Source organism: Drosophila serrata, unplaced genomic scaffold, assembly GCF_035046125.1.
Source record: "Drosophila serrata isolate PLE 108 unplaced genomic scaffold, ASM3504612v1 contig_272, whole genome shotgun sequence".
In the NCBI taxonomy this organism is placed as follows: domain Eukaryota; kingdom Metazoa; phylum Arthropoda; class Insecta; order Diptera; family Drosophilidae; genus Drosophila; species Drosophila serrata.
In genome coordinates, this window is record NW_028257170.1 from 8,566,642 (window position 1) to 9,685,427 (window position 1,118,786).

At 40.8% G+C, this 1,118,786-nt stretch overlaps 105 protein-coding genes, 6 long non-coding RNA genes, 2 other non-coding genes and 4 pseudogenes across 310 annotated transcripts; 57 read left to right on the forward strand and 60 right to left on the reverse strand.

Moving 5' to 3' along the window:
• Positions 1 to 13,231: 13,231 nt before the first annotated feature.
• On the reverse strand, positions 13,232 to 14,187 carry LOC110190100 (uncharacterized). Its single transcript, XM_020960407.2, has one exon. The coding sequence runs from the start codon at positions 14,183 to 14,185 to the stop codon at positions 13,283 to 13,285; it is 903 nt and encodes a 300-aa protein (XP_020816066.2). The 5' UTR covers positions 14,186 to 14,187; the 3' UTR covers positions 13,232 to 13,282.
• Positions 14,188 to 14,911: 724 nt separating this feature from the next.
• Positions 14,912 to 81,825, reverse strand: Lmpt (four and a half LIM domains protein limpet). 16 transcript variants are annotated; one of them, XM_020960508.2, is made up of 10 exons: positions 81,635 to 81,825; positions 79,968 to 80,202; positions 59,898 to 59,983; positions 43,312 to 43,688; positions 42,946 to 43,190; positions 26,496 to 26,696; positions 25,321 to 25,495; positions 16,324 to 16,493; positions 16,076 to 16,262; positions 14,912 to 16,012 (listed from the first exon to the last, which is right to left on the reverse strand). In XM_020960508.2, exons 2-10 carry the CDS (start codon positions 80,046 to 80,048, stop codon positions 15,855 to 15,857), a joined length of 1,680 nt encoding a protein of 559 aa, XP_020816167.1. In that variant the 5' UTR covers positions 80,049 to 80,202; positions 81,635 to 81,825; the 3' UTR covers positions 14,912 to 15,854. The 16 variants fall into 16 exon arrangements, with proteins under 16 accessions (XP_020816167.1, XP_086689620.1, XP_086689621.1 ...); XM_086833494.1 differs by having other exon boundaries at positions 81,639 to 81,791; XM_086833495.1 differs by having other exon boundaries at positions 81,631 to 81,791.
• LOC147643536 (U2 spliceosomal RNA) lies at positions 47,323 to 47,518 on the forward strand. Its single transcript, XR_015272081.1, has one exon. It is a non-coding gene; the product is annotated as a U2 spliceosomal RNA (small nuclear RNA).
• LOC110190170 (uncharacterized) lies at positions 65,682 to 69,125 on the reverse strand. The gene has a single exon (XM_020960517.2). It carries the CDS (start codon positions 67,594 to 67,596, stop codon positions 65,989 to 65,991), a length of 1,608 nt encoding a protein of 535 aa, XP_020816176.2. The 5' UTR covers positions 67,597 to 69,125; the 3' UTR covers positions 65,682 to 65,988.
• A 529-nt stretch (positions 81,826 to 82,354) lies between the features above and the next one.
• On the reverse strand, positions 82,355 to 84,230 carry LOC110190073 (coiled-coil domain-containing protein 22 homolog). Its single transcript, XM_020960378.2, has one exon. It carries the CDS (start codon positions 84,120 to 84,122, stop codon positions 82,461 to 82,463), a length of 1,662 nt encoding a protein of 553 aa, XP_020816037.2. The 5' UTR covers positions 84,123 to 84,230; the 3' UTR covers positions 82,355 to 82,460.
• Positions 84,231 to 84,873: 643 nt separating this feature from the next.
• On the forward strand, positions 84,874 to 95,370 carry Rh4 (Rhodopsin 4). The gene is made up of 2 exons (XM_020960716.2): positions 84,874 to 85,535; positions 94,643 to 95,370. Exons 1-2 carry the CDS (start codon positions 84,947 to 84,949, stop codon positions 95,188 to 95,190), a joined length of 1,137 nt encoding a protein of 378 aa, XP_020816375.1. The 5' UTR covers positions 84,874 to 84,946; the 3' UTR covers positions 95,191 to 95,370.
• Positions 85,554 to 86,593, reverse strand: LOC110190324 (putative palmitoyltransferase ZDHHC24). Its single transcript, XM_020960720.2, has 2 exons — positions 86,249 to 86,593; positions 85,554 to 86,172 (listed from the first exon to the last, which is right to left on the reverse strand). The coding sequence occupies exons 1-2, from the start codon at positions 86,591 to 86,593 to the stop codon at positions 85,630 to 85,632; spliced, it is 888 nt and encodes a 295-aa protein (XP_020816379.2). The 3' UTR covers positions 85,554 to 85,629.
• On the reverse strand, positions 87,169 to 88,301 carry sinah (sina homolog). Its single transcript, XM_020960719.2, has one exon. It carries the CDS (start codon positions 88,299 to 88,301, stop codon positions 87,345 to 87,347), a length of 957 nt encoding a protein of 318 aa, XP_020816378.2. The 3' UTR covers positions 87,169 to 87,344.
• sina (E3 ubiquitin-protein ligase sina) lies at positions 88,708 to 93,976 on the reverse strand. 2 transcript variants are annotated; one of them, XM_020960717.2, is made up of 2 exons: positions 93,254 to 93,976; positions 88,708 to 91,177 (listed from the first exon to the last, which is right to left on the reverse strand). In XM_020960717.2, exon 2 carries the CDS (start codon positions 91,073 to 91,075, stop codon positions 90,137 to 90,139), a length of 939 nt encoding a protein of 312 aa, XP_020816376.1. In that variant the 5' UTR covers positions 91,076 to 91,177; positions 93,254 to 93,976; the 3' UTR covers positions 88,708 to 90,136. The 2 variants fall into 2 exon arrangements, with proteins under 2 accessions (XP_020816376.1, XP_020816377.1); XM_020960718.2 differs by lacking the exon at positions 93,254 to 93,976 and adding an exon at positions 91,571 to 91,771.
• Positions 95,371 to 96,082: 712 nt separating the features above from the next.
• On the forward strand, positions 96,083 to 97,296 carry LOC110190099 (adenosine 3'-phospho 5'-phosphosulfate transporter 2 pseudogene; annotated as a pseudogene). Its single transcript, XR_015271851.1, has one exon. The product of XR_015271851.1 is annotated as an adenosine 3'-phospho 5'-phosphosulfate transporter 2 pseudogene (transcript).
• A 1,101-nt stretch (positions 97,297 to 98,397) lies between these two features.
• On the reverse strand, positions 98,398 to 106,113 carry Zcchc7 (Zinc finger CCHC-type containing 7). The gene is made up of 6 exons (XM_020960270.2): positions 105,997 to 106,113; positions 105,587 to 105,935; positions 101,431 to 103,626; positions 101,174 to 101,373; positions 100,966 to 101,103; positions 98,398 to 100,896 (listed from the first exon to the last, which is right to left on the reverse strand). Exons 1-6 carry the CDS (start codon positions 106,003 to 106,005, stop codon positions 98,551 to 98,553), a joined length of 5,238 nt encoding a protein of 1,745 aa, XP_020815929.2. The 5' UTR covers positions 106,006 to 106,113; the 3' UTR covers positions 98,398 to 98,550.
• On the reverse strand, positions 104,529 to 105,326 carry LOC110189983 (uncharacterized). The gene has a single exon (XM_020960271.2). It carries the CDS (start codon positions 105,222 to 105,224, stop codon positions 104,553 to 104,555), a length of 672 nt encoding a protein of 223 aa, XP_020815930.2. The 5' UTR covers positions 105,225 to 105,326; the 3' UTR covers positions 104,529 to 104,552.
• A 363-nt stretch (positions 106,114 to 106,476) lies between the features above and the next one.
• On the forward strand, positions 106,477 to 106,990 carry kud (oligosaccharyltransferase subunit 5 kud). Its single transcript, XM_020960241.2, has 2 exons — positions 106,477 to 106,612; positions 106,673 to 106,990. Exon 2 carries the CDS (start codon positions 106,674 to 106,676, stop codon positions 106,920 to 106,922), a length of 249 nt encoding a protein of 82 aa, XP_020815900.1. The 5' UTR covers positions 106,477 to 106,612; position 106,673; the 3' UTR covers positions 106,923 to 106,990.
• A 12-nt stretch (positions 106,991 to 107,002) lies between these two features.
• Positions 107,003 to 109,112, reverse strand: TSG101 (tumor susceptibility gene 101). Its single transcript, XM_020960239.2, has 7 exons — positions 108,875 to 109,112; positions 108,674 to 108,758; positions 108,548 to 108,613; positions 108,200 to 108,475; positions 107,829 to 108,049; positions 107,416 to 107,765; positions 107,003 to 107,351 (listed from the first exon to the last, which is right to left on the reverse strand). Exons 1-7 carry the CDS (start codon positions 108,917 to 108,919, stop codon positions 107,165 to 107,167), a joined length of 1,230 nt encoding a protein of 409 aa, XP_020815898.2. The 5' UTR covers positions 108,920 to 109,112; the 3' UTR covers positions 107,003 to 107,164.
• Positions 109,113 to 126,841: 17,729 nt separating this feature from the next.
• On the forward strand, positions 126,842 to 149,676 carry LOC110190293 (uncharacterized). Of its 2 annotated transcripts, none has more exons than XM_020960677.2 (4): positions 126,842 to 127,579; positions 148,416 to 148,697; positions 148,788 to 149,217; positions 149,282 to 149,676. In XM_020960677.2, the coding sequence occupies exons 1-4, from the start codon at positions 127,562 to 127,564 to the stop codon at positions 149,308 to 149,310; spliced, it is 759 nt and encodes a 252-aa protein (XP_020816336.2). In that variant the 5' UTR covers positions 126,842 to 127,561; the 3' UTR covers positions 149,311 to 149,676. The 2 variants fall into 2 exon arrangements, with proteins under 2 accessions (XP_020816336.2, XP_020816337.2); XM_020960678.2 differs by lacking the exon at positions 126,842 to 127,579 and adding an exon at positions 146,537 to 146,976.
• Positions 137,899 to 151,521, reverse strand: nudC (nuclear distribution C, dynein complex regulator). Its single transcript, XM_020960676.2, has 5 exons — positions 150,913 to 151,521; positions 150,555 to 150,838; positions 150,048 to 150,237; positions 138,191 to 138,588; positions 137,899 to 138,130 (listed from the first exon to the last, which is right to left on the reverse strand). Exons 1-5 carry the CDS (start codon positions 150,985 to 150,987, stop codon positions 138,079 to 138,081), a joined length of 999 nt encoding a protein of 332 aa, XP_020816335.2. The 5' UTR covers positions 150,988 to 151,521; the 3' UTR covers positions 137,899 to 138,078.
• LOC110190291 (uncharacterized) lies at positions 151,502 to 174,063 on the forward strand. 10 transcript variants are annotated; one of them, XM_020960673.2, is made up of 14 exons: positions 151,502 to 151,701; positions 160,442 to 160,948; positions 161,293 to 161,420; positions 165,015 to 166,101; positions 166,968 to 167,134; positions 167,197 to 168,360; positions 168,417 to 168,547; positions 168,611 to 168,969; positions 169,030 to 169,175; positions 170,014 to 170,123; positions 170,189 to 170,322; positions 170,385 to 170,716; positions 170,771 to 172,917; positions 173,038 to 174,063. In XM_020960673.2, the coding sequence occupies exons 2-14, from the start codon at positions 160,628 to 160,630 to the stop codon at positions 173,169 to 173,171; spliced, it is 6,360 nt and encodes a 2,119-aa protein (XP_020816332.2). In that variant the 5' UTR covers positions 151,502 to 151,701; positions 160,442 to 160,627; the 3' UTR covers positions 173,172 to 174,063. The 10 variants fall into 10 exon arrangements, with proteins under 10 accessions (XP_020816332.2, XP_086689632.1, XP_086689630.1 ...); XM_086833504.1 differs by lacking the exon at positions 151,502 to 151,701 and adding an exon at positions 153,400 to 153,496; XM_086833501.1 differs by lacking the exon at positions 151,502 to 151,701 and adding an exon at positions 159,920 to 160,252.
• A 1,209-nt stretch (positions 174,064 to 175,272) lies between these two features.
• On the reverse strand, positions 175,273 to 212,604 carry Cip4 (formin-binding protein 1-like Cip4). Of its 45 annotated transcripts, none has more exons than XM_086833515.1 (12): positions 212,482 to 212,604; positions 211,438 to 211,535; positions 184,309 to 184,424; positions 181,916 to 181,966; positions 180,897 to 181,041; positions 180,359 to 180,828; positions 180,108 to 180,294; positions 179,268 to 179,294; positions 178,001 to 178,350; positions 177,865 to 177,939; positions 177,035 to 177,198; positions 175,273 to 176,975 (listed from the first exon to the last, which is right to left on the reverse strand). In XM_086833515.1, exons 1-12 carry the CDS (start codon positions 212,492 to 212,494, stop codon positions 176,812 to 176,814), a joined length of 1,860 nt encoding a protein of 619 aa, XP_086689641.1. In that variant the 5' UTR covers positions 212,495 to 212,604; the 3' UTR covers positions 175,273 to 176,811. The 45 variants fall into 45 exon arrangements, with proteins under 45 accessions (XP_086689641.1, XP_086689640.1, XP_086689638.1 ...); XM_086833514.1 differs by having other exon boundaries at positions 177,035 to 177,201; XM_086833512.1 differs by having other exon boundaries at positions 177,805 to 177,939.
• A 907-nt stretch (positions 212,605 to 213,511) lies between these two features.
• Positions 213,512 to 214,233, forward strand: mRpS6 (mitochondrial ribosomal protein S6). The gene is made up of 2 exons (XM_020960610.2): positions 213,512 to 213,734; positions 213,804 to 214,233. Exons 1-2 carry the CDS (start codon positions 213,690 to 213,692, stop codon positions 214,200 to 214,202), a joined length of 444 nt encoding a protein of 147 aa, XP_020816269.2. The 5' UTR covers positions 213,512 to 213,689; the 3' UTR covers positions 214,203 to 214,233.
• Positions 214,234 to 214,408: 175 nt separating this feature from the next.
• On the forward strand, positions 214,409 to 216,536 carry LOC110189985 (alpha-tocopherol transfer protein-like). The gene is made up of 2 exons (XM_020960274.2): positions 214,409 to 214,802; positions 214,955 to 216,536. The coding sequence occupies exons 1-2, from the start codon at positions 214,498 to 214,500 to the stop codon at positions 215,583 to 215,585; spliced, it is 936 nt and encodes a 311-aa protein (XP_020815933.1). The 5' UTR covers positions 214,409 to 214,497; the 3' UTR covers positions 215,586 to 216,536.
• On the reverse strand, positions 215,616 to 216,389 carry LOC110189986 (putative RNA methyltransferase CG11342). Its single transcript, XM_020960275.2, has one exon. The coding sequence runs from the start codon at positions 216,387 to 216,389 to the stop codon at positions 215,670 to 215,672; it is 720 nt and encodes a 239-aa protein (XP_020815934.1). The 3' UTR covers positions 215,616 to 215,669.
• Positions 216,537 to 216,844: 308 nt separating the features above from the next.
• DopEcR (G-protein coupled receptor DopEcR) lies at positions 216,845 to 232,516 on the reverse strand. 12 transcript variants are annotated; one of them, XM_086833553.1, is made up of 5 exons: positions 232,426 to 232,516; positions 231,217 to 231,401; positions 219,871 to 221,344; positions 219,053 to 219,311; positions 216,845 to 218,942 (listed from the first exon to the last, which is right to left on the reverse strand). In XM_086833553.1, the coding sequence occupies exons 3-5, from the start codon at positions 220,001 to 220,003 to the stop codon at positions 218,366 to 218,368; spliced, it is 969 nt and encodes a 322-aa protein (XP_086689679.1). In that variant the 5' UTR covers positions 220,004 to 221,344; positions 231,217 to 231,401; positions 232,426 to 232,516; the 3' UTR covers positions 216,845 to 218,365. The 12 variants fall into 12 exon arrangements, with proteins under 12 accessions (XP_086689679.1, XP_086689673.1, XP_086689676.1 ...); XM_086833547.1 differs by lacking the exon at positions 232,426 to 232,516 and adding an exon at positions 231,805 to 232,333; XM_086833550.1 differs by lacking the exon at positions 232,426 to 232,516 and adding an exon at positions 232,077 to 232,313.
• A 603-nt stretch (positions 232,517 to 233,119) lies between these two features.
• Positions 233,120 to 234,052, reverse strand: LOC110190251 (uncharacterized). The gene is made up of 3 exons (XM_020960615.2): positions 233,798 to 234,052; positions 233,591 to 233,728; positions 233,120 to 233,511 (listed from the first exon to the last, which is right to left on the reverse strand). The coding sequence occupies exons 1-3, from the start codon at positions 233,887 to 233,889 to the stop codon at positions 233,286 to 233,288; spliced, it is 456 nt and encodes a 151-aa protein (XP_020816274.1). The 5' UTR covers positions 233,890 to 234,052; the 3' UTR covers positions 233,120 to 233,285.
• A 4,362-nt stretch (positions 234,053 to 238,414) lies between these two features.
• slow (epidermal growth factor-like protein slowdown) lies at positions 238,415 to 262,460 on the forward strand. Its single transcript, XM_020960439.2, has 6 exons — positions 238,415 to 238,889; positions 246,229 to 247,021; positions 260,617 to 260,748; positions 260,930 to 261,054; positions 261,493 to 261,911; positions 261,981 to 262,460. The coding sequence occupies exons 2-6, from the start codon at positions 246,258 to 246,260 to the stop codon at positions 262,110 to 262,112; spliced, it is 1,572 nt and encodes a 523-aa protein (XP_020816098.2). The 5' UTR covers positions 238,415 to 238,889; positions 246,229 to 246,257; the 3' UTR covers positions 262,113 to 262,460.
• Positions 262,461 to 262,767: 307 nt separating this feature from the next.
• Positions 262,768 to 264,423, forward strand: Syx17 (syntaxin 17). The gene is given in 3 exon segments (XM_020960242.2): positions 262,768 to 263,208; positions 263,265 to 263,511; positions 263,566 to 264,423. Coding segments are annotated over 3 exon segments (1,038 nt in total). The 5' UTR covers positions 262,768 to 263,139; the 3' UTR covers positions 264,288 to 264,423.
• A 113-nt stretch (positions 264,424 to 264,536) lies between these two features.
• LOC110189954 (uncharacterized) lies at positions 264,537 to 265,896 on the reverse strand. The gene is made up of 2 exons (XM_020960243.2): positions 265,002 to 265,896; positions 264,537 to 264,941 (listed from the first exon to the last, which is right to left on the reverse strand). Exons 1-2 carry the CDS (start codon positions 265,185 to 265,187, stop codon positions 264,687 to 264,689), a joined length of 441 nt encoding a protein of 146 aa, XP_020815902.2. The 5' UTR covers positions 265,188 to 265,896; the 3' UTR covers positions 264,537 to 264,686.
• Positions 265,897 to 266,394: 498 nt separating this feature from the next.
• Positions 266,395 to 281,807, forward strand: TP53INP (Tumor protein p53 inducible nuclear protein). Of its 8 annotated transcripts, none has more exons than XM_020960437.2 (5): positions 266,395 to 266,752; positions 279,017 to 279,678; positions 279,738 to 280,266; positions 280,433 to 280,676; positions 280,737 to 281,807. In XM_020960437.2, the coding sequence occupies exons 2-5, from the start codon at positions 279,279 to 279,281 to the stop codon at positions 280,899 to 280,901; spliced, it is 1,338 nt and encodes a 445-aa protein (XP_020816096.2). In that variant the 5' UTR covers positions 266,395 to 266,752; positions 279,017 to 279,278; the 3' UTR covers positions 280,902 to 281,807. The 8 variants fall into 8 exon arrangements, with proteins under 8 accessions (XP_020816096.2, XP_086689681.1, XP_020816094.2 ...); XM_086833555.1 differs by having other exon boundaries at positions 279,738 to 280,176; XM_020960435.2 differs by lacking the exon at positions 266,395 to 266,752 and adding an exon at positions 274,697 to 275,384.
• Positions 281,808 to 281,891: 84 nt separating this feature from the next.
• LOC147643537 (uncharacterized) lies at positions 281,892 to 283,039 on the reverse strand. Its single transcript, XR_015271852.1, has 2 exons — positions 282,815 to 283,039; positions 281,892 to 282,688 (listed from the first exon to the last, which is right to left on the reverse strand). It is a non-coding gene; the product is annotated as an uncharacterized LOC147643537 (long non-coding RNA).
• Positions 283,040 to 285,904: 2,865 nt separating this feature from the next.
• LOC110190098 (uncharacterized) lies at positions 285,905 to 288,867 on the forward strand. The gene is made up of 8 exons (XM_020960405.2): positions 285,905 to 286,093; positions 286,508 to 286,864; positions 286,931 to 287,147; positions 287,209 to 287,426; positions 287,483 to 287,616; positions 287,695 to 287,849; positions 287,905 to 288,146; positions 288,210 to 288,867. The coding sequence occupies exons 1-8, from the start codon at positions 285,905 to 285,907 to the stop codon at positions 288,624 to 288,626; spliced, it is 1,929 nt and encodes a 642-aa protein (XP_020816064.2). The 3' UTR covers positions 288,627 to 288,867.
• A 3,477-nt stretch (positions 288,868 to 292,344) lies between these two features.
• nAChRbeta1 (nicotinic acetylcholine receptor beta1) lies at positions 292,345 to 299,092 on the forward strand. Its single transcript, XM_020960119.2, has 7 exons — positions 292,345 to 292,565; positions 292,639 to 292,803; positions 295,631 to 295,767; positions 296,650 to 296,804; positions 296,977 to 297,421; positions 297,645 to 298,244; positions 298,312 to 299,092. Exons 2-7 carry the CDS (start codon positions 292,740 to 292,742, stop codon positions 298,474 to 298,476), a joined length of 1,566 nt encoding a protein of 521 aa, XP_020815778.2. The 5' UTR covers positions 292,345 to 292,565; positions 292,639 to 292,739; the 3' UTR covers positions 298,477 to 299,092.
• Positions 299,093 to 299,327: 235 nt separating this feature from the next.
• LOC110190157 (uncharacterized) lies at positions 299,328 to 301,369 on the forward strand. The gene is made up of 2 exons (XM_020960493.2): positions 299,328 to 299,911; positions 299,985 to 301,369. Exons 1-2 carry the CDS (start codon positions 299,909 to 299,911, stop codon positions 301,266 to 301,268), a joined length of 1,287 nt encoding a protein of 428 aa, XP_020816152.2. The 5' UTR covers positions 299,328 to 299,908; the 3' UTR covers positions 301,269 to 301,369.
• Positions 301,370 to 312,105: 10,736 nt separating this feature from the next.
• LOC147643538 (uncharacterized) lies at positions 312,106 to 312,881 on the forward strand. The gene is made up of 2 exons (XM_086833560.1): positions 312,106 to 312,501; positions 312,822 to 312,881. Exons 1-2 carry the CDS (start codon positions 312,109 to 312,111, stop codon positions 312,879 to 312,881), a joined length of 453 nt encoding a protein of 150 aa, XP_086689686.1. The 5' UTR covers positions 312,106 to 312,108.
• Positions 312,882 to 316,280: 3,399 nt separating this feature from the next.
• On the reverse strand, positions 316,281 to 317,199 carry LOC110190096 (uncharacterized). The gene has a single exon (XM_020960403.2). The coding sequence runs from the start codon at positions 317,120 to 317,122 to the stop codon at positions 316,403 to 316,405; it is 720 nt and encodes a 239-aa protein (XP_020816062.2). The 5' UTR covers positions 317,123 to 317,199; the 3' UTR covers positions 316,281 to 316,402.
• A 1,587-nt stretch (positions 317,200 to 318,786) lies between these two features.
• Positions 318,787 to 320,030, reverse strand: LOC110190095 (uncharacterized). Its single transcript, XM_020960402.2, has 2 exons — positions 319,890 to 320,030; positions 318,787 to 319,825 (listed from the first exon to the last, which is right to left on the reverse strand). The coding sequence occupies exons 1-2, from the start codon at positions 319,890 to 319,892 to the stop codon at positions 318,881 to 318,883; spliced, it is 948 nt and encodes a 315-aa protein (XP_020816061.2). The 5' UTR covers positions 319,893 to 320,030; the 3' UTR covers positions 318,787 to 318,880.
• Positions 320,031 to 320,263: 233 nt separating this feature from the next.
• LOC110190094 (uncharacterized) lies at positions 320,264 to 321,061 on the reverse strand. Its single transcript, XM_020960400.2, has 2 exons — positions 321,050 to 321,061; positions 320,264 to 320,973 (listed from the first exon to the last, which is right to left on the reverse strand). Exons 1-2 carry the CDS (start codon positions 321,059 to 321,061, stop codon positions 320,440 to 320,442), a joined length of 546 nt encoding a protein of 181 aa, XP_020816059.2. The 3' UTR covers positions 320,264 to 320,439.
• Positions 321,062 to 324,157: 3,096 nt separating this feature from the next.
• LOC110190382 (uncharacterized) lies at positions 324,158 to 325,415 on the reverse strand. Its single transcript, XM_086833559.1, has 2 exons — positions 325,070 to 325,415; positions 324,158 to 324,595 (listed from the first exon to the last, which is right to left on the reverse strand). The coding sequence occupies exons 1-2, from the start codon at positions 325,070 to 325,072 to the stop codon at positions 324,236 to 324,238; spliced, it is 363 nt and encodes a 120-aa protein (XP_086689685.1). The 5' UTR covers positions 325,073 to 325,415; the 3' UTR covers positions 324,158 to 324,235.
• Positions 325,416 to 327,340: 1,925 nt separating this feature from the next.
• On the reverse strand, positions 327,341 to 330,830 carry LOC110190091 (uncharacterized). The gene is made up of 2 exons (XM_086834323.1): positions 330,826 to 330,830; positions 327,341 to 328,949 (listed from the first exon to the last, which is right to left on the reverse strand). The coding sequence occupies exons 1-2, from the start codon at positions 330,828 to 330,830 to the stop codon at positions 327,485 to 327,487; spliced, it is 1,470 nt and encodes a 489-aa protein (XP_086690449.1). The 3' UTR covers positions 327,341 to 327,484.
• A 2,816-nt stretch (positions 330,831 to 333,646) lies between these two features.
• Positions 333,647 to 334,252, forward strand: LOC110190090 (uncharacterized). Its single transcript, XM_086833558.1, is given in 3 exon segments — positions 333,647 to 333,668; positions 333,671 to 333,717; positions 333,797 to 334,252. Coding segments are annotated over 3 exon segments (525 nt in total).
• Positions 334,253 to 335,242: 990 nt separating this feature from the next.
• On the forward strand, positions 335,243 to 336,163 carry LOC110190089 (uncharacterized). Its single transcript, XM_086834324.1, has one exon. The coding sequence runs from the start codon at positions 335,243 to 335,245 to the stop codon at positions 336,161 to 336,163; it is 921 nt and encodes a 306-aa protein (XP_086690450.1).
• Positions 336,164 to 337,134: 971 nt separating this feature from the next.
• On the forward strand, positions 337,135 to 338,963 carry LOC110190088 (uncharacterized). The gene is made up of 2 exons (XM_020960394.2): positions 337,135 to 337,155; positions 337,245 to 338,963. The coding sequence occupies exons 1-2, from the start codon at positions 337,135 to 337,137 to the stop codon at positions 338,961 to 338,963; spliced, it is 1,740 nt and encodes a 579-aa protein (XP_020816053.2).
• A 246-nt stretch (positions 338,964 to 339,209) lies between these two features.
• On the forward strand, positions 339,210 to 346,585 carry LOC110190087 (uncharacterized). The gene is made up of 2 exons (XM_086834325.1): positions 339,210 to 339,215; positions 345,134 to 346,585. The coding sequence occupies exons 1-2, from the start codon at positions 339,210 to 339,212 to the stop codon at positions 346,583 to 346,585; spliced, it is 1,458 nt and encodes a 485-aa protein (XP_086690451.1).
• A 1,696-nt stretch (positions 346,586 to 348,281) lies between these two features.
• Positions 348,282 to 349,925, forward strand: LOC110190086 (uncharacterized). Its single transcript, XM_020960392.2, has one exon. The coding sequence runs from the start codon at positions 348,282 to 348,284 to the stop codon at positions 349,785 to 349,787; it is 1,506 nt and encodes a 501-aa protein (XP_020816051.2). The 3' UTR covers positions 349,788 to 349,925.
• Positions 349,926 to 351,343: 1,418 nt separating this feature from the next.
• Positions 351,344 to 357,158, reverse strand: LOC110190163 (uncharacterized). 2 transcript variants are annotated; one of them, XM_020960499.2, is made up of 4 exons: positions 357,033 to 357,158; positions 356,870 to 356,946; positions 353,495 to 353,557; positions 351,344 to 353,431 (listed from the first exon to the last, which is right to left on the reverse strand). In XM_020960499.2, the coding sequence occupies exons 2-4, from the start codon at positions 356,876 to 356,878 to the stop codon at positions 351,653 to 351,655; spliced, it is 1,851 nt and encodes a 616-aa protein (XP_020816158.2). In that variant the 5' UTR covers positions 356,879 to 356,946; positions 357,033 to 357,158; the 3' UTR covers positions 351,344 to 351,652. The 2 variants fall into 2 exon arrangements, with proteins under 2 accessions (XP_020816158.2, XP_086689687.1); XM_086833561.1 differs by lacking the exons at positions 356,870 to 356,946; positions 357,033 to 357,158 and adding an exon at positions 356,539 to 356,628.
• A 7,122-nt stretch (positions 357,159 to 364,280) lies between these two features.
• LOC110190391 (uncharacterized) lies at positions 364,281 to 365,187 on the reverse strand. Its single transcript, XM_020960844.2, has 2 exons — positions 364,932 to 365,187; positions 364,281 to 364,689 (listed from the first exon to the last, which is right to left on the reverse strand). The coding sequence occupies exons 1-2, from the start codon at positions 365,185 to 365,187 to the stop codon at positions 364,622 to 364,624; spliced, it is 324 nt and encodes a 107-aa protein (XP_020816503.1). The 3' UTR covers positions 364,281 to 364,621.
• Positions 365,188 to 366,974: 1,787 nt separating this feature from the next.
• LOC110190085 (uncharacterized) lies at positions 366,975 to 368,594 on the reverse strand. Its single transcript, XM_020960391.2, has one exon. It carries the CDS (start codon positions 368,525 to 368,527, stop codon positions 367,046 to 367,048), a length of 1,482 nt encoding a protein of 493 aa, XP_020816050.2. The 5' UTR covers positions 368,528 to 368,594; the 3' UTR covers positions 366,975 to 367,045.
• A 1,424-nt stretch (positions 368,595 to 370,018) lies between these two features.
• On the reverse strand, positions 370,019 to 374,400 carry NT1 (Neurotrophin 1). Of its 3 annotated transcripts, none has more exons than XM_086833563.1 (6): positions 373,945 to 374,400; positions 372,919 to 373,847; positions 372,500 to 372,631; positions 371,817 to 371,963; positions 370,384 to 371,748; positions 370,305 to 370,338 (listed from the first exon to the last, which is right to left on the reverse strand). In XM_086833563.1, the coding sequence occupies exons 1-6, from the start codon at positions 374,398 to 374,400 to the stop codon at positions 370,305 to 370,307; spliced, it is 3,063 nt and encodes a 1,020-aa protein (XP_086689689.1). The 3 variants fall into 3 exon arrangements, with proteins under 3 accessions (XP_086689688.1, XP_086689689.1, XP_020816389.2); XM_020960730.2 differs by lacking the exon at positions 370,305 to 370,338 and having other exon boundaries at positions 370,661 to 371,068; positions 371,148 to 371,748; XM_086833562.1 differs by having other exon boundaries at positions 370,019 to 371,748.
• A 6,157-nt stretch (positions 374,401 to 380,557) lies between these two features.
• Tie (Tie-like receptor tyrosine kinase) lies at positions 380,558 to 404,214 on the reverse strand. The gene is made up of 6 exons (XM_086833564.1): positions 403,331 to 404,214; positions 394,343 to 395,050; positions 382,685 to 385,081; positions 382,433 to 382,626; positions 381,938 to 382,361; positions 380,558 to 381,368 (listed from the first exon to the last, which is right to left on the reverse strand). Exons 2-6 carry the CDS (start codon positions 394,644 to 394,646, stop codon positions 381,058 to 381,060), a joined length of 3,630 nt encoding a protein of 1,209 aa, XP_086689690.1. The 5' UTR covers positions 394,647 to 395,050; positions 403,331 to 404,214; the 3' UTR covers positions 380,558 to 381,057.
• A 1,690-nt stretch (positions 404,215 to 405,904) lies between these two features.
• Positions 405,905 to 412,512, forward strand: LOC110190136 (nose resistant to fluoxetine protein 6). Its single transcript, XM_020960461.2, has 6 exons — positions 405,905 to 406,394; positions 408,818 to 409,411; positions 410,129 to 410,978; positions 411,042 to 411,407; positions 411,470 to 412,013; positions 412,076 to 412,512. The coding sequence occupies exons 2-6, from the start codon at positions 409,048 to 409,050 to the stop codon at positions 412,202 to 412,204; spliced, it is 2,253 nt and encodes a 750-aa protein (XP_020816120.2). The 5' UTR covers positions 405,905 to 406,394; positions 408,818 to 409,047; the 3' UTR covers positions 412,205 to 412,512.
• Positions 412,513 to 416,412: 3,900 nt separating this feature from the next.
• On the reverse strand, positions 416,413 to 418,345 carry LOC110190176 (uncharacterized). Its single transcript, XM_020960524.2, has 6 exons — positions 418,151 to 418,345; positions 417,930 to 418,057; positions 417,730 to 417,864; positions 417,288 to 417,667; positions 417,087 to 417,232; positions 416,413 to 417,027 (listed from the first exon to the last, which is right to left on the reverse strand). The coding sequence occupies exons 1-6, from the start codon at positions 418,252 to 418,254 to the stop codon at positions 416,475 to 416,477; spliced, it is 1,446 nt and encodes a 481-aa protein (XP_020816183.2). The 5' UTR covers positions 418,255 to 418,345; the 3' UTR covers positions 416,413 to 416,474.
• Positions 418,346 to 418,780: 435 nt separating this feature from the next.
• Positions 418,781 to 432,280, forward strand: LOC110190262 (beta-1,4-mannosylglycolipid beta-1,3-N-acetylglucosaminyltransferase brn). Of its 8 annotated transcripts, none has more exons than XM_020960627.2 (4): positions 418,781 to 418,918; positions 419,531 to 419,588; positions 429,492 to 430,517; positions 430,739 to 432,280. In XM_020960627.2, the coding sequence occupies exons 3-4, from the start codon at positions 429,591 to 429,593 to the stop codon at positions 431,222 to 431,224; spliced, it is 1,413 nt and encodes a 470-aa protein (XP_020816286.2). In that variant the 5' UTR covers positions 418,781 to 418,918; positions 419,531 to 419,588; positions 429,492 to 429,590; the 3' UTR covers positions 431,225 to 432,280. The 8 variants fall into 8 exon arrangements, with proteins under 8 accessions (XP_020816286.2, XP_086689692.1, XP_086689691.1 ...); XM_086833566.1 differs by having other exon boundaries at positions 418,793 to 419,450; XM_086833565.1 differs by having other exon boundaries at positions 418,797 to 419,083.
• A 936-nt stretch (positions 432,281 to 433,216) lies between these two features.
• On the forward strand, positions 433,217 to 481,476 carry LOC110190420 (band 7 protein AGAP004871). 11 transcript variants are annotated; one of them, XM_086833579.1, is made up of 11 exons: positions 433,217 to 433,344; positions 443,226 to 443,325; positions 444,117 to 444,128; positions 461,811 to 461,846; positions 462,723 to 462,832; positions 463,426 to 463,498; positions 464,528 to 464,610; positions 473,362 to 473,565; positions 475,026 to 475,081; positions 477,549 to 477,729; positions 478,030 to 481,476. In XM_086833579.1, exons 1-11 carry the CDS (start codon positions 433,327 to 433,329, stop codon positions 478,384 to 478,386), a joined length of 1,230 nt encoding a protein of 409 aa, XP_086689705.1. In that variant the 5' UTR covers positions 433,217 to 433,326; the 3' UTR covers positions 478,387 to 481,476. The 11 variants fall into 11 exon arrangements, with proteins under 11 accessions (XP_086689705.1, XP_086689708.1, XP_086689706.1 ...); XM_086833578.1 differs by lacking the exon at positions 433,217 to 433,344 and adding an exon at positions 434,970 to 435,990; XM_086833582.1 differs by lacking the exon at positions 461,811 to 461,846.
• A 427-nt stretch (positions 481,477 to 481,903) lies between these two features.
• Positions 481,904 to 523,567, reverse strand: Src64B (Tyrosine-protein kinase Src64B). Of its 5 annotated transcripts, none has more exons than XM_020960267.2 (8): positions 523,321 to 523,567; positions 522,588 to 522,717; positions 508,465 to 508,496; positions 489,129 to 489,957; positions 485,739 to 485,955; positions 485,280 to 485,533; positions 484,879 to 485,186; positions 481,904 to 484,818 (listed from the first exon to the last, which is right to left on the reverse strand). In XM_020960267.2, the coding sequence occupies exons 4-8, from the start codon at positions 489,394 to 489,396 to the stop codon at positions 484,204 to 484,206; spliced, it is 1,662 nt and encodes a 553-aa protein (XP_020815926.1). In that variant the 5' UTR covers positions 489,397 to 489,957; positions 508,465 to 508,496; positions 522,588 to 522,717; positions 523,321 to 523,567; the 3' UTR covers positions 481,904 to 484,203. The 5 variants fall into 5 exon arrangements, with proteins under 5 accessions (XP_020815926.1, XP_086689700.1, XP_086689699.1 ...); XM_086833574.1 differs by having other exon boundaries at positions 523,462 to 523,545; XM_086833573.1 differs by having other exon boundaries at positions 523,002 to 523,535.
• LOC110189977 (nucleoporin Ndc1) lies at positions 517,080 to 521,202 on the forward strand. The gene has a single exon (XM_020960266.2). The coding sequence runs from the start codon at positions 518,608 to 518,610 to the stop codon at positions 520,363 to 520,365; it is 1,758 nt and encodes a 585-aa protein (XP_020815925.2). The 5' UTR covers positions 517,080 to 518,607; the 3' UTR covers positions 520,366 to 521,202.
• A 2,074-nt stretch (positions 523,568 to 525,641) lies between the features above and the next one.
• On the forward strand, positions 525,642 to 528,515 carry HDAC1 (histone deacetylase 1). The gene is made up of 4 exons (XM_020960258.2): positions 525,642 to 525,995; positions 526,438 to 526,550; positions 526,610 to 527,855; positions 527,918 to 528,515. The coding sequence occupies exons 1-4, from the start codon at positions 525,953 to 525,955 to the stop codon at positions 528,085 to 528,087; spliced, it is 1,572 nt and encodes a 523-aa protein (XP_020815917.1). The 5' UTR covers positions 525,642 to 525,952; the 3' UTR covers positions 528,088 to 528,515.
• Positions 528,516 to 528,639: 124 nt separating this feature from the next.
• On the reverse strand, positions 528,640 to 530,107 carry LOC110189970 (serine protease inhibitor 42Dd-like). The gene is made up of 4 exons (XM_020960259.2): positions 529,980 to 530,107; positions 529,105 to 529,919; positions 528,904 to 529,042; positions 528,640 to 528,812 (listed from the first exon to the last, which is right to left on the reverse strand). The coding sequence occupies exons 1-4, from the start codon at positions 529,990 to 529,992 to the stop codon at positions 528,697 to 528,699; spliced, it is 1,083 nt and encodes a 360-aa protein (XP_020815918.1). The 5' UTR covers positions 529,993 to 530,107; the 3' UTR covers positions 528,640 to 528,696.
• A 345-nt stretch (positions 530,108 to 530,452) lies between these two features.
• Positions 530,453 to 608,857, reverse strand: axo (axotactin). 7 transcript variants are annotated; one of them, XM_020960773.2, is made up of 21 exons: positions 608,286 to 608,832; positions 593,731 to 594,314; positions 593,156 to 593,429; positions 591,091 to 591,310; positions 589,538 to 589,673; positions 587,380 to 587,664; positions 580,315 to 580,845; positions 580,014 to 580,210; positions 574,584 to 574,916; positions 573,996 to 574,528; positions 570,401 to 570,615; positions 569,875 to 570,274; positions 559,795 to 560,042; positions 559,060 to 559,515; positions 554,344 to 554,544; positions 553,035 to 553,658; positions 550,826 to 551,007; positions 549,620 to 549,949; positions 549,071 to 549,380; positions 548,734 to 548,867; positions 530,453 to 531,054 (listed from the first exon to the last, which is right to left on the reverse strand). In XM_020960773.2, exons 2-21 carry the CDS (start codon positions 594,269 to 594,271, stop codon positions 530,686 to 530,688), a joined length of 6,519 nt encoding a protein of 2,172 aa, XP_020816432.2. In that variant the 5' UTR covers positions 594,272 to 594,314; positions 608,286 to 608,832; the 3' UTR covers positions 530,453 to 530,685. The 7 variants fall into 7 exon arrangements, with proteins under 7 accessions (XP_020816432.2, XP_020816430.2, XP_020816433.2 ...); XM_020960771.2 differs by lacking the exon at positions 608,286 to 608,832 and adding an exon at positions 600,715 to 601,009; XM_020960774.2 differs by lacking the exon at positions 608,286 to 608,832 and adding an exon at positions 600,715 to 601,009 and having other exon boundaries at positions 530,453 to 531,160.
• Positions 538,155 to 538,629, reverse strand: LOC110190366 (uncharacterized). The gene has a single exon (XM_020960777.2). The coding sequence runs from the start codon at positions 538,627 to 538,629 to the stop codon at positions 538,273 to 538,275; it is 357 nt and encodes a 118-aa protein (XP_020816436.1). The 3' UTR covers positions 538,155 to 538,272.
• LOC147643539 (uncharacterized) lies at positions 538,155 to 539,310 on the reverse strand (annotated as a pseudogene). Its single transcript, XR_015271855.1, has 2 exons — positions 539,162 to 539,310; positions 538,155 to 539,129 (listed from the first exon to the last, which is right to left on the reverse strand). The product of XR_015271855.1 is annotated as an uncharacterized LOC147643539 (transcript).
• Positions 556,829 to 558,780, forward strand: TTLL1B (Tubulin tyrosine ligase-like 1B). 2 transcript variants are annotated; one of them, XM_086834329.1, is made up of 2 exons: positions 556,829 to 557,965; positions 558,028 to 558,175. In XM_086834329.1, exons 1-2 carry the CDS (start codon positions 556,860 to 556,862, stop codon positions 558,038 to 558,040), a joined length of 1,119 nt encoding a protein of 372 aa, XP_086690455.1. In that variant the 5' UTR covers positions 556,829 to 556,859; the 3' UTR covers positions 558,041 to 558,175. The 2 variants fall into 2 exon arrangements, with proteins under 2 accessions (XP_086690455.1, XP_020816434.2); XM_020960775.2 differs by having other exon boundaries at positions 556,831 to 558,780.
• On the reverse strand, positions 582,017 to 583,524 carry LOC110190365 (uncharacterized). Its single transcript, XM_020960776.2, has 2 exons — positions 582,837 to 583,524; positions 582,017 to 582,785 (listed from the first exon to the last, which is right to left on the reverse strand). Exons 1-2 carry the CDS (start codon positions 583,380 to 583,382, stop codon positions 582,171 to 582,173), a joined length of 1,161 nt encoding a protein of 386 aa, XP_020816435.1. The 5' UTR covers positions 583,383 to 583,524; the 3' UTR covers positions 582,017 to 582,170.
• On the forward strand, positions 595,091 to 596,381 carry LOC110190016 (uncharacterized). Its single transcript, XM_020960314.2, has one exon. It carries the CDS (start codon positions 596,103 to 596,105, stop codon positions 596,379 to 596,381), a length of 279 nt encoding a protein of 92 aa, XP_020815973.1. The 5' UTR covers positions 595,091 to 596,102.
• Positions 608,858 to 609,261: 404 nt separating the features above from the next.
• LOC110190182 (mitochondrial 2-oxoglutarate/malate carrier protein pseudogene) lies at positions 609,262 to 610,468 on the reverse strand (annotated as a pseudogene). Its single transcript, XR_015272047.1, has one exon. The product of XR_015272047.1 is annotated as a mitochondrial 2-oxoglutarate/malate carrier protein pseudogene (transcript).
• A 1,441-nt stretch (positions 610,469 to 611,909) lies between these two features.
• LOC147643540 (uncharacterized) lies at positions 611,910 to 612,966 on the forward strand. Its single transcript, XR_015271856.1, has 2 exons — positions 611,910 to 612,263; positions 612,322 to 612,966. It is a non-coding gene; the product is annotated as an uncharacterized LOC147643540 (long non-coding RNA).
• An 837-nt stretch (positions 612,967 to 613,803) lies between these two features.
• Positions 613,804 to 733,669, forward strand: RhoGEF64C (Rho guanine nucleotide exchange factor at 64C). 3 transcript variants are annotated; one of them, XM_086833587.1, is made up of 11 exons: positions 613,810 to 614,913; positions 632,564 to 632,602; positions 649,255 to 649,357; positions 661,446 to 661,498; positions 685,558 to 685,642; positions 698,572 to 698,673; positions 698,884 to 701,029; positions 725,344 to 728,453; positions 728,578 to 728,973; positions 730,844 to 731,071; positions 733,244 to 733,669. In XM_086833587.1, the coding sequence occupies exons 7-11, from the start codon at positions 698,887 to 698,889 to the stop codon at positions 733,373 to 733,375; spliced, it is 6,009 nt and encodes a 2,002-aa protein (XP_086689713.1). In that variant the 5' UTR covers positions 613,810 to 614,913; positions 632,564 to 632,602; positions 649,255 to 649,357; positions 661,446 to 661,498; positions 685,558 to 685,642; positions 698,572 to 698,673; positions 698,884 to 698,886; the 3' UTR covers positions 733,376 to 733,669. The 3 variants fall into 3 exon arrangements, with proteins under 3 accessions (XP_020815719.2, XP_086689713.1, XP_086689714.1); XM_020960060.2 differs by lacking the exon at positions 649,255 to 649,357 and having other exon boundaries at positions 613,804 to 614,913; XM_086833588.1 differs by lacking the exons at positions 649,255 to 649,357; positions 685,558 to 685,642.
• LOC110189852 (uncharacterized) lies at positions 616,212 to 617,103 on the reverse strand. Of its 5 annotated transcripts, none has more exons than XM_020960066.2 (2): positions 616,991 to 617,100; positions 616,212 to 616,880 (listed from the first exon to the last, which is right to left on the reverse strand). In XM_020960066.2, the coding sequence occupies exon 2, from the start codon at positions 616,783 to 616,785 to the stop codon at positions 616,360 to 616,362; it is 426 nt and encodes a 141-aa protein (XP_020815725.2). In that variant the 5' UTR covers positions 616,786 to 616,880; positions 616,991 to 617,100; the 3' UTR covers positions 616,212 to 616,359. The 5 variants fall into 5 exon arrangements, with proteins under 5 accessions (XP_020815725.2, XP_020815726.2, XP_020815724.2 ...); XM_020960067.2 differs by having other exon boundaries at positions 616,328 to 616,880; positions 616,962 to 617,103; XM_020960065.2 differs by having other exon boundaries at positions 616,328 to 616,880; positions 616,941 to 617,103.
• LOC110190083 (uncharacterized) lies at positions 620,488 to 623,162 on the forward strand. The gene has a single exon (XM_086833592.1). It carries the CDS (start codon positions 620,599 to 620,601, stop codon positions 620,875 to 620,877), a length of 279 nt encoding a protein of 92 aa, XP_086689718.1. The 5' UTR covers positions 620,488 to 620,598; the 3' UTR covers positions 620,878 to 623,162.
• LOC147643541 (uncharacterized) lies at positions 624,636 to 632,128 on the reverse strand. The gene is made up of 2 exons (XR_015271857.1): positions 626,340 to 632,128; positions 624,636 to 626,121 (listed from the first exon to the last, which is right to left on the reverse strand). It is a non-coding gene; the product is annotated as an uncharacterized LOC147643541 (long non-coding RNA).
• On the reverse strand, positions 632,640 to 645,211 carry LOC110190082 (uncharacterized). Its single transcript, XM_086833591.1, has 2 exons — positions 645,015 to 645,211; positions 632,640 to 643,556 (listed from the first exon to the last, which is right to left on the reverse strand). The coding sequence occupies exon 2, from the start codon at positions 634,977 to 634,979 to the stop codon at positions 634,638 to 634,640; it is 342 nt and encodes a 113-aa protein (XP_086689717.1). The 5' UTR covers positions 634,980 to 643,556; positions 645,015 to 645,211; the 3' UTR covers positions 632,640 to 634,637.
• On the forward strand, positions 689,606 to 694,725 carry LOC110189853 (uncharacterized). The gene has a single exon (XM_086833590.1). It carries the CDS (start codon positions 691,119 to 691,121, stop codon positions 691,494 to 691,496), a length of 378 nt encoding a protein of 125 aa, XP_086689716.1. The 5' UTR covers positions 689,606 to 691,118; the 3' UTR covers positions 691,497 to 694,725.
• A 9,269-nt stretch (positions 733,670 to 742,938) lies between the features above and the next one.
• LOC110190301 (uncharacterized) lies at positions 742,939 to 745,594 on the reverse strand. The gene is made up of 6 exons (XM_020960686.2): positions 744,769 to 745,594; positions 744,561 to 744,704; positions 744,197 to 744,507; positions 743,987 to 744,135; positions 743,658 to 743,917; positions 742,939 to 743,602 (listed from the first exon to the last, which is right to left on the reverse strand). Exons 1-6 carry the CDS (start codon positions 745,503 to 745,505, stop codon positions 743,173 to 743,175), a joined length of 2,031 nt encoding a protein of 676 aa, XP_020816345.2. The 5' UTR covers positions 745,506 to 745,594; the 3' UTR covers positions 742,939 to 743,172.
• A 792-nt stretch (positions 745,595 to 746,386) lies between these two features.
• Dhc64C (dynein heavy chain, cytoplasmic) lies at positions 746,387 to 765,188 on the reverse strand. Of its 8 annotated transcripts, none has more exons than XM_086833593.1 (14): positions 764,794 to 765,182; positions 762,970 to 763,541; positions 762,069 to 762,903; positions 761,408 to 762,011; positions 761,242 to 761,347; positions 760,717 to 760,755; positions 760,393 to 760,548; positions 756,282 to 760,337; positions 755,939 to 755,965; positions 754,723 to 755,875; positions 752,553 to 754,661; positions 751,047 to 751,245; positions 746,939 to 750,658; positions 746,387 to 746,881 (listed from the first exon to the last, which is right to left on the reverse strand). In XM_086833593.1, exons 1-14 carry the CDS (start codon positions 765,035 to 765,037, stop codon positions 746,716 to 746,718), a joined length of 13,986 nt encoding a protein of 4,661 aa, XP_086689719.1. In that variant the 5' UTR covers positions 765,038 to 765,182; the 3' UTR covers positions 746,387 to 746,715. The 8 variants fall into 8 exon arrangements, with proteins under 8 accessions (XP_086689719.1, XP_086689720.1, XP_020816121.1 ...); XM_086833594.1 differs by lacking the exon at positions 751,047 to 751,245 and adding an exon at positions 752,133 to 752,328; XM_020960462.2 differs by lacking the exon at positions 760,717 to 760,755 and having other exon boundaries at positions 764,794 to 765,188.
• A 117-nt stretch (positions 765,189 to 765,305) lies between these two features.
• On the forward strand, positions 765,306 to 768,756 carry LeuRS-m (Leucyl-tRNA synthetase, mitochondrial). The gene is made up of 4 exons (XM_020960169.2): positions 765,306 to 765,507; positions 765,561 to 767,352; positions 767,408 to 767,649; positions 767,710 to 768,756. The coding sequence occupies exons 1-4, from the start codon at positions 765,418 to 765,420 to the stop codon at positions 768,196 to 768,198; spliced, it is 2,613 nt and encodes an 870-aa protein (XP_020815828.2). The 5' UTR covers positions 765,306 to 765,417; the 3' UTR covers positions 768,199 to 768,756.
• LOC110189903 (uncharacterized) lies at positions 768,611 to 773,042 on the reverse strand. The gene is made up of 2 exons (XM_020960167.2): positions 772,079 to 773,042; positions 768,611 to 771,960 (listed from the first exon to the last, which is right to left on the reverse strand). The coding sequence occupies exons 1-2, from the start codon at positions 772,908 to 772,910 to the stop codon at positions 768,818 to 768,820; spliced, it is 3,975 nt and encodes a 1,324-aa protein (XP_020815826.2). The 5' UTR covers positions 772,911 to 773,042; the 3' UTR covers positions 768,611 to 768,817.
• A 3,080-nt stretch (positions 773,043 to 776,122) lies between these two features.
• QIL1 (MICOS complex subunit MIC13 homolog QIL1) lies at positions 776,123 to 776,933 on the reverse strand. The gene is made up of 2 exons (XM_020960525.2): positions 776,766 to 776,933; positions 776,123 to 776,700 (listed from the first exon to the last, which is right to left on the reverse strand). The coding sequence occupies exons 1-2, from the start codon at positions 776,774 to 776,776 to the stop codon at positions 776,340 to 776,342; spliced, it is 372 nt and encodes a 123-aa protein (XP_020816184.1). The 5' UTR covers positions 776,777 to 776,933; the 3' UTR covers positions 776,123 to 776,339.
• Positions 776,934 to 778,616: 1,683 nt separating this feature from the next.
• Positions 778,617 to 778,812, reverse strand: LOC147643542 (U2 spliceosomal RNA). Its single transcript, XR_015272073.1, has one exon. It is a non-coding gene; the product is annotated as a U2 spliceosomal RNA (small nuclear RNA).
• Positions 778,813 to 789,396: 10,584 nt separating this feature from the next.
• LOC110190316 (uncharacterized) lies at positions 789,397 to 809,315 on the reverse strand. 2 transcript variants are annotated; one of them, XM_086833597.1, is made up of 2 exons: positions 808,761 to 809,315; positions 789,397 to 797,174 (listed from the first exon to the last, which is right to left on the reverse strand). In XM_086833597.1, the coding sequence occupies exon 2, from the start codon at positions 797,158 to 797,160 to the stop codon at positions 793,066 to 793,068; it is 4,095 nt and encodes a 1,364-aa protein (XP_086689723.1). In that variant the 5' UTR covers positions 797,161 to 797,174; positions 808,761 to 809,315; the 3' UTR covers positions 789,397 to 793,065. The 2 variants fall into 2 exon arrangements, with proteins under 2 accessions (XP_086689723.1, XP_020816364.2); XM_020960705.2 differs by lacking the exon at positions 808,761 to 809,315 and adding an exon at positions 797,465 to 797,590.
• Positions 809,316 to 810,579: 1,264 nt separating this feature from the next.
• Positions 810,580 to 815,171, reverse strand: LOC110189843 (uncharacterized). The gene is made up of 6 exons (XM_020960052.2): positions 814,850 to 815,171; positions 814,654 to 814,798; positions 814,532 to 814,594; positions 812,623 to 812,676; positions 811,346 to 812,445; positions 810,580 to 811,283 (listed from the first exon to the last, which is right to left on the reverse strand). Exons 1-6 carry the CDS (start codon positions 815,045 to 815,047, stop codon positions 811,026 to 811,028), a joined length of 1,818 nt encoding a protein of 605 aa, XP_020815711.2. The 5' UTR covers positions 815,048 to 815,171; the 3' UTR covers positions 810,580 to 811,025.
• On the forward strand, positions 812,465 to 814,526 carry LOC110189844 (uncharacterized). Its single transcript, XM_020960053.2, has one exon. The coding sequence runs from the start codon at positions 812,750 to 812,752 to the stop codon at positions 814,457 to 814,459; it is 1,710 nt and encodes a 569-aa protein (XP_020815712.1). The 5' UTR covers positions 812,465 to 812,749; the 3' UTR covers positions 814,460 to 814,526.
• Coq4 (Coenzyme Q4) lies at positions 815,129 to 819,791 on the forward strand. 6 transcript variants are annotated; one of them, XM_086833601.1, is made up of 6 exons: positions 816,753 to 817,096; positions 817,181 to 817,444; positions 818,509 to 818,732; positions 818,783 to 818,987; positions 819,051 to 819,274; positions 819,340 to 819,791. In XM_086833601.1, the coding sequence occupies exons 3-6, from the start codon at positions 818,515 to 818,517 to the stop codon at positions 819,494 to 819,496; spliced, it is 804 nt and encodes a 267-aa protein (XP_086689727.1). In that variant the 5' UTR covers positions 816,753 to 817,096; positions 817,181 to 817,444; positions 818,509 to 818,514; the 3' UTR covers positions 819,497 to 819,791. The 6 variants fall into 6 exon arrangements, with proteins under 6 accessions (XP_020815715.1, XP_020815714.1, XP_086689727.1 ...); XM_020960056.2 differs by lacking the exons at positions 816,753 to 817,096; positions 817,181 to 817,444 and adding an exon at positions 815,129 to 815,228; XM_020960055.2 differs by lacking the exons at positions 816,753 to 817,096; positions 817,181 to 817,444 and adding an exon at positions 815,157 to 815,326.
• Positions 815,577 to 817,243, forward strand: frc (UDP-sugar transporter UST74c fringe connection). Its single transcript, XM_086833598.1, has 2 exons — positions 815,577 to 817,096; positions 817,181 to 817,243. The coding sequence occupies exon 1, from the start codon at positions 815,828 to 815,830 to the stop codon at positions 816,947 to 816,949; it is 1,122 nt and encodes a 373-aa protein (XP_086689724.1). The 5' UTR covers positions 815,577 to 815,827; the 3' UTR covers positions 816,950 to 817,096; positions 817,181 to 817,243.
• On the reverse strand, positions 817,095 to 817,854 carry LOC147643543 (uncharacterized). Its single transcript, XR_015271858.1, has 2 exons — positions 817,704 to 817,854; positions 817,095 to 817,641 (listed from the first exon to the last, which is right to left on the reverse strand). It is a non-coding gene; the product is annotated as an uncharacterized LOC147643543 (long non-coding RNA).
• A 356-nt stretch (positions 819,792 to 820,147) lies between the features above and the next one.
• On the forward strand, positions 820,148 to 821,980 carry Gorab (Golgin, RAB6 interacting). Its single transcript, XM_020960490.2, has 3 exons — positions 820,148 to 820,612; positions 820,717 to 821,434; positions 821,497 to 821,980. Exons 1-3 carry the CDS (start codon positions 820,393 to 820,395, stop codon positions 821,714 to 821,716), a joined length of 1,158 nt encoding a protein of 385 aa, XP_020816149.2. The 5' UTR covers positions 820,148 to 820,392; the 3' UTR covers positions 821,717 to 821,980.
• A 796-nt stretch (positions 821,981 to 822,776) lies between these two features.
• Positions 822,777 to 823,703, forward strand: Polr3G (RNA polymerase III subunit G). The gene is made up of 3 exons (XM_020960349.2): positions 822,777 to 823,054; positions 823,123 to 823,251; positions 823,305 to 823,703. Exons 1-3 carry the CDS (start codon positions 822,911 to 822,913, stop codon positions 823,668 to 823,670), a joined length of 639 nt encoding a protein of 212 aa, XP_020816008.1. The 5' UTR covers positions 822,777 to 822,910; the 3' UTR covers positions 823,671 to 823,703.
• Positions 823,704 to 824,457, reverse strand: COX7B (Cytochrome c oxidase subunit 7B). Its single transcript, XM_020960351.2, has 3 exons — positions 824,404 to 824,457; positions 823,913 to 824,085; positions 823,704 to 823,849 (listed from the first exon to the last, which is right to left on the reverse strand). Exons 1-3 carry the CDS (start codon positions 824,447 to 824,449, stop codon positions 823,793 to 823,795), a joined length of 276 nt encoding a protein of 91 aa, XP_020816010.1. The 5' UTR covers positions 824,450 to 824,457; the 3' UTR covers positions 823,704 to 823,792.
• Positions 824,458 to 824,804: 347 nt separating this feature from the next.
• Sec3 (exocyst complex component Sec3) lies at positions 824,805 to 828,050 on the forward strand. Its single transcript, XM_020960226.2, has 6 exons — positions 824,805 to 825,602; positions 825,671 to 825,898; positions 825,956 to 826,405; positions 826,464 to 826,948; positions 827,015 to 827,522; positions 827,579 to 828,050. Exons 1-6 carry the CDS (start codon positions 824,946 to 824,948, stop codon positions 827,924 to 827,926), a joined length of 2,676 nt encoding a protein of 891 aa, XP_020815885.2. The 5' UTR covers positions 824,805 to 824,945; the 3' UTR covers positions 827,927 to 828,050.
• Positions 828,051 to 828,619: 569 nt separating this feature from the next.
• On the forward strand, positions 828,620 to 858,394 carry blot (solute carrier family member bloated tubules). 5 transcript variants are annotated; one of them, XM_020960165.2, is made up of 6 exons: positions 828,620 to 828,833; positions 842,624 to 843,292; positions 852,107 to 852,338; positions 855,776 to 855,921; positions 855,981 to 856,117; positions 856,195 to 858,394. In XM_020960165.2, exons 2-6 carry the CDS (start codon positions 842,633 to 842,635, stop codon positions 857,972 to 857,974), a joined length of 2,955 nt encoding a protein of 984 aa, XP_020815824.2. In that variant the 5' UTR covers positions 828,620 to 828,833; positions 842,624 to 842,632; the 3' UTR covers positions 857,975 to 858,394. The 5 variants fall into 5 exon arrangements, with proteins under 5 accessions (XP_020815824.2, XP_086689729.1, XP_086689730.1 ...); XM_086833603.1 differs by lacking the exon at positions 828,620 to 828,833 and adding an exon at positions 835,608 to 836,393; XM_086833604.1 differs by lacking the exons at positions 828,620 to 828,833; positions 842,624 to 843,292 and adding exons at positions 847,435 to 849,472; positions 850,018 to 850,254.
• Positions 858,395 to 867,420: 9,026 nt separating this feature from the next.
• Positions 867,421 to 873,691, forward strand: LOC110190204 (uncharacterized). Its single transcript, XM_086833606.1, has 3 exons — positions 867,421 to 867,603; positions 870,809 to 870,877; positions 870,940 to 873,691. Exons 1-3 carry the CDS (start codon positions 867,601 to 867,603, stop codon positions 873,271 to 873,273), a joined length of 2,406 nt encoding a protein of 801 aa, XP_086689732.1. The 5' UTR covers positions 867,421 to 867,600; the 3' UTR covers positions 873,274 to 873,691.
• Positions 873,692 to 875,223: 1,532 nt separating this feature from the next.
• Positions 875,224 to 877,833, forward strand: LOC110190080 (uncharacterized). Its single transcript, XM_020960386.2, has 2 exons — positions 875,224 to 875,373; positions 875,482 to 877,833. The coding sequence occupies exons 1-2, from the start codon at positions 875,224 to 875,226 to the stop codon at positions 877,687 to 877,689; spliced, it is 2,358 nt and encodes a 785-aa protein (XP_020816045.2). The 3' UTR covers positions 877,690 to 877,833.
• Positions 877,834 to 878,170: 337 nt separating this feature from the next.
• On the forward strand, positions 878,171 to 892,097 carry Cad74A (cadherin 74A). 3 transcript variants are annotated; one of them, XM_020960498.2, is made up of 9 exons: positions 878,171 to 878,227; positions 879,176 to 879,518; positions 884,003 to 884,367; positions 884,439 to 885,936; positions 885,998 to 886,259; positions 886,319 to 887,933; positions 887,995 to 888,297; positions 888,357 to 889,498; positions 889,565 to 892,097. In XM_020960498.2, the coding sequence occupies exons 2-9, from the start codon at positions 879,356 to 879,358 to the stop codon at positions 889,689 to 889,691; spliced, it is 5,475 nt and encodes a 1,824-aa protein (XP_020816157.2). In that variant the 5' UTR covers positions 878,171 to 878,227; positions 879,176 to 879,355; the 3' UTR covers positions 889,692 to 892,097. The 3 variants fall into 3 exon arrangements, with proteins under 3 accessions (XP_020816157.2, XP_086689733.1, XP_086689734.1); XM_086833607.1 differs by having other exon boundaries at positions 878,174 to 878,348; XM_086833608.1 differs by having other exon boundaries at positions 878,175 to 878,362.
• Positions 892,098 to 896,587: 4,490 nt separating this feature from the next.
• Positions 896,588 to 898,740, reverse strand: tap (Basic helix-loop-helix neural transcription factor tap). Its single transcript, XM_020960780.2, has one exon. It carries the CDS (start codon positions 898,619 to 898,621, stop codon positions 897,404 to 897,406), a length of 1,218 nt encoding a protein of 405 aa, XP_020816439.2. The 5' UTR covers positions 898,622 to 898,740; the 3' UTR covers positions 896,588 to 897,403.
• Positions 898,741 to 900,267: 1,527 nt separating this feature from the next.
• On the reverse strand, positions 900,268 to 905,812 carry LOC110190175 (uncharacterized). Of its 2 annotated transcripts, XM_086833609.1 has the most exons (7): positions 905,600 to 905,812; positions 905,113 to 905,539; positions 904,797 to 905,047; positions 904,134 to 904,733; positions 903,253 to 904,075; positions 902,515 to 903,140; positions 902,378 to 902,447 (listed from the first exon to the last, which is right to left on the reverse strand). In XM_086833609.1, exons 1-7 carry the CDS (start codon positions 905,684 to 905,686, stop codon positions 902,412 to 902,414), a joined length of 2,850 nt encoding a protein of 949 aa, XP_086689735.1. In that variant the 5' UTR covers positions 905,687 to 905,812; the 3' UTR covers positions 902,378 to 902,411. The 2 variants fall into 2 exon arrangements, with proteins under 2 accessions (XP_020816181.2, XP_086689735.1); XM_020960522.2 differs by having other exon boundaries at positions 900,268 to 903,140.
• Positions 905,813 to 908,102: 2,290 nt separating this feature from the next.
• Positions 908,103 to 913,691, forward strand: Mip (Myoinhibiting peptide precursor). The gene is made up of 2 exons (XM_020960496.2): positions 908,103 to 908,376; positions 912,586 to 913,691. The coding sequence occupies exon 2, from the start codon at positions 912,588 to 912,590 to the stop codon at positions 913,218 to 913,220; it is 633 nt and encodes a 210-aa protein (XP_020816155.1). The 5' UTR covers positions 908,103 to 908,376; positions 912,586 to 912,587; the 3' UTR covers positions 913,221 to 913,691.
• Positions 913,692 to 913,834: 143 nt separating this feature from the next.
• Positions 913,835 to 916,302, forward strand: brv2 (brivido-2). Its single transcript, XM_020960472.2, has 4 exons — positions 913,835 to 914,388; positions 914,444 to 914,818; positions 914,867 to 915,585; positions 915,643 to 916,302. The coding sequence occupies exons 1-4, from the start codon at positions 913,852 to 913,854 to the stop codon at positions 916,223 to 916,225; spliced, it is 2,214 nt and encodes a 737-aa protein (XP_020816131.1). The 5' UTR covers positions 913,835 to 913,851; the 3' UTR covers positions 916,226 to 916,302.
• Positions 916,303 to 916,950: 648 nt separating this feature from the next.
• Positions 916,951 to 918,118, forward strand: LOC110190079 (uncharacterized). Its single transcript, XM_020960385.2, has 2 exons — positions 916,951 to 917,361; positions 917,435 to 918,118. Exons 1-2 carry the CDS (start codon positions 916,953 to 916,955, stop codon positions 917,926 to 917,928), a joined length of 903 nt encoding a protein of 300 aa, XP_020816044.2. The 5' UTR covers positions 916,951 to 916,952; the 3' UTR covers positions 917,929 to 918,118.
• Positions 918,119 to 918,431: 313 nt separating this feature from the next.
• LOC110190299 (transmembrane protein 209) lies at positions 918,432 to 920,578 on the forward strand. The gene is made up of 5 exons (XM_020960684.2): positions 918,432 to 918,608; positions 918,664 to 918,968; positions 919,034 to 919,638; positions 919,694 to 920,023; positions 920,086 to 920,578. Exons 1-5 carry the CDS (start codon positions 918,586 to 918,588, stop codon positions 920,446 to 920,448), a joined length of 1,626 nt encoding a protein of 541 aa, XP_020816343.2. The 5' UTR covers positions 918,432 to 918,585; the 3' UTR covers positions 920,449 to 920,578.
• A 9,193-nt stretch (positions 920,579 to 929,771) lies between these two features.
• Positions 929,772 to 931,162, forward strand: Or74a (Odorant receptor 74a). The gene is made up of 4 exons (XM_020960744.2): positions 929,772 to 930,659; positions 930,711 to 930,806; positions 930,872 to 931,054; positions 931,112 to 931,162. The coding sequence occupies exons 1-4, from the start codon at positions 929,772 to 929,774 to the stop codon at positions 931,160 to 931,162; spliced, it is 1,218 nt and encodes a 405-aa protein (XP_020816403.1).
• A 2,003-nt stretch (positions 931,163 to 933,165) lies between these two features.
• Positions 933,166 to 934,244, forward strand: LOC110190214 (uncharacterized). Its single transcript, XM_020960570.2, has one exon. The coding sequence runs from the start codon at positions 933,341 to 933,343 to the stop codon at positions 933,971 to 933,973; it is 633 nt and encodes a 210-aa protein (XP_020816229.1). The 5' UTR covers positions 933,166 to 933,340; the 3' UTR covers positions 933,974 to 934,244.
• Positions 934,229 to 935,951, reverse strand: LOC110190078 (uncharacterized). The gene has a single exon (XM_020960384.2). It carries the CDS (start codon positions 935,949 to 935,951, stop codon positions 934,332 to 934,334), a length of 1,620 nt encoding a protein of 539 aa, XP_020816043.2. The 3' UTR covers positions 934,229 to 934,331.
• A 14,665-nt stretch (positions 935,952 to 950,616) lies between these two features.
• On the reverse strand, positions 950,617 to 973,914 carry LOC147643544 (uncharacterized). Its single transcript, XR_015271859.1, has 2 exons — positions 973,871 to 973,914; positions 950,617 to 951,988 (listed from the first exon to the last, which is right to left on the reverse strand). It is a non-coding gene; the product is annotated as an uncharacterized LOC147643544 (long non-coding RNA).
• Positions 973,915 to 1,010,860: 36,946 nt separating this feature from the next.
• LOC110190235 (uncharacterized) lies at positions 1,010,861 to 1,011,888 on the forward strand. Its single transcript, XM_020960596.2, has 2 exons — positions 1,010,861 to 1,011,400; positions 1,011,453 to 1,011,888. The coding sequence occupies exons 1-2, from the start codon at positions 1,011,115 to 1,011,117 to the stop codon at positions 1,011,794 to 1,011,796; spliced, it is 630 nt and encodes a 209-aa protein (XP_020816255.1). The 5' UTR covers positions 1,010,861 to 1,011,114; the 3' UTR covers positions 1,011,797 to 1,011,888.
• An 8,805-nt stretch (positions 1,011,889 to 1,020,693) lies between these two features.
• Positions 1,020,694 to 1,022,252, reverse strand: LOC110190258 (uncharacterized). 2 transcript variants are annotated; one of them, XM_020960621.2, is made up of 4 exons: positions 1,021,986 to 1,022,252; positions 1,021,679 to 1,021,915; positions 1,021,426 to 1,021,625; positions 1,020,694 to 1,021,366 (listed from the first exon to the last, which is right to left on the reverse strand). In XM_020960621.2, exons 1-4 carry the CDS (start codon positions 1,022,250 to 1,022,252, stop codon positions 1,021,075 to 1,021,077), a joined length of 996 nt encoding a protein of 331 aa, XP_020816280.2. In that variant the 3' UTR covers positions 1,020,694 to 1,021,074. The 2 variants fall into 2 exon arrangements, with proteins under 2 accessions (XP_020816280.2, XP_020816281.2); XM_020960622.2 differs by having other exon boundaries at positions 1,021,679 to 1,021,937; positions 1,021,986 to 1,022,246.
• A 49-nt stretch (positions 1,022,253 to 1,022,301) lies between these two features.
• LOC110190260 (adipose-secreted signaling protein) lies at positions 1,022,302 to 1,029,646 on the reverse strand. Its single transcript, XM_020960625.2, has 2 exons — positions 1,029,374 to 1,029,646; positions 1,022,302 to 1,023,873 (listed from the first exon to the last, which is right to left on the reverse strand). Exons 1-2 carry the CDS (start codon positions 1,029,396 to 1,029,398, stop codon positions 1,023,359 to 1,023,361), a joined length of 540 nt encoding a protein of 179 aa, XP_020816284.2. The 5' UTR covers positions 1,029,399 to 1,029,646; the 3' UTR covers positions 1,022,302 to 1,023,358.
• Positions 1,024,081 to 1,025,036, forward strand: LOC147643545 (uncharacterized). Its single transcript, XR_015271887.1, has 2 exons — positions 1,024,081 to 1,024,339; positions 1,024,480 to 1,025,036. It is a non-coding gene; the product is annotated as an uncharacterized LOC147643545 (long non-coding RNA).
• A 576-nt stretch (positions 1,029,647 to 1,030,222) lies between the features above and the next one.
• On the forward strand, positions 1,030,223 to 1,054,702 carry Gug (arginine-glutamic acid dipeptide repeats grunge). 43 transcript variants are annotated; one of them, XR_015271877.1, is made up of 16 exons: positions 1,030,223 to 1,030,909; positions 1,032,381 to 1,032,696; positions 1,043,085 to 1,043,216; positions 1,044,243 to 1,044,476; positions 1,044,537 to 1,049,409; positions 1,049,476 to 1,049,599; positions 1,049,664 to 1,049,808; positions 1,049,882 to 1,050,042; positions 1,050,200 to 1,050,256; positions 1,050,769 to 1,050,852; positions 1,050,929 to 1,051,055; positions 1,051,558 to 1,051,591; positions 1,051,706 to 1,051,800; positions 1,051,861 to 1,051,904; positions 1,052,425 to 1,052,712; positions 1,052,828 to 1,054,702. XR_015271877.1 is itself a non-coding variant. In XM_086833610.1 (15 exons), exons 3-15 carry the CDS (start codon positions 1,043,154 to 1,043,156, stop codon positions 1,052,841 to 1,052,843), a joined length of 6,132 nt encoding a protein of 2,043 aa, XP_086689736.1. In that variant the 5' UTR covers positions 1,030,223 to 1,030,909; positions 1,032,381 to 1,032,696; positions 1,043,085 to 1,043,153; the 3' UTR covers positions 1,052,844 to 1,054,702. The 43 variants fall into 43 exon arrangements, 16 of the variants coding, with proteins under 16 accessions (XP_086689736.1, XP_086689737.1, XP_086689743.1 ...); XR_015271867.1 differs by having other exon boundaries at positions 1,049,885 to 1,050,042; positions 1,050,929 to 1,051,046; positions 1,051,492 to 1,051,591; positions 1,051,852 to 1,051,904; XR_015271872.1 differs by having other exon boundaries at positions 1,049,885 to 1,050,042; positions 1,050,929 to 1,051,046; positions 1,051,492 to 1,051,591.
• Positions 1,054,703 to 1,055,066: 364 nt separating this feature from the next.
• On the reverse strand, positions 1,055,067 to 1,063,412 carry LOC110190325 (tetratricopeptide repeat protein 28). The gene is made up of 6 exons (XM_086834326.1): positions 1,063,404 to 1,063,412; positions 1,060,863 to 1,062,932; positions 1,059,624 to 1,060,791; positions 1,057,906 to 1,059,556; positions 1,057,072 to 1,057,844; positions 1,055,067 to 1,057,009 (listed from the first exon to the last, which is right to left on the reverse strand). Exons 1-6 carry the CDS (start codon positions 1,063,410 to 1,063,412, stop codon positions 1,055,280 to 1,055,282), a joined length of 7,401 nt encoding a protein of 2,466 aa, XP_086690452.1. The 3' UTR covers positions 1,055,067 to 1,055,279.
• Positions 1,063,413 to 1,064,012: 600 nt separating this feature from the next.
• On the reverse strand, positions 1,064,013 to 1,075,381 carry LOC147643546 (uncharacterized; annotated as a pseudogene). Its single transcript, XR_015272004.1, has 5 exons — positions 1,075,110 to 1,075,381; positions 1,074,122 to 1,074,242; positions 1,068,905 to 1,069,202; positions 1,064,774 to 1,064,893; positions 1,064,013 to 1,064,149 (listed from the first exon to the last, which is right to left on the reverse strand). The product of XR_015272004.1 is annotated as an uncharacterized LOC147643546 (transcript).
• Positions 1,075,382 to 1,075,792: 411 nt separating this feature from the next.
• On the reverse strand, positions 1,075,793 to 1,078,232 carry ZC3H3 (Zinc finger CCCH domain-containing protein 3). Of its 2 annotated transcripts, XM_020960452.2 has the most exons (5): positions 1,077,706 to 1,078,232; positions 1,077,395 to 1,077,627; positions 1,076,676 to 1,077,230; positions 1,076,382 to 1,076,577; positions 1,075,793 to 1,076,327 (listed from the first exon to the last, which is right to left on the reverse strand). In XM_020960452.2, the coding sequence occupies exons 1-5, from the start codon at positions 1,078,081 to 1,078,083 to the stop codon at positions 1,075,938 to 1,075,940; spliced, it is 1,752 nt and encodes a 583-aa protein (XP_020816111.2). In that variant the 5' UTR covers positions 1,078,084 to 1,078,232; the 3' UTR covers positions 1,075,793 to 1,075,937. The 2 variants fall into 2 exon arrangements, with proteins under 2 accessions (XP_020816111.2, XP_020816110.2); XM_020960451.2 differs by having other exon boundaries at positions 1,077,395 to 1,078,232.
• Positions 1,078,233 to 1,078,405: 173 nt separating this feature from the next.
• On the forward strand, positions 1,078,406 to 1,081,506 carry Pus7 (pseudouridine synthase 7). The gene is made up of 5 exons (XM_020960450.2): positions 1,078,406 to 1,078,635; positions 1,078,698 to 1,078,888; positions 1,078,949 to 1,079,278; positions 1,079,334 to 1,079,436; positions 1,079,503 to 1,081,506. Exons 1-5 carry the CDS (start codon positions 1,078,520 to 1,078,522, stop codon positions 1,080,878 to 1,080,880), a joined length of 2,118 nt encoding a protein of 705 aa, XP_020816109.2. The 5' UTR covers positions 1,078,406 to 1,078,519; the 3' UTR covers positions 1,080,881 to 1,081,506.
• Positions 1,080,921 to 1,088,167, forward strand: LOC110189937 (uncharacterized). 3 transcript variants are annotated; one of them, XM_086833626.1, is made up of 7 exons: positions 1,080,921 to 1,081,360; positions 1,084,192 to 1,084,286; positions 1,084,683 to 1,085,740; positions 1,085,801 to 1,086,360; positions 1,086,490 to 1,086,548; positions 1,086,613 to 1,086,714; positions 1,086,768 to 1,088,167. In XM_086833626.1, the coding sequence occupies exons 2-7, from the start codon at positions 1,084,210 to 1,084,212 to the stop codon at positions 1,086,979 to 1,086,981; spliced, it is 2,070 nt and encodes a 689-aa protein (XP_086689752.1). In that variant the 5' UTR covers positions 1,080,921 to 1,081,360; positions 1,084,192 to 1,084,209; the 3' UTR covers positions 1,086,982 to 1,088,167. The 3 variants fall into 3 exon arrangements, with proteins under 3 accessions (XP_086689752.1, XP_086689753.1, XP_020815882.2); XM_086833627.1 differs by lacking the exon at positions 1,080,921 to 1,081,360 and adding an exon at positions 1,082,509 to 1,083,384; XM_020960223.2 differs by lacking the exon at positions 1,080,921 to 1,081,360 and adding an exon at positions 1,083,874 to 1,083,960.
• On the reverse strand, positions 1,082,675 to 1,083,776 carry LOC110189939 (uncharacterized). Its single transcript, XM_020960225.2, has 2 exons — positions 1,083,448 to 1,083,776; positions 1,082,675 to 1,083,391 (listed from the first exon to the last, which is right to left on the reverse strand). Exons 1-2 carry the CDS (start codon positions 1,083,593 to 1,083,595, stop codon positions 1,082,901 to 1,082,903), a joined length of 639 nt encoding a protein of 212 aa, XP_020815884.2. The 5' UTR covers positions 1,083,596 to 1,083,776; the 3' UTR covers positions 1,082,675 to 1,082,900.
• GstO3 (Glutathione S transferase O3) lies at positions 1,087,884 to 1,090,591 on the forward strand. Its single transcript, XM_020960474.2, has 2 exons — positions 1,087,884 to 1,088,384; positions 1,089,734 to 1,090,591. The coding sequence occupies exons 1-2, from the start codon at positions 1,088,357 to 1,088,359 to the stop codon at positions 1,090,429 to 1,090,431; spliced, it is 726 nt and encodes a 241-aa protein (XP_020816133.2). The 5' UTR covers positions 1,087,884 to 1,088,356; the 3' UTR covers positions 1,090,432 to 1,090,591.
• Positions 1,090,592 to 1,091,127: 536 nt separating this feature from the next.
• On the forward strand, positions 1,091,128 to 1,092,081 carry se (sepia). Its single transcript, XM_086833628.1, has 2 exons — positions 1,091,128 to 1,091,815; positions 1,091,872 to 1,092,081. The coding sequence occupies exons 1-2, from the start codon at positions 1,091,213 to 1,091,215 to the stop codon at positions 1,092,004 to 1,092,006; spliced, it is 738 nt and encodes a 245-aa protein (XP_086689754.1). The 5' UTR covers positions 1,091,128 to 1,091,212; the 3' UTR covers positions 1,092,007 to 1,092,081.
• Positions 1,092,004 to 1,092,973, reverse strand: GstO2 (Glutathione S transferase O2). Its single transcript, XM_086834327.1, has 3 exons — positions 1,092,970 to 1,092,973; positions 1,092,319 to 1,092,905; positions 1,092,004 to 1,092,255 (listed from the first exon to the last, which is right to left on the reverse strand). Exons 1-3 carry the CDS (start codon positions 1,092,971 to 1,092,973, stop codon positions 1,092,118 to 1,092,120), a joined length of 729 nt encoding a protein of 242 aa, XP_086690453.1. The 3' UTR covers positions 1,092,004 to 1,092,117.
• A 22-nt stretch (positions 1,092,974 to 1,092,995) lies between these two features.
• Positions 1,092,996 to 1,094,244, reverse strand: LOC147643547 (pyrimidodiazepine synthase-like). The gene is made up of 2 exons (XM_020960128.2): positions 1,094,061 to 1,094,244; positions 1,092,996 to 1,093,839 (listed from the first exon to the last, which is right to left on the reverse strand). The coding sequence occupies exons 1-2, from the start codon at positions 1,094,089 to 1,094,091 to the stop codon at positions 1,093,118 to 1,093,120; spliced, it is 753 nt and encodes a 250-aa protein (XP_020815787.1). The 5' UTR covers positions 1,094,092 to 1,094,244; the 3' UTR covers positions 1,092,996 to 1,093,117.
• Positions 1,094,245 to 1,094,532: 288 nt separating this feature from the next.
• On the reverse strand, positions 1,094,533 to 1,096,051 carry GstO1 (Glutathione S transferase O1). Its single transcript, XM_020960195.2, has 4 exons — positions 1,095,642 to 1,096,051; positions 1,094,999 to 1,095,585; positions 1,094,822 to 1,094,943; positions 1,094,533 to 1,094,767 (listed from the first exon to the last, which is right to left on the reverse strand). Exons 1-4 carry the CDS (start codon positions 1,095,667 to 1,095,669, stop codon positions 1,094,737 to 1,094,739), a joined length of 768 nt encoding a protein of 255 aa, XP_020815854.1. The 5' UTR covers positions 1,095,670 to 1,096,051; the 3' UTR covers positions 1,094,533 to 1,094,736.
• On the forward strand, positions 1,096,047 to 1,105,494 carry foi (solute carrier family 39 fear-of-intimacy). Of its 3 annotated transcripts, none has more exons than XM_020960191.2 (6): positions 1,096,047 to 1,096,528; positions 1,102,090 to 1,102,662; positions 1,102,741 to 1,103,098; positions 1,103,157 to 1,103,326; positions 1,103,398 to 1,104,411; positions 1,104,472 to 1,105,494. In XM_020960191.2, the coding sequence occupies exons 2-6, from the start codon at positions 1,102,240 to 1,102,242 to the stop codon at positions 1,104,643 to 1,104,645; spliced, it is 2,139 nt and encodes a 712-aa protein (XP_020815850.2). In that variant the 5' UTR covers positions 1,096,047 to 1,096,528; positions 1,102,090 to 1,102,239; the 3' UTR covers positions 1,104,646 to 1,105,494. The 3 variants fall into 3 exon arrangements, with proteins under 3 accessions (XP_020815850.2, XP_020815851.2, XP_086689756.1); XM_020960192.2 differs by lacking the exon at positions 1,096,047 to 1,096,528 and adding an exon at positions 1,100,086 to 1,100,188; XM_086833630.1 differs by lacking the exon at positions 1,096,047 to 1,096,528 and adding an exon at positions 1,101,182 to 1,101,268.
• Positions 1,105,495 to 1,106,336: 842 nt separating this feature from the next.
• Positions 1,106,337 to 1,109,727, forward strand: ergic53 (lectin, mannose binding protein ergic53). Its single transcript, XM_020960147.2, has 5 exons — positions 1,106,337 to 1,106,640; positions 1,106,862 to 1,107,580; positions 1,107,699 to 1,108,174; positions 1,108,642 to 1,108,767; positions 1,108,828 to 1,109,727. The coding sequence occupies exons 1-5, from the start codon at positions 1,106,457 to 1,106,459 to the stop codon at positions 1,108,862 to 1,108,864; spliced, it is 1,542 nt and encodes a 513-aa protein (XP_020815806.2). The 5' UTR covers positions 1,106,337 to 1,106,456; the 3' UTR covers positions 1,108,865 to 1,109,727.
• Positions 1,109,728 to 1,118,786: the final 9,059 nt, after the last annotated feature.

The following is a 1,118,786-nucleotide window of genomic DNA, read 5'->3' on the forward strand; positions in this document are numbered from 1 at the left end:
GCACAGAAAAGCTTTCCGAATCAAAATTAATGCTGTTTTGGCTTAATTATGATGTTCGGAAAACTCAGATTATTTAAGAAAATTTTCTGTTTTTATACCTTTTTGCAGAGTTTAGTTTCAGCCAGAAGATTAAAACGCAGTGAAGGAGTTATTTCCGACCCTATAAACCATATATATTCTCGATCAGCATCAACTGCCCAGTCGTTCTAGCCATGTCCGGTCAAAAAATAAATTTTTGACATTTTTCCGAAAATTGAAAATTTTATAAGCGGTTACATCATTAAAATTGCCAAAATTTGACAAAAATTGAATTTTTTAAATTTGAAAACTGAGTATGCAGCTTTGTTAATCTACTAAAAATTAGCATAGAACAGCTTTCCAATTTAAAATTAATGATCTTTTGTCTTAGTTATGAGTTGTTTTAAACTATGATTTTTGGGAAAAATTTTCTGTTTTTATACCTTTTTGCAGGTTATTATAATTTTAGTCAGAAACTTATAACAGCATCAACAAACGCAGTATGCAGATTTGTTAGTGCTATACAAACTTGCACAGAAAAGCTTTCCGAATCAAAATTAATGCTGTTTTGGCTTAATTATGATGTTCGGAAAACTCAGATTATTTAAGAAAATTTTCTGTTTTTATACCTTTTTGCAGAGTTTAGTTTCAGCCAGAAGATTAAAACGCAGTGAAGGAGTTATTTCCGACCCTATAAACCATATATATTCTCGATCAGCATCAACTGCCCAGTCGTTCTAGCCATGTCCGGTCAAAAAATAAATTTTTGACATTTTTCCGAAAATTGAAAATTTTATAAGGGGTTACATCATTAAAATTGCCAAAATTTGACAAAAATTGAATTTTTTAAATTTGAAAACTGAGTATGCAGCTTTGTTAATCTACTAAAAATTAGCATAGAACAGCTTTCCAATTTAAAATTAATGATCTTTTGTCTTAGTTATGAGTTGTTTTAAACTATGATTTTTGGGAAAAATTGTCTGTTTTTATACCTTTTTGCAGGTTATTATAATTTTAGTCAGAAACTTATAACAGCATCAACAAACGCAGTATGCAGATTTGTTAGTGCTATACAAACTTGCACAGAAGAGCTTTCCGAATCAAAATTAATGCTGTTTTGGCTTAATTATGATGTTCGGAAAACTCAGATTATTTAAGAAAATTTTCTGTTTTTATACCTTTTTGCAGAGTTTAGTTTCAGCCAGAAGATTAAAACGCAGTGAAGGAGTTATTTCCGACCCTATAAACCATATATATTCTCGATCAGCATCAACTGCCCAGTCGTTCTAGCCATGTCCGGTCAAAAAATAAATTTTTGACATTTTTCCGAAAATTGAAAATTTTATAAGGGGTTACATCATTAAAATTGCCAAAATTTGACAAAAATTGAATTTTTTAAATTTGAAAACTGAGTATGCAGCTTTGTTAATCTACTAAAAATTAGCACAGAACAGCTTTCCGAATTAAAATGAATGATTTTTTGGCTTAGTTATGAGTTTTTTTAAAGTATGATTTTTGGGAAAATTAGTCTGTTTTTATACCTTTTTGCAGGTTATTATAATTTTAGTCAGAAACTTATAACAGCATCAATAAACGCAGTATGCAGATTTGTTAGTGCTATACAAACTTGCACAGAAAAGCTTTCCGAATCAAAATTAATGCTGTTTTGGCTTAATTATGATGTTCGGAAAACTCAGATTATTTTCAGAAAATTGTCTGTTTTTATACCTTTTTGCAGAGTATAGTTTCAGTCAGAAGATTAAAACGCAGTGAAGGAGTTATTTCCGACCCTATAAACCATATATATTCTTGATCAGCATCAACTGCCCAGTCGTTCTAGCCATGTCCGGTCAAAAAATAAATTTTTGACATTTTTCCGAAAATTGAAAATTTTATAAGGGGTTACATCATTAAAATTGCCAAAATTTGACAAAAATTGAATTTTTTAAATTTGAAAACTGAGTATGCAGCTTTGTTAATCTACTAAAAATTAGCACAGAACAGCTTTCCGAATTAAAATGAATGATTTTTTGGCTTAGTTATGAGTTTTTTTAAAGTATGATTTTTGGGAAAATTAGTCTGTTTTTATACCTTTTTGCAGGTTATTATAATTTTAGTCAGAAACTTATAACAGCATCAACAAACGCAGTATGCAGATTTGTTAGTGCTATACAAACTTGCACAGAAAAGCTTTCCGAATCAAAATTAATGCTGTTTTGGCTTAATTATGATGTTCGGAAAACTCAGATTATTTAAGAAAATTTTCTGTTTTTATACCTTTTTGCAGAGTTTAGTTTCAGCCAGAAGATTAAAACGCAGTGAAGGAGTTATTTTCGACCCAATAAACCATATATATTCTTAATCGGCATCAACTGCCCAGTCGTTCTAGCCATGTCCGGTCAAAAAATAAATTTTTGACATTTTTCCGAAAATTGAAAATTTTATAAGGGGTTACATCATTAAAATTGCCAAAATTTGACAAAAATTGAATTTTTTAAATTTGAAAACTGAGTATGCAGCTTTGTTAATCTACTAAAAATTAGCATAGAACAGCTTTCCAATTTAAAATTAATGATTTTTTGTCTTAGTTATGAGTTGTTTTAAACTATGATTTTTGGGAAAAATTGTCTGTTTTTATACCTTTTTGCAGGATATTATAATTTTAGTCAGAAACTTATAACAGCATCAACAATCGCAGTATACCGATTTGTTAGTGCTATACAAACTTGCACAGAAAAGCTTTCCGAATCAAAATTAATGCTGTTTTGGCTTAATTATGATGTTCGGAAAACTCAGATTATTTTCAGAAAATTGTCTGTTTTTATACCTTTTTGCAGAGTATAGTTTCAGTCAGAAGATTAAAACGCAGTAAAGGAGTTATTTCCGACCCTATAAACCATATATATTCTCGATCAGCATCAACTGCCCAGTCGTTCTAGCCATGTCCGGTCAAAAAATAAATTTTTGACATTTTTCCGAAAATTGAAAATTTTATAAGGGGTTACATCATTAAAATTGCCAAAATTTGACAAAAATTGAATTTTTTAAATTTGAAAACTGAGTATGCAGCTTTGTTAATCTACTAAAAATTAGCATAGAACAGCTTTCCAATTTAAAATTAATGATCTTTTGTCTTAGTTATGAGTTGTTTTAAACTATGATTTTTGAGAAAAATTGTCTGTTTTTATACCTTTCTGCAGGATATTATAATTTTAGTCAGAAACTTATAACAGCATCAACAATCGCAGTATGCCGATTTGTTAGTGCTATACAAACTTGCACAGAAAAGCTTTCCGAATCAAAATTAATGCTGTTTTGGCTTAATTATGATGTTCGGAAAACTCAGATTATTTTCAGAAAATTGTCTGTTTTTATACCTTTTTGCAGAGTATAGTTTCAGTCAGAAGATTAAAACGCAGTAAAGGAGTTATTTCCGACCCTATAAACCATATATATTCTTGATCAGCATCAACTGACCAGTCGTTCTAGCCATGTCCGGTCAAAAAATAAATTTTTGACATTTTTCCGAAAATTGAAAATTTTATAAGGGGTTACATCATTAAAATTGCCAAAATTTGACAAAAATTGAATTTTTTAAATTTGAAAACTGAGTGTGCAGCTTTGTTAATCTACTAAAAATTAGCATAGAACAGCTTTCCAATTTAAAATTAATGATTTTTTGTCTTAGTTATGAGTTGTTTTAAACTATGATTTTTGGGAAAAATTGTCTGTTTTTATACCTTTTTGCAGGTTATTATAATTTTAGTCAGAAACTTATAACAGCATCAATAAACACAGTATGCAGATTTGTTAGTGCTATACAAACTTGCACAGAAAAGCTTTCCGAAACAAAATTAATGCTGTTTTGGCTTAATTATGATGTTCGGAAAACCCAGATTATTTTCAGAAAATTGTCTGTTTTTATAACTTTTTGCAGAGTATAGTTTCAGTCAGAAGATTAAAACGCAGTGAAGGAGTTATTTCCGACCCTATAAACCATATATATTCTTAATCGGCATCAACTGCCCAGTCGTTCTAGCCATGTCCGGTCAAAAAATAAATTTTTGACATTTTTCCGAAAATTGAAAATTTTATAAGCGGTTACATCATTAAAATTGCCAAAATTTGACAAAAATTGAATTTTTTAAATTTGAAAACTGAGTATGCAGCTTTGTTAATCTACTAAAAATTAGCATAGAACAGCTTTCCAATTTAAAATTAATGATCTTTTGTCTTAGTTATGAGTTGTTTTAAACTATGATTTTTGGGAAAAATTGTCTGTTTTTATACCTTTTTGCAGGTTATTATAATTTTAGTCAGAAACTTATAACAGCATCAACAAACGCAGTATGCAGATTTGTTAGTGCTATACAAACTTGCACAGAAAAGCTTTCCGAATCAAAATTAATGCTGTTTTGGCTTAATTATGATGTTCGGAAAACTCAGATTATTTAAGAAAATTTTCTGTTTTTATACCTTTTTGCAGAGTTTAGTTTCAGCCAGAAGATTAAAACGCAGTGAAGGAGTTATTTCCGACCCTATAAACCATATATATTCTCGATCAGCATCAACTGCCCAGTCGTTCTAGCCATGTCCGGTCAAAAAATAAATTTTTGACATTTTTCCGAAAATTGAAAATTTTATAAGGGGTTACATCATTAAAATTGCCAAAATTTGACAAAAATTGAATTTTTTAAATTTGAAATCTGAGTATGCAGCTTTGTTAATCTACTAAAAATTAGCACAGAACAGCTTTCCGAATTAAAATGAATGATTTCTTGGCTTAGTTATGAGTTTTTTTAAAGTATGATTTTTGGGAAAATTAGTCTGTTTTTATACCTTTTTGCAGGTTATTATAATTTTAGTCAGAAACTTATAACAGCATCAATAAACGCAGTATGCAGATTTGTTGGTGCTATACAAACTTGCACAGAAAAGCTTTCCGAATCAAAATTAATGCTGTTTTGGCTTAATTATGATGTTCGGAAAACTCAGATTATTTAAGAAAATTTTCTGTTTTTATACCTTTTTGCAGAGTTTAGTTTCAGCCAGAAGATTAAAACGCAGTGAAGGAGTTATTTCCGACCCTATAAACCATATATATTCTCGATCAGCATCAACTGCCCAGTCGTTCTAGCCATGTCCGGTCAAAAAATAAATTTTTGACATTTTTCCGAAAATTGAAAATTTTATAAGGGGTTACATCATTAAAATTGCCAAAATTTGACAAAAATTGAATTTTTTAAATTTGAAAACTGAGTATGCAGCTTTGTTAATCTACTAAAAATTAGCATAGAACAGCTTTCCAATTTAAAATTAATGATCTTTTGTCTTAGTTATGAGTTGTTTTAAACTATGATTTTTGGGAAAAATTGTCTGTTTTTATACCTTTTTGCAGGTTATTATAATTTTAGTCAGAAACTTATAACAGCATCAACAAACGCAGTATGCAGATTTGTTAGTGCTATACAAACTTGCACAGAAAAGCTTTCCGAATCAAAATTAATGCTGTTTTGGCTTAATTATGATGTTCGGAAAACTCAGATTATTTAAGAAAATTTTCTGTTTTTATACCTTTTTGCAGAGTTTAGTTTCAGCCAGAAGATTAAAACGCAGTGAAGGAGTTATTTCCGACCCTATAAACCATATATATTCTCGATCAGCATCAACTGCCCAGTCGTTCTAGCCATGTCCGGTCAAAAAATAAATTTTTGACATTTTTCCGAAAATTGAAAATTTTATAAGCGGTTACATCATTAAAATTGCCAAAATTTGACAAAAATTGAATTTTTTAAATTTGAAAACTGAGTATGCAGCTTTGTTAATCTACTAAAAATTAGCATAGAACAGCTTTCCAATTTAAAATTAATGATCTTTTGTCTTAGTTATGAGTTGTTTTAAACTATGATTTTTGGGAAAAATTTTCTGTTTTTATACCTTTTTGCAGGTTATTATAATTTTAGTCAGAAACTTATAACAGCATCAACAAACGCAGTATGCAGATTTGTTAGTGCTATACAAACTTGCACAGAAAAGCTTTCCGAATCAAAATTAATGCTGTTTTGGCTTAATTATGATGTTCGGAAAACTCAGATTATTTAAGAAAATTTTCTGTTTTTATACCTTTTTGCAGAGTTTAGTTTCAGCCAGAAGATTAAAACGCAGTGAAGGAGTTATTTCCGACCCTATAAACCATATATATTCTCGATCAGCATCAACTGCCCAGTCGTTCTAGCCATGTCCGGTCAAAAAATAAATTTTTGACATTTTTCCGAAAATTGAAAATTTTATAAGGGGTTACATCATTAAAATTGCCAAAATTTGACAAAAATTGAATTTTTTAAATTTGAAAACTGAGTATGCAGCTTTGTTAATCTACTAAAAATTAGCATAGAACAGCTTTCCAATTTAAAATTAATGATCTTTTGTCTTAGTTATGAGTTGTTTTAAACTATGATTTTTGGGAAAAATTGTCTGTTTTTATACCTTTTTGCAGGTTATTATAATTTTAGTCAGAAACTTATAACAGCATCAACAAACGCAGTATGCAGATTTGTTAGTGCTATACAAACTTGCACAGAAAAGCTTTCCGAATCAAAATTAATGCTGTTTTGGCTTAATTATGATGTTCGGAAAACTCAGATTATTTAAGAAAATTTTCTGTTTTTATACCTTTTTGCAGAGTTTAGTTTCAGCCAGAAGATTAAAACGCAGTGAAGGAGTTATTTCCGACCCTATAAACCATATATATTCTCGATCAGCATCAACTGCCCAGTCGTTCTAGCCATGTCCGGTCAAAAAATAAATTTTTGACATTTTTCCGAAAATTGAAAATTTTATAAGCGGTTACATCATTAAAATTGCCAAAATTTGACAAAAATTGAATTTTTTAAATTTGAAAACTGAGTATGCAGCTTTGTTAATCTACTAAAAATTAGCATAGAACAGCTTTCCAATTTAAAATTAATGATCTTTTGTCTTAGTTATGAGTTGTTTTAAACTATGATTTTTGGGAAAAATTTTCTGTTTTTATACCTTTTTGCAGGTTATTATAATTTTAGTCAGAAACTTATAACAGCATCAACAAACGCAGTATGCAGATTTGTTAGTGCTATACAAACTTGCACAGAAAAGCTTTCCGAATCAAAATTAATGCTGTTTTGGCTTAATTATGATGTTCGGAAAACTCAGATTATTTAAGAAAATTTTCTGTTTTTATACCTTTTTGCAGAGTTTAGTTTCAGCCAGAAGATTAAAACGCAGTGAAGGAGTTATTTCCGACCCTATAAACCATATATATTCTCGATCAGCATCAACTGCCCAGTCGTTCTAGCCATGTCCGGTCAAAAAATAAATTTTTGACATTTTTCCGAAAATTGAAAATTTTATAAGGGGTTACATCATTAAAATTGCCAAAATTTGACAAAAATTGAATTTTTTAAATTTGAAAACTGAGTATGCAGCTTTGTTAATCTACTAAAAATTAGCACAGAACAGCTTTCCGAATTAAAATGAATGATTTTTTGGCTTAGTTATGAGTTTTTTTAAAGTATGATTTTTGGGAAAATTAGTCTGTTTTTATACCTTTTTGCAGGTTATTATAATTTTAGTCAGAAACTTATAACAGCATCAATAAACGCAGTATGCAGATTTGTTAGTGCTATACAAACTTGCACAGAAAAGCTTTCCGAATCAAAATTAATGCTGTTTTGGCTTAATTATGATGTTCGGAAAACTCAGATTATTTTCAGAAAATTGTCTGTTTTTATACCTTTTTGCAGAGTATAGTTTCAGTCAGAAGATTAAAACGCAGTGAAGGAGTTATTTCCGACCCTATAAACCATATATATTCTTGATCAGCATCAACTGCCCAGTCGTTCTAGCCATGTCCGGTCAAAAAATAAATTTTTGACATTTTTCCGAAAATTGAAAATTTTATAAGGGGTTACATCATTAAAATTGCCAAAATTTGACAAAAATTGAATTTTTTAAATTTGAAAACTGAGTATGCAGCTTTGTTAATCTACTAAAAATTAGCACAGAACAGCTTTCCGAATTAAAATGAATGATTTTTTGGCTTAGTTATGAGTTTTTTTAAAGTATGATTTTTGGGAAAATTAGTCTGTTTTTATACCTTTTTGCAGGTTATTATAATTTTAGTCAGAAACTTATAACAGCATCAACAAACGCAGTATGCAGATTTGTTAGTGCTATACAAACTTGCACAGAAAAGCTTTCCGAATCAAAATTAATGCTGTTTTGGCTTAATTATGATGTTCGGAAAACTCAGATTATTTAAGAAAATTTTCTGTTTTTATACCTTTTTGCAGAGTTTAGTTTCAGCCAGAAGATTAAAACGCAGTGAAGGAGTTATTTTCGACCCTATAAACCATATATATTCTTAATCGGCATCAACTGCCCAGTCGTTCTAGCCATGTCCGGTCAAAAAATAAATTTTTGACATTTTTCCGAAAATTGAAAATTTTATAAGGGGTTACATCATTAAAATTGCCAAAATTTGACAAAAATTGAATTTTTTAAATTTGAAAACTGAGTATGCAGCTTTGTTAATCTACTAAAAATTAGCATAGAACAGCTTTCCAATTTAAAATTAATGATTTTTTGTCTTAGTTATGAGTTGTTTTAAACTATGATTTTTGGGAAAAATTGTCTGTTTTTATACCTTTTTGCAGGATATTATAATTTTAGTCAGAAACTTATAACAGCATCAACAATCGCAGTATACCGATTTGTTAGTGCTATACAAACTTGCACAGAAAAGCTTTCCGAATCAAAATTAATGCTGTTTTGGCTTAATTATGATGTTCGGAAAACTCAGATTATTTTCAGAAAATTGTCTGTTTTTATACCTTTTTGCAGAGTATAGTTTCAGTCAGAAGATTAAAACGCAGTAAAGGAGTTATTTCCGACCCTATAAACCATATATATTCTCGATCAGCATCAACTGCCCAGTCGTTCTAGCCATGTCCGGTCAAAAAATAAATTTTTGACATTTTTCCGAAAATTGAAAATTTTATAAGGGGTTACATCATTAAAATTGCCAAAATTTGACAAAAATTGAATTTTTTAAATTTGAAAACTGAGTATGCAGCTTTGTTAATCTACTAAAAATTAGCATAGAACAGCTTTCCAATTTAAAATTAATGATCTTTTGTCTTAGTTATGAGTTGTTTTAAACTATGATTTTTGAGAAAAATTGTCTGTTTTTATACCTTTCTGCAGGATATTATAATTTTAGTCAGAAACTTATAACAGCATCAACAATCGCAGTATGCCGATTTGTTAGTGCTATACAAACTTGCACAGAAAAGCTTTCCGAATCAAAATTAATGCTGTTTTGGCTTAATTATGATGTTCGGAAAACTCAGATTATTTTCAGAAAATTGTCTGTTTTTATACCTTTTTGCAGAGTATAGTTTCAGTCAGAAGATTAAAACGCAGTAAAGGAGTTATTTCCGACCCTATAAACCATATATATTCTTGATCAGCATCAACTGACCAGTCGTTCTAGCCATGTCCGGTCAAAAAATAAATTTTTGACATTTTTCCGAAAATTGAAAATTTTATAAGGGGTTACATCATTAAAAATGCCAAAATTTGACAAAAATTGAATTTTTTAAATTTGAAAACTGAGTGTGCAGCTTTGTTAATCTACTAAAAATTAGCATAGAACAGCTTTCCAATTTAAAATTAATGATTTTTTGTCTTAGTTATGAGTTGTTTTAAACTATGATTTTTGGGAAAAATTGTCTGTTTTTATACCTTTTTGCAGGTTATTATAATTTTAGTCAGAAACTTATAACAGCATCAATAAACACAGTATGCAGATTTGTTAGTGCTATACAAACTTGCACAGAAAAGCTTTCCGAAACAAAATTAATGCTGTTTTGGCTTAATTATGATGTTCGGAAAACCCAGATTATTTTCAGAAAATTGTCTGTTTTTATACCTTTTTGCAGAGTATAGTTTCAGTCAGAAGATTAAAACGCAGTGAAGGAGTTATTTCCGACCCTATAAACCATATATATTCTCGATCAGCATCAACTGCCCAGTCGTTCTAGCCATGTCCGGTCAAAAAATAAATTTTTGACATTTTTCCGAAAATTGAAAATTTTATAAGGGGTTACATCATTAAAATTGCCAAAATTTGACAAAAATTGAATTTTTTAAATTTGAAAACTGAGTATGCAGCTTTGTTAATCTACTAAAAATTAGCATAGAACAGCTTTCCAATTTAAAATTAATGATCTTTTGTCTTAGTTATGAGTTGTTTTAAACTATGATTTTTGGGAAAAATTGTCTGTTTTTATACCTTTTTGCAGGTTATTATAATTTTAGTCAGAAACTTATAACAGCATCAACAAACGCAGTATGCAGATTTGTTAGTGCTATACAAACTTGCACAGAAAAGCTTTCCGAATCAAAATTAATGCTGTTTTGGCTTAATTATGATGTTCGGAAAACTCAGATTATTTAAGAAAATTTTCTGTTTTTATACCTTTTTGCAGAGTTTAGTTTCAGCCAGAAGATTAAAACGCAGTGAAGGAGTTATTTCCGACCCTATAAACCATATATATTCTCGATCAGCATCAACTGCCCAGTCGTTCTAGCCATGTCCGGTCAAAAAATAAATTTTTGACATTTTTCCGAAAATTGAAAATTTTATAAGGGGTTACATCATTAAAATTGCCAAAATTTGACAAAAATTGAATTTTTTAAATTTGAAAACTGAGTATGCAGCTTTGTTAATCTACTAAAAATTAGCATAGAACAGCTTTCCAATTTAAAATTAATGATCTTTTGTCTTAGTTATGAGTTGTTTTAAACTATGATTTTTGGGAAAAATTGTCTGTTTTTATACCTTTTTGCAGGTTATTATAATTTTAGTCAGAAACTTATAACAGCATCAACAAACGCAGTATGCAGATTTGTTAGTGCTATACAAACTTGCACAGAAAAGCTTTCCGAATCAAAATTAATGCTGTTTTGGCTTAATTATGATGTTCGGAAAACTCAGATTATTTAAGAAAATTTTCTGTTTTTATACCTTTTTGCAGAGTTTAGTTTCAGCCAGAAGATTAAAACGCAGTGAAGGAGTTATTTCCGACCCTATAAACCATATATATTCTCGATCAGCATCAACTGCCCAGTCGTTCTAGCCATGTCCGGTCAAAAAATAAATTTTTGACATTTTTCCGAAAATTGAAAATTTTATAAGGGGTTACATCATTAAAATTGCCAAAATTTGACAAAAATTGAATTTTTTTTTAATTTGAAAACTGAGTATGCAGCTTTGTTAATCTACTAAAAATTAGCATAGAACAGCTTTCCAATTTAAAATTAATGATCTTTTGTCTTAGTTATGAGTTGTTTTAAACTATGATTTTTGGGAAAAATTGTCTGTTTTTATACCTTTTTGCAGGTTATTATAATTTTAGTCAGAAACTTATAACAGCATCAACAAACGCAGTATGCAGATTTGTTAGTGCTATACAAACTTGCACAGAAAAGCTTTCCGAATCAAAATTAATGCTGTTTTGGCTTAATTATGATGTTCGGAAAACTCAGATTATTTTCAGAAAATTGTCTGTTTTTATACCTTTTTGCAGAGTATAGTTTCAGTCAGAAGATTAAAACGCAGTGAAGGAGTTATTTCCGACCCTATAAACCATATATATTCTTAATCGGCATCAACTGCCCAGTCGTTCTAGCCATGTCCGGTCAAAAAATAAATTTTTGACATTTTTCCGAAAATTGAAAATTTTATAAGGGGTTACATCATTAAAATTGCCAAAATTTGACAAAAATTGAATTTTTTAAATTTGAAAACTGAGTATGCAGCTTTGTTAATCTACTAAAAATTAGCATAGAACAGCTTTCCAATTTAAAATTAATGATTTTTTGTCTTAGTTATGAGTTGTTTTAAACTATGATTTTTGGGAAAAATTGTCTGTTTTTATACCTTTTTGCAGGTTATTATAATTTTAGTCAGAAACTTATAACAGCATCAACAAACGCAGTATGCAATTTGTTAGTGCTATACAAACTTGCACAGAAAAGCTTTCCGAATCAAAATTAATGCTGTTTTGGCTTAATTATGATGTTCGGAAAACTCAGATCATTTAAGAAAATTGTCTGTTTTTATACCTTTTTGCAGAGTTTAGTTTCAGGCAGAAGATTGAAACGCATTGAAGGAATCATTTCCGACCGTATATTCTTGATCAGAAACAACAGGGCAATCTATCTTGGCATGTCTAGAAGAAAAATTAAATTTTCCGAGTTTTGTCAATATATGAAATTTTTTTTTTTTTCAAAAATCGTCAAAAAATTGAATTTTTAAATTTGAAAACTGGGTATGCAGATTTGAACCTAGCATATAACACCTTTCCAAATTAAAATTAATGCATTTTTGGCTAAGTTATGATTTTTGAAAAACTTAGATTTACCCAAAAAATTACAATATAAAAATATTAATTAAAAACACATATTTTAGATTTTCTTGAAGGTATACGACAAAGCCAATGATTGCCAAAGGCCATATTTATTTAGATTTTCAGCCAAAATCTTAATGAACAAGGAATAAAATAATAGAAATCTATCGTTAATAAATGTAACTGCAATTTTAAAAGTCTTATAAGAAGTGACATCATTAAAATTTTCAATAAATAAATGAAAATTTTAATTTTTAAATTTTTAAATGCAATATTCTTAGCCTAGTAAAGCAAAGAAATGCTTTCTTCATTGGAATTAATGTACTTTTGACAGCGTTATGATTGATTTTCAATTCGATTCCATGAACAAACTGCAAGAGTATGCAAAGTTTGGCTTTCAGAAGATTGATTTGTTTCTAGTATTTAAATTTAAAATTCATTATAATTTCTTTAACGTAAAATTGGCTAAATACAATCCACAATATGAATTATTATTGTTTTTACTGTATTACTGAATTTATCAATGTATTTTCGCACTTGTCTTTAAGATTATGTAATGACACTGACCCTCAAAAAGCCCGCAATAAGGTGAGAGTTTCGTTCGCAGTCCCGCGAATTCCCCGGCAACATTAAACATATTGCACAAATTACACGGACTGGTAAACAAAATCATAATCCGCAGGGCTGCATACAAAGTAACCACGGAACGTGCCCAGATATGGATCTAGTCCCTCAATGAGGGTGAAAAAGAGTCCAACAAGTTTTTTAAGGTTGGCACTTTTATTGACTTACACAGCTAGAGGCATAAATATTTAATAAATAGAGCGATGCAGGGGATCGGCATCGTCGCCCACGGTTATGTAGGCATCCTGTTCTCCTATGGCTATCAGATCATCCACATCTTGGGGTCGCAAAGTGGTCACATCCGGAGAATCCTCCGCCGGTAGAGTTGATATTTCCACTCGCTGCAAGGGCTGACTGGTATCCGTATAACGATAGACCGAGAAGTAGGTCTGAATGCGCCTAATGATGTTCTCCAGAATCGGTGGAAACTTGTGCTCCACTCCGTCTCCATAGATCTTTAGGTCTACCTTGGGTTCCCCACCGTCCTCGGAAATGTGTGACGGGGTGATCTTCAGGGCCTTAAGAATGCCTCGTAGCATTAGAAGGTTCTGCAGGTTATTGCCACTTTGATTGGGCGTTCTCCTTAAAAACAACGATCCATTGGACTTGACCTCCAGATACCCAAACTTTTCTGTATCCATGGGTAAAGCCTGATTGAAATCCACGCTTTCCTTGATGAGGGTCAGGGGAAGAATGGCCGCCTGAAGATTGGTTGCAGAGAGGAGCACTAGTCCCAGCGTCATGTAGAGCACCTGCATCTCGTCGGTAATTAAGCTTTCCCGGAGAAGATCCGCTCTGGCCCTGGCCTGCGGTTGCACTAATTTTGGCTTCGCCTTGGCCAACGAACTTGTTCCAAGTACTGCGCTTTTTCCACATTTTACACACATTTTTACCACTTTTTCGTACGCATCTTGAGTGTAATTGAGCTCTGTTTGTATTTGCCTTTGTTCGGTTTGGTTAAGCTGTTTCACTTGGCACATGGCCAATATCCAACACCGAACACCCAAACACCGATCCCAGCTTTGAGACGTGCTCTGAGCACTCGCTGCGCTTTGGTTTTGAGCCATTTCAACTGTGTTTGAGTTACCCATTTGCATTTGTTTGTCAATTTTCTGTTATATATGTATTATTCTCTTTTCAGTGGGCACTGAAATTATACGAACTACGAAGAGTTTATTGCCAATATCGCTTCAGTTATCAGGGCAGTGAAAGTGTTATATTCCTCAGAGAGGAATTGTTGTACTAACATGATGATATTAAGATGATTCATAATGTACTTAGCTTGTTTAGGATGATGAGATAATGTATTTACACATTTAAAGATTAAGGATCTGTAAAGAGAGTAAAATAATGTCAAGACATTTGTTTATTCAAGAACGCCTTTGTGTTTTTGTTTTCTTTTGTGTTAAAGAACCAGACTTAAGTAAACATTCCATAAATTATTAAATGAGATTGCACTTGCTTCCTTCTTGGGCTGTATAAGTAATATGTTAAACATGTTACTTGTTTTTTGCCCTTATTTGCACCAAAACCCGTATAGATTTTGTTTATATTTATTTAATGTTAATAGCCCCAAAAAGTAACCGTTAACGTAATGTAAAATCAAGTTTTGGACATCGTATTTATCTCAGTTGGGTAGTCTGGCAGCTTTAAATAAAAAGCTGGCAATGCACAAATAAGCGCCTGGTCACACTCCAAATAGAAAACGACTTTTTAAAAATTTACATTTTTATATATCGATTTAAAATTTGCTTACATGGTAAACAAATATTAAGATATTCCCCTTCTTAAACCACATTTAAAAACACCACAAAACATTTCCTTGATAATTTATTAATTTATTTAGATTGAATTTCATTAAATAGTTAAGGACATTGATATAATGTTGTGTCGCAATTATCATTATTATTTTTTTGTGTGTTTTGCGAGCGTGTGTGTATTGTGTGTGTTGGTTTTAGTGCTCAAAGTAAGCGGAGTCTCTAACATACGTAGAGAATGACCAAAATATCGAAACAAAAGTAATATAAACTAAACAATTAAATTGCTAGGACATGTGTCTGTGTCTGTGTGTGTGCGCGTGTTGTTTTTGTTGCTGTTTAATAAACATACAATACATATCAAACATAAACCGTGTGGTTTTTAATACAATAAAACTGTTTAGAACTGAAACCTGCGGTTAGGAAACTTTCATCTCATTCGGTCGCTTGGTTAAAACTTAAAAGAAATAAATAAACATACATTTTTCAATGTGGCAACAATAGTTACAATTGGTTCCGTAGATTTTTTTTGCGTTGTTTTTTGCTTGGGTTTTCCAGGTTTTTTTTTCTCTTTTAGTGATTTTGATTTCGTTCTGAAATGCAATTACAAATAATAAGTATCTATACAATCCGATGTGCTGGTCTACTCGCGTGAAGATAAAGCGCAGTTATCCTACATTTTCTTTTAGCTAACTCTATCGACTTGAATTTTACAAAATTTGATTTGCTTTTGATTTAGTTTTAGTATAGGATACATCCTCAATTCGATGCTTCAGCTAGGTTCTCCCATTTCTAATGTAAGTGTAAGGCATTATCTTCTCTTGTATATCGTTTTAATACATCTGTATTTTATATATTCCTCCTCATCGTTCTACCACTTGTATCCCTCTGATTTGATCCATAATTTCGTTGAATTTGTTTATGGCTAATGTTGGCTGCTTCGCCTTCTCCTCCTGGTCCTCCTGACTTCCGACTCCTCCATCCTGCCACCTGACTCTGAGACTTACATCAGCTTCTGCTTGGCGCAGTCGGGGCACAGGATGTCGGGTCCGTCGGTGATGAAGCCCCTTCCTACCAGGCTGGCCTTGCAGCTGGCACACACGAAGCAATCGTGATGCCAGTGGCGATCCTCGAACGAGATGAAGCGTGTGCCGCCAATGCCTATAAAGAATATAATATATTTATATAGATTCCTTTAGTAAAAAGGATATATATTCAACCCACCTGTTATGGGCTTCACACAGGCCGTGCATCGCTTGGCAAACAGCTCGCCAAAGCACTCGGCACAGTAAGGCTTCTCATCCCGGCTGGTGAATCGCTGGCCAGCTAGCGTAATGTTGCAATGGGTGCAGGTGAAGCACTCGCGATGCCATGGCTCGTTCTTGTAGGTAACACCTCCAGAGGTGATGACCTGCAAGGATAACAAAAAGGATATTTTATTGGCAGTACAGAGAAGATATAACTTCACTCACCTTATTGCACTTGATGCAGCGCGTGGCAAACTTCTCCTCATAGCAGCCGGCGCAGTAGATCTCCTGCTCCCGCGGGATGAAGGACTTGGTGCCAATGGCCGTCTTGCAGACGCAGCAACAGAAGCAGTTCTCGTGCCATTGCCTGGTTTTGTACTCCATCTTCTTGGTACCTGCAAAGTAGCGAGGAATGAGAATCGGGTTAAAATCAATTCCAGTTGAAATCAATTTCCGCAATGTGGAAACCTTGAACCCTGAACTTTGGCAACCCACTAACCCAGCTCTGGATCTCCGATCAATTCTATTTAAGCAAAAACTCAATTTCAGACAAAATGACAGATTGGGGGCAGAGCAGCGGGCTCAATCACTGATTGTCTTCCATCCATTTTTCGATATGGAAACAAAAAACACAGAAACTTTCTGACATTATGTCGGCCAGACATGCAACTTTTTTCCACGGCGGGGGCGCCTGTCACGCCTCACCCGACATTTTTCCGGGGGCTTCGACATTTTCATAACAATTAATGCAGAAATTACGCAAATTTTTGGCTAGTCTTGAGACAGCAGACATTCGCTTTTTGATTTAGGGCTATGTTCGCTTTAGTAGTCCACATAAACGCTTGAGGACCCTTTGCTCTAAACTTCTTTATTGCGTGTTCGAAATGTTTGTGGCCAAAAATAAGCAGACAGGCAAGAGTTAAGGTGAGTTTTCCCCCATTTCTGGAGAGAACAAAGACCTGCTAGGGCGGGTAATTGAGTGGAAATGTAGACTCTGTCGTCTGAAAATTATTCTTTAATTCACGGTTGCCGGAGCAAGACAATCGAGGAAAGTTGTGGCAGGCGCGGGAAAATAAGTTCTGTAAGTTGTTCCATATTGTCTTGGAGCTGTCTCCACCAAATGTGTCATTAAATTTCACTAGTTGTTAATTCATGAGCTGTTATATCTGCTCTACTTATGGGAAAAATATATAGATTTCCTCTAACAATCTAACAAAGAGATGACAGGGATTTTATAAGAGTAAAGCACTTAAAACTCTTATCTATATTCCCATAAATCGTATACAAATTATTAAACCATAAATTAAATCATTATTTTCCATAATTGGCAAGAAAAAATGAACTTAAAGGCTAAACAATTTTGGACACTCGAACGTCTTGTAAATCAAAACATTTCGATTATAGTTTTCTGTTTTATTATTTAAATTTTATGGCTTGTCTTTCTTCAAATGAAACATAAATTAATAGACCCTCGGATGGATATCTTGTCTGGCCTGTTCCAAGGGTCTCCGTAAATGGCAAATTCATTACTCATCATCATCATCATCACCATCACCGATAGCGATGACGACGACGCTTTGGACCTGTGGGCGGTTCCTTTCTTCTGGCCAATTTGAATAGTTTTCGGCCAATAATATTGATAAATTATGATGTCTCATCCGTTGTTAATAAAGCACCTTTTGGCTTTGGTTACCTGCTTTGGAGTGGCGCGGATCGCCGAGGCGACAATAGTCGCCCAGCTGGCAATAGAAATTGCGATTCTCCTCCACGGCGGAGGCGTTCGGCAGGAACATGCTCAGCACGGCAATGTCCTCGTTGTTATCCTTGGCCTTCTTGATCCGATCGGCGCCAATGGTCTTGGTCTGCAGGTGAAGGCGCGACTTCATCCTGGAGCTGAGCACATCCACGTCGGTCATGTTCGTTGGCTACTTTTTTAGTATCGTTGGATTAGAGATCACGGGAATGCCCCCAGAGTGCACCCAACTAAATGGCTTCTGCTACTAACTATTTTTCCGCTTAATGGAACCCCTTTTATCAGTCACGAAAAATGCAATTTCATTGAACTCTAAACTGCTTTAAGTGGGTCAATTTGTGATTAAAGACCAGGCTATAAATCCACTAAATACGATCTCTGGAATTAAGCACGAACTTAATTTGGCGACGCCAAGTCTCTCTCTCTCTCTTGTTCCATGACAGATCGGCTATGATCTCAAGGCGTTGTCTCTATGACATCATTTGCCAAATAACAAGTTTCATTAAACTTAGCGAATGCTTATAAATAAAATCCAAAAACCAAATTGGTTATAATGGAAATGAAACAACAACTGCCGCAACTGGCTATCATAAATCATTAAATAATTAACTTTTTGTAAGCAGACCAAGGTACAGCAACACATATTCTGAATATCATGAGCAATTTTGTTTTGTTTGGTTTCTCGAAGCTCGTGCACAAATTGAAGCAGGAAATTGTCCAAGCTGGAGGCGCACAGGAAGCTCGGAATAGAATCGAATAGATTAGAGTGGAATTATAACCAAAGAAACCCACACAATTGGGAAGATACAATGGTTAGATAGCCGAGGAATGTCGGAGAAATCTCCACCATTGGCCAGCAATTGGAGTGCTCGATTTTGTTTTGGGGGCGATGATGTAAGATTAAGTATTTGGAAAGAAAAGGGGTATCCAAATTCTCCAAAGTTGAGTATTTCAGTTAGAGACTGAATCAAAAATAATGCAAATTAAAAGATGATGTAAGATTTTATTGTCTCCACAGGAAATTATAATATTTAATTCCCAAGCTAAGCTCTTTTTAATAACAATAACTTAGAATATTCCCACAGGTGAGATTTATAGTAAATAGTAGTTTAACTCTTTTGGTTAAGTAAATAAATAATTTGGTTGAATGAATAATTCATTAATTTATATGAAAGGCTTTAAATTAGTAAACAATACTTTAGACTCTTAAAATTCAGCTTCAGCTTCGGCAAATATTTAGGGAATATAAATTTGTGAAGCTAAAAATATTCCATAAACAAGTAAAACATTCCACAACTACTTTACACAAAAAGACAAGACTTTAGTTAATATTTAACTTCACAGTAAGATGTGAAAACTTGTTTTGGGGACTGCAGAAAATTAAGCAGAGCTTGGAGTTTATAAATATAATAAGCAGTCACTGTAAATATTATAATGTTTAATACAAAAATTGAAAAACAAAATGTATGTGCACATATTGCTATATATATTCATTATTTTCCGAATCTAGTTCATCTGGTTGGTGACCCATCCGTTTTGGATTACCAACTCGTAACCACAGCATTCGTATGGGTTTCTGCTGCGGTTTTCGCGGCTAAATACTGGGACATAAACAAAGTTTATTTATGGCTACCAGCGTCTAACATAATTATAACTAATTGTGATGGGTTGTCAGCTTCGGAAAGACCAAACACATCGCCCACTGAGACACTGAGACACTGGGACACTGAGACACTGAGAGATACTGATAGATTGGAGTCTCAAGCCGCCTACAAACAAAAAGTCACCGCGGCAATGACGATTGCTGCTGAGGTCAAGTGGAGAGACATTGAGGCAATGATATATTGACAGGTCGCTGACTGCACGCTGATTGATGGCATTTGCATTGGCCCGGAAAATGAAAGTGGACTTCGGATTCGGATTCGCACTCGGATTTGGATTTGGATTTGGACTCGCACTTGGTTTCGGATATGTCAACCCAAGCCTAAAACGAAGAGCGAAACCCAAAACCCTTGCGTCGTGCATGGTCTGCATTTTTAATTGCAATTGGAGACACCGGAGACTGTTGGCAGCAAATAGCGAAAAAAGGCACACAGCAAAAAATTAATGGTATATATGTACATTGTTTATAAACAAAAATAATTGTGAAATGTGTAATTTCTTTAGATATTCCAACAACTGATTGGGTAAAAGAATGTAAAGTCATAACCCTAAAGGTATTTGAGATATAATAAAGATATTTTTAAGCTTTGATAAAGTTAAAGATTGTAAAGTCGGAAGTCGAGAATGTGAATTAAAAAACATATACAAAAGAACTTATTGAATACCTTAAGTCCATTTTAAAAAGTAAAAGACACTAGAGTTTGATTTAAAACTATTAAAACAATTACTCCAGTAATAAATCTGAAAGTTATTCTGTAACACATTACATGACATCTTAACATATATATTTCTTGGGAAAATAATTAAGCTGATGACTTTTCTATTGTGTTTTTTATAGCTTTGTGATTGTCTGTCTATTAGAAATACTCAAACTTCTACTCAATCTTAGGTTGACAAGGTGTCATCTGTTTTCTTTTCTATTTATATTTTTAATTTTTTGTTATATTTTTTTTTGCTGTGCATTTGACAGTGTCTCCCATTTAGCGGCATGCCGCAATATTTGATTTTCACTGTGGGATCTTTGACTTTGACCCGCCGCAGGGCACAAAAAGCGGGCTTAAAAGCCAAGATTTATTGGTCTCTTAGATTCGGTGAAAAGAGAAATTGAATTTGCTTGTTTTGGGGCCTTTGTTTTGATAAGACAACCGGATGACATCGTCTAAGCGGGATCAGCGGGAGCTGTCGACTTAGCGGGTGTCTTAAAACGCTCCTCCGATAGGATCTTTAATTAATACGAAAAGTGCCTCAAGGGGAATCGAGTTAATTAAGAATCGTTTTCCCCTTCTAACAGCAGGCCGTACAATTAACGCATTCAATTGAAAGCCATTTGGCCGCAAGTTCGGAAATTGTTTCAAGCGATTTCATTTCGATTTCATTTCAATTTCCATTGCCAATTGATATTCAATTGCAATGACAACCACACACACAACAATAATAATAATAAACGAAAGAAATTCCAACTGAATGGCGTGCATATTCATATGGTTTACATTGTGGACTTCCATTTCGGATCGAATTTAAATGTGGAACACGTCGAATTGGCCATCGCTTGACATTAAATGCAGTCGAAATGATTCCAAATTCGTTTCCGGCTTGTTTTGGTCGCTTTGCTGGTTATTTATGACAGGGAAAAGTGTTGTGCATTTGTTTTTTTGGGGAAAACTGTAACTGGAGTGTCTCGATTTCATTTCTGGCCACCTGAGGATTGTGCAATGCCCGAGAGTGTGCGTGTGGGCCGTGCGTTACGTATACGCCCAGGATGCAAAGTGAAATCAGACGACAAGTATACGCCATGTGGGCCGAAATCGAGCCCACAGTTTCACGAAAAATTAACCCCTCCTTCCCGCTTCTCTATTTTATTTAAATATCACAGTTTACAATCACGGAAAACAGAAGCCATTTAAACGTGCTGGGTACACTTTTGCACTCTCAATATGTGTATATTGTTTCATATTGTTTACAGGTGATTTCCACCAAAACAACAAGATGTTTATAATTACAGTGGCACTGGCTTATTCCAATCAACGCCACCGTACCTCCCTCAATTATGAACACTTTAACTGCGGATGTACTTTATGGGATTCTTTATGGTATCGAGATGATCAAAGTTTATATGCACATGCAACACGTTGCTGCTGGCAAAAAGGAAAATCGGCAAAACAGAATATATATGAATATTTTAGGGAATCGCTTTGTAATTGTTTCCGCGGCACATTCCACGCGCTTTGAAAGCCGCTTTGAGACTGAAAAAACCGAGGCGAGGGCCCAAAACAAAACACACACACTTCCGAGAGGCAGCCGAGCCAAGTGACTCGAATTTCAGCTGGTATCGAGTCGAGTGAGTTTCGGTGGCAATTGAGTGGAATTTCTGAGTGTGCACCGAGTGCCGGTACCGGTATCGGTACCTGTTGCATCCCGCCTCCAAGCTGGAAATAGCTGGCATATTATAGTCACCCGTGGCCGCCCGGCAAGGTGGACCAGGTGCCATTTAGAGAGCATGGACTCCTCCGCTGGCCGGCAATTATGAACTGTTTTGACTGCAGGGAGGAGATTGACGAACCCAGGCAGGTAACTGCCAGGGACTGACTCTGGCCTCTACTTATGCAGATCCAGTGTGGGCATTACTTAGCATAGTAACTCTGGGGATATGTCAAGTAGACTGACGCCCAGTGGCTCTGGTGACATTCTGGTTGCCATTCGATCCGAATAGGAAATGGTTGCAGTTTTTAATCAATTCCATCCCGATTTGGCCACGAATAATACGAGTAGAATGAAGTTAATTTCGCTGCCAAACGCTTTTGATTAATGCCCGCGACTTACGGAAATGGTGCGACACGCGTTGGATGATCCGGAATGATGGCGTGGGATTCCCCTACAGTTTGCACGCTACCAACAAAATCAATCAATTGAAAACCCATAAAAAATCGAAATTCATTAGAAAAATTAAGCAGCAAATTGGTTTCAATAGAGTTATTTAATGATTATTGCACAAAGCTAAAAGTGCATAACTCTTGAAATTTAAGGTACTTAAAGCTCTTAATACTTTCTTTGATATTTTGCAGGCTTCCCTTCTTTAATCCTTTATTAAGGCCACAACAAATCCCCCAAAATTTCAAATAATTAAGCCCCAGCAATGGCATAATGCTCAGTCCCAAAATGAAAGTCTCATTCGCATCGTGCCAAAAACCACATTCTATTTAATTATTCCCGCCGATTCGCAATGTGTGCCGCACCTCCGCCCCCGAAAATAGCAGCATAATAACCATTTTTCATTCTAATGAATCCGAACCATGGCAATTTAAAAGCCACAAATCAAGGGATACCGCATCCAAAAGAAAAAAAGAAATTAAAATCCCAAAATGTTTGCTTCGAAGACGCGTGTCTTTGAGCAGATGGAGTAAATAAATCAAAAAAGTGTCTTAAGATACACAGAGAAATGCCCAAGATTCTTGACAAAATGTTTTTCTTCTTGAAATGTTTGTTTTCTTAAAATATGGAATGTTCTTTATAAGAAAATATAAAATAATAAAGAGCTGACCTTATAAAATAGTCATATATATATATGAGTTTTTATAGAAATTAAAGAACATTTTAATTAAATATTCTTAAAGCATGAAAGAATGTTTATCTGGCTTATTTTTGATTAAGAAATATTAGAAATATCACAATATATAAACTATTTTTTTAGGATTTTTTTTAAGAATATATAAATTGATAATATATCATAGTTGAACTATAATTTTCGTAGTAAAAGACATTCATTAATGATCTTTTACTAAGGTCTATAAAATAGATAAAATTTGAACGAAAATTATTCTCAATTTCAGCTTCTGTTGTAGTATTTTCTCAGTGTACAATTTATAATTATTTTCCTTTCTTTTTCTGATGACTCAGTGGCTTCGCATTAGATGTGCTCACTGGGAATCTATGGGATCTCTATGGCCTGCTGCCCTCCGCCTTGGGACGATTTGATGCCAGGGCGACACAGAGACAGAGACTTGTCTTGCCTTCGTGAACTCCAAGTAATTAGCAAGTATTTATTGTACACTTGATAAGCATATTGGCTGCCGCCCGATTTGGTCAGTACATTGTGGAGTGTCAGGCTGGGATCCACCTTTGACAAACAGCAGAATCTCTCAATCCGAGATCGCAAAAAGTCGAGTGTGTGGGATGCGAAGCTGACATTGAAATAACTTTTCGCGAGTGCAGGGAAATCAACAATATAATAATATTTACTGCCGCGATTTCTGCCGTTTCTGTTTCTGTTTCTGGCCTGTTCTACACGTAATTGGCAACGCGTGGATGTTGGTAACCTTGCGTTAACGCGAAAGTGTCACGGCCCCGCGGCGTTTTGGCCAAATTGGGAACGTGCCGAGGGGTCGGATCGGATCGGATCGGATCGTATCAGATCGCCTCAGATCGCACGGCATCGGCCATAAATTTATCAGTCAGTTGACAAAGTCAACGTATTCTGACACTGTTTGCCTTTCTGTCATATTTATTTGCGCTACAGTTGAAAACGGAGCAGACACCTTGTCTTGACTTCTCTCTGAAGTACAAAATAAATGGGGAGGGGAATGGAATTGGTTCAGGGTCTGGCGTGGGCCGACTTTAAAGCCCGTTTCATTAATGACTCCCCAGGCACAGGTGACAATGAACTTGCAGTCTGCCAGTTGAGACATCAAGTCACTTACGTAAGCAACTCCGCGTATCTTTGCATCTCAAAAACTGGACGCACTCGAGTGTGGCAAGTTCGTTAGCTGGAATGCAAAGCTGACATATCCAGCAGATACATTCGGGTGGACCTCTTTGTATAGCAAGGAGTTTTACTAGTGCTGAATGCTATTATATAATTTATTATAATATACATAGATATCAACCCCTTTGTCTATATAAACTCAGAAGATAACATCAAAATTGCCTGTCAATCTGGCAAATAATTGAGTGAGTTATACTTCCGCTTGTGTCAAAAACAAAACTAGTTTTGAGCAAAAAGCACTGATTGTAATCTTTATCGAAATAAAAATTCAAAGTTGTAGAGAATTGTTTCTTAGGTTGTGGATCAAATTAAAATTATATTCATATATATCACTTTAACAGCTTTAATTTTAATGCTTATAAACGGGTTTTTAAGTTCGTCAATTCTACATAAAATGGACTTAATGTTTGTTTAATCACAGGCAATGAACTGACAAGACTTATTTTGAAGCTATTAAAATATCACTTCTGCTCGTTATAATTTGTGGTATATTCTTAAGCAGTTAAATTGTGCTTGCCTCAAGAATTATGCTTAAATATTTGATAAAGGTTAAGTTAAATATTATTGTATTAAATCACTTCTTATATCTGTAAAAAAAATGCTACATTTAAAATAAAATTAATTGTAGAATTGTTGCTATTTAAATGCATACAATACAATTATACAGAGTCCACTATTGTTTCTATAAGTCCACCCCAATCTAACTAGACCCAACGTTGCTAACAAATAGCCTGGCCAAAAGCAATCAATTTCCTTGCAATTGGCATTATAAATTGATCAAGTGCTCGAGATACGGATACCTGGGATGCCTGTGCAGCATATCCACCTGAGTCGAACCAGTTTCTAGCTCCTGATCGTATCCATCTAATAGTAACAATTAGCAATCCGTAACGGAAACAAGAAGAACTTGAATTCGCAGTGCGCATCTTTGAGATATTCCCGCAACCGAAATAAATTCATGGTTCAGTGCTGCCATTTACCACGCATCGCCCACAAGTATGCCACGAAATTCGGAGATTTTCTTTGAATTTTCATTGAATTTTCTTACCTGCACGAAAAACTTCGCCGCAGCCATCGCAACGGGACGCAAACTGGGCATCGTAGCAGTTTCCACAGTAGATCTTATCCGCCTTGGCCCCGAACTGCTTGTCCACCAGCGACAGGTGGCACTTGAAGCACAGGAAACAGGCCTCGTGCCAGTGCTTGTCTTTATAGGAAAGATCCTGTGGAGGATAGAAATAAGATTATTTATCTATTAACCATGAATTACAAAACATGAGTAGTGATTTTCCCACCAGTTTTTAATTATTTTTACAACAGGAAGTGAAAGGTAATTACATTTTATTATATAGTTTTGTGGAATATTGTACTGTATTTATATGGAAACTTTAATTGGCAGAGAATTTTGCATTTTTAAATAGCTTTCTATATGTAAATACACAAATTATTCAAAGAATTATTAGCTCCTTAGAAATGCATATACAAATTATAAATGTAATTTTACTACACAATTCACAAAATTAGCTATACTGGGATAAATAATTATACCAAAACTCATTATAAAAGTACTTTAAAAATAATATATATTATATCATTGAATTAATTTAAAATAATAAGTTTAATTAGGTTGTGTATAAAGCAATAAAAACGGATTTTAGAACAGAATTTTAAAATAGGTTCCTCTAAAGTATCCCTTAAGACCTTTCCTTTTGGCAACAAGTTATATGTAAACATTTTAAACAGTTCCCAAACTCTTATCTAACTGAAAACCATGAATATTAGCTCATCTTGCAGTTGTCATTCTATTTTTAAATGAAAATTAAAACAAATTACGGCCAGACGCATAAAAACAGCATAAACCAAACTTGATGAACATTAAACGAACATAAAAAAAAGCAACACACCAGGGGCATAAAACCCGCATTAAAAATCAAATCTTTAGGTAAACTGTTTGTAATCTGTGTTTCTGATTGATTTCAAATATTTATCGATTTCTTTTGTGATTTTACGAGAGGCAACCAGAAACAGGGGAATTTTGTCAAGGGAAGTGTGCGCCATATAATATGATCTTTGCCCTACTTGATGGTTCGTTCCATTATTAAACTGCCCACATATGGCCATCATCAATTCGGTTTACGATCAGTTTATGGACCCAGATTCCCAGTTTTTCTTAATATATTTATTAATATATGTATACCCAGACATCTGAATGGTTGCACTCACCTTCGAGTCGATGCCAATGATCTTGTTGCACTCCTCACATGTATTGGCAAACACATTCTCGTAGCACTTGATGCAGTACGGATGATCATCCCGGATGACATAGCGTTGTCCGGTGAGGCTCTCATCGCACTGCCAGCAGCAAAAGTGTCCGGAGTGCCAGTCCTTGTCCATGGCTTTTGTGTACTCGCCACTGAAAATTAACTGCAAGCAAACACACACACAGAGAATCGGGGATATAGAAATTGTCACCATAAAAATATTTAGAACTGTGAATTATTATAATTCTGCTAGGGAAATCCTTTATTATCCTACTAAGGTTGGGTTTAAGATAAAGGAAAGATCCTTAGAAATATATATAGTCTTTATTTTAAAGTGACTATAACTAAGCATAGCTTCAAATCTTTGTTAAAAATGTTGTAGAATCCTTGAAGATATAAATCTGAATACATTTTGAGCCTAAATCATACTCTGCAATATCTGAATATCGCATTTGTTTTAAACCAGAATCTTTATGTAATTCAATTTAAATTTCTTAAGGATCACTCTCCACAATTACATAATTCACAGTCCCGATATTATCACATATAAACAAAATAGGGAATACATCACAGATAGTGTGTTTTTTATTTTCCAATTGTGTTTTGGTTTTTGTTTTTGTGTTGTGCAGTGTGATTTTGGTATGTTATTTGTGGTTTTGTTGTGGCACTGTTTTTTGGTTTTGGTTTTGGTTTTGTCTTGGGTCTGGTTTGGTTTGGTTTTGGTGTACTTAGATCGACTTTGTGGATACCTTTTAGTGATCCGAGGAAAGTAGAGTAGTAACGTGTGTCGTTTTGTAAAAGTTCGATATGCGAGAGAGAGTTCTTTTGGATATATTGTATACATATTGGGTATATCTTTTGCTTGAATTGGATTTGGAAATTTCGAAGAGGGGAATGTTTACGGAATGAGCTCGGACAAGGTGGAAGATTGTGTGATTGATAAAGATTGATTGATATGAGAGATACAGAATATATATTTATAGATGCCTTTAACGAACTGCCACAAAACTGTGCTGGGACACACATGACACAGGTCACCTACCCCCTTTCCTCGATGGAGGCATCCACCTCCACCTCGCTGATCTGGACCTCGGATTCGCGACGCTTCGACGACTTCTTGACCTTTTTCGTTTTCTTCACTTCCGTTTGCACGGTTTGCATAATTTCCACGTCCGCCATCGCGACCGACTGAACTTTCTTTTCTATAAATGTTGTATCTCGTGGATCTGTGTATCTGTGTGTCTATGTATCTCAGTGTGTATCTGTTTCTGTTTCGGTTTCTGGGTGCCGCGCGTGCTGCGTGTACTGTGTGGTTTTGTTCGTTATATTATTTTTTTCGATATTTTTTCGGCGTCCAGAACGTTATGATCTTTGCCGAGTCGGGATCTCAACTGGCGCAGCGGTTTCCGAAAATGTTTTTGAAACGCTCGAATGTGCAGCAGGCACCGCCGATCGCTCGCTCTGTATCTAGTTTCGCCACCGCCAAGTGTAAAAATAAAATCTCGGAGAGATCGGGGAGTGCACAGATCTCTAGAGATCTCTGCTCGTTCAGCGAGAGCGGAAAATAGAGGAAAATCCACTGGCTAGACAATGTAAATATCGCCAATAATTAACGGGATTATTGAATGTGCAATGCAATTGGGTAATTTCTTCTGAGATTCTCGGCCAATTTTCTGGCAATATATCGTTTGCGCTTTCCGCTTAAAAATAGTAATTTGTAAGAGAGTGAATATAATAATAATAATCGAACGCATTTCAGGTGCCAAAAGGCGTGGGTGGCGCACCTGCCTCTCGTGGGGTGTCAAAGGGGTGTGGCATCCATCCCCCCGCCCCCCTTAAATGCTTGTCAGAGATTTGAGAAATTTTCCCAGTTTTCCCCCTCTTGCGCCTTCGATGGCGCTTGTGCACACGACACACAAGTCGCCGCACAGACACACTGAAATGGAAAATCTCGTAAATGGAAAATCTCACAGATACACTCAGCGAATCCCACACACACAAACACACTGCATAATGGAGCATAAATCGGTATTGGATCGGGGATCTAAAGCAAATGATCTGCCTCTGGCATTCGTTCAATATTTTCGTTTATACATAGAGTTCCCTTTAGTTCTGCCTTAATTGATCTGCGCTGCTCTGCCCATGCATTATCGTAATTGTATTAATATATGGAATTTATTTTCACATTCCTCGATATTCTGGCAAATTTGGCATACAGACATCATTGGGATGCCAATGGATGCAGAATGTTTACTGAAACGCGCCAACAGGTGTGTCGGCCAAATAAGAAAATCACACGGAATTTAACATTAAATAATTCCCAATTGAGGAAGGAACATAAATAGAAGAAAAATGTAAATTTCAAGCCTAATTTTAGATATAAATATCAAGAATTGACTATGGATATCAAGGGGATTATCTTTTAAAATGTACTTTTAATGAGCATTTCAATTTTAGAAATTTATGTCAGTAAGTTAAATATAAAGATATATTTAACGTATGCTTTGGAAGCACACTCAACACATTTTAAAATTATTTTAGACGAAGTTGTAATTAATCTTTCAAAAAAACATTAAATCAATTTCCTCCTAAAACAAAAGGCTACCCAACATTTTTAACACATCTAAATGATAAATAAAAACGCTTGACGTTTGATGGATATCAAACAACTTTTCATGGAGCCCACATTTCGTAATGACCTCATCATGGGTCTGGTCCTAAATCAATTTCAACGTACATATTTTGCGGCAAATTAAAATATTGCACCCCAATTAATAAGAAATGTTTGTTTTGCGGCGGAACAAATTGCCATTAGACAAATTGACGCGACATTTAAGGGCAGCCGCCCAAGGGGAATTGGTGCGAATTAAAACAAGTACAAATTACCAATGGGCCGCGAAGATGTTCTATAAAGACTAGTGACAGTTCAGTGGTAGAAACCTATTAACAAGGTCTCACAATGCCTAGCTCTAGGTCGTCAATGGTGTAAGAAAAATGGCTTAGTTCGAGATAAATAATAAACGAAATCAACAACTCGTAAAATCTTCTGGCTACAGAGAGCGGCAGCCACAGAAATTGTATTTATATATATGTATGTATATGGATTGTTTAAAAATCAAAATGTTGATGTAAACTGATTCACTGCTGTGATGGCTTGAATTTATTGCTTTAATAATAATAATGTACACAGTGACGTGGGTTGCAAAAGCGATGAAGGGGTCTCAAATCAAATAAATATCTAGGGAATAATGTGTAGTTTCAAGAGTTGGATATTATCCACAAAACCAAACAGAAACAACATAAAATTAAGTGTATAAACAGCACTAAATTAATTCGGATTTCTTTGTTTTTATTGACTTGTTTATGGAACTAACTCTAATGTGCAAACAATAATTTTGAATGACTTGATTTGTTTGTTTTTAAAAAGAGATACTTTATTGGTGTTACATGAGGTGTATGTATCTTTCTTTTATGGTACTGATATGATATGATTTTTAAAAAGATTTGTTCAAATAGTTGTATTATTATTATAATATGTTAATATTTTTATAATATGATTCGATTATGAACATTAAGGAGATTTAATCAGGAAAAAAATAAAATAATCAGGAAAGATAAGATATAATAGTCTTTAAACATATTTGAATTATGTTTCCTTATTAATTTATAACTATTTTGTGATATTATTTTTTTATTAAGACTCTGACTATTGATTTTAAAAATTATGGTAATGGTTTAATGTGCAGTAATAATAAAGAAATGCAAATATAGATCTATAAACGGACAATGCCCTATTGACTATAGTTTCTTAAGATGGAATGGCTGTTCTAAATGGTTAAACAATGGTTTAACTACCTATTTTCCAGTCAAAAGCACTATTAATATTAATATTTATCCATAAAAAAAAAAAATAAAATTGTGAGCCAATCTAAACATCTCCTAAACCTTTAAGATATTTCCTCAAATATTTTTTCGCAGGCCATGCCTTTCCATATTTCTATCTATCATATATATTATGAGATGATGTATGTTCGTGGCTATATGCACATACTAGACTTATGCATTAAATAATGCATAGCGTGTGTATATTAGTTGTTGCTATTTTCGCCACAGACACAGCAGCAACAACAACTGCAATGGAGCCGAGAGTGTAATGCAATCTGCGAGTTTGGTCTATAAATAATTCGCATCTCGCGAATCTTTTGATAAAAAGTTTTGCGTGTTGTGACTGCTCCGCGACCGCCGCGCTGCTCCTCATTACGATTATTTGGCAGTTTTCTCGCAGGCGTTAAGGCGTTAATTGGGTCATAAATTCAGATATATACAGATATGTATATTCATCTATATTGTGCTGCTCGTATTTATTTTCCAGCGTATTTTTGTATTTTCATTTCTTGTTGTTTATCGAACGAAAGAAAATCAAAGGCGAGGGCAGGGAAAGTTTTGTTGTCCGAGACAAGAAGGCACTTCTCTGTAAATGAGGGGGCTGTCCATAAGTTCAAGTTTAAGTTTGTTTGTGAGAGCAGCTGTGCCTTGGATCCAATTTAATGCAATTTGGCACATTTCTAATTTGTCCTTAATTCGCTCGAGATAATATGGAAAATAAAATTGAATAAATACTGAGATGACTCTCCGTGTATCCATTTTCGAGAAAATGTTTGGCAGCGTGGAAAAAGGTGTTTCATTTAACTGACACTGAATAAGAAAAATTCATTTACCAGCTGAACGCATGAAAATTCAAGTGAATTTTTATATTTTCTGTGTATTATTTCTATAATTATTTAAGGCAAAAATACTATATATTCCAAGTGTGTGTACTGGTGGGGCAAATATGAAAGAAGGAAAATATAACCGCAGGCTTTTAAGTGTGCCCCGTATAAGAAAAATGAATTCATGTCAAAGACAAAACTATTGAATAAGACTTTTTGGCAACGTCTGTTCTGTGCTCTTTGGGCTCTAACGCAAGTTCGTACATTTATCTGGTGTATGCCTTGGATGCATTACGTAATGAGTTTTACAGAAAATACAAAAAATATGTACATATATATTCCAAATGGCCCGTCGTTGGAGGGGAGAACAAAGCCAAGTGAGCCACGTAAACAAATCACTCGAGTGACACACTTTCCTGTTGGCCTGTCATAAATATTTTGAGAATTTTTCATTTTTTCCAATTTCCCCAATTTTCCCCTTTTGCGGCCATTTGACAGTCGCGAAAATAATTTGTTATCTCCACGAGTGAACCTTTTTGTTTTTTGCTTTTGCTTTGGCTTTCAGAGGCTGACTTTAGCTTAATTTGACTAAGGATACGACATCTAAAACTTGACAGCAGCATTTCACCAAACAAATATAGGTTGAGAAGTGCAGAAAATATTATATTTCGCAGATTTGACATGCAGAAAAATAATGAATGAATGAATTAGCTTTTTGCTGGGAGCACCAAGATCTGGATATATATTCCGAGAGTTTGGCATACTTTTGGGATCTGAATGCTGCATAGTTTGGGGAGGAAATCTTAAAGTGGTTTTGGGGAATGAAAGTTAAGCATAAAATTATTAAATTGTAAAACAATTTTGTACAAAAATCAACTTAAATTATTAAGAACAATTATGATAAACTATTCTTTGGTTTATCTAAGAACATTTTGTTTTATTTTATTGGAGTATATATGTTTCTGTTAATTACATATACAAATTATAGTACTTAACGTTAAATATTCCTATAAGAATACATATTTTTTTCTCTAGAAATGATAATATAAATGATATAAAGAACTATTCCGATTAAAGTCCCATATAAACTGTCGCTCTTTCTTTCTTTTGACATTTTCTAGCCCAACATAATGCCACTTAACCCTGACCTTAGCGCCCCATTCTTTAGGCATAAGACCCACAAAATCCGAGAGACCATATAGATATATATACTTATAATTCGGTTGCATGACAGATTGTTTTCGTTTTCGTTTATAGTCGCAATGACAAGAGCATTAAAAATCGAGTAAATCTATATGGCTGCGGATTTATGTGTTCCACTCGTCATGGGTATTCGTAATACCCCCGTATGTCAAACGGTGACATCATCACGCCTTGGGGCGCCAAGGAGCCCACAAAATGCAAATTGGGACACATCGTGCAAATATATGCTATAGGCCACAAGTATATACGGGTAATTGTGGGACAATTTATGGGCCATCTCTCCCTCTGGGACTGCACTTGGTGGATGGATGGATGACACCAACAAGTGATCTCAATGTTCGGGTATTTTGGTACTCAATGCAGAATTGGCACAAACATATTGGCAGATACAAAGGGGAGGATGGTGGAGGGATTTGCTTATTTATAGCCACCACACTGTGAGTGAGAGAGAACAACAGAAATGCTTTCTTTCATTTATTCAGTTGGCATTTTATTCTCGGCATTTTTATAAAGACAAAAAATCGTTAAGTAAACTAACAGCTACGAGTATGTGGTATAAACAATCCTTCAATTGGTTCGCTATTTCTTTGGGGTCGTTAGTATAATACATAGTTTATACAGTGCGGGATCTCTGGGATCCCATCATTCAGAGGAGCGGATGCTAGATGCTGGATGCTGGGCACTGGAACTGGGACTGATTTCGTGTACAGCGTGCTCGGTTTTGGGACTGGATTTGTGCTGGGCTTGACTTGGCTTATGAACATGTCTATAAGAAACAGATATATTAATAAATAGTATAAGCGAAACAATGGCATGTGGCGGGGTTAGTTCTCAAACCAGAGCGGAAGCTAGAAGAGCGGATAGAAGTTGGCATCTTTGAGTATGTCAAAGGTATCCACCACGGATCGCGCTGGCACCACAGCAGCCGTTGCCACAGTGGTCACAATGGAGGAGGACGAAGCTGTAGAGAGAGTAGAGGTGCCTCCAATCTCCTCGATGGATGAAGCTGGAGTTATGCACACACTCTGCCCGGCACTGATGATGGAGAGCAGATTCTGCTGTGTGGATTCCGGAGTTAAATTGGTGGACACTGATACGGGAGCAATCTCTGCCAGAGCAGCAGCCAAAGCCTTGTCGAGGTGGGAGTCTTCTGTAATCTGTTGCTGAGTCTCTTCCTTGGTTTCCTCTTTGCCTTCCTTTGTCGAAGTCTTCTTGCGTTTCTTGGTCTTCTTTTTGGTGGACGAGGATTGCTCTTCATCTCGCTCAAATTCGGCTATGCCTTCGAGGGAGTCCCCTACAAAAGCCAAACTGCTTCGGGGTGAGAAGAGTCCTGAACCATTGGCCTCCTCATTGGTGAGACTGGTCTTGGAGCTGCGCCGCGAGCGGGACTTCCTCTTGGGTGGCTCTGTCGCCTCTTGATCATCTCTACGTCGAGTGTAACCCATCTGTGTGTCCGAATCATTGTCATCTCTAAGTTCTTCTTCGGTTTTTGATCCCTTGCGCAGCTTCTTCTTGCTCTTCTTCTTTTTTGGCTTCTCAGCGGGCATTTCTTCCATGGGAACAGGCTCTTCAGGCTGCTCTTTAGGTGCCTCCTCTTCCTGAGGTAATTCTTCGGGCACATCGGATAGAATTTCACGAACAGGACTGCGACTAAAGAGGGTAATGCTCTCTCCACCAAGACTGTAACGACGGGGATCCATAGGCTCTCCTATGGCACATTCGCCATTCTCCTCATTTGTGTACAAATACTCATCCTGCTCCTCATCCTGATAACGATCCTGCGATTCCAACTCCTCCTCAAATTGATCTCTGGCTTCTTGCTCTTCTGTCTCACCAACTTTGTCCTGGCCATTTTTTTCCACTTCATCATCATTATCGTCTAGCCGGAAGTTCTTGCGCCAGTTGTACTCCCTCTTGGGCGTGTAATTCATGTCCACATCGATGTCATCCTCAACGGCGCCTACATCCAACTTAGGATTATATCCATAACGGGTACGCAACCTGGTGGACTGACGAGCAGCCACATGGGCATCACCCAGGTAACGCATCTCCGATTCCCGTCGCTCGCTCTCTGAAACCAAGCCCAAGGCTACATCCACGTCGGTGTGTCGGGTTCTGGAGCTAGATCGTTCCAGCTCACGGGTCTTGGCCCACAGAGCATACCGCTCACTGTCCGATCCCGACTTTTCCTTCTCTGATTCGCTCTGATCCGAGGGCAGTTGCTCCTGGACCATGGTCTCGTAATCCCTTAAGATTCCCGATTGCTTTCTATTCTTAATGGCCTCGTTGTAGATCTGCTCTATTAATGAGTCCGGATCGGAGTACGGTGTTGCTCCTCCCACAGCGCCATCATCTAGGCTGTAGTCCAGGAAATCCTCCACATCCTCAACCTCCTCCCAATCCTGAGCACCGCGATTGGCATAGCGATCTGCATTCCTCTCCGCCTCCTCGCACTCGGAGGTATCATGATGTGACTCATCGGTGGGCTGCGTCCTTTCATTGTTATCCGAGATTCCCTCATCCAGCTCGAACTCATACTCATCCTCGTCATCCTCATCGATCTCCACCACCGTCTGACGCTCATCCTCGCTGTCGTTAGAGCTGCTCCTCTCCTGCTCTAGATTCTCGTGGTCCCCGACAATGTCATAGCTGTAAATGGCATTAGTGGCATCGAATTCAGCAGCCTCAGCTTCAGCGGCCAGAACAGCTCGTGCCCAGGAATCCTGATCCACCACCTCACCCTTGGCATTCAAGTAATCATCTTCATCTTGTGGGTAAAAGTCCTCCTTCAGCCAGGTCCTGGTCCCAGTTAGAGTGCGCACTTCGATTTGTGAGATGTAGACATAGTCATCGTTTGGATACTCCTCTACAGGCTGCTCCTGGGCCAGCGAATAGCGTCGAAAGTGATGATATTCCTCAGGCTCCATTTCGCCCATCAAAGCCGAATCCGAAGCGCGCCGCTCACTGTCCAAGAAGTCAGCGTTCAAATGCCGCGAGAAGCTCTCAAAGTTAACACTCGAGGCGGCCAGTCTGTCCAGAACCTGATCCTGCAGCTCCCGCTTGGCCGCCTCCGCATCAATGTCCCTTAACTGGGTTAACTCCTCTTCCCTGAGCGGAGATCGACTTTGGCTACGCGAACGCTGGAATTCGGCAGTGCGATGACGCAGATCATCCAATTGAGCTGCAGTTATTTCCTGGCATCCAGCTGCAGCTCTCTCCTCTGAATATGTTTTGGGCTTGGCTCCTAGTTGATTGTCGGTGATGGAGTCCAGTATGGCTGCTTGGAGTTCTCTTTGGGCCGCCGCCTGTTCCCTGGCCTGTTCAAAGGTCATTCTAGGCGAAGGACTGCGGGATCGTTGGAATTGCTCGCTTCCCAGGTCAAGGGATTCACCCACATAGGTGGAACGCTTAAACCCACTTGCCACCAGTTCATCCTGCAAATCTCTAGCCACCTCGGAAATTGTTCGTTCCAGATCCGGTGCTGGCATTTCCCGTGTCATGGCAGCCACTCTCTCCAGTTCTGAATCAGTTGGACTGAGGACTCGCAGCTCTGTCTCTTCGTTGGCATTGTTAAGCTTCTCCAGTGCCTCCAGGTCCAGTTCTCGTTGCCTAACACTCGCAGCTAGGACCGTCTCCAGCTCCTCGCTGTTCTTGCGAAGAGTACGCAGTTCGCTGCCCTCCAAGTTTAGCATTAGATGGAAGTCATCCAACTCCGGTTCCTTTGATGGGGATCGTGATCGAGATGGTGATAGAGAGCGCATGTCGCGGCCTTCTACAATGTGCTCATCCTTCTCGTGCACAAATTCGTAGACGTACTCCACGGTCATGCGGGTTTCCGGCTCCGGTGTCCTTGCTCTTTCCTGGAGAGCCTCAAAGAACTGATCATTCTGAGCTATCAATTTCTCGCGTCGCTTTTGCAGACTATGTTCCAAGTTGGCAGCCGTGGGCAGAGGAGATCGGGAACGGGATCGAGAATGGGACCGAACTCGGTTCAGACGCAGTTTCTCGAATAATCTGGCCATGCTCTCCGGTGTGTCCTCGGGCTCTGCTTCGTTTTCCTCTGGCGGTGGCTCCACAATTTCAATGGAAATCGTGGGCAGGGGAAGCGGAGATGTTGGTGGCGAAGCCGACTCAATAATAATCTCTGGCGAGTGCATTTGCTCGTGCAGCTTCTCAAAAATCTCATCATTGTGTTGAATGCGCTTTAGTCGTCTGCTTTCCAAACTCTTTTCTATATTGTCGGCTGTGGGTAAAGGCGAACGGGAACGTGATCGGGATCTGGATCTGGACTGAGCACACCGCTCCGCTCGCAGGGTCTCCACAAAGAGTCGCATTTCTTCATGTGAGGTTTCTGCATCTTGCATGGGCTCATCAGCCATGTCATTAATCTCGATCACGGGCTGCGGTAGGATGACTTCCTGTTGGGGACTTAGTCTCCCATTGCCATTGATTTCGATTTCCATGGAAGCTTCCGATCCGGAGTGGGACAATCGTTCTGCCAGCTCATCGTTCTGTTTGATCAGCCGCTCCCTGCGTTTGTTTATGCTCTTCTCCAGATTCTCAGAGGTGGGCAGCGGCGAACGGGATCTCGATCTCGAACGAGTCCTCTCCACAGAAGGCTCTCGTCCTCTTTCCGGCTGGGGAGCAGTCAGAGTAGATCCCTCTAAGGGTTCGTATACCATGGGCACAGCGGCATTTCCATTCCTAGCATCATCCGCCACTGTCTGCACTTGCAGTGGTTGATCTTTGGGGGCTTCATTTCCATTTAAGTTCGATTCGAGAAGTTCAAGAACAGATTCACAGTTCAGTTCTCCTGCCAGCACGCCCTCCTGGGTATCATCGTAAACTTCTAGAGATTTCTCCGCATCCACATCCATCCGGTTGGCCACATTCTTGGGAGTCGGCGAGGGATTACGCGAAGTGGATCGAGATCTCGAGGGATTCACCGAAGCCGTAAAGTCGTAAAAGTCGCTGAGTCCCTCCATGAGCAGTCCATACTGATCCCGCCAAGGAGCCGTATCCGGTTGCTGGACATTGATGATGGGAGTTCGTGGCGTTGCTGTTGCCTGCTGTTGTTGTTCCGGCTGCTGCTCCTGACTGGCAGACCAGCGCTCCTCGTAGTGATCCATCTCATCGATGCGCGGACTGCGACGTAGGCCAGGTGAGCCGCCCCTCGATTGCTCCTCGGTTGCGGAAGAGGTTTGCAACTTTCGGGGCGAAGTAAAGCAAGGAAGCAAGCAGAAGAGCGAGGCGTTGGTTATATGGAAAGCAAAAAGGTAAAGCGTTAAGGCAGACGGCAGAGCAGTGAGGGATTCTGGAGGAGTTCAGGTTCAGGAAGATAAAGTTTAGTGGGACTGGAGTGGTGCTGGGTGGATCTGGTTCTGGTTGGTTGTTTGGCTGACCTACGCACTTACATTGGCTTTGTTGCTGTCGCCGGCATCCGTTGTCTGCGAGTTGTCCTTTTCCTTATCCGCTTCCTGGCAGACACACAGTAAATCATTGTTAAGGATCCTGGATTGATAGCTCAATTTACTCACCACCTGCTCCTTGGAGTGTTGCTGTTTCAGGGCTGCCACAGCCTCTTCGTTCTGTGCCTCGGTGGCCTCCTCGAAGGAAGAGGATTTTGGCTCATTGGTGACCTCGTTCTCCACATCCTCGCCCCGGGATGGCTTCTCCATTTCGATTTCCTCCTCGTCTATGGAGAGAGCTTTCTCCCGCTTCCAGAACTCGGTGTCCTTGTAGTGTTCCGGTACCACCTCACCCCATGGATTTGTGCTCTCTTCGCCGAGCATTTCCAGGGATCCACTTGCCTCCGAGGGTGACTTCACATCCTTGGCCGGACTCCTTTTATGGCGACGATGGTGCGACTTTACCTTTAAAGTTGGTTCACTCGTATACTTGATGGGATTGTAGTCCTCCCGGTCACCGTGGCGCAGCTCCTCCTCCTCCAGCGAGGTGAACATCTTCAGCTCCTCGTCGCGGGAGGCGCGTGAGTCTCGCGAAGAGTTAGAACTGCCACTGGAGCGTCGCTTCTTGAAGGCTCTTCTTCTGCCCGAGCCGTCTTCTCGGACCAGCGGACGATTCTTGATTCCATCTAGGGATCGCAGGTAGTCCTCGGTGTACTGGACATCGGATATTTGGTCTTCCCCTTCGGGCTCTGGGCGTTCTCCTTCGGCTCGGTTAGTTTCATCCGAAGGTTGGGTGCTAAACGACGAGGATTGCTGGCTGGAAATGGGCTCAACGGAGGATCCATCATCTGAGACGCCAGGGAAGGTGAGGGTCTTGGACTTGGTCAAGTACGGCTCCTCGGAACTACTGCCCTGACCGAACTGTGTTTTCACCTTCTGCACCACAAGGGGTTCATCGGGTTCTTGGAATCTGGGTGGTGCCACCTTCTTCACGCACAGCTCCTCCACCACGGGTTCCATGCCGGCATACTCATCAGCCTCCTCCTTGCTGTTCCTGGCCATCAGTTGGCGCTGCTGCAGCATCACCATCTCCTCCTCGGCCTCCAGGAAGCGACGGGCATTCTCCTCGATCATTCGCTGCTTTTGCTCGAGATCGGATTTGCTGGAGATCAGGCGTCGTGATTGCTCGGCAAAGGCGGCTTCTTCCTCCAGTTCGCTTTCGGTGGCACTCATATTACTCTCTCTTTCGGCGGCCAGAAGACGTTCTACAATCTCAGCATCTCGCCGGGCCTGTGCTTCCTCATCGTCGGCTTCTTCCCGCTCTCGCTGGATCTCGGCTTCGAAGATTCGACGCTCGGCCTCAGCCGCCTCCTCGGCTTCGGCCAGGACTCTTTGCCGTTCGGCTTCTTCCTGTTCCCTCAGTCTTTCCGCTTCGGCCTGCTCTCGCTGTCGTTCAGCTTCGGCTTCGGCCTGCTCTCTTAGACGCTCGGCAGCGATCACTCTGCGTTCGTTCTCTTCACGCTCTCGCTGCTCTTCAGCTAAATGTATCCTACGTTCGTTCTCCTCACGCTCTCGTTCGGCCTCAATCAGCTTTCTTTCGTTCTCCTGTCGCTCTTTCTCCTCCGCCGCGCGTTCTCTTTCGGCCTGTTCTCGTTCGCGCTGTCTCTCGGCCTCTATCAGTTTCTTCTGCTGTTCTTCGGCCTCCTCTTCCTGCCTCTGGACCCGCTGTCTTTCTTCCGCCAACTTGGCCTCTGCCTCGGCCAGCTGTCTTCGCGTCTCGGCCTCTATTTGCTGCTGACGCTCCAGCTCAGCGGCCAGGGCTTCTCTCTTCTCGCCGGCAGGATCCACCCGGAAGCCTTTGCTGTACATAACGCCATCCTGCATGACATTGGTCCCTGCCAGGGCCTCCCTTTCGGCGGCCTCCTTGATCTCCTTATCCAAGCGTTCGCGCATCCGAGGCAGCTCTTCACTATCAGCGGCTGCATCCAGGGCCGAGGTCTCCGGATGCCGGAAGGTCCAGTGGTAGAGGTGGCGGGTCACATAGGCAAACTCCAGGGCTCCAAAGTAGGTGATCAGCAGCGAGAAGAGCAGCTCGCCGACGCCGGTTAGCGCCGTCTCCCCGGCGGCCATTGCGTAATTTCCTCGAAACCCAAATCCAAATCCTCAGACGTTCTGCGATGCAATGCGGGTGTATCTCGGCCGAGAAACGAATCGACTCACGCGTACGAGTATTATATAAAATATATTCACCACGCACTCGAGACACTCACTCACACTCACACAAACCTCTCACGTTAATGGCCAGTCGATTAGGTAATTCGAAAAATATTTATTTCACTTTCGACGCGCCCGCTTTTCGCTCAAAACTGTATCGATGGATATTTATGTTTATTTATCTAAGAATTCCGTATATTAAAAATCGCTTTCTTCGAGAGAGAGAGAGAGTTCGAGATTTGGGAGGAGATACGGGAAAATCGCAATCCGGCGGCAGTTGCACCGGGCGGGCTCTTGTTTTCCGCTAATCGATCGTCTTGCAACTGATTAGTGCGCCAAGTGCGAGTGGCCAAGGGCCCCCTATGGCATATGTATAGTGAATCAGCGGCGAGAGCACTGAATCCGTATCCGCCAAGAACCGAATCCCAGTCGCCGTACCGCTGTCCGTTCAAATGGCAAATGGCGCTAATTGACGGCCCGCGAAGAGCGAGCGACTCAACTGACAAGACGATTCGCCGAATAAAAACTCTTGGCAACACCAAATGCCTCGGCCGCTGCACTGTCACTGGGTTTCGGCCACTTTTTTGCTGGCCGCCTTCTGTGTCAAATGCCAAAGCAATCGGAATTGGCCAAGGCGGATTTTCTAATCAGTTTAGTCTCCCGAACCATTTTCCACCCCCAAGCACCTCCTCCCATCCGTGCCAGGCCTTCTTTAAAGGGGATCTATTTTCGTTCTGTTCTTCGATTGTCAATTTCCACAAAACACTTTTCGCCACTTTTTTGCTTTGCTCGCAGTTTTCGTGCGGGAGAACAGTCAGTGTCATAATTATAAATCAGTTGGAGATAGTGAGTGTACTTTCTTTACATATTGATTTTTGAAGATTTTAAGATTTGAGGAATTTTATTAAGTAAATTAAGTCGAGAACTTGATTTTTGGTTACAATTTATGAAGTAATTAAACGATTTAAAATGGTTACAAAGTGTAAGTTTTGTTATTAAGCTTTTTAAGTGCCGCTACCATATTTTTAAATTGCAAACATGTTGTTTTTATTATAATTGAAATCTATTTTTAACTTTATTAAAATCAATATCTATTTTTGTGGCTCTTTTGTTTATATTTCTAAATATTACTCATACGCCCTGTATGTAAACAAACAGGAAAATGCTTGGGTGTTAATTGATTTGAGTCACTAATCGTAAAAATACAACGAATGTGTATGCAAAATAATGCCTAGACTAAAATAAATAAATTCGTAAATTTATTATTGCCATTATTATTATTATTTATTATAAATTATTAAGACCTTCAATAATTTAACTATAAATATACCAAGTTCTTATACTTTGTTCTATTTTATATTCCTATGACTGACACTGTACTCTTTGCTTTGTTTTGCAAATATGTCGTTCTTTGGCATGGCCAACGTCCGGACCGGGGGCCAGGGTCGCCACGCCCCATTTTCACGCCGCCCCCGGACTGGTGCACACACAAATGTTTGTCATAAATTTCGACTTGGCACTGACACTAACATTGCCAGCAGCTCGCGAATTCTTCTCTATCTTTCTCCCAGACCGATGGCTCGGCACTCTCTTTTCATGTTTTGACTAGGCTTTTCTTTTCTTTTCCTTTCTTTTTCTGCACTGCACACCACCACCACAAACAATGAGAACAATCAGCATAATTATTGCCAATTTGCAGCATAATTGTGCTCTTGGCCCACATTAGGAGCCTGACTATTTCTGAATTCCTTTGTTTATTTTCGTCAACTAATTTGCATTAGATGTCGCGGCCAAAAATACATTAATTTGAAAGAATATATAAATATATATGTATATATGGGTCGCCTGGGTGCTGATTTATTTATTTATTTTGGTTTTTCACAATGAAAGCGAAAGTTTTTCTTTGTTTGTGGGAAAATGATCGAAGCAGAGAATGAGAAAAGACAAATTTAATTCAGACGTTTGAGAGAACAAATTTGTATATTGAGAAACATTTCAGAGAGTTTTGATTGAACAGAGAAAAGAAGAATGGAATTAATGCAAAAATTAATTACAATTAAAAACATACTGTAAGTTAAAAGCAAACTTTAAGGATGCTTGATACTTAACACTCCGAAGATCAAGAAATCCCTTGCTCCACTCTGATATTTATCGTTTGAAATAATCACAGAAATTTATGCATATAATGCCACTTATTTTCCCTTTAAAAATCCCCTAAAATTCTTGACATTAAAATCCAAAAATATCCTAATATCTTGAGTGATTTTTGTGCAATCTCTGCTGACCTTCACCAATTTCCGGCTCACTCACAATGAACTTCCGCTCGCAGGATGACAACGCGTCAACAGCCAATGCTGCCAATGAACTGGCGGCGCTTCTCCTTGCTTTTTCTGCAGCAAACGAGCAGCTGGAAAATATTCTCGCTCCTGTCTCCTGGGCACAAAGTGAAGTTCAATGAAAATGCCATAACCTTTGGAGGGACATAGGGCAAGGGGGAAAAGGGAAACAGAGCAACAACGGATGGCCGCACCTAAGCAATAAATGTGAACTGCGTGCGGCGGACGATAAAAGCCAGAAGCCGTGACAGCGGGCACTCACTCACAGCGACACTGCCGCACCGATTGACACACAGATACAATCTGCAGAATGCGCCCCCAAAGTATGCCACACATTTGATTTTCAATTAGGGATCGCAAGGGGGAGCACTGAGAGAAATGAGATACTTTAAATGGTATATCTCTATACTAAAATCTATGTGTTTCAGGGTAAAAAGACTGACAGAACCCCATATAATAAATAATATATACAATATGAAATACATCTTAAAAACGAGATTCTATTTTGTTTCTATAATTCACTCAAAGGACTCAGTACTCACCTCATCACAGCCGGCGCAGCGTGGCTTCAGCATTTCCGCATAATGCCGCTCACAGTAAACCTTGTCGTCATGGACGCAATAGGTGAGGTCCACCAGGAGTGAGTTGCAGGTGCTGCAGGTGAAACACTTTGGGTGCCACATCACACTTTCCACAAACTTGGGTGCCGCCACCACCAGTTCACCGGTGGCTATCTCGTTATCACAGTGCGCACAGTGCTCATCGTAGGGGGCATCCTTAATATAGGCTATTCCAACGAAAGGATAATGCAATTGAGTTGGATCAACCAGGGCGAGGTCACCAGAAGAGAATTAAATAAAGAAATTATTATAGTTTTGGTTAGATTAATTAAGTGATTAAGAACTCACCTATATCCAGTGCAATTTCATTCCGCGCCGTCACAAAGTCCTCGAAGGAGGCCTCATGCTGCACCTCCAGGTGCTTGCAGTGCTCCAGCGACAGGTCCTGCTTGGGCAGCTGATACGAGATCTGGCGCTCTCGACTGCATGCTCCTTCGCTGCCCAGCCGGGGCACCACCTCCTCGGGCAGCTGCTCGAAGTAGCGATTGATCCGCGAGGAGGCTCTTACACCGGGAGGGACCCATGTGAAGCCCAAATCTCGCGCCTCCACGCCAGAATCCGCCGGAGAGACGAGCTTGAAGCCAAGTCGTTCATGGACATTGGTCGTCTGTTGCTGATATATGGCATGCGCCTCGCGAGGACATTTGCAGGACTGGCAGGTTTTTCTGGAAGGTCACAAGGAGATGGATTAGCTGCGAACTTTGTTATAATAAGTAAATAAGATATACAATATATTATATATTAATAGAATTATATCTTATCTGGTTAGTCTTGGATACTAACTATCTTTAGATAAAGAAAGGTATTTGAAAATGTAGTAAATATATTATAATAAAATATATACAAATAAAATTTATATTAGAAAAGTTTGTCCTTATTATGATTCCCCAGAATATTTATAGATATCATACTATATGCCCCCAAAACACCATTTTCTTTCCACTGTAAGCAGCTTCGTTGGCGTGGCGCCATCCAGCGACAGCTTTAAGCACCCATCGCGCTCCGTAAAATCGGAAAATCTTACCTCACAATGAGATCGTATATCTCTTTCCGATCAAACACCTTACAGTAGATGCTGAGGACATTGAGGCAGGCGTAATCCATGCCCGTCCAGGGCACATCCGAGGAGGCCAGTGCCGCCCACAGTGGGCACTCTGCGTGACGGTCCAAGTCGAGCATTTTCACCATTTTATGCCACTTTTAGCTTTTGACTTTTAACACTTTTACCCCAAAGGTGTTTAACCTTTACACTGGTTACCGTTGCTGTTTGTATTTTCGGCTTAATGAACTTGGCTTTCATGGGGTCTCTGTTTCTCTTTAAATTTCTTGATATGCCTGTGTGTATCTGTGTTTATGGCCTGACTCGGCACTATTCTTTGGGGATCTTCTTAGGGGGAAATCGCTCTGCCACCTCCGCGAAAATAAAACAAAAGAAAAGTACTTGCGGTTAAAGCTAAATCACCTTTCAGTCGGCACGTCGGGTTATTTGCGTTATTTGCTCATTGACATTTTGATTAAAGCGCTAATTTGACCTTTACTCTGATACGTAAGAATATACGTACGTACTCTGGGATATGTACTTTTGTTTACTATCAAAGAATTTTAGTTTTCCCAGGACGGGGGCGGAGGAATTCTCCGAGAACTGGGAACTCTACATGTTGCGAATAACTATAATTGCTATAATTGTTTACTTATTTTTCAATTAGAGATACAAGCAAAATAATCGGCATCATAAATACACTCGCACCCATCGGAATGCTGCGTAAACACGTAACTGATACACAGAAAACAAATTTTAAAATTAACATTCAAAAGAAATTAAAATAAACTGGATATTTGCTAAATCAATGACAATTTCTTAATGTTTATTAATAAAATGTGACATATAAATGGACACTGTTTTATATTAACTAGTTTAAAAACCATCAATTGTCATCTTCTTTTAATGATAATTAAATTCTTCCATACATTTAATATTCATTTAATTCGTTTTTTTATATGTATTACAAGCATTTCTTTAAGGCAATTCCCTTAATAAAATGCCTAAATACTTTATTATTTATGATTTGTATCTCTAAATGAAATGAGCTCACATTTACGACCTCTCCTTTTAGCTGACAGTTTACGAAAATAAAAAGTGAAAATAAAAAACGTCCCCACAATCAAATAAAATAAAAGGTAGAAAAGCATCTTTTGATAAGATTAATAAAGGTTTCTCCCGCACACTCACACACACACACACCCAGCTCCTGGTTAGGATTGGCCAGCGGAGTGTGTGATGTCATCATGGGGAGGGGGAAGCAGAGAAACCTAAGGTCGAAAAACCGAAAACCCAAAGCCGAAATTGCCAAATTCCATTTGCTCAATCATCGACAACGGCAGCCAAACTGCGTTAGCTTTCAAAATAAGATAAGCCAATGTGAGTTCCTCCACCTAAATGCTATCAAACGGAATGAAATGGTGGGGATTCTATATACTATATATTATATATACTTTATACTGGTTGACCTATTATGGTCTCGTCTGGCAGTCTACGGATGAGGAACTGTTTGCTAATTGCTCACGACTTTGATGCGGAAAAGTGCAACAGGTTTTGGCTTGGCAGTGGCCCAGGTCCCAGGTCCCAAGTAATGCAAATAAATGGAATAATTTAATGTTTGCTCAAGTGACTCACGTACCAGTGACACACAAAATGTGCCCCTATCAAGATCTGCCTCACTTTATGTTTACATTCTCATAGTCCCTGGGTCCCAGTGAAGAATGTTCCAAAATTAAATTAGCTACTCAGAAGTTATTTCGATTAGATTTCACTGAAAAGGAAGCCTTGAGGGTTGGTAAAATCATACTTTAGCTAGGGATAGATAACTATATCATACTTTTTATAGTCTTTATCAGGTAATATTATCGGTTGAGGAAGCTTGTGCACAAATTTTTCGCGTGTCAATTAATTAAAGCTTGGTTAATGGAATTCCGCTTTTCATGGAGGTAACTATTTAATAGGTTTAACTAAAGTAACATAAACAATTGATATCTTGTTAAAAATTTAATATAAAACTGACAAAGAAAAGTTTACAAAAAATATACAAGATAAATTAGCCAAGAAAGCATGAAATTATTTATATTTACACATTTAAAAAGTCTGTTATGTGGATTTATTTATAATAATAACATGTTAATCAAATGCAATCAGTATAAGTATTTCTGTATTGCCTTAAAACCATATAAAACCTATATTTAAACTCTTGAAAAAAGCAAAACAAAACGTAGAGAAACCCAATTTAAAAATAAACCCAAAAATGGCAGGAAATCATCACAGAGTTCTCTCCCCTCTTCTGTAAAAGACAAATTCCTCACCCAAATAAAATGCCATTTCACGAATTTTGATGTGGAAACTAATTGAATTTGACAGATTTCCAAGTACAGATAGATCACACGGGCAGAATCTAAAATTAAATATAAAATTCAAGTGAATGCGGAATACCCGCAGTGGGTTGAAACTATTTTCTCATTGCTCAGATGGCTTTTCGAGACCTTGAGAAACACATTTGTTTGTGCTCCGCACTCGGAGTTAAGTGACAATGCACCACCAATGCGGGCCATATGTGCTAATATGGTTTAAAATGATTAAAAACTCTCTCGCAGCTCCAGTATCTGCCCCAAAGATACTCTGTGTGTGTATTTACTTTAGCCTGAGGGGAGATGCGCAGCGTTATCGCTATATAAACAATTAAAATGCCATTAAAACGTGTTCATTTCAGATTAGAGCCGTCGCAGAGAGACAAGACTCAGTTTTTTGTCATATCAGAAACAGACGCAAAATAAAAAGCGAATGCTCAACGCGAATGCTCAGCGAGTTTGCCATCTGGCAAAAGATTTTTATTTAATTGAAACAGGCAACAACAACAGCAGAAACAACAACAAAATATAAGCAACAACAAAATAAAGGGAATCATAATATAATAATAACTGATATCGTATGGCGTACAATCAACAGAAATGCGTATGAAAACAAATAAAACTAGTTTCGGGGCAGAAAGTTTTGCCAGATAAATGTAATTAAAAGCCAAAAGTTGGCACATACAGTGCGTTTCATTTATATAAAGGCGCTCCTGGCAAAGGTAACATTTTATAGTAAAATATTAACAAGGGTAGGTTCATATGCAGGTAGCCTTTCCTGAAAATCATCCCCTAAACTATGCCTTTGCAAACTGAACTATTATTTCTCTCGGCAGAACTTATAATTCTCAACTGATTCTGCCTTGGCAAGCATCAAGTCCTCAGTCTTGACTCCTTGTAGTTATCGCTTCTCGGCCTTATGGCTAAGATCAAAGTGTAGTATCTGTTCTTATCAGCTTAACATCTGATAGTTCCTCCATTGGAGGACAACAAATGTTAAACTGATTTTTGGAATCAGACGGAGTGCTAGGAGCTTGCTCCACCTCTGTCGCGGGTTGGCCCGGTATTGCAGTACCGCCGGGATTTCGGCCCAACTAATTAATAAATTTTAACTAGAATTTAATATTATTTAAGTATTTAGTAGGAACACATAGTAGGAAAAATACGAAAATTAAGAAAAATTCAGGGATTTTTTTTGGCTATAAAAAAAGAACAATTATTTGAAGATTTTATAACATTTGAAGTAACTCTTAAAATATCATATGAAATACGATACATATTAAGGCAAGTATCTTTCACATTTCACATAGAATTAATCCATTTTTAAAGAGCTCTAAAGATTCCCCTTGCTATTTCAAGATACTTTGGGTATTAAACTTAATAGTTTTGGCACGCACTGTAGGCAAAGCAAACTCACAATGTCACACACCACCAGATAGATAGACAGACAAACTCGGGGACAACTTTTCTTGTTAGACCCCGCAGCATTTCGCGTTTCGGGTGAAAAGGGGAGCCGCGGAGGTAAACCCGGACCAACAATTACAATTGATAAGCCCCAAAGTCAGTTTCATTTATAGTAGATTCAAGCGCCGGGAGGCTACCGCAATTGGAAAAGTTTTGGGGCTATGACCCCCAATGGCACACGCCCTCCGCCCCCGGGCTCATCCACTCCAGCAAAAATCCAGCATATTCCTGAGATCTCAGGGGCAGAGAGCAATCAGCATTGTTTGACCAACAATTTGTTTGCCACCTCCCCGAATAGTGAAACCCAAACGCTAAACCTCGGCACTGGGAATGCTTTTCCGCAGCAAAGTGGAAGGAAATCCAATTTTCCACTGTAATTGCACTTACATGTTGCCGCTGTAAACAATAAACAATAAAAAGCGCTCGCATAAAAGTCAGCGCCGGAGTGCAACAAATCTCAATTATGAGCCGTGGTCCCAGTTTCCACAAGCCCTCTTCGAACCCTCCTCCACAATGCCACCCACCATCCATTTTCCACCCACTTAGCTGAAGGTGACTGCGAGGGGAGGGTGGCATGGAAGGGATGGGGAAAGGGCCCGGGTATGGGGCAGTGGGGTAGTTCTCTTTTTCGCTTTCGATTAAACGACTTTTAATGCGATTACCCCAACAACAACAACGACAGAACAATGCACTCTACTGTCGGACGCTCAGATTGCCCTATATAGTAAATACTCATACATTTGCACTGACACTGAGAGAAAAATCTGGGGAAATCTTTACACTTGATGTTAGTTGCTATAAGAGAGCTGTGTTTTTGTTTATATGAGTGTTTTATAGTGGTCTAATTTGTTTAAAAACTCGTAAATCGAGACTTTACTAAATGCTGGATTACACAGATTAAGATTAAGACAGATGACAAGTTGTTTATGTTTTGTATGCATTCTGTTTTCCTTATACTATGGAAACTACAGTAAATTTCGCTAGTGATTAGATTTAAATATTTCCCCAGTTATTTTCTAGAGTATCACAGAGTTGAGAATTGGGAATTTCTGGCGTAATGAATACAATATTTCGATTTCATATCTGCTCGATTTAACTTGGAATTCAAATAATTCCCTTACATTTTACACTTTGAAATGCACATTTATGTATACATATTATATTTATAAACCAAATTTGATGTATTGTTTACCCAAAACTTTTCTCCCTCTGTACCCATAAATACGGGTTATATGCGTATGGCTACCACTAATTGAATCAGTGAACAGCAAATGCCCCCCTTCCCGCTGTTTTTCTCCAACTTTTCCCCACTATCATTGGCCAGGTGGGATAATTAACATATGCACTGCATCGGCTCCCTCCCTGTCCCTCCCACTTCACTCCTCCTCCTATCCCCACTCTCGAGAAACGAGGAGCAGCTTAGTTGATATTTACGAGCACGGGTACGACGGGGTTACTAACTCAAAGTTGTTAGGGGTTCTGCCGGACGGACGGAAAGCAGATAGAATATTCTTTGGCTACAAATTGCATAGTGAATTATTATAACCTTGCGGGGGTTCCCACAGAGATGAACCGCAAATGTCACTGCATAAATCACGACTAAGCCAATGTGATTTCTAAGGGAAATGGAAAGGGTGAAATTAAAAGGAAACTTTATAACAATTACAAGAGTATAGGGTGTAGTTTACTCGGAATTGTCTAGTAATAATTGAGTGATTATAATAAGAATATAATATAGAAATAAGAAACTGCGATGCTATACTGAAGGTTTTTAATGATTTCAAATGATTTTAAATCTTAATCATAACAAGTTATATTTTATGACCATCATTAAAAATATTAAAATTTTGTATACTTGATATATCGAAAATAACGTATTTTAATTTTAAATCCTTTAATACAGGACCAATATATATTTATGTATTCCTAATATTTATATTTAATAACATTAAGAACACTTTTATGTGGGAATAATAATAATTATCCCCCACAATGAAATCAAAATGCAAGCCATAAGAAAAAACAACAACTTATTTAAACTATAAAAATCAATAAAAAATTTTTCAAATACTTGTAAATATTTGAAAAGGCTGACACATTTCCAAAACTATTGATTTTAGTGGGAAAAAAGTACTCAAGATGGAATTACAATCCCCTAGGTCTGTTTGACGAGGGATTTACGGGTTCGGAACAAAGCGCTTAGATAGAGATAACATTTACAATTAGATAACACAACGTTGTAGAAGAAATGATAACTCTGTTTTTCCAGTCTCACAAGAACTCGCTATTAAACTGTCCGATCGGGGAGAGCAAACACCTCATTACCCAGTTATTTTGTTTACCCGATTTACGGAGCATTTACTATGATTTATAATACACTTTTTCACTTAACGATCTCGTCAATTTAACGCTAGTTAAGATCCCCATTAACCCATTGAGATCCAGAGCTAAATCAGTGATGTTCTAGAAAAAGCGTCACTGGATTCTGGGAAACTATTACGGATCAAAAAGAGATATGTACCCCACTATATAGCATCGCGAAAATATTTATCACTCAGCACTGGCTGCAAAAATTTCCGGGGGTTACAGTTCCGCGAAATCTGGTCACAATGTGTTACAAAAATTGAGAAAAGCGCAATGGGCCGTGAAAAGGGAAAAAGGAAAACAAATGTCAAATGTGGGAGTTTAATTAAATTTAAGAAAAACAAGTAATTATAACAAAACTGACTCATTTTGGGGCAAGTGAAAATTAACATTAACAATTGACATTTGCATTTTTGCAAACCGAAAAATATTCCAAAAATGATAATAATAAAAGGAGGGGCAACCGCAGTGCAGAAATGTAAACAAATCGAGGCCTTTTGTTTTTGTTTACGATCCAAATAAATGTTAAACACTTCGAGTCGAGCAATAACACACAAACACACACACACGCCACCGACGTCACAGCCAAGTCAATGGCCAGAGGTGAATACACAAATAAATGTGCAATTAAGTTAAATTTAATTCCATTTATTTAAAATTTATTTGATATTTATTTCACCGACCGCATACGAAACGCCCGCAAAACGCGCGAGCGGCAGCCGAAAGGGAACCGAAGGAGAAACGCCAACCAACCGCACCGTTATACAATCCGATTCTAACTGAACTCTGCTGCGTCGGCGTCGCCGTCTGCGCCGCGGTGTTCGGCCCTCGGCTTTCCCGTTCGTTCGTGCCAACCCGAAGCGCAGCATAAAAGCACGAAGCTGCTGCTCTGCTGCCCCAAAGAAAGCGCTGGGGAGTGGGGCAGTGCGGGAGATAGTCTGATAGCGAAATGGGCGGGGGTGTTGCCAAAGGTGAGCGTGATAATGACACAGCACACTTATGTACGTCGCTGCATCCATCGCAGGTGGAGCGAAGGGGATGCCAGATGCCAGAGGCGGGGGGCAGGAAGCCGCAAGAACCGCTTATTAGCAATGCATTGCGTCGGTTTTTTACGAGGCTCTTCATTAACACACACACTCACGCACAAGCACTCACTCACGTGTGGCTGCCTGGGGAGTGACAATGTGGTGGGAGTTGCAAACTCCAATTCAGAAGTTTCCATACACTGGGAGAAATTTTAGGCGTGGATTTTGAACGGATTATTACTATATATTATTATATATTAACATTTTAATTTGATGTTATAGAAAATGGTTCATATTATATAAGGTTATTATATATTATATAATTATATTTGTTATTATTGAGAAACATTGCGATCTTTTTAATGAAATCAACTAATAATTTTGCTGGCTTATTAAATATTTTTAAATTTACTCTTTATTATTACAAATTATTTTACTTTCTTCAAAATACTTTCATTATTAAAGGAGAAGTCAATGATACAGTTGAATATTTTGAAAACGTTTCGAAAGCTTTACTTTTTAAATTATTTTTAATTTTTTTTTGTATTTTATTTTATTTATTAATCGTACCAAAATTGTGTATGAATATATTGAAATTAAAGAAGTTATCGTTACTTATTTCAATAATGTATTATTCAATCAAAAAGATCTTTATTATAAAATCTCAAATAAATATATTTAAAATTTATGTTTTCTTGGATTAGCTTTATCCTTTTTCCCCAGTGTGCTCACTAACCTTAGTTAATGAGTCAACAGGTAGTGCGCTTGGCTGGCTAAGCACTTAGATAGTATGACTTTCAAGGGGATATGAGCCACGGCGGGTACCCAAGTAATTCCGGCAAATTAATGGCCATCGGTCGCTGCACTTATTACACGAAATGTAAACCGAGCCACATGCACCACATGGCCGCTTCCTTCCCACCCTACCCTACCCAACCCTCCTCTGTGGGAAGGCGGTCAAGGTCGGCATAGTTGATGGCAGAGGGTGACCCCCACCGTACCACTTGCTCTGGTCATTTATCAAACGCGTCTGCGACCATTTTTCCACAATTTGACTTTGATTGCCACATCTAAGCTTCTAAGCAGCGACCAGACATGAAACAAGTTCCGAATTGCAATTATTTATAAGCACAAAACGCAACTAGCTAAAAGGCCAACTGATGTCTGTATGTACCATAGTTGGCAGCAGCCAAACAAAACAAAAAATAAAAAAGAAAGAAAGAAAAATTGGCTAAAAGCTGGACAAAATCCATTAAGACACAGCAAATGGGCCGTAAAAAATGGCAAGGCGTAGTTTGAATATATACCAAAAGGGGGTTATGTGAGGGATTAGCTTAAGTCTGGGAAACTATAAAGCTTTGCGAATATTTATTTCTTTAATACAGAGTAAATAAATTCTATGAAACACATGAATATATTCATACCACAATTCAAATTGTACAATTGCCATATTTATCAACACTTTCATTGAACTTGTATAATAAATTCAACACCATAATTTATACGTTTTTAAATAGTACTAAAATTGACCTCCCATTAATTATGTGTTTCTTTAGAATTATAAGTCTTTGTACTCAACCAACACTTCTTCCATTAAACACATAATTGAATCTAAAACAAATGAATATCACCGCTTAAGCACTTTATTTATTTTTGCAAGAGCTTCCACCTTGATCAACCTGATAAAGACGGTATATATTAAAGCCCAAATGCCTCCGATGTTGTCTAAAACAATAGCCCCCGCCCCTTTCAACATAATTTACGTGTACGCAACTGCTTTAATAATATTATGATGCCATTGGATTCGCTCTGCTCGCCGCTGTTAGAGGCAGCACTTGGGTAAATTTGTGTATTTGCACTAAAAATACACAAAAAGCCTTTGAGTGGGCGGAGGAGTGGTTTGATTGGTGTGGCCAAGTGTTTCCATTCATGGGGCACGAGCACGACAAGAGTCAACACACCCATCTCGAAGATCTTTTTGTAATTTATGAAGAGTTCTCCTTGCCTTTGCTTAATCGTAAATATTAATGATTAATTTGCCGGGCCGTACAATAAAATCGCACAACTAATGTGCGCTTTTTGCATCTGCGTACCACATCTCCGTACATCCGCAAGATTGATGGCCATTTGCTGGGCCGAGTTCCAGCTTGAGCTGGAAACCACTTAATTAGAGGCTCACGAGAGTGTCCAGGTAGAGTGAGTGGCTGCGGTGTCGCCGCCATGTCTGTCAACTTGATAAGCAACCGCATTAAGTGTGGCCACATACTGCCCCAGCCTCACAGATACACCTGGGAAGTGTATCTCGCCGATGCGCAGATACACTGGAGAAATGCAAAACGTGACTTTGGCAAGGCAACTGATTAATGGACTTCGAGACGGAGACCAAGTGCCGGAACAAAACTGTCTTTGCTTTAGTATATGTTTATACTGTATCTGGATAATGTATCTTCTTTTGGCAGCGCATCGATTACACGTATCTACATCTATAGCTATTGCAATGGCAGCACGTGATTCTATCAGAAGTTGCTCCAACTGAGATTTATGTAAGCCTTAGCAGTCAATTAAGTGTAGGAATCTTAATCCTTTGGGATTTAGGATTCTAAAGCCAATAAAGATATAAATTCGAACTTTAAAATAGCCTCAATTTTGAATGAAGCTCAATCAATTGAAAATGATATTTATAGAAAAAATACCTCTGAACTTTAATTAATACTTTTATTCCGTCTCAATAAAAACCTGTTAAATAAAGATTAACCTGTATTGATGACCAACAAAAAACACCATGAATATTTTATACAGAATCTACCCCACAATTGTGCCTGTATATCCCCATCATCAATCCTTTTTAAATAAATTCACCCACTCAGAGTCCATTCACAGGGCAATATTCAGTGCACATGCAGATGCAATTGGCCATAGCTCAGCCCATTTATCATGGACACTCTTTGGGCCAGGTAAACATCTGTGGGGGAAACCTGTTTGTTTGTTTGTCTGTTTGTTTATTAACCCACCCATCAGATGCACGAGCCTGTCGTTTGTTGCTTTTAATTACACGAACACGCAAAAACAGCCAAAAGGAAATTACATTACATTACGCTATGCAGGGAAAAGAGATGATGGCAGAAACACAGGTGCAGAGACAGATACAGATACATCTACGGATGCTGTAGCTACATGAGTAGCTTGTATCCGCCGGCTACATTTGGCGTGTGTCGCCGGCTGGCCGCAGGTGTAAATGGCTTTGATGCCATTAAGGCCACCATCTCTCTCCACATTAGATGATTTTTGTTTTTGGGCTACAAATGCTGTGTTACTTTTTAATGGAATCTATTTATTTATTTCTTCTGCACATTTATTTTTTAGGCTTTGACGTTTGCTTTGATTCGTGGAAATTCACGTTAACGCCAGCGTCACATTAAGTAAACACAGAAATAATTTGCCTTTTGCTCTGTTTCTCGGTGTTTATTGTTGCTCCAAGTACAATGATCATTCGTCACTATTTCTTTTCTTTTTTTTGTATATTTTTTCCCCCTGTACTGTTGGCCTTTGGCCGGCAAATGTTTTAAATTGCTTTGTTGTCAAAATTTTCAGTTGAAAACGCAGCTCACGTGGAGCATTCCTGGTTTATTTATGGGAAAATATCTCGTGGATTTTGCATAACCAAATTTGTATATTGAGTTTTGGGAGACCAAAGTTTCTAGGAAACTAAAAATCATACTCAACTGTGTTTATTTATAAGAACAAGTTAATTTATAACGAGGTAGTTTTCTTTTTTAATGAATTTTAATCCTTTTTCTATACAAATTCAATTCCTATTTCATTTCTTTTTCAAAAAGAAATTATTGATTATTCTGGCCCCTAAAAAGTGGTATTTATAAAACGAGTAAACCCGAAACCCACTCAATATTCAATCAAATCGAAAAGCATGCCAATAGCTGCGCATTTATAATTATGGCCAGCGATTATTTAATTTGATTTGGCTCTTTCAGCACTCACTTTTCGCGGCTAAAAAAGAAAATCTGATACCGCAAAGTGTTAACTTATGCAAAGCAGCCGAGATGCCAAAATCAAAGTGGAATCTATTTGAGTTTGGGTTCCCTTTTTCATCTACATCTCTAGCAATCTCTCTCCCTTTCTCCCCAGGCGAATGCCGAAAGATTGATGCCCAATTAAAATACTTTGCCGGCCGCGGGGCAATCCATTAGCCGATAATTACCACCTCAATAACTCATAAATAGCTGAGAGGGGTCAGACCCGAAATACATACAAATTGTTGTTTCATCTTTTTTTCCCCTCCTCCCCCGCATCTCACCGTTCCTCCGGACTCCGTGTTGTTTCTGGCGGGGACGTGACCGTGACCGTGGACTTCTTCCGCCGGATCGCCATGTGGCGCTCGCGGGTGGGAAACTTTGGTTGCTTCTTCACCATTTTCGGTTGCACTTGGAACACGTCACACGACTGAGTCCTCAGCAGCATGTTGTTTTAGCCTCAGGCTTCTTTCGGGCTGAAACTTCCACGTTCAACGTCAGCACGCAATGTAAAAACACAAACAATCGCAGAGGCACAAGAGGTGAAACAAAGGGTCTTTCTTTACACTTATTTAAGACTGCACAAACATTGACTTTAAAAGTGTTTTAACTTTAAAAGTCACAAGAACTATGTCTTAAAAACACTTTATATATGTTTTGTAGGATTCTTTACTTTACTTTTGCTTTGCACAAAGGTTTATTCATTTCCTTTAATTAAAACTATATTGCATATTGAAATGTATATCATTACCAGATTCTTTCAATTTAATATTCTATATAGTCAAATATACTTTTTAAATTAAAATATATTTGTGATCCAGTTTCAATGTCAAATTCCAACTGATTCCAACAGATTAAAAATGTATATTAAATCTTATTCATTTTATTTAAAGCTTGTTTGTCTACGTATTTATATAATCTATTTAATTTGAAATCACATAACATGCCAGAGGCTTTCATTATTTATTTAAAGCATTTAAGTATTTGGTTTTTATTTATTTCCAGTGGTAATTTGAATTTCTTCTTTAATTTGTTAATTGAATTTATTTATTGTACGTAATATCATATTTTGTTTTCATTTATATTTATTTGTATTTAAGTTATTTTGATTACACTGTGCACATTATTATTTATGTTAAATTTGATATGATATTATTTAATGAAAATGTACTTAGAGTAACATCTCCTCTTTAATCTATAGTTTTCCCTGCACTGTTCTTGTGCGAAAGACAAAAGCGATTTCGATTTTGATAAGACCTATTGACGTTTAGGCCAAGAGACTTCGTGAAAAAGAGCGTAAATTAAAACGCGATAAGGTGTTGACACATGGCGTGCTTAGCTCTCTCGGTTTCTCGGTTTTCAACACAACAAATAACAATAAAAACACCACGAAAATTAACTTGAATATTCATTCGACTCTCTGTCACAGACCGATCGTGTGGGCAACTGAGTAACAACTGTTTTAACAGTTAAACAATGCAATTTGAGCGCGTCTCCGAGCAGAAAAAAACAAAAACAAAAAACAAATAATATATAAATCGGCAAACTCGAAAAGAGCACGTTGTTAGAGAGATCGGCAGTGTATATATAATATAGGCACATATAGTACAAGTAAATACAAACACGAGCTCGATTCAGTCAGTCAATGTCGGGCTTTATTGCTCAAGCATAAGCCCTAAAAAAGAGAGACATCAAATTGTACATATAAATATATATATATACATATATATATAAAGTCTGTATATGTTTAAAAAAAAAAAAACTGCACGCGTTGCTCGTAAGCTTGAACTTGAGCTGAACCCCAGCAAATTGATGTTGCAACCACATCGCAATCTTCGGTCTTCAATCATGTCTCGCAATCAATTCAATCTCAATCTGGGGAAAAGCAAACACACATGTCTCTGGTGGTGAACCCTTAAGTGAATGTGTATGGAAAATTCAGACGAGGTCTTTTATTGCCCGCTAATTGCCGCTGCAACTGAGGGAAATCGAAAATGCAACGAGGTGAAGGTTGCCTCAATAAGGGGCTTCAAGCACCCAATTTTCCCAATTTAATTACTTAAAAGCTCATTATCGCTTTAGCACGGGAAGCGTTAAATAATTTATTATGCTTGGGAGAATTAACAATAAATATATGCTTACTATTATATTTAATTGCTTTATTTAAATACATTCCAGTATAATTAGCAGAGATGACTGTGTATAAAATTAATAAGTAAGGTAATTATTAAACTATTTGAAGCAAATAAATGATGTTATTTAATCAAAAGCAATGTTTAAATCAACAAGCTTGATTTAGCAGTATTTACTCTCTTTAATTTGATTTTAGATTATATATATTTTATTGCAAAATGTTAATTTAAATAAGTTTTCTTAAAAGGATTAGTAAACTTCCATTTTCTTTCAAAACAGAGACATGTAATAATTAATTTAATATTTAACATCAAAATTTAATAATTTAAAATTCCTTAACTCAGTTAATTTATTTTATAAAATACCCTTTTTAATTGATTTTCTCATTTCAAAACAAATATATTTCTTTCTGTGCTTTTTTTCCCACAATAAATTGTTCATTGAGACCGTTTGATCTATGTTTTCATCAAATGAATTTAATAACACGATCATAAAGAAAAGCCTACGTTTTAATTAAAAATAGAAAATTTCCAAATCACTTTTTTACGGTTCTTGTGAGATGAGTATTTGTGTACAAGTTGCTCGGTTAGGGGAATTAAAAAATGTAATTTACTACCCCAAAACAAGATGGTAGTAAAAATACCACATTAAAACATAAATCTCAAAGGAAAACAGATATACTTTAGTTGCTTTTAGCAAATTATACTTTTAAATGCTGCCGAATGAATGGCAAACAAATTCAATAAGGCGAAATTGAAGCAATTGTAGAAGGATTCGAAGAGGTAAACCTAATGAATAGTGAATACTCTCCTTAAAGAATCAAAATCATTTAAGAATTTAACCAAGGTAAGACGGTTTTATTTATAAAATACTAAGAAATGACAAGTAGTAATTGTAGTTAACTCAATTAAAAATGGTTTAACTGTTTTATGCAAAAAAAAAAATGTTTTAAGTTGCGTATACGTGATATATCCCCTGCCGTAGAGTATCACGTATACGCCCCGTAAATCATCAAATGGAATTGGCGTGCGGCCAGCATCAAAAATCAAAATGAAAACACAAAATACAAAGCAAGGCGCAACCGCAGTTATACAAAAGGAGACGATAGACAGACAGACAGTCGGACATTCGGTTGAGTTCACAAATTAATGGCGTAATTTCAAATGGTTTTCGCGGTCGGAAGCATCAGAAGCTGTGGGAAAATGCCAAGTGTCTGTGCGATTTGCCGAAATATATCCCGATTACGTCCTATATATGAATATCAAAATTGTAGTAATGCATAATAATTGCATAATTTAAGAGCGTTAAATTAAACGAAACCCGAGTGTCGTATCGTAAAATATATAACAATGATAAATAGTGGAAATAATGAGGGGCAAATATTTATTTGGATCGCGGTCGCAACTGGGGGCAATAAATTAACACTGTGGCCAGTCATTATCCGTTGCACATTGCACCGATGTCATCGATTCTATATATATTTATAAAGAGAGCGAGAGGAAGAGAGATAGTAAGAGATAGGGATGGGTATAGGGGATGATATAGAGGCAGTGCCAAATCGCAGCAGCCACTGACTTGCGGTTTTCGGTTATATATACATATATCTCTATCACAACGTCGTTTATGGTCCACAAGTTTGTTGATATTCGGTTTTTTTTTGGGATCTTGATTCCCTGCTGCTTGAGAGGAGGTTTCTCTGTTTTTGGCACCGCTGACGCATAATTTATTTACCGAAATACGCTAATTCGGATCCCACACAGGAAAGATGGTCTATAAATGTTGCATCTAAATCATCCGAAATGAATCTATTTTATTTTAGAAGATTCCAGTTTTTATGTTTGCTTATTTGTTTGGGGGGTAATTATTTCTCATTTTGTTGATAATTGTATTCAGTTTTTAATGTTTTTGAATTACAAAGCAGACTCTCAGTCACTCCATCTAGTGGCCGCATGTGGCTTTACGTATATCAGGTAAAAGCTTTCGGTTGAAAGCTTTACAGTGGCAGGCAAAATAATTAATATACTTGTGATAAGGTCATAAATATACAATATATATTGGATATTTATGTGTATTTTTTGGGTTAGTTATTAAGAAAATTAATTTTAACAATTTGTCTTTATCGGCTTATGAAAAGAAGTGGGCTGAAGGCTTTGGTGTATGCTACAGAAGTCCCTATTGTTTTTTAAATTCTTAACAATGTCTTTAAAGTTATGCTAAATAATTTTATATGGAAAAACAAAAGAATTGCATTTTTACCTACAAAAATGTATTTTGAATTTTAATACACATTTTTAAGTTGTAAGCATCCCAGTAATTTCCAGACCGCCCGAGTAAACTACTTTATTTTTTAATTTTAATTAGACTTTAAGTAGTCCAAAAAATGTCCTATTATTTATATATATTTATTTCTGTTCTTAAATAATATATTATATTTTATGTATGTATATTTTGAGTAATTGCTTACCTCCAATCATGAGCTGCAAAGCCGGGACAATCTGATTTGCATTGTTCACAGCGCACACCATCCTCAACTTCCCGTATAATGGCACCCTAAAAAAAAATAATAAAAACATTTTTAATGATAGAAAACATAAAAATATTGAACATTTAAAATGAGCTAAAAAAGCACTATTTTTTAAATGTTCTTATTTATGTTAAAAAGTTCATATCCAACAATGGCATTAACATTTTTAGGTTTAATACCTTAAACCTCAACCTATTCCAGAAAATTAAAGCACCTAAAAAATGGTCTCTCTCTAAAGCACAAGAATTTATTTTAAAATAGTAATACAACTATACAGAACATTCAGCTAAAAACCTCTCAAAACGGTCATAGAAAATAATAACTCAAAAGCATTAAAATAATTATAGTACCTTTTCCGAGTAAAATTTGCATTTCCCGCATTGCCAAGTACTAAGACCGTTTTTAATTTAAAGTAAAAACCATGTTCGAGTGGCAAATGAGAAAACAAGGCGCCCAGACAAAACCGATTTACGATACTACAACTTAATTTGCGCCCTGCTCATTTACGGGCCATTGCGCCAAACAATTCCATGTACGGCCAGCCATATCTGAAATTACCGGACAGAACTACGGACAACGGACAGCGGACAACGGACAACGGACTACGGACTACGGACTCCGTTTTCCACACTCCTTACTCCGGGAATGCAAATGTATGGGGGGAAATTGCAGTTGGCCAAAAAGGAAACGGAGGCAGAAACCGATGCCGCATGCCAAGAGTTAAGCCCAAAGTGAGGGGCAGCAACATGGATATGGTTGTGGCAGAGCAGAGGCAATGGCAGTTGCAATTGCCGCCGTGGATGTTGCACTTGTTCCAAAAATACTTCTTCTACTGGGCAAGACCAACCCAAAAAAAACAGCAACAAAACAACACAGAAATCGCACTTGGCACGCTTCCATTTTTGGCCAACTTGCCTTTGTCTTTGTGCCGCGTTTCGAGAGAACTGCAGTAAAACTTGTTTTGGTTTTATTTTCCGGCCGGCCCGGTATATATGTATATAGATATATATGTATATGTATGTATGTAATCCTTAGCGTTTGCCAATAAACACGAAACTTGACTTTTCATAGCTTTGACCCGGGACATTAATATTCAGGATGTCCTGCGCTGCCCTCGGTGCATTCGCCTGGGCTCATTTTTTTTTTTGTTGTGCGAGGTATTTAGAGAGTTGAGGGGTATATGGGTTTCCTTGGGGTAATACTTTTTAATATTTTTAAATTTTTCAAGGTATGCCAATATATATTTGATACTGAAATGTAATATTGTAGGACAGAAATACTATACATGTAATGACCTTATATTGAACACATATTTATGAAGCTAAATAGCGAAGTTTATATGTAAAGCTTAAGTTTCTCGGGGACAACCAGCTGCTTCAAGTCATAAACATTTAAAAACAACAAACAAGAATACCATAAACTATATTTTTTTATTAAAAACAAATATTTAATGAAGAGTTATGCGTCCCTACAATTTATTTAGAGATTTCTTGGCTGTTTTTAAATTTTTTTTCTACAATGAAGAAAACATTTCTGTTATTTATTTGAAATGTACATCTGAACCAGTAAATATATATAGTAATAAACAATACAATAAATTAGTAACAACATGCAACTGCTAACAAAAGTGCACTTTTTAAAGTCTTAGCTCTAGTATTCAATGTTATTGTTGCACCTCACTGAGCACCAAGTATCCTTGGATCGGGTGACAAAAATGCAACATTGGTTCCTATACATTTTTTTTGTGGATTTCAGCCATTTGGGTGCCATCGAATCCATCGTTGGCAGCGATAATTGTGACACGTCGCTGGCCAAAAATCGATGCTGACCCAGTTGAAAGGCGGCAGAATAAAATGGCAGCTAGACAATGACAATGCCGGCTAACAGGGAACAGGGCACACAGCACAGGGATCAGCAAGCCGAGGTCAGGGGTCAGGGGTATAAGGACGAGAGGGACGAGGAGACACGGAGACAGACAGACAGGGCAAACATTTGCGCCTGACGCGCGGATATTATTGGCATTAAGTTGCAACTTGGCGGGGTTGTGGGGCAAATGTTTGATTTCCACTTAAGCGGGTCGCCGCTTTGTCTTCCGCTTTGACTTTGACGGTTCCTCCGTTTCTTTGGCCCAGATTAATGGGCCACCAATTAAACAAATGGCTGTGTCAATAAATCCTTCGATTGCTGGATGAAAGGCGAAAGTTTCACAGCATGTTATAGCAGTAATTCGATATTAAACACATTTCATTCAATCGGCTTTAATCTAATGCATGGATTATCAACCGATTTGTATGCCTCCTCCGCCTCTGTCTCTCCTAACCCAAGTCCCCATGATGTCACTGTGTCTGCTGTGAACCAATTTCATTTTAATTTTCATAATCTCTTTTATAAATAAACATGAGCTGAGAATTCGTATGAGAAATCTTAGAAAACTTATGCTGCAATTGCCATTTTTGGCATCTCAACTTTTGGCCCGCGGTCTTGTAAAGTTTAGCACATACAAATCGAGGCACTAATGGCAACCAGTCCAGTTTTCTTTGGTTGGGTCTCGGCTCAAACCCACTCACTGGCCGGGACACCCACTATCGACTCTGAAATTCTGGCACAACCTAGCCGAGTGTTTGGCGAAATATATATCGAATACTATATATATATATATTCAAATCGGAATCAAAGTCCGTTTAGCCACTACATTTTCGAACAATGACGCTATGCCACCGGTTGTTGACTGTTTGTCTGCAGTAAAATGGGAGAAAAGGTAATGAAATGATCGACTGGTCGATACCTCTATTGTCTTTTGGGAAAGTGTTTATATTTATATATAGAAAATAATTCTGACTAAAGTATCAAATCATTTTTTTAGAATATAAAATTGTATCGAATGTAAAGCCAAGATTATTACTCATACGCAGTGTGTACAGGTTTTATTTAAAAGCAAAAACAATGAATCTATTTAATTAATTATTAATTAAAAACATATACTTTTTTATACAGAAAATAATTTTGAGTTAAGTTTTAAATCGTTTCTTTCCATATTAAAAAAAGTAACTAAAGAAGTTCGACTCATATTACTCATACGCAGTGTGTACAATTTTCATTTAATAGAAAAATCAATTTAATTTCTTTAAAATTAAATCTATTATTTATATTATTTTGATGCAAAATACCCTTTCAAAAAAATTTAGAAACTCTGCTAACTTTAAATAATTAGAATATTATTCGATAAAGAATATCACTCATACGACATGTTGGCAAGTGACAATTAAATATTCTGAAATAATTGAAATAATGTGTATCAAATTCAGTCAATATAATAAAATTATTAACCTAATCAAAACGTTTAAGTGCGAAAACCATGCATTCAAAACCATACTAAAAATGCATAACAAATACATTTTAAATTTATAAATTTTACACAAAATTCCAGCTAATCAAGGTTTTTCCCACTTATCACATTTTTTATGGCCTACACCCCTTACCTCAAAAACCATCAGTAAAGGGTATTAAAATCCGTAGGTCGTCGTCTTCGTTGGCGGCAAAAAAAAAACAGAAAGCAAAAAATAACAGTCAAGAAACCGGTCTTCAGTTACTTGGAAATGAATCTATGCGTAGTATAAAAAAAATATACACTCTCGCATATATAGTATATATTATAAAGCGCAGGCAGAACACAGTAAGTGTTTGTTTATTGCAAAACTCAACCCAAAAAACCACCAACAGGAGGGAGAGAGCGACAGACCCCGAAAAATCCGACACACTTAAGTTAAAGTACTCCGAACATACAAAACAAATTAACAAATGCAAAGACGGAACACAACTGGAGTTTCTGGGGAATGAGCTGGGAAGGGGGGAAACCTCCGACCTAATGATCGCAAATTAGCCCGGTGCTATTTACAGGCGATGATGATGATGATTCAAAGTCGGATTTCAACCTGTTTGGTAGACCAGACCCACGCAAAAAGTCACGCCAAGATCCACAGTCCCAGCCATATAGGCAAGGTTAATCTGCGTTTTAGCTTACATTGCAAACCCAAGTGGTCTTATTTTTTCACACTCTAGTTAGCATTAACGCAATCGAAACACAAACTAGACAAAAGTGCGTCTGAGACTGATCTCAGCTTGAATGTAGTTCAAGATCATGCGTAGAGACTCGAGCAAAAACTCAGCTTGCACTGACCATTTTCAGAGTTTTCAGAGTGACTAAAGAAGTATCTTGGATCTTGTATCTTTTGGCCAGAGACGAGTTAATGTGATTTGCTGGCCTCGTTGCTGACCAGATTAGAAAGTGAAATGTGCAGAGAGTTGAGCTGGAGTTAGACTGGGGCAATGATCCACTAATTAGCGGACAGCCAAGAGACGGATACGGGCAGCCAAATCCAATTTAGAGTCGTATTTTAGAAAATAAAAATCAGAAAAATAGTAAACAAGTTAGAAATTTCTAAGCTAAAATGGCAGATAACATTTTAATTTAGTATTAATCTTGGTAACTTAATGACAACTGAAATATTTAAATCTCTTCGCTATTTATTTTATTAAAATTAGTGGAAGCTTATTAATGAATTCTTCTATTATGTAGCAGAATTTAAAATTATACTTTATAATGACTGTTGATTATTTTTCTAATTAAACCGAAACTACATCTTTCATTTTATTTAATTTATTGTGAACGGATATTATTAACTTAATGACTAGCAGTGAGTGAGTGAGAACAACAAGTCATCATAACAATCTATATTTAGAACCTTTTGCACAAAGTCATTGATACAAATAAGGAGATTAGAAAAAATTCTTTTTGATACAAATATCAGATATAGAAGGATATTCATTTATAGAAGGAAATTCATTTATAGAATTAAGATGCTCATTTTGAGTATAAAATGGCAACACCTTTAACACGAAGTCTATAATAATCAGATTATTTATAAATTCTTCTATAAACATTCATTTATAGTATATAGTTAGAGAAAACCCTCCCCTCACCTTGATGCACCATTTATGTAAATAACTTGAGAAGCGCATAGAACGGCAGCTGCTGACATCACCCAATATCTAAAGGGCTTTCGGCAATATTTATATATAACCTTTGGCACAAAGTTTTTCATACAAATAAGATTATAAATAAACAGATTCACTAATAGAAGAAATGCCATTTATAAAAGGATATTCATTTATAGAATATACTGAGACAAGTCCCTCCTCTTGAATGCACCCCTTATTTAAACATCTTGAGAAGCGCATAGAACGGCAAAATGCTGACATCACCCTGCGCCTTTGGGGATTTTCAGTCTGGGCAAAAGACAATTTATTCCATAATTTGTTTGCTGCGAATACAAATACATCTTTTGCAGCACCAAATACGGCCAAAAGCTCATCATCAGCTGCTTTCTAACTAGAAATGGCCCGCACCCTCTCCGCATCGGGCCAAATCGAGTGACCATATTTAATGCTTGTCACGTAACGCTCGCTCATTTTCATGCACAGTTAGTCATATATACGATATATACACTCATATATCCGTTGAACTAACTATATCTTTTTTTTATAGAGCACATGTACTCGTCGTCGTAGGTTCCATCTTTTTGGGGCCAACTCGAAACTGGCAATTAACACTTAACAACAATTCTGTACTGACAAAATCCGAGTGCTTTTTCGGGTTCGCTGGAACCATCAAATGGAAAAAAATCCCCCGTGGGTCTGGCGTACATTTTGAATTATCTGTTGTCGTTTGTATTATTACTTTTTTTTATTTATTTACTTAACAACAATAATTTGACGTACAAAAAATTCACAACACACGATACGGGGACTGGTGGATACATAAATCATTTATTTGCACATTATGGATTCGTTTGCCAAGCTGCGTTTCCCAGCGCAGCTCCAGCTCTCCGATCATGACGCAATATCAGGCGGTGACTTTGTCACTTTGGAAAGAAGCCATCACATATAATAAATATATTATATATCTTTATATGTCCGAGCCACTCATTCTTGATTCTCCATTCTCCATTCTACAGATTGGCCTGGTTGACGCCTACCGCCAGGGCATCTTGATCGGCGATCGGTTGCGACGCGGCATGGGGGCGGCAACGTGGGCGGCGCTGCTGTTGCTGGTGCTATTGGTGGCACGTGTCATCGCCGGATCACGACGCCCCAAATATACAGTGTGGCCTCCAATGGACGATCCCCTGGGTGCAACAGCGGACTTGGCAGGTGCATTGTAGTGACCACCGAAGTAGGTCGTTGGCGGAGGACGACTCTGTGGCTTATTTCCGTACAGCTGGACTCGTGTGGGTGCTCTTCCTCGGGCTGGAGGAGGCATCATGGTCTTGCTCTGATCGGTTCCTATGTGCACCAGGGTGCGGCCACCCTTCTGCTGTGGGGGATTCTGCATCTGATGACTCAATCTATTGGGTGAAGGCTGCTGGCGGTACCACCTAGAACTCTGACTGGGACTGGAGCTCCTTACTCCCAATCCGGGTTTCTGCTGTTGCTGCTGGTGATGGTTGGCTGCCAGCAGTCTTTGGGCATAGTACTCCGTGGTGGGCATGGGCTTGGCCACGCCAACGGGCACAAATCTGCCAGGAGAGTGCGGCGATATAGAGTTCTTGATCTCTATGCGAATGGAGGGAGCAGGCGGCACTAGATCCGGAGTCGGAGACGGGGATATATGACGCATAGAGGGCTGGGCCACCCGGAAGGTTTCATTCCGTTTCACTGGGGAGCGGGTGGCAGAACGCGATGGACGATCCCGGAGCGGGGAGCGGGACTGGGGCCGGTAGTTCTCATTGTCAAAGACCAGGAAATCTGGTCGATTCTCCTTGGATTCACGGCGTTCCGAGGTCTTAGTCGTGGGCTGCTGGGCGGCGGGTACCTCCACGAACCAGGCGGGATTGTGCGGTGTCTCCTTCTGCTGCTGCAGCAGGCGATCGCGGAAGGATTTCCTGAAGCTATTCAGAGTCACTGTCTTGTACTTTTCCCGCTCATCCTCCTCCCGCTGCTGATCCTCAAGTAGATCGTCATTCGAGTGGGTTTTCAGCTGTTCCAGTTGCTCTCGCAGATGCGTGGGCGTCTTGCTCTTCCGATATGTGGAGGAATCAAAGCTGCCACTCGAGTTGGAACCAATGCTGGCCTGTCTATGGACGCCACCATTATCTCCGGATTGAAGGTTACGCAGACTGGAATGCTGTTCATACAGGAAGTTGAAGGGATCCGACTGGGCATCGTAGTCCTGCAGACGATCCGCTCCATCGCTGCGCCACTTGTAGTACGTGTTGGTGGCGGTGTCACTGGGATGATGCTCATAGCTGGCCACTTCCTCCGGCGAGGGGGTCTTTTTGCGCTTCGTAAATGTACTGAACTTGCTAAAGACCTTGGACTTTTTGGACTTTTTCTCAAGGGTGGAGGTATTGGAAGCGTGTCCGCCTGCAGTCTCCTCCTCCTCTGAATTGGGCAGGATAAAGGTGTCGCCACGTTGCAAAGTGGAGCTAGTCGTGGAATCCCTGCGATGGCTAAGAGAGCTAATCACACTGCCGGGCCGGGATACGGAGCGTACGGGTGTCGTGTCGCGGGAGGAGGAGCGCGAACTCTTGGCCCGTGACGATGACGACAGGGAGGAGCGTATATTGCGGAAAAACGACATCTCATAGATTGATATCTTTGGTGATCTTCGCTCTCTCTCTGTGGGCTCGGATCAAGCAGCTCCCAAGCTCCAATCTCGGACCTCTGATCTTGGCTAATTAACCTTGGGCCAAATACACGATCCACGAACGAGCCACGAACCGACGCTGTCAACTGCCGCTGAGCAACTGAGCGTCCAACTTCAGTTATTACGCGGATCACTAGAATTTCTGTCTGAATTTCTCTCTCTGCGTCTCTCTCTCTCTCTTTACGTCTGTCTCTTTCACCAAAGCTGTTGCCGTCTTTCTCTTCTGTTGGCTGCTTCGTCGACATTCGACTTTGCTCGATTCGTTTGTTTTGACCAATTTAGCGTATTAACTTCATCATCGTGTTCCACGCGCTTTGAGCCGCTTTGTATTATGTATTACGAGTGCCATGCGAGTGAGTCTGATGTGTTCACCAGTCTGACGGCGTGGGTGCTTGCCACAGTATTATGTAAATTAACCCTTTTTTTTCACCACAGACAGACTTTTGGGAAAACGGTAGATTTTGTAATTTATGCATCGGAAATCGCTCTAATTAGCCATCGCGAGCGGGCATCAACAGCTCATTTAACGCATTAGCGTTTACACCGCGCATGCAAAGCACCACAACAATTAATAGAACACCACAAAAACTATAAGATTCGATCAGGGGATACCCATTATGTAATATAAAAGTGAGTTTAGAGAGCATTGTAAGATATTCATTAAGTTAAATTAGATGAACTAACTCCAAGTTCTTATAAAGATGGAATTTTAAGGCCAAAATAGAGCTATAAGTTGACGATATCATACTCTATGTTTTCTTAATTACATAATAGTTTTATAATACATAACTTGTCATAACTGATATACGTATTACGTACAGCCTCAATTGGCACTATAGTGTTAAAAGTTTATATGGAATATCCTACAAATTCTTAGAACCAAGTGCAAAGTATTAGTAAACTTTGCAAATTCATTTTGACAAGCTTTTAATATTTAGTCATTATTTTATGTACATATATAGTTTATGTAATTAATCTTCCCAAAGCTACAACTTAAAATTTTATTAATTAAAAATGAAATATATTTCACAGATAGTTGTTTGATTTTTATTTCTTTAAAGAGAATACAAGCTACTTTGTTTATATAAACAGAAGTAGTTGACTTTACAGTTTAGCGTATTGATACATTATTCAGGATGACAAAGAGAAGGATTATAATATATAATTATTTCATAACTCACAATTTCTTATTTAAAAACAACCCTAAATTATTTATTTAATTTCTGTAATGGTTCAGTAACCAAATAATAACTTTTTAATGTGCCATAAGAGTCATCAAAGCCATCATAAAAAACTGAATTCTTCAGGAAGAGTATTTATATATGGAAAGGCGCCTTGTATGGTTTCATAAACTTATAAGGAACTCAATCACTTTTTAACACATCCTGAAGCAAAACTCTATAGTATATTCTTGCCTTATACGCCCCACTTTTTTTTGTGAATTTTCCAACTGCCGGGTGTCGTCGGGTCGACAATAGAAAATACAGACAACAAAAGGCAACAACACCTGAACTCAGGTGTTTGAACGCCGCTTTGTTTGCTGAGCATTCCGCGATCAGATTTGATCCAACGGAGCTGATCAAACGCGCATTCGATGACGAAGACAAAGTGTCTTTGTTTCTGAAACTTGTTGGAGGTTTTTTCACCATCTTTTTGTCGCTTTTTTAGTGGCACTTTTGATTTGTTTCGCTTCCGATTCCGCCGCTGACGAGCGTTTAATGCCAGTCATTATAGATTGTATCGAAGTATCTGTGAAATTCAAGTGCTCACCCACTGCTGGATACGGCATTGAGTAAAGTTAAAATCGAATGCAGGCTGACAATTAAAGCATGCATATTTTAAATACTTAATGGCGGCACACATGTGCTCAAATACATTCCCAAAACGCTGGGAAATTAAGCACAACTGCAGTTGGGCAATCCCAGTTGGCTCGTAAATCAGTTGCTTGTTTCTGTTTTGGTTTTCTTTTGTTATGTTCGCCCGAATTTAATCTTTTCCAATTTGAAATTCAGGTTTTCGCTTACACAATTGCCTACTTTCGGGCTTAATTCGTGGCACTGTGCAGCTGCTGCCTAAAAGCAGGCAATGAACCAGAACATGACAGTCGAGTTAAATCCACACACTAATAGCATTTTGCTTTGTACACACACACGAATGCGGCTTTAAACTGATAATGTTTTTATTTATTGGCTTGTCGGTGTCATTATAATAGAATTTATGAAATTAATGTCAAATTTATTTGGATTCTATGCAATTAAATTGAGGCCAGAACAACGAACTTTAAAAGTGTTTTACGGCTTTTATTTTATGTTGAAGCTTAAACGAATAATTAGTTTGGGGAAAAGAGGTTAAGATAATTATTCAATATTTTCTGAATCTTTTTTGTTGTTTGTCAATGGACTTAAACATATGTTAAATTATTATTTATATGCTCTTTTTAAAGTCCAGAATTATTAAAGCACATATAACTATTGAAATGGATTAAAGGGGTTTAAATTTAATGTACTTTAAAGTTTTTAGGGAAAATACCTTAACTTTCTCTGAAGATAACTTAAACAAAATATATATTTTATGATCTGCTAATTTAGTTTTCTTACTTCCCGCTAAGCTTTTCAATAAATAACCAGTTTTAATTACACTATTTCTATTGTTTAAATAAACTTTTTGCTAAATTGTCAGTTTTTCTAAAAGTCTTTCAAAATTTTCCTTACTTCCCACTCTATTGTTTTAAAAATAATATTAATTTAGCTAAAGATTTAGGATTAACCGATCAGTTTCGATGGGAAAGAAGGTGTTTCAATATTTTCTTTATCCCCCACCTTTTCACTCTATTATTTTATTCAATTGTTGAAACCACAAAAAAACAAAAGAAACTACAAAAAACCGAACGTGTTCCGATGAGCAAATACTTTTCACTGTTAACACAAACATAAGGCTGGACTGGGGCAATCTAAAATCGCAGCGGGATGCGAGTGTGGAAAAACTGTGAGGCAGGGGAAAAGTTCACGCCATTCGCAGAATCATGAGCCAGCATCTTCCATCTCTTAGCTACCATCTACCATCTTCCACATATATAAATATATATATATAAACAGCAGAAGCTGTGGCAACCGCAGCTGCAGGCGAGAGAATAAAGAAACCCAGAGACTTGCCACATGCCACATACAGTCGTGGTTGCCAAATTGGGTGCCACCTCCAGCTCTAGAGTCTAGAGAAAATATGGTTGCGCCAAAATGTTTATTGTGAAAAGATTAATAAAATATGTATAACAGCAAATTGGAATGCTTGCGTGCAGAAAACGGGAAATAAATCTAAGCTTCCAATGAATATTAAATACGAAAGGCATATTACTCATACGCACCGTTGTCTATGAAAAGAGTTGATGAATTATAAATGATTGTAAACTTAAATATGAAAAGGCATTGATTTCTGCCTGAAGGTAGACTGGGAAATTGAATATTAAACTCAAAATACATGTGGGTAATAAATATAGATTTCCAATGAATATTAAAAACGAAAGATTCTGGGAAAGAACTCTATAAGCTTTAAATGAAAATTAAATCCTAATGAAATATTACTCATACAATTTGTTATCTTCTCAAAAAAGAATTATAAATTAATCATTTAAAATATTGTTCTTAGGGGAGGTGGCCACATTTAGTAAATGTCTTGTTCTAAACATAAACATCAAAAGAATTGTATTTTTGTCTTGAGGTAGGCTCACCAAAAAAGAACAACCGAATAATAAACTTAAAACATTTTTAATATTTATTGCTGGTGTGCAAAATAAATCACTTGAGAAGAAAAATCATCCGAGAAAAGTGAAGAAAACCAAATGATAAATCATAAGGTCAATTCCCCGCAGCTTAAGATTGTTTATACAATCTCTTAAATGCTTTTTAAAGCATAAACATTTTATGATTTTCATTGCTCGATCATCATGGATGTGTATATAAGCATTTAATAGAGAAATTCTTATTTCCCATAATTGAACTGAAATCATCATGAGTAAGTTTGAATGACTCAATTATTAAATATATCCTTTGGGTTGATTTATCAAATATTTACATATGATTGTGCAATTTCAAGTATATGACCCACCTAACAACCGATAAGGAAATCAATACAAGATACAATTATGAAAGTATCTTGGACTTCCTGTCACTCTAATGGCCACTGGACAAAATGCATTCTGTGTGTGCAAAGTATCAAGTACTCTGAGATATATATCTCTCTGTGTGTATGACCTACCATATAATATTTATCAGCTATTAAGTCATGCCCAAACAGACAGCTGTTGTATCCCAATGCCAGCGACAATAATAATACAAAGTAACACAAAAAACTATATATATAAAAAACATAAAAACATTCAGTGAGGGGGAGCAAAAAAAAGGCAAGCAGAGTAAAAGCCACAAATAAGCCAAATTATGGGTGGGTGTTGAAACTGAAAATTGTGGATTGCAAGTTGTGTGTGTGTTGCGAACGATTATTGTGTATTTATGTGCACATTTAGCACAATTAAAAATTAACACTCACACGGGGGAGTCTCCCACACCGAGGCAGCTCCAGATCCAGATCCAGATCCAGATCGGGAGATCTTGCGATCGTTTCGAATTGGATGGGAAGGGAAGGGGTTATATAAACGAAACAGAAACCAAACAAAACGACGAATTGGTCAAAACGCCGGCTCTTGAGGAAGTGGGCGAGCGTGTTTTTACAGTTATAGAGCACACACAGCTGCTCCAATCCAAAGCCTACCTACATATCTACTTGAAGGGGGGAGAGAGGCTGCAGGGGATTCCCCCTGGCATTAGCAGTAACAATAATAACTCACTGTAAATAAATTGGCGTATTTTTTGGGAAGTTCTCAAGCTTTGAAGGCTTTCTTTGTAGCTAATTTTCTTGTATGATAATTCCTAGATTAAATAAGAAGTATATATACCGATTTTACTATTTTAAAAGTATACAAATCACATTATTCTTGAAGTTTTAAATGCTATCCGGAACTTAAAAAATAATATTCTAATCATAGGTGGCTTTCTTCAAAAAAAAAAAAAAAATTACAAAGCCTTAAGGTTCACTTCAGAATACCTTTCTAATTGATTTAAAATTTACATAAATTATTTAGCCCTCTTTTTTTCTGTTTACCAGTAAATAAATATTAAAATGTATTTATTTTCTAAAAATCGCAGAATGACCTTATTCTTCTTTAAACCTTTCACATATCAACTTTAAAATCATTTATGTAACTGACAACCTAATTTCTATTGTAATTTAAGTTGATCTAAATTAAATAAAGCATTTAAAAACCCAAAAATTATTTATAATATTATAACAATATTTTTCTTTCAGTGCAATAAACGTGACCGGTTGCCGGCAGGCAAAGTACAACAACATCAACACCAACAACACGAGACCGCGTCTCAAGACAGGGCCTAGAGAAGCGAAAAGGAAGAAAAATAGACCATCAACACGAGTGTGAGTACGAGTATGAGTGTGAGTATGAGTGTGAGTATGAGTACGAGTGTGAGTACTTGGTCCATCCAATACTCACATGCGATACCAAGCCGACATTCAAGAACACACATAAGCGCTGCTTGAATGCCACCACATGGAAGATGTTTGTACAATGGTGGTCAGAAAAATAGGAACTAACCGAATGTGATCTTTAATATATAAATATAATAAAGATTTACTTAATATTTACATTAAATTAGTTTATATTTTAATGTATTTAATATATGAATATAATAGAGATTCATTTACCTTTTTAAGGATAAATCTAGTCAAAGACAAAGTTCAGGTAGAATGTATACCTATTCCGAAGTATAGTAAATCTATGTTTTTAGTTATTTATTTATTTATACATTTATTTATTTCTATATGTTTTTATTTTCTCCAAAATCTTTAATTAATTAATTATACGCCAGTATTATTTCTTCGACTAAAACTGTGCCTCCAACATAAATAGGTGCCAAGTGGAGGCACGCGTGACGCGAGCTTTGCAAAACTCTCCGCCAGCTATTTTGGAGTGGCCGGTCATGAGGGGGGTGGTGACCTGGGGGGGGACAGGTGTTGCTGCCTCATGACTGTTTTATTTGAACATTTTTTGGAGAAAGGTCACATGGCCACGAGAAGGGGAAGAGGCCGAAACACGGAGTGCAGTGGCAATTTTGGCAGTGCGGCGTTTTGGCCAGTGCCAAATGCTAAGAGATGACGTAGAACGCTGTATTTGTGGGCATTGCAGAATGCAGAATGCCAAAAGAAGGTTTACTTAACACACTTATTCGAGCATGAAGCCATTAAAAGCCAGGAATAGCTAGAAAGCTAGAAAAACACACAGAGAGAACCCGTTTCGCCTTCATTGTTATCTGTGGAACGTGTCTTTAGCAGCTATAATCCTTAATAATCGTATGCAAATATTTTCCACTTGAATTCCTATACACTAACGAATCTATATAATGGAAAGGTTCTTAGTGACTTAATTCGTTATTTGTTTATTTTTTCTGGTATTGTAATTAAATATAGGTTTGTAAATGAAGTATGGTAGGAATTTCTTTATATATATCTTATTATTACCAAAAACAAATATAAATAAATAATATAAAATAGATATATAGAAAATCTGTATCTGTATTTAATTCATTTTAGTTTCAGTTAGAATCTACCTTAGCAATGGCTTATTTTAACTTTTTAAACTTTTAATCAACTATTTGACGTAATAAATTTAATTGTAATCAGAAAGTAAAACACAAAAGTCAGAAGAAACACAATATATAAAAAAAACCTTACTTTTTAAAGATTCGCTTCAATTGAAGCCGCTAAAATTGTCGATCTTTGTGTTTTGCCCCCCGATGACGTCACTTGGACGGCTCAAAGCCAACACAAATATTGACTTTGAGCTCGAAGAGAGCTTAAGATTTGTTGACCAGATTTGAAGGGTAATGCCAGCTTCGTTGCCTCGTCTCCGAAACCAATTTATATTCAAAACGCTGAAACTGGATTTTTTTGTGAGGTGTGAAACGTTGACTGGCGCGAATGATTAGCAAAAATTAAAGCTTAACAAGATGACAACAAATAAAAGGAAGAGATTTATAAATATGAGAATATCTGCTAAAGACATCTAATGCAAATTGGGGTTATAGAAGTTCAGAGCGAACACCAGCGCAGAGAGATCACACAGAAAACCATTAAGCATTAAAGCAATTTGAATAAAACGCCAGTAGTTAAGCCAAAATTTATGTCCAAAGTATGGAAAATGTGTCTAAAAATAGGCAAGCGGCTCGGCTGAGCGTAAACTTTTTGTGTTAATAACATTTTCGCCAGCTGTTCCAAAATAAACGAATTAAAGTCCAAATCAATTAAATTAATAATAACAAAATGAAATGTGCGACAAAGGCCGACACGCCCAGGCGACGCCCCCCGAAAAATGATGAAGACAAACAGAAACAGGAGCAGGAGCAGGAGCAGGAATGGGAACGGGAGCACAAGGTGGAACCGGAGCAGGAGGTTGGCTCGCTGGCTGATGATGTTGATGATGATACCACCACCATCACCACCACCCATTTATTCCACCCTCTGGCAGATGGAGAGGCCCGAAAATGCGATAGCGTGCCGGCATTCCATTGCGCAAACACCGCCATGTGATATGACATGGCCACCTGGCCATCCCACTGCCCATCCTATGCCAAACCATCCCATTCCATGCCACTCGCTCCTAAGCCATGACATGACACCCCGTGTTTGGAAAGGTGTGCAAGATGATAGCCTTGCCCACGCCCACGCCCAAGCCCTCGAGTCTCCCTCCCTAGTTACCGTTCACAACTCTTGGTAAAACAATAGCCTTAAGAATTATGTATATATAGGTTTTTATTTTGGTCTCTTTAATGCATAATAATTGTTTAAAGTTGGTATTATTAAATGAATGTTTGTACAGAAAGAAAGGGAAGCTCGATCAGGACTTAAAAGTTCTATGAAAACGATTGAAATTGTTTATGCAATAAAGCCCTCTCTGCAGTAGTTAATATATTTTTTATATTATTAAAAATTTACTTTGCATTTGCATTTGTGCTTTTTCATTAGCTTTAGCATTTAGCATTTAAAACAAAAACTACAACAGTTTTCGTTTCTCTTTGAAATGTCCCTAGTATGCAGCCCTCAAAAATTAGGCTATACTTTTGTATGGCTTAAATTGTAATTATTTGTAATAAAATAATGCAAAATAAATGAATTATTATATATTATAGAACTCTTAAATAATGTAACCAAAAACCGGATAACTTTAATGCCTTGAAATATGGTAAAAGATGGAAAATAACTATTTTCTCAACCCCTGCTGTATGTAGAACCAACAAGCCGCCTGGGAAATATAACAAAGGCACGCAACAATCTAGGGAAATGCCAAAAAAAAAAAACGGACACCGGAATATAACTGATGAGGGGGACGAATGGTGGAGTAATGATGGGCGCCAAAAAATCCATTCCAACTTTCAGAAATTCAAAAATGCAAAATGTATACGACCTGAGGCGGGCGGAAGGCCTCCATAATTTAAGGCATTTGGCCGCAAATTGTCAGGCAATGAAAACTAATAATGCAATTAAAAAACGTTGACAAAGTTGTCAACTGTCAGTCGCCAGTCACTAGTTACCAGTTACTAGTTACCAGTTACCAGTTACCAGTTACCAGCGTTTGTCGATTGGTCGTAGCTGCGGCAAGTGCAAGGTTGTTTTTTAAAACGCAAATAACGCCAAGTGTCGCGTCTCCCCATGCAAATATATACCAGACAGAGCCCACTTATATGCACATATGTCTGTACATATCTGAAGTATATGGCCCGGCATTTGGAAAGCCGCAGAGCGATTGCCTCGGGTTACACAGTGTCAAAAAAAAAAAAAAAAAAAGGAGAAGCGGAACGGAAAACATTGCAAAAATGTTAAGGGGTGCACTGGAAATATCCATAAACGGCGCTTACAATTTTCTTACATTTTTCTTTTTCTCTTAGTAAGCATTTTTTGGATATTTAAGTTGCTTAAGAAAAGGCCAGGGAACTCTAATTTGGATTCTTAAAAATTATGAATCTTAACTGTAGCGAAATCATTTTAAGTATAGTTTTAGAGGAAATTTAACTGGAAGTAGTTAAGAACCATAAAATAAAACATATTTTAACTAAAATCTTAATCAATCCTAAATGTTTTGCCATAAAAATAAGCAAACTTATCGAATTCTACAATCTTTTATCCTACAAACTGTTGTATAATCTATAATCCGCTAAAAGCCACAAACTAATCTTGTTTATTGACATGTTTAGATACCGGATCATTAGTTTGACAGCTATATCATATACATGGTTGTAGTAATCTTATCTTACTAATAATGGAAATTTAATATAGAAATGCCTAAGGTAACTTAACTGCAATGCAAAATATTATCCATGATATTTATTAGCTTCGGCTGCATTCCCTGACAGCCTTGGCTTCTGAAGAGGCTCGTTGCTAATGAGAACAATTTAGTTTTTAGTTTTTGTACAGGAAATCCAAAGTCACTGGACAACAAATTAACTGGCTGGTCATAAAGATTGCTATCAAACTCGTAGGCAATTATAATTAAAATTCACCACCTCCTGAGGCAGTTAGAAAGGAGATTTAAATTGAAGCGATTTAAGATCAGAGTTCTGTGAATTAATTAACATTTTGGAAGTGTTTCTTGTAGTGTACGGAAATGGAAAGTCAGCTGCAACAAAGTGCGGGGACACACAAAGAACCAGATCATCAAAAAAAGGAATATAAAGGAGGGCGATGATGGTGATGATGATGCACCAAGGAATCCACCAGATGAGTCACAGAAAACAGAGGAAATTTTCAAGTTAAAGAACAGATTATATAGGATTTAGCTCCTTTTAAGAAGAAATACTAGTAGCCAAGCCTCTAATATCGACAGAGAGCTTTTCCAGCTAATGAAGAGATTATGCTGGCTTCAATAATTATAATTATGGCACGGCTTATTAATGGAGCTTTGGCTCCGATTCGGATACGGATGGAGAATCTTGCCGGTTTGTTGGTGGGCTCTCTGGACGATGATCTCATCGATTGCATCAGATTTCGCACGGCATGTCGTTCTTTTTGTGCCGCTCACAACACAATTTCTGTTCCCATTTTCGCTCCCCCATTTTTTCTGTGTGTGTATTCTGTGTTTAATGTGCAAAAGACATATGCAGAATATTCAAAATTAGCTGTTAGCACGCCACCAAGCAACCGACTTTTTTTAAGGCGAGCAAATGAAACAGCAAAAAAAACACACACAAAAAGTTATTCGTTATTGGGGCCCATGGTCAATGCCATGAAATTCGTTGCATGGAACGCTTGAGTGACATTCGTTGACAGGCGAGATACAAAATCGTACATAATACTCCCGCACAGGTACCCTCGAAAAAATAAAATAAAAAACGTATGAAATAAAATCACGGCGTGTGCAGCAAATTGATTGATCCTACACCAAACTTGTTGCCGACTGTGGCGAATCAATCAATTGACCGAAATTGAGCAGCCAAGAAAGTAAAGTAAAAGTAACATATAAGAAAAGAAACCATCTTAAATTGCCACTCGCTCGCTTGACATCTCCATAAGAATATACATTCTTGGGCGTTGTCCCAATACAAGCCATAAATAATGCGATTTGCATATGAATCTGTAACTGTTCAACTTCTATTAGTACCTGTATCCATCACGCTCCATGGAAATGCTAATGATCTGTCTGAAAATCCAGTTTTCCCGACGTAATGAGGCGCTCTCCCCAGCAGCAGCATTGACCTCTCATTAAGCTTGAACGATGAATTTCAAATTCGAATTTTGTTACTGCAACAAGTGTTTTTATTTCACATTTTGTGTATGTTTTACTTTTTTTTTTGCATTTCAAGTGGTTCAAGTGACGTAAGCCCAAATGCGAATTAATGGGGGATGGGGAAAAACAACAACAAGTACTGTCGGTGATATCAAAAGTATTGGCGAGACCTTAATTTCAATGATCTCTTATTTTAGACAAGTTCGATATTCATGCAAAAATTGATGGTAAACATTAAACCTTTGAATTTGAACAGCAAGTTATTAATTTAAACAATTCCGATGCTAACTTTTCCACTAAAACTTCCCAAATAATACAAAATAATAATCTCTGCACTGACTTTTTCGCCCATTTAAAGTACACCGATTACGACTTGCCAAACCGATATCTTATCAATGAAATTCGAGCGTTACGTAGGCCATGGCCACCGATTCGATTCAATTCGATTAGTCAGAGTCGAGAATAGGTGCAGAAACAGCGATCGAGACGGAAACAAAGTGTATTTCAGGTTGATGGAGTAACGGAAATCATAATATATGGAAACTCAGGTGAAACGATTACGACAGAGGTCCGTCCAGCAGAAGACAGCCGATGACAGCAATATTTATTTTCCCAAACATTGATGTGCGTATATACGTTTATACGGGGATCAAGAGTACATACATATATTTTATTGTACAATGCAAAAACAAACAAAAGGAGAACTTTAAGGCGAAAGGCCGAGAAAATGTTTATGTTTTTTTTTTCCTCGACGGCATCGCAACACATTTGGGGTCGATTAATAGAAACACAGGAAGTTTAGCCAATATCATCTGGGCGGGAGGTTGTTAAATCGGGATTGGAATATATATATATAGTACATGTTCAGGGGAAAAAAGTGCACTAAAGAGGACACAGTATATGGTATAATTTTAATGAAAAAAAGAAGACTATTAACTGATTCCAGAATTAAGGTCCATAATATACGTCATTTTGGGGGAGGTAAAATATATAAAAGATGTAAATTCTATGATACCTTTGGAATTTTTAAATACTTTTCAATTGTTCGGTTTGCTAACTAATTTCCCCAAATTGATACTACTTTCTACTTTACTATTGTAAAGTTTTTCGAGTTAATTAAACTTTGCTTTCTTAAGAACTTTTTCGGAGCAGGAAAATATATAAACCTGTTCTAGAATTAAGGTTTTATTATAAACTATTTCGTGAAAGAGAGATTTATGATACATGCATGATTCCATGATTACTAAGTGCATTTTTTATATTTTGTATACTTTTTAATCGTTTGCAAATCAGATTTTGATAAAAATGTTACATTTTAACAAGTTTATTTACTAATATCCCCTATTTCTCTTTATTTTCTAGTTTATTATTGTCAATGAAAATTACATTTCCTCTACTAGGAACCAATTTCGAATTGGAAGTTAATAAATAAAATATATAGCTATAGTTATATCTTCAGACTTACCTTTTCAGCAAACTCCTCCCGCGGACGACGCGAAATCGTCGGTGAGGCACTCTGGAGCTCCTTGGTCGGTGATGGTGTCATTATTATTAACAATTATCTCTCCCTTGGTGTTATCGTTTATGAATTGCACTTGCTGGCTGTTGGTTTGTTCTAATTATAAAACTCACTGGCGACTTCTTTTCGTATTGCTTTCGGTTGCACTTTATTTTCTTTCGATTTAGATTGCCCTTGCGTGCTATGGGGTAAATTTAATTTATAACAACATTTTATCAGTCGGCGTTTTTCTTTTCTTTTTTGTTGCCAATTCTGTTTTGTTTTGCTTTGTTTTTTTTTTTTTTTTGCAGTCTATAAACAAATTATTGCGTAGCCGTTGAAAAATGTCGCTAACGTGAAACTGTTTTTGCCACTCCACTTGGCAATTGTTTTTGCCTTTTATTAATTGCCGGTCGGGTCGAGGCGTTGGTAGTAGTGGACAGTGGGTATTGGTAAGGGCCAAACTTTAGCATGTAACTTATTAAATTTGTTATTATTAATTAATTTGTTAGCATGTTGAACATGCAAATATTAAATTTAATAGTTACATTTAATCTTCTCTTATGAGGTACTAATTTAAAATAAACTAATTAAAATAGTGAGGTTGAAAATTGTATAAAAATCTTGAAGAATATTTTTTTAAGTTATTTTTTATGAATATTAAAATCCAGAATGTTTAAATTGATTTAAATATATAATCTATGTATGTGTATTAAATCAACGTTGTAATCCAAGGTCTAAAACCGGATCGAACACGAAACTACTTTTAAAGATTTAAGGCCCATATTTGCTCTGCTCTAATTGAAATTTATTAGATATCTGAGATATGCAAAACTGTTTACTAAGAGTCGTGGGTGTTTGTTCGCTTTGCAACCGATATTTACTGTATTGGTTAATCGATTTCCAATTACTGTTACAAATTCAAAAAACGCTAATGAGACAACGAAAGAATGTTGTCATTTTGTTATTTTTAGCCAGGCGACGTCACAATTATAAAAAAAAGGTGAACCGGAACGCTCCCTCAAAGAATTTCTAGCCGTTTATGTTGTTGTTGTGGAACGTTGATTGACCCCGAATTGAAAAAAAAAAAAAAAAAAACGAAGAGAGCGCCAAGCCGGCCGGTCAATTAATAGGGTTTTTTCTCTCTTGCTTAGCGATTTAATAATTCCTGATACTTTATCTGCCGGTTTTTCATTATCGTTTCTTCAGCTTCTTCCTCTTTCTCTTCTTTTTTCTTTCCCAACTCGACCTTCAGGGGAATTGCAATTCTAATTGGAATTCAATTTGAGCAAGAAGAAGAAGCAGCGACAGCAGAAGAAGCAACAGTTTGTTGAAGGAGTCGCACGCACACTCGGACACCCAAGAGCGCGCACACACCGACACACACGCGTTTAAGCGCGGCTCACACGCACACCGGTTAAACTTGTTATCGGCCGCATGCAAGAACCCAAAATTACAACAAAAACACGCACACTGAAAACTCTAAAACGAGTTCTGGAATAGCAAAAACAACAACAACAAGGGGGAGCACCACCATTGCGGCGGTGGCATTCAAGTGTTTTATTTTGAAACGCTCTTGTATAGTTGTTGTATGTTATTTTGGATAAAAAATGCAATCTTATGCACACACTCACACACTCGAGTTGTTTCAGTTTCAGCGACTTTTTTATTATCTGTCACTACCGGTCAAATTAAAAACAAACGAACGTAAATCAACGGAAAAAGGAAAAACACGGGACGCGCCACAACAGCCGCCGACGAGCTTTTGGCTTCAGCTTCAAAACATAGAGTAACTTTTAGGGTTGTTGAAAATTATCAAAATATCAATATATCGATATATTTATATCGATGTTGCGATATATTTCTTTGATATCAATGTTTTGAAGAACTTGCTGTTTTTTTTTTAAATTTTACATCTTACACGTCTAGATAACCGTTTTACACGGTTGTAAAAGTATGAGAAAGTATGTCGGTGACTGTTCCTGCTTACAATAGTTGGGAACCCTTTCTAGTTGTAGAGAAATATCGATGTATAATGGCGGACTAATAGTCTTTTAGAAAAAATTAAATAAAGTATATATGTGAAATTAACCATAATTTTATGTATATAAATTTATTTACATTTATTTTAAATTGAATAAACTATATATTTTTGTTATTTATAACCATTTTTGGAGCATAAAAGTATTTGATCGATAACCAGAAGCAACGAGCGGGAATTTAAAATTTGAAAATTCGATTTTATTTTTTGTTTGAATACCTAATTAATACACTGTAGGTATACTAATAATTTATGAATTAAATATAATATAAAATATAAATTATATCTGCTTCGTCGATCCAAAACAAAATTATTTTTCGACTACTATATAAACGCTAAGCGTGCTTCGATTCCTTTATTAAAATTATTGGCACCAGTACACGAATGTCTACTGAGTATACAACTCCGCCATTTTTGGTCTACTCCACAGCGCTTATCTGTCCCTGCAGCTCCTGGATGTGCTGCTCGAACTTTTGGATATCGCCAGTGATCTGCTGCAGACTCGTCAGAACGTTCTTTAGCTTCTCGCCGTCAATTTGGACCTCCAGCTCGCGGATCTGCTTGGTCACGTTGCCGGTGAGCGAAACGCACTCGACCAGCTCACTGCAATTGGCATGGAGCTGGGCTAGCAGCTTGTACGCCCGCTTAGCGTGCAGATCGTGCTTGGCGCTCTGGAAGAGCAGATCGTCGGTGTAGTTGAACTGCCGCTGCAACTGGGCGCCCACCACGTTCAGTTGCTTCTGGAGCTGCCGGGTGTCATCCAGAACTTTGAAGATATCGGCCCGCTGCTTCCGAATATTCCCTATAAATTCGTGTATCCTGCGGGTGTATTCCTTGCGAGGAGCCAGGGATTGACTGGCGGTTCTCAGGGTGGCATTTAGTTCGTTGTGCTGCTTGGTCTTCGCTTGGAGCTCCTGCTCCAATTGCTCGATGTTGTTACGGATGCCCTGGACATGTTGGGCCTCCGTGGCTGTCTTCAGTGTTTCTAGGGTTTCCAACAGAGGTTTCCTGTACTCCTGCCACTGTTGCGTGAGGGTTTCTCTCTTGGCCTGGGTACTCTTCAGTAGGGCCTCCAGCTTATTTAAATTCTGCTCTGAATCAGCTAGGACCAGGGAAGTGCGTTCGTTGAGTTTTAGTACGGGTTGAATGCGGCTGATCTCCTCGGTGGCCTTACTCTCCCGCAGTTTCGAGGCAGCCAGTGCCGCAGCATGAGTTTTTCGTTCCATAAGCAGGGTTTCGCACTGGGTACGCAGCTCTTGGACCTCGTCGCTGAGTTGCTGCAGGGGCGAGACCTCCTCCTCGGCGCCGGAAGTTGAAGATTTATCCACGGGCTGGGAGGCTTTGGGTAGAAGAGGCGGCGTTAGCTCCTCAATGCCCGAGAAAAGGTGTGCCGAGTCTGGGAGGCCAGTACCCCACCGCTCCAGTTCGTTTTTGTGCAGTACGGAGGCAATGAGATCCACCGAACTGGAGGCCGTCTGCTGGAATATATTGGGCGCTAACTGGTCGAAATACTGCTGCACCTCCTTTGTGCGCTCCTCGGGATTTGCGGACGGAACGCTGAGATTGATATGCGGCCGAAAGTCGATGCACAAACTGCTGCAGCCAAGCGATTTCCGGTTGCCCACCGAACGGGCAAACTGTGGCACCCACGGCGTCTTCAGTTGCGTGGCGAGTTCCTTGCGTATCTTCCGCTGCAGAAGTTCCCTGTGGCTTAGCGACTGCGACTTGCCGACACCGTCGTCTGTCGCCTGGCGCTCCCGTGGCAGCTGCTCGATCAGGAACATGAGCAGACGCCGCAGCTCGACGGCGTTGGGATAGAGGAACGTCTGGTAACCGATGTCGCCCCTATAGCCGGCATCCTTGCATCCCTCGGCCAGGGAGCTTGCCACACCGAAACGCTGAGCCATTGCCCCGCCGGGCAGAGTCCGGGGAAGCTGCACATCCGGACGGATTTCGGCCAGGCAGCTGGACACCGCTCGGACGACCTGTTCCGGTGAGAATTCCGCCAGTTCCTCCGTCGGTTCGATGGCCGGGTCCACCTGGTGCAGCTGGTGCATGATTATCTTGTCCACCTCGTCCATGTTTCTGTTTTTTTCCGTTTATTTTCGCATCTTACTGGGAGGAATGTTTTTGTGACCTGTTTTGTGCGACAGTCACCGCGAAGCGCAAACATTAACCGCAGTCTGGCACCACTGATAGGTTCCATATCACGAGATGGCAACGCTGAAAAGGTTTAGGGTTAATTTAAATTATAACGAACTTTTGGTGCTTTTCATGTGAGTATTTATTTTGGAATATCCTTGGATTTGGGTAAAGATATTACGAATTAATTGGAAGATTAATTGCAAAAATGAGTGGATTTTTTGTTGATTACAAGTTTTTACTCAAACCATTAGCATTTCTATGCATTTGGAAAAAAATGAGTTATAGATTATTCTAGTTATACTATTATAAATTCATGAACAAATCTAGAGCTATAAATATGTTAAGGAAACACGGCCACTTACGAAAATCATAATTTAGTTCTTAAACAAATTACAAATACTTTGTAATATATTTACGTTAAAGCATGTTTATCAAACACAAACAAAGAACTAAATAATTACTTAAATGACACCCTAAACTTGGTCCCTGACATTTTAGGTCTTAGCGTCATTACCAAGTATTTAACCAACCCTTTTTGGTTGTGAATCGAGCGACAATTCGCTGATATGATATGTTATAGCCGAGTGTGCAGAAAATCGTCTTTACGGACACGCAACCACAAAGCCTAATTGAATTTGGCCAACGTAGCGGCTGCGTTATAAATGTCGCCACGTGGCAGATGCAATCAGTTCAGCTCGCTCTGTGAGAAGGGTTGAGTATCGGGATCGGGATCGAGCTCGGGAGCGGTATCGGTTTCGGGATGGAACCGCTGTGCAATGCCAGCGAACCGCCGCTGCGGCCGGAGGCTCGAACTTCCGGTAGCGGAGAGCTGCAGTTCCTCGGCTGGAACGTGCCACCGGATCAGATCCAGTACATACCGGAGCACTGGCTGACGCAGCTGGAGCCGCCCGCCTCCATGCACTACATGCTGGGCGTCTTCTACATCTTCCTCTTCTGCGCCTCGACGGTGGGCAACGGCATGGTGATTTGGATCTTTAGCACATCCAAGTCGCTTCGTACTCCCTCCAATATGTTCGTCCTGAATCTGGCCGTCTTCGATCTGATCATGTGCCTTAAGGCGCCGATCTTCATCTACAACAGCTTCCATCGGGGATTCGCTTTGGGCAATACCTGGTGCCAGTTATTCGCAGCCATTGGCTCCTATTCGGGCATCGGAGCTGGGATGACAAACGCGGCCATTGGATACGATCGTTTCAATGTTATCACCAAGCCGATGAACAGGAACATGACATTTACAAAGGCGGTGGTAATGAACATTATCATCTGGCTGTACTGCACGCCATGGGTTGTCCTACCGCTGACACAGTTCTGGGATCGATTCGTGCCAGGTGAGAATAGAGAGCTCATAGCCATAGAATTTTGTGGTTTATTTATACCTAACAATGGGGTGAGTTAAGTAATTTTGATAAGGTTGTATACCTCTTAAGAATTAATATTGCCTAAAGGCTTCGCTTCCTCCCAACGGGTGCCATCGTGGGGCAATGGGCTGTTGATCCAAGGCGATATAAAAGTCCAGAGACCACGCTGTCCCAATAAAAGCTTGATGTTTCTTCGTAGCCCAAGGTTGTACCGACAATCTGAACCCGTATAGAAAGTGGTGTTCAAATAGAAGATGGGCAGTTGGTAGGGCAACATCAGAAGGGAAAAGGTAAAAGCATAAGTGTTCAGCATTAGAAGCCAATTCTGCCACAAAAACTCATTCCAATTGGCAACATGAATGTCGTAATCCCTTTTCCAAACATTTTTAATTATCCACACAAGTACATATCGATTCCGGAATTCCTTGTTAACTGCAACCGCCAGTAGATAACTTACCAAGAACAAAACAGAGCCAAGAGCAAGGTAAAACTGAAGCCAGAAAAAATATCTGTAGTTGTTGTGACCAATGCAAGTGGCGGTGAAAATACAGTGGTGATCTCGCCGTAAGGCACAGCACTTGCACAATTTGCAGTGCCAGGCTCTGGGCTATAAGGATATGTCACAAGTCAATCCAAAGATATCATGGAAAATGAAAAATATAAGAATCTCTCTTGAAGCTTACCGGCACTTTCATTTTGCATTCGTCGCAGTAGGACCACAGGTGCTCCTCCTCCGGCTTCGGGGTTCGACTCTCCTCTGGCAGACTCGCCACCGAAGTATCCGTCAGATAGCAAACCAACTCGTTGCCCAGAATGTTGGATACAATAAAGATGGCAACCAGCCAGGCGAGTTTGTACATTCCTCCGCCGGTGTCGAAAATAAAGGGAACTACATAGAACATCTCAGCCAGAAAAAAGAAGACAGTTCCCACCAGTAGCAGGCTAACGCAATAGGGATGGGTTATGGCCACAAACGTCTTTGGTTGTTCTTTTGCAAAACGTTTGCAAACATTTACCACAAAACACATTGTTTTGGTTTTAGGAAAATCTCGAAAACTACTCGGAAAATTAAGTTGTTCGTGTGCTTTATATGAACTGACAGATTATGAGTACCAGAGAATTCTACATTCGCTTTCTGAGCTCTCTGAGATTTGTTGTTTAAATATATAAAGGAAATATATATAATACATATATGTTGTTTAAATATATAAAGGAAATATATATAATACATATATGTATCTTAATATATGGAAGGAAAGACTAGAAATTCACACTTGCTCTTTAAAACTAAAAACAACCTAAGGCTGTCCGAAAGGAGTTCAAAATTACAATACCATACTTGACCCACTTAGGACATGTTTATGGAGTAGCTATCAAATCCAACCTGGATCGAATCCGGGTGTTCCAAAATAAGTTACTGGTGCTGAGTGCTTCATTCGGAACTCTAATCTGGGAAGGGACCTGCGAAGTCTCCTTAATTGCACACATCATAGTTTAACAACCTGCTAACTCTCTCTCTCTCTACTAACTACCTACTGGAAAAGAGGACTTGAGAAAGTCTATTGTATGTAGATTTTAACTTCCCAAATGTACTCTTCCTTCATTTTGACTATACAAATCCCATGACATGCATGCTATTTATTATGGATACGTTTAAGAACGACGGCTTTTAGTTGGAACTGCAGACTTGGTGTGGGCTGATGGAGAACGTGGCCCGTATAGATGGCTAGGACTAGGGGAAAGGACGATCGTCATGCCCATCGATGGGGTGGCAGGCGACTAAACGCTGGGGGGTAGGGACGAGTTGGATACCGTAGGCGGTTCACTGGCCTCTTTCAACATTTTAATGACCACGTTAAGAGCCAGGTCGCCATCTTTCGCAAACAGTTGAACAGTTGCTTTGTTGAGCACAAGGAAATCCGAATCGACGAAGGTGATGCTCTCTCGAATTGATTTCGGTGATGACTTCCAGCGCAGGGTTCTTTTATTGGTCTCCAGAGTGATATAGTACTCGAAATTGGCAGCTTCCCTCACGGTTCCGATAATACGGCAGGTGGCAATAAACTGCTGAAAGTCATCCCCCATTGTGACCTTCTCCAAGGAGAGCAGGAAATGCCGGCCAAAGCAGGTTTGCACCATGGTCCAGTCAAGGGCGCCCTCCAGGTTCACGTTGGTGGCCAGGAATATGATATCGGTGCCCTCCATTGTGATGATGTTCTCGTGACTGACGAGTAAATGCTGGAATACATCGTCCAACGGTCCCTGCCAGACACACTTCTCGTCCGGATATGGACACTTGTACAGACTGCACTCGCACCTCTCTTCGTGACTACTCTTCTCCGCATACGCGAGCCGTGCTCGACAGCCCAGGTGCGAGTACTTGCAGGGGAACACCAGTTTGGAGGCAACCTTCTCCATGGCCAGGTTGCGAATGGTGGTCAGGTTCACGCGGCAAACAGGACAGAGGGTCACCATTTGGCGGCAGCTCTGGCAGATCATGTGACCCCGGTGACACTGCATTATGGGGGGCATCATGTAGCCGAAGCACACGGGGCACTCAAGCAACGAGTACAGGTAATCATTGGGAACCCCCTCCTCTAGCTCCGTTTCGGCTGTCTGACATGTTGTGGTCGATTGTTCGGATCCAGACCTAGAAAGCCACTGGACACTACTGAATTTTGATGGGGTCGTGGTATTTTCATCGCTATCTTGTTGGTTCTCCATAGACACGTTCATAGGTAAATAATTGAATTTTTAAGTACAGAGAAATGCAGAATTTAAGCATATAAAAAGAGATATCGAATTGGTATATTGAATTGTTCGACTTCTTTTTTACACTTTAAATTTTATTCTGGTTAAAAGCTATACTAAAAAGAAATCAGAGCTGAAAAATAAAGACGAACTGCTGAAAGACAACTGAACAATCCTGGCCAACTTATTACGAAACTATCAAAGTTCTAAGTTAATGCATTGCTTTTTCACATACCATCCATATACTTAAAGATAAATTATGAATTACTTTTTCCCAATAAATATTCTGAAACCCCGATGTATTGATAGTTTGTCTGCATCCAATACGACCCTCGCTTTCCCCCGACTTCTCATAATTACTTCATCTTTCGATTTACCAGATTAATCAACATTTTTTCTTACTTTTACTAATCACGTTTATTTCACTTTTGTAGTTTTGTGTCTGTGTAAGTGATCTCGTATGGTAGTGGCGCGATAAATCGTCGCATTAAAAGCTAATTACGGTGCAGATGATGCTTTAAATCATTTGTCTTCCGTTTATTTCGAACGAACGAATGGGATATTAAAATAAAGACATAAGCCGGGCCTGGGAGATCGCCTAAACTAGGTTGGACATTTAAACATTAACATTGCTTCGGTTACTATTCCGGGGATTCGGGGAATTGTGAGGGGGCAAGGGTTAACTGTCTTTTTGTGTGTATTATTTTGTATAATTTTTATGAAGATGGTTTTGGCCTGAACGAAACAACTCTCGAGTTATTACAGATTATCGCTATCAAGTATTACTTTATCTTTGATGGTTTCGCCATTGCTGCTGCTGCTGTTGTTTTTACTATTATTGTTTTGTGTTGTGTTTGTTAATTCGTTCACTTCTTAACATTTACAAATATTGTATAAAATAATTTACATTAACTAAACTAGAGACATGTTCGAGTGTGATGAGTGTTCTCGTGTTTCTTGTTGCTCGTTTCGGTTTGGAGTGGAGTGGAGTGTGTGTCCAGAGTGTTCACTGTAATGGGTGGGCACGCGCAGGCAGCTCTGCTCCAGGTGTGTGTGGCCCTTAAGAACTAAATTAAACTAAAGCAAAATGAACCCCACAAGGCTTATAAAAACATTAAACACACTGAAACATTGAAATATATATATAGTGTTTGTGTAGGTGTATATGGTAGCTAAAAAAATCAAGTCCTACAACTAGAGTACCAATCGAACCGTTTAGACATAGAAAATATACAGGTCCTGTTCATGTACTCAAAAGTTCGTAAATTGCACTGTGAACTAAACCCACGAAATCTGTGTAGAGAATAGCAAATTTAATATTTTTCCTAGACTGATACTGCAGCCTTTGTTTTACTTATCCTAGAATTATCTTCTCAAAAATTACCAAAGTGATCAAATACATACAATTAGCACAAATTCCTGTTAAGGTTTAGTTCTAATGTAAACAAAGCTTGAGTTACAATTGCACAATTTCGAACGAAGAGAAAACAGAACAGGCCTGACATTTTCATAGATATATATACATATGCATGGTGTATGTGGCTATTTAAATGGAGAATCATTTTTATAAAACAACTCTGCACAACTCTCTCTCCTTCTGTTCTGTCCTCTTCTCGCCTTTTCCCTCGTCACTTCTCACATTCTTCTAAAGAGCTAAACGCCTGATGCGAACAGAGGGCTATAACTTATATGTATATATATATATATATAAATATATACATATATAAATAAATATGCATATATATAAATACATACATATATAAATAAATATGTATATATAGAAAAAAATTAATGAAAAACTCGGCGAATTGACAGTGCGTTTAGACCAGCGATATGGTCACATTGATGCCCAGATTACCATTATCGGCAAATAGCTGCGCAATCGACGTGTCGAACACTAGACAGTCCGAGTTGTGAATCGCCGAAGCCACACCCTCGTGGATTGAACGCGGCATGGCCTCCCAGGTAAGCCGACGCCGGTTTCCGTTCAGCTCCAGGCGGTACACAAAGTTCTCGGCCTCCTTTCGCGACCCAATTAGCTGAACGATGGCAAAAAACTGCTGGTGTCCATCATACTTCTCCTGCTTCTCCAGAACCAGCATAAAGTGGTGGCCGAAGCAGGACTGCATCATCACCCAGTCGACGGCGCCGGGCAGGTTGATGTCGGTGGCCAGGAACACAATGTCCTCGCCCTGCAACGTCGTGATGCTCTTGTGCGACATCATTAGATGCTGCATGACTAGGTCCAGTGGGCCTTGCCACTTGCAGCTGGCGCCCGGACAAGGACACAGGTAGGGCCTGCACTCGCACGTCTCCTCGTGCTCCGTCTTCTCCGTGTAGACCAGCGAGGCGGTGCATCCATAGCCGGAGTGCTTACACGGGAACTTGACGTTCGAGGCCACCTTCTCCATCGCCAAATTACGGATATTCGCCAGCGGACCGCGGCATGTGGGGCAGCAGGTGAGCTTGGAGCGGCAGGAGACACACACCAAATGCCCGCTGGAGCACTGCAGGATCGGGGGCAGTACATAGTCAAAGCACACGGGGCATTCGAACAGCGAGGTCAGATCGGCGGACATGCCCGCATCACCGCCGCCGGCGGACGACAGCGACGAGCTGGACGATGAGGATGTGTTGGCCGAAGACGTGTTGCCGGCACTGGAGGATCCAGTCGAGCTGTTCGTATTGGTGGCCACTCCCGTGGCTGCTCCTGCTGCTGCTGTCGGTTCGCGGCGCTTCGGGTTAATTTTATTGGACATCGGAAGGGTTCTTGTGACGGCACGAATGTGTCTACAATTCTCCTTGGTACCTGCAATCTCCGCCAGGTTCACCTTTGGCCTGGGCGTTTCTTGTGCGTTTATCTGCAAACAAAGCAAATATCATTTTTAATCGATAATGGTAAAGGTGAATGCAGTATAAAAAAAGTTATAAATTCTTTCCACACGAATCATTTTTCGATCTAGACTCGGGAATTGCTATAGGAAATATATACGAATACCAAAAGCTGCTAAGTTAATTTTTATAAAAAAACGTAGGCTTCCTTTTTATTATATTTCAAAACTTCAATCTACTCTTGTCTACTTCATTTTAATTGTAATAGTTCAGCGTTATCAATATGATATACATACAAGTGATCAAAGCTTTATCAAAGAAGCTAAGTGATTCACAATTTATACACAGAGTGTTGTTACATTTATTCGTCATTTGTTGTGCGTAGTTAAGGAAAACAAAACAAAGATATTATTCAATTCTACCTGGCTACGTTGGCGGCATTCCTTGCGGCTTTTTGGAAAAGTCACAGCGATTAATCACCTCTGACCTTCACCTTGCTTTGGACTCACAATTGTTGTCGTTACCAAAAATATACTTATATACAAAAGCAAAAAGAAAACTCACGCATTTGCTTGTATGGGGAATTGCATTTAGGCAATTATTTAAGGCGGAACGTATCGAACCTAGAGTTGAAGTAAAAAAAACCAGAGCTGTAAGCCCGTAACCCGGGTCCGCCGTCACGTCTCCGGCCGAAATGAAGGCCCGAAAAGCAAAGGCCTCTTGGCCGGCACGTGTGGAACGACGCAAATATGTTGGCTCTTATCAGGCAGAACTGACGGACGGCCATTAGGGACGACGACCCATTGGAGGGACTGTGCGACTGTGGGGGTGTCGTGCTAGATGTAATGGGTGTGGTTCACATCGCTGGACACAATGGGCACACATGAATATATATGGGGTATTGGGTGCGGGTGCGGGTGCTGGCACGGGTATATGAGTGAACCTCAGTAAGAAACGAATTATTTCTTAAATAAAGGATCTTCAAAACGAGCTATAACAATAAGTGGGTTATGTTGGTAATAAAAACAAAAAAAGCATACATGTTTCGCCTTAATAACTTTTATGAGCATGTTTCTTAACAAACTTTCCTCTCAAGTCTAACGAATTCACCAGTTATTATTTTCTTTAAATTGATAAGAAATTATTTAATAAAACATTTTAAAAATCAATCCCAGCGTTAAAATATAGATTTCATGATTGCAAAACTGATCTTTAAAGTCAGGTCAGTTACTAAGAACATTTTTAAATATACTTTATAAGAATTTTAAGAATACACAATAATTAATATTATCTTCAAACCTTTAGTTTATATTAATTTACTTTAGTTGTCCAACTCCGGCTTAAAGATTTCTTAGACAACAAAATGAAAAACAAGTTGAATCACAGTAAATTTGAAAAAATAAATAATAATAATAATGTAAAAATAAACACAATACTAATGTGAAAAGGATAAATTAACTGTCAAGTGAATTACCCGATTTTTAAAACTACTGATGTATAAATTATTAAAGTATCTTTCAGATAGTGTTAAAATATCAGCACTTTTCTTTACTACAAGCAAAATTACATTTAGGTGGCAAATTAATGAAAAAGCAACTTCGTAACTTCACCCGCATAAGCGTAAGAACGCATAAACATGGGGACACGCAATGAAATGCGCGTAACGTAACCGATGCAACGGGGAATTCATGGGATGGGTAGCAGGAGGAGTTGAGGGCGGCGGGCACTAACAACAACGTAGATACTACACACGCACACAGCGACAGCCAACGTATATAAAACACACAGATACATCTGTATGTAATTAACAGTTCGTTTACGCTGCGTACCGTAGGCAACATTCATACGGGGTAAAAATGGTAATTGCTGCCACTAAAGTCATAGCCATGAATATAATTAACTTGGCTTTTTTCATTCAATGAGTTGCGAAATATAAAATAGAAAACGTAAGTTGGTAAGCAGTTAGTTGCCGACCAGAGCGAAATGCTCTTTTTTAAGCCGTCGTTAAAGTAGCTGCCTGGCTGGCAGCAAAGCAACAACATAAGTGCAACAACAAGAGTGCAACATAAACAACGGCAAATACATAATCGTCAATGTAAACTTACATGGCAGGCTGCTGCCTTCGAGAAATCTGGCTCTGGTATTGGTGCCTTGCCTGTGCTTCCGCTGGTGTGTGTGCGTATATATATGTATATATATATATCCTCGCAGTGCAAGTTCCGTTTTTTATCCGTATTTTACACTGTAAATCAATGCAGGTGGTTTTCCTCCTAGTGGGGCGGGGACGGGACGCGGTGCAGACCGAGGAGGAAAACTGCACACGCACACTGCGATAATGGAAACTGTTTTGATTGCTTTTCGCCTTTTCGTTCACCTTGCGCCAAACTCGAAATTCAGGCGTGAGCTAATTTCATTTGGCTTTTTATCTAATTTTTCTTTAACGCGCACACATTCATATTCGTTTGTTATTTTTGTTGTTGTTCCTTTTTTGCTGCGCTGCCGCCGCCACTGCTGCTAGTGTGTTTTTGTTGTTGTGCTTGTTGTTGCACGAAAATATATCATTTGCATTTACACACAACAGCGAGCGCTGGGGTTTTTTCGTGTGTATTTCCTTCTCTTCTATATTGCATTCTTTCATTACCGAGCCTAATTTTTATTGCACTTGCACTTGCACGATGTGTGGTTCAGTCTTTTTCGGCATTATAAACGTGTCTTGGGGTTTTTGACTGCATTTTGTAGACGGTTAATTAATTAATTTACTAAGTGTTTCTTCTGTCAGCGTCGTTTAGTTCTGGCAAAAGTTCGATAAAAACATCGATCCATCGATGCTTTTCAAATTTTCTAAATCATCGATGTTTTTTTGACCATCGATGTTTCTGTGCTGCCACTATTAAGAGAAAAGTCAAAGTGCAGGTTTTTTGGTATTTAATTATATTATAAATTTTCATATATATTAATGAAAATGGTCAAATTTTATCTGACCGCAGGCCTCAACCTGTACTAGTTAAGAGCTAATGTTTATCAATAAAAATAAATAAATTTTTAATAATCCTTAAGACCTTCATAAGAAATGATCTTAGTTATCAGTTTTCTCATTTTTTTTATGGTATAATGATGATATGATTTTTTACGTTTCAATTAATTTGTTTGTTTTTTTAATATTTAGATAACTAATAAAAAACAAATAAAATGTTAAAAATAATTTATATAAAATATGTGCAAGGCTTCAAAAATCGATAGTATCGATGCTTAATTCCGAAAAATGTCGGTGTAGTGTAACCGTATACAGGCCAGGTCTGGCAGCACTAGTTCTGCAAAAGTCTGGCAGTCCTATTAAAAGGGCAAATGTATAATTTGAAAATGTAGTTATTGAGGGGGGCACATTTAATTTTGATAAAATGTAATATGTAACAGCAATTTAACTAACTATTCGCTTCTTCCTATTACCATTCAGCAGGAATAATCTCAGCTTATTTACTTTTCTATCTTTCCAGAGGGCTATCTTACCTCTTGCTCGTTTGACTATCTCTCGGACAACTTCGACACTCGCCTCTTTGTGGGCACGATCTTCTTCTTTAGCTTTGTGTGTCCCACTCTAATGATCCTGTACTACTACTCACAGATCGTGGGCCACGTCTTCAGTCACGAGAAGGCTCTGAGGGAGCAGGCCAAGAAGATGAACGTGGAGTCGCTGCGCTCCAACGTGGACAAGAGCAAGGAGACCGCAGAGATCCGCATAGCCAAGGCGGCCATCACCATCTGCTTCTTGTTCTTTGTATCCTGGACACCGTATGGTGTGATGTCGCTGATTGGAGCATTCGGAGATAAGAGCCTACTGACTCCGGGAGCCACCATGATCCCGGCCTGCACCTGCAAGCTGGTGGCCTGCATAGATCCTTTCGTGTACGCCATTTCACATCCGAGATACCGCATGGAGCTGCAGAAACGGTGCCCCTGGCTGGGCGTCAACGAGAAGTCCGGCGAAGCCTCCTCGGCGCAGTCAACCACGACCCAGGAGCAGCAGCATACCACAGCAGCTTAGAACTGTCAAAGGACTATTCTTACTCAATCTATCTCGTAATACAACAGCCTTGGGAAAACTATAAAGGATTTGATCAATCCAAAACTATGGAATAACGAGCGATATATTTTTGTTTTATAATTTGTAGTGAACTTTCCTGAGTTTATAATAAATAAGTAGCACGTTATGGCAAAGTATAAATTGGGGAGTTATTTATTCAAATTAAAGCTGTCTGGGAGATTTCGATTTGGCGATCTTTACTCATCGATTTTTTAAGATGTTAAAAATTGAAGCACTAAAATTAATACAACATTATGATGATATAATATTATTTTAATCTTGAAAAGATTTGTAAATCAAAACAGTCTTGGGTTCTCTCTACATATGTTGTTATTCTCGACATATCAGACAAGACCTACCCCCCCCCCCCATTTCTCCCTGTCCTTTCTCTTGTCGGAGAAAATAACATCCCAGAACAAAAGCCCAGAATCATTTGTTTTTCAAATAAAGCTAAAATCTGCTCTTGTATACAGCAGCAATTGATTTGGAAGGCGCGTGTGTTTGCCTAACAGCGACTCGCTTAGTCTTTTTGTAGAAAGAAAAACACAAACAAATCCACAATTTTTTTGGTTGATCTCTAAATGCAAGGGGATTTTTATCAGTCGGCTTACATATAATACATATGTTGGCAAATTGGGGGTAAACAAAAGTGGAGTATATAGAAGTATATTAATTTGGCAGTCTCTCTCTCTCTCGATTTAATTGAAGCTCAGCTGCGACAGGGAATTGATGTATCAACTAAAGAGCGGCATGATAACTTAATCTTCGCATTCGATCACATACTTATTATTACAATAATTATAATAATTTAGTTTATAATATTATATTATAAATTGTGATAATTAACTAAAGAATGGCTGAGTCTGTCGGAAGTTCCTCACCGAAGGAGCTGCGTATCCTGTGCTTTGACCTTGGCTCCTTTAACCGACCAACGCAGTTCCTGTTGAGCTGTGTCGGTGTCTTCGTCCTGTATATTCTCTACGGCTACCTGCAGGAGCTGATCTTCACTGTGGAGGGATTCAAACCGTACGGCTGGTTCCTCACTCTCATCCAGTTCGGATACTACATCTGCTTCGGCCTGGTGGAGCGACACTTGGAGGGTCGCCGGAAGAGCGGAGGATCTTTATGGAGGAGCAAACCTGTAGCCCGTTGCATACCCATTAGCACATACCTGGTGCTGGCTGCTCTCACCTTGGGCACCATGGGTCTGTCCAACTCCAGTTTGGGCTACTTGAACTACCCCACGCAGGTGATCTTCAAGTGCTGCAAGCTCATCCCTGTGCTGGTGGGCAGCATCCTCATCCAGAAGAAGCGCTACGGAGTCCTGGACTTTGCGGCAGCCACCTGTATGTGCATCGGACTAGCATGGTTCACGCTCGCGGACTCCCAGATGACACCGAACTTCAATTTGCTGGGCGTGGCCATGATCTCGGGTGCCTTGCTCTGCGATGCCGCCATCGGAAATGTCCAGGAGAAGGCCATGCGGGAGCACAAGGCGCCCAGCAGCGAGGTGGTCTTCTATTCGTACGGCTTGGGTTTCGTCTACCTCTTCGTTATAATGTTGGTAACCGGTCACTTCTTCAGAGGACTCGCCTTCTGCCTGGAGCATCCGCTGCAGACCTTTGGCTATGGCTTCCTGTTCAGCCTCTCTGGGTATTTGGGCATTCAGTTCGTCCTTGCTCTGGTGCGGAGCAGTGGGGCTCCCATAGCAGCCACAGTGACCACCGCTCGCAAGGCGGTGACCATTGCCTTCTCCTTCATCCTCTTCAGCAAACCGTTCACCATGCAGTACCTTTGGTCTGGTCTCATCGTCGTCCTGGGCATCTATCTAAATGTCTACAGCAAGCGGAATAAACTAACGTTCGCCGATATCTGGCAGAGATTTATGTGGTTCACCAGCTCGAAGGATGCACTGTCGACGGAACGCAAGTTCCTCATTGAAGTTTAGTTAGAATACAAAAAAAAATTAACCCTATTCTTGATGAAAGGATTTTCGATATGATCATTTCTAGATTTTTTAGTTAGAATATATTTAGACAAATTGGCACAACTGTTTGCTCCTTAAAAAAAAAATTAAATTAAATTAAAAAAAAAAACAACTCGCATTTTGTCGAGACTCCCGACCGAAGAATACTAAATAAAAGCTACTTCGTTAAACTTTTAATACATTATTTCTAATTTATTTAAGGAAGCGAGAACTCTTGTTCTGTCTGTAATCTATATGAATCTATATCATATATATATTGGAACCCGCTTTTATAGATTCCGAGATTGAGTTTTTAAATTGCTAGTTTATTAAGATATTAATTAATAAACCCCTAATGCAAAACGACACTGGGTACTAGAACGAAATAGCGCCTGCAATGAAGGTTATTTACTTTATTTAACTAATGTAGAAAGCGAACAGACTCTTCCACGTGCGGGCAAACAACATTTTCACGAATAGAATAAAACATTTGATTAAACACCCAAATTTGTGCCAAAATATGAACAATACTTAAGCAAAAAATACACAAAGATGAAGATGCAATTCAAATAATGAGCAGTCGTCGATCCCACGTAGCCGACTTCAAAAGCCTCTAGACCGCTTTTTAGCCTCATGGATAAGCGATATTTTATATATATTCCATGAAGGCAAAACTTAAAGAGTAATGAGAACAAATAAAATCGAAATAATTAAATAAATATGTAGATGAAAAGAATCTAAAGTTATTTTAAAGATATAAATCTCATTAAATTTTTGAAATCCCACGACAACTAATCAAATTTTAAGATTTTGAAATCGAATAAAACTAAAGAAATACAAATTGGTCACACTTCTTTGGCAAACAAATAGATTCACCCAATGTCAACATTTAACCAGCTCTAATAAAATAAACTAATTTTTTATCAAACCAATCGGGCTTCACAATGCACAAATTTATCCAGCTGTTATTGGATAATCCCTAAGACAATAATTCTTAATGTGGATCGTTGTACTTTGATCATAGAGTTGGGTTCAGCAAAAGCTTTCCAAGTGTTTAGTCATCTTCTAGAAAATTTCATTATCAATAAAGCCTACTTTTTTGAGGCTGTCGTAAATATTAATGAATATTTACTATAGTTGTTAAAATATTTCCTTAAGAAAAATTGTATAATTTTCCAATCCATAAAGAAAACTTTTTATAATTGCGAAAATAGTCAGTAATGTATTTATTCGGTATATGGGTAATATCTTTCAGATACCCAATGATGTGAAATCTGTTGTTGGCATTTGTTAAACAAAATGAAAGTGTTCCCCCCAAGAAAACCCCAAATCCCAGACCCCGGTGGGCTCGCTCCTCAGTTGAGCAAAAGCGTATGAAGCCTTATGACAGCACGGTAATCGTTGTGCGACAACTGGCCACGCTGCGATCGCTGGAGCACCCGATTCAGGCGCTCCACGGTGTCGGAGTTTGAGGCCATCTTGAACAGATCATCGAGGTACTTGAACGACTCGCGCGACCAGAACATGGACGGTTTGTTGGCGTCTTTGTTAATGCTGCCGCCCTGATCGTTGCGTTCCATTTTGGCCAGCAGGTTGACGCACTCTGGATTAAGGGTCTGGCGGAGCTGCAGATCGGCGCGGGACCGTTGCTGGGGATTATTGAAGGGCATAACAGGTGTGGATTGTGGTCGTCTCAATTGGTGTTGCTGCTGCTGCTGCTGTAGCTGCTGTCTATGCTGTTGTTGCAGACGTTGCTGATGTTTCTGCTGCTGTTGCGCAATATGTTGCAGCATGTGCTGCTGACGCTGCAGACGTTGTTGCTGCTGCAAGCGTTGCTGTTGTTGATTGTTCTGCTGCTGCTGGATGATATTTTGCAACTGCTGCTGATCTTGTTGCTGCCTAATCATGTTTTGTAGCTGCTGCTGCTGCTGGGTTTGCTGCTGCAGCAACAGAGCCTGCCGTTGCTTCTTCTTTGGCATCTTAGTCGGTGGCGGCGGCGGCGCCATACGCCAGGCTGGCGGAGGTGGCGGAGTCGGTGATGGAGCACGTTTAGCCGGCGAAGGAGCACGCTTAGTCGGCGATGATGGCGCCTTCTTGGCCTGCAATCCCAGTAGAATGGGATCCAAGTGCAGCGAAGGCAGACGATTCTTCTGATCCAAACGACCGTAGCTATTAATCAGCGAGTCATAGTTCGGATGCTGATATGAGGTGAAGATCATGCGCCAATGCTCCTCGATCTCGTTCCGCAGCTCAGGCGTGGCGTTCTCATCTGGCGAGAAATCGTCTACCAGGCGGCGCAACAGGACCAACAACTGATCCAGATGCGTGTTGCCGTTGACGAGACCCGCTTGGCCCACCAGGATCATGTTCAACTGGCGACGCTTCTTTTCTGCCATCTTGAAGCCGTTCTTAGTGTTCATTTCCTCCAATTCCTTGATGCGAATGTAGTGGTTCTTGGCGTTGCCAAGATTGCTAGTCAGACTGTTGATTCCGTCACGCAAGAAGCGAATCAGCACATCGATTCTCTTCGGCGGCTTCTGGCTCTGAAACTCGATGCTCTTACGCTTCACTTCCTGGTGGCGTCGCAACAATTTTAATTGCAGATCCTCCTGGTGTTCCTTCAACCCATAGATCACAAGAACATAGCCGTAGTCCTTGAAGTCCATGCGCACGCTCACCTGGCACTGTTTGGCGGTGGCGGCCAGGAAGGTCCGACCCTCGGGACTAAAAAGATACTCTGATTGATCGCGAGCCATTATGATTTTTCCTTCGCATGGAATATCTCGAGGCTCCTCGATATCATCACTCTGTTGCATGTTGCCACTTTTGCCACTGCTGCTGGCATTCACGCACATAGAGATGCCCCGGCTGTTGGAGGATACCTCGAAATCGTCGTCGAGGGATGTACTCAGGGGTATGACATCCGGTAGATTGGCCAATGGATGGTCGGAGGGTAGACTATCTCCTTTATCCTCGGTGGTCGTTGAGCTGGGGACCTCAAAGTGCTCGGAGAAACTGTAATTTGAGTCCGAGTCGAGCTCATGGGATGCCACAGGTGGCCTAGCTGTTATCGTTTCCTCAGCTTCTTGAGTCTGAGAATTGCTGGTGATTTCCTCACGTTGAATGGAAGGGGCTTCGTCCGTGTCAGCCGGCGCTTCAGCCTCTAGGGGTGCATCCTGTGCAGCTTCATTCTCTACAGGTGCTTCCATATTGGGTTCCTCCTCACCAAGGACTGGATTTTCCTTTTCCTTGTCAGCTGATTCCACTGCGGAAGCAGGGGCTTCACCTAGAGCCGCCTTCGCCTGAGCGTTGGGGACGTAGTCATGGGCAAAATATACCTTCGCTGGCATCTCTGTCAGAGCTGTGCTCGACTTTCGCTTGACCGACTGGGGCCTGGCCAAAGCCGCTTTGATAAGGAACCGAGAATAGTAGCTATTCTTGGGCATTTTTGAGATGCTCCACTTGAAGTAAAATGGAGTCTCTAAAGCATAAAAGCTACCCAGATCGCTGAGATCGCCTAGGGGTCCACTGCGATCCATGTAGATCTTCTGGTGCGATACAATCTGACTCGTGTAGTTGTTGCTACGAAAGTCGCCAATGCGCTGGCGACAATTCTCGAAGAGATGGCCACGCCCGGCGCAGAAGCTGCATTGTTTCATCTTGTACTGTACATGGCTATCCAGTTCCGCGTTGGATCGAGTCTGTTGAGGAATCGGGAAGAGAGCATTAGATGTACTGCCTCAGAGTTGCAGGAAATATGTTTTTATTACCGTGGAGTGATAGCGACGCCACTTGTCCGGGCACTGATCCGTGCCATGGCCCCTCATCTTGCATAGCTGACAGACCAGGCGACTGTGGAAGGAGCATTTGTTGCACTGCTGCACATAGATGGCCTGCTTTGAGCCGCACTACAAAAGGATAAGAGTAATCATGGGAAATGATTATATATTATAATTTTAACTAATTTCCTTTACTTACCCCAAAACAGATAGCATTGGGACAGCGCGGCTCGGCATGTCCAACGATGCCGCACATGAAACAGATGAGTGGCTTCCTCGGACGAGGGCACTTGGACCGTACATGACCCATCTCGGCGCAATTGTTGCACTTGGCATGGGAACGGGGTCGCATCACCGGATATCGATCCGCATTGTTAATTTTCCATTCCTGCCGATGTGCTAAATATAAGGAAAATATATCAATAAGTTTTCTTGGTAAGTCTCCCCTGCACTCACCACTCATGGACCTGTGCAGCTTGTGGACGGAGAAGTGCTCGCCATTCCAACTGTCGTCGTAGAAGCGGCGCATCTCTTCGTTCCAGCCAATGAGTTGCCCGCCACTTGGCAAACTGTCGTCATCTGTAAGGCCTGGCAAATTGCGCTCCACTTGGATCTGTGGCTCTTCCATTGTCACATCCTCATCGTTCTCATCGGGATCAGCCTCCTGCAGCTCGTTGGAGGTTTCCATAGTCTCCTCCACAGTGCTGTCTACGATTTTGTCCCGAGAATCTTCTTCTTCGTCGGAAATGTAGCCGCTGGCATCCTGTTCCTCGTCATTAGAGGCTGGTTTCCGGGTTTGAGCTTCGATGCGCTCAAACACAGCCGCTATGCGATCAGTCATGGCATCCTGAAACTCTGCCTCGCCCTGGGAGCCTGCATCGGAGCCAATGGAAACGGTTTCGAGGGCGTCACTACTAGATGGCTGCTCCCTGACCAGTTCCTGCTCCTGCTTCAACAGTCTCTCCGCAATTTCCCGGGCACTCGGCAGTTCTTCCTCCGGTACGGACTCGGAGCTGGCCTCCTGGCTAGGCGATAGCATTGGCTTTTTAGTTCGAGCCGCCTTCTTCGGATTCTCCTCGGAGCTGCGCCTGGTGCTGATTCTGCGAATTTTGCGCTTGCACCGCTCTACGGCCATGCCACGGGCAATGCCCGGCACACCGGTGGAATGGACACCGTCGTCGCTATCTGAATCATTTCCGCCGTCCTCGTTGTTTGCAGACTCCGACTGGCTGTGGTTGTTGGCCGAAAAGGAACGCTTGCGCAGACGCTTCGTCTTATGTACGCTGGGCTCCACCACCTCCTCCACGGACGCGGAGCTGTCGGAGGGCGAGTCTACGTTACGTATAATCGTTGGCGTTACTTTGGGTTTGGCCTTCGAATAGATGCCACTCTCGGTAAGATCGGATTCGCTCTCGTAGACGTCCAGGGCCCTGAATTGCTGCTCGTCGTCCACGCGATAGTTCTGTTTGATCTCATCAAGGCGAGAAGGCGGAATAAATTCGTATTCCGAGGAGGTATCTTGTGCTTGAAGGTTTGTCTCCTGATCGGCTGCCGCCTCCTCCACAATGTTTGCCTGATTTTCCTGATCGATCTCAGCCTCCCTGATGGCATTCTCGGTAAGCACCAGCAGGTCATCGTCATTGGCCTTCTCTCTTTCGGCCTGCAGTCGGCAGGTGTCCTTCTGGACTATAAAGTCATCGCTGGACATGACCGAACTGCAAGGCGACTGCATAGAGGGTGGCACAATACCGGTAACCGCTCCCACTTCGGGTTCAGTAATGCACGACAAGCCCAGCCTTACATCCGCCGCATCCATGGCATTCTCCTCATGATACACCTCAGAGGCTGTCGCTGCTGCAGCTGCAGCTGAACTTGTGCTAGGCTGCTCGTTGTCGCTGGCATCTAGATCAATGATAGGTACTGGCGGTAAGGGTACAATCACAACATCATCGGAGGAATTGCTAATGTCACTCTCCGCCAAATCCACAAATTCCACCGGTGCTGCGTTGAGCTGCTTGCGTTGCTTCTTATTTGCCTGGGCCTGTTTTGATTTCTGCTTTTTGGCCGCCAAACGCTGCATCTGCTCCAGCTTCCGATTGGCCTTGCCAAAGGGACCAGGACCTGTTTGCTGCTGTTGCTGTTTATTCTGCTGTTGTTTGTTCTGTTGCTTGCCCTGCTGCTGCTGCTGCGGTTTATTTTGCTTTTTGGGCGAGCAGTTCGGTGGGATGGCCACCAGGAGCCGCTGGTCAAAGCGCTCCTCCTCGTAGGCTTCTTGGTTTACTTTGGTGGCAGTGTTGATTGCCTGACCTTTGGGCTTTTGTACTCCTGGCGACTGCTGAGGCGAAGGTTTATACTTCTGCTCCTGTTTTGTCTGTTGATTCTGATTCTGCTTTGGCTTTTGATTATTTTGTTGCTGCTTCTGTTGTTGATTTTGTTGCGGCTTCGGTTGCTGTTTTTGATGTGGGCTCTGCTGCTGCTGCTTTTGAGCCTGATTTTGCTGCTTTTTATTGGTTTGTGGGTTTTGATGTTGTTTTGATTGTGCATTTTGCTGCTGCTGCTTTGGAGAATGGTTTGGGGCTTTAGGTTGGCTGGACGTTTCCCCATTTTTCGGCGAAAGAGGTGGGCTTTTCACAACGGGTGGATTTTCAGGAGCTGCAGGAAAAATAGGAAATTATATTAAAGAGCTTCATCTTGATAATTAATATACATATATTTTTAAAGAAGAATACGTAAGAGCATTTTCATAAATTTATATAATATTTATGTACAAAAAATATTGGGTATGTATTCATTTATATTTGTTTGAACAAACAATAACACTCAGAATTTAGCTTTAAAGATCAGAACGGAAATATCTATAGAGAATAGATAATTCCCCTAAGCATGCTGAAAGAAATTAAGCTCCTTAGACAAATCCCCCTTATTTGTTTAGATTTTTCCAACATGTACTTGCATGTAAGCGAAAAGTCCAAAACACAATAGCTTCGGCTATTATCAGTACAAAAGTTGTATGTGTTTGCACTTTTGGTTATTTTTTACGGAACAAAATAAACAAATCTACGAATTTCCTATTGTTGAATAAGAAATACAATGACAATAGTTATAGATATTTCACAGCAGATCATCTTATTGCACCAGTATCTCTTACTTAAGGCAAGGAAAGAGTCCACCTTCTACGTGGGAAATAATGGAAACACATATTCAGCAATTATCAAAAACGTATAAACTTTTTCCTATAAATACCAAAGTAAAACCCAAAACTTTTATAGCAATACAGTAGTGACACGCCACAGAGACAGAGAACTGAAGATGCTTTTCCAATTTAACCTCCTCTTCGGTTTGATGGCTCTCATAACCTCGGTCCTTGCTGCTGATCCTGCCACGCCTACTTCTCCAACGTTGCCGACTTGTGAAACAAGTAGTTCCAATGTAACTCCTTAGGCTAACAATTCAAAAATTATAAAACCCAGAAGTTTGCTACGTTCAAGGATTTCCAGAGTGGTTATGAAAAGAGGTGCCCCCGCTAGTCTTCCCACCACTAGACTGCTCATACATTCTCATATGAATTTGGGGACACTTTAATAGCAGGGTGGGTTCAGCAAATGACTTAGACGCGCATTGACCATATCCTGAACGTTCACATCACCCAGGCTGTAGCCTTGATCGACCAGCTGCGCCAGCTGATCCTCGCTGATGTGATAAATGACAAAGGCCTCTGCCTGCAGATCCGATCTATTCGGCCACAGCAGAACCCGCACCGCTGTGCGAAATTCGTCGATCGCCCCTCTGATTAGCTGCTGAGCCTCCGATAGATTTGCCAGAGGCACCATGTTCAGGCCCTCCTCAGACTGCTTCGTCTGCTGCACCTTGAGAGCCTGTTCCAGGCGCCCGACCAACCGCATAAACACGAACCTTCGGTAGCGCTCCTCGAAATGCTGCCGTGGCATATTGTGCCGATTCATCTCTCGATGGACCAAGGCTGAGATGATAATGGCATCCACACAGGAGCCCATCACGTGCACGGTGGCAATCAGCACAATGGCTGAGAGCACGTACTCGACAAGTCGCCTGTTCAACTCCTCACACCAAAAGAAAAGATCACTGCCGTGCCACACAAGCTTGTAGTGAAGCAAGCACACGATGCAAATAAGGTCCACGGTGGCCAGTGCCAGGGTATAGTGGTTGAGTTGACTTAACCACCCAATAAGCGCCTGTAGGCGGTCTGACAAATGTCTCATTAAGCAGGTCATCGTCGGGGGATAGAGATAATTTTGAAGGAAAGCCAAAAAATGTTTTTTGAAAGGGGTAGAATCGAAAGTTCAACTCCAAAAGACAGGTTGATTGTTAGGAAAAGGTAGGATTCGACCTAGGTGCAGTTGAGCGTAAAACCATCGAACTTGAGGATCGGAGCCCGCCAGCATGAACTGACTAAATAAATCGACCCTAAAATCACTAGAGTAAGATGAAAAAAAGCAGCAAAAGCAATTGTATTGAAAATAAATTAAACTGCGATTTAAATATACATATAATCGCGCATTTATACCACAACAGATGTATGTACATATGTACAAGCCTATAAAGCCACCCCTACTGATTAAATTTTATTACTCACCTGTGTTTGATTTGTTTGGTATCGCACGCTGATCCTCCTCTGGCTCTTTCACCTGCCCCTCCACTCCCTCCATCCAGTAGCGAGGCTTCTGCCGTCCCTGATTGTTGATCACCCGCGTTTCTGAGACGAAACGCTGGGATGACTGCTGACCTGGTGGCGGGTTATTCCTTTGCTTATGCATCGAAGGAGGTGGCATGCTTCTGGCGTCCGCATCCTGGTCGCTGGCTGGCTGTTTTTCCAGCATCAGCTGATCCGCAGCACCTTGCTCGGCAGCTCCATCGCTGTAGTGGATCGAGGCGTAGAGAATCGATTCTATCTCGTTCAGGCGTTCGCTATCCAGTTCTTCCAGCTGCAGGAGATCAAGGAATAGATGTTATGATTGTCTCAAGTGTGCTATGGAAACTACCCACATCGGCCATCGTATGCGTCTTTGTTTTCCTTTGTTTTTTCTTTCGTTTTTCTTGCGCATTGATAATTATATGTTTTTTTGAGAAAAGAGAGCACGTTGATGGAAGAGTACTAGAGGTGGTACTATCGACGTCGAGCTGAACGACTATCGAGGCAGCTGATAGTTTTGATAACTATCGATAGCACAAAAAAAGCTTTATTTTGAAAATATTTTATAATAATAATTCTCGTTAGTTTTTATTTTTAATTTAATTTTTAAATTAATTTAAATTTAGATTTGTTCAAGGCCTATTAAAATTATAGGGAGTAAGCTAAGAAGCAAATAAAATACATTTATCTAGTGAAAGTAATTTTATTACAAGGAAGGACGACTTTATAGATTTTATTTATATATGTGTAATTTAACATTAAAACAATTATTTTTTAATTTATAAAGTATTTGAATGTTTGTTGTAAATAGTTCAATATAAAATTTTCATTTTGATTCCTCGTGACTAACATCGTTATCGATAGTGGGTGTCCACCGATTGCGATTCGGAGAAAGGCAACTCTAGCAGCCGGGCCACGTACAATTTGCTACAAAAAAATAACAAGATTTAATAGAAACTAAAGAACAATGTAAGTTGGCATATAATCTGTTGAATTAATTGCAACTCTAACTACTTACGGGATATACAGCATGGATACGATGACTCGCTACGTTTCGCCCGTGAACCCGGCCGTTTTCCCCCACCTTGCGACCGTGCTCTTGGTCATCGGCACTTTCTTCACCGCTTGGTTCTTCATCATCGTGGTGTCGCGGAAGAACCTGAAGGATAACTCCAAGGAGAGTTCACTCATCAAGGAACTGCTGATTAGCCTGTGTGCGTCCATATTCTTGGGCTTTGGCATCGTGTTCCTGCTCCTAACCGTCGGTATTTACGTATGAAATTAAGGCTAATCATCACCATTCCGCGTATAAAATAAACATAAAAGCAGTCTGTGGGCGTAAACGTACAACATGAGGCCTTCTCTTTCTTTACGTTTATTGTAATTTCAATTTCAAAGATTCAATTTTGAGCTTAAAACAATGTCGAATATATGTATTAACGCTAACATATTAATCGTCTACACGTGCACAATCTTTCCCCCGCAATCCAATAAGAGATCACGGCCAGCCATGCGACATTCTTATCCGGCCAGTCCGGCCTTCTGTCTGCACTTCTGCATGGTGGCCCGCAGGATAAACTGCTTGCGGGACAGCTGGCGAACGTGCTTGAGGAAGGTCTCCAGGTCGATGACACCGCCGCGCAGGCCCTCGCCCAGGTAATAGATTGCATCCTCGGTGGCAGCCTCGTCGGCATAGGCATTGAGTAATCTGTGAGGGTAGATGAGAGATTATATCTCTTTTTTAGACATCCCGTTTAGAAATCACGACTCACTGTCGGTATAGCGGCGCTGTGGTGGTCACTGCCTCGTCCGGATCAATGGCCTCGGCGTTCTCCAGCGCCTCCAGGCTCTTTTCCAGCTCCTGCTCTTTGTCCTTCAGCACACTGATGTTCTTCTGCAAGTCTACATGTTCGCGCTCGAGGCGCGAAATAATGGCATCAATCTTCGCGCTGCCCTCAACTAGCTCTTGTTTGGTGCGATTAAGCGTTTCGATTTCAGCCTGATACTGATTAACCTTCTCCTGGATGCGACGGCGCAGTTTATCCTCTACAGCACTAATTAGTGATGCTTTGATGTGTTCCTCGGTAATAGTTCCCGTGGAACTAGCATTGGATGAGGGGTTCTATGGGAGAACAGACATTTAGCTTGCTTTTAAAGATTTTGTTGATCGATGATGGAATCTTACATAGCCCCCAGCTGGTGGGTAGCCACCACTACCCCCGCCTGGCTGCGGGAAATTCATGTAGGGCGGATAGGGTCCGGCTGCTGGCCCAGGGAAACCACCGCCTCCAGGCGGATAGGGTCCGAAACCGGAGCCAGTGGGATACGGCGGAAAATTGCCACCGGCTGTGGGATATGGCAAAGCCGAGGTACTGCCGCTCGGTCCTCCCGACTGTGGCATGAAAGCTAAAAAATAAATAAAACAGGTAAAAGGTTATCAGGGAAGCTTTAGAAGATACTGATAAGACAACCAAACAAACGGAATAACCATTGTTTCCGATTAAGATAAGATTATGTGAAAGTGGAAAACTCTGAAAATTCATTCAGAATACTCACAGTTCGGCGGATATGGCGATGAAATTTGCTCCTTCGGCTTTGAGTAGACTGGCGGATGGTCGCCGAAGGTGACGATCATCACTTGGATTAGCGACAGTAGGTCGGAGGAGTTCGGCTGCCAGTCGTGCAGGTACGGCAAGTAGACCTTGCCATTGTGATCCACGTACATGGACACCTTTATCTGCATTGTGGGCGTGGGCCTAACGAAGCACATAGGCGCATTCTGAGGATGTGTGTCCATCAGCCATATACAAATGGGAATGTAGTAGGTGTTATCTGAGATACAAAGAAAAAACGTTTACATCACAATATAAACAAATGTGAGGTATTATAGGTTGCTGTACTTACTTTTATAGACCACGGGAATAGTGCCCTGGAGGGTGAACAACTTCTTGGAGTTGCCATCGTTGAAAACTGGAAATAAAAAGTTCGTTGAGGGTTATCTTGGCTTTCAACCTGGGAGCTGCTACTTACTGAACGTCTGCAGGTCGTAGGTCAAGCTGCGGTATGTCGTGATCACATCCATAACATCCTTCTTAGTGGCTCCCACATATTTGTACTAAAATGGATAAATAATTAATTATTTGGTCAATTGCGTTGCGTGCAATAGAATCCGGACAATAAAAAAGGCAAATCCCAGAGAATGGGGCTATGACTCATCTGCGGGGGCCTCACCTTTGAGAGATACGTTGTGATTTGTGTCTCCTCGACCGCCGGCATTATCGCACTGTGGTTGACAATTTAGGGCCTTATTGCGACTATTGCATTAAATTAACCGAATTTATTGTAGCACTCCGAAGGTAACAATAAAAAATTAAGACAATAGGTAATGTCACTATCGATAGTATTGACGTTTTTAGAAAGAGTAAGATATTGTCCAGCATCGATATTTCTATCGATAGGATCGGTGGTGCTGCCACCGTTGGAACAATTATACATATTAAAAGTATAGATGATATATACAGTTTAAGATCAATCCTATGGTATATATCTTATAAAATAATAAGAGTAGCTATTAAGCTGTTTTCTTTTTTCTTCTAGAGCTGCCATTCACTTTGGTCAATAGCCAATGTTGCCAGACTTTATCAAAAAGAAGCCGTTAAAATTGTTTTTTTTTAAATTGGCAACTTGAAAGAACATAAAAAGAATTTATAACATTTTACATTAGGGCATTATAAAATAAGAGGATACTATAGACTTTGATGTTTATTTTATTGTAGTTTATTGTATTGTATTTGCTTTATTTGAATGAACTTTTAAAATAAATACAAAATTCAGATTAAGAATTAAAATAGATTTCATAGAAGTTGCAATGAAAGTTGTCTCTGTTTATATTGAAATTTTGTTACACGTGTTTGACCTCAGTTTTACATTTAAATCCTACATTAATATATAAGTTGCTCCAAGTTTGCCTTTTACTTCTGTGGTTCATTAAAAAGTTGAACTCATTTATTTAATTCGGATGTTCTTTTGGATTCTTTCAAGAAATTTATGTTTCCGAAATAAAGATAAATCGTGTGGCTTTAAGTGAACCGAACACAGAATCTGAATTTAAAGCTTAACATTCTTAAATTTATTACACTCTTCGCCTGGTGACTTTAATTAACCAAATCGTGTTCCGATCGAAGCCCTCGGGCTAGCTTTTGCTACAATTAATACAATTAATCCAAAAACGTGCCATTTACTGCCTGGCTTATCTCTGCAAAACAAATCCATGTACAGGGACCCATTGCTCCACTCGTTAAGCCTAATTGTGCCCACAAATTGGCGCGAGTCGTTAAACTTTTTCGAGGCACTTTGTCGCGAATTTCAATTCCGTTGCGGATTCCGGCTTTGACAGTAATTACGTCCAATGTCTCAAGTTCGCGCACATAAAATTTCGATTCCAAGGAAGGTCAGATCTAATGCCTTTTGTTACTGTTTGCCTTGTTGATTGATTTCTGGCCGAAGCGTAATCAATGAGCCAGTGAACACTTTACAGTAGCAGAACGCTATCATTAAGGGTAGATCCGTGGCCGTGGGACTGCTGGGTATGTTGGAGTATTTCTAGGTATTTATGTAAATTTTTCAAACCGACTATAGCCTGGTCTACAAAATAATTAAATACATTTTAAGAAGATGTATAAATTAACATAACAAAAAGAATGAAACGTGTAACATTTTTTATATTATATTATTTTTGAAATGATTTTACTGAACAATATTTAAACAATATTTTACTTAACAATTGATTATATTTATTTTATTTTATAATTTCGTAATATATTACAATATATTAATAATACAGAATTTGTATATATTTATTATTTATATTTTTGTTATCAAAACTAAGTTTATTTAAGCTAATTGGAGAGTAATAATTTCATATTTTCATTATATTACGTAATAAAATGTACCTTTCGCATCACTGGGTATAGATGGCTTCGGTTGGATGGATTTTTTTTGGTGGAATGGCAAGTGCTTTTGGGCAATTGGCTTCTTGTGCGCTTTGCCTTCGGCGAAAAAAATAAATATAACAAAAAATTGTTGTCTACGTGTACTTGAACTCGCTCGAAGAGCTCGGCTGAGGTTCAAATCAAAAGTGAATTCACATAATTCACTTTGGGCACACTCTTCTGGCTGGCTGGCTGTCTGTCTGCCGATTGCTCATACGCCTGGTGGTCGCTTTTAATTAGCCAACGCGATTCTTATCAAAGTTGGCTACTGGCAGTGGCTGGAAACCAACCTGAAGCTGCTCTGACTCTCGGCTATGCACGGAGAGAAAGAATCGATTTTAATATATATAAAAATATATATAATTTATGACTGTTTTAATTATATAAAAGAGTTCATTTTTAAAAGAATGATAATTAAAATAAAATACTAAATGTTATCTAGATTTTAGTGGGTGTGAATTTAAGTTTATTATTATTTTATTCAAATTAACTTTTAAGAACCTTTTGAAAATCCAATGAAAATTTCAAAAATATCATCTATGTATGATTTAAATATAATAAAAACTGTTTTAGATTTATTTTGCAGTAACTAAATACTTCTGAAAAGATCTTAAAAAATCACATAAATATTTTCCGTGTGCCTTTGTAATTGCCTGGCTTTTGTAAACTTGATTTTCTTAACCGCGTTGACCTCCGGCCAGCTGTGTGTGCTGCTGCTGCTTCTTCCATCGCTGCGATCATAATGATAATCATGGTAATAATCGTGGTAATAATGATCGCGTTCATCGGGTCTTTGTGCCCGTCCGTCTATTCTCTCTTTTGGCTGTGAAATCTTCTAGCCCGCGTCCCAAGGCCAAGCAAATTACAACAAAGCTCCGGGGGCAGCAGCAATTGAGTTCATTATCATAATAACCCATTGACCAACTAACTGTTGTAAGTCTTAGCCGTGAAAAATGGCCGTCTTGGGTTTCACCTGGGCTTCAGAATCGAAAGTATAATGATATATGCATGTACATACGTACATACGTATATGCGAGTTCGGGGACCACCCACGCGGAGATTGGATCTCGTTTAGAAGTCATCAATTTTGTCAACTGAAATCCACGGCCCGATTAATCACTTCACGCCTGCCAATGACTTTTAATGAGCACTCGCCGCCTCCCGCCACCTTGTGAGCTGTGCGGATTTAATGAAAACAATTTCAGCACAACACTCTAAGGCCGAGCACTCCGAGTACTCCGAGTACTTGACCCAAACAAACTCTCCGGCGATAAGTTCTAGCTTGATGGATCCGTTTCGGCGTAATGGACTCGCGCTCAAAGCGGAAGTGGGCAGGCAAAGCTCCGGCTAATTGGCTGCCATTATGTCTTTACATTTTTATAAATAGGAAATCTTCGCTCCGCGAATAGAGATTTATTTTCGGAGTACTTATACAACTTTGGGGTTATAAAAATAAAGCCTAATGAGCGCGCGCAAACAAAATAATAAACTAAAAATAAAGTCTAATCAAGAGAACCGATTTAATTAAACTGTCAGTGAATTCCAAGTGATGACTGCAAAAAGAGATTGCCCAAAATCCCAGGATAATTCCCGGGAATCCATCTCTATCCCAACATGTTATTAATTATTATTACACTTCATTTACCCGGCCCAGTGACCTCTTTGGTTCGACTCTCCAAAGGCGGAACTCCCAAAGAAACTCGAATGTAATGCTATTTAATGCTGTTTATTATTATGCCATAAAGACAATAAAAGCCATGCGAACAAAAGCCCAGCGCAAGAATCAATAATACACCTGATGCTGCCATGACACGACATATATGTGTACATAAATCCAAAGGTATCTTCGGTACCAGCCCCCGCCACTGACAATATCATTAGCAACAAAGAACGAATTTCTGCCAGCATCACTTTGCAGCTATTAATGAACAATACACAAGACATTGGGAAAACAAAACATATCCAAGAACAAATAAATACGTGGAAATATACACACAAAAGCATGAAATATTATTCAATAAGATGCTTGAACTTTGGGCATTAATAGATATAATTTTTTGTGTTCAGTATAGCTGATAATAGTTATTTAATAACTGGAGCTGGGAAGTGATTTCAATTATGAGAGAATATAAAAATAAATGCTTGTGGGATTTTTAAACTTGCTTAATGAAATAGAAAATAATTTGTAAAATAACTCATAATTCTAATAATACCAGACTATCAATCAAAAATATTTTAAACCGTTTAATATTGTTATTATGCATTAGAAAAATAACCCTATTATAAGTAACTTGAAAAAGTACTAAGACGTAAATTAGTATATCAAACTTACTTCTCAGCTAATTATTACTACTAATTAATTCTCTTATAATTCTAGTTCTAATTCAACAAAATAGCTTCGTTTTTATGCCATATTTTTGAGGTGATATCAGTAAGCGTGCTGTATTCCCCTCAGGCAACTCCAAATAGCTTAATTATATATTTCAATTTTCGCTGCTAACTTACATTCATAACCTTCGCTTCTTTACGATGTATATTCTCCATAACTCATCTGACATCTTGCATAACATCTTGGGGCACAAGTTTATGGCTTTTTCGGGCGTATCTGGGGGCCACTTCCGGGTCAAGCCCTGCGTTCAACTGCTGCTCCTCCCATTCCGAGCGCTTCTCTTACAAACGTGAACTCTGCCACTCGTCGAACGTTGAAACCATTAATTAGTAAATTGCTTTGTTTTTGTGACAAAATACCCAAAATTGTTCGTGTGCTGCGATGATTAATGGTTGTTTGATTTGTGCGAACTCCGAATTAGCCATCATTTGTGCGGTGAATCGAACAGGGAATTGGATTCGGGGGACGGGTTCTTCCTCCGGGCGAAAATCTCACAGGTTTGAGAACTGGGAACTCAAAAGATCCGTGGATAAAACCGTAAGCTCCGGTTCCGCATTGTTGGACAGCAAAAAATAGATATAATATGATCAATCACCGGGAGGTTCTTCGAAAAGGCTTTTCAGTTCCACTTTGCCGGCTTTGGACACATCAGTGACAGAGCTGACAGCTCAGAATGTGAAATGAGCTGAGGAAAACCTTCGGTCAGTTTTGTTTTTGAGTTTTCTAGAACCCCCCCAAAAAAAAACCATTTCAAGTGAACTATAATTTTCGAGTGTAATAACAGCGACGACAGGCACAATTACCTACATTTATTTTATTTAGCGCCTCATAGAGGGGGAAGTAACTCAATGTCAGCCTTACAGGAAGCATTTTCAAAAGTACTCACATAGAGAGCTAGCCCTGGCCGCCTTATCATGCCTTAAATAAAAATAAAAAAATATTATATTCTAACTACCAATGCTGTTCGGAATAAAATGAACTGCCATTTGTCTATGTTTATGGCTACTGTTTCGTCGAGTATTATTTTTCGGCTGCTAGATTTCGCATAAAAGTTCAATTAATTATGGAAACAAATGATCGCGAAATGTTTTCGACTTTGATTTCGATTTCGATTTCATTTTGGCTTCTGCTCCGCTATCGTTAGAGCGAAATTTATGAATGATCATTGGCTGACTTGGGGTTTCCAGTTTTTGATTTCATTTCGAATGTTGTGCACGTAATCACCTAGGCCACTCCATTTGTTTTATATAATTCTATGGCCATTTTGCATTGTAATCTTTGCAGGTAAATTAATCGACTCGGTTCACTTTTCTGGCAATTAATAAAGTGGGGAATTATCCATAATCCATCGGTTGGAGCTCCTTTCAAGTGGCAAATTAGAACAGAAGTTGATTGATGCTGATTGAATAAGTTTCGCCTTTAAAGGTGGCCTGTGAGTCACAAAGAAATATTAGTCAGCCTTCAGGTGGGTTGTGTAAATTTATTAAATTAGGAGAAGAGCTTTGGAACTTACCTATGGAAGAATGATGGATTTGTGTCAAGAAATGAGAAGTTCTTTACATTTTTATACAAGGCAATGGTAGTAAAATAGTTATTAAATTTGATATTAAGGCAACTAAGCCTTAAAAATGATAGCAAAGATGTTCTTAAACATATAAAATATATATAATTGCAATAAATTATTATAGATGTAAAAAATCTATGAATTGTTATATTAAGAAACTAATTTTAAATGAAAATATTAAATAATAAATCTATATCAGGAAAACCTTTTGAATATAAGCTTAAAAATAACCATCATTATATTCACTTTATTAATTTTTCGAACCAAAAAAAATTTGTAACTATAATTAATCAAACCTTAAGTATCCCTCTGTATAAGTCTGACTTCCATCTGAAAAAATCCTAACCTATCGCAATAAAATTCCGAGTATCGTTGTAAACTTTGCTTAAAAACACGAAAACCCATTTGTCAACATTTTTATTTTAGTCACAATGCCTTGTTGTTTTCCCCAACTCGAACAAGACACGATAAATTATCAAAAAAAAAAAAAAAGTACACCCTTTAGGGTAAGGGGGGTACGATTATAACAATCACGATCCACAGTAGCACTTCATTGGTCACATCCGACTACCGCAGTTACTCATCTTTGCGATCGGCGACAAGTGCTTCCGGTAATGCGAAGAAAAAAACACCTGACGAAAATCAAAAGACTTAGGCAACGAACTTTTCGACCTTTCTCATGCCCCGGCTACAAATACAACTACAACTACAACTACAACGATTGCCCCTCAAACCCCTTCGCATACAAATGACGGCTTAAGTGAACTTTAATTGTTGCCAGGGCCACGCCCCCTCGCCTTCAGTGAAAAATCCGCCCACTCGAGAGCAACGACAAGTGCTCGAAAATCGATGAGTTTTGGCACGTAATATTGATTTCTGTCCCAGGCCCCAGAACTTATTTTCGTGAGTACGTGACATGGCAGCTGGGCCGGAGATAATGAGAGACCCGAAACCCAAACTGGCCCGATCCCTGTGACCAAGCGGAGGAGCCACGTCACCGCTTATGGAATGCAAGGCGAAGAGCATTCGCTGCGCCTGCTGCTGATTCGGCGGCAATTGACAACAACGCACAACGAACGGCGAGTAGGCAGCCTAAGCTGAATTTAAATTTAAATTCAACAAATTCAGCAAATTCGAGTTAAATGAAAAATTGATGTACCGTCTCTGTGCCGTCTGCTCGGCGGTCGAGGCTCTCGACGAGCGTTAAATGTTTGTTTGGGGTTGACAGTTGTCACTTGGCGTTGTCCGGCATCGGGAGTCCCCAAAAACTCCGTCTCCGTAAAGCTTAAATTTAATTTCCAATAAAATTTAAAATTTAATGCCACTAAAGCTTCTCGAAGTGCTAAGTTACGACACTCTTTTGCGCTCGTGTGCCTCCTTAACAGTTGTTCAAACACAAACAAACTCCAATCGAATCCAAGCAAACAAATCTAGGAAGCCAAACCCCACGTCTGGAGCGACGCCCACAAAGGAGAACTTCAGACTCCAGTCCGTCAGAAGTGCATAAAAAAAAGACATACGAGCGGAGTTAAAGCCAAACTCGAAATCATTTTCATAAACAAACGCGTTCATTGACCAATTTCGTGCCAGCAGACAAGAAACAAAAGTCAGCAATCAAATGCGTCACGCTTGGCTCTAAAGTCAACCACAACAATAACTGGAAAATTTAAATAAAGCAAGACAAGGAAGAAAATATTTTGCCAAAAAATTAAAAAAAAAAACAAGGTAAGTTAAGCAATACACTTCAAAAGTGCAAAAATATATATTTTCCCAAGTCGAAAGAATGCTTCCATTTTGGGGAAATTCTTATGAGAGAACTTTCTTTTTAATATACATATATATATGTATATAATAATAATAATATAATAATTATAATATAAAATGTTAAATGTACAAATTAGGTAGTACAAATAAACATAACATTTTATAATGGTTTTATGAAACATCTTTTAATCCTTAAAACATTATAAAAGTCGATTCGTTTTCCAAAGACTTCTTCCACAACTCCAAGAACTCCTTAAAACTTAATTACCCCTAGCTTTTACAGTGTATTCAGTGCTTCTTTTTGTTAACAAAAACTGGCGCCAGTTGCGTTTTCTTACTAAATTTATTGCTGTTTTTTGCTAATTTAATTTTGCTACGCGCTTTGCAGTTTCCTAAGAATTCGCATGAGAATTCCTCATAACAAATTCAAAATCAGCGTAAATATTTCACATATTTTAAACGTATATTTTATGCATAAATTTACGTTTGATTGGCTGGCGCCAGATGTGCTGAATCATTTGCCAAAATAAATAAAAAATACAAAAGTTTAGATGAAAATCAAATGAAATCCGATTGAGAATGAATTCCAAATGGGAATGAAATGAAAATTGCCAACTGATCAACTCTCAGGGTCAATTGCGGCCGAATGATTGATATGTAATTTGTAATTTCGAATGGAGGGGGTGAGGTGATTGCTGCTTGGCATTTAGGGGGGGTGGCGATGGGTGGGTGGGTGGATGGGTTGGTTCTGAGTGGCGATAAATGCTGCCAGCTGTTCGGCACTCGAAAGCGAGGGCCAGCTGCCTAGCAACAGCCAATGGCCATAAATCTCGCTCAGAATGTGTGCACAGCTGTGCGCCCTAGACAAGGCCACCGCCAAAGATCACGTCACAGAGTCACCTACCTTAGCCCCCAACTATAGTTGCACATTACTTTGTAGACTGCAATTGAAGTCCAATTAGCAGAAAAAAGGGTAAGCTGTTGATTAGCACCTACGGCTGCCTGACTGCTGCTGCTTAATTAAATGCTCCATGGAATTGCAGTCTCATCTCGGACGCTCTGATATGCATACAGTTTAAAAATTCATATTTAAGCAGAGAGAAAAAAATGTGCAAATAATTTTTTATTGATTTGATATATTTATTTAATACCCTGACGCTACAAGCAAAGTATTTTTAAATTATTATTAAGTTTTATGTCAAACCTTTTCCATAATACAACCTTCCTTCACTGAGAACTCTTGCATTTCTTAACTTTTTCAAGAGAAATCAGTAGAAATCTTCGAACAAATCAGCTTTTATCATAAAATGTTCCTTTAATTTCTGTCTAATTTTCTTTAGAACTTCTATTTTCTTAGTGCACCCATTATATATATATGTATATATTCTATTTAAAAGTTGTCATTCCGTTTGCCTTGCATATTGAGTCTCGGATCGTGTTCGCCAGCTGAAAAAAGTCGTGTCTAATTTGTAGATTCTCTTTGGGCTTTTTTTCTATTTCTAATCCGCATCTGTTGTCGATGCACTACATCGATAGTTAGATGAATATATATAGATATACATTCAAATATATATATATTTAAGCATGTGGATTTAAAGCCAGCCAGTTGCATTAGCATTTGCATTCATAACTCAACAGATGTGGAAATACGGCTTAAAAAGTTTGTGCATTTGTGTGGAGATGTATAGAAAATTGTTGCGCCCGCAAATGACACATATTTGAAATTCGAATTTGCAATTGAGGCATTAGACACTGGACAACAGGGCCAAGAAGTGAATTCAGTTTAAATATTTTTGGGAATTATTGTACAAATTATTCTTAAAAACAATCCTTATGAAAGTAAAAGCTTCAATCAGAATATGTTGTTTAAAAATTAATTAAATGTTTGTTTTAAATTTAAGAGAAATACATTCAATAGGAAGAATGTAGCCCAAGGAAATAATTTTTTAATTATTAGAGAATTATACGTAAATTTTTCAAAGCTATAATATAATGTTGACTTATGTAATGCATAGCTTTAAAATAAAATTGTTATCAAATATAAAAGTTATATAATATAATATAATATAATATAATATAATATAATATAATATAATATAATATAATATAATATAATATAATATAATATAATATAATATAATATAATATAATATAATATAATATAATATAATATAATATAATATAATATAATATAATACAATATAATATAATATACATAATATATAAAACAATTTTATTCATACTTTCTTGTACTTCTATTTCTTCTATTAATTCTTTCTTCTAAAAACTTTAGGTTTTTAGATTCTTAAAACTCTATTGATTAATTTTATAAACTTAATGAATATAATGATACAAATTTAATAAAATATGCGAATGGAGGTTTTCGTCTTGCTTCTAAATTTCTTTCTGATGATTTTACCATACCTAGATTTTTAAATTCTTTAAACTCTATAAATATTGATTAATTTTATAAACTTAATGAATATAATGATACAAATTTAATAAAATATGCGAATGGAGGTTTTCGTCTTGCTTCTAAATTTCTTTCTGATGATTTTACCATACCTAGATTTAAAAAAGAATGAAGCAAAGATATTAATACTGTTCTGGAACCCTTGATTACAAAAGGGTTTTAAAAAAATTGTACAAAAATGTTAAACTGTGCTTGATGGTTTGATGTTTGTTTTCGATGTACCTTTTTTAGACAAATAAATCTATAAATCACAAATTCCTTCATAAATAAATTTAAAGAAGTAGAAAGCAAACCCATAAATTCCTTTGCTTAAACCCTATGTAGTTCAGTGTAACTTTAAGTTCATATCTGGTAGCAGCTGCATTTGCCCTGCCACCTGTTGTAGCCCTCTTTTCCCCTTTCCCCCCCGCTGCTGGAATGCCCCCTCGATTGGGCCGCCCTCTTGGCCCGTTTTATGTGACCGCACAATTAATGCACGTAGCGTTTGCCAAGTCGACTAATTTTGCAAGTGCCGCGGCCGCGTTCATAATTACCATGATTTGCGATTTTGCCATCGCACTTAACCCTTTTGGCCATATACACATATATAATTTTTTCTCTGAGCCCACACTCGTTTGGCTAAATTACCCGAGAGCCAAATGGGGTATTGAAGCGTTTTCTGAGGCAATTGATTGACTAGATCCGAGAATCTGGAGAACCGAGTGCCGCGAAACCGGGCTCCAGTCCAGATGTGCTCACGAACTGGCTCGCGCCTTTTTGTTGTAGACAATTATCAACTTGAACTTGTCTCTAATGTTTATTTATATAAGCCAAATGATCCGTGGAGTCAGCTGGCACACAGGGGTCTCGTTTCGCATTCATTAGATAACCACCGAACGAGCCGGAGATTGTCCCATTAACGAATGCTAAATAGTATCGAAAAGCGTTGGCGTGGGAATTAGAATCCGGAGTCGAGTCGGGTGACCCTGTGACCAACTAATGGTCCCAACGCTTCGCTGCACAATTGAAGTCTAATTGAAACTAGGAAGTTCCTAGGAAGTCGCACCCATAGAAAAAAAACAAAAACTGAGTGGGAAGTGGATTACATTTCGAGGGCAATTAGTGCGAAGATTTCGTAATAAATCAAAGACAAAGAGTCCAAGACCGAGAGGGGTTCCGTTCCGTTCCGTTCCGACTTCAGTTCCGCGATGCGTGTCCAGCCCTCCGGTTGTGGATTATATTCCTCCAGCGCGCGCCTCCACTTGCGAAGGTCGCGGAGCCAGATGAGTAATGCCCATTAAGTGAGTTGTTATACTTGTCTGTCGGTCTCTTCCTAATGGTCTATAAAGAATCGAAATTGGCCATTAGCCATTGGGACGGACGTAACCCCGAACAAAGAGCAGGAAGCCAAGTGGCGGCAAATGCAAAATTAATAACAAGCAATGGCTTAAAGTGCTCAAAATATGTTTGCCATTTAACGCTTTAAAATGTAACAAGTCTCGTCGAAATAATAAAAACACATTCCTTATTAAATTAACCATTAATGATGGTGCTAAACAGCCGGTCAGCTAAATGGAAAATTAGTTTCTTAAAATAATTGAATTAAGGGGAGACTTCGAGGTTAACTACATAAAAATATACTTGTTGATTTTGTGTTTGTTGTTCCTAAATGTTTTATAATATAAATTAAAAGAATATTATATCTTTTTACTTGTGGACCTAATATCATATAAAATGGTGTTTTAATAACCGTTTCATCTTCTTGAATTCCTATTTAAAAACTATGATATATATCGAAAATAAGTTTTTCTTTTAATTTTAAGCTTACAACATTACGGTTTATTAAATATTGTACAAATTTATTATCACAATAATATTCAATTACTTTTTGATTAAAATTTAATTTATTACAAAATCAATGTCATGTTAACTCATTTTTACTTATAGAAAATAAATAAGGTTTCAATTCGTCAGCTAATTATAGTGTAACTATTACTACTATTACTTTACCTATTGATTTGTTACTAAGCTGATGGATTGTGTAATATTTCATTTAATTGGTTTATGGATAATTTGTAATTGTGATTTTGTAATTTTACTTGCTTGACTTAAACTCTTAACTGGTATTTAAATTTTATTCTCACTGATACACAATACTTGTATTCATTTCTATAGCTTATATGTAATTCAGAAGCTGCTAAGGAATTAAATAAATATAATTTGTGACAGTAAATTATGCTAATAATATATTATTACTTAAAATTTATTGTATTTTAATATTTTTATCTTTTAATTTAAATAACTCAACTTATTTTTGGTCAGGTGCACTTGCATGCATTTTTTTGTATTTACTAAAATATCATTTTAACGATTCAATTTATGTCTTGAGTTTATTTTTATTACCATTTTGGAAGATTAGAAAATCATTTTTAATAAAACCAAAAGCGTTATGTCAAGGAATTCAATTAATTAACTTTCAATATAATTCTCGAAAACCCTTAAATGTTCAATAAACAAATTAGCCTTGACTTCGGTCCCCGACCTGCGTTTGGCATTCAGCATTCCGTAGATGAAAACTTTCCCAGCAACCTTAGAGAACGTTTAGCAAACAGTGGCAAGGGCAGTTACCACAGTGAAATCTGGCCAAAATCGGCTCTAATGCTAAACCGCAGTTGAAGGTTTCGCAGTTGCCGTCCCGCAGATTGTGTGCATATAAATTGTAAATAATTTGCAAGCCAGTGTTGAATGTTGTTGCTGATGTTGTCCGTTGTCCGTTGTCCGTTGTCCGTCGGGCTTTATAATTTGATTGAGCTACCGAAAAATTGAACGAGGCACGAGTTCCCCGTACCGCTTTTCAGAGTCCAAAATTATGACAGCTGCACACGTCGCTCTGAGTCGCCGGCCAGGTAGACTGACAGTTTATATTTATTAATATCTTATTTATTAAGTTGCTCATGTTGAGCGCAGCGAATTGATTTGCCAAAATTATGGCTTTTGGCCAGCGCAAAAAAAAAATGCTAATACTAGAGTTTGGGTTCAGCGGCCGATAAGCAATGCGACATTGATATATCCCCTTCAGCACTTGATTCTGTCTTGCTGTTTTGTACGCGACGTTTAAGTTTTTTGGCAAACTCATTTAACACCTATTATTAATTAGAGTTGTCATAAAATCCAGCAAAATATTTATATTAGTTATGGCTTTAGCAACGATAGCTGGTAATTGGGTATGATATTGTTGGATATAACTAAAGATAGTCGTTGAATTTGTGATAATAATAAAATTAAACCGTATAAAATGCATATAATTTACTTGAGGCTATATTGACAACACTGCGTATGAGTGATATTATTTGCAAAGCATGGAAAACTGTACGTGTGAGGCATGAAATATACTAAATAATTAATATTTTTCGGTGTTGGGTATAAAAATGTTGAATATACTTAATTCTCGTTAAGATTCAATAAGATATGTCAACCAAGGCAACGCTGCGTATGAGTGATGTAATAATAATAAAAAATATATATAATGGGTATAAAACAAATAATACATTATTTATATGGGGTTATATTAATTACACTGTGTTTGAATAATATTGTTTTTAGGTCATAGAAAACTTTACATATTAGGGAAAGAATTATTTTATGTTAACAACACTGCGTATGAGTGATATTATTTTTAGCGCATGAGAAGTAGTACTTATGAGTGATGTAATAATACAATCTACAAAAGATATGCAATATATTAAGTAATTTTATAGACTTGGATATAAAAATGGTATATATAACTAAAAAGGGCTATTAAACCTCAATAGTATTTTCCAGCTGAGGCAACACTGCGTATGAGTGATGTGTGAATATTTAATTGAGAGTATATTATCTGTATTGTATGTACAATAAGTATGTGTATTTATATATATTATGTGCATAATATGTATATTTAATTTATACTAAAGAATTTATGATATGTTGCAACACTGCGTATGAGTGATATTATTATCAATTTATATTTATTTTATGGTATTACCTCAAGTGCATAATATAACTTACTTGTAAATGCATTTTATTAAGATTATGTCACCCATATAAAATATAAATAAATACCCCTGCATGACTTTTTCGTTTAACATTTAACTTATTAAACAACTTGCTTGAACCACTGATTTATTACAGTATTTTAATAGGCAAAGCTCGTGGACATGGGATTATGCAATAGTTGTCAATACTTGCAATTGCAATATTTCTGCCTAGTGCATAACATAAATTTGTATACTAATGAGTACTAAACTTTTGCGACTCACCAGACACAAATCATCCATGCACACAACTACACCTTGGATTGAACAAATTCCCAAACTCTCCCACCCGGGAAATCTTGACTTTTGCACTTGGGTTGGTTCTCTTTTCTGTGCGATTAATAATAAAAATATAAAAAACCATCCATGCAAATGTCAGCTCAGACGCCGTTAGCTCGAATAACTGTAATTAAAGTCATCGACGGCTTAACTGGCCAAGAGAGCTGGCAGCTGGAAAGATGGTTGGTGGTAAGTCGTTGCCAAGGCTTTTGTGGCATTTGTCAAAGCGATCTGACTGTGGCTTAAACTTCGCAGCCAACACAAGACCCCCTCCAGAGATTAGACCTCGCCGAAGGGGTCTGGCTTTAGTTCTGCCTCGAGAGTAGGGAAAAATATTATTGTACCCTTCGCAGGGGGTATAATCGTAATGATAATGGTGTTTGTGGATTATATTTACCGAGTATTTTAAATATATAAATATATATTTTTAGGACCTATAAAAAATTATTACTATGAGCACACCAGATGCTGTTTAGCTAAGTTTATATGCCCATAAAACTTTAGATTTCTGAATTTATTTTACTTTATGATATACCTAAAGGGTATACAAATATCGGCTTGCTGAAAGAAGCCTCAATTCTTGCTTTTAATTTGCATTTCAGGCATTTTCGCACTATCAAGGTTCTTTGGGGGCCAGCTTTGATCCACTAATTTCTCCGATGCCTTTGTCTATTGGTGTAAATATTTTAGTTGGAAATTAACAGCAATTTGCAACTAAATGTTAAAAAAACTACTGGCATCTGAAGGGTTCGAAGCTGTTGGCCTGGAAAATTTGCCCCGTCATTGGCAAACAAAACAAAACTGACCAACGACAACATAACACAAAAAACAAACAAATGCAAAAGACGCAATAAAATAAAGAAGAAGCGGTATAAAATATGCAGCTGATCATGGGGGAGTTCCCAAAATTTATCAGATTTATTTCTTAAATGTCTTGCTTTAATTCCCAGCTGATGAAATGCGCATAAATGCTTTGCTAAGTTGATGAAATTTAAGATGTTTTTTATAAATTACTGTCCTATGCTTTGGATTGTATAAACTCTTAATTTACGATGCCTCACTAAATCGGCATTATTTTTACTAGGCTCTTACATTTAATGGTCATAACTGCGACTATTAATTTGTCAGTATTATACAATTGCCTTTACAACCAATGATCATTTAGTGGCCCATACATAACATAAATCTTCTTTACGACTTTTAAGCAGACTCCTTAACTGTCACGTTTTTTTGCACGCTTACGTTAATGATTGGAAATACTTTTGGATGAAACAATGAAGTCAGTATTTGATAATGTTTCAAGTTCTATAAGTTTGTAGAATTTGTTTGATGTATCTATGGTTCATAAATGACTTTTTGAAATACTTCATTTTATTTTTCTATATGATTTCCTAAGCTTATTACTTCTGTATTTATTCATTTTCGTATCTCGAACATTCCCTGAGTAAGACAGATCAATCTTATTTTATTTCTGCCTTATAAAGTGACCTTCATTATGAGTTGTGTTACAGATTCGTTCAACACGAAGTCCAAATCGAATTCAAGTTCATGGCAAAGAGATAATCTTGTTTGCCACACTCTCACCATCTCTTTAACTCTTTCTCCGCGTGACTCACCTGGTCGCCTCAACAGTAACGAGTTTTCCACGAGGCAGCTCCGTTGGTCGTTGACTTCGGCCTCAAATATGTGTCAAGGTCGTTGCCGGCACTGCTCTCTCTTACTCACGCTTTTCTATCTCCATCTCTTGTGTACGTGCGATATGGCAGCGGCCTACAAAAAAAAGAGTATAAGGTAAAAACCTTACACAATTTCACAATTTGCCGTAAAATAAAAACATCATGCCTTGGGAATCTCCCTGCCCTGAGGAAGATGTTCAATTAAAAGTGCATTACATAAGGCAAATGAATTTAACCAAAAGAAAAAAGGGAAATAAGCAAAGAAATCGCAAATGAAAGAAACGGAAGTTTATGGTGACCTTGATTTTGTATCTGGTTCTGTGATAGAGCAAAGCTCAAAAGCAGGTACACTTAAGAAAAATAACTAGTTTGATACAAAATAAGAAAGAAAAATTATTATAGAAATCAATAGATTATAATCAAAATGTGCTCTGTTTTTAAGTGATTTCTTTAAATATCCTACAAGGGATAGATTGAAGCACTTTTTCCTTTTTTCCCCTAGAACTCCCAACTGAATCTTGCTGGAAACTAGTCTACACTGCTAAAAATTGTACAAAATATCAAAGTATTTTGATTGTCCTTAACCAGATCATTTCTTTGTTTTATTTATAAGTGGCATAAAGTCAGCTCTTTGACTATAATTAGATTTTTTAATTTAAATACAATAAATTATACATGTAAATTGCTGAATATATTATATTTATATAATACATTTAAATCATATATATACATTTCAGAATATATTATACTTATATAATATATTTAAATTGCAGAATTATTCATAAATTCAAATTTGAATTGCAATATATGTCTAAATATATTTATTTAGAAATGGATTCCCCAAAGCCATTACATTATTGATATATATATTTGGGAAAATAGTTTTCCTTTTAATTTTTCCCTCTGTACCTTTACTCCACTTTTGACCCCACTTCCACGCCCACTTCGATCACAGCTTCTTCGCAAACTTCGGCCCAACTTCGGGCCACTCGAGCAGAAGCCAACTTTTGGCATTAACCACAAAAGTTCAGATCGGCCAAGAGTCGTACATACAAATTATAGCCATGCCTGTCATGGTGTATGTGTGTGTGAGTGTGTAAGTGTGCTGCAGCTGTGTGTGTCTGTGTTTGCAGGCGGCCCCCCAAAGCAAATAATGTTTAATGTAGTTTTTATACCCTTGCAGGGTATTATAATTTCAGTCAGAAGTTTGCAACGCAGTGAAGGAGACACCTCCGATTATATAAAGTATATATATTCTTGATCAGGATCAACAGCCGAGTCGATCTAGCCATGTCCGTCTGTCCGTCTGTCCGTCTGTCCGTCTGTCCGTCTGTCCTTCTGTCCGTCTGTCCGTCTGTCCGTCTGTCCGTTTCTACGCAAACTAGTCTCTCAGTTTTGAAGCTATCTGAATGAAACTTTGTAGTTAGCCTTCTATATACTCTCACTCGTATATATGTCGGAACGGGCCGGATCGGACGACTATATCATATAGCTGCCATAGGAATGATCGTAAAATTTTTACAAAAAAATGTTTAACTTTTTCAGTTTTCAATAGAATTGGATCAAATTTGAGATATAGCCATTTTACTATACTCTACAATTTTGCATAAAATTTTATGAAAATCGGACTACTATATCATATAGCTCCCATAGGAACGATCGAGAAATTAATACAATTAAATTTATAACCTTTTCAGTTTTCAACTGATTTTCATCAAATTTTAGGTATAGGCATTTTATATTAGTCTTAAATTTTGTGTCAAATTTCATGAAAATCGGACTATTATACCATATAGGTGCCATACAAACGATCGTTTGATGTAGAGGAAAAATGCAAGTCTTTGAATGTAAAACTGCAAATATAATATGTATAGGTGAATACAATGAAAGCAGGTATTACTTCACTGTTTTTTAACACAAATATATATCATTTCTATTGTATGGTTTTTTATTGATAGAAGTTCTATCTGCAAGGGTATATAAACTTCGGCGTGCCGAAGTTAGCTTCCTTTCTTGTTTTCTCTTAATACTTGAAGCGTCGGGCGGCCGCCGTCGCAGTTAGTCTCAGCACAGCCGCAACGGAGTGTGCACGCGCCAGCAGAGCAATCAGCCAGCTTAGAGTTAAAGATAGAGTTAGAAAAAAACCAAGTTACATTTGCCAACTACCGCCAAAAACTTTAAGTCTCGAACGAGTTTCCCCGGTGAATGCGAAAATTAATCTTTTCCAAATTCGAAACAAAGTTGTGGCGGCGAATGGAAAAATCGAAACAGTAAAGAACAACAACAACAAGTTGAAAAGTGTCAAATCAAAATTGTTGCTTCAGCAATCGAAAGTGATTAATCGATAACGAAATCAAAGGACTTTGGGTATCGAAATCAAGTATTGAAACGCGAACAGGGAAGGAAACTGAAAGCTAATAACGATAATTATAAATCGAAACTGCACCGATAAACTTATAACGAACGATAACAAGGGAAACCCCTTAAACTGAAATCGAAATAATTAAAGTAATCAAAAGTGACGAATTTCACTGATAACCTTCAAAACAAACAAATAAATCTAAAAATACACATCGCAAAGTAGCCCAAGTGAAGACACCACCAAAATAATAACAATAAAAATAATACAACACAAAAAATAAAAATAAAAGAAGCGAAAGAGAGGCCCAATTGAATTCCAATCATCTCTCCCACTCTCACACCCACAACTTTTTGCTCACCTGGTCAAAAATGGATGCGCCCAAGCAGGTAAATGACAAATTTATCCCACCAAAAAGATACATAGATACACCCAGTGTTGTTGCAACTTTAACTTTAACAAGTTAAGTAGGCTAAGCGAGAGCAACAACAACAACAACAACAGAAATGTGCGTGACAAGTCGGCGGCCTGTCTTTGTGCCGCCTCCGAAAAGTGCCACGCCTCTTGGCCCATTAATGCCAGGCGGCACACCGCAATGGCTAAAAAAATACAGAAAAAAACATGTTTACAATTTGTTTTATTTTTTTTTTTTTGCTGTATTTGTCTCCTTTTCTTATTTCGGTTTGTTTTTTACGTCTCTTGGCAATTGCAAATTTTTCCCAACCCCATCATTCATCATAATTTCGCGACATACTTATATATATATGTTTTATATTTTAAGTAAAGCCTTAGTGGATTGATCAATAAGTAAATTGGAATTATTGCTAGGCGGGGTTTCTCCTTTGATGTGATTTGAACTTACTTTAATTGCCATATTTCGAAATTGTTTTGAAATCGGGCTTTAAATTTGTAAATGTGGTGTATATTAATTATTTCATGGAGTCTTGCAATATACTTAATAAAGTACAATTAAATAAAGTTTTTGAAATAAACATGAGTTAGTTTGAAAAAGTAAAATCTAATATAATTAAATGTAAAATTATAAAAAACAAATGCTAGACTTAAGTCTTTATAATATTAATTTTTGTGCAGAAATTTTTGACTTATGTCGTATAAATTAAATTAAACTATTAAATTTCTGCCTTAAAATTTAACTTTTAATCTATGTTATAGAAAACCTATTAATATTTTGTACAAATTATTGGCTAACCCATCGAATGCAATGTTTTAAAAATGTGTAACAATATTACATACTTCTCATAAATTGAATACATTTTCGTTTTATTATATTTGTTGCTAAAAAAATTATGAAATAGATTCAAGTAATATAAATCAAATACTCATACACATTCCCTGGGTATCAATTAGTGTCATGGATATTTATATATATTTTAGTAAGCCATAACATTAAACATTCTTTTGAACGATAACTTATTTGTCAAGTTTATTATCTTAACAGCATATAAAAATGATTAGAAACAACTTCCCAGCTTCTAGTTTCTTTTTCTTGGTGAATAAGTTTTCGAAATCACTTTTAAGTTCAACAATTTTAAATGTTGTTGCCCTGATAAATTGTATTGCACTTTGTTTGGTGGCTAAAAGAATCGAAAACTAAGACAAACTCGAAACCCACACACACACACAACGAGAATGAACTGCAAATTGCATTCGGTTATTAAAATACTTAAAAAGAAGCAATTTTTCGGCGGCTTTCAATGCAAACTTTAATTGCATTCAATTTGGTTTTGGTGCTGGTGGTGTTTGTGTTTGATAACCTTGTGCAGAATTCTCAAATAAAAACACAACAAAAAAAAGCGCCAAAGTAAATGTTAAATGTTGGGCAATTTCTGCTCAGCCATGCAATTTTGTTTAATTTGTTAATAACAAATTCTATTAAGTCGCGCGGAGGCAGCTTTGTTCCGCGACGGAAGCTATATAAAGTTTACGAACCCCTTGGCTCTGGGGACACGTGTCACCAAAAAGTAAAGCGAAATACTCGTACTTAAACTCAATCAAGTCGATCGCATTCCCAGACTGAGGGTTCCCTTCACTTTGTCGATTTGTTTGCCACTTCTCGGGTTCGGCTTTGGATTGTCGGATTTGACAATATCATATATAGAGTGAGCAGCCAGCACCCACGTGAATATCTGAATATCCAGCTGTGAGCAAGAATGGGGAAGCAACCGCGGCACATCATCCAATTTGGTAGCACACAATACAATACAAAAAATCTTTATAATTTATTGTTGTGTAAGAGATACACGAATAAACATTCTGAAGAGTCTCCTTTTTCGTTTGTGGGGGCTGATCTTTAAATCGGATAATGACTGCGACCGAAACGGATTTGGAATTGCCATCTGGATCTCAGTTTTGGTTCTGGCATTTTCACTTTCGAAAAAATGAATTAAGCCAGACAGCAGCAGTCGAGATTAATTTATTTTTCAGGCAGCAAAAAACTAAAAGAGATAGATCACAAAGGAAGGAAGTTTGTCAAAAAGATGTTTGATTTTTATCTGATCTTAGAACGTGAGAAATGAGAAGCTTGGGAAGTGGTTTGCAGGAGAGGAAATCATATCCATAAAGTTAAATTTAACTAAGAAGAATTGAAGAATGGGAACTGTATTTTAGGGAGGAAAAATGAATAATATTTTACACAAAAGAAACAAAAAGTAATGATAGAATGTGTTAATAAAGAGCTTATTGTCTATTAATTAAATCATAAAGCTAACTGGCACTTAACTCCCCTCATCACATGCTTAGATTATATTCTTAATCAAGTTCTAATTGAGTTAATTAATATTTACATTATTCGGAATCTTGGTCTTTGTAGACATATAAAGCCAACATCTTGTTTTCTCAAATGCTAAATAGCCATGCAAATCGAAACCCATTAAAGGATTTACTTTTGCAGTATAACTTATCACTTTATCTTCGAACATTCTTGGGTAATAAATTGTTAAACTTCCCTATCAACTTTTCCAATCAGCTCCCATTCACAAGATAACCGATGTCACCTGCCACACACGCGAAATCCGTTGATTGCCTTTGCCTTCATAATTCCATGCAAATCTCCGGCCCAAGGTGTTCGCTTGAAGAATGAAATCCGGCCAAGAATGTATTCCCATCAGATCGGGGAGAGCAATAGAAATATATAGATATATGTGCATATTTATGGGGAACGGGGAGCGATAAAAAATGCTTCCACGTGCCATCGATGAGTCGATGAGCCCCTTCATTAATGCACGAAATGTGTTAACTAATTAATAATAGAAATTAAGTTGGATGCCTCTTAAAAGGAAAAGCAAAAACAAAGCCCGCGAAATTGAAATTAATTAGAAGTTCATTGTGTTCAGGGGAGGTCTCGATTTCTGTTTCTTATCCCCCATCGCATATATTTTTTCCTTTTAGCCAGCCCAGCCAATTTGGCACCGAAACATGACTCAAAAATTTGTCGGTAGCTCCCCTTTGATCTGATCCCATCTGGGATTGGTATGGAGATGGGTGCCTTAAAGATCTCGATTCGGTTTCGAAGATCGTGAGATGATCTGACCTGACCCCTGGGTCTGGGCCCGATTTTATTAGAATTTCCAATGAGTGCTCTTCATCGCATGCAGAGGCTCATCGCACCTCAACGCTTGTGCAAGTCCACACCCGCACCCAAAACAAAACCTCGGTTTCCACCTTTCCTCCCTCCCCCCTACCCCAAAAATCTTCCAAAGAAAATCCAGCAAAGTTCAGAGCATGCAATTCTCAGACTTGACTTCTTGGCAGTAAAGTAAAAACAGTTTTCGTAAGCCGTTTTGGCCATGTGAATGCCGGTGGCGAACATAAATGCGAGGTAGCGACGTGTAACGACAGCGGCTACACAGGGGGGAATATGTTTTAAGATCATAAATATATAATAATAAATAATATAAACAAAGATAATAAAAAACAAATAAATAAAAGGAAACATTTAAATTTAAGAAAACAAACAAGTAATAAAATATAATAGAAAGTCTTCTTGGAGCAGAAAATATATACCTTTTTAAGATGATTTTGGTTTACACACAAATTAAGTTCTTCTTACTTGTTAGTTGTATAATCACTACTTAGATTAATTTTGTAATCAACTAATTAAAAAATGTTTTCAAATTTAGAATTGTTTAAGCAATTACTTATCTTTTTGTGATGTTTATTTTTATTAATAATATTTATTAATAATATTATAAAGATAATTTTAATTGCTTTCAATTTTCATAAAAATTTTTTAGTTAATTTTTTTCTGGAATCCCTAAAATTTCTCTCACTGTAAAAGCCGCAAAAAAGTGGAGATTTTTTGTTGGTTTTTGTTGTTTTTTTTTTTTTTTGTTTAGTTGGCCCGCACTTGAGGTTGAGTTATTACACGGGTTTCTGTCTCCATCTCACCTGCTGCCACCTCGTCGCCGTCTCTGTTGTTTTTGTTGTTGTCTCTTTATGTGTGTCGCCCCGCACACACACGTTCACACACATGGGTGTTGTGTGTTGGATATATTCGCCTGCCTCCCTCGCTCATTTGTTTGCTTCTCTGTTATGAAACGGAATTGTGTCAAGGTCGAATTTGCATGAACACGCTAAGCAGCCATCGGCGATCGGTGGGGCTGGGAGGGTGAACCTACCGGCTATCAGCTGTTCTGTGAGATTTACCTGGCAAATAGTGTTTTTTTGGGTTTATCTTTTTATGCTTTTAAAGCTTTTGACCATAAATGATGGGGAACATGTACCCATAAGTACTTAGTTAGGGAAATTATTATTTGAATTGGAAATAGTTACATTTACAGCTCATAGTAACATTAATATAATATTCATGATTATCGATTTGATCTTTAAGAAGATAAATAAATTTACAATTTTTTTTAACTTAATGCATTTAAAATTAAAAAAGACTAGGTACATTTTTACCAGACCATTAACTTGATTATTTTATTTGCAATAATGGTTATATTCAATCTCATGAGAACAAAGAATATATAAATAAAAAATATGTTCTGTAAATATTTGTTAAATTTCTGTACCCATTTTTCCTATAGAGTTGTACCATTGCAGATATTGTACCATCTATGCAATTAGGTAAAAATGTAAATCATTTCTTCAGAAGAATTCCCATAAATATCGAATTAAGAATTACCCTAGAATTATTATAGCTTTTAATTTTATGAGAATTTTATTATGAATATCTTCTAAATTTGTACCTTAGGTACTTTTCCTGTGTGGTCAGAGTAAGGGGGAACCCCTTTTCATCTCGGCAATCAAAACCAAGTGAGAAGCTATCCATGTAAATAGAAAATAAATGTGAAAACAAAATAAATATTTGCCACGCCCTGGAATGTAAACTCAAGGGGGCTTCTTTGGGTTAAGTATACCTTCTCCCCCACCCCGCACTGTTTACATCTCCCCCTCCATCATTTTGCACTCTGTTCACCCCTTTTCGTGGGGCATTTCCCGTGTCAACTTTAATGACAGTTTTTTGTTGGTTTTTTCCTCGGCCTTTATTTAACTTTTGTTTTATATTTAACTTGCCCAGACGTGTGAATAATTATGCAAGTGCACAAACAGTCCCCTGCTCACCTTTTTCGGTATAGTGTGTTAATTGAAGGGGTCAGGAAAGCCTCCCATTAATTAGCTAATGAAACGTAAATGCCCATAAAAAAAAACCCAAAGATATAAAACTGATAACAAAAATAAAGGAAAATTTGGCAAAATAATTAAATGAATAGCAATTATGATAATTACATTCAAGTAAACTTTTAAGAGTTTGGAAATTATTTTACTTTACAAACTTAAGTAGAAGTAAGGTTAATGATTCTGGCTATAGAACAAAACAAAAATGCACTAATATAATGTGCTAAACCATTAAACATCAACTTAAATACAACTTCTTAGTGTGTTATTATGCAAAATCAATCGATTACTTTACGATTAAGATACTTTTAATTGCTTTTCCATGAACTGGCACATAGCAAGAGAGATCTCTTTATGAGAAATTATGCAAGCAAGTCTTGGAAATCACTTATGCAATCTTCAAGTCTGACCCAAGAACTTCCTCCATTCAAAGTTTAATCGAGTGAAATCATTCTCTAATTGTCCACGTTCATTTACTGCATATCTAGACATATGCATTAGACCCAATCACGATCCCAAGCCCGTTCCTAATCCCCTTCCCAGATGCATCATCATCATCATCATCTCGACGATTGTGCTCCTCTGCCTTTCACATCACATTCTCGGGCGATGAACACAGCATAAAGAACAGCAATTCATAAAATGTTTAACAAATGATACTATATTGTTGTGTATTATTAATAACTTTGATTGTGCCGGCCATTCCCATCTCACATTTGGATAAATGATTGTCGACCACCCACGATGGACACTGGACAAACATTTGTTTTTTGACTTGTTTATCATTAAATTTACAAAAAAAAAAATAATATTAAACTAGGAAGTTAAACTGAGTCATGGGAATATACCCAGAGAATTTTAAATTTAGATCGTTATGCAAAAGAGAATGTGTCATTCATCCAAAAGATACCTCCAAAAAGAGAGTTATGCCAATTAATTATATAGCGGAGACAACTTTCTCATATTCAAAAAAGATTTTATTAAATGAAATACTAATGTCAGCCCACAGAAAAACCCCGATAAAGTAGTCGTCGCCCGCACTCTAAATACCATAAAATTAGTCATAATTCAGACAAAAGATAAAGCCGAAAACAAAGCATTAAAATCGAAGAAAAAAACCGGCAAATAATTTGCCAAAAATGGCCAATTAATAGATTGCTATCAAGAGCGGTGAACGGTTAAACAGCTGCTGTATACCGCAGGCCAACAACATGATTTGGGCCAAGCCAAGCAGTTGGCAACAAGAAAAGGCCAAATAACATGAAAGAATAAGAAAATTAAAATACAAAATCTAGTTTATTTAACCAATCTAAAGATATATTTTGTAATTATTGTTTTAACCATTACTTTGTCTTGGTAAAAGGTTACTTTCCCTGGCATCCTTAACTAGATTCAATCCCCTAAAAATCCGCCATAAATTAGCAACCGCCAAAAAAATAAACCGGGCTAATAGCATCTATAAATCGCTCAGAGCCCCGATATGCAAATGCAGTAGGCCAGGCCAAAAGCAAATTGTGCGATAACCAAAGCTAATTGGAAATTCCTGCAGGCAATGGCAGGCCAAAAAGTGAAGGCAAAACCACAGGCAGCGCGGCAACAAAAAAATAAATACAATAACTACGACTCTATATATGTTTGTATGTAAATGCAGGCCAACTGCAGCATGAATCAGGTCCGGGAACGCAGCCGGATATATTTATCCATATAATACTATTGACATGCAGCGCTTAGAACCCTTGAACGATCGGCTGACGAAATGGCAGCCACAATGGCCATAAGTCGAAGACATTAATCTCCGCCTGTCTGCACATCTCGAGACCCGGCCAACCATGGCATTGCCTCCAAGTCACACACACTTGGCACTCGGCACCTCCACCTCCATCTCCATCTCCACCTCCACCTCCATCTCCATTTCCATGGTGTTCCATGGTGACAAGCCCACCATGGCCTGTGGTTCGAGCCTCCAACATTGGGAATCCCCTTCTCTCTCGGTCGCTTTGAGCAACCTTAACCCTGTCATATCAATATAATTCTTAAAGATACTTATTTATAGGGATTAAAAATACATTCTCGCTTGATGACTCAATCAGGCAAATCCGTTTTATTCATTCTTAATTTATGCTTTATGACTGGTGATTAGCTTGTGCCGCGAGATTTAATTAAACGCACTATTTCCTGCTGATTTATGGCAGTGCAATGCATTTTGCAATCAACGAGAGGGTTTTAATAAAGATTTTTCCTGATGTTTTCAATTCAAATAACAAATTACTTGTAATCATTAAAAGTATGCTTAATAAATACATCAAATGTTTAATAAATCATGCGAATTCTATGTTGTTATGAAGAGTTTGGAGAATTAATTGCACGAAAAACATAAATCAAGTGAAGAATTAAAAGATAAACCTTAAATGTTAAGGTTTTCTTTGACCAGAAAGACAGGTCACATGAATTGAGTTAACATTTTCCCTCTCCCTCTTTGCTGTCTCTCCCTTTTTTTTATGTCTCTTGGCTTTAAGGTATTTACTGTTATGGCCACTGCAGTTTTATGCTTGACCTTCAAACCGATCACAGAAACTGGACAAAAGGCGACTTACCTTTTGCCTGGCAACCTGGTTCAAACCGAAACTTTCCAGTGCGAGATTTCTAAAGCGAGTTCGTTGCCTAAGTCTTTTGTCTGAGCCAAAGTCTAGACGAATTTATGAGGCGTGACCGGCAACATGACGCGTTAGCTTTACAATAGAGTCATCAGCCCTGATCACCAGACCCCAGCCTCCCGTTCCCGATTTACCCAAGTCCCCCCTTCCCCGTGTAGCTGCCCCTCATAGCGAATTGTTATACTTAAGAAAAAATATGGCTAAAAATAACAAATGTGCCGCAATTACCAGCATAAAAAATAAGTTTCGAGGGGAAAAAATAGAATAACCCACGCGACCGAGCGTCTCAAACAAGCTGAGAACGCCCCAGAGGAATAATTTGCGCTATAACTCTCCGTGTTCAACTCTGTGTTTGATGTGGGAAACACTCGAAATTACCAAAAATTTTCAGCTGTCGAAATAAGTAATAATAAAAATACAAAAAACAGAAGAGAACAGCAAGCAGAAACAACAGTAGAACCCGGCACGGCACCCGGATTCATTATTTATGGCTCCCATTGTTGTTGATTTGCTTGCCTTTTTATTTATATTTCTTCATACATTTAATATTTATTGATTTCTCTGCTGGACACAAGACGCATTCATCACGTGCGTCATTTAACAGTTCAGTTTGATTTGAATAAAAGTGCAATTTATAGAGCCTGACTGCGGCCTGGAATTTAATTACCAAAAGCGCCTTAGGGTCAAAAACTAAATTTCCCTTTAATCGCTGGCTGTGTGAGATTAGTCACTCACCCCATCTCACCTGAGATTCTAAATGCAGAAATCGCTTTGCCTCGACTTGCTATTATCTAATCACATTTATTAGCGGGCTTTCTCTTTCCCCGGGAGGTGGTCTCCGGGTCTCATTCGCCGGTCAACCGGTCGGTTTGCCTTCTAATTGGACCGAAGCGGATATATAAACCGAAAGCATTCGGTACTTTCCAATTTATAACAAACAAAATTCCACATATTAAGTTCAAACCAAAAATCCGGTTCTACTCCCGGACTGCGTTCTGTTCTGTTCTCTCTCTCCGCAAACAATTTGTTACAATTTATTTTTGGCTATTAGGGACAATGCCACAATGCCACAATGCCTTTGGTGCGCAATTCTTGTATTCTCAGCTGACAGTAATTTATGACATTAATTGGTAATTAATTAAGTAATGCATGGAGTAGTAGATGTGGGATCACACTCGCATGACAAACGATGATTTGATGGGATTACTATCCCAAAGCCATCTCCTTTTTTGGCCTCCACCCCATTGCGCGCGATATGGGGAAACCGTCCGTCATAGCCATTCATTAATTAGGGCCTTTTGGCATTGTTAATACACGGCGTACGCTTCTCTCTTCTTCTTTTTTACGGCTTGTTAAACACAGTTTGAGAAACATTTTATTTAATTAATGAGCTACGAGAATTAACAACTAAACGGGGCGTATCAAATGTCTTTACTACTTTTGGTTTTTATTTTAAGACTAGAGATGGTTTTAGTTGGGATTTTATTTGAGGCGTTTTTGGAGTTTAAAGGACTTTAAAATATGATATACAGATGTTTTATAAGAAGGTATATAATACAGAATAATATTTTATATAATTAAATATTTAATTTCGAAGGTTTTTTTTAGAATATTTGTAATTTTCATTGAACTATAAGCTTTCCTTACTTAAATATTTTCTTTGTATGCTCTAAATATGTAACATGAAGTTGAATTTAATCCTTTTCTAATTCCAAATACCGATATTTTGGGTTACTCACCACTACCTCGTGTCACGATCTCATCGCAAATGCGAAAAAAAATCACGGCGCGTGGCAAATAAAATATGCAAAATAACTTCAAAAGCCAAGACAACAAATTAGTTGCCAAATTAGTCGTAGCCATTAAAAAATTGCTTAGCACTTTACAAATTGGTCAAAGCCCAGAGGTTTGCCAAATCAGCATAACATCTATAGGAACCATTTATTAAAACAGCCGCAAGACTAATTTATGATCGTCTCCACTAAGAACAAGTTCAAAAGTGGACAGAAATAAAATATATATAATATAGAGAGATATATATAAATTAATCAGATCATTGACCCAGAGAACTACTGAGAAATTCTTATCGGAGGCCATACCCTCCTCCTCTTACTGAAATGAAGAGGATTACCCAGAACCGTTAAAGACACGTAAGTCCGGCGATGCGAAATAAGAAATTCCTCCGATCCAGATCCAGATCCAGTTCGGGAATACAATAAATTAAATCAATTTAAATTCAGCTTAAAAGGTAGCCATAAAAGCGAGAAATTACCTTGGTTTATTTGCAGATGACCAAGCTGGTTTCATCCCGCCTTTACCTTCATGAATGATCGATTTTTTTTGTTTTTGTGCCGCTTGGCTTTCACTAAACTAATTGGTATTTAATATATTAAAATATTTAAAAATTCATGGGGTTTCGAGATTGTTTTTCATGTTAAATGCCATACGAATTATATTTATTTTGCTTGCATTAGTTTATTGGGCGGTTGGGAAGGATGAAAGATGTAGAGAACACACACATTTCGAATGTGAGGGAGAGTGAGAAGAGTGCAAAAGCGAAAGTTCAAGTACAAGTAAGGCTTAGAATGTTTAAACTAATTGAATTTGCATTTGGAAAAGTCCATCTCCGGATGCTGTTGCTTGAATCTGTAATTGAAGACATGAGTAATTAATGAGAGTTCTGTAAAAAGTACTACAAGTACTCACTTCTCGAGTATATCCTGTTTCTTGCGATCATCACTGGTGGGCAGACCCATCTCCTTCTGCCGCTGATCAAACATCATCTTCTCCACCATGCTGCGTGTCTCTCCATCCAAATCCGACAGCTTCGAGGGCTCCGGGTTAATCTTGCGCGTCGAAATCTCTGGATCGGTGGTGACCAAACGACTCCACCAGTTCATCTTGTTAATTTTCTCCAGTGTGATCATTACAGTCTTGCTATCTTGCAAGACCCACACGCACTCCTCCTGCTTCACCTCGCCGCACAGCTCGCCATCAATGATGGGCTCTTGACCTTTTAGACCCACCTTCAGCGACTTCCTACCGATGTTGACCACCAGATCGCGGGCTCGAAGAGCGAATGACACGTTGAAGGGAATCTTGAGCTGCAGAGAGGAAAATTTGAATACAATGTGGAATTAAAATAGAATTTCAAAGAGTAAAGAAGTTTCTTTCTATATAATCCCACATCTTTAACCCATTAAACCCCATCTTTGTCAGTTTTTTCTGCGTGTAATGGCAAAGCCATTCCGTTAATGACAATCAAACTGGAGTAGAGTGGATTATTCAGGTGATTCTTCATGTAATCAAGCTTGGAGTGGCAGGTCTCTTGTGATTAATGATCGGATGTGTACATCTACGGATGATTCTTTAGCCCGAGACGACTTTGCTTTGGTCATTGCACAACCTTGGCGGCTAATAACGATCTCTCTCTATAAATAAATTTCAAGCAACAACTGCAAGAAGGCAGGGGCACGTCTCCTCTCATATCACAGCTGCCAGATCTCTCTGCCTGCCCTTCACCAAGATCAACGGATCGAGATGCGAGGTTTTCCTTTGTTCAAGGACCCCAAGTAGAACGGGAATTTAGTTCAGCTGCCAGTTCAAGGACGTTCGTACAGCGGTTCTTGAGGTCCGGTTAAGGGTCCCAGCTCTCCGCTCGATGGAGGCGAAGATGTTCGGGAATGTCGCTCAACAGGTTGCAGGTTGCCTAAAGAGGCGATGGAGTTATTTATGCGGCTTTACTTGCTTTGGCTTGGCTTGGCTTGGCCAAGTTCACAGCAATTACACTGGCGTCTAGAATTATATGCCACGGCTGGCCATTAATTATAAATCGCACGGATACATGCATACATTAACACCTTTCCCATTAGCTCGCAGCATAATTAAAGCCAGAGTTATTAGACAACTGGCTGTGCAATCAATTAGCGAGCAGCTCCAGCGGCAGAAACAATGGGAGGGGGGTAAGAGGTAAGCCCCCTTTTAATTTAAATCTCACGACGATGCCGCAGCATCCGACCAAGGACGCTTTCCACAGTCTGTTTGTGTGGGCAGCCAGCCAAGGTGGCAGTTACTCCGAACTCCAAAGCGATTCTTCTCCATGGAACAGCACGCGGCTCGTGTCAACAGAAGCTCAGCGATATCACCGATCACGGATCACAGATCTTACTGTGGCCCATGTGGGTGGCATCATCATCTTCATCATCTTCATCACCCCAACGATTGCCGTGACCAAAAACAAAATGTGTCAAAAGCTGAAACTGAAGCGGATGTCAATTGGAAACATTGAATTGTACGCGGATGTAAGGCAACAACACAGAAATAGCATCAGAAAGAGTCCAACTCGGAAATCTGTGGATACGTGGGCATATCCACTGCTTGGCAACAACAAAAAATAAAAGAATTTCTAACCATTTAGCACCAGAAATGTGCGAATAATTTGAGCAAAATGGTTCAATTATTTTGCTAATGAATGAGTTGAAGAAATCGAATAGAACAAAGAACTAATTCAATTATTAACCCTTCACTTGGAGGAAACATATAAATTAATCAGTAAAGGTATTAAATGAATGGAATAAAAATCAACTTAAGTGATTAAAATTACTTAAAAGAGACTGTTCTTGGAGAGTTTTTATAAGTAATTTAATTGGTTTTTTATTATATTAATTTATTTTTCTATCTTTTAATAACCAAAGTATAAGGAAACCCTTGAAATAGTTTGTAAAAATCGAATAATACAAAAGAATATTAATACATAATGAGACAAATAATAGGTAAAAGCTATATTGCAATGATTTTAAAACATCAAATTCTTAGATTAATTGAATTGTAAAGGAGACCCTTTTGTTCAATGCATATTTCTTACCTTTAAAGTTGATTACTTTGTATATTTAAGGTTCATTCAGTAAACATAAAATGAAAGCTAGTAATACCTCAAGGGTTTTACAATCGAAAAAGGCCTAAATGTGAAGGTTTACCCATGTTTTCTGAGAGTAGCTTGAATTTTTTGAAAAGTTAATTAAGTATATGTAAAAACAATGCCGGCGGCTTTCTCAAGGGACCCTTAACCATTCTGCATTCGCTGAAGGTTATGCAAATGGCAGCAGACGAAAAAGAACTAGAAACTAGGAAATTTACACAAATCAAAAAAGCGGCAGACAAGAGGGAGACGAGCACACACCTACGGTCATTAAGGCACCTCCATACAGGTGGGACACACATGCAAATGCTAGAGGAAAAACAATAGAGACACGAAATGAAGCTGTGCCACAATCAACCAAGAAAGGTAAACACACAGAGCTGAAGAGTCACTGCCAGTCAAAGTCAGAGTTCGCCGATATTGAGTTCAAATAAGAAGCAGCAGCAGAATATAGAGAAGGTGTCGTCGTGAATGAATTAATGAATAATAACAAATATTGATGACTGCGACGATGGCTTTGAGGAAAAAAGAAGAGACATATAAAAACTATCAAGCACGAGACATGGCACACTTATCCAGGTGAGAGCAGACGAATCGTCGTCGTCTGACGGTGGGCGATTTTATGCAAATGCTTTGGGCCAGGCTAAGACTGAGAGATGCTGCACGTTAAATCGGCAACCAGTTAATCGATCATTCAAATCTCCAGAGTTTTTCGAACTAATTTGCGGCCTCCTCAGGCTCCTTCCCCCCTCAAACCACTCTCTAGAAAATCTGCAAAGTGAAAGACATCTTTGTCTGCTGCCGTTTTAATCGCGCGATTTGTTGCCATTTTGCTTCTCTTCTGCCGCCTGATTAATTCTATAAAACTTGAACAGCATTTCATTTTCTTTAAATATCTAGCCGCGTATAATTTATGCTAAAAGATGCGATCCGGTGCCAGGCACCACCAAAAAAAGATTTAAATAGGGGAAAAAATAAAAGAACGGCCCCAACAACAGCAAACAGACAACGGTCTCCGCCGATCAACCAAAGTAGCGTAGAAACAACACAAACCAGCGTCCATTTAAACAAAATAGAAACAACAATAATAAAATAAAATAACAACAATCGATATAGCTCCGTTGATGGAGTCGAGTGTCTATAAGTGTGTGCCGAGTGTTTTGTATTCGATAATGTTATCAGCGAGTCGAAAAAAAGAAACAGCTGAGTCGCCCAAGAAACTGAGGTTTAGGGTACAGTGAGGGGTCACAAATGGGGACAATCGAGCCTTTTTTGTAGAGATTTTATATAAAATAAGGTAGCTAATTTAATAATTGGTGAATTCATCATGTGTGTTGATAATTTTACCAGCCAAAACTTAGGTGAGTTATCCATAAACTTCATAAGTTCAGGGTGCAGTGATGGGTCATAAATGGGGAGTTGGGAGCTTACTTTGCAAGATGTTTTAATAACTAGGATTTACTTAAATTATTATTAATTTAATAATATTATCAGAATAAATCACAACAAACTATGGTACAGTGATGGGCTAAAAATGTAAAACTTGGGAGCATATTCTTTTACATTTTTATGTATTTCAAAGGAACTATTTCATTCAACAAATAGGAATACATTTAATCAACAAAATGTATAGTTAATTTTTGTAAAATACATTCCATTCTCCCAAGAGTTTCCCCCTTTACGATGTGCTACTGTATGCTCATTAAAATCGGCTTAAACTTGACTTATTTGTGGCCAGAAGTGGAGTAGAGACCCCAAAGATCTCAAGACAGAGGGAGATGGAATCGAAATCGAGCGTGGCAAATGATTTGTTTTTTATATTTTGATTCTTTTTTTATTCCTTTCCATTTAGAATTGTTTTGCCTGTTAAATCTGATTAGAACGTTGCCACCAAAACTAGTTCCCATTGGGAACGACGGGCATACAGACAATGAGCTCTCGAGTGGCTACAATAGAATCCGTATTGACATTTGCATGGTAAATGAGATTTGAGAGATCGATCTGGTAGCTATTTATTTATTTATTTGCGCCATAAGCGGATTACAAAACAAATTGTATATGAAAACTTTATCCGGTTAACCTAGTCAAACATTTTTTTGGGGGGATATCCCCATATAATGATCAAAAAGTTTTGAGAAACGAGATCTTTTCAAAATGAAACTGTCAACGTGAGAATGAGTTCTCCATAAATTAAATACAACTAAAATTGTAAAGAAGCTTCCAGTAGTTTAATGGTAATTAAGCCCAGAACAAGATAGGTGATCATTGTATATTTTAAACAAGCTTTTTTAACAACTTACTAATTTGGGTAATTTGGAGATAATTTGTGGGTTTATGTTTTAAGGGTGATATCTATATAGGTTACCCAAGGTGCTAAGACAACTTAAATCACAAAAAGGTATCTATAAATTTCCTAAATCAAAGTTTTCTTGGAAAACTAAACCCATATTAAATCAATGCCATTTCTGGAACTACGTATTGTGACCTGATCTCAATAATAAAATATATGTTCGACCAGGAAACCGAACAAAATGGATCTTTAAAAAGCGGCTAATTTACTGAGGGGCTTTTATCAGGTTTAAATTCTTTGTTCACACTTTGTCTCTACACAATTTGAGACCCCACCACAGTTGACTTTTGCCTTTGATTTATAGGTAGAAGCCCATTAAGAGAGGTTTTATAATCTAAACAGGTGTGAAACGGACAAATAAAAGATCAGTTGCATTCATATAACCCGCAATTAGAAGCTGTTCAAAGGCGGCAATATAATTTCAAGTATACATATATAGAACCATAGCGTAATACTTTAATACTCTGTTACGTGATGAGATATCAATAAGACATTTATTTCGTATTTCCGCCTGACATCCATCGAATGAGTCAACCTCTCAGGAATTTCGCATGCTTTTTGGGCATTAACTAAGAGGGGAGAAGAACGTCAGTTAGTTAATTAGTTAGAATCTCCAAGTTAACCCCCTGAAGGCAGCAAACCAATAAACTGTTTGCATATCCAAAAACGTTTTCTATATGCGAAAATTAAGCTTTAATAGCGGCAATCAATGAAGATGAAGAGATGCTGTATGAACCCCGAGGCCCTGTGGAAATAAGCGTGGCATACGTCAACGGTTCGATCTGGGTATGGCTCCAAGGGATTTCCCCGTTTACCACAATCAAATTATAAATTTTAATCCCAATTGTTGTCACCCAAAATGGAACAGAAATCTCTGGGCACTGGTAAGATCCATCCGTCGGCGTCACTGCCAAGACTATTTTGCATTCTTAATTATATGCATAAAAAATAAAAAACAAAACAGAAACACATCTCCGTTTTGTTTGTCTTGGTTTTTAGTTTTTTCTGTGAATGTGAATGTGGTGAATGTTGTTGATTCTATTCGGGGGAATGTCTCGGATTGGTTCGGTACGATTCTCGCTTCTCTGGGCGATCTATAGCAAGTGTTTGGCCGTCATCCCATCTCCATCGAGTGGCCACGTCCCTCAATCTTTGCCACTTGAGATACTCTTTCGGTTTTTATTTTGTTTAATGCGATTCAGAGTCCATTGCCATTGCTCTGGTGCTCTGGTAACTGGCCGTGTCAGGTAATCTTTGTCAACTCCCCGCTGATTAAATCGGCTCCACTTCACCCATACCAAAACATCGAAGAGAATACCCCAAAAAAACAGCTGAAAGAATAAATACAGGCGGCAGGCCACTCACTTGTCTCACTTAAAAGGTGATAACAAGATGCTCGACAGGTGAAGCCACAAACAAAAAATATACAAAAAATTAGAAACATTTGCTGGGCTCTGGCTACCGACCAAAATGACAGATGGAGCTCTCCGATTTAAGCCCCAAAGCAAATAAATCTGTAATAGAAATGTTGGCAATCTTTCTTGGCTTTTGCTGTTTGCTGAAGCAATTCTCAAAAGTTTAATGATATATTAATATGAGATCAGTGCTGGAAAACAACTATCGAATCCGGGGCCTAGGATTAGCGAGAAAACAAACAAATAACAATAATAATACATACGTCTTTTGGGGATTTTCGGCAATTTGTTTAACAAATTCCTACCAAGAGAAACGCAAACATCTTGGGATTATTCAAAAAACTATAAATTATTAATGGAAATCAGCTTCTAGCGGTGACTCACTGATAATGGTGGGTATTTTCATATTGACTCAACAAAAGATTCAAATTCGAGTCATTTCGAAAAAGGTCGATCTCAGAATTCAATGCTTTCGAACCAGAATTTTGTAAACATGTTTGCCATGATTTATATCATATATCCACTACTGAATGTAAAGGGAAACTTGATTTCGATTTTGGCTTCACAGATCATGTTTCAAATTTCATATTAATTAATCGATAAATTCCATGTTGTTTTGCATCTCTGATCGCGAGTGTTGATATAAGGCTTTTGTGTGGATCATTGACGTTAAATGCTTTCTTAGAATTTAAAATTAGCCAAAAATAGACTCGCCTAAAAGCCAAAATAACCATTTAAATAATGGCCATATTATTTATAAGACCATAAACCGTTGATTTAATAATGAAAGACGTATTAATCAAACATTAATGGGTTACGAAGGAGCCCTATCTCTGGGTACTACACCGAATGGGCGGAGTGACCTGAGAGTGTGTAAGCTGGTCAAGGTTTGCCCTTAATTATGTTCAACATTAAATTAGAATTAGGGTTTTCCCGCAATCAAACTCCAATTTCTGGGCCGATGCCGTCGAAACGGATCTAGAAAAAAAGACGCCCACACGGCACAAGACCACCACAAGAGCCCTTCACTGAAGAGGCTCAGAAATACCCACAAAAAAACAAAAAAAAAACCAAAACCAATTGCAACTTAATGAGCAAAAAGGGCGGCCAAAAAAGAGCCAAGAAAAGAATACCCAAAAGAAAGTAGGCAAATCCATCGATGAGCTGATCAAACCAAATTCAAACATCAAAGCCGGCAAAGTCATCAAACATAATCGAAACAAAACAAAAAAAAGAATTGGGGGGAGAAAAGTTGCCAACCGTTAAGATACATATAAATAGATACAAGTACAGTGGTCTCTGGAAACAAGGAATTATGAAATTGATACAAGAAGAAAGTAGGTAATTGAATAAAATAGGAAAGTTTAACAAGAAGAAAGTAATTAATTAAATGAATTCTAAGATAAAAAGAAGTGAATATATATTAAAGATAAATAAATATTAGAGATCATATCAAGCCAAAGAATTAGCTTTATCCTCCGGATTTGATCAAGTTTGAAGTTTAAAGCAAATACTTAAAAAACAAATTGATTTTATATAAATTACACAAAAGAGCTTGTATGAAAATATTGTTTTCTGATCAAAGATAAAAAGAAGGATAGCAAATTGATATATAGATTATCCTGACAATGTTGAAATCTTTTAACAATATCCATTTGCTGAAAAGCTCAATATTTTAAAGTTTTAGGTGAAGAATTTAAATGTTAAGTAATAATACAAGCAATAAATAATTCAATAATAATATTTAGATAACTAAATATTTTCTTAATCAATTAGGATAATAAAATAATAATTCGATTAATAAATAAAAGGTAGAATTTAATGCCATGATAGAAATACCTTGAAATAATATGTTAATGTTAGTTAAATGAGAATACTTTGTTAAATATTTCCTCATAGATTTAACTATAATTCTATATATAACCAAATTCTTATAATTTCAACCGAAATACCTAATTATTCCCCACTCACTGATAAGATATATTGTCTTAATACTTCATCTTCCTAAACCTATGTATATTCAACATGATTAACATCTTTCAAACCCTATTTAAAGCATAAAATTAACTTGAAAACCATGAAATAGAACCCTGAAACAAATCCCATCTCTGTAATTAGAATTGTTTATAATTTACGAGCGACTACTGTTGGGACAGTGGCAACACACACAACACACAAACTGAGAACCGTACAAATGTTATGACATGCGAAATCCGGCAAGAAAGCCAGCCAAAAACAACAAACACTTTTACACTCGCAAAAGGTTTGCGCATCGACGCCGACAGAAGCAGAGGCAGAGACAACGACAGCGACGCCGCTCAGGTGGGCAGAACTCAGGTGAGCAGAGCGACTTATCCGCTAAGCTCGCTTCAGTTCGATTCTTGAGGCCGTTTAGATCGGTTCTGCTTTTTGGCGACACTCGCGCACTTGAGAATAAATTCTTCGCAGCGAGAAGAAGACGCGTCTTCTGACTGTCCCATACAATCGGAATAAAAATAATAAATAAAACCGTATCGGTATCCCCAACAGCAGCCAGAACAGCTGAGTGTTTCGCGAGGAGCCGTAAATTTGAATAAATTGAATTTGAAATTAAAATTCGTTTTTAAGACGTGTCGTAAAAAGGCCAATTAAGAAACGAACCAGAGAGACTGACAACCGGAGCGAGACTCTGAGTATAAATACTCCAGATTGTGATATACTTACTAATTACCTTAAATTGTGTGTGTGATAAATTGCTGTAATAATCAAACAAATCCTCCCCGGGAGCCCAGAAACAAATTAACAAAGTCAACAAAAAACACAAAAAAAAGTAAGTAAAGTAACAGACACAAAAATAAATACGGTGGGAAGAGAAAAAAATCAAAATCGAAAACGAAAACTGGCCAATCAAGTTGAATCAAATAAAGAGTGATAAGACTTCCGCATGCCTAAATAATATTTACAATAAATAAAACGCAAGAACCGACGACGAAACAAATTTATTAACTTCTGTGCCGTGTAAAACAAAAAACACACAGAAATTTTTGAACAAACGAAAAACGAATCAAGCTGCAAAGTCCAAACAAAAAAGACAAAAGCCACAAACTCGAATTGCAACTTTTGTATTCCGGCAAGAATTGATTTTATAGAATCAAGAACAATTGATTGCCACAATTACGTCAAAGCCAAACAATCGGCAAAGAGCCATTTCGAGAGAAAGGCCAAGATAAAAGCTTGCTTAAAAGTATAACAAAAAACTGTTGCAACAACAACAAGCACTAACCGAATTAATAATAAATACAAATCAGGCTTTTAGCCAAACCAAGACCAGAGACCATAAATATCAAACAAGTTGCCAACAAGCCACCAAATGCAAAACAAAAAAAAAGACAATCCAAAGACAACTGGAAAGTTCAGGTTTCTTAACTTTTGTTGTATTTCTTCTGACGCTAGCAAAGTCTTAAGTGGCAGGAAGAGAGCGGAGGAGGAGGTGGACCCCAGAACAGGGAAGACTTAGATGTGTGGCCAAAAAAATAAAAAATAAATAAAAGATATTGTAGAGCAAGCGGATGTACGAACTCGTGACATGACCACAGGGCTTCCAGGCAAAGGAGAGAGCTCAGTTTTAACACTTACATAAAGTGACTGACCTCACCAATTAATTTCACATTAAAATCTAGTACTAAATAACGTAAAAATAATTAAAAAAGTAAAATTTTAACTATTCAAATTAAGGGGTATATTAGCAAACTATTGTTAAAACCTAATAATGCCAGAAGAAGCATTATCATTGTTTGCTTGGTGCTAATTGGGTTCTACATAATTTTTACAATTTACTAAAGGTGTGAAATAAACAATATAATATAATACTTAAGTAATATGTGCAGATATAATATTTACAATATTGAATATCTCCGTTGTACAATCCCAAATAAGAGTTTAATCATGGAAAACAATATTAAATTATATGAATTATAATGAACCTTAACATAAAGAACAAATTTCCAACAATCTTCAAACCTAAACCTTTTCAAAATCTAAAGTCTTGATCTAAATTTAAACAAGTCCCCTAAAAATATAGCTTAAACTTTTTTAAACCTTTAATTTAGTATAGAAAAAATCTCAAAATATTCATATATATATATATTCATATAACTTCCTAAATATTTAAACATCCCTTATACTAATTTTTCTCCTATTAAATATTATTTAAACAGAATTCCTAATCCCACATAGAAAACTAACAAACTCTCTTCCCTTGCCTCACAGATGCAGGACTATTGGCACATTCCCCGCGCCTCACTGGCCTCCTCCTCGAGCTCGGCCATCAGTTCGGCCAGCTCCTCCAAGTCCTCGAACAAATCGCACTCGAATCCACCCACTCTGAACCAACGCAGCCTGCCCAGCAACAGCAACATTATCAACAACAATAGCAGCAGCTCCTCGACAAGTGCGGCTGTGACGGCAGCGGCTGCGGCGGCAGTTCTGGCAGCTGCCAAGAGGGGATCGAGAAGCTCGCAGGGATCCAGCGACAGCAACAACAGCACGCGGGTGAGTAAGACGAGCCCACGCGGGGAGACTCCATTGGAGCAGCAGCAACAGCAGCAGCATGACTCAATGGACATTCTCTTCCCTCAACAGAGCGCCGCTTCCGGCTCACTGCTGCTGACGGCAGCGAATCTGGAACGTTTCGCGGAGATCCACAAGAAGCAGGAGCGTCACAACAAGATGCTGATCCAGCCCTCTAGCAATCCATCGTCATCCAATTACAATGCGAATCTAGCGTTGGCTTCTAGCAATGGCAAGGATGCAGTGATTACCATCGATGGCCAGCAGCAGCAGGCTGGCAATGACGAGGCGGATCCCAATTTGCAGTACATTAAAACCAAAGACCTGGACACCGTGTCCATTGCCAGCTCCATGCACTTTACAATGGTCAACGGTGAGGGCGGTCCGCCCAAGAAACCGAAGCGTGGCCTCTGCGATCGCGGACGCCAGGTCACCGTTTTGATTGTCAGCATGAGCACCATCTTCATGCTGCTCATCATGGGCATGGTCTATGCGCTGGAGAGTAAGTTCCTTCAAACTAAATCCCTAGAACCTTGTTTTAATTCTTATTGGTTTTCTTCTTTTAGTGCGCGCCCGCGACATGCCCAAGAGCTAATGTTCAATCGTGTCTAGCCCAATTAGTTTATTATTTATTGTATTGTCTTTGTCACCCAATTATTATTATTATTGTTATCGTGTCGTCGTCTTGACGCTAGTTGTCTAAGCTATTTATTAAACGATTGTGTTTGGATTGAAGGAGTAAGGAAGGAAGGAAGGAAGGAGTACCGAAGTCGAGTCAGTCGAAGCTGAAGGGAAATTTTGTTAGTATTAAGCGCCCTATGCTACGGAGACAGAGAAACATACGAGGAACTAGTAGATCTGTATCTGGGATCGGATGATAGTAAATGCTGTATTTTCTGGTTTACCAACTAAGTTATTTATCCCTGTGATATGTTTAATAAAGTGAATTTTCTACATTGTACATGAGAGGGGAGAGAGTGTGTGACTCACAAGCACCTGTGTCGAGGGGTCAATAACTTTTTGGGGGTTTTACAGCTATGACCGCAGCCTTGGCAACCAGCGATGGCTATTATTTAAGGGGAAAACCTGCTTTAGGGCGGGAAACCCAAGCATAGAAGTGGACTATGATGAAGTTACTCATAAAGTTTGGTAAAGATTGCACTAAAATCCGATTGATTCTTGCTAAGAAAACCGATGGGGCTTGATTTTTAGACATTACCTAAAGTCTCACAACCTAACAACACTTTTAACCATTCTAAAACCATGGCAACACCTCAGTAGGTCACTATGGGTCAATATAGGGTCCAAGGACCACCCTTAACTGGGACTCACCTCCACCTCCGGCAGCGTTTGTGTCCAATTGTACTTGTCCAAGTTGCAGCCGTTGCCAGCATTGGGCTGCAGCTTGCCCACCTCGCTCTTTTCGGTCTCGTCGTCCACTTTTTCGATGGGCTTGGAAATGTCATCGCGATTTGAGGCAGCCGGCTCTCCGCTAGCACTATCCAGCAGATGCTGTCGTTTTCTGGAGAGGGAACATTGAGAAATCGTTAATAAACAATGGAAAAAATTACATAGCATAATTTTAAAGAAAGATTAAGATAAAGAACTTAGTTGAAGCTGATATTTTTACTGTTTTGGGGTCACAAATTCGTTTTAAATTGCTATTTTGCAAGGTGTAGTTAAGAAGTTAATTAAATATTGCCTAATAGGCAACAATTGTATTCCATTAGGCAATATTTCAATATATAGGTTGTCTAAGTAACTGATTATAAACAAGGCATAAAATCTTCTGGCTCAGTCAAGAACTATAAAAAACTATATGTGAAATATTCAGCTTACTTGTCCTCCTCCTCCTTAATGATGGCAGCAGCCTCCTCATCGGTGATATCACATATTTTGTTGTCGTCAATCTCCTTTTGGCGGGCCTCTCGCGCCGCCCGCTCCTTCTCTTCCTTGGCTTTTTGGGCAGCTTCGCGCGACTTTACCTTCTCCTGGTGCGCGCTCATAGCCAGCTCCGATTCCTTTTTAAATACGCCTAGCAGGAGGTTCTCCCACTCGGCCTGCTTGGCGCCCGTGAAGAAGTCGGTTTTGCGACGCAAAAAACTGGCCAGGGTGCCGAGAAACTGCGAACAAACAAAAAACAATGATTATCCAAATTTCCGGCACAAAGCAGTTCAGTCTTTGTCGTTATTTGTACCTCGGGCACACCGCCGCGGTGCTTTTCGGCCACGGCAAGCAGAATATTGTCGTAGAGTCCCTCTTCGTTAGACATGCTGTAGCGTGTTTGTACTTCTAGGAAATAAAATTCGGTTGATTTCTGGAAGATTCGATCAAAATACTTTTTGTTTTATCTGAAGCTCTGCTGCCGGCACATGTGAATTAGGGATGTGAAAACCTCGACGATTTCAAATATCGATGACATACATGGAACGGGCATATCGATAGCTTGCTGGTTTCAGGGATGGCAAGTAAGTATCGAAAAATAAGCCGAAACAGCGGAACAGAAAATATACCAAACAGCTTTCAATTAGCTTTTGACAGTGAACATCGTGTAACGGTATTTACACGTATTTAAAAGAAAAGCAAAATAAAAATTATTTTTTGTAGTAAATAAGCCAAGAAAAACATAAATTTAAATATATTTTAAAACAAACAAGCTGAATAAGTGAAATGACAATGCCCAATCATAACAAAATTTCCACATTCAAGCTCTCTCATTTCTGCTCCATTCTCATTGCTCTTCTCTCTCTTTTGGGGGATAGTTGCGATTTTCGTCCTATTCGCTCATTCTCTTTCGGTCTTTAAAAGGAATCGCACGTATTTGAAGCACGCGGAAAACGCAGCAAATAAAATAAAATCCAAATCAAAGTTAAAGTGTGCTAAAAGCAAGTGGAAAAGTGAAAAAGTTTTGAGTTCTCGGTTTTTGTGTAAAGCGCAAAATTCGATCATTGGTGAATAGCGAAGCAGTTAATCAGCGGAGTTCAAAGTAAATGAAAAATATGCGAAATTCCTCCATTCGTGGCTTAGAAAAATGTGATATGCAAAATACTTTACCCACACACACACACTCATGTATAGCGTGCTTGATATATTTACAAATAGTTGGGGAATAAGAAAAACGTAATACGGAAAAAAGATAAGGGTTCCGGGCTCTCCACTCCACTTCCCTCTGCCTCCCTCTCCCACACCGTTTCCCGTAGGAGTTTCTCCGGAAAATCAATAAATTTTACATGGCGCACTCATACACTCACAAACAGACAGGCAGGCGGTAGTACTGGAAGGAGAAGAAGAGCAAGAGAGTAGGAAGAAGTAGGGAGAGGAGCTCCCACACCACTAAATACAGCAGGGGGCATAAAGTTAAGAGACATTTGAGCAAGTGATTTATGAACAACATAAACGGTTTGATAAATAGCAATGTTTACTAGACTTTTTTGCAAAGTGTTGGCAAATGTGTTATTTATCACAGTAAATGTAGTTAAAAACTTTTTTAGTGGCAAAATGTGAAAACACTTAAGTTGTTTGACGTTTTTTCAACCAATACGTTTTTCGGTTACAAGTGTTTGTATAATTTAACTTGATTTGTGACTATTTTGGTGACGTGCACTATCGGTGTTTAGTTGTTAACAAACAAACAATTTAGAAAGGGAAAATTTAAATGTGTTTAACATTTTTTTTTATTTTTGTTTTAACAATTTGCTTTACGCTCTCCCCTTGTTTTTAATAATAATAAATTCAAATTTTATGATATTTGTGACTTTGAAAGTATTAAAACAGAAACTTCAATATAAATGACCGGCACTGTGACACCGCTGCTTTGCCGCCCTGCCGCAAGCCGCTCGTTCTTGTTCTTGTTTTTGTTCCTGCCGCTGTGAAGTTCTCTTCTCGTTTGCTCTCCACCCCCTGTTTCTGCTTCATCTTTTTGCTCCTGCTGGTTGACTATTTTATGGTTTGTGCTTCATTCGTGAATCTTGTTTCGCTATTTTCCGCCCCTTTCCGCCTCCCTCCAGCCCCCGGTGCTCTACTGCAGGCATGTGCGATGCAGACCAGATCTTCGCTCTGTTCAAGGTCAGAGTAAGGTTAGCTCCGCACCGTGCCTCTCTTCGCTGCTCTGAAGGGCCATGACAGTGATTTCTTCTCCATTGCCAATCATCCATCTCCCTCTCGCCGGGAACAGTGGCGGCTGAAAAGCTGCGGCCAAGCGATTGCCGCAAATTGTTTTTCCTAATGGTCGCATTAAAATTAATGATAGCCACTGTGTGTTTGTATTTGTTTAGGAGCATCCTTTTTTTGTAACACTGAGAAAATAATTTTTCTTTCCTCTTCATATATATAAATAAACTTTAATTATAATAGGAAAAAAATGTATGAACTTATTAACTTTAAATTTAATTATTAATTTTGGTTAGGCATTAGGTTTTTATATTACGCAAGAAGCAGGCATACGCCAAAAAGTAGGCAATTCATTAAAATGTTGCAGTGTTATGTTAATAAGTTGAAGTTAATTTATTTGATTTTATACCCATATTTATTTGCCGTGCAGTAGTCGAAAATGTTTGCCTTACTGCGTCACTGCCCTTTGACATTTACACTTTCTCTCTGCGTGGGTGACAGCTTCCGAGCTCGCTCTCTCGCCCACCCACTCTCTTCCTCTCACACTCTCTGTCTCTGGGGCTTTCGCTCTCCTGACATAACCGTTATGTAATCAGCACGGCATTTCCTAGTTAGCCGCAAAAGAGAGAAAGGCTTTCGCAGTACAATTGCACTTCAATTTAAAGGATATGGTTCTTGCCTTTGTTTTATTACCCATTTCGTCTGTGTTTGTGTTTGTGTGTGTGCTCAGGCACTTAAAAAGGATTGTGTGAAATTGAGTGAGCAAATAAGATACCATAGACACAGGACTTGAGAAGAGATTGTGCAAGATTTCGCTAAAAGTGTGAACTAAGCACCCTCGTACGGCTAAGTGGCTTTAAAGCCCACTTTAAGCTTATCACGGATTGCTGGAGAGGAAAAAGAAAGCAACCGTGGAATGTCTCTACTTTTTTTCACATTAATGGTCATGCCTTTGCAGTTTATTCCTTATTATAACCCCCCTTTGAAATCTGATATATTCTGCGGTTGCGGTTGAAATAAGGTGGCGCCGCAAGTTTGGTTTAATGGTTCAGTGATTTTCCAAACGGAAAACTTTTCAATTGCGTCGCAGCCTCTAAATTGGGTGAGCAGCTAGGGAACAGCGGAGGGGATCAAAGCAAGTGCCCAAAGCAATTACGATAACATTGCATACTAGCATTCCCTTGAATAGGGTTCCTTAGTGTATAATTCATGAATTGTGTGTCAACAAATTATTATCTTTAATTTTATAACAGGAAATAGAATTTCTTATTTAATATTATGCACAGTATACCTTAGAAAGGGACGTTTTTATAAATAGAAATTAATTAAATTACATTTTAATTAGTAGCAGTTGTCGGTAGACTTAGGCTTTCCTAGTTACTTTGATTTAAAAGGAATTAGAAACAACATATTTTTGTAAAATAAATTATATAAAATCCCTTTAATAGACAGATTCCATTATTTTCTTTTGTGCGAACATGAGTTGACTTTTAGTAATTAAGTTTATATACCTTGATCGATTTTCCATTGCCAGGATTACCTATAGTTGAGCCCTGATAAGCTCAGTCCCGAGGTCTCTTACGGAAAAAGATAAACAGAAGGCACCCAGAACAGAGAACTCGGGACTCAAATGAATCAGCTCCCCGTTGCAATTTACTTGCATTCTGTTTACATAACTCTACCGGAATGGTGGAGAAAGAAGGGGGTCTGGTAGGGCTGGACAACCTACCCCAAAAGTGCAACCGATCCCAGCCAGATACGGTCATTGAGAACTAATGTAAATTGCGACGTTGCTTGTTTATTGACTGCAAACTGTAGTCGCCTCTTAATTGGAGAGGTTCCGGGGCGTTGGGGAGTCGTCCGCACCTATGCCATAAATAGCAAACAGCTGCGATAATTTTCTTGGGGGCAGACAGGAATTTATGGAGAAAATAAACAGAGGAACTCAAAGCTTTTCCAATAAGCAATCATATAATTTTTATGTTATAAGAAGCCCTACAGCTCTTAGCTTGAAAAATGTGAAAGTTTCCCGTATTTCTTTATTTACATCTCTGGAGATGTTATTATAACTCAATTAGCAATTTAAGGTTTTTAATATAATCCCAAGAATTTCTATAATATTTACAGAATTGTGGATTGCGTTTATTAATTACACTCAAAGTTACAGAATTTAAGAAGTGAGTGCTAATTTCTGGCTTGTTAACACTTTTTGGATATACATAGAACTTGACAACCTTCAATTTTAATAAGTTACTTAAATATTTTACTCAACTCACTAATAAGCAGTACAGTACGTTTCAATACTTTATTAATGATATATTGATCTAATCAAAGTCAATGTAAGTTATCAGCCATTCGACACATTTTGTTATTAAAGGGGTTACTGAACAAGGTTAATTATCAGCCCTCTTACAGCCCTGGCGCCCACTGTACGTGTAGATAAAAAAGTTCGCATAATTGTAATTACTTCTACGTAATTCCGAAGCGCAATAAAAACACAAAACCGCAAGACGTCCCAGTGGAGGGGAATCTCTAATTAAACAGGCGATAATGAAAACAAATTGTAACTATTTTTAAAGCAATTGAGAAGATCCCTATCGGAATTCCCTCTGTGGAATCGGAGCACAAACTTTGCACAGCTGACTCAAGTGCACAGGTTGGAGGCCATAAAACAATAGGGGTACCAATAAAGTTGGTACCGACCGACCGACCACCTGATAAGCCCCCAGCCGGGTCAGATAATGCGCATTAATAATGGCAATAGAACCTTCCCCCCACCGATGTCTCCCCCTCTCTGATTTCTGGCCTATATCGTATCGTAAATCGCTGGCACAAAAATTTTATAGCAACGATGGCTACCGGGAGTTGGGGTTCTTTAGTGATTTTGAGATTGTGGAGCGGAAGAATGGTTTTGCTTTGGCTAATGACTTTTCCAATGTTCCAGAGCCTGGCACCCATTAGGACCTCCGATTATCCTTGATAATGGGGCTTCGTGACATGCCCCATCGTTAATCGCAAACTAACCACACGCAATGTTTGTCGACGCACAATTTATTTATTTATTTCGGCTTCGGGGTTATTGAAACTTGTTGCCTGCGCTTGTTTACATTATAAATAAATATATATCACAGGGGATAGATAGTATCTATAGATGCGGCCACATATCGGGCTCTCTGTGGATGTGGGCCACACGCGGCTGGCGCGTTTCGGACTTTGAGCCAACGCAATGGAAGTGCTGACTATATCTCTCTCCGTATCTCCTCCTGGTCTCCTCTCCGATCTCCGATCTATTCTAATCTGGTAGTCTGCAGACTTGTTTGCCATATTGAATTGCTTTTTTTCTTCTCTCTTTAAAGTCTAAATATTTACAATGAGTGTGAGGCCAAAGTCTGCGCTTTTATGTGCCTGGAACACAGGGTGTCGCCTTTCTATAAATCCCATAATTATCCATATTAACTAAATGTCACAATAATAATTGGTAATTACCATTTGACACGTGATCAATAGTTCCAATGGAATTTGTGTTCGGAATGGCTTTCCGGCGATGTATATAGATAAAGTATATAGATGTGTCTGCTTGGTTGGCATTTTTCTGTACTCTGAAAATAGCATTCTATTCGTCTGACGCATTTCAGAAAGTTATGCAAGGAGAACGGCGGAAATGTGAAAGGAAATGGTCATTTGTCAATCAAAAATAAAGTTAGATTAGTCCGAACCGGAAAAACTTATCAGTTATTCAACTTTTATGAATAGAGAATTAATTTAATTAAAGTGATATACACAAACATCTTAAAATAGTTATTCCTTTATCTTTATTCTTACAATTTTAGACAGATACTTATGTATCTTTATCTTTATTCCAACACTCTATTAGCCTGTGCTCCCGCAAGCATAAATCCAAATAGTTATTTGTTTTATTCAAGTCTAGATTATCAAGTTTTATTGCTGCTTGCTTGGTTATAAAAAAATGGCGAAAATGTCTTTTTTATATCCACACTTTTTGCGACTTATCTTTTGGTATCTCAGCGAGAGGGCTAGGTCAAAACTTTTCCACTGAACCCACTGATCAGATCATGCAATCTCTGGCCCCTTTGGGCCATTGTCCCGAGTCACACACAACATGGGGCTTATCGGTCCGGGACGGGACTCTATTACGCATGCAGCCAGAAATCGACATCGAACATGTGTATATTTATAGCCCACTCCTCTCAATCACGCATGCAAATCGTGAATATCGCCTTATAGCATTGCTCCCCAATGGAACGCAATCTCGTTGTACGAAAGGAAAAAAACCTTTACCAATTCCCCCCTTGGGAAGGTTCAGTGTGCCAATGGAGTCTATCGTGACTGCGTCGTGAATGAATCTTATCTGTGGTCTTCTGGAATCGCCTGGGGGTGATCGAGGTGGCAGCGGGGTGTGCCAAAAGTTTATTAACTTAATAATAAAAAAAAGCAAAATAAAACATAATGAAAGAGAATTTCGGCTTCCTCTTGCCTCTACCTTAGTCGCAGACACTCGCCCGGCACATGTTAGACGCCTGATACCAGATACCAGAAAGCCAAAAAATAAAAAAGAAACAAATTTAAGAAATTCGGCGGTGTTTGAAATAGAAAGTGCCCCTTTTAAAGAAAAATATATTAATTGTAGAAAATATAAAGTATAATTTGGTATTAAAGCTGATAAATAAGGAATCAAATTCAATAGCAATGAGTTATAAAACTGTTTTAAGGATAATAAATGATATATATTTAAACAAAAAATATATATGATATATAAAATATATTATAAAATTATTATATTATTATATAAAATACATATATTTTATGTCTTTAAACCCTGATTCCTATCTATCTATATAAAATATAAATAGCTATTAAATCTGATAAATTAGGAACCTTTCTCAATCCAGATTGTGTACTAAGACGGTTTTAAGGATAATCTTTATATAAGCTAAACATTAATGGAAATATATATATCTTTAAATGCTGATTGCATACTTATATAAGATATAAATAGCTATTGGCTGATATATTAGGAACCATTCGTAATCCAAGTTGTATTAAAAGGCGGTTTTAATGATTAATTTTATCGAAATAGGAAAAATATATTTTCAAACCCAAATTACATATTTCAAATAGAAGTAACTTTTAAATATGATAAATAAGAAACCATCTTTAAAACAAACTGTGTTCTGTATGGTTTAAGGTGTAATATTTATCTATGAAACATATTCATAAAAAAAATGTAACTTTAAACCCTGATTTACTCTCTATATGTTTCAATCAATATACTTTCAATACTCTGCACTACCAGGTAGATTTTTTGCAATAGAGAATATATTATCGCTTGACCAAATTTCGGCACTTATCGCGGCGAGGAGCAGCCGGGAACCGGTTCCATGGCCCCCATCCTCCGTGCTCCTCCTAAAATATATCCCCCCACCAAGTGGTGAGACGGCGAGAATGTGTCACCCGAATGGTTCGCCAAAGATTGCGATGTGACGTGGTAGCCCCCGGCCAGATAATTCCGATCGCTCTCTGGGACTTTGAACCAGCGTCAGCTCGTTCGCTCGATCGTCTGCGGAGCACAATAGAAAGTCTCTCCTGATTAGATGGGAAGTGATTTAGTAAAAGCAATTGGAACCCATGAACTTGGAATCTCAATCCCCCTCCTTTCCCTCTTATCGCACTTGGCGTTTTTTGATTGATTAGTTTATGTTGGCCTAATTAAATGAATCCCACTATATAGAGGTTATTTTTGTGAAAAGGTGTTGTGCACATTAAATATATTCAAACGCATAGCGCAATGGAAAATTTTCAAAAGCAAGATTCTTCTAATGGAAAATCTATTTTTAACAAAGCTCACAAAGAGCAAAAATGTATCTAAAATAAAATGTGTATTTTCAAATGCATTTTTTCTGGTCAAAAGGTGAAGGACCCCATAGAGAGATATGTAAATGAAAAAATAATATTCCATGTGCGACTGTGAATTATTATTTCTGAGCTGATGCTTCGAGATGTCAAGATGGAGCAGCATCAGAAATTCTACAAAAAGTATCTAAAATTATAATCCTAAGACAGCAGAACACCGATTTAATGATATTTTTGCTGTTGTTTTCGAAGAAAAAATCGGAATACGTTTTGTTGTTCATTTCGCATATTTCAAATTGTTATTGCTCAATCGTTTTTATTGTGCTGCAGTCTTTTGTAATTCGCATTTTAAAGCATTTTGTTGTGGTGTTTTTCATTTCAGACTGTGACGCCATTTAATGGTAATATATATATATTTATATTACATATATATAAATCATTCCACAATTGCATTTGATAACGTTTTACGATTCTCAATCATTGCCGTTCCTAGTTCGATAAAACAATGTAAATATGGGGCGATTTCGTTGCATTACGTGAGTACATGCTTTTCAAGGTCCCACTTCTGGATGCAACGATTGTTCAACCCAAGCGTCAATCAATTGAATCGATCGTTCTATCGTCGAACTGTCTATTTAGGGAGCAATTTAGCAAAAACTTATTCAGGTGAAGGAGGTACTCAGAGAGCGGGAGATCGAAAGCGTGCTAACTACAGTTGAAACCCTAGAACTATTCTATTTAGGAAATTAAATTAGGGTATTTTAGTACATTTTTATACCCTTGCATGGTATTATAATTTCAGCAACGCAAACTTGTTTACTTTTGAAATGATAGATTTATGTACTTACAAGTAAAAGAAAAAAATTAGGGTCCCTACAAAAACACAAATTACATAATGAACAATACTTGAGGGAGTTTTTAAAAACGTGTTATTTATAGAAAATAAATAAAACAAGTTTACATCAAACTTTGTAAATCAACAACTTTATCGTCTGCCTCTAGAAACCCTTTTTCTTATATTTGAAAACAAATAATATTTAATATTTAAAATTTCTAAATGTAATCATAAAGTTTGAGTTAATATTATATATTATATAATATAATTACATTTAAATACGCCTTTTAGAGTATTTCTTTTTCTAGTACTTTATTACTTTTTTTTTTTTTTATATGTGTGGTAATATTTTATTTTTTTTTATTAATTTTAATCAAATATTCCTTATAGAAGTGTCCCTGTAAATATTTTCATGATAAGCACAATTGCATTACATGATACGAGTATTGAATCAGAATTGAATCAAGTGCCACAACTTGATGGGGGGACGAGAGAGATATAGACGCGATGTTATTATAGCGCTATATATGAGAGAGTCCAAGTGTAGAGAGGAACTTGCTCCGACCAGGAGAGAGAGAGTGATCATCTTGGGGCACAAGTTCTCGGGTTCTCGACTGCTCCAAAGCCCCAGCGCCACTCATTCGCTTGTGAGCAGCCGTCAGTGTCGCGTGTGCCAGCAGCGAGATTAAATCGAAATAAATATAGAAAAATATCTAGCAGTGTACGTGAGTGTGTGTGTGTGTGAGTTGGGGGTGAAAATAGTGCAAATAACGCAAGCGAAACAAAATAATTGAATATCGTGCAAAATATCATTTTCAAGTGCAACAAGCTGCAGACCAAAACAAAACCAAGAAAAATACTCGAAATTAAATTAAAAATTTCTTTCTTTTTTTGAACTTACTTTTTACAGCCAACAGATAAACTGAACTAAAACTGTGCTTAATCAGAGAGAACTGTTTCCTAAAAACTGTTTAAACTGTGAAAAGTGTCAACACGCTAAACAAGACTACAAAAAAAAAATTATAAAAAGAAAACCGAGTGAAAATCAAATTAAATCGCAAGAGATTTTCAGCAAGTGCAACGGTAACAACGTATAATGGCACCAACAATCACTGACAATTGCGAATTTGAATGTGCTACTGTTGAGGCGACAACAACAACAACAACAACGACGACGATTAGCGGCGATAATTTCGATAACATCGATAACTTCGCCAGCAGCGGCAGCGATAGCATCGAACAATCGAATGAATTGCATTTGAGCGGTGAGCAGCAGGATCAGGATGTCCAGGAGCAGCAGCAGCAGCAGATGCCATGGGAGGCACCTGGAAAACAGGGGCTCTACGATCCCCAGAACGAGCACGAGGCCTGCGGAGTCGGTTTCATCGTGGCCATCGATGGCAAGCGCTCTCACAAGGTAAGGATCAAGGATCATAAAGTTTTCTTTAGTTTACTTCAATTAAAAATCTATTTCCTCTAAGTAGGACGAAAAGGGAATTATTTTATTATATATTTTTAATATATGCATGATACTTATTTATAAATTTATACATAAAATATAAACTTCTTGACAAGAGATATTATTTCTTGAATTTGTAGAAAATCTATGTAATTTATAGAGATTAAATTAAAGTCTTTTCAGTGCTACTAAACACCTAATTTTAAAGAATTTATGTTAGTTGAAATCTATACTATTTTAACCAATTATTTAGGTGTTATATTCCAGTCTCTGATCCAATTCTTCATCTATTCCTTGTACAGATTCTACGTGATGCCCAGACCTTGTCAGAACGGATGAATCATCGCGGCGCCTGCGCCTGCGACAATGACACTGGCGATGGCGCTGGCGTCTTGGCTTCCATTCCTCACGGACTCTATGTCAAGGCTCTGTAAGTTCTACCGATAAGTGCCGGTACATATGTACTAAAAATATATACAGACATGCTATATATGCATGCAACCGTGCTTATTTATGCCGGTTCCTCTGGCGCCGTCGCCATTGATGAACGAACCGCTTACACGGGACCTGTCTGCGGGTTGGACCCAGTGCCAGTGGTGACGCTGGGGGGAGCAGCGAGACGATATCGGTGCGATCTCGTGCGCGAAATGCGAAAATAGCTCAAAGCTGCCGTGTCGTTTGTCGCTGTCTATCAGTTGAGATTTACACTCTAGGAGGAAGGGTATATTCCACTAGGGAAGAAGCTTGTTCAGAGAGAATTCTTAACTGATTTGCAGAGAATTTTCTTATGTAAACTCATGAAAGAAAGAAAATAATCAGACTAAAAGTTGAACTATTTTAGAATATTTCAAATTGCAGATAATTTAATTATATAAAGTATATATTTTTAACTTATTAGAGAAAGTAACACGATTCTTTAATTATTTAAAAATATTCCTTATTAATTGACTGAAAATGTTAGATAGGTTTAAAAGCGTTTTCATTGCTTAAATTATACTTGGTAGCTTTGAACATGGAACTATCTTAATAAACCTTAGAAAACCATATGAACTAAAAAAAAAAAAACAAAGGGTAGTAGGCCATGTAAAACAATTCAGTGATAGGGTCAGTACTCAAAAGTTTTTAAAACCTCAAAATACCTCATTCGATTCAGATGTATACACACGACACAAAACTTGCCTTAACAAAAATTGTTCAAAATTCAAAAACAGTTTCCTTATACAAATTGATCTACAATGTAACGAATATATATTTTGATAAATTTTGATACATTTTATATTTTTATATAAAAAAAAAAAAATTAACTTTCAACAAAAACGAAAATTTTACAAATTGACACTGTTTAGGGACATTTTACTTATAGCCGTATAAAGACATAATTAGAGGACTAGTAGGAGAAGAACGACGACTAGCTTGAATTAAAAAAAAAGAACTATATGAATTTAGGCAACAAAATTGGGATGCGGAATATATAAATGAAATTTATCTGCTCCACCATCTTTAAAGGCCACTTGAGTAAGTTCCACATTGCATTTTGACTCAATAGAAACACGTAACAATTTCCACAGAGATATATTGCTACTGAATGCAACAAAATGTGAATGAGAATGCTTTCTTAATATACATAAATTATTTATTAAACCAGACAGATGTTGTACTTGTTTGCATCCCAGAGAGAGGGCATTATGCATTTGCATTTTGCCTTTTTCCCTGATAAATGGCTACCCTTCATTGGCTAAATCTCAACGTACTGTGAAGACAGAAATCGAGCGGATGTCAAAAATAGTCTGTCGAAATGAGGCACATCCACCAGATCCGTTGCGATATATCCTCACCGAGATGTAGCCCCCATGGTCATGTACATATAGTACTGTATATATGTCTGATCATGAGAGTATTTTGCTAAAACCTACAACATCTGCTCTCTGCTCCCGATCAACGACCGACGAAATTCTGTTTTCTGTTTATTTTACTTATTTTGTCAGCATTTTGGCACGGTTCTTGTTTTCGTCACGCTTTGCCCAGAATCGGTATTTACATTCGTATATATGATATATAAAGCAAACCTACTATACATATTATATAGACTATATATGGGATAAAATGATTTTTTTAGCCAAAGTGTTGTGTAGGGTAAAGGCACAGAGGACAGACAGGCAGGCAATTACTTTACTCAAATTATTCCATTCCACAATATTATATTATATTATTTAGCTTGACTATGCGAAATGGAAAAACACGGCAAGGTCCCCACTTGTAGCCTCACTGACCAGATGTTGTGCATAGTAATGAGGGTTTAGTCCGTTTAGAATCAGAAGAACAATTTGGGAATTTCACCAATTGGAGGGCACTTCATGTTGGAATGTACTTGTACTTACTAGTTAAAATTATAAAAATGATTAAGTGGGTTTCTTTATTGACCTAATTTCCAGCAGAATTGGCAAGCTCAATTAATATTTATAAAATTATTAAAATCATAGATTGTTTGACAAGTTTAATAGGGTTATCAGGCTTAAATCACTTAAATCAAAGTCAAACATGGTAAAGATTTCAATGAATTTAAGTTCAATTACATTGACCTTTATTTAATATTTTATATTTGAGCATAAAAAACTATGTTACCAGGGGGATATTTATAAATATTTGGTTCAGTTTTCAATAAATGTTTATTGAAATGGCTTCTAGGTTTAAATTGAAGCAAACCTTGGCTTCTCACTCCATGGAAAGCGTATTTCCCGAATGCCAGCTGATAAAAACGACACTGTCCGATGGATTTACAACTCAATGTGCTAATCAATGGCGCGAATTTGCAACTATTTGCTATGTAATTAGTGGCCCAGCTGTCAGAATCTATATAATATATATACAATAGAGGCGGTAGATGGATGTGCCAACTGCTCGGGGCTATTAAAATGCGTAATGTCGCGCGACAGACCATAAATCTAGTTTAATTAGTGTCTGGCCCTAGGGTTTAATTGATTTGCCCGACAATATTTCGGGTATTCTCAGAGAGGTTCTGGGGAGTAGCATGAGAATTATGAAACACTTTGCATGCTTAATCACAAAGAGCATGAAATTCCCTCTAGACATGCACACGTGCCAAGTGACGGAGGAGACAACTGACGACCAGATTGCGATCTGAGAGCAACAAGTCGCCGGCGCCGCCGAATGCCAAGTTCAAGGACCGCCTCAAGTCTTGGACTAATTGCAAAATTATGGCAAAACACTTAGCCGTCCAACGGATCTCGAGTGGAATGCTGCGACGTAATAAGAACAAGCTTCTCGGTTACAGTACGAGCTCAGCTGCACAGGGAGAAAAAGAGTAGTACTTGTAAAATAATTAGCACAGAAAGAAATATTGAATATTCTCTTGGAGAATTTCAGAACTAAATTAGGGTAATAAATAGTATTTATAGTAGTATTTCTTAATTAATTAAACTTATTAATAGTATTTGATATAAATCGAGTTTTCAGAAGAGAAATACAGCAGATACTTTATGTTTTATACTGATCCTACTTAAGCATTAGCAGAAAATAGTAGAGATTACATTGTATATACTTGATTTTTATATAAGAAACTCACCCAAACTATTTCTCTCTCTGTACGAATGCATATTTGAATGGCAAGTAAAAACAGGTGGTTGTCAGACGATTTCAGTGGATCGGTGGGGTATATGTATGTGGGGTGGGTTATAAGTTGTGACGGCTGGACCGCTGACAGCTTCTCGAGAGACGCTGATAAGGTGAGACTTGTGGATGAATGAACGACTCGAATAACTGAACCGGGCGAGTCGGATTCAATTGCAGTAAATGGAAACCTGACGATGAGCGATTTAATGGCGCATTACTATAGACACTTTAGGAGGGGAGGGAGGGGAATTTATTCAACTAGTGCGACATAGCCGTGACCCAATCCAATCAATCTAGAGAGAATCTCTATTATAAGGAAGCTAAAAACACTTAAGTAATACTTGTCTCATCTTTATATCCAAGTTAATCTTTATGTTTTCTTCTCCAATTTCAGTGCCAAGCAGGGAGTAACCTTGCCGGATTTGGGTGACTATGCCACGGGCATCTTTTACCTGGATGAGGCCCAGCATGCTGCCGCCGAGAAGGAGTTCAATGAGCTGGCCAAGACACTGGGCTTGGAGGTGATTGCCTGGCGCACTGTGCCGGCCAATCAGGCAGCCATCGGTGTGGTGGCCCGCAAGTCGGAGCCTCTGTCACGTCAGGTGTTTGTCCGTCGTCCCGAGGGCAGCGATGAGAAGACCTTCCAGCGGCAGGTGTTCGTCCTGAGGAAGAGGGCCAGCCACGAGCTGATCAAACCCGGACGACGCTTCTACATCTGCTCGATGTCCGATCGCACGGTGGTGTACAAGGGTTTGTTCACCTCGGACCAGTTGTGGGACTACTACACGGATCTCAAGAATCCCGAGTTCGAGACGTACCTGGCCCTGGTCCACACGCGCTTCTCCACCAACACCTTCCCCAGCTGGGAACGGGCCCATCCTCTCAGGGTGCTTGCCCACAACGGTGAGATCAACACTCTCCGGGGAAATGTTAACCTGATGAAGGCGCGCGAGGGTGTGATGCAGTCGGATCTGTTTGGGGATCAGCTGAAGAAGCTCTATCCCGTGGTGGAGCCGAATCTCTCGGACTCGGGCAGCTTTGACTGCGTGCTCGAGTTCATCACCATGGCCAGTGAGCGATCGCTGCCGGAGTCGGTGATGACCATGGTGCCGGAGGCGTGGCAGAATGACAAGACTATGCCGCAGGAGAAGCGTGACTTCTACCAGTGGGCCGCCTGTGTGATGGAACCCTGGGATGGTCCGGCTCTCATCAGCTTCACCGATGGCCGCTACATTGGGGCCGTTCTCGATCGCAATGGACTGCGTCCCTCACGCTTCTACGTGACCAAGGAGAACGTGCTGGTCATGGCCTCCGAGGTGGGCGTCTACGATGTGGATCCTGCGCAGGTCACTCTGAAGAGTCGCTTGAAGCCGGGCAGGATGTTGCTGGTGGACACCAAGGAGCAGAAGCTCATTCAGGACATTGAACTGAAGGCCACGATCTCCAAGTCGAGGCCCCACTCTGAGTGGCTGCAGCAAAAGGTGGGCTATGAGGACTTAAATAGTGAAGGTCAATTGGATTGCTTGGATATTAAATTATGGAAAAATATAAGTAATGTTTTTAGGTCAACAAAATTGCATTTTTTCTTTGAATTTTGTATTACTTTATAAATGAAAGTATACATTTATTTTGAGGAATATAAATAATTTCAAAATACATACCCATAATATTTTATGACAATTTTCTGATATTTTTAAACACATTCACATATTCAATTAGATTTTCGTTAAATTGTTTAAAAATTCTCAAAATATTTGCCTTTATTTAAATGAAGTTCTTTAAGATATGTAGATAACGTTGATTTGATTTCATTTATATAAGAAATTTGATTTGTTTTTATATAATTTCTAAAATATTTCACATTCTTTTTAAGGAAACTATTTTAAAAGTATTATAATCTGTAAGACACTACCCTTAGAATTTAATATCCAACAAATCCAACTTATTGTACAACACAAATCAGGCTCACCGGCTCGATTCCCACTACTAATCATCTCGAGAGACACTCAACTCATCTCCAGACACGAAATTTTGGCAACCCAAATAATCAAAAATCGAATAATCTAATAATATATATGTATCTGGTCTAAATTCGTCCATTCTCTCTCATGCTACCCCCTAATCTGAATCTCAAATATGTGTGTGTTTGTTGTGGAACTGATGCAGATGGTGAGTTAATAAACCCAGAGGTTGCCCTAGGTCCTCTACCCCCCAAGATGTAGTCCGTAGATCTGCGTTCCGTTATTGCCTCCCCCGTTGCGTTCCATTATGCATGCTCTTTGGTTGCTTTTTGCTCTTAAATCCTCTCGAGAACCTATCTAATCGTTTGTATTGTGCTCTTGAACAGATCACCCTGGATGAGATTCGCAATGCGAATGTGCTGAACACTCCGCAGGTGGATGACCTGGCAAAGCTGCCTGCCTCCCAGAGGGGCATCTTTGATCCACGCCTCTCCCTGTTCGGTTACACCACGGAGACGGTCAACATGCTGCTCATTCCCATGTTCAAGAACAAGTAAGTGGTGTTAGGAGATATCTCATTCATAATTTACTCATCCTTATAATCCCCTTTTGCAGGAAGGAAGCCCTCGGCTCCATGGGCAACGATGCTCCGCTGGCCTGTCTCTCCACCTTCCAGCCGATTCCGTACGAGTACTTCAAGCAGCTGTTCGCCCAGGTGACCAATCCGCCCATCGATCCATTCCGCGAGAAGGTGGTCATGTCGATGCAGTGCCCCCTTGGACCGGAGGCCAATCTGCTGCAGCCTTCGGCACAGCAGGTGCACCGCATTTGGCTAACCAATCCCATACTGAGCATTCCAGACACCCAGCTGCTCAAGCGGAACACGCACCGCGGCTGGCGGACCAAGGTCCTGGACATCACATTCCAGTACAACGACGGCGTCCAGGGTTACCTGGACTGCATCGATCGTGTGTGCCGCGAGGGCGCTTCGGCAGCTCAGGCGGGCTACCAACTGCTGGTGATCTCCGATCGTGGAGCTGGAATCGGTGGCAAGGTGGCCGTGTCCGCTCTGTTGGCACTGGGAGCCCTGCATCATCATCTGATCGAGACTTTGCAGCGCATGAAGGTGGGCATTGTGGTGGAGACGGCAGAGGCCCGTGAAGTGCACCACATTTGCGTGCTCCTCGGCTACGGAGCGGATGCTATCTGTCCATATCTGGCCTTCGAATTGGCCCAGGCTCTGCGAGATGATGGAGTAATTGGTCCGGAGGTCAGCGACAAGCAGATTTACGCCGCCTACGCCCAGGCCATTGATACAGGCATTGCCAAGGTAATGGCCAAGATGGGCATCAGCACACTGCAGTCCTACAAGAGTGCCCAGATCTTCGAGGCTGTTGGATTGGGCACCGATCTCGTGGCCAAGTGCTTCCGCGGAACCCAAAGTCGCATTGGTGGCGTCACCCTGGAGATTCTGGCTAAGGAGGGCCTCGAGCGCTATCAGCTCACCTATGGCAAGACCTCGCCGGACACCCGCATCCTGCGGAATCCGGGACAATACCACTGGCGTCACGGAGGCGAGGCTCACATCAACGAGCCCTCCTCCATTGGCAGCCTGCAGGAGGCGGCGGTCAATAAGAACCTTGATGCATTTGAGGCCTTCAAGAAGACCACGTTGGAGAGTGTGCGCCGGTGTGCGCTGCGTGGACAGCTCGATTTCGTCAATGATCGTCAGAAGATCGATCTATCTGAGGTGGAGCCCGCCAGCGAGATTGTCAAGCGGTAGGTGGTACTGGAAGTTATAGAAATTTAAAATTAATTACTTACAAATCTTACAGCTTTGCCACTGGTGCAATGAGCTTTGGCAGCATTTCCCTGGAGGCCCATCAAACTCTGTCCATTACCATGAATCGCATTGGCGGCAAGAGCAACACCGGTGAAGGTGGCGAGGATTCGGATCGTTATTTGAGTAAGTTCAATGTAAAATCTTAAGATGATTGCGTTTCCTAACTAACACTTCTCTTCTCTGCAGATCAGGATCCCAATAACAGCCGCCGTTCGGCCATCAAGCAAGTGGCTTCCGGTCGCTTTGGCGTGACAGCCTCTTACCTGGCCAACGCCGATGATCTGCAGATCAAGATGGCCCAAGGAGCAAAGCCGGGCGAGGGTGGCGAGTTGCCGGGTTACAAGGTGACCAAGGATATTGCCAAGACCCGAAAGTCGGTGCCTGGAGTGGGTTTAATCTCTCCACCGCCGCATCATGACATCTACTCCATTGAAGATTTGGCTGAGCTGATCTACGACTTGAAGTGCTCCAATCCTAATGCACGCATCAGCGTGAAGCTGGTGTCCGAAGTGGGCGTTGGTGTTGTGGCCTCCGGTGTAGCCAAGGTGCGTTTGAACAGCAATCATCCATTGATTACTCCTCTCTATAATCATTATCTATTCCAGGGCAAAGCCGAGCACATTGTTATTTCGGGACATGATGGAGGAACCGGCGCCAGCTCATGGACAGGCATCAAGAATGCCGGATTACCCTGGGAGCTGGGCGTAGCCGAGACGCATCAAGTACTCGTGCTAAACAATCTGCGATCACGGTAAGTTTCCGACCAGGAGAAAGCCGGCTTCAGAGCCATTCCCGCTCTCTCCTCTTGTGTTGTTACTAATCATGAACCGATACATTACCGAAGTGCCTGGTGGTTATCCAGATGACAGCGTTGGAAAACCTGTTCAGAACATGTATTCCCAAAATGCAGAGATCCATTGATCATCGGAAAGTTGTTGGGCTGATCCCCCGTAAACACAACCCCATTGAAACTCCTCCTCCGTACATGTGGCCAGTGGGCGGTGTGGGCAGGAGGACGATGACACGGCGAATGGGCGAAGGATGGCGAATCAAGTCAGGCAGAAGAGAAGCCTGCTTAAGGAACGGATCCATATGAAATGGGGCCTCTTAGTTCATTAATCTTGTGCCCAGAACTGATCCTCTGAAATGGAAAGGAGTTCTTATGAAAGAAGAAATGCATCTAAAGTCAATTGGCACTCAAAAAACCCATGGATAAACCCCTTAAAATCAGAAAGAATTCAAGAGATACTGTAATTATTGATTTCCATATCCTGAAGTGATGAATTCAAGGATGAAATTCCCGATTTAAGCCACTTTCCCAGCCAGCAGAAAAACGATACACGATTCAATCGATCCGAAATCCACATCCCAACTCCAGTCCACTCGCTCTACTCCACTCCACTCACTTGCTCACTCGATCACGTTCGTCGCGCTGTGCTCCATTCGTAATTTCTTCTCATTACATTGAACTTTCGGCGGATCTTGAGTTTGCTAACATTGCCTTCCTTTTTATGTCGTGTCTTCCCCCACTCTAAAACGGTCTGGATTTGATGGATGATTATGGTACCTCTTGGATGATTCTACAACAGTGTGATTGTACAAGCCGATGGACAGCTGCGCACAGGATTCGATGTTGTGGTGGCTGCTTTATTGGGTGCCGATGAGTTTGGTTTCAGTACAGCTCCATTGATAGTTATGGGTAAGTTTTAGATACTTGATTATAAAAATCTTATTTAAATACAATTTTTATTTTCTTTATTAAAGGCTGCACCATGATGCGCAAGTGTCACTTGAACACCTGTCCGGTGGGCATTGCCACCCAGGATCCAGTGCTGCGCAAGAAATTCACTGGCAAGCCAGAGCACGTGATTAACTTCTTCTTCATGTTGGCCGAAGATGTAAGGCTTTATAGTTTAAATATCCTTAATTATTTATACTCACCTCCCTTTTTCCTTTTTAGATCCGTAAAATCATGGCCGGTTTGGGCATTCGCAAGTTCCAAGATCTGATTGGTCGCACCGATCTCCTGCGCATCGCTAGTCAGCGCGATGCCAAGGCCAGTAACTTGGACTTGAAGCTGCTCCTGCAACCAGCTTTGGAACTGCGTCCCGGCACCAACATTGTAGGTGGCTCTGTCAAGCAGGACTTCCAGCTGGAGAAGCGTTCGGACAACCAACTGATTGCCAAAGCTCAGCAGATCTTTAATGGAGCCGATGACAATGTCACCGTCAAAATGCGCATCCATAACGAGGAGAGAGCCTTTGGTTCTACTCTCAGCTACCATATTGCCTGGTGGGTTTGAAATTTCAACTATTATTTACAGATAATCCTTATATACCCTTCCAGTAAATATGGCGAGGCTGGTCTCCCCGCTGGCAAGAGCATCGACATCTTCCTGGAGGGATCCGCCGGACAGAGCTTCTGCGCCTTCTTGGCCCGTGGCGTTAATGTAACTCTGAAGGGAGATGCCAACGATTATGTGGGCAAGGGTCTGTGCGGTGGTAATGTGGTCATCACACCACCAGACACTGCTCCCTTCGAATCGCATCTGAACGTCATCGTGGGCAATGTCTGCCTGTATGGAGCCACTGAGGGAACAGCTTACTTCCGTGGTATTGCCGCCGAGCGCTTCTGCGTGCGCAACTCCGGAGTCACGGCTGTGGTGGAAGGTGTAGGCGACCACGGATGCGAGTACATGACTGGAGGACTGGTGGTGATCCTGGGTCTCACAGGCCGCAACTTTGCCGCCGGCATGTCTGGTGGAATTGCCTACGTATACGATATTGATGGCTCCTTCAAGCCCAAGGTTAATCCGGAGAGTGTGGAGTTGCTGCCGCTAGAAATTGGCAAGGATGTAGAGCTGGTGAAGCAACTGCTGGCCGACTTCATTGAGAAAACCGGTTCAAAGGTGGCCAAGGAGCTGCTTGATAACTGGGCCGTGGCACAGTCGAAGTTCGTTAAGGTCTTCCCGTACGAGTACCAGAAGGCTCTCCAGGATATGGCCGAGCAGGAGGCGGCTGAGCAGCCGCTGAAGCAATCCGCCATCGAGAACGGAAATGGCAAGCACGAGCCGCACATCAAGGACATCGAGGAGGCCATCCAGGACGTAGCCCTTGAGCAGAAGCGCGCCGACCGCGTGCTGGACAAGACCCGTGGCTTCGTCAAGTACAAGAGGGAATCAGCTCCTTACCGCGATGCCGGAGAGCGACAGAAGGACTGGGACGAGGTCTACAACTTCCCGCATGTGCGCAAGAACCTGAAGGTTCAAGCCGCTCGCTGCATGGAGTGCGGAGTTCCTTTCTGTCAGTCCAACTCCACGGGCTGCCCACTAGGCAACATCATTCCCAAGTGGAACGACCTTGTCTTCCACGGCGAGTGGCAGGAGGCACTGCGCCAGCTGCTGCAAACCAACAACTTCCCGGAGTTCACCGGCCGCGTCTGTCCCGCTCCCTGTGAGGGCTCCTGTGTCCTGGGAATCTCGGAACCGGCTGTGACGATCAAGAACATCGAATGCGCCATCATCGATCATGCCTTCGAGCAGGGCTGGATAAAGGCGGAGATTCCTGAAGTGCGCACCGGCAAGCGGGTGGCCATTGTGGGCTCCGGACCCTCGGGTCTGGCTGCCTCTCAGCAGCTAAACCGCGCCGGTCACTTTGTCACTGTCTTCGAGCGCAATGATCGCGTCGGCGGACTGCTGCAGTACGGCATTCCTACAATGAAGCTATCCAAGGATGTGGTCAAGCGGCGAGTGGATCTGATGGCCGACGAGGGCATCGAGTTCCGCACCAATGTCCATGTGGGCAAGGACCTGAAGGCGGAGCAGCTGCTGCAGGAGTACGATGCCGTCCTCCTAACCACGGGCTCCACATGGCCTCGTGACCTGCCGCTGGCCAACCGTGACCTGAAGGGCATCCACTTCGCCATGGAGTTCCTGGAGGCGCAGCAAAAGAAGCAGCTGGGCGGCAAGCAGGACATCATCTCGGCCGCGGGCAAGGATGTGATCATTATCGGTGGCGGAGACACCGGTTGCGATTGCATTGCCACCTCGCTGCGTCAGGGAGCCAAGAGCATCACCACATTCGAAATTCTGCCGGAGCCCCCACAGAAGCGTGCCGATGACAACCCCTGGCCGCAGTGGCCGAAGGTCTTCCGCGTTGACTACGGCCACGAGGAGGTGAAACTGAAGTGGGGCAAGGATCCGCGCCAGTACTGCACCACCACCAAGGAGTTTGTTGGCGAAAATGGTACCATCAAGGGCGTGAATACCGTCGAGGTGGAATGGACCAAGACGGAGACGGGACAATGGCGCATGGCAGAGGTGGCTGGCTCGGAGAAGTACTTCCCCGCTGACCTCATACTGCTGGCCATGGGCTTCCTGGGGCCGGAGAAGACAGTGCCTGGCGAACTGGGCCTGGAGCTGGATCCGCGTGGCAATGTTAAGGCCTGCAATGGACAGTATGGCACCTCCAACTCCAAAGTGTTTGCCGCGGGTGGTAAGTCTGAAGAACTGTCTATAATATATTGTCTAAAATGTGTTTTGAGTATTCTTAAAGACAGGAAAAACTATAAGAAGTCCCCATTACTCACCACCTTTATCATTTCTACATTCACAGATTGCCGGCGTGGCCAGTCGCTGGTCGTGTGGGCCATCACCGAAGGTCGTCAGGCAGCTCGCCAGGTGGATTCCTATCTAACTGGTCGCCCCAGCGGGCTGCCAGGACCAGGCGGCGTCATTGCGACGTCCTAAGCTGGAAAGCAGCAAGAGCAACAGCATCTAATGCCAAATTTTCTGTGCGTGCATCGTCCTTAGCCTATAGAGCGATATTCTTTACCGATTTGCAATTTGTGATTTTTATTTTCGCGATTTTAGTTTAGTTTACACACTAAAAAAAGAAAAAGACTTGAGTTTTTTTACACACCAAAAACCAAAAACAAAACGAAACACGTTTCATTTACTTAGTTTTATTTTCATCGCAAAGCTGGCTGGGAACTGAATTGAGTTATTTGTGGTTCGTCGAGACGATGATGCCCTCCATAGGATGAAGCTGCGGCAGATGTCAATTAAGAGTGCGAGATGCTGATCGAATACTTATATTAATATATCTTAATGGAAATCGAATATCCAACAAAAACCTAAGGACAATAACTAGAAATTTACCGTTTATCGTTAAACAAGAAAATATTTAGAAAATGCATTTTATTTCAATGTTGTTCGACTTGTGTTGCCTGTTCTTTGAAAACCATAAAATGTGACAAATTGGTATGCTGATCTCCACCCTCCTATATACATATACACACTATATAATGCGTATATACTATATATATATATATATGCGGACAGACACAAAATGTATTAAACTCTCGGCCAATATCGTAACGCATTTTTTTAGATGTTGTTTGTGTGTTTTGAACTGCATTCGACCGTTAACCGCAGAAGTACCTAAGTGGCTATTGTTAAATCAGAATGTGCTCTTTATGTGCAGTTATAGGTGTTGAATACAACAAAAATACCACTATTTATACAAAACAAATATATTTAATCCCAACTGTATACCCTTATACATACATACATCAACTATATATGAATATATTTATGTGCAAGCATTTGATGAAATAAATATTCAAACTATTACAAGGCATATCTTTGAAGTTTGTTTTTTATTTTTTAAAAGGAGAATGGAAATTGATGTCTAAACAGAAGTAACGGGAATAATTCAAACTTCGAGCTCAAGTTTCAATGTTGTAAAATGAAGATTTTTCAACGGTATACGATACGATATTTAAAGTTATCGATAGTTATATGTAGCAGCCCTAGTCTGTTCAAAATAGTGTTGTTATTTTTAGAAGTTGTACATATCTTAAATTCATTTAATAAAATTACAATAAATAATACTTGCTCAAAGTAAATGAAAATATGATGAACAATTATATTATTTCCTTATTTCACAATCAATTATATATTCTTTATATGACCGAAGATTACAATACCCTGCCAGGATATAAGAATATGAATACTAAATTATAAACGAAAAGAAACGATCGTTTGTATGGCACCTATATGATATAGAGGTCAGATTTTCATACAATTTTACACAAAATCTGTTGAAAACTGAAAAAGTTATAATTTTAAATTTCTCGAGCGTTCCTATGGGAGCTATATGATATAGTAGTCCGGTTTTCATAAAATTTTACACAAAATTGTAGAATAGTATGCAATGGCTATAATTTAAATTTGATGAAAATCAGTTGAAAACTAAAGAAGTTATAATTTTTTTTTATAATTGTATGTATTTCCCTATCGTTCCTATTGGGAGCTATATGATTCATATAGCTCCCAATAGGAACGATCGGGAAATAATAAATAAATAAATCATATTATATGATGTAGTAGTCCGATTTTCAAAAAATGTTACAGAAAATTGTTGATCAAATTCCTTTGAAATCTGAAAATGTAATAATTTAATTTAATTTAATAATATAATTTTTTTTGTAAAAATTTTACGATCATTCCTATGGCAGCTATATGATATAGTCGTCCGATCCGGCCCGTTCCGACTTAAATACGAGTGAGAGTATATAGAAGACTAACTACAAAGTTTCATTCAGATAGTTTAAAAACTGAGAGACTAGTTTGCGTAGAAACGGACAGACGGACATGGCTAGATCGACTCGGCTGTTTATGCTAATCAAGAATATATATACTTTATATGGTCGAAGGCGCCTCCTTTACTGCGTTGCAAACTTCTGACTGAAATTATACCCTTACAGGGTATTATAACTTCCTTAAAAGTTTACAAATACCACCATTTCCTAAACTGTAATAAATTAATTAAAACATTTAATAGGCCTTTTCAATTAATTGCAAATATTTTTATTATGCTGACAATTCTCACATACACTTGCCGTAGTTTCGTCACTTAAATTCAATTATTCGCCCTCCATTTGATGTTGTAAACATTTTGTAATCGTTAATACGTATATGCCTGTGTTGCGGTTCGAATTTAAAATTAGATAAATTTAAGAATTTTGGAATTATTTATTGGCTGCGTTGGCGCAGTATGTTAGTTTATCATTCATTCGTTTACATCGTTTATATTTAACATAAGAGAAACAGAATCCATCAGTATCATCCGTTGCTTCTGCACACTTAAGGGCTAGGGGCTATAGGCTAAAGCATATATATGCGAAATGAAAGTACAAAATACATATGGGGAAGGCTAGCAGGATGCCTAACTAAAGATCTAGCTCGCTCCGCCTGGATGCTTCCCGCAGACTTGCGTTTTCAGTTTTTGATTGTGGTCTACAAAATATACAGCAGTATTGTATATCTTATCAATGTTATAAATAAATGTAAATTGCAAAGTGGCGTCCGCCCCGGCTTTGCGTCTGACTTAAGCCTTAAATGTTTTTGTTTATATGAACTTAAGGTTTAAGAACTTAATTATCTGCTGCACTTGGCTGTGTGTGTGGTGTGTGTGTGTGAAAATGTACAAGGCAAAGAGCAATACAAAATTATCATTATTAAATTAAGATTACGAATTATGCGTAGTGTTTGTATGTAAAGTAAAAATGTACAATTGTTGCTATTCATATGAAATATAAAAAACAAGCTAGCGCGTTCTCTCCTTAAAGGAAGAATCCTTTAGTCCGCAAATGCCGCGTGTATGTGTCATGCAAGATTGCCATAACTTTCGCCTACACATATCCTTGAGTCTAGAGTGTGATCGATGTCCTTTTTCTCCTGATCTTTGCATATTTACCAAAGTTTTTATGGGGCTTCAATTTTGTGGCACTCGGCCGCTTTTCCCATTTGGTCAGCGGGGGAAAAGCGACAGGTACCATGTGCTGAACTGTGCAAAAATAGTATCATCAACATGTTTTCAAACCGAGAAACGTGTTCACGAGACCACTTTTTAATGCCAACGACTAAGGTTTAGTTTTACTTTTACGTTTCATGTTCATGTTCTCACGTATTCAAAGTGCCATATAAATCTGGTTTCATATATGAGTATATAAATAGGTGTTATCATGACTGATTGTTATGGGTGAAGAGGGAAACGTTGCGTGCTTACAATTAGGTGAGGTCTGCTCGTAGGTGCACATATGACTATAGATATAATATGATATAGCTTGCACTACCATAAGATCAATGACGTTCTAAAATCAAAGTAAATATACAAAGCATACAAAGGATAAAATGTCTCTCGAACTTGGCTTAGGTCAAAAATGTACATAGTGTATGTGTGTGAAGAAGGGTTCGGTGTGTTCAGTTAGTGAGTCGGTATGGCTGTCCTACAGAACGCAAAGTTATGACAAAAGTACACAAAATGAATCGAACATACGCTAGATTTGCCGAGTAGGTAACTTTTAAAACCTTAAACTTAAGCTTAAGCGTACAGCGTGCACTCGATATAGCTCGTGGGCACAAATCCCTCGTCCCAGCCATTCGAGTTATTCGCCCGCCGCACCCGCGTCCATCCATCGCCCTGATCGATCTCAATCACCTGCAGCTCCTCGCCCTCGCTCATGGGTATGCTGCCCTCGCTGGAGGCTGTTTTAAAAGAAATTTAATATTAATTATTATTAATTAAAGGGTTCTTCACAACTCACCTTCAAAGGGATACAGGGCTCGACATGTACCCAGTGGATTCAGTGTCTCCACTTCCGTTTCGTAGTAGGTATCCTCGCCGATGGCATTCTCATTGGCACTGCCCTGTCCGGAGCCAGGCAGCGATGTGTGTGAAGTTCCGAGGCCACTTTCGGGACTGGCCGAACTGCTGGATTTCACCAATGGAAAAGGCAAAATGAAACGAAATATTTGAAGAAGTTGCAATTTTCACATTATTCAGTGTTGTCATGTTTGGTGTATAATGCAATCAAGAATTCAAAAAGTCAAAGATCAAACCAAAAAGAGCTTTACGGTTTAAGAGCTACAAATTAAGAGTCAAAGCTAATTGTTATTTAAAATTTTGCATATTTTGGGTATTTTTGTGGACTTTTCTAGCAGGGCTGGTAAGTAAGAGTTGAGGAGTTCTTCGACAGATAAATAAAAATATAGAAATTTAATAACTCTCAAAGGTTATTTACGAGCTCTGCTTTCTGGGCTGTGTTATTTCTTTATATAGATTTCCGTTTGTTATGAATGAGAAACCGAAAAGGAAGGAAATAGAACCCACACGAGAGCCGAAGAAAATGCCACACATACACCGCAAGTAGAAGTGCAATGAGTGCGTTTGTGATCAGATAAGTGATTTGTAGAGTAAAGAGATTAGATATGCCAAATCATAATGCTACGATAATGTATGTACGAGTATAATGTATATGTGGGTGAGGGATATATATATATAGTATAAACATTGAACGTAGACTTATGAGTGTACCCGTTATTGTTATTATTATGCCCATTTTGTATTTGCGCCACATTATCCTCAGAACCTGACCTGCTTAAGCTGCCAGCGTCATCGGGCTGGTCATCGCCATCTTCATGATGGTCATCGGCGCTGCCATTGGAATGTCTAAAAAAAGAAGGGATTCCATTAGAATTTTGTTTAAATTAACTCAACTTTAACAACTCACCTAGAGGTTCGGTGACCGTTCTGTAATTGATTTCGATTCGCCTGCGGACTACTGGTGGCCACCTGCGCCTGACTGGCCTTGTCCAGATAACCCTGGTACTTCTTCAGATCCAGTTTCAGCTTTTCCAACTTGTGCTCCGACTCGTTCAGTTGTCCCTCGACGGTCATGGGATTGCCCAGCGATGAATTCGCCTCATAGACGATCTTCATCTTCATTAGGCCATCCCTAGCGTTCGTTTCCTGGGCGATCTTTTGCTGCAGCTCGGTGATCTTGGCCTGCAGCTTCTTTCTCCTCTGATTCGGTGGCAGATCGCTAAAGTCCTCCTTTTGTCCGTCCGCAGTTAGGGAATTCTGTGTGCAATCAACATAAGGATTAGTTTATAATATAGAATTAACATATTTATAATTATGATATATAAAGAGCGAATGCAATGAGTAATACAATACAATACAAATCAGAACTATATAAAAAAGGAGGACAACACGAGTTATACAGCAAGACGACATCCACAACAATAGAAAAATAGTTAACAAAAACCTTATAATTACCAGATGAGTGATGCAATTTGCAATCGTTATGCATCTTTTTATTATCATAAAGTCTTTGCTTGCACGCAGTGAGTGAAAATAATTAAGAATTCATAAACAAAAATCATCACAGAAACGAAAGACAAAACAATAAATGCAAATATTCTGATAATCCAAATGACCCGCTTTCAACATCAATCACTTAAACCCGTTTCCGACATCAACAGGCCATTAAAAAATACCATAAAGAAAAGTTATGGAAATGGAACGTAAGGGAAAATAACGAAGGCGATAAAGACAGGCGGCATTCAATCATGCAGAGGGAGATTTTCGAAATAAAAACAAAAAATAAATTCAACTGAAAGACAATCATAAAATAGAAAATTTAGTGATAATGTGTGAGTGTGCGGCGTCTGCTAGTTGGTTATTTCTTAAACATTTAATTATATTTAATGGGTTGTGTTATTTTTAGAACTTGACTTGACTTTAACTAAAGCCAAGAATATATGCCGATCGTTCAGGCGTTTAAAGTGAAAGTGGTGGTGGCCCAGAGGCTATTAATTATAATTAATGGAAACGATATAATGCTTGCTAGTGATGGTTAGATTCGTATTTATCAGCATTGTGATTAGTAGATAGCGAGATAGTGTTATTTAGGGGCTATGGTTTAGGCTAGGCTTAGTTACGAGTTAGATTTAGAGTTAGTTAGTCAAGAGAGAGCTGAGAGAGATTCATCATACCTTCATGGTGATACAGGCTTCAATTATCTGCCGTTGCTATTGGCAGCGAATTGTTTTTAGTAATTGCATTTTATTTAAATTGTATCACATGTTTGTGGTGTTGTGTTTTGTGTTCGTGTTCGTGTGATTTTAAGCATTTCAATCATTTCAAAAACCGAATGGCAGCGCAACAAATATGTGTACAAAGGTAGAAATCAAGAGTTAATTCAATTAATATTTGCATTTTAGATAGAAGAAGCTTTGGATTTGGGATTTCGCTTTGGGGTGTTTCGTGAGGGGAAACTAAAGAAGCAAAGCCAAGTATTAGTAAATGAGAGACACACAAAACATGGCAATATGCAATAATATATGTATAATGCGCAAAGACAATATAATATCATGTTTATTATATTGTCTTTGATTAGAGAATGTGGTGAATGGATGTATATATGTTTATAGCACGGATGGGGATCACGTAAACGAGGCCTGGGACACTTGGTACTTACGGCAACACAGACATCACCATGGTCCAAGTTTAAATAAATAAATGGGTGTACCGACAGATTCGATCGAAATCAATATAAAGATATAGAAATAGAACAGAAAAGAGAGAAGACTGGATGAGTAAACCATAAGGAGAGAGACACAAACCATAACCGAGACCTACGACTTATCGAACACACGAAACTTAACAACTAATCAAAAAGCATCTCAACTCAAGAGGCTGGTGCACAGAATGGAACGGAGAAGGAACACGTGAGGAGAACTGAAAACTCTGGACTTTGAGAGATAGAGTCAGGCAGTGGAAAAGGTCACCCCACCGATGAACCACCCGTATCGGATGTGAACTTCCTCCCTCACCTTGGTGCTGCCGAATATGTTGAAGATGCCAACGCGTTTCTTCAGCTTGTTGGCACCCATTGTGCCCTTTATTGTCAGGTGGTTCGATATCGAGTTGCTGTAGTGCGATTCCTGCACAGTGTCCGGGTCAAGTTTCGATAGATCCTCGAAGGGTATGTCACGTGGTGGCGTAAACCCAGATTGGTATCTGTAAGGCAAGAGGTTACGATAAGTAACATATAAGAAAAGCAAATTTAGAAATCAAATAAAACCTTTCAATGACTTTGAAGGAATCCTCCTTCTCGTTGATGGACTCGCCGGCCTTGACAATTCCCTCCATGCAGCGGGCAATGATGGGCGCCACCGAGGACTCTACCTCCGCCGCTCCAATGATGAACTCTCGAATGCCGCGCGTTCTCTTCTCGTCCAACTCTTGCAACCGATTCAGAACGGCGGGCAGGAGCATGCTAAAGTGCTGCTGCTGCAGGTTGTTTGTCTTCTGCAGCTGGTTGGCATACTCGTTCTTGGCATCGTCCGATTGCTGGATCTTCGCCGTCATCACGTTCTTGTATCGCTCCACCTCGGCACGACTGAGATTTAGATCCATGTCTGCCCGCTTGTAGCTGTCCACGGCCTTCTCCGAGTCCCGGTAGGCCTTCTCGTAGTTCCGCTTGGCCCGGTCCAGCGAGGAGAGCTGTGTGGTGAGGTTCTGTTGCAGCATCGCACCGTCGCTAAGGCATTTCTGTAAGAGCATATACATGAGATCGGAGTTAGTAAGCCGTCCATCATGGGCTTAACCCACGCACTCACCTTGCGCTCTTCGCGCAGTGTCTTGGAGAGGAGCGTCACTGCCTGGATGACCTGGAGCTGCAGGGACTCGGAGACCACTTCACGCTGTCCCGCCAGGTCGCCCACCTCCTTGAGCAGATTGCGAAAGGCCTGCATCGATGTGTATCTGTAAGTATAAGTAATAGGAGCATGTGAATCAGTTCGACCTACGCGCCAATTGGAGACCGAGGAAGACCTCGTATTTTGTGCACAGTAAGAAATGTCTAACTTATATTTAATATTTATTTAATCTGCCTTATTATCATGGTAGGATTGTATATCATCTCCATATAGGCAACTTTGTGACAGTCAGTTAACACCTTGATTATTTTTATTAACTTCTTTCTTGCTGTGCACTCCATAGTCCATAGTCGAGGGCCCCGATTTATGGAGCTCTCGGGATTGACAGGGCTAGACACGCGCTGTGGAACGCCCACGCAGCTCCGGACTATGTCCATCATCGCCATTGTCGTCATCGTTGTTGGTCACTCAATATGGCCGGGGAATGGGCATGAATTTATGGATTTTACAAACTGAATATGGCAAAAGCGCTTGGCATTTCATTACCAAGTCTGCCACTTGGCTCTGCCTCTTCATTGTCATGTTACACACATGCCACAGTCACATCCCAATTCACAGTACCCAATCCAGAGATCTATTTGCGGGTCATGATGTCAGAGTCGGTCCAAGTGGCAGATTTGCATGGCGTGTAATTAAAAAACTGAGATTTCCAGACCTCACACACACCATCTACTTGAGGCCAAGCCCCAAGTGGATTTGTTCCCGTTCAAATTGAATGGCACAGAGCACGCACAATTAGAGGCTAGAGATTATATCCCACAGCCCAAACCCGAATGGCAATCACTTAGCACTTTGCCAAACAAATATGGCAAACAAAGTGCAGCAAATTACGGATAATTTTCCAAAACATTTAACAACACGAAGAAGGTAAGGTAACAATCTAAAAAACTATATATATTTTTCATTCGGTTAATGCTTACTCATTGTCTTCCTCCTCCTTCTTTTTGGGCTGATAGTTTTTCACCAGGCGCCTGCAAGAGAAAGAAACGAAAGGTAAAATCCATATCATGGCATTAGTGAAACTTTGTTTTTTACATAGCTCAAGTATACTAAGAAATAATAATAATATAATAATAATAGTCTGCGGCAGCAGAAGCAACATATTTGCATTAACACGAGACTTTTCATTTCGCGACTGCGATTGCCAAGGCGGAGCACGCAAAAGATTTCACTGCGCCGCGCATATTAAATACAGTTTTTCCTTACAGTTTCATGCGGCTGCTTTGTGGTCTAGTTGCTACTCTTACTTGGTATCTACTAATATATGTAGCTTAAAGTCCAACCCGTACTAGCAACGATCTCATCCAGTCCAGCCTCTTCAGTAGAGATACACTGGGAGAATGAATCGAGACTTGCTTACATTACTTGATAATCATTGAAACTATATTTAAAAAGTTTCGGGAGACTAAAGAGGATTTTATGGAAGCCTATTCTAAGCTTAATTTATATGCTTAAAGGTATTACTGAAATGTATATATTTATATTTATTATATTACATTATATTATAAATATCATATTGCATAATGTTATATATATTATATTATATATATTATATTATTATATATGTTAGATATTATGTTACATTATATTATATTAAATTATATTACATTGTAAAATATGTTAAAGTAAAATAAAGATACTCATCATTATCCTTCATAACAAACAAAATCATTTTCATATATTATAACATAAGTTTTTCCCTTATTTCCTAACTAATACAAAGTGTATAAATTACTACTTAAGATCTTCTTAGTTTGACAAAATTTTATTTAATTTAAACAAGTGTAACAAGTGTATTTAAACTAAGAATAACAACTTCGTACCCTGTCATGATTGTCATGTAGAAATTAAGATTATTTACTACAACAGAGATATAATTAGTATAAATTTCTCTTTCCAGTGTACAACTGCAACTAAGGCCATGTCAGACAACGTTAGACGCGTAATGATAAAGTCATTAAAACAAGTCAAGACGGTAGCAGCTCCCAGCCATATCACGGGGCCACAGTTCAGTCCCACAACCAGTAGAAGAGGCAGTAGAAACCAAAGTCATCAAGCCAAGTAGAGACTCATTGTGGGAACATTGGTGGCAGTCAGTGGGAAACCGATTCCCCCACGATCTGACAACTGGAGGGACCAAACACCTTGGCGGCAAACATAATCTTTTGCTTAAATTAAACAATTATGACGGAACAACTATGATGGACAACCCACGCAGCAGACAGTTGGGTAACTCAAGCCTAATCCCATTAGCTCCCCACATGTCCAGTTCGCTTGGGATTTGGGATGGGGGTTAAACTGTAGCTGGGAATCGGATTCGGAGGAACGGAGGAGGCACGGAGGCAAGTCGCGTGTCAATTGCGTGGGGCAGGTCGTGGTCAGCACTCGGGTGTCACTCAATTTAGTGCAATTTATGAGAGGGTTGGCGTCTGTCTCTCTTACTGAGGTGTGGCTCCCCTTTTGAAACAAACCAAAAAATTCCTGGGGTCCATAAACACAAAATATCAAGCGTAATTGAAATGCGCCACAAGAGTATAATGCACACACAATTAGCTATTTACGATTATTAATGTTTATGGCGCTCTGTTGTCGTTCTGTCGTCGCCAGGCGAAGGTCGCTTAAGACAAAGACTTGAATTAAATAATACACAAAGCCTACACGAATGGATTGTTTTATATTTTATATTATTACTTGGCCAGGAACGGAGCCTGGTCAATCGGGCAATCACTTCCACAAGTGGTCGACCTTGTGCTTATTACTTGGAAGCTGCTTTTTGTCTTAACATTTTACATTAGCGGCGAGAACATTATTTTGGCAGCTGCCACAAAGCCACAAGGCATGCCACAAATGGGTGAGGCCTGTTGCAACTGGCTAAATATAAATGCCTAAATACAAAATATTTATATTTAATTGGCGATTTGTTAAGGCCAAATATGGTGGCGCTACTTTGCAGTGCCTTTAAAGTGTTTTTTGAAATTGTTGAAGGTAATCCTTGGAAATTGATATTGATACTTTATTAATTTTAATTGATAAAATCACTTTTAAACTTAAATTTGCATTTTTGGGTATTTATTTTATAAATACCATACATGTTAAGTGGTTTTCGAAAGGTTGTACATATTAATATTGATTTTAAAGTTGATTAAAAACTTGGCATAATACTTTGTATAAATATTTTAGTCTTTATCTCATTTAACCTTTTAAAAATACATAACTAACTTATTTTATCCCCTTTTTAAGTTATATAAATTAGTTTACTATACTTTAAGCTTTACTTTTAGTATATTTTTTATATTAATCTATGAAAACTCACCTTAATTTGCCGGCATATTCCGTTTCTATGGCCACACGATCGCGTAAAAAGTTGGCATACTTGTCCAAAGCATCGATGCCTCTGTTTGTGTGTATCGCTATATTATCGTTCTGATCCTGAAATTATATAAAAAACAGACACATGGAATAGATTAGAAAAAGCCACTGAAAGCCTCTTGACATTGAGCCCACACAAATGCGTAGATCGCAAAAAAAAGAAGAAAATAATATGAAATTAATCTAATTTTTTAATTAGAACGATATATATCTATATATGTTACGTACAAATGAAACTGCGTAGCAAGCAAAATAATATTCACTCAAGCTCTTTGGATATAGATCTTTCTCATCAAATATAAACACATATATATATCTTGAAAGAGACAGAGTCCATAATGGATCGATTTAAATGAAACGAAACAACTGATCCATTAACTCATTAGCCATAAAGAGCTGGACCAAAATTGGCCTAGCTCTAGTAGCTGACAATATCGTGTGATTTGGTATTAATTTATTGTATGGTTGTTAGCCAACATTTATTATTATGGTTAAATATGGGTAGCCACTTCCTCCTCGACTTGTAGTTATGACATAATGTCTGTCTCTGTATCTGGTTTATTTTCCTTCTTTCTTCGGGGCATGTCTTTGTGAGCAATTTGCAACACTTTTCAATGCTGTTTGTCAATAGATCGCTCAAACAATCAAAACAAACTGTGCTCCACTTTTGATTTTATTTTCGCACGCCGGCACACACACACACACACACACACACAGAAGAAATGACATCAAAAGAGACAGCCGTTTTGGCCAAGTTAGCTGCCAATCACGCCCCCAAACGCAATCATCGGTGGCAGGCAGATTTGAATTTTAAGTAAAGTTGAAAAAAACCCCTAAAAGTCAGTCACAAAAACCGCTTAAATGGCAAAGAGACGAGACCAGACGACGCATGGCCAATTTGCATTTGAAGTTCATCAGAGGAGAGGAAATTACCATCAATTACATAATGAAACCCAGTTCCGATCATGGCCCAAACAATTTTCGTGGCCAAAATGAGCGGTAAATTGTTGAAAATTTACGTTGTCTGTATAAATTTAGGTGTCGTCTTCAGTGTCTCGTCTGAATTTTGTAATGTTTGTTGAGTGTTTTCTTCCAACGATTATATTAATTTCAAACACTTAACAAGGTTGCTGGCTGTTGCCTTAGCTGCTGATCAGTGAAATTTGGCAACATTTTGTGGCTTCGATTTTCCCCCTCGTTGTTCAATTAAAACGTGCCTGACATTAATTAAAACAATTGTCAATTAAATACGTTTACGAGCACATCATTAACGAGTGCGTTTGTAGAATGTTTGATTTTGAGTTTATATTTTTATTTTTTCTCTTTTGCTTGCGTCACCGCAAAACTTTCACCCGCTCTTAGGTGCGGCATCTTGGCAGCCGATGAAAAGCGTTTTTCGCGTGGAAAAGTGTCGGGCAACATGGCAAATGTCGCTGAAGTGGCAGCAACAACAGCAGCAGCAGATGTCAAGCGAGTAGCTGTGGTAATTGAGTTGCAACCGAGCCCGAGGGCGTTGCCTTGGTGGGTGGGTGTATGAGCCACCAGGACGACTCTTTGGGCCCCCTAAAACTGGGCCTATAAATATGTCTGTGACTGTCAGCTGGTGCCCCTGGGAAGTGTCTGTGGCTTTTATGCAATCGGAAGGCACTCGGAAAATTATATTTCGAACATAAATGGTAAATGGTAAGTGAATGTCTCTCTAAAGTGTTAATGTGGTGTTATTCAAGCATTTGTAAAAGTTAAACATTTTTTTATTTGCAAGCTTTACGCTATTAAAATTTATATTGCAACGCTGTGTGTCTAGTATTTAAATCATTAATACGTAAGGTTTAATGGAAACATTCACTGATTTGTTATAAAAATGTAAGGCAAGTTTCTTGAAGGTAAACATAAATATATTTTTACTCTGATGATTGGTAACGTTAACTTTATAATTTGTATTGATATTATTATGCTTTTTGATTAAGAAAACTTGCAGATTCTTTGAAATCTATTAAAAAAAGTAGAAAATGTGATTCACGAAAATTCCTTTAGGTGAAAAATTATAAATATTATAAACACATATTGTTTATTAAGAAAAGAATTAATAAACCCTACGATTTCTTTAAAATTAAAAAAAAAATTCCTTAACGTGTAATAAAAGAAATATTATGATAAAAGGATGCATTTTTATTAAGAAAATAACAACTTTGCGGTCTTTAAACTTTTTTAACTGCTTAAAAAGGTAGGCAAAATTATTTAAAAAATTTCTTTTAGTGAAATATTATTAAATTAGTTAGTTATAGTTAGATAATCACAGATACTATCTTGTCTTTCCTGCTATTAAATTCATATTTTCTAAAAAAAACTAGTCTTCGTATCCAGTACCTTTAATTAATTCAACATCTTTTCCTTTTGATCCATCTGAAATACCTCGTTTCTTTGGGACATATTTTGCATGCAATTTCTACAAGTGCACCTGGCACAAGAAAGCTTTTGCCCCCAGCACTTTTCCATCAATTCAACTGAGACTCAGACTCAAACTCAAACTGAAACTCAAACTCTGTTCGACTGAAATCAAATCAAATTAATTTACTTTGCACAGTAACTGTGCGGTGGTGCGCTTGCGCAATATTCCCGCCCCCCGCCGGCGGGAAATTGTTTTTCCAATTGATCTGCTCCACCTATTGGATATATATATATAAAATACATCTATATAGTCGCATAATGTGTGCGTGCCAGTTTTTCCATGTTGCCTGATTAAATGGAATGGCAAATTGGCCGACGGTTGTCTAGGCAGGAAAGTTGCCATTAGCGCCGTTGATTTATATAAATGTTTAATGATAGGCCCCAGAGTCAAATGCATTGATTATGATAAGTCTATGCTGTCGCCGGGATTACGAGGTGAGAAAGGAATGTCTATCAGAGAGATCTTCTGGATCGATCGATCGATCATCGATTGATTGTGAAAGAATGTGGGAAGCACTTATGTTTATACATATACGTATTTGTATATATTTCTATGGTTGCCGAGAGGCCGAACATGATCAGAGCTCATCATGATGATGATCATCATCATGACATTGATAGACGACTCTCGAGGTTGTGCTCGCCAATCGGATCGCATTGTTGACCTTGACCGGTTGGTGTCGAGAGATCGCAGAAAACGATTCCAAGATCGGAGGCAGTCTGTGCATATAAGGAGTGTTTCAGATGGAAATGGCAAGGGTTTCTCAAATTGGCTGGAGGTGGAGCCTCCACATGTGTTTTCTCCCCTCAGGGGTTAATGACTCGCATTTAAATATTATTTATTTATTTATTTAAGCAACCTAAAGCCGGAAGATTAATGTCGGTGTCGGAGTCGCAGCCCAAAAGCTGGTTAACACTAACAAGCTGGCCAATAAATCATGGCGAAAGTTTTACATGGGGGCATCATCTTCTTCATCATCATCATCATCCTCCTCTTCGTGGACATCAACTGGTGTCACAGAGTTTATTAGCAGAAGAAGAAACCCCAATCCAATCCAGAGAGACGCACCATCCAATCCAATCCAATCCCGATACCAATTCCAATCCAAACTTGATGACTTTCACTTGACACAAGTTGGTTCATCAGAGTCATGAGAAACCATCAACAAAATGTAGCAGCAATAAGAATCGAAAAGCTCAAAAGAAATGCCAAGTGAGTAACAAAACAAAACAATGACAATAAAAAGCAATAAAGAAATTAACAAATTGCTGGCAAGAGGAGGAGAGCCTCAACCCACAGAAAATAAAACATTGAAAAGTGTTAAATTCGATTGAAGATTGTCATCGATTGTTTTGGGTCTTCCCCTCCCTTTAGGGCACTGTAAGTGTGTGTTGTGAGCAATCAATGCCGTGAATAGTGAGGAATTTGTGGTTGAGACCCCTCTCCTCGATATAAGGGCAACATTCCATCACACCGAGTGGGTCAAGATTGAAGGCTGATCCGATTGATTAAACGCATTTGTCGCGTTTTATTTGTCCACGGGATTGCATTGTTCTGTTCTGTTCTCTGCGGGCTTTCCATCCATTAAATCGTGCCTTCGATTTGTTCCGATTCGTGTTTCCAGACCTCATGACATTCGATCGCGAGAAGGAAATGGGAACGGGGACAAGCCCAATGGATTAAGTACTGACAATAATCGGGGAGAGTATTATTATTTATTACCGAGTATTGCGAGAACAAATACCCAATAATATTTATACAAGTTATCAGGCATTATAATTGAGTGTTTAATTCTGTGAAAATGCGAGTGTTTGATGATGATTAAATATTAAAATATTTGTTTTAACTTTTACAATCTTTTAGTCATTATAGATTTCAAAATCAATAAAAATATGAACTTTACTCTTTTTTATCACAAAGTTGTAAGCTTTTCTTTCATTTCATAATAGTATTTTCAATTAAGTTCATTTATTTTTTTTAATTTAAATAACGTTTTTGAATAGTGTTAAGAAATGATTTTATTTCTCTCAACTCTGCTGGGTTCTTGGAAAGTTATCTCATAGGAAAAGTACACATATCAGCCGCAAAACCCCAAGTATATTCAGTTTCATATATAATTTATGATAGTTGCTCTAGATAATGGCAATAGCCTATACCCCTTTTACCACTTAAGGGAAAATGTTAACCACCATTATCAGGGACCAGAAATCAGACTGTTGCGACATACAGTTGCAACGGTAAAGGTAAATCTCTGGTCTGGTCTGGCCTGTAAGAGACCCCTTTTACCCCTTGTCAATGCTCGTTGTATGTCTCTTTATGTAATGACTACAAAATGCAACTACTGCAAACTAACATTGCAACTGCAACTGCAACGAGGGTGTCAATTGAAGCAGAAAGCGTTGACGGCGGCTGTCTGGCAGTTGTCTATCCCTATCTAGCACTATAGCCATCTCTCTCTTTTAGCTTTGATCTGTTAGTGCACCTAAGAAAACATTTTAGAAAATTTGGAAAGCATAATCAGATGCAGGATTTATACTAATATTAATAAAGATACTTAAATTTAATTTAAATAGAGAGTTTTTATTCCGCTATTGGTTACATGGGGGGTTTTGAGCATTTTAGCATCTCATATATGATGATTATCTAAATTTGAAACTAGTGTAGTTTTATAATTTGACCAAATGCGATGTTATTAAATAAAGAATTGTTTACATTGGCCGCTTAAGAAGTGTATTAATTAAAATCATTCTAAGTTGACAAGAGAAGAGCATTTAAGAAGAACAAATTCATTGGTCATTATTATATAAATAATATAACTTAATATGAGAAAAGGGTTTCCTTGAATTTAAATATTTATGATCTCTGTACACATACATTTGTACTACATTTTCCTCAGTCTAAATTTTCAAAAGAGCATTTTTAAGAGGAACAAAATCTTTGAACCTTATTGTAACAATAAAATATTTTGATATATTTAATATAGATCTTTGACTTTTAATATTTCTGATCTTTATATACTACATTTCCCCCAGTGTACATTGCTTACAATATGGTTCCTGTTTGCATTACAATTGCAGGAGTTCAGTCGACCAGAAACGTTGGCTTCCTTTTGCCTCGGCTTTGGCTTTTGTTTTTTATTATTGTTTTTTTATTTTTTTGTTTTAATGATTAGGAGGAGCGGAGTAGCATAGAGAGAGAGAGAGAGGGAGAGTAAGACCCAGTTCGTACGACCGACTAACCGAGCAAGCTGATGGCAATGCCAGCGGCTAAAAAACTGGGTAACAGGTGCACAGCGGTGGGCTGGGACTCGGTGGCTGTGGGTTGGTTTTGTTACCAACGATTTTGTTACCACCACCGGCCGGCTTGTCGGTTGGTCGGTCGGTCTGTGGGTCTGTCCGCTTTGTTATTTAGCTGCGGTTTTGGAAGCCATAGGCAGCGGCTCAAACAAACAAAAATGGGGTGGCTTAAACAACGAATCTAAGCCAAGTTAGTGGTTCTATGTACACTAAAAACCAGAACCGTTAATGTGAGAACTTGAAAACGAATTTTTATTACCCTAAAAAATAAGAATTAAATCATAAAAATGATAATAAATTGGTTTATGGTTTGAAAAAAGACTGCACTTGTCTCCTAACGTTTCTAGACTCTATAATAAATGAATATAAATTGAGTATCAATTTCCTGAATTCTTCCCTTTTTTGAACAGTGTATGGAATGATGAATTCTCTGAGAACAGAAGAACGGATTCAGCTCATGGGCAACTCAACTCGTTCAATGGAAGTTCCGCAGCACGCGTTTTTATCTGCAACGGACGTGGCACGCAAACAACTGCCGCAGCAGCAGCAGCAGCAGCAACAACAGCAGCAGCAACAACAGCAGCAGCAACATGCACAACAGCAACATATTCATTGCAACTGATAAGCAGGGGAAATGCCTTCCACAAAACATAAATGAACACACATAGTGCTAGAGTGTATAAATGTACATATATCGATAGTGAAGTTGACCGCCCGCCCGGCATGACGAGAAATTGTTTGCTGCTGCACCCAGTTGACATTTACTACACGAAAACCAAAATAACACTTAAATATTTTAAAACAAAATTCCTTTTTGATAACGAAAATATATAAAATAGGTAACTAATATCTAATGCTACTATAATAATGAGTTAAAAACCCTTTTGAAGTTGGAAAACTTGTATTTATTTAGCTTTTAAAACTTAACAATCATAGTTTTCCAAAACAAAAAGTTGTGTTTTTCCTTTTTGTTTTAATTTAACTGCAATTATTTCATTATAATAATATTTCACATATTATATAATAGTTAATATATATTTTCTCATCATTAAATATATATTTCCTCAGTGTAAATGACGATGATGTTCAATGACTGGTCCCTTGACTGACGCAAATTGACATTGCCCCCAGACTGAGTGCAACATGCAACCAATGTCTATATGTCATATATGTCTATAAGCTACCGCCACGCCCAGTTTTGCCGCCCCTTTTGCTGGTGTTTTTTGCATGACAACTGTTTTTGGCGGCGGCGCCTTTGTTTATCATGACCAATGGACACCGACGATTAATGAAACCGTTGAGCATGTGAAAGCTTTCTAGTCACTATTTTTTTATTTCTATATTATTATCAGTTTTTTCCATTACCACAGGTTAGTGCATTGACCGCGCTAAATAAGTTACAGAGAATGCATTAGGTTTAAAACTTCTAAGAACAAACTAATTAAAGAGACAATTGGGAACATGCTCTAGAAACTAGAATATATATCGTGTGATCTAAAATCTTTAAAGAGACAATAATCACATATGCTAAAAGTACTTTTTGTGCAATTTAGCAGCGGTTTTCCACAAGAAATTTCCCTCAACAATTTGCAAGACAATGAGTGGGAGAAATGGAAGGCGAACTAAACTAAGAAGCGAACTCCTCCTGACCCGTTTTCCATTTCCCATTTCCCTTTTTCTATTTATAAGCGGCTTTCGTTGGTGTTCCTGCCCATTTTCAGTTAATTTGCTGTAACGATTTTCCGCCTGAATGCTGCTCTGTGGAAAACTCTGCTCCCATTTGTTGTCTCCCACTCGACTTGGAATCTATATTTACATGTCGTTTTCCACTTCCCCCATTTATTTTTTCCTACACTCCACACACACAACACACACAACTCACACTCACTCTAGTTGCAAATTGTTGTTGACAGTGGGAACCCAAAATTAGCACATTAACCCATTGGTGGCGGTGGTTTTGTGTCGCTATCGATTAAATAACTTTGTATAGTTTTTCCCGCACTTTTTGCCAACACATAAATCGATATTAGGGTCATGTCGGTCATCATCAAAGACGAGTGTTATCCAATTAGATCAAAATTCACTCCTAATACTATTCAGAACACAACTTGAAGGCGTGTAAATATCTTACAAATTGCAGCAAGTCGTTAATTAAACACGTAAATCTGCAATTATGCAACTGAATGAATAAATGCATAAATCAAGCGACGCCTTTTCACAGTTAAAAAATGTGGAAAATCCACAAAGGCAACCTGATCTTGGTCAGAAGCAAAGAATAATGCTGGCAGCTAGCAAACAGGAAGCATTAAACATTGGCCGAAACAAAAAAAAACACATTCATATATTATGTTTGCTTTTTTTCTAAGCTGCGTGTAGTATCGTGTGTGAACCGTTAGTCACCGCAAAGTTGTAATCATAAAAATAGTTGAGCAACATCGTTCAGTTGAACTTTAACTTTCAACGTGTTGCCAGCGGACACAGAAGCCGCCAGGCGGCAGAAGCCGTTGGTCAAGTGCTGGAGATGAATCTGGAGATGGAGATGGAGACCCGGTCTGGGCAAGATCATTAGAGATGGGCATTCCAAGCGCACAGACAAGGCAGATGAATGAATAAATATGTGGCCTCCAGGCGGCGGCAAATGCCTGATGAATAGTTCTATGGAAAACACTGATTGAGCGAAAGATCAAAGGTTTTCCACTTGCAGCCACAGCAAGAATATTTAAATATTCGCCTTAAGGTACCGTTTTCCATCAAACAATGGGAAATGGAATTTGAGTAACTAACTAAACTTACAGATTTTCGGTTAATTTGTAAGGTATTTGGAGTCATTTGTGATATAAATGTGGCTTTATCTGTTTGTTTTTTTATAAAAATAAGATTTAAATGCCTATTTTAATCTGATGTATAAATCAAAGTAAATGTTTAGAAAGGTATTGTATGAAATACTATTATTAATCTGGTACAGGTATTATGTACTAGTTTTCTTGAAACCTTGTATATTTACAGGTCTTAAAACCAACATCCTTAATGGTTATACTGCTTATATACGACTTCCTTTCTTTATATACATTTGAAGTTAACATGTTATCCCATGTTCCCTATAGTTTCACTTTGGTTTTTACCATTTTTTTCTTAGTGCACCTTCAACTGGTTTAGGCCAATCACGAATACCTATCTACCGCAAGCAGTCGAAGCTCAATTGCATTTCGGTTATGCAAAGAATCAAATCACATTTAAACGGCGACATTTAATTGCAAACTGGTTGTTCAGTTAACCACCTGCGGCGGGGCCATTCTCGTAGCTTGATACATACACCAACTCTTTAAGAGCAACTCGGACAGTGGACAGTGGACACCCGGACTTGGACTTGGACTCACCCAAAATTCCGCTTGGCGATCCCTGAGATCCAAAACGGTTGCCACTCCGGATCCACTTCGGCTGCGAGCAGCATTCAAATAGCCGATCAGGCAGTTCATGTCGAGAGCCGCGAGCAAACTAATTGACCAACTGTTTCAGCCAAGCTAAGTGGTCGCCGATGGCCGATGGGAAAAGTGGTAACAAGAAGATCTTGAGCAGCAACATCAGAAGGAGGAAGAATAGCGATCGAGATAGCCCAAGAATGTGCAAAAACATGTGACATGGGGAGTGGTTGTGGGTTTCTTGAGATACGATAGATGCAGACACATCAAATCAAGAAGTGTTCTCTTTACTACAATCATTATTATTATTATTAATATTATAGTGATATTTATTCAGCTGATTGCCCGCTGTCCAAGTAACCTCGAAACGTGCCAAAACGACAGAGATCTCTTGGCTTGGCCATACCATGGATTCGAGACCAGCAAACAGTTGACAATTGCTGCTCATTAGGTGAACAGCCAGCGAGCCAAACAAGAGGGAAGTTGGTCAGACTTAAGACTTAAGACCAGACGAAAAAAAGACTTCCGGACAGATTCTGCAATATATAGAGTAACATACTCTATATACTTGCCAGAGATAACCTTACCAAGTTACATGGATTGAGTGGATCTTGGGGCTGTGTGAAGCGCCATTCAAGTTAATTTGCTCCAATTATGAAAATGCTCATGTGCTCATTAAACTTAATTGAGAACTGGGGGGGAAAAGAAGGCACAGAAGATGAACGAAATAAAAACAATTCGAAAAAAGCTTTGGCCAGCTAAAAAACCAGCCTTGAGTGAGTGAGTGAATGAAATGATTGAACGACAGAAGTGGCAAACGGATCAACGGATTTTCTTTTTCCTGCCATCATCTCATCTTCCATAAAAATGCTTCGAGGTAAGAGTATAACATGAATCAAAACATAAAACTTCGACTAAGCCCAAGCAAGCGGCTTAGGAAATAAGTTGTGGCAACAACATCACATACACTGATAATAATTAATAAACATAAAGATATAGTTTCTAATGAAAAACGAAATCTCAAACCTATAAAGTTGTTTTGTTTGTTTTCTACTTCATTTAAAATACACACAACAGCTTGACCTAAATAAAAAGCTATTAATAAAAGCAAATTCCAAGCAAACATGATATACTAGATGTTATAAATTCAAGATACCTTTTAGAGGTGTTTTGCATATCTGTTTTTAAGGTGAAGATAAAATTCTACAACAAATTTAGTTATAAATCTTATAGTTTAGATAAGATTTAGTCTAAGTACAAAGTGATAAGCTATATAATTCTTATAAAGTTATGATTACTTGTTAAAGAATTCTTGAAATACGAATCTAGAGATACGTAAAATGAACTTAGTAAATTATATCAGAAGTTCTAGTTCATTTTCCCCCAGTGCACTTAACATTCCTTTTGATGGGAAGCAAACTTCAGTTGTCTGGCATTTTGTATATACTTTATGTGACTTAACCATTTTTCAGCAACATTTTGCGTAAATCTTGCTAGTAAATTGCCACGAAAGTTTAATCTTTTTTTCTATTTTCAGCTAATGTCGCTGCGGATGCTGTTTGCCGCTGTGGAAGATGGTCAAGAGACGAGGCTAGAAATGGGCAGTGCTGGCCAATGGACAAGCGTAGAGCTGAAAGCAAAAAGCGCTATAAATTTGCAGCCACATTCTTTGGGACCGGGCCAAAGCCACCGAACAGGTTGAACTACTTTGGCCAACAGAGAAGGCCCAGACCAGCAGCAGTAGGAAAACCACCAGCAGAACCATGGACAATTCCATGGCTCAGCTGCAACTGCAGGACCGGACATCGAGTGCGCCCAGAACCGATTGGATAAAGCTGCTCGCTCTATAAATAGAGCCTCGCTCGGACCTTATCAGCCTCGATCCGCGTGGCCAGAGTTTCGCTTTTCAAGTCTCTCCATCTCTATCTCTCTATTATTTTATTTTTCCTTCTTTTTCCCTGCTGCTTGCTCCCCAGTGGCCATAAAAAATTCGCTGCATTTCCGTTGCTTGTACAAGAAAATATGCAGCAGCAAGTCACTTGCTGGCGAGATGAAAACTGGAGCAACAACAAAGGCCGGCCAGCATTTTCCAAGTAACTCATTTCACATGCTCTCTCTTTCCGACTTTACTTTCAGCTCCTCAAAGTTATCATTAATCTCTTTGTGGCAAACAAGATGCACACTGAGATCTCTGTGAAATGTACACAAGGGGTTAAGATATTAGCAACGAAGATCTAGTTTGCAAAAATAAAATATCTCGGAGACATCTTGTTCAAATTCCTTATAAAATAAAGTATTTAATACTATAAACAGAACATAACAAAATGGTACCCTTAAAAGTTTAGTTTTGTATAATATTCCAAAGAAATCCATGGACTATCTCCTTTGAAAATATATCTTTAATACAGATGTTACCTTAACAATTAAACCTATATAGATGTGTAGATACTAATTTTTCAACCACATCTGTAGTTGATAGTTGTGTCAGCCACTGATGGCTGGTAATTAAAATTTCTCACATATGTATTTACATACATATCTTTGATTATACAAGGCGATAGTTTCATGGAGCTGAGAGATTCGTGGAAAACACGGCAATTAACCAGCTAAGAAAACTAGGCGTATAATGCAAATACTTGGTATTCCATGACGCGTAGAACAAAAAGATTTGCTCACACGCTTCCACTTTTAAGACAACAACAAAGAACTACCAAGGAGGGGAAAAATTGTTGTTCAAACTGCAATCCATTTGCTATTTTTATAGCAAACAAAAAATAAACAGAATCTTCCCCGTGAAAGAATATTGCAATTTCCATTTATTTATGAGCCATGAAAATGCAATGGGAAATGGTGGATAAAAAGAAAGGGAGATGACTCCAGGAAAAAACTTGATCAATTTCCTCAAGCGTCTGCTTCCGAACTTATGCCCTCCCTCAATGGATCCCGCCGTGTTTCCACATTGCTCTTCTCTTTTTCATACAGACAACGGGGCGTATGCGCAATAAATTAAGCGCTGTCATTTTGCCCAGCAGCAAGTCAACTCAAAAGTCAATTAATAACAAACAACAAAAAAAGGCAACAGCATTTCACTGACCAGACAAATATCTCACAGAGTTTGTGGCATCACAGCTGCAGATGAAGATATAGCCAATATTGGATGCACCGAGAGAAATTTGTACATCAGTAATTAGTTTAATATATTTTGGATGCCAAGAAAAGGCTTAAAAAGATAGATAAAATAAAATAAATTAGGATATATACTTTATATAATTTAAAACTATCATTGCTCCTAAAATCCCAACTAAAGGGTTAGGTATTGAGGTAGATCAGTAAATATAGATCAGTATATAAATATTCTATAGTTTAGCATATAAGTATTCTATATAATAGAATACTGAGGAGAGACTTTGACTATATCTGGAATCAACAATATATACAATCCCCTTTCCTATGACTTTCTTTTAAACAAATCTAAATAATACTCTAAATTTAATTTTATAAAATTGGAAAATATTTTTCCTTGTGTTCCTGATTGCCTCTCGTGACGTCACAAACTGCCTGCACCGCGACTTTTGACCAGTTGAAAAAGGTTAACTCGGGTTCGCCTTCTTCCAGTGAACGTGAGAGAGTTATTTTTTGTTGTTTTTTTTTAAATCTTGCGCAAAGCTATAACGAGTACTTCAAACATCTTCCAGCAAACCGATTGCAGTCGAGTGTATTATGGATTTCATTTATTTCTAAGCGCTTCATTGTTTGCATCGGCGAGACAAAAGCACGACCCCCTCCTAAACAATCTCATTCCGCGTCAATGTCAATTTCAAAACCCCAATTGTCCCCGCAAAGTCCAAGTCCAAGCGACTAAACTAACTAACGGACCGGACTGTTCAAACATTTAGACAATTGCCCCGGTCAGTCCAATTAAGTCGGTGAAAAGCGAAGGGAAATATCACTCGGACTTCAACGAAAGCTCGGTTTAGCTAAAAACACAGTTCAATGGAACATCTGCTCGACTTAGAACAAAAAGCTAAAAAAAAATAGACAATGTAAATTGCCCTGACCAACTGCTGCTGCTGTCTGGGATCAGGGATCGAGGTGAATCCGGGGGATTGGACAGGAAAGAGCTGCAGGGTGTGAGTTAACCACGTGCCTGGGCAACACTTCAAACGGTTTTAAAGAACTCTTTACTGAAATACTCAGTACTCAAAAATAGGTACTTGGGATTATAAAATCAAGTTTGAGGATGTAAAACAACTCTTTTCCTATTGAGTATATGGGAAAAGACACTATTAATCCCTAACTCTTCATTCCAAATCTCTCTAAATTCCCTTCATTACGATTAAACATTCCTAATTTCATTACAAGGTATTACTTGCGTCTACTTAACCCACTTCTTTAACCAAGTCATTCTCGAAATTGAGTAGGGCAAAAAGAAAGGGAGAAAGAGTCAAGGAGGAGGCACTCCGACGGGGGAGTGTCCGTCAAAACAGCCACAAAAGTGAAAATCTAAACCAAAACCAAACGAATTCTGGTTTCCAATTGCCCGCGGTTTGAGTTTGCCATTGTTTTGGGCACGAGTTTTGTTTTTACCCGCCGCCAAATGGGTTTCAGTGTGTGAGTGCTTCAATGTGTTCCAGCTGCTTGACGACGATAAATGCAGTCTGCTGAGTATGAGGATGAGGATGAGGATGGAGATGAGGATGAGGAGGAGGTTGGTTGCCAAACGGGTTTCATGCCCCAAAGTGCCAGTCAGTCTGGGAGTCGAAAGGCAGGGGAGGACTGGACCTCGCTGCTAAGGCTGAGACTCTGACTGGGTCTGGGTCTGTGGTGATCCATTGTTGCAAATCCACAGCCACAAAATGTTATAAATATCAAAGGGAAATTATTTTTGCACATTTTTAATACAGCTTTTAACTTGCTTTCATGGTCTTCTGCTTCGAAAGTCCAAAGTAAAGCTTTGTAAGTTCAATTTTCGTTCAAAACCAATGACTTTCTATACAATTTGTAACTCTTACTCCATTTAATATTAATAAAATCGTTAATCCCCCTGATCATCTTGTAAAATCTCTTCATTTTTTTCACTGTGTGTCTCAGCTGGCCTGGTTCAATTTTCAGCTCGGATCGGCACGGTTTGGAAAAACGCCTCTGCAGCAGCGTCCAAGGGGAAAATGGAAAATCATCGGGCATGTTGCAGTGATTTCATAACAAGTGTTGCCAAATGGCCAAAGAAAACAATCGGCCTATAATTTAAGATCTATTTATGTGAACGGACAACAAGTATTTTTTGCGTGGGCGAATTTTTCCTTTGCAGAAAATTCATATATGTATCATTTTGAGTGGTTTTTCATCAAGAAATTCTCTCTGGGGAAATTTTTGTGGTATTTTTAGATCTTTTCCTTTTAACTATACTTATAAATTTTCCGTTGATTGCTCTATCTTGTGTGTTTTTGTGTGTGTGTAAACAGTTAGGTATTCTAAATGTTCCCCGAAAAATACAGTTCTAATAAATGTTGCATCCACAGTTAGGCCTGAGTGCAGCTCAAAATGCCGTTAAGAAGATTCTCCAAACAAAAGGGAAATATGTTAATGAAGCCACAAATTTGATGATCCAACAGGTTAAAGTATTGTCGGCGCCTCTTAATTTACATTCAAATGATATTTCATTTGTTTATTACAGAAACTTTTTTTGGTATTTGTGTGTTAGAAAACCGTTTTCACTTTTGCGAATGAACAAAAGAGAATCCCGAATGTGTTGAGAGATCGTAAAAGAAAAAGCTATTTCTTTTTCATTCGTACAATAAAGTTCCCAAATTTGTTTATAAAATTATGCAGCTGATCTGTACTTTTCCCCCCAAAAAAAAACCGGTTTTGCACTTGTCAGGAAATTATGAAACCATAGAATGCATAAATAAATAATAACACAAAACTAACAAACAGAAATAAAATCTTTTGACAAAACCTTTCAATACATACAACATACAATGGAAATGCAAATCGAGCTGAAGCTCGGAAATCTTTATGATTTGTAATGTTAATTATTCCAGAGGGGAGTTGTAGTTTTCATTAGTCAGCAAATCGAATCGAGGCGAGACAATAAAGCGAATGCATAATCCATCTACGCGATGATCAACGCATATGAAAACTGAAAGTGCCCAAAAAAACAAAATAAAGCGAAATGCGGAAATATAAATATTGAATACGCATACGAATTGGAATCTGTAAACAAATTATGAACGCCCTGCGTTTCAAATACAAATTGATTCGTTTTCGAGTCCAATTCAGTGCGGAAAATAAAAGTAAAAGTAGCCAGAAGGCCTTTTCTGGGAATCGGATATCGAGGATCGGCTGGCTATATTGTGGTTACTGTCTGGACCAGAAAAGCATTGGCAGCATTGTGTTTACTAAATAGGAAAAGGCCACGGAAATGCGTCAGGAAAAAGCATTTTCCCGTGGGTGGTAGTGGCTTCTCATTGTACTGTTGTCTAGTGCTCTGTTCTCCCAGCTTCAAGATCGATCCACTGACTGGCAGTCAATGTTAATGTAAACATTATATCCCGGCTATCAATTCTGTTTTTGTTTATAATAAATGCGCCGAAGCCTTATAAAAATAAACTCGCACTGGCAAATGCATTGCCATTGCCGTTGAGGTGAGTAAATTCACTCCAAAACCCATTCCATTCGATCCAGTTCAAGTCGAGAGACTTTTCTTTACTCACGGCGCTTTTTTCCCAATTGTTTATCCAGCAGTTTTCCTTCTTTTCTTTCGAAGAGAGGAGCCCGAGACTCACGTCGCTTGATTAATGTGAATTGGAACTTACCTGCAACAGAGAAAGAGAAGAAAAGTTAATAAAATACGACATAAGGGGGAATATCTTTAATTATTACATTGAAAAGTCTATATATATTTTAGTATATAACAATTGAGTAAGAAATATAAAACACGAAGATCTATTAACTTTACTATAGAAGACATCAAAGCACTATTATATGTTTTTTGTATATTTATAAAATAATAAATAGTACAGTGTCACAGCTGAATAAATAAAGTGGACAAGAGATTACTACAGAAATTGTATTATCTTAAGATTTCTTCACTAACTTTCTCAGTAAAGAATTTGTTTGATAATTATTTTCCCTTCCAAAATTATTCTCCCGAGCTTAAATTTTTCCCAGATGTATACATTGATGTTTCTTATGTGACTATTACACTGAATTAAAAAATCTTTGAAGGAGAGAAATCTTTAAGGAGAGAAAAATAGACTTCATTTTATTTGAAGTTTTTAAAATTTACAGAAAATATTTAGGCATGCAGGCCTCTTATAGAACTATAATAAAAACATCTTTACTAGAGAATCATAGCCGTATCTATATATTAATATATAGAGTAAAATAACCTTTAAGCAATAAAAATAACATGCATTTTGTTGATATTAAATAATAAACCAATCAGAACTAGATTTTATCAGGGGAACCCTTTCTTTAGACCTTGATTCCGGCACTCGAAATCAGTACAGTGAATCATTTTTAATAGAGACCATTAACCAATTGAGTTATTCTTAGAAATAATGTGTAACAACTCTGAGATATTGACTGATTAAGCAAACTGCACAAACAGCTCCTCCGTGGAACGAAGGCAAAGTCAATGTTCTTTCCGCAAAGTACTTATTCTTGTTCCTCATGAAATCAGTGAGCTACCATCTTTCCATAATAGTATTAACTGAAGTAGACATTGCATCTTGTTTTTTTTACAACAAACAAGCAAGCAAGCAAGCAAGCAAGCAAACATAGATACACACACACATGGATGCAAAATAGTTGGCAGCTGCCTCCAAGTTTGCCAGTTTTTCCACAATGACAGCGAGTGCATTGCTCCGGCAATGCCAGTCTCCCTCAACCCCCTCCTTCCTTAGGGGGGTTTCCCTTTCTTAACCCCCTCCCGATGGGGGCTCTGCTCTGCACCACTTGCCGCCAAGCAGCGCGCAACTTTAATGCCTTCGTCGTCGCCATCTGCAGCTCCCACTGGCACTGGAAAATGCCTCGTATATGGAGTACTCCTATACCTTAGACTCATATGTGTACCTCACTTGCCCGCGCCGTTTAGCAGAGTTTTATGACGGCGAACCTACTGCCTGCCTGCCGTTTTTAATAATCTTATATTGTGGCACGTATGAGTGGCAACAATGTTGCAAGCTAATTTAGCAAGCTTGAGATCAGATGAGTGCAGTCACAGAAGCGGAAATAGGGAAGTTACGTTGACATTGGCAGCTCATTTATTTTTATTACAACACTACATTAACTAACAGAGATTTAGATCTTGAGTTTGTAATAATGATTGTTGGATAAACCCATCAGATACCATTGAACCCATATCGATGCAATTTCTCACGATGATCACACAACACAAAAAACAAACATCACTATGATGATGCGATATTATGCGTTAATGGATGCTTTTTATTTGAATCCGTCATAAAAGAAAAAAAACATCAAAAGGCAGACAAAAGGCTGAGTACTTGATGTGTGTGCAGCAACATTCATACATCATGCAACCATTGCTGCCCCTGACACGCGTCGAAAAAATGCCTGAAATGATTCAGGACAGTGCAGAAATTGAAAGCGACCCCAAAAGAACGACTCGAGATGAGTCAGGGGGAATGGATCATTGGGGTCCAGAATCGATTCGAATGCAACGTCGCCCAGTTCATCGACTTTTTTGCAACATGTTGATGCAACATGAGCTCTTATCGCCACCGCCGCCAAGTATTTAACGATTTCCGCTATAGCTCCCATATAGCTTCATGTGGAGGAGTCTTTCGACTGGCCCACGCCGGCATGGCACAGCATAAAATATATAAAAAACAGACACCAAAGTTTGTTCAATTTTTTTCGCAAGCAAACAGAGAAATTTATGTATTTTTGAACACTTGAATTTTGGCAGGGCTAAAGCTGCGCCTGTCATGTGGGCAGGAAATGAAGCTAATTTGTTTTACGGGTGTGCCATCGGTTGGTTATTATTCTCCTTCTTCTCATTTTTTTCTTGTCAAGGGGTTGAGGAAGACCCAGCTATAAAGGCGGTTCCAAAAAAATATTATTAAACGAAACCCAAACTGAAGGAAACCCAAACCGGCCCGGCTTTAGCCAACGTATTTCACAGAGTTTATGTTTATGACAATGATAAAAGCGAAGCCAGGGATGCGTCCTCAATTCCTCATTTTGGCCTTTTGCATAACCATTTTGATGACGAAACAGGGACACAAAGCAGCTTCTTCTCCTGCTCTCCATGAGCTGCCTTTGAACTTGCCTTCGCGCACGCGGGAAAAAGCTCCTTTTGTATAGGACCAAAATCTGTGACAGCTTCCTTGAACACTTGGAAAAATATCAAACCTTGAAGATAAATGCCTTGAAAATGGGGAAATATTAAAGCTTTAAGAAGTAACCCCTTCAATTATATTTCTGATAAATCATAACTTATTCATTTTTGCAAGCTTCTTCCCTGATTGCCTTCTTTGTTTGTAATAATAATAATTTAAATAAAACCCCCCATTTCCTGCAGTGCACGCACAGCACCCCCAAAGTCAACATTGTTCCCTTTGGCAAAGCACAAATAAAAAAGTATTAAACAAACATCATAATCAAGCACTTTGCCGCAATGTTAGCGACATTACATGAGGGCTTCAGGGCGGGCGAAGGCTTTGGGTGGGCCGAAGGACAACCAGCAAGGCAGGCTCAGCTGATGACTCATCCATCCAGCTGTTTGCGTGGGAGGGTGGAAGCAACAGCCAGAGAGAACCACCACCCTCAACCCCCATGTAATGAGTCAGTCGGTGACTCAAAAGGAAGGACGACGCTTCTTTATCAACTAGCTGGATGTAAATAATGAAACGTGTCGCTAGAATTCAACGGCCAAAACGTGTTACAAACTGAAACAGAAAAGCCAGGAGGGTATCGAGAACAAAGGCCATCCGTAGGTCGCCATGACAACCCATTTGCCACTTCATTTCGAGTGCATTTTTTTGGGGAGTAAAAATGGGGTTATTTTGGCATAAAATGGCACATATCACTTCCAATATATATGTACATAATATCCCCTTGGAAAGAGGACTCTCCAGGCCTTGACTTGACTTGGTCATGTGCCATCATCCATCGGCCACATGTCGCCTTTAAAAGTCAGCCGGCGTGAATGAATTATAATTATCAACTGGAACCCAAAAAGGGCAGTCGCCATAAATCTAAAGGCTAATTAATAAATCGGGGGGAAAACAGAAAATAAAAGAAAATTGGCTAAACACAAAATGACAAAGCAGGGTCAGAGTTGAGTCCCTGGAACCTGTTGATAATAGAAACAGCGGAAAAGCGTTCTTATCGAGTGAGTTGAAACTTGAAAACTGTAGTTTTCCCCTTTACTTTCCTATGATTATAAACATAACTTAAGCTTGCCAAACACACCCCATAAATCTTGATAGAATTTTAATTATTAAAAAAATAATTCCCTCCAAAAATGAATTCTTGGATATGTTTCTTTTTTCTAGACTTTTTTTGCGCTCCGCCACTCATTTCGAACCACACCCAATTTTGGCCATGTTGTTGCCGGCCGCAACTACATATAATTGAATTTGGCCTTTGTGCCCCGCAGACAAGAACCACCATAATAATAATAATAACAAAAAAATAAAATGGTTCTAAGCGATACGTAGCACTGTCCGTTTGTCCGTCCCATTGTGTATCTAATGTCTAACTAATATTTACTTATTAACCTTTGCTGATATGATATGGTTCGTGTGTAACGAGTCTTTGTAGAGGTACTATGTGTGTGCTTAGTCAACAAAATAATGTTTGACTGAAAATCGCTGAATTTCACATACTCTTGCCAAAAACATGAGGAAACTCAAGGGAGATATAGATGGAAAATATATTGAATAATTTATTTAAATTTATTTAAAATATTTTTCTGGGTGAGTTGATGAGATTGTGCATACATATATTTATGCTAATTAGGTATGAGCGTTTAAAGTAAATAAATAAAAATATATACAATACAACACAAAACAGCTTTTCTTTGCCTGACCTTAGTAAGTACAGAATCTAAAAGAACGTATAAACTATTATTTAGTGCTTAAATCTGGTCTTTTTTAGTAATAAATATTGCATCAATGCATTTTAGTTTTATATTCTCAAATTTTTCTTTTTCTGTATATTTTTCACTACAAAAAATCCAATTCTGATCACTACTTATTTAAAATACATTCATATTCCTTAAAATGAGCTTTAAATTTCAAGCAATCTTTATTTGTTCACTAAAATATATAAATAGTAGACAGTTTTAATTATAAACCAAACTATTACACCACACTACATTTAAAATAAAATCTGTTACCTATTTCCCTCTAGGGTATCATATAATCTATTGTTGATATGAAGTCCCCTCAGGCAATCCCTCTACTTCCGAGCGATAAAAAGAACCAAAAACAAATTTAATAAACTCATCCAGGGATTTTTTGTTGTCACCTGTCTGTATATTAATATATGTATATAAAACACAACTTGATGTGAGTGTGCGTGTATATATAGGGTTTTATGACCGCGGCAACCAACAGGTTCATTCAATTTAGTCACATACAAACGGACCATTGGATTTCGCTGATAAGTTTTTCTCTGACACATATATCGTTGGCAAAGAAACTGAACCGAACGGAAATGGTAGTGACAAGCTCGATAAAAACTAAAAACTCTAAAAATTTAATATAATAATTTTGCCGAATGGCTATAAAATAATCTATGCAAGATTTTTCTCTCGCTGAATCAGCCGCAGGTATTTGTAAACAAATCAGACAGCGTCTTCTGACTCACTCTATTCACATGGAAACAATTCAATTTGTGTTTGGAGATGCCAAGGTGTTAATCATGGAAATCCAATACATTCTTTTGCACTTTTCTATATATTTTAATGTTTAGAAATGTTCTACAAAAATGTGTGCATGTGTGTGGAAATATTTTAAACATTAGGTTTCCCTCTTTTATCGCTTTCCAGGGACAAATTATACTTAAGTTGGTCAACTTATCAGAGCGACGGCTTAAGAGGAAAGGAAGTTGGGGTGTGATATATACATATTTCTATGTATATACAAAATATAGAATAAATGTTTTTTTCATTAGAAATAAAATAATATCACATGGTTATTTGGGGCAATCGGAGTGCAGTGGCACATATCCAAATACTTATATGGTGCCGCAACAGATTTTTATTTTAAACTCCAACGGCCACAATTTGCATTTTAAAAGGCTTTTTTTCTGCATTGGCAAAAGTATCTGACGGCTACTTAATATGCATGCGGCGCAAACTGGCTGAAGGCTACTGAAATCGATAGACGCCTCAAAACGTGTAACTTTGCAGTCAGAAAATTAAATACAAAAAAAAATTGCAAATAAAAAAAATATATATATGTATATTAAGTTTAAAATGCACTGGACAAGCTGATGTGAATAGAATTTGCAATTGTGTCGAGAGTTATGAGACAAACAGAGAAGGATATAGATGGTGAAAGATATATTATGGAATGTACAGATTGTACAGCTTTACAGAAACCTTAATAGTATTTTATTTATTAAAATTGTGTCATAATATATAAAAATAAATAATTATTTCAGTTTCCAGACTATTAATTTCTTTAGTATCAATCTATGTATCTAACAATTAACCTCAATATTTGCCTGAGTTTTATCGTAGAGTAACGCTGAATTCGTAGTTCTACCTAAAAATCATACTTCTTTTCTATATATTACAAATCTTCTTATATTTCCCCATGTATCTTTAAGCCTGGTTCCACTGTACACCGTCAGAACAAAGCTGTCAAACGTACTTTAGAAAAATTTGCAATTGACGCCACTTTTAACACTTGGAAAGCCATTAGCTCCTTACTCAGAACCCTAACGATTGGCCAAGTACATACAAGTACATCCCCTTCGTCAGCTTTCAAACTGCGTCTCGAATAGCAGCCAAAATTCAGCTGAAATCTTTATATCCGTTTGCAATAAAATCAGCGAAAATGTTTTCGCAACCCCCTGTGGCGAGCATGAACTTGGGGAATTCCCCTGAGCTAGCCAAAACTATTTTGATTGTATTCAGACGACATATTGCAATGAGGATAAGTAGAGAAAAAAATCGATAAGGATAAGGACGAGGACGAACGACGGTGGCGATGCTGATTTAGATTTTCAGATAGGGTGCGTTCTCCACTCAACCAAGGAACAAGTGAAGGAGATGGCCTTGAGCCAGAGTCCACCCCGTTCCGTTTCCGGGGGGGATGACCTGCCCCTGACACTTGCCTTGGCTTAATTGGAATTCTGCCCAAGGAGAAAATCTCAAATGGGGGAGAAGAAAAACCAAGTGCAGTCTTGAGGAAGCAGGGTTTGCTCTCTCTCTCTGGTGATAGAATTTCAATCATGGCGGACACGTTAGAAATAGAAGAAAAGCATTCATCCCCAGGAATAACCTGCTGCGAAAAGATATATGAGCTTGAGGGGCAGTACACACACATTTCCAACAGTTCCTTACAGCAGTTTGTCCACACCCAAAAAGCCATAAAAAATGGTTTATGTGCGTCTGTCTCTGGCCATATTTTTAGCCGTTCAACAAGTTTTTGGAGTATGGAGAGTAATAAAGTAAATACTCTGAACTTAAAGTTGTTCCCCAGTTCGAAACATAATTTTTTGGCTAATTGCCTGGGTGAACGTCTCGGTGAATGTTGCCGTTTCTGTTTCATTTTATTTCGTTTTCTTGGACCTTTCAATGTCATGTGAAAAGTGATCAAAAACGATCAGCAACAACAGCACAAATTGCATGAAAATTATTTACACAGTGCTCGAAAACATTAAACAGCTGCACTTGACGACAAAATATGGCATTGGGAAAAATATGGAGCCGGTGGTGTGAGATCTTTAAAATATATACTCCGGGTAAAGCAGCTGATTCTATAGGGAATATGAGATATCAAAACCACTTTAATGAAGACAAATTATTTGTGAAAACAGTGAAAAGTAGAAGAACGATAAGTTAGAATAAAAGTAATGATAAATAAATGATCTACAAAATAAATTATAAAACTGTTTTTTGATAAAAACAAACGGACGACAGGTGATGAATTGTTGATGTTATGATAATAATATTTATAGAAGGAAACACAGTTGTCGTAAGAAAATATATCAATTTATAAATTTATCATATTATTTATAAATTTATATCAATTTATAAAGAATGTTACAATGTGAAGATTAAAGGAAATAATTACTCGTAATTAAAGTGAGTTGTCATACTTAAATAATCTGTTACAATTATTATACTTTGTGTAACGTGTATTGTAATTTGTAACTCATACTTTTAATTTAGTTTATATAAGAAAATGAACTTAAAATTGTAACGTTCTTATTTAACCAAATATTCTGACACCAAATCATCATGATTATTTCAATTTACTCTGTGTCTAGGACCGAAAGTAATTTGAAATTACAAAAACCCAAACTATTTTTAGGCCCCACTCAATAGACACAAGAAAATTTAAGAATAAGAGAGACGGAGATGGGAAAGAAAATAAAAGATGCGTGTTGGGGGCGGGGAGATTTCCCTAAAAAAGAAATTCACCTCAAACAAAAAGAAAAACAAAGCGCACGCCACTTCGAAATAAATACCTTACACAAAAGTGTTTTTATTTACCCAATTTTTTTTTTGTTTTCTGTGGGCCCATAGCTTTATTTTTTGCATATCCACAGCAGCAACGATGGCGCATGCTTTAAATTTAATTAAAGTGAAAATTTTGTTTATAAAAAATGAGCAACAAAAAATGCAAAGAAAGTTTTTTTGTATATTTTTTTTTTCGTATTACCCGAGACTGGCGCTTGCTTGATGGCCGGCTTACACAGGCCCCGCAATTGACCCGCTTAGCCACGCGCTCGATCGACGTTGGTATTAGCCAAGAAACTGACGGGGGTCTATGATTTTTGCATTAAAAATGTACATTATTATTATTATGATTTTTATATATATTTTTTTTCTTTTTAATTTCATCGAGAGGCGACGACGTCCGCTTCGCTTTCCATGCACAAATTCAATTAACCGAAATCTTTCTGGTTACACTTTCTTTGGGCCACCGAAAGAGGCGGGTTAAGTGGCCTATCGAGTATTTCTGTGGCGTGCAAATCATTTATGTAAATGTCAGAGACACAGTTATGGGCATTATATTGTATATTTGTATATTGTCCGGTTGCTACCGATTTTCGGTAAGCGAACAATACGACGTGATTGAGTCTGCAAAAAAAAAAAATCCGTAGGAAAACCTGATTTTTACCTCTATCATGAATCACTAAACAAAGTCGTGAAGCCAAGAATAAAGGAAAAAAAAAACACTCTAACAATGTTGAATTGGCCATAAAGCATGAGAAGAATTTGTTTATTTTCTTGGAAATATTTTTTTATGAAGTTCTTGCAAGAAAATTAATCATTTTGCAATTTGTTTTAGCTCTTAAAAGTACTATTTAATTGTGGCATACATAAAAACTGGTTTTTGATCTAATTTGGTTTTTGATCTAATTTCCATTCCGTTTTATAGTTTATAAATTATAATTCAGATGTGTTTATTAAATTTATATTATTTTCTTGGAAACTTTTCGCTTATCTTTGTATACCCAAAATCTAGGCATTAAGTTTAACCTTGTTGCTGTTTTCTTTAATTTTTATTTGTATCTATTTATATGTATGAAAATTACAAAGGTAATTTTCTGATATTTTCCACAGAAATAAATCTATTTTGTGGCATATTTATCGTGCTTTTTATTTCATTATTTTAATGTTTATGCATTTTACTAAATATTTAAATAGCAACGTACATAGTTTGGCCTGGTTTTGGTGGCAACATATTTCTATTACTTGACTTTTATTTACTTTATAGTCTGCTCAACTCACTGCCGAATTTATTATTAGTTTTTTTCAGACTCTTTACTCTTTTTGAACTCTATGCAAATCCCCTAGACAAACACTTGGTAAGCCTTCGAAGCTTAAAACTAACAGCAGACACTAGCAGGAAAATCTCCGAAAACATAATAGTGAAAACTGTGGGAAAAAAAGGGGAAAATGGTATAACAAATAGGTTGCAAAACGCTGTCTAGACGTGCAATTTTGGTCCTGACATCACGGAACCTCCTCTGCTGCTCCCGAGGCAAATTTTCCGCTTACACACACACTAACAAACACACCTACACACACACACTACCAGGACAGACACACTTCGAGGGTGTGCCGGCTGCTGTCTGTGGATTTTTCGGCTCTGAATGAAAACTACCCCCAAAATGCGGAAGGCATAAAATCCATCGATATCCGAATTGAATTGAAATCAGCAAAAAAATAACTAGATCGAGCTGAAGCGTGGGGAAAAAGCAGCTGAGGTCAGCTAAAATTTCGCATTATGCAGTTCTTTTTTTCCCATTTCAAATCCCTGGAAATACAGGTAAGCTCTGGTTGGGCGTGCCAACGCCCTGGCCATTAACCAAGGGAACTGAAACCATACTGGAAACAGCTGTTCAAGCCAATAAATGGGGAATCTCATCAGTTGTGTGGAGATTATGGCAAAAAAGTCTGTTTTTGGTACAGTAAGAAGTGATATCAAGTATCCAGTATACAATTCCAAATAGTTTATAAAGTATTTAACTAAATATTAGTGTATTAATGCAACAAAATATGTTTTTCGCTATCAAAATATTTGTATTAATTAGAAATTTAATTGTTTGTATGAAATAATTCTAAGAAACTTCTAACACTATTTATTGTATGTACAAATTAATTAATTTATGTCATCTTTTATATTATTTTGAAGCCAATATCCTAGAAATTATGTATACCAAATTCGACTACCAACAGAGGAAAAACTAAATAATAATAATAACTTCGGACATGGTACTGAAAAACTTTGGAGCTCGATGGTTTGAAGTGGAATGTGGAGCCTCCGAGAAACACAGAACAGAAAAACAACTAAGAAAACAAAAACAGCAGCGGCGAGCGAGAAATATCCGAGAAATATATACTATATTGCTTTGGGGCGCACGCTGGTCGTGCTCATATGGCAGCGATTTACATAAAACCCGCAAAACCAGTTTTATTTTTTTCCTTTATAAAGTTTCAAGTTCCAGCTTAGCCCGAGGTGGAAGCGAGATGGCGAGAATGAGGGAAAGAGAGGGAGGCCTATAAGCGCGCGTTCTTAAAACATTTGCCTGCACTTTGGCTTATGGGAAGCAATTTGTAAATTTCTCACTGCTTGAGAGCATTTGTGTGGATTTTCTTTTGGTTAACTACCGATGACATTGAAATAATTAATTGACATGGATAAGCTAACTCGGATTGGATATCTAATTAGAAAATATAGTGATTTTCCCAACTGGAAATAGGGTTAAAGATTCCAAAGATCCAAGGAGGTAGTAGGTGAACAATTTAATGGGTTAATAAAATTAATCTAAAATTATATCGTGATTAATAACAACAATTTTATTTGTTAAGTAACAAATTAGGAAAAGTATTCTATTAAATTCTTTAGGGATAAAACGCAGGATTTTTTAGAAGTTTCGCTTATTTTAGGTAAAAAGGAGTAACATTTGCCTCTTTAACATTATCGAACCTTTCTAGAAACCTCTTAAAGAACCAAAATGTAATAAAATACTACGAAAATGTACTTAATTTTGAAACACTAAAATATAGTTTTATTAATTTAAAAACGAAACCAACGCTTTCCCTAATAATTTTGTTGTTTTTAATAGGAAGTATATAATTTTCGGGTTCTGTTAAGTCAATAAAATTCTATTAATCTCAGCTTAGCTCCTCAGGAAACGAAAACTATAGAGATAACATTTCTCTTTCGAGAAAAACAAAAACTCACCCATATCTCGGTACCCCAACTCATGTTGGAGTTTTGCGCTGCGCTTTCCGATTCGGCCAGTTTGATGCTGCTGCTGCTTCTGCTTGTTCCGCTTGCCACTGTTGTTGTTGATGTTGTTGTTATAATAATAATCCAAAGAACGATGAAGAGATAATATAATCCAAAGAGGAACACCGAAAGGGGGAAGGCAAAGGAAGGAAGAGTAAAAGATGAGAATTTCTGCTGCTGTTGTTGCTGTTAGCTGGTTTTTTATGTATTTCCCGCAAAGGTTAATTAATTTGATAGTTGCTTTTTCGTTTTCATTTCGGTTTCTGTTGGTTTCAGCGTTGCGCGACGCGATGTTTAATTTTCTATGAAAAGAGAGCAATTCGGCAGTCTTTTTTTTTTTTTTGTTTGGTGGTTGGGCAGGTAAGAAAGCATGTAAAACCAACAAAAAAAATTGAGTGAATGCAGACGTGTCAGTGCAGCAACGCCGACGTTGGCAGAGACGGCCGCCGACAGCGCCAGGTAGAAAGCAATTTACAAGAATTTAACTAACCAAACGAGGAAATTGTTATTAAACTTAACGTAGTAGTTTTAAGAAAAAAGCAATTATGGAAAATTGTATGCACTGGTATTTCTGCTGCAGCGGCGGCGCAAAGAGAGGGAGAGAGAGAGAGGGAAATGCAAAATAGAGAGTTGGCAACTTCAGTTGAGAGTGCAACTTGCATTTCATAATTCAGAAAAAGAAGAGAGGACAATTGGAATTGCAACTATTGTTGTATTTACATAATTTCGCACACAACATCACACAGGCACTCACACATACACATACACACAAGTAAACACAATTGCCGAGTGCACGCACTTTTCCGCTTCTTTTTTCACTCTTTTGCCTCCTTTCCACCGTTTCTTTTTTTTTGTGTTGTTAATACGAACTGCAAGTTAATTTCCTTGCTCATTTGTTGTTGTTTTATCAAGCGCCTGCACTTTGGTATGCGTCATAATTCTGGCGACATTTGCGCAAACACACACAACAATATTCGAATATACACCCGCACTCACACAACGCAAGCATTTGTTTCTCCTTTTGGCAAACGAAAAAGACGAAATCTATCCGCTCGTTGCTTCTTCTCCTTCGGCATAAAAAAACAGTTTGGCTACTAGGGGTGCAAGACCATCGATGACAAAATCGATGCATCGATGCTTTTCGAATTCTTTTAGTCATCGATTATTTTTGACTATCGATGTTTCTGTGGCTTCACCATTCAGAGAAGAAGCAAACCAAAGATTTTTTATTTATAAATTATTTTAAATATTAAGTAATAAATTATAAATTATTTTAAAAAAATATAAATAAAACAGCATAACACCGACATAGTAAATACACTATTGTTTAACAATAAAATCACAATATTTTATATAATGTTTAAGACCTTTATAAGAAATGATCTCAGTTATCAGTTTTCTAAGCTTGTTTTACGATGCAAATTGCATTTTTTATTTGAAATACAACTCTAAGTTTGATTTTCAATAATTTAATATATATTGAAATTCTTAAAAACATCAATGATTCGGCTGCAAAACATCGATGTCTCCTTAATTTGGATGTTTTTGCACCTCTATTGGCTAGAGGTAGGCACAACCGCACCGATAGTATCGTGTAAAAACTCAATAGCCTACGAAATATCGATGAAGGTATCGATGTTAGAGCGGCTCTTCGGTAGTTTGCGAAATATCGCGATGGGACAAATATATTTTGAAAAAGGGAAACAAGTGTTTTTATTTTTTCAAATAATTGCAAAACACCAAAAGAACCCAATCCTCTCTAAGCCCTTATAAACATTTTATCTTGGTTTTTGCTAAAATTAATTACAAATTTATTATATTTAAAAAAATATATAAACAAAATAATATATTCAATAAATAAATAGATTGTTTTCCTAAATAGTTATAGAAATAAACTTTATAAATGCTTATTATAAATTATGTAATTTTTTATTTCTATTACTATTTAGGAAAACAATCTATTTATTTATTGAAAATATTATTTTATACATATTTATTGAAATATTTGTACCTTGTGCCGGCTTTCAGGATATAACGATACTATCGAATAAAAGTTGGTTTTCGTTTCTCTAGAAAACAGCTGTTAGTTTCTGGATCGAATCAACAAATTGTTTTGCTTAGTTTTATTCAATTAAAACCGACAAATAAAAGGCTTTAAATATTAAAATTAAATAATTACTAGCCGAAAAAATCAACTAGTGACAATGCCTACCTACGAACTGGCACTGGTGCTGCGTCAATTGCCCCGCGTGAGTTGTCTCATGCGGACCAACCGAGGATTACATAAAACCTGACCAAAATCTTTTATTTGCCGGCAGCCGGAGCTGATATCCGTGATCCGGCGCACCGCAGAGGCCATTCTGGACAAGGGCGGCATCATTCGGAAGCTGGAGAATCTCGGAACGCGTGCCCTGCCCCACAAAGTCAGCGAACACGGCGTGGTTCACCGCGAAGGCGCCCACTTCACCATCGCCTTCGACACGGCGCCCACGCAGATCGCTGACTTGAAAGAAGAGTTTGGCCGCGACATAGACATCATCCGCCGGTACGTGTTCAAGGTGCAGGAGCCCGAAGAGCATAAGTGCACACTGCACGAGGAGATGTTGCCGCCCGCCTACCGCAAGGACGTGAAGGAGATAGTGGAGGCCGCGAAGAGAACGCAGAAGAAGAAGTACAACTACAACTCTGGACTGGATTACTATCCCTTCCAGAAGTAGATTCAATAAAGCTGTTAATTTGTATTCAAAATCCATGGACGTTCGATAAGAAGGGGAATCCGCAATTGGTGGCTATTTAGAAGCTTTCTTACGAAATTCTCCTGTTATCGAGGCATTTCGCACAATGTTTGTCTTTGTTTAGTTTATGACAGCCCAATCGGGCACTTATCAGGCATTTTGATAACGCGTCATATAATTCGACCATCAATAGAACGTAGATTGGGTGGCAAGTAGTGCCCCAAGAAACGTTGAATAGTCCACTCGCAATTCGTCTTAAAGAAAAACAGTTTGAGAAATGGCACCTCAAATTCGCCCACTCACGCCGGAGCTGCAAAAAGCGGCTAACGAGCAGCTAAAAGAGGATCCCACCCGTCTGGAGGCTGATCTACAGGCCTTTAAGACCTGGATTGAGCAGCAGCCGCATCTGAATCCGCGTATGGACGATCAGTTCCTCGTAGCTTTCCTTCGTGGGTGCAAGTTCAGCCTGGAGCGCGCGAAGTCGAAGCTGGACAAGTTCTATACGCTACGTACCAAGTATCCGGAGTACTTCACCGTGACTAGCACGACGGAGGGCAAGTTCCGGGAAATTCATCAAACGGGGTAACTATACGGATCAAAGATTGTGGCTAATTTCATTCCATTTGTGTTATCTGAAGAAATATCTTGAATATTTTATCTTAAAACCGATAATATTTTTTCTTATATGTAAGTAAATTCCACTGAAATCTCCCAATAATTTATCGCACAAACAGGGCTATCATCTACCTACCAACTCCTTTGAATGGTAATGGACCCCGCATTGCTATGTGGCGCATGGGCCTGTGCCCCGTAGAGAAGTATCACATGCTGGAGTGCATGATGGTGGCCCAGGCAATGCAAGAGATTGCCATTTTTGAAGACGATTACGCAAACGTCCATGGTGTGGTCTTTATTATGGACATGAAGGGAGCTACGGCGGCACACATGTTCCAGATGACGCCCTCGATGGCCAAGAAGTTTACCGTCTTTTCGGAAGAGGCTCTGCCGCTGCGCCTGAAGGCCCAGCACTTTATTAACACCATTGCCGGCTTCGAGCAGCTCTTCAATATGTTCAAGCCCATGATGTCCAAGAAGATGCAGTCCCGCCTCTATGTCCATGGCAACAAAATGGATCTGCTCACGGAGCAGATTCCGTTGAAATATCTGCCCAAGGAGTATGGAGGCGAGAATGGAACAGTACCGGAAATAGTCGCCGATTGGGAGAAGAAGTTGGACGCGTACAGTGATTTCTTTAAAGAAAACGCCAACTACGGCACAGATGAGAGTCTGCGTCCGGGGAAGCCCATCGATTTCGAGGGACTCTTTGGCATCGAGGGCTCATTCAGGAAGCTCAATGTTGATTAGACTTCATCCACTGTGTGCCTACAATATGAATTTTGTTACTTTACATGTTTAATGTTTTAATAATATCAAAAGGAGGATTTCCTATCATCTGTAAAAGCATATCCTTCGCTGCCATTTGGTTGGCGTGGATTCGAAAGTCTTCCGGCGACCCAGTGTCTTTTCTAGGTAATTCTGGATCTGCAATTCCACGTCGGAGCGCCATTTAAGTTGCGGGAAGAGCGGAAAACCATCACCCGCTCTCTTCATTCGTCTTACAGCAGTTTGATAGCACTTCCAGGGTTGCGGCTCTACCACCAAGAGTTCAGCTATGTCCGAAAGCTTCTCCAGAAACAATTGAAGACCCTGATCATGGTGATTCAGGTGAATCCACATGGTTATGGAGTAGCAGCAAACAGCATCAAACTTTTTCCGTCGTATGGCGTTTAGGTACCTCGTTATGGAGGCAAAGGCAGTCTCATTTAAGACATCCAGGCAATTGTAGCTGATATAAGTATTGTATTCGTTCTCCGCCAGAGCACGTTCGATGAGACGTTCGTCTATATCGACGCCAATTATTGTCACAGGACGCTGCAGTAGCTGCTCCAAGTGTTTGTATAGGAGTTGGGTGAAAACGCCTGAATTGCATCCCACATCTAGCACCACGTAGGGACTATTTTCGGGGGTTTCCTGGTCATCCTCCACAGGTGGCAGCCATATATCCTTGTCAGGCAAAAGTTTAACCCGCTCCGAGGCCGAATTGAATTGATAATAGTTCATAAAGTTTCCGTATTGAACGGCGCCGGGATCGTTGTTTCGGATGTTCATTTCACATAGATTGTGTTGTGTTGCTTTTTATAAAAAAAAAGAGTTAAAACAGCTTATTGTTGATAAACACATGAATTTTAAGAGTGGTCGCGTTGAATTTAGTAAGAATTGCTTAATTTCATCGAAAGGGAATTGAATTTTAAGAGTGGTCGAGTTGAATTTGGAAAGAATTACTTAATTTCGCCGTAGCTGGTCACACTGCTGAAAAAAGGGAAAAGCGATGTTTAAATATCGATAAACTTACTATCGATGTGAGCAGAAAGGAGCTTTGATGCGGGTAATTTAAATTTAAAGAAGAGAATTCCAACTTCGGAAGAACAAAATTTAAAATTGAATTTTATTTCGCCTAAATGAAAATAAAGTAAGGAAAAATTGTATTGAAATCCAAATCTAAAAAGATTGCTAACAATCATTCTTCCAATTATTTCACCAAGTCAATATAAAACACCCGCATCTTTGTATTCATCATCTTTTGCATTTATTTACTGCGCTTATTGGTTTATATTTTCGCCGAACGCCCTTTCCAGCTGCTTGTACGGCTCTAACAATTTCCTTACACTTACAAATCAATAACATTTTGCTTTGGTGTGTAAATTAACATTTTAAACTATAACTAAAATGTACAAAAGATCGCGTCAATGAAATAATGTACAACAACAAAATATACACAATGTTTCGTTATCGGCATTTCGATTTAACATACTCTCGTCACAATTTTCTTTCGTATTTGGCGGTTAGGATATTAACAATGTCTTTACCTGGCACCTGGCACCTGGACACCCCGCTGGCTGAGCCTGGGAAACTGAATTCGACCCACTAAGGGAACTAGGCAAAATTGCAACAGTCTGTTGGGAACCCGGCCAGATGGAGGCGTTCAGGTGCGCGGCCAAATACGCCCTGTTGCAACCGTTTTAAGCACGATCTTGAAACTTGACACTAGCCTAGATTATGAGTTCCGCCACTCCATTGCCCGCCCAAGTTAATTAATTCTTATTATTTATGGCTAAGAACTACTGGAAATGTTATTTGTTTTCGGTTTGATCGCTTTGGTTATATTTTATTTATAGGATCTTAGGATCTCCTTCGTTCGAAAGTCGCGAAGCGTGCGAAGATTGAAGTTTTTGAATTTTGAATAGCGATTTCCCATTTCCGATTTCCGGCCCGTCGTCAAGTTTGGCAAATTGTTTAATAAACTCTACACGCGATTTGTTTTGTAAAATTCTAAATGCTACTTAATATGGACTTTGAAAAAGGTTTATACTTTTAAGTTGTCATGCTAACAAGTTGTCAAGTTTCTAGGTTTAGTTTAAATAGCATATATGATTTCATTTTTGTATAACCGGAAACGGAAATGCAGCTGCATCTATCGGCTGTCGGATTTGCTGTGAATTGTCTCTTGTCTACGATCAGAATTATGCGTACAAGTTATAGCTATATTTAAGTACAAGTATTTATATATACGTGGTAAGCTCATAAATACACAATAATAATCGTCAATCAATGCAATCAATCAATCATAATCGGATGCGCTAAAAACTCTTAGCTTAGCTTATTAGTCTAGAAATATGAATATGTCTTTCGGCGTGTGAGTGTGTTTCTGAGTGGCTGTGTGGTGTCTCTGTGTGGTTGCTGTATGATTAATATAACATTGCAAGTTATATTTGTATATTTTAATTTGTTTTTGTTGAGTTTCTGCGTTTTTTAGTGGTTTGTGGTGGTGCGTAGCGCCAACCGGGCCGTAAATATGCAACTATATGGCAAAGAGAGAGAGTCTGGGAAATGGCTCAATGCAATTACAACCAATTTTATTACTTTTGCGGGATCTTGCGGATTACGGATTGCGGATTGCGGATTTCGGATTACGGTTTGCAATAGGAAGGACTAGGACTAGGACTAGGACTAGGACTAGGACTAGGAAGGATTGTGGATAGGAGGGCAATCATTTAATTGGGGATAATGAAAATCTAAATCTAACTCTAGTCATCTGGGTCCAACCCGATTAGCTCTGCTTGCAAACGGCCCTTAGTCTTACAACAAATGGTTAAGCAAAATACTCTCAAAGCGATACGGAATTGCGGCGACATACTGGTCATGATCAGAATTTTCCAAAACGAATTCAATATGCCGATCCAGACGACGGCGAAATTGATAAGAGTACTTTGGATAACGTCGCCCGTGACCACCTCATACAGACGCAACGAGATCCATGGCAGCCAGGACACCCAGAATGCAAAGACTAATGCGAATGACATCATATGACTAGGGTTCGATAAATTTTCAGCCAGAGCAGTTGCATATTCTTTATCGTGAATTGGCTCGCCGGACCTAATCTTACGCATCATAACAAAGATGTAGCCGTAGTTGTGTACGATCGAAATGAGGCTGGGACCTAAGACTAATATCGCCAACGTGACCGTATAGGCCGCCATATTCCCCCAGTCCAGCATGCAGATGTGCGTCACATTATTCTCGATCGGTTTCGAGTAGCCCAAAATTGGGGGGCAGCACAGCAGGGCCGCCGATATCCAGGTGAACACCATCCAGCACTGGCAGCTGTTTTAGGGATAGAATATAATATAAAAATATGCAATTAAAGATTGTGTATTTGTGTATAATTTTATATCCCAAAAAATAATATTTTAAATAATAGTTTTCCTCCTTACCGCGTCTTCGTCTGCACCGTTTCATAGCGAAGAGGCTTACGCACTGCCAAATACCGATCCACCGAGATCCACATGAAGGTGTAGACGGACACCGCCCACAGAGTGACCTCCAGGTAACCGGTGAATCGGCACACAATATCGCCGTACATCCATTCTCCGGTGAGGGCGGGATACACGGAGAAGGGCACCACCAGAAGTCCGCAGAGCAGATCGGCAATGGCCAGTGACAGCAGGTAGTAATTGATCACCTCTGTGGGACCTGTGGGCACAAAACCATTTTAATAAATATGTTTAATGTTCTAAAAAAAAAAATAAGGAAAACAATAAGGAATATTATAATTTACTAGGGATATTCTATTTTATTTAAAGCCTCTTTGAAGATCAGGAGAAATCAATAGAACTCAGTTTATATTATACATTTGCTGAGAGCTTCAAATTACTTCAAGGATTAAAGTAATAAATTTAAATTAAACATAAAACTTATTATAAAAATAAATATACATCTAAGAAAATCAATCTGATTTTGATAAATATACCTATAACTAAAACTTTTTGGGGGACTACAAATAATCGGAGGTTGTTCATGTCTTCTATTCTAAATTTAAAAAAATCATGTCTGCAATCTACTTCATTCCTTTTTTACATTCACATATGGCATACAATTTTCATAAATTAAAAATGTTACATGATAATAATTTAATAAATTGATGGAAAGTTAAGATAATGATATTTTTGGTTGTAAGAAAACGTGACCAAACCTACGCGCAAGAAGATCCTGTTGAGAGAATGAAACCGTGATTATTTAGCGTGTAACGTACCCTTGAAGTTGGCATAGGTGGCGATGATGAGGAGGTTGGACAGGACAATGGCCACGCCCAGTATGGATATGAGCACCGCCTTGGTGAGGGCCTCCAGCTTGGAATTATCCTGCAGGTAGCTCATTTCCTGCATTTTTGCGGGCAGGTGGGCGTGTGAAAGTGGCGCTCCTGTGCCGAATGGGGGCTATATTCCCCCCTCCTAATGTATCCTGATGGCCTTCTGCTATATCACCTGCTCCTTTGGCGTATCCTTTCTCGCCCCTTTCGTTCCGTTTTGAGCGGGGTGAGCGGGGTGCTCCTTCGCGGGCTGATTGTTATGCAAAGGCCAGTGGACGTGGACGTGACCGTACTTTACTTCCGGTCATGGCGGCTGCCCATGCAATTGTCCTGTGTGTGTCCTATGTTTGTGTTTGTATGTGTTTCCTCAGTGTGTCTCGGTCGGTGTCGGCCTCTAGGTGTGTGTGTGTTCCCGTCTGGGTGACGCGAGCGCTCGTTGGTATGTGTGTGTGTGAGAGTGAGTGGCGTCCTTTATTGTGCAACGGCGCCTGCACACGCGAAGGTCGTCGGAGTCCTTGGCGCTGTGTGCTCTCTGTGCTTTTTTTCGCCTGGCGCCAAATTTGTATAAATTTTCTACTGCCTACTTTTCGGGCTGTTCGCGGTGCTGCCTACTTTCTGGCGCTGCGCCAAGCATTTGATTGTTACACACACTCCTGGCGCCGTGGTTAAGGTTAAGGATAAGGTCCTGCCGTGTGTGTTTTCTGTATTCGGGGTTTTTCCTATTACTTTTCCTCGTGTGTTTTCGCTTGTGTGTGTGTCTCTGGGTTTGAAGCTCGTTTAAAAATTTTGTTAGGATTAAAATCTTACGTTTAAAATGCTACTAATTGCGTACAATTTGCTCAAAGTTGAGAGAGAGAGAGAGGATCGTAAACCGTTTCGCCTTCGACTGCTTCTAGTTAAATTCACAACGCTCTTTTTCGCTAAACTTTTAATGAACGTTAAACGGTTATTTGGTATTATATATCTTCGTTTTCTGTTAATAATAATATGCTACTAGTTTAAATATCGATTTAAAAATGTACGCATTTCAAACTCTCAAGTGGAAGAATAATGATTATTATTATTAGTTTTTAATTTGTAATAATTACGCGGTTCTCTCGGGTTCGTTCACGGTTGTTCTTGGTGTTTCTATCGTGTTTGTTTATATTTTTCTTTACTATAATAAAAGCACAGCACAAATGGTTTTGTTGTTCTTGTTTGTAAGGCTTCCGATGTGCTACAGTTAAGTTTAAAATATATTTCGTTAATAGTTCGGTTTGTTGGTGTTGGGTTTTTTGTGTTCGCTGCTTGGTGATTGTGATTATCCTTTAGCTTGTAAATTCTGGCTGTCCTTGCTCCTGCTCCTGCTGATTCCTTCTGTGCATTGCCCTTAGTTTTCCAAGTTTTCCCGCTGTCGTTTTAAGCTAATTGTGCGCATCTGGAAGAGGGGAAAAAGGGGAAGCCATTGAATGCCTGCTGCGTGCTTTATAAATAGTTTGCAGAGTCTAACATCTTGAGCCAATCAATAAATTATCCCACATACGGCAGGCTCGCAGGATGGCGGAAAAAGCCTTTTAGCTGCACAAACGCTTTACATAAGCGTGCTTATCCCTGGGCCCGTCACTTGCCCGCTGTGGAAAAGTCAACCAAAGCTGAACAGCCACCCAAAGCCGACCCGTGACCACCCACCCACAATTCCCGCCTGCAATGACCCACTTTGCCGTGCCACTTGACACAGTTTGAGAGCCATCGCTGTCACTGGCCGGCTGCTCAAACTGCGTCTGTCCCTCGAGAGCCTGGGAACTGTTAAAAAATCTCAAGGGTCTCCCTTCCTGGGCGCTTTTTGCGGACCCTCCTCATCGATCACGCCCACTCTATCTATTTTTAAAGCTCTCATTCGAGTCGCTGTTGTCAATTCAACTATTTTTAGTTTCAGTTTCTGGTTATTTATAGATCGAAAGGGGTCTGCTGTGATGACTTTTGTGCTGGCTTTTGTCTATAACTTGGATTATTTTTAAAATATTGTTTTTGCTTAAGTTTAAAGGGTAGTATTTCAGCTTCAAAATATTATTTTTAAAACTGATTTAAAAATTAAAGTCCTGGGAAGTCGTAGAGTTTTTTATTTATAGTTATTCCTTAATCCTGGTTTGGTTTTCATCATTATTTTATTATATTCTATATACGCTTTTATTTTGGAAAATATGGTCAAGGTATTTAATTGTATGATTCTTATTGTCATCTATATATTATAATCATTTATACATTTATAAATTTTTTAAGCCTTTTTCCTAATTTTCTTATTTACCAAATGAAGTTGAGTAGAAACTAATTAATAATTTCATATTATAACTAAATATTATAATTTAATTTAATAAATTATATTAGCAATGAACTTAACATATTTTTAATTTATAAAAATATGAAATGAACATTATTTTATTCTTGTATATTTTGAATAATTTTGCATTGACTTAGCTGTTAAGTTATTCTTTCATTCCATTCATATTTTTAAGCTGTCTCAAAATTAAATTGCTATTTAATTTAATGAAAAATATTCCTTACTTATTATTTAAACATATATCAACACCCATTTTAGCTACCCCAACTAATGTGCCAACACCGATTTATGATTCGCAGCCTCCGTCAGCAGCGTTTACTACGTCATTGTGCCATTTTCCAACGCAGACACAAACACAAACACAAACACCATTATCAAATGCCATTAGGCAGCGGCGGGGGGTGTACCCGGTGCCAAAAGGGGCAAGGGGCAAGGGTCGTTGTGTGAGGTAACAAGTTTGTCATTTACGCCAGTCGCTCAACTTGGTAATTTAATTAACGATAACGGGGCAAGCAAGCTGCGGCGGAACGCTCTGCGTTCGACATTTAGCCACTGGTCGCCGCCAGGTGATAAATATCAATGAGTTGCACTGCACTGCACTCTGGTGCTCAATCTCCATCACACCTGATTGTCAATCATTACGTAAGCAACTGCAGCTGATGGGGGAGAGCGGTGATTTGGCCAAATGAGACTTCCTGGCCGACAAACAATCCAAAAGCCACTCGACTCTGGCCAACAGCAATTACGCTGAAATAACTGTTATTGCTGGCAACTTAGCCGGAACTGTCCTCATCGTAGTCGTCGTCCTTAATGAGTACTGAATATGGACTCGAATCCGGAGAAATGTGGGGTTCAGCGAACCCGGAGCTCTGGCTTCTTGGCGGGACAATCAATGAGCACAGTCCGGTGATTAATTATGTAAATATTTTCATTGTTCTTCGAGGGGATAAAACAAAATACGCTAACAAGCTGATGAGATTTTGATTGCCACTGGGACGCAGCGCCGCTCATTAAGCGCGTGCCATAATTAAAAATAATATGTGGCCTGCTTTTCAGGGCCTGCTTTCTTTTTTGCCTTAAGGGTATCCTTTTTTGGTTACAATTCGAACTGCAGAAGTTGGGGGTTTAAGAAGGACAAAAAAATATGAACTCCTAATTCAGAGACTAAGTACTCATCATCTTATAATAATAGAACTATTAGGGAAGCATAGTTGATTTTAATACAAAGATAAATATTAGTTTAAAAAGCGATGTTAGCGACTTTTCTTTAATACAAGTTGACAAATAATTAAATCTCGCTGACCTTAAACATAATTCGTTAAGCAAATGTCGTGGTTTATACAATTTTAAAGTTACAATTAATGTAATTAAAAAGGAAAATGTAAAAATATTTATCCGAGTAGCGAAAGAAAGTGGGTAATATAAAAATGACTCATAAAAATCATGATTAATTTTTTAAAAATAACTTTAAAAATTGTTTAATATATTTAGGTTCCATAAATAAATACATCTCCCTCCTATAAGACTATTTCTAATACAAAGCCTTACTCATAGTTTGGCTTAAAATGGTTTTAAAAAATGTTCCTGTTCATCTTTCTTGCTTAAAACATTTATAAAACATTTAAAGCTTCCATAAATTGCCTCTTCTTGTTTTAAAAAGTTGGTTATAAAATTTATTACTTAAATAAGTGACAATTTTCCAACAAAGTTAGATATATCCTGCAAAGCTTATAAAACATTTAAATGTTTAGCCAGAAATTATACTTTAATCCCTCTACCAACTATTATTTTTTTTAACCATAATATTATTTATTATAATTACACCCCCGAAACGCACTGTATGTTTGCACTCAACTTTTTGTTGTTGACCTCTATTCCCCATTCTTGTTTTGTAGATTTCCCGGCGTTAGAGCCCATAAAATATGTATCCCATGCGTGTTTACAATGCGACCACAAAAACATACACCCGCAGAACTCCTTTCCCATCCTGCCAGACCGAAAGGATACGCAAACAGAAACGGATACCCATCGAATGTGTCACGGTATCCTGCAGAGAAGTGCCGTAAAATCGTAACCAAATGCCATGGTGGCCAGGTGGCTGGGTGAGAATGGAGAAGGATGTGCCAGGCCAGGCCAGGCCAGTCTCTTTCATTCTCCCTCGTGGCGCTATAAATAAACTTTTCGAGGGGCACATTTGTTTGAAACAAATTGCGAAACACCGTCGCAAAGGCCAAGGCAAGAGCTGCAGGCCCAAGAAGGATACTCTTTTGATGACGTTAGCCGATGGCAGCCCCTCGCTGGATGCTGGATGCCGGATGGGTGGTGGGCACTGCGGTGGCTGTGATGGCGACAAGGCTGCTGTGGATGGGCGCCAGCGCCACGTCGTCATCATCATCGTCGTCGTTTTCGTCGCCATCCACGTGGCTGCTGCTGGGCTTTACATAAGCATGACCTCACCTTGGTGCGATGCCTGCCTCCAGCTTTTTGTATTGTCTTATTATTTCTCACTGCGCTCTGCCATGTTTAATTCAGTCTGTTTACATGGCCACCTGTTTCGTCCAGTGCATAATTTATGCCTACGCATGTCAAATGTCGCATATGGCTGCACATTTTCGTCCTTGGCCACGCTTGGCAGCTCCTGTCACTCAGTGGCTTAAGGACTTTCGCAGTCTTTGCTCCTGGCTCTTGGCTCCTGCAGCCTGTTGCTTTGCCACAGAGCAAAACTTTTGGTCACAAACTTTTTCGTCAACCCCCCCAAAAAAATAATGCCCGCAGGCGAAATGCAATTAAAGAGGCAGCAAACTTTCACTTCAAAATGCAACAGTTTCTATCACAGGAACAGGAAATTTGATAGTTTATTTGCAAGGGTAAAAAGTTAAGGGAAAATATATACAAATCAGAGAGAATAATAGGTAAACGAACGATGTTTTTGATTGATTTTATCGGGGATTAAATGAGAAAATATACAATCATGGATTCTTGTATTGATTTGTAACTTTTCTGAATTATAATTTGAAAAAAGGTTATAACCTTTTGCTTTTGAAAATGTATCCTTATACTGCAAAACCCGGAATATAGGCTTAGGGAATAGGATTTTTAAATCTTTAAAAATGAATCTAAAAATTTGAAAAGCAATTTTTAGAAGAGTAAATAATTGTTTTTCTATTTATGCGACATTTTGTGGGCTAATTTTTAATACATTTTAAGAGTTTAAGAATTCCCTAATGATTTATTAAACAATAAGGTAACAACCGCTCTTTCCCTCAGTTTATTACTCAAGCCTACTTTGAATTAGTGTAAAAATATCTAAGAAAAGGGTTCTTAAAAATCCAATACTCTAAAAATTCCCTTCGACAGACCAGTTAATTCCATTCCTAGTAAACCTCAACCAAATAACAAAAAACTAAAATAAACCCAAATACAAAACTTCGCCTAAGAAGAAAGGTCATAAAAAAATCCAATTTCCCTACGAAATGCCTTGAATATTTTCGTCCTCGAAATGGGAACCCACTAAATGCTGGCGGGGGGTGCGTGATTGGGCCAACTTAAATTCACGTGCTACCCGCTGTTATGGCCATAAACCGCATTTGTGAAATGCCGTATCACATGTCGTATACGCAATGCTTTTATTTGGGCCAATTTTGCGTTTGCGCGGGGGGCTAAATGGGGCGCACAGAAGGAAGGATGTGGTGGGCGGGGCCAAGGACAAATAGCGAGCGCTCTTGTTTAGTTTTAATATTGTTTTATTCCCCTCAGAATTTTGCTAATTCAGATTTCCTCCCTTGGACCCAAGTTTTTGAATGTCTTGAATGTCATAAGTATCTAGCGGAAAAAAACTCAAATGTTATAGCAAATGCAAGGTTTTATTTTTCTGCAGATGTTTGCAATTGGCAAGGTCACAGTCATGGGCGGCCGCCCTTCTCTGTTTAACACACTCCCCTTGGCAACGTGACGTATGCGTAATAAATAAGACTTGCGGCACTCGGCGGTAAGGACATTTGTATTGGCTCCTGAAACCGGCACACACACACACACACACACATGCAAGCACACCCTCACACACAATCAAATGCCGAACAATCGATCAATAAAAAAATCGAGAGAATGAAACGGCAGCAACAACACGAAATTCGTTTCAATGCTGCGACTTGACATTCAGCCAAGGCGTCCATTGTGGCAGTGGCAGTGGCGCAAAGCCAGTGGAGCAATCAATACGGCAATGCATCAATTTGTCATCCACGCTGCTGCCACTATTGTTGTTGCCGTCGTCCTTTTAAATGCCTGCAACTTGTTTATTTGTTGCTGTTATTTGCTGTCTGATTGATAAGCCAAAGGGAAATGGATAAAGCCAATGGCAAGCTGCGGGGGGTTTGAAATAGTGGCATCATGACGATACGGTTTCAATGCACACTCTAAAAAAACGGGAGGAAAGAGGAAAATATATAATTAACTTGGTTGATTAAAAATTTTTTTTTTTCAATAGAAAGTAAACCAGGGAATGGGGAGGATTCCTTATAGCATAGATCTATAATTTGAGAAGCAGGTAAAGCGATATCTACCCTAGCCTGTATAAGTTAAATTATAATAAAGATAGGCTTTATAACATTGCTGATTTGTACCATAATTTTTTTATTTTAGGAACACGTTCTCATAGTTACATTGTTTATTAATAATATAACTTTGTAAATATTCTATTTCCATTGTTTATACTTTGCTTGGACGATAGTGTACGTCATGAAAAATTAATACATAATACAATATGATATTAGACCTATAAGAATGTAAGTACCAAATTTGATAGCTCTACCTTTCATTCCTTATACATAATTATAATTAAATATTCCTAAACCAACAATAAATATGAAAAAATTGAATAATTGCTTAGTTATTTATAATTTAGTTATAATCTCTGTTGTTTTACAATGAATTAAATGAAGGTTTTATCTTATCTAATCAGTGTATAATATTATAGTCTTAAAAAGTAAAGAAAAAAGTAATTTGTAATAGTTAACATATGATATTATATATGTTGTGTAAAGTCAAGACCCTTTCTGGAACCCTTAAATACATTATTTTTATTTTCTTACAAACTATCTTATATATTTCTCTCTTGTTTCTAGTATTTAATTTATAAAACAGATATATTTCTCTCCGTGAGCATAAGGTTTAGCTGTCGCTTTGCTACTTGTATTTCATTTGCAATTTATTGGCTCAATGTGCAAAACTGAAGCTAAAAGAGCTGCCAAGTCTGGTGTCCGATTTAGACGGAAGTAGCGATCAAGGTTTGACATTTAACCAATTTGTGCACAGCAGCTGCCACAATACTCGAGGACTCGAAATCGGTATAAGCCAAGCCTAGGAGGTCCTTTTTACCCAGCAATTAGTTGGCACTAGCCCAGTGCCACGCCCATCATAAATATATAAATCAAGGCGGGCACAACTAATTAGGAAAAAAAAAACAAGAAATAACCGACCGCCAAACAGAAAGTTGCGATTTGCCTCAAGAAGGAGGTGAAAGGAAAAACCCTGAGTTTGGTTGGAAAAATTCAAGGGGGAGGGAAAGAAAATTTAGGCGGCGGAATATTTAGGGTGTGTTGGAGAATTTAGGGTGTGTGGGTGTGTGTGTGTCCATTTAGGCCGGCCATCGACCAGCTTTTTGTTTTGTTTTTCTTCCTCGCCTTTGGGCTGAAATGTTTTCTTTTCATTTGGCTAAATGTTGTTTTTCTTTAAGAAAAAAAAGTGATAGTTTTGGGGTATAAGTGATTGATTAGTGAAAATGTAACAGCAAAGAAGAAAGTCAATAAAATATGCCTCTTAAGATATTACAAGAAAATAATATGTTATCTTTGGTAATATATTTATTTCTTATTAATTATAAGAGCATCTACTGGTCGCTATCAAGCAATTATTTCTATATAAATATATTTCGTTTAATTTGTTGTTGTTATTTTCAGACATTTAAATATAGCAACGCTTTTTTGTTTGCTTTATCTGATGTTTTTTCTTGTTTGTTTTTTTTTTTTCTGTTTGGCTCTTTTACTTGTTATTTGTTGTCAAACGCACAAGCCGCCAAAAAATCCATTTTCACTTTCACTCTCACTCTTTCCAAAATATCTGTTTTTTGTGGGTGCCACAAATGCGAAAAATGCAGACACGTTGCGGTCATAAATCAAGAAAGATATTAACTTGAATATTTCAAAATTATTATTACTATATTTTTGCAGAGTTTTTAAGGGGGGGAATTATGAAGGAAAAGGTTTGTTTTCTTTAAAATGTCCCAGAGAATACAAACAATTTAAGTGATTAGAAGAATTAGAAGATTAGAATTAGAACTAGAATTATAACTAGAAGAAATATCTGGGACTTTTTTTTCGTTTAAAAGAATATTTTATAGGATTTTTCAATATTTTATAGAGATAGAATACTTAATAAGACTAACAATTAAGAATCATTTGCAAAGACATTGTTTAAATATGTTTACAAAATTCCTTAACCAGAATTCTTAAAGAAATACCCAAAATAAATACCCAAAAATCAAATTTCCAGACAATCCTTTAACATTTAACCGTTGGATTTAGTTCAAGGACTTCAAATCCTTTGACTTTCTTTCCTATGCATGCAAATGTGTGGCCGGCAGCAGCTGCAACACTTTACTCTCTCTCTCCATTGGACTAATTGAATACGTGGCCCGAAAGACAAAGCCGTGGCAGACCAAAGCGTTCCCCTCCCATCCCATGATGGCCAAGAGTCACACGTCACGGACTCATAAATGCTGGAAACCGAGACGAGACGAGCAGCGAGCCATTTGGCATGTAAATTAGAACCCGGCAAGCGGCAGCCTTGGAGTATGCAAGGAAAATTGCACTCAAGTGCCGGACATGCGGCGAATGTGTTGCATGTTGCTCCTGGCAATCCGTCCCTCTTCCCGTCCCCCCCTCCGGTCATGTGTGAAAAATGGCAACTGTGTCAGCGCGCCCACACACGTCCGCGTCAATTGCATTATTCAGCAAACCAGAACAAAAGCCACTCGCTTTTTAGCTGCTACAAAGAACAGAGGCAGTGGGCCAAACCCTTAATTATGCAAAAGACGCCAACGACCTTGAAGTTGCCAATTGCAGCACACGTAATTAAAGACGAAAACCAAGTCAAAGAATGGGAATGGATTTTACATTACAGTGGTCGCAAAAGGAAAATGGTTACAAGGGATGTATTAAAATAATTAGATCTATAATTAAATAGAAGGGGTAATGGAAGTACTAAAGACTTCTGTATGCAAATTTTGAGTTACCCAAAATAATTATTAAAATACTTGTTTCTTTTATCATATGGAATAAATAAGGCTCAAGGACAAGGCTTTAGTTTTGTAATACATTATATGTCCTAATAAATTTGTAATTGTAGGTCTGAGATATTTCTTAATTAAGTACTATATTATTTGTTAGCGGTAAAAGTTGTTTAAGATAAGAAGGTTTTATAAAGTATTGAACTTTTCGAAATTAATTTCACGATGAATCCAAATAATCTCACGAACAATAAACACAAACTTTCTTAAAATCATATATTTGAAGATTTTCATGATAGATTTTAAGTTACATAAATTCAACAATAACAAGAATGGAAAATACTTGATTCTTTAGTAGAAAATAAAAAATAGAAGTGTGTAAATATAGGTTTGAATACTATAAAATAGGTTAATAATATTAACAAACCCACTATTAAGACCCAATTAACCACTATAATATCCCCTATCAATTCGCAGACCTTTTGGGAAAACACAACGTGTGAAATTTCCCATTGTGTGATCGATAAAATGGCCATGTGAGCGACGGTTAGGGGCGGTATTTCCCTGGGAGGTTGAGAGTGTGCGGTGTCGTCGCGTCCTTGAAGGCAAATTTACGACAAAATAAACAGCTTGGCGGCGGTGGCAGACCGTTGCCGGAGCTGGGTCCTTGCCGATAAGGATAAGGATTCGCTTTGCGCTCTCGCTTGGCGCGCAATTTTATGACAGAGCACCAGCTATCGACGGCAGCCAAAGGACAAATTGCCTATAAAATGGCCAAGTCAATAAATGAAAAAAAAAAGAATATCGCACAATGTGTGACCGAGATACAGGATACATATGCAGCAGGCTCACACTCACACACACATATATACATGTCCTGCAAATCCTGTATGCTACACATAAATTGAAATTTTCGCAAAACGAAATTTGCGTGGAAAATGATGCGCTGAGCTCGAGCTTTTCAGTATTTGCGCAAAGTCTTTGGCTTTGGCTAATCCCGTTCTTTGCATTGAGCTTTTCCACCAAATTCTTTACTTTTCGTCCTTTCTATTTTCTTTTTTTTTGTTGCTCAACTTCGCCTATTTTCGTATCTCTACATCAATTTGCAAGAGCAGGACATGGCGGAGAAGAGAAAATCAGCACAGCATTTTCTTTTGGGAGAAGAGCAGCAAAGAAAGCACTCGGAAAAATCTGATCAACTTTAGAAACGAGGGAAAAATGCAATTAATTAGCAAAAAATATGGAAAGTATATTTAATTAGTTAAAAGATTTCTATAGCATTTTATATATATACCAATAAATTTCATATCTTTTATTAAAATGGTTCTATAAATACTCTATGAAGTATTTAATTCGGGGGATCTATCAAAAATATATAATAAACTAAGTTAAAATCTTGGAATAAATATTATTAGAAAGCTTAGGAAATATTTATAAATATATTTATCAATATTTCTCCAATATATATTTCAATTTTCATGGTTTTCCGCAGTGTTACCCAGCACTTTTCCCTCTAACATTATTTCTTGTGTTTCGCTCTTTTTTCGGGGTTGTTTATGTTTTGCTTCGCTCTTTCGCTGTCACTCCTTCCCCTTTGTTTCTTCTTTCTTTCTATTTATTTTATTTTATTTGCACTGTTTTCCTTTTCTTTTTTGTGTTGAGGTAGGATTGGAAATTAAGAGCTACTCACCTTAGACGGGACATCCTTGCGTGTCCTTTCCCTTGACATTGCTCCGAGCTCCAGTTTAGCGTTATTTATTTAAGTTAATTATTTATTGGGTTTTTACTGTTGTATACATTTAATAATATTTATTACATTTTGTCTTGAACACTTTGTCTTTATCACTTTGCTTGTCTGTCTGTCTGTCCCTTTGGCTGCAACAGGCAAGAACTATAAGATATCTAGATAAATGTGGGGTCTTAACTATATATCCAGCGGCTAAGTCAGCTCTTTTTCGGCTCGATAAGCTGGTCTTTTTGCCCAGGTAATAAATCAATCAAATAATATTTTAATGCATGCATTTGGTGGGTGTGTGGTTTATTGTAAATTTAAATGGATTCGGTTTTTGATAAGATAATTTTGCGGGGCTTTGCGGCGCGGAGGAAAGATATATATTTTAATTTATGATTTCACGTTGCGAGTGTACGTATTGTTTTGTATTTTTTTTTTATATTTTTGCGGTCAAACAATTTCCAAGGCTTTCCACGCACACGTGCTGGCGACGCGTCGCTTTTCCAATTTTCCGGGACACATGCAACTCTCGGAGCTCGCTTTTACTTGTTGGCTTTTCCGCGGCTGCTGCTGCTGCTGCTGCTTCTGCTTAGCCTTCAACACGCATACAGAGACACACGGATACACGGCTACACGGATACACGCACAGGACCTCTCACAGACACATGTGCGCAGGTGTGTGCCTTGATTTTTCAATTAGAGTCTCGCTGGTAATTTGCACGGTTTAATTGATTTCGCTCCATTTTCCTTTTTTTTTTAATTGTTTGTGGGACAAAGCCAAACAAACAACAGCAAAGAAAAACGGGGGCTGAACAAACTTTTATTTTTCCTTTTCTTCTTTAGTTTATTTGGCCAGCGGAAAATTGTCTTTGCCGTGGGTGTGTGTGCTTGTGTTGTGTGTTAAAGTCTGAGTGTGTGTGTGTGTTTGTGGACTTCCACCGTTTCCAACAACAACAACCGCTGATTCTTCCGATGCGTGCGTAGGTGCGACGCGCTCACTGTCTAACTGGCAACTGCTTTTCCGCTTTTCCCACATTTTCTTTGCTGCTGCTAACGCCCCGAGAACTTGGCCAACAGAGAGAGAGCCCGAGAGCCTGAGAGAGCGCCCCTTTTTAGCTGGAAAGCCGCAACAACAAGCAACAGGAAAGAGCGCAAGCTTTCGCCTACTTTTCGGGCCAAGCTCAGCCGCCAGCTGAAAGCTCTGCGACGCACATGGCATCCGAGTTTGTTTATATTTGTGGCAGGTAAAAATAGCACTGCATATTTTTAGGCACCGCCGCCAAGAGTCCCGCCACTGCGCATGCACTGGGAGTGCTCAGGCTGAAAGCCTGGCTAAAACAATTAGTTTATGTACATTTTCCCAGGGTTAAACTAATTATTATTGGGGATTTAAAAGTTTTTTTGTTTTACTATTTTATTTTGTTCACAGAAAAAATAAGATCATAAAAATAAAAGATATTTAATGTGATACCTTTTCAGAAAATGTGTTACAAATTTATCATTTAATATTTAGTTCATTTAAAAAAAAAAATAAATGAAAAAATGTACAAATATTAAAAAGTGAACTTTTTGATGAATTCGGACCCATTAGTTCATTTATAAATTATCCCAACCACTCATAAATCCTAAGAATTGAACGATAAATTCATCTTTTAACTAACTCATAAAATTCACTCATGAACTAACAGGAATTTGCTCATGCATACACCGATGAATTAATTACCCCAACATCTCAACCTGTTAAAATGCTATTATTTTATTTATTATTATCGCGTTTAATTATTACAATTGCTTTATTTTGTAATTAGTCATTAGAATTATTATATAATCTTTAATTATTTACAATTTCAAAAAGTTGGAATTTGGTGCAAAAGTTTATTCCTATTGGTTTAGTTTACCAAATTTTTGTATCTATAAAAAAATTAACTTCTGATATTATTACCTAAACGCTGGGTCATTTTTCGATTATGTTGTAACAGTAATTTCGATGGGAGCTGATATATCTTTGATATTGAATCTCTGAGCCCTCAATCCTCGCCGACGCTTGGCTCTGGATCGTTTACATTCGGCGAGAGCTCGTCCATTTGCTGCTGATCGGCCAGAGAATGCCTGAGAGGATAAAGCTTTTCCATGTGATCGATGAAAGGACGAATGACCTCCGGATTCTTCATGTATTTGGCAACGCTCAGGATGATAAAGCGATAGATCTGGTGATCGCGATAGGCAGCATTCGGCCGACGCTTTTGAGGAGGTCTAAGAACATAGGAGTAAGAAATTAATAAGAAAATTAATTAAATTTAAATGGTAAGTGGAAAGTAGTCTATTTTCATACCGATTCTCGGCATGCTGAATCACTCGACGACGTCGCATGGTCTCCGTCCGGCGGCAGCGTTCACGGTATGCATAATAGCAGCACACGGAGATCACCAGCAAGGCAATGGAGTAGATGAGCCAGCTCCAGCTGAGGACACTATTTGGGGAAAAGAATACCATTTATTATTATATCAACATATATATGCACTATTTCCCCCCCTCCTACGTCACGAATGTTGCATTCAAATCCTTCCAGATGGGCGATATCTGCTCGAGATGATGCTCCTTCACCACGTTCCTCCAGAATGCAAACAGCATTGTCGGTCGACTAAGTCCGGAATAAATTTTGAAGTACAACAAAGGTGGAGAGGTTTATATTTGTCCCTGCCTGTAGTTACAATTTTTCTGTCTTTTGTGTATATCAAACTATGAGTTTTGAATGAAAGATTGCTGTTTTCGTTTCTGTTTATGTTTCTATATTAACTATGTACTTACTTTTATTTTCTCTGGAATTCAGATACCTCAGCAATCATTTAATCAGTTTTATTTTAATCATAACTCAAAGCCATGCTAAGCATGATCAATGTCTCATCATTAGTGGCTGCTTATCCTTAGCAACCTGGAAGTTACGACTTAATAAGGCCTCAAGGTCGAGAATTGTGCGATCTACGATAGATTGCTTGCTCGGCTCATCATTTGATTATTTCAAGTTTGCCAGTTTTCCAATGTATTAGCTTTTGTTTGTACAATTTGTACGATTTGCCATGGCAATTCGTGCGCTTCCGTCAACGAGCGCGCGCCTCTCGGAAAAGCGTGATCATATAAATTATGGGCGTTTCCGGGGGGAGGTTGTCGGGGCTGCTTTTGACAGTGTCAAAAGAACATTTCAGTGAATTTGTTTGGAAAATTTTGTGCCATTCGCTTGACACATTCGCAGGCAATTTATGGTCGCAGCCAGAAATTCCTCACCGGGTTTCTGCCCCTGCCAAGTAAGACAACACACATTGCCCCAAATTGAGGCATGATCTGGCGACCCAGCCCCGGGTCTGACTCCGATTCCAATTTCAATTCGAAAAGCCAATCCAAACCCCAACCCAGATGCAAGGCATGGATAATGCCTGACAGGGCGCAAAGTTACGATTTTACCAAGAATCAAACAAATTTGCTGACACACCGATGCCATCAGATGAAGTGCAATTCGAGTGTTGAATTTGTGGCAGATTTTATAGGAGAATAAAAGAGACATTCGCAACTAAGTTTTAATTTGTTAATTGTTATATTTTATAGGAATTGGATCAGATCAGAATTAGATCATTTAATGTGTCTGAAATTCAATATATTTTCAATAGGCGAAATTAGTGAAAGAGTAGACAAGGGCTAAGGAATAATTAGGGAAATGATAATAGTCAAGTATTTGGTTTTTATTACCATAATAATACTATGGAACTCATCAAATTTAAACTATATTTTAAATTATCTACATATGTTCTATAATTTTTGAAGTTGATTATTTATAAATTTGTTAGACGATCACATTTATTTTATAAACATTATCAAATATACAACCTTTGCAGTACATAATATTTATTATCATTTTATTATAGTTTATACATTTTATTATAGTCTCATTTTCAGGGGCATACATTTTTATGGGTTACTCTGTAATATAGATTTTATCTCTTATACGATAATATATTTATGGGGCATCTTTTTTTACTCTTTATTAAGCTAGATTGTCTATGGTTAACTCGATTTCATATATACACCCACCTGACCTATTAAACAAAGATATAATTTAGCTGCTTGTCGCTTGTCAAACGGTTGTTAAATTATTTATTACCAATAAAAAAATATAAAGATCAATAAATATAAATTTTAGAACATGTGTGAAATGGTTTTCTTATAACAAATATGTCTTTGAGAAATATAATAAGATTAAAAAGGTAACGTACTAAACAGGGTAGTATAGATTTTAACATCTTATAGTTTTACTTTATGAAGACTAACTAGTTTTTTACTAGGCATGGACTTACATTTCTTAGGCTTGATAATTTATATATTTTTGTTATAAAAACATACTAATATCATGCATTTTCCGAGACCCCATTAAACTAGATTGTCTATACCTTAATCGATTCCACGATCCCACCCACCTGAGTCATTAAAGAAGATACAATTTGGTTGCATCTTCTTGGGGCCTCATCAAACGGCTGTCAAATTACCTAAACACTCCATGAAAAGACTCTGCAACCGATGGATGATGATGATGATGGAAGCGATAATGACGATGATGACGATCGACGAAGATCGAGACCCACACAAAATGCTAATGAATTGTTATCAGTTAATTGTCTGAGCGGGGTTCCTGGCCTTTGTTATCAGCTTTTATGCTTTATTTGAATACGATTTGGGAACACTGCGTGGGTGTTCCCTTAAGATCCCCAAAGTCCCCACTCAAGTGGCAACTAATAGCCCAATAAATTGTCATACACGCCACAGAGGCAACCCAAAGCCAGACTCTGTCACAAATAATAAAAATAATAACAAAAAAAAAAGAAAAGATCGGAAGAAGACCCTTGGGCCGCTAAGCGAACTGTCAATGGCTGGCACATTGTTCGATTTATGACCAGGTTTGTGTTTTTTGTGTTTTTTTTACCTTAGCCAGGGAATGTGCAACCAGTTTATGGGATACTTCGCCGAATGCCTTAGACTGGGATCTCTGTCTGGATGTCTCAGAGCGCAGGCGCAAATCCTTTTGACATGTCCAATGTGCTCAGCTCCCGGGCAGCTATTCCACGGACTATGCCTAATAGTATAAGGTAAATGCACTTGAAAGAAATGGGTGATCTTGTTAAATAAATTATTTAAAAAGTATTTAAGAAAAATTAACCAATTCATGTGGGAAATATGATATTTTGGTACTTATATTACCTAAATTTTAGACATATTTCTAGACAAATGTCATAGACTTTCTGACATTCTTCGAGTGTTTCTGACAGTAGTACTCTTATGATGACAACGACAGATCCAGCACCCGATATGGTCATATGAAGAAGGGCTGCCAACAAGTTCTGAGTTCTCCTTCCTCCGTTCCCCATTCTTCCCTCCTCTGGATTCGGATTCGGCTTCGTCTTGGGATTGGGATATTCTCCAGGCGAAAGATCAACGGAGCGGAGCACTAAACTGGCTGTGGGCTACAGTGGCGTCGAGTAAATATTTAACTTAACAACTTGCCACCATCCGCTGAAGAAGAGGCAACAAAGACAACACAGTAGCGGCCAGAACAACACAGCAGTGGCAACATTAACTAAAAAACAATAACAACAACAACATGCAGACCATAAAAAGCACAAACCGCAAACTTGGAATAGTTTGGACCCAGACAGAGAGAGAGAGAGGGAGAGAGAGGAGATGTGACGTTCGCGTATAAACAAAACAGCTGTAGTAATGCACTCAAACATCAGGCAACGACCAGGCGAGGGCAAATGCAGCTTACCTGCTGCTCCTCACATCCCCCTCAACCGCCGCCCACCACCCACTGCAGCCCCAGCAAAGCTCCCTGTCGCCCACTCCAGCCCCGCAGGGATCTCAGTTGCATCGAACAAAGGAAGCCAACTTGTTCCCCAATCAGCCCAATTTTGTATGAACGAACCAGCGAATGGGCACCGAACATGGGCTTCAACTGGTCTGACAGAGATGTTGGTTTGGCTTTATAAAGTTTGGGGATACCTCATATTAAATAAATTAAAAATAAATAAAAAAGAAATATAAATATTTTATTACATGTAGGCCCTATCAAAAATAAGATAAAACCTAGCAAGAACTTTTTTTGTCGTGGAGAAAATCAGAATTTTTTTTTGTAGTTAGAGATACGTATTTTTAGAAGTATTTCAGAGTATTTAATTCACTTTTTTGAACTTTTTTTACTCATATATACATCTGAATATATAGAAATAAAATATATTATGCTTTCCTTTTCTATATATCTATTAAATTGGTACATAATGTCGTATTGATATTATTTAATAATGATTATTATCAATTTATTTATTTGTACACTGCATGCCTAATTTTAAACTAAGCCTCAAGATAAGTATCTTCCATTCAAAAAACATTTTATCATATTAGCACATTGTTAAAGCTTCATCAGTTAGCTTAAGATAACCGAAATATGAATAATAAATTATGAACTTCCGTCATAAACAATAACATAAACAAACATTTTGAAGAATCTGTGTCGTTGTGAATTTATTATACCTTTATTATATTATTTGTTTACGGAAATAAAGCTTCAGAAATTACAGAGAGAAATTTAAACAAGTATAAATAAATAAATACCTATTTTGGCAATTGAGTAATTAATCCTTACTTTTGGCTATATGTTAATATATCACAATACTTAAAAAATTAATTATTTTTACTTTTCAGATAGTTTTACAGGCACAACTCTTAGAGATCTTCCAGTTTGGACAGCACTGGCTACGTCGCACTATGGGGCGATCGACCATATTTTGAGACACTAATTAATATATTTCAAAACGAAGTTATTTTTGAGTAAGTATTTTTAAGGTAAGGTTAGTAATTTAAAAATATTTTTTAGAGAAATTTCGAAAAAGCTCACTTATATACTAATATCACAAATAAGAATAAAATAAAACCCCCTATAACATAACATGTAACAAGATTTATAATTTATGATATATGATTTATTATATGATGTAATGTTACATTATTGATATTGCTTGAATACATTTAAAAACTTAAAAAACATGGGTTTTGGCCAGAAAAAGTGCTCGATCGCCCCATAGTCCAGCGATCGTTAACTGGACTTTCGGTTTCGGCCGGGCACTTTTCAGTTCGTCTCGGGACTTCTAAGTGATCGGTTTGGTTCATGTTAGCTCCGCCGCGGCAGTCAGAAAAATAAATCTCGAGTCTCGAAAATCTCAGCGAGTTTTTTTCCCGATCACTTGGCACACGGAAGCGGCTAACGCAGAATCCACAGAGGAAACACAGCTATATTCCTCCATAATTGCTTATAAATATATTTCTTAAAAGCCCTCCCAATTCACGGTTTTGTATTTAAGTGATTATAAAAAAAAGAATTCCCAAGTGCCGCATATCTGTTTAATGTCAGCGCGAAAACTCAATTCAATTTATGGTTTGTGATTGCAAATTTGACATAATTGTGTTTTGATTTATTTGTGTACGCCTCGTGCCTTGAGCATCTTAAAGTCTGCCGAATAATCTGGCCACGATTATCGCGAAATAATACCAGGGAATCTCCGTCACCCTCCCTAAAGCCGATACACCACCCGAGTGTAAGTCGCATGCAAATATTGTTAATTAATTGCAATTATTTATGAATTGAATGTGTGTCAAGCGACGCGCGACATTTCCTAGTGCATTAATCTTGCTCAAAATCGCACACCCCAACCAAGGTGGGCAGTGGGGGGATCCTGTCTTGGGAGTTGCATGTCACTTATGGACGTAATTTGCATTTTGCGGTGCGGCTAACTAAGTTGTGTCTACCTTTATGTCTTTTGCTGGATAACACCAACTATACAATGCCATAAATGGATTAGGAATTGATTATGGTGGGAACCCAAAGCGGATAAAGCCATGTTCTTTGATAAAGTAAGAAAAATTAGTTCTTAATTAGTAAATCATGTCGGAGAAAAGAATGCTAATGAATGGAAAAGGGGTTTTTAAATAAATTAATATTAGTGATGCATTTTAAATAAAGTCTTCATTAGTGTAGCATTTATTTATAACTATGAAACCCATTTAATGGGAAGTCTATAGTGCTTGAACCTAAAATTAAATATAATTTAAATACTATATTTTGAAGTATTTTTAATACTAATTAGAGCTAGATAAGTATATGCATAAATATATCTAGATAAAATATCAAAATATATCAATATCTAAAAACTATATATATATTATTATATAACTAATCTTAATGTAAAAACTTTTAACTAAAATATATTTGAATAACAGCCAAAGGGCTTATTTTGTCGTTGTATCTTATTCAGATAATTTGGTATCTCATAAATTGGGCTTTAGTTTCTTTAAAGTAACATTGGAAATATTATAATTTCTTATTTTATTTCTTATTTTCTACTCATAATTTAAACATTTCTGTTATAGGAAATAAATCTTCATTAAATATTCTGATTAAACGCCTAAATATTTGCTTACTTTTTCCCATGAATGAATTCTCCATTTAACGAAGAAGGTTTAAGCCCAAGTTTTCTTCCCTAGACCATTTTACTTGTCAATACCTTAGGTGGATATATGTTAATTCGACCAGTATCTTTGGTATTATCTTCATCACAAATTTGTGTAAAGCTAGTTCAATGATGTGACAAAAGCGGAAAATGCAACAAATTTGAATAATTTTATTAATAGACAGCCCATTGTTGTGACGCGTCGTTTTGTGAGGTAATTATGCAAGGGCTAATTTATATATATTTAATATTAAATAAATGTATGTATATATTTTTGTTGTGTGCAAATGCACACTGCATTTGGACACATATCGCTTGGGGCAGGTGCGCAATCGAAAATCGGGTTCCCCTGGGCACGATTCGCCCAAAATGCGATCGTGCCTTCCTGCATATCATAATCTTTCAACAAATATTATTACGGAAAACTCGAGAGGGTGGGGAGAGGGAAGTGGTACGTCACTTGGCGCATGTCCACTGGTTTCTTGTTTTGTTTTCCATTTTGTTTTTTTTTTCTCCTCCTTTTGCTTTGCTAATTAACCAAAGTCATTTGCATAAATTACGCAGCTAACGGTAACTGGGTTTATGTCTTTTGTCTGGGCTTATGTATGTAGCTCCCCCAACAAAGTCTAGGGTCACCACCATGAAGTATGGATTAGGGGGATACCAATGGGGATATATGTATAGACATGGCCATGGGGATATGCAACTAGGAGGCATGGAGTCCGAGGGGGCGTGGCACTGCAGCTGCAAAGCAATTAGCAAAAGACTGGACAAGCGAGCTACGCCGCGTTGCCTTGTTTTTCTATTTCCATTTTAGCCTTTTTTGGGTCTTTGCAATTGTTATTGAAGTGAGTTTCGCATTTGAAGTTGAACTTGCTGCAGTTTTGTACTGTGGAAAAAATGCAGGGGATTAGTTAGTAAGCAAAATAAGTACAGAATTCAATTTTTAATAATTTTTAAGGCTCAAATTGTATACTTTCTTACCCTGCAACTTAATAAGAAAGTTTATTTTGAAGATTTTATCATATCAAGTCATATCAATTTTATTATATTAATTTCATCGGTATTAATATAATATTAAAGATTATGTAAATATATATAAAACTAGTTTTAAAACTACCTAAAATAAATGTAAAATTGTTGCAGGCATTGCTCCTAAAATTCTCAAGTGCGAATTGAGTGACAAACTTGTTCAGTCAAAGATCTGAAATTGTAAAATTTAGTCATGTTTATAAATACAAATAAAAAATAATATTTTACTTTTTGTCAATTTAAAAATTCTTTCCAATTTTACCTTATATTTTTAATATCTAACTCTGACTTAACCTCAGTTTCCAAATATACTTTCAGTTTAAATAATATCTCCCGCTTATAATAATATTTAAGTATAGCTTTTCTCTCAGTGTAGCAAAGCAGCCTGGCTATAGTTGCGTTTTTTCGGATGTCAAACTGTCGATGTTGAGCATATTGCATAGTTTTCGCTTTTCATCTCCGAGACTCGGACTTTTGTTAGGAAGTAAACGCGGCAACAAAGGCCGGCAACATTCCTTTAATTGGACTGAAAGTAAAGTGTAAACAAAAAGCTGCGATCGAACGAACCATGGCCCCACTTGCCGCTTCCCCCTCTGACAGTTTGTTGATCTTGTTAAAAAATAAAAACATTCAGAAAAATACAACAAAAAGTAAAAAAAGAGAGGCAGAGTCAAAAGTAAACGAGATACAAACGCTGGGCAAATGTGTCATGATTTTGCATATTAAAGACAGCGACACACAATATCAACACACGAAATAAAACAGCATGTGAAAGATATATACATATATACTATCAAATCGCCGGTCTATGACACACTATTAACCATTTCGTTGGCCATCAGAGATCTGTCTTGGCTGTCGTGGGAAAACGAAGACGAACCCGTCAACAAGAACAATAAACAAAGCCCAACGGGGGGAGGTCAGTGAATGAAATGTGCAACTCCCTTCAGCACCGCTTCCCCTCTCCCCTACTTTTCATCTTAAATATTTGGCAATCCATCAGATAAGATATATATATTGGATAATACCCGAAAACATTCGGTTATTGAACTCCAGAGCACCGCGTGAAAATTATATCAGTCGCTGGGTGGCTCTTTTTCTTTACCCGGAATTTCGACACTGACAAAAACTGTGAGTCGTAGAGAACTTGAAAAGGAGCTGAATTTATAGAAATTATTTCGAACTACTAAGAGCATTATAAATAACTTGAAAAGTAGTAATGTATGTAGAAGTTTGTACTTTGCTTAAATTAATTGATTGAAACTATATATTTGGTATGAGAAAAGATATACTTTCTAAAATTATTTAATCAATATATTTATCAATTATTCTTGTCTTAAAGACGAATACTACCTTAATTTTCCCAAGGAACCCGTTTCTTTTTAAGGAAATTTTCGATTATATGAAGTTTCTTAGATAGTTTTGCATAGAAATCTTTCACAATTTGTAAGATATCTGCTTAAAAAATTAAAAATTGTCAGAAAAAGTTATTTTCTTAATTAAAATTCTTCTCTGTGCAATTTCTCCTCCATTTTTTCTTCCCCACTGTGAGTAAAATCGGATATTTAATGCAGTCCAAAATCCAAGATCTAAGGCATTTTGCAGCCCATCCTGGCTGTCGATATAATGTTAATGAAAGCAGTGCTGAAAAGCGTTTGCAACAGCAAACAATAGAAGCAACAAATTGAAAAATACAAATTTGTTTCTCGCTCTTCCATAAAAAATTGTGTTGGATGTGCGAGTTTCCAAACAATTTCTCGAATATCTGGGGATCTCCTCGGCAGGCGGCGTTAAGCTCTTAGTTTATCTCTTTATAAGAACTTGAGGAGCGGCCCCGATTACACAAAACATAAATAAAAACGCATGCTAAAGTGGCAGCTGTTTGGAATTGCACAAAACAAAAATGTAAAAAAGTCGGAGAAAAAAATACGAGCCAGAGAGGCATTTAATTAACATTTAAATGGAGAGTCTGAGGCAAAGTTCTTAATTTAAATTACATTCCAGAAATTCTGCTCAAAAATACATCGAATAATTACCAATTTACACGCCATTGCAGGAAGATAAAAAATCTGAATATTTTGGTAATTCGTGTGCTTTAATTAAGTAATTTTGGTAATTGCTGCAGTTTTTAGTCAGTGATGATTAATGGGGAAATGCAAAAAGATTTATTGATAAAAAATGAAGACGCAAGTGTGCCATATCTCCCCGCTTTTTATTAAAGTTTTTCCCCCAGGAAAACCATTTCCTATGACAACCAAAAACATGTCAAATGGAAATGAGACATAAGCACTGATTCTATGGAACATGAAGGAAAAGGAAACAGGAGGGATTCGATAAAAAGAAAGTAGTTTAAGTAGAGTATTTATTTATTGCAAAATTTTACATTACATTATTTAAAGGTACACATAAGAATATTTTTTATATATAAGATAGATTTTAATTTATTTTGGTCGTTTAACTAAGAATACAATTTTTTGCAAGGAAACAATCAAGATACAATTATTTTAAAGAAGGAAGTTTCTTAAATATTTTAGGTATAATTAATTATAATTATATTATCCGATCAATCTAGAAAGTTACTCACAAGATATCAGAATAATGTTTGTTGTTACTTAATATTATTTATAATAATTTATAACTAGACTAGGTTTTAATAAAAATACTAAAATTAATATTGATGGGGAAATCAGTACACTTCTTTGTATTTAACCATAAAAAATTGTTCTGAAACGAAGTATCTTGTTTGTATTATTTTATTCCCGATTTACCCTTTGCTCCGAGTATTATCTTCTTGAATTCTGACTCACTACAAAGACCCATTAAATTTCCTATAAAATTCTAATTGTCGCAATTTAAGACTTCACTGTAATTTCTTCCCTAATTTCTTGATATATATAGCTTCTGTTTTACGCATCTCTAGTGATTCATTGGCCGTAGCTCATGTCTGGGTCAGCTCGCTCAGCTACAGATACAGTCACAGCCACAGATACAGATACAGATATAGTTTGCGATACAGATACAGATACTCCCACAGAATCCGTGTCTTGTCAGGGTGACAAAAATAAAGTTGACACTTTCCCGACGAGGAACGAACGAAACACGCCTCCATTCCCGCTCCCATTCTCGCCAGTATTTAGCCGGTGATTTATGTGCTGGGAAAACGAATCAATAACATTTAACACACACTAATTTCGAGACGAGGGAAAAGTGAAATTTATGGCAGCCTTTGCATAAATTCCGAGTAAACTGCAACCGCAACCCTAGAGTTGATTTATAATCAATTCTTAAGACATTGCCCAGCTATTAATTAGAGATATATCAAAATATTGCCGCCGATCGGTTGTGGGTAGGAACTCTATACCACACATATACTATATGTATATATATATCTTTTGGATTCATCTCCACCTTCGGGTTCAGACGAATGCCGCAGCTATGGGATTTGATTTATCTCCGGACTGACCGTTTTTGGCAATCCCGGCAAGGTCAAGGCGAGTTGTCAACTCCGAGTGACTTTGAAGCAGTTGCCCGGCTTAGATTTCAACGGAATCAAGTTGTTTTTCCCTCTGCTTGGATTTCTTCATCACTCTTTTATATATAGATATATATTGTGTGTGTTTTTTTTAAGTTTATTTCGTTTGTCTGCAGTCTCGATTAAGTTTGCTGTTGTGCGGCGCCCGAAAACCTTTTTACCATTTTTACCATTTTTCGCGTTTTTGCATTTCTTGGAACTTGTGCAGAGTTATGACAACTGGTTGGGGTTTGGTTGTGGTTTTGGGATTGGGATTGGGTCTGGAGTGGAGTCTGAGCTGGACATTTGGCAGTCATTTGAGTGGCAGTCGAGCCCAAGGGGTCCCAGGGTTTCACTTACTAAGCGGCTTAAAACCACACCTGATTGATACTCCCCCTGTGGCTCTTCTGTCTTCTCGAATGTTGCGATGCAACTGGGAAAAAAGGGTCAGTGTTGCCACATTTTGACTGCTTACTGCCTCACAATTTCCCAATCTTTCGCTGTTGATTTTTAATTAGCGCAGCAAATGTTAATGACGACTTCAAGTCAAGAGGCTGCTGTCATTTGGACCTATCAAAAGTTCTTCGGGCTTTTTCAATTGCAAGTGCAGAGAGAAAAACATTTTGGAGAAAGATTACAAGAAACTAAAAATACATAGCTTCACTTTTAAGACTATTTTTGTGTATCAAAATTATTATAATATTTTAAAATGTAGCTCTTATTTGATAAGCTTTTAAGTAAGTTACAGAACTCCTTGCCTTAATTTAGCTAGATATCATTATGTAAATAATATATTTTATATATCAAATTCAGATATAATTTTGAAAAAAAATTATAAGAAAATATATTTAAATTCTGATGTTTACAGTGTACAATTTTTCGAAATTAAAAAACAGAAGAACACATGTTAGATCCGCTTTAATGAGCAGGGCGGGAGGACTCATAAATTCAAGTTGGAGCAATGAATATTAATAAGCTCACTGAGCAATTGCAATAATTGTTTTTTTATTCCCGATGGGTTAAGGGTTGCTGTATCTCTTTTTTTATGTTTTTTATTTCGTATTTGTATGTTGACAAATGAGAGGCTTTTGGCTTTGCAGTGCGTGAAATTTTGAGAAATGACCGAACAAAGCGTAAAATTGATGCATTTCTTGCTTCCGGCTTCGGTTCACTCCACTTTGCTTCCATGTTTTGGGCCGGTTAACTGTTAACGCATTTACTTTTCTTTTTTTTTTTTGTTTAACGTGTGATTTATCGGCCAGAACAGCAGCAACAACAACGTCATATAAGAATAATAATCACAGTCACCGTCATCGTCAACAAATTGCCTTTTGTTTCTGGCGTAAAAAATAAATAAAAGCCGTACTTGGAAGTGTTGGCCACTCGACCGTGAAAACCATTCAGCCTCATCGGGTTATATCTATAAATATATATATATTTAGAAAAGGTGCAACAGCTTCCTTGAGTACTTTTTGAGAAGGGAATATATCCTTTATTTTCACAAACAATTAAAGATTATTTTACTTTACATTTTAGCTTACTGTAGATAGAATTTATGGTAGTAAGAGTATGTAAGAATATGGATTGTAAAGTTAAGTAGTGTATTCCAGTTTCGTGTTGATCCCTTACCCTTGACTCTAGTCTAGTTAATATACTTATGCTACCTTTCAATTACCTGCTGATGGACAGACAGGTCGGCGCTCCACGGGACAAAGGAATCGCTAATGAGGAGCGGTGGATCCGTCTTATTGCTTACATTAAGCGCCGCCTAGGAATTTGAATGAGAACGAAAGTGAATGCATTTGGGAAGGGATTGGGGAATGAAAACAAAACGAGTTCAGCACTTAATAAAGTCCACTTTTATTTCATCTTATTTCCTTGCAGTTCCATCGAGCGAATTGAGGTAGCGGGACATGATCATGCTGGGAATTAACTCCTTGAGCTGCTTTTTGCTGCTCTGTTGCACAGTGATGCTAGCATCAGGTGTCCAGAATAGCAGTAGCCTCAGTCAGAGTCCAACTTTCAACCACAACTTGAACAGAACTCATCTGCATCAGAATCATCATCATCGAACACATGGCCACAGGACGCGTCATCAGGGAAGTCCTGCAACCACGCCTCAAAGGCAACACCGGAGATCACAACTTATCCAGTCGGCCAAGTCGGATGTGGAACTGTTGCCCGGGGTCACCATGCAAGAGGTCACCAGACTAAGACGTATTCAGCCACATAATCCCTATAATAGAGTACAGGGAGCAAGGCGCCTCCATCAGACCAAACCCACATCCGAATGGGATTACAATACCTATAACATCTTGACCAATACCTTTGGACCTCCTCCACCACCCATGCCGTCATCACCGCGATCCGGCAAGGGTGAGGATAACACCCACGATGTGGAGTTCATTGGAGTACAGGATAGACGCAGGGGCTACTCCTTTGTGCCAACTATGGGCAGCACAACCACAGCACCGCCACCGAATCTAAACAGAAGATCTGCCAGTCCGGGTCTGGGCAGCAGCATGGGCACCATTCCACCGCTGGTTCCAGCCCGACGAGGCTATAGCTACACCACCACGGCACCCACCACAGTGTCCACCGGCTTCACCACCGAAGATCCCTTCGAGACGAACACCATCGGGCGGGGTTATCCCACGGACCCCAAGGAGATGGAGCGGTAAGTGGATCATTCTAAAATTAAGTAAGAATGCTTGCCAAATAATTTTCCACGTCATTTAGATGTGTTAGTCATAGCTTTTCTTTTACAGAAATTATATTCTTAAATGTGAGGGAAATATTTCAGTCGAATGAAGAGTTCATTATAGGTATTTTTTATCATTAACTATACATAGAAAAAAGTAAGCAATAATGAAGAGATCTTCCCTCGATTTAAAATCTGATTAAAAAGATAATATATCTTATCTAAAACCACACGATTAACTAGTATAAAAAACAATGCAGAAGATATTATTAACCTTGCAATCTTCAGTTCATTGAGCTATCGAAGAGTAATGGTTTAGGGTCCACACCCCTGGGATAGATGAAGACTCGGGTCTGGGGTCTGGCGATCTTTTCAGCGGCATTTTGGGGCGGGGCGTGTCCGATTGCATTTATCAGAGCTGCCCCGCTGGTCGGCGGTTCAAGGTTGCTGCAGTCATAAATAAATACACAGCCGAAAAGGCTTACCTTTGGCCCAAGATCCGAGGCTTATCGGGGCTCACATAAATTATTTAAATATTATGACACGAAGCGCTTTCAATGTCAGCGTTCCAGCAGCAGCATCAGCAGCTGCTAATTTGAGACCAGACCGGACTTTGGCTTTGGAAATTAGCCCCAAGGCCAAGTGGCATTGATTTTTCCAGCACCTCTTCGCCGCGACTTCAATTGTCGTGTTGTGTGTCAATTGCTGAGCACTTGGGCGCGAGACAATTGCAATTGCAGCTGAATCCAAGTATATAGCTTCGATCTCTGGCCAGATATGGCACGTCTTCGCCTTCTGGTTCCACCGATCTGGTATCGATCTGGCCAAGATTGCTGAGATCTGCGTGGCATTGACTCGAAAAGGCAACCCCTTCGTGCCTCGAGTGTCTCTTTGCGTCTCTGCGTCGCTTTAAGGTAATGAACTTTAACGAGTTTTCAATTGCCAAGTGTGCTCTGTTATTTTCTAATTGGAATTAATGTCCGTCTACTTAAGGGCAAAGGCATTTCAATTCCGATTCCAATTCCAATTCCGATTGCAGTACTGCAACTTGATGATCTAGCATCTTGCCACAGGGGCAAACGCTGCGTATGCGCAATATGGGTGGGTAGCCACCAGTGTGTGCGGCATGTTGCAAATTATGACACTTTTTGATTTATGCGGCAACTGCCAAAATCATGCCACAAGGCAAAGTTATCCAGCTAGCATCATCAGTCATGGCACAGTGGGGCAAAAGTGATCAGGGAAACGATTTTTGGGTTAGCTGTCTAAAAGGGGAACGTATTTAATTAATAACGCTTCAACGTTACGTTTTGAATTTAAAGAAACATTGGGACATTTGAGAAATAAGATAACTATTTATGAGAAAATATAAAAAAAATATGAAATATGTTTTCTAAACCCTATTTTATAAGTTAATTCCTTTACAAATTATAGCGGAGAATGATTAACTAACTAATTCTTTAGCAAAAACATTTCCTATTAAAACTATTTTAATAATATATATCAAGTGCATTATTAGACTCTTATATTTTATAGAGAGATAATACATATGATATATTACATATTATAAATATTTCTTTAGCATTTTTATTATATTGAAATGTATTAATTGTTGCACAAATATTACTGAATAATACAGATTGTTAGAAAGTGGTCCTATAAATTTTTTAAATAATTGCATAACGTTTTGCTATGGCTTAGAAGTTTTATTTAATTTATGGAATAAGGTTAAAGTAAATTTCTTCTTTAACATAAAATCTGTGTTTACTACTTTAGCTTCTTAAATTGTTTTCTGTGCATTTTCCCATCAAGATCTTTAATTTTGTGGCATCATTTTCCACTGTTATTGCCTCCGTACGTAGGCTGTTGGTGCCTTGCCTAGATGTATTCAGATATATATATATATCTATATCTATATATATACATATATTTTTTTGTGTTTTGTTTTCTATTTATTTAAGCGTTGCACGTGCATCGCAAGGCAAATGCAACTGCAACTTCAGACTGCAAGTGGCAAGTTGCAACAGAGCGTATGGAAATGACTGCACCGTGCGGATTGGCTTTGCTGCGATATTCACACGCCGCCATCAGCAGATATTCGAGTATATTCATATACCTCAGTGAATATATATATATATATATATATATATATAAATAGTGTGTGTTATGCCCCTCTCAGCAGCAATCGAAGCTGGTTAATGGTCGGTGCAGCGATTCAATTGCGGTTGCGCGGACTCGGTGTTAATCACCGTCAAATGCGGATAAAAGTGAAGTTAAGTCGTTTTCCGCTCCTTTGCCCCCATAGGCCATGGAAATTACGCTTTTAATTATCCAAATGTTGCAACTCAACGCCAAAACAGCATTTGTCCAATTCCAAAATTTGCTCTACAGCCGACTTTTTAACCAGTGTTTTGGCTTCTGTTTGATAAACTCAATTTATGTCTGCAGTGTGCATGTTTTGCATTTTCCGTCCGACACTTGATTGATGTCTGTTGCTTTTTTTATTTGTGGTAACTCTTATTGATTGACTTTTGATTTGCGATTGCCGTTGCGCCACCGATCGGTAGCTGATGTATTAATTATGGATTCCGGGACTCTGGTTACTTGGATTTTCTTGTAGGTGTCGATACGGGGCGGCTGCTGTGGTGGGCGTTGCCGCTTAAATGCCACTTGCCACTCGGCAACGAGTATCTGTATCTAGCAGATATCTGCAAATGGCCTGGCACAAAAAAAATCGAAAACAAAGCAGGGCCTTGACTTCAATCAGCCGCAGCAATAAAAGCCAAAAAGCAACACAATTGGCAAATGCACAATCAAATGAGACAAGAGCCCCGGCGCAGAGTTATGTGCACTTTGAGCAGCTCTATGACCCCAGACAGAGATTCAGGGTGCACTGCGAGAAAAATGTGGCATTAAATTGGGTTCTTGAATATTTGAGGAATTTGAGTCGGGAAATGAATTACTAATTGTTAAAGTCGAGGAAGAATTTTCTTTGGGATTTATATGATATAATGGTATATGATTATAATGATATCTTTATATAAATTTATTTATTTATTGTTAAAGTCAACTACGAATTTTTTTCACAATTTATGTATTAATTTTATATTCGTAGATATAAAGATGTCTTTTATTGATATTCTTTTAGGTTATATAAAGTTATCTATATATTTTGATAGAGTGAATTATTAAATAATTTTTATATTATCGATTCTGAATTTATTACTAATGATTTTTGATCCGGAACCTTCTATACATTTCTATATTGAAAATAGCTATTTATACTTCTAGAAGTATAAGGAAAAAATGTATGATTTGCTATGGATCTATTATAATTTAATTATTAACAATAATTCGACTGTTATCATATAGTTGACATTGCTTTGCTAATGTTATTTCTACATATTTCCTTACCATTTAAAGGGTCTTCTGCTTTTGTTCTTTCTTGGACTCTAAATATGTAGTTTTTTCCATTCTTTACATTAAATATTTCTTAAAATTCTATTAAGATATAGACAAATATATATAATATACCTAAACTCTTATCGAACTTCCAATTGTCTGAAGATTTTGACCGAATAACATGATCTCACCTTTCTTCTTGACTCAGATGATAAGACAAGCGAAATACAAATTAAATCGATTAATCTAGATACTGCGTTTTGGCCTATCTATAGGCCAACTCACTCTCACTTCTACGAATTTTTAAGTATTCTTTGAGGTATAAAAGGGTGCAGTTTAGGAGAAAACCACAACAGTAATTGCAAAATGTTTACCAAGTACGGTGGAGTTTTGGCCATTTTTGGCTTGATTTACCTAAGCGGAGTGCAAGGAGATGGTGAGATCCTTTCCCTAACGTTACATTTTTCTTTAATCATTTTGATTCCCCTTTAAGTGACTTCAAAAAATAAGAATTTTATATATGTGGGCGACAGTCTCTTCTACATTGAGGAGAATGTGTGGAAGAACTGGTTCCAAGCCCGGGCATTTTGCGAGAATTTGGGCTACAATTTACTTTCGCTTGATAGCTTGGAGAAGTATAATGTAATTAACCGATTTCTGGACGATAGAGGATCAAATGGCAGTTTTTGGTGTTCAGGAAATGACTTTATGAATTTGGGGCAACATACTTGGTTCCCAAGTGGCATGCCAGTTGATTCAGCTCTTTGGTATCCCTCTCAGCCGGATAATGAAAATGGAGAGGAACATTGCGATGAATTCAGATTTTATTACACACATCTACTGAATGATCATAATTGCAACCTTCAGAAAAACTTTATTTGCGAACGTTCTTTGAAGCCTCAAAGCGTTTGATTTTCCTGAAGATTATCTACTTTTATAATCAAATTCTATTGCAATAAAATTTTCAACAATTTCTAGTTATTGAAAAACAAGTGATGTATGTTTTATATATATTTTTCCCAGTGCCAGTCTTAGACACAATCGCAGCTGGATGCGAAGTCAGGGCTCGAGTTCGCCGCCTGCAAATTGCTTGTCAACAATCGACGACTCCAACCTCCAAGCTCCAGGTCTGCGTTTGAGCCTGGTTCTGCGATAATTATGGCCAGGCCAAGGGGGATATTGGGGGGGCGAGTGACGAATGATTTGATATGCTGGGCTTGGAAAAACAGCACTTAGAATGCGGCTGGGTCTTGTGAAAATTCGTTAACATTTTGCACCGTGAAGTATTGTGCTCAATGGCTACGCCTACGCGTGCTCAGCTAAAGAAAAATACAAAATAATAAACGAAAAGAAAGAGTTGTAGACTCTAAGCTCTAAGCTCTGAGCTGGAGCCAGAGCTGAAACTGGGCTTATCTGGAGTCCAAGTCATGCCATCGGGGCTATGGAAACCTTGGCCCAGGCAGAAGCTCGTTTAATGAGTTTTTCTTTGGGATCCGTGAGGGAATCCAACTTGTTATGCCCACCATTTTGTACACGTGCTCATCGAAAAAAATCAGTGGAGTACACGACATGATATGACATCAATTGAACAAATTGCTTTGACAAATGCAAAATGCTGACATTGCAATCTCCATATTCATTTTAATTAAGATGGATTTCTCATACTGTCAAAGGGGTTTCGTTTTATTTTATACAAAATTTATTATTGTTCTCCAAATTAGTCACGGCTTGTGTCTCTAAAGAATGGATCAAGCTATGCCCTTACTTTGAAGGTTCAAACATCTATCCATTTGGATATTTGTATCTCTGGATTTGTCACAATTTATTTGGGTCAAAGGTCTGGCTCACAAACATTTGTTACACTTTCCCTTGAAGTTTGTGTCATTTTCTAGAGTATCACATTTCCAGTTGAGGTATTTATGTACCTACTCAGGTTATGGAGACCTTTTCAAGTCAACCTTTAAATAATTAATGATTGAGTCAAGCTTGGGTTTGGAAGGGTAATTCTTTTTGAATCGTTTAGGAAATAAGAAATATATTTAAAAAGGATTTTGTGGAGGTATTTTTATAAGTTTAAAAGTAACTATTTCTTTAAGTTTGACACAATTATTTGATATGGTTTCTCTTAAAGAACTTCATATACAAGCCTTTATTTTAAATATTATTTCTAGAATATCATAAAATATTTTTACACAGTTCTCTCTTTTATCATTAAAAGAACATCTTTGAAAATCATCATATATAAAAACCTACTAAAGTTTAAATAAACTTTTGCTTACTGTACCCCTTTTTTCCCCCAAGAGAAACCAACTATAAAACCATGATCATAATTATGACAAGCCTCTATTTCACACCTTAGGCTTTGCCATAAACTATAAGGAAAATTTATTGAATGAATATGTAAATCTCGATTCATGGTCTAAATTTACGCCTATTGTCTGCGTCTCCGTCTGCGCCATGCAATTAGTGGGGTTTTCACAATAAACACGAGTAAGTCACTCGCAACATGGCTGGTGGACAGTGAACACTGGGACAGATGGACAGATGGACACGTGGATACCGGGACAGATGGACAGTTCCGTCACACACAATGGAACTGCATGGGCTCAAGCCAGTAATTTGCAAATCACGCAGCTTCGCATCTCGCATCTCAAAGTTGAAAATTGGGTTAATGCAATGCTTGGGGAGATTGGGAGACGCTTGCTGGCCGGGATTACATGGAAACCCGTTCCCAGAGAGGGGTTCGGAGGTGGGCTGTGCTGACGTTGTCGTTGTCTTGGCATCGCTTTTGTCTTGCAGCCCCTACAAAAGACACAACAAATCTGCGAGCGCCACACACGAGCTCCTTGAGTCGCCCAAAAAGTCAGGCTTTTGGCCCGACATGACGCACAAAATTCCGGTCATACTATGCGATACACTTTGAGAAAATTATCGTAACTTACTGAGTTATAGAAGCATAATTCTTGAATCGTTTACGAGATAAATTCTGCAGACAAAGTTCCCAGAATGTTTGTTTTAAAGTCTGTCATTTATTTAAATGTTTATGAAGTCATCTCCTCTGATTGACTCATCAATCATCATCAGTCATAACTTACTTAATTGAAATCCCAATCTTTGATTCTTTTGAAAATATAAAGTACTTAAATGTGGAATAAATAAATGTAGCTTCGTTTTTTATTAGTAAATCTGTACAAAGAGCTTAAAAGTAGTATACATTTTAAAGAATTTTAACTATAATTTAACAGAAGATCAATACAAGACTTTATTTATTAAATTTGTCTAGCTTTTTTAATTTCACAACCTTATCTTTCTTACTTTATTCAACATTTCTTTCGAGGTTGTACTCTTATTTCTCACTGTGCACCAGATAAGCTTGCTAGCCTGGCCAAGAGACACGCCATTTGGCTTACTTAATTATGTTGCAATTGGACACCGAGAGCGCCCAAGACACACAACCTGGGACTGGGATTGGGACTGGGATTGGGTTCAGGGAATGTCTTGAAGTGGAGTGGATTCAAGTGGATGGGATAGGATCGCTGCACTTGCTCCACTGCGGTATGGCGTGGGCCGATGGGTTCGCTGGAAAATATCTTCATTGGAGGGGCAGCAGCTTCCCGTTTTCCCAAGCGGAGCGCTTTCAAAAATATTGTTTCTCTTTCGTTACGTTGCGAGATTTTGATCTCAGTTTCAGTATCAGCTTTAGCTTCAGCATTAACAGTAACAGTAACCATAACAATAACCAAAGTAGCAGCAGCCGCCGAGAATGGGCTATGTTAATTTGATGAAAATTTGGTGTGTGTTCACTTTTTGGGCTGAGTTTTTGTTAGCAGTTCATCGGAAAGACCAAAAAAAGCCGATGAAAAGGTGGAAATGCGAATGAAATAAGTTACACCCGAAGAAAAAGTATTAGAAAATATAAGTATATAATGAAAGAAATATGTTTAGAACTTGGTAGTTCATGATATCATGGATTATAGTTCATGCCTTAATCGATTCCCTTGTTCTAGACATTACTTTCTTAGTTCTTTATTTACAACTAGGTAATGGAAACCCATTAGAACTCACATATTTTCTTAGAGTGCATTCAGAAAATGGAAATCGTGCACGCCTCTTGCATTTCTCTGGCGTTTTCTTCAGTTTCAGAGAAGGGCCAGAGGAAGCAGCTCACGTTGCCACTAATCGGATTTTCGGCCACGGCTCGACATGGTCGTTGTTTAAACAAGTTTGGGGGCATTAATCATGATTTACACTTACACACACCAACACACTCTCAATCACATTCACACTCCATGCCCCCAGAGGCTGCAGCGAAAAAAAGGGCCGAATTAGCGGGGAGGTTACTTGGAAAAGAGGGAGTTACCCATTGACAGGCCCCAAAAGATCGCTTATCGCGCGATTATGTTGTACGGAAAATGCAATGCTAAGGCCACTGAACCCCACATTGCATCGCTTTTGGGGTCTCCTGTGGCCTATAATCAGCTCAGATTACCACAAAATAGTGCTCCATCTTCATCTCGCCCAGCGTTGCACTCCTGCATCTATGGTTGCAACTTGCAACTACAACTGGCAGAGGCGGCTTGCCTTGCCCCGTCTGACACTTGCGGCAATTTTCTTTTCACTTTTCGCAACAAATTCTTTCTGCGTCTTTTATTGCATAATCTGGCCAAGAGAGCAAGACAAATTTACAGCCAAATTAGAACTGGCTGGCTGCGGTTAACCGTGACTGGCGATTTCTGCATTAAAGGGTAACAAAATTAAATGTATATGCACTAAGGCAGGGAGTTTGTTACAGCAAAAATAACAACAACAAATAATAATAATAATAAATTATAAATATGCAAATTTTAAATAAATTTCGTTGATGAATAAATAGGCTCAAGATAGAATAGAAAGTCTGAAGAGTTCTAAAAATTCTAATATATTATATTTAAGGTCTAAAATGTCTATGAAACTTTTAGTATTTCATGAAATTTTAGGTAAGGATATTGTTATTTAAAATAATACATTCTATTTCATAAGCTAGAAGCTTTGTATATTTTACAAAATATATATTAATATCTACCTCTCTAGTTAAATCAATTAATTAAGTCTTTTTTACCTGCTTAACTCTGTGAATTCAGCAAGAGAAAACAAAATAGTTACACAATTAAATTTCCATAACCTAAACACATATCAAATGGTAAACTGGTAAACGTTGCCCATATATTATCCCGATCCAGAAAAGTCCAATCTGATTTAGTGCTGACAAGTACTTCAAAGCAATGAAGAAATTCCATCGATGTTTGCCCATTTTCGATGAGGAAGTTGTCGATCTTCCTTCCCTTTGGGGGAAAATAACAAAATGTCTGGAGGGCAGGGAATCTGGAGTTGGAGTAGAAATCTCCGCCTCCAGCTTGGGGTATTTGTCCAGTCGCATATTGGATTTCCACTTCAGCCGCCGCTGAGTGCTGCAATAATTCTCTTGCTGAAAAATGAACAAAACTGAAAGCGGCTGCTGCTTCTGCTGATGATTTTTCTGCCTTGGCTGCACTTGCCATCCGTGGACATGACTAAAATATTATTAGAAGCGGCGAGGCAGTGCGTCCTCCTTTGGGAAAAACTCCTCTTCCCCGGGTAGGAGCATGGTCACAGGGGCGTTGCATTTTACGCTAAGTAAGAATCCGAATAGAGCTCGTCCAGCTGGACCAGGAAGCAAGATGTCTGCAATGTTTCTTCTCCGCCTGCATAGCCGTTGTCGTGGTCGTTCCTCTTGTTGCTCTTGTGTGTCGCATTGTCGTCTTCTCGGTCGTGTTAGAATGATACACTTGAACAATAATGTAGTACCTTTAAATTATAAGAAAATCTTGATTTAAAACCTATTTTAAATAAACATAAAGATACTTACTTAAGAGACTGATCAGACTCTCTCCTGATATTTAAAATACCCTAGAGCCTTTACATTTTTCTCCCAGTGCTTCAAAGTGCAGGATGCAGTTGTGGGTGAGTGCCTCCAAACTTGCCTAATGATGCACTGCAGCCTGGTCTGTTCTGGAATTGCGCATTTGCAGGCCATGGTCCTGGGCTGGGGCCAATTTAAATTCTAATTCCATGTAGCAAATCAGATTAGCTGCCGACCGACCACAAAATGGCCCAAACAGTTAGCCGGACTTGGCCGCACTTGAACCGCGCTCGGGAGCCAAGTTTTAGGCCAGCCTTTTGGCCACGGGCTTGGTTTCTGTTTTGCTCTTGCTCTTGGCCTGGCCCGAGGCGTTTTCACTCCATCTCCGCGGGCCGTAAAAATTCATTTTATGACTGTGGCAACAATATTTTTATGTTTTTATAAATTTATTTCACATTTTCATTTGGAAACCCGATAAGCAAACAGACAGACTTGCACTTTTCCCGGGCCTATCGCAGCTCTTTACGGCTGTTAAGTGTCGCCAAGTTATTTGTGGCTTTACTGGGCGTATTCGTCTTAACTGTTTTTTAAATGCATTCACGTTGCAGTTGTAAAGATTGACAAAATGCAAACTGGTTCCCAAATCTAACCCATCCGATTGACTGACTTCAAAGACTCTAAAAAGCGTCATAAAAATGATTTAAATTGAGATTTACTTTATTGAAGGGGGTCTCTTCAGCTAACTGGGTTTTCATTTTGGCCAGAAACTCATTTGGCCCGCCTAATAGGTTTCATAAAAGATTCGAGCACAAAGGAGATTTTTATTTTGTTGGGATTACAATTTTAATAAGTTTTAACTCTCATCGGAAACGAAATAAAATTTCCAAGGTTTCGCTTGCTGTCCACACAATGGCTTTTTTGACTTTAATTAAAAGTGAACTTTAGTGAAGGGAATAATATTTTGACGCCTTGTTAATGTTTATCAATTTAAGGGGTATTCGTGAAGGATAAAAGATTATGAAGTGCTGAAGATTAAATTGAATATAAGGGAATATAAATTATAAGATAAATATCTATAGGTTGGAGTCTTTATTGAGAGTGTTGAAAACTTTTTAAAATTATTTTAATATTTATCAAAGTTATGGGGAATTGGAGAAGGATAAAAGATCATTAAGTGTAGAAGTTGAAATGCACTTTTAGGGAATATTATTTAAAAGATAAACAACTTCTGATCAAAGAGTGTTAAAGACTTTTTTACATAATTTTTTAATGCAAATTGCTGAGTTTTGTCTTCTTTCTTTTCACTTTTAAAGAAATTACTTTTATTAATACAGTTCATTAAACTTGTATATATTTATTTGTAGCAAAATGATAGTTAAGCTACAGATGATAACTAGCTAATGAAAATAACTGCAAAACTGCCTTTATTTTAATACAAGAAAGTTTGCTTAAAGATTTTATTGCTGTTAAATATGAAATAAAGGAAATTGAACTGTTTTTCATTTGCGAGGTAAGACAATTTCTTTTATTTAATAATTTTCTCTCCTACAAGAGCTGGTAACTGACTCATCTTCCAAGCCTGACTGTGGATCTCAGTGTACTTTGAACTTTATTCCCCTCTGAAGTCTAGGGTCCATTTATAAGCCCAGGGTCCACGCGGAACACTCCATTAAACCCACACATCGGGCTGGGGGTCACCTCTTGGCCTGCAGCCATCGATGGCTCATTAATTTCTGCGTGGCATCCAATGAAAATAAATCGTAAATCAATAAACCGTACTCACAGGCTTTTTCGGCCGTGTTTTCCCCCTACATTTCTCTGGCTTTCTTTAAGTGCATCTTTTTTTTTGGGGGGAACTGAGATCGATATTTCTGGTAAAATTTAACAGCTTTAATTTCTTGATTAATTGGCCTGCCTGCATTTAATTTTTGCCGTCTCTGAAAAGTAATTTTGATTGATGTTTTTATAATTTTATGGGAAACCCTTCGTGTATGCTGACTGTGTAAATAACTGAGATTTTTTCACCCAAAAAAAAAGGAGAACTCTGAGGTCTAGCCACAGGTGTTCGGGGCGTTCGGCAATTAAAAATTCAAATTTAATTTTAGACTAAACGTTTCTAAACAATGCAATGAAGCCATTCACAGACACACATGCATGCGATTACACTTTGTCTGGCGCTGTCTGGCGCAGCGGGATATGTATACAATGCGGCGGTGGATCGTTGGATCGGTGAATATGTCTGGGATGAGGAGTTGCATCTTCTGCAACTGCACAGAGAGAAATTTTTTAGTAAATTTAGATCTCTATTAAATCCTCTGGCAACAGAGATACTTTAATAAACACTCCAGAAAGTATAAAAAGCATTTAACTGAGAATAGGTTTATTTTTGTGAGGAGAAATATGTCCATGTAGTTCTTTGAGACACCCAAAGTAAGGTTTTAAGTACTCCAAATATATAAAAATCCCAAAGAAACAGACATCTGTATTTCAAACAATAAAATTCGGATCTTTTAATATCAAAAATCAATCGCATTGATTACCCCTTTTTGTGTGTGCATTAGACTCGTTTGGAGATTTATGTGGCCAGCGGAATGGAGATGGAAATGAGCATTTCATGTTGCACTTTGTTGGCACAGTTTCTTCTCCTTCTCCTTGTTCTTTTTTTTGGTTTTCGAAAGAATACTTCCGCATTTGACTTGGCCGTTCTTGTTATTGTTTCTGGCCATGGCAATATATAGCTGCTTTTTTTGGGTTTGAACTGTTTTCCGTTCCCGTTTGTTTGGCGCCCTTTACGCTGAGCGCTGTGAATGCTGGCGCATAAATAACGTGAGAATTATGGTAGAGTTCGATCTTACCAAAAAAGCCAGTTACGGCCAAGGAAGAGAACAGCGCATAAATATGCATGCGCGGCAATAAAGAAATTGGTAAATGTCCCGGTCGCAGGACCAACAAACAACTGTGTGCCACTTTCCGCTGCTGCCACTTTTATTCGGCCAGCAAAAAAAAGGCCACTCAGTCACTCCAGTGGCCACGTCACGCGTTGGCAATTGTTTTTGGCCCGCATTGCCAATTACGACACCATCAGCAAACCAGCAACATCGCAGCAGCAACTGCAGCAGCAGCAACTGAAGCTGCAGCAGCATCCAAATCACAGCAGCAACACCAACTGCCAATTTATGGATGCATCACAGTTTCGGGCCAGTTTGCAGCCTCTTTTTGGCAACCGAAAAAAGAAGTCAATAACCGCTTATTATCATCGCTTTTTATGTTTGACTGCTGGCGGGTAAAAGGTCTTGGGTGCATGGGTTTAGTACTTGGGATTTTGTTTGGGTTTCGAAAATACAAACACACACACCGGGAGAGGTATTTCAGTCAGCTGGGTGTGTGTGCTTACATCATTTTACAACTGAAATGGGTGTGTGATAACTTTACTTGTTTTTATGATCTTGAATCGTAAGAAGTATTTAATGCCCAGGAGAGAGATATTTAAGGCTTCATCTCTGCACTCAAGTGCATCTTCTTAAAAGCATCATTAAATTCCTATTAATATTCTTAGAAAGTGCATTAGACTTGTAAACAAATATTTTTTGATTTGTGCTTAATGTTTACCATAATATTAATTTAGCTAAAGTTGAATCAGAAATTAATAATAATTAAGCTCAAAATATTCCCATTCGCAAACTAGTTGTATTTTGAACAAGGAATATAACATTCTTTAGGTTTTACGAAGGTTGGAATAGTAATAAATACATAATAAGTAACTCTATCATATCTTGAAGATTTCCTCTTTTACCCATCAAGGTAAAAACCTATTGCCTAGATTTAAATTAAATGAGATTGAAGGCAATGCCGAATAGCACTCGAACTGGCCACTGAACTGTCGATTGCGTGAACTGGAGCACTCGGTCTGCAGCTCCTCCGCACAAATGACACGGACTGACATGGCCGCAAGTCATCGGCTGGGAGCGGAGCGTGTCGTGTTTGTCATCGCAGATACTCCGCGGAGCTGACACAGAGACACGCTCCTATCTAGCTCTGGTTGGAGTCGTCCACTCCACTGGCACATGCTGGCACATGTGACAATTGGCATTGGCTAGAGTCCAAGCCAAAGCCAGATCCAGATCCGAGTCCAAATGTACAGGGGGCGCAGCAACCTGTCGTTATGACAGTAATTGGCCGACATCGTCTGGAAAAGTCAGTTTCACTTTTCGCCGATGATGAGTTACTGATTTGGGTCAAAACCAACATCCAAGCCAGAGTCCAATTCACACCTCGATTCGATCTCTTTCAGGCGGCACATTTGCGTGCAGCAACGAACGGTGACGATGCCCGTGAAGCGAACGGAGGTCTACACTCGTCCCACCTGGAAGCATGTATCCACGCCCTGCCAGCCGCCCACTTTCAATGGACAGATGTGCACCAGGTAAGCGGCATTTACTTGCTTAATTTATTTAGTGATTTATTGTTTCTAAATATTGAGGGGGATAATACCACTGTGTTAAATAGAAAGCACTATATCATATGATATTTTATAACCTTACAATGGTGTTGCCCCTTTAATTTGTGCTTTCAATTTCATTTCTAATATAAATATATATCTTTAGGGTGCAGGTGGTCCATGAGCCGGCTTACAGGGATGTGATTGACCACAAAACTGCCCAACAGATGACCTACGATTGCTGTTCGGGTTGGAGCAGGGAAAATCCACGGGCGGATGCGTGCATGAAACGTGAGTAAAAGATCAAAATAGTCTAAAATCTAGTGTCTGATATAAATCCAAAATATATACTTAATGTACTAGAATTTCAGTCTCATTCCGGTTTTAAGGCTTTAAATATTTAAATAAAATCTAGTTTTATAACTAATTAAAAATATAGCTTATTAAAAATAAATTCATAAATAAAGTGAAAAATTATGCTTTCAATCTTTAAAGAGTAAAGTTAGTGTATGTCTATTCTAAAATGTACTGAAATTGCGTATACGACTTGTTGGACCATGTCTCATTCCGGTTCAAAGGTTTTGAACTTACTGAAACCGCCCGTAAGATAAAGAAATAACATGTCTTTAAGGTTCTTCTCCCATGAAGAGACTTTTGCTTATATTTTAGATATATTTTTCCGTTTAAAACTGTTAGAATTAATAATTTCTTTATTACTCCCCCTGCCAGCTGTTTGCTCCACGCGTTGCCAAAACGCCGGTAATTGTACGGCTCCCAACACCTGCAGCTGTCCGGCGGGTTTCACTGGACGCCACTGCGAGCAGGATGTGAATGAATGCCTCACGGAGAAGCCCTGCGACCAGCAGTGTGTTAACACGCCCGGCTCCTACTTCTGCAGGTGTCGCCAGGGATTCGTGCTGCAGGCGGACCAGCAAAGCTGCCGGAAGACTTCCACCCACGCAGATGACGCCTTCGAGGCGAGGGATTTGGAGAACGACATAGATGACACCGATGCCGAGGTGGTTACGCGGCTGCAGAAGATCGAGCGCTCGTTGGCCAACGAGCGAGTGCACACCAACGAGTTGCAAAAGTGTCTACAGGCCACTTACAGTGTGGTGGACACGCTCAAGAGCAGGCTGAGCACTTTGGTAAGGATTCTTAAGGATACTTTACTGGGAATTATAAATAATAATTTCTGTACATTATTTTCTCCACAGGAAAAGCAAGCTCAGGATGTCAGCCGATTGCAGACGAATCTGTACAAGACAGAGTCGCGGACAAACAAGCTGGAGGGAATGCTTAATCTGCTACTAAAGTGCCGCAACGGGCCGAATGCCAATTGCCCCTAAACAGAACTGTATTTTTCCCTTTTTCTCTATCGCTATAACTTAAATTTTAGTTAACTTAATTGCCCACTCTGTTCACGTGTAGCTACTCCAGCTTGTAAGCCATTCCCGAATTGCGAGTCGAGTGCCTCTGTAGTCCGTAGAACCGTAGAATCAGCCCTCGACTAGGGCTATGTATTAGTACTTAAGCGAACGTGTCATAAATGTATCGAGATCTGAAGTTTTAGCTGTAAGCGCACCACCGCCAACTGCCCCACCCGATTAGCGGTGGGTGCAGCGTTTAGTTTCTGCATGTATCTGTATATAATGTATATGAGAAATCATTGCACAAATAAATGCATTTCTAATTGATTTCGGAGTTTGTTTTGATTGGAATAAACGGTGCAAAGTAGCATTTAGAAGTTGAAACAATAACTTATTTATTTCTTGCCATTGAACGATTTCAAAAAATATAATGTGCATATTGATTTTTATGTAGTTTTGGGTATTAGTCTCTGAAAAGTAATAGAACTCAAAGTAACGACTTTTTCATTTGAATTATAAAAGCTTCCTGCTACGACACGACTACTTTATTAATTATCGATAGACCAAAACGATAGGTATCATGTAATCGATGTATGGCCGCCCTGAGCGAAACCAGAATTAATACAACAATGCAGCTCTGGTCACACTGTATGTAAAATGAAGAAAAAGGAAACCCAAAACACAAACAATAGAATTTTATTATCAGTATTCATAGGGGAGGAGGTGCAGCCAGCATAAATGGAACCATGTCAGTGCAGTGTCATTGAGTAGTATGGAATAATTGTGAAGCAAACACATTGGAAAACCTACACAACGACAGTGACGTCACGGGCCCAACTGCGCAGAAAAACAACAACGGAAATCTTCGAGAAAATCAAAAGGGGTGTAGGAGGAGCTCTAGCAACCGATCCCACCGACCTTGTGGCCAATTTCACTTTTACCACAATCAAAGCCGATTAATTATATATAAATCGAAGCAGCCAAAGGCCAAAGTTTCCATTTCACGATGACGGGCGACGAGAAGCTGCCGCTGAAGCAGGCGGAGGTCTCCATACAGAGATTCCAGGAAATGGCGGTAACTAATTCACGAAATAATCATAAAATTTCCGTTATTATATTAACAATCTACAGGTTCCCCACCACCTGAGCCTCCTGAAAAACCATCGCAGCAACATAGAGAAAAGTCTGGCCTTGGGCGACTGGCAAAAGATCAAAAAAGAGGAACTCAATGCGTTAAGGGTCATTAAACAAATTAAGAATCTTCTCCTTGAAATGGACGCACTGCGTGAAAAGGTGCGGGAAGAAGATCTGGAACGCTTTGATGACCTTATGCGGCCCGGCAGGGATCAAGCCTTTGCAGGCATGAAGAATTTTGCAGGTAAGCTCATATTTTCCATATTTCGAGTTAATCCTGACAAATTTTCGTCCTTAGAGCTAAAACTGAAGTCCCCTACGTCGACGTTGGGCTCCCAGTATGACGAGGACCAGGATAATCCAGCCGAGAACGTAGACATGCACAATTTACCTGCTCATCAGCATATGCCTCAGCTGCAGGTCAACTTCCACTTGGAAGAGCACACGCTGGCACAACGCCAAGCCTGCCTCGATCAAATGGAAAATCTGCAGAGGGAAATCTACGATCTTCACGGCATGTTTCAGGGCATGCGGCAACTGACTGCAGAGCAATCGGTGGCGGTAGAGAAAATAGCTGACAATGCAGAGGAGGCATTGGAAAATGTACAACAAGGCGAGCGACAGCTACGCCAAGCACTGACCTACAAAAAAGCAATGTATCCAGTGGTAGGAGCTCTCCTAGGCACCTGTGTAGGTGGACCCATTGGATTAGTGGCTGGTATTAAAGCAGGAGGACTGGCAGCAGTGGGTTGCGGCATTCTGGGCTTCACCGGCGGCTCAGTCCTAAAGGCCAATCCAAATGTAATGCATGGCAATATTGAGGAACAGCAGGCGGAGGCTGATAGCGAGTCGACAGAGAGGTTGGAGCTGAAGGAGAAGCCAGAATGACCAACCGGGGATCAAGCCCCGTCAGTGTCGACGACTCTGGCCACCACGCACATCTGGTCGGCTAATACGCGGCGTTTGGAGGCGGCCACCAGCGTCATCTCCAGTGTGCGCAGTTATTGTTCCGTTCAGTAATGATACCACACTCCCCCTTTTAGTTAAATAACCTCCCCAATTTGTGATCATTCATTCATGTAGGGCAGCTCACCAGCCTCATCTGAACTTCGTGTTTACTTTAAGCGTTGGATATTTGTTATAACCATGACGTAGAATCTATATGTAACTTTTAAGGCTTTAATATGCAATAAATACCTTAGCTTTAACAACTAATTGAAGATGTCTACGATGCAGCAGGAGTTAAATTCCCAGGGAACTAGGACATAATTAGATTCGTAGTTTTTAAGGCTTTAATATGCAATATAAACTCTTAGCTAAAACAGATTTGTAGCGATATTTGGCCTACAAAATCACTTAACCTAAGCGGGGACTTACAATCTAAGGTGTATACCTAGGATAGGTAAACATTTCCCAGACTTATAGGGGCACGTTGACCGTGGTCCAGGCCTGCTTGAAGTTCTTTTTCTGGGAGTGCTGCTTCTTGCGTAGACGTTTGGCGGTCTTCTTCTTCTTAAACCACGCCGGATAGTTGCCATACTGATCCTTGAGGGTTTTGCTGTTAAAGACGTGCTCTACACCAGTATTCTCGTTGACCACGGGCACCTTTTCGCCCTTCTCCAGGCTCTCTTGGTGCTCGTAGATCAATTCTTGCTCCTCCTTGGATTTGGCTTCCTATAAAGTAGCAGTTTTTAAGTACATGGATATAGCACTATATATCTGGATATAACTTACCCTTTTAATCTCTTTTGATGTCTTAACTTCCACCACATCGCTGATATCTTTCATGATCTCATTTCCATCGGCATCCAGCAGACCCAGAGTTTTCTTCAAGCGAATTAACTCTTTAGCCTCGTACCGCGCCTTCTTGATCTTGTTCATTTCATCGCGGCGCTTTCGTGAGCGATTATTTCGGCCCATTTTGTTGTTTGAAAATCAAGTAAGCGCTTAAAATTAATAATTAATAAACTGCGTTCAATTCGTAAAAATAAACACGTGCGTTTGAACAGCTGGCTAGAGGTGGCTCGACGGTTAACGCACCTATCGATATATCGATTACTTCTAGTGCGCTGCGTTATCGTTTACTCCGATTCTTTTCAAAAGTAACAGCCATTTGAAATCTCCCATACACTGCAGTATATTTCCTGGTTCTTTTGTATAAAAAAGAGACAATTAAATAAGACAACGCGAGTAAGAACGAAAATACAAATATTTGGTTTATATCTAAAAAAAACATTTTATACAAAGTTAATTTTACAATATAACATTTTACAATATATGCTATATGCTATTAAGGTTTTTTAAAAATGTACTAAAATTTTAATATACATATATTTCTTTGTTTATTGTGTTTTCTGTCGAATGAATTAACAAGTAAACCTGGTACTTTATGAATTTACAGATTGTTCATAAGATATAAATGTGCTAGCTTAAAACCACAAATTGAGCTTCAGTAGATTGGCTCACACCTCCATTCCCGTGCCTTCCAATGCTTATTTATTTACCCAATCGTTTTCTCCCCTCTTTCTGGCTTTTTCGCTCTCATCTCAATTCTCTCAGAATGCAATATGATTTTTGTATACAAACAAAATCAGCTGCTGAAGAGCGAGAGAGAGAGAAAAAGAGAGGCCTGCAAAATACGAAAAAATAGAAAATTGGATAAATAAAAATCCATACGAATACGGAATTCCCTATTATAAATTCAATAAATTGTTTAATGAAGAGATTATATAAAAGTTTTGAAATATATTCATTTTGAAAAGAGTTTTATTTATTTATCTGTAAAACTAACAGGCTATGTTTTAAAGATTTAATAGGATTTGTTTAAACCCGGAATAATAAAAGTAACATATAGGGATTGAAATAATATTAATTATAATTAATAATATGCTTGGCTAAGTTAAAGCAGAAATCTAGTTAGCATTAATAGTGCTAATAAGTGATGAACTAAAATGACTAACATATAAATTCATTATATATTTTTCTTACCATACCTATTTTCCTTATTTTCGGCATTATTTCCTATAGCATTTTCTCCTTCAACCACTAGAGAAAGAGTATCTCTCAGAGCTCTCTTGCACATGCGCAGCAGCGTATAGCCAAAGCGGAGAGGGAGTAATCGGGGTAAGTGTGTCGGGCTCAGCTGTAGAGTCACCAACACAGAGGCACAACCACCACGCATACCAGCACAAGCCGAGCCATACACACGCACACACTGGCTGGCAACTTTGTTGGCCAGTTTTTGGAAGCCATCATTCGCTCGTCAGTCGTTTGCTAGCATACGTCACGGAGTTCCTGTAGCGCTGCTCTTGCACCTCTCGCCCCCTCTCAGTTCTCTCTCACACAACGGAAGCATTCAGGATAAAAAATAATACGAAAAAAATAAATAAAATAAAAACTAAAGAACATTGATTCAAAGTGAAGAACGCAGAGGAGGGGATAATTCCGTCATCGAACGATCAATAAACTCCAAGCAGCAGCAGCAAGTAAGTGCATTTTAACCCCCGAAAATAAGTAACGCAGGCGGAAGTGGAAGTCCGCCAAGGAAAGGACACTCGAGCGAATATTGTATGTGTACATCTTTATTATGTATAAGGGGTTCCTCGAAGTTTCCTCATGATTTACATACATGTACACACATCACACACATCTCGAGTGCAGCCAAGCGATACATACACAAAAAAGTGCACAAAACAAAAAAATAGGAAAAAAATTCTGATTGCACCTTCGCATTCAAAGAGTTCACACTTTTGTGTCTGTATTTTGGATGAGTGTGTGCGTGTGAGTGTGACTTTTCTTCGGCTTGGCCAGGCCAAGTTTTTTTCCCTCGAGTTTTTCCGGGAGTTTCTAACCCCCCCCCACTGTATTCGACTGCAAATCGGCCGAGTTTCTCGTTAGGGGATTTCCATTCTGGGCATCTAATAGCCATAAATTTGACTTGCATCACGTTTTCAGCATTTGTTGCGATCGTTATCAGAGCCAGGCCACAGATCTCAGATCTCTCTGGCATTTGCCAGCTGAGTGCACTGAGAGAAAATGTTAGTCAGACTAATTAAGAACTTATCTTTCTTTTGAAACGTATCCAATAACAAAAAGTTACTTTCAATATTGCTAGGTTTGGCTTTTCCATTTTAAAATATTTAACTAATTATATAAATTTTGTTATAGAAACGAAAGTTAACTTAATCTATTTTTTCCCAGTGCTAGTTCAGGCTCATTTAGCTGCTGCTCTCTGCCCCCGATCGAGTTTTAGTTGAAATGAACATTATGACTATGTGTTCATGGATTGTCATCTGGTGTCGCTGATTAACATCTTAATTAGCCTTGCAATTATTTCCTGCATTGTGCCCTAGCAGCAGCACTGGCTTTTCGCCAAATAAATGCATTAAGATTCATCCAGAAAATGCAGGCAAATAGGGAGTTTTGCAGGAGAAAAGCCTCTGCCACTCAACGATTACTATATACTATAGTACACAAAATGAGGGCCCAAAAACCCAAGTGAATCATGCTGGAAATGTGCACAGAACAGGTCTTGCAGTTGCAGTTGCAGTTGCCATTGTCCATTGTCCATTATCCATTTTTCGAGCCAAAGAACCGGGAACGAAGGTGCTGGACTGAAACGGCGGAGCTGAGGAGGAGCTGGGTCCCGGATGATAAATCAAGTCTGGCCAGTTGTTTTTGTCTGTGGTAACGAAAGAAAAATTGAAAAACAAAAGCCACGGACAACACAACATAAACAGCGAACAGCTGATGATGCTCTTCAGCATCTCAGCGAAACTCATCGAGTGTATGTATCTGCCAGATACGTTTGCTGTCCCGATCGTGGCCAACGAATCTGGCCGCCTTAATTGGCCAAAAAGGGTAGCTCGGAGTCAAAGAAATACAACTAGTGCAGAGAGAGAAAATAAAGGGGAAGAAAGATGAATTATAGGAGAAGAAAATAATGAAAGAAAATAAGAAGTATGCATTTTTCTTATAAATTTAATACTTCATTATATATTTATATCTTTCTGAAATGTTCTCTAAATTAACGACCCATTTCGCTGATATTTCTCTGCCTGTAGCCATGTCAATTCCTTTGTGTGCTATTTTTGAACTAGTCTTGGCCTTTTAAGGCACTGGTCAGCTTTAAGGCGCTTTTCACTCCAATCCAAGCCAAGCCGATCTGGGCAGGGAATAAAGGCAATTAAGTCATCGTTAGGCGGCATTAGGGGCTTTAATTAGTACATCGCATTTTCGCTGCCAACTGACGCGGCAGTTTTTCACAGCCCCGCGGGTCGTCTTACATGGACAGAGATACCTTTCAGAAACGGATACATAGATACAGATACAGATACTGATGGAAGAACCCAGTTACCAGGTAGCTGTGGCGGCAGCTGGCTAATCCTAAAATGGCACGCATTTCGTCCCCGACGGACCCTCTCTCTCTCCCTACCCGACCCCGATAATGCCCGACTATAATTAGAAAGTTAGTCAGCCGACTTGGCGTAACTGTAATTACGGCTGGGTATCCGAAAGATACCCAAACAAAACCAAACAATGGACACTTGATGTCTCTTGTCTCCTGATGTTTCTTGTCTCGGTTTTGGGTTACTGTTTTGGGCCTGCTCCGAGCAGGTCCTGATTTATGGCAGCGGGAAGCGAAGAAAGCAGAAAGTGAAATTCGGTGTGGGAAAAACCTGTTTGCCATTTACCCAGGATATAAACAAAGGCGGAGACAAAGACCCAGCAGTGTCAAGTTCAAGTCGTACGATTATCGGAAGTTATATAAGGTTTTCGGGCGCATTATGGATGAGCCTAGACTAAGGGATATTCGAACAAACATTGGTAAGAGAAAAAAGAATATGAAGAATAACAGTTAATTAGGAAATATTTAACAAAAAGATAGAGGGAAGCCGATAAGAGATATAGATAATTCACTTGCCTTTGCAGTATCAATATATCTTAATGTAATTATATTATTAAGTATATAATCAGCTTCAAATGTTGATTTGCAAAAAGTATGTAATACATTTCACTTACAGAGTGCTGGGTATTTAATAGTCGACTCCAATGCCCAGTAAAATTCTCAAAGCACGTCATAGTTCTACAACTGTTAGATAATGTTATTTTGTATATAGCAGAAATGTTTGTAAATGTATATTTTTCCTGATTAATTATTAACTAACTCCTAAACATTCTTAAATAGGAATTAATGTTCTTCAATTAAAGATGATTTACCTTTTTCCAACATCTAATTTTAAATGATATCCTTATTAAGGCGAAAAAATTCTCCCGCCAAAAAGTATGCAATGATTCCTAAGCACTCATTTGAGGGTATTTAATATTTTCTGTAGCTTTCCTTTAGTTATTCCGCAAAATGTCAAAAATTATGTGATATTTCTCAAATAAACGCAGCTGCAACGAGAGCTAAAGGGAAGGAATTCCCGGGGGGATGGCCATTGTGATGGGGTGGTGGTAATGGTGCTAGTGGTGGTGCTGTTTCCAGGTGGTAGGCCCAGTAACTGCACACTGCGCAGTACCCCGTTACCCATCCCCTGCGGCTGGGGGTTGCTGACGTGTTCATTTTCCACTGGCGCTGATTTGCAGCTACGTTTAGGGCCTTTCATCGATCTGCAGCTTTGGCGCGCGTGTGGGGCTCGCATAATCTCTGCTCGAAAAATGGGCACCCTTCGGGGAACCGAGAGCCGAAAATAGCAAAGGTGACCCCCAAAAAATGCTGCGGAACGAGAAGCTGCGAAAAGTTTTTCAGTGCCTACATTTCCCTAAATGCGGAAGTCGTAGCTATATATCTATATATATATATACATAGGTGTAGGTATATATACAAATAATTGCAACGAGAGTCGAACCAAAACATTCGAAGGTTGCCTTGGCAATCTTCGGGGGGAGGAAGGGAGAAAGGGCCCTCAACTGCGCAGGTCAAACAAATTTGTTTGTAAACAAAATCCCACTGAGAGGAGAGAGACAATTTTCCTGCACCGAAAGTAGGGGAAATTCAGTAACAGCAGCAACGGTGTCTCGGTCCCAGTAACCAACTGCGGTCCGAACTATTTTTAAACTCTGTTGGGGGTGTCTGCAATGGGGTTGGCCATTGGGGTGGCGGTCGATTAATACTCGCCCATAAATCTCCTTTTTAATTGGCAACGTCCAGGCACAATTGCTTCACTTAAACAAAGGCACTTTAAGCATGACAGCCCACAATGGTGTCAAATATTAATTTGATTACGAAGAAAAGGAAAATTCAATTGGTTACACAAAAGGATACAACGGGTTAAGGATAAGGGTATCATAACTCCGCATTTAATAGAGCATTCTTATTGATTTTCTGGAAACCCCTATATGAGGAATTTATAAAAATAATAAAGTTATAAGGGAAAACTATAGATTTGATAAATTTATATTACCAAGAAAAGGAAAATTCAATTGGTTATAAAAATGGATACAAAGGGTTAAGAATAATAAGGGTATCATAACTCTGCATTAAATAGAGCATTCTTATTGATTTTCTGGAAACCCCTATATAAGGAATTTATAAAAATAATAAAGTTAAAAGGGATAACTATAGATTTGATAAATTTATATTACCACGAAAAGGAAAATTCAATTGGTTATAAAAAAGGATACAAAGGGTTAAGAATAAGGGTATTATAAACTTGCATTAAATTGATCACTCTTATTGATTTTCTGGAAACCCCATTATATGAGGAATTAAGAAAAATAATAAAGTTATAAGGGATAACTATAGATAAGTGTCAAGATCACAAATATATTTTTCAAAACACTTTCCTTTGTTTATAAATTCATGATTTCACATGTGTTGCCTATTATTTTTAATTACACTTCTAAAACTATTACAAATGAGATTATTTCATTGCAAGGCCCTGCGGCTATAGTGAGAGTCATGATGATATGGGATGACTGGAGGTGTAAAGACCTTTCTATAGCTTTAGCTGATGTAATCCATGGCGCGGAAAGGGCGCACAAATCGATTGAATGCCGCAATATTAGATTGATTGATTGTTTACCGGAGACTGTAGGGGCCACAGACGGCGCTGACCCAGTGTTCTAAATACGGCAGCTGGGCCTGCGACTGATACTGATAAACAAAGTGATAAAATTAATGCGTCGTGCCCAGCAGATTTGCCTAAGAAGCGACATCGACACTCGCATCTGCGTCTCACGTACTAATTGAAATTACGCGTTATTAAACAGCCACTTTGTACACATAAAACAATATAATAAAAAAGCTCATCTAAATGCCATTAATATGTGTACAATCCAAGTGCATCAAGGTACGCGAACTTGATATTATATGTGTGTGTATTATGTATAATGAAAGTATCTTGTGTGCGATGACAGAGAACCTGCAGTCACACATTTATCATCGATCGTTCGATAAGCAAAATCAAAACACAATGAACCTGGCCAATGAATGATTCCCTTCCTTTCCTTCCCTCGATGCTCAGGCAGGTACAGTGATACCTCACAAGTGTCTCTTTGCGTGTGTGGGGGGACCTGTGACATCAAAGAACCGCTTGCGTCACTTTTTCGAGGAGCTTTATGGGAGGCTTGATGGGGCTTAGTATATATATTTATAGATATAGCGAATAAAGAAAACGAAACAAAAAGTGCTTTGTGATTATAGCAAATGCCATCAAAGGAGGGAGGACTCTTTCTGTGAATTGTTTTGAAATTGAAAAGGAATATGGAACATATAACTATTACAACTTGGTATTTGTTTTGGCTTATTATATTATAAATGCTTGTATCTATTACTTAATAATCTGTAGAAAGACTGCTTTACAAATGTAACTATAAATGCTTTCAGCCATACAGAATTCTCGCTAAGATATGGCAAAAGTTGTATTGCATTGACACGTTTATAAAGAAAGTATATAATCGTATATCTCCCACGATATCCATGTTTATTTTGTTCTATTACATATGGGATCCATTACCAAGCCTTTAAAATTCCACTGCCTGCAGTTGAAATACAATTCATATGCACGAGAGGCAACATAACTATTTCTATGTATAAATGTGCACTGAGAAAAAGGGATTCATTGAGACAAGTCTGAAATTTTTAAATATAATTTTAATATTCTCAGTTTAATAAAATACGTATTAAATTTGAAGTTCAATGGAAGACTATCTAATTCTTTTATTTAACAATAATTTGAAATGCCTTAAAAGATGATCAAACTTGTGCTCAATTCAATCTGTTTTCCCCTCCATTGACGTGATATTTTTCCAGTGCACCAATGTTTGTCCACTCGAATGGATACATAAAACGAATAAAAAGTATCTTCACTCTATGTCGCATATATGTATCTAGCTTCTGCTTCTGCTGATGCGTTGGCGTTTGTCATTCGCCAGCACGAGTTTGCCTCAGATACTATTTCGATATCCCGAACTGCGCAGTATCTGAAAGCTATGCTCGTGTCATGGACTGGATTACAGTTACAGCACAGCTCTACAGTGGGCCAACAAGGCACAGTGGGGTGATTCGGGGGAGTTGGTGCGCAATAACCCAGAAAGAGCCCCCAGAAAGTGCTCGGAACAGTTGAGTTCGCTTCACTCCCTTTGAAGCTGCCCGCTGCAGCCTTGTTTCTTCAACATTTGTTGTAATCATTTAAAGGCTGAGATGCTTACAATTTATGTATGTGCCAGCTACCATAAACATTACTCGATTACTTGATTAGATAAAGAAAAAAATAAAGCAAGAAAGAAGAGACTCCCGCATTTCTCTTGGCATTTCGGCATTTGTTTATTTGAGTTTAAAGTGCTTTGGTTTTCTATTTTGTTTTCCATTTCGTTGGCGTCTCCTCCTGATGACGCCAATATTGTTTACCTCTCCACGCAAAAGTAGGGGAATTTTGTTTTCATAGTGTTTATTTTTCCCAATTTTTTTTTTTAACATAAACACGACGCGTGCAGACTGAGATTAATTATAAGGGGTAAAAAAAAAGAAAACAAACTTGCGTTGGCCAACGGTGTGAGGAGATCACAAGATATTTTGTAGTAGGTATAGTGGCCATAAACACACATAAATTTCCCTATGTATATTTGGGCATATAGACCTGGCTATATCCGTCGATCTTTGGCACCTTTGCAGCTGTAGCCGTGAGCTACTTTCCTGCTGCTCTCAGCAAAAGCTACAACTTGTCGCCGTCAGCTGTTGCATGATAAAATGTCTAAAAATATATACATAGAGGACCGCACAACAAATGGTTGCGCTAATGGCTAAACAACCTTGAACCTGGCCGAGAGGTTGTGCTTTTGGTTATGGCCAGGAATATATATATTGTATGTGCTTTTATTATCAGAAATGAAACGAAATTACCTAATGGGTGGCAAAACAAGAATCAGTTTTGGGTGTGCAATAGAACCAGTATGAGATAATTAAACCTGGAGCTTCAAATTAAATGCAAATAAAACAATGGGGAGTCTTTGAATTGGAGATATCATTTATGAGTAAATATTTATGTTGGCGAATAAATAAATACCCTAGAAGTTACACAAAGAGTCGTTACTGACACTTGTTGGTTTTTACTATTTCAATTAAATTCAAATTGCATAATGCGATTATCCACAAATCGAGTCTGAACTTATTTGAATGACTCGAGTGTTCTCGGTTTCGCAGCGAATGACAATTTGCGAATAGTTCTCAGGCGTTTGCCTTTCATTAGCATTTTTATGCGTTCCGACTGTCCGACAACTTATTGCTTGGCTGCCTCAGCCGTGACTCGGCATTAAAAATCTAAAATTATTGAGACAGAGAAACTGTATTTCAGCATGAACTTTGGAGTAGCCGAAGCTAGTAGCTGTCAGATACATTTGCCAATAGTACTTTGCCCCATACCCAAGGCAGAGAGAGAAATATTTGCTGAAATAATTATAAATTATGAAAGAAAATAAATAATACATAACTTAAGTAAACTTCATTTGAAATTTTCTCAAGATAAACTTATATTTTGTAACCCACTAAGGTTCATATTTGTTTATTTAGTAGAAGTGTAAACTAAATTTCCTAGATTTCCTACCACATTTGTATCTTTCCGCTTAGTGTACTGTGTTTCCGCTGGTTTCCCCCCTCTTTTCGCGTTGCTTAGTCACTCGCTGGGCCCGTGGCAAGTCGGTGGCGAAGAGCCACTTGGTCTGGCGTCTATAGAAAAGTATCTAACAGATACAGATACGGCCAGCAAGTACAGTTTGGCGGGCGGGGAGTGGCGTGCGAAAGTGTGTCAATGCGCAAACGTCAGAGCAGCTGATCGACCAGAGAGAGCGTTAGTTTTCCAAAGAGAGAGGGAGAGCGAGTGGCTCTCTCGCGATCGCTTTTGTTGGTAAACAAAAATCACGACCAACACGTATGATCGCTCTCTCGCTCTCTCTCAGCTGGTGGAGCATAATGTTTTTGGCGCTGCCTGGCTTTTGTTTACTGCTGCTGCCAGCGATCGTGGCTTTTTGCGTTTTAAAAAAATACATAATTATGGGCTTAGATACGCTCCCGATCGCTGCCCTCTCTCCGCTCTTTCGTTACGCTCTCGCACAGATACACTCATACGGTGATGGGGGACTCCTCCGTTTGAGATACTTTTGAGGCTTCAGCTGCGATCGCTGGCTGGCATTCGCCTTTGATATTTGAAAGCCAACGCAACAGCAAACAGCAGCAGCAGCAGCGACGAGTTCGAGTGCTGCAGAAGGAAAGTGAAAACCAAGGAAAAAGATTAGGTAAATACACACAACACAAGCCACAAAATAGACCAAAAAAAGTGTGAAATTAGCCCCGAAAAAAAATAGAGAGAGAGTGAGAGAACGTTTGGCCAAACTGCAGCAGCCACAGAAACACACAGGTAAAGATACAGATACCAGTGCAGGCGAACACACAGCCGCAGATACTTTTGTAGCTTTTGTTCTTGCGTCCACTTTTGAAATTCAAATGCGCTTCCGCTGGCTTCAGTTGGCAAACGAGTGTCGACTAGGCAGTACCTCTTCTGGGATCCGCTGTATCTGTATCCGTAACCGTATCCGTATCCGTGACCGTGGTTCTCCGTGAATTTAACTGAATTTTGCGTGTGTTTTTATATCCCGTGCTAAGTTTTCCAAATCCACCAGGTGAGAATCATCATATTTTCCAAATCGTATGCAAAATTCTGGCACTGCCAAGGTCGCCACTGACGTCACTTTGCTCGTCTTGCATAATTCCGCATTATGCCATATAAAGCGAACCCCTTTCCCAAAAGCACTCAAGTGTTTGTTACAGATTGGCATTTGTTATTTTCTGCTTTTGTTTATGTGTTGTTTGTTTTTTCTTTCTATCCCAAAAAAGTAACAAACAAAAACACGAAATTCCATCAACAACAAAGGAACTTTTGCACTTTGACAGGGGAGAGAGAGAGGGAGAGCATAAAGCTAATCAGATACGATTTGACTGATATGAATATATGCCCACATATATGTAGATATCGGACTGTGTGTGTTTCTCTATATAGATTGGCTATTGGTTTGTACTTAAAAAGAAAGCTTTAGATATTGTTCTTTGTTTGAAATACTTGTTGAAGCAAAAATACATTTTTCGGGGCTCTCTTTTTAGGTTTTGGTGAAAGATTGCCAAAGAGATATGTATTTCAATAGGGAAAGTACAAAGTTTAAACTAACCAAATGGTGAAATTATAAAATGAGGTTAAAGTTCTCAAGGGATTTAATTTCTAATGAAATCATGAAGAAACCCTTTGTTAAAAACACATTTCTTTATTTAATTCCTTTTTGTTAACTTCCCTTTTCGGTCCATCAATCTTTGTTTAGCTCTCGCTTATTCTGTGCCCCGATCAGTGCATCTGTCGGATCAACTAAATTAGTTCAAGTTCATTAGCCCAGCCCCGGACATCAGGGGGGAAGGGGGGTTAGACTACAATCAACTGAACAAAAGCCTGAACTTTCGACTGGCGGCTCGTTTGCTGCACACGCCAGACTCTGGTCGGACCTAGACTATATAGTAAACAATAGTATACAAATAGGAATTATTAGCATAGTTGAAGCTGTCTGGCGAATTCGTCTGGGGTGCGGCTTATCGGACCTCAAATAAGTTGGCGAATATTTTGTGTGTTGTTTTTCTTTTTTATATAGTTATCAGTTAGGCAAACTTGTTCCAAAGGCCCAAACATTGTTTTGTTTACTTAAAAGCGAACAATGCCAGAGCATTGTGAAGATAGCGATATTATAGGTATCGAAGTAAGAGTTAGGTAATATTAAGTTCATAAAATATCAGAACATAAAGGGTTTCCCTCTGATGTAGGCTAGTGTTATCTATCGATCAAGGTCAAAGTCGCCAAGAAAATCAAATATATATTGTGTGGCTAAAATAAGCACTATGATATGGCAATTGTCAATGCAGCTAGAATATATATGTATATGCAGAGCACATCTATCTATTGTATTTCAAGGTTGTTTTTGTTTCGCTGTCAATGGGCAGATGTTACAAAAGTGAAATTATATTTACTGGCAAACAAAATAGGCTAGAAGAGGCACATATCTCGGGGTCCATGACCAATCGTTATCAAGAGTGACTGAGCCTCAGCCTGAGCCTGAACCTGAGCCTGTGCCATAAAAGTAAGACCCCCTTGGAGCCGATTTCCCCCCCTACGTGTTTATTAATAAAATGCCAGCACGGATCGTTGCTGCCACCGCCGTTTAGTTGTGCAATGCAAATTTATTTCGACTGCAAAATATTTCGCCTCTAATTCGCATAGCTGCATATATGTGCTAAATATGCATTGACGAGTGCCAAAGTCACCGCAAAAAATATGGCCTGGCATTTTGAGGTCAAGCGAGGCAGCTCCTTGGATAATACTTAATATATAAATCTATTCGTATGCACAAGGCACTTCCTTAATAATCTAATGGCAATTATCAGAATTTATTTCCACCTCGCCAGTCCAATGGCCCCGCCATCAAATTTGATTGTCAAACTTTCGCTGACATTTTGACTCGGGTCTGCCCCATCAAGCCCAATTTTCGTACGCTTTTCTGTCTCTGCCGGAGATTTCACTTTGTTAGTTTGCTGCTTTTCACGTTTTCCGTTTTTGCGGTCAAATTGCAAATTGCCGTGGCAATTGTCTTTGCAAGTCCAGCTCCAGCTTCAGCTCTAGCTCTAACTCTAACTTTAGCTACATTTCTATTTATTTTCCTTTTGTTAGTGCTTATGGCTTTTTCCTCCGAGTTTTCCATTTTCCGTGCGCAATTTGATCGACAAAAATATGCCAGTCGAGTTGCCTGGCATCTTTATGACGATGCGATAATCAGCTGAACATAGGAAAATGCACCGAAAAAAAGCTATAGATATTTTAAGAAGATATTTTTAAATTATGAAATGAATAAAGGTGACATTTTTGGGTAGTCTTTTGTTGGTAAACCTTTCTATTTAAACTCTCTTTCTATTGCTTTTTTCTGTTAATATTATCCTTTGTCATAGAATATTTCTCTGTGTGTGCCTTTTGCCAGCGATTTAGTTCAATTCATCTGGGGAAGAGATATTATATATGTATGTACTATATATACGGGCATGGCTTGGTACACATTTTCCTATTGTCATGACGTGAGCTCGATTCAAATTGCATACCGAGTACACTCGGCGATTGTGTGTGCCATATATAATTGCCTCGATCATAAGCTCGGCGCATGCACACACCGCTGGAAAGCCATGAGCGGGAGACTCTCAGCTGGGAAAACTTAATGGGCAGTGCCTGCGATACTTTACGGCAGTGCCCCCATCTATTATACATATGTACCGAGAGTTGTCAGCACGGTGCTACAGAAGAAATCTGATGAATGTAATCAAAACGTAATTGGCGACTCTGCTTAATTTGCGTCGAGGAAATTTCACTTTCGCAATCGAATCCGAAACCGCATTTCCATTAATTCCAACTCGAGCTCTATATATATGTACATATATTGTATTTTGAATAATGTCGAATTGATGCAATAAAAATAAATTGGCATCTTTAGGCTAGGAAACTTGTGGCATTTTGTGTTGCTCAGTATTATCACTTTAATTAAATTTTAGGAGAAAAATGAGTGAGTTCCTAGGAAAGGCAATTAAATGAATGACTATGGAAAATGGGAATTCAAACTGTATGATTCAGATCGGATACTCTATCTAAATTTGGTTTAGTTTATTAAAATCATAAGAATAAATTTCTTATAAATTGTGTTCAAGAAACTAAATTGGAAATTAAAACTTCCTTGATCTTAAAGCAACAATTTATTTTCATTAACTGTTTGAAAAAGAATCTTTATGGTCAAAAAATTAACCATCCAGCTTAAAAAACCTAATCAACGAGAAGTAGTTTAAGTCAATTAAAAGTCAATTAATTATTTTTTTACTTCTTATTTTATTATATTTTCTTGTCTTTTTCAATGTAATCTCCCTTTTAGAATCTTATATTCCTGTATCCATTTGTATATAATCCCTGTTCTAATTGCCTCTAAGCCTTCTTTAATAAGCTCTCTGTACCCTTTGTCATATTGTATTTAAAAAAGAAAGTATCATGTTGGATTAAAACCTGTCTGCCTGTTGGCAGAGTATGGGAAGTGCAATTAAATGAAATTAAGTAGCCGCCCCATTGAACCGCGTGCGCCCACGCAAACAAGCTGCTTACTGCGGGGGCTTCCGAAAGGGGGTGGTGATTACGCAATATGCGCACAATTTGCTAAGCTCATTTCGCATTTTCCCATTTCTTTCGTTGCAGCTTCTACGCTAAAGCAAAACGAGAAGCGAAACAGCGTACAAAACAACAAGAATTAAATAAAAGACTGAGCAACGTTCAAGCAAAAATCCAAGGAACAAAATACCAACAGCAACATAAGCAATCTCCATTTGTCTCTCTAACTGTGAAAATAATAAGCCCCACAAAAGCAGCAGCAGAAAACCAGCGAAACTTTGATCTCAACACCCCCGCAAAGCAATATAGAGCCATCTAACGCCGGATCAGAGCTCCGAAAACCCGTATAATGCTAAGCAGCCTCGCCTCCTATCTCTTTGGATCGCCAGCGACAGCCGATTCAAGCAGCCAGGAAGCGAATCCCGCCCAGCAGTCCAACTCGAATCCAACTAGCTCCGACCCAGCCACCGATCCTGCCACGGCCGGAGATGTAATCGAGGTCACCTCATCGACGCCCTCGGTAGCGGGCAGCCAGCGGGGTCAGCCGGCGGTGCGCTCCTCCAACGGTAAAAGGGGTCGCAACAAGCGCGGCAAGCAGCAGCGGAACCACCAGCAGCAGCAACAGCAGCTGCAGCAGCAGCAGCAGCAGAGGAAGCAGCCGGCGACTATTACCAAGTTGCTGACGCCCTCGGGTGAGACCATTGACGATGACTTCGATGAGGATGAGTGGTACATCGTGGAGAAGGAAGGTGAGTGTTGCCTAGCAGGACTTTAACCCACCGGAGGAATCATCTTAATCTTGTTCCAGACGAGGAGGATGACTCCCTGCCGCGCAGTGACTCCGAGGAGGAGCTCTCCGTCGTCGAGGTGACGCAGCAGCAGAGGGGATCCACCGCCTCGGCCGCCTCAACGGGCGGCCATGGCCAAGCGGCATCCTCCCGCCGGCGGCAGCACCTCAACTCGCATTCCCTGTACAGCGGGCCGCGGCCACAGCAGCAGCGCAATTATCTGCAGCGCTCGCGTGTCGCCCGCCCGCTGAGCATCAGCACCCACAGCCCGCCCAGAAGTGTGCCGCCCGTCCAGGGACTTCCGCTTCCGCTGGGTCTGCCTCTGCAGCTGGCACTTCCGGTGACACTGGACACTGACAATGTCACCCAATCGCTGTACGTGGCCTCGCCCAGCGGCAGCGACCAGGCGGTGACCCAGGGTGCCGGTGCCGGTGCTGGCGTGCTGATGGAGGAGTCCTGGTACGTAACACCGCCACCATGCTTCACCTCGATTGGGCCAATCAATATGGAAACATCACCATTTGAGAATCTATTGATTGAGCATCCAAGGTTGGTGATCTTTATAGTACACAACTCCAGTCTCCCCATTGAACCTTGTCCCCTCCCCCAAGAACCAACCGCAATTTACAGCCAAAAACGCACGCTAATAATATAGTTTACTATATTATTTTGTTACAAATTTGACTAATGGAGAATGTTTTTCTTTTGCTTGCAGCATGTCCGTTTATCGTAGTATTAGGTCCACCCAGGAGGGCACCGAAAGTTTTGTTAATCTTGATCTCGGGCTGTCGTCGGAGTTGCAGGCGGAACCGGAAGCAGCTGTGGAGGAAACGGAACCGGAAGCCGAGCCAGAGCCACAGAGCCAGGTTCTGCGGGAGCAGCGCAATAATAGCGCTCGCTACGATCGCCATGCGGCCGCTCAGCTGAAGCAGCAGACGCTGGCTCGTCAGAGCCAGAAGGTAAGGATCAACGGGATTATAATATATATATCTTAAATTAATTTATTAATCTGCTTTTAGAGCAACAACAAGAAGCAGCACCAGCAGCTTTGCCGCAGCGCCATTAAGCGGGCCAATAAGGTGCGCGACTTCCAGGCCAAGGCCAACCGCCCCCGCCGCTCGGAGATGCAGCATTGCAAGCTGGTCAGCGGTGCCAACAACAACCGCAGCAAGTGCTGCTACTAGGCACACACACACCGCACACACCTGCAATCGCACCCGCACACCCACCAGCTCCCCTCCCCCCCAGCCACGCCCCCAAAACACACACACACCCCTCCCGCACTGGAGGAGCATTACAATCATGGCATGGATTTTAATTAGTATTTTAACTTAACCAACCCAAGATGAAACGAGAAAATCGGCAAGCGAAATGTGAAGGAAATGCCACAAAAATATATCAAAATCTAGCAGCTACGAAAAAAGAAAACACATACGTTTAATTAAACTTAATAATTAATTGTGTAAAAAACGAAAAACAAAAGCCACAAAAAAAAAATTAACTATCTGTGTAAATGCGTAGATTTTAACGTTTGCCGTTTCTATTTCAAAACTTATATGAGAAAAAAAATACCAAAAAAATGCAATAAAATTTTCAAAATGAATATGCAAAAAAACCCATAAGAAAAACGAAACAAAACAAATGACAAAAAAAATTAATTATGTATATGAAATAAGCAAGCGATTTTGTTACTATAGCAGTTTTATTTATTTAATCTTAACAATCAAAATGAAACACACACATGATAACTTTATGGTATGATTTGCAAAACATTTTATGTTTACCTTTTGATTGAGCAATCTCTGATGGATCTTTATTTGAGTTGAGAAAGTATGAATTTTGTGTGTAAAGTGTATGCTTATCGACATGTAGGATATAATGTATTAAACCCCCGATGCACCAGATGTAATGTTCTATATTGTATGCCTGATTATATATATATAAATATGTTGGAAATGCGCGTGCGTATGTATGAAACAAAAATGTGCGAAAATGACAAACAACAACAAACAAAAAAAAAATGATAAAAGTATGTATAACAAAAGAAAAAAAATCACAATAAAAAAATGATTATGCTAAAACTAACAAAAGGAGTTTTAATTTCATCTATATCTCTTAAATTCTATATCGAAACCTAAGGTTTTTAATTTAAATCGGGTGATTATCATACAAAGTTTTCTTTTCTTTATAGATTTTAACCAATTATTTATTAAAAAACAGAATTGAGAAGAAGTTCCTTATAAAATATGCAATGATTTGATTGTATTACATCAACTTTACCCTATTAATTTCCTCAACAATCTCTTTTAAATGTGGGTCAGTTGGCGGTTGAACTCAGGAGTTGTCACGGTGGATGGTCAAGGGTTAACCTTGCTGGGATATTGATATAAGGTTTTAATGGCGTTTACATCAGGGTCAAATTGGATGGCAGGCGGACGAGCCTTTCACAACGCCTTAAGTGCCAAGTAACTAATTAGTGATTTGTATTTCAACGCAGACACGCTTGGCAAACGGAGGCGATTAAAAGAGAGCCTAACCTGCAGATCCGCACTCGACAGTTAGGTGCCGTTGACCTTGGCCAAAAGGTAAGGGGTTGCCCAGCTCCAGCTCCATCTCCAGCTCCAGCTCCTCCACTTTAGCTCCCATCTTCAGCTTCATCTCTGGGTTCCACCTGTTCCTTCACCAACTTCCGCGATGCAGAGCGCGTCTAACGGCGAACCACAACGAAAGTAAATCAGCAAATGGAATCATCACAGGCGGTCTCTGCGAGATTCTTTCACAACAACCTGCAGCAGGCGGAGAAGAAGAGCCCCTGATGGAGCCCTGAGAGCCACCAGAATGCGGTTCGCTGGCTCTGCTCTTTTACACAGAGAGAAACAAGGTTATTTTCTTTATAATAAGATTAATTTTGGGGTACCCAGAGCTGGCAAAGAAATCTGTTCTTAGATCACATCGAATTTGAATTATAAATCTGCAAGAGGTGTACTTGAAATGTTTAATTTTCTAAAAACGATCATAAAATTTACTATAAGAAATACACAAGTATATCTTTTATTAATGGATGCTATAAAAGTTAACAAAATATATTTTTACTTACACAAAGAAAATAGTTTGATCTTCTTATAGAAAACTATATTTATAAGTTTAAGAAATATATTTTAATTTGTCCATTCTTTCATCAGCTTAGGTGTTTTAATCCATTCTTATGACTTCTATAGCTATCGATCATTTAAAATCAATTTATTATTATTTAAATATTTCTAAAAAAGAAAGTTTTCAAGAATAAATATTGTCTTGAAATGTATATATAAAGTTGATATCTAATTTTTTAAAATGTTAATGTTCTCTATGCCTTCTTTTTATTAGAACACTAACCATCACAAAATGAAAAGGAAAGTAAACTGACTTCGAGAAGCCGAAGTTTATTAACCCTTGCATTTTGAAATTGAATTATTGGATTGAATCGAAAATAGATCACAACTAAGTATTCGCTTTCTTTGAATCCGTTTTTATTAATACATTTTGCATTAAGTTTAAGAATCTCATATGTCAAACTCATAGCTAGATCGACTTGGCTGTTGATGCTGAGTAAGAATATGAATATTTTATGCCTAATATATAATACCCTTTAAGGTTCAAAATGCACAAAATTCGCTTCTCTGTAGCCACTGAAACGGATGGGATCTGTGGCTAGATGGATGGATGGAGGAAAACTCTATAAAGATCCGTGCGAGCCGCGCTTGGCTTCACACCTGCTCGCAACGCGAAGAGCTGCAAACCAGCCGCTGAGTCCGCGATAACCTGGTAACTCGGAAAAGTCCAAAGAGGTAACCGGCAACGGTACTCGGTACTCGGAACTCCGTTCGGACCAACTATTATGTAAGATTGGGCAATCCGGCGAACGAAAACACACATCCACATACTCGCACCCAACTCCCACACACACCCCCAGTCGGCGGCGGCGGCGGCGGCGCTGATTCTATTTGGCAAGTTGCACTTGAGTGATTTTTCGGGCTTCCAAAAAGCAAAACGGAAAACCAACAAACCTCTGAGCAGACGTGCAATATGTAAAGCGAGCCACTTAAACGGCGTAGCCCCAATGACGTAGCCGAGAAAAGCCGAGACAAAAGCTGGCAGCCAAAAATCGCGCAATATCAAAACCATTATCGAAAGTGAAACCCCAACAAAAAAATACAAAAAAAAGGTAAAGAGCGACTGAGAGCCAGAAAAACCCCGTTTTGTAGCGATTTGCGACGGATCGTCAACTTTTATGGCCAACGTCGCGAGGATTTGCTAAGCCCAAAGTGGAAATGGGCCAAGTTGTTCGGTGTCAGTTGGTCAAAGTGCGTGCCGAGCTGTGAACAGTGAACAGTGAACTGTGAACAGTGATTCGTAATAGTGGGTGTTAACAAGAAAAGCGCGTTGGAAAAGCTAAAATCAGTTGAGCAGGTCAGTACGGGCAGTGCTGGAAAAAGTTAAAAGGAAACGGATTAAATTCAGAAAAACTGTCTTTAAAGAGGTGAGTAATTAATGTAGAATATTTACATTATTAAAATGAAGATGTGCTTGGGGAGATTTCTTAAAAAAAAACTATAATAGTTTACTATATAAAACAGTAGATATAAAGGTCCACCGAATTATTCGAATTTAAAGTTTACTTATGTATTCTGTAGTTCTTGGGTTTAAGTTAAATGAAAATATAAAACTAGATAAAAGATACATCTTAAACCAAGATAAAATATACTTTACTTATCTTTTTACCAAAAAGTACTTAAATTTTATTGATTATTTTAATTTCAATTAAAAATTCTACTACTTTTTCTACCACTACACATTTTTCTATTGAAAATTTTTAAGCCTTTCACATTTTTGCTATCATGAATAATAATATAATATTCAACTCATTTTTATTCAACACTTTAAAAGCTCTAAAAATACAGATTTTGATAATCGCAACATCCAAAAATGTTAGTACTTTGATCTGAAGGTTTTTTCTAGGCTCCATTTCAAATTAAGTAAACTGATAAAGGACAATAAATAATTCCAAACCCTTTCTCTGTTCGGAAAATCTGTCATTAAACCGGTATTCGCAGGAAAGCTCATAACGTGCTCTTAACCGTTAGGTGCCAGTATTGGCAATTAATGCCGTTGGCCAGCAAGGGGCGAAGGAAAACGGCTCAAGGTCAGCCGAATGCGATTAACCATAATTATAGAGCCAAGTGTAGGAGCAACGGCAGCAGAACAACGGCAATGCGAGTGGCGGGCGAATAATGAAAGCCAAAAACCGAAACCAAAAGCCCAAGAAGAAGCGGCAACTATTGCATAACAAGAGCCAACAACAGAGTTAAGCGAAAAATAAAACAATAAACAAACATAGAAAAAAAAAACAACCACTAGCAACAAGAAGTTGGAGTAATTATAACAACAATTAAGCAAACGGCGTGCGTTTTTACAGCTAAGCGAAAAGTCAGCCAAGCATTTGGCAGGGATCGTTCATTAAAATGTAATCCAAGTTTAAGCGCAAACTTAAATCTAAGACTATGTTCTCTGCAGGGGCCATAATTAAACCATCGCCACGGATGACAGTTTTATGCCTTTGACCTTAACGCCTGACAAACCGAGTTACAAGATGATAGTGCCTACCTCCACATGTCATTGTTCTATCGGCGACATTGATATGGCATAGAATACCTAGAGTCCAACGGAAGTGCCTTTAATGCTTCTCGAGAGAATAACTATTTATGACGGATGTGTTTTATGGGATTTTATTTATGAGTAAAAAATATTCTTCATGCTTATTTTAATGAGGGTACTGATTTAAATAATGAGATCACAAAGGGGACAATAATTAGGGTACTTCTGAATACTTATGCTTAGTTTTTATTTAAGAATTAATATATATAGTATACAGAACAGCAAATATGAAGTACAGCTTCTTAGCTTCATAACCTTACTCAATATAGATACTCATCGTAGGATCTTATAGTCACCTTCACAATTTTATTGTCCATCATAAATCATGTTAAGGGCGTTTCAGCCTCCCTGTCTGAGATCTCCCAAGTCTTGAACATTGGCCACAATTAATTTATGAAGCAAACAAACTTCCTTCCTGCCAACACGCACGTTGGTGTAACCACTTGAGTGACCACTAGCAAGGTCGGCGTCCGCTCCAAGCATGACGATAACTATGATACCGATTCGCATTCCGATAATATTGAATGGTCGCCTATGTGACTTCATCTTGGTTCTCCTCTTGCAGCCACCGGACAGTCGAGTGATGGACATGGCGATGTACAGATTGCCAAGGCGGGCGATGGCCAAGAAGAAGACGAAGATTCTGTGGCCGGTTCTACTTGTGGTACTTGTCGGATTGCAGGTAAGGAACCTTTCACCTCACGTACGTTGCCCAAGCGGGTTGCACAAGCCTGGCCAGATGGGAAATCTAATCTAGTTAACAGTTCTTGGAGTGAACTTCCCGATTAGGCCACATGAACCGTGACCGATCGTTGGCCAATCTCTTGGCCCGTCTCTCTAACGGATATGCTCTGCTCTAATGCAGATTGCGTATCGACCGCGAGCGGAAGAAGCTTTTGTCTAGCCAAAAATTATGTGGCTTTGTTGCCATTGCTATTGCCACTGCTGCTGATGCAGCACTTTTGATTCCACAAAAAAGTGAAAAAACGACGAAAGACTTAAGACACAAACTTGCGCGAGTGATTTATTGCATTGCGTATACGCCCCACGTGCCGCACGCACTTTTGTGAATATTTTTTCTTGTTATTTCTTGCAGTTTGTAAGCACTTTGGAGCAAAGCACGGACTACTCAGTGGTCAGCAAGGCGGCCGGAGTGGCCACCACCACGTCAGCACCACCCACAGTGGTGGCTCCGCTGCGCATTTTTAAGGGACGCATCCAAACCACAACTCCTTCGTCGAGAAGTTCGACTGGCAGTCGTCCTTTGGCCGCCGGAGCGGAAGCCCAGCAGGAGCTGGTTGGCATCTCCTCCAAGTCATACATTTCAGGACCCACCACGCAGTCCTCCAAGTTATCGAAACGGGCAGGATTGGCGGGTCCTAAAAAGTTTCCCAAGGATGTGCGCAATCGCAGCAGCAATGCCGTGGAGCGGAATAAGTTGCAGCATGAGGTGGTGAGTTTTTAGAGGAGAATTACTTAAGGAATTGCAATTATTTCTATCTAATTATTAATTAAAAAGCCCGATCATGTGCCCGACTCCTCTGGCTTTGTTCCCCATCGCATTGGGCATCCCGTACATTTGGATTATGGTTCCACTGGCGTGGATTCAAGTGGAGCTCCCACTGGCAGTGGAGGATACCATGCAGTGCCCTACGAGGGCAGCAAGTGGCAGGAGGAGTATTGGGATCAGGAATATGCAGGACATCAGCATCAGCATAATGGCACCAGAGTGCAGCGTAAGGAGATACATTTTCTTCTAGAGATATGTATAATCTTTAATATATTCTATCTGGACAGATATTGAAGCCGAGTGCCAGGATGACTACATGAAGATACGCATAGGGTTTAATGGCTCCTTTAGTGGCTTGCTGTACTCAGCTGGTTATGCTTATGATCCGGACTGTATGTATATCAATGGATCTGGTCGAGATTACTATGAGTTCTATATACAATTGAATCGGTGTGGAACTCTGGGCAAGAATTCCTTACAAGAGGAGAGTCGCAAGAATCCCACAGTAAGTATAATTAAACCCTTTATAAAATCAGCTTTTAAGGTTTTGTTTTCGTACAGAACTTTATGTGGAATACGGTGACAGTTCAGTATAATCCACTGATAGAAGAGGAGTACGATGAGCATTTCAAGGTCACCTGCGAGTATGGTTATGATTTCTGGAAGACTGTGACCTTTCCGTTTCTAGATGTGGAGTGAGTTTAACCAACCCTTAGGCCTAAATTTATTATCTAAATTGCTTATTAAATAAATATTTTTATGATCATCAATAGAGTGGCCACTGGCAATCCCGTCGTATTCACTTTGAGTCCACCCGAGTGCTATATGGAAATACAGAATGGTTATGGCATTGGTGGTCCCCGGGTGACCGGACCAGTGCGCGTCGGCGATCCCCTGACTCTGATCATCTATATGAGAAGCAAATATGGTAATTATATAGATAAAACATATAATCGAAGTGACTGATCAATGGCGATTCACAGACGGCTTCGATATTGTGGTCAACGACTGCTACGCCCACAATGGCGCCAACAAGCGGATACAGCTCATCGATCAGCATGGCTGTCCGGTGGATGACAAGCTCATCTCACGCTTCAGAGGCTCCTGGTCGGATTCCGGTGTCTATGAGACGCAGGTGTACGCCTACATGAAGACCTTCCGCTTCACTGGATCGCCGGCGCTCTACATCGAGTGCGATGTGCGCATGTGTCATGGCAGGTGTCCGGTGGGTAATTTATATTTAATTTGTAATTACATAAACTAATTTATAATCTATATCATTTGACAGAGTCAGCCGTGTCACTGGAGAAATCTGAAGGCAGTGACAAAGCGGGATACCTCCAATATGACAGCCACGAATCTCTCATTGCCACCTTTGTCCACTGTGGACAGTGAAGGCATCACCACAGAGAATCCACCATCCGCACCATCGCTCTCGGAGAATGTTAATCTCTTCCAGTCGCTGCGTGTCCTGCAGGAGGGCGAGACAGATGGGGATGATGTGTTTGCCCATCGGCAGACGAAGCCTTTGGCTCCGCACCAGACTTGCCTGAAGACATCCACTTTCTCGGCCCTAACTGCTGGCTGCTCGGCGGTGCTGTGTGTGCTCACTGTAACACTCTTCATTGCCTGCTCGCGGTTAAAGCGCCGCAAGGAATCCTCACTGTACGACTCTTACATAGCGCACAAGGGTCAAATCGATTGAAGGAGCGCCAACTTCTAACTTGGTTTCGTTCTGAGCACATTGTGTATATAGCTTATGGCCCACGAAATTCTGTTTTAGTTAGCCCTAAGTTTGCTGTAGTCTTTTTTGTAGGTTCTGTGTACTAGCCTTAAGTCACTATTTTGCCAACTTCAATTGCGGGAGGGAAGAGAGCCCGTAATGTGTGAAATTCTACATTTCAAATGTTCTTCATTTCTTACCAATAAAGTATTTAAAGAAATGTTCTGGAGAAAACTGTTGAGTTTTTACTTAAATAATTATTAGATTTGTAATGGAAACTAAGGGGAGAAAAGCATAAATTTAAAGGTATTGCCTTAATTATACATTTATCTACTGATTATTTTAATCAAATATCAATACAAATTTAGGGGAAATAGTTTGTATTAAAAAGCTTTACATTTCTTTATTATTTTTTAAGAAAATGTATTGATTAATATTTTTGAATCTTTAGGATCTTCAATTAATTTGGCATTTCCATGATAACTATACATCAAACTAACCCTTCTCATTTTCTACAGTACTCTAATATTTTAGTTAAAACTTTATTACATATTTTAAAGCTGTAGTTTTATAAGGAATTTTCTCATTTTCTCATTAAGAAATTCTTTACCATGTGCGGTTTCTTAATAAATAGAATACCTGCTATGACTAAACACTTAAGAACACATATTAAAATAAATATTACTAAGCACAAAAAATTAGATAAAACAAATTAAATACTTTCATATAGTACTAAATTGAATTTACATGGATATATATTTTTTAGATCTACCACATTTTCTAGTCTTTCTTTAGGCTGGCTTTAAAAATACACCCCTCTGTTATTTACGATAAATGAGTGCCCGCTTTTAGGCACTCAACTAATTTCTGTTCAATTTGCTTACATTCGTCAGTGGAGCATCATTTTGTAGCTTGAAGTTTAAGGCAGTTTATGCCACCACACGGGGCAGGTATAAGGAAGTCGAAGGTGATCGCGACTCGTGCCACCTGTTGCACTTCCTCATGGGACTTGTGACTTGCAACTGGCTTTGTCCTCAGCCATTGACACATCCATTTTTGGGGGGACTTCAGTGCCGCTATTTATGAAGCCACTAGAGAGATTTATGTGTGTTGCGACTGAAAGTATTTATTTATTTATTTATTTTGTTGTGGTTATTGTTTTTTTTTTGTGTTTTTCATTTTGTGGATCGTGCACCTAGCCGCATGATTTTTGCTTCTCAGTTTGACACAAATTTTCGACTGCGGCGCGCCGCAAAACATTGCCCAAAGTGTTAATATGGTTGAGGACTTTTAATATTGCCCAACTGGCACTGTGGCAGCAACTAGTCACATTAGCAGCAGCCGCAGAAATACATACACTGCTAATTGTGCAATTTTCGATTATTATTGTTTTGGCAAACGGACCACGGCTTGGGTTCTTGGGTGTAAAAATTAACACGGAATCTGGCTGGCGACTCTGGCTAATTAATTTATTTGGCTGTGCGAAAACAAACAACAGAGTTGTGGGCATAAAAACAATCCGAATGTTTATGATATCACATTACAGAATATGGCAGCCCATTCACACACGATTTTGCATACAATGTGTCGTATCTTTTTTGTTTATTTTTGCTCATTTATGATTAATGGCAGTTTAAGCTGCGAGTGAGCAAAACACACTAATTGAATCATAAGCTGGAAGTGGCCCTCTGAAACTGAAATTGAAATTAAAATTCCGCCACTGTCCCTGTCCCTGCCCCAGTCATTGGGTGTTTCTTTGGATAATAGATACTTTACTATATGCTCAGGCCCCACCCTGAAGAGATTTCTCCTCTTTGCCTTTTCTAGGCCATCTCCAGCACGTAGATCTGAGATTTGCGATCTGCAAAGAGGCGACAGCGACCTTGGCGGGGCAAAGTGTTTCAATCGGATGCAGCTAAAATAATTAAATAAAAATTTATGAAGATACAGAAATTAATTTGATGTAATTTGCGTTGGCGTTGCCATTGATTTTATCTGTTCTTCGGTTGTGTGTTTTTTTCTCTACTCGCTGGTGACACCAAAATGGCAGCCAAATTGCGCCAACGGAGCCGCACAAAGGCTCCAAAGATGTGCTTTTTATGCGCTCCACGGCGACCTTAGCGTTTTTGCCCATCGAAGCAACAGTGAGCCGTATGTCTCATAAGTTGCACGTTCGTGGCCTGAGTTTTTCGTCTCAAGTCTTTCGTTTTTCGTGTTCGTCTTTCATCTGTAGTTGCATTGTATTGCGCTGTCATGCGCACATGAAAATCATCATCAGCCAAAGACAGAGGCAGTCGAAAGCCAAATAACCACACAGAAAAAATTGAGCACATTTGAACTAAATATTTACAGACATACATTGTCTACATTTACATTATTATTTTATGATTTTCCGTTTAAAATAGTATATAAAATAAAAATAAAAAATAAAAATAAAATATATTATAGTAAAATTCTATCATGTACTATTTCGAAATATTTATTTCCATGTTAAATTTTGAAACTTTTAAATAGGAAAGCCTTTAGAAAGGTGGTAGGTGATTTACTTACTATAACATTTCAAATATATTGAACTGTATCAAGTTTATTATATATTCCAAACAAAACTCTATAAAATTTATTTCTGTGCAACATCAGTGACTTCAGCAACTCCAGCGACATCATCAATGCAAAAATATGCTTTCATTACCAAACGTCTAGCATTATATGGCCTGCATAATGTTTTCCTTCAGTCGAATCATCATTGACTATTTACCAGTTTTCCCTCTATGCAGAGAATCTTCAAACGTTTTTCGGTGTTGAAGTTGAAAATTGAGTTTTCATAGTACACCCAAAGATATTAAATAAATTGTGCTGCTATCAATCAATTCACGGAAGTTAACAGGCAATATAATTCGTAATTTGTAATGTAATTAACGGTTGGGACAGGCGCTGACAGCACCATGAGAGTTCGAAAAGGTCATAATTACTGGCCCAGCCATAAAAGAGGTTTTTGAGAAAATGCTTACCTCATTCTATTCAACTGTAACAAATGTATGCAAAGATTTATAAATACTATATTTCTAGCTCCATAAAAATTAAGCAGTAAAATAATATGTGCAGTTAAAAAAATGTTAATTTATTTTATCATTAATTTGCAGCGATGGATTATACAACGTTAAAATACTTAAATATAGAAAAGGCACTGCTTATTTAGCTCTGGTAAACTAATGTAAAAAAGCCGGAATGCCCTTGCATTTTTGTGCAAGTTAATTTAAAACATTTAGGCGCCATGAGGAACTGCGATTTGTTAATGATACTCAGCAGCGATTAGGCGCGGCTAGAAATGCTATGAAAAACTATGAAATAACAAATTAAAGCCCCACCCACATGACCTTTCGAGGCGTTGCCATTGTTCGTCGCTCAGCTCGCAGTGATGTTTGCTTAATTTATAGGCCCAAGTTTTGTGTCATAATTATACATTTTTTATAACACAATAAAGCTGCGATCAGATAGCGGAAGCATTCTACCATTTACTTTCCGGAGCCACTGTGCTGGAAATTTCTGCAGCCCTGGAGGTCGAGCACATGTAAACAGAAATCATCAACAGCTGATGCTTTTGTTTACAAACTAAGGGAAAGTGGGTGGTGGAAAACCCACCCTCACGGAGGCAGGGAGCTTTCCACAATTTCCCTCTCATTTATCCGAGATTTTCACGCATGCTCAGTGGCTTTCACTCAGATTTCGGCTGCTGCGCGCGTGAAAGTCGCAATCCCATTGATTTTTATCCAGAATCCCGAAGTAGAGTTCTTAATCCGCACCCAAACTGACGGCTCCAGTTCAAGACGAGAAATTTTGGCAAGAAAATTGCCTGAAAATCAGTGAAAATTAAGCAGAAAATTTTGCAAGAAATATTTAAAATCAAGAGAAGCATAAGCTAAGGTGAAGTGTTGTAGTTTTCAAGGCAATTTGGAGATTTTAAGCCTGATATTGGATATCCTTTGTGTGCCTGCAGTTTTTGGGGCGTGGGCCCAGCGAAACCTCTGCTCAAAAAAGTCAGCAATGTCCCTGGAGTAAAAGGAAAATAAAGGAAGTAACGGAAGACGTGAAAGAACCATGGCATCCTCTGGAAAATCCTGGCTGCTGGGCAGCATCCTTGTGCTCCTGGCCATCGCCTTAGGTACGTACGTTGAGGGCCACGGCGAGGGGAGTGGACTTGGCTCCCCCTCTTCGGGATGGGTGGTTATGTAATAAAAAAAGAAATACATGAAGCGACCTCAAGAACTCTGTTTAAACTCTGCTAACCATTTCTTCGACCCCGTAAACCAAAAAAAAAAAAAAAAGAAAAGAAAAACCTATCTCTCTATTTTTCCTCTCTTAGCTAGCTTACGAATTTACAGCAATGATTTGATTTTTTTCTTAAATTCACGCTTTGCGCTGGCAGCGCCGCCTTAACAAGTTCTCCAAGCTCTCATTGCCACCACCACCAAGAACCTAGAACCAAGGACCAACTTCAGCTCCTGGCATCCAACGTTCTGTGTATATAGCTTATAGCCACACTATTCCCCAACCTGAACAACAAAGTATAGATCTGTCTGCTACAACAACTGCCACACAACCACCGACAACTTTCGCTGAGAAATGAGAAAATGAGACTTGGAGAATCTGCCAAAGCGTCGCTGCTGCAGCGCTGCAAACGAAAAAAAACAATAATAATTATAAATAATACCGAAAAAAATTATAACCGAACCACAACTGCGCTAGTCATTCAACTGAGCCATCTATCAAACTCTATGTAAACTATATCTATATATACATATATATTCCGTAATCTCAAGTAGAAACTCCTCATAGCACAAACCACTTGCACTCTGTTTTAAGTGCTGCCCCAGTCTAGCATCTTCTGGATTAGCTCTATCTCTCTATATAGACCCTTATAACCTTAGCTTAGCTTTAGCTATCTATCTTGCTCTCGCTCTTTTTCTCACTGTCTCTGTCGCTCCCGCTCTCTCCGCCTCTCTCTCTCTCTCTCTTTGTCTCACTCCAATGCTCGACAACTGTAAACCCGAACCAAAACTATACTTCCAGTACACCTGCATACTCCAAATCTAAAAGTAATGATAAATATACATATATATAATCCCAGCTATATCTGCTTTTGTAATTACCAATTTCTCCAGAGTCCCCCTCTGTATCTATCTCGTTCTCTCACTCTCTCTATGTCTGACTCCCGCTCTTTCTCTCTCTCTCTCTCACTGTCTCTTTATGTCCACCTCCCCATCCCCCCTGACTATGTATCTATGAAAAGCGTGGTAGCCAAGGTCCTTTATGAGGACCGCAGGATGGGTGGTGGCGTACAGCATCCAGACCGACCACAGCAACCGAAATGAACAAAAACCGAAAAGAAAAAGAAAAAGAAAAAGAAAAGAAACAGAAAACAGCAAAGAAATGAAAATGCAATGAACCGAACCAACCAAATGCATATATATATACGTGTATTTAAAGATTTCTGTATCAACTGCCGAATCTTAATTCATACTCCTTCTCTTCTGAGCAGTCCAAGAAGTAACGAAAAGAAAAGCAAATAGTAATTGTAGACCAAGTCATGTATCGTTTAGACAGAACCCCCCCTCCATTTATGGTACAAGAAATATAAAAATATAGTACATTCACCATACTCACATTAACACACTCACTCACTCACACACATATCCGACATTCGCTTAGTGTTCATCGTAAAAGCACCACCCCCAAAAGTCATTTCATTTTCCTAGCGCTAAGTGCAGCTCAAAAAAAAAAAGAAGTTACAAAACTCACGCACTCTCCCAGTAGCAGCTCCAGTAGCGTGCTCCATATATATAAGAGACCACACACACACGTGCTCGACAAGGATAACCCGGTCACACACACACGCAGCTTAGAGTGTGGGTAACAGCATCCCTGAGCTTTCCTCTCTCTCTCTTTGTCGCTCGTTCTCTCTGTTTGAAGGAGCTTTTTCTCGGATAAAATTCGCTCAGCTGTTAAGCAACGGTTAAGCGCGACTATATGGCCATCTCTGTCCCGCCTAGAAGTATCAGAAAAAAAAGAAGATGCCGAAATTCCCGTTAGGCTCCTGATAGTAGTCCCTGCTGGGGGGCCATTCAACGTTGCACTTTGTAAAGCACTAATTATCGAATTTAGATAGTTAAAAACCCTGTTTAAATAGTGTTCTATTTTTTTTGTAAAGCCAGGCTCTAGGACTGTGAGAACCACGAGGCACTTGCATTGGACCAACCGCTATGCAGGGGGTGGTGGCTCATTCGGAACCACCTCTCCTGCGCATAGTTCTGGTCTAATGGAAGTGCCTCCCATTGCGGCGTATATCCAACGTAGGCCAACAACAGAGACAAGCAACAACATCAACAGTGCCGACACACAGTAAACACCCACAGTATGCACCACCACCACTACCACCACAGAACCAATATAAACCACAATCGAGCGGCTCTCATGCGTCGTCCATATTTGTTTAACTTTCCAAATCAAAATTCCAAACTAAAATTGATGCTGAAGTTGATGACGATGATTCGGTATAAAGTCTGAAAATGCCTCTGTCCTATCTGCCTTTCTCTCTCTGTCTCTCTCTCTATTACTCTCTCTCTCTCTATCTGTCTATCTCTCTCGCTCTGCCTCTGTCTAAATCTATCTGTCTATAAGCTAAATCATACCAAAGCCCATTAAAAAAAGAAAAATGAAAAAGAACAACAAGAAAAACTAAAACAAAGAATACAACAACTTTGCTCATCCGTTCGTTTCTTTGTTTCTCTGTATTTTCTTTCATTGCTTACCTTTTAAATATAACTTTTGTTTTATTATATCCACTATTTGTGTTACCTAAATCCTTTATCCTTGTCTCCCAACCGTTGTTTATTGTCTGGTTTTGTTCTGCATTATCGTTTGATTCCGTTTTCGTTTTCGTTTCCGTTTCGATTCCCGTTTCCGTTTCCGTTTTTCGTTGTGTTTTTTAGTCAGTGCATCCGAAGATGAAGAGCGCTTGGTGCGTGACCTCTTTCGAGGCTACAATAAACTCATACGACCCGTACAGAATATGACACAAAAAGTTGGAGTAAGATTTGGTTTGGCGTTCGTACAGCTAATCAATGTCGTAAGTGTTCTCAAAATCAAATTTGTCAATCAAAAATACAACCTGAATAATAACAATAAGATTATGCTAATTAAAAAAAGAAAAAAAAAACAAAAAATACAAAAATGCAAAACTAACATTCGTAGAGTGTAAATGTGTTTTCGAGTTCTGTTCCTAACAATTCTTCAGTTTCGTTGCTGTCATAATCGTCCATCTTGAAACGCCGATGCATAAACAATTCCATCGACAGTCAGAAGAACACACACATCATACACACACACACACACACACACACACACACACACACTCACAATCAACGTTTCAGTTTCGGTTATGCTTTGTAAATAATTACATTACGTACACGTTGTCTTGACTTTGTATGTTTGTAGTGAACTTGATGCTAGAAAATCAAATACAAAATACAAATACTAACCCTAAACAATTAAGATTAAACAAGCAAAACAAACTAACCAACTAACTAACTAACTAACCAACTAAAGTAAAGCCACATGCGAAATAATGTCTTAACTACCTTCCCACCCGCTCTCTCTCTCGATTTCTCGATTGTGTACGCAAATTCGATTCGATTTCGATTCGTTTCGAATCTCAAATGCAAATCGTACCACGTATCACGTACTCCGTACTCCGTACGCCGTAATCCATACACCGTACTCCGTACACCGTACTCCGTTCCGTTCTCTCACACCACCAAACCACCAACCAACCAACCAACCAACCAACCAACCAACCAACCAACCAACCAACCAACCAATCTACCAACCAATCAACCAACCAAATAACCAACAACCAACCACCAAACCACCACCATCTGATCACAATCAAAACCGATACAATCGAATTCCCGAAACCGAAAACGAATATCGAAAATCGAAACCGATCAAGAATGAGAAAAATCAAATTATGAAATCAAACGTTTGGTTACGTTTGGTTTGGTACGACTACCAGCTGCAGTGGGATGAGGCCGACTACGGCGGCATCGGGGTGTTGCGTCTGCCCCCCGACAAGGTTTGGAAGCCGGACATAGTGCTCTTCAATAAGTGAGTAAATGGCCACATTTTCTAGCTAACCCAACAACTCCAACTCTGTACACTAACCAAAGACAATAAAAAAAGTAGGCGAAAGCAGAGTTACCAGTCCGTGCTTTCCACCGCAATAGGTCCTGTTTATCCTTGAAATACTAATCCCTTTCTGTTCCGCCTCTCCTCCCAGTGCCGATGGCAACTACGAAGTGCGTTACAAGTCCAACGTCCTGATCTATCCCACGGGAGAGGTCCTCTGGGTGCCGCCGGCCATCTACCAGAGTTCCTGCACCATCGATGTGACCTACTTCCCCTTCGACCAGCAGACCTGCATCATGAAGTTTGGCTCCTGGACCTTCAACGGTGACCAAGTGTCACTGGCTCTTTACAACAACAAGAACTTTGTGGATCTCTCCGATTACTGGAAATCCGGCACATGGGACATCATTGAGGTGCCCGCCTACCTTAATGTCTACGAAGGCGAAGGCAACCATCCCACGGAGACGGACATCACCTTCTACATCATCATCCGGCGCAAGACCCTCTTCTACACGGTCAACTTGATCTTGCCCACGGTGCTCATCTCATTCCTCTGCGTGCTGGTCTTCTACCTGCCAGCCGAGGCCGGCGAGAAGGTAAGCTGGAAGCTCTGTTCGAATCTTGTTTGGAGCGGGTCACGGGGTGGGGTCAAGTCAACATTACACTCTCAGAAAAAAACACATTTACAAAGTATTTCTTATGTAGCAAGTTTCCTAATTAACACAGAGGCGACACGTTCTCGCTCACTGTTTCGGGTCAACTGTGGGATGTGGGGTCACGGCTATTGCCCGATCGCTTAATTAAGATGTTTATCCCCAGGTAACGCTTGGCATTAGCATTCTGCTGTCACTGGTTGTGTTCCTGTTGCTTGTGTCGAAAATTCTACCACCGACGTCGCTGGTGCTGCCACTGATCGCCAAGTATCTGCTGTTCACCTTCATCATGAACACGGTGTCCATCCTGGTGACCGTGATCATCATCAATTGGAATTTCCGGGGTCCACGCACTCACCGCATGCCCATGTACATTCGCTCCATCTTCCTGCACTACCTGCCCGCCTTCCTGTTCATGAAGCGGCCGCGCAAGACTCGTCTGCGCTGGATGATGGAGATGCCCGGGATGAGCATGCCCGCCCATCCCCATCCCTCGTACGGCTCGCCGGCGGAGCTGCCCAAGCATATCAGTGCCATCGGTGGCAAGCAGTCCAAGATGGAGGTCATGGAGCTGTCCGACCTGCATCATCCCAACTGCAAGATCAACCGCAAGGTCAACAGCGGTGCAGAGCTGGGCCTGGGCGATGGCTGTCGCCGGGAGAGTGAGTCCTCCGACTCCATTCTGCTTTCTCCAGAGGCTAGCAAGGCCACCGAGGCGGTGGAGTTCATTGCCGAGCATTTACGCAACGAGGATCTGTACATACAGGTTGGGAATAACTCCTTACTAAAGTAAAGTAATGTAAAGTAATAAAAAATGAATCCTTAATTTTCAGACCCGCGAGGACTGGAAGTACGTGGCCATGGTGATCGATCGCTTGCAGCTGTACATCTTCTTCATAGTGACCACTGCTGGCACAGTGGGTATTCTGATGGACGCCCCGCACATCTTCGAGTACGTGGACCAGGATCGCATCATCGAGATCTACAGGGGAAAGTAAGGAGGAGCGAGGAGTTGTCGGAGCAGCCCGGGGCTGATTGAAATGGTTAACAGCATTGCAAACGCAACAATAATAAGCAGACACGAGGTATTGGGAACGGAAGAGAACAATGAAAAATTGCAACAATTAATGCGGATTTTTAGATTTTAATAATTAATAATGAACACTAAACGATACTTGCTTGCGCAGCATTAACACCTAAACTAACTAATATCAACTCTTTTTGGTAAACACACACGAATCGGAACACTAAACACTGAACAGTCGTCAAGTAACACGAAGGCAAATAACTCACCAGCAACAATGTTAAACAAAGTAAATCAAAAGAAACAAAAGAAAAACAAACAAAACCTAGTGGAATTGTGAGTAACTTTATAATTTTTAAAACGAACTTAGCTAATATAGACCTACATATATATATAGAATGAAGCTTAGTTTAAGTGCAATAAACAGTGGAACTTTGTTATGTTGTGCCAGACTTAAACTTAAGTAATTCCATTTTACGCATGAGATCTAAGAATGGAAGCCCAGTGAATCGATTTGTAAATGCTTCTCTAATTAATCGGTGCCTTCGGGTCACCTGAAACCAATAAAAATGCAAAGGTTAATTAACAAATCAAGCTATGTATGCATTTAGTATCGATTATAGTTGCCCGCATCGCGCATACGCCGCGTATTACGCGCCAAGTCAATTGGCTTATTAATTAATTGTTATGGGCATAACATTTTATTGACCAACTGGAGAATGTCGATTCAAATGAGCATCGATTGTTCAGTTTTGCCCACGGCAATGAGCATCAGTCAATTATGTAAGCACGATTCTAGTAGATCTTGGCCATATGCGATAGTCCCGCTGAAAGTTCGCACATTAATCATACGCCCACGTGGCCGGTGGTGTGAATTCTGTCGGACCTAATTGGCCAAACACACAAATGGCCAGGAATCCCCTTCGGTTCCTGGTTATAGTTCTCTTGGTACAGCTTCTCCAGCCATCTCCCCTATCTGTAGCCAGAGATCTCCTCCATCTTCGCCAGTGACTACATCAAAGGTTGCAGCATCGCCATCATCACGGCACTGATGACGACGAGCCAAAGCCACTCGGGCCGAGAGACGTTTGAGCCAAAACTCGTCTCGCTGGCTGACTCAAAACTTCGGCATCCGCTGAGCGGTCGGAGCGCCGACTTGGCCAACTTAGGGGCTGCTCCCGGCCAGGCCGGTATAAATGCGCCAAGGGAGAACATTTGGGCACCATTCGATTTCTGATTTTGCAACGAAGACGTCGCCTCGTCTCCCAAGCCACCTGGATAAGTCATCTCGTGTGCGGTTCGTCTGCGAAACCGGTCATAATTCGATCCGCTGTTTCGTTTTTGTGTAGTGTCGCGTCGCGTTGGGAAAACTCGGAAAACCCGCGCTTAGCTGCAACCCAGTAGAAATGGTGAGTAATTGACCAGCTAGCCAGCCAACCCGGACTCTTGTCATCCTCATCCGTCATTCGTGTTTCTCTGCAGCGCTGCTTCCTGCCCCTGGTGGCCCTGCTCTTGGCAGCGGGTGTCCACGCGGATGTGTCCCACCTGGACACGGATCTTCAGGAGGATGGCTACCATTACAAGCAGCCCTCGGTGCCTTTTCCGCCGCCGGACTCCGGAAACGGCATTGAGGACTCGGGCATAGGAGGCCCAGGACCTGGACCGGCGCCCACTGCCCCGGCTCCATCGTACGGTCCGCCGCAGACGCAGCCACCACGTCCGCCGCCGCAGCCCACTCCTACAGCTCCAGCTCCTTCTTATGGACCTCCTCAGACACAGCCACCTCGTCCTCCACCACAGCCCACTCCTACGGCTCCGGCTCCTTCTTATGGACCTCCTCAGACACAGCCACCTCGTCCTCCACCACAGCCCACTCCTACGGCTCCGGCTCCGTCTTATGGACCTCCGCAGACGCAGCCACCTCGTCCTGCGCCTCAGCCAGTGCCCACTCAGCCTGCTCCTTATAGACCTCCACAGCCTCAGCCTCCTTCGCCGCAGCCTGGACCCGAGTATCTTCCTCCGGACCAGCCCAAACCACGTCCCACCCCATCGCGCCCGCAGCCACCACCACCACCACCTCCCAGGCCGCAACCCACTCCAGGATATGGACCACCGCCGGCACCGCCGGCACCACCGTCGCCTCCCAGGCCGCAACCCACTCCAGGATATGGACCACCACCGGCACCTCCAGCACCCCCAGCACCCACTCCAGGATACGGACCACCACCAACGCAGCAGCCGCCACGTCCCCAGCCTCCGCGTCCCCAGCCTCCCAGGCCCCAACCTCCTAGCCCACCGCCGCCACCACGTCCCTTGCCAGGAGCTGAGTACCTGCCGCCTCCTGGAGAGAACGAGGTGACTCCGCCGCAACCACAGCCCACTGCTCCGGCTCCAGAGTACGGACCACCACCATCCTCACCACCTGCACCGCCACCAGGACCCACTTATCAGCCACGTCCGCCCACTCCGCCAAGTCCACCTGCACCGACCTACCAGCCCCGCCCACCGGCACCAAGTCCCCCTGCCCCACCACCAGGACCCACTTATCAGCCGCGTCCACCGGCACCACCAGCACCAACCTATCAGCCACAGCCACCTTCGCCTCCGGCACCACCAGCACCCACTTATCAGCCCCGTCCACCAGCACCACCGGCACCACCCACTCCGGAGTACGGACCACCACCCACCAGCGGCGGAGAGGAGGCTGGATCCCTGGGACCCGATGGCTACAACTACAATAAGCCTGCCAGACCCTTTACCTTTTAGAAAAGCGGCTCTTGTGCCCGACACTGTCCGATGATCTACCATTGGACCCACAGCCCGCAACTCAAATCTTTTCCAAATAAAAACAAATCTCGAAAGCCAAAGCCAAAGCTGGATACGTCACTCACTCGGGGGATTCGCTACCAGGTCAATGTCCCAGCTTGCATGGCATATGACCTTCTGGGTAATCAGTTTTTGACAGCAGCAAGTGCATTGAAAGAAAAAATCATTAAAGAAAATGTGGTCTTTCAATAGATGCGATAAAAGATTAATTTGCTATTAAAAAAGGGATATAGTCTAGTTACTGTTTTTAGTTTTTAAAAAGGCTTCCTCTGGTTTCTTATCCTATTTGTTGACTGTCACAAATTATCACTAGAAATTAATGTTTTTATTTTTATTTTAAAAGAAGGAAACAATTAAAATTATAAAAGCATTGTATTTCATACATTATCTGTTATTCATTTTCTTATATAACAATTTAATTGTATCGCTTTTATTTTATTTTATTGCAACTTTTCTTTAAATTTCAAGGAACATGGCAAAAAATGATGCATTTAAGTTATGGAATTATCTGAGCAGATTATTTTTTCAAGTAGGCAGATGTCCTAGCCAAAATATCAACAGTTCAAGACCAATCTCCAGACTGCACCACCCAGTGGAGCACGGAGCACGGAGCACGGAGCCGGCGGCTGATGTCCAGTTGGTAGGTCAAATCAATCAAACCTGGGGGCGCCATAAATCAGAGGCGGAAATTCCGAGAGCGTCAAGCAGCCGTGAACGTTCTCAGGCCGCCGTTGTTTGCAATATCTAACTATAAAACCATAACGACCATATCTATATATATGTATATATTTATAGGTATATATTTTTGCGAGAGCCCATAACGACTGCAACTGCATCGCCGCATCCATACATGGGCCACTCAAGGTGCCGTCTGAGCCAAAATAAATATGAGCAACTGCGAGCCGATCGATGATCAGCTCCACGATCGACGACGGCTCAATTCCCACCGACTCTCAGCCCGTTGCCAGGTTCATCAGTCATTTAGTCAATATGTCGGCGGGCCTAGTCAATAAATTGAGTTAGCCGTGGCAACTTCATTAGGTTGCCCAAAAATAAAGATAAACAAGAAAAACTGCAGTGGCTTCGTCGTCGTCTTTGTCGTCGTTGTTGTTGTGGGTTGTGCAACGATTTTCCAATAGGGCTAAGAGGGGGTGGCTATGGCATTAGGGGGGTACTGCCACTAATTACATAAGCACTTGCACGGCGGCCTTCAATTTCGCTGGACAGAAGGCGCCCTAAGCCCGGCCCGATCTGAGCCATTTGATTAACGTCTTAACGAGCGGCCGGCCAGGCCTGGCTTGGGTGTGATTTATGTTGTCAGCCATCGGATCTGCAGCTGCACTTAGTCTTGGCTTTTTGCGTGATTTATGATTGCAGCATGGCACTTGAAAAGATTCGGCATGACAAGGGATTCGCCACGCATTGTTTGCCTTGCCTCGATAATTATGCGATGGCAATTACTGAAATCCAAATAGAGGCAAAATGGATGGACGGCATAGGCCCGAAACTCGCTCACCCGCTGACCTTAACTAATTTCGCCCATATTAACAAGATGGAAGGGTGTGCTGTAGCTGGTGATTCCGCTTACGATTCCGATTCTCATTCCATCCGGGTGTAAATTTCCCAAACAAGCTATTAATATTCCCCCAACCGCCGCAGTCAAAACGAACACGCAAATGTAAATGCGAGTATATAAATATTAAGTCATTCTAAATAAAATGAAAGCAGCAAAAATCAAAATTAGAAAAAAATCATCATCATTTTACCCGAGGGCGAAATTCTCATCTCGTCTTCTTCATCGTTAATCTCAAATTTCCAATTAATTCTTCAAAACTTATTCCGACAGGGGCTAATCGAAAATATTAATGGACATATTATAATTATGACTTAATAGACAGAGAATAAAGTCACACAATGATTTATGTCGATGCCAAGAGTCGTAAACTTAAAAATAGCACCTGTTCCCGCCTCTCAAGAAGTCTCGCAAAATATTGCGCATACGCAACGTGCGCCGGCGATATTCTTGCGAGTTACGATGCGTTCGCTGCATTACGTGGCGTTACGTTCGCCGCCTTGTAAATCAATCACTGGCGAAATTGCCCTTGGCACACTTTAGAGACCATTTTTTTTCTATTTCCCTCATCTTTGGGTGTTTTTTTTTTGTTTTTTTACCCTGTTGTCTCGGCTCATAACTGTTCAATTGTAAAACTGGCAACGCACTCAAACGTTTTCGTCTTCGAGGCATTGCGTACGATGATTTGTGTCGACGGCACCGCCAAGCGAAATATGAATCAACCCGTCAGCGGTGTTCGGATCCGTGAGGGGGAAAATGCAAACAAAAGCGAAGGAATGCCGATGAAAATCACTCACGCATGCAATGCACAAAGAAAAATTAAGAAAAGCTACTAGAATCATTTTTAAATTGCTTACTTAATTGATTTATAGTTCTTTATACATTTAAGAGACTTACATGTAACCTAACCTAAGTCAGTCGCTTGACTTTCCTCAATAGTTTTTAAGTAATTAATTTATAATTTGTAAAGTAATTTATACATAATTTTAATACATCCCTATACAATATTGGAAAAGGTTTTCCTTAAGAAGAAATTCTAAATTTTAAAATAATTTAATTTAATTTCATTCCTAAGGTGACTTTATAATGAATTTAATGTTTAGTTTGTAAGTGCCACTAATTTATGTCTTTTATTTTGTTATTGTGTCAATCATAATTGTCGGTTTACTAAAGGTTTCGCCTAAGTGTATGCTAAGAAATTGGTGAACAAATTATTTAAAGACAAGCTTAAGCTAAAGTTTTATTGGTTGCCTACTATTTTGCTGATTTATGTTACAATTATAAGTTTATATAAAGCTCGCTATAAGCTTTATGGTTTATTTATTTATTTTAGTTTGCTGCCTTAACTCTGGTTTTCGCTGTTTATTAAAGCTTAAACCGATAAAGTCTTTAATATGTTTATTATGATAACTAATGATAATAAAAGATGACCTTTTAAGTATTCATTAAAAGCTTTTTCTGTATAGATAGTCTTGTAACAAACTAAAAATTATTATTTATGATTTCAATTAATTCAATTATTGTTAGTTTATATTCACCATAACTTAATAGGCAATCATTAATCCAAATTATCTACAGCCTCGAATCATGCAGATTTCGGCTTGATGCCGTTACTATTTTTAAACGCTTTTGCTATTTTTAAAATGATTAATATATATTAATATTTTTCCATAGGCATTCATATAAATTGATATGAACCAAAAACCTCGATTTATGCAGAGTTTACCATAATAATGTCTTCAGTATTTTTAGACATTTATTGCCATTTTCGAGATGATGCATTTGAATATTCGATCGGCAATCAGCATACACCTCGATTTAAGCCAACTGATGTCTCAATTTATGGGTCTGCACGCGAAATTCCGCATAATCCATTTGCTGCTACAACTTCCTTGTCCAATTGACCGATATTGCCGCCCCGCCGAATAATAAATCCCCTCGCCACCCCGTCCTCAAGTCGCATGGCTGTATCGCATTAACAGCAAATTAATCAATTGCTAATAGATGTTTAACAACTGTTAACCTTCCCGGCGAGCATTCATTCAAGTGGCTTGCGAATAAATCAAGCCGCAGACAGCGGCGATTTATGATTAAACGCTGCGATTCTGCTGAGCGTGAACAAAATCGTTTAGCAGCCAAAAATTGGCAATTACTCGGTTTTGCTTTGGCCCGGCCAATGGGCTCTCCCGGCCAAGTCGGCTCGTGGCCTAAAGTGAATAGCCAGAAAATTGGCTTAGCCTTTGTTCAGGATGATTGCCCGTGTAAGCGATTTCGGAGACTTTTCAAGATTTTCAATGCAGAGCGCTGTGGGCGCCAACGATTAGCATAATACCAAGGCATTGGCCATACATTTTGCCCGCTCTATTAAATTTTAATTATAAAACGAACAAAACGCCAACATTAATCAAGCAACGGCGACACCGAATAAATGCAGAAAAAAGCGTCAAATATGAAGACAAGTGGATTAGTCTAGATCGATCCAAAATTCATTCATTTTCATTCAGTAAGCCCCAGAGGGCGGCTTTGTCACGCAAATTTATTGAATGTTTGCTTCTGATTGGCTTTAAAAGTGCACTGGAAAAAATGCAGACTAAATGAAACAAAAGAAGAATTGAATGGATAAAAGGATATATATCATATTTTACTAATCGATTATTTATTTAATGAGTAAATTGTAAGAGTGTAAGATTATTTATTCTAAGTCTATTTATATTTCATTAAGTGTCTTCTTCATATTTTAAATGTTAAGAGATGTTTATAAATATATTTGTGTTTCTTCGTAGAATTATCTTTATTGCACATAATTTTTCACAAGACTTCCTTATCTTCAACTATACTATAATAATTGCGCTTAGTTCTAGCCACTAATTTTGTCAAGTGTTAGTTAGTGTTGCCTTAACAGATGCTGGCCAGCGTGAAGCAATTAACGGCATATAGTCTGGGCCACCGATCCATGTGGGTCGTTGTCTTGAGCACTGACAGCACTTGTCACACCAATCCATAATGGATGTCAAAACAGACAAGAAAAGGAAAAAATCAGCAGCTTCGACAGCAGCCGTCACAATGGATCACCGGCACCAGCTCCAAAAAAGCTGGCCCGAATCTATGCAAATGCAGAGTCAACAATGGCCAAGACGACGAATCCGATTGAAAAGGCAACACGCATAGCAGTTAATCCAATGTTTACAATCTCTTTACAAATTTCGACCTTGGCCTTACAGAGACAAAGCGCAGCAAAACGGCATCCGAGTGGAAACAATGTCATAGCAGTTAGTCAAATCACCGGAGAATCCTCATTTGAATGGCTTTGGCAGATGATGATCCTCATCTCTGACTCAGAATCCGAGAAGAATTTTACAGAAATCCGCAGACAGAGCGGCGACTGGGGCCCAAGAAGAAGAACGAACCTTCATCATCGCATTCAGCCCCGTGGGGCTAATCATTATCGTCATAATCTCTTGCCGAAAAAAAGAATCAAAGAAACGGGTTCTGCTAATGGCCATTAACCGTCCACCAAGCCTTAAATGCGACCATAATAATCAGCATTTGCATTTGTGCAAATTGACTAGAATGGCTTATACTTATAAAAATAGAGATATAAATATATATACGTATATATTATTAAATACCAACCCCCCTTTTGTGTTCTTCCCAAGCGAAAACAAGTTGTTCATAGCGATTTGCGACATCTATTTGTCACCGAACTAGATCGGCATGAATGAAATCTGATCGATCGCCTGTTTGCCTGACTCGTGGCTGCCCCTTTCGAATTAGCTCCATTAGCCGTAAAAGCTTAATGCCATTTTTATTGGGGTAATTTTTCAGAACTGAATCCCATCGATTACAGCATCTTTGAATCTTTAGCCGGCACAGTATTCTCGGGTATACTCTTTTAAGGAGAAGTGTTTCCGTCTCCGTATTTGCCGTATTTGTATTTTTGTACCTTCTCTCAAAATGCTTATCGCGGTCTTAATGCTTTGCCTCTGCCTAATGAAGTGGAGAATGTGACCTCTATTTGTGAATTATAACTAACCAGTTTTGTTTCAAGTTCCCAATGCAGGCCAAATTCTTATTTTATTACCATAAAATTAGTCATATTGGACCAAATTCCATAATCAATTTGTTTTTATGATTCTATTTCAAAAATATAACCTTTTGCGGCTTATAGGAAATACATTTAAGGGGCTTTTAACAAGTTGAATGGTTTTTAGAACAGAAATTTAGTTTAAATACAGGAGCTTATATTATTATAGAAGGTAAAGGAACTAATTTTTGTCCATAATAGATAAACTACTAATTAGTGATTTTAATGTTGACTTTAAAAGGAAATTTCTGTATTTTTATGGAAGTTTTTAAAGAAAAATTAAACTTAAATAGAACTATTTATTTAATTTACATATATTTTTATTTTGTTGGTGAGTATATAATCAATAAATATAAATACAGTAAACAAGAACTTATAATATCATATATCAAGCACTATAAATCACTTCTGTTTTATGACAATATCCACTTTGTCTACTCGCTGAAATTTAATTCTCACTTAAAGTTTTGCTCGTGTGGATATTTATTATTGATTATATTCAGAGTCAAAGTTCGAAATGCCAGCTCACCTGGCTGGCTTCAACGATTTTTGGCGGCACGAGCCGGCCAAAAAGGTGCCAAAAGTGGCTAAATTGCTCAGGTTCACAGCCACCGACGTCGCGACGTCTCTTTTTTTGTCTTTGGACGATGCTTTTGGCCCCTCAGGCGGCATCGATTTCATTGTTTGCTGTTGTTGCGAAACAAATTATAGGGGCAGATAATAAAAAACTAATTATTAAGTTAAACAATGATTAGATGAGGCTCTTTTGTGGCCATTCTCATTCCCATTCTCGGTCCCCTTTCAATTCCCATTCCCGCTCGGCTATTATTCTATCTCGATTCTGGCTAATTTCAATAATTAATTTATGCTTCCCATTAAATGTTAACGTTCTTCTGCGGACGCTTTCACTGTGCGCGTGTCCCGGTGCCCGCCGGTTTGTCTGCGACTGGCGATCGATTGGAACCCGAATAATCTTTGGAGAATCTGCCTTGCCTTGGCGACGGCCAAATAAAAAATAAATATATAATTATATTATAAAACCCGATGGCTTCTATCCCGAGAGTTTGCCGCCAGACTGTAGGTCAAGTGGCTGATGTACGATAATTGTTAAGCCATTTATTTCGTCAAATGCAGAGGCGGAAACGAGACTAAGCATCAGCGTTCGTGGTCTATTTTAAGACAATTTATTGAGGCGGTTATAAATCTGTCAAGTACCTCGACTTTTGGAGGTGTTGCAATAAATATTTCTGGGCCTAGATCACCACCAAGATGCCAAGTCGAAGGGGTCGCCCGACTGGGCCAACCTGTTTGACGCCCCTTTCGAAATACATATTTCGACAAGAGCATTGCAGAGTTTCCAATTGTCTCTTCAAGATGATATATTTGCCGTGCCTCGCTTGTTGTTTGTTATAATTTTTTGCGTAAAAATATTGAATATTCATAATGCCTCCTCTCCGGTCTGTTTCGTGAATGTGAATGTGCGGAAGCTTGTACAAATATAAAAATTCCATAAAACATTTACGAAGCATTGTGTCGAGACTCGTGATAAAAATAGACGGGAAAGCGAGACTAGCTTGAGAATGAGAATCTTCGCATTTCGACAAGGTCAATAATCATATAATGATTACAGCCAAGAACTAGCTAAATTCTCTAACCAAAACCACTCATAGCTTCCTCTGTAGTTCTATTTATGAAGACAGATGTCAAGAAGTGACACGAAGCGCAGAAAATGTTTTATATTTCTACTATTCACACGCTCATATTCAAATGCTAAGATAACGAGGCGTGTCTTGCCCAAACAGAGAGAGATCGCTTGGTAACCGATGCCCAGGTGGGCATCTATTGTGGTCCTTATCAGGTGATGCGAATCGCTTGTAAACACACGCCCCGTCAGACAACAAATAGCTTGGAAATTCGTATTTATGGCCGCGTTTAACCCCGACTGGACAACAGGTCGTATGCTTAATATGTCTGAATGCTTAGAGCAAAACAAAACGATTCTCGGGGAGGCACGTGAAGGCGACTGGATTCTGGCTATCGGCAGGCATAGGGTCATAAATTAAGAGAATTTTCGATTACCGGCATTTAGCCGAAGCTCCTACTGCGGCTCATGGCTTTTGATTCACTCGCTGCGATCTCTCGATTTCTGGTTCCTATATGCAAATTAATCGAAATTGTCGTTGTCGTTGTCGCTTCGGTTCCGGCCCCAAAAGACACGATGATGGAAAGATCACAAAACATATTAATATTATATATGGGCATTAACATAAATAAGAGTTTGGTGATATAAATGTTATCACTGGCTGGGAACTGCATCGAAACATATAAAACATATATCGGCCCCGCCCTTGTCATTGATTTATGCCACTCCTTGATTACCGATCGATCCGATCCGATCCGAGGGAAGAACGATGCTTTTCTCATACAAATGACACATTTTGCAAGTCAAATGTCGCTGACTCAATAGACAATGGCCGCAAATGGCATAAACAGCCAATAATGAATGTTTCGCGGGAGATCAAAATTTATGAATGTGAAACCCAAGACGCCAGCGGACCAAAGCATTATTAATTACATTTTAAATTTTCTAATAACCGTAAAAACACACAATAAATTGTTTCTTTTTCTTGTTCATTACTAGATTTTATGGTGGGATTATATAATATGCTGCATATATGTGTATTTCCCATATTTCTCGTCTTGGCTGCCGTTGACAAATGTACCATCAATCAATGCAGGTGAAAGGCACCCGAAATGATGTCACATGACCGGCCAGAACTATTTTAAACTGGGCTCAAATACAGTGGTCTTTAGTGGTGTGCACATTCATGGTAACATCTTTACAATGTCGAAAACATATTAACCATTTCCTGTGTTTGTGCCACTTAATCTTTTTGGGGTAGACCTTGATATCGAACAAATCATTTTTATTGGCACTGCATCTTTGGCTCAAGTGGCTTCATTCACTTGACGGTGGCAGGTGAATGTATTTCCCCACACACACACGGACGAGAAACGGAAATGATGTATGCCCAAAAGCCGTTAAATTCGCTTATTGTTGCCACTAAGGTCAAGAGAAGATACAAACAATCATGCCAGCCGACGATCAAATGGCCGAAAGAGAGGGCTACCAGATGGGCAAACAATCCAAATCCGAATTGACATGATAAAGTCAAAATATGTTTATTGAATGGCTTAAGTGTTGAGTATAATAATCAGCAGCAGTGATGCGTTTTGCTTATCCCATACTCATGACTAATCTTCCCTGTTGGTTAGGTTTTTCGGGAAGTTTAGCATACTTGCATGGAGCCACTTGGGTTGGAAAAATATTATTCTAGCAAAATGTTATGCAAATTATTTCAAGCAGGAGTCAAGACAAAAGACTTAGGCAACGAACCTCAATTGAGGCACGCGCTGTGCGGCGACAGCAGGCGATAGAATCAGAGTATCTGCACTGAGCGAAATTTGTAGGGACGAGTTTAAGTATTTTAAGCAAAATCAGTCAAATAAGACTATTTTGACTTTTTTCTCTTAACCGAAACAAAAGACTTAGGCAACGAACTTTTTTGTTAAGCAAAACATGTTCTTAAAGGATTGAGGGTAAGCAAGTCACAAATCACTAGTAAAACTTGTGAAAATTAAGGAGAAATTCTGATTTATTTTTCTCAGTGCATATTTACGATCTTTTGCTTGTCTTGTGACCTGTCCGTGCGTCATGGCTCATGACGACACCAAAGTGATTGTCCAAAAGGGACCAACCAGCACCTCAAGACCCATCAGCAGCCTCTTCTAGCCGCCGTTTCTTCTCATTTCGTTTCATTTAATTTAAATTTTGATTTGAATTGGCGATGCTGTATTTTGTTTAGTTGTCGTTGTTGCTGTTGCTGTTGTTAATGGTGCTGAGCGGTGCCGCTTCTGCTTCTGCTGTTAGTATTTTGTTGTTACCTTATTTATAACGCCGTGTGCGGTTTGTGTCTCATCGGGTTTCGGTCTCGGTCTCGGATTTTGGCGGTCAGACCAGACTCTCTTAGACCCACGTACCGAACTGATCCGAACCGGACGGATTGGACCGAACCGGCGATATAGTATAAATTTCATACCCACTGACCAGCTCATCATCATTTGTGCTTTGAACTTCTTAAGTGTAAATTGCTCGTCCGCATCTGCCCGAGAAAATTTCGTGACTATCCCTAAAAACACCAAAAAACAAATATGGTATGTGATCCTGGCAATGACAAGGACCCAGTGTCCTAGTGATCCTCTCCGCTAACCAAGCAGGATATGAATTATGGACAAAACCAAAAGTGAATTGTGAATAAAACATGAAATTTAAAAAGCGAACCCGAAATAACTATTACTGTTAAGTGCTCCCCAACCCAAGCTCAAGTGCTCGAAAACGACTTCATCAACGCGCTGTCCCGACTCGAGTGGCCCTCGGGATTCGATTCGATTCACTTCACACCCGTGCCGGAGACACGCACATAATTATGCTCCAGAAATAGATCCAAAAATAGCAGCACCTCTCACTAGAACTCACTTTTTTGTATTCCTTAATTGTTACCCTGTAGATACAGGTATAAACGTTATGGTGTCATGTTGGCACAAACATGCAAGGGAATTGGATACATTAAAGCCACAATAATTTATAATCCTTAAAGGATTTCGTGACTTAATATGTTCACACATTTCCCTATTTTATTTCATAAATTTCTTTAGAAAAGAATATACAATTTATATAGAGTCCTTAAACTTCCTTCCTAATTAACTTCCTTGTACAAGAGTCCAGGAAATCAAGATATAAGTCTTGTTATTAATTTGTAATAATATAATAAGTATCTTTGAACTAATTATGAGATTTGTATTAAATTTCAACTAGTTCCAAGCTCATTAACACTTTTTTAGCTGAAACTAAAGTGCGCTCATAATAATTTTGAGGTAGTAAAGTAAACATAGCTTTATTTTGCAGTGCAAAAATATATATTTTTTATGGCTTTAAATTTTTCTTCATTAATTTTTATGAGTGCACACTGGGTTCACGAACTTTACTATACCAGTTTAGTGCAAATTTTAAATATAAATTAATACAATATATATTTCACTCAATTTCCTTGCAGAAATTCTTCATGCTGTTGGCCTTGGCCCTCGTGGGTGTTGCTTGTGGCGCCCAGTTGCCCGACTCCGCCACCCAGGGACCCAATCCTCAGGATATTGCTACTCCTGAGCCCGAGTACATTGACATTGAGGATCCTGCCCCGGTGGCCTCCGCTCCTGCCCCCCGTCCCGTTGCTGCCCCTGCTCCCCGTCCTGTGATCGCTGCTCCAGCTCCCATTGCCCGTCCCGTGGCTCGTCCCGTCGTCCAGTCCTTCGTCCAGCAGCCCGTGCACCAGCAGCAGATCCTCCAGCGTGCCCAGTATCTGGCGCCAGTGGCCCAGCAGATCCAGGTGGCTCCCGTGCAGCAGCTGGCGGGGCACACGTACAGCAGCAGGGCCGGCTACCAGTACCGTCGTCCAGTCTATGTAAGACGCTTCTACCGCCTGCGCCGCTATTAAGATGGGCGGCTAGCTCTTAACTATATTTAATACATGCTCGACAATCCTAGTAATCCCTCCTATATTTTGTCGTTTCTCTTCCTTCTACCACTCCGAACTCCGAACTATCCGCACCAAAACTCCAACCCAACACCCAATCCAATCCAATCCAATCCAATCGAAACCGAATCAAGCATTAACCAATACCTAAATCCACGCACCCATTACCACGCACTGAAAAACCCACTCCAACTATCCAACTATCAAAACTATCCAACTATCGTTACCTAATACAAACCTAATCCTAGAACGAAACCATCAAAGAAACGACGAACAAGAACAAGAACAAGCCAAGATCAAAAGCATAAAGAGCGAAGTACAAAGAGACAAATGATGTTCTTAAGACAAAGATCGAAAAAACGAAGTATTCAGTTATTGTTGAATTGCCAAGTAAAGTACGAATAAATAAACGTAAATTATTTGTAAAAGAAAAAAAATGATAAACAAATTTCAATTCCGAGTTATTTCATTCACCTGCCAAGGCCAATCAGTCTTAGCCGGGGTATCGCATCGCAACGGGCCTTAATTGTATTATTCACAGCTCATCAAGGCGCAATAAAGTGTGTCGAAATTGTAGAAGATTCGTTCTCGATTTGATGAGTGCCCCCCGTCGGCGTGGGTTCCTCATTAATCATGGAATGCCATGAGGAAAATCTATCTTGAGATCTCTGATATCTCCGGCATTTGCATACGGAAGCTGCGCAGAAGTACTTGTGGGCAAAGTATTTGCGCACCGTCTTATTACCTTAATATATACAGTATATTATAAATACAAATATAAATATATGTATGTGGTTTAATTTCAGTGTTGCGTGGCGTTGAGGCTCATTAAGTGGTGCGACTTCTTCTGGCCAATTAGATATAATTAGATATGCAGGTTCTTGCACGACTCTTGGCGGCTCGTAAACAAATAGGAATACATAAATCTAGTGGAATACTTTCAAAATACATTAAATTTAACCGGTTTAAGCTTCTGCTAAACCTGCTAAGTTGTCCCAAAACACATCTCAGAACACACTCTAAATCGATGGAAATGCCAGAAGTGTAAACAATCCGTTTTAAAAGCCATACACACTGCGTCGGTCCGGGTGAGACAATATGCGATTGATTGATGGATTGATTGTCAATTTGATTGCCTTGCCTCCGCTTCTATTCAGGGGCATTAACAGCCACTTTTGTCTATGAACTATGACAAACTGGGTCTCGATCGATCCAATCCACTCCATTCCTTTGTGTGCCAGCGATGACAGCGATGCTTCCGTCTCCGGCTGGGATTTCTCTTGGATTCCCTGGGTCAAGTGGAAATTATATGCCTTGACCTCGCTGTTCGGTAATTAATTACACAGATTTACATTGACCGAGAGCGTACAATCTCGATACAATCTGAGGTGTCAATTACTAGATAATAAGCGTGCTTCTGTTTGATTAATTAATTTATTATGCGGAAGAAATGTTGAACCTTGAAGGAGTAATTTCTTGGGAATATTTACAAATTGATTAGATATATTAATTAATTTTATTTCGCTTGGCGTATTTATTATTACCTATAATTGAATGAGTGTGTTGAAATAATTAAAATAAATTGACCGCAAAAAAGTTATTTCATTATTTTCAATATGTACAAAAAGGGATTATTCAAAAGGATGGTCTTGGCCACGTAAAGTAAAGCTTCTTATTTATAAAACAAACTGTTATACTCAATATTTATAGCATATATTTCGGGATCAGTATTATTTGGGTCTTTCTGAAATAATTCGCCCCAAATTAGGCTTTACAAAGACTACGTTTTAAATAATATCAATTGAATTTTTCGATTAATATAACCTAGGTATTTCGAAATACATTTTTTGTATAGAGTTTTTTTTAAGAGAATATATAGAACATTACTTAAATAAGTATTTAATTAAAAGACTCCAAAATAATATTGAAGTTGAAATCACTTTAACAAGGAAACAAGGAATATTAATTCTAAATTTATGTATAATTATACGTTTCTGTAGAAAATATATTAAAATTTTAACTAATTAGTTGCATGTTAAGAACCTGTGAAAGTGTGCAATTGTACTCATAAATTCTTTTCAATAGTCCAAAGAACATCAATAGACTATTAATAGACCGAATTCTTCGTTTTTGATTTTTAAAGTTTTTTTTTATAATTTGGTATGCGCATTTTAATAAAAATCTATACTATAATAATACAACTTAATAACCCACATTTTTTAATAATAGCCTACTTATTATTAAAATGTATATATCATTCTTATTATTAAAATGTGCATACCATGCGTATGAGTAATATATAGATGGGAATATTACTCATACGCACCGTATGCCCAGTAAGCCCAAACAAAAAACCTAAAATAGTTCTCATCTGGTTAGAGCCAATAAAATAGCAGCCAACAATTTTCGTAACAAATGATAATTGCCGCTTGCTAATTTATTATTGATTATAATAACTTTAATTTAAAAATTAATTTAATATTTATATTAACACAATAAAAAATACCCATTGTTCTTACAAAATTTTATCACTTTATAATATTATTTGTAAAGATTTTTAATTATAATATATCAGTAAGTAGTTATTAAAATGTGCGTTTTGTGCGTATGAGTGATGTAGGAAAGTACACATTACGCATACGCACCGTATGCACATGCAAACCAAACAAAAGGAATATGAAAAACGAAAATAGTTCTGATCTGCCTGAAACAGGCCGATAAAATATCTACAACCAATTAGCATCTGGTATATAATGCATCAACAATAAAAATGTCGTGTCGAAAATGAGGAAACAAATAGTTGGTTTCATTAGTGGCGAATGCGAAACGAATAAGAAACAGGCTAGACGACTGCCTGGTCGACTGGGGTCATCAGTTTTGCTTTCTAAAAACTAAAGTCTCAAGCCGAAAATTGAAACTCTAAAACCGTTGATGAGAGAGATAATTTATTGGCCGTGTTTATTTATATAAACGGCGCTACTAAAAGCAACAACCGTAGATAAAGCTCTTAGGTAAATCATTCTTGGGCGTCCAGCGAAAGATAAACGTAATAATCTAATTAATTTGCATTTGCTGACAGAGATGAAGGAACGGGTTGCCGGCCATTAGATCATGCAATCGATTTCCATAAAGCAATTCATTTTGTCAACAAACGTTCTTCTTCAGTACCGAAAAACCAACCAAAAATATAGACTCAACTTCCTGATCGCATTAGTTTCACTTTCACAGCACCGTGGGCGGATTTAAGAATCTGCGGGGGATCTGCCGGTGTATCTGTATTCACACCTCCAACAATGCCAGCGATTGTCTTGGAGCAATTAAGGCATTGTTATAAATTATAAAACCGTCGTTTATTGGAGCTCAGCCACAGCTCGGGCCATAAAATTAGAGCTTATGGCCGTTATGGCTGCTCACTTCAATTACTCAAACTTGGTTTTGTTTGGGTTTCTCTGGCGAGTCAATAAATCAAGCCGGAATCGGATACAGAGCATTACTCAGTCCCAAAAAAAGAAGAGATCAAAAAATAAACCCCTGAATGAAACTGTTCTGCCGAGTTCACAGATATTTTTAGCCGGCAATTATGTATGAGGCACTTGAGCCGAGTTCGCGGTCGTGCTCTTGCCCTCTCTTGGGACATAGGATTTTTCCCAGATCCCCTTGGGAATATTGTGTTACTCTAAGAGGTTTTTTAATAAAATAAGGAATTGTACGTTTGGCAGTGCAAAGCTTTATTCGTTTTTTAGTGCAGGCTCGGTAAACAATAAATAACTACAGGTAAATACACGTGACATTGGAAGACAACAAACAAATGGCTAGGGATGATCGGTGCTTAGAAGAGGAACGGCTGGGCAGGGGCATCGTAGTGATAGCCATCCTCGCTCTTGGGCTCCACGATCTCCTGGGGCGGCAGGTAGCTGTTCACAGGCTCCTCCAGGGGAGCGGCATACGAGGGGATCGGGATCTTGAAGCTGGGCACCGATGGAGCCACATAGCGGGGCTGCTCAACCACAAGAGCGGGAGCAGGAACAGGTGGCAGATAGGCAGGCTTAGGTGGATCCACTCGGACAACTGGTGGAGGAGGAGGCAGATAGGCGGGCTTGGGTGGGTTGACCTTCACCACCGGTGGGGGAGGAGGCAGATAGGCAGGCTTCGGTGGGTTGACCTTCACAACTGGTGGGGGAGGAGGCAGGTAAGATGGCTTGGGAGTCCTCACCACCGGAATCTCAGGCTTCACAGTCGCGGGCGGCAGATACACTGGCGGAGGCTGGGTCACGGGCTTGGGCGGCAAATAGCTGGGAACTGGGGCAATCACGCGCACGGTCACTGGCTCCGGAGGCAGATAGGCCGGAGCAGGAGTGGGCAGGTCGAAGGGAATGCTTGGTGGGTCGTAGTTATAGCCAGGATGGTCATGATGTTCGTGGTGATCGTGGTGGTGGTCGTGTCCCAAGAGATGCGACACATCGGCGGCGGCCAGGGCCAAACTGCAAACTACCAGGATAAGGAATTTCTGCAATATATATAAATATATAATAAAATTCCTCAGATCCATTAGGTGATTATCCTTGAGAGCGTGGAAATACCATTTTGTGGCTGGAACGTTCTTGCTGCGACGACTGCTTCTGCCCAAGTGATACAGTTTCCGGCAAGTGCTTCTTTATTTATACAGTTAGAGAACCCGAACCTGAACCCAGTGGCCGCTATAAAGCCGTCTCGCCTCGCCATTACCATTACTTCCAAAACGCCAACGACGCTGTCGTCACGAGAGACGATCTGGCTGCGATCTGTCTATATAGAAATATATGTCTAAGCCTGTCAGATAAGCGGCGTTTAGGGGTCTCGCCCCTTTGACAGCCGGTATTTGCATTGGTATTGGTATTCGCGCATTGGTATTGGTATTGGGAATTGGCATTCAATTTTTTATTAAATCTCTTAATTCGAAGTCATCTCGTTGCGTTGGCTTTTGTTTTTTGGCCCGGTCGGAGAGCTTCTTATGGCTGGGAGCCATAAACGTGTTGGGGTTTACGATCTCCGCTGCGTTTGCCAAGTATTTAAAATAGTTTTTGGTTAGTCAACGATCGGAATTTAAAGTTGAGTGGACTTTTAGGGCCACACCAGCGGTATTTCGAGAGTAAAGTATTGGGAAAGAGGTTGGAGTCCTCTCTTAACTATATTTTTAAGATCTAAATTCCTTTGATTTCTTTTCTTAGTCGAATTACTCATTATTTTACTCTACTTACTTCATTTACTCTCTTCGCTGCCTATCCGAATAAACAGGATAATTTCCTTATTGTTTTATCTTAATATTGAAAATAATTTTTAAAGATTTTATTTTAAGTTAATTATCTTAAATGTAAGGTCTTTGTATAGGTTTTAAGACATTTATATTTTTGCAATCAAGTCTCTTCTGTGTAGTTTATAAATTATTCTCTTTTCTGAAGCTCGTTCAATAGTATAATTATTCAGTTTTCCTATTGGCTAACTAAATTTAGTGACCACACTCCATGATTTTTATTTATTTCCTTCCATATACAGAATCTCCAGTCTTTTTTGTCTATCTTTTATAGACAGGAACATTTTAATGACCAGATATTCTGATTTAACCAACTAAAATCTCTTAGTAACAAACACTATGCTTTAGTTAGTCTACTTTTGTGTTCAATAAGGAGTTCAAAGAGCCAACTCGTTGATTTTTTTAGCATCGTCTCTCACTCGTTTTAAGCTTAATTATTTAATTTAGTTCGCTCTTCTTTCAGGTTGACTTGCCCCATCTCTGTGATCTCTGGGCAACATTGAAAGAGGTCAACTGTCGCTCCATAGCTGCCGGCTGCAATTGACGATTAGCGATTTTGGTTTCTGTAACAGACGCCGCATCCAACCAATCAGTTCCTATATATATCCATATCCATAGCAAAAGCAGAGCATCATTTTTCATTCCCAAAGACAGTAATTATAGACACTGCAGGTGATGATCAAGCCGAACTAAAACTAAAATCGAAGCTGAAGCTAAAGCTGCTTGGCCACCTCGGTTGATTGGCCGCAATTAGATTTGGGGGTCAGATCGAAATCCACATGGATCCCTCGGGGCAGGGTGACAGTGATTTGGAGGCGATAGCTCTGACCTTGAGCTGGTGATGGTGAAAGAGCTGAAGTGTCGCAATATCTCTCTCGGGGGACACAGGGAACTAGCCGCTCTATTAATCATTAGTTTTTGTAGTTTAAAATGCTTTTAATTTGTACAGCTTAAAGCTAGATGCAGGTGCTTGGCTTATGAGGTGGTGAAGAGCTTGTGAGTGGTGCTGGGGTGATCCTAGTGCCGGAAGCGACGCAGTGGTGGCTTGTAATGGTATCCTGGCTCGGCGTCGTGGCTCTCTACGGGCAGCGAGCTTGGTGCTGGACCTAGGGGAAGGGCGTAGGATGGAATGGGAATGTGGAAATCCACCTCGGGCTGTGCTGGCGGCAAATACTGTTGCTCCGGCTTGGGGGGCAGATACTTCTCCACGGGCCTGGGAGGCGGCAGGTACTTCTCGACGGGCTTTGAGGGAGGCAGATACTTCTCCACCGGCTTGGCAGGTGGCAGGTATAGTCCCTTGGGCGCCACTGGTGGTGGAGGAGGTGGTGGCGGCAGACTGGGCGCCACCTTGGGTGGCAGATACCTGGCCGCAGGAGCTGGGGGCAGATACTTCACCTCGGGCGTGGAGGGAGGCAGATACTTTGTCTCTGGCTGCCTGGGAGGCAAATAGGTGGGCTTGGGAGCCTGGACTGGCGGAGGTGGTGGTGGAGGCAAGCTGGGAGCAACCTTGGGCGGCAGATACTTGGGAGCCACGGGCTCAGGGGGCAGGTACTTTACTTCCGGCTTCGGGGGAGGAAGATAGCTTGCCTTTGGTACCACTGGCGGTGGAGGAGGTGGCGGTGGCAGGGAGACCTTGGGTGGCAGGTACTTCTGGCGCGGCTTCTCCGGTGCCCCATAGTTGTATCCACTGGGAATATCGAACTTGGCCTCGTGGACATGATGGTGGTGATGGTGCGGCTCCGGCTGGAAGTGCAGATCGATGTGCAGGTCGTGATGGTCGTGACCCAAAGACGAGTGCGAGGAGTGCGAGGAGTGGGCATCGTAGTGCTCATGATGATCATGCTCGTGGTGATGATGATGGTCATGATGGTCGTGCTGGTGTCCTCCGCCAAACAGGTGCGAAACATCCGCCCGAGCGCAAACGGCCAATCCGGCCAGAGCCACCAGGATCATCAGGGGTTTCTACAAGACAAAAGGACACCCATTTAGATAGACCAAACTAGGAGCTAATCCTCTGGCTATTTACCATGATCTCGTCGAGATTATCCGGTTGATGTTGCTGCCGTTTGCCGACAGCAGGTAGTAATGTCAATATCGCAGATGGCTACCGCTTTTATACCATCAATAGCGCAGCTTCCTCGAACTCGGTTTTCTTCACACTTTTCTCGGTTTTCTTGGCCTGAACTTGACGGTGGCTAATTATCGGCGTGTGGTATCTCCTCTCTGCCAAACAATTAATGACATTTCGACCAAATTAGCTGCCTGAACAAAGCGGCTCATGAATATGCAGCGTCCAGCGACGAAATCCCATAGACAATTGACGGTGATTGACTCGGCCATCTGGACCACTTTGCCCCGGTCCAGTCCCGATATCCGAAATGGAGACGATATCAATGCAAATGGGGTTAACAAAACAGCATTTATTTGAGATACGTTTAGCTTTAACTTATGTAAACCTTAGACTAGTGTGGAACTATCAAAACAAAGTCATCCGGGGAAATTTTCAGCGGGTTCAGTCCAGTGGGTCGGTGCTTCATTTTTTTGTCTTTTTTTATAGGTTTTTCTCTTAATTTTGATTAGAAGATGAATGCCTCGGCTGGGGCTTCATAGTGGTAGCCGTGATCGGGCTCTGGCTCAGGCTCTGGCTGAGGTGGAGGAGGAGGCGGCAGGTAGGTGGGCACTGGCGTGGGAGCCGGAGTAGTTGTTGTGGTGGTAGTAGTGGTTCTTGGTGGAGGTGGTGGGGGAGGAAGGTAGGTGGGAGCGGGAGTAGGAGCAGGTGTGGTGGTGGTGGTTGTGGGTGGAGGAGGAGGCAGGTAAGTGGGAGCGGGGGTAGGAGCAGGTGTAGTGGTAGTCGTAGTTGTGGTCGTAGTGGTAGTAGTGGTGGGTGGTGGGGGAGGCAGATAGGTGGGCACCGGCTTGGGTGGCAGGTAAGTTGGTGGCGGCGGCGGTGGTGGCGGCTCTGTGGTGCTGGTAATCACAAAGGGCACCTCTGGCTTCGGGTAGTCATAGCCGTAGCCATGCTCATGGTGCTCCTCCAGAAGCTCCAACGGCAAATGTGACACATCTCCGGCGGCGTAAGCCAGCAGGCAAGTGGCCAAAATGAAGAACTTCTGCAAATGCACAGTAGATATAAAAAATTAAAAACGAAAATCGTTAAATCCAGGTGATTTTCGAGCCCTAACTGACCACACTCACCATGTCCGTTATGATCTCGTCTAGGTCTGACACCTTGAGCTCTTAAACCGCAAATGATTGACCGTTCGCTCCGATGTCTGTTTATTTATAGTCAAAATTCTAAAACAGTTCCACACTGTCCATGGCTTCAAAGGCCAATTATTATCATTTAAATCGATATCGCTCCGCTAGCCTCACGGCATTCTTTGTATCGGTAAAACTAAAGCGTATCTGTAGCTGTATCTGTATCTGTATCTGCAGTTGTATCTGCGTTGTTTATATGAATGATTAGCGCCACAATGCTGCTCTGCTGCGTTGACAGAGGACAGAAGACAGAGGAGCAGTAAGCGTCATTGTTTCGGCATTATGCTTTTATGGGTCTCCACTGTAAGCATTTTCATCGGCATCGTCACTCCGGCCACTTGGGCATTTGGCCACGGCCTCTTGTTACCACAGAGATTATTGTTTAAGGTGGCAAACTCAACAGAAAACTAAGCCTCTGCTTCCGACGGAAGAATGGCCCTAAGTCAAGGCACTTTGAGAAAATAAGAGCATTTTTACTATTACAAATATTACCAACATAATTTAAACATTTAAAAAATTTTAAGGTACAAATTACTGATCATTATATTATATTTGGCTTCCACTGAAATTAAGTTTTAATTATAATTGGTACTCTAATTTCGTATTGTTTATATGGGACGACATTTTTAGACAATTAATTTATTGCTTGCACTAATATATTGCTTAATCTATTACTTATTTATTATATTAGGTCGCTTGCTTCCACAATCTCTCTCTTTTAACATGCAAACAATTTTAAGGGTGTTAATTATTACGCAAACTATTGAGTTTTTACTAAAGTTCAAGGCATCATTTAATATTATAATATTCCTAAAACTACTAATAAGTAGATCCCTTTTATCATTCTTTTTTATTTAAATCTATTTAAATTAAACCTAAAAAAACCGCGATTTACTTATTTTATGGATAGCTTATCTGTGAGATACTTTCTGCTTTGAATATTTGAAAATAAAACTTCCATGCTATCTTAAACAAATAAATATAGTTTCGTTAAGCTTCTTTTTGAGATTTAACTAAATTAAAAAAGCACACCATAATGTGTTAATTATTACGCAAATTAATATATTTCAGCATCAACGAAAATTGATTTCATTCATTCGTATTAATATTTTAGGGCACCTTAATTATAGTTTTTAAACACACAGAGACATCTTGATTGACATTTTTCAGAGTTAAAGCCTTTACCTTTTAAGTCCAATAAATACATAATATTTTTTTGCCGTGCAGCTGAAGACTTAGTTCCGCCGCTGGGAGCGTTGTAAGCGTGCTCTGCTGGCTGTCATAAATCATTTAGACTTCATTTATAATAATTATGGCGCGCGCTGCCATTTGCAGCTCAAGAAGTTTCAGCCCGAGCTTCAGTTTGAGTGGTCAGCGTTTCATGGACAGCGATGGACAATGAAGCTGTCTACAGTCTACTGGGACATGATCTTGCGGAAGCAATTCGGTTACAGATCAATGGAGATCCCCAGCAGAGGCGGACAAGATGGAGAACTATTCACACATTACAGACAGCGGGGGAAGAACAAGAGCATTTTCGAAAAAATATGTCCAAGTATTATACGAAATTTTATACGGTTTTTGTAATTTTAATTCTATGCCTAAGTTGTCTGAAATCGATATGTATGTTAAATGAGTTTTTAGCTCAGTTTAAACAAGAAATAAAGCTAACTTAGGTGTGATGAAATCTCTATACCCTAGCAGTGAGCAATTGGATCTATCTATCTATCTATCTTTCTAACTTATTTCATTTTATTCCCTTGAAGGGTGTGGTATTTTAGTTTTAGTTAGATGCATGAAACACAGTAAAGGAGTCATTTCCGACCCCATAAATCATACATATTATTGATCAGCATGAATAGCCAAGTCGATCTAGACATATCTAGTTGTACATTTTTTTTTTTTTTAATTTTTTAAAATTTCAAATTTTTATAAGGGGTTACATCGTTAAAATTGTCAAAATTAGGCAAAAATTTTAATTTCTTTAAATTTTAATTTAAGTATGCAGATTTTTTAATCTGTCATATAAAATCTTGGTAAATATTGTTTCATAGAATGCGAAATTGTCAAGCGTATAACTAGGCTCTATCGATTTGTGCTAGAGTGAGTATACATTTCTACATTACTTACATTACTTTCTGAAGTTAGTTTCCTTTCTTATTAAATGATAACTTTTTGGACAAATAAAATTTTAACAAAAAATGTAGTCCACCATTTTATTTTATTAATTTTAAGATTATCTAAGCCAATTTAAAATGGTATATTGGTTAACACTCCTCGTTTTATAGTTAAGTAAAATTATCTCTGCCACCCGTCTCTGATTTGATTATATAAATATTTATAATAACAAATATTTACCAAAATAAGTGTCAGCTCAAAAGAATGTGTTTACAGAACTATGAATATATTTAAAGTGATGTCCCTAACTCTAAAAAAAATCCCATCACTTTAACGGCAGCGTTTAATCAACTAATTAGTTGGATTAGCGTCTCTTGCCGCTATAGTATAAACAAACAGACGATACTGGTCTAGGTTCAACTATCACTTTTTGTTTCGTCGGTTGCCAAAAATAAATAAATAAATAAGAAATACTACCACAAAAACTATTCGCAGACGGGTTGTTGAACCAGAGAGCATTGGTGATCTCCGAAGATCGATTGTCAAGTGCTGAAATTGGATGGCGTGTGCTGAACCAAACCATCCGCGTTTCTGCTCGAATTTCGGCAAAAATGAGCGAAATTTATGCCGATTATGAAATTAATTGTCGTTCTTTATGGGCATTAATCTCGCTGATCTTCGGCTAGGCCTCAGTTTTAATGGAAAATGATCGCGAATGTGTGCAAATTTCGTGACTCCTCAACCGGTTTGGACTAGAAATACTATATGGTCAAGCAGCGAGACATTTTGCTGCTTGGTTTTATAGAGTTTCAACCAAGAGCCCCTAGTGAATCTCGTTCTAAGCCAAGTCCAAGGCAACCACTATATTTGATCTAAGCCCTGTCCAAGGGCCCTTGGTGAAAGGAACGCAGCTAAAACTCTGAGTTTGATTTTAGTTTTATTTTTATTATCTTTACGAGAAACTTTGGTACAAATTCAAACTGTTGGGCGGAGTATTTAGCTTTTGAAGCGCCGGCTGGGCACTTGGTACTTGTATCCATGGACACTGCTGCCGCCCTTGACGGGAATGCTGCTGGATCGGGATTCGGAGGAGGAGGAGGCAGCGGCTACTGGTGCTGGTTCTACTGGCTCCTCGGGCTCCTCGGCCTGGCCAAGTTCTGCGTCTGAGGGAGCCACGGGAATGGCATCCTGAGGGAACTCCTCGCCGGTGGGGAACTCGTTGCTAACCTCCAGTTCCAGCTCTGTGACCTTGGGAACATCATACACAAATCCATTGCCAGATCTCACCAGCTGGGAGACATCAGCACGGGCTGAAAGGCAGGTTGCCAGGAGGAGGATTCCGATAATAGTAAGACGCTGCAGGTTTAAATAATAATAAATTAGTTATATAAATCTGATTGATTTTGCATAACAAATGTTCATAATAAATATAAGATTTTGCTTCCTGACAATCAATTCTTCTTTATTTAAAAAGACTTTGATTAATATTCTTAATAATATAGTATAAAAACATATATTTTCTTTTGTTTTAAAATTAGAATTAAGTTCAATAATCTACAAATTGCTGAAATTCAAATATAGAGCAATATATATTCATATCAATTATTGGCGTGAAGACATTGATAACTTATACTAAATTATTCTTTTCTTTAAATATGAATATGTTTAAGCCAAGTATCTTAAACAGGATTTATAATTATGAGAGTTTTATGGAAAAATCTTTGCATAATATTATATATCCAAGTATGAAGCAGACTTTTACGCTTTAGAAAATTACTCAATTTAAGTAATTGCTTATGTTTTTTATCCAAATGCTGCAGGTTAGCTTACCATGATGATCTTTTGGTGGAATTTGACGTAGAAAGGGAACCTCTGATCTGCTGAGAATGCCTCTGTAATGGTTGTCGCCTTCCAGCGGAGTGTTGCTCAAGCGAATGCAAGCGCCGGCGCTGGAGCCCAAACTATTTATACTATTCATACTTCTATATGCTCGCCTCATTTGCCTCACTTTATTAATTGCGCCAAAGCGGATCGATCGTGATGACGGTGCTGAAGCCAAGACACGGAGCCAAACACAGTGAGCGGCCCTAGATAAAACAAAACAAACAAAAAATCGTCGGAGAGACGAAGCTCCAATGGGTCGATGTCTTGGGCCAAATGGTGGAAGCAGTGCTACCACTGCTACCACATAAAATGCTACAACATCTCCATCGACAACCACATAGCCATTGCCAAGGCTAAGACTTGTTTTGTGGGGTCAAGTGTCAGTGCGTTTGCCTTTGTCTCAGCTATGCGGCGATTTGCATTCGAATTAATGATTCTGACTGATCTCTGTGATTACCTTAGGGATGAATATCTAACACTCGATATGTTATCACGTCGAAATATATTAAATATCGGTTACTTAATGTTGGAAAAAATGAAATTCTAAATGTAAAAATATTAAAGAAAACGATATGATAAATATATATGAAACCAATTAATAACTGTTTCAGAGACTATAGACCTTTGCAAAGTTTTTGACAATATTTACAAAAGAATATCAAATGAAATTTTAAAAACTAAATATTCTTTATGTAATAACATTTCTTTAAATTCCATGCTAATTTTCAATATTTTCAATAGGTTTTATATTCAGTATTGACTTAATACCGATATATTACTATATTTTGTTGCCATCTCTAGTTCACAAATAGTGAGATCCACGTGATCCGAGTAGCTCTTCAAACATATTCAATTATGCAGCCCTGTCCGATCCAATGAGATCCGATTTGATCCCCATCCATCGAGCATTTGAAGCGAATAAAAGCGACGCCTCAACACGTTTCCGTTTCATTAGCGTTTTTACGGCTGCAGATCCGGCGACGATCGCACAATTTATCTATGCCAATCTCGACATTTTGATTATACTAAGCATCGCCTTTGAGGGGACATCGAAAGATTGATGGCATTTGCTTGAGGTTGTTTTGTCTGGCAGAAATTCCACCTGCTGTGAACTTGCAACGGGATTTCGCAAACACACCCTCTAATATCAATCACCTGAAGAAAGCCAAAACAAAAGAAGAACACGCTTAACACGAACCATTGAACTTTAATAACTGGAATAATAATTCAAGCTTTACAGAATCTTAAATTAATTGTGGGAATTCAATGTATCTTTTAATGATTGAAATGTGATCCGGCTCAAGTCAAACATTTTAATTGATTTTTTCCGCCTTTTTAGATACTTGATATCTTGCCAGAGTTAATTGTTATTCAATTAATTAATATGAATAGGCCCAACATCCTTTTATTATTATTTTCCATATACAAATTTTGTGGGTTTATAAACTCTGATAATTGTTCTGTCATCCCATTTCAAATTTGCCAAAAGATGATTAATTGCGTTTTAAGGAAGTTAAGTTTTTATTCAAATCTCAAACTTTGTGTTTATTTAAACTTGTTTACTTTTAGGAGTCTCTGTAAATTTATATAATTTATAGCATAACAACAGGCATTCTATATAATTTTAAATACACAGTCTTATAAGTTAAAGATATCGATCAATTACTGAAGTACTGAGCAGTCTGCACTTACTTTACTTTAGTTAACATATTAGATTAAAATAAGTATTGATCAATTACTGAAGTACTGAGCAGTCTGCACTTACTTTACTTTAGTTATTACTCTAATTAGCTCAATAACAATTAATATTTCTAAGCTTCAATCATGGCAAAAACTTAGTGCTGGCGAACAAGTAAACTTGAATAAATTCTAGAAGAAGGTTTTAATGATTTATAGAAATTCAAACCAGATTTAATGAAATGCGCTCTTAATTAAATAGACTAAAACCTCTTCAGTTAATGCATATACGCTTAAATAAAACTGTAGCCTTGAAATTTTAAAAATTTCCAAATTAGCAATTCGGTGAGACTGTTGAAATGACTCAACTTGCTAATTTGAATTATCATTTTGTACTTTCACTGGCATGATATTCACATAATCTTAATTCCAATCGAATGTGCTAAAGTAAAAGTTTTTAATACAAAAGCATTTCTTATCTTTAGTTATAAGATCAGTTACTATTTCTAGAAATAGTTTAAAATAATAACTAAAAGACGGTTTCCTTAAAATCGCTTGATTTTTATTTTGACAGTTATACCAAGTGGATTCGGCTTTCCTGCGAAAGGCCAAACCACTCATTCACAATTCGTTCACAAATATGGCTAATACTTAATCTGTGTATTTACAAGGGTCTCGATCGGCCTAAAAGTGGAACGAGGGCTGGGGGTTGTTGGGGTAGCTGTAGCCCTTCTCCGCGGGTGGCAGGTACTCGACCTTGGGTGCTGGGGGCGGCGTGTAGACGACCCTCTTGGTTGGTGGTGGTGGTGGTGGTGGGGGTGGGACGTAGACGACCTTCTTGGTTGGTGGTGGTGGGGGTGGCACGTAGACGACCTTCTTGGTTGGTGGTGGTGGGGGTGGTACGTAGACGACCTTCTTGGTGGGTGGGGGAGGCAGGTACTCGACCTTGGGGGGAGTGGGCCTCACGTACACTGGTGGGGGCACGGTCACGGGGAAGGGAATGGAGGGCTCGCCATAGTGGTAGCCATCATCCTTAAGGACTCCCACTGGGGGTGGGGTGTAGACTACCTTCTTGGTTGGTGGTGGTGGTGGTGGTGGGGGAGGCACGTAGACGACCTTCTTGGTTGGTGGTGGTGGGGGTGGCACGTAGACGACCTTCTTGGTTGGTGGTGGTGGGGGTGGCACGTAGACAACCTTCTTGGTGGGTGGGGGAGGCAGGTACTCGACCTTGGGGGGAGTGGGCCTCACGTACACTGGTGGGGGCACGGTCACGGGGAAGGGAATGGAGGGCTCGCCGTAGTGGTAGCCATCGTCCTTAAGGACTCCCACTGGGGGTGGGGTGTAGACGACCTTCTTGGTTGGTGGTGGTGGTGGTGGGGGCACGTAGACAACCTTCTTGGTCGGTGGTGGTGGTGGTGGTGGGGGAGGCACGTACTTCTTGGTCGGTGGGGGTGGCAGGTACTTCTCCTTGGGTGGCGACGGTGGTGGTGGTGGGGGTGGCACGTACACCTTCTTGGTGGTGGGAGGAGCAACATACACGCGCTTGGTGGTCGGAGGAGGCAGGTACTCAGCCTTGGGGGGAGAGGGCCTCACGTACACTGGTGGGGGCACGGTGACGGGGAAAGGAATGGAAGGCTCTCCGTAGTGGTAGCCATCATCCTTCAACACACCTGCGGGAGGAGCGGTGTACACGGGACGCGCCGGCGTGGGCTGTGGCTTGTACACCACCGGGGGAGCGGTGTAGACGGGACGAGGAGGAGTGGGCTGGGGCTTGTAGACAACCACCGGTGCGGGGGCAGTCTCATGGGGCACCGGCAGATCGATCACAGGAAAGGGCTCCGAGGGAGCTCCATAGTGGTAGCCATCCTCATGGAGGTTGTTGCTGTGAGAGAACAGGTGCGACACGTCGGCACTGGCGACGGCCACCAGGGCGAAGGCGATGAGTAGTTTCTGGGAACAGAGAACGCAGAACACTAAACTATAGTCGTTGCCTAAGCATATTCCAAAGTGCTCGGGGTCCCAGTTCGGTTTTCGTATCCACCACCGAATGGGCTGGGGCAAATCCTCGATCTCGATCCTGTGTGTAAGCTTACCATTTTGCTCAGAACCAAATCCACACCACGGATGCAGAGTTGTGACTGTGCCGCTTCTGCTCGGGTCTACATTATTTATAGTTCAGCGGCTCAGGATGGCGGTGCGGTGGTGCTGAGCGGCAGAAGCTTCTCGGCGGAGCCCCGAAAACTAAACAGAACCTGCTTGGGTTGGTTAACCGGCTGCCGTCGCTGACGTCGCCGGCGATGGCTGATTTTTGGTCGCGCTTCTCGCCACCAGAACGACACCCATAAACTTATTGTCCAGATTCCAGGCGATATACCTTTTCGGCCACAACAAATTCCGATTTTGGCCAGCTCTGGAACAACGGACGTAAATGAGCTGGAATCTAATAAAAATCATAAGCCTCGGGCCAAAGAAAGCAAATCGCCAACTTTAAAATATATAATAACTTAAGAGCAGAGACAACTGTCTGAGGCGCAGAGCTGAAGCTAATATAAAAAGCAGCAGAGTTTAATTTGAATTCAAGAAAAACCGGTGAAATATGGGGATCATATGGGACCTATGTATCTTTTTTGGAGAACAGGTAAACGTGTGATAATCATATGCCAAGAAAGATGGGTTTTAGGGTCTGGAGATCTTAAGGGAGAACAGGGGAAGAACCTCGGCATGGAGGTCCCGCATGGGCTCGATAAATATTCTGAAATATTTTGCGGTGATCGATAATGCTGCGCTGCGATGCCAATTTGTCGGCCTATCGCGATGATGGAGCCACTTCGCACTTAACGACATGGACAATGGCACTCTTTAGCTGATCCCGCGCATAAATCTAGTTTAGAGCCGCGGGTATGGGTACTCGGGCTGGTTAGCGCGACGAGAGACATAAATTAATTTCGCATCTATATGTGGTTCTATAATAAAACTACTTCGGAATGTTTTATTTATGAGGGCATTCGGGGATTTGCATAAATTCTCCAAAGTTCCGCCTGAACGGTGCGGCGTGTGGCAGCGAATTAACTCCTCCCCTGAAGTTATACCAATTACTCACTCAAGGGCATCGGCAACCTTCACGCGGCATCATCCAGCGCTGTACATCGATCCAGTTGGATGAATCAACCGGCAACTGGTTTCCCATGCAGTTTCCCCCCGAATGTGGGATGACCTTTGCCTTGGCTTGCAGCAAGGACAACCACAATTCCCTTAATCTTGACCCACTGTTCCACTCAATACTCCTGTTAATTCGATTTACGCAATCGAAACTTGCACTCTTAAACTGATTTTTAATGACCATCATTTGAATTCCTTTCCCCCATTGAGAACCCGATTGTTATACAATCGAGATTAAAATTCAAATTCTAATTTAATCAATTAAAATTTGCAACCATAATCATTCTCTTCAGATTGCCGTGTTAATTGCTTCTCGTCGCAAATCCATCCATTATTATCCTCTTCCGAAAGCTTCGATGTTCACTTATGACGTCCAAGATGGCTAAATACCAAGAATTCCCACTAAATATGGCTAGGTCGATCGTTGACCGTTGGCGCAATTAATAAATTTATGCTATTCTTTTTTTAGAATTTAAGGGGATTTTTCGATTAATTTCCATTTCGTCAAATTTGTTACGCAACCGATAGGGCATATCTTTTATCGTTAAAATCGGGTTTTATAACTCGAATTAAGGCGTAATACACTGGTCAGCACGTAAGGGGTTTTGATAAGGAATTTAGTGGCACTTTAAAAATAAAAGGCATTGTTAAAGCGCTATTATCAAAACTATTATCAGAACTACAAAGATATTTAAGTTTCTGTGAAAATATTCTCCAAACTTCGATGAGTTCGAATACTGTTCAGTTTTATATAAACCTATATAAAGATGTTAGGTGTCATTTTATAAGCTAACCCCTTGTAGGACAGTGACTCGATACGTCATTGTTCAAACTAAGTCGTCAATCAGGCGGTCGTTAAATGTTACGCCATAGTCACTGGAAATTCGAGATGGCTCATTTGCGAATGACTTTTAGCGACTTATTTTGCTGGGCAATTTGTCGGAATTTGATGTGTGTTTTGACCTGAGTCAGATCAAAGATCAGTTTCCGGCATTCAAATGGGTTCTCAGGCCATTGTCGTCGATCCATCAGCTAATATTAAAGATTAGCTCTGATTACTTCATCCGAAATTATGGCTTGTGGTTTAATTAGATGGATCTTGGGTAAATGCCACACAACGGTAAACAAGTTTGTGATCTGTCCTCACCACAAAGGTATATATATTTGTTTTTTGTGTATATATAGATTAATATATATCATCGCAAAACGTATTTGTTCGTCGTTTTGTTGAAATAGCCAAATATGTGCACCGCTAAACACGCGTGCGTCGGATTCGGATTCGGATTCGGATGACGGGGATCGGAAATTGCAGAACCTATCCGATTCGATCCCGAACCGACCCGAAACCGGTTCAATTAGTTTAGTGAATGCCTTAGAATTTAGTGTTTATAAATTTCACATTAGGCATAATTAAGAACAAGTTTGTTCTATTCTTACGGAGTGTTCCCCCCGGCCCCAGAAAAAACCAAAATTTAAACCCCAAACCCAAACCGAAACCGAAGTCAAGTTCGAATTCCAGCCGCCGATGCATGCAAATAAAATAATAATTTCAAAAACTGTTTATCAATCCAAGCATAATGCCAGACATTAATCTTCGAATGGGGAGAGAGATACCATAAATGTGGGCATCAATTAGCTTTCAGACAACGGAAGCCACGTTAACACAGCCCGGTAACTACGCGCGAATATTTACTGCATGTTTGGCCACTTTGGTAATTTTTTAAACAAAAACTCTTCTCGTGAAAAAACGAAACAAAAATAATAATAATAAATCCGAAGACACAAAAACAAAGAGCTAAGTTCATTAAAAATACAACAAAATTTCTTTCTGCCTGAATAAATCTGCATTAAGAGCACATAAATTCGAAGTATAATTTAACAGCAGCTTTGACGTAGCCACTGTGGCTAACAGTGCGGGTTCGTGTCTCAGCTGTGCCATGACTGTTAACGCAACTGATCGCAGTTCACGAAATAAAGTAGCAACCGATCACGGTATTAATGAGCTATCGACGCCTAAGGTTCTGTTTTTAATATTCTTGCTAAATTAATTTTATGAAAACCTTATCAAATGATATTGAAGCATATATGTTTCTTAGGGAGTTTGGTATGTGTCTTTATATATAGATAAATATATAAAAGTATTCTAATAACAAATATAAATATATTAAAGCTTAAATTAATCTTTAGCCTTACTTTTAATAAAAAAAAAAATTTTAAATAATAAATATATAAATGGCATTCTGATGACTCAGATTATAGTAGATATTGACTTGATATAAATATTTATTTATATATTCCGTTCGAAGTAGATGATATACGCTCTAGTGACTCAGATATTACCCACAAATAAATTAAACCTAAACTAGTCTTAAGTTTCAGGCTTATTGCCAACTTATTGCGCTTCTACGAAAAATTCCTAAGAAGTCTGAGATAACTCTTTGTAACTTATTTGTAACATTTATGTTACAAGTTCTTGAGAATTAGGGACATAAACGTGTTACATCGTATTGTATGCCAAAGATAGCAACACCAAAAACTCGTTTTTAAGCTGAGATATAATCCAATTAAAAGTAAGGTAATTAATTTCATCAGTTGATACCCTAAAATAGAGAATATTCGCTAATAAGTTCATAAAGTAACAGAAATATAGAGTAATTAATAAGGGAAACCCGAAAATTGTATTTATTTGTTTTATACAATTATTGTATGATAGTATTAGTTACCATACACCTCTCTGGTATCGGTGGAATCAAATAAATCGAACAGAGCTTAATTTAGACGCCATCAATGTTCGACTGTAAGGACACCCAAATCGAGTTCGTTGCTTAAGTCTTTTGTTATTCACACTCCCAAAATGGATGCCAGCTTAATAGTGTGCTCGACGAGCATAGATACGCAAGTATCTAGTACATGGATAGTGCAAATTAGTTGCCTCGACACATAAATTGCCTCCAGAAATGTTAGATTCAAATATTGTATAATAATATGATGCTAATATAAACGCTTTGGCAATATTTATTGTTTAATATGATTATTTATCATCATAGCCTACAAAAGTTCCTTAAATTAAAAGCAAATTTAAAGTTACTTATGCTTTAATATTACATTTATGTATCTATATATATTATGTTTTCTGTATATGTATACAGCTGAATTAATTAATGGCGTGTTGACTTAGTTTTTAAAAAATTTAAATTCCATTATACTTTCTTGATTTATATTTCATAAATTTGCTTTATAAAACTATTTTACAATGACTTAATATCAGAAATTCCTATCCCTATCCCTATTTATAAATATATAATTATAACGAATTTGTTTTTATAGAGTATCCAAGATTTCATATTCTATTGAAGCACGGTTCTTACTGCTACTTATTGGTTAGCTCATAATCACATAAAAAAGTGAAAGCACCTGGCCAGGTGAATTTTACGGACTGGATGAGTTACTTCCAATTGAAACTGGGAACAATTCTAACTCATATTGATGTGGCTGATTGCTTTATTGCAGACAAGAAGCCCGCGCCCGAATTACCTGGTCTTATTTATGGGCGGCAGTCGTAATCGCATCTCATCAGACGCTTGCAATCTCGCAAGACAATGCCAAACATATGCAAATGATCACAAGATTTTGTTATTATTTTATATACTTCGACTTATGTATATATTTTTCGGGGTTCTTCCAGAAATGTCGTATAAATACCAAATGTTCCGCTGGCAAAAAACAGTTTAATTGTTCGACTTTGAGTGATCAACATGGCGGTGGGTTTCGTTCCAGTTTGGATTCATAACTTATCATCAAGCATCGAGGATTAATGGAAAGTTTTTCTCCTGACAGCGCGTTATATTCCTGGCCTTGGCAGTGGCTCTGTTGGGAGTGGTGGGAGCCACATCCCTCTCCAGGACATACTTGCCACCGCAGGTGGTGCAGCCACAGCGCACTTACTTGCCGCCTCAGGTGGTGCAGCCACAGCGCACCTACTTGCCACCAGCCCTGGGAGTGGTGTCCGTTCCGAGGGTTCATGTTCAGCCTCAAATTGTCCATCGCCCGGTTGTCCAGCACGTGGTGGTGCCACAGCGCACCTATCTGCCGCCAGCTCCGCGGGCGGTGCCACAAGTAGTGTCCATTTCTCACCCCGCCGCTGTACGGGTGGTGTCTCGGCCAGCTCCACAGGTGATCCAGGTGGCTGCTCCCCGCAACACCTACCTGCCGCCCCCAGTGGCTGCACCACAAAACACCTACCTGCCGCCCCAAGTGGTGGCACCCAGGAATACCTACCTTCCACCCCAGTGAATGCTGCATCATCATCATCATCCAGTCCCAGGCCAAGCGACATTTCTCAACTGGTTTCGAGTTTGGTTTAACCCACGCCGCCAACTATATTCTGATGCTAATTCAAAGAAATGCAAAAATACATTTAATACGTCTATTTAAATGTGTGACCGAATAGCATTTGCATATTCCCGAATTAGTTGCGAGACTACAATAAAGAAAGCACAGAAAGATAAACAAAGGTCTTTGTGTGTTTTGCGGGCGTCAACTTAAATAGGATAGTATTATGTTTATTACGTTAAGAAGGGCCACAGAAGTTATTAACCCCAAGAGGAAACATTCGAAGCACCAAGATATTCGAGCAGATTTCAACGATCTTGAGGCTTCGCAGGTAATTAATCAAACAGTCAATCAATCCATTTAGCGGAACATTAAGTCATTAGCTCAATCTGCTCTTCAAACTCTTCGGTTACGGTCTGGGTTATGGCTCACTGAGATAGTTTATGGCCAGCTAAGTGTCATACACATTTTGGCCTGGATTATCTAATTAATTTATCCCAACAGCCACCGAAGCTACTGTTTCCATTGAGGCAATAAGCATTTTACTCTCTTGAAAGATGAGAAAATCTCTACTAAGACCACAAATAGCTTTGAGACGAAACTAAACTATCAGGTTTGCGATAATTTTTGCTTGGCCAAAAAATAAAATACAGCTGTGATATGGCCATTCTTATGAATATTTATGCCTGGCGGACAGCTGAAAAAAATGAGAGTTTTTAATCCACAGTCCAAAGCGTACCTAGCTGATAAAAACAAGCCACATCTGCTGCCGGCCGAGGTATCTGTTTGCCTAATTAAACAAATTTTCGACGCGAAAAACGTTTCGTTGATTTATGATACGCCGCACTTCCGTTTGGAGCCGCGAATCCGGCGACTCGTATAAAAGTACAGGAGCTGCGACCAGAAGATATTATTCGATTCGCTCAACCTAAAGCAAGCAGATCTTCGAAAATGGTAAGGATCTGTGGATTATCTTGTCTGTTCGTTGGCTTCATGTCTTCTCTTGTTTCGCTCCAACAGAAATACTTCATCTTGGCTCTGGCTCTGGCTGGCTGCGTGGCCGCCGACTCTGGCTACAACTACAACGCTCCTGCCCCGGCTCCGGCTCCGGTCTACCACCATGCTGCCTCGGCACCCGCACCTGTGAGGACCTATGTGCCCCCAGCTCCGGTCCACCATGCTGCCGCCTCTGCTCCAGCTCCGGTTCAGTCCTTTGCTCCAGCTCCTGCCCCAGCTCCAGCTCCAGTCTTCCACGCTGCTGAGTCTGCACCAGCACCCGCAAGGACCTATGTGCCCCCAGCTCCCGTCCACCATGCCGCTGCCTCTGCTCCTGCCCCCGTCCAGTCCTTTGCTCCAGCTCCCGCTCCAGTGGCTGCTCCTGCTCCAGCCCCCGTCTTCCACCAGGCTGCCTCTGCTCCTGCCCCCGTGAGGACCTATGTGCCCCCAGCTCCCGTTCACCATGCTGCCGCCTCTGCTCCTGCTCCTGTTCAGTCTTTCGCTCCTGCTCCCGCACCAGTGGCTGCCCCCGCTCCAGTCTTCCACGCCGCTGAGTCTGCTCCCGCCCCTGCCAGGACCTATGTGCCACCTGCACCTCAGGTGCACCACCACGCCCCTGCTCCCGCTCCCGTGCATCATCATGTGGCCGCCTCTGCTCCCGCTCAGTCCTTCGCTCCCGCTCCAGCGCCCGCTCCCGTTCAGTCCTTCGCTCCTGCCCCGGCGCCCGCCTTCGAGGCTTCCGGTCCCGCATTCGAGGCCGCCGCTTCCGCCCCAGCTGCAGCCACCTCGGGCTATGACTACCACCAGCCCGCCGCCAGCCAGCAGGGATACAAGTACAAGACCATCCGTCGCCGTGTCTACAGGCACCGCGCTTAAGGAACTAATGATAATGACACAACGAAAGCAATAAAATCGCACAAAACGTATTAAATGATGTAGTTTTATTCAACAATGTGATTATGCGACAGCCATAAAGGCTGCACAAGATGCGCATTAAAATGATAATATGATAATTAAGAATTAGAGGTAAAGAAGCACAAAGGCAGAATATAATAATATAAGAATTATAGCTAAAAGAAGCACAAAATGAAACACAAAACACTTCCAAGCACAAAGAAAACCTCAACCTCTAATCATAATTAATGAATATTATTAGTATGTTTAAGACTGGAATGCAGTTCGCGAGTGATTGACCCAAAAATAAGATGATTTAACAGTCAAATTTAGCCACCGTTAATCGAGCATAAAATAATTATAAATTCAGGAAAACATATATTGTCGGAAATTGAATGCATTCAAATATATTATTATGTCTTTAAATAGAATTTATGAATTTTGAGAAACGATAAAGAGAGAATAACGCAATATAGAATACAATATTCTATAAGGATTGAACTCTCGCACTGCAAATAATATTAGAGCTGTTTGTAGACTTTTAATATTGAATTTAATATATTTAATATATGCCTAATGATTGGCTATAAAACAAATAAAATATCAAGAGTACTTTTACTTGTACTTGACTTGTTGTCAAGCCAGGCTTGATAATTCGATTCCCGAGTAGGATCAAAGACCCCATTTGTTATCGACGGCGTGTGCAGAACAGTTGGGCCGATAAATTCAAGCGCTTTGATCTGACAAATTTACGAACACTTTCATTGTGCTTTAGAATATACATTAGAACCCAATTTGCGGCTATTCAATAAGAACAAATGGGTCACATAAAGAGCTGAGTCAATTTCTCACGCTCGACAACTGGTTTCGCTTTCGATTTCGGTTCAATTTTTGGGGGCTCGATAAGTGGGGATAATCGATTGCATTGCAAGATTCTAAAGAGAGTATAAAAGATGCATTTGCAGAAGAATCCCGTCACTGGCACTTGAGCAATGGTGAGCAATCAACCTCAATTCTAAAGAGCTGAATCCTAATCGAGATTCATATAATTGTTTCCCTTTAGAAACTCTTCTTGATCCTGTTGTTGAGCCTTTGGGCGGTTAACTGCCTGGCGGATGTTTCCCATGTGAAACACCACAAGCACCATGGCCATCACCGTTCCCAGGAGCACGAGGATGAGGAGTCGCATTATCTGCCGCCAGAAGAGGAACATGAACCCTTCTACAAGAAGGAGAAGCACACCAGCGAGCGAGTGGTCTATCACAAGGAGGAGGAGCACGAGGAGCCGCACCACAAGGAACACCATTATGTGGAACACCACCACGAGGAGCCGAAGAAGCAGCGAGTGGACCACTATCACCACTACGACAAGAAGCCGGAGGTGAAGACCCAGCATATCCACTACAAGCACAGTGAGCCACAGGTCCGCACGGACTACAATCGGGATCTGTTCACTCCGGCTCCCACACAGGTGGTGTACCGCCGTCGCCGACCCAGTCGCATCCTGTACGCCAGTGCTCCCAATTCGGTGTTCCACACCCACACCCAGATCAACGTGCAGTCCCAGGACTCTGAGTTGAACTCGCTCTCCCGCCCCGATTTTCCAGCAGGAGCTCAGGCTCCCACAGGGGCTCAGGCTCCCACTGGGGCTCAGTTGCCCACGGGAGTGGGTTTCCCGCCCAACTGCCAGGCGGTGGCTGGCAATGTTCCGCCCGGCTGCGGTCCATCTGATCCTCTGGGAGCTCAGCTTCCAGCTAGTGCTCTGGCTCCCGGTGCCGGTAACTTCCCGGCCAACCAGCCTGCTCCCATTCCCGCTGGCCAACTGGCTGTCCAGGGCAACGGTCAGCGACCTCCATTCCAACCAGGCGGCTACGGAGGACACGGTGGCAAACGGAACAACTTCTTCTTCGATCCCTCATTGGGTGCCCAGCTGGGAGCTGTGGGAAATGTTGCAGGAGGAGCTCAACTAGGCGCAGGTCAAGGATTTGATCCGTCCTTTGGAGCCCAGCTTCCAGCTGCTGCCGGTGCTCCAGTCAACCCTAACTTTGGTGCTGGCCAAGCACCAGTGGCCCAGAGACCAGTGGCTCCAGTTCAAGGTCCTGCTCCTGCTCCAGTGGCTCCCCTGCAAAACCAATACGATCCAAGATTGCAATTTGGTGCTCCATTGGATCCCGCTTTGGGGGCTCAACTGGGAGCAGCTCAGGGCGTTCCCAACCAGCGACCCAATCCAGCTAATCCTCCTCTGGGAGCCCAGCTGGGAGCTCAGGCCAATGTGGATCCTAATCAGGGTCTCTTCGACCCCTCGGTGGGTGCCCAACTGGCTGCGGGACAGGTGCCGCGCTTAAACAATCGTCGTCTGCCCAGTCGATCCAACTACCAGGGATTGAATGTGCTCAACGGCAACGTGTTTGGACAGCCCCATTTGCAGGGACCCACAAATGCCCTGGGCAACCAACAGGACACAAACATCATTGACGGCAACTTCTACAGTCACCCGCATCATGGTCATCATGGAGCCTTGGTGTCGGTGAATCCCAACCAGCGATCCGTCTTGGTGCCTGCTGACGATGATGTGGATGATGAGGTGGAGCCGGGTTTCCTAGGCTTCGCGGCCACAAACCAGAGATCCACCTATGTGGTGGCTCCCAAGAAACACCGATCCCACAGGCGCAACTCGAAGAGCAGCAACCTGGACCAGGGAACTTCAGCTTCGGAGCACGACACCGATTACCGCGAAGATGGATATCACTACCAGAAGCCCAAGCACTCGTTTGAGTTTTGAATTAAGTGAAAACTCAATCCATAAATACTCTTAATTAAATTATACTTAGCAGCATTTGCTACAAGAGCAGTCAAAAAAATGGCGTCTTATTTATAGTGCATACTTTCAGGCATTCCAAAATGGAGTTCACTTCCGTTTCCGCCTTGAGTTTGCCTTGAGCTGCTTTCAAGTTTGTCGAATATTTTATACTTTAGTTTATGCCAAGCTTTCAGAAGTAAGCTCTTTGCAAACTTTACACTGGTCTACATGGGAGTAAGATCCACCTATACTATTTAATAATTTTAAAGGTTTGTTGGCCTCGTAAATAAGAGAACTTCTGTAAAATATATATTAACATATTAACACACGTGCAAATAAATTAAAGTCTTAATCGTTCGATTTGATGGAAAAATTTTTTATGTTTATATATAGCATTAGGGGACGCGGAAAGAAAACTAGTTCAGAGCTCAATAGAAATAGACACCCATAAAGATACACCTATTCGGTGCGAGAGAGGCCCCAAAATACAAACATGGGCGAAATGAATTGTCGACATAAATTTATGCAATCATTTAGATTCGATTCTCATGCAAATCCAATCAGCTGAAATCGAAATAGAAATAAAACAAAATCTATTGTTTCACTTGGCCCGTCGCCTGCATATAGAGGTGAGCCCATCCGTTTTGGCCAAATCACGAGCATACAACGATCAATGTGACCTGGCTGGCAAACAATCTTCAAGTGTGTAAGACAACGATCCGTGTGGTTTTGTTATGATTATAAGGCGGCTCCCCGCTCGAGGTAATGCTCAAATTCGCCAATCAATGTCAATATTTGCCAGCAGACTCCTAAATCAAATGTAGGCAGTCCATTGTTCGGTGTATGTGTCTATTTATTTTTGGTTATCTGTAGGTCACTTTTGGATTTATGCGGACCCCACAAGCACTCGGATTGCGGCTCTTGACCCAATCTTATCCCCTTCGCGGCCAATAGAAAGCCCCATAAATCAGTGCACTTCTCTCCTGGCGAAATTAGCTCGCTTAAGTGAGCCAAATGCCCGCTCGAATATAGCTGCAAGTAGCACTAAATTAAAATAATTTATGGCAAACTTTCGGATCAAACTCTACGGTGGAGCGCGGCATAAAATTAACGTGGACCGCTAGGGCATTCAAAAAACGACCCGCTGATTACACAAATAAATTTTCAACGAAGTCTGTGCGAATTTCGCCGGCTTCATTGTGGCTTGTGGCTCATATGCAAAGCGAGTGAGTGGGTTCAGCTTGGCGGGGAACAGGCCGAGTTCAATGATCCGATCTTCCAGCCACCCGCTTCTTAGGCAATTATTGCCATACAATATTTCGGTTTTTCCTGCACTAAGAAAAACCTTTACAGAATATTCTTAACTTATCTGTAATAAATCGTAATTAAAAATCTTCTTATTGTATATTATACTTATATCTTTCTATTATTAAGAGATTGCCTAATACAATCCTAATGATTTTTGAGTTACACTGATTTATATCTTGTCTGATTTTAATTACAAGAAATCGAAGGTATGGTTTATACACAGAAAAAAAGGAAAAAGAAATCAATAACATTGCGAAATTAAATACATTTACTGACATTATAATATTTATCAGAACTAAACATTTTAAAAGCTAAAATAAAATTAATTCAGTCTTTTAAATGCAGAGCATTATTTATTAATGTCTACGCTCAGGATCCACACTATAAGGAAACTTTAATTCTAAAGAAATTGAATTTAGTATTACAATAATGTTCTTCAAAATAAGTGCTATTAAGTATCTGTTAATTTAAGATAAGCTTCATATGGATAATTTTTTATAATACAATTCCCTAATCTGATATTAATATAACTTAACTAGAAGTTATTTAGTGAAAAATTTGAAAATATATTTTTGTTTTCGATATTTCTCTCTGTGTGGCCATTATCTTTGGCTTCACCAACTTACACCTGGATTAATGGTGCGTACAGAGTTTCGGGATCCCATCCCATCTGATCCGATCCGATCTGATTCGATCCCGTGTAATGCCGCCTTGCGTCATCCGTTAAACATAGCAAAAGTGATTAATTTTCAGCACTTGGCAGCAACATAATTAATTTTGGAGGGGCCAAAGCTGAAAATACAATTTGAAACCGCGATCGCACTTCAGGCCTCATGATTCCATCACCCATCAGAAAGCCGACATTAACCACTTGGTTAGCCGCGGGCAGCCTTAGAGAATCAGAATTAGATTCAGAATTAGAATGAGAGTTACATGAAAGGAACTTGCCAAATTTCGGCTGCCACGCGTATCCATTATTTATTGGCCCCGAGCCGTGTGTTAAAAGTGTGCGGAGTTCGTTTTTTTTTCATTGCTGCCTGCTGGCCTGTTGCCTGGCTATGATTTTCGTATTTTTTTGATTTTGACTTTAGCTTTTTTCAGTTTTGTTTTGTTTTCGGCGAGTTGGAGATGCGCTCCACCTCGACGGCGGTGGCGGCGGTGGTGGCACTTTCTAGTCGCCGGCTTAGAAGAGTGGGGCGATTTGGAAACTGGTTTCCAGAATGATTTATCATACGTTTTAGTTAAACGAAAAAAGAGCATTAAAGCCAGAAACAAAAGTTAAATTTATCATAAAAGACTAAAACGTGTACTTGGCAAGTATTAGATGAGGCGGTTAAAACGTCGACTAATTGGTACGCTTTTATTAAAAAGACTTAAAGATTTCAGAAAAACTGAAAAATATTGAATGATTAAACTTAATTCCTAATGGGAATATAAAATATAAATAAATAATATATAAATATATTAGATTGAATAATTTGTAAATGTATCAATATTAATATGATACTCAAATAAAAAAATGAATCTAAAGGAATATCTAGTATTAAGAAATAACATAGGAGATTTTAAATATTTTAATAAATCCGCATAAAATGTTGTGTTATCTTAGACTATATTGTATATATACGTTGAATAAGTTACTAAGTGTTTAATTACCAAAACAAACACCATCTCAAAATGGTTTTAAGACCATACTAGAATCATATCCAATTACTATAATAAAGGGGCTTTGTAAATATCTCTAAGCTAAACAAGAAATAATCTATTGCCACAATTTATAAATATTTACCATTTACTATAAGTAAACGAAAAATTTCTAAAATATTTGATCTAGGACAAGCCCCCAAGATGTTTCAACCCTTGCACTGGCCCAAAAATAATCTTTTCAGTTAGGGTATCTTGAAAACTAAATTAACCAGCGCGTGTGAGTGTTGGGGGCACAAGAGACAAAGGCTGGGACAAAGGAAAGGCGGCTGCTGCGAGAAAGAAGTTGCCGCCTGTTAAGTTCATAGATATGGCAAAAAAATCGAATCGCTATAATATTAATTAGAATAGAATTTGCATAAATTAAGCCAACGCGAAATGGTTTTTGTTAGACAGAGCGACGCGGCCTGTGGGATTATGCAAACCGAGCGCAGACCGAAGACGGAGACGGAGTCTGGAGTATATTCGATGGGGTCTCCATTTGGGGTCCCATCCATTATCCGATAGCACAATCGGACTGGGGTTCCTTTCGCCAAGCCGATCTCCTGCTTTTGGTCACTTTTTGTGGGTTACGCTAATTTCGGGCCCACGCTTAATAAGTCCAGCTGACAATTTTAATATTGTCTGTGGCCATTGTGATAGTTTTTTATTTTTGTCCCATTCTATTGGGATCCCGAACTCGCCATTCACTAATTTGCATATTTTGCGATTCCGAAATGGAACTCTTAAGTGTTCGGACCGGCTGCTGATGGGTAATAATAATAGCATCCGACGACTACGTCGATGATGATGCGCTGGCCGGCTTATCGTGATCTATTGACTGGCAGCATGCGTGTAGAACATTTATGGGCAAGTGGACTATGGAAGCGGCTAGAACTGTGGGCCGCCCCTAGATGCGGCCAGAGATTAAAATGTAGATTGGCAAAGGCCATAAATTTAGCTCGTTAATATTGTAGTTTTTATTTAGTTTTTTAGCTAGAAGTTCTGCGACTATTTTTTTAGTGCTGCACACACACAGGAAATGAAATGATTAATCTTTGTCTCACGCGAGAACAATGGAAAACAAAACAAGAATTGTAAGGCTCTAACCTGAACGCAAACTTAATGCATTTCGGGGGAATAGGGAAAATGATATAGTTGTTATTTGATTCTAGGCAGCTTCTTAATGGCCGCAAGTTAATTAGCCAAAAAAACAAAATCATAAACTGGTGCTATAAAAAGTTGAGAGATCTTTTCGTCTTCGAAAGTGAGGCGCCGATTGGTGGCGCGTGACAACCATCCATCACCAGCATCATCCCATCTTTAGGCCCCATCAATATCTCTGGTTTACCCCGTAAAATGTAGCCTTGACTTTCGCAATAGTAATGATAATAGTACCTATGTTTCCATATGCCGTATTCCGCAGAATCGATTGGTTAGTCATCGTTTATCCTTCAGTTTCACGGAACCGATTAGTTCTTAGAGCCTCTAACGAGCCTTCATGGCTGAGTTTCTCGAACCGAACCAATGTTGCAAATATGTTATGTTATATATCTTCAACAAAAACACAGAGAGGGGGAGTCTCTCTGAGTCTATCATTAATCATAGCTACTGCAATATACTGTTTACTCAGCCTTTTAACAAATTGATTAGCTTGAATTGATGGGTTTCCTTCCTCAAGCGTTAAATCCCCTTTCATCGGACTCACTGTTTTTATTCACAAATAACGCTCATAAATTACTGGAAATAAATAATCTTAATTTAACAATATATATAGTTTGTTTTGACGTGGGGCAAGTAACTCGGCTTAATTAAGTTGAAGAACTTATGGATATTCAAATTAAATGATTAGTCAATTTTTAAGAAAATATGAACTGAAACTAGAGGTAAAATACTGAATTTAAAAAATATAGAAATTGTTAACTTATTTCATAGTAACGTTTCTGTATATAGAAATTAGTATATTTTATAGTACATCTTAAGTATTTCTTTTTATTTATTATATATGAAAAACTATCTAAGGACTTCTTTGGAATGTGTCTTATCTAATAACACCAAAACATAATATTTTTATGGATGTAAGCTCATTGTATAATATTATTTATATTTTTTAAAAGGAAAATTCGATTAAAAATTAAGGTTTTGGTTTTGGAACTAAACGTACTACAATTAAAATTAAAGCAAAAGGAACCTCCTTACTGGCTTGACTCACTGAATCACACTCTTAGAAGATTCTAGGAAGCCACAAGAGTCTATCTGAAGAGCTCACAGCTTAATATCCGGCATTCTGTTTACAAACTTGACCAATTCTTTGGCAGCTGTACAATTATATCATATTTTGGAAACAAAAAATAAACTGAATGGCCCCTCGTTCAGTTCCTATTTCTTGATTAATGAACGGCGACGACATCGCAACAATGAGAAGAGGCTGCTGCGATCAAAATAATCGACTGTCGGCCGGGGCTTGGTTTCCATTGAAGTGAGCGAGTTTGATTGAAACATATAACTCATCGTTTGAATTTAAATCGAGCGCAAAAAACACAAAGAGGTGTAAACAACACAAGAGAGCCCAACCGAAAGATGCCCAGAAGTGTGTGTGTGAGCGCTCGACTTGTCCAAAACGTTGATGTCCATCAAATCTTTTGCATATGATTAAATAAAACAATTAAGAGAATCCGTGCGAACGATTTTGGCCATTAAACTTTTTTTTTTCAGCCATCAACTGCTCTCGAGCTCGGCTTGTGCGAATGTAAGCGTCGCCGCCGCCGCGCAGCCTCAGTTTTGGCTTTCAGCTTTTGGCCGAGCGTCTTTTGGCCGTGCTCGGTTTGAGCCGCCAAAGAGAGGCTTAGAACGCGCAGCTCTGGCCAAAATCCAAGCCAAGTCGTGCGAATTTACAGACGCCAGCGTCGGCAGCGGCGTCGCCGAAAGACACCAGCTCCGTGGCTCTGTAATGGCCGGCGAAGAGCGGAGAATCTGTATAAATACCAAAAGGTTCTGCGTATTCCTCATTAGAGTTTCGGTTTTACTGCTGTGAACAAGCAACTCAACGGACAAGATGGTACGATCCTCGGTTCCAACTACATAGACCTAACCCACAAGGCTTCCGCTTGGAGTCATCCCACTCAAGGACTAACCCCACTCACCCGCTCTGTTTCTTCCAGAAACTCTTCCTGGTCGCCTTCGCCGTGATCGCAGCCGTGGCTGCCGATGTCAGCCACCTGCCCTCCAACGAGTACCTGCCTCCCGTCCAGGAGCAGCAGATCATCGCTAGCCCCAGCAACGAGTACTTGCCCCCCGTAGAGGCCGAGGCTGCCCCCGCCCACGAGCTGGCCGATGATGGCTACCGCTACAAGACCCACCGTCGCGTTGTGCTCCGTCGTCACCGCCGTGACGTCAACGAGCTGTCCAACGAGTACCTGCCCCCCGTCCAGGAGGCCGTTGCTCCATCCAACGAGTACCTCGCTCCCGTTGAGGCTGCTCCCGAGACTGTCCTGGCTGATGATGGCTACCGTTACAAGACCCACAAGCGTGTGGTGATCCGCCGTCACCGTCGTGATGTCAACGAGCTGTCTAACGAATACCTGCCCCCTGTCCAGGCTGCTGCTCCTTCCAACGAGTACCTGCCCCCTGTGGAGGTCGAGGCTGCCCCCGCCCACGAGCTGGCTGATGATGGCTACCGTTACAAGACCCACAAGCGTGTTGTGATCCGTCGCCACCGTCGTGATGTCAACGAGCTGTCCAACGAGTACCTGCCCCCCACCCAGGAGGCCGTCGCTGCTCCTTCCAACGAGTACCTCGCTCCCGTTGAGGCTGCTCCCGAGACTGTCCTGGCCGATGATGGCTACCGTTACAAGACCCACAAGCGCGTGGTGATCCGCCGTCACCGTCGTGATGTGAGCCACCTGCCCTCCAACGAGTACCTGCCCCCCGTCCAAGCCGCCGCTCCCTCCAACGAGTACCTGCCCCCAGTTGCCGCTCCCGTCCAGGTTGCTGCCCCCGTCCAGGTTGCCGCTCCCGTCGAGGTTGAGGCTGAGCCCGCTCATGAGCTCGCCGATGATGGCTACCGTTACAAGACCCACCGTCGCGTTGTCTACCGTCGCCACCGTCGTGACGTCAACGAGCTGTCCAACGAGTACCTGCCCCCCGTCCAGGAGGCCGTCGCTGCTCCTTCCAATGTGTACCTCGCTCCCGTTGAGGCTGCTCCCGAGACTGTCCTGGCCGATGATGGCTACCGTTACAAGACCCACAAGCGCGTGGTGATCCGCCGTCACCGTCGTGATGTCAACGAGCTGTCCAACGAGTACCTGCCCCCCGTCCAGGAGGCCGTCGCTGCTCCTTCCAATGAGTACCTCGCTCCCGTTGAGGCTGCTCCCGAGACTGTCCTGGCCGATGATGGCTACCGTTACAAGACCCACAAGCGCGTGGTGATCCGCCGTCACCGTCGTGATGTCAACGAGCTCTCCAACGAGTACCTGCCCCCCGTGCAGGCTGCCCCCTCTGCCGAGTACCTGGCCCCCGTGGAGAACACCGTCGAGGTGGCTCCCGCCCACCAGCTGGCCGATGATGGCTACCGCTACAAGACCCAGAAGCGCGTTGTGATCCGCCGCCACTAAATCAAGCGATGTCGGCTTCACTCGGTGATCGATTTGTGCTCATTTTGGAGTGCAGACAATACTATTAGAATACCTCCTTTTCATTCAACAAATACAATAATACGATAACGAATCCATAAGCACAAGGTGTCTTAATTTGATGGGGAACTCTTAAAGTGAAACAAGGTCAAGTTATTATAAAAAGATCTATATATCTCCCATAAGGAAATGGGTTAGGATCATTAACTTAATGGATCACTTATATGAAATGGCAAAACTCGTTGCAAAAAATCCACCTCAGTTCTATAGATGCTTGTCGGAGGCGTGATAAGAGCCTTTCCAAATATGAAGACATCACAAGTGATTGAAGTGTTTCTATAAATGTATTCCTTCTAATCGGATCAATCAAATGATCTAATTATAATTATGGAAACATAGGGTTAGCCGCCACAGATTGCAAATTATGTAAGGCTGATCTATAATCGAATTAATTTAAAATCTATTTCTGTCAATGCTTCCGCACACTCATCTTTAAAAGATCGAGCCTGCGTTACGCTCTAAGACCGCTTAAGTCTCTGACAACGGGTATATATATTCTCATGGAAGGTATGATTGTGTTCGTTAATATATGAGATTATAAAATATAAAAACTCCAGAATTAAAGATACTATCTAATTTTTTAAATTATTAACCTATGGGTACAACAATTGGATTTTTAAGAGATTTATGATTCCTGAATAATTTAAACTATTCATTTAACCTTCGAAATAAAACAGAATATCAAATACTTATTAAGGATATAATGCATTTGCTATATTCAGCAGATTTAGATTGTAAAGGGATTGATCGAGTATCTAATAATGTAAGCTTAAAGTTCTTAATAATTTCCTAGATCGGGCTGTTTAGAAACAATAAGAACTTGAACTATATTTAATTGTTCAAGCTCAATATCCGCTATTGTTTTATTTTAATATGTTATGACTTCTTTGGACTTGATCTGTCCAAATGCTATCTCTTTTAAAAGTGTATTCAGTGCTTTTGTTTCCAGTTTTCATTCAGCTTTGACATACTATCGGCTTAGACAGTCAGAGCTATTGTTTCGGCATTGAGTTTGTGATTTATTTCCGCAACTTGATTGCCTTTTTTGGCAATCATTTCGCATTTATTCCGAAGTGAATAGGATTTCTCCGAGCGTCAGCCCGCCCGGCCAGCCCATCTGCTTTTATTGTCCGAGTGATGGCTCTCGATTAACTCCCGGTTGATTAAGCCAAAGTATACAATATAATTATCGGTAATTAAGCAAATTGAGCTGGAATGGATCAGAGTCGGCACGCGCTGCCCTGGGAGAAATTGAGTGAGTGCGGCTGGGGTGCGGGAACAATGGAACCTGATCTTAGCCCGGCCAATAGGTATTACCAGAGTGGATCTTAGAGGTATTAACTGCCGGCCAGTGGCAGGGGGGCTTCCCCCGCGCCGGCTACCATGTTGTGGCTGAGGCTCAAAAGACCGAAAACCCGTTGCAAACCTGATTGCAAAAACTATAATGGATATGTTTTGGCGGTGTCACTAAATACAAATTCATAAATTAAAGAGCCAAATGCAAATTTCCTGCCGCAGGCCGGTGATTAGAATCATATAAATAAGCGGCAGAACTTTGGCCAGAGCATCACTTCCATTTGCATTCTCCGATCAACTGGACAGCCGAGCACCCAGCACCATGGTACTTCCCGGTCTCCCCCACCTGTCCACGAGGATACCAACTAACACTCGTTTTCTCTCTCTGTATCTGCAGAAACTCCTGCTGATCTGCGCCCTCGTAGCCGCCGTGGCCGCCGACGTTAGCCACCTGCCCTCCAACCAGTACCTGCCGCCCACCCACTACGCCGCCTCGGCTCCTGTGGCCTCCTACTCGGCTCCTGCTGAGTCCAGCTACTCGGTGGCTGCCTCTGCTCCTGCTGTGAGCTACTCCGCTCCTGCCCAGACCTACACCGCTGCTGCCTCGGCTCCAGCTGTGTCCTACTCTGCTCCTGCTGCCACCTACACCGCTGCTGCTTCTGCTCCAGCTGTGTCGTACGCTGCTCCTGCTGCCTCTTACTCTGCCCCTGCTGCTACTTACACCGCTGCTGCCTCTGCTCCAGCTGTGTCCTACGCCGCTCCTGCTCAGAGCTACTCCGCTCCTGCCCAGACCTACACCGCTGCTGCCTCCGCCCCAGCTGTGTCCTACGCCGCTCCTGCCCAGAGCTACTCTGCTCCTGCTGCTACTTACACCGCTGCTGCTTCTGCTCCAGCTGTGTCCTACTCTGCCCCCGCCCAGACCTACACCGCTGCCGCTTCTGCCCCAGCTGTGTCCTACTCCGCCCCGGCTGAGAGCTACGAGACCGCTGCCTCCGAGCCCGCCCACACCTTCTCCTCCAGCGATGGATACCGCTACAAGACCCAGAAGCGCGTTGTGCTGCGTCGTCACCGTCGTGATGTGAGCCACCTGTCCAGCGAGTACCTGCCCCCAGTCCAGGGAGCCGCCTCCGCACCCAGCAGCGAGTACCTGCCCCCAGCAGCCTCTGCCCCAGCTCCAGTCTACTCTGCTCCCGCTCCGGCTGCCTCTGCCCCAGCTGTGTCTTATGCCGCTCCTGCTCAGAGCTACTCCGCTCCTGCCCAGACCTACACCGCTGCTGCCTCCGCCCCAGCTGTGTCCTACTCCGCCCCGGCTGAGAGCTACGAGACCGCTGCTTCGGCCCCCGCCCACTCCTTCTCCGCCAACGATGGATACCGCTACAAGACCCAGCGTCGCGTGGTCCTCCGTCGTCACCGTCGTGATGTGAGCCACCTGCCATCCAACGAGTACCTGCCCCCAGCAGCCTCTGCCCCAGCTCCAGTCTACTCTGCTCCTGCCCCAACCTACACTGCTGCTGCCTCTGCTCCAGCTGTGTCCTACGCTGCTCCTGCCCAGAGCTACTCTGCTCCTGCTGCCACCTACAGCGCCGCTGCTTCTGCTCCAGCTGTGTCCTACGCTGCTCCTGCCCAGAGCTACTCTGCCCCAGCCCAGACCTACACCGCTGCCGCTTCTGCCCCAGCTGTGTCCTACTCCGCCCCTGCCGAGACCTACTCCGCCCCCGCTGAGAGCTACGAGACCGCTGCTTCTGAGCCCGCCCACACCTTCTCCTCCAACGATGGATACCGCTACAAGACCCAGCGTCGTCGCGTCATCCGCCGCCACCGTTACTAGACGGCCCCGCCGTTGAGGCTGCACCCCCGACAAACCGAGCCAAATCCTGTGTTTTGGCATCGGGTTAATCGGTCATTCCGACCGAAATTGTTAGGGAACGAAAATTGAAAAAGTAATGAATAAAATTATTGAAAAATACGCCCACCTCCAGAGTTTTTATTAACATTCTAGAAACAAGAAACACGGATCACAATAAATTGAAAAGTTTACTCCATTAAAGCTGACAACAATAGGGTTCATCTGAACCGAAAAGGTTTGTTTTTAATTAATATATATGTATATAAAAATAAAAGTGATCCATCCCTCCATAAAAATTAACTCAATTAATATTCAAAAAACCGGAAACACGGACGCTCCCAATGGTAGCACACTTTTTTATCTAATAATAATAGCAACTTAGTCCATTTGAGCTAACCATTATCAGGTAAGTATTAGCCATAAAAAGAATATTAAGAATTATTCCACTGACTTATTAATATTCAAGAAGCAGGAAACACGGATGTTCCAATGGTAGCACACTTATTTGTTCAATAATGAAACTGTATAATTAAGTAAAAAGTCAGACTATTAAATTTGGTTATTATTAAGTGAGCTGTCGTCAAGCGGAGGCAAGTCGGCAGTTGAGAAAACTAGTTCAGGTCGAGATGCGGAAACCCGTTTAATGACTCGAAATTAATTTTATTTCGGCAAGTGCATTGTCGTCTCGAGCTTCAAGTTCAAAGTCGTTGAGAAGAATGTATCTGAAGCATACTTTTTGGGCTCTGAGATTGTGGCATACTCGACGGCTTATAAGCTGAGCTTAATCCATAGATCCCAATAGTATGTGAGTAATATTTTGCCTCTTATTTATTTGATTTTTTGTGAATTCATGTTTATCGTTTAATAATTAGGTATTTGTCTTAACAAGCTACATTTCACTTAAGTCACGCCGGAAATCGACCATCTTATTTGTGTTTTAAAACGTGATATTATTTGTAATTCTCAACGTTTTGATTTTATAGCTGCCGATAACCAGCTGAGTTATTAATATTTAAATCGTGACAGCAACAGGATGTTTTTTCTGAACTGGTTTTGAGGTGTTATGGTTTATTTTGAAATTTGTCTCTTTTTTCTGAGTAAATTTATACAGGTTTTGATATGAAAGATGTTCATTTTTTTAATTCTTTGTTTATCTTTCAAGCCTTTTTATATTTTTGTGTATCCTGTTCAGTCTGGTTCATGATATAAGGCCTTAAACAATTATCTGGAAGTCCTTGAGATGTCTTTAAGGCACTGAGATCATTTCACAAACTTCCTTCGTTTCTTTTTTATTATAAAGATTCTTTATAGACAGGTTCTTTTGTTTCTTTAGAATGCGTATTATTAAAGTGTTCTGCGGTATCCTTAAAGGTGTGTCCCTGTTCTTCAGATAGTTATTATTCTGACGTAGTGACTGTACATATCTCTTCTGATATATTATGCATTAAAATGTCTTTAAAATGATTTGTAGATTATTGATTATATTCCATAATTCATAACTTCCAACATCCCTTATCATTTAAATAAAAAATGCAATGTAAATATTCACATTTATCGTTTTAATTCGTCAGCATTGCGTAATCGTTAAAACATAAATTTAATAAACATATTTTAATGACTAAGTTCGATTGGAGAGTTCGCAGGCAAGATCCCTGGTACATCATTAAAGATAGGTATTAAATTAAATTATTACAGTTAATTACAATTATTCAATTTCGTACGTTCCTAAGGATCACTATGGGGACACAGAGGCAATTGTGTCATTTAATCAGTGATGAGTGGCCGGGCGGAGGATGAAGGAATTCGGGTTTCTGGGATTCGGGATTAGGGATTCAGGATTTAGGGAATCAGAAATCGAAGGCGATCGCTGGCTTGGGGTAGGAGTAGCCATCGATTTTGGGTGCGGGCGGTGGGAATGGGATGACTGGCTTGGGATAATCGTATCCCTGCTTCACCTGGGGAGGAGGAAGGTACTTGGGTGTGGGAGGACTGGTGGGCACGACAGGTGGCAGATACTTCTGCGGGGGATTCGTGGGTGGGGGGAACGGAATGGCGGGCTTAGGGTAATCGTAGCCCTGCTTCACCTGGGGAGGAGGCAGGTAGGTGGGTGGCGGTGGTGGTGGTGGAGCGGGAGTAGTGGTCACAGGAGGCAGATACTTCTGTGGAGGAGCCGTTGGTGGTGGGAAGGGAATAGCTGGCTTGGGGTAATCATAACCCTGTTTCACCTGAGGAGGTGGCAAGTACTTGGGAGTGGGTGAATTCGTTGCTGGGGGCAGGTACCTTGTAACCGGTGCCGAAGTGGTGGTCACGGGTGGCAAGTACTTTTGGGGAGGCGCTGTTGGTGGCGGGAATGGAATGGCGGGCTTGGGATAGTCATAGCCCAATTTGGGCGCCGGAGGTGGCAGATACTTGGGCTGTGGTGGATTTGTGGGCTTCACAGGTGGCAAGTACTTGGGCTGAGGTGGGGATGTGACCACAACAGGTGGCAGATACTTCTGTGGTGGGTTCGTGGGTGGTGGGAATGGAATGGCTGGCTTGGGATAATCATAACCAGACTTGGGTTGGGGAGGCGGCAAGTACTTGGGCTGGGGTGGGCTTGTGGGCTTTACAGGTGGCAAGTATTTAGGCTGCGGTGGCAGTGTGACCACAACTGGTGGGAGGTACTTCTGTGGTGGGTTGGTGGGTGGAGGGAATGGAATGGCTGGCTTAGGGTAATCGTAGCCCTGCTTCACCTGGGGAGGAGGCAGGTATTTCGGCGGCGGTGGTGGTGGAGGAGGCGCAGGTGTAGTGGTCACCGGAGGCAAGTACTTCTGCGGTGGAGCCGTTGGTGGTGGGAACGGAACAGCGGGCTTGGGATAGTCATAACCTGACTTTGGCTTTGGTGGCGGGTTTGTAGGCGGCAGATACTTCTGTGGGGGATTCGTGGGTGGTGGGAATGGGATGGCGGGCTTGGGATAGTCGTAGCCCGACTTGGGCTGCGGCGGGGGAATGTAGGCGGGAGTTGGTGGGGGAATGTACTTGGGTGCTGGTGGGGTGGTGGGGACCACGGGCGGCAGGTACTTTGTGGGAGCTGGAGGTGGGAATGGAATGGCCGGCTTGGGGTAGTCATAGCCCGACTTCACCTGTGGAGGTGGCAGGTACTTCGGTGGTGGCGGTGGTGGAGCAGCAGTGGTGGTGGTCACCGGGGGCAGGTACTTCTGTGGCGGAGCCGTCGGAGGTGGGAACGGAATGGCTGGCTTCGGGTAATCGTAGCCCGACTTGGGCTGCGGTGGTGGATTTGTGGGTGGCAGGTACTTCTGCGGTGGGTTTGTCGGTGGTGGGAATGGAACAGCCGGCTTGGGGTAATCGTATCCCTGATGCTTCGGCTGAGGAACCTGTGGAGGAAAGGGAACCGCAGGCTTCGGGTAGGAATATCCATTGCTGACCAGCTTGGGCTCCTGGGGAATTATCTGCTGAACCGGTGGCTGGTACTTGGGCTGCTCCGGCGGGAAGGGAATCGATGGCTGAGGGTAAGAGTATCCACTAGACGCCACCACTTTGGGAGCTGGCGGCGGGAAGGGGATCGCTGGCTTGGGGTAGGAGTAGCCATCGGTGAAGGGCACCTTGGGCTGGGGATAGTCGTAGCCCTGCGGAAGAGTCAATTAGCTAATCGCGCCCAGATTGATGTCACTCCAAGCGGTTCCACTTACCTGGGCCCCGACTAAGTAGCTCTGGCTTAGGGCGATCAAAGCCAGACTAAGCACACCGAGTGGCTGCGAAAAAGCAAAGAGAGAGACATCAGTTAGTAATTGGATGGCGAAAACCTTAATGGTCTTAAATCAGAGTCTCGGACATTTATTTTTATATCTATATATATCTCTCTATATCTATATTTCTGCGTATTTAGCGAGTGACGGACAATATTTACGTGGGCCTCGGCCGTTTATGGCGATTTTCAGTGCCGCGGCAACGGCGTCAAAAATTTCCGCATATAATTAAGGCTCGACAATTTGGCAAATGGCTGTGTCAGCTATTGACACCAGCTGCTTTTGGCCAAAAGGAATTCGCCCCGCCGCCACGAGGCTGGCGGTCCAATTAGGCCACCTTCGGCGAAGGCTCTCCACGCACATTATTGATTGGCCGGTCGAGACTCAAATTAAACGCATTTTTTGCGCTAATTGCCTGCGCTTGATTGATTATTTCCACAGGCGGAGACCTAGCCCGCATGTGATTGCATTTTAAACGCCGTTTATACAACAAATATGATTAAAGTGCTTACAGCAGAGTCAAGGTCGACGCATCTGCCACTTGACACTGGCCATTGACGGGTTTATCGAACCGCCTAGAAATGTTCTAAATAGTTGGCAAGTGTGAATGGCCTCGTGGCGACCAAAACACCAGAGTCACGCCGACCGGTTCGATAAACCCGAAGATGCTAAAATCTAATTAGTTTTAGGCTCCACTCGGATTTTATGTAAATATCAAATCAACCGCGAACTAATTGAGCCCCCGATAAGAGAGACTTTCGGAGCAGCAGCTGTCAGCTTTATGCAATCTTTGGAACCCGGAATTCCATTTCCCAAATTGAAACACATAAATTTGGCAAACAAAAAAGAAATAAAACTAAAAATAAACATAAACTTAAACGGCTTCTACGAGTGCGCTTCGAGATGGAGAGTCGTTAAAGACTGGCCATTAAAATGAAACCTTAATTGAATCGAGACAATGGCCAAAAGTCATACAATAAAAAAACGAGACAAAAGCCGCCACAGATCATCTCAATCAAATGGAAATAGTCTAGAGCCTCCCACGCAAAGTTCTTATGGATTTATGATTCTTCAGGTGTTGTTTTTTTCCTGTCGCAGACTCTTCGCCGCTGATAGATGGTTATGGAAAAATGCCACTCGTCTCACTCAAGCGGCTTGTCAGCTGTCGGGCCTTAAACTCCGGCGGATTTGCCAATCTCTCCTCAGTTTGTGGCAAGAATCGAAACTAGTTCTGACTCGAGCCGAAAATAATGTATCTTTCTGTGTGCTTGTTGTTTTTATTTCGTTATTAGTTGACAACTCGCGCTGAGATGTGTATGTCCATTAAAGTCAGAACCCAATTAAGTTTTTGTGTTGAAATATTTTTATGGCACTGACTCAGGTGTCGCATAACATGAATAATTCTCGGGCGTAGTCCGATTCTCCGCTTTAATATTCATTTAAACCAATCCCAAGTAGGTAATCCGGCGGACTTTTTGGTAATCCGAATAAACATGGTCCGAGCGAATTAAGAGATACATATCCGTTTTCCTGTTGACCTTAATTGAATGCTTCTCCAAGTCGGGCTTACAAGCCCGCAATTAAAGCACCCATTACAAAATGCCGAGACCGAATGTGCGGCGTCATCTCGAGCGGGGCATACATAATTCTCGAAACATAATGTGTGTGTAAAGTGGGTGAGGTTGTGCAGCTCGAGGTGTGCCTTGGCAAGAATCTGCCCCAATCATGTCGAGTCATTCTCCGGAGACAAAACCTTAGGCAATTCGGGCGACAAATGCCGCCAACTGGGGGGCGTTAATTGTCACAATTGAGGCGTGTGAAGTGCCATAAAGCCAGCAGCAGCGCCAGCACATCTATTTGTGTGTGTGGTGTGACGACCTTGGGGGAAAATCAGTTTCTATGCTCGGCGTTAATTGCGGTTGCTCAACACTGGCTGACTGACTGAGTTCTGCTGCCCATTGACTCATTCAAGCGTCAGCGTCGAAGCTCAAGCTAACCAAGACTAGAGGCCACCGGCAGGTTGCCAAATCTGCTGGGCCCTCTTCTGGGCCTCTGGGCCACCGCTCTTGAAATGGCCAAGAACACGCGCATGCGTGAAGATCACTGTGTTATGAGCGCTTCCGGTCGCAGCACGGATTCGCTTGGAGTCGCCCTCGAGTGAGTCAGTCATTTGCGGAGATTCGGAGGGGACGCGGTCGACTTCAGAGTCGGCGTAGTCACCCAATGCAGTTGCCGTTGCGGCAGGTCTGCACGGAGAGAAAATTATAATGTTCATATTGGATATTTTTCAATTTACTTGAAAATGAAATTACTTGAAGTTGGTATAGTAATTAATGGTAATTTAAGTTTACGCGGATATATCACTCAAGACAATTTAAGAAAGTAAATTCTTCATATTTGTATACTCGAAGTGCGTTTTGAAATGTTGTGTGAATCTAACAACATATAATAATTTCATAGAGCTTCAATGTTACCAGAAAAATATATTAATTATATCTAAATTAACTCAGAATATGAATGTAAATGGAATAATTGTCTGATGACTGAAATTCCTGTCTGAGATTATAAAATGTAGATACGATTTTAGCTAAATATAATATGTACTTTGGATGTCCGTGTTAGGGACAATCATTTAAATTAAATAGAAACATTTCAGGCACAGATCCAATTATTTAAATAAACTTTTAATATTATCCTGAAGGTTATAAAACATGAATTCATTAGAAGTATTACAAATTTTGTATGTCTTTTCCCATTTCAAAATATTAAGGTTCTTCCTGGTATAAGTATCTTTACTTGTTTTATAGAAACTTATACTTATCAATCTCATGTAATCTACTAATAATCAAATGAAAATCGTTATATTTTCTTTGCGTGCATGTCTCGGTCTTCGTCTCTGACTGATGACTGCTGCCAGCTGTTTTCTGTTATTTTATTTGTACTTGTACCGATTTTCCTCAATTGTAGCGCCATTTATGCAAATTTACCATGCGACTCCTACTACTCCGCTGGCTGTTCAGCGTCGCGTCGCCAGAGTTTCTGTTAGTTTGTTTGTTTTTCGACGCTGTCGCTTTTTAGAAACTCTTGGCGTTGGGCAATTTTGTTTGACAGACAACTCATGGGATGCCTTTGCCTTTGCCTTTGCCAGTGGGCCAGCTGTAAGTGCAACGGCAACCTGCAACCTGCAGCCTGCCACTGGCAACTGCACCCCGAACAAAAAAAGTGTGAATTCTCTGGGATTCTAGTTACGATTATGGCCTGATTGTTCAGCTATTTCTAGGGGCTATTCCTCGCCACCCGGTTCGCACTGCCACTCACCATCTTCATTCTCGATTCGTGATGCAACCCCGGTATTCCACGGATCAACTAGAAACTTTCAGCACTTGCGTCAGCACCTAAAATATACATTTTCGATCATTGGTTTACATCCGAGCGAGTGTTCCATATAGAAGTCACTCTGTTTATGGCAACAGCTACCCACTTGTAAGCGACCACACACACTAAATCGGTAGAGCCGCGTTCAGGCGGCCAAAATCGCTAGGAAAACGCGCGCGTGTCGCCAGCGACGAAGCGAACTCGAGCAGATTTGAAGTTCAAATAACAAAAACTGCGCCGACGCCCGGCGTATTTATAAGAGCGACCGCTGCCGCAGCCGAAGACCGCCGACGAAGGCGACGCTCGGCACCTCAGACTTTGCCTCTGCCTCTGACTCCGACTCTGACGCTACGCCACGCATGCGCAGTGCAGCCAGGTGAGCGATCCCACAGATAAAAAAATGTATCCTAAATCTAGATTGTAAGAATCTTTAAATAAAGTCGGTTTAGTTTAGATCTTAAGCTGTTACAGAAATTAGGAAGATGTTATACTGTCTTGGTGTTGGAATTCGCAACTGATTCTAGCCTTAGTCGAATGGTAAACACGTTGAATCCTTATTTAGTTGAGTTAGGGATACGAGAAGTTTAAATTCTTTAAAATATATTTAAAAAGTTGCAATATTTTGTAAATTAATATACACTAATAAATTTAAAAATTAATAATTTATACCTGATAGTAGTCTGTTCAAACGAATATATTATCAGAGCTCCCATAATATGATTAAAAATATGATATGCAAATTCTAATTACATTAAATACATGTATAGATTCAATATTTTCAAGTGACGTTTTCCCGGATATTGAAATTATTTTCTCTCTGTGCATCTATGCTGAGCTTGCAGACCACCTGTAGTAGTGGAATTCGGAACTAGAGCTGGGCTTCATGCGTGCCCACAATTAGTCAGACATCAGGGTGCTAATCGATCTCGAAACTCCGCCCAGTCTAACTTAAGGCAGTCTTAGACAAAGTGGAAGTTTGCGCCTGGCCAACTGCAGAAGAAGCACGCAAATTGGCTTACAAATTGCCATCATTATGCGCCAAAAATAGCAATGGCATGACCTTGGACAGTTACAGAGAGCTCAGGGCGGGAAAATAAGGAAAAGTAAGGAAATGTACACAAAAAGATAAAGAAACGAAAGAGATGAATGGGTATCTTAGTTGGGAAAGATATTAAGGGAAAGGTAAGATGTGTTAGCTTACGATTTGTAATTAATAAGGATGTAAGGATTTTTGTTATTTATAAAATTTAATATGACTTTAAAATTAGCATTTTAATGTACATTAAAGCTAACGTTTATTTTCAGACAGCTTAGCCAAAATTAAGTCAGCATAATTAAACTTTCTAACGACTCCCAGTTAAAAATTTCAAGATCTCGGACAATATACTTTGAGCTCATGATTAACAAGTTCAAGGTAATTAAATTAAAGCATTTCGCCGAATGACGAAAATTTTAAGCCACTAATTATGACGAATTTTGAGCTTCAAATAAGCTAAAAACTAAATGAAATCCATGTGGCTTAGTACAATAAATTAATTTAAATATAGTTACCATTGAAAACTATTTTTAAAACGCCCTGTCATTCCAAATTAAACTCTATCATTATCCAAAAAACCTCCTCTTTTCATTGCGAGTGTGCCAAAATACTTCGTTATCTTCGCCTTGCAGTTTTGCTACCGTTTGAAGTGAGCTAAGATGCGATGACCTTGAATTTCCGTAAATCGTATCGAAATATCGATCGGAGTGCAAAAAGAACCCCACAAAAACAGAAAATCGTAGCTCGAAGCGGTTTTTGCTTTTATTTGGGCTGTTGAATGACCTTAAATGGCAGTCCAAAAACTATCAGGGGAAATGAGGCAGAAATAGAAGTGGAGCTGGCCAAAAGTGTGAAAAGCGATCCGATAGCTTCGGTTTCATCAATCAAACGGAACTGCACCCTTTGTGATCGATCTGACGAGGGGGGAAACCTTGTTCGTGCCGCTTCTAATGGCTTATTAATGTTGATCTTCGTACTAATCCTTTGGCTGACAAATTAGACAATCGATCAAGCCAACGGTCTCCATTGTTGATTCCATTAAATTAAGCTCTAAATTAAAAAAAATTAACTACGAAAAACCTTAAACCCTGCAAGCGAAACAAAGCCGCGGAAAGATGCTGGTCTGTGTTCGCTGCTCGTCGAACAAATAGAAATTCAATTATTAATAATAATCATAAATCGAACGAAAACCGGAAGATTGCCCGTACAAGATGCGGTGTGTACAACAGCCATTTGATTCGACTCAAGTATTTCAACTTTCAAAACTATGTTTTTCAGACGCACAGCGCTCATAATGAAATGCCATTAACGACTTGAACTGAAGCTGAGATCGTTTATTGCCGGCCGATAATTAAAAACTGCGGAGCTGGAGCAGAGATGAGCCGGGTTTCCGTCGTTTCGAACTAGAAATTCTATTCACCTAATCCGCTTAGCACTAAAAACTAAACAAAAACTAAAGCTCCGTAACAGCTTTTTAGCATCCCCTCGTAAAGGCGAAAACAAAAACACTTAATGTTAAGCCTTTGATTGCACACATTTGGCTAAGCAAAATAAAACAATAAATCAGCCAAAAATATATGCTTATATAAGCATGCTTCATTACAGCACTAGCCACTAGGATGCGACTAGAACCCGGTTAAAATTCACTGGACTCGTGCCATAAATAATATAAAACCTTCCGAAGTTTTTATGCATTTCGCTGCGACAATTTCGCCCATGGCATACAAATGATTCGAGATGACGACCGCAAGGTAAACGCTCATAAAACCAACAACCAACGGAGGTAGCAAAAATAAAATAAATAAAAAAAATAATAATAATCAGCAGGTGATTCAGCCTCAATGGTTTTCACCAAAAACAAATCCGCCAACAGTTCATTAAACCTCCGGGCGCTTTAGCACTTGTATAAATCGAACTGATACAATATACTCAAAAATAAATAAACAATTAAAGATGACAAATGAAAGTAAAATTTGAGAGGGCGCCGTTTCTCATACTCTGAAATGAGAAATGTATTTGATGCCAGCGATGAGATAAGCCAGCAAATGTTTATCAAAAAAGATATATTTCACAGAATTGAACTAATTAAATTTAGGTTAAACATATATTGAGGGTTCAGCACGTGTTTAAAAAAGCCACTCAAAAAGATTATTTAAATGTTAATAGAATTCGAAAAGTTTCACAGGTACATCAATAATAATAAATTGGTGACACTTTGCACATCTTCTATATAAAATAAATAAATAAATACAAATCACGTTCAATAATTAATATTTCTTAGTGTATTCGCAAATCTGTTCTCACATTATTTTAAGAATTAAATGTGTAGGTGTTGGAATTTTATATAAAACTTAAAAATAAAACAACAAAAAACAACAAAATTTTATAGATTCTACCTACAATCTCTCTGAAATTAGAAAATACCTTTTTTAAATAATCCAATCATTTGCTACTGTTACCAACATTCCTAAATAGTTCACATACCCCTCCATGCTAAAGGGAACCACCCACAAAGGTCCATTCATCAAGATCTAATTACGTTTGTGACAATGGATCCGCAATTGATGTAATGAATTTAACTGACAAATTTATAACAACTTTCGGGGCGATTAGCTGAAAGCGAGGGGAGATGGATGGTTATTTGGATGCCAGGTTGGGGCGAAGTCGGTTCGTTTTCGTAAAACACATTTTTGTCGGTCGTAAAGCCCGGCGACTGGTGAGTAAACCGAAGTGAAACCGGCGACCATAACAAGTTCAGCTTAATTGCAGCCTACACAGAGATCGAGATGGGGATCGCGATGCGAGGCATCGGAGCATCTGAACGGATTTTTTGCACTCTCGTTCCAAGGTCGCAGCGGGTTGAGAACCAGAATCGGCTCGCTTAATGGCCAGCACATGGAGGGGAATCCGAGCCAGGGTCCGAGTGCGATCCTGTTACAAAGGAGGAAGTGACTGGGAACGGGTTCTCCGGTCAGTTCTCGAGCAGAAGGTGACCTTAGGGGCACAGGATTTCGCCTTTCTAAATCGTTGCGCTTCGCTCGCTGTGGCCGACGGACAAACTTGGTCATAATTCATGGCTAGAACCGAGATGAGAACTTCCTGTCAGCACTTGGAGCTTGCAGCTAATGGAAACTTTTGATTTAGATTTCAGGCAGAACTGAACAGCGCTTAATTAAAGCCTAAACTGGCCTGCCAAATCGAAGTCGAAACAATTGCCGTAAATATTTATGGAACTTGGCGTTCATAAATCACTTTCAGCCAGTGAACGCACCCACAGCGAATAAATGGATATCTTGGTATGTAGATACTACATGACTGGGAGTTGGCTATACCTCTCTGTATTTTTCTTATTTTGGCAAGACAGGCATTCTTTGGCGCAAATGTTGCGGAAGTTAACAGCTAATTAAAGAGCTTGACTGGAAATTAAATAACGAGCAGACACAGATACGCGCTTATTTTCTTTATTCGGGCGCGTTTCTGGTCGGTTGCATTTGGAGCGGACTCTCCGCCGTGTCTGCCACAATTGATTGCCCTTGCCGCCTGCCAAGTCGAGCATGCCACACACGTTAATACAAAGAAACTGAAGCGCTGACTGAGACTGTATCCGAAACAGACACAGAAACAGTCCCAGCTCCCTGCGGTGCTCTATTCACCTACGCGAGCATCGGGCTGGGCAAGGTCAAAGCCAAAAGATTTTAATGCCTTTGGTATGCAAAATGTTTACCATTACAATCTGGCCAAGTCCCCCCCTTCCCTGTTGGCTTTCAAGTCGCCTCGGCTCTTAACCACAAATGCCAAGCCAGCAGCTGCCACAAAACACTATCAGAAGCCGAGGGAAAACAAGTTTCGATGCAGGTTCAATGGACAATTTCGAGGGCCAATAACAGGATGAATGTACTGAAAATGAGAGAAATTTTGTCAGAGGAAATTTGCATTAGTTTATGAAAGGGAATTGATTACTTTACTAGAAGCTAATCAAAGAATTTAGGATCATTAAAATACCTTAAAACTCTATCTATAAATATATAAATATAGCGAACATGAAGCGTATTTTACGGATCTACAGATCTTCTTCAACTAGGATAATGTTGCCTCAAGAATGTAATATAAAAATGATAAATGAAATGCTCTTTATTTTATAAAGATACTAAAACATTAATAAATTATAAAGTCATCAATGGTGTAAATATGTCTTCAATCTGCCCATTATGATCTATATTATTCTTTTATTCTTTAAAAACATTGCTTATATATTCACTTCATAAGAAAAATAATACCAAATTTTTCTCTCTGTACAATTTAGCAGGGTTCAAGTGCGTCCAACTCGTAGCGACCTTGGTGGCAAGGAACAATCGAATCGGGATTGCCACAAGATTGCGGATGGGGATAGTTGCTCGACCGCAAATGCGACGTGCCTGACATGATAATTCCCCGCCAGACGAAAGACTTAAGACACGAACCTGTAGCAGCAGGAACTTCTCAGCATGAAAGCTGAAGCCCGGGAGATTGCGACACCTTTAAGCCGTCTTGCTGACGGGGTCTTAATGCCTTTGGCATATAGATTGATAATTTACAATACTGAAATTATTAACGAATCAAGTGCTGAGTGCATTTTGAATGCAGTCGCCCCATGGTCCGCTAATGATGATCGCCTTAGCATCTAATTGAGTTATAAAGCTGCCCACGCATGACTGGGCAGACAAATACTCGGATACGAATCAAATTACTAGTTCGGTTTTATGTATAATCTCAAACAGAAAAAACTATATATATGGTAAGTGCACAGTGGTCAATAAATATAATAATTTTATAGCAAAAATGAGCAAAAAGAGAATCAGTGTATAAACAAAGACAAAATCATTAAAATTACAATAAACTTCAAATCTTTATAACTATTCTATACTACATTCAATTCATTGATTCAAGTTATTTTATTTATAATTCCACTGTGCTCTACTTATCTCATTTCGTGCACTTGAACTCAAGTGGCCGTTGCCCAAATTAAATACCACACAAGATACAATAACTCAGCGAAACAACAATGAAGACCATGCCAAGAGAATTCCAGTGGTTTTTCCACTTAACAATGTAGCAATGATTTCAATGAATTTCAATATCTCTTTCTTTGGCCTAGAAGCGGTCACAAAATGCTAAGAGTTATAGGTAAAATTGGCCTAAACAAATAATCAATTAGCCATATTATCTAGCTGATAGTTTTTGGTATATTGCTGAATGATCTACAGAACTCAGAACTACCCGTCGACTGTGAGAAAGTGCAATGAATGTCCGCTATAGCGTCAGCTGACTTAATTTATTTAGTCACAAAAGCAAAAGGAAAAATAAAATAAACAAAAGTCTTCCCCAGTCTAATTAAAACAAGTTTTGCGTCTATTCGGACGCGATATTAATGAAATTTGGACCTCGAGTGAGTCATGTTGCCGAGATGGCTAAATCAGAAAAATTGATGAATAAATAATAATCATATTTAAGCAATATTTATCTGCTTGGTCACGCTTCGGATCAACAATGAAATGCTAAACGATCTTTTAATGGCCAATTTAACGCTATTATTAAGACTGACCATCGGAATATGAATACGAGTCCGAAAAAAAACGTTCTCGTTTTCGACAGAAGAAAAGTGTCAACCGAAATACGGTTCTCGGCTACCGAATGACCTTTGATCCGACTTATTCACGCAAAGGTTTCTCCGTGAAATCAAACGATTATTGTCGCACCATTCTCGCCGTCCGCCGGCCGTTAATCTTCAGAGTGTCCATCGTCCATTGTCCATTGTCCATCACTTCCATGACCTTTCCGACTTGACGTCTGTCTGACTTCCAATATCCGATTGTTGCCTGTCAAAATCCGATCAAGACAAATTGTTTCGGGCACCGCCAGCATTCAGCGGGTTTTTTTTTCAGAATTTGAGACACTTGGCTTACACAACAACCGCGAGATCCGCTCGTCTTAAGCGATTTATGGTAAGCCACTCATAAATTACGCATACGCCGTGTTGAACACTTACTTGTCGCTCTGTGCTGTGCCGTCCTGCCCATTTTTAACGACTCAGTTCTTGGCAATTTGTACAGTTAATGTGCTTCTGAAATAAAACCCCTATTAATTAGATTAGGCCAAAGATATAAAACAAATGTTTGCCTGGCCCCATTTGAATTGCTAATTAGCTGGGTGCCCCCGTGTGATTGACTTCTCAGAGCGGCTTTTACGATGACATAAAATAGCCAGCGCACAGACTCTGGTCTAAAATAAAAATAAATACAATCAACGGTAGCAATCAGAAGCGCTGGCATTAATTTGTACAAATCATAACATTTATTTATGTAATATTCAGTTGGCCTGTTTCGGTTTGTTTTACTTTTTTTTTGATTATGTGTTTTTGCTGCTTAATTGAAGCAATTATCCTTGCGCAAGGGGGCAGTGCAATTAATCTGTTGGCCATCCGGTCAAGAACGCATCGTCTGGCTATTGAGGCTAGTGCCGGCTATTAACGCTATCTTCAATCTGATTCTATTTCTCTACTTAGGTCTCTCTACACGAGCTAGTGCTAGATGAAGTTTGGTGCCGCTAAAGTTCTACTGAGGCTGGAATAGATTCCTTTCTCTATTTGTGTTTTGTTCTTTGAGGCTTCAGATAATCCCGCCTTAGAAGTAGTGTCCATAGTGGCCATGATGGTGATGCAATCCATAGTAGCCACCGTAGTAGGGATAGCCTGTGGATTGGGTTCACAAAGAATAAATATTAAATGGAGAATCGCAGAGGAAACTTGATTAATTTAATCTATGTTTGAATATATTTTAGTTGAAAACTTGTTCAGCTCAGAACTTAATGAAAATGTAAAATAAGAACATCCAAAATGTAACCTCTACATTTTCGAAGCTTCTAATTTTACAAAAAACTTCTTGATCTGTTAAAACCAGATTCCTACTAGAATATTTTATATATCAATCTTACCAATTCCGTAGTAACTGCCACTGTAGTGCGGCCAGTATCCACCGCCGTAGTATCCACCGAGGTACGGTGATGAGTAGTATCCATATCCAAAGGATGCGGCTCCATCCAGATCCTTCTCCTCCGCCTCCACGGCAGCCTCCTGGTCACCGCCCTCCTCTCGACCCTCCTGGGGACGTGGCAGGGCCTCGGATCCGCCCAAGAACAAAGCCAAAAGGCCAAGAACGAGCAGCAGGCACAGGAATCTCGATTGGAACATCGTGTTGAGGATGGTTTTACGGCGGATTTCCTTTAAGCAATAAGAAAGGTTGACGGTGGAAATGCCACTCGGGGCTTACAACAACTGACTGACTGACGCTGGGAGCGTGCAGCTGGCTTTTATAATGGCCAAAAAGCGATTCTTGCAACGCCGTTGCCATCAATGCCCAGCGACAAAACAATTGTCTAAGCGAAAACGCTTTTCCCCTCCAATTTGGGCGATTCCACCTAAACTGCGTGTGCTTCTAACAATGCAGCAGCCCGCGCTCCGCCGAAGATCCCTCCAAGTATCAATGAATTTCTTGCATGACCGACTGCTAATTACAATGCTTTGGGCCAACTTGCGTTTGCTTGTTTTCTGGCCCACATCTAGCCCTCTTGCCTTTACCTCTGAATGCCAGCCACCCACCGCCCACCTTCTGTTACCTGTCGTCTGTTGTCTGTGATCAGCGGGGTCAATGTCGTAATGGGCAGAGCCTCTCTTGTATTCTCTTTTAGCCTTTTTTGAGTTCTTTTCACTGAAAAGTCACACAACTCGGCAAGCATTCAGGGGTGCACAAAGGTTGAGGGAGTACTTTGAATTTCCCTTTCATCGCTTATATTAACTTATTTCATTTATATCACAATAACATTTTGCAAAAAAATCCAGCTTAGATTTAATTTAATTTGACACCCATAAATCAATTAGATAAACCCAAAAGAGTTATCTAATTTCCTCTGATAAATCAAAGCCACAAGAAATTCTCAAAGTGTCTCGAAAAATAAACACACATTTCTTTGGCCATCCCCTCATTTGGTTACATAATATGGAGCGATTTCTCTTCCCTATGCGCGTTCCACTCTAATTTATCAGCAGTCCCCGCCAACACACTAAATAATAATCATAAAAAACTAACACACGCTCTATAAATTAAATAATTCTTTGTCAAAGTGGCTGGACAACATTCTAATCCCATAAAAAAGAGCAGCCCAAAAAGTGTCTGTCTGCTGGGTTTTTTGCGGGTAACCAAAAACGAATGTGGAAATGAAAATGAGATCGCTCGGCTAACATCAACATCAAACATCTTAAAGCTGGCATCCCCATAAAATTTGCCACGAAACCGTTTGCGCATTACCTGAAATTGGGCTGAGGGCGTGGAAAGAGAGGTCAGGTGTTTTCTTCCGCTTCATCTGAGCCATTTGATTTTCCTGTACTGTTTCCCCCCAAAACTATTTTAATAGCCACGAAAATCTTCTCACAAGTTTGCATGTTAGGCGGGGTCAGGGCTCCATACAATGCGTTTCGCACGTCACGTCGACCATCCAAGCTCGGGGCTAATTGCCACTTTTCGGCTTGGGCTTATCTAAATTGCCGCATTAGCCAAGAACTTGTGACTTGGGCTGGGACTAGAGGCAGAGTCGTTGTAATTAGCAGAATTAAATGCTTGGCTGCCCAGCAAGAATCCCCATGCCCCCCTCCGGAGATGTAGCATTGAAAGAGCTTTGGGGGAACCTCGGAGTAAGGTGAAGAATTCCACGGCTATTATGCGTTGACTTCTAAGTAAATAATAAATACATCAAGGAAATCAGCATAATATTCCCCTCAAGTTAAAATTTTTGTAAATATCTTAAACTAATCCAAGGGACTTCGTCCGTAAATTAAACACGTTTTTAATAAATTAAGTTATTAGAACGTATTTGTATTGTAAATCTATATAAAAATCCCCTAAGTTTGTTTCATACAAAACCTAAAATAGATTTCACATCCAGTTTTCCTCTCTGTTCTTTTGAATTATATTAAATCCACACTTCTATTGGTAATACTTTATTACATCTAAATAAATTAATAAAAACTAATTAAACAAGACAAGAAATAGGACCTATTCCCAGTCCAATGTGGACGCATTCTGTTTGTTCTCTGGCATATCGGGGAATCGATGAAACAGGGTCGAAGATGGTTTTGTTTGACTGTCCAGCCGGGTCTCGTAGATCTTACCCTCCTCGTTGATCAAATACCAACTGGGCGTGGGTGTGGCCCGTTCCAGTTCCTCTCGATTGAGCCCAGTTATGGGCGCCACCGTGGGCAGTTTCTTGGCCAAATGATCCAGCTCCTTGAGGTAGACGTCCAGGGCGCGGTAGTCCGTGTTGTTGGCCACCTCACCGGGGGCAATGGACCTGGGCGCCGCCAGGAGGTCGTGCTCCTGCCACAAATTGCGTATATTAGTCATCACATCCGCATAGAGTATGGAATCATCGCTGCGAGCAAGGTGGTTATTTGGCGATTTGGTTTTGGATTTGCGTGAATTGACCAGGCGACTGGCGAGCGGAGTTGCGGAAGCACTCGAAACTATTACCGGTGGTGATTTGCCAGTGGTCGTGGTTGTCGTTGTCGTTGTCGTTGTCTCGGTTGTCGTGGTTGTTGCCTCATTGCGGAAGTTGCGCCGTCTCTCCTTAAATTTTTCCCGCTCCGTTGACTTGCCCTGGTGCTTAAATAATCTCTGGCGACGTCGCCGGCTGTCGCAGTTGGTGGCGTTGTTGCATTGCTGCTGCAATGGTGACCTCTTGGGGAAGGGGGTAACCTCGTTGGTGGCACCCTCATCGGGCACGTATAGGGTGGCATTCTTCAGGAGATCTCCGATGTGAGCCACCAACTTGAGGCCCTGTGCCACATCATATGCCGCTTTTCCCTGCCTCTTGTTGCTTACTCCCTCGGGGGTTTCCCTCTCTGGCAACTCCCTCTTGACCCTTTTGTTCCTCTTATGCTCCTGATTACGACTTAGCATTGCCCGAAGTTTGTGCTGTTGACCGCGATGGTAAAGTTGCTGTTCGAGGCTTTTTTGAGAAATCAGAGTGTGACTCTGCCTTTGGATGTGGCGTTGTCTCACCAGCGGACCCTTTTGGCTCTGACGCTGCAGCAAGCGCTCAGTTTTCCTCACCGAAGCCAGGATTTCCATGGGTATTTGCAGCTGATTCGGAGAGTTAAGATGGTTTTGAAGCTGAGTCTCCTGGGTCAGTAGATCGCCGGGGGACACTACCTTGGCCCTATTGGTCACCAGTTTGCGAGGCTGCTCCCAAATCACTGGCGAAGCACCTGGCTGCCGGTGGCGCAGCTTCTTTAGCTGTTGAAAGTGCTGCGGTGGCTCGATGATCCTTATCACATCGCCAGCATCATCATCCACATAGCCAGGACGAATGTCCTGCAGATGTGCTGGAACTCGGTTCTGCGGCTGCTTAGGTTCCGGCTTTGAGACCCTATACACCGTGGGGCTCACAGTACTGCTCGAAGGAGCTCCATCCTCCACTTTGATGGCCTGACTAAGGTGTAGAAACAGAAGGAGCACCGGATAAATCCTGAATGCCATTGCACTTTTACTCTCGTTCGGGGAAATTCAGCTTTTCACTTTCGCGTTCGGTGGCCGAGCTACAACTGTGCACAAAGTGTGCTATCATTGGGCCTTTATAAAATTTCCTCGCCGTTTTTCCAATTTTCCAGTTTGATTGGCCCGACACGAGCCTTTCTTTTTGTTTCTTTCGCTCGCAGCGAGATGGATGTGACTTTGGAGTCGTCATCGGAGTCTTCGTCGTCGTCATCGGCAGCAAATGAAAGCGAAACTGGCCGAGTGACGTTGCAAGTTGCTGGTTGCTCGTTGCAGGTTGCTGCGTTCAACGTCCAATGTTATAACTGGTCAAAGTCGGAGCTAAAATCGAAGCTAAGTCGAAGACTCCATTTCGCTTTAGAAACCCACTTTGCATACGTATATGCAAAAGTCTGCGGCTTGGCACATTTCAGCCACGGTTTCTGTCTCTGCGCATGCAACTTTCTGGCTTTCTGACTCTTTGGCTCTCTGACTTTCTGGTTAAAAACTAGTTTCAATTTTCGTCGATCGTGTGTGTAAGTGTTTTTATTTTCGCGGTCTCGAATCTCATTAGCGAGCGCGCCGCTTGACCCTCAACTTGAACTTCGCCGGAGACCCGCAAATATTTATACGAATAATATGTATTTGTGTCATCCGGGCGAAAGGCGAAATAATTTATGCACTGGTCTATTAATTTGGTCGTTTAAAATATTTCCAATGGACGGGAATAATGGGGACCGCTTCATGGGCTTGATTTATGAACGAATTCGGAATACGTTATGGGCCTAAAAAATTCAGGAATTCATGATCTTCGATATAAATATAAAATGGTTCATTTGCCGACTCTCGTAATGGGCATCATTTTTGCCGTTGTTTTTTATGGACAGTAAAACTGGCAGGGATCCAGATATTAATAACAATTAAGTTCACACAATGGAGAGCTTAACAGCTCATATGTGCGAAATATCATGAAATATGGTATAGGATTTCCATTTTCATAAGTTCTTAAAATGTATTGAAAAATGGAGTTTAAATGTATTATATTAAGGGGTGCTCCCTTTTACGTTTTTACTATATATTCTATATATATATACATAGATACACATTTTATAAGACTTAAATATAAGCTGGGTCATAATATTCCCCGTTACTGTCATTATATTTCAGAATTTCTTTAACAATTCAGAGGTATAATAATTCAAAATATAAATTAAAAAATACATATTTAATATTTGCATAGTATAAATATTTTTTTATATAAATATATACATATTTATTAAAACCAAACTTAACATTGAAGTTTAGTTTTAACAGTCGCCCGTCCACCTAGCCTTAACATTTGCAAAGCGCCTAAAAGATGCTTTCAGTTTTTGAAAACTTCTTCCACCGCAAATTAACAGCAGCACAGTAACCACTATCAGTATCCATACGCAAACCTACTCTTTTAGCTTTTCGCCAAATAGTTTACCCATAAAAACAGAAAAGAAACACAAAAAATGTTTAATAAATTATGTTTATTGCTAAAACTCTAGCTTTGACCAAGTGAACCTGCCCAACAACGAGGTCCTCCCGTATATATTTTACTACTCACTACAAATAAATAAATAAGTAAACATAGTTGGTTAAACATTAGAGGGATTTTTGCGGGCGGGAGGGAATTGAGATTAGGAGCTGGACCAGCTGGACCACTACGAGATTAGGCTCCTGGCGAGAACGGCAGAGATTATGATTAATGCGTTAGATTTGCGTGGGTTTCAGGCTCAATGGAATCATGCGACTTAGTCTACTCCACAACCATTGGTGTCCAGGCATTGTCACTGGCAAAGCCCAGCCGCCCAGGAGCACCTGCACCCGGACGATGCCCACCACCACCCACAGCAATGCCGCCGCCACCACCACCGCCACCGGCGCCGAATCCCATGCGACGCTCGTGGGTCGTGGGCACCGGTATAGGATGCTGGAACACCCTCTGCTCCACGATCCGGGACTCATCCGCCAATGCCGTAGGATGCACTGTGGACGCCGCCGCCTCAGCCCGCCGGTTCTTGTCGAAGAAATCAATAATGGGATGGTAGTTGTAGTTGATCCTCTTGCCCGCCGCCGACTCCGCACTCGTTCCGCCGCTGGTGAGGATCGAGCTCACCGGATAGACGGCCGACGGCTGTACTGCTGCTGGTGATGCCGTCGATTGATCCCGCTCCCGATCCGGCTCCCAGTGTGCGGTGTGCTGGGTCGGAAGTGTCGGCGATGCTGCTGCTGATGATGGTGCTGAGCCGGCTGTCGTCGTGGCTGGTGGGGCATAGAAGCGGGGTCGCGACTTGCTCCGGCCGGGCTGAGGTGGCGCAGCTGTGGATGCACCGGGTGCTGCGACGGCACCTGCTTGATGGGCATGGGCGGCAGGGCCACCGCCGGCACCGATGGTGAGGCTATAGCCGCCTCCCGGACCGATGGCAGCGGTTCCCGTGCGGGCTGGTAGACTTGTGGTCTGTGGAAATCGTAGGCCAAAGGCAGCTCCTCCTGGTGATGCGGATGATATTGCGGGTGGGGCTGTGTGGGTGGAGGCAAAAATACGCTTGCGATTGAGCGGGACTCGCGGCTTCTCGGCAGCACCACCAAATGGGTTTACCTCTTGGTCCGAATGCGTCTCGCTCGGCGCCAGATCCAAGTCCAGCCGCGCCTCCGACTGCTGCTGCGGCCGCCGGCGGCTCGCCTGGGTGTAATACTTCTTCGAGCCGAAGCTGGAGCTGGAGCTGGAACTGGAGCTGGAGCCCTTGAAGCCGCCTCCATAGCGATCCTCGTCGTCGTCCGGAGGACTGAGGTAAGGACCCACGCTGGTGCTGACACCAGGTAGCTTGACCCTCACCTTCTTGCTGCTGGCGTAGAGCTCATTGGTCTCTCGGTTATTGAATGAGGGATAGCGCAGGCCCAGCTCATCCTCCTCGCTCTCATCAGCATAGTCCAGATCCTCTTCGTTTATGGTGCTATACCCATTGTTGTTTGCATTGATATTGGCCAGAGGCGAGTAGTCCTTGGCCTGGATGGAGGAGAGTGGCGGAAACTGCTGGCGGTAGCCATCCACCTGGCAGGAGCAGCAGGTGGGCACCTTGAAGATGTCCACGTGGAGACCGCGGACCTTGTCCCAGCTGAGCAGGCGATGGTAGTTGTACACCTGCGAACAGTGCGAACGATAGGTCTGCGCCAGATAGGAGCAGCTTTCGCCCGGATTGCTGTGGATCATCGGAGATGGAAAGATAGAGTTAATTTTATTTTCACAGGGGTAAGAAAAAACACCCACCTGCACTTTTCCAGCCGCAAGGTTTGCGTGTGCTGGCCAGTATTCACTATGTACTTCCACTCTCCCGAAGCGGACTTGGCCTTCTGGGGTCGGGCATAGCGGACAACGCTCTGGCACATGCCACCAGCACTGCCTTCATCCTCACGTCTGAAATAAAATATAATATAATATTATATATATATATAAATAAACTCAATAATTAAGTGAAAAATAATACATAAAAGTTAAATATTATATTTTACTAAATTGGCTACACTTCTCTAAGCTCATTTCAGTTAGTAAAATCACTTTTAAAATGTATTTGACTCGCTTTTTCGATTCATTTATGGTGCACAGTAATTTAAAGTGCTGCTTTTAAAAAGTTAACAACACATGAGCAAGTTTTTCGACACACTTTTATAAAGCTAATATATTTTATAATTCTTATAAATGTATCACAAATATGCTACTTTTAAAATAGTTTTTATAACTTCCCCTTGTAAAAGTATTATAAAAACGGTTTTGCCTTTTTTATGTAAGCTAAAATTGATTTTCTCTTTTGAAAGATTTCAGTGCTTGTATATTTTTGTTTAAAACCCTTTCTAAAAATAATAAAGATGGTTGGGCAACCAGATATAGTCTCTGCATATTTGTATATCATGTTTATGAAATTGAAATTATTTTACGATTTTCTTCTAACTCACCTCTTTTTGCTCAAGCTGAAGTCATCGAATTCGTCGCCAAACTCCAGATTATTGTTGGGCTTGTCATAGAACTCGGCCAAGAGGGCGGACATGGCATTCTTGTGTCGTCGAATGCTGCCCATGATCTGTTCGCTGTGTGTAGTTTAGATTTACAAGATAATATATATACTATCCAACTGATTTATATAGAAACTCTTACCAAAACCAGTGCTTATAGTTTAAGTCCTACCAAAAACCAGTGACTAAGCATAAGTGCAAGGGATCATTGGGCAGGTGAGTTGAATAAATTACAGTTTTTATTAATAACTAAAATTCGGACTAAAGTAGACTAAAGACTAAGGACCGAGACCGAGAACGGAACCAGGAACCAGGACCCGGGAGCACCGCTCACCAACTAGCTACGGGAGGGGGGATCTTACAGCGGATAGTCTTCGGTGCGAATGCACATGTTACTGGTGAATCGCTCGCATTTCTTGTGAGGAGGCGACACTACCGGCTTGTGGGAACTGGCGGCGACCTTGGGCCGTCCTGGTCGCCCACTGGCCACCGTCTGCACCCGCTTCCGCTTGATGGGCGACGCCGATTTCTGGCCGGGAAGCGGTCGCTTGCCGAGGCGGTAACGCGGTCCTGCTATGAGTTCCTCGGGACTGGGCAGTGGCTCTTCCCGCTTCTCCAGATCCTCGCCACTGTTTCGCTGAAGGTCCAGTCTTTCATTCGCACTCAGGGGGAGTTCTGTGCCATTGAGGCCAGCGAAGGCCAGGTCTTCCACCTCAGCATAAGACTGACTTGAACCCACAGCATCCTCTTCCTCCTCCTCATTAGAGGCACTGGGCTGTTGAAAGGCTGTGGTATTCAGTTTGACAGTGCGTCCCGCAATGCCACCCAAGAGCTGCTGTTCCGTCACCGAAATAGGCACAGATCGCGTGAGTTTGTGGACAAATTCATTGGCCGAACGTCGCACTCTTTGCCCATGCATTTCCTCCTCCAAAGGCTTTGTTTTATTATTTCGAATATCAGCCTGCAGTGCTTCGTTAATCATCTGCGGATCCAATACCTCCGCTTGCATCTCATCGAAAAAGTCTTCCAGGGAATCGGACTGCTCCTCATCATCGGTTTCCTCCTCTTCTGGCTTGACAGTCACGGCAATGGTACCCACTTGGTCATCAAGCTGGGACTCTTCTGCTATGAGGACATCCTCCCTACGATCGATGGGTTTGTGGAAAAGAGCAGCAGAGGCCAAGTCGGATCCAAGATTGATATATTTTCGGGTGGAGCTCTTTAACAGATTGGCCAGATCAAACACAATGGGCAGCAAGAGTTTCTTGTCATTGCCAAACATCATGCGAACCTAAGGGAATTGTTTATTAATTAAATAATTAATTACAAGAACATTTAAAACATTTAAATAATAAATATTTGGTTATTTTAGACCGCCTTAAACTCACCTGTTCTAGCTTCAGGTCGTGTCCTTTCTTGGCATTCATCTGGGCGGAGATCAGAGCTGACAAGGCCAGTCGCTGCTGCGAGGATAGAACCCTCAGGATGGGCATCACTTCAGTGAACTTTTGACGCAGTCCCTCATCTGCTAGAGCCTTGGCCAGGGCGTTCCTTAGAGCTCGTTCCCGCCAGTCAAAGGGCGGAACCTGACGCTCTGGCTCTGGCTCGTCAAGATCCACGCTGAAATCCAGCATATTGGACTCCAGCTTCTTCTCAGTCTGGTCTCCCTGATGATCCTCCAAATCATCCAGTTGCCAATTGTCTCCACTCACGACATCCTTGGAGTCCGCAAAATCGAAGTCCAGGAGCTCATCATCGGCGGAGTTTCCGCTGACAAGGTCCAGATAGAGCACACAATAGAGAAGGGCCCAGAAAAGGCAGCCGAAGGCGCGGCCCACTTTCATTTTCAGCTCTTCTGATTTTCTGGCTTTATTTTCGCGGCTCAGTTATTTCGTCTGCAAAGGAAAGTTAATTCAGGGGGCGGTCAGTGGCTGTTACTAAGCTTGGCTTAATTTCCCGAACCGAACAATGACAGCTGCTTAATTGTTTATTTATGGCCGCACTCACACGCTTTCAAAAAACAAAGAAAACGCACCTTTGGTCTATTCTTGGACTTGTGCAATTTGCTTAGAAATTCATAACCGCTTATTTTCGGCTTTCCATCGAAAGTAAGAGTCATTAGCATGAGCGTTAACTATTACGACTGCGGAGCACCCGGCTCATAACCATCGTCGTCGTCGTCGTCGTCTTGGCCAGGCCAAGACACAAGCCTCTCAAGACTATAACTATTGCTATTACGAGAGTCGCGTCTCCGCGTCATCTCGCGTCGCCAGCTTTTGGTAATCGCACTCAGCCATCGGCGTCGTCATGATCATGATCATCATCTAAGCCGGAGTAGGAGTCGACTGTCATATCTGTTGACTGCCCAACAAGGCGTGAAGCAGCGAAGCCGCTCTGGTTGTTGTTACTTTTGCCATTTTTATTGCCACGCGAGGTTATGACTCTGGCCTGCAGTTTTACGGCACTTTTGCGGCAATAAGACTCTCCGAAAGGTCGTGTGATTGATTTGGCTGTGGCCCTAACTTCCTATCGTCATAATGAAGACATTTGTCAAGCGCTAAAGGCTTGGAGAGACTCCCCCAGGCAGTGATGGCAGCCAAGTAACACAAGACAAATCAATTGAAACAGGCGGAACCAGAAAATAATGCAAAAACATTATTACTATACTTAAGACTTATTTATTAATAGGATGTATTTTGCATATTCCATGTTATGGGAATTTTTTAAAGATATTCATATGCTTTAATATTAGTTTACTTCTTTTGAAAAGTACTTGATGCATGATAGGTTGAAAGAAACTCATAGCGTATAGAAACTATACTAGGTAATTGATTAATATTAAAAAATGTTAGCAGACTCCTCGAATATATTAATTACATTATATTAAATAAATTCAGAAGTTTGTGAAATTCTTAACGTTTCTTCTTACTTAAATAAAAAGAGAAGTTGGAGATTCTAGGTTTAAAGATGAATTGCTATATGTTTTAGCTTCGTTATTACTAATAGATTTTCATTACAAAATTATAATTATTTTTCAATCTTGAAGTTCAACTTCATTTATTTTAAATAACTTTAAAGGCACCTAATAAGTAACCATAAAATTTGATAATATATTATTGAAACACTTTCACAAAACAATTAAATTTTAATCCTTAAAGGGTTTTCATCTGTTTGAAAAACTGTCATCACTATTCCCCAGTGAGCCCTGTCTTTTCGTGAACTGCCCTGCGGTTTCTCTTCTTAGCCATGCAAATGTTTTATTTGCAAAGGAAAGTCTTTCTTTCAATCTTTCTTTCATTATTCCCCTGAATAGACCAAGGAGCTGACAAATCTGAATGCTAACTACACCCAAACCGCCAAAAAGACAGCGGCAAACTCCTCGGAGGCAATGGCACTCACAGCACAGCTGCAGCATCGATGTTTGCCAAAGATGCTGTGACCTTTTGTGCGGATGAAAAGTGAAAATTTGGCGGCATCTCCCGAGCGGCAACCGCAGTTGACAGTTTAGAAAAGGCAGCTTCCAAGGCCGGGCCTGAAGACTTATGGCAGACGTGGGCCGGAGATTGGCGAGATTCGTTTCTTTCAGGCATCGCAGGCACCCAAGGCAAATAATTGAATGAAATGATGCGCAATGTTAGCTGCACGAACGTGAGGATGCCGCCGTTGTCATGCCTGCGACTCGGCGAGGCCCGCAGTCTTTAATTTATCTCGCACACCTGCGCAGGAGACCATCTTCGCTAATGGTCGCAAAGGCTGAAGGAAAATGCTGGTGCTTCTGGTTTTGTTTTTCTTTTTTTTCGTTTATATTGTGTGGCCTTTGCATATATATATATATATGTACACACTGGTAACCCGCAACCGGCTGGGAAAGCGTTGTACCACGATTAATCAAATTAAGCCAATAAGTCGCGGCCGTTTCCCATATGTTGCAGCCATTATTTCGGTTCCCAGGCATCCCAGCAATTTGGCGTGGGTGCCATTGCGGGAGAGTACAAATAAAAAACAAATTACAAACGGGAGGGAAAGGGGAGTGGGATACAGATACAGATACAGATGCAGATGCAGATGCTGCAGCTGGCTGAGCATGCAATCCCCCAGCGAATTCTTTGGCCACTTTAATTAACTTGTAATTTGCGTGCGTTGCGCAGACAACGAAACGGGGCCACTCACAAAAAAAAAGCAGGCAGCAAAAGCTGTAGAAAATATAAAACTCAACGAATTGAAGAAAACAAATTAAAGCAGCATCGGAAAGCAAGAAAGTCGCGCCTGCGCTCGCGCTGACAATCTCCGCAGAATCCCACTAAGCAGACTAAGACCAAGACGCAACTAGGTGCTAACCGACTAACCTAGTAAGCGAACCCGCTGAACCACTAGCCACCACTGGCGACGACAGCTGTCCCCATCGGAATCGGTATTAAAATCGGAATCGCAATCGGAGAATCAATATCGCCGACGAGACAAAGCACGTCATAAAAGTCTCAAGCAATTTGCCGGGCCCTAAACGAAAGACTCAGGGCACGAACGCGACACGAGCATAAATACCCACCGAAAAGCTGCAACTCATATGTATATATACAAATAAACAGACCCACACGCACGCCTTAAACAGCTCGGACTGACACAATTTCCTCGGGCGTAAAGAATAAAAAGAATTCAAATTTTTGTGCGTCGCTGTAAGCGCTCTTTTTTTCCTCCTCAGCTCATTTAGAAAGTTTTTTCCATTTCACATATTTGGCTAAAATAAACACACACAAGCCGCAAACAACAACAACCACAACAAATAAAATCGTATTTTGAAATTCCAATTTCGATTTTGTTTCTTTGTTTCTCGGTTTCAGCTTTCCGCTCTTTTTTTATGATTAATTTATAAAACGAGGCTGAGCTCAAGAAATCACCTCAGATCAGCTTCAGTCTTGGGTTCTTCTTCACCCAGTCACTCCGCTCCCTTCTCCAATTGGCCTGGGCTTTAAGCTTCTTTTTAACTGATTATTTCCTGTTGCGGCACAAGAACCGAGTTTCCATTCCACTTCCACTCTACTTAAAGGCGATAATTTTCACTTTTTATGGCTTTGGGCCAGTGCCGTCTGGCTGATTTTTGAGTACGGATTGGCGGATATTGAATGCAGATTTTTCACACTTCTCACACGCGCCTTAATTAACAGATTTTCTACTTTGCCACACTTCTTGGCATTCACCTTCACTGCGCCTCACTGTTTGTGGACCTGGTCTTGTTTCTTTGTCCGCCTGCTACGTCTTAACGCTTTCAACACTCGCCGCCGACTGATTTGCTGCCTCAGCTGCTGCTCACTGCTTCTTTAACTGCTGCGGCTTTTGCTTATGTTGCTGCGGCTTTTGCTTATGTTGCTGCTGCTGTTGCTGCTGCTGTTGCTGCTGCTGCTGCTGTTTTTGCTGCTGCTGCTGCTGTCGCTGTGACTTTGGTTCGGTTGGCGTTCTGGACCTCTTGCTGCAATTTCAACTCTCTGCAACGTGTTTGTGCCTCAGAAAATTGCTTTTCTCGTGCAGCTCTGCAGTTCGCAGGTCATTGAACCGTTGCCTAGATGGCTCCCATTTGAATATATGAATATATTAGCGTTAAATGCGGAAGCTTTTCATTATTTATATAAATAATTTAGCTCTGGCCCGGAGTCGCCCGTCGTTGGTCGCTCGCCAAGTTCGTGTCTGAAGTCATTTGTTTTGGGGACTGGGTCAGGAAGCAAATCGCCAAAAACGGAAGCATGCTAAACCGTATATTTAAACTGCTTTCTATCGGCATCATTAGCCATGAAAAACACTCTGACCACTCCATCGAAGGGGGAGGGGAGGTCAGTTCAGGAGTTGAGGAAAGAAAATTAATTTCACAGCCAGCCGCGGCGGCACTTTCGTTTTTTAAGACAGCCCTCGGTGGCAACATTGGGCAGGTTGTTAGCGCCTCCGCCTATCCGTCAGTCAAAGTACAGTGGATCAAATGTCGATTAAAATGTTGTTAAGGATTTAAATCAGTTCGATTAAGATTTTATATTTATTGAATACTGATTTTATATTTATTAAATTAACTTAGACTTTTAGATTGTTTCTTTTATGTATAGAATCTAATATTTAGAGACCGTTGCTTTTTTACCGAATTTCTTCACATTTAATAAGGATTTACAAATAGAGATTTATTGGGATATATGGTAAAAAATAAGGGAACTTCTTCCTTAGTAAATTAAATATTTTGCTGAAGTCTTGAACTCACATCAAACTTCTTATTTTCTCAGTTAAAAATTAATTTGTTATGTTTGCTTACAAAGTATTTACATAAGGTTTCTTTCAGTTTAAAGAATATGAACATTTACAACCAAAAATATACACTCATGAATGGAAATTTTTCCCTAACCATCTTTAGCCATCTATAAATATCCGCAGGTAATGACTTTAAATCGTCGTGCTCCCCACTGTGCGCTGTTTTGACTCCACTTCTATTAATGATTGTTCGTGCCTTTGTCGTTTCGCTTTTTTGCGCTTTATTGTTATTTCTTCATCATTGGTTAAAAGCATAAACTATAGCGTCAAGTGCTCCAGGGCAAGTGCCTCCAATGACCACTTAAGGAGCATTTTCTTCACACTTTCCTTGGTAGCCACAGCAGCGGCAAAACGGCACCATCTGGATTTTCATTTCGTTTTCATTTGCACGCAACGATTTTTCCAGCCTCCACGCACTTTATCTTAATGTCCATTTGTCGAGATTACCGCATCGTTGGACGTGTGTTTAATTGCAGCGTCATCAATCAGGCAACCATGGCCAAAACTGTCGTCCATTGAAGCCAACACAACATGGCTTTGGCTTTTCACGCCGCATATAGGTAGATTTTTCCGCTACCGGCGTTCATCTCGGTAGCCATAAAGTAAAATTGTAAAACCGCGATGCACTTGGCTAATTTGCACATTACAGTTGTATTTTTATACCTATTTCTTTATTTTCCGACTTGTGTGTGTTCCGGTTGGGGAGTGACGGACCACAAAAGTAGCACTGCAGTCTGGTTGGTTTCAGTTTGGGATTACTGACCCCTCCTTTTTTGGGATGTAATATTGAATGCATAAGAACTTTGACATTGAAAATAATCAGGTTTACTTTATGGTTTTGCATTTCAGGTTGATATTCAAAGCGCATTCAGCTGAAGACCTAATTATGCATGTATATTTTTTAACCGAATTCCGGTTTTAAATTTAGGCCTTTAGGGCTTCTTAGGCTGTGCAATATAGTTTTAAATATATGAAGTACTACTGATTTACATAAAATATGGTTCACAATATTAATTTATACATTTTCAAGGTTAACTTAAAAGTTATACAAAACCAGTAAGAGACTATTAACCATCAAGGACAGCTTTTTATAAAAAAATAATATATATGAAGTATTCAGATATTCATAAGTTTATTATTTATATATAGTAAACTTAGTGGGCTCTATATTCAAAATGTTCTATATACTTCTTTAAAAATGGAAGTAATATTTTATTAAAAATGATTTATTACAATTTTGTTGTATTTTGTTCTAAATACCTGTCACTTTCATATTATCTTTATACAATATTTTTCTTTAGTACTTTATTTTCTTAAGCTTAAAAATTAAATAAGCCCGCTTACTCACTGGAACCAGTTCCTGAAACTAGCTTATTTAAGCTGCCAGATGTGAACAAAAAGATGAAAGCTTAAACCAGACTTAACTCACATTTAATGTTACCTGATTGGTAACATTAGCTTAAAGAGCTTTATATTTTTGATAGCAGTATGTTAGCTAACAGTTGGCCTAAAGCGATCATTTAACAGAACAAGGCATCAAAAGGTAGTTGCTAATATAAAAAGAAAACAAAAGATATGTTAATATAATCCCGATTTATACAAATTCGAATAAGCCGACTTAGTTATCAAAGAAGTATTTAAATAGTATAAAGATTATTCCCAAAAATTACCCAAAAAACAAACAAAATAGTAGTGGTAAATAACAACTTCAACTTTAACTGGTGTAATAATCATAATTATATTTCGTGTTTAATTAATTTATTTGTACAATTCTATAGCTAAATATCAAATACAATTACATAGATCCTATGCGCTGGACGCCTATCTATATCAACGAATAATTTTACACAACAGATGTGGTTCGAACTCTATGTTTGGATAGTGCAGTCAAATTCTGGCTACGTTCGGGTATATAGCTCAACTCGAAGATGGGAATTCAGAGATACAGACTAGAAGGACTAAGTGACGAATATTAAACTAGGCATAGGTAGCGCCATTCATTAAACGTAAATCATAAGCATTTTCGTATAAATATTTACAATGAAAGAAACTCTCTGGATCGAAGTGGAATTTAACGATAAAATACAAATAATACTGCTCGACCAGCACGTCTGGGGCGGGGGAAAGAGAATTTCGAAAGACAGGTGTTTTTCTTAAATGAGTTCGGGATGGGACTGAGGTGGTTGAGATGCTTGGAAGGGGGCTGGGTTCAGTCAGCGTCATATTTCGCACTCGAACTCAGAGATCCGGTGGTTAAAGTAGACCACTCCGTGCTCGAGATCCTCGCTGAACCCGCTCACGTCCATGTAGTCCGACGCCGCCGAGTCGTCGTCCACCCACTTGTGCAGCGACCTTGTGATCTCCAGCCGGGACTGGGCGAAGGAGGGTCGCATGTGCGGATCCTTGTGCCAGCAGCGGGACATTAGGTTGTAGAACTCGTGCCGGCTCTCCTTGGGCAGCTCAGGACGAAGTCCTTGGGGCACCCGGCGGATGACCTCCCGGCCAGTCAGCTGGGAGTAGGGAGTGGAACCTGAAAGTTGGATTAAAATACCACGTATTATTATATTAATTCAAGCCGGATGTAAAACAATCTGCAGCTGATGATATCAGTTAAACTGTCCTCTGCTCGATCTCAATTTAAAGTTTAGTGATTTTTTAAGCAGATAATTATATGGAACAATAGCATGATTAGGATGTGTCATTGTGGACGCCATAAATAAACAGAAAACCGCAAACTCAAATCCAAATTGAATATCCTCATTATAGAATCATGATACGACAACTTAATTTACTTCTCTTATTTTTTTATGAATGGAACACATTTTTTGACATTTAAATGGTTTTATTCCTGACTTTTTAAATAAAATTAATGGCTTTATATCAGGACTGTAAAGTTAAATGCATCAATTTCAGTAAAGTTTTGTCAACGTAATGACTATTCGAATTCAGATTTCCCAGATGTAAAGATTAATGTAACTTTAAACTAACTTAAATGTTGTATTTAAAGGTTTGTCTTTTCAAATTGAAAGTAAACTTAAATAGATTTGGATGTATAGAAGCTCCAAATGAAATATTTCCGTATAAAATCCCATAACCTACCTAGAGTGGCAATCTCCCAGAGGACGATGCCAAAGGCCCAAATATCCGTCTCGGTGGTGAACATGTGATACTGCAGACTCTCCGGCGCCATCCAGCGAATGGGCAGAGCATGCCTCTTGCCGATAGTGTCGTGTCCATGGTGCGACTTCTTCTCCCCGTGACCGTGCTCCTTGGAGCAGTTACCTTGTCCAGGACCATGACCCTGGCCAAAGGTGTGCTGCCAGTGCTGGAGGATATACCGACTGCCAAAGTCGAACTTGAACTTGTGGGCATTGTGACGCAGCAAATCATTGGCCGCATTCTTCTCCTGCTCCTTGCGGAGACGCTCCGCATCCAAATCGATGGACATGCCAAAGTCACAGATCTTGCACATGCCATTGTGGTCGAGGAGCACATTGCGAGCGGCTAGATCTCGATGAACGATCTAAGAATAAATCATCAATTAATTAAGTTCAATATATGTAATATATATTTTGTGATTTCTGATTATTTTACCCTTCGGCCCGCTATGTACTCCATGCCGCAGGCTATGTCCAGGGCAAAGCCTGCCAGGGTGCGGGGCGATAGAGGCGCCAGACTCCTGCCGCCTGGCACAGATGCTGGCAATATATTGGTGGCACTTCGTGCTGCCCGCAGAAGGGACAGCAGACGACCTCTCATGGCATACTCCATGATCAGCATGTGTGGTTCTAAAAGCAAGAAATTAAAATTAAAATTAACTTTCTTAATTAATTAATGTTCACTCACCGCTTTCCACACAGGCACCAAGCAGCGTGACCACATTCTGGTGAGATCCCAGCTTTCGCATGATGTTGGCCTCGTCCTTGAGGCTCACCTGGGCACTGCACGCTCTGATGGTCTTCACGGCCACAATCCTGGTGGCCCCAAAGTGCCCGCTTAGATCGTCCGCCTCCGCCTTCCACACCTGGCCAAAGTTTCCTTCGCCGAGAAGACTTTTCAGCCGAATGTTGCTCCGCTCGAACTCCTGGAACTCGCTGGCCAGCGATGTCTTGTCATCGTTATTGTTTCCATACCTATTGTGATTTGCATCCCTCTGGCCTGCTTGGGACATCGGCATGGCCTGATGGTGGTGCTGCTGCTGTTGCTGATGCTGCTGATGCTGCTGATGCTGCTGATGCTGCTGATGGTGCTGGTGATGATGCGGATGATCCACTTCATCCTCGTCGTCATCCACTTGATATTTGGAGTCCACCTTCTTCACAGGGCTGATAGGCTGCTGGTCCGTGATGCAAACATCAAAGACCTCGGCTTGCTTGGCCCGACGGCGCACCACGTAGTTCCTCGCCAGGTAAAGGATAATGGCGGCCAGTGGAATTACTCCCACTGCCACCAGCACCAGTGTCACTAGATTCATGCGACGCATCTCCTGATTCAAGTCCCTTTCGTTGGCTATCACCGTGGAACTGATATCCTGCGGTGCAACGGATGATGAAGACTCCACAATTCCGATGTACACATCTCCGGATGAGGCTGGAACAACCGGCGGTGGTGCCATTGTGGTAGTCGTACTGGTACTAGTGGGTCTCGGATTCACGGTGGATCTCACCGAGGTCAGAACAGTGGTGCGCAGAATTTTTTGGCTAGAGTCGGTGGTGTGCGAGGGCTGGGTGTGGGTGCGAGGAGTTGCCCCGCAGTCGGCGGTGTTGTTGCAGAAGATGATGAGGTTATTCTGGTCCTCGATATTGATTTCCTGGGTCAATGCGGGTCCCAAGGCTCTGATGAGCTCTGTGTCCTTATCACTGATGGTTTTGGGTGCTTTTGGGATGGCAGTAGTGGAGGTACTAGTGGTGGTGCTAGTGGTGGTGCTGGGTGTGGTGCTGCTCGTCGTAGTCGTTGTCGTTGTGGAGGTAGGAATTGTGGCTTTAAGTGTTGTTGTGGGCACTGGTGTCGTTGTCGTTGTCGTTGTGGTCGTGGTTGTTCTTCTGGTGGTGCTGGGTGCCTGGGTACTTGTACTGGTTGTTGTGGTGGGTTTCACTGTCGTAGTTGTTGTCGTTGTAGTCGTCGTGGTTGTGGTGTCCGCCTGCCCCACTGTGGTCTCCTCCTCGGCACTCAGTACAGTGATAATCAGTGGTGTGGAGGAGGAGGGCGTTGCCTTTTGAACCACTCTCCGCACCATCACTGGCTTTGGCTGCTCTGCTTCTGGCTGCTTCACCTCTTGGACTGTATCAGCTAGCCCTGCAGTGGGTCTTCCTGAGCCCACATACCTCGTACGACTCACTGGCTGGACAGGTGGAGCTGCCGCAGGTGCAGGAGCTGGAGCTAGTCCCCGGTCCCGCATGTGGTACTTGTACCTACTGCGACTTCGTTCCACGGGTGTCAAGGGTCTTCGCGTAGAGGCTGTGGGTCTGGAGGTGCTCGGTGGCGCTGGAGTGGTGCTGGTGGTTGTGGTCAGCATCGTGGTGGTGCTGTTCTGAGCCACCGAAACCTCCAGCACTCGCGGATGCTCATCATCGCCCTCAGCGGGCTTAATGGTCAAGCCACCTGGTCGAATCGGCGGCAACTTCGCTCCGAAGTAGACATATGGCTTTAGCTCATCCTCCTCCTCCTCCTCGGCATCCTCTTCACCGCGCTCCATGGAGGTGGCTTTGCCCCGGATGCCTTTACCGCCCACCACTTGTGACTTCACGCCATCTACTATGTGGTTCACCGTGTCATTCTGATCCTTGGCCACCACGAACAGACCGTGTGAGGACTCGTCGCTGAAGAGGATCTCATTGGTGTCCCGATCTCCCACTGAGCCGGATCCCTTGGCGGCCAGACCCTTCAGCACCACCGAACTGTTGCCATTGGAGGCCATGGCCATGCGGGTGAAGTTGGCACACTGACGCATACAACTGGCGGTGGTGCGCCGCGTGAAGTTCTTGGTGCAGTTCCGGATGCACACGGACCGAGGATCACTGGGCGCCTTCGAGGTGCTCTCCACTGCCGCCGCCGCAGGAGAGATGGCACTGCGTCCGGTGGTTCCAATCCGGGTACGAAAGCCACCGCGATGAAGGGCCGACCGCCGGGCAGCCAGCACATTCATCAGCTTTCGCTCCCGATCCTGCGCCGAGTTGAGCGGCGCAATTGATGGCCTATTGGCGCCCGAGGGCCTATAAGTGGTGGGCTTATCGCCGACGGCATCTGCAACGTAAAAATATTTACCCATTAGATCAGATATTCAATGGAATATATTTTCAATGGGGCTTTGCCCAAGTGCACTGCACGGCACAAAATAATTGATTGGAATTGTAAATATTACACTGAAAAAGGTCTCTCTTCAAGCTTACTGACTCGCAAAGAATAAACTAACAATGGTGCATTGTTAAGATGTTTTATAAATATTTTAAGTCCATAATCATTATATGAATAGCTGTTTTATTCTATGTCATAAGTAGGCATTTAATTGGTTTTAATTATTCTAAATTCCACGGAAATAATTATAATACAAATTATCTAATAAATATGCAATGCCACTTTTTAGATGCTGTAATTTCTAGATTTGCCTATAGTTATACCTATATCAATATTTATTATTATTTTAATGGATAATAGATTATATAAAGTGTTATGATTTTCTTGTCCCCATTTCCTTATCAATTTTCTTGCTCAGTGTAGGTTGCCTGTCGCTGGCATTCTTGACGCCAGATCGTGACAAATATTGGAAAAACAAATCTGAAAATGGAAATTAAATGCGACTAAGGCGGCGAGCACGGAACCCGTTTGGAATGCGAACTTTGCCTAGGGTAAGGCCTCGTCCAACAATCATCATCATCGCCATCGCCATCGACATCGCCATCGCCAGCATCATCTGCGGTATTAACAAACGGCAAAATAGCATCTCTTGCCATCAACAACATGAGCATGGATCTTGAGAAACGAGGCTGCTCTTTTGGGCCATTAATCAGCTGGCTTAAACGCTGACTTCTTAGCCCAAAAACCATTTCGACCCCAACCAACTGGTTCATTTGATTTGTATTTATTTTCGTTTGTTGCAGTTGCTAATTAGCTAAGGCCTCTGGCAGCTTCTATGTTCTACGGTTACGAGCCTCCGGCCAGGCAGCTGGTCATTATGGCCATTATTGGGCAATGGGCCTAAACTCCGAGCTGTTTGACCCGCGATCCGGGCTCAACAATTACAAGGCGGCTTGCACAATTGTTTAATTTTCGCATTGCCAAAAGAGCCAAAACAGAAACTCGGAGGAGAAACAATGCCCAGCCAACACACAGTGTTGGGGCTGCTTTTCACAAACATTTAGTTCATTGGCTGGCAGTTTAGGCCAAGGTTGCACTGGCAGCGCGGCTAGAACAAGTTGCAGATGCCGCTGTGCCACTGCCGCGCCGCTGGCTGCCGCATTTTGGCCACTTAGACGTTTGTTTTGGCCCGGCCGTTTCTCTGCCACTTCGTTCGGCGGCGCTTTCTGCCGGATTTTTCAACACTGAGCGCCCCATTTGGGCGTCTCGTCACGTCGCCTTCAATGAAACAACGAACGACAACCGACAAGCAGCCGTCGGTTGCCATTTTGGCCGCAGTCACAGTCGCAGTCACAGACAGCGGATCGGCTATGGATCTCTATCTATATATGTATATATATACTGCCAAAAGGTGGCTTAACTATGTATAAGGCTTGATGAGGGAAACTCTAGGAAAGACATGGCAAGCTCTAGGATATTTTATTTCCCGGGAAAGTCTTTTTTAAAAAATTTTATTTAATCTAATAATCCATTTATCCATTGATTCTTTTAAGCTTTTAATGAATTTATTATACAACATTTTCAAAATAATAAAAACTTGAAAGTATTATCATTATTCCACAACAGAAAAGAGTACTTCGTAGGCGCTTTTGACTTCCTCCCTTTTGGAATTGGGAACTGCGGCTGGCCATTCCGAGTTGGCCCGGACGACTTCTTGGCATTAACCATGCTGAAAATGCCGCTGCTGTGTTGGCCACCACCGCCACCGCCGTCGCTTGGCATGCGTTGTGGAATTTTAATTTGATTTTGGCCATATACACGATTTTTTCGGCTTTGCCAGAGCCAAGTTGGGCCAAACAAAACCAAACAAACCGAATCGGTGTTCAAAAACCAAGCCAAGACGGGGCATCAGAAACGGTTCTCCTTTGCTGTCAACAGCTATTTGTGTTTATTTTGCTTCATATTTTCAACTGTAGAGCTCTGACAATTGGCAAATTGCAAAACTGCGAAATAGGTTTGGGGAATTCTAAGCAGCTTACATAATGCCCGAAAATTGTGCAGCGTTTGGCAGGTGATTAATCTCCGGTTAAATACGAAGACAAAGCAGCCATCAAACGGATGCGGCGGCGTGACTAATGCCAGCATTAGCTTCTACATTTTTGCGAAACTCGCATCGAACTCTGGCCCCTCTCGCAGAGCCGAACAATGGAGAAGACTCCACCCGGTTCGGCTGGCGATTCTGGTCGAAAAAAGCCAAGTTTTATTTGGCAGCTAATGAGACTTTGCTGCCGCACAAAGCCCATCAAGGTTGACCCCTCCTCCAACCGCCTCACGTCGCCCAATAATTGCACAGATGCCACCCGAGCCGAAGCCACACTCAATGTTGGCTTAAACAGGGAGAAAAAGGTTAAGATCTTAATTATATTCCATTTATAAAAATAAGGTAAGCTTTGAATCATTTTTATAAGTTATAGTTTAAGTCTATTTAAACTATAAACAGAATCAGTTCACGTATTAATTGATTGATTTATAAACTCTAATGAAATAATTTCACATATTTCACTAATTTAAATTAACAAACGATATAATATTATCATAGATATAGTAAAAATAATCACCGCTTCGTTTTCCTCAGTGTACTATACACAATTGAGTTAGAAAAACACAGAAAACCAAACTATAGATAGTTGAGCGGGGGTTGTGTATGCCTGAATATTAGCGCTTGAATGAATCGCATGTCTTGGCTTTTGTTTAGAACTTTTAATTAAAAATAAATTACCGCCACGAGTGGGCAGAGGGGCCTGACAAGCAGTCAGTCACAGCTGACTTTGCAGTTTGTTCATTGCTAATTGACAAACGAACAAACCGAGAAACACTCTGGGAGTACATACTCGACAAGTAAAACACTCGTACACGCAATGCATTCATTCGATCGTGCTGACAGCTGTGTTTGATTCCGATTGTCTATACTCATTTAATGGTGTCACATTTGAAGTTATGAAATATCATTCAATGAGCGGAAAATTCATAATCACATAGGTATCTAGAGACCGACTGTGGCTGTGACACAAATGTCAATCATACGCAACGTTGCACAGGCCGCCAAAAGCCAAATTGACAGAAAAATTTGGAAATTTCCGCCCCAAAACAACCATGACACATAGACCGAATTTATAATTTTATAATTAGGCATCAGAAAATCCGCGAAAAGTTACACAACAAATATACTTTTTATTTAATTTACAAATATAATTTAAAAGTGCAGCTTTCAGCGGAAACAGTTTTTTAGAAGGGAACGTACTGGCTTCATTTATATTTTTCATTACTTCATATAATTTGGTAACAAATTAAAAGTTATTTGTAGTGTTGTGAAGGCTAATTGAATAATAACAGTTAGAGGTTATAACAATTGCATTGAATTAAATTGAATTAAAACAGTGAAGTTCCTTGAAGATGGTTTGTAAATGCGTTCTTAATAAAAGTAAAGCAAAGCAACCTTTATTTAGAAAAGGAAAGATATTGAAGCTAACAAGATTAAGGCTGTAAATATAAACCAATCATATTTACTCCAACAAATTTCCATATTTAAGTCCCCAAATATTTTACTATAATAAAATAAACACATCTCTCAACTACCCTTGCCATATTTAATCATTCCAGACAGATTTCTCAGAAAAAATACTCAGCTAAGACTTACGCTTTTGGCGACCTTGACTCATCACTTTCTGAATCATTTAAATTCACTTATTTTTCGGTTTCCTGGGCGGCAAAAGAAAGCCATTCAAGCAGAGCGAATGCAAATGCAAATCCAATCATCATAAACGCTGAAACTTTCATTAATTCCCTGGCACTAATTCAGCATCAGCCTCACTTTTGCTTTTTGGTTTTCAGTATTTTCCCGGCATTTGGCCAACTGAGTGCCGAGAGAAAGACAAACACAGAGCCATTCATAACCGCTTGCAGAAACAGCGGGCAGTTCATAAATTCACATTTTAAATGCCGCCTTGGCAGAAACAAAAACTTTCTCCGGCTTTCGTTGCAATTTTCTTATTTTCCCCACTTCGTTTTCTCTCTCTTTCTCTCCTGCATTTCTCACTTTCGTTTGCAGCCTGCAACATGCTGCACCCTATCCTCCATATACGTATATATACTATGAGTATATATCCCATCCCACGTTCATGGCTGAAACGTGTTTGGTTATTTCGGCTCTTTTTTGTTGTGAGTTTTTCGATTTTGGATTTTTTGTTGGTTTTTTGTTTTTTGACTCACTGAGCTGCGGACATGCAAGACATGTTTTTAGCTGGAATCGCCAATCGAAAGCATTTCTAATGTGAAATCGAAGCATGCAACGCGAAATGAAATGCCAAAATCCAGCAAATGCCGCACAGCTCCTTGAGCATAACGAGCAATTCCGTTTTATAGGGGGTGTAGTCCCCACAAAACTGGACTCTAAAGTCAGACATGAAGTGGGGTTTTTTCCAATAGGAAAGACACTGGGAAAAATCTATTTACCAAGATTAACTAGGGATAAATATCGAGACTAAAACTTTAATTTGATAAGTCGATGATTAACGCTATACAGTACTTCAGTTTAATAAATGAATATTGTAAATATCAATATAAGTCACATTTAATGTAAAAGTTCATATTATCTATATCTTATCAAAAAAGTCAAACATTTTCACACAATTCACATTTTACTTTGAAATATAAGATAAGAGCGTATCAAAAAATATACGATAAGTTTGACACAATTTCTTTGTTTTTTACACAATAATTTAAGTACTTTAAACTATAAAGACGGAAATAGTTCATTTATTTATTTTGTAGATATTGATTTATTGTAAATATATATATTCGGAGTTCAAATATGAAGCTCAGTATAATTTATTCAAATTTATTTTATTATTATTATATTTTCATATAATATGCAAGTTAAATTCGGTATAACCAATTAAAAATCTGTGGATGTACCACATTTAAACCAAGAACAAATATGTATGTATTTCTAATTCTAAATAAATTATTAATATCGATCTTTGATAAAACGTCATAAACACAATTTTATAGTGGCTTTTAAATCAACAATAGAGTTCTCTTACAGCTTTTTAATCCAATTCTTTTGTATTATTTTTCTAAAAAAAAATATTTACTTTTTCTTTTTTTAAAGAGCAATACTAACAATGAAATTAATAATACAAAATATATCCACATTTATTTCTCTGCAGTCAGACCATCAAGTCTGATCGAATCCAACTCTTCGCAGGAGCTGTGCCAAAGTTGTTCAATTCGACATTTGGCCAAAAAAGGAGCCATCGCTGCGAGCCAGCTTTTTGTGGGTGCAGAAAGTGCAGACAAATGCAGGAAGTGCAGCTGCCAGAGACTTGGGGACGTGAGAAAGCCAAGAGAAATGGCAAAGGTACTCGCACTCGCGACGAAGAAATGCAAGCCAAAAGCATCGCATCACGGATGTCAATGCGGAAATGGGGCTGAAAAGCTGAAAACCTGCAAACTGCAAAACTGCAAAACAGAAATTGAAGCTGAAGTTGTCGTGAAATGCCGCTAAATGAATCGTTTTGGCGTTGGCTTTGTGGGCTTCCTGGTGCGGCTTGAACCCTTGCCGGGCGCCTTGACAGACCGCTGACACCCAAATGTTGGCAATATAAGGTTTATGGGACTGACCTTTTAATTGCGCAATTACGGCCCAGAGAGCGAGCGATTTCCACTTTGTTTTCCATTTCAAAGGCGCATATGTTGGATAATTGCCGAGAGTTTTGTTAGTACTTGTATTATTTAGCTTTTCTTTATATACATACATATATCTCGATGCCATTGTGCGACGTTCGGGGGCTTCCGTTTTTTTGTTTGGCTTAGTGAGCTTGGTGGAAAAATAAAAGTACTTTTCAATACCTGTGCATTGAGGCGTTGCGAATGGCCAGAAGGGGCGTGGCATATGCTCATCATCGGCTTGTGTGCCTGGTTTTTTACGCAACGCAAGCAGATGAAACCTTTGCACCACCCCCATAATTAGCTTTCGGCCGCTTTCTTTTGTCCCACGGATTTTAATTAAGTCGCCACTAAATCATCGCTATTGCATAACCCGAAGTTGTGGGTCACCAGCCGTTTTTAAGTATTAATCACGCACCCGAGAAATACATAACATAAAACCAGCGGGGGAAAGACAACGGACAAAACACTCCAGAGGAAATTAACCAAATTGTGGACCTGCCAGAAAGGGTTCAATAAACCGAGGCCGCAACGAAAGCTAATGAAAAAGAAATTATAAACAGTTTATATAAAAAATAAGGCGAAGATAAAAACTCACTAAATTGAAATTCACCGCCGACACACAAATTGCACGTTTTATTTCCTTTTCCTCGCCAAAAAAACTAACCACAAAAGTAACCAACTGGGAATGGGAATGAGGTCTTCAAATTAAATTCAATTCAAAGGCAAAAACCATGCGAAATTAATGTAAATATCCAGGAAATAAGAAAAAAGTTAGATGATAACTTGAACCATTTTACACTTGTTATATAATGTATGCATAAATTTGGGTTTAATTTGTACTGCCAATTTGTTATGAATTATATATGATTAGAATTAAGTTTCGGGGATTCACATTCAAACCAAGTTAGTAAATAGTTTATAAATAATAAAAATAAATATTTATTATATCTTAACCTGTTCTTGAAAGATCTAATTGAGGAAAACAAACATTATTGTATATAATGAAAAAATATCTAGTATTGTCTTATCTTCATAATGAAATCAAATTACTGAGAGAACCATATTTATTTTCATTCAATGTTCGCTATTGTTTGTTTGTTGTTTTAGTTCTCTTATTTCGAAGCCTTCCCAGCTCTAAACTTTACATAATTATATGTAAATAATTCTTGGCCTTGCCATCCGATCACGGTGCGCCCTGAACTCGACGCCATCGATTAGTTCCGTGACGAAGATCTATTATAAATCAACCGATATCTGTATGTTCGCTGGCCTGTTTACACATGTGCGCCTCGGACCTATCAAATAATGAACAGAGCAAATATTTTGATTGAATATTTGTTATTACAAATCGAGCGAATGGGGCGAGTGGGGAGTAAAAGCCAGAAAAGGCTGAAACAAAATCCGAATCAGAGTACGTAATACGGAAGGCAAAAGGGTTAAATATTTGAACAGTTGCAGTTGCTTTTACCACGAGATTACACCGAAAGAAATGTAATATTTTTGAACAATTTTTAGCTTATGATTTATAATGAATAAAAATATTACATCACTTTGCAGGCATTTTCATCAGTATTTATTATTTTTCTTTTTTTCTCTTACATATTTTCAACTCCCTAATATATTAGCAAATTTGTAATAAATTTCTCTCTATGCACAACTAACAATGACTTTACTACTTTGCCTCTTTCTCTGTGTCTTTCCCACATTGATGCACGCCCCCATATTGCGTATACGCCCTGGTGGATACCGAAGTCAGAGCTTGAGTCAAAGTCTCCGGCAGCTGCAGACTTGGGCACCAAAATGCACTTGGCTGACTGGTTGCTGTTGGCTGGCTGGCTTTTTGTTGACTTTTCAGATTTGCTTTCGACTCTTTGGCTCTTCTTCTCTTCGAAGCTTGCCAACGCTTCACTACGCCTGCTAAACGAGTGGGATTACGCAATGGACGCACATGAGGTCTCTCGTTCCCAAAAAAAAAAAAAAAAAACAGAAGAAGAAACGAAACAAAAAATAAAGAAACAGGTAAACGTAATGAGCACACACCAGCCTCAAGCCGAGACCCGAGACACACCAATATTGATATTTTTCAGACGAATATCTCGGGTGTTCAAGTGGCCAGCAAACGACACCTACAACTGGCCAGGGCAGCTTCGAAAATTGCATTTCGTAAGAGGAGGCTGGCCAAAAATGAGAAAAAAAGGCCGACAAAATAAAGCCAAATTATGCCCATTCATCGGGCACATACAAAATACTTAAATCCGCATAAATTAAGCATAATCAAAATGCATTTACATTTGTTTAGTTAGCTCTGGGCCAGCCGCACATAAACCCTTTGCACTCAACCATAAAAAGTTAGTAAAAACTTAGTCTCGATCCTAATAGCCCAAAGTTCATGAATAAAGATGAGTGGCTGAAGCGAAAAGATCTCGAAAAACTCTAGGCCCAACACTTTGTTCCAATAAAAAAGACACTTAAGTCGTCCATTGAATTCACATTCAAATTCGAAATACAATTTCCATTTCGATTTCGATTCAAAATTCAAACGACAATCGACACCCACGCCGTGAAGCATTTGAGAAATCACCAAGTCCAAACTTAATTGTTTATGAAAATACTTAATTGAAATAACAATTACTGTTTACATTTATGAGTGCGAGAGGCAGCCAGGGACAAAGCCGCCGGTCTAATCAATCTCCGCACTTGCAGCCAGTTTTTAAAAAGCATTTATGAAAGGCTGGCTATCTTCACCTCGACATTTGCCCTTGCAGAACCGTTTCATATTTTATATTTTCGGATACTTGCAGCTCGGTAGGGTTTCACATTTTGTGGGTTTATCTCTGCAGTTGGATCTTGTTTTAATAAACTTGACCGAAAATGGGTCGCACTTGCGGTCGGTCTGTACCTTTCTAAAATTATTTAAGGGCTCAAAAAATATATTTATTGATAAATATATTATAAAGCCACGAACTTAGTCTGCAGAATCTTAAATAAATACCTGCAACTTCTTCTCCTAAAAGCTCTTGGTAGCAAAGGTTTTAGGCACTCACCCACGTTGTTAGAGACAACTCATGGCTAAGAAAATGAGTTAATGCCGGTTTTTATACTCCCCAGCTAATAAAGTTAAAAGCAAAAACTTTAAATTGAATGCAAGGAGACTGCTTTGCAACTAAACAATTCCTTTCTGCCTCATAACAACGCCAACGTCGTTGACAACCACTTCAAGCTTTCAAATGCAAAAAGATTGGCCAATGCCGCGGCGGCTTCTTCGGCCACATTCGTCGGTCGGCCTGGCCTGGCCTAAACAGCAATTGTTTTTTTGAGTCAGCCACTCGAATGTTGCAGCGGCGATTGTTGCCTCGTCTGCTGGCAGTTGGTCAATAATTGGCATAGATTTATTTTGGCTAGTTGGCAATTTTTTCCGTTCATGTGTGTGTGGGGTTGGGAGTGTAGAGTGTGGAGTGTGCAGAGTGCTGGAAGACTTACCCACATCGCCGGGACTGAAAATTTCCGCTGAATTTCGGCTTTCGCCGTCGCCATCGCCGTCACCGTCGGCGGCGGTCGCATTCAGCTGCAGTTGCTGCTGCTGCTGCTGCTGCTGATGTTGCTGATGTTGCACATGCCTCGTTTGCTGCTCCGGCTCTCTAATTGCACCATTAGTTTGCGTTGCATTGGTCTGTGTTTCACTCAACGTGGCCGAAGCCGCCTCGACTACCAACAATGCCACCAACAAGAGCAACCAGCAACTGCAAAATGATTCATTGCTTCGATGAATTTTCATCAACGACATCGTAACCGAAGCATATACCGAAAAAAAGCACAACAACAACAAACTAAATAAACAAAAGTACTCAAAAATATTGCTGCTGCTGCTGCTTTGTTGCTGATTGTTTTCTCTGCTGATTTTCTATCTGGTTTTCTATTGTTTGGCTTTTGCACAGGCACACACACAAACACACACGTTGTTTTCCACAATTGTTTTGTAGAATGAAGCTGCTGCGTCTTTGGCTGCTTTTCCAGCCGCTTTTCCTCGCTTTTCCGCCCCTGCCGCAGCTATGGCTATGGCTGCTGTAGATGGGCCTGTTGCTGCTGCTGCTGCTGCTGCTGCTGCTGTCGCTGTTGCGTGCAATAATTCAAGTCGTGCTGTCGACTTATCTGTGCTGCTGCTTTGGGAAATCGTACGCCGGCCCGTTGCTGCAAAATGTCGGAAGAGAGATCGGAGTGCATTAGTGAAATGTTGCTGATTGGTACATAAAAATAGTCAAAGGAAATCACTGGCGAAAATCATTCAGAAGGAAAATGCTTAACATGATGGAAATGAGTCGGTTTTCGGCTTGGTTTACAGTGCGTTTCACTCATAAATGACACTTGATTAGGGGCTTTAAACTTTTAAAAGGAAATAGATAAAACAAAATTAAAACTTTTTCACTATTAAAAGTCTCTATATATCTCACCTTATATAGATAATTTAGATAAGATAGTTGCAGAAGTTTTAAAAAAATGAGCTTCTTAAAATGCAAGATGAATGAAAAAGAAACTGTACAAAAATAGGTTAACATAAAATATAACCATTTATGCAAAGTTGCTGAAATATGGTTTGGATTATTTCAAAAAGGTACATATATGCTCATTTATGCATCGATTAAGTTTTTATCTTTACTTAATAGGAAACTCTACAAAGTCTATAAAAACCATAAATAAGATACATGAACTGCCTGCTTGATATCTCATTTTGCCCTGCCTAATAAAGCAATTATTATATTTCCATTGTCAACTGAGACATAACTTCTACAGTTTAGAAGCGGCTCGACAATAAACATTATTATTGCCACTTGGGGCCATTTTTTTCAGAGCAGATAACCCTCCGTAAGCGGCTCAAAAACAAAAAAAAAAACAATGTATAGACATGTGTACTGACTTGGCCATCGCCTGGGCAAACATCAATTATAATTCGCGGTAAGTAAGAGTGATAACTGAGGTCGTCGAGCCAACCGATCAGCGTCGTTTGCGGTTCAATAAAATCCCAAAGCCCAAAGCCAAAGCCGAACCCGCTGCCACAGTCAAACATCACGCATACGCCCTGGTGTCCGCGGGCCCCAACGTTTGCGTTGGCCATTAAAAACATAAGCAACTATGAATTTTTATGGCAATGTGTGTCATTGCCTGGCGCGGAATCAATTAAAGTCAAAGAAATATAAAGTGTTTTGGGTTTGCGCAAAATTACGTTGACAATTTCACTCGATTTGGTATGCGATGGTGTATAGGCCGCCGCCGCTCAACTCAAGCCAAGACAAGAAGCCTTCATGCCTGGGTGCGGCATCAGTTTTTTGCGTAATATTCGTTCAAGAAATAAAACATAGGCTCATGAGTCCAACGTTTGACCCTCGCTCATTTAGGCAGAGGGTTTTTTGTTACCAAAAATTATGAAATTTTCGTTCTTTGTTATGCTGATGAATTATTGTGCTAGCATGGCGTTTCTATTTTTACAACCGAAAGAACCTTTCTCGCGGATGGCCAGAAGCGGAGGAGCGAAAGTTCAACGCTCGTTGGCCGAAAAGTCTAAGCCCGAGAACTTCTTTTTTGGCCATCGGCAGTTCCCATGATTAATTGTTCCGAGCAGGATGCCGTGTAAGAAAAGCCGAAAAGAAAGAAATTTGCATGATGATGGTGGCTAATGCCAAACTGATGAAAAAGAACAGCAAAGCCACATGATAACCATTTTTTAAATTATATGTTTCTCGTAATTTGGCTATAATTCGAAGAGAACTTTTTTTTGTGCCGCCGAGCTTAGCTCATTAAGGTTCGGTCCCAGTTTAATTATAAGAAATGCCATTGACTCGCTCGTTCGCGCTCGTTTTTATATGATTATATTTTTTGTTAATTTGTTATAACATCAGCGTTCTAAACTTAACAATCAAAAGCGCGCAATAAGATTACAAAACAAGTAAGACGGATGTACAGAGGCGTTGCGAGCTGAAGATACTCATTAGATTGGTTTTTATTTTATTTCTTATGAGATGTAATAATTACATTTATTTTTGTTGTGTGCCAGATGGTAGTTTTTAAATATATATACTTGTACAAATGGTTTTCTTCTAGGTCTTTAATTTTTTATTTTAAAAGAAACTGGTTCTAGTACAGAAAATAATTTAAAATGTTTCCTAGTTGAAGTATTCTTTTAAAAACCTATTTTAATTCTTTACTTATTAGTTTTGTTTATTAGGTTTTTTATGTTATATTCACGTAGTCGGAACTACTTCCGCTTACCTCTTGTACAACTTCAGGTAAATGTACATACATATATACCCTTAATTTTGACTGGCAAAAAATATACGGCTTAGAATCATTTTTTGTCAAGTTGGCTCTCCAACTCAATCAACGTCTCTGCGATGAACAGAAATACCTTCAAGTGGCTTACAATTGGATGGGTTCTGAAGTGGTTCTCGCAGTTGTTTACTCGATTCTTTCGATGATTGATAAAGTGCGCTGAGCACCGAAAATCAAGTTACAAAAAATCCGCCGTGCGAAAGAATTCTTGGAGGCAAACAGAATTCCCCAATCCCAACCTCAGAGCCGCCCACACGGAGCTGCCTCGTTCGTTCGCTTTGTTTTGCCATTTCTCGTTATTGCCATTGTGGCAAACAATGGGTTAAACTTGGCCACAGCTGATTAAACATGCAAATTGGCGTTGGGAAATCGTGGACGAGCAAAGACACGACACGGCCAGTTAAAAATGTGTTTATCAATCCGGGCGATTTTATCAGCCGGGAGCGATCTTCGGATCGCATAAACACTCTCGTAAAACAAAACATCTCGGGCTAAGCAAATGTACATTTTTAATGCCAGTTTCTGTTGCAATCACTTAGCTCCTCCACGGCATCAGCACATCAAATGCAACCGAAGAGGAACCCCAGCAATCCGTAAGATAGATTGGATTTTTCTATACACAGAACGAATTTAGTGTAATTTCTGGAGAGTATCTTCTACGCTTTAAATTAAATATATTAAATAAATAATAGCCAAAATAAATATCTATTAATTTAAGACTAATGAATACAAGTTTTTTACAATATTTAGAATATTTTTAAATCATGTTTTCATACAAATAATATTGTCAAATTCAATACTTCAAGCAATGCTTGTTTAATTAAATAGAATTCTTCATTGATTTTATTTATCTTTTTTTCAATGCACCTTAATTATATGCATTATGTGTTCAGTCTGCTTAATAAAGAGGCGCCGAGGAAGTCGCATTAAGAATGTCTGGAATGCATTGCATCCATAATTGATGGATGAATAATTAGAAAGCACCCGACACACTCGGTCAATTACAAAGTTCTAAAAACAATGGCCGACCTAGCCCGCTGGCAGATTAACTTATTAGCACTGGAAAGTACTGAATATACAATGAATAATTCCTACAAAATAATATAGATATTAAGCTTAGGAGAGCTCATTAAAAATTAGATGCAAATTTGCTTAGACCTTATGAATATTTCGAGTATTTTGTCAAGCATGAAGGTGAAGTGTCTTCTTCGAGTCGTTCGAGCCACGCATGACAAAATCGACAACAGATGTCGTCAACTTCCTTTTCGGATAATAAAATAATTATGTAGAATAAATATTAAGTAACTAACGCGAGCGACAGACGACAAATTTAATAATACAAATAATGCATAATTTAGTCATATACCTAAGCTAGTTCCGAGTCTCAATCCCAGCCAGGCTTGGAGTCTGAGCCGAGGCGTGCAATGAAATAATTAACCCTGAACCCCGTCAGACATACATATACTATAAAAATAAAAATATATATTTATATATAGTACTTGTGAACACGTACATAAGAATGCCCCATTGTTGCTGTACTCTATAATCATTTTACCCCTCGCGACGGATTTTTACACGTTTGATTCTCGGAATCGTCGAATTCCTACTATGTGTAAAGTGAGCAAATATTTGTCAGGTTTTATTTCGGGTTTTTTCTTTTTATTTTTTTTTTTTGTGATCTCGTGGTATTAGCTAATACCTTCGGCAAACTTCAAGAAAGCGACCTCCCACTTGGATCGCTTGATCGAATAGTATTCAATTGCCTGCAGGGTATCCATTGGCAATATTCAGTCCGCATCTCCGTTTGTGCAAGAGTTTAAAAAGCGCTGAAAACTAATAGCCTGCACTTAAGGCCACGTTAGGTGGGGTGAAAATGCCTCTACGGGAGCGGGATTTGATTGAAAATGACAGTTAACGTGCCGGCGCAGCCATTAAGGCAAATTTGCAGTTTGCGGTCAGGCAATATATATGTGAATATGTGTATATATCGGGGGGAAAACACCCGGGGGATTTGGGACTTGGATGTGGGGATTACGATGCGAGATTTGCGTGTGTGGTGGTTATGCAAAGGCTAAAGGAAAGTGCAAGTGACAGCCGCGGGTATATTGAGTGTGTGGATTCGCTGTCATTGAGACAATTGGAGTCGGGATTAGATAACCTGCCTTGTGGCACACTAACCGCCACAACAATTTCGGTGGCATTTATTCAAAATGGGAGTTGTTGTCCATAGTTACATTTTGAAAGCGGAAAAGTGGAGAAATTATGTTCAGATATATGAATATATGTATGACATCTTAGTTGAAACATTAAAAGTAAAGCACAAATGCAACTTGGCAAATGTTGTAAGCATGCGCTTTAATTAAATAAGAAAGAAAATATATTCGTATGAAAGAGTTTAAGAGAATATAATGCTAAGAAAGCTGTAATATATAGATCATCTTCTTGTTACATATGAAGATATTCAACCTTAAATAACTGCAAAATCTGTATATTCCCTTGAAAGCTATCTTATTTTTTCTATAATAAGTTTATTTCAAGTGGGATCAAGTGTGTTGAGGGAGTGTCTTGCTGCACTTCCCACAGTGTCTTACCCTCTTTTGCGATTAATGCAATTTGCTTATTCTTTTGTCAAGCTCAAGGCTCCGATTCGACTCTGTTTTACTTTATATTGTGCACTTTTAAGGTGCCGCCTTCGGAGTCGCGTAGGTGGACTGAAGTTAACAGAGATTTGCCACAGTGACCGATTTTATTAGGAATTTCTAGACGCGCCCATGAGTCACAGAGTAGGAGTCTTTATGCTCTTTGTTTTTCACAGCGACAAAAGTTCGAGTACTTAATGCAAAATTGGTAATAAAAAAGTTTACAGCTGCATACGAGGAGCTGCCCTGCCATTTACTTAGTCTAATTAGTGCAAAGTACACATGACACTCCTCAGAATAACTACACTTTAACAGTTGTTACTAAAAAACAAGGAAAGTAAATATAACAGAATACATAAGAAAAAAAAATAAAGTGGAAAACTTTACACTCCACACTAATCAATGATTATAGAGTTCAAGTTAAGATACTTTTTATTATTTAATTTGTTGAAAAATTCCAAAGATTCTTCTTATAATTATTATACAAGAAAATCTTCAAGCTAAACATCATTAATTTGGCTTTGTTCAAGAAATATTATTATTTTGTTTTTGCTTTTAATTATCAAGTTTCTAGTCTCTTATTTAAAACTAAGATGAGTCTTTAAATTCGCATATTTTCCACAATTTCATGCTGATTATGTGTTCATTAAATTCTTGTATTTTCAATAGGATTTTCTGTGTGAGAAAATAATAAAATACCTTCCTAAAAACGTAATTATTATTTTTTAAGTAATTAAAAAGAAATACCATAATAATGTACATGCTAATAGAGCTCTTTGCAAACAAATTTAAATTCTTAGATACAATAAACATTTATAAACTTTATATATGTATATATTTTTATATCTTTCAAATCCGACTCCTCACTGTACCTGAACGTACCCAAAGTAAACTATTCCCCGAAGTCACTACCTGGGTGAGTCACCAAGAGGCAAATCGCCGGCAAAAATACAGCAAGAAATAGCGGCCACAATCTCCGCAATGCTGTTGCATAACGAAGACCCACAAGTGGCGGCTAACTAGCAACTTAATGCTCCATTGACGGCGCATTAACGGCCCCGTTAGCATCCATTTCCAATGCAATTAGCCGGCGATGCTCCGTCGTGGTAGTATCGGTGGCCAGCGTCCGGTTACCAGCTGAGTTCGATCCGCTTACAGATCGTCGTCGATCGACAGATCAGTGGCGTCTCTCCGTTGACCATCCGCTTACCAATTGCCACCGTACTATGGTTATGGTTATGGTCAACTCCGCGGCTGGCCAAACAACTTTTCAATTTCCACCCGGGCTTAAAGGAAAATAATAAGAAAAAATGTTCACACAGTTTTCAGTTCGCATTCGCTGTGTTTGTGTTGTGTTTACACGATTTATGATAAGTTTATTTTTAAATGTTAAACAAGCTGCCAACAATGCAAACGGGCAAAGTTCTAACTGGGCTCACAGTGAGAAAAACTGGTAACTGATATGAATTAAATAAGTAATATTACTGGAAATGAGTACTAAAAAGTCTCAAACTCTAAGCTCGAAGTTCTAATATCCTATTCTGGAAAAGTAGGCCGATTTCCTTTCGATCGACTTGTGGAGTCTTTTTGAAGGCGTTACTCTTTAGGCCAGCTTCCAGCTAATGAGCCCGACCCCTGGCCTTTTCCTCCGCACATTAGCCACGCTCCAATTATTGCAACGCGCGGTGGCAGTTGGCAAATTAGAACGGCAAGGTGATTCCATTTTGCCCCTGCAGACCGACTCGTCGGAGGTCAGCAGGAAAATATGGAAAAATGCATGGGCCATTAATAAACACATATATTGGATATCGTAAAAAACTATATATGTATATATATATATATATCGCGGGGACCGCAGAACCAGCCGCAACAGCGAGATTAAACCTGTTTTGCGACAAGTGCGCCGTGGTAAGCGACTGTATTGTCCATGTCCATTACAGTTAGAGACATGGCCACTAAATGCAGTTACAGTCGAAGTCAGCACAGTGGATGAAATTCATAAAGATGGCAAAAATTATCATGATAAAAATCTAAAGTCCAATTGAATCTGTTAAGACCCAAAAACTAAGTGGAACTAACTAGCTTCACAGTTAACTATTTAGAAAATTGCTTACAAGTCTAGTTAGAGTCACAAAAAATAGTTTTTAATTTTTTTAAGGTTTTTAATTTATTTTAAGAGTTCTCCAAACTTTCTTAACTAATATTTTAAATTCTATTAAATTCTTTAACCATTTTTTATCCCATTTATCCCACTGTTTCGAGTGCAATGTTGGTGCTGTAACAGTTGTTTTTTGCCTGGAACCTTTTTTGTGGGCCCGGTTTCGGTCTGTTTTTTGTTGCTGTCTTAATGTTTTGTTTTACATTTTTGTAGTTTTGCTATATTTTGTTTTTTTTTTCCAATTGCTCATTGATGTCTGTTTGCTTTTGGCTTTAGTTTCGGCTGTGGCACCGTTACACGCTGCCTGCCTGATTTTGCACTCTCCCGTTTTAAAGTTCAAAGGTGTCTGAATACAGTGTTTGTACTTTGTTGTTGTTTCCCCCACAGATTTTGTGTCGTGAGAACCGAATTGGTAAGATACTTTGATACCTTGCACCATGCAGATGGTCAGTACTTTCGGGGTATTGATTTGGGGAAGGGGGCACTAACTACAAGCATGTTGCAAAAATGCGTTTGCTTTTTGTTTAACCAAAATGTAAAAGTAATGCTATGGTAAGGCAATGAAAGCGTGAGAAATAATTGTAAATTAAATGTTTACATATTTAGTAATTTTGGAGGAGCACCCTCTAAAAACATTCATAATGTTTATTCATTTAAAAGTAAATTACATAAATTGAGGCTAGTCACTTTAGGTGCAGTTTCCAAAACAAATGAATAATTATTGTTGAGAGCAGAGTTTTCCAAAATAATATTGGTCATATAAACTAAATAATAAATATACCAATAAAACGGTACAGAAAAATGTTAGAAATTTCGATGCATTTACAAAACCCCATTCAAATCTAAAAATTTTAATTTGGAGGAATTTAGAAAAAGAATTGTTTTAATTATAATTAAATTAGATTAGTTTCATTTTCAAGACCTATCAAATTTTAGATTTTAAATTTATTTAAATTTTGTTAATTGTGAATTGTTCTGTATAAAAAGATATGATAAATATGCAAAAACATTTTAAGTCAAGATACATCTAGACTAGAAATGATAGAATGCCATTAAAATAAGTTAGTTAATTGTGAATTATTCTGTATAAATTAAACAATAAATAATAAAGAAAATGTCGTTAATCTATAGTTATATTAATCTTCCTTAGCTTAACTTTTCATTATGGTAAGGAAAGTTATTTTTCTTAAATACAACAAAGCACTCATTGCTGTTTGTAACTTTCCTTTATAACTTTGAAACTTTTTAACATCAACAAATGGTCTTACCGAGTATAAATAGATAACTCGAATTATAGTATACATTTTTAATTTATATTTCCCTTCTGTTTTTCCCCCATTAATAACTCACTTTAGCAGCCATTGGTGTTGACAATCCGGAGGTGCTTACTTGAAGCGACAGGTGCTCGGGTGGCTAACGCATCCAGCAGATACACTCATTTGTTTATAGTTCGAGCTTTTCGAGCTGCTCTACGAGTGCGAGCGAGCGGGATGGCTGTATTCCGAATAATGAGCAGAAGATACTCGCGAGACTTTGTAGAAACTTCACTGATTGCGACGCAAGATACTTCTTTCTTTGTGGCTTTCTTGATTTCTTGCTTTTGTATATTTACTTTCGCGACAATGCGCGATGTAATTAATTTCGCTTCAGGCCAAATGATAATAACAACTTTTCGCTTCTCATCGCGCCTCGTTTCATTTCGTTTCATTCATTTATTTATGCATTTGACCCGCTTTGTGTGTGGCTTTGACAACAACCGAAACGAGTTGCAACAATACAACAATATTGGTAACAAAAAAACACGGCTGCTGCTGCTGCTGTTGTTGTTTACCTGGAATTTTGCGGTTCTACGCAAAAAAACTTGTTGGCCGTTTTGTTGTTTTGTTTATGATTTTTCATTCTGCACTTGTTAACGCACACAGACACACGCGCATTCACACCATTACACACACACGCACAGTAAGTAAGCACAGCTTTCGGGTGAAATATATTTTTATGAATTTCGTGCGTTTTTCGGTTTCATTTCAGCACCCACGAATTTATTTTTTCGGTTAGTTTTTGGCTAGCAGCGAGCGTAGTGGCTGCCTCTATCCCTGTCTGTCTCTAGCTGCCTCTCTGTCTCGCTCTCGCGGGGGTGGCGGGCGGTGGGCGGTTGGGCGGTAATACGCATGCGCGCCTCTCGCGGTTTTCGAACTGTTTTTCTCAAGCGGCGCACAACGACTGAGCGGAGATCTGAATGACGATCGCGCTCGTGGCTGAGCGTAGCTTGAAAGCTTTGAGCTTTCCACAGGTGAGAGAGTCAGGTGGGATGGAGCTAGCGGCTGTGGCGACCTCTGACGGAATTTGAGAATAGCTTAATGGGAATTTTTTAAGCGGCAAAAATTTGAATTAAATCAGATTTTATGTAACTTATATTGTTTCATAGAAGTTTATAGAAGTAGCTCAAAAATGTAACAAAATTAAATGACAAAAAAAAGCATTAAATATAAAAATAAATAAAATAAAAATATTTGAATAAATGTTATTTACTTTATATATATTTTTATTTCATTATATATTATATTTTTAATTAATTTAATTTCAATTATTAGTTTTAACTGTAGTCTCTAAGATCAGTTGCTTCAGATGGGCGATCAAGAGGTTCAGTCTGAACCGATTCGGCTTAGACGCATATAAAAAATGTCTTTAGTTTTAATTAATAATTTATTTTACTTTTTTTCAATTTAAGACTTTCATAGATATATCTGATTTTCGGATGTTTAAAACATCTCTTTGACTGTCAGACTTGGTTGAAAATACTATTATCTTTATATTTTACTACTCTTACATAAGTTATCATTTTGTTGTTATTTTATACTTTACAATATTTGCATAGCCAAAAAGTCTTTTTAATTTAATTTTAAATTGTTTTTGTCACTACTCTAATTAAAAATCTCAGAGTAAGGCGTAATAACTTCCTCGTCAAATTTCTTTTATTGCTAAAAAAAATTATAACCTTTATTTTTTTTACACAAAAACCTGCTGACCTCAGGCCTTAAAATAAGTAACATAAGCCCAATTAAAATATCATTTTAAAGCGGAATGCTAACCTACGGATCCTGTATTTATATAATTAATTAAAGCTTTTATCAATGCACTTGCAGATGCTCGTCGGAAAGAGATTGTTGTATTTTTAACAAGGTTTTATGTATACATATATATTTTTTAGGTGGGAAAAATGGTAATTAAATTAATGACATTCATTAAAGGTATTGATGAACATGAAATAGGTGTATTCAGTATCTTGAAGTGCCTTTAAAATATCAATATTTTAAAGATAAGATTCAAATGTCTATAAAAAATTATTCAACATTTATTTTATATTCCAAAAATTAACGTGTGCTGTTTAAGGTTTTACAGGCACTTCTCTACTGTTATAATAATAATAATAAAGTGTACTAATAAATCAAAGCCACTTGTACATTTTATGTTCGCCTCACTCGCTCTTTTTTCATGAACACGTGATTGAGTCTTTTGATTGATTGAAGGGTCTGCCTGGATGGTCCGAGAATGAGACTCAACGCTCGAAGAGAGAGAGTGTCTTTGAGGTGCGTGCCATAACCGAAGCTGCGAAGAGCCGAAGCTGAGCTAAATAATATATGTATATGTTTAAAAATTAAGTAAAAGACCCGATTATTGACCACCGGCCAGCGACAAATCCGGACTGAAAACTCGGACTCGGGCGCGTAAGGGAGTCAGTCAAGTCGAGAGTGTGTCGGGTCTCGGGTTTCGGGTCTCTCGCCTTTTGTTGATCTTGAGACTGAAATTCCAATTGTTGATTTATCTCTCGGCTGCTGCGCCGTCGCCTTCGCTGCTCGGTTGACCAGCGACCAAGTTTATAAAACTTTGAGCCAAAATGCAGCGGCGCACAGTTGTTACCAAAGCGTTGCACGCGTCGTGGCCCTCCTCATCATCATCATCATCGCAATTTAAGCGAAAATGAAAACGAAATTCGGTTAACGTCAACACAAAACGGACAAAAATCCAAAGAGCCAAAAAACAGAGGCAAAAAAGCACAAAAACAAGTTGCAGGGCCAGAGCAACAGTCAGCTAATCTGTTGTGTAGTGCGTTTTTTATCAGCCAGCGAAAGAAACGAAAACGAAAGTCGGTCCAAGTCCAAGTCCAAGCTAAACTCTCAGTGGAAAAAATCTCTTCGTGGAAAGAAAACAAAAACAAAACGAAGAAAAATCGTCAAATAAAATCGGTGAAGAAAAAATCAGAGGCACGCGGATCTCATCTCGGTAATGTCTCAATAAAAGCAATCTTAAACTACAGCCGGAATGTAGGAAAAGTGAAAATAAAAGCACTCGACAAAGTTTCGACCATAAAAAAATAAGTTTTAAGTCAAACAGGAGGAGGAGCATTTAAGTACCAGTAAGTTGAGTGGGAATAACCAGCCAGTTCTGTGCTCTCTTGGCAAATAAGACATGTTAATTGGATTCTGATCAGAGGGGCGTCCAGCCAAACAGTGTCCAATAACCAGGCCTTCCACTGTACATAAGTATATCCGCATGGCACTCACCCGCACACAGATTCCGCACAGATGTTATGTAAATGCAGATCAAATATATTTCGAAATTCCACAATAGACGTAAATATATACATATGTATATGTATGTATTTTTTTTCCGTCGCGCGTTGCGCTTGCCACAAAAGAAGCGGCGTCTAAATTATGCAAAACCAACAAAAAGATCGCTTAGGAAAGCGAGAAAACGAGCAAAAAGCGCTAACCATGCACAGAGACAAAAAAATGTAGCCTTTTTAATGTTTATAAATCAAAAGTTCTTGATGGCCAGTTTTTAGTGAGGAGAAATACACGAATTGAACTTGAAATAAAAACCATAACGAGGCTAAAGAGTTTTAAAAATAACTTTAAAAAAAGTAAAAACTATTTAACTTATTTGTAAGCAGCTTTAAAAGAATATTAATTCGAATACTACATTTTTATATTACATGTTTATATATTATATTCGATTTATCAGGATTTGTATTGATCATATGTTCATAAAGTTATAAAACTTGCTATTAAAAATATAGTGACTTATGACCTATATTCAATTATTAAATTTCTTCTATTAATATAAATTTTTCAATTAAGTATAAAGCTAAAAATTGCCAAATTTCTTGAGCCGCAATGATTTATATTTCATATTATATTTTACTAATATAAAAACATAATAGTTCTTAAAATATATCTAAAACTAAGATCACATTTTGATAAAAAGCATTATATCATTATCTAACTGACCTATATAGCATTCATAAGTTTCTCTATCTGACCTCTTAAATTTCTCTCTGTGCACCCAAATTTGATTGTGCCACAAAAGGCAGCTCTCATGATTCTGGGGTCGTCTTTTTTATCTATTAATTTTGATTACGCGCACCTTTAGTCATAATAAACAATAAGCCGCGAATTATTACGTATGAGTGAGTTTGTTTGTGTGTCAAAGCGAAAACGAAAGGTAGCAACAACAAGCCACCGATTGTGTGTGGTCAGCGCTGGCTTTACACCTGCGCAGAGCTACCTTCATACGTCACTCGAAAACACCCAAAACTCAAAAGTAACTCAAACTGAAACTCGAACCGAAACTCGAACTCGCACTCGAAACAGACGCGTCGCCGGGCAACGCAGGCAATCAATTGAACCTTAGTCGCCGTTTGAGTCGCACTCCCATCGGAATTGGGTTGAGTCTCGTTTCGGCTTTTGTTTATCTTATTTTTATTTCGCTGCGTTTTCAACGAAAAAAATAACTTTTACCCCGCTTGGCGCCGTCAATTCAAAATTATATGCAAAATTATTAACGCCTGTGTTTTAAAAATGTTAATTGTTGCATAAGTCTTCTCTTCGCGTTGTCTTTTCACTCCTTCCTTTCGCCGATTGTTTAACCGGTAATGGGCTTACATGTCGTATGCGTAACATTCTAATGATGAAAAGGGGGAGCGTAGTGCGTGGCTTTGCTTTATTTTTTTGTTGTTTACTTTCTCACACCGGGAGAAATGTGTATGTAACGAAAAATATATAAAGAGTTGAAAATAATTTAGTATAATACTTAATTCAAGTGAGTAAATGTAGATAACATGAAGTGTTTTATATAAATTAAATTAATAATAGATATACGTTAACAATTTAATACTTGAATGAATAGAAACACATCCAAAAATAATGTAATAATTCTTTAGCATGCTGAGCTTTGATTGGTTTATAAAACACATGTTAATTATTAAAATATATCTTTCACTTCCTCGGTAGGAAGTAACTTAATGTGCAATGAAAAGGAAAAACTTTAATATATTTAGTATGTTTCCCTTAAAATAATAATAAATCCAAGCTAGTTATAATAATATAATAATAAGTAAAATATTACGTTTTCTATATATGTTTACTTGTAACGTAATGACCCATTTCTCTTGTATATTTCCTGCACATATTACGAAATCACAGTTTCCCCCTCTTCATTAAAATGGCAAACAAAAGATACAATTCCCTCATAATGAACTAAAGACGTTAAATGATAATAATTTCACAAGAAATTCGCAATTTTGCTTCAACTTAAAGTCGTAAAGAAACGACCATTGAAGATTATAACCCATGACAGGGCCACACGGCGTATGCGTAATATTCTAATGCAATCGCAAAAGTTTACAGAGAGAGGGGCATTAGTTAGTGAATAATGCAATAAATGCAATGTGTGTCAGTGGGAAATCACTATCGAATGCGTTTTAAAAACGTGCTTATTGGCCAACGAAAGTTTCTCCCAATCAATTGGCACAAACATTAACCAATATCAATAACGCAGGTAAGACGACGCGAGACCAGGCGAGGCGAGGCGAGGCGTGGCCAAGTGAGGTGAATCGTGGTGCGGTGACCTTCGACGGCGGCAGCAAAGCGGCAATCAAACAAGCCATTTGAGATAGCCAAACAAAAACGCGGTCCAAATACCGCGCACAATACCATCGTTCGTACTACCAGCAAATAGAGTTAAACACCAAATATAAATAAGCCAAGGTGACTAAGTACGGCAGCGGCATGGAGATCAGGCGCACCTCTCGATCTCGGCCATATCTCTGGGCCGTAACGCTGCTGATGCTGCTCGGCCTTTGGCTGGGCTCGGTTTTGGCCAAGGGCACCACCAATCAGACCTGGCAGCAGCAGCACCAGCAGCACTATCAAAGTCAGTCCAATGAATCGCAATTGCTGCCGGAGGAACCGGCACTTATGGAAGTAGCCCCACCGATGGTGAGCTCTCCCCATGAAACCCATTTAACGCGCACCTCGATGATCTTCGGGCTAACTAAAGTGGCCAATGAGAGCCGTGTTAACCACAAGTGCCACGCGCAGCTAAGACAGGTGCAGCGCGGCATACTCGCCAAGCAGCCGTGGGCCATGAAGGGTAAGTGTGGGTAAATCCCCCTCAAATAGTTAATAATAATTGAGGTTTCCTTGGGAGCAATAATAGTTACAGAAAATTGGAAGATATATCAGATGAGGTGAGCCTTAAAATCAACACAATAAATAAGTTAAATAGTCACAAAAAATCTATGGAATTCTTATTTATTTAAAAATTAATAGAAATAGAAATCTCCTGTAAATATATAGCAAACAAAAAACACCAATAACATTCCCTTTCTCAATCAGCTGTGTACTTTTTATTTGTCTACAATTATCTGCTTATTTCAATAATATTTGCATAACAATTCGATGCGGCAAATAAGCAATATAAAACAAACATATATTTTACTACTGAGAGATCACTTTTAACGAACCAATTATAACTTTGCATAACCCAAATAATAAATGAATATATTAATTAAGAAGATAATTATGCTAAGAAGATAAACCCTAGAAATCATGATTCATACTAGGGTTTCTAACAAAAAACCTACACGAATTTGAATAGTAAACAAATTAAATGTGAGCTAGGTAAACACACAACAAATGACCTGTGACTGTAGAATTACTCAGATATCATAATCAAACATATATTTCTACTGTAGCCTGAGTCTTGAACAACTCACAACTAATTTAAATAATAAATAAAAGACAGAGAACCTTTTAAAATTGCCTCGGACTCATGTAATTTCCTAAACTCTATTGTACATTCCCACAGTGCTGGACGCCTCGGGAACGAAACCCTCGGGATTTGTTTATGGCCAGAACTACTGGCTGGGAAGCCGGGAAGCTTGTCGCGGAGTCCAAAGACCCGTGGAAATAACACTCTCGAAGAACTTCGATCGGGTGATGCACTATGGGATTATCACTCAGCAGGCGCCCTTCGACATGGACTATCGAGTGATCTACCTGAGACATAGCTCCCCATGGCAGGTGGAAATAAAGCTCATGTCCGAGCAGATCATTCACATAGGACTATGCCTGCCGAGTGCCTGCAATTCAGAGGAGGTCAAGGGCCTGGCCCAGGACTATGTGGCTGCGGGCATGTTCCCCGAAAACGAAATCTACGACATTCGACCGGAGGTGGTCTATATGAAGGATCTGCAGCTGAAGGATGTATTCTTCGAGAGGGCCAGTTTCAGGCTGCTGGTTGTCTGTGTCCTGGCCACCGGAGCTCTGATGCTCTGTGCCCAGCAACTAACGGCCGCCAAGAAACTCACACCTTCATCTGATGAGCCTGATCCTGGTCTAGCTCCCGCTGAATCCGAGCTATGGAGGGGACTGCACTCCCTTCTCCAGCTGGAGAAGCTCCAGAAATTCATTCCCTGCTGGGATGTGCCCGGTAATTGGGCCAAGATCTTTGCCGTGCGGGAGAACAGTCCCAATGAGATACCCCTGATGAATGGCCTGCGAAGTGTGTGCGCCATTTGGATCATGGTATTCCATGTGGTGTGGTTCATGTACTTCACTGTCCACAATAAAACGGTGCTGATTTCATATGCGGAGCAGGCATTCTTCCAGTACGTCTCATCAGCTCCTCTGCTCGTGGATGTCTTCTTCACCATCAGGTGGGTTTTCTAGCACCATTAAATATTTTAACAATTATTTAATATAAATTGAATGCCTTTCAGTGGCTTCCTGCAAACATACAACTTTCTGCGCAACTCTCAGCAGCTGGAGGCAGTGCGTCAAAATGGCTTTGGTCAGAACCTGAAGCTCTTTGGCAAGCTTCTCTTCCACCGCTATCTGCGCCTGGGTCCGCTGTATCTAGTGGTTATGGCCACCGTGGATCTGGTGTATGCCTACATTGGGGATGTCTCGGTTTACCACATCAACGAGCGCTTCGATGAGATGTGCTCCCAACATTGGTGGCGGAATCTTCTGTTCATCCAGAACCTCTTCGATCACCGGGACATGTGTGCCAACTGGAGCTGGTCGCTGGCCTGCGAGATGCAGTTCTTCATCCTGGCCAATGCCTTTTTGTTTCTCTACGTGAGGTGGGTTGGGGTCATAAATTCCAACAGAAACTTGTTCTATAGAATATCATTTAATTTTTCAGATATCCCAAGGTAGTCAAAGCCATGGTGGTCTCGACCTTGGTGGCCACCATCGCCTGGTCTTATGGCATAGGGCTGAGCATCAAGTTCCAGTTGTCCTTTGACTCTGCCTTTGCCACCGGCACGGAGATCTACACGTCGCCTTTTGTTAGGGTCCTGCCGTATATCCTGGGCGCTGTCACTGCCTGGCTTCTCCTTGAGAAAAGTCTCCAGTTGGAGCTGAGCGAGCTGAGGGAACGGCAGTGCTGGCACCTGGCCCTGGTGGTATTCTTCGCCTGCATTTACTCCACGGTGAAGCGGGATCTGGGCCCGCTGATGGCCATCACGCTGTTTGTGATGGGACGCCTTTTCTTCTCTCTGAGTGTCTGCTGGATGGTGGCCGGGAGTTGCCAAGGACGCGGTGTCTGGTGGTCACGTCTGCTGGAGGCCAAGGGTTTCCAGCACGTCAGTCGGCTGTCCTACGCCATTTATCTGCTCAATCCGCTGGTCATCGCCCTCTTCTACAGCCTGACGAATGCCAGCACGCACGCGGATCCCTTTATGCTGGTGGGTAATTAAAAAAGAGATAATTAGTATATGTATTAATATTTACATTTCATTTATTCCAGTGCGTAGTCACCTGCGGATTTGCTGTCATCGTTTACCTGGCCTCGATCCTCTTCTCCCTGGCCTTTGAGCTACCCTTCAGCAATCTATCCAGTTTACTAAATCGGCGCAGTAAACAGAAAAGTGCCTAAAAGACGCTAGCCCTAAGTTAGGACCTTATGGTCAACGCACACGCCTCCATCTGACAATTGTGATCGCTTCATGTACAACTACTATTCATCATAACCGTATCACTAGGCTTAGTCTTGTCATAGTCAATATGTTACACGTACTATATACAATGTACTATATATACCTTCTACATCGGTGGCCACCGTACTTAATAAGGTAAACCCCTCTAGCAGTAGATACACTCTAATATATCTCACTATATAAATATGTACTATATAGCCCCCATATCATTACCCAGCATAGAATATAGCCTTGTTTAAAATCAAAAGTGAAATGTTTTTATTTCTTATTATTATGAGGGATATGGTTTTTAGGAAATATAGTTGATACTGGTTGGTTAGCATCTTTAGGCATTAAATCACATATTAAAGATATATACAATTCATATAACTTGTAATTCCTGAACACTTCTTGACTAGCTTGCTCTGTGATTTCTTTATAATCAAACTTGAAATGACATCTTATGTGTTCTTCAGATTGGCCTAAGTCTTTAAGGTTGATATATAATAATTGTTTACTTAACTTTGGAGTAGGTAGGTAGGTTACAGTGGTGAGGCCCAAGGCTGGGGCCTCCAATTAGAGCTTAGCTCCTTTTTGATCCACACCCTCTGTTTCTTTTTTGTTGTAATACACTATCAGTACCATCCAGAGTCAGCAAGGAAACATAGGATTGCTGAAACTTTCAGCTTACCTATGCTTCTCAGTGACTCCATCTGGTAGGCACCGAAGTGGCGAAATCTGATGTGGTTTAGCGCTGGGCAGAAGCAGAGCAGATGTTCCGGTGTCTCTTGCTCTGTAGGTTGCTTACAGCTTCTACAGATTGCGTTGTATGGCAGTCCCAACTTCATTGCGTGCGAACCGATCGCCCAATGTCCCGTGGTGAGTGCCGTGAACCTGCTGATATCCCGCTTGCTGTTGGATAGCAGTTCCCTGGTTCGTTTTTTGTCGTACCTCGGCCAACATTCCCTTGACCTTCTGTGATCGCTCTTCCTTTGCCATTCTTTACTGGCTATCTGTCTAAAGTGGTCATGGATCCTTGTCTGGATCGCGTTTAGGGAGATTGGTAGTTCGAAGTCAGAACTTAGCCCCGCCGAGCCTGCACGGGCTAGTTCGTCTGCCTTCTCATTACCTGGGATCTCGTTGTGTCCCGGTACCCATGTTACTTGTACCTTATTTTTGTCGGCAAGTCTGTTAAGGGCCTTCTTGCATTCTGCCACTAGTCGTGAGTTTGTTTTCACGGCAGATAGGGATTTTATAGCCGCTTGGCTATCCGAGTAGATTCGAACTCTTTTGCCCCTGAGGTCCTGCCCTAAGGAAAGTTCGACTGCTTCCCTTATGGCTAGTACCTCAGCCTGAAAGACCGTCGCTGAATTAGAGAGATTGAAAGCCTTTTCAATTCCCCAGTTTTCAGCGAAGATCCCAGCCCCTACGCCGCAGCTCATCTTTGAGCCATCGGTGTAGAGGGACACCTCGTTCTCCACTACTACTCTGCCCCTACTCCAGTCATCCCTTGTTGGGTATGATGTCGAGAATGCGTTCCCGAAATTCATTTCCGCGATCATGTAGTCGGTCTTAGCGTCTGTGTTAATGCCGCTGTTTGCAAGGATCTTTCCGTGCCCGGCGCCGTAGTCCCTCCAGCAATTGCTCGCCTTCAGTCTTACTGCGCTCTGTGCCGCAGTGTCCTTCACGAACAACTCTATCGGCATTATATCTAGGATGGCGTTGAGAGCAGCCGCGGGGCATGAGCGCATTGCACCTACTGCCCCCGCACTCGCTGCCCGTTGCATCCGTGTCAGCTTCGTTCTGTTGTAAGCCCTAGTTAGTGCCGGCCACCATACTAGGGCTCCGTAGGTTAGAATTGGCCGTACCACCGCAGTGTAGAGCCATAGAATTATCTTTGGGTGCAGTCCCCATTTGTTCCCAAACATTTTCCTGCAGGAGTAGAATGCAATGCTTGCTTTCCTTACTCTTTCTGCAATGTTATCTTTCCATGAGAGCTTTTTATCCAGGATAACCCCTAGATACTTCGCTCGCTCCGATAGTTTTAGCTCCATGCCGTTAATTCTGGGCATGTTGAAGGGTGGTATCTTAGTTCTTCGCGTGAAGAGCATAAGTTCCGTTTTAGTGGGGTTGATACCTAGTCCGCAGGTTTCTGCCCATTTGTTTAAACGACCTAGCGCACCCGTCATTATTTCGCTAATAACGTCAGGGTATGGTCCTGATACTAGCAGTACTACGTCGTCCGCGTATGCAACTGCTTTGACTCCACCCGTATTGAGGTCTGTCAATATGGCGTTCATATTTGTGAGCCAGAGTAGGGGCGATAGTACCCCGCCCTGAGGTGTGCCTCTCTTCACAGTCCGCGTAAGGTGAGTGCCACTCAGTTCGGCTGTGATCGTCCTGCTCCTTAGCATGACTCCGATCCACTCTCTGATGCCTCTCTCAATACCTAGCAAGTTGAGGGAGCCCAGGATAGAGTCGGGGTTCACGTTATTGAACGCGCCTTCGATGTCTAGGAAGGCTGCCATCGTGTATTGTTTGTGTTGTAGTGTCTTCTCGACATGATGAACAACTACGTGTAGCGCTGTTTCCGTTGATTTACCTCTGCGGTACGCATGCTGTGCATCCGAGAGTTGATGTCCTTCTAGAGACTCTCTGATGTGGACGTCCAGGAGTCTCTCTAGTGTCTTCAGGGTGAAGGAGGTGAGACTTATCGGTCTATAATCCTTTGCTAGGATGTGCCCCCTTCTGCCCGGTTTCGGTATAAAAATGACTTTAGCCTCTCTCCACAGCAGTGGGACGTGCGTCAGTCTTAAACAAGCTTCGTAAATGGCTTTTAGCCATTTGCAAATACTCTCCTTTGCTGATTGTAGCATTGCCGGTATTAAGCCGTCTGGGCCCGGGCTTTTATACTTATCGAAAGAATCTATTGCCCACTGAATTCGCTCAGTGGTAATGATGTCTTTCGTAGGTGTATCCATTTGAGAGCTCGTTCCCTCCTCGGGTTCCGAGCTCACTCTTAGGCTTCCTGGGAAGTGGGTGTCAACTAGTAGCTCTAGTGACTCCTCAATTGTCGTCGTAGCAGAGCCATCTGCTCTGTTGATCAGGGTAGGGCTTATGTGCCCTTTGGCGAGGATTTTGCTTACTCTCGCCGTGTCCTTTATGCCTTCCAGTGACTCGCAGTAGTTTTGCCACGACTCTTTCTTGGCCTTGTATACTGCCTTCTTGTAGATTCTTTGTGCTTCTTTATATGTTCCCCAATCCCGGGTTGCATAGCTGTCGTTAAAGGACTTTCTCGCGCTCTTTCTGAGCTCGCATAATTCCTTTGTCCACCACGGTGGGTGTTGCTTCTTCGAGAATGTTAGCTTACAAGTCTCTTTGAAGGCGTTGTGCAGAATATTCGTTAGGTCCTCAACCTCCTTGTCGAGTGCCTTTGCAGTGGATATTGTCTTGATCCTCCTGCCGTTTACCTTAGATCGGACAATTTCGCTGAAATTGTTCCAATCCGTCTTACGGGGGTTTCTTTTTGGCACCTGTTTCTTAACTGGTGTCGTTATTTCAAAGAAAATGTACCTATGGTCTGAGAAGGAGTGTTCTGTCGATACCCTCCAGTTCTCGACCCTGTGATTATTATGTTCTACATGTAATGTGAGGTCTAACACCTCTTCCCAACCTTGAAAATTTTCCGTGCTCGGAAAGATAAAGGTCGGGGTATTACCCTTATTGCATTCATTTACATTTCTTCAGTTAGAATTAAACTCAACAGAAAGTCAATCAATCGCCTGTTGCACTCAATTTCACAGATTGTTTTTTAATGACTCAGTTTTACGTTGTTTATGTCTATTGTTACAACAGATATATGTTGGCGCCTTCCCGATGGATTATCGATCATTCATACATTATTATATAACTGCAGCTATCATTATATAATTTCCTGGAAAATAAGGGGCGTTATTTCTAGTTAAAAAATTCATAAATGTTTGTATATTGATTTACGTTGCCACCAATTCAAATTAATATTATTAATACGTGGAATGTATGAAACTGCAGCATTTCTGTATTGCAGAAAGACAATGGGAAAATTGGAGGTCCATAATTTGAGGTGTCCAGATATCGGGAAAGCCCCCAAAGCTTTTGGTTTCTTAAATATATTATAAGTAATCATGAATTAAAATATAAAATATAAGTTTTATTAAATGCTGATATTAAGTAATATTAATAATAGGGATTTTAATTTTTAGAAATATGGTAGTAACCTACACACTTTGTGCATTTTGTCAGAAGATCTGGTGGAGAATTTGGACAGGATTGGGCAAAATAATATCGAACACGCCTTAAAATATCCGAAGACTGCTCTTCGATCTCTTTAATGTTTAGCTCGGAATGACGTTTGAAAATGCACAAAATAATCTGATAGAGAATTGTTTCCGTGGGGAAATGATATTTCAACAACTGCCACAACTCCTCCCGGGTATTTTCGACAAATGTTTGGGTGAGCTTTAGGATCAGCATCAGCATTTCCGGTTCCAAGTTCTCACACATGCTATACATCAGGTTGTCAAAGCTCTCGTTATTCAAAATATGTTTCTCGAAAGCAGATCCATAGTCCTCCAAGTTAATTTCTTCTTTACGTACTCTATCTATGAGCAGTCCTTTGAGTTTTGTTTTAGTTCTAAACATTATGTCTAGTTCTTTTTTAGAAGGCACTTCATTGGCGCTGCGTATCAGATCCACTTTACCGTCAATGCGTTTAGCTTCCTCAGATATTTGGTTAAAAACCATTCTGTAATTAATTTAAAAATGTAGATATTACAGTATAAACATTTATAAGTTTTAGAGTACTTAAGTTCGTGGCCCAGGATGTTGTGATACTTTTGTTCTTTAATCATTTCCAAGGCCAGCCGGCGGTTGTTGATAGTGTGAGTAAATAAAAGCAGGGAATCGGAGAGTTCGCTTGCATCAGAGGATTTCTCACCATCACGCTGACTCTGAAACAAAAGAATATTTACTTCAAGTAAGTTAAAGTTATACTAAAGACCTCACCAATAGAAGATATAGTATTCTGTCGCACGAGCAAAACTTCCATTCCCTAACCATAAAAGATCTTATTAGTGAAAATGTATTTTTTGGATCTACTATAGGAGTGTGACTAGGACACTTGGGGGCTGCTGCCAAGGACTCAGGCGTTATGCAGCGATCTTTGCCGGTGGCATAAATGCTCTTGTTACGTTCCCAGATATAATGTGCTTCAAGCTCCACCTGGCCATCGATGAGCTTGTAGATCCCCCGATACGGAGTCACCATATATCCCTTGGGCAAACGCGTATATTTGACAAACGTATTCCAGTCTTCGAAGGCCTCGTACTGGCTTATATACACCATGCAGCAGTCCTCGCTGCTACAGTTTCTCCCAGTGTTGTCGTCTTAAAAAGGTTTTAAAAATATAGAAAATAAATTTAACATACATATGTTGGACTTATTTTACCCACGCAACGACGGCAGCGGAAAACTGGATGAATAGACCAGGATCTGCTTTGCTCGGCCAGTTTTGGATCAGAGACATTATCCACAACCATCACAAAAAATAAGGCAGAAAGGGATTGGCCATTGGTGAACTTTCCTGTTAATTGGAAATGCTTCTATTATTATTACAGAAAACTTAAAGACTTAAAGATGTCATCCTACGCTGCTTCCATATCGAATCAAAAAATTTCTGATTATAAAACGAATAAGAAAAATCGTTTTTTCTTTCTTCTGGATCTTCAAAGTCTTTGACCTTTTTTCGTAGAATTTCCGCCTGATTCGAGGACAATCTGAAACCCAAAACAACATGTTGAATTATATATATGTAATTACCCGCATGTATAAATATGTATCTACATATTTGTGTTAAGATAGCTACTTACAAATCCCAGGTAATATCATCGCCGTGACTTAGGAGTTCGGCAAACATCTGCTGCACCTCTCTGACTGTCGGAATCAAGCTTTTAGTATCCTCCGGTGCACTCATCTTTGTTCTTTGTTCGTTGTTACTCAAAGATTTTCTCCTGTTGCAAGTTGCAGATGGAAGTTGCAATGCACCGGTCTTATCGATAGTCGATAGTTAACTTTAGTTTTTACAACTTAAGCCACAAAGGCAAATAATAGGTTTAATAAACGAAAAATTTTAAAGAAATTAAAATTTTTTTCAAATTTGAACTAGAAAACTAGCTAATAACAGTAAATTTTCAAAAAATTATCGATATTACGGAGCTATCGATAGAAACATCAATATCATCTTAAGCACAGCCAAGTTTCCCACCTTTTTTCAGCGGCTTGGCAGCACCGGTTTATTGGACTATTAAAAATAAGGGGAACTATGAAAACTAATATTTTTAATCCGCAGCTTAAGAAAGTTAATAATGGTTAGAAATGTGGCAAAAGATTTCTAGTTGCGAATTTTGTCATCGCTGAATTTCCACACTCTGAGCGATTCAAGTGTGACCAGCTAGCACGGAGTAATAATTCCATTATTTTTCTGAACTAGTTTCCGTTTTCTATTCGGAGACGGTCACTCTGTTTGAACAAAAAGAAAAGGCGGACGCGTTGCCCGTGTTGCTCCCGTTAAAATGTTTAAAAAATATGACTTAAAAAGCATTGTCAATTAAAAAAAATTGCCGGGAAAAAACCAAAAGGTGCCATTTTAGTTAAATAGTGTAAACCATAGAAAACATTCGTATTGAAAATGTAGTTGACCAGCGAACGGTGTTTTTCGGTGTGTGGCGGCTGTTATTTTATTTGTTTTTGATGGAAAATTTAAAAAACCTTTCTCTGAAGTATACAGTTAAGCTAAAGAAATAGTAAGCCATATGTTTCCACAAATATAAAGTGCAAAACGACGTCGCTGAGGCGAGAAAAGTGATGCAAAGTGAAAAGTCCAGGTCCAGCATCCTTCAGCTTGCTTCTTCTTCTTCTTCACCATCCTTTGCATTCCTTTTCGCCTGCCACCGTGTCTGTGTATGTGAGCGTGTGTGTATGTGCGTGCGCCGCAGTCTCTCTTCGAAAATTGTGTTAAATAAATTTATTCGAGCTGCCAATAACACAAATTGATGCCAAAAAAGCAACAAAATTGAACTGCGAGCGTGTGTGTTGAATTAGCACTCTCCCTATCTCTATCTTCAGCTGTCTCGCTCCAACTTCGCTTTAATAACTGTTACCTAAATATGCGTGCGTGTGCTCTTACTTTTTTTTGTCTCTTCATTTATAAATAAATTTCAAAGTGGAATATTTTTCTGTCTCTCTGAAAGGATAAACCAATTTTGATGTGCCAACCAAGGAGGACGCAGGACAACAACCGCCAAGCAGGTATATATCATATCATATATTTATCAATACATTTAAGAAACTAATTGAGTCAGCGGCGGCGGCAGCACTTGGGTTTTATCTCTCTCTTTTCCCAATTGGCACTTGACGCCTTTTTTGTTGCTTCTTATCAGCATCTCATTGTTGTTGCCACGGTGTCCGCCCCCGCTCTCTCGCTCTCTCTCGCGCGCGCCTCTTCACTCTCGCTCTCTGTCTGTCTCCCGGTATCCAAGTGTGTGCTTGTGGAATTTTTTCTTATGCGCTCTTTTCTTCATCGCCTTTAACTTGGCCAGCCGTCTTGTGTTGTTGTTCTTTTTCGTAACGTTGTTGTGTGCTCTTTTTGTTGCTATTTTTTTTTTTTTTTTGCATGGCTCTGTCGCCGTGGCTGGGGGCTGACCTTGAACAAGTTCAGGCACAGTGGCACGCATGCCTGCTCGCCTGTTTGCCACTTCTCCTGGTCCCCTTTCCGGCTCCTGCGCCTTTTTTGCAATACAATGGCCTTGGCCGGCTCCACTGTACCGCCCGGGCCACCGCAACGCTGCATCTCCCTCTAGCACGCGCGTCAGCCTGCCAAAAGATTGCGAGAGTGTTTGCATATTCGTTCTTACAGTGGAGCTTTTGTTAGCTTGCACAGTAATAAAGCGTTAGAGCGATTATATTTCCGTTATATGGACTTGGGATGTAATTATTAAGGTTCAGATAAAAACAATGTGAAACTGTATAGGGAAAAGGAAATATAATTACAGTACATGCATTCAACAAATGTTTTTGTCATCTATTTTAATAGTTGCAAAAATATTTATGTATAATTTTCACAAAAAGAAATGCATCTCAATTAACGATTTAATTAAATTGCTTTGATCATAATACATATGCATTTATTCATATTGATTTAATGAAAATAACAATGAAAAAACCTTTTTGAACCCCGAAAATCAAAAATTTCGTTGTCATTTTTTAGTACAGTTCTGATTTATTTTATTGACACCAATGACAAATTAATCTATTAATTATACTATATCAATTTGTTCTGACGCCCTAAATGTATAACATCACATGCTTCGTGAAATTTAAAGCTCTACTTTTTAATTGTTGAAAGCAGCTTCCGCGTGAAGCTCGCTCTTTAACATTCTCTAAATAAATATCTGTGACTGACGATGAATTAACAAACTTTTTCGAAGCACTGCAACAAATTGAATGTTAATAACTTCAAATTTTAATCATTTCAAATATAGGACAAGAAACAATTAAATTATAGATCGTATTGCATAAGTTTAAAATATTCGGATTCTTTGAATCATTATTTATCAATATATTTTTATGACAATTCTTTATAAAAATTTAATTTTGAAAATTCATACATACCAATGCCACAAAGCATTCATTTCAATTCGAAAATTATTATTATTATTACTCAATTAAAATTTTTTTAAAATTTTAACTGTTACCGCTCTTATTAAAAAAAGAGAATTGGTACATTTTTTTTTTCTGCCTGAGATGGCTAGATCGACTCGACTGTTGATGCTGATCAAGAATATGGATGGAATTGATTTTATTGCTTTGCAAACTTCTTACTAATATTACTTATATTAAATGATTAATAAAGTACAAAATCTAAAAAAAAAAAATTCCTCGAACTAAGATCATTTTTAAAAAGTTTTTTTTATGTACAATTCTAAAGTTATATTTAATTTCTTTCTGTGCTACATTTTCTTGTTTTTATTTGTTTGAGTATCCGCATTTCTGGCTTCTATTCGCCACCTTTTGGGCCTTATGGCCCACTGATAACTGACGGTACACGGAGCGTTGGACGTTAGGCCGTTCACGTTGCGCGGTGTTGCTTTTAATGGTCCGTACATTGACCCCGGGAGACCGGAGACTCACCGTCGACGTCACGTCAACGTCAGCGGCTTAAGTTTTTTTTTTAGCTTTCTCTTTTACTCCGGCTCGAATTTCCGATCCCAGTGAAATTTATGTGTTTGCAAATTGTGTTATCTTAAAAGCACATAAAATTTGCCAACAAAACACAATTTGGATTATCATGTGACTAGTTTTAATTTCCATATTAAGACTTGTCAGTCTATGTACATGATATTTATATTTGTATTCAGTTTCTTTTTCTGTGGGGCACAAGGTTTCAATTTTAAGACCTAATCAAATAATCAAGTTTTCATTTGACTCATCAAGCACAAGAAACCTATATAATAGCTAAATAACTTAATAAAAGAAAAAGCTTTCTTTAAAAACAACAAAATACAATATTTTTTCATTAATGTTTCGCAATGAAATCTAATCTTTTATTGATTTTCTGATGAGATTATATATTAAGTGTCATCGTCAGGCCATACTTTATATTTTAAATCAGTGCAGTCAGTTAATTGTTTCAAGCTTTCGAAGTATTATCTTTTTCAGAGGAATGTCAATATATAGAGAATACATGATTGCTTATTTGAATATTCTGCAAATTGTTGTTGATTTCATTTTTGCACATGTGTACTTGAAATTTCAACTTAAGCATTCGACCACTGAAAAATAAACAAAAGAAATATAAATGCGTTTCTTAATTAAACGGTAAAGAGGAGCGCTCTCCGCCTCGTAAAACAGACGAAATTTAAATATATATTGTATCTGTTCAGGGGGCTAAGCTTATGTTGATGTTTGCAAAGTTTGGAATTTATTTATTGCCCATGGAAATTATAAAAACCAGGCATGTGGAAAAATTTATTACAAAATTAGATCGCATATTTCTGAATTGCATTATATAGAAGATTTCTATGAAAGAACTTTGTTTAGTTTCAAGGCAATGCAGTTCCCAGGGTTTCTTACTTTGTAGAAGAAACCGTTCCATCAGCAACTTTTCAAGATCAGCACAGAGTTCATATATCAATTTGTAGCGAATTCTTGGTAATTATTTTTATCAGCAAAAAATTTGCATTAATAAAAGAGACAAGAAATGTGAGATGTATAAATATACATAAATTCACTTGACACTTTTTTTCAATTGAACTCTGCAAACCCCAAGAAAAGTGAGTCACGTCGATCATATATTATTCTTTTCACCGCCAACATTTGTTTTGTATCACTTAATTCTCATTCTTTATTTTTGCATACAAGTGGGATATTCCTTTATTAAAAAACAAATGTTTTGTATTTTCTGGTTTAATTCGTTCCTTGCCCCGATACAAACGATGGGAGTGCGTGCTGAGAACTCGTTTTCGCCGTTCATTTCCAGGGTTCGACGCTGGACTTTGGCCTGTGAAAATGTAAACAAAAGGCGCGCGTAATTAAATTTTCATACGCAGCTAAGGAAAATGTATTCATAAATTATTTAGCGTGCGAGAGAGAGTGACCAACCCCAAAAGGCAGGCCATAAAGTGGCCAGGACCCGGTCCGTTCCGTTCCGTTTCCAACCTGGGTGTGTCCTCGCTCCCCTTTTTTGCATTTTTATTTCCCTCTTTCACGGTTTCTCTATCCCCGCTGGCTTTTTTAATTGGCAATCGGCGGCGCCCGCTGGTTTGTCACTCACTCAGTTTGTCCTTCAATCAAGCCGAATGCATTTGTCTCCGCTCTGTCATCCGGGCACCCAATCATCCCTTCACCCCCACACAACATACACTATGTATGATCCCTCTTGGGTTGCCTTCAGTAATAATACTCTTTATGACTTCAGGGTCCCGGGACGGAAAACTTCCTTGCAAAAGCCCACACACATACATACATAGTTGTGTGTATTCAATGTCCACAGCCGCAGGCTTTTCGCAAGCAAGAGTTAATTATGGCTTTGTGGCGAGTGTACACTGGAAGAAAACTCCAAGGAGACAGCATCTCATTGTACACGGAAAGCAAATCAAAGTAATTTCTCTAAAATTTAGAATTTCAGCTCATTACTGACTGCATTTCATTTCATATCTATATATAAATATAATTATAATCCTTCTTTCTTGCTGATATCCGAAAGATATAAGTCGGAAATGGAAATGGGAGCAAGGCCATGTAGATAATGAAATCATAAGAAAGCTTTACAAACATTTAAGTCATAAGAAATAAGTTATATATGACTAATATTACTCAACATTACTCTTAAGATTAAGTTGTTTTTCTTTTAAATTGAAGAAAGTTCTTATCTTTCTTTTAAAACAAAGCTAGATTCGCTCTCAGGATATTTGTAATTTAATAATAAATGTTACAATCTATATTCTGTATTTTCTTCAAGTTATTGGGCCAACGCCCAGGCCAAAGCCGAAGGACTCAAGATACTGCTCGTAAATCCTGTGAAGGGGCGGATAAACCGTCAGAGGCTCAGGCAGATTGCTTCCGCATCCGGTGCCTGGGTTGTCCAACATGTTTGCAACTTAAATTGCAACTTGAATTGCAATTGCATGCACGTTGCACCCACATTCGCTTAAATATCTGTCTGGCATCGTTATTTAGCATTGCCCCGCAATTTGTTGGCCACGTGAGAGAGAGAGCGATGGAAATGGAAATGAAAATGGGAAAAGTTTGCCCACAGGAACAGTACAGGAAACTCCCCCTGGCTGTTGGCCGAGCATGTAGTAATTGCGGCATGTTGGCAGCATAAAACTCGTCTGGGTTTTACCCTTCTCCTATATAACATACAAAATATATATGTATATATCTTTTTTTGCTAGTCTGCGGAACTCCTTCAAGCCGCTGCCAGCTCCGTTGACTCACATTTTTCGACATGTGGGACAGGGCGAGTTTTTCCGAGGCTCTCAGCTGGAATGCACTCAGGAAAATGTTTAAAAAGGTTTTGTTATAGAGTTTATAAAACAAGCATCTGGAATGGATTCATCATATCCAAAGTATTAAGGTTTTCCCTTACCTTAAACATATAAATCTCTTGATAATGACCCTGACATGAGTGTGCGATTTGTTTGCAGTGTGTGTCTGCCTTGTGGCATGTGTGAGCATAGCACTGTGTTGCAGCCCACATACTTGTGTAAATATATGTAAGTAAACATATACATAGTAGGGATGGCAACATTTGCCAGATATCAACATGTGAGGGACATTTGTCTACCCCAACGGCGGGGGCCTAATGCTGAATGCTTGAGCTCTCTTCACTTGACTCCCTTTTGATGGCGGCGACAGGATGCCAAGTGGCGAATGCAACGCTCTCCGGGCTCTTGAGATGCCATCGGATTACAGTGACATATATATATCATATACTATGATCTCCAGCTGCGAGCATGCCAGGCTTCAGGTTCCCCTGGAATCTGTTTAATTTCGAAGCATAAACAATGCGGGGCTATTATCAAACTGAGAACATTTTCAAGCAATTAGAAAACGTTTTCCCATATGCAAATGAACTTTGTTTGCTGTTTTTATAAATTGTTTATTTAAAGTAGCTACTACTCACAGAATGAATTACTAGGAATGCAAAAAGTAAATCTGTTTAAGACTACAATTTAAAGTCATTAAAGAATATGGTGGGATATTATAACTTTTGTTGGAGATTTAACTTTACAACTCAACTTATGGTTGTCTAGTGACATAAAACCTCAAAAACTCTAGTTAATCTCTACCCCCAAGAAAAAAGATAATGTTAATGACTTTTCTAGCATTTTTTTTATATTTAACTGTCACAAGTAGTGACAATTACTGACAAAACCAATTAAGGTAGCCTAGAAATAGTACAATACAAATAAAATGGTTAGAACTAAGCTCCTTAAAGCCACAATTTAAGCCTTTAAATACATATTTATTTGCTAGCAAAAGCACTATTAAAGTCAAGTAAACTAAAAATAAATTCCACTACCTTAAGATTAATTAATTTTTAAATGGGGAAGTACATATAATAGATAATTTATTTATAACTTACCTATACAGTTTCTTGCGAAATAAATTAAATGCTATTTCAAGTTGCACTTACTTAACGTCACAAACCAGTTTGTTAGTCACCAACAAAAACTGTGTTTTCTAGTGATTATAAAAACCCATTCTTAAAGTTGCTCTACCTAAAAAAAAACAACCTATTTCCACACTTTCGATTAAACAACTCTTAGATGATGTACTTACATGTAATTCCTAAACCAACTGCCTCATTGACTGGAAATTGGAATTGCAATTTTCTGCACTCATGTTTATAGCTGGTTGTTTGTTTTCAAGTTGCTTGTTATTGAGTGTAGAGCGATTCGCTTTGTTGCTAATTACGAGCAGTATTTAAGTGCTGCCTTGAAATAAGTTTGAGGTGTTTAAAGGTGTACAATAGTATTTATTTGTTTGCCTAGCTCTTGACTTGTCAAGAATTATCTTAGTATAAATAGTGGCATACAATTTACTTGGAGTGCCTGAAAATCCTTGAGTGATTTAAACCCATGTAAGAACCAGTCTTAAAACTATTACGACTATGACTATTACCCTTCCACCACCATCGAAATGTAACTAAATTTACATATTTCCCGGTATTTCCACCACAGAGTACTGTGTATAAATATTGCAGCCCGATTCCTGCCCGAATTGATGGCAATTACCACAAGGCCCTCTCGGATATCAGGAGTGCACGGGAAAGTTGGCTTTCTCGTTGCATTGTCTGCTGCTGGCCGAGTGAGAGACAACATGACAGGCATTCAGAAAGTGTTTTTGGGCAGCAGCCAAGTTTTCGCCGTGCCAACCGGCTGCCATTCTGAATGAAATGAAAACAATTCCTCCTCTGGCGGCGGCCTGCAACTAATCAAAGCCCAGATAGACCCGATAAACAATAGAAGAATAGCCAGCCCAGAGCTGTCGATGTTTTTGTAGCCCATTCAGACCACGATAAAATTTAACCTTCGACTTGAAAAAGTTGTTCGGCATTGCTGTTGGCATTTTATCGACTGCAAAATGCCATCGTTGGCAACCAGCCTATCCCATCCCCCAGCACCCAATCCCCCCAATATTCTTTATATACATATATATTATATATAGGCGAAGTCTAGGCTGATTTTCGTAGAGTTCAGGAGAGAGGTGTGAACACACAGTAATGGCCGCGAAGGTGAGGCATCTGGGGAATGTTTGCACAGACAAGGCACCATGGGTAACCATCATCATCGGCTCTCCCTCTGGGAGTGTTTACTCATTGTAATTTCATATCGTAAGCAAATATTTGCCAGCCAATCGGAAGGTATTACTAACCAAATATGTTACCATTTTCTAGGTCAAGTCTATAATTTTTAAATCATACAACAAAATGAGTGCAAATCAATCAATAATAATAAAGATTGTACAGTATTATTATACCATAAAGTATAAAAAAGCATATGTTTTCAACTAGTTCAAGCTCTAGGAAAATGTGTGCTTAACTTAATTAATTCTACCAGAACCCGTCTGCCTTTTTGTAAGCAATTATTATATATCTTGCAGGAATATAAAGTACCCATGCTTCAGGGCAAAGGGCAATCAAGTAATTGATGAAGCCACCGAGTAATTGAATTCTTATCATGCTCACAAGTGTCACGAAGTGCAGGTCAGGTTATTTATAGGTCCAACAGAGATGGGTAACCCACAGATAATTAATACAATTATTAATTAAAGGTCATTGGGACCTGCCTTTATGAAGTTTATTAAAGTTCATTGATAGTTATTGAGTAGAATGTATTCGACAGCTATAGAACTCTTTGGCTTAAGCATTTTTCATGAAAATTTGAAAATGTAAGATCTTGAATACTGATTAAAGGATAATCACTTTGTTTCGATTCAAGAAACTAGATTGTAATAGTTACTTTTACCAAGGACACATGCAATCTAGATAAGAAATTTGTAACATGAAAAAGCAGTTTCCTTAAAAAAAATACAACATGAAAGCCAATTTCTTTTGTTAATAATTAAATAGATGAGAAAACAAGCAAAATATTTTACTTATTTTGAATATTCCTATACATACTTTAATCGCTGCCATCAAATGTCGTGACCGTTGGCAGTCAATTACTCGTGAATCAACCCTCGAAATCGGGCCTGCAGGCAAACTTCATTTTGCACATTGCACATTGGCCTTGGTCTGGCCCAAAGCCTAAAGCAGAAGTTGTCGACAGTTCGTTCGTTTTTGGCCAAGTCTGCAGGTTCTGCAGTTAGGAAAGGTCAGAGCTTCGGTTGTAATTAGTTTTTTGCATATCTTGAGGCCGTCGCATCCGGAAAATTCACTTCTTTTCACCCCTGAAAAAGAGTACTTTAAGCCGATACCTCTATATTTGGCTAGAACAGAGACGCTTTTATTGGAACAGAACGAGCTTTGCGTGTTACCATGAACCATTAACAACCAGACCGGAGTACAGTCCTTTTACATTAACCATGCCCATAGAATGCTATTGACTCTGGCGGGGAATTTACATGAAAATAAAAAGTTTATAGTGTTTCGTGTTGGACGCTCCGTTTCGGTCTTCGGAATTATACTTGTGACGCTCTCTCTCTCCCGTCGGCAATCATAAAATATTTAAATACAAATAATATAGGGCGGAACAGGACAGAAACCGGAAACCAGACCATCTGTCATTAACAAACGAATATATCTTATCGAAAACTAAAAAAAAACTCCGGTGGCTTATCTAATCGAGACAAACATTGATAAAGGCCCCTTGGTCCTAATACAATTCGTTGCATTTTACCATGAAGGCTTCGATTCAAGGTGTTGACTCTCTCCTGTCGCGTTGATTTCAAACAAGTGCCTGCTAATCATTACAATATTCAATATGCATAGCAAAAAGGTACGCATATATTTATTTTATATAATTCATGTAGGACCTTATTTCTTTAAAGTCTCTACGTGACTGTGACTTTCAGTCTTCTCCTTTTGTTTTTGACGCTTGTCAGTTGCATTAGTGACGGATAAGTGCCACATCCGGTTGCATTTTAAAAATATTATATACATATTACTGTTGGCAAAACAATAATTGGAGACAAGGACTGCCAAGAGTATGTTATTTATCAATTAATCATTATGGTATACTATAAATTTTTAATTGGTTTGCACACGGGCAAGGTTTTGCTGATATAAAAAAAGTACATTGGCTAAAACTGATAACTTATCAGTATGTTTCTTTACCAATTGAAGTTTGCAAATGTTTGTAGAAGCTTACAACGATTGACAAACTTAATTAGAAATTAGAAACCATTCCATAACTCATTAATAGTTTCTTCAATATTTATTTTTTTAATGATTACTGCCCAGTAAATCACTTAATTGGTCAATTGACCTTGTTTTCATTTGCACCAAAGCCCTTCGATAAGTTGCTAGGCATATCTTTCCGCTAAATGTCAATTTGTTCTTATCTTTATTTCGCATGTGACATGTAGTTTAATACTTGAACATTTAATAGCCACGAAAAGTGATTGAATTAAAAAGAGACTACCACAATTATTAAACACTTGATGTGTATCGATAACGTCCTAATCAGTTGGCCACGCTTAGTCATATGGAGATGCTTTTGTCAATAAATTTTTGTACATTTCTAGGAATCGTTTTATTACCAAATTACCCAACAACACCAGTAGGGTCTTTAATCAGTTGTTTCGCTATCAATTAATCAATAAAGTCAACTTATCTTTGCGCTGGTTCAGTCTCAATTGGCGCGGCTGGGAGAGAGGATACGTGTGTGAACTTGGGGACATTTTCAGTGCGGTGTCGGAATCACTTGGAATACATCAGGTGTGCGCTGAATGAATTATGGCAAGTGCGTTGCGATGGCATGACGTCAGTTCAGTGAACTTGGCCAAGAGCAGTGGGAAGAGGGAGGAGCCACTACGGCTGCTTTTCGCTTAACCCGTTTAAACCGGTTGGTCACTTAGGAAATTGTCCACATGTCGTGCCAATCAATTACCGTAATGGCCCAGCCATTATCACTGTGATAGTGATAAGCTAATTTCATTTCTTGTCACACTTACTAACCTATTATTACCACTTTACCGTTGCAGCCACTTGGATCCGGAGTTAAATGGCCAAGGCACGCAGAAAACGCTTCCGTCTGAGCTGTCCGGATATAGAGTTAGATCCAATTAGAAGAAGCCGCTAGGATGGACAAGCGATCGCTGTGCCTGCTGATCATCTGCCTGAATGTCTGCCTGGTCATCTGGTTGGTCAGTGTGCAGCAGGTGACGCTGCTGGAACCGGAGGTAATGGTCGACTTTGCCGGTATGAGCAGCACCCATCATCCGCCCATGAGTGCCAACAGAGGAGGAGTAGCAGCAGCAGCGGCAGCAGCAGCAGCAGCAGTTGCAGCAGGAGGTGCGCGAGCGGAAGCGGCAGCAGTAGCCGGGTCAGCTGGAGGATACGTACGGAACCGGGGTGGCCGGAGCAACCCAAACCAAATACCATACCAGCCTAGTCGCACATTTAGTCTTAACGATAGCCTAGTTAGCAATACATTCGAGCGACCGGCCACACCCTGGCCGACGACTCCGCGAACGCCCGCTTCCCTGGGCCAGAGCACCACCCACCTGATGGACATGCCCAATTTCGAATACCAGATCAGTCAGCCAGCCTGTGATAAGGACGTTAAGGCGCTGGTCCTGATCCACTCGGCCATTGACAATGCCGAGAAGCGGAGACTCATCCGAAGTACGTGGGCGAATCGCACATACATAAACCAAACGCCGCTCCGTGTGATCTTTCTGCTCGGTGCCGTTTCCAGTAATTATGCCCCCACATGGCAGAAATATCTTGGCTGGGAGAACAAATATTACGGGGATATACTCCAGGGCAACTTTGTGGACGCCTACCGAAACATGACCTACAAGCATGTGATGGGTCTCAAGTGGTTCACCGAGAACTGTCCAAACGCACAGCTGCTGGTCAAGGTGGATGACGATGTATTCGTTAATACGCCGCAACTGGTCAAGTATATGGAGGATCCCTCGTTCCCGGAGCATCAGCTTCTGGCGCAACCGGACCTGTTGCTCTGCCGAGTAGTCAAGGAGTCGAGGGTCAAGCGAAGCTATCGGGTGAGTCCCATCAGGGGTTGCGCTTTCAATGATTAAATAATTGCTTAGAATTATTTGTACAAAAGTCGGTTTGTCATAGCCTTACTAAAAGCAAATGTAATGATATAGGCCACCTGAAGTGGTTCACATCAAATCGATAGAGAATATATGTGAAAGCGAAACCCCTTGAAAATACGTTTTAATTAATGCCGCCTTACTAATTTAAATTCATTCCATTGCAGTCCAAGTGGCGGGTGACCTACAAGGAGTACCCCCACCGCTTCTACCCGCATTACTGTCCCGGCATGGCCATCATATACGCCTCGGATGTCGTCCATCGACTGTATAAGGCGGCCCAGAAGGCGAAATACTTTTGGGTGGACGATGTGCTCGTCACGGGCATCCTGGCCAAAGAGACGGGCACAAAAATCACCTCGATGTCTCACTATTTGGAGAGCAAAGACGTTTGGCAGTTGCTCGAGGGTTCGACCGATCTAGATGACCCGCCCTTCCTCTTCACCAACCATGCTGTCACGCCAGAGGAGATATTTGGCATTTGGCAGATGGTGATGGATCACGAGCGCAGTTTAAAACAAAGCAAATCATTAAAAGCACCCGCCTCCTCAATCGCATCAGCATCAGCATCCTCTTCCAATTCCAACACCATCGCGCCAGCGGTGATCGATGCGAATTTTTCCGAGGCGCAGACGAGCTCCGGCCACAGCTAGTTTGACTGGCAACTCAATGAATTACGTTTAGTTTCTTTGGCTGTTCAGTTTTAGGGTTTCGTTAAGCTTAGGTTTTTATTTTGTAGTTATTCATAATGTTAACTGATTACTGATAGGTAGCATTTTTTGTAGGGACGTACACAACGGAACATTGCAAGTAAAGTGAACCACCAACCACCTGCCTACAATCATTTGTATCATACGGAACCGTAACTAATCTAAGCATTATTCTAATAGTCATGTATGTACATCCAATGCGAATCGCTCACCAATATAACCAACAGAGAACCAGAACACCAACAACCAAAAGAAACCCCAACAACACCAAACTCCAACAGCAGCAGTAAGAACAATGGTGATGATATCGAGCAGAGCAACCGCAACATGGTTTAACCTTAAGCACAACTCTTAATATATAAGACAACTCTACCATAGTACTTAATTGAGGAAACGACGTAGGGACACGGCTAGGCTAAATAGAGCGCGAGCTGACAAACTGAGGACTCAAGTCTTTTTTGATCGTAGTAATATGAATATATAGGCAGGCAATATAACCAAACCAAAAAAATATTGAATTCGGACAAGTGTTTAGCCCAAAAAACGAAGCGAGTAATTTATTAAAATATACGTAGGAACAAATATGCGGCATGTGCCGTACGCGCTTATATGATATTTACCTATTATTCTTTATTTTGTATTCTATTTACTGCGCAAAGTGTATTTTGTAGCTAACCATCTTTCTGTTTGTATCCTTTCGATTCTAGTAATTCCAGTAACGCCAAAAAGATATGCAGAGACGGCAAAAATCACACATTTATACCGATCAATTTAATGAAATTAAAGAATAACATAAGTGGGAACAGTGAAGGCAGGAACGTTAACATGAAATATCAAATGGAAAGTAGGGAACGAGTCCGAGAATACGCTGAAAACGATGAACAAGAACGAAAATTGTAACAAATGAAATTTATAAATGTCTAAATGAAATTAATTAAATGTTCAAGTTTGTCAGAAATTATATTGAAAATTATTTCCAAATACAAATTGCAAACGAAATTTGATTGTTTTGTGTATTAATGGTATTCTTTGGGATCTTAAAGAACTATTTATTAATGAGGCATAAAAAGTAAATAATTTTCTAACACATTTGTAGATCTGAGGTGCTATTCTTTAATTTGTTCGCTTATTTTGCAATAAATTACTGCAAATCTTCAAGAAGAGTGCACCTTTGGAAAATAGTTTATTAATCTTTTAGTTTTAAAAATCATCATTTATAATTTAAGCGTTTTAGTTATAGTTATCATAAATAATTAAATTGATTTAAATAATTTTCAAGCTGTCCTCACTCAAGTTCCACACTGTTCTCACTCAACAAGTTCCACACTGTTCTCTTTCCACAAAAGAGAAAAAGAGATAAGTATAGTCCCAACCCAAGTTTCATAGCAATCAGCTTGTAGCTGTAATTAACACTCAAACTGTGGCGGTTCTTTTAAAAAGTGTCATTGAAAACGAACTTTTGTGAATAATTTAAAGCTTTTCATTACGTACATAGATATAGTACGTGCCTGTGTCATATTTGCACTTGACCAGGACACGCCCGCACCTCGGCTAATTCACCTGTTTGCCATGTAAATAATTCAATGAGCGCTTGGAAAAGGTAACCCACTGCAACAGCTGTGTTCAAGGACTTCAAAATCGCCACCACAAATAGCAAAGCACTTGAATTTAATTCGAAAGCGCCACGTTGGACGAACAAGTCGAATTGCGTTGAATTTACATTCAAGGGCCACTTATTCGGGGTTAAGAGGTCCTGCGATGGGGATAATCATGGAGGGTGTAAAGGGTGCTGTCCTGCTGACAAGTAATTGTTTTTATTCCCACGAAAGGACCCTACCCGGGACCTACTCCACCGCGATGACGTGTGTGCCGGCCAATTGTTGCATTATAGCACTGCGTTTCGCCGCTATGATTAGTCGTATTCCCCGGCAGCTCAGTATTTCTTGGTTGGTCGTTTGGTGCGGTCACAGGTTCAACTCTGGTGGCCATTAAGTATTGAGTACATTGAGTACATTGAGTACAGCGACGGATAGAACATCACACTCATGGCAGCAATGGGTTCGGTAAGTGCTTGAACTGTAACTACTGTCTAAGGAATTATTTATCACTGATTGGCTTAACACTGGAACTTGTGTATTTATATAGCGGGAATCGAGATAATGGGTGATTGTTAAGTATTCGGAAAGTCCACAAGTGCACTTTGGTGTTGAAATATGAGATTAATAGCCGGCTTTTGTCTAAAAATGTAGGAAAGTAATCAATTTATTAGGGAAAAGTTTATTTTATAGTTTTATATTCCATGCCCTTGACCTTTGAGTAAGATATTATAATGTTTAAAGAAACTAAACAAGAAGGGAAGCTAACTTCGGTAAATTGATTTTTCTATTTTCTATCAGTTTGCAACTGGATTATGGGTAATTTATTGGAACTAAACCGAAAATGCATTAATTTAAATTTTGAAAGCTTTTCTGTGTTGGTAATAATTTTAAATTATAAAATATGATTAAACTGCATATAAATTGGAATTCTTTAAATCGATATATATATTAATTATTTTATTTTTATTATTATTTTTTTTTTTGTAAATTTAAGTTTAAAAAATTTATAACTTACCTTAATAAATCTCATACCAAGTTTATAAATTTGTAAATTACATTTGTTTCTCGCACCAAATTTATAATACCCTGGAAAAGTATACAAACAATTTTTTTTTTTTTTATTTATGCTTACTTATTTCAAAATATATCAGTAGAAAAACTTTGCTAGATTTAACATATGACTGTATTTAATTTTTAGCTTTAATTGAAATTTTACTAATATATTTTCTAAGGTTGCACTGTAAGGGATTAATATATATACATAAGTTAAACCCTATGGAAAAAATATTATATAAATAGGTACAAAATTTACTAAGCAATTTTTTAAGACTAAATTAAAATAAAATTCATTAAGAACAAATAAAATATGATATTAATCTAGAAATTAATCTTAATTTACCTAATGAATTTAAAATCGAACCCCAAATATTCCCTACAACATTGACCTTTGTTTAACTATCCAATTGTCAGACCCGTAAGCTCTTAAGTGTCGTTAAAGTGCACCTCCCTTGGGCATATTTTTTTGGGCTTTCCTTGCCGGCATTAGTTTTTACCTGTGGTAATTGCTAGGCAAACGCAAACGCACACACTAGACACACCCGCTGACAGCAATCAATTGCGGTGTGTGTCATTGTGCGTTGTGCTTGAGATTAATGATAACTGTTAGCCGACTTATGCAGATCTAGTGATCCTGGGGAAGTGGAAGGAGCAGCGGCGGATGGAAGGAGCAGCAGATAGAGCAAGAGGAGGGTCCTTCAGATGCGGACTTCTTTGAGTGGCGCCGCCTTCGTTAGCAGCAAATTATTTACAAGTGCTGGCAAAACAAAGGCAACATGCAACATGCAACACTCCGCACACTTGCCACTCCGGTACTATGGTACTTCGGCACTCCGGTACTCGGCACTCCAATGCGATCCACTGGAGGCTGCTGTTTTTGGATCGCAAGCTTTTGGATGTGTGTCAAGTCGAGAGGGGGAATCCCCAGAAATCGCGGAATACATACAGGAGCGAGAAGGAGTTGCTGCTCTGCCACTTGTGTGCCCCTCATTTAAGCATCGTCCTTGCGCCGGCGCCGGCAAAAGGACCGCACTCTTCTTGTTCGAAGCCAAGCGGCGGCATCATCGGCCAGCATCGCATCGGCATCGGATTTGATGGAGTGACGGTGCTCGGCAGCTGTCGATTGGCCAGTTTTTAGTACAACATCCCGCTCGGGCCGTTCAGATACGAAAGGATACGCGGACTCGGGTGCTGGTGCTGGTGCTGCTGCCTCTGGCCTGGCTATAAATGTTTTGTTTTTCTGCAGTTTGTTGTTAGTGCTGAACGGCAGTGAACGGGCAGCGTTTGTTGGTTGTTGGTCTCTCGCACACACCGAGGAGTCCAAAAAGGAGTTGGCCAAGGCAGAGAGGGAGTTTTTTGGCACATGTTTTCGTTCAGCTTCAGCTTCCTTTTTTCGCGCCCGCTGCATCTTCGCATCTTTGAAACCTCCTAGAAACCATCGTAAAATACCGCCCAAAAAAAATTCAAGTGCCAAGTGACCAGGAAGTACACACACAAAACACAGAAAAGTAGCAGCAACAAACACCCCTTCCCCCCAGGACAATCAATCAGAAGAGGACATCTACAAACGGAAAGTGCAAAAAACATAACAAATTTAGCAGTAAACACACAGATACAACCTTTGAGGGACAGCAACCTACGAATTTCTCAGTGCGTGACATCCAAGAACAACAACAACTACAAAAATCACAACAGGTGTTTCAGCTTTAACTCGATATTGTTTCGTAAAACAAACGAAAATCTATCTATAAGGTAGAACAAAGCCATAAAACCTGCCAGCAGCAATTAGGAACTGTTCATAATTAATGAGGTGAAACTTTCGCTTTGGTGCGTGTCAACTGATTTTGGGATTCTCATTACTATTTGTATCTGTGTGTGAGAGTGTGCGTGTGTTTGTGCCTGGCTGCGAGTGTGCGTGCTGCGAGGGTGCGGGAGTGTGTGTGTGTGTGTGTGTGTGTGCGTGCGTGTGTGTGACTGCTCGGCTCGGCGCACGTGCAACGAAAGATGGTCGAGGAGTTCCTGGAGAAGTTGCCAGAAATCGACACACGCTACGAGGTGAGTCCCCGTCACAATTCCAACCGAAAGGCATGTCCTTTTTTTAAACTATGCAGTCATCAAATGCAGTGAGAAAAAAATATAGTAGTATATGCAAAATAAAAATAATAAAGTGTTTTTATAGCATCCCTACAATATTTTTTAACATTATTTAAAGTGCTTAAAGCCAAGTGATAATTTCATCATATGTTTTTGAGTGCCTAAAAGCGGGCTGTGAAAAATGATCAAAGCCAGAACTACCAGGATTTATATAGTTATAATTTATTTTAGTTACGAAGTTTTAATAGCATTTTATAATGATTTTTCAAAAGAAAATAAATGCTTATATATTTTACAAGTGGTCTTAAAATAGTTCAATTACTTTAAGCCAAAAGTCATTGACCGCTTAAGGATTTTATTGAAAACGAAAGACATCTTAAAGCAACACTTAAAGTTTTCAACAAAGGGAAGAGCCAAAAATATATTAATTAAATAATGGAAATCAACTTAATCAAATTTAAGTTATTAGGAATTTTAGGTCTATTCTATTTATATAAATATAAAATATATAAAAGCCTGAGAAAAAATCAAATACAGTTCTAGTTCTAGTCAATAAAATGTTGTAGTTTTAAAAGGCATTTAGAAGACATTTTAAATCATTATTTAGATGTTATTTCATATGTTTTTAAACGTATACATTTAAGCTAACAAAGAATGCAAAGAAAGAAAAACAAATATTTTTTAGCTGTCTAAAATGTTAATTTTTTAAGAATTAAATCCTGCTAAAAACTTTAACAACACTCATGAGAATTAAAACACAATAAAATGTTATATTTCCTAAATAATTTTGTAGTGACCATAAAAAAAAGTTGTTAGGGAAGTTCGAAGGTCTGCAGTTTCCTCTTTTTTATAACCGCTTTCGAAATGAAATATTTGATGGCATACTTTTGTGAAATCTCCAAGGGTTTTCCCCTCACCAAATGGAAAAGGGCAAAACAATGAAACTAAAGGCCAATTTGGTTGATATTTTCCCACCGTGTACGTCTGCTCCATTTCCCATTGTTGTGCTGTGTTCCTTTATTTTTTAATCACATTGCTCGGCTGTTTACCGAGGCTTTGTTTTGCGTCCCCCCAAGAGGAGAATAGCAGCTGCTCCTGCTCCTGGTGCTGCTCCTCCTCCTCCTGGTTATGCTCCTCCTCCTGCTCCTGCTGCAGTGGCAAGGCAAATATCCAGCGGCGGCCTTTGTTTTTCCAGCCAGCCAGGACAAGCACCTGCCCAGAGACCAACTTCCTGGCTGGCTTTCAAATGCTTTTTTGCCACGCTGTTTGTTTTTGCCGCTCAAATTACATTTCCCTACATGGATTCGCATTATGCTGAGTGTACAACTGAGCCGGGGATTCCAGGGATTCCTGCGATTCCGTTCCGCCAACTGTGGTCCGGATATTTAATCAGTTCGCCACCGTCGCTTCTGTCTGTTGAGTGCTGCAGTTACACACTGCACTTAGCCGAGGCTCCTTTGCCTTAAGCATTTGTTTTACGTCGAATATTTGGCCAAAGGCTTCCCCCGAGGAGGCTGAGAACGAGAGTAGTAGTAGTAGTAACATAGTTGCACCTGGAGCTCAGTCAGGCATTAGCCCAGTTTCAGATCCTTTGTCTTTCCTGAGCTTTCTTCAAATATTTGGTTTGCCGTTGACTTGACGTTGCCTTTTGGGGTCACAAAAGTTAGATCAGTTGGGGAGGGATTTTTGGATTTGGAATTTAAATCGGTTGTAAACAGCGGATAATTACATGTTTGCATACAAATACTGTTATCTGCTTGTTTAGCGGAATTTAAATATGTAACATAGCCCAGAGCGAAGGCCAAAGGATAAGCACAAACACAAATAGAGGGAAACAAATATTTAGCTATTGGAATTTACGAAATGCAGTTCATTGGATAAATAACAGACATTTCTATTTAAAATATAATGAAATTTGGTTAAATTGGTTTTAGATATTTGAGAGCTGTTTAGAAACTTAAAAAGATTTAATTAATTTAATAATATTAAATCTGTCTTTAACTTTTAAAAGTAAAAGATATGATCTTAAAAGGTGTTTAAAAATCTAAATAAAGATTCAGATCTATATATAAATCAGACATAAAATCCTTATTCATAATATTCTTCTTTTATTAAGTATTCCTTAAAATGTAATAAAATAATTCATTTTTAGTAGAAAATAAACAGGAAACTTTTTACAGCACTTTAAAGAACCTAAAAATATTCCGAATAACTTAAAATAATTACACTAAACACCGTTAATTCTTCATTAATTTAAAACACGCTCCCCCAGAATTAATATCCCACGTTTTCCAATTAGTTTTTGAACCATAAAAATGTATGACAAATGTTTTTGGGGCCCAAATTAAACCCCTCGAGAGTAATTAGAATTTAGGCACGTTCTCCTGAGATGTGTCTAGCTTATAGTTAATAATAATGGCTGCTCTCAGGCAAGTTAGTCACATACTCAAAAGATCTCTGCACTTTAAACTATTATCGATTAGGTCTTCAGCTGTCTCTACATGCCACAACTATTTTCTCGAATTTATTTCCCAGCTACCAAACTATCCGCCGCCACTTGAAAGTTTCCCGTTACACCACTCGGTTTCCCTGGGAAAGCCAAGCCCAGAAAGTGATGGTTCAGTCAACAAACTTGAAAGGCAATTAGCGCACTTCTCGCACTCGGACTTTAAGGGGGTAACTGGGCTAGGAATAGGGATAAAGAAGCGTAAGTGTGCCTGGGACGGGTTAGGGTCATCTGGGGCACAAGGCGAGTCATGGCCAACAGTTTAGCGAGCACATTAACTTTATTAGCGCGATACAATTGGGTAAACAGTGTGTGTGTGTTAGATAATTATGCGGCACACATGGGTAACAATGGCGGCCGCAAGAGGTCCTTGTGAGTCCTTTATGACCCGCAAAGAGGGCCAGACAAAGTCTCACCACCTCCAGAAAAACTAATAAACAACAGCCGACCGCCGATCAATAAAAATTAATTATTCAGTATATGTGGCAAAGTACAGGCCATCAACTCTCGCTCGCACTAATCCCGCCAATGGCTTATTTATGGACCCGTGTGCGTATCGTCCTGCGAGTATCCAGGACCTCTCACTCTCCCTCTTTGTATGTGTGACTTACAGCTGCGGTTATGGTCGCGATGTCGCTACAATATACCCGTTAATTTGCATGACAAAGTAGCAGGCCGCGGAGACCCCACTGAGGGCACAGCGGAAAAGTGGGAAAACCAGCAGGGAAAATGCGGGAAAAACCGACAGACAAGTAAATGAAAATGTTTAAATTTACACGGCCAGCTTAAATATAAAAAAGAAACCCAGGCTAGCAAGCGAGAGAGTGGGGAATGAAAAAATGTTGGACATCGAATTTCATTCGCCAGTGTCCTTGCCGGGGCAATTGCCAGTGCAATCGCAATTGCATTTAATTAAATCCGAGCTGGGGAAACCGACAATTTGGTGAAATTGAAATCGATGCGACAGCAAATGCCAAAGTTTTCCCCCGCCACATTTATAAAATCAAAAAGAAAAGGTAGAAGGATGTGCTGACGGCATCGTCTTCTCGAAACTTTCAAAGCTCATTTGGCTTGCAAGGATTTACCACGAGATTTATGCAAATTGCACACACACACACACACACACACAATCCCCCAGTGGCAACTTTGGGGTTAAGTTAAACGTAATTTGGTGTCAAGTTTTCAAGCCGGCAAATTTTCCTCATTCCCCATTCCAATCTGCTGATGCCACTATATATGTATATATTTATTTTATTTTATTTTATGGATTTCTCTGGGGGCCTTCATGCATTCATATTTGTGGGATTTTCACTTTATTATTTTTTTACTCGGGTGCAATATTGACATTTCTATAACCTTTTCATTTGATTGGGTTTCTATTTTATGCAATATTTATGCAAATATATAAATTAGTTTTAGTTTAAAGTCTATTACATATGTATAAAAGAGCTTTTAAATATAAAGTATTCTGTTTAGTTTTTCATTCTATATATTATGCATCATTTATTTAAAGAAAAACTGTAATCAATAATTATTTTAAATTATCTGAGACCAAATAATAACTTTCAAGTTCAAATATAAAATATAACTCTAAGTATTCTGAACAAATTAAAATTTTATGAATTTATGCAAGTAAACATTTTTAATTTTAAAAGTTATTTTCGAATTTGACTGAGTGTAGTGAAAGTAAAATTCATTTGAAGTTCTATGCCAGTTTCGTTTATTTCAAATTGTCTTTTCAAAATTTAAATGAAATAATTGTATTAAATACTTTACTTTGTCTAAGCTTTTGCCTTCATTAATATTTCATTTATTTAAATTAACTTTTGTTAATTCTCCACAAAGTAAATCTTTAATAAATTATTTATGGTATTACTTTTACATAATTCGCTCTGAAACAATTGCAATTTCAGCCGCAGGTCTAGTACATTTTCTATTAAAGTCTCTGTCAATGAATATTTACTATAAGCATAGATATATTTATTGTACTTTATTATATTACCATACATAATGCTCTCTGGTATTTTATCATTTAATCCACTTCCAATTTCCCTAATGCTTGGGCTTTTCTATTTCCGAAATTGCCAAGAATTTATATGTTTAATCTCCCTTTGTATGTCACTGTTTTCCCATATAATTCTATCCACTTTACTGCAAAAGCATTTGTGTAAATTGTACTTATCTAAGTTTATTCATTTTTATTCTCATTCATGTGCATGTATCTTCGTTTATATTCTATGCAGGTTTTCTTTATTTGCAAAACAAAAAGCAATTTCGGCAACATTTTAATTGAAGCCCCCAAACAAGTCAGTCACTGGGTCTATAGCCTTTTCCTGCCATCCAGCCAGAAAGCACACCTGTTTTAGACCCACTCCGCTCGCCGCTCTCCAGGTGGCTTAGTGTCTCTTATCCGGGCCAGACACTCGTGGATCCAGTCCACATCCGCACATGGCAGATTTCTGGCTGGGAGCCAGCAAACACAGAGCAGCCGAAAACTCACAACGACATCGTTGAAAGTTTGTCACATTTTGCAGGCAAAACATTTTCAATATGCAGGAGCCGTTAATATGACAGCCCCAGCTGAAATGTGGCGGGGAGGGGGAAAAGCCGGGGAAAACTCCGCATAGGACCCATGCATTTAGATTGCTTCTGTTTTATGGTATCCGGTTGGCGGGGCACATGGCGGCTCACATGGCGTATGCGTAATATGCTGCATAATGCGTGTTTAGATCAAAATTGAATTGCGCATTTTACATGTCGAATACGTGACGTGCTCAGCCGCTCAAATAGTACCCACGTGCCCTTTGACCTCCATCAAAGCATCTCACATTTCCTCTGCATTGTCCAAATGACTTTTGCGAGTGTGAGTGACGGCGCAGATTTTCCCTGATTTTCCCACATAGCTCAAATAGCTATAGGGGGGAAATTGTTTGCTTACGGAGATTTTGGATTAAAATTTTGTTTGGTTTTGGTTTTATTTTTGTTTGGGGTCATCAATCAAACTATTATTTGATGAAATAAATTACAAACTTCATTCCTGACCGAGCACAAATCATCAGCAGACAGCGAAGAATACACATTGCAGTTCATTGAGATAAATGAAAATGAATATTTATGCACCCAAACACACAAAGGAAAATTTGTGGAAATGAAAATAAATATTTGAGCTGCTACATAGAGGAAAATGTGTTTAAATTAGGTTTATCATTTATAAAGGAAAGAAATTTAAACTTATTTAAGATAAGGAAACTAGTTAAAGTCTAACAGGGTCAAGTGATTCTTTATTTCCATTAGAAATATTAAATTTTGGGAATACACAACAATCTCTGAGGATTATATATACTTTATTAGGTTCTTTGGTAAACTTTTCATAGTTTCTTTACTTTATAAACTCATTTAAATTACATTGAAATAAGTATTTTCTTATTTAAACTTTTATTATGTTTTAATAAATCTTTTCCCAGTGTTTATTTTATTCAGTTTCGCCATGCCAGCTTCCCCTCTTTCATATATATTTCTCTTGAATCCTGGAAATTCTCATTTCCTTTATGACAATCATTGTGAAATTTTATACATTTTTATATCCTGTCTTTTGCCATCTGGCCGAGTGCATTGAGAACCACTCACAGCAAAAACATTTCATCAGCTAATCCGCTGAGCAGCAGCTAACCATCGGATCAAATGCGTTTATTACCCCAGCTAATCCTGTTAAATTCATTAATAAATGTCGACGAGTGAGCCGAGCATAATCCATTTTACCCAATCCGACGTCCCAACGTCCCGACATCCCATTCCCCGAGGGCACACTCCGCTGGCTGCACACAATACAGGATACTTACATATAGTATATATATCTGGGCGAATATATCACGGCTGGCTGGGCAAGAGCAGCTGCTCGTCCTGTTCCTGGTCCTGGTCCTGGCCATCCGGTCCGTGCAGCTGGAACCAGTCAAAACTGGCAAGCGAGATATCACAAAAAGTGAAGCTGGAAAAACCGCATGGCGTGGCATAGCGTGGCATGAAGAAAATGCCTTTGTTGGCACTTCAACAAAAGCGTTGAACAAAAAATCAAAAAAAAAGAAATGAACCCAATTTATTTTAGTTCATTTTTGGGGTAAAGTCGCTACGGACAATTAAAAATGTAAAAGGAATTTATGGAATTTATATCTGCCCGCAGGACATGGCCATACCGAAATAAATGCAATTTTTCTGCCTTCCCTAATTAGGTTGCCCAACATATACTGCATGCTGCATTTGGTGTTTCCTTTTTCCGTTTTTCTTACTCTCTCTCTCTCTCTCTCTCTCCCTCTCTCCCATTTATTTCCAGGATTTTTCCCATTTTTCTGTTTGTGGGAAAACCCATAACTCGTTCCGATAAGCAGGCGGCAAACATATTGCCGACCTGCCGCCGGGGCGTATGATTGATGACAGTTTTGCATTCGTCTTTGTATTTTCACACAGTAGTCGTGGTTTTACAAGGGTTTATTATAGTTGCAAGGATATATGGGCATGTGTAATGGGAAAAGGGAATCGTTGTTATTCCTTGGATGCCAAAACTGCATAGTTTTTTTTTTTTTTACTTTTAAGAGTCCTTTTAATTGATTTAAGGTTCAGGAAACGGATATATACATTATAGATAGTTAGTCTTTCATCTCCTGCTGTTGTGGTATTCATTCTGTTTTCCTTGCAGGATATTGTGCCCATGGAACAAGTGAGCTCGATGGTCTCCAACGGCGGTGGCAGTGTAACCATGCAGCGCGATGATGAGTACAGGAATCGGATCATGAAAAGTAAGTGTGTCAGGCAGAAGGCTGCCGAAGCAACCGAAAACAGAAACCCCATCCCGAAACCCCCGCAATCACACAGAGAGAGGTAACAACTGGCAGGAGGACTCCATATATCCCTGACCTACTGGCTTTGCAGTTGACATACTTAGTTTAATCCCAGCAAACATGCCTCCTAGAAGCCTACCTACCTACCAAGACCGAAATACACCCCCAACCCCGCACCCAGGAGGGGCAAATAAATAGCGTTTCACATTTCGCTTAACCGTTTTGCATCCCCTTGGCCGCCACAACACTGCCACACTGCCCCCTGCCTCCGCAGGATTCCTCAGAAAACATTCAACAACCTCCCCCCTCGTCTTTGCATGCCACACCCCCATATAACATTATATACACACACACACACGCTGCGGCATGGCTGTGCCTTACTCTTAGCCTAGATTTAAGCCAAGCGTAGATGCAATCGTCATTTCCACACTACACACTACACACACAAACACCCACCGATCCCGTCGTCACGCACACTTGTGTAATTTGTAAATTTGTCAACTAACCAGTTTCTTTTCCTTTAAATAATATATTAAACGTAAACTCATTTCATGATGCTTGCCCAACAAATTCGACGAATTTGGAACGCTCTCTATCTCTGTACAAATTTGCATATCAAATAATTTGCAAAAACGCAAAAACCAAAAAACCAAAAACGCATCATCAAAATCCAACTAACTAACCAAACAACCAACCAACCAACCAAATAATCAACCAAACGCTTCTCTCTCACATCTCTCCATCTGTAGTACGTAGACTTGGTGAGTCCAAAATGAATAAATATTTTAATAACCACTCTTTTGCCTTCGGTTTGTATACTCTTATATATTATATCAAATATAGATAATGATGGTCCTGGGGCCGGACCGGCGTAAGTATGATTTCATTTCCAATTGAGATAGTTTAGCCGAAAATTAAGTTCCTGTTTCCGAGTGCATAAATGAAATATTTACAAGGGCCTGATTGCTCTCCAGTGTGCAACAGGGCGTATGAGCAATGCACTTCATGGGGTGCGGCGGTGCTCGTGTGTGTGTGCATCAGTGCGTGTGTGCAGGGTGTGTGTGTGTGTGTTTGCCTGCCTGGGTGAAACGCATTAGCATTACATTAACATATACATTTACATTTACAGTTGCGTTTACAACCATATTACCATAAGCATACAAGAGCGGGAGCGACCAAAGAAAATGGTCTCGGGGGGCGTATACTTAATATCTGTTTATTCGCTTGCCACTGCTGCTCTTGTGGCCACTGTGGCATCAGCTTCAGCTTCTGCCAAAGGCTGTTGGCGGTCAGACAACTTCATTTAGGCCAAAACTGAGCTGCTCATAAACCATTATGCTGACCTCCGTCGCTGCAAATTACTGGAACAGGTCACAAAGGCCCTGCAAAAAAAGGGACGGCATTTTTCATCATTAGTTAATTTGGGTCCCCAGTTGTCCGTCCATCCGATTTCTCCCTCTCCCCCTTATGGCCATGTTCGACCCACAAAAACATTTTGCATAAACTTGGCATTTACCAGTGGCAAACGAAAACAAAAGTAAGAAACAAATCATTTGCAGACCAGCTCTCAACCGGCTCTCAATGACAAAAGCGGTCGCCGAATAAAAGAAATTAAAAATGAGCCCAGTTTTGGACCTGGCTCCCGGGAATTGCCTTCTGCCAAACAAAATGCAGGAGTCCTGGCAGTTCAATGCTCCTTCTATGTGGCCCTGGCCCTGCTGCAGCAAAACTTAAGGAAATCGCCTTAGAATCCCCAAAAAGACAGACAAACTCAAGCACAAACAGACAGAAATGGCAAATATTTTATGTCTTTCATTGAAGAACTTTGCGCAGGCTTTTTCACTTAGGTGCACAGGAAAAAAATGGTAAAAAATATGAGTTATGGCCATTTTATCGGATCAGATGGATAAGAGAAACCTAATTTAAAGAGAAGGCTAGAGTTTAAAAGCTATTTATCATATTTAAATTGGATGGGAGTGAACAATTTCTACACTTTTTATAGGGGAATATTTTAAAGGGAGCTTTCTTCCGTGTTTATGTTTAACTTAGAGAAGCCCTACTTCTACTTATCAAAACGTGGGAAATTTCGTTTATCAAACATAAAATGTAATGTAAATTTATATAAATTCCGGATAACATTACTTTAAATCAACTTTAATCTGTAGGCATTGGTAAATATTAAAGCTATGCCATAAACAAATCCTGAAATTATCTTAAAACCAATATATTTATTAAGTTAAAATATAATCTTCAACAAACAATAAAAAACATTTTTAAGGTATAAGAAACACACCAAAAATCAGCCCTGACTTTCTTGTATATATCTTAAGAAGACTTTAAATGATCATCAAAAAAATTTTTTTTGAAACTGTAGAAAATCTAAGGTCCTTCTAAATAAAATCTTATTGAATACTTCTTAAATACCTTAAACTTTAACTTCTGAACTTGTATTTAAAACGTCCTTTTTGATTCCTGTTTTCCTAGTTTCCCTAGAGCCACACATACATAACTTTTTCCCGGTGCATTGAGCCCAAAGTTTCACTTTGCTTTTCGGTTCGGTTATGAGTTTTTCCGCTCAAAAAAGCTGCAAAACCGTTGAAGGAAAAATAATAAAATAAATGTCTGAGCATTTTTCTCCATCGAACAGATTCAAATGATACGTTTGAAGCATGCTTGATGCGCAGAGATTTTTCACAACTTCTACGGCGGATGCTCGCCGTTTTGGCCAAGACTCGTCTGGATGGCAGAGATATTGCATATCGATCGGTTGAGTGAGTGTAGTGAAGTGTATTCCCCAAGGCGCTTTTAGGTGAAGCGGAAGCCAGGCATTTAAATGCTGGAAATTGAGTATTGAATAGTTGGCAAACAATTGCCAAAGAGGCTAGATGGAAAACTTCTAGCAATTACTCGTCCTTTAATCGGGTTAAGCGGTGGGGTGAGACTTTAAAATGCCATTAATCAGGTCGGTATGCGAGGCGGATCCCTTTTGGCTAAATAGCTTGCCAGTTTAGCTGCCATTAAAGCACAATAATAGGCCCTGTCCGCTTCTCTTTCGGTCTCGTCGTCTGGGCTGTCAGTCTGGGTTTTGAGCTGGGAGAACCCCATAGTTCTGTAGTGTCCCGTATCCTGCATCCTGGCATCTGGCCAAAGCCAGATGACAATATAGCTGCGCTGGCCAGACAAAAGGCAACGAAGGCGGCCCCAGAAAATGACGCATTTGGGTGCAAGTGCCTCGTGTGGCCTCATGCGGAAGTTGTTAATTTGACGCACAAAAGGCAAATGGCGATAGAACTGGCACAAGTGCCGTTAGCACGAGACACGACCATGTCCTGCCGCTGCTCCTGCCGCTCCTTCTGCTGGTGCTGGTGCTGGTGCAACAGGACGTATACGTATTCTGGTAATTACTAGTCTGCCCCAGGCCATTATAGCCAGCCATCTCTTAGCAGTCTTAACTTGTTGCCAGGTTTAGTTTCTCTTCCCTTTATTTCAGTTTACGAGCAACATGCAAGGGATGTATATATGTTGCAGGTGCGCCAAAGCTAAAACCCCTCGACCAAAACAAACACGAGCAAAACCAATTAGTCTAATTTATATCAATTCAAAGACTAGTTTTTGCTCATTAGCCGGCCAAGCCTGGAAATGGAAAATGCAATTACATGTTTGAGTCAGCAACAAATGTAGTTTCTCAGACAAGTTTCAGGTGCACAGGACTAAAGGTAGAGATACAGCTTGTAATTAACAACAGCTCTAAAATAGTAAAGGAGTGGTTAAATAATAGTTTATTGAATATTTTCTTAATAAAACGAATGATTGCATAAATGTTAAATATGTTTAGAGGCACTCTTCATACTTAAGGACAGTCTAATAACCAGTAATCACTTTAAAAAAGTAATTTTTATTTCATTTTTTAGTCAAAAAATAATAAATAACAAGAAAGAAAGCTAACTTCGGCACGCCGCAGTTTATATACCCTTGCAGATAGAACTTCTATGAATAGGAATCCATACAATATAAATTATATATATTTGTGTTAAGAAACAATGAAGTAATAGCTGCTTTCATTTCATTCACCTATGCATATTATATTTGCAGTTTTACATACACAGATTTGCATTTTTCCTCTACATCAAACGATCTTTTGTATGGCACCTATAAGATATAGTCGTCCGATTTTCATAAAATTTGACACAAAATTTAAGACTAATATAAAATAGGTATACCTTAAATTTGATGAAAATCAGCTGAAAACTGAAAAAGTTATAAATTTAATTGTATTAATTTCTCGATCGTTCCTGTGGGAGCTATATGATATATTATTCCGATTTTCATAAAATTTTACACAAAATTGTAGAGTATAGCAAAATGGCTATATCTTAAATTTGATTCAATTCTATTGAAAACTGAAAAAGTTAAAAATTTTTTTGTAAAAATTTTACGATCATTCCTATGGCAGCTATATGATATAGTCGTCCGATCCGGCCCGTTCCGACATATATACGAGTGAGAGTATATAGAAGGCTAACTACAAAGTTTCATTCAGATAGCTTCAAAACTGAGAGACTAGTTTGCGTAGAAACGGACAGACGGACAGACGGACAGACGGACAGACGGACAGACGGACAGACGGACAGAAGGACAGACGGACAGACGGACAGACGGACATGGCTAGATCGACTCGGCTGTTGATCCTGATCAAGAATATATATACTTTATATAGTCGGAGGTGCCTCCTTCACTGCGTTGCAAACTTCTGACTGAAATTATAATACCCTGCAAGGGTATAAAAAGGACTGGTTCAGAAATATAGTCCATTACCATTACCCCTTATATTCATAGTAAATATCATACCACAAAAAAAGGTATCATCGTTTAGTTTAAATAACTCTTTCACTGCAAATCCTTTCTCTGTTTAATTAATTGTATACACAATACCCGTATCCTTGTCGTATTTACACAATTTTGCCTTGAACTCATCGGCTGTATTAGTTTTTTTCACCATTTCCATGAACGAATGAAAACTACGGCCGCCGTTCAAATATTTACAATTCAATTTGACAAACACAAAGATAACGAGCCAACAACACACTCAGAGTTGTTGCTGATGTTCCATCGGCTGTGGGGGGACAGCATTAAATATTCAGGTTTATGCAAGCATGTAAATGACGAGAGAGGGTCCTTGCGTGACTTTCGCCCGGCGAAAGTCCTGCCGGGAGGCGAAGCCGGCTTGAGCCTGCAGTTCGTTGTTAGAAGCACGGCCAGAATGGCCTACTTGCTGGCCCAAAAGAAGCACAGAGAAAGGACGAAGGGACGAAGGGACGAAAGGACACTGATGCGACAGTTGACAACGCGGTCGAGTTGGCTCGAGTCGACTTGACTCGTCTTGACTTGACTGATGCAAAAAAGCCTCAGCGGCAGTCAAATGAACACTGGCATAATGAAGACGGCCAAGGGGGTGAGTTGCAACAATATCTACGGGGGGCTGTTGCACTTGACTAAAAAATGACTAGGAAATCGGTGGCTATCAAGAAAATTATAGAAAATTGCCAGTAGATTCAAGGAACTTTAATAAATTACAAAAATATATTTTCAAGAAATAGAGAACATTCTTTAATTCCTATAAAAAGCTTGTATTATTAAGTAAATTGTTAAAATAAAATATTATGTAATTGAAAAAAAAAGGTTTCAACAATTATATCGATTGTCTTTAAAAAAATATCACCCCTTAAAGGGGCTACAATTTATGTATCTTCTCATCAAAAAATTTGGGCAATTCCATCAGCTTTTCCTTCGATATTTTCCCAAATGTTCTCAAACATTTTCCGCCAGTGTTTAATCATATACATTTCGGGGGCTGAACATTTATCCTAAACTAGTTCGAGGTTGTCACCAACAAAAGGAAAGGCTGCCTCAAAAGATATCTGCGAATGCTTGGCCGTAACATCATCGGGCATCATCGCATCCGGCAGTCCACATCCTGCATCCTTGAGCTGAATACGTTAGCGGAAGGCGAACAGTAATTTTCAAACTATTAACTTGTCCACTGTCAATGGCAATCAGCATAAATTGCCACAGAGAACGCGCGCGCGGTTCCCTTCGTTTCGAACCAATTGTTGTCTAAGCACAAATAGGGGTAGATTATAAATACATATGTATAATATACGAGAGAACATACAACCGTACACTCGATAAACAAGTAAATAAATTTATATCCATTCGGTGGGCCATCGTTCAGTTCGGTTTGGTCTATAAACTACGAAGGACTTGTGGCCAGAGGCTAGCGGACAACGGCAGCAACAGCAGCAACAGCAGCAAGTTCCAGGCACCAGCAGAGGCACGTTGCATGCCCCCCGGGCGTGTTGTTATTAAATTAGTTTTCCGTGTTTCCCGTACGGGGTATACGTATATATACATACAATACCCCTGGCTATTTTTCCGGCTTGCGGACTCCGACTAAGGATTAAGGACTCTGGATCTCGCCATGAGCGTCGGCAGCAGGAACGCCTTCTTACGTACGGTTCACTTGACAATCGTCGCTGCACCGCTCATTGTTGATGTTGTGGCTTTGGCTTTTCCTTTGTGGCTGTCCTAATTTCAGTGGCGGTGGGAAAAACTCAGGGGGTTGCGAAGAGAACCAACCAAACTGGAAAACTTTGTGCCCGAAAAACTTTTTAATAGAGTTCTTGGTCGGCCAAGAGCGAGAGCGAAAGCTGTGCTTAAAGCGCAAATTAAATAAACGTTTCGGTGGAAAGTTTTCTGTGTGTGTGCAGGCAACTTGTGGCAATTAGCAAGTGGCTGGCTGCATTTTAACTGAATTTCCCTTACTGCAAACGGTGAACTGAAAAAGGCTCCAAGATATCGGACCGCACCGACAGCCTGTGGCAGACAACTGCCAGCAGCATGCAACAGCCACCACAGCGGCATGCCAGAACCACAGCACAGCAGCAGCAACAGCAGCACCACCATCAGCACCACCAGCACAACCAGCACCAGTATCAGGCTCAGCACCACCAGCTGCCACTGCACCACCAGGGCCACCAGAATCCCCACCACACACCGCGCACCACCGGACGCCACGCGATGCTCGGTAGCAACCACAGTAGCCAGCGCGAGGCGAGTGTATCGCCCCGCCGTGTGGCTCTAGACACCACCGCCTCGGGATCCACCAGCGGTGGCTTTGGGTTCAGTCGAGGTAAGCACCAGCACCAGGAATCAAAAGTAATCAAGGCGGTGGCTAAAACTTGAACAAAGTTCCTTTGCCCTCGAGCATTTTATGCAAAATCCAAAGATCTATCAGCAAAAGTTTGGAAACTTGAGTGTAATGGCATTTCGGAACAGAAAGCTGTCAATTTGTGCCTTTTCTGTACCAATCTATACTTTTTTAAGAGTTTTAAAGTGGGTTTATACACTGAAAAAGTAGTAAATATATTCAAGTTTAAATTGGAATAAGAACAGGTGCCTGAAATATATATGAATTGATTAGGAATGTTTTTAAATCAATATTTTAAATATACTGAAACAACAGTTGTAGCAAGCCAAAGATTATCAAAACCTCTATATGATATTTGGCATAATTAATTTCTCATTGTTTGATGGTGCGTATATATTCCCTATTTTTATATAATTAAACTCCACATATTTTTCCAAACCACCCTGGCTTTATAATTAAACTTTGAATACATATACAAAACTAGTCTTGGCTTCCATATTTCACATTTAAATTACTCTTTCTCTGAGCTCGAAAATAGAATGAGAAATAGTTTCATAAAACACAATAAATACAAAAATGTTCCTTCATCTAGCAATTTCTATTTTATTCAACTTTCACATAACAGAGCCACCATGCAATGCAATTTATAACTTTATCCAGGACATGTGTTTTTGCACTTGAGAGCAATTTTATAACCACTCAGGGAAGACTCATACTGCCAGCAAATTGGATATAAAATAGGAATTTATGTAGCTGATCCTTTATAGGATAATGGTTTTGTTCATTCATGATATTTATGACTTGTTTAAAACTCCTACTCAAGAGTATAGTGAGTGCTATTCGATATTTATTTTATAGCTTAATAAATACAGTCACTTGTGCAGTATACTGGTGCTGTTTTTAAATGCATTTATTCCAGATCTTCTGTTCATATTATATATATAAAACTATCTTGAAGTTTAAGTACTTTAAATCCCATTTGTTACTAATGCCTTTCCACAACTATCTAAATCCCTTGCATAATTCCAACCATAATTTATAATCCTCGTTTTGAGGCATCTTTAACTCGAGCTTTTAATTAAATCTTCCCACTGCTGGCAGGACGACATTTCCCCAGGAAATCGAAATGAGCAGCGAAAAAGGGGTGGTGTGTGGGGTGTGTGGTGCACTCCAGAAATATGTTCGAAAAATTGGCGAGGCGTGTTCTTTGCCGGCGACAAGTGGCAGAGTGTGTGTGGAAAGTGGAGTGTGCATGGGACAGGGAAGTGGGTGGGCGTGGCATGCGCGGCATGGCTCACTTCCGCTCCCCCTGGAGCACCACATCCGTCCGCCATAATTAAGTTTTACCAGGGAGCGCCATGACATCCTTAACCCGTTCTCTGCACCCGACACTCGACCGCAGAGCTCAGAGCCCGTTCCGTTGGCCCTTTCGCATGCACTTTAATTGATTTCCAAGTTGGTCACGTTATCAGCTTGTTGGCCATTTGCAGTTGTCCTGGCCCCCAGAATGCTACCACCATTTATATCCTCTGCCCCATCCTTTTTTGCGTACGCCCCCTGCCAGTGCATTGTTTATTCTCGCGCGGACTTTTGATCGCTGGCTCACTCGCTCTGGCCAAACAATGTGGAGCTTTAATTAATTCTCGGAGCGGTTAGCTCAGCAGTCGCTGACATCAGCAGGGAACATCCTTAACACTGGGATAAAAAAATATATGACAAATGAATAATAGATTGCGTTTACTTGATAAATCTTTAAAAATTGTGGGAGAAAAGGAGGATTATTTTTGCTTATATTAAAGATACATATACCCATGGATAAATCCTTAAAGCTTAACATTTTTAAAAAGTTTTAAATGTATGTACTTGTTACTGATAAATAATTCTGGAAATGGAAATGGAAAGAAAAAGAATTCTTGAGCATTATTTCATAAACCTAATTATCAATTTTCGATGATAACGCATGTTTTAAATGTCAGGAACTTTTCCCAACTGTAAATGAATGTTTCTTTACCTTATTATACCCAATTTTTTTTCCTGTAAAAGTCCTTTAAAGGCACCGCAAAAATTATTAATTATAGCTCCACGGGGAAGTCCTGCTTATCGAAATCAGTGTGTAAACAGCAAGTAATGACTGAAAAAAGGATTGCAGCGAGTGGCAACAAACAGGGGCTTTGTGGTTGAGAAAATGCATGAAAAGCGGGGAGCTACTTTTCGATGATTAAATTCCATGTGAAAAGTTAAAAGAACTCTGCAAAAAAAATCAATTAATATAAAGTGCTCCCCGCCGAGCATATGTCCCTATAATAAACTTTATGTGAGCGCTTAATATGCCCGGCACAACGCTCTGCGACATCAATATTTCATGCCGCAAAAGCGACATTATCACAAGAGCGGGAGAAAGAGCACAGAAAAACCGCCCAAATGATAGTCGGGAAAGGCCAGAGGAAAAATGAGCAAAGCAACGATTTTCCAGCTAAAATGGAAAAAAGGGAAAAATGGCAAAGGACGAAATGTCGGCGACACCAAAATCGACAACGACATCGAGCCTCGGCGCCGCCTCGCATTCATTCATTGTGTGATTATATATATATACATTGTATATATACTATGTATCTACAGTCCGATTCACCATTGATAAAGTCAGGAGCAGCAGCAGCAGCACAGGACCCTGAATTATTGGCAAGCATTTGGCCAGGGCAGTTTTCATTTCGCTTTTCATTTTATTGCCGAGTGCCGGCGAATGCGTCGTCAATGTGCGGTGGTTATGAATTATTGATTGGGCGATAGTCCAGCCTGACAGTCGGTCTACTTAGCAAGTCGCCTGCCAAAACGATGAATATCACAGCCTAATGAAAGCCATTGATAGCTCGGCAGGCTTAAATGAAAATAAAGGGGCAACAGAGTAGGTATTATTATCATCAAATTAACCCTCTAAGTTTGATGAAAGTTGAGAAGTAGTTGGGTATTTAATGAGCTTTAGTAAAGAAAGGATAATTTTATCTAATAGCTGTAGATTAATCGATATTGATCCTAAATATAAATACAAAACTCAGAACAATTTTAGAACATTTAAAGGGTCTCAAAGAACATTTTAAATGCCCGGATTTAAATCAAAACTTGAGTTAGAAATCAACTAAAAAGATTTGCTAAAAAATCGTACTTTTAAGAAGAAGAGGATATAGCATTCTTATTGACATTGATTATTTAAATGACACATATTATTTTTAATGCTCTCAGGATATCATCTAAGCACATTTAAATCTATTTAATTAAAATTAATAGGTTTAAAAGCTATTTGCTCCAAAATAATATATTGTATAGGACGGAGATTCTGTATTTTCTTACTTTCTTTAATTGGGTTTAAATTAACATAAGCCAAGAAATGTGTTTATTTTTTTTGTATTTTCATAATATTGAATAAAGAAATCAAATAACTGATGCCAAAATAAATACCACAAAATAGTTTATTTCCAAAGAAAAAATAAATAAATACTTTCTGATGGCTTTTTTAATTGCTTTCCAATCAAATTACCAGTTTGTCAATTTAAATTAATTACCGTTTGTATCCATTTTTTCCCATTTACTACCAAATTAATATTTATTGTACATTTTAATATTTAATGAACATCTATTTGAGGCAAGCTTCGTTTACCCTGCATCTATAGACATAAAAGTTTGTGTCAGTTTTTGGCGTGGTATCTCTTTGCAAAAGTTGCCTTTTCATAGCCGCATGCAACTTTAACGAGGAACGCGGCCGGCCCAGAGTCGAGACTTTGGGGCCCAATCAGTTTCATAAACCGAACTGGCATATTTCATTCGGTCGGCCAGGGGCCGTGTCGAATAAATTTCACCACCGCCTCACGCCCTCCTATTCATATTTGATGAGGCAGCAGGAGCAGGAGCAGTGGCAGTGGCAAAGGATAATACTACCGTAATACTAACGAAAATACGGGTCTCCCGGCATCCATCGTAATGCTCCACGCAAATTGATTCGGAGCTGTTGCTTTAGCTTTAGTCGCTTTTTTTGCTGCTGGAACAAAAACGCACAGCACATCCTCTTTTGCTTTCAACGAGCTCCTTTAGAATTTTGCAACAAGCCACAGATACATGGTAGTTACATCGCACCACCAGTTGTACTTGTGGTCGTGTTCGAGCAAACTTTACTTAACTTTTGGCCCGCACAATGGCCAACAGAGCAGCAGAGCAGAGCAGCGGGGCAAACAAACAGGGCCAGAATTGAATGTGTTTGTTTGCTCGAGTGTCTCGGGAAACTTTCACTGCGCGACAGGGACAGTGACCTCATATCTGACAATAATTCGACGCATTTGTGTCACATACTTGCCACCCAACCGATGCCCAGTCCTTCCTCCATTTTCCCTCCTATTTTCCCGGACGGAAAAGCGCAAACGTTGACAATTGTAAGGCAGATGAGGGGATGGATAGGGGGAATGAAAAGATAGGGACAGTTATCTCAGGACAGAGAAAAAAATCTAGAGGAAAAGGAATAAAAATTCCTTGTGTCAAAATGTGTGTTTTCCTAGATTTATCTCACTTTTATTAAAAGACTGCTCACAACCATTTATCAACGTAAATAGTAAATTCAGTTTTTGCTAAAATTTTAATAAGTTTTGAATAATTTAGTGATTCTGCAAGGGTGGAAAACTCCGTAAAAGGTGTCTTATACGATACTAACAAATATTTTTTAGTGCCTCAAACATTGTATAACAAACTCTTGGGCACCTTTTAAGTAGACTTTAAATCTTTAGCTTACTTAAAAGATTAAAAAATTTGTATACCTAAGCTCTAGTTTATTTTAAAAGATACAAAAATAATTCAGGCTATTTATGGTTACTTTATACTCTTGTTCTCTGAGTGTTGGCATCGTTTATGTCCGCCTGACCCCTCGCCGTAGGCCTCGACAATTGCACAGGCCATTGTTTGGGCCACATCCTGGCACATCCTATGAGCACCTCCCTCAAAAGGCTTTCCCTGTCTCTCTCTCTGCCACACTCTTCCGCTGGCTGTTAAGTGCGACATATTTGCCTGGCTAATTTCGCACACACAGAGCGCCGCAGGACCTACGGTTCACAGTGCTTGGCCGAAATTTCGCTTGTCCATGTGTTGTGTGTGACATCATATTCGCTCGCCTTCGTCAGGACTCCCGCCCGATCCGGCAATCCTTTAACTCCCCTCTTTTCTCCTTCTCCCTCTGCATTGGCAAATCGTGTTTATGGCTTTTTGTGGCTTTGTCTTTCGATATAGGCTGATATGGGCTGGCCTAGGCTTCGCTTTTATGTTTTCGTCTATAAAAACTGCGTATGGCAGAATAAAAGCCGGGAGGCGGACCTCACTTAACTGCCATCCGGTTGTGGTTAAGAAGTCCTGTCTTGTCGTCGGCTCCTGCTTTGAAATTCCGTTTGCAGATGCAGAATGTCCTGTTTCCGGGTAGGATTGAAAGTGGTTTTTAGCAATCTTTTCCCCAAGCTAAAATTCCCTTTGAAACCTCAACTTTATTTCCACTCAATTTTCCATGCAGTTGCTTTTTACTTTAGCCTGCCAAATGAAGCAATTTAATTGAATGCCAAATGCAAATCGAGCGAAAAGATGAAAACTAACATGGACATGGACATGGAAAGTAAACACTTTGTAGCTCGCAAATGAAAAGATATTTCTTTAAAAAATTTAGTGGGTTTTATGAGGGTTGAAGCTATGTTCTTAGAACAATATTTAAAATAAGAATTTTTTAGGGTTGTAAACATATTGATGAAATATACTTAAAGCTAATTTAAAATCTATATTAATCTATACAAAATATATATATGTTTATTCAATTATAGCAACGATATATCCTTCTCCCTTACAATATCCTCTACAAAATCGATTATTTGTCGAGAGAATTTAACCTTTAATGGACGGCACAAGCCAGAGGGAATTCCCTGGTCTGTCCATGATTAGAATCTAGTGTGTGTTCACGTGCCGCATACGGAGGAGAGCCCGTAGTCAAAGTCATACCCAGACCACTCTGATTGCTCAATAATAATACCTCTTCCTAGGTCCTAGGGATTTGAGTGCCCCATTTGTCTGCAAAGGGGAATTTATGGCAATACCCAAATCAATCCGCTCATTAATCAGCAGCCCGAGATTAATTAACTGCCCTGCTGCTGAGGGAGTGTGGAGCATGAAGTATGTGTGTGTTTTCTCCATTGTGGAGTGTTGTGAATGAATGTCAAACATAATGGCACTCATACGCACAGTGGTGCGGCAGTTGACACGCTATGTATATCGGCATATCGGATGCCCGACACTTCAGCGCGTCCTGTGCCAAGGAGAGTAACAGCTAGCCCAGTTTTTTATATTTTTTTATGTACACTGTGGGAGATATTGAGGAATATTTTATTCCAAAAAAGAAGTCAAAAGGGATTTCTAAAGGTATATTTGTAAGATTCATTAAAGTGTAGCATACTTTTGAGTACAATTTAACGAGCAAAGTACTCCTTCCTGATCAAATATGACCAAAACAATGAATATGTATACTTTTAACACATTTTTAAAGGATTTTAAAACCCCTAGAGATTTCTGAAGCATTCCCAGATATTGAAACTATACTCTAATCTGAAACTTTTAAATTGTGAATAACATTTTTCTATGATTTTCTCTCCGTGTACCCCTTCGCGCCTGCCATCTTGTGGCGCCTAATGAAGCGTAAACGGTAATTGACAGCTCAAAGCAAAGCTCAGGAGCTGCATGTGACCTAAAATATTCGACAGCGACAGTTCGACAGGCTCTGGAGGTGGGTTCATTAGAAATTCGCATTCGAGCGTGGCGCGGCAGCCAGGATGTGTTGGGATGGAATGGCAGCCACCGGGTGCTCATCCTTCAACCCGTAACCATACTCATACCCAGACTCATACCCAGACTCATACCCAGACTCATACTCATACTCGCACTCGTATCATTCCATGCCAGTTGGCAAACACACAGAGGGCACTCTAGTCTGACTACAATAGATTCCTGGCAGGAGGAGCAGGCGGAGCAGGTGATGCTTTATGGTGTGTGGCATCAACAGCGTTAAAGGTGTCATAAATTAGGTTTGTCACCTGTACACCTGTACACATGTACAGGGGAAGTCTGTGCTAAAATCAGTCCGTCTTCGTGCTGAACTAAAAGTCCCCAGCTCGGGAAGGGAGAGAGTGCGAGTGCGAGTGAGAGTGAGAGAGCGAGTGCACTTCCCCTGCCAGGACGAAAAGCTTTGAGGGGGGCAAAGCTTCGTTCCTGAAGTTCCAGCCAGGACCAATGTGTCGGGGAGTGCGCAAGGTCAGTGCAAGCTGGCAGGGAATATGGCAAAGGTGAAAGCTGCCGGGAGCGGACTGCATCTCCTGCGGATTGCTCTCGTATTGCACCTGCAGCCTGCAATGCTACTGATGCTGCTGCTGCTGACGAGGGAGAGGAAAGCTCTTTGATCCGGCCAGGCTTGCCTGGTGATAACAAAGTTGAGAGCCAAAGCTCTTTGGTTAACAGCTCCTCCTCGGGACAAGCAAGTATATAAAAGGATGCTCGCTAATGGCGCACTTTCAGTTGGATTCTGAGCGAGCTGCAAGCAGGACAGCAGAAGCTGGATAGGAACCGAGAGGAGCGGAGCCGAGCTGAGTGTAACACCGAGCCGAGTGGGAAATGGACACAGCTAGGAAAACTAGCTCACCGTAGTGAGTGTGTGTGTGAGAGTGTGCGTGTCTTAACTGTGTACATATAACCGTGTTCGCGACAGTGTTAGTGGCGTGTGCGTGCGAAAAGAACAGAGCTAGTGAGATGCTCAACCAGGACTGAGACTGAGCGCCAGAGATAAGGCCGGGATAAGGCCGGAATCCACTCTGATTGACCAGCTGAAGCAGCCAGCCACAACCATCGCACTGGCGTCGTTTTGCGAGCGCGGCTTAATGCCCGACTCGATGATGGACATGGAGCACCGGGACCACCAGCTGCACCGCCAGCAGCAGCATCACCACCAGTCCGCCCGCCAGGTGGCCAGCACCAGTACCAGCACCTTTGCACCGCCAGCTCCGGCGGCCACCACGGCCAGTCCATCGGCCGATCATCGAGAGCGGGATCGGGATAGGGAGCGGGAGCGGGAGCGTGAACGTGAACGCGAGCGGGATCGTGACCTTCATCTGCATCATCATCAGCAGAGCAATGCTGCTGCCTCATCGCCGCTGCCCGTTAATGCCACCATGCAGCTGCACCATCAGCAGCAGCAAACGCAGCAGCCGCTACAGATGCAGCAGCAGCAGCAGCAGTTGCCGCCATTGCAGCAGCGCGACCATCACCAACAGCAGCAGCAGCAGCAGCAGCAGCCGCAGCAGCAGCAGCAGCAACTGCAGCAAATGGCACCACCACAACAGCAGCTGCCACACAGCCATCATGCGTTGATGCAGCAATCGCAGCAGCAGCAGGCCATCCACCGAGCCGAGGCGCGACGAGGTGAGCTCATCCTAGACGTCCTGGTGGCTCATCAAGAGAGTGTGCACTGTAGGCTGGCTGTACTTGTTGCGCGGTCTCCCAGGACCCAAAACACCACCAAGAACCAAAAAAAAAAATAGAAAACTCAAACAAACGCTTTGCATCGACTAGCGAGATTAATTCGACGCAATTTGGATTTTGTATATATGTTTTTTTAATCGAAACTTTATTTTTTCTCGCACACTTTCTGCACACATTCCATAAGATGATCGAAAGTTTGAAAAAGTCCTTGACAAAGTTAAGAAATTAGCCCAAAAATAATAGAAACTTAAAGAATAGAGAAATTTCAGAAATAGTTTTCCCAAATTTCTTGTAAATAAAATCAAAATTCTTTAGACAGCGAACCCAGCAAAAGCTATAGAAAATAGAAAATGCTTTCCCTTGAAACATAGTTTTTCTTATCCCACATTTCTTTCGATCTTCTGATGCCGACTGGCTGTGTGTGTATCTCTGTTTAATCGGGTTAGGTGTACATAAATGTTGATATATCTGTGGGCCATTTCACATGCATGCTAATCGCTTCATTAGGACCGACAAAAGGATTTTCACTGGCAGCTAAGGACAGCGGCAGCAGGCGAGGTGTCAGTTCAGACAGAGAGAGAGAGTCTTTCCTTTCGCATTTCCCATGCAGAATTCAATCAGGAATTGCTTTAACTTATATACGAGCACGGGCATAACACAACAGCAAAAGCAACAGCAACAGCAGCAGCAGCAGCACACACAACAACACCAGCGGGAGCTGGGAAATGGGAGTTGAAAGCAGGACCAAAAGCAACAACGAGCTGACCCATTTTCCAGAGCAAAGCTTTTTGCCAGGGGCTGCCTCTGACGTATGCGTTGATGTGGTGCGGGGGCTGGTTGTGGGTCGGGTGGGTGGCTTTTTTGGTCAGAGTGCGGGTGGTATTTGAGCGGGTTGCCTTGAGCGAGTGGGTGTTGCTGGAGCTCGCGCTCGAGCAAGAGCGAGAGATGAAGCACTGCCGGACAGCCGTTGGCTGGTCATTAAAAAATTATGACCACACATTGTTCTCCGAGATTGTACATTAAGGTAAATTCAGCACTTTTAGCTGGCTTTTCCTCTGGCCAACACACACTCACGAACACACAGACACACACAATTGGAATAACAAAAATTAAATAACCCGCAGCCAAGTGCTGTTTGCTGTGGCACTGTTTAAATATTTATTAGCGATCAATTGGGTTACAGATAACCATAGAATGAAAGTTGACCATGTTTTAGACTTTGTTTATTGAAATGGCCACCTTTCCTCTGTGAAAGCTATTAAAACCAGCAATTATTAGCTTGTTTTCAGCTTTTTTTTAATGCTCCGTGCACAGTTATGGATATTTTCCATTGGAAAAGCTTTGGGGCAAAGCTATTAAAGTTGTCATGAAAATGTCTATTGTGATGAAATTCGTTTTCTAAAGTTTATGTGTGTGACGTTATCGGGAGGAAACAAAACAAGTTTATAGTTTAAGCAAAACAATTACACTTTTTATGATAATTTTTTTAGGTTAAATTACATTTTAGCAGAGGATTTTAACGGAATATTCAGGGTTTATTCAGGGATTTAACAACTTTTTAAAAGATATAAAATTGCTAAAGATATCTAGGAAATCGTTCTATATATAAAATAACCTCGTTATCCTTAAGGAGTTTCAAATTGTTTTACATTCAATTTGATTTAAATTCTTCAGAAAAAAACCCAGACTTAAGCCCAGGCAATTAAGGTTGAAAAAAAGAGCTCCACACACCTAATTACATTTTGAGCTGTGTCCCATTTTGCTATCTTTTATCATTTTTATGGGAGCAATTTAGCTATAAATCTATTAGATCCTGCGGTCACCAGCCCCGAAGCGTTTTGCTGGCAAATCCAGAAAGCCTTTCATCTCGATGGCGTCCTGCTCCGCTCTAGGATTTCGCTCCGGCACATTCAAATCGCAATTATTTCGAAATCAATTTCAATAAAAGTTTGTTGCGGCCAAGGAGGAGGGGGGATGGCAGGGTAGCAGGTGGCAGGAGGTAAATGGAGGGAGCCTGGAGGCTCCTTGAACGTTTGGCAGCTTGTTGGCTTAGCCAGGATCCAGCCAGGATTCGCCCATCAAAGTTTTCCTTTTTCCAGTGTCGCCTTTCATGTTGTGTCTGTGAGAGTGTGTTTGTGTGTACGAATGTGCGGGGTGTGTGTGTGTGTGTGTAGAGTGTGCGGGTGAGAGCTCGTTAAAAACACTTTGCTGACGTCGCCGTTGCTGGGTGTCGGCATTGTGGCAACTTTTCAATGAACTGTAATTGAAACTGAAATGCAAACTGTGCCGCTAATTGCCAGCAGTTGCCGTTGCAGCTGGCAACGGACCGAAAAGCGGAAAAAGCCAGCAGCGGTCGGAAAATCCAAAAACCGAACACCGAATGCCAGAAGGCAGACAAACAACAAACGCGTAAACAGCATTTAAATGTGTGGCATGAATAATTTATGATTTCGCCTTCGGTTGTGTAGTTATAGTTAGTTTCAGTTAACAGTTTTCCGTTTTCAGTTTTCAGTTTTCAGTTTCGTAGTTTGTTCAAGCATGCTATTAACCCAAAAAAGTATAAACCCCAAAATGAACTGCATGGCAAGGATCGCAGGATTAATATAAACACAAGAACCAGCTCCCAGACAACCACATGATTGAGCCGATATGCATTCCCGATTAATTTCTCTCTGTTATTCGATTTATCGTATTTTTGCAGATACACAAGCAAAACATTCACATGGATTTCTCTATTGTAAGTCGCACCAATTTGGAACAGAAAACCCTTTCTCAAAAAAACAGAAAAAGATCCCCACATCCCACAGCCAAAAAATCAAAAACGAAACAGAAACAGAAACAGAAACAGATACAACACAAAGCTACTTTTTTACTCGTTACATGATTAAACTTTAAACTATAACTATGCCTATATATTTCTTCTGCTATATCTATCAACTATATCTATCTACGAGTATTTGCTAAGATATTTCATTTAACTATGCACACTCCTTGTTTGCTTGTATCTCTCTATAAATGTAACCGTATTTTTCCAAAATATATTTTTCGTTGTTCGGTGAGCGCACCTAAGTATGCTACAGATTTTTCCAGGCTACCCCAAAAGGAACAACGTTTTGACGTTTTTACAAGGCCATCGAAATGATGGCGCGTCTCAAGTATCAATAAGCAAAAAATGGGCGACTTGTTGCCCACATCATCATCTCTCTTTTATTCTCTCTGGCAGTAACTTCAATTTTTGGCTAAACTTAAAGGAAAATTTCAAGTTTCGTAATGAAGAATGCTCATTCCGTTTTTGTCGCATTTTTTCCGGCTCAGCAATATTTTTTTGTATTTTTTTTTTGCTCCGACATTCTGTCTGCGATTTTTGTATGCGCCAAACGGAGGTCTTTCGTTTAAGATACTTTTTTTCTGCATTTTTTTTCCTTGGTGCCAAAGCCAACGCTCCGCGCATTATTCATGGTACAGGCTGTGCAAGAGGAAAGCGAGTAAAATACGAACGAATTTATAGCTTAAGCCTTAATTTGCAGCATTTGCTTTGAGCACTTGATTCCATCCAGCCACGCTATATGTATCTATAAGTCATTTTCCGTTTTCTCGCCACGTTCTCTCGCAGCGGACGAGGAAATCAGCGATAAGGCATCAACATGCGGCAAATTGCTAATATTTCTATCCGTGGCACTTGTGATAATGACGTTACCATTCAGTCTCTTCGTATGCTTCAAGGTAAGTCCATTTCCTTACCATCTAATTGATTTTTAATTAAATTCGTATTCCATTTATCTGAAATTAGTTCTAGGTTAATATATATTGACCTAAATTAAAGCTTGTATTTATTCTGTATTGTATTATTTCTGTTCTGTTTTAGTTACTCATTTCTTTTCGTATTCCAGTTATTAAATGGTTCGTCTTTAATACAGAAATTATGATAATTATAATACTTAAGATATCTATATAGTAGAGTGCATTTTTTACTTATTTATTTATATATGTTTGCAATCCTTTTGTATAAGTTCAAATACGTAACCAAATTTGATGTATACTTTTTATTTTCGTATAATAAATGATTCTTTTTACTATTTCTATAATATTTTCATTATAAGAAAGCAATAGTTATTATATACATTTAACAACAAGTTCATTTTTTTATACTATTTAATTTTTAATTAAAAAAGTTGTTGTTTCTAGTTCCTAACTGACCTAACCGTAATCTCTCCCAGGGTATTTTTTTTAATTTTATAAGCTCCACCAACTTCCTGTAATCCTTCGAGTTTCAATTTCATTTCACGAACATTTCACTCACGTGCCACATTTTCCAGGTGGTGCAGGAGTACGAGCGCGCGGTTATCTTCCGTTTGGGTCGACTCATGCAGGGCGGTGCCAAGGGCCCAGGTGAGTACTCACTACTGCCTAAGCGACAGGTGCAGGTGCAGGTGCAGGTGCAAGTGCAGATGCAGGTGAGCAGCACGGGTAACGATTCTATGCAAATTTTAGTGCCGCTTGCTGGCGACAAGAATTTGTGTTAATTGCTGCACTTGCTCCAAATTAGCGACTCTAAGGGCGGCCCCAGTGCCTCAGTGTCCGTGTGCTCTGCTTTTGCGCTCCCATTCCCATGGAGGAAGAGATTAGGCAAATCGAGGCGAAGTTCTGACACAGTCAGAGAACACTAGTCTACAAAAGTTAGTACTGATAAAACTTATTTGAACTTTTAAGGACATTGATATGGAAATATTAGCTAAAGTTGAGTATAATTTATGGTAGAAAGAGGTGTGTTATACTTTGAGAAATATAACTATCGAGAGCAAAACTAAATTATATGATAAATATATCAAAACAAATATCATCATAAAAATATTATACAGTTTAAAATATAGAATTTGAAAATAAACATTTACTTATGTTATATTATTTGAACAGAGCTATAGAGAATACATAGAACTAACTTATTTATAAAAGAGTCCTGTTGAATATATCGCCAAAAGGCATATAATATCAAATCTATAGTAACTCTTAAGATGTCGAAATCAGAAAAATATCGTATTTAAGTTCAAAAATAAATATTATCAAAATATCCGAAAAATTGTATTTAACTTATTTTATTTTAAACTAAATTGTTAGTTAGAATCTTGTATTGATTACCAGGAAAGCTTTTTCCTTTTTTTTTATCCGATATTTCAAACCAAATATTTATGTATTAGACATATTTCTCAACTTTAAAATATTGATTTATTTATGTATTGAGTCAAATATTGACACCATATCCATTTATCGATTTCTTCTGTCATTTTTAAGGTAAATACATTAAGGTACATTTAATAGAGATTTGAAAGAAAAAAGAAAAGATAACCCTTGCTGACTAGTGTTCCTCTTTTGCGTTGTATACCATAACGAGTGTGTAATGCATCTTGGCCGTAATTTCAGGTATCTTCTTCATCCTGCCCTGCATCGACTCGTATGCCCGCGTGGACTTGCGTACCCGGACCTACGATGTGCCACCGCAGGAGGTAAGTTCCGGCTCCGGTTCCGGTGCCACTTCCGGTGCCCAGTTCCGGCTGGAGAGCAGGGGCCAAGCAGAGCGCTTGCAGTCACAGCTGCCGCTTTTGCTGCTGCTGCCTTTTCTTCGATATTGTTGTTGTTGTTACTATCAGTGTATTTTTGCTGCCCAACGGAGCAGTAAGAATGCGAAATTCGTTTAGTTTATGTACTTCAAAAAAGTCCCCCTCACACATATGACAAAACTTTAAATAAGAAAAATAAAAAGAAAACCAAAAAAACGATGCCAAGTAAAGCAGAAACCAATTAAACTTTTAGCTTTTGCCACAAGTTATTCCAGCCAACACGTTTGTTAACCAGATGTACATATATCTATATCTATAGATATATATATGTATATGTGTATTTTTCAGTTGCATTTTCTGTTTCGAGTTAGTCAAAAAAAAAGATACAGAAACACACACAGATACACACACACGAAGACACACAGACAGGCACAGATTTTTTTGGTCCTGTCGGCGGAATCCACCAGAGAAGCTTCGCTGAACATTGCCGGAAAATCCGAGTTGTTGTGTGTTGATTCTGCTGACAGGACACCCCCACATGCACACCAACCGCACACACATGCACGGAGAAAAAAATTAAAAATTCAAGGAGCAAAAATTCGTGATTTAAGAATGATTTATTCATGGCATAAATCTTTAAATAACGTTGAACATCTCGGCCAGAGGAAGCTAAATTTTGTGTTTACATTCAAATGGACTCGCAGAGCTATGTTTTTTTTTCGGTAAAGGTCCTTTACCTCAACATAAAAAGCAGGGTTATTTTCTATATACAAAGTCAGTTTTTTTTCGCTTTATTTATTTATTTTTATAGATAAAGCTTTTTAAAGGCTTGAAAAACTGAATATTTTATTTTCAATTGTATTATTTATTAAATTATAGAAAAATAAAGTTAACAATCCATTCTGTTCTTTCTGAACTTTAAAATAATGGCAATTTAAATTATCAAAGAACAAATTAAAACATATAAATCCTTTAATTACAAATTGCGTATCCTGAATAGAGTTAATTTTTTCTCTCTGTGTATCCAAAACCCTGACATGAACAGGAACACACTCACACAGACACACGGCCACAGGACACGCAACTGGAGCGTGAATTACGCATACGCAACGTTTTCTTTCTGTTTCTTCGTTTCTCTTTCTTTGACTTGTGCCCCGCCCCCTCTTTCTTTCTTTTTCTTTTTGTTTTTGTTTCTGTTAAGCTCTTTCTCCCCACTCTGGTTGTTCCTGTTGTTCTTGTTGTTCTTGTTGTCGTCGCATGTCACGGTGTTTACTTTTGGTTTCTATTTTCTGGTTCCCCTTCGTTGTTTCTTGTCTTTTCATTTCTTTACGGTTTCGGTTTTCTTTTCTTTCTGCGTAACCGTGTTTCTTCCTGCTGCAGCCTCTCTAGCTGTCTCTTTCTCTGTCTGTCTTAACTATCTATCTCTATCTGTGTGTCTTCCTGCTCTCTCTATGTACTCGTTTATCTATGTCTATGACTATCTGTATCTCTTAACGTAACTATCTCCTTTTCCCCCCTTAACAAAAACAATTAAATCCAGCTGAGAAACCTGCTTTCTAAAACCACCAACAAAAGAAAACAGCATCATCAACAACAAAATTAAAAGCGTTAAATAATAAATATGTTCCTTTAAAATGAGTTCTCTTCATAAACTATTAAAAATTATTGTTTTTCTGACCTACATTTTCTACTTTACAAGACATTAGGAAAACATCTAAAAGAACAAAATCAGAAACCGTTAAAAAATTTGTAAATGTATAAAAATGTTGTTCTATAAAATGGCTAGGTTTTTAATTTTTTATAAACAAAAAATAATCTTTTTGTAAAATACAAATGTTGTATGTTAATTTAAGAAATTAATTCGATACCTTACGTTTTCTAAACACAACAATAATAAATGAGAAAATCTTTTCAAAAGAAAACTTTATATATCCTCAAGAATAACTTAAAATTTTAATCAAAAAACAACAGCATTTAAATTTTAAAATACCAAAAATTAACTCTCTCGAAAAATGAATTAAGTTTTTAAAAACTCCGATATCCCTGAGAGTCTCCATTTTGTTTTATTTAATGGCGGTTCCTACGACTTAGCCGCTCTAACACACTCTCTTACGCATTACACACACCATAAAACACACACACTGAATTGCTCTCTCTATACTCCTCCTCTCGTTGTTGTTGTTGTTGTTGTTGGTAGACTTTGTTGTATCCTATATATCAAGCATACATACATACCTCTATATACATATATTTTAAATACTTTGTATGGTACTTGTTGTCGTATTGAAAGTTGAACAATGTTGCAGATTTTTATTATTATTGCCATTGGTGTGCACTCAACCACTACTACTCACAGATGCAGCCTACATCCATACATATGTACATCATACATACACACCTGTCTCACCTTTCCACACACACTCACACAGAAGTTTCATCAAGATACGCGCTCCATTTATTTTTGGGAATTTACTTCGGAAAAGCCTTTAGTTCGCTTACTTGATCTTTTATCGCAATCAACCCAACCCCCTCACATTTCTCATTTTTACCTGTACCTGTAACATTTTTACCTGTACATATTTCATTGTTCGCTTGGCAGACTTAAATGAAATATGGAATGAAAAGCGATGGCAAAAGTGAATTTAAGATAGAAGTAATGGTGTAACGATGGTTCGATTTCAATCCGCTGGCCTTTCCAGCCATATTTTTTGTACCACCATCTTGCTGACGTCACGTGGAGCAAACTCATACACACAGGACACACACCACACACACACACACCAAGCAAAGCGAAAAGCCAAAAAACAGTTTTATTCAGTTTCTGTATAAACCCCCTTCATATATATTTTCCTCTTTTTTCACTCTTTTTTTGTTATATATCTGCGAATTCCGCCAGCATTTTCGTGTTCCATTTGAGTTTGTTCGGTTTTTTGTGTAAATCGCATGAAGGCCACTGCGGCAATGCCCTCGGATGAACACCAAAAAAAAAAGAAGCAAAGCCCGCTCAGTCATCTTCTCGATGACGTTGTTATTATTCACTCAAACACACACACACACACAGCAACTACACACAATCTCAGACTCTACACACACACATTTATCTCCCTTTAAGTGCATACGAAATGCGATTTTTTGGCGCATCATTTCGTTTCACTTTCATCTTTGGTTTCCTTTTTTGATTCTTTTTTTTTTTTGAGTTGAATCGATTTGAGTTTTTGTTCGAGCATTTCATTTTGAATATCGTATCGTATCGTAATCGTTATCGTAATCGTATTTAGTTCTTGATGTCTTTTGAACATTAACTTCCAGTTATTACAATTTGCATAGTTAAAGCTCTGATTGTCTCTCTTGCAATTAGAAATGAAACAAAAACCCAAAAAAAAAATTATATATAGAAAAAAAACAGTCAAATATCAAAGCAAAAGTGAAAGAATGCATATCAACTGAAAATTCTATCTCTCTCTGTCTATCTATCTATCTGTCTCGCTCTCTGTGTTCAGCCGAGCATCACATAAAAAATAGAAAATAAAAAAATATATAAAAAATATATTACAATTGGTGGGCGGGGGCGGGGCATAACCACTAAAGAACTGTACGCATTACGCATTGGCTCTCTCTCTCTCTCACTCAAACACACACGCACACAGCCCTCCCTTTTCTTCACCCCCTCTATCGCTGTCTCTCTCTCAATCTCTATCTCTATCTCTCTCTCTCCCTCTCTGTATGTCACTCAATGTCTGTCTCTATCTGTGATGAAGAAATGAATGTCAAATGTTTGTTCACTGAACACAGGGTGCAGCACTCACACCACCAAGAACTTCACACAGATACACACGCACACTGAATCAACAAATCAAAATTAATAACAAATAAAATCCCAGGTCTTGCGTAGCTTAGAAGTATGCAACAGAAATGCAAGTGGAACCCTCAAGAGAAAAAACCATTCAGTGCACTCCCCAAAAATCCCACACAAGCTACCAAAACAAAAACTGAAAATTAACTTATAATCAGACAATCAATCTATCTATCTATCTCTCTCTCTCGCTGTCTATGACTGTCTTGCTCACTCTCCTGCTAAGCAGCCACCCAAAAACCGATCTCTCCCACCGTCTATCTCTCTCTAACTATCTCTTTGTCTCTATCTGACTGTCTATCTAACCCACGCTCTATATATAACTCTATTTATATATATGTACTACCTCTCTCTCTGTCTCTATCTCTCTCTCTCTCTCTTTATATATATATAAATATATACCAACATATATATTGATTTTGTTTTTGAGCTATGTAAGTTTTGTTTAGCAAAACAGTTTGTTTTTCCATATAAGAAACCGGAACCAAAAAACCAGATAAACCAAAGCAAAAACCCTCACACCAACAATAATATATAAAAATATAGAAAATATACCGAAATGCACTTATTTGATATAAAAAACCCCCACTCTCCCCCCTCGGTTAAGCGTTCAAATAATTTTTGAGAGCATGCTAAATATATATTTCCATAAATGTCTATTCTAAAAAGCTTTCTAACTGTCTTTAACGAAAAAAACCAAAGAAAAACCAAAAGAATATACAAAACAAAAACCTAAAAAACGAAAACAAACACAAGCAAACAGTTAATGTTTATCCAATGTTGGTCTAACTTAAGTACTGGAAAACGGAAACAAAAGCCAAAACTAATGCATAAAAATTCAGAGAATCAATAACACCACCGCAACACTCACAGACACACACTCACTCAACGCATACACACAAAAAACATCGTCTAACGTTGTCGTTTAGTTCACACGCTTTTAGTTTTTGTTAAACAAAAACATATCGCCAAAACCACCCCCCACCAAAACCCCCAAAAATAAATATATAAAGAAGAACAACAACAATTATTGTATTGTATTGTGTACAACTAACTAAACTAATTAAACGTTACAATTTGATTTGTTTGAGCACGAGCGACAAAAAAAGGACGCACTCCCCCTCAAAAAAAAAAAAAAAAACAAAAAAAGAAAGCAATCAAGAAAGCACATTGCATATATGCGATATATATATCCGCACCACGGCGAATATGTATGCACATATATCGCTGTGCCGATCTGAGCAAACGAAATGAGCAAAAGCAACCCATGTCGAGTTCATCTATGTGTGTTTTGCGTGGTTTAGGCTGTTAAACGTGGTAACAAAATTCAACTCAACTCAACTCAACTCAACTCAACTCAACTCCTGCACGCATGCAGGCCGAATAAAGCCAAGTTAAAAGCGAGAGCATTAGACTAATACGATAAAGCTAAGAAAGAACGCGTTAGAATCGTAACTCTGTAATTGTAACTAAAGTATAACTGTAATGATGTATAGTAGCAAGTGCTAAAGCCATAGCTAGTCCCAGCATCACAGCATCAGTAGTTGCCCCATAGATACGATATATACATGTATAGTCCATAGCTTCGGAGATGTGAACAGAAAAAAAACCATGACAAAACCAGACCAGATGAGTGAGGGCCCCAAAAAAGACTCTGTCTCTATCTATACTCTGACTCTTTCTCTGTCTCTCTATCTCTCTCTGTCACTATAAATACTAATTAACAAAAATATCAAATACCAAATCAAAGATATTTTCAGTTGAAACCAATATCGTTGATCCAAGTGCTGACACATTCCCAGCATCAACTGTGCAAATTGTAATAAGTAACCTAATTATAATTAAATGAAAACTCATTAGTTTAGGCGTTACAGTGTATAAATATACAGTGTGTATGAACTATCGTTTGAAATTTTCATTTCATTCACTACCACAAACAAACACCTCCAACTACACATCTAACACCACCACCACCACCCCCACTTCCACCTTCCACTTCTATGATTTCATCATTGATTCCTGAACGTTTCTATTGACCCGTTGCCATGCTCATTCAATGCTATATTTCCTCGATTCAGACTGTAAAATGCAATGAACAAGCAAGACTCATCCAGGACCCAACTCACTACACACACACATATATACACACCCCGCCCTAGCAACAATTGTTGGGAAATAATAAGCCATTGTTCTAGCCAAATTGATTTAGGGCTCTGTCCATGTTCGCCCCGGCTTTCATAATGAAGTGAGTCGTCGAATTGTGCATTATTATGCCAAGGTATGCAGAGCGAAGGTCCTTGATGATGCATTTCAATAGAGCAGAGCATACACAATGCAATGCAATTGAATTTGTCGATTATTTGTTTTTAGCTAAATTGAACAAGCCACCCATCCATCATTCAGTCGTAATGGAGGGCACAAGTCGCAACGGCTCAAAGGATACTTTCAAAAAGTAATCATACGCACTGTTGCCCCGGAGTATAAACATCAGCTTTATGGTTTACTAGCAGCTGAGGCACATCAAATAGGTTAATATTTTATTAGCAGAATACAAAAGACTAGGAAATACAACAGGGCGTATACTTGATATTCTTAATCTTAAGACTTAAGACTAAAAAGTCTTAAGGCTAAAAATATCAAGAAGATTCATAATATTACTGCTTTTTTCTTCCAAATCCTATTCAAAATTATGGAACCACACCACAGGGCGTATACTTGATATTTATAAAGAATACAAATATCAAGTATACGCCCGGTGGGGTGAGTACAGCATTTTGAATTTGAATTAGGAATAAAAAATCTATAATATTATGAATCTTTTTCTGCATTAACAATGTATTTCAGTTTTATTTTTAATAAAACATATGAAATTATTTGAAAACTTGAAGATTATATTTCAAAAACGTCTTTAGGCAAGCTATAATAATTTTCTTGATTTAATTTAGAGAAATTATTGAAATGATAAGTAGCTAAGCTTACAACAAACTTCTTTCTTAGTCTTTTCACTTCTTAAATATGAAATTTAAACCAGAAATTGCTAAATATTGCTTACTAACAGCTAAAACGGATGTGTATTTACATAAATACCTTCACAAAACTTAGCAAGCTTATCAAGTACCTCTGCTTACAATTATTATAAATAAACAGACAAAATCCGGACAAGATTTGACTCTATAAATTTAAATAACTGGATTTAGAGAAACACTTCTGTGCCAGCTCCTCCAGTTGCTGCTCACATTTCAGTTGATTCTCATGCTAAAAGGCTAGAGATTTGCAAGGCACCCGAAAAGTTCGCCCACATAGAGCCGGAGATGATGATGATGGTGGAAACCCTCGAAACTGGCCGAGTGGAAACGATGACACTAAACAACATTGACACCACAGAGCTCCGGCAGCTTTTGTTGGGCCCCGTAAAAAGCGGTCTAGACTGCGCCGAACAATGTTTGGGCAGGTCATAAAGCGCCAAGCGAGGGAGCAACTTTCTGCTTTCTGCTCGATGTATATACATGCACTTGTGCGGGATAGTTTTGGCATAAGTTAAGCCAACTTATGCGAGGAGGGCCTCTGTGGCCAAGGCAAAGGCAAAGGCAGTGGAAAATAAGATAAAAATTTTGAGAATTCGATTTGGGCAACATCATGGACCGAGGCTGCTGACACCATTGGGGCAGGCCCCAGTAAACTTGCGGTGTGGATGGGAATGATCCCGAGACGGAACGTGTACATAAACCGCCCACGACCCCGTCACATCTGTCTCTCTTTCTCTAAACCCGCCCCAAAACCCGCCAAACCCACAACTTGCTAAAATATAAATCTATATAAGACATTTCCCACAAACGATTTAATGCCTTTTGGTTGTTTAGTTTGATTCGCTTTTAAGTTTCCTACTTTTTCGGCTTATAATTTGAGTCTCTTACACGTGTACTTGTATAATTTCCCCACTATCTCTCTATATATCTCTCTGTACTCCTATCTGTACTACAACTTATACACTGTAACCTCAAAGCTCTTGGGTTTTGCTCCACGAATCGCTTTAGCGCAGATGATCGGATCCCTCTCTGAGCCCAAATTGCTGGTTGGGATATATAACTCTCGCTATCTCCCCCGGATAAAGTTCGCTGAATGCAAAACAATGCGAAAAGACTTTGGGACTTTGGGATGTGCACAACCCACACACACACTCGCGGATGCCAGAGCTAAAAAATGCAAATGCAAAATGCGAAAACGCACAGTCACAGTCACAGATGCAATAATCAAAATGGAAGAAGCCCTGCCTTTGTGTGTATATGTGTGTGAGTCCTTCTGTCTGTCCTTCCGTCCCGAGGTCTGAGGCAAAAGTTTTTGCACTCCCTGCACTTAGTTCTATTAGAGAATAGCGAACCAACCCGACCCGACCCGGCCAAGAGGCCAGCGAGCAGATAGCGAAAGCCGTTCAAGTCAAGTGCATTCGCATTATACCCTCTCTGTCTCTCACTATCTCTCTATATCTCTGGGCTATGAAGTGCACAGCGCACAGCACAGCACGGCCACCGATACAGATACAGATACAGATACAGATACAAATGTTTAGCTTATCACCATAGTGCCATAGTGCCACCCACATGTGTATATATACTCGTGTACGAATTGCAAATATTTCAATGCGCGTTCTATTTGTATATACGCACATCTCTACCTCTCTCTCTGTTTACGTCTGTATTCGTTTTGTCGGCAACAATAACAAGCGAATTTATAAAAAACATATATACAAAAAAATAATAACTACAGACCAACTACAACAATAGCAGGAACAATAGAGAAAGCAAGCAAAGTGTCCCCAAAAACCAAAACCCCACTGCATCTTGTAGGTTCTCACAAAGGATAGCGTTACGGTTTCGGTGGATGCAGTGGTTTACTATCGCGTATCAAATGCAACGGTCTCTATAGCGAACGTGGAGAATGCCCACCATTCGACCAGACTACTGGCACAGACTACTCTACGAAACACAATGGGAACTCGGCATTTGCATGAGATACTCAGCGAGCGTATGACGATTTCCGGCACAATGCAGGTGAGTTCAAATCGGTTGACAGTAGTTGCCAGTTGCCAGTTGGCCCCGGCCTGGGACAAGGAGCTCCACCGGCTCCACTGACTCCATCGAGCTGCTCTTCCTCTAATTTACTTATGTTGCCTCTTTGCCACACACACACACAAACACAATAGAAATGTACACAGGGAAATTAATATGTTAAAGGGAAAATTAATGAGGAAAGCTTAATGGCCTTTTCCAGCTTCAAGAGGCAAAATTTCTAATGTTATTTAAAAGAATAAGGTCTAGTCTTTTCGAATAAAATGTTTTTTAAATTAAAATCTCCTTGAGAAAGTAAAATGATATTACAAACCCCTTAAGAAAGAAGCAAGTTCCTGCCTTAAAATACATTTTAAACTTATTTCAACTAATTTTAGACATTGAAAGGCATTTAAAATTTAGCAGAAAATGTGCTGAAGATATAAATATTTATTTATTTTACAAGATAAATACTTGTAAGCGAAGTTTAAAGATGCATGTTTCATAAAATATGTTTAAACTTCAAATCGACACGTATAACTCAGTCAAAGTAAAAGGATATTATAAACTCCTTCAGAACGTATCAAGTTCCCACCTTAAGATACATTTCAAACTCCTTTTTAGGATGTCTAAAAATCCTTTTTGCAGTGCACAAAACTCCCTGTGAAATGAATGCAGCAAGGCAGCTACTTTGCCAGTCCCTTCTGCTGACAGATGACATTCAAGTCGCTGCTCCTAATTATGCAGCATAAACCTTTAAAGTTTTGCGGTGCAACTCCGCCAGCGGAGACAGGAAAATATTAATTGCGAAATTTAGCAGCTGCCAAAGACAGAGTCCACCCGTGCCTGGCATGAGAATAATCTTGGAGCCAAAGTGCTTTTTCATTGCACAAAATTGAAAATAGGGAGCCGGGATGGAGTGGAGTTGCGAGCCGCATATCTTAGCAGCTGCCAACTTAACCCAAATTCTAAAGGCATGTCTTGCAACGTCGGCGGTGGCGGTGGCGGCGGCATTCGTCGTTTTATTTATTTATTCTTCATGCCATATGAAAAATAGTTCAAAATCAGGCGAAAATCTCAAGCAGCATCAGGCGGCTGCTGCTACTATGGTGGCACGTCGAAGCGCACATGTGAAAAATGCCAAGTTGCAAGGGGCTCCCTCCGTCGAGTGCTGCATTTTTAGTTTCTCATTTCAAGGATGCTGCACGACCCACAAACACAATGTGGCCACGTGGAGCTAGGGGGAGCAAGGATGGGAAATAAAAGCACAGAAAATAAACAAACTGAAAAACAAAACTGTTAACGACCTGAAAAACGCGTGTAAACAAAAACTAATGTATTTTTACTGCTATTTCTCACACGGCTCATCCACCGACCCACCGACCGAACTACCAACCAACGAATCCACCTACAACCACCTCCACAACCACAACCACCACCACCTGGCGTCCAATCATAAACAGGTTCAACTCGACGAAGCCACCGATGCCTGGGGCATCAAAGTTGAACGTGTTGAAATGTAAGTAGCACAGCTTTTTTAACCCCCTTTGCAGCACACTCAGTTGCAGTGGCAACCTGGAAAACTTTCTATGTCAAGCTATAAAAGTAATTTTATAAACGGTTTGCCTCGACTACAGTCGAAGTTGATGATATGCTCTAAAGGATGCCGAGAGCTCTGGCATTATGGCTGCTTACGATGTGATTTCTTTAAGGACTTGGATTAGGTTCAAGGAGTTAGTATTTTAAAACCCTTTTTTAGGAGAGTTTAAGCTGTTTTAAGGGAACTAAGACTTAGGTGATGATTGGGTTTCTAAGTCTTCTCTTTTAGATATAAATTTGTTTTAAAGATATATTATATTCTGCTTAGAAAACCATTAGTTCAATTTCTTTTTGCTCAATATTCAACTTGATTTTATTTACTATATAACCAAAGAACCCTTTAAAATATTTCGGTTTCCTGGTTTTAGTAGAATGTAAAGCTGTTTTAAGGGATCTAAGATTAAGGTAATGAAAATTTGGGTTTCTTAAGCTTCTCTTTTAGATATACATTTTTTTTAAAGATGTATTATATTTTGTTAATAAACCCATAAGTTCAATTTCTATTTGCTCAATATTCAACTTGATTTTATTTACTAAATATCCAAAGGTCCTTTAAAATATTTCCATTTCCTGCCAACACTTTTCTCTAGAGACCAAAATTGTTGCCAACTTATTTATTTAACTTTTGGCTCTGTAAAATCCTTTCAAATTCCATTTACCACTAAAGGTGTACAGGTGAAAAATCAAGTATTCATCGCCAGTTGCCAAAAGTTTCTAATTGCGTTATAACAAAACCACCAGGTGCTGACTCAACTCGCCAGAGACTTGAGTTTTTGCCAGCTTATATAACATCTAAATTGGCTTTCGCCATAATGTAGCCCCAACAAACATTGTCATAGCCGCGACAAGGAAGGCCAGGCCACATCAGTATAGAGTTGGTTGTCGCCTATTTGTTCTACCATTTTTCCTGGGCATTTATCACACAACAATAACAATAACGCTGGATGATGGCCAGAAGTGTGGGTGGGTGTGTGTGCTGCTGTCCTTTGTCCTTTGTCTGTCCTGTCACCGAGCTGGGGCCCCGTTGTTGTAATTTATTATATGCCGCTCACAGGGGGCAAGTGGCTACTACTTTGTCAGCTTCAGTTTCGCAGCGCCAAGTGTGACGTTGGCACGTCAAATGCTTACATATGCACAGGAAACAATTAGAAAGAGCTTTCTGTAGATAAATTTAAACGATTTTTAAGCAATTTCTATAATTTCTTTTGATATTTAAATACTAATATTCCAAATCAAAGCCTAAATGGATCTCCCTGTCTTCTTATAACCAATTCCTTGTAGGGATTAGAGGTAACTTTAATAACTTTAAAATCCATATTCAGATTCGCTCTTTTTTCCGTGTTGCCAACAAATATGGCGGCTGGTAACAGCGGCTGGTGTTGGCCATGTTAAAACAGCTGCAACAACTTGACGCGTTGACGGTTGTTGTTGTGGTTATGCTGCTGCGGCTGTTACTACCTTTTTACCAACTCCCATTTCCCCACAACAACCCCTCACAAAACTTGGCCGGTTTCATTTTATGGCAGTTGTTGAATTTTTCATTACTGCATCTGCCTTCCTTTATTTCGCTGGCAATATTGCCCTGACTATCTGGGATGTGTTATGAAAATTGATCAGCGCAGCTTAACAACATTCTTAAATGGCCAATAAAATGATGTGAGAAATGGTGCACCATATATATATTATTTCGTTTAAATTTTAGACAAATAGGGCGAGATAAATATTTATATATATTTTGATAAATGAAACTTCATGCTCGGTTGGCTGTGAAAAATACTGGCTGAGACCGCGAGTTGGTCGAATTAAAGATGCGCCATTACGCCGAGCTGCGAGGCACATTAGCAGGCGCTTGGCACATTTTGGTCTGATGGCAGACAATTTAATATGGAAATTGGAAAGCACACTTGAAAAAAATGGGTGGGTTCAAGTAATTCAAGCGAAAATGATTGAAAGAAGAAGTAAATATATAGTTAAAGGCAAGGATAAGTTTGATATTACACCGGTTTCTGAATATGTTGCTTAGACCAAGACCCAAAGCATGTTTTGGCAGTTTTCGACTAAAATTCCCAACTGGTTTAAGTTACCAACTGTAGCATTTAACTTCTAAGGTAGATTTTTTAATAGAAAAGGATTATAAAGTATTACAAAATGTATATAAATCGAAAAAAGAGAAAGAAACCCAAGTTGGTCTTTTATATTTTTTGTCTTAAAACCAGTTCTTGGATTGTCACTTTCCACTGATGTTTACTTATTTTCTCCGAGTGTTTGAAAACTTTTTGAGAATAGAAATGGTGTTAGCTTCGAATTACGGGTATTTCCGCTATCTGCCGTATTCATCCCCAACCTCCTCCTCCTGGCTAATCTCATTTTCTCCATCGACCGAACAGCAAGGACGTGCGCCTGCCCGTGCAACTGCAACGCGCGATGGCCGCCGAGGCAGAGGCCGCCCGTGAAGCCCGCGCCAAAGTCATCGCCGCCGAAGGAGAGCAGAAGGCATCTCGAGCATTACGCGAGGCGTCGGAGGTGATTGGCGATTCGCCGGCCGCCCTCCAGCTGCGTTACCTGCAGGTAGGTCACTGACATTGCCATTAATTTTGTTTGTATTTCAGGTGGGATTTTACTAGAGGATAAGGATATATATATATATATATATATATATATATATTGCATGGTACAAGTGCATGTAGTAGAAAAATAAATGGAGTTTTTTAAACTTTGAACATGTGGATATACATGTACTTAAATTTGTATGAAATAAGAGATGTAAAATGGTTTTAAAGATTGCATCTTTTATTAATAACTTTTCCCATTAAACCTTATGAATTTATCATGAACTTCACATATTAAATATTCCAATTTTCCACACAGACACTCAACACCATATCCGCGGAGAAGAACTCGACGATTGTGTTCCCGCTTCCCATCGATTTGATAACGTATTTCCTGAAGACCAATGAGGCCACAACGCAGCAGAATGCGGCGGCGGCTGCGGCAGCGATTGGCAATACACCGCCACCGTTGCAGCTGGCACCGCAGCAGCAGCAATATCAGCAGCAGCCGTATCAGCAGCAATATCAGCAGCCACAGCAGCAGCAGCAGCTGCAACAACCGCAACAGCAGCAGCAGCAGCAACAACAGCCGCCGCAGCAGCAGCAGCAGCAAGCGCCTCAGCAGATGCAACAACAACTGCATCAGCAGGGACAGCAGATCTCATCCGCTATGTAAATCCGCTTCAGGTCATCATATTGATTCGGCATTGTCGAATCGAAAATGCTCTGCACAAGGCTAAAGAAAATTCCAGGGTATCTAAGCTCACAAGTTGCACTTAAAAAAATCCAAGAAACCAAGCAAAAGATCGCTTAATTATGTTTCTTACTTGTTTTAATCTGCAATCTGTAAGCCTAGACATTCAGTATTTTCTTGGAGTTCTCTAAACTATGGCTAAGTGAATTTACAGGGTATCAAAGTCAAAATTTAGTACGCAGAAAACACCACCAGAAACAAAATTAAATCAGTCTCTTTTTTTTGTTTCTAACATATTTTCTCGTGCCAAGTATACTCTTCGATCCTCTGTCATTTTAAACAAATTAATGGGTATCAAAGCTGGTTAGCTGAATTTTAAGTTTAAGAGGCACATTCATTATCTCTTGTGTACTGTGTTTCTTTACTCATTTTCAACTGAGCGCCTTGATACCCCTTAATAAGCCATCGAAATTAAATGTTTGTGCAGAACATTTCATTAGTCAAATAAAAACCAACGGAAACAACGATTCATGAGAATCAAAAAAATGTAGTTCATAACACCGATAAGTGCGATTCGAATGTGTTCGCCGGAAGGAGGCCCCAATAGGTATATAATTATATATATAATATTGGGATTCTGAGGTCATATAGGTACGAAAATACAAACCTAGACTAGTTTCATACGAGGCGAGAAATAGAGTTTAATATTTGTAGCTTTACGACCAGAGGATGCAATTCTAAAGATAATACGTAGGACTTAGCAAGGTGCAATTTACCACACTATATATAAATATATATAAAAACAAAATGCATATACATATACATAAGTTACAGGTAAGCCTGTCAATTCAAAAATCCCAAAATAAATAAAAAAAAAAAAACTCTCTAAAACACTTCGCACAAAACATTTACACAGTTATCGAAATATCGTAAATAATCAGCAAGTTAATAATTCAATAATATCATAGTTAAATCGATGGCCGCTCAGGTGAAAATTCTAAAACCAACCAGTTTTGAGAATTTTGAATTTGAAAATTCGATATAGTCAAAAATGGTTGGTTTGGTTTTGTATTTTCACACCTAAAAACTGATATGACCATTGATTTTTGTTGTTTTTTTTTTTGTTTTTTCTTATCTCCTAAATGTCCGTTTTCTTAAGTGTCAGTTAAGGGATATATTTCTTTTCGAAAACCTTATTATTAAAATGTTTTTGTTATAAACTATATTTTAGACAATTTTGTAAAGACATTCTATGAAAATGAGGCGGAAAATCGTCAAATAAGACCAACGCCAAGATGAATTCGCTTCATTTTATAGAATGCCTAAGCAAAAGAGGATAAATGTGGTAATTTTTAATTAAAAGGTGGGAGCATACGATTGTGAACAATATTTTCTAAAAACTTCTGATAGTTGTCCTTTGCCACTTCGACACTATCACTTCTAAGAATTTTATCAATTTCGTCCCCAAAATGTTACCCTTTGCAAAGGCGTCTCTGGGTAGCATTTAACTTTTCTATTTTTGGTTCACAATCCTAGCTTTTTCCCTTTACTAAATGTTTTTGTTATATACTACATTTTAGATGATTTTGTAAAGACATTCCATGAAAATGTTGCGGAAAATCGTCAAACCAAGACCAACGCCAAGATGAATTCCTCTTCATTTCATAGAATGTCTAAACAAAATAGGATAAAAGTAGTGAGAGCATACGATTATTTTCTAAAAACTTCTGATAGTTGTCCTTGCCACTTCGACACTATCACTTTTAAAAATTCTAGCGATTTCGTCCACGAACCTAAGACAGTGGACATTTTTCTAAATGTTACCCTTTGCAAAGGCGTCTTAGGGTAGCATTTAGCATTTTTGGCTCCACAATTATTTTTCGATATAATCCGAATTATTTTAATCACAACGAATGACATTAACTACATTAAGAAAACGGGCCCGACGCATATTATTAATATACATAATATTGAACAGTTGATAAATGCATTTTAAAATGGATTAACCTGGTTAGGATATGGGCCTACTTTGGGCAGATAATAGACATATTTGAACAGTTGATGAAAGCGTTTTGTAAATGTTTAGCCTTAAGATGTTTGCCCTGTTAATTATGGATGACTCTAAAAATATATTGCTGTATACTTAGCTCTTGCATATGAATGTATAAAACGTGATCGGCTATGCCTCGATGTATATTAGAGAAAAATGTTGTCCGCACTTGCATAAGTAAATACTTTAAAGTCTTGGTATTGATATTGGATATTGATATTGATAACTTGAAATATTACCATGTGTATAAAATGTGATGACACAAGTTGCAGAGTACACCCCGGATTCCTAGTTACTTCAATTGTTATTCTGTTTCAACTAGAGTTTGCCCAGGATACTAGCCGATTTGTTCGATTCACTTGCACCTCGAACGACTGTGGCCGAGACCAGTGGTTGCCATATGGAGCCTTACGATCAAATCCGTTAGTGAGCAACGTTCGTAGGTCCAAATACGAATGCCAAACAATAAATAAGAGTAATACGAATTTATTGTACATACAATAAACAAAAATAGCAAATATGCCCAAACTATACAGAACTGTTTTACCCCAAAATGCATGGCGGATATGTACATATATATCCCCAACATATATATTCGCCCCCAATAAGATATATACATCGTGCAGGATCTTCTCTGTCGGAGTAGCGAGCCAAAATGAATACATTAATATACATTTGTCAGTAGTCACCAGTCCCTTAAAACAAAAACAAAAAAAAAAATAAAGCAAAATTAACCTAAATCGAATTAGAATCGGTCCTTTCAAAGTGCATTTGCAAGACACTGAAACGTTTACTTTTTAGCGCACGTCATGGATTAAAATCGAGTTATTGAATTAATTATATATACATATACAAGACAAAACATAACGAATTACATATTATGTACAATTTTGCCTTTGAACAATTTTTAAACGGAAACGATTTCATTATTCTATATACATACATGTATTAAACCCGGAAAGGAACAATAAAATATAAAATTTCATTCAACTTTTTTGGTATCCAAAAAAGCGAAAAACAAACATATCATGGGTTTTAATTATTTTCGAATTTGGAAGTGATTTGGGTAAGTTTATGAATGTAATTATATCCCTATTCAATTGTGTATTAAAGTATAGTATAATTTTTTAAGAGCAGGGGTGTCAAAAGTCCGAAATCGAGAATCTCTGTGCACAGAAGGAAAATAAGGCAGTAGTATAACATTATTGCTTTGTTACTTAAACTTTCTAATTCCTTAATTTGTTAATCAGTTCTTTACTAAACGCTCTTTTTTGAGAACCTTACCAATACTTTAGTCAATGCAAGCGAGTTTATATCGCTTTTTAGGTGCTTAATATCTCTTTTTAAATTCCTGAAGCTGTTAATTTTAATTTTACCTTCCCAAAGAACTTTTATTTATATACTATTTACAATTATAGCCCTTCAAAAACCCAATTAAAACAACCAGTATTTAGTTATTACATATTTTTCAATTTTATTAGTTATTATCATTATTATTTGTATTATGCATTACACACCTAACCGACTTAACGGACACATTTCTATCATTTTACATCAGCTAAATTCAGTTTCCATTCATATTTGCTTTCGTGAATCTGTGAATTGTTACCATTATCCGTATTACATGACAATCTCCCATTCCTTTTGTTAATTACTATAATTATTCATTCGACATTGTTGTCCATCATGTTTGTTTTTTGTTATTCAATGTTATATCAAGCAACAATATAGAATCTTTGGCGGCGCATGCAACACGCCTACCCAGGCAAAGGCTGAAAAATTTTGTAAATCTTTCAATTTGATTGCCGCAGTTTGTATAAAAAGTTTGTGAAATTTACGTTCTTCTTGTTTTGTGGTTAAATGCCTCGCGTGCTAAATGCGCCGCCAGTTTCCCATTGCTGATTTTGCAGAATTCGATTGGTATTATTATGGTATTATTATTCAATTTAATTTGTCGTTTATTTCTACACGTTATATGTCAAGTTTATATACAAAAAAATCATCAACTACGCTAAACAATTTCAGTTTTGCCTGTGAATTATAACAATATCCTTTTTTTAATTAATTATTTGCAATGATTCCGTTGTGATTCCGATACGTTGAATGCAATTTCATACAATGATTGGTTTTTGTTGTTCTCGTTTTAGTTTAAGCCTGGTTATCCTATATAAACTGATCTCTCTGTGTGTGTTTATATGTCGCCGTATAAATGTTCTTTACAAATACATAGATCTCAATGCGAAATGCTAAACTTTGGTTTTATGCTACAGAATGTGCACACAATGGCCAACACAATATATAATATATATGTATATGCTATATGTACTATATCGATGAACGACAAACTAAAAACTATAACAAAAATCAAATAAATTAAATAAAGTCTCCTCTCAATCGATGTCTGATGTGAAGCTAAGATAGGTATGTGTTTTTTCTGTGTGTTAATGAGAGTTGATTTGAGTGTGGTCTCTGGTTGATTGATTGATTGATACGGTTCGAATCATTATCGTATGATATTTAGCATTTGAAACCCTGGAGATAGCAGTTTATCCATATGGCTTGAGTCGGGCTATTGATTTGGGCTGCACACGCAAGGAACAGCAGGTGTGGAGAGGAACTAAATGCGGGCCAACGCTGCAGGTTGTACATCAATAGAGATATATCTAGACTACATGGACAGTGCCCAATTGTGTGTGTGTGCTTGTTGTGCTTAAGTATACGAACAAAGTATAAGGTATAAACAATAATTTTGGCATAAACTTAAGTGTACTATAAACATTCATTGGTTCAATTGCTAACAACGAAACGTGAAATGCTTTCTCTTTCTCTCTCTTTATCTTTTTGTGTGTTTTTCAATGATTTGTACAAAATGCAATTTTTCGCAAATGAATTTTCTTATTTCAATCTAGTTTTCTGGACATGAAAGTAGAAGACGAGGCGTGGGCACGCTGCCACCTTATAAGTAAATGCCATCATTGGAGAGTTTCTCATTAGCAACAATTTGAAATACATTAATGTTTGATTCGGATTCGGATTGATTTAAATAATACTTGGCTTAGTTGTAAGATAGTCGTCTCGTGTATTTGTGTTTCTTTTTTTTGTGTGTGGAAAGTATCAGAAGAAGAAACTATTCAGCAGAGGGAGGAGGCTTAGTTCAAAGAGTTATCTAGTTTGTAGATTGGATTGGATTGAATTGTTTATACAAAAAACCTAAGCACCGATTAAAGTAGCGTTTAAATTGTATAGCTGTATTCGATTTGAAATTCAATAGAGTTGCCATCAATTTCCTTCCTACTTGACTTCTTGGTATCCTCGGTATCATCGTTATCTCGACCCCGTAAGCTTACAAAACTAGTTAAATACTTTCTATTTCCATAGTACATACAGTTAGGTATATATATATATAAATTATAAAATAGTTTTGCGTGTAAAATATAAAATTTAGTTCTTTCCGATTTTCGTGTTTCATTTTCTTACTTTTTTTTTCTTGTTTTTGTTGCTGGATTCAGAGAATTGTTAAGATACGCTTAAACACATACATATATACCATACATATAGAGTTCATGGGTGTGTGTTGTGTGTGTTGCTTGGTTGGTATGCCATTAAAAAGTCTTAAGAATTATAGTAAATATGCATATAAATGTATAATATATATGTATAACTTTATATACTATATATATATATATGTCGTACGAGTGTGTATGCGTGTGTGTAGGTGATGTGTGTGATTAGGCTCTGGACTCGGCTGCTTAGTCTTGCACCTCTCGGTACGGCACCTCGGACGTGACCGAGAACGACTCGAAGTAGTGATTCAAGAACTCGAACGTCGGCCTCTTGTCGGGCACGGCATCCCAGCACTGGAGCAGCAGCTGGTAGATGTTGTCCGGGAAGTAGTGATTCGTCGGTTTCGGCATACGGAAGCCCCGTTCGATATTCTCAATCACCTCCCGACTATGCATGCCCGGATAGGGCACTTGTCCGTATGTAAACAGCTCCATCAACAGGATGCCATATGACCAGACATCCGATTTGATCGAGAACTTGCCATAGATGATCGCCTCGGGCGCCGTCCACTTGACCGGAAACCGTGAGCCCTGCTTGGGACAGTACTCGTCATCGGCTATAACGCGCGCCAGTCCGAAATCACAAATCTTCGCCACATTGTTATCGGCAATCAGTACATTGCGTGCCGCCAGATCGCGATGGATGAGCAGCTTAGACTCCAGATACTCCATGCCGCTGGCCACCTGAGTAGCGATATAGATGAGATCCTCAAAGTGCAAGTAGCGGCCGTCGCCCTCGCGTAAAAAGTCCAGCAGACTGCCCTTTGACATGTACTCCTGCACAATGTAGATGGGCTCCTCCTGCAAAGCAAATATATCCGAAATTAATAAAGGCTTAGAAAAATATATTGCTTCCCTTACCTGTGAGCAAACCGCATAGAGGGCCACCAGGCGATTGTGACGGAACTTCTTCATAATAGCCGCCTCCTGCAGGAACGCAGCCGTGGACATGGTGCCCTCACGTAGGGTCTTCACCGCCACATCGATGCTGTTGCGCCACTTGCCATAGAAGACCTCACCAAAGTTGCCGCGTCCCAGTTTGCGCAGCAGTTGAATTTCGGAGCGTGGAATCTCATATTTGTCGCGCAGCTCCGGGCCCAGGTCCCACATCTGGGGCTGGGGCTTGGGGCAGGGACGCGATAGTATGTGACACAGGCCAAGAGCGTTTTCTGCGGCGATAAGAGAATTAATAAATGGATTTTTTCCACTTCATTGCCTACAACTTATTATTGTTGACGCTTGCGTGTGGGTGGTATACTCACTGCTATATGCCATGACCAGGGCCTGAAGCGAGGGGAAGGTCTGATTGGTGGCTATATAGTAGCCACCATTATCCAGCGGCTTAATGCGATAGTGCTTCACATGGTATCCACGTCCATCTTCCCAATCCTTCACCGACAGCGAATAGCCATCGGGATTGTGCTCCGAGGGTCGAACGAGGAATGTGCCACGTGGATTTTCCTCGGCCAGCAGAAGTTTATCCGCCTCCTTGCGCAGCACGTTCTCAAAGAACCAGCTGGTGGAAGAAGGATATTAGAGGTTTATGTTAATATTTCAATAAATCAATCAGGTTATATATATTAATTCAGCAGATGATTGTGTTTTTAATTGAATTTATGCAACTTTTGGTATATAATTTAGTAAAATTCAAGTTTTTCATATTTAGAAGCCATATAAATTATCAAAATCTCTGCTGGCCCTTTTAAAATCAAAGCACTTACTCCTCGCTGTTGACACTGCGCTCCTCGGCCACAAAGTTGAGCGGGATGAGGCCCTCCTGGCGAGTGCTTAGATTCACGACGCGCCACCAATCCGATTCGGTGTCGTCGATGACCTCCATGCGGTCGCCCTTCATGAAGCTCAGATCGGACTCATCGCGGGACTTGTAGTCGTAGAGGGCCACAACGACACGCTTGGGCATCACTCCGGGAACGCCGGCTGTAGGAAAAGCAGGGTGAAGTGGTGTCTAGTTAGTGGCAAAAATGTTCGTCTGGCTGGGCAAATTTGATTTGCGTCCTTAAATTGCAATTTATGGCGACAAATTGGGAAATATACTTTTTTTTTCATACATATACATAGATATATATATATATATATTCCTATTTGCCTAACAAAATTGCCTTAAAACTTAATTAGAGTTTAATGAGTTCAAGTGTGGCTGGGGTGTAGATGGTTGCCAAATGCAAATTGGATAGCATAGCATACATTTTCGGGGAGGTCGCCATAAACAAAACAATTTCATTTCGTGTATGGTAAGTGTGTCCCGTTGCCAAGCCGCGATTTTTGGCACTGACTTGCATTTGGCTAATTGATTTAGCCCACAAGCAGCGAGGCAACGCATAAATAAACTGCTGTCCACTCTGGCATGCCAGAAGTTGCCTTGGCCGCTCTTGGCTTTAACTTGGCTTTGGCCACGCCCCCTTTTTCAGCAGGGCATTCGTGCTGACAAAGGCGGCACAAATCACTGGCCAACCAAGCACTCAACCTCTTGATGGGTTTACACGACCTAAGCGGCTTTAGGGGCCTATATAAGCCCATAGTACTGTGTGTAGCCGTCATGTCATGGATAGAAATGCCAGTAGCAGTAGTAGTAGTAGCAGCAGTTAATCGGCTGCCGGCTGCGAGGTTTTGCATTCCCAGCTGACGGTGACAGGTCACATCAAAATAATTCACCAGCCGTCCACAGTCCACTTCAATGCTACTTGGAATGAAACGAATGGTGGCATTTATGCCATGGGAAAACATGGGGATTGGTTCCCGCCTTTGTGGTTTCAAAGTTATGACTGCTAAAGGTTGCCGTTTAAAATGTAACCTTAGTGCAACGTAATCTACAAAGAAGATATATCTAGCTGGAGAATACTTTTGCAAAAATTACAAATTTAAATAGGTAAAAGGTTGGTATCTGGAAAGATATGTCTACTTGTGGATTTAATAATGCATTTTACCTTACTTTATCTATTTCTACATGCTCTAAATTAAACCTCTTGTTATCCAAGCGTATATTTCCCTTTAAGTAAAGGTAAATGGTATCCCTTAGAGCAGTGCAATTTGCTCGTGGCAAATATAGCACCCCTTTGCCAGCTTATTAAACTGTTACGCAGCTGCAACAGCTCCTTACACAACTCCTTGGGGTCTCGTATAAGCCAACACAATGTCGTGTCATATCGTATGCAATATCCCCGCTAAGGTGGCATTAATCCAACACCACCTTTCCACCCTGCTGATACCCTTTTCCGGGCCACGAGAACTGGTCAAGGTTAACGACTGTTGGTCGTATTACCAGTGCAAATATGAGCATTGCGTTGCTACCAACGTGGCTGGCAGCAAATGACTTGACTCCACCTCTGAACCTCCTGGGAGACGGAACTCTAATTATGGCAGTAGGTGTACTGCACAGGTAGTTGCTTGGTTAGTTAGTTTTTGGCGGGTTGCCTGGCGCTGCCTCACATTATGCAAACACCGAGTTGGCCTCTGCGGGTAAAAGCCAATCTCTGTGGCAGGCAAAAAGTCAAATTGCTAATTAAAAGCTGAAATTATCACTCCACCCGCGAAGGCCCAGGAGGATAACAGCCAAAACAGCTAATTACTAATGCATGATAATACACATACAGGCAAACTTCGCCCACTTGAACTTCTTTAATTAGAATGTTGGCGACGCATAAATATAATTGATGGGGTCAGCTTTTATCGAGTAAATTAATCTCTTTAATTAAATAAATGCACTTAGCATGGGAAGTTTTAAGTAATGCAAAGGATTAAAGAATGAAAATCACTTGAAATGTTAATTTCATGTAAAGAGAAATAATTCGAAATCTTAAAGGGAATAAATAGTTATCAAAAACTATAACCGAAAACTAGAACTTTATTCAATGTAATCAATTAAAAGTTACTCGAATCAAAAATAAAATCAAATCAAGTCGAAAAATAGTATTGTGTGCCAAATCATTTATAAATGAATTACATCAATAACAAGAAAGGAAGCTAACTTCGGCACGCCGAAGTTTATATACCCTTGCAGATAGAACTTCTATGAATAAAAAACCATACAATACAAATTATATATCTTTGTGTTAAAAAACAATCAAGTAATACCTGCTTTCATTTCATTCACCTATACATATTATATTTGCAGTTTTACATTCACTGATTTGCATTTTTCCTCCACATCAAACGATCGTTTGTATGGCACCTATATGATATAGTCGTCCGATTTTCATGAAATTTACCACAAAATTTAAGACTTAAATTAAATGCCTATACCTAAAATTTGATGAAAATCAGTTGAAAACTGAAAAGGTTATAAATTTAATTGTATTAATTTCTCGATCGTTCCTATGGGAGCTATATGATATACTAGTCTGATTTTCATAAAATTTTATGCAAAATTGTAGAGTATAGTAAAATGGCTATATCTCAAATTTGATCCCATTCTATTGAAAACTGAAAAAGTTAAAAAATTTTTTGTAAAAATTTTCCGATCATTCCTATGGCAGCTATATGATATAGTCGTCCGATCCGGCCCGTTCCGACATATATACGAGTGAGAGTATATAGAAGGCTAACTACAAAATTTCATTCAGATAGCTTCAAAACTGAGAGACTAGTTTGCGTAGAAACGGACAGACGGACAGACGGACAGAAGGACAGACGGACAGACGGACAGACGGACAGACGGACAGACGGACATGGCTAGATCGACTCGGCTGTTGATCCTGATCAAGAATATATATACTTTATATAGTCGGAGGTGCCTCCTTCACTGCGTTGCAAACTTCTGACTGAAATTATAATACCCTGCAAGGGTATAAAAATGAAACAAAATAAATAAATAGAATCATATACACAGAATTTCAAATGATATTAAATTGAATAAACTAAATCAAATCAAAATAAAGAATCAACTAAAATCGAATAAAATGGAATCCAAACAAAAGTAAAGTTCAATTTACAGCTAAACTCCCATTCACACAGTTGTTTCAATGACCAATTTGTTTCCTTTTTACCGAAGTACGACTGTAATTACTAATGCATGATAATACGCATATTAGATTGGGGTTTTTTGGATGGGTTGTTTTCCCAAAAATATATATGTATATCGGAAGGAAACTCACTTGGTGTGGTGCGGGGTCTGATGATATCCACGCCACCCTTTCCGCCAATTTTCAGCGGACCCCGATGATTAGGATCTGGAGTGTAACGCGAGTCCAGCGAACCGCCATTGTTGTGCTTTTGGCCAAGAACGCCGCCCATATTGCCGCCGGCGCCGCTGCTGTTGATGTGCGTCTGGCCAAAGGTGTAGTCGGATTTTTTGTAGCCTCCCGTGGGATAGGCCAATGCCAATTCCTGATCCTGTCGCTTGCTGCAGCATTTGTTGCCCATGGCTTATGCGATGTCCTCCTGTTGATGAGCGCGCACTTGAGCCTTGTGGGTTTCGCGTTGAATTCGTGTTGTAATGAGCTTTCTATAAGTAATTGATTTCCTATCCTTTTCAGCTTTAGTTGGGGCAACACATATTTGGCATTTAACGAGTTGTGTTTGTCTTGCAAAAGTGTTTTCTTAACAATAATTAAAAAGTTGCTTTAGCCAAGATTGTGTGTTGTATCGTTTTTAGTTTAAACTATCAGTCGAGTTGGCTTATGGTTTTGTTCTATTTTTTGGGCCCCTGCCTTAAGTTTGCATCAAAAGCTGCAATTGGAGGGCATTTGCATTAGTTCATCTATCAACTGCTATCTCTCCGTTGGCCGAGTTGCAAAAACGCATTTCGTGTGGGTAAGTATAAAAAGTGGCCAATGTTGCATTCACAGATGCAACTCCTGCTGCTGCTGCTCTTGCTCCTGCTCCTTGATTGGATTGATCCTTGCGGTCTGTGTCCTGCCAGCAATTCCAGCCAGCGACCGTCTGCACATTGCTGGGCAATCCTCGTCGTTCGTCGTCAGTCACCTGTGAGCCGTAGCAATAAGTAAACAGAACAGAAAAACCGAAATTAGTTACTGTGTTAATAAATATTCATTAAATAAGCATTTGGCCAGACAAAGGACCCCGGTCAGTCACTGACCCCCGGCGTCCACTCAGCCGGAGAGACCGCACAAGTTGCCTCTTGCCAATTGTCCCAGCTCCTGGCTGTGGCATCCTCTGTGGGACTCGGTAAACGTTTTTGGCACATTATTACACTTGAGTTGCCCGGAGGAAGCTTCTCGACTCCCATAACTACAGCTCAGGAGGGTTCATCAGCCCCTCAGGATTAGAGATGCCCAGCGATTTGAATATCACATTACAAATTGCATAACATGTTCGTTTTATTTAGACAAACTGGTTTAGCTTAATTAAATTTGAAAAAAATCGTTTTATTTTTCAATGGATTGTGTTATATGCGTAATAAGTACACTGATTACATATCAAAATGCCCATGAAATTAAATATTTAATGAGGGGTTCTCATGTCTATGCGAATGTGGATTGTAATCTGATTTAATTACTCAAAACCAATACGGTTGGGTGATAGGGGATTATAAAATAATAACTAAATACTGAACTAGGTTTAGACTTATTTAAAAATTATAAGCATTGTCATTCAATTTCATCTTGATTATATTACGTTTCTTTAAGAATAGATTCCTTATACATTAAACTCAATTAAAAGTCGTAAAAGCTATCACTGTTTCTGCAACTCATCACTCTCTGTGGCCGGCGGACAGAAGTGGCACACAACCTTTCGACGAATGCCACAGAAACCACAAAACAGCAAATGCAACATCAGTTGCAGTCTCTTCCAGCGGAGGCGACCATTTGAAAGGTTGCCAGCTGGGCAGGCTCAGTGCCTGTCTCTCGTCTCTCGTCCAGAGCCATTGTCTATTGACTCAAGCCCGGCAGGCATCTGTTTATTGTTCAATTGGATAATTATGGTCTCCAAAGCGGAGTTGAGGACACCGAGAAGGAGGAGAATTGGAGTGGCAAACGGGGTTGTTGCAGGGGCGGCTGCAGTTGCTGCAGGGGCGTGTTGTGAGGCCAAGGTTGAACCACTCTGCAACATGTCTCTCTCTACCTCCCTCTACTCTCCCCTGACACACAACTCTATGGATTGCTGCTGCAGTTTCCAATTTTAATTGTTATTGTTGCGCATTTTGTTGTGTCTGTCTGGGTGTGTGTGTGTGCGCAGCTGGCATGAAATTGTCGCTCCGCTGGCAGTTGCCCCCGGATGCCAGGATGTCAGAATGCCAGGATGCCAGGATGCATTTTGTGGCATTAGCTAATATCCTGCCATTGTCCTCCTTTATGGCATGCCGTCAATTATTAAAGCCGAGTCTCAAGTGAGATTAGGCGACTTAAATATTCAGCAAACAAAGAGTACACTTGAATATTTGTAGTGCTTTTTAGGAGTTGGCTCGAAGAGCCTTTCCTAATCATTTTGGTTCTGTAAAATAATCCTATTTGTTGCCAAAACCTTAAAGGTTTCTCTTTGAGTGAATGCATCCAGCATCCAGCTATAAAATGCAAACGGTGGAAAGTGTTTGCTGACTTGACAGCGAAGGAGAACCAGTGCCAACACAATGCCTGCCTGACTCCGTGTGGAAATTGTGCCAGGACATTTGAACTGTCTAAGTTTCGTCGGCGCGACGTCTGCATTTATTGTCCCCACAGCTTGATAAACACACACACTGAGAACGTGTAGCGCTTTAAAGTCCGCCCGACAACAGCAACAGCAGCAACAACCATAAAAAGTTTGAATGGATTTGCGTTCGTTTGCCCATAAAAAGTCAAAGTTTGTTTTTCGGTGAGTTCATGAACCCATTCGTCCAGCAAAAATAATAGCAACAACAGAGTCAGCGAGAAAAGTTCCACGGGGGTCAAGCAACCTTTTATTTTTGGGGTCGTGTAGCTACGATGAACGAGAGAGTTGCCAGCATTGAGGCTGCAATAATGTTGGGAAAATTCTATACAATTATATTCGCAGCTTTATGAGATGTACTTTAAAAGTCACTGACTGACTGGATTAGGTTTATATGCTTATACTATGAGCACAACACAAAGAGAGCAACAGTTGAGGAGCCCCGGTGATAGGATGGAAGTGATAAGAAAGATGAGTAGATAACACAAAATATGTATAATATAATAGAATGCTTTTCAAAATGACTCATTGTATCTTAAACATGTTGTCTTTTGTTTATTTTAAAGAGTTAAGATAGGTAGCAAGATGGCTTAATTAGTCACAAAAATAATTATTAATAGTGGGGATGCCTAGCCTTGTTTGCTTGATTGATAAAACTTAGATTTTAAAAGAAATTAATATTATATAAAGAGATTATTAATTTAATTTATTCTTTCTTTATCATGAAGAACATAGTTGTTTCTGGTTGGTTTTTATTTATGTTTTCCTATAATAATGATCTATTCTCGAATGTTTTGATATCTCTAGTGCTCTCAAATCTCTAAGGATTTAATTTTTATACATAGTGATTTATAATCTGAAATTATAGGAAACCTAAAGTAAATTAAGGATTTAAATTTTATAACGATTTATAATCTTAAATTATCTAATACATACTAGTTATCCGAAACATCTGGTGATTTAATATATGTATATCTAGAAATTTGAAATCTCTCGTTATTAAAAGTTAATAATGATCTAACATCTCTACTTAATTAGAGTCTCTGTGATATAAAATCTCAAATTTCATATTTTCGTTGAATTTAAATATCTGGAGATTTTAAAATTCTGAGAATATAAAAACACTTATCAGAGAAAGTATGCACTTACTATATTATAATGAGAACAGTATTGCCTATCAAAGTTTTCTTGGAAAATGTTATAAGTTTTTTGAAAATTAATAACCTATACCTTTTTAATTTCTTGAAGGAATATTAAATTGATTTACTTATTATTTATTTATTATTGTTATTATATTTTGTACAATGTTTTTATATAAAACTGTGTTGTTTTTTTTACATCCTAAATCTATGTCCCATAATAAACTAAACACTTTTTTTCTGGGTTAAATTTTCACCCATTTGTATTAATTATTTTTGGTTAAGAGTTTATAGACATGATATAAAATCGCGCACACTCTTTTCTTTTGAATATTATTCCCATTTCGATACATTTTATTCCCAGGACGACAGGTGGCGCATTGTCTGCCTATAGAGACCTTGCCGCAGACATGAGCGATTTATAACCCCAACACACGAGGACCAAAACTCACACACTCACACATCCATATGAAAAGCTCAATGCAAATGGTTGATTGGGGATTCCTGGCCAAAAAGGGTGAGGGTGCAAAAGTTGGAATCGAAAAAAATAGGTAGACACATATATACGAATGTATACGATATATCATAGTTGATGGGTTGATGGCCAGTAAACGAGAAGCAGTGAAATTCTCGGTTTTCCATCGCTGACAAGCGATACGGTGTGCGAGGGAGTATATTCTGTATGTGTGTCTGTCTGTCTCTCTCTGTGACATGAAAATGTAATTTTCTAGTTTACTTTTTGGGGGGAAAAGCGGGTCATGTGTTGTGTTGGTGTGTTGATGCACACAAGCAATGAATTTCCATTGTTGAAGTTGACAAAACTAAATAAATACTTAATTGGATATTGCGGCTTTGAATGCGCCCGAAAGACGGCAACACGAATGTGAAAATATGGCATTTATGATTCCGAGTGTATAAAGTGTGTCAAGATGGGAATTGGACATAAAATGTCCATAAATCCAGATGTTAGAATATTATTAGAAATTTAGAAGATTGTGAAGGTAGAGTAAGTGCATATTATAAATTCGAATACTATCCAACTTGACTTTTGAATAGTTAAATAGTTAAATGAATTCATGTTGAAAGTGGGTCAATTTATGCTTGTCAAAATGGAAAGAATTTATCAAATCCACAAATCAAATACTGAAATTAGCATATAAATGGTTTATTTTAAATGTTGATGAAGTAAAATACTTTATGATTGCATTCTTTGAATACATATTACCCTTATTTTTCGTAATTGAAAATGTGAAACCTCCTCTATATAATTTTTAACCAAATCATTATTAATTTTGTAAAATAAAATAAAATAGCGCACATAATCATACTTTCTACTTTCTTCCTGATTCCTCCCCGAGCACATCCCCACAAAGCATTTGAACTACATTTTTGTCAAATTAACAATGTACCCAAGGAAAGAAAAAAACAATCAAATATATAGTTGCGACAATGTCTTCCTCTGTCTAATAAAATCAAATATTATGCAAAAGAATTTGATTCCCCCAGGGGGGTTGGGGGTTGGGGGTTGGAGGCAGGAACCGACCGCATGTCAGGCCAAATCCTTGAGGACATAAAGGCATTAACTGTAAATGCCGTAATGCCGTCATTTCCCGATGACAGGCCCCCACAAACGCACAGACACACACCGAAATAGAGGAGTTGATATGAAAATGTAGAACGTCTTCGGGTGGTTTTCTGGGTTGAAAAATGGAAATGGCAATGGTTCTGTTTCGCCCACATTTTTTTTATTGCTCTCCATTATTATTATACTGGGTTTGCCGCAGCCTGACTGCCTTCGCTTCGTCCTGCGTCCTGCGTCCTTCGTCAGCTGTAGCCACATTGTTGCCTACTTAAAAAGTCAATTTGTGTGACGTCCTCGTAGTCATCCTGTTGCCGTGTGGATGCCAGGCTTTTCATACCGCCCCCAAAAATGCCCCCAGTTTTCCTCCACCAATTTTCCTCTTTTGTCTTATCTGTGCGTTCAACCCACAGTGTCACAGTCGTTCACCTTTAAACGTCACGTGCTATCGATTAGTCCCACAAAAAGAATTACACAAAACAAAAAGAGAGCACTAATCAGAGGACCCGACTATGTGATACCCGGGTTTCAGGGAAATTATCTTACATTCTTTAAATATGAATGAATAAAATGGTAAAAATAATCAGTATTGCGGAGTTTATTGTGTTTATTTCAAAGTACATTTTTGTAGAATTCCCTTAGACTACTTTTTAAGTAGTTTGAAATCCTTTTTTGTAACTTTCGTCATCCAATTTAATACATACTATGCCTTTTAAAGAATTTTATATTTTATAATAAGATCCATAAGAACAATAAAACAAATTTCTTAAAACCCCTTTAAATAGCATCCCTATTCCAAATTCAATTCAATGAATATACCCCATTCTCCTTAAGTGATGTATAAAATAAAGGCACACTGACATCTGTTGGTGCGGAAATATTGTGCCAATGAAATTTCCTTCAGCTAAGTAATGAAGAACACAATAAATTGTCGATTTATTCATCCCTAGATGGCAGGCTTCTTCTTGGTGGTGGTCCATCCATAAAGATTAAATAAAACATTCCCCAGCTGACGGTGACGTGACATCGAAATTGAATTTGTTGCATAAAACATTGCATTTTACCCGTCCTTTGACGCTTTAATATTACATGAAGCTTTACGTTAGAGCGAGTGCAATAAATAAATGAAGGCATAAATATATATCAAACTTGGTTATATTCACACGTTCCGTAAAGTTTTTCTCAGCGGCAAAATAAATATAAATATCAATTTTTATACATATAACCTCATATCTATAGAGTCATAAATAATACATCAAGGGAAAAGCTCTCGAAAAAAAGAATAAATAAAAGCAATTTGTATTATTAAAAAAATGGAGTTTCACAATCAAATACACATACATATTATTAAATACAACGTAAATGAAATTGTTAATCAGACAAGTGTAATTTTTTGTAACCAATTACAAATTGAATGCAATTTAAAACAAAAGCCCATCATTAATAACAAAAAATAACATCACTTAATTCCATTTAAATATTCTGTTATATCACGGAGATGATCAGTTCACAGGAAATGACTTCTTGGAAGTCAGAGAATTAATTTAACTCTGTCCTCTGATACCCAAATTAAGAACAAGTTAATGAACGGGCAAATAAATTAAGCTAATTTATTCCGCCAGCAAAAAGGGAAGTTGACAGCACAGTTATAAGGGACACCGACCAAGACCAATCAATTTATTTATGCAAGTATCTATTACCAACTCCCTGGAATACTTGACGCGTAACAGATCTCTTCGACAGATTCTATTTCTGAGGGTCTCGGACACTGGCACTGTTACGATTCTCGTCCTCTGCCTCCGAGACCATTAAACAAATGAACTGAAAGCAATAATCATAATAAGCCAGGGTAATGGAAGGTCTCCCCTACAATGCACCTAGAGAATTGATTGAATAGTCGAAGGAAAATTGAAGTATATTTTATATAGTCACAGAAAGTAATACCATTTCTAATATCATCTAAGAGTCTTTTAAATATACTCTAGTATACTATACTACACTCTATTAATAAGTATTTTCACACCAAATATTTATATATTTCAATTATCCGTTGTCATTTTTATGTTCTGTGAAATTCCCAACAATATTTACATATCCTCCATGATATATATTTTCCTTTTCCTCCAGTGTAGATGTATTAATATGGTTTTGTATATATTGACCGACTTCAGGGCCAGTCTGACAAGTTCATGTGACAAAAATCAATCAGATGGCGTGAGCAGCCGCTGCCATATGGAGATTAAAGTTATATATAGAATTATAGAGGAGGGAGCCCTAGAAGCAGTAACAAAAAGGGACTGCATGGGAAGGAAGGGAGTGTTTCTGGTCTGTGTAATTATAAAATAGTCACGTATTTCCCCAGCAAATAATTACAAAAAAAAACAGCGGGAAAGATATAATCACAAGGAAATGCAAAAGTTTTTGCAAAGCCAATAAAAAGCAACCTTTATGGGTCTGTGCTCCCTGCAAAAATATATTTATACATATATCTGAGAAATCCACCCAATGAAATCTCATTTTCATTTTCCCACCCAAAATAAATCCTTTTAAATCCGTCATAATCTAGGCCAGGCCATGCATTAAACCAAGACCCAAAGTAGGGTATCCCCCAGGGTTTGAGTTGCCTCAAGCTCACTGTAGGGTATTCCCCTTTTGGGGTTCGGTTAGTTCAGATTTGCAGATTTATTTGCTGGCGCCAGTAGTTTCCACTGATTCCCAGCTGGGGGGCGAAGGGTTAAGGAGTGCACGTTGGGGTGGGCAAAAAAAATTGAAGGAGGAGCCAAGAGAACGTGTTTTGTCCAGGGGCGGATCGAGGGGCGTGACCTGCTTGTAACGCACAATTTCACGCAATTTTGTTGCTGTCTGTCGACGTGTGGGTTATGAAAAAGGAAAGCAAGAAAAACGTTAATAAAAAAGCAGAAATGAAAATTCTTTTCTTTCAAGACCGAAACTTTGGATACTCTACTTTAAAAATTTAAAAAAATGCAAGAAAAACATTAAAAAAAAAAAAGGAGAAATGAAAATTCTTTTCTTCCAAGACCGAAACTTTGAATACTCTACTTTAAAAATTAAAAAAATAAGTATTAGAGCTGAATAACAGAGTCATAGGTTATATAGGTTAAAGCCAACTTTAATAAGCTAAAGTTGTAATTTATTTATTTTAAAAGAATAGGAACGTTTTCTTGTACATATTTAACCTTGAAATAATACTAATCTTCTTTGAATTATGTCAATATATTTTAATATTTATTATAAAACTTTGACTGAATTTTAAAGTAAATTTCATTTACCTTTGAACATCTTCATATTTACGCACAAATAAGATCATTAACTTTATAGAGTACCCGAATTCGAATAGATAACCATAATAACCACTGCAATTTTATAAAAGGAGGCTGTCTGAAGGAAGAATACGAGCAAACCGGAAGTGATGCGTGATCAGAGCGCATAACACTTGCCTCCAATGATGCTGATGATGATGATGATAATGATGATGGGGAGTCCTGTGGTGGCCTGCGGTTGGGTTTGTCAACCTCCACGGGGGCGGTAAGACCAGTCCCCGTTCAAAACATAACCCAAGGCAAACAGCGAAAAGGCAGAACGCAGGAATGGGGGTGTTACAACATCACGAGATGAGCTCATTACTTTAATGGGTTCCCACCTCCTCCCGATGCCTGAGGTCGCTGGATGCCACACAGACAGACAGACAGACAGTCCTGTGGCTTATTCGCGTTTATTTTAATGAAATATTTGTATGTGACAAGAAGTTAAAAGTTATGATTTTTATTAAGAGCGAGATGCAAAAAGGGGGGAAACGGAAACAGACTCGTAATTAGCCCGCTAAATAAACAAGCGCTTGTCAAAGGAATTGGATGAATTTTCCCAACAACGAAAAATATAACCCAGAAATCTAATTACCGTGTGAGAAACAACAGCAGGAAAGGAAAATAAAGCAACAAGAAATATATACGACGAGGAAAAGAAGGCAGGATTGAGGCGGGGCAACGTTCGGTTCAGGAGCTTTGCCCGTTGCGTGCCATAAGAGCAACAAAAAAAAAACTGGAAGGAAAATCATGAAAAAATGGGTGGAAAATGCGGAAAACGAGTTAGCGAAAAAAAACAGGGGGGCGTTGAATGTGATGAACGATGACGAAATCGAGTAACTGAAGAAAAATGTGAACTCGACACGCCGAGGGCGGCCAGTAATAAAATTCTGACCGGTCGGTCAGGTCAGACATGCCATAGATGACGTTTCTAGGACTCGGCCTCTTTCTCTTTCTCTCTCTAGCCAAGGAAACTAATTGGTTGCGAAATATATTTAACTACGATTTTATGGGGTAATTAAAAAAATAAATAAATCCTTACAGGGACTGCATTGCACCTAAGGTATAATTAAAGTAAATTGTAATTGCAACTTCAATGATTTTTAAAGGCAACAGTTAGGATTTTGGTCCTTCGAGCAGGATAATTGTATACCTCTGAATAACACTAAACACCAGGTTTAAATTCAAATTTAAGAAACTTAAGTACCCTGGTAAACTCAGTTTTAATTAAAACCTGGAGTAACTTTATAAGAACATTAAAGAATAAAAAAGAAAGGGTTTTCATTGCAAACTTTAGTATTTAATCACCATTAAAATAAGGAAGGAAAAAAGGGTCTTTTATAAAAATACACAGCTCTTTATACAAGCATTTCCCTGAATTAAAAAAAAAAACTGCAGTGACTTCTTATCAACCCGCACAAACTTGTGCCAGCAACAGAACCTCCAATTGTTATGGTCCTTGCCACCGTCCTTCCTCAACAAAACCGTCGGAACATGTAATAGTTGCAATTGTTGGCACTACAAACAACAGTAATTTTAGTCAACAATAACGCGAGCAGAAGGAGCAGGAGCAGGAAAAGCAACTCCCTTTTCATAGCCATGAAGAAACTTAATTGCAGGTTAAAATGGCAGTGGAAAAGTGAGGGAGTGACCGGGACTGCGACTAAAGAAAGCTTCAATGTGGCGGACTGCAATATTAAAACAATATTTGTACGCGATTAGAAGGCAGCCATAACACCCACGAGCACCCAGGATGAAGGATAAAGGATGACGAACGAAGGACGTGGCAAATTACAGCGCTCCGGGAAATGGCGATACGGCGCCAGAACGACGCGGCGAGGTGGCAATATTTACACGCTTTTTGTTGGCCCGTCACCGCCTGGCTAAAAAAGGCTAAAAAGGCCGACAGTGACCAGTTAAGTGGAACCAAAATCCCAGTCAAGAAGTCGCTGCTGTTACCAACGTCGATGGCCATGACGACACCGATAGCAACAGCAACAGCAACAGAATGGGGCATTAACGTTCGTATCCTGATGCCATCAGCTCAATGCCACACGCAACTTTCCATCGGTTATGGTATGGGTAAAGAGCCGACCAAAGTGAATGAAAAAAACAAATTATTAAATAAATAATCCATAAATTAGCAGAGCAATGTTTGTGGAAATAATCCATAAGCAACAAGGATATCCTGTTCCTGTTGATACCCTTAATTGGTTTGACCTTTTTCTTATATTTGTAATAAGAAATTGAGCTTGAAGTGGCTAACTAAATTCAGTTTATGTTTCTTTAACGCGGTTGAAATATAAATAAAACCCAAATTTAAATATCGATTTAAGCAACTCTGAGGTGGCATTTCAAGTCATTAAATGGAAACTATTTTTGGATCTCATCTGCGGGTTCGATTTTTCTTTCTTTCTGAAGTTGGAGCTCTGGAGCTGGAGTGCAGCAATTACTCAAAGTTTTTTCCCAAATTCGATATCTTGTAGCCATTGGCAGGCCATTTCTCATGTGTGTGGGTTTCTCTTTCTCCCCCGTAGCACCACCAATTGGGTCAAGCGCGGGATTTCCACACCAGAGGTGTAGGAATCAGACGGGCAGAGAGCAGGGCCGACTCTGCCTGATAAGCCATTAAGGCCTTAAACTGGGCCCGCGTGTTATCGCCATAAAAGCTGGAACAGAAGCGGCAGCAGATGCGACCCCTTATCGGACAGACACACAATTTAAACGCTCGGAGAGTCGTTAGTTGACCCCAAAACCCCAAAAAATACAGTAAATACAAAAAGTGAAATGTACAAATGAATATCGATAGAGTGCAGTTAATGGTCTGTGGAGGAGTTGGCTTCGCTTATCGCACTTCTGGTTCCAGGTTTTCAGCTCCCTATCGATTTCATTGTAGAGGTGACCCACACAACTATGAAACGATGGTTGGAAGAGGAAACCCCCATTTTCCGTATTTAGAAAGGCCTTTAAAATATAGGCGGAAATCTCGTAAAAGATATAAATAGATAGAAAAGGGAAAAACAAAGCTAATTTTTACAACCAAGTGTTAAACTATTTTGAAATTAATATACTCTAATATACTTTTCCTTTTACAAGTTTAACATCTTTCTGTTTTTTTTTTAGTTACTTTAGGTGGAATTTTAGTAAAAAGATTGGTACCACAGAATTTCTGGTCCGATATTTTGTCTCTACTACTTTATATAATATATATATCTACCTTTAAACATCACTTCTTTCTTCCACTTTAAAATAGTATCCATAAAACTATTGCATTTCTTACAAAGCAATAGTTTAATACTTCCAAAAACGTTAAATCCTCCCTAAGTTCCTATTTTTAAAGAGCACAATTTTTCACTTGCTTTTCCAAGACATGTGAAGACACATTTCCCCATCGCCAGTCAACAGCTCCGTGCTCCGCTGGAAGGAACTTATCGCACATTGAAATCAACAAGACAAATTACCAAAAATGTAATGTCACGCCCCCCTCGTTTACCAAAAAGAAAAATAAAACTTACAAAGTATACATATAACACGGCTCGGCATGTGGGCAACAATCGCGATCGAGAATTGGGGAGAAATGAGTCTCCTTATTTTCTCTCGTTCTCAGTCTGAACGTGTTCGGATGCATTTGCATGCACAAAAAACACATGACGTGCTCCACATTTGTGACATTTGTAACGAGGGTGCAGCGAGGGGAGATGCAAAAATGTTACACGCAACAGCAACAAACTGTGCAGGCAACAAGAGTGTTCAAAAAATTGGAAAAGAAAAAAACATGAGGAAAGAGATTCCCGACTATAAAATACTCTACAATACATAAGTTTACATACCAAAATTAATTGCAATAGCTTATATAGATCCCGAGATCAATGAGTTCTTAGAAATTTGTTAAAGAACTGTATTATTGTTCAATTGGAGTATGTTTTTCTAAATATACCTGAGTAGCATAAAAGCTTGTGTCCCAAATTTCAATAGTTTATGTATATATCAAAATCTGTGATAACCAGAATACTAGTTGGAAGATCAAGCAGTATGATTTCCTGTTAAAATATACCTAAGAACTATACCATCTTTCATCCCAAAATGTCTTCATATATGTCTCATAGATCCAGAGATCTTTCAATTTCAACAGATAACTTTAATATTATTAGAACAAGAAGTATTATTATTCATTTATAATGTACCCAAAGATCTTAAAATTTATTACAATATCTTGTATAGATCCCTAGATCTCTATGAGTTTTCAATGACCCGTATTGACATTACTTAAATTAATATTATTATTATATATTCCCAAATCAAACATTCATACTCCTTACTCTCCCCAAATACCCTATAAAAATCCCAAGAGCAGAACAACAACAAAAATTATAAACGAAATGAGGCTGCAAAGCCTTGTTGCCTTATATATCGCTTCCATTGCAATTTTGGCGCAGTGCAACAAACGCAAATTGAGGCAAGGGGAATGAGGCACAAACCGGGGAGGGCAGTCCAAGGAAATTGGGGCAAAAGTGCAGCAGCAACCGAAGCCGACCATGAGGGGGATTACCATGGGAGCCGGGCTAAATGTCATTAGAGCCAGACTAATTGAATGGGTCGTAATAAAGGAAAAAAAGGATATAGGGGTGAGAGTTGAAGAGAAAAGCCAACCAGTGAGCCAAGTTGATAGCGAAAGTCTCTGGTCGACCATAAATAAATGGGAATTAAGCCAAATATGCAATTTGAATAGCCAGCAGCAATTTCGAGGGAGGCGAAGAGGTAAATATACCTTAGAACATTTCGAGCACTTTGTCAGACAGGCAAATTTTAACAGACTTTCAGTTGAAAACGGAAATTTCCCCAAACATCCGACTCGAGTATTTAATTTCCTACTCAACACGATGCAGTCTAAAGCTCCAGGCTGCCACTGATGTCATTTCTGGCTGAGTGTGCAGACATTCTTGGTGGTGGCAAATGGTGGGGATTGGGTTTTGTTTTGGATCTATGGGGGGAGGTATGTATATGTATATACCCTGCACCAGACAGCAGACATCGGACAGAATGGCGGCCAAATCGGGGGGTGTCCCAGTCAGGTAGCAGTAGCTGTAGCATAACATAACATAAATAGAAAACAGCCACAAAGGCTTGACAACGCGACAAAGTTGCCGGTGGAGAAAGCCCACCAACCTCATAACACCCCCCGGGGACATATCAGATACATCCTGGCAAAACACTCCAAGCAACCCCCGCAGTTACATATATGCGACAGAAATTATGAATGAAACGAAAGAAATGAAAGAAAGCAGACAAAACAAAACACAAAAAAGGGGAAGCACAAAAAGGAAACCAAAAGCAAATTCTTTAACTAAGTACAACCAAATTCCCTTAAATGGACTGGAAATGCGCTAAAAAATACAAGTCATTGTCATTGTTTAATATACACAAGAAAAACCACCCTTAAATCTGAATAAGAATGTTCTTGTAAAAGTTATATACATATGTATAAGTTATAAGTTCAAAGATTGCATGCCTAATCTTTGAATAAAACCCCATAAGCTTTATTGTCAATTCAAGAGAATTCTGAATATCTTGAGAATGGTTTCTCCGTATATTACTTTATTCTTATCATCATAAAATATGTTGAACTCTTTTGAATTTAAACAGTATTTCTTGAAGTCATTCGGTTGTTATCATTAAATATTATATTATTACTGTTGCTATTGTTTTGTGTTAGTTTAAAAGCAAAATACGCTAAGTAGTTTTAATTTGTTAAAATTCATTTCTGTTTTAACAGATACCCAAATTTCTGGCTAAAACCCTAGAACCTCTAGCTGTCCGTTCAAGAGAATTTTAACCATATTTCACATTTAATGAATACAATTTTCTTTTCCTCTTTTTTTGTAGCTGGTGAAAACTCCTTTTCTCATTAGCATCGCCCGCATCCACAATAACAAAGTTTGTCACAAAGTTATAATGCTCTCATTAGGCCCCAGGAATATGCAAGGACACAGCCGAGAAGGAGGAACTGGCGGTACTGATTCTTGGTGGTGGACTTCCACTCTTTCCCTGGCAAAACTCTTCAAATGCAGCACTCTGAGGAGGAGACTCGGCAACAATGCAGCTCAGTTTTAAAAGATTAAAAATTTGTCTGTGGGCGCAGCACCAGCACCAAGCAGGACTTGACAACAGGATGCAGTCTGGGGGCATGAAACTTTTTAGCACTTTTATTGCTACTGCCAGTGCCACTACAGCAAACTTCTTTTGCACAACACACAATCACAGACGAGGAGACAAGCGCAAATTGTCAGGTTCTTGACGAGCCTCCGACTGATGTTTGCTACCTCTGCTAATGCTGCTGCAGTTGCAGTTGCAGTTGGCTGTTGCAACTGCAGTTGCTGTCTGAATGCAGACATAAACAACAATTTAGAGGTATACAATAAACAGCAGTTTTAACCTGCTACTCGGGTTGGTCATAAAGCGAGTCGTCTCTGACTCTATATCTTCTCAAAAACACTGGCAGGAAAAATACATTAACAATACCTCCGAGTGTGTATATAAACTGGAGGTTATAAAAACATCAAGCACATAGGAAAATATTTTGCTACCTTTAAGCACTGTGGTTTAAATGCCTTAAATATTCATTACACTATAATAAATGTATAAATATTTAATAAGTTCAGCGTAAAGAGAAAAGAAATTATTGAGTCAGACCAAGCTTAAAGCTGATTCCTGACAATATTGCTAACTTTAACAGATTAATAACAGAAAAATCATTTATGCAACTCGGCAAATTTGATTTTCTCCACAATTCCCTAGAATTGTTTTCAATCTCAAAACTATTGTTCCTAAGTAATCAAATAATTGCCTTTGAAGTTTATTTTTTCAAGTGAAGGGAAAATGATTGCCTCGACTGCTAATGTCTCTCTGTGGTGCTCCCTTCTCAAGAGACGATGCATCTCTCGGCACTCTACACTTGAACAAAATTAAACTACTCATTTAAGTTGTGATTACCCATTGCGTTGCCTCAAGAGGCGGGCGAGGAAAGTGTGCTTATCAACACCAGAAAATATCTGTGTGTGTGTTGTGTGTTTGGAGATAGAGGTGGGTGCGAGTAGTGCAAGTTTAAACAAATATTTTATAGAGCACACACGAGGAGCTGGGAGCATCAGAAGCTGCCACTTCGGGTGCAACAGCAGCTGTGGGGGTTAATGCCGGCATTAGTGTTGTAGATATATACTGGAAAATATGTATGTATATAGCATATATGTATATCTATGTGTCCGGGAAGGCTTGACATAGTTTCAAGCGGGCGCTTAACGCTGAGTTATCTAAAACACAAACACACGCACCCAGGTAAAAAAAAAAAAACTAAAAACAAATACCTGCACACACCGAGAGAGCGTTCGTTCGCAGGTGAAGTTGATTTATGCAACAGCTTGCCAAGGCAACTGATTTTACACTGCGGATACATAATATAAGAGTGTAAGTTTGAATTTAAAGATACACTAACAAAATCTAAGGAATATTTACTTGATAAATTATAATATATATTACTTAGCATACTGTTTGTATATATCTAAATCTTGCAAGAACAATTTTAAGGTCAATTAGAAGGAAAATAATAAAAAGAGAGGACGTATTTTCGAAGTACTATATCAAGGAACGTGTACAAAATACCCCTCAATTCCGTATTAACTTTTTCTTTAGTTCTCAATTTATTTATTTCTTAATCACAAAATAAAATCTCGATTATATTTTAAATAAAGGTACTTATACCAATTCTAACTTGTGTTCTTCTGCTACCTGCTCTCTTATTTGAATTATTTTATGATAATTTACAATACTTTCCCAGTGCCTGGCAACATAATTTCATAAACTTAAGGCTTTTACACCTATTAAAATGAAAGAGTGTTGCGGTGTGTTTATATTTCTCCATTTTGCCACTCTAAAAACTAGCCGTGCAAAATTGCATTTCATCCCACAACTGGGGCAGAGAGGGCCAGAAAAAAAAATAAATAAAAATAAAATGGTATGAGGATATGCTGCGGCTCCTCTGCTTCTCAGGCTCCAATGCAATTTCATTAAATTTTCATCAGCATTTCATGCTGCACTTGCCTGCAGCTTGCACTTATGTGCAGCTATTTTATGCATGAAACCAAATAACGAATCCGGGGCTTCACCCTTTTCGGATCCCCAAAGACAGCTGGCTGGCTGGATGGTTGGATGGCGTGGCGACCAGCTCCATTACTTCATTAATGACCAAAAAGGCGAAAAGGCAACAGAAATTGGCCTCGCCCAGTGGCAGGGCGTACGAAAACACAGTCAAGAACAAAAATATAATCCGCATAATTCCATTGAAGGAAGGCGCTTAACCTTCTCGCCTTACCCGCTGCTGCTGGCTCGGTTCCCTTATAATTAGTCATGAAATCGGATACACCATACGTGCCGAGGGCTTGTCTAGGCGGCATTGAAGGGTTGCCCCAGCCCCCTTGGCCCCCTCACAAAAAGCAAGGCAAAGGCAAAACCCCAACAGATGCGCTTGGCTACTTGTCGCGTGTGTCATTCATCCATCTACCTTTTGTACACCAAAGGTCAAAAATATATAATCGTAATAATAACATTAAATGCATTTAAAACAAAAAAGGAAACTAACTTTGGGAAGACCAAAATAATACCAATAAATGCATTTCAAACCAAAAGGGAAACTAACATCGAGAGAGGCCGAAGTTTGTATACCCTTGCCTTTTGCATTTGAAGAATAGGATCGAATCGGAAATCGATCATAGGTTAAAATATTCAATATTTATCGATATTTTTGTATGAACTTTGTGTTTAGTTTAAGAATCTCATAAGTCAATAAAGCAATATTTTCAATTTGGAAAGATATCTAAATCTGCATACTCAATTTTAATTTGTAGAAAATTTTAAATGAGATTGGTATATTTATTTCTTATGAATATGGCTAAATAACTTGACTTTTGATGCTGATCAAAAACATAGATAATTTTACAGGTCGGAAATGTCTTCTTCACAGTGTTACCAGCTTCTAACCCAAATTAGGATACCCCACAAAGTTATAAAAAATTAAAAATCTGGCATACTTTGAGTGACATTTCCTTTATTTTATAATGATAATATATTAATTAATTAAAAGTATATAAATTAATGTCGATTTAGCCCTTATAAATATTATTTTGTATAATATATTGGTTAATAAATGTTTAGTCATAGGTACCAAAAATTCTCAACATTTTAAAGTAAACACAAATAAGACTCTAAGACTTTTTTCAACTAAACATAATTTCCTATTACTTTGACTGCAATTGTCTGCAGCTATCCCCCATCTTTGTAGCCAGCATATGGCCCAGGTGATTGGAACACGTTTTCACATTAAACAACAAAAGATCCAAGGAATGCATCACGGGAAAGCCGAAAAGGGATTGAAGGGGTAATACATGGCCAGTGGCAATGCATCAATGAATTTTCCCTTCCCGTGTACAAATTGGCTATATCACAAAAAGCCAAAAAGCTAAAGCCAGACCGGACTTGACAGCTGCATTGCGTGTGGCTCGCAGGCAACATGTTAATTCAATTTATCCAACGAAATCCGACAAAAAAAAAAACAGATAAAACAAACACTCTAAAAGTCTTATTTTGAAAAAGAGAAAACTATTATAAAATAAGCTCTATAAATTTCAGAGTAATTGAATATACAAAAGCTACAAATAACAGGCTATATAAGTTTTCAACTAAAATAAAACAAAATAGCTTATAAAGAAATTCACTTTAAAACAGAAAGTTCTTGTAATTGTAGTATTTAGCCTTAGATATTTTAAAGAGCTTATAAAACTCACTGTTATTTGCAAAAAGCATTTCAACTTCTATTTGGCTTTTAGCAAAACTTTATTCTTTAGTGTGTTTTTTATATACAAACGAACTTTAAGCCATTAACTTTGAAAATATAGCTCTTCTAGTGATTTAGTTTTATGTTTCCATTTTAGCCTTCAAACGAAATCGTTTAGATCGGTCAATTAGCTGTTAGATGTTGTGGATATGCTCAGTAAATTTATTACCAGTTTGGGGAACATGTCAAGAGATATAATAACGGATTTTATGCGGTCATAAAGAAAATACACACACACACATATGCGAAATGCTTAAAAAGTCAACATCTGCTAGCTGGAAAAAAATAATAAAATAAAATAAAAACAAACCTTGGGGTATTTGAGGCCTAGAGGCTTTCTTGTTTTATGCGTTTCTTTCTTAGCTTTAACTTAGCCTGGCCAACCAACTATCAACTAGAAAACCAGACCTAACTCAACTCTAATGATTTACGTATACTATATAGGCATTTAAGAGGCGGGGATTAGCGGTCGGGCAAGTGCCGAAAAACTCGTTTTGGACTCCACTTCAAGAACTGGAGCAAGCCGTTTGTTCATTCGAGTATCTGCTATATTCCAGCATCAGGTTTTTCGTTTATTTTTTTTCTTTAATTTTTTCCAAGAGAATTGAGCACAGCTGGCAAGCAAAAAAAGACAAAACTCAAAAGGAACAATTTTGGCGTTTTATCTACGCCTAGAGAGTAGAATAGAACCGCAGTCTATTGGCAGACTAGATGAATGCAAAGATAAAGCTTCCTCCCACACAAAAATTCCCGCTGCCAAAGTGGAACAAGTTCAAAATCGCCGGGGGCCAAGTGACAAAAACTTGGCACTCTTCAGAAAGAAAAGGAAAACCCGCAAAGAAAAAAGAAAAACAAACATGGAAAAATGGTTGGAAAAAATGTACACCATTTCCATTAGGTTTTCATGTTTCTGCTCACCTTTGATTCCGGTCAACGTTGGTTATCGCAACCTGAAATGAAAATAAAAGATATAGGGGTCAATTATATATAGTTAATATACATATTTCAACACATTCTTACAAATATTGGTATATGAAAATATATATATTTATAAGGGAGTAAATGTGTTTATTTCTGGGCCTCTTTTTCCCATGAACATTTTCACATCCGCATCGCGGCTTATCAGCTGCTGTCTGACTTTGACTCTGACTCTGACTCTGACTGTCTCTGTTTCAGTTTCTGTTTTTGATTTTCATTCTGACTGACTGCTTTCGGGGCAAACAGGGAGCACAAATAAAGGAGGAATTAAAATATAATCACAAACCATTATAATAAACAGGGAAATACCCAGTATTTAGAAAGGAAGAATAAGATAAGCATAGTCAATATTGATAATATTCCAATATTTCTCTGTTCCTAAATCGTATTACCTTTAATTTTTATATTTTATACGCAAACATCATTTTTCAATCTATATCAAGATTACATTCCTTTTGATTTAAGAACAAACTCAATTCTTAATAGCCTTTCGTATTTATTTTAATAGAAACAATCACTTTCCTTATGTTTCTATATCATATTCCCTTTCAAATAAGTAAAAACAATCTTAAATCTTAATAGTCATTCATATGAAAGTCGTTATTGTTCAATTTTCATTTAAATATTGATAGAATCAATACTTGAAACGGGTATAAATTAATAAAATTCATTTTAAATATGCCTAAAATATTTTAATATTTTTTCAAACAATAAAGATTATTTATAAACTCTCCTTAGTACTCCCCAAAAATAAATTGGTATCAAAAAGACGCAACACCAGAGAATGAATGGGAAATGACGACGGCGACGCGGAGCAAATATTGATTTTATGTTTGTATGTATAAGAGCATTTCTCGTATATATAATATAAAACCCCGGCAGAAACTTCATTTTAATATGCACAAAATCAGACATCGGACGAATGATTATAAATATATATATTTATTTATATATATGCATTAAAACAAAAAGGCACTAAAAGCAAAACTAAACAAACCGAGGGGCATAAACCAGACCCAGACCCTGAGCTTTTTGGCTAAGATATTTCAAACACGTTGAAACAATTGTCGGCCAGAAGCGACAAACGGCCAAGGAAATGCGCTAAAGCAGGGCAAAAAAGGAAACGAAAAATAAAAGTATATGCGAATTTGTTCTGTATTTTATTTTACGCAGTGGGCGGCGATGGAGTAGGGACAATGACGCCCCCCATTTTCTTTGGGGCAATCGCATTTGCAGGACGACCACCCCTACGACGAATTTGCCAAGATTTCCCTTTGTCAGCGGCTCCCCTCGTTTTTATCCTTTTTTTCCTATTTATTTTTTTTTCGTGCTCACGTGACCTGCTTACGAAAGTCAAAGCGAGAACAGTCTCGGTCGCAGGATGTGTGTGTGGATTTCACCTCGAGCCTTGAAGGCATTTTCTTATTTTCCTTGGCACCCTGCAAAAGGTGGTTACTTTTAGCGCGAGGGGCCTGTGACCCTAACAGGCGGCACTCGGCTCGTTAGACCAAACAGCAGATGTATCACTTTCGGTTTTCAACCATCAGTCAGCTGAGCCTTAGCCTCTCTTTTTCCATATTTTCCAGCAGCTGTCCCTCGTTTTCTGTACATCTCTCTGGCTCCGTTTTGAAGAGGTACGCCCCAAATAAAAATAAAAATAATATAGAAGCATTCAACCGACGAGGGTCATGTACACACTTCTCGTGTTTATTTTAGATCCGAGTACTTAGAGATAGCATAAAATGAAATTAAAACAAAAAGTGTAAAAACAATTCAAGATCTTAAATAGGAAATAAAATATAACAAGACCCCCTGGCTTAATCTAAGATTTTTATCATCTGTATTTAGCAAACAATAATATTAATATTTAAATATAGTTCTTATATTTCCCTGATAGTATTTATTTAACTTATACAATCATTTTCATATCACTTTCTTTGCAGTTTAACCTCGAAAATAAGACTCCGATTAATAAATTTAAAATGTTTTTAGTTTGTAAATATCACGTGCCTTTAGATAGAAACTATAATCACAATCCCCTCGTAACCATGATAGAACTTTCCCATCAACTAGATTTATCAGTTGCAAAGCAAACATTTGCGTTTGCATCACTCCAAACAAAAACCGCAAATGAATCAAAGCAAAACTCGAGTGTTGACCAGATAAGAGAGTCTCAAGAGAGTTGTTATATGGCGGCGAGAAAAAAATCAAATTAAAAGCGTAGTTTATGCACTGAAGAAAATATTTACAACTAAATTAAAGGAAAAATATATTAAATAAAATATTTTTAAGATGTTAAGAAGGTAAGGAAATACATAAACATTTAAGAAATTACGTTATGAGTAAACAAATAATTTAAAAGGCTGGATGATATCAGAAAAACAAAAAAAAAACCTAATTTCAGCTAACCGAAGTTTGTATACTCTGCCAGATTTTTATTTAGAATTGATCCATTTTGGTCAAAAGAATAAACTAACTGGAGATATATAAAACATTTATATAATTTGTAAAATATTTCGATTTTGATCAAATACAAAACATTTTCAAATCGTATAAAATAACGATACTTCAAGGTCAAAATATTGATTTTGTAAATTAAAAATATTGATTTGTGATTTTTATTCAGAAAAAACTTTATGATCCGCGATTACGTGATAGATCCTTTCAAAAATAGCAAAAATTTAATGAAAATTAATAAAATAAAATATTTAAAAACATATATTTTTAGCATAAAATATAGTTTAGAGTATTATTCACCTCTCTACTCCATCGATCCAACCCAAACCAAACCAAAAACAAAATAAAAACATACAACTAAACAACATCGAATCCAATTCCTCCCCATAAACAACGAAAGCAACATGTTTTGGCCTGCCTAAAAATGCAATTTATGTGGCATGGTGGCAAAAAGCAGGAGTTCGCTTCAAACATGCAATATGGACATGTGAACATTTCGCCGGCTGCACAGCTGCTGCCTCGTACAATCAATGCAAATGTGGGAAAATATTTTCTGATAGACCACACGAAAGACTACAGTATTTGAAAATTATCTTAGCAGCGAATAAAAGAATAAAATGCAATTTAGAAGAAATATTTCAGAAATGCGAGACAAGACCCAAATTCAATGATAAAAAATACAACTTGGGGGGGGGGAACTAAAAAAAGAGAAAACAAACAATTTCCTTTTTGCAGAGAAGGAAATGTTTGCTTGTTTGATTGTTTGTTTGCTGACCAAACAGAGAAGATTTAAACTAAATTTGAGATCCCTTTGTGTGTGTGTTAATTGAGGGGGAATATTGAGTGGCCCCTAGCCCTGGTCAACGTCAAGCTCGTGACAAACCCATATATTGATTTTAACAAAAAATCTATGTCAAATTGATTACAGCTGCGTCACTAAAAAAAAACTGCAATAATAATCAGCAAAGTGCATTGCGCTTGGGGAGAAGCTAGCTCTGCCTTCAATTCAATTCTTTTCCACTCATTTCATTGCATTTCAGTTCAGTTTCGGCTTTTGGGGTGATTTGGTGATTTTTTTGCTTCTGCTGCTGCTTCTGCTGCCTTTTGCGTCGAGTGCACAGCCCACTCTAGACACAATTCCAACTGCAATGCACTTGAGACAAAAGAAGCTCCGGCGCAATGCAGCGGCAAATGGAAGGGAAATCTCGGAGGAAGGGATTGAGGGATTTTCCATAGAATATTCTGCTTCTGCTGCCTGCCCAATTGAAAATGAGAACGAGATTTTGCTATCGGCACAATCGCAGCGTGACATTTTGTCAGGCTTTTTCGACGAACAAAACTCATTCAATTGAGGCGGCCTGTTGTAAAGATATATAACTCGAGTTGAGCTAAAAAAAAAATAAAGACAAATTGGTACCTCATTGGCGGAAGTACTGCACAAAAAACTGGTCTAGATTTCGGATGTGATAATTGCAGTAGCAATTAAATTCAAAATGATAGCTAGAATATACTACTATTGCACTTTTCTAGAACTAATGTCAAGATATATTGTATCTTAAGCTTTATTTACTGCAAACAAAAACAAACTGTCGTAAAAAAGCAAAAGATTAAATCAGCGCAACTTACTAAGCTGTGAAAATCAAAAAATTCCATCAAAAACTTTGCCATAGAAACAATCAAAGCAAAACAAATCTGTTTTCCATTGTTTGGTGTTTTTCTCTATATATATTTTTTTCTGCTGCTTGTTGGGGTTTCCTTTCAGCATGAAATATGTTAGGAGCATTTGTACTTGTCCCCAAAGGAACAACTCCATCCACTCCCTTGGAGTATCACCCTCGTCTGGTATTTTCCTACCTAAATCCTCTCCCCCACAAAGCGCATTTTCAAACTATATACTTATATATATATATATACATATACCTTCATGTCGCGCATGTTATGCCTGATGAGGTACAACAATATATATCACGTATTTGTCACGAAGAATTCACGTGTTGAAATAAATAGTCAAGCAAATGGAAATAGTGCTTAAATAAGCAGAAAACTTTATGAATGGTTGCACAGCTAAAGAAAATTGCACAGATAAATATTTGTCAGAAAAGAAAAATATTTGTGGAAGCCTTTTAGAATGATTAAAAGACTGCAAAAAGAAAATGTTAGAAAAACTATATCAATTTTAAGAGAGAACGAATTCAATGTCTAGTACGTATCATAATAAACTGTCTTTGGGTTAATTCCACGGATTAATAATGCAGCAACTAGTACTATCTAGGGAAATGCTTATTCAAGAGCTCTTGATACGTTTCTCTTAAGCTGCTTATATGACCCTGTTTTGCACATTTATCTAGAGATTCCTGGCAGTTGTGACTAATTACAAACATTATGCCATCCAAAAGGGGCATCTCACCAACTATTCCACACACATAGACACACCCACTCCAAAATTGCAGGACTCAAAGGAACTTTTCCCCTCTCCAAAAAAGTAGCTGGCTAATGTCCCAACGTCACTGAAGGAAAAATCTCTAGAACTTCATAAAGAAAATGAAGAGAAACTGAGATGTAAGTTAGGGGTTGTCTAACGCACAGAAGGTATTTTTGCACTCTGCTCCTCTCTTTTCAAAAGTTAAAAGTTAAACTTTTTAATTTCATTTGAAGGTTTTCAGTGCGGAATCTGAGTGAAAGCATGTGTGTGTGTGTGTGTGTGGGTGGTGTTTGTGTGAGTTGGTCTAAGACCTCCCAGAAATGTGAAGTTGTCAAGTTTCCCGAGCGTTTGGGGAATTACCAGGAAGAGAGTGGAAGGAAAACTGGTTGGGTGAAGGGTTGCAAGCATCCCGAGCATTTGCTTTATTTGCTGCCATCCTGGAAATGCCTTTGCATCGAATCTCCTTGGGAGCCACACTTTGCTTCAACGACCCCTTTTTGCAAACTACACTGGAATATAAGATATTCAATCAGAAAATGTTTACTAACTAATTTAAACATCCTAATTATATCTTTTATATTTCTAAAAATATATATTAACTTCAATTCGAAACAAATTATATGTTATTGAGGAATAAATATACGAATATCTCAAAATACATTTGTTTTGCTATTGAAATCTTTTTAAATTCAATATACAAATACAAATATACAAAAAAACTGTGATTTGGTGCCTAGAAATTCTCAAGTCTTGATTTTGGGATACTATCGTATAAATAGACTCTTAAGTAAGGAGCTTGATCCCTACAAGAAAAGCGTCTAAATAATCCCTTCTATACAATATTTAAAAATATATTTTTTAAATGGTAAATATTAAACAAATATTTTTATGCACCAAAATTTTCATTGTACTCCTTGTTTTCAATTATTTTTGTAATTAGAATTTAAAGAAAGATTCCATTAAATATAGGAAAACTCTTCGATACCAGTGTGAACTCGGTTTGCTTTAGGGGAATTGTATCTCCCAAGACAGTTATTGCGGCTACAGCTTTGCCTGCTCCACTTTCGTGTTTATATTTATCTGGCTGCTGGCTCGAAGCTGTTTCCTGCCAACCAATTCACATCCTGCCACAGCACCAAAGGTCCTGTGCTTCCTCCACAGCTCCTCTGCTCCTTGGATGGCAGGCAAATTCACACCTTGTACTCCTGATTTGGGTTCAATGCACGGGAATTTCATTTGAATATTAGCCCCTGCAGGCAACTGAGGGGTTGCATTTGGAAATCGATTTGCTATTTCGCTAGCCTGTCACCGGGAATAACCAAAAGTTCCTCCCAATGCCCCTCTTTGGCTGCTCTGAAAATATTTACAAAACTTTGTGCCAAAAAACCCAATATAAGCGCAACAGTCTCATCTTTCTGTATTTATTGGCGCCTCTTTTATTTGTTCGTTTTGAAGGGATTAGCCAAGTTTTTGCCGCACACATTAAATAGTTCAACTTCAACTAGATTTTCTTGTCTGTTTGATTTTTCTCCTCTTTTTTTTTTTACATATAACGATAGTTGGAAGCCAGCTGAGAGTTAAGTTCAGTTTTATTAGTTTTTGCCACGCTTTGGTATTTATTTGCTAGAAATTACAGAGAGGGAGTCAGAGCTTTTCGCCTCATAAACTTTTATTGTCCTGATCCTTGTAATTAAAAAGTTTTCATTAAGTCGGTGAAGCAGAGCACTTATTTTAGTGTCATCCTATAAGTTTTTGGATGAGTAACTTAAGCCCTCAAATTGGGTCGAGCTTAAGTTGCAGCTGCAGTTTCTTATAGATACGTGTGTGACAGTCATTAAAAATTTGGTCTACTGACCGAGTGAGTGACTTAATTGACGCAAAGTAATTATAAACGTGCTTAGAAACTCAATTTTTTATGAATGAATCATTTCTTAGGGATTTATTCTATGAAAATTGTAGGATATCAATGAATTATAGGTAAAATATAGGATCAAATATTTAAATTTCTAGAGTAAACTATTTATATAAAGAGAAATATTACAAATAAATGTTCTTACTTTATGAAAATGTTTAATACCCTATATATTTCATGTTAAGAGCAATTCAATCGTTTTTCCAGCCACAATTTATACACAAAATTAGTTCGTTATGTGGTCCAATCGCGATCATAAAAGGAATTCATATCCAGCAATATTTATTTTTCGGTTGAACGCATCGACAAAGGGATATATGTACATGCGGTCCGAGACTAAAAACTCAATTTATGAAGCAAATACCAAAAACAAAAAATTTTCCCTCAGTTGCAGCTGGAGCAAAGTCAATGAAAATGCGATTGGAATGCCAGAAATGTTCGTTTCACCTGGTCAACCGGCCAAATTGTTCATCTCCGCAAGCCTCTTCTCTTCTCTTTTCTCTGTGTGTGTGCTTTTCTGCTTTATGGATGTGTTTTTGTGCCTCTAATTGGAGTAACGCAGGCACAAAACTTTCTGCCACTGAATGCCGCCCATAAAAGCAGCTTTATGAAAATCGATAAAATCGAAAACTAGCCAAAAACAACAACAGCAAACAGAAACAGAAAACGCAACAGCAACCTCCCCAAGAGAGGAGGAAAATAAAGGAAGGTTAATTTGGAAGCAAAGTTTTTAATACCCTTTCAAGGATGTCATTATAAAGTGTCATTGAATTGTTGAATATGGTTGAAAGTAATAAATATGTCCAGTATTTTGAACTAATTTTATACCAAGTTGTTTAAAATTAGCAAAAGTATTAATCAGTTATAAATATTACTACAGTTTTCACACAGTTTTGATCCCTTAAGTAATCAATTGCTTAAGAAAATATGTCAAATCCATAGAAATCCTTTACCAGTTTCAAGTATAAATAAGAATGTTTTGTTTTATTTAATTATATATTTAAATGGTTAAGAAAAAGTTGAAAATTCCCTAGAAATCTTTTACCTGTTTCGAATATAGTTCATAAGTATTTTTATATCAGAGATTCTATATCATTAACTAAATATAATCATTATCTCCAGACATATATTTCTTTTAAAGAAACATTTCACAATTAGTTTTTCCAAGAAACATCTTCCGAAAATAAAAATAGCTTTTCCTTATGAAGAGTAGTTAATAAATTGTTTTATAACAGAGATTTTATGATTATTTAAATATTTAATAATTCATTTAAATATTACTGCCCCCAAGAAACCTCACCCTAAAATGAAAATACTTTCCCTAAGTGAAAGGGTATGAAAAGCGTCCGGCTGAGTCCGGAAATGTGTGCGGCGGTACGTGGTTTTTGGAATGGGCCAGGAGCACGCGTCATCGTCGCGGCCTCTCAATGGCAAGGGAATCAGGACGAGGGCGGGCGGGCGTCCAGGACGACGGGGCGTGGCTGGCGGAAGGTGGGCGCAAGGACTCCAGTCCTGTAAAAGAAGAATGAATGGGGAAAACCGGAACAAAGCTCGCCGAGTGCGAGAACGAAACAACCACCGGCGAACGATGCAAAAGTTGTCGGCGGTTTATGGAATGAAACAATGTTTTGTTGCCCACCGGATGTGCACTGGAAGGTAAGCGCGCGCGAGAGAGACAGAGAGGGGAAGTTACAGGAGCAGAAAGTGGAAAGGGAGAGCACTACATAGTGTGAAAGAGAGGACACCAGATGGAGAGAAGCTGAGCCAGGACACACAAATGCAAATGTTTGCAGAGTTGCACGGCGAGAAAAGGGTCACATGATCATTTAGGAAACAGGAAATTAAATAATGAAATAGTTTTCCTTAAAACGAAGTATAAAATTGATCAATATATTAAAAAAATATACTATATATGTAAATAGAATTAGTTTTAAGATCGTTTTGAATACTTTAGTTCATAATTATTTCATAATAATAAGATAAAACGATACAAAATTGATCTAACTTGGACATAAACGATCAAAAATCCTTATAGTTGTAATATAGAGAAAAAAATAACTTAATGCATCATGATTATGTTAAAATTTCAAATATAATTTTTATATGATATTCTATATTAATACAATTTAAATATAGATCTTTTTTTCCTGTTGAAATAGAAATCATACGAGCATACATACATATGTGTTTTTCTAGGGGATCCTCCTCATGTTCCTGATTTTCACGTTACTCTCTCTGCCCCCTGGAAGCCTGCGAGTGTTTTATTGCCAACGACCTGTGCTAATCCCATAAATCTAATTGGCCCCGGGCCTCGCTCCACTCCCGGTCAGCTTTTGGGTTAGGCGGTCACACACAGGCTAAAATGGCAAATAGCGAAATGGAGGGGAAAAACAACACCCAACATCCTCCTCTACCATGACCATATCCATGTCCATTTCCATGTCCATGTCCAGTTTCCCGTTTGAATTTTCCACACACTGGCCCTCCCCTGTAGAAATTGCGCCTGCAGCTTGACCATTAAATGCGACTGCAAACTTTTCTTTCGCAGGCGCAAACTTAACGACATAAATTAGAACTTTAGCTGGGAGCAGGAGAGCATCGGGAAAAACCGGGCTTCACCTCTAGTTATCCCCCGCTCTCAGGTGACTAAAACACAAAAAGACAACAAAAAAAAACACACACACACAATTGCAAATGCAATGTTGTGCCTGCAGCGGCAACAACTTTGTTTTTAGCTGCACTTAGTCCTGGCTGACTTGTCACCTGTAAAGCCATAAAAAACGGTAACAAAAACGGCTAAAATGGAAACTCTTTTCGGCAGAAAACCAGGCTTTGAATGCTCTACTAAATTTTAAGGGAAATTTAAAGAAAAGAAATTAAATGGTACAATTATGAAAACAATTTCCAATAGAGTAATGGAACATTTTTAGGAACCTTAATTGTTCTAAATTTTTCGAACACAAAATCCATTACCAAAGCACCCTGCATTTAGGTTAGGGTATTCAATAGAAAAACTTTAAATTGGCATCAAAACTTTTGAACTTTTGCAAAAAGTGGGCGAAAGTTGCACTGGGGGGCGTGCGTTGGGTCAACGGCAGGCCATTAAATAGATTGATGTCCTGGCCAACTGACTTGGGAACTATGTCAATTGAGACAGTAAACTGACTCAAAGCAGGCTAAGAGTCTCCCCTTACCCCGATGACAGTCAAACACAATAGTATACAATAAATTCGTACTGTCAGTTACCTTAATACATAAAACTATACAAACAAATATTGAAGAGTTTGTAATTATGTGGTCGGATATACTAAGGACTCTGTTCGGACCCAACAATGTGCCGCACAAGATACAGAAGCTATTGCAATATCGCTTCGTATTCGCATTTATACTTGGATGTTTGCTGGATTATCTGATGCTTGGAATTTTCCTCGGCTTTGAATTATTTCAGGTGAGAAAACCGTTGGACTCCCTAGTTGAGACCCTTGATTGGACATTGTTTTCACTGTATGCATCTACAATGATGATTATAATACGAGCTGGCATGGCAGGATATGGTCTTGTATTGTGGCATATGCACTATGCCTATCCCAGATGTAATGGGACACTAATGAAAAGGATTATCTATGAGTTTCCCATACACTTTTCACTGCTCTTCACGATAATGTCAGTAGCAATATCCACCAGCTGGTTATATGCATCCTTTGTTAAGCCAGCAGAAGGATACTACCACTTATTGGGCTGTCTATCTGGAATTTTCTATTTCAAAACACAACATGACTTGACTCTTCAACGATTCCCATTGCCCATAGTGCGTTTGAGTCTGCTTGAATCCATCCTGCAGATGTGGTCTTTATTCAATAGATCTCAAATTGAAGCTTTCAAGCCAACTGTGATATTTACCTTGCTTTTCTGGCCATATATGGAAAATATATTTAATGGTCTTAAGGTGGTCATAGTAGAACCCAGAATATTCCTTCGAGGTTGGCTGGTAAATGCCCTAATTTTGGCTAAATTAAATATTGCCCGGGAGATTTATGGCCTAATTATGCAGCGTCAATTGCCACTAATTATTGAATTGCGATGTCAGGACATTGGAGAGGATATTTGTCTACAAAGTCTGATTATGGAATATATTACGCAATTGCTCTGGAGAGAGGAGGAGGAAGAGCAGCCATTGGATGATAAGAATCCAAGCTATGGTTTATCCCTATCCATATCAAATGCACTGGATAGTACCCATTTATATGGCTTTAGGATGCTGGCAGCCCGAGACTTTTATGCAGAAATGTCAGGCAATTTGTGGAACAAATTATTCACTCTCGAGGATATGAAGAATACCAATGATTATTGGGAAGAATTGCGTGAAGTTATTCATAAAATAATTAATGATTTTGTAGATCAAATGGACTCCTGTTTGGATACTGCACCTCGAGCGCAGATCTGTGACTTACTGAAACGTAAAACCGGAATTAGACCACTAATCAAACCTGAGGCTAAACGACCTCAAGGATTATGCTGTTGTCATTCGATACCTCAAGGACGTCCTATTGATTCCTTCGTTTGTTATTTAAAGGATCACTTTAGAAAACAGTTCTCTTTAATTTCGGTGCATGTCTTCAAAAGCTTTCCCGTAATTCCCAATATGTACGATTCTCTTTTTGAAATCGATAAACTGGCAAAACTCAATCAGGCACTGGAATGTGGTGAGCCATTGGTGTGGATCCTTCAAGGACTCGTTTGCATTTGTGCGAGATCCCTAAAGGAAGATACATTTGGTATTCTTCAAAGGGATATACCTTGGGTTTTTAAGGTCCTTATCAAGGTGGAGGGAAAACTATTAGACGCCGCTGAGGTTCCAGTTCAAACGGAGCGTGGAAATGAAAAACTCTGCTCAAGCCACAAGCTACTGATGTTGGCCACCAATCGCTGTTTGTTCAGAATGTTAAAAACATTTGGGCCACATCTCAATTTTATTGTGAATGAACAATCGCTATGGGAGAATCTGAAGCATAGATTGGATAATCTAAATGTGTTTCAAGAAAACTTTTAATTTTGTTGTATTTGTTAAAGTATTTATTTATTTATTTTATGTTAAATATTATGATCTTTTTTGTGTTTAACCTTGAAGTATTTAAGGAAATTATATTAAGCCGCAAGGAATGTGGAAAACAGGTAAAACTTAATCTTTTTCCCAAACGCTTTATCACTGCTACAAATATTTCTCTTTTTTTTAATTTCAACGCACTTGCCACGCACTTTCCACTTTTCCTCGCCTTCTCCTCTTTTTTGTCGCTTCTCCTTTCCGTTGTTCCTTATCAATTGTTCATTGTTTGCTGGCTAAGTGGACAAAAACACACACTCGCACACACAGGCACATGCAGAGAGCACAAAGGAAGAGCCCAAAAGAGAGGGCCGAACAATTGAATTTTCTACTTGTGCTGCTGCTGCTTCTTCTTCCGCCACTTCTTTTGCTTTGACTACTTTTTTATTCGGTTTTCTGCTGTTGTAGTGGTTTTTTGTTGTTGGATTCTCCTGATTGCACCTCCCACGCTTAATACTTCCCCTCTCCCTCGCTCCTATTCCCTTTCTCGCTTTGATTGCCTTTTGCCATTGTAAGCGCTTTGTGTGCAAAATAGAAAATGCGAATAACAACAACAACAACAAGAGAAGCAGCGAGCAAAATAGAGAAAATGAAAAGATCTCAACAAGTTTGCCGTTAGTCGAGTTAAGCAGATTTACTTGTTTGAGCATTTTGCGATTGCCATTTTGCAATGATTTAAGAGGAGATGAAAGGGGGCTAGTGGGAGGAGCGCAAAAGAGGGGTCGATAGGCCAAAAAGCATAATTGCTCAGTTGCACTTAAATGGAACTCCACAGAAGGCCCCCATTCACCCAACAAGGGTTAAAGAGAGCAAGGCGACGGCGGCAAAGCAGAAGCAATGAAATACGAAGGGTTAAAGATACAGTGCTCAAAGTGAATTAGATTCGTTTATTATACACTCAAATAAAAATGTATTTGTAAAACTTATAATTCTTATTGTGCAAATTTATGACAAATTTTAAACAAATAGATTCTATATTTTAAAAAGTTTCTATTAGTTTTCATCTTACAAATTGTAATATTAAGTTTTATAAAAAAATTAAAACATTTAGATGGAAAAAATTATATTAAGTGAGCCATATTTGTAAAATATCCCATATCCTAAGCTCCACTGTAAAAACAAAATGTGAGGCAAACTATTTGTGGTTTTTATCTTTATCGGCTTGCCGCAAAGTGGAAAAGGAGAAAACTGAAAAAAAGGGAACGAGCCACCGAAAAAATGAAAACGGAAAACAGACGGCGGCAATGTTAATTGAAGGGTTTTTGCCTGGCAGAGAGGGGGAAGGTCTAAGGAGGAGGAGTGGCGTTTAGTGAGGAAAACTCCGTTGAAGCAGATAAGCTACAAAAATAGCAGAGAATCAACAAAAACACAGAAACAAATTCTGTGGCTTGAACTTCAAAGCACATGGACCGATTGAGAGTAGAAGAAGGATATGGTGGGGGAAGGAAGATTAATAAACAAGCCACCAAAAGGTAAATAAATAAGCACAAAAATGCCGAAAATAGCGCACAGCTACGAAACGGGAGCAAAAGAGAGAGGGCGAGAGCAGCAGCTGCTGCGCCGACGCCTGCTGCTCTGCGCTCTTCTTCGTCATCTCGTTCTTTTTCTACCTCCTCTCGCTCTCTCCTGCTAGCACTCCTCCTCTTCACAACAAATTAAAGACAATTGCACTAACAACAAAAACAACAACCAGAAATGCTCTTTGACTTTTTACAGCAGCCGAGACGAGCAATAATTGCAGTAAACTCCAATTAAAGTGTACACTCCATTCTATTAAATTTTATAAGTTATAGAAAGCTGCTAAATTTAAATATTCTCCATGATTTAAGTGATTCAATAGTGTAAAATTTAATATAATTGCTTGATTTAATAAGGGGTTATAATAAAATAGTAATAAATGTACATTTATTTTATTTTAAGTAGTTTTTTATTTTGCCTAATTTTGTATCGAGGATTCACTGTAAGGTTATCAGCAGCTAAAGCATAAATAGAAATGCAGCGGGAGAGCAAATCTCTTGCTCTCGCTCGCTCTCCCGTTTTATTTTTCCTTATTTTTTTTTAGTTTTTGTGTTTACTTATTTGCGTTCATTGGCTTCTCTTCTTAACGGTACTTGGCCAAGGAGGTGCGAATGAAAAGGAGCTAATCCGGTTTCTTTTATTTATGCACTTACCTTAGATTTAATTAGAATAAATCAAAAGTTCTGAACTTCAGCTTCTTTGTAGGTTTTTTTATTGCTATTAAAAGCGCGGAATTTACTGTTGCGGCTACCGCCGTAGTTGGTGTTGTTTTTAATTCACGGTCTGCAAACAACAAATAAAATATATATTTTTCGCTTATGCTTTTCGCTGAAGTTCGTCGTTAATTGGAAAGAAAAAGATGAATAAACGAGAAGAGGAAAGACAAAGGGATAAAAAAAAACTACAATTTAACACCAGCAGAAAGTTTTCCATATCCTGCGGGCACAAGAACAACAACAGCAAAAGGGGAAAAAAAGATGAAGGGAAAGAAGTTTAACAAAAAGTAACAGAAAGTTGCAGAGAGGCGTTGGTTTGGCGAGGGGAAGATAAAGAGAGAAAAATCACACAGAGAGCTGCGCAGGATATTATTTGATTTGTCCATTCAACTTTAATTTAATTTCCACAGCGTGCGGGTTCATTTAGTATGGCATTTTCCTTATTATTGGTTACTCCGCTTTGTCACTTTATTTCGATTTTAATTTTTCCACTTCTTCATTCGCGTGCGAGTGTGTGTGAGCGAGCGAGAGAGAGGGGCGACGACTCTGTTTGTGTTTCCTACTGCAACTCCATTTGCTTGGCAACTTCTTTCTCTTTTTTTTTTCGAACACACACACCAGCAGTCGGCAGCACTCACACACACGAATTTACAGTTGGAGTTGAACTTACGCGTCGTCGTTTTGAATTTTTATTCTTTTTAATTCAGCTTTTCGCACTTTAACTTTTTGCCTTCATGCACAATTGTTTTTTCTTTTTTTTTCTCTTCACCAAGAAGCCGCCGAAAAACGCCGACCGAGGAAAAACACCCACGCTGGAAAAACTGCGAAAATGCGTCCGAATTGCTTAGCGCCGATTGTTTTTGTGTTCATGTTCCTCCCTCTTCCTCTTTTTTTTTCGTCGTTCGATGATGTTTCTTATCGCCCAACCTATGGTCACACTTTTGGTATTTTTTGTCGTACCATATACAGTCTCATTGGATAAGTTGTGAAAAATTGGCTTTTATGCTTCTAGTCTTGGTTCGAAAATACCTTTTTATGTTCTTTCAGTACCGTCAAATCAATAAAAAGACATTTAAGTTTTTAAATTCTCCGCAAATGGCTTTCCCACACAGATTTTAACCAGGGATGGGTTCCTTAATCGATTAATCAGTATATTTTTGGAGACACACACTAGGTTTGTGTCTAGTCTTATTGCCTGTATAACACTTAAAAAAATGTAGATAAGAGAAAAAATTAAGATCATATTTAAGAATGAGAGGAAGAAGAAAATGCATTTAAATTATAGATAAATTGAATGGTGTTTTCAATTCTTGATTAAGAACCGTATAACAAATTTTTATAGATAAAAATACAGAAGAATAAATTAACATGCTTGGAATTTTCTTTAAGTCTATACAGCTTGAACTGGGATTCGTTGGTGAAAATTTGTAAAAGATCGCAGCGTATATCACTTATATTAAAAGAATAACTTAAATAAACTGTGTTAAATATGTATCAGTCGAAAAACATGAATATATTTATGTTTTTTATACATTTTGTTCTAAACAATAATATTTTGGATATTTCATATAGGACAAAATTATTAAATTTACAAATATATCGACAAAATAAATCACATTTATTATTATTATTATTTTCGCTAGACTGATATATTTAGTTGTGTAGCAAACAAATGCTGAATGTTTGAAATATTAAATATAATTATACAAGAAAGCTAACTGGGCCTCATTGTGAAAATTAAAAAAAAAAAAATCGGAACGTATATCACTAATAGCAAAAGAATAATTAAAATAAAATGTGATAAGTATGTATTAGTCGAAAAACATTAATATATCTATATTTGTGATACATTTTGTTTTCAACAAAAATATTTTGGGTATTTCCTATAAGACAAAATTATCAAATTTTCAAATATATCGCCAAAATATATCGCAGTGTTTATTAATATTATTTTCGCTTGGCCGATATATATAGCTGAATGTTTAAATTATTATATATTATAATACAAGAAAAATAAACATTAACATTATAAAATGAATAAGCAAAAAATTTCTAAAATACTGCATGAAATAATAAATTTAATGGTACAGATAGAATCATAGCGATAATTTTGTTATAACAAAAAATTTAACGGAACTTGTACAAAGGAAACAAAAAAAATTTGTTCTCAACAAAAATATTTTGTGTATTTCCTATAGGACAAAATTATCAAATTTCCAAATATATCGCCAAAATATGTCGCAGAATTTTTTAATATTATTTTCGCTTGGCCGATATATATAGCTGAATGTGTAAAATATTATATATTATAATACAAGAAAAATAAACATAAACATTCAAAAATGAATTAGTAAAAATTACTAAAATACTGCATGAAATCAAAAATTTAATGGTACAGATAGAATCATAGCGATAGTTTCGTTATAACAACAAATTTAACGGAACTTCTACAAAGGAAACAAAAAATCCTACTATTAAAACATGAGCAACATTTAAAAAAAAATTATAACAATGTTAGTTAGTATTTTTGTCACCAAAAAATGTCGATACATTGAATTGCCCTGACATCCAAATGCACAACCTCTAATCTCGATATTTCGGCAATATCGATATATTGTCATTTAACGTGAAAAATTACTTACAGACGTGTAAAATGTAAAAGCTAAATACAAATTTCGGAAATCAGAGTGGCCAGAAACAAAATACATATATAAAAAAAAAACAAGATCGATATATTGGTATTTTGATATATTTTTAACAACTCAACACCCAGCAGGTTAATGTGTTTTACTTCCGACATGAAATTTCTACTCCATGTAGAGAATTCTACCCCAAAAACGAAAATCGGCCCCAAAAACGAGGAGTCTACCCCATGTATCTGTAAACATGTAATATTATATTCTAGACGTGTAAAATAACAGCAAGTTTTTTTACTGCTACCTTCATTGAGTCTACCCCATGTATCTGTAAACATGTAATATTATATTCTAGACGTGTAAAATAACAGCAAGTTTTTTTACTGCTACCTTCATTGATATCAACAATATTCAAGAATATATCGCAACATCGATATAAATATAAAAAAAATTATAAAAATATCGATATTTTTATAAAATTCAACAACCCTAAAGTACCATCATTTATCTTGTGCGCGAATTGTTCCTGTCTAAATTATCAAAAGGCGGAACCGCGCCAAAAAAGCGGATCTCCCGAGTGCTCCAACTGCCCCAAGACACAATCAAGGTTCCAAGAACCCGCCGGATCGATTTTAAAGTTCTTGAGATCCAGCAAAGCACCACAAAATGCAGTCTCACAGCAAAAAACGCGTCTGCTACTATTATGATAGTAAGTTTTGATTAAATATAATGTGCAAGAACACCGCGATATGGTTAATAATGCCTTCATGACAACACTAATTGTTTGTAAGCCAGGTTTTCCTTTTTTTCCGCATCCGGTCGGCGTCAGATAATGGCATTTTCGCAGATTTCAAGTTTTATGCCGACTGTACGCGCGCGTTGTTACCACAGCGCACTTTTCGTGAACGGCCGCAGTGCCGCTGTGTGCGTGTGCGTGTATGTACCTGTAGGTGTCTCTTTTCGCCACCCTTTTGTTTTTGTTTCTTTCGTTCCGGGCGAAAGTGCGACCGCTGCGGTCGTTCGGGCAAAGTGAACTACTCGCTGAGACGCCGCGCCGACAGTGGCCGTAAAATGTATATTTTGCATAGCGTGGCAAATAATTGTTTTATTTTTTTCTCAAGCGACTAATACTTGTGATTTTTAATCCGCAGGTGACATAGGAAACTACTACTACGGCCAGGGTCATCCCATGAAGCCACACCGCATACGCATGACCCACAATCTGCTCCTAAACTATGGGCTCTACCGGAAAATGGAGATTTACGTAAGTAATTAGTATTTGAAATCAATTTGTTATTGTTAAAAAACAACTTGCTATTCCAGCGACCGCATAAAGCAACCGCCGATGAGATGACCAAGTTCCATTCGGACGAGTACGTCCGGTTCTTGCGCTCCATCCGTCCGGACAACATTTCGGAGTACAACAAGCAGATGCAGCGCTTCAATGTGGGCGAGGACTGTCCCGTCTTCGATGGACTCTACGAGTTCTGTCAGCTCTCCGCCGGCGGATCCGTGGCAGCCGCTGTCAAATTAAACAAACAGGCCTCAGAGATATGCATCAATTGGGGCGGCGGCCTGCATCATGCCAAGAAATCGGAGGCCTCCGGTTTTTGCTATGTCAACGACATCGTTTTGGGTATTTTGGAGTTGCTGAAATATCACCAGCGTGTTCTGTACATCGACATTGATGTCCATCATGGCGATGGCGTTGAGGAGGCATTCTACACCACTGATCGTGTGATGACCGTGAGCTTCCACAAGTACGGCGAGTATTTTCCGGGCACTGGCGACCTCCGGGACATTGGCGCCGGCAAGGGAAAGTATTATGCCGTGAATATACCTCTGCGCGATGGCATGGATGACGATGCCTATGAGAGCATCTTCGTGCCCATTATCAGCAAGGTGATGGAGACATTCCAGCCGGCGGCCGTGGTGCTGCAGTGTGGCGCCGATTCCCTTACCGGCGATCGGTTGGGTTGCTTCAATCTGACCGTCAAGGGTCATGGCAAGTGTGTGGAGTTTGTGAAGAAGTATAACCTGCCATTCCTCATGGTCGGCGGTGGTGGCTATACCATCCGCAACGTCTCCCGCTGCTGGACGTACGAAACATCGGTGGCATTGGCCGTGGAAATAGCCAACGAACTGCCCTACAACGATTATTTCGAGTACTTTGGGCCCGACTTTAAGCTGCACATCAGTCCCAGTAATATGACGAATCAGAACACGTCCGAGTACCTGGAGAAGATCAAGAACCGTCTGTTCGAAAACCTGCGAATGCTGCCCCACGCCCCGGGCGTTCAGATCCAAGCGATCCCCGAGGACGCCATTAACGATGAGTCTGAGGACGAGGATAAGGTCGACAAAGATGAGCGACTGCCACAGAGCGACAAGGATAAGCGCATTGTGCCAGAGAACGAATACTCCGACTCCGAGGATGAGGGCGAGGGTGGACGCCGGGACAACAGGACGTACAAGGGCCAGAGGAAGAGGCCGCGTCTGGACAAGGATACTAACAGCAACAAGGCTTCCTCAGAGACGTCCAGCGAAATAAAGGACGAGAAGGAGAAGGGTGAGTGACAACGCATTGATATACTGAAATACAGGCTCTAACAATTCCTACGATTTTTTCAGGAGATGGAGCCGATGGCGAGGAATCCACTGCCTCAAATACGAACAGCAACAGCAACAATAATAGCAACAACAAGAGCGACAACGATGCGGGAGCGACAACCAATGCAGGATCCGGCACCGGATCGAATTCCGGTTCCGGGGCCAAGGGTGCCAAGGAGAACAACATATGACGTGGCGGCCGCAATTGGTTATAGAAGCCAATTAAGCGACCGCCGAAGTACAAGCCGCCGGATTTTACCTAGCGACCCTTGAACTCTCCCCCACCTTCAATCATGTCTCCCGAACACGTCCCCTGAGCCATGTCCCGTCTATGTATCCCATCATCATCATCGCAGTTAGCATGTCAATCCAGCACAACTATCCACACATCTCCACACGATCGATCAGTCGAGAGCCGTATTCCATCGATTTTCCTGGGGGAAAATCAGTAATCAGTGGGCGGGACTTGAACTCTTCGTAAGCTAAAATACAATTTATTGTAATTGTGTAAGTTAAGAAAAAAGTAAAACAAATAAAGGAGGATCTACCTATGTCTAAGTGATCCCTTGTGGAGATTCATGCAGAAAATAATCTAATCCAAATAAATATTTATACCATACATAAGGACTTTTCTCCTATTTAGGGGGCTATTTTATAATTTGTGACTTTGGACTTGTGTGTAATAATACATAATGCAAATTTCGGAATCTGTTCCCGGGATTAATTAAATAAGTCACAGGAGATTTTATACACTAGTAATTTTATTTGTGTATTAAATTTTAAATGTTATACCGGGTTGTTCATATATCCCACTCAGGCTCGATGACATGACCCTGAAAGTAAATTTCGTGACTATCCCGAATAACGTAGGCAAATGGAATATTGGCTGTAAAGTCCATCGCTGGGGACCGTCCACCTGCGGGTTAAATGAAAATAAAGGAAATAATATTTTATAATTATATTATATATTAAAATAAGACAATTTGATCATTTCTAAAGTATTTTACCTGTGACAGCCGCTGTCTCAATGCCATCCTCATTGATCTCAATGAATGCGTCCTGTATAACATCATCGATGTGGAAATTGCTATCTTCCACGATGCCAGTTAGATTCGCTGCAGGCGAAAATAAGTTTTGGATGCCAAACTGCATAGAATAATAAGAAATTAATGTGTTGAGTTATATATTTGCACATATATCGAACCCACCTGATTGAGAATCGACTTTAGTTTGGTTTTAGTTGAGATTCTGAACTTTGGAAGCCTCAGGTTTACCAACTGACGTTCTTGAGGCAACGTGGATTCCTGAATTTTTTCCTCCAGTTCGTCGAGGCCGTCGCTACTGGTGGGCAAATAGATGAGCATCACAAGGCCATCCTTCATGAACGGCAACTCAATAACTTTGATACCCAAATGGAAGAATCGTTCCGCCCGGAACCTGCCTCGCATAACCATCATCTGGACAGGGATACTTTTTGTGTCCGACACATGGAAATAATCTTGTTGGGTCAGTGACGGATCGAACTTCTTCGCCCATTGGCCTTTGAAATAAAGCACATTTAGCAGTATTCCATTGACATCAGGTCCTACATATGACATTAGTTTTTTGACCGTGCCATGAGTTCGGTCATTTACCCACTTGTTAACTTTAGAAGTCACCGCTTTTGAGTTGTTCATGTCCACAGAATCGATTACGCCCTCAAAGTACTGCGCCACCTGCTTGATATATGTCTCTTTTACCTTATATTTCCTATTAACGAGCAGGTAATTAAACATTTCGATGGTGTAAGGTTGCATGTTTTGAAGGTCCTCGAACTTTCCCAATACATCCTCTCTATTGGTTAAATTCAGAGCACGCCACAGTTCTTCGGCCGTCTCTCCTGCGGCCCCAACGAATAGCATTCCTAAGGCCATCTCCGCCGAGTAGGTGGATCCAATTAGGTTTTCATGTTTATGAGATCGGTCTAAATAACGATGGAACTTGTAACGTAGTCCTGCCACTGAAGTGGCTAGAAATATAAGAACTACGTGTACTTGGTATTATCTTTCCGAAACTATAGTTGTTTAAAAAATATTTCACTTACTCAAGTACTTCATTTTGAGACTGGTGACGGAGTTTATTTTCACGGAACCTTATATAGTTTTAGGTTCTAATTCGATTAAGAACGCGAATTATGTATGGATCACCTTTATTGAATCACATAATGCTTAAAGTTTCAGTAAAATTTTATAAAATAGTAGTAAAGAATGAATATTGTATTAGTATTCTATATAAAACTCTCCCAAGAAATGGGTAATAATTTATAAATAGTATTAAGGGAAGACAAATTAAGCTAACTTTGGGAGGTCTACGCGTTTACATTAAAAATAACCAATTTTAATCAATATTTATAATATTTTCTATCCATTTTACAATCCTCCTTTTAAGCTATAGTCAAATAATTTCACTTTGTATGGAAAGTAGATTTTTTATTTATAATTTATATATATAGAATACCTAATTTAATACTTACCATTAAATGTGTAACATTTCAATTATAAATACCAACACAAAAAATCACGCTTAACAAATTGATTTATTTATTTTGTCAACTTTTTCTATCTAACATTGGTTTCAAACTTTCTTACTGCAACTAGACTTCATAGCTTGAGGTTTGTGGCAAACAGGAACAGAATCCACTGGGAGGTGGAGGTGGGTGGCTTCCCATTTTCCTCCATTTTCCGCCCGCCAGTTGACGGTTTGTGACTTGTCTGGGAGAGGATTGGGGCGGTGGAAAACCGGCTGGGCCGCTAATCCAGCGATAATATCGAGTCGATGCTGGTGCGATTACTGCGCGGCTGGAGTCGCGGTCCTCCCAAGTAACTAATTGGATTCGCGAACTGACGCTGCTGCAGTGAGTTTTCCAGGAAAATCGGTGGCTGCATTGGAGGGCATGCCCGTTGTCGTCGCTGAGGCACCAATGGGGGCGGTACATTTTCCACCATCCGCTGCGAATTTGGGGGTGTTTGAGGCAGGGTGGACCCTGTTCGCGCATCGGCATTTGTGGCTACATCAAAGGACTGAAGCTCTGGCTGCTTGGGATCCTCTGTGTCATCGGGCGCTTTGTGGCGGGATTTGTGTCGTTGCTGCGGCTGCTTCTGCTGCTGCTGCTGCGCTTTCTGGGGGAGATTGGGCATGAAAATGGCACCGGGACATGGAGTTTGGTGGAGCGTGGAAAGGTCCGGGAATTTAGATCAAATATTTTCAGGGTTTAATTCTATTTGGCTTTAGTCAAAGTGACGTTCAATGGACAGTGAGAGAGGTTGTGTGGAGTGTTCGTGTCCAGAGAAGAGATAAAGTTTTATAATTATTTAAAGGCTTTGAGACACAGAGAGAGAGAGAGAGAGAGAGAGAGAGAGAGAGAGAGAGAGAGAGGCAGAAGGGGGTACTTTGGGTTATTCAAGCTACTTTTGGTCAAGGGAAAAGTGTTTTTTAGTTCGCATTGTTTTCTTTTGGATTTTGGCACCTGTCGTGACTTGGCAGTTTATGTTGTTAATATAAATGCACAGGACCTGACATCAAAGCGTACATACACCTTAAAATTTTAGCATTAAATGCACTTCCTAAAAGCCAAAGCAAGTGGAGTGTTTAGTGTTTAGTTTATTATACTTATAAATGTTTATTAGCTGAAGTTAAAAGGACATTTCCTAGTTCGTTATGAATGTCAAATGAACTTTTAAGGTTTTCATATTTATTTATATCAGGGGAATAATAAATCTTTGCTTTTAAAAATATAGGCAAAAAATATAATTATCATCTGCTCTTAGTTCACAACTCATAAAAAGTTAATCAATTAAAGTTGGAACTTTTAGAATCTAATATAGTCAACTTAAATTAAATTATGCTGAGCCTTCTGCCTTAAACAAAAGTTGTGCTGTATTTAATTTCATATTATTCCATGTTATTTTCATTCTTATTTCATAATATAAATCTAACATTTAGGCAAATAAAATTTGTATCAAAATTAACCATAAGTTTAAGAGCTATTTAAACATTTTCAACCCAAGTGTAGGTTAACTTTGCAAGTGCATCTTGTGTGAGAGTGCCTTTGTGTTGCATTCTGGATTCTGGAGCATGCCTGGACCTGGTCCAAAATCCATTTTGCTGCCCGTTAAGCTTGGCCCCAAGGTCTCTTGGCCAACAATGACGCACTGGTGGTCCCCCGGATGGTGTCTTGGTAACACGAAACCCGCCAGTCACTTTCAAGCATTTTGTGTGGCAGCCGCATGGCTCTCATACCTTGTGCCACATCTACCGAAAATCTAAAATCCTCAAGTCCCCCCCGATCACCAAAATACCGCCTCCTCTCTAGATTCCCTCGAGCAGAGGAGGCGTGGCACCAGCCCAAAAATCAACTGCAAGGAAAGCAGCTAACGCGTTTCAGTCAAGTGCAAATGTGTGTTGGCCAAGCGGCTGCAATGCATTTACATACACCCATTTGGAGAATAGAAAAGGAGATGAGTTTGTGGTTCACCGAATGGGGAATACTCTTATGATTAAGGGAAATGTAAAAATAGAAATCTATATTCATAAGTAATTATTTAAATGGTAAGTTTTTTACAGATCTCATTTTTTAGGCTCTACAATTGATATACTTATTTAAAAAACAAAAAGACCTACTTAGAAGTCTTTAAATTTACTGCACTTTTAATACTTTGCAAGCAAAACTTTAATAAGCAGTTAATTGTTATAAAATACTATAAAATTTCCCGAAAAAAACGTAACTTTGAACGTTAAATTTAATCCTGATCCAAGCTTATCATAAAGCTGTCAAACTTTATGCAATTTGGGTATGGAGAACGCATTTAAAATGTTATTTTTCCCTGGCAGCCACTGTTGCCTTCGCTTTTCATAGTTTTCCATTTGCAAGGGACCCATTTCAGTTTCATTTTTCCTATATTTCTTTTTTTTTGCGCAATTTTATTGTTCTTGGCTGAAGGTTACTGGCGGAGCAGCAGCAGCAGCGGCAGCGGGCAGAAACAATAAGCAAAACTTGCACTTTCATGCAGCGCACACACACTGACACACTTCTCGGTGCTTCCCCCCCCCCATGTGCCACGCCCCCTGTTTAAGTACGCCCACCGAGCAGCTCTCCCTTGAATCCTTTGGCAGCCATATTAACATTGTTGTTCTGACATTTTTCATTGCATACGCTGCGGCGCTTGCATTTCAAATATGTTTGTATTTCATACTTTTGCCAAGTCATCATCATACCTAGGCAGGAATATTACAATTTATTACCTGGCGCGGTGCACAGGGGGAAAATAAATAAAATACAAATAAATGGAGAGACCTATAAGGTAAAAATGTAATAAATGGGATATTTATGTTGCGAATTTAATCTGCTGATATTTCTTAACATATATACATGTTCATTCTTTTCAGAGATATATTCTTTTCAGAATAAATTTAATCCTTTCATTTTTATTTAAATAATTATATTATATCAATAATTATATAAATTATATTTTATATATTCTTTTATGATTTATACTATAAAATATATTATTGAAATATAATTTTAAGAAAGTTATGTTTTACCATTTAAGACTAATGTATGTAAGTGAAATGGAAGAGAATTGTCTGGAATTATTCTCTTGTAAAACTATTGTTTATTATTTGATTAAAATGAATCTTTAGAGTAACATAAACATCAAGTTTTATTTATATATTTCAAAGTATTTTTTGGGCAAAATTATAAGCTAACATTATTTAAATAATTATTTTCTGAGTTGTGCAGCCGTTGCAATACCCTTAGGAAAAAATTTCTCCAAATTTGGAAACTTCACCTCTTTTAGTGTATTAAAACTTTTGTCTTCTATGATATAAGGACGGACAGAGTTGCACATAGACTGACGGACAGACTGACGGACAAACGGACATGGCATATTTGGCCTTACTTTTCCCCTAAGACTAAATGGTTCTTAAAAAGTTTATTACAACTATTTAAAATAATCTGCAAGTTATTATTAATCCTTAGACATATTTATTTCTTAAAAAATATCAATTAAATGACTTCTTAAACCCACTCATATTTATTAACTGTGCAACAACTACTGACACAATGTCACACGTAAACATACAGAAACGCACTTTGGAAAGGATGGCGGAAGAGGCTGTGGCGGCGGCACGCGGTGGAAATATATTTATTACACATGTTGAACAATGTAAGCACAAGTTTTGCTGCTCATTTGGTCGATGGTCAACAAGCAAATGCCTTGTTAACCATTATGGTCCATGTTTTAATGTGGCAACACACACACACAAAGCGAAAAACAAACAACAACAACAGCGACAAGAACGCCAGAGAGAGAAAAAAAACGACAATAACTTTTCGCATTAAATGAATGCCAAGTGGCATTGAGACAGCGAGGTAAAGGAAAAGCTGCGGAACACGAGAGGGGGAAAATGCGAAAAAGAGCCGAAACAAAAGAGGGAAAAAGTTGGCTGCTCTTTTTTTTCAACTTTTCAACGCGGAAATTAATAACAAATTGCTTTAAGCCACCATGACGATTACGTTCTGCGCTGCCTATACCTTATAGTACTGACATTTTGGCTTTTCTGTGGAAGTTGGGTATTTTTACAGGAAAAATTGAAATTTTTATGGAATTTATCAATTTAAATATTCCGCAAAATTCATACTCTTTTAAAATTAAAATAAATAACAAAATGATACAATTAATATAATGTAGCATTACAGAAACTAAGGGCATTAATAATACAATAAAACATGTGATTTATGAATAAAATAAAGCTATTTTGAAAAACAAAATCAATATAAATAGTATTAAAACCTCTTAGTATTATTACTATAATAAATAATATCTAAATTTTAGCCAACTCTAGCTCTCTGATGATGACCAAATTGAATGTATATATAAAACACACATCTCCTTCCGTTTCCTTCTTTTTATTTCCTGGCAACGCCTCAAGTTAAGCGTGGCGGCCGAAAATAAAACTTTTTTCCAGCACAATAAACACTTCATTGTGCACTTGAGTTAATTTATCAAGAATGCCGAAAGAGAAAGCATACATACATATGTTAAAATTATTGAAAAAGTTTCAAGTGCCAAATGGCAGCGAAAGATGATGTTAAGGCCATGATGGCTTTTCATTAAGCCCTGGGAATGGTCATGCCAATTCAAGGGAAGGAAGCACCATCATCCTCTGGCGGACCAAGCCAATTGTTGTAGAACATGAATAATGCATGCTATAAAAGTTGTATGAGGGAAATGCAGGGAAAACGAAAATGCCACCACCACTGGAAACCAACAAAACGGAACTAGAAACGCAAAAAACAAAAATGCGAATAAAAAATCAGCAGAAAAATAATTAGAGCAAGCTGGTAAACCAACCACGGCAATTGGCTTCTGACTTTGAATTTTTTGTAATTGGATTGGAGTGGATGTTCGGTGTAGAATAGAAATTATGTTCAATAAATTAATAAAAAGTAAATTTAGGAATAAACATTTAATTGGTAAAAGAACTTCTATAATTAATGCTGTGTTTTAGCAGTGAAAACTCCATCATTAAAGTGTTTTCTGCAATATATTCGTATCTATTAGGGGATGGAAATTCAATCAATAAAATATCATCTCTAATAAGTTTATAGTTTATTCAAGTGGTGGAAATTAAATCTTTAATATTTTTAATATATTCATATTTCATTTAAGCACCGAAATTTAAATCACGTATGTATTTTTCATCAAGGCAATGCAAGTTCAATAAATACTTGTATTTTGTTTAAGCAATAAAATTTAATTCGTAACAATATCCTCTTTAGTATATTTATATGTAGTATAAATAATAAAAATACAATAATTAAAATATTATCTCTAATGAATTTTAGCTTATTTAGACCGTGAAAATTCAATTGATAAAACTTGTTTAAGGAGATATTAATATTTTATTTAAGCAGTAAAAATGAAATCGTTAATATGTCTTCTATATTAATTTATATCTCACTCAAGCAGTGAAAATTAAATATGTAAAATACCATTAAATTTAATTGATATATATGTAAAAATATTATAATAACATCTTAAAACCTATTTATTTTGAATTCAAATAAAAGTTAAGTAGCTTTTTATACCCTTGCAGGGTATTATAATTTCAGTCAGAAGTTTGCAACGCAGTGAAGGAGGCACCTCCGACTATATAAAGTATATATATTCTTGATCAGGATCAACAGCCGAGTCGATCTAGCCATGTCCGTCTGTCCGTCTGTCCGTCTGTCCGTCTGTCCGTCTGTCCGTCTGTCCGTCTGTCCGTTTCTACGCAAACTAGTCTCTCAGTTTTGAAGCTATCTGAATGAAACTTTGCAGTTAGTCTTCTATATACTCTCACTCGTATATATGTCGGAACGGGCCGGATCGGACGACTATATCATATAGCTGTCATAGGAATGATCGGAAAAGTTTTACAAAAAAAATTATAAAATTTTTAGTTTTCAACAGAATTTGATCAAATTTGAGATATAGCCATTTCATATTATTCTACAATTTTGTGTAAAATTTTATGAAAATCGGACGACTATATCATATAGCTCCCATAGGAACGATCGAGAAATTAATTCAATTAATAAGTAGAACATTTTCAGTTTTCAACAGATTTTCATCAAATTTGAGATATAGCCGTTTCATATTATTCTACAATTTTGTGTAAAATTTTATGAAAATCGGACTAATATATCATATAGCTCCCATAGGAACGATCGAGAAATTAATACAATTAAATTTATAACTTTTTTAGTTTTCAGCTGATTTTCATCAAATTTGAGGTATAGCCATTTTATATAAGTCTTAAATTTTGTGGCAAATTCCGTAAAAATCGGACGACTATATCATATAGGTGCCATACACACGATCGTTTGATGTAGAGGAAAAATGAGAATCTGTGAATGTAAAACTGCAAATATAATATGTATAGGTGAATGAAATGAAAGCAGGTATTACTTCATTGTTTTTTAACACAAATATATATAATTTATATTGTATGGATTCCTATTCATAGAAGTTCTACCTGCAAGGGTATATAAACTTCGGCGTGCCGAAGTTAGCTTCCTTTCTTGTTTTAGTTTACTTATTCTTTTGTTGATTTCCAAATTATGTATCCTTGTATCTTTCAATCTTGTTATCTAAATTAAAAGACTTTTCTAACCTGAACTTTAAATTCTCATCACCTATTTTTCATTTAATTATATATAGTGATATAAAAAAGGACAACTTTCTGTTTAAAATTTTCAAGAATATCCGCGCAAAAGTATTCTTAGCCAAGTGCTACTTAAATTTTAAATATTCCCAGCTCGTTCTTGGTGTCCCGTCTTTGTTTCTGAGCTGCGCTCTCGATGAGCTTCACTCCAGTCTCCCTTGTCCTTTGGCCGTTATCCTTGCTCCTTCTCCTGCAACTGCTACTGCTCCTGCTGTTCAATAAACTGTAATTCGTGCGCCACTTCCATGTGCATTCATTTGTCGCCAGGCTCCCCTCAGACACTCACACTCACACACAGACTCAGCTTCAGCTTCAGCACTCAAATGCACTCACACTCACACAGGCAGTGTCTGCGCTCGGCGTACATGGCGTATGAGTGACATTTAATTAAAATTTATGTAGTCTAAAAAGGCAAAAATTTTTCTACAACCAACGAGAAGAGCGTTGGTGCTGCTGCTGCTGTTGCTGCCTGTTCAAATTTATGCAACGCACCATTTTGTTTGAGTTGTATTAAATGTTCGCAGTTTTGCCGACCGGGTTTTCTGGTAATCATGTGTAAATTTGTTTTTACACCCATTACAAGTGCAGGTCGGGCCCCGCTACCGGGGTTCCTGTATCTAAGGACAACGGACACATAATCAAATATTTAAATGGAAAATTGCACTTTTGCCGGGGGAAAGTGAGTGGAAATTTACGTTGTTTCTTGTTTCTTTGCCATAACAAATGACTGAAGTTTAATTTAAGTTTCAGTTATGATTCAAATCTTTAGTTGGATTGTAGATATTTTATTCGAAAGGATTGCGGATAAGTAAAAGATTTGTAGCTCTATTTTCCATTTCAGTTTAGTTCATTTTCCTTTACAATTTCAAATACTTGAAAGGAAGTATTTATTCTTTAGATTAAATTAGAAATTGAAAATATGAATTCAACATTTTCATTTGAATTATCTTTATCTGTATATAGTTTTTTATACTTTTCGCCAAAAACTCTTTTATTCTCAATTTAAATGTTCGTTTTAATCAATTATTTAATTTAATTCCATTTCTACAATTTTTAAATTTCTAAAGCTAGTCTTATTTTTATCACTTTTGCTGTTCTTATATTAATTTAACTTATTTTCCCTTCTCTCATTTGGTTTGCTTGGCTGCCAGCTTCTTTTTGTTCATCATCCAAAGCTGATATTGCATTTTCCGATAATGCAAATGTCTTTGAAGATTCTTCTTGAAGAGCGTCTCGCGGGCCAGGATCTCCAGATCCTCGAAGCTGCACTGCCTTATATTCTGTTTGGTTTTTGCTATCAATTCGCTAGTCAGGTGAATTTTAGTCACGGAAACACGAGAAACGTGGACTTTACGGCGTCTCAGCTCCTCGCGGTGCAGGAACATGGCATAGGCGGCGGTGGGAGAGCGTGGCGGGGAATCCCCGGAATTTTGAGCTGAATCCTTGGCCGGCTGGGAAGGATTATTCTGCTGGATTTGGCACATCTTGGCTGTTGGATTGCTAAACTGCGTTTGCTGGTTGCATCAGAATTTCAACTCTATTTTATACCCAATTTTTTTCTTCTGACCTGCCCATTCATGAGACCCATAGGTCGCAGGTCAATCGGCGGATCTGACCTGAATTTTGTTTTTTTCTCGGCTAGATTTTTTATAGCTCACGGCTGGCATTGGATTAAAAAAATGTAATCCCATTCATTACCTAAAAAGTGCAGCAAAAGTTGTAAAAATAATCGCTAATCCGGATATACAGCCAGAGATTAGGTCCGAACCGAACTGTTTATTGGTCAAGAGATGGTCCTGTTCTCGCATGTCCTGCCTCATTCTGATTCTCCTCTGCGGTCTCATCGATTCTCTTCTCACTTTTCATAATGCTAATCCTTTTGCCATCGTCCTTTGGCCAGCAATTAGCGTTATAATGAAGCCACGACAGCTGATAGCCTTTCCCGAGATTCACTCTATTTTGGGAAAATTTTACATTTTAAGAAGGGGTTGGAAAACAGCAGCCAGCCAGGGGCGGTCAAGAGGGGTCTCCGTATGGCCCACGGCCAGCACAAATGACCAGCTGACCCAATTTGTAAACAGCCAAGCCAAATATTTGACTTTGATCGCCGGCCACAACCGCAACTTCTTTATTATTCGACTGAGGCACAGTGGGTTGGAATGGATTTAGTCACTTTAAGCATTTTTTAAAGGGAATTTTATTGAGAATTTTATTCAAAAAACGACAACAAATAACTTGATATATATGTCGACATCTCAATTAAATAATTTTTATATCACTTCCAATGGATTTTTTAGTTTCTAATTAAAAGTTTTATTCAAAAAAGGTAACAGAAGTACTTTGAAAAATAGGTTTGTATATCAATTGAAATATTTCTTTGTAATGAGGTGAATTTGAAATATCTCATTTTTCAATTTATCACTATAAACATATTTTCCAAGTCTTTTTGAGTAAGCATTTTGTTATAAAATCAATAAAGTCTTTCAAATGTATTGCTAAATCTGAATTTAATTGTTTCTTTATAAAAGAACGTATTTTAAAATATATTTCCATAATAATCAACTCAAACCAATTTATTAGGAGTTTTAACATAGAATTCTGTTTCAGAATTAGAATAGAGACCTCGAAATCAACCTCTTAATTAAATTGTTTCTTTAAAAATAACCTAATTTGGTTTAAGAATCCTGCAAAATAATATTCGACACATTTTTCCCACACGGATTAAAAAATGATTATTCAAGAAAAACAAGTGTTTTGTATAAATCATTTTAAGGCCTGGCAGTAAAAATATTTATCTACAACCTTAGATTCTCTCAATTTAAATAATCTCATTTGTGGATTCTTTCCCACTGTGCCACGCCCTTTGTTATTTTTTCATAAATTTATGCTTAAGGGCAAAAGGGCGATATAAACTCATTACATTGGCTTGAATGCTGTTGATGTTGTTGCCACTTTTGATGGGGCTACCGGAGGAGGGGGTCTACCAATGCTTATATTCCGGGCATTTTCCATCCGGAATATTTGGTGTTCGCTTTTGGGGTTTCATTATGAAAAGGGTTGTGTTTTTCTCCAGCTCCAGCTCTGGCTCATGCTCCGGCTCTGGCTCTGGCTCCTATGTGCGAAAATCACAACATTTTAATCTCATAATCTGAATTTATGTGCCGACTCAATTTCGTTATACTTAACGACATTTTATGCGGTTATTTTATGCAGGCAGCAGCCGAAACTGAAGGAGCTCAAGGGAATCCCAGCGCCAGACTAGCTCTGACTATATGTGTGAGCTCCCTTTTCCCATCGTACAAACACTTTGCGGTTACGCTGGCACCCTTCAAGCTGAGGGGAGTTTGGGGAGGATTACACTTGGAGAAATTATATTTAGGTTAGAAATCATGTCTGGAGTTTTAATAGATTTAAAACCTTATTATAAAACTTTTTGTTCTGTGCCTTGAAAGCTTTTATACATATATATTTTGTTTAGAGTATTATTCGATTCCCACTCTTTAAATAAAGTTATAGTTACTTTGCCTATTAAAAACTATTTTCTCATCAATATAAATAAATATTAAATATTATATTTAACCTATAAGTTTTGGTTTTTCTTTTTCTTTTCAATTTAATATAGAAACTGGTAGATAATATATGCCTTGACATCTTTTTAATGTATATATGCATTTAGTTTATAAAAGGTCTAATTAAGTTGATTTAAATCATATAAATCGGGAATATGTAATGTGCCATACATATAACAAATAGATTGTTTTGTTAAAAAACAGATATAACAAGTGCAGCAGTTGTTTTACATAGCTTTCACTTCCATTCTATTGATATAATAGTAGTATAAAATATATGTTTATCAAGATAGGAAGCTAACTTCGGCATGCCGATGTTTGTATACCCTTGCAGATTGCAGATTGGATCTTTAATAATTAATTCAATATAAATTATATATATTTATGTTAAAAAACAACGAAAAATGACTACTTCCATTACTTGAGCGACTTGGTTGAGGAGAAACGGACAGAAGGACAGACGGACATGGCTAGATCGACTCTGCTGTTGATGCTGATCACGAATATCAAGTAAATAAACGTAATATGCTCGGAAATAACTCCTTGACTTTGTTGCAAACTTAACTAATACTAAAATTATAATACTCTGCAAGGGTATACAATGCGAAAAAAGGTTGCCCGAATTGTCAACCTTAACCCGGGCTTTTAGTTTCATACTTTTCTCCCAGTGTCCCCGTTAAGTACATCAAATATGTGAGAGATCCAGTGCATGTGTGCGCGTATGAGTACTTGAGATTTTCTATGGTCGCACAAAGCACATTAGTTAAAAGTACTGACCAACAAAGCCACTAACAAGCTGTTGGCCAGCAACTTCCCTCGATAAAAGCCCCTCTCTGCTCTGGCCCCATAACACACACTATGTGTACCCATTTTCCTCACATTTTCCTCCAGATTCTTCCCTGTTTTCCCCACCCCACTCACATACTATATTGGAGTGCCATTATGTGCGCTTTACTTTTTCCATCTTCTCCAACTTCATCGCCTTCACGTTGTTGTGCGGCGTCAATCTCGATGATGCTGCCGCTTCTCTGGTGTGTCGTCAGCAGTTTGTCCGGGGGTAAAGTTTTTTAATAAACGCATTTAAATGAATTGATGCATGGGCGAGTTATTCTGGGTAATTTCTCATCGTTTAATATGAAACAAGTTAAGGTTGTGTTCTCATTTCGCCCTCAGTTGGCTTCATTGCCCAAAAAACTTTTATTACCTTCGTATATCACACAGCAAAAGAATGAAAATTTACAAAAAAACAAAGAGGAGGAAAAGTGCAGAAAGGGAAAAGGAATGAAAGTTGTGCAATTCTTAAAACTTAATGGAGGCAAGTTTTCGCTCAACAACAAAAAATCAAAAATTGTACAAAAGCAATTTGCAACTTAAGTTTAAAAGGTATCAATTTAAATTTAAGTTTATGAGCTGAGAAAGGATTTTTGCCAGGAAATTCTAGTCCTGTTTTATTTATATTTTCTTGTTTTCTTATCAAAAATACTCTCAATTTAATGCTTAAGCTATGTAGATTCACAGCTATGCTAAGATTCTTAATTTATAAACCTCACTTTAACCTTAAATCAATATAGATATATAACTAACTAATTCTAAGCATAGTTATGGTTTTGTAAAGAATGTATCCATTTTCGATTTTCGTTCAAATCGTAATTAAACCAAAGTCTTAAAATCCAAGTCCAAAGCATGACATATTTAACCAAATTGCTTGCATTTGTAGAATTTATGTGCAAGCAAAGAAAGTTCTATCGTTCTGTCGCATTTTTTGAGGAATATTCATGTCGATGGGCAGACAGTTTTCTTTATACAACAATCCAAGGACTTTCCTCTTTTCAATTTATATTATTTGTTTTGCCTTTGTCTCTGTCGCACTTTGACTTTGTCTTTTATTTATACAAATTGCTTTTGTTTTCGGCTCTCAACTCGGCTTGCTACGCTGCCTGCTGCTTTGTTTATTCAGCTCGGGTTTTTTGTTGCTATTGTTGTCTTGCCATCAATTCGCCTAAATATTTATGCTTTTATACATATTTTTATATATATATATTTTTTTTCTTTTGGCAAAATATTTCTGCATTCGTTTCGCCTTCCATCAGTTCCTGGTCGTTGTGGCCCGTCTATTGACGCCATGGTAGCCATTCTGTTTGGTGCCCGCCTTGCGATTACCATTGCTGGAGCTTGAGTTTGAGTTTGCATTGTTGGCCAAGTCCACATCCGTTTCGGCCACGATTGGCGGGCCCCAAGAAACTTGTCGCCGCACTGTTGCCGGTCCCGCAACAGGACCAGAACCTGCTGTTGCTGTTGCTCCTGCTGCTCCTCCTCCGGCAGGACCTCCATTTCCCCCGGATCCTGGCTTGCGTCGCTTGGAGCCTGCTCCTCTCTGTGGCAGTTGTCGCTGTTGCTGCAAGGGCTGCTGCTGCTGCTGTTTTTGAGTTTCATGTTGCTGCTGTCAAAGTGCAGAAATGTTTCGAATTGCTTTTTATTAAAAACTTTTTTCCTTCCGTTTTAAATATTTCATATATAAAAATATATTTACTTTTTTTCGGTGTGCAGTAAAGACATTCCTTTGGAAAACATTTTTTCCTTTGATTAGTTTTTGTTTCGTGGCATGCATTGACATACCTTCATGCATAGTTTAGTTCAGTTCTTTTTTAATTAACATGCGCGAAAGGACGAAATTCTTTTCACATATTGCTCACTTGTTAGTAATTCGATTTGCATATTTGTCAAATTCGTTATCCTTCGTCTGGTTTTGGGAGAACCAGAACTTTATTGTTCATTTTCCCAGAATTAAGGACACCCATTGAGGTGAGGAATTCCAGATGAAACCCTGAAGCTCTGGAGAGTATTGTGTGCCAGTCTCATTGTTCACTTGTGTAGCAATTGTATTGTTACTCTTTGTATTTTACATTCTAACAAAACCCAAGTAGGATATAAATTTAACAAGCATATATGCCTGGCCTAATTAAAATGTAAAAATATAATAAAGAAACTACACAATAAAGACTTTGCTTGAATTTTCTTTCTGCTTGTAATGTCTAGGAACAAATTAATTTAAGAGAGTAGGTTTAAAAATCATTCACAAAAAGTAGTTTGATTTAATCTTTTCAATCAATTATTTACTTTATATAAAGTATGCTCTCCCTGCTCAGTATATAAATAAGAAAAAACCAAGTGTTTTTCTTGATTAAAAGTGAAAGTAAAACTGTTTGTCTAACTATGCAAATATCTCACAACCCCTTATTTATTTAAATTTATACTGCAATTTTATATACACATCATTAGCCCGCTTCGATTTCTTTGCCTTCATTAAGATTTATAGAAAACTTGAGGGGAAAATCTGTTGGATGGTTCCTAAATGTGGGTGTTGCTAGGTGGTTTTTCCTCCCTTTTTTTTGCTGTGTGTGTTCTTTTGGGTGTCTTCTGGATGCTTTTTGGTTGTGCAGACTTAGTTGTTGCTGGAGCTGTGTGTGTGTGTGTGTGTGGGTTGGGGTTTCGTTTTTGCATTCTAAGCTCGTAATGAGTTTCACCGCAGCATTGTGGTAGCTGGCAAAGTTAAGTGCGTGCTGCGTTTGCGGCAGGCCCAAATGAACAGCAGTAGTTCGTGGTGAAAGAATGGAGAGGGGGGAAAAAGCTGGAAAAGCTGGAAGAGCGCCGAAGAAACGGAGCAGCAGAAGATGAAAGAAAAGTGCAAAGACGCCCACAAACATTTCTGAATAAAAAAAGAAGGAAGAAACTTGGCATGCATGACAGGAGCAAAAGCAGCAACAGCCACCAGCTGAGGCACTTGCACTTTTTGGTTGATGTTCAAACAAAAGCTGCAGCTTTCACTACAGTAAAGACTTCGTACATACGTGCTTTAGAAAATATTTTAAAGATAAGGTATCCATTCACTATAAAAAATGAACCAAAACATAATATATTTGGGAATGCTTTCTCAGGCAATGTTAGTCAGAGAATTCAATAGGAAATCATGTTGGACCTTAATGGAACTCTTTCTAACCTTTATATATTATTTAGAATATTATTATTATATTTAATAAAAGGAAAATATTATCTTGTTAGTTGTACATATTTTTGTAATATTTACCAATTTAAACATCTCTAAAAATTCAATTAAAAGTAAAGTAATCAATCAACATTAAATTTTAAAAGTCAATGTAGGTATCCTTAACCCATTACCAATTTTTAAGATACTTCTGAGAACATCGAGGACTGTATTAACCCCTTTTTCAAGGAACTCCCAGCTCGTCCTTTTTGGGTAAGCGAAACTTTTTGATTTTGAGGCAGGAAAAAAGTTTTTGAGTGCGCTTCAATTTCGGTTGCTTTGCAATCAGGCTCGCGTAGACGCCGCAAGTCAAGTGGAAATGTGGAAAATTCCGGGAAGGCGCTGTTTGTAGCGAGATGTGGCGTGGAAGGGTAGGGGGACGTGGCCCAGACAATGCCACACGCACTTTCCGCTTTCTCTCGAAACTTTCCCCATTTTTCGGGTGTCGCTGTTGCCGTGGGAAAAACTAGGAAAATTCATCGCCAGATTTGAATGTGCAGCGATTGGCGTCGGGGAAAATTCAATTTGGTTGCAGCTTAAGCTCAGACAAAGTACATGCTAAGTAAGCTCAAAAGTAACATGCGACCCAATACCCCTCATCCCCTCCCCCTCACTTCGCTTCGATAGACACTTTTCCAGCTAAAACTACATAAAAGCCAATAAGTTCAATATTTTGCTTTTCCAATTTCCCACAGAAAACTGTGCAATGGAAAAAGGGAGTTCGTAGTTCGAGCTTGAAGCTTCGGTGGAAGTTTGTTTTTGGGCGTGCCGAAAAGTCGATGCAAAAGTTGAAAGTTCTTGCCGCGTTTGTTGCTTAGTTGAAGGTTTTGTCTTAAGTTTCTGGCCGAAGAGTTTCTGGTCACCCCGCATGCATATACAATCTGTATAAATCATGGACACGGCACTTGATAAGCAAAAAAGACTGAGATATAACTTTTTCACTGGAGGAAATATTTGAATTATTTTGGGGATTTTAATTTTTTAGAGTTCCGAGAATATATGCATATATATTTGCTGGGGAAATAGGTTTAATAATAACACTGCACTAAGGATTAAGAATTTAATAAAATTAAAGAAAAAATATTAGTTTTTTTGAGGAGAAAGTCATAAGAATAAGATGCGTAACGCACTATCCTGTGAGCCTTCTTGCTTGGAATAATGGGAGAGCCAGCAAAAACATTGTTCGCGTTACATATCTTATTGTTTTATAAAGTTTAGGTATTATTCGGATGAGAACTTATACTATATTTATAAAAATGCATAATCTTATATCAAATATCCGAAAAATTAGTCTAAAATTCTGAAATTTACTTAACTGTAAGTGGTTCAACAACTGACCCATCATGAGCCCATAAATTGTGGCCTGCAACAATTGTTATTCTTAGCACAAAGTTCATCTCAAGATGAAGTTTTTCCCTGCTGAGATTTTCCCCTTACTCTCCTGTTTTTTTACAGTCATTTTTTCCTGCTTTGCCTTAACGCATATTCATTTGGGAAATGTCCTTTTGACCCCCTCCTGTTAACAAAAGAAAGCAGTTGCAATAAGCTCACCACCCCTCCGAATGCAGTTCAATTTATTTTTGTGCGGAGGTATTTTAACTTTTGTGCTGTGCAGAGCACTTTTTCTATTAAATAACATTTTAGACAATTGGCTTGGCTGCTTCGACAAAAGAAAAAAAACCCAAAACCGAAAAGGGGGAGATTCTGCCGTTGGCAAGAAATTGCATTGATGCCGCTTAAGAAATTGTCCTGGCCACAACAGCCAACCGAAAGGATTCATTTTTCTTTTTATTTTTTTTCTTTAGCCCAGTTAACAAAGGAAAAAGAATTGGCCAATATACAAAGGATAAAAAAGAGGGAACGTGGCGGTGGACCGAAGACAAGGAGAAACCACACACCACACAGAAATCGAAAAGTTTCTCAGGGCATGTAAAAACTATCAAGTGGCCGGCGTTTAAGGGTTCCCTTAACACACATTAAATGCTTCAAAAGTGTAAGTATTATGCTGTAGCTTGAAGAGTTTGGTTCAAGCATGACCCTTAAATGGAATTAAAATTAATTATTTAGGGGATAAAATAGAGAGATAAACTTGAGGTGTTCCAGCAAATTGAATTAAAATGAATTATTCAAAAGATATTCATCTTAATCCCAGAGCATCATTTAATTTTAGGTATTTTTTATTTAAAGTTTATTAAACAATAACCATAACATATTTTATGGGCACAACTCTTTCAATCGCCTTCGCTGCAATTAATTCATTTATCTCGATAGTGGCAATAATCGGCTTACACAATAATTGAGAAATAATTGAATTGACTCGATTGTCAAAAGCTTTGTTCTGGCCAAAGTCTATTGACCGGGCCAATTTCGTACGGTTCGTGTTGCTTTAAGCCAATTGTCAATTGTCAAAAGGTACTCATTCCCATTTTTTCTGACTTATCCGCCTCTTTTTTATTTTTTGTTTGCCTATGGTTGGTTTGTGTTAAATTTAATTAAACAGTCACACACCATTCAATATAGACAATTATAACTGCACACACAAATAACAAAGAGCGTGACCATTATATTGCAATTATCGATTAAATATTTCATAAAATAAAAAAAATCACGCAGAATATTTGTCGTCGTCATTCAATAATGCAAACAGCAAGTGAAGAAAATATTTTCACATGTTTTGTTTATTTAGTTAAAATTAATTAAATGCAATTTAATTAAACGGAACATTCTCCGGAGTGGATGATGGCCGTCAGGCAGATACACACATTCGAGCCAGTCAAAGCAAACAAGTTAAAACGCTTCACTAAGGTAATATTTATGATAGTTAGTAGGGTCATGCAAATAGTTTAATGTTTGTGAAAATGTCGAAGGTGTTGGATATATGCATATTTATTACTTCTATAGAAAAGGGTATAAAGATATCATTTAATAATAAAATTATGAAGTAATCTGGTAACAAATAAATAAATCTTTCTATATAAAGAGCTTAAGGGTTGAATTGTTAATGAATTTTTATAATAATTATTAATTTGATTTGAATCTTCTTAATGCAAAATTAGAAGTTGAGAAGCATTAGAACCAAGGATTATACTCCTATATTGCATTTTAAACCATTTTAAACGAATAAATCTTTGAACTAAACCTTTAAATTTTCAATATAATAACATTACATTTTAAATAAAACTCTTAATTCAATTTTTCAATTTTTAACTAAATAAAGTCAATACAATACAACAAAATTCAGATAAATATAAATAATTACCTACTTTATTTGTTTCTTATTAAGCAAATTTATAAGTAACCATTGATTGTAAGTTTTTTATCTAAATTCTTTAAGGAAGGATTATTGAATTGTCTTGATTTCTTTAGGTTAATAAGTAATAAGTTATAAAAGTTGTCCAATTTCTAATTAAGTAATTTGATTTAGAATATGTTGAATATTAATACTCAATTTTCAACTAATCCCCGGGAGTAGTAATTACAGTTGCTTCCCGGCCTTCCTCGTTGTCGTTGTCGTGTGTAACCCTGATTGCACTTGACATTATAACGTTTTGTTTATCCAATGTCCTGACTACTAATGTCCCCCGTGGACTGTCCAAATATTGGTGCCCCAGAGTGTGTTTATATGTGCTAGTGTGTGTGTGTTTGTCTTCGGGGATGTCCTTGTGATTGCAATTACAAATGATGCATTTTCATGCCTCTGAGCTGTGTGCGTCTATGTATTTGCAGGCCATTTACTCGCTTACATTATGTAATGACATGCTCTTCCACTTGACTTGGCTTTATTTTGGGGCTAGTCGAGTGTGTGTGGGTGTTCAGGTGGGTGTTGTGTGAGGTTGAGGTGTTATTTACATGCCAATGCCAAGGCCGCGTGTCCCTCAGCCCAACTCATGCAAATTGGTCTCGCTGATTGTGACGAGCGGCGCCAATCGGATAAGGTTTTCGGTAGAAATATTGGGTACAGTGGGTCCTCTGCTTACCGGTAGACTGGGCACCTCCACTAGCACATCACCTCCTCCCTGACCCAGTCCATCGTTGGGTGAGGAGAATGCTCCATTTTGTGCAGAGGACAGCGGTGTAGGGGGCTCTGCCGCAGGATCTGGGTCCTTTGAAGCTGAAAAGAGGGAAACAAGTACTATATTTAATATTAATGAATTAAAAGCTTCATTAGCTTTTTACAGAACAAAACTTAAAAAGGGATTAACCACTTTATAATTATAATTAAATGATGAAGCCATAATTTTCTCTACGTTTTTTTCAGTGTGATTGGCCAGGTCATATTTTAATGGATTTTCACTGATTTATGTGTGGACGTACCATTTGCTGAGGCTGTGGAGCCATCCTTGGTGTCCTTTGGCACCTGTTCAGGTGACTGAGACTGTGCATCTTTCACTTCACTCGCCGGGATATCCTTTTGTGGCTCCTTCTTGTCGCTTTCCTTATCCACTGCTGTCTCCACAGTGGCTATATGCTCCTCCTCCTCTTCCTCCTCCTCGATGCGAGAGGCAATGTCTCCGTTTTTGGACAGGGCAGTGGGCGTGCCAGGCTGCGAGGGCGTGGCAGTGCCGTTCTTTAAGATGCCCACCAAGGGGGCGCCATTGCCAGGCTTTTTATCCTCTTGCGGCAGCTGAGAGGCACATGGGAAAATAAAGAACAAATACAATAAATGTGAAGTTTTAGTTTAAAAATGTATTATAAAATATTTTTCTTCAACATGGTATCAAAACAAGGTTCACAAAATCTTCAAAAAGTGTTAATAAACATAGAAATAAATCATATTTAAAATATTCTAAAATTTCTCTCAATGTCCTAGTGCACCAGAGTGAAGGTAAGTCAAAGTTAATGCATGTTGAGTCCTTTACTTACCGCCTTATAGGTATATGGCGGCAGGCCGTTACCCGATCCTGCCGTCACACCGCCCAACAGGCCCGCCTTAACACCTGGCGACTCGTGCATCTTGGTTGCCTGCTCCTTGGACCAAATGATGTCCTCGTCTGTCTCGCGCTCAATGCGCTTCTTGTAGGCCAAGTGACTGCGATACACCTCCAGCAGGCAGCAAATCACAATGATGACAAAGACGCTGGTCAGCGTAAGGAAGACGACCTGCGTGGAGTCCTCCTGCTTGTTCTCATCGTACACGAATCTGGGAATGTAAGGGACACGGGCAGGCGGCTCCTCCACCCAAGGCTCCGGGATCTGGAAGGCAGGTAAACGGGGGGAGAGAGAGAGAGAGGTGAGCATTGGAATTGGGATTGGGCATTCATTAGCACAATTTGTCGCCTGGTTGCTTCGAATAATCCGATTATCTTACACCCAATGGGCAGAGCTTGCAATGCACTTGGAAAATAATTGGGATTTATGTATTTATGATACTTGATATAGTAAAATTTTGAAAATGAATATAAAGGGTTTTTAGCAAAAGTTAAATTTCTGTTAACTTTAAAATAGCATTGACTTCCTGAGTCAGGAAATTTCTCTGCCTGCCTCTACCGTCACCCGTAAAGTATGCACCGAATTTCAAGCAAATATGATTTTAATTTATATTTGTTGTGCGTGAATTTAGCATTGTTTACAGTTATATGGGTAAAGGTAGATCCCAGAATTTGTTTTAAACCATATTACAAAGATTTATAGATAGTTTTATCTCATATTTAATACATTCTTCTATTTCTTTCTTTGAAAATATGTCATGGTACTGTTTTAAATTAAATTCGTTGTGGCTGAATTTAGAATTGTTTAGAGTTATATGGATAAAGTTGAGTTCTAGGAGTTTTTTTTTTAACAATTTTACACAACATTTTAGATGGTTTTATCTCATAAATATATAGTATCTTTCCATTATTTCTTACTTTAAATAAATTTAACTTTAATAAGTCAATGTACTGTTTGTAATCTTTTTTTTTTAAGTTTTGAATCTATTTTTAAATCGTTTTAGATGAGAAGTAAGTTTGTTTACACCAGACAATGGTTAATAAGTACTTCAAGGCCCTAATTTTTATATGAAACCCCCTTATAAGTTACTGATTTTTTTCAATTTTATTCAAATTTCTCTCAGTGTACCCCTAAACTCACCATACTGACGTTGACCATGGGCTCCTGTGTGGGCTGCTCGCTCACATCGAATTTGGCGTTGCACTGGGCGCTCCTCACGCCCTGCGGATTGATGACCGTTATGTTGTCGGCGCCGGACTTTGTGAACAGCATGTACTCCTCGAGTGGCTTCATAACCTGCCCATTCACCTGTATATAGATGTCTGCCAAGGAGGAGGGAGGAATGTCCAGTTGGTTTACCCAATTTGCGGTTTGGGGGGTTTGGGAGAGAGTGAAATTTTCATTAGTATTGGTCATTAATTCAAATTGAAATGCAAATGTGTGTGGACGACGGGCGAGTGGAAATTGGAATTGCTTTGGCTTGACTTGGCTGAAATTTCGGCTCGGTTTCCCGAGCTTCCGAGTTTCCCGGACCCCCAGCTACAAGGACCCCGTGGCACCCGTGGCAAGTCGTTCGTGCGTGTTTTATGCGCGTCCCGAAATTAGCAATAAAAATTTTAATGCCTATCGGTAAACTCCCACGAGGACCTCTCTTTGATTTTGTATTTTTTTGAGGGGTGTGTTGCCAACGAAATTCTAATTTGGCAAATTAATGGAATGTTCCAAGTATGTGCAAGGTTATAATTAAGGTCAAAGCGGGCTTTTAATTATTTTTCGATCACATTGGGCTTTAAATGTTGGGCGATAAATATTCAAACTAATTTTTAGATGCTGAATATACCTATAGCAGGAAAGGAAATTTGCGCACATTAAAGCTAAATAAATTCCAAGAGCAATTTTTATGTCTTCAAACTATTGTTAAATTATTTTACTTCTAATTTTAGTATTTGAATTCAACTCAAATATTAAAAAAAAAAAAAAATTTTATCCAAAAATGACAAAGCACTCTCAAAGAAAATATAATATCAATCTAATTTAAATTATTTAGGGCGATAACATAGCAATTTCTCTCCCTTTTAAGCAATTCTAAATATTTGAAATATTTCCCTAAATTTTTAAATAAATATAATATATATTTTGATCATCCCCGATTTATTTAAAATATTTTCCACTGTGCCAACTTGCTAAATACGCCTTATTTTATGACCCACAACTATCGCCTTTTCCCAATGGCTCTTTAATGGAATGATGATCGAAAAATTTTTTTAAAATTATGATTAAAAAGAAATTTGATCCAAAGATGGCAAAGCACTCTCAAAGAAATATAATATCATTCTAATTTAAATTATTTAGGGCGATAACAAAGCAATTTCTCTCCCTTTTAAGCAATTATAAATATTTAAAATATTTCCCATAATGTCTAAATAAATATAATAGATATTTTAATCATCCTCGATTTATTTAAAATATTTCCCACTGTGTCAACTTGCTAAATACGCCTTATATTATGACCCACAACTATCGCCTTTTCCCAATGGCTCTTTAATGGAATGATGATCGAGTACGACAACGGTTTACGGCTCGCCCCCCACATGTGGTGTGTGTGTGTGTGTGAGTGGGCGTGGCACTATAAACAGATGTTATATCAACTGGTGACCAGAGGGGTAAATGTGCGGGGGGAACATGGGTGAATTTTTAATCAAAGTGTTGGCCACTGTGCTGCGGTTTTGGAGTGGCAGCAAAGCAGCAATTTAAATATGAGCCACTGTAAATCTTGAGAGAAAAAACTGACAGAATTTATGGCAAGCGACGCCAACATCCACGGAAATGACTTTTTATGGCAGCGAATAAATTTAATTTTTTGGTCAACAATGTGAAAGCAGCAAGCACTATCATCCCCTCCCTCCCGCCTAGACGAAACATTTTGAGAGCTCAGAGCTCAGCTGAGTTCAGTTCATAAAATTGCTGGAGTAAAGAGTAGGGGACACTTAAAGAAAATATGTATTTTTTGGAAGGAAACTATTTCGGAGATAAGAGAAATAATTAAAATATTAAATTTACTTTCTAAAAGGAAATATATAGGTACCAAAGAAGGGACAAGTTTATATTCTTACTTTAACTTTAAGAACTCCCATTTAGATTTTCCTGAAAACCTTTCCTGAAGATTCTATAGGATATGCTTTAATGACAGCTCCTCTATAATTTCTCTATATTTTCTTTTACTATTTATATTATTATTTACTATTTCCCCTTGATTATTTTATCTCAGTGAATGGAATGCAGGGAGATGTCACTTGATGAGACCGAGAAGATATTAATGGCGGATGGGGTTTAAATTTACGACACTCACTCGACAGGCAGCCGCTGTAGCTCTTGAAGACGGCAAACCGCGAGTCTGTGCTGTTAATGCCACCGATCTGGACACGATTCGAGCCCGCCTCACCGCCGGTGGTCAGGACCCGGGCGGCGAACTCCGTCAGCGGCACCTGCTCGCGATCTATGTAGAGCTGTGCCTGGGTGCCATTCCTCACATAATAGATCGAGTGCCTGGCGCTGTTCAGGAAATTCCTATCGATCCTTGCGCCCACAGTTCGGCCATTATCGCGGTCCTCCTCCAGCTGCAGGTAGCCATCGGAGGTGATGGCCAGCAGAAGGTAATAGCTGCGCTCGGCCGCCGTCTGCATCAGGAGCATAATGCGGTTGGCGCGTCGCAGGTCGAAGGACGAGAAGGCCAGCTGCAGGCGGACATAGTCAACGCGACCCATTCCCGGCAGCAGTTCGAATTTGCGTTGCAATGTGGATTCGCCACTGAAGTCGGCTCCCTTCTCCTCCGAACAGAACTCGCCCAGGAAGCTGGTGTGCTCACAATCGCAGGTCGAGACCTGCTCGGCGAAATGCTCCTGGCAGGTGCCGCCATTCTTGCAGGGCTCGGCATCGCATTTAATCTGGCAGTTGGGCAGAACGCCATCCTGGACTGGAATTTAAAGGAGGTAGAGGAAAATAATCAAGAACATATACATAAAAATGTATAATAAAGTCATTAAATCAACTACTATAAAGTCACGTAGTTAATCTTTATAAAGAACTCTCTACAACTCTCATTATATCAATCAGTCAGGCTTCTATTAAACTAAGACCCTATTTCATGGAGTATGCTCCTCCAAACTCCTCAATTTCCAGTCAAAGTATTTACTTTGACTGAGGGTTTGGTTTTAATCGCATCAAAGTCAGGTTGCAATTTCCGCGATGCGTGGCCGCATAAATCATACGCCATGTGGGCCCGCTGCTTATCGCATTGGCATTAATCTTGGCACGGCCCCAAAGTGGCCAGGAGTGGCTCATCGTTCTCGTCCTGCTCCAGCTCGTGTACTATCGCCACTTTCGCAGGAGTCGCCAGCACTTAACGGAAATTGCATGCATATTAAGTTAGACGAGGCTCTGTTGCAAACACAACCACAGATGCAACCACATAACCAGCCGCAGTTGCAACCGCAGACGCTGGAGTGGAGCGGAGTGGAGTGGAGTGGCAGCGGGCGGGGCCTATGAATCAGAGTCGAAGGAGGAGGAGGAGTCTTCCATCCGCCCGCCAAAATACCAAATGGCATTAGAAGCGACCCGAAACTGCACTCAGTGAAAATTGATTTATACTGCCTACTTACTGGGCGCTATATTCCTTTCATTGATTTCCGCCAAGTCGATCAACTGCGCTCCGATTTTCAGGCCCCGCACACATCCGATGTAGCCATCGAGAGCGGGTGCATCCACATTTGGTCGCAGCAAATTCGCCGGATCATAGCCGCCCACGTGGAGCTGGAAGTACTCGGTGGGCGGTGCGGGCGGACGGTGCGGCGACAGAACCTCTGCAAATAAACAAAATCAAATGAGAAACGGTCGGGTGTGCAAAGTGAGTGTATGGGTTTTGGGTCTCTATAATGGTACTGAAAAAAATATATATACCTAAATAATATATATATATAAATAAAAATGATTAAAAATATGATTCAAATTATAAGCAGAATACCCAGAAATGGGCATATTATTATAAACATATTTATAAACTCCCTCAAAAATATTCTAATTTGAGAAATTGGCATTTCTGAAATTCCGTTTTAATTCTGTTGTTTTAAATAACTTAGGATCATGAGTAGAATATTATTTAAACTTATAAATAATGTTACTTATATTAAATAAAATTAAATATATAGCTTTCATTATGGCAATAAGTGAATTTTTATAAGAATCTATGTAAAGCAACAAGGAATATATGTATATTCAATTTAGTAAACAAATTTCGGCTTTACGAAGTTGGCTTCCACAGTTAGTCCCTTTTTTGTAAGTTTTATTTTGAACATTTTAAAATTGTTGAGAGTTATGTATTAGTTATTAAATAAATATTATATAAAGATTTGGTAAAGTACTAGAATTTACGAGTTATATAAATAAATATATAAGACTTGTGAATAAAAGATTATTAAGAACATTCATAATGTAAAAAAACAATGCTACCTTTAAAACCTAAAAAAGAGGATATTTATTATTACATTGCTATTCATATATTCGTTTATATATTTTAGTTTTTATATACAATTATTTATTACAAACAAATGCGAAGAGCACGAATTTTTTGCAGTGCACAATTTTGGCTCCGGTTGCTTTATGTAAGCTCGCGTTTCTATGTGTGCGTCTGCGGAAATGAGCCTTCATTGCCGTGGCATTTTGGGTTTTAGCCAGGCTGCCGGCGACCCGGACACATACCCTTATCCACACCCTTTCCAGGACTCTGGGCTGCTCCGGTCAGACCCCGGCCCAGGCCGGCCCTTTGAGGTTTAGGCCCATCAATTTCGAGTTTAAGTTTGTCTAATTGAAATGTTTGCCAGCCGACAAAGCGCGGCAATCTAAACTGAATCGCAGTGGCAGGATTCAGAGTCCATCTCTGGTTAACGCATTTAATTACAAAAGTGCTTATGTGTTATTCTGTGCAAAGTATTGACCAAATTCGAATTCGAATTCAAATCGAATCGAAACGCAGTGCCCAGCAAACGTGGAGTAATTATGATTGATTTTGATGGCAAATCGCTTTCGCATTGAGTTACGGGCAATTTGATTGATTCTGCTCTTCTCTTACCTCTCTTTTGCCAATTGCCAAAAGCTCTATAGCTTTTTGGTTTGAAACCTTTCCATTAAATTCAATTGCAAGGTAAGTTACGAGCAATGAGAGACGTTTTGAGGTGCAATCATTTCGAAATATTATTGCCCAAAAGCATGTGATTCAGGTTTAATTGATGAGCGATTGATAGGCTTTTGAAAATAGTATATAAATGCTGATGATGGGTTAAGTGATCCTCTGGTTTTTGCATTTATATCAAAATTATTTAATATATAAAATATATTGACAGTAAATTAAATAATAAACGTTTATAAAACTAAAGAAAACCAAAGAGCATATTTACAAAATCAATTAAGAGAAGACTAATATTCAACCAGAAACTATTCAAACATCTTTCTATTAACTTTCTTAAAAGAAACGAAAAGAAACCCCTTCTCAAAACCTTTTTAATTCCTTCTACAAATCTTTATCGAAAACATTCGTTTAAACTAGTCCTAAATTTCTCTGAAAAGCTCCTGAAAACACTCTTCAAAAACCTTCTCACAACCTTCATCAAAAACCAAATGAAATACCACTCCAAAGATCTAAAATACCATTCGAAAAGCAGCCTTAAAAAATTCCTACAAATTACATAAAATGCTTTACAGAAGTTTATTAATAATCGAACGTAAAATGTCCACAAAATAGGTTTAGCAAGTTTCTTAAAGACAACCCAAAAGTACTTAAAATGAGACTCAAAATATGTTGCAAATTTAAGAAAAATAAGTAACTAAAAACAAAAAACACAGCCATTTAAAAAATATCCTTTACAATTGGTTTTATTTGAATACAAACTACTAAACTATTTGCCTAAAATTTGCTCTGCAAATTCCTCGAACTTAAAAAAGCAGAAATCCGTTCAGATCATAATCAACTCGATATGCATGTATTTTCCCATTTAACAACAATTTCCGCATTCTATCTGCCATTCGAATAACGTTTAATTTACATATTGAGTGAACAAAGCAAGATATAAAAAAAGAAGAGCTTTTCAAATATCTACAAACTACAAAGCAACTCGTTGTTTTTATGCCACAGAGAAAAACTTTATCCATTCGCTTGGCGTTTATTTTTCAACAGTTTTCTACCACTCACACATACACTCACGTGTATGGTAACAGCAAGGGAAAAAATTCAAGTGCACATAATTTTGCCATCACACACACACGCAGTGCAGAGATTTTGTTTTTGGCGAAATTTTTGGCATTTTTGCAGCTTAACTTGCTAAACTATTTGCAAATTTTCGGAGCGAAAAACAAGGGAAGGGGAATAACCTCCCCGAAAAAAAAGGAAGCCGCGCAGCCTGGCAACACAAAAAGGGTTGTGAAAATATATATATATTTATATATATATTTCGGCATTGTTGGTTCAATAACTCCTGGCAACATGAGCGTTGTTTGGGACCTGGCCAACTGGACGCCGGCGTGGCGGTTAGACAGTCTTCAACCGACGCGGCGCTCGAGCGGTACAGCGCCCACAATGTACGGTCGCCAGGCGGGCGGTTCCAATCAAGCGGGTGCATCCAACAGCACCACTAACAGTGGAGGAAATAGCGGTACCGGAGGTGGCCAAGGACATGACAAGATGAAAATTGGCTTCTGCACGGATCTGGATAAGTCCGTGTTGGTCAATAATTTCGAGAAGCGGGGATGGCATCAGGTGAATGGCGACGACGACTGGCACTTTTACTGGGCAGGAGTCCAGACTTGCAGGAATATCTTCAGCGTGGACAGTGGCTATCGGATGCATGACAATCAGATGATCAATCACTTTCCCAATCACTATGAATTGTCGCGTAAGGACCTGCTGGTGAAGAATATCAAGCGGTATCGCAAGGACCTCGAAAGGGATGGCAATCCCTTGGCTGAGAAAACCGAATCAAACAACTCGAGTGGCACTAGATATCTCTATTTGGATTTTGTGCCCACCACATTTGTCCTGCCAGCTGATTATAATATGTTTGTCGAGGAGTACAGGAAGTTTCCGCTAAGTACATGGATTATGAAACCCTGTGGAAAGTCCCAGGGAGCTGGTATATTCCTTATTAACAAACTCTCTAAGCTCAAGAAGTGGTCTAGGGAGGCCAAGGGTCCATTCCATCCACAAATCGCCAAGGAATCGTATGTAATATCCAGGTATATCGATAATCCCCTGCTAATTGGTGGCAAAAAGTTTGATCTACGTCTGTACGTCTTAGTGGCATCCTTTAGGCCCTTGAAGGCATATCTCTTCAAGCAAGGATTCTGTCGATTTTGTACGGTGAAATATGATACAAGTGTCACGGAACTGGATAATATGTACGTTCATCTGACCAATGTGAGTGTGCAGAAACATGGCGGCGAATATAATACCCTGCATGGTGGAAAATGGTCTGTCCAGAATTTGGCTCTTTATCTGGAGGGAACCCGGGGAAAGGAGGTCACAGATCGCCTCTTTGGTGCTATATCCTGGCTTATAGTCCATTCCCTGAGAGCAGTGGCTCCTGTGATGGCCAGTGATAGGCATTGCTTCGAATGCTATGGCTATGATATCATTATAGATAATGCCCTGAAACCCTGGTTGGTAGAAGTCAATGCCTCGCCTTCGCTAACTTCAACTACTGTCAACGATCGCATACTGAAGTATAAGCTTATTGATAATATCTTATCGGTTGTTTTGCCTCCGGATGGAGTGCCGGATGTCCGTTGGAATAAGGTACCCAGTGCCGATGCCTTGGGTAATTTTGAATTACTCATCGACGAGGAACTGGCCGCCCAGGATGAACAGCATCAGAATAGCAGCAATAATGCCCACAGCAAGACCTCAAAGATGGGCAGCCGCTGGAAGTGACGAAAATAGTTACGGGGAATGGGAATACTTGGGACTCGACATTAATCCAAATCCGAAAATAGCAATGTAAAACAAATCGTCACAATATGATTAAAGAATTTAAAATTGTGCCTAGCTATTATTTCACTATTGTTAATGAAAAATGGTTATGAAGTTTGAGTTGTGTGAAAGGCTGTCATAAACATATGTACATCTTTTGTTTTATTAAAGTGGTTTTAGTTGATGGATTTTAAGAGTACTTGTGGTTAGTGCATTTTCTTGGCATTTTTAAAGGGAAAATATCTACAAAATACACTTAAAACGAACCTTTAGAACCTATTTTGATCTTTATAGTTTAAATTTACATTTATAATTTACATCTACTCATTTATCTTTTAAATTAAATACTTTATAAACTCACCCTTTTCGGGATTACTCCACGGTTTATTGGCATATTCATCTAGAAGCAGTGTTCCTCTATCGATGCTCACACTCCTCTGATTCACATGCATCCTAGTTTCCTGTTCCCCACGAACTATGGCCACCTGGATGCTCTTTAAAGAGGCCACCAGGGTATCGTCCAGCAAAGTAAGATTCACAATTTCATCACCATAATTGTACAGGAATACTATCTCCCGGTTAAGGCTAATGTACAAGTGCACAAAGTTGTTGTAATGATCATTGGCATACAGGACCAATGCATTCGTATCGTAGGTTCGAAGATTAATCAGTAGATCCTGATGAAGGATGCCCTTCAGGACATCCCGTTCGGCCTCGATGCCATGCATTAAGATGGCAGGAGTGGCAGTCACGCTCAGATAGTTTCGCATCAGGAAGGACTCGCGGTTAATAAAGGTCAGAGCCTTTTCGTTTATATCTGAGAGGGATTTTAAGGAATTTAAATTAATCGAAAAGGGGTTAATTGAAAGGAAGTTACACTATGGGAAAATATATTAGAGAAAATGATAAATATTGTATATATTGTGTAAGTTGGATATAGTTCTGACTCATGTTAGTTCCTAGATTGCGAAATTTAGCTTTAGTTTATAAGGTTATTAAGTTTCAGAAGGATTTCCTTCTTTAGCTAAAAATTAGTCAATATCTAAATTACATTTTTAATAACTCTTTTAAGGGAAATTTCTCCTTGTGCACTCACTTGTCTCGCAGAACTCTCCAATGTGAGCCCAGGGATTGTTGCAGACGCACTTGAAGCTGCTCCAGAGCTCCTTGCACTGGGCTCCATTGCGACATGGCGATGGGACACAGGAGGGCTTGCAGTCCTTGATAATCTCCGACAGATGCACCGACATGTAGCTGTAAATGTCGAGAATCTCCCCGTTGACCACCAGGCCCCGGAAGCAGCCAATGAGCCCGGCCTTCACTGACAGCTTCTTCAGCAGGTCGCTGAAGAGAAAGAAAAAGTGGGAGAAAGTCAGTTGGGGATTATTTTATATTATGACTTGTCATAACTATTCAATAACTTGGCCACTTTGGCTTCAGCTGCACCAGCTGCATCATCGATTTCCCCCGCTCTTGGACAAACATGAGGCATTACCACGTGGTGGTTTCCTCCGATTCTAGATCCTGGATTCCCGCATATTTACCCATTCTGTCACGGGGTATGCAAATAAATTGTGACCTGCTCAATCGAATGCGACGCGTTTGAATTTCAAAACTTGCCAAGCTGAAAATCGAAGCGACACCCCTTGATAGGTAGGTGGAAAATGCGGACTGATTTTCCTAAAGGACAGTTTGTAAAGTTTTTGTTGCCAAGTTTTTTCCTGACTGAATAGAGTATATGAACCGAAGTTAATCATTGATAAAGATAAAAAGGACCTTCTAATCTCTATATTGAAAACTAATTTAATAATTATATTACATTTTATGTTTTAAATATAAAATTTAATTACATATTCAAATAACTATTCAAATAACTTTAGAGGAACTGTTAAAACGAATTTCTTGAGCATATTCTTAAATTACCCAACGGAGTTTTCACTGCAGTTTCTTAAGTTTTTCGCTGCAACACTTTTAATTTACGATGCTCTGATTTTTTCGGGCATATGAGTTTACAAACCTTATTCAAAAATATAATCAAAAACAAGAAAGGAAGCTAACTTCGGGAGGCCGAAGTTTATATACCCTTGCAGATAGAACTTCGATGACTAGGAATCCATACAATATAAATGATATATATTTATGTTAAAAAACAATGAAGTAATACCTGCTTTCATTTCATTCACCTATACATATTATATTTGCAGTTTTACATTCACAGATTTGCATTTTTTCTCCGCATCTAACGATCGTTTGTATGGCACCCATATGATCTAGTCGTCCGATTTTCATAAAATTTTGCACAAAATTGTAGAATAATATAAAATGGCCATATCTCAAATTTCATTAAATTTTGTTAAAAACTGAAAATGTTATCGCCACAGCGATTGTCAGTCTTCCGACAACAGCTACCGCCATTCTCAGTCCTCTCAAATTTCTCGATCGTTCCTATGGGAGCTATATGATATATTAATCCGATTTTAATACAATTTTGCACAAAATAATAATATAAAATATCTATATCTCAAATTTCATTAAATTCTGTTGAAAACTGAAAATGTTATCGCCACGGCGATTGTCAGTGACTAAATTCAGTTAAAAATGTTATCGCCACGGCGATTGTCAGTCCTTAAATTCAGTTAAAAATGTTATCGCCACGGCGATTGTCAGTCCTTAAATTCAGTTAAAAATGTTATCGCCACGGCGATTGTCAGTGATTAAATTCAGTTAAAAATGTTATCGCCACGGCGATTGTCAGTCCTTAAATTCAGTTAAAAATGTTATCGCCACGGCGATTGTCAGTCCTTAAATTCAGTTAAAAATGTTATCGCCACGGCGATTGTCAGTCCGACAACAGCTACCGCCATTCTCAGTGCTCTCAAATTTCTCGTTCGTTCCTATAGGAGCTATATGATATATTAATCCGATTTTGATACAATTTTGCACAAAATTGTAGAATAATATAAAATATCTATATCTCAAATTTCATTAAATTCTGTTGAAAACTGAAAATGTTATCGCCACGGCGATTGTCAGTCTTCCGACAACAGCTACCGCCATTCTCAGTCCTCTCAAATTTCTCGTTCGTTCCTATGGTAGCTATATGATATATTAATCCGATTTTGATAAAATTTTGCACAAAATTGTAGAATAATATAAAATATCTATATCTCAAATTTCATTAAATTCTGTTGAAAACTGAAAATGTTATCGCTACGGCGATTGTCAGTCTTCCGACAACAGCTACCGCCATTCTCAGTCCTCTCAAATTTCTCGATAGTTCCTATGGGAGCTATATGATATATTAATCCGATTTTGATACAATTTTGCACAAAATTGTAGAACAATATAAAATATCTATATCTCAAATTTCATTAAATTCTGTTGAAAACTGAAAATGTTATCGCCACGGCGATTGTCAGTCTTCCGACAACAGCTACCGCCATTCTCAGTCCTCTCAAATTTCTCGTTCGTTCCTATGGTAGCTATATGATATATTAATCCGATTTTGATAAAATTTTGCACAAAATTGTAGAATAATATAAAATATCTATATCTCAAATTTCATTAAATTCTGTTGAAAACTGAAAATGTTATCGCTACGGCGATTGTCAGTCTTCCGACAACAGCTACCGCCATTCTCAGTCCTCTCAAATTTCTCGATAGTTCCTATGGGAGCTATATGATATATTAATCCGATTTTGATACAATTTTGCACAAAATTGTAGAACAATATAAAATATCTATATCTCAAATTTCATTAAATTCTGTTGAAAACTGAAAATGTTATCGCTACGGCGATTGTCAGTCTTCCGACAACAGCTACCGCCATTCTCAGTCCTCTCAAATTTCTCGATAGTTCCTATGGGAGCTATATGATATATTAATCCGATTTTAATACAATTTTGCACAAAATTGTAGAATAATATAAAATATCTATATCTCAAATTTCATTAAATTCTGTTGAAAACTGAAAATGTTATCGCCACGGCGATTGTCAGTCAGTAAATTCAGTTGAAAATGTTATCGCCACGGCGATTGTCAGTCCTTAAATTCAGTTAAAAATGTTATCGCCACGGCGATTGTCAGTGATTAAATTCTGTTGAAAACTGAAAATGTTATCGCCACGGCGATTGTCAGTCCTTAAATTCAGTTTAAAATGTTATCGCCACGGCGATTGTCAGTCAGTAAATTCATTTGAAAATGTTATCGCCACGGCGATTGTCAGTCATTAAATTCTGTTGAAAACTGAAAATGTTATCGCCACGGCGATTGTCAGTCCGACAACAGCTACCGCCATTCTCAGTGCTCTCAAATTTTTCGTTCGTTCCTATGGAAGCTATATGATATATTAATCCGATTTTGATGAAATTTTCCACAAAATTGTAGAATAATATAAAATATCTTTATCTCAAATTTGATTAAATTCTGTTGAAAACTGAAAATGTTATCGCCACGGCGATTGTCAGTCTTCCAACAACAACAGCTACCGCCATTCTTAGTCCTCTCAAATTTCTCGTTCGTTCCTATGGGAGCTATATGATATATTAGTCCGATTTTGATAAAATTTTGCACAAAATTGTAGAATAATATACAAGAAAGGAAGCTAACTTCGGCACGCCAAAGTTTATATACCCTTGCAGATAGAACTTCTATGAATAAAAGCCATACAATATAAATGATATATATTTGTGTTAAAAAACAATGAAGTAATACCTGCTTTCATTGTATTCACCTATACATATTATATTTGCAGTTTTACATTCAAAGATTTGCATTTTTCCTCTACATCAAACGATCGTTTGCATGGCACCTATATGATATAATAGTCCGATTTTCATGAAATTTGACACAAAATTTAATATAAAATGCCTATACCTAAAATTTGATGAAAATCTGTTGAAAACTGAAAAGGTTATAAATTTAATTGTATTAATTTCTCGATCGTTCCTATGGGAGCTATATGATATAGTAGTCCGATTTTCATAAAATTTTATGCAAAATTGTAGAGTATAGTAAAATGGCTATATCTCAAATTTGATCCAATTCTATTGAAAACTGAAAAAGTTAAAAAATTTTTTCTAAAAATTTTCCGATCATTCCTATGGCAGCTATATGATATAGTCGTCCGATCCGGCCCGTTCCGATATATATACGAGTGAGAGTATATAGAAAGCTAACTACAAAGTTTCATTCAGATAGCTTCAAAACTGAGAGACTAGTTTGCGTAGAAACGGACAGACGGACAGACGGACAGACGGACAGACGGACAGAAGGACAGAAGGACAGACGGACATGGCTAGATCGACTCGGCTGTTGATCCTGATCAAGAATATATATACTTTATATAGTCGGAGGTGCCTCCTTCACTGCGTTGCAAACTTCTGACTAATATTATAATACCCTGCAAGGGTATAACAAAATATTATAAAATTTTTACAAAATAATTTAGAACACTAAGAGCATTTTTATGTTTTTATATATATGCTAAAAAAAATGTTAAAAAGTAATCAAAATTACTTAAGAGCATCGGAAAAGTCTCAGCAGCTCATTCTAACCTTTTTTCCCCTATTTTTCAAGCGATTCCCTTTTTCTTTTAAGCATTTTGCAAGTTTTCCTTGTGCACTTTTGGCTTGCGTTTTCTTTCACTTTTCACTCTCCCCTCTTCCCCCTTTGCCACGACCAACAATGAATTGGCCAATAAAATCTCAAGTGTAAGCTTTTGAAAATTAAAGTGGCGGAAATGTCTTGTTTATACGCGTACAGCGGCAAAAGAAAGTTGCTCAAATGTCTTTCTAAATTATGTAAATTTCATTACGAGACATTCCACCCACAAGGATCCCCGGGATCCCAAGTCCTCCTTCGAGTGTTGTCTGAGCGAGAGCTTCGAGTGAAATTAAAATTCTTGTTTTTTTTTAAATAAGAAAGAAAAAAGTGGGAAAAGTCTTTCAACTTGCTTGTGGGGTTTCCCGTGTCCCTTCGTTCTCTGAATTTATTACAATTTCTTTTCGCTTTTCGGTTGTAATTGTTTGCCAAGCGTTGCGTAATCGTTATTTAAGCGCCAAACTTATCGACGGGCCGTAATCATGCGAATTGGCCAGCGAGCATTTTAATTTCATCATTTGCATTTACCAAGTGCACTCTTCACCCAAATTTAGCCCCACTTTCGGCCGCGGAGGGAGTCCTTACACACGCGTGTCCTTGCTGGCAGCCAGCGAGCTATTAAGTCATTAGTTTTTGCAACGTGTGCTGCATTTCTTTTTGCTAGCATGTCACAAATGCATTTTTAATTTTTTTCTTTATACGTCAACAGACACGGGGCCAAGAGTATATATAGAAAAGTAAACTGGGAGAAAAGGGAGAGTTAAAGGAGGTGTATCTTTACCGAGTAATCTCTTGGATATTTGTAAAAGTTGAAAGGATAATGATTATGTTTCATATTATTTATATTTTCATAAGAAGAATGTGTTTTCGGTAAGGAGAATAATGGATAATGCTTTTAAAATCAGAAATAGCAGTCTATTCATTTCATAGCAGCCTTTATTTTGATTTTAATTAAATAAGTAATGGTTAAATACTTTCGAAACCGTATTCTATATTTAAATACTGATTTATCCCTTTAAAAAACCTTAAAATATTGTTAAAGTTTTACATATTTTTACCCCTTGAAATGTAAATAAGTTCTTATTAAATGTTCACCTAAAATTAACTTTTTAAAAATTTGATAAGATCCTTCTAATTAATCTTCTATATAAAACCCATATCATTTTATAAAAATTTTACAAATCTTTGCTTAATAAACCCATTTAAAATATTAATTAAAACTAAAATTATTGAACAATTCCTACAATTTTTGTATCCATTAATCAAGTAAGAATAAGTTTCTTAAGATACTGATTAAATTCTTCTAAATTAATTTATTTTATAAAGCCTAGAGAATATTAAGTAAATCCCTCGCCTTAAAATACCGATAATCCTTCTAATTTACTTCATATAGAAATTAAGATTAAGAAAATCCTATTAATTTTAAACTTATATTAATAATTACTTATTTATACTTGAAATATTGATCAAAATATTTCCCTAAAGTGTATATACAGGACGTTGTAACGAGGACGCGTGGGAGGACACGCGTGACACACGCGTATGCAAAATGAAATTTAGCGCTTTGCCTTGCAAATGATGTGCCGCCGGCAGGCTGGTTGGCTGTTTGGCTGGCTGGCTGGCTGGCAGTTCTGGCCTGGCTGACACTTGGCTAAAAGGATTTGTACGGCGGCTGGCCGCGCTCCAAAAAAAGAAATGCATAAAAAAATGACGAAAATTCCTCGGAAATTAACGGCAATAAAACGCAAAGGAAAGAAGTTTTTTTGGGGTAAAGGAGGAGCCGCCGCTGGAGCCGGTGCCGACGATGTGCATATCCTGGCGACATGCAGGCGACGGAAATCCTATTAACGTTGCAAACGCGCAAAGTGCGAAGCAATTAAGAATTTATTTAACGCCGTCACAAGCAATTAAGCACTTTTCATTCATTCATGGCCGTTGCAACTGGCGACTGGTGACTGCCGACAGCCGTGCATTTTACTATCCGGCCTCAAGTGTCCACTGTACCCGCACAGTGCCCACTGTAGCCGCTATCTGGCCGCGGGGGAATTACCCCAGGATGGATCCGCCGAACATCGACGTCATCCTGTTCCCTGCAGCGCGGCAAATAATTCGCATATTTGGCACGCCAGTTGCCTGTGTTTTTCCCCATCGGCATGCGGTGCCCCGTGTGCTGTGTCCTGTGTCCTGTGCGCTGTGGTAATCGATGGCCATGCAAATGATGAGCAGGACATCCGCGGATGGGTCCCGGGCCCCCTAAAAAGGATGCCAGCACCATTGGCATTGGCAGGACCGCCAGCTGCTGTCGCTTCCTAAACAACACGACATCGAATGTTGAGGGGGGTTTGGGGAAATGCGGTTGCACCACATGCAAAAACCGATTACAACAATCATTAGCAGCATCGGCCATTGTAATTTTTGCCCCGACTTTTGCATAAATTTCCATGCATCCTTGACGCCGTTTAAGCTGTGTGAAAAGCACAGCTTAACCCATTAACTGAATAGCGTTGAAGTTTCAAAGTATTCGCAGCATATTTCGAAAAGTTTTCTATTGATTTGAGTAAGTTAGCTTTTTTTTCTAAAAAAAGGGACAACATTTTAAAGTTGCTTATGGCTGATAGAGGAAGAAAGTGGTTAGTTAAGCACTTTTCTTTTGGGTAATATAATCACTAAGCTTATATCTGCCTCTAAAATAATACTTGTTTAAATATGTCTGTTTCGAAAATGGTAAAATATCAAGTCACAAGTTTTCAATTATGAAAAAAGTAACTTAAAGTACAACATAATAGCCTTTGCTTACACTTTTCTTTTTAAAATAACCAGGAAATGCAGAAATATAAATATATCCACAAGAAAAGTTAGATGTGATGTACTTATAAAGTTATCGCGCTTATTATAAATTCAAAAACAAAGTAAGTATTGATATTTAAATATAAAAAAATATTGTAGTTATTGTTAAAATATCTATTTTAACGGTAATTAAACGAATATGTTATTTTATTTCCTTTCTTTGTTTTTTCGATGACATTAATTCAAATATATTTGACGGAAAATCATATAATACCATCAAATAAACATTGATGTTATATATATTGGAAAAATATAGTATTTAGCTTTCCATTATCAATCCTATAAATTTCTATAAGAAAATGTTATTTAATTTAAGTATCATTTTATCAATTTATATTGTTTCGATTTATTTAGCAGAATCTTAAGTTATTGGAACTTTAATATATCGATTTATATATGGTCCTTTGTAATCTCAATATAGTATTTTTATTTCGTTATTTTAAGCTTACCCTAAGGCAACCCCAATTTGTAATTACATTTGATGCATCTAATTAAGTCATTTTAATTCCTAAGTAATTAACCTCTGGCTTTTTCCCAATTTAAACAACACACATGAATATATTTATATCCCTATTTAAGACTCACCCCTTTCGGTGCGTAAAGAGTAATTGCATTTGCAAAAGCTTAACTTTGTGTTTGTTTATTTATTTTTTTTATATTATTGTTAACCCAATTGAAGAGCTCCTCTGGCACACAGAATGCGAGCAGTGATGTGGAATGAATTTTAAGCGCACCGCAAGTTCTTAATGGGTTAACACTTGGCTGCCGGGCCAAGTCCCTTGGAACGTCTCGTTAAGGTCTCGCCGTGTCTCTATCAATATGTTGATTAACTCTTTTATTTATGAGCCGCATCCGCTGATTCCGCTTATTGGCTTACGTGCAACCTTATATGCCACTTTGCCACAGCTCCTCTCCTCTCCTCTCCCTTCGATGCCTGCATCAATATTGCATTTTCCATATTACTTGTATGTTTTACAGAGCTTTCTTTTACGCCGATAAATAAATTGAATAAATTGGCTCAGTGAAAGCGGATCGGATCGAATCGAATCGATTCTAAAGGGGGGACGGGGCGGTGGGGTTGGGTCGGTTTTTATTGGGACTGGGGATTGGCCTTTATAGAGCGCTGCACTTTATCGTTAATTACTCGGCGTGTTTACCGCTCATCGAAATTTTATGAGTGGCAGGCGGAACTTTTTCGGGGTTAAGTGCCAATGTGTGCACACGTCTCCTTGCCACTCACTCACACACACAAGTACACCTGTGTGTGTGTGGGTATATGTATATATAAATATTTCAATTTGATTTTTATACATTTTCAATAATTAAAAAAAAGAGGAATAAAATAAGACAAGTGGCATTTTCCGCACATGTGAGTGCTTGAAAAACCCTCGAATGCTTTTTCCCAACGCTCCATCTATCTCATGAGCAACCGCTTCCAGCTCCATGGCAACGAGGAGGGGGTAAAAAAAACTTTATAAATTATGCCAATCAAGAATAAGCGCGTTTTAAGTGCGCTAACTTCCGAAGGGGATGAACTGAAATGGTTACGGGCTAAAAATTCAGGAAAAAGCCAGCATCAGGTTACGGTTACACTCCCTTCTTTGTGGCAGCTTGGTTATTGATAATGACTTTGAAATGAATTTTCCAGCGAAAAGTTAATTTAATTACAGCAATTCTTTTTATATACCCAGAGGAATTGGTTTTTCCAGGAAGTGAATGTTGAAAGTGAATATGTGCGAAAGCGGTTTAAGCCTCTGTTCATATTACGCCTTTAATAATTAATAAATAGTATACTAATCAGAAAGCGATTGAAATATATTAGTTTATAGTGAAAGAAGAGCGGCGCTCATTAAAATGTATACCCGCCCCAAGTTATTGACAGACATTCCATTGAGCGTTGCAAATTACTGGCATCAATCCGTAATTAACTCATAAGTGAGGCGTCCCAATTATCAATCGAACTGTGGCGGTCAACGGGCCGTGGCATGTGCTCCCCGCAGGGCAGGAATCGATGCCATTGGAGGGATTCCTTTGGGCGGATGGAGGCTACCACTGTCATTGTTAGTCCAGCTGCTTGGCAGTTAGTCGCGCGTTTATAATTAAAACGTAATTGCCGCAATAAATTGCACAACCCGCAACTGCCAGTGGACACCCCACTAGGAGCAAAATCGCTCTGAGGAGGAGCAGTATCGTTTGGAGGAGGAGCAGGAGCAGTAGGAGAAGCAGGACCTGCATCAGGACAAGTGGCGGGAATAGAGCTTATGCCCGTCGATTGCCATTACAGCTGCCACCGATGCAGGCAGCCATTAAAAGGTATGTCTGATTACACTAACAAACAGTAGGAAATGCAAGATTCTTTGAAATACTTTGAAGTTAATCAGCTTGACTTAAACTTCAATATTTAATTTATATTATTTGTCGTTTAAGAACTAAGAACTTGGAAAATAAACTTAGTTTCTTGGAGAAACTTGACCAGTGTAAATATATTGAATTCCTTTTAACTTTGAACCTTCAAGCCGAATGTACCATGTAGTTTAGTCTCTTCAAATTACATTAATAAATTTAAGAAAAATGATACCTATTTTGCTTAATGATTTATGTAGAATAAAGAATAAAATATATAAAAATGTATATAAGAATATAGCTTTAAAATATTAAACCTTTTGCTTCCCATTCCCACCCCAGAGCTAATGGATAAAGAACCCCGTAACTTTAAAAAAATACTCACAATGTGGCACCACCGATATACATGCTGCCCTCGAAAGGTCCGAACTCCTCCTCGGGCAGCAAATCGAGCATCTGGTAATCGGTGTTTATCATGAAGCGCACATGATACTGGTTGTAGTCTATCCATATTTTATGCCACTCGCCGCCATTGAGCCGGCGGTGCGAGTTAATGACCAGCTCGCGGGTGGTGCCCGTGCTGAGGGTGAAGGTGAACGTGAGCTGGTCGTCGCCGGTCAGGGCCACCATAAACGATGGATAGTGGGCACGGATAGGTGGCTGGAACAGCAGGATGGCCTTCTCGCCGGTGGTGCGAAACGAGAAGGCGATGTCGCCTTTACGCCATCCAGGCACCTCGATATACGACTGCGACGTGGTGAAGGTGACCACGTACTTTTGCGTATCTGCAGGGGCAGGTTAAGGATATTAATAAGGGATACCATACACAGGATTACTATCTTGGGATACATGACGCTATTTTATTTGGTTTATTTATTTGGTTATTTTTAAATGAAAACTTTAAAACTCACTTGTTTCAACACATTCCAGTGGCCCTAGAGTGATGCGGCCCTGGGCCTCATCGTCCAGATCCTTCTGCTGCAGGAAGTACATGTTGGTGATGCCCAAACTATGCGGATCCTGGTAGTAGCCCTCATCCGAATTCCATTTGTTCTCCTTCACGTCGCAGTTGCATGATTGATTCGGGTCCACGCACGTCTTGTTAACGGAGCACGGGCAGGCGCCTCTGTGTGGCAGGGTTACGGATTCGGATTACGGAGTTCCGGGTTGAGGTTGTATGGTGCCGTGGCGTGGTTTGGGTGGGTCACAAAAAAGGTGAAAGGTATTAGAAAAAGTCTGCATACATTTGCATCCATTTAAGCCGGAGAGCCGCCGGCAGTTTGACGAGTCCGTTGAGTGACCGACTGAGCCACATCCTGCCCCCTTTCTTTCCATTCCTTTCCTTTTTTTTTTTTTTTTTTGGTTTTTTGGCTTTTCGCTGCGCCATTTATGCAGAAATATTCGTTGGGTATCAGGCCAATCGAGGATATATCAGTGACAGGGCAATTAAGGGACAATAAAGTTCAATTATTCGAGAGAGAAAGAGAAAGTCCTGGAGTCTTGACTGGGTAAATATTATATTTTGTGAAATTGATCAGGATGTTCTTAGAGTTTCGTTTATATTAATGTAAAATACATAAATAATTAACGTTCTTCGGTTTTAAATGCCTAAAAATTCTTTAGAATATTTTGACTATGACAAGACAGTTTTTATTTTTATTATTTTAAAAGAAAACCCTTTGCTATTTAAAAACTTTTCCTTTAAAAATCTCTATTAACGAGTATCAACTAAACGAAATGCGATTCCTGATGGGCTTTTTCCGGCTCATGTTTGTGCTTGCTGCGGTTTTGGCCTGCATGTGCCGCTTCCGTTTCCTCATCCGCATCCGCCTCCGTGTTGCAAGATCCGCATTCAAGCCACAGCACAGCAGCAGCAGCAGCAGGAGCTGGAGTGGCAATGGCACAGCACTACAGTGGCACAAACACACAAACAAACAAACGAGCCTGTCAAATTTTGAATGAGTAAGGACCAAACTACGAGCCAATGATGGATGGCCAAATGGTTTTGGGGGAGCCCCAGAGAGCTAGCCGGGGCTTTTTTCTAAGCACCCCAGACCGGGTGCATTTTTCGTGTTGGCCGAAGCCAACCAGAACGCCATTCATTCATGGAGGCAAACAAACAAGTGGCAAAAAAATGAAAGCGAAACCAAAGTCAGGCTGTTAAGGTTTTCGAATTGATTTACTGAAAGCGGAAATTAGTGACGCAGGCACACACACATTGAGTAAAAGGAAGTAGAAAGTAGAAACAAGGACGAGTGCCAGCAACAAGCGACTGGAAATTGCCGCCGCCAGATGTTGCCTACTTTGCTGCGCATGATGTATTGTCAAAGGGTTCTCCAGGCAAGGCAACCAAGCCGAAACATCCTTGCCTCGCCATCCTCATGGAGAGAGAGAGAGAGTTAACCTACGCGTAGGACCCAGGCCTCAAAGAAATTAGGCGTAAAGACTAAATTTGTGTGCTCAAAGCCATTCATTTTAAAAAGGCCTGCCCATAGCAAGAAAAATTACCAAGGCGAACTTGTTAAAAACAAAAAAAAAATAAAGAAAACAACAAGCATATGAAAGCTAAAAAGGATAATACGACTAGGAAGTAACCCTTTAAAAACATTTTGGGTCTTAGAGGAACCTACAGCAGCTTAGTATTTGTTTTACACTTGTTTTTAATACGATAAAATGGGAAACCTGTAGCTTTCAAAAACATAAATCGAGACTTTACTTTAATCCTATTATCATCAATTCACGTTATTCTTTATTTTAGTTTACTTTGACTATTTGTAGTAAGCCTTAAATACTTATATTATTCTTAAAGTCCAATATTTTATATTTATATAATATTTAATTCGAAAAAACATATGATCTTTCATAAGTAGATAAAAAATATATATATATCCCTTTTAATACCCTTGACAAAAACCAAATAAAAAAGAGCTAGAATAACGAAAGAGTTGTTCGACAATATGGCGGCTGGTAAAAAAAACACAAAAGTTGGACTGGCAAAATGGACGCCGCAAGAGATATGGCGGGACTCAGTCATAAACCTTATTAGCGCTGATGCGGAAACATATTTGCCTGACATAAATACCAAGCTCAGGCCTTTTGTTTTGCACTTTTGCAATTTTCCCTTATATTTGGACTCATATGTTTTTTTTAGTACCCTTCCTTCATCAAGTGTGGGTTCGCCGGGCTTTTTTAGACGTTTTGCCATTAGTTTACCTTGGACAAAAAGGGATTCCGTAGCCGGCTATTGCTGCTCGCCTTTTGGCATCATAAAATTTTATGCTCCGATGCATGGCAACAAATGCCGCAGATATAACTTTGGTGGGAGTAGTCCATAGAAGGGTTAGTTCTGGTGAAGGAAAAAAGGGAAATTTGAAGAGCTAGACCAACACTACATTCTAGTCAGTGGGACAAACTTCATGACAAATTGTAAAGAACACAGGGGAAAATAATTCATAGAGATTATTAGTTGGAAAAACTTGAAGAATACGACTAGGTAACATGGAGATTATGAGATTTTAAGACACATTTAAAGGGATATAATGTCTAAATTTACTTTAATAAATATTAAATATTTTTAAACATTTCAAATACATATATTCTTTGTGTGTAGAGAGTTCAGAAACCGACAGATGGCATTTCCAAGTGCAACCGCATCACTGACAAGACGTGGTCGGAGTTTCATTGCACTGGGAAATATCGATGCATTGTGAAAGTGATGTGGATATTGCAGGCTTTCTAGAAACAGAACAACTGCACATCTGTGTGTGATGGGTAAACATGTCAGATGGCATTAAGCGAAGGTTCCTGCCTGGCATTTATATTATGCATGTGCGAGCAATTAATTTAAGTTTCGTTTACAATTGAAACGCCAGCACCACCGGGAGACACATAGCCTGGGTTGGCCTTTCGGAAATTTCAGATTTATATTGTTGGATTACCGCACGTACTCTGTACTCCACTGGGCCAGAACGTACACACAACACACACACATTGCGGAGAAACGGGGAGCCGGGATCAGAGTCTGGTGATAATCCAGGATGCAACAGCAAGTTAAGCAAATAGACTGCAACATTAATTGTGTGGCTGGCGGTGGACCAAAATCATCCGCCAGCATATGCAGGGACTAAGCCACGAATAGTGGGCTTTAAATGAGGAAATTGCAATTTAAATTAAGATATATTTTAATTAAATAAATTTTGTTTAGAAATTTAATGAAAATACAAGGAAATTTATATTTTACACAATATTAAAGTGAAGAAATTTGGTGAGAAGAAAAAAATCATGGTATCTAAACCTTCCATAACAATTGTTCCATTAATCCTACTAAAGTTTTAACTATAACTTAAATAAATGAATAAATTCCTCAAACTAGTACCCCTTTTGTACCCACTGTACCGTAAGCCCTGCTCTTGTCATCCAATTTTGTGTTGTTTGCGGTGACGTGGCTCAGCACGTAAATCACAAATACCCGCATGGGGCATAACCCCATGCTCCGACCTTACTTACCTCTTGACATTGCCAAGGAAGTCGACGGTAAGATTCTTGGCCGAGGAAGTGAACCAGGTGGCCGAATGCAGCTCCAACTGGGCCCGGTAGCAGTCGTACTTGATGTACTGTGTGCAGTACAGTGAGTGCGAAATGAGCTCCTGCAGCATGTGTGGCGAGAACTCCCGATAGCGGATGTTGAAGCTAAAATCCGTCTCTCTGGCAGATCGCACATCCACTTGACTGGGCAGATTGTGCTCCACAATTGTCTTGGTTGCATTTTCGAGACTCTGGAAATCGCACTTCACATGGGCGGGCGGAAAAACGCCATTGCCATCGATGTCGATGAGGTATACATCCGATTTGGTGAAACCCAGCAGGGCCAGCTCCTCACAGGTCTTTCTGTATTTTGTGAAATGACAGTTTTTGCCAATATAACCCGTATGCTTGCAGTCGCATGTCACACGATCGTCCTTCACAAAACACTTGCCGCCATGCTCGCAGGTATTTGGCCTTTTGCAGGGATCTATATAGTTGCAGTTGTCCAGGGCCACCTTTTGGGGAATATAAAGTTGAATAAAACAAAAACAAATTAAACTATAGAGTTACCTCTCCCACGACTCGCTCCGTTTTAACGACATGCCTCGGTTCAATCAAATGATTATTGATCTCTATGTCTCGAATACAACCCACTAAACCCATGGCCGCCGACTTTAAGCTACTGCCAATGATCAGCTTATCGCCAATGTTAAAGGTCAATCCGTACATCTGGCTGAGGGTGTGACGATAATCCACCGTAAACCGGATCTCACCCAGCTTATAGTCCAGCTCCACGCTGTGCCAGGAGGTGGCCCTATTGATTTTGATGGTGGTCGAGTGTGTTACATTGTTGTTGATGTCGGGTACCAGATCGAAACTCAGTTTGTCCGACGTGAGACGTATCTAATGGATGGCAGCCATTTTGTAATTTCCGTTAGTCGCGCGTTTCCGGTTGCAGTTTTTATCGGCAGACGGCGGCCATTGTTGTCGCCGACGGATGTTGCACGTAGCGCCGAACAAAACCCGAAGCCGCGCATTAGCGTGTTTCCAAATATTAGTTTTTGGCAGCGACATGTAAAAAGAGGGACAGAGGGGGAGAGAGAGGGAGAGAGCAGGAAGAAAAATACAAAATTCTGTTAGCATTAGAAGGATTCAAACTGTGTGGGTGTGTGTGTGGATGTGATTGTGATTGTTCGTGTGCTGAAATAAATCAAAATTGCGAAAATGCCTGAAATGCAGCTCGGTAGAACCGCATGGAAACACCCACTCGCCTAGCACACACATTTCAATTTAAATGCCTTTGTGCATTAGCTTCGCTTAAATCATATTACGCATACGCCACGTGGCGGCACTGAGTTTGGCATTCGCTGAATCAATCGGTCTCTCGGATACTCTGCTCGTGTATATGTGTATTGCTATATTCCGTTGAAATTGCTGCCCATTAATTTGCAACCATGCTCGGGGGAGGTAGAGGTCGGTACGTGGTATTTATCCACAACTCTTTATCATTTGTTTGTCCCTCTGAGCAAAAATTGATGTGCTATATTCGGTCTCCGCTGGTTGGTGTCATATATGCAGCAATAATGATTATTGGCGAAAAGCTAAAATGTATACGGCGCCGAGTTATTGAACTAGTTCGACGGATTTGGCATTTGAAATAGATCATTTTTGGGTTTAAATAAAATTAATTAGAAGATATTTCGAAATGATTTGTTGCTATGAATATAACATCCATATCAACTACTACCTTTAAATATTTATCCTAATAAAGTATGCCTTATTTTCTTGTTTAACATTATTTAATCTTCCTCTGCACAACCTGTACAACCTAGTACAAATTTGTTTACGCACAAATTTAGCCTAGCAAATATAAAAATTTTTAAGTTTATCTGTTTATTTATAAATCAAACCCCAAATGGAAACTCATAGATCACAAATATAAACTAAAATCCATCTGATTTATTGACAAAAATACAAATCGAAGAGATAACCTTGTTAAAAACTATTTATCTATCTGGATATGTGGATAAATGTGCAAAATTCAACTAATTTGATAGTCATGTGCATATATTTTTTCCGCCTGCTTGTTTGCAGGAGTCTATTATTCGGGGAAATCGCAAAAAAAAATATATATCCATATTTATTGAAATTTCATGAACTTGCAGCTCAGCACAGTTTGCAATTTGTACATGTCCGTATGAATAAATGTACGAGTGAGTTTCTGGGTTTGTTTCATATTTATCTATGCTCATTGTGAATTGCGCTTTTGCGTCGCTTATGTGAAATGGCAAACACTCAAATTTTATTGCATATTTCATTAGATTTTTGTCAGAGCGTTATGTTTAAAGGCAAACACATCCCCTCACTCCCCCTCTCGTCCGCGTACTGTGACAATATTTCAAATGATTTTTATTCCTCTGCCGCCAGTATTGTTTTGTTTGCCTATTTCGCCCATTTGCGCGCTGTCAATAAATTCGATTTTCGATTTGTGATTCGCGATTTATGCGGGCGCATAGTTTTTATGTCACACCCCGGATCCAAAAAAAGAAAACCCCCAGCTGAATCGCGTGACATGACATTCGATGTTTCATACTGCATACACTTGTTTTTCGGCCCCCCTTCTGCTGTATGTATATTTTCCTTCACTTTTTTTTTGTTTCTCGGAATGAGTGACAGAGGGAAAATACTGCCGGCAATTTATTAGTTTGTTGAGCTTCATACGCAACACGCAGGTGGCAATTTTGTGGCCTGTGCGGCGAAAATAGTAAATAAATAAGAGCTCGTAACTGATGCTTTTTTGAAGTTTACCAAATAAAGATGGGATATGACGCAAATATAAAGATGTGTATGAAATATTAGCATTAAAAATGAGTTGCATAACGTTTAAGTTTTGAGTAATGACTGGGAAGCTATAATTGTTTTACATGATAATTTATGGGTGTCGCTATTTATATATATTATATTATATATTGTATCATATTTTATTATTTATTAGAAAGTGCGCCAAAAAGTATTAAGGAATTGCATTTTTTTAAGAGGTCTCCAAATGAATGAATTAAGTTTTTGTATGAACAACTTTTTGTATTATGCAAGATCAAGATTAAATATCTAAAATATTGTAACATATTTTTGACCCTCTTTTCGTTGTTTTAAGAACTTTTGTGATTTCTTTAACACAGCAATACTATCTACTTATTTCTTATGTAAAAAATATTTTTGATAATAGTTTAAAACACTTTTTAAGGGGATATTAAATGGGGAATTACGATATTACGATCCTTGTAATCTATAAACAAGTATGTAACTTTAAGGAGCACATTGTTTTCATATGGTAAATACCAAGACGAAACCTTTAAAAATTCCCACACCTATTATTTTAACCGCAGCTGTTTAAATTGCCAAATATGACAGGCTGTTGTTTGAATTATTCGGCCAAATAAAAATATATATATAAACAGAGTCATATTATAAACCTGACTGACACAATCAATTTAGTATTAATTTGGGTGCGCATAAATCGTCAAATGGCGAATGGCAAATAAGCCGTAGAGACAGTCGATGCAAAATTAAATGCCTTGTGGCATAAATATTCATTGGCATTACAAAAACAACAACGAAAATAACCACAGCATCAACAACAAACATTTATTGCAATGCCAATAAGTCAGAGACTCTGCAGTGACATTTTCGGTTTATTTTAGAAGGATGGTGTGAGTGAGTGAGTGTGTAGGACTCTGGTCCTGCAATCAAAAGGAATAAAATCAACAATAAAATGCAAATAAATATGGCCCACACACGAAAATAAACACACACACACAAACACACATTGAATATTCCCTCTTTTCAGGAAAGCTCAAGTACATTGCCGAAATGCCAAGTAACCAAATAAACGTTCTTGGACAGCCCAAGACAAGGTTGGTTTGTTTAAATGCCGATAAACGTTACTGACATCCATATAAACATCTACTCTCATGCCGAGGTTAAAGTTCAGGGGATGAGGGAAAATAAAACTGGCTTTTCCAGGGAAAACGGAAGAATGGCATTAAACTGTCCAATTGTTTTTGTGATCGATTACAACGCACTTTTATATGCCGGACCTCAATCTGTTCGAGTTCCTCCGGCTCCCTCCATCGACTTGTCTGGTTATAAATTGGTATTTCATGGAAACATTTAACTTGCTTTCAATTGTTATGCGATGGCCATGACATAAATCTATAAAAATGGTTATTTCAAATAAATTGCGGACAGCCAGCAGAATCGAACAAAAGTCGTACCGAAAAGCGGTTTGAAAACAGAAAAAGAAAACATTTTTAGGACATTCTGATTAATATTTACCCTTATGGGTCGATCATTATTTGTATACAAAAGTATAATTTTTATTTCTTTCTGGGGGTATGTTTCTATATTCTGAATATATTTTAATTGGGGGAAATTTAAAATTTATATCAAATAACACCAAAGGTTTATATATTTCTTAAACGTTTTAGAATTTAAATAATCAAGAAACTTTATGTAATGTATTTGATGTATCTACCCTTTTAATAGAAACATAATCTCCTACAAAATCCCAGTTTTGAAATTATAAAAGAAATTACTCTTGGCACAAGCACACACAATCGTTCCAAAGAAATGAATAATGCCAAACAATTACAAAACACTAAGCTCATTTGACTTTTCATTGCATTAGCCAGAGTCGAGTTTCACTCAGCAGCGCTTAAATTTAATTGCATTTTCCACATTCCCAATGGCAACCAGTATTTTTGGGGGTACATTTTCGTTTCGACTCCCGCAAATGTACATGGAGCATGCCTCCGATTCCGAAATTGTGGGAGTTTCGTGGGCTTGGGTTTCTATGGTGGATTTCAAAGGGGTATTTTGGGGCGGTCGGGTGGAGGCTGAAAGGCTGGAAGGCCCCGGCAATTGCAATGCAAGTTTCATACGCAACTCTGGATAGAAACACACGCACATGCACATTTGATTTGCATTTCATTTGGCGTTGGTTCTGACTTTGGCTTGGGCTCTGCCACTGCCACTGCCTCAGTTGCAGTCGCTGTCGCAGTCGCTGCTAAGTCGTCTTAAGCAGCACGTCGTCGTCGGTGGAAATGTCTGTCCTTTTCCGTCCAGATGGCGTATGTGTGTGTGTGTTTGTGGGAGTGTGTGGAGCTCAAAAGCTCAAGCAATGAACATAAGTCTGTGGGCTAAGTACACTCACAAAAACTATCATGAGTTCTTAAAAAATATTTATAGGCTTGTGTAGTAAATTATATCAAAAGATCTTTCATAGTTGGAAGTATGGGTAATCTTTGAGGTATATTTTAATTGGGTTGTAGCTATTCACATACCAAGTTTAATCTAAATCGATCCTAATAAAACTTAGTTATGCTGTAAAATATCTTGAGGTTCATTATCAAAATCCTTTAATAAAATGAATACCTTTTTCGTATCCCAAATGCTTCACATATAAATTTTCATTTCGACCGGGAATATATTACGATCATAATAAAAATATTTATTGCTCTGTAATATCTTTAATATATTTTTTAAGATAATTTCTTTTAGAAATCATCTTTACATTTTTTCATTAGCTATCCGCATACCAAGTTTCATATCAATAAGACAAATATTATGACCATAGTTGGGATATTCGATGATCAACATAACATTTAAATGGTGCTTTACTAAAATCTGTTAAATTCCTATATAGGAATTAGGTTTTATTTAAAAATTCAATGAATTCAGTAATTAGGATAAGAGCTCTCCTACATTTTAAAATAAAACATAGTATTAATATTATTTAACAAATTAATATCTAAGATACAACATTTAAAAAAGAAAGGAAAAACTTAATATGTTACAATAATTCCATCTAAAACCCCTACTTTATGTAAATAATTAAACCTTAGTTCTTTATTTCAAACACTAATCCTTTACAGTTCCAAATCCCCTATACTTTTCTCTCAGTGTACGTATGAGAAGGAATGCTTGAATGCTTCCACTTACCTCCCAGAAGCCATTTCCGGCACTGGTCGTTACGTCACTGTAGGCCAGCACCGCGCCCGGCCGACTGCTGCGGAAATCGAATTTAATATTAAATTCTTCGGCGTGATTTATGGGCCACCAAATGTGTGATGTCGCAAAGGGATAGGTGATGGGTATGACATTCACTTCGTTCTCAACGAACTCCGCCTCCAGTACGCCTGTGACCCAGAAACAGAAACAGAAGGACTCTCGGTAATAGTATGCCAAAAATATGTCGCCGGCAAATCGCTACACTCGATATATTAAATTGCTCTCCACTCACCGTGATAGTGCACCTTGGGATTGCCCCGCTGCAGTTCGTACAGAATGGAGATGTCGTTGTAATAGACATATTTCAGGCTGCCCACGAAGTTGTTGTGCGAGGCCAGGCCCTTCTTCTTATGCAACTCAGGACCACCGCCGAAATATATCTCCGGATCGAAGAGTAGATTCCCACTAGCCGTGGGAGGGAGTTCCAGGACCTTTTGCTGCTGATCCAGTATAATGCTCACCGTTCGCTGTTCATGTAATATCGTAAGATTGTGCCAATATCCGCGGGTTAAATCATCTGTTAGTATCGTGCTCATCACATTATCGCCAAAATCCATTTCCACATGAATCGATTGGTTCTTAATGGCAGCGGCTATATACTGATGTTTCAAGGACTCTCCACTGGCATAAAACAGGGCGGAATCATCAAAGTTTGTACGAAACATGAGGCTAATGCGCCGCGTGGAGGAATGCACACGATCCTTCCAGTCGTATATCCTGTAGGACACATAGCTGGCTCCACGCAGAGTAATTATAGTGGCCGCTGCAAGGGAAAGACAAAGTCCATTGATTAATTTATTAAGTAAAGCCAGGCCAGTCACTGAATATCCCCCCTCAAATATGCACGGGATCTCAGGAAGCCGAGCTTAATACCACCTTTAGCATATTTGCATTCAGTTTTCACTATGCCACAGCTTACTACAAATGCCCAAGCAAATTTCAACAGGATTCTCTTCCCTTTAAATACCTTTTAAAACATAGTAGAGTGTTGTATATGTTGTACATTGTAATAAAATTAGAACATTTTGAAATTTTGTGGTAAGCTTAGCTCTTAGAAACTGAAGCACTTAAATCTTTTTAATACCATAGGAAATTATATAAATATTTTGTAAAATGTAGTAATAAATCATCTTACATGCTCTACAAATGAAATCTTATAACATTTTTTAGAATATTTAAGTTTATTTTATGTAGAGTACTTAATAGTTCGGTCTTTTTATATCCTTTCGTGCATTATCTGCCTGCCAGCCAAACTCACACATTTTCACCCACAAAACAGGCTAAAGGAAAATGCAGAGAAAAAAGCTCCAGTGGTCCACAAAAATAGATTATATTGTTTGTTCTATGGTGGCCTTTAGGCATTCGCCTGATGTTCGTTCCGGTTTCGTTACGTCCTTTTTCCCCGGACCAAATGTGCAAATCGTGTAACGCGCAATTTTCATGAAAATTTTTTTTCCGCTCTGCCTGTGGTGCAGTTGTTTGCGGGGGTGAAGGAGGGTTAAGGAAAGGGGTTAAGGATGGCGCTATGATGGGCTGACAGCAGCCGCGTTTTGGTCGCTTATCTGACACTGCACACGTGGGCCACGCCCAGACGATAAAGTAACACAACCCACGCATAGCCAGTACTTTATGCACTGAGCTAAAACACTTTAATTATATCTAAGAATTTAATATAAATTAAAACAAGAATAAGATAAGATAAACAGACAGCAAATAGAGTATGGAATTTGTGTGGTAACATCTTTAAATGGACTTGAAGATAAGCTATATTATATTATAGATATTAATACTATTGATATTAGAGTACCATTTCTAGAAGACTGATAACAAGTAGCAGATACTATTTGCCTAAATCTTAGGAGGAATAAATATTAAAAGATATTTTTAAACTTCTTAATTTTCTTTCTCAGTGCCAAAAACCACATGCGGCGCTCCAAGCTTACTTTATAATTTTATTTGCATTTTTTTCTGTCTGGGGGTAGAGTGAACTTTCTGCTGCATTGGACCGCAAAAGTATGTTACAATTTTTTGTGGACTTATGTTAATGCAGATGCATAATGAGCCCTGACCCGGCGATATGTTGTCCCATTAGAGTAGGCCACACCGGGAGACAATCACTGTTTTCTTGGTCTTGCCATTTTTGGTACCAAATTGCGGACAGCTCTGGAGGACACGAAGGCCACTGCGCACCTGGCCAAAGATGACTCGCGGCAGCGGATCCACCGAAAGCGGCTTAAAGCTGATTGTATAGCTGAGAAGTCCCTGCGGGAAGTTGCGACGATAGTCCCAAGGATAAGAGAGCAGACCGGTTAGCTTGCCGGGATCAAGGAACGAGCGCTTCGAGCTATGATGTTCACTTAAGGTATCTCTGTTCTCCGGCAGCAGTTCTCCCTCCATCCAGAGATCAGAGAAAATCCGGACAAAGCGGTGACTCTGAATATCATTGTGCGTGGCCATGCGAACGAATTCCAGGACCACCTCGGGACTGATCTCTGTGTAGAGCTGGAGGAGCATGCGACCCAGAAACTGATTGTTCTCCAGCACCGCCAGATCAAAGTACACAATGGGACGGAGTAGGATTTGGGCACTCCGCTTTCCCAGGCGAGGCGATGGCATATAGGGTATAAACTCGGACACCGTCTCTATGGAGGCCTTTTGCTCGAGGGGCCTAAGTGGTGCCACTAAGGGATTCAGGGACTCCACCTTAGGGGGAACATGGTAAAGTAAAGTACAGTAAAGTGCGCCCACACCCACCTTGGACTTGACCTTCGAGAGACGACAGCCAAGCTGCCGGTTCTCCTGATTGAGGCGTTCGGTCAGGACACGGATCTTATGTCGATTCGGCTGCAGGGCAGGAAACTTGCGGTTGAAGCAATCCACAGTGCTCTTCACCCGATTGATCTCGTTCATCTTGGCAAGGAGCTCGAGATTATTCCGGAAGAGAATCTGCTTATTGCTGAGCTCGTTCTCCAGCTTGCTGCAATTGAAGAAGGGAATCTCTCGAGTTGGCCGGGAATCGACGGTGGACTTGATATTCTTGAGGCGGCCACGATTTATCTGTGCCTGTCGCAACTCCACCATGCTCTTGAAGGTGATCACATTATTATCGGCCATAGTCCTCTTCCCGGCGGATCGCATTATCTGCCGGAACTCTGAGTATGTGGGGACTCTGTGGCGGGGCAACTTTTCCCGCACCATCTTATCCGTCAGCAGATCGCTGGCCACCTTTTGGGCCCGCAACTGAGCTTTCCGGCTGCTCTGATTTTGGGCGAAGAACTCGGAGTAGGAAACAGATCGCATCTTGTGGTCGTTGGAGGGACTTGTGGACTCAAGCAATTTGTGGCTTTTGTGTTTGAGTGTATTTGGTGAAGGCTTGTGTTTGAGATAAATAAACGAAGCACTGTTTGACTTATTAACTAGAAGCCAGCTTTGATGGATAAATTTGTATGGAGTACTAAAGCATCAGAACTATTGAATATTAAATCAACTATATTTCTTTTACATTAGTTTACTTGACTAAACTTAATTTCAGTTTAGAATAAAAGCGAGGTATTTTCATATAATCACTGTACATCCAAAGGTAAACTCTGTATATGGTCCTTTGAAGAGGATAATCACGATATAATCCTTAATATTACCCATATCTTTAATATTTCTAGATATTATATGCTACTTTGTACAACTTAGGCCTTTTTACAAAATTACATAAAAAATTACATAAAAATCAAAACATATCTAATCTCCCTTCCTCTAAATTAAATCGTTTATTTATTCCACATTCCTTTACCTAAATCTTTAGGCTTCACTTTGGTTTATAAATAAATTATTAATTACCACTTCAAGTCTAACAAGAGGTGTGAATTTCTCATTCAAGCCTCGAGTGTTGTCTATTTTTGCGTGTCATTATTTAATTAGTAATAATGAAGCTAATCTAATATTAATAAACTACAGTTTTGGGGAATTTTAAACAACACATATTTATTATCAAAAGGAAATGGTTCAATAGACTGACAAGATCTTTCATTGATTTAAAGAAATAGAAACAAATAAGGTTTAAAAGAACAATATTAAGTAATCCCATTAATGACTGACACCAATTAATAACCCCAATTGCAAGCTACTATCATTGTAATTGTTGCCTGAAATCTGGCCTGAAGAGTTGCACAGCTCCACTCGCTGCATCATGAATGTCAGTCGGACTGACAAGTGTCGGCCAAAAAGAGTCCAGAGATGACCTAAGCCTGGGAGTCATCATATCGGACATCAGAGGACGACATGCCATACCCACTACCCCGCGTGCCCTTTGTCCTGCTTTTCCCCCTAGTCCAGCTGTCCTGTTGGTCCTGCTCTCTTTCATGGTTGGCATTGCAATTCGTTTATGCCGGAAGAAGCCGAAAAATCTTGTAGTCTCTTTCAGAAATGTTGATGCCGGGTTTTTCGGGGCTAATGATTTCCCCAACTGAACGCATTTCGTTGACACTTTTAGCACGGAAATTTTGTGAAATCCGAATGAGTGCGGCACGGATAGCTGGAGGAGGGTTTAAGGGGAGGCTCAGGGGATGAGTGTAGGGTGGGGTGGGTTTTGGGTTTGGGCTTCAGGATGCACTGCACACGAACAGGCTCGTCCTTGTGTACTGGCAGTTGTCATTTTAGTTATTGCATTACAAAAGCGTCTGCGTTTGATTATGTCTCGTGTCCTTCGTACCCTGTATGAATTTTTCCCCCATTTCCGAACACTGAGGGAAATTTTTATGAAAGAGAGATTAATATAATTTCCTTGTTTCATTACAATATGGTATGGCAATCTTAATTTTAGATCAAGTTTCCTTATACTTATTCTATAATATTATGGAATTGTTATGTAGATTTTTATTTTGATGTTTTGAGTATAAAAATCGTGGGAGTTTTTAGTGAAATCCCTTTGTTTTATTTATTTAATATAACAAAGACGGGTGTGCTATGAAATATATGTAAATATCTCAAAATCAGTAATATATTTGTGCGAATATTAATAAAAATAAATAAGGTTCTACAGATTTAAGTAATGTGTATTATTTTGCATATTAATAAAGACCTTGAATTTTCTAAGGATTTATATTTTGACTGATATTTTCCTCAGTGTAGTGTATCTCTTCAGCTCGCTATGTGCGAGCTTTTAATGGCCTGACACTGTTTCCGTTCCAGGAGCAGCTCAGCATGCAACCGGCAAACCAGCGGGTGGAGCCGGGTGGTGACCCCGTAAGGGGTGAGGTGATGGGTGACGGGTGCGTGGGTGGTCTACATCTGTGTAATTTGCTTGCACTTGCCGTCGCTCGTTACGTAATTGTGATCAGTTGCAGAGGCGGCAACGACGGCGGCAGGCGGTGTAAATGCTCGGCAAACTCGCACGTCATGGCGGTGGCTCTCTTTGTCCTTGACAGACGCCATTTAGACACACCGGGGAGGGAGAGGGGGGCAGGACACGAGGAATTTTCCAAAATGGCCAACGCTGTCATGGCTGGCCGTTAGTGTTATTTTCCTTTTTTTTTTTTGTTTCGCATTTTCTTTTTTGTTCATTTTGCAATTTGCAGCTGTCCAGTGCATCAATAGTCAGAAAGCTCTGTCCCCTCTCCAAAAACTCCACTTAATTCCAGTGCCACCCGCGAAGTCAGGATTTTATTTTTGGAATTTTCCCTTTTCCCCGGTCTGAGTGTGTGTGATGTTGGTCATCATTTGCATGCAAATTTTTAGCAAACACTGGGAATGCAAGTGGGCTAAAATCTAAAGAATGCATGTTGAGATGCCCTAACTTAAGTTTGGTTTTCGAGAGCTACTTGGTTTTATGAATATTTTTTTTTTTATGTCAGAAAAATTTATATATTTTAGTTTAGGGATTAGTAGAATATTTTCCTACAAAATTCCAATTGACAATTACTTTTAGGCAAGTCAGAAAATAAGTTTTCTTAGCCAAAACATTTGAATTAAATCAAAATAGCATGATAATAATATGAACATGAAGAGCGTTCATCGATCAATTTTTAATTTAAAAGTTAATACAAATTAATTTAAATTCAATTAAAATTTTAAAATAAATAACAAAACGCTAAAATATACACTTCAAACTACGCATTCACTGGACAATTTCATTTAACCATTAATTACAGGAAAATTAAGAAAATTATTTCAGTAATTTGTTTAATGAAATATTAATTACTTTATAAACCCCGGACTAGGGTAAATCCCCTTCGCTTTAATCCTTGAAATGAAAACTCCCATTGTCGTGTTTTGAAATGCAAACTTAGTGCCTCGTTCATGTAACCTGCAAATCCCAGGCCCCGAAAACCTCCACGAAAACCTCTCTCTCTCTGTGCAATGTCAAAAAACATAAACGAGCTGCTCAATTATTAATAGGCTTACCTATATAATGGCCTCGCGTGACTTAATTGAGATTATGGCGGCCTGGAATTGGCTTTATGTCATTAACTAAATGTCGGATGTTGTCCAAGGGATGGGGCCGCAGAGGGATCAGGGTATGCCGAGGGGTTATATTATATATATTGAGCATAACAAACTAATTTTGCGCACATTCAGCCTGGTGTGCGGCCTTAGCTGGTTCGGCAGTCAAAAAGTCAAACACTATTTTGCATAATTTATGGTCAGGTCATTAGCGTGTTTAAAACTGTAGCGACCAAAAGGGGCCAGTGTGGGGGCTATGAGGTTAAAGGGGGGGGGGCGATGGTAAGCCATGGCTAGTGGCAGTGGCTAACCGCTAGCAAACAAACATAGTTTATAATTAAAACAAAATGGCGCCCCTAGGGGCAAGTCCACACACAGAGATAAATAGATTCGGGGGTTTTCAAAAAGTGTGAGATGGATGTGTTAGATGCACTAGGAAAATTTATATAGTATATATTAAAAAGAGATGAGTAATTTATATAAATAATTTAAGAAAAAAAACTTGACTTTGAAATGTACAAAACACTTTAAGGTCTTGTCATTTCTTGGATATATCAATGTGTATAAAGACAGCCCTCACTTATTCTTCAGTATTTGAAGCTGGCCCACAATAATCTTTAGTTTTTTGCAAGAACACATTGGGAATTTAAGTGTAACACAAGTGATAAGCGCTTAGGGCCCCCTTGTGTGCTTCAAACTTTCTCTCATTCAAGAGTTTTAATACAAAAATTTCAAAAACAAAGAGTAAGCTTATTCCAAAAATAGTTCAATCATAATAGGTTAAGTACAACCTGTTATTCAAAGATATTTTCACAAATTCTATACTTAATCTATGTAAGGATGTTTCTCTTTTAATACTCACTGTATATATCGCAGTGCTCGCCCTCGTAGTGGGTGCCAAAGCAGTCGCAGGATATGCCGCCATAGTGGTTGATGCAACGCGATCCCACGAAGCAGAGGTTGTGCCGGGATTCGCACATGTCGGAGCAACCCTCGTTGACGTTCTCATGCTTGGTGGCCACCAGAGGAGCGATGGGCAGTAGGTCGGAGGCGGCCTTGCCGGAGCTGAGGACCACGTTCCGGATGCAGCCCACAAAGGACTCGGTGATGTATTTCACGCCGTGCAGCTTCTCCTCCGAGGAAAGGCCTGCGAAATTGCAAATGGTCAGTTGTTTGGTTTTTGGCCGGGATACCACAGATTAATTAACATGCTGAATATTTGCAAATGGATTTTGGCTATATCTGTGCAGGATTGTGGGTGGATGGGTGCGATGTGGTGCGGTTCTGTGCAGTGGCCGAGCCATAACATAATTTCGTTGTTTACAGTTGAAAGTTTTGATGGGATTTTTGGACGCTGCTGCTTCTGCTAGAGATTTAAATATTGCTTAATTAAAAAAGTTGTTTCCACTCAGTTTTTGGGATCAGCGAGAAGAGCGGTCGAAATAAATAAATAAAAGCTGAGAAACAGAGGCTGAGGCTCTTCTCCGCTTGTCCAATTATTTATGGGTATAAGGAAGAGTTGTCTGCATTGTTTGAATATTATTTTTATAGAGATTTAAAATAATATTCCTTAAGAGATAAACATTGCTTTTCTTCAATTATTTATTTGCTGTTAAACACAGGCAAGAAACACACATTATTTATACAACCAAACAATTTACCAAACAATTTGTTGATTATTATTAAAAATAAACGTTTTCAGATAGTTGGTTACAGATTTAGTTATGAGTTTTTTTTAATGGCAAACATCAATAGATAACTTTTTCAGCCACGGTAACATTTTTTTTAAATGCATTATTTAGTTTACCATTCATTCTGGCAATTTGCAAAATGAAAATAGCATGTGGAAAATTACTTATTTACCACAATTCGAAGCATTGAAACAATTCCATAAAACTACAGCATGAAACTCTTTAAAAGTTTATTGATTGCACGCTTTCCATTTCACTTTTATCATCATCAATTGTCGGCCAGTCTCTTGGGGTTTCCTTTTTCAAAAGGAAAACCACAACAAAATCATTTTGCAAAGGCGGAAAAAAAGAAAATATTGCACCTACATACACATTCTATATTTTCCAAGCTTCATTCAATCCGAAAATTCTCGACGGGTGGTGTTTGGCTGGGAAAAACTAGACCAACATCATCATCTGAGTGCAATCAATGGCCCATTCTGTCGGCCGCCAGCTCGCAAAACCCCTTTTTTCCATGGGCTTTGCTGTTCGCAACGTGAAATAATTAAATTTTCAAAATAACGCACAAAAGCAGCTTTCAAAGTCATACATATACGAACACTTTACAAAGTCCTCCCCCGGATTCAATGGGAAATGAGCAAGTTCAGTTTTGAGTTCGTACACTATATACACTATGAGCAGATACACGAAACTAAAACTATGTTTTTAACAGGGTAACAATTTAAAAATTAAAATTTAAAAATTGCATTATTATAAATGTTTTGAAAATATGTTATTTTTTTAAGTATATTTAACGTTTTTATTATTATTTTAGAGCTGCAAAAGATTCAATATGTTTCAGAAATCGTTGCAAAATATTTCATACATTTGGAACCTTAAATATATCTTTATTTTCTTTTCAAAAATAGTTATTAATTATTTTTTAAGTATATTTTATTCTTCCTTCTTGAAAATTATATATATTTTAAGAGAGGGACTTTTAAAAAATGTTTACCGTGTGTTCTGTGTATTTGTTTGGTTGAAGTCACCGCCAACTGCAAATTTGATTTTCAATTTTCAGTTGCACATTTTCAGATATTTTGCGAGCTCTATAGGCAACTCTTTATGTATATATATCAATATATATACACGTAAGCGCGTACTAAACTTTCTATGCTCGACGTTGATGCGTTTGGTTTATGTGTGAATTTCGCGTACGAAAATCGTAGCATACATTTGAGCGTTCGCTGCCTTTAATATGATTGATTGCGGATCGAAATGGGGTATGGAACGAGAGGGATGGCGGGATGGATTTGGACACACTCACACACAATTGATTTGGGCACTCACCTCCGACCAGGACCACCGACGGCAGGTTCGTGGAGACGCCGTAGTTGTACTCGTGATTCAGTCCCTTCAGATAGACCTCCTCCTGACTATTGTCGACGCGTGCAATTAATCTTGCGCCATGGACATCGATGCGCACCTGTGCAAAACAGACAGCGAGGGATCGGTGAGGTGCACAAAACCAATAAACCAGCTAGCTGCCATAAAGAGGGGGAAGCTAGCGTGGGTGGGGCATTCGCACACACACACACACACACAGACAAATGATAAAAATTTATGAATTTATGCGTTTTGGCCCCGAGTTGAAGTTGCAAGTTTTTGCAAAGCGACTAGCGATAAATTGTTGTTGCTGCTATTGCTATTGCTACTGCTGCCGTTGCATGGGTAAAAATCTACGAAAATGAATTGCAACTGCTGTGCGCATATAGCTGGGATCAGCTGAAATTCATTAGGAATTTGCGTGTTATTTATGAGTGCCTGAATGTGTCTGTTTCAGTGTGTGCAAAGTGCACGGAAAGTAAAATATGCATGCTATAATTATTAATAGGTTTCATATATACAGTTTAAGTCTTAAAAACAATATTTGATTTTTAGATGCTGTCTTAAAGTGTGCTGTGATACTAAATCCGATTTCCTACGTTTTTGCAGCATACTTTTGAGAGTAGGTTTTAAATTGGTTTTAAAGCAGATCAGTATTTCAAGGGGCAGCTGTTTAAATAATTGAATTTTTATTATGACTTTTAAATTTAATAAGCATACAAATATAAGAGGTTACTTAATATAAACTTTTAACTTTAACGTTGTAATTTACATTTGTATTGAAAATATGCTCCAATTTTTTTTTATGTGCTATTTTGCCAGTTTTTGTATGAGAGTGTGATTAGTAAGGGATCTGCTTGTTTTAAATATGAAAACACGAACTAAACTGGGCTGCCGGCAGCTGGTACTGTTGGGGTCCTGCTGCTTTTCGGTTGTTCCTGCCACCATTATTGATGATGATGATGCTGACGATGCTTGAGGGATTGCGGTTAGCTACATGCGTGGAAAAGCAGTTGCAATTGTAAAAGCAATACACCAGCAATATACCGGTAACATCCCCAGGAGCAGGAACAACCAACCACCAGACCCATGTCCGAGGTGAGTTAACAAAGTTGAACGCACATAAATCAACTTGCTCGCTTTGTTATAAAAGTTTGATAAAGCGTTTTGCACACATGCACCGGCAGGCAGCACACATTCCGCATTGCAATCTTGCTAATTGCTTGCTGAACGCATGGCCATGCTAATGTTGGCCGAAACACTGTTTTGTTAATCGAATTTTGTGTACCCTCTAAGGCTATTAAGGGGTATTTTTTATAACAACAAAGCTACATCTTTCTAATCTTTAACTCCCTTCAGAGTTACCTAATTAACTCTAAACTCTAACCTAGCTCAACATATACACCTCTAATTTAGGCTCATGAGCTAATCCAGAAGCCTGATAGCCCCCGTGGAATGGGATATCCTTTAAGACAGACTTGACCCCGTTTTTAGGGGGCTCACTTCCGCCCACTTACCATCACACTGTGCCATTCGTCTCGATTCAGACTTTCGCCCACAGTGACACTCGTTGAATGCTTGCCAAAGACATGGACCACCTTCAGCTGGCCCTTCTCCACAATCACGTAGAGTGCATAGGGGTCCAAATTAATGCGATCCGGATTCTTAACATTGTGATAGACGAGCAGGCCATGGGGCAGGCGGGTGCGGAATTGAAATGAAATCTCACGGCAAAGTCTGCAAAGACACAAGGATGCAGAGTAGTACCCAGGCATTAAGACTAGAGTTGCTCAAAGTTTACTTTGATTATTTTTAAACAGCTAAATAGGGTTAAAGAATTACTTAAGGAAATTCAAATAATTATAATAATATTCAACAATATTTATACAAGGCCTTAGGTAGTCTCTAATGCAAACCTTGAACAAATTCTCATTAGTGAAAAACTCATATTCATATTTCAAGCAGTGATATTTGTTAAAGAGCTCATTGTTTCAATATAAATCATTTAAATTAAATATTTTTGAACTTTGCTTTATGTTATTTATATTTTTTAACATCATTCTCCGTGTTTTAATATTTTGTGGACATTTGTTTAAGCTACCTGGCTAAGAACTTTAAAAATCAGCTAACAATATGTTGTTCAGTTAAATAATACCAAAATGTAATAGCACATTAAAAAATACCCCTGCTTATAGATAATTTGGTTCCTAAATCTTTTCAATTAACCAAATTTGTCAGTAAAAGTATAGCCAAGTTCTCAACACTCATTAGCATATGTGCGAGTGCGAAGCAAAGGCTGAGGGCCAGGACGAAGCCAGGACGATGTGTCTGGCTGACAGAGTTTTAAATTTATTTGTACTTTGCTCTTGACTGCTGTTGCCGCTGCTGCTGCTGCTGCTGCTGCTGTTGTTCTCGTTGCTCTGTTGCCACTGCTGTCGGCAGCCACATGAGTTACAATTAAAACTACAGCACAAATTGCCAAGTTGGCCAAGGAGCTGCTGGCCACTGGCCACTGGCAGCAAGGGTGAAAACAACGATGGCAAGTGCAAGATCTATTTGGCAAAGTTATGTTTAATTTTATTTGCCTGACTGTCTACATGTTTGCCCAACATGTGCGCACATTTAAATAACATTTTTTATCTTAATTTAATATGCAAATGTCAAATGTTTCTGGCCAAATTGAATTTTAAATTTCGGCAACCCAAAAGAAGTCGGTTTTTTTGGGCCATTTAAATGTCACAACTTGTTCGCAATTGAGCAGAAAATTAACCTCTGACCTGGATTTTCGGGAATGCCCCGTATTTCCTACTTCTCTTTGGTGGCTTTTCTTTATTTTTTTGTAGACTAACTAACGATAAGACGGCAGGTTCTTGAGGGAAAATCAATTTTCCAAACAGTGCAGGCAAATGTCAGTTAAGCTAATTGCTCTCACTATTAACCCTTTGGGTCTACCTTTTCCTATGTCATAAACAAAAACCAAAACAGAAATTGTAACATTTTTTCGTCCACGGTTGTCAGTTCGATTTTTTTAGCATCCGACTGTTCCATTTAAATGCCAGATTTAATTGGCTTCTATTACAAAAATTCGCCAGAGACTTTATAATTGGTATTGCTGAAGGTTGGTAAATCGGAAATCACGCAATAGGTGGAACATGGAATGCTTTTTACTGACAATCGAGCAATAAATATTTGATAACTCTGTGAACATGCCACAATTTATTTTTGAATTTAAATGTGAAGGAGAAATAGTTTTTTATGCGGAATTAAAATAGCTTTAAAGTTATATCAAAATATTTTAGTTAGTATAATTTTTCACATGTTTTGTCTTTAATTTATTTATATTTTAATAAAACCCTTCTTTAAAACATTACGATATCCTTTCTGGGGTTAAGGAAATCAAGTACTTTTGAGCCAAAAGGCCAACAATCCGCTAAATGACACGGCATTGCAGCGCGCCGCCAGTTGAAGTGTGGCATGCAAAGGACCTGAGGACCTGATGACCTGACGACCCGAGGACCTGAGGCTGCCACCTGCCAGGTGGTCATAAGCCGACGCTCCCCTTAGCCCTCTCCCGGCACTCACCTTAATTGAAATGTCTGTATGATGTCGCCGTCCATTTGGATGAACGTGTTGTTCTTCGCGAAAATGAAAGTTTTTTCCTGACCCGTTTCCGCGAAGGTGAGCTCGGGACCGCGCTGCTCGATGGGTACCGGCGTTGTTCCGTCACCGCCCTCCGGTCCGCCCATTCCGTCCGCCGATTGGGCCGGACTCTGGGTATACGGCGATCCAAGGAGCAGGGAACTCTCCGTGGTGCTGGGCTCACGGGTGGTGGACTGCAGGAATGGGGGCAGAGTGTCTGCAAGAGAGCGTTGACGTCAATTTGGATTATTATGGAGGTGACCTAAGGAGCTCACAACATAGAAAAATTATTACTTGCTTTTCGGGAATATTATTATTGGGAATATTATGAAATTTGAGGGAATGTGCTTAGTTCTTCTATATATTAAAGATATTTGAATATAGCTTCAATAGAGGTTGAGAGCTAGGTAACAAACCTCAAGAAACTCGATAGCTGTGTAGTTTAATTTACTACATTTTAATACTAACTTTAGCTAGTCTCTCTCTAAAATTAATCAATTAAAAAACATTATCCTTACGTGGTCCTCCAATGCAATGGAATAGGCACTCCGCCTCCGTGCTAAACCTATTCTGTGGATTGCCATCGCATCCTCCCCAGATGAAGTTGGTGCACTCGTTTGTGGTCGGTTCGTAGCGCCACTTGTATATGTACTGCTTGCAGGGACCAGGATCCCCAGGACCCGAGCATTTGTCATACTGCTTATCCTTGGAGCCCTGCGTCAAGGTGGAGTTGTTGCCACTGCCACTGATGCCAATGCCGCTGCTAGGACTACTTCCGCCGCCACCGACGCCTCCACTTACTGGTGATCCGCCCAGGGAGACGCCGCCACTCGATTCCGGCTGGACCTGACCACCGGCACTGCTGCCAGGTCCCAGTCCACCGCCCATGCTCAGATTGCTTAGGTTGCTGGGACCTAGGATGTTGGGATTTCCTGCCAGCAGAACTGGCGAATTGGAGCCACCGCCGGCAGCGGCATCCGCTGAGGTCATGTTGGGCAGACTAAGGGCTGAGATGCTGCCACAGAGGTGGAGGAGCACCAAGAGCAATGGCCAGGCCATGTCAGGGACGGAGGGTAGGCGCAGGCCTGAATTTGTTGGGTAACTGGAAAAGAATAATAATATTATAATAAATATAGTATAGAAGTATTTACTTAAATATAATATATCTAGTTTGGTATTTGTTTTATAATTTCCCAGCATCTAGAGTGTTATTTTCCCATTCCCAGACATCTTTCCCCCGCTTTGTTCATTAGTTTTTCCCATAATTGCACAATAAATTGAGTAAGGCAATTTACTTGCATGTCTCACAAGGGGCAGACAGAGATCCACACGGAACAGAGCCATCACAGCTTATGATCCCGAAATCTAGCTGAGAAGTTTACTATTGTCATGTGCGGCACTAAAATCCCATTTACATCATCGTGCTCATCATCATCAGTCAATGTCGCCTGAGAATGGAGTGAGGATGCTGCATTTCTTGATGCCATTTAGCGAGAATGAAACCAAGAACGAACGAACTTTTCTGCTTACACTTCCGCCGGAAATGTGACACACACACACACACACAGAGCAGCTAGAGCTTGGGTTGATTTACAAGTAGCTTAGCACCATCAAGCGAAAAAAGTGTCAAAAATTTCAAAATAATGATGCGCACACAGTTTACACTAAATGGCAAGGAGATGGTTGTGTAAGTGGATGAGGAAGTGGAGGTGGAGGTGGAAGCCCCGCAGGAAACTGAAAGGAAATAGGAAATTAAGTTTTTCGTAGCACCCTCTTGCCCCCATGCTGTTCCGCCGGGAAAAACTTTGAGAGATTCACATGGCTCAGCTTATGGCTTAGACTTTCCTAACGGGAGGCAGTAGTTGCCTTCTCCTCTTTCTTTTTTTTTTGTTTTTTGTCTACCATTTCCGTTCATAAGCAATTTTTAATTGTGGCTTTCGTTGCCCGGGCAGCATGAAAAATGAGCGCCGGGTTGAACAGCCGGACGGAGTTCATGCGAATTAATAAACCTCAAAGTGTTGGTCCGGCATTAGGCCCGGATCCGGGTCATGTTGGGTCAGGGGTGAGGGTTTTTGGGTCTCTAGGAACACGGCGAAAATAGGTTTGAGATTAAAATAATTGCCAGAAAGTAAAGAAACAATATTCTAATAATATACAGGAGAGTAAGAATATATGTATAAGAATATAAGTATAAATAATTTTCTATCAGTAAATATTTATATTTCTTATATTTCTTTGTATAGCCCGAATAAATATATATTCATTTCTATCCACTTTTCTCCCAGTGAGCTGTCTGGGCTGTGGAAAATTATTGATGCATATGCCGGGCTGTCCAGGACGTGCGTGCCATCCTGTCGTTGAGTGGGTCGTGCATGGGGCTTGTGGGGTGGCCTAGTAGATGGATGGCCCAAAAATTGCATTGGATTTTGGCATCGTGGCTGCATGACCAAGAAGTTTGCTGTGGATGTGTCACCACCCAACCGTCTCTTCGGAAAATCTCTCCCATTTTCTGGTCACAATTTCCTTTCATAGGACGCAGGCAAGCGCAAAAGTTTACCCAACTTTTCTGAGGTCCGCTGGGTAAATCCTGCCGGCCATATGCGAAGGATTTTGGCCTAAAGTGCATTAATGTACCGGACACGGATCCGTGAAGGAAGAAGACCTGCTGCCAGTTACCTGCTGCGTGGGAACGCAGGTACGAACCTAAAGGCACCCCAAAGGATTGACCGCGAAAAATCACCATCCCATACGCCACAGGACCGACCCAAAGGACAGGCAAAAAAAAGCAGATAAACAAGACCGAGCATGCATAACACATTTGGCCTGCGGAGGTCCTTTAAAAGGCCGGCTCACCTCGATCCTGGCATTCACTTAGCAGCAAGCCGGCAAAATGGAAGCATCCGTCGCCTACGCTCTGTTCCTGCACCGCCAGGAGTTGCATCGCCGCCAGATGCTCTACACCCAGGTGTCCAAGACCAAGATCCAGTTGACCAAGGAACTGATCGCCGAGCAGAAGCAGCGACTGTCCTCCTGCAGTCCCGAGGATCTGCAGATCCTTAGCCGGGAGCAGCAGTTCAAGAGGCAGCTCCAGCAGAAACTGAAGCATCGCAATAAGCAGCTTAAGGCCATTGCCAAGCACCAGGAAAAGCGGTGCTTAGATGGTCTTTAGAGTCCCAAAAATATCCTTAGGGTTACTACATTAATTAGTTTTAGTTTAGCGTTAATGATGTGTGTCTTTCCTTAGTCTAACTTTGTTTAGTTCAACTCAAAGAAATAAAATTTCCTATGCAAATCTAGTCAAGTTGTCTTTTGGTGATACTCTGTGAAACATTTTGGGTATATGTACAGGGGGATTGGGTTTGAAATTTAAAGACGATTTATTGAGTTAGGAATAAATTGATATTTGGTTTATCGAAATGTTATTTGAATTTAAAAAATAATTTGAAATAGTATCACTGAAGTGAAGTTTAAAATTGATTTGCTAAAATATTATAATATTTGTTCAAATCTATAAAGGGGAATTACAAAGATAAGAGATCCTAAATAAATATATATTAGTAGAATTCTATTTAAAAACATAAAAAACACGATTTTTAATTATTTTAATATATTCTATATTACCAAAAACGCATAAACTCTTTATACTCGTCTTTCCACTTCATGTGTATGAATGATCATAAATGAATGTAGAATTTTCAATTATGTCCTTAAGTTCCTTCAACTCATCCTTCTACTAATTGAATTTATCATTAATTTTCAAAGTAAATTGTTAAATTCGTAATTATTAAATATTTTCTCTGAAATATAAATCGATTTATCAAGTAAACGATAAACTCTCCGATGAATTTAATTAATTCAATCATTCACTTGAACTTGTGGCCGCTATATATCCTTGCCAAATAGCTATCCATTTATAAAAAAAAAACAACAATCAACTTTTCAATTTTTTTGTACTATGACCATTAAGGGTATTCATTGATCGATGCACTTTCCGCCAACTTTCTCTCAATTTCCTCGCTTTTTACCGCTTTCACAGCAAACGCAAAGCGATTTAAATTGAGCTCGCGTACGTTGCAGCAACAACAATTGCAACAATACCTACAAAGGCAACAACAACTAGTACAACAACAATAGGAGAAAAAAACTAAGTAATAACAGCCGCCTGGGGGAATCACCAAAACCCACCCATTTCCCACCCAACAAGCTCCACAAAAGCCACCCAAACGCCACCCGCTAAATTACACGTTTTGTGCTCAGCGTCGACGCCTCGCGCGCTATATAGCTGTTGCTATATATATATATATATATATCGCAATAGGATGGAAAGGGAAAAAGAAAGAACACGAAGAAGAACAAGATGAAGAAAACGAAGAAGGCAAGGCGCAAAAAATAGGGGGGAAGGGCAAATGAAAGCAAAGTGAAGTCAAATTAAATTAAATGACAGATGTCTGACATTTTGATAGTCGTGCGTGAGTCCCTATATTCCGTGGTGTGTGTAATATAAACACATGCAAATAGCCAAGTACACTGAGAGGAAATATTGATTGGGTTGAAGGTTTTAATTAAGATCAATTGTTAACATATAGTTTGTTTTGATTTTATATTTAATATAGCATTAGTTGGCATTTAAAAGACTTAGTCGCTGATTCATTATGATTTTATAAAGTATTATTTTTCAATCGAAATATTTAATATAATGGGGTTTCTATTTATTAGAGTTAGGTTTATTTAATGTATAGATAATTTATTAATAATTTCACATCTGTTAAATTAACTAATATTGCTTAGAATAATAAAAGATTGCATTGCAAACTTTTACTTCACTGCGTTGTTAGAATATTTCCGTAAATATAAATATTTACGTAAATTTAAATGTGGTGATTTTTATATGCATCAATGTATATATAATTTATTATAAATTTTAGATAAACTAATGCCACTTTGGTATCAATAAAGCAGTAAAAAATAAGTCTAAGTCGGCATAAATATACCTCAAAGCTTTCTTTAATACTTGCTTTAATTGTTGTGTGACAAAATTATATATATGTATCATTTATTTATTATTTATATAGATTACGATTTAAGAATGAGATCAAGGTTAAGAAATAACCGCTTAAAAAGATATTTAACGAAATACTTAAGTGAATTTTCATATTTTCGACTGTAACTGTAAGTTGTTACAAGCCTCCTCATCTTTACCTTTAGGTATGGTAAGAATTTAACTAACAATTTCTTATGATGCACCTGCTTCCTTCCATAATTTTTAATACATTTTCCTAGTCACCCCTTTTTTTTGCAGTGATCGAAATGCTGGTGTATGTAAATGTCAAGTGTCGCAAGGCAAAATGCACATGCACTTGTGGGACAATGGCGGGGTTCAATGGGTTTTCAGGGTGTTCGAGTTGAAGGAGAAGACGGCATGCCAAGGCATATATGTGTGTATATATGTACATATATGCAGTGTTTTCTGAGTGTAAAAGTTCCAACGAGTGTGCATGGTGTGTGTGTGTATTATGTTTGTTGTGTGTGCATGTCTTGCAAGTGTTGGTCGCGTAAGGGTAATGAATTAAAATAACTTGATTGCATGAAATTGAACGAATTGTTGCCCAAGGAACTCGGCATGGAAAATGGAGGAAAATAACTTGAGAACTGGAGAAGCGTGCGGGGAAAGGAAGGAAAATCGTGTCATGACAGTTCAGCTCAGTTGGGAGCGAATGCAGCTCGCGGAAATTGCACTCCTTGAAGTGTATGTGCAAGTGTATGTGAAAAATATTTACTGAAATTTGTATATTAAGTGACGACGACAATGGCAAAGGCCATTGTTGTTTTTAGTCTTTGATGCTGTTAGCAGTGATGGCGTCACGGTCGTATGAGGATACATGTATCCTCCAAGTATCCTTCGCCTGTGAGTGTGTGTGTGTGGATACAAAAACAAGTCAGGATGCATGAGTGAGCGCTGCTAACTGCGTGGGAGGCGACTGAGGCGTTTCCAGGACCAACGGGGGAGCCGGGAAGACAAAGGACATGCGAAAGGATACTAGTCGGGGGAAGGAGAGATGGAGAGAAAGGATGGGAAGGAAGAACGAACAAGGACAAGAAACGAAGCGAATGCTGCAGGCATTTAGCCGTTGTGCTTTGCTTCACTAGGCGCTTTATGTGACTGAACTTTACAGTGGAGATTGGTTAAGAAACACAAAGGAAAGGGAAAGCTAAGACATTTTCCATATCCATAAATATAAGAATTTAGTCATATTTAATGTTAAAATCTTTGGTTATTAAGATTAAAGTAAAAAAAAAGCGAAATAAAAAATTAGTTTATATACCATTTTATATATTTATACGCTATATTATTACACGAAAAACTGTATTTGCTCTAAAAATATGTTTCTGTTTAGTATTTATCCTTTTACTTAAACTTCTACTTGATTTTCTGTAAAAAAAATTACAAAACCTTGTTAGAAAATTATATCTTCACCGTTTTTTTAAGCAAACATCTCAGAAACTGAATAATTTTATCATCAGAATTAATAAATGACTAAATTAATGAATTTAATCAAGGAAAAACATAACTCAAGTTGCTAAACATTATAATGCATATGCTAATTTCATAGTAGACAGTTACCAATTAATATTAATAAGAAAGAGACAATAACACTTAGTGACTAGCTAAGACAGGAAATGTATGCAAATATTAAAACACCCTAGATTTTTATTTTCCAGAATTATATTAAAATACAGAGGATTGAAGATAAAATAAAACGTACTTTAGGGAGTAATAAAAAGTTAACCTTTCTTTTACTTATCAAACACGGAGCTAAAGGTATGTTTTCTTATTTAAAACTATCTTTAAGGATATTCATCCTAGACCTTTTATATATTCCTTTCTCTGGAATCCAATCTCCAATTCCTTTTTAGCCATTACTCCCTGTACAGAGAAAGACAAAAGCAGGCAAGACATGTGCTAGCATTTTCGCACTAACAAATTCAATTATTTGCAAGCACTTTAAAAATGATTTAATGCCTGTCGTCCGATGTCCGTCGCTGAAGCGAAACACTAAGCCATTTAATGAAACTATAAATGTTTGCATTTAGCAATAGTTTATGTCACACACACACAAATACACACTCATTCGCTGTTGGATAAGTAAAGTAACATGTCTGGGAATATTAAACAAAATGTACACGCTTGGCTGCATGGAGTCGAGTTGAGTTTTGGAATTGTTCGAATGAATTTCCGTCTGGCCTGGTCCATATGCATTATAATTGCCTGTTATTTGTGCATTGTATAAATAATTATTATTTAATTTGCTAGCACTTGCTGGGCCAATCAACTTGTTTGTTTCTTTGTTTGACAGCGAGTGAATCGCCAAAGAATTATGCAAATGATTTCTGATTTCTGAGCGCTATTTAATGGGCCGTGGAGCGTGCTGGGAATTTAAATTGAGTGTAACCCAACTATTTAGTGTAAAAGTGCGAGTGAACATTCATAAATTAAACCTCACCTCGTTGGCATGTCATAAATATCCCATTGCAAATAATTGCTCTCGTGTGTGTGTGTGGTTATGTTTATGTTTTATTTACATTTATTTATGAAATTGGGATTTTGACTTTTCCTTTGTGTTTTTTATTTGTAGTTGTTTAATTACTTTGACTTGTAATTGCTGTATAAAGAAGTCTTTTAGATTTTACATTTTGCTCTACTTTTTGTACGTTTACCGTTTTTCTTTTAATTTTATATTCTTTTAATCATAATTATTTTGTTAAGCACTTTATAAATGAATTTTCCTTCAATATTATCTGATATTATAAATAAATAATAATAGCAAAAAAATTATGTAAATTTATGACATTACATTGCTGTCGATAAATACAATACACATAAAGCTGAATAAATCACTTTTCTTTATATCACAATATTTACACTCAACCCTTAAACACTTTTTAAATACAATTTGCATTTTATTGTCAATTTCTTCACATTTAAATCTTTAATATCATTTATTGATTTACAAAACAAAAGCATTCCGTTTGCACCAATTAATTGGCATCATTTACATTTGACTCGCACTTGTTATTCCATTATCGGTCGTGTTTTATTTTCATATTTAATTTGAACGCGACAAATAATATGTATTTAAATGCGCTTCCGCAAAACGAGTTTATTATTATTTTTATTAGCTAAAAATGAGCATGCTAATAGGAGAAGCACCAGCCACATTATCCAATATTATTTTAATTTATATATGGTAATTTTCTCGAAAAACGGGAATATAAATAGACTTTTTCTGTTATAGAATTTCCCCACACAATGGCACTTTTAGCTATCCACACTTATTGAATTAAATGCGCTTTTTATTTATCCATTTTTATTAACTGCCCAAAAATGGCTTAATTACTTGCAATTTATACAAATTTTAAGTGAGTAATAGATGGGATAAAAACCGAAAATGCAATCTGCAGTTTATCCTGTTTAAGCGATGATGCCAACTTATTGATTTAATTTGCTTCCTGTGTGTATGTTTATTTATTTTTATTTTATTTTTTTGCTAGCACACTAACATGCTCGTGTCCTGATATCCTTGTGGGTGGCATTGGCGAGGGGGGCTTGGCAGGGTCACACACTCGAGCGTGGCCCAAAATGAGGTCAAAGTGCGCCGGCGTTTTGCGTGACCGAAAGGACTCGTTTCGCTCGCTTTAAGGATGTGTCGCTGCAGCGGTACACATCGACATTTACGTATACGTATTGTCCCTTATATTTTCACTATTTTATTTCACTTTCTGCTGACGCACTCGCACTCGGACTCGCATGTGAACTCATCCAGCTTGGCTTGTTTGTTTGTTTGTTTGTTTACCCGTATCCTGCGGCTGATGAATCAACTTTTGCCTTTTACTCAAGTCACGAAACACAAACCGAACAACCAAACGAACCCAAATAACAACCGATACGCACCGAAATCAAGCCATCGAGGATTACATTTGCGTGAAAATCAGAGACAATTGAACACGGCCAAATGGGACACCGGACACAGGACACCGACACAGGCGCCAACATCGAGATCCGGATAAGGACCCGCATCCGCAGAAAGGGATGCCCCGAAAAAGGGTCTCTGATTAAACGAGAAAACGGTTCCGAAAAATTTTACCCCGGCCAACGGGTCGTATGAGCAATGCGCAATAAGAAGCAGAGCCCAGGAAGCCTTTGAGCCACGGCATTGACCCTTTCACTGGTGACGTGCTAATTGCTTGTCCAGGATAATGAATACTTCATCGGAGGCACGATTCCGAGTCTTTACATATATGTATCTTGTTGCCATTTAATCCACTTGCCTCGACCTACGCGGTGCGACTAATTCCAGCGACGAAATGTTTAAGCAAACTGCCGTCGTCAACGCCGACAGCGACGGCGGCAACTAGTTAGTTAGTTAGCGTGCTAAGCAGCAGGAATAACACACCCGTGCACTGAGAGAAAATGGGATAGAATTTGGGTTCAGGATTTAAGGTAACATTGATAATTGATGGGGTTGACTATTTGATAATATTTGAAAACTCTTGAAAATATATATCAATTTAAATTGTATACAGAAATAAATAGGGTTTTTAAATATACTAAAAAGTTATCAAAAACTATGCTGTATCACGTTTAATTGTGCGAAAAACTAAATTGCATTGATTTTGGAACCTCACTTTTTAAATTGATTTCGAAACTTTAGTGAGTTTACTACTAATTACTACTTAATATATAAATAAATTAAAGAGAAATTAAACATCATCTATCATTTAACATTTTTCAAGCTATTTATAATTTAGATTTATATAAGATGTTGGAAAATATTTTGTTGAAACAATTTTTAACTTATAAATTTTTAAGCGACTTTAAATCTCTTAAGATATTTATTTTTTAATTATAATGAAAATATGGAAATATGTCTTATTAATAAAGTAATATTTACTTACTACTAAGAATGATAATGAAATTGAAGACAATTGAAAGAGCCACTTTCTTCAAACTTTACAAGTGATTTATAATTTATATTTAATTTACATCATGGGAAAAATTCTGTCAAAACAATTTTCAGCTCATTCAATTCATTTTCAAAAATAAAAATAAATTTTTTAACCTCCTAAAATATTTATTACTTCGTTAAAAAGAAAATGTAAACATACTTATCTCTTGATACTATAATAACTAAAGGTTTATATGTATTTCCTTACTATAAATTCTATCAAAATGTGTTCTTTTAACAGTAAGGTATTATTAACTAATTTTCTCCCAGTGTGTGCACCCAGTGGTGCAAAGTGGGTGGGTGGGCAAGTGGGGAGGTGGTGCTGTGTCGTGGCATACGAGACAACGATGTCGTGCGGTCTTGTGGCGGTTTTGTAGTGGGTGCCATGGCCTAAGAGGGGTGTGTTCTAAGGGGGGACCGACTACGGGATTGACCGGGCGATTTGTTGCGGCTTAGCCATTAAACTGGGCACATTATTAGTTTAAGTTTGGTGCGGACTTGGGTCACTGCTACGATTAACCATAATAGGCGTCAATTGGAAAATTACCGCCGATCTGCCGCACATCTGAGGCGATGTTAGCCGCCAGACAATGTAGAGAAATGTATCTGTTGGCTTAAGATTGTGTGTTTGCTTTGCAATTGACTCGAGGTGCAAGACAAAAAGACCAGAGCACAAGATTTTCCTCATTTATTATTGGGTTTTGTCTTTAAGGTGATACTCTACAGTACAATTTGGGTACTTTGAAGTGTAATAATACGGGTTTTTGATTAATATTTTTAAAGATAAGATCAAGGAGTATATCATTTATAAGGCAGATATATTATACATAAACATAACACTTTAATTTTCAAAGGATTCTTTTTAATATCTGAAAAAGGCTTTGAAATAAATTAGTAAAAATAATATTTATCCAAGAATTTTGTTTAGAAATCATGTTCTCTTGCCATGTTTATTGCCAAATTACCATAGCTTAAGAGTCGCACAATTTATTGATCTGGAAATATGCTCTTGTTTTCCAGAGCATCATGCCGTCTGATGTCCTCTCATATCTGATGTCTAGCCTTGGGCCTTCAGTTTCCCCAGTGTTATCTAAATATTTGATGACTTTCGCTGAGGTTTGCGGCATTCATTTAAAATTCAATTTATTTTTGGCAGGCGCCCTGTTCCACAAGGCTTCACAAAACAAAAAAAGACAAAAAGTAGAAAAGAAAAGGCTCTTTTGGTTGGCGAAAAATTTGCATTACTTTTGGCATTGATTTTGAACCCAGCAAAAGACTGAAGAAGAAACAGAGACGGATGCTTTGGGTCACAAATCTAGCCGGGGCATCTCGCGCTCCGTAATTCGCGGGGCAATTGTCTTAATTCGAAAATTGCAACTCTCGCGACCGTTGAGACAAATTGTGACCATGCACGAGTGTGTACGCATCTGGACAACGATAATGATTGTGTCCCAAGATGCGACCAGATGACATCCACGATTCTGTTGATGCTGCGACAGCGACAGCGACAGCTTATCTGTTGCCCATCAAGGGGAGGCAGGCAAATATATACACTGACGAGCATAAATTTTGACACGAGTTCGATGCTCTTCTGTATCTTGGGTTTTTTTAATGCAAGTCAAATTCCTTATTCTCATTTTGTTTGAGATATTTTGTATTGTTTTCTTAAAACTGTATGTCTTTAAATGAGCTTAAAGAAATATGTTATAGAAAAATGTCTTAAAAGTCAAAGTTACAGTTTCCCACCCAAAAAATTTATATAAAGGGCTGAAATTTAAGGCAGGCTTTGCTTTCAGTCGATATTATAGAATTTCTTTTTTTAAAGAAACAATATTAAAAATTTAAGTAAACAAAACCACAGCTAACTACCCTAAGCTACTTAAAAACAAGCCCTTAACTACCTAAATTAAATAAAGAAAAATATAAGACTAAAATGTAAAGCGGAAGAAACGAAAAAGTTATGCTAGAGCATTTAAATATAAATTGTATTATATATAGTTGTGCTTGAAAGTGTATAAACACACTGAGAGAATATAGTGTCTTTTTGTCTTATAAATTGTAAACATTTCTCCAATAAAAATTGTTATTTTAGTCAAATATTTTAAAATAAAGGTAGATGATTAGTTGTATCTTATATGTAATGGCAAAATAAATAGATATAAGTAGATACACACATAATAAATATAAGTCATATAATATCATTATTTGAGTTTCTCAAATAAATTCAAAGATTCTTTAAAAGGGGATCAATTGAGGCCAAGTTCAATATTTTAAATACCCTTCGTCGGTATTTCAGATTATTATTTGTAATTTAAATAAGATAAGGAAGTATATCATGCCAAACAATTTGACCTCTTTAATTTATTTTATATTATAAAAGTTTAATTTTTTATATTTTATCATAATATATTATATTATAAATGTAATAAATTATATGGTATAATATAATACATTAAAAACTTTAATTTGTTTGGGATAATTTTTAAAATATTCCAAGAAAATAATAATAGAATATGGTGCTATTGTTAATTTCAATTTAAATGTTATCTAATATTTTTCTCTCTGCAAAATGTTAAATGTATGATGAATGTATGTGCTATGCTTTACTTTTGTTGCTCGCGATGACAAGTGAGATTTGCGGCTCGGTCAAATACGAAAAAATTGGCGTTTGACCTTTGACCTTGGCTTTTGCGTGCTCACTTTAAGATGGCCTTTTTTATTGATGTGAATTCGCCTGAAGCATTCGTTAATTTGCTTATTAGTTAATTGCATTTGATGTTCCAAAAACATATATATGTACATGTGCATATCGGTTCATAAAAAATAAAAAGAAATAAAAACAAGGGCTTTCATCTGTTGTCATGTGATCAAAAAGCCGACGACAAGCAAGCTTATTAAACCAGTTATGGAAATTGCAATTGTGAGTGTGTGTTTTTTGTGATCACGTGCGGTTTTGTCTGCCCGTTATAGGCTACGGTACAGATACATATATGTATATATATATAAATGGTAATGACTTGGCACAGCCTCGGTGACACACACCCACACCACACACCAAACACACACTCAGATCAAGAGTGTGCCGGCCGTCTGAAACTTTGTCATTTCAATTTGCTAAACATCAGACGAGAGAAGTGTAGAATTGAGTACAATCACTTTGATAAGACATTTGCAATTGCATCCCGAAAACACCAATTAGTTCCACTTAATTTGAGCTTGAAATCGAACACAATTTGTGTTATCTATACTTAATCAGTTTTAATTAATTCGAAATCATTAAAATTCAGACGGGCATGACAACTGCAGTGAAGTGGAAATTGGTTGATATTAAGAAAGGTGATATTTTGGGGGTTTCCCATCAAACATAAAGTTAATAAATTAGCGATATTTATTTTACAGTTTAATATTTATTTGGGACACGGACATATTTGTGTTGGTATTAATTTTATTATTGAAATACTTATAAGTAGTTCAAACAGAAATTCTATACAAAAATGTAAGGGTAAATGATTGGTTGTAATGATAGATGTTTCCTTTTGTGTCTTTATTTATTCTACAAAGTAATTGCATTTTCATAAATCGTATAAGATTTAAAATTATACATTTATTCGTTATAATAAGTAATAATAAGTTACTCTAGACATTACTTAAGATACTTTAAAATTAATCAATGTGTGTAAATGTTTTTCAATGATTTTGGTATGCATATTTTGGGAGAGAATTAAATAAATACGATAAATAAATACGATAAAATTAATATTTCTTTTAAATTCTCTCAAATAACTATTTTAAGGGTATTTCTAAATTCGACTTTTTGTGAAATGCACTTAACCACCTTACTTAATTCGATTATTGTGATATTTAATTTTGCACTATATGATGCCATGTTTGCATTGTCACAACGTCAGTTATTTTTTTCCTCTGTTGACAAGTTTGCCCTACCAATTGTCCGCTCATTAATCGCTCTAACCAAACATTAACTACATTATCGAGTTTCGTTCTGTGGGACGAATGGCATTTTAATTTGATTCCTGACGCTTGATTTCCAATTAAAATTTCAACAAACAACAAATAGCAAAAAAAATATAGAAATTGCCAAACGAAGCGTTCACTATATAGTTCAGGCCATTGTTGATTTTTACTCATTTTGTTGACAAATTAATATATTCAGACAACATGCAGCTAATTAGAATTTCTAGTTCAAATAACCCGACAGTTTAGCCAGAATTTCCCACAAAATCGATGGATGGAGCATGGGCAAAAAATGTGAATATAAACTGGTGGGAAAATGCCATTATATATTTAATTCAATTTACATTTTCCAGGGGAAATATAATATTTCAGTAGCCTCTGTGAAAAGAGAGCTCACGAAAATCTCTAGGTAAATATTAAAAATAATAATACTCTTTCTATTTACCTTTGACAATTCTGGAACTTTAATCAAGCCGGCAGATAAGAAGCTTTTGGCAATTACCACTCTAAGCAAACAAGAGACAACTTTTAATTGCCCTAAGATGTGTAAACAAGAAATAATTAAATAAAACTAGAGCGAAACCTTGCGCGTCATTATCACTTATCTCCCATATCTGGGGTAGAGATATATCCACGAGAGGATTATCTATGGCAAACGATAAATGCCAAATAATTTACACGCGACCCACTGAACCTGATTTCGTGCACCTGACAGCCAGCAATTACCTGGACATTTAAATGTGTTTTCCCTCAGTGGTAATCGAAGTGTCAAATCTATTGTTGATTTTGCAGGGGAGAAATTGCAGTTTACTGCGAATGTCTGAACGTCTGATAAACGGCGAGATATATATTCAGATTTATGAGGTCATAATTCGAAATAGTCGTAAAGAATCAGTAAGGGTTTCCCAATCGCAACTCAAGGCAGACTTTATGCCCGTAAATTTCCTCGAGAGCCAAAGCGATCAATCAATCAATCGATCGATCGATCGATCGATGGTGGCGTCAGCGATATAGACCACAATCTTAAGGAGTGTCGGTCATAAAAAATGCAAAAGGAGAGGTAGAGGAAGAGATACAATCTTATCGTTTTAACTCACCTGCTTTTCCAGTAAATTTACAACGACCCACAGAGATTTGTCCAATGTGTCTGCCCTTCGTTCGTTCCAATTCACACCACAAATAATTATCACTTAATTACCGATTTATGTATCTATCTTGGGCATAATTTCATTTGCATATTTCTATTATTTTCGGCAAACAGACAGACACGATTTATGGGATATAAGATACAAGATACAAGATACACTCTCGCACAAAGACCACTTTCAGATGGGAAGACGACACTTGGCACTTTTACGACTCGTATTTGGATGCTAAATTAACACTTCCGCGGCTTTCGGTTGATTCATCTGTGAGCTGTGAGAGATTCAGAGATTTCCTTGGCCCCTGGACCTAAAGTGGCTTCAATTGAGCGAGAGAAGAATCACTAAGGAATTCCGTCTCGATCCGATCCGCTGCACTGCACCACCACACACAACACCACCGCCGATCGAGTTACAAACCGCAACCAGAACCGCTGGCGAACCGCTCGATGGCAACGTAGAAACGCGACTGGCTGGCCGCGATTACCGATTATATAGACTGGACCCAACCGGCTGATCGGGCGACTGATAAGCGCCGCGAAAGCCCCACGACAAAACACAAATCAGCTGTTCGTTCAGCTGGAGCGTATCCAGTATCGCATGCGAGAGAGAATATCTACTCTGCAAAGCATTATCATTAAAGATTATCTTTAAGTTGCTTTAAATATTAAGATTAATGTGAGCTCTAATAGAGATAGGTATATTTCTGAAATATAAATCAAAGCAATAAGTTTAGATGGATGCATGGTACATGTTCCAAGAAGATAAAGATATGGTGTAAATCCATTTCACAACGACAGGATACATATTGATATATGAACTCACTATAACTTCTTCATAATGCCTTAGAGTGGCATTATATACATCAATCGTATCTCACTATATATCCTTACAAAAAACACACACTTTTTTTTGGTACATAATGTAAGAATTATTTTGTAGATGGAACATTTACTTATTACATTTTGAAATAATTTGAATCTGGTTTGATGTGTGGTGTAAAATCTAATGATAGGCTATAGCCTGCTTTCTTTAATCGGTATCATCCGAAGAGGACTCCCCGATCACATGCTTCACATAGACCTTGTTCATCTGCTCCAGAAACACAAAGGAGAGCACGGTGTGCGGTGCCACGCGGCAGAGATGCGGAGTGAATCCCTTCCACATGGCCAGGAATCCCTCGTTCTTCACCACTTTGAGTAGCACATCGATGGTGCCGCTGTACTCTGCCTTGCCCTCGATCATTCGCATCTGCTGGAGACGGGTCTTGGCCAAGTCCAGAGGCAAGGAGGCTGCGGTGGACAGCAAACCGGCCACCATGGCGGCCCCGAATTGCAGTTTCCAGCCGTCGTCCAAGTGACCGCGGAACTGCTGCTTCAGCTGGGAATACGAGGCCAGCTGGACCATGTTAACGATCATGGCACGGCCCACGGTGGGAAGGCATCCTCGCCAGAGAGTGAGCACGCCTTCGTCCTTCACAATCCGCAGGAAGGCATCGCCCACGTTCTTGTAGTTGCGTCTCTCCGACGACGGCAAACGGTTGTCGGCCATCATGCGGACCATGGCCACATCCGCCGGGGTGCCAAACATGGCCCCAAAGCCACCTGCCACAATGCCCATGGCCATGCAACCCACCAGGGATGGTTCGGTGTCAAAGTTTTTGCGATACCAGTCCACTTCCATCTGGTAGAGCCCCAACTTGGTGGTAGTATAGGTGGCCTGCCGCAACAGCCCAGCCCCAAGGCCGTTGTAGAGTGAGACCATGCCTTCGCCCTTGAACACACGTGAGAGAACCTCCCAGGAGGTCTTGTATTCCGGAACGCCCAAAGTGCCGGACAACTGCATACGGGTCTTGACCAGGTCCAACGGTTGGGTCAGCGATGTGGCCAACAGAGCGGATGATCCACCCATCATGTACTTCATGTACGTGGGCACCGTCTCCTTCTTCTCAACGCCATAATAGAGCGCCATTATAAAAAGAAGAATTTTACTAAACGGATAGCTTCTATTCGGTTGGAAAAACTGGACTGAGATGAACCGAATGGATGTGTGTTTTGAACTGAGCAAAGTTCTATGTAACCTGATTCATTGTCGAGGTGATTGGCAAGGCTTTCTTGGATAAGTTTGGAAATATAATTTGAAATACCTCTTTCAAGGCAATGCAAATGATTTAAAATAAAGTTGAAATATATTTAGAAATAACAGAGCCCCCTATATTTAAGGAAATATTTAAAGGTGTAAAGGAAAACTAGTTTATTCCTTCTCCTCTTTCCCTTAATCAAAAAAGCAATATCGTTTTGCAGCAAACCCATTGAGTTCGCTTGCCTTGCAGATTTGGGTCGTTGTGGCATTGATTTTAATTGTGGCAGTTAACAGGCCAACACCTCCGGGCCAATTAACGAATGTCTATAATTTTCCTCACATGCCAGATAATTGTGACGGTTTTGGGCCACCCACAAATTAACGAAACCCCGGCAAGCGGCTTATTATCTGCCCATTTTCCTCGGCTGCTTCGATATTTCAACCCTTTGCGCCTCGGAAACTCGGCACATTTTTCGCCATTAGATGAGTCCACAAAACTGTTTTGGCAGCGCAGGAAATGCAATTAGAGGCAAAACTCAAACCAAAAGAACACTTTACAGGAGGAGGAGGCTTGTAATTAGACTTAGACAAGCTGAAATTGTTGTCAGGTTTTTGGTAGGGCAAAAATTGTAAATGAAACCGAAATTCGGTTTCATGAGCCCGCAAATGGTGTATCGACAACTCATTGCGGGCTAATTAAGAGCTCATGCGCTTTGGAAATGAACCAACAAAAAAGGAAGAGATGGCAAGGGCAAACGGAAAAGCGATTGGCACTGATTTTTCCCCCTAAAGAAAAACCTAAAAAAAAGGAAAACTCTCATGCGAGATCGCAATTATAAACTTTGTATTTGCCCGCCTCAAAGTATGCCGTAGAAAATCAAGCGTGTAAAAGTCTTGGAAATTTCCGCTACTTCTATAAAGGCGCCACTGTAGGGTATAGAATGAGCTACAGTGATCACACGATTTACGTTAATTATATTGTATATATTATTAAAATTGGTAGATAATGTCTTATTAAAAGAAATGGATATTTGTTTCAATATATACGATTTTATGATGAGTTTCTTTTGTGTTCGAATCAATGTTAAGAAGTCTAACTTAAACCATTTACAGCAATAAATATGAAATTTAAAATGGTTTGATTTCGTTCGAAGTGAAATAAGATATGTTTACTAAAATTAAGAAAACTCCAAAAGTTTATAAATATAAATTATTTTAAAGTTTGGTTAATGCATTGGTTAATGTATTTTTCTATTTCTGTAATTAAAACGGACTTAACTAATTTTTTTGGAAAGTAAAAACAACATTTAAATTGTTTGAGAATTTTTAATTGTAATTGTAACTGAATGTTTACTCGAAATAAATAAGTTAAAAAATGTTTAATCAATTCACGGAGAATCCTATTTTAAAAAATGTACATATAATAAAATATTTTCTTTATTAATCCCTTTCGTTTTCCCAATCAATTCCCTAAAACAAATCAAAGAAACCCTTCCTTAATATGTCAATAAACCAACATAAATCCTGTGAAAACTTGGTGCATACTTTGTTGCCAACTTGGCTAACGAGGATGCAAATGTTGTTATCAGGCACAGTTTACAGCATAAATACTCTAATTATTTATGTGCATAAGTAAAAGTGGGGCAACAGTCTGGAGCTACAGTCCCGACAATAACAATAATGGCGGCAGCAACAACAATGCAATCAAACAATCAGAGACAAGCTCGCTGAACTGAAATGCCAATTGTGAAAATTGTAAATAAATATTTTAACAGGCGACGGCAACAACAAGAAGTCGGGAAACTACAATAAATCAGATCATATCGGCGACCGACTGCTGCGGTTTCAGTGGTAACTGCTGCTGCATCTATATACATATATATAAATGTATATATAACGACCGATATAGCTATATAACAGATATAGCCGACGAGCAGCCCTACAAGCGTGGCAGGCAGGGAAAACTAGCTAAAAGAAAATCGCAAAGTCGCAAAAAGCAGTCGCAAAAAGCGGAGAGCAGAGAGCGGCAGCAACAATAATAACAATAAGGCGAACGACGATGACAATGCTGATAAAGCAGAAGGAGGAGCGCTTTCGGTATCCAAAAGAATCGCAGGGAAACCGCAGAAATTTACGCTCAAGCGAACCGCGCTGAACCAAACTGAGCCAAGTTGAGGTGAAGCTGCTGCTTCTGCTAAAAGCAAAATGACAATAACAGCTGCAATTCCCGAGGAGGGGTTTTGGGGGGAGATGGCCCTCTGTGAGAGACCAACTTAACGACAAAAAACTAAGTACTGCAGAGTGAGAAAAAATATTATAGAATATAAGTAAAATATAAATAGTAGAGAATTTGTTAGGGAATCGTATTCTACCTTGAAAGGAAAACACAACATTTATATTTTCTATCTGGTAGATTTATATTGTAAAGTATTTTGGTGTGAATGATATTATTTAATATACTATGTATTTCGATTTGAATATCTCATCTTCAATATTTCAAATGTCTTTTAAAGAAATATGACAATAAAGCTTCTGAAATATGTAATACTTAAAATGTCCCTAAAAATGTAGGTCAATAATGATCTGGCCAGGTTATATTTTATAGAAAATGTTACTTGTACTACAAAATAGTTTTAGTTTTCAGTTTTATTACTTTGTAAATGAAAAAAATAGCTCACATTTATAAATAAAACAAATGAATTAATAGAATAAGAAAATATATACTAAGATATCTTTACTTGCGTATCCCATTCCTTAATTTGTTGAAATAATAGTAAGACTCAAATAATTAAACAAATAATATAAGAAAGATTAAAAGCAAATTGGTGCTGATTGGATATGCTTTGATTTTAATAAATAAGTATATCTTTTATTATCCCAGAACCTAAGGGACTCTAAATCATAGCGTAGATTAAAGAGTATTCTTTAATTCGAACTTATTTATGACCATTAAAATTAATTATGCCAAAATAAAATTTATTTTGTAATGTAAAGTTAATTGTAAATGTATTTTCTGTTTAGTTTTAAACTTAGAACATTAATTCCACAAGTTAAGTAAATTCCCCTTCGTTCATTCACTTAGTACCCTTAAATCCTCCCCATAAAACGACAATAAATTTCCCTCCGTGTACAAAAACAAGGCATTAAGTGGCGAACCGTTAAGAAGTCATTCGAAGTTGGATAGACAAAAAAAAAAAACGAAAACATAAAAACGTGAGACAGCACTAAGCCGCAGTGTGTGTGAGGGGGCCAGCACTAGGTGGTAATTTCTGGAGTAAACAGAGCGAATTCAGAGCGAAAACTTGAGAGCGAAATCCGCCAGGGAGAACATCAGAGCAGTGAGAGCACCTTAAGTAATTACACCAAAGCTAGAGAGTAAAAGTCTTTAAGCAAACGAGAGCGAGCAGCAGCGAAAGTTAAAGCCAAGCGGAGAGTGTGAGATTAAAAGATCTACGAATAAGCACCCGAAAATAAAAAAAAAACAAAAAATCTATACCAGAAGTGTGTCATCATAATAAATATCGATCATACGCCGTGTTGCTCTCTCTCTCTCTCTCTCTCTCTCTCTCACTCTGTATCATTCTGTTCCGAAACAAGTTCAACGCACAATGCAAAAAACAGTTATTGCTGGACAATAAATCAATGGCAGCAGCAACAACAACGGATTCTAAGATCTCGAAAAAAAAATCAACAGAGGAAAACCAAATGACTTAGGCAACGAACTTGGCGGCGATCGAAAGAGAGAGAGAGAGAGAGAGCTCGCGAGAGCTTGCTTAAGCTCGCAAGAGCTGGCTTAAGCCCGCTCTCATCGAATTTCGAACACAGAGCGACGGGCTTTTCGAACTTTAAGCTGCCATCCGGCAAGCATAAACTTTTTGTTCGTCGCCGTGAAAAGTCGTGGAGCTCGAGACGCGCATCTCGCGTTCCGTCTGCGGTATATAGACGAGTCTGCTGGAAAAATAGACACAATCTTTGGGGCAAAGCGTCTTCTTCTTAGCCGAAGAACGAACGTTTTCCCAGGGCCCGAAACTGCGGTGTGTCTCTGTGTGTGTGTTTTGTGCGCGTTTTACTTTGCTGTGCCCTCGTGTGCGTGTTACCATTTGCATTTTGGCTTCGGTCTTAAGCTTTTAACTCGCTTTTCGTTCCATTTCGCCGCGTTGCATTTCTCGATCGCTTTTTTCGTTACGTTTCCCTCGTTATTTTCGGTGGGGGCTTTGCTGCAATTACCGCAAGAAAACGTGTTTGTGTCTAAACTAAAGCAGCTGCAGCTGCATTTCACTCAAAAGTGTTGGAATATAAATTAAGCCAGAGAGAGAGAGAGAAAATAAATAAATATAAGAAGTAAAGAGTGCTCGATAAAAAAGAAAACGTCACTCGGTGTGCGTTCTTCTTCTATTTGTTCGCCAGTTAACATTGTGCTCATAATTTATTTTATACCCAGCGATATGCAAATAGAAAGCAAAAAATTTGTACAACAAGTGGAATATTTCAACGCTTGAAGGTAAGTCAGCAGATGCAGCAGTCTAAACAAGGGAAGGGGAGGGGGAAGACCCTAAGAATTAACCCATTCGGGGAGAGCTCTCTGCTAATGAGGCGAATTGTGAAAACGTCAGAACTCGGTCTTGGACTTGGCCTGAACTTGATTTGGTTAATATATTCATTAGTATACATTTCTCCCGCTGGCGATTTGCATATCGATCGCAGCAGGTTCATAACTTCTGTGGAAGAAAGCCACGGTTAGATCATCGCAACTCACGATTTCCCGACTCGAATCGATGTTCCTTGTTTTAGTTTTAGTTTTCGTCTTTTATTCCTCTCAAATAGCACTTGCTGCACGATTGAACTTTAAACCGCATTCTTTTGGCCTGTCTTGGCTCTCGGACGCATCTATCAGAGATCGGCAGTGGTGAGTGGCGGTGGCCAATTTTCATTGGATCGCTTCGCCGCTTCGTGGGAACTCTTGGCTCTTGGGTCTCGAACCCCGGGCCTGGCATTTCGCGGCACACATTTTAGCCCTGGCTAGCCGCAAAAAAATACAAACCAAAAAAATAAAAAAAACGGAGCCAAAAACAGGCTTACAGAACAGGAATTTCCACTCCTACAACAAAGCGCCGACAATTGACATTTTTGTGTAATTGCAAGAGTTTTTTGTTTCTTCTCGTTTCGCTTACAGTTTCGAATTTTAAAGAGGTCTTATTTGTGTATTTAAGTTTAGTGTTTAAGAGGGAGTAATTAGGGTCTAAAAGGGGGAATTTTTAGTCTTGGTTTTTGCATTACAAAATCTTGATTTAAAGTAGTTTTTGGTTTAATGTATTTCTTTAATTTTCATTAATAGTTTAAAATAATTCCTCGTTATAAATCGATGCAATTTCTTATAACAACAATAATAATATAAATAGTTTTAATTTGTTATATAGAACCCAATATATTAATTAATATAAATTAATTGGTTTTAAATATTTCCTTGGGTTCTTTATAATGTTCTGTGCCATTTTATATGCAAATTGGAATAATTTGATATCAAGAAAAAACAAGGCCCAACCCAAAGCTTATGAATACTAAAGTAGTGTTTTCTTTCACTTATTATATTACTTGCTCATTTAAATTGAACCAACTGTAAAAAGAACTTCAATTTTCATTAATTTAATAATCAAATTGATAAGTAGCATATTTCTCCGAACAAATCCTATTAAAAAACCTTAACTAAATGAATTGATAGACCATTTTCATTGCCAAACTCATCTGAAATAAATAACTAAATAAATTTCCCTTACCAAACAATAACAAATTGTAAAAATTATTTGCTCTTAAGGTTTATTTGCTTATAGTTTCTTTATGTACAATATACAATCTTGTTCTTTGATTTTTAATCGTCAACAATTAAGGTCAAGCTACCCACTAAACTTAGGAGTAAGTTAAAACATACAAATCTTGTGGTAACTTAGAGTCAGACAAAGATCTCGGGACCGAAGATGGACACCTTCGGGCGACCACCTTCAGCGGGTTTGGGTTTGGGTGGAGTGCCAGGAGCCTTGGGAGTCACAGTTTTGGCGGTGGTCTTGGTGTTACTGGAACTATTTTGGGAAGTGTTGGTGTTGGCAGCGGAGGAGCGACGGCGACGCATTCCCTTGAGCTGATCACGGAGCTGCTCCTTGTAGACCAGGCCCCGTTTGCAGGCCTGCAGCTCCTCCACGCTGCAGTGCTTCAGGTGACGGATGGTGCGGGACACCAGGCCGTCGATGATGTTGATCTTGGTGCGGGACAGACGCGTGGGCTCCGCATGGCGACGGGTCAGCTCGCTCTGGTACTGGAAGAGCAAGTAGCCCACGCTCGGACGAGCTCCGCGTCGGTGGTTGCGCTGATGGCCTTCCATGTGTCCGGTGTTGTGGATGTTTAGGGATTTGTTCGATTTTCGGAAAATCTGCAACTCCGCGAGCTGTGCTTGCTGTGACTGCTTGGCAGCTTGAGCTGTGAATGATGTCCTGTTGTACTTTACCAGGATTATTTATATCTGGGGCGCTAAGCTACCTGTTGACCCGCCCGACTGACCTGCTGACTTGTGCGGGTCGCGTAATTACCTGAAGTGCTTCGGTAAATCCAGATCCGTTATCCGTTCCCGTTCCTTTCTCTACGAATCACAGATCCCTTGCAAAGTTGCCAAATGTTTGACATCTCCATTCCAGGCTACTTTACTTACCTTCTTTTTTGGTATTCGCAACGAGGTTCCTTTGAGCGGAAAGTGTTTATGACCTGACCTTTCGCTCGATGTTGGCCGCTGGTTAAATATGGCCATAAGGCGGAGATTAGACGGTGACTAAGTGTCTGCGGATTTACTCGGCACGAGTATTCAATGGTTTTGCTAAGCTAAAGATTAACTAGTCGCTTGCCAGTAGAAATATTTGTCAATGAAATTACATGTTCGAGAATGGTCTCGAAAGAAGTACTTTTTTTAAATTAAGGCAAACTGTTCCAAGGATATTGTAGAGTTCAAGTACAAGATTCTCATAACAATAATTCATTACAGAATTATCGCCTCAAAACTTTTAAAAAATTTATAATTTTATGGCTTTACACACTCGGCCTCAAGATATTAAGAATTATGCCCAACTTGGAGCCATTTCTCAAGCACACTTCTACCCATTAACCCGAACCCGAATTGCAACTAAATAAATTCAGTCTCAACTCTCGGCAAAATGAAAAACATTTTTACTTAATGAGTTTCCATGAAGTGATAAATATAATCCCAAAGTGGCACTCGTCCATCCTACTTTTCTTTGCTCCAGCCCACGGCCCAAGGACTGCGTGTTAAATATTTATTTATGAACGAATGTCTGGGCGAAGTTCAGGCCTGTGACCTTGGCTTGACCCCCACACCCACAGAAACCCATTTAATGTGGGTTGGTTAGATGATTTTAAAAATGCTTTTCATGTAATTGTAATTTCACTTAACGTAATTGACACTCGGTTTTCCCCCGCCGCATCTAAAAACGCACCGCCGCCGAATCAAGTTAATTTCAACTTAATTATGGCCCATATATATTTAAGTGCCGAAAGGAAAGTGAAAATTCCCTTTGCATTGTCTGCGACTTATCAACGAATTCTTTTAAGGGAAAATTTATTGAGCTGCATTAAGCCACGAGAATAATAATAATAATGGTAATGGCATTAACAATAACAATGACCAGTGAAAGTTGCGTTCGAGGTTGCTTTTATTTATCTTATGGTAATTCTTGGGCCAAATAAATTATGATTCAATGCCCATTTGGGTGCTAAATGCAAGAGCCTCAAGGCAGAAGAAGATGAAGTCCAAGATGATGATACCAATGTTGATGATAATGATGATGATGATGCGATGATACAGCAATCATTATGATTGTCTCGTCTGGTTACTGGCTACTTTACGCTGGAATATATGCCTTCACACGCACAGATTTAGACCCAACTCAGGTTGCATTTGTACACGGAAAGAAAAAAGAACAAAGAGACTATGATATTTTATAGATAAGTCCAAGAAAAGGCGTGCTTTCTTAAAGTCGACAAATGAAACTATACATTACATAATCATATTAGTTTAAATTTAGTTAGTAAACATCAAGTTACTATTGTTTTCTTTGCGGTGCAGCTCAAAATCCATTTCGTTGCTAAGAGACTCTCATATTTTATAAAATAAATATTCAAAGTCCAAGAAAAGGCTTGCTTTCTTAAAACCAACCTTTAAACTATACATTACACTATCATATTAATTTAAATTTAGTTTGTAAACATCATGTTACTATTGTTTTCTTTGCGGTGCAGCTCAAAATCCATTTCGTTGCTAAGAGACTCTCATATTTTATAAAATAAATATTCAAAGTCCAAGAAAAGGCTTGCTTTCTTAAAACCAACCTTTAAACTATACATTACATTATCATATTAAATTAAATTTAGTTAGTAAACATCAAGTTACTATTGTTTTCTTTGCGGTGCAGCTCAAAATCCATTTCGTTGTTCGTTTCCAAGTCGGTTCAAGCCCGGTTCATTGAGCGCGTTGAATTGGAAGCTGTCGGCGAGCTGTCACAAGCAGTTGGTCAAAATGGCTGCTTCTGGCCCGTATGGCCTTTTTAGCCCAGCCCCTGGGCCACTGTTTTGACCTTTATCCAAGCCTAGGCGGGTACCTACGCAACCTCCATCTACCTGTTGACCGCCGGGGTATGGGATGTGGATGAGGATGGGAGGATGAAGCCCGCGGGTCATAAAACGCTGATGCTGCGCATTTGCTTAATCCGGCGCGTGGTCTTTCCCAAAGTTCTTAATCCGGTTTGGAAATCCTTTTGTTTTCGCTAAATTTCTGCTACTAAGTGCAATTATAAAAGGATTATGCCATCGCTGACCTGAACCCGAAGGCGAAGGGACACCACCAGAAGCCGGTCATCTAGTTTCATTATGACACATTTTTAATGAATTACCTGGAAGTAGTTAAGTTGCAAAAAGTCTTCCATCTCACCACTGCATTTATGCTAATGATGCTGTATTAGTTCTGTGTGCTGTACCGTACTGTACAAGACACATGTGTAAAGCGACGGACTTTACGTTTATGTCACTCAGGTGCTGAGTCAGAATTCCATGGGCGTCGAGTTACTTGGAAATGGATAGAATTTTACGCTAAAGGTTCTTTGCTGGCTGTTCATTGAGAGTCCCCCAAGAATTCTCTAGAAAATGTTTTTAGAGAAAGGTTTCTCTTTGGGTTAAATGTCGTGAGCAAATATAAGTTCTTGGGAAGTCAGGGAAAGAATGCTTGGGAAATGCTGTGCTGGGAAAAGCTGAAGAGCAGTCGGAAAACATTCTTCTCAACTGTCCAACTCAAGGCTTTTCTTTAACAATCCCCATCATAACTATGTTAACTATATTTAGATTTGTTTATTTGTTTGTTTACGAGAAGTATAATAATTGTTATTTTTTGGTAATGTAAATATTTGATAATTCTTGGTTTCTTTACGTACAAAGTTATTGGTTGAATATAAAATATACATGTGGCACAATATAAGTTTAAATTTAAAGTAAAACGATCTTCAACTCAAAATTTAATAAAGTCCTAGAATAAATATTAAAAATTAATCATTATTAGAAAGTATTTAAGAATATTATGCTTGTTTATAAAGATCTCTGACCAATTTTTCTAAAATAATTAAATTTAACCGATTTGAATCTCGTGCTTGCTATTTATTTTTGCGTTAGTTAATATTTTTGTCAACTGGTCAAGTGCTCTTGAAATCCTTTCCAGAATATTCTGTCACAATTGCGAACAAGATTTGTCTTGCTCAATTCAGATGTCCTGGAATTAGGCCTTCTTCTGCAACCCTTTCCCCGGGCATCAAGCATAATAATGTCTGGTCAACCGAGCCAAGGCTTAAGATCCAAAATGGGGATTAGTCCGGATTAGGTAATGAAATATTTTGGCACAAATATTTACAGAGGAGCTGACCCTCAGTTGACCTGCTCTGACCTGTGGTGACATATCAGGTAACCGCACAGACACAGGTAACTGAAAAAGGGAGCAAGTGAACATACGTATAAGAAGGGCAGGAGAAAAGGGAAGTTATGTCATTCGACTGAGAGAAGTCAAGGCGAAAGGAAGACTTTCACTGGTCAGCAAAACAAATTTCTGAAAGAATCACTCCGAAGAAGAAGACTAATTACCCCGAGAAGCATGGAGAACGTGAAGCCCACTGTCACCTACCACCTGTTCCTGTATCGCTCCGAACTGGCCAGGCGGAATGCCCGACAGCTGCGACTTTCTCGGACAAAAATCGAGATCACGGACGAGCTCATCTCGAAGACGGTGCGAAATCTGAAGACGTGCAGCATGGACGACCTGAAGGCGGTGAACCGGGAGCTGCTGTTCAAGCGGAAACTGCGCCACAACGTCTCCAAGCTGAAAAAGGAGGCCAAGAGGCAGTCCGCAGGGGCAGAGCAGAGGCAGGAATAGGAGCCATTTGATTGATTTATTGTATATAGTCGTGTGTAAATAAATATAAGTTGATAAGACTTCTTTTCTGCATTGAAAACTGGTTCGTTTTAATGGCTTTTAAGCGGCGCTTCTCGTTTGCATTGAACTGCGGTTAGGAATTAACGGCAAAAGCACGGGCAAAGTCACAAAGTCACCAGAGATCCGCTCGAAAAAAGACCTCTTGACTGCCCAGTGGTTGACCCAAACCAGTTGGAAACTTTATGATCACTTTTTTTGATGCTTTGGTTTTTTTAACCCTCTCTCGATTTTTATTCATTTTTTGTTTTGCTTTGTTTTTTTGGCAACCAAACTTAATTAGAAATTGCAAATGCAATTAACAAAAGGCAAACGCTCAAATGCCAATGTTTTAATAAAAATTTAATTCGATATAAGTACACTTGGAAAAATGTATGGTGACTTTGATATTTTTTAACATATGTTTGATTTCCAAAATGAAATAAACAAATGAATGCTCCTGCTTATTTATTCCAATCAAGTTTTTTAATAGTTTTAATAAAGAATTATTTTTCTTCATTGTTCATTTACTTCTTAATATGTTCTCTAACTTAAAAAGATTAAATATTTTTTCATTTTACATATCAAAATAACAAATCACTCAATTTTAGTGGTAATCGATGCTATTTCTTAACTTTAATTCTTTTTTAGATGTATTTTTATATTGTTTCAAAATTGTACGTAAATAAATATTTGAGAACTCTTCAGCCTCGAGGTCAAGAAGACTTTGATTTAAATAAAAACATTGGTACAACTTTGCCAAAAAGAAAAATTATTTAAAAATAAAGCAGTTCTTAAAACTTATAAATTAAATTTATTTACTGTTTAACGACCAGTCCCGTGGAACTACTTGATTTGTCAGAAACATTTCTATATATTGTCAAGCCATCAGTTTGTCTTTGACACGATCTTAAGGTTAATACCCTTTGACACAAAGTCTCCGTATGATTTTTGAAACATTTAAAATAAAAAAAAATATATTGGAGTACTTTCTAAAATGTAGAAATAACTTTTTTCGAGTGCAGAGCGATACAAAGATTGTGCTGACACTGAGCGAACGCCATGGAAACCAAACAAAACTGGTTCGTTGCATAAATTAACCAAAAAGCAGCAGCGGCAACAAAGTCAAAGAGCCAAGAAGCCACGTTTCCCAGGGGGGGAGAGAAGGGTGCGGGGGCGTATGGGAGCAGCAGTAAAATAAAAACAAAAAAATATAAATAAATAAAGTTAGCAACTTGCTAAAAGTCAGCGAAATAAATAAAAATCAGCCAACGTTAACAGACGTTAGCTGAAACTGTTTCGCCTTTGTTTCTTTCGGCTTCCTCCAGACAAATTTATTTCGTGACATTGTTCAATTTATGTGTTGAGATGTTGTAATAAAACAAGCCGGGCTTATAGATCGCCACAGATGTCGTTGAGGCAATTTTTGCAGCAACTGGCGCCAGCTCTCGAAATAATTGCAGCGATCATTCTTATTTTTAGGACTCATAAATCATAGGTAATATAAGTTCTATAGAGGATTATAATTTTGGCATAATTTCAACGGCATCATAATATTTTTTATTTTAAATTAATACAAAAGTCAAGGAGCTATATACTAATTTTCACCAAGGCTTTTATGGCTTGGCAGAAAATAATGTCTTTATAACAACTGAATGACAAATTTAATACTATTGTTTTTTGTGCTCTTTGGATTGGTTTTTAATTGTAAAAATAAAATACAAATATAAAATAAATAAATACATTGTAGAGTATATTATTAAATATTCGATTGCTTGAATTTACTCATATTATTTAAATATTGTATACAAATCAGCTTGACATATCGATAGGACTCTTTTTCTCATAACTATATACAAAACCCAATTTTTTGTGAGCCATTTTTTGGCTGTCATTTTCCATATTTTACTCATTTATTAATAAAAATCCCTTGCATTTCATTGCATGGCTTAAATACTTAATAATTCATCATTCACTCGATTCCCCATCGCACAAATCAAAATTTTCATGCCTCTCACTTTAGATTAGAATTCTCTTTCTCCGCCAATCACAATTTGTTGGCTTCAATAATTCATTGTTTTTGCCGCCGTCACTGCCTTTTGGCAACGATTATTGAAGGACAGGCGGGCTTAGAATCGCAGACAGACAGACAGACAGCCAGACTTTGAGATGTGAGACTCAAGTTGAGGTTGCTGTTCTACTTGACAAATGGATTTCTCTGGCCTGACCCCACCGACAACGACAACAAACCAGCAACAATGGCAAGCGAACAAAATTTGTGCTGTGGCATAGGAAAATCATCAAATCACGACTTTGAGCTCTTTTGATTGACATGCAGAAAAAAAGGAGCAAAAACCCGAAAGACCAACAACTACTGCCGCAGCGCCTGATTGTTCATAATTAAAGCCACCGGCCCCGAGGCTGTTGGCAGCACAGAAAATTTCGCAATAATTCTTGGCCTCACCGGAGTTGCCGCCATATTCTCGATACTCAAGCCGAGGTGACAGCAAATAGCAAACGAATCTAATAGTCGAGGAACCAAGAAATTATCTCACACACAGCCATAGTTGGTGCTAGTATATATATCTATGTACATATAACCAATACGCCCCGTTAGCCGGAGCGCTTATTAACGCATAATTAGCATATTTAGTGCGGCTCGCAGATTGCATCCCCTCAAGTAATTACTACGATATGCAAGCCATAGTTTCGCCAGAGATACAAGTGACACAGCAAGCATGGGGCACTGTAAAAAACATATAGTAATAGGTAGGAAATTAAAGAGATGTTATGCATAAGAAACCAATAATTGTATTGGGTCTTGAAATGTATTTATAAAACTGCTTTAAAAACTTGTTTAAATATATTACAATATATTAATTGTAGTATATGATTCTTGTAACATATTTCTATTTGAAAATATGATTTTAGGTCATTTTTTCTCTGTGTCTCCATTTAAAGCTAAGCCTCATTTAGTGCGGCACTCTGTTACCATTGCCACGAAGCAATTGACCAACCCACAAAGTTCCTGCTGTCCGCCCTCCCCCTGCTCCTTTCTCATCATGACCGCTCAGCTTGTACCGTTCACTTTGCCAGCGTTTTGCCAGAGTCGCCAACGCTGACCGGCAACAACAACAACAACAAAACAAATGCAACAAGCTGGTGCAGCCATGGCAACAATTGTCGCATTTGACATTTAGCCACAATTACTTTTTTTTAGCCGTCTTTCGTTGCTTATATTTGGCATGACTCGCTGGCCATATATCTCCCACTTTTGCATTTCCATAGCGAAACTTGTTATATTTAAAATATGCACACTCTTTTCAGGCCCCCACTCCCCCCGCACCACGCACCTGTATTATTTTCAAGGTGTTGCGGTCAATTAAGTTGCGACAAAATGTGTTTTTTTCCTCATGCACAGAAAAACAGCTGACATGACCAGAGATTCGATGAGTTATTTTTAGAAAGTCGATCACGTTTTGACGGCAGGTAAATCGATTTCAGTTTTTATTTTTAAATGGGAATTATTAGAATTTTGGTAGTTAACTTTTGGCAATAAAACGAGATGAGTGACACCCATAAATTATATTTGAAAATGCAAGCTGAAACTAAATTAAAAATGATTAAGTAGTCACGAAACGCGAATATGATACAGATTTTATCTCGTTTAGACAAAACATATTCTATAAACCTTTAAACTTTAAGACTTGTTTTACAATAAGTGTAACAAATAACTTACTCTTCTTTGTATTCATTTTCATACAATTTAAATTGTCTTGTTTTTTATTTACATCTTCAGTTTGTTTGTTTTTGTGATAGAAGGATTGTTCATTTATTTATTTTCTTGGAAAAACATGTATCAAATATATTTCACAACTTTACTTGAACCTATTTTTACATCAAGACACAATGGGATCTCTGGCTGTTTTGTCCTTTTCTGAATGGATTTATGTTCGTTTCGGTCAAGTCATGCCAAAATAGGCAACCTGATGCCCCTGTGACTTGGACTGTGGCACCAAGGTGTGGCCGTTGCACTTTTCCATGGCAATTCTGTGTGGTGGGCGTAAGCGAATGCCCCAAAAAAACTGGATTCGGAATTGTCTGAATGCCTCACACAAAAGGCGACTTCTTGGGGTCGGTCTCGGTGCGCCTTTCATAACTTTTGGCATTTACAATATTTAATCATACAATATTTCGTGAGGACCGGCAGAAATGTCGTTCGAGCTCAACTTATGGATACTTTGTGAGGCCTCCTTCTACTCCTACATCTCCATCTTCATCTGCATCTGCATCTTTCTCTCGGCAATTTAACCGTTTTCATTTTTTATGCATGTGCATTGCATTTGTGGCTCATTTGCATTTGCGGTTGCTGGCGTCGTCATCCTTGTGCTGGGTGTCTGCAATGCAATTTGCCACAAAAAATATAAAAAATATAAGCTATCTTTGATAAACCGGAGTTTTTATGCTCTTAGAGCTTTGTTAATGATATATCTAAAATATTTTTTATACAGCTTACTATGCCTACATTGTTTAAGCAGGATATTGCACTCATATATTTAATATGAAATATTTTTCATTGAGTTCACTGCACTTTGTTACAAACCCCTTTTCCCAATCGATATGCACATTTCGTTTCACAGGGTATAAAAGCACCGAAAAATACTGCAATAAAATGAAACCGAACGGACGCCGTTCGTCGAGCGTTTGGCAGCATTAAATTTAATTTTATTAAAGAAAAAACTTTGCTCTCATATACATGTGCTGCTGCCTGGGAATTGTACAAATGACAACGGGCACAAGTTGCTGCTGTTGCTGCTGCTGCTGTTGCTGTTGCTGTTGCTGCTGTCATCGCTACCGCATGTTGTTGACGTGCAATGTTGCTGCTGTTGCCGCGAACCGCCTTTTGTTTTATGGTTTGTGCGGGTGTCTCTTCCAAAGTTCGATGAAGTTTTGCCGTCTCGAAACGAGATTGAAACTGTTACAATTACGTTTGTGTAAATGCTGTAGCTCGTTTTCCTTGCTCCTTGCAATTTTCAACCATATGTCGATGGTCGCCTTTTGTGGGTTATCGCAGGAGCAGAAGCCATCCTTTAAGTTGTTGTTCGGCATTTTAACCTGTTCGTATTGCATATTCATTGGTGGCCCAAGGACATCACAGTCGAAGGTATCATCATCATCAGTAAAGGACACAAGAATCCTAGAAATACACTTGAGATATTTGTTAAGAGAAAAGAAAGTTAAATTAATAAATTGTTAAGGATTCAAAAAGGGAAAATATAAGTTTTAATCAAAAGAGTTTCTTATATAAGGAAAGAATTTTAAAGAAGGAACTTAATTAACATTAATTAAATTTTAAAGCATTTTTATCTTCAAGAATCTGTTGAAAAATATTTACTTCAACAGTTTTCATAATCGGATTTAATTACCTTTTCAAGTTACACCTTAATCAAAAATGTAACCTCTCCAAATATTGGCTGAATAAATTACAAAGATAAGAGTTTATCCTTTTTTGGCCTTATAAAAACCAGTTAATGCTTCTCAAATAATGCAATATTTATTATTTTTTTGTTCCTCTGTATTGGCGGATGGAGGAGACGCTATATCGAAACGCTTCTCATCATCATTTGCATATGTTACACTTTATTTATTGTTGCGGTTGTTTGTTGTTGTTGCTGTTGTTGTTGTTGTTGTTATTTGCGCGCATTGCATTACAAAGAAAATGGCGGGAGGGAGGGAGGGAGGTGTGAGGAGGTGAGCAGAGTGTGCAGAAGAGCAGATATACATATAACTCATACGCAACGTTAGCCTCGCTCTTTCTTGCTCGCATATTTATAGCAGTTACGTGAGACTTTGTTTATGTGACAATTGCTTTTTGTTTCACAGCTCGGTTTCTGCACGGGCACACTCATACACACACACACACACATGCATGGTTTATTCATTTATATTTTCCATTTCATTTTTAGTTTTTTGGTTTTGTTATAATTTTTCCTCCTTTTTTTTGGGAGTCGTAATTTATGTTTTTTGATTGTGCAAGAATTGCGCCACCATTTGTTATTTGCACCTCCACTGAGTCACGGCAATGAAGGGGAAGCCTTTCAAGTTCTCGCTTGGAGTTAATTAATTGTGCACTCGATAGAAACTAGCTCTTTTTGTGGTTTTATGTAGTATAAAAGAGCCTTTTGATGATCAATATTTAGTAGTAAATGTATTTTGTTAAGAGGTCAATGAACCTGAATTAAAAAGACTTTAAAATAAGTGCCACAAACATCAAGAACGACCTCTGCTTAATAGTACAAGAAAGTAAAATATAGTTATAACTTTAAAGTGAATATGTATAGATAGATTACCGATTCAGGTTTTAATATTTAATGTTAAGGGAAAGTCTCCCTCTATAGTTTGATAGCCTTTATTCGTTGAGATTATTTAATAGTCGTTTTTTATGCCCTCGCATTTCCCCCGCACTTGAATCGAGCTCAGTCCCCTCCTGCTGGCTGCTCATTATTGGTCAACAATGGGTATTAAACTGGGAAATCGGGAGGGGATTCGGTATCATTTTCGCATTCTGATGTCCGATTACCGGAGCAACGTTAACTGGAGCAGCAACAATAGAAAAAAAGGTACAAAGCCAGCAGCAGCAGCAACAGCAGCAACAACTATTATGACAGCAAAGGCAATTTGTTGCACTCACTCAGACTCAGAAACACACACTGGTACACTCGTACACTGGCACAAAAAACCAGATAGAATTGTATCTGTGAGGGACAACTCAATGCGCCGCTCTCTGCTAAAGTTGTCGGCTATGAAAAATGGATCTGCTCCAGAAGATTTCAGTAATCTCGTTCGTCACACTTGGCCGCTCAAGTACAAATTTATGAAGAGTCCGTCGAGGAGCCCTCCGGTCCCCCACCAGTAACCCTTTGCTTCTGACCATGTCCAAGTTGGATTTATTAACTTGTATTTGTGCAGAGAAAGAAAAGTCTAGTTGTAATGGAAATCAATTCAACTTAGAGAAAGGTCTTTTCGTTAATATAGTTTTATTATTTCGATATAGATATGTTCTTCGACTTTTCCAAAGTGTAGTTCTATCTCCCAAGTCACTAGAGATGCACTCAAGAATGTCACGGTAGAGTGGCCAAAGTGTCAGTGGATTGCTTGGCAGTACAAGACATTCCGAGTGCCGGTTATGATGTAAGTTCAATAAATTTTCCATTGCAACAATGCCAGACAATGGCAGCCGGCAATCAGAGTTGCCTCAGCTCATTTGCATGGCAATCTTTTGCGAAATCCCAGCTAAATGACTTTGGCAAACTTACAATATAAATGTATATCCACCTCCTGTGTGAAGAAATTGGCGTTGTTGAAAGCGCACAAAACAATTAATGTGACTGCGATGGGCTTAATGAACTTTGCAAAAATAATAAAACAAAAACAAAAAGGCAAAAATAAAGAGCACAAATTAAGAAGGCAAGTGGGAAAAGGGAAAACCTGCCTGCGATAACCCTTTCACATTCGATTTAGCATTTAACGATGCACGAAATCAGCCTCTCTCGGTGGCCAGTCATTTCCACAGTCATTTCCACAGCGATTTCCACTTCCAGGCCGACAATTTCCACACATTTTTCAATTAATTAAACCAAAAATATTCTTGTTGCTTCTGTTGGCCCGTCTCGATGTGCCTTTTACAATTGACGTAAAATATAATTAAAATTGTTCATGTCAATACGCAAAACGAAATCGGAGTTAAGGGGGGCTTTTCCAAAGGGGTTTTTGCGAAAAAGTCGACGCGATGCGACGCATTCAATCAATGCGTGGCAGACAAAATGCAAAATGCACTTTTATTGTATTTTAAAACAAATTGAAAAGCCAACAATTCGCTGGGAAAAAGAGGGCAAAATGTTGTTGACCAAGAAAAAACAATACATTCCATACTCTTTTAATAAATCTGGGTCGGTTCAATAGTGTTACATATTCTTAATAATTATATAAATGGTATATGCTATATGGAGTTTTTTAATATATTTTCTTATATATAAAATAATATAATAAATCAAATAAATTCACATATAATTCATCAGCTTTTAAAGACAATGCCTTGTCTAAATTATTTCGCTGACCTCGATCCATTAATTTACCTTTCAGCTGCCTGTCATATGTTAATCGGAATTTATGGTTTAATATTTTGATAATAGAGCGAGAATTATTTCCCATTTTCTCATGACAAAACAAAGACCATCTGAGTTAGGGTATTTCTACAAATATACATATGACAAGAAAATTCGCATTGCTGTGTAATAATAAATATTTTGTCTGGCTTTTGTTATTGTACAACAATTGTTGTCTCTGCAAATGTGTTTCCTTTTTTTTTTTTTGCTCTGTTACATTTAATCCTACATTACTTTTGTAGCAGCTTTGATTTTTGCTGTTGCCGTCAATGTAAATGGGCCAAAAAGGGCGTGGTTTTTGCCGCTGGATTTTCATGCATGTCTAGTTTTGTGTTTGCAGTTTTTACTTTCACCATCGAATGCAAATTGTCAAAGCCAACTGTTGGCTGAATTTCATTTTCGATTGGTACGTAGGCTTAGGGATCGACAAACATCAATAAATAAGACAGAAATATCATATTAATCCTGTAGCATTGAGATCTTTAATTTTCTCTACGAATACCAGTTTTACAGAAAGTTTAAAGTTGTAACAATTTTAGAATTTCCTTTAGAATGGACCTAAGCCACCTTTGATTGCCTTTTTTAGAAACTTAAAAAGGACTTCAAGGTCGTACTTTCGTGCTCTAAAACTATGTAGCACCTATGCCACCCCTGATGCGACCCCAAAGAAAAACTCACCGTCTTTTCACCTACCTAATGGCCATGCCACAAAACGCAGCGTCAACATCATTATGGTGAGCCGGTTGATTTCTTTTGACGAAAGCGCAAAAATTTTCCTAATGATGCCGCCGCTGAAAATCGACTGCAACTAACTGTTCAGTCCCAACCCCACCGATTTTTACCCACTTGCCCCCGCTGGCTGCAGTAATCTGGTCATGGCCAACGTGGATGATTGTTGACTTTTATGATTTCCATTTCTTAGCATTATTATGGACGTGTGGCGAATCAACAGCGGCAAATAGAAAACACAGCAGTTGCTTAGCAGCTCCAGTGGTACGAAAATCAATAGAAATCCCCCGGATGGGGCTCCCAACTCTCCCCTGTTCATCTGCGGTGCGTATGCCATAAATCGTAACAATAACCACTTGCCACTTGGCCAGACAACGAGTAGACATAGAGTTGGACTCGGTTTGGGATTCGGATTCGGACCGGGAGCTGGTGTTGGTGTTGGAGTTGGAGCTGGACTTGGACATTGAGTTTGCCGCAGAAGGCGGCATACGATTTCACTTGACTGACAAACAGACATAAGCAAAGTGTTTGCCCGTTTGCTGGCATGGCCATATCCCTCAAGTGACTTTCTAAGCGTTGCCCGAATGCCGGCAACATGAAAAATGTGGAGCGAAGGCCGTGCAGATGCAGTAGCCAGTATATAGTAGTAATAAGAGCTCAATGCCATTATCAGAGAGTAGCGGCATCAAATCCCCATTTGATACTTAGAAACCGGTACTCTGGTTGAAATAAAGTGGTATATTGGGGTATATCTCAGGATTCGGGTCTTAAAATTTGGTACACTTACAATTTTGATGCTCATGTTTACTGACAATGCTTTTTAAACTACTTTACAACACTGATTTCGTATTAATTCAGTTGAATATAAATAATTGAAGCTTAATTTAAGTTTACTTACAATGCTTTTTAAACTACTTTACAACACTGGTTTCGTATTAATTCAGTTGAATATAAATAATTAAAGCTTAATTTTACCCAAGGTATCCTTCAGTCGCTCTCCTTTGGGTTTCCTTGTCCCTGATTGGCATATCCCATATTCCTGGGACATCCTTGAAGCCTGCGTGTCCAGTGTTGTGTAGTGTGCTCACAAATATTGTCGCACACAACTCATAAAAAGCCCATTTATAACTGTTAACTTGTACAAAAGTATTTACAGACGATTTAGCAGCTCACAGAATTACAACCATCGCCACACAATTGCAATTGTTTATTTGTGTTTACTGCTCTGGCCGCCCAACCCACCCCCTCTCCCCTCCTGTACGGAGGGGGGATTGAAACCCCTCATTTCCCTTTCTCTCCCCGCAATTTTCCCCCTTTCAACTGTGCTTCTTTTGCTTTGGCAACTACTCCATCTCCCTTTTGGTAGCAATAAAAAGTGTTGTTATTTGTACAATGTTGTTTGTGTGTGTGCCAGAGTGTGTTTTTTGTTTTGTTTGCTATTATTGTTGTTATTATTACAGTTGTTGTTGTTTAGTGGCCAACACAGCTGCTGCTGACACGCAGAATTCAATGCAACAAGCAGCAGCAGCAACAAAACTTAATAAAAAAACGAAACAATAGTAAGAAAAAAGCAGAGAGTAAAAGAAACAAATGCTGCAGTAGCAGCAAAAATCATCGAGAAAACTCAAAACCAGGAGAATCCAAAGTTTGCCATTGTCCCATGGCTGAATGGGCATAAAGACGAGAGTATACAAGTTTTTGGGGGGAGTTAAGGGTTAATGATAACACTTGTCAAAGGTGTGAAAAGGTTTTTTTCCCCACCAAACAATGGCGAAAAAATTGTTACTCTAACTTAAGTATACTGTGAGTTTGCTTTAACAAATGTTACTATAATTAAGGAAGCTATAAAAGTTCTCCTACTCCCAATGCATTTTAAAATCTGATTTATTTTGAAATAATTAATGCTTGTTAAATACTCCAATGCAAAGTAAAGAATGACTATCAGTTTTTAACAAGGAGTGCTCTGAATTGAATTCATAATTCATTCTTAAATTAATCTCCTTCAACCAAGAAAAACAATTCACAATCTTTTTGTTCACACATTAATAAATTCAGATGGTTGGGCATTATTTTGCTGCTAAACTTTGGTGATTAATAACTCTCAAGGCCGTTGCTAAACATGCTTAAGTGAATAGAGCAAGCAGCTTGTGACCTCATAATTAGTTATGTGCCTGCATTAGAATGTGCCTTAAATTGAATAAGCTCTGTATTCTAAGCCGCTTAGGCGTTTGCCAAATCATTACATCAATGCTAATTAGTCTGCCAACATAAGGGGGGGAATTTCTGACAGGTTGAAAACAAGAGATTTTATTTTACCCCAGGAATATTGAGCAGCTTAATGCTAAATAATTAGTACAAAATGTATGGAAAATACCTTCAAATATACCCCTAATTTGTTAGTACTTCTACTATTTTATGGTGTGGAAATGGTAAAGGGATAGCCTTCAGTTAGTTTACATTGTGCGTATTTGTTTTTATTTACAGCATAAAATAAAGGAAAAGTAAACAATTGCATTTTATCTGCCAACCAACAGAGTGCAGCACATTTTTGGAAAATGGGTTATGAAAAACAATTTGAAAAGGTATTAAATTTATGTCAGTCCCTCTGCCTGCGGTGCTGTTGTTAAATTTTATATGCACATACGCAGTCCCTGTCAGCGGAATTTCTCATATTGATTTTGCTTTAAATAATAAAAACTCTTTTTCCACTATTTTCCTTTTTATTTTTATTTATTTCGTTTTTTTTTCGCTTTCAGTGGGCTGTGCAGCGTTTAATGGCCGATGGATAAAGTGAGGTAAGTGAAACAAAAAGCCAGAAAAGGGGAGCGTTGTTTTTTGTGCGGCGTTGCTTATTAAAAATAGCTGCCTGCTGCTGCTGCTAAAAAAAAGAAACTTAAAGTGCATGGACAGAGACAGAGACGCAGTCACGAGGCTTGTTGGAGCATTTTTCAAGAATTGGGACAACAAGGCGCATAAATAACCGACATGCCAACAAAAACGAAGAAAAAGCCTGTAAAAAACTAAGCGAAACTCGCCAAGATACTGCACTTAGAATAGTAAACAAGCGATGGCGACTGGGGTTGATGCACTGGAAAAAATAGATACCTCAAAAGGTATTATTTAACATAAAAAATATTGAAAGGACTAGAAAGTGCCCTATGGCATACCATTTACTTTGAAAATGTGGTTGTTTTGTAAAGGTTTTTATTAACACATTTAAATTATGAATTCGGTAGTAACTATTTGTTCTAGAAAATTTCAAAAAATGTCAAAAGAAATTATATTTACTTCGCATTGAATATCCTTGACCGTTTTCCTCAGTGTCCTTGGGAGGCACGAGTGTGTGTGTGTAAAGGAATTGCAACTAAATACGAGTGCTAAGATGAAACGCAATGCATCCCCCTTGCCCCGGATTCTCTTCCCTCCCCCCGCTCTGCGCTTTTCGGCCCACAGTGGGAGCAAAAAGAAAGCGCTCATACCGGTTTTCCACTGTCCCAGAGACAGTGGTACTGCACGGGGACAGGTTTATTTTCCCGTTGGGACTGTGTGACAAATCAAGCGAGAAGCGAGAGCGAAGACAACAACCGCGACCGTAGAGAGAGAAAAGAAAAGAAATACCGATACAACAACGGCAGCCTCCGTGCGCGGAAAACGTCAATGGCCAGGAAAATTCTGACAGGGAGGGGCAGGGGGTACTCAGGGGCGGAGGGCACTGCTGCAAGCTGCGACGCTCTGCGTAATGGCAGCAGGAAATTGAAAAAAAAAACTTGCCGCGCGCTCACCTTTGGGTCGCTTCTGTTGCATTTCCTTGACTGTTCTTGGCGCTTTTCCCCAGCCACAGGGTATTCGCGAAGAACTAGGGTATATCGTGTTATAGTCACTGAAAGATTTCTAAAATATAAGTGAGCTAAAGCGAAAGATATAGATATATATATTTATAGGTACTACTCTCTTTCTTTCTGATCTTTGTTACATTTCTATATTGTTTTTACTTTTGTAATTCAGAACAATCGGAAAATCAAATAAAAAGTTTCACAAATGTAAAAATGTATTTAAAAGAACATTATTGAACATTATTGAACAATTTTGAACATTATTGAAAATTATTGAACATTATCACAATATTGACTTTTATGCCGGCAGCTATGACCCTGAATATGGCTCAAATAAACCACATTAATTGCCTTGTTTTCCATTGTTGTTTCTGACATAAATCCAATTTAATTTTGAATTTAATTCTTAGTTGGTTTTAGTGAGTATCTTGTATTCGTTTACGGTTTTCAATGCAATTTTTTGCTTGCTCTTGACAGTTGTTCCCACCTTAACCGCCTAGGAAAAGTGTCAAAAGTCAAACACTTTTGCCTGTCGCAGACCCGATCTCTTGAGTTGTGCGAGTCACAGAGCAGGTTCTTTGATGATTTATGCCACTTTATAGTCTTTGGCAAAAGGTATGCAGTTTTAAAAAATGACATTTTTCAAGATCTAAATTTCAATTTAGAGCCCGAGAACTTTACCTTGCTAGAAATTTATACTTGAGAGCTGTACTGCAAAACCAAATATATTTTTTATAATACTGTGACTGTTTATTTGGAATATTTTTCTTATTCTTAATTCTTATATCTTTATATAATAATGAATATCTCTAGCATTATGATTTATCATTGTTATTCTCTATTTATTCATTTTCAAAGTTTTTCAACTAATTACTTGTAAAAAGTCTAAAATATGTCCCTAAATTAATGTTTAGGTTAGCTAGTAAATTACAATTAATTAACTAATGACTTGAGAAATATTTCCCTAACATTCTATATGTTCTAAGTAGTATTTATCCTACATTTTTCCCATATCCTGAAGATACTTTCGCTTGTTCTTCTGCTGCTTGGCGAGTTGCTTTTGCATATTGCTGCGCAACCTGTCGCGATATAACCTCTCCCGATCCAGGACCCTGTTCAGCTGGCAACTGGCCTCCGTGTCGTACTCCAGGTCAAAGGCCGTCTCCCACTGCCGACGCTGCTGGAGCTGGATGAGCTCGTTCGTCAGCTGCAGCTTTGTGCTGGCGATGCGCATCAGACGCCTCTTGGGGCGACATAGCTCCCTGAGGTGGAGATAGAGGGCATAGCTCAGGGAATGTTCCGCCCTCAGGGATTTTCCACATTTTCCGCCGTCTGACATTTTTCCTGCTCCTGTTCCTGCCGCTGCTGAATGTTCTATGCAAATCAAAGCGTTCTCCCCGGCGATTGGAGGCCAAATGATGCAATCAGTGCGTGTGCGGGCGCCTTTTAAGCCAGTCAGGTAGATCGATCAGGGTTTTTGCAGAAATCCTGAATTTATTGAGCCAGCCATCTTGCAACTGGAGAGCTCAATTAGCTTTTACCTGCAGAAGGTCGGCGAGGAGAGCGAGTGCATGCATGTCTGTCGGTGTACCTGATGCCAGTACTTGCAGGCTGAAGCTAATCTCGTACCGCGACTTGAACTGATTACATTTTCCGACCCAGCTGCGATTTCTGCCTTCGATTTTCCAGCTTTTCCGATGCGATGCTGCTGCTGCTTCTGCACCGGTGTCATTTGCCAGCGGGTAAAGCAGGAAAAGCGGCGGAATAGAGCTCCTGGTTCAATGCAAATGCGCTTTGCATGTTGCCGCTAATTGGCAACAGTTGTCGATGCTACTGTTCTTTCTCTTTCAGAGTCGCAATGCACTTGGCGGAAATACTTGGCCCAAGAATGCATCCTATATGCTATATGAGGTGTACTTTCAATAGGTTGTAGAAACCTCAAGGATCTTCCATAAAAAGTCACCTCTGTTTGACAATGCTTTTCGTATCAAATGTAATTACAAACCTGCAACATTTTTAAGATCTTGTTAGATCTTGTTGCCTCATTAATTATGCACTGGGTCACCATTTGTTTTTGTTAAACTCAAGCACATTCTCGACAATTTGTGTGATAGTGTACGTTTCTCAGTTCTTTTTATTTTCCACTCCACCGCGGTCTGCATGATTAATGAACGCCGTTATGCTCTTACGGCTCTTACGGTTCAGGGGGTCGGCTAGGGGGTCGGATCAGGCCCTACATATAGAGCGGTACGCGTTGCGTTTACTGGCCATGTGTGTAACGCCGAGGTGTTGCATAAGTCGGCGCCATAAAACCGTACCGGCAGAAAAACAATAAAAGACCAGCAAATTAGAAATTACCTTTATGTGTGCAATGCAAAGTAACAACAACAAAAAGCAGAAGAAGAAACATACAAAAAAATGGTAACAAATTTACACACAATGGGCTGTTAGTCTGAGGTTGCAAGGCGTAAAGGGGGCAATGCCTTGTGGCAGTGCGTGGCATTACGTAAGCGATTTCTTTGGCCAACACTCCGCATCTCGAACCTCATTAAGCCTGGGCTTTAATCGGAACTCGGCGTTGGGGTTAAATCGGAACTGGAGTTACCTAGGCAGTGCTTCCGCACTGAAATGGCCAAGACCCCCAGCATCACGTTGCCAAGTGATTTCCCTTTATTTCAGCTGCTAATTAACCCACATGCTACCGAGTGTGAAGTGAAAATTGTGCTCTGGGCAGTCCAACTGCATTACAATGTTACCCAAATGACAATACGCAAAATATAGAAAACCCTTACTGCCGCCAGGAAAGTTTTCCCTGGCCAGAACTACATGGAAAACTAAAAAATATATATTGTATAGAGAGAAAATAACTAAAAAGTACATCAAACATATAACAAAGCACAACAAAGCAACAAAAAGGACTGTTTTCCACATCAAAATGCACATAAATAATAAATGGGAACCAGCCAAACGACCAGAACAGAACAGGAACCCGGACGGACACGAGAACTCGGAACCTAAAAACAAAAGCGAATCGAGATGCCAAAATCGAGAGAACTGCCAAAGCTGGGAAAGCTGGGAAACTGAACATGGAAAACTCTAAACTAAAAGCAGAGAGAACTGTGAGGAGCAAATAATGTTGGTCAGCAGAGGAGTCTTTTGTATTTTTCTGGGACAACTGTTAATAATGAAAGCGCTCGCAAAATTATGAAATTAATTTTCAAATTTTAATTATGCAACAGTTGCCATTGCCGTTGCTTTTCTCCCGAGCTCCTCAAAATGCAAATTGACTCGCACATACAGAAACTCCATGGAGTTGTCCCTTTTGTGGCTGTGACTGCACCACCAACTCCAACCCCTTTTCAAGGATAAGTAGACCCTAGAGATGGCAGGACATTTATGGTGGCCGTAACGGTGGTACATTTTGGGTTGATATCTATCGAAATTATCGATGTATAAGCTTTGTAAATATAATTTGTGCAACTGTTGCCTTTTATTATAACTAATTATAAGGATATAAGGATAAATGTGTACTAGAGATGACAGGCCATCAATAGGGACACTTTCTATATTTGGGACTAATAATAAAATTATCGCAAGATACTATTTGTGCTATTCGATAAATAATCGTATAAATAGCTTTCAATTAAGTAGTTCAATTTAATAATAATATAACGAAGGGAAATACACCAGGACACCAAAATAATCTCCATTAATAACTTTTTTTTTTATTAATATGGCTTTTAAGACCTTCTATTGAGAGACCATAAAGCCCCTACATTTACATATACTTCATAAGGCATTATCGATAGTTTGCCAGCTCTAATAACCATTGACCTCCGTCCAGCTTTGATGATGCAGCTGCAGCCCGGGGTCTAAAGTCCCCACTGAAAACCCCCCTCTAACCTCCCTCTTCTGCCACCGCTCACAAGCCAATTCAATTGCGGCTCATACACGCATCTGTGAGATTTTAGCCGGGTGTGCTGCTGTTCAACTTTGATTAGAGTTAAGCCCTAAATTAGTTGCTGCCGTTGGCCGCGTTGATGGAACGACCTTTAGGCCGCGTTAATACTTCCTCTGTTCCGACATTCACCATGGGAATGAGAAGGGTGCGGGCTTCTCGATGAAGTCATCGAATGGGAAGCGGATATGTAGAGGAGTCTTTAGAAGTCATGTATATAAAAAAGATATATTTTAAAGATTTATAGTAAAACTTAGGGAAATTTGATTATAATTATATTTGGTTTAAGAAGCATTATAATTTTATTAAAGAAATAATATGGCTTGTTACTTGAGTATACCAAAGAATAGTTGGTTTTTATAATAATTTTATTACACATATAATTTCGTTTACTTCCGTAAACAAATTCCTTTAATTGATTAAAGTTTGTAAAGGTATCCCGTTTGTCGGATGTGGTTAATCCCTGTTAACTTGACTTGGGCCACAGATTGGGATGTCGTTAACAATCACACACGGCTGCACCACATCACATATGTATATATATTTGATCGTAAATGTAAACGTTAACCATCCGAGTGTTAATCGCCTCGACTTGGACGCAGCTGTCAGCCGGACATGGCCGAGAACAATGCCCGTGGCAAGTTGGCAGCAGCAGCACTTCCGAAACTTGGCCGATGCCAACTTATTAGCGGACACCGTTTAATGGGCCCAATTAATGTCAACCAAGTTCGTCGCCGGCGGCTTTATTTCGACTGCTTACTGCTTACTTCTGGGCGACTTGGTAGCAGCCTTTGGGCCAAGAGTGAAATTTACTTGAAACGAAAGTTTCGCGGCCATTGATTGGCTCGCTTCGCTGCACGCCAACAAAAAGCCAAGTCCACGGAGTCGAAAACTTTTTCGGATTGAACATTTGTAGAAATGCATAAAAATTAATTAACAAGCAGATGCCGTACCGAGAGCACTTTTAGCTAAAATTATTATTAGCCATTCGAGCCAGAGACGTAGACGGAGCCAGAGAGTCGCGCAAAAAAACAAAAAATTAAAGCAAAAGCATAAGAATTTTTAATTGGCTTTTCTGCTTCATCTTCTCGCTGCTTTTGTTGCTATTATTATTCTTGTTGTATTTGTTGTGTTTCCTACTCAATGCCGTCGTCATCGTCGACTTCTCGTACATTTAAGCCTAATTAACTTTCTACTTAGAGCTCAGTTTTCATCTTCTCGCTGCCGCTACAGGGGGATCTACACTGTGGAAAGCAGGGTTTTCTTAAATTTAGACTATCCTTGCTAATAATTTATATGAAAAATCTGCATCTAAAGCTTAATTTAATTATATTTAATAATCTGTTGATTGCTCCAAGTAAATACTTGTTTTCATTGTGTTAGTTGCAAATTTAAAGTTCCTACTTTGAAAGGAAAAATATTACGTATACGCCCCTGAACCTCTTATTACCCCAATCTGAAGAGTTCTTTTATCACCTTTTTTGAGTGTAGGCCTCCATTCCTTGGCTTTGACTGCAGCTTCTGCATTGTTCGCCTTTAGTTTTAGCCTTCTTCGTCCCGTTGTACCTTATTGTGCTAGCCGCCTTTTGGTGTTTTAGCTGCTTTTTCTACTTTTTTGCAGGCTGCTCTTGCACTGCGTCAACTTCTAATTTCATTTGAAGCCTCCGCTGCTGGCTTTGATGATGCTCTTGCCAGGGCCAAGCGCAGAATTCGCTGGGTAACAAGGTGAAAAGTAGGTGAATGTTAAGCGGCGGCACCAGCACCAGCACCAGCAGTAGCGGCAGCAACAACAATGTTGGGAAAACAAAAGTAAAATGGCAACAACACTAACAATGACAAAGAGTAAACAACATTTAGCGAAAGACCGAAGTGGAGAGAGAAAAACAAAACAAAAGACAAAACGTGCCAAAAAAGGGTTAGAGCCAAAAACAAAAGACAAACAAACAAACATATTAACGTAAAATGTTGTTGGCCCGGACAAGATGTTGCTACCGCTTGGGAAGTGTATATATCGAAAAGAAGAAAGAGGTGCTGATATATCGAAAAAAAAAATATATATAAAAGAAAATTAAAACAAATTAAACATCAAAGAGAGTTTACAATACCAAAAGTAGAATTATTTTGATTAAATAATAGAAACAACATTATAAATTAATTATTATAATTGTTAACCATATTTTTGTATGCACAAAAAGATTATTCAATATTTTCCATAGTTTCTAGTAGTACAATATATCGAAATAATGTAAAAATATATCGAAATATATCGCGTTTAACGATTAGTCCCATCCCTATTGCCGTGCATGTTGCTGCTGCTGTTGTTGATGGCTCTGATAAGTTGCTGCTGCTCTCAACTTCAACTCACTGTCTGGGATCTGGACTGCGGAATCTCGGATCTTTGGGCGATAGCTGGCATCTTCCTCTTCACCGGAAGTGCACATTAAGCGTTTTTAATTTCCAGTTTCGCACAACTTGAAAACTGTTTGCAGAACAAAAAAAAAAAATACAAAAACACAGAAAAACACAGAAAAACTGACACAATGAAAAAGGGAAAGGCGTGGGTGTGAATTGAAAGTGTTGCTCTCTTGGCCTTCCACAAATCATCTTGGCCCATTCTTAAAGCTGTCAAAAAGGGAGCGACAATAATGCACTGAGAAAAACATTCCTTCACGTTTTGTAGCCTTGAATGTAAGCTTTAATTTGTGTACAACAATCCTAAAAATTACTTGTGTTTCCGTCTAATTTATGTTCTTCAGTTCTTATAAAAAGGTCTCATATTTATCATTCCTTTTATTTACAAAACTATATTTGTGTTCTCTTATTTTGTAACAGTGTAAACTGCCTTTTGGCTTGTGGTCTTTTTGATTTTTATCAATAATTTATACACAAGCCCAGGATTGAATGAGAGCTCGGGTGTTGTAAGCCGTAATGAGAAGCTTTACGCCTGACTTCCGACCTTGAAAGATAATGCTAAGGATGATTATCCGGATAATAATGCCGAGATCGCGTGCAGTTATGATGCATTTAATTTCGTGATACATGTATACAAAAGTACCGGGCTTATCCCACTTCCATTCTTTGTCTGCGGAAAAGTTGCGAATGGATGCATCCACAGGCACTCTTAAAGCGAGCATGTGTGAGAGTTCACGTGGCCAGTGGGTGTGTGTATGTGTTAACCATTTTCTGTATTATTTTAGCCATTTTTTGTATGCATTGTGTTTCCTCTCGGAACGCGCTGAGCTTACTTTTTATATTTCGGACGGGGTTAAGCAAAAAAAAAAGAAAAAAGCTTTACACAAACATTTTCGTGTGAAAAATTTTGATTAAACCTTCGCGCTTGCAGAACTCAATTCGTTTTTACATAATGATCAGATTTAACGAAAAATTTAATTACTATTTTCGCAAAATACTTCACTCGCCCTGTCTGTCGCTGACTTTGACATTAATCATCGGTGCCATGAGTGTGTTGACTGGCCGTGAAGTGTTGCCGAAGCTGATGAGTTGACTGTGCAAACAGATTTAAAAACTATTTACCTCGGAAAAGTGCAGCTAACTGCATTTGCCGAACGCCACTTGAATTATTCATGCCGAATGAGCCTGCAGGGACTGTGTCAATGCACTTGGGAATTTTCATTCTGGAGAAGTAAATAGGTGGTGTTTTTTAGATCTTAGGAAAATGGTTTTAAATTGATTGTAATGATTATTTATAGTTACATTTTTATGACATAAATTAGGGTTATTCTAAGTCCATTCACTTAAAAAACAGGAGTATAAATCAATACTTTGATTTATAAAAATTAAGCTTATAATACACTAGGTAATTACAGATAACATACTCATAATTCTATTAGAACAATGATTAAAGTATTATATTTGATCAATTAAGAATCATTTAACCTGAACTTGAAGTCGTTTTTTAAATAAATAAGAAAGGCTATACTTTTTAGCATAATTTAAAGAATTTCTTCTATATATTTTATGCAACATATTTAGTGTCCAATTAGATCTCAAGATATCCTTGCTAATTTTAAAATTTTCTTCCTGTGCGCCTTAGTTAGTGGAGCTCAATCGCGTTTTTCCAATTTTAACGATTCAGTGAAAATGTCACATAGATTACGTGACTTTGATGCGATTGACATAGTGGCGGGATTTATGCGTGTCCCGGGCGTGGCAGGTGTGGGCTTGGTTTCTACGGGTTCAGATGGGCTTTGGTTTTGGATTTTTTGGTTATTTGATTTTTTGGACCTCGCGAACGTGCGTTGCCGGCAATTAGAAAAAAAGAAGGGGAGAAAAGCGGCGCCCACAACTAATTTGAATGCCTCGGCATGTGTGTGAGACTCTGTTGAATTTTAGTTTTTTTAGCGACTATTTCACTCTCCAGTGAAAGAGTGAGTGAAAGATCACGACCGAAAAGTTGGCAGCGAAGGCGGCACATGAAAGTTTACGACGTCGCATCAACGAAATGGGCAAAAATTGTTGGCCTCTCTTGGTCTGTGTTTCTTTTCGTCTTGCTAACGTCGGTGCTTAATGGCCAAAAGAAAAGCGAAACCGGCGAATAAAAAGTGAAAACCTTAAGTGGGCGCGGGGCTGGCAAAGAATTCTTTAATCGGCGTTGAAATTTAGAAAGACTGAATATATAAGTGGCCAGAATCATTGAGGGTTTAATGGGTTTTGACTGTAGTCAATTTGTGGCTTTCTTCAAGTTAAGGGTCTAATGCTTTTACATTAGTTTTATTGCAACATCTTTAAAGGGTTAAGTGTTTCTAAGCAGGAAAGGTTGTAATTATATCAATGAGCGTTATTTATAGAGTTAAAAAATAGTGGAAATTGTTTGAATAACTATCAGCTTCAACTTGAAACTTTAAAGGGTTAGCTTTTTAAGTGAAAGAAATTATGACTCCTTAGACTGGCATTTCTCTGGTTTCCCTTTTCATTAACGGATACCATCTGCTGTTAATCCCAAAAAAAAACAACATTTTGCCGGCTATGTATATATTCTCAGTCGGTGTGGTTGATATTATATAACCACAGATACTTTTCCATGAGTTTCGGCTTCTGTTTTTTTCTCTGAGCTTTTACTGAGCATTTCAAAGGCTTCCCTTTCCGCTGCTAACAGGTGCCATCATCGTCTACCTTTCAGCGAAAAGGAAAGGAAAAGAAAGGTTCCTTCTTGGCTTTGCAGGTATTTGTATTCCATTACTTGGGGGTTCTTTTTTGCTTTTCAATTTGTCGCCGGCATTTGTCTAATTTCCTTTCTGTGCAATGCAAAGAATTGCAAATGTTGAGCATACGCAATGTGGTCCCCCCCAAAAATTGCAATGGAAAATCCCGAGAGGAACCCAGATCCCTGGCCAAATGCTTTAATATGCAGCGTTTTGTTGAGCCATTTGCAACATTCTTGTAGCTGCCACCCACTCACTCAGTCACCCACTCGTTCAGTCACTCATTCATTCATTTATTCGTTGCACTCGTGCAACTTTCATTCATTCAGCAAAACGCAAGGAGAGAAAAAAAGAAACACAACAAGAAGAAAAATCGTAAATAAAAAGCGCAAAGGCTGAAAAATAAAGCACTCGACATGCACACATAGATACTCCTTTGGCTGGAATTGTGGGTGTTTTCAGACAGAGGCAGGCCCAGACTCGGAAAAACGGATGCAAAGGCACTGAGAATATTATAAGAGTATTCATAAATATTATTCTCAACTAAAAGATGAAAAACCTCATCAGATATTGCCAAGAGTTGGGCAGATTAAGAAAGTATTTTGATAATGAATACTGACCTAACTTGGGAGCATAAGTTACATTAATTATTTTTTATTTATTGTCTCAAATATATATTTTCCCCAGTGTTCAGCTATGGATATAGATGCAGGAACATGTACAGCTACAGACATTCTTTAGCCGGCAGCAGTGGAGGAGCATTTTTCTGCACAATTTATGTCTTTTAATGAAAATGCTAAAAAAAAAGAAAAAATTGTGTATATGAACAGGGAGCTCGAATAAAAAATGTTAAATCAGAAAGAAAAGTGAAATAAAAACAGAGTGCTCAACACGCTAATAACTTTTGAAAAGGAAATGTGCAACATATAGATGTATCTGTGTGTGGTAGCTATGGGTGTGGGCCACCCCGAAAGCAAGTGTTGGCCCTTTTGCTGGGCCCTTACCAAATTAGTCTGCAATTTGTTGGAAATATATTACAGCTGGGCAAGAGGGCATAGCGGCTACTACTTTTGCTTTGGGCATTTGCTGTGGCTTTAAACATTTTCTGGCCCAGACATTGGTCAGCCAATTTGCCTTTTTGCCTTGGCTAATTATATATCATCGGCACTCACACATACACACGCTGGGCCTGGTCACCATTAGTCAAAAGGAAAAATGATATAAAGCAAGCCACTAAACAAAAAAAAAAAAAGCAGGCCACCAATTAGCCCGGTTGTTGCTGCAATCACTGAAGGCTTGGGCCTCACATTAAATTTCATTTTATTATATTTAACTTAACTGTGCTGGCTGCACATTAACCTCAAATACCCAATGATAAGTGCCTGCACTCATACCATAATTCCATTATTAATTTTTTACTCGCTTTTTTTGCTTAAAAAACATTTCACCGCTAAGAGCGAAACAAAGGCAAATCCATTAACGAAATTAGAAGGAATGGATCCACAAAGACCAGGCCCAGACTCCGGCTTGAAGTCGGACAAAAGCTGATAATGCCCAAAAACCGAAACCGAAACGGTATCTACACTTGGCCAACATCGTTGGCGGCAGTTTGACGCCATTGTCCCAGCTTTTTGCTTGATGTCTGCCATTTCCTTTGAGAGCTCTAAACTGAAATTAGTTGCTTCTTGCTTAAATTCACATTGAATTAATTCAATTGCGGCGACGAGAAGAAAGGCAAGGCGCAGTTCGAGCAGCTCTCAACTACAGATGGTTAAAAAAAATATTTAATTATGGTAAATTTGATACAGACTAATCGCTAGTCTTGACTTTCTACTCGAGCTTGTTTTCTGTTATTTTCTGGTGGGAAACGCGAATTGTATTTCCATTGTGTTCTTTGAGTGGTTTAGTGGCCAGCCAACGTGACTTGACTAAACTTAAAGTTAGCTAACTGATTTTCTTTTAATTGGGAAAATGTATATTCTTCTTTGAGGTTACATAACAGAAAGAATAGGAAATGCATTTAAACTTTGATATATCAATGAATTTACTCATAGAAAATACTCCTAATTTCCCAATTCTTTTATAACAATTTTCAAAACCCAAACCCAACCCTATTTAATGCTTAGGTAAGCTGTTTTTCCTAATCTATAACTCCAAATCTGCCTCTCTCTTACAATTTCCCCATTACTCCAGCAAAACCTCGTTTTTTATGTGGCTCACTCTATCTGCAATTTGATATTTAACTACTACTTACGTGATCGATATATATATTTTACTCGGCAAACTATAAAAAACCAGCAAAGGTCAGCAAAAAAAAAGCAGAAAATAAAACCAAGACAGGCTGCGCAAAAAGTTTACCAAAGTAATTGAATAACTGAACAAGCCAACTCTAAAAGCGGAAGCCACTTGCAGCCGACTGAACAATAGGTAAATATATATAAAAACAAAATATATTCGGGGAACTCAAAAAAACGGCTCATTTTTCAAGTATTTCTTTATCTTGACAAAAAAGTGCCAGCTCACTGAAGCGAAACAAGTCGAACAAAAAAAATTAAAGAAAACCGATCTATATTTGGCCTCTCGGCATTTTTTGGCCACATAATTGCCCGAGGGGTCAAGATAATGCCCACAAGTCAACGAGGCAACGCCATCATCTTTTTATAGCCACAAAACTCTTGACACAATCGATTGGGTCGCCCCACAATTAACGACTGACATTGATATTTGATGTGATTTTGTATGCATTTTGGTTTGGCTTTGATTCGCTTCGGTTCGGTTAATAATTGTGTATTTGTTGCCAGTTATTATTTAAGCTTAGTTCGGGCTGGACTTTGATAAAGACAAATACGAAACGCAACACTATTCGGCTTCAAGTTGGTACGGTCTTAGCCTTGACTCTTGCTTGCGGCCGCTTGACTTGGCTTTTGTTGTCTTATTGATTTCCAGCTATCCATACATATACACACACAAAAAGAATGCGCAACAATGAGAAATAATTGATCACGTTCATGGTCCAATTTGGCAGGGAGTTCAGTGGGTTTGGTTCGGTATCTCAGGGTTGCATTTTATGTTGGTAAAAATAGGTTTTGTTTTGAGCCTCTTTTCCTAGAGATGCCGCAACTGTGGGAGCAGACACATAAATTGTATTAAATACTGCTCAAAAATATAAAATATATGAGAGTGATATAATATAATATACGTAGAATATATAAGAAAGTTCCCCCAACTCTTTAAACTTTATTCAAATCAGGATTACCTCTTCTCTTGGCTCAGATTCAGTTAACGTTGATGAGTTTAGTGCTAACGAGTGGCCTCTTCTCTGCATTTTAAGTTTGTTTCTTTAAAATTGGCACAAGTTTTTGAAGCAAGTCTCTGCTGTTTTTGTTTTTTTCCCCCTCAATGCTGTATTTGCTTCGTTTTTTGTTGTGTTGTGTTTGCCTTGGCAATTAAGAACACTCAAAGGAGGAAGAGCTGTCTCTGGGTCTCGCAGGCTCATCATCAATGTCCGAAACTTCATCATAACCCCGGGTGCCTGCAACCCCTTCTTCATCTTCATCTTCATCGTGTTGGGCCAAAGCTTCCGCATATATGCTTCATAAACTTGCCATCTTGCATTGGCCCATAAACCGAAAGTAACACGTTCGGGCAGACATTTAAGACTTGTTCCCTCTTCCTCAAAGAGCCACACTGCCGTATGGCCATACTATACTATACTATACCATACTATACTATACTATATATATGTATATACCACTTTTTTTTAGCAGGCGTTGACTGGCAGGCGGCAGAGGGAAAAAATATTTGACCTACATCAAGTTTTCAAGTTGCTTGTTTGTGTTTCGTCTTCTTTTCTCGTTTTGCCTCCGCCTCTATCTCTGTCTCTGGCTCTTTCTTTTTTTAGTTGGAGGTTTCTTCTTCATCATCATCATCATCATCATCATCATATGCATCATCATCGTCATTGTGTTACCATCTTTATCATCTGGTTGCTACGCTTTATTTCAGCCTTTACCGGCTTTTGCCTTGCTGCTGTGTTGCTCTTTTCAAACCACAATATTTGCGCATATTTGGTCAACTGCATTTTCTTCGCTCCCTCTCTTTCGCTCCGCTTAGCTGCATCTCTTTCTGGCCTTATGTCCATCCGCCTGCGCCTTGATTGTTTTCAATTTGGTACGGCATTTTCATTAATTTTTCAGCATCTTCTGTGTATGTCAGTATGTCGACGCGACGTCGTCTCACCTTCTGGCATTCCGCCGACGCATAAAATATTGAAAGACATTCTGCAGGCTTAGGAAGATGACCAACAGAAGACAAATAAGCAACAAGATTCACTAAGAAAAATAATTTATTACACCTTTAAGTAATAGAAAATACTGTTTAATGTATGATAAAGTTTGATTGAAGCCTTAAAGGAAGCACAGTTGTTGTATACTTATTAAATTACAATAAATAAATGGGAAAAGGGGAACACATTAGGTAAATAATATGGAATTTACCGATTCTAGCATATTTTTTGCACTTTCAATTTAAAACAGATGATAAAATTCTTGAGTGAGATCTAGTAAACATAATATACAAGGTTTTGTTATAAGAACTTTAACTATAAAATGACAATCAAGAGCTTATAGCTATTTCCTCGACATAGTCCTAGCTAAATCCTAAGCCTAGCCTTACTTATTTCTCTCAGTGCCCCTCTTGACGTTGTAGTGGTCTGCTTCTAAGCCTCACTGTAACCCCGTACCCAAAGTCTGTTATTCAGTCACGCACTCCCCCGCCCACGTGCTTATATCTTTCCCTGATTCATAAAAAATTTGAATTTATTTCGGGGCTAACATTTTTGTGTTGTCTCCGTTTTGGTATCTCTTTTTTTCTCTCTTTTTAAGGTTGTTGTGGAAAATTTACATATTGAGCTGAGGGCTGCAGTGACTGTAAAATTGCAATGGCTGGCCGGAGCAGGGCCATACGATGCTTTTCTTTTGTTACAATGAGTTTTGTCAAGAGGAAACGCTTACAGAATTAAAGTGAACTTAGTTTAATGGAGGCTAATTTTAGAGATTTCTTCACAGTTACCTTTAGTGTGAGGCGTTTCCGCTTTTAAAGCTGGCCTGTAGCTTTGTCTAGGTGTTGTTACAACAGAGGTGAGTTAATTAGGGAAGTAAAATTAAATTAAATGTACTTTATAAACCTCAAATAAGCTAGGAAAATGGTTGAGTTTTGCCGTATTAGATTTTGATGGCTTATTTTTATAGCAAAATCCCAGCATAGACATTTTAATTTTGTTATTTTATTGTTAAATGAAAAAGGTACTCGACCTCTTTTCATTTCTTATTTATATTTGCGTTAAACCTTTCTTAAGCTATTAACTATTTGTTTATTATTTTTATACTATTTATTTTACTGACTATTTACTTGTTGATGATTGTTTAATGCCTAAAGTCCGACCAGACAAAACGTGCAACACTGTGAAAATTAAACGAGGCCCGGCGGCCACAGCTTGGGTTTCAGTTGGGAACCGCAGTTTCCATTTCGCTTGGCCTGGTCCAGGGCATAGATCGCTGCTGGGCGTGGGTGTTGCGGAGCGTACAGGTCCAGGCCGTAACAGAAACCGCCTCGGATGCAAATCATTTGCGAAAGGCCCCGGAGATCCGAAACCCATGCAAATGAGCGCCAAATTAAATAATTAAACCAACGCCAGGCGGACAGATAATCATGACTCGACTGCAAGTTGCAAGCTGCAAGCTGCTGCGAGAGTTGTTGCAAGTTACACGTTGCAAGCTGCCACTGCATTGGGGCTCTTGCACAAATCCGAAACTGGCACAGCAACTTTTTCTCTGAGCCAGAGTCCGAGACGGACTTGCTGCGTTTCTTTCGCATGTGGAGCGTTAATGAATTGCCTTAGCTGAGAGATACACTGGGGGAAATCAATCTAAAACAGATTTCAAGATAAAATACAAGCTGTTAATTCTTTAAGAGATGCTTGGAGGGCAAGTTAGATAGTATATATTGAATGATACGTAGATTAAGTGCCATATGTTTTTTCTTCAGTGCATTGAGCCTGAGCCAGAGCCCGATCTGCAGCCACATTAGGGTGCCGCGAGCCGGATGGGAATGGTGGCAACTTGAGTTGGCAATTAAAAGCGGCCAATTGTCGCCTAAGTTGGCCAATGTCCACGATGCGGGCCGAGAAAAGTCTGGCCGCGGTGGCGATTGCAAATCATTAATATATTAACATTTAATGCTGAGACTGCACTCCGGCTGGCCCACTTTGGAGTCATTCACCCGGATCGCGGCAATACTTGCTCCCAAATTGCTCATACGCCCGGTGTGACTCACAGCCTCTGGTATCTCTCTCTCTCTCTTACGCGATTGCCACCCCAAAAGCGAGCCTAAACGAAACGTAATGAAAATTTCTTTACCAATTTTTCGCATATCAGTGCTAAAAAGTTTACTCTTCGCCTCAATGTTTAAACAATTTCTCTGTTCTTTCGTTTCAGGTTAGTAGGACACAAATAAGACACTGCAAATAAAAAAAAAATAAAGCAAATTAAATCGCTTGGCCCACAAACTTTGACTCGGGGAGTCTCAAGTTCACTCCAGGTAATTGCTTATAATTGGAATTATACAGCGATTTGCTGTGAAATTCAGTTCGGTTCAGTTGAGTTCAGTTCAGGTTTGCGCGACAAGCAAATTGCCAGAACAGGAACACGGCAAATGTGCGCTGTGCCAGTTTTTATGGCCAAAGAAAAAGTGCCGGAAATAATTGTCTTAAGTAGTTTGAACTTTGCAACGAGAGAGAAAATAAAAACAAAGATAAAGATAAAGAGGTGACTGAGCTAACAACTAAATGAATCGCTTTCAATGTTCTACATCTACATCTCAGAGTCACCTCACAGAACAAACGCGTGACATCACTTAGCGGCTTTTTGAGGTTGAAGCAATTTAAATAATTGTACACCTAATAATTCAGCCAAGTACTTGTACTTTCTCCCGTTAATATCCTACAAATAAACATCATTTTTTTCCACGCACCCTCGATCTCGATCCGATCACTTGCGAAACATTATCATAATTAGAAATGAAAGTAAAACTGTTGACTCTGTGCGTGGGGCCATGACCAGACACAAACAAAAAATGGATTGGCCATGATTGGGCAAAAAGAGTCAAGCAAACAAATGTGTTTAAAAATATAAATAAACAAATCAAAAATCTCAGACAGGGCGAAGGAAAACTTGAAGAGCTTTGAGAGCGTTCTTGAAATTTCAATTCGGTGAATAGACGATTTTGCACAGTAGCCAATGGACAGGCATATATAAATATATATATTTTTACATACTTTATGGATATAAGTATGTAAATAAATGGACAACATGTTCAAAGTCATAATCGATGACTCCCCAAAGTGCGGACCAGCTTCGAACTCGACTCGAACTCACTTTCTAAAAATGAGTTCAGTTCAATAACAATTTTTGCGCTTGACAGATGAAAATATTCGGTTTGATAAATGATTCCGAGGCGCGGCATATGAAAAATCATACTTACACGTTCAACACAGTTGTAAATATATACAATTGTATATGAATAACTATTTTTTGATATATTTTACTGCCTGAGTGCGACTGGAACTGGGCTCTTTCAAAATTGATTGCCCACAATTAAAAGTTAAATATTGAAAATTAAAAAGCGAATGCCAAACGCTTTTTGTGGCTCTCTCATAAAATTTATGCTGTTTCCCCGATACACATATACATCATTTTTTTAATAGCTCGTTATTTTATTTGTTGGCAATTATTAATGCAAACACAAAGAGAAAAAAGGGATATTTTTATGCACATTTCATGTAGAAAGCGACATTTTCCCCTGATTCTTTTGGGCTTACTCCATGCATAAATCATTTCCAGCACTTTTTTAAAGCACTATTATAATTACATTTTAATTTATGCAAATATGTGTATATGAAAAATTAGCAGTAGCCCGTTGTTTGTCGGTGTTTTTTTTTAACGTTCGCATATTTGCTTAAACTAATGACAGAGTTCCAGCAGTATAAACAAACTTTAAAAGAGAGCGTAAAAAACAAATCCTAAAAACTTGCATCGTTTAGCTCGTTAAACCGAGAGTTGGAGGAGCTTAAAAAATGTATGTAAAGTCAAACAATGGAAATTTCATTATAAAATTAATGACAATTGTGGGTGAAGGGATAAGCCTAGTACGAGTTCAAGAGGATACATTAATAACTTTATAGTTTATGCAAAACAAAAAACAATTGAGATGTGGGAATTTAGGTATTTATGATGAGAGCTTAAATAGATAAATATATAATTACAATTATTTATATTTCCTGGTATATTTTAGGCATTCTTGAATCTAGTTAAATGTCCGTTTTATTTTGCTGGTAAAACTTCCTCCGTTTGTTTGCTGAAAACCATAAATAAAAGCCATGTCTTTCCACGGATTTCACACGTGGCTTTGGACTGGTAAGAAGCTTCTGATTCGAGAATATCTGTGAAGGGCCTTCAACCACTCCAACTGAGAATTATTCCCCTCAAGAGGCTGTCAGATTGTCGGCAGAAGAAACACACGCAAAAACCCACACGGGCAATTGTTAAATTTCAATTTCAAGCATCTTTCCTGTTACATGTCAAATTGTGAAAAGGAAAACTTTTGGCCAACATTTGACTGCCAGCAAGCTGCCGCAGCGACCTTGTGCTCTCGACTCCATTCTCAGATACATTTTGCGGATGAAAACAACGAAAAAAAAATCCGGAGGAAGACGACTCCGACGACGGTCGTCGTTTATCATGCGTTTATCAAGTGGGAGCATCATGGCTTTAAATGCTTTTTGTTTTCACTTCCGTTTCAGATCGGCATAAATTTAGCCCAAAAGTCAGAGTTCAATATGTTAACATGTGTTGTGTAAAGTTCAGATTGAGTTTTATGAAACGTAGTCACAGTAAACGTTAGTGAAGTTGTAATAAAGGAATTCATTTAATGAAAACCTGATATACTGCTTTCTTGAGATGACAACTGGCAACGTCTTAAATATCCCATTAAAATGTGTGAACTATTCAGAGCCTCAAGTGACGTCAAACACCTTGCAGTCTTTGACAGGACAGCTCGCCTTACGCTTTTCAGTCTCATGTTTCATAATCGAACAAACGCCGTGTGTATCCGTATCCGTTGGGTTGTCTCAACCCATAAATCCAAACATATCTGTTATTTCTTTTTTGCGCACAATTAACGCCGATTTTCAATAGCAACCACAGGATGTCGGCCAGCGAACGATGAAAAGATATGTACTCATATATATTTACATTCTCTGTGCGGTGAACTGTCAGTTTGGATTTGTGTCTCCCTCGCTCGCTAATTGTCGTTAATGATGCAATTATTGCTCGCTGGCTGGCAACAATAAGATCAATAAAATGCCAAGCGAATTTGCTTAATAGAGCACAAGAAACCAGAAAGAAAAATGTGGCCCAAAAAGCGACAGAGAGAGGGAGAGACCACTCGACTTGTCAATCAAAATTCGATCAATGGGTTCAGTGGGCGGATGTTGTTTCTCTATGGGACAAGGCTATTTGACGCCTCTAATTGAGTTTTGTAATGCAAATCACTTTCAATTTCAGTTTTTTTCCCCTCTCTGAAATAGATAGTCGAGACCTCGGGGCAGTGCGTATGCGTCAGCATGACGGAGGAAACTCAATCAATCTGAATTGTAAAGGCGGGAAATAGGGTTAATATAATTACAGCTGCATGAATATATAAACCATAAGATTACCCACCAGGGGGGCGGGAAAAAGGGAAAATATTTAATAGCACAGGAGGCAGTGATGGGTTAATTAAGCTTGCTTTAAATTATATATTATTTTTTAAGTTTTAAGTGAATGGTTACACTTATTTCTATGAGAATACGCTGGGTTTATAGCAGAAAAGTTGGGATACTTTTTGAAAATGAAACTTACATCCACAGACAAAATAGTTATTGAATTTTTATGATGACTGATTTAAATAAACCTTTCTTTATTTACTCTCCTTTCTCTTAGCAAATAAAGTACAAAGGTAACCAAAAATCAAATATTTTAGCCCTAAAGATCGCTGATCTTAATTAAAAATTCCGCAATTTTGAAGTGAATTTCGAACTCGATTGAAAATCGTTGCGAACCAGTTCTGAGTCATCCGGGCAACCGGCTTTTTGGCAAATATATTTTTTATGGCTAGGCTGCACGCGTTGCTCTCGGTTTAATTGCCGCCGACTAAAAAATTTAAATTTTTGTTGAAAAATTTACATTGGTTCCCCTGGACACCTCAGTTATTTTTTTGTTTTCGCTTTCAGCTTTGTCTCGCTTAATGTTGTTTTTTGTTCGAGATTTATTTAAATGCATTAAACTTTAGAGGTCAACTTCCTTTCACCGTCGACGGCGACGATGACGACGACGTGTTGGCGGTTCGAACACGAGACGAGATAACGGCCTCAGAGGCAGACAGAGACTCGGTTTCGGTTTCAGACTCGATTTTAGCCAACTCCAGCTCATCCGTTTCGCTCTGGAAAAAATCGGCTTATATATGTGCGAAAGAGTATTCTCAAAATCAGCCGCAAAATGTGACAGATGACAAGTTGTTGGCTGTAATTCAATGCCATTCCGTTGAGCCTTTTTCAGGCTCTGCTTTTGTTTTGTTTTTTATTTTATATTTTTTGCACACATATTTGCATGTCGCCGCATTGGCATTGTAATTTTCCATACGACCTGCTCGAAAAAAAGGGGAAGAATTATTGAATGTGTAAGAAAATAAAATGCTCATCTGCAAGTTCATTTAAATTGAAATCCTTTTGCACACAGGACGAAAGTCCTGACACACTCGCACGCATATTTACATTGTCGTTGTCAATTTTATGAGTGAACGGAAGGAGGAATGAAAAGAAAGTGAACAAGGAAGCATGTCAAAAAGTAACTGCATAAAAGTTCCTTGTAAATTTAATAAACTTTTATGTATGTATGTGTGTGTGTGGGTGTGTAAGGAGCAGATGCCGTTAATGCGTGTGTGTCCTTGTGGCCCTTACCAATACATTTGTTGTTGCTGTTATTGTTGTTGGAAGGATTCTGGGCTGGCATCGAGTGATTGCTCCATGGGGTGCACTTTGGCTGCTCCTCGCGTCTTGTCAACCATGAAAAAAGGAGCAAGAAATTTGGAGGAAAAGAAAAGAAAGGTCCTGGAAAGGAAAAAGATGAAAATATACAGAAAATCTGCTTGCTTCGTCAAGCCAAATTTTATTTTCCCTCGCACCTATTATTGGGAAATTTTTAGGATAAGGCTTGATGATTTTGGGGAAAAAGTCATAGAAGCTGATATTTAATATTAAATATATCGAAAATATTAACTTCAAAGGTAATATAACTGAAAATATTTTAAAAAATATTATATATTTTCAAACAATAATTATTCATTTGAGGGAATACTTTTACTTTACAGTCACTTTTACTTATACAAAAACACAAATTCAACTAACAAAAAAGTTTAAAGCTGGTATATTAAAGTTTTATTATATTTGTTATATGAACACTTTATAGTTAAATTTCGGATCTTTCTGAATAATTCTAAATTCTGCCATTCAATCTTAGACAGTACATGGAGAAATATACTTCCACTAACACCTTAATTATATATTCCACCGATCTGTTTTATTATTTAATTTTAATTTCTCAACTACAAATAAATAAATCGTAGAAAGTTTTGCTTTTAATACTGACCCAATACTGAACTTCTTCGAAAACAAATTGGTAATCAGATCGAGGCTCTTTTCCTGATGACCAAATTATAATACCTTAAACAAGGGTATAAAACGATGGAGGCTACCGCCGGAAAAACACACTCACACACACAGGACACAAAATAAACTTTTATTGTATCCGCATTTCAGTGTCACACGACAACGACAACGGCGACGACATTTTGGCTTTCCTTTCTTTCCTTTTGTCGGGAGTCGCGTCCCTGGCCTCCCTTTTCGCTTCTTCGTGCGTATTTTTCCTGGGTTCAGTTTCAGTTCAACTTTTGCCACATGTCAGAGATTGATACTTGCGGCGAAAGTGATTTATATACTGGCCTGCTCCCAACTTCCACGAAAGTAGTAGTAGTACACAGTCCCCCATCGCACTGCTGATATGCAGCATAAGATCCATGACGTAAATTGGGCCAAATGGCTGGCTCATGACAATTTGATAATAAAGCTGTCAGTTGTCATTGCAGCAGCATCCCCGGAATGCAGTTCAAAGTGCATTCACAATTTTCCCATACCGATGGCAGCTAAGCTAAAAAGTACATCGATATTTTTTGGTTTAAAAACACAGCGAGAAAATACATTAAAACTAAAATAAGGCATAAAGTTAATAGGGATATTTTTCGAAATTTAATGGGTTATCAAGTCTTTAGAGAAGGGATGCAGTTTATTTATAATTATATGCACTAAAGGAAATACATTTGAAAGGACCAATAACACTAATACTCAAACTTCTTATATTTAATGTTTTTGATATGTTTTTCTTTCGGTGAACTCTGTGCCCATATGTGACCAAAAAATCCTCCTCCACACACTTCCACAAATCAATGTATCGATATTGTCTTCTGGCCATAAAAATAATAAATAAAAATAGCTAAAGCAAGAGCAACTGCAGCAGCAACAGCAGCAGCAGCAGGCCACATCCATTGATGCAATTGTTGCAAATGCCACAGCTAAAAGGAGCGAAACCGAAACCAGTTTTCCTTTGTCCACAGATCTCTCTCTCCCTCCCGGGTCCAGGGAGTTGGGGGGCTTTCGAGGGGCCTTTCCCACACAAACCCACTATATACTCTCGCACTAATGTAATGCAAAGTTATCGTGGCCATTGTGTGTGCGGCAAAGGCAAAACGAATGCAGTGCAACAAACGAAAATGACCCAAACCGAACCGAACCGAACCGAAAAAAAAACTGAGGAAAAACACGAAACGTTGGTTCCACTCCGTTTCCACGGGCAATTGAAAGCTAAAATTGCATTTTGTGACTGCAGTTACATGGCAGTAAATGGACTGAGGGAGGGGATTCGGAGGCAGCTCTAAGATGCTCACTGCCAAACAGTAGAACCTCCCAAAGGGTGGCTCGGGGTGCTTATCTTGGAAGCAGAATGGAGAAAATGGAGGGAAATTAGCAGGAATTACAAACAGAGAGGAAGAAACGGAAGCTGGTCGTTCAAGGAAGATGATTTTCTTGGGTGTAACTTCCCTCTACCTTAAGTGCAAACACTTTAGACAGGATTCTCCTTAGTTATATGTTGAATAAACGTAGGAACTTTACTCTATTAGCTGTTTGTTCAGGGGATAGAAAGGTAGATTATTTGAAACAGAATTAGTTTACATTCAAGTGATGCTATTGCCAATACAATTTTAAGGTACTTGAAAGGTGGAGTTATATTTATATAAGTTTATAATGTTTATAATGCAAACTTCCAAGATGGTTAGCTGTCGATCTTAACAGGATCTCCTGGCTTGTCCATTAAGATGAGATTTCACGTTACCGGCTTTTTAGCATCCATCTTGAGCCCCTTAGATCGGCTTCTCCAGTGGCTGGCTGCGTATTGGATTACCCTGGATCCGGATCTAGATGCTGGCTGCTGGATGCTGGCCTTGTCTGGGGGGAATGGCATTATAACTGAGCCGTGCAATTTGCATAGCATTGCCAGCGCGAGATGCCACAAAAAAAGGGGAGCGATGGGTCACGTGCATATAAATCAATCGGCATGTGGAATTGTATTCTATATTTCATTTCATTCCATCAACATGGGCCCCCTCCTTCCAACTCCTGTTGGTTTTTCTGCACCGCCGTTGAGTCACCCAATCCGCGAAAGTCCTGCAACGTGGAGCTTACAGCAACGTTCGGTGTTCGGCGGGCTTTTGTCGCCTTTTGTTGGGTCCTCAAATTGCTGCCAATTTGTTTGTGGCTAGCTACCATTTTGGTCGTTTCTTTACTTCGCTCCCTCGGTTTTTATTTTCCCAACCAGCCAGCCAGCCAGCCATTGTCCATCTATGGGGTTACCATGGGTGTTTGGGTTGCGTTTTGGGGTTCGGGTGGGGTCGCTTTATTTTTTTGTGGCCCCCTCCAACGGGCATTGCATTTTGTATTTCGCATGTATTTTCCGGAAAAGGGAATGGGTCTGCAGAATGGGACTGAGACTGGGTCCCGGCTGTCGCTGTCGTTGTCATTTGAGGTCAGTTTAAATGGTTTCCTGTCAGTTGCGGTCTTCGGTTTACCAGAAACGGCCAACAGCAGCAGCAGCGTCAGTTCTGGCCATCATTTTGCATACGTCGCACAATATTCAATAAAGTATTCATTCATATTTCTGCTGGGATTTTTTTTCCGTCTGACTGTGTTTTCCCCGGCTGTCTCTGGCAATAACTCTTCAAGTTATCGCTCTCTTCATATTTCTGTTTGGCCGTAAAACTTTTCCAACCAATTGCGATTCTGTTGCAATAAGTGCAATGCTGCACCGAATACTATATATGCGACGGCCTTGCAGTACGCTCCAGTTGCAAAGACATCTTGCCTCTTGTGCCACCAATGGCCTCCAAAAAAGCAGGCGAGCGACAACGAAATAAAAGAATCGCTTTGCTCGGCCGCATAATTAAGCGCATTTTCTTCTGGCATGAAAATGAACACCTCAAGGTGTTGCTGTTGGAAAATGCATTGAATTCAATACGACAGGCCGAAATGAGATTGTGGCATCGTGATGTTGCTGCCACCGCCACCGTCGCTGAATGCTGCTGCTCATTTACGTTTTATTTTATGCCACAAATACCACAAGAATTGCAACACACTCAGAGCCATGGAGCTGGAGCTGGAGCTGGAGCTGGGAGCTCGGTGTGAATGTGACTGTGACTGTGACTATGACTGACTGACTGGCGACGACGAATGTGACACCGCGGGTTAGCTCAAGTGGAAGTGCAGCAACATAACAGCAGCAACATCAGAAGCCCTATGCATTCGCCACGTTGTTTCTTTCTTGGTTTAGAGTTTATTATTCTATCCTCACTCAGGGTATTTCAAATTGCATCAAAAATTGGTAAGCTGACATCTCAGATAGCTGGAAAAGGTAAGAAATGGACATGTACGATATCTATATCTAAGTTTTGTTAGAATTTAGAATTCAATCAAGCTCTAATAGAAATCCCTGATCAATTCACTTTATGGTGATTACAAGAGTTTCCTGTTATAGCTGCTGTTAGAACATCTCGGCAAAGGGTATTCTTCAGTTCGACTTGCTGAATTACCCTTCCTTTCTCGGTTTTTTGTTCTGCATTTTTATTTTTTTTTGGGCCAAGCACTTGAACATGATAGGAGCTTAGCCAAGTCAGCCAAGCCAAGCGGAGTTTTGTGGCAGCCAAACACGTAAGTGGCACATGCGCGGCGTAAAATTGCAAATGCCAGCAGCAGCCACTGCGTTAATAATACGGCTGTCTAGCTGGAGAGGACCATGACCAAAAACCAGAAACAGAACCAGAGACACAACCGGAGACCGGGCTGGGTCTGCTGGATACCTGACGCACCGCATACACACTCTCCGACCTGTCTCTCTCCGCCTTCCGATCTCGATAGCATCCCTTTTTCGACCGTCCCATGTGGCGTATGCGTAATGTTGCCTGGACAGCTGACATGGTGATGCCTTCCTCCCCTGTCCTTCCTGCTTGCTTCCACTGCATCCGATTCGGCCTTTTTGGGGTCAGGGACATCAATCGGAGTGGAGCGGAGAGTGTGCCCGAGCATTCATCAATTTTGATTGATGGGGAAACAATTATCGAATTGATAGGGATATCTTTTCATTGAGTCGCAAAGTGGGTCATTAAAGCGAATGGGGTTTGGTTCTTAGTCTGTGCATTCGGTTTATCATGTTGTGCATCTGTCATTGCTTAAAAAGGGGGGAAAATTTATAATTAATTATGAAAGAGAATGAATTTGATGAAGAATATAGTTTTATCTGAAAGATTTATTGGTTCAAACCATATTTTAAGCCTTATAATCAAAGTCGATGGTTTTTAGATTGTACCAATCAAGGAAGTTAATTTAAACTATAGGAAATTCTTTTATTTATGTTTTGTTCAATGATTTATTTACAAAAATATCCGGATTGTGATGTGATTAATTGTATTAAAGCTAGAAAGCAATTATGTGTACAGCATATCCTTTGGCAATGACTTTGTTATCACTCCTTAAGGAACTGAGGTATATTCCTGTGAATTACCATTCATCACAGCGACTCTCCTTACCAGTCTTTGTATGTATATTAATCAATATTCCCTTCCTGGTCGCCGCGTCCAACGCTAATGTACCGATCTGAATTGCCTGGCGTTGACAGTGGAGAGTGGACAGAGCCAGGTCCTGTCCATAAACAGAGTGACATGGCAGCCAATTAATGTCTTCCATGTCACGGGTTTGCTAACCATTTCCCCGCATTTCCCTCCCAGCCGGAGGAAGGACTGGAGAGGAGCACTAACGAACCCCGTCCTCATCATCGTCGTCGTCTTCTGTGCCAAATGGGCAATTTGTTGTCGTTTATATAAGGCGCATTCTGTGCATTTTCATTGTTATTATTGCGCCATCTCTGGCCCTCTGTGCCCGTCTCTTTCTCTAGGTCTACAGCTGTCTCTTTCTCTCTCTCTCCCTCTCTCCTCCGTCCTCTCTTTCTATTGCACTTCTTTGGGGCACTGTGGTGTATATTAATTTTGATGCTGGGCCAGAAAAGTGCACATTTACATGCAAAGCGGCATTTGTAATTTGTGGACTCCAACAGCCACGCCCCCTTGAGTGGGAGTACTATATATACTTAACTTTATATGTGTGGCAGATACTAGACTGTAATTGAGTTCACGTCATGTGCTGTCGATGTGAGTCTCAGTCTTCATTTCCTTTACCCATTTTCATATGCCTTGGCCTAAAAAATGCTGAGCATTGCACTTAAAAATATTGTTGCACAAGAAAAACAAACCGAAAATCTCTCGCGGGGCCAGCTTAGCGCAAAAAACTACTTTTACTACTAGCAGCAGCAGAAAACAAAAAAACAAAAAATGTATTCTATAAATCCGCACTTATTCCCAAAACAATAAAACGCGCAACAATTGCGCCCATTCGCCCTTAAATATGCAACAGCAGCGGCGCAAAGGTCGTGGGGCACTGGGGCATGGCTGCGGCAGGGGCAACAACAGCTATCCCCCATATTAGGCAAGCCATAATTCAGCAGCGGAGGACGGGACGCAGGTCCTCGGGTCCGGTCCTCGAGTCCCTGCTAAGCCCACTCTTGTAGTCATTTGCCAGGGACCTAGACAAAAGACACCAAGCAGGAGTAGGAGCAGCAGCAGGAGCAGAGGGAAGTGCAACACACAGAGAGAAAAGGATTTAAAATTGATCAATTCATACTATTTATTAACATAAAGGTATAATATTTGATAGTTAAATACAAACAAGACAAGTTTTACTAGCTATATACTAAGTTTATTGTTTCTAAGTATTGGTAGATGGTTAAGTACATCTCAAATCTCCATTTAATACGACTTCTTTTGATATTAAACCCTTTCAAATACCCTTCCCTTCCAGTATACATTATTAAATGAATACCTTATTAAGATTTCTCCCTGTACATTGGCAACAGAATGTATGCCAGCAATTTAGACAACTTCGTTGGGGAGCGCAAGGCAAGCTGGCTAAATTATCAAAAAATGGAAAAGCGAAAACAAAAACCAAAGGAAGCGATAACTTGGATCGCTGCTGGACCCACGGAATACGAGGGGGGGGGGGAAGGGGGCACACAACGCTTAGGGGTTTGGGGGGTCTCGTCTCTGTTTTTCGGGGGGCGTGGGCACAACACACAAACACAATAAAACTTATTTACGAGTCACGACGGGGGGGAGGTGGGATGTTTGCTGCTCCGGCGTAGTTCATTGTAATGCACTTAAAGGGGGGTCTGACCAGGGGCTGAGGCTGGGAGGGGATAAACAAGATGCGCGCAAATGATATGCAAAAAAGGGGAGTTTGGGTGGAAACGATTCGCTTAAAGGGTAAATGAGTGCGCCAGCGTGAGGCGCATGAATGAAAACGGGAGGGAAAACGGGTAGGGAAAGCGAGCAAGCTGCGGGAAAATCGGCGGGAAATGCAGCCCAACAGAGTGGCGACAGAGAGGCCAGGGTAATATAAATGAAGGCAACCAGGGGCAAGCCAGAGCCAGAGAGCAGCAGCAATAATATAATAACAACAGACACGAGCAAGTGCAAATGCGGCACTGAAAGAAAAAGAGATAAATGTCATGTCGCCCGTTGGAAGTGAATGAAGAAGCGCACCAATAATTGCAGACTTAATTGTAAAAAGTACACATTGAGAAAATCCTATTCAAATTAGTTATTTTACACAGAGATCTTATAATAAATAAGATATATTAGATATTGAATACATAAATATACGCTCATAATACATTGTAAAAGAAGAATGTTTCATTCTTTATACTATGGATAATATATGTGGCATTAAACTATATAGTTTATAGAAAAGAATCATATTTAGTTTGATTTAGTATCGTTTTATTTAAAATATATTTGTTTACTATATCTATAAATACTTTTTAAGAAACCCTCCTCATCTATTTCCCATCTCACAACAAAACTCTCCTTCTTTTCTTTTCAGTTGCCCAGCGAAGAGAATCGGAACTCACCTGGCCGCAATTTCCCTTTTGGAAGGTAAGCGTAGTACCTTGTATCCGCTGGTAATGAGTCCGGCCACGCCTCCTTAAGTTTTAATAAGCGCGACCATTACGCATACGCCCCATTAGCGCGCGCAACATGCGTTCAACGGCTCAATTTTCGTTCAGTGCACACGAGGTGCAAGAGGGTCCAAAGAGGGGGGTGAGAGTGGGAGGAGAGATGAGGAGGAGGGGTGTAAGGTTTGGTGAAAATGGAAGGAGTTTTTACTGAGGTGGGAGTGGAGTCCTCGTCACAGTACGTAAAATTCTCAGTAGTCAGTGAAATTGCTCCGCTTCTTGTTTATTGTTGTTGCTACTTTGCTGCTTACAGAGATGCTCATTTGGAGATTGTTTTTACTGGATTTTGAGCTAATTTTGAATGGAATAATTAGGGTATTTCTCTCAAAAATATTATAACTATTATATTGGGAAACAAATCATTAGTGAGTTTACCTAACTTCTTTGGTAATTTTTCAGTTACTTATTAGATTACATATTTTTATATTATTCTATTTTTCTTTGTTACTATTCATCAATTTAATTGCTCTGCTAATATATAATTTAAACATAAAATATTGACATTTATTGGCTATATTTGGCTAGATTTTCAATTGCAATGGGTCATCTCTGATGATTGCTCTTGGTGCTGCTCCTGAAAATGTTGCTGCTGTGGGTGTTGCTGCTGCTCCTGCAGCTCTTTCTGTTGCTGCTGCTTCTGCTGCCTTTATTATGGCGCTTTATTGTCGACTCATGGTGCATGGAAATTGCGCGAATCCAGGCACCTTCTCAGAGTCCAACGAATCCACCGCGTCCTCGGAGTCCAGTGAATCCATCGCCTCCGCGTTGCAGCATCTTCACCCATGTTCTCTGCAGCCCCCGTGGGCTTCCGATATTTATGGCCGGCAATACTTTGTACGATTATTTATTCGTTTCTTTGTTTGTTCGCGCGGCGGCGGGTCGAAAAACCATATGAGAGCGGCCGTCGCACAGTTGCAGATGCAAATTGTGGGGCTCATTAAAATGTACGCCACCGCCGCACCAAACTGAATGAAGAAATGGCGACTGCCAGGAGAAAAACAAAAAAAGAGAAGGGAAAAGAAAAGAAAAGAAAATATGAAGGAAAGCAAAACAAACAATATGCATATCCTGCGAAGGACGCCGGCAAGGACATCCTCGTGTCCCCGTGTGTATATGCGGGGGGTAATCGTGCGTGTAATAAACGATAATCCATTATATATCAATTTTTATCGCACCCAAAGTCGGGCTAAGAGCATTGTCGGTATATTTTATGACTCTGACTCGGGGGCGTAAAAAGTTGAGTGGACGGGCTTAAAGTGGGCATGGTCATGTCCTTAAATCAAGTGTTTTCCCGCACGACGACTTCACATGAGATCTTTCCACTGGCCAAGCTCGATTGATTTTGAATTTATTTTTTAATACGCAGCAATAAAACTTATGTGTCAATTTTTAGTTGATTTTTGAAAAATTACTTAAGAACTTAAGCAAGGTTTTAGATAGGAGGGACGGTATATAAAGAGATGGTTTTTAAGGAAAGACATTGGTGTTTCTATGTCTATACATGCAGTGATTATATTTATGTTCTCTGCCTTCAGCATATCATTTATTATAATATAAGTTATCAGTTCCAGGGCTCAATTAAAATTTGTAATTAATTCCTTATAATTACATATTGATTATAGTAAGATTCCTTCAAGTTCTTTTTAGTTATTTCAGTAATGATATGTTTCTGCAATCACTTCAAAAATCAGTTACCTTTCAGAAGACCACCCAGTGGATCATATAACCCCATTTGTTGTGCATGACTTCCTTTAGTTTCACGAGTAAATTAGCCATAATCCCATTGGCACTCATTAGCCGCTAATCAGAGGAGGGTTTGGGGAATAAAAAACTAGGAGGGGGCTAGGGAATTGAGGGGCTGATGACCGCAGGGCACAAAACTGTAACGAACTGAAATCAGTTTAACTGTAATGCGTCACGCCAAATCGTAGTTAGAGTTTTGGGTCTTAGGGGTCTTGGCCATGTGCCGAAAATTCCGGCCCAGAACTTTTGACAGTAACTGTAAATGCCAAAGCGTGTATTTTCTATACTATTTTTTTTCTCTATTTTTTCTGGCTACTAATTAGCAGCCGCAAAACTGACGCATCATCATCCTGCTCATCATCGAGGGCAAAACTCGATACAAGAGTTTGTATACAAGTATATTGTGTATCGTGTATCGGGCGTCATTATAGCGCCTCGGAGTGACTCCCACCAACTGTTTGCATGTGGCAAGCGGGCCGTGGTTAATTAGGAAGCAATATTTAACGTTAATGCGAAATAAATCGCAGCCGGGTAGAAAAAGTCGATGGCGAGAGCGTCGGCGGTGCCATGATGCCCCCAAGAAGTCGCTCACTTAATTATGTTGACGTTTATGCCGGCATCTGCCAGCCGCCACCCACACAACATGGTAGAATCGAAGGCGGCCCAGAGAACCCGCCAGAGATTCCCAGCGGTAATCATTATTAATGATGACTTTTAGTTTACAAGCTAATTATTTGTTACTGTTACTTCCACGGAATCGGGTGGGGAAAAAGGGGAAAAGGGGAAAAGGGGGCGGCGGACAGTCTCGAGTTGTACACTGAAAAATAGCCCAAGAATGCGCGGTAATCGTGTTAACTGGAAAGGGATTTGTTCAGAAAAGTTAACTAAGGAAAGATTACAACTTTTGCTATATTTGTTGATGTCATCTTTATTTTTAGAACTATTTATTCTGTTGTATTATATATGAAAACTGCTTACAGTCATAAACCTTTCTTAAATTTATTTAAAATATGTGAAATACACTTAATTTCTTAAATTCCTTTATGTAAATCCTTACTTTTCTCTGAGTGCTCACATGGCTGATTCTCAATTTTGAGCTTTCGGCGCCTTTCGCTTTGATATCGCGTCTATAATTAATTTATTATATAGCCTGGCAGCGCTCTGGTTTTTGTTTGAGCTCTTATTAATTACCATTTGGTGTGTGAAATTTTTGCATATTATGTTTTCCCTCAATCTAATCCATGGATTGTGTAAGCCGGCAATATTGTTGGCGTTCATTATTGATGGAATTGTTAACCCCAACGATCTGTGGGCAAACAATATGATCGCAAATGGTAAGCTAAACGATGCCATAATTGCTAAAAATTTCAATTTATGGGCAGCTCAAAGAAATATACACAAGAGAAGTCAGAAGCCAACGAATACAAACTCTATGTTGTTTGTATGTAAATCAAATGAAACGCCCACAGAAACAAACTAGAGGTGGTGATAAATTAGGAAACATAAGCGAATCGGGGCTAACAATGGATGAATTTGGAAATCAATTCAAAATTGGGTCACGAGAATTGCGCAGACGCAACGGAAGTTGAATCACGTGGAGATTTGTGGATTTTAGAGTGTGGAATTTGATAACTTTCATAGTTATTTGACCTATATTTTGAGCTATTATTTAAAAAAATAAAATTTACCTATTACAAATGCCAAGAAGTCACATCAAAATTTGCATAATTCATCGTTCGATGAACTCAAACAAACCGCTTTGAACTATTATGTACACACCAGTTAGTTATTATATAAATTTGCATTAATTCTCCTTCTGTCAAACATTTTCATGACGTACTTTCGCAGACAATTGTGTCAACTGTGACGAAATTATTTCCATGATTTGTTTTGGTCTTGTGTTTTGCAATTACGCAAACGCAAGCGATCGCACGACGACAGGCAAATAATAAAGAAAAAATATACCAAAAATCCACAGAAATGCCTGCAAAGTGCGTGGGAAGTGCTCAGCACGAAATCGAGGGGCCAAAATACAAAAACAAAGAAGCTCAGTGGCAAAAAAATATTACAAAATAACCACAATACCGGGGCACAATGCAAGATGACGACAAATTAGATGCAGCAAAGGTAAAATTAAATAAAAATGCAATTAAAATGCACGGCAACTTGTGCGGCGGAAAGGAGGAGGTCGCCGCTCACGTTGGGAATTATTAAAACAATTTTCCCCGCTCCGTGTCTGCCTGTGTGTGTGTGTGTGTGACACAAAACAAAAGCGAAAGTGTTGAAATATTTATGCAGAAAATGCACAGAAAAGCGAGCAATACAAGTGTCTCCAGTAATGGCGAAAAACAGTAACAGCAACAACGGCGATATAGTGATAACCGACCAACAACAAGTCGAATTTTAATTCGCATTTTTAATAGCGCCGGCAACGAGCAATGAGTTTTAGTTTTAGGAGGTAGATCGAAGAGTTTTCCTATGATTTGAGGACGAGGTTTGAAATACTATTTTTCGTTATATTTTAGCTTATGAAAGAAGTAGGTGTTATGTCTGTGTTTTAAAAAAAACTAAAGACTTTAGGTATACTTATTTATACTTCTTTATTTGAACATAACAGAGGTATTTAATGCCTTGTAAATATGACACCTTTGTTGCATAGATTGCTGTAATACTCTCAATAAATATAAAGAAAACTGTGATACTTTTTATTTTTGGATATTTATATTATTTGGCTTACATTTTTATATCCTTGGAGGGTTTTATAATTTAAGTCAGAAGCTTATAACACAGTGATACTTGATCAGCATTAACAGCCGATTTGTTCCAGCCATCTCCGAGAAAAAAGAATATTTTAAATTTTTTTCAAAATTTTATAAGGGGTTACATCGTTAAAATTGTCAAATATAAGCAACAATTTTAATTATCTTAAATATAAAATTAGTTATGGAGATTTGTTAACCTAATATAAACTAAAGCTTTCCAAATTAAAATGAATCCTAATTTGGCATAGTTATGAGTTTTTTAAGATTAGATTTGTCATATAAAAATATCAATAAATATTAATTTAAAGAATGGAAATATTTTAAGCTTAGTTCTAATTGATTTTCGATTCGATCCTATAATTCAATTTCATATCCTAGTAAGTTTTAAACTTCAACCTCCCGAAGTTAGTTTACATTCTTATCTACAAATGTTTTCACAAAACTATGTAGTTTTGATTTATTTTTACAACAAATTCTCTACTTCGGTTTAAAATTACTATTAATTTCCTAATGTGCTAAATTATAACTAAAAATTTATCAAGAATTTCAATCAATTATCTTTTGTTAGTTTATTTTTTCTAGCTCGTTTTCCAAACTCATTAAAGAAACCTCGCCAAGTGCATTTGTATTTTAAACGATGCACGAAATGTGTGACTAATTTCAGCCGTTGTGTTGTTTGTATTATTTTTTATTTTTGCTTTTTACCCATCGTCGATGGTGATGTTGCTGGTGGGTCGTTGGTGTTGCTGTTGTCGCTGCCACTGCCACTGTTGTTACTTATGCATCACGACGCATGCGCCACCGTCTGCCGAACGTCTGCCTCTGGTTGACTCTGCATTTCAGCCGTTTGTGCTGGCTTTTCGTGGTAATTAAAATGGAAATTGCATTCGCAGACGGGGACTGAACAATGCGAACAACGAGTGTGCCACGTCCGTTGCCACAGTTAAATGCGCTAATAACTTTATTCAGCTGTTGACGCTGTTGTTGTGTCTCTGGCTGTTGTGTGTGTTTGTCGTTTGCATAGTTTGCTGCCGTAACTGCTGGCTGGCATTGCAACATTTTGGCTTAGATTGCTATCAGCAGCAGAAGAAGAGGCAAGAGCAAGACAATCGCACGGAAATGGCCAACTCGGTTGTTACCAATTTTCAGTGCTCTCAATTGTTCGTTGGCAACTTGGCTCTTTTATGCGCTAAAGTTCAAGCGTGTGAAGGGCAAACATAGACGGAAGATGGTCAACAACACAAACAAAAAAATATAAATTGAAGCGGAGCCAAGCAAATAAACAAACCAAACAAAATAACCGTATTTTCACGCAGATTTAATTTAATTTTCATGTGACCATAAAAAAAAGCAGCACTCGGAGTAGGGCGGGGAAATTGGCCGCAATTTGTTTTCGGGACTTTGAGTCAAAGTTTTTATGTGCAAATCGAAATGTCAATTAGCGTTAACCTTAATTTACATGTCCGCCTTATGCAACTAACGAATCGATTCGGGTCACGAATTGTTAAGATGGGAAATGTATTTTAACCGAATTTCGTTTTTTAGCCATCTCAGTAAATTAATCCAAATCGCTTGAACTACATTACTTAAACTGGGTCTGCGATTTATATTAACTCGATTTTGTAGTTGTATCAGATGAAGGGGTTTAAGTATTTAAAACTAGTTATGCTTTGCTAAAAAATAAGAATTTCTGATATATTTATACCCTTGCAGGGTATTATAATTTCAGTCAGAAGTTTGCAACGCAGTGAAGGAGGCACCTCCGACTATATAAAGTATATATATTCTTGATCAGGATCAACAGCCGAGTCGATCTAGCCATGTCCGTCTGTCCGTCTGTCCGTCTGTCCGTTTCTACGCAAACTAGTCTCTCAGTTTTGAAGCTATCTGAATGAAACTTTGCAGTTAGTCTTCTATATACTCTCACTCGTATATATGTCGGAACGGGCCGGATCGGATGACTATATCATATAGCTGTCATAGGAATGATCGGAAAAGTTTTACAAAAAAAATTATAAAATTTTTAGTTTTCAACAGAATGTGATCAAATTTGAGATATAGCCATTTCATATTATTCTACAATTTTGTGTAAAATTTTATGAAAATCGGACTACTATATCATATAGCTCCCATAGGAACGATCGAGAAATTAATTCAATTAATAAGTATAACATTTTCAGTTTTCAACAGATTTTCATAAAATTTGAGATATCGCCGTTTCATATTATTCTACAATTTTGTGTAAAATTTTATGAAAATCGGACGAATATATCATATAGCTACCATAGGAACGATCGATAAATTTGAGAGGAATGAGAATGGCGGTGGCTGTTGTCGGAAGACTGACAATCGCGGTGGCGATAACATTTTTAGTTTTCAACAGAATTTAATCAAATTTGAAATATAGCCATTTCATATTATTCTTAAATTTTGTGTAAAATTTTATGAAAATCGGACTACTATATCATATAGCTCCCATAGGAACGATCGAGAAATTAATACAATTAAATTTATAACTTTTTTAGTTTTCAGCTGATTTTCATCAAATTTGAGGTATAGCCATTTTATATAAGTCTTAAATTTTGTGGCAAATTCCGTAAAAATCGGACGACTATATCATATAGGTGCAATACAAACGATCGTTTGATGTAGAGGAAAAATGAAAATCTGTGAATGTAAAACTGCAAATATAATATGTATAGGTGAATGAAATGAAAGCAGGTATTACTTCATTGTTTTTTAACACAAATATATATAATTTATATTGTATGGATTCCTATTCATAGAAGTTCTATCTGCAAGGGTATATAAACTTCGGCGTGCCGAAGTTAGCTTCCTTTCTTGTATTGATATTGATTTAAAACTTCGATATCAAAAGTATCTTCTGACTTGTGTAAATCTCCAAGAAGTAGCCATAAAAACGGTGAAATCTAAAGATGTCATTCTATCCATTTACTCACACTTAAGCCCTATTCCCAAACAATACGCGGCTGACAAGCCACAATTGTTAACGGTTATGGGCAAAAACACATGTTTTTTTGTTGTTGTTTTGTGACCATAAATGCGAATCTCGATGAATGGCCACAAATTGGCAATAGCCCCACCGACAAAGCTGGAAATTATTTATTAATAAACATAATAACAAGCGGAGAAGAAACGGCGGAGCCATAATAAATAGAAAACGCACGGAATGCCAATTAAAATTCAAGCCGCATCGCCGCTTAATGTCATAATTATGAGCCAACTAAAGAGATTTACGTATTTTGTTTCACAAAACTTTTTGGCCGTCTGCTCTTGGTTATATTATGATTATTACTACTGCTTTTCTTGTTGTTGTTGCTGGCCTTTTGGCTGCTGCTGCTGCTGGTTTTGGTCCCTGTGCGTGTGAGATTGTTGGCCAAAAAAGACAAAAAGAAAAACAAAAATGGAAAAACTTTCCGACTGCCATCGATTATGCAGGAACAGGAAGTGGCACGCAGGAGCTGTATAGTATATATACATCACACCACACATTTCTATATATATATATCAAGCGACAGACAGTTGACACGTCAACTTCTCGGCGTGTTATCGAACGAATCTATCTTGGTTGGGCATAAAAAATTGTCATAATTAACGCATCATGCCACTGCCACTGCCAGTCAGCAGTCACGAGTCACGTAGCAGAAATAGCAAATTTAATTTGCGATTTGGCTCTCTCGCATAAAATTCCACAACAGATAAATATTGATCAAAGAACGTTAGGAGCCACGAAAAAAGTTGTGCTTAAATTGTGGCTTTAATTGACGAACCCCGAATGCAATTAATCAATTACTAAAATGTTGTTAAGAGCCAGCCAAACGGAATACGAATTACAAAAAGCCAACTAATTGATTTTAATGTTTTTAGGAGGATGAGTTCTACAGCCAAGGCTATAATTAAAGTTAACTTTTGAGGTTTGATATTTAAGTGAGTTAGCTTTCTAAACAAAATAGGGATAGGTTATCTGTAGCTCGTAATATTATTTATTTTCATATTATTTTGCTTTAATTAAATGCCTTATTTATTAATTAAAAGAAAGCATTTCCTTTGATTTCCTCTTAAAGTCATTGAATTAACATATTTACATTTTAATTACCAGGCCAGCATGCCAGGCACAATCTTTTGTTGTTGGTCTCCCCCAAAAAGGATTTCCCTGCGAATTTCCATAATACCCTTAAATATTGTTGGTTCATCGAACTGCATTTAAAATTTAATACAAAAGGTCGCGTGGCCTGATCTGTGCGTAATCTGTCCAGGAAGCCAGCTGCCGCCTGAGCGTTGACCTGGGGTTCATTTTACCTCGAACTCGCACTCACTCGCACATTGAAATTTAATCAAATGAAAGCTAGAGGCAATTATCCTTTAAACACAATTAATTAATCACGCAAACAAACACACGCTCACCGAGTTATTTACACATATAGTATTTTGTTATTTCGACCGGAAAGTGCAACGATTTTTCCTGGGCTCCCGTGTCTTATATATATATATATACATATATACGAGTTTACGAGTGTGTGTGTGCGTGGGTGGCAATATTAACATATCCTGCGTGTTTAAGTTACGCATAAAATTATATCCTGATTGAATTGCCTGGCCGGTGAAGTCTGGCACCCAGCAGAATCCATGTCCACGTCCTTGTCCACGTCCACGCCCACATAAAATATGCGATTTTCAATAAAGTTGACATCAGTTTGTCGGGTGCGTGTGTGCCTTTTGGCCAGGGCCAAACAGGACCGGGAACAGGACCAGAATGAGGAGCAGGAGCAGGATCCTTGGCACTCTCGCCGCGTTAAAATGCGCACCCACGCACATAAATCACGTGCCTGAATCGCCGGGCTTGGTTCTCAAGGGGAGGGGGGACACGGCAACTGTTGGCAAACGGAAAATCAGGAGGACCAGACTTTTGCACTGAGAGAAATGGAATACTATCTATTTAAATAAATCAAATTAGATTTTTGTGAGAGTTCTTAGGATAAACCGGTAGTTCATTCATTTAAATTTAAGCTATGTAGGTACACATATTCAACATTTCCATTCTCTCTCTGCACCTGTTTGAGTTAACGGCCTATCGGGTGCACTGCATCCGCCTGGACATTGACCATTGTTGATATTCCTATTGTTGGTGTTGCTGCAGGTCTCCGCTTTTGTTGCTCCCGTTGCTGCTGTTGCTGCTGTTGCTGCTGTTGCTGCTGTTGCTGCTGCTGCTGTTGCTGTTGTTGCTGCTGGGCACACGTGTCAATGGCAACGCGAGCACATTTTCACTGTCGTGTTTAATTAGACTGCTGCCCCGAAGGTGCATCCATCCATTTACCACCCGCTTTCCACTGTCGGCTTTCCACAACCCATAGTCCGCTGGCTAATGCCATTGTCGGCCCGGTGCTTAGCCCGCTGTCGTTCTGGCCAGGTCGAGATTGGAAGCCAAGTGGGATCTCGGTGGCAGTGTGTGTGGGGAAACTCGAGACCCTTAAGGTGTTAATGGCATTCAATTGACGCATGAAAATCGTATGGTCACGAATGTTAACCGGCAGTCTGTTGACATTTGTCAGTGCTAAGTGGAAAATGCTACCTTTGGGGAGTCGGGAATATATCAATAGATAATGTTATAAATGGGTCTCTGATCTGTTACTTGTAATTAAGGATTTCATATAGAAATTTGTTTTTTAAAGTCTCTTCCTCACTGTGCTCTAACGTTATCTTCCAGTTCATCATAATTTCCCCATTGTTAGCCTTCTTGTTCATCCTTTTGAAGGCCTTTAACCCATAAGTTTCACCTGTCGCCTTAACCTATGGCATACACCACGCCTTACTTTGTGCAACCTGACACGTGATTTCTCAGCAATTAGCGTAGGTCTCCGCCTGCCTTTCGCTGCACGGGATGATTTAACATTTTCCAACATTATTTTCCCCATTGCGTGCCATATATGATTTTTCGTTAGGCTGATGTGAATAACCGCTGACGGGGGAGTGCATATATTAAAAGCAAAGAAATAAAAATAATAAGAAACTGGCAGCAAATTGGACGATTTGTTTAGCCCAACGCCTCGTTTGTTGCTCATACGCCCCGGGCGCCAGCATTTTAGCCAGATTTTAAGTGCAATTGTTTGACTTTGAGTTGCGTTTTCCTTTCCATTTTCTTTTTTTTTCTTCTTTTCGGCCTGAATGGCCATGCAGCGCCTGCACATTTCTTATCATCTAAAGCACATAAACGTGTCATGGGCCTAGACTGGCGTTTATGGACGCTTAAAGTCGGTACAGCACTTGGGGAAAATGTGAAGGTTGGATATTATGATCTTAGGGCTTAGCTTTTCCGCTGAAACTTGTGTGATTTTTTGTATATTAGTAAAATAAGGAATCTCTCATAACTTAAATTGTATCCAGACAATCCTTATTTTCAAGATAAGCACTTTTAATAAGATATCACTTCTTTATAAACTCTTTTATACAAAGGGAACTAGAGAATATATTTCGTAGATCAACAAATTAGTTACCATTTTGTAAAAAATGTCTGGTTTAATGGGCTGCATATTTCACGCAGCATGTCAATAGTTTTTTCTCTGTGTGTAGAGAAAATTTGAAGCGGTCTCGATGGGAAAGCAACGCACATTGCTATCCCAGCCTGCCGGCCAAACGAGAGCTGCCAATCGTTGACATCGCGGATCGCAGACGCAGTCTTTAACCGAGGGCCTGAAAATACGACCGGGCCAGACTTGGCTTGGCCCATGGATGGAACGACTCGCATGTCGCCCTGTCATATGCGCAAATTAGTCGTTAGCCGGCGTTTTGGCCAGGAGATGGAGCCGGAGATGGAGTTGGAGCTGGAGTTGGAGTCTCCAGAACGGACCATTGCCGGCGATGATGCTGTGCGCGTCGAGAGTTTAATGATATTGGCGTTTGGCGTTAGACGGCGGCGCTGATGAGGCGCATGATAATGGCCCCTGATGGCCCGCGTTCTTGTCAAAGTCGTGAACGTGAACGTGGATGTGGATGTGGAATACGGAACACGGAACATGGAGCAGGGAGCAGGGAGCAGGGAGCCGGGACCAGGGAACATGAAGCGTTCTCGTTGGCAACGGCAAATGTCAGGCAAAAGTTTGCCACAGAGCCAAATGTGCTCCTCCTTTGCACTCGAATGCACTTCGGCACACATGCACTTGTGCAAAAACATTACCATAAATCAAATCACTTTAAAGTCGGACGTTTAACTAATAATGACACACAAGATATGGCACAAAAGTTCTTGGGTTTTTTGTTATGTGCAAAACGGTGTTTGTCATTGAATATATTTTGTAAAATTAAAAAAAAAACTATAGTAATTTTCCCCCATTTCCTGCAATGACTTATTTCCCATAAGTAAAAGCCAGCTTATTCCCCTAAGAATATTATATTCCACTTAAAACTATCATTAAGATATATCCTTACAGTATTATTTAACATTTAAATTAGTTGTAAAATAAGCCTCAGAACCAATTTCTGCAAGTGCAAAGCCATCACACACGGAGAGACACAGTTCCGGGCTTGGTGTTTTGTGCTTTCCACATAAATATAGCATAATTAGCATGTGCTGGCAATGGAGCTCCGTTTCCCTTTCCCTAACGCTTTCCCTGCGGCCCGGCGTATTGTCAACGCTTATGGGTTCCTTGACTCGACTTGACTTGACTTGCGTTGACTCCTCTCGGAGGCGACTCACCTTAGGAGCTGCGGCTTAGTTCATTTGATTTCGCTTCCCACTGATTTGTGTGCGAGTGTCTCACTCGCGGAGTCTCAGCGGAGTTGCATTCTGGATCTGCCATTAGTGGCTGCATCTTAGGCAGAATTATGCAATCACTCGTGTTGCGGAGTGCTTTTCGCATTTAGCATTTCAGTTCCTGAGTTGCCGCTTAATTATGCGATATTTTTGCGACTTTTGTGCGTCTCATGAGTCAGGCTAAAGTCTCTCTAAATTGGCGGAGAAATGGAGACAAAGTGCTGCAAATGAAACTCTAGCTGAAAAGCCAAATGGTAATTGCTAATGCCTCGAATTAGGGAAAACATGTGACATATCAGTCAAGTGCAGGCTCCTTCAGGAAACTTGAATTAAAATTCAAGTGGAGGAGGTGAAGAGTCAAGTCAACTAGTTTTCCCCGGGAAGACTTTGAAAAGAAGACATTTAAATAGTAAAGGTAGACACTTGCACTGAGTGAGTAAAAATATTTTTTGATTAAAGTTTAGACATTTTCCTCTTGGATTTCGGCTTAAAATTCCTATTTTGAATAAGCTCCAACTGCTCATAGTTCAATATCCCGCAACAGTAATTATTTGATGGGATAATCAAGAGTCTTAGACGCTCCACCTGGCCATCAACATCAGCTTTCGTGTCTCGACCATAGTTTGCATAATCCCCCAAAGATACACATCGGTCTAACGATCTATACTCTCATACGTAAGATGCCAGATGATGGCAACATTTCCAGCTCTAATTGACATGAATCTCTGGCACTCCTCAGAGTCCGGACCCCAGATTTTATTCACCTGCAGAGATCTCCCGATGGTGGTGGCCATTAAGCAGACCCACTTTGGCTTCACTTTCTTTGGCCGAAACGAAACGAAACCAAATCGAGCCATGTAATTGTTGGGGATGTATAACAACTTGGTTGCAGTTGCAACTTGCCAGTTTCACTTTCTATGCGACACTCGTCGTGGAAAGTGCACTTTTTTCGCCTTCGCCATCGCCATTGCCATAGCCATCGCCTTGGCCAAGTGTCGTTAACCCAATTTGGCGGCATTTGGCCGGGAGACGTCGAATGCAAATATAAAGTGCAGACAACTTTTGCTTTCGCTGGATGGCCAAGGAAACCAGTTCAAAAGTTTGCTAACACTCTCCGATGTTGCAGCATAGAGCGTAGAGTTGGGTACATAGAGCTCCCTCATATGGCACCCAATTAGCCCGAGTCGTAGCACTTTGGGCCATCTCTCTGGCCGGCAATTAAGTTGATAATTTTATCATCAACTTCGTCTCGGCCAGGGTCAACAAGGGGCCAAGGAAATTTCCAACTTATGAGCTATAATTGTTGCTCTGGGCCAGCTCAGGCTCTGTCTCTCTCTCCCTTTCTCTTGGTAAAATTCTGAAAGGACTTTTGCCCGCAACCGCATGAAATTGTTGCAAATTGTTTACTGCAATTTGTCTTGGCCAAATATTTGCGAACACGCTTGGCCCAACGAAAATATTATTCTGTGGGTAAATTTATGTGGCCGAGCCGGGCACAAATATGAAATGCCAAAAATGCTCATCATCAAAAAATGTGTGCCTGCCTGAACAATTAGGGATTGGCAGAGGGCCTCAAGAACCGAGTACTGAGTACTCAGTTCTGAGCACTGAGCACTCTGCCCGCCTGCCTGTCAGTTTGGTCTAGACTGGGCCATAAATTATGCAGGCCAGCAGCAACAGCTTGCCAGCTCAGGGCTCAGGATTGGAAGCAGGGGATTGGTAGGATCCTGGTCCCAGATCTCGGGCCAATGCTCTCTCTCTCTCTGTTGGTCAGCTATTTGTCCAAAGTGGGGACCTTTCTCCAGGCACTTGAATGGGGAATCAGTTGCAATTTGCATGTGGCGGTCAAGAGATGCCGATGCCGATGCTGAGGCCGAGGACGATGATGCTTCTACCGTTTTCCTCTCAAAAGAGTAGCTGCCACTTGGCCCAGTTGCAGCCAAAGAGTTGTGCATCTATTGAACATATTGGAAGCATAATCATTGGTCAGATGCACTGCAGAAAAAGACCTTAAAAATCGGAAATATATTTGAATTATTAAGAAAATATTTAAAAAGTAACTGCAGGTTATTCTTAGTTAAAGAGTTCTTGGAAATTTAATTGGTATACCTATATTTTACATTCATATTTCTGTTCCCATTTCGTTCAGTGTTAGATTTGTTGCCTGAAATTTGATTTGAATGAATTTATGCTGCTTTAACTTTGTGCTGTTTTCCATTTTAGCCGGGCCCAGCAGCTTGTTGGACACAAGTTAATGGCTACCGGGTATCCACACTTTGAGCTTTTGCTCGATTTGCACTTCATTCTGCACACTGGCCGAAGTTTTTGCGGTTTTGCCGCTTTATTTAAACCCTCTGCGGCAGGTGGCGAGCAGTTTTGCGCACTTAAAGCGAATGGCAATTTCCACAGGAGCTGGCAGGAGGCAGCAGGCAGCAAAAGTGTAAAATAAATTGGCAAATATATGGAAAATATCGGGTATGAAAAGCCAAATGAAATTGATATGCCATTGAGGTTGTAGCCCGCCCGCCTGGGCAGCTGGGCATTTTGTGAGTTGATTTTTGCCAATTTGTGTGGCAGCCGAGAATGTTGCAACAAAATATTTAAATATGCCATCGCAATGGGGAGAAATTCTGCTAACGAGCCGAGCAGCTAGCACTTGAATATACAAATACTAGGTATATATACATATATATATAATATGCATTTTGCCATTTTGCTTTAAGCCAGCATTTTATGTACATGCCGGAGTCAACAACAACGCACAAATTTTTAATGTCAAAAAGTCACAACACAAACACTAACACACCAGCGCCATAGCCGGCACACAGACGGTCCGAAGCCAGGGCACTAACTTGGCCAATAAATTCTGTCTCAATCAATATGGCAGCAACGGGCAGAGCTGCAGCTTTCACACGTATCCACCAGATACTCGAACACTCCACACTCGCACACACAACCAGCACACACGCCCAACACACACACTCGGCACACACAGCCGCTGCCGGCGTTAGATAAATTCTTCCTGCAATTCAATGCGTACACAAACTGACAGCATCCAACTGGCTTTCCTATTGGCAAAGTCCCTTTATGCACACTGAAAAAAGCTGTGTTTGAGAAAAATATATAACTAGTGAATACGAAAATTGTCTTTAAAAGAAATACTTATAAAAGGAGTTGCATTATTTATAGTTTTCCTATAAAACATAGATGGAAAGAACATAAATTTTCATCCATACTCTCACATAAAATAAGCAACGTCTAGATTAAGATAAAGCATGAATATATTATTTTTTTTATGGTAAAACAATATTATTTGTTTTATGGTAAAACATTTATTATTTAAGGGGTTTGCATTTCGAAATTTAAAAACTTCGATTCTTTTTGCAAATTTATGAATATTAAATTCAATTAAATGAGAAGAACTTAGAAGTTCATTAGATCTTTAAAATATTTTATATTCATCAAGCAATATCTATATATTCTTCCTAACTTTTTACTTTTTATATAAAAGTAATAGTAAATAAATAGTTTTAAATTTCTTTATAATAAATTTACTTCTTTCATTAAGTTTAAGAACTCTGTTACAGATATATCGATTAATATGTTATTATATATCTTACCCTTTCTTATAGAACTTTAACCTTTCTTGAATCATTCTAAATTTCTCTCAGTGTGTCGGTGTGTGTATAAAAGTAAATTTACACAAATATGCAGTGCTCTTGTCCCTTTGGCCCCCTCCTGGAACATCCTCCACAGTCGCGGGCCTGTCAAAGACGTATCTTATCTTCATTTTGCTGAACCGAACCCAAACTGAACTGAACTGAAAATTCCCGGCCGGGCGAATCCTCCTTCGAGTCCCACTCTCCCCCTTTTGGCGCATTCCTGGCAACGTTTTCTATTAGCCAGCGCCTTTGTAGCCTGTCCAAAATCATTTGGGCTATTTAACTTTTAAGACTAATTAATTACGAAACGACGAAATGAGCAATGTCCGAGCGGAGAGAGTAGCACCAGCAGCAGCGGCTTTGACTGCAAAGTTCCTCGGCTACGTGGCGCAGAATTTTCCCATTTTCTTTGGGCTGATTTTTCTCGTTCCGACTCGTTTTAATTACTTGGCCGTAACCAACTCAAGTGGCCCGGCCACATCGATGTCGACTTCTGTGCGGTTAAAAGTTAAGCTGGTCCCCGGTCTGCAATACCTCTTAGTAGCCCCGGTCATCCACGGCCTGCTCCACCTCCAGCTGGTCCATCTTCAGCTCCATCTCCATCTCCATCTCCATGTCTATGGCCAGCCATTGCCATGTAATTGACGCCGTTGCCATGGTTGTGTGAGAAATTCTTCGCCGTCTCAAAGTTCATGAACTTTGCTTTATATTTTTTCTCCCCGACTTTTTATTTTTTTTTCAAGGTTCTCGCTTTTAAATGTTCTCACTTTGGTCCGAGCGACTTTAAGTGTTTCGGTAGCCAAAAAAAAAGAAAACATTTATGTGAATTTAAGTTTAAGAATGGGATTTATTTTATGTTTGGGTTTAGGTTTCCGTTTTAATGGAGTTTTTTTCCGGGCTACTAGAATACGCGGCAAAGATCTAATCGAGATTTTGAATGAAATACAAAGAATACTAAGCAATGTGTGGATTTTATCAATTTTTTGATTATGTCTAACAGTAATTACAAATAAGTAATTCAGGTATAATTTAAAGTAATATTTATCATTAAGAGTCTAGATTAATTTTTATAAATATTTTAATGCAAAGAAATGCAGAGTAATATCATGAAGGCCACTTTAAAACACTTCACTTGCACTTGAAAATGTATAAATTTTATATGTTAATATAAAATCACTCTAGGAAAAACTCCTCTGTGAGTTTTATTTTATGCAGATTTCCCAAGAAAGATTTTGTGTCTACCATTAACAACGGGAATTTCAAGTATTTATATATATATTTAGAATATTTTAAAGCGAAAGCCATGATCGTTTGATTAATTACGCAGATTGTGAAACCATTTTTGGGAAAACTTATTTATGTTCTGTTCTGTTGGCCATTGATTTGAAACCAGTTTGAAGGGGGACCGTAAGTTGCAGTACTTTGTGAGGGTTCCCCATGGCGATTCCCGGCTATTTTGGGCCGAATGTTGCATTGTTGCTCTTTAAGTTTTGTGTTTACTGTTGAAATGGCTAAGTTGTTTTACCTTTTTTGGTCAATTTATTTGACTGTTAATTAAAAATGATGATGATGACGTTGCTGACGCTGATGGGACGTCGTTGGCAATTGATAGATTGAGAAATTGAGCCATTCAACTTGAACTCGGCTATTAGGCAAACGAGATTTTTGTGAGTTTGAGTTGTCGCGCGGCTGCAATTTACAGTTGCTCGACCGCTCCCCGAAATCTCCACCGAAAAAATAATCCTGCTTTTTTCTCTCTGTAAGCCAATGAACGAAAAAGCTGTCAAAATAAAAAATCAAGATAAAAAAATAACAAATTAAAGTCCGCTCTGAGGTTCAGTGCGGTTTATTAAAATCGCACAAAATGGCGTCGATTAGCGTTAATCAATTTGCCAGTTGCCTCATATACATACATATACAGATGCTTACATACCTGTATAAATACCCGATTCTCGGGCAAACACATCGTAAAGTGGCACAAGGTCTGGTTTTTTGGGCTGGCGGTTGCGTATCTGTCAGATACAGATACAATAAGACATATCGCGTATATACACAGATGTAAGTGTAACGGCCAAAAGCGGATCAACTACTTTTTCGCCGGCGTGTTAATGAAAAATGCGTTGGCCAGAAAGCTGAAGGCGGAGGAGGAGGAGGGGATTGTGGAGTCCAAGACCCGCTGCGAGTTCATCAGCGGAGCAAAAACCTTGTCGCCACAAAACGAAACGTGTTCCATTCCTGGAACTCTCACGCACGGAGCGCGGTGAAGGGGTCTGAAAAGTCTGGTCTTTTCTCCTACAACACATCCCCCAGCTCCATCTCCAGCTTCATCTCCAGCTCCAGCTCGTCCATATCCTCCTCTATCTCCTCCTCCTCTTGGATCTCCTCCTTCAATTGGAGCCACTGGCCACGCACGAAAGTTGTTATCGCTGCCACAGTTAGACACTGCGACAGTCCCCGACTGCTACTGTTACCCACTAGACAGATATTGTCATGGAGGGGAACTGATGGGCACTCAAAGAAAATATATATATACTCTTTATTAATATTTATGGTAAATATTATTATACCAACTGAAAATTCCCTCAAATGCCTTTATCTAAAGCCATTAGCACTCATTTAGGAACATAAAAGGAGAACCAATAACACTGTAAATCAATGAATAAAAAGTTCTTCAACTATTTCCTATATTTCTTATATTACATTCGAAATTTAAATAGATTTTTTTGTGTGTACTGGCAGAAAAGGGAGTAGTAAACTCTGGCTCTATTGGTCAGCAGGGGCTAAGCTTCCTTCGCCGTCGCTGAGCAATCCTGCAGGCATTTAGGAATATCGTTCGCTTTTGTTTTGCCTTGTTTTTTGTGCTGGTATTTTATGGTGCTTTTAGTATTTGTGCTGCTTGTGCTGTGTCGTCTCCGTCTCCTTCTCCCTCACTTAATGTTTGCTTTTAATTATCAAATCAGCACATGATCATTACTCCGACGACAATGGCGACAATTATCTCCGAGATAACGATGATTATAATGATGATGTGGCTGCTTGGGCGATGCTTGCAGGCAGGCATTTCCCCCCAGGCCTTAAATTAAATATTTTATTTGTACAATTTTTATGCATAACCACTTGTTGAAGGGGCAAATATTATTGTTTGCCCATTAAAAATGGAAGTGAGGATGTACTTTCATTTGCTAAAATGAATTTTAAGGTAAATAAATTTTCGGGTGATTCACTTTTCAATTTTGAACAAACCCTAATGCCTATGACTTCCGTTTCCGCATTACAAATTCGAACACTCTTGCTAACCGAATCCCTTTTCAGCCATTTCGTTTTTTTTTTTTTGTCTCTCTTCGATAAATCAGCCAATAAAGTACTTCGTTGCTATCGCTCAGATCCGATTTATCCCATCCCAATCCATTTCATTCCGTCGCCGTCTGTTTTCCTTTCACCTTTCGAATTCAATTAACTGCAGCCAAATGCCAGAGACAATCTACCAAATTCGTTAAGCAAATGGAAAAGCGTGGGAGATGTTTCCTTTTTTTCTTCAAGTCAAGTCCCCTCACCCAAAAGTCACGGGGGGTTCCGCAGCAAATATTTGCCATCAACATTTTTGCACGCTAATTTCCTCTGCAAATTTTTGGGGCTCTGACATCACGCTCGCAACGCATAAACTTTGTGGCGGAAAGATACTTAGATATATATATTTTTTAAATGAAATAAAAAGACACGAAACTGTTGCAGTTCAGTAGACATACACAGACTCCATACTGTAAGTGAGGGGAGTGCTGAAATTTCGTCACATATTTTTGCGTAAATTGCCGGAAAATCGCAAATCATTGAAGATAAACATCCAAGTCAAGAAATGAACAGAAGCCAGAAGGAAAGTCGTGGACAGGCGGGTGGAAAAGTCAAAGGAAAAGCGGGAACAGGCGCTGAACCAAATATCGAACAATGTTAAGCAAACACTCACTCAAACACACAGACAAACAGAAATTCGGCAAGTTGTGTGCAAGGCGAAGGCGAAAGGCAGTCGTCTTCCACCAAAAAAAAAAACACAGGACGGGAAAACATTTTAGGTACACCGAGGGAAAACTGAAAGCTAAGAGTATAGATTTTCTAGGAAATTTCTGAATGAAGTTAGCCTCTTGTCAATCAATGAATTTCAGCTTGAATAAGTTTCTGTGAACATTTTTTGTTGAACATTCGGTTGTCAATCATTTGGTTTTCAAAGAAAAATGTGATGTAAGAAAAGTTAAAATTTAAATATAAATTCAAAAGAATTTGATGTTTTTTATACCCTTGCAGGGTATTATAATTTCAGTCAGAAGTTTGCAACGCAGTGAAGGAGGCACCTCCGAACATATAAAGTATATATTCTTGATCAGGATCAACAGCCGAGTCGATCTAGCCATGTCCGTCTGTCCGTCTGTCCGTCTGTCCTTCTGTCCGTCTGTCCGTCTGTCCGTCTGTCCGTTTCTACGCAAACTAGTCTCTCAGTTTTGAAGCTATCTGAATGAAACTTTGTAGTTAGCCTTCTATATACTCTCACTCGTATATATGTCGGAACGGGCCGGATCGAACGACTATATCATATAGCTGCCATAGAAATGATCGGAAAATGAAAGTATACATTATTGTTTTTTAACACAAATATATATAATTTATATTGTATGGATTCCTAGTCATCGAAGTTCTATCTGCAAGGGTATATAAACTTCGACGAACCGAATTTAGCTTCCTTTCTTGTTTCATAATATTTTCAATACATTTAAACCACTTTTATTAAATAGAACGAGAGCATTTCCCACCGTTTAGAGACTCACCACTACTTTGCTTAAGGAAACATTACAAGTTCAAAATTTCCTTTTCCCTTATTAATTTCTACTTTAAATATTGCCTTAATTTTTTAATTAATTATTTTCTCCCAGTGTGAGAGGCTTAGCTTTGCGGTTGCTGTCTATCGACGAGCCTTTCGATGGCAATAAAATCGGGGCTGGGAAATGGGCGCAGAGTGCAGTGAAGATATAGACGGATATAGACTAGACAGAGGGCAAAAAGCAGAGGGCAGAAACGTTTTCGCAACGCTTGAATTGCCAGCAAAGTGGGGGAGCTATTCGTGGGGGAAAACTGCTGGGGGAAATCGCAGGGGGAAAACATGGAAGGGGAATGCTCAGCTTCAGCTGCAAACCAGCACTAGCGATGCTGTCGCTGGCGTTGCATTTTCCGCATCGCAATTCGCGACGGCTTTCCACGCATTTCCCACTCGCTGAAGCTCACTTTGCTGCTGCTCCGAGAAAAGCAGCAGCATGCATCGCCTCTGACGGGAATATAAATATTTATAAAGACCAGCGGAAGGGACGCGATTATGGGGCAACCTTGACGGGATCAGAAGCAACCAAGTTCGCTTGTTTTATGTTAGATTTAAGTCTGTTTATAATGCTTTTTGAACATGAAGAATTTTGCTCTAAAAGATGTCTGCTTAAATTCAACAGTTTTCTGCTTAGAGAAGTATCCTAGGCAAACTTAGTTTCCTTTTTGATTTTCCAGCTCTTAAGATACTCCATCCCACTCCTATATCCGGCTCCAGTTACGACTTCAGTCGGCGTATCTAATCAATTTCAAGCAATATTTGGCCACCTTGAAGCGGGATTGAGCCCGAGCTTGAGCTGGCAATTTGTATTTGGTCGCTGGCTCCGTTCCCTTCCAGCTGATTTCACTTGAATTGCAGACAGATTCCCTGATTCCTTGGCGGCGTCTACTCTTTAGTTCCTGACTCCTCAGCTCCGAGACTTTTGCCCATTAAATTGAATTTAGTTTGATTGCATTTGATTGTAGCTTATCAGCAGAGATTTATGCTTCGTTAACCTTGCAGTGCTGTTGAGCAGGCTCAGGCCACGGTGCGGAACATTTGCATAGGGCTCAACAGTTTTTAATTAAGCCCGATGCGTGTGCGTTATAAATAGATGAAAAGGCCTTGGGCCCCAAGTCCCCAACCATCATCCAGCCAACTGATGATGGCGTTGCTCCTCCTCGGCGGTTTCTCGGCGGCTTAAAGTGCGCACTCATTTGGCCATTAGGCGGGAAGGAGCAACTGCTGCTAGAAAACTCTCACTTTGGTCTATTAATGATGATTCGCACGGCACTAGCTCAAACTGGGGCCTCCAGCCAAACCACAATTAACCTGCTAAATCGCCAGAGTTCAGGCCTTTTAAATATATTTATCAAATGGAATAGAAATATGAGGTGAAAGTTTTGATGAAAGCTCTAAAAATAATGTGAAGGTTTCAAGTTATAATTATACAATTATTATAATATTTTAACTTAATATTATCATTGATTTTGATAAAAAAAAAATATGTATGATATTAGTATACAATTATACAATTTCATTACACAGAATTTGGTCAAAAGGATTACAAATTAACATTGTTATTTCATAAAGAATTGCATAGATTCTTACACTTCAGTCTCCACTTCACTTCAATCTCCATTTAATATATTATCTTTATGGTATAAGTTATTTTATTTATTTAGTGTTCTATTTAATATTTAATTGAAAGAGACCCATCTGAAGCCAGGGGTTAAGCTAAGACCAATTCCCGCCAAGTTGAAATATCATCAAGTTGGATAGAAATGATGCCGCGTTAATTGCGGCGGCCTCCAAGGCAAATGCAATTTTGCCTTCACTTTGCTCGTTGAGGCGTTAAGCTGACAGTTGGCCACCTGGCTCCCCATCCCCTTGCATCTTTTAACCCCCCCTTCCCCCTTTCACCTGCCGCAGTTACCTGCGCTTATCATTTCGGCCTGGCCCTGACGCGTGATGCGTTTTGATAATTGCATGCCGGGTAAAAGGGTTGTTAAATATATACATTTGGCAATATATATATATAAATTTATATATGCTGCAGCAGCGGCAGCACGACTCGCCTCGCTGCACAATTAAAAGCTGTCAAAATTTCACTTTGGTAGCCCGTGTCCCCGCAATCCTCGCCCCTTTTGCCTTTGTTTCCCGCCATTATCATCAACGCCCATTGCCTTTTGATTGTCTTTGCGCAATCCAGCGCCAATTTTAAAATCATTTTCACACACGACTGCATCGCACCTCGGCCCGGAAATGTTTACGGCCAAAGAAATCAACGCTCTGCAATACGCCCACGCACCCGCAGAGCGATAATGAAGTTTTCCCCCTCAACCAGCCCATCATCTCCCCGCTTCCCGCTTCCCGCTTCCGATTTACCCCTCGATATAGCCACGATTTCCCTCGGCATTCCCCCAGCGGAATTTCCCGCCTCCACGCCCAATCGATCCGATAGGCACGCAGCGCAGCGCAGTTTGTTTATCTGCAAAGCGACCGATGCAAATTCAACTGGACGTATAAATAGAAATAAAATAAAGTACAGTGAAACCAGTGTCAAGGGAACTTACAAGAATTTAACAAAATTCTAAATGGAAAAGATTAATCATTATAATGATATGATATAATAAAATTTTAGTTCAGTTTATGTTCATATGATTGTATTGCCAAGTTATTTCGAGTGCCCCGATTATAAGTAACCGGCCTTTACGTTTGATACAAACTACTTCATAGTTTTTAGATGCTTGCTGTTTAGTTTTCTTTTAAGTATTTACTAAATAGAGACTACATTACCATTATAATTTAATAAATTAAAGAAAGTTGAAAGATAATCTCTTGTTATATTATTTAAATACACTTTAAACATAAACAATCGTAATTAAATGTTCTTGTTAATGAAAGATTTCGCTTGATATTTAATATATGTAAATAGGGTTTTTCCAACAGTTTTATCTCTGATTTCGATTAGTTTCCCATACTGGGTGTGACCTGTAAATAAAATAAATTCGTGCATTGCATGGCTGCTTAATTGCGCGCAACTTTCAGCCGCTAAATTAAACGTAAAGATTGCAATTTGCAATTGTTGTGTGAGCACTAAATAACGTGCCGGGCGATGCCAAAAATTCAAATATCGTCCGACTGCGAAGCACTCAGCACTCAGCACTAATAAGATAACAATTTATTTATGTTTACTTGCAGTCAAAGGCTGAAATAAAGGCAGAGAAGACATAAACACAGCATAATTGAAGCCGAGCGAGTGCGAAAGACACCGGAGATTAAGCAGGTGAGATAAGTTTTGAAGTTTGGAATCTCTCAATATTCTGCACGTATTTATTTGCATGGCTCGCCAAGTCAAATTTAATCTGTTTTATTTATTTGGTCTTTTGAGACTCGAGACGGTTGTTTTGGCCAGTTTGTGTGTGCCGCCGTCAAACAGATTTGGATTTGCAATCAAATATTTATTTATTCCTTCCGTTAAAGAGTCAAACTGGATCAATAGTTGCTCACAAAGCTTGTTTGGCGGCCTTTGAATGATAGTTTTTGTTTTTTTTTAATGAAATATCTTTTAACTAGTAAAGTTTTAGCAAATTAGTTTTTGAATTCCCAAGCCTATAATTTTCACAGAGAAGTATGATGAAAGTTTCATTCGAAAGTTTGAATTTATTAAAATAATAATTATTGTAAAGTAAATTTCGTAGTTTTTTATGATGCATCCTGTTTTTGTTTTTATGATGTAAGACTTCAAACTATATTGCTTTTATTATTATTTTATGCATTTAGGAAGTCGTAATGATAACATTTCCCCTTAAAGGCATTGACAAGTTTAATTTATGCTTCCCTCTTCTCTTTATTATTATTTATTATTCAATCTTCGTTATAATGTTATTTTGCTTTATTTATAACAAACAATTAACGCAATGTCAGCTATTTTTGGGTTACCCTTGACTTTCTTTAATTAAAACCATTGCTCCATGGTGATATATCAGGCATCTGTCATTATTAATGGCCAAAAAGAACTCTTGGACAAACACAAGACGCATTTGAAGTGGCCGCCAAACCTCGAAAGTTTGCGATGCGGTCAGCGGTGCTTTACCCACACACACAAATAATTATCGCCTAATAGTCAAACCTTGGCGTAGAAAGAAAGAGGGGGTGGGGAGCGGATACCGCAAGGCCAATCAAAGCGTCATTGAAACGGAAACGGAAACTGCAAGTCAAATGGCAGTCGGCCACAGGAAATGAGGCGCACAAGCGCCAAAGAAGAGTGCGTGAGTGAGGCAAGAGAGAGAGAGAGAGAGAGAGAGAGAGAGAGTAGAGTGACCGCACTCAATACTCGGCGACCGCAAATTAACGCGAATTCCACATCGCCACTTCTTTGGCTGTGATTCTGATGAATTATTAAACGAGTGTCCGTTGCAGAATCATCTTGGTCATCATCAGCATCTTGAGCTAAGCTCCTCCTTATCCTCCTTCTAGAGTGACCAAGGCAACGTTTGTCAACGTCCCAGAGCCTGGACTCTTCCCGGGGTTCTTCCTCCGGTTCTGTGGCGCCGCCTGAATGAGCGCTCAAATGAACACCGCAATGAATGTGCGCCGCATGACAAATACGTAAAGTTTCTTTTGAAATTAAGCAGCATTTGCTGCCAATTCTTAACTACATCAGCGCAGCGCAAACTTTGTCCTCTCACCCGCTCGGTAACCCATCGTCGAGTAGTTTTTCCTCTGGCATCCGTTGGTTAGTTTTTCCGACAACACCGAAAAAAGTGTGGAAATATCGGATTTGTTTAATGTTTTTTTTATAGCACAATAATGGATATTAATGTGATTTTTTCTTAAATTAAAATCCATACTTATCAAGAAGGTGTTTAATATTACTTTCTTGAATTTTAATAGGATTATAGTTCCTTTGTTTGGTGTAATTAAATCTTGATTACTTTCCTTTCAAAGTAATGCGGCTTCTAATTTAAATTTTCTAAGGATTTAAGTTAGATTGTTGCAATCACAAGTTGAAATTACAATTAATTTATTGTAAGAATTTATTTAAGATTAAAATCAACATTATAGTACTTTTTTTAACTAGTTCATTATATCATTATAACCTTTTGAATTGGTCAGAAATTTAAGATTTAATATATCTACATATATTTCCCTCAGTACAAAAAGACTTGGCTGAAACATATATAGAATACAGGCAGTTCTCATAATAAATTTATGAAAATGTGCTATAAGATCCTCTTAATTATTTCACAAAGACAACATTATTTTTTCCTGTGCATCAGTGGCGAAGAGGAGCTTGCTCATTTCAAACTTTTGACACAGAAACTAATTTTGGCAAGCGGGCGTCAGGCAGCCAACCGAGACGACGGCCAAGAAGGAAAACTCTGAGACGGAGATGAAGATGGAGATGTTGAGGGAAATGGAGCTGCAGAGGGGAGAGAGGGAGTGGAAACCTCAAAGCTGCAGGCGGCCCTGGATTTTTCACTGGGTAACCGGTCGTCTCCCCGTACCCTCCTCTTCCTTTCCGTGGCTTTTCATTCTTTTAGTGATTGCAATATTTTATTGCCTTTGCGGTTCGTGTGTTGCATACTTTTGAGCAATGTCGCTGAGGTTTTGCCTTAATTAATTGCCGCCACTAACCCACTTCGTAGTCGCTTTTAATCCGCGAATTTTCACCAGCTGCATTTTTCGCATGTGCCCCGCATTGGAATGGGTGGCATTTTCCTTTGAATGGTGCTTTAATTGTCATTTGATTTGATTTATACTGGAAGCGCTCTCTAGTGTCTGCTTATCATGTCCGAACACTGTACGTACCAGGGCAAAATTAACGCTGAGCTGGGAAATCCGCGCCGAGCTGTCAAATCAAACTTGTCCCCGTCAGCTGATTTATGACATTTTAATTGGGCGATAAGTGTCTCCTCCACTGTCTACTGTCTACTGTTGTGACACTGCATTTCGGTACTGTGGTTTTAGCCAGGCTTTAAGGATGCACCAGCTTCCAATTATATCCAATTTGCAATCCCTGGTCTTCTGTGCCTCTGCCTCCGACCCCGCCTCCATCTCCATCTCCGCCTTGGTCCTCGTCCAGAGAGCTCTCCTTAATATGTTTCAATTTCATTGTGCACTCGGCAAAGCTCCTGACTTGGCTCCACCTGTGCATACGGGATGTGCAGCTAGATGGAGAGGAAAATTTGTACAAATATCCTAGGAAAATAAGCCATTAAACGAGGCCGAAAAGTGGGCACTGAATGTTTGCCCATCATAAATTGCCAAAAATTGCCTGAAAATTGCACCGGAAGAAATGTACGCAAAAAAAGTCATTGAAGAAGGAAAAATAAATTTAAGCTAACGCCTTAAGCGGTTTGGTATTTAAGATACCTTTTGTTCAAAAGTTTGCATACAGAATTTAATCAGACTCTTAGGGCAATATTTCCTTAATAACTCTGAATTATATTTCATAGATTTGCTGACATTTGTTACAAATAACGCTATCTTTGGAAAATAAATATATTTTTAGAATTGGTTTGATAACTACATCTTATTCTTAAACCTACAAAGTTTTTATAACAGCAGAGTAATGATGGAGTGCAACTTCAAACCCATCTTATAAGTAACTGCCAAATTTCTTGTTAATTAATTATTTGATATTTATATATACTTTACAACTTTTTAAGCCTCGTTTTTAAATCTGACAAAATATGGCTTTCCCTCAAGTTGTAAATATACTTTCACGTTCCCATTGTAAACTATTTTTTTTCTTTAGTTCTATATCTTTTTCCTCCCCAGTTGTAAAGCCCAGAGATTTGCCGAGAAGGAATTTTAATGTGAAAATTGCATCTGATATTGCCATGTCAATTACACGGCTAAAATGTTCACACCTTGCGTTAATAATGCAACTGCGAAATTGAAATGCATCCAAGAGATACAGACACAGATTGAGATACCTTTACAGAGATGGCCAAAGAAGTGGTCCAAAGAGCCCAAGCTGATTGCATTTCATTTTCAATTTAACTTACTTTTATTTCGAGCTGCTTTCGCTTCTGGTAATACTGCCGTTCGAGCTGCTCCCGGTTTTTGCAATTACCATCAGAGGGCAGACAACAGTTGGAATTACATTTTCAATATTTCCCAGCAGCAACACCAACAGCATCAGCATCAGCATCAGCGGCAGTAGCATCATTTTTTTATATAGCCCACTCCGCTAGATTCTTGTGCACTATGGCCATACATTTTTAACTACAAGCTCTTGAATGCAATTACTTTTCAATCTTTTTTTCTATTTCTTCTCTCCAGCCCCATCTTGTCTAGTCAGTATCTATATCTATATCTATATCTATGAGCGCCATAGTTGAACGCGAAAATTGCTTATTTCAACATTCAACTTGCAAAAGTTTCGTTTCGTCTCGTTAGCTTTAAGGGGAAAAGCTAAAGTTTGCCATAATTTTGCCAGAGGTCTATCACTTTCTTGCCACCTTCTTTGAATTTCTTTTATTTTTGTTGCCTGCCAGCCCGCCCTTCTTCTTTTCCGCTCGTATTTATTTTAGCTCGGAATATAGAAAAAGTAGGTTGAACTTTGTTTTATTTGATCAAGAATTTGACATGATGGTTTATGCAAAGGCAAGGAATGTGAAAATGCGAAAAAGTTGCAATGAAATCTATGCGACATTTTCCATTCCATTTTACCCAGAGTGCACTTTTCCACCGCACCCGCTGACCTCTCCTCTCCTCTCACTGACAAGGCAGTTATGAAAGTTGATCTCGGTGATTCTCAACTGGCAAGTCATTTTTCCAGGAAAAACTACAGTGAAAGGATTAGCAGAATAAGTTGTGGGGACAATAAAAAATTGAGAATTATTTTACGAAAGTAAAAAAAAGCCATTAAAAAATGAAATAAACTGAAATCGGGATTAATTCCTTTCGCATATAATTTGATCACTAACACAGCTATATTAAATTGTAAATTAAACAATAGTTCTATGGTTTACTATGACTTTAGTTTAAGAGAAATCTTACACTTATAGAGCAGCATTTTTTGTGCCGTGTAAGATTGAAATATTCATGGCTGAAATCGACATATATCTGCCGTCTTTCCCGGAGATCATTAATGAATCCTTGAAGGCGGAGCAGCTGTGTCCGCTCGCTAATCCTGCTCGGCTGGCATCCTTCCTTGCAGTTTACCCTTTCCTCGGCATGACAGTGCATGCTCATCGAACATTTTCAGCTGCTTGGGAAAATACGTTGTGTAATGTCACTTAATCTTTTTATACGCGCCAGTTGAGATGAAAATATATTCGTTTTCTTTTTTGTAAATTGCCAAGGCGGCCGCGTGGGCGGATTAGTGGAACGGATTAAGAATGAAAGTGTTTGCAAAATACGAAAACTTTATGGCGGATGGCAGATTAAGAATGAATTGTTTTTTATTACGCCAGCCGCCGGGCATAAGTCAAAAGGGCAGGTAGCCCTCAGGTACTACGGGTCCCAGGGGTACCAAAAAAGTCGAGATCGCTGGAGCACAGGTAGTGGGAGTGGGCTGCCCTGAGGTGTATAAAAAGCAATTGCAGCACTGGAAGAGGCATCAAACGATCAGCAAACGTTGAGCAAGCAACATTTACATATTGCATTCGGAAACAACATTATTTGGAATATAAGGAAATCTTAGTAGCTATTCAAGTTTAAGTCTTGAAGGATTCCATATATTTTAAGGAATCTGCAATACATCTCTGATTTTATTGGAACCTAGTTCAATAAATAAACAACAAAAAATGCCTCGCTACCAGAAGCTAATCAATGAAGAAGACAACAAGTCATCATTATCCAGTTCCCAGGAGCAGCAACAACCTCATCGCTTCCAGCAGCATCAGAAACCCAGCGTTGGTTATCACTTGTACCTTTATCGCCAGCAACTCGCCCAGCGAAATGTGGAGTACATTCGTCTGTCCAAGGCCAAGTACTGCATCACGGATACCCTGCTCTCCAAGACAGTGAGGAATCTTAAAGGATGCAGCATCGATGAGCTAAAGACAGTGAACAATCAGATTGTGTTCCGGCATAAGCTAAAACATCAGATAATGCGCCTCCGGAAACTGAAGAGTCTGGGAATCAAGAATGCCAATCCCAAAATGGAAAGCACCGAGCTGTGAGACAAAGGAATCCCCTGGAACAATCAGTTCTGACTATGATTTAAGCATAGGCTCAATCACTCGATTGTTTAGTTCATAAATTTTAACTTGTAAATCTCCAAGTAATTGAAAATTAGCAGAGAATACATTCCATATATAGTTTAAGTGGCGGGCACTGCATAAATACTTAGCTTGATATTAATCCATTAAAGTACTTTTAAGCTAGACTTGAAGTTATAAATATGTTTATAAAATAAATAATAATATTATAATATAAAAAAAATCTCTAAATACTCTTTTAATTATATATTCCCTCTTCAATTTTTAGTAATAGCCTCAAGCCCATTAAAAAATGTTAAATAACTCACTGACCATAGCTCAATAATTAAAATACAACATTAACTTGATAAATAGAGCTTAAAAGTCAAAGTTTTCGATTTTCGATTAATCAAGAATGTCATATCTTCTGTGTCATTATTTTGACCGCAGCTGTAAATATTATTTTTGGCCTGTCACAACTCTCTTTGGAATCTGCAGAAATGAATGGAGACACCACCGACATCATCTGTGTGGACAGAAGGCAACCTCAATGTAACTATCAGCTGAGGCCAATTTGTGGCATTCACTAATTGAGTTCTCTGTGCAGCAGCATCTTGACACGTGTCAAGACAAATCATCCTGGCCCGCATTTTGGTCCTTATCTCGACCACAATTCATTAGGAATTTATGAGTATTTCGGTCGCATTAAACTTGCAAGCGAATTTAAGTTTTTTTCTGCTGCCAAAGAAACTCGCATGGGGATTGATTGCTGGTGTGGAGGAGGGGGATTACCCCATTTAATTGGAAAATAATTTTCACAAAGTGCTTTACACTTAACTTAACACCAACATCATTATTTTCACTCAAATAATATTAATAAATGCTGGTCCCGTCGCCTTGCCATGCGGCATAATAAATGAATGGCGCACATAATGCGGCCAGTAAGTCAATTTTATTATCGAAATGGGTTGCGATGTTCAAACAGAGACCTCAGCCAAAGTGAATGTGAGTGTTAACAATTAAAATACACACAGTGTGTGTGTGCCGGGTGTTGTTTTACATATGCTCGCAATTATGCAGTGTGTGGACGATGCAATTTGCAAACACTCAAAAGTATGCTATGAAAAATGTCCGCCCGCACATTAAATTTTCCACACAATCAATTTCCTTGCCAAAGGAAAATCCCAACTGCAACTCAGTCAGCAGCCTCTGCCATATGTTATTTAATTTTCTATAAAATTTATTTATTTATCGTCGCTTAATCGTTCAAACTTCCCGTCGTCCGTTGCCGTCCGCCTGTCGATTTAAATCAATTTTCCTCTCGACTTCAAGCCACATAGAACTTAAAGCGGCAGCCGTCGATTAGTGTGCTTCATTATGAGCATCATTTTCATTATGTTTATTACGGGAAATGCCGGGGCAACGCCTGCGTTCTCGAGTTAATGCAATAAATAAAATTTCAACTGCACCGTCGGGCATGTTTAGCCGCATGAAAAGCGACAGTAAGCCGGGCCTGCATAAGAAGTTGCCTGTTTATCTTGGCCCGGTCTTTTGCCTTTTGTTTATCCCGGTGTTCACTTCGGGTCCAGGTCCAGGTCCTGTGCCCCAGTAACTGTCCCCAGACCCAGTCGGGTTACCCAGCATCCCCCCATCATCATCTCATCTAAGACACGGACAGAAAAAATGTTCATTGATGAGGATTTATAACGAGAAAACATTAATATATATCTACACTTTAAATTCATTTAAATATAATTTGTAATAGTTTGTAACTATTTTTTATTGCTTTACATTTTAATTGTTTAAGTAGCTAGTTTAATTTCGAATTTTTCTCTGTATTCCTGACGCAGGCTTGCTGTTTTCTTTCAAAAAGTTGCCTTCCGTGCCGGCCTTGTTGTTGGCCTTGTTGTCGGCTTGGCTTTGGCCCGTTTGGTTAGCGCAGTCGCTTGGCTGCCTGCTTGGCCAACTGCCCTAATGAGTTTACAAAAAGTTTTGCTTTAACAAAATGCGAGGGGCAGAGCAGAGCACAGTAGAAGTTGGCAGGAACTGCCCAGCATGTTATACAAATTGCAGGGACAGGAGCACGGAGCAGGAGCAGCAGGCCAGGACAAAACTGTCATCAACGTCGAGTCTCCTGTCTCCCATCTCTCCTGTCCAGTGGTTGGTTGCATGTGGAGGATGTTGCTGCTCCTGGTGATGTTGCTGCTGCTGTTGCTATGCGACTTAGACTGTCATTTGTTTACCTATCCTGGCATGTTGCATTGTTGCCTGTTACTTGGCGTCTAAGCGAAACTTTTCGCATTTATGTTGCTGCCGGCAGTGGAATATGCATTTTAATTAGTTTAGCAAACTTGTGTGCACAACTCGGGGCAGACACAGTCGCATTCTGCGTCGGCGTCTGGTTAATTGCGCAAATTTAATGGCTGCTGGTGCAACAGCAACTCCAGCACTTTAAGGCAACTTAGGAAAGTTTGCCACACCGCCTTCAGCCTACAAGCAAATGTAGCACAAGAGTTGTTAACATTTCACATTTCACTAAGTAGCAAATTCAATTAGTTTGTCGTCGTCTTCGTTGTCGTTGCCGTCGTCTGCCCCTCGAAAAGCCATGCGAACGTTTTACTAAATTACTTTAATGCCCAAAAGTTCCCTGCCTTTCGTTTCGTTTCCTTTGCCTTTTGGTTTCGCAATTTATGTCTGTCGTAATTTACTTAACTGTCTGGCGCATAAATTAATTTGTCTAAGCATAAATCTGCCGACTGTTTGGCGCTGCAGAGTGCATTGTGGCCGAAACGAGCTGCCAACTGATGGCCGGAAAGATAGCTCATTAGGTTTTTCAATAAATTTAATTCAATATAAATAGAGTGCCGGCTCAGACGGTTTTGGCCCCTTCCGCTCCATCTCCTGCACCTGCTCCTGCTCCTGCTCCACTTTTCCTGCCCGTCAGCCGTCAGCCACTTCATCTTCGTCGGCGCATCCGTCGGGTTCTTTTGGCAACCGCCTGTGGCAGCTGCAACAGAAGCAGGAGCGAGAGCGGGAGCAGGAGCTGGGAGGTGGAGCCTGAGCTGGTGCAGGAAGCAGCATAAAAGTTGCACACGTCGCCATCAGCCAGGACTTAAGGCAGCTGATGCTCATGCTCAGAACTAAGCGGTTCTTTCCACTGCAACGCTTAACGGGCGCTAGAAAAAGGAGTTTAACTTGCAAAAAAAATAAACATATACATATAATATTATATGTAAAAGGTTAAAGGACTTTAACCTACATTGAAGGCTATTTTAAAGATATAAAATAGCTTGTGTTTAATATCCTTGTGAATGTTATATTCTTTAGAGCACTAGTTCACTTCCTTCTGTACTTCTTTCTTTTCTGCAATGAAGATATCATTACATCATTTAATTTTCAATATTTTCCCACAGTGTTCCTTTTTGTTTCATAGATCCTTTTTTTAGTGTCTGCTCTACCCGCTCAATTGTATGTTTCTTAGCCTGAGCCGAGCTTAGCCGAGCGTTTGCAACGCGTAAATTTGGCGCTCCAAAGCGGTGATTATGTCGTCGTCCTCTGGTTCTCCCTGTTGTTCCAAGCTCCTGATGCTCCATCTCTGCATCTCTCCCAGCTCATCCCCTTTCCCCCTCGTGGCCAATTTTTCTTAGCTGACTGCAGTAGTGGCGGTGGCGCCGTTGTCGGCAACGTCATCACTTGAATAAATTAAGTCGCCGGCAAACAGCTAAATGAAATTGTTAATTTAGAGCTGCACAACGGAGCGTATGCTTGATGTGTCTGTGTGTCGGTGGTTGCCTGCGAGTTACCTGCGTTACCTGAGCAACGAGAGCTGCTGCTGCTGCCGGCTGGATGTCTGATGTCTAACTAATCCGCTTATGGCATGATCCCAATCCAACGGCCAGCATATGCCCGCATCAATGGAATATACACACATTTATATATATATATATATGTATATTTTCCCATTTTCCCAGAGCTCTTTTGTTTCTGCTGCAGCTGCAGCTGTAATTGCATTTTAAATGTTTTTTTCCTAGGGATTGTACATCGAAAGGAAAAATGTTATATGATATTTTGACCAACTATCGTATTTATTATTGTTTAGGAAATGTATTATTTGAAACAAGTTGTATATGATTTAAATCAAGGTAGTTCGTTAATATCAATGAAATGTGGATAATAATTTTAGAACCTAGAATCGTAATATTTTTAAGTAAAATTCTTTAAAGACAGGAAAATTCTTGAAAGCATTTAACATAGTTTCATAAAATAGTATAACATAACTAACTTGATATCGATATATCGTTGTGTTTACCCATCTCTACGCTTGTTTCGCCTGCAAATGGACAAATGATCACTCGAATTTATATTAAACTTTAACCCTCAGTCACTTAATTAGCCCGACTGCAACTGCAACTGGAGTTTCGATTGGGCGTTAACTACTTTTTCATATGACCATCAATCTGCGGCATGGCCAAGTTTTCTGGGTGGCTTGAAACCGACACCTAACTGCCCGGGGGCCAAGACAATAACAAAAAGCGAAAACGAAAGCGAGAACAAGTACGAGAATTGGGGAGAGGGGAAAAACTTACCCAGAGTCAACTTGAAAATATATTGAAAAATGCAGTAGTTCGGTTTTTTTTTTCTTCTGCTTCTCCTCCCAGAGTTTCTCTCTCGATGGCAAAGTTTTGTGCAACTTGGCTGCGTCTTTCCCTTTGCCTTTGCCTAAACTGACGTAAATTTATAATGACAAATTGCATTTGGCGCAAATGCGGCGAATAAAAGAAATATATATAGAGAAAAAAACGACCAGCAAAGGTAGCCAATTGAGCGTGAAAAATTATGAAGCTGCTAAGAAAACGGACTTGGCCAAAGCCAGCCGGAAAAGAGACAATCCAAGTGCTTAATTACAGCATAAATCCGCTTAAATGTAAATTCTTTTCTTTGATTGCTGATTAAGCCAGGTGAAAAATGAATGGAGAGCAGCGACTTAAGAAGAAAACGTAGACAAAAGTGAAAGACTTTCACAAGAAAACAAAAACAATCAATAGAATGAAGCTTTAACATTTATAATGGTAAAGAGAAAATAAAAGTAGATAAAGGAAATAATACTTAATTTGCATTTAAAAAAGTATAAAATATATAATTCCACAAAACAAACTAAGCTCAGAATTCAGAAACCATTGTAGAACACTCAGGAATTTGTATTTACTTACCGCCCACGTGGCGTATGAGCGTTATTTGTGCAGGAAGTGCCCCTCCCCTCGCATATTTACCATTTCCAAATCCCCCTCCCCCCGCCTGCCATCAGTCAAACCGGCAACAAACAAAAGTGGCTTAAATTTCAACCCTGCCCCCGAATCCCGCTCATGTTGCTGCTGCTGCTGCTCCTGTTCATGTTTCGCCATTGCTGCTCCGTGTTGTGTTGCTGCTGATGTTGATTCTGCGATACTTTGCCCATGGGCGCCACCGCGTCAAGCGATAAAGCAAAAAATGACACGTTTTTAATTTTACTTCACACCTACACAAGAGCCAGAACAACAACAAGGAGCTGCCATGTAATCAAAACTGCAAGGGAGCAACAGTCACAACAGCAACACCCCAACAACAGCAGCAACAGCAACAATTGCTAGTTGCTGGTTGGTGACAACAATGCAGCGACACACACAACACACAGTACACAACAAAGCACGCTGAAGGGAAGTTGAAGGCGAGCCAGAGAAAAATTAGATTTATCACGAGTGGTTGCCGGAAAAATTGTCAACATTTATCAACATTTTTCAACGGGCAGCGGGACGTGTTTTGAGGCCAGGCCAGGGTAAGCATCAGGCACCAGGCACCAGTCACCTCAAGAAACAGAACAGCGGACCAGAAATGGCCAAGAAAAGAAACTCTGGCCAAGACCGAGACTAAGCCAGGTCCAAAGTGTGCCAACACCTCTCTCGGCTTTTGTCCGGACGTCGCGTGGGAGTCCGACTTCGAGTTGGAGTCCCAAGTGCGAGTGCGAGTCCGCTCCGCATTTTGATTAATATCCGCAACGTCAAGCAGCCGGTTGCAGGATGCTATAGCAACATCACGAACAACATAGCAACATGTACACTTGCGGAAAACTCTAGTATATAATAGATAAAAGATATAGTAATGTTGGATGGACATTGTCTAATAATGCTTTAATTTTTGAGAAGTTAAATCCAACTAGGCGGAATGCACAAGAAAATGTTGCCAAGGGCATGTAAGCCTTTTCGATAAATATGAAATATTTATATGGATAAATGCTATTCTATTGAAAGAACATTGAATACATTGCTTAGCCTTATTAAACCCACTTTTTCTCAGTGCACGTCTCGAAAGTTGCCATAGCTGTGCAACAATCGCAACAAGAAAAAGATTCTGGCCCGTCGCTTCGTCCAGTTGCCTCTTGTGATTGTGAAAAGTGGTCACGATGATGACAAAAATTCACTGGCGAAATGAAAACAAAGTTGCCCGCTGCCTTTCAGCCAGTGTGTAGGAGGTGTTGCTCGTTGGCAACTCTCTCGGCAATCTGCACTCTGCTTTCTCCGAAAAGAACTTTCCCGAAAAAGTAACACAAGAAAAAGAAAGCAGAGCCTTGTGAATGCGGTTTATATTCCTTTGACTGGTTTATTTGATTTGGCAGGAATAAGCTGGAGAATTGTGAGAAATTGCTTGGGATTTGTGTGTGGCAAATTGAGTTTTGGGTCTGCAAGAAAACCGTATTGTGGCAATTCTTGAACGTACAAAAATTCGAATTATTTTATAGCGATTTAAGAGCTTAATTAATTAAGGTAAACATAAAGTATTTTGTGGCCGTAAAATGGATCAATTTCCTAGCTAATCTGGGCCATTTTTCATTAGCAGACCCGAGAGCAAGCACAAACAACACAGAAACCCTAACTCACTCACACTCTTTCTCTCCTTCTGTCGTACACACACATAATCGCATTTTAAACTTTTTCAATAATAAAACTTTTCTAAACGGATTTCCCGCTGGACGCGTTGCGCTTTAATAATTTCTCCGTTTTTTATCTCTCTTTTTTTGTTTCAGGCAGCAGGCGGTTTTCAGCTGATGGACAACAAAGGACAGAGTGCATCGAAGCCATTAATTTAAATTGGATATTATGAGCGCACTAGCAGCGAAGACAGAAAGGTTAGTGAGCCCTACTTTATTTATCTAACCTACTAACCCACTAAAGAAAATAAGTTTTTTTGATTATTCTGAAACCTGGTAACAGGATAGTGAAAGATCAAAAGTACTTACTAAATGAAAGTTAGTTCAATCTTAAACTTTTACTTTAAGTTTGAACTATTTTTACTTTATTTAATATTGATATTTACACTTGGATTCCCTACCCACCAGCTCATGTACGACAAGTCCAAGAAATCGTGGAGTCAGCGGCTCAAGACGCTCGGCAGCGGTGACACTGTGGACAAGAACGCCTCTTTAGCGGCCGTCAGCGGGATGCAGGCCATGCAGCAGTTGCAGCTGCACATGCAGCACCAACACCAGCAGCATCAGCAGCAGCACCTGCAACAGCAGCAACTCCAGCAGCAGCAGCAACACTTGCCCCACCATGGTCATCACCAGATGGTGACCGCCTACCAGCTCCCACCTGTGCCCGGCGCCGAGTTCCTGCCCAGCGCCCTGTCGCGCTCCATGAAGTATGCGGAGCCCTGGATCTACGGAACGGTGAGGGGTATCCCGGCCAGGCCCTCTTACGGATATCATCCCCATGCGGCAGCCATTTTTGCGGCGGCAGAGGGTATGCCGGGAACCACAGCTCTGGCCGTGGTGATCTGCTCCTGTGCCGAGTACTTGAACGGCACAAAACGTGACGTGAAGAAGGCGAGCGTGTGCAAGAAGTGCAAGGGCTCCCGTCTGCCGCTGGCCAACATCGGAGGAGCAGCTGGGGGCACCGTGCGACTGCCAGCTGTCAGCGGCAGTGGCAACGCGTCCTCCTCGCGGCGACCCATGTCCGCCACGATGCGTGTGGTGAGTGCCACGAAGAAATCACGTCCCTCCATTCTGGATCCGCAGAAGGATCCCTATGACCTGATGCGGCGCACGCGACTCCTGTCCCCGGAGCCGAGCTCCAAGGATGCGGATGGCAAGTCACGTAGCCGCAGTGAGCCGGCTGGGAATCCAACCAGGGGTCGCACTCGCACCCGGGCACCACCGCCGCCGCCCGTCATGAGCTCCGTTTCCAAAACGGCAGCCACTCCCTCCTCCCTAGTGGATCCCACGGACTGCTGGCTAATGGAGGACAACGAATCTCTGCTCCAGAGCAGCGGCCTGGCATCTAGTAGGGCCTCCAACCGGCGGTCCATCCTCCGATGCCACGTCAATCCCTATGACCTGATCTCAAGCGAACTGCAGCGTAACCTGAGGAAGCCCAACGACGAATTCGATGTGGCGGATGCCCAACTCAACGACGATGCCGTGGAGCGCCAGCAGCGGAAAAGCAGCAAATTCTACAGCGGCAATGTGACGGCCATCGCCGGCCAGCGGATTAGTCTGGGCGAGAAGGATGCCTCCGATCCGGGTGACAGTTACGAGCGAATTATGATAGTCTCCGGTGGAGATGCAGCGACGACCAATGGACCGCGACGACCGCCGCGCAACAAGAAGATGGATGAGCCCGCGGAGGTAACAGTGGGAACTGCTGCAGCTGCAACTCTTCCAGCTCCAGCTAGCAGTCCTCCAGCAGCGAGCCCTCCAGCTCCAGTAAAAGCCACTACTGCCACTGACGAGGAGGAGGAGGCGGAGGTCGATGATTCCCCCTACACAGTGCTCACTGTGACGCCCACGGAATCTGCTCTGAAGTCCATTCTGAAGCGTCCCGTCACTCTGGACCTGTCTGTCTCGGCTCCGCCGCCGCTGCCGCCGCCGTCGGCTGACATTTCTGGCCAGGCAACGCCCTCGGGCAAGTCGCAGTTCTATATACCGACGCCAACGGGAACGGGCTCGGGCTCGGGCTCGAGCTCGGGATCTCCGCCCCTGGACACATCAACACTCACGCCCACAGCCACATCCACACCCACTCCCACTGGAGGAGCAACTACAATCACGCCGGGCTCACGCAAAAAAGTGCAATTTATGGTCGAGGATAAAGTCATAGCCACGACTGTGACAGCGGCGACAACTGATGATGGCGGCGATGTCTGTGTTGCCGCTGCCACGAAAACCAACTACGAATACTACAATCGCAAGCGAAATGCAGCTGCAGCAGCAGCAACCACGTCGTCAGGAGCGGCAGCAACATCATCCGGCGCAGCGGCAACATTGCTACCAGATCAGCAGGAGGCTGGAGCTGCTGATGAGCAGTATAACTTTACAGCTTCCGCGACAGCAAAGCCGGATAGTTTGCATTATGAAGATGTCGTTCCAGGACCCCAAATATTTGACAGCGGCGACAACGTAGCTGCATCCTCGAAATTATTACTGCCAGCCGTGGACGTCGGGTCGCCGCATGTCACTGCGAATCCTGTCAGCGCTCCGCCAACTGGTGAGTACTCACAAAAAAACCCCCCACACAGTTGACTTTTAATTATGAGCGGAAAGTTGCGACTTTGGCAAGACCAGCAGTTTTTCCGCAGCTCCAGCTTCAGTTTCATTAGCTAAATGGCTTCCCAGTGGACTCTAGACAAGAGTATTCGGTGATTAAATTATATCTTTGAAAGCTGTAAATTCTAAAAATTAAAAAATGACCCTAAGGTTTTCTATATAGCAATCAAAACTTCTATAGATTTGTTTTTATAATTCTCTAACTAAAAGGGAAACAAGTTACACACCACAGACAGACAGTAACCACATCCTCTACTCTAAAGTATTTATAAACTCCCTAGAAAAAAGAGTCTTTTACATTCGTTGACATCCTTTTCACTGCCATTATCTGTGGCATTCACTCACCCGCTGGACTCTGTGACTGAACATGAAAATTCTGCAATTGTTTGCTAATTGCTCATCATCACGGCACGGTCTACGGAGTTTGCCACATTGCACATTACGTATACGCAAAGTTGGCGACACTTTATGCATTATACAAATTTTCTAACAAGCATGAAAACGCTTTTGGCCAGAAGAGGGGTTGTGTGTGAGCCAATTGAAACGTCGGGCCGGCATTTGAATGCGACTGAAATGGAAGGGCGGCCATATAGAGTATATATATAACTACTATAGCAGTAGTAGTAGTAGGTTAGGGCCAGGGGTCGCACCTGGTGCCAGTTCACGCAGGGGTTAACACCATAATCAAGCATCTGGCGGAGCGGCAATGGCAGTCAGACCCTTTGACACAGTCTCCCTGTCAACGGCACACGCTCTGCCACCCACCCTGCCGGATGAGCCACCGAGCCACCGGGCCACCATGCCACCATGCCACCAAGCCCCCCTTTGGCACGTAGCAGCGCGGCAAACAAAACGACAGCTACAACTACAGCTAAAACGACTAGCAGGCCAAGTCAACGTGACATTTGCACCCACAAATGGCAGCAACGCACAGCGATATGTCACACAGCAAGAAATTTATATTGGCAAATATATTTGAATAACTTTAAGCAGGGGAAATATGTGTTTTTCTGCAAGTCAGGAAGTACGGAAAACACTTGTATTACAGCCTTGATGGATAGATCTCCGTGAGATATACACCTCTATTTTTTTTTAACTGCAGCGAACTATTCACATTCATAGTTGCATCCACAGTCACACATTCGCATTCACAGTCCCTCCTCATATGCATTTGCTCCTCCAGGTGGAGCACCCAGAGGAGGCGTGGCGCACACACATGTTCGACTTCATTCAAAGCAAATTAACAGGCGGCACACTGGGATAAAGCGGCACAGGAGCCGGGGAACGCTACTCATAGACGGACAAAAAGTTTTCATTCAATTAAATTTCGACGGTGGAGAAAAACTTGTGTCCATCAGGGAATCGAGTTGAGTTCGGTTGAGTTGAACTCAACTAAAGTGAAAGGGTATGAGTCTATTTGTCTTTAAAGGTGGCAGAATGGGTTGTGACCTACTGAATATCCGTATTTTAATAGTTCAGTAAACATTATACCTTTTAATTGGGGTGTTTATAGAGTGATATAGAAGATATATTAATAATGCTAATAATAATATGTTAATGGTGCATCTTCGGTCTCTTCTAAGCCTTGATAACTTAACATGACTTTTGTTATGCTTTTTAACGACTAATTAACCATTATTCCGTTTAGTATCTTCTTTAAAAGGGTATATAATACTTATAGAAATATATTCCTCATACTATTCTAGATACCAATGGGATATAATAAAAAGTTTTCATTCCACAGCCTTTATAAAGCTGCTCTAATAGCCTGTGTTACATGATCGCCTTATGTCCCCCATTATTTTTCTCATGCTCATATATTTTCAAGACCCGCAGCCCTTACTTTTCGCGACCACGATTCCTGTTATGCCAACGCATCAGGAATTTCACGGGCCATTCCTTAGACTTGTGGCTGTCTATTATGGCCCAGAGGGAACAAAGGGAGACAAGGGGAGAAGCTAGCGGTGGAGCCTCATAAAGGTGACATGGCGCCCACGTGTCTCCAGTGGTAGACAATTACAAAGTTCCTCCTTCGCCGGCTGCAATTTGCTGCATTGTTTGCCGCGAGTTAAAGCACTTGGAACTTTGCAAACTATTTTTGATTTGATTTTTGAAATTGGCTCGCCACGGGCGCTTAGTGATCCCACCTACCAGAGCCAGAGCCATCCGCCCACCAAAAACCCACCATATTCCGTCCGCCAGCTGAAAGTGGAGGCCATCGTGGTCGCAGTGGGGACCGGGGACCGACGCCTCCCGAGATGATTTATGGCGCACGTGTTGCATTCACCGGGAGGAATGAAAAAATAAAAGGAGACCGGGTCGCCAGACGGGCCAAATCGCAGTGAAAGGCATTAAAGTGATAGAGTCTGGCCGCTCGACGGTGAAATTTGCATTTTTAATGCCCCAACGCCAACGCCACTGGGCCAACTTTGAGCTTTTGAGTCATGACCGTGGCCCGAACTCGCTGGATTATTAATATTTCATATTTGTCTTTGATAAGCGGAAAGTGCGGCCCAAAAGAGAGTTCGATGGAGACTGCTGAAAATAGAATACTGTTTCACTTTTAATATGAATGGAAATTGTAATATTTCTGGAATGGTTTTCAGGGGTTGGAGGGGGTAGAAGTTATATTTTCTCATTTCCATTAAATCAATTGGTATTTGTTATTGGGGGAAAGTATACCCACATTGCAATTCATGGATTTTAAAGTTTTAAATTTGTAAATTAATTGATAGGATTTCCCAATGAAATACAAGTTGAATGCAAAATCAGTCTGCAATTCTAGCTAATTTGCAAAATACTAAAGCTGTTTACCTAATAAATTGCAATGCAACATAAACTTTGCCTGATGAAGGGCCGAGAGCAGCATTTAATTGAGCAAATCATAAAATTATTTAGCTTTAGTTTGGAGAAGGCACCGGGGTTCGGCAACATTTGCAATTAACACGTTTCAAAGGAATATCTCCTGGGTGGAGGATATTAAGTCATTAGCATTTCTGCAATCCCTCCAAGCCCCTTTTATTTCGCATCGCATTGGTCCGGTTCATTCAGTAGAATTTTCACTTTGCTTTTCTGCTCATTGCAATTTGCTTCACTAATGTTTCTTCTCTGTTTTCAAACGTCTCTCCATTCATTTAATGGCGCCTGCCTTAAATTTCCTCCGCTTTTCCCGCTTTCCCCGCTCAAATGAAGTGTGAATGGGGAAAAGCGTTTTTGCCGCCACTGCTTCTGCCGTTGCCTGAAACGAAGCGATTTCAAATGAGATTTTTAAATATGACCAGCAATTGTAATTCCGAATGCCAATAGCAGAAGCAGCAACATCTACATCAGCAGCAGCAGCAGCAGCAGCAGCAGCAGCAACAGCAACAGCAGTGGCAACAGCAGCAACATTGTTACATTTTGCATTTTATATTGCCATGCTCAGCGGAAGTTGAGCCTCATGTCTTCATGTACTTTGCATATTTACACTAATAGAAATTGTGGCAGGCAATTGAAAAAAGAGAGCGCCGCACAAACTTTTCCGGCTGGTGTTGCTTGCAAGTGATGGTCCAAAAGGAAGCCAGAAATAAGAAATTATTCTTAAAGTTACACGGAAATGGTCAAAACGAATTATTTTTTCGATAGTTTATATATTCTAAAAATTACTTTTAGCTTAATTTAGTAATTTACCATATTCTAGAATGTATTTTAAAAGCATTTAAAGTGGGATAAAGTCTTGTTGGCATGGTATCCTCTTTAAATAAATAAATTGTGTATTACAAATACATTTTAGATGTTTGTCGACACAATTTTCTGAGTAGATCCATATCCTAGTACACTTTTTCTATATTTCTTCTAACGATTTAAAACCTCCTGAATTTTCAAAAGCAATTTTACACCCAAATCCATGTTGGGAAAGTCCGGAATATGTCTGGAAAATGGAGCAATTGGCAGCACTTTTGCGATATGTTGCCACTGTAGCTGTTGCTGCTGTTTTATGTGTGGCAATAAAAAGTGTCGCAGGCTGTTGGGGGCGGGGCCAGAGGGGCCAGTTTTACGGCTCTGGCTTTGCTGCTGCTTCTGCGGCTCCTTCTCTTCCTCCGCAGTAGCTGCTGCGGCTGTTTTATTGTTGCGACAACAGCAGCAGCAGCAGTGGCCTGCAATGGGTGTTAGTGTTAGTGTGTCCAGCGTTCGGCCATTCCTCAAACTTAATATATCCTGTTTCCTGATTTTCATGACGTACTCGGGGATGGCCCCTATAAGTGCCCAACAAGTTCTCTCTCTCTCTCTCTCTCTCTCTCCTGTTCTTCGCTCTGTCGTCCGCATTTTCTTGGTTTTCCCTGGGCTTTCCACTGGCCATGTAACCCTTCACCCCGTCGCTTATGCTGTGTGCCATTTTCTGCATTTAAGTGCAATTCTATGCAAGAATGTGCCGACATGCATATTTGTGCTAAAGCCATTTCCCAGCTCCTCTGGCTCGCTTTTCCAGGGGGGGCTTTCCCTCTTCCCCTCTCCCTCCCCCCTGGTCCGCCTTGAGCACCCATAAAATGTTCGTTTTGCCAGCTAATGCATACAAATGTCTGATGCGCTTTTTGCATTACAACAAGAACAGCAACTACAAGTGAAGGAGAAAAAGAAAGTCAGGGAAAAGACAGCTAAACAACAAACAGAATGGCAAAGCCTAGGTATATTCTGCTATATGGTGTGTGTTGTGTGTGTGTGTGTGTGTGTGTGTGTCTCGGGACATTCACTTTCAAGTTGGCATTCGAAAAAATCGCACCGAATATTGGCCAAAAACAATGAGGAAAAAGCACCTACAAACATTCTCGTTGACTCTGCTTGAAGGCATGAGGGTAGAAAAAGTCAAAGCTAGAAAGGTAAAATCTTATGAAACATTCGAGGCAATTTTAAAGAACTTTTAATTAATGTAAGTAAGACTTAAATTCTGCCCTGCAGGAATTAGCATTTAGTCAAAGGTTTGTAGTACTTAGTACACTATGTGGATTTTTTAATTTAAAGATACTTCACCTGCAATAAGTACTATTAAAATATAAACTTTGTTCTCTTTCTTGAGTATTTGTAAAGTACACCATATCCTTAATTACCAATAAACAAAATCAACTAATAAACTTTGACTTTGAACACTTTCTCAAAAGTTGTTCTTGCCAAAAAGAATTTGTTGATTGCTCGAAAACTTAAATAAGAAATTAACCCAGGCAAACTTTTCCTCTTTTTAGACTATTTAAGGCAATTGTTAGAGCTGCTCTTCCTGTTTCTGCTGCTATTTCTGTATAAATGTCTATTTTTGTGTTGCCTGCAATCGATTTAGTTGCAAAATAAATTAAATTCCAGGAAATGTGTGTGTTTGTGAGTGTGAAAGCGAAGCCACAAAGTTTCGTAGAGAGAAGACAAATGAACTGCCATTAAGGAGCAGACTGCCAGTTGAAATATCGACTGTCACTGTCGATTTCTCACAGTGCAAGTGTAAGGTGGCAATAGTGAAGGAAATCCATCATGCCAAGCAGCTTCCGGAGCTGGCGGAGAAAGGATAACAAAATATTTGGCTTCATAATAGGAGTGCATGATGCATGCTGTCCATGGCCAATGGCCAATGGTCAATGGTCTGTTGCAATTTTCTGATTACCAACGGACAATCTTTGGCCATTGTTGATGCTGTGTTGGGAGTCTTCGGGCTCCTGCTGGCATGCAAAAGTTGCTCTTTGTTTTGGGGGCTTTAAACAAAATGAAATTTTCTAGCAGCACTCTTGAGAATCTTTTGGCCACAGCAAATCGAAACCGCAACGTATCCGATGTATGTATCTCTGTGTTTTCCTCGATGCCAAACACGAAATGCCACTCCAACCAAAAAGGGCAGCAAGGCGGTTAGGGGGGTGGGTGCTGTCTGATAAAAAAGAAAGAGAGGTGCATACAGGGTTAGAGAGAGCAGGCATGATTGTTGTAATGAAACGTAACGAAACAAATCAAAGCATGTGGCACGTGAGTAGCTGAACATGCTCATCTCGATACGGCCAAGAGCCCCTGGCCAGCGGTGCTTTTTGCACGGAAATAAAAAGTATGGAAAATCAAGCTTAAAATTAAATAAAAATAGGAAAAAAGGGGTTTCTTAGAGACCAAATATTACGGAAGAAAACTTAATCTAAGGTCTTGGAAATCATTTTACTTCATAGCAAGTTTTTGCGGCCACTTAGCTTCCTTTAATAATATATTGGACACGCTTGTAGTCGTTTATCTTCAGCAAAAACTGACAAAATATAACACAAAGATTAAATTAGAAATTTAGAAATTTACAAAGGAGATATATAATAATATATAAACAAATTAATTTAAAAAAATAATTATAATAAGCTTCAAAGCATTTGCGTACCTAAAATTCGAAAGTAGTTACTTGACATCTTGTTCTAATTTGTATTGTTATATATGTATTCTTTCTAATAATACCTGTACTATCATTTGTACTATAATTTTTTCCCAGTGTACTTCTCCCTCCTGCCTGGCTTTTGTAGTTGAAATTATAAAACCCATGACCTGGCCAACGGCTGGCAGTCGTCGAAGTGTATAAAATGCTTGCATATTACTTGTATTTCTTTCTGCTCTTCTTCGGCTCCTGCTTCCTTTCCACCCCACTCTGCGGTTTATTTTTCCTTTTGATTGGCCGTGTACATGCTGCATACCCCACTGTACAACACACATACCTACCCACTGTGCCACTGAACGTGTCGGGGTCACAGGAAGCGACCCGAGGAGGTACTATTGTGAGAAAATTGTTGACCAGGCCAGACAGCCACAGCAAGCAGCCAGTTGGCCCGGCCAACGACAAACTTTCCGCAGAGTGCAAAAGTTGTAGGTGCAAATAGTTTTTTGTAGTTTAATTTGCCAATCAAAAGTTGAAATTGCCGAATTACGTCTGCCATCGATTGATAATAATTCTTCAAGGGTAATTTTGCAGTTGTCATTAGCCGGGAGGCTGACTTCCTATCTGATAATTAGAATTGGGAAGCTGTCACTCAGTTTGAATTGCTATCAATTTGGCAATTTATCTTTTTGCTACTCAGGAAATATCACTAGAGGGGAAAATATTTAAAGCCTGAATATATCTATACTAAAATATATTGGCAACAAATTGAAAATAAATTCCTGAGTGCTAGGTTTCATTTTCAATATACTTCAATTTGAATTTACATCACTTGGTAAATGTTATTGCCTGTGCATCTAATTATTACCAGGATGTGCAACTTTCTTCTGCAAATTGTATTGGGAAACTGTCACTCGGCTTGAATAGCATTCAATCCAAGGAACTGTCACTCAATCGAACAACTCACTAGCATTTCGTTTTAATAATTTGCCAAGCAAAAAAATTGAATTTTTTGATGATGACTACAAGTTCTGTGCCATTTACAGTTTTTTACTATTTTTGATGGCAACTTCTGTTAGCAACCACATCCGTCAGTCACTCAGTCACTCAGTCACTCAGTCAGGCAGTCAGCCAGTCAGTCAAGCAATCAGTTAGCTGGCCCCGGGACGGCCTAAATGTTGACACTTTCATTTTTGCTGGCACATGCTGCAAACTGCAGCTGCGACAAATATTTATTCATATTCGCAGAAGCAAATACAATTTTTTTTTTTTTTTTGTTTATTTATCGCGCCCAGCTGGAGGCGGCTATTCGGCGGGGGCGTGGCTGGCTGAAAACTTCTTTGCCTCCGCTGCGACACTTTTCGCACTGCGGCAATGTGCAACCTCTTGCCGAAAAATCAACTGACAACAACACGCAATTTATGGCATTTATGTAAAAAGCGAGCAAACAAGTGCAGCAATTTTTGTGTTGCATACAAAGCGGCGTTCGGCCATGGATTCCCCAGGTTGCACCCAAACACTGGTTAACAAAAGAAAACTTCAAGTTTAATGTATTGGAAATACTTGTAATATATTAAGTTCAGTTTGGCAAGGAAATGTTACATAGTTTTTAACTTTATGTTTCTACAAATATTAATTTAGGGAATGAGATGTTTTTGGTCACTTTTAATGCTTCCTCATAACAGAAACTTTTATTTTTTCAATAAATCCGCTTAAAAATAAAGCTTGTATAAGATTAAAGTTTATTATTACATTCCATATTTTGTCGGGCAGTGATTTTGGTGGCCCGGTCTCTGGGTGGCACATTTTTACTCGCTTCTGCGCTTGGCATTGTGCTGAAAAATCAATTAACTACACTTTGAAATGTTACGTGAGCAGAGGCAGAGTCCTGCGCCCCACGCCTTTGTGGTATTATAAACTGTTGCCCTATATACGTACGTATTGTATATTTTTGCAACTAATATTGAAATTCCGGGAGCGTTCAGGGCAAATAAAAGTTAATCTGACGCAGCTGCAAGGTAAATATTTAGTGAATCGGCTCAGTCAACATTCGGGGGAGGAGGTTACAGTTTTCCCAAAACGGGGGCTTTTCTCCGCCTCCTTTTCACTTCTTTTTTTGAGTTTTTTTAATATCATTTTTGGCTTTTGCAAGCGAAAATAGCCATGACGCCGACAAGTGCACTTGACAGCGCACTCCGGAGGGCGCAAAAGGGCCGGAGTGGGGGCGTGGCATCAGTAAATATTAAGGCAGCAGTCACGCAACAAGGGCCCCCTTTTTTCAGGGGGGTTCCCTCCCAAAAAAAAAGTAAAAAAGAAAAAAGATAGGTACTGCTGCTCGCTTATAAAAATGCAACTAGTTCCCGGCGTGAAAGCCCATGAGCTTGGTTGACGGCGGATGTGAATTCAGAAGCGGATGCGGATTTTCCACACACACAGTCTCAACCACAAGAGCCGGAATTCGAGTTAGGGATTCCCCTCTCTCTTTTTTTTTCTCCTGCGTGCGTGCGAACAAGCGCAAAAGTTATGAAAACAAGTGGGAGGCATGCCGGGCTGGGGATAAAGAAGTGAATGGCAAAAGACAACGAAGAAAATGAATTTTCATTTGCAGAAATATGCAACAGAAGCCTCAACCGAAATCGGCAAAAGGAATACAACAACAGACAAAAAAAGACATAAAAACAGAAAGGAGGAGAAAGGAGAAAGAAAAGCAACTAAAATAGACAGCCACAAAGCTCGAGTTAACGTCGTCAGATTCAGTCTATAGAAGTTGGTTTTGAAAAATGGCCAGAAAGCAGGAAAGGCGACCGGGCCAAGTGCTCTTGTAAGCGGCATTCCATTCCATTTCAAATCAAATCAATTTCATCCACTGTCCCCCATTGTGCCTCAATCAGGGACAGATGAATGTCAACTATTGGCAACTGTAGGTGGAAATATGCCATACCGAATGCCACTGAAGGGAAATCGATTTCTTGGCTTTACGTTCTAGTTAATAGAGTTACAGGGTTACGCTTTTTATTTGGTTAAACCTATTTTATTAATAAAATATATTATTTTTTTAATGGAATAATCCTTAGAGGAGTTTAATCTGAATAGATTTTTGCCCATTTAATAAATAATAATCTTGAAACCCCATTTTTCTTCACTTATCCTGAAACTTTCTTTCTTTTCCTGCCCAAGATTTGTCCCATTTCCAGTCACTTGTCTCATATTTGCCTATTTAACTAGTTTTTCCGACTCTGTGTGTGTTTGTATTTGTCAACTTAACAACAGCAACAACAACCAGCAGAAATACAAAAAAAGAACAGAATCCGCATCCAAATCAGCGGCGGCAGGATGAAGGTTTTACAAACAAAATGCATGGCATTGCATTGCAGGAGGAGAAGCCGGAAAAGAAAATACCAGAGCTACAGATAAAACAAAAATTATTTGCATTTCACCTGCATGTTGGCACCTGATTGCGGGCAGGTAGTAACCGGAACCGTTTCCCCTAATGCCACCTGCCCTGTGCACTGCATTAGGAAAGTCACCGAAGGGGAGTCGATCCATCGTTCAGATTTTGCACAGAGAACAAATGAGTTGCAATCGAGTACCAAGAAAAAATTAAATAATTATCCTTTAAAAAATATAAAAATGTGGATTAGTTTTGTTGCTTTCTTAAGCATATCCACCTTCCATTTAAATAATTTATAAAACCAGTTTTGAAATCATATTTTCTCACCGTACCACGAAGTTCCATTGTGATTCTCATTTAGTTGCTCGCTTTCCACAGGGCTCAAAAATATTTGTGAAGCTGCTTCCTACGGGTGGATAGGGGGGGAGGGATTTTATAGCCACCTGCAGCATTTGTGTAGGTGTTTAGCAAACACGTTTGGTGGCAGGGACACAGTCAGAGGCAGAGCATCAGCAGATCCTGTCTCTCCTTTCGAGGCACATCCACTTGCAGTTGCAGTTGCGACAGCAGCACGTGCATGTCCTGCAACGGCGGCGGCACCACGCTCCCTTTTCGAAACCTTTTCCGCACCACCATCACCCACCACCCCGATTTGGTGACATGTTGCCGGGGCTGAAATGTCAACAGTTTACTTTGCGCCCATTTGGGGCACGCGGGGATTAAATGGTTTTCTCCCTCGGCTGCCTTTGACCCCCGCCCGTCGGCCGCCCTTTGAATATGACGAAAATTACAAAAAGTTGTGTCGGCGACGGCGGCGGCAACTTCAAGTAAAAGTCACTTTGATTTGGCCACAAAGGATGCCAGGAACCTGAACTCTACCTCTCTCTATCTCTCTCGTCCTTTTCGGAGACCCGCAAAAATTTTAATCGCGTGCTCGCTTATCTGATTTGTGGCTCCGTTTGCTCCAGAGTTGATGAAGTGCCAGAGAGCTTCCGCGACACTTGACACTTGGCTTCCGTTCTCGCCCTGCTCCGCCTTGCTCCTCCTGCAGGACTTGGCTTTCGATTCAATGCGCTTCGAGTTGTGGCAGCACTCAAATCGCACATACGCCACGTGGGCCGCGAGTCCTTCAGGCGGGCGAAAGAAAAACCTCCGCCCTGCTTGTTGGCCAGGGCATAAATAAAGGCAAATACGCAGGACGTTAAAATATATGGCATACAAAACGTGGCGGAAGTGCCAGCAAAACAAACCTGCAAATGAAAATATAACTTGAGGAAAGGAGTCTGACCAGCAGAACGAAGTTGAGATACTCTTTGGAAAAAGGGATTCAGGATTTGGCAATGAAATTGCCTAAAAGTTATTCCATTCTAAGACACAACTAAACTTATATAAAACTACTTTCACTTCTAATAAATAAATACATTTATCATCTAGATACATTTACAAGAAATATTTAAATGTCTAGATTTATAATATAATCAAAAAACTTATCCGAAATCGGTCTAAAAATTCCCTTCTTCAAGACCCAAAATCCCCAATTTCTGTGCTACAGTTCCGCGATCCTTTCCCACTTTTCTGGGACAACAAGTCCTTTAGCCAAGGCAAATACTTTCCCTTCCGGCAGTGTAAACAAAACAAAATGTTGTCCACTTGAGGCAAAGCAGCCTCAGCCAGGTAAAGCAATCGCAGGCGAGTTCCCTTCCTTTCAGCTGGATCCTTGTGCCATTACGCACGTGATTCATATGCAGAGCTCCTTATAAAGTGTCCCTTCGCCGGCATGTGTGTGTGTGTGTGTATGTGTGTGTGTGTGTGTGTGTGTGTGCGTGGTTGTGATAGGTGTGCCGGAGCCTTGTCACAATAAATTTAGTAAAAGTGACAAATATTTTATGCTTAAGAATAATTGATGAAGTGGCTACAAAGCGGCTGCCGCTCGGTCACGTCGAAGCGAGTTGGCCAGGTTGTTGAAATGGTTTTCTTTTCTCGGTTTCGGGGGGCGGAAAGGGAAATGGGGAAAAGGGAGCCCGACAAATAATAAAGCGCTAAATCATAGCCACGCTTAGTACTTTCAACTGTGGCGGAGGGAGAGAAAAGGAAAAAAAGTTGGTCAGGAGAATTTGCTGTCAGCTAGCTCATATGTCCTGGCGTAGGCCGGGCTTGCCTCTGTGTGCGTGGCAAATAAAAACAGGCAGCCAGCGCCGGATATTACGACATATTGCTTCGCAGAAATTGCGCCAAGGATTATGGCACTACATTACAGGACCCGCAGCAGCAGTCTTCCGCAACCCCCTGCCCTCATGTCCTGCATATGAATGATGGGCATCATTTAATCATTGTCTATGACTCCAACACCTCCATCCTCAAGCGAGGATCCTGCGAACCTGCAAACCTGCCAGCGTGTGTGTTTTGTTTGCCTGTGTTTACAGTGTGTGTGCTGCGCTTGACATGTCCTTGGGTCTGTTTGTCCTGGAATTTAACGCGGACAAAGCAGCCAGGAGCTGCATTTAGCTTTAAGTTATGTACTTGGTAACAACTATCCCGGCGAGTGTACTCCAAAAGCAAACAGGCATCCTGCTACGGGGAGATACTACAAACAAATGAGATTAATCTGGGACGTAAATAATTGGTTTTCGGGAACACAGGGAAAAACTTCTTTGATTGGTATTCATATTGAATAATAATAGTGATTCTAAAAGGATTCAATCACCCCTTCGATAGTTTAAGAAAGTCACAAGATATTTCTAACACAGTTTCTGGTCAAAAAGCATTAAAGACAACTTCATGCCGCGGTTTAAGTTGCACAGTTTTCCTTATTTTCCCCTCGCCAATTTCAATTTCCAGCATATGCAGATTAGCATCCATTTACTTGCCTACATTTTTGCGCCCTTTTAACAAACAATTATTTGCCATGAATAAATTAGCAGGACTTTACAGACCTCCTTCCCTTTTCTCCTCCCTTCCTTCGGCGAAGCTGAAGCTGATGCTGATGCTGATCAATTTAAAAGAAGTAATAACATTTAAAATTCAAATGCAAACACAGAGCATGAGTGAGGATGCCGTGGGAGTGGCGCCCGTCTAAAAATGGAGCTAATAAAAGTGGGCGTGGTCGTAGACTTAAACCTTGAGACACCGCACATATGCAGAGGGGAGGAGCTGGGAAACCGCGTTGTCTGTGCCTGTGCCTGTGCCGGCACTTAGATGCCCATTATGCCTGCGGGCCATAGACAGCGACAAGGACCACCAGGAGGAGTAGCAGGGGTAGTAGCAGGGAGAGACTCCGAATGGTGAACAGGAAACGGAGGGCAGCGGCGACAAGCAGCAGAAGCCTGGTGGCAGGACAAAACAAAAAGCGCCTTCAGCACATCTATGGTATATGCGAAATTAATTGTCTGTTTGTTGCCAACAAATTTGAATTTAAACCGCATGCACAAGGCACTCCAACGAAACGTTGTCTATGGGACGAAGCAGCACTGAGAGAAAATATTTTGAATTCTATTTTGAAAGTCTATTAATACTTGGTTATACTTTCAATCCAAATTCTAGGTAAAAGTAGATATTATAAAAGCTTCGTTTGCTATACAATTTTTATTCTTACAATTTATATAGAAAGTATTTAACGATTTGCATTTGTTATACAGAATATCTTATTATATACAAGATATTGAAAGGTTTTCAGAAAAAATATAATATTGCAGTAAAGTTTCCCTTCTTGAAATTTAAAATACAATTTTACTAAAATATTCTTTAGAGAAAATATAAGTTATTTCCGATATTTTCTATCTCTAAATACCTACAAATATATATTTCTCTAAATATAAACAATACACAAACATTTCCAAGTGCATAAATATCTGAAATGTGTGAAATGTATGCTGGAAGAGCGCCTCGTGCCCTTGCTCCTCCTATATTCCCGCATCGCATCTCGACCGATTCCGCTGTCTTGCGTGCGACTCTGACTCCGTCTCCGATTCCAGTTGGCAGTTCCTGTTCTGTTCTGCTGGTCCCTTTGGTCCTTCCTCAGAGCTCCTTGTTGTTGCCGTGTGGGTGCGTTTGTTTGCTCACGAAACAACTTGAAGTTGTTGGGCTTAAGTTGCTAGTAGCTGTTGTGGCTGTCGCCTGTTGTTGCCGCCGTGCTGCTGTGCGATGTTGCTGCTTTTGCTGCTGCTCCGCTACACAGTTGGCCGTGCGGTTTGCTAACTGCGCCGAAAAGTTGGAGCCGAAAAGAAAGTTTCCACGCAATGCCTCGGCAATTGTCTGGTCGAGAGTCCAGGTCCTAGTCCAAGCCCAGGATATTCCTAGGGATCCCGACACACACACACACACACAGAGAGAAAGAACTGTGGGGCACCCTCACACGGAGGGAGCAAATTAATTGCTGCTGTTTTCGGCGCTTATTTGTCTTTGAAATTTGTTTCATGCCAGGACAAACTGGACCCGGGCCCGAATGTCCTGTTCCTTGGCTTTCCACAGCTCGGTGTTGTGTTTGCCTCTTGCCTATTTGCTATTTAAATTTAATTTGCATTACTTGAAGAATTTAAAAAGCGAAATTTCCTCATGCGTAATGCGACAAGGACTAGCACAGGCACAGGCACAGGCACAGGCAGAGGCACCCACTGGGTCCTCGTCCTTCCTTCGTTTCTTTTGAGCAGCTTTTCTGCTTGAACATTTTTATTTACTTGCGGCCGTCCCTGGTAATTTCTGTTTATTTTCGGCAAGTTTTTATGGCCAGCCCAGGAATTCTCAGTATAGTTTAATTTTTTATGTTCCGCCATATCTTAAATTGTTGAGAAAGGAGCAGGGAGAGAGAGAGAGAGACCGAGAACAAGAGTCCGGCACCCTAATAGCTTACAACTTTTGCTGACCCGTCCGGGGCACAAGATTGCGCATACGCACCATTGACCACTGCACTACCCCTACGCCGTGGCCTCGTCTCCCTGTCTGTGCACTAAATTGCATATTACCGCAAAATCAATTTACATTCCTAAACTGATTTCCTGAGCCCCCATTGCGACCCGGCGTTGCCGCTACCGGGAGGAAAAAGATTAAATTAAAATTATGCTCTTGGCTCGCCGACCTCCAATTAGAACGCCAACGCGCGCGACACTTGGCTCCGCAGAGAGAGAACCCAACCAGAACAACCCACTCAGATCTCATATGGGAATTGCCTTCTGCCCTTCCAATTAACCCGCTGCCATTCCGGCAAAGTTGGTTGGGAGTTTTAAAGTTTTATGGATTCAAAGCGGTTGCACTTGATGTATTCGCACTCAAGTAATTTAATTTTCTAGTCCTTTCTCTGCCTTGTGATTTGTGAAAGTTAAATAAGAACTTGACAAAGTCGAAATATTCTAGTTATTTTGGGTAAACATGTATTCCCTGTGTTATAAGCAAAGTTATTTTAGTACAAGAATAATAGTATTTGCTACTAGTATATCTACATTTCTTAAATACTTATTTAAAAATCTGTTGAATGTGTATTATTTCAACCTTCTCTGTTATTTTCCCCCTGCCAACACAATGGGTTAAGAGCGGTTGCTCCTGGCCTGGCCAAAACCCGAGCACGTAGACAGGTGCCTGGCATGGGGCACATGGCTCATATCCTGCCAGCGATTTCACTTTCGCCGCGTGCGTTGCTGCGTCCTTGCGTCCTTGCGTCCCCCGTACGCCCTGGCGTTGCGGCGTTCCGACGTCCTTGGCTCGCTCACGTCGTCGGGGCCATTTAAGCCTTAAGCAGGCCACTTAGTGGCGCGGACATAAATCTGTGCACCAAATCCGAGCAATTAAATGCATCGTAATTTAGCCCGGTCTGCTCCCGGTCGCCTCCCCTTGGTCCTGCGCCAGTGTCGCTCTTTAGTGTGCAATTAAGTAGAAGTACGCAGACCGATTCCAGGACCTCCCATTCCCATTCCCATCCACATTCCCTTGTCCTACCCCACACGTGTAATAATCTGGGGCGGGCCTTTGCCATTTTGTTTCGCATCGCCACGCTCCACAATTCCTTATTAATTGACGCGAATTTATGTATTTGCCACGCGTTATTGCTGCCCTGAAGAAATTAAAAAATATAAACAAATGTTTGCTTTTCGGGGGCACCACAAGTGCCAGCCACATAAAGCACACAAAGCGTATCGACTAAGGACTGGGTGGAGAGGTCCTTCTTCTGTCGAGGAGGAGCGGAGGCGGAGACAAACAACAAACGCATTTTTATGGCACTTGGCAATTAGAGAGCAGGCAACAGGAAGTGGGATGCGAAGTGGGAGTGCCTACGAGCAGAGGGTGTTCTGCAATAATTTGTGTGCTTTTTATTTGTGCTTTGATATCCAAGGAAGCATCAGCAAACCTTAATACTCTCAAGCCAAGTCATTGAGAAAGGAAATCATCGTGGCGGAAACTAATATATATATATATAGGGGAATTGTATAAATTCGAATGGCGCCAGCAAAATACATAAAAATATAAAAGAAAGGACTTCCTATAATAACTCAATCACAAAAGAAAATTCCATAAAAGTATATATTTTATAAAGTATGTTTATTCTTTCTTGCGAAAGGTAAGCTAATGTCATGTTTAACAAAGAGTTTAAAAGGTTCTTACGGTGTTTAGAAATATTTTTAAAATCATGAATTTAAAACGTTTACGTTTAGCAATGATGAATATATAAAATAACGCTCCCTACTCTCTCCCTCTCAAGGAGGAAATTAAGCCTCTTCCTCTTCCATCCTTTGTAGGGCATCCCCCGTTCGTCCTTACATCCGATTTCACCCACTTCCCTTTGGACATAACGTTAAGTTAACGTCGGCTTGTCCGCCGTTGTTATGGCCCCGTTCGGATGTTGGCTATTAGAGGACCATTAAATAATTGCTGGCAATTCCAGAACGGCACACAGAACACACAGAAGAACACTGAGGCAAAGCAACAAAACAACATTTTTGTGCTTAGCTCTGCTCTGGTTTCTTTTTATTAAAGGCATCTAATTGCAGGCAATTTGCGGGGCAGCGATGGCCAAAGTGGTTGCGAAACTTTAAAAAGCCACCATCAGCGCTCGTTTAATAAGCCAGGGCAAAAAGGGGCTGCAATGAGCGTATTAACAAGGCCCGAACAAACACCGAAATAATCGTAATAAAGTTAGCAGGCAACGAGACCAGACCGCATACACATCCACACATGCCCCTCCATATGGATGAACCACGTCGACTGACAGGGATTTGGATGGGAACTGGGAACTGGGAACTGGGAAACTGGGGAACGGGAAACTGGGCGACCAGGGAACACTGGTGAACTGGCGACTCCTCCACCACCACCTTCATTGCTGAAAAGCCCGACCAAAACCAAAAACCCCAAATGCAGGGGAGTGGCAGTGGGGAGAGGGGGCTATCTAACCGCAAAACAGTGCAAAAACCGAACAACAAAATGCTGTTGCAAAACTCTCAAACTACCATTGCAGTTGCAAAACTTGTCTGCTGTATTTTGGCCAAAGCTGTGAAATTAATTAAATAATATTTATTTGTTGTAAGAATTTATTAAGCTGTGGAATGGGTGACGGTTCCATGGCTGAAGTTCCATGTCCAACAAGGTGTGAAACTTCGCCTTACGTGGCACCGACCAAATCCAGCACTCAGACACACACTCGGCAAAACTGTTAACTTAATTGTTAACTGCAGGTGAGGCAGAGTTGAAAGGGGCGGCTTAAAGCGGAGGTAAACCCTAAGGGAGGCCATGGGATGTGCCACGTTTAGGAGCTCCTTTAATTGTTGTTGCTGCGCCACAAATTGCAAATGAACACGAATGTGGGGAAAAAGTTGGCCAACGTGGCGTATACGTAACATTCGGAGAGCATTTAACTTCTGCCCCGATAAATTGTGCTTAGAATTTAATCGGGTAAATCGAACTAAACTTAACTTTGCCCTGCCCCCTTAATTGATCAGATTTGCAAAACTACAAATTTGTTGAAGCACCTACAGTCTATGCTTCTACATTTTTATTTTAAGTAAGGCATTAGTTTTGTAACATTTCACTCTATCTTTACCCAAATTAAAAGGCATACCTGCAGATTTAAGGTTTAACTTGAATTTCAAGCATAAACTTTCTACTTCCAGGATGGAATGTCGAGCTCCAATTAAATATTTTTGACTTAAATAGCCCAAACTGGTATTCATCTCACTTTTCTTTGCGGTTTTCCCTGCTCGTGGCTTGTAGCTTTTAGCTAATCTCCATGTAACTTCCCCTCGCTCTCTCTTTCAATGAAACTTTAATTTTCTGCTCAGAATTTTCCGACAGCAGCCTTAAATTGCGTAATGAATCTCTCTACTTGACTGATTCAAGTTTCCGGTTGCCGAAAATGTTTTATTTCCCTTTATTCTGCTCAGAGCCCGACTTGCATTTTGCACTCTGGGTCTCTGGTCCTGCAGGGATGCTGCTCCTGTTTCGCTGCTGAGTTTCCTTTTGTTTTGCCCTGCCTTTTTTAGCAAAAATTATCGTAAAAGAATTTTACCTGGGCTACGTGACTGCTGAACTTAATATCCGTTTGTCATAAGCGTTTCTAATGCTCGCACAGCGGCACACACGTCTAAGGATATCCACCACCTTGGCCATAAGGATATATATATATATATATATACCGACTTGGCTGCACTTAGCCGACTCACACACACACACCTCCTCCTCCTCCGGATTTGACGGGGCACGTACAACAGCCTGCCGGAATCGCTGAGACGGGCTCGGCTCCGGGTGAATGCGCGAGTACGGATCCACACTCCGTAAGGACTCCCAGATACGATCTCTAGGCGGGAACTGTAAACTTGCTGCGCGCTCTCGGGGGGAAGGGGAAAAAAAATAAAAACAAAACAAAAGCCAACGACATTTTCAGCTAAATTAAGTATTTGTAGTATTTTTAGAACTTGTCTGCCAGTTGTATACACTTCGGTTTATTGTGTTCTTGTAAAGACAAAAAAAATTGGGAACTATTTAGAGGGATTTCACTAAAAAAATGCTAATGTATCAGGTGTTTATAATATCCTTTACGATAAAATGATACTTTTTGCTCTTCTTAAAGAATAAAGAATCTTTATTTCCATTAAAATGTCTACCAGTTTTAATTGTCCAACTGTAATATTTCAACTAAATTTTCATAAAATTAATTTAGTTTTATGATCTTTATAACCAAATACTTTTTTTTCTGCGCAAAAAACTCGAATTTCCCCAATCTTTTCGGTTTTCTTTTTTTGTGTGTACCTCTGTTTTTGTTGGTGTTGTCTGCCAATGCATGCGAAAACTTTGCAAGTAGATTTTTGAAAGGTTGCTAGATGCGGAGCGGCGCTTTAATTGCATTTCGCTGCCGCGTTGCCTCCGCCGCTGCCTGGTGCTGACCCGGACTCTGCAGCTCCGCCGGATTCGGGACCGTGCTTGCACGGCTGCTCCTGTTCCTTGGCTCCTTGGTTCCATCTCTGGTTGGGTTCCTTTAAATAATGCAGCGCATTGTCTGAACTGCATCAGGTGAGGAGGTGGCACAGCCACGCCTCTAAAATGCTGGTCATAAAAAGGACCCCCCTCCAGCACTTGGTTCTATATAGATAAACAGTGGAACTCCTGTGATGGGAACTTTGTATCGAACTATCCCTTTAGATGTACCTAATGAAAACATTAAAAAATTGGACAAAATTAAATTATATTAATTTTCCTTATTTAGAAAAGTATAAAGCGCTAGTTATCGCTTATAGAGGTTGCACTGCACTGTGTTCTCTCGCTTTGCTCAATTTTTATGACATAAAAGCGCCGAGACTGCCATTAAAGAAAAGTGTAGCACGCTTCTTGGCGTTTCTTGGCCTCAATGGAGTGGGATGGAATGGCAACGGAGATTTTTTTTAACATCTCTCGCAGCAAGAAATTTTCCAACACATTTGGCAAGCGAGTTTCGGGCCAAGAATCGCCGCGAATGGAATTGGAAATGGTAGTGGGAATGGAAGTGGGAAGTGGGAAGTGGGAATGGGGTATGGGATTGGGATTGGGAATGCGAATGGGGCTGAGGCGTATCTGGGGAATCGCTTGGTTTGTTTTGGCCAAACTCTGCACGGTTCAGCAGGAGCAGTTCAGTTGCCACAGTCAGTGGCAGAGTCCGAGTCAGAGTCGGAATCATTTTCATTTCGTTTTCATTCTGCCTTCGCAACTGCTGTTGCCCTTGCGCAAATAATTTCACTGATAAAGGATTTTCAACGCATCTTATGCTCGCTGTTTGCACTTTCGCAATATGTTTGCCGGCAGTTTGTTTTTTATATTTCTTTTTCTTTTGTTCACGAAATATATATTATGGTACCTCCTGGTGTGAATCTATCCTTGTACAACTGCATTCATATTAATAGCTCTGGATTTATTGGCTAATATTCCAAGAATATAATTATAGGTTAAATAGTCTTCATGCAAAACAAGAAATTCTTGGTTGGAATTAAAAATCGAAACATTTTGTTGAAGGAAAAGAACTGCTTCTAGGGAACTAACCCATCTACACAGTTTCAGTGTCAATATTTTGCTAGCTTACCCATTATCTTCTTCAGTCATTTATGATAAATCTTTTCTTAAACTATTCTTTTAACTGCAATTGTTTTTTGGCTCAATAAAGGAGTCGGCGGATGCGCCTGTAAGTAGTTTACGCGCATTTAAAAAGACGAAGCTGCAGCAACAGCAGGCAGCAGGAGTAGCTGAGTTGTTGCCCTGCCAAGACAAAGGATTTTGAGGCACAAGGAGCAGCACAGGGGGCATCCTTTTATTCCTTCCCGGCCAAGACAAGGAAATGAATGTTGCACAGACCGGCGAAACGTGCAACTTAAATGTTGTTGCTGTTGCCAGTACCTTACGTTGCACTTTGTTGATGTTGCTGCTGCTGCTGCATCGGTTGCCTTCCCCTTGATGTGGCAACTGTGCAGTGGGCATTGTTTGCCAGTTTCACAGCCAAAATGAAACTCAAATCAACTCGTGCATTTCTAATGCGAATTTATATGTTTTAACCCGTCGCTGCCATCAAAATAGCAACTGCTTCAGCTTGGCTTTTGGCTGCTTTCTGACATGTCCGGCTAGTAAAATTTGTGCCCTTATTGAAATGAGCCAAAATGTACACAATGTTTGCTGTGGACCCGACCCAATAATGTTGCAGCTGTAAAAGGGTGATGTGCACTGGCAAAAAATAAGTAGTATTCTAAAATGGAGAGATATGTCAAAACGTTTCCTTACTTGATTAAAAAGATTTCTAGGAACTTGAAGTAAGGTTAATAGAGAAAGTATATAGAATACAATTCTACAAATTAATTTGCTTAGCTCTTCATTTTTGTGACATTTTTCTTTTCTTGTGTAGATTGGGGAGTATAATCGCAATTCCAATCGAAATCCGTGTACGTTTACGTATCTCAATCCCTGCTCAGCCACTATAATTTCTTTCTTGCTGCTTCTGGCTGCTCCTCCATTTTCCGGACCCTCTGAGTTTCCTCGGCAGATTGCCAGACTCCCTTGGAGTCTCTAGTCTCCGTCTCCGTCTCCGTCTCTAGTCCGGAGTCAGTTTGTCAGGTTGTCAGCACATCGGAGGGGGGGAGACGTAGCAAATGGGAAATGGGAAAATCTGGGGGGAGGGGAAATCTCCCCGACAAGGAGCGGAAAAGCCAAGCTGAGCTCACATAGCCCCGGCCAGGACTTGCTTTTGTTACTCATTTATTTTGATTTGTTTACCATTGCGATTTATATTTCTTCCTCTCAAAGCGAGAGGAGTATAAGGAGCAGAAAAAAAGAGCAGAGAGCGTGCAGAGCAATAAAATTAAGCTCGGATTTATTGACCCATTTCAGTTTGACTTGCTGCCATTTCCTTAACCCCTCCCTGCCTCCTTCCCCCCGCCTCGGCTCCCTTTTTGTTATGCATGGCAACTAAATTAAAATGTTTTTACTAATCCCGACAAGTTACTCTTTTAATTACTTTTTCTCCTCAAATGAACAAAGCCGCACAGGGCCAAAGGATTCACCTCCTCACCGAAGGCTGCCCATTTTCACTTTGTTTACATTTCCCGGGCCTGGCCGAAACCCGATTTTTATTTAATTTGCCAACTAACCGAAAAAGCCGAAACCTATTCTCCCCCAAAATTGATCCAATTTAAGTATTGATTTCGAATTTAACAATATTTTTATGTTAGCCACTAGGCTCTGCTAATTGAATCAGGTTCTATGTAGTTCAAGCTTGGCCGGAAAATGTTTGCCTTCTCCTACATATTTTCCCTTTTATTGTTTTGTTTTATTTTTTGTGTATTTGTGTTTGTTTTCCAAGATGTACATACCTAGACCAGGAGGCAATTATATAAATGAAGGCTTTTGCATGCGCTTGGCTTGTCAAGTTTCGGATTCATTTGTTGCTCCCTTTTGTGGCCCTTTTGTTTTATTCAGAGCGAGCGGAGCGAGTGTATTATAAGCAGCCGAGCATCGCATCGCATCCGACTACAAAAGGCGTTAATTAAATATCTTTGCTCAAAGACAAGGCGGCAACCAATTACAATAGTCGACGATTGCGCGACTTCCCAGTGACAATGACAGTGTTCTCGTAATTCTCAACAAAAATCTCATTAAGTGGCGCAGCGCAAAAAGAGCAGCACCAGAAAGAGTCACACGGAAAAATAATCAATCAAAGTGGGGTTTTAAGTATACTTTCTTAAACATGGGTTTTTTACTTTATATCTTAATAGTTTCTAATCTTCCAAATAAAAAGCTGTTAAAGAAAACGCACCTATATATACCCTCCTATGTTCTCCTATATTTCTCTCCGTGCATCCCCACTTGTGTCGAGGAGTTGACTGACAAGTGTTGGCTGAAAACCGAGTTACCTTTTGCAGGAGCCACAGAGCCACGACCCCGAGCTCTTGTTGCTATTTTGCCTGGCAAACTATTTCGAATGGGGAACGGCTAATACGATTGGGCACAATCAAATGAGAAGAAGCAGAAGGGTTGTCGATTGAAATTCAAGTGGCTGTCGCAATTAATTAATTTCATTGTCCTCAACCAAGCCTTCGTTCATCCGATCCGCTCTGGGGTTCAGAGTGCAGCCAGGGAGACGCTCGAATCTCCGGATGACACTCATTAACATAAAACCCAAAAGGTGGCCGCAACCCATAAAGCCAGCTCACTTTTCGCACTCATTAAAACGCGGAGGAGCTGTAGGAACAGGAGCAGGAGCTAGTGTCCTTTCCGGGCTGACGTCAGCACTCAAATTTCGGCGACAGAAGCAAACCCTTTTTCGGCAGCCGCAGCCTCAAAACATTTAAATGTAATCTATTATCTTAATTCCAACACAAATTGTTTGGCGGACGCGAACGTGGCATTCCTTATTCAGATACAGATTCGTCCTTGTGCGGGCTCTTAACCCGGCTAACGAAAATAAAAGCCCATTTACAAGGACTTGAGCCGCCTGGCAATTCAAATGCCAAGACAAGGACAACCAAGGCAAGCGCTGAAAAGCAAAGCTTATCGGCCGCAACGTAAATCACCCAATTTACCATAAATAAAGATACGTACATATTGTCAGTCGGGATGGGAGGAGGGAGTCAAAGGGGGGAAACATCCCACACAGGGTGGGTGGTCTCAGGGTGGTGGCTCTCCGCTGTGGGTGCAACCGCAAGCGTGGCCACCGCCGAAAACCAAAAACCAAAAGAGCCGAAACAAAACACCTTATCGCGGGCAGGCACATCTTTAAGTGGCTGTCAACGGAAGCGGCGGCTGGGGAGGATTGCAGGAGGATTGGCTGTGTGGATGTGGTGGGGTTGCCACAAGGGTTCGGTTTCGGATGATAGTGGGTTGCCCGGGGCAGATGGGGGCAACTACACCATTTGGCCGAACATAAATCCGCAGCAACCGAAGCGAGTGAAGGTGCTGCTGCCACCGGAGATAAATAAATAGCCGGTAAAGTCATTCGGGGGGATTCCCCGAATTACACTTAATAATAGTCCAAGTACAGTGAATAAATAAACAAATTGAATCGCTTTCCCTCAAGTCAATCTTAAACCTTTGAAACGACAGATTAAGTGTTAAGGTAGTTTACTTAAATTTGGGTATTTGAAATAGTAAGAAGTAAACACTTTTCAATAAAGTTTAAACTGTGATTAAACCACTTAAGACTTATACATTGAAATCTGTATTCAGACATAATATAGGCTAACAATCCCATATTAGCTAAGCAAATATAAGAAAAACCCTTGCCGGATAGCTCCTTGAAACCCTGCCAAATCTGGCTATAGCCCAGTTGAAAAATAGGGAAACCTATCCTGTTAGCCAACCCTGGTGCCTTCGTCGTTGTCTGGCGCATCTGATCCAAGCCAAATCCCCCTCGGCTCTTGGCTATTACTCTCATGATCGGGCAGCAGTTGGGCCTGGGTGGGGAGGCTGCTAGATGCTACTCCTTCGCCAGTCTTGGATTTACTTTACAAAAGCAACATTTTGCCAGTTGCGACACGCCACTCACCAGTGTCACCATCTAACCGGCTTCCCATCTACTCTTTTGCAGGCACGTCAGCAGGAGTTGGAGCGCCAGGAGCGGGAGTTGGGGTTCCAGGAGCAGGAACAGGAACAGGAGCAACAGCAACCCAAAAGACGACAGCAGCAAATCGCGATTATGACGATGATGACGAGCACAACGACAAGGATGAGAGTCAGGACAACAAACACAACGACTTGACTAGAAGGGCAGAAGAGGAGCAGGCGGCGGCCAGGACTCGGGATTGTGTGGCCCAGGATAAGGAGAAAAAGGTCGAGGGGCTGGAGGGACAGAAGGAGATGGGGACGAAGGATGCTGTTGCCAAGCCTGCGGCAAGTCAAAAGCGTGCAGCACAAACGACACAATCGCGAAATCCCATCAGACGGGCGCACAGCGAACGGCATTTGTCGACCGCGCCCGTCCACGCCCACTCCAGAGGCAGCATCTCCTCCGCATCCCCCTCTGGCAGCGACTCCCACTCCATTCCCGTCTCCAGTGGGCCCCAGAATGTCATTTTAAATTTTAAGGACACAATGGCGCTGCGCATAAAAAGCAACCGCAGCGACTCGAGAGATTTATTTCAAAGGAGGCCCACGGAGCCGCCTCCGCCGCCGCCAAGAAGTGGTGGTGGTGGTAGTGCTGTAGGATCTGGACCAGGCAAAGGATTAGAGCGGCTGCCGCACGAAATCAATAAGTCGCCAGCGACTCCCCAGAGGACGGTGGTGCGGGTGGCGCCCTTCAAGCAGCCGCATCATCATAATCATCATCATCATCAGGTGGGTGAGCACGAGGTGCATCGCCTGAAGATCTCGCACAGCGAGGAGGATTCCGACTTGGGTGTGGAACTGCGCCGCAGACCCAACACCTTGCTGCTCCACCCGGAAGAGGAGGATGACGCCACCCCCAAGAAGACCTCCATTCTGATTAGCGGCGACGATTGCTACTCCACTATGAACTTGAGCGCTGATGCCGCCCAGCCGCTGTACCAGTCCTCGGTGGTGGTAAACAGCCACTCGGCCACGAGCGTCTGCATCAACGTGAGCAGCGCCGAGGAGCAGGAGCAGGAGCAACAGCTTAACCAGCTGAACACGCTGCGCAGCCAGCAGATGGGAATGGGAATGGGCATTGCCATTATACCCATTCGCGGAGCCACAGAGGTGAACCTACAGCGATCAGTGTCCTGCATCTCCTCCACCTCGAGCAGCTCCACCTCCAGCAGCAGCAGCTCCAGTGGCCGGGGCAGGACCCTCATCCGCCTGGACTACGAGCGGGAAAGGAAGGGATCCGCCACCAGCAGCACGCCCATCAATACGCCGCCTGTCATCAGTTCCACGCCGGCCACTCCACCTCCGATGGCCTCGCCGAACAGCGGCGGCAGTCCCACTTCCAATCCAAGTCCGACCTTGGTACCCCATGAGACGGAGCTCCTAAAGATCCTGCGGAATCCCGTGGAGGCGGTCAAACTCAACCTGGTACCCCATGTGTGTGGTCTACGAGCTCCTCCAGCGGACTGCGGACGCTCCAAGAAAATGCAGGCAGATCCGTCACCAATTGCTCCTGCGGCCAAGGAATCGGGCTTTATAGCCAAACTCCTGCAGGATCCCATGCTGGGGCAGGTGGCCGAGGGCCTGGAGACCGAGACCGTGGCGGAGCTGATTGAGAACAGCCTGCAGAGACTGCAGCAGGCCCGCCGCGGAATCGATATGAGCGGCACCAAAGACCACGACGACATGAACCGCCTGATCAGCGCCTCACTGCAGCGCATCCGCCAGGAACGGCAGCTGGCGCCGACGCCAACCAAAGAGGAGGACCGCCTGTCCAACCGGGGCAGCATCAGCTCCGCCAATAGCTTCGCCTCTGCCCACTACGAACTCTTTGACTTTGACTCCGGAGCGGGTGGCAATGAGTCCGACTGTTACCAGAGCTGCTCCAGCGAGCTGACTGCCGCAGGTGTCCTTGACGAGGAGTCAGTTTCGGTACAGACATCGAGTGTCGAAAAGGATCCCGAGCTGGAACTGGACCCTGCCACGCGGGCAAAGTTCTATCAGCTGCTGGTGGACGCCACGCTGGCGGAGATCGAGCACTCCACGCACGCGGAGCAGGAGCGCATGGGCGGTGAGACGGAGCATCACTACGAGTCCATCCGGCACAGCGGAGATCCCATTTATGAGGAGATCCACGAGGTGCCGCCACCACTGCCGCTCTCAGCTCCGCCCCTAAACGATGCCGAGTTGGAAAAGAAGGCCGCCCGATCGATCTTCGAGGGAGCCTCCAAGTACGACATTCTCTCCTATCTGGTGGATGCCAAGGAGAGAGGCCTGGCAAGGGAAGAGAGCTTTGACTATGGGAATAACCCGAAGATTATAGAGGAGGAAGCAGCCGATACTCTCAGTGATCTGGACAAGCGGCAGGCGGAGGAACGCGACCGGGAGCGGGACAGTGGTCAGAGCAGCATGAGTTCCCTATCTCCGCCACCGCACAACTTTATCTGCGGCGGCAGCGGAGGCAAGTCCGGGAGCGATGTGGAGCGTCAGGATTCCGGAGTGGGCTCCGAGACAAGCAAGACATCGCGGAGCAAGTACCAGGCCACGCCCACCGTACTCCATCTGTGCGAGGACTGTGACGGGGCCGTGGAGATGCAGGTGGGTGACGGTGGAGTCCTCTACGCGCCGCTCGTCTGCCGAAAGTGCGGCAAGAAGCGGGTGGAGCGCAAGGAGATCATCACCGAGATCGTGGAGACCGAGGAGAAGTACGGCAGGGACCTGCAGATCATACTCGAGGAGTTCTGCCATCCCATGCTGGTGGCCGGCCTGCTCACCCAGGAGCAGCTCTCCGCGATCTTCCTCAACACGGAAGATCTGCTTGAGAACAACCAGACGCTGGCCGAGCGCATGCGCGACGCTCTGGACATGTCGCTGGAACAGGGAGACGATGACCTGCTGACGGTGAACATCGGGCGCATCTTTCTCGACTTTACCCAGATGCTGCACGCTTTCGAGAGCTACTGCGTCCGCCAGGCGGGTGCCAGTCTGCTCCTAGCCAACCTAGAGAAGGAGAAGGAACTGCTGCGGATTTTCCTGAAGGTCTCCCAGATGGAGAACACCGTCTTGCGGCGCATGAACCTCAACTCCTTCCTAATGGTGAGTCAATACTTCGATTCCTTAATGGAAATGATAGGCAAACAATTTCTTACTATATTTATACTCCGAAAACACAAATAGAAAATTCAAAGCTCTTGCTAATTCTCACTCACTTTTCCCCAAGGTCCCCGTTCAGCGCGTTACGAAATATCCCCTGCTCTTGGCCCGCCTCTACAAGGTCACGCCCTCTCACCTCGATGGCCGCGATCTGCTAAAGCAGGCCCAGGAGAAAATCGAACTGCACCTGAACCACATCAACCAGGAGGCCAAGGATGTGCCCACCAAGCTCTGGCGCCGCATAAGCTCCTCCAGTCCGAACCGTCGCGCCTCCTGCGAAATCGACATGATCAACATCAAGCTGCGCAAGATGGCCATCGATGTATTGGAGTGGAACCATGACGAGGTCCGCTTCGCCATGGAGGGTCGTCTGCTCTACACGCAGCCCACGGATAGCAACTGGAAGAAGGCGCGCACCATTAAACTCACTCCGGTCAACGCTCTATTGGTCACGAATGGCAAGGTGCGTACTGAACATCTCAAGAAGTTAAATTTAGCTTTGTATTTATACATATTTTGTTAGGATAAGATATTTTTGAGGATATTTACGATTAAGTAGAACATTTGGTAGAGGTTTTTAGGGTTTTTGAATGCATAATTATATATTCCAAAGATTCTTAGGTATCAAACGAAGAAACAAGACATACAGGAGTATAGGCAAAAATAAGCACACTTATTGATGCTGATTAGGAATGTGTATATAACATATTTTATGTTACATATTTTTTATAGATTAGATGTGTCCATATTTAATCCTATCCAAATCCTATTTCTTTATCTTTTTAATCCTAACCTACTCCAAATTAACATTCTTTGACCTCTTATAAATATCCTTTCCTTCACGAGTAACTAGCAATTTTTCTTGAGGCGACTTAACAAAGATTTGGTGGCTTCTGCTTTTTCATGGCTTTCCCCCTTTTTTTTTTATCCCGCTGAGCACCTCTTGTGGAACCTGCTCCCGCTCCTCCTCCCGCTGGCATCACATTTGACAGGTGACCAGGGACGCTTGAGCGTTTGACACGAGCCAAGTCGATGGTCATGGAGATGGCGATGGCGATGGCGATGCCAAGGCAATTAGCGCACGGCGCTTGCCACTAACCTCTCTCGGTGCGGCGGGAGCTGTCGCTGACCAGATTGTGGAGCTAGCTGTCCCGGCTGTCCCAGCTGTTCCGGCTGCCATGGCAACACTTTTCCGTGCGATAAAAGATTTCAACAAATCAGAGCCGAGCCCATTGAAGCGAGACCGCATCCATATCCATTCAGCCGGTTATCGGACTCCAGCAGCCTCCTGCTGGTGCTAGTGCTCGTTCTCGTTCTCGTTCTCGTTATGCTCCTGGTTTTTTCCTTCTAATGAAAAGTGCTTATCCCAGCAACTATCTCTGGCCCCGAAAAACAAAAAGCCATTTTAGTCCGGGGCAAAAAGTAAAAGAGTAGCTTGCTCCTGTCGTCTGGCCTCCAGGATGGGCACATGGAGACAGGGACAGGAAGGAATAGGGGTCCTGGGATCGGGGGCGTAATCTGCCTACCATGGACGCAGTGCGTGTGTCACATGTTTTGTTTGGTTTTTCAGCTCCGATCGGGGTTTTTATTTTTTCCAATGGCCTGCTCTAAATTTCTGGACCGACAATTGCTCAATTCAAGAACGGTCAGTGCCGAGTCCGTTGCCAGTTCCCTTTTTTTATTATTTTTTTTCTTGCTTTTTTCTGCTTTCCTTCTTGTTTTGGATGAGCGTGTGGGTCTTGTGGCTCCAGTTGCTTCTTGGTGCCGCTTCCTGCGGCAGTTTCTCGGCCTGACACGCTTTGTGCTCACTCTTTGCCAGAGCCTTATCTAGGACGGTGTTTAAGACACTGGCCAAAAAATATAGGACCTACATATTGAAAGCTTTAGGAAAAAAAACTAGTTATTGAACTGATATAAGTTTGGATATTTAAAGTAAAACACAAAGTTTACACTATGTTTCATATGACTGTGTCTAGTATTTTTGTCAATACATCTTATAAAACTTTCCCCTCGATAATCATCCCAAGTTTATTTAATTTTAGGCATTTCATTTGTAAATTCAGATTGAATCCACACCTTAAATTTTTGCCAGTGCCTATCCCTATCTATTTTTGAGTTGTAATTTTGTTTAGTTTCGTTTTACAGAATTTTCCCTTATATTTTTTGCTTATTTCTGTTCCTTTCTTTCCATTGTCACCGCTGTTGCTCCTGCTGCTCCTGCTGCTCCTGCTCCCCCTCCTTGCGATGCTTGGTGGACTTTTTTATGCCGCACCAACCGACATCGACGACAACTAAACCTGAAACAACGACAACGACAACTACAACTACAACAGCCAAGTGCCAATTACAGGGCGGAGAAGGCCGTGTCGGAAAAACTGAACTTCCCGAAGCACACGGGCATCCGCGAGGCCTCGCTCCTGCTGGTGAAGGAGAAGTGCGGACGCTACACGCTGATCCGGGAGCCGCTCTATCTGGACAGATGTGTCGTGTGCAGCGAGGCGGATTGGGATGATTATTTCGAAGTGCAGGAAATTTCATCGAAGGACACATTCATATTCAAAGTGAGTAGCACGGGGACGGGTTCAAGGGAGAGAGAGAGAGTGGGTTCGGTATCGGCTTGGTTGTTCCCTGGCCCTTTGTTTTCCACTTCAGCTGGCCAAGCCAATTCGGTCCGCAGTCCGGGACTCCCGGCTCCCAAGTCCGTATCCCAGAGTCCGTATGGTCCGTGGTCCGTGGTCCCGTGCCAGTTGAGTTGGCTTTTGAATTAGTGAGCGCCTGCCTTTTGACTGCACAACGCCAGTGTTTTTGGGCTTAGTGTGGGAATCGCTTTTCGCTGGGGTAGTGGGTGAGGGGAGTGGGAATGATAGTTCTGGGGCTTTTTTCCTTCGCCCTAGAAATGTGGTTAATAGAGCAGTGCAACAGGAGGGTTAACAGGCCGCGAAATGGTACAATACCACACATACACAACAGGGGGGTTAAAGGACCTTTAAATGTGTACAAAACAAAGTATGCGAGTATGTAGAAATGGGTTTTAAAGCGATTCCTTCCTTTTTCATAAAAAGAAATGGACGAAATATGATTCTTTCTAATGACCAATAATGCTTGTCCAAGATTTACCATATAAACCAGAAAAATTCGACATAAAGCGGTTTTGAAACTTGCCGCTGAATCAGCTTTAAGTACTTCCAGCACAATCATTTTGGAATGTAATAAAAGTCAACCTTGGATAGCTCCTTCATTCGCACTCACATGCCCATAACCTTTCCTGGGGTCCTGCTACTGAATTCCTTGGCAGGATTGAAGACGAAGCAACACAATGAAGAGTTTACCTTTGGCTTTAGCCCCGCCGTTACCTGGCGAAAGCAAAGTAAAGCAATTTTAATAACAGACAGAGCGCAAAAAGCGTATGCAAAAATCCATTTCAAATCTTTGCTCGTCTAATGCTTGTAGCATCATCGTCATCATCCTACCATACACCAGCCAGCCATCCAGATTTTAGTCATGCAAATTTCTATTTTCCTTTTCTTTATTTTTTTATTTTGTGCTCCGGTTCAGGCCTGGCTAAGCCGTCGGGCGGCAGGGAGCTAGGTCCGGGCGCAGGAGCCGCAGGCGGGGCTCCTTTCAGACGCGCTCAGGCAGCGCACGTAGAGCGGCTGCCAAAATGAATGACATTTATTGAAATACGTTATATAAAGAATGAAAGAAAAACGCACGGGAGCGCAACAAAATGGCTGCGTGAAAGGCGGGAAAGGATCGGGCAGGGATCGGGTCTGAAAACTGGAAACGCTAGACTGGGGGACAATGCGAGACAGACAGGCAGGCGGGTTACCCTCCAGAATACAGAATAAACAAAAGGTGTATGTTATATTTATCTGGAAAATGTTGAGCATATGATATATTTGATTTTCGAATTTGAATGTCTTCAAAATATTAAACCAAATAAAGTACAATTATAAAAATACTATGTATAGGAGAGAATTTTTCATCATTCATTTTTTATAATATTAAATTATTGATAACTCGACTGCTCAATACCTGTTTTCCTTTGGCTTATATGCTTTCTGAGGCTGTTATAAATTTAATATTAAAAAACCATTGAGGAAATAATTAAATGCTCATAGATTAACATAAAAAACCATATAAATAATATTACAATATAATATTTCCTAATGGTTTAATATTTTGTTTATATATATCCATATCTAAATTGGATACCTGCCTTAAAATAAAAAGTAAACCCATATAAATAAAAGCAAATTCAATTAATTTACCCCTCATCATATGTAATAATTATTAAAATAGAATATAGAAGAATATATTTATGATTTTCCTTCAGAACAAGTGACATTTTTCTCCATAGATAGTGTATACTCATCGGGTTCCATATGTTTGAAGAGTGTAGGGAGGGAATAATCCATGACGTAGGCAGATGGGGGTCGGCAGCGCATAAATTGAAACGTTTAGTTCCGGCCAACTGAGCAGCTGACGAGTCTACATCCTGGCAAACCCGTGCACCCAAGCACCCGAACACCCCGTGCCCGAGTACTCCTGTACACACGTGCGTATACGCAATCCACGAGTCCTGTCACAGTGACAAGTCCTGCGAGGGGTGGGTGAAATCAGGGGGGGGGGGGGAACAGTGGGATAAAAGGACACCCCCTACAGTGAGGGGTCCAGTCAATCAAATACGTCTAACGGGTTTACACCACGCTTTATTTATTCACTATTCGCAGGCGGAGGACGGCGTCAGGACGAAACAGTGGTACACCCAGATGCAGTACCATGCCCAGGGCATGGGGGCTTGGAGGAAGCGGCGCAACGCTCTGGCCAACATCATGATCAACGGGATGCTGGCGCGCAGCTAGCCCCGAAGGACGAAGGACGACGTATAACTCAACAATTGGTTATGCATTTAATTTGTATTTATGCGCTATTAACCAACCAGAGCGATTTCGTTTCGTAATTATAATTTAAGCGATATGCAATTGAATCGAGCACGCATAACGCTAGTTAGTGTTTACATAATGCCTACGACTATGCCTATGCCCATTACCTATTACCAATACTACTTATCTCTCTATACTTTATGCATAACCATACGTACACACACGAATACCCTGAACACAATGCAATAAAATACCATACATACATTAATTAAACACCTGAAATTGTGAAATAATTGAGAGGGAGAGAGGGGGAGATTTGTTGCGGACTTGCGTCATAAATCCTGCCCTGGCCCATTGATTCCCACCTGGCCTACACCTTAGGAGCCGACCGAGAGCAGTTCACTTCTTCGATAAATCTTACGTGGCTGTATTATTTTTAAATTTCGCCTCAAGATTTATGGTGGCAGGTGGCCGACAAAAGGGAAATTATATATATTACAGGGAAATCGAGGCACGCACGCGGCCCCTCCTCGCTTAGACTAAAGGCTGAAACAATCAGGACTCCCTCGGCAAACGATATAAACCATTGTAAATACCTTCGGAATCGTGGCCGAGTGCTAACCGAGTTGATTAAACCATTTTAAATCCCATGAACTCATATTTGGCCAACAATAAAAACACTCAAGTGGCTGGGACTGTGGCTGGGATTGGGCACTCGGCTTTATTATTTGTTTAATTACACAAACAACAGGGCAGCCAGATTATTATGGTTAAACACGAAACGGTAATTGTTATGGCCAACAATTGCTGCGACAATTGTAATGGGCAAAAACGTAAATAAATATGTATATGAACAGGACTTGGTTATTGCCTTTGTTGTATTTTGGGCACTACAAGAGTGTATGGCTTAGAGCCTAATCTATGGCTATATTTTGCTAATGGATTTTCAGACAGACAAAAAAGGGAATATCACTGTTCACAAAACAAGAATTAAATTGAAATTAAATATTCAGAGTTGCTAATAACTTTAGATCTTTGGATAGTATGAAAGTGATAGAAAGAAATAAGCTTGTACCTTGGTAAGTAACTTTTTAGACTTTACCTTCAATTAATAATATGTAAATTACAACTTTAGGGATCATTTGTTCTTTCTGTGTAACATTTATATCTGAATCCGTGGTTATTAACTTTTCATTAGTTTATTAAACCCTCGAACTTTATTATAACCAATGCTGTTTATCTAGATCCCATTCCAGACATTTCACATGCCAAATTGTTTAATGGAAACACTCACCCTGGCTTAGTTTTCCCTGCGGTTAACCCACGCAAACACACACACACACACACACAACAACACAACAACACACAGCAACTGCGGACACGTTGAAATTAGTTCGGTTAAGGCTATGGGAAATAATTTCCAGACTCGCCTGCGGCGCATCAAAGCCTTTGATGGCTTCCGTTGTAAATTATACTAATACGCCACGTAAACAAGTTCCAAATCCTTTAAAGCTCCGCAAGAAGGCAAAACTAGGGGAAAATTGAAAAACACCCGGCAACGGTCTGAGACTGAAGCTGAGGAAAATATTATAGCAAGCCGGTCGGTGATGGCAAAGGGAAACTGCATGCTGAGCGCAATTATGCTGGACAAACATTTGCCAGTCAGGCGGAGGAGCCATGGAGCTGCTACACAGCGAGAAATATAGCTTAGAAGTTGGGGAAATAATTCCTGAAAACAAGGTAGACTAGTCAAAATAAACAGAGACTTGCGGATAAGGTAACTGAATAGACTCACTAGATTTTTGTTCTCTTGAATACTCCTTCCCTAGGGATTATATCCTTGGAAATGCATTTGAAAATTTGCAATTTAATTTTTGAGTTACCTTTTAATATTATTATTCAAAGTATAATAACATTTTACCATCTCTTATTTATTTCACTGCATACTTTGGGGCAACTTAAGAAGGAATTTTAAATCGCAACCACAGTACCTGCTTTTGGCCTGTGTAACGGAATCGACTGGCGGCAGGTGGAAATGGGTTTGGAGGTCGGTACTTAGCATGCACCTTGGCATATCCCCATACACACACCAAGACACACACTTACACACACATACACTCACTCAGTCAGTGCCAGGCCCGATGGCGATGCCACACAACTACTGCCAGTGAGCTCCGAGCTTGCCAAACACAGACAAAGTCGCAGTCAGGGACTCTGGGCCAAGTCAGCTGGAGATGTTGACTAGGTCGTGAACGTGTTATAACAATAGGGTGTCACGATGGCACTGCAAGGAGCAGCAAGGAGCGGCAGGGAGCGGCAGGGAGCGGCAAGAAGCAGCAACGACATCGGCCGACTAGCTAGCGACTAACACTAACGAGCAGTTAAACAAGCTTAAGATTTGCCGACGCAAATAAAAACACAGCCGAGCTGCGAAGAAGCGGAAAACCAGCTCCCAATCCTGGCAAGCGGAACAACGAAACGGAAGTGCGGATCGGCGTGCAATAACATAACCCAGGCACGTAGCACAAACACGGTACATTATATTGTATAAGCAGACTTCATTACGGTATTTAAACAGAATATCCACAAATTCTGACATGCCAACCGTGCACAGTGGGACGGATAGAGCTGGTAACAGGATATACATACAGTTAACACCACAAACGAATTATCCCTACGCTCGAGCAGTAATTGCTTTTCGAATTGGGCTTAGAAATTGAATTATTCGCTTTCATAAATTCAATATTATTGCTTGATAATTAAAACTTTGGTATTACCTGCTGCCACGTGGAGGAGAATGGGCGTTACTTTCCAGCTTTCAATATCGAATCAAATTGGAACCTCAACCGCCCTCCCCTCGAAAATGTTATTGGAAAACTTGCACGAAACTCCAAACATTTTGGCAGGGAAACTTTGGCATTTCACCCATGGTGCTCGAGGCGGGCACACACACACTTACCCACATCAAAAGTCAAATTGTGAGTCAAAGTCTGAACTATCTGGAGGACCACAGGACCCAAGACGCTTTTCCTTTCCGTCCCACTGAGCGCCTTGTGAAAAATGCATCACGTACTGCGAAGGTTGGCGTCTGATTCCTGCCCGATTCCTGATGCCTGGCAATGTGATTAGGCCCCAGGCACTGAATGCACAAACTTTTTCCCCACACAAACTCCATTCTGCCTGAATCCTGGCAAGACGAACCGACGACCTGACCCCGGCATATGCTGCCGCCGGGCAATAAAAATTTGTCGCCGGGCCAATAAATGTAGACCGTATCCACCAGCCAAGAAGCAGCCCTGTCGCCGCCGGAAAAACTAACCGAAAAACCATTTCATTGCTGTATTTAAAATGCCGCAAAACTTGCCGCACACACACCGGAGCCCTTTCCCTTACCACAAGAACAAAAAAAATAATAAAATAAACGAAAGGGAAGAAAAAACGGGGACACAATGGTGAAACAGGTGAGACAGGCTCGTGGTGTTCTGGTCCTGTTGCTCCTGCAAGCAGATTTGGAGTAATAAAAAATTGAAATTAAAAGTTCCACTTCAGCTCAGCTGCCCACTTGGCCGGTCACCGCGAATGTCCTGGCGATGCCATGGCGACACAGTTTTCACACGAAATAGGTCGTAAAAATTATGGGCCAATCCGCGGTTAAAGGTGGTCAGAGATGCCGGCACTTTTGTGCCTATTATTTGGATACAGAGCTTGCAAAACTTGTACTTAATAGCACTTTTATGTATTTAATAGGCTTTTAAATTAATTAAAAACTTTATATAATTCACGCTGTTTAAGAAAAACTATATCTATAGTTATTTAGCCATAAATTAGTTGTAAATTTAATGGTATTTAAAGCCAACACATGTTTCCAGAGCTTAACGCATGAAAGTAATGGCAATGGAATCATTTAGCTGTTACATTTGCATTCATTGATTTATGTTAATGTGATTATGTTATTCAATTAAAATTCCAGTTGATATTAATTGAAAATCATCTAATACAAATAAGTCATGTTGTTGTGTACATTAAAAAAAGATTTATTTATGCGATTTAAAAGCATTTTAAGAAGCTTTTACACTGTTTTCCATGACACAAAAGAATTACCTTCTTGCCTTTTTATCATCACTCATTTGCGCTCGAAGGTAAAAGGTTTTCCCTACTTCCCCTCCTCATCCTCCTCCTCCTCTTTTTTATCCACTTCAGCTGGCTGCTCAATGAGGTCAATGGGCAGCCATTTCATTTCCATAATTTTCATTATTTCGCGCTTAGAGCAAATCAAACAAATCGTTGTACAGCAACAAAAAGGAACATTTTTTAATTGTTCTGCGGCCTTGTCAATGTCGCTCTGTGTGCCTGTGTGTGTGTGTGTGTGTTTGTGTATGGGGTTTGGGGACTGAAGTCTAATCAAAATTGCTGTGCACACACATTCAGCATATTTCACACATCGTAGCCGACAGAGAGCACATAAGAATAATGTGCGACACGTTCGGGCATAAACCGAATTAAGTATACGCCGCGTTTGCCAGGCAGTCAGCCGGCTAGCAGGACCTAGCGGGAGAAAAAAAATAAGACCCGGAGTTGCACAGTACCCGGAGAACCAAGAGCCGAAGAACCGGAGGACCCGGAGAGTCCGTTGCGCCGCAAAACCAACCACACATACGCACACGTAAACACACTCACGCCAAGTCGCATCTTTATGCGTTGTAGCTGCTCCAAAATGGCAAGCAAACACATCCTCCAGATCCCACACCACCCCTGCCCCTTCCCAGGGGCACTCACACCCTGCAGCATGTGCTAAATATGTACGAAAAAAAAGAAATATATAAAAAAAAACCGAAAGGAAAATAACTTATGATAACCGAACTTTATATATCCTTACTTATCCTTGAAGAGAAGCCCTCTAATTTTCCCTAAAGCTTTTCCCTAAATAGGTAAATGAATCATTTCAATGTTTAAGAAATATGTCTAAGGTTAAATTATAAAACGGTAAAGGATTTCTTTACTCATATAAAAATTAAATTTGTAGTCTTAAGTAACTTTTTCAACAGGACACCTTTTGTCCTGAGGATATTAATAACATAAACATTTTCGTATACGTAATATTTAAGCTGCTTTGGCAATACCCTTAAGCTTCATTCGAAATACCCCGTGAAAGGGTAGCAAAAAGAAAAGTGTGGCAAAAACTTTTCATGCGCACGCCGTGGAAAGGCCATCGTCTAAGTGAATTTTCCATAGTCAAATTTTGTGCGGCTTGCCTTAGGTCAGGCACGGTCTTCGGTCTTCGGTCCTTGGTTGGTTCTCGGTCTCCGGGTTACGGGTTACGGACTACGGAATACATTCACCATAGTCCAGACCCATTCGCAATTTTTAGAACTGCATGAAATTTGCATTAATTTGCGTGGCCAGCTCATTCAAGCAATTTTGGCTCCGGCCACACAATAAAATCCCAATCCCAAATTATTAAAAATTTCAAATAAATCACAAATTTGACCAACTTGCAGCGGGCAGGGAGTGGGGAGGGAAGCCGACAGCAGATGCCGGCGACCATCGTGACCGACTGGCTTCGAGTTCAGTGTGTCAATCGACATCGGTGGAAAAGCGGAAAAGCCGAGCGCCATTCACAGAGAAATCCGCTGACAAAAGCGCGCGCTTGAGCAGTGCTTTGAGTGCATAGAAAAAGACTCAAGAGCAAGTGAGTGTGAACTTGTGAGTGCGGCTCAAACATGGTGAGGAAAAACTCGAGTGTCGCCAATTTTCCCAGCACCGGAAAGTTGGGAAAGCAGCTTTGGGGGTTGATGAAACTTGGATTCTCCAGAAAACTCACCACAAGCCTTAGTTAAATGTATTATATTTGTACATTTCCTGTGTAAGTTTATGTAAAATTTAGAAAATGTCCTGTTTAAAGCTTTCTCTTTTTATTTTGAAAATAAATAAAGTTCACTGAAAATACAAAACAAAAATATTTGAAATACCAACTAAATCGACAATAAGATATATTTTATTTCAGTATTACACAGTTTCAGCAATAGTGTTTTAATTGTGGTCATTTAAAATTATGAATTCATTTGTTTTTGAAATGCTTAAACTTTTTTTAACCATAGTTTTCTTCATTATTATTTTTTATTCAAAAGTAGCACTATTAACAAATAGTTTTGAGGAATTAAATTAGGAAAGACCAATAAATAGTTCCTAGAGTAAAACTATTCCAGAAAGCTAACCCTTTAAAACCTTAAATATATTCATGATTCAATTCAATAAATTCAATTTGAAGTTTTCGTATTTCCAAACTGTCCAAATTGACCTTCCCGCTGTTATCCTGGCAGCCGAAAAAGAAAAACACTTTGACGGCAATTGGTCATTGACTGGATAGAGGAGTGTGTCCTCGGGGAGGTCCTGGAATCCAAAGGAATCCTTTAAAACGTCTCCGTAGGCTCGAGGCGGAGCACTGCTAAGACGCTAAGATGTTTGCTTAGCTGGCAGGAGACTTTAAACTTGGGGGAATTTGCATACATTAAGGGTGTTTTGTTATTTTGTTAGCAAAAGGCAATTCAAATCCTTTTACTTCCGCTTAAGGCAGCAACAGCAACGACTATGGAGCAAGACAGATGCGACTGATAGCAGGATTCACATTCGCACCGCCGCCGTCACCGCCACCGCTCCCTCCACTCCCCCTGAGGCTTTCCACAACCCCTTCCTCTAGTTTCCCAACCCCCTCATATCGTATTTAACAGTGACGCGTGCGTAGCGTATAAAGAAAAATATGATTACATATTGTTGTATTTTTAGGGGGCGGGCGAAAGGAGCGGAAAAGGGTTGACATTTTTGTATTTTTTCTGTCTTTATTTATTTTTTTTACCCCTTTTGAAGCCGTGTCAGAAAACGGAGTCGAGCCACTCAGAGGCAATCAGCGCCGATTTCCCCAACCACACAGGAAAAAAGCAAATCACTTTTCAACTTTAAAGTGCACAGATAAAAACTGCATGTCCTGGAAGGATATCATTTTTTCTAGAGACTGCAGTCATAGCCCTATGCTTTAAATACCCATATTAGTGTTTGAGACACCAAAAATATAAACGTTAAATATAATTGACTGACTGTTTTCACTTCAAGAAAAAAGAGATTTTTAAAATATATTTGTTTATCCCAGAAATAACCATAAAATCGAAGTAATGTAAAGCTTCTTGGAAAAATTGCTTGCTTTGAAAAAAATATAAATAAAGTTAACAACAAAAAAGAAAACTAACTTGGGGAATCCAAAGTTTGTATAACTTTGCCATTGGATAATGGGATCGAATGTGCAATTGATCATAATTAAGTCAAAAATGCATTAATTTATATAAGTAAATGAAATAACATAAGGCTAACATTGTTTGCCGAAATGTGAATACTCTTGAAGTTTGCAATTAGATCATTTCGAATCGACACATTTTGGTAAAAAGAAAGAAATACATTTATACATATTATATAATAATATTTTTTTTGATCAAATTAACATGTTATAAATTATTTATATCTTAAATCAATAATCATAATGGTATGCCATAGTAGTTTAATAATACTATTAATATCAACATATAACAAAATAAGGCTTAAAGTAGATAATCATTTTAGGTGAGATTCTTAAAGTTTCGCTTGCAAATTACCAAGAATGAAAAGGTAAACAAAGGCAGCATTCCACCTTTGCAAATGTCAAAATTGACAACCACAAGAGTGGATTATATTCTTAAAAGGGCTCTCTCGCTCTTAGGTTCCACTTTCCAGGGCGAGAAGCCACGATACTTTTACGAAATAAATATTCAAGAGAAAAAGAAAATTGTTTTGTTTCACTTACTCGATTGCAGATTAGCTTTTGTTGCAGATCCCAACGGTGAATTTTGAATTTTTCTTTCTTATAATTATGACGGCGACACATTTGTTTTTTATTGAGTGTAGAAAAACGATTAGGATGAGAAAAGAGAGAATGGCAATTTTCAATTGATTTTGCATCAAAAAAACGCACTGATATTGGTTAATTAAAAATACACGACAGGAGGCCGGCTCCCGTTTTGGGGCTGTTTCAGGCCTTGCCCCCACTGCACTAGCACTTTTCACTACGGGGAACTGTTGATTTTCCGGAAAGTTTCCCCCGTTTCACTTTGTTTTTTAATGATCTCCTTGCGAAGAGACGTTTACGATCGTTCTGCCCGAAGACTTGGAGGGAACTGATTTCCAACGATCACAGGAAGCTCCGCTCCGCTACAATGGAAGGCGGCGATGTTGTGGGCGAGAGAGGGGATACAGTGATGATATCAAGCTTAGCAGGGAGCTTCCAAATGACATCCATTTCCTAACTGGACTGCAAAATACGATCCAATTGGTATTTAATGGGCAGTCGCAGCGAAAATTATAATTGTTTTCTATTACTTTTCCGATCGTTTCTATTGCATCTATATTAAATAGTCGTCCGATTTTTTTAAAATTAGTCAAAATTCTGGAATAAAAAAAAATTTGCATATCTTAAAGTAGTTTACTGCAAACTTCTGACCAAAATAATAATACCCTGCAAGCGTATGAAGAAGTATCTTATTTTTTAATACAATACATAACTTTTAAAACACCTAATTACCATATTCTGATGTAAAATATACACAAAATTTTTCTCTCAGTGCAGAAAACTTACAAACAAATAGGCAACAACAAAAACCGATGAGACAACAAGGGCAACAATGGCGGCATTCAATTTTTAATATTTGCCTTGCAAATTTTCCATAAAATGCATTTGTTGTCGCCTCCGCCCCTGCCGAGGGATTTCGAGGGATACCCTGGGATACCGTGGAGACGGAGACTCCGCCGAAAATGGTGGGCGGAAGAGCCGGAGACCCGAAACGGCAAAACTGGCAACAGGAAGCCGCCAGCGCCGGGCCCAAGTGGGAAAGTGAATGGAGCACGGCAATGTCAACACATGGAAATTGCAAGGACGGCGGCGACAGGATGGCAGGAAAAGAGCAGGAACAGGAATAGCAACTATAAACGGGAATGATATGGCGGAGTGCGGAGCTAGTGAGCCCGGCTAGGAGCCGAGATAGCTCCAGGAACGAAGGTAGGCTGGGCCGGGCGGAAGCAATAAATTGGTTGGGCAAAAAGCTTGTCGCAAACGCAGACACCGGTAAAAAGCGGCACGCGAGGCCCGAGACAGGCCCGTAATTCCTGTTACTGCACCAAGCCCCAGCCAAGAACCTAAACGAACCAGAACCAGGTTGGGTCGGAATATGTAGATGCATATACCTATGAGGAGTAGGAGAAGGAGGAGGCCCCCACCGAGATGGTTTATTTGCCCATGAGGTTGCAAATTAATACTAAATGTCTGCCATGGAAATACATAATTGACTTTAAATATGTTTTGACAAGAATAAGTGGAAAACTTTTCCGCTAGAGCATGGGAAAGAAAATCAAAGTTTTGTTGCAGACACAATTGTGGGAATCTTATTAAAAATGATACATAGCTTTAAGAAGACAAGTGAAATATTAAATAGAAATGTTAACCTTAAAAATGTGGCGGTGCTGTGAAGGTCGTAATATCAATGTGCAGATATATTAATTTAAAACTAATACAGAAAAGTTGTTATAATTCAATATAATGATTTGTTTACTTAACTATGGTTTTTTAACATTGATAGGACAACCAGCGAAAGTAATTACTTAACTTGATAGAAGCGATTGATTTTGGCTTTAGTTATGGAACAATCTACAAAATGAAACAACTAATTATGCTATACTAATATAAATATGATTAATCATTTTTAATCCACGTGAACCTTCTTTATAGCCACACTGGTTATCTCGGCCTCCTTGAGCTCCTCATCGGTGGTGCCATTATAGATGTGCTTCAGATAGAGATTAAAGTAGTCCGTGTAGTTCATGGGCGTGGATATCTGATGCTTGCGAACGGGAAGCCTTGGGGAAAGGGATAACATGCTGGCCCACTGTCCATCACAGAGGTCGTCATAGCGGAGCAGGCCCACCTCGTGACCCCCCAAGTCGCCAGGACCTCGGCACATTGGCTGCTGTCCATCCCAGAGCTTCAGCACAAATTCTCGGATCCATCTGGCCAGGTAAAGAGCCCGGCAGTCGCAGTGCCAGGGATTCTTGTCTAACTTGACGGCCACCAACTTTTCCAAACCATGCAAGGATCCATGGGGCAGGAACATGAGCTTGTTGGAGTCAATGCGCCTGAAAAATAAAATAATTTTATATCACAATTCATATTCCAAGTCTAGTAACTTACAGTTTTTCCAGTTGGGTCAGTGGCCCAAAGGCCATAGGGTCGAAATTCTTGAGAATATTATTGTTTAGCAGCAGAATCTTAAGATTGCTCAGTCCCTGGAAGTCATCAGCTTCCAAGGTGGTGAGGTTATTGGAGAACAGGGTCAACCGGGTGAGACCACTGACATTTAGGAACAGGTCAGCCGGGATGCTGGACAGAGAGTTCTGTCCCAAAAACAGCTCATTAAGGTTCTTCAGCTCCACAAAGGCATGGCCATCGATCTATGGAGGAAAGTTAATTAAATTTTTAGTTACCTAATACTTATAACATCTTGAAAAGTAATTAATCACATGACTTATCCTATTCATGGTCAAATCCAAGGTCACCAAGTTGACGAGATTATTGAATATGGTGCCCGAAAGCGTTGATATGCGATTGTTGTACAGCGTCAGAGTCCGCAGACTCTTTAAACCCATAAAGAAATCATCATCGATTTTGGCTGGGAAACAAGACGAAAATTAATATACGAAAGGTAATACATTTTTAAGTTATGAACTTACATATTTGATTCCATCCCAAATCCAGGTTCTTTAGCTTGGTCAGATAATGAATACTACCAGAGTTGAGCTCTTCAATTCTATTCCGTGACATGTCCAGCTCCTCCAGCATTAGTTGATCCCTCAGCAGGTTCGGTGGGAAGTTGTTGATCTTATTATCACACAGGTTGATCACGGTGAGTCTCTGGGCATGGTAGAAGATTGATTCTGGCAGCATTCCTATCTCGTTTTTGCTCAGATCCAGGATATTCATGTTGCGGAGCTTCCAAAAAGTGCGAGGATCAATGTCCTCCAGCTGATTGTTTTGGATGCGTCTGAATTGGAAATATTATAAAATTATTATAAAATGTACACATTAAAAACTCACAAAATGAGCAAGCTATCCAGATCCTGGAACAGATCAAAGGGCAAAAAGTCTAGGACATTGTGCGATATGTCCAATTCCTTTAGCAGCGTAAGACCTCGAAAAGTGTCCTTGTGCAGCGTGGACAGAATGTTCCGGGAAAGATCTCTATAGGATAACAGGAGCATACGTAAGAACATCCTTCAAAAAAGAAAGTAGCTATCCAGCTCACATGTTGACCATATTCATGGGTATCACCTGGGTGACCGGCACCGACTTGAGGTTCGTATTCCAACAGGTGAAGCTCTTGGTGTCCGGGTTGCAGCGACACACGCCCGACGTGCAGTGATTCCACTCGATCTGGCTGCCGGTGGCCAAGTGCCAGACGGGCTGCTCCACGGACCGGAGACGACTCTCGATCTGGCGTACCCTCTTCACCAGATCAAAATTGGCCAAATGGGACATAGCGTTGACTTCCCCACTGCCACTTCCATCACCATTGGCCTGTCCATTCGGCTTCGGTTTGGCGACGGGTTTATGTCCACCGGAGGAGGCTGTCTGTGTACCATTGGGCATCGCGTTGATGAGCATCAGCAGCTGGGAAACGATACCCAGCGATTCGCATGCGTTCAGGCTGCAGTTCCTAGTGTCCGAGGAGATAAGCGGCAGCAAATACCTCTGACGGAACTCGTCCAGGCTCTGGGTGGGCAGATCCCTGGCCTGTGGAGGACCAGTGACCACCTCGGCTGGATCCATCAGCAGGATAACGCTCAAAAGTTGCAGAATTCCCAGCGACATGTCGCCTCCGATTACTCTCGTCTTTTTGAGGGAACTGCATTCATCCGGAGGCCCATTTATAGTCCCCTCCGGTTCGCTCATTATTCGAATAATTTGTGAAAATTTGCATTTACTGCAATTACGCTTAAGTAGCTGACCGCGCCACATGGGAGCCGGAGAACTGCAGCGCATCTTTCGGTCGTCCAGGCCTCACCCGGCATCGCAGTGCCCAAGAGTCCGGCTAGAAACCGAAAGTTTCTGGATTATGCAATGGGGCATGTTTGAACGCTTAACCATCAGCCGAGAATAAGCAGCGGGGGAGCACTCTTGGGGAACACACACCTCCAGTCCGCCGATCCATAATCCTCTCATCAAGTAGTTGGTCAGACACTTTGGAATCAGCAGGGAAACAATGTATCAATCTAATGAAATCATCAAGTATTTCTTGAGTCAAAAAATAGAAACACGAAATGATATAAGGTAGACATCAAGCGCCACCTTTCGAGATTCTCAACTCTTCTCAGCAACCAACTGTAACCACTATTTCAACAACTGAACCCACCCTTAACATTCACCCTTCCCAGCCAAGACCATGTTCTTAAAATTCCACATTTAGAGGACGCTTTAGGAGAACAACCCCATTGATAAATATTGGTTTTATTAAATTTCCCCCGACATTTAGCGAGTATAAGACTTGAAGCTCTTTGTGGACGCAAACCTCTGGAAAGCCAATGCACAGTCTGACCTTCAAAGCTTTGAACTTGTCCACAATGGTGTCCTTAAAGCACCAGCCAGTTATCCAGGGCACTAGAGCGGTCTTTTCATCAGGTCGCGACATAATCATTATCCACAGCCTAGAATGCCCACCAGCTGAATAATAAAAAATTATTGGGAAAACTTGACTTCGGTTCTCATGACCACCGGATCCGAATCCACCGTTTCAAACTCGTTGATCCACCGAACATGTAAAAAGGACACTCTACTCTTAACCAGTAACACTTCGTTCTTCCTTTCGCAGAGGAATAACAAGCAACTGTTCATACTTAAGGAATATTTAGAAAAAATGCGTTGACTGGGGTTGCTAAGAATTTAATTTTTAAGAAGCTTCAGGGTACAATAAGTATAATGAGGTAAAGGAAAAGGCAAATTCTTTTAAAAAATTAAAATTTTACATTATTCAAATTATAAGAATGGACTTTTACTTCAAAAAATACTTTAGAACTTAAAAAATGTATCAAAATCGACTTCAAAAGATCGATAATCGATTTCCGAAAACATTACTGATTTCTTTTAAGCACATAAAATTGTTTTTAAATAACTTTTCATAAGGAAATGGGGATCCGGGATAGCTTTGAGTAATTTACGAATATATAAGGGATTTAAGATAATTTGTGCTGAGCACTTAGTTCAAGGCTGTCGATGTCAGGACGGCCACGCCTCGCTCGTAGAAGCTGTGCGAGTCTTGGCCAGCGGCCACGGCCAGGTCGACGGTGAACAGCAGCTCGGTGCGCGTGGAGTTCAAGTAGACAGGCAAAGTCAGTTTGCTGATGCGCGGCTCCGAGGAGATCCTTAAATAGAATTTGAAATTAATAAAGATCCCTTCAAAGGGAGATGAGGATACATACTTGACCCACTTGAGGATGGTCACAGGTAGATCCATCATAATCGTGGAGGCCAGCAGCAGCTCGTTGTTCTTGCACTGGGCACCCTGCAGCTTCAATCCGGTCACCCCAAAGCAGCAGTCCTTCTGATCGGTCTTCAGTCCAGCGTCCGTAATGGTCACCTCCAGAGCTAACTCCTCCAGGGACCAGCTATTCGCCTGGGCCACGCACTGCCTGGTGGCGGTTATGTAGGCCTCCGGGTTGAGCAGACCGCCCAACCAGACCGGGAAACCCTGCAGCTCCTTGGCGCCCGCCTGCGAGACCAACTGCGATACCTTTTGCAACTGCTGCACCCGGTTGCTGAAGTCCGTGATCCACTGAATCACAGTGCAGCCAGCGGGGACCGTGTACCGCTTCCAGCCCTTCGGGATGATGCCGCGCACCAGTTCCGACAGCATGGAGCGATGGTGGTTCGTCTGCTTCTTCTCGCCCTGGCAGATGAGAACCACATCCTGCAGATCCAGGATCACGGTTTGCAGCAGCCGTGCGCCGCTGGTCACCTCGCGCTCGAAGTACCGATACAGAGGATCCTTGATGTTCTCCACGGTGCGCTTGAGCACCTGCAAGCTCTTCGGGAGCAGCTCCAGCCAGGCGGTAGCCGAGTTGTGCAGTGTCTTCATCCAGGACGGGCGGCCGTCCTCGCCGCGACCCACCGCCAAAGCGGATTCTGATTGGTCCTCCACGCTGTAGGCCAACTCGTCGTCGTCCTCCAACTGCTGCATCTTGAGCAGCTTGCTAACCAAATCTGTTCCGCGTGTGGTAAGCAGTACCTTCTCCGCATTGTTGGGCAAACCAAGCCAGGAAGGCGTCTGGCGATCGGTGAGGTTCTCGATCCACTTCAGGAAATGATCTCGACGGGTGCCATCGGGCATGGTGATGTGGCGCAGGCCACCAGAGGCACCGTCCACATTCGCCACCAGGGCAAAGTCCGCCTCGAAGCTGCGGGCGGTGAAGAGCTTTTTGAGGAAGGATGTCAACAGGCGCTGATCGAAATCGTTGTCGATCTTGCCACCATAGATGGACTGCGAAAGCAGGGTGACGAGGGCATCCCACGGCACCTTCTCGGGTGGCAGGTTGGTGCGACCCATGGCCGTGGTGTCGATCCAGGTGTCCAACGTATCGCAGGCAACGCGCAGATCCGACTCGTTGAACTCGTACTTCTTGGCCCATCCCAGGGGCACATACCGCAGACGCTCCTGGACGATGGCGTGGAACCAGGCCAGCAGGAAGTACAGGCGAGCCCGCTCGCTGGGTGTCTTCATCATGCGTGCTGCCGGAACCGTGGAGAAGGTGCGCAGCAGATTCGCCCGGATGCCTGGCGGTGGCTCAAACACAAAGATGCGACCAGCACGAAGAAGGTTGACCGGCACCTTCGGATTAATCTCCATGGTGAGGAAGAGACGGAAGCCAGAGTGCGGCTGCAGCGAATGCATCTTCTTCTCAAGCTGCACGAGCCACTGCGGTGCCAGATGGACGTTCTTGAGTAGCACCCAGCGACCGCTCTTGCAGGCCATGTTGATGGCGCGCTCCGCTTGATTGAAGCCCTCGGCGGAGCCAATGGCAATGCTGGAGATCTGCTTGTTCTGCTCAGCGGCCAAATCATCCACACGTCCGGATGCATCGAAGCCGGGAACTGAGCACAGAAGGGCCGGGGTGTTGCAATTCAATTGCTTGTCCACCACGGCGGTAAAGTCCAATTCCTGTTCAGCGTTGGGCATGAAGTCCTCTCCGAGCACCGTGTTGACCACGTTGTGGGCGGCGGCAATGACGCGATCCGGTCGGAAGGCCTGGATCAGCAGCAGCTGATGCACGGAGCTGGAGATGGGGCTGAGAGCCTTGGACTCGTCCCACAGCTGGGGAACGACTTGCTCGGGGGAGCTTTGCTGCAGCCAGGCGCCCAGCTCGGGCATGGCCTTGACCTTCTCTAGCAATTTTCGGAAGATGGGCAGTCGAGTGGCCAGACGGTTGACGCCCTCGATCTGCTCGGCGGACAAACCCTCCACGTGAGTGGGATTGGCCAGCAGTCCCTCGCGGCTGCGGAGGAAGAAGTTGAACTCCGCATCCAAGTTGGACTCCGAAGTGCCCTTCAGATGGATCTTGCACATGAGCAGGGCAAAGGTCAGGCGATCGTTGTGGATCATGCCGCGTGCCACTCTCTCGTAGCACACCTGGAACAGATCCCGGGTCACAATGCCCAGACGTTCCGAATGATCGGTTCTGCCCTCCAGCTTGGGGTTGTTGTACAGCACCGTGGAGAAGATGTCGAGGAACATCTTTAGCGAGTACTGGTAGAGGAAGTGCACCTGGTTCAGGCTGTCCATGGTAAAGTAGATGTTGCTGCAGGCCACCGATAAGGGCAGATACTGCTGCGATACCGTCTCGATCTCGGCTATGACCTTATCCGTTTCGTCCACCTTCTGGTTTATGTCGTAGGCCTCCTTCTTGAGTGTCTCCAGTGTGGTAATCACCGAATCGTCGTCCAGAATCTTGCCCTTGGCGTCGTTAAGGGCCTGGAGCAGACTCTTCTCCAGTTGGCGCAAACGCAAGCGGAACTCACCCTGCAGCTTCAGCAGATCGGAGCGCTTCTCATCGATGTCCGGACGCTCGGCCTTCAGTACCTGGTTGAGGCACTGCGACTGGAGAGAGCTGCGCGTGACAGTGAAGTTCACGAATGTCACCCTCGAGCAGATGTCTGGCGGGAACTCAACTGTGGGATCACGCGTGGACAGGAAGATGACGAATGACGGGGACAGATCAATGTCCTGGTCGCCGAGGGTAATAAGCACTCGGCCGCCAGTGCGACGCAGCTCGCGGTTGAGCACAGGGTTGAGAATCGGATCGTAGTTTTCCACGTCCTGCACCAGCAAAGGATTACCGAATCGCAGTGCCGATTCCAGGTTCTTGCGGAAGGAGTCGTCCAAGAACGAGGTCTTCGTAATCTTCTTGCCGGCATATTCGTTGAGCAAGAAGGTGGTGGCCTGGCCTGAGGGATCAATGATCAGCGGATAGCGGTTGAAGCGCTTCAGCATAATAGCATTCTCTGTGCACAAGTCATCGGTAGGTAGGGCATTAGCCTGCCAGCGAAGTCGCTCATCCGGATTGGATAGATACTCCGTGCGAGCAATGTCCGCACGGTACTGAATGCTGGCCGCCTGAAGATGCTGCGACCAGGTGGTGAACAGGTTCAAGCGATAATGCTGATCAAAGTAACCGCCGTAGGCGATAAAGGCGGCGGAAAGCAGCACGTCTCCCACAATGGTGGACATCTGGGACTTGAAGGTCTCACTGGTCGATTCCCATCGCTCCCGCTCAATGTTCAAGCTCTTGAGCAGTGCAATCGAGCGATCCACCTTGGCCTGAACGTTCTCCAGATCCGTCTTGATGGCCTGAGCCTGGGAAATGAGCTGGGCGTACTCCTCCTTGTAGGCAGCAATGCTGCGCTCCAGCTGCTCCACCAAATCCTTGGTTTCCTTGGCACTGGCCAAGTTAACGTCAGCCTGCTCCTCCAGGGAACGCAACTCCTCGCGCAGCGGCTCCACTCGCTTCAGCATGTCGGCGTACTCGATCTGGGCAATGGCCCATTTGACCATAGGACCACAGGCCATACTGGCGCGGTTGACCTTCTCGAAGTTGTAGTCCGGATTGCTCAGATACTTTGACTTCATTTTCTCACGCACATCGTCGCTGTTGGGGTTTATAAATAAATATATATTAGCAAGTAATAATGATAGTTAGCAAGTTAATTGAATGAATTAAGCAAGCAAAGCAGTCGGATTACTATGAATCGGCGTTAAATTTTACCAAAACCAAGAGAATTCAAGAACAGTTACAAAAGTTACAGCCAATAACCGATATTAGTTGGAAATTAGAAAATGTAATTATATTTACAAACCATAAGGCAGCTCTCGCTTAAACAATTCAAAAACAGAACTACAAGAGGTAACAACGAAATAAACAACTCAACTGATAACTGAAAACCAATTTCTACGCTCAAAAACTATGGCGAAAAACATCAACGAGGGAACGAGAACGAAGAAATGTGGGTGTTTGAATAAATTGGTTTCATGCTTACGTTATGTTCTCTGTACCAAAGTTAGATACAATTGAATTTATGAAATTTTCGCGCATGATCACCGCGCGGATCGATTTCCAATCGGTCGCATTCTCGCCCAGCAGCAGGCAGATCGATTCGAGAGCCAATTTGACCACCGACGGTGGATTAGCCATGGTTCGCACCTCAACGAGCTGTTGCTTGCGTATAGACTTGACCGCTGCACGTCGTCGGTTAGTTGATTGATTGATTGATTGATTGGTGTTAACATGAAGGATCAGAATTAATATACATGTTTGAGCACAACAATCATTTTAAGATTAGGCTATGTTTACCATCTAAAAGTTAATGACTAAAGACCACCGATATGACCTGTATCTGATTCAGGGTTACAACGCGTTGTCTGGTTAAAGGTACAATTCATACCTTATATGTATCTCGAATGGATATATCCGATATGATATATCACCAAAAATTTCGAGCTTTATATCATTTCAAAATTATCCTTATGTTTTATATATCGACATGTAATATATATACATTTGTGTCGTATGTATTTCTAAACTTTTGCATATCTTTATTTTTGAAATTATTTCGATATATCAAACATACCATCGATTTTCCATATAAATCTTTTTATATATGGATACTTTCTGCCCTTCCAGAGTTAAATTATTAGAATTGTTGTTATTTCCAAATACCAATTCAAATTTAAGGGATGCACTGAAACAGCAAAAAGGATTCGGCAAGCCGAACGCATCTAAAATTGAACCTATATCTTAACTAATTTCCGCCTTGGGATTCCTGTCTTTAGTTTCACATAAACAGAACGTCAGTCATACATATATCACAACATATTCAAATATAGAGTAAGTATTAAGGGGTTATGGTGGGTTGAGTGTTGCCAGTGCATTGCGAATGCGTTGGTGTATCTTGTACATATGTATATTTAGAGTATATTGTAGTTATGGTGGTACGAATGGGTTGGTTATATATTGAATGATCGACTGATTAATCCGGTGGGTTTGAGTTTAGACATCACTTGTTTGGGTGAATTGTGGTGCTGGATGATATTGTGATGCTAAAGAGATATAGGGAGTAGCGTACGTGATCTTGTCAGTCTCCAAGTTAACGATCGAGGAGATGAAGCTGTCTTTGACTAGGATGCCTCTAATGGCCTTCCAGTCGGTGGCACTCTCGTTGAGCAGCTCGCATACCGACTCCAGGGCCAGCTTAACCACGGCCGGAGGATTGGCCATGGATCGTACCTCGGCCAGATGTTTCTTTTTGATCGAGCTAACGGCTGTTGGAGTAGGAGGTGGGTGAGTGAGGATGACGACCGTGAGAATAGTGTGCGGGTTTTTGGTGGAGTTGGAATTAAACACACGGCATTAAGTATAGATTAAGTGGTCAATATAAAAATTTCTAAGAAATTCTGATATCAAAAATATAGATAGGAATACCTTAGTCTTAGCTTAACTACTTTAAGTTCCCGCCCATTCTCAGATTGTCGCCCGAAGAACTTACCTTGTTGGGCCTCGATGACAGCCGGTTCCACCTGAGCTAGGTCCGCCATCACGTATTTGCGTTTCTCCTCGATCTTCACGGTCTGGTCAGCCAATCTGATCTGTATCTCCTGCGACTGGATCTTTTTCTTTTCGGCCTCCTGCTGATCCTGGAACATCTGCTTCAACTTGGCGTTAGCAGCCTCGTTCTTGGCCTGAAGCTCCTGCTTCTTTACTGCCAGTGACTTCTGCATCTCCTCCACCTGTTCCACTGTCTCGGCGATCTTATTGAGACCGACGTTGAGATGGAGCTGCTGCTCCTCCAGATCGCTGCGCTTCTCATTGTACAGCTTGACAAAGTGATGGATAAAGTCCAGGTAGTGGCGGGGAGTAACCGCCATGGTGCGTCCACCACGCTTAGCCAACCGAGCGTTTGCCTGGTGAAGTGTCTGATGCACATACACACAAGAGTTGATCACGGCATCGCGGTGGGTAGGATTGGCCGGAACCAGGGGGCAAACGGAGGGGAAGAAGTCCGGTGCATGCCAGTTGGGCTTTTCCAGGTCCACGCGCGTTGTGAACTCCTTGCCCACTTGGAATAGAGCAGAATCCGACCAGTCACCGAACCAGTTCAGCACACAACGATTGAACAGAGCCGGGGAGGTGGCGGCACGATCCTTGAGTCCGTCGGTGGACGGATTCATGGTGAAGACAACGTGAAGGTTGCGCATCACCTGCTGGGTGAACCATTTGTACAGCTCGTCGCTGGAGTCCAGCATGAGGCCCTCACGCTGGGCGCCCTCCTTGCACTGAGTCATCAGTGTGGTGTACTCGTCGCCTTCGAACAATCCGGGCACCTCGCCGTTGGCCAGAAGCGTGTTCATGCGCTCCAGGAAGCCCGAGTCCAGCACATTTGATTCGTCCAGAATAAAGGCAATCTTCTCATCCTTGCAGCCAGAGCGACGCAGGACGCAACGCAGATCCTCGTCGAAGTCCTCGCTGGTGTACTTGTTGTGCACCTTGATCTGGAAGATAGAAAGGCCATTCATCCAGGCCACGAAGCGAGAGAGCGTCGTCTTGCCAGCTCCAGAAACTCCAATGAGCAGCAGGTGACCCTGCGGCTGGCGGAAGATACGATCGATACGGAGCACATGGTCGAGGACCTCGTCGAACAGCACGAGTGGCACGTCCAGTTCCTCTTCGTAGAAGACCTTGAGCCGAGCGCGTACGTAATCGCGCAGCTCCTCTCGATTTACAGGCATGTAGTCCTTGCTCAGCCAGTTGCTGTAGAGGATCGGGCGCTGTAGGGCCTCCTCCTGGTTGATACCCGGGAAGTGCTTATGTCCCACAATGTCAATGTTCTCGTTTGTCCATCGGCGCTCCGAGTCGTCTACCAATCGATCCTGGAACAGGCGCAGAGCCTCGTGAGCCCATAGACGCACCAGACCCTCGACAGGAAGTGAATCCAAGGGCCGGATGGCCTCACAGATGCCACGCACCCATCGGGTCATCTCACGCGGCGAATACACATAATGCGGCTGCATGTCCTGCGTGAAGCGATCCTGTGAGGCCAGATAGAACTCGACCATGGCATTGGTCAGGGGCTCCGCATAGCCGCGCAGAGCGGGCATCAAACGCAGCATGGCCCTTGAGAAGGTGCCGTAAATCTGCTTCAGCGACGTCTCGCCAGGGTAGTCGACGTAGATGATGGGCACATGTCGCAAGAATCGATGCGAGAGCGGCTTGCGACCGGGATCCGTGGGCGGATTACAAGCGCCTACGAACTGGATGCGCTCCAGAGAGACCCATGCCTGATCGCTGGCCCTGTAGAAGCCCTTATGCTCCACCAGCTGGCGGAGGAACGAGATAACACGCTGTGTGCCATAGCTGTCCATGTCCGGCAAATTGATCTCGTCGCAGAACAGCACCAGCCACTTGCCAATCTGAACGGGCGAGAGAACGACACCGTTGGGCGTTTTGCGGTATTCGCAGTAATGATCGAAGGTCTTCAGCAGAAGCTCAGGAGTAGTTGCTGACGAGAAGTTCAAACCCACCACCTCCATATCAGGAAGGGCACGAAGGGCTGAGAACAGGGTCATGGTCTTGCCAGAGCCGGGCGGACCGCAGAGCACTGAGGGTGGGTGAGAATTCCATAAGTTATTATTCGAAAAGAAACATGAAGATGAACTCACCTAATGGTTTGTGCTCGGCCAGCCAGGTGTACAGCAGCGACTCGTGGCGTACTGTGTCAAGCGTAGGCACCACAATATCCGGCGAGGCCACCTTGTGCGTCTCCACCTCAATGACAGGCACCTTGTTACTCCAAGGTACCCAATCGCCACTCATGTTGACCTCGAAATCAATAATCGGTGCACCGGCGGCACCTGGCAGCGGAACTGTGGTCACACTGCGCACAAAGTCACCCAGATCGGTGCGCACCTTTAGCTTGGCATCACCAGCGAACGACCAGAGCACGGAGTAGACCAAGGCCTTCGGAATATAGTGCTCTAATTGGTCAGCGGAGCAGGGGAAGTCTGGATGCTGGGCATTGAAGTTAAGCACGTTTCGTGCCGACTGATTCAGCATGGAGAAGAGCGAGCTGAGGGCCCGCAGACGAGTAAAGTCCATAATGTGTTCCTGATCCATGGCGTACTCAAGGGTGCGCACCACGATTCCGTCGGCAGAGAAGAAGGGCTGTAGCAACAGAGCAATATCTCGCTGTACCTGGAGCGAGGGCGATACCTCCTCCTCCTTGTCCTTTGCTGGCTTTATCACGCCCACAAAGTCCTCGTCGCCATCTTCCAAGGGAATGCTGCGCAGCCGCGACAGATAGTTCTCGAAAATCATTTCCGTGGAGAGCACATCCTCCGAGAACCACACCATACCGCAACGGGAAACGGTGGCCAGAGTGGCGAACTTCAAGTCCTGCACTTCAAACATTACTCGCACATTGGGCGGCAGCGAGAGACGCTCTCCGTTGGGCAGAGTCAACAGCTTGTTGTCGTCCAGCACGGAGTTCAAGTTCTCAACCCATTCGGGATCTACGTCGCCATCAAAGATGATCCATTGTCGCTTGTTGATTTCGCCGCGCACATTGTCGATGATCTTGCGCAGAATGTGCGTAAACAGACCGTCGGTCCACTCGCGCGTATTGGGATCCAGGACACCGTACAAAGCCTCCTTAGAAATGGCCTTGGGATCGATGACGTGGGCCACTCCTTCAACGCCCTCGAAGCGTTCCAGAGCCTTCAGCAGAGTTCTCCAAGCAGTGGACTTGCCAGAGCCCGACGGGCCCACCATCATGAGTCCATGATTCAGGTTGGAGATTTGGTACAGTTGCAGCACCTAGGAAAGTACGAATATTATTAGCATGAAAATGGATCTCTCCTTCGTATGTTTATTAGTTACTTTGTCCACCCAGGTGGAGCCGAGTCCCTGACGGTTAGTAAGCATGTGTGAAGCGAATGGTTATATGAAGTAGATTACAATTGATTTTCACATCATGCCCGATTAGTTTCGATTTATTAGGATGGCAAGAAATCATAAGGAGCGGAAAGGAACTTTAAGTACTTTTAATTTAATTAATATAATTAATTAAATTGCAAAGCTATTAGAAAATTTACGAAAGCTGTCTTATATTTTTTTAAAAATTTATGGATTTTACTTTAGGAATATACTTATTTCCACCCCTTTCGAATTCTCATCCAATAAATCGATCTTTAGAGTTAATAGACCAAAACCCTCCGCTTACCTTCTCCATCCAGGCAGCGCCCTGCTCGTCACCCTCGCCGCAGACCAGGTAGTCTTCTTGGCACACCTTCCGGATCTCTTCCTTCAGACCCTTCATCTCGGCCCGAGTGTATCCTACATTCGGGAAGACGTCGCTCAGCAGGGAGAAGAGCAGCGGAATGTCTTCGGCCACCAGCTTGGGCACCATTGTCTCGCACACCGACTGAATGAGAATTTCCTGCTCGGGCAAGTTCTCGGCAACGGACGCCTCGTCGATGTTCTCGTCCCCGCGCTGACGCATCTGTTCCTTGATCTTCATGATGCGATCTCGCTTCACGTTTCCGGCCGAGATCAGCACGGATTTCAAGGCACGCAATCCGAAATCGTAGTGGCTCTGATTGGAGAGCTGCTCGTCGCAGAGCTTGAAGAAAGGTACGATCTTACAGGCCAGCTTTTCTGCGGAGCGGAATCCCTGCGAGAACAACATCACCTCGGCGATAAGCTGGCGATCCGGAGTGGTCATGGCCAATGAACGGAAGAGCTTCTTCAAGTTATCCGGCAGATTTGAGCGACCAGCGTAGCCAGGATTCATGGTAATGAAAATGGCCATATCGGGAGAGACGCGCACTTGCTTGCCAACCAGCTCCACTGTGATGCTCTCCTTGTTGCTGTCCATTTCGTACTTCAGGGCCTCTTGGATGGTCTGGATTTGCTGCGAGCAGGCAGAGAGCATGCGCTCCTCCAGACGATTGAACTCATCGAAGCAGCCCCAGGCGCCCACCTGGCACAGACCGACAAAGATGCGTCCCATGGCCTGGAAGTCAAAGGTCTCGTCACAATTGAAGACCAATACGAAGCGGCCCAGTTGGTTGCCCAGCGCCTTTACTGACTCCGTCTTTCCTGTTCCCGCAGGTCCGAAAGGTGAGCCACCGAGGCGCGACTCCAGCGCCTGTGTCATGGTCAGATAGCAGCGATCAGTCAGCGGGGTCTGCACCAGTCTATCCTGCACTCCTAGATACTCAAAGCCGTAGAAGAATCGAGCATTGGCCATGTGGATGGTCAGCTGCTGCAGGACCTCCGTCTGGCGTGGATCGAAATAGAAGCGCATCTCGCATAGCCACTGGAAGGACTTGGGCGATGTCACGCCGTTGGTAATGAGCCTTCGAGTCACCGTACGCTTGTGCACAAACTCGTTGATTAGATGCTCCAGCTTGCGACGTCGCAGCGGAGGCTGCTCCTGCAGCACCGAGTCGGCCAGCACGTTCAGAGTGCTCTCAACGTTGCCAAGGACACGCTGCATCGGCTTGGCGTTGTTGTTCTCCGAGGCCTGTTGGAGGGCAGCCTCTACGTCTTCCGACCAAAGGATCTGGGCAGCCAGAACCACGATCTGGGCCTGGTACTTGTCGCACCACTCCATGTATGCCTGGGGATCGATCTTTCCATCCCGGAACTGCTTAATGTCCTGCACGGCTTGAGCCAGCAATGAGGCCAGGGTGAAGCGCATCTGCTTCTCCACAAGCGACAACCACTCATTGATCTTGGGATGGTCTACGGTGGACACCGGGTTGATGAAGTGCACCTCCTCTCCCTCGCGCGACGAAATGCCAAGAATGACGTTGTTCTCCTCGTTGAGCAGGATGGCGGCCACGCCGGCAAACATCTTCTTGAAGTGCTTTTGCAAACGGGCAATGTTCTTGCTGTTGCCAATGATCTCCAGCAGATCCTCATCGCCTACGAAGTAGAAGCGTGGGAATGAGGTACGCTCACGCTCCAAGTACTCGCCCAATGCCTTCTGGATCTTGCCGAGCAGATCGGCCAGACGTTCTAGGGATCGCTGGACAGCGGGAATGTTAAGGACATCCATTACCTTGGGCGACTTGGTCACCTTCTTCATGAGTCCAAGGAATTCTGAGCTAATGCTCTGGAAGCGTGATGTCTCTACAGGCAAGAGTGTCTTGATGTCAGCGCTGCCCGAGAAGATGCCCTCCAAGTAGACCCAACGTCTCTGCACGTCGATCCATACGTCAAATAGGGCGTTAATCCTGTTTAGCTTCTCTTCCCAGGTAAGGGCCTCCTCCTCGAAGACCTTGTAGTACGGAGACAGTTTCATGGCAGCCACCGAATTAATGTGCTCCTTGACCTTGTTGAACAGATCGTCCCAGCCGCGAATGATGCGGCACTTGTTCTGGTAGTTGATCAAGTCGAGCTCGTAGTTCTGCCAGGACTCGCGCACCTGCTTGAGGAACTCCTCCAGCGCCATCTCGCCCTGGGCCACCAGGATGATGTCCTTAACGACGCCCTCGTTCTTCTGCAGATTCACGTCCCACACTTGGCCCAAAGTCAGGTCTGAGATGACCCAGTTGACGCGCAGCTGCTTTGTTAGCTGCTTCCAGTGGCGCTCCTTCAGGGCATCCGACTTCAGCTCTACGATCAGCATGTTGACCTTGATGTAGCTCTGAATCAGCTTCTTCACGTACTCATACGATTCGTACATGCGAAGACGAGCGGGCAACTCCTTCAGCTGCGCCATCATGGCCTCCAGTTGCTGGCGCAGCTTGCGCGGCTGCACGGACAACCAAGGCTTCTCGCGTGTCTCATCAATTTGGGTCCACACCTTGGACAACTCGCCCCAGACGCCGCGCAGATCCTGCAGCTCCTCGAGGGCCACGTTCATGCGTTCGGCACTGTTGTTGGGCACCGCAGATTCTTGCAGTTCCAGCGCCTCCTTGGCCTTGGCCACGTTGTCGCGCTCCTCCTTCAAACGAGAGTACTTGCTCTCAAAGATTTGTAGCTGTTGTAGGGCATCGTCCGGACGAATCTTGCCGCCCGTGGGCTTAGTCTTCTCCCAATCGTTGAGGAAGTCAACGGTACGCGTCTCAACTGCCTTGTCTTCGGCCACGATCTTGGCCTGCAGGCTCGCCACTTGCGTCTGGATGGCCGTATCCTTGCGCTTGATGATCTCGTTGAAGGCCGACCATTCGCCCTCAATGTTATCCACATGCAACCAGTTGTTGGGGAATTGGAAGCGCTGACGCTCCAGGATGCGCTGAGCCTCCCTAAACACCTCCACCTGTTTGTCCCAGGCTATCATGTCCTTCTTCAGCGACTGGACATAGGTGATGAAGCTTACGGCATCCGAGGTGCTGGCCGCCTCAATGCTCTGCATCTCCAGATCTGTACGCGACTTGGACACCTTGCTGTGGAAGCTGCTCATCTCGGTGCCCAACAAAGTGCCGAACTTGCCCAGAGCCTCCTTGTGCCAAGAGTCGTACTTTAGCGTCACTTTGGCCTGCACCTTGGCGTAGTCGATGATGATGGGTCCATAGGCGCGTCTGGTGTCTGACGTGTCGAAGGTAGTGCGTGACTGCTTGATGTCGTTGAGGCACTTTATCCAAAGGTTCACATCCTCACCGAGACGACCGTACAGAGTATCCGCCTGCAAGTCCCAAAGGCTCTGGTAGCGCAGCCACTCATCCACATAGCTGCGCACTTCGCCCACCTTATGCTCGATGGCGCCGTACGCATTCTCCAAGATCTTGCCTTCGGGCAACTTGGTCAGAAGGTTGCGATAAGTCTGCGAAACGGGCTTCTCCAGTCCCACCTGGTATCGGGTGCTCTGCAGGCGAACCTGCGAGGTAACGATTGCTTGCCAGGCGAAGAACTGTTGCATGATCTGGAAGCGGGCCTCCTCGATGGAGGGATACAGATACATCTGCTGGTTGGTAATGCGGATCTCGTGCACGGCATTCTGGATCTGCGGCTCGCCGCCCAGCTTGTGTGTGGGCTGGGCCGGAGCATCCGTGTCCATGGAGGTGTCCACCTCCTTCTTGTTGCCAGTTAGAGCCTCCGTCCAGGCCTGGATGCCGGCCTGCAGGCGCAGAGCCAGCTTCTTCTCCACCTCCTCGTCTAGACGGGTAACCCACACACTCAAGTTGGAGTACTGACGCAGCGAGAGATCATCCACTGCGTGCTGGATCTTCGACAGGATCTCGACAAAAGTGGCCGCACTGTACGGACAGGTCTCCAGCGAACGCACGTCCACATCCAGCTGCTCCTCTACAACCAGCAGGTCGTCAACCTAACGGGGGTTACAATTAGCAAACAAGGTTTTTAAGGAAATCAAGCGGACTCACCTTCTCCTGGAACTGCGTCACGCACTCCGACAGACGCAGAACATACGGGTCAAGTTTGTATGACTCCCAGATCAGACCGATACCCTCAGAGACCAGGTTGAGGACATCCTTACGCAATCCTGCCACAAGGGGCACAATGCTGGCGCGATCCTCGATCTAAATCAGAGACATTTCATTAGCGTGGGGCTTTACAAGAGTGAAAATAAATGACTTTTTATTGGCATGCAGGAGTTGAACAAAACTAAACTAGGAAACCAAATAGAGGTTGCAGGTATACGGATTTAACGGAATAAACAACTTTTTGGGGGACAAAAACGACACTACCTTGAATACAGAATTTTGTGCTAGACTCCTATTATTAAGCTGCATGAAAGAAAGGTTGTTGGTTGTTTCGGTTGGTTAAGTTCAAGAGCGGATATCTATAACTAAGGTGACCATTTATGGGTTCAAAGTGTGAGGTTGAAAGTGTTCAAAGTGTACGGTGGTATTAGCAAAATTCAAGCTGCACGCCAGAAACAAAGCGATGCAAGAGAATAGAGCGAATTATGCTTTAGTGACATCTTGGGAGTGAAAAGTGTGTGTATTTTTGGTTTGTAAGAGCTTGGCAAAGGTGTTGAATAAAAAATGTACGAGCAAAGATCTTATAATAACAAGATGAATATTGGCAATACACATGAATTGCCATATTCTTGTTACTATAAGACCTTTGAAATACGGTTGATCTCAGACGAATCCTTATGGATTTTTAACTTCCTTTAAATATTAAATTAATTCTGGAACTTGTACTGGAGTACTCCAGTTATACTTCCCGAATTCGTCTGATTTCACCGTTCAACAAATTAAGCTCACCTTCTCCAAGGTGCGTTCATAGGTACGAACGCTTTCAATCAAGGATATAGCATACGGATAAATCTGGTTGGCCTGGTGCGCCTTATTCACAATGGTCAGTGGAACTCTGCGGAAAAATAAATCACATACAATATCTTCACCATGGTGAGTTTTACTTAATCCGTACCTGAATCCCAGATTCTTGATATTGCGCACCTCCTTGGCCAGGGTAATAATCTCTGGTAGGAAATTGACCCGCAGACGCAGGACATTTCCGCGTCCGGTACGCGAACGAGTCGACTCGATGGTAAAGATGCGCCCAGTGCTGCCAAAGTTACGCTCCTGCACCTTGCGGGCCCACTCGTGAAACACATCAGAGATGGAGAGCTTGGCTCGGAAGCTATCGCCGTCGGCCTTAAGCTTCTGGCCCTCGATATGCGTTTCCCAGCCCTTACCGAGCACATCCTCAACGCGCTTCAAGTACATCGTCAGCTGGTTGTCGATCTGACGAGCCCAGATAATGGACCCAGCCACCGGGGGCAGATCTCGCACCGAGGACAGGCGGCAGCTCTTGCTCTGCGGATACTGCACCTTGAACTTCTCGTGCAGGGCTTCGATGTCGTCCTTGACGCGCTGAATGAGCTGCGTCTGGTACTCCCGAATGGCGCCACGGATGTGCGGACGCACGAAGAGCGCGTTAAAGCGCGAGAAGATGCGGAACATCTCATTGGCATTCTTGGCCGTTCCCAGTTGGTCACGCAGATGGGCCGTGATGCGGGTCTCCACGCGATCTGTGAATGAGAGTTTAATAAACGAACGAACGAATTAATTGGAATTTAAATATTTACCAATCTTCTCTTCGTAGCGCTTGACAGCGGCTTCCCAGGCCTCAGATCCCTCCTTGGTGATGTCCAAACAGTCAACCTCCTTCACATTTTCATAAGCCAAGTTGACCTCCTCGATGGCATTAGCATCGGCAGCGTCCAAGCTGTACGGCTGCTTGGTCTCAGCGGTGTTGCCGTCATCGCCAACGACCGGCTTGTTGGGCCGCAGGACACGCAAAATGACTGTGCGCAGCTGTTCGTGCTGGCGTCGGAACTTGCGCATATGCTCCATGCGCGTCTGCAGCTTCTTGTGCGCCGGAGAGACACGCCAAACCATCTTCAGGTGCTCGTCTCGCTTCTTCTTCACGATATCGCGCAACAAACCCTGCAGCTTGTCGTACTCATCGTCCCAGCAGCTAAAGATCTCGAAGCACTGGTTCATCACGCGCTCGAACTCGTCGAAGGGGATGTGCATCAGCCGGCGGGTGCCCAGCACCTTGAGCAGCTGCTGCGACAGATCCCTTGAGATGGCTTCGATAAGCTTGAGGCACCGCTGGATGGGGTACTTGGTGTTGCGAACCTTGCGCAGATGCGAGAAGATCTGCTGCACGGCCGGCCGGATCTTCTCCAGCTCAGTGGCCGACAAAAGATCGTTGATGGGGAAATCCTTCATCAAAGGATTGTAATCGGCCACTGTGGCCAGGGCCTGCTTCAGGCCAGTATCGGTATCGAAGGAAACAGTGGCGTGAAAGCGCTTGCCATGCTTTAGGATGTCCAGAGTAAGAGCCACTTCCGGCGACTCACGCTTCTCCTGGATGCGATACAGGGCACGCTCCAGATTCAGCCAGAAGGAGATTTCCTAAACGCAAAAGAATACAAATTAATAATAAGTTAGATTCGCCTTTATTTTTCTTTTCCCACTTACCTGCAAAGCAGTTCCCGAGCCCGGATCACGGTTCAACTTCGTGACCTTCTTAATCTCGGTAATCCAACGATTGACGCCGGTCTGCAGTTGATTCAAGAACGAGGAATCCTCCACCCTGTCGCCAAAGTCGGCAACTTTGGCCTTCCGACCCTCATCCGAGCACTTCCGAATAACAACGTTGACAATTTGATGGGCCGTCAGCGTGATCTCCGGTATGTCGATGTTCTGCTGCAGGTGCAGCAGTCCCATCTCCAGCTCGGCCAGCTTCTTCTCCACGGAGGGAGCCATCTTGTCGCCATCGCGATCAGCTCGCCCTGATTCCTTGACGTATGACTTGAAGTAGGGCGCCAGAGACTTGCTGATGAACGCATGCAGCGTTTCGTACGGCGATCCGTCCGAGAAGTTGATAAGCCGCAGCTGCGAGTGGATCGACTTGTCCGCCTCCACAACCATGCCCCGCTTAATGCATGCCAGCGAGGCCATTCGGCTATTGGTGAAGTGGACATCGTTGCTGATTTGGTAGGTCACCTGCTCCTTCTCCTCCTCACCCTCAGCCGGCTGCTCTCCGTCCTCTGAAGAAAGAAAGAGAGTGTGTTAGGGTGTATTGCAAATCACTTTCCTTCCGTACATACTTCGTATAGGATAGCTACATACATATATATTACAGATTTTATTTCTACTAACGCATGACTAACCCAACTTCTTCCCATTCACCTATATTTAACACAGCCCATTTGGCTTTGGTGCTCAATGGCACTGGCACGGCACTGACATCATTTCATTATCAAGGCTTCGACCTCCGGAAATACAGCGGCCAAGGGAAAAACCTTCGAAATTCGTACGCTCAAGGCTGGACCTTGACGCTGTCATTGCTCCCACACATGTGGCCCTGCCGCCAATGCCACGAACACTCCCATTGTCATTGTCAGGGCCAGTGCCAGAGCCAGTGCCATTACCTTGCCTTCGGCCAATGTCAATGTCGGCCCCAAAGTCGCGAACGAGTCAACGAACAGCCAACGAATCAGCAGCAGCCTCCAAGGTCGCTTCCGTCAACAAACTTGTTGCTGTGCCGGCAAACAGCTGCCAGCTGATTCCTCACTTTGTTTGTAAACAAATGGAAGCCGGCAAATGGCAACACAACTGTTGCACTTATCGTTTCGGCTGAAGTTATCGCTCTATCGATATCGGAGTGTGAGTCAGATGGGCTGACGTCATGCGCAGAAACTTGTTTTTATGCCCTTCTTATAGGCATCTTGATTTTGCTAAACATATTGGTACACTTATGCGGGAATAAATTATATTTGATGTAAAGAATTAACCAGTGGAGTATTCTTAAGAAGTTTTGTGACATAATATCTTGTAATACCATGCGACTATTTTGAATATGTATTATTTGCTAATAAGAATAATTAATTAATTAGTGGAGGAATAATAAATAAGCCATCAGGATCGAAAAAAATTTAACATTAAACAAATGTGTTTGGCAAACAATGTATTTCTTCTATTATTTTCAACTGCATAGAAATAATGGTAGGGTATCCAACCGTCAATATGCAATATCACCTAAACATTTTCTTATTAGAATTCAAGAAAACCATCTGGCGAATTGATTTATAACAAACTCGTTACGAATTCAGATAGCGCACTTCAGAATGATTCATTTAACGCTAAGAAACTAACATTTTAATGTCTTTAAATAAAGAAGGACTTGTTAAAGGCTTCCAAAAACTTTTTTTCGCCGAAGAGACGCCATTTTGTGCAGTTGCACTTCTTCGCCACCAAGTTTGCCAGCGAGGCACAAGATATGATTATTCGTGTTCATACCTTTAATGCAGTTACGTTGGACGTAAAGCGCCTGCACCTGGGGATCCGACAGGAACTTCCGGATGGTCTCCTGGTTGACGGGGTCATCCAGAGCAGTGTTTAGAGATGCAGAAACCACATCCTCCTCCGGCAGCAAAATGGTCACCGTTTTGCGAAGGTAGTTGGCAAATGCATCATAATTGGCTATGGACACATTTACGCCCGGATCCACCGAAGTGTCGGTGTTCTCCAGGGAATCACCCATGTCCCTCGATGGTTTTTTGTCGATTTCACTTGGTTAAACGTGTGCAATTGGATTTTTTCACACTGCCTCGCCCCGTGAAAATTACGTGTAAAGTTTTTTTTCGCGAAATGCAGCCAAGGCGTTGCCACCTAGACGAAAATCGACCACAAAATGCGAAGAGTTGCCGTAGTGCGCGACGCATCGGAAATGCAGCCCTGGGCGGGGCCTTGCCAGTAACTCAGGAACGTTTCCCGCCAAAAATTCTGGGAACAAAAATCGGCCCAGCGGGCGAAGTGGCAGCTCTGTTAGAGAAAACAGCTGTTCGGCAGTTGGGTTTTATGAATTTGTTATTTAATAGCCGTGAAAGGAAATGTGCAATTTAATCAATTAAAAACCCCAAAATGCTGACTCTAAAATATACTAGGCCCTGGAGGGGGCTATATTTGAGCAACTGGCGCCGCATGCTCACTCAAAGCTGCACGGGAAGTGAGGTGAGTATGGTAATAAGAAGACGGAATTAAATGTAATTCTATTACATTCGCAGAAGTTAGAGCTAACAAGCGATGTAAAACACAGGATTGAGGGACATTGGCGGGATCAGCTCAGCGGTGGCCAGTTCAACCCCAAGAAAGCCCAAGACAAGTACTACGTGCTATCGATGTTCCCGTATCCCTCGGGTAATCTCCACATGGGGCATGTCCGCGTCTACACAATCGCCGATTCTGTGGCCAGATTTCAGCGGATGTGCGGCAAGAACGTCTTCCAGCCAATGGGTTGGGATTCCTTCGGGCTGCCCGCAGAGAATGCCGCCAATCAGCGCGGTGTGGAGCCCGCATCTTGGACGGAACAGAACATTGCCCAAATGAAGGATCAGCTAAAACGGCTGGGTTGCTCCTTCGACTGGAACCACGAATTGTCCACTTGCAGTCCGCAGTACTACAAGTGGACGCAGCACCTGTTTCTCATGCTGCATCGCCACGGGTTGGCTTATCAGAACGAGGCTCTCGTTAACTGGGATCCCGTGGACAAGACCGTGCTCGCTGACGAACAGGTGGACGCCAACGGATGCTCTTGGCGCTCGGGCGCCAAGGTGGAGAAGAAGCTGCTGCGCCAGTGGTTCATACGGACGAGTGCTTACGCCAAGCAGCTGCTGGATGGCCTGGAAGATCCCACATTACGCGACTGGCGGGACATAATTAACTTGCAGCGGCACTGGATTGGAGAGTGCGACGGTCACGCCTTCACCCTGCTCACCTCTGCCTCTGGACTGTTGCGAGTGTGGACCGCTAACCCAGAGTATTTAAAGGATCCCAATGCTTTTCTTGTGCTCCGCAGCAAGCACCATCTGTCGCAGCTGAAAGACGCGAGCAGCCTCAGCGTGGAGAACCCTTTTGCGGGCACTACAATGCCAGTAGTCTTTGGCGACGAGGTAAACTTTCCGGCAAAGTGCGATGTCTACCTGGCGGCGCCCAGTTTCCGCGACGAGGACAAGGAGCTGTGGGAATCATACGGACTGGCATTCAGTTGCAACGGCGGTGAGGACGCCAGTCTTAATCCGGGAAACTGGGAACTCCTAAGAAAGGAGGTGCTCCAGGCCGCCACGCGGCTCAATGTGGGCGGTTATCGAGTGTCCTCGAAGCTGCAGGATTGGTTGATCTCGCGACAGCGCTACTGGGGAACTCCTATTCCTATTATTCACTGCAATAAGTGCGGAGCAGTGCCGGTACCGGAGGAGCAGCTGCCAGTAACACTTCCGCCCAAGGATTCACCGAAGGAAGCTTTCCTCTGCGAGTGCCCAAAGTGCGGTGAAAAAGGTGCAAGAAGAGAAACAGACACCATGGACACGTTCGTGGACAGCTCCTGGTACTACCTGCGCTACTTGGACGCCCAGAACTCCGAGCGCATCTTCGATCCCCAGCTGGCCAATCGCTTTATGCCCGTGGACCTTTACATCGGGGGCAAGGAGCATGCCGTGTTGCATCTGTACTATGCTCGCTTCATGAATCACTTTCTGCACAACTGCGGCTTGTCGCCGACCAGCGAGCCCTTTTCGCGCCTGCTAGTTCAGGGCATGGTCATGGGACGCTCCTTCCGGGTGAAGGGCAGCGGACGCTATGTACCCGAATCGGACGTGGAGATTGTGAACGCCAAGAAGAACCAGGCAGTGCTGAGGGAAAACAAGGAGCCCGTGGTCATGGGCTGGGAGAAGATGTCCAAGTCGAAGCTGAATGGAGTGGAGCCTAGCGACATGTTTAACGAATACGGCACGGACACCACCCGACTGATAATCCTAGCCGATGTGGCGCCCACCTCTCACCGCAATTGGTCCAGTGCCAGTAAGTTTCTTATTAATATTTGATAACAAAAATCTACATTTGCTCTACATCACAGCCTTTCCTGGCATTCTGAACTGGCAGAAACGCCTCTGGCTGACCCTGCAGGACTTCCAGGCGGCTCGAGAGGACACCTCCGCACCGGATGTTGATACCAACAGCGAAGAATTTCTAGCCGATGATGCCAAGCTCTTTGATGCCCGCAACTTCTATGTGAAGGGAGCAACCTTTAACTACCGCCATGCACATCAGCTCAGCGTGGCTATATCCAAGATGCAGGGACTGACTAACTCTCTGAGGGTAAGCCTGTTCACAGACTACCATTTATCCCGATCCATAATAACCGAATACCCATTTTAGCGCACACCAAAGCACGTTTTGCGGCATGGCCAGCAATTTGAGCGAGCTTTCGCCGCACAGATCATAATGCTTGCACCCATGGCTCCCCATTTCGCCTCGGAGCTGTGGTCCAAGTTTGTGGCCATACCAGGCCGACTAAATCCTGCCAGCCAGGAGCTGCAATGGAGCGAGGATGTGCTAGCCCAGCGATGGCCGGACATCGATGCCGCTTACAATTTAGATCTCAGCATCAAGGTGAACGGGTTTGAGAATTGTGTGATCAAAGTGCAGCGCACGCTGCTCGACAAGGTGACGCATAGCGATGCCTTGGACATTGCCTTCAATACGGAATCGGTGACATCTTACCTCATCGACAAGAAAATAAGGACCACCAACTTTGTGCTCTATCCGGGCATCGAGGCAATCCTGAATATCTACGTGGACAAGGCACAGAAAACCCAGAAGCCGGCCACAACCGGCGACGATGCGGAGGCACTGCCTCGGGCGTAGAATTATGTAAGTTTGAGTGGATTGGTTTTTGGAATTCTTAGACTATTTGTGAACTTCAAGCTGGTCCTTGCCTATAAGCTTTAACTGGCCAAAAACTATAAGAAACTAACCTAAGATTTAATACTTGAAAGAGTTCCTAAGATTGGTTAAAGATTTGGTATTTTCAGCTTTAAGCACAAACTATTTTTTAACACAATATTTTTTCTCTCTTTTGGGAAGCTAAACCTCCGAAATTTAATACAGTTTCCAAAACAAAAGCCAGCTTGAAATTCGCAAATTTGCTTTCCATTTGGAATCCACTTTTATCCTAGTTGTAAAGCGAAATGGATTGTGGCGGAGAATTATGTAATGATTAATGGAGGATTTAGGAATGTGGGTTAAACTCGCCGAAATGCATTTCTGGTGTACACCATTCTAGTTTGGTACTCACTTTAATTATGTTTAATGTTAAATATTTATAAAAATTGGACTAGTTGTAAGCTGATGCTTTACAGGATTGGTCGCGTGGACACATGTAAATGCCTAGGATCATAGGAATATATATAATGATTTGCTCTATATCAGTGCGTCTCTATCTAGAAGCCAGAATATGACTAATAACTTATCGCGGAACTTCTCCTCACTTCATCAGCTCGCACATGAGGTTCCGCAGGTAGACATCCAGCTGGGCGTAATCCAAAAGTGTATTCCGCACAATGTCCAGGAGCATACTTGGCCAGAGCGTCTCCAGCTTGTGCAGCTTTTCCACAGCGTTGCAGGTGTTCTCCAGCAGCAGGGCAAAGTGCTGACGACCCCGATCCCGGGCACTGGGCGCCATGGCAGTGGTTCCCGCTTCTGTCGCAGGATTCAGGGACATAGAGGAGGAAGTTGTCGCCCCAGATCCGGCTCCGCCAGCGTTCTTCTTCCACTGAAGCGCCTCCTTGCCCACCACCAGACGCAGGGATTTGTTGTCCGGCCGGAGGAGCCACTCCTTTGGCGACAGCTTACTGGCCGTGCAGGTCTCATCCAGACGCAGTCGAGCCAACAATGGTTGCAGCATCACCTCCGGCATGGACCACAGCACCAGATCGGAGAGACCAACGTACATGGCATTGGAGGCTTCCACTTCGGCCTCGGTGACCTCCTGTCCATTAAGCTGCTTCAGCCCCCAGTGCGATAGCCTGTAAATGGCGTACGCTCGCCAGGATTCCTTTTGGGTGATACCATTGCCCTCGACATCGATGAGCAGGCTGCTCAGCCCCTGAAGCTCGGCCAGTCCATTGAGCTGTCCCAAACAGGAGATGTTCGTTTCACGGAAGACGAAGTGCTCGGCGTGCGGGAACCTCACTTTGATCCTCCCCAGCACACACACGATACTGTTGAAGTTGATGTAGCTGAAGTTCAGAGTGTGCACATCGTTAGCCTTGGCCGGGTTCCACTGCTTGTCGATGAAGCGAAGGGCTCCCTGGCCATAGATGTTCAAGTATCTTCCACAAATCTCGATCAAATAATCTCCACCTTGTTCTCTCTCCCGTTCAGCAGCGCTGGGCTTGGACACCGTGATTGCTGCTGTGGGCGTGGATGGTGCTCCTGCAGCTCCTGATGTAGCTGCCCCTGTTCCGGCTGTTCCGGCACCGCTACCGGCTCCCGCCGATGACTGATTGGACGAAGCACTTGTTGACGCCTTAGTTTGTGTGGCCACCAAAGTAAGGCCATTGTTTGAGGTCTTTCCGCGACCCGTGCTATTGGAGCTACTGCTGTTGCTGGTGCTGCTGCTCACAGTCTGAGCCCGCACCAAGCTACCAGCCATATAGCGCCTGGAGTTTGGCCCTCCGCCCCCTCTCTGGTTAATCTGCAATCCCAATTGTGTGATGGGCGCGTGTCTGGATCGCTGCTTGCTGCTGGCCGGACGACTGTTGCTGGACGATGCTGTGGCGGGCACTGGCAGGGTATTGTTTACTGCGACCGGTGGTTGAGTTGGCGCAGCGCCGGGCACTGGAGTTCCAGGAGCAGCCGGTGGCGTCAAAGTTAAGGCAGGCGGTGAAGGTGAAGAAGCAACCACAGGCGGAGGTGTCACCTTGGAAACTTCTGGAGATGGAGAAGATGCCGGAGGAGGAGCTGGGACAGGTGACGGTGGACTTTTCTCAGCCAGACCCAACTTGTTGCAGTTCTCGTCCATCTGTGGCGTTTGCGGCTTGTTCTTGACACCCTCTTCATTATCCGTGCTGTAGCAACTGGAGCAGGAGTCGACATTGGGCCCCAGACTAGAGGCCTCCGAGGAGCCGCCATCCTCTTCCTGCGGCGTCTGCAGGTTCTTGGCTATCGGTGGCAGCTTAATTAGCGCCTGCAGCTCGTCCATGAGCTCTTTGGGCTGCTGTGACTCCTCGGACTCAGTCTCTGCCTCCTCGGCGGCTGGACCTTCGTTGGACTCGTTGATTTTGGCCAGCTCACTGGTTAGCCGGCTCTTGGGACGACCTGCAACAGTCTGCTGGGATCGGAGGAGCTCCCAGTTGGTACGCGCATTGGATATCACCTCCTCCCGTCGAATGCTCTGATACGCTTCAGAGCTCCCGGGAGCAGCTTGAGCCTGCTCCTTGTGCTGGCGCCAAGCCAGGGCCGCTCGACGCACTTGCTCCGTGATGGGCATCTGGCTGAGCGACTGCAGCAGCGGAAGGTATGAGACCAGGAAGGACACACAGTCCCCTGCCAGCGAGACAGGATTGTTCTCGATTGTGACCTCCAGCAGGCGGCTGGCTCTCGCGATGCTGGCCATATCATCCACCCGGTGCAGTTCGTTGTGACACAGCCACAGCCTCTCCAGGGCCACCAGATGCTGGAAGCCATTAATCCGCCGCAGTTTGTTCCTTTTCAGATTCAGCTCCCTCAGGCAGCGCAGTCCCAGAAAGTCCTGCTGGTTGATCTGACGGATCTGATTCCCCGCCAGATTCAGCGACTTGAGCTGCTGCAGGCAGTTGATGCGACTGCCCAGACTGGTGAGCTTGTTGCCATGCAAATCCAGCACTCTAAGGGAGTCTTTCAAAGAGGACAGACCTCCTATGTCCGTGATCCTGTTCTTGCCAAGCAGCAGGACCGACAGCGAGGGCAGGCCATCTAAGTTGGCTATCCTCTCGATCTGATTATCGTAGAGATCCAGGAAAACGAGCTGCTGGAAGATGCTCCCGTAGTTGGCGCTCAGACTTAGCTGCTTGTTCTTGATGCTCAGCTGGTCCAGAGCAGAAATGGAGGCCATTACACTGGGGACGTCCTCTTCCTCGCCGCAGCCACCGCACAGCGAAAGGTTACTGCTGTGTATGGCGCTGCCTTCGTCGCAGCTCTGGAGGAGATTACAGCCTGCACCTCCTCCTCCGCCTCCTCCGGGCAAACCCACTCCACCTGCTCTGTTGGCATTGAGGAAGGCCCGACGTTGAATCACCTGCTGCTGGTGCTTCATCGCTTGAAGGCTGCTGCTTACGAAGCTCTTCGACTTCTCCAGACCGTAACGCATCCTCAGTGCCGGCGGTGGAGTGAGCTGCGCCTGTCCGTAGTTATAGCCCCTCTTGGTCAGCTTGGAGCGTCCGGCGGCTCCGCCTCCATTAATAGCTAGTGCCTGAGTAGTCAGCGGACTGCCCGATCCTGGACTGCCGCCGGATTTCGGTGACAGGCGGTTGTTATGCGGATTTCCGGCATTTGTCATGGCGCGGGTAAGTCTCCCTGGATGGTGGCCACGCAGGCCAGAGCGTCCTCCCTCCGGCAATTGCTTGTTTCCATTAGTATTGTTGTATTCTGAAAGATCATTATGTTTAATGAAAAGAACATAATCATATTTCGTAGAATTATTAGCATGATCTTAATATTTAATATATTTTCCTAGGAGCATTTGGATTTGGATACGTATACTTACCTCCCAGCTTGATATTGTTATTATTCCCCTCCCTCGGTGTGGCAATGGCAGGAGTGGGCACCGTCGGCGGAGGTGGTGGCGGTGGTGGCAGCTCCTTGGGTATGTGGAAGGTGTTGATCAGGTTGTGCTGCAGCGACAGCAGCCTCAGATTGGGTTCCTGCTCGAAGATGGGTATGGCGGTCAGACCTCGACGGTCGTAATTGATGCGATCGGGCAGCTCCTCGCGCTCCTTGGCCAAACGCTGGATACGGCAGATGCCATTTGGCTGGGGTGTCACTATGGCACCACTGACCAGGGTTCCGCCTGTGCTTCCCACCAGTGTGTTGGGCGTGGCAGCGGCTGTGACCGGGCGACAGTTATTGGAGGCCGCCGAGGAGGATGTGGACTTGGAACGCTGACGCTGGATGCCAACGCCCCGTGGCAAGTTCCGCTGGTGCTGCTGTTGCTGCTGTCGGATTTGAACGGCGGCTGCATAGCTCCTCTTGAGCTGTTGTTGTTGGCCAACCTGGAGCTCCGATTGCTGCTGCTGCTGGTGGATCTGGAGCTGCTGCTGCACTGGACGCTTTGGGACAGCATTGTGGCTTAAGGTGCTATGGGAGCGACCAATAGGACGCCGGCGTAGTCTTTGATTAAAACTAGGAACGAACGGTTCGATTTTCAGCAAAGATGTTTGAGGTAAGTAGTTCTGTTGTTGCGGTTGTTGTTGTTGTTGGGCTTGTGGCAAGGGACTCGCAGGAGCTGGAACTGAAGGAGGACCTGGCGCAGGGCAGGCTGCCTCCGGCATGGGGGCTTCATCGTTAAGTAGAATGGAGCGACTGCGGCACTTGGCCATGGAGAGCAGTTGACGGCGCCTGGCATGAGTTGCCGCGGCCGTTGCAGGTGTCGTCCTCGGCGGCACCTGACCCTGCACCTGCGCCTGCACTTGGACTGGCACCTGGCCCTGCCCCTGACCCTGGCCCGTTGCCGTGCGTGTGGCACCTTCCACCTTCGAGTTTCATAATAGTTCGATGCGGGCAAGCGACTCCTGGAGAGCTTCGGACATGGTTATGCAGATTGGCGTAAGTCTGTCGGGGAATCCTCTATTCCTGTTGCATAATATATGCAGTCCTCTGAGAGCCTAAAAGGACTCTTTAACGTTGGTATTAATTTATGCTAGAGTTATTAATGAATTTAATATTTAAAATATTTTAAGAGGAGTAATGGTCTTTTGTAGCAAACTTTGAAGCACAATTTTTAAATATCCTGGATAATTAACAATCGGAATTTTGAATAGAATAGAGCATGGAGATATTTGCATCCAGTTTATCTATAATTTCCTTATATGAGGAACTCGTAATGGGGGAAAACCAGCTTTCTCCAATCACTCTATGTATTTTCTGGTAAATTATCCACATATACTTACCCACTATAGTTGGAAATCCCTTGATGTGCCACCAGAAAACCACTCCTGGTTATCTAATTTGCAAGTGCATTCAGCTCTGCTCGATGGATTATGGATTAGTTTGGTTTGTTTCCTTTTTTTGGGGACACCACACAAAGAGATACTGTGGGTGGGAGTGGGAAATGTAAATGGAAATGGGAGCGGAGCGACTGCTCCACTTGAGCTGCTTTTCCCTTCAGTTCTCGTCGATTTTTGGTGATTTTTGTTGGTTGGTTGTTGCTCGGCGTTCAGTCTTTTGGGGTACAGATATGTATATAGCAGCAATAGCAGTATTGGTATGGAATTTGTGTGCTCCTCGAGTGTTGTTGGTCGCCTCCGTGGCAGCTCTGAGCCAGGACTCGCGGATTCGCGTGGACTCGGGCATGTGGGCCCCATTTTATTAGTTTGTTTATTCGGGTTATACATCCACGGGGCTTTGGGCTGGCGCGGTTGCCATAGAATACGGGTATGCGGTGCATTTGGGAGACAGTTGCTGTCCCTATTCCACCTTGGCACCTTGGCACCCGGGCGCCCGGTCCACCTCCTCGTGATTTCTGTTATTAGTTTGTTTATTTAAAGCTCTTTTGGGGCAATTCGAGACCCAAACAGCCAGGCCGACGACTGTCGTCTCACCTGGCCAAATGACTGGCAGTCGTCGGAAGGGTTCATCGGAGTGGCGGTGGCGGCTGGGACAGGTAGACAGACAACCATGAGATCCAGTCGGCTTGTTGCTGCCACGGCTTTCGCTTCTAAACATACCAAAACATTAGATTTCTTGGCAAAAACAAAGGGCGGTACGCGCAACTCTTTGGAGTCCATTGAATGTGGAAAGTACCTGAAATTTTCAACTGAAGTTGACTGTTTTCATTTCTTATTAAATAATAATTTGAATTACTTTCTTTATATGTATACAATTTGAATATACATATTTATATGGTCTGTGTTTAGTTTAGATTATAGTATATCTGTTTCCGTAAGCTTCGTGCCGACGCCATTCCTAAGAGTTTCCTCCATTGAGCGCCCTCAGCATTCACCTTGGCCGTGCGTGCAATTGAAGCGAAAAATCGTTTGCATTAAAACCCCATTTCGTGGCTTTTCATAGTTGTTGCTGCATGTGGTGTATTGTAGTTGCTGTTGTTGCTATTATTGTTGGAAGGATTTAACACGCACATAATTGCCTGCCAAATCGTAATGGATTCACGTGCCTCTTGTTGTTGCTGTCCTTGCCATGTTATTGCTGTGAAATAAGTCAAAGTTCGGCGACAACGCAACTTATGGGGCCAACGACCACTTTTGATCAACTAAAGGAGCAAGCTGGCAATATTCTGATAATATTGAGTCAAATTTGCCCAATGAATTGATAATTATATTTATTTTATTATCTGAAATGGCAAATTCCAAATAACCTAGTTAAAGTTGACCTGCTCTCCGATAAAAATTTCCTTTTTTTATGAACTATTGAAAATACTATTTTGCATGACGCTTTCTATTGGGTTATTTTCTTAGTTTCTATATATTTTTTTAAGAAATTTCGAAAAGTTTTAGTTTTTCATATCTTAACAAGAAAGGAAGCTAACTTCGGCACGCCGAAGTTTATATACCCTTGCAGATAGAACTTCGATGACGAGGAATCCATACAATATAAATTATATATATTTATGTTAAAAACAATGAAGTAATACCTGCTTTCAATTCATTCACCTATACATATTATTATTGCAGTTTTACATTCACAGATTTGCATTTTTGCTCCACATCTAACGATCGAGTGTATGGCACCTTTATGATATATGTAGGTGTCCAATTTTCATAAAATTTGACACAAAATTTAAGGCCTGATATAAAATGGCTATATCTCAAATTTGATGAAAATCTGCTGAAAACTTAAAACTGTTATAATTTTTAATATAATTAATTTCTCGATCGTTCCTATGGGAGCTATATGATATTGTAGTCCGATTTTCAAAAAATTTTGCACAAAATTGTAGAATAATATACAATGGCTATATCTCAAATTTAATTAAATTCTGTTGAAAACTGAAAATGGTATAATTTTTTTTGTAAAAATTTTCCGATCATTCCTATGGCAGCTATATGATATAGTCGTCCGATCCGGCCCGTTCCGACATAAATACGAGTGAGAGTAGAAGTAGTAGAAGACTAACTACAAAGTTTAATTCAGATAGCTTCAAATTGAGAGACTAGTTTGCGTAGAATCCGACAGATGGGCAGACGGACATGGCTAGATCGACTCTGCTGTTGATCCTGATCAAGAATATGTATACTTTATATACATAGTCGGAGGTGCCTTCTTCACTGCGTTGCAAAGTTCTGACTGAAATTATAATACCCTGCAAGGGTATAATAACGTGTGAAAGTTTACTAAACGTTTAAATATTTAATAAGTATTAGAAAATGGGGCTTTTTGACGTAAATATAAACAATTGTCCTTCCCTTCACTTTTGTTCCTTTGAAATTGAATAAGAATTCTTTGGTTTTATGCTTTCCTCTAAAAATGTATATATGTATAAAAATTGTCTAAAATTCATAATGTTGCAACATGAAATTCAATTAATACTTTATAGTTCTAGGTTCACCAATTCCCATAAATCATTAGTTCAACATTTAAGGGCGATCTTACCGCTTAACACATAATTATTTTTATTTTGCTTATAAACTGGAAGATTTCCAGTTCGATGCGTCTCAGAAGAGCTCAAGTCGCGGAACCGCAGAAGCGCGGGTCGGGGAAATATTACACAAACATTATTCAGTAGGCTAACTATGAGCTAACACGAAAACAGCCTCCCATTGAAAAGCGAAGTGGCCAGCCTGTGACTCGGATTACTTCGCCGGACTGGACTCCTGGCTGACGCCAGTAATCGCTGGGGATTTGGCAAATTCCTCGAACGTGTCCTTGGCCTTCTTGAGACCGCGTCCCGCGTAGCAGGGCAGCATGTGGATGAAGCGGAAGGTGTTCTTTACGCCCTCGTTGTAGTAGTGTTTGGCTAGGAACCGCATCTCGCCGGTCCGCGGCAGCTGCGGAACATCGAACGGCAGCTGCTTCTTGGCCTTCTGCACATAGGGACACAGCTCGGACTTGATCTGGTTGTACAGCTTGTCTGTCTGGTCCGTGTCGCCCCAGATGCCCACCTGGCGGGTGTAGTAGACGGTTCCGGCCAGCAAACCGCCGCGCAGCAGAAATCTGGAAGAGATTCGATTCCCTGTGTCAGGCTTACGTAAGGTGCAAACAATCGCATTGGCACTCACCCAACCACCATGTTTATTCGTTTGTTTTTCGGAGGAAGATCGTGTGACAGTTACGGGGGACTGGTGTTAGTCCAAACACAGCAGTCTGGGTCGCTTTCGTTTCAAAGTTTTGAAAATTTTTTAGTTTTACTGCATAGTGTATAGAGGTGGAAAAACATCGATGTTCAGGGATATCGATGTTTTTTGGCGAAAACATCGATGTTTTATCAATGTTCGCATCGATGTTTCTCCCATTGTTGCCATTTTAGCTTATTTCAAGCTAGATTTAGCATATTTAAAAATGAAATAGCTTGAAAAATACTTGAAATGCATATAGCTTAAAATCGGGCTTTTTTCAAATTTCATTTGACTAATTTCGGCTTAAAAAAATTTATAACAAAACATGTTTTGTTTTTCGATTGTATTATAATTTTTGGTATTTTTAATTATTTTTTTGGACAAAAGTCATATTTGTTGGTATTTTAAAAATAATCGTTAGCAAGTTTCGGTCACACTGAAATTTTGCACATGTTTGTTTTGCGTTTCTTGTTGCAAAAGCCAAATTTCCGCGATTCGTGGTTAAATTTCAAAGAGTTTAAGCAGTGGCTACGCAAAGTGCCAACTTTCACTGCCATTGTCGAATGCTGCGGTTGAGAGGGTATTTAGCCAAATAAACATCGTAAAAACAAACTTGCTCAACAAAATGTGCTTAAAAAGCCTAAACGCAATATTAAGAATAAGGTTTGGTTTTGAAATTTTAAATTATTTAAAATATATTTAAGTTTTTTTTTATGTTATAGATATGGACTGCGACGTCATTTCAAATGTGTCTATGACTACCAACATCCAAGGATATTACTCGCTTTAATTCAATCATCCGCCAAATATATGAAATCTAATGATGAAGTTGATTTTTTTTTTTTTTTTTTTAAAATGCTTATTTTATTGAGCTGAATTTTATTATTGTACAATTACTGTAGTATAGCAACTTTTTTTACAATAGTGAGGGGAGAAGTTCAATGGAAAATGGAAGGAAGGTCCGGGGGTGACCATGCTACTTACTACCGGGACTCGAACCCGGACCGGCAGTGCTACGGGTTCCAGTGTTTGTCGTCTCAACCCTTTGAGCTACCACCGGCGGCATGAAGTTGATGAAATTATTTCTTTACAATAATAGTTATATAAATATCATATCAATATCGTATCAATAAAAGTAAAAAATCAACTATTTTAATGTTTTCCATGGTTAGCTTATTCTTAGCTATATTTTCAATTTTTAGCGTATTCTAGCTTTTTTTTCTTCAATCTAGCTTATTTTATCTCTCAAAATGTGGTAACAGTGGTTTCTCCACCTCTAATAGTGTAACCGTGAAAACTTGTGACCCTCGCTCACAGCTGCTAAAATACCGAAGAAAACAGCTCGCCATGAATTTGTATTTGTATATATATATATTAAATTAAAATTCTTCAAATTCTTACAAATTTAAATATTCATTTTTGTTTTGGAATTTACATAAAGCATTTTCTCTTCGGGATAAAGAAAATTAAAATCAAAGCCAACTGAAAACATTAATAGTTAATATAATATTAATATAAATATAATATTTGTAAAAGTTGTTTTTTATATTCCTAAATTTAATTCTTTTATTTTATTTTATGTAAGTTTGAAGGTTATCTTTTATAGTCGTTCGTAATAGGTTTACAGTTTTGCGAGTTCGAAAAAGTATGCCACTAAAAAACTTTGTTGTCTTTTAACTTAAAAACACACACACGCTTGGGTACCAGTTAATTGCTTACTTGATAGTATCAAGTTGATACACAATGTTAATTATTATTTAATGAACCTAATTATACTAAGTCTGAAATTTATTAGTAAGTTGGGCCGAAATCCCGGCGGTACTGCAATACCGGGCCAACCCGCGACAGAGGTGGAGCAAGCTCCTAGCACTCCGTCTGATTCCAAAAATCAGTTTAACATTTGTTGTCCTCCAATGGAGGAACTATCAGATGTTAAGCTGATAAGAACAGATACTACACTTTGATCTTAGCCATAAGGCCGAGAAGCGATAACTACCAACACCCCAGACTCGGGGCTTGATGTCTGTTGGGCTAGAAGTAGTTGGGAATTATAAAAACCAAAAACGTAAATATATTTTCTGACTTCTGTTGCATATCTTAGGGGATGATTTACAACATCCTTACAACAAAAGATGAAAACTGTTTTAGGTCCTTATAAGGAAAAGAGGAACAAGAGGGTCTATAAGGTATATCAGCATTATCTTATATGGTTACATAAAAAATTGGTCAGATTGATCAAGACTAAGAGAATTTTTCATTTTCTAAAATAAATTTAAAAAAAATCGATGTCAAACACGCGCAAACGCAAATAATGTTGTTTTTATAAAAAAAAAAGTCATAAAAAATGGCATGTTTTGTTTTGATGTCAATCTCTTAAACAAAAGCGTTTTGCGATGACTTTTGCTTTCTAATATCACATAGAAAACCCAAAGAGTCAATAAAAAGCGCAGAAGGACATATGCGGTCACCAATATTCGTACAGTTTTAGTTTGAATTATCGCTATCCACACTGTCGCGAACTAAAATTGAATTTAAAAAATAACTACTTAATATTTTAAAATCAAACAAAATACATTATTAAGATAATTCATTGCATAATTCATTAAAATTTATTGTACTAAAATTTGTCATCACGTACCGCTGAAATCAGAGCTTAAACTGGTTTCTTGCAAATGTAACTTCTGTTTTTGTCGCGGGCGAACGCAGGACATTTAAGTGAATATCTTGAAAATGACCAAAGATTCAAAATCGACCTTAGCACCAATTAAAGTGCTAACCAAGAGGTATACATTTAAATGTTTGTAAAATTAAAATAAAGTCTTGGTATATGTTTTTTTTTAGTTCGAATGCGTACACCAGATAATTGCCCATATGTATATTTAAAGTTATAAAAAATGTAGAGCTGGTTTTTATAATCACTTTTTTTAAATCTTTATATGTAGTTATTGGCACTAGAACGAATTTGTTTTAGCTAATAAGGTTTTGAGCCTAAAATATTCAAGAAATTAATATTGCTCTAATTATTCAATATTTATGTTATAACTTACAATATTTATTTTATATTTTTTTTTATAAAAAATATTTCTTTTAATAATATAAGTTTGTCGCTCAATTTGTTTAAGTAATCACTTATATGGTCCTTCCTAGTTAACGGCTTATCCAAGGAGGCTTCCTTCCTCCTTTGTTTCGCCTTAAATCTCATTTATTTAACAAGAGTTCCTGGGAAAAGAGGGCACTGCTACTATAGCTAACATATATAGTACTGATTACTGGTACCCCTATTTCCGACATTTTCATTTTCCCTGCTCCTTTGTCACAATTTTGCGACAGTCGCTGCAGTTAAGAGGATTATTGCCTGGCGAACAAAGAAGGAATTGCCAAGGTTTTGTGACAATTTATTGAAAAATCCCAATTTCAAATCGAGTGAGCATTTTAACGGGCTTCCGTAGTTTTTACTATAATTTTTTGTGCTGTTTTTTTGGGTTTCTTTATTGTTGTTATTTTTTCACCCATTTTCGCGCCGCCTGTCGTCCTTGCCAGGACTCGGGTCGGGCGACATTGACCCACGTGTCAGCCGGGGTTGGCTACGCTTATTAATGGGCTCAGTTAATGTGTCGCACAACCCCTTCGTGCACCCGAAAAAAATTAAATTTACCTCCACCTCCCCTATTTTTGGGTTCAAAAATTGGCAAGATTTTTTGCGCGAAAAAAGTGGAAAACGAGAGAATGTAATTTATTAATTTTGCAGGGACGTGTGACAGTTGGTTGCATTTGCGTTGATCCTTTATTTACACAAAGAGCGGCAGCATTTGGGTGACCCTTTTTTGCCCCTGCCCTAACCTCCGAACCCGCTGAGAATTTTTATGTGGAAAATGTCAAGAAATTTTTTGTTGCAAAATTCGCATTATCCATAGAAAATTGCAATTTTACAATGGGCAAGGGTTCAGGGCGATGGCACTTACCCTTGCGCTAACCCTATAGCCCCTAACCCCTTTTCCGGATTTCAAATTGCACTCTCGTTCGCTTCATTTGCGCTCAAAAGTAATTTGGTGACCCCCTTTAGTTTTGGGCTAAATTTTACACATTTTTCCATCGGAACAGAGATATGGAAGATATTTCGGACAAATGTCCAACCCTTTTCCATGTGCAACAATGCCACGGAGCTGTAAACTCTAATGAAATTTATGTCGATTCCTTTGACAACGTTTTTGGGGGCACGGACTGACACACACGCTTCGCACGCGTGTGGATTTCACATTTCACATTTTCAGAGAGCAGCTGCCACGATTCCAGAATTTGGAGGGTCTCCTTCCAAATGGTTTTTAAAACCCAACCCACCCGTGCCACAAACTCAAACTCAAATACAAACTATACACGTATCCGATACAGGCCGGTAGTATCTTACACTTTTTTATGGATCTTGTTTACTTATTCGATTCTGATATTATTGGCGCACGCGTCTGTATTTGCCCTCGGCTTAGGGTCCGCAGTCGGGGTTATTTTTTTATATAATTTTTCTGGGGTGTTAAAGATAAGGAAACTCCCGGGGTTTTTTCGTGTTAAAACTGACTCTTTTTGTAGCTGAATTGCGTGTGAGTTTGGGTTGAAAATATATGGTTTTTAAATCAAGACACGCGCCGCCTGGTTAGTCTCAAATTCAACACATGCTGGTCATTGCCTGAGGGCCTACTGTTGCACTCCAGTACTTAGGCTTTAATTGTATTTACAGAAATATTAAAAAAAAATTAGTATACACAGGTTTTATATATTCGTAATTTAGGGAAGCTTAAAATAAACGTTTTGGTAATGAGGTCAAGTAGAATGTGTTATTGGAGAAACAAAAAATATCAAACATTATTTTACTTATTTATTATCCTAGCGTAGCAAGTTTAGTCTTTTATTGTAACATTACAATCTTTTAATCATAAGTAACATTTTAGTTCAGATCTAATAGTACTGGACTTTAAAAGTTAAGTCTTAATAATTATGAGATATTTTAATTATATTTCTGTGGTAATATATTGAATCTTTCATTTGATCTTTTTAATTCTCTCCCCTAATAACTTCTTACCTCATTTGTTATTATTTAGAAGATGTTATAATTCAAATATTTAGGATCGATACTCTAGTATCTAGTATCTGACAGATACCTAAACTGGCTTTAGGAGATTTAAAGGATACTTATCTTATCTGTGGCCCTGCAGTTATAGATGTATTTCTGTTGCTGTTTGGTCAAATTCTAGGTTTCTGCTGACCGAAAACTATGAGATAAAAGTATAAAAGTCATTAGTTAGAGTTCTTTATTATTATTATTTTCCTTTTTTTTTGTTGTTGTTGCCCCTGCTTTTTTACGTGAATAATGCAAACTCCCCCACTGATACACTTTCCAAGTCTGACCACACACACAACACTCGCTCTGGCTTTTCCCTTAAGCGGCTTATGTGTGTGTGCGTGTGATAGTGCATAAAATTTATTGGCGCTTTTTGGGGGCGGAGTTTTCCCCGAGTTTTCCGAGGGATTGGGGGGGGGGAGAACTCTCCACTTTCACTGCGGTCTGTTGCTGGCACTTTTCTTTGTGGTGGACAAGGCTTTTATAATTTTATGCCATTTCTTTCAATATTTATTTTGTTATTATGTTTTTGTAATGTTTTTGTTGTTGTTGCTGTTGCTCTTGCTCCTCTTGTTGTCAACAGCAAGTAAACCAACAACAACAACAAGCGTTGAAATTGGAAAAATTGTATCAATAGATTGTTGTCGCTGCTGTGTGTGTAGTGTGTGTGTGTAGTATTGCCATGGAAAATTCCGGCTGGCACATAAATTAATTAATTTTGTTTTTGTCTCTTTTTTTTTGTTTGTTGTGTCTTTTTTGGTAGGGTCTGGTGGGGAGTGACAGTGGGAGGTTTGGGTGAGTTTTTCGGCATAGTTGTATCGAAATTTTGTTTAATGCGTAGTCCATAATATTAAAATGCACAGAAAAAAATATTAACTAATTTATAGTATATAGTATATAGTATTATTTCTATATTTTTTGTATAGCTTTTTAAGAAATATATCTCGGTCAGACAGCTTTTATTAACAAATTTATCAAATTGTACACATTAGAAAGGATACACCAATTTGTACTATCTTTTTTCTCCTTTAACTTTTTGATTTTTCTGAATTTTGCCAGATACGTATTTCTTTTTCTATAGAATTTTTAAGGCATTTCAACACCCTAAAGATTATTCTGTTCACCTCTGTATATTTTCTTCAAAAATCCTTTAATTTAAACATGACATAAAATACTATAAATAGAGCTATCTTTAATATATTATTACAGATTTCGACAACATATCCTTGTTATCATCCTTATTATTTTTTTCACGTGTTCCTGTCACTCTTCCCATATATTGCTACCCTCCTGCCACTTCCATTTCTTTTTGTAGTTGGCAAAGTCTAAAGTTACGTTCGTCTCTATTGATTTTCCATAATGAGGCTTATTTTGACCCAACTCCCCGGTGGAGCCATCGAATTTCATTGCAAAATCACTGCAGGGAAAGTGATGGCCAGGACGGGGGTAGATTTCGTCCGGGAATTGGAATTCGTAGTCATCGAAGTCGTAGTCCTAGTCGTAGTCGTATTCCTGGCTGTCATGGCTGATTGCCAAACAAACAGACACGCACACACATACGCGTGAGGAGGCGAGACCCAGGCAAAGCAATTTTATTGTCATCATTTATACATACAGTAGTACATGGCTAGAAAGAAGTGGCAAAGAAGTTTCTCTAGCCATAGTTACCTGTAAGTATGGGTGGTTTCTGAAGTCTGAAGGCTTTAAATCACTCCAAAAGATGACAAAAATAATGAGATGGTTTCTAAGAGCAAATTTGATATCTAAAATAAATATTGTATTTCCCACTTTTGAAAGTAAAATCATATATTTGTTTGTTCGAATTTCTCCTGTAACTATAGCAGTAATTTTTTGCATCACTTTCTCATACAAGGACAGGACCCAAACCGGTCTTATTTCTGTTGCGTCAAGTCAATCTTGACATTATGAGTTCTACTCCATCAGCAGCGATATATATGTATGTATTGAGACATGGCTGCTACCTTTGATAGATTTTTCAATTTATTATCTGCTTATCGGCTTTTAATTAATGATATTCAGGGGAATCTTGGTTAATATTTATGACTGCAAATAATTTGGCAAGTTTGGTGCGGCTCAACTTTAATTTGCAAAGCGATAAATAACGAATGACCAATGAATTTCGCAAAAGAAAATCCCCAGAAATTCCCTTTCCGAATTCCAGAATCCGAAATGCGGATAGCCGTAAAATGAAAGTGAAAAGAAAAGTGGAAAAGTGGCCGAAGTGCAAAAAGTGCTGAACGCAGACAAAGTACAAATTGCCCACAAAAATATAAAAACGACCCAGGAGCAGGAGCAGGAGCAGAAGGAGCAGATGGAGAGGACGAGAAGGAAGAAAGTTCAATTTACTACTTTTCACTTTAGCATACATTCCAACCCCCACACACACACAGCAATTCAAAGGACACCCTCGCTTGAGATGGCCAGCTGGTTTGGCTTGGAAATTGGAGAAGAGACCGCCGCAGCATCTCACACATACACACACTCACATGGCCTCCCCGTCCCCAGTTATCCTGGCAACCTTATCCTTGCTCCGGCACTCCCCCAAAAACTTTGCCTTTTTGCGTTAAATTTTTCTTTTTATTTTGGAATTTCGTTCGATAGCCGCCTCACTCTCGCATGCATGTGCCAAATACATACATGCTAACGCAGGATACATATATCCTGGACACACACACACACACACACACAGATGAATGAATCCCCAACACGAGCATCTAATTTTCTTTTAAGGTCAAGCTGAAATGAAATACAAAAAAACTTTTTTTTTCGCTTGATGAAAATTACAATTTTCTTCTTATTTTTCTCTCAACTTTCATGCCAAAAAGGAACAAAAAAATTGTTTGCCCTCTTGTTGCTTCCGTTCGTTTGCTGGATATCCTTTCCCCTCGTCCTTGCCACAACGTAACCGTACAAGTACACACCGATGCGTATGTGTGTGTTCGTCCTTTCTGCTAGCAAGTTTTATTCCTCATCAACGCCCGTTCAACCTATTCCCCCCCAGACGAAGCCTGAAACTCGGACTCAAAGAGTCCTGCCAAGGAGTTCTGACTCTGAAAAGCACGCACATGAGGCCATGAGGAAGCTGCTGTGTGTATCCCAATTGAAAAGGCACAAGGAGCAGCAGGACTAGCGGAGAAAAAAATCTCAAAACGCAACTGAAACTGAAATAAATCCGTGCTTTCGGGTCTTACTTCTCGTTTTGTTCGGCTTCATACAGGAATGACGGAAGGGATGCAGTCCTTGGCAAAGTTAGATAAGAGATCTTTTAGATAAGGGTTGCGGGTTGTACGATGTGCGAAGGACCTTACGATTGTGTGTCAAAAATTACCCAATGAACTCATTAGGATTAAATTAATGATCATTATCGGGTGTGATTAAATCATAGACTCAACATTTATCAATAAAATGGTATTTAATTATATAACCTCCCCAATATGTCTTACTCTGCAATAAAGGCAATATTTTATCAAAATGTTGAATTATAAATAGATTTAAGGATCAATATAACTAAGTATTTTCCATCAGTTCGAATTATAGATAAATATCAGCTTTTAAATTTTGTGTAAAGTACCAGCGGACAATGCGAGTCCTGAACATTATTAAAACCGGACTGGACCATTGGCTGCGACGTCACTACAAAAGAGCAATCATCACCTGTATGATCATCATTGCGTTCACTATGACAATGGAGACCTTCTTCTACATTAATCGCAACTGGCGTCACCTTACGGAGCAGCCTCTGGAGCTCCATGCCGTGTTTTTACCGATGGCGGTTGCTGTGTCTTTCCACATCGGTTCCCAGCAGACGGTTGTGTATTACACCCAGCGTTGGATTAAACTTTTTGTCGAATATTTTCACCGCAAAAAGTTTGCCAACTTCATAATGCGGCGCCTGCTCTATCAACTGCAGCTGGCCAGCCAGAAATTGCCCAAGAATAAAACGGGCATTGATCTGATGGATCCAGCAACTCAGAAGATATTCGAGCGGGTCCAAAAGGAAGCCTACCACGCAGTACAGCTGTTCCGGCGGGATGCCAATGTGATACTGGATCGGGAGGAATCCCGCTACATTGTGACAGAGGAGGAGGAGGAGCAATTCCGGGAAGCTGGCATTGGTCATAGGCTGGTCACTGACAAGTTACTCCGACAGCTCCTCAGTCCCTATGGAGAGGGTCCAAGATCCAGAGCTTCAAGGTGAATCCTTGAACCAAAATTTACTGTTCGGAAAATTGGGAAAGTCTTCTTAAACCGTCAAGGATATGAGTTGCAGCTTTGTAACACTCTTTCTATCTCTATCTTCTAATGATTATGTAATATATGTACATTTGTTAGTACTACAAGTACGTTTTAAATTAAAATTAAGATTGATTTCATTGAAAATTATAGCTTTTTGTTTTCGGCAGAAAAGGAAAACATATATGGAGCGCCGTGACAGGACACTGGGTTACATTATAATACAATCTAAGCCATAATAATTTGAAAAAACAACATTTAACAATTTATTTTTGTCAGAAAATGTGTCCCCTGAATTCCCTTCCATTTTGTTACATTTTCCAGTTAAAAATGCGAGACCTCAATAAAAATTTATGCAAAAAAGAAAAGCCAGACCAATTTTAGTTGCGTTCTGAAAAGTCATTAGGGGAAACCTACTGCCACCACTCGTCTTTGGTGCGTGTCCTTTTGCGTCATTTATTTAAATTGCCGCATTTCCAGGACTAATGTGCATATGCCAGGGGGAAAACAAATGAAAAACCCACCCCCGCTCCTTCCGCGATATACATTTGGAAAATGAGAAAACGAAATAACAAATACTTACCCCAGCTCCCTAAATAGCGCCGAAAAAAATCCATAAGTTAAATTATTAAAGTTTGTAGCGGTTGTTTGTGCTTACCCGAGAATTGGGGTTTCCCTTTTTTTTTTTACACATTCCAAGGACTCGGGGGCAAGCGGTCAATGAAACGAAGTCCCATAAAAGCACGATGGGAAGTTAGACATAGTTTCAAATATGGAATACCCTGGATTTTTCATTTCTAAAGAGATTTTTTAAATATAACTTTCATAAGAAAGATGTATGGCTTATTTTAAAACTATGAAATGTCACTTAACCAAGCTAAAAGTTAAAAAAAAAGTTCTTCAGGTTTTCCTCAAAACCGAAATACTTTTTATTGCCGCTTTTTAAGGGGTACTGAAAATGTAGCTGAAAATGGAAAGCGTTTCCAAAGCATATGGTGACAACAAAAATTGTTGTTTGCGCCTGGCGCCGCCTAAACAATTTAATTGAGAGTTGAAATTACTTGTAAATGTGTGTATGTATGGCTACACACACTCGTGCACATGTGGAATAAGTGGGCAATGTCCTGACTGTGGCCTTTAATGGCGTTCAATGAGTATTTCGGGCCTGTAATTTGTGACCAGTGTGGCCTGCGTGCGAAGCTCTGTCAAATCGATTAAAAACTAATTTTCCACACACAATCCATCTAAAAAGAACAACGAAAACAATAATTTAATTCCCAAAGTTTTTGAGAAATTGCTGTTATTGATGGATGGTTTCAAAGTAAAATCCATTAAAAGGAAAGGATAGGCGACATGTACATACATGTGTAAAGGATGGGTTTTTAATTAGAATAGATGGAACAGAGAAAGGTTTATATAACATAAAATACTTTATTCTTTTACTTTATACATTTTCGTATTATTCATTAAATGTTTGCTTACTTAGTTGATCTTTTCTCCAATTCAAACTGAGTAAAACTTTAATGTTAGCCTGCTAAAAGTTCTCGGCAACTGTACCCGAAACTTTTCCAAACTGTTTGTTCACATATTGTGAACATTTATAATACCCACCCATTTTGATGTTTTCACCCGAAAATTTGTGTCCAGAATATTCCCTTTACTTGTCAGCCCGAAAATTATGAACAAGTTTGTTTCCTCCAGGAAGTGGAAGTTCGTCCGGGGGTTAGACAAGAGACAAGGAAACTATGGAGCTGTCAGAAACACGCGCCGCCTGACGCACAACTCCAGCTCCCCCGATCGGAATTGATTTCGTCGCATTCTTAACAAAAATTATTGATAAGACATTTCCACGGGCATTGTTGTTGCCCATTACGGCTACAGTGACTGTCCCATGTAATACAAATATTGACATACTTTGATTTCGCAATGCTCGAGCTGCTTAGAGGGTAGCAACAAGCAAAATGGCAGGACCATCTTCAGTTGCCGGTGGAGGATTAAGTTTCCTTTTGCCGCCTCTTCTGACCTATGCACTGAGATAAAATTAGAGTCACACTGGAGAGTATTTCCATTGCGTAGTATTGTTTTGGTTAGTAATTAGATAATGCATTAATGGGATTATTTAACTGAAGAAGCTGATGTAGTTCATACAAATTTATGCATTTAATTAAGGGAAATTGATTTTAGAGTACGTAATCCCAACTTCAAAGATACTTAATTAATTTCATTGACTTAATATTTAATAATACAATTTAATTATAACGTTGAAATGTATTTAAAATCTTACCTTTTATATCAACAAATCCAAGCAATGCTAATTCCATGCCTTAAAATATGAATTTAATAAAAAACCTCCTTAAGTAGTGATCATATATTTCTCTCAGTGCTTTTAGTTCATCCCTGCCTCCTTGTGCAGATATTGAAAAGCTGAAAGCAAATGTCAAAACTCGGAAAAGTTGAAATTTCCCTCATGTTAGCTGGGAGTGATGTGGGCTTCAGAGGACGGTGTGGGTTGCATTCCAGTCTCAAGGGTCGCAGAATCAGCTTAGACAAGTCCCTCGCCGACTTTGAATGGGGAATCACAGGAATCGCAGGGCGACCTAAGCACTTTTAAAGCTCGAGATGATGACACTTGTGTACCCGAGTGCATTCGCTTCGCAGAAGTCGAACTGTAGGAGCTCTAGGAGAGGTAACTCCTTGATTTTTGCCTCCTTTGCCAGAGGACACCTCCCAGATGACGCAGTTTTAAATTTATTTATATGTATTTGTATATATATTTAATATAATCAATTTAAAACACATACAATTTTTGATAAATGCTCACTTACAATGAAATGAAAAAATTTTGGTTTTTCTTCCGTTTCTTCCCATTTTTGATTCTCTGCTCTTTCACATTTTCACATATATCGTAATATAAATTATTTTGTTCAAGTTTGCCTTGCGTTTCTTTTGATTTTTTTGCCTCACACATAGTTTTTACGTAATAACAAAGTAAAATTGTTTAAATATATGTTATATATATATATATATCGATATATATAAGTGTATATATCTCATACATTTGCCAATTGCTAAATAAATGTTTTGTTTTCGGTTTCGTTTTGGTTTTTAATTTATAGTAAATTTAAATTTAATTTTGTTTTGATTTTTGCTCGTGGCTTTTGATTTTGCGCTCTTTCACGTCTTTGTGTTGCTTTCTTTATCTTCCTCCTCTGGTTCCAACTTCAACATCAATTAAATAATTATTTTCCAAAGTATTTTGTTATTTCTTCTTAAGCCTACAACTAAAATATTTATTAAGAGTGTAATTTGTTTTGTGCTTAATGCTCTAAAATTGTATTTTTTGATTTTGTTGTCGTTTTTTGCTGTGAACCTTACCGGACTTGCATCCGGCGTGGTCGTACAAAATTTTGATTTATGCTCAAGGTACGTTGCAAGTTGTTTTTTGGATTTTATTTGTAAAATTTAATTAGATTTTTTGTTTTATAAAACATATTCGCTTATCTCTTTTGATTTGTGCGCTCTCTTTTTTTTGAGGGGGGTTGGGGGTTGCAATCACGCGAAAATTCAACGAAATAAATAAAAATGGAAAGCCATTGCCAAGACTCAAGCCAAAAATGAAATAAATAATTTGCATAGCATTTCTTCGGGGGTTGCGCCTAAATCACCCTTGGCAAATGCAATTTTTGTTCCTTATTTCTTTTCATTACATTTTTCATAAATTGCAATTTTTCCAGTTCACTTTTAAACATGCAAATAGCGGTGGAACACCCTTAAATCGATGCAGAAACCCCACGGGGTGAGGCTGCATTTTGGTCAATTGTTTGCGCCCTAAAAATAGTTACTCTGCTGGCAGACGATTTTCCCAAATTGCCATAAAAATTCAATAGAAAATATTTCGGAATAAATTGGGAAAAATATTTGCCAGATTTGCCTACCACCATCCATCCCATCCCCCTAGATGGCAACCTGGCTGGGGGTTGTTGCTTGAGTCAATCTTTAATTGCAGCTACATGCCGGAAAAGTATCGAATATCTGGCCGTAATCAATGAGATGAAATTTGCATGGACACGTGACAAATAATTAACTGCCAAAAATGGGAGAAAATCGAGAGGAAAATTCAGAGGGTGGCTGCATTTGATAAAGGCCAGTGGCATTGCGACAGCAGTATCGATTTTTGGTTTTTATTTTTTTTTGGATATTACGACTGAAATTTTTTAGAACTGCAGCTGCTGACCCGACCCTCAAACTTGACCCTCACATGACCATGCTGGGTTTTTGTTATCGCATACCTCTGTTTTTTTATTTCTATTCATATAGATGTATTTTTTAATGCAAACATACTAATCAGGGGTTGCTGGTCAGTGTGTTTGTGTGTGTCCCAGGAACCGGAAACAGTTTTCCTTTTCTTTTCATGAGGGTGCTGCTTTTTGGAAATATTTAAAAAAGAAAAGCCAGCTGCTTGGGGACTTAGTTTTTAACACAAGTTGCAGATATGAACTCAAACCATTGTTGACAAATTGAATTAAATGGCAATTTAATAATTGAAGTTGCCAAGGCGTTGGACCAGCATATGACACCCCGAAAGATGAAGGTCCCCTATGAGAACTTACCCAAAAAACCCAAAAAACAAAGAAAACAAAGGTCTTCCCCTATCGGCGACAACTTCACAGTCAATAAGTTGAAGATTCCGATTTTTTAAGACCTTGAGATATACAAATGTAACCCTGCCTGCGGCTCGAGTCTGGCACACTTCCATCGGGGTAAAAAATAAAAATTCATGGTGGCTTTTTGTTCAAGGGGGAAATCAGAATTTCGAATAAAATAATAGAAACTCAAGTTTAACAAATACAAATTGAATGACATTTATTCCGTACATATATACACACATTTCAAATAATATATAAGAACTAATAATTAAGTAGAATATATAAAATAAAATTACCATCTATATTTGTAGCTATATATTTATTTTCATTTCGATTTAAGAGCTCAAATGTTTGGGGGTTTTTGTCGGGACTCGGCAAAGTATTTGCTAAAAGGCACGCAGCATTTTAAAAAACACACGTTTTTAAAAAAAGAAAATTTCGAATATAGCAAATAGATCTTCGCCGGTCCCTGTTTTCGTCCTTGAAACCATCAACTCGCCCCGGGCAGCTCCTCTCACCGAAGAACAAATTCCTTAAATACTACAAAATAATCTGTGAGAGTCGCCACCCAAAACGGATGAGTTGATGGATCTGATTTGGCTTCGGGTTTATCGTTATTATAATTACTATTATGTTTATTTCTAAACGTTTGACTAGAATGCTTTGGTTCTTAGTTATGCGACTAGCTTGTGTCTTTAATCTTTGGAATGCTTAAACTTAAAATAATTCATTAAATCATAAGGAATATGTGAAATAAAATATATAAAAAAATTTTATTTATCTTTAGGGGATTTTATCTGCTGCAGTTTTCTTTAAATTTTCATAGACTTTCTTCTATAAATTCTGGTTTTATTTAAATTATTGTTTTCAAGTCCGTCTGAGGTAGCATTTTTGTTATCTTTTTTAACGTTTCATAATATATATTTAATTTATTATATTGGTAATATTTAATTGTTTACGTTTTGCTTTTTTTTTAATATGTTCTTGTATAAAAAAGTACTAATGGTCATTGTACTTTTGCCCTGAGTTGTTTAAATGTTCTTAATTTTTACCATCTGGCGCTAGTTCTCTCTCTCTTTCCGTCCCTGCCCCTTTCTATCGGATATCTGAACTATATCTTTAACAACTTGTATGTACACATTGTGCGCTGGAAATATATGTTTTAAGTGAAGACATTCCTTGGATATAGCTTTATAGAGAGTGTGGCAATCAAAGTAAGTGCAGATCTCCATCGGGGCCTTCGTTCAGAACATCCTAAGAGTGTATAGTCTTCGCTATAAAGATCCTGACTTTGAGCAATTTGTTTTGTGCTGAAGCTTTACCATACTGTATCGTTTAAATGCCTATAAATATATATATATGATCGTAGCATATACATATATATTCCTTTGCGTGCTGGGATCCCCCGGGGATCTGTCCGCCCTATTCTAAAACCCAAATAGCCATATCTAGATGAGAAGTGTATAATTTAAATTTTGATTTTATGCTGCTGCTTCTACTGCGATATACTTATATCCCTCTAAGTGGCATATATAGTACTATATAGTACTTTTCCTTTCTCCCTCATCCACCTCTCCTCCGCCTGTCCAGCTTATGCATTATGTACGTATTTAGATTCCTCTCCTCCGACGTCTACGAACTCCGATTCTTTCGTTTACGATAAACTACGATTACGCATAGGAACTTTGATAGTTAATCACTAGAGATATATGTTATAGGTTGCGGTATGTTATGCTTTATGCTATGTCATGCGTCTATCAAAATATATATCTTATTTCGACGGTTAGCACAGTGTTGCCAGCTGAAACGGACTTGTTCTTGTTGAGTTATAGGCTATAGATTTCTTGATCAGTTGGCCATGTTGGACATGGCAAACTTGGGCGTAGATATTGATCGATTATTATTGTTGTTATCAGGGTTTAATTTTTGTTGTTGTATATTTAAGTTTAATTATGAGCTCAACTAATATGCGCACTCAGTCTTTTGTAGTTCCACTATTTTGTCTTGTTCATGTTCCTAACTTCGTTTGCTTAACTATTTTGTGATTCTCTTAGGGGCTTTTGGTCACTCTTTATTTGAAAATGAATTGAACTCGTAAAATACTTTATGAAAATCGAATCTTTGGTATTGGGAAATGCAATGACCAAGGCCCCAAAAAGTTTTCTGGAAGGTGACTATGGGTTGTAACTTACACTGCTGCTGGCAACACTATTCACCTGTTGCATGCTGCACCTTAGGCCGGTGTTAGCCGGAAGCTGAGCGTGGCCGATTCTGAGGCCCGAACCCGCACCGGCAGGTAGACCAGGGCCGGCGCAAACTGCATCTCCGAGTCGGCGTCGGCGGGCTGCAGGTGGAAGGCCTGCATCTGATATGCTTCCTCTGCCCGATCCGGCTGTGCGTAGCTTGCCGGCTTGCCGCTACCGTTGGCCAGGTCCCCGCAGCCCTCGAAGGGCGAGGTGGCTGCCGAGCGGTGGCCACCACTTCCGTTTCCGACTCCGATTCCATTGTTGCCACTGGCCAATCCGTTGGGCGTGGTCGGTGGCTTCGAGGAGGATCTACGGCGTTGAATCTTGGGAGAAACTGTTGAGCTGGTTGCCTTGGGGGAGGAGTTGGCCGGAGACCCGGCTGACGGCGAGATCTTAGGAGCCGAGGTGCTGAGGTTGGTGGGCTCCACAGTGAGTTCCGCAGGCTCTGGAGGTGCCACTACAGCTGCCGCCTTGCTGGACTTGCTACGTGACTTTCCCGGGTTCCTTGCCGGCTGCTGTGGCGGTGTCTCCATGGGCAGTTCCATGCCTTCGCCTCCGTTGTTGAGCAGCGCATGGGAACGCTCGTGGATGAAGAGGAAGGCGTAGTAGGGCGTGGTGAAGGGACACAGTGAGCACTGGTACTCCTTGAACCTGGCCGCCTGCTCGCCAAACATCCCCGGCAGCGGCAGAGGCGGCATCTTGGGCATCTGCTGTTGCTGCTGCTGCTGCTGCATCTGGCCGAAGAGGTGCTGGGCATTGAGGTTCTGCAGGGCCTGGGCGAGATTGGGAGCGGCACTTCCAGCTCCCGATCCCGCTTGAGTAGGGTTGCCATTACCACTGCCATTGGGTATCTTCAGCGTGGGACTGTTGGGCTTGCTGCGTCCCGAGGACTGAGTGGGTTCCATCTCTCGGAGGCGTTCCACTCCCGCGGATCCATGTTCGTTCATCAGATGCGAACGCAGCCACTTGAAGCTACGGAACTGCCTCGAACACAGCGGACACACCTCGTGACTTGTGCCGGATGAACTGGAGTTGGAACTGCCTTCCACTGTGGGCGGCGAGACATTCATCTCCTGATCCTGCGGCTGAGCTGCCCCTGGCTGTGATTGAGACTGCGAAGCTGCGGCAGCTGCTGCTGCGGCGGCTGCCTCCATCTTGACCCCGTTCTGACCCCTCGGCTGCGGCAGCGGAGAGCCTTCTTCAATGATCCCGTGAGTGTTGTGCTTGTGCACTCGCAGGAAGTACTTGCTGCAGAGCTCCTTGTTGCAAATGTTGCACACCACGCCGCCAATCTGGGCTCCGTTCTCGATCTCGATGCCGTGCATCCGTTGCATGTGCGTCTTCATGAAGTACTTGTTGCACAGCTCCTTGTTGCAGATCTCGCAGTAGCTACTGGTTGGAGTAATGGTGTAAGCTGGACGATTGCCCGGTGGAGCACCGGCTGGCACAGCTCCTCCGGGCCCAGCTGTCGGCGGCACCGGCCTATCCGGGGTAAAGAAACCCTCGCGCAGGGGACTGCCACCAAGTCCACCATTCCGGCCACCCATGTGCACCTCAGCGATATGTTGCTTAAATTCCTGGGCCGTGGCGAAATCCCGATCGCACTGCTGACAGCGAAGGTCGCCGATGGGCGATGTCCTAGCCCCGGGACCCGGCGGTGTTTGGGGATGATACAAGCCGGCCATGGGATGGGTCGCCTGCTGATCGGGCAGGGGAATGGGAATGGGCATGGGCAGCTGCATCTGACCCGCGTGTTCGGTCATCAGGTGAGCCCTCAACGCATATTGGTTCTCCAGCTCCCTGCCGCAAAGGTGACAGGGCAAGGGACGCTTACCGTTGATGTCGTTTAGCTGCTGCAGCATGGACTGGAGCTTCTGAAGATTCTGCAGTCCCACCACCGACCCGTTTAGCTTCTCCTCGTCGTAGCCCTCCGGTGGCGACGACTCCTGCTGTTCCAGCTTTATCCGCTTACTGGGCTGCTCAGTGTCTGCATCCGCCTCCGCTACCTCCTGGTCCAGCTCCTGCTGATCCATGGAGGCTGCCGCCGCCTTGGCCAACATCAGGTTGAGCGGCATGAAGGGCCATGCGCTCATCTGGCCCTCATCTTTGCCGGCTTGCTGCTGTGTCACATCCTCTGGTGGCACGAAAAGGCCATGTCGCTTCCACTTGTGGGTGCGCAGGAAGTACCTGTTGGCGTACTCGCGGTGGCACAGTTCGCAATAAAATTCCGGGAACAGAACGCCCAAGCGACGCAGCTTGTCCGGACTGAAGTTGGCCTCCTTGGCCTGCTGTTGCAGGTGCGACGGCAGCTTCCGGGGCGGCGGCACGAAGCTCAGCTCCTCCTGCTCCAAGGTGAAGTCTTCGCGGAAGCCTTCGGGCAACTGGTATGGCTTAAGCTGTTCCGCCTCCTGCAACATTTCCTGCTTTATGGTCTGTTGCGGTGGCTCGTTGGGACTGCCGCGCAGGGATTGCGACTGTGACTGCGTCGGTGTCTGGGTCTGGGAATTGGGTGAATCCTGAGCGGAGGGCAGTGAGTCGTGCTGCTTGGCCCGGTGGCGACGCATGGCGAAGACATTTGTGAAGCGCTTGGAGCAGATGTCACAGTGCACTGTAGCGACGGGAGGAGCGGAGGCTCCTCCGCTGGCCGTAACCTGATCCTGTTTGGGCACCTGGTTCGCCTCTCGCTGAAGCTGGAACATCTGGCTCATGGAACTCATGCCGGGATTGGTGGGGTGACCACTGTTGTTGTTATTACTGCTAGTGGTGTTGTTGTTATTGTTGTTGTGATGGCTGGAAGCGTTGTTGGTGTTGGGCTCGCCGACGGGATCAAAGATGCCGTGTTTGTTGGCCTTGTGCGTCTTGAGGAAGTACTTGTTGCAGAACTCCTTATTGCACAGCTCGCAGTAGGCTTCGGGATTGAAGATCCGCAACGGCGGTCGGTTCAGGCCATCGACTCCCGGAAACCCGGACATTCCCAGCAGGGGCAGGTAACCAGCTGGACCCACTCCCAGTGCAGCCTCGGGGGGAAAGGGAAACGCCGGCGGCATCTGGGCAGCATGCGGATGATGGGCCTGTGCCTGCTGCATGGCCTGGAACCAATGCTCTTGCTCGCGGTCCAAGTCTTTGCCATGACCATTGGTCAAGTCGTGCTGCTGCTGTTGCAGCTGCATCGAATGTTCCTGCTGTGGATTAGGGCTTTCGGCTCGCTCGAGCTTCACCTTGATGGAGGCCAGGAAGTCGGCGGGATCCTGGTCGCCTACCCGATCTTCGCCATGGTCCTGCAGCATGTGCAGGCTCAGCTTAAACTCGGTCTCAAAGTTCTCACCGCACTGCTTGCAGAAGGTGTGGTAGGGATTCTCCCGCTCCTTGCTCGCTTGCTCTGATATGTCTGCCCTGGCATCCGCTTCTGGCTCGGCTTGAGGTTCTGGTTCGGCTTCCGGTTCCGGTCCGGGTTCGTGTTGCTCTTCCTCCTGCTTGTGCTGTTGCAGCAGCTCGAAGGTCTCTTTGAGCTGCTCAATGGACTTGGGTAGGAACATCTTGGACAGCTTCTCCTCGTAGTCCACGGTGGGGTCACCTCGCTTTTGACCCGAGGCTTCGCCGCTGAGATTAAGTGCCTCCAGGCGACTGGGATTGTGTTGCTTGCGTCGCTTCTTGGCCGCATCACTCAGAGCTTCTAGCAGTTGCAGCTGCATGGCTGCCGCCATGGTGGCCATGTGAGCATCTCCCACCTCCTCTTCTTCCTCCGCTTCCTCCCTATCCTTGTGCCCTTCCTCTGGCTCTGGCTCCGGCTCAGTTGTGCCGCTTCCCGCTGGCTGTGGCTCCAGCTCCAGCTCCATTGGCTTGACCAAGTGCTCGACGGGTGAAATTGCTCCCACTCCTGTAGCTCCTCCTGGTCCGGCTTCTCCTCCCCCTCCTGGTGGTGCTGCTGCTTCTGTTGTTTCTCGGGATGCTGCTCCTGTGGCTTCATGTGTGTTGTTGCTGTTGCGATTCGTGTTCAGTGTCGATGAGTTGGAGACGTCGGAGAGAGCAGTGTCCTCGCTGCTCAGATCTGGCGGTGGGGTGGCATATATGGATGCAGCCATTTTGGATGATATTACTGTGGGGATAAAGGGAAAGTCGGGAAAACGAGAAGGGGAAATATTATAGTGAAGAACTTTTTAATTGAAGTCGAAGCCATGCTAGCGGGAGGGCAGTCTCGAAAAGGGATTGGGGGTATTGAGAGGATATGTTTAATATATATGCATGTATGTATGTATAAAGCCACCATATGGAATGTAGTTTTAATAAATAAAGCAATACGAGGTAACACAATACTAATTAATATATGTACTTAAAGAAGTAACTATACAATAAAATTACTCTAGGATATGTAATTCTTATTTTTACCTTGCAGAAAATATATTTTACAGGTGAATTCAAAATTCAAAATATGTTTTTGAATAATTTTTGACGTCCTTTAAAATTGAGTTTAATTCCAAGGCCATTTAAATATATTTAAAGGTTTTTAAAAAGATTCAAAAGTGCTTAAAATGGGATACATTCTTTTATATTCTTGGAAAAATCTGTCAAACTTTAAAAAGAAAATATTACTTTTTAACCTTGAAATAAAAAAGTTTTCATTCGTAAGAATTACCATTTTGTAGCATACTTTTCAACTGCATATAATTTGATTTCAAATTCTTATTTGTATTAATTCTTATTAAGTTATTTAATTTACTTCGATGAATATTTAAATACCTAAATTACTTAAAATTACAATATCCTTATTGTTTTACCAAGTAGTTAAGTATTATTTTTCACTGAAATTCATGGTTTTATAATTCTCAGTTTAACTTATCAAGAATAAAAGACTTATTGAAGGACCCCGTGCTATATTTCATTCCCTTATACTCTCATTTTCCGCAGTGTACATAATATACGACCTGCGGCTTAAATCGCATTATTTGTGCAAAAAAGGAAAGCCAAATGGAGAAAGGAAAAAAATTACAGAATATTTGGCCAGAGATTCCATTCAATTTTAGTTTTGGCTTGGAACTGAATGCCACTCAAATATTTCTTCTTATTCTTCTTCTTTTTCTGTCCCTACGCACACACACAAACGGGCAACACATAAGCCCGCACACACACACACACACGCAGAATATTTGTGTCTCATTTCCGTATGCGCTTAATTTCATTTTTCTGCTTCTGTCCGCCTTCTGCTTCCTCTTCTCCTCCTTCATCTTCTCCTTCTCTTCTTCCTTCTCTCTCTCTCTCTCTCTCTCTCTCTGCCTCTCTTATTCCTCTTCTCCATCATCATTATTCCCACACCCCCACGCCATCATTTTGCTGCGGCCACACTTTTTCATTTTTGTGCAAATTCTATGAAAAATTTTTCCATTATATACGTATACGTAGATCCATATATATATATATACAAATATATATAAAAGAAAAGTTTGCTTTTTTTCTGTTTGTTTACTAGGCGCCCCAGCTGCCACCCACTACTAACACACACACACACACACAACCCCATTGTGGCGCACACGAAAATTTATACAAAGTCATCCGATTTAAGGAATACAAATTTTGCTTATTTTCCTGCTAGTATGTGTGTGTGTGGGTGGGGGTGTGCGAGTGGGTGTACACAGAAAACTTTTTGCACACACACACATATACGAATTTGTCCTCCCCCTCTAACCCCCCAAACCATCACTTGAGCCAAGCATAAAACTTATAAAAATTTTCTTCAACATGACTTGGTAAAATAAATTTGATTCTCAAGAAAAGCAAAAAGGAAGAAGGGCAGAGAAAGTTTGGGGTAGGGGGTGAAAGCCAGGAAAAATGCCAGGGAAATGGGAGGTTGGGGGGGGGGTCTGAAAGGAAGGATGGGAAAATTTTTCGAAATAAACCGAAAATTTCTTTTTCCTATTCGAGCGCAGGCAGAAAAGGAGAAAGCCCAAGGAGACGCAGCTAGCAGGCAGGGTAAGAGAGTAAGGAATTACGAAGTCTTGAATACCCTTTACTTATAAAATATTATATATAATTAGATAATTATTACATTAATTAATGATATACCATTATTGACATTATTGATAATTGAGAAACTACATATATTTTGTCGAATTCAAAAAAGGGACCTATTTTTGAAATATTAAATAAAGCTTTAACAAAATTATTATTATTGTTTAAGATATACAAGAATTTATGGGAATAACAAAAACTTTAATATTTAGAAGGGGTTTCTATGTGATATTCAATAATAATGAGGAGTTTTAAGTAGGATTATCTTATATTCAAAATATTGTAAGCATCTTTATATAGTTTAAATAAACTTAAAAATATCCTTTATTATTAAATTATTAAAAATAAATTTAAAGTATATTTATTCCTTTTACGTTTATAAATATTATTTTTTTTTTAACTTTTGTTTAATCAAAGCTAATTAATAGTGAGTAACTAAAGCCTTAAAAAAACTCAGAATACCCTTTGCAAGGGTATTAAAAGGCAATAGGGGTTTTTGGGGGAGACGCGGTTGGCACAGGAAGAGTGGAGGAAAAGCGAAAGAAAAGAAAAATATTCTCAACTATGCTGCAGACATAAATTAAGTTTCCATGGTTGGAAATTGGTTCTCTTGCTACATGTTGTCGTTGTCGTTGTTGTTGTTGACTTTGTTTTTATACAATTCAGGACTTTTCCCCTTTCCCCGCCGCTCGCTCCTTTTAACCCCTGACCCTTCCGCCCGGTACTTTGAGGAGTTAAGCAAAAATGCCTGCCAGGATGTGCGCATTTCTCTTGAATTCTCGGTGCGAGCGTATCTATGTGAGTTGGTCCTGGCTAAGGACGAGGTCTTAGTGTGTGTGTGTGTGTGTGGGCGGCGAGTGTTGCTTGTATTTTGCTTGGGATTTTTATAAAGCCTAAGGTAGTTTGATGTTATTTTATTTGATTTTTTTCGCCTGCCTTCCATCTCAGAAGCTCGGATGCTGGATGGTGGAGAGAGGATGCCGAGAAAAATGTTCCAAATGAAAATGCCAACAGAGTGTAAACAAAACCATGTACTCCTTGACTCACTGTATATACTCGTGTGTATATTGTATATTTTCGAGACTCCACACACCAGAAGCGGCTAATTTGCCAAACCAACACATCAAACCATTTTTTTTTTCGGTTGGGTTGGGGGCTTAAGGGCAAGAAGTGAGAATATATATATAATCTTGACACTGGCCTAGGGGAAACCAATAACATCAGATTGGTTCTAGCTTAAGTTCCCCTGGTTAAGGATATTTCACAAATTCTGACATGAATTAATACAAGGTTGAAATAGAAAAAAAACTGGAAGTCAGTCATTACTTGACTTTCTTGACTTTCTACCACTAAAAATTATATCTATCAACTCAAAGTAAGCTTGATCTTAGTATTCCTACTTTGTTTCTTCTTGAAGAACTAATTCATAAGATGAAAATAATTATTCTATTTAACTTAAATTAAGTTAAAAACCAAATATAGAAACTGATATTATAATCAAGAAAAGTGATTGAGGATAACTCATAAGAACTCATTTATAATATTTATGAACCAATTTCTCTTTAAATTGCATAATCCTTAAATAAATTTATTATTAAAAGAACCACTAACAATATTTAAACTAAACAAGTAATAGATATTTTAAACCTACTCATTAATAATGTTTGGTGAACTTCTTCCACGATCACTTTATAATCACTGTTTTTCGTTTATATTTTCTTTATGTTCACTCGCTCAACATCTCACTAAACACCTTTTGCAAACTCATTTCAAAGGTAGTGATCACTTGATGTTCTCTTGTTACGTTTTCTGCAAGTCACTTTTGCGCATGTGCACTTGGTTCAATTTCCGTTTCCGGTTCGTGTCTCGTATTTCGTGTATTTTTTGGCGTGTGTCGGGATCGTGTCCTGCCAAGTGGCTAGCTCGTTGTCAACTGCCGCATGACGCGGCGGAATAACAAAAAATATCGGCTATCAATTGCCCGTTGCCGGTTGAAAATCAAAACAGCAAATAGCAATGATACTAAAATCACAACCACACACACACATATGAGGGAACCCTAACCCTCTATATCGTTTAATAGTTTTTCCATAAATGCACACACACACACACATGGTAAGCCGGCACATATCGCCCGAAAAAAACCTCAATAAAACACCCCAAAATATCAAAAATCATAGAATTTCCCTTAAAAAAAGTCCACACACAACGCGACAACTGAGCAGCGCTGCCCGGAAAACCATTATTGCTCCGCCCCTTTTCCTTTTTCCTCCTCTCTCCCTTTTTTTTCTTTTTTGAATTTTTCACTAACCACCACAACTACAGCGATATGGAAAGGGACAGCGAATGAGCAACAACCGCGTAACTTGGAATGTTTTTCCCCGATATTATTCTGTTGGTGTTGTCGTGCCAATTTATCATTGTTCGATAGGATTTTCAATTTGTTTTTCCTCTTTTCCTACTGCAGTGGCAGTGGCAGTAGCAGTTCGTGTGCCGCCGCCATCGTTGTTATTGGTGTTCCGGCTGCGACAGTTATATTTTTGTTATTTTAATTTATGCACTCCCAAACGGCAAGAGTCACAAATTCTTGGCTCGTTTCGTTTCGGATCCTTTCAAGTCCTTGACGCTAACAAAGCAGGCACTCCTTGACTTGAGTTGTTCGAAAAAGGAAAATAACTCGGAGAATTAAAAGGGTTTGGGGTTGATTTGCTACTGGAAATTGGTTAATTGAAGGACTTCCAGGTAGGTACTATCCCTAATCTCTTGTTAAGGGATTTTCTCAAAAGGTTTTTTTCAATTGTTCCTTAATGATATGATTAAATAGAGTTATTTTAAGGAACAGGGATTGCACAAAGGGAGACCCTTTTAGGAAAAAGTGTCTTAAATGCGTGACAAGGCTTATGCAATAAAGCATTATTAAATGCAATACAATTCCTTAGCATATAAATATTTCATGTAAAGGAGAAAGCCGCAAGATAATATATTTCTTTAGAATTGTAACAAAAGTATTATTGTTTAAAAAGATATGGGCATAAAGTATATAAAGAAATGTCACATTTCTTTGTCATCACATTGAAAACATTAATTCAGATGTCAACAAATCAGTCCACCCTGATAAATTTTAATTAATTTAAATTTATTATAACCGCATTATTCGATTTAAATTAGACACAAATGATTTAATGCATGAAATGACATTCCTAAGAGTCTCAGAACAAATACAGCATTTCCTTTCTAATAAATTGAGAAAAATCATAATTATAAATTAAAAAAAAAAAAAAATATATATATATAAATTCCACCGATTCCCCAAAGGGATTAGCCCTTGCCCCACTGCACATTGCCATAAATCTGAGTCAGAAACTCTCCCCAGAGAGAGGAGGTAGTGATTGTTTGCTTTTCCCCGATTGACGGATTGACTTACGGATGGATACGAGCTATAAGATACAAGATACTCAATGCAAGATACTCGTGTGCAGGTGCATATGTGTGGGTGCGTGTGTGACCAACCTTGGCCACCCCTTTGCCTTCACCATTTTTCACTTTTCTGTTTTTCTTTTTCCACACACACACGCATGGCGGGAAAGCGAAAGTGAAGTCCTGCGAGCGCGTCCTTCGGTATCTGCGCCTGCGCCGCGAAAGTGACTCTCTATATTTTCGGAGCAGCTCTTCAGCCGGTGTCATGTGTGGCCCTCCACTGGCCACAGCCGGTTGAACGAACGGGGCCAAGGGAGCAGCAGTAGTCCGGCAGCAACAGTCGGCGGGGAGGAGCATTCATTGGTCGGCAATCGGAATAGGAATCGGAATCGGATCGGATCGGACCCCACCCACCCACTGGGTCAATTTTGACCTGGTCGTGGTCGTGGTCAAGGTTTTCCCATCGACTTTCACTCTCACACATGTCGGCGCACTTGTCCACTTGCCTTTTGCCGGCACTTTCACTTTCGCTTTCACTCACTCGCACGCACACACACACATACAGACAGACGGACAGCCCCCCCGAAAAAGGGGAAGCCCCTGCGTAGGCGCATGTCCTTGCCGGGCGAGGCGGAATGTAAACAAAACGCAAATGTCGCCGTCAGGCTGTTGTAAACTTAAATGGTTTGACATTTGCGATACTTAACTTGTGTAATTCGATAGGAAAATCTAAAATTATTATGAAAAGTCACTGATGGAAAGGCATGTATTATCTGAAATCTATTTAGCTGGCATCATAAACAGTCTGTGTGTTAATAACCAGCTAAACATATAAGGAAAAGTTTGTAAAATCTACTTTAATATGGAGTTGTAGTAGTATATTTACTTTATTTATGAAAATAGAGAATAATTTTTTAATGAATTCAAAAACCCTATGAAAAATAATTAAAGAATTAGGAGTTTGTTTGGTTTTTTTTTTTGCTTAAAGAACTTCTTAGAAGAATATATTTTAGATATTTTAGTAATAATCTATTAGAAAATTCTTTCAGGAATAATGTACTTTCATTTCATTATAAAAGTAATATATTTCAAAATATAATGCACTAATCAAATTAAGCTTTTAAATAGCTTTGCGAAGTTTTAATTAACTTTTAAGGGTTGTATCGAACTCAGAAAGAATTTTTTGTCACACCTTTCGGTTACCTAAATTATAATAATGGATCATGTGAGGTTACCACCATAACCGCCCAACCCATTGGTCACCAAAATAGTAATTATTAATTTTAAATTCATGCGCTGGCCAGCCCACCTCGCACCCTTAGCGAGAACTGTCGGTTTTATGATTGATACGCCCCTGTCGACCCATATGCCACGTTTACACCCACACAGAGGCACACACTCACGTGACAGGACACCCCCGCCCTTAAGGCGGAATGCAATTAATATTTCCGACGAAAATCAAATTGAAATTATGCGTGGACTCAAAAATGTAAATGGGAAATGGGTCAGTAAATGGAAAAACTCACCCTCGCAACTCTGGGAGTAATGATCTCTGTTGGTTTTCCTACTCGAGTGCGAGGGAGGAAATTAACGGTGGGGGTTGGGGAAACTTCAGTGTCGCCTTTCCTCGGGAAATGTGTGTGCGAGTGCGACAAATTGCTTTATTAGAAGTGCAGAAGTTATGCTTAGTTTCTTTGATGTGTCCAGATTTGGGGTGTCCTCATTAGGAATTCATTGCTTAAAAGCTGTTTTTTATGGGATATAATGAATAAAGTAGTTTTTCTTAAGTATAGACATATGATATACTTCTTTTTTAATGGGAAACTAAATAAATTTCATCTTTCTTTTCCTCCTATTGATTAGATATCAAAAATCGTATAATAACCCAGAGTTTCAGCATTGTTAAGTGTCAAGTACTGATTGATATCTGGTAATTATAAGTATAAAAACCCTATGTCCTCTAGCCAATGGTAACTACCTTTTAATTACGCTTCATATTGAATTATTGTAAGTAATCGGAGCAGTATTTGTGGCCATCATAATTGAAAATAACGTGAGTGCCCCCCGTGAGTTCCTTCGAAGTCGTAATCATCCGAAATGTCAGAATTTCGTGGAATTTCCTTTTCCTTTTCCCTGCGCCTAAAGCTCTACAACGACAAGCGAAAAAAAAATGGGGAAAAAAGTGGAAAAACATTTCCAGTTTCTATGTGCCCTGCTCATTAGTAAGAAATCTCATTAGAAACCAATGAACGCGTACAGAAAACAAACAAACTTACATAGTATACACGAGGTGGGGGAAGGGATATGTATCTAAGGGATGGGATGGGATACCTTCAAAATCGTTCAACGTTCGCTTTTTGGTTTGATATTTCTCCATCATTTTCACTTTCACATCTCCATGGCGCATGGGCCACGACCAAGTGAAAAATTAATTTATCCCCAACCCCATTTTCATTCCCCCCCCCCCTTAAACACACACACAGTACACACACATAGAAACCTATTTTCCGACCAACCGAAAAGCGAAAAGCCAACAAAAACTATTTCCATCTCTGTCGGTCGGCCACTAAAATTTCTTTTTCTATCAAATATTATTTTGTACAATAAACTAAACTCGCTGTGTGTCTGTGTGTGTGTGTGTGCGTTTCACCCCCGAGCCATACAAGTGTGTGTGTTTGTGTGATAAAATAAAAATACGAAAAATATGAAAAAACGAGGAAAATTAATAATGAAACCCAAACACACAGAGACAAGGACAAATGCTGTGTACACATAAGCCAACCAGCTAGGGAGAAAAATGGGCCAAGGAGGGGTTATTATAATAATAATAATCTTTTTTTCTTTTCCTTTTTTTCGTCTAATAATATTGCAAGTGTATTTGACCAAAAGTTTTCCTTTTCTCTAATGAGTCGGGATCCTTGTGTACATTCGCCATTATCATCTAGTCTTATCTGCAGCTTCATGATGAGCTTTTATCTAGATTTAACCCCCCTTCGAACTATGCAACGCAATATTTTGCAAGAAATCTATCGTCCAAAGAAGTTTTCATCCAAAAAAGAACAGAAAAATTCCATAAATTCTAGCTTCTTCCTCCCTCACACACACAGGCATATAGTAGTTTGCAATTTTATCAGAAATATACACACATACACAGTTAGGGGGAAAACCACCACCCACACACGCCTCCCTGCCTGGGGCCCCGAAGCGAGTTTATGAAACCATCAAATTATTTTCTTTTCCATTTCTGACACTCAAAAGAAACGGCAAACATACAGAAGGCACACAGCACAGCGTCGGATGAATGCGAGGGGAGTGGGGGTGGGTGGGTTTTCACGGAGAAAACAGAGAAATGATGGCGAGTAGGGGAAAATGGGAAAAAGGGAGAAAAAATTATTATTTTCCAGTTACACTCGGCTTGGTCTCCATGGTGGCCCTGGGTGGCACATCCTTTACATTATTTTCCTGCTGCTGCTGCTGCTCAAAGTTTTTGCCATGTGGCCCGCCCCCCAACTAGCTTTTCTTCCTACGCCCCCCTCGCCGCCCCCCTTAACCCAAAATGCCTGCGGGTTACATTTTGCCAAGTCCTGTAAGTTTTCCTCTGTGTGCCTGTGTGTTTGTGTGCAGCTACTTCGTCTTATTCGAGTATACACACAAAGAAAAATGTGTGTTTTCTGAGAAGGAAATTATATTTCAAAAATAATGTAACCCTTAATAGGCCATTATTGGAAGGGGTTAATCATTTTGTTTTGTATTCGTTTTTAAGACCTTCTATTCAAGTAATATGTTTCTTAGAATTTTATTTACACATTTTAAATAGTTCAAAATTCATTGCAAAATTTCAAGTGTATTTAAAATGTTAAGTAATTAATTGAAAACTTAAAATATAAAGAGGTTATTTTCTTGATGACTCATCTAATCCTTTAGTTAAAATCTCTCAAAGTCATTAAAACTTCTAAATAAGCAGGTTGCTTTTTACCAATTTCCAAAAATGGAATTTCAATGTTTAAATAAAGCCAAAAAATTAATATAAATTGAATAATGGTAATACATAAAAAATTAATTAAATATTTAATTGATTAAACCTTCTATAAAGAGAAGAAAAGTATCTAGAAGTATGAATATAAGATATAGCTTTCAATGTAAGTGCAAAGTTCATACATTTAATTCATCTACTCATTTTTGTCCTTCTTTAATATAAGCTGCTCTAATTTATATATTTTGATGTACCAAATGTTTATTATTCTAGGATCATGTAGTTCTCAAGGTAAGAAATGCAAACTTTCTTCTCTAAAGATCATTGAGTTTTTTTCAGTGTACAAACATTTTTATGAGAAAATGCCTGCCAACTCAGCCCTTGTATGTGTTTGTGCAGTATGAGCTTCAACGGCAGGGTGTATGTATTTGTGTGTGTGGGCTGTATATCAAAATATTTAAAAGCAAATATAATATTAGGGGGAGTTTGGGGGGCCGATGGCACTCGGGGTGTTCGAGTGTGTTGGTGTGTGTATTTGGCTGGAATTCGGGCAAAAGGCGTAATAGAAAAACACTTAAGCCGACCAATACCCCCGCTTTTTCGCCCCTCACACACAGAGGCCCTCTGCGAAATATCAAAATGTAAAAAAATTATATATACACAGATGTATACAATGTATATATACTTATATTAATAATGAGCCGCAGCGCCAGCGCAAAGAGAAAATGAGAAAAAAAATGTGCTCGGTGTGTGTGTCTGTGTAGAATTTATTGATTTTCAGCGAATAAATATTGCCGGAGGAGCACATGGCAAGTGACTTAATATCAGTCGGCTGGATATTTACAATACATGTACATATGTACACATGCAAAACGCATATCAATAGATATACATACATGTATATATCTTCTTCATATATTGAAATTGATTTGGCCTGCTGACGTTGCTTTCACGTTATCGTTGAAATTTTTATATTTTTATTGTCAGTCGCAGTCGCATTAAAAATACTTAATCTCCGACGGCCCAGTTATTGCCGCCGCCCCGTCATAAAAAGTGGGTGGTGGTGCTCAGTCAGTCAGTCAGTTGATGGGGCAGTCCGTTGCTTTAATCATGTCCATATCGAAAAATTTTACTTTATCACAATCCCGGGGACCGGGCATATTATTATTATTATTATTTTTGTTGTTCTTGCTTTTACGTTATTAGCACCCGTAAGGGGACCTCATGGCGTATGCTCGATGTGCGATAAAACCCGCGACTTTTTGTGCGACTGTGTGTGTGTGTGTGGGAGAGCTAATGAGACTTTTTAATAAATTGCCCCATTCCGGCTGGCCTCGTTTTTAGTACAATTTTCATTATTAATAAAACTTTATGACATCTCTATATCAGTGGAGGCATTGTGCATTTTTGTTTCATAAAAAAAAGGAGAGTGTGAGGAGAACACACCATTTATTAATCCAATTAAATTTACCAACTTCGTTTGTCACTGTCTCTGGTAATGCGTCATGGCATTTGATAGGACTTTGGGTCCTCCAAATCTAAGAATCTAAGAATATATCTGCGTTTTTCTGTAAACTTCTCTTTGTTTGGAAATTATAGCATACTTTTCTGCGCTAGCTTTCACTTTAATTTAACTCATTTTAAAGGTATTCAAATTTAAATTATAATGACTATTTACATAAAAATACAAACATATTTCATTACTTTTTATACTTGTCAATATACTAATTATTTAATAAATAATTAAATGCCAAGGAAAATAGTTTACAGTTCTATATTTTCTCTCATATTCTCTGTAAATGTTTAGTAATTTAGTACTACCTTAAACTTTAAACTTGAAAAATGTTAAGTGTAACGCAGCTTGTGTAAAATATTATTCCAAGTATAATATAAAAATATTTTAATACATACATGCATACGAAGGGTTATGTTTAAGGGGAAGGCGACTCAATGGATAGGTTTATGGATTTAAAATGCAATCAATTGAATTTCAAAGCTCTTTCTAATAAAAATCCTTTTTTATATATTAAAATATATATTTGAGAGCTGGAAAATGACATTGATTGCATGGAGTCTAAGGAGGAGTTTTGAAGCATTCGAAAGCATTAAGCAACACACTTTAATGAATTTGCCAATTTTGAGTTAATTTTAACATTTTCTTTTATTCCAGCCAATTAGAATTTCGTTAATTTTGTTGGTAGGTGGCCAATGCAAGCGGTATTAGTTCAATATTCCAGTTATATATTTGCATTAACTTGGGTTGCAGTTTTTTTGGTAGCTGGGACTCACAATGTCTCTGGCCAGAGAGAGCATCTTTAATCCTAAGTGTAAACCTTTGCGAAAATAAACGCGCTTCGAACGGAAAATCCTTGGATAAGGCATGTCTTGGGCTAGTATCAAAATGTTGCAATTATTTATTACTTAATTAGTTTGGTTAACGATTAAAGCACTTTATTGGGTTTCTTTTAGCACAGCGTTTCTGCTTAGAAAAATACAAAATAAGCTTGGTTATCCGAGTTTCAATTTTGATTGTGTGTTTTCCACCACTTTTTGATTGTTATTGGCTTACAAATCCATTGGTTTTGTCACTCATTTCGAACACTTTGGACACTTTGAAATCGGCAGATTCTTATTTGGTATTTGTTTTGGCTTTCATTTGCTTCTTCTCATTTGGATTTCTTTTGAATTTCTCTTATTATTTCTTTTCTTTTTAGTTGCTGAAAACTTACAGAACTTGTACAGGGCGTTACACTTATTTGATCATGCCGACAAGTCCAAAACGACGCTGTGGTAGCCACCCGCGGCTACTTCTGCACCACGTACGCGTTTTCTGTAGACTGACTCGGCTTTTCCGCTTTCCCAATTGCCAGCCTGCCGCCAAAGGATGCAGACGACACCCACACACAGACACAGGCACAAGCGATTGAGAGAGAGAAAGAGCGAGCCGGAGAGCCCACGAAGCCGAGAGAAACCACCCCCAGAGCCACCCCCAACCTTTGGCGGGCAACGCTCTGTTGCTATTTTGTTTACTTCTCGCCGCGGGGGCGTTCGGCGGAGCAACAAAAAAAAGAAAGTAAAGTAGCAAAGAGAGGGGATGGTGGTGCAAGCAGAAACATGTGCTAGCCTCTGCAACTAACTTAGTTTGATCCCCAAAGGAAGGACGCCCACTTAAGTGTTGCCTACTTTTTAGAGACTTTAAATTTCTTTAAACTTTCCAAATAAATGTTTATAAATACTTAAGTAAATTACTTGATACTCATGCCACATATTAATATGTATGCAGTGCGCCCACTTGATGGATTCGCAGTAAACACACACACAGACACATGGACACTTATCCTACCCTCAGCTCACAGGACATGCGTATTGGATAAGACTAAAAAATAGTTGAGACGTTGCTCAGAGAGCATTTGTTGTTGTTGCTGCTGCTAAAACAGTTTATCAACACACAAGCGAGAGTCTCTGATAAAACAATCATCGTTTATGGTGCAACACGCTTCAGCCGATGCCTCCGCCCCTCCTGCAGCATAATTGAGATATAGTCCAGTGACCAGACCGAAGCCCGGGGTGGCTAAACGAACTGGAGTGGTTGAGTGGAGTGGACAGGAGGAGGAAGCCAAGTGGTTGGAGTGGAGTCGAGTCGAGTGTGGACATGTTCTGTAACCGCATGATTAGGAATCGAGTAAAGTCGTTGACAAAATTGGCAGGAGGGGCCGGCATCAATCCCGCTTCCTGGTCGATGAATGGGAAAGGGATGCCAAAACTAGGTTAAACTCAAACCCATTCATTCAAATTTTTCGGATAATGATTTTTGAGCTAGAGTTTATGACAAACAATATCAATGCAAAGGCGTAACCTGCGTGCGACTCGTTTAACTGCCAACCCTCCTTCGTAAACGGTGGCTCCCCACCGAAAATGGGGCACGCACCGGAAATGAGAGGGCATAGTTTTCGCATTTTCTTTTAAATTACAAAACAACAAAACTAAAAACGAACAGGAAATATTTCAAGTCGAAGCTGAAAATACCCTTGAAACGTATTTCAGAGTTATCGAAAATAGAATATATATGGAAAAGATGTACAGAAGTCTGCAATAAAATATATTGGAATTGTACATTCAGGGAAAAGTGTATTTGTTTTTATGATATACAATTTTGTTGGGTGCTTTTCACTTGATTACTTTAAATTATTTAAACTATTTTAATCAAGTATATTTTAGAAAACATTATTATTTTCAGCTTTGTATAAAAGCTTTATGTTATATGATTGCATTTATCTTAACTCGACTCTTTCGTCTTTAAATATACAAGCAACTTAAAATATTAACCAAGAATAGCGAGACGACTCTATTTCGTAGAGTATATCATTATAAGACGAATGAGAAATCAAATATGCGCTTAGCACGATATATTCAAATTTTGTACGTTTTCTAAGCCACCCACCGAAGACAGCGGACTTTTATTTTTGTTTTTATATACCATATAAACCAAAAGTCTGCGTCAGAGTACGCGACTTTTCAATAAAATAAAATACAAATCGTCCTCGGCGTGTGGATTTACTTATCGCCTCCCTTGCTGCTGTTTGAAGTCTTGCGCTGACGGTGCTGCAGCAGCTCTTTGTATTGCTCCATAGATCCATCCTCATGCTTGGAGGTGAATGGTGCGGGCTGCTTTTCACCCTGGGACTGCTCGTCGCCCGCGGCGTTTTTGCTGCGCTTTGATTTCTTGATTTTGTCGCGCACGCGCTTTCCCAACCGTGAGGCAGCCAGCACCTGGCTAACCTTGGAGCTCTTTAGGTATCGCGTGCGCCAGGACTGAAATGATAATAGAGGATATTAAGTTATCTATTCAAATGACATGATTATCCTCGGATTACCTCAGAGTCGGTCTGCTGCAGTTTATCAGGCTCGTCCTCGCTGGTGTCCAAAGAGATTACATCGTTGTCCAATTCCTCGTGGTCCTCGGAGGCCTTCTCTTTTTTCTCGCTTTTGACGCTTGCTTTTGGATCGTCTTCCTTAGTCATCTCTTCCATCATTTCCAGGTCGCCGCCAATGGAAATGACATCGTCATTTTGATCTTCATCATCTAAGTGAGCTAGCTCAGGAACAGGGATAGATTCCTTCACTTCTTCTGGTGGATTTGGTTCTTTAGAGGAAACACGCTCCTCGACCGGTTCCTTCTCTGCAGGCTTGTTTTGATTTTCAGATTTCTGTGGCTCTTTTGATTCTTTCAACTCTTCAATCTTTTGTGGTTCTTCTGTCTTGGATGGGTCTTCTCCCTTTGTGGTCTCTTCCGTCTTAGCTGGGTCCTCTGCCTTTGCTGGCTCTTCTATTTTGGCTGGTTCCACAGTCTTGACTGGTTCCTCAGGCTCATCCCGCACTTCTCCCTCCTCTGGCTCACTCTCTACAAGTGGAGTTGGGGGCTCCAAAACGGGCTTGGGATCGGGTTCCGGTGCTGCCTTGGATTTATAGTTTGTGGCTTCATCGTCGGTGCTGTCGCTAATTAGCAGCGTTTCCGGCTCTGTTTGTATGGTTATCACATCAGGTGAGGCAGAACGAGACTTGGAGCGTGGCCTATTTGCAATTGGAGCAACCGAAGGAGCCGGAGCTGGAGCAGAAACTTTCACAGTATTCTCCTTCTCTGGCGACTTGCTGGTTTGCCGATAGTTACGCTTGAGTTTGATTTTCTTTCGCGGAGTTGGCTGTTCCTTGCTACTGCTTTCCGCATCTTGAGTTTGATCCTTTTCAGCTGTTTTGCTTTTATCCAGGGAGCTGCCCTTTCCCGCATCTATTGTCTTGGCGCTGCGCTTCTCTTTCGTCCTTCGTTGAACCGGCTTTGCTGGCCTTTCATCTTCGTCGTTGTCATCGTCATCCGACTTGACCTCGATCTTGGTAATGGGCTCCATGGCTAGCTGGGAGCGAATGGCCCGGGCACGTGCCTGCAGCTCCAGCAATTCCAGCACACTCATCTGGCCCGCTGTAGAAAAATTAATGAAACGATCCTTAGTAAGCCATGATTCAAATAGGTAAGGCCCTTTCGTACCGAAAGGTGTCAGTCATACGGGTTTTATCTAGTCAGTCATATGGTTCGTTCGGTGTAGATACATTTTTTTGTATTTTTATTTTATTTTCTTTTGTTAAGTACACTACTTACACTCTTTGTTTTCATTCCCGTTGTTCGTCTTTTTGGCTTTTGACTTCTTCTTGGCTGGAATTCAGACAAGATAAATACAGATCACAAATTGTAGGTAAAGTGTAATTCAAATTAACTGCACGTCAGAATGGTGCTGGAACAGCAATCTGCCCCCTCGCTGCATCTGGACAGCCAGAGCCAGGAAGGGGAGGAGGAACAGACGGAGGACGAGAATCGCCTGGACAAGTTCAAGGTGAGGCTCAATGGGCAGCACGACCTGGAGCAGCGGTTGCGCGACTTTAAGGCTGCCTGTGAGGCCCACGAGAAGCATGCGAGACGCCGCCGCCGAAGGCGTTACTACAATTTGGGCCTGGTGGCCAAGCTGGTGACGGAGACCACACACGACGAGCTGCGTCGCATGCTGGAGAATGGCACCTACACCTTTCACATCGACACGGTGGCCAACAAGCCGGATGAGCTGCAGGCCATTCTAGACACAATGAACATCGCCATTGCTGCTCATGCAGCGGAGAGGGAGCTCCGCCTGATCACCGGCCTGGCGTTGGAGATTAACGGCGAGTGCTGCCGAGTCGGGAGGCTGAGAAACAATTGCACTGTGATGCTGGCCCGCGGGTCGGTGGTCACTCTCACCACCGACGAGTCCTACCGCTACAAGGGCTTCAAGGAGATCGTGTTCGTGATCAATCTGAAGGCCTATCTTTCCTCGGTTCGCCTGGGCGACATCCTGATGATCGGGCGCGAGGTGAGGGGCCGAGTGGTGAAGACGCTGCGCGAGGCCCTGGCCGTGATGATCATCGATGCCGGACTGCTGGCCTCCTACGACTTCATAGAGCTGCCCCGCCAATGCCACGCCCTGGATCCGGCAGTCTATTCTGATCTCTTTGAGAAGGACCTCGAAATGGCCGTGGCAATGAAGGCGAACTACGTGGTGCTTCCCAAGATCCGCTGCAAGAACTTCTTGCGCGCCGTGCGACAGAGCATAAATGATGGCTTGAATCTAAAGCTGATCGGAATGATCGACTTCGAGTACGTGCGAAGCAACATGCTGGATCTGCTGGGCATCATCAAACTGGTGGACTACATTTGGATACCGGACATGTTCTGCGTCAGCTGTTGCGTCTACAACTACATCATGGAGGACGTACTGCCCATTTCGCAGTGCCAAAAGAAGCCTGTGATCGGTACGGTGCCGCTGGAGCGCTGCAGTGACTTTAAGCGCTTCGAGCTGCACGAGTTCCTCTGGAAGATCGACGCCATTCACATCCAGAAGAGTCCGTGGTGTAACAAGTACCCGCTGATTGTCAAGAAGTTGATGCCCATCAAGGATTATCGGATCGGCGTAGTCCAGAACCAGATGGTTCTGAAGAACATCCTCACCTCGTACCACGCAATAGTCAACTTCATCATTCGCACCATAAGCTCGATCGAATGCCAAGCCATCTTTATATTCACGAAGTGCGAGACCGCCAGTGTGGCCCTGTCTCGCTCTGAGATCTACTGTCCCGTGTACGTGATGCTGCCGGTGGAGGATACCGATGATGAGGACATTATTGCCTGCAAGGTGAAACTGTCCCGCGCCCTTCACCTGCGCCGAAATATGCACCCTGTTCTCTACACCAAGGACCTTAACGAGTGCAACTACAGCCCGATTGAGTTTGGTGTGGATTACATGAGGAAGAAGGGCTGCCTGGAGGTTGGGGACTTTGTGGTTACACTGGAGGTGGGCAAGGAGGACGACGAGAACGTGTCCGTCGGCATTGGCGATGACGTGTGCATCCTGCGAGCCTTCTATGTGGCTCCTCTGCTCGCTTGCGAGAAGTTTAAGTACGGCAGCTAACTTTCCGGCGTGCAGTTTTACAGATTACAGAACTTAAAGGACCTAAATTAAATGTAGTAAAGCCAAACTCACTTTTTTTGGATTCCTGGCCACCTATGTCGCTGTCTGACGAGATCTCCTCCAGGGAAATGTGTTCTGGAAGGGTAAACATAATAAGGTAAAGCCTTGCAGGAACGTAGAGGCGTCCCACATACCCTCTTTATGCACCACATCGGAATCCTCGGAGCTCTCGGTGTCCGTGGGACACCGGGTGGCCTCTATGATGGATTTTAGACGTTTGGTGGACAAGCAAAGCAGTTCCTCCAGGCACAGCGCCTCGATCTCGTCCAGAGGGGTTTTCTGTGGACAATCCACTCTATAATACTCGCTTAATACACAGTTTAAACTTACTTTTAGGAACTCCGGCGCTAGATTCACTATTGTCTTGGGCTTGAGTGTGCCGAAAATCTGTTTCACCAGCTCCAGACGGTCGTCAATATAGTGCGAAATCGGATGCAGCGTTCGATCCTCCTCCATCTTTTCCTTCTTTATGCTAATGGGCTTGGGTATTTGGTCACCTTTCCCTGTTTTTTTGGCCTTGCTGCTCATTTTCTTAGTTTTTTCTTGAAATTGAACAACTAAACAATTTTTCGTTTACTTTCCGAATTAACAGCGCTGTTAACAGCTAACAGTGTTTGTGTTTATCGTTTATCTTGCCAGAACAGCTGATTAGTGTGCCGTCTAGGTTGTGACAAGTTGTGTTGTGCCTTTTTGCTCAAAATTTAATAAAGTAAGTACGATTTTCGTTTAATTTATTATATGCGAAGTGTTATCAGAGCAGTTTAGAAAGTTTATTCATTTGCTGAACGCTGTTTACATACAAAAATGGTAAGCAAGCCGTTAACGGGCTGTTACGCAGACCTATTTTATCGAGGGCAGGGCTTTGGGAATAGGAAATAAAAGTAATACAGCTAGCTGAATGAGCTAATTTAGGGAATGTGGTCGATAGCTAGCTTGTGGAGCTTAGCTTTGCTAAATAATAGTTATTTATTGTTAACATTATGTTAACATTAAAAGTGTGCCCAATTAGTATTGCCGTACGCAGTAAAGACCGGTGGCAAGGGATTTCAGTCGTGCTACACGGTTACACTGCTAAACATATGTTGAAGTCTCAAAGTTTTGCGAAGAATATGTCGGCGGCGCGTCTGTAAAAATAGCAATTGCTATAGTTAAGCGAGTTCTCGTTGATGTGCCGCGGGAAAAGCCCGTTCCCCGGCACTAGTGCGGCCCCGAAAAGAGTGTGCCAATGTGCTCAACGGCCCCGGTCGAGCCGATAGCCAGTGACGAAAGAGCATCATAAATCAAAGTACAAACGCCGCAGCAATTACAATGAATGCCTCGCGTGGCGGCAGCACAACGCTGGACCTGCAGCCGCTGCTGGACGACAGTCATCGCGATGACGACGAGCCGGAATCGAAGGCCGCGTTAGCCGGTAGCGTGGCGCTGCTAAATGGCTCTGGATCGAAGGAACTGAGCCACCGGGAGCGCGAGGATTCGGCGGTTTTCATTAAGAAGATCGGCAGCGCCCTCTTCTACGGTATCTCCTCGTTCATGATTACGGTGGTGAACAAGACGGTGCTGACCTCGTATCACTTTCCCTCGTTCCTGTTCCTCAGCCTGGGCCAGCTCACTGCCAGCATTGTGGTGCTTGGCATGGGCAAGCGGCTGAAGCTGGTCTCCTACCCGCCGCTGCAGCGAAATACATTCGCCAAGATCTTCCCGCTGCCACTTATCTTCCTGGGCAACATGATGTTCGGTCTGGGCGGCACTAAGTCCCTCAGTCTTCCCATGTTTGCGGCCCTGCGGCGGTTTTCCATCCTGATGACCATGCTGCTGGAGCTGAAGATACTTGGTCTGCGCCCGTCAACGGCGGTCCAGGTCAGCGTATACGCAATGATCGGTGGCGCCCTGCTAGCGGCCTCCGACGACCTGTCGTTCAACATGCGCGGTTACATCTACGTGATGATCACCAACGCGATGACGGCCTCGAACGGGGTGTATGTGAAAAAGAAACTGGATACTTCGGAGATCGGGAAGTACGGCCTGATGTACTACAACTCGCTCTTCATGTTCCTGCCGGCACTGGCGCTGAACTACGCCACCGGGGATCTAGAGCAAGCGCTGAATTACGCTCAGTGGAACGACCCCGTGTTCGTGTTTCAGTTCCTGCTCAGCTGCGTGATGGGCTTCATCCTGTCGTACAGCACCATTTTGTGCACGCAGTTCAATTCGGCGCTGACCACCACCATTGTGGGCTGCCTGAAGAACATATGCGTGACGTATCTGGGGATGTTCATCGGCGGCGACTATGTCTTCTCGTGGCTCAATTGCATTGGGATCAACATCAGCGTGCTGGCTAGTCTGCTCTACACATACGTCACCTTCCGGCGGAAGCGGGCGCCCGATAAGCAGGCCCACTTGCCCAGCAGCACCCGCGGCGAGAATGTCTAGCTTCGCACTGTCTTAGCTCAAGCACAAGCCAAAGCCATACGATATGTTTAGAGTATTCCGTACACCGTATTTCGTGCGTATGCGATTTCCTATAGCCACACAGCCACCCACTACGCGTCGTCTCTGTACATAAGTATATATAGCAATGTATGTAAACTGTGTAATTTAGCAATTATGTAATTTTAATCACTTTGTACATTGTCCGCATGCAACTGTTTCCTGCATCGAAAGTGTCATAAGTTATAGAAATATACAGACATCCAGCTCCTCCTTGGAACGAAATGGGCGAGATAACCGATTGTGTGCTGTTTTGTGTTCCATTTTTGGGTCAAAGATAAGATTGCTCCCGGCGATAAGGTCCGACAACTCGGCCCTTGCTAATTAAGAAATAATGCGCCACATGTGCTCCTCTAATTATACTTTTTGTGTTAGAGAAAAGAGTAATCGCCCGACGATGGACTGTGGGATCTTTCCAATTACTTGCGCCCAACCGAGGTGTGTTTATCTCTCTGTATTCCGGGTAAACACACATTGGGACCTTGAAAATTCCACACACAAAACAAAGTACTGCAGTGCTGGGCAATCCACAGGCGTCATCACTCAACACCGAGCTGTGGAAATCATCGGGGAAACTTTAATAGGGGTGCCGGCCGATTACTGGATACTCTGTTTCGGAGTTTTCGTTAAATTATCTGTCAAAAGTCAGTAAAAGAGAGTGATAATGGTATATTATATTTCTGATTAGAACACGTACTGAGTGTTTTTGTTCGCAGTTTTTTTCCGTTTCCTTTCTTGATTTCCAGATAAAAAAAAGTTTGTGATTAAAAAGTACTAAAACATAAAAGTTGACAGTGATTTTGCATTTATAAATTGTTTCTCCTACTTGATGTGAAACTATTTAAAGTAAAGTAAATAAGTATATTCAAACAGAATATAGATTACTATATGTTAATGTAAATAATATATTTTCTTTGAACTAGGCTGCCAATTAATTAATAGCCGCTTGGTTACTTGGTTACTAAGCCCCTGACATAATGTTTGGGCGACGCGCAGTTTCTAAATTTAACTTTTCTAACTTTTTCGCTGACAGTGACTACCCATTTGTCCCCAGAGACAAGACACAGCAATGACGACATTGAAATTGAGCAGAAAATCCGAGAAAGAGGTAGAGGTGCCAGTGCCCCCTGCAGCACTTTGTTTGGGATTTATTTTGAGACCCAGCGGCAGCTGAAGTATTGATGGGTTCGGGGATTGGAGTGGGGGCCAGGTAATGAGGAAGCCGAAACAGGTTTGCTCCGGCTTAACCGTTGGGACTGGGAGGTGAGGTAAATTGTTAGTCAGCATCAGGCCCATAGCCACATTATGGACAAATTGTTTGCTCATATTCTCGGCTGCTATTGAAAGTGGGCACGTACGACAAGCTTTAACCGAAGACAGGTAGTCAGGGTCATGTTTATGTGCGGCAATAGTCATGATGATGATGACGATAAAGTTGATGATGATCGTGCTGATAAGGTCACCGGGTGCGTCTCCCCAATCCCTCCACTCTGCCTCCACAGATCACGATGCAGCGCTGCAGGCAATTGACACTGCCGTTGGCCCTGCGACGGGGTTTCTCTTTTGGCCAGGTCAGAAGTCAGGCAGTGACCACAGAAACGCCTGAAGCGGAGCCACTGGATTCATTCGAGCGGCAGTACCTCAAGGAACGCATCGAGATATCGCCTTTACAGCGGATGGTCCTAGGAGCCGGGTCCTCCATTGCTGCCTTGCTAAATCCCAGACGGTAACTAAAAAGCTTTAATAAATTTATTCATAATATTTATCCCTTAATAGCCACGACATGATTGCCTGTTTGGGCGAGACCACAGGCGAGGGCGCGCTTTTGAATATTTTGGACACCATGCAGGCCAGCGAGGAGGGTCAGCGCATCATGGCCGACAAGCCACGCATCCATACCAGCACCATTGACTTTAAGCGTCTTGAAACCCTGCCGCCCGACACTTTTGGAGCCGTCTACGTCAAGTTCCTGAAAGACAATGTGAGTCTCATTTGGCCGAGTTGCCCTGTAATACCGGCTTAAACTTTTTTAACCCACTTTCAGCAAGTCACGCCGGACACTCGCATGGCCGTGAGGTTTCTGGAGGATCCCAAGCTGGCCTATTTGATGACGCGCTACCGTGAGTGCCACGACCTAATCCACACGGTACTGGACATGCCCACCAACATGCTCGGCGAGGTGGCGGTCAAGTGGGTGGAGGCGCTCAATACGGGCCTACCGATGTGCTACGGCGGCGCGGTGTTCGGAGCGGTTCGCCTACGTCCCAAGTAAGTTCACTGAACTTGGAGCCAATTATTATAATTCACGCGCTTGTTTACTTTCTGGTGCGCAGGCAGCGGCGCGCATACTTGAAACACTACTTGCCTTGGGCCCTGGAGAACGGCAAGCGGACCAAGCCCTTGATGCCCGTCTACTGGGAGAAGCGCTGGGAGCAGAATATCAACGAACTACGCTCTGAACTGGGCATAACTGTGTTGAATAAAGTCTGATGATATGTTTTAATTTTTAAGTACATTTTTGAATTGGCGGCTTGTCGATGACAGTTATCGATAAATGTGATCGCGGCAAGATATATTCAGTGCAAAGCAATTAAAATTTATTAAATTTATTCAAGTGCTTCCTATACCGGAAAAAAATATCGGTAGCTGCAAAACAGCTTTATAAATATAAATTTATTTTTGTACAATTGCAAGGTATTATATTTTGGCCATAAGTTTATAATGCAGTAAAAGGGGCATATGCAAACCCTTTGAAATATATAATAAAAATTTATATAGCTTCGCATTTTTAAACGTTTTTTAATATTTTCAGAATTTCTATATCAATGTTATGCAAATTGGACGAATTTATAATAGCTGCCATTTAAGGGACCTCAAGGTTTTAAGTATAATAAAATGACTGAAAAGCCAGTGAGACATAAAACAATGTTTTGAATTGCTAGCAATAAAAATTTAATATAATTAAATATTATCGTGAGTAACACAATAGATGTTTTATTGCTGTATTTTTATTTTAAAAATGTAACGGGTTTTTTCGTGACTTGTACGACTAAATATATCAGGAATGTATTAAAAATCTTGGTAATATAGTCGTATAGGAAATATATAAAATACATTTGAAAAACAGTGTACATAGTTTTTCGATATGTAAGTCTTTATAAATTAAAGTACCTTATATTACATTGGGTTCTGTGAGATGTTCAAATAAAATGGTAAGGAAAGTTTTTTTTTGCGTTGCTTAAACATATCCTTTTGTAACTATTTTACTGAGAAAAATAATGAATTTAATATTTGAATAATACAACAATTAGTTAAAATCAATTAAAAACGCAGAAAGTTCATATTCCAGAGATGAAAAACCTGGTGAGAACGTCTTATTTTCCGATATGATCGTGTCTTTAATTAAATCGATCTGGCAACCCGACCCACTGTTTGGTTTTGCTGATGTGTTGTGTTTGTTGGACCGATCGCCGTTTAATGGCTTAATTATCTATTTAATTCCGAAAATGACTGATATATTCAATGGATTTAGCCACGACGAGATCCTCAAGATAACGGGGATCAAGGATGGTGGCGGTGGCAAAAGGGCAACGGGTCTGGAAGCAGGTTAGATGGCGAATGAATGAACCCACGGAGTCTGTAAACAATTATCTGTTTATAACTAAAAACACCATTTGCATGTGTGTGTTTGTGTGTGTCTATCATCGCAGCAAAGCAGGCGGTACGGAGTCAGCCCGGCATACGGCGCATGCCCGATAAGATCTTCCGGCAAGCTGATCAGCTCCGGAAGCAGCAGCAGCAACAACAACCGCAACCGAAGAAGACTCAGAAAGTGGACGACGCAAAGAAAGCCAAATCGAGAGCGACGACTCCCACGGAAAAGACGACAACTCCCACGGTCGAAGATGACGCAGTCGCAGCCGATCGGTTGTCACTAGACTTGGAACGACCTCTCTCCGACTCTCTGTTGGATGCTCTATACCATGGTCACGCTCCAGCGAGAGATAAAGCAGCTGCCACGTATGCGGATGCTGGCGGAGAGAACAGCGAGGCGACATCTACAGACGATAGCTCGATTCTAAAAATGAGCGGGAGCAAAAGCCTGGCGATAAGCTCCGTGGATGATGCCAGCATCCTGCCAAGCACCCAGGACTCATCGCGCGAACGACTCAACACGGACTCGCCCTTTAAGGGTGTCTCCCTGAAAGACTTTGAGCAGCATCGCCGCATGATCGAAGAGCAAAACAAGCAGAAGAAACAAATGCTCTATCAGGCAATAGAGCAGCACACGCAGAAGACAGCGGCGGAGTCCCGCAAGATCGAAGAGATCCGTCATGAGCTGTCCAAACTAGAGAGCGATCTTGCCGTGGATGTGGCCCTGCTAAGGAAGCAGATCGACAACGCCTGCATACATTTTTCCAATGTAGAGTACGTATATCTAATAACTTGTTTTGGATCAGACAAAATGTTTAATTTTAACCCTTTTTCAGAAAACAATACGTGAAGATTGAAGCTCAGTTTTTAAAGGCCAAGATAGAACTGCACAACGCCTCGGAGAAGAAAGAACTGCTCACCGAGCATCTGTGCACTGTAATTGCCCATAACGAGGATCGCAAGGCACAGAAGCTCACGGAACTCATGCAGAAAGTGGGCTTGGCTCCAACCGACGAGGAGCCACCGGCCTCGCCCCCCAACCTAACTGACAATTGATCATAAATAGTCCGTTAAAATTCGGAGATTCAGATTTTCTTTCCTCAATATGAACTTGGAATCTAAAAAAGCGCTGCTCGCTAAAATAATTGCAATTGCAAAATTGATATTAAGAATTGAAATTAGCTGAAAATCATTCGCTGCTGCTTCCCCAAAGCCAAGTCTTGAGAGCTCTCTAATATTAGTGTGTATTTACTGTTCATAGTTTAAGCAAAAAAGTGCAAATCGCAATAAAATATGTATTGTTATGTGTAATAGTGAAAATTTTAGATGCTTTACTAATTATACCCTTGCAGGTTTTTAATATATTTTTAGTCAGAAGTACGCAACGCATTGAAGAAGTAAGTTCCGACCATATAAAGTATATAAATTCTTGATCATCGTTGTAAATTTTATGAAAATCGCTCTACTAATCATTTAGGTGCCATAGGAACTTTATTTTTTTTTTTTTTTAAAAAAATGCTTTATTTAGTGAGCTGAATTTTATTATTGTACAATTACTGTAGTATAGCAACTTTTTTACAATAGTGAGGGGAGAAGTTCAATGGAAAATGGAAGGAAGGTCCGGGGGTGACCATGCTACTTACTACCGGGACTCGAACCCGGACCGGTAGTGCTACGGGTTCCAGTGTTTGTCGTCTCAACCCTTTGAGCTACCACCGGCGGCGCCATAGGAACGATCGAGAATCTCGTACAAAAATAAATGAAAACTTTTTCAGTAATCAAAAGATTTTCATCTAATTTGATATATATATATTTTTTATATCATTCTAGAATTTAATTTAATGAAAATCGGTACACTATATCAAATAGCTGCCACTAAAACTATCGTTAAATGTACATGAAAATGCCAAACTGCAAATGTTAAACAGGAACTGTAAATATTATTTGTAGAGGTAACTGTAATGAAAGTAGGCATTACTTCGTTGTCTTTCAACACAAATACATATTTAATTCTTATTATATTAATTAATAATGATCAAATTACAATCTGCAAGGGTATACAAACTTCAAAATAACGGGTACCAAATTGTCGATACCTAAATAAACATTTCTCTGTTATTGTTTGGTTTTGACATGGTGGCAACTCCATGCAACAGCTGATCGCATTTCAAGTTTAATAAACGTGCGGACGCTACACAAATTACAGAAGTTAACTATTTTTATATAAATTTAATAGATAAACGTTAAACAATGGCTGGACGTGGAAGGGGCGGTAAAACAGGAACACTCACGGCCGAGCAAATGGCATTGTTGGGCTGCACAAAGGACATGCCCGTGCAGACAGCGCCGCCTCCTACATTTCCGCCGGTTCTGAACAGGCCCACAGCCTTGGAGGTTGGTTTACATCTTTATTTATCACATGCACTAGAGTTGTTAACCTGTTCCACCTATCACCATGACAGACAACTGCCACACAAAACTACCAGCTGCTGTGGAAGGAGGATTTCCTTAACCGTATGCGCGATTCCCCCTATTACATTGTTTCTGCCAGCCAGGAACTGCAAAGTAAAGAACACAAGGACTGGCGAGAGGTAATATGTATATATCATTAACCATTACTAACTTAATTTTTTCTGTCCCACAGAAAGCAATGGACCGCTTCAAACTAAAAGCTCAGCCCGAGTTTAACTACAAAGCCATGCCGCGGGAGCTGAACACCTTTAATCGGAAGCGAAAGGGCGCAGAAGTCAAGCCCAAGCTTTTGGCCAAAAAAACCAACATAGAGGACAGACTGAAAGTGCTGGAGCAGAAAGAACTGAAGGCTGGCAGCGGCGAGCAGGACGATATTAAGCAGGAATCTGACTCCGACCAAGACGAGGAGCAGGACGATCCGGAAGCGGCGCTGGACGACGAAATGGACGAGGAGAACGACTACGGCAACAGTTACTTTGACAATGGAGAATCATACAACGACGAGGATGACAACTTGGACGATGGTCCCGTGTACTGAGCCAAATATACAAATAACTTATTCGGAACTGAATACTTTCGGATCTGTGATTTACTATGTCGCCACTTTAAGCTTATTTAACACAAATTTTGGATTAATATACATTTACGGGGATGACTGGCTTAGTCTAGGTCCCTGGGGGCATTGTAGTTGAAGTGAATCAGACCGGAGGATTTCACCTGCAATCAAAATTAGGAATGAGTTAATTTCGCTTTAAAGGACGTGTCTGGGTGAGAACTCACGAATCCAATGGTGCCAGCCAGGACCAGGATGCCGGTGATGAGCGCCGCATTGTACTTGGCGTTCCGCTGGGTGTGCTGCTCCTTCCAGTCACCGGCGGGCACGGGCAGATCGTTCATGGTGGAGTGCTGGTGGTGGCCACCGCCGTGGTAAGCGGCACGCGACATAGCGCCAGCTGGAAATAAAATGGATTACTTAATAACAATTGTCATTATGGTCAGCTTTGGGGAGAAATCCCATGAAGACACTATATGTTAAACACTATGGAGCCCCCCTGCTTGAAAACTATTCCAATTAAAGCTTTGGCGCATTTTGTGCCGATTTTACATTTTATATTCCATTATATGAGGAATATTTGCAGTTAATTGAAGTGGTTTTTTGTAGGGAGCACTTCTCCGCAGTTCCTTGATGTCCCTCCCGTTGCTCCACACATTATGTAATTTTTAAGGTTAGCAGTTGCAGCGAAAAAGGGCAATGCACCGCTTTAACTCACCATTCTTGAGCAGAAGCCCCTGCTTGACAATGTGTTTAACCAACATGATTGCTCGAAAGTTGCTGAAAATTGAAGAATTATGGCTTATTTTCACTACAAATATTTTTTTCGCGTAAAAACTCACCCAAAGATTACCTTGTGTATCGAACAGTGTGACCGAGCAACAGTAGTGGTTTAAAACCTGAAATCTAGAGACGTGCTCACCAGAGCACATCTACATTTATACTCACGGACTTGAGAATTTATATTTCTTTCTTATAAAAAGCTGTTTTAAAATTAAACGAAGAAATTGGTAAAACATATATATTTTATATAATTTAATATTTATAATTTTTCTTTAAAATTTTAAAGTGCTATATATTTCTTAACTGCTCACTCACTAAGCCACCTCTAATGTTAACAGTTCCTGCAGTAGCTCTGTTAAAACAGCTGTTGTGGAGGCGTTCTTTGATTCGCAAGTTGCAAACAATTGGAAAATAGTTGGAAATAGTTGATTGTAAGACTTTTCAAGCGCCCAGTGCCTCGAGAGACATTCCACCGCCATGCTGTCCATCGGCGCCCTGGCCAATATCAAGCACACGCTGCAGAAGGAGCTGTTTCTGGCCGCCGGCGAACGCCTCCTCTCGGTGGTGACGGTGGTCAAGAAGAAGGATAAGAAGCCGTGCTATCTGTGCGTGGTCACCACGGCGCCGCCAGTGCCCGTGATTACATTAGTCCTGGTTAAACAGTCGGAGCAGCGGGAGAGCGAGTACAAGCGCAAGCGGACTTGGCAGCTGGACGAGATCAAGTCGGTGGACGGTCGAAACGAGCAATTTGAGACGCACGAGTTCGATCTGCAGCTTGAGAAACTATACAAGTGGTACGCCCTTAATCTGCACGAACGACAGAACTTCCTAGCCGTGCTGAATCGTCAGATCCAAAAGAGTGTGCGTGGCCAGCGAGCAGAGTTCCGGAACGTGCCCGCTGCCTGGTTGTCGGAGAAGTCGCCGGAAAAGGTGGCTCTTGGCAGAGCGGCACAGAAAACACAGCACATTGATGACGACGAGGAGGATGAGGAAGAGGAAGCACAGGAATTCACCGCCCTCACCGACAAAGAGGCCAATGAGCTGGGAAAACTCTTCTCAGAGTGCGACTTTGCCATCAAGGATGCGGAGCAGTTCATCGAGCAGCTGTCCCGGGAGCTCCAAGATCTAGATGGGGTACTTAGACAATGGTTTTCCATCCACAATTCATGAAACATAATTTTTATATCTCTTCAATCCCTCAGGCCAATATACAAAGTGTGCTGGCATCGGAGCAGAAGGTGCTGAAGATGATGGAGCACATTGACAATGCCATCTCCGAGGCGGATAAGTTCGAGACGCGACTGGACAGCTACGAGGATATTCTGGGGCACGTTAAAGAGACAATGGAGAAGATTGGCGGAAAGAATGCGATGATCGAGATTGCCAACAATAACAATATTAAGCTGATGAAGGAACTCAACAAAGTCATAGTGGGTTCTCCCAGGAGTAGTCTTTCATTAGTGATTGATCCGTTCTTTATTCCGTAGAGCCAACTGGACTTGCCGCACAGCCAGCAGCAGGCGCTGGATGAGCCTGATCTAAAGACCGCCAACGGACGCAAGGCGGCCATAGCAGCTGCCCAATGCCTGCAGCAGGCCATGAACAGCGATATAGATCCCGCCCTGCTTCGCTTGGAGGCAGTGCAGGATCAGCGCAAGCGCTTCGAAAAGTGGAAACAGAAGTTTTCGGCCACCGTCAGCCGGTTTATGAATAACCTGTTTATCCACCTGGGCAACGAGATTGGGGATATGCCGGTAACCAGCATAGAGCTTACGTTGCCCAACCATTCCAACGTTCATCGGGAACTGACGCCCTACACAGAGCTAATGCACTGGACAAAGGCTATGGACCGGAAGACCTACGATGGCCTGATGCGGGTTTACACGGCCTCGCTGAGTAAAATCTATGACAGGGATGTGAGGAATTTCTTCAATTTGGTAAGAAGTTAATGAAAGTTTTAAGAAATCTACTAAACTTTCCATTTCCTTGGCTTAGGCTAAGATGCAGGTCTCTGAGAAGCTGCGGAGTTCTCGCGAGGATTTGGACATGTCCACTTCATCTCGAAAGTCTGCTATCTCCACAATACCTTACGGCACCTTGGGCATCAACCGAGATCAGTGGGGACCGGGTGTGGAGAGTGCAGATCGCATTCGATTCGATGCTCTGCTGGAAAAGGTTCTAGCTGAGCTGGAGCCTATTGCCTTGCAGGAGCAGCTGTTCTGCATCAACTTCTTCCAAATGGATGTGATCAGTCCAACGACGAAGAACACTCAGACCACGCTGGAGATGGAGAAGGCGGTGGATATGTCTCAGTCCGCTGTCCTGGGGGCAGCTATCTCGCCCTCGGGAGAAGGTGTGCCCCAGAAGCGGATCGATAGGCAGATCAACGAGGATGTACGCAAACTGATGATGGGTCTCTTTGGCTGTCTGGAGCCCGAGTTGGTTAGCTTCATTCAAAGCTTTGAGCGGGTCGATAGCTTGTGAGTATCTAAAGTTTTTCAAATTATTTTCCCAAACATGAAACTCTTGTTTCCTACTCCTTTCAGCTACTCCTTGTACGTTCTTGTCCGTCTCACCCAGCACGTAATGTCCGCCCAGGACACACATTCCTTTCTCAGCATGACCTTCGCCTCTGCCCTGGTGCAGGTGAAGCGCAATTTTGACCGCTTTATGCAGCAGCAACTGCAGTCCATCCGCGAGGCCAAGCTGCACAAGCGCTCCAAGGCCATCCTGCCGTACGTGGAGAACTTTGAGAACTTTGCCCAAACGGCGGAGGGCATATTCCGCAAGTCCGATCGCCGAACCGACATGGAGAAGTGGTATTTGCAGCTGGTGAACGCCATCTTTGAGGGCATTCACCTGCACTCTCAGGAACATCCCAAGACACCTTCTCAGGTGGTGCGCATGGAGAATTACCATCATATGTATGCCCTGCTGGCCCAGCTGAAGGTGCCTGGACTGGATGCCCTAAAGAAGGAGGCCAAGTCAAGATACAACGAAGCGCTAAAAGCATATGTGACTCAGTACTTTGGACGTCCGCTGGAGAAACTGAATGTGAGCTTAATCCGCTACAAAATGTGCTTCCATCTAATCGAGTTCCTATCTCTTAGCTATTTTTCGAAGGAGTTCAGCAAAAGGTGGCGCAGGGCGTCAAGGAAACGGAGATCAGCTACCAAATGGCCTTTTCCAAGCAGGAGCTGCGCAAAGTGATCGCCCAGTATCCAGCGCGCGAGGTGAAGAAAGGCCTGGAAAACCTCTACAAGAAAGTGGAGAAACACCTCAGCGAGGAGGAGAATCTCCTCCAGGTGGTGTGGCATGCCATGCAGGAGGAGTTCATTGCCCAGTACAACTACCTGGAGGAGCGCATCCAGAAGTGTTACGCCGGCGCCATGATCAATCTGGAGTTCAACATCCAAGACATACTAGCCTTCTTCTCGGACATTGCGCGCTCTCACTGATCAAGGGATTGGATTCTGAAGATCTGGAAGCGCACATACCGAGTTTTATTTTTAAGTGCAATAGTATTTAAAGCGCTGTTATTATTTTTTGCTGATTGGAAAATATATGTCGCGCATATGTAAACAGATGTTTTATTTTTAAGTACAATAGTATTTTAAGCGCTGTTTATATATTTTTGCTGATTGGAAAATATATGGCGCGCATATTTAAACAGATGTTTAGTTTTGTAAATAATACAGCTAAGAGAAAGCTTGTAGAGAGGAAATGGGAGTCAAAGGTTAGCTTTCGAGAGAGCTTTCTAACTGACAGCATCCGGAGTTCGATAAGTTTGAGAGAAATGCTACATGTATTTATTTATTTTAAAATTGTTAGTTTAGATATATTTGTATGGGAATTTCTGGACTTAATTAAAATCAGTTTCATGCTTAAATATGCGACACAAACTAACCATCTTTAAATATATATATAATACTCTTAATATTCCAAAACCCATTCTCTAGGCCATAAAATCAGAGGCGTTATTTCCGCTGATCATAAAAACAACCGCTTATATATTTAAACAGCTTAGAAAGATCAACAAAAGCTTGGAAAGATCAAAAAAGATACAAGAGATGTCACTAGAGAGAGAACTGAGAGCTGAAAGAGTGAGCTTTCTGGTTTAGCTTTTCAGCCGCCAGTTTTCAAAATTCTGAGTTCGACTCTCCTCAGTCATTTTTCGCGCCTCATTCCGGTCGGTTGTCGGGTAGATCGTGTCGCTCCCTAATCCAACCACCACCACCACCAGTACCGCCACCTCCGAATTTGTAACGATTTTAACCTGTGTGCATTTTAATTTGTTCCACCCGTACGTGTTTCCGTGTGCTCTGTTCCGGTGTGTCGTGTTGATAACTCCGTGAAATGCAAATGGTAATTGCAAAATGCCGCACCGCGTGCATCTAAATGTGCTGCATATATATTTATTTTAAGAAGCTCTGGGGGACGGAGAACGTTGAGTTAGAAACGATCCAAACCGATCCGATCCGATCCTCCCTCCTGTATATGGGCCCCTACAAGGCGACCCGTCCGACCGGTTGTCGCTCCTGACTCGATTCTCCTGGCTGCTCTACCCCGTCCCCTCCCAACCTAGCCCTCCTTTATCTCCTCCAGTCACCTTTCCTTAGCTTACCTTACCCTACCTTGCCCTCTGTCTCTTTGCATTTCTCATGCACACACGCTTCTCGTTCTTTTCTTTTCTTTATTTTTTATTTTTGTGTGCTTCGTGCGCTCCCGTGCTCATGTTCCTCCACTTTTTCGGTTGCCTGTGAGTACAGTGGGACACTGGTTGAAGGATACTTTGATCCGTTAAGGAAACTTTGGATTTTACAGATAATAAATCATATTTTCAATTTAAAATTTAATTTATAAATGATATTAAGTCGAATTGTACTTCATATGTCTTGAAAATATCAGGTTTATTTCAATATTAATGTGTATTTCAAATCAGTAAACTAGTTCAGGGATATATTAAACTCCCTTTATTTAAGCTTTTTAATAGATTTTTGATACAATTTTAAAATCTATATAAATTATTTTTGATAAAATTTTAAAATCTATATAAATTATTTTTGATAAAATTGTAAAATCTATATAAATTATATTAAATTAAACTTGACTTCATATTTCATGCAAATAATACAATTATTTTTATAATATTGATTTCTTAAATCAGTATACTAGTTTGGGAATTATTTAAAAATGTAACTTTCAATTTAATTTGATTATTAACGGTATTAAATAAAATTGTATTTAAAATTTCTTGAGAATAATCGGTTTATTTTAACATTATTGTGTTTTTGAATCAGCTTTGTTTTTAAATCAATCAATATAAACGATGTTGAATCAAATTGTCCTTCATATTTCTTCAATATAATCGATTCATTTTAATAATATTGCATTTTTAAATCTGTAAACTAGTTTCGTAATATTTAAAACTTTAAGATTTTCGATAGAAATCACTTTTAAGAACTCATTTTCCTAAGCTATTCTTCATACCAGTGATCACTGTATGTGCATTCCCTATTATTCCTCTTTGGCCAATGTCTTTTGTTGTTCTTGCTTTTTCCTTTGTTGGCGGTCATCACACAGCCGCTGCTGCTGTTGCTGTATATTTTAACAAAGTTTCGCTGAAACCTGGCCCACCTTGATAAGCCCCTGGCCAGTCCGCCGTCGTCTCCCTAGCAAGTTCAATGCTACTCGTACCGATCCAAGCCGATCCAATCCAAGCCGATCCGATCCGATCCGATCCGATCCAAGCCGAAGTGATGCGATGTGCCGGTGCAGTTGGGACTTCCGCTATGAGCCCGCGGGTCAGCAGACACACTACTACCATAATTAGCCAGTACAGATCGGTGTTAGCCCTGTGCTCAAAAGACCCAACTACCTGGAGGTGTTCTTGGAGCAGCGGATAAAGTGCGATAAGGGTGCCGTCCCAGTGATTAAGTGCAAGAGTTATCTATGTCGTCAGTAAACATTGTAATCGCAGTTGGTTGATCTTGAGTCACTAAGAGACTGGCTTTAGTGGGTTAACAGCTACAAACCTGTTAATTAGTATAAATATTTGCGAGGCTTCCAACGTATGTACGTACTTGTATTTTTTTTTAACGAATTTTACTTACAGTAAATGCGACCCGAATGTCTCGTATCTGGTTTCTTCAATGCCACCTTAGAAGTTGAAAATTTCTTTAAAAAGCAAATATGCATAATATACCGTGACGATGTGTGTGTTTATTTCATTCATTCACTATACATATATATATGTATATATATATATACGGAATAGTGTCAAATATCATCAACACACACTCTGGTACCTTGCTTCAGTTGCGGCAATATCAAAGCTCTCATTTGTGCCATATGTACATTATTTAATTTCCCTGATTGCCGCCATTCAAATGTTTATTTACTTAATTTTAATTGCTGCTCCATTTATTTATTTGCATGCAGAGGGAATATAAAACATTTTGCACTTGATAACCATAGAGAATTAATGGACCACACCTCATATAGTACTCGCTCTCTATACTATAAGCGGGAAAAATCAATTTAGAGTTCACTTTTGAAAGATTGCAGGGTTTACAAAGTACATATATAGAAAGAATGTTTTTTTTTGTAACAATTTTTCCACCTGTAAACAAGTGTTCTAAACTTATCTATTTCACTCTAATGTTGTTTTTCTAGGTAACATCTCAGTCACTAGAATGATTCGAGGATAGTTTACTTACTGTGGTCACTTTTTCGCACTTGATATCGGTCGAGATAAAGCCAAGATAGTGAGCCTAGTCACTCTCGTTTTCATTCTGAATTCAGAGTATTCATAACACTCACTATTTGCTTGGCACATTTAGGGCGATTAATAAGAAACAAAGTCAAAGGAAATGACATTGGAACTGTGTAATATCCGCTGTAGAATGCATTGCCTGGTAAATATTTGCACTTGGCCATTATCTGTTGTTTCAATATTATACTTATGCAGTTGAGGTGGAGAATAGAGGAAGGCACATCGCCAACCGCCCCCCAAGAATTTCCGCCAATTTCCCGAAACATTGTGGTGGTGTCGTGACTGAGTCATCAGGTTTTTCTCTCCCTCTCTCTCGGTTTTAGCCTGAACCAGAGTCCAAGTTTACTTGAGGTTAGAGCAGCCAAAGGCAGTTTTTTTCCCCACCATTTCTGGCTTCTTACCTTTCATTCTTTCAGTATGCTTTATTTTTCTTTTCTTTTCCTATTTTCTTATTCTGAATTTTTTGCGCCACTGCACCATGGCTTTTGCTGTTGCTGTGGGCCGCACATTTTCTTGTTTGGTTCTGGCATTTTCATTTTAGCCCGCCCAACTGACCGTTATTTTGGCGAGCGGAGTCTAGAATCTAGAGACTAGACCCAGACTAATTAAATCAAAACTTAGCAGCTCTGCTGTCATCAGCAAATGGCTGACGCCCTAATCTTCGTCCCATACGTGCTCAGTACACTTTTTCTTCTAAAATTTTCGGCGTGTTTGGCAATCGGAAAAGCTCAAACAATAAGTGCCGTAAGTAAGCTATATACATATATAGAGGCGTATAGTTATGTGCTTGTTTTATAATGCATGTGGAAAAAAAAATAATAAAAAGAGTGTGCGGAGCACATTGTTCGGAACAATGGAACGTTATACGATAAAAAGTGTATAAATAAGCCCGAACGGGGGTTGCATGTCACCTGCTCAGCCTTAGATCGCCCCGGCGCAGCCCTGAGAAAATGAAGTCACTCTCAAATAAATAAAAGCGAACTGAGAAGAGTTACGGCAAGTGCTAACTGAATATATATATATTCATGGCAGCCCAGCCACATAATACCCTGCATCTACCACCTACAACCCAGAGGGGGAATCTCCACAGATTGTGTGTGTGTGTTGCCCTGTTCTCAAAATCCGAGAGCCATGTGAACTGTGTGAACCCATAACTGCCCAGCTATGTAACTAAATAAAAACAAAAAACAACCGAGGTGACTGTAAAAGTATCTGGTGGATGCACTCGGCCGGAATGCATCTTTAGGATCTATGGGAAGATGTGTGTTACTGGGTGAATTTAGGAAACAGTTCCGTTTTACTGTTTAGGAAATTATAAAATATGGCAGCTAACGAAATGATAAATAATTAATTAATTAATTAACTAATGATTAAATATAATAAGATATAAATTTAAACAATGGTATGTCTCCTAACAAATATTCCTTTTAATTAACCTAACCTTTTAGAGTAAATTGTGTACCCAGCATTCTCTTAAATCAAAGAACTTCCTGACTTTTATCAAGTTACCTTCGAGAAATGTCAAGATATATACATTTGCGTGATATCTCCTGGGCTCTCGTCTCTTAGAAATGTTGAAAAAAGTAACAACTGAGCACGTCATATTCGATTGGGGGTAGAGTTGCAGATCTTTAGACTCGATTGCTCCACGCACACTCCATTCCACACACACACAACATAGACAACATACACAACATACACACTTGGGTGCTCTGGAACTCCAGATACTTACACCGAGAGAGAGGGACTAGACCTAGACCATTTATGGTGTCAGTAAGGTACACTGCAGCCGGTAATGGCCATGATAATGATGCCTCTTGGCCGACTCGCCACCAGAACGCCGCAAAAGTGGTGCAATTTGCTCGACGGTTCTTGCTGCCTGCTGCTAGAAAGTGGCCAAAAGGCAGCTGGGAATAGAAGGAAACAACAAGAAAAACAAAATAAGAAAAACAAAACAAAAAGCGTAATCTAAAGCCAAGTTAAAAAGTAAAGCATGCTGCGGAAAATGGTTCTGTACTCATTTTGGTAGCTGACAGCAGTGAACAGTGCTTAAAAATTACATACTTTGCTAGCATAACTTAACATAAATGTTGAAATATATTTAAAACAAATGGGTTTACAGAAATATAATCTGTTAATAAAAAGAAAATTATAAAACATTACTGAATAGTAAAAAGATAAAAAAATCTCTTCATTATAAAAATGTTTTTAATTTTATAAGAATCTATATTGAATGATTCTTTCCTTATTTTAATACTTATAAATAACTAACGTTTTATATTATTTGTAACCACTGTGCCTTGCCTGGAGCAAAGGGGTGGAGTGTCGACGACTATCGTCCCCTTTTTTCGAGTGTCTGCGTCTGGTTTGGTTTGTTTTCACCATGCAAACGTGATCTTGGAAGTGGACGAACTCGTGTCTTACATTATATATAGACCAGTTTCCTCATTTTGATGTGCCCGGTTCTAATGGGGTTTAGGCATTATCCCCACCGACTCCACAAGCTCAGTTGCCTTGAGGCCATAGAAAGAGAACTTTTTACCTGGGAATCTCAGGTGTGACGAAAATGTCAACATAACTCAAATGACGACCAGCTAGGAAAGCATGGGATTATGAAATTATCAAATCAGCGGCATTAGGTTTAATTTATTTTACGATTCCCGTTAAATACTCATTAAATAAATGAATTTGTTACCGTTTTCCCTTAGAGTTAAAATATTTCTATGAAACCTGAGCTTATTAGCATTTTATGATTGATCTATAAAGAACAAAGAGCAGGAAGGATTGTAAACAATAAATCTAAGTTTCGATTAACTGCCAAATATTTTGTTGTTCTTTTTGAAGTTGCAAAAGATGATTTCCTCAACTCATTAATTGTCTGGTAGAACAAAAAACTCGACAAAGCTCTCGCACACGTTTCTTCTATAAAAAGGTATTAAATCCCCCTATGTATATACCCTTCCCCTTTATAATAATAATGCGCAAATGTTCTGGCTCCGTGAAATATTTGCTGGATGCATGCTAAATTAATATTAAAAATAATTGTTGACTTGTCGGACTTATAATTAGAAATGAGCCGGAAACCGGCTTCAGCAACGGCAGCATCTCCAATTGTAATTAGTTATTGGCAAAGAGAGAATCTCCATTGAATCATCGTTAAGAAAAACTCAAACTAGGAACTCATTAGCATTATGCCAGAAGCGTCGTCGTCGCAATACCTGGCCCTGCTTCTTTTTTTCTTTAACCTCGCGAACGCCTTTTTGTTGGCTTGTGTGAACAATCGAAAAGTCAAAATAAACAGAATTCAATTACACGCAGTCTGGGAAGGAAGCGAATGAAGTTGTAACTGTCGGCGCGACCTTGGCAAATGGGAATTTACCCGAGCCTTGCCATGCCTCGCCTTAACCCTCAATACCTCACTTCCTCAGAATCTGAATCTGAATCTGACCCGGCAGGAGGGGCCTTAAGCCAGGGCTATATCTCCGCCTACCTGAAGGAACCGAGCCTGAGAACGTATATATGTATGTAACTGGTGAATCGGCGCATTTTACACACACTCTCGAGTGATTAATTTCCTGTTTATGAGCACTTCGTCGTTGCTCCGCTCCATTGTTGTGCGGCTTCTTTTGCCCAAGGGTTTCGAAGGTTTCGACTGATTTCCTCCCTCAATGGAAGCGAGTTTCGGGACTCGTTTATTGGTTCCTATGTGCTCAGTACACGGCAATGAAATTAAATCGATTTATTCACACAGACATTTGATGGGGGTCTGAAACCAATAGGATCAGTCAGGGATTGGAGTAATATGATGTAAGACAAATTGAAATTATTTTAGGGATATATTTATGGTTCCTAAGAAGTGAGTTCGAATAGCTTTTACATTGATTATACATTATTTTATTAAATTTATTATAGTAAGGTTTAAGAAGTGGGTAATAACATACATTACACATAAACCGAATAAACCGAATACACTTCTTTAAAAATTGAGACTGGTATGCCTGAAGCATACAAAGTACACTTTTAAGTATATGATTAATTCCTTAATTTTGTCTCATAAAAAACTATATATTTCAGCAGCTTAAAGTTTGTATCTTTATTATAATTTCAGTACTTGAAACCATATTTCTATAATTTAATTAGTGTTCTGACTGGCTTAAGGGTTACCATTAACAATAGAACAATAATAAAGAAACTTTTATTTTGTTTACAATTAAAGTTATGGTCTGCTTGGCTGAGCAATTGTTGTGGAAGGCAGACAACCTGCTCTTTTATAATCCATAATTTTATTGTGTATTATATGGTGATTAATTTCTCCCTGTGCAGGATATATGTATTCCCTCTCGGGAATGATTTGCGTGTTTCTCAGATATTACCGTAATCGCAAGACGCCTGATCAGTTGGGATGGGAGCTATGTATCTAGCAGATAGCAGTACATTCGGCTGTTACACGTGTTGCTGCGTCGCTACCCATGCTCATGTCCAACTCAATAGTTAATAGCAGCTACCTGTCCAGGTATATTTACTTGTGCTCAGCTCTCGGCGTTGCTCAGGTTCAGGTTCATTTTCAGCTCAGCTCAGCTCAACTTGGCTTGGCTCATCGTAGTCCCGCTCTCGCCAGTCAGTATTGTCGAACCTGTCGTCGCCGCCGCTTCACGCTCGTATTTGGACTTGAAATGTTTTCAGTTTGTTTGGTTTTTTTTTTCGCGTGTGTGAGAACGTAATTTCTATGAATTTTGCGCTATTGAATTGAAATTGATGACGGTTCGAGTGCCACCCCAAATGATTGCCATTTCGCCGTGTGGCAATTGCCCTTTTGTGGAGCATTCAAATGAGCTTTTCGGAACGGAGTTACGTCTCTGATTACGAGTTCCAGTTTCGATTGTAGTGTCGTGCTGCCCCGAAATAAAATCAGAAGCCAGCGCTTGAATACAAATTAAAAAATTATCTACTTCCTAACCGGTGATGAATGAATGTCGGATTCAACCTTAGGATTGCCATAAGAAGTTGAAAGATGCTAACGAATTGTGTTTTACTGTGAACAACTAAATATTTCAAACAAATTTAATGCATGCGGAAATATACATAAAAAATAGTGTGTGCGTGCTCGTTATTTTGGAACTATATCTAGATACTTACGGTGACATTGAATGGTAAATTAATGTATTTTATAAACAAATAGATAGCAATTAGTTTAAGTTAGTTTCTAGAAACTATAGTTTCATTCTAAACTCCCTATCATCTTTAGTGGAAAATTGTGAACTTATCTTTAGACTCTTTTTATCAGCAAAAAACACTTTGAACTTCAGATAATTTGTTAGCTTAGACTCTTGCACCTGTGTCATCAACGTAAAACTTCTATTAGTTCACTTTGAAGTTCAAGTAAAATATCTGCATAATACACCTGGCATGAGTATTGTTTTTAATTCACTTGCTACGATCTTAGTTAGCCAAGTTTATTCAAGTAGCATCCCGGCCATTTTCATTGCCATTTTGACTCAATTCGATTGCGAAAGCGTTGAATCTAATGCCAATGAAGGGGGGAAGGTGGAGTACATTCAGTTGCTAATGATTCTGATAATTGCCATTGTGCGAAACCAAAAGCAAAGCTTTTGTTGTGCAATTCGAGGGACTGAAGGGGGATGGCAAGGCAATATAGAGGGTACTTGACGTTTAACAGAGTTTTGTTAAGTACGGATTATGATTGCGATTATGATTGCCAGCAGTGACTCGATGCTGATGCAATTAACGAGCGGCAAGGGCAGCACGAAGCGTTTATGCAAATCATGGGCCAACACGGTCCTGAGCAATTATTGAATCGAGTTTGCGGTTGAAGCCTGCCACGGATAGGAGTATCTGTCTATCTTTGCCGGCATAGGTATGTTTTTTATGCTCTTGACCCAGTGGCAGAGTGTCAAAGCAGGCCTTTATTAACGCAATTTCTTGGCTAATCTGCCGCGTAAACCAGTCCAATAAAAAGAGTGACAAGAAATTAAGACTAGTCTGGGGGATAGCGAAGCCAAAAATACCCTAACTATGCTGGAATTTGCTCATAATAAATGTATATTATATATAACGCCTTCTAGGCGCTCGGAAAAAGAATGAAGTAAAATATCTTTAAATTTATGAGTTAAAGTTCTGGATAATTAGAAATTAGTAAATGAGGCCAATGCCTGGCGCACCATTAAGTTGTAATGCCCTAAGCCAAAGGGTACTATGAACATTGTCCACCTGCCATGCCATGATCTTTGCACAAATGTAATTAGCCAGCTCTTAATGCCATTTGCAGAGCCATAATGTCGAAACGTGTTTTCGGATTGGATCGTAGCCAGGAGGAATCCGGCAATGTGTGATCCACTAACACGAAAAACGGAACTGGAACTCGAATTGAAATTGCCATAGCTTCACATAGCATCGCATCACATCGCATCGCATCGCATCGCAGATGTGACAATTGTTTGAGAAACCGCTCTGCCCTGGTGGAAATCAGTGAAGCGACGGATTTTTATAGTCGGGGCGTGGCATGGCGAGATTTTTGCAGTGGTCCGTGTCCCCACAGCGGACGACAGCTTTAATTACATTCGATTGGCAATCAATAAGAGCCAATCAGTGCCATATAGACACTCGCTCGTACTTTTACTTGTGTGTCGCACGAGTTTCAATTCAATTTGCACATAATTTTACATAATCTTTGCCGCTGCGAGAAACTGTGTCAAGTCGAGCAGTTAGCCAAGTGCGAGTAAGTATCTAGCAGATACTAGCAGATACTCCACAGATACGCTCATTGTTGTTTTTACTTTCGTTGGCTGTCAGAAGCAGTAGAAGAAATGAGCAAGCCCATCTGGTTTTTACTTTCCTTTTATGCCAGGCCAAGCGCGGACTTTCAATTACTTCAGACTGTCGAGATTGAGATACAGATACGCTCCGCTTTAGCTACACCCCAGAGAGCGAGCCAATTGCGATTATCCCATGGATACTTGCTAAATGAATTGCTGCTGCTGCTGCTGTGGCATTTCATTTGCTTCGGTCTCTCTGGCGGATGATCTTCTAATTAGCAACACAGTGGGTCCAGTGGCCAGTAATTAGTGCTGCCTTTTGCTTTATTTTCAATGGAAATTACTCTGTTTGTGGTTTGGTGACATTTCTGCCTGGGGTTGGGGTTCAGTTTTGGCGTTTTAATGGCAGTTCGAAACGCTATTCGCTTGGACTTTCGCCCTGCCAAAGGTCAACCACGTGTGCTTGATATAAATTGGGTTCGAAATTAATCACAGTCCCGGCATGTAATTGTCGTTAAGCCGGGGAATTATAGTAGTTAAAGGTCGTTCTATATAGAGAAATAAGGTAAATAATACATTACAGAAAGCTAGGAACATTTAGTATCATATTATTCCTTGAAAAAACATTTTCCCAAGTAATTCTTCATAAATTTGTATGATATTTTGAAATATTTTATATTATTTTCCTTAAAGTTTATCCCCATTTATTTATTACAAAACACTTAACTACTTTAACCTTCACAAACTGGTTGATCTTGCACGTTCTTTGTCTTGTAATTTTCCTATGACAGAAGCTTTTTAGATATGAATGTATATTGTTCATCCATTTGCTTTGCTATTAAAAATAATGATTCTTGATGTTTCCTTGGAAGTGAACCCTTGATAATTTCAAGTAAAAACTTTATGGCCAAAGAGCAAACTTGGCTTGAAGTTCTGTGCGGATTGTTTTGTTGTTTTTTGGGGTTCCCTGAGGTCGACGAGCGAGCCTAAATGGCGAGTTAATGTTCGCTTTGGCTTTGGTCAGCCGGAGTTGTGCCTTTCTGTGGTTACGCCCGGCTGAATTCTGGTGGTGCTGATGTTGCCGGTGGCACTGCTCTAGGTACTATATGTTGCCCTCGTCAGAACCTTTATCAAGTGTCATACTTTTTGCCCCCTACTACCCTCGTACTTGTCGCCGTTCGATCTGAGTGCACAAAGAAAAGCAGCCACGGATGTGTGGCACATCTAGGGGTACCAGTACCAGTACGGCTTGGCTTCGGATTCGGATTCGGGTCTGGGTTTTGGATACTTTGGTGCTTTCCTTGGCAACACTTGTACTCGCACTCTTACCTGTTAATAACTTGTAACTTGATGCATCGCCGGATCGCGTCCCTTGGGCTCGTCTCACTGGACTGACTTTTCGAGTCTTTGCCAACGGTCGAGCGATCTTGCAGGGGAAGAAATTATAGGATAGTAACTATAATACATTCTGACAATTATATATATTGTAAAATAATAAGACAAGACTTTTTTGAGGAAAGCTGAAATTATCTTTTTTAACCCTATGAATTTGTTTGATATGTTTTTTAAGGTATGGGTTTGTTATTGAAATACTTTTGAGACCTACACTTTTCTCTCTGTGCACGGCTTGTTCCGTTCCGTCCCGTCTCTCCGCACTGTCTGTACAGGTATATATAGGTACATATATCTGCAATCTACGAGAGTGGTCTTGGCACTTGCGCTCGGCTAAATACAAAAGTATCTGAAGGCATGCACATCTCGCCGCCGCTCTATCTGCGTCTGTATCTGTATCTGCAGCATGCGAAATGCAAATCTTTTGCCACTAAGGCGCCACATTTGTTTGCAAAATGTTCAATAATAAACAAGCGGAGACGCCGCCGTCATCCACTTTGGTGCCTTCATTTGGACAAAGATCCCATAAACATTTCAATACCCGGTACTCGTTAAGGGTCGACTGTTGTTTGTGGATAAACATTGGCTGGATATAGTAATTTGATCGGGACATAAGGAAATTTGGGAAAAATATTAATGATATTTTGGGAGACCATCACTTTTTATATTTAATAACTGCATTAATTTATCAGAAAGCTTAACCAGGGTAAAGTAGTTTTATTATTCAAAATCTGTTTTACTTACATTATTTTACCACTTTTATTTCTGTGCATTTGCATTATTTAATCATATTTAACGGATATACTTTTCCCAATTTAATGCAGGATATTATTTTAGTCAAGCTCCCTTGTGGCCCCACCTGTTATATCTTTTTATGACTTCGTCTGAATCGGTTGTAAATGAACAAAAAATTTGTATAAATACCCGGTACAGATAAAGATACGGCCTCTTTTGGCCTGTTTTGCTGGTCACCGAACTCTCCGATCGCATGTTAAAAGTTGATTTTGTTTTCTTTTTTCTCCCGCCACTTTTTGCTCATTTATGCAAGCATGCATAATTATTTGCAAATGTGCATTTCAGGTGATTGTGATAAGGTTCGCTCTCAACTTGGCTAAGATAAATGTGTGCCATTGTGCCGATAAGATGTTTGACTCTTGATGCCAGCAGTCATTAATATAATGACACAACCTTAATAATCGAACTGTTGTGTTTGTGTTTGAGTTGAGTCATCGTTTGGAGTCCGTTGGAGTTTGTTCCAGGGGATCGAAATATATATGTATATAAATGCCAATCGGCGAACACATTCATGCACTTGGCTTAATTAATGTTTATTAGTCGCATATTTTTGGTTAATTTGTGTTGCCAAGGCTTAAAGACGGTAGCCAAAAAAATATGAGGGGAATCGATTTGTATAATTATAAATGTCTTTAAGGCTTTTATTTATCATCCAGTGAAGGCAAATTGACAGATTTATATGAAATAGTTTATTCGAAAATGGGCTCGTAAGATAAGTGTTGAGTGGTTGCCATTTTTGGACTTTTATTAGTCTTTAATGGATTAATTAAAACAAGTTCTCAGGCTTATCACGTCTTATGAATAAAGTTGTTGATGAAATTCCATTTAAAAATAAATTTAAAAATATATTTGGCAAGGTGGAAGTGTTTAAACATGTTATCAAGAATTTATTAGTTATTTTATACAGTTCTTTGCTAAAATTTAAACTTAAAATAGCAAATATAAAATATACTTTATACAAATTTAGTTGCACTTGCTCTTTCATCAGCTTTTCTCTAATGTTTTTAAATAGTTCTCTGACATTTTATTAAAATCACAGATGAATTGAGGTTTTATGCTATTAAAAGAGTTCTCAGACATTTCGTAAATTCTCGGATCAATTTATAGTAGGCCCCCAATGGGTTAAGCAATATTATTGGAACGCTAAAAATATATATTTTCCCCACACGAGAAATTAATTTTCAGGTCAATAAAATAAGTTGGGAAACCGAAAGCCCAGCAACTGATAGCGCTGTCTCTCGCTTTATTTTGTTTTCTCGAGTTTTTGTTTCTTAATGTTTTTTTTTGTTATTTTGCAATGTTCATATTGGAACAGTTGTTTATACGACTTTGTTTCGGAGTTCCTCTCTCGCTCGCTCATTGTTGTCAACTTTCAGATGTTTTCACTGCCACTGACTGATAAAAAACAACGCCTTTCAAGTGAAATTTCGACAGCGAAAAACAGTCACCTGTCTTTAGAAGAAATGATTTGCTCTGATTTGTGTAGAATTGAATGACAATGGGCCAGCCGAGTGCAGAATATTTGGGAAGACAATGTCATAATCATAATCCATGGCATAATGGGACTCTGATCAGTATGCGGTAGAATGGCCAAAAGAGGCTTTCACTTTCACAGGCCCCGCGAATTTTGGCCACTTTTCACTTTCCTATATTGTTCTCTCTTCAAAATTCGATTCGCATGCAAATCAAAACAAAGTCAACCCAACAGCCAGCAAATCTCCCATATGAATAATTTCGTTAGAAAAACAACAGCGGATATAATTCGTATTTCGTATTTTTATACGATTTTTGGGCTTCGTGTGAACTCCGCCGTTTGGAGCTGGGCTTTGATGATATTTTGATTATTTCTACGAATTTGTATTCAACGCTCCGAGGGAAAAAAACTTGAAGATTTCTTTTGATATTATCTTTTAAATGTTATAAATTATTTTTTTATTATTTTAAGAAATAGAATTATTCTTATAAGTGTAATAAGAATTATATGAAATGCAAACATTATAATAAATAACTAAAAGTTTAACCCTCCTCAGGCTAAATATTAAGAAAAAATGCATTCTTAAGTATATGTTAGGTTCCTTAAAATTGATATTTAAATATTTCTAAAAATTATATTAGAGAGTTCGTGTTTAGTTTGGATTTTGATGTATTAGCTACAAATGAAGTTTCCAAATAAATAACCCAACTTTTTAAGTTTTATTGTTGGATTAATAATTACTATGTATTTCCGAGCCAATCCTAGATTTGTATCATTGGACATGGGTCTAAAATTCGGCTGAAAGGAATGTGTAGGGCACGCCCAAATAAAAGGTTTTCGATCCCAAATTTTAAGCGTTATTTTTCACAGAACTTTGTTACTTTTTCATTGACAAATTTTGGCTGACATTGTTCTTTTGTTATCTCTCTTTATTGCTATCCAACAGATCTGATCGATGAGCAGCAGCTATAAGCCCCGAGGCAGCGACGAGGCCCTTGCCGAGCAGCTTAGTTTAGCCCGGAACCGCACCGGAACCGGAAGTGGCGCCCAGGTACCAGTCACGCCCACCTATCGTCACATATCCGGCGCCATGGCGACCCTGCCACGCCACGATAACAACCATCAGAGTCACAACACAGATAACTCTACTCGCCTGCGCACCGATTCTACGGCCACATCGAGGACCTGTGTCTACATAGGCGGAGAGCCAACGGGAGGAGGTGGAACAGGCAACGGACACATATCGGTGACCTTGGATCGCCGTCAGCCGCAGCGGATGTCCTGGCTAAATATGCGACGAGCCAAAGCCAATGAGGCGGATCCACCCGCTGTTACACCATCTCCGCAGACGACCCGCAGTTGCATCTCCACAGTTTCCAGTGTTGTGGAAAGTGGCGGCGGGCGCACCACAGCCACCTCTGGCAGGATTAGCTCCAGCGGTATTGTCACTCTCAGCGGGAGTAATAACACACTGTCAGAGATCCAGGGGGGCTATCACGATCTGGAACACGATGCGGTGTCCAAGAACTACTCCGTGTCGGCCTCTGTCCACAACATCACCACGGCCAGCAATGCCAAGCTGCTGCCCGCCGTGGAGGATGAGTCCAACCAACAGGTAAGTTGTTTTTAAGTAACTAAGGGGAAGCACTTGTAGTAGGTTTCTTTTTTATGATGGGAAAACAAAACTTCGAATTGGGTTAATTGGGAAATGAAGACCACTTTACGAGTGCTTTATTGATACCTATTTTATGGCACTGCATTGCTGGGAAGTTTTAATTAGCTAAAAATTATAGAGAGAAAATTGTAATGAAAGGAAGGAGGAAAATATATAAAGTATAAGTATCATTATCATTAACTTGGAGTTGAGGTAACATAAATTATTTTAACAAATTGTATTCTCTTAAAATATGTGGAATATAGTTACTCAAACCTTTTTATTCCCCAACAAAGATTTATTTACTATCACGACTTGTTAGTCAGACTTTAGATTTATTATTTAACTCCAGGCTTAAAGTTCACCGAACGGGTTTAATTCTAAAAGATATATACATATAAGCAAAGGAGCCGCAGTTGTTCTTATCAATGGCTAAAAATCCATTTAATTATTCTTCCTTTTAATAAAAAACCCAAATTCGCAGTTCTCTGAATTGCAAAAGATGCTAGATTATGAAAAGCAACCTGAATTTTTTTCTAAATCTAAAACAAAAAGTGAATCAAAAATAGTATCATATAAATGTAGCGTTTATGTATGATAATTTAAAAAAGGCTTCCACCTGAAATTCGAGACTTCAATCTTCAGATTCCGTAGCCTGGCCATCGCAATTAAAATGTATATTTATTAGCAGGTTTGAGATTCATTTAGCATTCGAATAGATTTAAAGTAGTTCATCTTTGGAGCCATAGTCGAAGCTAAAACTCGTGTATGCAATTTATTCCGGCTTCCAATCGAGTGGCAGTCTTACCTGTTTTGGCTTTTTAGAAGTTATCTGCCAAGATCTTTCAAGTTGAACCCCTTTTGTTCAATGTTACGGGTTAGCCAGAAGCGATTTTGATTCATCTCCCCCTCGAGATTTCTGTGAGAATAAATGAGAAAGAATGTGAATGAAAATCATAATGAGGAAGATGATGATGATGACGATGAGGGGTTATCACCAGGTGAGGTGAGTCTTCTGAATGACTTTCGGTGATTCCGGCTATCGATTGCTCACGAGTCGTTGTAAGTTTTATTTCTCTGCTTAATAATGCTGAAAATATTCGAAATGAATTTGTGTACGTGCTGGAGGTCTCAAGAGAATTTTTACATTTTTGTTTGTCTGTGGTGTGAATCGATCGATTTGTCTAAGCAATCGGTTACGTGAGCGATATAAAAACAGTTCCGCACACTGTGAAAAGTATTTTTAAATGATTAGAAATGACTTGGATGTTATCTTCAAACACTTTTCTCTTATGAAAGTGTTTCGATAATTATGATTTAAAACCATACAGACAGGAATTCAGGGATTATAAATTTATTATTTATAGGATATAAATTAGGAAACCAAATTTTATATTATTTTCAAATCTTTCCCAATCTCAAAAACAAAACCCTAAGAAGTTTGTCTTATATATATTTATCTTTAGTGCACAGACTTTACCAACTCACTGTAACATCTTCTAGTGTTAAAATGCGTTAATTTTCGCGCGTTTTTGTTTGTTTTCTTCTCCTTTGTTTGTCGATCTCCAATCATTGAGGTGTTTGAATAGTTTTTAAAATGAGGATTACACAAACTCACAGCAGTTGCAGCAGCCGAGAAGAAGGCGTGGCAACCTGGCACGGCAACCTTCAAACACCTGAGGTGCTTTTGTTGTTGAATTTTTATGTATAACCCCTGGCAAGGGAGTGCAATAGCTCTCAGATCTGGTATCCGATCCTACCGTGTTAATAGTCTAATAGTCATTGTTTATAGGGTTGTCCGGGCAGCGGCAACATCATAAACACGATCATAAAACTAGTTTCGGCATCGCATTTTGTCTCCTATTTGGGTTAGTAAGGCAGCAATCACCGGACTGGATCGGACCGGATAGGGCCCAGCAGCTGGCCATTGTCTTTCGCCTCGGCGATCCGCTCGATTGTTCCCGCAATTGGCACCCATTCAGGCCGGGTTCTTTGCAAGTGCAAGTGCAAGTGCCAAGTCCAGTCCGGATGCTAATTGGCCTTAATTAGTACATCACGCGATACTAGTTTTTTTTTGTGTGTGCAGTCAATTTGATTAGAATCAGCGTCTAGAGAAAAGTGAAAATAGTCAGCCGGTTAGATCATTTCCTCGATTATTAGTTTTAATTCTAGCATAAGGAATTAGTTTTAGGTTTTTTGAAACATATTGTAATATTATCGTTCGTTAAAGAAGTATTTAAATATATAAGAAAAGATTATCTTTTATCCTCCTTATAAAATATACATTCCACATTCTTTGGCTTCCTTCGTTCTTCTAAATTAACAGTTTTAATAAACAGAAAAATATTAAATATACCAAAGAACATTAAAAATTAAATGTTATATCGTTTCTGTAATACGAAAGTAAAATGTAAAATAATCATCCCCAAGATAGGCTTGGCTTGCTTTTAGATACAAATGCGATGTTCATACTAAAAAAGTGATGCATACTTTTGAGCGAAATGAGTTCGTGGCTTAAGTCTTTTGTTATTTTAATAAGAAAAGATTAAAGAAAATGAATAATAGTTTATGACTAAAATTCATTTAATTTGCTTATTAAATCTGTATTAAATGCTTGTGCATTTAAAATTGAAATATACATTTGTAATATCTCGGAAGAGACACCCATCAATAAAATCCGAATCTGGTTGAAAGGAAATAAATGTGAATTATTTTATGCCAAATGCATTCCCTAATTGGCTTGCAAATTTGTGGGCAGTAAAACAATTAATGGCGGAAAGAAACTCAGCTGGAATAATTATTTGCTTCCAGCATTACGAATTTATTGACCAATTTCATGGTCTCTCGGGTTGAACTGTATCGGTGGCCACTCGCATATTTGTTTGCTTATTTTTACTTTTAACTTGCGACTTTTCGAATGTGCAATTTGCTTACCACAATCGATTTTACCTTTAGTTTTTTTTTTTCTTGTGAGCAGCGCATGCGAGTGGCCAAAAGCCAAGACCCAAAACCGAATACCGAATACCAAAGCCCAAACCCATATGCATGTTTCTCGAGTTGTTCAGTTACTTCATCTCTTATGTTATTTCGTTTCCAATTCGCTGATTAACAAGTTCAACAAAACACGGTGGCAGCCAAAAAAAAAAGCTAAACAAAAACAAGAAATGAAAATGACTACAATGTTGCAGTTACTTTCGGCGCAAATTCGGCAGTGGCAAGACGCACGTTTTGGCCATAAAAAAGAAATGGCAACCGAATGCCAAAGTGACGTCACTTGATTGCACTCCAAACTGGTTGAATGCAATACTAAACAATAATTGCAGGCTATTAGAATTGCATCGAAATGGTTCGGGGAATTTATTAAAAAAAAATTAATAAATAAACTATATAAAGAGCCAGTGAAAGTGGGTATCACCCAGAATTCCCTTGAATCTGTTTGGAAATATGAACCGAATGTATACACGGTACACTGCGCTACCGGGTTTTGGGTGTAACGGAGCCACATTTGACGAGTTAGCGATATCACATGGCTCCCTGACTTCTCCTTTCACTGGACACCACCACCAATCCGACGCAATCCGAGTCATAAAACAATAGCCCAGATATAGAGTACTTCGTGGAACGAGTACCATGGGTACTATGCTCCAGTGCCCAGATCCGTTGGGTCAAAGAGATTGTCGCGTCGCGTTGCTTATTCAACAGAAAGACACTGCGCAGACAATAGCCTTATTTCGGACACCTTTTGTGGCCATCTCAGCATTGTGGGGACATTTTCATTTCACACTCCAGTTTCAGTTCAGACTTCAAACTAAAGCTAATTATTGTGCAGCCTACGAGGCCTTTCCATTCTGAGGGCCCCCGTACATTCATCGAATCAATTCTCGATAGAAGTGATTCCAAGCCCAGAGAAACTCAATTTAATTGGCCTGCTGCCCACGCTTTTACTTTTGGCTTTTCATATTTCATATATACATATTTATACGCTTTAGCGGCCACTTTAGACCTCATTTCATATGCCGGGCACAAGCTCAACCGTCAAAAAGCCAAAATCAAGCAATTATTTATGCTAAATGTGTGGAAGTTCTTGATGCGATCATCATTGGGAAAGTTGTCGTTTTTATTTTGTATTTGAACTTCCGCTTGATATGTCAGAACTTTGATGCCAAATATAAATCCTAACTACTGAATAGTTGTATTTGAATTTACCATTAGCGACCATTCATTCCTCGCTAAGCGCTAGCTCGATAATTTTCTTCTCATTCCCCCTTTTTATCTTACAGTGAGCTCTGTTAATTACGCGCCAGTTTCGCTCGCATGCTTACATAATAATTAGAAAACGCCGCGCTCTTCTCTCTTTCTGCGCCAAAGAACGTGTTAAAACGAAATTTAATTTAAGTATGAGAAGCGGCCCAAAGAGCCAAGACTAATAGACGGTTTCTGCTCTTTGTGGTGGCCACTTCCTGCTGTGCCAGAAGACAGGTTAATTATGCAGATGTATCTCGGGACATGGGAACGCGGCCTGGGGGCGTCACTCATTAGGCAATAGAAATGGAATCACCTCCAGGCCAGCATCTCGGGTTGCCGGTGCCTGTGCCCATGCCCTGTTCTTTCATTCTTTATTTTTTATTTCAATTACCCCACGTGGGCGCAGGCTTGAAATGTTGAGAACATTCAATAAAACCTGTGATGATTAAATTCCCAAAAGAAAAGTGGGATGCACTGGGAAAAAAGAATGTCTCTTATGAAGGTTTATTTAGTTAAATTAAAGGAAATGTGTAAGAGATTATAGGGAATTGGAGATTTTTCGAAAAATATGTTCCATTTCCAGGAAATATTATTTCCAAGAAATATTATTAGATAATACTGAAAGAGAAGAATATTGCTCGGAAGGTTTTTAGTAATATAATCTTATGGTTTGATATAATTTTAAGAAAAAAACAAAGAAAATAATTATATGAGGAAGAATCACTTTTATTAATTCAAATAAATTTTTTGTTTAAGAAAACTAAATATTTCACTTAAATTCACCTGCAAGTAAATGGAAATAAACTTGAGAGTTTTAGTGGTATGCAAACGATTAATGTATTTGGTGTTATTGAGTCTGTTCTTTAAATACCTTGGACTTTATTCCCTTCCCTTGAAAAACCTACATAAGTTACGAATTATCAAAAATAAAATGAACTGTATTTAAGACAAGCAGTTTTTGATTAAATAAACATATGTTAAATTCATATACATATGTATATATTTCTTTCATTTAGTGTAAGTACATGTTATGTATCTTCAAGCACAAAATGATTATCATAAATATATTTGTTACTAAAAAATTTTAAATAGCAACTTGTTAAATTTAATTTAAATATGTTTTAATAGTAAATATTAAATGAGGAACTTTTTCTCTCTCTGATGCTGTAGGAGCATGCATAAATTTCCAAAGAAACCCAGTGAGGCGTAGCGCGCGAAGCCTCGCATTTACTGCGAAGGCAGGCGTTCGCCAACTTTGCGCAGCCACTGTGCATAGAAAGCCACGCTTTGGTGCCGTCGCTGCTTTTGTGCTGCTGCTGGTGCTGCTGCTGGTGCTGCTGCTGCGAAGTCCACAGCAACTGCCACTGCCGCCGGCTACGTCAGTCGTCAGTTCTGCATTAATGAGAGAGCAGTTAGGTACGCTCGCTCGCACGCTCCGTGTGGTCGCTCCTCCTCCCCCCTACGTAACCAAGAGTCATCAGCTCCAAGCTCCAGCTCCAGCTCCAGCTTTAGCCAGCGTGTGTGTGTGTTTGTTGTTGGAATCTGCGCCCGCTCCAGATGGAAACGCTGTGATAGGGGGGAAAATCAAGCGGAGAGAGATGCCAAATAAAAGTAAACTTATTGGGGGGGAAACTCGTTTGGGCCATTCATCTCTCGGTGGAAGCTCTCTCATTCGATTTTGATTTTCCCCCCAAATCAGATGCGTCTTCTGCGCAGTCGCAACACGGCGCTGCTGCGATGCGCTTCGGGAACGCTGATCGTACACCATTAATTGGCTGCAAATAAAAAAAGAAAGAAAAGCCTAGCCAGAGCCAGGAAAATAGAAACGCAGTGCGATCGTGAAAATGCAAAAGTGTGAAGTGAATCGCGTGTCCAATGAGTTCTGTACTAAGAAATGTAATTGAATTCCGGGCCATATTCGTAACCACAAGCGACGGCTCTATAGGCAATGGGAGGAGGAACTCCTCCATATAGTAATAATCCCATAACAACTGTCATTGATATGCGTTGGCGATTTGTGCGGGATGGAAAAAAAAAAAGAAATAAATAAAATAAAGCAATAATAACTATAACAAAAACGCAAAGCTAAATACCATATATATGAAATAAAAACAAAACGAGAGAGCAAGACATTCAATAAGCGGTTCAGGGCCAGGCTCTGAAGGTGTTGCCAATTTATTTTAAAAGTCTGCGCTTTTTGTTGCCTTGCTGTCGTCGTTGTCGTCGTCACGTGATAACTTGTTCGTTCCACTTGCATAAAAATATTGTTATTTTCTTGACACACAAAAGTGCGCCTGCAAGTGGAGGCCTTAATTAGCATGATGTTTTCGAAAAAACAAAAAACATAAATAAATAAATACAAAAGGCGAACTGTCGCTAATTGTAAATGATTTCTTTTCAAGTGCAGTGCAATTAAAAAAATATTCCAACCTCCATTTTAGCTGGAAAAAAGGGAAAGAAACCTTGCAATAATACCCACAAAACCCCGTCGAATCGAATCAAATCCAAACAAAATCCGTCTTGTATGCACCGACCAACAAATGCAAGAAAATGACAAGTTCTTTTGCACCTACAAGCAATACAAAGTCTGTCCCAAGATGGAAATACCAACGACTAAGTATTTAGCCGATTATCTGTACGTGGTGCACGAGGATGTTCCCTTCCGATACTATCGAAAAGTAAGTGGGGGGGGGGGGCTTTATGGCCGTTATGGGAGGGGGCCATCATGCATGATATGGCATATGATATATGCCCCTATAACGCTCGTCATCTGCACGCTCATAAACTCCAAATGCCGCTTGGCTGGGCGATACGTATATATGTATATAGTACTTATGGTTTACTATATATGTGTGCGTTTAATTTTTTGTTTACATTTTCACCGTGCGGTTTTCGCTTTATTAACTGCGTTTACCTGGGCGTCACGTTGTTACAGCTCCACCTTTGGGTAATGCTGATGCTGGGCGATGTTACCGTCGCTCTCTTGAATGAATTTCACTTAAAAGCACTTTGGCTAACGATTAGTGGTACCCTGTAGGAAAGGGAAATATATTCTGGGGAGTAAAGCTCAGTTTTAGATTCATCTAATTCAATTTTTTTTTTATTTATGTATGGAACCTATGATCAACATTGGGCAAGATATTTCCCTTACCTCTCAAATATATTATGAGAAAGTAAAGGTATAAGCTAGATCAACCCTTTCTTGGTTTAAAATTCCTTAAGATAGTTCTAAGAACAAGTTCAACAATAAATGAACTTTATTTATAGTTCAATGAAAGAGGGAAATCAGAATAAGTGAAGAAGTGAAATCTATGCTTATAATTCTAAAGCTATTAATTTCTATAGATGGTTCCAAGGTATTCCTGTAGTTGTAAGACCTCAAAAAGATTTTTGTTCGCTTTATTATATATCTTTTTCCCGCTTTGAAAGCAACCAGACTTTTGTTAGTGGCTTTTGCTGATTTTTTCTGTATTTTTTTTTGCGAGCGCACATCTAATGGGCTTATGCTGTACATTTTGCAGATGACTTATTAAAGCCATGAACGAATTTTGTTCGTCGCTTAATAAGATCTCCCGTAAGGGTCGCCGCTCGCTGGCACTTTCTTTTGTCGCTCACTGTGAGCAAATACAAAGAACTAAGGCGGCGAGGGGAAACTCGGAGCTCGAGGAATATGAGTCGTAAGACAAATAAACAGAAAGCAAAATTGTGTAATTAATGAAAATAAAGCGAAGCATAGCGAAATTACACAAGTCGAAAGCGGAAGTGCCGGAAATGGCGTCTACACTCTTCGCTCTGTAGGTGTATCATTTTGCTTTTGATTTTTATTTTGATTTTTATTTTCTGTTTGTTTTTGTTTGTTGATGTCGGCGGATGCGGCAGGGAAATACGGGAAGGGAAATAATACCTAAGAGCCAAAACTGAAAAACGTTTAAACCTGAGATTTAATTGTTTTTTGGAAGATTCTACCATATATCTAAGAAATTAATTAAATACAATACCATTAGAGAAGTACCACGCCCTTTGATGTTGTTGTAAAGTTTCAAGAAACATGTTTATAAATCATATTTATGAAAAATAAGGGGTGTGACTTAGTCATTTTAATTTATGCTGCCAATCAATCAAACAAAATCTCCTAGTCTATAAACATATGAGTATTTGTTTAAGACAGTCACATCCAATCGTAAAATACATAGAAAACAAGCAGAACTAACTTTATAAGAACCAAATTCATTAATTAAACGTAAAATATTCATACTTTTTTGTATATGAAGTTTAAATTTATCTGGTTAGTTGGTTGGTAAGTCTCTTTTTATGGGACTATAAAGATATTATTTTTAACAGGCAAAAACAGCCACTACGAGTTTAATAATACAGTTTAAATCTTTTTTAATATTATTATATTCCCTATGCCATTATTAGCCATATCAAAATACATACTTATATAGAAACTTAAATTTTGTTAATGATATTTATTCAAAGCTTCTTAATTAGTACTTAATTGTTTTATGAATTAATTCCCTTCTTTTTCAGACGAAATGCTCTGTGTTCCGTGGGCTTGTGCTCTGCCTGTGTTTGAACCTGAGCTATGCAAATGTGGTCCGCTTCCCACGTGAACTGGATCGCTACGGATCGGCGTACCTTGTGCCCTACGTGGTGTTGCTGTTTCTAGTCGGCCTGCCCATGATCCTGCTGGAGATATCCGTGGGCCAGTTTCTGGGCCAGGGAGCGGCGCACACCTGGCGTGCTTCGCCCATCTTCAAGGGTAAGCCAATGTTCACTAAAATTAAACAATTAATCTTATGTTTTTAAGTTTAGTTTAGTTTGGGGATATCTAAAAATGATTTAATGATTGTATTTTAGATTTAATACAAGTAGTTTAGCTTAGAGAGCGGATCAGAGCAAATGAGAGGGAAGCTACAGGTGTTGCATACTTTTCGGCGGGCAACAGGTGCACAGAATGATGGGGCAGTGAATTATGTACGCGTCGTGGGGCGAAATTTTGGGGGTGACCGGAAAGCTGCAGCTTTTTGCATCCCCCATTGCAGGATGCAGAGCTTCGGCGAAAGCTCTTCGGTGACTGCGCTTGCTGCACTTGTGCACCTTGCGATTCCCAAGTCACTATTCCGTGCGGGGTCGCATAAATAGCCGCATCGCCAGGACCTTCGTCGGGCGGTCGCGCATTCCGCAGCAACGACGGTTGGACACATCCCGTCTCATCCCCCACTCTCTCGAATTGTGTCCGTTGGTAGCCGAAGTTACGATTGCAAAAACTTTCGTCATCCCTCTCTCACTCTCTGAAGCAAAAACAAAGCCAGGAGCACAGGAGCAACTAAAGCAAATAAAACAGAAAATGAGCAGGCAGAAGCAAAATCAACAACAGCAAAAGTCTAAAACATATAAATACGAAAATCACGAATCGAAAAGATAAATGACAAAAAGAGAACAAAAAATATCAGACCAAAAGTATATCAATGCAAACAAAAAAATCTAAAAAATACACATAAAAAACACTACAAAAAGAGAAGACTAAACTTAAATGTGACCTAGTAGATAAATCATCATCGTGTTATCAGGACGACCGTAAGAAAATCTCTGAAAAATCGCAAAAAAAATATTAAAACCGCAAAATGCATTGGTGTGTGTGTCCCGTTCGTGTAATCGCTGGCGCGCCACGCCCCCCAGCCTCTTACATCCGCCACCCCCCTCCACCCGGGATCCTGGATGCGCCGCCTCCCATCCGCCCAGAAAATGCATCTCTCTCTCTCTCTCACTTTCCGCCAAGGACCTACCATCCTCTCCTTCTCTCCAACAGTGTCCTCCGTCCCACTTGCGGGGCAGACGGGGACGAATCGTTGGGCGGCGGCAGGACTACTCACAGGACATCCAAGTAATATCGTCGCCGCTATCTGAATAACAACAAATTGAAAATCGAACTCTGCCGCCCGCCGGCGCCCCCTCTGCCAAAGAGCTACGCGTATTGGGGCGGGGCAGGACCGGAACGGCGCAGCGGAAGTGTACGGAAAAATTGACGATGCGGAAGCGGAAATGGAAACTGAAACGGAAACGGAAACGGAAACAGGCGGCGGAGAACGGAAACAGGACATTGTGCGGGTGGCTGCGGTGTGGGCCGGGGAACACGGGCGCGTCCACAAAAAATAACCATAGAGACGTTTAAGGCAAATTCTAAATGAACAAAAGTATAAACCAAAAACAATTGTAACGAGAAACAAACGAATTCAAAAATGAGCAATATGAGAACAAACAACTAATAATGGCAAAAAGCAAAAACGACAACTGCAAATTACGACACAACACCTTCGAAAAGACCTCAGTAATAATATAAAGTAAAAACACCAACAACAAAAAACACGTGAATGCTTGGTGGCTGCAAAGGAATGCCTTCGTTGTATCGCCCTTTTTTGGCATTCAGTAAAAAAAACATAAAATTTATAAAATTTATATATATAAGGTTTTTAAAGTTATAGAATGTTTTTAAAGATAGTTGAATAAAAGATAAAACATGGAAAATATATTAGCTTGAAAATTGTTAGAGCAAAAAATTTATTAGTTTCGGAAGGAGCCCTGTGCGTATGAGCAATTTAATAAGAAAACTTGTTATGGTTTTTATTATTAAGCTTATGGTTTTCCTAGTTTACCACCTAGTTAGTGTTGAAAGATGTGAATATCTTTAGGAGGAATAAAAATTAAATCCCCCAAATTTTTAAAGCCACCTAGGCGTATGAGCGATATATTTATGAAACTCATTATATGCCTTAAAAAGGTTATAATTTTCATAGTTTATGCCCTAAGCTAGTACAAAGATATGTAAAATAATTACGTGTTAAGGAATATAACCATAAACAATAATTAAAAAATATACATTAGAACGGACACCAGTGCGTATGTGAAATGTTTTAAGGAAACTTATTATTAGCAATAAAGAGGTTATGACATTCTTAGTTCTTGGCCTAAACTAGTTCCGAACAACTTAAAATAGTTGCTTATTAAGGAACATCACCAGAAAGAAGACTTCTTCAACAACTACACGTTGTGAAGGACACCAGTGCGTATGAGTAATGTATGAAGAAAACTCATTACCCCCAAGTTTATAACCTTTTCTAAGTACGAACAATGTGAAACAAGTGTCTATGGAGGAATATAAAAAATCACAAGAAGGCATAAGACAATTAGGCGCCTTTTAACACCTATATAAAACGTATAAAAAAGGCCGAAGGCAATGCTTAAATTTATTTCAAAATACCCAGACGTCTGCTCGTACACATATTCATTGCGAAATCATTGAGCTCATTGAGTGAAGAGCGGTTTCACGAGTGAGTGGTTTGCAGTCTATAATTACGATAAATGTGGAAAACGATTCGTGGCACGTGCCGATTGCTTATTATAAGCACTGACTCCGAATGAATGAGCACAGAACGCTGATTTTTTGCTCCTTCACCTTTTTGCAATATGTGCAAAACGGTGCTTGTAACGGAGATCCACAGACACAAACATCAAGCAATAATCATAAGCATATAGAGGAAGTGTAAAGCTATAGACAAAACGGAGGCCATCAAAAAATACGGTTACTACCAATTTAAATATTTTATTCATATTTTCTTCGAAGCCATCAAACACACTCGCCAAACCCTAAAAACCTTTAAAACCCAAGTTATTGCTTTATTTTTGAACAATTATCAATGTCATCTTGGGGTAGTTCCCCCCCCCCCATCAATTTACAATACAAATTAACAGCTTTTGGGTGTGTTTTTAAGGTCAAATCGATCTGGTTTGGCGAATAGTTTCTCAGTGGCAGTGGCAGACGCAGAATATGTTATGAATGTAAATGTAAAATCAGCACAAACAAAAAATAAAATAAAATCTCATTCTCATTTATAACAAGTTTTCACCTGAGCTCTTTTCAAATGAATGCTTTTTGGTCTGGCTTTGGCTTTTTATGAATTTCGCAATTTAAATGACAAAAGTAATTTAATTAACTAGTCTTCTCCTCTTCCGTTCTTTTGTTATGAGATTTGAGTATTGTAATTTGAACTGATCAAAAAGTGTTTCACGATATGGATATAACATACATATATTGGAAAAGTTCTATGAAAAATTTGCATTTTAAGTATGAGATATTTTCCCTATAAATCTTGTAATTATATGTTTAATAAGTAAATTTCTCTCTGATTCTGTTTCCAGGAGCCTGCATTGTCAGTCGCTTTGCTTCGTGGCTCTCAGCCATTTGGGTGTCCTTGCAGGCCGTGCTGGCACTGGCCTACATCGGGATGTTCGCCTCCAATGACCTGCCATTCCGGGAATGCGCCGGACCAGTGAAGCTGCGAATGGTGGGTACTATTTTTCCTCTCAAAGCAAATCAACTTAATGCCTTATTTTCCCTCCGCAGAGTGGCTACCTTCTGATGGGCATCAGTGGCCAGGAGTGCCTGCAGCAGACCTTCCTCACGCCCTTCTGGCGTAATCCTCTGTACTTTGGCCTGCTGGCAGCGGGCCTAATAGGCCTCTGGATAGTGGTAATGCTGTGGTAAGAAACCTGAGTTAATATAAATTATATATTCATACAGAAACATTAGCTAATTCAATCTTTATTCCCCTAAACAGCACCCATAATGCCAAGATCCTGAGGCGAAGCATCTTCGTCTACGGGTTGAGTGGCCTGGTCCTGCTGTGTACCCTCACTGGCTGGGAGGTGCGCAATTCCTTCAGCCGTCACTATTTCCCGGAGCTGTGGGGCTTCGATGTCAGCCTGCTGGCCGAGAGCAACATCTGGTTCAACGCTTTGATGCAGGTGCTCTTCTCGGTGAACTGCGGCTTTGGGGCACTTCCCATGGTAACGGGCAAGTTCCTGTACAAGGGTGATGCTGTGAGGACCTCGGTGGTGTATCTCTGCTTCAACCTGCTGATCAATGCCATCGCCGTGACCCTGTTCATGGTGCAGTTCGATCTGTCAGCGAATGGTTACCAGAACATGGAGGAGCTAAAGCCCCTGACGGCCATCTACGACCGGGTGCTCAACGGCTCCAAGGAGGGCGACAGTCAACTGCTGCAGCATCTAGTACCCTCGCTGATCTATGTCCTGGTTATCCTCGCTGCCATGGTATCCATCACTGTGGCGGTGTATACCTCGACGCGGCTTGTGCCACGACGACCCAACTACGTCATCTGCCTGATTGGACTCGTGGTGGCAGTGATGTCCTTTGCGGCGCCCAAGTTCCTCATTGCCCGCGTCCTGGACTCGCGACTGGTTGGCACCATGGTGGTGACGGCCCTGGTGTTTGAGCTGATTGCCATAACCTGGATCTACGGGGCGAAGAACATCTACACCGACCTGGAGTTCTCCATTGGCCGACCCATCTTCCGGGTGTGGATGTGGCTGTGGGTGACTTGTCCGGCCGTGCTCACGGGCATCCTGGTGTGGTGGTGTGCCGATGATGACCAGTATGACCTGTTGGCCGAGTACCTGCCGCGCTGGGCACCCATCCTGTTCGTTCTGGCAGTGATTTTGATCATAGCATGCGTACAGATCTTTCGTCAGGTGGAGTACAACTTCTTCGGCATGATCTGCGAGGCCTCCAAACCAGCGAAGGAGTGGGGTCCAGCTGATCCACTGGCCCGTCACTCCTGGAAGCAGTGGCGCTCGGTGTGTCAGGACACGGGCCGCCGGGACTTTACCCTGCGTAGGCGAGGCACCCGGGACTACACCCACTCGATCAAGAAGGGTCAGTACTCAAGTGCTCCAAAGTATGGAGTCCAAAATGGAGTCAGTGGTGGTCAAACCCAAACCCAGATGCACCAGCAGCATTGGAAGTCCTCTACGCCGGGCAACAGCTCACCCAACTACAGCGGTTCCATGTTCGGGGACTCGGCCATCGAGGAGGACATCAGTGTGGACAAGTTCCCAGGCATCACGCAGCAGCAGTACGTGCCCTTCCAGGCGAGTGGCGACACCAAATCCAGCAGCAGGTATTCCCAGCGAATGCGACAGACTGCCCAGCCTCAGACACAGATTCGACCACCGCCCAGGGAGTCGGTGGAGAAGCACCGTGAGGTGGTCTACATACGTCGTCTGTCCGATGGAGGCAGTGGAAATGGTGGGCATGCCACCAGGATAGAGATTTCGCCCTCCAACGAATCGATTACCTATGGGAATGGTAAGAGCAGTCACATTCCATCGGCGGCCATGTCCCGCAATCCGCTGGGACGTTCCACGGGTTGCCTGGCGGCTCCTGTCCAGCCACCGCCACCCAGTGTCCATGTGAAGAGATCGGCCAGCTCTGTGGTCAATGTCAACTCGCACAAACTGCCACCTGGAGGAGCTGGTGACCACATCTGCTGGCGCAAGTTCAACGTTAATCCGCAGGAGTACTCCACGGAACTGTGAGACTGGCCGGAAACCCAGAGGAGGAAACGAAGCATTCACATTCAAAAAGACTTGTTGCATCCAAAACAAACGTATCTGTATCTGTAATCCGTATTCACTTAGTTGTAAGCCACGAGTAATGAAGCATGTCCATACGGAAAGTGTATCTTCTAGTTGCGAGCTGTACATAGAGCATCCCTAGATATAGTTATACGATCTAGTTCCTTAGCTTAAGTCGATGAAATTCCGTTGTCATTGTTCTTCATCATCTGGAGGCCAGGAGGAGAAACCAACCATGAATTGTAGCAATTGAATTAACCGTAGCCCTAAGTTAGTCCTTAGACCGATGACCCGCTATCCTATCCATTGTAAAGTTACACTGAAACACAACGATTTCGAAAACGATCTTATGTAATAAATAGTTGGATTAGTAAATTATGATCGACCCCGGGTGTGTTTTTTGTCGAAATTATATGGCTATTAAATATCAAAGTTCGGATATTTATCAAGTCGGGTGCTAAATTTGTTTCCTAATCACGGAACGTTCCTACTTAAATATCTCAGTCGACCAAATCGGGTTCCAGAAATTTTTTTAGGAACCAGAATTTCAATTAGCATACATGCTCCAACATGATCGGTGGATCGTGTCGGATACTTCTGCCGCTGCTAACTACCAAAATCCAGCTTCAAATTTATATATTCCGCTATTTTGAGCTATAAATTTCGGCTACAAATTTGCACAAAATGGTTTCGCGAACGCGATTTGTATTTTGGCAAGTGAACTTCCTACGATGACAATTAAAATTGGCAAGAATCTCTTTCTTTTAGGAGCCTGTAGAGCAAGTTATGTTGACGCAAACGAAATCGAAAGCCGATGAAGTCAGATTCAGTTTCATTTTGGCTTAATTTATCGATTGTTCAAGTATGATTACCGTTATCTCAATGGGTTTAGTCTTCGATTAAATCAATGATTCTATTATTTTAGGTAGCTCTTTGTCTAGATTAATTTCGATTCCTGGCTTTTGTTTATCATATCCGAAGGCCTAAGAATCATTTTATTGTTAAAGTTTATTCACTTGTTATTCATATTTCAAAATGACCATTGTGGAATTTCTAGATTTATACATAACCAGACAAGTCAGTGGAATTATTTTTTTGAATAAGATTTTAGTTGGCTTTGTTTTAGATGTCTACAAAAATATTTTAAAGTGTGTATGACTAAGACAAGAAACTGGAGTAGATGTTTAGCTGATTCAGAATGAAACTATAAATACATATGTTATTTTGAAAAGGTCCTGGGCTCAGCCACAACATTAAAAGTTCACATTTGATTAAAGATTATGGTAGGTTGCAGTGGTGAGGCCCATATCTGGGGCCTCCAATTAGAGCTAAGCTCCTTTTTGTTCGTAGGTAGGTTGCAGAAAGATTAAAGATTATACTCCGTGTTTTTAACCTGGAAAATTTTATGTTGGATTATATCACATATTTCTAAGATGTATCTTTTGGTAAAACATAGTTAGAAAAGTATTAGGCAGTTTTGGTATTTAACAACAAAGTAATCTAGAAATAAACTAAACATGAAATGGCTAAAGCAGACTTTAACCTGCTGTGTTTGAAAAGCTAGAATACTTGAAGAATATTAATCATTCAATATAATGTTTTATTCGCTTTCGAAAAGGTCACCTGTTCTAAAATTACATTTTGAATTGAAAGTATTTTTGTTACTTACTAATTACTCTAGTCAACTGAGAGATTTATGTAGCCGTAAAAAAGGATAATTGAGCAATTACAAGTTAATTTGCATCGAAAATGTGATAGATTCTCGAGGCGAATTAATAGCGCTAAATAAGTGCGAAGTTCGGCCATTAAGTGGTCATTCAATGGTTGTTTTGGCCACTTCTAAGCTGATTCCAGCTCTTGTTCGGATCACAGAGGGGGGCCTTGAATGGGGCATATCGAATGGATGAACAAGCGTGTGATGTATGGCTCGAGTTAATCGATTCCACATAGAAATATAGTTTGGTCGACGCGCAGAACTGCATGGCGGTGCGCGGCTCCCATGGCGGAGTGTCCATCATTAAGGCAGTCACTAAAATGCTAATCGATGCTCAACAGGTACAAGTGGCTATATTTGTATATATCTCTCACTAAATGTGAGTGTGTGAGTATTGGCTGTGGTCTTCTTCCTCTGCTTTGCATAATACCCACACACAGAGGCTAGAGTTGGAGCTGGCCACAAACTATTTTGTGGCCGAAGCAGCCACGAATCTTGTATTACCAGCTGACGTATTTGCTAACTGATGAATTTTATACAAATTTGATACACTCGAGGTGAACTTGATTCGGTTTGTTGTCTTATGTTTTCGGATAGAAGCATCTATGTCTAAATGTATCTCCGTGCAGAAGCAGCGGCAGAAGCAGCGCCGCAACGAGTTTTGTTCGCGGTTTTAGTTTTATATGAAAATTCAAATTAAAGCTAATAAATACTTAGGCGTTCATTGTGGCTCTGGCCGGCCGAACTTTATCTGAAATTCATTAGAAAACTGGTCCATCTAACCTTCGAGTCGAGAAGATGCCACCGAGCGGGGACTGGACGGGGACTTCACACTGATTGACGTCTGCGGATTGCATAATTCAATTAAGTTGGCGCTAAACGCCTGAGAGGCGATGTCAATCCGAGTTAATGCCGCCACTGACACGCAAGGATAACCGAGGATTATCCGGCGTGAAGATACCGGATTAAGGAGCGATTTCCAATCAAGGCCCAGAAAGGCGGAACTCCCAGTATTTCACATGGAATACCCACAAATCACAAAAGACGTGCCGAAAATTAATGGGCAACTGTGAGAAACACGGCCTTTTGGGCGCCTTCACATCTGCAGAACGATGTTCGTGGCTCCCAGCAATCAAAAACTTCACAGGCCACCACCGATCGTCCAGACATCGATAAATTAATAATATAAAAAATATATATATTTGGCTCTGGCCAGTGCGTCAGTGTGGAGACCTTATACAGCCTCTTCTTAAATCACATTGATATTGCCAAACGCAACATCAAGTCGAAGAGGGAATACTCTTTAAGTTGTGTTAAGAATACTTCTTCGTTATTAAATATATTAAAAATATAGAAATAAGGAAAGCGACTATGACCAATTCACAATAAATTATTAGTAAAATATTTCCAAGACCCTTAATTACAGACTCCTTCACATACAAAGTTTGTACACAATATATCCTATTTCCTAAAAGTGTCTCCTCCTTTAATTACTGTACAAGAAATTTTAATTTAAATGCCTAATAATTTGGATTAATTTTAGAACTTCCTATAGAATATACTTAAACAAAAAACCCACCAAGTCCCCTGTAAGACAAAGGGTGTGTTTGTCAAGAGAAAAAAACAGGAAAATTTGCATGTCTGACTTTTAATTTGGATTTTCGGGCGTAGAATCGCCGCTGTCAAAAGTGGTCTGCCTACAAGATTTAAGTAAATGGCTATGTATTATGTGCTGGGACGAACCAGTTGGCTTTTGAAATGAAATGAGATGGGCCGATATAACCAGTTGGTCGCAGTTCCCAGTCCCCCTCGTCAAAAACAAATGAATTTTATTCGAAATTAATTTTTTGGCTTGTGTTTTTATTTAGCTGGCCGGTCACAAATTTTGGCCAATACGTGTAGAATATAAGCATGTCCACAGCGACGGCTTAAAGCCTGAAAGCCTGATCTGTAGCTCCAATTCATACATTATATTTAACTCATTTGTGAATATAATTTTGGGGCCCGAACAGCCTTGTGGCCGTCGACGCGTGTGGTTGCTCCAATTTCTGACTGTATTTGCACTCCGAGATCGTATTTTTTAGCCCCAAGTGGGCTAATTTACCGCCGGAGATGGCAGAGGTGAAGTGCACTCTCGAGATGGCCATTAATCAGCCAGCTCTCAAGTTCCATTTCGGCCACCTTCCGTTTTGACCCACGGAGCTTTTGAGTCGCGAGATGAACTTGAGACAAGGTGACGCCTCAAGTGAATAATTAGCTCAATTTTGGATTAGCCTAATCGTAAAGAAACTGGGGATATGGGTATTCAAATATCGAAATATATATTATACTTAATAACGATTAGTAAATATAAGTGGAAAATTAAGAGGATTATTTGGGATATTGAGTAAATAGCTCTTGCTAAGATACAAATGTTTATCATATTGATAAAGAATTAAATTGTTAATAAATTATCGATATTTATCGATAACGTTGATAGGTTCCTTCAAAAATATTGTGGAAAATATCGTACTTATATTATTATTATTTAAACCTTAAAACTGGTTTTTAGACATAACAGAAAATATTTAAATAAGTTATCGGTATATGAAATATTATCGATAATAAATGTATTTATAAAATATCGATAAAATCAATGTAGAGCAGGAAAAATCTAAATAATTGGAAAAAGCGATTAATATTTGAATAAATAAAATATGGAATTCAAAATAATATGCGTATGTTTCGAAACAGCTAATGTACAATCCTTGTTAAATTTATATTGTTTTTGGAAATTTTTGCTATAATTTGTAAACATTTTGATATGAATCGATAAAACTGAAATTTTTGAACTATATTTATTTTGCCATCACTCAACTAATTAACTGATCCCCCACCGATCTAAGCCTGATTAATGATAAATCTGTTACAAGATATCTGTTGTAAGATTCTGGTTAAACGCGGCACTTTCGCTTTAAAAGGCCAGGCCAGTTTGTTAAACTTTCAAGGGTCACTCGGTTATGTAATGGCCCGAGCCCAGATTCTGTGGAACTGGTTTTGCCACCAATGGCCAGGTCCCAGCAGCTGCCAGCTCCAGCTTCAGCTCCAGCGAGATGACCCTCGAAGGTTCCCAAAAAATTGAATGGGTGGTGTTTCATTTAGCGCGACAAGGATTCCAATGGCAATGGCCAACAATTGTGGCCCATAAATTGCTGGCCAGAAACTGGTTAACGCTCTCGCCTGCCGGTGTCCTTGATAAGGCTTATTAATATTTTTTGTTGTTTCTGGGTCTTTGGCGGGGAAAAACACGTTTTTTTCCTCGCACCCCAAAGCCGCCTTTAATTTTGAGTCGAGCTCAGCTGAATCGTGGCTGCAGGTTTTTTTGTTGTATTTGTTTTGAGTAAATTTATAATTTCACAGATCTTAAATGAATTTCAAACGCAATTTATCCATCGGCTGGGGAATATCCATTAACTAAGTGCCGTTAGCGGGTTGTTTATGCGATCTGTTGAGCCCGAATGTTAACAATTATTCAATGGCCGTGCAAAGATTTTACATTTTGTCGCAATCATATTCATAAATTTAGGGGGCAAGCTAACTGTACTTTATTATTGTTTTAACAAATTCCAGCTAAAACATGTTTGGCGCAATTCATTTAATTTTTATCACCCGATCTAAATCAATTTAAGGTGAATGTTTCACAGATCAATGCAACGATAACTCAACTTTTATTTATATGCGAGTAGCAAAGACTTAATCGATATTGAATATATTGTGTCAGGCTGACAAATTAAGTCTATTAGGTGTGTTTTATTTCCAAGGACTTTCGTTTGAATTTATTCTAATTTTAACCTGAAAGATTTGAATTAATACGAATATGAGATTTAATCTAAATAAATTTTAACTATTGAAAAAAATATTCATCTATTATTGCATTTAGTAAACATTGTTTTAGTTGTTAAAATCACAAACAAATTAGAGAGATTGTAAGTGGGAGCTAATCTTAAAATTTATGCATCATTAAAATATGCCTGAATTTTAACTTGAAAAACTTTATGAGGCTTATGAATAATTTATTCATTTAATTAAATCAAAAAGCCATAATTTATGAAACAAATCTATATAATTATTGTACTCATTAATTTGTCAATTTGTTATATAATTTAATAATTAAAACTTCTCTTTCCTAGAACTTTCCATTTCGCTTTTTCGCATGTTGTAAAATTCAGAGAGAACCTGCCATAAAGCTCTATATATATATTTTTACTTCCTAGACCAGAATTCCAAGCCAAATATAAAACTAAACCCAAAAAAACAAAACGAAAAATAACTAAATAAAGTGGGAAACTAGTTAGTCCGGGTTTGGCGTTTGTTTGGACCGCAGATTTACATAAATATAAATCTTAAGCAGAAAACAATATAGTCCGCCTTGACTGAAGCCGTGTAGAATTCTTCAGAGAGACGCGGACAAATGCGTTATGTATAGGGATAAATTTGCATAAATCATAAGCACAATTAACGATGTTTCGGCGCTTGTTCTTTCCGAACTGCTGACGCAGGTGACGTGACATTTGACTCTAAAATTTATACGATCCCCTCAGAGACAAGATCCGCGAAATTTGAATAACCACGCACTCTGAGATATTGTCCAAATCCCCACCTCCTTCTCCTCCATTCAAAACTGCGTGAATCTTCTGGGTGGGAAGAGAGTCATCGGCCTTCTAATAAATATTCAGTGGCGACTCTTTCATCTGCCTTGCCAACGAACACTTTTCATTAGCCGATTTGCGGCTGAATTATATACAATTCAAAGATATATCTTTGTATCTCTACTCGAGACTTGATTTCAATTTTAATGGCCCGTGCGTGAGGGTATTTAATTTGGTCTTGGATTAGATAAGCCTCTTTTGTCTCTACCTGAATGGGTAGAAGTATTCAAGAAACTGTTCTAGGTAGCCTCAATGAAGCTAAGAAAATAATTATGATACATATTTATATATTCATAGCAAAATGTACAGGCAATATATTATTCTTTCACACAAACTTCTTCAATCGATACATTAATCTTTCGTCTTAAAAGATGTGTTAGTAAATTATCTTTTTTGACAGCAGGTTTTAACAAGTCCAAGTCAAATGTCAATGCAAGTTTTAAAAATTACTATCCACAAAAACATGTAAGCATCTAAGTTTCTTAAAAAATTCACCAGCACAAAAAACTCAAACAAAAAACTCCAATAAAAAAGCCAAAACGAATCCCTATGCAAACAAACTTAAATATTTGTTTATAGATGCTGGCTTTTGGCAAAAGTATTTTTTGTTGAAAGAAAAACTGCAGTAAACTCTGTGATTTAATATATGTTTACCTTCCACACTTGGCTTTTCTGATGATTCAGTTCAGGCCAGTTGACTCTATCAGATGCCATTAACAAGACAGTGGTGGCAACATCATTCGGAAATAGCTCCAAGATGAGATCTTTTTTGGTGATAAAGCTGAAAGCGAATCTAAATATCATATTCATGATTTCCGCACCAGGAGACAAAGGCAAGAAATATACGAATGTATAAAAAAACCATCTAAAACTACCTGTGGATACAAAACTATAGCTTAAAATTTGCTGAGAAGTAACCGGTCTAGAATGCGGCTTAGAACGACTTGACGGACTTGACTCGTCCTTCGCAAGAGTCCAAAATCTCAATCAATTCTCACTTGAAAATAGTCGTTAAATAATCACCTGTTGCAATGTCCGATGATGCGACAAAAAAAGGCTTTTCCATGCAAGTAAAAATATAAAAATCAAAGGGGGAAAAATAATAAAAACAACGAAGACGCTTCAGTTATCCGCAATGACAAATTTGAAATGTCAGCAGTCGTCGTCAAGTGTCATTGCCTTTGGCGTTCGCTTTTGGTGGGGATGTGCGAAGCAAGTTATGACCCGAATAGATGACCAGCCGGAGGTTTCTCACCGGATTGTGCAATAAACAAATGCAGAGAATTAATTGTTGCACCGGCCACTAAGTGGGTTGACTTCCGTCTGAATTTATTGAGAGATTCTAGCATTAGCAGACCCTGAACGGCTGACCACGCACCTCTGGCCCGAAAGAGTTCAAAGTCACACTTCTATTTTGGGCTGGCCGGGCTCATGACTCCGTCCCATCAGTGGGTGTCACTCTGATTGGTTCATTAAAAGCTTGGCGTGACTTCGAAAATTAATAAATTCTAGTTATTATAAACAAAATGCGACGAAACACACACTGCAGGCGATGACAAACGCTGGCGAAACCCGTTTGGGTGTCGCTCGAAGAATGCAGCTTCTTCGCAAGATCGTCGATCGCGGATTGCTATTCGCAGATCGCAGATCGCCGAGTTGTGTGCGTTTAAAGGTCATTCGTTCAGAGGAGTCAGAGATGAGTGCGAGCTGAGATGCGCCGAGATGAGCCTACCTTAACATTCAACTCCAGCTGCTGACCCCATACGCATTTGGGCCTTTTTGGCCCAGTCAACCGGTTCAATATTCCACACACGGAGAAAATAGGTGCTAAAAGAGTGATAAATATAATAAGTATAAACTGATTTAGATATATATTGAATACAAATATATTAAGTAGTTATTTCAACAAGTTTTTAAGCAAGCTTTGGAAATCAAAAATGTCATCTTATCACGATGTCTTTAAGGAAAGAGGTTCAAAATAATCACTTGGTATTTGCAGGTTTACATTTATGCGTTTACCGGAAATGTATTCATTTAAATTGATAAATTATTTTGAATTATCTTAAAGAACTTTAATCAAAGCTCTAATAAATATAGTTTTAATAAACAATACTTTAGTTTAAGTAGCAACAATAAGTGAGATGAGAGTTGCTTGCGCTTTCCGAATAAAAACGAATGAATAGTTGGCTTATCGATCGATCGATTTAGAGTTATGGAAGTTAACATGGTTTCTATTTTTTTTTGTGAAATATTATTTTCTCTAAGTGCACTGCACTGCATGTGTAGGCCTGGGGACCTGGCCGCGTCTGGGTAATTGCCATTAGCCAACGCCTGATGATGATCTCGCTGCTCCCGAGTCTTATTTGCCTTGGCAAGCTTCGATGGGAGCCTTGACTTGGCTTGGCTCGCAGCGCGCATCTCTCGGCTGTCGCGCAGCGTCGATTGATGAAATTTCGGTGGCTCAGCGGCTCGGTGGCTCGGTGGCTATCCGGGGGGACCCAATTTACCAAGTTTACCAAATCTGCCGCCGAATGTACCAAATCGGCCAAATTAAATGCTGCACGACAACGTGTTTAACACTCGCCAAAGAGACTTCTGCACAAAATTATTTGCTGGCTAAGTAGAAATGCCAATAAGAGTGGCCGCTGGCCACCGGTTGCTCGCTCATCTTCTGCCATAATTGCTGGGCCGCACTTCGATCTGGGTGCTTTTGTTTTAGCCATGTTATCTGGCTGTTAACTCACAAACATCAAACACAAACAACTCAGACTGGTTGGCTGGCCTGGTCAGCCAGTCTCTGGTGCTGTCGCTGTCGCTGTCGACTGCGCTGCCGGCGCATCTTCATCTGGCCAAAACGCTTTCGATTTCGGCTTTTTGGCCGAGTGTTAACAGCTGTCGCCCAGGTGAAGACGCCGCTGCCAGCGCCGACCGCGGGCGGGCAGATGCTGCGTCCGAGTATATATAGAAAATCTACACGTTTTGATGCTTTAGTTGGTATTCCACACTCGACCTAGAAGTTAAACCAACTTAGCTTGGCATCGATCAAATTCAATCGCCCATTGAATTTGATACGATCGGTCGCGTCTTCACCTCTTCCTCCTCCACGTCCGCCAGGATTAAGCGCACGCACCAGCAAAGGATTACCCAATACAACTGCCGCTCGTAGCAGTCCGAAAGTGTACACCATGGTAACCGAACCCAGTTCCCAGTTCTCAGTTCCCCGTCCAATCTAACGTAATCTCTGCCCCGAAAACAAACAATGATCGTGTGCAAAGTGCAACAAGAAAACAATATATACTGAAACAAGTGTGTCCCTCTCGGTGTGAAGACAAAACAAGACATTTCGCAAAAAGGAACACAGGGAAAAATGATCACTTATTGAAGTTTGCAAAAAAATTTTTTATAAAACAAAAGAGTTCAATTCAAATATTTGCTAAGACTTGCGAAAAATTTATGACAAGTATAAAGAGAGTTTATGAAAGAAAGTTATTTAAATGTGTGCTCAATTGATATTACGAAACATTTAAGATTAAAAGAATGGTCGCTAATTTTTTGCGCAGATTAAATATTTTCTTTTATTTAAAGATTCTTTTTTTTTTAATATGTAACTACATTTAATTCGATTAAAACTGGTTATGAAAATTAAAAAAATGTTTCAATGTCTATTTAAATTACATAATGTTTATTGCTTAATATCATAAAATATCACAAATTCAACTTTAACATTTTGCATATTTAATATCTGGATTCTTTTAAGCCATTACAAAATATTAGACAGGTTTAAAATGTTAGATTTTTCATAAACATGAAATTGTTAATGTAAAGTATGCATACAATTCTGTATAAAGAAGGAAAAACTAAAAGGTGGAAACCATAAAACTTACATTTTCATAAATTTATCTATAAACTATTCATAAATGCACAATAAAAATTGCATTTTCTGTTAGAACAAATATTTACTTACTTATATTTAGCAAAAGAAAGAAAATCAAGTAATTTCCAAAGATTGGTAGACATCCTTTAAATTCCCCTTTAAACTTTTAGTCTTTTTTCGTTATAATAAAAAAATTGTCTAGGTAACTTTGTATTCACTGTCATATTTGTGGTTTTTCCCCCTGTGCACTCAAGGGCCACACAAAATTCCCGCAAGAGCACCGCAAACAGCAAGAAAAAGCAAATAAATTGCAAAAGCGACTGCAGTTCCAATTCAATCGACATCTATTTGCATTTCACATTTTGACGGGGGTCCAGTTTTGGTCCAGACCGGGGCTATCTCTGTCCCGCTGACCAGCTGCCCACCAGTTGACATTTAAGCCAACGGATCCGTATCTGTATCTGTATCTTTGTACTCTGTACCAGTGTGTGCATCTGTTGAGCAAGTGCCATCGGGTGCAATGTTACGCATACGCCGTGGTGGTCGCCCACGGTGTCCACGTCCGATTGCTCGAATCGCCTTGGCCATTTGCGTATTAAGTCATTAGGATGGACCAGCTGCATGTGCATTCTGGCATTCGGGCTGCCGTTTCTATGTCAGCATTGACATGGCTGAAGATGAAATTAAAACTTGTTTTGTTTTTTTCATAATTTTCGTTTTTGCATCTGACATTTGCGAATGGCAATTTGCGATTGGCGTAATTAGGTAAAGAGCCATAAAAACGTTTGACGCTTTAAGTCAGATTCTAGATGTTGCCATCAAAGTTGTCCAAGAAGAGCGGTCGGAAGGGCTTCTTTCCAGGTGGGAAAACTCTCTCAGAGATTAACAGAGTCCCACACACACACACACACACACTCTTTTGGTCCAATTTAATTGCCCCGAAGTTTTTGGCATTGAGGCTCTGCCCTCGAAGCGGTGTGAATCGGATTAATTAGCCACCAATTAGCATAATGAACAGTCAAGGGAAACCGGGTTACTTCACCTTTTGGTAGGAATACCAAAGTCAATATCTCGACAAGTCCTTTCACTTTCTCGACATCCACACCCCACACTCTCCCCTGCCATCTGCCAAACCCGATTTGTCTCTTAAAATTCCTAAGCGAAATTGTGATACTTTGAAACAAGTTAGAACAGCCAAAAGTTCAGGTTCATTAGCATAAATTATTTAAAATCATTTACATACAAAAGTCAAATATTTCTCGAAATTAGCAAACATTCAGAGGCGCTCGAGCACATATAATAAAGGAAAAAGAAGACAATGTAGTCCCAGCCACATTTGGAGGTAGTGGCTATAATCTAACAGATTTGGTTATAAACGACACCCGAGGCAGACTCTTTTTTATACTTTTTTATGGCGGTGCGTATGCTAATTTCGGCAGGCGACTTCAGATTTTCTCACTAGTTTTATGGCCCCTCTTTTCTGATTATTATATAATCATGGCTAGAACGGGTCTCGCCAGATCCGGGCAGGTTTCTGGCATAATCGGCTATTTATATAACCCACGAAAATTCTCCTCCGACAGCCATCGACTGTCCAATTAATTGAGCTCATCGACCAGCGATGAGCACTTTCATTAACTAGCGATGACCTTGCCGAAACTGCGGCGACAAAAATGCAAATGAGCTCGCCTCGTCGGAAGCGATAATTCAGGGGCTGCTTCCTCGACTCCAGACACATCGCGTATATATGTATATTCATATATCTTGTGTCTGCATTAGCATTGTGTTTCAATCGAACCAATCTGCGAAATTTACAACGGCCTGACCTAGAGATGCTAATGCCTGTCAAAGTTGAATGTCTGTGTTAACATTTCGGGTGATTTTCAATGCATTATGCTAATGCGGCGTCTGCGACCGATCTCTGGCTGAACTTTACCACAGTTTTTAACTGCAGGCGTTGGGGTCGGTGATGGACTCTCGGATTTTGACTCGAAGCTGGTGCTTGGAGATGGAGATGGAGATATAGAGTCGGAACCGGGCCAAGTTGCCACGAAGCGTGAAGAGGCGATTAGCCTAGAAGGCGATCGATTAGTCGCAATCAGGTTGTTAGAGACAGTCGTTAATCTTGGCACCTTCAAAACAGCAATAAAACCATCGACCTGGACTATGCATCAATGCTGCTAACTAGGTTTTTTAGAAACGGGAGATATCTTAGGGATAAAAGGATATTCCCTTTAGCAACCCAACTATTTAAAGAGATAGTAAAGAATGAAAAGATAAAGTTATAATAGAGGGAGACATTAAGCATGATTGATGAAGACACCGCCTAATAGTATAAACAAATTAAATCTAATGATTATTAATTAATTTAATCTAAAGAATAAAATTATACCCATTAAGCAAACTCAAAGATATGAAAAATAACTCCTATTAAAGATTTTAATCGTTGTTGGTGTGATTATGTATACGTTCAGACAATTAAACATTAATTTTTAATTCTTGTATCCTTTTCTTTACAGAGAAGTGCACTGTTCGTCGTGGCGCTTTGCGCTGTGGCACTGGCCACCGCATCGGCCGACACCCATGAGGTAAGTGATCCTAAGCCACAGCACAGCTCTTTCAGAAGCTCATCCCTCGCTCCAACTTGCAGCGTAAAACTCGTGCCGCCGAGGGTTACTTCTACCCGCAGCCCAATGTGCCGTTCGAGCTGCCGCCTCGCACCACCTCCCCACCACCCACCAGGCCGCCCACTCGGCCACCCACTCCTCCCCCGACCAGGCCACCCACTCGTCCACCAACGAGGCCACCACCCACTTACTTGCCGCCCACCAACAAGCCTCTGCCGCCGGTGACCACCCGTGTTCCACCACCACCGCCGCCACCGAGGACCCCTCCTCCAACTAGGCCACCAACCAGGCCACCAACCACCCGTCCCCCGGCAACCTATCTGCCACCCACCAACAAGCCACTGCCGCCAGTGACCACTCGTCGCCCGACGCCTCCTCCGCCACCAAGGACCACCGTTCGTCCTACCACTCCGGCTCCCACCTACCTGCCACCCACCAACAAGCCTCTGCCGCCAGTGACCACCCGTGCTCCACCACCACCACCGCCGCCAAGGACTCCTGCCCCAACCAGGCCACCAACTCGGCCACCAACCACGCGTCCCCCGGCAACCTATCTGCCACCCACCAACAAGCCACTGCCGCCAGTGACCACTCGTCGCCCAACGCCGCCACCCACTAGGCCACCAACCCGCGCTTCGACTCCGGCTCCTACCTACCTGCCGCCCACGAACAAGCCTCTGCCTCCAGTGACCACCCGTGCTCCAGTGCGCACCACCCAGCCACCGACTAGGCCACCAACCAGGCCACCAACCCAGCCACCAACCAGGCCACCAACTCGTCCACCAACCAGGCCGCCAACCACCTATCTGCCACCCCCGACTGTGCGCACCACCCAGCCCACTAGGCCACCAACTCGTCCTCCTACCAGGCCACCAACCACCTACCTGCCACCCCCAACTGTGCGCACCACGCGTCCTCCTCCACCACCCACTCGCCCCCCGACTGCACCACCAACCACTCGTAGGTTGACCACCCCGGCTCCTACCTACCTGCCGCCCACCAACAAGCCTCTGCCACCAGTGACCACCCGTGCCACGACCAAGGCTCCACTGCGCACCACCCAGCCTCCTACCAGGCCACCAACCAGGCCACCAACCAGGCCACCAACCCAGCCACCAACTCGCCCACCAACTCGCCCACCCACTCGTCCTCCAACCACATACCTGCCTCCCGTAACCGTTCGCACCACTCGTCCTCCTCCACCACCCACCCGTCCTCCCACCCGTCCTCCCACCCGTCCCCCAACCCGTCCCCCAACCCGTGCTTCCACTCCTGCTCCCACATACCTGCCACCCACTAACAAGCCCCTGCCGCCAGTGACCACTCGTGCCACGACCAAGGCTCCACTGCGCACCACTCAGCCTCCTACCAGGCCACCAACCCGCCCACCCACTGCTCCGCCCACCAAGCCACCCACCCGCCCCCCAACCCGCCCACCAACTCCTCCTCCCACTTACCTGCCACCCGTGACGGTGCGTACTACTCGTCCTCCGCCACCACCCACCAAGCCACCAACCCGTCCCCCCACCAGGGCTACCCAGCCACCCACTAGGCCACCAACCAAGCCTCCCACCAGGCCACCAACCCGTCCCTCGACTCCGGCTCCCACTTATCTGCCACCCACCAACAAGCCCCTGCCGCCAGTGACCACTCGTGCCACGACCCGTGCTCCAGTGCGCACTACCCAGCCTCCTACCAGGCCACCAACCAGGCCACCAACCAGGCCACCAACTCGTCCTCCCACCACCTATCTGCCACCCCCCACTGTGCGCACCACCCAGCCCACTAGGCCACCAACTCGTCCTCCTACCAGGCCACCAACCACCTACCTGCCACCCCCAACTGTGCGCACCACGCGTCCTCCTCCACCACCCACTCGCCCCCCGACCGCACCACCAACCACCCGTAGGTTGACCACCCCGGCTCCTACCTACCTGCCGCCCACCAACAAGCCCCTGCCTCCGGTGACCACCCGTGCCACCACCAGGGCTCCAGTGCGCACCACCCAGCCTCCTACCAGGCCACCAACCCGCCCTCCCACTCGTCCACCAACCACATACCTGCCACCCCCGACTGTGCGCACCACGCGTCCTCCTCCACCACCAACTCGCCCACCCACTCGTCCCCCAACCCGTCCTCCTCCTCCCCCACCCACGTACCTGCCCCCGGTCACCACCCGTGCCACCCGCCCGCCACCACCACCCACCGTGAGGACCACTCCTTATGTGCCACGTCCCACTGTGAGGACGACACAGTATGTGCCACCGGTGACCGTGAGGACCACGCCCTACGTGCCCCAGACCACCAAGCACCAGGGCTACCAGTACCCACCCCCCAGCATCCCCTTCGAGTTCTAGGGCGATGAGGTGCTCCCCCACTCCTCCGTCACCGTCTCCGTCTAGCAGCGCAGTAGCAGGCACTTGTCCAGGGCTAGATTGGTCTAGTCATACTCGTACAGTCTAATGTCACACGATCACGATTCCGGAAGGACGACACCTGTTTGTTTTTATTTTATTTTTGTAATGTAATTAATGCCCACACAGCCAGGGCTCACTGTCCATGGGTCCATTGAGGGCAGTACCAGTACCAGTACCAGTACAGTACAGTCTCTATCCAACTCTTGCTATGTTCTATGTTACCACGCTACACGATCGATGGGCCCCGTCGCCTGTGACGGGAGCCAGCTCAAGACTATATAGCTCTATATTACGATTAAATAAACCCTTTATTCGGATCGCTGAAACCTGAAACAATAAAATAAGTTTTTCGAATATATTTATGCAGTTTTCATTGGGAAATTTTATCTCAGGGTCAGTCTGTTGAACCTCAAAGTAATTCCGCAGTTCGTCTGTTAGAAACATGTATTATCTATTTTTAAATGTAAAAGTTTCTTTCCTTGTTTTAAATGAAATTAGTATAATTTGAAGAAGGATTGTGTTAAGATTAAAAAAAAATTAAACAACTGTTATGCTACTTTCTTATCCTTATATATACTTTTAAACACGATAAACTACTTTAAGTTGCCGAGCTATCACTTTCACTTTACTGGGATTACTGAAACCTTTAACAATAAAATACATTTTTTATATCTAGGGAAGCGAACAAAATTGTGGCATTTATTTTAATTTATATAAACCCCAACAATAAAAACATATTTAAAGTATTTCCACTGATTTTCCTTTTCGTTTTTCCTTCCTACAACAGGGAAATGGGAGCATATCATGTCCGGGAGATCTGGTGCTCTTGTTAACCACACAGACATCTTTTGGCTTTTTCATGCAAGTTGGCTTTTACGACTATGCTAAGAAGTTTGTTGCTTTAAAAGGCAATAAAACATTAGAGGTTTAGGTTAAAATTATAAACATTGGCATTCACTTTTGATCTCATCTGGTTAAGACAATAGTCAGGAGGTTAAACCTGGTCACGTTTTATGCAGCGGTTAATCTATATTGACTTAAAAGAAACTAATGGTTATATTTCTTCTTAAAGGAACTTGACACAAATGTTATTTTTAGACTATGCACTTTACAATTAAGTTAAGTATCGAGGTTATAAATTCTTTAAATACATACATTTATGTTTATTCTTTTATAATACATCAAAGTATATGTCTAAGAATAAATCTGTGATTACCACTACCTGTTATTGATCCTACAAATAACAAAGATAAATTTTATCTTTTGGGTAAATTCTGGGGGACATTTCAGTTTATAAATTCTTTTTAGAATAGTAAATTATTATTAATTAATTTGCTTTGAGCAGAATTATTACATTATTAAAATGATATTCGTAAATATCTAATGTCATTTGGTAAGCAATTTATTCTTCCAGTAAACTTCAAATAAAATCTTTCTTAAAGTTATGCCTTGAATCATTCTTAAACAAATTCTGAAGTTTATCTAATTCTTCAAAGATCCAATAAAATCCCGCCGTTAGAGAATAACAACTTCGGATTTATTGCCTTCGCCTGGCAATTTCTAGTTACTTCGCTGCGATCTTCAGATTTTCATGGTCAATGCGTTTTTTAATATCTCTTTCTTTTTCACTCAAAGCCTCGAAGCACGAATTCGCCTGAGCAATTAATTTATTTGTCTGCAGTCGGCCGTTTTGCTTTCGCAGCCAAACTCTATCAAACTTTCTAATTAAGCTGTTGCACTTGCGCTCCGGCGATATAATCGCTGCTTTTTAGGCGCCGCCAGCGCCCGGCTGCACTCAGTCATCGCCACGATCCGCGATGAGGCAGAGGCCCGTGTCCACATTCACCCAGCGATAGGCAAGCCGAGCGGTCCCGATTCGGAGACCTCAAGATGTCCATGACGCCAGCCCCAAGACAACGACAAGGTACAGGACAAGGACAAGGAGCCGGGGGCACCAGACGTGAGACGCGATCCAGGCAGGATTTAGGATCAACCAGCGGCGGGCGGCAGATAATGGGCCTGATCCTGGGGTGCACAATTGTGAGTTCACTTTGCGATATATAAACCAAAGATAAGTCCTTTTAATTTCTCTAAAATCTATTAAATTATCCAATCTCCTCTCTTTTCATATTATCCTTTCCTCGGCAGATGTCTCTCGTGGTAGTCAAGGTCGCCTCCGCAGCCACTCTATATCAGCAGCCACATTTACTCCAGCAGCAGCAGCAGACGCAGTCCGTCAACGACATTGAGTCCTCCGCAGAGGAGAATCAAGCCACCAAGGAGTCGGAGCAGTGGAATCAGTCGGAGAGTGACAGTGATATCGAGAAGATGAGGGCCAAGTTGCAGCAGCTGCAGCATGAACAGCAGCAGCTGTATCTCCGCCAGCAGCAGCAACAGTTGCAGCTGCATCTCCAGCAGATGCAGGCGGCGCAGGGAGCTGGAGCAATAGGCGGGGGAGGAGGAGGAGCTGCAGCAGCTGTGGCCGGAGCTGGAGCTGGTGGCGAAACCGCCTACTTATTGGAGCGTGCCGACAACCAGCTCGCCCCCATCTACGGGACATGGCGCACGAAAGCGCGACGGCAGCCACACGCAACCGCGTCACACGAACTGGACGACGCCCATGTGTACGAGCGTCTGCCGAGGCGTTCGGCAACCATGACGCCTCTGAAGGGGCTGCTGCGTGACCAGATGCCCCGCCCGCCGCGTCTCTCCACCCAGGAGATGTCCCAGCTGTCCTTGGGATCACCCTCACCGCCGCCCACAACAGCGCTGCTGAGGAGGCAATATTCGGAGACGCCGGGCACCAGGGCTCTGAGAGGTCAGGCTCAGGCTCAAGCACAGACACAGAACACACAAGAGGAGTTCAAGCCAAAGCCCTTTCACTTTCCCTACGATGGCCCACTGCCCGAGCAGTTCACCAAGGGCGAGGCAGTGCGTCCCGAGCTGAATAACATCCAGGACATCCTGCAACACTTGCACATCGGAGGAGGTCTAGGACCGAGCAAGCTCCCGCCGATGGTGATGATGCCCACGGGCCTTCACATCGCCGGCACCTTCAAAAACCTCAAGTCGAGCGGAATCGGAAACTTCTTCCGAGGCAAGCGGCACAAGAAACAGATGCAGTTCACCATTCCAATGGGTCACATGCCTCTGATGCCAATGGCCATGCCCATGCCCATGTCCATGCAGTGGTATGCTCCCCCGAGTCATCAGCGAGTGGCCATCGAACAGTTGTATCCGTACAAGCCTCGGTCGCCACAGGATGTCAATCTGCTGGCCATGCAGCCGGTGGTCGGAAATGGAAAGCCCCTCTCCAAGAACAAGAAAAAGAAGCAGCAACAACAGCTGCAGCAGCAGTTGCTCGAACATGGTAGCCAGCAGCACTTCGTGGCCGATCCTTTCCTGCAGCACTTCGCCCTGAATGCCACCCGGCAGCCGCAGCACAAGCGAGTTCCCTTTAAGGTCAATCTGGACATATACCCGGTGTTACCGCCTTCGCGTCCCTCCTCGGTGTTAAGGCATCCCTTCCAGCAGGATTATGCTCTGCCATCGGCAGCTGCCTTGACAGGAACCACGGCGGCAGCTTTCCAGATGGGTCACGGTCAGCATCCTGGCCTGTACCAGCAGACACCCTTCAAGTTCCCCACGCAGCAGTCTGCTCCAGTGGTATTTCCCGACCAGGCCACCAGATTCAGCCAGCAGCAAGCCTTGTACCAGCACAAGTTTCCGCCGCCTCCGCCTCCGGAAGATGCCATCTACGGACAGGGTCAGGGACAGGGTCAGGGACAGGGTCACGGTCCAGTAGAGAGCCAAACGAATCCCATTATGCTGCACTTGAATGTGTTTCCCAAGCAGAAGCCCACGGCCACGATTCGTGCCTCTACGAATCCCTTCTACAACCACAATATGCAAAGGAACACCGTCAATTCGAATGAGCTGCCGCCTCCCAATCCGCCGAGTCCCATTGAACCACGACAGGCAGTTGGTGGCAACGTCAGTCACTCTCAGCAGCCGCAGCAACAGCCACAGTCACATCAACCATCTGTGAACCAAACCCAGCAGCAGAACCAGCTTCCAGTGACCACAAATCGGCCCAACTCCATTTCCCGTAGCGACCACGTGCCGCTCATTGACTTTGAGCATCCCATTGTGGCGGCCGAGTTACCGGATAGAGCTTCCCTCACAGGATACCGGCAGGATCATCATCAACGCTACCGGAAAACGCCCGTGGATGAGCACTTTCGCTATGGGAAAAGCGCCAATATCGAGCAGCTGGCGGCTGAGGCCCAAACCGCCTCGCTTTTCCGCTTTCCCGTCGAGGATTTGATACAGTTCCAGGTGGACGATGCTCTCTAACTGACTATAGTTGTACTTAGACTTATATAGTTAGTGTAGCATTATTACTTAATATCGTTTTCATCTCCTACAAGCGATATGTTTGGAAGTTAAATGAAAAGTAGGTAAATTGAATGTTTTACATAAATACGTATCTCAATTAAAGGGAACTGAGTTTTTCTTGTTGGAATTTGATTAAATATTTATGTGTATATATAAATACATTAATATTTTAGATTCAATTGATGGGTTTTGTCTTCTCCTTTAAGTACTCTATACTTTTCCTCGAAAATACTTTTTTTAAGCCGCCTAAAAGCCTGCTTTCCATCACCTTTCGACTTGAGTTTCATTGCCAATCTCATTGCGCGTGCGCAAAAACAGAACCGGCATCGGCACGAAACCAGTATTCAAGTAAACCATTATTCCGAGCCAAGCGGCTCTCCGGCCGAGAGCACCATCCGAGGCTAAGCCACAAGAACGGGCGGCGGCAACAGGTAAGTCCGGCCAGAAGGTAAGCGAGCGTCGCTCCGTCCAGACGTTGTCGCGGTTTAAACTCGCTGTGAGTAGTCGCATCGGGCATATCCGTGAGATACAAGATACAAAAGCCAGACACACAAGAGCAAGATCAAGTTTCGGTCACTCGGCGTCATCCGTTTTGCGGTCCCGTGTGTGTTGTTGTGGTGTGTTTTTTTGCGTACGTTCGTCTGGCCAAAAAAAGCGAGTCCCACCGAAATACCCGTTTAAAGTGAAATAGTCTTGGCTAAAATGGTCATTCCGCGACAGTGTTAATTGTTATTTTCGCCAGAGCTTGTACTTGCACCGCAACCCCTTGGGTTTCCTGAAATTTTTGCATTTCCTTCTTACCGTTCTCTACCTACATTTTCCGCCTGCTTCTCTCTCTCTCTCTCTCTCTTTCTCAGTCGCTCCTTTTCTTATTTTTTTTGGCCAAAACAAGAACTCATAGATACAGCGAGCGAGATATACCTGCGAACCAGTCTGTTTTGTGACTTTATTTGTTTTTGCCACTGTCGCCTAGTGTCTGCGTGTCCGTGTGTGTATATATGCGAAAAGAAAGCCATCATCACACCGGATCGCATCGCATCGCAACATTTGCCAATCGCCAAGAAGTGCCCAATGATCGGAACTGGCGGCCAGCAGCCGCCTCATCATCATGTGCCACTTTTCGCATGTGCATAAAGTGAAATCTCCAGTCCGCTCCCTCGTCGACTGAATTTCTTTCCGTTCCACCCGTCTTTTCTCCCTTTTTTTGTGAAGCCCATCATGAGCGGAATGTGATCGAGTGCTGGCAAAAGTTCAAACGCCAAGGCTAAAGCTAAGCAAACGCGCAGACTCAGCTGAAATCTCAGCTGAAATCGCAGGCATTCTCGCTCAAAGACAAGGCCAACTGGGGGCGGCGGTGGTGCAGTTATCTGTAGCTGTATTAGCATTGAAAAATCATTGTTTCTGGCCAAATAAATAAGCCCAGTTTGTTTTGCATTTCTGCCAGTCGAAGAACGTGAACGAGCGAATAATATAAGAAAAGTTAAAACGAAGTAAAGATTAAAGAAAAACCAAAAGTAAAACTGTGTCGACGTTCTACATGTGCTAAATACTAGAGTAAACACCATCGAAAACTCGGACCTAACGGATACGAATAGCTAACGGCTCTGCAATTAGCCACGGCAACATGTTGCCGCCATGGATGTGGCTGTTGCCGCTGCTCTCGGCCAGCTTTGCCGCCGGCCAGCTGCTGAATCATCCGCCGCAGTTCGTCCCAGGGACGGGAGACATGTCCCGCTTTAGCCTTTCGGAGAACACGCCCGTTGGGAGTCCGGTTTATCAGCTGAAAGGTGAGTTTCTTAAGATACAAGAGGAAAAGTTAACAGGAAGTTTTCCAGGCACTTACTGGGATATTTATTAAACCTGGAGAGTACAGAAAGTAACCTTAAACCCTTATTAATTCTTATTAACTATACCTTAATACAAACACTACTCCATTAATATCTAAAACCTGACACATTTGATATGATTGCACTCTTATTCTTAACTCTGAAGACCAGTAGCTGGTGCTCCAGTTGTTCCACAGGTGTTGGCGGGGGAGTTCTACATAGTTGGCTCACATTGCATGCTCGACATTTTATCAACATGTGTAGTACCGGGAGTACTGGGAGTACTGGGAGTACGGGGCCATCACGTTTCATAATTTTATGCGGAATTGCTTCACGGCTTTCATTGCAGCAGCAGTGAGACAATGTACACAAATAGCCCAATTCCCACGCAGTTTGTGCCAATGCCTTTCACTCGCAACAGTTTGTTTTGTTTTAGCCCGAAAAAATGATGGCTCAGTGTCAGAGGGGGCTGTGGGAAGATCAGCTGATTAATACCTATCAGGGAAGTTATTAATTTATGTGCTTTACTCTGTACTTAATTAGGCCAAAGAACTTTTATCTTCACGCCGAAAATTTATATTTTCCCAGTAAAATGATAAAATGGTTAATCTTTACCCCAAATAAGTCTGGGTTAAGTTGTCAAAAATATAAAGTCACAGATAAACTAAAATCTTCGGTAAGTCACGATCTTGGGTTGATTATCAAATAAGCCATTAAATTGTTTATCTCTGAAGAACGTTTATGCATTAAATTGCTTAGAGTAACGATGTTTAAATATAAATGGGAACTAGATTTGTTCATTATATAATTGTATCTGTCAAATGATTGATGAACGGGAATTGATGGCAATTTAAATAGTACATTTATTTATTTGTTTACAAAGCAAAGGCTACTTAGAATTCTATCACCGGAACCTATGAATTAATAACAATAAACAGCAAACATTTTCTTTAACAATAATTCAATTTACCAGCTTGAATAATTTACCAAAAAACTAAAGAGCATTCCCTCTTCGATTCAAGTTTCATATCTCACTCCACAACTGGCTTCAATAATTTTGTAATTTGGCTTTTGAACATACCTCAAATTACCAATGCTGACTTTCATTTCTTGGCCAGCTCTCCGGCTTTGGGTGGGCCACCTACTTTGGGTCAACCTTGTGGCGGGGTATTGGATTTTTGCGGCTGCCGCGCACGTTTCCAGCACCCTCGTATCTCACACTCGCCAGATATAGATACACGCAGATACAGATTGCATAATGTCAGTGCTGTAAAATATGCAGTGCGGATCTGCAAGAATTCACGATAAACCTCAGAGGAAAAAAAACACAAGATATTAATTCTTTCCCATTTGCTGTTTCTGGTTTGGTATTTTTTTGGAGTTAGCTCGCTTAAGAATGCAGTTAACAAACAAAAACAAACAAAGGCAGGCAAAGATACATATGTATCTGATAGGCGGGCAGGCGGAAATGCATTTGAACACGTTTGTGCGTACCACCAGCGATAAGTGTTAGTTCCCCGCCGATAATGGCGATGGCCGGCATGGTAATGGTGATGGTAATGGCTTCCATTAGATGGCCACCACTTTTGCTCGAGAATGGCTAGTGCACTTTTACTCGGAACGAGAGTGGCAATCAATCGAAAGTTCGTTTGGACAATCTGATAATAATATATAAACTCTCCTTTGTAGAACTTAAAGTTGGTATTGACTTATACCAAAGAGTGTATAGAGTGGTTGTATAGTCTTTGCTTATACATTATAGATACATAGGGTTAAAAAAACAATATATAATACAATATTAGTGGAGGAGATAATAAAGTTAAGGCATATACTCTTTCAGGTTGTCAGAAGCTGGTGTCTAGTTTACATTTCCCATATAAATCTAATATATATCTAGTTAAAAACTCCCCCTTTAATCTGGCCAATATCTAGTTACAAACTCCCCTTCAAGCTTTAATAAACTTAAGGCGGCACCCCGACACTCCCCCTAAAACTATGATTTAACCAAGTATCGCTTGCACCTGCCTCTTAGCCAGTTGACACCCTAACACAGATACGAATACAAAGATATTGAGATACAGAGGTATATTTAAACCAGATATATGTGCAGTTGCTATTTGAGTTCGTAGACATCGAGAGGTCTGCCTGCAATTCGATGCCGCGGCACGGCAACTTCATAATCAGATGGCGCATTGTCTCAACTGGTTGCCGAGCGTGTGCCAAATCGCCTTGGATGATGCCCGCTGCTCGCCCAGTGACTCCGCCTGGCCGGGTTATGGCTTTGGTTATTGTATCTGCATCCGAATCTGTAACTGAGACGCAGATACATATATAGGCGAAGACGGAGACTGGGCGGCCTCATAGCCGGTTGGCTTTGGTTTTGCAAGCGGCATCCGTGAGATACGAAACACGTTTGCTGTGGTGCGTTCGAAATCAAGAGTGCCTTGGAAAAGCCAAGTGGTAAATGGAAAAACTGACCGGGCCAGAAGGAAATTGCTCTCTGCCAAAACGGGGGTCCAGGAAGCCAAAGCCATAACGAGCGCCACAAAATCCGAGACTGCAACTCAAGTCCGAGTGCCAATCGTTGTTGCATAAGCATTACTCCAGCGACGTCCCCTGGGATCCAGCATTTAGTTGGTGTCGAAAATTGAGGATTTAATTGCATGGAATTTGGCGGGGAAACTCCTATCACTTTACCATAACATACATACATTCCCATTTAACTGCGGCTCTTCGAAAGTCGAAAAATAAGCCAACAATTGTTGCCACATGGCGGGCGTTTCTCTCGCTTCGTTTGGGATTAACCACTGTTCCATGTGTAATAATAACCAAAATATTAACAAATACGCTCTGCCAAGCATGAAATCACAAATTATTTCTCCCGCATCAACAGCAACAGCAGCAGAAACCACAAACAATTACGGGGGTACATCCTCCCTTGTGCTGGGCATAAAGTGAAAAGTGTACGAAAGCTTTTCCACAGCTTGCACGTACACGCAATTACAGTGTTCATTCAGCTTTTCCACTTTTCCCCCAAAAACCTCACTCATATGTACAATAAACACACCATCTCGGATCGAACACGAGAATTCATAAAGAGAAAACGAGTAAGAATCGAAAGGTGGTGGTGGAGAGATATAGATACCCTATATTAGAATGGGCTTAGGAAATGTTTAAAGGTTCTATTAAATAGAGAAAGATATTTTTGTAATGATGGAGATGATGATGAAGGAGAAAATAGAACTAGCTGATTTATAGATTTGATAACACTAATTATGTTTCTTAGTCAAATTCGAAGATTTAAAAATTATTTTCCATTAAGAAAATAATATATAAACATCTACAATGTAATATATAAATATAGGTATTCGGCCCAATAATATACCCCACTTGCACCAGGAATGCATAAGACCTACAAAAATGATTATGTACATTGAAAATTTAAAATGGTCACTCACGCGCCAAACCAAAGGGGAATGGGAATGGGTTCGGGTTTGGAACAGAGTAATAACCGGGGGGTTCCCCGGGGGAGGTATTATCCGAATGTTTGTGTTCGCTGTTGGAGCCGAGACTGAAGCTAGAGGAGCGGCTGTGCCCAACTGCTTGCTTCCCGCTTTGAGCCATGTTTTGTTTGTGGCAGTCGTGCTGCAATTGTCGGTGTACCGCAGACCCGCTGCTGCCACAAACTTGAAAAAAATCTGGCTAGCAAAAGCAGTTTTCCGACCGCTTATTGATCTCTGTTTTCTTTTGTTAGCCCTTCTCGGGTTCATTTGTTTTCTTTCTTCTCTCCACAAATAATGATTCGGTAGAATTTCTAAAGTAATTTCCAGTTGCCCCCAAGCCGGAATATATTTTCGGCTGCCCAAGTTAAATAAATACTTGTAGATATATTTCCTGTTATTAGCAGGGAAAGAGAAAATGCTGCGGGAATGACACAATCCACTTAGGGTTGGACCCCATAGTGTCTAACTAGTTGCTCTAGTTAAGACTCTGTTCAGGTAGTTCACAGGGGCCCGGGGAGCTGCACTGGAGTGGAAAAGTTGTGGGAACCAAATTAGCATTTTTCACACGCTTTTACATAAACCACATGAGACAGAGGTGGTGCCGGCGGTGGCTTTGGACTACTGAACGACTTCCACGAAGTGACAGCCTATGACGCTGTCTCGGATTACCCGTAATTAAAGCAGTGAGCGTGTCAAACGTCGGGACACACACTGATCTGGCCGACAGACCAACAAACCGACAAGCCCACAAACCGTCGCCAACTAATTTGTTACACTTTTTCCGGCCAGCAAACATCCATCAGATTTCACGTATTTATAAATAGGGGAAAAGTAGTATTAATGTAAAAATGATTATAAATAGGTAAAACCATGTTTAAAATATTTTAATTACTTTATTTATTCTACAAAGTCTTTAAATAAATTTGTCCTCTTACCTTACAGGCACCGATCCGGAGGGCGGACGCCTAAAGTACAGCATCAGTGGACCCGTTTTTTCCGTTGACAGGGAAACGGGAGTGGTGCGCCTGCGCCAGGAGTTGGATCGCGAGACCCAGGACACTGTGGAGGTGATCATCAGCATCACCGACGAAGGCATCTACGGCACCGAACCCAACACTGTTTCCCAGCGAAGAGAGATTCCTGTCAGAGACTATAATGACAATCAGCCAACATTCCTGGGAAGACCCTACACTGCCAGTGTCAGCGAATCCCTACCTGTGGGAGCCGAGCTGAGTGTGGAGCCACCAATCGTGGTTGTTGATCGGGATGAGGGCATCAATGCCGAAGTGCAAATTAAATGCGTTGAGGTGGGTACTTTAAAACAGAAGACTCAAGTCTTAAGATCTTGTAATCCTTATATAATACCAATATCTTCCAGGAGAATGACATCTGCGACATCTTCGAGGTGCGAGCTGTGAAAATCTCCGATGGCAACTACACCGCCCGAGTGGCTCTGAAGCAACCCCTGGATTTTGAGAGTCGTCCCTCATATATTATGACCATCTCGGCCTCAGACAGCGCCTTGGACAACCGCCTCTCCTCACTGGCCACCATTTCAATCAACGTGATCGATATTCAGGATCAGCCGCCTGTCTTCACCAATGCCCCATACTCTGCCACAGTGGCGGAGAACACACCCGCCGGTGTGAGCATTCTGACAGTCAAGGCCATGGACGGGGATGTGGGCATTCCAAGGGATATATTCCTGTCCCTGGAGGACGAACCCTTCGGGCACTTTGAACTGGTACCCTTCGGAGATCCTCGTGAGGGAACCGCCGTGTTGCAGACCACCTCGGAGCCTCTGGATCGTGAGAACGCTGAGATCCTGCAAAATGGCGGCGTTTACGTGTTCTCCATTAGAGCCACAGAGCTGATTGATGGTGCCATTCCAGCCGAGTACTCGCTCACCCGGGTGACCATCGTGGTGACCGATGTGGATGACCACCAGCCAACGTTTAGCGGTGATCACTTTAATGTTTCCATTACCGAGAACCTGGCCAATGGAATGCCGCTTCCAGGACTCTCGATCTTTGTGGATGATCGTGACATGGGCGACAACAGCCGCTATCAGCTGTCCTTGAGGGATGTGGCCAATGCCGCCGGTGTATTTGCGGTGTCTCCCACCGATGCTCAGGGCAGGACACCGGTTGTGGTGAAAGTGCTGAATGCCAGTCGCTTGGATTACGACGTTGCAGATCCCGCGCTTCGTAAGTTTGAGTTTGATCTAATAGCATCGGTCAAAGGAGTAGAGATGGCCAAGTCCCGAGTGGAAATTCATCTACTGGATGCAAATGATAATGCCCCGGTGTTTGAACAAGGCACTTATCGCTTTACGGCAGCCGAGAATCTTCCCGTGGACGCCTTGATAGGTACCGTGAGAGCCAGTGATGCAGATTCCGGAGAATTCGGACACGTTCGATATGTGCTGAAGGGTTTCGGAGCGGATAACTTTTATGTGGACCCAGAAACTGGAGGTCTTTATCTGCTGAAGCCATTGGACTACGAAAAACAGAGCAGCTACAGCCTGACAGTGGTGGCCATTGATGGTGGCCAGCGGGAATCGAATGCCAATCTCTTCATTGGGGTCACCGACGTAAACGACAACCATCCTAGCTTTGAGAGCCGTGAATACAGTCGCACCATTCGCGAGGGAGCTGCCATTTTTGAACCGCAGTTCTTTGTCCGGGCCCACGATGCCGATGGTCCCACACAGGGAAATGGTAGGGTCAAGTACTCTATCGTGTCCGAAAACAGCATAGCTGGAAATGTATTCCGCATCGAGCCGGATACGGGTGAGATTGTAATCCAAAAAGCAGCTCGATCCATGGACACTGAACGTGGCGAATATGAACTGGTGGTCTCCGCCACAGATTTCGGTGAGTTAAAGTTAAATCTCTTTAAAAAATATTTATCTCTTATAATTGGGACTGTCTTTAGGAATTCCGCCTTTATCGAACACCACTCGCGTCCTGGTTCGTGTGGGCATCTCCGGCAACCAGCGACCCATCTTCCGGGGACACTTCCAAAACATGGAGAACCTGCCAATAATTGGACCTCCGAGCTACAGGGTTTCCATACCAGAGAATGCCGTTGCCGGATCGAATGTTACCTCGGTGTCTGCCCACGATCCGGATGGCTTGGACAGCCTGCTCCGCTACAGAATTGTGGGAGCCAATGACAACTTTGAGATTGATGAACAGTGAGTATTGGTTCTTAGTGAAAGAGATCCTTACTTACATTATTTTTCTTCCCTTACAGCTCCGGTTTGATTACAGTGTCACCCCAAGCCCGCATCGATCGCGACTCGAATATGAACAGCTTTGAGATTATTGTTAATGCCGTAGATTCCGGCACTCCAATTCCAGAGACAGCAACTACCACGGTATATGTAAATGTGAAGGACATAAACGATGAGCGCCCCAAATTCGAGCAGGCCAGCTACGCAGCCTATGTCTCCGAGAGGACGGCTGTGGGAGAAAGCGTACTCAGGGTTAGAGCCATCGATAAGGATCTCAACTCGAGATTAGAGTACGGATTGGTGGGTCCCGTGACAGCTACCACCAAGGCGGGAGTTAACATTGCCAACCGGAGCAACTACCGTCTACAGGAGGCTTTCCGCGTGAACAGTCAATCCGGAGAGATCTTCGTGAACGGAACCCTACGGCATGATGTGGCTGCCATCATCATCTTCACAGTGGGAGTGAGGGATCTAAATGCGGAAGTGGATCCGGAGGGGCAGGTGGATACCACAGAGGTGACCGTGTATGTCCAATCCTTCCAGGACACCAACCCTGTCTTCAAGAACCCCGGCTGGAGCAGCTCTCGACCCGTTATCGATGTGAAGATCAAGGAGGAAATGCCCATCGACAGCGCCTTGTTTATTCTCCAGGCCGAGGACCCTGTGACCCGACAGCCAATCACCTCCTTTGAGTTGGTGGAACCCAAGCAAGTGGAATACTTCCATGTGGCAGAGCGCACAGGAGAGGTAATCCTTAAAAAACGGCTAGACTACGAAGCTCTGGGAGAGAGCGGTCCCGACTTTGAACTCCAGGTGCGGGCCAATAGCGCCGATCGCCAACGTAGTACCGTCAGCCGGGTGAACATCACCGTGGAAAACGTGAACGACAACAGTCCCCGGTTCGAGCAGAGTTCCTATAGAGCCACCATCATCGAGAACCGACCACATCCGGAGCGAGTGATCCGGGTGAGAGCGTTGGACAAGGACGCCGTCTTAAACGCACGTGACGAGCGTTTGGGATACCACAAGATTATCTACTCGCTGCAGGGCGAACATGCTATGCTCTTTGAGATCAACAACACCACAGGGGAGGTGATCGTGGCAAACGGACAGATCATTGATCGGGAGCGCACCCCAAGGATTCAGCTCCAGATCAAGGCAGAGGACTCGCCGGGCAGGCCCACGGATGCCAAGCAGAGCGTTGTGGATCTGCAGATCGAAGTGTTGGATGTTAACGATAATGCTCCAGAGTTTACACAGAAGAAGTACAGTACGGTGATCCCGGAGAATGCCCAAATCGACTCGTTCGTCCTCCAGTTGGAGGCCCTTGACGCAGACGAGGGACTCGGAGGTGAGGTGCGATACGAGATGGTCAACGAGGGCGAGGCCAACGGACTCTTCAAAATCGATCCCAAGAGCGGTTTGATATCCACACGGCGCAATCTCACGGGAAAGGGACGCTCCGAACCGTACGATCTGATTGTCCGTGCCCAGGACAATGGGAACCAGTTGCCCAAGCAGCCAACTCTGTCTACTGACACCGATGTTAAGATCTTTATTGGCGACGTTAGTGCCAACGACGGCGTGCCCTACTTTGTGGCTCCCCGCGTGGGCCAAATGGCGAATGTCACAGAGGTGAGAGTCCTTTTAATTGTGAATATATTCTCTTAATATACCTAATCTTTGCACTTCTTAGAATGCTGTCATTGGAGCCCCAGTGTTCCAAGTAATTGCCAGCGATCCCGATGACGAAAATACTCCCTCCGGAACCATAACCTACCGCATTCTGCCGGACACTCCGGACGCTGAAGCCTTCACCATAGACACCCATTCGGGACTAATAACTACCAGGGAATCACTGGATCGTGAGACCAAAAATATGTACAAGATCCTGCTGGAAGTGAGTGACAATGGGCAGCCCAAGCAGTCAGTAACCAGAATTCTGCAAATAGCAGTTCTAGATGTGGACGATCACGAGCCCCGATTCGCAAGGGAAATTGTAAGTATAAAAGAGATATTCCTTGCTTATAGAATAATATTTTAAAATATTTTTAAAAGGATGAAGGACCTCTCACCATGTCTGTCAAAGAAGAGGAACCCGCTGGCACTGTGGTTGGCAACTTCACCGCCGTTGACGAAGATCTAGGCGAGAATGCGGCCATTGATTATGTGATCATCGAGGGAAATAACGAGCAGCTGTTCACCATCGAGCGGAACAATGACAGCCTGGCTATCCTCAAGACCCAGAAGCCTATCGATCGGGAGCAGGTTGAATCCTTCACCCTGACGGTTAAGTGCTTGAAACTGGGCGAACCTGGCTTCAAGTTCATTGGAGATCCCTATGATCGCCGGGATACCTCACATCTTCGTATCACTATCCGAGTCCTCGACATTGACGACAATCTGCCGCAGTTTGAGCAACCGGATCCCACGGTGGGCATAAGGATTAACGTGCCCATCGATACCGTGGTGACCACTCTGCGGGCCAGCGATGCAGATGCCGAGGCTCCGCCCATCGGACTCTCTATCGAGAATGTGACCTTTGTGCCGCAGTTCTACAAGCGAAGCCGCAGTTTGGCCGTGGGTAATCTTCAGAACCTCTTCACGCTCAACAACCGAACCGGGGAGTTGCGAACTGGAGGCTCCTTCGCCGACTACGTGGACGGGTATTTCCTGATGCGGCTGATGGCCAACAACTCGGTGGAACCTAAACGCCAGGCTTACAGTAACCTCAAGGTGTTTGTGATCCGGGACAAGTCGCTGCTCAAATTTGTGTTCGCCCGTCCGCCCAACGAGATCCAGCACAACATCCGGCTCTTCCAGGAGCAGCTGCAGAAGAAACTGCGGCCCCTGGGTCTGGAGCTGCACGTCCTAGACACCCAGGTGTTCACCAGACCAGACATGAGCCTTGACTTCACTGCCACCAGCTCCTGCTTCCAGATGTTCAAGAACGGCGCAGCCCTGTCCTTCAATGAAATGCAGAAGCTGATGAACTCGCAGCAGCTGCGCCAAGAGCTCATCGACACGTACGCTGCCTACGGAGTGAGCGAAGTGGAGTCCTGCTCCGTCCGGAGAACCCACACGGCGGCCCTATTCGCCGGCATGCTGACCTCGGCGGGGGCATGGCTGGTCTTCCTGGCAGCCCTCATAGGCCTGGCTGCCTTGATATCCTTGTGCACTGCCTGCTGCCTGAAGAAGAAGTAAGCAGATCTTAGAGGATATTAAGGATGCAGGAAAGAGTACTATAATATCAAAATCTCTTTCAGGCTGAAGCGGCACAGCAAGCGGAGCCTTCAGGCGAGTCTGCGAACGCCCACGGAGCACACGCCCACCTCGTACAGCTACTCAATGCCCGCCGTGCTCTACTCGGAGCCCATCTATGGGCCATTGTAGCCGCAGCTCATCTTCTGTACGGGGCGGTCCAGGTTCAACCACTGACCACATAGACGTAAATGTAGACGTAGACTAAGAGTGCCCAAGACTCGGGCCCCCTTTGCACCAGCGGAGATCCTTAAGAGTCCCCAAACTCGATCGGATCTCCGCTCGGCCGCTGCGAACCGGGACCTTGCAGAGATTGGTAGTCCGTGGAATGCCAAATCAGTCCATATAAGCTTAAGCATACTATGCGCGTGATCTAGTATGTACGTGTAGAACCATTTAGAGTTAGCCTAGGTTAGTCTGTAAAAAAAACATAGCGATTATCCAATTGAAAAGCGTAGCCTAAGTCGAGTCAGTTCTCTGTGTCATCCGCGCCAAAGTGCAGGCTGAAGTCCTCTCGCTGACTCTGCCCTTTGGCAGGTCTGGAATGCATTTATTTTTACCTATATTTATCTTATCGTCTATTTGCCAAACACATGTCGAACAAGTGCAGAATAAATAATGCTTCAAACGTAGTCCAATTCCAGGTCCGCAACCCAATTCAAAATCCTATCCTATCCTCGGCCAGGAGTCAAAGTCAGGCCCCATTTGCGTGTCGCCCGAAAATGAGTATTTCGTTTTCAAACAGAATGCATATGGTTTTGCCGTTAAGTAAATATATTTATATATATATATACCTACGACTAAGTAGTGTGTCCAATGTGAACATGTGTGCAAATAAATTCTATTAACTATGAACTACGTAAAAAATGTGAAAACAAAACGCGAGCACTTACTCACTGAAGTGATATGCAAATGAATAGTGAATTCCCTCTAATGTGCTAAAATCCAGGAAGGTACGGGCACCGAAAGTGGGTTTGATCGGTTAAACCTGATATTTATGGGATTTTTTCAGCCAGAAAATGGTTTGGGATTTAGTAGGCGGCTGCATTGAAGTAGTGCCAATTATCTGCATTAAATCAAGAACTGCAAGGTTATACCATATCTATATTAATAAAAGTTGATACAGGTTATTAGTCTAAAGAAATACTTTATTTTCATTAAAAATAAATGAAAATCTATTGTTTTAAATTTCGTATAATAATCAGTGAGACTTTCCACTTTGTTATCTAAAAAGTACCATCAATTTAAAGACATCCTTAAAGAACAGATTATCTTGCATGCATCTTAAACTCAAGCAAAATAATTATCATAACTTAATATTATTACTTCTTCTCAATTTCAGAATAAGGGGTTATCATATCTCATATATATAAAACCGCAAAAATAACTGCAACCATTATCCCTTTTGCCCATTTCAAGTCCTCTTAAGTACCAGCCGATCCTGACTCAAGTTGTTAACGAGCTCCGCTCCGGATTCGAAGTTCCAATTAAACTTGCCATGCTTAAAGTAATTGCAAATTCCCATTTTAAAATCGTTTCGAGAACTGCGTCACTATACAGGCAAGTGTAAATGTAACGTGAAAAGCAAATATCCTGGCACTGGCAGGCTGCAGGATGCAGGCAGCAGGAGGCAGGCGGGGGTTAGGAAAACCCATAAATAATAAATGTTGTTAAAACTAATGTGCGGCGCTCATTAGCCCCTGGCAACGAACGGCCAGGGAAACAGGGGATGATGCTGGTCCTGCCCCCGATCCCCTGATCCTGGCCAAAATCAAAGGGTGCATGATGATTTCGGGGGTTGCTGGTGCTCTCGTCCTCGTACCCGTACTCGCACAGCTCGACTTATTTTTATAACTTTTTAAAGCGAAACAACATCAACAACGCAAGACAGAAAATCAAGTGCGTTCGGGGGTCAACTGAACCTTTGAGCCTTTGGGGGTTGATCTTCTCCCCGGAGATGGAGTGTAATTAAACTTGTTTCCCTCATGATTGCGCCGTGTTTAAGGCGAAATTCTGAAATTTACATAAAGACCGACTAACCTGGATTGCACTGGCCTTGCACATTCAGGCTTTGTCTCCTCTAAATCACCTTCCACTTGAACAGTGATTGATGGTCGGCAGCAGGGCCATCCTCATAAATCACACTCCAAAATCGAGTGACAAAGCGGCTTGATGGAAAAGCAGTCACGGCGCCAGCCATCGAGACCTCGTAAGTTCCAGTAATCGTCAATTAATACCAGCGGATAGAGGGTTATTTTTTGTGGGCGCCAAGAGCTTAACTTACAAAGACCCACAAGTGTGGAGCGTTATAAATGAGATATACAACAAATATCATAGGTCTTTCAGTCAAAATCTAAATATATAATGCACACAATTCTTTCGAATTTTTTATTATTATTATTTAAAAAGGTACATTAAAGATGTAATTCATTATTGGAACTATTTCAGCTCAATTCTGTATTATAAATCATTTGTAGATATTATCGCTCTAATAAAATGCAAGCAATTAAAGAAATAAAACCATTACTTATGATTTTATCTGCCTGATTGTTTAATGTTTCCTTGGCACAACTGAAAAAAGTATACATACATATATGAATTTATATAGAAAAGTATGTGGGAAACCCCTGTGCAGGTGTGCCACAAGTCAAGTTTTTTACCCCAGATTCAATTCAATGACAGCTAACGCTCTTGTCGAGTGTCAAATAGTTAGCCAGATGTCCGGCTGACAGAGCGACAAACAATGCCAACAATTAATGGCTGAGCCAGGACATTCCCTCGTCCTGCTGCTTGGGTGCAACAAATAGTGGAAAAGCCTTGCGTGCATACCAAAAAGTGAAAAGCGGGACAGGAAAGTGAGGAAAGGAATCATAACGGTCGCTTGCTGAGGTGGCAAGACTATAAAAAAGGACTTAGGACACACCCCGAGTTGCGTAATTGCAGTTAACTTGCTTCGTACTTTTTTGGGGTAATTTTTGCTATATTTTTTGCAACGATTTTTTTTTGCAATTTTTCCCCGCAATTTTCCCGATTTTTCCATTTGTCTGCCGTTTGCGGAAACGCGCACAATGGTGGAATTACCACGGGATTTTCGCGCGAATTTCAGAACTAAGCCGGAAGTGGAATTACCAGAGCACGCCGGCTTAGGATCAGGCGAAAGGATTTCTCCTCTATGTATAGTAAAACCCCCATTAGATCGATCGTGCCGTGTCCGTTGTTTACATTTAACAATAACTGGGCATGAAACCGGTGTTTTGCCGACATTTTAGTGCCAGCCTTCCGATTCAATTTATGCACAGCGAGCTGAAAAAAAGAAAATTAACAAATATCAACCATAAATTAGAAATGTCAGCTTCATTATACACATGGCGCTGCATAGTAATTAGGCAGCTTCGCGCGTCCACGTAGCTCTCTCCAACTACATGGAAATTTATGACCACTTGATGAACTGAATCCCCGAATCCGCGTCCTTGTCTGGGGTTGCAAGGCTCTTCCATTTCGTCCTGGTTCTCCTGGTCTCGCTGGCTGATCTCATTTGCATAACAATCAACTCATCGTTTGTGGTACAGCTACCATATCTGCCCTTGCTCCTTGCCACAGGACGAAGGGTGCAGCTGAGGCCGTCGAATGCCTTCCTCGAAATGTTAATGTTTTTCGTACACTGGCAGCGGGTGTGAAGTTGTAAAGTTTAATGTATTGTTTGTCTAACAGTTTATTCATTTGGAAAAGGAATATATTAGAAATGGGTATTTTTCGAATGTGACTGGAATAAAAAACGGCTCTTCTATGGGGTTGGAAGGTAGCATTGTCCTTTAAATAACTGATTCTATAAATCTTTCTTCATAATCAGTCGTGTGTACTGCAACTTATTTTCTTCGCTGATAATAAATCGGTAATTAAATGTCAGGGGATTAAATGGTATTCACGATTTTGGGAACAGGTTGAGTAAGTATTAAAATATTATGTTTATTTTAAGAATCTACCAAAAGTTGACTTTCTTCTTTACACATTTTCTTAACTTTATATTTAATTTATTTAATAAATCGAATCTCAATCAATTTCGATTGAAAACCATTATGCAATTGTAATTATCACATATGTCCTATTACTAAAATCAGTAGCATTTAAGGATCCATGAAATGTCCTTTAGCCGTGGGTCCACTGCATTCACTCAATTTTCCGCAACCTAAATCAAATTTTCTGGTTTTATCGTTCGTGGACATGAACATGATCTCAATTCGATTTGCCTAATAGAAGACCAGCCAGGACCAGGATATAGTTATCTGATTCTTGATTTACATGTGTTAACATTTTCGTTTTTGTTTTCCCTCAGACGCGTACCACTTTCTGGCTCAACAATGTGACATAAATCTGCTTAAATTTGACTAAAACCGCTTTGATCGGATTAAAAATCAGAGCTCGCACAACATTTTACAGTTTCAAGCGAGCGAATATCGAGGGTTACATACACCCAGTGCATCCGAATGCGACAGATTGCTGGCCTTCTCCGGAATAAATAGGTCCCGAGCATCGTACGGGTACTAAATGTAACAAAATACTCCAGCGGCTGTTTGTTTATCCAATGTTTTTCGGTTAGATGAGCATACAACTCGAAAGCGGCAAAGGTAGGGCACGGGCTCTGCGTTTTTTCGAACAGTAACGAATACGACGGGGTCGCACACCCCGACAAAGACCAGGGGAACTTCACAGATTTCACAGATAAACCAATTCGAGCAGGGCAATGAATGGGCGAAAAGGTCGTCCAAGTTGCCGCCAAAAAACGAACGTGTATCTGTGGCACCAGGACGAATCTCCGACGCGAATGTTTGATCAGGACCAAAAGGGGTAATAAAAAATATAGAAGCAAGGGTTCAAGTATTCGCACGTGCACCGGCAAAGGGTTACAACGACAAAAAAATCTGCACCGACTTCTTGCTAAAAAGGCGTAAAACAATCAATTCGGCAAATAAAATTCGATTTGCGAAATGGGAATACCAAATAAAAAGGCCAAGGACAAATTGGCGCTAGGTTGTCCGGAACGGTGTGATATATGATCTTAATATTTCATGCCTGCCGACACCACCAAGGGGTGAACTTTGATTCTGTTTTTCACAAGCATATCGAATTTATTTGACCCAAAAACAAGCTGCGAATTAATATTAAAATAAGTATAGTTTCATTTTATAATTTGCTATATGTTCAATATATTTTAGTAATACAAAAATGGATTAATTAATTATTTATACTGCGAGCAAAAGAGCGATTCGGAAATATGGCTAAATCACCTCGAATCTTGATTTTGATCGTATAATGAAAGGTTCTAGCTTTATTTAAAATACCCCCTATTTGGATTTAACAAGAAGAATTGAAAATTGTATTCCAGACAACCTTTGCAAAGTAAAATTAATGCATTTTTGTTTTAGTTTTAAAATTGATTTTCCCTTCTTGATTTCTTAACAATTCCTTTTGTAAATAAACCTTTCGTTCAGCAATCTTATAAGTAATCCTTGGACATAATTTATGTTTTTATTATATCTTCCCCTTAAGAGATCCCCAAGTGGACACTTGTGTTCCTATCGATAGATAATCCCCAAATATTAACGAAAAATTGTTTCAGTTTGGGTATCTGGGACCAAAACCCTCCTCTACCAGGCGCAGCTCGCTTTGTGCAGTCTCATTGGACCGCACATCAATCGCTCTCCAAGGACCTGCACTTGCCGCATCTGAAGATGCCATTGTGTTTGCGCCTTTTAGCATGTCCATGGCAATTTGTTTCCATTTCGGTTTCCTTATCGCCTTATGGCCATCGCCAAATTGTTTTCAATGCCACGCAGTGCATTAGCATCCCGGCGAATGGGAGTGGCAATGGTAAGGGAGCGGAGATGTCGTCATTGATCCGCCGATAGCCATCAAAACGCAGCCACCCTGTCCCGGAGCAGCCCGCTGCTAATGATGCCGGGGTCCGTACTAGGTTTCAGCCTAGTCCTCATCCTCATCCCTGCTAGAGTCCTGGAAATTCAATGCAGCTTAGCTGGCTCACCCGCTGCGTATTTGCGCCTTTGCCACACAACGGAATAAGAGAATAGCGAACCCATGCGGCCCAGAATAATGATTATTGTAAAGATAAATCCCAACACCTCCAACAAAGCTGCACAAATGACAAACGCCGGCTTAGCAGTTCTACCGAAATTCTATTCATAAACCCAAAATATATAGTAGTGGGATTTTGCAGTGACTCGAAAGAGGAAGTAACTCTAATCTAACTCTTTTTCAACTTTTTGTCTAAGTCGAGAATATTCCGTGATGCTTCCTTGTAAGCTTATTTTCCTTTCAACCCATGTATACTCTTTAAAACTCAAATTGAAACAATTCCACCATTACCATGTAAGAAGATTTCGTGTGAGTCTTAGATACCGAATTTCAGCATCTTCTGCACCTTTTCACCCTTGCCTCGTAACGGAAAATGTCAGTCAGTCAGTTAGGCATTTCGGAGGTATGTATAAAGCAGTTTCCCTCGACTCTTGCCGGTTCATTCAACTAAATAATTTGAGTGGCATTCATGCAGGTCCACTGGCCCACAGCTCGCAGCTAACAGCTCATGTTTCAGGATTGCCGGTCCTGGCTGACTGCTGCTGCCGCCTCGTTGCCGTTGGTACATTCGTTTTGTAATTGTGTGGCAGGTGACGGGCAATCTTCCATTGTTCGTACTCCGTGCTCCGTACTCCGTATTCCGGAGTTCAGTTTCTACTTGAACTCACCCCATGTCGAATCGTAAGGGCGCAAAATGCCCCCTACAATAAAAACAAGCTGCAGTGCACAGACACACACACACACACAGAACCATTCGCTTTATGTGCACTGCAATATACAATATTTATTTGAATTTAAGTCCTTTGTTTGGAATCTGAAATCCGCACACACAGAACCATAGAGATTCTCGCCATTGAGTCTCCAGGGTTGTTTGCTTTGGCTACTTTTTTCATTTGACTTTACCCTCTTCCCATTCCGATTGATTTCAATTTTCTGCCTCGTTTTGATCGTCAACTTTATTTGCAAAAATAAATCTTTATGGCTTTACATCGAATTTCAATCTTATCACGATAAAGTTCTGGCCCTGACTAGCTCGCTTTCCTTGCATTGCAATAACTGATATAGAGAATCTGGCATAACCTACTTAAGTGGTCCATCGATCGTACAATTAAATACAGCTAATACCTGGTACATGTCGGAGATGCTTATGTCTAGGCTTACGTCTACGATGGCAAGGTACGTATCCGCTTAGTCTAAATGGACAACCGATTTGTACTAAATAGTCGTTAAGATGTGGAATATTGTGAGAAGAAGAATGCTGGTTCCTGACAAGCACTCTTAGTTCAGATATTCCATTGAGATCCACAAAAAAGAAACCAATTAAGTGATATTGAAAAAGACTTCTGAGACTGATTAAGATTCGAAAAGGATCCAAATAAATTTCAGAAGTCTCTTGTGGCTGGTTGTTTAAAAAGAAATTGATTTATCTATTGAAGATCCCTCTTTAACATGGAACTCAACTGAGTGCAAAGATTAGCATTGACTTAGAATAAGATTTTCTATATCCAAAAGAATAGATAAGCTTTGCAGTCACTTGAGACCCTCACTTACTACCAATATCAACTGATTTCGCACAGCTCGAGGAAAGCAAAATAGGGAAACCCGGAGATGATATCTGCAAGTAAGTGTTGAATAACTCACAGGATCATCTACTACAAATTCCCCTAAGTCAGTTTCCTGCCAGCTTGCGGTATCCTCGAACATATCACGCTGAAAAAGAACCCTAGATCGCAGCTCTGGCTCCCAAAACTGTGCTACACCTGCGGGGCAAACTGCTTGTAGCTGTGGGGATGTGGAATCGTATGGGCATGGGCGTGCCCAAGGGCTCCCTGATCCTCCGGGTACTCCTTCCACGGCGGCGTCTGTGTGTAGAAGCTGCTCTGCTGGTGAATCTCCGAGCTCGCCGACTGGATATTGGCAGCTGCCTCGAAGCTTCCCCGGAATATATCGTACTTCTCCTGCGAGAATTGCTGCGGAGGGCTGGAATCCTGCTTAGGTATGTGCTGGACAGACTCCGGCTGCTGGTGCTGCTGGTGATGGTGATAGAAGCGCATGCTGCCGGTAAAGTCGAAGCCTGGTGGATGCTGCGGGTAGTCCATTCCCTGCTGGTAAGCCCCGCCCCCCATTGGCGGCTGGTGCTCCGCAGGATGCGGATTCTGAACCAGAGGCGTAGCTCCCTGACCATAGGGGAACATCCTGCCGCAACCAAACATGGGAAAAGGTTGCGGATTCACGAAGAGGGCGTCGAACAGCTCCTTAGTGATCCGCTCGCCACTCAGGGTGAAGTTCTGCAGCTTCTCCAGGTCAAGGTTGATCGTGCCGCCGCTCTCGAGCACCTGCTCCAGCGCAAAGATGTAGTTGTGGGCGAAGCGCAGGATCTCGATCTTGGTCAGCTTCGTCTCCTCCGGCAGCGATGGCAGCGTCACCCTCAGCCGCTCCAGGGCATCGTTCAGCGTGTGCATCCGATTTCGCTCCCTATCATTGGCTTTCATCCGGCGGAAGCGCTTGATCCGCACAACCTGGGTGGGGCTGCGCGATCGCGTCACCCGGTTCTTGCCGACGGCATACTTGCGCTTCTGGCGCGGCGCATCCGGATCTTCGGGCGACTTCATCGGCGTGCTGGTCAGCGGGGGCTCGAAGCCTCCGTTCGTGGCGCGACTGTTCAGATGCTCCACCAGCGTCCTGCCGCTCCGAGTGCTATGGTTGCTGCTCGTATCCAGCAGGCCCACGAATCCGGCAGTCGCCGCCGGCGGTGAGTTGAGTGGCGCGCCATCCCAGGCTCCAGGATACGGCATCTGCGGCGCCAACGGATTGGGTGCTGCCTCATCGAAGTCCAAGCGCCGGCGGGAACTCATCTGGGCCTCCGTTTCGAAGCTCTTCTCGTAGCCACTGTCGAAGGAGGCATCATCATCGTCCTCGTCAAAGTCGAAGGATTGCGATCCCACGCTGTAGGCATTGTAGCAGGCGGCCATGGTCTCTAGAGTGTGTGTTTGTGTGTATGTCCTGTGAGTCCTGAGAATCCTTGGAGACTCACTCTGCGCGCATTTCCGATTTCCGCTTTGAGAGTCTGACACAGTTGAGAGTTCGTTTCTTCGCGTGCCAGCACCAACTGAAAGCTGGCCAGGAGTGCGCACCGGTTTTATGTGCCAGGCCAGCCATTAAGCCCGCTGATTTGCCTCCGAACTCTGTGCCGCCAGCAACCCTCGGCGCATTGTCGTCGGTCGTGGCGGCGCCATGCCGCACAGCACAGGGTATAAATCCCAACAGATATCGCCGTGATTGTCGCCTGGGGGTGGCTTTTACTCACACACACATACCCCTTGTACAACTCGCGGAGCTCTACCGGGGAGCTGGAGTTGGTACCGGAGGAGATTCGTTCTAGCAGACGGCGCTACCAGTCAAAATACGAGCATTATTAACGCTCTGGCGGTGAGCGACGTTCTCTAAGCCAATCGGAAGGATGTCTGAGGCCGAGGATCAGTGATGACGCCAAAGCGGAGCACCATCAAGGTCTGTATATATTCTATACCCTTCTATAAGCTATACTTATTTGTATAAATATTAAACGAAAGACTGCCGCAGCCACAAAATGTGGTTAATTAATTAAAATTTATGACTTTCATTCAGACAACAAATAGGAACGTTTGCTTTTCATCTTGATTTAAAATCAAATAGTTTTTTATATATTGATTAAGTTAATCTGTCAACTAGGTTTTTAAAATAAAACAAACTTTAAATGAGCAATAATATTGTAAATATATATTAAATAAGAAGGGATGCGAACTATCAGAAGAACGAATGATATGTAGTTCTTTAATACGTTGTAAGTTTTTGACTTAAATAATTATATTATAAATATGAAGATTAGGGTTTTGTCAAAACTGATTTGAATGTACAGATTATTATTTATTTATAATTTATAAAGTTACGAAATTGTAATTATATTTTCATGATTTTAATGAGAAAAATATTTTCATTTTACATTCCTTAGTATATCAACAACGACAATTGAAATAAAATGAAAAATTTAAAAAGGATTAAACTTTATTTGTAAAATACATATTTATTAGTAGTTAGAAACTGTCTTTCATTATCCGATGTAGAGTATATAAGAAGAGGCTCTTGTACGAAAATAAATTGTTATTTTATTTATCGCAACATTTAATTTGCGTGGGCTTAAATCGATTGCAATTCAAACGATTCAATTACTCGCAACTCTTTCGTTTTCGCCACTAAACCGCAATAATCGTTTAGGGCTTACGCCTGTCGCTAACCGGGTTAGTGGCACGTGGCCAGGACACCGCCACCGCTTCCGAAAAAGCAACATGTGTAGTCAGAAGGCCGTCACTCCTCCGATTCCTTTGCCTGATGAGAAACCGAGGCGTTGGCACGTGCCCGCGGTCTTAGCGGCTGCTCAAGTGGCCAAGTGTGCCGGGGCTTCTATCAGTATCAGTTCAGAAAGGAGGAGGAGCTATCAATGGAGATTCAGTTTCAAGTGGCCGACGGGTGCGGGTGACACGTGCGGAGTTGTTATGATAGCCGGCAATCGCCGCAAATTGCCAACACGCGGTGTTCCTCAATGGGGCTAATTGATTAATTGAGTAAATTATATGTCAGATTTATGGACGATACCAAGCACAAGGCGTATGGCTTTTTATTAACTTGAGAAATCACACGCTACAAACAGAAAATAAGTATATGAAATAATCGAAATAATTAGAAACTAGTTTAGATCTTTGAGTTTGTCTTAACATCCAAATAGGGCCTAATGTATGCAGGGAACATATATAAATAATTAGCTCTTTAGTTACATCTTAATTCAAATTAGACCAATCAAGCAGATCCAAGTAATACAAAATGGAAAGTTTTACGGAACAAAAATTAATTCTTAGGTTTAACAAGCTTATCTGTTAGTTACTAGCTTATTTATTATTACGGATTTTCAGCTGCCCACCAACCGCAGGAACCCTCCCTTATTGATATTTGTTTGAATATATTGCCACCAAAATTCACACCATCTCGGCCACGTGTCGAAGGCGGCGTCCTCCATGTTCAAGAGCTCCTCCAACGCGTGTACCTAATTTCGTTTTTTACAAAAACATAATGCATATCAATTAGACAGTTAATTGAAGAGCGGATGCGTTTGCGTTTCCCATTGGAGAGTTCTTTTTTTTTATAGCCTGCGGGTCTCGACGTCATCGTCACAGTCCAAATACAAACCGCTATACAATGCCGAAACCGGGGACTTGGACAAACAGATGTACATGTATATAATTTCATCAGAATCAGAGTCCGGCTAACGCAAATACTCGTACCGGCACATAGCCCCAGGCTAATTGCATTCTAACAAGCAAGACAAACTCGATTTTCCGAACCGCTGTTCCTGCTTTTTTCCCTCTCTCGCTCTCGATGATTCTCCACCAAATTTCGCTCTGCTCAGTCTCATTGTGCAACCCCTCGTCTACATTCGTTCCAAGCACGTAGAACTGCGCCTCCGGCTGGGAATCCAGCTTAAACCTACTTGTTAGAAGGGAACAATCTCCTCCTCGTACAGCGGGTCCATCTCCAGCGCCGAAAACTGGTGCATAGGCTGACCGGCTGCTGGCACGGATGAAATGGAGGAAAGGGAGTCCGAGGACAGCTCGATCACATCCGGCGAATAGCGCGGAGCTCTTATAGTTTGTGTCTTACACCTCGGCCCGGCACCTCTTCCTCGTCCGCGTCCGCGCCTTCTCACCACTACCACAGGTGGAGGCACTTCCTCCAGATCCGTTGATGAGTCAGATGTTATGTGTTTAAAAAGCGGCTTGATGTCAACGGCGCGAGGATAATGCGATGGCGATGCCGAATCGGACGTGATGTGGAAAAATTTCTTGTAGCGTCTCCTGCCCGGCTTCTGGGCATCCGAGCTGTGGGTGGACGCAGTGCTGTCCTCGGTGTGGGAGCAGCTGGGACTCTGGCGCCTGCTTGTGGTTCTGCGCTGCTTGCCCATCGTTTGCTCTCGGCAGAAGTCCACCAGATTGGTTCGCTTAACCCGCACCCGGACTCCGCGCAGCTTTTCGATATCCTGGACCGTCAGCATCTTGAGGCACACGCGAGGCAATCTGTTGAGACACTCGTTGATAAGGCGCTCCCTTACTATCTTCTCTTCGGCAGTTTCGTCAGGGGGCACCAAGGTGTACAACGCACTTCCGATTGGCTCCAGTTTTAAACGCTTGAACGACGGCTCCTGTGTAAAGTCGCCGCACTTTGTTTCTTCCGCCGTGTCTGTTTCAGTTCCGGTTTCCGAGGTCGTTTTGGTCGGTTCAGCGCTTCGTTTTCCAGCTTGCTGAGGTGCATCGATTAGCTGCGGTTCCTTTTCTAGATGTTTTGTGTCCTGACGCTCCTGGGTTGGTTGCTCATTTCCTAGTGGCTCCTCCTGTATTTGTGTGCTTGCGATAGGATTCTGGTTTAACTGTGCACTTTTCATGAGCCCTTCTTCTATATATTTGGGCTTCTCTGCCTCCTTGGTTAGCTGTGTGATTTTCGAGGAATTGTCGGTTAGCTGCCTTACAGCCAACGCCTCTGCGGTTAGAAGACTCTCTTCGTTTACCTGTAACTCCATCGTTGGCTGACTAGCTTCAATGAGCTCCTCTTTTAGCTGTCTCGTGTCTAAAGGCGCCTCTACTGACTGACTGGTTTCTGAGGGGTGGTCAATTTGTGGTGCGGTCTTGGGGCTTGGCTCCTCAGACAGCAGTGTACTAGATCCAAGCAGCTGCTGTGTCAACCCGACCTCCTTCGCTTCTGCGGGCTGCAACACTTTTGTCTCCAAAGTAAGTTTAGGAACAGGCGGGAGGGGCGGCGAAAGCGTTAGCTCTTTACTTACACCGGACACCAAATCGTTGCTTGGCTCCTCCTCGTTAAAATAGTGCGTGGTCATCGATGTGGCTTCGGAGTCTATGGTTTCGGTTTCAGAAGCAGTGCGCGTAGTCCTTCTGGATGATTGTGGCTCCACCAGGGGCAACTTTGCTGCCACGGTCTCCTTCAAAGACTTCCAGCTTTTAAACTTGCTGAGCACTGAGCTGCACTCCATCAGACTGTTGCCCTCGCTGGCCACGTTCTGGAGCTCCTCCTTCTCAAAGCTCCAGATGTCGGCAAACGCCTTGAACCCGCCGGTTTCATTGCTGAATTTTGTGCGCGCCTCTAGCAAATCGCCGATTGTACGCTTTTCGTCAGCGATGACAGCATTCTCCTCTGGGGACGAGGGCATCGATGGCTTGGTATCGGTCTCAGGCTTGGCCTCCATTGCCGTGTGCTGTGGGTAACCCTTGAACTCATCGGATAATGCCGGAGAACTGGAACGTCGACCACAGCGCGCACTGCGATCCATGTCGGACAACATGGCATTCGCCACCATGGCCGCAGCCCTGATCCGTTTCCGTCGGCCATTGCCCGTGTAGTAAGCTTCCGAATCGCTCGATTCTGCCTCCTCCTCTTCATCTTCCGAGTACACTGAGATGAGATAAGAAAGAAAACATTATAAGCCAGAGTTATACAAATTCAAAGCGTTGTATAAAATAAAAACTTAAAAAATAATAACATTAAAACAGAGTTCTGTTCTTACCTTCATCCCAGAACTTGCGTGGTGGACGACGCTTTTTCTGCTGCTTGGCCTTCACGTCCTCATCCTCCTCCTTAGCTATGGAAGATGGCTCTGGTTCCTCCTCAGGCTCCGGTAGATTCGCCGCGTTCTCGTAGCCCTCCTCGATAGTGCCGTAGTCCAACTGCGGTCTGTCCCGGTACTTGGCATAGTCGATCTTTAGATACTCTAAGCGGTCGCTAGCCTCAGCCATGTTGAGGGCAACGAACTTGTTCTTGAGGTCGCGACTTTTGAGTAGAGCATGGCACCGCTCATGCAAGGTGAACCAATCCAGCGCCCAGGAGTAGCGCTTGTTGCGCGGTTGGAATACCACCGTCAGCAGGTCCTTGATCATGCTGGGGGGCAGGCGCAGCGCCTGCAGGGCCTTGTAGATGGGATCGTAATCGCCCACGGGGGCATTGTGGTTAGTCACGGTCACGATCTCGTCCACGTCAATTGTGGAGCTAAGCAGTTCGTATTTGATGGTCTGCGATGCCGTCGCTGCCGGGGACCAATGGTCCTCCTCTTGGCGCTTCTTCTTAATGCGCGAACACCGACGGACCTCGTTGTAGTTGGCAGATATAGGATTGAGGTAGAAAGCCGTTAGCCAGAACTCGGCCTCCATGAATGCGTGGTCTGAAAAGACCTTCGCCAGGTCGGCATAGTTCTGCGACATTTTTTGCTCCAGATTAAGCATAAATTCGGTGGTCAGGCCAGGATGATAGCGCCAGATTTCAATGGCGTTTAACTGCTGGCCAATGATCTTCAGCAGGATGGCAATCTTGGCAAACTTCCAACCGCTAAACTCCTGTTAAAGAGCATCTATTTAAGGGTCTGATGCAATAATTGATTGATTGTTGTCTTACCCGCTCCGCCAACAGTTTGTAGACAAAGTCTAGAATTTCCTCGTTGTTCGGCACACTCTGAAATACCGGATCTATCTGCCTGTCCTGCTCCTCGTCTGACTCGGGCGGCAGGGGTTTCTCGTCGTCATCACAGTTCTTATAGTTGCCAATGTTGCTAGCTCGGTTGCCCTTGCAGATCTGTTGTTGGTAGTTAATGTTCAGCTTCACCACATGCGGCTGGAAGTGGCTGTTTCGCTGGCTCTCTAGCTTCTTCAGTTCTTCCAGAAGGAAGCGCTCGCTGCCCTCCCGTTCCACGACGTATCGGTGCATGAGCTCCTTGAACTGCGACGAATGTTCCAGGAAGTCGTGCTCGTTGAGGGTCATCAGTTCCACTAGCTGGTTGCCCAGAACATAGCTGGAGTAGGCCTCCAGCATGACGGCGAAAGAGGTGACCAGATTTAGCTTAAACTTTTTGAAGCTGATCTGCTCAAAGAACCCGCTCTTGCCCATCCGCAGACGCACACAGACCTGGGCAATGAGGCGGGCTGGCGTAAAGTGGGTGTCTTCGGAGATGGGAGCATGCTCCTGCATACTCTGGGCATAGAACCGGATGTTGTACATCTGAGGAGAAGGTCTATGTGATTACTGTCTGATTTGATAGGACGTAAAGCGGAGGTTCCTTACCAAATTGTCAATGGCATAACCACGATTTTCGTCCATCGCGAACACAGTCAATAGGTAGAGGTGACCCACCAGGGCAATCGATGTTTTATCGCCCTCTAAGTCCTCTAAAGGGAAGAGTTCATTGGCTTTCAACCAAGCGGCCAGCATGCGAAGGGACAGCTGTTTGACAGCCTCAAAATTGCCAGCATTAAAGAGCTGCATGAGTCGCAACAATATAAGATTAAGGCCATCCTCCTTCAGGAAAGTGATATCTAAAAAGGGTGTACCGGCATTTTGTTAAATTCTAGAAACCGAGATATTCGCGATGGAGTATTACCTTCAATTGTAGCCACTGGCACTGTATGCTCGATACCATGATGCTTGTTCTGGCGCAGGCTGGCGAACAGCCTCTGCAGGTACGGTACACTCCAGGGACTCGTCTGGAACCTGAGCGCGTATGCCCAGTTAATATTGGCCAGCTCCTCGATGCGGTAGAAGGCCGGCACCGCCTTGGTGAGGCTGTAAAGTAACATGTGCTTGAGGCCCTCGGAGCATGTTATCCACTCCTGACTGAACCACATCTGCAGTGAGTGGTGAGTGAGCACACGGACGAGGTGACACAATGCCGGCTCCTTTAAGGCCACCACATCCCGGCTAGGTACGCTGCAAACCTCCCAGCCGTAAATTAGCTGGGCCAGTCGATCGTTGCCCATTAGCTCGAAAACATCCATGTCGCAGTGTGAGTTGCAGAACACAAACATTTGCTGCCAGTTCAATGTTCTTATTAGTAAAAGATATATTTCTAAATGAATCGAAATGCTTACCGCTGAGAACTCATCATAATCCAGTTGCTCGGCGTAGGACAGGAACTTTTCCACGTCGTGCACATCCTGCGGAAAAATTATCTCCATCCTTCAGCCTTAATTCATGTCAACTGCACCGGAAAAATACAAATTTAAAGCGGTATTAAATTTGTTTATACAAATGTTTTATTTTGTTTCGAACGCAGTGTGACCAAAGTATGGCAAAATAAAAAACTTAAAATATCTATCGATCCTATCGATATTTTTCAGAAAGGCACACGTTTGTAATTGTACAATTTCACCCTTCAGACATAATAGAATAAAATAAAAATTCTATGTTTAACTTTCTGCATTATATTTATATTATTTTATTATTTTTCATTTTAGTAAAAAATTAGCAATTACATATTTTATGAGGGACAAGCCTAAGGCGCTCATACTAATTTGAACACATGCTATAGCTGGTAGCTCCTGTCAGGCAGTAAATTACCGCCGAATTTGATTCTGATGTCAAGAAATTGTATTTCATGTTTGTTTTGACAAAAACATGTATACTTTTAATTTCCAATCTTGTTATAAATAATACAAAATTATTAAATTTTAAAATTTATATTAAAGACAATTTTTTATTCAGAGAACTTAATACTAGAAAATGTTTTATAGATTGAAATTTCTTGTAGGAGAAGTAAACAGCAGAAGGTGTGAGATATTTACCCCGCTAGCCAATAAAAAACTGTAGTAAAAAAGAGGCCTTCGTTATTGGCTTTTACTGAATTGCTTGTAAAAAATATATCTATGTACATATAGTTTTGGCTTAATTTCACTATAGCCTTGACCCCTCGGAAATTGTGTGTTCCCATGGCTTCCTCGCAGCCTGCCCTATTGTTGGCCAGATGGCATATGCAAAGTGCAAACAAATTATTATTAGCTGCCAACAGCGCCAGCTACATCATCTTCACAATGGAATCACCAAGGGATTCCCATTCAACTGCTAGGCGAGCAGAGTCATCGCCAGGGCGGGGCTTCGCTGCACTCTGGCATTGTGCCACAGTTGCAGTTCCGCCTTAAAGACAAACCCACTTAATTCACTTTGTCACCATGCAAATGAAACATTAGTGGTGACGTACTGGAATGGATCGCTCAAAGGTCGCAATCGGATGCCTGCAATTAGGCCAGACACGTAAACGGAAATGATTTACAATCGTTGCTGCTCCCGTTGATGAGCAGTCTGCACTCCACTCCCCCAAAAATGTACAGAACAAAAAATCCCAGCAAGTACATAAATTTATTAATTGAATAAAAAAAAGACAAACATATAATAAGCAATGTTTAAGAGCCTGACTTTGAAATATGCCTGACAGTTTATTTATTTTGCACAAATTATTCTGCAAGTATTTTAATTATAAACAACATTAAATCCTTGCCTTGTCTCAATTCTCCTGTATTATATTGTATTTGAAGTAAACTGATTTAATTAAGATATTTGTCTTTTTAGAAAATTTTTCAAATTATAAGAAACCATTTTTTCTTATTGATCAGAAATAAATCTATTTTTTCCCACTAATAATTTCCACAATCGATCAAACTTCTTGCTGTGTTGCCGAGGAACGGACACATGTAGCTGTCAGTGGGGCTGAGAGTCCGCAGCGATTTATCAGTAGCCAAATCAATTAGTAACTACGTAGCTTATCGCCGACCGATGGGGCTGGGGCCTGGGACTAGAGGTCGGGTTAGGGGGTCGGGTGGCATGTCCCATTCATTATACGCACCACCGGCAGAGGAGTGTCATAAATATTCCCATCATCGTTTATTCGGCGAGCAGCCATCAAATGGCCGCAAATGAAAACCTGTTGATGTCCCTCCGAGCACACTTGGATACATATAGAGAGTCGTACAGGGGCGACGGAATGCCTTGCGACGCTTGTAATTGAAGAAGCTCCTTTGGCTCGTTTTTTAGCAACAAAACGGGAGGCAGCCGCCCGATATCGCCATAAATATTCATGAAGCACTAAAAGGGTTCTCGTCCGGATGCTTAGGTCCTGTAGCGACACACGCCCACAATGAAAGGTGCTGGAAGTGTTTCGTATTTGGCGTGCCTGGTCAATTGCCAATGGCGGTGACAAAGAAATGCAATATGCAATATGCTCCTCTGCGTCCCATTTGCTCCATTGTAAGCGCCTGAGTGTGGAGTGGAGTGTTTAATTTTAAATGCCCCAAGGAGGGCGCATGTACCTGAATTTGAATGAGTCCAAGGCTTCGGCTCCCCGGGGGCCTGGGATCTGGACTGGGCAAGGGTAAGGTGAATAAACAATCGCGCATGTGTGCCATACAAACGCCCCGCTAAGTAGGCAACACAACTCACTTTTCGGCCACTTCCGTTGCACAAACGGCGACAAGCGGATATCCCCCTGCCGAAGTGCCTGCGTGCGCAGTCCGGCACACACACGAGGCTCCGTTCGTGCGGACTCATAGATTCCCGACTCGCTTCCGTTTTGATTTATAAGCGACCGTCGCACCGGGCTCCGAATCATTAGCAGTTGATCAACAGGTTAGTCCACAACCAGAACACAGGACAGAAAACTGAGAGTCGAGAACTCGGAACGCCGAGCCACTATCCCGGAAGTCAGATTCACACGGGCCGATTGAGTGCGCTAATTGAATTGCAGTTGGTCCTGCAAATCCACTTACGAGCTCCATTTTCTTCTGTGAAAAAATAATACAAAACTCAAAATTCAATTGTGAACCCTTCGGCAAACCGCAAAAACAGTTTTCGAAAAATAACCAAAAAATATACGCAGGTGAGTGGATTCGATATATTCATAATTCGTTTGATGGCCACAGGAAATGCATTTCGAAAAAGCACTTGTGGTTATTAAAAGCATTTTGGTAACATGTTTTAAATTTAAATACTAAAATTGAATGTTGTTTTAGTTAAAAATAAGTATTTACTGAAAAGATAACATGGAATTCGAGAAATAGATCGATTTTCTTTTTTTAAAAGAGTGAAAAATATAATAAATAAAACTACAATTTAGACAGCAGTTTTTTACACACCAATTGATATTTGAAAATATTATTTTGAAAAGTTATATAATTATAAGAAAATTTGTAGGTGGAACAATAGAATATAATTAAACTTGTTCCTTAATCTAAAATATTTAAGTGGATTCCTGCTTGACTTTTCGCTAAACAAACGTATATCCTTTGTATAATTTATTTAGCTAGGGTATCCAGGCAACCTTCGGTTAAAATCTGTTCAATCATTTTAGCTTGCTCAGTGAATTAATTAGTAAATGTTTCCACATTCATTTTGTGAATTTCAATGCCATTAAATATTTGTGCCTTCCAGAAACACCTTGAATTATGCATTAAAAATCAATGACCTAATTTTGCCCCAATAATGAGTTTTGAATTTTCAAAAATAGCCCGTTATTGCGCAAATCTATTGACGAAACATGGCTTAATTATGCAGAACTCCTTTGCCAAACAATGGCCCAAAATTGAAGTGGGAAGCGGCTAGCAGACCCACGGCTAACCAGCTTGAGACGAGCAGTATATATTTACTCTTTTGCGGATATTTTGTTTACTTACGAATTTTCGTTAATGTCCATGTCCCCGAGAAGATTTCCATTCACACTCAGTAGCAACAGGCTGGCGCTGGCGGGCTCCTTGGGTCCCTCTGCGTGGGTGCTGCTTGCCGGCAGGAAACCTATTTAAACAAAGTACTTATGGACAAATGCCATCCTTTGGCAAATATTTGGGCTGGCTATTTATCGAGACATACAATGAATATACGATCTGCTGAGCAGGCAAATTCGATTTCCAGCGGTCTGTTTAATTTTGGCGCGAAAATTTCGTTTCAATTTGTTTGCCCAGCAAACTTGAAGTGGTCGCCACCATACGGCCGTAAAGGCATGCCTCATTCCTCCCCTGACAGCACATGAATTATTCCCCGGCCGACTGACTACCGACTGGCAAATTAATAATGGAGCAGAGTAAGTCAACTACCAAATTCCGAAGACTGTCATCCGCAAGGGCCATAAATATTTTCAGTTAATTTCAATTACAACTTGACCCGGCACGTTTGCGTGGTCTTTGTTTCCGCACAGTGGATAGATTTGCCATTAATAAAAATTTAAGGGATATTTCTGAGTGACATGTAGTTTGCAATATAATTATTTATTTGGTGAGCTTAAAGTTAAAAAACCATTCCTTGCAGTAGTTGGCTTGCTTGGTCTCAATTGCTTCAAATAGTAATCGTACCTTTCGTGAAATTATCTTCTCAAAATATTTACCTTTTGACCACTGTTCAGGAGGGAGCCCATAAAATTCGATGCGTGCTCTATCATCGCGGTGGCTATATATTATAATTTGGCGCCAAGCCGCTAAAACTTTCATCTGGGCGGCGTCAATCAATCAACGACAAGCGCACAAATTAAGTCCAAGCTAAGTCGGAAAAAAGCGGCCGAGTCCTCACTCGGACAATCTGTCAGGAGACGCGGTTGGGAGCTAGGGGACATATCCGTATCCGCATTCAACTGGCAACGGGTTGGCCGAGACTCCGCAATTAGTTGGACAGGCAGCAACATCATTTAATCTGGAAACCCGCAGATAAGATATCGTTGCCCTGCCTCCAGTTGCTCCGATTCTGGTGGGCTTTGCATACTTGATTCCCGGCTACTGACTTTCCATTGGCTCCATTATGGCGCCCAGCAGCTGCTGCTGGCTCGCAATGACCAGAAAATCTGACGGGGATTACAGCAAATGTGATAATTCAAATGAGAGCTCGAGGCAGATAAAGGATTGCATTTGCTCACTTGGCAAATTGGGATTGTCCTAATCACTTTAATTGCCTCGGAATTCTATTAAGGTTGAGGTGTTCAAAATAGTTTCTTAATATTTTTATTATAAATATCAATAAGTTTCATTTTAAAGTATAATTAAAGCGCTCTGAAAAAGTAAGAGTTCGGGTTAAAATGATTACTAATAGGTTTCTCGTTTTCAAATAATGAATTAATTTTAGATTTTCATTAAAATAAATTTTTTTACAAAATATAAACTTATATAAGAAGAAATATGTATAAAATCGTTTCAAATTACCCAATTTACCTTTGAGTTTACTTATTTTTAGCTGAGTTATCAATTTCAGAGTTCTGAGAACCCAACTCAAAAGGCAGTAATTAATTAGTTATTTAATTAACAAACCCGCTCTTAGTTCAGTTCAATTTAAGTTTGAAAGAAGCGACAATACAATAGCAGTATTGGTAATATAAAATGAATACATTTGATCTTTCACAAACAAATATTTGTAACAGAATCTCACAAAATACATATTTCCCGGATAATGCGATGGCATTTCCGCTTCCTTGGAGTGTCCTTTAAGCCGGATGCGGCGTGTGTATGCAAATCAATATGGTGAAGCTGCTCATGCGAGCGCATAGGAAAAACTACTTTGGCAGGAAGAGCAAACAAAGCGGAGCAGATCCCGCTCCCGTTTCAGCATTTTCCAGTGGCTTTTGTCTAGTTTGTCGAGTGGCCGCAAGTGCAATCGCAAGGCACTTAAGCCATTCCGTAAACATGCCCATAATCTTGATATTAGCGTTTCGAAGCATCATTATCGACTGGGATTCCGGCTCGAATGGCCCATTCCCAGCTACCGTTTCCGCCCGTGTCCAATCATTCCGCTGCGTTGGCTTTTGACCCCCTCCAATCGAAGGCTTTTTACTCCACTCCCGTCGTTGTTTGCCGCTGGGCCTACGCACATTCCAAGGACCTCCGGCTCCTGGAATGCACCCCCCTCTGGTTGCTACCTTGGAGGGACATTAATAGGCCATAAATTGTAACTGTTATGCGCTGCTGCCTTTTAACACAGCGGTCGACAGACGGCATGACCTCAGTCATCCTGCGGAGCCGGGGAAACACCTCATTCCCCTGTCCACGCCCACTCAGCGGCCCCCACCGCCTTCAATTAGAGAGGTTATTTAGCTAAATCGTTACGCTTGTTCCCCCTGTTATCCATGTTCCTGTGGCTACTGTTTCTGCTCCTGCTCCGAGCGTGTTGTCTAATGCCGAAGCGCGGGCGGAAATGATTGCCGCAGGACTCCCCAGCTCTTCAGAGAAACCCCCAGGGAGCAGTCGAGTGGAGCCGCCGACAGCGGCTTAATTGAGCATTCCTCGAGGCCTGCGGTTGGGATTCGGCCCCAGGATCAGTCTCCCAGCAGGCATTTATTCATTCATATTTACACCTTTGCACTGAACGCAATTTTATTAGATGAAAAAACGACGATTTGACTTGGCCAAATGTCACTGCCAGGCCAGAGTTCCATCTGCTCACATATTTTTAGTGAATTATATAATTTGATTTATAGCTTTTTAATTATTCTAGTTGACAAACAGATTTTAAATGTTCATTAAACTTAACTCTGAACTGTGAAAGATATATTTAATTTTTAATTATTTCGATGAGTTTAGTTTGCCTTTAGTAAAGAATAGATGCCATCGCTATATTATTAAATTCCAAATTTTGTGGAAAGAATAACTCAAACAAATATGTTTCCAGACTTTTTAAATTGAATTACCAAAGTTATCCCTTTCAAAAAAAAAATTCATATAATGTGCTTTCTCTGATTAGTTTTGAATTTCTTCAAGATATTACATATTTGTACTTCTATTTAAACAGAATTTACTAGGATCCAATACTATGAATTTATTAATAGAGATTTAATTATGCCAGCTTTAATAAACTGTTTTACTTTGGCAGAGTATTATAATGTTAGTACGAAACTTGAAACGCAGTTAGAAGTCCCTTTCGACCCTATCATGTTATAAAAGTTTTTTCCCTATCTGAAAAGAAATTATGCATTTTTGGTTTATGAAAGATAATCAAATGGCAACGTAAGGGTTTACAAACTTTTGCTTCTCAAAGTTTATATATTAGTTTCTGTAAAATCTATATAGGATTCGACCTTTCTTAAAATGATCCACTTTTAACATAACCATTTTCGCAGAGATGGCTTACACGAAGACACGGAGAACCTATGGCTTTCTGCTGGTGCTACTCATCCTGGGCAGCGCCTGCGGTAGCCTGGTGGCCAGCGGCAGTGCCACCAGCTCCGCCACGGCCAACGAGCCAGGAGGCGGAGGCCTCTCCGAACAGGTAGTGGTGGACCAGCTCAGCGAGAGCGACCTGTACGGCAACAATGGGAACAAGCGCGCCTGGCAGTCACTCCAGAGTTCGTGGGGCAAGCGAGCCTCCGCAGGGGACGCGGGAGATCCGGACATCTACATGACCGGGCACTTTGTGCCGTTGGTCATCACCGACGGAACCAACACCATCGATTGGGACACATTCGAGCGGCTGGCCAGTGGACAGGCGCCGCAGCAGCAGCTCCAGCAGTCACCGCAGTCGGGCGAGGAACTCGAAGAGCTCGCCGGCGAGCCGGACGTGGACAAGCGGGCCTGGAAGAGCATGAACGTGGCCTGGGGCAAGCGGCGACAGGCGCAGGGCTGGAACAAGTTCAGAGGGGCCTGGGGCAAGCGCGAGCCAACCTGGAACAACCTGAAGGGCATGTGGGGCAAGCGCGACCAGTGGCAGAAGCTCCACGGTGGATGGGGCAAACGTTCCGCCCAGCCTCTCAACTAATCCCCCACGAAATTGCCCCCAAACTTAGCCAGACTAACTAATCCAACTGTATCTAACCGTATATAGCATGTGTGTTTCCTCCACGGAGGGGTTCCGTTCTCAGTGTCCATCTCGCGGAAGGCTTCCCGGGATGGGGCCTATCCCCGTCGCCCGGAAGTCCTCCGAAAGTCAATTCCGAAAATGTATGAAAGCGCTCGCCAGTTGCCGGATACTGATGACCCGCGATTCAGCTGTCGCAGTCTCGATCAGCCAGTATTATATGCATTATATCAGTATGTCTAGTAAACTATCCACCTAGCACCTAGTCTCCAAGTATACAAGAGGATCTTTCGGAAGAATACCGCTTTAATTTAGAAACGTTAACTAAGTTAATGAATTGTGCATATACATTTATATTTAAATATACATCCATGCATACCAAATGGCAAAACTATCGATATAAAATGCAAGTACGTTAAAGAAAATCTTAAACACTTTGAGTTTAATTGGGTTCACATTTGTTTCAAGTAGCATTATTTTCAAAAATAAATGTTTGCAGTTTAGGAGCAAAGTCGGCGCCTAAATAATTGCTAAGCAAAATATGAAATTTAGCCAGTTGAAAAACATTAGCTCATTGTAAAACTATTTCAAAATGAAAATAACCAAGGCCAATAGGAGGAACATTGTGTTTTGTGCATTAGCTATTTTGATTCTGGCGGTGTGCTTCATACTGATTGCCCACTTCTCAGGCTTTCAGCATGAGCCCAAGGAGTTCAGAACTATGCTAAAGACATTGCTATTTGTGGTGATCCTAGATTTGCTCATATGGGAGCCGATTAGGTTCATTGTGCTTGCCATCGACCACGCCACCTGGCCGTCAATGGACATGTCTTACGAGTCGGACGTGGGAAACAAGCCCACTCTCTTCGCCTACCTGAAGACTCGGCTGAAGAGTCGGCGATCCGAGGTCCTAATCACCGACGAACACCGGAACGAGGCCCTAAACCAGAAGTACAAGCGCATTTCCACCGATCTGATACTCTACGGATCATTCTTTTTGACGCTGCTGCTGATTATCCTGTCTTCCCAGGACCAAAGCCTTTACTACGCAACGAATATGATGAACAGACTATTTAGGCTGGATACCCCGACCACAATGGGCCTGTCGGGAATAAATTTCCAGTACGAGGTAGGCAACCTTGCGTTTTAAATGACAGCACCATGGCCTAAACACCATTCCACAGATTTACACGTTCTTCTCGCTCACCTTGGTTGAAGCCTTTAATGTGAACAATAGCGACTACGGCTATAATGGTTGGTATGCCATGGAGCAGTGGAAGATGATGGGTGCGATACGGTTGCGCCAGTTGCGCACCCCGTCCAAAAATGTAGGAACGGACAAGCTGAAATGGGACAACAAGACGTATGCGCCCGAGTGGAAGCTGCCATACAAGCGCTTACACTACAGAGATAGGTTCTGGCGGGTCTTTGACCCCTTCACTCCGATGGATGTGGAGCCCAGCTTTATAAATGGCCTGTTACTCAACTTTGACCACCTCGGCGATTTAATGCTCTACCCGGAGCTCGGCGGCTATATGGCCCTGATGATGAGGACACAGGTAAGAGTGCGGTAGGTTTAGAAGACAAATCTATTCATACTCCCATAGGTGAGCAATCGGATGCAGGTTAAGTACCTACACGCCTACAAATGGCTGGACAGGAAAACCGTGGCCCTCTTTATGGATTTCTCAATGTACAACGCGGACGCCAACGCGTTCACGATTCTGACGCTACGGGTTGAGAACAGCCCGTTCGGAACTCAGCTGACTAATGTGCAAGTGGACTGCATCAGGATACTAAGCGGTGGTGACCATCTCACTTCGTATCAGACGATTTTGTTGGCCATATATTTTATTCTCGTGCTGCAGTTCATACGCGTTCTGGGGAAGAACCTATGGTACGATCCAGCGTCCATAAAGCAGTTATGGAACTTGGTGGACTTGTGCATTTTCCTGCTGAACGTGTTTTTGCTTATTTTGTATTGTGTGCGCGAGCTTTTGACAAATGGCATTCTAGAGACGGTCCAGACGTCTACCATGGAGCAATATCTGGGTGTCCAGCGTCCGTTGCAGCTGCATCGTTTAATAGACATCACCTTGGGCTTACTTATCACCATCACCACACTGCGACTTTGGAAGGTGCTGCAGTTCGCCTCTGTCTTCCAGCACTTCTCTCAGACAGTGTTCTCCGCCTGGAAAGCGACGATCAGTCTCGGAGTGGCTATCATAGTTATCCTCATGGGCCTTGGGATTGCTTTGGCCGTGCCCAACGGTAACAACGCACTGGTATGTCGTCATGTCGTTCATGCGATCATCACCTGTCTTTGGTAAGTATGGGCAGAGGAAAAAACAAACAGTTCCTTATTTATATTCCGATTCCACAGGTACTCAACGGGTTACAGCGAAGGCATAAACCCCAATGATTTCTTCCACGGTGGCGTTATTTTTGGGGTTCTGATTTTCCTGACGCTAGTCTTTCTTTTGGGCATCATCCTTTTAAATGTGTTTGCCTCAGTCATCTACGACTACTTAATAAACACCGGGAAGATTCTAAAGGAGAAGGGAAAGACCGAGAAGATCAGCTTCTGGCAGTTCCTGCAGGTGGAGTATGGGGAGCTCGTACGCCGCTACTTGTTCTGCTTTTTCAAGCCCAAGAAATACTACCGCCACAAACGCACGGTTGCCGAGAACGTAGCCATGGAGCTGGACCGTCTGGAGTATAATGAGCTGCTAAGGTCACGCGGCCGGTACTATAAGCCAAAACGTCGACTCACTGATGAGGAGCAGCAAGCGGATTACATGAGGCGCGTGCATCGTGTTATTAGCCTTAATGCTGTGCTAGAGGTTCAGCTGGATCTTTTGGAGCGCTATCTGTTCGGTGACGAGTATGGAAATATTTCGACACCACCGGGGTCTGACGCGGATACCGACATAACTAAGTGGGGAAAGCCAAATCTAAGGAAATAAAAGCATACTGGACGTCTCTAGATTTTTAGTGCAGTAGCAAGAACACATAACTCTAATAAAGTCGTAATAAAATATAAGCTGCCTGGGAACAGAACCATCTTATACATAGATACATAAATATGTACAGTGACTGGCTGAACTTTCTTTTAGTCAACCTTTCGACTTAACCTCTCCATCGTTCCCCTTCGTTACCCAGAAGCCGCTGAAACAAGCGGCGATAAATGATTTAATTAAGCCGGTTTGGGGGCTGGTATCTGATGGCTCCTGCCTTTCTGCAGGGGCGTGAATAACTCCACTAATTTCGGGCCGCTCACCTGCCGTGGCGGGTCTCTTGGCCGCAGTATTTCAATAATCCCGTAGAGGGACAAATTGGCAACTACACGCCCGCTGCTCCCGCTGATGCGCTGATGAAACGCCTGACGAAAGAGTTTGGAAAGAACTCCACGTCGCAGCCAGAGTTACCAGCAGTGGAGCCCACTCGAGCCGAGCTCCCAAGCTGGCGGCACTAATCGCTCGCGGGGCACATTGCACGGCGACGGACGTCTCAATGCCAGCAACCAAGCGGCGACGACAATTGTCTGCCTGCAATTTGTCGCCAGCGCCTGTAATGCCACCCACTCCAGGTGACGACATGGTCCCTGGCAGGTGGCTTCCAGCAGGCGGCCCCCCACTCTATGGGTATACCTGTATAAAATCTGTCGCTCTGCAGGCGGCGCACTCAGTGGAAATGTTCGCGATCAAGGGAAAACTACTCCCGGGCTGCGCCCTTTATCTCGGTCTTTTCGTTACTTTCGCTACCGCGCAGGCGCAGAATGCCAGCGAAGATTCCGGGTCCGCCTCTTGGAAGCCACTCCAGCCGCAGAAGCGACAGGCTGTGGTGAAGATAGACACCCTAGGCTCTGCTGCAGCCAAAAGCTACGATCCTCCGCCAGAGTTCTATCGCGGCCCGGGCTCATCTACCAAGTCTACCTCCAAGCTGGACAGCCAAGCGGCTGGTTTTATATCCAAGCCGATTGGTTCACTGCCTCCAGTCGGTGGCATCCATTCTCAGATCGGCAGCGTCAACGACAATCTCAGCGAGGCATACGACAAGTGGCGCCTAGGCGGCGGAAATCTTCAGGATCGGATCAGTGTGGGTGGGTTTGGAGTTAATTTTTTTTTTAAAGAACACTGGATCATTTTAAACATGAAACTATTCTTAACATCCAGGTCACTATGGAGGTAGTGGCAGTGGGGGCAAGAGCTACGCCTATGACAGTCATCCGTATCCCTACGACTACGGGCCCAGCCATGCCAATGGATACGAACCAGGACCTGTCCAGGGACACGCTGGATACTCCTCGAGTGGAGAGGCGGGAGTTCCATACCACGTGTACAGACCTCGACCAGAGCACGGTCACTTTCCGGGTGGACCCGTAGACTACGGCTACAGCCCCTATCAAGTGGACTCGCATGAGATCGTCGCCCACAAAGGATCGCCGGAGCTCTCACCGAAAGCCTTGCTGGCCAAGAGTTTCCTCATCCCGTTGGCGAGTGCCACCGTACTGGGCATAGCTGCCGCCCTGGTCAGCAATCCCCTCCTGCTGCAGCTGGCTCCAGTGCCTGGTATCGGTGTCGGAGTGGGAGTCGGTCCTCCCGTCGTAGGCAAGCGAAGACGGAGAAGGAGGGCTGAGCAGAAGGTTCAGAGACAAGGGAAACTCTAGAAAAATATCCGAGGAGTTCACTCCAATGACAGTTGGTTCCTTTCTTAGCCTTTGTAAATCAGGAAAACTAATATATTAATCAATAAAGTTGCGAATATATTTTATTTTTAAATTAAATTTAAATAATTAAAATTTCGCTTTTCCGAGCAAAAACATTAACTGGTACTAATAGAAAAGTACAAAAAACAAATTTACTGCCTTTTTACGCATTCGAATTTTGAAATAGGGAATAGTGCGGTAGCCAGGTTTTCCGTTTATAGTATTGAAACCCGTAGCGTTGCCAAACGGGGCAAGATAAAAATGTAAATTTTTAACGTTTCTAGCAGCGGTTGGAGCTACTAAATATGAGTTCGTAACCATGTGGTCATGCAGGAGTATACATATTTCGGGGGGGAAAAAATAACACAGGGAAACCCCAGTATAAAACTTCAATTTTAGCAGAGCTCTGAACCGCGGACTTAGTTACCAAAAGGGTGTGACCAGCCACATGTTTTGTTATCAAACGTGTAAAATTGTTCAGCACACGTGTAAAATGTAAAATCTAAATCTAAAAACTGGGATGTAACATTTCACGGTCACACTTGCAAAATCAAGCGCCAATTTTCAGCATTTTCTTCGGATTTACACATTTTTAGTGATATCTTTTGCTAGACGGCCATGAATTTCTCCAGGAGCAATTGGTAAGTATCTTTAAAATACGGTGATTCAGATAATTAACCCTTAACTGCCCCCCAGCTCGCCGTTGAGCAAAAATCCCGTGGTGCAGCGGAGCCTCGACCTTCGATTTCGAAGCGCCCAGGCACGCTATTACCTCAAATGGTGCTCAATCAACGTGATGATCCTGTCTCTGCTCCTCTTGGACATTTGGCAGGCATGCCGCTCCGTCTACCGAACGTACTTCTTTATGGCTGAGTGCACAGTAACCGCCGTGGTGGGACTAAGTGCGTTGGCCTGCTTCGGCAAGTATTTGTGGTTATGGTGCGGCGGCGACCAAGTGATGGGAACGGACATCCAAAAGCGGCTCCTGGATGGTCGTGATGGTAAGACGATGGCATGAGCATAAATGCGGCCGTTGCTCATCTTACCCTATGTTTTTCCGTCGTAGACAATTCAGTAAGGACTGTCTACTCCCGACCAGCGATGAAGGCGCCCAGTTATGAGCCGGACACAGATGAAGAGGATGACATACCCATCATCAACTGGCACTCCTCCTTCGATGACTCCTGCTGGGGCACGCAGTCGGTGCGACGTAGCCCCAGTCCCGCCAGGACGCCAGTGACGAACCAGAATGCATCCTATAATTCATCGATGGTGCAAAATAGCTCGCTAAACGCTAGCAATCTGAGCAGCGAGTCCACCTACATGTCCCCCTACGCCGAGGTGCGTCGCGAGGACTTTATTACCGATCCCCGCAAACTGCCTGCGATGATGAAACAGGCGGAGCGCGAGCGCAGCATGGTGGACAACGCTGAGGCGCCCAGTGTCCAGAGCATGGGCTCTGCCAACTCCTTCTGGAACTACTGCAACAACGCGGCCTACATGCTGAAAACCACAATCTACCAGTTGTCGCCAGCGCCGGCGGTTTCTACGGAGAACGCTCCCACTTCAATCGAGGAGTTCGGCGGGTTCCAGTTCAAAGATAGCAACTCGGAGGTCATCAAGCGCATCTCCACTGACAAGTTGTCGCAGTACGTGGCAAACCTGAGATTTGTAAGCGGTCCATAGAAGATTATACTGATTTATACTAATATGAATGCTTCCCTAGTGGATGTCTACCACCATACTCCAGCGATTGGTCAAAGAGATTAACTATGTGGACGATGTGTTCCGTCAGCGTGGACTCATCGACCTCAAGATCGGAGCCGTGAGCCTGGAGAGGCTGCGCAAGACCGCCGAGAACCAGCAGTTCGTGCAAACCTGCGCCCCTATGCTGCCTATGCTGCTGCCGTTCCTGGACACCTTCAGTAACCAGGAGTACGTAGTGCAACGTATCAAGGAGCTGGCGCAAGGCTCCTGCATAGCCGACTTCCGGTGGAACTCTGGCAACGTGCACAACGGCCAGGAGTGGGGCGAGCACCTGCCCACCGATGCTGCCGTAAGTTTGAATCCTATAATTGACAAACGGAGTGACTGTCATTATTGTGTTCTATTCCTTAGATCCTCTTCCATTTATTCTGCGTTTACCTGGACAGCCAGCTGATGCCATTGCCACAGGGCGGCGGACGACCCTTCCACTCCCGTTACGTGCTAATCCGCGACGAGAAGCGCTCCACTAAGGATATTGTGAGCGCGGTCCACAACAAAGCCCATTGCGCCATCCTGTCCACCAGTAACCAGTTAAACCCCAAGTTCAACTTTATCAGCGAAAAGGAGCTGCACAACTGCGTCTACGACCGGAACAACCTTTTCTATGTGATCATCCAGTTCCTCATATACATGCGCCAGCACCAGGAGTCGGCCCTGGAGGGCGTCAATCTGGGCAAGAGCGGCATCAACATTATGTGCGTCGTTGAAGACTGAGACCAGGAAACATAAGACACTCGTTATTTTTAATCATCACTTTTTGACTCGGCTATCCAGTAACCAGGCCTGCGTAGTTCTCATCATCATTCGTCACTATTAAATTATGCATTTGCAATTATTAAGTTAATATCCTGGCTGTAAACAAGAGGAGCTGTGTTGTGGTTTCGTGGTCATCGTATGTCATGAAGCCTGCGGTAATTGCGGTCTGGTCTGGACAATTAACTTGTGTGGAAGTCGGGCGGTAAGACAGGTGCACAGGTGGCCGCTTTAATTGCCTTCTCATGATTTTCACTATCGCCCGACTGGTTGGTCAATGGCCCTGGCTGCAACTCGCACATGCTGCCGTCGCATGTGCACCTAGCCGCCTTACACTTCCGAAAGTGACAAAATTAATGGTTTCCGCCGACGCTGTCGACAGTTTGTCGAGTAAGAGACATTGAGAAAACGCTCCAAAGAAGCCGTCAGAAGCCCTCGAGGAAGTGCCACGAGCTGGTGCTGGAGTGGCATCGGCTCTCGACCAGCCGCATTACCATTTCTCTTGGCCATGCTCATTTCTGGGCTCTGGCTTGACGTTGAATCGGTTGGCTGGTTATTTTAATGCGCCCCCACCACCGACTGGCTGGCACCTCGGGTGAGTAATGTGCCCGGGTTGTCAACTTTACACTTTTATCCCTCGCATTATATTTGCTTTACCTACACAGCCGCTCACTCACTCACAAAGAGCAACCAGACCACCCACTCAGGCTGCCTGGTGAGTGTGTGTGTGGTGTGATATGTTTTCCTGATACTTTTTCTCAAGTTGTAAATTGGCTTAAAAATAATTTGTCAAAGCATTTCAGCTGGCGGAGATGCGATGCCTAAAATGGGAATTGGAGTTGGAACTTGGCACTTGGAGCCGAAAGCCTTGTCTTGAGCCATTTTCTTGTCACAATATTTGGACCCTTGGCTGATGGAGTGAAATTCCTTTAAAGAAACGCATGTGCGCGTCTTCATATCCAATTAGAAAAGTTTTCCTTCGACTGCTCCGTAATTGTGTTGATTAGTGCGGCTCGCTGGGTTGGGATTCTCCTTGGGTGTGACTGGATGGCAGGGTGGATGGTTTCTGGGTTGGGTGCTCCTCCAGCTAATACCCCCGTTGCTGACAAAAGACGCCTTCCCGGGTTGGATGGATGGATGGATGGAGGGATTGTTTGTCCCCAGCTGCCAGACGGCACTTTAAAAAGAAATGCGCATTAAATTCGATTGGCAATCGACGTACACTCTCGCTCAATGGGCTTTTTCTTTACGGCTTACACAAATTTTCATCTAATGTCGCTTTGAAGCAGCTTAACTATTCTTGAGATGACGAGAGGCGTTTCTAGGATGTGAAAGGAGGTGGAGCACTTCACATCCTTTCACGTCCTAGAGGAAGCGGCTGAAGGAGCAGTGTGTAACTGATGAAAGCGAAAGAAGCTGTGAATGAGTGTGAACTATTTGAACTTAAATTAAATATGTGTATTGGTTACAGTCCCAGAATCCATTTGATACGATTAGCATTATATTAGTAATTCGAATTACTATTTTTCAAATGAATGTTGATTTAATTTAAATGAATATATTGATTGGTAAAAAAATCTCTGCATATAGAGAAAAGATATACATTTTTGAAATACTTAAAACCATTAACTACGAACCACATCTATATATAAATATATAATCAAGAACTTTTATTTATAATAATAAACATAGTACATATAAATATGTACATATATTATTGTTAAGTCGTTAAGTTTGTGCTATTTCTACCTTCATGGCTAAGGTGTATGGATTTTTTTCGTACCAAAACTATGAAAATCGTTTGGAAAATGGAAATGAGTTGCCTTTAATGAAAATCGTTTTAATGGCGTTGAGCTCGATAAAACCCGATCAAACTGCACGCGGGCAAACTATTAAAATGAATTTATTATTCCACCTCCACCGCAGCCGGCGGCCAGTCACTTAGCCACCAAACCGGGCTCCGTTGGCCTGGTCAGCCAAATATTGACACACAATAAGCTGGTCGGGAGTGGGAGCTTTTACTTTCCGGCTTTCCTTTTTGGCTCTGCTTATTTATTTATTTTGCCATCTACTCCGTCGGGGCCGAGGCCAGAACCAGGAGCAGAAGCAGGGCCAGGACCACGACCATAGCCAGGGACATTAATGAAAAAAATATTTTTGCCCATTATGCGCCAATATGGTCAGCCATATTTCGGTTTATTTAATTTTGCGCAAATAAAACGGAAGTGGCGTTTTTATTTTCCTCCGCGTCCAGTGGCATTCTCAGATCACCCCGCCCCCCTTTGATGGCATAGTCGTGCGCTACATAAAATCCTGATGCTGATGCCTTACGACATTGTTCAAGTGCCAGGATACGAAGGATGCGAGGATGTTGAACAAATACGGGAGTTTTTTTAGCGCATATTTTAAACAAGCAATTTGTGTAGTTCCCGTTTAAAGACTCCTTCAGCTGGATGCGCCAGTTGCGAGCTTTCCCAAGCGCCCCTAAAAATGGAAATGGCTGCTATTTCCTTTGAGGCGGCGACTCCTGATTTCGGGACTCGCCTTGTTACTCCTTTCATTTCGTTAATGTCCATTCTTACACAGCAAGAAAAGATTAAATTATACGGTGATCAAGTGCAGGTCTCCATGGGTATTATTAATATGCTGATTAATTCTTTTAAATCTCATAAATAATATAAGCAAAATATGATATTAATAATGTAGAAAATAAACTAAAGAAACATTTGTCTTCTTGAGAGGTAGAACAGGACTCTTGAAAGTTGGCTAGACAGTAAATTAATTTCCAAGCACTCTCCATTACTACAGGTTAATTAATATTTTGACAGAAAGTATAAACAGCAAACATAGTTAATTGGGGTAACTGCAAAATAGCCTTACAAAATATATAATAAAAAATATAAAATTTTCAATATAAATCTTTTGCTCTGTGGAACTGCAGTTTTGAAGCTTAAAGCCTCGCAGACACACGCAACCGAATGGGCAATTGAAATATTAATTAGCAGTGTGTGCTGGGAATGGCTGCAGTGTTTGCTTGACTGACGATTGCTGCAGTGCAACCACTCAGTCCTGCTCCCACCTGCTCGGCAGTTGCCTCTGCCTCCGATCCTCCACTGCTGATAACTTACGCAACTAATCTGCGCTATGCTCTCCGGCATGTGTGCTCCTGCGTGTGTGTGCCCAGGGATGAGGGGGCATTTGCATTTAATCGGATTTGGCCAGATTTCAGGTTGTTCTGCCGATTCCAGAAAAACGAAGGAGCAGACCAAAGTCCATTTGTTGTGTAATTTCCGTATGGGCGATGAGTATTCCTGGCTGGCCGACGGATGAGTGGACCACAAGCAGAGCTAGTGAGCAAGTGGCATCATGACAAATTAACATGGCCCAGCCGGCTCCACTCCGGACTAGACTCGATTGCTGCCGCCCATCGTCCCTTGCCGGCTACTACATTGTCTAGGACCTCCGTTTGGGGAGAAGCTGCCTCCAGGGCGGTTGCCATGGATCGCAAACAGAAAGAAAAATCACACAGAGATACTTAATTTACCTTGAGATTACTCTCCATCTGCTACGAGCTTACTGCCGAAATAATTAACGTTGCAACATCCAAAACTTACTTGAATCTAAAAGAGCAGAGAGAGATATCAGGAGAGACACCAACATTTTGAGAGATAATTTAATAGGTTTAGGGAAGTTCTGTCAAGGGAATTATTTTAAATTAATATAGTAAACTCGTTTATATTTATACATTTACCACAGGATAATATCTCTTTTCAGCATTCTTCCAAGACTTACAACTTTAGAGGGAGTCCAACATTCGTAGGCAAAGGCTCAACATTGCGCGTAGGTAACGAACCGGAAATGTCCTTAGCATTTCCGCTTTATATCAAATATAAAAAATGACTGCTTTTAGACGTATTTGACAAAAGTTGTCTGTCACCCACACTCACTGCTGTTTGTGGCCGTGGACCTCATGGATACACATGCTCCACCACGCATATAGAGACATATAATTGCATAAATCAAACTCAAGCATGCAACATGAGAAATCGCATTAATTTATCTGCTCACAGCTCGTGCAGCCGCCGCCTATGTGGGGCACTACTGGCACGCCCCCAGATGCTGCCGGATGCTCCTGGCACGCCCCTGCACGCCCACACACGCTCCGGAAAGGCGCTGGGTAACATATCCGCTTATGTCAATTTTTTTGCTTCCACTCGGAGCGGGGCAGCATCATCAACGCTCCTCTGCCACTGTGCTGCTCGACTCCTTGCTCCTTTGCTCCCTTGAGCCTCGCCCTTGCTCTTCGTGTCCCCGGCACTTCAGCCAGTTGTCACTGTCAGTTTTGGCTTCCAGTGTTTTGTCACAGCTCCTGGCCTGGGATGTCCCGTCCCGCTCCTGACTCGAGTCCTGATCTCCCCCATCTAACTGTGCTGTCGCCTGGCTTGTTTGTTTAAATGCTACATTTACTTTATGGATTGTTGCTATATTTTTTCTTCAACTCGTAACCCGAAAACGGGAATGGCGTATAAATTTCACGTCAATTTTTATACAGTGAGTGAGGCGGGAGGCTGGGGACTAGGACCTCAGCTGGGTGAGCCCTTGACTGATTGTGGCCCGTCAGAACTTGCTCGCCTTTAATAACTTGGCCACACAAAGCCGCCCCCGGAAACACACCGCACCCACTAAGACCTATGTGCGCAGTATATATCCGCTAATAACCCGGCTTTTTGTCCTTCTCCCTTTTTCCCACTTTAAGTGTCCTGTTCACGCTACATAGTTTAAAATTCTTTATAATTGGATTCCCAGCTTCCAAAGCCCACTCACTCCGCACATTTTTTATGGCCGGCCTTGGCCAAGGCAAGGAGTAGCCGGCTGCATGTCAAAAGGATTTTACAGTTGACGCGTGCAAACCAAAGCTCCCATTCCCGGACCTTTTTTTGCTCGGCACCGGACAAGGATAAGGCCGTAGTCCGTAGTCCGTAGTCTGTGGCCCCGTCCACCGACGCCCGCACACATATGGTTGGCATGGAGTGAGTGTGTGTGGGGCCAGGGATGTGATGATATGTTCCATTTCACACGGCGGCGGCAATCCTTTCGACCGCACACAGACACACACGCCCCGGCCACAGGAGCCGAGATTTATGCTTTCTTGTAAACAAAATAACGGACATGCTTGAGGCTTTTCGGCAGGACGTCCAAGGTGGAAACGGAAGAGCGGCGTCAGCCAGCCTAGGGCCATCCGGCTGACAACGGGATTAGGCGCATGTAAACCTGCGTGTTCGATTTGCAGCTTCCTTGGCCCCGTCCACAGTTCAATCGGATCATCGAGGATATGGATGTGGATGTGACCCATAAGTGTTTGGGTGCGGGCATGTGCGTTTCCATAGGCACTTTAATTATTCAGAGCCTTTTGTGAGGAGTTCGGGAATCTGCCTGGAGAGATGTTCATCCTGTTATTCCCTTTTTTTCCCCGGCCTTCGGCCCATATACATATTTCAAGTGACTCCATTTATGTATCTTTAATGGCGGCAGATCATGCCCTAAATCGGAAATCAGGGCGTATACTTGATATGAATATAAAAGGCTTAAGGGGCGAGACTCGTAAAGCAGTGCAAACAAATCCCTTAAAGATCTTTGCATATGAGGAATTTCTTTAAAAATATTAGATAAAATAAGTTTATGAAAATTAATGTCTGAGGCTACATAGCAAGCAAGTTTAGTTTTCTCAAAATTCTTAAATAAATGACTTTTAAAGATGACTTGTCTATTCTGTGAAAAACTCTGTCTTAGCCAAGAACTCAAAGTTTTTCTTTAGCTAACTAAAAGTATAAAATGTTATTCCATAAACTGATAACAATGTCTTTTGAGAGACAGTTTTAAGCAGATATTTTCTGCTGGCTTGGGTGGTTTTAATTTTATGAAATCCGAAATTGAGAACATTTTCATAAAATTAAATGATATCAACCCCAGTATTTCATGGAATTTTGAGAAAGAAAATACCGACATTTTGACCATCAGCTCTTTTGGCCGGCTACCAAATTATGTCTAGACAATGCCCAGCCCCCGTTCCACCCACTCCCCGATGCATCAGCATATTTTGTATTACCTTCCTTTCTTGCTCTTTACATTTCCCCCTGATGCTGGGGCGACACACGCTCCGGTGTCCACTGTGCCTTAGGCCTGCTGCCATATGAAAATAAACCAATTTGCATATACTTTACATTGTGCGAGGGCGTTGCAAATTTTCGGGGAAAATATCTGGTCACTCATACGCCGCGTGCGCCACAGGTGGGAGCGAAAGCGAAAATAAAACAAGGAGCAGCGGAAAGAAAATTGCCCGGCGGATATTACACACAGCGGGGCAACATTGCAGACTACACTCTGATAGATTTACCTTTATTTTAGAAGATTTCAAGTAATTTATATTTTATAAACATTTCAGAAAATTATTTAATATTAAACAGCATATGTTTAATTTATAAATGCCACTTTCTAGTTTTAGTTTGCTCCGTTAACTGTAAGAAATCTTGAATTTCAATTTGTAAACAACTTCTTTAGGCTCTTGTAGGCAAAGTTTTCGGCGATTATTTTTCTAGTGTGGTTACGACACAAATGGGCAAACCATTTGGACTGGATGGCCGTTTCGGTCTCAGTTTCGGCTTCGGTTTCATGTCTGAGTTGGCTAATTGAGAAAATCCGCCAAAACGGCCCACTTTCGGCCGCTGCTGGTGCTCGTAATTATAAATCAATTGCTCGGGGTCGCGGGTTGTAGGGTCGCAGGGTCCCCGGCCCGCAGGTTCGGTGTTTGGTTATGCCTTTCCGGCGGAAAGTTGCGTGACATTTGACCAATCTCCCTGGGCGACACTTCCCAGACTCTGGGTGCAGTTCGGCCCGGATTCGTGCCTTTTCGCAGGTCTCTCTCTCTGTTTGCGGGCATCCGTCCGTCGTTTGCTTTCAATCTGTGTCTGGCTGTTTTCAATTTCTTTTGGAATTTGTTTTCACGGCAAAAATAAAAGGAAAAAAAAAACCCGGTAGAGTCAGCAGAATTCCATAACCCATGCCACGAACATCTGCAGACACAGATACGGATTTATATGTACCCGTAGCCCTACGTATAATGTTTTTTGTGTGTTTATATTTGATGCGTTTGCCGCTGGCAGGGATTCCGTTTGCTCCGTGGGTTCGGCTGACTTCTTGTAAATATTTTCATACCCGTATGTACTTGGACGCCTTCTGATTTATACACAGAGGCACAGATCTGTGTCCCGCCCAGCAGAGTTGTCAAAGGTTTATTTTTTTCTTTAATAGATAATATTTTATAACATATTTCATCTGTTGAAAATATTAATAACATAATAAACTACATTAAATTTTTATTTTAAAATATGAAAATATATTTGTTGATAAAAACAGCACGCAATCTTTATATAATTAAGGTCATCCGCATGTATAAAAAATATTACCCTCCAAAAAGTAACATAAATTTATTCTTTATTTTGGCCACTTCCGACTGGCAGCACTGACGCCTGCGGCGGCTGTGGGAAATGGCCCCGTAAACGTTTAATAAAATATGATTTCAATTGATTCGAAGCTCACATTTAAACCGAATCGTGCTGCAGATATGTACGTCCCGCCGGCAATCAATAAAGTAAAAACAAAATGCCCCAAAGAGAGACTCGTCCGCATTCCCGCCCTCATCCACAGCCTCATCCACAGGAGCGTCGACATCGACATCCACATCCTTCGGCTTGTCTGTCTGTCCCCGGAGGCATTCGTTCGCCTTGACTTGGCCCTCGGTTATCCGCTTAGATCACTCAACTAAAAAACTCAATTTGCATATTAATATTATTTGGGTTTTTTCCTGTTGTTTGGCCTTTGCACCGCCTTTCCTCCGGCTTTCATCCTTTTATCAAACAAAAAGAACAACAACGGCGACCGACGGGGAGAATCAACAGTAGTGAATTGAATTTGCTCTGCTTCGACGCCCTTTCGTTCGTCCTTTGATATGGCCAGGACACGGGACTCACAGCCCGGAACCCGGAACCCGAACCCCGGAATCCGGGACCCACAACCCAATACCTAGAGCCCAGGATATGCCAACGTTGCCACACATGAGCAGCTGCTCCCAGGTGCATACTTTGCGGAGCTGCTCGAAAGGACTCTGCTCGGTGCCTTGCCCCAGCCCTACCTCCCTCCCTCCCTCCGATGCGTCCTTGTCCTTGCCCACCTGGCGGACAAAGGCAGAGCTGTCAGTCAGTGTGCCAGGGCAATTTCATTTTTATTGAAATTATGTCAGTGTTATTTTAGCATAATCGTAAAAATGATTGTTTGCGGCGGTCCGCCGGGAGGGAAATGCAATGAAGCGAGTCTATCAGCAGAATGATTTGATTTTTAAGTGGACCAAATCTGCTCGGATAATTACGCATATTTATCTACGCATTTCAGCATTGGCAACCAATTTCAAATTTAGTGTTGCGCTCATTGCTAAAGGCTTTAGCATAATCAGAAATCTGATTGAAAGCGACATTTGATTTTAAATTGGTTTCTAATTCAAACTGAAAATAGCAATTTGTATTATCATTAATCGGACATGAAGAGGCATGTGTCAATGGAATGAGGTCCTTGAGCTCGAGTTTTATCAATTCGAAAATATTATTATTCATTATATTGTATATGTATATGCTGATTTGCCAAAGTTTACAGCTATGTTATATATCGGATATTAATTTCTTGATTGGAACTTACTGTAGAAAAGTTGTCCAACTGCTGACTCATCGATGTTTAAATTCTTTTTATTTGGTTTAAAAGTATTACTGACACTTTTTCCTATAATAATAACAAGTACAATATTTTTACAGAAAAATTGTAGTACAGCCAGTTATTAATGCTGTATTTAGTATATCATAACAAACACTTAATCAGTTTGAATGTTCTTATTTTTTCTGCTGAAAGTCAGTTCTTAAGTCAAATTGATTGCTTTGCTTTAAAAGAATCAACCTTTTAGTCCTTAAGGCTTCAATAATTAAACCACAATTAACCGGAATCTTTACCATTCGAATGGAATTCGGAATCGAACCGAAATCAGCATGCAGGGGTAGGTTTCACGTCTGGTCTGGGCCATGGTGTTGGCTTTAGTTTTGGTCTCGATTTCGGGTTTATTTTGACAAAACGCAAATGAATCTGAATAATTTACGATTGGGTCATGAATTTAATATTTCATCAGGCCGGCGGCAATTAAAATTAGAATATAAATGGGGTTCCGTCCGGGCGGACAGTGAGCAGTCATGTCGTCCCATCGCTACCGACCCCGTCTCCCGGACGGGGAGTTGGCCCCGCTGCCCTGGCCGGTGGCGCTGTATCGGATCCTGAACCACATAGCCTGGCCGCTGGAGGAGGGCTGCGGTCGCTGGACCGTGTTTCTGGAGCGGGTGATCATCTTCCTCGGCTTCCTGGTGTTCTGCGAGCACAATGAAGTGGATTTCCACTACCTGATAGCCAACAGGCAGGATATGGACAACCTGCTGACGGGCATGCCCACGTACCTTATTCTGGTGGAGATGCAAATACGCTGCTATCAGCTGGCCTGGCATAAGGACCGATTTAGGGGGCTCCTGCAGCGTTTTTACGCGGAGATCTACGTAAAGGAGGAGTCGGAGCCGCAGCTCTTTGCCCGAATCCAGCGCCAGATGCTGGCCACACGGATCAACTCCACCGTTTACCTGCTGGCCCTGTTCAACTTCCTGGTGGTGCCCATCCAGAACGTAATCTACCATCGCCGCGAGATGCTTTACAAGCAGGTGTATCCCTTTGACAACACCCAGCTGCAATACTTCATCCCCCTGCTGGGCCTCAACTTCTGGGTGGGCGTCATCATCACCAGCATGCTCTTTGGGGAGCTGAATGTCATGGGCGAGCTGATGATGCATCTGAATGCCCGCTACGTCCAGCTGGGCCAGGACCTTCGTCGCAGTGCCCGCCGCCTGTTGGAAGCAGGAGATGGAGGTGGGGACTTAGCTAGCAGCTACCGACGGGCACTGACCCACATCCTGCGGCGAAACGTGGCTCTGCGGGATTTTGCCGACCGTGTGGAGGAGGAATTCAGTTTCCGGATCTTTGTGATGTTCGCCTTCAGTGCTGGACTACTCTGCGCCCTGTTCTTCAAGGCGTACACGGTATTTCATAGAGCGTTAATACGAATATTTAGGTAATTATTACTTCCGCAGAGTCCCTCGGGTAATGTGGCTTACATTGTATGGTTCCTGGCCAAGTTCATGGAGCTGCTAGCCCTTGGAATGTTGGGCTCAATTCTTCTCAAGACGGTGGGTTCATCCATCCTTTGGCTTCCTTTGAAATCCTAGAGAACCATTCTCTGATCCTTCAACAGACCGACGAACTGGGCGTGATGTACTACACCTCGGACTGGGAACAGATTGTCCACCAGTCGGAGGATGTGGCCGAGAACCTCCGGGTGATGAAACTGGTCACCTTGGCCATCGAACTCAACTCGAGGCCGTTCTTTATCACCGGCTTAAAATACTTTCGAGTCAGTTTAACGGCTGTGCTAAAGGTAGTATGCTTCTGGCTGGGTTTTAGACTGAGTGACCCATTGGTTTCCATTTCGCAGATAATCCAGGGCGCCTTCTCCTACTTCACCTTCCTGAATTCGATGCGATGAGCGGACCCGGATTGTTGGGATAATTGTGTTGCCAATCATTTGGAAATTATGCGTTCCCTGTCATCATTTGTGTGTGGCCTGACCCATGGCCATTTGTCCGCCCCCCAAAAGGGCACTCCTCCCCGGGACACCTTCCGTGTGCCGGATATCCGCTGACAACAATGGAGCTTTAGAGCGCTTTCAAGGATATTAACACGTGCATGACTGTGATTTATGCACCTCTGACTGCAGACTACCACTGCAACTGCATCTGCCAGTGGAACTGGGGCATCATCAATCCACTGGCCTCCACTCCACTCCACTCGACTGCTAAGCAGCGCTTTTAAGGCGGGATAAATTTGCTGCTGCGTTGACAGCTGCAATCCGAAGACGTTTCCCCGGATATATTCACATCCACCTCCATATCCATATCCATAGCCATAGCCATAGCCATTGCCATTGCCATATCCATATCGATATCCATAGAGCCATAACTGTCAGCCATGACTGAGTGGCAGCAATTGGCAGGGGAGAGCGCTGGAGGAGAATCCCTGGCACTACATAGGCACGGGGAGTGGGTTTCAAGCTCATCCGCTCTGGCAGTGGTACAATGCAATATATTTACTATTCCAGCACAGCTGTGTTTCAAATAATAGTTGCACTACATACTTTCAATATAAGTTTAGATAGTACTCTTGTATCTTTCGCGCTACTGATGATGCTGATCAAGAATATATATGATTTATTGGATCGAATGTGATTCGGACTCTTTCGATTTGCTGCTAAAATTATAATACCCTGCAAGGTTATTCAAATTCACTTTATTATAGGATTTTTTGTACACTTTACTAAACTGAATACTATTTTTTTGAGCCGAATCGTATGTAGTAATCATGCATATTCCTTGTGTACTGGTATGTGAGGGTGGATACATAAATCGGGGAAAATGTCGTTACAAATATTTTATAACAGGAAATCCGTTATTTATACGCACATTGTGTTGGCAATGGAGGCTGTGGGTTGTGGGTGGTGGTGGCTCAGCATTGAAGGAGATCGGCAGAATGCAAAGGCAGCTTCAATCGGCACTTGGCAAATATGAATGAATGAATGCTGTTTGCCAGCCGCTCGCCCATCCTACAGTCCTGCGGTCCTCCAGAGTTCCGATCCTGCCACAGGACCCCTCTTTCAGACACCATCCATTGCCTGATTGAAGCGACAAAATGCGAAATCCTTATGAATTGGCTACAATTTTATTTATTATTACTCGTTCTATTTGCTGCCTTGCACTCCGAGTGCCATTCTATAATGTTTTCTGCTCCTTCGGACAGAGAGCGAAATAAGGAGGAACAGATATAAAATGTCCTTGAATTAATGTGACTCTATTTTGCTTATTTCTACCCCAAAACGCTCTTCCATCAAATAACAACATATTCGATTTTGTTCCTATAATACCGTCAGTTTCATTCAAGTCTCATAGTCTTAGTTTATACTATTTTTCTGCGTGTATTTCAATGGGAACTTTGTCCCCTCAATATTTCCAATCGTCTCCAGCGTCTACACAACGCCATCCTGTGCAGTGCTGGCGACGAACGACTTGTTTTGAGCCACACAAAATGACGTTCCCAAGGCGATTCCATTATGATGGCCTGCAAAATGCTGGCAAATTGCAAAGGCGCAATTGATATTGGCTCTGTGTATTGTGCGAACAAAGTGCCAATACCGAGATGCGGCACAGAAAAGGAGCCATCGAGGAAGGACTCGGAGTGCATAAACTTTTCACATAATTTGAATTGACAACTAATAATTGGTTTCTCACTGGCAAAACAACATTAAATAATTGGTGTAAGCGAATCTTATTAAAGATTTCTAAACAAACAGAATTTTGGCATGCTTTAACTTTAATTAAAAGAGAGTTTTAAAAGTCGATTTCGGATAACAATAACTCAGAATCGATAATATTTTATTGGGCTTTATATTAATTAAGTCTTGAAAAAGAACGATTGTTTGGCATATAAGTTATACATTTGATTAAAGTGGTCACTGATTCTTATGCTATCTGTCAATCACAGAAAGTAATAATTTTTCATACGAAATTTTCATTTTTACATCGGTCTGGTTTCAAGGTAAATTGTCTTAATCTTCTGTAGATTCGTCAGTATTCGGTTTCCAAAATTTGTGGTTAAGTCTCAGCTGTTCCCGATGTCCCACGAAATGGCTAATTTCGTTGACAGCTTCGCTCATCGACTCTGGCCGCTCCGTCAGTACCATTGTGTGGTAGCTAAAGCTTCCCTGCTCGGCCTGATCCTGTTCGGTGGCCTGGATTATGGGTACAAGGTTCATGGCATGGACCTGCTCTACTGGCGTGGCCAGTTAGCAACGTTTAGTCCACTGTCCATCTTGTTGTACATCATCGCCGCCAAGGTCTCTGTCATCCTGGCACTGGCGCTAGTGAGCTGCATTCGCTTGGCGTTGGTGAAAAAAGAACCCAGGCGCAGGGAGATGCCCTTTTCGTGTTTGCGAGAACGCTATATCCGTTATGTTCTGATGCAGCTCTTGGCCGACTTGGACGAGATGGTCCTGGAGCCGGAGACTATGGACCTAGCGAACTACTTGCATCGACACGCAGACTTAAACGAAGCTGTGCGTCGCTTTCGCTACCGAGCTCGCAGGATATACGAGAGGACCGATCTGCATTTCCTTGTACCGCAGCACGTAATCCTGAACGTGGATGACCAGCAGGAAGCGGAGCTGCTCAGCCTGGGATACGCCGATAGGCTAGAGGGGCTCCGGGAGGAGGATTTCTACCGGATGGTCTTCGGCAACCTCACCTGAACGGGGAGGAGGGTTGGCATATTCCCGAAACTTTTTAATTGGCTTTCGGCAACATTTTTCTTGGCTGCCGTCGGTAATTTTCACTTTGCAAACGTACTAATTATTATGCTGTGCACGCATGTGCGTGGATTCCCCAAAGTGGCCAAGTGGAGTCGGAGTAGGAGTCGGGATATGCCAGCCTCGCCAGCAGCTTGGCTTCCACGTGGCATTAGAGGGGTTTGTTGTTTCGTTGTCACTAGAATCAACAATAAATTATTTATTTTTCTTCTAACTGGGTTTATTTTATAAATATTTATCTTATTTCTTATGTACACTTATAATTAAGATATAATTAAGGATTAATAATAAGGATAGTTCCTCATCCGTAGTCGTGGTGCAGATCGAGCGCTTTGCGTTGATCCGGCAGCAGGGGATTGTGACGTTTCATTTGGAACTTTTGCAGCGAAGGAGTCCCCGGTGGCTTTGGTGGTCGCATCCCAGAGACTGGAGGAGGCGGCATAGGGGATTCTAAGGCATCCTCCCATCGCCAGTGGCCGCCTACCGGTCGGAGCTTCACCGGTGGAGCCGAGTGCACCGGCTTCTGCTGGTAATAGTGCTTGTGGATGGTCACCGGGCGCAGTCCCAGCTTCAGCTTCTCGGCCTGCTTGTTGGCTAGCCACCGCTTTCGGTCGAAGGCGTCCACATTCCTCTTGACCCCGAAGACAATGTGCAGGAAAGGCTTGACAAGCACACTGAGCGCCACGAATCCCAGGAACCCAAAGACGGCCGGAGAGACAAGGGTGAAGAGGAAGACGCCCAGCGTGAAGGGATTAAGGACCGTAAAGAATGCCACAAACTTGACGAACGGATAAAGCACCTGACCCACATGGCTCAGGTACTCCTTTTTCTTCTTCTTAAAGATGCTGTTGTGCCGCAGCAAATACTTGATCTTACTGAACGGTTTGTGGGTGGTGGTGGCCTCTGGCTTCCCCTTTGGCTTTTTGGTGGTCAGCGCCGCCAGAAGAGCGGGTGGAATGGTCTGGACTTGCAACTGGTTGGTCGGAGAATAGGGATTCCCCGAAGGATAATGGTGGTGGTAGTAAGGCTGCTTGGTGGGATTCGCGAAGATCAAGTGGGCCGGCTTGAAGATGGAATGATCCTCGTGGTCATCGTGATCCGGCTTCGGTTGCTTTTTCCGCTTTCGCTTGCCTTTCTTCTTCTTTTTCTTTCCGCCCTTTTGCTTCTTCTTCTTGCGCTTCTTCCGGCGCTTCTTCCTCTTCTTGCGACGACGTCGACGTGTCCTTTTCCTTCTGCGACGAATCCTTTTACGTCGCCGACGAATGCGTTTGCGCCTCCTCTTCTGGCTTTGTTTAGCTCGGCCCTCGGGCTTTAGCTCAGCCTTGTGCTCAGCTATTGGCTCCAGTTCTCCATGGTTGGGCTTCTCACTCAGATATCCTGCCTTCTGGTCTTTTCTAATGAAGTCCTCAACAAGGGCACTCGCCAATTGAAAAGGCTTGACGGTGGTTGTGCGCCTGTTCGCCTTGATTAAATCGTCCTCCAGCTTTTGCAGCACACGAAACGGCTTATGGGTCGTGGCTTTCGCTTCATAAATCCTCTGATCCTGGTACAAGGTTTCCAGGATATCGAAACTGGTGTTTGGCCGAGAACCCAACCTATGGGCCTCCTGCTTCTGCTCCAAATCCAGCTGCTGCAGGATGCTGAATGGCCTGGCCGTGGTGGTACGCCGCCACTGAAGCTCAAAGTCCTGCTGCAGTTGGTCGAAAACACGGAACTCGGTGTCCCTGCCACGCCCTTGCGCCGCACCCAAAGTTTCGTATATTTTCGCAAAATTATAAACAGGGCGGGCCCGGCCGCTAAACTCCAACTTTGCTAATCCATCACGCCCGTGGCTGCGTGCCCGGCCACAGTTTTGCGCCAGCAAAATCAACAGGAATGCCGCAAAGTTGCTAACACTTTTGGCACTGCGTCCCTGCCCCATTGCAATTCATTTTGGCCCCCCGGGCTCTAAGTCCTTTCCTGCCTCGCTCCTCGCTCCTCGCTCCTCGCGTCTCGCTCGTTGCTCTTTGCTGTTTGATGTTTGATTTAATTCCAACTTCCACCGCTGGCTGGCCAACTACAACTAAGTCCGGCTCTTGGCCATTGCCACTTCATCAGCTCGGATGGACAACTTGGCAACTTGGCCACTTGTTGAGCCCGTTGACGGCAAGTGCTGTCATAGCAGCTATGTACATGTTCTTTTTTAGCCAAATTAAGCAATGTACAAAGTTTATCTGTTCCTGGCAACATTTTCAGCTAAACAATATTATAGTTAACATTAAGTTGAAGCAAGAAAAACGATATATTTTCGAATATAGCTCTTGTATACTTCTTTAAGTCTCACAATTAGTTCTTAGCTTTTGTGTACTCTAAAGTTAGAATCTCATCTGAAGCCAGAACTGTCAACACTGGCCACAGGAGGTCAAAAGGGCAGGAGCCGGGCCCATTTCACTTTTCGCCGGCACTTGATTTCTGACTCGGACTTGTTTTCGCCTCGCCCCAGAGTTTCTTCGCTTGTGGTTCTCGCATAAAAGTAAAATTTATTACTACTTAGTACATTATCAACGGTTCTGCTTCTGGTTTTCTCGACATTTCCTCGGTGCCCTCTTCGCATTATGACAAATTCCCCGCACAGTCAACAACTTGGCGAGAGCACTTAATTATGTTTTGGGCACAAAAACCGAAAACGGCTGTGCGCCCAACTTCTCCGGCTTCTCCAACCAAGAACCGGAGCAGTTTTTGGGCGAAAACGAGGCCGAGACTATCACAACACGAATTATGTGAACTGCCATGCAAAAGACTTTGGAAAGTACTTAGAGGCCAATTGCAGTTACCACTTTGTTGCCGCTTGTTGGGAACACGAGACTTTGCCTCCCCAACATGCACAGAAAAACTCTGCAAATTTGTGGATATTTTTGGGTAGCAAAATGTGGGTCAAAGGGCTCAAAGGAGTCTTGCCTAAATTGGAGAAGCTTTTATCCATTTACATACTTTACCATAGGTTACATACTTAACTTGGGACTGCATCTGTATTAAACAACTTTGGTAATATTAAGTTAATCACAACAAATTTTAAATATAATATATGGCAGGGTAATGTTAGTCAGAAGCTTGTAATGCTGTGTAAAATTCATTTCCGACCCTATAAACCATATATATTCTTGATCAGCATCAACAGCCCAGTCGTTCTAGCCATGTCCGGTCGAAAAATAAATTTTTGAAATTTTTCCGAAAATTGAAAATTTTATAAGGGGTTACATCATTAAAATTGCCAAAATTTGACAAAAAAATTCATTTTTTAAATTTGAAAACGGAGTATGCAGCTTTGTTAATCTACTAAAAATTAGCAAAGAACAGCTTTCCGAATACAAATTAATGATTTTTTGGCTTAGTTTGAGTGTTTTTAAACTATGATTTTTGGAAAAAATTGTCTATTTTTATACCTTTTGGCTGGTTTTTATAATTATAGTCAGATACGTATAACAGCATAAACAAACGAAGTATGCAGATTTGTTAGTGCTATAAAAAGTTGCACATTCCGAATTAAAATTAGTGCTTTTTTGGCTAAATTATGATGTTTGGAAGAGTATAGCTTCAGTCAGAAGCTTGAAACGTAATGAAGGAGTCATTTCCGACCATATAAATCATATATATATATATACTTGATCAGCATCAACAGCCGAGTCCATCTAGCCATCTCCGAGGAACAAAAATATTTTCACGTTTTTTCAATTGGTTTATGGGGTTACATCATTAAAATTGTTTAAAATGGATCAAAATTTTAATATTTGTAAATTTTAAAGTGAGTAAGCAGATTTTTTATATTCATAAAAGCTATCATAGGACAGTTTTCCGAATTTAAAACAATACTTTTTTAGCTTAGTTATGAGATTTTTAAAATTTTGATTTGTTGAAAATATTGTCAGTTAAAAATTTTATAAAAATCATTTCAAAAAATTTGAATATTTTAAGTTAAGCTGATTCATTTTTGATTTAATCCTATAATTCGATTGTAAAATTTAACGCTTCAGAGTAACTTGCCCGTCTTATTTATAAGTGCATTTTAAAGAACACCCTCCGTCATCCCATAATGTGATTTTCAACATCTTTAATGCGGAAAAAGGTACATTCCCTTTTGGTCTCTCCTGCAAAAGAGCATTTCGGCCCGCTTTTTTTTTGTGGGCCAACCAACATGTGCCATTGGCATTAGCCTATTACATGTGCTTACAACATTAGCGTTATGCTATCTGCAGTCAATGCCACTTTGAATAGCCATTATCCTAATTGTTTGTTATGGATTTCGATCGGATACTGCGCTGGCTTAATGCCTGCGTTTTACGATCTAATCTTTTAGGGCGTGAACATGCACATTAATAACCCGTAATAAAAACGCCGTAAATGAGCCAAGGGACAGGTGTTGATAACTGAGTGGCAACGGGTGTGAAGTGCCCGGGGAGTCCTTGGGGCTCCTTTATTACACCGTCGTCCTGCAACTCACTTATATATTGACAATTAGGAGAGGCATGCAATTTCAACAATTTGCGGCAGGGCGACTTGATTGGCATGTTGTGAGCTCGCACTATTCGACGTCCGTCTCCTTTGCCGCCAGCTCCTCCTCCACGTTGTCATGACGAGAAGCTCCTCCAGCTGGCTAACTTGATTTGATTGCAATTTAGCCACCCACGCCAACTTTCTCTGACACACAATGGGTAAATGGGAGGGAAAACAGGACAATTAGCTAGGTATTCAACAGATCTGATGAAGATATGTATATGAAAATAACAAGTTCTAGATCGAAATTAATATATGAGAGATAAAGCATAAAATGTCTGACTTCTACGTTTATATTTAATGTATTTATTCTAAATGTCATAAATTTGAGATTTTAAATAATCTTGTTCATTTAATGGAATGCCTATTGTATTGGTTTTAAGTATAATAATATTCTTTTTATAATTTATTTTAAGGTTTTCGGGATATTAAAATATATTTATCCTTTATACTTTTATTAATTTTATACACAAATTTCCCAATGCTTTAAGACTTTAAGCGTAATTATGGATATAAGCAGTTTCAAGGGCTTTTATTGAACGTGAAGTACTATACGTTCGTTGGTATTTCATTTGCCATTAATGCAATTAAATTACCAGATATGTATTTATGAATTCACAATTCCTGGTCACTTCAATTAATTTTGTTGTATATTATTTCCTCTGTGTAATACGAGAGGAGAGTTTCACAGAAATTGGAATTTGAATATTGCCTGTTGCCAGGAAATCCAAAGAGCAAAATAGGAAAACTCATTTCAAGCCATATTGCAACGCATCTGCACCATCCACATGGCATCCTCTGCGCCTCGATCCTTGTCAGCTTCAAGAAAACTTTAAAGATGGAGCCTGATCAAACTAGCTAGCAGCATATGCAAGGATCTGGATAAGCAGAGTGAGGCCATTCTGGCGGTTATCCTAGAACCGCCAGCGAACAGAAAGACGGACCGACTCTGAAGAATGAATCTTTGTCGCCCGAGTGTGTCTAGAAATGCCAGTAGCCATTGATTAAGTTTTAAAGCAATAAATTCCGCCTGCCAACGGGATGCAGGATTCAAGGGAGAGAATTCCCTGTGATGAGGTTAGGAGTTCAACAGCTGTTGTTTTGCTAAGCTCCTGTTCAGCCGCATTCTCGCGTCCTCCGGTCGCTGCCATTGCACTTTATCCTGGCCAAAGGACATGCCTTGGATTTCTGCAGTGCTGGCACAATAAACAGACAGCACAGCGGCAGTGACAGAACAGCAAGGCAACAAGGCTGGGCCTCGGATTTCAGCTGTGTTCGCACTTGTTGTACCCTTTTTTTATTGGTTCTTAGTTGTCTTTCTTTTCTTAATTTGTTTATAAGTTTTTTATCGGAGGATTTCAAGAGAACCAAGTATTATCTTAGAGAAGTGCAAAATCTAAGCTGTAAAGATATCCTTAAATGCTTTTCCATCACTTTTAGGTCAACTGATTTGAATAACCTTGTGGCAAGGGTATTTTGCAGCCCTTGTCGACCATGCCCCATGTCCTGTCAGCCATTGCAGCAAGCAATCAGCTTGGGTCTTGTCCTTCCCCTCTTACGTCCCAATGACCGGTTCCACTTGCCACTCCCCCAAGCTGACTCTCCTCTCCCTCTGCGGTTTGACCCCTAACCCGGCCTGCATTCTAATAAAATGTTGCCAACAGCGAACAGCAACGAGCTCGCGCAACTGTTAAAAGCTGGCGGCGATGGCAACAACCCGATATTGTTTTGGCCAAAATAGTTTTAATTGTTGCCCGCTCCCCAGCAGCAGCAGCAGCAGCAGCGGGATCCCAGTGACCTCCACTTCACTCCAGACCCAGAGCCACAGTCGCTCCTTTGGCACTTTGGCGCACAGTCAAATTACAATGGATATTTTTCAGTTTTCATAAATCTGTTTGTCGCCTCACTTCAATGGCCATCAACAAGCGGCCATCCAGCTGGCAGTTCTCCCTACTGCTCCTCCTGCGTTTTCCCAGTCCCACCGCCTTTGCTATTTTCCATTTTCCACTTGCCAAACCCTACAACCCACACCTCATCCCTCGATGCCTGTCCCAGCGCATGGTGTTGAATTTTTAAATGAAAATTGTTGCTATTGAAAGTTTTTAATTTGTGTGCGTGCGTTTTAATTTTATTTCGCCCTGCTGATATATTCATGCAAACTCGGGGTCCTCTGGATTCGACAAGGACTTTGGCAGGCTTAAATAAAATAGCGTTCTAAGGGGGAAAGGATATTAGGAATGTTACAAAAGAATTTTCCTATTTAATAAATTCTTTAAAATAATGAATGGTTTATCAATCTATTAAAGTAAATTCCTATTTATGTATTGTATCTTTGGTTCATGTTTAAAAGTAGTTGCGAACATATTTTAAGTGCAAAGGTAATTTGTCCCATTTTATGTGACACTTTAATTAATGTTTTATGGCCTCGACCAGGGGGGTCACGTAACTTTGAACAACGACTGCCCTAAATTGATTGCAATCTGTGGGGATATGTATTTAAAATTACGATCTGTGAAGCTTTGAATAGCGAGTACGTTGTACTTCTAATTGCAGCCTAGGGTGTGTAATGTTCCGCTTTGACAAAAGGCGCCACTTGCCCCTGCTTCTCTTAAGTTGTCCCCCGACTCGTTTTCCCCACTCCTAGTAACACTCCCACTCCCGTTTTGCCGCCAGGGCAGGTCGCATTTTGCGTGATTTTCGCCTGCAAAAACGGCACCTTTGGGAAATTAATATCCTTTTTGGTCGGGGCACGCGGCGACTCTCCCGCAGCAGCAGCAGCAGCAACAACAGGACAAACAGAAGTAGCGTGGCAGCAGGAGCAGGATCACGTGGCTGGGGCGCGTGAGCAGCTCCAGAACCTTTTGCGGCCACGTTGCACGTACCCATGCCACGCCCATGTTTCCGCTCAACCGCCCCCGGGCGGGGCTTTGTTTTAGTTGGCAATGCCTGTGTTGCTGCCGTTGACAACTTTTGTTGCCCACTGTTGCCTGCCGGTTGCCTTTGGACCGCACTCATAACTGCTGAACCGCTATGCAGCCAGCACAGTCAGTGTCCTTGCATTATCCCCGCCAGATTGCGTGTCCTTTGACCGCGCCCCGTCCCTCTCTCCTTTGCGTAACGGCCCGTTGTTTATTACTCTTTTTGCGCAATTACTCGTTACATTATTGCTATGCTGCTGGTGATATGCACGCAGAAAGTACTAGCTGCAGATTCGTCCTTCTTTTGCGATCTTTTTGTGCAGAAAAAATGTCAAACATTTCTATAAAAATATTTAATATATTAACCAGTCCTTAGGCACAGCAACAATATAAGTAATTGCATATTTTTGTATAACAAAAAAACAGTTCAAGATATAGTTTTCATATTTTTTAAGTCTTTGGCCATAGTCAACACTATCACGCATAGCTAACTAACTGATTCAGGACAAAAAGGATGTTGCTGGGCGAAATAATTAGGAAACATTTCTTTGGAGGCTGCGCCCGTTGGCCACTTCCAATTGCCACTTCTGTGCATCTGAATGAGTTGCATTTTAGCATTTTCCTCCCTCAGCACCGTCCCCCTGGTGGTGCCCAGGAAAAAAGTTTTCATTTGCATGTTTTTAGTTAATTGAATTTATGCAGAACTTTCCGCTTTGGTGCTCTGGGCAACGGCATTTATAAAAGCGCCAACTGGCTCAAAATATTAAGCATACGCCCCGCAGGTCCGCAGAGCTTATTAGCTGCTCTGCTTCTGTCCCGTAGTCTCCATGGCGCTCTATCGCTCCGCTCCTTCCCTTTTGGTGGGACGACTGACTCTTTGACTTGGCCAACTGGGGATGGCTTCCTCGGTGGCTTTGATTTCCTTTTATGTGCCAGCCATAAAGTCCAAAGAGTGGAGAACTGAAAGACGCTTCAACTTTATTACATTCCTGGATCAGGGCAGAGCTGAACGGAACGGAATGGAGTAGAGCGGAGACCATCATTGGCATCGTTTGGAAGCCATGTCATCAGCTGGCCATAAATGCCTTCACTGCTGGCCCCAAGCTGATGTTTTACAGAGGGAGGAAAAATCATTGAATTTAGGCATGAAACCTATTTTGACAATTCTGTTTTGTTCATTCAATAATTATGGCTTATACCGAAGGAAATATTTAGTAGCTTTCACTTTTTGGTTTTGTTAATTTATTTAGTTAAATTTACATTTCCTAAGTCTACAGTGCTTTCTGATAGCATAAATATATACAAATTTGGAGTGGGTTTCTTACAACTTTTATACAATTGAGAAATCTTTCTCCTGAGTTCTCCACTTTTTTCCTCTGTGTATTCTTCACACATGGCATTGCAAAGACTTCACAGCTTTCTGCTGCGTTGTCAGCCGCATTTAAATTTGATTTTTATTAAGCGCAGAAATCAAAGTGGAAAATTTATCTGCTGTCTCGCCCATAATGGTTGTATATCTGAGCATGCCAGGAATATTTCAAGCCATCTCCAGCTCCAGCTCCATCTTCATCTCGTCCTCGTGCTCGTCCACATCTCCTGCTAGAAAGTCTCGTATATAAAAGCAATTTTATTGCTCAAGTTGTGCTGCTCGATAGGATAAGCCCCTCATTTATGCCCGTTGCCGGGCAACATGTTGCCGTTAAAGTCCTGGAGCTGCCTATATCCTTGCTGGCAATCGGGGGATTGCGGCAGTGGCAGTGGGCGGGGCAGGAGCTAACTATTAAAGTGCTGTTAACTTTATTATTTCGAGCACTTGTTGTATAATGTGGCAATGCTGTCATGGCAACTTAGAGCCATAGTTTTCTGGGAGAAAAAAAAGAAACAAAGACCAACAGCAGCTGGGAGCGGTGTGGGACAAGTAGAGGCAGCAAGAGGAGCAGGAGGAGGAGGAAAAACAAGTTGGAAGCTCGAGGACCCAAGTCATAATTTGTCAAAAGATGCTTGGCAAATATTTGTTACAAAATACGTTCTCCATGCACAGCTTCCCTACTCCCTCCGCCACTTCATTTCGCAAGTTTTGCTGATGTAAATTCCTGACTAGCTTCCCCGCATAAAATATATTACTTTCAACTTTATGTTTCCTATTGGCCGTGCTAAAATTTCTTTATTCTCCTTCCCTATGTATGTTACAGGCAGAAAAGTTGCTACAAACAACAAAATATTAAACAAAGTTTTGTAGGGGGGGCACAGCTAATATAAGAGCATTGATTGATGAGATTTCTATTTATTTAATGCTTGATTTATTATTACAACAACATATTTCGTATATTGCTTAATACAAGTTTTCTCTGTTTCTTTGACAAAATTAAAGAAAATTCTTTTGGCATCTGCATTTAATTGTAATATTTATTCCTTATGTTTCATATTAATTTCCTTCAATTAGGAGCAATGTTGGGATTTCTTTGATTTATTTAACATTCAGTTAAGTAACTTAATATGTCATAAATGATTAGGCACCGCATTTAGCCACAAAATTTGTCTAATAGCCTTCGGGGATTGTGTCTTGAACAGTTCATATTACCAAATTTACCTTTGATTTGTGTCAGCTCGTTGCATTTCATTTCATTTCATATTTAATCTTATTTTTGAGTTTTCTGACAGGCATCTTAATCTAGATTAGTTTATTTATAGTTTCTGCTGGTTGGTCTTGGTTGCCGAGTCGTATTCTTATTTCGAGCCGCGATGCCCAGTCGCAACCCTTGAATATTGGAATCAACAAGAATTGCGTTTGGACAATCATAGCTAAAAATCGAATTAACCAAGTATAACTATGTAACTTTCGTCCTGCCTGGCTGTGGGAACTTGACCCATCTGCTCCCAGGATATCGCATGGCACTTTCCGCAGGACGAGGAGCTGAAGAAGGAGCGAAAATGGGAGCTTTGTCAGCTGCGTTCCAATTTTCCATTTTCGCTGCTTGTCTGCATTACAAGTGAACTTTTTCGCTTGCAACTTAATACCGAGATGGCGATGCGATGGCGATGGCAATGACGATAGCTATGCTTGCTTAAAGTCTTTCACTCTATTATAGTCAAACACACCCACCAAAGGATATATAATGTCTGTGTGTGTATATACGTTTCGGAGAAGGGTGTTCAAGTTTAGTGGGGAGCCTGTCAGCTTGGCTTGGGCCATAAAGTGTCGGAAGAATCACAAAATCATTGTAAATGTTGAACGAATCTCGTATTACACGCAAGGGGCTGGACGTCAGGACATTTAGGGAGGGGGGTTTGCTGGAAAGGAGTAAAAGTGGGGAGTCCTTCGAGGGTTGGAGAGTGGGCAATGCCACCGCTGACACTTTGGCTTGCCCGGCACTGCACTTCTTGATTAAATTTTTGCACGGAAAATGAACTCGGTTGGCTCCCACGTCTTGAAGTTCCTCGTTGCTCCTTGGTGCTCCTCCATTTTCTCGGAATTTTCTGATGGCGAATGGCAGATGCCTGGACGGACAGCTGTATGTCCGTGGGACATTCGCCCGGGTTCCTTGGGTTTGGCGTGTTTTGCGGTTTTTATTTCAGTTTCTCTCGCCACACTTTTATTGTGGCTTTGACCGCTGCTGGCCCATTGTTGCTAACTGCAGAATGCATTGCCGCGTGGCCGCATCCTTTTTCCTATCCGTATCCTATCCTTGGCTCGCCTTTTCTATTTTTTCTTTTTTTTTCGCCGCTCCAAGGATCCCCGGATCAGATAGTCGTCCGTGTCGGGCAGCTGTTATTACAATATCCCTGCTGCGGGTTACTTTCAAGATAACAACATCAAGCCGTTGAAAAGCCCCAACCCTTCGGCGCCAATTCCTTCTGCTGTTTGCCATTAAACTTGAAATTAAATTGTCCTTCCTTTCGCTGGATCCAATTTTTATGCCAAAAGGGAGCTGGCCTAATTGGAATTGATTGAAAGTTATTTGATGTTTGGCCTTTTTGGCCCCAAAAGGGATTTCGAGCGCACGTTCGTCGGTCTGTCTGTCCTCCTTTCCCCCCTGTTGCCATGTCTATCTTGGTCTATTCCTGCCACTGTTAATAGACGTGCCTGTTCGTAATTAACATAATTTAATTATGTGCTTGGCATTAATTTTACGCACGAAATTAAGTGTTGAATTTTAAGTGTCTACACTTTAATTGAGCGACATTTTTATATACTCCTCATACAACAACACATAGTCCGCTTTAAGGGGTAGCATTTGGGGCATGATGAACTCTGAAATCTTAGAAAGTTTATACAATTCCTTATCTTCATAGCTGATGTGTTTATTTAAGAAAGTATAAACTAGTCCATTCAACTTATTTAACAAAGATTCAAATATTCTTTTTGGTATTTTGGAAAACATCAGAGTTTATTTTTCTTTCGAATGGGTATCCTTCGGCCCTTGCCAAAACCTTCTTTAATGTTTAATTGTTATTGTTCCTCTCTGGTATGCGACCAATAAAATGCCTGTACTAATAACAATGATATTCGGGGTGTGGGCTGTGCCGTGACTAATTAAATTAAACAAAAAGTAACACCCACTCTGGTTGAGTATGGATCTGGAAGGGTGGAGAACTTTGTTCTGGGAACTGGAACTGAAACTGGTACTGTGTTGGGGGGTACTGTTGCTTTTATGGGCTATGAAACGTTTCGCTGCTGATACTCCTCGGCTCTCGTCCTTTTCGGCTTTTAGCTCCAGCGGATCCTGGCGCCGCCGTCAACATTAAAAGGGCTTCGGCTCGGTGCGGGGCTCGTAAAAGGAGGATGCCTAATAAAAATGCCGCAGCACGTACGTCAACCTGAAGGCATTAGTCCTACTTACCCGTACGTACTCACCCTCGTGCCCACATTCTCGCACACTGTCCTATCTGGCAGGATGAGCAGCAACAAACAGGAGGGCGCACAAGAAAACTCATCGCTGTTGTTATTAATTTGCAGAGCGCAAACTTGTTCCTTGTTCGCCGGCAATATCCTGCCTCAAATGCCCCGCTTCGAGGGGTGAGCTGGGGGTAATAAGCTGAAACTGAAGCTGAAGCCAAGGCTGTGGCTGTGTGCTAGGCACCCATCCTCGTCCTGGGCCATCCTTTTATTTAGCTATTTGCAAGCAATTTGATTTTGTTTTTATGCCCTTTATGTTTGCCCAATGTATCAAAGTTGCACAGCCTGTACACGGAAAGAATAAAGGATCAATATTTGAATTAGAAAATTCTGAAAGCCTATTAAAGCTAGGTGTTTTCATATATAAAATTACTTTAATATTATCTAAACAAGGTTTTTATATTTAAAGATAAGTCTAGAGTATTGGTATACCTACTTATTTAAGTGTACTTATCATCATTATTATCAAACCCCTTAGTCAAGATCCGGAAAGTTACTCATTCTGTGGACTCCGTATCGAATTGCAGTTGGTCTCCGGTCGGTCCATTAGGCGTCCTCTTGTCCTCGAGTCTCACTCGTCCACTTGTCGCCCAGTGCTTTTAGCCAAATAGGAAAAGGAAGGGGAAATCGAAACAAAAACAAAAGGCCAACGAACGCCCGCAAATGCCAAATATTGTTTTGGGCCGATAGCCGATAGCCGATGGCCGATGGGGAGATAGCTTTTCGGCAGATAGACGGAAAGGCGCTATCAGGAGTCAGCGCCGGGTAAACTGAGCTGCTAATGGCCCCGCAATGGCACACAATGCCGGCAAACACAATGGCTGATGGCGGAGTATTAAAATAAATGTATGTATAAGCGCCGCCGGAGAGTGTGTGCGAGTGGGTGTGGGAGTTGGGAAGCTTGGGAGTGTGCTCGATTTCCCAGGGCGACGGCGTCATCATCGTCATCATCCTGGGCAGGCACTTAATCCCGCCAAGCGCCGCCTAAGCAACTTTATTAGGCCACGTCGACTGCCACTTTGGCGGCCCTTGAGTGCCAACTTGAATGCACTTAGTCCTGCAGCTGCAGAGCCTGCTCCGGGCATCCCGGTAAATGCTGCTGCACCTGACAGTAGTTGGCTTCTTGAAAAACTGCCATTAACTTGTTACAACTTCCGGCGCTGCCTGCACTTCCTGTGATAGGCCGAGAACCGCCTCCCATGCTATTTTGCCTATCCCTCTCTCTCTCTTTTCTCCCATTTTCCATTCGCCATTTTCCTTTATTTTATTTGCGCGCTTAACTTTTGCCCCGACTTCCTCTCTCTTCTCCCACTTCCTCATTTCCTGTCTGCCGACTACCTGGCGCCCACTTCATCTTGCTCAGCGCCCAGGACGCATATTTAGTTGACATTGGGCGCGCTCATTGTTTACCTGCCTCCTTGACAGGATCGCAGCCAAACAGTTTGCGTCAGCGGCACCTGGCTCCACGGCTCCAAGGCTCCTCGGAGCCCGGAAAACTGCCACAGTTTCTATTCGCCATCATCGTCATTATAATGAGAAAATTGTTTCAATTATGTTTGTGTTTAGTTGCTTCAATTTGCTAAGCAACATCATTAAGTGCCGTAACTTCACTCCCACTCATAAAAATATAATTTGAGTTCGGCTGGAACAAGGGTTGCTTGTTCGCCCAGCGCCAGTGCAAATAGTCAGAGGCGAATAATGTATGAATAAAACAACACACACTCTGGCACACACGCCAAAAGGAGAAAACTAAACACAAACACAAATTGCGCACGTGAAAAGTTCACGTTCACGTTCACGTTTATGCCGCCCACGACTCACAGATGGGGCCAAGTTAATAGCAGTGAAGATGTCTTCTTAAGTAGAAGTCAATTTCAATTATGCAGTACCCTAAGTTGTATATAATTGGCCACTCTTAAAGGTAATCTATTTATTTCAAGCTTTTACTTTAGACAAAGAATTTTCTATACATTTATACTTAACCATTTTGTCATTTGTCCCAAAATGTTGAACACAACTGTATGATTCTACTGCTCCTTTGGCAGAGTGCTGACCATGTTTCCCATTTCCCGTCGCTCACGTGGCCATGACGGCGCCCAGCGGAAGTTACCGCTGCTGCCAGTACCAGAAGCAAAACAAAAACATAACCAGACTGTGGGTCTGGGTTTCGGTTTTGGGCCAGAAGGAGAGGCAAAGCGTTGCTAATACTTTGATTTTCCCGCACAACAAAACTTTCACGAGGATTATTTTCACATTACAAACAAAAGGGAGCACCAAAATGAAACTACAAACAATAATAATAACCTAACCAAGCGGAGAGTCGCTTTATGGTTGTCGCTACCCTGTATTATAGAGTTTGGAAAGGATCCTATCGGTGAGCAGCCTTAATGGACATTTTTATAGAATCATATATTGAAAATAATTTATTTTCTTTCTTTGAATTCAGTGTGCAGTTTAATATTTTGGGTAATTTAATATTTGTTCAACTGCAATATTAATCAAAATTCGAATTGCTTGCTTTAAAAATACTTCAAAACATTGCAATTATCGTAGTTTACAAACTTTTTTAATAATGTTTCATTATGCATGGTCAGTATTTTGTTGAATGATACATGCAAAACCTCGGTAAAATTTATAAACTCACCTATTTACCTAATACTGCATTTTAACTATAAACTAATCAAAACATAAAACCACAACGGGGTAACTAACTTCCATGAAAGTGCTTTGTTTCTGCCAAATGCAATTAAAAGCCATTACGCACAATTGCGGAGTGCGCATGCTTTTATTATTATGAAGAAGAATTTCGGAAAGGGTATTGGATTAAAAACCAGGAAGCGTATCTATTTCTGGGGCCATCCGTTTTTAGGCGCAAAAACTAACTGAAAGACAAGCATAAACTATTGTCTGGATCTGACTTCGGAAATATCCATGTGCCTGGGTGTGTGTGTGCCTTATATATTGAGTCAGAGGCCAAAGGCAATTTATGGAGCATATTGTGCCTTTGGCTGCTATCGGTGCAGCAAATCCCACAAAAAATCTCCTTTATTGCATGCACAGCACGTTTCATGTGTTTGTCTGACTGCTCCGCCCTCCTGCCTCAGCCCCTGGCTCTGCTTCCGCTCTCAGATCCTTGCTCCTGTGCTCCCTCGGCTGCTGCTGCTCCTTTGCCAATGTTCATTTGCAAGCCTCGGCAATGTGATCAAGCCTGCAATCTGCAATTTTAAGCAGAAAGCCGGCAGACGCCCAAAGGTACGGGGGAAGGCAAATAAAGTTTAATTTGAATGCTTCTGTTGAACGTCACACGCTCGGGGATTGGAAATGGGAATGGGAATGGGACTGGGACATGAACAGGGCACCGCCTCGCCTCGGAGCTATTCCCGGGGAGAAACGGGGGCACAAAATCAAAGTTATTTGTATTTATTTGCAAAATCGTGCGGCGCGTGCAAGAGCAGCAGCAACAATGCCCCGGACATGATGTACGGCTATAAGGTCCTGGTGCAAGGACTCCCGCCGCAGGGACACCTCACGGGAGTGAGCTGTTGGCCATGAGGTATGGGTGTGCATATATGTGGGTATAACCATGGGTACGACTCGCTTCAATGCTTACATTTACCATTACAATCTGCTTATTTGTCCCGAAGGAACAGTGATGAAAAATGTCTATTCCTTGGATTCTCTAATCTAATCAGCTTTTAATAAATAATAAATAAATAAAAAAGGGAATTTATTTAAATTTTAAAAATAACAATTCTGCCACACTTAATATATATGTTCTTTCCCAAATGGAAGATTTTATAGAAAATAGCTGAACTCTAGATGAACAATTTTGAATTCTAATCATTTTTTCACAGTGCGCTTGTATTTTAAGACCAGTATCTTCTCTTTTCAGTTTTCTGTTTTGTATTTAGCATTGCAGCACGTTACGAGAGCCGAACAAAATGTTAACGTCAATAAGAAATGCACCTCTGCCGGAGCTTTCGTCCTCGTCCTGCGACTCGCAGCACGCACGTGCGTCACGTCCTAAAGCCAGATCCACACGGCACAACACGTTCCTCCGGCGAGAAGGACCTCATGCAAGCAGGGAGACTCCGGGAGCATCTCCATTCAGCTCTCGGATCGTGCTGGTATGCATCGACACCTTGAGTGCCAGAATTGACTTGAGCCCATAACTTAGTGGCTGCTTATTTACACTTCTCATGGATTTTTCACAATGTGAATTCTGGTCAATTCCTGTCACCTTTTTCCGGTAATTGCTGGTCAAATATATATTTATTTTGAAACCGTCTTGGATATACTGTGACAGCTTTTAATATTTGCTTTAAAGTTAGATTTTAATTGTTTCACGGAGACTTGACACTGACTACAAGGAAGGACGAACGGAGTGCTTATCAAACATTTATTTACGGCCTCTGTCTGGACCATGTCTAAGGCTATGCCGGATGAGCTCGGTTTCGGTTTTGGGCCCGATACGCCTTCAAGTTCTCAGTGGTAAGTGCAAGTGCCATACGGAATCCTGCCGCCAGAATGCAATGCATAAATTTATGGCATGCTGCACCAGAGCAGACAATTAAGACCAGAGAGAGAGAGGGAGTCCTCGCAAGGATATTCGAGGAGGTTGGCTTGCTTGTTTCGGCTCAACAGCGTGTGCAGTGAATGCATAAAATGAAAATCTCAAAACCCAAATTCAAATACGGCTCAATGCAAAACCCAAGGCGTTGCTCAGACTTCAGTTTGCAATGCACAGTGAGAAAAGGAAAGGAAAAAGACTTTGTAAAAGATAAGTCTAGGACTAACCAACTAATTTTTACCCTTTGGAACTCTATAAGCTGCCTCTTTTAGGGATATTACTGAAAATTCAGGACCCTCATTTTAGTCTATGTGTATCATACTTTCTGTTGCAATTGGCTTTGCTGTTTGTTGCTGTTGCAGCCATAAATAAAACAAGCGAACATGACGATGGCGCGACTTGTACCAATTCCAATTCCAATCCCAATCCCAATCCCAAATCCAAACTCAAACCCAAGCTCAAAAGCGGCCTGTTTTGTGTCTGTGGTGCTTGTTTGTATGTTATATGATTTAAATTCAATTTGTGGCATTTGTTATCGATATCAAGACATGCCCACACGGGCACACACACACACGCAAACAAACACACTCAATTACAAGCAGTAAAATTTGTTTTCAATTATACATACGATGTATGGTTTAGATGTCTGTCCCGTCCATGTTTGCCTGCCGCACACTCTCTGCCCGCGCTGTTGGTTTGCGTCTGTTTGTTGGCAGGCATAATGGGGCGTATACGCAATATTTTATGCATCAGCTTTAAAGCAATCCACCCACTGACATGCTTGCTTGCTGGCTTGGTCCTGGATTTGCTGCTGCTTCTATTGCTTCTACTGCTCCCTCCAGGTCCTGTCAGGATTGTTTATGCTATTCGACTCGTGCGCTTAGACTCTGACTTCGTTTTGGCATTAAGAATTGGAATATTCGCATTTATTTTGTGTATCCCATTATCGCTTAAATCTTTATGGCTTCCAGTTGTGTAGAAAGGCGTTCTTTTTTGTACGTTTCCTTGGCGGAACTTCAGTGCCAAAAAGAACGTGGAATGCACTGAAAGAAGATTGAATGAAAGGAGTAATAGATTAGCGAATATGAAAAACTAACTGATAATTAAAAGGTATATCTTTCTGTTTACTATAGCAACATTATCTTAATAATGTAAGATATTTTCCCTAATCTAATACAAATGTATATATTTTAACTGATCTTTAACCTCATTAATTATCCCCGAACCAATTTCTCTTTAAACTCTTTCCAAAACTAAGCTTAGTCTTTAAAAACCTCCAAATTTATTTCTATGTTGAGTTGTGCAGTTGTGGGGGCCACACAGAAACCCAAAAACCACATATCCCAAAAGTATAAAAAATAAAAAAAAAAAAAACGGAGGAGTGCCGAAGCTTTTGGCAACTTCAACCGCAATTTACTCATTTCATTTTGAGTTGTGCGGTTTTATTTCGCTTACGAGCGAAATCCATTTGAACAAGAGCCCAACTTTGCCCGCTCCACCAGTATTTTCCGCAGAGTTTTTCCCCGGCTAGCAGGCAGCAGCAGCAGGCAACCCACTTAGCCGGGCCAGCTGCGGAACAACAACAAAAAAGTAAAGGAAAGCCCCAGCTCCACCAACTTCAAGTGGCAGGAAAATCCTTTGCTCTTGGCCTCCTGTTGGCCGTTCGCCGTTCGCTTTTCGCTGTTTGCTCAGCGAAAGTACAAATTGCATGGCGCCCAGCTCATTAAGAGTCGACATGCAATTATAAAAGCAGTGCAGTGCAAGAACTCAAACGTTCAGGCGTTGGCATGACGCCCGAATTCGAAAAGGAAAACGAAAACAGGAACGAGCCCGGGAATGGGAATGGGAACGGGAACCAATGAACGAATCAACGGTCCCAACTCAAATGAAACTCAATTCGGCTCAAAGGCAAAACGGTTTATTTCGTTCGAATACGTTCGCACAAAAGTCAGCCAAAATGTGCGTCATTACACACATGTACACGGCGAGAAATAATGAGGAACTCAACTTACTGATTAAATTTAGATGGGTTCATTATTTGGGGTGCTTCAGATATCGCTAATAAATGTTATATTATATTTAGAGTAACGAAGTCCAATATAAAAATATAACAAGCTTATTTTCAACTTGAAAATTTTATGACATACTTTGAGACAACATTTTCAGGGATTTCAAAACCTCTTTTCATGTTTGCCAGAAGTTTGAGAAGCTTAATAGGTAAAACTATTGATAAATTATTTTAAATCTGTTGAAATAAACTTGAACAAAGTTTTTTTATTTACTTTACATTTAAATCGATTTCCCAGTAAAAGATTTTCTTATTATAGTTCACTTTTAGATGCCCTGTTAAGTGGAATTCAAATTATTATTCTTCTTTTAATATAACAATTTTCTCAGTGCAATACGTGAGTGTTTCACGTGTTGGCCACTTGACTCATTAAAAAGCCAGAGGTTTTTTCACTCTCCGCTTTTCCTGTCTCCGTGTTTTTATGCGGGTGTGAGAGAGTGTCCCAGTATGTGTGTGTGTGTGCGGAAAAGCGCTTCAATTGCAGTTTCAGTTTTCAACTTGCCCTTTGCAACTGGCCTGAAGTGTTGATGAAAGCCTTCCCGCCCCCCCCCCCCACCGCTTTCCCTTTCGCCTGGCCATTTTCCATTTTCCACACCTTCCCCGGAAAACCCTCGGCCCACTGGCAGACATTTTCATGTAGCAATTTGTAAGCGCTTTTAAGCCGGGGCACAAGAGCTCGTTATGCCACTTTTCAATGAGGCAGCGGCTCAGTTGGAATGGCAACCAAGTGGGGTGGATGGGAGGTTGGGCGGCGGGTGGCATAAGTAAGGAGTGAAGTGAAGTGGAGTGAAGGACTGCCAAGGTGAGTGCTCCTGCGGCTCAACAGGTTGTGCATGTCGAGCCAAATTAATTATGCATTATGTGGCCCGGCATACGAGCGCATTAAGTTGCATAATTTGCCAGACTCGACGGCCACTTACCGCTGTCCTTGTGGCTAATCCTCGCCAGCTTTCACTGGCACTGGGTGCTTGGAAAAAAACCAAACCAAGTGACAGGAAAAAAGCCAGTCCGTAAAGGAAGCTAAGTAACTCGAATGCTCGATTCACAAATGTGACGCGCGCTCTCCACTGGCTAATGTTTATGTGTATCCTTTGTAATTAATAAAAGTTTCACCAGAAACACAGCCCCAAATAGATAAGCAAGTTTGCTCAGGAAACTTTGCTCATTTCTGCACCCTCTTCATTATAGTTCTAACCAGAGCCAGGGTCAGAGCCAGCTCCCCCCGGCATTGCATAAATTGCGTCAAATTAGACAGAAATATTTAATTAATCTCGCCGAAAGTTGCTTTATTGAATTATTTGCACAGCTCGGCCTGGTCCAACGCCTTGGCTGCGTTAATGTGCGAGGGAGAGTCGAAACTGTTGGCAAACTATTTTAGCCAAGAGTCATTAAACGCGACGTACGACGGGGCGTATGGGTAATCCAGCACAAAGCAGAACATAAAGCCAGTGATGTGGCTTTCGGAAGAACTCTTGGGGAATGCCACTCTGGGAAAAAACAGTCCCCAACTAAATTTGTAGTCTTATTTTTAATTTATTTTGCACTTCAAGGAATAACACATCTCCCATCAGACATGACATTTTGAACAGTCGAGTAATATTTGCCGCTGATGAATCTCTGTAATTCCATTTACAACTTTAGATGAACGAAAGCAAGAAAAAATCAAAATTAATTTGGGAAAAAGAATCCAGCAGTGATAGTTTCTCATTCGAAAGTATCAGTTGAAGGTCTTTAAATGTAATAATTGAAACGTAAATCGAGTTTATTGTATTTGCAAAGTATTTAGCTTTATTTAAAATGAAATTTTAAATTTAGTTAACCGCAATTGTTTCTCAGGAAAATGCATTCTTTATGAAGTTAAAAGTTTACAAGTTGGAGTATTGATTTAACTAAATTTACTTTAAGTTTCAAAGAAATATTTGCTTTATTATTCAAGAAGCTTAAAAATAAATAAAACTCCCTGCAATGTTCTGATTCCATTGCTTTGTTTTTCTCCGTGCACACTTCCTGCGGGCATGCCAATTGTCATTAGGAGGTTTCGCTTCGCCATTCGCCATTCGCCGTTCGGAGCAGTTGTCCGCAGGAAGAGCGACCATCTGCCATTGACAAATGACACGATTTACATTATACTTGATGCAATTTTTCAGCATGCCAGCCGACATGTCAGCAGTGGACACAGCAGGCAGTCGGGCGGGCGGGCAAAAACAAATGATGATGATGATGCGGATATCTCCGCCTGCTGGATGCCTTCCCACAGCAGGGCAGCGGGGATCCTTGTGTGCGAGTGCGAGTGCGATGCACGCGCCATCTTAAGCGGCGGAAACGGAAGTCATTTGGCCGGCGTTCATGATGCCGCTCCGTTCATGTTCATGTTCATGTTCATGTTCATGTCGCTCCGTTTGCCGCTCGATGGCGCCGAGTTTTATGGCGAATGCAAATAGAACATAAAACGTAATTCTTTATTTACGGCAGCTTCTTGGCCGCGACTTCCTTGGCTCCATTTTCCCTACGCTTTTCTTTTCTTACCATATTCTTTTTTTTGTTTTTAATTTGCACTACGCCGGGGAAAACTGTTGCAGTTCCCTTGGCAGCGGCAGCGGAAGTGTTGAATTTCTTATGAAAGTAACAAACGTCAAGCGGATGGCACTGCTGCTGCTTCGTCCTGCTTTCGTCCCTTTTCTTGTTTTGCATTTTCCTGCTTTCCCATTTGTTATTCGATAATTTCGTTTTGTTGTGCTGCACTGTGCTGCGATGCACTTTTCGCATCATTTTCGCGTCGCATTTGCAGTAAACTCGCTGTTGCAAATGTTGTGTCGCCGCCGTAATTGACATAATTTGTGAGCGTCTCTGGAGCACGTCTCATAATATATTCAAGTGCCTGCCTGGGCTGCCAGGGACCTTGGCCTGGGGCAGAAACCAATTCCGCCGCACTAAGCCAAAGTTCGGAGAGGATCCCAATTTAAAGCGATTCGCTCTCTCCCGGCAAATGGAACTTTTTGTCTGCATTCACAGACATTTCCCATTAGCCAGATCCGGCTTATGGATTTTCCATGGAAATTTGGTGACAACAGGCCGGGGCCTTTTGGCCGTTGTCGTTCGTCCGAGCCCTGGAGTCGATAAAGCCGTCGGAAATGTCAACATGATGACAACAAATTTGTAAAAAATTCTTGATTTATTTGGCCCCAAAACCGCACCACCAGCAGGAGCAGCAGAAGCAGCAACAAAAAACAACGAGGTCTAAATGAAACGCTTCTCCTGCTGGGCTAATGGCAACGCAGTCAGGGATCGGGGGCGACCGGCACGCCCCTTTTCCATTCAACGCCGCCATCAGCCACACAGCTCACGTAATGAATGCGAGAAAAGCCAAAGCGTAAAAAAATTGCAAGGGGGACTGAGATTGAGAATGAGAATGAATTTTGGCCAGGGACAGGGACATGGAATGATGGCTGAGATGTTGATGGAAAGGGAGAGGTGGTCACCCACCATGTGTGTGGTTGCCAGGCATATAATTTTCAATGTTGACAGGCAGCAAACGTTAATAGCGCTCCCCCAATATACAAATAGTCAAGGGACAACACATTGAAAAATACAAGAAACTATCATTTAGAATTACCTGTCATTTAAATTTAGGAAAAGCCTAATGGTTAATTTGCCTTTACTTCAAATTACTTTTAACTTGCTCATACACATATATTCTTCAAAGTCTGTCTAAGAGAATAAATTAATTACATACACATATGTTAAAGTTCAGAAACTTTAACTCTGAATATAAAGTAATTAATATTTCCTACATTATTAAAATTGAAGTACCCATCAATTTCTTTCAGTGAATATCCATTGGAAGCACAGCTAACCTCATCCGCTCAGTAATAGCGTCACAAATGACCAAGATTTACCAGTGGCGAACGAGGGTCAGCTCCTGTCCTGACCAGAACCCCAAGCATCAAGCTCCAAAGCCACCTACATCAAAGTGGCACTGCCAGAGGAAAAAGAGGCCGAGGTGGAGGTCAGGAGGAGGACTTCAATTCGATTGATGGGCTCTACTTGCGATTAAGTGAACGACGGCAACAATCTAGGGAGATCCGGGCTCCGCATGTGACCAAAAAACGGAACCTGGCCCTGGTCACAAACTGTAAAATGAAAAGAAAGCTAAATGTAAGCAAAGCCAAAAGTGAATGTCCAAGGATTTAAGCTAAAATCGTTTAAAAAAAGTTCCTGGAATCCTAGATTTCTTTAAAAACTATCGTCTCCTTAGGTCTAGTTTTTTTTTAAATATTCGTACTAGCTGGTTCTGCCAAAGTTTTCTTTTATGAGGGCTCTTAAGAGTCCTTTCCAGAAAGAAAAGTTTTGGTATTCATACTTAATTTCCTTTTTCCCTAAAGTACGTTTAAAGTTGTTCATATTTTCATTCGCTAAATTAATTTTTATGGCATTTACGAAGGCGTTATTAATATATTATAGCGTCTCAACCTTAAATTGTTTCTATAAAGCGGTTTTGCTTTAAAGCTTAATTGCTGTGTTTGAAATTAAGTTCGGTTTCCCTATTTCTAATCAGTGCAATTTAAGGAATTTAATAGCGCCTGATGTTGAGTAAGGCGGTTTGGTCAGCTTGAACCGCCATTAATTTAACGTCAGAAACACCGCGTGTCACGACTCCCGCTCACGAGTTGCTCGGTCGGAAAGTCCTTTCGTCCTTCCTCCACTTCGCTAAATCGTGGGCAATTAACTTGCCTGATGACTGCTGCCAATCACAGTGAACTGACCTGGCCACGCTGTCGTCCTTTTTGGACCCCAACCGGACACCCGCTCCTGCTCCTTGGAGATTTTAAACTGTCGTTGCGTTGGCCCTCCTTGCAGCTCGTCTATATATATGTATATATATTTTTTGTGCTGCGGTTTCGCCTGGCCAGGGATTTTCATTTTAATTTGCTAAATACGTTGGAACCGCTGTTGGGGAAACTTGATGCACTGTAAACTTGTTCAAAGCATTTTTGAGGTTTTAATAGAATATATTTGAGATGTGACCAAAGAATGTATTTCTTTTATTTTTAAATTTAAGTAACTTTAAAAACGTTCTAAGAAGGAAGCAGAAGTTCCTATATAATGATAAAGTCTTGATAAAGTTTAATTATATCATTTAGATATCAAACAAAAAATTGTTTTCCGTGTCCCTCGTTCACCCTTACGAATTGTTCACCTGAAATTGGAGTGCTTCCTCAACGGGCTCGTACATTAAGGGGATTAGTGGCGTTAAATGCTTTGATTTAGGATACGTGCGCCACCAGCGATATGCGATAATTAATTCCCAGCTACCTGGCCACTTACACATGCACCCGCACTCCCAAGGTATGCGGAGCAGGGGAGTCCCCTTTGCTGCATTTGCTGCATATATGTATGCATGGCTGTGGCATCGCAGAAAAGTAATAAGCTGAAAGCCCGACGATGATGAAGACATGGCACCGGAGTCATTTACCATGCTCCCATCCTGCAGAAGGACGAAGGCACGAAGGCACGACGGGGCGAAAGGGCGAAAAATGTGCGCCATTTTGGCCGCATTGTCGCCGAAATAAGTCAGCCATTTTCTAAGCCACCTTTTGCCACTTCCGCCCGCCGCCATTTTGGCACTTTGTGTGCATTCTCGCATAGGCGAAAACATAAAACACAATGCCATTTGCCATTGGAGAAGGAGCCGCGGCAAATGAACATAAAATGCCACTTACTTGTCCAACAGCCACGCCCCCCAAAGGGTGTCAGATATGTATATGTATGTATGTCTAGGGGGTTTCCCAGGGTATTTGGATGCCTGAGTGTTGCATAACTCGTGCATTTTTTATGAGCACCTCCGTCTCCCACCCCCGATGCCCGTTTTCGTGTAAATTCGAGCTTGGTGTTCGCGGCGACGGAAATTTAATGCCTGCAGCAACTTCATTTAACTTTTTAACCCAACTCAACTGTATCTGGTTGCCGCGTCGCTCCTTTTTTTTGTCGCAGGATCAGAAACACGAAATGGGTTAGGTGACAAAAGCAGCGATGGTAGCGACTGGGGGCAAGGGTTAAGGGTACCCTGCTGCTGCTGCTGGCTGCTGCCACACAATCTGCCATATCACTGACAGTTTTATCGACTTAACAAAACTAACTGCCATTAGTTTCACTTTGCTGCGAGTGTTGCTGAAAAGCAACGACGACAACAACGACGCCGACGACATTCTCGTTCTCGACCGATGCAAAAAAACCCAGGAAAATCGAAAGGAGCGAGGCGGAACTCCGGGTTACAGCAGCAAGACAAAGGCAAAATAAACACGGAAAAAATGGAACCAACGCCGCCGACGCCACCGACGCCGCCACCGCGGCAGCAACATCAACAATGGGCCACCGGGGAGATAAGGATATGGACATGGCACAAGGATGTGTGGCGGTAGCGCATATAGCCTGCTTCTGGCAGACGTTGAAAAATCACTTTAGCATGACCCCAAAATGTCTATTTCATTAATACAAATAAACCCGGAAGGGGCAGAAAACCGTAGCGAAACCGAAACTCCAAAACCAGAAATCCGAAACCGAACGAACCAAAGAAAATGCCTCCCCAAAACAAATCGTTTGTGCCCGCTGCAAGGACATTTGGACAAATTAAAATGAACATGAAAAGCGGCGGCAGATAAAGAGCAAATGGTCCTCCTGGTCCCCGCCTGTCCACCGTCTCGTCCTTTTTTGCACGTCTTTGGCTATTGACATTAAAATTTGTCATTCGTTTCGTCGTTTTTCTTTCTTGGTTTTTTTGCCACTCGATAAGGTTTTGAAAATGTCCTTTTAAGGGTATAAGGACTAGGTGTTCATGTTGGAGCATCTAAGGAGATTATATTATTTAACTGAAGCATATAAAATTGAGTTGAAAGTGTAAAAATCTTTGAAATACAAAATATATTAAACTTCACAAACCTAAAAGTTCTTGGAATAATTTATGAGTAAAGTAGAGAATGTATTTCTTTAAAACTACTTTTTAATTTATAATCTTTAAAAAGTAGTATCTATCAGAGTCCTTGAAATAACATTTAATTCTTCTTTTCGTTGGATACAATCATTTATTTTACGAAAACGGGAAATACCACTTGTAATAACATAGAAAATGCCCAACAATACATATTTAATGCTGTTACAAGTAACGTTTACTGCCATCTTAATTTGTAAGCCCCTTTTGAAATGAGTAAGCAAAATTTTAAAACCTACAATACAACCTATGTGGGTTTTATTACACCCGTAATTGGCACGACCATTCTCCTATTTAAACTCGCAATATGTAAACCCATTTAAGTGACCAGAATGCAACCCTTATTTTATGGCTGCATTCACAGCAAATTTTATTAACCACTAAAGGGCATCCCGAATTCTGTTTGAAGGAAGCCACATAAAGGCTGCGCCCATTTTTATTCCTTGAAATTTCCTTCGCTATTTGTTTGTTTTGCATTTTCGCTCTTGGCTCAGGTTATCCGAACTACTTGAGATTCCCGGCACATGGCCAGGACGGCGTCTTTGCCGCAAAATGGCTTAGATAAACAGCTGGAAACATGGCGTCACTAATCGGGCAAGTGCTTGAAATAATTTTCAGCAAATTCGCTGTGAAAAGTTTCTGGAGTGATGGCCATGCTAAAGGGAGGCCATAGAGGGAGGCTGTCATTGTTTGTTCGCCGCTCCATTTATATTTGTATTTCATTAAAATTATTGCCGTCCAGCCGCTCTTTCGCTCTCTCCCTTGTGTGTGGGAAACTAATTGATTGGCACAGTTTTTGCCGGGGCTTGATCGATTGATTTAATTTATTGTAAAAAGCTGCTGATATTGATGGAGTTGGCCCTGGGGCGGGCCAGCGCCAGTCCGCAAAAAAAGAGAGCAGGCATTGAGCGTAATGCCATTAAGCCATGACGAAGCGGAAAGCAGGACGAGGCTGCTGGTTACTGTGTATCCTTGGGGGGTGGGACCGACCGGTGGCCATCGCTCCTGGTAATGTCATCAAAGTGGCTACGAAATGCATAAAGCGGCCAACAACGGCAAACACCCGAAAGACTCAAAGGCAAGCGCGGCTAAAAGCCAAGGCGAAAAAATCGATGGAATTCTAAAGTGGCTTGTGGCGAACCATGAGATGAGATGCGATGCCATGAGATGAGATGAGATGAGATGAGAGCTGAGATGCCGTTGCCAATGATGCCGATGATGATGATGATGGTGATGAGTCTGCCCCATCAGCATCACTATAACCATTCCCATACCCTTATCCATATTCCCTTTTCCATCCGCAATCGCTAAGCCCCCGAACCCATTCCCAATCCCATTCCCATTCTCATCGTCTTCGCCTTCCCTTTGAGTCTCTGAGAGTTGCACACTCTTGTCCCTTTGTACATCAAGTGTGCAGTGAAAGGAAGGGACTTCAGATTGCACTTTTCATTAATCAGGGAAACGGAAGTGAGTCGAGGTCGACAAGCAAATGCCCTTCGCTGTCCAGTTTCAGAATAATTAACCTGCGTTGCACAGAGAAAAAGGATTAATCATCTTTTATGAACAGAAGTTTTAAAAATGCAAGGTTGATCTATAAAGCTTGAGTTTCCTTATAGCTTGTTTTTCCAAATAGAAAATGGGTATTGGAATTTTTCCCACTGCATTCGGTTGCCATTCATCAAAGTTCGTGGGCTGGCTGGTGACTTGGAAATTAGCTGGTCTGCTCTTGCAAGTGACGTCAAAGTGTGTCAAAAGGATGCACAAAGGACGAAGGAGTTGGAGGGCTGACAGAAGCAATGGCAAAATAATTTACACAACTTTTGCCATCTCATGGCGGCTAAAGCGGAATCGGGGGAAAAGGAAAAACGAATCCCAAACACAAAGTTTGAGCTGTAGGAAGACGCTTTTCAATTTCCATGACAAACGCGAGAAATGTTTGGGCAAATTCAATTTGGAGCATGCACGCCGTCGAGCATTTAAATCCGACATTATTGGGTTTCCCAATGAATATGTCAACTGAATATGCTGAGCACACGCAGCCAGGAGCAGCCCGTAACAGGGATGCACAAAAAGAAAGGTTTTTAGCGTCGTTTTCTTAAAAAATATATGCTTATACCAAGAAAGAAATGACATATTATATGTTCTAATCTCAATTCATGAAAATCCTGGTGAAACAGTTATAACAAGACAAAGTAAATACTTTCTAGAATACGATATTAATTTGTGTATAAATAATTAGCAATAATTTCATTAAAAAATATGTATACTTTAAAAGTTATCGTTCAAATTTATTGAAATTTTTTAGAACCTTAAACTAATAATAATTCCGAGTGCAGGATCTAGAAGGCTGGATCTAGCCACCGGCAGACGACAATCAGCTAAATAGACGAGCCGAAATGCCAGGCCCGTTGACTGAATGAACTCAACGGAGGAACTGGAGAACAGAGGGATTGAGGGAGTGAGGGACTAAGGAACTGAGGAACCTACGGACTAGTGGAAGGACTAACTGACTGACTGACATGCTGAGCAAATGATGAGGAATGAATGCGAAATGGTAATCAGCATCCAGCGACGGCAATGAAAATGGAATCGCAATGGAAAATGCAAATGGAAATGGCAACTCGCATTCGAATGAAGATGGAAATGTGTGGGACCCGCACGTTCTGATTTCGTTGATTCAGCATCAAAGTCAGCTCTAAGCTTTCGCTGGCAGCAGGACCTTCCCGCTACTCTGCAGGACCCAATAAAAGTCAACTCCTCGCACAGTTGTTTAGAAGTTGGCCAGGATCTGGGGGAATTGCACTCAATGGCGGGGCATTAATCAAACGTATCGAACCATGTGGCCATGTGTGAAATTGTGCAGGCCACTGATTGCAGATAAGGGGCAGCAGAGTCTGATCCTAGCCGGGGTCTGACCTCCAAGTACGTGGCGCCCTGAGTTATGCAGTGAAAAATTGTAGAGAGCCAGATGAATGGCGCCAGGAGCAAGGGGCAGTTACTCGAAAACGTGGTCAGCCATTCGGTAATAAGGACAAGCTCGCAAAGGATACACACTCCAAAGATAAAGATGAACTCGAGAACGGCTTGTTTGGCCAAGCAAATAGCACATTGTCTGCCCCTGATTCTGTGCAACTTCATGTCAAACGCATGGGGAATGAGCCTGATTGAAGTGCCTCTGTCGCCGCAAAATGCTCAGCGCTGTTCTTTAAGCGCCTTGGCCTTTTCCGCCGAGCTTTTCATATTTCAACTGCAGCAGACTCGGAATTGCCATGATTAATCGCACTAGCTGTGGATCCTCCAGGCTGCTATCCTGTTTTACACGTACAGAAGGGTTTTACTCTTAATATTGAAAATCTGAATTTCAAAGAATTTTATTATTTACAATTTGGTAGTTTTACAAAGTTCTGACACAAGAGAATCTCTTCATTACGAATGAAGTTTTTTGCATTAAAATCTCTTTTAAAGGACTGTGTGTAAGGTATTTCTTTCAGTATATGCTGCCTGACAGCCTGGTTGTCTTTGTCCTGTCGCGACTACAGCTCTTGCAGCTCCTGCAGCTCCTGTAGCTCCTGCTCCTCTGACTGCCTTCTTGGAGGCTCTTGTTTCTCGTCCTTGTTGGCAGTTTGTTTTACAGCCGGCAACATAATTACAACAACAGCGCCGGAGACTGTTGTACGCATAATTGTGTGACAACGGCAGGAGCAGGATGCAGGATACATATTCGCACACACAGACACACACCGGGCCCCGCCTGACTGACATACTGGCAACTTTGCCCGGCGCCTCCTCGGTTTTGATTTTGACACTTTTCAGCAACGCCTCGGCCACCTCTTTATTGCCCCGCAGTGCAAACAAGGCTGTCATAAATGCATTTTATGATTTTAATGAGTTTTCTGTTTATGCTTGCTCCCAGCATCCGCCCCTCATCGGTCTCCTGTGCTCCTGCCATTTTGGGGGCATTTCGCGTGTCCTTAAATCAGGGCTCGTATACGAGGTGCGTTTGAGTTGTGTAAACTGTGCTCAGTTATCGAAATTTAATTAAAGCAACTGATTTTCATATAGATTGAGTTGCTTGCTACATCTGACCAAAGTCAGAATTTAATTACACTTTGAAAGGACATCAATATGTCAAGAGACTTGATTAGGGAAAGACCAGGCAACGAATTTGAGATTGAAGTAAAGTTTATGACAGGTTTACTTTGTGGAGATACAAAGGTAAATATAAAATACTTCTTGAAATATTAATTACTTTGAGCTTAAATATTTTCTATTGCATCCTTGATGTTATCTTAGCAAGCCCTATATAAAAACTGGTAGAGTATGTTTCGATATATGGTATGACATTCATGATATTCATCTCTAATCTGTATGTATACATTTCCAGGACCCTTGTACATTGTTCTTTCATAACGGAAGGCATTAATCATAATGCAACACATTCGTGTATACACACGAACACCCTTTTGTTAAGCAAGTGTTATAAAAGTTTGTTGTGTGATAAATGCAAGGGAAACCGCAGAATATCATGTGAATGATTGCACTCATAAATTATGGCCAACACACACACTTCACACGTTCCCCACTCCCTTTCCATTTGACAGCGGTCTGGGCCTGGTCCGTATTTTTTTGGCATAATTTATGCCGGCACTCTCAGCTATTTGTTATTTGCATTTAATTAAATGCTAGTGCAAGTCCAATAGGACGACTAAAAAAATGGACTTCAGCAGGCGTTGCTATGATTTTTAATTAGAAATCAAATAAAATAATCGCTTAAATCAATGCCCGGCACGTGTGACATCCAACCACAATAACAACACATCGGGTGAAATGTGGAAATTGCACCAGAGAGTGCCTTGCGGCAGGAAGGCAAACATGAAATTCAAAAGCAAACAAACATTAAATTTCATGCTTTTTTCTATTCCCATTTTTGATTGCAGTTTGGCCTGGCAAACAATTCAACTCCTGTCCCGCATTTTCCGGCCAAAACAATTACAAAAATGAATCGAATCAGAGTAAAAAGCCCCACCTGCCACCGAGCTGTTGTTGTTTGTACACGAATCCGCATCCGAATCCGCATCCAAAATCCATATCATGTCCTCTTGCCATCGCTCAAGTCTGCAAAGGTGGGGCATGAAAGGGTTACATTTACAGGGAACACAGGGTGTTGAGGCCATTTTTTATACAACGTCAGACCAGAGGCCATTTTTCCCTACTTTATGTATTTTTACTTGAGAATTTATGGCTTTTATTTTGGGCAGCATCGGGGATTAGTTTTTCCTCGCCCACAAATCACAAACTGATTAAAAACTTGTCTAGGCTGGCAAATAATATTGTTTGTCTGCCTTTGGGTGCTATAAAAAATATTTATTTATACTTTTAGATGGATAAATATTTTGTTAAAGTATTTATTTCGTTCAAATGATAGTTGATTTCTCTTGTTTGAAAATACGAAAGTATTACTTTGGTTGAAGTTTTGCTAAGTTCCTACAAGGCAGAAACTTCGACTATAAACAATTGTGTTGTTTTTAATACAAATTGAATGAAAAAGAATGTTTTATGCTTTCTTTTCTATTTAATATTTAAATACCTTTCTTTATTTTGTTGTTTTATAGATTGAATTAATCCGCAACCTGTGGCAAATCCTGCTATTAAATGCATCTAAACCGATTATACCTTATCCTTGATTGCTGCGCATCCTGTTTATTCATCGCCTTCCCCCCATGTGCTTCGCTCTTGCATGCCTAATCGAATCTGGCAAAATCGCATATGGCAATTATCCTGGCCATTCTAATTGGGATTGCATTAGGAGAGGTTTTCCTTCGATTTCCATGGTGTGCACTGCACACCCCTCAAAACCGGGAGCAATAAAAACGTATAAATGCGACCGGGGAGAAACAACAAATAATTGCCAATTTAATGCGCATTGTTTGAGTGCACACACACACTAAGGAGCAGGTTACGTAGCCGTAACGTGGTCCCGCACTGGAGAGGCGAACTTTGTGTGAAATGTGGAGTTGAGAGTGCGGAGTGCGGAGTGCGGAGTCCGGAGTGCGGATTGTGTGTTTGTGTCCATGTCCGGATACGTGTCCGTGTTCATAACCATGTCCGTTCGCTCTTTCCGTAATTCAATTATGTTTGTCTTTGGTAAATCAGCAAAATAATATCGCTTGTTTTGCAGCTTGCAGATTGCAGATTGCCATTTCATTTGTACGTATATATAGTACTTATGTGTTTTGCTATGAGAAGTGTTTCTGTGTGTGCTTGTGACTTTTCATTATGCGTGATGCGTCACGTGTGCAGGGGTTTTGTAATTACTAGGCCGGCAGCCATTCAACACATTCATCTACAATAGAACACACTCCTAATTGCGCATAACATTTTAAATGCCAAAGCCAGCGAAATGTTGTTTATTGCTTAAATGCCATCGAGACACGTCCAAAGATATACGATATGTACGCTATATTCAGAGATATTCCCGAAACGAACGATGTATCTGTCCGTTCGTAGGCCTGAGCGAGGACCCATTGTCATTGCGAAATTTAATTGAAATTCAATTTAATTGAAATCAGCAAAATCGGAAATTCATTTGGGCGGCACAAATTAAACACATATGACAGTTGCATAATAAGAAATTGTGATGTCATTGCAGGCGGAGGACGCTTGTCTATTTACAGTAAACACACGCTCTGATGGATGGGAAGCACTGCCGCCATGGCAATCAGGGCGTTCTTTTTTATGCCGAAACCCTGTTAAATTCACCCCCTGTTTTCCTGCTTTTCCGCATTTTCCCAGTGTGTGTGAGTGCGCGCGTGTCCAATTACGTTGACATCCTTGTTGTTGCCACCGCCGCTGTTATTTACATATGCACATTATTATTTTCGTTTCGCTTTCGTCTCACTTTATCTCAGTTTATTTATTTTTGAGCCCCAGTCCTACGAGTCCTGCGCGTCCTGTGCGTCCTGCATTTTGCGTGTGTGCAACAATTTCGTCGTTGCCTCTATCCCTTCTCTCTTTTTTTTTAATTTACGCAAATAAATGGAAAATCAGTCAGAAAAAACTGCTCAACGCCATCCTTGTTTGGATTCGGATTCGGATCCTGACTCTGGCTCTGTTTCTGTTGCTCTTTCGGATGCAGATGCCGAATGAGGAGTATCTCAATGCGCTGATGCGTTTTAATTGGAATTTCCGCTTCTCGGTTGTGTGAAAAATTAAAATAATTTCAACGCGGGATGCCAGCAGGCACATGCCACTGAAGGATCATTTCCATGGCGCCTAAAGCCCAGTAATTTCCCAGTTTGGCATGAAAATTGATTTTCATTTTTTTAAAAAGAGCTGAGATCCAAAAATTAAATTTTAAATGGCTCCCTCTAATGCCACTAAGTATTTTCATTAATAAAGAAAAAGGAAAGTTAAAGTTTATAATCAACTAAACAGATCTGTTTCCTATTATTTTCTCTCCCCTCTGTCACATTATTATATATTTCTTTCATTCATTTATCAAATCTTGCAATAAAAGCCTCATATTTTATAGTCCAAGTCAAACACATTTAAATGTTAAATATTCTTGAAAAAAAACCTAGAAGATCATAATAATATAATGAATGATCTTTCTTGTTCCGCACCGAAAAGTATAACAAATTGTATGTATAAATAAAAAATGCGTTTCCCGGAAATTCTGACAATGACGACATTGATGAAATGCCCAGAAATTTAATTGACCATTTGATGTGGCGCCCCTTGGCGACAGTTCCCGTCCGCATCCCCCTCTCTCTCTCTATCCTCATTTGCCTCCCCATCCCTGTGTCCTGTTCCCATTCCCATTCCCAGATCCTGTCGCTGTGTTTGATGTGGGCTTAGAGCTTCGCAGGCGCCAGGACGCCTCCCACTGGGCCAGCCTGTTAAATGGGTTTTTAAATAAATTTCAGCCACTTTGTTTGTCTGTTTGCTCCTGCGGCTCATGACAAGGCCGCAGATGCCTGGCTGCCTGGTGCCCGATGCCTGATGCCCTTTTTTAACGTCCCATAAACGTGCCCTGCAGCAAATACTTTTTTAAATGCTAAATAAACATTTTACGGCTGCAAAACACTTAAAAATGCTTAAATCCATTTTGGCTGGCACCCACAAACAGTCGAAGCGAAACCGAACGGAATGCATTCCCAACTGTTTTTTACTCTTGGCCATATCCGCCATGTCATAAACCTTGTCCTGGAAGAGTTAATGGCGGACTGGACTGTCTGGGCCTTCGAATTAAAAACTAATTGAGTCAGAAACCAGAAAAAATTGGGAGTAATTAAGTTAACTTTTAAAGTCATTATCTTATAAATTGTAGTTACATCAAGGATCCTATAAATTAAGACGTAATCATTTTTCATATGATAAAAAATTATGTAGAGATATTCAAGACAATTATAATATATTTAGTTTAAATATTCATTATAATCATTCCAAGTGTCATTCATTTAAATTATTATTCTAGTTTAGAGGAATTCCCTATATATCCTTACGTTTTCTTTAATTTAACCATTAGACCTCAGAGAAAGAAGACCCTTCATTGGACCCGGCAAAGGAGACATGATTTTTGACGCATTTCTGCCATTATTATCATCACCCTGAAGTAGCAGACGAAACGAAAGAATAACAACCTCGGGCCGGGAAACAGCTGCTAAATCTTAATGCGATGAAATTTAATAAAACACGACAATTCGGCAGGAAATTCCTGTTAAATTGCGGCCTGTTGGGCGATTAAGTTGCCAAATAAAGTGCAGTCAACGCGACGGAGCGCGGCAACAAAGGGTTAAGAGTTGCTGGCTGAGGGTTAAGGGATATGGGTTAAGGGCTCTGTTTTTGAGGGCCAAGGGCTCCCAGTATTTAATATCAAAGGAATCCGAGGGGTTCAGTCCTGTCTTGTTTGCCTTGTGATTTCTCTTTTCTCGCTCTCTCGCTGATTTTTACTTTTAATGAATTCATTTTAAAAATTGTTGTCCGCCGTTCATTTCGCTTCTTTTGCTCCCTTTTCATTTTAACTGCTTTTATACATTTTTATGCAATAAGTTGGAGGCAAACCTCCCCTTTCGTGGCGCCCCTTTGGCTGTGTGTGTGCTGAACATAATTGAAATCCATTTAATGAAAATACGGCCGCAAAAAAAAAAGGAAAAAGAGAACGAAGGAAAACGCTGCCCCAAGGGGAAGGCCGATAAGACTCGGGCGATACTTTCTATGGGAGGATACATTCTGTGGGTGGGATGCCGTCCCCGGATCGCCACGTAATTAATGACATGGCACAGAAAGAGAGAGAGAGAGAGAGGGACAGAGAGAGAGGGAGCGTTTGGGCAAAAAAGATTATCTATTAATAGATTACGGAGTGCCCACATCCGGAATGAAGTCCGGGATCCGGATTGATTTCGCACGATGCTTTCGCATTTAATGTTTATAAAGTATAATTATTGATAAATTAGGCTTGGACTGTGACATGACAAATGGTGGATATTCCACTGATTGCCGTTTTGCGGTTCCCCGACAGTCCACGATAAATATAAAGATATGGCCGGCCACAGCTATTGATTTTCCGTTGACTGCAGCCGAAGCTATATAGCCGAGAGGCAATCGAAGGGCCATTAGAGAGACAAAGTTTAAAGCGCACGAACACAGAGGCAGAATCGGGAGCAGGAACTGGACCCAAGTCATGTCGAGCATTGTCCAAATACGAAAAGTAGCAAAAAGTTATTTATTATATTTGTTCGACTGCAAACACAAAGGGCCAGGCTCCCAGGCAGGGCACTTCCGCTACGCACTCTCTCCTCTCTCCCTCTCCCAAGCAGTTATGGCTCCCTCTTGGCCGCCATTTTGTGTTCGATTTGAGACTTCCGGCCAAGCTGGCATGCAAACAACAATCACTGCGAGTTTCGGGCTCCGACTTTAAGCCAAATTGAGGCTAATAAGCATCAATTGTGCTTCAGATACTTGTATGCTTGATTGAATTTACACAGGGGAAAAAATGAACAAATATATCCATGGAAATTTGATAAAGCTCTTCAAAATATATAGAAACAAAAATATATTTTAGAAACAAATATTACAATTAAATCTATTAAAGCTCTAAGAAATAGCAAACTACTAAAATACTAAGCAAAGCATACCATTAATATTTTTACAATACTAAAAATATATTCTGGATTTTTCGTCTTTTATTTCTTTGCTGCAGAAAGTTCTTGTCATGGGCTTGAACTAAAATAAAATATAATAATTTGCGATCAAATGAAATCAATTTCAATACCATTTGAATGAAGAACGCGGGCCAACGAGAGCTTGTCATGCCAACTGGGACATGCCACCGGCAGAGCACTCAAGGATATGGACACAAGGATACAGAGAGGAGCAAAGCTACAAACACACACTCGAGTGCAGTTGCTTAGCAGCTATTATGTGCACATGCTCCTCGCCGTTGAATTGACTGTCACAGGAGCAGGAGTAGAAGCAGGAGCAGATATAGGAATCGAAATCGGACCTGTTCTGGGCCTCTGCCTTCACTTATTCATTCGTTTCGTACGGCTGACTGGAATGGTGGCCATTTGGGACTGCTTTTAGCCGGCGACGTTGACTTGAATGGGTCGTAGCCAGGGGGTTATTGTTATTGTGTTTATGTAGTAGGCAATGCCCCTAACAAAATCAAACCACATCAATTGTACACGTAAATGGCCAAGTGGGACCTCTTACATATTCATTTGGCCCAGCCTCCTTTCCGCTTCCGGTTCCCTCTTAAAGTTGCCTAAATTGTGGTATGCTGCTAGCTGCCCGCTGGCCTTTAATGAAATCCATGCTAAATACTTTGCAAACTCATGCAATTGTCACTTTGGAGCGTGGGCGAAGCGGTGGGGTGTGAGCGGGTTTTCAAAATGAAATTAATTTTGCGTTTGCAGTTAGCACAAAACACTCATGCGACATGTTGGCCACGCTGCCCTGCTGGCAGTGACATTTTGCCGTTTTTGTTACCCATATCCATCCCTTCCCATACCATCCCACGCCATCCCATGCCATCTCCTCCAGATCCTGCCAGACAGATCCAGTGCATTTCCATTTTAACTTTGGTCACACACGAGTTGGATGGACGACTCTTTCGTCTCGGTTACAGTTTCCAGTGGATTGCTCCAGCCACCTTACCTTACCTTGGCTGCAAAAACATTTCCCCCGCATTCGTCCCTTTCTCGTTTTCATTTTCATTTCCATTTGCAAGTTGCACAAAATTGTATGTACAGAGCGACAAAATATCAACAGCAACAGCACAGGACATTGCAGAAAAAAAGAAAAAATACCAGAAAATAATGAAAAAAGTTTTATAATTGCATAAAACTTTCCAATTAACAAGCTGTCTTTGGTTTTGGCCAGTGTGCAACGCGTTTGTCCTTTGGTTTTTTCCGTTTTTCCCATCTATTTGTTGGTTTTCATACGTAAGCCACAAAAACGTCAAAGCCCGTAAAGTGGCAATTAGACATTAAGACGTGGGAACGAACAGTCAATTATCGAGCTGAACCCTGGACTGGATACTGTAATTCGAAACATTTCAGGGTCTAGGGTCTCCCGCTTTTAACCGCAGGACAAACATTTAAATTATTGCACACTTGTTTTAATTGAAAGGCATTCTTCCGAATTCCTCGAGCGTAAATATCAACAACTTCCTTTGAACGAGCTGCAACGGCTCCCCTTTCCCGGAGACATAACTTTCCTGCAGACACGGCCCGAACATGTTCATGTCTTGGGCCTGTCTGCTCCGAATAACATGCTAGGCCCGAAATGGTTCTCCTCCGACGGAGAGGTTACGGCCACCCAGATCCGGAGCTGGTCTGAGCCGGGGGTTGAGGTTGAGTCGACACACACAACTGGGAGCTGGGAGCTGAGAGCTGGGAGCTGAGACTGTGGCTGAGGCCTGCCAACATTTCATTAAGTTTTGCTGCAAAAGTTTTATTAAAACAAATACGTGCCACAGCCACAACTCAGACAGGGACATGCATACACTGAGAAAACGAGGAATGCAGGAGAATTAGGGAGGAGAATTTAATGAGTTTAGGTATAAAATATACAAGGAATTTTGTTTATGGCTCAGGTTGTCTGAGAAGTCTAATTCTAAGTCTAATTCTTCTTTGGGAATATTTGAGTAAAGATATAATAGAAATAAAATTCTAAACATTTGCTTTAAGAAAACTTAACTAAATTCCTTTTTAAACACGTACTATAGATGGATAAACAATTTTAAAAATGTTGCAAACTTAATTATATAAATTATATTATTCATATAACTTACGTCTTTTTAAAACAAGGAATGCTTTACATAACACCATATTTTTATTAGCTTTTTTATCTTTAGATAAATATTCAAAATAATTTGATTTAAGGAATTTTTCTCACTATGCCAAGACTGTGTAGGTGGAGTCTTATGTCTCGTTACATTTTGGCCTCGATTTTTTGCCACCATACTTGCTTTTGTTTTTCCCGTTTTCCGTATTTCCGTATTTCCCTTTTTTGCTACTTGCGGTGCCGACAAAAGTCAAGTCAAGTATATTTCGGCTGACTTTTGCACAGCGAGGACGACGAGGACGACTCTCGCAGTGGCAACATACAAAACCGAAATGCAACAATTTCCTGAAAGCAGCTTTTCCTCCCACACCCCTTTGTCGTCATCGTTTTCTTCCATTTTCTTCCGTTTCTCGGGCCTCGGCTTTGGCTTTTCCCCTTGCTTAAGTAAGTTGCTTAACTCCACGGCGTTGTTGTCTTTGCAGGCGGCGCCAAAAGTCACAAAAATATACACAAGGACACTGAGGCCCAACAGGAGGACCAGGAGGAGACAGCTTAGCCCCCACCCCACCCCGCCCGCAACCACAAAACCTCTGAGGGAAGGTACATTTCGCACGGTCATGTAAGCTGAACAGAAAAGTAAAGTAAAGTAAAATGGCATCTGGAAATGTAAACTTTTTTGCAGCTGCACTTCTCTTCTTTCTGAATACTTTTGCCAGCGACTTTTGAGTCGCTCCCACATCTTATCAGGACCTTTTTACCACTTTTTTTTTTGTTTTTTTGCTACCACTCCACTCCACCGCTCTTACCCCCGCAGGATTCAGGATTCTGTTTGCGTGGGCTGCATTTAAAACAGTCCCAAGAATCTGCAATTCAATGCATGCGAAAACCGCCGAAATCCCCCTGCAAAGACTGCTGCCACCAAGAGCCTCGAGAGCAACTTAAAGAGCCGCTGCCTCGCAGGAGCAGGAAGTCGTCCTGGTCTTCGTCGTCGTCGTCGTCATCATCATTATCATCATCATCAGGGCTGATTTGATTGTATGCCCAAAGGGGATTTGATTTGCAAATGCCGAGGCGACATGTGTTCCCGAAATTGAAGATGGCATATATTGACATCAAATTGAATGCTGATGATATAAGCGATTGCATTGCATTGTCAGAGGTGTCTTTTATTTGTAATTAATGATGCCTTTGAAATTAATTGTTCTAGGTTCTTTGTTTAGCAAAATGATGTGAATAATAGTCATGGGGAAAATGGCTCTAAGTAAGCTATTTTGAACTCATAAAGCTTAAATTAGACAGTTGGGATTGAGTTGTCAGAGTCTTTAATTACAAGTTAGTTCAAATTTTATGCTGTTGTTTTAAAAAATTTGTGAGTTATCTACTTTAGAGAGAAGCTGCTGCCAAGCTGGTAATTTATAGATTAAAGTCCCAGAGAAAGACCGAAGAGTCAGCCTTTGAATCTACTATTTAAGATTAAAGTCCCATTATTATAGCTAGAAGTTCCCAAATATTTAATTATATGTGGTATTTTTACATTACCTACTTTTGTAATTATAATTAACTCATTTTTTACACAGTACTCACCACATCATAAAACTCCTCATGTACATATGCCTTCAGTTCCAGACCTATAAAGAAAAAATTATAATTTTTGGGTAAGACTTCAGAAACTGATAACAGAGAGAAACAAGGCTGAGCTGGACGCAACAGTGGGGGTGAAAATTAAATTCCCAGACGTAAATTTGTGGCGGCAACTTTGTCACTTGCAAAGGCACAACAAGAACTACAACAACGCCACCAACAATAGCAACAAACAGCTGCGAGGCAACAACTTGATACATTTTAGTGTTTTATCTCATAATTAATGGCGGCGGCGGCAACTGGGCGGTAGTGGGGCGGTGGGCGGTGGGCGTGGCAACTGCTGCTCCGAACAGACACGAAATTAATTGCGCTTTACGCGGCCACGATAAACGCTGCAGCAAGGAGTTCGCACAGAAGGCACAGAAGCCCAAGCCTTTTGCTCCTTCCTTGGAACGTTACAAATGAACTGGAGCTCGTAACTGAAACCCGGACGAGGCGGGAATAAAGCGGGGACTGTGACGTGGACGCAAAATTAATTAAAAGTAAATCCAGTAAAAACTATTAAAGTAAATTTGGCATGAACTCGACCACAAATCAATCTGCCACACAGGGTAAGCGCTTGCCGGGAAAGGACAGTCCGCGTAGCGAAAGAGCAGGATGCTGAAGGACATCCCGGGTGGGAGGGGGATTTTTGGGCTTGGCTGGACCACCAACAGCTGGAGAGGATTTTATTTTCGGCTTTAGCTCGTCCTCGCGTGTGTGACAACGGCATGTTAAGCTGTTCTAAAAGCGATTCAAGTCATTTTTGTTTTTCATCAGAAATACCCATTGAAAAATGGAACAATATACGACTAACAGAAAATTGAAAAGGAAAAACTCAGCAATGTTACATAAGAAAGGATAAAATATTTTGTTCTTTAAAATACACTTTGTTAAGACCTAAACACTTTGTTTTTTGAGTGTTGTTTTAAGCTCTTGAAATGCTTTTATACTTTAAATGATAACCTAATTTAATTAATAAATAAAAATCAAAAAGTAATTATAACGTTACACTTAATTTATTTTAGAAAGGGAAACCTAGCTCTTGATTCAATACACTTTTACTAAATCCACGGTATCCATCTATCTTCCTCCAGCTTTTCCCAAAAGTCAGTACATTTTTTTTAGTTAATCCACACACACACACACATTGAATCATACCCAAGGACTTACACGGATTTGCAGTGAAGTTTCTCCGAGTGGAAAGTTTTTATGTCCGGCTTTTATTCGGTGGCTCTGGAAACTTTTCGATTTCTCATCTATACTGCGGTGATTTGTTTCCGCACTTAATGCTTAATCAGAAAAGCCCCAAAGTCAGGACAGAGGACTCTTTCGTATATGATTTGCATTAATTTGCTAGAGATTTTGTCAAATCACAGGGCAGCCAAGCAACAATGACAATTAATTGAAACAATTTTCGGGCCTCTCTGCGGACAATTCGTGGTTATTCCCCCTGCCGAAAGAAGGACATTCCCTCCACAAAGGCGAAGTTTTGCATGGAATTAATTCAACTGCCCGGAGTTGGAGCACACAAAGAATGCCGTCTAATCTGTTGCCGTTTGTGTGCGCTGTGCCTTCTTATTGATTGAAGGTTCGAGGAACTTTTGTAGTCGAACCCGGAACCATTCCACTTTTCGCCCCAAGCACATGGGCTTCGTCCTCGTGTGCGCGCCATCAATCAATAGACCATTTACTATAACTGCAGTTTCAGTTGAGCAGGAACGAAGGACGACGCAGGACGATGTGGAGGAGAATGCTCGCAATTTGATATTTACTTGCCAAAAGAGGGGACAGGGGACGGGGACAATTTTACAAGTCATTCATTTTGCAATCAGGGCGTTGATTTAATTGGATCGTCATGGCCGGGAGTCCACCATAATACACCATTCATAGCCATGACACGGAACGGTCATATATCAAGCTCTGTCTCATTCACCTAGTTTATTTTCCCTTTGAGCGAACAGTTTTCCTCATTTTTCACACAAAAATTCATACGACATTCATGCAGTCAAAAGTTAAAATTTTCCGCCGCAGAAATAAAGGGGCAGCAGATATGGAGAGGTAATAAAAATATATATACACAGATATTTTCCATGCCGAGTGCCATTTTGAAGTTCGATGTTTTCACATTTTTTTATCAGGAATTTTAATTGAATTGCACTCTCTGGTAATGCTCGGGCAATTATGTTGCCGGTAAAAAAGGAAATACATATATAAAAAAAGAGCAACTGCAATCGAAAAAACGCACTGTGAGAATAAATTTTAAATAAAACAGAGTCTGCAGTTGACATGAGTTTTATGATCGCCACAGAGTTTATGAAACTAATTTGAGTTCATGACATTTTCATAAAGTGAACACATATGTATATATCTTTTTTTACCAAATATTATAAAAAGTAAAAGGCAAAAAGGCTCACTAAACGTTTACAAAAAAATAGATGAAAATATTGTAAGTAAATTAAGCCGGGACAAATTGGATTTTGTTTGAAGTAAATTATAAAATTGGTCTGCATTTAATTCAATTGTGCAAACCAAAATTCAAATTGCCTATAACGGATGTGCATTCACTTAAAGCTGTGCCAGATGCAGAGCGGAAAAAGTTATTATTGTATTTATAGAAATATTTCCAATAAAATGGGATATTTTTCTGGGTAATTGTGATTTGATTCTGCAGAGAATAGAATGTAATTTAAATCGATTTGGTTTTACTTTTTGACTATTTGGTATTTAACCGATCTTTTTAGTTGTTTATCTGAGCGTTTAATTAACTAATTAATATAAATGAAAGCTCGAATCACACTGAGATAGTTTTAACAGTAGACTAAATGTTGTATTTACACTTTAAATAGATTATTTATACATAAAACATTTTCTTGAACAACATATCAAACAACAACATTTAATCATTGCCTTGAATTCCATAGAAATCATCAAAAAGTTTTTAAAAATAAACTTATATCTTAAAAAAAATCGTATATCTTCCCCCATTGTTTATTTCGAATCGAAAGCTACTCATATCTCTTCATTGAGTATATTATATGAGAACAGAAGGAAAATCTTCACTTTCTCTTTATGGACATCTGACTGAAAGTGTTCGCATTAATGTGATGAGAACATAAAACGTTTGCAATCGCATCAAACGGTTATTTAGTTAAGCTCCCCGATCCAAAGTCCCGCCTCAATTTTCCTAAAACTCGAACTGGAACTCGACGCCCCCTTTTTTGGGCCACCCCAAGGCCAGACAACGCCCCTCAGAAGTGCGGGGGGTAATATTACTTATGTATATTGCCGCATAAGCCGTCACTTGTAGCAAAGTACAAGCAATTTGGCCTGTCCAAAGGGGGAGGGTTGGGGTTGGGCGCGGTGCGGATAAGAAACGCATTTGTATTAGTTTTACGCGCATTAGAGTCTCATTGCCTGGCTTAAGGATCCCCACACTCACACTCACACTCCCACTAAAGCCAAGACCCCAAGTTGAGGACACAGGACACTCTGCGAACCGCAGCAGAACGAGCATAAAATAAAGTAATAAAAATCTTAACCCGAAGATGGCAGCGAGCTGGTCGGGCTGCCTGGGTTTTCTGGGTCGCTGATATCTATAAGATGCAGACATGTATATATTATATTTATATGCTAGATGTGTTTTTTGGTGCGGGCGTGTGCGACTACGTGACACTTAAGGGGGGATAAGGAACGTCTAAACCCAAAATCGAATCATAAAATACGAGTTGAATTGCCATTGGCCGTCTTTGCCGCTGTCAAACTATAATTGCCCTTTTAAGTGAGCATTTGAAAGGCACTTAAAGTGTTCAAGGATCTTTGTGTGTGTCTCCAGCTTTCATTACCATTTGAACTGGTAGTTGGTTATCCGTTTCAACATTTTTAAATAAATAAAAGGGAATTTATTAAAGCGATTCTTAAGGAAAGCATAATTAATTTAGTAGTACTTAACTAAAGCTCTCTTATTTAATTTCTTTAAATAAATCTCTCATTTCTAGTATCCTTATTTTTTCCATTTACCGGAGTTCCTTCAGTTTCTAAGGCAAAGCCACTAAATCAGTGCTGAAACTTTTATGTCGTTGGATGTTTGTCATTGAAACAAATGCAGCACGAAATGCACCCAAAACCCCAATCAAAGCCAAATTACCTAACGAGTGGCGTCATCAAGTGGCTTCGCTAAAGGAACCGCCCCCACAGGACGAAGGACCCGCCGCCGCCTCCGTCGCACCTCAGTAGTAAGATGCCAGGCCGAGTGGCAGTAAGCTACTTGAGCTGATCTCCGGGCAGCTTAAACTTTTTACGGTCGCATTGAGAGCATCAGCAGCGGAGCATCATAAAACGGCAGTCGACCGAGCGAAGATGCTACGGATTTCGACCGCCCGGAGCGGCGGTGGGGGAATCGCTCAAATCAAGTCAAGTTTCAACAACTTTTACTTGATTTAAACCCATTAAAAGTCACTTTTTTAACACTTTTCCCGCACCGAACTCACCTTGTGCCATTAGCGCATGACGCGATGAAGATGGAGATGGAGCACGAGCTCTGGCTCAGGGTCTGACTCTGATTTGCCGCTAGTGCTACCTGGCTGGGATGATGGGATGCTGTCCTGCAGACAATGGAGTGTATCCTGCATCCTGTACACCTGCATAAGCATGCCCTTGGGACTCCTTCGAGTGTTTTTTTTTTTTTCTTATATTTTAAACGAATGCAAGCGTAAGCCAGGATGAGATGACGAAGGGGAGCTCTGGTGCTGTTCCTGCTGCAGGTCCTTCTCTTGCTCCTGCTGCTGTTCCTCCCAACTCCTTCTCCTTCTGATTCTCCTTCTTCTCCTCCACTTGAGTCAACAGAGCGCGGATGTCAGGAAGACAGAGACAATGACAATCGGATGAGTTGTGAATGATAATGGAGCGCTGTGCTGGGTGTGCGAGTGTGCCGGAGGAATGCAAAGCTGTGTGGAGATAGGAAATGACGAATACATGGATGAGCGATGGATTGAATGATAAGTAGCTGCAGAGAGTCCTGGCCAAAGAATGCTTAGCCCCTTGGCTGAACAAACTAAGTAAAAGACAACATATCAAGGCATTCCAATAAGCTCACTTTATTAGCTTGCACAGTTTGAAAAATTGTACTCTTTTTTACTAAGTTAACTTATAAAACAATGTATTTGATAAGATTTCCTCCTAAGAGGAAATAGGAAACGCTTAATCTTAAATCCGATGTCACAATTCTGATCTAAAAACAGCTGTTGTGTGATAGGTTTCAAGTTCATATTGCCTCTAAAAAGTTAATATTTCTAGCATATCTCAAGTACTTCCGAACTTCTCTAACATAAAAAGAAGTGAATGAAAATCGTCACAAAATGAATTAATTAATTTAGAAAGCACACAAAGCCCCGAAATGGGGGGAGCTCAAGGAGCATTTGTGTCACTCAATTGCGAATTATTTAAGTCCGTGGGCCTGCATGACAATTGCGCAGATAGGCAGCCGGAAACGCAATGCGGCAATCATGTAAATGCGAGAGAGAGGCATCAACACTGTGCCGCATTTAGGGGGACATCAGCATTAGGGGCTCCAGTTTGAGGTCCTGGCCATGTTCCCGGTTGTGTTCCCATTAGCATTTGGAATTCCACAGCCGGCACGCACGATTGCTGATGGCCAAACAGACCGGGCCAACGACGCTGCTGATGCGGCGGAAATAATTGTCTTGACACAGATAATCTCGTTACCTTTCGACCAGCAGCAGAGGCGGCTCAAGGCCCGCCCCCCAAGGACCTTTTTGTGTTTTCTATTTATTTGCGTAATTTATGCCCCACCAACACATTCAGCCTCATTTGCCATTCCTCCCGGCGGATTCCCCATCTCAACTGTTGCCTCCTTGTCATTGTTAAGCTCTTTTGGTTTTGGCCGAGAGCCGCTGTTTAAAATTCAAATCAAATATCTTCATAAATTTGGCACAGCTCGTTACTATAACGAGACAGGGGAAAAGGGACGAGTGCGATGACGACGAGGCGAGGTGAATTTTTTCCAGCTCAGCGTGAGTTGGGACATAAAGTATATCGGGCCGATGACATCGCAGTCTTTAAATTATTTTATTTTATTTTTATTTACTTTTATCTGTATGATATTACATCTTAATAAAGGTACAAATCAACGGGAGTTGATGTAGCTTAAGCAAAGTCAACCTTTAACATTTAGGAATTAGGAATTAATATTTATATTATTTTATATGATGACAATATCATAGACAGGGTATTATCAATTCGATCCTATAGCCCACTTTAGTTTGTTTCCATTTCTTTTTTTGGCTTCTGTACTGTCCACATCGCTGTCACTTGCCATAGTCTTCAGAAATTTTGATTTCTTGTCACAATTTGTTGACATTCATTATTTTTGTTCGTTCTTTTTTTCTTTGCGTCTGTCTGGCCGCAGCCAATTAAGGTAGCAAACGGCAAAAGGCAGAGGCGAGAGCCGAGAGCCGAGATAAGGACACGTTCGACACATGTTAGTGCCGCCGAGCGGACAACGTGTCGTATGCGCTATGTATTGATTTTGCTTAGCAAGCAAACGGAGGAGCAAAGGCAAAGGAAGAGCCCTTCATCGCCTTTGCTGCACTTCCTGTGCCCGGGCAACTTCCGCTTCTGTTTCGGCTGGCGACGGCGGCTCAGGCTGCCTTTCACCTAATTGCACAATGAGGACTCTGGATTCAGGACTCGGAGAGCTCGGGACTAAGGACCCTGCTGCCCTGCAAGTGTCGAGTGGCGTCGTCTGCTGCAATTTCCGCACTTACTGTTGATGCAGTCAGTCACTCAGCCAGCCAGCCAGCTCAGTCAGTCAGTCAGTCAGTCAGCTGAAAGACTTTAAATTGTTTCCCAGCTAAAATTAATTTGTGTGCCTTGGCTGGCGCAAGTGTTTTGCCAGCCCATCCTCGTCGGGTCCTGGCTTCCATTTGGGCTTTGTTTGCTCTCCACCAGGAACATCTCAAGTCCTTAATAGCTAACGCAAACATTCCGCTTCAAACTCCTCGCTGAGAGGATTCTTGAACCCACCCCCGCAGCTCATTATTTTTGCACAAACAATAACAATTTGAAAGAGCGTTATGTATTTTTCAACTCAATTAGAAAATGTTTACAATGTGCATGAAAATTTCATGTGGATGCGAGAGCTAACAACTTTTGGCTGCCTAGCTGAAAACTTTCTGTAAAAACAAAGCCCGAACCGAACAGTACCAAAACTTGGCTAAGTGCGCTCAGTCCAAGGGTTAGAGCCGAGAATGGAAATGGTTCTATTAACCGCGAGAGAACGAGTATTCAAGGTAATGCCTCATAAGATTATTAAGTGCTATGGAGATGCACAATGGCGCTGGGAAACTCGAAAAGCGAAATTGGAATAGTAGGATTCAAACAGTTTCGAATGAAGAATACCTGGTAGTAAGTTAAGGCTACTTTTTTATAATAACTTCTTTATATAAAGGTTTTAACATAAGTTTTCCTGTATACAAAGTTCCATCTCATCTCTTAGTATATATTTATCAGATACTCATGCTTTTAGCTTTTCTCACTGATATTACACACTTTACAGAAAACACAATACACCCTTTTTGGGGGCAATGGTGGTAGTAACACAAAAAAAATTACAAAATCAGGAGCGCCATACTGGCGACACCGGCAACTTGGCCAACTTTTCTCGGACTGCGGACTGCACAGTCTGCAGAATTTTCCGTGGCGTCAGGTTGTCGCTGAAGCTGGCGGTGCAGCCGGCTTTTCCGATTCCCTGCACCTACACAGTCAGCAGAAATGTCTTTATGTTATATGCGGCCAGCCACATGGACTGCCTCCTGCTCCTCCTCATCCTGGTCCTCCTCATCCTCCTCCTTGCCTGCTAGAGGGACAATCAATGCAGTAGCGCCGCCTGGTCATAAAGATAGCGGGGACTCATAACTTTAAAGTTCGAAAACTAATTATGCCTATGGCCTGTCCGAGGACACGCCTGGCATCCTGGCATCCTACATAGCATCCTGGCTGCTGCTGCTGCATTCCCATAAATTAAACTCGAACTCGCACAACCGACCGCCTTGGGCTAATTTGCTCCTGCATTCTGGTGCTGCATTTTATGGCTAATGGTTTCTGAATAACAATTGGCCAAGGCAGTAAATGCGAATCGTTTTCGATATACATATTTGCTGGCTTAAGTGCCGCATTAAAACGAGTATATAGCCAAGGCATTTCGCCCCCAGATCCATCACCATGACAATAAAGGCAATTGACGAGCAGGCAAATGTCGAAAACAATGATTAACGAGCAGGCTAGATGAAATTGGGAGACTCTTTTTGGGGTGGAGGTGGAGGCTGCCACTCACTCACAGACTCACAAACTCACAGAGGAGGCATATAAAAAGTATAACGAAATCGGTCTATGGTCGGGGTGCACTCAGAAAAAGAAGCATAGCCTTAAATAAATCAAATTAAATGAAATAAAGTATGGGGTACAGCTTACATTATTGGACATGGAATCAAGAAAATGAACTGAGAGCCAGGGAGCGAGCATTTCTTGGACCAATTCAAATGTCATTTACCAAATGGTTCTTCTCTAAGTGCAGGAGCAGACATTCCAGCATCGAGTGAGCTGGAGAGGCATCATCAATGATTTAAATTAATCGTCGTAACACACGCAAATCTCGCACATGACAACCGAACGACAACAAAAGAAGTGGGTGGTGGCGTCTGGAATCTGGAGATGGAGCTGGAGCTGGAGCTGGAGCTGGAGCTGGAGGGAGGAGCAGTTCTCCGGCGGATGTAGACGATTTCTTTCCTGAGCTCCCGCTTTCCTGCTCGCCTGCTGGCAGCGGATATGAAGTCGAAATCACCATATCAGGCCAAATTACAAGAGCAAACATAAAATGGCTCAGCCAAATGACTAAACCAAGTGGCAAGCGTCGGCACTTGATGGCATTCCACCTCCACATTCCCCATCCTCGTCGAGGTTCCTGGGAATCAACTTAAAAGGCAGCCGAGGCCAAATTAAAACGAAACGTTGCGATGACGGTGACGATGAAGATGGAGACGGAGATGTGGAGTGGAAATACAGGGAAATGGGAATGGGAATGAAAGTGGGTTGGGTGTATGGGTATGAACACGGATCACTGGAAAGGGAATGGTATCAGGATGTGGGCTGATATCTCTTGCAGTGACGCAAGTCAGAGCCAGAGACGGAGGCCACCAATCAGGGCGGATAACATGTGAAGTGGTCCGGGGGATTCTAGGGATTCTGTCTGCCGCTGAGCTATTTTGACAGATTAACTCACGCGTGCGGCAACATGCCGATGCCCGCCCCTTCCCCCAAAAGTATACGCATCCCCATTTCCGCTACGCATCTTCTGACTCTCACCCCCGCAACCAAAAGCCAAACAGAGAGCTGCCCAGAGAACTCCCATCTGTCAATTGTTGATGGGTCCTGCAGCTTTGACAAACAAGCTGGCAAAAAAACAGGACACTGGCTGACCAAAACTCCAGGCCTTAACTCAGTGGGGGCAGCAGCCGGAACGCAGGCACAGCCAGATTCAGATTCAGATCCAGGACCTGATTCAGATTCCGAGTTGGAGCCGGAGACAGAGCAGAGAGAAATCGCGCATAAAAATACAAATGCAAACAGTAAAATCCAAACAGAAACAGATGATAACTTTCACAGTTGAAAACGAACACCGAATGCTCTAACAAAATATATATAATATACGTTCTGATATCACCCATAAAAAAATATATATTCTGTAAGTAATTTCTGGCTTCCTTGCCCAGATCCCTATAAAAGTTAAGACTTAGTAGTTGATGAATTGTCCAAATGACCTATAGCTATCAAGGCTAAGGATAAATGATTAAACTCAGAAGCATAAAAATGAAGAGAGTGAAGTAATGGCAAAATAGAAAGTCTCTCCTCTCGATTTACACCAAGTTTCACTACTAAAACTTGACAAAGTTGCTGCCAAAGTGCAGGGAACTGGCTGCGAGAGGGCATGATTAACAGGACTCGACATCCGTTTGGCAGTGTCAGCCATTTGCCGCTGCATGTGTTAAATTTAAGTTTTGATTTACGACCTCAACTTTGTAGGCTGTTGTTGTTTTATATAGGCAATGCTCTCCCCCGTACACACACACATGCCCGTTTTGATAGTGATAAATTGCGCTGTCAGAAGTTGGTAGCTACAATCGCAAAACTCGCTAGCCTGTTTTTATTCCGCCTCAGTTTTTCTTCCTTTTTTTCTAACCAAACTGAGTGGAGCCTGAGCCCAGTTGAGTTGAGTTGAGTTGAGCAGCTCTCCTCTGAGTCGCAGCTGCCGAGGAGTCAGCATAACGTATACGCCCTGTGGCGTATCAAGATATCTGTGCCATGGCATAGGTTGCTCCACTCCACTCCACTCCACTCCACTGCCATATAACTGGGTTATGAGCCCAGCTTCGAGCATTTAATGGCTGTTGACAGTCGTGTCGGAACACAAAAGGCACTGTACTGGGTTCATGGTGGAGGCAAATCCTGTGAGAGCCAGTGATGCCAGCAATTAATCTTAAAAAACTGGACAGAAATATTAAAAAGTAAGGGATAACTATATCACAAAAAAATAGCAGGAAATGAGATATATTTCCTTAGATTTACATGATTTTTTAAAAGATATTTACCTAAATTAAAATGGTCTTCAGTAATTATTAATATATACACATATAACTAATAATAAAGAACCACAACTTAATAATCATTCTATATTGAATGATTCTTGTTAAATGGACTTAAACTAAAAACTAACTTAATCAAAAATCCAGATAAATAGATCACAAATCTAACCATAAAAAGGCCATGATGCCACCCCTAACACAATTTTTTGTATTAAGCCTTTCGCTGTTCATTTTTTATGGCCAACTTCTTGACGGCCTGGCTGTGCGAGTTATGTGCCCATTTCATTGCATTGTTGTTGGGGTCTGAAGTGCGCTTATAAATTTGTAATAAAGTTGCTTATGCGATGCCATTGTGGCACACAGGCGGCAACACGGCGTATGAGCGATATTGGCAAAGCGGACTTTAGCTAATTGTGGACATTAAATATTAAGAACTATTGGCTGGCCATAAATTGCATTCACAATTGTTGGCAATTTTTTAACGCTCCACTGCGTTTACAAAGGCTGTACTCTCTCTTTATATATAAATATATAGAATGCGTATATATATTTATGGGAACCGGATTAGCCGGCATTTGGTGGTGGCGCTCTCTCTGGTCTGCGCATAAATTATGCAAAATGATTTATAAGCGAAAAGGCAAAAGCGAAAACCGCGCAACGTAAAAACTAAACATTGACCGACCGCATAAATTAATTGAATTATGCAGGCGGCTGTCCCCTCCTCATCCCTGCACTCCATTCTCTACCATTTCATGCACCATCTACAGCTATATCTATTCATTATTATTATGTAAATGTTGCATGTGCGTGGGACGCGACTGCTGCTCTTAAATCATGCGATTTGAACTCTCACTTGATTAGCGCGCGGGCTTAGTTGACAGATTTATGGGCGAGTCCTTTGCGGGGCTCTTGAGCTTAAAGCTTAGCCGAAAAACGAAATCAATTTGCCATCGAGGGCGGTCCTCGTTTCTCCTTAAAGTCCATAAAGACTGCCTTCGAAATCAATAAACCACGCGCGGCTTTTATGAGCCTGATTTATATACACACACACTCAGAGAGAGAGAGAGAGAAAGAGAGAGAGATCCTTTAGCCACGAACATGACATGTGTCTGGGCCCAAAAACCCCTGCATAGCCCCCTTTTTGCTCGCCCACGTTGGCAGCAATGTCTTTAATTTCTTAGTAGCTGCATAAATAAACTATAAATTCAATTTTAGTACGACATCGAGGCACTTGGCTGGCTAAATAGATCGCTTGCATCGTATTGTAGGGGCCACAGTGAGGACTCACTAGCTTGGGATTCTGCAAGTTATTGTCACAATTTACGTTTATATTTAACTTGTGAAAATAATTTCCAATCTAATGAATAAAGTTATCTGTTTCCGAAACTTGAGAGTTTCTTGCTTACCCAAAAAAAACAGATTGACCACTGTAGTTCGTAGAAATAGCAATCCCAGATTGCCACTCGAATTGGTTGCATATTTGCTCAGCTTTCCACATAACTTATAAGTATTTATGCCATGCGGCAAACTCAAATAATGAACAGGAAAAACTTATCCTAGCAGCGAGGACTTGTAGCAGCTGATGGAAATGGCGGGCGTTTATCGGGCCGTAAATCGTAGCTTGCTTTTATGCAGCCCAGGACTAAGGATATAAGAATCGGGACTAGGGACCCGGGACACTCGCTCGCATGTGCTTAAAATTTAATGACCCTTAAAGACCCAGTCACAGGCAGGCGACTTTTATGAGCTGTGTGATTGCTCGACGGCATGTCGTATGTGTGTGTGTGTGGGCCATATTTAAGGGCCAGGACCCGCATCCGCATCCGCATCCTCATCCGTATTCGCAGGAGCCAATAGTCTGGCAGAAAGTCATTGAGACAGAGCAATGGGCAAATGCAAAAATATGCAAAACGGGCAATCATCAGGAGACGCAGTGATACGAGGGCGACAACACGCGGCACAGGACGAAATACAAGGTATCAGTGCCAAATGCAGCGGCCATGGCCACCTCTGCGTGCAAAACAGGCAAGAAACCAAACGAGGCCAACCAATCCCGGCCAGACCAAAACGGATGGCCAATCGCAATCCCCAGCTGTCTATGGGATAGCCAGGATTAACAGTTGGCCGAAATGAAATGGATGGGACGTAAAAACGTTATGCCGGCCAAAAGGCATACAACAGTTTAAGCACTTGCATTGCCACTCCACCACCACCACCAAACGCGCTTCTGGCGGGGTATCCTCGAATTTATTAGCCACTTTCCCAGGGATATCTTGGCGCAAACTACCAACTGAAACAGTGGCCAAGAAACGCATTTATTAGGAAAATTAATGGAAAGGATTTCTGCAGCTGAAGTTAATGGAAAAAAGATGCGAATAAATGGAAATAATAGATGACGACAACATACCCCGAAAAGCAAGAATAAGTCTGGATATTCATACTAGCATTTAAATATTGCATTAAGGAAAGGTATTATTATTATTATTAAAGTGTATTTTCCATTCGTTGCCGTAAAATGCACCATTTTCCATTTTTTGTTGCCCCCTTTGTAGTTTTTTTGCATATTGACCGTGTGCGCTTTGATAAGTGAAAATTGGAAAAATCCTCACTTTGCATGCAAAAATAATTACGAAAATATTTGCAGGCAACAATGTCGTTGTCGTTGTTTTTTTGTTTTTTGTTTTTGGATGGCCTTTTGTCGTTAGCAGCCTGACGACGACTCCGACAATGCATATATTGAACGCGTTTAAATTGTTCAGCAGCTTTGACAGCTTTAAGCGCGGCGGCCCTCGAGTAGTTGAGCTCTTCACAGCCATTGGCAGTTAGTGGCTAAGCAGGGAGGCTTTTGGCCAGGATTCACAAGGGAAAACTAGAACGAGGAGAAGGTCCAGGCTCCATTGTCATTCGCCGCTGTGCATGGTCCAAAAGTTAACTGACATTCAGTTCAGTTCAGTTGAGTTCAGTTGAGTTTGTTCAGGCCCTTTTTTCCCATTCATTTTTGTGTGTATTTTTTGGCCATTTCTTCTGTTGTATTTTGTGTGTGTTTGTGCAGTACGCTGACTGCAAATGAAAAGGCCATCGAAAACAAAAGCTTGCGCTGCCTATAAATAGCGTGAGCCCAACTTGACTTTCCACTTGCCAACTTTCTGCCACTGCCACAGGCACTGCCACTCGCTCCTTTTTGGCCACGAGTCTTATCTGTTTATAGCGCTTGTCGTGTAAGTCCCGCTGCACTATTTTTCCGCCTTCCGCTTTTCTTTTCGACTCTGGCTTTCCTTTTGTTCTAGCCAGAATTACGCGTTGTCAGCACCCAAAACAAAAATTGTTTTAAACTTTTTTCTTTGGATTATTTATTAAAGGGAATTCAAGGGGAACGATATTTCTATATTTAAACATTTAAACTATTTGAAAATCAAATTTTAAAAAGGAAAAATAATAGATGCAAGCAATTATGTAGTGTTTTGTAGATATAATAACTAAGTAAAAACATAGTTTATATATTTCATATGTGAAAAAATACCCACATAATACGTTTTATTAAAAATAAGAACCGTGACTAGTATTTTTATAGATTTTTTCCTGTGTCTTCTGTCATAGATCTTTGTGGGATTTGCTCGTAATGCATTGGGATCGGCATGAACTTTGTTACTTAATTGCATTTCCCTACACATACACACTGCCATGGTGTTAAGCTGGCTCACAAATCTAATTGCAATTATGCAATTTGCTGCCATTAAGGCAAAAAACATATAATGTTGCATAAATTTATGCAACGATAATGCCCAGCGCGGGTGCGCCGATGTCAACGCTTGTTTGCAAATAAACACACAAATCGCTGGCCATAATTTATTCGGGTGTTTGGGCAAGTGTGTTAACATGGCAACACGCTAGCCGGAATTATGCACATCGGCTACAATATAATTAACAAAATATAGCCAAAAGAAAATGCAGAAAAAAAGAAAACAAACACATACAGACACACAAAAAAAAGATTGCCATCGAACTATGGCAACACATTGTTTATTGTATTCAATAAATTATTTTTGCAGCGCGCCTCGCGCTTTTTAATTGCATTTCAATGTGGCAGAGTGCGTGACTCCGGTGCGAAAATTTCAAAACTTTATTAAATTATGAGCAAATAATGCAAATCACGTGTGCAACAAGGCGAGCGGGGTTTTTTCTGCATCCTTTTTTACAATACTCTCATTTGCCCTCGTAAGTATGCTGCACTTTGTAGATGAGTTTTTATTTGAATTTTAAAGTGGTTTAACGGCTGTTAATTAGCGAGTTATATAATGTAGTTTTTCAACTTTGTCCTTTCCAGAAAAAAGTATATTAAATTGAAAATGCCATTCATCATATTTAGTTCAAGGGAATTTTAAAACAATATTTAAATTGCTTTCACAGAAAGAGGCTTCATAGAAAGGAGCTGCATCTCCTTTATTATTAGTATTATATAACAGAATTTCTTTCTCAGATTTTCAATAGACAGATTCCAAGAAGTAATCTAAGAACTTCCACGCTTATCTCAGCTTATTCTTAGTGTTATTAATTAGTTTATATCAGTGCCTTCCTCTTTCTCGACTATGAACTTTAATTTTAACTGATTGCTATTTGAGGGACTCCCGCTGCTAGCCCCAAAAAAAGGCATTCCACCAAACTCGGACATACTTAGCTAAATAACAAAATTAATGAAACATTCCCAGACCCCGGGCTGTGCAAATACAGTTATTTATACTACACTCAACTTAATTACAAGCAACAGCAGCCGCAGGAGGCATCGCTCCTCCGGCATCAGAGGAGCAGCAGGACCAGCACCAGCACCAGCACCGGGCTTAATCCGGCTACATGGCCACGGTTCATTAATCAGACGCGACTATAAGCCACAACAAAACCCGAGTATCTGGCTACCTACTGCTCGGCGGTTCCTGGAACCAGGAGCCACCACCAGAAGCCACCATCCAGCTGAGGCGGGCAGCGCCAGGGATGCCAGGGAAAAAATTAACAAGCAACTTAACACTTTAACGCCTTTCACTTCACTTTACGATGCCGGGCGAACAATGTAATTACTTCAAAACAAGAAGATGCTGACCTCCCTTGGTTCCTCAGTTCCTCAGTTCCGTTTCTCGGTTCTTGGGTTTTAGGGTTTCGTGGGCCGTGAATTAAGTTTAGGATGAACTAACTGAAAGTCTGCATTGGACGCTTGGCTGGGTTTTCGGGCAACGTGCCGAGGATGTGGATGAGAGGATGCTGTCGGCCCTGACTGCATTACCATTTGATTATAGAAAACATTTATTTAACTTGCCCGGGGAGAGGCAACTACGCCATTATGTAGCCCACACATACACAGGGAAAAAGGGTTTATAATTAGGAGAGCAGAAAGGAACCAGTGCCTCCTTAGATGTTTCATATGATCCAGTTTAGTTATTATATTAAATTTCAATACTAATAGTTTCTCCCAGTGCTGGTTCACAGGACCACTAGGTAAAGCTGGCTAAACCTGGGCGAGCCAAGCCAAGCCAAGCCAACAGACTGCACCGCCAACTAACCACAATGCAAATCCGCAGAGCAAACAATGTCAGGTGACGCAGGAGCCTTCACTGCGGCTGAGTGGGCGGCTCCAGATCCAGAAGGTGGACTGGGCCAGCAGTGGCTCTGTGGGTGTGTGCCAGCCAGCCAGTGACAGGCTGACAGACAGCGGCACACCTTTGGAATCAACTTTGAAAGGACCTCCTCGCTCAGCTCTCAAATTGGTAAACGTTGACTCGGGCCCGTGCACGTAATTCAATCTGCAGTCCCAACTTATTCCCAGCCTCAGGATCAGCAAGGAGGAGCAAGAGGAGTAGGTGCTGGAGAGCATCTGTAGCAGATTTACCCGTCAACCGTCGCGCCTGAGCATGTGTTAACGGCTTCCCCTCTTCATCATGCCTTCGCCAACCCATGGGCCATTTGTCTTGGCCAACTGACAGGCTGTTCTCGAAAGCCGAAAAGCCCGCTTCTAAGTTGCAAGTGCAGCTGCCTGCAAATGGGAAGGCATTGCCAATTGGTTGCGCCCAAAACTCGCTAGCTGGTAAATGGAAAGTCCTGGCATTCGGAGGGAAAACCCTTGGCGAATGCTAATGGAAAAGCCCAGCGATACTCGTACCAAGCAGGCTGTAATTAATGCTATCAGCCTGCCGACTGTGACAAGCAAAATGGGGAGCCAGAATATTGCGGCGGGGCTAACTCGATTTTAGAGCGCCCAAAGTTGGAAATTAGAGGGCAGTTACTGCCGAGTTCCTTGACCTCAACTTTCCTAATGAAAATTACAGCTTGCTACTACAATAAGGTAATTGTTTTTCACAAATTAAATTTTCTTAAATTGTCAAAAGAGTGAAGACATTTTTGGGGGATACTTTTTAATTGATAATATAAAAACCTGAGAATTTACTACGATTTTGAAATCTTATAAAAACTTGAATATTCAAAAAATTTATATTATTTTCTAGCTTAGCATATTATATTTTTAGAGATTTTAAAACTGTTTTGATTGCCCCAGCACTCCTGATAATTTAAAGAAGCATTATAAATATTTGATTATATATACAAGACCAACCGTTTATAATGTTTCTTACAATAGATCAGTAACAAGCGAGGTAAATACAATTTCAAACATAATACCACATTAATTAGGATTGTTTGTGAAAATGCACTATGCCAAGAATATAATTTGCGAACCCCTAACACGGCTAAGGATAAAACTAGACCGACATGAACTGAAGTTACTTCCTGATGCGGATATATAGGGGGAGCTCCGACCATGTCAAGACCGAGCGAGTTAGACCGGATATATATTCCCCAATGCAACCCTTGGCTAGGAATCCGCACAGCAGTTTTCAGTTGATTGCATTCGGGCAGACATGAAATCGGGATCGGGAGTCGAGTGCAGTAGAGTAGAGTGGAATGCCAGTGAGGTGGAGACCAGGATATGGTCTATCGTGCGCTCGGAGCAGCGACACTTGGCGAGAAGCGACGGAAACGGCAACCTGAACACGCATACAAGTCGGGAGTCCTGTGGCCCGTAACCCTTAAATACGGCGGAATGGGGACATAATTAATTTAAAGGCTCGCCTCGCTATGGTAATGTTTGCAAAGAGTGTCAGGTGTTTGGGTTCGCAACTATTTATCATCGGGCGAGTGCATTTGCATGGAGTTGATTTATTATAATTACGCTGCAGCTGACAGCCGGAGCTGGAGCGGTAAATGTCCTGACAGTCGCTTTAATTACACATATCAATTAGCAATGAGTGGCGAGTGACAAGGTAGCTTAAGCCGCATCGTCAAAGGATACTTACCGCAGTTCCTCCGAGTGATATATGGAGCACTCCTTCTCTCGTTTGCTTGATTTTTTATGCTGCTATATTTTGTTTTGTACTTTTTAAGCGCTTCCGAAAAAAGGACCTCAAGTACTCCCACACATACACACAGACAGACACACACCGACAAGGGGGAGTCAACATATGGCAGGAGATCGTGGCCACACTTTCCGCAGGACAAACGCGCTAAATAATAAAAGAAAATGGCCGCAGGACAACGGCGCAGTAAAATAAAACAATTTAAGAACCGAAAACAAGTCATTTGCCAGGCGGTGTGTCCTGTTTTCGTTGCTGCGCTGTGTGTCCTGTGTGTGTTTTTTGTGTGTATGTCTGTGTGTGGGCGTTTAACTTGCCTAGGCCTTGGGCGTAGCCATTGTCGTAGTCATCCTGCAAATGTCCTTCTCTCACTCTACTTCCATTTGTTGTTTCAGTTTCAGTTTCAGTTTTATTTATTTGATTTATTTTTTTTTGCGCACACCATAATGTCCTGAACAGTTTCAGTTATTGGCACTTTAACCACTTCTGGGATATTTATTTTCTCTCCATTCATTTGCACACTAAACACTTTTGAAGTCCACCAAGTCGGAGCTGAGTGTGCGAATCCTGGGGGAATCCAGGGGACGAGCGCACACAACCAGCGCTGCCGCAGGACGACAGCCAACTGTGCGATGAGCCCGAGTGCCATTACCATTTCGTCCTCGGCCAACTCGAACCGCCAGTTCGAACTGCAACCAGTTCGGTTCGCTTGCAGGAAAAAAGGTCGCCCCACATCCTTACACACCCCATCCTGGAGCGCGCTGCCATCCTTGTTTGCCGCGACACTTGTTACGGTTTTGCGAGGGCGTCGGGTTCCCGAGAATCCTGCGGCAAGGGAGGGTGTGAGTATCGTTGGTCCTCGCGTCCTGCTCGAAGTGTTCGTGCTTGTTTGCTCCCAGCTACGACAGCCGCCCTCGTACAACGTGTCGTATGCGCACTTTTGCGGCATTTTTAACTGTTTATTCCGGGTGCCTCCAGCTCCGCACAAGGATAGAATAAAAAAGTGTCGGTAAAAAAATGTATTCTAGAGGTTTTGGTCAGTAGGCAGGCAGGTCTTGTTCGAAACCAGACAAGCGTCCACTTCAAATTTCATTTTTTATCGCCCTTCATGCATTAGAAATCGAGAGACGGAGGCTTTTTGGGGGCTAAATTAAATGGGGCCTAAACTTATACTGTGCATATTTAATATTTAAATATAAGTCCTGGGAATAATGTATTTACGTTTTATTTATGTCTTTTCATTCAAGTATTTGATTGAGATTTAATTAATTAGATTAAATTTAATTTTCTTAAGAAAGCTCATACTTTTCCTTCATTTACACGTTTCTGTTTCATATTCATGTAACCTAAAGTTATTGAAAGAATTACATTTTTAAATAGACATTTGATCAATCACTGATAGAATTTAAAAGTGCTTTTCAACATTATTTTATAATTTGTTTTATAACAATTCATATTGTATTTACAAATATGCTTAACAAATTCAATTTATGACTCAATGGCTCTCAATAGGAAATCATTGAAATTTTTGCGGATAATATTTAGGAAACACAATTAGATTAAATACATCAATAAAAAACATTTTATTAATATGTTAATTAACTATAATGACTAGTCATATAAATAATGTATAGTATATATACAAAAAATAATAATTATAGCCAGACTAAGACCACAATTAATTGTTAGTCAAAGATATTGCAATTAGAATTAATTGGTTGCCATATAAATAGGCTCAAATTATACACTAAAGACCGTGTTCAATTGAATTCCAAAACCCAAAACACTGACGCTAAGTGTAAATAAAATGTTCCATTGGTTTCTGTTTTTTGTTTTTTTTTTCTCGAACATCCTCCGGGCGGGAGCAACTGCAAACAATTGACAATATCTGGTAGCGATTGGAAAAGGTCTGTCACTATTATTTAGCAATCTAAACATGAACATAAACTACGAGTGTATTTGCAAAGAGCCTGGCCTCCCCGAGTGTTTGCAGAGGTGAGCCTGTATGCGTGGCGATTTGGTAATTGCAGCATCAACAATGATGTCATAGCGCATGCAAGTTTAATGCCAAACTATGTGTGTGTGTGTGTGTGTGAGTGTGGATATCCGGTGGCCATAATGTGCCAGCGGGACAATTAACGGCAAACGGCCAGACAGCCGGGCTATGTAAATACGGCCAGCACAGTCAATTAAATTTGAACTCGGCAGTCGGCACTCCGCACTCGACACTCGGCGGAGTGTTAAAGCGCTGAAATCGAGTCGAAGCCTGGACTGGCTGAGTCCTTAAACCAGGCGGATAAACAAGTCTACATATGCCCGGCAATTCGATTACATTTTTCCCCGTTTTCCCCGTTTTTTTGTATTTTCTTTTTTTGTATCTCGCCGAACAAAATTTGTAATTCAAATTAAAAGTGCAAATAGTTTTTTATTGCAGTTGAGCGTTAGAGAAGGAGGTTGCACTTGAAAAAAGAGAAAATGTGAAACAAAAATATATATGAATTTAAATAACCAATTTTAAAATAAGTTTATAGTTTGTATTTATTCAACATTTTTAGAAATAAAAATGGGTTTAATATTTACTATTTCTGATATTTAAGATCAAACATATGTTATGTATATGTGCATCAATTTAGACTTTTAATAAGGACATATATGTTTTAATCAATGTTTTATATGTTTTTAATCCAAAGTAGATTTTAAATAAAAACTTCATAAACTCAATAAACACAATTTTGATCCATTTTCTATAAATTTCTACAAACATACTGTTAAAAACACTAATATTTTCTTTAGAATATCCACAATTTCTGAATTTTGGCAAGATATATGTACTATTTCCCAGACTCAGGACTCAGGACTAAGGAATCCTCCTGATTTTTGCTCCTAGTGGGTATTAGAATAAAGGGGAGCGGAGTTGGACTAAAGGACAGGATCTGTGGCAGGCAACAAAAGGCATACCAAATTACTGGTGAAGCGTCTGTCTCAGTCGGGAAAGTGGCCGGGAAAAGGCCAGGACGAGCCGAGCGAGCGAGTCCTTTTGCAAAAGGCAAATGAAACGCAGTCAGTGGAAATGACGGCGCTCGGCGAGGCGACTGAGAGAGAATTGGAGGCAACTAAAAAATGGGAAAAACAAAGATGGAAATAGAAAATGCCGCCACATCTGAATGCTGTGGAGGAGCAACAATGTTGCATTCCACTTGGGCACTTTGTTAGGACTTTTGTATATATGTATATACTCATACATTTATATGTGCATATATATAGGATGTGGTATATATGCAGCAACAGTCATATTGTGGCCACACACACACAATACACAGGCACTAGCACTAGGGGGTTAAGGGACAAAAGGACGACGAAAAGTAAAAGCCACGCAGGCATTTGGCACGGAAAATATTTTAAAATTCCAGCAACGAAAGTGCAGACAAAACTCTTAAATGACGAGCAGCACGTGCCCAAATAAAGCGATGCGCATAGTTCGGGGCATATCCTTCGTCCCCATTTATACACACTCACATACTGACTGGGCGGAGGACTTCCTGGTGACTCCAACTCAATTTCGGCTATCCTGGCTATCCTGGTAGGCTTTTTGCTGACTCCTCGAATGTGTCACATCGTGCAGCATTAGATTGGACTGACTCTTGAGTCTGCGATGCAGATGTGTGACAAGTGCATATGCCACCGAATCGAATCGAATCGAATCGAAAATGGCTTATTTATCCTGATATATTGATAAACATCACTGCCACATGGCAATGGCAATGGCCATGGCAACAGAAAGGACGAAAAAGGCAAGGCAAGTTTCTAGGAAGCAAATTCAATAAGCATTCTGAATAGATTGCCTTTTCATTTTTCACAGCTTATACATATATCGTTTTATATCCTTGGCTCAGTAAACCATTTTTAAAATTACTTTACTCTACAATATATATATTTTACCAGTTTTATTAAGGAATTACCATGTACAGCTCTTAACTGTGTAATCATTAAGCTTAATATTCGCATTGATTATTTTTGAAATAAACACCGTTCAGATGCCAGTATTTTTACTGATTCCGATTATCCCAGAAGAAGCCGGAATCAGGGCTCATTATGCCAGTGGATATCAGAACAAATGGCAGCTAATTAAAGTTCGCTGAATAATTTACAGATTTATGCACTCGAGAGGCTCTTTTTCCCCATTCGATTTAATTTAAGAAATTTGCATAAAATAAACATTGGAATTTACGAGAAATCACGCAATATTTTTACAATCTAAAATGGCCCCAACAAAAGAAGAGAGGCCAGCGCAAAAAACAAGTTTAAACAAAAAATGGTAGGGAAAAAATTAAAATCACAAAAATCGTTTCTCACACCAGACTGGCATGATTGGATGGGATTGGTTGGCCGGATGTCTAGCAATAATCAATCAAACGTGAAATAAATGAAAATATGCTGAATAAATCGAACAACAAATCGTTGTCTGACTGCCTTTCTCTCCTTCTTTCTTTGTTGCTGCCTCAATTCTTGTGTTTGTTTTTCTCTCCTCCAATCCGTACATATTTTCATATTATTTATTTATTTTCATAGCTGATGTTGATGTTGTCTTGGCTTTGCTGCTCTTTAATACGACTTCCTGAGCCATTAAATTTTAGCATAACAAACAAAATACTTTCCGACCATTTCCGTTGACTTGTTTCACTGACATTTAAGCGACACAAAAAAGGGGAAGCACCCAAAAAAAGAATGAGAACACCAGGAGAATTAAATTGACAACGGGCTAAAACTTTACAAAAATGAATGGTAAGAGAAAACTATGTCTATTTATTTCTCAAGATTCAAATAATCTAAATATGTACAAATATGTATGTATATGTATTTATAACTATTATATTTATTTTCTATTTTTAAAATCCTTCATAAATCGATAAGCCAGATTTAATGTTTAATTTGCATTTGCATTTCAAATTATGAGTTGAAGGATATTTTCTTTTTCGAATAAATCAATTTGATGCACTTCTTCTACTTCCTTCTGAAACAACTATGTTTATTTTAGTACAAACCTCTTCTTTTCGAGTGTACTATCTTTTCCAGTGCACAAACTGCAAAGTGCAGTAAAAAATTTGTTGAAATATGCGACGAACGGTGAAGTGTTCTACCAAAAAAAAGAAAGAAAAAAAACACACAAGGATCCCAACGAAAATGCATGCGGAGAACTGCTCGCCGTTTTATTTGCACTTCAATTTTGCCCTCGACGACGACCGGCGGCGCACTTTATGGCGATTGCAATCCCAGCTGCACTCGGCTAACTGCACTGCAGTGCAGTCCAAGTCCAAGGAGTCGTCGCGGCTGTCAGGACTTGGTCCTGGGTCCTGGGCAAACTCCAACTCGCCAGCTAGACAAGTGCTACTTACGGCTATTTTATGTTGCAAAATGTCCTTTGGAGCTTATCAGCGTTTAACATCGGACCGAAGTCAGCCCAAAAATAATGGGCAGGAGCGCAAAAAGCAAGCTGCAGGTGAAATGCAAACGAAATAAAATCATGTGACACTTTGTGGTTAATAATACGAGGGGGTCTGTCCCTTTTGTCTCGGCGGGAACAAAACCCGAAAAACCAGGACATTTCACACAGACACGGGCACAGACACAGGCACTGATACAGCCCATAACCCACAGCCAATTGGCCTCGCTTTTCGGGGTTGGCGGTGATTTAAATGCAAATTTATAGCCATGCAGCCGTAAAAAAGGTACGAAAAAATTATAAACGACCCCACAAAATATAAATAAATGGACACACATGCAAAACGCAAACAAAAAAAATATATAAAGAGATGTAATAATAATATTTACAAAATGTCTGAACGCCGGCGACTCCTGACGAGAACATTTTAATTTGTCGCATTTACATTTACATTTTGATTAAACGATTTGCATATCGCCAGCCGGCCAACCCATTTAGGTCCAAACTGATTAATTTATTGAATCCAATTCGAGAATTAATTAGATTAAAACCGCTTCTTTGCTGGCTGATCCTGCAGGACCCTGATGCTTCCCGAGGGCAGGCTGCAAAGGAAATACTCTCACCAGAATAGACATTTCAGGTTATCTCTAAATATAAGCTCCATATACATATATGAACATAAATATTGTCGATTTATTGCATACATATCTCAACAAATTAAAATATTATAACAGTATCTATAAATCTATATATTCTGCCCTGCCTAACTCCATCGTTTTTATAATAAATTACTATACATTTGTAAGAAAGTCAACATAAATAATTCCTATAAATATATTAACCATTAATTGGAAACCATTATTTCAAAAAAAATGTTGCCGTCGTTAATAATTACAGTCTCAATGAAATTATTGTTGCCACTTAAACTAAAAGCTGAGCACCTGTTATGGTTAGTTTTTGGTTGCCACATTTTGCTCATCGTAAAAAATGAGCCATTTTATGTTATATTTATTAGTTTTGTAAAAAATACGAAATTGATGTGCCATTTCAAAGTTATTGTTCCTCCGTGTATTGGAACTTCAAACGTGTCCATGACGGTGGTTTTATCTCTCTCGGAGCTCAACTGAATGTGCTAACCAAATGTTGAATTTCGCACAAAAGGCCGCGCTTTCTGCTCGTCGTCGTTAGTCATTCGCCCCTCTGCGGTGCGGAATTGTTGTTTAAGTTTGCCATTTTTCAACAACTCATCAATCTGTTCGTTCTGCTGTGCTTCCTGGCCATAGTTTGCCTGGCAGGCTCAGTTCCAGCCGCTCCTGTCGCCCCTGTCGCCTCGTCCTGCCGCCTCGTCCTGCCGCCAGTTACCGTTCCTAACTTATGCGAGGCACGCACTCTCACCGCAAATGCAGCAGCATCAGTCTTCGTCTGCAGCACAATTGCCCTTCACCGATGCTCCCTTGTGCACTGAAAGAAATAACTGAGAATTTGTTAATACCTTGTGTGATCTATCTCAAAGTTAAGCTTTGACAACTCTTTAAACTACCTAAGTTATATATACATATATTTTGAACTCTTTATTTTTGTCTTGAAAGCTTTACCTTGAGATGTAGAATATACATTTCCAGGACTGTTCAAGGACTATTCTTTGCAGTGCAACTTTCCTGAACAAATATGGCTGACTGATTTGAAGGGAACGAACGAAGCTGGCTGCTGATGGGCCTCAAAGTGGCAGGGAAAACCGAAGGCAAACCAAACGAAACGAAACGAAAGCTAACCGCCTGTCGCCAATGACGCTAAACTTTTTTATTATGTATTTGGCGCTTTTATTATTCATCTATCATCGCTGTTATAGTTTAATAGAAAGTTGAAAAGTCATCATCGTGGCATCGGCATTGCCAATGACTTGCCAAACAGCCCTGCGCCATATGTTCCTTTGCCACCCATCCGATCTGATCCGGCACTCCACTCCCATTTCCTGCACCATCTCCGGCACCTTCTCCGACTCCATCTGGGACTGATTCATCTCCGACTCCATCTCCACACGATGCTGGCCAAAAGGCATTTCGGCGGGTTCTGGCCCTTAGCCAGCACAGACAACAGATAAACAATTAAATTTATGCAGCGAACGTTTCATTAGCATTCGAGGAAACCTCCTTGTTTAGTTTGGCCCCAGTCGTAAGGACCAAGCCGTTAGTGTTAATTAACTTGGCGCGAATTCAAGTGGCCAAAACAAACGAAATGTGAGGCCCTTTCAGCCTTTGAACTTCTCTTGGCAACTTGATATGGCGGATGCAGCTCGTAAAATAATACATAATGTTTGTTAAACATATGTAATTTTACATAAAATATCATCAATATAATTAAACATTTGCTACTCTTTTGTTTCAAGAGGTGTATTCAATTTAAACCTTTATATTCGCAGGAATCCCGAGTTATATACCATGGCTTTGTGTCGCAAATTCAATAAAACTGCAACTGACCATGAGACGTTAATAGGGCCATCGGCTACGCATGCAAAAAACCAACACAACCGCAAAGTGTTTCTAATAAATTTTTGCACCAGCAACTACAAGAAGTGTTTAAATTTATCGCATCTGCGATTTACTCTACGTCCGACACTCGGCATCTCGTTCCCTCGAACTGAATAAACAATATTTTATATGAGCCAAGCGCCAAGCGCCCGAGGTCCGCTTGTCCAACTCGCTTGGCCATCGCATCGCCCTTTGGCGCTAACTAAACGAGCTGAACATCTGGGATATAAAGGACTCAAGGATACTGTAATAAGTAAACAAATATTTTTAATTTGTGGATCAATAAAATATAGGAAAAATTCCTATCATTCTACATTAGAATTAATTGTTATTTTATCTAGTTAACAATCTTGAAATCTTTCTTAGAAGAAGAAGATAATAGTTCCGCATTAAACTTATCATTTAATTTAAAAATTATCACATGATCAGGCAATAGGATTGAACAAAAATATATGGTATTTATACATTTCTTACCAGATCACTTACATCTTCAACAAGTAAGCCTGCATACCCCATATACAGCTTCCGGATTACAGGGTGTGAAAACCACGAAGAGCAATTATGATATCGGGCATGATTTTGTGGGCAATTGGCTTTAATGGCCACCAGGCCAGTTCGAGCCAAGTGCTGTCGCCAACAGCAACAAGGCCGGGACTGAAAGCAGCAGAAATACAGTCAGTATTTGGTTGTGCCTTGTGTGTGCGAGTGAGTATTCCCCACCGACTTCCCCTCCTCTCCACAGGCTCTAACCGCTGGTCTATATGTACGTGTGAAATTTATTTAAATGCTGCCAAAAGGCAACAGCAAACAGCAGGAGCAGGAGCAGGCGCTGGAACTGGAACTGATGATGCTGGATGGAGTTTGGACTCGCCGGAGGAGGCGATACTCCATTGGCCTCCGTTTCTGGGGCTAAAGTGTCGCCTTTTGTGTGTTATTAGCCGGGCCTGGGAACTTGCCAGCCTAGACTCTGATGCCTATCAGAAGCAGGAGTTATGCACAGAGGAAAAAAATGAACAATACTGGAGTCTTTAATTGGGAAAAAAGTAACCCCTACTCAAAGAATAATATATGAACATGATATTAGAAAAAACTACAAGATGATTGTAACATATTACAACAAAGTATTAATATCCTGAACAGCACTTCTTAGATTGATATGAGCTTCATTAGAAGCTCAGTTAAGTTACAAATATATTTGACATTAAGATTACTTTTTAAAATGAAAGTAAGGAATTTGATATATGAAACTTATTTTAGATAAATTTCCCCCTGTGTATACTCCAAGGGAACCAATCTGGACCGGCATCCCTTTTCCCATTTCCTATATACTCTGTCGCTTCTCCTGATTTTCCTCCTTTTTTTTGCTGGCTGCTTGCAATTTATTTTTATATTGCTCTACATGATAATCGTTTGCATTAAAAATCGCCTGGCGTTGTGTGTGGCCGTCTGGCAGTTGCCTTTGCCAAAAATGTCGTTGTTTGTATTTATTTATTATTCAAAGTGTTATCGGTGACAGAGCAGTGGTGGCAGACAGAGGATGGGGGGCGTATCCGCATCCGGTTGAGGCCGGGGGAGGTATGGCAGCCGAAAACCCAAAGGATTAGTTATGATAAATGTGTTTTATAAGCGTGACACACACACAGGGACAGAGAGAGGGGAGTTCCCCAACCAAAACAACAGAAAAGGCAAACAACGGAGAGCGGGCCGTGTCCCATTTTAATGCACAGATAATGAGTTCCTTTGTTGGCAATATGTCAAATCGCTAGGCCAATATTTCAGTCCCGAAAGGATTGGGATTGGGATCGGGATTGGGATACATTTTGCCATTTGCCGTTTAGCATTTACCATTTACCATTCGCCATTCACCATTTGCCTTTTGCCATCTCGCCGTTTTGTGTGGGCGCGTTGAGTCGTGTTAATTGCGAGCCGGCTCTGGGGGCAACTACTGGATGAGATTAGTTGGGAAAGATTATATAAATCAGTGGCATCAATTCTGATCAGTTACGCAAGACAAGCCGCAGAATGGCAGGCTGATAAATGCGGATGTGGCGAGGCCGAAGAGAAGAAATCAATTAAAAACGCTTCACTTCGACTTATCCTTATATCCTTGTTGTGGTTGCTGCTTTTCGGTTGCCATAAGGACGAGATAGGCATATCGAATAAATCAATGCATTTGCCGCAATAATGCTGTCATGTGTGGTTTTGAGATTCTCAAAACTAAACCACCAACTGTCAACCATTGAGTTGTACTAATGAAGTCATTAAATTGAAGAAACAATTATGCAATTATTATTGCCACGTCTTTTGTTTTAAATGCAATTTGTATTTAACTAAGTTTAAAACGAAACAATACACATATATTTGTGGTACTTAAGAGGATTTACTCTTAATTATTACATGTTTAATTCGTGTTTATGACTCTTAGTTTTAAATGGTGAATTTTGAGACGCAATTATTATTAATTATAGAACAAAACAGACTGTAAAAAGAAGCTGATCTAATCTTTAATAAATTATAATCCAGACTTTTTATTTTAATTTATATTAATGTATGTCAAAATCAACTCTGCTTAAAAAATACAATATTCCCCTGAAAGAATCTTATGCAATATTAGCATTAAACCTTAAATACAATTTGTCTTTTGTCTAGATGTAGAATCATTATAAATTAAAGAGCATACGCAGTCGGTCATAAACCTTAACTATAGTTATTTCGATTATTGTTTCCTCTGCTCTTAGTTTCCATTCACAACTGGTGAAATGGGAAAAATGCAATTATGTAAGTCAGCAAGCATAATCGATTAACGCTTGGCATTGATGTAGCTGCTCCTGTTCCTGCGCCTCCTGCTCCTGCTCCTGGTCCTGCTCCTGCTGCCACTACTACTACCAATTCCTCCTTCATTATTCGTGGCTCCCTCACGTTTTCTCGATTGTTTTTGTATGACTTTTTGCTGAAACTGGTGGCTGCGCATGAGTAAATGTGAATGTGATTGCGTTATCAAGACGTAGTAGTACATATGTAGGTGCTTATAAATTCGATTAAATTAACGCCACGCCCACTGGGATAACTTTTCTGTTGGGTGGGACTGCTCTGTTAGCAGTAATTTCAATTTAATCGCGTGCCCCGAACGCGTGACTGGCGATGTGCCGGGGCTAATAAATATTTCACTTATTTCACGATTTTCACGCCTACTATTCGCTGATATCCCCTCCACCGCCAAGGGCCACCTGCGAGTGAATTGTTACAAAACGTTTTCACCATTTTTCCTGTCAGCGCTTTGTGCTCTAACTGAGTGTGTGCTGAGGTGGGCAGTCAGGACTCAACACAGTCCACACTCCAAAGTGCCTGAGCACCTGAGTGCCAGAGTGCCGCCTGCCAAGTGCCAAGTGCTGCCGGCGGCTTCGTCTCTCGAAATGAGTTGACACTTTGCATGTCAGTGTAATTTTGAAATATTAATCATACGGCATGTGCAGCTTTGGCGACGATGACTGCCGCCGAATGGCAATGTTTGCTTGGCATGGCATGAGCATGAGCTATGAGCTATAGTCCTGTTGTACTCTACTCTACTCTAGCACTCTCGCATATAGTACCGCAGTCCTGTAGGTAAAAAAGGAGCTGTGCTCTGGCAGGATGATGATGAGGCCGAAACTATTGTTGTTGCCGCATATTACGTTACAGGCGCACATTAAGCACACTCAAACCAGGAGGAGCCCGACCAGAACCAGAACAAAGGAGCATTGGCTGCATAATCAAATAGAAACTGTTCGCCCAGTGTTGAGCGAGCCAAGTGCACAGCGAGAAAATTCGAAGTTATAAATTCAAATACATTTAATTTGTCTTTATTATTTATTATAAATGTCTTTTTTTTTTAGAAAATGCCTTAAAAGACCGCAAGACAGTAACCATCAAAAGAGCGAAAAAAATTAATAATTTTAAATGACAAGTAATGCCTACGAGTAATGATAACGAGTAAAGATAACAATTAAAGACATCGAGTAATGATAATTAGTAAAGTAAGAAGACAACGAGTAAACTAACTTCCAGAAAATCGTTCAAAAATAATAATAAAGAAAGAGATCAATCCAACGCGGACTAACGACGATAGAAGGGAATTCCACATTTTTAGGACTACCTGGATAAAAATTATAACTGTTATTTCAAGTTATAAGAAAATTCACATTACATAAAAATTGTTTTTAAATTCATTAAATAAATAATTTCACATACATCATTTCCATAAATTTTATTTAACATAATTAAGTGCATATTTCGTTACAACAAAATGAATACGTACTTTTATAATTTTCCCTCACTGCATTGCCCTGACTAGTCGAGGTGGCATAAAGCAATTAGTGTTGCATTTTATGGCCTTTAATGTGGTAATGGTTTCGGGTAATTAACAATTATGTCTAACTACAAATGCGACACGTTGCCGATTGCGTGCGCTGGTTGCCTGGATTCGTTCTTCGTCCTTGCCGCCGCCCCCCCTTGACAATTCGTCCCGCCCTTCCCCAGAGGTCCTGCCCGTCCGCAATCTCAATCTCGTGCTACTTCCTTCTTGAGGTTATTACAAATTTTGCATATTTCAAGTGGCTACCGAAACTTGCTTTTACCAAGCTCCGAAGGAAAACTTCATTTCCATTTTCCAGCTTCGGATCAGGAGAAGGAGCTGCGCAGTAACCGGAGAAGAGCAACTGAACAAAGCAAATTAGCCATGGCTGCGAGAAGTAACTAAGTGGTTTGCTTATTGTTACTTCGTTTTGCCATATTAAAATTTCAGAAATTTCAGAAATTGCCGAAGCTGCACACTTTTAATGTGCAGCAGCTAGCAACTAGCAACTTGCTACTTGCATCAACATCGGCAACCGGGTATCCCTCCAGATTAATTAGCCATGCAAAATGTTGCACTCCCGGATGAGAGTGGATTGAATTGAAGAGCACTACTGGGGGCCAGCAGGGGCTCCGGATCGAGCAGGAATATCGCCACCCGGCGACCTAATGAGCCACGCAGCAGCATTGAGAATAATAACGCACATTGTGTGTCTATTTCTTGCTTTATGCGATTCGAATGATTTATACTTCCATTTGTGTGACTCGCAAAGCATGTTGTGGATTTAAAGTTGCTTATTGCTTCAGCAGAGAAATTAAGGTGGGAATTTATAGAATATCATCATTTATAAAAACTACACAAGCCATATAAATTGCATCTGAATCCTCTTTAAAAGGGCCATTCTTATTCAAATATATATATTTTTTATATTATATTGAATACCATTTCAAGCCAATATTTCAATAACAAATTCTAAATTTTTAAAGTATGTAGAGCCTGTATTACTCTATTATTTAAAATCTTAATTCAAACTTAAGCCAAGTTCCTGAAACATTTATCTTATATGAAAAACCAACTATAATTTCTATACTATATTGTACAATAGTTCATACAGTATTATAAAATAATAATTCAATACAAATAATACGAATATCTTATGAACAATATTATGTTATGTCCAAAATATATATGTATAAAGCTCATTTAAAATGTCATTTTGATATAAATAATTGCTCAATGAAAATCACTAGCAGAATATCAACACCTGCAGCTATCAATTAATTTATTTAAGCCACTGCTAATGCTGAATTAAGCAGCCACTGCCAGCATTTACTCCTAAAGCGGAAATTTAATTTTAAGCGGCAGCAAATGCTCCTTTAGCCATAATTAAAAAGCCCCAACCTAATGGGCTCAGTGCCCCACAGCCTCATCCACATTCACATCCACATCCACATCCACATCCACACATTCCACCCACAACCGCCGCCACAAGCCGACTGGCATTTCCAGTCCCAGTCCCATTTACACTCCCCGATCCGCTGGGATGGACGACGCACTGCCAGTTGGTGCTGGGACACTGCAAAAGTCTATTAACGTACATGAAACTGTTAATTTCGCTGATGCAATTTCGGCTCAATTTATTGTGCACCCACAAAACACAATAACAAAAAAAAAAAATGAAAGGAAAATAGGAGAGAGATGTGAATGGGCGAGCAAACGAGGAAAACGAGCCGAAATTGAAAAGCCAAAGTACATAACAACAAGCTGGCGGCCCGACGCATGCCATGGCCCCCAAATGCCAATCCCAGGCGCGAAAATCAATATAAATATGCTCGGCACATGGCCATGGAGTCACCACTACCCCCATGGCTCCCTCGTCCTTTGCCATCTCCGCCTCCGTTTGGCCCCTCGTCCTTCCCAGCTCCAGGAACAGGACAATTTATGTGCATTTTGTATGCAGGCGGCTAAATAGACAAGGCTAGGCGAGGTCCGTGCTCGCGTTAGCAGCTGTACATTTACAAAAAAGCATTAGAAACTTTATTTTATTGCTTATCAGCTTGTATTTGAAAACAAATGTATGTTATGTAGACTATCCTAGCGTATTAAAAATTGTTTTAAATTTCAAACCCGAGTGCACAAAATAAAGAATTTTTTATTTTCGTTTATTACTTAATTTTAAAAATATAAATTTATGTTAATGTTAATAATAATTTTAGAAACAAAATTTAAATGAAACAAGAAACGAAACTAACTTCGGGAACTCAAAGTTTATATTCCCGTGCAGTTTGCAATTAAATTCTAGGAACGAATCTGAATTCGATCATAACTTAGATTAAAATAATCGCATTTCATTCTATTCTGAGGGATATTTTATTTGGAAAAATTGTTTGAAAAACCAAGTTTAGCAAACTCACGACTTTGCCAGAAAAAGCATTAATTAAATTCGAAAATCTTTTCTTTGTTATTTTTTATTAAATTTATAAATCTGCATACTTAGTTTTAAAATTTTGTTCTTTCGAAGATCAAGAATGTATATAATTTGTATAATGGTCGGAAATGCCTTCTTTACAGCGTTACAAGCTTCTAACTAAAATTAATATATCCTGAAAGGATACAAATTTATTTCAGTAAAAGAAGTAAGAAAGCTACAGTCGAGAATTGTTCGAGACTTGTCAAACCATCCCAGACGAGTCTCTGAAAGCGGGTGTAAACAAGATGGATGTAAACAAACTTAATGTGTAAAAACATATATCTTTATAATAAAATTTTTACAGGGTAATAATGTATTTATATTTATTACTTCCTTTCTCGCTGAATATATAAGTTTAGTTTGTAAGAAATGCTCAATATACGTATATGTTTCTTAGGCCTCATTATTGTGAATATAACACAGATTTTCAAGAGTCCGTAAAATGCTAAAAATAACATAACCCTGGCCAAGTTTTCGCCGAGTGTCTATGCGTACGATGGGCGACGACTGGACGGACGGAGCATAATACAATGCCTGTGCCAAGGACACCGACGAGCACCGCTGACTGCAACCCCCAAATCGCAGAGCTACCTACATACGCCCTCTCTCTCTCTCTCTCTCAGCTCCCACGTAACGATAAAACTTGAAAATGCTGTTAGCTACGAAAATTTGCTGTCGGACTTTTGTCCGGGAGTAGACCTAATTTGACTGCCCTTCCCTTTCCCTGCCCCGGCACCGGCACCGGTACCCGGCCCCGTTCACAGACCCCTCTCCTTGCCCGGTGCGCCCCTGCGGAAAGGCACGCACCATTGCACTTGTATCTGTATGCGATGGCGAATGCGTGCAATTGCAAATTTATGCACTGCGCTGTAAACAAGGCAAACATTTCCGCCAATGAGGGGGGAGCGGGGACGAGGACGAGCTCCCTGATGCGAGTGCGAGTGCGAAATTCGAATGTGGCGCGCAATTGTGAATTATTTACAGCATACTTTGGGCCAGTCGCGGGGACTTTGACTCGATTCGGTGCCATTTGCGTTTGGTCAGCGACAAACCTAATTACAGTAGCAGTGGCCAAACGCGGAGGGGGTGAGAGGGAGGGATGAGTCCTGCAGCAGGAGGATCCTCCTTTGTCTACTCGTTTAGCCGCGCAAATTGCTGTCCATTCAGTTACGAGTCCTTTGCCACACAAACGAGCGAGTGTCCCGATGCATGCCACACGTACGCACACTCACACCTCTCCGAATTCAGCATAACTTTCGCTCCCAGCGACAACTGACTTTTCAACTCCAGTTCCAGTTCCCGTTGCCACAACTGTTGGTCCTGTTCCCACTACTGCTCCTCCTGCTGCTACTCCTGCTGCTGCTGCTGCTGTCAAGTGGACAACGTCAGGGATCTGCTCCCCTCTCTCTTGGTGAAAGAAATCCAACTGGGCAAAAACTGCCTGCTGCAAAATATTGTGCAATGCGCTGCCAAATACAAATAAAAAAAGGAAACTAAAAGTCACCAGCAACAGCAAGGCACAGCAAGGACTCCTAAATACTGAATGGACAAGGACACTCCTTACGAATGGCTGGCTGGCAGATATAGAAAAGCAAAGTATCCAAGTAAAAGTATCTAAAGCAGTAAATACCAGAGAGATTTTATGTTTTAAATATTCTTAAACTTAAACTTAAACTTAGGTAATAAAAATTCGCTTAATCTTAGAAATCGAAAGAAAATATCATTTTACTTTTAAAGAAAAGTTAGGAGTCAACAATAAAGACAGTTTTATAGTTATATCCTTTTTTATTGAAAATTTAAATGAATCTATATAAGTTTTATTTTTTTAATATGTATGTATATTTTTTCCAGCTTATAAAAATACAAAGAACTTAAAGTATATAGTATTTTAATATCCAAGAAAATCTAAAATAGTTATCTTGACACATAACTTTGTTAAGTTACACATCTCACTTTGTTTTATTTTGACACTATTATAATGACTTAAAATTCATAAAATAAGTTGTAATATACTTTTTATTGAGATACAAACAAAACTTGTAGTGTCAGAATATTAAAAATTCAAATCAAATTGTATTTTCTGTTATGCACTAATTTAAGCAATTATAGTATTTTTAACCCAAGACTAACACTTACAGAGCTTCAATTATCCACTGTCATAATATACCCCTCGATACCCTGTAATACCTCGATACTTCTGGCCAAGATGAGTACATCGAGTATAAACAGCAACAACGAAAAACCTTTAACGGCAAATGTCGAACCTCGACCCTCGACTGTCGAACGTTGGGCGGCTGTTTATAGTTGGTAGTTGCTTGTTGGCTGTTGGCTGTTGGCCGCTGGCTCTTCCTGGCTGGGTTTCGGCCTGCTTTCCGCCAGTTTCCTCTGCCATTCCGCCATTCTGCTGGCCCCAAATGCGTTTGTCTGTCTGCCGTCCCCCGTGTCTGTTTTATTTTACTTTTGCATATTTTTTGGCGTGTTTCAACTATACTGCGGCGCTGTCTCTACATTTTTCAAGTTGTCTGCGTTTGACGTGCACGGATGGGCGCTCCACTGCGTCGGCGGCAAAAGCAGGAGCAAGGAGCTGCAGCAGGAGCGGGGTCAGGAAAAGAGGAGCAGTCCCAGAAACAGGAGTAGAACGGCAAGGACGGCGGCGGTTGGCGTAGTTACAGTTTTGCCCATCGACTGGTTACCCCCAAGCTCCCTGCTCCCTGCTCGCTGCTCGCTGCTTCCTGCTCCCTGTTTCCTGCTCCTTGCTCCTTGGTTCTTGGTGCGGTTGTGGTTCGTTGCTTGGTTATCGCCAGCGCCACTACTCACACAACCAAAGACCACTGCCGACACCACTGCCCCACCGCTACTGCAGCGGCAAATACAGATGCACTTGTAGAAATTATCTATCTCCTTAGGGAAAATCAATTTAATATTTTTTTAAATGGCGGATTCTAAAAAAAATACTTAAAAAGGTATAAAATATAATGCTACAAAATTTAAAAAATCATTTTAGGCAAAATGTGGAACCTACAAAATGATTTAATTAAAGGAAATTTATTTAATTGATATACATTTCAATTACTATGTATTAAATAGAATATATTGGTATATTGGCAGGATCAAAATTTATATTTAAGCCCAAATTACTTACAAAAAACTAATTATAGCTAATTACATGTCAAAAAGTACCTCCAAATTATATTAAACCCTATAATAACTTGCCAAAACTTAATGATTTAAATAAAGAAGTCAATGTGATATGATTTTCAACTCCCCTCACTAGTTTTTTCGCTCAGCGTACCGCGTCTGGGGCAGCAACAACGAGTTGGGTGCTGTCGGTGAGCCTGTTTTTTAGTGCCTTCCGTAACCATTAAATTTTACGTTTTTATTAGCGCGCACACACTCACACAGAGGCGCACCCCTGTCCCCCTTAACCTGCATCGCCCACCCACACTCACACCCGCACCCACAACTGACTACAACTACAACAATTTTTGAATATTTCCGTTTTGGCTGGCAGTTTTCGGTTTTCGGCTTGTCTACAAAATGCAGTTTTGCATGCACTTTGGCCCCTTTGGCGCAAAAAAGTCAACGCAAAAGAGACAATAATAAGTGCACAGCGAAAAGAAGCCAGCAACGGAACCGAGAAAAAGGAACACGAAAAACACACACAAAAAAACGTGGACACGGAAAATGGCGAAATTGCATTGCGCTCAGAAGTATGCTACGAATTCTTTGCTCGCTTTTTACCCCAGCTTATCAGCGTCTCAAATCGTTTGGGTTGCGGTCGAGGGTGCAAGCAAAATTTAGCCAAGATAGCAAGGGTAGCCTTGGGCTACCAAAAAAAAAATATAATAATAATAACAAGAAAAACTTAGTATTTAACAAATAATAATAAATTCGTAGACTTTAAGGAGCTGGATGTTGCAGTTGCCGTTGCAGTTGTGGGCGGTCCCACACCTGTCGCGGTTCGATGTTGAAGGGGAAGTGGAAGAGTGAGTGTTAAGCCTATGAAAAAGTCACTCAAGCTTTGCAGCCAACAAAAGTCAAAAGCTCAAACCTATGAAGCTCAACATGTTGGCCCTCCCAGCTGCAACTCCCAAGCATGTTTGAAATCCACAAAGCTGGGGTTTCCATTTGTAAAGCTTTGAAATAACTCTTATACACAAGTTTGCCACTCGAAATGTAACTCAAATCTTTAGTAGGGAACGTTTTGAAATAAATAAAAGAAAATAAAAAAACTCTAAGTATGTATACTCCTTTACCAACTGAGTAGACCCGCCATAAGACTCAAATAGAGCTCTACTTTTCGGAACCAACTCTTCAAAATTGGGTAAAATTAGGTAAACCGACGACCCCCTTCGGATCCCCAGCCAAGGCAGAACCCGATCGCGGTTAGGATGGAATCCTGGTATATGCTACGAATGCAGTCGCACGAATACTTCACCGTGAACTACCCCATCATTGCGATCTACAGCGGACTGGGAATCCTTGTGACCGGCTATCTGCACTACCAGTGGAAGGTCCACAACAGCGACCTCATGTACTGGAAGCACTTAGCGGAGACCTTCTCGGAGGATGTCGATTACTTTCAGCTGGCGATGCTGCTAATAATTTTCGCCATCAACACGATCTTTGTGTCCATTATCCTGAACTTTTACATGCATCCGCCGATAGAGGATGGCGGTGAGATTGAAGGATATAAATAAAATATATTCTCTAATTCAAACATTTCTAGGCGAGATGTCATTGCTGGAGATCAAGGATCGGTACTCCCGCTACATACTGCTCACCCTGATTTCCCGCTTGGACAGGATCCAGTCAAAGTTATCGGCCAAGCGGAAGACACTCACTCTGCAACACCTGGCCAGGGCGCACACGAATATGGTCAAAGCGGTGGCTCTGTTCCGCAAGGATGCCCGCAAGTTGATCCTGCCCAACGAGTCGGAGATCATGATGCCCATCGAGGACATCTACGGCGTGCCCGAGGACAAGGAACGATTGCTGCGGCGATTAGGATACTACGATCTGGCCATCGACATCACCGACGAGACAGTCAAGGGCTTGTTCAATGCCACGTGAGGAGAATTGTATTGCTGATTCAATTGCAATATCCCCTCGCAAATCCGATTTAGATTCAGATACAGAGCTCTAGTAAACCAAAGTTCCTTTAATTGCCTTTATCTGCGGTCTGCTCTCGAAAGTGCAGTGCTGTGTCTTAAAGCCGTTTTATTGTCCCAATTGTTTGCCGCTGCTTTTGCCAGCTTTTTATGGCCGCATTGTGTGCCAAGTCAACAATAACGAACCAAGCCCAGTCCCAGGCCCAGGACAAGACAGTTGTTTGGGGCTGCGAGTTGCCAGCTCCCAGTTCCATGCTCCGACTTTCACAATAACAATAAGAAGCTGGAGCCAGCAACAGCTACGGCAACAGAAACTAAAACTAAAATGCCAGACGCCCATGTCTGCACGGCTCAAAACAATATCTAATGTTGTCTGCGGCAAAATATTTTGCCAGCGTCTTTTTGTTTTGGCCGCGTTTTGTTTCCGTGTGTTCCCCCATCGCGACTTGTCTTTAAAATTAGCTAAAAGGTTGGGAGAATTCAAGAAAAATGAGGGAGTTTTGATATTATAAAGAATACAGTTTAAAAATGGGTTAAATATATTCTCTAAGCTGCAGCTAATTCCCTGAAAGGTTTTTACGATTTTTAAACCTAAACATAATACCATAATTTCCAAGTTAAAATTCCTAATATCCATTTAAATTATCAATTTAAAACTTTTTGCCTTGTTTGGGCAACAGTTGGCTCCCCACAGGAATGTACAAACACACTGTCGGCTTGCAATATCCTTGTGCAGACGAAGAGGACTTCAAAGTCTTGCACGCTTCGGTGGGCCCTAAAAAGTAGGCAACAGAAATCATAAAAATAATGAAACGATCCAAACTTGAACGAAAACACGCACTTTTAACGAATTTTCGATGCTAATGCGTGAATGCCTAAAAAGTGACAGCCTAATTTCGGTTAATGTGCCGTGTCCTCAGCCTTTGGGCACATAGGATGGCATAAACAGTCGCACGCACGTGTGAATTCTCTGGGAAATATGGGCGAAATGTGGCAAAATGCATTACTTCATTCACAATGCGCATCATTTTTTTTTTTCTATTTTGTTCGTCCTTTCGTCCTGGGCGAGCGAAAAAGACATTAAGTAGATTATGGTCTGATTGCATATTTGCGGATATGCGCGCCATAAACACATTCAGACGTGCTGCAACCGCAACAACAGCGAGTCCGCGGAAAACACGGCAGCGCAACAGCCCAAAAACCAACATGGAAAAATCGCTGTAACAAACAAAAAAAAATGAGGGGGGGGAGGACAAAAAAACACAAAATAGGAAAATCAAAAGTAGAAAAAATAAAACAGAACAAGAGCATAAAGAACGGGGAGCAAGTACACACAAAAAGAAATACGAACAAAACATGAAAACGTACGCGCATCTAACCGCAGACAAAATGACGCCTCGCCTGCCACGCCTTCCCGCCCACGCCGCTCATGAGAAGGGCCACCTCTAGCTGTACACTGAAAAATAATGCGAAGTTTTCTCTAAAATTTATTGATATTATCTATTCTTTTCTTAAGATAACTTTGATATGTTAAGCATTTTAATAGAAATGTAATTGATATTATTAAATATTAATAATGTAGTATAAAAACTAGGCTATATGCTACTTATTTTTCTAATTATAAGTGCATGTTTGTCTTGCCTTATACTCCGATTAACCTAATTTGCATTTTTGAAGTTCCTCCAAAGAATCTATTTACTATAATTTAAGGTCTTCATTAGTATATTTTTTAATAATTTAAATGATAATGAATTAATGATTAATTAATGAAAATGTAAAACAAGTAATAAAAACATTATAAACTATTACTTAAGACTTAAAATGATTCCTTCAAGGTCCTTAATATAATAAGTATTCCATCGACTGAAACTAGTATTACTAGTATTAGTAGTATTATAAAAATCAATTATAGATAATTTATAATCAAAATAATTGGCGTATAGGCCCTATTATTAATTTTATATCAAAATCAATAAAGAAACCCCCAATATTTTACCGTGCATCCATCTGCAGCTTTGCCTTTGGCAGCGGCTTCTGCTTTTAACTTGGTGGAAAAGCACAACAAAGGCATCTATGGCTGTGTCTGTGTCTGCCGGAAGCAGAGAAAATTCTCCAAAAACACATGTAGCCTGCCCAGCGAATGTGTGTGTGTGTGTCATAAACCCAAATAGCAGCTATTACTTTATCGCCGAGGCAACACCACAAAATGGCTGTCTATTGCAGCTAAATGCTGCCAGCGGCTTTTCCCCTGCATGTGTGTGTGTGTGAGTGAGTGTCCTTGTGGGTGAGGAGGTGGCAGTGGGAGTGTGAGTACTTTCCGGAAGGGACGGCAGAGTGTTAATTTGTTCAGGTGGAAAGCGGCAAACGACCCGCAAGCAATAAACAAATAATCATAAATAATGTTGCCTTTTTAACATCGACTCTAAATTAGCTATTAATTGCACCGCCGTCACCACTAATTCCCCACCCGCAGCATTGGTTAGCCCCGAAGACTCACCCCAACACCTTATCACCCTTAACACCCACCCACACACCACACAAATTCATGGTTCGGTGGTGGTGGTGATGGTGGTGGTGGTGTTGGAGGTGGTGGGGCCATTCCAATCACAGCTGGTTCAATTAGGCTTACGCCTTTGTATGCAAATGCTGAGCCACATTAGCATAGTGCTGGTCCGAACTATGGATGGGATTTGGATGTGGCTTCAAACTAGATTTATTGAATATAAAAACGGGAAGAATATACAGCCCTAAAAAGTTAAGTATAAAACAGAAACTAAAGGTGAAAACTAGTTAGTTGTTTAACTATAAAATAATTCATACAAATAACAGAGAGAGTATTAAGAACATATCAGTATACAGTAAACTATAGGAATAAAAGAAAAGTTCATTAGAAAACAAAGAGAAAAGGAAACTGAAATCATTTATTTTATACAAATTGATGGCTAATTAACTAATTAAACAAAATATAAATAATCTATGAAAAATTTGCTTTACTTTTATCAGAAAACCCGAAACCTGAACTATACAGATACAGATACAGAAACAACTTTAATTATTAACAACAAATATGGCTACCAGTAATGCAAATAATAATTGCACTAATAAATCCATTAATAAAGTCCTTTCTTTAAGTCAAAGGAGGCTAGTCAAGCAACTTTAAGGACACGTGTAAAGCCCACTGTGCCTGGTTTGGGGCACTTTAAATTTGATTTGATATGATTGCCATGCAAAGGATAATTTCACAGCGTGGAGGATGGCTTAGCATATGCACACGGACTTCAATCAGCTATGTAAAATCTATGTAAAATATTTATATTGCACTGATGCATCCTGGGGGAGTTAGGTCGATCCTGGCTGCGTGTGCGTATCCGTAATCAGGAGCACGAAGCACGGAGCACGGCACAGCACGGATGGCCTTAAGGAGATGGAGCCAGTGCCGGAGCCAGGAGTAGCTGGCAGGAATTTGCATAAACATTGCAGATACATGCCTGGCAGATGAGATACATTCTCCCGCCCGCAGCTCCGGCACCGCCTCCCGTTGCACTTGTTATGACATTTTGATTATTTATTTAGACAAAAGAGTTGCCTAGCCTTGGTCAAGTCGAGTTCCCAGCACCAGTATGTAGTATGTACATATATATGGCAACCGCCCCGAGTTCCCGCTGCACCATTTCCCCCAGAAATGCCAACGTAAATAGTTTGTTTTGGAAGAAACCCTGAAATTATTATCAAATAAATAAGTGCTCGAGTGAGCCAACAGAAGGCCGGTCCAAGTCGATATGCAAAACTTTCAAATGTTTGGATTAGAGTTGGTCATTATCTTTTATAGTTTCCGTGTCACGAGATAAGTTATTTACTATCCATAATAAATGTATACTTGGAGGGTCATGATTTAGAACCTTTTAATTAAAAAATGTATTCGATTTTAAACTTTTTACTGAGAAATAGTTTGGTAAGTCGGAGAGTTATTCTGTGAAAAGAACATGTTTCAGATGTGGCAAGTATTCTCTTTAGTTATTAGTATCTGTTATCACGTGACTCGCGCTCATCTCCAATTTGCAAGGCTGATAGCTCATGTGCGTCCTTGTGGCAACGCAATTTGCTGGCAAATCTATAGCTGCAACTTTGTCTGGACTCTCTCTGCCTTTGAGTTTTGAGTTGGCCAAACAAAATTGCCTCAAATGCAGCATAAGTAAATGTTGGCAAATAAATATGCATGCATGCTCTGATAGAGAGATACCCGCACAGGGGTTGCATCCTTTTCGGGCATAACATATTCCTGCATTTTTCATGGCTTCGTTCATTGGCATGGAGTTGACCGAGACGCAGCCAATTGTGGCCAGCATAAATCACTTAAAATTTGTGCCAAACAAATACAGGCTGAAGCCACAGGATGCTGGAAGCCGGAAAACTGGACTCTCGTGGCAAAAGTCAGAGCCAAAAATGCTTATGCAAGCTAAACAAGTTTAAATATTTATGCAAATCAACTGCAAGTGAAACATTTTTAAACTTTAATAGCCATAAATGCCTTAAACGGTCAAAGCAAATCGTTTGAAATTAAACAAAACTTTAAATAATTGAGGCTGTCACGAGCAGAATTTATTGGAGGTAATAAATTTACGAATATAAATAAAAGAGATTGACTACAAAATTGGTTTATTCTTGCGGGAATCAAGCGTTATGTTGTTTTTTCTGAATTCCATTTCAAGTTTAATGTCCCTGAATGGTCAGAGGTAAATGTGGTATTTTAATCAAAGCCTTAAATAATTTAGACTGTCAAGATAAAAAAGAAAATAGACAATATAAAATTGTAAGTAATAAATTTCGAAGAAAAGTTACATATGCTAAATATATACGGTAAAAATGTAAATTAAATTTCTTTATTTAAATACTTTAAAGATTGTACAAGCCAAAGATAAAAGCAAAACTCAAAGTAATAATTTCTCTAGCTCTATAATTGAAGGTAATAAATTTACAGAACAAAAAAATATTAAAGAACTCAAATTAAGACTGACGAATTTTCTGCATAAAGCACCCAGCAAATCCCTTGAAACAAAGGGGGGTTCCCCGATTTAAAAAGTAGTTTATATGTGCAGGAATAAAACGTGGATTAAAGCACCCCAATTTCAGTTGCAGAAGCGAAATGACAGAGGGCCTCGAGGCGCATATGCAAAATGGAAACTTTGCTGCCACTCCACATCCACATCCAGATCCAGAGACCAATGTGTCGTATGCGCAATGTATGGTAAAACTTGGCCAAGCGTAAATGGATGCATCTTGGCAGCAGGCATAAGTGCTAGACAGAGAGAGAGAGAGAGAGAGAGAGAGAGAGAGGGAGAGACAGAGTAGAGTGAGAGGGAACAGCGCTCAAACAAAACATGATAACAATTAAAACTTTGTACACTTGGCGTATTTACATTATTCATTTTGCTGTTGGATTCTCTTGTCACATTTCGCCCCACTTCCCCTGCATTCATTTTTTACACTTCCCCTTTTGTTGCATGCCACATTCATCTCCAGACACATATCTACATGTGTCCATAGATCCGCAGCCAACAGTGATGGAAAAGCCATTATCCTTGGCAGACTCAAAGTAAGACTTTTATCCTTACATTGCAGGCACCTCTGCAGATATTATTGGAAACAACAAAAGTCACAAGAGTAATACGAAAAAGTAAAAATTTCAAATTAATAACTAATTAATATTGTTGATATTACAAAGGTATAATCTTAAATCAGAAATAAGGAAAAATATTATCATGTGATTTATTAATAAAATCAAAAGGCTATTACATTTTTATGTTTTAAACATATTCTTTCATTCCACAATTATTTCTTTGCTTTTATTTTAAAAATCCAACCATTTACTGTTGAAATAATACGTCGAATGTTTTTCCCATCACTACCAAAAACTGTGCATTTGTTAGCCTCCATTTTCTGTTTTGGCCACTTGAATGATTACAAACCTTCAAAGGAAGTGAAAAATCCAGTTCTAGGACAAAGGCTGAGTGTCAGAGTGTCAGAGCGACAAGTAGACAAGGACCGCGCACGTTAAGTACTTAATGACATTTTAAAATAAATGTTAAATTTATGACAAAACGTAATTACCGCCCAGACCGAACCAGAACTCCTGGTCATGGTCCTGGTCCTGGTCCTGGGCCAGCTACAGGTTCACGCCGCATGAAATATGAAACCGTAATTACTTTAATTAAGCAAATATTTTGTATCCCCAATTCTTTTCGCTATTTTCGCGAATGGGAGGCTGCATTGCGAGCGGGATGGCATTGATTGAGCATATTTATTAAATGGCTATTATTGCTCGCACATCGCACGGCGCACGGCAATAAATTGATGCATTTTAATTATCGTTTAAAAGGCCCGACCGGGGCACTGCGCCTCCCTCTTCCGCACATATTAATACCCATCGAAATTAAAGAGCAATCGACGGTGACTGATTGAAACTTTTTCTTTAATTTAACTTAATATAAGTAATAATAATAAAGGGATAATTGTACGCAAAATACACAACTAATGTTTGTATTTCCAATTACTTATCTTTTTGTTAAATAAAATTTAACATTTCATTCTGACATTTTGAGGCCAGTTTTAACTAAAACTAATGTACATATGTATATACATTTTGGACTACTTATTAAGCTGAGTCAAATCAAATACATAATTAATTCTTTTAATTAGTTGTATAAATGAAACCGAATTTAGAAAAATAACTTCAAGTGCATAAGTGAAGTTACACCAATAAGCTATTTTCAATTTATTCAGACCACATAATAACTTACATAAACAATAGAAAATCCATCTAATTCGCCATAAATAAACGGACATGGGTTGAACCGGAAGACGGAGCATTTAACTCGGATGACCTCTCCACAATTGCACTCAATTATCGCGTGATATTCAGATTTTCTCTTTAATTGTTTATTTATCCAAAGTTTGATGACTAATCTTTTTGCGATTGCCTTAAAGAATTCTGGTTGCAGTTGGTTCATTCAATATATTTTCCACATAAATTAAATCTTGTTTATTAGTACACATACAAAGAAAAGTGGAGTCAAGAACCCTTAGCTTTGTTTATAAAAAGTTAAGAATAGCATAAACAACAAGAACGAAAGCTAACTTCGCACGCCGAAGTTTGTATACCCTTGCAGATTGAAATTCGATCACTAGGAATTAATCATTTCATTCACCTATTCATATTACATTTTCAGTTTTACATTCAAAGTTTCAAACAGGAAATAAAGTTAATAAGTCTTAAGTTAAACAAAAATAATAAAAAACAAGAAAGGAAGCTAACTTCGGCACGCCGAAGTTTATATACCCTTGCAGATAGAACTTCTATGAATAGGAATCCATACAATATAAATTATATATATTTGTGTTAAAACGGGTCAAATAACACATAGTGCACTGGCCATAAAATTAAAAGTCAGTAAATGTCTGTTTTTCTTACATATGTATGTTTATAGCGAATATATTGAATTTAACGAAAATAAGCTTATTTTACATTTATTCATAAAACATTTCGAAATATTTCAATGCAAAGTCGAAGGCGGGGAAATTTCTGTTTCGAACATTTCTACCGCACGTTTTGTTTTGATTATGTCTTTTAATGGAGAGTCACTATGTATTGATATTCCCACTTTTAAATCTTTGTTTACATTCAAAGAATATAAAGGAAAGGTAAAAGAAACGATGCGATACCCAAATACGGTAAATTTTCAACAGAAAACATAAAAGAATACAGCAAGAGTCTCTTGCTCAGAGCGAGAGCGACAGAGTATGAACTGTTTCGGTTGTGCTCGCAACGAGAGCGCAAGAAAAAAATAGTTCGACAGTTATTTGCTCTGCTTGCAAGCAGTGTCAATAAAAAATAAAAACACGTGTAGACAGTAACGCAATATATTGCACGAAATAGCCATGCAAAAGTTTGCGTGCAAAACAAAAATTTATTGGAGCAAGAAATTTTCTTGCAATATTTGCATAGGTGTAAACATTTGTGCAAACTTTTACTGCAAATTATTTTCAACTTGCTGCAAATTGTTTGCATCGTGTGTTTCTAGCTTTAGAAGGTGTTTTTGCTCGATATTCAAATAATTTGTTAATGCAAAACTTTTACTTTATCGAATTGTATGTTTTTGTTTCTGGATTTATGCACTGGCATAACATCTATTTTATTTGATCTTTAATTTTTCACTCAGAACACTTAAAAGCAGCGAAATAATTGAAAGCACATCACATTTCCTTTTATTATTTCATTTTATTTGCAACTTGATCATCGCTTTGTATTGCTACAACCAATTGATCGCAACTATTGTGGGTTTGTGATGTTGTAACTATGAAGTGATGCGGAATAATGCGAAATCGTTGTTTGTGGTCGATGCAGTCGGCATCTCAGTCACTGGAAATAGTTTATTTTTAGCCACATTGTAGTTAAAATATTTCGTGTGTATTAAATCACTCACTTTGCCGCAGACCCAATCAATGAATCTTTGTTAATTAAAATACACCAGACGATTAACACAACTGCTAATAGGATGACCACATTTACTCCAATTACTAATTGTTTATTATTTTCCCAGGTCATCATCTTGTCCAGAAATTGCAGTTTTAGCCGATGGGAATTGTGTCGTCTTTGCAGCTCAGAAAATCACGCTTAAATGATATTGTAAGAAAGTCACTGCCCGAAGCTAAGAAATCGAAAAGTCTCGAGCAGAGAGCCGCTCTCAGGTTTTGAATCTAAAGAGAGTAAGAGCCAAGACAACGAGAGGGAAATTATCTCTTTTGTTTATCAAACGATATTTCTGTACTTCCCCTCCTTCTACGAATCGAAATGCCTGAATGTGGGATTAAATGGGGACTACAATTTATTTCAAATGTTTAAATGTCTCGAAAAGATTATCTACTTAGTATTTACAGAGTGCATCCACAAATATGAAACTTGCTGAAATTTTATAATCCTATTCAAAGGCGATTTATGCAAGTGAGATAAAGCTATTATATTATATTACATATATGTACATATATCAACCTAAAATGTCTCTATCTCTGCGGTATTGCCTGTTGCCTATTTCCAATCTTAACTATCAATCAAATCGTGTTTATAATCATTACCTAAAATTCACAAGTTCAATGCTATTATTTCTTTACCAAACTTATTTTTTTCGGCTATTAACGTCGGCCATCAAAAGACTAAATACTTTAAACACCTAAAAGAGCTTTAAACTAATTTACAGTCTCATTATCATGAAAAATATTTATGTGCATTGTGCCATAATCAAAAAACCGTTTCTCTGGCTTGTTGTTTACTTCGAGCCTAGCTCTAAATGTAGCATCCACTGGCACTTGGAATGATTTCTTGGTAACGTCCTTTCCGGTTATGACATCCTGCAGCAGATTGAGTAATATCTTTGGGGCCAACACCATGCATTTGATCATTAAGCGTGGCTTCCTTTTGAACAGTTTGCCTGCCTGAATGCCATATGTGTAGACCACATTACCGGTATCCTTGAAACCGCTGCAAAATGATTAAATAAGAAGATATTATATAAAAACTACAATGGAGATACTCCTTACCCATAATTCTGATTCCTTTTCACGTAGTAGAGCATCTCAGCCAGAATGGACAAAAATCCGATTCGCTTATTCCGGTTAGAGGTGCGAAGATTTACCTTCCGTTCGTCCATCACGCCGAGAAAGACATGGGGTAGTTCCACAAGGAGCTGCCAGTGCATCATGTTCATGTCCGATTCCACGATCCGAAAGTTCTCAAATACCTAAACATGGACGGTTAATTAATGGGATATAAGGAACGGCATTTGATACCCACTCGCAGGAGCCTGAACAGTGCAATCGTGTAGATAATCCGAAGATCCCGAACACTCATCCTTGTCGGATCCTCCCCCGGCAAGGGTGGGTCCTCCAGGCCAAGCTGTAGACGATAGAGGAAGTCGTATATGACGGAAGGGCTGCCGATGGAGTTGAGTTCATAGAAGTAAAGTATGTTGCTGGCATATTGTGACTCTAAGCCCGCCTGCAGGAAGTTTCTGGCAGTTCCGTCCATGATCTGTGAGTGACAAGTAAAATTTCTAATAATAATATAAAGCAAAATAATCAATCAAATATGTATAGTTTACCTGCAGCAGGGTTTTTAAGCGCTGGTCTCCAGTGCTATCTTTCTGCTTTTTTTGGTAGGCAAAACGTGCCACATACCAATTGTACTTGTGCATTATGTGGCGAGTGTGGCTCTCTCTCAGCTCCTTGCACACGCCCCGTAAATACCTTTGGTGGCGAAAGTCGACCTTCGAGAATATAATATCAATAACATCGTATGGCAGATCTAGCAAAGTGAGCTTCCTTTTAATCGGGAACGGCTCCTCCTCCTGGGTCTCCGACAGTGACATGGTAATTCGGGAATAGGTGTGTGTGTTAAAGTTAAAATTAAAAATTTACTTTCTGGTGTGATTTAACGGATTTTTATTAACGGCATGACAACGGCACGCCTACTCGATATTAAACTTAGACTGCGTTACAGTATATCGTATTATATTGAGCTCCAATAAGTTGGTTACCTTGTTTTTGATCGGTTTATTGATCGATTAAATTTATAAAATCTAATTAGTTACGCTTACGGTGCCCATTTTTATACATTCGTCAGTGCAAAATATTATCAACATGAATAGATTATCAAAATGCCCTATTCGTGGGCTAACTTTAGTCAAAAAGGATTACATATCTTGAGTCGGTTAATGCTTCAGTGTGGTCCATGTTACGAGCACCTCGCATTGGTCACACAATAAATTGCATCTGGGACTGGCCACTATTTATTTTTCTATTTCTATACACATTTAGAAAAACAGTTTTGCAGCTTGGTCTGTGTGTGTATGATTCTTTCAGTTATTTGAATTAAATTGTGAGAATACTTTTGAGTAAAGTGCTTCTAGGTATATATGATATTATGTATGTACAATGAATGTAATTCGAAACCATTTAAAATTAACAATTTCCCCAGGTGAAATAATAAATTGACTCTCTTTATCGCAGTTCATGTCAATTAATTAGTCTGACAATGATAATATATTAAAAGATAATATATTTTTAAGAGGGGAAAATGCAGAAATGATTTGCCTGGAAACGTTACGATGGGAAGGAAGCAGAGTTCTCAGAATGTCATATAATTTAATGTCCAAATGCAAATAGGTTTTAATTAGAATACACGGTGGATGGGTCATAAAACTGTTTGTAAAACTCAAGCTACAAATCACGTACACCTTTTCCTGGTAACCTAACCAGAGTCACTGCAAACTCGGGTAATTTACAAACTTTTAAGTACAACAAACAAATCTGAAACTACAACTGAATCTGAAACTGATACCGAAGCCTAAATGTAAATGCAAATGTTCAATGAGTTTTACACAATTGTTTTGCTATGTAGATAGATAACTAACGTTACGCCTTCGCTGCACTTAAGAACTACGCAAATATCTCTGCAATTAACTAAGAAAACGAATTAGGGCTTGCTGCTTTCGAAGCCGGCAAAATCGGAGGCCTCCGACTCATCCTCATCCCGCTCGACGCCGATGCAATGTATTCCCGTGCGCAGCATGGGCGTGCCCTTGCCCTTGCCCAGGACCCGGGCGGCAATCACCAGCTGCAGCAGCTCCTTCGAATTGCTCGAGCTGACGATGTGCAGTACCTCGCGCAGCAGCTTCTCCTTGTACGCAAAGAACTCGATCTTCATCTCGAAGAAGTCGTGCTCGTCATGCTTGGTGCCCGCAAACTCCGTGATCCGGCAATGCAGATTCGGTGTGGCGCTCACCACCGGCTCGAACTTGCTGCCCGGCAGCTGCTTGCCCGCATCACCGAACAGCGTCGTCGGCAGCTTCAGGTCGATTAGGTAGCGATGGTTGATCTGCAGGAAGCCCAGGCTAACCGCGATCGTGTCTCCCGACCGTTGATATGTCACACAGCTATCCGACTCGAAGTCATCCTTCACCGTGGCCGCATCGAAGTGGACATGGTGGTCTGAAAAGGGTAAGATGTAAACGTTACTATTCTGTTTGTAATTTAATTAATATTTAATCATATTCTGAAACTACAATTTTAAATCCATCTCTGTTGTTATTAACAGATCGGAGATTTACCTAGCTGTTTGCATTCTTAACAATTTGTAAATGTACACAGTGCTTAATTGAAAGTCCTATTTGTTGAACAAACAAGATTGGATGAATTAAAAAGAATGTTCTTCCCGCGGAAACAAGTCGCAGGCTAAAGGCCGTCAAGGGGGTGCAGGCGGCAGGTGGAATCGAGTAAAATTGCCGTAATAAACATAAGTATTCCGAGATAATCAAACAAGCAAACAGAGGTCTCCGCGACACCGCCTCGAGTAAACTTCCCCCAGCGGCAGTTGCCGCGGAAATTGCGTGTAAGCGTGTAATTAAACGCGCCACTCCCGCTTCCGACGTTCCTACACTGTACAAAAAGCCAGAAGGTTAAATTTTTTTTAATTTTACTAATTATTAAACATTTTTTCTTGTTCAAAAAACATAGAAGAAAGAGTAATAACTTTGTATACATCCTCTTAAATCAAGTAATTAAAATTCTAATATAAATGTTTTTTTCTAATTACAGTGCAGAAAATAAGAGGGGGAAACTGCCTGGACTTCCTTAGGGCTCAAATTGCATTAAAATTGGGTCAATTGGGACCAAGTGCACGCACTTCTCTGTGATTTCAAGCGTCATATTTCCCGCTGACACTTACTCTTCCTCCAAAAAGAAACGGAGGCGGATTGCGATTCATGGAATTGAATTTATAAATATAAACTCATTGCTGACTATGTAGGATTTTAATTGCTGCCAACACGCCAATTGTGCGCTAACAATGATGAAATATCAAAAAGAAACTGTCGAATTCTTTGTTGAACAGAAACCATTCAGATGAAAAATTGAAAACAAAAATAATTGCTCAGCAACTAAATTATTTTTAAAGTTAAAGGAATATGAATTGGAATTCTAGTGAATATATTTATCAAGAAATTTGTATTGAATTATACTGAAAAGGTAGAAAACTTGTGTATACTTGCACCTAATGTTATGTAATTATCTGAATAAACAATAAGCCCTTGAATTGGGCAATATCTATTATAGAAAATAACTTTAATAAAAACCCCAAAAAATAACAATATTAATAGTCACTTCCCTGTTTAATTTTAGCACCTTTAACTGGCATCAGATGACCGTGGTTTAATAATAACTATTATCCCCACTATATATAAATTAACTACAAGCAAAATTAGCAGGGATTAGTAACCAAATCGCTCTAATTGCCGGCATGGGGCATTGAAAATTTAAGTAGCACTTTAATAGAATGCTCGTTTTGCAATGCAATTAACAAATTGCTGACAAATGTTTATGCAGCCATTAAAATTTTGACAACTTAACGAGCCTCTAATCAGACATTTAATCATATTCGCAGAATGAAATGAAACACATAATCTAAATAGTCGTATAGTTAATCATGCGATTGCCTCACAGAGGTTGTTTCTTTTGTTGCCATATTTCATTTTGGCCCCGGAAAAATCGAGTCTTTCACTATAAATAGAAGCCTTTGGCGGATTGGTCATGGCACTGCCAGCGGCAATTGTGAGGAAAATTGGAAAACATTTCCACATAAATGTGAGAGCGCTTGACAGTGCTTAAGGTACCCTAAAACTGTATGTTTAATGGTTTTTTAGCAGAACAAAATTACAGGGAAATAATCAAAAGAACCTGTTCCTTCTTAGGCATAGCAATTTCCCTTTTTTTACTTAATGAGTCAGTGTAGTTGGTGATCCATTTCACCAGTTAGAACTATAAATCTATTTTTAATTCAACTTTCTTCCCACGAATTTAATGCCACATTTTCCGCTATGATTTTGAAACGTTTTGCCTGGCTGTTTGGTATTTTTAAAATGATATTTTGTTTAGTTTTGTGGTGTCGCCACAATTGGAATGTCTGCGCCAAATGCTTGATCTTTGTTTTTCATTTATCATTAATTTTTTCCCCTTGTTGTTTCTTTGACCATTCCCCTTTTATTTTGATGTTTATTTTGGCCGCTCAGCAGAACGTCATAATTCAATTTTGCACTTTAGTGCGCTGAGGAAATGTCGACAAGATATTTATGTGTAATTTCCTGAGCTTTTTTGTGTTATTTCCCTTTAACGCTGCCGAATGCGAAATTGAAGTAATTTCCCGGTCGCTCCTTAATTCGCAGTATGTAAGCAATTTATCGTAATCCAGCTTAATCTGCTTAAACCCGACTCAACAATGGAGGCGAGCTCCCAGGTCCCAGGTCACACAATGCGGAGAATCTTCGTCGCAGGCGAATTGTTCTTTTTATAAATGTCACGCAAAAATCTGGCAGACAAGCAGCAACTCTCTCACGTGCCCCTCCAATCGAATCACAATTGATTAACCATTAATGGAAATTCACAATCGATTGCGGCACCCAGTTATTGCTAGAAATTCAAATTTGAGTCTCGACCATTTTTGGGATTCCATCATCTCCTCTGCACTTGCCAGTCTCGCACTCGCTTTGGGGGCTCCTCAATTTTTGTATGAATGTCGAGAAATTATCTGATGCATATCTGGCAGATTGTCTGCCAATTGAATTCTAGTTGGCCACTTCTATGTATTTCAATTGGTTCGTTTGCTCGAATATCTTCTAAATTAATGCCAGCAAATGGGGGCAAGCCAATCCATGTTTGAGTGAATAAAATCAGAGGGTATAAAGCCATGATCCATGATCGTTATCTGCGGCTTAATTCAGGCAGGAAGGTTTAGGATTTGTTGGGGAAAGCATCTTCAATAAGATATGGAATATATGTACATATATTGTTCTGAAATCGCTTTTAAAATGTTTTCCAAATGCATGCAGCATTTTGTAGAATGCTTTTTGACACAATTTTAATTGATTTCAAATCCTTTGCTTACTCAATTCGGTATGTCTCATATGACTCTGCATCATTCATTGCATTGCTTTCATTGTTCAATTTATTTAATAAAATATATAATATCTTTTAATTGCTTAAAATCTTTTCCCATTCTGATTTAAAGCCACTACATCCATTGCCATCCTTGTTGAATCTTCATTCATTATATTCTGTAGCATACTTTTCAACTTCATTATAATTAATTTCAAATCTGTATCTATTTCTATTTGAATAAATAGGTTAAAGTTTAGTTGCCTTGTTTCCATTGTTTATAAAATATTGTAGCATGTTCTAACTCAAAACTCAATTTAAGTTAATTTCCAATCTGTACATATTCCAATCCTCAGTATATTAGTTATGGTGCTTGACTCCACCTTGTTGTTTTCCATGTTTATTACCTATTTTTACCCCCATTTGTGATTGCCAAAATGTGATTATAAAGTGGCTAGTTCTCCATCCGATTTATGCAATTCCCTTCCCAGCTCAAATTGAATGCATTTGTTATTGCTGTGACGCTAACTCTGAGCAGTTGGACGAAGGCTATGTACTTGTGGGTCTGCTCCATAACTAATTCAGGTGCCAACCGGAATCGCTGTTGGGGGATGCCATAAGAAGGCATCCATTTGCGGTACGTGCCAAATCGAATATAGAATATATTTATTTATTATACCAGGGAGAGGTATAGAGAGGGAATGCCGACAAACTGCAAACATGCATAACAATATTGTAAATTTTGTTTTCGAAATTTTCGAATCAAAACAATTGAGTAGGAGGTGTCCGTGTCCCAACGAGACAAAATATCAATCACGAACACCTCGGTGTGGTGGGGTGGTGCGGTGGGTCGGTGGATGGTTGGCTGACTAGGTGGTTGGGTGGTTGGGTGGTGTTTTCGGTTATGTGGTCTTCCCTCAAGCAGCAAGCAGCAAGGGCAACGAGGCCAAACAACGTGCCTGCCCGACAGTCCCCAAGCGCTATAAATAGACCCGGACTCATGTGCATTGCACAATTGCATATCACACAACGACACAAAAAAAAATACAAAATAAAGATTACAATAACAGCAGCAGCCTCAGGTTCTATGCAATTTAATTAGCCCCAATGGGGACCGGGGGGATCGTTTTCATTATAACCGCCACCCTGACTGCCTGTTGGTCTTGCTGGCTGGAGGCGCTGAAACTACATCTAATCTCCGGTCTGTCGGGGCGCTACATGAATTCACAATTGGATTGTTTGGGAAACGCTCAACAAATATCATCAAGTGCTAACTCACGACAATTTGCATGCATTTTCCCCTTAAGAAATTTGAATACTCTTCTAATACTACGCTTTGGTCACTGAAATTAAATGTAGCTTCAAGTACTACAATATTTTGTGTACCAAATAGATAATACTTTCATATAATGGAACTAATATTATCCCATCATAATATACACAATATGCTTGCCACTTGAATTCCAAAACGTGATAAGCTCTAATTGATGAAAGCGTATGTATACGACAACGAAATGGAAATTATATTTGTGCTTTCCCATGTGTTTATGGCACACAATTCATTAACTCCTGTCAGGAGATCATAAATAAAAATTAATCTAAGACAATTTAAGAACGCTTCAACTGGCTCAACTGCCACTGATAAAAATTCTCAGCGAGCGCCGTCCAAAAAAAAAAAAAATGAAAGATAAGCGAACCCCATTTAAGTCACGCGAATCGGGAATCGCCGCAAACATGGGAAAATCATCGATTCCGCCGGCAAATGTCAAATGATTTCTGAAAGGGGGGCGTGGGGGAGTCGTTTTGTGGGTGGGTGGGTGTTGAAGGTTGACAGTTGTTGTGCTTGTGTGTGTGTTGTGCGGGTGTGGGACAAGCAAAATTGGCTTAGCTTTGGCCATGAGCAAATATTATTTTTAATATTGCGGCAGAAAATCAGGAAGAGGGTCAGAGAACAACAATTGGCATTGGCGAAAGGCGAGGAAATGTACAAAGAAGATGGGAAGGAAATGGGAAAATACATATTCATACAGTTGTATGTAAACATTGCGAGAAATGTCATTATATAGTTGAAAAATTTATACAGATTTAGTATCTTTGGTTTTATAAAGTTTCCTTCATCAGACTAGTTTTTAGTTCACAATTAAATCTTAATGAACCTTTGACTATTTTTAAAATAGAAAAACACTTTCAAGACCTAAAACAATCTGATTTTTCCAAGTGTAGCCCACTTATGCATGTGAATGTTTATCCAAAATGCAGCTGCCCCGAATTCAAGCCAAAGGCCAAAAGGCAACGCTTTTTCTCGAGTGCCTGCCTGTCTCTACGCTAAATTTAGCCAACTTTTTCTGTCATTTTAATTAAACAAGAGAAAATCTCTCACAAATCCCCGCCACTCAACCCCTCCCGCCTATCAACAAAAGTCTAGAACCCACCGGCTTTGCCTAATGGTATTTTAACGCACTGGGAGAGAGTCTCTGTTTGAACATTAGAACGCCAGTTAATGGCTATGCAAATGACTTGTGCAAACAGCCAAAAAATACGTTCAATTCTTTCCGCAATTTACCTAGATGAACACCTTCGTCGCACATTTTGCACAATGCCTTATCTGGTATGTCCTTGTTGTTGGTGGGAAGTTAAATGCAGGCGATTCAGAAATCAGTTCAAGTAAACGCGCGATTTGTTTTGTTGATTAGCTTTTAATTTTTATATTTTTCAGTTAATATTTTTAAGCGCGTTTAAATAGTTTTCAAGACGACGAACGAATAACAAAATAAACATTATTAGAGGTGGCAATAGCGCGATATCTACCTATATCGATATATTTGTAATCGATTTTAATCCAAAATTCAAATCTGTATATTAACGTTTTAAACATTATGCAAATTATTCCTTGTTTATAAAGTCTAGCTTTAACTTGAAGAAGGAATAAAACATAAATATTAAAGCTTATTTAAGAGTACTTCAAAACGGAAAATAAAATTGTTGCAGAGGTGGGAAACTTTACTATGCAAATAATTATTCAAAAAAATAAGAATTCTAAAAACAATTACTCCTTGAACAAAAAAGTGTAGAAGACAAACTCACATAAAAGTATTTTTTTATTATTATAATCTACTGCTACACTGCTATTAGTGCTATAAAAAAGGTAGAAAACATTGCTACATTATTCGATTAGCCAATTATCGATAATAAACATTGAATAATCGCTATAAAGTGTTTAACTTAAAAATACTAAAATATACTACAAACGAATTAGACAATGTGCTAAAGAAAAATATACATTTAAAGAAACTGGCTGGAATATAACCAAAGTGCTTAGCCGCTTCCCACAAATTCTCAACCATTAAAATGTATAATTATACAAATAAAAATTAACATTTATAAATACTATCATAAATTTCAAGGATTATTTAGTACCAAACTGATGCTAGCGTTGCCACATCGTTCGTATGAGCGTTGCCGGACCGCGCAAAGTATATATTTTTACAAAATGGTGGCTTCTCTTCGCGGAGAAATTAGTGGCTAATAATTCGAACAAAAAGCACCGATTTGGCCAGCGAATATTGGAAATTGCTGGCGAAAACGCTCGCAACAACGCTGGCCGCAGCCCGCTGGTGGAAAAGTCGCGAAAAAGCGCCCACAAAACGTGCACGGACCGAGTGAAAATATTCGTTGTGCGGAGGCAATAAAAAAACGCAAGCAAGCAACCAAAGTGCGTGCCTGTGTGTGTGTAAGAGTGTGTCTGTGTGCCGTGTGTGTGTGCGTCTGTGTGCTGCGTGTGGCTGTGTGTGTCGAGTGGCGCTCTTGGTGTGTGTGTGTGCGCAAAGTGTATGCAAAAAAAGAAGAAGAGAAACGGAGAAGAGCATTAAAAAAGCAACACCAACGACGAGTTTCACGCGCCCAACAACAAAAACGGCAGCAAAAGCAGAAGCAGCAACAACAAAAACAACAGTAGCAGCGGCAGCGACAACAACAATTAGCCGACAAGCAACAAAAAGCAGCAGCAGCAGAAACAACAAAAACAACCACTAAATCAGCGACGGCAAGAGAGCTAAATAGAAAAAAAGCGCAAAAAAAAACACAAAAACAAAAGCAAAACGTAAGGAAAATCTACAACAAGTGTGCGAAAATTAATTATTACTAAGTGTGTCACTAATTTAATTTGAAATCGCCGGAGTGGCGTCGCAGTTGCGCAGCGTGCAAATCATTAAAATTTATACGACGGGGCGAGAAAACAAGGCGAGAAGTGGTGGGGAAGTGGGAGCAAAAGCGGCGGGCTCCAGTCTATTATGGACGTTTTTATTTTTTTCATTTTTTTTCGGGGTAGAACAATGCAAACACGGACGTACGGAAAAAGCGGACGAAGGCTCAACAAATTTGCTGAAAAGGAATCGCAAGCGCAGCAGCAGCAGCAGAACAACAAAGCAAAAAACCCAAGCGTCAGCAGCAGTAGCGACAACAACAACAAATAGCAGCAGGCAACCCACCACCGTTGTTGCGTCCCCGTTGATATTGCTCGTGTTCTCCTGTTGTTGCTGTTATCGTCGGCGTCACCACCGACGCGACGCGACGCTTTGCGGCCAGCGCACCACCCCCCAAAAGGATGCTTTTGCCACTGCACCCACCAACCCGGTTTCCTTGCCCACTGACACTGCTCCTGCTGCTGCTGCTTTTCTTCTTCGGTTCCTGCTGACGTTTTCGGAATATGTTGTTGCTGTTTTTGGTTCTGCCAATAATAACCACAATAATTGTTTTAAAATATTCAATACTTTTATAGAGTATCTTGTCAATATGGTGAAATACTCGTATCTTAAGGGATAAACACAAAAATCTTAGTGTATTTATGATTTCTGTGTGGTTAAACAACACAAATATGAAAAATACTAGGTACAAAAAGTACATTTAGTTCAGAACAACCACCTACAAAATGGTTTCATTGATTTAACCTAAAAGAAACTATAATTCCTTACCAGATCATAAATTCCCTCCAAATTTGATTACGCATTTTTACCAAATTTAGCCTAATTAGCCAAATGCCAGGAATGAATATATTAATTGATTAAAGTGTGGGAGTAAATTGATGAGAAATATTTATATTTTAAACAAGTCGTAGAAATTCGGTTGCACATCTTTATTATTTATTTATTTACAAGTATTCCGACGAAAGGAATTTGCAATTGTTTATTTTATTTAGATAATCCGCGGCTATAATTTACAATATATTATATGTTCAAGAAAGGGAAACTAATAATACAAATCGAGATGCTTAAACTAACAATTAATGGGTAATGAGCTTTTCAGTTTAATTGTTTTCACAGCTAATTTATAGTAAATTATTGGAGAATTAGTCAATATGGGGAATAAATAGCATATAGCCTAGTTTTTGGACAGCCTGCGCCGCCTATTCGTGATTGGAGGCGTCGCATAAACATCGCTACTGTTGCATTGTGTTTCTTTGGGGATTTTATTCGCCCCCGTTCTCTGCTTTATTTTGTTTCCTTCTGTTTTGTTCTTTTCTTAATCATCTTCGTCGTCTCGGCTCTCACCTACGTCATCTCTTCGCCTTCCAGCTGTGTTTGTGCAAATTAACCAAAATATACATTTCCGGCTGCCCCCTCGCTGAGCAACAACAACAACAACAACTATAACAACGACAACAGGAGCAGCAACAAAACCAACAACCAGCCGACCGCCCACCCCTTTCCATCGCTTCCATCGACCCAGAACACCATCATCAACATCAGCAGCATCATCATCGTCATCATCATCGTTTGGAGTCTGAAGTCTGGAGTCTAGTGACTGGAGTTACTTTGCCGCCTGCTGCTGGAGTGAGGAGCTTCGGGTGGAACGCCTCGAGCATCTATATACCCCGACCCCGGATTCATGGTGAGCCAAGACATCTGCTTAACCCAGCGCACATTTAATTATAATTATTTGTTTGCTTAATTCGATACTGCTCCCCGCCGATACTGACTTGGGCCCCGTCTCATGTGTCACATCCCTTGTTGCTTCTGTTTCTGGTTCGGCGCACAGGAGAGAGGGCTGGCGTTTTCTGGGTTAATGGAGGAAACTATTTTTCAATGGGATCCCAAATCAATTAAACCGGGGAGGCGTGTGTCATAATCCGCGGCTATTGTTGTCCCTACTTATATGGAATTCCGTTGCCTATTTTCGTCCGAGTGTTTAAAGGGAAATGCGAGTATTGACTGAGATAAGGTTCCCGACTAAAACCAGATCTTTATCACGGCTATTGTGGCTTCGAGTGGCGGGCTAATTAGTTGCCTTGTACGGCAATTATATTAGCCTTGTCCGAAGCGGAACATATAGAACGAATTGAATCAGTAGAGGCATTATTTAAGGGAATTCCAGCGTGATTGTAAAAACAGTTGTTTTGACTTTTGTTGTTATTTGCTGGAATTTAAACAATTAAATAAAAACATTAGGTCTTAGATACCAAAGCTCATGAGGTGTTACTTGTTAATGCAAGTATTATTATTAATTATAGAATTAATGATAGAATAACAGCCTCTAGTTGTGATCAGTTTCCAGTTTGGGACAAGAACTATTTCCTTATAATTGCTTCTTCGCTCTAGTTTTGTTCAGCTTAACAGGTTGCTATTTAACCCCATAAAAATACCACTTGGTTTTACTCGTTCGCGATCCATCTTTGTGCAGGCTTAAATCCAGGCTGACGAGGGGATTACCAGTCACATGACACCACTGGTATTTACTCATTGTTCACCCTAAGTCTCCGCGGCTTTATCTCTTCTAATGAACTCGCCACCATTTACCTTTAACCTGATTTTTAGGGAAGTTAGATATTTCGAGGGAAACAAGAGATTGATTTCGAGGAAATTCCCAGACAATTTGCACAACTCCGACGTGCTTATCTCTTTGGCTCCGCTCGGAACCGCCCATTTCCACATTTCCATTTGTTTAGCGCGCCGCTTATCTGCACCACCCAACCGCCCACAGTGACAGGAGTAAGTGTACGAGTGGGAGTAGGGTGGAGGTGGAGGTGGAGAAGTGTTGCGACGAGGCCATCTGATTAGAGACGCATTAAAAGGCTTGAGTGTTTAATTAATAAATAACGTGCTAATAATGCATTTAATAAAGAAGCGTTGCGTACGCCAAACGGAAACTCAAGGTGCGCAAATAACACGAATATTTCAGAAATAAAAAACCCAAACATAAAATACTGTTGAGAAATGGATGAGTTCCCTTTGCGGTTTCCCTGCTCTTCTGGTTTCTCAGTTCAGTTTGGTTCGGTTTTATATTTTGTGTACATGTTTGTGTTTTTGTTTCTTTATTTTTCTGCTGGTGTGTTACACAGTTGCTGGGGCTGCCTTTGATGTCGAGGTTTTGTGCGCGCTTTCATATTTTATTATTAGTCATTTGGCTTATTTATAAGGTGCCGTTAAAGTTTAACTTTTATTAATCTGTTTTGTTGCGCTTTTAATTTATAAATGGTGCTTATCTGATTGAAAAACTCAGTCCGTCCGTCCGCGCACACTTGACTTGAGTGCCGATTTATTGGGGTCGATTAGAAGTGAGCGAAAGGTTTCCCCGCCTTGCCAGAACCTCCTCCGCTGCTCTGGAGTGTGTTTTCCCCCTCCCTGCCCTGTGCCGTGCTCTGCTGTCCATTATATAAGCGAATTAATTAGCATTGCTGGCTGGCTGGTGTAGCCAAGCGGCTTGATCTAAGCCATCCCCAGACTAAAGCTGCCTCGGAATGGCTGCTGGAAAACCTTGGCCCTAGAGGTGTGTACGTGAGATAAGCTCGTGCGATGGTAATTTGTAAATAAATGAATATTTAATTGTGAGCACCAGAGGGGAAAGCTCTAGATGCACAGGAAAAATGTATATTAAACTATGGTAGATTATGATTTAAGGGAGATGATGATGAGAAGGTGTTATTCATCACTTAGAAACTTTATAAACCTTTGTTTTATACTTCATCCTTGTGGTTTATGGAAATGTTTAGTTCAAAAAAGGTTGAATTAATTATTAATGAGCTCATTAATTAGAATTTACTTGTTTAATTACGCCGGAAGTGATAGATGCCACACAAATTGTAGGAATGTGAACTTATTTTGCAGTAATTTGTACACGTCAAGAGAAATGATATTAAACATTTAAATATTAATTGAAGAACAGCCTCACGAAGACATCGTTAGTTGAAGCAGCACCAGTCAGTGCTAAATTAATCCCAGTTACTGTTTCTGTTACGTGTTAACTTCATTTAGCGATAAGATAATTAGCACAAACACACACACAAAGTGCTTATTAAAATATATAATGCCGACAGAGAGACGTATTTGTTACTGTACGCTTTAGTTGAGCCAATTATTATTATTTATTCTTTATTTATAATGCGAGAAAAATAGGAATAATTAACATAAGCTCGTGTTAATCAGTGTAAAATCAATGAACAGGCCAAAATGGGTGAGAATATAATGCAAAAGCGTGTTAAATGGCCCCATAAATCTTTGGCGTTGTGTGTAATTCTATTAGGCGAGCGGAATAAGCGGAATAAGCGGCGAAATAATAGCAAAGAATGGGAAAAACATGCAAAGAGCTCATTTACACACATCCAGGCACTCGTGCAATGGCAAACAAACAAATAACGACAGTTCCATAAACACTAGAAAAAAGGGACAATAACAAGCTGAGGCTGCTGTCGAGCGAGGAAAACGAGGAATGTGAGAGTGCGTGGAAGGGGGGAGGGGGAGGGAAGTGAAAAGACCCAGACAGCTCAGAACAGACACACGGCACCAGTGCCGCCGACACCAACCAACACCATCGTCACCCTAATGCCACATTTTCCTCCTCGAAAAGAGAGAAGACACATCCCGACATAAGTAACACGAAACAATTTCCAAATTAAGCGCGGATAAGCCGCAAAATCCTTAAAATACTCGATAAAATTACATAAAACTAATCGCACAAGCACACGCACGCACACCACGGAATTGGCTGGATACTTGGGGCGAAAAGAATAAAAAAAACAAGGAGAAAAGAAGGAAGGGGAGGATGTGGTGGCAGTGGCGGCAGTGGAGGAGGCCAGGCGACGGCGTGCAAAATGATGAAGGTATCTACACCGACAATCTGTTTAACAACTTCATGAGCAAATCCAACAAATCGTATGAAACGAAGCCGACAGCAGGCCAAGCAGACACGAGTGCTCCTCGGATTCCGATTCGCTTTCGGATTCGGATTCAGATTCTGTTTCGGTTTCGGTTTCGGATGCAGACGACCGACGACCCCCGGTTCGGATCGGTTCAGTTCGCATCGGATCGGGCCAATGAAAGTACGCCTGGGGTGGACCCGAAACGGGGATTATCAATTGAAAGAAATATTAATGGGAACATCTGTTGCAAAACTCTTAAAAAAAGGAAAATTTATTTACTCATTCAATCTTATTACCAAATATTTATTATGAATGTTTTTGACTATATTTAATGCTTTTAATAATAAAAGATTCGGTTAATTTACAGTAACAATTTTGACAGTTTTATATCCTATGTAAATGAAAATTTAACTAAATATTTTGAATCCAGTGACCTTAAGAATTCGAAATAATTTTCTACATATATTTAACACGCATTTAAAACCAATGACAAAACTACTTTAACTAAATACAAGAGCTTACTTATAAATCAAATTAGTTAGAAACTCACTTAAACATTAATTTAACTTGCAATTTCCCTTAAAAATTCAAGCATGTTATAGGATTCAGATTTATTCTGATTTGTTCTGGTCCACCCCAGAGAGCACAGGTTGGCAGAGGCGTCGGACGAAAAGGGGGGCGAGTGCAGGGGCACCGTTGTGGGTCGTTTATTTGGCTTTTGGAGCGTTGACTCGTCGTCGTCGGCTGTGTGATGATGACGACGTCGACGACGACGAGGAGGAGGAGGAGGCTGCTTGAATAGATGCTCAATCGTTTGGGTTGAATGAAGAAAAGCATGTGGAGTGGCGAGTGGAATGGTGTGGTGGGGTGCAGGGAACCAGAGTGGAGTCCGTGTCCGTGTCCGTGTGTGTGGCAGAGATTGGAGCATGAATAGGAATGCCGGCGGGGCTGGTAAAGCAGGAGGAGGAGTAGCACCATCGCCAGCATGAGTGCCACTGCGGTGGCATAATGTTCTTGTTGATGTTGAGTAATGGGCATAACAACTGTAAGCTGCCTGTCCAGACAAAAACGAGAACCAGAACGGACCAAACCAGAACCAGAAGCTGATGCCGAAGCTGAAGCTGGAGCTGGAGCTGGAGCTCGAACTGGAACTCGCAGCGAGTCGAAAAATGTTGAGCAGAAGCAAACAATTCCATTACCCGGACGGAGAAAAGAGAAATTTGTTTTATGGGTTTTTGGCTAAATGCTATCCCTCTCTATCTCTCTATCTCTAACTCGCTCCCTGGCCGACGACGACTAGTCTTTGTTTGTTTCTTTCCTGACTTCTGCAACGTCTGTTTTGACTTGTTGTGAAAATTTGGCTTTCACAACACGAATGAACCCCCCCATCCATCCATCGACTGGCTACTCGTAGATATACACACACACACACACACTCACACTCAACTTGTCTCTGCAAAGTGCCTACCGACATTTAATGGGATTTCCGTACTTGACACGAACCCTTCAAATAGACAGATGCAGGCAGAGGCGCAGGCACACGGGTTCCACAAATGGGCATACATATGTGTGTTGTATACCCCGGACACCAGTCGAACCCCGAACCCCGAACCCCGCCGAATGAAATGCCTATGACGAACTCAATTGGCCATGCTGCATGGATAAAATTTGTGTGTGCGGTTCGTCTTGGTAATTAAATGGACTCCTCTCGAACGCCTTAATAGAGAGGCTTTTGTTATGCCCTCGGGAATGCGCCGGAGTTGGAGAGGAGGAGGAGGTATTAATGGGGGCTCTCAAACTGCTAAATTAGTGAAATTTCCCGGTGTTTATGAGCAGAGTTGTGGCATTCGCTTGAATAATTCGGATGGTAAATGTTAACTCTAACAAAATATGCTGAAATTTGTTGTTTATATAGAAAACATATTTAAAAGCAAGTCTAATTCAACTCATACTATTTTCATTTGTGACCTTAGAAGGGGAATAGTACTTCAAATTTACCTAATTAAATTTAAATTACATTTTGGGGTATATTATTTATATTATTTTCCAAAAAAGTATACACCTTTTGGGCTATTACTGCATGTAATATGTGGTATATCCTTATTCCATCATGATATATGGCAAATTGTTGAAGGTCTCCAGGGGTTTAAGGACTTTTAGAAAATCAATAACCTATGTAACATAGCTAACTTGGTATATATTGGGGGTGATTATTTTAGTAGAAATTTATGGGAATAAATAAAGGTATAAATCTAAAGTCTAAAGTGCACTTGGGTGTATCGATTTCGGGTGTACGCTGAATGAATCCTTGAATACCCAAATGGGATATAAATAAAATAAACAAAATAGCCATACAAATTACACAAATGCGAACTGGGATCAAAGGTTCGCTTGAGTGGTTCAATTGAAAGTTCCGGTCGATTGGACAAGTTCAGAGCGATTGAACCCCACTCGAGTTGGTGGCGAGTCAATTGAAAACTGAAGGATTTCACAATTTCCACCCTTTCGATGACGACGTCGATGATGATGGTGATATGATGATGATGGTAGTAGTGATGGGGTCTATCTCAATCACAGGCACAGACACATGCCGGGGGTCTAATTCATTTACTGCCATATCACTTAGACCTCCCCCATAGCTTCGGGGATTCCGTGTTCCGGGTTCGGGCTGCCATGTTCCGGGGAACTAACCTAATAATCTCTCGCCGAGATAAAGTCTCGGCTTTACGGCCACCCCTAATGTACAGTTGCGGCATTGGGCGCTCCGCCCAGGGAGCGAGCGAGCGAGCGCTTGAGTTGTCTGTCCGTCTGTCTGTCTGCTTGTCCGCTCGACGCTCTTATTAACGCCGTCGTAGTTGTTGCTTCCCGCGCTGATGCCTATTTGTCAGTCAATTAGTCAGCTTATTGGCAAGCGATGATTACAAAGAGAAAAACAAGCTAAAAGCCAAGCGGGAGAGCCGCGTAGCCGAGAGGCAACCGACGACGACGACGACAGTCGACAGCTTTTCCATTTCAAAATTACACTCGCCAGAAGCTAAAAAGAGTGAACCGAGCAGGAGGGAAAACCAGAAAGAGAGAGAGAGAGCATGGCAGGCACCTCGTCGGATTTTCCCCCATTTTTTCCCTCCCAACACGCAAGCGATGGGAGCCACTCGCGTCCGTTTAGCCGCGTGCGTACACACAATTTTCCGCTACTCATGCTACAAATTGTTTATTGAATTTCCTCTTTCTGTGGCCGATGTTGTCGATGTTGTTGCTTCTTTGCTGGTTTGTGGCACACAGAAAGAAATAACATACACCTTCAATTTTAATACGAAAAAAATTCTTAAAATTATTTAGTTGGGTATTTTATGATCAAGAAAAGATTATTTAAATTTGAAATCTATAATTTCTTTCACTTTTGTTAAAATTTAAAAGTTGACATCTTGACAACCCAAAAACATTTTTAAACCATTTTAACATACAAAAAATTGAATAAAAATCATTGTTAATATACTAAAAAATGATTTTGATCATAATGTAGCCTCACTATTTTTTATATTTAAATCAATATTAAATATGTATCTTCTAATACTTCTTTATAAAGGCTTTGAAATAGGAATTTATATGTATTATTTTTTTCTGTGTGCTTGCTGCCTTGGCGGCTTCCCTTGGTTTTTATTTCCATTTACATTTCTCGCTTTGTTTTCGTTTATGTTTATGGGCTGTTTAGAAAACAATTTTCAACCACAGATACATAGTAGGGAGGGGGAGCGAGTCGAAGTTGTTAATCCAGTGTAACTTTATAATATGCGATGACATTAATTGAGCGAAGACGGACGGGCCAGTTGAGGCTGACAGCATTATTGGCCTTAAATTTGCACGCAGGTCAGATGGGCCAGGGGGAAGGCCATGTCCAGAGTCGGAGCTGCTGACTCAGAGTGAGTGAGAGCCAAGTGCTCGAGGACGTCACGTAGTCAATGTACAGGCTCTACCTCTGTCATCTCTCTGTCTCTCTTTCCGGCTCTGTAGCGCTCTCTCTCTCTCTTTTACTGGCTGTGCCATAATTTGTGGTCTTTTCCAGGGGGAAAAAAGGGAGCACTCGGTGGGCACTTTTCGGTGGTGGCAAATGTGTGTGTGTATGTGTGTGTGTTTGTGTGCTCGTCGAGCCCTTCGTTTTGTCTTTTTCAGATTTTATGGCTTTGTGCGTTTACAACGTCGCTTTTTGTAGTACATTTGTTTTATAACAGACCCCGACACCGCCAGTTTGCCAGCTTGCCAGCTTGGCAGTGGAAAGCGGAAAACGGAAAGCAGCCGCAGAGTAGAGCCCACAGAATATAGCCAGCGGGAGGAACAGCTTAGCACATTGCCAGCAGTTATTACACAATTTCTCCCGAAGCGCCAGCCAAACGGCAGCAGCCCAAAAGGGAATGCACCGAAAGAAATTGAGCGCTAAATCAATGCAATCAATGATTAAAAATTTAACTACATCAGGATAATGCTATAGAAATGCTATATTAGGAAAATTACAAGGATCCTGGGTTTAATTTAAACCCGTTTTAATAGAATTCCTTGCCATTTAAGACTTGTGAATAGATGAGCTCATAGAAGATAACTTTCTTGCCGTGCATTAGCCCACCGACAGTGCTCGGCATGTGGGGATCCGGGAGGATACATTCGGTCGCGTGCCCTGCACCCTGGTGGCCACCGTCACCTTGTGTGTGTTTATATGAAATTTTTCCACTCACGACTCCCCCATAAAAAAGTTTGCTGCCAGTTAAACCAACCAGCCAAGCAGTCAAAGCCCAACCAGGCCAACAGGGCCAGGCCAAGCCAAAGCCAAAGCCAAAGCAAGTAACCTGGTCGCTTGGTTGGTCTGAAATGGTGTGCTGGCATGGTGTGGTGTGGTGTGGTGTGGTATGGCTATGGCATGGTGTTGCTGCTGATGTCGTTGATAAGTGTTGGCCCCAAACGCAGACCGTTCGTTGTACAGTGGTGCCAGGTACCAGGAAACTCAAGGGTTATGAGCTCCACACCTCTTTATTACAAGAAGTTTTGTGTGCCCAACAGTACAATTTCAACACGATATATATATAACATAACTTGTAGAAATGGTAGAGACATGTATTTGAGTTGTTTAGATAATAATTCTCCTATAAAAATTAGGGAATTTAATGCTTACTCTGCTTATGACATCATTAAACACATATTCAATTGATTTAATACATCTTATTAACCAGAAATAAGTAGTAACCCTTGGGTAGAAAGCGCTCTTTGGTTCATAAGAACATTCCTGATAACCAAAAATGAAATCCATTGATATCTCGGCTCTTACGCTGGGTAAACAATTATTCATAGGTAAACATTCATTGGCATATTCCGCGACAGTCAAACAAAAGCCAGCAGAAGCCGAATACATACTCATCGTATTCGTATTCCTCCCCCTTGGCGGTCATGAATATTTCATTTGTGTGTCGTTGCGCGCGGGGATTACCGAATTGCTGTGACCACGGTGCAACCCCGGGACCAGGTCCAGGTCCTCCACTCCACTCCATTCCCTCTCGGCTGCCATCTCCTCCGGGATCGTTGTGTGGAAACCCCCTGCGCCCGTTCGCCCGTTGTCGTCAGTCATTTAGGCGGCGTGTCGTGCCTTATTGAGTGTAAATCTGTCGACAATGCGCACATACACTGCGATATATACTGTGTGTATATACATATATCTTCTCTTTCTTTTTTTGTTTGTTGCTTTTTTTCGCCTGCCTGTGCAGATCCGATGAGAGTCGGGGCAGCCATCGTCGTCGTCGTCGTCGCTCCCGTAGCTGTCGCTGCATTTAATTAATTGATTTTAATTGCCATAATTTGTGTGCCGCTGCCACACAACCGCAGCACCGCCGGCATTCCTGATGAGGCGGCAGGCAGGCCGGGCAGGCAACGCACTGTGTCCGTCCATCGGTTTGGCTGTCATTGTGCATTGGCAATGATATTGATTCATAAGCAAATTTAATGATAATTCCTCTTGCTGGTATGGGGTATGGGAATGGGAATGGGAATGGAAATGGGAGTGGCGGAGGAGGCTTACTTAGCCGCCTCGTTACAGTTATTCGCGAACTTACTTGAGCGGAAAATCTGTTTACAGCTGCACGCACACTCGAGAGGCAGCGCCAGACGAAGTCGAAGAAACAAAAAACCAGACAGCCAGCGATGGCCAGAAAAAAGTGGAGTAAAAAAACCAGACGGAAAAGTTATAGGGGTAACCGAACTGAGGGATACCCTAGGAGTCATAATTCTATTAAATTTAGGGTTTATTTTAATAGTTTAATAAAGTTAAACAAAGCTTAAGTATTCCCTTTCTTTACAATTACATAACCTTAGGGTCATTTAGTACTATGGAGGCCTAGCAGGGAAATTATATGACTCTCCAGTCAGAACTTTCAGCAGCACTGCTTTAGATTTTAAAATACAAGGTAAAACAAAGGTTTTTGATCACATTAAAGGCATTAATCACACTTTTTACTATAATAGAATATTCATCAGTATATATAAAGAGTATTTTTAAAGGATCAAAGAGTTCAAGATTTAAAAGAATATATAAAGGTTAAAAGAAGTCCTAGTGACTTATTAAGACTCCCTTCACTTTTTATAAAAATATATAGACTCCCAAAAGATAGGGCATAAATGAATGACCAGTCAAAGGCAAGCCGAACCGAAAGCAAAACCATCCATCCGTCTGTCAGTCGCACAGTCCAATCCTCCGAGTCCCTTCGGGGCCTGTACGTGGCGGACGACGCATTAACATATGCAGGCGATTAAGTGGCGGAGAGACTCAATCGTCCGAGAGCGTAAACCCCTAATTTCCAGAGCCCATCAGCCGTATCCTCCTTCCCCCACCAGGTCCATGTCCATGGCCCCGTCCCGTCCCATCCCGTCCACGTCACATCCCTCCACTCATCGCGCTACTCCATCGTTCGCACATTACATGGCATTATTTTTATGGATTATTTATTTATGCATGTTGATATGAACTTCATCGCTTTATTGAAAATGCTTTTGGCCCCGCTCTCCCCTACGTTGATGATGTACCCTGCCCCTGTGCCCCTTTGCCTGATGTGGCTAAAATCATTTTTTGTTTAACGAATTTTCTCTGTGTGCTTGGATCTATTTGCAGTTGAATTTTCATATCGTAGAGGGCATAAAAAGGCTTAACACTGGACCGGAAGCGTGTTTTTAAAGGGTGATGGCGGCCTCCACTCAAGGAGAAATTCGAGTGGGTCCCGGCCACCAGGTAAACGATGTCTATGTACGTACATAACTCTCACAAATCAGAAATTCAGCTCACGGTAACAAACAAAAAAATTGAAAAATTAAAGAAATAAAACAAAGAACTACAAAATTTAACAATTATGCAAAACGAAACAAAAATATATAACCCTTATTTCTTTTGTTTATTGCAAAAGTTGTAATTTATATTCCTTTTGTTCCTCCTCTTTGAATGTCTTCAACAAAATCTTTCACTGATTGCTTTGTTTCGTAGCCTTAGAAGGAACGGGAAACGCGAGTAATTAAAGAACTTAATGTGCCCCAGTTTCCGTTTTCGAATCAAAGCGAAATATGTTTCTTTTTCATACACATTTTCAGTCTCTGACTTGATGGAAATAATAAATAATCATAAAATAAGGAAATTATATATAAATAAAAGAAGCTTGTAAAGTATTCGGACTCTTAAGCAAGTTTTTTCCTTAGTTTCTTTGGTTAACCATTTTGTTATATATTTTTAAAAATTCCCCCGTTTCCTTCGATAAGGCTACAGCAATATGCATTTCTTTAATTAATTTGGTTACTTCTATAACCGTATAACCTTTTCAATTATCCTTGTAAATAACGCCTAAACCCTGTAAATAATTTGTAGTTCTAGCGTTTATGCAATTGGCTCTTACTAGTTCTGAATCCTCGACGCGTAGAAGTTGACCCAAAAGATCCCAACTGACCTTTCCCGTGTTCCCATGTCCCCATGTTCCCGTTTCCCCGTGTTCCCGTGTCCCAACGACATCCGTTCGAGGAAATCCGTAGCACACATTATATACATTATTCATCCATAATCATGCATTAGCCTTAAGTTTGTGTACTATCATCTCGTGGGTGGTGGGAATCCCCCCCGGATTCCCAACACCAGCTGTCTTGCCTGTGGTGTGTGTAGAGCGTGTGTGTGTGATGTGATGTGAAGTGGTGTGGTGTGGTGTGGTTGTATGACTAACCCATCAATCGTTCTCCTGGAGTTTTTGAACTAATCCCGAAACTTTTCGTTTGTCTCCTATGACGACTGAAGGCAAAACTGCCCGATTATAATCCAATCTCAAGCTTCCCCATCGACAAGGAAACCGATGAACGTGAACTAGAGGAATCAAGATGGAGTCCAGGCGTTGTGGCCGATGGCGATTTGTTAATGTTCTTGCGTGCGGCTCGCTCCATGGCTGCATTTCAAGGAATGTGTGATGGCGGACTAGAAGACGGTTGTTTGGCTGCCAGTCGCGACGACACCACAATAAACGCACTCGACGTGGTGAGTAACCGTACATGATGCACTTCCCTGAATCCCATTTAATCCCCTGTCTTACAACAGCTCCACGATTCTGGCTACGATCCAGGCAAAGCTCTACAAGCACTCGTAAAGTGCCCCGTTTCGAAGGGCATCGACAAGAAGTGGACCGAGGACGAAACGAAAAAGTTCATCAAGGGTCTGCGACAGTTCGGCAAGAACTTCTTCCGCATCCACAAGGACCTGCTGCCGCACAAGGATACGCCGGAGCTGGTCGAGTTCTACTATCTGTGGAAGAAGACGCCCGGCGCGAACAACAACAGGCCGCACCGGCGGCGCCGACAGAGCGCCTTGCGCCGCAACCGTGTTACGCGGGCGAACAACAGTAATAGCAATACACCTCCCAAGAAGGAGGACACACCGGAACCACAAACTGCGACGACGGCGACGGCGGCGGCGACCGCGGCGTCCGAGACGGCGAGTCGCTCCTCGCCCGCTGTCTCCAAAGAGGAGAACAGCTCGCTCACCGAGGACGACGCCAGCGAGTGCGACAGTGATTCGAGTCTGACCCACAAAAGGGATGAATCACCCTCAAGGATGAGGACGCGAAACAAGCAACAGAACAACAACAGCAGCAGCACCAGCAGCAACAACAACGCGGCCGGAAACGGCAGTGGCGGCGGTTCAGCCGCCTCCGTGGGCACAGGTTCAACCGGTGGCGGCGGTGCCGCTGGCGGCAACAGCTCTTCCAAGGACCAGACGTCAGCCAACGCCGTGGCTAATGGCAAGCGGCCCAAGCGCGGCTCCGAAACGCCGGACGCCGCCGGCGGAGGAGCCTCCTCTGTCGATAGCCCCAAGACCCCCACAAAGGCCGTGGCCGAGAGCTCCGCCACCAAGCGCAAGGGTGGCAAGCAGGACACGCCCAACAAGAAGAAGCGTACGGAGCAGGAGGCCAGTGAGCCGAGCGCCCAGGAGGAGAGTGCGAGTGCCGTTGTCAAGGACAAGCGCAAGCGACCGGACAGTCCGGTGGAGAGCATGAACTCGGACAGCCGGCCCGACTCCGTGCTCGATGATGGGGAGTCCAACACGACGGACACCACCACTGCCGAGCAGCAGTCTACGAAAGACAGCAAGGAGACGACGGTTAGCTGCAAGGAGGAGCGCGATATGGTCACCAATGATCTGGAGGCCAAGGCCGAAGAGAAGGCCATCAAGGCTGAAGCCTCGGCGGAGGACAGCAAGGACAGCGCCATCAAAAACATGGATGAGGAAACGAACATGCAGGCGCCGAGCAGTGTGGAGACGAGTTCAACGGACGGACCCAACCCCAATGTGGTTTCCATTCCTGTTGCGCCACCAATTACCATGAAGGTGCCCACAATAGCCACTGTGGAGGCTCTGAATGCGTCCGTGGACCGCAAGGAGGCCATTGAGAAGATGGAGACGGCGTGCGATAGTGATCCCGAGATGCTCAAGAAATTGGCCACCATTAAGCAGGAGGCTTCTCCGCAGCATCAACAGCACCAGCAGCAGCAGCAACACCTGCAGCAGCAATCCCAGCAGCAGCAGATGCAGCAACAACTTGCGCCGGCCGGTATCCAACCACCGCCAGTGTGTCCGCCTTCAGAGAGCGTCTACATCAAGAAGGAGCCAATGGAGGACTCCATGGATGCCACCTGCAATCAGAACAGCAACGAACCGCAGGACCTGAAGGTGAAGATCGAGATTAAGAATGAGGATGCGCTGAAGCACAGCTCCGGAGGTTTGCCACCATCCGGTCCTGGAGGTATCCCACCTTCGGGACTGCACCCGCTTTCCGGCGCACCGGTGGAGAGCGGTCAGCCGGAACCGCTGCACCTGCAGCACCTACCCCATGGTCCGGTGCCACCCCAACCGCCCGCCGGTTACCTTATCGATGGCCAGCTAAAGTACGGACCTCCGGGACAAGGCGGACCGCCATCACAGCCACCGCAGCTGCATAGCGATGCGGCAGGACCAGGCGGCGTCGGTGGCGGAGCTCCTCCTGGAGCGCCAACAACGCCGCAGAAGTATGCGCCGGAGATGGAGCTGAAGTTCACTCCTCAGGATCTCAAGTATCCGCCGCCGCCGCCCCTTGATGCGCTCAAATATAGCCAGGAGATGCAGGCTGCGGCAGCGGCAGCAGCAGCAGCGGCTGCTGGCAAGTACGAAATGAAGTACATGATGGAGCAGCCGGGCAAGTATCCTGTCGAGCTGTCCGCTGCCCACCAGTCGCAGGGGAAACCCGGTTACCAGGATTCGCTGAAGATACCGGACGTAAAGCCCGGCTTTGGCCACCTGCCGCACAACGTGGGCTCGCCCATGGACGTCGCGCACAAGTACGGCCCTCCGCCCACGTCGCAGGAGTCGCAGCAACCGCCCCAGCCTTCCGCTCATCAGGTGCCGCCGGGAGCGACGCCACCTCCTGGCATAGCCATGCCCAAGCCGCACTATCAGCACGAAGTGCAGACGCCACCGTTGGGACGGCCCTTCGAGCCCTCGGGCCTGATGCTCAAGTACAGCGACCCACTCTCGGCCAAGTACGGTCCGCCGCAGGATTTGAAGTACCCGCCGATGCCGCCGGTTTCACAGGCAGGTCCCTCTGACGTAAAGCCGTACGGCGGCGAGAACTTAATCAAGTCCTCGCAGTACGGACCGCCGCCAGAGAGTCCAATCGACGCCTCTGCCCGCTCTACGCCTGGCCAGGACAGCCAGGGCAGCAACAGCAACTCGCAGCCGCCCTCGATGCCGCCGCAGCCGCAGCAGTTCCAGTCGCCGCATCCCTCGCCGCACATGCCTTCGCCAGCTGGACTGCCGCCCGGAATGCATCCGCAAAATCTCATCCACGGCCCGCCTCCAGGTTCGGCAGGTGGACCGCCGCCGCCGCCCACGTCGATGCACCAACCAACGCCGACGGCCCCGGGTCCGGGTCCACCGAGCTTGCAACACGGCCTTCATCCGAGTCAGCAGCATCCGCAGCTTTCGGTCGCCTCGTCGCTGCCGCCGAGTTCCATTGGAATTCCACCCACGCTATCGACGATGGCGCCGTCGCACATGCATCCCCACCTGCATCCGCACCCGCATCTGCAGGGTCTGCACCGGCCGCACGACATGCCGCCCAGCATGCATCCACATGCGCCGATGCCGCTCTCGCTGCAGGGACATCCGCAACACGGTCACGGCATGCCTCCTTCGCATGCGTCCCAACAGCAGCAGCAGCAGCAACAACAACAGCCTCCCGGCGGACCAGCTGGCACCGTGCGCACTCCCTCGCCTGCCCAGCAGCAGCCTCCCCGATCCCTGCACGATCCGCAGTCGCGGGAGCCGCCCAGCTCGCAGCCATCAACGACGATGGCGGGATCAAGTTCTGGACCTGGTGGTCCGCCGCCGCAGCAGTCTCCGCACGCGCATAGAACTTCGCCTCTGCCAGGACTCTCGGGAAGCGGGCCACCACCGCCGGGGCTCATCGGGCACCCAATGCCGATACACCCGCACCTGGCGCACTTACCGCCAGGTCATCCGGCCCACGCGGCGCTAGCCCATCCGGGGCACCACCTGCTGTCGCACTCGATAGCCGGCCTGGGACCTGGCGGTGGACCCATCGCCCTGCTGGCCGGACCTGGCGGCCTCGGAGGTATTCCCGAGTCTGCACTGAGTCGTCGTACCCCGCCCTCGCACCTGCCACACTCACACGCCTCCTCGGGCCCGGTGACGCCGCATTCTGTGGCCGCCAGCATGGCGCCCACCAGTGTGTCGTTGACCACCAGCACGGTGCCCTCGTCCGCCTTCAGTCGGGCCAGTCCCAGCGTACAGATCTCCAGCAGTGGCAGCGGGGCTCCGTCTGGTCCTGGCAGTGGTGGACCTGGAGGAATGCAAAATTCCTCCGCAGCGGCTGCAGCCGCGGCGGCGGCAGCTGCTCATCGTGCGGCGTCGCCTGCGTCCAGTGTGGGCAGTCTAAGCCGTCAGAGTCCGTTGCATCCGGTGCCACAGTCTCCGCTCAGCCATCATCCCTCGTCCTCCGCGTTATCCGCAGCGGCGGCTGCCGTGGCGGAAAGGGATCGGCACGCGTTGCTGCGGCAGCAATCACCGCACATGACACCGCCGCCGGTGTCCAACGCCTCGCTGATGGCCAGTCCGCTGAGCAAGATGTACGCGCCACAGCCGGGCCAAAGGGGTCTAGGCACGTCGCCGCCACCTCACTTGCGGCCAGGTGCCTCACCACCAGTCATTCGTCACCCGCAGATGCCTCTCCCGCTGCCACTGATAGCGCCTGGTGGCGGTATTCCGCAAATCGGAGTGCATCCGGGTCAGTCTCCATATCCGCATCCCCTGCTGCATCCCTCGGTGTTCTACTCTCCGCACCACCATCCCTTCAACTCGCCATATGGCTATGCGCCGTACGGTCCTGGGTTCCCGGCCTACATGAAGCCGCCACCGCCGGCTGGACCCTTGGATCCGGCTGCTGTGATGGCCGCCCACCATGCAGGCCTGCAGGGTCCACCGCCGCAGCAAGTGCGCCAGGATGAGCAGAATGCGGCTGCAGCCGCTGCAGCAGCAGCAGCTCATTCGGCCGAGAAGCAGCACGCCGCCGCCGCAGCGGCTGCAGCAGCCCAACAGCTGAAGGCACCGCAGCAGCAGCAACAGCAGGGTGGAATGCAGCCCAACAAGCCGCCGACGCCAAAGACGCCGCAGGGACCTGGAGGCGGGATGCCAACTGGGATGGGCGGCCCAGGAACACCGACGGGCCTGCCGCCAGGCGCCTATCCCGGCAGCCATATGCCAGGATATCCGCCAGGGCCGCCCCATGGTTCGCCTTTTGCGCCGCAGGATGGCCAACCGCACGGCATGAAGCCCACATCGCACATGGATGCCCTGCGAGCGCATGCACACTCGGCAAATTCGGCGGGGCTGGGCGGTGGACATCATCCAACGGAGCCACGTAAGATGAATGCTCGGACTCGAGCCTAGGATCGTTATTAAACCTTTGTTTAAATTTTCCGAGCAGTGCCCATTGATATAGAGCCGGATCCGGAGCCAGAGATACCCAGTCCTACGCACAACATACCACGTGGACCTAGTCCCGAGGCGAAGCCGGACGACACTGAATGCCATCGCTCCCAGTCTGCCATGTACGTCGATTTTATAACCCGAAAAGTACTAAATCTAATTTAATTCCTCCTTATTTATTCACAGATTTGTGCGGCATATCGATCGCGGGGATTACAATTCGTGCACGAGAACGGATCTAATCTTCAAGCCCGTGGCCGACTCGAAGCTGGCCCGCAAGCGCGAGGAACGCGACCGGAAGTTGGCCGAAAAGGAGCGCGAGCGGCGTCAGGTTAGTGGAAATGCCGTCATCATTTCAGCAGTAGCTTTCAACTAAATTCGTTTCTCTTATTCATTTCACACAGCAGCAGCAGCAACAACAGCAGCAACAGCAACAGCAGCAAGCGGCTGCCGCTCAACAGGCGGCGCAGCAGGCCAAGATGAAGGCGGAGCTGAAACCTCCATATGCCGATACGCCGGCACTGCGCCAACTGTCCGAGTACGCGCGTCCCCATGTCGCCTTCAGGTGAGTGTCTGAAGAGAAGAAGGCACTCACTGCGAGTTTAGAGTTTTCCGTTCGGTGTTTAGGAGTCTTCGTCTGTTCAGTTGTCTTCCGTCGTTTTTTCCCCCCTTGTTAAGTCGCGTTTTTTAATCGTAATTATTTCAATTCGATTCAATTTCAGTCCTGTTGAACAGATGGTGCCATATCATCATCCAATGGGCCCCATGTACAGAGAGAGGTACAGTACCAAGCCCTAGCATTCATCTCACTGCGAGAGTCTTTTCATTTCATCCAAACTCATCCATAATCCCGTTCACATCTCATCAAAATTCCATTCACCAGCCATTTCCTTTAAAACACCATTCTTACATCCTTTGAGTTTACATAAAGTGCGATTCGGGGTCATTAAATTAATTTGGAAGTACTTCTTTTATTTAAATGAAAAGTATTTTTGATCTATAGTCAAAGAAAATTAGGAAATACAAGCCCGAAAAGCACTTTGTTCTGTTAAACTCAATAACACTTCTTCCCCATGCAATCACGAGCCACTGACACTCTTCCCGCTTAATCCTCGCCAGCTTTTTAAACCCAATTCGGATAATATTTGTTATGCACAAGTCGAAATTAAAACTTATCATTTGCCAAATTCACCTGCTCCAAGCCCATGCTTCCCTAACCCAAGAAAAGAGTATATTGATGCCCCCACCACTTGGTGTTCGTTGACCCTGAATTTCTTCGGATTACTTGCAGGGAACTGGAGGAGATTAAGAACGCACAAGCCGCTGCGGCGAGTCAGTCCCGACTCGATCCGCACTGGATGGAGTACTATCGACGGTTGGTTAAAGTTTCCCAGCTAATTATAAATTGATAAATTAATAATCGAACCGTTTCTTTCACTATCTCTCAACAGCGGCATCCACCCTTCGCAGTTCCCGCTATATGCGAATCCGGCGATATCGCAGATGGAGAGGGAGCGCCTGGGAATTCCGCCGCCGCACCATGTCGGCTTAGACCCGGGCGAGCACATGGTGCGTATGGTAGGCTACACTTCTTTTTTACTCTCCACTCGACTCATATTCACAAAATCAATCGTATTTGGAACGTCAAGCGATCGAACCAATCACTATGTCCACTCTGTCAGCTTGTCACCTGTTAACCAGTCCAGTCCCACTCACACATAACATAAAGATGCAACCCAGCACGTGCCCCGTCATGCTGTTCATGTTGAGTGCGCTAACCATTAATTGCCCTGCCATGCCCTGCCATGCCATGCTTTCGCCCACTTCGATGGGCGATGAGGCGGGCACCTAACCAAGTCAAATCAAAGATCGAAACGAATCGACATTTGTCGCCATCTAACCCGCATTACGCATCGTTACATAAACACTCTGTTATCTTCTATTGGCGTCCACGCCCATGCAGCACTACTGGCTCTTTTGAAAACTTTCTACGATATTCCGATAATAATTTCAGATACGATTGACGAGAGAATATCATGCACACTCTCATACTCATTTACATTTGCCTTTGCATCCACAGCCGCAACCACCGGAGGCCGGTTTCCAACTGCCACGTGAGTTTGTATAGCCCTTCGAGGTTTTGCGCCCAGCGCGTCTCCACCTTCCCTTCCGGACATTTAATATAACTGATCCACCTTGTTTTGTCTCTCTCGTTTTCCGCATTTTAGCGAATGTTGGCCAGTATCCGCGGCCAAATATGCTTATACCTAGGGAGCCGCACTCGGATGTCCTGCTGCGCATGTCCTATGCCGACCAACTACAGGTTTCCCAATTCCCCGACCCGCCTCCTAACTCATTAATTACATATATACAGTATTTACAGGCCGCCGAGTTCCAGCGACAATCCCTGCACGATCAGTACTTCAGGTGAGTCTCGTTGGGTTTACAAAATGGGTTTTATAAGTATGATAACAGAAGCCTTTAAATTAAATTAATGATCTCTTATAAATGTCTACAACACCAGAGCTTAAAGATAACAATTGACCACTTTTGATATAATATTGAGCGTTTTATTTTTCTCGGCTTAAGGGACTTTTCCTCTCAATATACTTCTATATTCTTACATTGTGATCTCATAACTTAATATGTTTTTGCTCAATGAAGATACAAAATTATATATTATTTCTTTGTTAATTACGGGATAAAATTATGATTGAAATTTTTAATTTATCGGTTTTAAGTTTTATTCAATAATATATCAATTTATATTTGTAATATGTGATATGGGATCTTGATTCTTAAGCTAAGCTCATTCATCTCATTGAAATATGAATATACATTTATTTATCACTGTCACCGTGTCTGTTTCGGTTGCATTTATGTTTATGTTTATGCTCCTGTTTCCGTTTCCGTTTGATCATCGCCCCGATCTCTCTCATCCCCACAGACAACGGCCCAGATAAGTGGACGCCAGGCGGCAATGGTAGAGAGCAAGCAACTGAACAAAGACAATACTCGGGCCGTGGCCGTGAGGAAATGCTTTGTGTGATTTTTGTGTTCAAGCGTTTACATTTTGTTTTCCACACAACACATCCACGCACTCACATCCAAACCCCAAACATCAGCATCAACATCATCATCAGCAAAGACGACGCCAGTGCATGGCTCGAGAATCCAATCCAGAAATCAAGCGACTCTAAGTTGCGCAACGCCTTGTCACGTTTTTATGTAAAAAGTTAGTAATTTGTTTTTTATTTAAGTCATCCTTATGCTTCAACTCATCCTTGCTGTAATTGTTTATTAGAAATTATTGAAGAATCCAAACTAATGTATGCGATTTTGTACTACAGGAACCAGCTGCGTTAATCCCGGGAGTGGACACATTCACCTACTGACCAAGGCATTCAGAATCAAAAAGCAGAAACCAACTACAAGAAACTAAACTAAACAAAACAGGACACGATGGTCGCAATATCTTTTAAGTATCCTCTTTTTAGTGTATAGTGTTAAATTCTTAAAACCTAAGCTAGACGAGCAGCGATTGGAGGATAGGAAGATGATGTTGAATACAGTCTAGACTTAGATTAAGGCAACGGAACAAAAAACAAACAAGAGAACTTGGCACACACACACATTTTTATTGAGGTTTTCAACAAACTGCATATACATAGATGCGAGTGTGTGCTGCACTTGGTCTAAAACTAGCCACTAAGCTCCATAAAAATCAATTGATTTTGGAAGACACGAGGATAACTAAGCAAAAGCAAAACCAAAACACAGAAACACTCACCCGCACTTGCTGTGCAGGAGGCAAGGTACATAAATTAGTGTAGGAAAACAATTAAGGATACATAGGCAAAGAGCGTTCATACATCTATATCTATATATATTCGAGAGTGTATTGTACAAACGGATTCGGAGTTTTTCTTTAATATTGATTGACACTCCTCTACATATAGTTAAGCATATATTTTAATTTTAATGTACTTCCAGCCACAATTGAACTATTTAAATGTACGGTTTAACATACGCTTGCTGCTTAACCTTCGACCTTTTAGCTGAAATAAAAAAGCAAAGAGAGAAGACGAAACACGCCAATGCCTAGATTTTGCTTTTGTGTTAGCGTAGCAAGCCTTGCTTACCCACTAAATAATTGCTACTCATTAACTTATTATTTGCTATTACGACTAGAGTATTATTGTCGCGTCGTCGGAAATTTGTAAAAAGTGCATAATAAATAACGAAACAATGGGTATTAAGTGGAATGATTGGATGCTGCTCTCCAGGCCCCACGCAAGCACAGCAATCTGAATAGGTGTGTCATGATGCCTGCATTTGAAGCAGCCGCAATTTCGAGTGCTTAATTTATACATTAGTAATTTATATACAATTTATTATACGCAAAATCATGCATAAAATATATATATATATTTAAAGCGGTTTATATTAAATATAAGGCCAACATAGGAACGAAGGTGTGCAGAGATAGAGAAAAACAAAGGGAAACATATTTTTAAATACCGTTTTTTATTTCACATTTTGAATATACACATTGATATAAATATTGTAGCTATATACATATATATATATATATATATATTACTTATAAAAGTTTATTGTAGGAGTCTTGCAAGCGCATATTCAATGGCACACAAACGACATAAAAGAACAGAAAACAAATAACAAAATACAAAAGCAACACAGATTTTGCGTAGTTAACATTTAAGATTGTGTAAAGTAAAGATCCATGCATATTTATATATATATACAACAAAAAAACACACACAAATGCAGCTATATTATTGCAGCTATATTACTAAATAAATTATAAAAACAAAAAAAAATTAAGAAAACAACAAAAAAAGAAATCATACACAACTCGATGATAGCAACACACAAAAGATAAATTATTGAAAAACCTGTAAAAACTAAGTAAAACAAAAATAAAATTAGTTACATTAGTTACCAAAATCCCAGAATAACTTCATTTAACCATGTGTATTCCGGAGTGCAACCAAGGCCCATAAACAAATACCTAAACTCTCCAGATCCACAAAGAAAGCTTAAATTAACTCAACAATATTTGGACAGTTCAAAAACCAATCGTAGCCGTAATTAAAACAAATTGTATGGACATAGTAACAGAGCGTAACGGAAATTTAAGGAAACAAATTGCAGATAATATACATGAATTATTAAAAAAATGGATTTAAAAAAAGTGCAAATCAAGCTTTTTAATTTGGGGTTTTTTCTCTATTAAAGCAGAGCTATTATCTTAGTTTCAACATAGCATTAACAAAAAAAATAAAATGTGCTTCTTTTTATTTGCAATACTCATTCAAAACAAAACCTAAAAGGCTTTGTTTTTAATTTGCTTGTACATTGCATTCAATTCGCAAAAAAAGGAAGTCAGGAAAATATATTGTTCTTTAGAACTGAAGCGGAAGTGCGATACAGTATAGCGAAACTAATTAGTTCTTTTAATGCCCTTTTAGGAAAAGAAACCCCTTGGGAGTCCTGAATAATAGTGGTCTGTACAAAACTTTACATGCAGTTTTTAAACTTTTATTTCATTCAAAACAACTTCAGTTTCTTCAAATATATTACATTACAACAATTTATTTTTGCTACGTTATATTGATAAAATATAAAATCTATTATCTTACGGTGACCTTAAAGTACAGACTTTTTAAATAATGAAGTACATTTTAATCAGTGGCTTGACTACAAAGATAAACTATCCATAAACTATGAACAATAAATAAGTGCACAAATAAATAAGTTAAAATATGGGTCTAAGGTCTAGACCAGGCGGGCAGCTGAGCAGGTGGCTGCCGAAGGGGTGCTCTGTGGCTCCGCTTCGCTTCCAATCCCCACCAGACTAACTGCTCCGCCTCCAGTGGCATTGGCAAGCACCCGCTTGTAGTTGCTGCTGCACTGTGAATCCGCCACAGATCGTCCGTCACCCTCATCGCGACGGCATAGATCCACAGCGAAGGGTGGAGCTCCCGAAGAGTTGGCACTGTGGATTTCCAGACGTCGTTCCAGAATGTCCGCCGTGGTCAGCTCACTGGCCTGCACAAGGCTGCTGGCCGGCACATTGCTAAGCCAGGGTTTGAGGATGCTCTTCTTTTGAATAGTTGCTGCCTTGCAGCGGCATATCACATCTGCGTGTTCACCACAAATGGGACAGGTGTCCTCTGTGGCAGGTGCAGACGATCCCTCCATGGCCTCATTACCTCCACCGCCCACCACAGTGGGCATGGTGGCGCCGGAAGAGCTGCCGCTAAGCTCCAGTTCGTTGACCGCATCCACCAGGGTTTTGAGGCCGGCGCCAGACTGTGGACAACCCTCACCCAGGTTGACCACCTCCTGCTCCTCGTAGTTGGGACTCAGCAGCAACTTGGATAGCGGCGGTGCCAGGCCCAAGCCCAGATTACGTTCGTGATACAATTCCGAGATGCTGGGAGTCAGTTCACGGGTTATGTGCCGCATCATGCTGTCCTGCAAACACTTGGCACTCGACTTGGAAGCCACCGGAACCTCCTCCGGCTTGGGTTCGCTAAGCAAATCGGCATCCGACTGCGAAAAGTACAGGCTGGAGGGATTGAAGGCCACATTGGAGACTTCCTCCTCCTCGGGCAGGGCAAGGGGCTTCCTGCTGGCGGATCCATTGCCCATGGCATTACCTCCGGGCGCACTCAGCTCTGTGCGCACACTCAGCCGGTCCATGAATAAGGCGTGCTCTTTGTTAACTCGTGCTGCCAGTGAGCTTTGAGCGCTACCCAGCTTAATCTTGGGTTTACTGCGTCCACCAGCACCCACTCCAAGATTGTGGTAGGTAGGTGGACGTGGCGGCGGCAGAGGAGGTTGCTGCTGTGGCATTGCTCCACGCCGTAGCACAGTAGCATGTCCCGATCCCTCCCAGTCCGTGGTGCTGCTGGCCGAGCTGGAGCTGTCCGGACGCCTGCTTATGGTAGCCGCGGTCGCCGGTGGAGCCGTAGAAGCTGAGGTGGTCGCGGAGTAAAGGCTCCTGATGCGCGTTTGATGGGCCAAAGCCAGCGATAGGCTGGGATCGGTTACTGGTGGACTCGGTGTGAAGGCGGCATCACTCTCGCCTCCACCTCCAGGTCGAGACACTCGCACTGGAGCTCGCATGCTGGCATAACCCAATCGAGGATTTGAGAGGCCCGCTCCTGGCTGGGTGGCGTATCCATCGGAGAGAGAGTGCTCACTATCGGTGGTGTTGGCCAAACTGGAGTCCAAGCCACCGCCTCCGCCACCTGTTCCACCACCGCCGATGGCTTCAGTTCTTCCACCGTCCGGTTCTCCACGACGTCGCACGTACGAGATGAAAGCGCTTCGCGGATGCAGAGGCAGTGGAGCCTTAGTGGCCCCGTTCACAGACGGAGTACTGGTGGCCGCAGGCGGTACAGGTGGCACGTCCATTTCCGGTTCTACCAGGGATTCGCAGCTGCTGCTGTGAGCTGAGCCTGGGTCCATGCCGAGGTTCTTGGGCGCCTCGCGAGTATCTGAATTTGAAAGTTAATTATAATTAAAATATAATAATTAATAAAGCTTAAAGAATACTCACCGAATAGGGCGAGCAGTGCCTGCAGCACAAACTGACAATGACGACGGTTGGCCTGCTTTCCCGTGCGCAGGATCACCTGGTCGGCGCCCACCTCCGTCAGATCAAAGCCTACGGAGGCTAGGAGCTCATGGCAACCTGCCACTCTCCACAGACGCACACTCAGGGGCATCTCTATGAAGCAGGACTCCGCAGCCATTATATCGGTCTTGATGGAGTTCGTGCTGGAGATGGAATTGGAGCCCGGGAACTGGGCTAGGATGTTCCGCATCACGGCAATCACGTCATCAGCATACTCGACACTGTTTACGTGCACCAACTTAGCCAGAGCCTGAAGCGTGGCCGGTGTTAGGGCAAGCAGAGCCTGGAGACTGGCCGAGCACTGCGACATCCGCTCCTCGGGATCCGCTTGCGGGAAGAAAACGCTGGACGGAATCCCATTGGCGGCCGGCTCAAAGCGGAAGCCCACTGCCATCAAGAGATCCTTCCAACCCGCCACCGGACCCGCCTTGTTCTCGATACTCTGCTGGGTGGTGTACATGGCATTCTTCTGGCCTCGGTGAATTCGCTGCAAACTCTTCTCCACCAGATGCAGGCAGACGCGCAGCGCATCCCGGCATCGTTCCGGTGTTCGAAGTAGCTCACAAAGTGCATGTCCCAGGGCCACCTTGTTCGATAGTCTGACGTTGCTGCCCACCAGCAGGAATCCTGCCCAGTTGGCCGGGTGGGCAAAGTGCTTGGTGTGTTGCACCGTCTGCATGGCCTCTGCCAAGGCGCTAGAAGAGGTGAATGAACTATTAGTCCAAAAAACCTTAGAATCATTAAAAGATCACTTACCGAGCTGCTCGAGCTCCCTGCAATAATGCGGAATAGAAGGCACGCAGCAGAATCTTGGCCGCCGTCTCCGGAACTGGCCACAGCGAGATGAGCACTGCGCCGGCTCCTGCCGTTAGCCAACCTCCTGCAAGATTAGCCACTCCGGCTCCTGTGATGGGTTCCACGGAATGGTACGAACTAAGCACCACCAAGCGGGCACTGAGTCGAAGGTGACGCAGTTCTCCTGCAGCCAGGGTGAAGTCAGCTAACTGTGGCTCATGAGGCTCCTTCTGCTGCTGCTGTTCGGCGGTGACCACATCACCAGGACTAAGAACCACAGCGCCGAGCTGCCAGCTCAGGTTCGCTGCAAAGTGGACACACTCAGCGGAGGGTAGCTCGGCCAGCACGGACTCTTTGGTGGCATTAGACCCAGCCAGGGCGGTGGCCTGCAGCATATCCGCCACCATGGCGGCCTCCTGCAAGGCGGCGGGTGACTCGGCTCCAGCCCAACCCCAGCTCTCGGCCAGAGTGGACGGGACTCGAGGACCACCCACCACTAGGGCCTTGGGAGGACGAGCTCTGTCCCTTCGGGGCTTCGGACGTCCTCGCAGTGATTGTAGCGATGGAGCCGTCAAGATGGCACAACGCTCCGACAAATATTCGCCATCCTCGCGAGCTGCGCGCAGTATGGCAAAGGGAACCAGGTACAGGGAGCTGTCGAGCACCAGGACCAGCTCCCGCCTGCCCTGTCGATTGGTTGTAGCTCCTCCAGCCGGCAGCAGGTCGTCGAATGGAGCCAACAACAGATTGTACAGAGTGTGCAGGCAGGAGGGTCCTCGCCAAGCGGGCAAAGCCGGAGCTCTACGGGAGCTGCGGCTGCCCACGGAACGCGTGGAGCCCTGGAGACTGGCCACAGAGCCGCCGACCGATCCCAGGGAGAACAGGGAGCTCAGCGAGTAGTTGGAGGAGTTGAGCAGCTGGTTACGGCTCACCATTCGCAGGAAGCCGCCGCCACCGCCGGAGCCACCAGCTCCGGGCAGATCCTCCAGCAGCTGCTCCGTGCTGGCTCGCCAACCACTGCCGTCGCCCTCGTGCAGAAGACTCTGCGAGTTGACTCCAAGATTGTCTCGCACCATATTCACGTAGCGCTCTAGTAAGCCATCGGGGCTGTCCTCGCCCTGTTCCCGTTCCAATTCCAGTTCCCGCTCCATATCCAGTTCCTCCTCCTCTTCGCTGAGGGACAAAGGCAGCTGAAGGCTCTGGGCATCGATGCGGGCAGCATGGAAGCGCACGATTCCGGTCTGCGGTTGCAGGAGCCAGGCAAAGAGCTGCTCCCCGGCCAGGCTATAGTAAAGCACGGGCATCCGTCCCCGGTTCACCGTGTCCTGGATGGCCTCGCTGTCCGCCAAGGGGGTCTTGCTGCTCTCCCCGCTGATGGCATCAGCTCCTCCCCGAGCCTTGCATCGTTCGGCGGCCACAAGGGCATCCTCGTTGCGATTCAGACCCACAAGCAGGACCTGCAGCAGGTGGTAGCAGCTGGTCTGCAGATCATAGAGAGCCAGGCGGGTCTCGGGGCTACGTTGTTCGTGCCTCACAGATTCCAGCAGCTGGGCAGCGGTTTCCAGTTGAAGATGAGCACCTTCGGCGTCGCCAGAGGAGCGAAGGGCAAGACCTGGACAAGGAATATGTACAAGGTATTATTACTAAGATAATGAAAAATAAGTCTAGTGTTCCCTCACCTAGTTGATGTCTTATCTTGGCCTCCTCCTCGGACTTCCCCATTGTCTGGGCGCTCGCCAATCCCTGCCGCAGATACTCCACGGCCTGGTTGTGTTGCTCCAGCTGATGATGAACCCGACCCAGGGCCAGGCAGGCCATTGCCTTGCCCAACCGATCTGAGCTTAATTCCAGCTGCCTCTCGTAGCATTTGAGGGCTTCGTCCTGCTGACCCAGAGATTCGTGCACGGATCCCAAGTTGCTCAGAGCTCTGGCCTGCAACGTGGGTGCAGCCAAGTCTGTGCAGATTTGTAGGTCCTTCTGGTGCAGATCCAGGGCCGCTGCATGCTGACCCATCCTCTGCTGAACCTGCCCCAGGGCGCATATGGCATCCGATTCGAGGGCGCGATCCTGTAGACCTTGTGCCAGCTCCCGCTGATGTTCCAGGCAATTCAGAGCCTGCGAATGATTCCCAAGGGCAGCATGCACATGTCCCAAGTCACCGTAGGCCAGGGCCTTGATCTCCGCACTATGCAGTTCGTGGGCTACCACCAGACGCTTCTCGAGGCAAACCAGGGCCGCCGTCAACTGACCCAGAGCCCGTCGAGCTTGTCCCAATCCACGGTAGGCTCGCTCCTGATCCCGATGACTGGTCAGACCCAAGGCCAGCTGGAGCTGTCGATCATGGCACTTCAGAGCTTCCTCGTAATCACCCAAGGCAGCATAGCAATCGCCGAGGTGTCCCAAGGCTCTGGCTCGATCCGCTTGAGTGGAGGGCAAGGACACACGCTCCAAAGTGCCCAGTTGGGCCTCCAAACAACCAATAGCTGCCTCATAATGTGCCATATTGAGACGAGCAATTCCCAGATTTCCATGAGCCTGCGCCTCTACTGCCGCATCACGTTGCTCCTGCGCCCTCTCTAGTTGCTCCTGGTAGCACTTGACAGCATTTGTCCAGCTGCAGAGGGCCATGTGCACTGCTCCCAAGTGTCCATGGGCACGACACTCACCAGACAAGTCGCCTAGCTCCTGGCGCAGCGTCAGCTCCTGGGTGTGATGCCCCAGAGCCTTGTCCCAGCGCCGCATCAGTCGATGGGCTAAACCCAGAGCTCCGCAGGCAGCTGCCTCCATCGATCGATCTCCTGCGGCTCGGGCCAAAGCCAGTTGTCTTTGATATAATTTTATGGCCTCCTGAAAGGGATATCATTCGATTATAGGTTGGATATTAAGAAATATTCCCGGATATCTAATCAAATATTTACCTCGTGTGAACCCGTTCGGATAAGGATGTCTCCAATGTTCCCCAATGCTCTAAACTTGGCTGGCAGTTGGTTAGTGGCGTGGGCCACCGCAAGGAACAGCTGCTGGCACTCCAAGGCGGCGGCAGTGTGTCCCAGTGCCAGGTGAGCCAGTCCCAGGTTGCAATAAGCTCGCCCCATGTTCGGCCGATGCTGGGCATCCTTGGCGAGGGCCAGATCCTGATCGTAGTACCGCACAGCCGCTCGGAAGTTGCCAAGACAGAAGTGGGCATAGCCAAGCAGGTGGCACGCCTTGCCCTCGGCAGTCACATCGCCCAGCTCCTGGGCGAGCATCAGGTAGCTCTCATAGTGCGGAACCGCCTCCTCGTACTCCTGCCGCCCGCTGAGACAGTTACCCAGGTTGAGCAGGGCGCAGGCCTCGCCGGCGGTGTCCTTCAGTGATCTGGCAGTGGCCAAGTGAGCTCGATAGTGGGTCAGAGCGGCATCATGGGCTCCCAGAGCCTGATAGGCTACTGCTAGATTACCGTGCGTGGCCGCTTCCGCGCTGCGATCATGCATCGCCTGATTGATGGCCAACTCCTGCTTGTGGTACTTCACGGCAGCCTCGTAGGATCCGGCCATATGCGCCATCCTGGCCATATTCCCATACGCCCGTCCCATACCCGTCCTGTCGCCCAAGGAGCGGGCAATGCCCAAATGAGCCTGGTGTAGTTTTAGGGCCGCATCGTGAGAGCCCAACATTTGGTAGACAATGCCCAGATTGGAGCAGGCTCTGCCCTCTCCCAGCTTATCCCTCGCCGCCAGCGCCATGGCCAACTGTCGTTCGTGGAACCTCTTGGAGGCACTGGCATCGCCGGCACAGCGCGCCGCATGTCCCAATCCAGCGTAGGCGGCCGCCTCCATGGAGCGGTCCCCCAGAGCCTGAGCTATTCGCAGGACCTGCTCATGACACGCGGCCGCCTGTGTGAACTGACGCCGCTGATGGTGAGCAGATCCCAGATTGGAGTAGGCCCTGGCCTCCTCCACCTGGTCATGCAACTTGCGTGCCAATCTCAGATGCTGCGAGTGACAATCCAGAGCGGCTTCACACTCACCGAGGGCCAAGTACACCGCTCCTACGTTGCCGATCTCTCGGGCCTCCTGCAGTCGATCTCCCAGCTGCTTGAACAGCTGCACACACTGTTTGTGGGAGGCCAGTGCGTTGGGGTAATCTCCGCTAGCCGTGTACACGTGACCCAGCGAGGTGAGGGCGGCAGCCGCTGCCTGCGTATCCTTGCATTTCATGGCCAGCACCAGTTGGTAGCGATGGGCTGTCAGCGCCTCCTTGTGCGCTCCCTGACTAAAGTAGGCGGATCCAAGGTTGCCATGTGCCCGGCATTCTCCCGCCGTGTCACCCAAGGACTTGGCCACCGCCAGATCCTGCTGCATGTAGCCAATGGCCTGATCCAGTTGATTCAAGGCCCAGTGGGCGGAACTCAAGGCACTGAAAACGGATCCGCGCAGCTTCAGGGAGCAACTGCCGATCCGCAACGCAGCCTCGAGAACCGTCACCGCCGCTGGATACTGGGCAGCCTGGAGCAGCTCCTGGCCCACCACCGAGCTGACCACGAATGGTGATTCCTGCAACTGCATGGTGCGCAGCTGCTGCAGCGTTGGTTCCAACGCTGTCCTCAGTGGACTTTTCAATGAGGCCTCTACGAGACCTCCCATTAGCTGCTTGTTGGTCGGCTCCTGGGCCAAACCGGAGGCAAAGGCAGCCAGAGCCTCACCATAACGACCAAGACACTGAAGGGCCACGCCCTGGCGGAAGTAAGCCTTTGGCCATTGGGGACACAAGTCCCGCGCCTGCGTAGCATCCTGTAGAGCGGCCGTAAATTGTCCCTGCTTTAGCAGAGCTGCCGACCGATTGCTGTAGAGGATGTGGTTGCCAGGATCCAGCTGCAAAGCGTCCGTGTACAGCAGCACTGCCGTGGCGAAGTCTCCGCTCTGGCAGGCACCATTCGACTGACGAACCTTCTCCAGGAAGAGAGCACGGTTCGCGGCGGGCAGCTCCGGAGTGCATTCCGGCTCGTTCTGTGCGGAAAATGGAAAAATATATGGATTAGCAGGGAGGGAAGAAACTTTGGACAAACCAGAGTTTTTATTGCTGTATCGAATTAGCATTGATTTGGGCAATATTTTGTGGAAGGAGGAAATGATGGAGTAGCATTCCTCAGTGCTATGCCCTAAGTAGAGCAATAAACACAACTGTACAGAAGTGGAAAAGTGGATAACTCCAGGGGCAGGCGGAGAAATGACTCTGCGAGGGAATTCGCAGGAGGAACGAGAATTGAGGAAAGCGTCTGGATGATTGCACATCTGCCGCAGTTATTGGGAAGCACAGTGGCTAATAGTAAGTGTTTTTAGACAAATTTCAAGAAAATCTGTTTTAAGACGTACTATATTTTTGGGACTTCCAAATCTTAAGACTTTTTCGTATGATTATTAGAATGGAAACGGAGCTCAGCTTTAATTGGAGGTTAAGAGGGTAACCTCATCACTTACACCTATCATGTATATTAGCCAAATTATAAATTATATATTGTCACCATTTATTCACTTTTCAGCTCTCTCTCTCTAATACAAGTCATAAATTATTAAGAAGTTTATGGTTAAATAGAGTGTTTATTTCTTTAAAATTTTCTAAAGCGGATATGACAAGTTTTTAATTTAGGTAACACTCAAGTACAAATCATGTGAAACCTCTAATAAAAACTATAATAAAAGTAGTTTCTTTTTTTGATATTAATGGAAAAGGTAGGAAAACCCTTTAAATATTTCATTATAAAATGGAACAGAGTAAAGCATTTTGATTATTGAAAGTTAACCTATATGAAATATTTAATATGTAACAAAGTTTGCCTCATCCTTTCCATTTCCCTTTCAAGGATCAAAATGTATTTTCTAGGAAATATTCCGGATGTATTTCGTTGGTTTTTTATACACTTTACCCACTGTGCAGTCGACACTGGGTTGTAATTATGTTAAATGCCGACGCACCAGCTTCGCGGCCAAGTCGCCAGCCCTCGGAACACAGGTATGCGGCCACCGAGTCACGTTTCCCGGCCAACTGCTGTTCGCTCCCAGATCTCAGCTCCGCAGCTCCTCAGCTCCTTAGCTCCTCAGCTCCTCAACTGCAAAGCTTCGCAGCTCCCGATCCTGTTCGCTGGCCATCAAATGCGGAAGCAATTCCACGAATTCGTGGCCCAAGAACTGAGCCACGACTGCTGGTGGTGGTGGTGAATCAGTAGCTGCGACTACATAGAGACGAGGCCTTTTTGGGCATTGGATAGGCCATGGTCACGGCCATTGCAGGGACGAGACAAGACGAGACGAGACCGTGACAACGACGTGGAAATTTTTACATATTTTTTGAAGCAATTAAATGCAATGAGTATGCAAATGCATTAGGCCGCCACCGAAACGGCGACCGAGTCCCACTGCCAGGGCCAATCCCTGGCCAGGGCAAGTGCTGGTGCCTGATGTGCCTGCTGTCGCTGGCGGGGCGTGAGTTACGGATAACGTGCTTAGATTGGCCTTCTGGCCGGGACAAGCTGGACCTGAGTCTGAACCTGAACCTGGAGCTGGAGCTGGAGCTGGAGCTGGAGCTTGAGCTTGAGCTGTGGCTGAACCTGGCCTCGCGAATAAATCAGCCAGCAACAAAGTATCTGACAGATGCAGAACGCAATTTTCGCTTTATGCCGCTTATAAAAGCCGGCAACGGACTTCACCTCAGCGATAAGGCCCCAAATGAAGAGGGCGTTACCAAAAAAAAAAGAAAAACATTGAAACCAAGCGAAATGGGTAAGAAAAACTAGCTTGGATAACCGATTTACAAAATACCCTGCAAGTTGAAAGCTAATAAATATAATCACCTTTGCCTTTAAGAAAGGGTATCAAGAAGAGTAGACAGAATCTCCTTCGCGTTGGCGGTGCTAGCCAAGTAGATTTTGCAGACAAGATTACGGAACGGCTGCCAATGGTCAAAGTCGGAGCTAAAGTCAAAGTCAAAGTCAAATAAACACGCACGGAGAGGGCGAGGAACATGCCCATGCCCTCAAAAAAACAGCGACTGGCAAAGATCTCCGGCAGGAAGGGAGCGCCGACGGAATGGCATTAGCAGATGTTATCACCCTCCAACTAAAATAATAATAATAATAATAATAATAATAGCAGACAGTCGGACAGAGTTAAGGGCAACTCGTAGCGGAATGTCGATGGTTTAGGATAAGCCCAAACTGTGGGAATGCCGGACAAGAGCTCACAAATTCACTGATGACAGATGGGTAGCATTTCTTCAACGTACTTTTCTCCGTCTCGGGAATGAGTAAATATACATTTTTTAATCGCTTCCACCAAAGATTCACCTTTAAAAGTGGTTCAAGAGCCAAGCTTAAAGTAAGTTTTTTAATAAAATGCATTGAGACTCAAACATTTTTCTTTGTCGTCGAAAAATTACTGAAGAAAGGCTGAATTCTGCTATCAGAAGTTAGGCAAATAAGTCTAAACTTTTTAATTTAGATCATTTTTAAGTTATGTAAGTGTAAGTCTTATCGCCGGTAAAAAATATACTCATGAGAATTTGTTAATTAATCATATATATATATCCTTTACATATATTCTTAATCAGAATTTACAACTAGCTGAAATAAATTAAATTACTGATTATTTTCAAGGGGTTACGTCAATAATATTGTCAAAATTCAGCTCTCCGGAGTTAAAATTAATGAAGTTACATGACTTCAAATATGGTCTCTTGTCCAAAGGCAAATTGAAAGCGTATACCAACTTCGGTTTTTCGAAGATAGTTTTTTTTTTGTCATAGCACAGTTTTAAAACAAATATAATTTAATTTTCAAAAAAATGTATACAAATGTAAAGTCAAAAGATGGTTCCTGTCACCCCAGAAGACTTCTTTGTGAATTTTTTTCGAAGATTACTGGTAGCAGATCTTATTTTTCGGTACCTCTAATTAACTGCTTTTCCTTCCCTTTATCATGCATGAATTTCTGGAGTTTTTTTTACATATTCTCTGCCCTTCCCTTGGCTTTTTTCGGAACCTGGATGCAAGCTGTGTGTCAATTTAGGAATTGGCGCCCAAATGGCACATAGAGAAGTCATGTAAAGTGATACGCTTGCCATCTCGCTTTAGCAATTCCAACTAAATTGGCAGCAGCAACTGCAGCAACAGCAACTGCAACTGCAACAGCAACTGCAGCAACAGCAACTGCAACAGCAACAGCAGCATCTTAGAAAATAGTCAAGAAGACGGCCAAGAATTTTATGCAATGCGAAAGGGAGAAACAGAGGATCGAGGCGGAGATAGAGATAGAGAGAGAGAAAGGAAGTCGGCGGTGGAATTCAGGAATGCCAGAGAAAAACCTGCGATTCGAGAACTGGTCGCCGTTTGTTGCCTGTCCGCCCAACACAAAAAAAAAGAAATGAGAAACAAAGGTAGCTTAGGCAAGCCAAATTGGATATACCCTTTAAGTCTCTTTTAATAAAACTAAAATTGACTTATGAAAGAAGTAACATCTTCTATATTACATAAATATTTTAATTTACAGGATAATATCTTTAAAAACCACATAAATATGCAGTTTTTTGCAATATTGTGGCTTTTTCCGATTCCGATACATATATACATATATACATATACACAAGTCTAGATCAACTTGCCTGCTGATGCTTATTAATAGAAATCCCCCTTAACTTGATTCTGTTACAAATCTCTTAACAAAACTTATACTGCCTCTAGTAAGAGTAACAGAAGAGTGAAAAAAAAGCACGGAGCAAGACAAAAAGTGGCACCCATAGATGCACTCGGGCGGTTGCCTGAAACCATGGAGTCTTTTTGGAGTGTTTGTGTGTGTGAGTGGAGAGTTGGTAGCATCTGTGTGTGTGTGTTGGCCAAGTTTAGAGCCTGCCGCTGTTAGCCCCAGAGGCTGGCCAAGAGAGCAGCTTCGATAAAGTCTGTCCGTCGCATTGGAATGCGAACAATTTCACGATTGCTTGTGGCGCACATTGGCATGTTCTGCGCTCAACTTGAGAATTTTGTTGCAATTTAACGCGTAATAAAATAATTAGCTGCGGGCTCCGAAACTCCCTCTATTTCCCCTTCCTGAGATCCTCCCTGCCCCTATGGTCTGTGATCCGCTCTTGCCATGAAGCTAATCCCGGATTATCCCCTTCTAAAGACAGGCAAGAAGTTGAGAAGTTGGGAAATTAACTTTAGACGTTTAGTTCTTAGTTTAAGTAGGTCTAGAGTCTAGACATTAGGGTGAGATTTATGACTTGACTTGGGTTTATATTGCTTCGTTTATATTCTTTGCTAAATTCTGTCTCCACAGATAGTTAATTAAATTAAAGCTTGCAATTTGCCTTGAAGCATTGCCGGAAATTAAATTATAATAATATATTAAATAGTCTTTTGGTATTATCCCAGGCTAATGGGTAATTACTCTTAATTTTACAGAATAAAAGCTACACTTAAATGATTCTGAGGGTTTGGTAGTTATTACAATATTTATATGACTTAAAAGTCTAAGCATTTTGTGAAGCTTTAACTCACTCTGTATAAATATATTATAAGATGTATAAATGTTTCCAAAATTCCTGTATTTCTTTAACCTTAATACTGTGTATCCTTTGCATGCCTATCTGCTCACATCACCTTTTTAAGTAAGCCCTAAATATTCGGATGTTTAGGCCTTAATCGAAATCGACATTAGTCTGGAATTTATGCACTCATTTGGCTGCTGTTTCCCCTCTCTCCCCGAAATTCCTGGCCACGCTTCTCCGATCACAGAATCTCGAATGGTCACTTCCTATCGTCCGTCTAGCTGCCAAAAGGAAGGGATTGTGGAGCATTTGGAAGGGACATCGGGGGACAGGAACAGGGACACTCGAAAGGCAGTCATTCAGTCAGTCAGCGAGACAGGCCGCAGGGGTCTCGACTGGGACTGCGGATTCCGGACTGGTCCGTCTCGGAGACAGCGCCAGAAACTTATCCAACATCGTTGACGTTGTCGTCTGTTCCTGATGTTGTTGTGCCTGGATCGCTTGGATCTTTTTTGTTCTTGCCCATGACATGACAGCGCGGAATATGATGAAAGGGCCGGGCCCAGACTACACTCAACCTCAACTCCAACTCCAACTCCCGAGTCAGAGGCAGAGTCAGGGTCAGAAGATGGTACTGGAGGGGTTAGTCGGAGTCCACAACAGTCACCGAGTCGACGAGGTTTTGCGTTTTGGCATTTTTATCTCTGTCTGCTCTGTTGGGCTTTTGTTTAATTTGGTCTTGTAGCTAAGCCCTTTTGTAGTCTTGCCGCTGAGTTAATCAACATTGAAATCATTTTGCCATCATTTTGATTATTGCCTCTGATTGTTTTTTTCCTGTATTTCCTGCACTTGCAGAAAAATCAATCAAAACTTGTTTAAAGTATGAATTTTCATACTTGGCACCAATATGTTTACAGTATTTCTTCTTTAAATCTATTTTGTTTGTTTGAACATGCTCCCTAACTAATTAACTAAATAGTTTGATCATATTTGTAGTATGAATACCCTTTAAGGGTGGTTTCAAGTGTAACTATAATACAACTTTTTTAATGTAAAGATTTCTTTTATTTAGCATGTTTAACTTTTGTTAGTTTCCTGGATTTCAGTTAAAATATAGTTTGTTTTTCTGATTTACTAATTTTTGGGTACTATCTTATAATTACCTTATAGATCTTTTTCTGTTTTATTAAATAATGGGAAGATCTCTAAATATATTATATTATTTATCTATTTGTTTAGTTTGAGCCCCCTCTTTCTTGCGAGTGTACTTGATTTCCTTTATGTCTTCGCCTCATCTCTGCTTTGTTAAATTTTGGAGAGCGTAATGCATGATTAAGTTTTATATATTTGAAGGCCATTAATAATTGTCATGGTGTTTGAACTGCAAACTGGAAATATATGGCTGGCAAACATGTTTTTTTGTTGTATATTTCTGTCTTTTTTACTGCTGTGGTGAGGGAGTACGGGGGGTTTTGGGGTAGCTCTGTGTCAGCTTCCCAAAAGCAATAATAATTGAACAATAATTCGATTTCCTTTCGCCTCTCGACTTACCTCGGAGAAATCCCGCTGCGACATCTTATTCAACAGCTGCTCGCCAGCGATGGCAATTTTGGCATTGTTCTCATTATTATTGGCGGCGTGATTATTTGCATTAAAGTTTAATGGCAAATTTATAAGGTTCTCATAATTCGTCATTTGTGTGCCAGCTAGGAGTCATTAGGGCGCCCTCGGATCGCTCGTTGTCTGCAAAACAAAAGACGGTGGTAGATCGTGTTTATTTATAGAGCGGTTCTCCAAACAAAAGCCCAGACAATGAGACTTTCAAATGCCAGAAAGAGAATTCTAGGGAACTGGGAAGAGCCAAGGGACGATGTCGACGCCTCTTATGCAAATACTGGCCGATCCTCAGTCGCAGTCACATAAACTTGACAATTGAATGTGGCCATAAATTTGTGCGATCCCCCAAAGCCCCTTATTCCCTCCTCTCCCTATGGACAGCTTCTCGCACAGTGGCCTCAGCTCGGCGAGAATTCTGTCTTGGTTTTGGATACGGGTTTCGGTGTCGGCACCGGGACGTGCGACTCTGATTGCGCCATTCACTTGCCAGCGGCGCCTGCCTATCAACGGCATCGGGAAAGGTGGTAGTGATGGTGGTGGTGGTGGTGGCCGCCTCTTCCCTTCGAATTTGTTATCATTTAATTGGCTTTGCGGTAGCTGCGGCAAAACTGCTCTTCTAGAGAAAGTTGCTAAAGCAAACAAGAAGCCGTAATTAAAACCCCAACCGAAAATGGCCAAAATCAATTACAGTTTCTTCTTCTCTTTTTTCATAAGCGGAAATTCGCAGACGCGATCCGATACGATCCGGTCTCTGGCTCTCATGTGGAAATTGCGTGTGTGTCTCTTAATAGGTTTCCATTGTTGGCCAGAAGCCATAGATACGGCATTAATTGAAATGTTAGGCCCAATGACAAGAGGCCAGAGTGACAGGCCTGGGGAAACCGCAGTCACTGTTCCTCCTTGGTTTAGTGCGTTCCCCCCTGAATTTTGATTTGAAGGGAAACTGCAATGGAATTCTAATGAGTCAGAGTGCCCGTTATGGAGAGCCAGAGGAGATCAGATTTTCACAGGAAAATATTTATACAATTGGCTAAGCAAGATCTTATAAAATTTATTTGATATTTCAATTAATTTGTCTATCAATGTTCCACCTAAACCACATAATATACGAAAAATACCTGAAGTTAGGGTAGTAAAAAGAGGACAATTCATAAGCTCCTTCAGTGCCAAAGTGTGTGCAGTGGTCTGGTGGACTTGTGGAATTTGCAGAGTAAAATTTTATTGAGTGCACAGTTGTTCGTGGAATTTGTCTCGCGCATTTATGTTTCGCTCTGCGATATTTTTATGATCGGTGATGGTGCGGTGATGGTGGTGGTGCCGTGCACTCAATTCACTGCTATCCTCTGGCAAATATCCAATAAATAGGCATAAAAAATGCATAAACCGTAATGCATTCAGCCGGCTGTCATAAAGCGCTTATCAATTGCTCAGCCTCTGTGTGGCGGCACTTTTAACAGTTTGCTTTTATTACTTTTATTGGCTATGTTTGTTATTCTTCTCTCTGTGACTCTGCGAGCTTTTTGCACAATTATCATTCGTTTCAGCGACTCGGCCCGGCTGGGATCGGCTCGGTTTTTTAACGATTATGATGCCCGGTTTCATAGCAAATGAGCTAATTTAGATGCCTTAATGGTTTTATAATTGTACTTGGTTCCAGGTTTTTTATGGCGGCCGTGTGCGAGATCAAGTCTTTCACATGAGCGAATTATTCGCATTTGATTGAGTATTTTCTTTCTCTGTTGGTTTTTTGTTGAAATATCTGCAAGTTCGTGTCCTAAGTCTTTTGTATTTGTTTCGAAATTTCCGCGAAATTGAGACATGTGTATGAAACAAATGTGTGGAAATCGAGGGGGAAAATAACACTAATGATTATGATTGCAATTTTATGTTTTTCTGAGTTATATTACTTTTTTATAGTAATATTAAATAAGAAAACACTATTTTTGCATTGAAAGAGCTAAATGCTAATGAAATAATAAATCCTAATCGGAACATAAATTTCCCTTTAATGCTCGGCATTTGATAAATAACCATTTATAAATTTCTTAAGGAACCCATTGATTCACATATTATGTGTCGCGTTAGCATGGGCTTTTTACGAGCTTTGTTATTTCTTTTGGCCATGTTTTGCGATTGGGGAACACACATTTTTTATTGCTCCAAATAAGGCATAGTATCTTTTTCTGTCGCTAATGAACTCTCACAGTTTATTTGCACCGAAAAGTCAACAAATGCCGACGAGAATTGCTTTTGTCAGGTCATTAGTGTTGACTAAAGTTGCCTTAACTCAGGCTCCTTTGGCTCCTCCTCCTCCCCTTACCGACACGCCACACCACTGTCGCGGCCACAAAGTGTGGCAACATTCTTGCACTCGGCCACGTTGGCGGTCGTTTAACGAGCACAAAACCCAGCCCCAGGCCAGTGCGAGGAGGAGGCGGAGGACTCGTCCGCATCAACCGAACCGAACCGAACCGAAAAACATGACCACCGTTGGTCCACCGACCATGCTGGGGCTTTATTACAACTTCTATAAATGATTTCCGCTATTAAAGTGAAACATTTTTGCATAATTTTTCACTTAGAAAGGACAACAAGCAAAGGGAAAGGAGTGGCGCGGTGCGGTGCGGAGGGGAGAGGGAATTCCTCACGCTTCATGAGGCCCGCCAGGTATGCCCGAAAATTCCACACCAAAAACGCCTACCCAGACCCATATACTCGACTCTCGATCCTCGGTTCCCAGCCCAAGATCTGCTGCCAGCCTGCGACCCAGTGTCCCATCGTCAACGTCTTCTTTGCTCGGTTTTTGATAATGCCCTCAACCTCCGCGCTCCATCCCAATCTGAGATCCATCTCGTAACCTGTTGAAATGTGTGACAAATTGGGCGTAAAGAGGCCTCGGCCCAGCCCCAAACCCCGGCTCTCTTCCCTTATGGCCCACGGACATGAGACGTGGGCGTGACAGCACCGATTTTGGTTCAGATTTTTTTTTGGGCTTTTCTTTTGCGGCCGGACCGAAAATATATTTTAAGCGGCCGCAGTGCAAAAATTGAGTCATAAATTATATATAAATAAATTTATAAGCTGAAGGGCCATTGGGAGAGGTGCATTTTGCGTAAATAAACTGAGGAAGAATAATGCATATAATAAGAACCTATAAAGAGGCAAGGATTATTGTACTTAATGTTAATTTAAAACTTTGTAGGAAAAGTATGCTCAACTCTGTTACAATTTTCGCATCCCAAGACTTTCAAAGTAATATGTGTAATGTTTATGCAAATTTAATTTATTATACTTTCTTTGAAATTAACAAGCACTGTTCGCAATTGAATTTCCCAGGGTTTTCATCGCTGTCACTTTCCCCCTTAAACGGCCGCGTCTTTTTCCACACATTGGACACTTGTTAACGAACAAATCGGCGACTAAATTAATCACACAACATGAGATGTGTGGTGGCGACGGTTAAAATGTGTTTATGTTTTTAGTGCGCCTTGCGTTTTCGCAGCCGTAACTGGCATCTTGTACAATTTCTTAAAAACTCATTAAAATTGCTGGCTGGCAGAGAAACATACGGACTGGATGGATGCTCGTACATATTTCCCTGTTGGCGCAACATGGTAACAGCATTGGATAGAAAAAGGAAAGAAGAAAGATGCAGGCTGGCCAAACGAATAGCAATTTTAATGAAGCCAAAGTCGCAGCCACTTGTTGCAGTTGTAGTTGCTGCTGCTGTTGCAGTTGCTGCTGTTGCAGTTGCCGCTGTTTGCAGTTGTTTCTGTGGCAGGCCGCATTGTTGCTGCCTTATAAGCACGGCATGCATTTTGTTGCCCGCAATGCGAGTGGCACGATGTAATTGACATCATTAGACTAAAGCGCAGCGGGTTCGACTAGAAAGTGGCCGGCTCTGGCTTTTCCCGGGCTTTGTCACCCCTCCTTAATCCCTCAAACATCCCAACCCCTGTTCTTAGTTGCACCGTTAGCGGGATTACCGTTTCACTGACGACACGAACCACCCGCTGCAAGTTCGTGTCCTGAGTCTTTTGTATTTCCTCGGGTTTCCATATACAAAAAATATTTTTATACGGCAAAAACTTTTTTACTTACAATATTTAACAGAAAAAAACACAAAAACCAATGTTTATCCCTACACTTTAAAGTTCTTAAATCAAGTTCGTGTCCTGAGTCATTTGAATTCTCATTGCAATTCTATTAAAAAAAAATATTTGTATATTGCAAAGACTTAAAAAAAGGCATAAAATTAAAAATTAGCAATTAACTTTTAATTTTAATATATTTAAAAGATAAACAAAGTAAATCCCCATACTTATAAAAGTGTTATTAAAACAAGTTCGTTTCCTAAGTCTTTTGTTTATTCTTTGAACCAACTTTCGTTGATTCTCCTAGGCTTTAAAACATTATGTTAAATCTATACAAATAATAAATATATCTCAGTATTTATGGGTATATGTTAAAAAAAAACAACGAAGTAATTTAATTTAATTTTTCCATACATTTACATACCGATCGTTTCTATGACAGCTATATGATATTATTTTATTACTACAACACGCTGAATAAATAATTTTCTATAATCCCATATAATTGTATTTTTATTCCCTAGTAGGTCTAAACATCAACCTTGAATGTAAATTTCCCACCCAATAAATGCTAAATATATGTTAACTTAATTGGCACCATTGGTAAAAAGCACAGATGAAACGACCTTTAAAATGGAAGGCTCTTCCCATAGATTCCATCCATTCTCTAGCTTTCCTGCGCGGCCCCGTTAGACCCGCCGCCGAGTACCGTTCGACGGACGGGCACGACCCACCGCGACGTGGAAGTCGGCCAAGGAAACCCCAGAGCGATCTCCGAGATGGGGCCCAATTATGCAAATTATTAAATGAAAATAAAAAGTAATGTAATTATTTCGTGCCGAAGATTTGAATCCCTAATGCCATTGTCACATAAATTTCGAGTTTAAGCATTTTCGGTCGAGACTTTCGTTGGGAATTTATGGGAATTAATGTATGCGCCCCCCCACTCACCATGGAATGTGGAATCTGGGGACTGGAAACTCGGCTTTGTTCTCCAATCTCTTTCGGTGGCTTCTTTTCTTTTCCTTGTTTTATTTTATGATTGTTTCTAGCTTTGTTTTATCACAGGCTGCTGGAATTTTTGTTAATCAATTAAATGGGTGAAATTGTGCCGCGCAAAGTGTAATTATAACGAATTAAAGCAAATGATTATCACTAATTAACAATATATCGGCGATCGATGATCAGCGAGTGACCGTTTTATCGTTTTTATCTCATTATTCGCGAGTTTTCTTCGTTTTGTTTGTTTTTGTTGCTGTTGCGTTACATAAAATCTGAAGAGTTATGCAGACGCCGTTATGTTGTTGTACTTTGTGCTTTTCTTGGGCGCTGCATAAATTAAAAATTCATTTTTATGGCTCTTATGTGTCACTTTGGTTAGTAATTTATGTAGAATACGACTTGGCCAACAACAAGCAGTTCAAAGAAGAAGAAGAAGAACGAGGAGAAGAAGAAGCAGAAGTCGCACTCATACACATACACACACACAAACACTGGCACACACTTGCACACGGGTCAAACAAGTCAAACAACTTTTTTTTCATCTCTTGCTGGAAGCAGCCAATCTTCGGATTGCCTTCCTTTTTTCTTCTCTTTTTCCGTTTTCTCTCTCTCTCGTTTTTTATTAGTAGCATTTACTTAGGAATGCACAAAGCGAGAACATTTCGGAAAAAAATTACAGCAAGTGCACAAACACATTGGAAAAATGCCTGGAAAATGCTTGTGGCCTGGATTTTTTGGCGGATAAAGAGAGCGGGAGAGAGAAAGAGAGAGACAGAGAGAGTGGTATTCCAGCATGGGTAAATATCTTCGATCGAGTTCAAAGGCCGTTTTGCCGAAAGCTTCTCAGCATTACACATTTGCTCCGCATTTTTCGCGACTTTACATTAACTTCTTGTTGTTGTTTGTGCAATAGCCACACACATACACGAACATTCACTGGTTGTTTTTGCCCGAAACAGAATTCGCGTTTTGTTTGTTCATAAAACAGGTAACAGGTAAACCGCAGTGTTGTCAACCTATCGGGTCGTAGAAGAGTTTAACTTGCCTTTGAAAAATTAATTTAAAAATTTCTTCGGCTGTAGAAAAGGCAACGTTCAACTTGCGCGCACTGCTGCCAAATCTTTGAATTCATAGATAATTAAATAAACGTTAGTAACAAACTTTAAGTGGAAAACCGCATCCGCCGTCGTTGAGTGAATTTTTCGAAATGAATTTGGATTTTTTTTTTGTATAGAGCAGTGTTGTCAATTTAGCCTTTTTCAGGCTAGATCTAGCGTATTTGTAAACGCATAAGCTTATGCAATTTGAAAGTAGCTTATAGTCTAAAAATAGCTTATTTTTATTAGGGGATTCCCTATACGACCAAATAAATGGATTAATATAAATATCAGCAATTTATTGCGATACTTAGCCGATATATTTGGCAGGATCGGCCCAAAAAGACACCAAATTAATTCAGTTGTATAGGGAATCCCCTAATTGAAAAAATTATGAAAAGGTGTGAAACTTGGCTTAGAGGATTTTTTTATTTTTCGTTTAAATTTAAAGAGTAAACATTTTTGATTCAGACTGAAATGTAATATGACATAATGACAACTACAAAATCAAACACATGAGAGCTCTTATGAAAATATATTGGTTTTTATTTTGTATTGAAATTATGCTAGTAAAATTAGAGCTTAAAATAAACGCTACGCTAGAACGATACTTAACCAAATTATTTGTACCTGAAACGTTGGGTCCAAGCCGCCGCACAATTTCACTATTACTCCTCTTCGCTGCCGTCGCCCAGCGGGATAAAAGCTGGAAGCGTTCCAATTGCTGGCCGCTTGAGCACTCTGCCAATTTCTTCAGTTTCTGACGGGTCTTTAGCCTCCTCCTCTTCTTCCTCCTGAGGCTCTGTTACTTCTGTATTATCTTTAGGAGTTTTTGCCTGGTCACCATCGCATCTAAAGTACCTACTGCGAATTTCCGCAGCTTTAGCTTCCGGCTTTTTCTTAGTCTTATCGATTTTTGCAACTTTAAAGATAACTGTCTTGGGCCGTAACTTGATGAAACGCTTAGACGGCGCTTTCTTGCAGAACACACACTTGGACAACTCACACTTTCCCTGACGCTCCAGCTCCGGACATGCAAATTCGTGACGCTTATTGCACTTGAAGGAGAAAGGTGTTAATGGGTTACCTTTACAGGAATAAAGCCAACTTACCTCGGCAGCCAGTGGGCAATAGCCACGCACAAAATCAATGCAGATCTCGGCCTTGCGGCTGAGTTTCTTGTGCAGGTACGGACAATCCTCGCGGACGCAGACTCCGCGGAGAAAATAACGACAAACGGGCATCTTCTCCATCGAGACGTTGTGTGAGAGGAGGCAGTCAGGATTGGAGCAATCACCGCGCAGGAAGCTGTAAATAGAGGATAGAGAGAATGGAAACCGTATTGGGGACTCAACACCGGGAACGTCATCGAAGTGTAAGCACTTTACGCGTGACCTGGGACAAACCTGGTGCAGATGGCGACCTGACGCTTATCGTGCAGCTTGCGACACTTGCCGCGACTATGGGCAGCACACTTGCCCAGCTTCTGGTAGATGGCACAAGGTACATTGGTCTTCACCCGCGACTTGTTCAACAGCGTTAAACTCCTGTGCCTGGCGGTGATTAGGTGGGCCCGCGACACGTGATTCGTGGTGCGAATGAAGACGTTTTGGGTCTTGGACGAGGCCACATAAGTGAGGCCACCAATATCGATGCGCCGCTTTATGGCGCGATTTACACTCATCTGTGGTGCAGGAGCTGCAGCAGCAGCTGTTGGTAGTCGTGAAGCTGATGATGATAAAACTCTCGTTAGACGACATCCTGATGGATCCAGGATGAACTTGTTCCCACTGACGAACAGCGCCCGACCAGATAACAATGGCTTGAGGGTCCGGGGAGTCGCAGTTCTGGCATCCAGTTTCGTTATCTTGTTCTTTGATATCTTCTTGTACATCACGCCATGTATGCTGACCATGCTGAGGGACTTGTTACCGCCCAGCTTTAGAACCTGTGGCTCGGATCTGCAAGAGAATTATATAGCTGCACATATAGTTTACAAAGCGGGAGGGATTTTACAAAAAGGTAATCTTAAGCAGGAATATTTTGTCGGGGAAATAATTATATCAAAACATGAGCAATTAAGATATGGACACTATCTTCTTGCAACTATGTTAATAATTCCTACCTCTGTTTTTTCTTCGGCTCCGCATCTTTGTTAGTTCGTCTCAGGGCGTACTGACCTACAAACTCCCGCAGTGGCCGCCGTTTCTTGACTAAATGAGCACATGTTAGTGATATGGAACGCACCAGCTTGTACTTTGTGCTCTTGACAGGCGGCGCGAGTGGCTGAGAGGTGGGCAGAGTAGTCACAGCTCCTTGGCGCACAATCTTTCGCTTGGAAATGCTGATCAAGGGCGGCTGGGTGCGAGAAGGAACAACCACGGGTGAAGTAGGTATTGGTGGGGAAGCAGCGACCTGAACTGGAGCCTTACGCACCAGATACGTGCTTGCCTTGCTTATGATCTTGGCCTGTGGGGGTGGTGGTGTGGCTGGCACAGAAATTATTGGCAAGGGAGGCATCTGTTTGTAGTACGCAGCAGAGACCTGTTGATGCATGAACTCCTGCTGTTGTTGTTGCCGCTGTTGGAATTGCTCGTACATGGCCTGCTGACGCTGCAGGAACTGCGGATTGATGTGGATGGCGGGCGCTGGGTACTGCGGCGGTGGCGGGGGCGCCTGAAACGGCGGCAGCTGATGCGCAGCTTGGCCTTGTAGCAAAGCAGACGCTGTGCGACCATTCTGGAAATTGGGATTAATGTACACCTTCCGCGTCACGGAGGGCAGAACATCGTCGGCACTTAGATGCGGCAGCATTTCGGTAGTCGTTTTCCAACGTTATTGAACCTTTGTGATATTTATATGGATGTTTTCCGAATTGTAACACTTTTTAAAAACCTCCTTTGTACTGCGATTATTACGTGTTTTTTAGTGTGACCGTAGCTTGGAAACAAGGAAATGGTAAACAAAAATAGTAAATTGCTGCTAAAAATACTAGGACAACATTCAAGTCTGGTGCGGGTGTATAAAATTAAATTTTCATATAAATTTTTTACAGTATTCAAATTTAATAATTTATTTTTCAAACTATTTCATAGTTCATATTTCTTTATGTTCTTTTTTTGTAGTTTACTAAAAATACCGCCTAATTTAAAAATACAAAAAAAGGTCACACCCAACCACATTCATATGTTCTTGAAAACGTGGATTTGATTGGCATACAACGTTTCTTTTGGACATATTTTGAATAAGAATGGGCAAGGATCGAGGCAGAGGACGCAGGAACCATAACTCTGGGCCCTACAACAAGAGCAACTGGCGGGGCCAGAAGCGGGACCGCCCTCCCCAGAACGGAGGACAGCGCAACAAGTGCAGTGTTTGAACTTGCTCATAAGCTACAAGTACTTACCGGCTTTTATTTTTGTTTTTAGAGCTCCGCAACAGCAGAAGTCCGTCCTGCTGGAGAACCAGGTGGGCATCACGGAGTTCACAAATCCAGATGCTCCTGGATTCACTGGCATACTTAAATCGCGCTTCTCAGATTTTCATGTAAATGAGATTGACAGCGAGGGAAAGGTCTTGGAACTGAACGACCTCACCGTGCCAAAGGTGGCCATCGAACGTGTGTATTTGGACTATGTTTTCTATCACTAATGTGCTCATTTATGGTCTCGAATTCCAGCGGTGGACCCACAAGATCTCGAAAAGTGGAGAAAAGAACTGGAATCAGTAATTGGTGATGAGGTATGGCAGGAAATAGCTGACCTTGCCGAGGCGAAACTCGATCCTAAAATCGAACAGAAGGTTGAGATAGATGTGAGCAGCCTTGATAAAGAAAAACGCGGCCAGGTTCACCAACTGGTTAAGCAATTGTACACTGGTAAGTTGGTCTCCACGACCATTGGGCAGCAGCAACCGGCCAAGCCACCGCCGGCGGAGGACCAGACAGAGCAACAGGAGCCGTTGTTGGAGAAGAAAACCATTCGAATTCTAAAACCCAAGGGAGGCCGTGGTAAGCATTGAACTTGCACTGCAAAAACTCTAGTTAATGCTATATTTTCAAATAGGCGACAAGCGATGGAACTTTCCCGCGGAATTCGTAAGCTTTCTAGTTCACAAAACCAACTTGGTTACTAGTGATATCGCATCCACTTTAGCCTCGCGACTTTTGTAAGTTCTGGTGCGGAGTGTTCCAGCTAGGCTGCCATCATAAAAGTTTGTTTGATTTCTCCACAGCATGCGACCCTCGCAGGTGAACTACGCCGGCATCAAGGACAAACGGGCCAAGACTACTCAAAACTTCTGCATCAAACGCCGTGCGCCGGATCAAATCCTAATTGCCGCTCGAGCCCTGCGGAATGTACAGATCGGCAACTTTTCCTTCCGAAACACAACCCTGAAGCTGGGTGACCTGCAGGGCAACCGTTTCCGCATCGCCCTGCGCCACATAGACAAGGAGAAGCGTGGCGACATTGAAGTGGCCCTGGAATCGCTGCGAGAACGGGGCTTTATCAATTATTACGGCCTGCAGCGGTTCGGCAATAGTGCCAGCGTTCCCACCTACGAGGTGGGCGTGGCTCTCCTCAAATGTGATTATAAATTGGCCTGCGAACTGATTCTGAAGCCGCGTGACTCGGACATGGAGTTCTTGCGTCCTATCCGCGAGGAATGGTGGGAGAAACGCGACTCTGCGGCGGCGGCAGCGAAGATTTACGGAGAAAAGTTCATCGAAAAAAAGTTGTTGGACGGATTGGCTAGATTCGGAGAGTCGGATTACTCCTCAGCTCTACGGCAGATTCCCAGGAACATGTTGATGCTGTATCCGCATGCCTACCAGAGCCTTATCTTCAACAGGATTGCCTCTAGGAGGATTAAAGAGTTTGGCCTGAAGCTGATTCCAGGAGATTTGGTTTATGTAGACCAAGATCAAGATCAGGAGGAGCCAAACGAAATCGCAAAAGAGACGGAGGAAGACGAGGAAAAAGAAGAGGAAAATACCGATAATCTTCCAGAAATTCTTGAGGACGACGAAACCATCGTAGAAGAGTCAATATTTAAGCGTAAAGTTCGCCCCCTAACCTCCGATGATATTGCCAGCGGCAAGTTCCACCTCTCCGACGTGATTTTGCCTCTGCCGGGACATGACATTACATATCCGGCGAACGAATGCGGCGTCTGGTACGAGGAGATGCTGGCCGAAGTGGGTCTCACCTCGGATCTCCTTAAGCACAAGGAGAAAACGTACGCCTTAGGTGGCGCCTACCGCAAGATGATCATACAGCCTAGTGATCTTAAATGGAACTTCCGGTTGTACAACACACCCGAGGACACTCTGATTGCCTCCGACTGGGAGATATTAAAGGGCATTCCCATTACTCCGGAACCCGCTGAGGAGGAGGCCAAATTCATGGCCCTCCTCTTGGAGTTCTCTCTGCCCTCGGCCGCCTATGCCACCATGTTGCTGCGGGAACTCTTCAAGCAGGATACGTCGGCAGCCACGCAAATGCAACTGGAAAAGAAGGCAATGGAAGAAACCGGAAAGGAGGAAACAAAGGAGGAGCCCATGGAGCAGGAGGAAGAGAAGGCAATGCAGGAGGAGGTGCAGGCCAACTAAGTGCAGGACCGACGACCGAAGCCAAAAATCAATATTCTCGGGGAAATCAATTTTACGCGCGCTTCGTCGTATCCCAACTTCAAACCAACCACAACAATAACAATGCGCACGTGAGGACGACAAGGGCTGCTCTCGGTAGCTCTCCCTCACTCTCTCTCTAGTGTCTCTCTCGCCAGCTGGCAGGAGAGTCCTTTTGGTCCTGTCGCTTCTGGGGCGACTGCGATTTCATTCGTTCGGTGGCAAGCAACGCGAACGCTCGCAACGACGCGCTGCGCAGTTTTTCCCAGCTCACAGCTCACACAGTCCACCAAGTCGGACGGTTTTCCTCGGCGTTCTCAATGAAGAGCAGTGGCCAATGATTAACTGAACTTAGTTAACTAACATTTACGGTTCCGCCAAGTCCCCGAGACTCGAATCAACCAGTGCATCCAACCCGATAGAGCCAAGCTTAAACATCCAGGAGAAGAGAGCCAAACCAAGGTGAATTTAGTTGTTAAATGTGTGCAGCGCTTTTGGGCGCGTATTTTGAATAAGCCATTTATTTAGCCGTAAGCACAATTCACGGCCGACCAATTGCCAGTAATTAAAAGTGAGTGTGCATTGAACTTACCCTGCCAAGCCCCGAACTGTACAATATTTTTGATTTTGGCTTCGGCCAGCTTATCGATTTTTGTTGTGTGTGCTTGTGCCCGAAATCAATCGATAATACGGTGTTAATACCAAGAGAAGGAAGGGTCCGCGGGCAAATGGGGAAGGTTGGGAAGGTGGCTTGCTTGCTGGCTGGCTGGCCGTAGGAGTAGTTCATGTATAGTGGGCTTAGTTGAGGTGCGTCAGGGGAGGCGGCGGTGCTCGGTGTTCGGTGCTCGGTAGTCGGAGATCGGGGTGGCTTTCGGGGTGGCGGCAGTCGTTAAGGGTGCACGACGGTTCGCTCTACTCTGCTCCTCGCTCGTTATGTTTTTGTTCCCCCCCTTTGGGAGTCCTCAAATTAATAAACTAAATGCTTGTTTTGGCGTCGTCGCCCTCGCGTCCGCATCCCTTCCGAAGCCGATCCAGACGTGGATATTGGACATGTTATTGCTTGCGCGCGCACTCTTTGACTCTTTTTTTGACCAGTTACCAGCAGCAGTAGCAGCAGCAGCTGCTGCGTCATATATAGTAGGAGTTTTTGGCGTGGCTAAATTCGATTTTCTGTCGCCTACCCCCCGCCAGTCCATCCATCCAGCTAAGCCAATGGATTTGCTCCTTCAGATATGTTGAAGCTTCCTATATTACAATAATATTTGAATACGATTGATTCGTTAATTAGTGTTAATCTTTTTAATCAAATGAAATTTAGGAAAAGGCAATTAAAGAACAACTCTCCCTTGTTTTAATGATTTGAGTTATTTATTAGAGGCGACAAGGTAATATTTAAAGAAATGTTACATCAAAATTAGCTTATAAACAAAATTTAAGAAAATATTTGGTAAAGTTTAGAGCTTTTTGAGCATTTTACATTTACAACTATATTCAGATAACTTTAAACATTTTAGAGTATAGTTGCATACTTTTTTTAGAGATTGGAAACCGTCTATAGTCTAAATTTTGTTCAAGATATTCGTACATAGAAGTGTTTAATATTTATCTAGTTGCATACTTTTTTTAAGAGATTGGAAACCGTCTATAGTCTAAATTTTGTTCAAGATATTCGTAGATAGAAGTGATTAATATTTATCTTTTACAAGACTTTCCTACAAAGTTACTTTTAAACTTGATTATTATTCGGGTTAGTAAATCAAAATTATCGAAACGTACTTCTAATATTTAATATTTTTATACTTGTGCAAATCTACCGGATTTTCTTATAAAATGGTATAATTAAAAATGCTAAATATACAAAGATGTCTAGTTAAAGCTCAAGTTTTTCAAGTTAAACCTAAAATAAATAAGATTTAAATTATGGATATTTACTAAGAACAACCCTTTTCATAATTCAATTATATCTCTTGAGGATCAGTTATTAGCAATCAATATCGCCTCACTAAATAACTATATCATCGATTTGCTCCTCGTTAAGGGCGCGCAGATTACATTTGCAGAGATAGGCCAGAATCCTCTTTTCTGCCTTTACGCGGTTCGCGTCCCCCAGTCCCTCGAGCAGTGCCTCAATCCGCTTTAGCAGTTCTGCGCTCACTGGAGTAGTGGTTCGTGGTGGTGCTCCTGTGGCATGATTAGCCGCTGGTGGAAGCGGCAGTGCCAGTGCTGCTGCTCCCGCAGTCGCCAGCTGCTCATCCATGGCCTCTTGCAGCGGATCCTGCTCGTTGTGGACCTCCTCAATGGGCGACTGGGGTTTCGGAGACCGCCAATTAGTGTCTACTACGCTGCGGTGGTTTCCGGAATGATGCGGCTGCTGCAGAAAACGCATGTGGGGCAAGAGACTCCAATCAGACCCAGTGCCTCCAGACTTCTCTTTCTCCGATTCCCGACGCAACTTGGCCACCAGATGATTCCACGTCCGAATACAGGTATTAACTAAGCGAAAGTAAGATAATAAATTTGAGGAAATAATTAAAAGCCTCAATGTTTACCATCTGTTTTGAGGGAAGCAGAGATGCTGCGCCAAATCTCCGTTTTCCGCTTCTTATTCGTATCGTAGGGTGTTGTCCGCAGTTCCCGCTCATAGAGATTAGGATTGGCGCGGACCAACTCAATTAGGCGCATGTTAAAATCCGACATTTCACTAATATAAGTAAAATAATTTTATGGGAAAAAAGTTCAACTGTTTAGGTTGTGAGTAAACAAGACTTTAGAGTGACCGTTGCTCTACCCATTGAATATTCCAAGCTTTCGAAAAAATACTAAATTAAATTAGAGAAAAGGATACCTTCAAAAAGCCGAAGGTTCAAATACCCTTTCGAAAAAATAAACAAAATATGAAATAATTAGGCACGATTCTATACTTTTATAAACTACTCGTTTTTTGCTCCATGTATGTATAAATATACTCAGATCTACTTTAAAAAGCTCGTAAAACTGTAATTTGTTAGAATTATCTAAAAAACCACTAAGTATTTAAAATTTACAAGGGAACGAGAATATATGTAAGTTATTATTATAATTTCATCAGCAAAAATATATTTTCAATCCTAGTCGGAATACAATATTTTATAACTTGTATATTATTATAAATAGATTTATAATATACATTTGATATACATTTGGAAATATGTATAAGCATACAGCATGTTCGAGCACATAAACATTGCTTGTATCTGTTACTTCACAGTCTGACGACTCTTATTGATTTATTTATTGATTTTCTCATTGACCAGGCGCTGTCCACCACAGAGATGGCCGCCGAAAACTATCACCTTAAGTGGGACTCCCACCTGTCCTATCTAAACTCTTCCATTGCCACGCTTTACAAGTAAGTATATCAAATTAATTCCATAATTTTATTTTCTTGTTATTAATGAATGAAGTGTTTGAAAGGGCGCAATTTTTGATGGATTTAAAATGATATTTAATTTTATATTTTTGTTCAATGTTAAATGTATTATTTGTAAATTTTAAATATTTTGCTTATAATTCATAACCATATTAACATAAACTTTATTAACATTACGTATATTTTTAAGCGGAACACAATTAAATTTAAATTTACACTTGGATTTATATATTTTTCCGTTAATTTCCGTTTCCTAGTCATGATTTTCATAAAATGTAAGGTGAAATATAAAAACTAGTGCAAATGCTTAAAATAAATTTATAAATTTACATAAAAACAACAATTTAATTCGCTAATGGTGAAATTTCTCTCCAGAAATGAAAAGTTCGCCGATGTGGTCCTCTACAGCTCATACAACAGCAGCGGCATCCCCTCGGACATACCCACGGTGGGCATATCGGCGCATAAGTTCATCCTGAGTGCTTCGTCGCAGTTTTTCGCCACCATGTTCGAAACAGCGCCGATTACCGCTCCTAATGGTGTCCTGTACGTGGTCCTACCGCCCGATCTCAGCCATCGGGCCATTCAGATCCTGGTGCAGTACATGTACAGCGGCGAGGCCACAGTCTCCAACGACATACTCAACGAGGTTCTGCGTGGTGGCGAGATTCTAAAGATCCGTGGCCTGTGCCGCACCAGCGCTTCCAACGGCGGCGGCACCGTCGTGTCCACCTCGCACCACACGCTGGGCGGACACATGCATCCGCGGGAGGGAAACGCCATGTACATGTCGAATGGCTCACGTTCTGCTGCCCTGCCGCCTCCTCCACCGCCGCCGCCCATTTCAGATCATTATTCCAACAAGCCAGGAGGATCCCAACGCTTTGCTCTCGAACACCACCACCTGTCGTCACATCACAACCACCTGAGCCACCACCATCAGCAGCAGCAGCAGCAATTTCGCGGATTGGGCGCCTCCGTGATGCCCAAGGACAGTCCCGTGATCATCAAGTCACCCAAGATGGCCTCCCACACGGGTCTACTCACAGTGGCCAGCAGCAGCAAGCTGGGCATCTCGGTAAACAAAGAGGTGGCCATCGATCCAGAGGACAAGTGCTGCTTTGCGGCCTCTGGACAAGTAGAGCCGCAATCACATCCACCAGCCCCAACCTCATCGTCGACAGCCGGAGCCGTAGCCGGCGGCGGCGCTGGTGTTGGAGGAACCATAGCAACAGGAGCCTCAACCTCTCAGCCCATATCCATATGCACGGAGGTGGGTTGCAGCAGTTGTCCCATGGCCCCTGGACCGAGTGCGGAGCAATCAGAGACCAGCTTGAGGCGCACGGAGTACGAGGAGCAGGCGTTACGCGAGCGAAACGAGGTGGGGCTGGTTTTTGAGAGACGTCTTCGGAGGGAGAGTGCCTGCGAGAGATGTGAGTCTAAATAATTTATAAACTTATTAAATACTAATACTATTTTCTGATTCTCGACAGCTCGCGATTATTACGAGGCACCGCCGCCCCACTTCGAGCACGTAGTGCCCTCCCGCCTGGCTACCGCTTCACCACCACCAGCACCACCTCAACAGGCGCCGCCAAACCATCGACATGGCCACAATTTCCTCACCATTAAGCAGGAGCCGACCGACTGGAGCACCAACCCACCCACTGCGTCCAGTGCCAACAACAACAACCTCGAGGAGGGACCGCTGGTGTCGCCCAAACAACCGCTGGACTTCAAAATGAGCGCTGTCAAGATGGAGGTCAACCGGGATAGGGGCACGCCTTCAGACGATTCCGAGGAGCACACTCTGCGCGACTACAACAATTTTAAGCAGCTGCTGGTTTGCGAGATCTGCCAGAAGTCGTTCGAGGACACCAAGATGTTGGTCCGCCACTTGGGCACCCATGCCAGCGATCCAGCAGGCGGAGCGGGGTCCAATCTGCTTGGGCCCAGTGCAAGCGGTAGTGCTCCAAGTGCCTCCGGAAATTCCAGCAATCTCGCCCTGAGAGCTCTGAAAACCTATGTGCCAAAGAAGCGACGCCGCGTCTCGGTGAGTGATAAATCCCAGAGAAAATATCTATCGATACCGCTAAAGAAACACTTGCTTATTGATAATGTAAAGGGTATCAGAGTTGAATAACTCATCTATTTACATATGTATAATTACTTCCCTTTTCAGCAACAAGAGAACAACATGGATCACGATCATGTCACTCTGCTCTGCGATTTGTGCTCCACGTAAGTTGATTCCAGAGAACATTTCGCAAAAAACCTAGTTACAAATCCTCATTTATCCCTACAGTGCCTTCGAAACGCCTGCGGAGTGGGTGCGCCACATGAACAGCCAGCACACGGAGATCGAGCTGGCCATGTTCAACAGCAAGAAGGATGGCGAGCAGAAGGGGTGTGTGTCCTAAGGTCACCTAAGGCACTCTGATGAACTCTGTTCATTTGCAGCCAGCAGCAGCAGCAGCAGCTACAGCAGCCGGCCACCAGCAGCTCTTCCACAGTGTCCACCAGCCAAATGCAGCCAAAGTATCCCAGCTCCACCACCAACTCCACGCGATCGATGCTGAGTAGGAGCAGCAATATCGATGTGGCAGCTTCAGCTGCGACCTCCACCTCTCCGGGACCTTCGGAGGCAGCCGCCACTTCATCATCGACCGCCTAAGGATGCTCACCAGCACCGTCAACACTCGCCACACGAGGATCCCTGGGGCTTTGTGAGCCACATTAACACACCATTTTGTTCGATAAATTCAAGTCGTTCCAGTTGTAATCAAAAAACAAAAAGAAGGAAGATGTTTATAAGGCAACAGCAAGAACCGTGATCAAAATGCAACCAGTTTGCATATTTTATAGAGAGCAACAAGCAAAATACAAAAATCGCAAAAAAATTAACGAAACTGTACGACGAAACTCTTAGAATTGGAATCGTCAGGCAACGATGCAAAACAAAAATAAAACAAATCTAAATGTAAGGGAAACCTTTTTTCGAAAACGAAAGGAAAACCAGATTTAACTCAACTCTGTAGAGTGTTTTTTTTAAGTGTATGGATGTACCTAGTTTTAGCCATATTATTCCCCAGTAAACAAACATGTAATTACTGTACCAACGCGCAATTGATACGACGGAGGATAACTTAACTATTTAATCATATGAAATCATTTTCCCCGCAAATTTCGAATTTGATCCATTTAAAATATATTTATTTCTCATTTGTTGATTAAACCCGAAACAATTCCATTTGTAGGACCAACGTAGGGGCAGAGAGATTAAGGTACTTATCGATTTTGATAACAAATCGTAATTCAGGTGCATCGAAAACAATAATCATCCTGTCTTACTACCCAATATTGACATCTGCTGCTAATATTCGAATGTAATAACTGATAACTACTGTGTTTCATATGCTCCTATCGCAGGCATATGAGGTCAGCAAATTTGTTGAACTTTTTTGTATTCTTTTTATATTCACCAGAACTTTCGAGAAGTATTTGTATATAGATTAAGTTTGATTTTGATTTTGAAAGTCCGCCGATTGAAACTTTTTGCGAGAAGTTTATAAACTTAAATCTCTAGATGTGTGTGTAGTAGTTGGAAGTTCAATTAAAAAACTCTCCCCAACCATGTAAAAACAAAAACAATATACAATATACTATATACATACATACATATATTTACAAGCAGGCGTGATTATTAAAAAACTAAGTAGATGTAAAATGTAAAACAATGCAGGAAGAAAACTGTTTCTTTCCAAAAACAGAAAAACAAACAAACAAACAAATCGCATATGTAGCAGGAGCGTTTTAATTCGAAATAAACGACTACGATGAGAAATCGTTTTTAAAAGCGATATCAAAGACCCACGGGAACTAAGAGTCACGAGAGTTAAGAGTCATGGTCTGAAAAGCTCATGCGATTACTCGCAAGCTTTATAAATACAGAGCACGGACGAAGAGAATAGTTAGTCTGAACATCAACGTTGGGTTGACTTCAACAAATAAGTGAGTTTTTTCCTTACGCTTAAATTAATAAAGCCACCATGAGCTCTGGAAAGCATTTTGGCAAAGGTAAGAGAAGTTAATGTGTTGTCAGTGGTAAGAGAAAATCTCTATTTTTTTACCAAAACAAGTTCCACCTGTTTAATTTACACATTTTGAATTGTAGAATTTAGATTTTTAGTGCAAAAAAGTGGAAAAAAAACGGTATTAGTGGAAACCAAAAAAAATGGTAGAACAGAAATTTAATAATTTATTAACTTGTGTGAATCACTCGCCCACAGCATGATGGGAACAGCAAGAAAAATCAATTATAACCTTAACGTTTGCGATATATATTTGGATTTGGTATTGTAAAGGTAGTCTTTATAAATTAACAAAACTTAACTTAAATAGTTTTTTATTTTCATGGATTTCCAAAATATATCGATTTTTGTAGCAAACTTTTTAAGTTTTAATTTTTAATGAAATAGCATTCTATTAATCCAAAGAAATTTCTTTACTCTAATCAATATTTAACATTAAAATCTTTATATTTTAACATTTTAATAAGCTTCGAGAAATTCAATCAATTGGTTTATAATATCAATGTTTTTTTTTTATAAAATAAGAAGACTTCACTGAATTTGCTGCCGTAAAAAGTGTATTAAATAATTTTCATTTCAAAACTATACCAATTTATGTAGCAAACTATTTTAGTTATAATTTGTAAAACAATAGCATTTTATTAAACCAAAGATAGTTGTTTGTTTCAATCAATATTTATCAATAAAGTCTTTATATTTTAACTTGTTAATGGCATCGAGATAACGCACTATCTTTAGTATTAATTGAAAAACTACAGACAGTCTAAAAGGTCTAGATAATCACAGAACTAAGCTATTTTTAACATCTAAAAGCATTGAGTAGATTATTAGTAGATTGTATGGGTTGCAATTTCCACCACTCATCCATGAGCCTTTACTATAATACAAAGATCGACGAACCATAATATTTACCAGTAAAAAATGATAACATATCAGTTAAATGTTTGCCATATCGCGCCTGGCTCTATCAAAGTTAAGCGTATGACTTGCTACTTGCTTTGACGCTGTTCCTTTGGTTTTTTTTGTTTTTGTACATACTTATTAAAAATAACCTATTTATTAGTTGTGCATTAAAAAAAAATCAAAAACATTAAAAAAAAAGTCGTAATTTTTCCATGCAAAGTCAAAAAATATTATTAATTTTCAGTGTGTAAACAGTTTCTTGACATACTGTATATGGTATTTACAGAGACGGATCCTAAAGGGGTTCTCTGTTTGCTGAAAAGATAAGCTTACTCCGGGCATATAATAATGTTTTTTTTCGAGCAGCGCTTTATTCTTTGTGAAGAAATAATCGGCTTTATGGATATATTACTCATGAATGTAAACTTTCAGGCTCTGCCAAGCCCGCTTTGCCCGATGATGGAGTCCTCCGCCTCTACTCGATGCGTTTCTGTCCCTACGCCCAGCGTGTCCATCTCGTCCTGAATGCCAAGAAGGTTGACTATCATACCGTATTCATCAATCTTACCGAGAAGCCAGAGTGGCTGGTGGAGGTGAGCCCGCTTCTGAAGGTTCCTGCTCTGCAGCTGGTGGCGGAAAAGGATCAGCCCTCGCTCATCGAGTCCCTGATCATTGCCGAGTACTTGGACGAGAAGTATCCGCAGAATCCGCTCCTGCCCAAGGATGCACTGAAGCGTGCCCAAGACAAGATTTTGCTGGAGCGCTTCAGCGGCGTAACCAATGCCTTCATGAAGATCCTGATGCAAAAAACGGGACTAGATGACTTCTGGACGGCCCTGGACATCTTCGAACAAGAGCTGACTAAGCGGGGCACTAGCTTCTTCGGCGGCGATAAACCCACCTTCGTGGATTACATGATCTGGCCCTGGCTAGAGCGTCTGGCTGTTATTGAGTTTCAGCTGAAGGACACGTACAACTTCGACGAGAAGCGATTCCCCAAGGTGGCCCATTTGATTACCCTACTGAAGGAGGATGAAGCGGTCAAGTCCTTCTATGCCACTCCCGAACAGCACCAGGAATTCTGGCGCACCCGCAAGTCCGGCAATGCCAATTACGATCTGCTGGCTTAGATCAAAAGCTAATTTCTAGTCTCAAATTTTAACTCAAGTTTTAAATACAAAAAAAGAAAAAAGAACTATGTAAAAAAATACTAAAAAAAGAATGAAAAAAATCTGAAAAGAAAAAATGTAAAAGAACAAATTAAAACAATAAAAGAAAAATATAAACTTATCAATATTTGACTTATTTAACTTAAAAGACACAGCCGTCGATTTCGAAATAATTGAAATTGGGAACGCAAAAATTTTTTTAAATTGGGAAATAATCAATTTTTCAACGAATTTGGCCCTTAATTTATTCCATTAACTATTTTTAAGCACTTCTTCCTCTTAATATATTGGAAAAGAAGTGGTAAGTCAGTATAGTTCTCCTGTAAATAAATATTTCTCATCATTACACAAGGATGATAAAGGTTTATTATAATACATATAATATAAATTATATATCCATTTATAATGGACTTAAAACTAAATTACAATTTTAGAAAATTGTTTTAAAATAAATTACATTATATTCATATATTATAAATATGGAAAAAAGTTTAACATAGAGTCCAAAGCTACACAAGCAGCACTGTGTCCATCCGGCTGGCTATGTGTGTCAGCCGCAAAGGTTGCCCCGGCCGCCAAGTTCAGGCCGGGTAACAGATGCCGCAGCCGAAGGGCAGCCAGCGGCTCTTTATATATCACTTCGCTGGCAGCCACTATCATCACTTGCTTCTCCAGAACCGAACACGCACATCATGAGCAACGGCAGGCATTTGGCTAAAGGTAGGTGAGAATATTCAAATCAATGGAAAGGAATACAGATAATCCCCGATCCGCAGGCTCTCCCTCGCCGGATGTGCCCGAGGATGGAATCCTGCGCCTCTACTCCATGCGCTTCTGCCCGTTTGCCCAACGCGTTCACCTGGTACTGGACGCCAAGCAGATTCCTTACCACAGCATCTACATCAATCTCACAGAGAAGCCCGAGTGGCTGCTGGACAAGAATCCGCAGGGCAAGGTGCCGGCTCTGGAAATTGTGCGCGAGCCCGGGCCACCAGTGCTCACAGAGTCACTGCTGATCTGCGAGTATCTGGACGAACAGTATCCATTGCGTCCCCTCTATCCGCGAGATCCCCTTAAAAAGGTGCAGGAGAAGCTGCTGATCGAGCGCTTCGGAGCGGTGCTGGGTGCATTTTTTAGGGCTTCCGACGGCGGCGAACTGGAACCCTTCTGGAGCGGTCTGGACACCTACGAGCGGGAGCTGAGCCGCCGGGGCACAGACTATTTTGGGGGCGAGCAGACGGGCATTCTGGACTACATGATCTGGCCATGGTGCGAGCGCCTGGAGCTGCTGAAGCTCCAGCGGGGCGAGGAGTACAACTACGATGAGCAGCGCTTCCCGCAGCTGGTGAGTTAATTCTTCTTGATGTTTAAGTCAGGTCCTTAAAGCAAATCTTCAAACAGACGCTGTGGCTGGAGCGCATGAAGCGGGATCAGGCTGTGATGGCCTTCTACATGGAGGCCGAGGTGCAGGCGGAGTTTCTGCGCACGCGCAGCGCCGGGCAGCCCAACTACAATCTTCTAGTGAAGGAGGCCTGATGAAGCAATCGGTTTATTTGGACATTTCGTGTGGAGCAAATAAAATAGATCGGATCGATCCGCCCTTAAATGCAATTGATAACCGGTCACAGAGCTTTGATTTTGGTCACCCTAGAGATGGCCCTTGAATGCTATATCATATTGGGGCTTTCCCAGGGTCTTGGACTTCTGGAACTCGGCATGCAACTGAACATCCAGAGCGGTCTTCCTTACGGTCTCGTCCTGGGCCACCAAATCGCGCCACTTAAGCTGGAAAAATGCAAGGGTCTTGGGTTAGGAAAGACTCCTCTAGATTTCTGATTCTCCACTTACCAGCTTGGCAAATCTCTTGGCATCCAACTCGTACTTCTGCTCCGTATTTATTTTCATGCTCGGAAAGCGTTCGAACCATGGCCAGATCATGTAATCCACAATGCCAATAGTCTGACCGGCGAAGTAGGGAGTTCCCCTCTTGGCCAGCTCCTGTTCAAACACATCCAGAGCGTTCTCAAACTTATTGAGGGCATCTGCTGGGGCATTGGGATTACAGGTCAGCACTGGGTAAACGGCACTGACCACCGGCGCAAAGCGCTCGATTAATATCTTATCCAGTGCCTTCTGCAGCGGATCGGTGGGGAACAGTCTGGGGCTTGGATACTCCTCATCCAAATACTCGGCAATGACGAGTGACTCCACGAGAGTCGGCTGATCCTCGAGGTGAGTGAGCTGCAGGGCAGGCACCTTGCCCAGTGGGCTGTAGTCCTTGTACCACTCCGGCTTCTCAATTAAGTCGATGTAGATCTTGTGGTGTGGGATCTTTTTGAGGGTCAGCAAGAGGTGAACGCGGTGGCTGAAAGGGCAGAAGCCCATGGAGAAATACCGCAGGATGCCGTCCTCGGGGAGCTCCGGTTTGGTGGAACCTGAAATGACAAGACAATATGTTTAATCAGATAAGATTCAAAGGATATTGGCGGCAACCCAAACCCATATGGAGGTGCAAATGAGAGGTATTTAAATATATATATGTTTGTTTAATATTTCTCGCTAAGCGGTTTACAATCCAAATTTAAGTAACTTAATTTCTGCTGTTCAACAGCTAACTAATCCTGGCCAAATCATCGAGTCACGCTCCTTACAATGGCTCGAAGGCAACGTCGTAGTTGGGCTTAGCCTCGTGGCGCGTGCGCATGAACTTGGCATGTATGCGGGCATCCAGAGCCGTGGCTTTGACGGCCTCATCCTCGGCCACCAGGTTGCGCCAATTGAGCAGATTGGCGTAGCGCTTCGCATCTAGCTCATACTTGGGCTCCAGCGTGTACTGGAGGGCGGGGAATCGCTCGAACCACGGCCAGATCATGTAGTCCACAATACCGATCTTGTCGCCTCCAAAATAGGGAGTGCCTCGCTTGGTGATCTCTTGCTCAAAGACATCCAGTGCCGTCTCGAAGTTCTTGATGGCATCGCCGGGCGGATCCTTGGTGAAGAACACCGGGTAGATGGCACTGATGGCCGGAGCCAGGCGCTCGATCAGGATCCTGTCCAGAGCCTTCTGCAGGAAATCCTTGGAAATGAGCGACTGCTCACCGGGATACTGTTCGTCCAGGTACTCGGCAATCACCAGGGACTCCACCAGGGTCGGCTCGCCTGGCAAATGCGGCAGCTGGATGGCCGGCACCTTGCCCAGAGGACTGTAATCGCTGTACCACTCTGGCTTCTCACTGAGATCGATGTAAACCGTGTGGTGTGGTATCTTCTTGGCGGCCAGCACCAGACCGACGCGCTCCGAGTACGGACAGAAACGCATCGAGTAGTAGCGCAGGACGCCGTCCTCGGGCAGTTCCGGTTTGGGCGAACCTGTTGGAATGGGCATGGAGGTGAGTGGTCATGAGTGGGCTTTGACGTCAGCGTTAGTGGAAAGTTTTCCCCTGTTCTGCCAAAATTAAATGTCTATCTGCGAGGCGAGTGGCGGCATTACCGCTTACCGTGATGCTTGCAGATAAAACTATAAAATCAATGGCCAACTATTTGCCCCGTCACCATCCCGGTGACCTTCAGGTGCTCCCGTTGCTGCTCACCTCGCTTAAAGTGTTGTAGCGGCAGGGCCATTCTGTTGACAATTTTAAGATGTTGGTAGAAGCTTTGAATTGCTATACAAAATTGTTTGCAAATGAATATTGTCGCTGGTATTTAAAGCTTTTCGACTGTGTCGCTGTGTTGTCAGCTTAGCTTTTTTATGGCTAGATCTAGCATTTTTGAAAATGAAAAAGCTTGTGAAACAAGTTGCTTTTATCCTTAAAAATTATCTTAAAAGAAATATATATCATTAAATGTTTTTTTTTGTATTTTACAAATATAAAATAAAAATACAATCTGTATTAACGGGCTTTATTTTTTTTATTAATTTCCATGTCTATGACTATTTCAAATATCTATTCTTTTTTTTAATTCGTCAGCACTATCCTATTGTTATCGATAACCCAATCTGCTCGGATTTCGATAAAATTCAAAGATGGGATCGTTAACATTTAATTTTATTTATAATGTATATTTTTTGTTTAACATGTTAGTTTTATTTGAAAATACTTGGTAAAGAAAAAGTTAACAGTATCTATTGCTTATGTTTAAAAATATTAGTTTTTGAAACAATATAAGGAATATTTTCAAAAACGCAAGTAATTTTTTTTTCGCTATCACAAGAAGTTTTCCATATGTACGACTTAGGGATGGATGCTAGATGGCCTTTTACCATAATTACTCCAACCTTGCACGTTTGGCAGCATGGCTGAAAAAGAAATAATGAAACTGGTTTTGCATTAATCACATATGGGACACTTACTAGAGCATATTGTAGTCGGCATTGCCAGCACGACGAGATGCCATATACTTGGCGTGGGTTTTTCCATCCAAATAGAAGCACTTTACTGCCCGATCCTGGAGCATTAAGTCGCGCCACTTAAGCTGCAATAAAAGCCTACATAAGTCAGGAGCAGGATACCCGACTGCTTCAACGTACCAGAGTTCCGAAACGTGCCGGACTTAAATCGAAATGGTCGCCAAGGCTGAACTTCAAGGCAGAAAAGCGCTCGCACCATGGCCATATCATGTAGTCCAGCATACCCGGGGAGGCGCCGCCAAAGAATTCGGTGCCGCGCTGTTTCAGCTCCTCCTCGTAGGCTTCGAGGCCGGCGTACAGATCGGTGTCGCCCAGAGAGGCGGGATTGTCGTGGAGTACCAGTTTGTAGAAGGCGTTGATAAACTGGCTGAAGCGCTCGACGAGAATCTTTTCCTGGGCCCTCTTCAGCGGATCCTTGGGGTATAGTGGTGCCACATCCGGATACTTATCGTCCAGATAGTCGCAAATAATCAGCGACTCGATAAGCACGGTATTCCCCGGCTCGCCGACCAGCTCCAGTGCTGGCACCTTCGAGGAGCTGCTCACCTGCGGAAACCACTCGGGCTTCTCGCGCAAATTTATGTAAATAGGGTGATACGGTATCTTCTTGGCGTCCAGCACCAAGTGCACGCGGTGTGCGTAGGGGCAAAAGCGCATCGAGTACAGTTTCAAGACGCCATCGTCCGGGAATACGGGTTTGGTGGAGCCTGCAGAAAACTGATGTTTTAAACTCAATATTGGGATTGACTTAAACTGTATTTACCCGTAGTCAAATGCTCGGTATCGCTCATTTTCTCAGAATTAATAAAAACAAAGTAAGGTCAGACACCTGTTTTGTTGTTGTTTTTCTGACGATTGCTTATCGAATTGAAGTGTGACAACAAAGTGATGGCGTTTGTGTGACCGCATAACGAGTAAATAAATTAGATAAAAAATACAATAAGCTCGACGGTAGTGACTTAATATTTATAACATTTCAAGGTCCAAACTTTACTTTAATTTTGTTTAAGTTATAGGACAAATTCTCTTATATGCACTATTTTCATTGGGCTACATATTTGAAAAATGCATCTGAGTAGCCGATTGGCGGTTCGAAGATATCGATATATACCGAATTAAGAATCCCTCCAATAATACCAAAAATGCGTTTTAAATCCCGCGAACGTCCACTCTAACCATACCGCCTATCGATAGTCACCGCCTGCGATTGTTATAAAAAAAATTTTTTGTTAAGTTGCGGATTTTTTGTGTTGGCGGTGCGTGCGAAAGTGAGATGGCAGCGGCGGCATATGTTTAACCCCCCTCGTGTCCGGAGAATGTTTACACTTAGCCCGCCCCTTGCGTAATTGTGCCGTGTTGGTGTTGGTGGCGTCCGACGTCTGCAGTCCGTGCGAATTTTGCCGCTCCGTTCCGGATTTCTGTGTTAATCTGTTAATCTGAAACGTAATTGACATTCGGCATAATCGCGACCGCGCCTCTAATTCACGCCCACCGCATTGGCTCCATCGTTCTGCCCATACAGTTGTGCAGTCCGCCGGAGCAGCAGCATCATCCAAACCATCCCCGCGCTGCAGCAAACCAACTCTGTGAATTGATAAATACAGCCGTGTGCGTGTGTGTGATGTGCTAAACAGTCCGGTGAATCCACGGGTGAGTTAGAAGTCGCTATTTTAATTACTGACGTTCGTGATGGTTAAGTTAAGGATTTGGTATTAGAAATGCATGCGACGGGCCCCCCACCTGCCCCCTGCCCCCGTATCCCGCCCACTCGTGTTATATTTATAGCGGTAAATTTCCATGTGCGAGTGATTTTGACACCCGCTCACACACACACACACACTCAGGCAGGGCAACATGCACACGTAACTACACAAGCATTCAGCACGTTTTTATGCTATTTTAGAGCATACAATACTCATACTTAATCAACACACTTCTGATACATAATTTAGCATAATTTCGATGTTAATTCTACTCGCTATCATTGGGAGCCTAATTACGCAAAATCAGAGGATTTTTGTAGCACATAGCGAGGGGAATGCTTATCGGCCCAGTGGCGTAGTCATCCAATCTATTTTCGGTACGGGGGTCAGTTCTTTTTTGGGGCAACTTGGTTTTCAGACAAATACAGCGGGCAAATTGAGATCAAGGCTATTCTTAGGCAAAATAAAATACTCTTTAAGAAGTTCAGTTCTCTTCAAAAATGTATTTAAAATATTTCAGTAAATAAATCGTTATGTGATTTTTGCTTTTATAAATTCCCTGTAACTCCCAAAGGGGTTTCATAAGGAAATCCTGCCCCCGTCATTGAAGCCGCCACTGTTATCGCCACTGACCCATATATCAACATGTGTTTCTTTCGCACTTTTGGCTGCTCTTCACGTTGTTATTTTCAGACGTGTGGGTGGCGGTGGGCGGTGAATCATAGATAATGGTGCTGGCCAGCAGCAGTATCCTTATCGGGCGGCAAATTCTCCATTGACCACACACCGCCAAATCAATTATTCATGAGGCAGTGCAATTTGCAATGCGCTATGTCCACTTGCCCTGTGCAATATGCAATTACAAGCCGATTGCAACCTGGCGCCGTCACCGGAGATGATGATATACGGAAAACAAACAATTCTTTAGTTTACTACGATAAGACGACTATCGTTCCAATGCCCCCCGAATGAATTATTTATCGCCTATGGCCAGCCCTTCAACATCAGTTATGTGTCAGTCGCGTTGTCCGCGCTGTCGCATATTAAAATCCCGAGTCGAGCCACGTAATTCAGCAGTCGGTGAGCGTGGCAAGGTCAGAGCCTCGTCCCGGAGTCGATCAGATCCGTAACGCTTCGACGTGAGCGACCTCTGCGAAGTCGGGGGGTTTAAGCGCGGAAGCACTGAGCAATTAACCCTCCAGAACTGGGTTTCCATGTGGTGTACACATGGCCAAAGGTCTCTGTCTTTTCGTATCTCTCTCTTTCGAAAAACAAAAGTCTACTGAAATTTCACATAAAGCTTTGGCCCAGCGATTACCTGGCTCACCGAAAATGAACAAAGATAATGCAGAAATATGTGCGTGCTAGCGTTCCTTTTACGGATACATATACATATGTATGTATATATACATTTTAACGTTGTAGGTACATATCTTTCGCAGGTTGTTTGACTGGAGTTCTCGACATGAAATTCACAGGTAAAAGATAAATTGCTTGCCAGGTAGAGGGCCTATCTTGAGTGTAGATGTCTGTGTGAAATTTCAAGCTGACGCAGTAAAGATTGCGTCAGCTCAAGGTACATAAGGGTATATAAATCGTACGGGGAGCTTAGCGAGTTAGTTTTCAGGTCGTTAAATGGAGATAATTTGTGATATTTAATAGTGTCGAGTCAGAACCCTATAGGCTCCAAGGTTCCAAACGTGGAGATATCATGTTTAATTTGATTAAATGACTCATCATTATGAGCCCCATTTATCATTTGTACTTTGAGCGATCGCCTGCTAAATGTTAGTCGTGATGGGAGCATGCCAAAAGCTAAAATTGGATAGAATACATAAAACGAGATATCACGTGAAATTTATTTCAATTTATTGACTCATTCAGCTCATTTATCACTTGTCTTCCATTTCGTGTAGAAGATATCATACGAAATTTGATTGTGCTGACTACTCTTTATGCCAAATGGGTTTACTGAAAATTGAGTTCACTTCACGCCACGCGCATTTTGTTTTCGCAGAATAGACATTATGTGGTCAGTCCACTGGAGATTTCATGTGAAATACAATTATGGTGACTCAGCATTGAGTTGTAGTCTAGAAACTTATGTTTGAATTTCACAATTTTGCACAATAAGGGCTGGGCTGCGCATGAAATTGAATACTGGAGATATCATGAGAAATTTTACACTGCAAGCCAAGCGAATTAGTGAAATGGGTTCCAGGAAATTTGAGTTTACTCAATTTCAGTTTCTGCGAACACGCCATATTAAGGTTGATTTTGCAAACTAATCATCGTGTAGAATAAAAAGGAGATTTTATCTGAAATTGTATTAATAAATATATTATATTATATTGTAAATGGGCTCTAAGAAACAAGAAATAATTCACTTAATATCAGTAACGGCAAAGATGCCTCAAGAAACTAGATTAGGATATTCCATGTGAAAAATAATAATGGTGATAATGGAATTTGAAAAGACAAGCAGCACTTGTAATTTAATCCTGTTGATATTATGCGTTGCATTATTTAGCTGACCAAGAATCGAGACAGAAGCTTTCATAGTTTACAGAATGGTTTAAATTTCAGTCTCGAAGAATAGGATCTCATGCAAAACACATTTCCATTCCCTCAGCCCAAAAGCCTAAAGAAATAAACAGAAATCTAACTTATTATTTATACTGGATTGTTTAGGGGGATACTGTGAGAACTATAACTCACAGAAATCCATTTTCCTTTTTGTTGAGTCAGAAAAAGGTATTTGACAAAACACAAAAAAAGAGTGTTTAATAAATAATGGTCTATAATTTTCAGTATGTTAAAAAATTGATTTAGATATGTATATATTTTTTGTATACATATTCATCATATTTTATTTGTGTCTATACATCTATACGTGTGGGTATTTTTAACAGCAGCTGCTTCTCTAAAGCTTTTAATCAATTACATATATACATATGTACATATAGCAAACATTATATGTAATACGAACAAACAAAGCATGGGGTATTTCCTTGTAACTGATAACAATATGTTGTAAATGTTTAATAACTTATGAGGAAAAGTATTTGTATTTATTTGTAAATTATAAAAATCTAAGAACAGGCTTTTTTAGGAATCTCAAACCACTAGAGAATATAGTAATTATGTCTACTATAATTTAAGAATCTTCATTTAAAATTTATAAAATACTAATACAAGTGTGGAATATATGTTCACAATAATTTAAATTTTAACTTTAGTTAATAGAGAGCTCCCATAGATGCTTTATGTAAAACTGAAACTTAAAGAACATATTCTAAGTGATTGCATCGCCTGGTTCTGGTGCAGTTTGGTTAGCCATGGTCTTCGATCAGCCACGCCCTCGATGTGGGCACGGTATAATGTGTCTACATAGCTATACACGATGTTTGCAACATACATATATACAGAAGCATGTAGATATGTATCTGCCGTCAATCAACCAACTATTGAAACTGGCTTATAAATCGAACCGCAAGAGACGCGCGCCGCTCAGTTGCGAATCGTTTGCAAAGCTCGACAGTGGTTCGGTTCGCGGATCGGTTCGGTTCAGCATCATATTTCACGTGAAAAGGGTTCCTCGACCAGGGTACGACCTCAATCAGTGTTATTTTAATGTTTTACGAAATATTTATTATCAATGAAAGTGAATTTAATTGATGCCTGCCTCTTGAGTTTAGTGACAAGTTTAGCATTGGGGGCGACATAAAACCGAACTCGTTAAACATTTTTCTCCCAGTGATTTCATTAAAATCACGCGAACAGAATTTAAATGAGGCTTGATTACAAACAACAAAGTAAAAAACAGATAACAAAAACTAAAATACGAATGAAAGCAGTCAGTCAATGGCGGCAGCACTTGACCAATTGACTCAGTTTGTGGGATTGATTGGGAATATTTGCCGATGAATTGTGCCTGATCTGATTTAGGGAATATAAATTTGGAAAATGTCCAATCAAAATTGCAGGCGAATAATAATCAGAACTTCGTTGCTTCGTCGATTCGCTGATTGATTTTTATTGCCGCGCAGCGATGGCAGTTAATTTCCTCAACAAGTGCAAAGCCAACCTCAACCTTTGACACTCAACCCCTTTTTTACCTTGAGGAGCGATGGCGACGCGTGTCCTTGTCAATGCCACAGCACAGGTGCAATGACAGCCGCCCACTTCCTGCGACCTTGACGCTACGCTCCTTCCTTCTCCGTCCTTGCCGCCTTATGCGAACCAACAGTGACGTTTCTATTATTATGGTACTTGGCTTTCGCTTTTATTAAGTCGATAACCGAACACCTAACCAACCCAACCGCCCACGACTAGTACTACTACTACTTGCCTGTGTCGTAAATTTTCGCCAAAGTTTTATCAATAAATTGGATTTCAATGCAGGACCGTTGAACTAACTGCCCAAGTTTGTGGCATTAATGCGCAATTGCAAAATTGTCTGAGTCCCAAGCGCGCCCAATCTGGCAACAACAAGTAGTTAGAGCCACCACTATCCTCTCATCCGATAACAATAACAAAGTAATTTTCAGTTTGTGGTGGGAAATTGCCACTATTTCCTCGATGAAATCTTTTGGCGCGTGCCATTCGCCGTCACCGCCTCGAAGAAGCCGCATGGAATCGCTGGTGACCTTAGCTCCTGGCCGGGAGCCGAAACTAGTTAGTCAACGTTAGTTGATTAGAGTTATATAACTATCATCCATCTATATAATATAAAAAAGAAATATTTACATTTGTATTCCAAGATAGAAGGAATAGAGAAAAAGAAATGAAACCTTAGCTATATGTGATTGTAAACGTTGTGTGATTTGAAAAGTAAATTGATTTGATAAGACAAAGGAATGTTAACGCCAGGTGGTTTTATGAGATCTAACAAATTGATAAAAGTCTAAAGTGAGTTTAACTGCTGTAGTGATTGTGCAAATAATGTTATTTTAAATATAAAATATTCAAAAACAGCTTTGCTGTTTATAAGGCTAATTAATTTAATTGAACTCTGCCTTAAACTTGCCTTGAGTGCTCTTTGGATTTAATTTAAAGACATATGATCTATATCCCTCTTGCCAAAAACAGAACATGTCTTTGTTTACCATTCGCAAGCAAATGCAGCGAAACTCCCCATTTATGGCGATCTTGGGCCACCTGAATCCACTCTGCTGTACTGTGGTTGTGGTCTGCGGTCGCTGGGGTCTATATTTGGAGGTGTCGATCCGATCCACCAACGAACGATCTTGAACTTCCGCTTTGGTTCGCTGACTATTTTGGTTATGCAATGGGTTTGGGTATGGGTAACTGGCTTTTGTAAGTGCCTCACAGCGGAACGCGGGCCCAATGAGTGTGGGATGTGGGATGTTGACGAGGTTCTGACAGTGGAGCTCTCCATAAACGATCATTTGTAATCAGATCAGACCGGTGTGTGTTGGTGTTCTCACTGTATTTGTACTTGTTTTTTATTATTTAATAATCTCTGCTGACTTTGTTCCATTTCAGATCGATATAAACGCGCAAATTGAAGACTAACTGAACGGTGGATATATAATGATCGCTGGACAGTAAAAGCCGGAAAGTACAAGAGAGTAAGAAGAGTTCTTAACTTAGTCGAAGAAGTGCAAGTGGAAGTGAAAGCACACTTGTTGGAAGATGGCGCGTCACATTATGGCCGTTTGTGTGGTCTGCCTGCTCTGCGCACACCGCCTGCACTGCCAGGATCATGTCGAGAGCCTCCTGGGCCCGGCCATGGTTATGGTGCACAGTGAAGAGCTGCCGCTTAATGCCCGCGTCTACATGAACCCGAGTCCCTCCAGTGATACCACCGATCGGCGACAGCAGCGCTCCGTTGCTGGCGACGACGACACCCCCAACTACAGCACCAGCCCGCCCTCGAGGAGACAAAAGCGCCACGCTGGCCATGGTGATTCCGACTCCCGCCTCCCGCAGATTACCCAGTACTATCTCGAGAAGCTGATGGTCCAAAACAAGCAAATGGATAGCAGCAGCTTCGAGGGTCTCCTCCAGCAACTCAGTCTCCCATCGCTGGTCAGTGGAGAGGGAACGGAAGGAACTGTAAGTTTGTCTCCCTTCTGGGATTTAATTTCGATTAGTTATTGTTAATTCTAACCGCTGTTTTTCCTCCTTCCGCAGTGCGTACGAGCCAGTCGCCTTGTGCATCATGTCCAGCCACACGATCATCTCCATGTCCATGACGAGGACGAGGAGGGTCACGATAACGAGCAAAAGCAGCTAACCAACTGTACGCTAAACAACAATGGCAGCAACTCCAATGTTGTATGCACATCCCTGCTCAACAACCACACCCACCCGCTTGGGGAGAAGGCTCAGAACTTTACGCTCAGTGAAAGGGACATACTTAATTTGTGTCCTGTTCTGCTACATGAGCTGAAATCACAGAGCGGAGGCTGTATAGAGCCAGCGGTTCTGTTCGACATTGACACCACGGAAAAGCAGCTGGAGACGGAGAAGGACAAGGACATCTTCTACGGTGGGTTCGAACCCTTTATATTTACTGAATTATGACTATATCTTGACTTTGTTTGCAGTGTGGGTCTATGCCTTCATTTCGGTGTTTGCCTGCGGCATACTCGGCTTAGTGGGAGTGGCCATCATACCGTTTATGGGCTCCCGGTACTACAAGTACATCATCCAGTATCTGGTGTCGCTGGCCGTGGGTACGATGACCGGAGATGCCCTGCTGCACTTGCTGCCCCATGTGAGTAGAGATAACTTGCACCGTTCCATCGACAATCGTGACTAATGTTAAATTCGTTCTTTTATTGATAGTCACTGGCAGGCCAGGATGAACGGGGTATGATCATGAAGGGGCTGGGTTGCCTGGGCGGCATCATCTTCTTCTACGTCACAGAGCACGCGCTCACCATGATCTCGGAGTGGCGCAAGAGCGTGGAGAAGAAGGAGACAAAGAAACCGTCGCGAGCAAAGGTGATGCGGGATCCCGACTCCTCGGTGAACAACTCAGTGGCCGGGGACAAGATCTGTAAGCAGAAGTACAGCTCGTATCCGTACTGCTACGACGAGATCACCATGAACAACAAGCAGAGCGAGTGGATGCATTTGCCCGGCGATGGCGTCAGCTCGACTGCAGGTGCCGGCGGAGATGCTGCATCCGCTTCGGAGCTTCGCAACGGTGTGGGAGATCACGATGGCTCCGGCGACATGGCTGCCGCTGCAGAGTCCCTGCTCTCCACGCTTCACTCGAATTGCGTGGAGATGAACCATCACAATCACAATCACAAACACAACAGCCACCAACAGCACGAAGGGCAGGACAACAACACTATTGTTACCGATCTGGATGGAAATGCAGTGTACGCCACGAACAGCGCCAAGGAGACGGACGGGCGAAACGATCATGTGACTGTGATACTGCGGGAGCACGAGTCTTCGCATCATGGCCATAGCCATCGTCACGGACATGTCCACTCGCCGCCAGAAACGCTGAGCGCCGTAGCCTGGATGATAATTATGGGCGACGGGCTGCACAACTTCACTGACGGGATGGCCATAGGTGCTGCCTTTGCAGAGAATATAGCCGGCGGCTTTTCCACGTCGCTGGCCGTATTCTGCCATGAGTTGCCTCACGAGCTTGGCGACTTCGCCATCCTGATGAAGGCGGGCATGTCGGTGAAGTCGGCCGTCTACTACAACCTGTTGACGGGCGTTCTGAGTTTCATCGGCATGATCTTCGGCATTGCCTTTGGCCAGTCGCAGGACGTGGCCCAATGGATGTTTGCCGTGGCAGCGGGTTTGTTTATTTATATTGCCCTGGTCGATATGGTGAGTATCAAATACCTTAATTAGTAACCTATTTAAACTTATTTCTGGTTTACTTTACAGATGCCCGAGATCTCTGCCTCCCACAAGTCGCTGGGCCAGTTTTTGCTGCAGATTTTAGGCATGCTGAGCGGAGTGGGGATAATGCTACTGATTGCCCTCTACGAAGGCGATTTGATGAGCGTGTTTGGCACGACGGGATCGGCCGGAGCCGGCTCTTACCAGCACGCGCATTGATCCCACACACAACTGAAATTCTAACCAACTGCAACGAATCTTGTAGAGTGTATTATGTGAATTGCAGCGAATCTTGCGTATTAACTGCATTTCTTTCCGCCAGGCCGTCACAGGACCTCTTCAATTATTATTATGTTTTGTATAATTTGATTAGATTGTTGTTTACCTTAGTCCACAGAGTTAAAAGCCACACAGACACACAGCCCTGGCGCCTATTTGCAAACGCATTTGTTATCCAGTTTATGAAACACACAACTATAAAACTCGTTTTCGTTCCTAATTTTTTGCAACACTGAATTGCGTTCGAATCGATTTACACCCGCGATTAAATGTAAGATGTCTTGAAATTGCCTAGGATATAAAATGATCTTGAAATTGGAAGAAACCAATTAAAATGGATGCCGAAAAACCAACACAATAACAGAGAACGGAGTATGGTCGGATTTGGAAGCTCTGTCCCGGTATCCACTAATTACTGATCTTATATACACACTGAAAGCAGAACCTAATAATTACGATATATACATATATTGTAGAATATGTATACAAATATAGTTTTTGTATTTTGTAGTTTAGGGTGCGCGCACGTTTACTTTATGCGAGTTTAAACATTCGAAGGAAGCCAAGAATTAAGACAGATGTCATGTCCCACTGTTATGATTTCTGACAGTACTTAACGACTTCAAGAAACTATCCATAAAAAACCATTTAAGCTTAATTTATTATCGTATTTGTAATGAATTGAAAATATTGAACTGCACGCACGCTCATGCATCATTTAATTATTCGCTACGCCTTGTAGCACCTTCATTTAATTATGATTTTGTAATAAAAACAAGCTAAAACCCATTCAGTTGATTCGTTCTTTTATTTTGAGTTTGTTTCCTTCTTAATTTGCGCACACAAAACTAACACACGAAAGTGATTGTGATTTAAAAAAGGAGTAAAGTAACTAAAAACACATTTGTAAAATGGTGCGACTTGAGGAAGAAGGAACGAACACAAGACACTGGCACTCGGATCTGCACTCGAAGCTATCACTTAAACTGAGCAACTAACAATATTTTATAAAGCCCACACTATATGTATATGCTACAGAGGCAGTAAAACCTATTATAATTGTAGCTGTAAGCTCTACGAAAACTACAAACAGGAAATGAAGAAAAATTGAAAACGAAAAAACACAAAAATATTTAGAAGTAAACTTATACACACTGTGCTAAAGGAACTTTGGAGAAACGGATGGAATACTACTACTTTGGTGATATCACGCAAAAGGCAATTGAAACAACTAACGAAATAATTTTACAATAAATATATTGATAAACATGTATGGATATGATATGTATGATCGTATGTAAGTCGTGTAAGTGTGCACCAGCACACGCAAATGACGCGTATTTTGCTACAGTTTTGTTTATTTTGTAACGGAAAGTAAACACTTTTTAAATTTTCAAAAATAAATGTTTTTCCACCTCAACGTCATAAAAATACGTGTTTGAACTAGGTGCAAAGGGATTGTAATAATTACGTGGTATTTTCTGGATTATATTGCACGAAAAACAATTCAAAGTGCAAGAAACTGTTCGTTTAAAAGAGTTTAGAAAGGATATAACTATTATTATATTTATTAAAATATTTAATTATGATAAATTCGAAACTACCACGCAGTGGTAACGTTGTATTATGTACATTAAAATGGTATTTTTAAAAGTAATAAATTCTAGTATACATTTCTATGGCCGGATGGTATATTCCATCGGAGAGAACGCGGTCACACTGCCGTGCAGTTGTCAAATTAAAATTTTGAGATGCTGCCAACATTTTGCAAATTCCTGGCCATTTTCTGCATCCTGGCGTGGCAGACCCATGCTACTGGCAACCTGAGTCCCGGGGCGGTCGGCGTCCACCGTCGCTTCGAGTATAAGTATTCGTTCAAGCCTCCATATCTGGCCCAAAAGGACGGGACCGTGCCGTTTTGGGAGTACGGTGGAAGTAAGTAGACGCGGCGCAGCAGCTCCACGTCAGTTGTTTTGGCCCACTCGCTGCCGCTAGCCGGCCGCGAGTGCGAGCGAGATGGCGCGCGTCGGCGGCGACCCAGCAGCAAAGTGTACACGCAGGCACTTTGTTTGGGTTTTAATTTTAGCCACTATTCGTGGTGTTGCCACAACTTGTTGCTCCCCAGGCTCATAGTTCCCGTTCCCGTTCCTTTGCAGATGCCATCGCCAGCTCGGAGAGTGTGCGCGTGGCGCCGTCGCTGCGTTCGCAGAAGGGTGCCATCTGGACGAAATCGCAGACCAACTTCGACTGGTGGGATGTGGAGATTGTCTTCCGGGTGACGGGCCGCGGCAGGATCGGAGCCGATGGCTTGGCCTTCTGGTACACCACCGAGAAGGGCGACTACAATGGGCCAGTGTTCGGTTCTTCGGACCGCTGGAACGGTTTGGCCATTATCTTCGATTCGTTCGACAATGATAACAAGCACAACAATCCGTACATCAGCGCCGTGCTGAACGACGGCACCAAGATGTACGACCATGCCAACGACGGCACCACCCAGCTGCTGAGCGGCTGCCTGCGTGACTTCCGTAACAAGCCCTTCCCCACGCGAGCGCGCGTCGAATATTACAACAACGTGCTCACCGTGCTCATCCACAACGGGATGACCAACAACAACGACGACTACGAGCTGTGTCTGCGCGCTGACGGTGTTAATCTGCCCAAGAACGGCTACTTCGGTATCTCGGCTGCCACCGGGGGTTTGGCCGACGATCACGATGTTTTCCATTTCCTGACCACGTCGCTGCACGCCGCCGGCCAGCTGCAGGAGCCCCCGAAGGTGGACAACCAGGAGAAGCTGACGCAGGAGTACAAGGAGTACCAGGATAAGCTGGAGAAGCAAAAGCAGGAGTACAAGAAGGAGCATCCGGACGAGGTGAGCGTTGCTGTTGTTGTTGGCTGCCACGACGACACTAACACTGATAAAGCACACGCAAGCTAGAGAGCTTATCGGCGCTACCGAGATTATCGTCACTAATCGAATTCACTTACAGCACAAAGACGAGGAGGATTGGGAAGAGTTCTACGAGTCGGAGAACCAGCGAGAGCTTCGACAGATCTGGCAGGGTCAGAGCCAGATCGCCGATCATCTGCGCGAGCTGTCGCGCAAAGTGGACGAAATTATTGGCCGCCAGGAGACCACCTTATCGCTTGTCTCACGCAACGCGGGACAGGCTGTGCCGCAACCACCGGCTGCTGGCGGAGTGCAGCAACCATTGCCAGTGGGAGCCGTCAGCAGGTCCGATGTGGATCTTCTGCTGACAAACCAGAATGTGCTGCTCTCTTCGATCCGCGAGATTCGCCAGCTGGTGGGCGATATCAATGTGCGCACTGATAACATTCAAACGAATCAGAAGCACGCGCCCACAGCCCAAATCCAGTCCACCGGCTATGATGTGCAAACGCTTATAGCGGAGATGCGCGACGGCATGAACCAGGTCAAGCAGGGCATCAGTCACGTGGGCCAGAGGTAAGGAATACCGATCCGATTTACAACAAAACTTTTAGTTTAAAAAGAGAAGAACCATTGTAAAAGTTCTTAAAAGATACTTTTTCACCATTTTTTTTATATGTATATACGCTATAATTTAAATATTTAAGTATTTGGATAATATCAAAACAGAAATAACTTATGATTCCTAATGGAATATAATCAAAACCAAAACCATGATTAATTTAAGTAAATGTATTTTATGTTCAGTATTCTGTCGACATTATGATTTAATTTAAATCATTTTTTTCTCATTTTGCTTAAATATGTATTTTAAAGTGTCATTAAAATAACAAGTTTAAGCTTACGACTAGGCTTTTGAATCTCCAAATACAATATCAGAATACTTAAGATAAACCTTTAGGATTCAGTTCACTTCGATATATATAAATTTAAAATCTTGTATTTATTTAAAATATCTCTACTAATTTTATCTGCCTTTACAGATTGGGAGCGCCACAGGGCGCAGCGCAGGTGGCCAATTGTCCCACTGGCAACTGCGTGGGCGTTACTTTGTTCCTAAGCGTAACCGTGGTGCAATTGCTGCTAGTATTTATCTACAACATCTTCAAGTGAGTAACGGCCACTGTTTCCCTTTGATTTATCTAATATTTAAAACGACTTCATTGCAGAAACCGCAGCGAAGCACAAGCGAAAAAATTCTATTAGGCAAGAGAAATAGCGCCATTCGGAGATCATAGCCAGGAACAAGCAAGCACACAAGCATACACCATCACACAACATCCACACACCTGACTCTAGGCAGCAACTAAGTTTAGATGAAATGAAGGATTAAGACTACTTCGTAGCATGTGTACACCGATGGATTTTTTTATCGACGTTTTGTTTGATCAGTCAGATCCCGAATCTAAATTAAATTCGTTACTTAATTAAAAAGGAAAGCACAAGAAACAAGAAATTTGAACAATGAATAAGCCTCATGACAATGCCACGCAATACAAACAAGAAAAGATACGAAGCCACAAGACAAACTTCCCTCTAGTAATAGCCAGATGATGTTTTTTTTATCGTTGTAGCTCGTCAAGTTTAAATTTCCACTCCATTCTCTCAACTCTGCATATCAGCAGGCATATTTCTATATACAAACAAAAACAAAAAAAATCATAAAAATCGTAAAACAAATTAAAAATGTGAAAATTCCGTAAATATAGTAAATTTTCTATAATAAAACTTATACCTTAGGGTTGAGTGAACTGAAAAATTGGCAAAAGAAATAGAAATCTTAAAATTTTCACGCGCTATCTTGACTCCCAACAGAAAGCGTTTAGCCAGCTTTTGTTGTTATTTAGCCTGAAAGTGAATTTATGTAAGAATAATGATGATGATGGAACTCTGTCTCACTAGGTTTTTGTTCGATGCAAGGAGGTTTTATACTGAATAATCTTAATATACCTACTGATAAATTATAAAACAATTGAAGCGAAGTGTGTTTTTATATATATGTTGTCCATTCCAGTCACGATAGAACTGTTTAAACTGAAAATAAAAATCAATTTATAGAAAAAAAAAAATTCGCTCAAAAAAGTTTCTCTCACTTTAACTGTCTAACTTTATCGCTATATTCATTTTTATTTTTATCCTCCGCCCCCTTAGAGTCAAAATTATTTTCGATGAAAAAGTTTATTTCTCGAAAAGTCCTCGTAAGCATAAACTAGACTCCCTGTCAGTTGTGCTCCCCATCCTTTCACCGATGACAATGCGGCAAAAATGGCGCCACTTGGTCGGGAGGAGTTGGGTGAAAATCTGGTGAACTTTGGTCATAAAATGTAACTGCCATTGGTGGCATTGTGGGCATGTCGTCTCTGTGGTTTGGGTGCCCCTTCCACCCCGTGTGCTGAAGCTGAGCACAAAAAAAAACCAGGAAAACCCAGCCAAAGATAAATGGACAGAAGCCAACGGCAGTCGCGGCCCATGTTATAAATTTACTCTGGCAGCGGGGAATGGGTTAAGTGTGGGGTTTGGGAGACGCAGCTCTAGTGTGTGGTTGGATGGCAGCTTCGCTTATGTAATCCGGCTTCCTATGTACCCGGCACTGCGCAGGAGCAGGACTTCGTGAAGACCAGCCATTGGGAGGGGGACTTGAACGGCTATTAACTTTTTATAACAGCCAATCGGCATGCGGCTCGCAAACACACAAAAAATGGTTTCTTTTTAAGAGGATGATGCACTGCCAAAAAAAGTAAAAAGGATAAATTTGTTATTATCTCAATATATTTTTGATATCAAATAAATATGCCTCTAGCTGGGGACTTACTTATTTACAAGTTAAATTAGTGTTATTAGTATTGTTAAGGTTCTTTTAAAGCTTTTCAGGTGTTAACAAATGGTATATACGGATACTTTATTTAATAAAAGAGTTATGGTATGAAAAAAACCAACAGCTAGAGTTCTTAATTATTAACATTTTAAAACTGATTGATTTCCATTAAAATTATATTAATAAATAATTGTTGATTAAATTTTAAACCTGCTTCATTATAATTTCCGAAAAGATTTTATAAATTTTAAAAGCTTTTTTATAAATACTATAGTTACAAGTTCAAGAATTATATTATTCTAACTAGTCAAGTATTTTTTATCAATAAAATAATATTAAAAGATCAAATCAAAAATCAATCAGAAGTAAGCTTAAAATGTTCGCATTCTTCGATGGATATTTATAGATAATTATACATGAAATATTTTCGACAAATTAAAGTTTAAAATACAAAACTACAAAACTAATCCATGAATAACTAATTCAATAAAAAGCATTCAGTTTTATTCGGAAAGATTTCCCATGGTTCTTTTTATTAGGTCAAAAATTAAAAATATTAAAATTTGTAAAAAGTGTTACCCCTTATAAAATATTGTTATTTATTTTTGCCGGAGATGGCTAGATCGATATTGCTGATCAAGCAACTGTTTGATTTATAGGATCGAAATGACTCCTTCTCAACGTTACCAGTTTCTGACTAAAATTACAATACTTTATAAAGATTAAAACTTATAGTATATGTAGACGGAAGCAAGGTAAGAAAAAAGGCTTTACCGAATTTGCTATTTAATTTAATCAAGACAAATAGAATATACTATATAAAGCCCGATTTCTTTTGAGGTTATCTACAAAAATGGAAAAACTAATGACAGTAAAATAAAATATAACCTTGGTTCACTAAAATTCAATGCAAAGCAGTTGTCCTAAGCTATTCTTTTTTACAACATTTTGGATTATGTCTGCGAAAAATATATTTAAAATATCTATCTTAACAATTACATCCTAAGCACTGACACATCTTTTGCAATCCATTCAATCCACCAGATCGATGGGTTTCCACCCGAATCCGATCAGTGGCATTTTAAAAGGATAACCCAGAACTTTAATAATCCATATTGCATATTTACACATCTGTGGAGTTTCAGAGCACACCACAATCCATTAGGAAATGAAATTCATAAGTCCCCGCACCGCTTTCCAATCTGCAGGACCGACAGTTTGCAACATTTGCCAAACATTTGCGAAAAACAGGGGACATAAAATCAAAGTCAAAGTATGTAGTCGCGATGTAACGGGGTGGATCTGGATCGGGCTGGATGTATCAGTGTGTTGACAAATCCCCCGCCACATCCTAGCGAGGAGGAGCAGCAGCGGCAGCGTGACAAATGTTGCGCAAACAAATGGATTACATTGCCATGGGCAATCCCCGCCAGCCACCCAGCCATCCGAATATCTCGGAATGAATCATAAATTTCCATAACTGTCATCCGATCTGGGCAGATTTCTTCTCCTCGTCAGTTGCCAACCGAAGAAAGGAAATTAGCAGTCGAGGGATTACAAAACAAACATTGTTGCTAATCCGAAAATTGAATTTAGCTTCGTAATTTACTAATGACCCGAAACTTTTTCAATTGAAAATAAGGATTTGTTTAGTTTCGCCTTTAAGAGGCAGGGGTAGCTGAAATTGTTAAATTTATATTATATATTTTATATTACAGAATTTAATATTAATTTTGCATAAATGAAGCAATACATTTAATTTTTATTTGTTGATTTTATTGACAAGTTCACTGGTATTTTTATTATATTGTATGTAATAAAGCTTTCGCTGGTATCAAGTCAAAAACTTTTGTTTTATTACTTTCCTTTTTTTATTACTTTATAAAGTTTTTTATGTGAGCTTCGTGTACTGTTATTGCTATTTTTATTTGTCAAATTTAGTTAGTTAGTTCACTATTTTTCTTCACATAAAATGATCAATTTAATGTGTAGGTTATGCTGCGATTTACGAATTGGATTTCCTTTAAGAAATAAAAGAATAAAAAGACAAATATTTTTGTTTCTTGAACTAATCAGTTATTGGTGAATTTTTGCTGAAAAGTATTATATATTATAATGTTTTTTATTTATCTTACTATTTTTCTTAACTAAACTAAAATATACTAGCTTCAGGAGATAAAATTATCTTATAAAAGTTATCTTTAAATAAAAACTGCACTCAACGGTGTAATGGTGGTAAAGTCTTTAAAGTCTTTAAGTCTTTCATGTGAATTAAATTTTGTTTACTTCATTAAAGTTTAAATAACGTAAAGAGATAGATAGAAATGATAAAAGTTTATCCATAGTTATATAACTAAAATAGTGCTTAATGAACTAATACATCATCAAATATCATAGGCAAATTATCATTGCTGAGATAATCGTTTAAATTTACAACTTTATTTGTTTAACGAGATTATTTATCTTAAAACCAGTTTTAAGGTTTTATTTAGAATTAATTGGTGAATACAAAGTGTTGAGTTTAAAGGACCTACAAATTACGACTTTTATGTTTTCGTTTAGCAATACAATTATTCATTATAATTTAAAATTTTAAGAGACTTATTAACTAATGGTTATCTATTCTTCAATAACAAGATAAGGACGCATTTTCCTTGAACTGATCAATTGAATATCGTTCCATCTGCCTTAAATCGCATTTAAAAATTTCCATAGGAAAACTACCTCCCTCCTATTTCGGAGGACAATGGGAAAATTGCTCGTCGGATGCTGCTGAATGTTTGTGCAACTGCTTTAGTTTCTCGAGGCCATTAAGTCGCGGGTCGGCCGATGACAAAGGATAGTCCATTAGACACAAGTCACAATTCCATTGAACAGAGGCCTCACCCCATTTATTGGCCTGCATCCTGCACTCGGCTTCTGCAGGACCCTTTGGGAATGTTTTTGCGAGTGAAACCAGAACAAAACTCGGGGCCTGGATAATATTTTGCGCTTTTTGGTATGACGAATCCACATGTCACACACGAATCGAATGGAGGACAGAGAACCAAGGAGCAGCCCCTGCCCCTCATCCGTTTAGCGGGCAATCAAGCGTGTAGGGCAATTCAATAAGCCGGGAATGGGATGGGATGGAGTTCGCCTTGGAGAACTTTATCAACACCCATGTCGGCATTAGTTTTGTTTACAAACTTTCCGTTGCCTTTTTGACAGTTCGCCGGGGTGGTGGTGGACTGCGATCCGGAGTCACTTTTCCCCCAATACTCACTCACATTTCCCGGGGGTGGATTTTTGCGGGGATTTTTATTTATGAGCACTTAAATCGAAGCGCAAACTCAAATTGCACACTGCACATCTACATAAATATGCAATTGCGGGCATGTGAGAAAGTTGCCCCGCTGATAAATGATGAAAAAATTATAAATAAATACGGGGATACAACATGACATGTCATCCCCGACCCCATTGTTGTTCCATGCCCATACCCGGCCATGTCACCCCATCGCGGTCGCTTCTTATAGATGACATTTCCCGATAATGGTGACATCAATTTGAAACTCAATTGAGCTCGCTCGGGAATCTCCTTCTTGATAAATGCTGTGCTATCACCGCCGTTTATCGTGGATGGGAACTGGGTGCGACAAGTCAGCGAGTTGGAAACGGAATCGGACAGCCAACCCCCCCAAGGTAATGGGTTCTATCTATGCCTGGAATCCCTCTGCTCTTCCTGCTGCTCCTGCTCATCCTAGGGCTCATCCTGGTCCTCATCTCTGGGGCGTTGCGAGCAGTTTACATGTTTAATGCTTGCTTAATTGCTGGCCCAGCCAGCGGGGCAGATCCCTTATTTCGGATAAGAAATCGTCTTCGAAAGAGTGACATGTCAGCGGTATAGAAAAAACCAAACTTTTTGGGGGAAAATTAAGTGTACACAATTAATTAAGTTTTTGTAAAATTCCCCAAAAATAGCGCTGTATTCATTTCTATTTATTTTGAAATCTTTCTATGGCATCCTTAAAGTGTAATATCTTGAGATATAAAATTAAGTAAATTGAGGAATATATATCAATGTAACATTGTCAAAATGGCTTCAGTAAAAGTTTATGAACTTATTTTCAATGTCTGTCATTTACTAAAGTATTATATTTAAGCTCTTTTATACACCTTGAGAGTCAATTATATTTTCTCTAATTATATTTCCCTAGAACTTTCTTAAAATTATAATAATTAGTTCAGTTAAATTACTATTTACACCTTTAATTTTTTTATTTAAGCAAAACATACGCAATACTGTTGAAAAAGTAATACTTATGGTATTTAAAGGTTTCAAATGATGTAGAAATATTACTAAAAAATATCCCAAAACTTCAACTATTTAATAACATTTTATATATATTTAAATGTATATATTTTATATTTTATTTAAAATGAACATATAGTTTTATAGCTTTACAACAGCTGAAACTTTTTAATTTATCCTCAGACAAAACTCAGATATAGTAAATATAACTTCAAATATTATTGAAACTCAATAGGAATTTCAATTAAATTTGGCCAATAAAATTTTAATGCCTTTAGCTAGGATATGTCAATAAATGGGAACTTTTAACACTCGTCCAATGGACAGACCACCTCCACTTGACACGACACCCCTGACTCCAAGCTGGATGCAATCCCAACCTCAACATGGCCATTAGGACATGTCGGAGCAGGGCATCGCCTGGATAAATAGACTGTTGAGTCATTAAACAATTTACGCAGCCATAAATTTACGCAATTTACTTAGTGCGCCAACATACACACATATATATATATATATATATATATCCCGCAGGATGCCGAGTGTCCTGGACAGGGCAATAAAAAATACCCCTGTTCGCCTAGGCTGGGATCGAGCAACATTAACACATCTGGCCAGATACAAAGTGCCGGCCCGTCGTGTCGTCCGCCTGAGCGATTAACTTTTTGCATCCTTCACGCTTCGCTGGCCGAGTTAACCCGACATCATCATCAGCATCTCCATCATAATCTTCGTCCTGGATGGAGCAAGGACATGGCCCACGCGCCGCTTGTTTGCATTTTTATTGCCCCACGCTGCGATGCCGGATGCGGATTTTCAGGATTGCCGCCGCTGCCTGAAATTTTAATGAAATCGTCATCAATTAAAATCTGCTCTCTTCCATGACCATGCCTCCAGACGACAACCCAGGGACAGTGACAATGGCGATGACACGGCACAACATCCATGGCCAACTTAGGGTTTCACTGGGAGAAAAGGTAATGATCATTTTGAATACAAATTAGGTTCTTCAAGAAGTGACAAAGAAATTGCAATGAGACTGATAATTTTAAATAGATACCAAGCGAATAAACATCGATTTTCAATTCTTAACATATTTTGTTGCATACTTTAAGATATCCTTTTAAATCTATATTAAAGTCTATTAAGAATGTGGTGGTATTATTAATTGAATTTAAATTGTAGATATATTTAATTTTTATTTGCATATTCATGTTTGTTCATATATTTTTACACATCCCATATAAGGGATTAAATACTAATCTATAAGAGAATTAAAGATCTCAGAAATTAAGCCAGAAAATTGGAGTACCTTTCTTCAGGCTATACTATCCTATACTATCCTTCAATTTCTATTCAAGTAATGTAGTTTATAAGCTTGACATTTATATTTAGACACAAATTAAATAGTTTTTTAATACTGAAACCAGAAAGAAAGAAGTTGTGGTGTACAATTTGTGCAGATAAAATTGAGCTCTTGTTTTACATTTAAAACTTTGTACCAAATTAATGAAATAATGATTCCCAGTGTGTTTTTTTTCCTGTGCATTCTCCTTAAAATTATCCTCATCTTTTTACGACCGAGACGTCCATCCGGGCACTTCCATGGGCTTAGCTCCGTCCTGGATTGGTTATGAGTTCCTTCGGCGCATAACTCGCCGCACTCGTGCCTGGGATCGGGCTCAGCTATAAAAATAATTTGTGGCCAAAAATGCCCCTTCTCCATGCTCCGATCTCGAGCTCATCCTCATCTTCATCCGTACTCGAGTCCAAGGGGTAAGCAGAGCAAAGGCAGTGGATGAGCGTGCTGCCTGGGGACCCGGACGGCTGCCGGCAATTTGTAGTCGTTTGCTTGTTTTTCCAGCCTCGCCCTAATGGGTTTTCATAAATTTTTATTGTTCTCAATATAAGTTTTATTCTCGCCTTGTTTTTTTTGTAGTCGTAGCCCGCATGCAAATGTCGTTTCGAGGGTTTCGACTGTCGAATTAGTAAGGAATTTGTCGAGGGACATTAAAAACAAAATTCACACATTTTGGGTGAAATGAAAGAAATTATGCAAGAATAAATTGATAGAGAAAATCGAAATGGAAAATACTTGTTTAGTATTGGGAAAGTTTTTAAGAAAAGGATATGTTGCGGAATTAATATGTTTCGTTAATTAAGCTGAAGATTTACTAAAAGACAGAAAATTAATTCGAATGTAAAAATATAGGGTTTATTTTATGAGTTTTTACTCTTGAAGAAAAGTAAAAACAAACTGTTTAAAACATATTAAACAATGAAACAGTTTGGTTATACATAGAATTTTATTAAAAAACATGTTTGAAAGCAATAAAATCATCAAATAATCATTAAATATTAAGTCAAATAATTTAATTTAATGTAGAAATACACGAAAACTTAAGCTTCAATTCCAATATTACAAAAATGAGTGTAAGCATTTTTGAAGTTTATTTTTTTATTTACCTAAATTAATATTGACGTCTTGGAAACTTATGTTTAAAATACTAGTGAGAATTCTAAATTATAAATAAAAATGTTCTCCTAAATTTCCTCTAGCAATAAACCAAATTATATGTCATTAATTTAACCCAACTTGCTCCCAAGTTAAGTGAAATATTTCCTCCATTTGATTTACCATGAAAACCACTTGAGAGGAAACTAGTCTGTTTCATAAACCCCCTTCCTATCACAATTATTTATTGCATTATGAGCTCAAGTTTTTCTAGTTTCTGTAGCACATAAAATATGATATTTATTAATTATAATTTTACCATGTTATTAGTCTCCAAAGAGCCTGCAATGAGAAAATAGAAACTGTAAAAACTATCAGCGTAATTGTATGACAATAAATCTTGGAAAGAGGCGCAAAAACCCTCTAAATTTTGGTTGATAAAATACCGAAATTATCGCAGCCCTAGGACATGATGTATGGCCACTCGACGGGCTTAACCCATTAGCCAACCGGAAGATCGCTCAATTAGCGCCGCTCCGCGCCGGTCAGTCGTCCCAAGTGGGTCACTCGAGGAAAGGATTTGCGAGTCGGGTTTTTATTTTCCACACACCAAGCCATGGCTAGGGCCCCTTTCTGTTGTGTTGGACCAACAAAGTGACATAAATCTTGGCGAGCGCCGGGCAGAAACTCAGCCGGAACTAAAGCAATGACGCAGCAGGAGCGGGACACATGTCCAGTCATAACAGGCGTGTGTGAGTGCCAGTGTGCGAGTGTGCCGGAGCAGTTCCGAGATTTATCGACACCCGAAAAGGGGTGGGCATCCGCATCCTGTACACATCTAATCCACATACATATCTGCGTATCTGCCTATCTACGTATCTAGTCGCAGTCCGGATCGCGGGACATCGATGCCGGATGCATCGAGCGACAGGCGTTCGATTGAAATTAATTGAATTTGCGACAAAGCCCAGAACTTGACTTTATTTCAAGCAGTGAGTCTCCCAAGCAAGGCGAGTGCCTTTTTACACTCCACGAAATAAATTTCTGTATCTTAACTTGTCAGAAAATATATTACTAAGCTTAAAATATACATCTTTATAGAGTAAACATTAATTAAAGTGCTGGGAAAAAAGGACTAGATTAAGAAAGAAGAAATTTTCAAAAAGTTGTAGGTAAAATTTTCTATATCATATTTAAATTTCTAAATTGAATTCATTACATTAAAATGAAGGAAAGTTTTTACCACATTCTTTGCCTTCTCTTATTTTCTTTTTAATGAGCGACACATATTTTAGCTTATAAAACATTTCGACGAGTGTAGCTATCAGGGGGAGGAGCGTGGACGCTTGTTTCCTGTTTATGCTCGAGATGTTTTGCAGCATAAATTACGCTCGCATATATGTATGATATCCCTGACAAGTCAAGAGAAAGGAGAAATGCGAAAGAAAAAACAGGAACATTAAATTTATTTTTATTTGCAACCCCAGTGAAAGCTGGGCCCCCAAAGTCGCGCTATATGCGGTCCGCTGACTTTGCCAAAGTCATGAATTTTCTCGCTTATTTT

What these genes read in the sequence shown, in the direction of transcription:
- tap (XM_020960780.2), bottom strand. Translation starts at nt 898,621, where the DNA reads ATGGCCGCCTGCTACAATGCCTACAGCGTGGGATCGCAATCCTTCGAC.
- DopEcR (XM_086833553.1), bottom strand. Translation starts at nt 220,003, where the DNA reads ATGCAGGAAATGAGCTACCTGCAGGATAATTCCAAGCTGGAGGCCCTC. An exon ending in CACCTATGCCAACTTCAAGG is followed by an intron (nt 219,312 to 219,870) that starts GTACGTTACACG and finishes TTGTGCCCACAG; the next exon opens with GTCCCACAGAGGTGATCAAT. An exon ending in ACGGTGCAGACGAAGACGCG is followed by an intron (nt 218,943 to 219,052) that starts GTAAGGAGGAAA and finishes TCCCTAAAACAG; the next exon opens with CTGCCAGTGCTGGATGGTGT.
- LOC110189954 (XM_020960243.2), bottom strand. Translation starts at nt 265,187, where the DNA reads ATGGGCCGAAATAATCGCTCACGAAAGCGCCGCGATGAAATGAACAAG. An exon ending in CATCAAAAGAGATTAAAAGG is followed by an intron (nt 264,942 to 265,001) that starts GTAAGTTATATC and finishes GCTACTTTATAG; the next exon opens with GAAGCCAAATCCAAGGAGGA.
- LOC110190391 (XM_020960844.2), bottom strand. Translation starts at nt 365,187, where the DNA reads ATGTTCCAATCGAGATTCCTGTGCCTGCTGCTCGTTCTTGGCCTTTTG. An exon ending in TGGCAGTTACTACGGAATTG is followed by an intron (nt 364,690 to 364,931) that starts GTAAGATTGATA and finishes CCCAATCCACAG; the next exon opens with GCTATCCCTACTACGGTGGC.
- HDAC1 (XM_020960258.2), top strand. Translation starts at nt 525,953, where the DNA reads ATGCAGTCTCACAGCAAAAAACGCGTCTGCTACTATTATGATA. An exon ending in ACCGGAAAATGGAGATTTAC is followed by an intron (nt 526,551 to 526,609) that starts GTAAGTAATTAG and finishes TTGCTATTCCAG; the next exon opens with CGACCGCATAAAGCAACCGC. An exon ending in AAAGGACGAGAAGGAGAAGG is followed by an intron (nt 527,856 to 527,917) that starts GTGAGTGACAAC and finishes CGATTTTTTCAG; the next exon opens with GAGATGGAGCCGATGGCGAG.
- LOC110190325 (XM_086834326.1), bottom strand. An exon ending in TCCGAACGGGTTCACACGAG is followed by an intron (nt 1,060,792 to 1,060,862) that starts GTAAATATTTGA and finishes TATCCCTTTCAG; the next exon opens with GAGGCCATAAAATTATATCA. An exon ending in GGCACTGCTCGCCCTATTCG is followed by an intron (nt 1,057,010 to 1,057,071) that starts GTGAGTATTCTT and finishes TTTCAAATTCAG; the next exon opens with ATACTCGCGAGGCGCCCAAG.
- ZC3H3 (XM_020960451.2), bottom strand. Translation starts at nt 1,078,083, where the DNA reads ATGCTGCCGCATCTAAGTGCCGACGATGTTCTGCCCTCCGTGACGCGG. An exon ending in CAGGTCGCCATCTGCACCAG is followed by an intron (nt 1,076,578 to 1,076,675) that starts GTTTGTCCCAGG and finishes CTCTATTTACAG; the next exon opens with CTTCCTGCGCGGTGATTGCT. An exon ending in ATTGCCCACTGGCTGCCGAG is followed by an intron (nt 1,076,328 to 1,076,381) that starts GTAAGTTGGCTT and finishes TTCTCCTTCAAG; the next exon opens with TGCAATAAGCGTCACGAATT.
- LOC110190251 (XM_020960615.2), bottom strand. Translation starts at nt 233,889, where the DNA reads ATGCTGTTTGCATTCTGGAGGAACGTGGTGAAGGAGCATCATCTCGAG. An exon ending in TTGAATGCAACATTCGTGAC is followed by an intron (nt 233,729 to 233,797) that starts GTAGGAGGGGGG and finishes TTCCCCAAATAG; the next exon opens with TGTCCTCAGCTGGAGCTGGC. An exon ending in ATTCAGCATGCCGAGAATCG is followed by an intron (nt 233,512 to 233,590) that starts GTATGAAAATAG and finishes CTATGTTCTTAG; the next exon opens with ACCTCCTCAAAAGCGTCGGC.
- sina (XM_020960717.2), bottom strand. Translation starts at nt 91,075, where the DNA reads ATGTCCAATAAAATTAACCCGAAGCGCCGCGAACCGACAGCAGCAGCA.
- LOC147643547 (XM_020960128.2), bottom strand. Translation starts at nt 1,094,091, where the DNA reads ATGGCCCTGCCGCTACAACACTTTAAGCGAG. An exon ending in GCTACAACACTTTAAGCGAG is followed by an intron (nt 1,093,840 to 1,094,060) that starts GTGAGCAGCAAC and finishes CCATTCCAACAG; the next exon opens with GTTCGCCCAAACCGGAACTG.
- LOC110190082 (XM_086833591.1), bottom strand. Translation starts at nt 634,979, where the DNA reads ATGTCAGACGGCGGAAAATGTGGAAAATCCCTGAGGGCGGAACATTCC.
- LOC110190175 (XM_020960522.2), bottom strand. Translation starts at nt 905,686, where the DNA reads ATGGAGATAATTTTTCCGCAGGATGTGCACGACGTGGAAAAGTTCCTG. An exon ending in GCCAGTGGCTACAATTGAAG is followed by an intron (nt 905,048 to 905,112) that starts GTAATACTCCAT and finishes CACCCTTTTTAG; the next exon opens with ATATCACTTTCCTGAAGGAG. An exon ending in GTTATGCCATTGACAATTTG is followed by an intron (nt 904,734 to 904,796) that starts GTAAGGAACCTC and finishes CCTTCTCCTCAG; the next exon opens with ATGTACAACATCCGGTTCTA.
- LOC110190258 (XM_020960621.2), bottom strand. Translation starts at nt 1,022,252, where the DNA reads ATGTCACTGTCGGAGACCCAGGAGGAGGAGCCGTTCCCGATTAAAAGG. An exon ending in GCTTAAAAACCCTGCTGCAG is followed by an intron (nt 1,021,916 to 1,021,985) that starts GTAAACTATACA and finishes TGTCACTCACAG; the next exon opens with ATCATGGACGGAACTGCCAG. An exon ending in CACTGTTCAGGCTCCTGCGA is followed by an intron (nt 1,021,626 to 1,021,678) that starts GTGGGTATCAAA and finishes GTCCATGTTTAG; the next exon opens with GTATTTGAGAACTTTCGGAT.
- blot (XM_020960165.2), top strand. Translation starts at nt 842,633, where the DNA reads ATGAGCAGCAGCTATAAGCCCCGAGGCAGCGACGAGGCCCTTGCCGAG. An exon ending in GACCAGTGAAGCTGCGAATG is followed by an intron (nt 855,922 to 855,980) that starts GTGGGTACTATT and finishes TTCCCTCCGCAG; the next exon opens with AGTGGCTACCTTCTGATGGG. An exon ending in TGGATAGTGGTAATGCTGTG is followed by an intron (nt 856,118 to 856,194) that starts GTAAGAAACCTG and finishes TCCCCTAAACAG; the next exon opens with CACCCATAATGCCAAGATCC.
- LOC110190365 (XM_020960776.2), bottom strand. Translation starts at nt 583,382, where the DNA reads ATGCGATCTGTTTCCTACTCCGAGTTCTTCGCCCAAAATCAGAGCAGC. An exon ending in TCTCGAAGGTCAAGTCCAAG is followed by an intron (nt 582,786 to 582,836) that starts GTGGGTGTGGGC and finishes GTTCCCCCTAAG; the next exon opens with GTGGAGTCCCTGAATCCCTT.
- LOC110190214 (XM_020960570.2), top strand. Translation starts at nt 933,341, where the DNA reads ATGTCCCACGAAATGGCTAATTTCGTTGACAGCTTCGCTCATCGACTC.
- LOC110189903 (XM_020960167.2), bottom strand. Translation starts at nt 772,910, where the DNA reads ATGGCCAAGTGCCGCAGTCGCTCCATTCTACTTAACGATGAAGCCCCC. An exon ending in TAACAATATCAAGCTGGGAG is followed by an intron (nt 771,961 to 772,078) that starts GTAAGTATACGT and finishes ATGATCTTTCAG; the next exon opens with AATACAACAATACTAATGGA.
- Lmpt (XM_020960504.2), bottom strand. Translation starts at nt 39,983, where the DNA reads ATGGCCGCCGGGGAGACGGCGCTAACCGGCGTCGGCGAGCTGCTCTTC. An exon ending in AACACTCCAAGGAGCAGGTG is followed by an intron (nt 37,923 to 37,982) that starts GTGAGTAAATTG and finishes TGTGTCTGCCAG; the next exon opens with GAAGCGGATAAGGAAAAGGA. An exon ending in GCGACAGCAACAAAGCCAAT is followed by an intron (nt 37,653 to 37,859) that starts GTAAGTGCGTAG and finishes TCGCCCCGAAAG; the next exon opens with TTGCAAACCTCTTCCGCAAC.
- LOC110190079 (XM_020960385.2), top strand. Translation starts at nt 916,953, where the DNA reads ATGTTCGCGATCAAGGGAAAACTACTCCCGGGCTGCGCCCTTTATCTC. An exon ending in TCAGGATCGGATCAGTGTGG is followed by an intron (nt 917,362 to 917,434) that starts GTGGGTTTGGAG and finishes CTTAACATCCAG; the next exon opens with GTCACTATGGAGGTAGTGGC.
- TP53INP (XM_020960437.2), top strand. Translation starts at nt 279,279, where the DNA reads ATGCTAAGCAGCCTCGCCTCCTATCTCTTTGGATCGCCAGCGACAGCC. An exon ending in GTACATCGTGGAGAAGGAAG is followed by an intron (nt 279,679 to 279,737) that starts GTGAGTGTTGCC and finishes ATCTTGTTCCAG; the next exon opens with ACGAGGAGGATGACTCCCTG. An exon ending in CTATTGATTGAGCATCCAAG is followed by an intron (nt 280,267 to 280,432) that starts GTTGGTGATCTT and finishes TTTTGCTTGCAG; the next exon opens with CATGTCCGTTTATCGTAGTA.
- LOC110190170 (XM_020960517.2), bottom strand. Translation starts at nt 67,596, where the DNA reads ATGTCGTTTTTCCGCAATATACGCTCCTCCCTGTCGTCATCGTCACGG.
- LOC110190324 (XM_020960720.2), bottom strand. Translation starts at nt 86,593, where the DNA reads ATGTGTTTTGTGGTAAATGTTTGCAAACGTTTTGCAAAAGAACAACCA. An exon ending in AATGCAAAATGAAAGTGCCG is followed by an intron (nt 86,173 to 86,248) that starts GTAAGCTTCAAG and finishes ATATCCTTATAG; the next exon opens with CCCAGAGCCTGGCACTGCAA.
- LOC110189983 (XM_020960271.2), bottom strand. Translation starts at nt 105,224, where the DNA reads ATGACCTGCTTAATGAGACATTTGTCAGACCGCCTACAGGCGCTTATT.
- slow (XM_020960439.2), top strand. Translation starts at nt 246,258, where the DNA reads ATGATCATGCTGGGAATTAACTCCTTGAGCTGCTTTTTGCTGCTCTGT. An exon ending in AATGGACAGATGTGCACCAG is followed by an intron (nt 260,749 to 260,929) that starts GTAAGCGGCATT and finishes ATATATCTTTAG; the next exon opens with GGTGCAGGTGGTCCATGAGC. An exon ending in GGCGGATGCGTGCATGAAAC is followed by an intron (nt 261,055 to 261,492) that starts GTGAGTAAAAGA and finishes TCCCCCTGCCAG; the next exon opens with CTGTTTGCTCCACGCGTTGC.
- LOC110189977 (XM_020960266.2), top strand. Translation starts at nt 518,608, where the DNA reads ATGTGGTCGGATATACTAAGGACTCTGTTCGGACCCAACAATGTGCCG.
- Polr3G (XM_020960349.2), top strand. Translation starts at nt 822,911, where the DNA reads ATGGCTGGACGTGGAAGGGGCGGTAAAACAGGAACACTCACGGCCGAG. An exon ending in ACAGGCCCACAGCCTTGGAG is followed by an intron (nt 823,055 to 823,122) that starts GTTGGTTTACAT and finishes TCACCATGACAG; the next exon opens with ACAACTGCCACACAAAACTA. An exon ending in AACACAAGGACTGGCGAGAG is followed by an intron (nt 823,252 to 823,304) that starts GTAATATGTATA and finishes TCTGTCCCACAG; the next exon opens with AAAGCAATGGACCGCTTCAA.
- COX7B (XM_020960351.2), bottom strand. Translation starts at nt 824,449, where the DNA reads ATGTTGGTTAAACACATTGTCAAGCAGGGGCTTCTGCTCAAGAATG. An exon ending in GGGGCTTCTGCTCAAGAATG is followed by an intron (nt 824,086 to 824,403) that starts GTGAGTTAAAGC and finishes TTTTATTTCCAG; the next exon opens with CTGGCGCTATGTCGCGTGCC. An exon ending in TGGCTGGCACCATTGGATTC is followed by an intron (nt 823,850 to 823,912) that starts GTGAGTTCTCAC and finishes TTTTGATTGCAG; the next exon opens with GTGAAATCCTCCGGTCTGAT.
- frc (XM_086833598.1), top strand. Translation starts at nt 815,828, where the DNA reads ATGAATGCCTCGCGTGGCGGCAGCACAACGCTGGACCTGCAGCCGCTG.
- LeuRS-m (XM_020960169.2), top strand. Translation starts at nt 765,418, where the DNA reads ATGCTGACTCTAAAATATACTAGGCCCTGGAGGGGGCTATATTTGAGC. An exon ending in AAAGCTGCACGGGAAGTGAG is followed by an intron (nt 765,508 to 765,560) that starts GTGAGTATGGTA and finishes TTACATTCGCAG; the next exon opens with AAGTTAGAGCTAACAAGCGA. An exon ending in CCGCAATTGGTCCAGTGCCA is followed by an intron (nt 767,353 to 767,407) that starts GTAAGTTTCTTA and finishes TCTACATCACAG; the next exon opens with CCTTTCCTGGCATTCTGAAC.
- Tie (XM_086833564.1), bottom strand. Translation starts at nt 394,646, where the DNA reads ATGTCGTTGATGAAAATTCATCGAAGCAATGAATCATTTTGCAGTTGC. An exon ending in TTTCAGTCCCGGCGATGTGG is followed by an intron (nt 385,082 to 394,342) that starts GTAAGTCTTCCA and finishes TTTACGTTGCAG; the next exon opens with ATGCCGTCGGCGATAAGCCC. An exon ending in AGTACATAGCGGGCCGAAGG is followed by an intron (nt 382,362 to 382,432) that starts GTAAAATAATCA and finishes ATTTATTCTTAG; the next exon opens with ATCGTTCATCGAGATCTAGC.
- GstO3 (XM_020960474.2), top strand. Translation starts at nt 1,088,357, where the DNA reads ATGAGCTCTGGAAAGCATTTTGGCAAAG. An exon ending in TGGAAAGCATTTTGGCAAAG is followed by an intron (nt 1,088,385 to 1,089,733) that starts GTAAGAGAAGTT and finishes GTAAACTTTCAG; the next exon opens with GCTCTGCCAAGCCCGCTTTG.
- LOC110190086 (XM_020960392.2), top strand. Translation starts at nt 348,282, where the DNA reads ATGGTACTTCCCGGTCTCCCCCACCTGTCCACGAGGATACCAACTAAC.
- ergic53 (XM_020960147.2), top strand. Translation starts at nt 1,106,457, where the DNA reads ATGCTGCCAACATTTTGCAAATTCCTGGCCATTTTCTGCATCCTGGCG. An exon ending in ATCAGTCACGTGGGCCAGAG is followed by an intron (nt 1,108,175 to 1,108,641) that starts GTAAGGAATACC and finishes CTGCCTTTACAG; the next exon opens with ATTGGGAGCGCCACAGGGCG. An exon ending in TTTATCTACAACATCTTCAA is followed by an intron (nt 1,108,768 to 1,108,827) that starts GTGAGTAACGGC and finishes ACTTCATTGCAG; the next exon opens with AAACCGCAGCGAAGCACAAG.
- foi (XM_020960191.2), top strand. Translation starts at nt 1,102,240, where the DNA reads ATGGCGCGTCACATTATGGCCGTTTGTGTGGTCTGCCTGCTCTGCGCA. An exon ending in TGCTGCACTTGCTGCCCCAT is followed by an intron (nt 1,103,327 to 1,103,397) that starts GTGAGTAGAGAT and finishes TTTTATTGATAG; the next exon opens with TCACTGGCAGGCCAGGATGA. An exon ending in ATATTGCCCTGGTCGATATG is followed by an intron (nt 1,104,412 to 1,104,471) that starts GTGAGTATCAAA and finishes TTTACTTTACAG; the next exon opens with ATGCCCGAGATCTCTGCCTC.
- LOC110189970 (XM_020960259.2), bottom strand. An exon ending in TAAAGTCGATTCTCAATCAG is followed by an intron (nt 529,043 to 529,104) that starts GTGGGTTCGATA and finishes TATTCTATGCAG; the next exon opens with TTTGGCATCCAAAACTTATT. An exon ending in TGAGACAGCGGCTGTCACAG is followed by an intron (nt 528,813 to 528,903) that starts GTAAAATACTTT and finishes TTTAACCCGCAG; the next exon opens with GTGGACGGTCCCCAGCGATG.
- LOC110190096 (XM_020960403.2), bottom strand. Translation starts at nt 317,122, where the DNA reads ATGGATCTGAGGAATTTTATTATATATTTATATATATTGCAGAAATTC.
- LOC110190163 (XM_020960499.2), bottom strand. An exon ending in GCTACTTAGTCGGGGCCCAG is followed by an intron (nt 353,432 to 353,494) that starts GTAAGTGGAACC and finishes ACTCTTCCGCAG; the next exon opens with GGCTACGACTATCCCCAGCC.
- Dhc64C (XM_086833593.1), bottom strand. Translation starts at nt 765,037, where the DNA reads ATGGGTGATTCCCTGGAGAACACCGACACTTCGGTGGATCCGGGCGTA. An exon ending in ATGAACGCACCTTGGAGAAG is followed by an intron (nt 760,756 to 761,241) that starts GTGAGCTTAATT and finishes TCTTTCATGCAG; the next exon opens with CTTAATAATAGGAGTCTAGC. An exon ending in TGACGCAGTTCCAGGAGAAG is followed by an intron (nt 760,338 to 760,392) that starts GTGAGTCCGCTT and finishes AACCCCCGTTAG; the next exon opens with GTTGACGACCTGCTGGTTGT.
- Gorab (XM_020960490.2), top strand. Translation starts at nt 820,393, where the DNA reads ATGATCGTGTCTTTAATTAAATCGATCTGGCAACCCGACCCACTGTTT. An exon ending in GGCAACGGGTCTGGAAGCAG is followed by an intron (nt 820,613 to 820,716) that starts GTTAGATGGCGA and finishes CTATCATCGCAG; the next exon opens with CAAAGCAGGCGGTACGGAGT. An exon ending in ATACATTTTTCCAATGTAGA is followed by an intron (nt 821,435 to 821,496) that starts GTACGTATATCT and finishes ACCCTTTTTCAG; the next exon opens with AAAACAATACGTGAAGATTG.
- LOC110190235 (XM_020960596.2), top strand. Translation starts at nt 1,011,115, where the DNA reads ATGGAATCCTGGTATATGCTACGAATGCAGTCGCACGAATACTTCACC. An exon ending in TCCGCCGATAGAGGATGGCG is followed by an intron (nt 1,011,401 to 1,011,452) that starts GTGAGATTGAAG and finishes AAACATTTCTAG; the next exon opens with GCGAGATGTCATTGCTGGAG.
- Coq4 (XM_020960055.2), top strand. An exon ending in TCAAGTTCCTGAAAGACAAT is followed by an intron (nt 818,988 to 819,050) that starts GTGAGTCTCATT and finishes ACCCACTTTCAG; the next exon opens with CAAGTCACGCCGGACACTCG. An exon ending in GCGGTTCGCCTACGTCCCAA is followed by an intron (nt 819,275 to 819,339) that starts GTAAGTTCACTG and finishes TCTGGTGCGCAG; the next exon opens with GCAGCGGCGCGCATACTTGA.
- Mip (XM_020960496.2), top strand. Translation starts at nt 912,588, where the DNA reads ATGGCTTACACGAAGACACGGAGAACCTATGGCTTTCTGCTGGTGCTA.
- LOC110190088 (XM_020960394.2), top strand. Translation starts at nt 337,135, where the DNA reads ATGCATTTGCAGAAGAATCCC. An exon ending in TGCATTTGCAGAAGAATCCC is followed by an intron (nt 337,156 to 337,244) that starts GTCACTGGCACT and finishes GTTTCCCTTTAG; the next exon opens with AAACTCTTCTTGATCCTGTT.
- kud (XM_020960241.2), top strand. Translation starts at nt 106,674, where the DNA reads ATGGATACGATGACTCGCTACGTTTCGCCCGTGAACCCGGCCGTTTTC.
- LOC110190293 (XM_020960677.2), top strand. An exon ending in ACAGCAACAACAGCACGCGG is followed by an intron (nt 148,698 to 148,787) that starts GTGAGTAAGACG and finishes TTCCCTCAACAG; the next exon opens with AGCGCCGCTTCCGGCTCACT. An exon ending in CATGGTCTATGCGCTGGAGA is followed by an intron (nt 149,218 to 149,281) that starts GTAAGTTCCTTC and finishes TTCTTCTTTTAG; the next exon opens with TGCGCGCCCGCGACATGCCC.
- LOC110190291 (XM_020960673.2), top strand. Translation starts at nt 160,628, where the DNA reads ATGGCACCAACAATCACTGACAATTGCGAATTTGAATGTGCTACTGTT. An exon ending in TCTTCATGTTGGCCGAAGAT is followed by an intron (nt 170,323 to 170,384) that starts GTAAGGCTTTAT and finishes TTTCCTTTTTAG; the next exon opens with ATCCGTAAAATCATGGCCGG. An exon ending in CTCAGCTACCATATTGCCTG is followed by an intron (nt 170,717 to 170,770) that starts GTGGGTTTGAAA and finishes ATACCCTTCCAG; the next exon opens with TAAATATGGCGAGGCTGGTC.
- brv2 (XM_020960472.2), top strand. Translation starts at nt 913,852, where the DNA reads ATGAAAATAACCAAGGCCAATAGGAGGAACATTGTGTTTTGTGCATTA. An exon ending in CCCTGATGATGAGGACACAG is followed by an intron (nt 914,819 to 914,866) that starts GTAAGAGTGCGG and finishes ATACTCCCATAG; the next exon opens with GTGAGCAATCGGATGCAGGT. An exon ending in GCGATCATCACCTGTCTTTG is followed by an intron (nt 915,586 to 915,642) that starts GTAAGTATGGGC and finishes CCGATTCCACAG; the next exon opens with GTACTCAACGGGTTACAGCG.
- LOC110190098 (XM_020960405.2), top strand. Translation starts at nt 285,905, where the DNA reads ATGATACCGATTCGCATTCCGATAATATTGAATGGTCGCCTATGTGAC. An exon ending in TAATGGCACCAGAGTGCAGC is followed by an intron (nt 287,148 to 287,208) that starts GTAAGGAGATAC and finishes CTATCTGGACAG; the next exon opens with ATATTGAAGCCGAGTGCCAG. An exon ending in TGTGTCATGGCAGGTGTCCG is followed by an intron (nt 288,147 to 288,209) that starts GTGGGTAATTTA and finishes ATCATTTGACAG; the next exon opens with AGTCAGCCGTGTCACTGGAG.
- LOC110189843 (XM_020960052.2), bottom strand. Translation starts at nt 815,047, where the DNA reads ATGAGCAGCAAGGCCAAAAAAACAGGGAAAGGTGACCAAATACCCAAG. An exon ending in TAGCGCCGGAGTTCCTAAAA is followed by an intron (nt 814,799 to 814,849) that starts GTAAGTTTAAAC and finishes GATTGTCCACAG; the next exon opens with AAAACCCCTCTGGACGAGAT. An exon ending in CGGGAATGAAAACAAAGAGT is followed by an intron (nt 812,446 to 812,622) that starts GTAAGTAGTGTA and finishes ATTTTTCTACAG; the next exon opens with CGGGCCAGATGAGTGTGCTG.
- LOC110190316 (XM_086833597.1), bottom strand. Translation starts at nt 797,160, where the DNA reads ATGGCTGCATCCATATATGCCACCCCACCGCCAGATCTGAGCAGCGAG.
- LOC110189985 (XM_020960274.2), top strand. Translation starts at nt 214,498, where the DNA reads ATGGCACCTCAAATTCGCCCACTCACGCCGGAGCTGCAAAAAGCGGCT. An exon ending in CGGGAAATTCATCAAACGGG is followed by an intron (nt 214,803 to 214,954) that starts GTAACTATACGG and finishes TCGCACAAACAG; the next exon opens with GGCTATCATCTACCTACCAA.
- LOC110190420 (XM_020960892.2), top strand. Translation starts at nt 458,509, where the DNA reads ATGCCCGACTCGATGATGGACATGGAGCACCGGGACCACCAGCTGCAC. An exon ending in ACGATGTGCCACCGCAGGAG is followed by an intron (nt 464,611 to 473,361) that starts GTAAGTTCCGGC and finishes TGCATCTTGTAG; the next exon opens with GTTCTCACAAAGGATAGCGT. An exon ending in TCCAGCTGCGTTACCTGCAG is followed by an intron (nt 477,730 to 478,029) that starts GTAGGTCACTGA and finishes TTTTCCACACAG; the next exon opens with ACACTCAACACCATATCCGC.
- Pus7 (XM_020960450.2), top strand. Translation starts at nt 1,078,520, where the DNA reads ATGGGCAAGGATCGAGGCAGAGGACGCAGGAACCATAACTCTGGGCCC. An exon ending in GCCAAAGGTGGCCATCGAAC is followed by an intron (nt 1,078,889 to 1,078,948) that starts GTGTGTATTTGG and finishes CTCGAATTCCAG; the next exon opens with CGGTGGACCCACAAGATCTC. An exon ending in ACTTTAGCCTCGCGACTTTT is followed by an intron (nt 1,079,437 to 1,079,502) that starts GTAAGTTCTGGT and finishes ATTTCTCCACAG; the next exon opens with CATGCGACCCTCGCAGGTGA.
- LOC110190089 (XM_086834324.1), top strand. Translation starts at nt 335,243, where the DNA reads ATGGTAAGGATCTGTGGATTATCTTGTCTGTTCGTTGGCTTCATGTCT.
- LOC110189939 (XM_020960225.2), bottom strand. Translation starts at nt 1,083,595, where the DNA reads ATGTCGGATTTTAACATGCGCCTAATTGAGTTGGTCCGCGCCAATCCT. An exon ending in TGCTTCCCTCAAAACAGATG is followed by an intron (nt 1,083,392 to 1,083,447) that starts GTAAACATTGAG and finishes ACTTTCGCTTAG; the next exon opens with TTAATACCTGTATTCGGACG.
- LOC110190136 (XM_020960461.2), top strand. Translation starts at nt 409,048, where the DNA reads ATGGAGATCAGGCGCACCTCTCGATCTCGGCCATATCTCTGGGCCGTA. An exon ending in GATGTCTTCTTCACCATCAG is followed by an intron (nt 410,979 to 411,041) that starts GTGGGTTTTCTA and finishes AATGCCTTTCAG; the next exon opens with TGGCTTCCTGCAAACATACA. An exon ending in ACGCGGATCCCTTTATGCTG is followed by an intron (nt 412,014 to 412,075) that starts GTGGGTAATTAA and finishes CATTTATTCCAG; the next exon opens with TGCGTAGTCACCTGCGGATT.
- Cip4 (XM_020960284.2), bottom strand. An exon ending in CACTGCGCGAAGAGCGCAAG is followed by an intron (nt 180,829 to 180,896) that starts GTGAGTGCGTGG and finishes ATGCTCTTACAG; the next exon opens with AAATGCCTTAGCGACGGTGC. An exon ending in CATAATAATAACAATAACGG is followed by an intron (nt 177,202 to 177,804) that starts GTACACTCATAA and finishes GGTGAAATCCAG; the next exon opens with CAGTTCGGCCAGTCCCGAAA.
- nudC (XM_020960676.2), bottom strand. Translation starts at nt 150,987, where the DNA reads ATGTCTAACGAAGAGGGACTCTACGACAATATTCTGCTTGCCGTGGCC. An exon ending in AAACGCTGCCGGAGGTGGAG is followed by an intron (nt 138,589 to 150,047) that starts GTGAGTCCCAGT and finishes TCCTCTCTGCAG; the next exon opens with CTCAAGATTCCCTTCAACGT. An exon ending in AAACAGGATATACTCGAGAA is followed by an intron (nt 138,131 to 138,190) that starts GTGAGTACTTGT and finishes CTTCAATTACAG; the next exon opens with ATTCAAGCAACAGCATCCGG.
- Cad74A (XM_020960498.2), top strand. Translation starts at nt 879,356, where the DNA reads ATGTTGCCGCCATGGATGTGGCTGTTGCCGCTGCTCTCGGCCAGCTTT. An exon ending in TGCAAATTAAATGCGTTGAG is followed by an intron (nt 884,368 to 884,438) that starts GTGGGTACTTTA and finishes AATATCTTCCAG; the next exon opens with GAGAATGACATCTGCGACAT. An exon ending in GCCTGCTGCCTGAAGAAGAA is followed by an intron (nt 889,499 to 889,564) that starts GTAAGCAGATCT and finishes AATCTCTTTCAG; the next exon opens with GCTGAAGCGGCACAGCAAGC.
- se (XM_086833628.1), top strand. Translation starts at nt 1,091,213, where the DNA reads ATGGAAAGGAATACAGATAATCCCCGATCCGCAGGCTCTCCCTCGCCG. An exon ending in AGCAGCGCTTCCCGCAGCTG is followed by an intron (nt 1,091,816 to 1,091,871) that starts GTGAGTTAATTC and finishes ATCTTCAAACAG; the next exon opens with ACGCTGTGGCTGGAGCGCAT.
- LOC110189844 (XM_020960053.2), top strand. Translation starts at nt 812,750, where the DNA reads ATGGTGCTGGAACAGCAATCTGCCCCCTCGCTGCATCTGGACAGCCAG.
- GstO1 (XM_020960195.2), bottom strand. Translation starts at nt 1,095,669, where the DNA reads ATGAGCGATACCGAGCATTTGACTACGG. An exon ending in TACCGAGCATTTGACTACGG is followed by an intron (nt 1,095,586 to 1,095,641) that starts GTAAATACAGTT and finishes AGTTTTCTGCAG; the next exon opens with GCTCCACCAAACCCGTATTC. An exon ending in GCCGACTACAATATGCTCTA is followed by an intron (nt 1,094,768 to 1,094,821) that starts GTAAGTGTCCCA and finishes TTTCTTTTTCAG; the next exon opens with CCATGCTGCCAAACGTGCAA.
- LOC110190204 (XM_086833606.1), top strand. An exon ending in CATCGGCCGACACCCATGAG is followed by an intron (nt 870,878 to 870,939) that starts GTAAGTGATCCT and finishes TCCAACTTGCAG; the next exon opens with CGTAAAACTCGTGCCGCCGA.
- Or74a (XM_020960744.2), top strand. Translation starts at nt 929,772, where the DNA reads ATGTCGTCCCATCGCTACCGACCCCGTCTCCCGGACGGGGAGTTGGCC. An exon ending in TGTTCTTCAAGGCGTACACG is followed by an intron (nt 930,660 to 930,710) that starts GTATTTCATAGA and finishes TTACTTCCGCAG; the next exon opens with AGTCCCTCGGGTAATGTGGC. An exon ending in GTTTAACGGCTGTGCTAAAG is followed by an intron (nt 931,055 to 931,111) that starts GTAGTATGCTTC and finishes TCCATTTCGCAG; the next exon opens with ATAATCCAGGGCGCCTTCTC.
- LOC110190260 (XM_020960625.2), bottom strand. Translation starts at nt 1,029,398, where the DNA reads ATGTGCGACGAAGGTGTTCATCTAG. An exon ending in CGACGAAGGTGTTCATCTAG is followed by an intron (nt 1,023,874 to 1,029,373) that starts GTAAATTGCGGA and finishes TACCCTTTTCAG; the next exon opens with ACCACCATGTCCACTTCGAT.
- Gug (XM_086833610.1), top strand. Translation starts at nt 1,043,154, where the DNA reads ATGGCGGCCTCCACTCAAGGAGAAATTCGAGTGGGTCCCGGCCACCAG. An exon ending in GGCCCCATGTACAGAGAGAG is followed by an intron (nt 1,050,257 to 1,050,768) that starts GTACAGTACCAA and finishes GATTACTTGCAG; the next exon opens with GGAACTGGAGGAGATTAAGA. An exon ending in GGCCGGTTTCCAACTGCCAC is followed by an intron (nt 1,051,592 to 1,051,705) that starts GTGAGTTTGTAT and finishes TCCGCATTTTAG; the next exon opens with CGAATGTTGGCCAGTATCCG.
- LOC110190083 (XM_086833592.1), top strand. Translation starts at nt 620,599, where the DNA reads ATGGAGAACGTGAAGCCCACTGTCACCTACCACCTGTTCCTGTATCGC.
- LOC147643538 (XM_086833560.1), top strand. Translation starts at nt 312,109, where the DNA reads ATGCTGTTGGCCTTGGCCCTCGTGGGTGTTGCTTGTGGCGCCCAGTTG. An exon ending in AGTACCGTCGTCCAGTCTAT is followed by an intron (nt 312,502 to 312,821) that starts GTAAGACGCTTC and finishes ACCTAATCCTAG; the next exon opens with AACGAAACCATCAAAGAAAC.
- LOC110190262 (XM_020960627.2), top strand. Translation starts at nt 429,591, where the DNA reads ATGGACAAGCGATCGCTGTGCCTGCTGATCATCTGCCTGAATGTCTGC. An exon ending in GGGTCAAGCGAAGCTATCGG is followed by an intron (nt 430,518 to 430,738) that starts GTGAGTCCCATC and finishes ATTCCATTGCAG; the next exon opens with TCCAAGTGGCGGGTGACCTA.
- LOC110190301 (XM_020960686.2), bottom strand. Translation starts at nt 745,505, where the DNA reads ATGCGCTGCAGTTCTCCGGCTCCCATGTGGCGCGGTCAGCTACTTAAG. An exon ending in CCCATGAATATGGTCAACAT is followed by an intron (nt 744,705 to 744,768) that starts GTGAGCTGGATA and finishes GTTATCCTATAG; the next exon opens with AGATCTTTCCCGGAACATTC. An exon ending in TTTGGGATGGAATCAAATAT is followed by an intron (nt 744,136 to 744,196) that starts GTAAGTTCATAA and finishes CTTGTTTCCCAG; the next exon opens with CCAAAATCGATGATGATTTC.
- TTLL1B (XM_020960775.2), top strand. Translation starts at nt 556,860, where the DNA reads ATGCCACAGAGAAAAACTTTATCCATTCGCTTGGCGTTTATTTTTCAA.
- GstO2 (XM_086834327.1), bottom strand. An exon ending in CCAAGAGATTTGCCAAGCTG is followed by an intron (nt 1,092,256 to 1,092,318) that starts GTAAGTGGAGAA and finishes GCATTTTTCCAG; the next exon opens with CTTAAGTGGCGCGATTTGGT.
- LOC110190100 (XM_020960407.2), bottom strand. Translation starts at nt 14,185, where the DNA reads ATGGGTAACTCAAACACAGTTGAAATGGCTCAAAACCAAAGCGCAGCG.
- TSG101 (XM_020960239.2), bottom strand. Translation starts at nt 108,919, where the DNA reads ATGCCGGCGGTCGAGGAGACACAAATCACAACGTATCTCTCAAAG. An exon ending in CTACGACCTGCAGACGTTCA is followed by an intron (nt 108,614 to 108,673) that starts GTAAGTAGCAGC and finishes TTTTATTTCCAG; the next exon opens with TTTTCAACGATGGCAACTCC. An exon ending in ATCGCCATATCCGCCGAACT is followed by an intron (nt 108,050 to 108,199) that starts GTGAGTATTCTG and finishes TTTATTTTTTAG; the next exon opens with CTTTCATGCCACAGTCGGGA.
- LOC110189937 (XM_086833626.1), top strand. Translation starts at nt 1,084,210, where the DNA reads ATGGCCGCCGAAAACTATCACCTTAAGTGGGACTCCCACCTGTCCTAT. An exon ending in GGAGAGTGCCTGCGAGAGAT is followed by an intron (nt 1,085,741 to 1,085,800) that starts GTGAGTCTAAAT and finishes GATTCTCGACAG; the next exon opens with CTCGCGATTATTACGAGGCA. An exon ending in AAGGATGGCGAGCAGAAGGG is followed by an intron (nt 1,086,715 to 1,086,767) that starts GTGTGTGTCCTA and finishes GTTCATTTGCAG; the next exon opens with CCAGCAGCAGCAGCAGCAGC.
- Zcchc7 (XM_020960270.2), bottom strand. An exon ending in CCAATGCTATCTGTTTTGGG is followed by an intron (nt 101,104 to 101,173) that starts GTAAGTAAAGGA and finishes ATCCTTTTGTAG; the next exon opens with TGCGGCTCAAAGCAGGCCAT. An exon ending in GGCGTCGCTATCACTCCACG is followed by an intron (nt 100,897 to 100,965) that starts GTAATAAAAACA and finishes ATTCCTCAACAG; the next exon opens with ACTCGATCCAACGCGGAACT.
- Src64B (XM_020960267.2), bottom strand. Translation starts at nt 489,396, where the DNA reads ATGGGCAACAAATGCTGCAGCAAGCGACAGGATCAGGAATTGGCATTG. An exon ending in CGCAGTGTCAACAGCGAGGA is followed by an intron (nt 485,534 to 485,738) that starts GTAAGTGCTTTG and finishes TTCTTCCACCAG; the next exon opens with CTGGTTCTTTGAGAACGTGC. An exon ending in CCTGGTCATGGCATATAGCA is followed by an intron (nt 485,187 to 485,279) that starts GTGAGTATACCA and finishes TTATCGCCGCAG; the next exon opens with AAAACGCTCTTGGCCTGTGT.
- NT1 (XM_086833562.1), bottom strand. Translation starts at nt 374,400, where the DNA reads ATGAAAGTGGGCCGCGCCTTCGGCTGCCTTTTCTGGGCCCTTCTCTAT. An exon ending in CGCACCGAAGACTATCCGCT is followed by an intron (nt 372,632 to 372,918) that starts GTAAGATCCCCC and finishes AACTACACACAG; the next exon opens with CGAACAGATCATGGGCAGCA. An exon ending in TTGCGGCTGGAAAAGTGCAG is followed by an intron (nt 371,749 to 371,816) that starts GTGGGTGTTTTT and finishes GATGATCCACAG; the next exon opens with CAATCCGGGCGAAAGCTGCT.
- Rh4 (XM_020960716.2), top strand. Translation starts at nt 84,947, where the DNA reads ATGGAACCGCTGTGCAATGCCAGCGAACCGCCGCTGCGGCCGGAGGCT. An exon ending in CTGGGATCGATTCGTGCCAG is followed by an intron (nt 85,536 to 94,642) that starts GTGAGAATAGAG and finishes CTATCTTTCCAG; the next exon opens with AGGGCTATCTTACCTCTTGC.
- LOC110190016 (XM_020960314.2), top strand. Translation starts at nt 596,103, where the DNA reads ATGGAAGCATCCGTCGCCTACGCTCTGTTCCTGCACCGCCAGGAGTTG.
- LOC110189986 (XM_020960275.2), bottom strand. Translation starts at nt 216,389, where the DNA reads ATGAACATCCGAAACAACGATCCCGGCGCCGTTCAATACGGAAACTTT.
- axo (XM_020960771.2), bottom strand. An exon ending in CGCCATATACCTATAAGGCG is followed by an intron (nt 549,381 to 549,619) that starts GTAAGTAAAGGA and finishes TGTGCCTCTCAG; the next exon opens with CTGCCGCAAGAGGATAAAAA. An exon ending in CTCCACAGCCTCAGCAAATG is followed by an intron (nt 548,868 to 549,070) that starts GTACGTCCACAC and finishes CCCTCTTTTCAG; the next exon opens with CTTCAAAGGACCCAGATCCT.
- LOC110190299 (XM_020960684.2), top strand. Translation starts at nt 918,586, where the DNA reads ATGAATTTCTCCAGGAGCAATTG. An exon ending in GCTCCTGGATGGTCGTGATG is followed by an intron (nt 918,969 to 919,033) that starts GTAAGACGATGG and finishes TTTCCGTCGTAG; the next exon opens with ACAATTCAGTAAGGACTGTC. An exon ending in ACCTGCCCACCGATGCTGCC is followed by an intron (nt 920,024 to 920,085) that starts GTAAGTTTGAAT and finishes TCTATTCCTTAG; the next exon opens with ATCCTCTTCCATTTATTCTG.
- LOC110190078 (XM_020960384.2), bottom strand. Translation starts at nt 935,951, where the DNA reads ATGGGGCAGGGACGCAGTGCCAAAAGTGTTAGCAACTTTGCGGCATTC.
- LOC110189852 (XM_020960066.2), bottom strand. Translation starts at nt 616,785, where the DNA reads ATGGAAGGCCATCAGCGCAACCACCGACGCGGAGCTCGTCCGAGCGTG.
- mRpS6 (XM_020960610.2), top strand. Translation starts at nt 213,690, where the DNA reads ATGCCTACCTACGAACTGGCACTGGTGCTGCGTCAATTGCCCCGC. An exon ending in TGCTGCGTCAATTGCCCCGC is followed by an intron (nt 213,735 to 213,803) that starts GTGAGTTGTCTC and finishes ATTTGCCGGCAG; the next exon opens with CCGGAGCTGATATCCGTGAT.
- LOC110190080 (XM_020960386.2), top strand. Translation starts at nt 875,224, where the DNA reads ATGTCCATGACGCCAGCCCCAAGACAACGACAAGGTACAGGACAAGGA. An exon ending in TGATCCTGGGGTGCACAATT is followed by an intron (nt 875,374 to 875,481) that starts GTGAGTTCACTT and finishes TTTCCTCGGCAG; the next exon opens with ATGTCTCTCGTGGTAGTCAA.
- Sec3 (XM_020960226.2), top strand. Translation starts at nt 824,946, where the DNA reads ATGCTGTCCATCGGCGCCCTGGCCAATATCAAGCACACGCTGCAGAAG. An exon ending in AGGAACTCAACAAAGTCATA is followed by an intron (nt 825,899 to 825,955) that starts GTGGGTTCTCCC and finishes TTTATTCCGTAG; the next exon opens with AGCCAACTGGACTTGCCGCA. An exon ending in TGAGGAATTTCTTCAATTTG is followed by an intron (nt 826,406 to 826,463) that starts GTAAGAAGTTAA and finishes TCCTTGGCTTAG; the next exon opens with GCTAAGATGCAGGTCTCTGA.
- LOC110190366 (XM_020960777.2), bottom strand. Translation starts at nt 538,629, where the DNA reads ATGTGCCAAATCCAGCAGAATAATCCTTCCCAGCCGGCCAAGGATTCA.
- sinah (XM_020960719.2), bottom strand. Translation starts at nt 88,301, where the DNA reads ATGAACGTGTCTATGGAGAACCAACAAGATAGCGATGAAAATACCACG.
- LOC110190085 (XM_020960391.2), bottom strand. Translation starts at nt 368,527, where the DNA reads ATGGCATTCAGGATTTATCCGGTGCTCCTTCTGTTTCTACACCTTAGT.
- LOC110189853 (XM_086833590.1), top strand. Translation starts at nt 691,119, where the DNA reads ATGCCTCGCTACCAGAAGCTAATCAATGAAGAAGACAACAAGTCATCA.
- RhoGEF64C (XM_020960060.2), top strand. Translation starts at nt 698,887, where the DNA reads ATGTACGACAAGTCCAAGAAATCGTGGAGTCAGCGGCTCAAGACGCTC. An exon ending in ACCTCAACTCCTTCCTAATG is followed by an intron (nt 728,454 to 728,577) that starts GTGAGTCAATAC and finishes CTTTTCCCCAAG; the next exon opens with GTCCCCGTTCAGCGCGTTAC. An exon ending in TATTGGTCACGAATGGCAAG is followed by an intron (nt 728,974 to 730,843) that starts GTGCGTACTGAA and finishes CAACTACAACAG; the next exon opens with CCAAGTGCCAATTACAGGGC.
- nAChRbeta1 (XM_020960119.2), top strand. Translation starts at nt 292,740, where the DNA reads ATGGCATCCTCTGGAAAATCCTGGCTGCTGGGCAGCATCCTTGTGCTC. An exon ending in GCTCCTGGCCATCGCCTTAG is followed by an intron (nt 292,804 to 295,630) that starts GTACGTACGTTG and finishes TGTGTTTTTTAG; the next exon opens with TCAGTGCATCCGAAGATGAA. An exon ending in CAGCCGAGGCCGGCGAGAAG is followed by an intron (nt 297,422 to 297,644) that starts GTAAGCTGGAAG and finishes GTTTATCCCCAG; the next exon opens with GTAACGCTTGGCATTAGCAT.
- LOC110190176 (XM_020960524.2), bottom strand. Translation starts at nt 418,254, where the DNA reads ATGAGTGCACCGGAGGATACTAAAAGCTTGATTCCGACAGTCAGAGAG. An exon ending in GATGATATTACCTGGGATTT is followed by an intron (nt 418,058 to 418,150) that starts GTAAGTAGCTAT and finishes TTTGGGTTTCAG; the next exon opens with ATTGTCCTCGAATCAGGCGG. An exon ending in TGATTCGATATGGAAGCAGC is followed by an intron (nt 417,865 to 417,929) that starts GTAGGATGACAT and finishes TCCAATTAACAG; the next exon opens with GAAAGTTCACCAATGGCCAA.
- LOC110190073 (XM_020960378.2), bottom strand. Translation starts at nt 84,122, where the DNA reads ATGGACGAGGTGGACAAGATAATCATGCACCAGCTGCACCAGGTGGAC.